Here is a 1153433-nt window from a genome sequence, read left to right as displayed (position 1 = left end):
TACTTACGGACCGTCTGACAGCAACTGAATAAAACACAATTTTAGCGCCATACGCGATTCGCCTTTATTTTCTGCAAGGCATCATCAGTGGCCCGGAATATGCACATATGTTCACTATTTAATTTACATTTTGGTCACTGAACAGTACTATTAAGTAGCAATGTTTTGAACTGTACTTGCAGTACAGTACAGTACAGTTCAAAACATTACTACTTAATAGGAAATACCAACCACCAGAACTGTTTAAACCTATAGGTACAGTGACCAAAATGTAAATTAAATAGCAAACATATGTACATATTCCAGGCCACTGATGATGTCTTGGAGAAAATAAAGGCGAAACGTGTATGGCACTAAAATTGTTTTTTATTCAGTTGCTGTCAGACGGTCCATGAGCAAAAATTATCAATATACCGTAATATTACACGCAACTGAGGACTACAGAAGTTGAAGATATAAACACTTTGAGTGTTTGCCTTTCACCTACTGTATCATTTAATATATTATGTTTAGCCATTTACCGCCAACGGCCTCCCGCAGTGGTCACATCGGTTCCCGTCAGATCACCGAAGTTAAGTGATGTCGGGCTGGGCTAGCACTTGGAGGGTGACCATCTCCTCTGCCGAGCGCTGTTGGCAGGCGTGGTGCACTCAGCCCTTGTGAGGCAAATTGAGGCGCTACTTGATTCAAAAGTAGCGGCTCCGGTCTCGTAAACTCAAACTGACTAAACGGCCGGGAGAGCAGTGTGCTGACCACATGCCTGCATCGAGCGACGCCTGTGGGCTGAGGATTACACGGCGGCCGGTCGGTGCCGTTGGGCTTTCATGGCCTCTTCGGACGGAGTTTAGTTTTATTTTTAAATTGTTTCATGGACTTCACAACTGAAGTTGCAGTTTTCCGTCTGGTTTCTCGAGAAGGACGTTTCGTACTCTGCAGGTAAGGTTCCTATGACGCGGCAGGCAGCTGCGGCCATCGCAGTGCATGAGCTGTTCTCACGAAGCGGCTGTGGCTTGCGGCTAATGCAGTATATGAGAATATCTTGCTGTAAAAAATGCCGTATTAAATGCAAAAATGCTACATCAGCTCCTAAAGATAGTTTTTCGGTTTGGTTTCTACTTTCACTTCAACAAACTACGAGTAAAAACCACTTCTTGCAGTATTACGGTATATACCGTCTGACAGCAACTGAATAAAACACAATTTTAGTGCCATACGCCTTTCGCCTTTATTTTCTGCAAGGCATCATCAGTGGTTTGGAATATGTACATATGTTAGCTATTTTATTTACATTTTTGTCATTGTGCCTATAGGTTATAAACAGTTCTGGTGGTTGGTATTCCCTATTAAGTAGTAATGTTTTGAACTGTACTTACAGGTTGCGTGGACAATTTCCTACATATTACGCTCCTGTTGCATTTTTGGTGTTGTTCTTCTTCTTATGAACGCCAATTTGCGGTTTTTTTCCCCATTCCGCAACGCTATGCACTGAACGCTTGTTTTAAAGCAAAGTTTTTGCCAAAGATCGAATGTTATTGCCAAACTTATGAGTGTAACTATTGAAGTATCTGTGGTCTGTTCGTGTATGCATTTGTGTGTGCGTTTGTGTATGTATGTGTGTGTGTGTGTGTGTGTGTGTGTTTTGGTGTGATATATAATTTTTTGTGCTGTGTGTGTGTGTGTGTGTGTGTGTGTGTGTGTGTGTGTGTGTATTTTGGTGTTTATATATTGCTGTGTGTGTGTGTGTGTGTGTTTGTGTGTGTGTGTGTGTGTGTGTCTCGAGATGATGTGGGGAAGAGTTTTCTTTTTTTTTATTATTTTCTGTTTTATGTTACCATTTCCTTTACTAAGTGTAGTAGGGAGCCTGTGCTGATGTGTGTTTGTTCATTTATCACATGTTTGTTTTCTGCTATGGCTTTCTGGATGTGGAAGTTTTCTTGCATTTGTATAAGGTGTTTGTCATGGTTGCTTACTCTCATTATTTTCATTTCTTGTTCCATGTTTGTAGGATGATGGTTGTAGTGTTTTAAATGCTCTGCAAATGTGGAATGGTTTGTTTCATATTTCCAACATCTGATACATTCTTTGTATCTTGTTTGAAAATTCCTGCATGTCATGCCTATGTATGAAAGTTGAAGATGTCAGTACTTCTTGCAGTTCTTCTTCTGTGTATAATACTTCTCATTGGATTCTGAGGAAAGTAACTTACGCGAGAAATCGTTTTTTTTTCATAATTACATATCACAGCTTGGTGCTGAAATGTGCCATAATTATTTTCTACATCTACATCTACGTGATTACTCTGCTATTCACAATAAAGTGCCTGACAGACGGTTCAATGAACCACCTTCATGCTGTCTCTCTATCGCTCCACTCTCGAACCGCACGCGGGAAAAACGAGCATTTAATTTTTCTGTGCGAGCCCTGATTTCTCTTATTTTACCGTGATGATCATTTCTCCCTATGTAGGTGGGTGCCAACAGAATGTTTCCGCAATCGGAGAAGAAAACTGGTGATTGAAATTTCATGAGAAGATCCCGTCGCAACGAAAAACGTCTTTGTTTTAATGATTGCCACTCCAGTCATGTATCATGTCTGTGACACTATCTCCCGTATTTCGCGATAATACAAAACTAGCTGCCCTTCTTTGTACTTTTTCGATGTCATTCGTCAGTCCCACCTGATGCGGATCCCACACCGCACAGCAGTATTCCAAAAATGGTTCAAATGGCTCTGAGCACTATGGGACTCAACTGCTGAGGTCATTAGTCCCCTAGAACGTAGAACTAGTTGAACCCAACTAACCTAAGGACATCACACACATCCATGCCCGAGGCAGGATTCGAACCTGCGACCGTAGCGGTCTCGCGGTTCCAGACTGCAGAGCCAGAACCGCGCGGCCACTTCGGCCGGCGCAGTATTCCAGAATAGGGTGGACAAGCGTAGTGTAAGCAGTCTCTTTGGTTGACCTGTAGCGCCTTCTGAGTGTTCTGCCAATGAATCGCAGTTTTTGGTTTGCTCTACCCACAATATTATCTATGCCCTCGTTCCAACTTAAATTATTTGTAATTGTAATCCCTAAGTATTTAGTTGAATTTACAGCCTTCAGATTTGTGTGACTTATCGCGTTATCGAAATTTAGCTGATTTCTTTTATTACTCATGTGAATAACTTCGCACTTTTCTATATTCAGGGTCAATTGCCACTTTTTGCACCATTCAGATATCTAAATCATTTTGCAAGTCGTTTAGATCATCTGATGACTTTACAAGACGGTAAATGACAGCATCATCTGCAAACAATCTAAGACGGCTACTCAGATTGTCTCCTATGTCGTTAATATAGATCAGGAACAATAGAGGGCCTATAACACTTCCTTGGGGAACGCCGGATATTGCTTCTGTTTTACTCGATGACTTTCCGTCTATTATTACGAACTGTGACCTTTCTGACAGGAAATCACGAATCCAGTCGCACAACTGCGGCGATACTCCGTAGTCACGCAGTTTGGTTAGAAGACGCTTGTGAGTAACGGTGTCTAAAGCCTTCTGGAAATTTAAAAATATGGAATCAATTTGACATCCCCTGTCAATAGCACTTATTACTTCATGAGTATAAAGAGCTAGTTGTGTTTAACAAAAACGGTATTTTCTGAATCCGTACTGACTATATGTCAGTAAATCGTTTTCTTCGAGGTACTACATAATGTTCGAATACAGTATATGTTCTAAAACCTTACTGCAAATCGACGTTAGTGATATAGGCCTGTAATTTAGCGGATTACTCATACATCCATTTTTGGATATTGGTGTGACTTGAGCAATTTTCCAGTCTTTAGGTACGTATCTTTCTGTGAGCGAGTGTTTGCTTATAATTGCTAAATATGGAGCTATTTTATCACCATACTCTGACAAGAACCTGACTGGTATACAGTCTGCGCCGGAGGCCTTGCCTTTATTAAGTGATTTAAGCTGCTTTCTTACACCGAGGATATCTACTTCTATGTATCTCATCTTGGCAGTTGTTCTTGATTGGAATTCAGGAATATTTACTTCGTCTTCTTTGGTAAAGGAGTTTCGGAAAACCGTGTTTAATAACTCTGCTTTAGTGGCACTGTCATCAGTGACTTCAGCGTTGTTATCGCGCAGTGAAGGTATTGATTGCGTCTTGCCACTGGTGTGCGTTATGTATGACCAGAATCTCTTTGGGTTTTCTGCCAGATTTCGAGACAGAACTTCGTTGTGGAAATTATTAAAAGCATCTTGTATTGAAGTAAGCACCATATATCGAACTTCGGTAAAACTTTGCCAATCTTGGGGATTTTGCGTTCTTTTAAATTTGGCATGCTTTTTTCGTTGCTTCTGCAACAACGATCTGACCTGCTTTGTGTACCACGGGGGATCAGTACCATCACTTATTAATTTATGTGGTCTATATCTCTCAACTGCTGTTGATACTATCTCTCTGGAAACATTTCACAACTTTTCTACACTTACATGATCATATCGCAAGGAGTGAAGACTGTCTCTTAAAAAGGCGTTAAGAACATTTTTATCAGCCTTTTTAAATATATATACTTTGCGTTTCTTTTTTATGGTTTTGGGTGTCACGGTATTCAGCCTAGCAACAACTGCCTTGGGGTCGCTAATCCCTGTGTTCGTCACAACACTCACTATTAGTCCAGAATTATTTGTTGTTAAAGGGTCAAGTATGCTATCGTAACCATTTATGCTTCGAGTGGGCTCATGAACTAATTTTCTGAGAAAGCATTCAGTACAATTTCGGATGATGTTTATACCTGCCGCCGGCATTAAACGCATAATGTTTCCAGCATATCGAGGATAGATTGAAGTCACCACCGACTATAATTGTATGAGCGGGGTACTTATTTCAAATAAGACTCAAGTTTTCTTTGAACTGTTCAGCAACTATGTCTTCTGAGTCGGGCGGTCGGTAAAACGATCCAATTAATAGTTTAGTCCGATTGGCAGGTATAACCTCTACTCATACTGTTTCACATGAACTGTCTACTTCAATTTCGCTGCAAGGCAAACTACCTCCGACAGCAATAAATACTCCACCACCAACTGTATTTAATCTATCCTTTCTGAACACTGTTGGATCGTTTGAAAAAATTTCCGCTGGACTAATTCCGGCTTTAGCCAGCTCTCTGTACCTACAAGTATTTGAGCTTCAGTGCTTTCTATTAGGGGTTGGAGCTCTGGTTCTTTCCCAACACAGCTACTGCAATTTACAACTACAATAACAATCGTTTCTACAACTACCTAGCCCGCATCTCGTGGTCGTGCGGTAGCGTTCTCGCTTCCCACGCCCGGGTTCCCGGGTTCGATTCCCGGCGGGGTCAGGGATTTTCTCTGCCTCGTGATGGCTGGGTGTTGTGTGCTGTCCTTAGGTTAGTTAGGTTTAAGTAGTTCTAAGTTCTAGGGGACTGATGACCATGGATGTTAAGTCCCATAGTGCTCAGAGCCATTTGAACCATTTTTTTACAACTACCTACTGTGTTTTACCTGCCGACTTTCTGATGGACGCCCCTTCTGTGGTTCCCTGAGATCCTCTAACCTAAAAAACCGCCCATCCCCTTCCACACAGCCTCCGCTACCCGTGTATCTGCCTCCTGTGCGTAGTGGACTCCTGATCTATTAAGCGGAACCCGGAAACCCACCACCCGATGGCGCAAGTCAAGGAATCTGCAGCCTACACTGTCACAGCGCCTGAGCCTCTGATTCATACTCTCCACTCGGCTCTGCAGCAAAGGACCACAGTCGGTTCTATCGACGATGCTGCAGATGGTGAGCTCCGCCTTAATCTCGGAAGCAAGACCAATTCCACTAGCCGCCCGAAATCACACAGAATCTCCTCAGATCAAAGCGACACATGTCATTGGTACCGACATGAGCCACCACCTACAGTTGGCTGCACCATGTACACTTCATGGCATCCGAAAAACTTCCTTTCCGCATCCGGAATGACTCCCCCCGAAATGCACACAGAGTGCACACTGGCTTCCTTCCCCTCCTTGGCAGCCATGTTCCTAAGGGGCCCCGTTACGCGCCTGACGTTGGAGCTCCCAACTACCAGCAAACCCATCCTCTGTGAATGCTCAGACCCTGCGGGCCGAGAAGCTTCCTCTGGAACGGAGTGGACGACTGCATCCGGCTCAGAGACATCGTCAGCCACAGACAACGCCAGAAACCTGTTCGTCAATCGAACTGGGGAGGCCCTACGATCGGCCCCACGGAAAGTTTTTCACTGCCTGCCAGACTTTGGAATGATCTCCCACTCGACCACGGGTGAGGGGTCAACCGCAGTGCAGGCAGTACCCTGCGAGGTCACAGCAGTGGACCGAGCGGAGGACACGTGGGACGTGCTCGACACCCCTCTCATCCCCGCGTCCGATCCCCCACACTGACGCCCCTTGGCAGCAGCCCCAAGCTGCGTGACGGAAGCCAACGCAACCTTAAGCTGTGAGCGAAGGGTCGCCAGTTCAGCTCGCATCTGTACACAACAATCACAGTTCCTATCCATTACTGCACTCCTCCTGTTTCTAGCTCGTAAAAATATGTAACAAGCGAACGGTGTACTCGCCTTAGTAGTAGCAGGAACTAGCGACGCGCTCTCTCTAACGGCCTAACTGACACTTGATACGTAATTTTCAAATACTATATATCACATAAAATATGAGGGGCTTGCAGTGAAAAATGAGGTCGCTGGTTACTTGTTTGATTTCAGGTGGTATGTTGCTGCATACTAAATGTAACCTACGTATCGAAATTATTTTTAACTCAGGAACGACAGCCATATCTCACCACAGTATGGAAGAAATATGAATTGAAGTATCTTGTTTGCAGGCGTTCAGCTGTGAGCAGTTCGTGGCAATAGAAGCACGTTTCTCAAACTGAATGATGACAATTTATTGTTGCACTTACTGCTGGACGAAAATGATGAAGAAAAAGACATTCTGTTCCTACAGATGCGCAGTGGAAAAGCTGTAACACATCCCATCTTCAGGGCTAGGCTTGATGAACGTTTCTTCACGACACCTATCATTTATTAAATCTCGAAAAATTTTCATGAGTTCTTCAGGTACAACTTTTCCCAGTTTAACTACGTCCTAGACATGGTCAAAGATCATCTCAGAAAGGCTTCATTAAACAGATATCTGTATCCATTATTACCTGACGAAAAATTAGCCGAACATTATAGTAAGAAAAGTCAAAAGACTTAAGACCACATTAGTTTATTTAACACTTATTTTGCTGTTGAACAAAGAAAAATTTTAACAGTCAACTTAAATTTGTGTATTTCATCTTGTGAATAATCAGTTACGTTCAGTGGCATGCTTGTTACTAAAATCAACATGATATGATGATAGAGATGTTAGATTAATAAGAGGGGGAGGTTGCCTATATTAGGCCACTTTTTTATTTTGCTACCCCAAGCCTTTATTATGTATCTAATCGAAACGTGTACTACACGTTGCACAAATTCTTCAGATTGTATTATATTTTGAAAAGACACATAGCATAAACAGGTATCATGAGTAAATGTTCTAAATTAGGAAACTAGTTGCTTAATTTGTACCTTCAGTCGCTTAAATTGGACCATGTGGTAAAACAATGAGCAAAAAGTAGATAAGAACTGTAATATCTTAAATAAAGCTTCAGTTCAACGTATTTGTTACTGTTCTTGTTGTCTTCAGTCCTGAGACTTGTTTGTCAACATATTTATTAAACAAAAATATTGTTTAGGAAATAACTGAAATAATTTTCGTACTCATAGCTTTAATCGCTTCAAATCAGAACAGAGAATAAACTAGGAAACTTGAAACTGAAATATGCTAATAATTTCTGCTAACTTGGATTAAAAATGGCAAGTTACATTGAAGTCTAATAGCAACCTGAACAGGAAAATTTCTTTCTGCTTGGCTTCACATTGGAACATCGTGTATGAACCCATAATTTATAGTCCATATACTGTATCATGTCATCACCTCTAATCTTCTTACACAGAACCAGCTTGAATTTCCAACAGTGCCGTTTGTTCTGTTATTTGGGAAATAAAATTGTATTAGCAGCTTTATGTTTATTCACTTGACGCTTCGACTGCTCTAAAGTGGCATTCTGTAGCTTTCCTCTGCATCGAATACCAGCCTTGTTGTCTGCAATTGGAAGGTACTTTTAATAAATTTTCTTATATCGTGACCACACTTCTATTTTTCCAACAGCACCTTACGCGTTTCGACTTTCTGCCATTTTCAAAGGCTACAAAATACAAATCAAAACTGGTATATCTTCTGATTTCAGTTTTGTGTTGTATTTTGTAGCCCTAAGAATCTTATTAAAAGTACATCCAAATGGCCTTGTCGTCTCACAGAATTTTCACGCAAATAGCAGTTTGGAAGGGGTGACACCTTGTTCACAATCTTCTTGAATTTCGTTGTGGGTGTTGTAGGCCTACACTCGTAATAACTTGAAATATATTCTGAAGAAGTTCCTCTCTAACTTTCGTAGAACTGGATTTACCTAGAAAATTATTATAACTTTTGAAGCAATTAGTTGGTGAAAAATTGATAATCTGAAAACACATTCCTGTTCACAGGCCAAATTCTTGCTGAGAAGAAGGCACTCTCCGCTATTCTAATAGTTGCTGCTCGGCCATAGGATTCGTTCAACAGTCCAGACACCTGAAACTGTGTTATGCTTTTACCCATGTTTTCAAATGAACACTTCGCCTGGGCTTGAATGTAATGGATTTGAAGAGGTCCAAAACCGAAACATCAAGCTGTTGCAGCCCGTGGGTGGTGGCCGAGGTTACTTCAACATTGTAATACCATTATCACTAGTGTAATCAACGGCCTCTAGAATTGTGCTGTGTGACCATAAAGTAGCAGGACCACAGGCGAATCCTTGCTACAGTTCATATGGTTTTTGCAGCGTTTGAGCCACGACACAAACAACTGATAATTCATGTACGTACTGTCTATGATGTCAACTACACTTCCTGGTGGGGCACCGATTTCGAGTTCTTGCTGCCTCCTCTTACGCTTGAATATAGTCATATGCGGTATAAAGCGTACAACAGTAGTGACAGCTTAAACGGCTGTGGTGCTAATTCCTTGCTCCCACTACTTGCTTCCTTTTTGCGCGATGACTTTTTGTTGCCTTCTTTGAACCGTTGTAAATCCAGATTAGTCGACGTTAAATATACTGTCAGCTGTAGTTTTACTCTCATAGATTGTTTCCTCAAGGAGGTTGAAGAATTGATTTACATTCTCTCTATTAAACCGATTTGCTCTGGTCATTGATGATCCATTTGGCTGACGGAGGAAAAGCTGTGGATTTCGTCTCATAAATAAATAAAACCACTTTTTATCCACCATTTTCTTTTCTCTGTTGAAAGAATGGGGTAGTTCATATGTCTCTGCTACGTCGAATGCAAGTTAACGAACACCTTTGATAGTAAACGCAAGAAACCTCTCTTCAAATAAAACGACGTGACCTGCGAGAACTTTTCCCATCTCAGTCGTAAAAGTTGATTGCCTTCCGAATAACTTTACTTCAATCGCGTTTTTACTATCAGCACGTCTCTTTACTGTAGTTCTGCGTACTCTATATACACGAGAAAAGTCGTTTCCATGGTCACCGTTTCTGTATGCTACCACGGCGACCTTCAGTTCATCTTCAGTCCACTTCCCGTACGTTCCCCCTTTTTCTATCTTGGAAACCTAAAACATTACCCGTACCTATTACTAAATGTAAAAGTTTAGCCATCATGAAAACCTAAAACTATTACCCATACCTATTAGTTATTGTAAAAATGCACTTCAATGTTATCCGTTACGCATGTCTGCTAGATTGGACCGGTCCACATTAGGAAACAGGCATTGGTCCAACTTTGGCAACTGGACGCCATATAGGTAAAGAACATATACAGGAACATATACAATTAAAATATAGTTTTATGATGTTTACTTATTAACTAATGAATGGCAATTATGAGCTACACTGCAGATAATTTATTTACTTACTCGTATTGTATATAAAAGCTTATGATTTATAGGACATCACCTGCAGCAAGAACGAAGGAAATACAATAAGGGCAACTGTTCTCGCTTCAGTGGCTGTTGTCGACTGCTCGCTGTGCCACGTGACCTCGACAACATTTCCTACCAGTAGAGCCAACTTAAAAGGTTAACTTACTAACACACAAGGAAATACGAATGTGATCCAACTCAGGCAACGGTACAACTTCGGCAACTCCTCCCTAGTTGGGGCTGCTAAACATGCTGTTTGTTCGTTACGAATTTCTAGATCGAAACCCATTGCAATGACATCATTTTTGTCTCTTTGATTAAGCCTGGACTCAGTTCTTGATGGACACTGCAATACTCCAGAAAAAATGAATCAGTATCGTCATCAGGCATCGTTTAAATGTCTTAAAAATATTGTCTCTTAAGATGCTTCTGACTTCCAAAAGTTCTAGAATTTTAACTTTTCGTTTCTGCGTTCTACTAGTTGATGAAAGACAATCAACACCTATAACTGCATTCTGAGCGAAGAATGCTCCACTGCAGTGATTTTATAATCTTCATATTCCTGAGAACTGGCATCAGAATACTGAATGTTTCTGTGAAGTAAAATGAAATTAACAATTTAATTCCTAATAAAGTGAATCAAAATTTACTGATTAAGAGTGAAAGTTAAGGGCACAAACAATGGCGAACAGTAAGTTACTCCCTCCTACGGTCCTCTTCTCCAAGAAAGGTCAAACATGTCAGCCATTGGCCATTTCTTACATTGACGAAATAGAAGATCCAGTTACTTGTTCTTTTTCTTGCCTCTTTTGATACTTACCTTTAATATACTTCTATCTTCTCTTACATCTTCACCTGTAATGCGTCAGTATTAATTATTAACGAATCATGACGTTGCTTCCTGTTCTAAATTAGACATTCTGTTATGTATAAGATGTATAACTTAATCACATGTGCATCTCGATCTTATTTTTTGATTTATGATTCACTTTTGTTTTCTTTTTAGGTGCATGGCCACAGGAGAATCATTTAGATCGTTAGCCTTTTCATTCAGAATGTCGCACAGTCACATCAACAGAATAATACGAAGCATACCATCAGTACTTGGAAAAAAAAAACTGTGCCCCTGTTTTTGCGGCCACTCTCACCTGATGATTTGAAGACGAAGTCTCACGAACCTGAACGTAAATGCGATTTCCCAAACTTTGTTGGAACTATCAATGGAAATCACGTCCGAATTTCTTCCACTGTTAATAGTAGCTCCCTGTTCTATAATCGCAAACACTTTTTCTCCGTTGTGCTGCTTTCTTTCGTCCATGCTAACTATGGGTTTACTTCTACGGAAAAAAGGTGGCAGTGGAATTTTCGACAAGAGTAATATAGGGCAGGGCATTTCGAAAGTGGCATTATGTTTCCACCTCCTTGTAAACTGCCCAATTCTGATATAAATTTTGGAAATTTGTAGCAAAGTCTTATGGAACCAAACTGCTGAGGTCATCAGTGCCCAAGCTTACGCACTACTTAATCTAACTTAAACTAACTTACGCTTAGGACAACACACATACCCATGCCCGAGAGAGGACTCGAACCTCAGACGGGGGCAGCAGCGCGGACCGTCACAAGACGCCCCATACCGCGCGGCTACCCTGCGCGGCAATTCTGATATAGTTGTGCCACGTGTTCTTGTAGGGGATGAAGCAGTTCACACGATTAAATCCTATTCTTGGCCAATTGAAGTGTCGACAACAAGAAAGCAATTTTTAATTGTCTGAAAACGCCTTTGCGCTATTAAGTAATGTATTTCGCATTTTTTATATGCCGACTGCTGTAAAGCCTGACACAACACTGGATTTAATCATTGTAAGTTGTATACTCAATCTACCTGGATATACTTTAACGGAGAGCGGAAACAAATCATATTGTAACACAGATCAAACTAAACCACCATCATTTAAAAATCTTATACCACTTGTTAGGCATGGAGGTTTTTCCAATATGGAAGATTTCCCAATGCGAGATTCAACAGTCTCGCAGGGAAATAACATGGTAAAGTAATCAGGTTACTGATACCCACTAGGCAAATGTCTCTGAGCACCATGGGACTTAACATCTGAGGTCATCAGTCCCCTAGGACTTAGAACTACTTAAACCTAACTAACCTAAGGACATCACACACATCCATGCCCGAGGGAGAATTCGTACCTGCGACCATAGCGGTCGCGCGGCTCCAGACTGTAGCGCCTAGAACCGCTCGGCCACACCGGCCGGCACTGATATCCATTAGAATAGCTGTTTCTCCATCAGGTGACCTTCCATTCAGAAAGCTGTTGGACTCAGCGACTAACTTGTAAATAACAGATTTCAGCTATAAGTCGTCCTTTTTAAATTTTATATCAGATATAGATTTCAGCTAGAAACTAGCCATTTTCAATGCACTATCATTTTTTATCAATGCTTGTAATGTCTGTTGGTCGGGCTTCATCCACAGTTCATTGGATACTACTGTATTCAATGTATTCAATGAACTGTGGATGAAGCCCGACCAACAGGCATTACAAGCATTGATCAAAAATGATAGTGCATTGAAAATGGCTAGTGTCTAGCTGAAATCTAGATCTGCCAATAAAATTTAAAAAGGACGACTGATTGCTGAAATCTATTATTTACAAGTATTGCTGTTTCTGGTTGCGTGAAGTTTGATGTAGTAGTGGTACACAAATCACACAGAGTGAATAAAGTATTATTCTTACTTGATCTCTGAACGAATTCCCCAATCTCCTTCTAAGCATTGTCTTTCACGTTTTGATCTTTATGCATAGAATTTGCTACATCAAAAATATTTGGAAAGTTGGACTCACTAGTTTTCCATCTTCTGCAAGAGTATACGACATTTTCATTTTCAACGACTCGGTCCGTTAGAGCAGTGTGTTGCGAGCTGCTGCTGAATTTGTTCTCTGATCGGTTTAGCGGTACGGCTGATGACGAGGCTCACCTGTTGCCGCAGACCTTAGGGCACAGGCGCTTCTAAGGAACCGCTAACCGCTCCCTATACTTACTTTCCGATAGGGCAGTAGGTTGCATCAACTGCCGCAACCGCCAGCCGCATGACAGCAACCATACTTTGAACCATAAGGCTGCGTTCACAGTGGCACCGACAAAGGTCGTCTGACACCGTCGCCAGAGGTCGCCCGATAACATCGGCCGACAGCGTGGTTATAGTACGTCCGATCTCCTTCGCCAGTTTTTGGCAGGGTCAAGGAGGTTAGGTGAGGTTAGGATCTACTCTATGTATGAAGTAGATTAGATTTTAACCTCTTAGGGTGGGATGGGTAGCATGACGCCTCTGTGCTTGGATACGAGTGCCGCATAGCGACTTCTGATATTAAAGAGAGGCCGAATGCAAGTCAGTGAGCTTTCCTGTCTCGTGAAGAACGTAGCGAGTACTGTACACTTTGTTCTAAGTTACCGTAATAACCAGACAAGTTTTACGAATGTGTGAGATGACGGGAGAAACGTTGTGTTACATACTCGGCATAACTCGTAGGGCCCTTGAAAAGTAAGTTATAAATACTCTGTTTCGCCGTATTTATTTAAAGTTGTGCAGACTCTAACAACACCACCACTTGCAAAGTAGGTTAGAAATCAGATTAATAATGTTGCTGCCGGCCGGTGTGGCCGAGCGGTTCTGGGCGCTTCAGTCTGGAACTGCGCGACCGCTATGGTCGCAGGTTCGAATCCTGCCTCGGACATGGATGTGTGTGATGTCCTTAGTTAGGTTTAAGTAGTTCTAAGTTCTAGGGGACTGATGACCTCAGATGTTAAGTCCCATAGTGCTCAGAGCCATTTGAACCATTTGAATAATGTTACTCACGCAGCATATGTATAGTCAGAATGGAAATAATGAAGTCACTGTAAAAGAGTATTTTAGCAATATTTGAAGACCTAACAAATGCGTTTTTCAGGAAATTCTTAATGATCAAACAATCCCAGAACAGAATAATGGTATGGTAGAAATAATTTTTGACTTGGTGTTCACGATCCACATTCTTATTAAACTTCTTGTAAATTCACATATACTTCTTCTTAATTGTCACATCATCAAGAAAACAGTTTTGTATGAATCTTCAAATATTTAATTTCCACTTTAACCAAACACAAGACTTGACTATTCTTTTACAAAGCAAAATAACAACTTAACTTCTGCAAAGTGAAACAAAGACTGCCCTGTGCGCATTCGCGCCAAAATGGTTACAAGTAAGTCAAAGATTATGACAGTCTCACAGAAATGAATAAACATAAGAACCATATCACTGTAATATATCGATACGTCGGAGTACCTATACATTAATAAAACCAAATGTGAATATTGTCACAAAAATATGTCTGTTACTTCGCAGAAAAGTAGTACGATATTACTGGTATCGAGAACTGGGGTTGGAGTGCCGTAATGGTCACGTAAATAAAGAACCATTACAAGACGTACGTCAGTTATTAACCTGCAATGACTTTCATTTAACACACGAGTGAAAGACTAGCACAAAGCGTATCATAAGATACCCTGAAAACCTAAATCACTTAAAAGTGGAAATACATACGGTACATTACATTTCCAAACCACTTCATGTTAACAGAACCACTACCCCGCTGGCATAAAACTCCAGTAAGTACGGCAAGAAAGGGAGAATGAATTGATTGTTGGTGTTAACAACGACCATCCTCCTTTACCTCCTGTGCATTACTGCAGATGACGTGTCACTGAGCACATCTGTTCTGTGCATGCAGTACACGTGAGGCGCCTAGTTGTTTCCACTGCACTGTGTGGAATACAAAGGTTCTGTCATACTTCACTAACCTGCTGGCTTCAAGTTGATGTCCCCAGCGCAGAAAACAGCATCCAGGTCGTAGGTTCTGTATCTTTAGGCTGAAACTGACTTATAGCGAGGTTCTGTTCTGAAATAATGTATCACTTCTTTGAAATACCACTCGCGTATTTTAATATAGCCACACGAGAAGACGACATGATCTTAACACAACACCTTCTGATACAGCAAAGTACATGATCAAACTCAATGTTTACGAAAATGTATCGTTACAGTAATCCCCAGTTACGAACAGGAACTTAAATAAAAATTGGAAACACATCCTACGACAGACAACATGTCTGTTCTTCTCGACTGCCTAATCCCGAGTGACGAAGAGCCCGAACCACTTCGCGCGCCACACCAGAAAGGGCGTGACCCGAACGCTTCCGAAGTGCTTCGTCTGCAATTTCGTCAGTGTTTCGTTTTTTATTTAAATTGTTTTTAATAATTCTAAAATGACTGATTTATAGTCAGCTGTTGAGAGATATTTATATTAAAAAGTGAAGTCATTCCAATGAATAGTTTAACTAACAATAATAACTATACTGTAACGTTTTGGCGCCCTTGCTCCGAACACAGCGGCCAATCACAGAGCAGTAGCATTATGCAGACGGTCTTTCACACGGGTATGGTACCGAATCTAACATCTGTCACAGGTACCTCACACCACATTTCGTCATCTATGTACTTCTTGCATCTCCACTGCTCTGGGAACAGCTTCTTGGAGCCTAATATGATGGCTGACTAAGCCAGAAATATTACATAAGCAATAATAATAATTTGTAGACAACTAATGACAATCTATAACAAAAAGTATCCAGTAAAGTACCTATAAGATACGCCATCCTTTTCACTTGAACGAATTATTTTTTGAGTTATAATCTATGCCTAAAATTTCCAATAACGATTTTGCCAATTTGGGATTTCGAATGAACCTTCGATTTCAGTACAGACATTCCAAACTATAACCCGATTATGATATTTTAATCCTCAGGATGTCACAAACTGTCTTTCTTGGACTCAACTTATCAGTTTCTCACGTTCCATATTTCGTGTGCGTGAACGTCGGTCGATTTGACCGGAAAAAACAAACTGATTTGAATTTCATCGATTGTTGTTCGAAGTCTGTACGTTCGGGAGATGGGATCGGCTACAGTGTAACCGCGAACGTGTCGGCCTAGGCGCCTGCCGAAGTGGCCGCGCGGTTCTGGCGCTGCAGTCTGGAACCGTGAGACCGCTACGGTCGCAGGTTCGAATCCTGCCTCGGGCATGGATGTGTGTGATGTCCTTAGGTTAGTTAGGTTTAAGTAGTTCTAAGTTCTAGGGGACTGATGACCTCAGCAGTTGAGTCCCATTGTGCTCAGAGCCATTTGAACCATTTGAATCGGCCTAGGCTACTGGTTTGAAAAGATCGGCCGTCTCCGGTCGATGTCGGTCGTCGGCGGAATCTACCGATATCGGAGCCACTGTGGCCGCAGACTAAGTGGTAACTTCGGTCTCTCAGACCATGGTGTTCTATGTTTGTGTGGTACTGCCTATACTGATCATGTCACAGTCTTGAACGTCGAGCTATGCATCTTTGATCTGAAAACGTGGTTTTGTAATTGTTGCTACCCGTTGTTACAAATTTACCAGAACGGCTTCGTAGACGGGTGTTACTGTTACTGGGTTCTGATGATCACTTACCTTACAAAAGGTCGTTGTTATTTTCTGCTATATGGAAACAACAGGTCACGCGCTTAGTAAACAATCACCGTTAAGTAGTATATCGATGTTTTTTATTTCAGTTTGATTGAAAATGTCGAAAGTGGCCCTGAATGTAAATGTGTCACACCGAACTCAGCTGATGGCCCACTCAGCTTTACAACAAGCAGGTGTTAGTTATGGTGACTAAGGTTCAGACGATTCCCTTGTTCCCAGGAATAATGATCTGTCATGTTCCAGTCATAATGGAGACTCTGTAACTGATGAAAATGAAAGTGAAAATAGTGAATGCCGTGACAATGGGAGTTCAGATTGTGGTGCAACAGAAGAAGAAAACAGTCAGTTTTTCCATGAGTAAAAATAAGTGTTTCTCATGGAACTCAAAGGAATCATACAATCACGGTGAAATGACGGGAAGTAACGTTATAAAAGTAAAACTGACGTCACCAAAAGGCAACTCCTTCAGTCTCAATAAGAATTCTGTGCCTGATGAAGTGTGGAGATTATTTTTCAATGATGAGATGATTACTGAAATTGTTAAGCACGCCTTTGCGAAAATAGGATTATTTAGAAGGAAACTGAACATTGCTAAAAACCCATCGTACAAAGACGCTGATTATAATGAAACTGAATCTGTAATAGCTTTGATGATGCTGTGAGACACCTTCGAATCTGGACGAGAGAATCACCAGTCGCCGTTCTCTTCGGGCCCCCAGTGTTTCTAGGGTTTATCCTTGAAAAGATGTGAAGTCCACATATTGGCTTTGCGATTTGATCACTCATCTACCCGAAAAGAAAGAGAAGAAGAACATACAGCGGCAATAGTCTCTTCTGTTTTCAACAAGTTGATATCAAATATTAGAGTATTGAAGCAGATGCTTGAGTAAATGAAGCGTGAATTCTGTTCAAAGGCACGTGTCGGTTTCATATGTTCAACCTGAATAAACCAGACAAATACGGAATAAAGCTCAAGTGTCTTACTGATGCTCATGACGCATATCCTCTAAATTCGTATATATTGTTGACGTAGGACTGTGATGGAAAGACATTATCAGTCGAAGAGAAAAAATTGAGCAAACCAACACAATCTGTGGTGCATCAATAGGGGGAACTAACGACAACATATCTTCAGAGCGTTGGTTCTCATCTCTTTAGTTGGTGTCTGAATTTGGAAAGAGGAAAGTCAGCTGCGCTCGAAGTCTAAAGAAGAATAGCAAAGAGATTCCCAAAGAGTTTCTTCCTAATAAAATTAGAGAAACTGGCTCTTCAATTTATGGCCTCACTACTAACGCAATACTGTTGTCATACGTGCCTAAGAAATCTAAAGCTGTAAAGCTGTGATACTTGTGTCGTCGATCATTTCCTTCTGTAATTCCACCAAATCTGGTTCATATGAAATGTGCAAACTATTCAACAAATCGGTGAATCAGGAGATGGCCTCCAGCTATTTTCTATTTCATGATATCAGTTATCTGGGTAAACACACAAATAATATTCACAGTTTCCAAACAAACTCCAATATTGAACAAATTCGACTAAATAATCTAACAAAAATTATGTGATAAGAAGGCTAGATATTCAAAATTTAAAAGCAAAAGTGAGGAAAATAATAGCAGGCACTTTCCCTGAGCAGGATGCAGAAAGGAACTCGAACCGACCAGAGATAAGACAGACATGAAAAATGGAAGTCATGCCACTCTTGCCCGCACGAAAAATGCAGAAAAACTAATTACAGGTGCGTCAAGCGTGGAACACCAAATTGGTTGGAGTGTTCTAAGAAGTTGTGCAAAATGTGTATAACGAAACTGTAACCTTTTTCCTGGTGAGAATGCACGTTTATGAAAAAGAAAGACACTACTGAACATAATGTTATATTACTACAATGTGAAATAAATTATATAGTAGTGAACAAGTGGTTCATATGAAAATTAATTTCACACAACCTAAATACCTTTCTAATAAGTGTTTTTTGCTACTTAATTGTAATTTGTTGTTTAAAAACAGTTTCATTATATTAAAACCTTCAATATATATCAAATAAAAATCTCAGAGTCTACCCCGGTGTTTGCAATAACGTGACAAAATTTTTGTTACCATTTGAGGTTAAACTGTCAGTAAACGTGTCTGGCAAGCATGGCTGCAACTCCAGTTATTTCACTTGTGGGACTTACGGATTGATACTTCTGCTTTCACTCATGATTTACAGGAAATACAAGAGTTCAGTTTCACAAATATCGTCTTTTGAAGCAGATTAAGTTCAGAACCATAAACCTACTACAGTCTGACCTTAATATCGAGATCAGCCCTTGCTCAACGTAGGCTATTGGTGGCTCGTTCTAGGGGAGCCATTTCAGATGGTATTTCTTTGTAATACAAGGTTTGGAACTTTAATAGTAATAACACTGCCGTAGCGGCACAACACAACGGAATCAGATAACGTCGCTTCTACCACACTTAAGTTATAGATACCTTCTGTACCTCAGCGCAAATGAACTTTTCCTTCAAGTAACGCGCATGCGCAATTACGACAAGAACAGAGCTTTGTTGAGCGCACTTTCTGCAGTAGTGCTACCACCATGTTTTCTAAACAAGAAAAACAGACTTGAATGAAAACTGAGTTTATCGCAAGTCCTGCTGACAATCTCCGTTGTCTTACAGGCCAGTGGCAAGGTGGATAGACGCCTTCAACATGGGAAGCTAAAATGTGACAAACATTCGTCGCCCAGTGTCATTGAAGAAGAAGTGACAACTCCTACCGCGTCAGAGCACTATTCGTAAGGCGGTCCTAGAGTCAGGGTAAGGGCACACAGCTGAGATTCACATTCTGAAGAAACACTTGGGCACAAGAACAATTGCATCTCTATAGGTTCCACACTGTCTCACGGAAATGCAGAAACGGCTATGATACGACGCTGCTCGCACCCACTTGTAATGGGATACGAAAAGGAGCTTTTTATGCCTTATCATTACGCTGGAGGAGACATGGGTCAAGAGTATGAGCCATACCTGAAAAGCCAGTCAAACGAATGACGTCATTGCAGATCATGACAACCAGAATGTTGTCGCAAAGGTAGTGCTTGTGAACGACAATGGCGGTGTTATCCCAACACATATCGTTCTCAAAGGCAGATGGTGTTTTCGGAACGCAACTAAGCTATAATAATAAGGTGATGAATTTCATTATTTTTTTCAATTTAAAAAAACAATTTGAAAAGACAATGAAGTTAGCTTTTATTCAAAATCCACGCAGTGACCGGGATCACCAGGGACGCAAGAGCTTTGCATTATTAATCGAAGACGCTATAGCAATCAGTGGACCTTTTTCTTAGTTTACACGTACAAAGTTCGCCTCCGGTCTGCAACAGATGTAACAACTTTTTATAAATTTTATAGAAATAGTATTTACCGACGAGCTTAACCCTTTCAGATCCATCGGGTACAACTGTGTACATTAACTTTTACTGTACCGTAGGTGCAGCAGAGTTATTTTTTTCCAAAGGGGAACCTGAGGTACATAATTCTGAATGTTCAAGCTTTTCATCATGAATAAGTGCTGCCAACTGTTGCGCATTACTATGAAAATCTAAGCAAGTCAGTGTAGCAGTGCGCAACACCTCGTGATCAACAGAATACACGGATGTGGTTGGTTCGCTATATTCCACTATGTAACTGAACACTGTTATTGTTATTTTGCATGCTAATTATTGAATGATGATTTTCATATTATTACAGTAGAGAATATTTCGTAATTATTTATTTTAGTCCATAAAATGAAGCCAAGTTTTCAAAGTATGTTTTGAAAACGGGTACTTTCGTTGTATAAATCTTATATCCAAAATCATTAAAAAATCACCTAAGCGCATTACCAAACGAAGAAAAATTTTCCTTCCTCCAGAATAAATTCAGGTCTGAAAGAATTAAACTACAAAATGGTATCAGAATATTCCACTTTTTACTTATACTTCGCCAGAAACAACAGAGAGAAAATAAGATAATCTTCGTAACGTAAAATACACGGATATCCATGCCTTAGGTGAAACCTTGTCATGTCAAAATATATTGGTGGCCATTAAAATTGAAAAACCGTGAAGTTCGCGTTCAACAAACATCAAATTGTCATGAAGAATGGTAGGGACTTAAACACACCAACAGTATTAGCTTTTAAGTACAACCACTGAATGTGGGGAAGACGTAAAGGCGTCTATATTCTATGTAAGAGGAAAGGTTGCGCGGCAAGTATCTCATCCTGTAACAGCATCTGAGTGTTGGTCGTTTGTGAGAAGGTCGGGTCGCGCCTTGTTGAAGAAGGGAATCGTAGGCCAGAACTTAATTGAATTCAGCAACGATACGATCATTTCCTTTTGAGAGCGCATTTTATCGCCCCATGATATTACAGCCTGCGTTGGTCGAGAGTCCACGACTGTCATGCGAATATTGTGTCGGTGGGTTCAGTAGTAGCACCACAAGCAGGATCTCAGCGACCCCAAGCGACTAGCGCCTGAGAGGACGTATTGTTCGTTCGGTCAAGTAAAATAGCGCATCCACGTCATGTAGCACACCGCGGGTCAGGACATGAGCACGTTTGCAGGAAGTCAGAAATCCTCAAGAACTGTGCGACAACATCCGCAGCAACACCTTCTGTCAGCACGGTGGCCATAGTTGCGTGTTACATTGATGCACGAGCAGAGAGAGCGTCCAGCGACAACGCTGGTTACGAGAGAGTCACCATGTTCTCTAGTCAGCTGAGTGCCGGTTCTGGGTGCAGTATCATGATGGACGTATCTGTGTGTATGGAGGCGCCGAGCAGAAATTGTGTTGATAATTTGTATTCTTCATCACCATACTATGCTAGCAGTGGACGTGATGGTTTTCGTTGTCTTTGGGTACAGTAAACGATCACCTCCGCTTCGTTTATCTGATAAACTAGCTGTGTACTTGAATATGAATCTATTCCAGTTCGTTTGGCCAATCTCATCCTTACCCCTCTCTTTGTCCATCACCTCTGCCTTCCTTCCTGTCGATCCGCTTCTGCCTCTCTCCATGTCCACATCCTCCCCCCCCCCCCCCCCACCACTGTCTGTCTTCTGCGGTTCTTCTCCCTGTCCAACTGCTACTGCCCCCTATGTCTATCCATCTGCTCCTACCCATGCTCTGTAACCATCTGTTCCTACCCCCTCTATCCATCTTCTGTCCATCTTCTCCTTCCTCTCTTCTATCTCCCACAGCCTCTCCTCAGTCGATCTCCTCCTGCCTCTCTACCTCTTCTTATCGCCCCCTCCCCCATTCTCTGTCTGTCCCATCCACCCTTCTCTCTGTCTGTTCTTTTCTTTCTCTCTCTGTCCATCTCCTTCCCTTTCTCTGTTTATTTCCTCCTCTTCAACCTTCTGCAGGACTCCTCCTCCACAGTTTCTCAGTCCACCTATCCTGTACCTTCTCTTTGTCCATCTCATCCTCTTCCCTTTCTCTGTCCATTTCACCCTACCCCTGACTATTTCCATCTTCACCTCCCTGACTCGCGTTATCACCCACAGCTCAATAGGAAGTTGCTGGTCCTCACTGGCACAGTATTGCCTTCCAGACACTAATATGTGTACCATATTTGACAGAAATCGATCCAGGGGCTTAGGACGAGCATTTTAGGCACGACTTGACACATTACTCCTGTAATCAATGCAATCAGATCTGAGGATGATTCATTTTGAATCGAAACAGGTCACTAAGCAATTGATGCACTCAGTACGGGTAACAAACCCGATTTAAAACCAGTTACTGCGGATTTCTAAGGAAATTATGTCTGTTTTTGTACTACGAGGGTTTTTTGGAAAGTAAGGAATGATCGGTCGCGAAATGGAAATCACAATGAAAATCAAAACTGTTTTCTTTGCACATTTAGCTACACCTTCCAGGTACTTCTCTACATATTCGCCGTCCGACATTTGTCGGAGCGTTATACCAAATTTCCAACACAATCATCGTAGAAGGCAGTCGCCTGTGCTTTCCGATAGTTCTCTACGCTGGTCTATAGTGCGTAGCCTGCACCCAAATTTTCGTATCCAGCGTTTCGTGTGAACGGAGATGATACTCAGGACGAGCCAATTAGGGCTGTGTTGTGGGTGACTGAACACTTCCCATCGAAAAGGCTGCAGGCGCGTCTTCAGCGCTCCTGCAGAGTGCGGCTGAGAATTGCCATGAGTAAGGAAGTGCGTAACACTTGTGTTAGGTGGGCTGCATTAATTAAGGAAAAGCCTCTCAGCGGTCCCTCCTACTTCGAGGGAGATATTGTTGTTCTAGGCACCTTTACTCGCTCACAGTACGCTCACAACTGAAAAGAGCTTCTTGATGCGATCGACAGGCATACTAGAGACACTGCTCAACACATCTGTGAAAAGCCTCGTCGGATTTTCACAGTGGTTTCCATCTCGCGAAAAGATCGTTCCTCACTTTCCGAATAGCCCTCGTATTAAATCGCTGATTTGAGTGTGTCCCCTGGCGCTTGCTTTCTGCGATGCAAAATTTTCTCTTTCCCTGTAGCTATATTTCTGGCCAGCATGTGCGAACGAGTATGACGCAACAGTTGATTGCTCCCATAACAGCACACGTTTTAAAATAGCTGAGCAAGACTACCAATGTCGGGGTCTAGTATTTCGTTGGACGTCATGTAAGGTGTCAGGCAAATCCAACACCTTCCATGAAAACCCTGACACGATAAGCAAATCCAGTAGTACGTCACATAGCTCCGAATAAATCGTGACATTTAATTAACCAAAGTAATACGAGTAACGAGTGAGCAAATGGAATACCACAGACTAACACAAGAATGCCTAAATGCATGTCATACCTTCCCACCGTGAGACAGACGCAGTTCCGAGGGGAGAAACGAGAACAGAAGCCGAGAGCAGAACCGTGTTAAGCTGGAAGGCCCTACGATAAGGGACGGACGGACACCCACGTCGCCAGCTAACTTCTAGGACCACACCACCCGCAAGTTTTAGCGTGAGACTTTTTCGCGTGTGTTACGTCAAGACCACCCCCCAGCCCATGTTAAAAGCTAGAGCCCTCCAGAAGAACAGTATAGATCTTACGATAACACAAAAAGTGCTACACCACCCGCAAGTTTTAGCGTGAGACTTTTTCGCGTCTCTGTTACGTTGCAAACTTTAGAAAACATTGCCCCACCACGAAAAGTATAACGTTTCTCATTGGATAGACAGAATTTTTGTAGGCGGAGCTTAAGGTTAACATTGAGACCCTGATTGGTCAGATGAAAACACAGCCAGATAGTTTTTTTTAAACCAACTTCGGTAAATTATAGTAAGGAGAAGTTAGGAGAGAGTTACTTCCGAGACGGCGAGGTGAGCGGAGCTGTGCTGCCCGCTGCCCCCTGACGAACACCGACAAGATAATGAACGCACGCGATGCCACATAACAGCGCATAAAGCTTCTCTCAGAACTGCAGAAGTCTCATCTGTTACATCCCCTTTTTGCGTAATACTAGTGTCGATCGTCAATTAAAGCTCATGGTGTTCACTTTTGCCACTTGAAGTAAAAATCTGAAACGCGATGATTTTTCTGTTATATAGTTATTGAGAAGCCACATCAGCCACTGTAATTTACGACAAGTTAGATAAGTAATTAAAGATAATTGAGGGTCACTGTAGACCATTTTGATAGTTTTCTCTTTTGTGAAACTTAATTTAAACCTAGATTATAGATGTGATGTGGCATAGGTCATCCTTCGATCCATTGTAGAACTTGGAAACCCATTCAGGGAATATTCGTTCACATTTTTGTTGAACGCAGTCGGTTTTTACCATCCTGTATTAAAACATTTACTTTTATCAATAGTGCAATTTATAAACGATGTTTTGTGAGTAGAATACAATTTCCAATGGTAAACGTAACTGCTTTTTCGACGTTATTTTACCAGCTAACTAAAAATAGGAAAGACTGAACCCCTTCCACTAAATTTAGTTAGTATTAAGATTGTTTTACAGGGAGTGCAGTGGCGCTGACGCTGAAATCATTAAGTTTGGTTATATCATCGCTAGTCTCACTGAACTCTTCTGAATTCTACATGTCATGTGTGGTCTGGCGTCTCCTTACCAGCAACAGCTCCCAGGTTCAAACTAGTCAATTCCCTAAAAAACATGCTCAGAGCGTCGTTGCGCGAAAGTGGTAGGGAGACACGATATAGAACAAACAGAAACCACGCAGCATGTTTAGAGTCAATGTACAATAACCACTCACAGACAGCAAGCAGGGAAGCGTATATAAAGCGTGTTAGGGGATACGGAAAAGAGCGCACTCGTTGTAGTTATGTGGAAATGGAGCTTCTTATCCGACGAACAAAAGGGCAAGATCATTGGCTTTAGGAACAACGGTGGAAGAATTTCCGAAACGGCTAAGATTACAAAGAGTTCTCGTGCAGCTGTAGTTATGCGTGACAAAATGGAGCCATCCAAAACCGGCGTGGAGGCAACTGTGGTGTGCCACGGGCAGTAGATGATAGCGATGGACGATGATTGCGGAGGTGTGTACGGGTGAACAGACGTGCAACTGTTCAGCAACTGACCGCCCAGATGAATCAAGGGGATACCAACAGTGTCTCCACAATGATCGTTCAGCGAACGTTGCTGTTTAGAGGCATTCACAGCAGGCAACTGGTTCAAGCATCCGTGCTGACTGCTGCTCATCGCCGACGAAGGCTGGAATTTTCACCCCAGTATAGCAGCTGGACGTCCATCGAGTAGTGACAGGTGGATTTTCCAGATGCATCCATCGGATAGACGTCCGTTTGCTTGGACGCCATGAAACGCCTGAAAGCAAACAAGGAAGAAACGTTACAGTCTGGAGAATGTTTTCGAAGCATTCTCTGGGTAATCTAGTCATTCATGAAATCACAATGGATCAACACAATGGATCATCTATCCTAGGGGACCATGTGCGCGCCTACATGCAGTTTCTTCTTCCTCAGCACTGTGGCATAAGCCAGCAGGACAATGCAGCGTGTCACGCAGCTGGCAGCGTACGTGAGTCGTCTGAAGAGCACCAGGATGCGTTTTCTGTACTCCTCTGACCACCGAACTCCCCGTATTTAAACCCAACCGACAAAGAACTTCATTGACTCTCTTACTGCACGTCTCGCACCTGTCGGCGCTTCAAAAGCTGGTTATTCGGGCTTTTTAGAGGTGGTCACATTAATGCGACTGGACAGTGGATATCAGATGACTAAAATGTAGGCGAAAATATCGTTCTTAGTTACTTGTTTGTAGCAAAACTTACGTTCCTCATTGTTAATGAAATATCTTCTGCGTCTTAGGTTTTACCTAAATAGAAAGAGTTTTGACGGTCCGTTTCGTCTATATCCGAGACTTATGAGAGCAGAGAGGTATGAAGAAAGTAACTGTTTGAATATTCCCACTAGTAAGCCGGATTTGTCTAAATAAAGTGCTTCCTGCACGATCCAAGTACAAGTACAAAATTCAGTTGAGAAAATATCACTACAAAAGTTTTTAATTACGGCAGAGAATATTTATCTACCTTGTATTTCCCTATCAATATTTTAATTATTTTATTTATTTACATTATATGAAACGTTGGAACAGTACGTGAAGAATGAGTTAGCCATGTCCGTTATCAAAGCTCAGTTCGACTTGACTCCCAGTTGTATCAGATATATTGTTGCTGCTATAGGAAGTAGTTCAGTGCACTATATTTCACACAGCGTACACTTCCATATCACCAAAAACGTAATCATGTGGTTCTACATGCTCTACTGCACATACACAACATGAAAATTTTGTTACTTCTTCTGCTTCCTGTCTGATGAAATTAATGGCTAGCTGTGTCGGAACCTGAGGAAGACGACGATCTTCCGCCGTCACACTCTCTGTCTCTAACTCATGCAAAGGCATTCAGGTTTAATGTCACGACGTGCAGAGTTTCTTCTTGTAGTTGGCGTCAGCTTGGCCCAATTATGATTTTATGTTTGTGGTGTTTTATTATTATTATTATTATTACACGTTTTTGCCCCCCCCCCCTAGTAAAGTGATTAACTTCAATGTTACATGATAATTCATTTTTTTCCCTTTTTCCTTCTTTTCCTCTTCCCAAGACCATTCTTTGGTTGCGTTTCTGTTTCCTTTTGCTCTGTCCATATTTTCCCTGTTTCCTTACTTTCTTTTAGTTCAAATTTCGCGTTCATAATGTAGCTTCTGAATTTGTCTCTTACGTTTATCATTTCCCTACCGATCCTTGCTTATTTTAGGTCTGCTTCTATTTCTTGAAATTAGTTGGTTCTTTTGCTTCAACTAATTATGACATTCAAAAACCTCTTTGTGAGTCTGTTGTTCTTCATTCTGTGTATGTGTCTGTAGAATGTTAGTCGACGTTTTCTGATCATGCCTGTGAGTCTGTCAGTGGGTCGTATAATTATTTCGTTGGTCTCTTCAGCCACGTAACATCTCTGTGTACTGCTCCAAAAAAAATTTCTGAGGATTTTACGTTCTATTTCTTCTGTTTTTGTGATGCCTGATGCTCTGATTGTGGTAGTTTCTGATGCTTAGAGTATGGTGTGGCATGACAAGAACGTCCAGACAGCTACACCATGTCCTACCGTTTAGTAGGCGGGTGGGTCAATATTATACCGATATGATGTCCGCTGTTGAATAAGACTAGTGTTAATTATTGTATACTCAGTTAAATATTGTGTACTCAGTGTTCTGTTTGTATTCTGTTTCATGTCGAGCAAAGGCGCCATGACGAGTAGTCGGTAACATCTTCGTCGCTGGCCGCTCTAGCCCGCCGCCCAAAGGCCGTCGGGAGAGATCAGAACCTGTCGCCACGTGTTATCACCTTTCATTTAAATCAGATTAATGATTGAAAATGTTTTATAATAATGGAGAGCTATATTGGAAATGTAAAATGCCACGTTTAATATTAGATCTCGTAACCGGTTGGCCCTGACTAGTATTAGCACGCAATCTGACTGAATAAAAATAAAAATAAAGAATGATAAGGAATTTCCATTAACACTATTGATTAATTAGGTCCCCTGCAACTATAAAAGCGACGAAAAAACAAAGCACAAGTGTAACTGTTCTGCGTATGGTAGTGTGACTCAACGTACATGTATCTGGCTCGGTTCTTTCTCAATACGATAAAATATTTTAAACACCATTTACAATGAAGTAATTGAAAAACCAGAAATACTATAACTGCACATAGAAGCCAGAATTACAAGTCTAATACACGAACACGAGCCAGATGCTTTGTTGACTGCATATTGACGAAATTATTCATTACACTAGCAACATAAATCTAAAGCCCATCTCCATTCTCAAATACGCTGTGATAATAGCAACATCTTCCATCTATACATTACACCAACTGAACAGCATCTACTCTCTCGCCTAACAGAACAACAACTGCACTCAACATCCTCTGAACTACTACTGCACCAGTGGAGGCGGCGGAATAATAATCTTTGGCGCAATCTCTGGCGCTGTGACTCAGTGTAGCCACCTTTCATATGCCCCTCCTCCACGAGCTAGAATTTGGTGGTATTTTTACCAGCATTGGTGATGAAAATACCACCAAATTCGTACACAAAACACAGACAAAAATAAAAGATGATATTAATAAGTAAATATCACATAACTAAATAAATTTTGGCTTTGCACTGACCCTTCAATAACCTAATATATAAAAATACAGTAAGGAATACAAATGCTTGCATACATGTGATTTTACATAATAGTTTACGCAAGTATCATTCCTCTGAGTAGTCAAACAGCTCAATCAATGGCACCAGCAATGACGAATAGGTGCATGTAAGAGTCTCATAACATTTCATAAACAGTATATACACAATAAATCAGTTTACACAAATATTCACATAAAATCTTTTCAATATTTCAATAAGCAAGTAGCACTCCTCAGAGTAGCTGACAGTTCCAACAGTGGCACCCAGCAGTGGTCAACAGGTGCAAATACCAACAAGTGACATCTCATCAGTGGTTGAGAAGTTCCAACAGTGGCACCCAGCAATGGCGAGCAGGTGCAAACACCAACAAGTGACATCTCATCAGTGGTTGAGAAGTTCCAACAGTGGCACCCAGCGATGTTGAACGGGTGCGGACGGGAATGAGTGTCATCACATCAATAGTAGCAGTTCCAACAGTGGCACCCAGTAATGGAAGGAGGTGCAGACACCAACAAGTGACATCTCATCAGTGGTTGAGGAGTTCCAACGGTGGCACCTAGCAATGCTGAACAGGTGCAGACAGCAACAAGTGACATCATTTCAGTAGCAGCAGTTCCAACAGTGGCACCCAGCAAAGGCGAGCAGGTACAAACACCAACAAGTGACGTCTCATCAGTGGTTGAGCAGTTCCAACAGTGGCACCCAGCAATGTTGAACAAGTGCAGGTAACAGTCCATAATATTCACCAGCAATAATTAAACAGTTCATCAGAGTTCATCAGTAGAAATTAAACATTTCCAAGTGGCACCCATCAATGATAATAGGTGCAAGCACGAACAACAATTTGAATACACACACAATTGCTTTTACAAAATTAGTATCGATGCTCTTACACTAATCATACAAATTATAATAAACACACAAATGATATCAGATAATTGTCATATTAACTATTACAAAAACACAAATATAAGTAAACCTATAATATTTATGGGTGTCAGTGCAAGCCACAACAAACACGTAAAATATTATTTAGGAGGTAGGTCGGTACCAATTATTTGGGATTAGGAAAGGAAAACACACAAAACGCACTCACTCATCTTTCATCCACATATTAAATACTATTGTGTAATTGAATAGTGTTAACTGTGTAAATGCAATTCTGTCAAAATTTGATGTCCAATATGTGTATCAAATAGTAATGGCAGCAGTGTATAATAGTCAATAATAGTTAGTCAACGTTATAGTCATCATCTCAAGACCAATGTTTGCCAAGCCAAATCAAAATGTACGGTTGGTGAACAACTGTCAGTGTGCCAAGATATGCAAATACTTCCTCTCTCCAAAAAAAAGTATATACTGCTTATTGATTGAACAGAATGTGTGTGTAGGCAATCTTCCTCCCACTGGAGTGTTCTAGTCTCTAGTCTGCCATCTTCATCCTTCGTGTTCCATATAAAGCAACAAAAAAGAAATGCCCCTCACTTACCTTACCTCTAATCCACCAAAACTCCAATAAACATCAGCATCACACAATTTCAGTACTTCAATAATACCTCTTCAATACGTCGATACATATAAACCTTATAACCAACATCATTTCACTTCCATAACAACTCTTTCCTCTTGTCAGTCTCCTCAAACAAGTACAGATAAAATCCTAGTGCAAACTTCAATTCATCATCCCATACAATCCGAAGACACAATGCCGACACAGAAACTCTGTGTAAACCACCTGAGCCAAATTTTCTACTCATTATGAATTATAAAATACATTTTGGTTACCTTGTCCATCATAAAATAAAAGAAATGCATACATGACCTCTAACAGCCTCCAGTTTGAATATCGTTCAGTAAGTAGGTGCGAGTACACAGTATTAATGATCACATAAGAATTTGAATGAATAAATCATAATATTTCACAGTGTGTACACCACTTCAAGAATCATGGCAAAACAGTAGCAAACATGTGGAGTATTTCTCTGTGTCAAATGTCACTTGCTATTTCAATTGCTCACGAAGAATGCAGTGTAATAACTGTCAATTGTCTAAAGCTAGTGTTGGTATTTCATGTCGTCAGCTTCTTTTCTATTATAATGAATTATACAGCTGCCATAGAACTTCCAGTTCATGTGACTTCAATGAAGTTTCTTGTACCGATGTAGTTGGTAGAATTATAGCAGTTTATTTTCTTATCTTAAAATGTAAAGCACTGAGCGTAAGCAAAACATGCAATACCGAGTACATATACCAGTAGAGAACAGAAGTCAACAAGTGGATGCAGCACAATCCCTACAACGAGGCTCTGCCAAACGAACAATCTATAATTAATACCATAGTGTAACCTAAACTCTATGTTCATACACAGTATTTAAGTATTTTTCTATACTAAATTAAAGAGTAGTTATGACAACAAAACAGAAATGTGTAAATATACAATCCATACACAAAGCAGTAAGTATATATCTTACAGAATAAATAGATCATTAGCATCATATCAGCATAAGCAAATAAATGTTCATATGTAATCTCAATAAATAAACATGAAGGCCCAAGCGGATAAATCACAAAGTATAACTTACATACATAACCATATCAGCACAACTAATCAGGTGACAATTATAATTTAAATAAATAGGCACAGCAGGCACATAATGAAAAATATGACATCAGTGAAAAAGCATAGCAGCCAAGCGATGCATAATATGCACAAGTAACAACCCTGTTCATTAATAAAACATTGTCAAAATCGGCAAATGTACGCAAGCATGTCGCTTCACAAGTAAATTCATAGAGCATAAAATTTAACACGAAGTATAAATCACGTAATCGCGAGCAGCAAATTACGTATAAAGTACATACCTAAGTAGAAATATGTTACCTGAAAAATAAACTCAATTAATAGTTACCTTTTTAGTTTATTACTTTCTTCTTCGATATTACATTCTTCCTGAAATTTTCTCGATAGCAAGTCCTCTTAACGTCGGACACGCACAGAATTTACCTGAAGTTCTTAAGTATTTTATACAATTGTATCATGGAAAAACTGAACGTTAATAACATAAGTTATCAAGTCACTATAGCTTTATACAGAATTTAATCAGAGAAATTAGACTGTGTATTTGTCTACGGCTGTCAGTGCATTCGCACTGAGCGCACGATCAGCTGTAGGTAAGTGTGACATTGGAAGTAATTGTTTGCGGTCAACGGCTACCTTGTGCAGCGCGCGGACTGACTGTCGCTTTGTGTATGTGCTGTCGCTAGAACACGGCACGGTATCCCTGTATTCACTGTGTGTTTACGTGTAACTGTTAATTTCTCAAAAGTATGTCATTCCACAAAAATTTTAACGTTCGTTATATGATGTATTCCCTTAGAACGTCGTGATTTAAGGGTTTCTACTTCAACAGTGGTATCATGAATAATTTTGCGAACTCTATATGGACTGTTATAAATCAGAAAAAAATTGTGACACAAGCCTTTTCCTTTGTGAGACAAACGATGAGACTTAATTAACACCTTTTGACCAACTGGCAAAGTTTTTAAACGACCAGGACGTTTAGCTGATTTCTCTCTTCTAGCAGCCGCAGATGCAATATTTTGTAGAGCCAGGTTGACAACTTAAGAATGCTGCAGTTTCCGTGTAGGCGGAAAGGGAACGATTTCAGAAATACGATTTGTCGGTGCTTTATTTTTTAATATCAATATAGACGGTAAATATGTTGGATCATTAGGGAGTTCATTCAGAATGTTTGAAAAATATGAGGATACTGAGCCCACGTTCTGTGATTATGATGACAATAAGGACGACACAATTTATTGATTTCCTTCATCCACCTCTCTGAAGCGTTAGATTGAGCATGAAAAAGTGAAATGAAAATTGGTTTAATCTTATGACGCCGTAGAGTACGATGCCAAATTTTAGAGCGAAACTGTGATCCATTATCTGATATAAATCTATGAACATGACCCACTTCTTTAAGAAAATGTTTGATGAAAGCATTAGATACTGGACGAGCTGTTACTTTGCATAAATGTGTAAAACACACATATTTTGATGTCAGTTCCACTACTACCGAAATGTACGCAAAACCATTAGTAGAGCAAACCACTGGACTGGACAAATCGACTGCAGCCATCTCCTTTAATTTCGCTGGAATAATAGGAAACAACGGTGCTCTGTGGGAAATAGTTGGCGGCTTAGCCTTTTGACATAATTTGCATTTGGCAAGAACAAATCGAATACGTTTTTCCATATTACTGAATAGCAATTTTCTCATAATTTATGAAAGCATTTTCTGGGACCAAAGTGTGCATAACTGAAATGTGTATACCAAATCAATTTATTAACCCACTCATCAGGAATGCAAACTAACCACACAGAGTTGTCAACCGATTTTCATTTAAAAAGAATATCATTACGAACTAAATAATACTTTCTAATCGCTACGCTTTCCTTTGACATAAGGCTGGTATCTATTGTCCTGTCTGTTTCGTCTGTCATTTTCAAAATCACCGCTATAACGTCCGTTCCGATCATTATCCCTTTTCTCTGAAACTCTATTGTGATTACGGTTACTGAAAAAATTACAAGAAGTTCCGTCGTCTTTGTCATTCTCAAGTTCTTGTAGTAAAGTCTTAAAAGTTCAATGTCGTCTTTACATTTTCCGGCTAAAGCAATGTGTCTTATCGATTGTTGTAGCTTAGTTAAACAAATGCGAAATAATTCAGTCTGGCTATAAGGGTTGGAAAAGAATTGATTCTTTCGAATCTTCAAAGTATTCTGCCGGCGTGCGGAACTCAGACTGTTCAAAATTACGCTGCATAATAAGACTATGTTTGACTCTGTCTTACGTGTTTTCGGACCAATATACCGATAGAAATGCATGATAAAAATCATTTAAATTATTACAATCTCTAATAAGTGCGCGCATGCGCGTCGCCGGTTCGTTTTCTAAATATCCACACATAAATTCCAGTTTGTGACTTACTGGCCAATTTGGCGGAAGTGTGTACATAAACTGATCAAACCATGAACATGGGTGTATGTCATTATTAGAATTGCGAAAGATATTAAATTTCAGAACAGTTAAAAAGTGTTTATGGTCAAGGTTTTCGCCTCGTGGCGACAAAGACCTACCGCATCTGTCCCAGTCCGAATGTCGATTATTGTCAAGTTCGCATGCCTGGCGCTCTCTTGCTGCATCTCGTAAATCGAACAAATTATTTTCTTCAAAACCCGCTGCTGTCGGTGATTCTAAATTTTTTCTGCTGTCTTTTCCTACGATTTCACTTTCGATTTGTTTAACTTGCTTTCGTAACGCCTCAAATTTCTTTTTGACGCGTTCATTAAATTTTGCCTGATTTTCAATATGTTTGTTTATATTCTGGTATTCTTCTGTTTCTGCAAATGGCAATGGGGCTGTGTCATCTGAATCTCTTTCCCCATTTAAACTAAGACTTGTCAAGTTATCTGAAATCTCCTCAAATCTTTCCGATAAGTCACCTATTTGTTCTTTCTGTTTATTTACGTCTTCCGTAAGTGTCGCGACTCGGGATTCAGTATTGACACATTTAGTAGTTAACTGTTCATACTGTTGTGTTAGGTTATTTATTCTGTCATTTGGTACGGATTCCTCGATTCTTTCAAATATTTCTTCCTTATCGTGTGCACGTTGTAAATTTAGCTCTGAAAATTTTTGTGCTATCACGCGATCTCTTTCTTCCTGTTTTCTGTCCTGTTCCTTTTGTCTAATTTCTATTGAAATTAATCTATTACTGTGAGCATTCAAAATCGGTTGTACTTCTTCTCTAATTTCTTTCTTTAATTCATCTTTCATGTTTTTAAAACATGTCCCTATTCGTGAGTATAACCGTGTTTCCATTGTTCCCATATCAGTTTTAATTGTTCCTATTTGTGATCCCAAATTTAATATTGCACTCATCAACTGCTCCATATTAACTGGTTCGAAATTCTTTTCGCCCCTAACATTTCCCGTAAAACTAACTTCCTTCGTCATTCATCATACTGTTCTCCTGTGTTGGCGAGTTCGCCGTGTTAACAATTTCGTTATTCTGACTATCCATCATTTTTGCCTTTTTCACCGATCCCGTAATCATTTACAAAACATACAAAACTCGTCACTATTAGAAAATTACACACAATATAACACTTTATCACAAATACCATCCACACGAAATGCTTCCCGACAAACACGATTAACGAACAAATAAAAACCTTCACAATTGCACAAAATAGTCAAACCCGTATACGACTCATCAAAAATTAAATTCTACAAAAATAACAACAGAAGAATGACAAGACAACTACAAATGTTCAATTACAAAATCTATACCTGCAATATAGACTACAATTACTAAACTACAAATTACTACAACAATACTAGTGTCTGCTATTTTTATTATCAAAAGAATTCCAAGGAATGATCCGAAGCAGTGCATGGGGGCTTAATTAAAAAAAAAAACGATGCAATAATTTTAGTAGCTGTGTGACCGGTTGCGAAGTCTCGAAACCGGTTGGCCCTGACTAGTAGTAGCACACAATCTGACTGCATAAAAGTAAAAATAAAGAATGATAAGGAATTTCCATTACCACAATTGATTAATTATGTCCCCTGCAACTATAAAAGCTACGAAACAACAAAGCACAAGTGTAACTGTTCTGCGTGTGGTAGTGTGACTCAACGTACATGTATCTGGCTCGGTTCTTTCTCAATACGATAAAATATTTTAAACACCATTTACAATGAACTAATTGAAAAACCAGAAATACTATAACTGCACATAGAAGCCAGAATTACAAGTCTAATACATGAACACGAGCCAGATGCTTTGTTGACTGTATATTGACGAAATTATTCATTACACCAGCAACATAAATCTAAAGCCTATCTCCATTCTCAAATACACTGTGATAATTGCAACATCTTCCATCTATACATTACACCAACCGAACAGCGTCTACTCTCTCGCCCAACAGAACAACAAATGCACTCGACATCCTCTGAACTACTACTGCACCAATAATAATCTTTGGCGCAATCTCTGGCGCTGTGACTCAGTGTAACCACCTTTCAACTTGTGGTTCTGGTCTGCTGAGTAATGCCTTCGAGAGAATTGTACAGATGACCAGTTGGAATGAGATACCTCTTTAATCATTAGGTTCGGTGTGGTCGCTCGTTTTGTGATATTTTGTACTTATACGTAAATTGTGGCTTCTTTGCGTCACTATAAATTACGCGTAACTTCATTATTCAGTTCCCATAGGGTCCCATGAATGTTGAAAATTTCATAAACAGAGGCATTTCAGCATCATCTTATCTGCTGTGAGGACGGGTATGGTTGAATATAGTCATCTATGAGTTGTTGATGGGTCACACAGCAAATACTGAAAGCATGTTATTATTCAGTCTTTTTACATTTTCGGTTCAGTCTAAACTTGGTAACAGCCATAAAGTTTTCTTTAATTTTGCCCGGACACTGAAGGCCACAATGGTTAGTCAACTTTGTCGGGTCTGAAATGTGTTATTTTAGCTGATACTAATTTGTTTTCGGCTTTCCGTACTAGGTTTTATTTAGTCAAAAGGTAAACACTGATGGCATTCAATAATACGAGGCAGAAGAATGGCGAAATTTTAGAAAATCTTGTCAGGCGTATCATTTCGTTTGGTATGCGTTCCAAATAACGTTTGGCATGTGAGAGATCGTATGGCGAGTTGCGAAAACAGTTTGCAATGCGTTCCGGTTCGAATTACGTAGAAATAAAATTTAATTGTATCGTTAAGGATTCTTTGATGTCAGCTTTTAGCTTCACTGGAGGGCAGCAACAGTAATCACAAAGAGACAGCGCAGAGTATGCGCCTCTGGAACGACACTCCACGCAGCGGCGTTCATTTCATTGCTTCACTTGTTTGACATCCTTCAAAACGTCATTCTTTATTACCAGTGTTAGTTTCAATGTTTAGTGTGTTACACGAGAAGACGGTTCAGCATTTATCAGTGTGGGATTGCTTTGTACCGAAGTAGGAGCTGGCCTTTTACACCGATATGTTGCTTATGCCTTTCTTATAAAATTCTTCTGAGTTGTGGTACACGTTCATTTGCCATTTCCTCAGCGATGGCAAAGGTTATACGTTACCGTTATTAGTCACTGTCCTTACTGCAAGTGGCGAGAGAAAAACAGCACTATGAATTTCATCTTCTTTACTTTGTTTTTGTGCTTATTTCACGAAAAATGGTGCCAAATGGTGTCAGTAACAAAAACTGAAAAAACAGCTGACGCCACTCGGCAGTTAGATCTTCGTATTCGACACGTCGCGTGGGCCCAAATGTACACGACATTCAGATCTATTACTATTGTCTCATAACTAAGAAGTTTATGGTTTATGGAAAGCAATGTTTATATCTTCTGACAAAGACCTTCAAGAGTTTGTCGCGAAGAGGAAGAACATGTTTCTGGAAATGAAAGCAATTGACTGTAAGCTGGCTATAATTTCACGCATTACAAGCACTCACCTACATCATTTGCCATGATTTACGGCTAGAATTAGGTATCATTTGATAGGTTGTACATCGTATACAGGGTGTAAACGGTATAAGGCCCCAAATTATACAAACAGTACATCTCGGTGTGCTTGACAAAAAAGTCTAATGACATTTTCTTGTATCATGTACTTTATTTTTGTGTTATTAAAACCTAATGTTCGTAGGATAGATAGTATACGCATTACTGTTTACGTAGTCAACCGATAGTACACGGTTTACCGAGCCTATTGCCTACAATGACGGGGCGGCCAGAGAAAGGCAACGAGCCGACCAGAGGATTGAAATCATTAGACGTGCATAACGACGTGGTGTGATACTCAGGTGGTACCGAAAAAAGGAATGTAAACGGTTTTTGGGTTGTCAAGAATGTGTCATTCGCTTTACGTGAATGGAATACAACCAGTCTGTTTCTCAACAAGTCGATAACGAAGGTCGTAGTAGTAATGACAAGCTAATATCAAACACATTCCATTAGTACAAATTCAATTAATCACCAAGTAGATAGTTGTGCATTAATTACAATCAACTGTTTCACCTTTTTTCGGCAATGCCATAACGAATACCAAATTCACATTATTTTCCTTCTGTACAACAACATTGTAACGAAAAGAAAACCCATTACTTCGTTTCCTCTTACGCCAATACTAAAATAAATGTTCGAAATGACCACCATTGCCGGCCGCGGTGGCCGAGCGGTTCTAGGCGCTTCAGTCCGGAACCGCGCGACCGCTACTGTCACAGGTTCGAATCCTGCCTCGGGCATGGATGTGTGTAATGTCCTTAGGTTAGTTAGGTTTAAGTAGATCTAAGTTTTAGGGGACTGATGACCTCATATGTTAAGTCCCATAGTGCTCAGAGCCATTTGAACCATTTGACCACCATTCACTTCTACACATGCTTCATTACGGCGAACCCAGTTTCGTCGCACTCGTTCACACACATGGACATTGGCCTTTATGGTATTGGCAGCATCTAAAATCTTCTGCGTCAATTCGTCCACATTATTTACTGGCTCAGCACAAACAAGTTGCTTCAGATGGCCCGAAAAGTAAAAATCCAGTGGCTGGCCATCGACCTGGACCCGAACGCCCGATCCATTGTCCTGGAAATCGACTATCCAAAAATCTGCGTACTCTGTGACCAATTTGGGGTGGAGCACCATCGTGGAGAAACCACTTGTTGTGACGTATGCCTAACGAAATATCTTCTAACAACGTTGGTAACAATGTTTCCTCTAGAAACGTTCGGTAATAGATACCAGTCAAACGTGCAGGTAAAACATAGGGCCCAATAATGTAATTATCGAGCATACCCGCCCACACATTTACGGAAAATTGTCGCTGAAAATGTGTTGCCACTACGTGGCGAGGATTGTGTACACTCTACGTGTGCATTTTATGGAGATTAGTTATTCCGTCGCGAGTGAAAAACGCTTCATCTGTGACGAGTATTTTGTTGACAAATCATGCTGCGCACTGTGCAACTAAAACCACTCTAAGAATTCACGTCGTGGAGGGAAATCTTGTTCTTCCAGCGCTTGTACGCGTTGAATGTGGTAAGGTCGCAGACGCTCCTCTTGCAAAGTGCGATGAACGGCAGTGTGCGACATACCCACGTGGCGGGCGATGCTTCTAGTACTCTGAGAAGGATCCTCCTGGATGTGGTCCAGAATTCTTTCCTCAGCTTCCAATGTACGATCGGCGCGTTGTGGGCCTCTGGCTTCTGCGCGGGGCAGTAAAGAGCCAGTATCTTTCAATCTAAGGAAATTAAATACGTACTCGTCAGTTGTATTCTGTCATGATGAAACAAGAACGGAAAGCATATCAGAACAGAAGATACGTTTCGCATACGGACGAAAATTTAGAAAGGTGCAGATAACTACTGTCCTTTATTAAGATGTAAATGCATAATAATCGCATACAAGTAGAGAATTACAATGAGAAAAACCTTTGGTGCACAGCAGCAAATGTTTTTCGTGCAGGAAGTCGTCGTTGTGGGAAGCGTTCGCGATAAATTCGTACAGCTGCCCTCGCAACACCTTTTGCCTCGCCATAAAAATGCATATCGCATAGTTCAGTTATAGTAAATCTCCTTTCCATCCTAATAGTTAACAGAGTTGCAATATCATCTGCACAGGCTACTCGCCTACTGTCGTCGCTCGGTATATTACACTGACGCAGCAGTTGCCTATGTGTTTACGATTTACGCTAGCGATGTCAATACGCGCAGCAGGCAATAACAGGAACCGATTGCTTACGTACATGCACGGCCAAGTATCTACTTTCCCAAAACCATTATCTGAGACTAACCGTTTTTTTTTCTGGGACAACCGTAGGAAATACGCAAACATATTACTAGACTTTTTTGTCAAGCATTGCGAGATGTGCCATCTGTATACTTTTGGCGCCTTATACCGTTTACACCCTGTATATCAATATTTAAAGAGCACTGATATTGTCACGCACACCTTGTAAATAGTTGTTAATGCTTATTGCATGAAAGGTGATGGAGTGTCTTCATTTTCAAAACGGTGTAATGAATGATTGCCTACACTAGTAGAGGTTGGAACGCCAGCGGATATGAAACGGCAGGCGTAAATAGGACCATGGGTGGAAAACCCCTCACCGGTGAGTTGGTTCTGATTAACAGAGGAAGCAGCCGTAGCCGATCGGTTGGGGCACCTGAGCGCTGAAGCACAATAGAGTGGTGGGTATTGTAGCAGGGCCGGACGGATAACCGGAAACTCTGAAAATCTTGGACACAGCGGAGAGGAACAAGAAAGCGTTACCTCGGAAATCACGCAAGCTGGGCTATTTTCGAGGATTTTTACTCTGAGAAGCGTGCCATTGTATGAATTCCTAATTAACGGCGATAGGTAGTTCCTTGCAAACTTTTGGCGCTGCACGACAAAATACTGAAATATGGTTGGTCGGCGTTCGGCAGAATCTGTAGGGAGGGAGAATATTCCGTGATTTCGAGAATATCCGCCTTCTGCAGTTACGAGGTAGGGGAGTCGAGCTTTGCTGGAAAATCTGCGGTGGAGAGAAAGAGGTTCAAATGGAACTTCCTGGCAGATTAAAACGGTGTGCTGGACCGAGACTCGAACTCGGGACCGTTGCCTTTCGCGGGCAAGTGCTCTACCAACTGAGCTACCCAAACACGACTCACGCCACGTCCTCAGAGCTTTACTTCTGCCACTACCTCGTCTCCCACCTTCCAAACTTTACAGAAGTTCTCCTGCGAACCCTGCAGAACTAGCACTCCTGAAAGAAAGGATATTGCGGAGACATGGCTTTGCCACAGCCTGGAGGATGTTTCCAGAATGAGATTTTCACTCTGCAGCGGAGTGTGCGCTGATATGAAACTTCCTGGCAGATTAAAACTGTGTGCCGGACCGAGACTCGAACTCGGGACCTTTGCCTTTCGCGGGCAAGTGCTCTACTTCTGTAAAGTTTGGAAGGTAGGAGACGAGGTACTGGCAGAAGTAAAGCTCTGAGGACGGGACGTGAGTCGTGCTTGGGTAGCTCAGTTATCAGTCTGCCTTCGGCAATGCTACGGCACGGACGCCTGTTTACGTCCCTGCCGGAGAAGTTCGCGCTCGCGCAGTTGTTTAGCTCTTCGGCGTACTCGCGCGTTTAGACGACTCGATGTAGAATGGCACATGCATACCGAAAGTCGACTCTCAAGATTAGTTTTTCGAATGAATATGCGAGACCGAAAGCCTACGAAATAGAAAGATTCCTACGAGACGAAGTTAAACTTTGTAAGTAGGCTGTTTACGTTTTCTTATTGGCAACGTTACGTAGCGCTCTGTATGAAAATCACTGGCTGTGCTGTGTGCAGTCTGTGGCTGGTTTGCATTGTTGTTGGCTATTGTAGTGTTGGGCAGCTGGATGTTAACAGCGCGTAGCGTTGCGCAGTTGGAGGTGAGTCGCCAGCAGTGGTGGATGTGGGGAAAAAGATGGCGGAGTCTTGAAATTTGTAAGACTGGATGTCATGAACTGCTATATGCATTATGACTTTTGAACACTATTGAGGTAAATACGTTGTTTGTTCTCTATCAAAATCTTTCATTTGCTAACTATGCCTATTAGTAGTTAGTGCCTTCAGTAGTTTGAATCTTTTATTTAGCTGGCAGTAGTGGCGCTCGCTGTATTGCAGTAGTTCGAGTAACGAAGATGTTTGGTGAGGTAAGTGATTCATGAAAGGTATAGGTTAATGTTAGTCAGAGCCATTCTTTTGTAGGGATTTTTGAAAGTCAAATTGCGTTGCGCTAAAAATATTGTGTGTCAGTTTCAGCACAGTCATGTATAATTGTTCAAAGGGGACGTTTCATATGTCGACCCTTAGCCGAGGATACCTCACTGGAATCTTCTGATTTTTTTCTTGTAGTTTGTGTAATTAGTGTAGCTTTTGTTTATTGCTAGCATGTAATTATAGAGAGAATTTCCTTTGTAGTTGTAGTTTTTCATTGTTGTACAGTAAAACAGTTGTGGCATGCATGTAGATTTGCAGCAAGTATTTCGCAGCTGCGCTTGCAATTAACTAGATATTATTTTCAATGTTATGTTAATGTGTTTTCTTATTTTGCTCTTCAAATTGTGCTTCTCTGTGTTATCGTGTGAAATACTGTGACAATAATGGCGTGTGAAAAACGTAATACTAGGCTCCAAAGTAAACTGAGAAACGACAGTGAAGACGAAAGCAGTGTGTTAGCGCCACCGAGTAATGGATTCATTAATGTTCAAAGTAGTAATTTGGTAATTGTACATAGGGAAATGGAGCGGGCTGCAAACAATGGTGTAGACAGTGAAACAATTAGTGAACAGGGAAGCATTATCGATCGATCGGTCGGCAACAGCCCGCCTCAGGAATCGGGAATGACAGGACACAATTTTGCAAATCCTACAGATTCAGGTTTTGTGTCCTCACCGTTTTCTCAAATAAGTCAGGACACATTTTCTGCTTGTCAAAATGTGAATGTTGCTGGTGCAACTTCACTGCCGAAAAGCGCTGAGGAACATGTTTCAGACACCAGTGCATTGTTATTACAATTGATGCAACAAATGGGACAAAAGCTTCAAAAGTTAGACATAATGGTACAAAATCAAAGACAAACACAGCAAAAGCTTCAAAAGTTAGACACCACACTTGAACAAACATGTGAAGATTTAACTACTGAGTTACATAACATCGAATCGAAATGTCAAAAAGTCTGTAATGACGTAAAAACACAAATTTGTGAGCATTTCCAACCTATTTTTTCGCTTCATGAAAATGCATTACAGAATCATGAAGCAACCATAAAGGAACTGCAAACTCATGAAAATCACGGCACCTTGCAATCTAAAATTGACTCAGTTGCATCTACCGATTCGGTTACGCAACTTACAAAAACTCAAGAAAACTTAAAGGACACAGTAGATACTCTGAAAATTGGTTTGGAAAGACACATGGAGGAAATTAGTTCATTATCAGAGAAAGTAGTTGAACTTTCGGATCAGCTAAATAATTTATCTACGAAGGTAGATGATAATCTGAATGACACAAAACCGGTAGTCTTTAATGACACAGAGGAGTATGAACATATTAGGAAATTCAAACAAAATCAGATTCAAATTAATACGCAACACCAAAGAGAAATCCGGGAAGTACAACATCAGTTGACACAGGTAATACAGGAATTACATATTTTAGAGGCCACTCGTGCTCCAATACGGGAAGAGGGACATAGAAATACGGAACAGCCACAAAATAATAACTCAGGGCACTTCGGAAATTATGAAAGAAATTGGCAAGGTACACCGAATTTTGAGATGGAACCGCCGAAACGACGTAACAAAGACCGCCATGCGACTCGCCGACATGATGATTTTGACTATAAGCTGTTCATTACTACACGTAAATTCAAAACATTTAAGAATTGTGGCAACGACATTCATCCACAAACATGGCTCCATCAATTCTCTCATTGTTTTCCTCCCAACTGGTCATTAGAGCACAGATTACAATTTATGTGCGGCTATTTAGAGAACGAACCAGCTGTAAGAATGCGATCGGACATTCACGATTGCCACAGTGAAGGAGAACTTTATCATGCCTTCTTCTCAGCATATTGGTCTCAAGCTACACAAGACCGAGTAAAACATAACATCATAATGATGAAATATTTCGAACAATCTGAATTTTCCAGTCTTGTGAAATACTTTGAAGACATGTTGCACAAGAATCAGTACCTGTCAAACCCATACAGCCCCTCAGAACTTATTCGCATTTGCTTAATCAAATTACCTGAACATTTACGACATATTATTTTGGCAGGACGTTGCAAAGACGACATTGAAGCTTTTCAGCGACTCTTACAAGAATTAGAAATTGACACTGACAATTGCGGAACGTGAAAACAGGAAGAGAACAATTACAGGTCACATCCGTCGCAATTCCGCGATGAAAGAAATAATAACTGGACGCGAAAAGGCTATTCTCACAACACAAATCGTGACCAAAACAGACACCACCCATATGACAACCGTTGGCAGAGTAGTAATAATTACAGAGAAAGATCGCATTTCCGTAGTAATGAATATAACAGATACAATCATAGAAACAGACAATATGGCAACCAGAACTATTATTATCACGGGAGACAGGATAACTTCAGATGCAACGGTCCACCGTGCAGTGATAATTCAGGGAGAAAGTCTCCACCACTTAACCAACAAGAAATAAACTACAGGAACTACCGACATGACGACAGACGATACAATCGTAACGACAGACTTGAATTGCATCAGAACTGGCGAGATTCAAACAGAGCAGGGCACTCTCGACAAGGTGAATTTCTAGACGTTAGGTCTCCTAATCCCAATAACGACGCGCGCCAACAAAGAGACAGACAATGACTCGCACCGCAGGCAGCCACGTGGGCCGGCTCGGCTTTAGGAACATAACATAAGCTAACCTTCAGAAAAGTTCCAGTATTATTTACTGACGTATACCGCATGATAATTGCGTTCAAGTTGAAACTCTGAGTACATGAAGAGTAAAGGATTGCACCACATTTCACATGTAAAACCGTTTATTGAGAGATAATCTGCTTTTTAACTTTGTCTTTGCCATAAAACTTTTCACTTCACATTTCTAGTATGCTTTGTCAGACTTAAGAAACTGTTCCATGCAACAATGTTTGAAGTTAAATATCCAGTCAAGAACCTGGGCAACTTATTTAGACAGTAATTACGAATGCATTGTTATAATGAACAGACGACACAGTGTTATATATTCTTGCAACAAGTTGCACGATTACGTAATGACTATCAGGCTTACATACTTAGAACATTTACCAGTACTGCTAATGAGATTTTAATGCAACATTTTGGTTTACTTGAAAATACATTCTGGATTTAAAGTACTTTCTGTGAGATTCCAGATGACACAGTGGTTAGTTTATGTGACAACTACACGATTTTATCACGACGCTACTAATGAGTGACAATTTACAATATTGCTTTTGTGGTGTATCTGTTTTATATCTGCACAGTTTTTCAGTATTATTCCGGAAAGAAAAACATGTTTTAGTAATAACTTTTGTGGTATAGCTACAATGAGACAGCTTTTCCGTAGCACAACAATACGTTACAGCACAGTACTTTATTCATCATGGCAATAAGCGTAATAACTAAGATATCTATACGCAAAGCATTTCACTTTTGTTTATCATGAGGTAAGTACATTGACTTCTGCAGAACTTAGCTTTTGGTGGACGATAACTACAACACTTCCACAGAGATTATCTTACAACAAGACGCACAGTTGAGCGCTATAGTACACATATTTGAGTGATTGACTTTGTACTTAAAACATTTATTTTTAACGATTTTTGAAGTACAATGATACAAAGGTTTTCTGTAATACATTTCATTCCATTGCTGCAATCTGTAACACCTGAGGGTATAATTACATTAATCCTCAGGGGGGTACACATTTACTTTGTGTACCATATGTTTGGCAAGCACAAGGAGCCCTAGCTAATATGGTATTTGATTATACAACTTTACACAATGGTACCATATTCCTCTAACACACAAATTATACAGCTATCTGATCATTTAACTGAGAGATAAACATTTTTTTTTACTACATCAGTGACACATGTTTACACAATTGCACAGCTGGATAACTTCACACTTATGAAACTGTATTTTGTCTGTACTGTGTGAACTGTTCATATTTTTTCGGAACCATTACGATACTATGAGAGCTTTGAATAATGTATTTAGTATGAGATCATGATTTTTAAAGTACGTTTGAGGTAGATGACGCTACTGAAATGAGCAGAGAATTTTCTTTAGGTTTTGAAATTATTGCAGAAAGCTACGACGTTTTTGAGATTTGGCTGAGTTTTTATGATGTTATTATTATGATGACAATGTGTATTATGCTGTTGAGGTATGTTTATGATCAATAAGCTGATGCTATATGAGGAATTTGATTATGCTACATATTTATAATGATGAAATATGAATGATGAAATATTGAAGAGTGTCGACGAATATGCATATGCGTAATAAGGTAAGGAATAATCAGTAGTGGTTAGGGACTCTGACTTGTGAAGAAGGATGTTGGAAACCAAGAATCGTACTTTAAGAGTTATGAAATGTATGTATATGCCAATGAAAATTTTTTGGACACTGTTATATGTATAGGATTTTGTTTCTATACATTTGTAACGCAAATTCTCGACCTGTGAAATTTTTTATATGAGACTGCCACTGTAGCAGAAACTGCTGTCATAAATATTTCAGTAAGAAAGGTAAGTGACCTTGACGAAATGCGTTTTGGGCGCCCCGCTGAGAAGTAGTCGTCTGACAAAAGAAAGCCATTAGGTGGAGAAAAAGAAGAGGCCATTATCCTCGCCATTGACATTCCTTTAGAGAAACCATCGCAAATACGACACGCCCATTACTTGGGAAGATACTTACATCTGCACACCTGATTATGACAAGCGTCTTTGTACGAGAGTTGAGAGAATTTCTACTAACTTATGAAATGTCACATGACTATTGAATGATATTTTTGACTATTGAATGATATGACATGACTATTTATGATATTGCCTTTCATAGTTGCTTATTTCATTTGATATATAGTTTCCAGCTGTGTTGCAGCATTGGTTTTACAAAATAAAATAAAATGCATTTGCTAATGTGAACACTTTCTGTCAAAAGATCTATTAAATAATAATTTTGTGATCCACATTCATCAGAAAAGGAGCACTTGGAAAGGAAAGAACAGTAAGAGGGACTAGTAACAGTAACTGCATACATAATTTTCTTTTCAAGTACATGGTAATATTTTTTTTACAATAAGCTGTTGTGCTGCACCACTTTAATTACATAGACACTAAGATGTGACATAGGTATCAGACATGGCCATCTTTACTGTAATATTTTTTCTGCTTTAGCTTTGTCATGTTTAGATATAAGTTATTGCATTTGCTGCTGCTCTTTGCCAGGCATAATGTTACTGAATTTGACTTTGTATTACTCTGTTAAGCCAGTTTTATGACTGATTTATTTTTATTGTTTGCTGCACATTGCCTTGTATTAGTTGTAATATTGCAATTGCATTGATAATTTCTATGATGCTGCTTGCTTCACCAATTTCATTTTTTTTGTCATTGCTGTTTGTATTAATTGTTTTGTGCTTCTGCATTGCCTCGTCCCTTAGTTTATGCATCTGAGCTCAGTAGATTTAAGTTAGCTTAAGAGGGGGTAGGCTATATAAGAAACTGACTATGGACAATAGGGAAAGAATGCATTGAGAAGTTATATGAAAAAGATTTGGGCCAAAATGAGTATTGTACAATGAGAAATAATTATTTTGAAAGAAATATGAATAGAATACAGAAAGCAGGTATAGATGGGACTTTTTAGGAATAATGATGAATGAAGGGAGATCTCCAAGAAGTAAAGAAAGTTTTGTTTGCAAAATACTGCAGTAAAACAAACCCTGTCCTTTCCTTGTATTATTCCGCTATGTGTTTGTGTACCCTTGTATATTTGTGTTCATCCTGTCTTTATGTGATTATCTGATACGATTTATGTTGTAGAATTTTTCTAATACTCAGCTACATTCACTATGATGAGGAATACTGTTATCCTCAAATATAATTTGCATTAATAATATGTTATTTACTTTGTAAAGATATTTAGACATTGTTTATCTGTTCCGTTTTGTTGCTCATGTGTGAAGTTAATGTTTCAAAAGTTATTGTGATCTTTTATGTAGGTACTTATAATTCCTGTAACACTGATGTATATGTTATTTCGATTCTTTTGTAAAGCCTGTTTTACTACAAATGTTATCTGTATTATTATGTTTTTAATGATGTTTTCTGTATCTTTGTAATTGTATTCTCATGTTATAAAATTGCAATTGTCACCAGTTCATCATATTATTAACTTGTAAGTTACATTTCACTGCACACGTTTCTATTGGTCGTAGTATATGAACAATATGTGAGAAGTAGGGACTATGCATGGGTGTTAATAATTCAGCAAGGGACTGGATAACAGCATTGCTGGTTCTAAGGACAATTCCAAAAACTTTGTAAGTGCACAAGTAGTGGTTATGGACTTGCTATATTATCCGCAAGACTCTTCAATGGTGATTGTGCACCTGCACAGTCACAACAGATGGCTGCTGGCCATCTCAACAAGGACTACAGTGGGTCTGCATCTTTGATGACCCACCAATACCATTATTTCTACAAGGACTACAGTGGGTCTACACCTTTCCTGACTCACCAGTACCGTTATTTCTACAAGGACTGCAGTGGGTCTGCACCTCTGGTGGCCCACCAATACCACAATCTCTACCAGGACTACAGTAGGTCTACTCTGTGATGACCTACCTACCAATATTCTTCAAAACTTCGAATGACTCTGCTGTGGGTTTGCTCTGTTGTGGCCCATTACCTGTCTGCATGTCGAGAGTCAGCACTGTCTTTCCGTTGGAAGGACAACACTACTTCTTCAAGACTGCATGGAAATCCACTACTTCCGTGTGCATTTTCTTTTTCTGCTCAGACTTTGAGAAAAACACCGCAATTTTCCTGTGATGAATGATCAGGACTGTCTTTATGGACTGTGAGAAAATTTTAGCTTTTGACCAACATTGTATCAATAAGTGTGTGCATTTGATATCTTTATTATTGTAATTATGAAAAATTTTATCAAATCATAATTGGCCACTGCCCAAAACAATTTGTAAAAGTTTTTGTGGGGAGCATGGGGGCTATGTATGTAGGGTGTTTATGTTTTCTTATTGGCAACGTTACGTAGCGCTCTGTATGAAAATCACTGGCTGTGCTGTGTGCAGTCTGTGGCTGGTTTGCATTGTTGTTGGCTATTGTAGTGTTGGGTAGCTGGATGTTAACAGTGCGTAGCGTTGCGCGGTTGGAGGTGAGCCGCCAGCAGTGGTGGATGTGGGGAGAGATATGGCGGAGTTTTGAAATTTTTAAGACTGGATGTCATGAACTGCTATATACATTATGACTTTTGAACACTATTGAGGTAAATACATTGTTTGTTCTCTATCAAAATCTTTTATTTGCTAACTATGCCTATTAGTAATTAGTGCCTTCAGTTGTTTGAATCTTTTATTTAGCTGGCAGTAGTGGCGCTCGCTGTATTGCAGTAGTTCGAGTAACGAAGATGTTTGGTGAGGTAAGTGATTTGTGAAAAGTATAGGTTAATGTTAGTCAGGGCCATTCTTTTGTAGGGATTTTTGAAAGTCAGATTGCGTTGCGCTAAAAATATTGTGTGTCAGTTTCAGCACAGTCATGTATAATTGTTCTAAGGGGACGTTTCATAACTTGACTACAACGAACTTATCGGAATCCACCTCTCCATAGTGAGCAGTGTCGTTTACGTCAAGCTGAACAACGATGCAGTATGTGACAATCATCCGAGATACTAAACATGGACTCAAATTTCGTCACTCTGATGGACATGTTGGAGAAGTAACTATTGATCACAAGGGACTGGGCTTACGAAAGATACGTATTTTCGAACTTCCCTTCGAGGTTCCGTCTGACTTGGTCGTTGACGCCTTACGCCCATATGGAAGAGTGCTTAGCCACGTTGAGGAAAAATGGTCCAACTTCACGACTTACCCCGTTCTCAATGGGGTGCGTCAAATCAGAATCGAACTGACACAACATGTACCCTCGTACTTGTTCATCGGCGAATGCAGAGCTATAGTCATCTACCATGGACAATCCAAAACATGCTCAGGCTGCGGGAAAGAGGGCCACGTCCGTTCCGAATGCATGCAGCGGAGGATAGTGCAAGTTCCAAACGGCGAACCCGTGCCTCCGTCCACGTTGACGCCGCTGCCACTAACGTATGCGGACGCATTTCGAACAGATCGCATCCCGAAGAATGGCCAGCTACAGAATCCTGACAGTTTACGGCAACCGACTGCAGCAGAGGCCGCCTCCAGTGACGAAACGACGCACACTTCTGCCGCTCCGGCGCCGACGACGCCCTTAACCGAGCGGAAAGGATCGGTAGGAGGTATGGAAATTGATCCTGCTGTTGTGCCGACAGCAGCTTTCGTCCCTGAGCACCGGGAATCACTTCCGCACTCGGATACGGAGGCGCACACGCGCAAACAACGATCGCCGAAGCGCCACAAGAAACGACGGCTAGCGCCGTCGGATACCTACTTACTGCAGTCCACGTCAGACGGACTTGGGTGTAACGTGGATACAGTGCATCCGGATGCGCAACGGGAGGTTGTACCTCCCACACAGCAGTACGACAGGAATCATGCTAGACAGGGGTTGAATACAGACACACGCAAACAACGATCGCCGAAGCGCCACAAGAAACGACGGCTAGCGCCGTCGGATACCTACTTACTGCAGTCCACGTCAGACGGACTTGGGTGTAACGTGGATACAGTGCATCCGGATGCGCAGCGGGAGGTTGTACCTCCCACACAGCAGTACGACAGGAATCATGCTAGACAGGGGTTGAATACAGACACACCGGACGGAAAGCCGATGGAAGGAGTCCCTCCACCCACTGCAGCCACGCCACCGCCTTCGGTCAACCAGGCCGGAGTGACACGACGGGAGCTGGACCTCCAGTACAGGAACTGGGCCGACGAATCCGATACTGACCCACAGACCGACGACGCACCGGCAATGGTGAGTGCTGCGTCCACCGGATGTTAACCACGCAGAAGATGCAGACTGCCGCACAGACAGAATGTCACCGGGCAGCAGCGCACAAATTAACATAAGCGATCATGTGCGCTTTATGAACTGAGAAAGAGCGGCAGGCATATCGAACAGCCTCTATTAATATTAATACGATCAGAACGCCTGTCAAATTGCAATTATTGTGAGACATGTTGCATGCGTCAGACGTCGACATCGATCTGCTGCAGGAAGTACGTGTTGAGAGCTTCCCCGACCTCTATGAGTACGATACGTACATTACACCTACTACCGACGGCGGCAGCGGAACAGCGATACTTCTACGTAGCGGCATAGTAAATGGTTCAAATGGCTCTGAGCACTATGGGACTTAACATCTGTAGTCATCAGTCCCCTAGAATTTAGAGCTACTTAAACCTAACTAACCTAAGGACATCACACAAATCCATGCCCGAGGCAGGAATCGAACCTGCGACCGTAGCAGTCGCGTGGTTCCGGACTGAGCGCCTAGAACCTCATGGCCACCACGGCCGGCAGCGGCACAGTAGCCGAAGACGTGGTGTACCTGCCGTCAGCGCGAGGACTGGCGCTCACAGTGCTGGGAGTACGGGTCGTTAACATTTATGCACCGTCGGGGTCCGACAGACGGCGCGACCGATCCCAATTTTTCGCAGAGGGGATTGCAACACTATTCTTAGGTCGGTATGAACATGTCTTATTTGGAGGCGACTTCAACTGCGTGCTCGTACCAAAAGATCAACACCCACGTTACACTTCATGCCCGGAGCAGCGGCAACTCATACAGGACATGAATCTCATTGATACATGGGAGACGATACATGGTGACAGACGTGGATACACCTACGTCACGAGTCACTCTGCAAGTCGTCTCGACCGCATTTACGTAACACGTCGTCTCGAACCTGCGATCCTCGATGCGGAATTGTGGCCTGTCGCCTTTTCAGATCACATAGCATATACATGCACGGTCTCCCTGAGTCGTCAACAAGTGTGGAGGAGTCGCAGTGTTTGGAAACTGAATACAGCAAACCTCAGGGAGCCTGAGTGCAGATTCTTAGTCGAAGACACTTGGCACGTGTGTCAACGAGGCCTCTCGACATATCCGACGACGTTGCAATGGTGTCTGGAATGCATTAAGCCTGCATTGCGCCGAGCGTTAATTGCATACGGAAGAGAGCAGATGATGTGGAGGCGACACACGACGGAATTTTATTTCACGATGCTCCGCGAACTTTCTGTACAACCACCTTCACAGGAGCGTCTTCCAAGGTACACAGTAAACCTGAAGTGAAGCATCGGAATCTAAAACAGGTCTCACAGGAAAGGTTTAAAAACGTAGACAGTAACAAGAGTCAGTCCTCTTGTACTTAAGTCGGCATTGTCCCTTTTGTATTTAATTCCGATGCAACTTATGTGTTTCATCGACAATAAGAAATTCCAAGGGATACAGTAAACCTGAAGTGAAGCATCGGAATCAGAAACTTGTCTCACTGGAAAGGTTCAAAACATAGACAGTAAGAAGAGTCAGTCCTCTTGTACTTAAGTCGGCATTGTGCCTTTTGTATTTAACTCCGATGCAATTTCTGCGTTTCATCGTCAGTAAGAAGGTCCAAGAAATACAGTGAACCTGAAGTGAAGCATCTGAATCTGAAACTGGTCTCACAGGAAAGGTTCAAATCATAGACAGTAAGAAGAGTCAGTCTTCTTGTACTTAAGTCGGCATTGAGCCATTTGTATTTAATTCCGATGCAATTTCTGTGTATCATCGTCAATAAAAAGGTCGAAGGGATACAGTAAACCTGAAGTGAAGCATCTGAATCTGAAACTGGTCTCACAGGAAAGGTTCAAATCATAGACCGTAAGAAGAGTCAGTCTTCTTGTACTTAACTCGGCGTTGTGCATTTTGTATTTAATTCCGATGCAATTTCTGTGTTTCATCGTTAATAAGAAGGACCAAGGGATACAGTAAACCTGAAGTGAAGCATCGGAATCTAAAACTGGTCTCACACTAAAGGTTCAAATCATAGAATGTAAGAGGAGTTAGTCTTCTTGTACTTAAGTCGGCTTTGTGCCTCTTGTATTTGATTCCGATGCAATTTCTGTGTTTCATCGCCAATAAGAATGCCCAAGGGATACAGTATACCTGAAGTGAAGCATCGGAATCTAAAACTGGTCTCACAGGAAAGGTTCTTAACATAGACAGATAGAAGAGTCAGTCTTCTTGTACTTAAGTCGGGTTTATGCCTTTTGTATTTAATTCCGATGCAATTTCTGTGTCTCATCGTCAATAAGAGGGTCGAAGGGATACAGTAAACCTGAAGTGAAGCATCGGAATACAAAACTAGTCTCACAGGAAAGGTTCAAATCACAGACAGTAAGAAGAGTCAGCCTTCTTGCACCTAAGTCGGCATTGTGAATTTTGTATAAAATTCCGATGTAATTTCTGTGTTTCATCGTCAATAAGAAGGTACAAGGAATACAGTAAACCTGAAGTGAAGCATCGGAATCTAAAACTGGTCTCACAGGAAAGGCTCAAAACATAGACTGTACGAGGAGTCAGTATTCTTGTACTTAAGCCGGCATTGTGCCTTTTGTGTTTAATTCCGATGCAACTTATGTGTTTCATCGACAAAAAGAAATTCCAAGGCATACAGTAAACCTGAAGTGAAGCATCGGAATCTGAAACTGGTCTCACAGGAAAGGTTCAAAACATAGACAGTAAGAAGAGTCAGTCTTCTTGTACTTAAGTCGGCATTGTCCCTTTTGTATCTAATTCCGATGCTATTTCTGTGTTTTATCGTCAATAAGAAGGTCCAAGGGATACAGTAATCCAGAAGTGATGCATCGGAATCTAAAACTGGTCTCACAGGAATGGTTCAAACATAGACAGTAAGAAGAGTCAGTCTTCTTGTACGTAAGTCGGCATTGTCCCTTTTGTATTTAATTCCGATGCAATTTCTGTGTTTTATCGTCAATAATGAGGTCCAAGGGATACAGTAATCCAGAAGTGATGCATCGGAATCTAAAACTGGTCTGACATGAATGGTTCAAACAAGGCAGCAAGAAGAGTCATTCTTCTTTTACTTAAGTCGGCATTGTGCTTTTTGTACAAAATTCAGATGCAATTACTGTGATTCATTGTCATTAGTAAGGTCCAATTGATGCAGTAAACCTGAAGTGAAGCATCGGAATCTGTAACAGGTCTCACAGGAAAGGCTCAAATCTTTGACAGTAAGAAGAGTCAGTCTTCCTTTTCTTAAGTCGGCATTGTGCCTTTTGTATTTAATTCTGAAGCAATTACATGGTCCTAGGGATACAGTAAACCTGATGCATCGGAATCTAAATTTGGTCTCACAGGAAAGGTTCAAAACATAGACAGTAAAGAGAGACATTCGTCTTGTACTTAAGTCGGCATTGTGCCATTTGTATTTAATTCCGATGCAATTTCTGTGTTTCATCCTCAATAAGAAAGTCCAAGGGATACAGTAAACCTAAAGTGGAGCATCGGAATATTAAACTATTCTCACAGGAAAGGTTTAAAACATAGACAGTAAGAAAGTCAGTTTTCCTGTACTTAAATCGGCATTGTGCCTTTTGTATTTATTTCCGATGCAATATCTGTGTTTCACCGACAATAAGAGGGTCTAAGGGATACAGTAAACCTAAAGTGAGGCATCGGAATCTAAAACTGGTCTCACAGAAGGGTTTAAATCATAGACAGGAAGAAGAGTCGGTCTTCTTGTACTTAGGTCGGCATTGTGCCTTTTGTATTTAAATCTGATGCAATTTCTGTGCTTCATCGTCAATAAGAAGGTCCAAGGGATACAGTAAACCCGAAGTGAAGCATCGGAATCTAAAACTGGTCTCACAGGAGAGGTTCAAAGCATAGACAGTAAGGAGAATCAGTCTTCTTGTACTTAAGTCGGCATTGTGCTTTTTGTATTTAATTCCGATGCAATTTCTGTGTTTCTACGTCAATATGAAGGTCCAAGGGATACAGTAAACCTGAAGTGAAGCATCGGAATCTGAAACCGGTCTCACAGGAAAGGCTCAAAACATAACAGCATTATGCCGTTTGTATTTAATTCCGATGCAATTTGTGTGTTTCATCGTCAACAGGAAGGTCCAAGGGATACAGTAAACCTGAAGTGAAGGAACGGAATCTAAAACTGTTCTCACAGGAAAGGTTAAAAACGTAGACAGTAACATGAGTCAGTCCTCTCGTACTTACGTCGGCACTGTCCCATTTGTATTTAATTCCGTTGCAATTTATGTGTTTCATCGACATTAAGAAGGTCCAAGTGATACAGTAAACCTGAAGTGAAGCATCGGAATCGAAAACTGGTCTCTCAGGAAAGGTTCAAATCATAGACAATAAGAAGTGTCAGTCTTCTTGTACATAAGTCGCCATTGTGCCTTTTGCATTTGATTCCGATGCAATTTCTGTGTTTCATCGTCAATAAGAAGGTCCAAGCGATACAGTAAACCTGAAGTGAAGCATCGGAATCTAAAACTGGTCTCACAGGAAAGGTTCAAAACATAGACAGTAAGAAGAGTCAGTCTTCTTTTACTTAAGTCGGCATTGTGCTTTTTGTACAAAATTCCGATGCAATTACTGTGTTCCATCGTCAATAAGAAGGTCCAAGGGATACAGTAAACCTGAAGCGAAGCATCGGAATGTGAAACTGCTCTCACAGGAGAGGCTCAAATCTTGGACAGTAAGAAGAGTCAGTCTTCCTGTTCTTAAGTCGGCATTGTGCCTTTGTATTTAATTCTGATGCAATTTCTGTGTTTCATCATCAATTACATGGTCCAAGGGATACAGTAAACCTGAAGCATCGGAATCTAAATTTGGTCTCACAGGAAAGGTTCAAAACATAGACAGTAAATAGAGACATTCCTCTTGTACTTAAGTCGGCATTGTGCCATTTGTATTTAATTCCGATGCAATTTCTGTGTTTCATCGTCAATAAGAACGTCCAAGGGATACAGTAAATCTGAAGTGAAGCATCGGAATCTAAGACTGGTCTCACTGGAACCGTTCAAAGCATAGACAGTAAGAAGAGTCAGTCTTCTTGTACTTAAGTCGGCATTGTCCCTCTTGCATTTAATTCCGATGCAATTTCTTTGTTTTATCGTCAATAAGAAGGTCCAAGGGATACAGTAATCCAGAAGTGATGCATCGGAATCTAAAACTGGTCTTACAGGAATGGTTCAAACATAGACAGTACGAAGAGTCAGTCTTCTTTTACTTAAGTCGGCATTGTGGTTTTTGTACAAAATGCAGATGCAATTACTGTGATTCATTGTCATTAGTAAGGTTCAATTTATACAGTAAACCTAAGTGAAGAATCGGAATATTAAACTATTCTCACAGGAAAGGTACAAAACATAGACAGTAAGAAAGTCAGTTTTCCTGTACTTAAATCGGCATTGTGCCTTTTGTATTTATTGCCGATGCAATATCTGTGTTTCTTCGACGATAAGAGGGTCTAAGGGATACACTAAACTTAAAGTGAAGCATCGGAATCTAAAACTGGTCTCACAGGAAAGGTTCAGAACATAGACAGTAAGAAGAGTCAGTCTTCTTTTACTTAAGTCGGCATTGTGCTTTTTGTACAATATTCCGATGCAATTACTGTGTTCCATCGTCAATAAGAAGGTCCAAGGGATACAGTAAACCTGAAGTGAAGCATCGGAATGTGAAACTGTTCTCACAGGAAAGGCTCAAATCATTGACAGTTAGACTAGTCGGTCATCCTGTACTTAAGTCGACATTGTGCCATTTGTATTTAATTCCAAAGCAATTTCTGTGTTTCGTCGTCAATAACATGGTCCAAGGGATACAGTAAACATGAAGCTTTGGAATCTAATACTGGTCTCACAGGAATGATTCAAAACATAGACTGTAATGAGCGACATTCCTCTTGTACTTAAAACGGCATTGTGCATTTTGTAAATAATTCCGATGCAATTTCTGTGTTTCATCGTCAATAAGAACGGCAAAGGGTTACAGTAAACCTGAAGTGAAGCATCGGAATCTAAAACTGGTCTCACAGGAAAGGCTCAAAGCATAGACAGTAAAATAAGTCAGTCTTCTTGTACTTAAGTCATCATTGTGCCTTTTGTTTTTAATTCCGATGCAATTTCTGTGTTTCATCGTCAATAAGAAGGTCCAAGGGATACAGTAAACCCAAAGTGAAGCATCGGAAACTAAAAGTGGTCTCACAGGAAAGGTTCAAACATAGACAGTAAGGGGAGTCAGTCTTCTTGTACTTGAGTCGGCATTGGGCCTTTTGTATTTAATTCCTATGCAATCTCTGTGTTTCATCGTCAATAAGAAGGTTCAAGGTATACAGTAAACCTGAAGTGGAGCATCGAAATCTAAAACTGGTCTCACAGGAAAGGTTCAAAACATAGACAGTAAGTAGAGTCAGTTGTCTTTTACTTAAGTCGGCATTGTGCTTTTTATACAAACTTCAGATGCAATTACTGTGTTCCATCGTCAATATGGAGGTCAAAGGGATACAGTAAACATGAAGTGAAGCATCGGAATGTGAAACTGTTCTCACAGGAAAGGCTCAAATCATTGACAGTTAGAATAGTCGGTCATCCTGTAGTTAAGTCGACATTGTGCCATTTGTATTTAATTCCAATGCAATTTCTGTATTTCATCGTCAATAACATGGTCCAAGGGATACAGTGAACCTGAAGCTTCGGAATCTAATACTGGTCTCACAGGAATGGTTCAAAACACAGACAGTAATGAGAGACATTCCTCTTGTCCTTAAGTCGTCATTGTGCCTTTTGTATTTACTTCTGTCTACGTTTTTAACCTTTCCTGTGAGACCAGTTTTAGATTCCGATGCTTCACTTTCGGTTTACTGTATCGCTTGGACCTTCTTATTGACGATAAAACACAGAAATTGCATCGGAATTAAGTACAAAAGACTTAAATACAAAAGACTTAAATACAAGAAGACTGACCCTTCTTACTGTCTATGATTTGAACCTTTCCTGTGAGACCAGTTTTAGATTCCGTTCCTTCACTTCAGGTTTACTGTATCCCTTGGACCTTCCTGTTGACGATGAAACACACAAATTGCATCGGAATTAAATACAAACGGCATAATGCTGTCTATGTTTTGAGCCTTTGCTGTGAGACCGGTTTCAGATTCCGATGCTTCACTTCAGGTTTACTGTATCCCTTGGACCTTCATATTGACGATGAAACACAGAAATTGCATCGGAATTAAATACAAAAAGCACAATGCCGACTTAAGTACAAGAAGACTGATTCTCCTTACTGTCTATGCTTTGAACCTTTCCTGTGAGACCAGTTTTAGATTCCGATGCTTCACTTTGGGTTTACTGTATCCCTTGGACCTTCTTATTGACGATGAAACACAGAAATTGCATCGGATTTAAATACAAAAGTCACAATGACGACTTAAGTACAAGAAGACTGACTCATCTTACTGCCTATGCTTTGTACCTTTCCTGTGAGACCAGTTTTAGATTCCGATGCTTCACTCCAGGTTTACTGTATCCCTTGGACCATATTATTGACGATGAAACACAGAAATTGCATTGGAATTAAATACAAATGGCACAATGTCGACTTAAGTACAGGATGACCGACTTTTCTAACTGTCAATGATTTGAGCCTTTCCTGTGAGAACAGTTTCACATTCCGATGCTTCACCTCAGGTTTACTGTATCTTTTGGACCTTCTTATTGACGATGAAACACAGAAATTGCATCGGAATTAAATACAAAAGGCACAATGCCGACCTAAGTACAAGAAGACCGGAATCTAAGACTGGTCTCACAGGAAAGATTCAAAACATAGACAGTAAGATGAGTCCGTCTTCTTGTACTTAAGTCGTCATTGTGCCTTTTGTATTTAATTCCGATGCAATTTCTGTGTTTCATCGTCAATAAGAAGGTCCAAGGGTTACTGTAAACCCGAAGTGAAGGATCGGAATCTAAAACAGGTCTCACAGGAAAGGCTCAAATCATAGACGGTAGGGAGTGTCAGTCTCCTTGTACTAAAGTCGGCATTGTGCCGTTTGTATTTAAATCCGATGCAATTTCTGTGTTTCATCCTCAATAAGAAGGTCCAAGGGATACAGTAAACCTAAAGTGAAGCGACGGAATATTAAACTATTCTCACAGGTAAGGTTCAAAACATAGACAGTAAGAAAGTCAGTTTTCCTGTACTTAAAACGGCATTGTGCCTTTTGTATTTATTTCCGATGCAATATCTGTGTTTCACCGACGATAAGAGGGTCTAAGGGATACAGTAAACCTAAAGTGAGGCATCGGAATCTAAAACTGGTCTCACAGGAAGGTAAAATCATAGACAGGAAGAAGAGTCGGTCTTCTTGTACTCAGGTCGGCATTGTGCCTTTTGTATTTAATTCCGATGCAATTTCTGTGTTTCATCGTCAATAAGAAGGTCCAAAAGATACAGTAAACCTGAAGTGAAGCATCGGAATGTGAAACTGTTCTCACAGGAAAGGCTCAAATCATTGACAGTTAGAAAAGTCGGTCATCCTGTACTTAAGTCGACATTGTGCCATTTGTATTTAATTCCAATGCAATTTCTGTGTTTCATCGTCAATAATATGGTCCAAGGGATACAGTAAACCTGAAGCTTCGGAAACTAATACTGGTCTCACAGGAATGGTTCAAAACACAGACAGTAATGAGAGACATTCCTCTTGTACTTAAAACGGCATTGTGCATTTTGTAAATAATTCCGATGCAATTTCTGTGTTTGATCGTCAATAAGAACGTCCAAGGGATACAGTAAACCCGAAGTGAAGCATCGGAAACTAAAAGTGGTCTTACAGGAAAGGTTCAAAACATAGACAGTAAGGAGAGTCAGTCTTCTTGTACTTAAGTCGGCATTGTGCCTTTTGTATTTAATTCCGATGCAATCTCTGTGTTTCATCGTCAATAAGAAGGTTCAAGGTATACAGTAAACTTGAAGTGAAGCATCGAAATCTAAAACTGGTCTCGCAGGAAAGGTTCAAAACATAGACAATAAGAAGAGTCAGTCGTCTTTTACTTACGTCGCCATTGTGCTTTTTGTACAAAATTCAGATGCAATTACTGTGTTCCATCGTCAATAAGGAGGTCAAAGGGATACAGTAAACCTGAAGTGAAACATCGCAATGTGAAACTGGCCTCACAGGAATGGCTCAAATCATAGACAGTAAGAAAAGTCAGTCTTTCAGTACTTATATCGGCATTGTGCCATTTGTATTTAATTTCGATGCAATTTCTGTGTTTCATCGTCAATAACATGGTCCAAGGGATACAGTAAACCTGAAGCATCGGAATCTAAAACTGGTCTCACAGGAAATGTTCAAAACATAGACAGTAAGAAGAGTCAGTCTTCTTGTACTTAAGTCGGCATTGTGCTTTTTGTATTTAATACCGATGCAGTTTCTGGGTTTCATCGTCAATAACATGGTCCAAGGGATACAGTAAACATGAAGTATCGGAATCTAAAACTGGTCTCACAGGAAAGGTTCAAAACATAGACAGCAATGAGAGACATTCCTCTTGTTCTTAAGTCAGAATTGTGCCTTTTGTATTTACTTCCGATGCAATATCTGTGTTTCATCGTCAATAAGAACGTCCAAGGGATACAGTAAACCTGAAGTGAAGCATCGGAATCTAAAACTGGTCTCACAATAAAGGTTCAAAACATAGACTGCAAGAAGAGTCTGTCTTCTTGTACTTAAGTCGGCATTGTGCCTTTTGTAATTAATTCCGATGCAATTTCTGTGTTTCATCGTCAATAAAAACGGCCAAGGGATACAGTAAATCTGGAGTGAAGCATCGGAATCTAAAACTGGTCTCACAGGAAAGGTTCAAAGCATAGACAGTAAGGAGAGTCAGTCTTCTTGTACTTAAGTCGGCATGTGCTTTTTGTATTTAATTCCGATGCAATTCCTGTCTTTCATCGTCAATAAGAAGTTCCAAGGGATACATTAAACCTAAAGTGTATCATGGGAATCTAAAACTAATCTAACAGGAAAGATTCAAATCATAGACAGTTAGAAAGTCAGTTTTCTTGTACTTAAATCGGCATTGTGCCTTTTGTATTTATTTCCGATGCAATTTCTATGTTTCATCGTCAATAAGCACGTCCAAGGGATACAGTAAACCTTAAGTGAAGCATCGGAATCTAAAACTGGTCTCACAGAAAGGTTCAAAACATAGACAGTAACAAGAGCCAGTCTTCTTGTACTTAAGTCTTCATTGTGCCTTTTGTATTTAATTCCGATGCAATTTCTGTGTTTCATCGTCAATAAGAAGGTCCAAGGGATACAGTAAACTTGAAGTGAATCATCGGAATCTATAACTGGTCTCACAGGAACGGTTCAAACATAAACAGTAAGAAGAGTCAGTCTTCTTGTACTTGAGTCGGCATTGTCCCTTTTGTATTTAATTCCGATGCAATTTCTGTGTTACATCGTCAAAAAGGAGGTCCAAGGGATACAGTAAAAATGAGGTGAAGCATCGGAATCTAAAACTGGTCTCACTGGAAAGGTTCAAAACATAGACAGTAAGAAGAGTCAGTCTTTTTTTATATAAGTCGGCATTGTGCTTTTTGTACAAAATTCCGATGCAATTACTGTGTTTCATCGTCAATAAGATGGTCCAAGGGATACAGTAAACTTGGAGTGAATCATCGGAATCTGAAACTGGTCTCACAGGAAAGGCTCAAATCGTTGACAGTAAGAAGAGACAGCACTCCTGTACTTAATTCGGCATTGTGCCTTTTGTATATAATTCCGATGCAATTTCTGTGTTTCATCGTGAATAAGAAGGTCCAAGGGATACAGTAAACCTGAAGTGAAGCATCGGAATCAAAAACTGGTTTCACAAAAAAGGTTCAAAACTTAGTCAGTAAGAAGAGTCAGTCTTCTTGTACTTATGTCAGCATTGTGCTCTTTGACTTTTTAATTCCGATGCAACTTGTGTGTTTCACCGTGAATAAGAAGTTCCTAGGGATACAGTAAACCTGAAGTGAAGCATCGAAATCTAAAACTGGTCTCACAGTAAAGGCTCAAATCATGGACAGTAAGAAGAGTCAGGCTGCTTGTACTTAAGTCAGCATTGTTCCTTTTGCATGTAATTCCGATGCAATTTCTGTGTTTCATCGTGAGTAAGAAGGTCCAAGGGATACAGTAAACCTGAAGTGAAGCATCGTAATCAAAAACTGGTTTCACAAAAAAGGTTCAAAACTTAGTCAGTAAGAAGAGCCAGTCTCCTTTTACTTATGTCAGCATTGTGCTCTTTGACTTTGTAATTCCGATGCAATTTCTGTGTTTCATCGTCAATAAGAAGCTCCTAGGGATACAGTAAACCTGAAGTGAAGCATCGAAATCTAAAACTGGTCTCACAGTAAAGGCTCAAATCATGGACAGTAAGAAGAGTCAGGCTGCTTGTACTTAAGTCAGCATTGTGCCTTTTGCATGTAATTCCGATGCAATTTCTGTGTTTCATCGTCAATAAGAAGGTCCAAGGGATACAGTAAACCTGAATAGAAGCATCGGAATCTAAAACTGGTCTCACAGGAAAGGTTCAAAATATAGACAGCAAGAAGAGACATTCCTCTTGTACTTGAGTCGGCATTGTGCGTTTTGAAGTGAATTCCGATGCAATTTCTGTGTTTCATCGTCAATATGAATGTCCAAGGGATACAGTAAACCTGAAGCATCGGAATCTAAAACTGGTCTCACAGGAAATGTTCAAAACGTAGACAGTAATGAGAGACATTCCTCTTGTACTTAAGTCGGCATTGTGCCATTTGTATTTAATTCCGATGCAATTTCTGTGTTTCATCGATAATAAGAACGTCCAAGGGATACAGTAAACATGAAGTGAAGCATCGGAATCTGAAACAGGTCTCACTGGAAAGGCTCAAATCATTGACAGTAAGATGAGTCAGTCTTCCAGTACTTAAGTCGGCATTGTGCCTTTCATATTTAATTCCGATGCAATTTCTGTGTTTCATCGTCAATAAGAAGGCCCACGGGATACGGTAAATCTGAAGTAAAGCATCGGAATCAAAACTCGTCTCACAGGAAAGGTTCAAATCATAGATAGTAAGAAGAGTCAGTCTTCTTGTACTTAAGTCGGCATCGTCCTTTTTTATTTAATTCCGATGCAATTTCTGTGTCTCATCGTCATTAAGAAGGTCCAAGGGATACTGTATACCAGAAGTGAAGAATCGGAATCTAAAACAGGTCTCACAGGAAAGGGTCAAATAATTGACGGTAAGAAGAGACAGGCTTATTGTACTAAAGTCGGCATTGTGCCTTTTGTATTCAATTCAGATGCAATTTCTGTGTTTAATCGTCAATAAAAAGGTCCAAGGGATACAGTAAACCTGAAGTGAAGCATCGGACTCTAAAACTGGTCTCACAGAAAGGGTTCAAATCACAGAATGTAAGAAGAGTCAGTCTTCTAGTACTTAAGTCGGCATTGTTCCTTTCGTATTTAATTCCGATACAATTTCTGTGTCTCATCGTCAATAAGAAGGTCCAAGGGATACAGTAAATCTGAAGTAAAGCATCGGAATCTAAAACTCGTCTCACAGGAATGGTTCAAATCATAGATAGTAAGAAGAGTCAGTCTTCTTGTACTTAAGTCGGCATCGTCCTTTTTTATTTAATTCCGATGCAATTTCTGTGTCCCATCGTCATTAAGAAGGTCCAAGGGATACTGTATACCAGAAGTGAAGAATCGGAAACTAAAACAGGTCTCACAGGAAATGTTCAAAACATAGACAGTAAGAAGAGTCACTCTTCTTATACCGAAGTCGTCATTGTGCCTTTTTCATTTATTCCGATGCAATTACTGTGTTTCATCGTCAGTAAGAAGGTCAATGGGATACAGTCAACCCGAAGTGAAGCATCGAAATTCGAAACAGTTCTCACAGGAAAGGTACAAATCTTAGACAGAAAGAAGAGTCAGTCTTCTTGTACTTAAGTCGGCATCGTTTTTTTTATTTAATTCCGATGCAATTTATGTGTTTTATCGTCAATAAGAAGGTTCAAGGGATACAATAAACCTGAAGTGAAGCATCGGAATCTAAAACTGGTCTCACAGGAAAGGTTCAAAACATAGACAGTAAGAAGAGTCAGTCTTCTTGTACTTAAGTCGGCATTGTGCCTTTTGCATTGCATTCGGATGCAATTTCAGTGCTTCATCGTCAATAAGAAGGACCAAGGGATACGGTAAACCTGAACTGAAGCATCGGAATCTAAAACTGGTCTCACAGGAAAGGTTCAAAACATAGACAGTAAGAAGAGTCAGTCTTCTTGTACTTAAGTCGGCATTGTGCCTTTTGCATTGCATTCGGATGCAATTTCAGTGCTTCATCGTCAATAAGAAGGACCAAGGGATACGGTAAACCTGAAGTGAAGCATCGGAATCTAAAACTGGTCTCACAGGAAAGGTTCAAAACATAGACAGTAGGAAGAGTCAGTCTTCTTGCACTAAAGTCGGCATTGTCCCTTTTGTATTTAATTCCGATGCAATATATGTGATTCGTCGTCAATAAGAAGGTCCAAGGGATACAGCAAACCTGAAGTGAAGCATCAGAGTCTGAAACTGGTCTCACAGGAAATTTTCAAAACATAGAGAGGAAGATGAGTCAGTCTTCTTGCACATAAGTCGACATTGTGCCTTTTGTTTTTAATTACGATGCAATTTCTGTTTTCAACGTCAATACGAAGGTCCAAGGGATACAGTAAACCTGAAGTGAATCATCGGAATCTAAAGCAGGTCTCACAGGAAAGGTTCAAATCGTAGACAGTAAGGAGAGTCAGTCTTCTTGTACTTAAGTCGGCATTGTTCCTTCTGTATTTAATTCCGATACAATTTCTGAGTCTCATCGTCAATAAGAAGGTCCAAGGGATACTGTATACCTGAAGTGAAGAATCGGAAACTAAAACAGGTCTCACAGGAAAGGTTCAAAACATAGACAGTAAGAAGAGTCAGTCTTCTTGTACTGATGTCGTCATTGTGCCTTTTTTATTTAATTCCGATGCAATTTCTGTGTTTCATCGTCAATAAGAATGTCCAAGGGATACAGTCAACCCGAAGTGAAGCATCGGAATTCGAAACAGATCTCACAGGAAAGGTTCAAATCATAGACTGTAAGTAGACTCAGTCTTCTTGTACTTAAGTCGGCATCGTCCTTTTTTATTTAATTCCGATGCGATGTCTGTGTTTAATCGACAATAAGAACGTCCAAGGGATACAGTAAACCTGAAGTGAAGATTCGGAACCTAAAACAGGTCTCACAGGAAAGATCCAAATCATAGACAGTAAGAAGACTCAGTTTTCTTTGTACTTAATTCGGCATCGTCCTTTTGTATTTTATTCCGATGCAATTTATGTGTTTTATCGTCAATAAGAAGGTCCAAGGGATGCAGTAAACCTAAAGTGGAGCATCGGAATTTAAATCTGCTAACACAGGATAGGTTCAAAACTTAGACAGTAAGAAGAGTCAGTCTTGTTGTACTTAAGTCGGTATTGTGACTTTTGTATTTAATTCCGATGCAATTTCTGTGTTTCATCGTCAATAAGAAGATCCAAGAAATACAGTAAAAGTGAAGTGAAGCTTCGGAATCAAAAACTGGTCTCACAGGAAAGGTTCAAATCGTAGACAGTAAGAAGAGTCAACCTTATTGTAATTAAGTCGGCATTGTGCTCTTTGACTTTTTAATTACGATGCAATTTCTGTGTTTCATCGTCAATAAGAAGGTCCAAAGGATACAGTACCCCTGGAGTGAAACAGCGAAATCTACAACTGGTCTCACAGTAAAGGCTCAAATCATGGACAGTAAGAAGAGTCAGGCTTCTTTTACTTAAGTCGGAATTGTGCCTTTTGCATTGAATTCCGATGCAATTTCAGTTTTTTATCGTCAATAAGAAGGTCCAAGGGATACAGTAAACCTGAAGTGAACCATCGGAATCTAAAACTGGTCTCACAGGAATGGTTCAAAACATAGACAGTAAGAAGAGTCAGTCTTCTTGTACTTAAGTCGTCAATGTGCCTTTTGTATTTAATTCCGATGCAATTTCTATGATTCATCGTCAATAAGAAGGTCCAAGGGATACAGTAAACCCGAAGTGAAGCATCGGAATCTGAAACAGGTCTCACAGGAAAGGTTCAAAACATAGACAGTAAGGAGAGTCAGTCTTCTTGTACTGAAGTCGGCATTGTGCCTTTTGTATTTAATTCCGATGCAACTTCTGTGTTTTATCGTGAATAAGAAGGTCCAAGGGATACAGTATACCTGAAGTGAAGAATCGGAACCTAAAACAGGTCTCACAGGAAAGTTTCAAATCATAGCCAGTAAGAAGACTCAGTCTTCTTGTACTTAAGTCGGCATCGTACGTTTGTATTTGATTCCGATGCATTTTATGTGTTTCACCGTCAATAAGAAGGTCCAAGGGATACAGTAAACCTGAAGTGAAGCATCGGAATCTAAAACTGGTCTCACAGGAGAGGTCCAAAACATAGACAGTAAGAAGAGTCTGTTTTCTTGTGCTTAAGCTAGCATTGTGCCATTAGCATTTATTTCCGATGCATTTTCTGTGTTTCATCGTCAATAAGAAGGTCCAAGGGATACAGAAAACCTGAAGTGAAGCTTCGGAAACTAAAACAGGTCTCACAAGAGAGGTTCAAAACATAGCCAGTAAGAAGAGTCAGTCTTCTTTTACTTAAGTCGGCATTGTGCATTTTGTACAAAATTCCGATGCAAATACTGTGTTTCATCGTCAATAAGAAGGTCCAAGGGATACAGTAAGCCTGAAGTGAAGCATCGGAATCTGAAACTGGTCTCACATGAAAGGCTAAATCATTGACAGTATGAAGAGTCAGACATCCTGTACTTAAGTCGGCATTGTGCCTTTTGTATTTAATTCCGATGCAATTTCCGTGTTTCATCGATAATAAGAAGGTCCAAGGGATACAGTAAACATGAAGTGAAGCATCGGAATTTAAAACTGGTCTCACAGGAAAGGTTCAAAACATAGACAGTAAGAAGAGTCAGTCTTCTTGTACTGAAGTCGTCTTTGTGCCTTCTTTATTTAATTCCGATGCAATTTCTGTGTTTCATCGTCAATAAGAAGGTCCAAGGGATACAGTCAACCCCAAGTGAGGCGTCGGTATTCGAAACAGGTCTCACAGGAAAGGTTCAAATCATTGACTGTAAGAAGAGTCAGTCTTCTTGTACTTAAGTCGGCATTGTGCCTTTTGTATTTAATTCCGATGCAATTTCTGTGTTTCATCGTCAATAAGAAGGTCCAAGGGATACAGTAAATCTAAAGTGAAGCATCGGAATCCGAAACTGGTCTCTCAGGAAAGGTTTAAAGCATAGACGGTAAGAAGAGTCAGTTTTCTTGTACTTAAGTCGGCATTGTGCCTTATGTATAAAATTCCAATGCAATTTCTGTGTTTCATCGTCCACAAGATGGTCCAAGGGATACAGTAAACCTGAAGTGAAGCATCGGAATCTGAAACAGGTCTCACAGGAAAGGCTCAAATCATTGACAGTAAGAAGGTTCAGTCTTCCTATACTTAAGTCTTCATTGTGCCTTTTTTATTTAATTCCAATGCAATTTTTGTGATTCATCGTCAATAAGAAGGTCCAAGGGATACAGTAAATCTGAAGTAAAGCATCGGAATCTAAAACTCGTCTCACAGGAAATGTTCAAATCGTAGATAGTAAGAAGAGTCAGTCTTCTTGTACTTAAGTCGGCATCGTCCTTTTTATTTAATTCCGATGCAATTTCTGTGTCTCATCGTCTTTAAGAAGGTCCAAGGGATACTGTATACCAGAAGTGAAGAATCGGAATCAAAAACAGGTCTCACAGGAAAGGTTCAAATCATTGACGGTAAGAAGAGGCAGTCTTATTGTACTTAAGTCGGCATTGTGCTTTTTGTATTCAATTCAGGTGCAATTTCTGTGTTTAATCGTCAATAAAAAGGTCCAAGGGATACAGTAAACCTGAAGTGAAGCATCGGAGTCTAAAACTGGTCTCACAGAAAGAATGAAGAGTCAGTCTTCTAGTACTTAAGTCGGCATTGTGCCTTTTGTATTCAATTCCGATACAATTTCTGTGTCTCATCGTCAATAAGAAGGTCCAAGGGATACTGCATACCAGAAGTGAAGAATCGGAAACTAAAACAGGTCTCACAGGAAAGGTTCAAAACATAGACAGTAAGAAGAGTCAGTCTTCTTGTACTGAAGTTGTCATTGTGCCTTTATTATTTAATTCCGATGCAATTTCTGTGTATCATCGTCAATAAGAAGGTCCAAGGGATAAGTCAACCCGATGTGTAGCATCGAAATTCGAAACAGTTCTCACAGGAAAGTTTCAAATCATAGACAGTAAGAAGAGTCAGTCTTCTTGTACTTAAGTCGGCATCGTCCTTTTTTATTTAATTCCGATTGCAATTTATGTGTTTCATCGTCAATAAGAAGGTTCAAGGGATACAGTTAACCTGAAGTGAAGCATCGAAATCTAAAACTGGTCACACAGTAAAGGCTTAAATCATGGACAGTAAGAAGAGTCAGTCTTCTTGTACTTAAGTCGGCATTGTGCCTTTTGCATTGAATTCCGATGCAATTTCAGTGTTTCATCGTCAATAAGAAGGTCCAAGGGATACGGTAAACCTGTAGTGACGCATCGGAATCTAAAACTGATCTCACAGGAAAGGTTCAAAACATAGACAGTAAGAAGAGTCAGTCTTCTTGTACTAAAGTCGGCATTGTCCCTTTTGTATTTAATTCCGATGCAATATATGTGATTCGTCGTCAATAAGAAGGTCCAAGGGATACAGCAAACCTGAAGTGAATCATCAGAGTCTGAAACTGGTCTCACAGGAAATTTTCAAAACTTAGAGAGGAAGATGAGTCAGTCTTCTTGCACATAAGTCGACATTGTGCCTTTTGTTTTTAATTCCGACGCAATTTCTGTTTTCAACGTCAATACGAAGGTTCAAGGGATACAGTAAACCCGAAGTGAATCAACGGAATCTAAAACAGGTCTCACAGGAAAGGTTCAAAAAATAGACAGTAAGAAGAGTCAGTTTTCTTGTGCTTAAGTTAGCATTCTGCCTTTTGCATTTATTTCCGATGCAATTTCTGTGTTTCATCGTCAATAAGAAGGTCCAAGGGATACAGTAAACCTGAAGTGATGCATCGGAAACTAAAACTGGTCTCACAAGAGAGGTTCAAAACATAGACAGTAAGAAGAGTCAGTCTTCTTTTACTTAAGACGGCAATGTGCATTTTGTACAAAATTCCGATGCAAATACTGTGTTTCATATTCAATAAGAATGTCCAAGGGAAACAGTAAATCTGAAGTAAAGCATCGGAGTCAAAAACTCGTCTCACAGGAAAGGTTCAAATCATAGATAGTAAGAAGAGTCAGTCTTCTTGTACTTAAGTCGGCATCGTCCATTTTTATTTAATTCCGATGCAATTTCTGTGTCTCATCGTCATTAAGAAGGTCCAAGGGATACTGTATACCAGAAGTGAAGAATCGGAATCTAAAACAGGTCTCACAGGAAAGGTTCAAAACATAGACAGTAAGAAGAGTCAGTCTTCTTGTACTGAAGTCGTCTTTGTGCCTTTTTTATTTAATTCCTATGCAATTTCTGTGTTTCATCGTCAATAAGAAGGTCCAAGGGATACAGTCAACCCCAAGTGAGGCGTCGGTATTCGAAACAGGTCTCACAGGAAAGGTTCAAATCATAGACTGTAAGAAGAGTCAGTCTTCTTGTACTTAAGTCGGCATTGTGCCTTTTGTATTCAATTCAGATGCAATTTCTGTGTTTAATCGTCAATAAAAAGGTCCAGGGGATACAGTAAACCTGAAGTGAAGCATCGGAGTCTAAAACTGGTCTCACAGAAAGGGTCCAAATCACAGAATGTAAGAAGAGTCAGTCTTCTAGTACTTAAGTCGGCATTGTGCCTTTTGTATTTAATTCCAGTACAATTTCTGTGTCTCATCGTCAATAAGAAGGTCCAAGGGATACAGTCAACCTGAAGTGAAGCAACGGAATCTAAAACTGGTCTCACAGGAAAGGTTCAGAACATAGACAGTAAGAAGGGTCGGTCTTCTTGTACTTAAGTCTCCATTGTGCCTTTTGTATTTAATTCCGATGCAATTTCTGTGTTTTATCGTCAATAAGAAGTTCCAAGGTACACAGTAAACCTGAAGTAAAGCATCGGAATATAAAACAGGTCTCACAGGAAAGGTTAAAATCGTAGACAGTAACAAGAGACAGTCCTCTTGTACTTAAGTCGGCATTGTCCCTTTTGTATTTAATTCTGATGCAATTTATGTGTTTCATCGACAATAAGAAGGTCCAAGGAATACAGTAAACCTGAAGTGATGCATCTGAATCTGAAACTGTTCTCACAGGAAAGGTTGAAATCATAGACAGTAAGAAGAGTCAGTCTTCTTGTACTTGAGTCGGCAATGTGCCTTTTGTATTTAATTCCGATTCAATTTCTGTGTATCATCGTCAATAAAATGGTCGAAAATATACAGTAAATCTGAAGTGAAGCATCGTAGTCTAAAACTGGTCTCACAGAAAAATTTTCAAATCATAGAATATACCAAGAGTCAGTCCTCTAGTTCTTAAGTCGGTATTGTGCCAGTTGTATTTGATTCCGATGGAATTTCTGTGTTTCATCGACAATAAGAAAGTCCAAGGGATACAGTAAACCTGAAGTGTGGCAACGGAATCCAAAACTGGTTTCACAGGAAAGATTCAAATCATAGATTATAAGAAGAGTCAGTCCTCTTGTACTTAAGTCGGCATTGTGCCTCTTGTATTTGATTCCGATGCAATATCTGTGTTTCATCGCCAATACGAAGGTCCAAGAGATACAGTAAACCTCAAGTAAAGCATCAGAATCTAAAACTGGTCTGTCAGGAAAGGTTCTTAACATAGACGGTAAGAAGAGTCAGTCATCTTGTACTTAAGTCTGGATTATGCCTTTTTTTTCTAATTCCGATGGAATATCTGTGTCTCAACATCAATAAGAGGGTCGAAGGGATACAGTAAACCTGGTCTCACACGAAAGGTTCAAATCATAGGCAGTAAAAAGAGTCAGTCCTTTTGTACTTGAGTCGACATTGTGAATTTTGTATAAAATTCCGATGCAATTTCTGTGTTTCATCGTCAATAAGAAGGTCCAGGGGATACAGTAAACCTGAAGTGAAGCATCGGAATCTAAAACTGGGCTCACAGGAAAGGCTCAAATCATAGACAGTATGAAGAGTCAGACTTCTTGTACTTAAGCCGGCATTGTGCCTTTTGTATTTAATTCCGATGCAAATTCTGTGTTTCATCGTCAATAAGAAGGTCCAAGGGATACAGTAAACCTGAAGTGAAGCATCGGAATCTGAGACCGGTCTCACAGGAAAGCTTCAAAACATAGACAGCATTATGCCGTTTGTATTTAATTCCGATGCAATTTGTGTGTTTCATCGTCAATAAGAAGGTCCAAGGGATACAGTAAAGCTGAAGTGAGGCAACGGAAACTAAAACTGGTCTCACAGGAAAGGTTAAAATCATAGACAGTAAGAAGGGTCAGTCTTCTTGTACATAAGTCTTTTGTATTTAAGTCTTTTGTATTTAATTCCGATGCAATTTCTGTGTTTCATCGTCAATAATATGGTCCAAGGGATACAGTAGACCCGAAGTGAAGCATCGGAATCTAAAACTGATCTCACAGGAAAGGTTCAAAACATTGACAGTAAGGAGAGTCAGTCTTCTTGTACTTAAGTCGGAATTGTGACTTTTGTATTTAATTCCGATGCAATTTCTGTGTTTTTTCGTCAATAAGAAGGTCCAAGGGATACAGTATACCTGACGTGAAGAATCGGAACATAAACAGGTCTCACAGGAATAGTTCAAACGTAGACAGTAAGAAGAGACAGTCTTCTTTTACTTAAGTCGGCATTGTGCTTTTTGTACAAAATTCCGATGCAATTACTGTGCCTCAATGACAATAATAGGGTCCTAGGGATACAGTAAACCTGAAGCGAAGCATCGGAATCTGTAAATGGTCCCACAGGAAAGGCTCAAATCATTGACAGTAAGAAGAGTCTGTCTTCCTGTTCTTAAGTCGGCATTGTGCCTTTTGTATTTAATTCTGATGCAATTTTTGTGTTTCATCGTCAATTACATGGTATAAGGGATACAGTAAACCTGAAGCATCGGAATCTAAAACCGGTCTCACAAGAAAGGTTCATAACATAGTCAGTAAGATGAGTCCGTCTTCCTGTACTTAAGTCGTCATTGTGCCTTTTGCATTTAATTCCGATGCAATTTCTGTGTTTCATCGTCAATTAGAAGGTCCGAGGGATCCTGTAAACCCGAAGTGAAGCATCGGAATCTAAAACTGGTCTCACAGGAAAGGTTCAAATCATAGACAGTAAGCAGAGTCAGCCTTCTTGTACTTAAGTCAGCATTGAGCCGTTTGTATTAAATTCCGATGCAATTTCTGTCTTTCATCGTCAACAAGAAGGTCCAAGGGATGCAGTAAACCTAAAGTGAAGCATCGGAATATAAAACTATTCTCACAGGAAATGTTCAAAGCATAGACAGTAAGAAAGTCAGATTTCCTGTACTTACATCGGCATTGTGACTTTTGTGTTTATTTCCGATGCAATTTCTGTGTTTCATCGACGATAAGAGGGTCTAAGGGATACTGTAAACCTGAAGTGAAGCAACGGAATCTAAAACTGGTCTCACAGAAAGGTTCAAAACATAGACAGTAAAGTGAGACATTCCTCTTGTACTTAAGTCGGCATTGTGCCTTTTGTAATTAATTCCGATGCAATTTCTGTGTTTCATCGACGATAAGAACGTCCAAGTGATACAGTAAACCTGAAGTGAAGCATCGGAATCTAAATGTGGTCTCACAGGAAAGGTTCAAAACATAGACAGTAAGAAGAGTCAGTCTTCTTGTACTTAAGTCGCCATTGTGCCTTTTGTATTTAATTCCGAGGCAATTTCTGTGTTTCATCGTCAGTAGGAAGGTCCCAGGGATACAGTAAACCGGAAGTGAAGCATCGGAATCTAAAACTGGTCTCACAGGAAACGTTCAAAAGATAGACAGTAAGGACAGTCAGTCTTCTGGTACTTAAGTCTCCATTGTGCCTTTTGTATTTAATTCCGATGCAATTTCTGTGTTTTATCGTCAATAAGAAGTTCCAAGGTACACAGTAAACCTGAAGTAAAGCATCGGAATATAAAACAGGTCTCACAGGAAAGGTTAAAATCGTAGACAGTAACAAGAGACAGTCCTCTTGTACTTAAGTCGGAATTGTCCCTTTTGTATTTAATTCCGATGCGATTTGTGTGTTTCATCGACAATAAGAAGGTCCAAGGAATACAGTAAACCTGAAGTGAAGCATCTGAATCTGAAACTGTTCTCACAGGAAAGGTTGAAATCATAGACAGTAAGAAGAGTCAGTCTTCTTGTACTTGAGTCGGCAATGTGCCTTTTGTATTTAATTCCGATTCAATTTCTGTGTATCATCGTCAATAAAATGGTCGAAAATATACAGTAAATCTGAAGTGAAGCATCGTAATCTAAAACTGGTCTCACAGAAAAATTTTCAAATCATAGAATATACCAAGAGTCAGTCCTCTAGTTCTTAAGTCGGTATTGTGCAAGTTGTATTTGATTCCGATGGAATTTCTGTGTTTCATCGACAATAAGAAAGTCCAAGGGATACAGTAAACCTGAAGTGTGGCAACGGAATCCAAAACTGGTTTCACAGGAAAGATTCAAATCATAGATTATAAGAAGAGTCAGTCCTCTTGTACTTAAGTCGGCATTGTGCCTCTTGTATTTGATTCCGATGCAATATCTGTGTTTCATCGCCAATACGAAGGTCCAAGAGATACAGTAAACCTCAAGTAAAGCATCAGAATCTAAAACTGGTCTCTCAGGAAAGGTTCTTAACATAGACAGTAAGAAGAGTCAGTCATCTTGTACTTAAGTCTGGATTATGCCTTTTTTTTCTAATTCCGATGGAATATCTGTGTCTCAACATCAATAAGAGGGTCGAAGGGATACAGTAAACCTGAAGTGAAGCATCGGAATCTAAAACTGGTCTCACACGAAAGGTTCAAATCATAGGCAGTAAAAAGAGTCAGTCCTTTTGTACTTGAGTCGACATTGTGAATTTTGTATAAAATTCCGATGCAATTTCTGTGTTTCATCGTCAATAAGAAGGTCCAGGGGATACAGTAAACCTGAAGTGAAGCATCGGAATCTAAAACTGGGCTCTTAGGAAAGCCTCAAATCATAGACAGTACGAAGAGTCAGACTTCTTGTACTTAAGCCGGCATTGTGCCTTTTGTATTTAATTCCGATGCAATTTCTGTGTTTCATCGTCAATAAGAAGGTCCAAGGGATACAGTAAACCTGAAGTGAAGCATCGGAATCTGAGACCGGTCTCACAGGAAAGCTTCAAAACATAGACAGCATTATGCCGTTTGTATTTAATTCCGATGCAATTTGTGTGTTTCATCGTCAATAAGATGGTCCAACTGATACAGTAAAGCTGAAGTGAGGCAACGGAAACTAAAATTGGTCTCACAGGAAAGGTTAAAATCATAGACAGTAAGAAGGGTCAGTCTTCTTGTACTTAAGTCTTTTGTATTTAAGTCTTTTGTATTTAATTCCGATGCAATTTCTGTGTTTCATCGTCAATAATATGGTCCAAGGGATACAGTATACCTGAAGTGAAGAATCGGAACATAAGCAGGTCCCACAGGAATAGTTCAAACGTAGACAGTAAGAAGAGAAAGTCTTCTTTTACTTAAGTCGGCATTGTGCCTTTTGTACAAAATTCCGATGCAATTTCTGTGTTTCATCGTCAATTACATGGTATAAGGGATACAGTAAACCTGAAGCATCGGAATCTAAAACCGGTCTCACAGGAAAGGTTCAAAACATAGACAGTAAAGAGAGACATTGCTCTTGTACTTAAGTCGGCATTGTGCCATTTGTATTTAATTCCGAGGCAATTTCTGTGTTTCATCGTCAATAAGAACGTCCAAGGGATACAGTAAACCTGAAGTGAAGCATCGGAATCTAAGACTGGTCACACAAGAAAGGTTCAAAACATAGTCAGTAAGATGAGTCCGTCTTCTTGTACTTAAGTCGTCATTGTGCCTTTTGCATTTAATTCCGATGCAATTTCTGTGTTTCATCGTCAATTAGAATGTCCAAGGGATCCTGTAAACCCGAAGTGAAGCATCGGAATCTAAAACTGGTCTCACAGGAAAGGTTCAAATCATAGACAGTAAGCAGAGTCAGCCTTCTTGTACTTAAGTCAGCATTGAGCCGTTTGTATTTAATTCCGATGCAATTTCTGTCTTTCATCGTCAATAAGAAGGTCCAAGGGATACAGTAAACCTAAAGTGAAGCATCGGAATATAAAACTATTCTCACAGGAAATGTTCAAAACATAGACAGTAAGAAAGTCAGATTTCCTGTACTTAAATCGGCATTGTGACTTTTGTATTTATTTCCGATGCAATTTCTGTGTTTCATCGACGATAAGAGGGTCTAAGGGATACTGTAAACCTGAAGTGAAGCAACGGAATCTAAAACTGGTCTCACAGGAAGGTTCAAAACATAGACAGTAAAGAGAGACATTCCTCTTGTACTTAAGTCGGCATTGTGCCTTTTGTAATTAATTCCGATGCAATTTCTGTGTTTCATCGTCAGTAGGAAGGTCCAAGGGATACAGTAAACCGGAAGTGAAGCATCGGAATCTAAGACTGGTCTCACAGGAAACGTTCAAAAGATAGACAGTAAGGACAGTCAGTCTTCTGGTACTTAAGTCGGCATTGTGCCTTTTATATTTAATTCCGATGCAATTTCTGTGTTTTATCGTCAATAAGAGGTTCCAAGGTACACAGTAAACCTGAAGTAAAGCATCGGAATATAAAACAGGTCTCACAGGAAAGATTAAAATCGTAGACCGTAACAAGAGTCAGTCCTCTTGTACTTAAGTCGGCATTGTCCCTTTTGTATTTAATTCCGATGCAATTTATGTGTTTCATCGACAATAAGAAGGTCCAAGGGATACAGTAAACCTGAAGTGAAGCATCTGAATCTGAAACTGGTCTCACTGGAAAGGTTCAAATCATAGACAGTAAAAAGAGTCAGTCTTCTTGTACTTAAGTCGGCAATGTGAATTTTGTATTTAATTCCGATTCAATTTCTGTGTATCATCGTCAATGAAATGGTCGAAGATATACAGTTAATCTGAAGTGAAGCATCGTAATCTAAAACTGGTCTCACAGAAAAATTTTCAAATCATAGAATATACCAAGAGTCAGTCCTCTAGTTCTTAAGTCGGTATTGTGCCAGTTGTATTTGATTCTGATGGAATTTCTGTGTTTCATCGACAATAAGAAGGTCCAAGGGATACAGTAAACCGGAAGTGAAGCATCGGAATCTAAAACTGGTTTCACAGGAAAGGTTCAAATCATAGATTATAAGAAGAGTCAGTCCTCTTGTACTTAAGTCGGCATTGTGCCTCTTGTATTTGATTCCGATGCAATATCTGTGTTTCATCGCCAATAAGAAGGTCCAAGAGATACAGTAAACCTCAAGTAAAGCATCAGAATCTAAAACTGGTCTCACAGGAAAGGTTCAAAACATTGACAGTAAGGAGAGTCAGTCTTCTTGTACTTAAGTCGGCATTGTGACTTTTGTATTTAATTCCGATGCAATTTCTGTGTTTTATCGTCAATAAGAAGCTCCAAGGGATACAGTATACCTTAAGTGAAGAATCGGAACATAAACAGGTCTCACAGGAATGGTTCAAACATAGACAGTAAGAAGAGACAGTCTTCTTTTACTTAAGTCGGCATTGTGCCTTTTGTACAAAATTCCGATGCAATTACTGTGCTTCAATGTCAATAATAAGGTCCTAGGGATACAGTAAACCTGAAGTGAAGCATCGGAATCTGTAAATGGTCTCACAGGAAAGGCTCAAATCATTGACAGTGAGAAGAGTCAGTCTTCCTGTTCTTAAGTCGGCATTGTGCCTTTTGTAATTAATTCTGATGCAATTTCTGTGTTTCATCGTCAATTACATGGTATAAGGAATACAGTGAACCTGAAGCATCGGAATCTAAAACTGGTCTCTTAGGAAGGGTTCAAAACATAGACAGTAAGAAGAGTCAGTCTTCTTTTTCTTAAGTCGGCATTGTGCATTTTGTACAAAATTCCGATGCAATTACTTTGTTCCATCGTCAATAAGAAGGTCCAAGGGATACAATAAACCTGAAGTGAAGCATCGGAATGTGAAACTGCTCTCACAGGAAAGGCTCAAATCATTGACAGTAAGAAAAGTCAGTCTTCCTGCACTTCAATCGGCATTGTGCCATTAGTATTTAATTCCGATGCAATTTCTGTTATTCATCGTCAATAACATGGTCCAAGGGATACAGTAAACCTGAAGCATCGGAATCTAATACTGGTCTCACAGGAATGGTTCAAAACATAGACAGTAATGAGAGACATTCTTCTTGTACTTAAGTCGGCATTGTGCATTTTGTAATTAATTCCGATGCAATTTCTGTGTTTGATCGTCAATAAGAACGTCCAAGGGATACAGTAAACGTGAAGTGAAGCATCGGAATCTAAAACTGGTCTCACAGTAAAGGTTCAAAGCATAGACAGTAAGAAGAGTCTGTCTTCTTGTACTTAAGTCGGCATTGTGCCTTTTGTTATAAATTCCGATGCAATTTCTGTGTTTCATCGCAGTAAGAACGGCCAAGGGATACAGTAAACCTGAAGTGAAGCATCGGAATCTAAAACTGGTCTCACAGGAAAGGTTCAAAACATAGACAGTAAGATGAGTCAGTCTTCTTGTACTTAAGTCGTTATTGTGCCTTTTGTATTTTATTCCGATGCAATTTCTGTGTTTCATCGTCAATAAGAAGGTCCAAGCGATACAGTAAACCCGAAGTGAAGCATCGGAATCTAAAACTGGTCTCACAGGAAAGGTTAAAAACGTAGACAGTAACAAGAGTCAGTCCTCTTGTACTTAAGTCGGCATTGTCCCTTTAGTATTTAATTCCGTTGCAATTTATGTGTTTCATCGACATTAAGAAGGTCCAAGTGATACAGTAAACCTGAAGTGAAGCATCGGAATCTAAAACTGGTCTCACAGGGAAGGTTCAAATCATAGACAATAAGAAGAGTCAGTCATCTTGTACATAAGTCGGCATTGTGCCTTTTGCATGTAATTCCGATGCAATTTCTGTGTTTCATCGTCAATAAGAAGGTCCAAGGATACAGTAAACCTGAAGTGAAGCATCGGAATCTAAGGAATGACGATAAGGCACAACAAGTTTATATGCCGAAGATATGCAGATGACCGAGTGTTTTTAGTTCGGTCAGGCGACGGGGCAAGAGCGGCCTTGAATTGGATTAATTTGTATTGTATGGCTACGGGAAGTCGCCTGATCATGGCAAAGTCGGGAGCGATGAACATCGGGAGAGGACTCCCGACAGGGAGTGTAGCACCATTACAGCCGATCAACGAGGAATTATCTTCACTACAGACGTTCGACGCACGGCGGCACTGAGTTACAGACATCTTCTGCAAACAATTCGTGCGAGTGTCCGAAGTCACAGGTTAAGGGCACTGGATATGATACAACGGGTCACCTTTGCTAACACTTATCTAGCTTCTCGCATCCCCCACCTGGCACAAGTTCTTCCTATGCCGAATCCTGGCGGCACTAGGATATTATGTGAGCACAGGTCTGCTTTTTAAGGTAGGATACGAAGCGCTCACCCTTCCTCGTAGTCGTGGAGGTCTTGGACTAGTCCACGTACGCGACCGAGCAGTGGCTATTTATGTAACCACAATGATAAAGATGTGGACACGACACCAGACAAGTCTGACGGGCACCTTGATAGACGAACGCGCTCCACCTTCTCGTTCGGCTCCGGTAGCGGTGGCTCACATCTCACCATCGCTTCCCCATATGCGAACCTTTTTTGTGGAACACAGTTATGTACATATGGACCTACCGACTACCAGGACGGCAACGGCACGTGATATATATCACATCTTGACTCGACGACGGCCGAATAATGCCGTAGAGCGCCGCCAACCAACAGTTACGTGGTCAGTGGTATGGCGTACAGTGCACCACCCACACCTTGATACGGGAACGCGCGCACTGTGGTATCAGGTGGTAAATGGGGAATACGTGACTCGTTCCAGGTTGCATACAATTCATATGGCGGACGAGCCACTGTGTCCGCAGTGCAATGTTATAGACACAGAGGAGCATCGCCTGATATGCGGACCTTCGGCGGACGTATGGTGTTTGGTCAAAAAAATTATGGCCTTCCTCCTTCGGGTGGGGCCGCAAACAATAGAACCACGCACACTACTTCTCCCAGATAGGACATATTATCCCCGAACAAAGACAAACGCTGTGACTTGGATTTGAGGTTTGACTGTGCGTTATCTTTTCCGAGACGGCGGTAAGAATGTGCTCGACTTCTGGGCCTTACTACAGGAACATCACTCACAGCTTATGAGACATCCGAGATATCGAACATATTACGCAAATATTTTAGGGAGTGCCTTGCTTGATCTCCCACCCAGTTGGGGTGTCCCGGGTAGGAGAATGTAATTATTGTCTATAACTATCAGAATAAGAAAGGACCAGGACAGTGGAGAGGATCCACAAACACACGTGAAGACGTACCCGACACCAACGCAAGGTATAACGGGATTAGCGAGGTACGCGCCCAAAAGACGAACGTAGACCGTTATTGTTTTGTTCTGATAGAAGCAGGTTTTTTTTCGCTATTATGTAAAAAAAAGGTCCACTTATTTACGTTTCCAAAAAAAAAATTGTTTTATAAAAGTCATCGTCTTATATATTTAAAAAAATGCTAGAAGCAATTTATGTTTGTTATTGTTACACCATTCTGAAAAAAAAGGCGGTAGAGCACTTGCCCGCGAAAAAAAATGGATAGAGCGTCTGCCATGTAAGCAGGAGATCCCGGGTTCGAGTCCCGGTCGGGGCACACATTTTCATCTGTCCCCGTTGACGAAAAAAAAAAAAGAAAAAAAAAGAAAAAAGTTGGTAGAGCACTTGCCCGCGAAAGGCAAAGGACCCGAGTTCGAGTCTCGGTCCGGCACACAGTTTTAATCTGCCAGGAAGTTTCATATCAGCGCACACTCCGCTGCAGAGTGAAAATCTCATTCTGGAGGTTCAAAGGGTTCAAATGCCTTTGAGCACTATGGGACTTAACTTCTGAGGTCATCAGTCTCCTAGAACTTAGAACTATTTTAACTTAACTAACCTAAGGACATCACACACATCCATGCCCGAGGCAGTATTCAAACCTGCGACCGTAGCGGTCACGCGGTTCCAGGCTGTAGCGCCTAGAACCTCTCGGCCACTCGGCCGGCGAGAAAGAGGTCTTCCCTTTTGAGCGCCCATGTTTGACGGTCGCTTTTGTTGGTACAGACACAATTATCGTCTTTGCTCTGAGGAGATTTTATTGTTAGAACGGTTAGGCACTGTACTGTTCCGAACTTGTACGATTCTGGACTTCGCTTCCGGGTAGGGAGTCGTCGTTGAGTACACAATGTTCAGTGATTGAGAGCACTTCCTCTGTCTATACTCACGTAGAGACGTTATCTGAATTCCGTCCTTGTGGCTGGGAGCTCGCGCTTCTTGTCTGTAGAACACAGACAGGAGAAGACAGTATTAGATCATACTAGTCAGAGGACCATCTTCTGCCGTCCTAGTGTTTGAAAGAGTTTTTTATTTTGTGGCTGGAGTTCTTCCACCGTCGCAGACGTGTACTAGAACCATCACTCCGACGTACCGGACGCGGTACATACGGTGATATTGCTAATTGCTTCGACTTATTAAGGCCACAAAGCTAAACGGCTGTGATCACGTACGTTTTATTTACATTGAGGTTGTACACCACTGTAGATCATCTTTGAAAGTATTGTTTTCTAGTGTTTGGTACGTAGCTGATGTCAGTCATCTCGCGTTACTTATATTAGATCTCGTAGTCATAAAAAGGGGCAGATTTGGGCAATTGATCAGTAATATTAGCCAGGAAATTCATTTGTGTCTCTTTACGTCCATTGGACATTGATTTATAAACATTTGTAATATATAAAAGGGGTTTTAATCTACAATAAATGTATAAGCAGAACCAACTTTTATCATTTTGTAGTTACTAGTCCTCGTAATCATTCACTTATGTAATTTATATGTTTAAGAGTAACATAGATGAAATAATATCACCATTAAGAGATCCTAAGATCTGCTCCAGAGCCGGCCGCTGTGGCCGAGCGGTTCTAGCCGCTTCAGTCCGAAACGGCGCGACTGTTACGGTCGTAGGTTCGATTCTTTCCTCGGGCATTGTGTGTGTGATGTCCTTAGGTTAGTTAGGTTTAAGTAGTTCTAAGTTTTAGGGGACTGATAACCTCAGATTTTAAGTCCCATAGTACTTAGAGCCATTTGAACCGTCTGCTTCAGAGGGTAGTCAGCAATCTTCATTTCTGCGTTCAGTGTTTTCAGTTGCGCACATTCATTTTTAGACCCGCCTGGAGTAGCGTCTTGGATGAATACAAATTCGCCACATCAAGTACGATAGAATGCATGGAACATCTGTTTTTATACACCGAAGCGCCCAAGAAACTGGTAAAGGCATGTGTTTTAAAATACAGAGATATATGTAAACAGACTTAATACGGCGCTGCGGTTGGCAACGCCTATATGAGGCAACAAGTGTCTGGCGCAGTTGTTAGATCGGTTACTGCTACTACAATGGCAGTTATCAATATTTAAGTGAGTTTGAACGTTGTGTTATAGCCGATGCACAAACGATGGGACACAGCATCTCCGACGTAGCGATGAAGTAGGGATTCTCCCGTACGACCATTTCGCGAGTGTATCGTGAATGTCAGGAACCCCGTCAAACGTCAAGATCCTGCAAGAACAGCACCAATGACAACTGAAGAGAATCGTTCAGTGTGACAGAAGTACAACCCTTCCTCAAATTGCTGCAGATTTCAATGCCTGTTCATCAACAAGTGTCAGCGTGCGAACCATTCAACCAAACATCATCGATACGGGCTTTCGGAGGCTAAGGCCCACTCGTGTACCCTTGATGACTGCACGACACAAAGCTTTACCCCTCCCTGGGCCGGTCAACACTGAGATTGGACTGTTGATGACTGGAAACATGTTGCCTGCTCGGACGAGTCTCGTTTTGAATTGTATCGTGCGGAGGGACGTGTACGGGTATGGAGACAACCTCGTGAATCCGTGAGTTATGCGTGTCAGCAGGGGACTGTTCAAGCCAGTGGAGACTGTAATGGTGTGGGGCGTATGCCGTTGGATTGATACAGGACCCTGATAGGTCTAGATACGACTGAACACCTTCATCCATTCATGTCCATTGTGCATTCCGACGGACTTGGGCAATTCCAGCAGGACAATGGGACACACCACACGTACAGAATTGCTACATAGTGGCTCCAGGAACACTGAGTCTAAACACTTCCGTTGGCCACCAAATCGCCTAGCCGTTAACATTATTGAGCATATCTGGGATGCATTGCAGCGCGCTGTTCAGAAGAGTTCTCCTGCCCCTCGCTCTCTTCCTGATTTACGGAGAGCGCTGCAGAATTAATGGTGTCAGTTCCCTCCAGCACTACTTCAGACTTTAGTCGAGTCCATGCCACGTCGTGTTGCTTCACTTCTATGTGCGCGCGAGGGCCCTTCACGATATTAGGTAGGTGTACCAGTTTCTTCGACTCTTCAGTCTAAATAGAGACAGAATGAGCTTGACTTTAGAGAACGGAGTGCTCCTTTAAGCAGCGCTGGGCCGCTACTAATGTGATTTTCTCGGCGTTAATTTCGAACAGCTTCCCTAATGAAAGATTCAAAATTATCAAAATCTGTAGGGTACTTTCCGTTGGCCTAGAATAACGATTTTAGCAAGAATTAAGGTTTTTTAGTACGAATAAAAGAAAAACGTCCGAAAACTGTTAATTTGTAATTATATTACACGAAAGTCTTGGAATTTCCGGGCCCGATACCTGGCAATTATGGATGTCGACAACAGATAAAAATCGCCAAAATTCTCGATTTCTAGGATGGAGGAACTATCTATATACGTAGTTAAGTTTGTATGGAATTCTCGGTGCGCGAGTCCTGTTTGTACTTGACCTTTTTTTTAAAAACTTAATTTCCGACGTTGTTGCAATTACGTTGTTACCTGAAAGGTTTGAGGCTTGTGAAACGATGATATTAAAATTTAAGGATCACCATCCGTTATCATTGCAGCCGGTGAACAAGAACATACTCTGACGAGACAAAACGATTTGACGACGGCCCGCCGCGAGCTTGAGCGCCATGGGAAGGAAGGGTGGGGGGGGGGGGGGGAGAGGGGGCGGAGCGTTTCAGTCACGTGACACGATAAGGGAAGTGTACAGCACTCGTGTAAGGGAGAGAGACGAACGGGGTTCCATTCCAGCGACGGCCGCAAATGGGGAAAACCACTTACATACGCGATGCCGACAAAGGCCAGACTGTTATGTTCCGACTCCCAGGAACGGGCGTCACGAAAACGGTAAGACTGGTCAGCTGTTCGTGAAAACACATAGAAAGTGACTGAAGAACTGTGAAACGATGAATTAGGCGACAAAATATTAGACATCCACTAGTAACACTACGGCACATATGTGGTATTCTTCCAATATTTTTCTTAAGCATTATCTGTACACCCAAAAATATTTGTTTATATGTAACGTCGAAGTTTCACCTGTGAGTAAAACAAAACACGTTTTCCTTATTTGTTATGCATTTTGTAGAACGATTCTTAACAACATTTGTAATTATATGTACAATATTATTATGCTGCATTATTCCAGTAGAGAAATGTTTGGCAGTGTCAGGTGTTTTCATGTTAGTTGTGGTGTCACCGCCAGACACCACACTTGCTATGTGGTAGCTTAAATCGGCCGCGGTCCATTTAGTACATGTCGGACCCGCGTGTCGCCACTGTGTGATCGCAGACCGAGCGCCACCACAAGGCAGGTCTCGAGATACGGAATAGCACTCGCCCCAGTTGTACGACGACTTTGCTAGCGACTACACTGACGAAGCCTTTCTCTCATTTGCCGAGAGACAGTTAGAATAGCCTTCAGCTAAGTCCATGGTTACGACCTAGCAAGGCGCCATTAGCTTTACATAGCAAGTGATAGTTTGATAGTTATCGTATGAAATGTCTCATCCGGAATGCTGTATTCACAACAAGGATAAATAAAAGTTAAGTATTCGAGGAGCTGCATACTTTTCTTATTAGCATTCAATACTTATCCTGTTCCAGAATTCACGCCCGTCTGCGTTAGATAGCTTCCTTTTCGGCCTCCTCTATCTACAAGGTGTTGGCACATTTACCAACACATCATTGGCAACGAGGGAAACGTGTTCTTTCTAATTGCTTACATTTCCTTGTGTCATGGCTTCGCCACAATCGCCAGATGTACTGTCATAATTTTATCGCTTGCAGACTTAGCAGACGCAGGCGTTATTGGATGCCCTTGGACAGCTCGTCCAGGGTCAACGTGCCATTCAAACCGATGCGGCAGCCGCCGCTTCACCGCTACCGCAGCCACAACTCGCAGTGGCACCGCCTTTTAGGCCCTACGACCCAGACGTGGAATCCTGGACTGAGTGGTCACGCCAGTTTGGATTTCATCTCGCCCCCTACAGAATTCAAAGTAACGAGCGGCAGCCTCACTTATTGTCTTGTGTAGGGGTGCAAACCTACCGTGTGATAGTGAAATTGTTTCCCCGACGCGACGTAGCAACTCTGTCCTACGAAGAAATTTCGTCGGCATTGGACGCCTATTTCAAAGAAACAGTTAATGTAATTGCAAAAAGGTATACGTTCTTTCGTACAAAACGTACGGCCGGTCAAACTAATAGGGAGTGGGTTGCAACTTTGCAAGGCCTTACTAGGGATTGTGCGTTTGAATGTGACTGTGGCCTTCCTTATTCGGATACAATGGTACGTGATGCAATTGCACAGAACGTTTCTGATGTTCGCATACGGGAACAGATATTTGAAACTAGTCAATCCCTCCCTTCAACAAGTGATAGACATATTGGATAGGCAAGACACACTTGACTTTGCTCAGGACTCGTTTGAAACTTCGCCAGCTGTGTGTCGCATTAACCGGCTGCCGGGCGCGCTGCAAGGAACTGTAAACAGCCTTCGCACACTTCCGCACAACCAGGTGTGCCGCGCCAGCACACAAATGCAGTGAAATCATGCCCGCGGTGTGCAACTAGACATTCGCGTGAAAATTGCCCGTCACGTCAAGCTATTTGCTTTTTCTGTAATCGGAAAGGACATGTTCAACATGTTTGCCAGACAAAGCTCCGATCCGACAATCATAATCATTCCAGGCCTTTTGCTTCGCGCTGGAATCGTACCAAGGACACTCAGGCTCGTGAACCTTCGCCCATGGACATTCATGTAGTTAATTCCATTCCGCCCAGTGCCACTCTTTCTAACAGTGACTGTGTTCGTCCCACAATAAGTGTACGTCGACGTCGCCGGAAATCACGTCAATTAGCAAGTGATTCTGTACAAGTGTCTGTTCAAATTGCACAAAACAGTCGCTCTTGTCGTCAGCAGGACAATAAACTTTTTGTAGATTTGGACTTTAATGGCAAGGTCATACCATTCCACCTCGATACCGAAGCTGCAGTTTCATTGCTCAATCACGACACGTACAAACAACTGGGCAAACCTCCGTTGCGTGCCGCAAATGTTCAGTTAAAAAGTTATTCAGGACTGCTTATCCCTGTGTTAGGACAGTGCACCCTTCTTGCAACATACAAGGGACAAACAAAACTTGTGTCATTTTACGTTCTTCGTTCTTCTACTGCAGTGAACTTGTTTGGTTTAGATTTATTTCAGTTGTTTAACACGTCTATAGTAAATCAGGTCCTATCAGTGAATCAGACTGTGTCTTCAGACAGTGTTTCTCGTCTATGTGAAGAATTCGCAGACATTTTTGCACCGGGCTTAGGTTGCGCTAAAAACTATGAAGCACATTTGGAACTTGATGTGTTGGTAAATGTGCCAACAAGTTGTAGATAGAGGAGGCAGAAATCTAACGCAGACGGGCGTGAATTCTGGAACAGGATAAGTAGTGAATATTAATAAGAAAAGTATGCAGCTCCTCGAATACTTATCTTTTAATTCCTCATTGGTTTACAACGTTCTTGATGAGACATTCCATACGATAACTATCAAACTATGTAAGGCTAATGGCACCTTGCTAGGTCGTAGCCATGGACTTAGCTGAAGGCTATTCTAACTGTCTCTCGGCAAATGAGAGAAAGGCTTGGTCAGTGTAGTCGCTAGCAAAGTCGTCGTACAACTGGGGCGAGTGCTATTCCGTATCTCGAGACCTGCCTTGTGGTGGCGCTCGGTCTGCGATCACACAGTGGCGACACGTGGGTCCGACATGTACTAAATGGACCACGGCCGATTTAAGCTACCACCTAGCAAGTGTGGTGTCTGGCGGTGACACCACATTCCTCCCCCGCAAATCGGCGAACGGTCGTGTGATAAGGCTTCCGCCCGCCGTGGGGAGGACCCCATGTTGACGTATGCGATGAGGTGGGGAGCCTAACAACAGGCGAGGCTGTGCCACCCGCACCCGGCCATTCGTTCTGAGGGGAGCTAGGAAACGCCTGAAAACCTAGTCCAGGGTGCACGTCAACATGCGGTGTATGCGCCCGTAAAGAGACAGGAGGGGCCGAAGGGTCGACCTCCATTGCGTCAGGGTACCCGACGCGCGATGACGTAAGGTGGTCCGGAGCGGGAAAGAGGTCCATGGCGGAGGACGGCTGGTCACGGGAAGCGATCGGCGGCGCGTGACCCAGGGAGGCGCTTGGCGGCTGCAGCGAAGCGTCGAATGCGGGCGGCGCCGGCGGGAGAACAGGCGGCGGCGGCGGCGGCTGCGGCGGCGCGTCGCCATGGGGCAAAATGGATGGCATCGTCGGTAACACCTGGGGATGAGGCGAGCCAGTAGATGGGTCCCCAGGGCGCTGACCGGACGGCACCGTCGCTGAAAGCAGACGGGGAGCGGCAGAACCCGTGCGACGACAGAGGCGCAGCTGATTGAGATGCCGACGCACCTCACCAGAGGCCCCCAAAACCAAATACATCGCGCGGCCGAGGCAGCGAAGAATGCGCCCTGCGAGCCAACGCCGTGAACCTCGATAGTTGCGATAAAATACAACGTCGCCTGGAGGAAAAGCAGGAGTCTGCCGCTGCACAGGAACCTGATGCGGCGGATGCAGCAAAGACATCAAGGTTCGATGAGGACGACCGTGGAGCAACTCAGCCGGCGAGCGACCATCTCGGGGCTGAGAGCGATACGAAGACAAAAAGAGCAACAACGCGTCCTCCCGAGAATGCGACTCTTTCAATTTCAACATCTGGGACTTGATAGTCCAGACCAATCGTTCAGCGGCACCGTTTGACTGAGGCGAAAACGGCGCGGAAGTCAGATGTTGAATACCATTGGCCTGGCAGAATGACTGAAATTCTGCGGACATGAATTGTGGGCCATTGTCGGAAACAATAGTCTGCAGAAGACCTTCAATGCAAAAGATAGCAGACAACGCTTTGATGGTGGCGGAGGACGTCGTGGAAGACATCCGGACAACAAAAGGAAAATTACTGAAGGCATCTACCAGAACCAACCATCGAGCATTCCAGAAGGGACCAGCAAAATCGATGTGCAAGCGTTGCCAAGGGGAAGTGGCTTTTGGCCATGCAAAGACTTTCCGCGGCAGTGCGGATTGTTGTTCGGCACACGCCATGCAGGAAGAACACATATTCGTAATCGCAGCATCGATTCCGAACCAAGTACAGTGCTGACGAGCAAGTTGTTTCGTTCGCACTATACCCATTTGTCCTTGGTGAAGAAGCCGTAAGACAGAGGACTGTAACGAACGTGGGACCACGACTCTGGACTGATCATTATCAGAACGCAACAACAAAACCACGTCGTACAAAAAGTCTCTCCTTGTGAGCAAAAAGTCGGCGAACCAACGGATCCTCGATCCGAGACTGTGACAAAGGCCATTGCGTAGCAACAAAACGCAAAACGGTAGCAAGGACAGGGTCAGCAGCTGTGGCTGTAGCTACACGACGAAAATCAATCGGAAACGATTCGACCACTTCATCGGGTTCCGAATCAATGAACATGCAAGCAAGTTCGGAAGAATCGAATGCTCTATCCTCAGCAACAATCAAACGGGACAACGCATCGGCGTTTCCGTGCTTAGCAGTGGACCGATACAAGATATCGTAGCGGTACTGCGAGAGGAAAATAGACCAGCGAATGAATTTCTGCGCTGTACGTGGAGGTACAGGCTTGTTCGGATGAAAAAGCGACGTCAAAGGTTTGTGGTCTGTGATGATGGTAAAGTGACGACCATACAAGAAATCATGGAACTTTGTAACACCAAAGACGAGAGCCAAAGCTTCTTTCTCTATCTGTGAATAATTTCTTTGCGCAGATGAGAGCAATTTGGACGCAAAGGCAATAGGGCGATCATGCGAGCCAACTTTGTGCGCAAGCACAGCACCGATCCCGAAATCCGATGCATCTACCATCAACAAAAGGGGTTTCTGGAGATCGAATGGCGTAAGGCAAGTATTAGAAAGCAACGCCGATTTCAACTGGCGAACAGCGTGTTCGCATTCCTTCGTCCAGACGAACTGAACACCCTTACGGCGTAAGCTATGAATCGGAGCTGAAATGGAAGAGACATTGCGCAGAAAGCGATGATAATAGTTAATTTTACCCAACACACTCTGTAGCTGTTTCATATTCTGTGGCAAAGGCAAGTCCTGTATGGCACGGAGGTGCTCAGGACTCGGATGTATGCCTTGGGCATTGATGACATGGCCCAGGTATGTTAAGTCAAGAGCAAAAAACACACATTTGTCCTTCCGCAAGCGAAGACCATGTTGGCGCAATACCTGAAATAATTTTCGTAGGTGTGCTAAATGCTTGTCTGCCGTCTTTCCGGAGATCCCAATATCGTCCAGATAGTTCGCAGCAGTAGGGACCGACGCACAAATAGTTTGTAGATATTGCTGAAACAATGCAGGGGCGGATGCACCCCCGAATGGCAGTCTTTTGAATCGGTACAAACCAATATGCGTGTTAACCACCAAGACGCGCTGGGATTCGGTGTCCACTGGGATTTGCAAGTACGCATCAGCTAGGTCCAACTTGGAAAAGTATTTACCCGGGCACAGTCTATCAAAAAAATCTTCCAGGCAGGGCAAGGGAAAAGTTGCAATCACGAGTTGTGGATTCACTGTTGCCTTGAAGTCCACACAAAGTCTCAGTTTTCCGGAAGGTTTTGGCAAAATTACTAAGGGTGAGGCCCAGAGAGAAGCTTGCAAACGTTCAATTACACCCTGTGATTCTAGATCGTTTAATGTTCTTGCGACCTCATCACGCAATGCGTGGGGAACATTACGCGGTCTGAAAAATTTCGGTTGCACGTTGACTTTCAGTTTCAAATGTGCTTCATAGTTTTTAGTGCAACCTAAGCCCGGTGCAAAAATGTCTGTAAATTCTTCACATAACCGAGCAACACTGTCTGAAGGCACAGTCTGAGTCACTGATAGGACCTGATTTACAATAGACATATTAAACAACTGAAATAAATCTAAACCAAACAAGTTCACTGCAGTAGAAGAACGAAGAACGTAAAATGACACAAGTTTTGTTTGTCCCTTATATGTTGCAAGAAGAGTGCACTGTCCTAACACAGGGATCTGCTGTCCTGAATAACTTTTTAACTGAACATTTGCAGCACGCAACGGAGGTTTGCCCGGTTGTTTGTACGTGTCGTGATTGAGCAGTGTAACTGCAGCTCCGGTATCGAGCTGGAATGGTATGACCTTGCAATTAAAGACCAAATCTACAAAAAGTTTATTGTCCTGCTGACGACAAGAGCGACTTTTTTGTGCAATTTGAACTGATACAGGTACAGCATCACTTGCTAATTGACGTGATTTCTGGCGACGTCGACGCACACTTTTTGTGGGATGAACACAGTCACTGTTAGAGAAAGTGGCACTGGGCGAAGTGGAATTAACTACATGAATGTCCATGGGCGATGGTTCACGAGCCTGAGTGTCCTTGGTTCGATTCTGGCGCGAAGCAAAAGGCCTGGAATGAGTATGATTGTCTGATGTGAGCTTTTTCTGGCAAACACTTTGAACATGTCCTTTCTTGTTACAGAAAAAGCAAATAGCTTGGAGTGACGGGCAATTTGCACGTGAATGTCTAGTTGCACACCGCGGGCATGATTTCACTGCAATTGTGTGCTGTCACGGCGCACCTGGTTTAGAGCGTGGCGGCAGCTGCGCAGACGTGCGCGAGGGCAGTTGACCGGGCCGCGCAGCGCGCCCGGCCGGCCGGTTAATGTTACACACGGCTGGCGAAGTCGCAAAAGATTCCTGAGCACAGTCAAGTGTGTCTTGCCTATCCAATATGTCTATCACTTGTTGAAGGGAGGGATTGACTAGTTTCAATATCTGTTCCCGTATGCAAACATCAGAAACGTTCAGTGCAATTGCATCACGCACCATAGTATCTGAATAAGGAAGGCCACAGTCACATTCAAACGCACAATCCCTAGTAAGGCCTTGCAAAGTTGCAACCCACTCCCTATTAGTTTGACCAGCCGTACGTTTTGTACGAAAGAAAGTATACCTCTTTGCAACTACATTAACTGTTTCTTTGAAATAGGCGTCCAATGCCGACAAAATTTCCTCGTAGGACAGAGTTGCTACGTCGCGGCGGGGAAATAATTTCACTATCACACGGTAGATGGACACACCTATACACGAAAGCAAAAACGGCTGCCGCTCGTTACCTTGAATTCTGTAGGCGGCGAGATGGAATCCAAATTGGCGTGACCATTCAGTCCAGGTCTCGTGCTGGGCATCAAAATTGCGAAACTGCGGTGCAACTGCATGTTGTGGCTGCGGTAGCGGTGAAGCGGCGGCTGCCGCATCGGTTTGAATGGCTTGTTGACCCTTGACGAGCTGACCAAGGGCATCCAATAACGCCTGCGTCTGCTGATTCTGCAAGCGATAAAATTCGGACAGTACATCTGGCGAAGCCATGACATAAGTAAATGTAAGCAATTAGAAAGAACAAGACCCTTTCCGTTAAATCGTCGCCAATGATGTGTTGGTAAATGTGCCAACACCTTGTAGATAGAGGAGGCCGAAATCTAACGCAGACGGGCGTGAATTTTGGAACAGGATAAGTAGTGAATGTTCATAAGAAAAGTATGCAGCTCCTCGAATACTTATCTTTTAATTCCTCATTGGTTTACAACGTTCTTGATGAGACATTCCATACGATAACTATCAAACTATGTAAGGCTAATGGCGCCTTGCTAGGTCGTAACCATGGACTTAGCTGAAGGCTATTCTAACTGTCTCTCGGCAAATGAGAGAAAGGCTTGGTCAGTGTAGTCGCTAGCAAAGTCGTCGTACAACTGGGGCGAGTGCTATTCCGTATCTCGCGACCTGCCTTGTGGTGGCGCTCGGTCTGCGATCACACAGTGGCGACACGCGGGTCCGACATGTACTAAATGGACCGCGGCCGATTTAAGCTACCACCTAGCAAGTGTGGTGTCTGCCGGTGACACCACAGAACTGAAAGTCAACGCGCAACCCCAATTTTTCAGAGCGCGCAATGTTCCCCATGCATTGCGTGATGAGGTCGCAAGAACATTAAACGATTTAGACTCACAACGTGTGAGTGAATGTGCGCAATGCTTCTTCCATTTCAGCTCCGCTTCATCGCTTACGCCGTACAGGTGTTCCGTTCGTCTGGACGACAGAATGCGAACGCGCTGTTCGCCAGTTGAAATCGGCGTTGCTTTCTAATACTTGCCTTACGCCATTCGATCTCCAGAAACCCCTTTTGTTGATGGTAGATGCATCGGATTTCGGGATCGGTGCTGTGCTTGCGCACAAAGTTGGCTCGCATGATCGCCCTATTGCCTTTGCGTCCAAATTGCTCTCATCTGCGCAAAGAAATTATTCACAGATAGAGAAAGAAGCTTTGGCTCTCGTCTTTGGTGTTACAAAGTTCCATGATTTCTTGTATGGTCGTCACTTTACCATCATCACAGACCACAAACCTTTGACGTCGCTTTTTCATCCGAACAAGCCTGTACCTCCACGTACAGCGCAGAAATTCATTCGCTGGTCTATTTTCCTCTCGCAGTACCGCTACGATATCTTGTATCGGTCCACTGCTAAGCACGGAAACGCCGATGCGTTGTCCCGTTTGATTGTTGCTGAGGATAGAGCATTCGATTCTTCCGAACTTGCTTGCATGTTCATTGATTCGGAACCCGATGAAGTGGTCGAATCGTTTCCGATTGATTTTCGTCGTGTAGCTACAGCCACAGCTGCTGACCCTGTCCTTGCTACCGTTTTGCGTTTTGTTGCTACGCAATGGCCTTTGTCAAAGTCTCGGATCGAGGATCCGTTGGTTCGCCGATTTTTTGCTCACAAGGAGAGACTTTTTGTTCGACGTGGTGTTTTGTTGTTGCGTTCTGATAATGATCAGTCCAGACTCGTGGTCCCACGTTCGTTACAGTCCTCTGTCTTACGGCTTCTTCACCAAGGACATTGGGGTATAGTGCGAACGAAACAACTTGCTCGTCAGCACTGTACTTGGTTCGGAATCGATGCTGCGATTACGAATATGTGTTCTTCTTGCATGGCGTGTGCCGAACAACAATCCGCACCGCCGCGGAAAGTCTTTGCATGGCCAAAAGCCACTTCCCCTTGGCAACGCTTGCACATCGATTTTGCTGATCCATTCTGGAATGGTAGATGGTTGGTTCTGGTAGATGCCTTCAGTAATTTTCCTTTTGTTGTCCGGATGTCTTCCACGACGTCCTCCGCCACCATCAAAGCGTTGTCTGCTATCTTTTGCATTGAAGGTCTTCCGCAGACTATTGTTTCCGACAATGGCCCACAATTCATGTCCGCAGAATTTCAGTCATTCTGCCAGGCCAATGGTATTCAGCATCTGACATCCGGTGCGTTTTCGCCTCAGTCAAACGGTGCCGCTGAACGCTTGGTCCGGACTTTCAAGTCCCAGATGTTGAAATTGAAAGAGTCGCATTCTCGGGAGGACGCGTTGTTGCTCTTTTTGTCATCGTATCGCTCTCAGCCCCGAGATGGTCGCTCGCCGGCTGAGTTGCTCCATGGTCGTCCTCATCGAACCTTGATGTCTTTGCTGCATCCGCCGCATCAGGTTCCTGTGAGGCGGCAGCCACCTGCTTTTGCTTCAGGCGACGTTGTATTTTATCGTAACTATCGAGGTTCACGGCGTTGGCTCGCAGGGCGCATTCTTCGCTGCCTCGGCCGCGCGATGTATTTGGTTTTGGGGGCCTCTGGTGAGGTGCGTCGGCATCTCAATCAGCTGCGCCTCTGTCGTCGCACGGGTTCTGCCGCTCCCCGTCTGCTTTCAGCGACGGTGCCGTCCGGTCAGCGCCCTGGGGACCCATCTACTGGCACGCCTCATCCCCAGGTGTTACCGACGATGCCTTCCATTTTGCCCCATGGCGACGCGCCGCCGCAGCAGCCGCCGCCGCCGCCGCCTGTTCTCCCGCCGGCGCCGCCCGCATTCGACGCTTCGCTGCAGCCGCCAAGCGCCTCCCTGGGTCACGCGCCGCCGATCGCTTCCCGTGACCAGCCGTCCTCCGCCATGGACCTCTTGCCCGCTCCGGACCACATGGCGTCTTCGCGCGTCGGGTACCCCGACGCAATGGAGGTCGACCCTTCGGCCCCTCCTGTCTCTTTACGGGCGCATGCACCGCACGTTGACGTGCACCCTGGACTAGGTTTTCAGGCGTTTCCTAGCTCCCCTCGGACCGAATGGCCGGGTGCGGGTGGCACAGCCTCGCCTGTTGTTAGGCTCCCCACCTCATCGCATACGTCAACATGGGGTCCTCCCCACGGCGGGCGGAAGCCTTATCACACGACCGTTCGCCGATTTGCGGGGGAGGAACGTGGTGTCACCGCCAGACACCACACTTGCTAGGTGGTAGCTTAAATCGGCCGCGGTCCATTTAGTACACGTCGGACCCGCGTGTCGCCACTGTGTGATCGCAGACCGAGCGCCACCACAAGGCAGGTCTCGAGATACGGAATAGCACTCGCCCCAGTTGTACGACGACTTTGCTAGCGACTACACTGACGAAGCCTTTCTCTCATTTGCCGAGAGACAGTTAGAATAGCCTTCAGCTAAGTCCATGGCTACGACCTAGCAAGGCGCCATTAGCCTTACATAGCAAGTGATAGTTTGATAGTTATCGTATGAAATGTCTCATCCGGAATGCTGTATTCACAACAAGGATAAATAAAAGTTAAGTATTCGAGGAGCTGCATACTTTTCTTATTAGCATTCAATACTTATCCTGTTCCAGAATTCACGCCCGTCTGCGTTAGATAGCTTCATTTTCGGCCTCCGCTATCTACAAGGCGTTGGCACATTTACCAACACATCATTAGTCATACAGTAAACATCGTGTTCTCGCAACAACTGGTGCTTATGGATCATTCTCACAGACGCCGACACCGCCGTTGTAGCAGCATCGACAACCTTAAATGCTGTTTACACTAGATCAGCGGAGAATTTCTTTAAGGCATACCCAGTCAATTACATTGAGAGTTAGTCGTGTAAAATTTTAATTCTTAAGCTTCGTACCCAGACTTCTCTATTGTATTACAACGGAGTGCCATTAGTCTAAATTATTAAACGCCTAAAACTCTTACCCACTCCCAGTTACCGGTTGCCAGGGGCAAGAACATTTCGTTTTCAGTGTTTGATGTAATCACAGAACGAATTAAAAAAATTTATATACTATCATAATCTACTCATTATAACGTAGATTTGAGGTTGATGATTTAAAACGGTAAGGCAAATACACTGAAGCGCCAAAGAAAGTGATATATGCATGAGTATGGAGATACAGAGATATGTAAACAGCCAGAATACTATGCTGCGGTCGGCAACGCCTATTTAAGACGACAAGTGTCTGGCGCAGTTGCTGCTACAATGGAAGGTTATACAAATTTTAGTGAGTTTGAACGTGGAGTTATATTCGGCGGACGAGCGATGGGACACAACATCTCCGAGACAGCAATGAAGTGGGGATTTTGCCGCACGACCATTTCACGAGTGTACCGTGAATGTCAACAATCTGGTGAAACATCAAATCTCCGACTGTGCTGCGGCCGGAAAAAGATACTACAAGAACGGGACCAACGACGACTGAAGACAATCGTTCAACGTGACAGAAGTGAAACCCTTCCCAAAACTGATGCAGATTTTAATGCTGGGCCATCAACAAAAGTCAGCTTGCGAACCATTCAACCAAACATCATCGATATGGGCTTTCGGAGCCGAAGGCCCACTCGTGTACCCTTGATGACTGCACGACACAAAGCTTTACCCCTCGCCTGGCGCGGTCAACACCGACATTGGGCTGTTGATGACTGGAAACATGCTGCCTGGCAGTGCGAGTCTCGTTTCAAATTGTATCGAGCGGATGGACGTGTACAAGTGTGGAGACAAATCTCATGAATCCATGGACCTTGCATGTCACCAGGGGACTGTTCAAGCTGGTGGAGGCTGGGGCATGTGCAGTTGGAGTGATACAGGACCCCTGATACTTCTAGATACGACTCTGACAGGTGACACATATGTAAGTATCCTGTCTGATTACTTGCATCCATTCATGTCCATTGTGCATTCTGATGGACTTGGACAATCCCAGCAGGACAATGCGGCATCCCACACGTGCAGAATTGCTACAGAGTGGCTCCAGGAACACTCTCCTGAGCTTAAGCACTTCCGCTGGCCACCAAACTCCTCAGACATTACCATGATTGATCATATCTGGGATGCCTTGCAACGTGCTGTTCAGAAGATATCTCCACACACTCATACTCTTACGGATTTATGGGCAGCCCTGCAGGATTCATGGTGTCAGTTAACTCCAGCACTACTTCAGATATTTGTCGAGTCCATGCCACGTCAATTTGGGGCACTTATGCTGCGTGCTCTCTGGGGACCTACACGATTTTATGCAGATGTACCAGCTTCTCTGGCTCTTCAGTGGATTACAATTAGATATTTGTTTATATCTTGATGCAGCATACATCGTGGCACGCACTTTACTCAGATTACATTCATCAAGTACTTATGAATAACAGCAGTTATCGATTTCCAATGTACTCCACACGTAATTTCAAATCTTTATGAAGTTTTTTCCTCGCTAACACCACCCGCAAAATTATGAACGGAAGAACGATTGTCGTTTACTCCATTTTTGTTATTCGTGCGGTAGAAAATAAGCATCGGGCATGATGTTCTAATTCATTACTTTTTTACTACTCACACTATTCGAAACGCCGTTTGCAGACAGAATCCAGATTCACCACTGAACGTACATAAAAATTTATAGCATTCATTTCAAAAGTCTCTGCCTAACGCGAAGCACTTTATTTCTTTTTATTCATGCAGACACACTTCTGTAAATTTTAATACAAAATTAATCGTTGTCTGTCACCGGCATAACTATTATAACATGTGCGTTTTGTTTAGTTTGCTACTACTGCTCACCTGAAAATTACATTGCTAGAGAAAATGCATTTTTACATATCGGTTTTCGTGCCCCTTTTTCGTCGTTTTGACTGTATTTCATCTGACAAGTAGTCATGAAGACAATTTTTGTGTTGTATTATTGTGCGACTCATAGTTCAAGAGATACGTCATAAACATTGAGATGCGTGAAAAAAAAACTGTTCAAATGACTCTGAGCACTATGGGACTTATCAAGGGTTCGATTCCCGGCGGGGTCAGGGATTTTCTCTGCCTCGTGATGACTGGGTGTTGTGTGATGTCCTTAGGTTACTTAGGTTTAAGTAGTTCTAAGTTCTAGGGGACTGATGACCATAGATGTAAGTCCCATAGTGCTCAGAGCCACTATGGGACTTAACTTCTGAGGTCATCAGTCCCCTGTAACTTAGAACTACTTAAACCTAACTAACCTAAGGACATCACACACATCCATGCCCGAGGCAGGATTCGAACCTGCGATCGTAGCGGTCTCGCGGATCCAGACTGAAGCGCCTAGAACCGCTCGGCCACACAAGCCCGGATAAGGAAGTAATTGTGGGGCAGCAGAAGACAAACGTGAGTGCCGTTGCTAAAAGCACGACGTAGCCTGCAGTACCTCTCCTGGGGTAACGACCACATCGATTGGGCCCTAAACGACTGGAAAACCGTGGCTTGGACAGACGAGTCCCGATTTCAGTTGGTAAGAGCTGATGGTAGGGTTCGAGTGTGGCGCAGACCCCACAACGCCATGGACCCGCGTTGTCAACAAAGCACTGGGCAAGCTGGTAGTGGCTCCATATTGGAGTATGCTGTGTTTCCATATAGTGGAATGGGCCATCTATTCGAAATGAACACATCATTGACTGTAAATGTTTATGTTCGAGTACTTGGAGACTATCTGGAGCCATTTGTGGACTTCATGTTGCCAAACAACGATGTCATATCCCCAGGCTGCAGTTCCTTGTGAGTGATTTGGGTACCAATAGAATATTTATGGAACATAATTGAGAGTTTAGTGTGTGCACAAAATTCTGCAGCGATAAGACATTCGCAGCTATGGACAGCTCTAGGGGCTGCATGTCTCAGTATTTCTGTAGGGGAGTTCCAACAACTTCCTGAGTCTACGCCACAGTGACTTGATGCACTACACCCGCAAAACGTCAGACACTGTATTAGGAAGTATTCCATGACTGTTTTTATTTAAGTGTAAGTGCACTAAAAGCTGAAACAAATAAATGAAAGAATTATGACGACTGAAGTTTTCAAGCATGGTCACGACTGCACGATAATGGGAGTACTCCAACAAATGATGCTGGAAGTAAAAATCAAAGATGAGTTTTATGAGAACTCGAGAAGTGTCCAGGAAAACATAAAGCCGCAAATGGAAATAATCCTCATGGGAGATCTTAATGAACAATAAGTTCAGAGACTGAGAATGAAATAGAAGGGCGATGTGGGGAGGATGTCGAAAATGAATTTGGCGAAATCTAGTAAATATAAACAGTACATTGGATTTGAGAATTTGAAATGCTTTCTTCCCATATCAGTGGATATAGATTTACTGTGAGTGACGTAAGGGTATTCAGAAGCTCAGATTGTGGCTCCAACGACTTATCGCATGGAGCAAAATTTGTCTTTCCATCATGGGGGAAAAAGGGAACCTCGGGAAAATAGTTCTGTTATTGAAATTCTGGATACCGTTAAATATAACGCAAATTGTCTCAGAGATGAAAGTGTGGAATTTCTTTATAAACTGAGACTAGCCAGCAAACTGCAAACTGTTGATGAAAAGGAAATTGCTGAAGAGCAATATCAACAAATTAAAAGATACATTCACGAGGCAGCACATGAAGCGCTGCGTCAAGAAACTGAAGAATGAAAACAAAGCCCAGAGTGGTGGACGGAGAACACGGGAGAAAAGATAAAAGTTAAGAAGAATATATATATATATATATGAAAATAGTAACTGTTCTCGAAAGAACAGATACCATTGATGACTGTGCAGCTTCTCTAGAATGAATGATAATTAATTGAAACCCTCAACTGCCTACAAGTGTTGTTGATACACCTCGATAAGGACAGCTGAAACTGTGTGACTCGACTGGGACTCGAACCCGAGATCTCCTGCTTACATGGCAGACGCTCTATCCATCTGAGCCACCGAGGACACAGATGAATTGCGCGACTGCAGGTACTTATCCCTTGCACGCTTCACGTGAGACCCGCATTCCCAACTGTCCACAACCTACATACGTAACGTACCTAATAGATGGGCAGATATCTTTCATGCATACAGATGTACCCGTGGTCTAGGGAGAGCGTCTTTGATTCATAATCAAAACGACTTCGGTCCCGGGTTCGATCCCCGCCACTGCCTAAATTTTGATAAGTAATCAGTATCGGCGGCCGAAGACTTCCGGCATAAGAAGTCAGCCTCATTCTGCCAACGGCCTTGTCAAAGAGGGCGGAGGAGCGGATAGAGGTTCAGGGCACTCTCTTGTCCTAGGGGTGGGAAATTGCCCCTAAAGGCGGAAGAATCAGCAATGATCAACAACATGAGGATGCAGAAGGCAATGGAAACCACTGTATTAAAGACACGTAACGTGTATCCACAGGACATGTGGCCTGTAATTGAACAAGTGTCATGATGATCTCTCCATTGGCAAAAGATTCCGGAATAGTCCCCAATTCGGATCTCCGGGAGGGGACTGCCCAGGGGGAGGTTACCATGAGAAAAAGGTTGAATAATCAACGAAAGGATAACGTTCTACGAGTCGGGGCGTGGAATATCAAAAGCTTGAAAGTGATAGGGAAACTAGAAAATCTGAAAAGGGAAATGCAAAGGCTCAATCTAGATGTAGTAGGGGTCAGTGAAGTGAAGTGGAAGGAAGACAATGGATTTCTGGTCAGATGAGTATCGGGTAATATCAACAGCAGCAGAAAATGGTATAACAGGTGTAGGATTCGTTATGAATAGGAAGGTAGGGCAGAGGGTGTGTTACTGTGAAAAGTTCAGTGACCGGGTTGTTCTAATCAGAATCGACAGCAGACCAACACCGACAACGATAGTTCAGGTATACATGCCGACGTCGCAAGCTGAAGATGAACAGATAGAGAAAGTGTACGAGGATATTGGAAGGGTAATGCAGTATGTAAAGGGGGACGAAAATCTAATAGTCATGGGCGACTGGAATGCAGTTGTAGGGGAAGGAGTAGAAGAAAAGGTTACAGGAGAATATGGGCTTGGGACAAGGAATGAAAGAGGAGAAAGACTAATTGAGTTCTGTAACAAGTTTCAGCTAGTAATAGCGAATAACCGGTTCAAGAATCACAAGAGGAGGAGGTATACTTGGAAAAGGCCAGGAGATACGGGAAGATTTCAATTAGATTACATCATGGTCAGACAGAGATTCCGAAATCAGATACTGGACTGTAAGGCGTACCCAGGGGCAGATATAGACTCAGATCACAATATAGTAGTGATGAAGAGTAGGCTGAAGTTCAAGACATTAGTCAGGAAGAATCAATACGCAAAGAAGTGTGATACGGAAGTGCTAAGAAATGACGAGATACGTTTGAAGTTCTCTAACGCTATAGATACAGCAATAAGGAATAGCGCAGTAGGCAGTACAGTTGAAGAGGAATGGACATCTCTAAAAAGGGCCATCACAGAAGTTGGGAAGGAAAACATAGGTACAAAGAAGGTAGCTGCGAAGAAACCTTGGGTAACAGAAGAAATACTTCAGTTGATTGATGAAAGGAGGAAGTACAAACATGTTCCGGGAAAATCAGGAATACAGAAATACAAGTCGCTGATGAATGAAATAAATAGGAAGTGCAGGGAAGCTATGACGAAATGGCTGCAGGAAAAATGTGAAGAGATCGAAAAAGATATGATTGTCGGAAGGAGAGACTCAGCATACAGGAAAGTCAAAACAACCTTTGGTGACATTAAAAGCAACGGTGGTAACATTAAGAGTGCAACGGGAATTCCACTGTTAAATGCAGAGGAGAGAGCAGATAGGTGGAAAGAATACATTGCAAGCCTCTATGAGGGTGAAGATTTGTCTGATGTGATAGCAGAAGAAACAGGAGTCGATTTAGAAGAGATAGGGGAACTGAAATTCAATAAAGGAAAAAAAAATCTATGACAGTCATCAATTTCAGTAAGTCTGTTACATGCAATTTATCTAATGTGCTTTTATCAGATTATGCTTTTGCGTAAATGATGACTACATATAAACAAGCCCACAGTAGCAACATATAGGGAGGGTGTAGGCAAACAGCCGCGCGGGATTAGCCGAGCGGTTTAAAGCGCTGCAGTCATGGACTGTGCGGCTGGTCCCGGCGGAGTTTCTGGTCCTCCCTCGGGCATGGGTGTTTGTGTTTGTCCTTAGGATAATTTAGGTTAAATAGTGTGTAAGCGTAGGGACTGATGACCTTAGCAGTTAAGTCCCATAAGATTTCAAACACAGTTGAACAATTTTAGGCAAACAGGTTTCTGTGTGCTACTGTACTTCAGTAGCTAGTTGGTAATAATCACTATGTGGACGACGTGGCCTATTCTACACCATATTTTAAATCTATGACAAGGCTATGCTGATTATATTTATATGTTTTGACGATGCCATTATGGTCGTATCACTTCAGGACATGGTGTCAAAAAGGTACGTTATACCATTTTTTATCTGTACATTTCCCTGGTTGTATGACAGTATTTTGTGATACATATTGCTGTTTTATGTTAAAAGACACACTGCTCACTAGATGTATATATTTATATATTTTAGATCTGAAGATGGTCATTATAGACTGAAACCGGTCATCGTCTTAAGAATTCATTTGTGATCAGAGACTGGAATAAAAAAGCAGTTTACTCTTCTGAGTATAAACACTTCCGCTGGCTACCAAACTCCCCAGACATGGACATTATTGAGCATATTTGAGTTGCCTTGCAACATGTTGTTCAGAAGAGATCTCCACCTTGTCGTCCTCTTAATGATTATGGACAGCTGTGCAGGAGTCATGATGGCATTAGTCGAGGCCATGTCACTTCGTGTTGTGGCACTTCTGTGTGCTCGCAGGGGCCCTACACGGTGTTAGGCAGGTGTGCCAGTTTCTTTGGTTCTCAGTGTAGATTCTGTTGGCGTTCGTAACACCTTTTGCCAAAATTTGGAGTAAGGCCCTTTCAAAAATTACTGTATCATACAGAAGAGTTGTAATGCTAGAAAATTTTAGCGAAATGCAAGAAGACCTGCACAATAACTTTGAGCCATGCTGCGGCTCGCGTTGGTACTTTTGTATGTTTCTTGGAAGCCAGACTGTATGGTTTAGTTGGCGTGGTTGCGGCTGTCTGTCTTCTTCTCGTGGTTACTGGCGTCACTCGGTTTTGCAAGCGTTGCTGTCAGCTAGTGGCAACAGCGGCAGTTATCGATATGTAGTTACTATTGCCTTATCTTTGGGGCGACGTCGGTTTTTGCCAGGTCGTGTGAGTGTGTGGGTTCGGTTGGGGACTGAGGAGAAGCCAGGTCCATGGAATGCGAGAACATGCCGAGACCACTGGCGGCAAACATGCACTGCCAATGGAAGGGCTGTGGTCACGAGGGTGCACGATTTCATCGTAAACCGGATCCAGCAAGCTTTAAGATGTGTGCATTTCAGTCCAAGTAGAGAAACCTACACCATTGTGACACGTCGCGATTCTCCAGTGACTTGGGTTCGTGTTACTGCTCGTAGTGTCGCCGAGGCGAAGAGCAGCGAGTGTAGTGCTGGGGAAGGCGGATCTGATTAGCTTTCCTCGACTTCTTATTACTATTTACTGCGCTCAACTTGTTACAATTTGTTCAACTAGCGGTAATTTTTCTTGCCGGCTGGCCGCCCACGCCCCAGTTACCTGCCTTGGGGTTTAGTGTAAGTAATGGCAGTGTACAGTTCCTGACCTTGCCGCAGCTGTCCGGTAAGGCGTGTAGCTTTCTTGATTGTAGGCCGGTTGGTGATTCTTCTACTCGGGTGGTAGTGACTCCTTTCTCGTTCTGGGCGCTCTAAACACAGTATTCTGGACGTAGTGCATACTGACGGTTCCGGCTTTGGCGTATTGTTCCATCGTTGCATTTGGTTTATCGGACGTCAGGTAGCTTCAGCAAGATTATCATTAGTCATTCGTTAGACTGCCACTAGTCTGAGCTACCATCTTGTGAAGTGAATGCAACTTTAAGCTGCCTATCTCATCGCTCGAGAAAGTGTTTGTTGCTGGACCTCAGAGGTCGATTCCTGGAGCACCGTCTGGATCAGATGCTTGTGTTTCTTTTATTAACTTTTGCTATTGTATTTACTGTTTTACAGCAGGTTTCAAAAAAAATTTTTATATTATTGCCGTTCCTGGCGTGTAAGACCTTCAGCTGTGGTTGTGTTCATTTGCCTTAAAATTTTAATTTGGTATTTGTATTTTAGCAGTAAGCTTTAAAACCTTATTTACCGCCATTCCTGGCGTCTGATGCCTTCTGCTATGTTTGTGGCGACATACCTTTAATATTTCAAAACCTGTAATTTGTAAGTTGCAGCGAGTTTTAAACAATTCTTAAATTATTGCCCTTCCTGGCGTGTAAGGCCTTCTGCCCAGATCACAGTGGCTTTAACATTATTTGTTGTATCTGTATTTAATGGCGAATTGCTAAATTGTAACACACTGAAAACACTGTTATTTGCACAGTTGTTTATTCCTTCATTAATGATGTGTGGTTCTTTTAATTTATTGTTGTGTCTGGACTTGTTGGTTTAAAATAAATTGTGTGTAACTGTAAAAGGCAACCAATAGTAAGTAACTGGTTACGGCCCCGTCCACAATCGTAACCGAATCCTGCCTTACCTTGACTGCCAGGTCAACATAAACAAATGTAAAGTTCTGTAAATGAATAGGCAGGAAGGCCCATTATCTTTTGATTACACGATTGAAGAACAGTCAATGGAAATAGTCTCATCTACAGGCTGCTCCACTCGTAAGGGGCACCGGGAACAGTGTTGTATAAATCTTAATAAAAGAGGATATGAAACCAAATTTGTACATGACGTACCTTTATGGCTGAGAGATGAAGGTAGGTTGCAAGGGGTGCGTCAGTGATCTCCTACTGCCGTATACAAACTTCGGCACGGCACTGCATGTTTGTTGCTGCCAGAGTATTGAATTTCACGGCGGATGTTCTCACGTAACTCGTCGATGTGGCAACATCTGTGAAATGTAGCAACCTTGGGGTTCCGCGGGCTGTGTATGGGTCTCGCATTTCAGTGTACCTTGGCTTTCCGTTAGTGGTGTTCTGCGCTACTTGCGTCTTCCGGCGCTGTTTGAAGATTTAGCGACATTTTGTGGAAGAGCGCTTTTTGTTTGTGAAACGATATTTTGCAAGTGACTCCTGTAAAGCATGACAGCGGCTGCTATTAGAACGTTCCCGTGGTCGACGTAAATCATCTAAACACTGCATTTGAGGATTCATGGCGAAGCTGGTGACGAAGATGAAACGTTGTTGTATCTGCATGGCGGTGGCCGCCTACCGCTATCAGAAGAAATTGTGGGTGAAGACCCCAAGGTCAGCTGGTGTGACCCCATTCCAAATGTTTTTCTATGGAGTTTCTTTAAAAGTCGCCTGTACTGAACAAACATCACGCCATCGACGAGTTACTTGAGAACATCCGTACTGAAATCCAATATTCTGGCAGTAACACTCACGAACACTCAGGGTTGCGTAGAGCTGCTTATGGAGTTTGGGGGAGAGTCTATCAATGTATCTTCGTTTCTCAATCATAAACGTATGACATAAGAAAAAGGGAAAGGAAAAGCTGACCGAATGCATCAAATGCAAAGTGACGTTAAGCGAAATACCCAACAACGAGCAGTGATAACAAACAGTGTAACAGAGAATATCAATACAGGTTGATGTTGTGGTGTTGTGGTCTTCAGTCTTGAGACTGGTTTGATGCAGCTCTCCATGCTATTCTATCCTGTGCAAGCTTCTTCATCTCCCAGTACCTACTGCAACCTACGTCCTTCTGAATCTGCTTGGTGTATTCGTCTCTTGGTCTCCCTCTACGGTTTTACCCTCCACGCTGCCCTCCAATACTAAATTGGTGATCCCTTGATGCCTCAGAACATGTCCTACCAACCGATCCCTTCTTCTAGTAAAGTTGTGCCACAAACTTCTCCCCAATCCTCTTCAACACCTCCTCATTAGTTATGTGATCTACCCAACTACTCTTCAGCATTCTTCTGTAGCACCAAATTTCGAAAGCTTCTATTCTCTTCTTGTCTAAACTACTTATCGTCAATGTTTGACTTCCACACATGGCTACACTCCATACAAATACTTTCAGAAACGACTTCCTGACACTTAAATCTATACTCGATGTTAACAAATTTCTCTTCTTCAGAAACGCTTTCCTTCCCATTGCCAGTCTACATTATATATCCTCTCTACTTCGACCATCATCAGTTATTTTGCTCCCCAAATAGAAAACCTCCTTTACTACTTTAAGTGTCTCATTTCCTAATCTAATTCCCTCAGCATCACCTGACTTAATTCGACTACATTCCATTATCCTCGTTGTGCTTTTGTTGATGTTCATCTTATATCCTCCTTTGCAGACACTATCCATTCCATTCAACAACTCTTCCAAGTCCTTTGCTGTCTCTGACAGAATTACAATGTCATCGGCAAACCTCAAAGTGTTTATTTCTTCTCCATGGATTTTAATACCTGCTCTGAATTTTTCTTTTGTTTCCTTCACTGCTTGCTCAATATACAGATTGAATAACATCGGGGAGAGGCTGCAACTCTGTCTCACTCCCTTTCCAACCACTGCTTCCCTTTCATGCCCCTCAACTCTTATAACTGCCATTTGGTACAAATTGTAAATAGGCTTTCGCTCCCTGTATTTTACCTCTGCCACCTTCAGAATTTGAAAGAGAGTATTCCAGTCAACATTGTCAAAAGCTTTCTCAAAGTCTACAAATGCTAGACACGTAGGTTTGCCTTTCCTTAATCAAGCTTCTAAGATAAGTCGTAGGGTCAGTATTGCCTCACGTGTGCCAATATTTCTACGGAATCCAAACTCATCTTCCCCTAGGTCGGCTTCTACTAGTTTTTCTATTCGTCTGTAAAGAATTCGTGTTAGTATTTTGCAGCCGTGACTTATTAAACTGATAGTTCGGTAATTTTCACATCTGTCAACACCTATTTTCTTTGGGATTGGAATTATTATATTCTTCTTGAAGTCTGAGGGTATTTCGCCTGTCTCTTACATCGTGCTCACCAGATGGTAGAGTTTTGTCAGGACTGGCTCTCCTAAGGCCGTCAGTAGTTCTAATGGAATGTTGTCTACTCCCGGGGCCTTGTTTCGACTCAGGTCTTTCAGTGCTCTGTCGAACTCTTCACGCAGTATCGTATCTCCCATTTCATCTTCATCTACATCCTCTTCCATTTCCATAATATTGTCCTCAAGTACGTCGCCCTTGTATAGACCCTCTGTATACTCCTTCCAACTTTCTGCTTTCCCTTCTTTGCTTAGAACTGGGTTTCCATCTGAGCTCTTGATATTCATACAAGTGGTGCTCTTTTCTCCAAAGGTCTCTTTAATTTTCCTTAGGCAGTATCTATCTTACCCCTAGTGAGATAATCCTCTACATCCTTACATTTATCCTCTATCCATCCCTGCTTTGCCATTTTGCACTTCCTGTCGATCTAATTTTTGAGACGTTTGGATTCCTTTTTGCCTGCTTCATTTACTGCATTTTTATATTTTCTCCTTTCATCAATTAAATTCAATATTTCTTCTGTTACCCAAGGATTTCTACTAGCCCTCGTCTTTTTACTTACTTGATCCTCTGCTGCCTTCAGTACTTCATCCCTCAAAACTACCCATTCTTCTTCTACTGTATTTCTTTCCCCCATTCCTGCCATTTGTTCCCTTACGCTCTTCCTGAAACTCTGAACAACCTCTCGTTTTTTCAGTTTATCCAGGTCCCATCTCCTTAAATTCCCACCTTTTTGCAATTTCTTCAGTTTTAATCTACAGTTCATAACCAATAGATTGTGGTCAGAGTCCACATCTGCCCCTGGAAATGTCTTACAATTTAAAACCTGGTTCCTAAATCTCTGTCTTACCATTATACAATCTACATGAAATCTGTCAGTATCTCACGCTTCTTCCATGTATACAGCCTTCTTTTATGATTCTTGAACCAAGTGTTAGCTATGATTAAGTTGTGCTCTGTGCAAAATTCTCCCAGGTGGCTTCCTCTTTCATTTCTTACCCCCAATCCATATTCACCTACTAAGTTTCCTTCTCTCCCTTTTCCTATTACCGAATTCCAGTCACGCATGACTATTAAATTTTCATCTCCCTTCACTATCTGAATAATTTCTTTTATTTCGTCATACATTTCTTCAATTTCTTCGTCATCTGCAGAGCTAGTTGGCATATAAACTTGTACTACTGTAGTAGGCGTGGGCTTCGTGTCTTATCTTGGCCACAATAATGCGTTCACTATGCCGTTTGTAGTGGCTTACCCGCATTCCTATTTTTTTTATTCATTATTAAACCTACTCCTACATTACCCCTATTTGACTTTGTATTTATACCCCTGTATTCGCCTGACCAAAAGTCTTGTTCCTCCTGCCACTGAACTTCACTAATTCCCACTATATCTAACTTTAACCTATCCATTTCCCTTTTTAAATTTTCTAACCTACCTGCCCGATTAAGGGATCTGACATTCCATGCTCCGATCTGTAGAACGCCAGTTTTCTTTCTCCTGATAACGACGTCCTCTTGAGTAGTCCCCGCCCGGAGATCCGAATGGGGGACTATTTTACCTCCGGAATATTTTACCTAAGAGGACGCCATCATCATTAATCATACAGTAAAGCTGCATGCCCTCGGGGAAAATTATGGTTGTAGTTTCCCCTTGCTTTCAACCGTTCGCAGTACCAGAACGGCAAGGCTGTTTTGGTTAGTGTTACAAGGCCAGGTCAGTCAATAATCCAGACTGTTGCCCCTGCAACTACTGAAAAGGCTGCTGCCCCTCTTCAGGAACCACACGTTTGTCTGGCCTCTCAACAGATACCCCTCCGTTGCGGTTGCACCTACGGTACGGCTATCTGTATCGCTGAGGCACGCAAGCCTCCCCACCAACCGCAAGGTCCATGGTTCATTGGGGGGGGGGGGGGGGTATAATACATAAATACTCTATAAGGAAGAGAGCGGCGATATAATTTGTCTAGGATGGGCTTTATCATTTTTCTCTTGGATATTGTGCGAAGGTTTGTAAGTTACTATCAAAATGTATTAATTATTGTCAAACGTAAGTGTTTTTCATTCATGTGAAACAGTATTCCGCGCGATATATTAGACTACTGGACGATATTTGCTATCAAAAATAATATCTTCATCGCAATTGCATTACTTAATTGTTGGCCGCCATATGGCATACACTAGGATTCTTCTTGAATATGGCCACAGAAGTCATTATCAGCAGATCACTGGTGAATTTCCTTTGAACTTTTTCAAAAAAGGTCCTAATGATTTTCAGTTATTTGACTGTTCTGGGGTCCATAATCCGAATACATTAACACGTAGCCATTTCATTTCTATTTTATTGAAGGAAAGGTATTAACTGAACAATAAGAAAATAGTGGTTCACGTCTACACATATCCTCAAAACCTGACCCATGAAATAAATGCACTCATGTTCTGCACTTATGACGAGTAATGTGAGATGATGATACATCCAACTTAATGATATGTGAAAAGAAAAGCTTAAACTTTAAGCAAAATTAGTTTATTGTTTCCGTTGAAAAATAAGACCTGAAATAACATATAAAGTAGTATTAGTTTACAACCACCAGATTAAATATTTTTGTTTTTGCGTTCTTACACCTCGTAGGAAACCATTAGCACAAAAATAGAACCCTCATATTCACTCGTTATGCTAGCACCCTTTAACCTGAAGCCAGATACTTTGCACTATTTTCCAACACAAATGTAAACGTGATAAATCAAAATATCAAGAGTGGCGGTCAAGCAAGTGCTTGAAGCTTACCCTGTACGGACAAACACTAGAAAGAAAATTACAGTCGTGAAGATAATCTCATACGACAACACTATTTCAGCAAATACGAGGCTATAAAGGATGAAGTCAAATCTGAAATCGGAAACTCTGGTATTGATGTCACATTTGGCAAGGGTTAAACCTGCCAAGATTTCCTAAATTAACTAGGTGGCCTATGTGCCATTATACAATCTAAACTCGCTATGTGTCAACATCACATTCAAGACAGTGACGGAGCTTGAAAGGCAGACAGCTACTGATAAAAAGACCGCACAAAGGAATGCTTCCTCTGCTGTATGGAAATGCACCTTTTGTTCCACAGGATTTTGAACCTATGTACCAGGGTGGCAATGGAGGGTGCAGTACAGCGTTGGGCAATACCAACGTTGATGAACCTCGTGCAGGAGAGCGACTAATTAAGCAAAGGAAATTTCGGAACACTGCAGAGGATAAAAAGACAACACATCCAGTAGTATTTATAAAAAAAGTTTGGAAGCGTTCTGCCTAAATCTTGGTCGGAACGTCAGAAAATACAACTTGTTATATCAAATATAACGAGAGACGCCTCGCTATGTTGAAATTGCAGAAGATTGCCCTACATTTCTTGGATTCGAACATCAGTTTCTGGCTCGCTTTTGGTTGTCTTCTGTGCAAGAGTGTGCTGGCGTAAGCTGTCGCCAGCATGCCGGTCGGCAAAGGTGTTGCAAGAAGATCGATATTTGGCACTGGATCGAGCGCAGCTATCAGGAGAGAGGCCAAAGACAGACTCGCAAGCAACATGCCGCAAAGCCCTCTCGACCGCAAGCATTTAAATTGCTGCCACGGACCGGAGGGCTCAGAGTCACTATTACTCACTAGCTCAGTCACTAGCTCACTCACTATCCCAGTTGGCATCTGTTAGTTCACATCACCGGCTACGGGTGTGTATAGCGACCGGAGTAGTGTCTGTAGTGGGACTTGTACTACACCAGCAATGAGGTTAACGTAGACTATTGCGGAAGAGCTTGTACCATAACACATGGACGCTGTGAAAGTTAAGTAGCAGCTATCTGTTTAAGTAAATAATGAACCCTCTTAAGTTGTGTTGAGTTGTGTTGTAGAAAGAAGATGCCGGCTGCCAAATAACATCTCTTCCTTGACTGCTATGGTACAAGACTCAACAGTGGCGACAAAGATACAACAAAAAGAGAGACTCCAAAGACTCATGTACAACAGAGATTCGTACGACCCGAAAAAGGTAACGCCTAGAAGTATTTCAACAGATATGTAAATATAACTAAGTACTGGGATGAATCTATTTCCGATATGGACATACTTACTGTATTGAAGGCAAAATTGTCAATACAAATTCGTGAGAAGTTAGTACATGTTCTGGATACGGACTCTGAACACTTCCTGCCTGTCACTGATATCCTGGATCTTATCAAGGAAGACACAGAGCAAAGCAGTGACTGTAATGGACAATCAAATTATAATAACAAAAATAATTGGACCCATAATAACCATCAGTACAATGGTTACCAGAGAAGCAACAATTTTAAGCAAAGCATCACTGGTAATGGCAATAACATTACCATAACCATGAATCAAATAACAGTTTTGGTAAGAAAAACGAACAACATATAGTTACTATTGAAATCAGTCTTGATCGCTGCAGTGATTTACCACCAGAAGGAGGCTCCTGCTCATACAGCATTTTGGTCTGAAGATGACCACAGGCGTGGTCGAAACCGCTTACCAGAAGAAATAAATTCTTGATCATGACTAATTTTAATAGAAACTATTTGCAATAACATTGATCACTGTCTGTTCCCACGATGTATTCAAAAGTAATTAAAACAAACAACAGTTTGGCAATAATAATAACTATAATCATGTCAATGGAAACTATAACAGAAGAAATAGCGGTGGCTTTAGTTCCTACAGGTACAAGAACATGCGACTTTCCACTGAACCGTGGCAGAACCGTGGTTCTCGTCATTGCACCAAGAACCCAGGGTCGCCACCATAACGAGAGCAAAATATACCAGTCAATCTGATGGGCGCCATTCCGATGCTTACTGTTAGTCACTCACATCTCTGGCAGGATTAGGAACATCATACTTCACAATCCCCGCAGCAAACTCACACTGTACATTTTGTGGAAGTAAGAGACGGCAAACAATCTGTACCGTCACAGGCGTCAAACCTCCAACGCACAGTGCAGGTCTTCGGCGGTAGGTCATGGCACAGTGTGAAGTCATGCAAAAAAAACAATTAAAAACGTTGACGTACAATGAGGAAATCGACTTCAAGGCAAGAACTGTCTACCGAACCCTACACTTTTTGAAGAGACAATGTTGAGTTTGTTCAAGCTGTCATTAAAGAATCAATAAATGGTATTATCTTGCATTCGGTGATTAACAATGGTGCTTTGGCTTCAGTAATGGACAGTGATTTCTGTACAAGGGTTAACCATGTCAGGAAACTTTTCCTGTTTCCATTGCAAAACTGTAGGATTGTAGAGAAACCACATGCTATCTAAGGATACACATATGATATGTACGTATATGAACACCAAACATATTGCCATGCTACATATAATGTCCTGTGGACTCAGAAGGAGACCATGAAGAAAGAAATAAGGAAAATGTTGAACTGGGTTATTTGCGAGCCGTCTTTCCCACCATGTAGTAGTCCCTTGGTAGTTGTCAACAAAGCAGATGGAAGATCTGCCTGGTTTTGGGCGCGCGTGATTTAAACAATGTGATTATACCACTGCAGACAAGGCCAGAGAACCTTGAAGAGCAAATACAAAATTTTTATTATGCAAAATGCTTGACTAGAATCGATCTGTGCTTGTACTACTGACAGATCGTCCTGTCAGAGTCTTTGAAGAAGTATATGGCTTTCATATTTTCTGGGAGGAGTTTCCAGTCTTAATGTGAGCGCACTGAGGTGCTGTTCTAGGACTCGAACACCTAGACAGAGTGACATTGTATGTACTTAACTTGCTCGTGGCCGCTGCTACATGAGAAGAGTACTTGGAATTGGTGGACAGTGTGTCAAGAAAGCTTTCAAATGCAAGAATGATGGCCAACCTTCAGAAGTCCAAATGAAGAGAATGGGAATTTAAATTTTTGGGACACATCATTTCACCTAGTGAAACGATTTAGGATCAGGGCACGATGGGTGCAATCAAATATTTTGCATACCAAAGTAATAAAAAAACTGATGGCTTTCATCAGATTAGCCCTCTTCTTCAGGTGATTTGTACCTATACAATTGTTAAATGAGAATGTGTTGCTGAATTTGATAAGGATGAATACGCACTGGTATTGGTCAGATGAGTGGAAGGCAGTATTCCACAAAATAAAACATGCTCTGGTAAAGTGTGAAGTACTAAGACAACAGGATATGACTGAGGACTTTTATGTTTCGACAGAGACCTCAGCTGTTGGGCTGGGGGTTTGTCACTTCCAGACTGATGACCCTTCTCGTTAAATACAGTAAAGAAAAAGACATTTTGCATGAAGTGTTTTAACAGGATATGAAAGGTCATACTCAATCACAGAGTTTGAGGCTCTGGCCTGGTGTGGGCCTTTAACAATACTACGTTTATGGGAAGCATGTAAAGGTTTTCCGTGACCATCAGTCTCCTAGTGACTACTGTTGCTCAAATTGCTACATGCAAGAGTAGCTACATTAAGACTAGAATATTTAAATATGACATATAAGTGGGAAAGAGAACATCGTCGCAGATACTTTATCCAAGCTGCTACAAATTCTTCCTGAGTTTGCTGAAATAGTAGAGAAATCTTCTGAATAAAAAGTGCTTCTAATGAAAGATGCCACCCATAGACAACAATACCTAAGCATGTGTTAGAATATATCAAAATATTGCAAGATGCAGACACTCTATGGCACAACATAAGGGATGCTCTGAAGTTCCAACCCCACACATAACCCTAGTCAACACTATCAGTTGCAAGAGGACATACTATTTTACAGGCATGACAAAAAATAGTAAATGGTGCATGTGTCTAACCACAGATAGCATAAAAGATTTTGTGTGGTATACACATGATTTTTGTGGTCACTTTGGCGTTACCAGTTGCACCAGTAAAATAGCTATCCATTGTTACTACTCAAAAATTTGAAAAGACATGTGCAGAAACTACTTAGGACTTCCGTCATGTATCAAAAAGCAAAGCCATAAATACCTATACTAAAACAATATTACATCCCATCATACCTCCCCAACCTCTGCAATAGGTCTCTCTTACGTCACATGATCTCTAACAACAGCAATGGGGGGAGTTAAGTATTTGGTCACTTTATATACCTTTAGAAGTACTTAAAATTGCACCCAATAAAATCTTCCACCTCAGCTTTGATTATAAACAGGATTATCTCCGACTATATACCTTCTGTAGAGGAACCTATTGCCATTATCTTGGACAATGCTTCTCATTTAAATAGTGGGAAGTGGAAAATCTTTATACAGAAAGACATATACTGATTTTCCAATTCAGCCTGAGCAGTAACCCAGTTGAGAGGGTTTTTCAGGAATTCGGAAGGTGTGTGAGGACGTATTCCTCTCTGAAGCAGGCATGAAAGATAGAGTATTTTTCTTTAATGGAAAAGATGTATAATAACTTGCCTCATATCTCAATTGTTGAGCTACTGTTAGCGGCAAATGAATCAAATGAGTGGTTGAAACACCTGCATCATACAGCTAGAAATGTGCTGTGTAAGGAGGAAAGAACAGACCAACTTTTACTGGCATTAACTGGGGAAGCTAGACTAAGAAAAAAAATATGACAGTAAAATAACTAACACAATCACATATGAGACAGAAGGCATTGTCTTACTTAGATCCCATCCCAAGGCACCCCTATAAAAAAAAGAAAAACCAGAATAAAGTAAAAAGTGGGATCTGATGTACTCAGAGTCACACAAAACCCCGAACATACTACGTGAAGGGTGCCATATTCTTGGACATCATGAGACTAATAAAAGATATTATCCACGTGTGGATATGAAAAGGCTTATTATGTGGATAACTGTTGTAGAAAGTAATGGGTATCCACCTGATTCATAAAATTTAAATTCTTATGTAAATATCTTAGCGAGAAAGGATTTCTTTACTTTTTGCCAACAGCTGTTTATTTTACGATGCATGTTAGCTTTAAGTGTAAAAAGACTAAAGAATGACTGAAGGTACCTACAAGTAGCAACCAGGATTTTGAAGAATTTAGCTGGTATATCACTGAACCTATTGTTATATCCAGGAATCCATAAACAATGAGAGTTAAAAAAATAAAAAAATAAAAACAGTGAGGGAACCTTTCTTATGAAGAAAATAGATCCACCTTCATAATGATTTCTCAACCACTTCAGATGACGATGTTGTAAATAGCTGCATTGCTTGGCTGAGTAGCAATGTTTTGTGTATGTTCTTTAAGGACGCAATGTAGTAATACATTCATTTCTACATGTTTATCGTAAACAAGACTAATGACAAATAGCATAGGATACCATTAGTGCAAGGCTGCATGCGACCCAGATTCTGTGGTACGACGAACTTGGTCCATCTGATTTCATGCTTCGAAAATGATATTTGTAGAGTCGAAAGTTGCTCGCAGAAAAAAAAAAATTGAGTACCTCCATACATGTCCTTTATAGATTGTCGTAGAGACTAGGAATCACAGTGTGAATCAATGTCTAATGCTACCTACAATGTAAAACATACTCAGCATTATGTAGTCCACTATGGTTAAATTGCTCTTTGTCAATTAATGCTGTTAACCAAACACAGAAAAGCAGTTAGTGAAACCTATTTGTTGAGGGCATAACCGATCATAATGAGATGTACTGACAAAAACTCGAGAAGTAAATAAAGTAAAATGATTGACAGTTTGTGCGTATGTGTGGTATAGACGCGAAAGGTGCAGGACAAACAGACACTTACTCGATCTGTGCTAACCACGTACTTCGTACAGGCAGTGTGCCTTAGCGAGGGTTAGAGACCCTCTAACAGCGTGAGCATTTAAAGAAACTTTTTAAGTGTAGTCTATTGACGTCCATAGAGTGAAACTAACGTTTACTAGTGTAATATTGTAGGATGTGAGGTCCGCCAGTTATGCAAAACACGGTTTTTTCTCGTTACCGAAACATGTTTCAGCACCACTGTGCCATCATCAGTGGGCTTTCACTTTATTTATTCTGTAATGGGAACATTTTTATTAAATGATTACAAAACTATGTTGATGTTTAGTTCAAACAATAGTTCGTTTTTTTTTGTTAATACTTTTACACTTGGTGTGCACGATTTTTCCGGATCACTTGTGTATTATTTACTACAGGTAGTTTGTCATCTGCAACCAAACGATGTTGATGAGAAATTTTGGTGGGAGTTAACCTATCATCTAGAATGTAAGTTAGTTTGTCGTGATATTTCGCGCCTATATTCGTCCTTACTTACGTTATCGTGTAGCAAGCCCAATTATTCTCCGCATCATGGTGAGGGGTCGTGATGCACACGTAAATATAATGCCCATACATTAATGGACCAGCTGTCCAATGGAATAACCTGCGTGGTCTTCGCGTGGGCAAAGTAAAAGCCATAGCTGATCCCGTTGTCCCAGCCGAAGAATTACCGACGTATTTGCAGTCTTCCTGCGCTGCCCAAGTCCTTGTAATATACACTCACGAGCCAAAACACCGTGACCAATGTGCACAGCAATGTTGAATCCCTCTTAGTGGTGTTGTGGGCACGTGACGCAGTAAGGAAAGAATGTAAGCGGAAGAGAGACGAATGGGTAGTCACTACAGTGATGATAGGGGCCAGAAATGCGAAAATCCACTATTGTAAGCAGCTTTGACAAAGGGCACATTGTTTCTGCTGCGGCTGTAAAAAGAGAACCTCTGAAAGGGCGTAGTTGGTTGGTTGGTTGCGTGCTACTGTCTTGAGCATCTACGGTTGAAGGTTGGTGGAATAACGCGTAGGCCATATGGTACTGGACGTCCACGTGTCATCGCCCACTGTGTAACCCAGGCTAGTCAGTGATGTGTGGGAGATATGATGACAGAGCACACTACAGGTGCAGGCACAAGTGTTTCGGAGCACACCGCTCAAAGGCCACTGTTGAAAATGGAGCTCTACGTCACACGACCCTTACACGTTCCTGTGTTAACCCAACGACATCGTCAGTTACGACTGCACTGAGCACAGCGTCGCTGAGTTTACACCGTAGATAAACGTGTGGTCTGTCGAATCAATAGTATTTTTTGCTACACCAGGTCGTTGGTTGGGCCCTTACACGCCATCATCCAAACTAACAGCTTCTTGAAACGAGCATGGCGCCACAGTTGGAAGCTGGCGAGACCAGATTTATGCTATGGGGTACATTGATTGGGCTCTAATGGGACCTGTGGTAGAACTTGAAGACATTGTACCCGTACTGAAGTACGAGAACATTATTGCGGACCACCTGCATCTCATCACGGTTGAAGTCTTCTCTGATGACAGGATAACATCGCTACAATCAATAACTGGAAGTACAAGTGTTTATACAAGTTTCTTTTTCAGGTCAAGAGCTAATAACTTTTTAAAGTTTTGTAAGGCATGTTGAGATACTGATGCCTTCTTGCACGTTGCAGTTACATACTCAGTCCAATTTAGATTTTCATCTGTTGTCACTCGTAGATTCTTTACTGAAGAAGAGACTTTGATATTTGTACCATTGAGGGCTAAAGACGAGAGAGATTCACTATACCCATTTCGTGCTAATGAGCTTAGAATGATCGATCAGCACAGCTTGTGTTTTCCATGGGTTGAGATTTACATCTGCATATACATATACACTCCGCTACCCAACAAGCGGTGTGTGGCGGGGAGCAAAATTCGTGCCAAAGTCAGGTCCCCCCCCCCCCCCCCCCCATCTGTTCCACTCGCGGATCGAGCAAGGGAAAAACGACTGTCTGAACGCCTCAGTACGAGCTCTAATTTCCCGTATCTTTGAATGGTGATCATTGCGCGATTACAAAGCTGGTGGTAATAGTATATGCTCTACATCCTCGGTGAAGATCGGATTTCGGAATTTAGTGAGCAGCCCCTTAGATTTAGTCTATCTGCAAGTGTGTCCCACTTCAAACTTACTATGAGATTTGTAACGCTCTGGCGATGGCTGAATGTACGTCACGAATCTTGCCGCTCTTCTTTGGACCTTCTCAATCTCTTGCATCAGACCCAACTGGTAAGGGTCCCATACAGACGAACAATACTCTCAGACTGAACGAACTAACGTATTGTAAGCTATTTCCTTTGTTGAAGGACTGCATCGCTTCAGGATTCTACCAATTAAGCACAATCTAGAGTTCCCCTTACCCTTTACTTGTGTAATCTGATCATTCCATTTCAGATCACTTCGAATTGTCACACCCACATACTTGACGGATGTTACCGCTTCCAAAGACTGGGCATTTATTTTGTACTCGTACATTAATGGGGATTTTCATCTTGTTATACGCAGTAGGTTACACTTACTAATATTGAGAGATAACTGCCAGTCATTACATCACGCATTTATTTCCTGCAAATCCTCATTGATTTGCTCACACCTTTCGTGTGACTATAGCATGTGTAGACTACAGCATCATTGGCAAACAGTCTAATGCCGCTGTCAATACCATCAACCAGATCGTTTATGTAAATCCTAAAAAGCAGCAGACCTATTACGCTGCCCTGGGGCACACGTGAAGTTACGCTTGTTTTTGTTGAAGTCACCCAGATCAGGACGACATACTGCTCTCTATCTGTTACAAAACAGTCACAAACAGTTAATGACATACTTACTAAAGCAACCGCATATGCCATCGTATAGACCGTAAGCGCGCACTTTTTGGAGCAAGCGACAGTGCGGAACTGAGTCGAACGCCTTTCGAAAGTCGAGAAATATGGCATCAACCTGGGAGCCGGTATCTAGAGCCTGTTGTATGTCATCCACAAAGAGGGCCAGCTGTGTCTCGCACATACCCCATACTCTGTGTCCATGTTGATGGTGCACACACGTAGTACTGAAATTCTAGACAGCTATGTTGAGGTTTATTGCTTTTGCACTTAGACAAAACTTGAGGTCCTCAGCATACATGTGATACTTGCAATAGCAGAAAAGTGATGACACATCATTGGCATATGATGAATAAAGTATAGGACCTTACGCCGAGCCCTGTGGACGCCTGATACCACGCGCCTGCTTTGTTACTTCATGCTGCCGTGCACGACGCTTTGCTGGCGAAACCAGCTTTCTCAGGAAAGCTCACAGCGCCCTGGAACTGGTTATGAACGCCTGTGTTCGATACATTTGTGACGTTCGACTCTTGATCATATTTCACCATCATATGCACAGACAATGTTGTTGCGTGCAGACAAGCGCAGATATTTTCATACACTACATCTCCTCCATCGTTTTATCAACGTATACTGTTCCTCATATATCTTCTCGGTTTTAATGCTGTACTGTGAACAACATGGAGAAACACAAGTTCCCATCAGAATAAAATCCTTTTTGTCCCATTTCATCGCTGATCCACTTTCGGCAAGCACTTTTCTGTAACAGGAACCCGAGTCTGGAATAAACTTCCGCATTGTATTAGAGAACTGAATTATATCTCTATTTTCAAAAGACAGTTCATGACATACTTACTAAAGCAACAATAATAATTACTATTGTCCCTGTACGCACTCATTACCCCTTTATGTCCTTTCCTCCAACCAGGTCTTGCTCATTTCCCAGCAGTCTTAGCTAGTGCAGTCTCCTTAAATTTCCCTTCACCCGAACTCGCTATATCAGAAAATATCTATTTTGTACACCTACGAACTCTTTTTAGAATTGCCTCTGCATGAGTATTATTATTATTTCTTTCTTGTCTCAGACGTTATGTCTGGTTAAAAATGGAAGGTGACGCGGACCTTGATCAAGTGTGACTTCCTTTTAACTGTACGGTATATGTTACATTGCATTTAGGAACTTTCGGGTAATTGAACAAGTGTCAATAATTACAGATTTCTGTAGTTGTATATATAAGTTTGGATGTAGCTGTATTGCATTGATGTACTGGTGGATATTGTGTGGTATGACTCCTGTAGTTGATAGTATAATTGGTATAATGTCAACTTTATCCTGATGCCACATGTCCTTGACTTCCTCAGCCAGTTGGATGTATTTCTCAATTTTTTCTCCTGTTTTCTTTTGTATATTTGTTGTATTGGGTATGGATATTTCGATTAGTTGTGTTAATTTCTTCTTTTTATTGGTGAGTATGATGTCAAGTTTGTTATGTGGTGTTGTTTTATCTGTTATAATGGTACTGTTCCAGTATAATTTGTATTCATCGTTCTCCAGTACATTTTGTGGTGCATACTTGTATGTGGGAACATGTTGTTTTATAAGTTTATGTTGTAAGGCAAGCTGTTGATGTATTATTTTTGCTACATTGTCATGTCTTCTGGGGTATTCTGTATTTGCTAGTATTGTACATCCGCTTGTGATGTGATCTACTGTTTCTATTTGTTGTTTGCAAAGTCTGCATTTATCTGTTGTGGTATTGGGATCTTTAATAATACGCTTGCTGTAATATCTGGTGTTTATTGTTTGATCCTGTATTGCAATCCTTCCGTCTCACTGTGTATATTGCCTTTTCTTAGCCATGTGTTGGATGCGTCTTGATCGATGTGTGGCTGTGTTAGATGATACGGGTGCTTGCCGTGTAGTGTTTTCTTTTTCCAATTTACTTTCTTCGTGTCTGTTGATGTTATGTGATCTAAAGGGCTGTAGAAGTGGTTATGAAATTGCAGTGGTGTAGCCGATGTATTTATATGAGTGATTGCTTTGTGTATTTTGCTAGTTTCTGCTCGTTCTATAAAGAATTTTCTTAAATTGTCTACCTGTCCATAATGTGGGTTTTTTATGTCGATACATCCCCTTCCTCTTTCCTTTCTGCTTAATGTGAATCTTTCAGTTGCTGAATGTATGTGATGTATTCTATATTTGTGGCATTGTGATCGTGTAAGTGTATTGAGTGCTTCTAGGTCTGTGTTACTCCATTTCACTACTCCAAATGAGTAGGTCAATATTGGTATAGCATAAGTATTTATAGCTTTTGTCTTGTTTCTTGCTGTCAATTCTGTTTTCAGTATTTTTGTTAGTCTTTGTCTATATTTTTCTTTTAGTTCTTCTTTAATATTTGTATTATCTATTCCTATTTTTGTCTGTATCCTAGATATTTGTAGGCATCTGTTGTTTCCATTGCTTCTATGCAGTCACTGTGGTTATCCAATATGTAATCTTCTTGTTTAGTGTGTTTTCCCTTGACTATGCTATTTTTCTTACATTTGTCTGTTACAATAGCCATATTTATGTCATTGCTGAATACTTCTGTTATCTTTAGTAATTGGTTGAGTTGTTGATTTGTTGCTGCCAGTAGTTTTAGATCATCCATGTATAGCAGATGTGTGATTTTGTGTGGGTATGTTCCAGTAATATTGTATCCATAATTTGTATTATTTAGCATGTTGGATAGTGGGTTCAGAGCAAGGCAGAACCAGAAAGGACTTAATGAGTCTCCCTGGTATATTCCACGCTTAATCTGTATAGGCTGTGATGTGATGTTATTTGAATTTGTTTGGATATTAAGTGTGGTTTTCCAATTTTTCATTACTATGTTTAGGAACTGTATCAATTTAGGATCTACTTAGTATATTTCCAATATTTGTAGTAACCATGAGTGGGGTACACTATCAAAAGCTTTTTAGTAATCAATGTATGCATAGTGTAGCGACCTTTGTTTAGTTTTAGCTTGATATGCCACCTCTGCATCTATTATCAGTTGCTCTTTACATCCTCGTGCTCCTTTGCAACAGCCTTTTTGTTCTTCATTTATAATTTTGTTCTGTGTTGTGTGTGTCATTAATTTCTGTGTAATGACTGAAGTTAATATTTTGTATATTGTTGGTAGGCATGTTATGGGGCGATATTTTGCTGGGTTTGCTGTGTCTGCTTGGTCTTTAGGTTTCAGGTAAGTTATTCCATGTGTAAGTGTATCAGGGAATGTGTATGGGTCTGCAATGTAAGTGTTAAATAATTTAGTTGGATGTGAGTGTGTTGAGGTGAATTTCTTTAGCCAGAAATTTGCTATTTTATCTTTTCCAGGGGCTTTCCAATTGTGAGTAGAATTAATTGCTTGGGTGACTTCATGTTGCAAAATTATCACTTATTATTATTATTGTTATTATTATTACTATTATCTTATTTATTGGAAGTAACAGTAGTAGAAGCACTGCCAGTGTGAACTTTATTAGCTCTTCGTCAGTACTATTTATTCACATTACCGCCACAGACACTCAGATCACTTTATTACTAATTGTAATATTTATATTATTCTTATTTCTTAGGTAACTATAATGTAAAAAAGGTACTGTATGAGTGAAAAACTGGTCGGACGTAACAGAGCGCCTGAAGGCCCTAATCTGATCAGGTTAAATGAATCAATAAATTAATTAAACTCTACGCGAATGCTCAGAACTTGGTCCACAGCTCTGTGAATTTTCCACAGTCCACTTTTAAAAGCATAGACACACCACCCATACAGTGTGCGCAACATATTCTGCAATATTTCTTGATGCAGTAATTTACCAACAGCCGTATGTATTGTATAAATTTATTTTATGAACTTCTTATGTGCTACGTGATTCGGCATTACATTGATGCCATCTTCAGGCCCCACACTTCGTAGTTGTAAAATCGCTATGATTGTGTCGCCTGGCCACCAAGACCTGTAGCATAACGATTTGATTCACGGATCCTTCCGTGTATAGCGATTTTACTACTATAACGTGTGGGGCCTGAAGATGGCATCAATGTAATGCCGAAACTCGTAGCACATAAGAAGTTCATAAAATAAATTTCTGCAATAGATACGGCTGTTGGTAAATTACTGCATCATGGAATACATGCCGGCCGTTGTCCCACGGTCCATAATGAATCAACGAATATTCTGCAATACGTCGATGTGTCCGTCCAGGTCCATAACGCAAATCTGTTCAAATGGCTAAAGTTATTCAGCAGAAGTACGTACTCGTCGGGAGAGGGGAGGGGGCATGCTGATACCCTAGAATGAAAGTCGCAAACACTACAAAAATGTTCAATTGTGTGTGCATGCCTAAGGGACCAAATTGCTGTGGCCATCGGTCCCCAGGCTTACACACTACTTAAACTAACTTATGCTAAGAACAACACACACACACACACACACACACACACACACACACACGTGCCCGAAGGAGGACACTGTTCACCTTCAATCTCAGCACAGGTACTGCCGGGAAAGTCAAGACAGAGGGCACACAGACAGGCCTCCAGAGCGTCTTCTGATCGCTGATGAGTGAGAAAAATTAATTACTTACACTACATCTCTTCAGTATTGTACCCTGGGGCCACTGAACAGTCCACGAGGCTGTTACATTTTTTTTCCGGCAGTGTATGATATTTTGTAGCTCGTTCTCTAGGCGACAGACAGATTTTAAACCATCGAATCTGTTCTGCAGTTATGAAATGCTGTAACTGGAACTCGCGATATCTGATCTCGTATTTCACTCGCCATGCGACACCGGTGCAGTTAATTTTGTAGCCTGTCGGAGACCTCATCTCTGTCAAAAGGGCGATCCGGCCAACTTTTCCTGCTGCTCGCCGCTTTGTAACGGAATCGCGGCGACTGCACGTGTTTGACAAGGGCTCCCGCTCACACCGGCCACTGCGGCACAGATGGCTCCGGCCGGCGTCTCCTATTGTCCGCTGGCGACATCCACGCTGTCGGCCCCCTTTTTCAGATCTGCTTTGAACCGCGCGGCCCCACCGCAGTATCAACTCAAACACGACGGGAGCGGCCGCGCGGGATCCCGGCGGGTTTGCAGAGCGCACGCACGCACGCACACACACACACACACCCACACACACACACGTGTGATCACGCACAATCCCCGCTCCCCGTGGTCGGACAACTCGCGATTCAACAGCTGTTCTTTTTGGTCGCCGTTTAACATTCCGGGCCCGTCGCAGCTCTAGTCACATATTAACTTTGTAAAGCACGACTTTTGCACTCGACGGAGGGGTCTGCCGTTCGTTCGTCCGTTGTTAGACACTTTCCCTTTTGATACTGACACGTCGTCAATGTAATCAAGTCCAAATGCGAAAGCGGGTCGTCAATGAAACATCGGGTCGATATAAAAAGTGCAGTTACTCGGGGCTGTCCAGTGTGTACTATAATTATCGTATGGTAGAGGAATTTGGCAGACATGCTGTTGCCTTATTGCGCAACCCATTAACGCTTGAAAAAATTTAGTTGCGTTCTGGCCACCAGCTGGAAACATGGCGCTGTGAATGTAACAATGACTTGTAGAAATACAATGAAGAGCCAAAGAAACTGCTGCACCTGCCTAATATCGTGTAGGGCCCCAGCGAGCATGCAGAAGTACCGCAACACGACGTGGGATGGACTCGACTAATGTCTGAAGTGGTGCTGGAGTAAATTGATACCATGAATCTTTCAGGTCTGTCCATAAATCTGTAAGAGTACGAGTGGGTAGAGATATCTTCTGAACAGCACGTTGTAAGGCATCCCAGATGTGCTCAATAATGATAATGTCTGGGGAGTTTGGTGGCCAGTGTTCAAACTCAGAAGCGTGTCCCTGGAGACACACTGTAGCAATTCTGGACTGTGGGATGTCGCATTGTCCTGCTGGAATTGCCCAAGTCCGTCGGAATGCACAATGGACAGGAATGGATGCAAGTGGTCAGACCGGATGCTTACGTACATGTCACCTGTCAGATTCGTATCCATACATATCAGGGGCCCCATATCACTCCTGCACACCATTACAGAGCCTCGACCAGGCTAAACAGTTCCCCGCTGACATGCACGACACGCATGAGGTCGTCTGCACACCCATACACGTCAATCCACTCGATACAATTTTAAACGAGACTCGTCCGGGCAGGTAGCATGTTTCCAGATATCAACAGTCCAGTGTCAGTAGTGACGGATCCAGGCGAGGCGTAAAGCTTTGTGTTGTGCAGTCATCAAGGCTACACGAGTGAGTCTTCGGGTCCGAAAGCCCACATCGATGATTGGTTCGCACGCTGACATTTGTTGATGAACTCTGCAGCAGTTTGCGGAAAAGTAACACTTCTGTCACGTTGAACGATTCTCTTGAGTCGTCGTTGGTCCCGTTCTTGCGGTATCTTTTTCCGGAAGCAGCGATGTTGGAGATTTGATGTTTCATCAGATTCCTCATGTTCACGGTACACTCGTGAAATGGTCATACGGGAAAACCCCCACTTCATCGCTACCTCGGAGATGCTGTGTCCCATCGCACGTGCGCCGACATTAACACCACGTTCGAGCCCACTTAAATCTTGCTAACCTGCCACTGTAGCAGCAGTAACCGATCTAACAACTGCGCCAGACATTTGTTGTCTCGTACAGGCGTTGCCTGTTTACATATCTCTGTATTTGAATACGCATGCCTATATCAGTTTCTTTGGGGCTTCATTGTATATGGTACACGGCGGACGGTCCCTTGTGCCACTGCTGACGATTTGGTTTCCTAGTCATTCGCAAATGGAGCGAAGGAAAAACGGCTGCATGTACGCTTCTTCCATGAGCTATGATTTACCTTAGCTTCACGGTCCGTACGCGAGGCATGCAGTGGTGGCAGTAGAATCGCTCTGCAGTCAGCCGGAAATGTAGGTTCTGTATAATTTCCATTTGTGTTCACGAAGTATTCAAGTAATACTTGTGTGTTTATCGAACCTAATAGTAACCAATTTAGTATCACGCCTCCGAATTACTTGCATGTCATCCGTTAATAAGACCTGGCGCGGATCCCAAATACTCTGGTAGTACTGAAGAATTTGGTCGCTCTAGCGTTCTGTGGCCAGTCTTCTTTGTAGATGAGCTCCACTTTCCTCGAATCCTCTCAGTAAACCGAAGCCGACCACTCGCTTTCTTCACAACCGACACTACTTGCTCGTTCCGTTTCCTGTCTGTTTGCAACGTTACGACTAGATAGTTAATTGGCGTGACTGTCTCAAAAAGCACATCACGGTTAATATTCGAATATTACAGAATTGATTTTCCTACTCATCTGCCTAGCTTGCACTTTCCCCACATTTATAGCAAGCAGCCACTTAACACATCAAATAGAACTTAGTGGCGACACTCTCGCGTGCGCTACAGCGGGGTCATCAGCAAACAGACGCAGATTGCTGTTCACCGTATCCTCCAGGTCGTTTGGAGAGCAAGACCGACCGTTCCCTGAGTCACTCCTGACGATACATTTGTCTCTGATGAACACCAGTCGTCCATGAAAAAATACTGAGTTCTGTTACTTTAAAAGTCTCACAGTTATCCACATATCTGAGAACCTATTTCGTATTCTCTGGCCTTCGTTAACACTCTGCACTGTGACACTGCGTCAAATGCCTTCTGAAACTCTAGCAAAATCGTTAACACTCTGCACTGTGACACTGTGTCAAATGCTTTCTGAAAATCTAGCAATGCAGAATCTGCCTGCTGCCTTACGTCGAAAGAGAAAAGAGCAACCTGAATTCGTCGCCTGCGCAGCCTACAAAATCCGGGCTCATTTATGGAGGGAACTTTTTGTGTCCGAAGGAGAATTTCGAACAGAGCATATGCTCAGGAGTTCTGTAGCAAACCATTGTTAAGGATTGGTATGTGGTGCCTTTTCGTACCACACCTACCCATAATACCATAAAAGAGGAAGCGGAATGGAATCATGGTTGGTAGTCACAATTTATAATTAAGACAATTTATTGACACTACGCCTTTTAAGGAATTTGACAATTACAAATTATGGACGGGCCACTAGATAAAGCTTTGCAAATATAGTTAGAAACGCAACGTACTCAGTACTCAAATAAACAGTCCTTCAAGAGAAAGTTATTAAAAAACTTAATGTGCCAGGCATTTATAGAATCCTTAAGAAAAGCAGTTATCAATTACTTCACACAGCCACTTCATCAAACACCTTAAAACCAGTTATTACATTAAGATGGCCACACTTAAGATTCTTCACCAAAAAACCCTTATACACTTTCTATCTCAATTCGTTCAAGAAGCGCTTGTTAAAAGGTCAATTATAAACTTAACGTTGCCGGGCACTAATACCCCTCGCTTTATTTTCCCTTATTAAGAAAACAGAATTACTGACAAACTTCAGAAATTCAAACTCCCATAAAGGATTTACCTCTAAATACATATAATGAAAGCAGTTACCAATAAAGGGTGACTTAATGACACTTCAGCACTAGTGCCAAGCTAAGATCCAATTACATAACATGACAGAACCACTTACATAAAAAACTACAGCATAAACCCTGATCTTTAAAAATGAATGTTCACGTGCTCAGACGTGTTAATAAAAGACTACTAGAAAGAGCTGCGCAAGGAACTCAGCAGATGCTACGCAATTTAAAGTTTAGCCAGTTGCCAGTCGCTAATGTTTAAGGAAACAGGTTCGTATAAGAACAGGTTACATACAATACATATCTATATATCTACCAGCTTAACCCGCCTTAGCGGAAGGAACTTTGGAAGGCGGTTTGTGAACAACTCCCGGAAGTGGCCAGGTTCTTAAACACTGCCAGGCCTAGACTTCGGATGACATTTGACTCACTCGGCAGAACCTTTGACTCGATATATGGGTAAGCGTGAAAAGGAACACGTTACACGACTGACAAATTCGCAACTTTGACTTTAAGCATTTTAGACACGGACAACTATATTAATAGAGTGCAGGCTTTGAAAACGCAAACATAAAATCATTTGATTACAAGAAACACAGAGCACTAGTAAAACTTCTGAGAAAACTTTCAAATAACGGCCACCATTTAACTAGGCCAACTGAACTCTTCCACCATCTTGGAGTTCGACTATGAAAGTCTCACCATGATAATAAAATTTAAATGCCTCTGAGTGCGTCGGTCAATAGAACTCAATTACGACCACTTACTTCATATCACGTACACAATACGAACGAGCGGGTTCCACAGCTTCACCACTTCACTTCATATTTTGTTCCCAGCGAAGTCACAGAACTTGTTTCTCCAAGCTGCCTATGCCGCCAAAACGAGCGACCAATTTCACACCACAACATATAACGGTCATCACGCTCGTTCGGCAGCCGTTGACACTCGTCTCCCAGCGAATGTCACGAGATCACCGGGGTTACTCGTCGAAGGCTAACAACCCAAACCTTTCGCCCGTCAAGGCGGAAGATAAGACACGCGAACAGCAAAGATAACGTAGCTCAACCACAATCAACCTCAACGATATATGAAAAAAATAACAGTGGCGCCAGCTCGCCACGGGTCAAGGATATTGGACCGTAGTTTTTAAAGTAACGCGTTTTCCCCGCGTAAAATGTAGATGACAAGTGGAAACTGGCCTACGACTAGATAAAGAAACTAGCTTTTATTTATTACTAGACATTCAGGCTGAGAACATACGACATCCTCTGATACTGGTGGAATTCCATACGTTTTGACCATATTGCGGCTTAACCATTGCAATATTGATTGCTACCTGTAATTACCTTTAAGAGTTTCTTGAAAATGCTGACTATTTATTCTATACAAACCAGTCAAGCCTCAAACTAAGAATCTCTGAGGCGTAGCCACCCCACGAAATATGTTATAACATATTTTTGTATAACGTATCGCAAAATTTAAGTTACGTGGGAAGATTTACCGGCCACAGTGGCCGAGCGGTTCTAGGCGCTTCAGTCTGGAACCGCTCGACCGCTCCGGTCGCAAGTTCGAATCCTGCCTCGGTCGTGGATGTGTGTGACGTCCTTAGGTTAGTTAGGTTTAAGTAGTTTCAAGTTCTAGGGGACTGATGACCTCAGATGTTAAGTCCCATGGTGCTCAGAGCCATCTGAACCATTTGAACGTGGGAACATTTGCAATATTTCCCAGACGGATTTAAACAATATTTTTTTTTTCAGAACTGTGGATCTCGAGTTGTGTTTATCAAACAGTTAGTAGTTAGTCTTAACGCTGGGTCTAGAAATGCAGATTTGTTCTGTAGTAAAGACTTAGCGGCGTGTCTTCTATGGGAAGCAGCTCTTATGGGCTTCCAGAAGGCCCAATGAGCTGAGCGTAAGAGGATCGTACCGAATTGTATATGATTTTTATGTCCTCTGCTTACGACGAGCAGGAATCAGCACAGCGTCTCGATGGCAATTAATCATCGATGCACCATTGATCAATATTTAAAATTAATACCTTCAAAGAATTAATGATACCTTTTCTTATTTTTAGCATGGGAAATTCTAGTGACTTTAGTAAAGACATGCTAAGCTTGTAAATGTCTCGCTGATGTACACTACAATGCGGCAACGTAAAATCGCCTAGAGAGGAATTCTCGAACTATTAGATGAAATAAGAGCTCGAAACATGCATCGTTACGTTCAGTTGCTAACAAGTTAAATGCTTGCTAACGACATTTGCATGGTAGTTTTCGCACGTTTCTCTTTGTTACTCGATACGAATATTGACGGTCTACGCAACATGTGCTTTAGATCGAAAAGTCAAAAAGACTCATTTTGAGATATAGTTGAAGGTTAGGAGGCAATTAGTAGGATTCTTCTGCATTCTAGTGGTTGACCTCACTGATAACAGATTCGCACCCTTCCCTAGTACTGTAAGCACAAGTCGCTTATGACATCCGAACATAATGGATTCGCAAAGGAAATGTTGTAATATGCTGATAGTCACTTACACGCTGCGCAGGACATTTGAGAGATATTTTTATCAAAATGATGTCGATCGTATCAATTCACACAATATGTATACATAATTAATTATAACACTGATAAAGATACTATTTCTCAGTCATACTCAAACTACTACACTTAAAAACTAGAATTTTTTTTCTTTCTTCAAGCTACCAGTTTTTAAATGAAATTATTTCTATGAAATAGGAAGTGTTGTCCCGAGGAAATGATGTTAGATTACATTTAAAATTGACTTTGCTACTTGTCAGACATTGGATAAATTATCAAGCCTTTTCGTTGATGGATGTTGAGCTCCTTTCTTAGCCACTGACAGTTTTAATAATGTATGTTAGTAAACGCCTAACCCGGTTAATGGTGCACACCCAATTACATGCTGCCTATCCAACGAATTTCGTCGGCAACAAAAATGTGATTTTCCGTATTTCATATAATTATTTTCTGGATTTAAAAATTTTAAATGCTGCCATAACCTATTCATTAAGATATGTAATCTTGCTTTAGAGGTTTAACACAAAATTGAAGTATTTTGTTTACGAACTGTATATGTATTGAGGCAGCATAAGTCATGGCGCACAAATTGCCCAGACCATATTTATCCAGTATTTGAAGATGAGAGCGCTTGGCGACTTACAACGAACTTTGCACATAATATTAAATCTTTTCAAAACTTTTTCTCACTCACACCCCACTACCCACGCAATGCTATTTTCAACATAGTCTGCAGACCCTATCCACATATACCACTGAATGCAGCTGCAAAAATGAATCGTTGAACGACCCATCGTTCAGGAGACATGGCGTTATAAACATTGGGATGCAAGAATGACTAGTGTTTCTTGAAGGGGAACGCAAACTACGCAGACTATACTCATCCAGTGTTCGATAATTAGGTCACTTAACTACTTCCATAAAGATGTTCAACATAACGTGAAACTTTTTCTTAACTTTTTTTTACACTTACATGTTTAACGTGAAGCACTTAACACATTGACTCATTTCCAAAGTTATGAGACGTTTGAAGGTGTTTTACACATTGGATGTAGAATCTTTAAAGTAGCAGAGATTTAGGGGGTGGAGTGGACGTGGGGGTTACTGGTAAGCTTCGTACTTTGGTCGGTAAAGACGGAACTCTTATAGCATCACCTTGTTGTCCGTCAGTCTCTTTCTATTTGTCTGTTCGACTTTTCAGACCCCTTTTTCCCAGGAAAGGGGAGACATATCAAGTTGAAGTTTATGCCACGTGCTAAGGTCTACGATACCTTGTCGGTGTATTCTCAGGGAATGTAATCAAAATATACGGCCATAACGCCACGTAATTTGACACTCGCAAACTCGCTCATCAAAACCTATAAATGAATGGTCTGTAGCTGCATCCTGGCAGACTATCAACAACGCGTGTGCCTACGAGCTGATAGGTCGCGGGCCTAAATCCCGGCCGGACAACGGATTTTTCAGTCTTCGTTTTACCTAAGCCTTTGTCTCCCAACAATGTAAAGAGTCGCCAATAACAATGCATGTTTGGGATTCCACGTTAATCTATAGGTCCCCTTTCCCTAGTTGGATTACTGGGATAGATTATGGACACACAGATCGCCGAAGTGGCGTCCAATAGAAAGACTTGCACCATACCATTGAGTTCCACGAAATTATTATCTGTATACATAACCAAGCCTCTGCTGAACCCTCAGAAAGTGAGTCCAGGTTTTTTCTTTTGTTGTAACGGTTTATTTATGACGAATCTGTTTAGAGAATATATATGGTGAGTTGATGTTCTTACGTTTGCTGTTAAAGAATCCTACGAACACTTGTCAAACACTTTTACCTCGTCTACTGCCCGTGCGTCCATCTCAGCCACACAGAACAAAGCACCGATAGCGTTGCTCCACAAGAAAAGAAGCGTTTACAAAACAAAAAGCTATCGTCCTATAAACCTAATCCGGGCTATGTACAAACTTCTTTCAAGACTATTGTTGAAACAAAGTTAGACTCATTCTTCGCGCAGGTCAACCGACCGAGTAGGCTGGATTCCACGGTAGCTTCAGCACACTAGACCATATTTTGGTTTTCTGGGAAGTGATAAACAGAGCAAGCGAATACCAGATGCCTTTGTGTATACCTTTTGTAGATTTTGAAAAGACCTTCGATTCAATTAACGATCCTACTGTCGTGCAAGTCTTGGCTGCGCGAGGGACACAGGTGCAAAAAAATGTTCAAATGTGTATGAAATCTTATGGGACTTAACTGCTAAGGTCATAAGTCCCTAAGCTTACACACTACTTAACTTAAATTATCCTAAGGACAAACACACACACCATGCCCGAGGAAGGACTCGAACCTTCGCCGGGACCAGCTGCACAGTCCATGACTGCAAAGCCTTAGACAGCTCAGCTAATACCGAGCGGCAGAGGTACAATATATCTAAATTCTGTACGATATACTGTAAGATTTCTAGCTTATTTTTGGTGGTTTTTTCGCCACAGAGGTTCCGAGTACAAGCAATGTGATTTTTGGTTGCCAGAAACATTGTTGTTGGCAGGAGCCTTCTGAGAGAAGTAAGTGAGTTAGTCGGACGTTGGTCACACTACTGAGCGGTCTGAAAGTTGCTAACAGAGCATAGAGATAAATATACAGAAGATGCTGGATTTTGGAAATATGATCTGGTAAAGATTGGTTTGAGAGTTGCGGAGACATTCAGGTAATGTTGCTGCTGCAGTGCCTTCTTGGGCGTAATTTATGATGTATTTGAGAAGGACAAAGTTTCAGTGGAATTTTTCTTTATTGGTATGGGTCAGTTAGTTTGATTATCGATACGAGATCAAGTAATCTATTTACATAACTTGCACTCTAGAGTTGTATTTGTACCAATCCCTTACAATACCATTAACTAATCTCACGGCAAAATAATATACTTTTTCATAAATGATTTTTGTAAAGATGATAACAGTTGTTAAGGTACCATAGGTTCAATAAAGTTTTTGAATGCTAGTCTCTTGTATGTTATTTTGTAAATGTATCTTCCACCGTCTCTTCACCAAAATTTGGATTTTTGTTTGTTTGTCGCCGTATTGGATTCTGTGGAACACAGTGGTTACAACTAAAGCTTAATCTGATTATAAAAACTTCACGTCCTTGCAGTGCACTGAGCAAAGCTCGTTTTTCCTTTAGGTGGTTTGTTGCTACACTGTAATTTTATTTTCACCACTTTCGAGCAGTACCGATTCGCCGTTGCTCCCGCTAAGCCATTGAAATTTGTTAGGACCAGTTTTACGTTACAGTAGAGACAATAAAATCGTTCACAGTTTGGCGTTCTGCTTCAAAATTAATACCGGATTCAATTTAGGTAAAATTCAGTTCAGTTTACATTCCTTTGTCAGACAGAGTAAACTTAGAGTGCAGTATTGCATTCATGTGTGCATTACTTAATGACTGGAAATTTATTTAGTCAATTTTTGTGTGTAAAATAGCAGGGAAGATTCACAGAAACATTCTGGTTACTTTTTTTTTTTAATTCGATTTGTAACTTTACGAAGAATTTTTATTCTGTTAGCTTCGAGTACTGGAAATATATGTCGTGTATTGTGAAAACAGGAACTGTTCACTGCGCTGCGCAGTACAGAATACCACAGGACTGCTCATTTAGTATACAGTTTTACATTTTCTGATTGGTAAAAGTTAATTAAATGACAGTTTTAAAATTTTAGACATTCGGAGACTTTTTTTATCGGATAGCGTTTACGTAATTACAACGCTTGTATTGTTCAGGTTCACAATACACAAAAATGGTTCAAATGGCTCTGAGCACTATGGGACTTGACCTTAGAACTACTTAAACCTAACTAACCTAAGGACAGCACACACATCTGTGCCCGAGACAGGATTCGAACCTCCGACCGTAGCGGTCGCGCAGCCCCAGACTGTAGCGCCTAGAACCGCTCGTCCACTCTGGCCAGCCACAATACACACCCACGAAGTTATCAGGAATTGGAAATCAGTTCAGTTCAGTTCAGTTTATAATAACCAACAACAAACCGAAAAAATTATAATATACGAAACTTCTACAACTTTTGTTAGTGTCAGGGAACAAACTCTAAAGTTTCGTGTTCACAGAGGGATGGAACAAAATTATATCCCTCCCAAGCCGTTCTCTGCCGTCCTAGAAATGGTATTATCAAAACTGGTGAAGAAAAAGGATTTAGAATCAACATAAAGGAACTTAACAACCTGATATTTGCAGACGACATTTTGCTATTGTCAAAGGATCTCGCGCTGGAGTGCCAGGCAGTGGGACTGAACGTAAATCTTGCCAGGACAAAAGTTATGGCTAATAAAGCTACCACAGCAGGAAACGTACAACTCAGAAATACATTACTGCAAAAAGCACGTCTGCCTTGGCCAGCTTGTGAATATGACTGGGGACAGACGATAGCGAATATTTCGACGCACCAAGCAAGGCTAACAAGCATCTGGAGAACACACAACTATGTTCTGGTCAAAGATGTGGAAAAAGGAAACTTAGAACTACACATCGAGGCATGGAAAGGTCTATGTCGGCATTTACAGGAAAAACCAAAAAAGGGCATAAGAATTCAAGTCCATTACCGACGTCAAAGGCATCCTATAGGGATCAGCCACAGTGAAATGGCAGTGACCCATCCCTGTTGCTAAGAGAAATGATGAATGATGGATAAAGGTGGTGCTGCAATGGAGTCCAAGAGAGAGCAAGAGCGAGAGAGAGAGAGAGAGAGGGAGAGAGAGAGACCACATGTGAAACTGCCAGACCGAATGGGCAAGACCTGCGGAAGACCGCTGGAGACAGCTGGCTGAATATCACCCAATATAGTTCCTCACGGAAGAAGAAGTTGCGGATATACCTGATCTCAGTACCTGGAGAGCCCACATCATTTATGATAGAAATGGCTCGTGATGAATTTATATATACGTTGTGGACGGCAGCTAGAGTACCTAAGCCTTCAACCAGGTACCTACAAGTTGACGGAAATGAACACTACATATTATTCTTACTATTTGCTTTTGTGACATCAATACTTTCTTTCCAACTGATAAGTTTCCCCAGCTACTGCTGCAGTAAATCTGAGATACGCAGATATAGCTGAGGGTATTTTATAAATAGCTCACAGAATGATGACAAATAGGGTAAATGTACCAAAGAGTACACAGTCCCAAAGAGAGCGCATCTTGTGTCCCTGACAGTTGACTAAACTGGTCAACTCGCCACTGACGTATTTGTATCCAGAGTGTATCAGAAACACCTCGTAGAAGTTGTGTGAAGAAACTCTGTATTTGCAAAGTGAAACAGCTATGAATCACTGTTCAGCTTTCTTGATGTACTTCTGGTACTCTGTTGCATAAGTTTTACACAGAATACAGGAGCACTAGCCTTTAGTTCCTGATTGCATTTTGAAAGGCTGGCTTGCAATCTACCATACTGCCTCCACATGTTTTGCAAACGTGGCGTGTGCTGCCATCCGTTGGCTTCGTTTGGAATAATTGTTTCTGTACGAAAGAGCGTGCATATAACGTTTCAAGAAAAGTGTGTGCGTTCCCTTTAGCGTTGGTTGATTGAAATGAGGGAGGGGAACAAATAGCGAGGTCCTCGGCGCCAGTGGGATTACGGAAGGCTGGGGAAGGAAGTCGGCCGTGCCCTTTCAAAGGAACCATCACGGCATTTTACTGAAGCGATTTACGGAAATCACGGAAAACCTAAATCAGGATAGCCGGACGTGGGTTCCAACCGTCGTCCTCCCGAATGCGAGTCCAGTGTGCTAACCACTGCTCTACCTCGGTCTCTCTTTAAGGCGCAACTGCAAATGTGTACCGTTTGAGTGTGTTGTGGAGTCCAAATGATAGGTTTTATTTATTTCTGATAGGTTTTATTTATTTCTAAGTGACTTCAAAGTAATTTCGAAAATCGCACAGGAAGCTCGTCTAAACTGAAGAGCTGCTTAATGAGGCCAGACAAAGAATTGGAAATGGAGAAAACTGTTATTGGTACGAAGGAGTCTGCTTTAAGGAAAATACTGAAGGCTGTGAGTAGATAATACAGTTTTTGGCGTTTCCAGAGGACTGGGTCCAGTGCATTAAGCGTGGGAGATGGTGGTACGAACAGTGCTCTTCATTCACGGATGATATTGCGTTCATTTGTGACATTTGCTGAATGCATACTCTTTGGGCATGTTTTGCGTACTCTTAAGCGCAGGTGAGTGAAAGAATGTGCATTTTCCAATTTTTTGTATTTTTGAAAAGTTCAATAAAAGTTTTACCTCTCTGCTTCTGTAGTTTCATGAACATGTAGATTTTCTGATAATAAATATAAAACCAAAATGATTTTGTTTCATTATTGATAATAAGCCTGATATTTGCGGTTGTTCCTTTACTACACTCTCTTAGATGTGGTTCCTCTACAAAATTAGGGTACGTTATAAAAGCTAAAAGGTGTATAGTAATTATTGTCTTCATTATGGTAGCGAGAAGCCCGAAATGGTAAGAAATTAACAATACTGCAGAGTTTTCTATAGAATTAAAAATCTCAGTTTCTTGAGGAACAGAGCGTTATTCAAACGGACTCAACCTTAGAATAACTCAGATTTGTGAGTACCAGAATGTCACTACAAAGGACCGACCCAACCTAAGAATTATTCCGGCAGACACTAACTACAAAATTTACTTTGATACCAAAATTGTGTTTCTCTGTAGTGAGAGCAGTACGTGTTACCGTTAAAGTCAGATGCGGCGAAGAGAATAGAACGTATCGGCGAGACAAACGAAATTATAACAGCGTTTCAGGTGGAAAAATGTATTTGTTTTTAAATTAAACACTCTCACTTTCTGTAATGACTTTCGCAATACGTTTTTTAATCAGAGATTTATATATTTTAGTAGAACTCAATTAAATTACGATTTCCGTTTTTCGCTCAAGTGTATAAATTGTGTAATTACTTTTCTGTGTTTCAGAATTTTTATTGTTCTCGCATTTTTTATACCAGACGAAATTCGGTAGCCCACCCACCATTTACCTGGACCCGCGTGAAAATTCTAGTTTAGAGTCAGCGACGTGTGAACGATAGGCATCTGACAGTCCGCGGTGTGGGTTCGATGGATCTGTGGCTCGCTTGCCTGCCACACAACTGGGGCCCCCACACTGACGTGAACGAAACCGTCGAGGCAAATTTGCCGAGAATATACCCACAGTGGAAAGAATCGCGCATACAGTTGGGCATTGATTATACGAACTAAACGGAGGACATGGGTGTTTGGAAAACCGGTTTATTCGGGTAATCGAACTGTATACCAATTTTCCACTAAAAACTGCATATACCACGTCGTTATAATTAAACTTTCCCTATTTAACACGTTATAACACGCTACCTAATTACCGTAAGAGTACCAGACCTGGTACCGTAAACGTCAAGGACATCGGGAAGAGAAATAACACAGAATCAATTCAACTTTTAATGTGCTACTACGGTACATCATACCTTACATATCGGTACCATTATTGTCACAAAATAGGCTGAATATAGCGCCGATCAGTGTCCAGAAGAGTCTGAAAGCGCTGGATTGCATTCTGCACAGCAGAACGGAGCATGTTCGTAGGTATGCTGGCTACCTCTCTCGATATGCTGCGCTTCAGATCAGCACGTGTGTGAATGTCTCTGGTAAATCCAGTCCTTCAGATAGTCCCACAACCTGAAATAACAGGGAGTGAGATCAGGTGATCGTGCCGGCTAAGCACCTGGAAACGATTAGTTGATAATTCGATCGTTTCCAAATGTGTTTCGGAGAAGTAAGTGAAATTCACGAGCGATGTGTGGTGCGGCCCCATCTTGCATGAAAATTGTTAAGTTTAATGCGTCCCTCTCCTGTAGGGTGGGTCTGACTTGCTGGCGAAGCATATCGCAGTAACGCTGGCCAGCCACACTTCACATCTTTGGTCCTGTTCAACAAAGAATGGGCCAATGATGAACGTAGCCGTGTAGCCACACCATACGGTGAGACGTTCACCATGCGAAGGAACTTCATGCACAGTGACTGGAGGTGAAGATCTCCACATTCGGTAATTCTGTGTATTCACCTCACCCTCAGATAAAAATGATCTTCGTCTATCCATAGATGGTCCAGGGCCAGCCCTCGTCAACATCAATCCCTACGAGAAAGTGGAGAGCGAAGTCAATACGTCGTCGTGCGTCCTGTGGTTCAAACTGCTGTACGATATGAATCTTGTACAGATACCATTTGAGAATGGTTCGAAGCGCCTCCCATACAGTGGAGCACGGGATGTTCAACAGTAGTGGCACAGCACCCGCACTGCCTGACGATCGGGAATTGCGCGCAGCGTTGTCTGCCACAGCAACAGCGATTTCATCAAACACCTGTGGTGGAAGCGGCCGTCGAAACTTCTTCATCATGCTCCGCACAGAAGGTGGAGAAAGAGGACCCTTCCGTAATCCTTTCAGCCAGCGATATTCTCGAAGTGCAGCTGCAGCATTACTGTTGTTTATTTTGTCCAAGCTCATGCTGACACGACAACAAGTGCACTGCTACTGGTCAGGTGTGTGAGACTATGAATCACTATGACTGATCGTGGCACCTGGTGGCCTTAGTTGGAAGTGGGCGGTGACGCTGAGGCGCATGGAAATCATGCACCCCATATTCAGGACATTAATGTTACACATTTAGGTACTCGTACGGTAGTTAGCTTCCGTGGTATAACGTGTTAAATAGGGAAAGTTTAATTATAACTACCCGGTACTTATACACTACTGACCATTAAAATTGCTACACCAAGAAGAAATGCAAATGATAAGCGGGTATTCATTGGACAAATATAGTATAGTACAACTGACATGTGATTACATTTTCACGCAATTTGGGTGCATAGATCATGAGAAATCAGTACCCAGAACAACCACCTCCGGCAGTAATAACAGCTTTCATACGCCTGGGCATTGAGTCAAACAGACCTTGGTTGGCGTGTACAGGTACAGCTGCCCATGCAGCTTCAACGCGATACCACAGTTCATCAAGAGTAGTGACTGGCGTATTGTGACGAGCCAGTTGCTCGGCCACCATTGGCCAGACGTTTTCAGTTGGTGAGAGATCTGGAGAATGTGCTGGCCAGGGCAGCAGTCGAACATTTTCTGTATCCAGAAAGGCCCGTAAGGACCTGCAACATGCGGTCGTACACTATCCTGCTGGAATGCTGGGTTTCGGAGGGATCGAATGAAGGGTAGAGCCACGGTTCGTAACACATCTGAAATGTAACGTCCACTGTTCAAAGTGCCGTCAATGCGAACAAGAGGTGACCGAGACGTGTAACCAATGGCACCCCATACCACCATGCCGGGTGATAACACCAGTATGACGAATACACGCAGGTTCGTCGTTGAGTACACCATCGCAGGCGCTCCTGTCTGTGATGCAGCGTCAAGGGTAACCGCAGCCATCGTCTCGGAGCTGATAGTCCATGCTGCTGCAAACGTCGTCGAACTGTTCGAGCAGATGGTTGTTGTCTTGTAAACGTCTGTTGACTCAGGCATCTAGGCGTGGCTGCACGATCCGTTACAGCCATGCGGATAAGATGGCTGTCATCTCCACTGCTAGTGATACGAGGCTATTGGGATCCAACACGGCGTTCCGTATTACCCTCCTGATCCCACCGATTCCATGTTCTGCTAACAGTCATTGGATCTCGACCAACGCGAGCAGCAATGTTGCGATACGAAAAACCGCAATGGCGATAGACTACAATTCGACCATTATCAAAGTCGGAAATGTAATGGTACGCATTTCTGCTCCTTACACGAAGCATCACAACAACGTTTCACCAGGCAACGCCGGTCAGCTGCTGTTTGTGTATGATAAATCGGTTGGAAACTTTCCTCATGTCAGCACGTTGTAGGTGTCGCCACTGGCGCCAACCTTGTGAGAATGCTCTGAAATGCTAATCATTTGCATATCACAGCATATTCTTCCTGTCGGTTAAATTTCGTGTCTGTAGTACGTCATCTTCGTGGTGTAGCAATTTTAATGGCCAGTAGTGTAATAATATAACTCTCTTTCATTTTGACAAAGGCAGGTACCGTAGGAAAGTATGTATCACAGCATTGTAAACAAAAAATATGTAATACATATGCATTTTGTAAGTAAAGTACATAATCGTATATGCAGTATTAACGCTTAAAATTTCTTAATACTGGTCTGACTCAGCAAGCCTAACCGCTTACGAGCAGCTAAGTCACACACTTTTATCAAGCCACATATCTGATACTGGTCGCTTTCATCTTGAGCTTCAAACTATCGCAACGCAGTTTCTAAACTTGTAGTAAATGATTTACATGCAGTCAGTATATTTTCAACTTTATTTTCTGGTGCACAAATTGTAAGTAGGCAGTTTAGGTTTTTATGTTTGTAACGCCACGTAGCGCTCTGTATGAAAATCACTAATTGTGCTGTGTGCAGTCTGTGGCTGGTTTGCATTGTTGGAATATTTGCTATTGTCGTGTTGGGCAGTTGGATGTGAACAGCGTGTAGCGTTGCGCAGTTGGAGGTGAGCCGCCAGCAGTGGTGCATGTGGGGAGAGAGATGGCGGAGTTTTGAGAGCGGATGATCTGGACGTGTGTCCATCAGAAAGAGTAAATTTGTAACACTGGATGCCATGAACTGATATATATATATTATGATTTTTGAACACTATTAAGGTAAATACATTGTTTGTTCTCTATCAAAATCTTTCGTTTGCTAAGTATGCCCATCAGTAGTTAGTGCCTTCAGGAGTTACAATCTTTCATTTAGCTGGCAGTATTGGCGCTCGCTGTATTGCAGTAGTTCGAGTAACGAAGATTTTTGTGAGGTAAGTGATTCATGATAGGTATTGGTTATTGTTAGTCAGGGCCATACTTTTGTAGGGATTATTGAAAGTCAGATGGCGTTGCGCTAAAAATATTGTGTGTCAGTTTAGAGATGATCAGCATAAGAGAGAAATGTCTGAGTACGTTCAGTTTTGCTCATCTGTTTGAAAATCAAATAACGTAAGAGGTTTATCAGCACAGTAATTCATAAATTTTTCTAAAGGGATGTTTCAAAATTGATGACCATGGTGGGAGCATCAGCTTCATCAATGACGAAGCTTACAGTTTCGCTTCCCTGCACGATTTGGTACACTGGGTCTGCATAGTCGACACTCATTCATTCTTGAACACCTTCTTCATCACATTCAATGCAGCTGCGTTCTTCTAGCATATGTATTGAGCATGTCACTCTGTTAGTCGTTTTCAGTTAGACTTTGGGAACTTTCCGCTATATACAAAATTTTATTCCAGGCTTTTTTAAATCCTTTACAATATACCACGGTTCTCCACTCATGATGGACGCAGCTGTTATATCAACATTTTTGTGATTGCCTAACAGAATTTCTTCTCCCTCCGCTTCTTCTTGTAACAATAACTTACCCAACAATTCTTTTCTGTAATACAATTTGAAAGTCTTAATAACATCTTGTTCTATTTGCTGTAGTAAGGAGTTTATGTTAGGTGGAAGAAAAATGACTGTTAGGAACTTGTCCTTTTCGTTTAAGATTTCAAATAATGGATGGTTGGCTTTCTCAAGGAGAAGTAATGTTTTCTCCCTTTTGCATTCATTAGCTGATCAGCTTTCACAGAGGGTAGAAAAACTTCCGTAACCCATTCCGTGAAAATCGTCCTATCCATCCAGGCGCTCTTTTCTGAAGTGTAACAGTAGATTCGAAATGGTTCAAATGACTCTAAGCACTATGGGACTTAACATCGGAGGTCATCAGTCCCCTACACCTACAACTACTTAAACCTAACTAACCTATGGACATCACACAGATGCCCGAGGCAGGATTCGAACCTGCGACCGTAGCAGCAACGCGGTTCCGGACTGAAGTGCCTAGAACCGCTCGGCCACAACGGCCGGCTGTAAGAGTAGAGGGCGAAGGTATATTAACGTGATTGAAACGACACGGTATCGTACGTTTACCAACGATGAATACAGGCAGTCAGTGGCTACCAGTAGCATTAGCACAAGCTAAAGTAGTAATGCCATCCTTGCTTGTTTTAGGACAGGATGCTGCTAATTCACGAAGTGAAGCAAGTGTTTTTCTTGATAAAGCTTACCGATAGAGACTGTTTCGTCGTCATTGTAAACGTCTTCAAGAGCGTAATCTACTCCCCCCCTCCTCCCCCCCCCCCTATGAACCATGGACCTTGCCGTTGGTGGGGGGAGGCTTGCGTGCCTCAGCGATACAGATATCCGTATCGGAGGTGCAACGACAACGGAGGGGTATCTGTTGAGAGGCCAGACAAGCGTGTGGTTCCTGAAGAGGGGCAGAATAAAAAAATAGGAGTGCCGGTAAGCTACTACAAACAGCATAGTGAATGCATTATTATGGCAAAGGTAGACACGAAGCCTACATCTACCACAGTAGTGCAAGTTTATATGCCAACTAGCTCCGCAGATGATGAAGAGATTGATAAAATGTATGATGAGATAAAAGAAATTATTTAGATAACGAAGGAAGACGAAAATTTGATACTCATAAATGACTGGAATTCGATAGTAGGAAAAGGAAGAGAAGGAAACGTAGTAGGTGAATATGGATTGGAGGTAAGAAATGAAAGAGAAAACCGCCTGGTAGAATTTTGCACAGAGCATAACTTAATCATAGCTAAAACTTGGTTCAAGAATCGTAAAAGAAAGTTGTATACATGGAAGAGGCCTGGAGTTACTCGAAGATTTCAGATAGATTATATAATGGTAAGACAGAGATTTAGGAACCAGGTTTTAAATTGTAAGACATTTCCAGGGGCAGCTGTGGACTCTGACCACAATCTATTGGTTATGACCTGTAGATTAAAACTCAAGAAACTGCAAAAAGGTGGGAATTCAACGAGATGGGATCTGGATAAACTGAGAGAACCAGAGGTTTCAGGGAGAACATTAGGTAACGATTGATAGGAATGTGGGAAACAAATACAGTAGAAGAGGAATGGGTAGCTTTGAGGGATGAAACAGTGAAGGCAGCACAGGATCAAGTTGGTAAAAATACGAGGGCTAGTAGAAATCCTTGAGTAACAGAAGATATACTGATTTTAATTGATTAAAGGAGAAGAAATAAAACTGCAGTAAATGAAGCAGGCAAAAAGGAATAAAAACGTCTCAAAAATGAGATCGACAGGAAGTGCAAAATGGCTAAGCAGGGATGGCTAGAGGACAAATGTAAGGATGTAGAGGCATATCTTACTAGGGGTAAGGCAGATACTGCCTACAGGAAAATTAAAGAGACTTTTGGAGAAAAGAGAACCACTTGTATGAATATCAGGAGCTCAGATGGAAACCCTGTTCCAAGCAAAGAAGAGAAAGCAGAAAGGTGGAAGGAGTATATAGTGGGTCTATAAAAGGGTGATGTACTTGAGGACAATGTTATGGAAATGGAAGAGGATGTAGATGAAGATGATATGGGCGATATGGTACTGCGAGAAGAGTTTGACAGAGCACTGAAAGTCCTAAGCCGAAACAAGGCTACGGGAGTAAACAACATTCCATCAGAACTACTGACAGCCTTGGGAGAGCCAGCCCTGACATAACTCCACCATCTGGTGAGCAAGATGTATGAGACAGGCGAAATATCGTTAGACTTCGAGAAGAATACAATAATTCCAATCTCAAAGAAAGCAGGTGTTGACAGATGTGAAAATTACCAAACTATCAGTTTAATAAGTCACAGCTGCAAAATACTAACGCGAATTCCTTAGATACGAGTGGAAAAACTGGTAGAAGCTGACCTCGGGGAGAACAGTTTGGATTCCGTAGAAATATGGGAACATGTGAGGCAATACTGACCCTACGACTTTTCTTAGAAAATAGATTAAGGAAGGCAAACCAACGTTTCTAGCATTTGTAGACTTAGAGAAAGCTTTTGACAATGTTGACTGGAATACTCTCTTTGAAATTCTGAAGATAGCAGGGGTAAAATACAGGGAGCGGAAGGCTATTTACAATTTGTACACAAACCAGTTGGCAGTTATAAGATTCGAGTGGCATGAAAGGGAAGCAGTGGTTCGGAAGGGAGTGAGACAGGGTTGTAGCCTGTCCCCGATGTTATTCAATCTGTATACTGAGCAAGCAGTAAAGGAAACAAAAGAAAAATGCGGAGTAGGAATTAAAATCCATGGAGAAGAAATAAAACTTTGAGGTTCGCCGATGATATTGCAATTTTGTTAGAGACAGTAAAGGACCAGCAGCTGAACGGAATAGACAGTGTCTTGAAAGGAGGATATAAGATAAACATCCACAAAATAAAAACGAGGATAATGGAACGTAGACGGATTAAATCAGCTGATGCTGAGGGTATTTGATTAGGAAATGAGGCGCTTAAAGTAGTAAATGAGTTTTGCTATTTGGGGAGCAAAATAACTGATGATGGTCGAAGTAGAGAGGATATAAAAAGTAGATTGGCAACGGCAAGGGAAGCGCTTCTGAGGAAGAGAAATTTGTGAACGCCGAGTATAGATTTAAGCGTCAGGAAGTAGTTTCTGAAAGTATTGTATGGAGTGTGGCCATGTATGGAAGTGAAACATGGACGTAAGTAGTTTGGACAAGAAGAGAATAGACAGTTTCGAAATGTGGTGCTACAGAAGAATGCTGAAGGTTAGATGGGTAGATCACGTAACTAATGAGGAGGTAAAGAAGAGAATTAGGGAGAAGAGAAATTTATGGAACATCTTGACTAGAAGAAGGGATGGGTTGGTAGGGCATATTCTGAGGTATCAATGGATCACCAGTTTAATATTGGAGGGCAGCGTGGAGGGTAGAATTCGTAGAGCGAGACCAAGAGATGAATACACTAAGCAGATTCAGAAGGATGTAGGTTGCAGTAGGTACTGGGAGATGAAGATGTTTGCACAGGATAGATTAGCATGGAGAGCTGCATCAAACCAGTCTCTGGACTGAAGAGCACAACAAGAACAATCTACTTTCCTGAAAAAAGCTCTCCGTCTTCAGGCCACGAGTGGCCTACCGGGACCATCCGTCCGCTGTGTCATCCTCAGTCAGTGCACCGTTCTCCCGGTCGTTATGATGGTATTCTTGGCCAGAGCCGCTACTATTCGGTCGCCACGCCGAAAAATGACGGCCCAGATGGTCACCCGTCCAAGTGCCGACCTCGCCCGACAGCGCTTAACTTTGGTGATCGCAGGGAACAGGTGTATCCACTGCGGCAAGGCCGTTGCCACTTCCCTGAAAACGTCACTTAATTTAATTTTGAGGTAATCAGCAAACAGGTGGGTTTGAAATTCACTAATGCAGTGTCTTGACTTAAAGCGTTTTAATGAGGCCGTGGTTGCCTTAAAATTCGACGGCCCTCCAAGATTTTCGCTAAATTAAATTGCCTTTTCAAATAGAATGGGACCAGAGATAAGTTTTCCTTGTGATTGTTTTTGTGTAAACCACTTGTAAACAGCACCATCTGGATCTACGTTCGTGGCGAGCGTCGTAGTTTTACGACTTTGTCGACCCACCGGAAGATTCAAGCTTAGATACAAAATTGTGTTGCTACTGTTTTGTTGCCCTATATTCGTAATTTCGACTACCAGAATTGTACTTAGATAATATGGTTGCAGACTGACATTTCTCTAACCTTTTATTAATCTCCTATTCATCAGTCATATAAAGGACAACATGTTTATGTTTGGGCATTTTGTGTCAGATATTTTACTTTACACAGCGAACTTGACGCTATTGATCGCAACAGAGTGCAGACAGCTACAGTTGTCGGAATCTCGGCATTCGTAAGGTGGTGGTGAAGAGGGGAATGGGACTAGTGGAGGCGGTGTGCGGCTACACATCATTCTTTTTTATCTTCGTGCTGTCAACAAGGAACACGTAACAACTACAATCCAAACTTTTTTCTCTGTTGCTTTTTGTTCTTCCAACACTCCTTCATGTTCTTCCCATTTTGTCTTTTCTTCCCCCCGTCCACGTTTTTCCTGATTCCCTACTTTCTTCTACCTTTGAAGACTTCTGTGTTTGTTACTTTGTTCTTAAAATAGTTTGTTTCTGCTATTTCCATAACTTTAATTTTTTTCTTTCTAATTCATTAATTGTTTCGGGAATCCGTGTCGTTGTTGTTGGATTCTTCCAGAAACACAGGAACAAGCAAGATTCGACATCATCCGTGGCTACAGTACAGTGGTGAAGTTGTCTTTTTAACCAACTGTTTAAATTCCGGCGTTGACAAGAAAGGAAGAAAATGTAGTGCTGTCTTCCTGGGCTATCTGCAGTATTACGTCTGGAGAGAGATGATGATCGAGGCAGTTTCCGGCGCAAAGATCACCTCAGTACCTGATAATAAAATACATAACCACCTTTTTTAAATTTACAACGAACATACGCAGAATAAAACCCACGAACTGAAAATGGCGTGATACAGGGTTCAAACCCTCCCCCTACACCATACAACCCATGTAATGTGTGCTGAGGAACAATTCCAGGATAAGAAACTATGTCCTGAAACGTCACCCGACTTCCTTACAGAGCATAGTATTTACAGGCGACGACGCCTGCCGCCAGCCCACCCCTTCGACAGCGAAAGTGACATCACTGATCGCAACTTACCGCCGGTGGAGAAGGTGGAGCTAGCTGCTGTGTGGAAATGCCTTGCCTTCTATGAATGTGATGTCTGTTGCCTTGGTGGATGACGGCGGTTTCAGACACTGATTTCTATCCACAGTTTCTTCTCTTCGTTTTCTTTTATTTGTGGCTGGCGAAGAATTTGCCCCTCTTGTGACAGCCTTTTATCTCACAGTAACACTTGTAACCTAGTGTTGTGTGCTGTCCTTAGGTTAGTTAGGTTTAAGTAGTTCTAAGTTCTAGGGGACTGATGACCATAGATGTTAAGTCCCATAGTGCTCAGAGCCTTGTAACCTAGGTCCTCAATTATTTGCCGGGTGTATTCCAGTGTCTGACTGCCCCTGCAGTTTTTCCCGTATACAGCTCCCTCTAGTACCATGGAAAGTATTTCCTGATGTCTCAACACTTGTCCTGCCATCCTGTCTGTTCTTTTTGTCAGTGTTTTCAATACATTCCTTTCGTCGCCGATTATTTGGAGAACTTCCACATCTATTACTTTACCAGCCCATATAATTTTCAATATTCTTCTGTAGCATCACACCTCAAATGCTCCGATTCTCTTCCCTTCTGGTTTTCCCACAGTCCACGTTTCACTACCACACAATACTGTGCTCATTACGTACATTCTCAGAACTTTTCTCCTCAAATTAAGGCTTATATTTGTTACCAGCAGACTTTTCTTGGCCAGGAATGTCCGATTTTCCCATGCTAGTTTGTTTGTTATATCCTCCTTCCTGTGTCATTCATTTATTTTGCTGTCTACGTAGCAGAATTCCTTCACTACAATTACTTTGTGATCACCAATTCTGATGTTAAGTTTCTCGCTGTGCATATTTCTGCTTCTTCTAATCACTTTCTTCTTTCTCCGATGTGCTCTCAGTCCATATGCTGAGCACATTAGACCGTTCATACCATCCAACAGCTCCCGCAATTCCTCTTCACTTTCACAGAGCATAGCAGTGTCATCAGCAAATCATATCCATGATATCCTTTTGCCTTCAATTTTAATTCCACTCTTGGACCTTTCATTTATTTCCGTCATTGATTTTTCGATGTACATATTGAACAATGGTGCAAAACTACATCCCTGTCTTGCACCATTTGAATCAGAGCCTAGAAAGCTCTAAAATCTCCAGTATTTTTCGGTATACGGAAGGATAATAAACTACAAATGGAACGCACCTCCAAATCCGTCATACACCAAGGCAACAGTGCATCACATTCAGAGCTTTGTACGTGGCAGTTAGCTCCATCTTCTCCAATGACGATCGTGGCAAATAGTCATGATCACTGACTAACAAACAGCATTACCGGAAGTTCCGCCTACGGTCTCTGAAGCATACAGAGTCACGTTTGCTGGCGAAGGGGTGGCCTAGTAGCTAGCACTGGTGCCTATAATTTCAACACCCTGCAGCGTTGTCGACGTTTATGGACACTGGTTCCTATAGTCAGTTTGTTTAAAAATGGTTCAAATGGCTCTGAGCACTATGGGACTTAACATGTAAGGTCGTCAGTCCCCTAGAACTTAGAACTACTTAAACCTAACTAACCTAAGGACATCCCACACGTCCATGCCTGAGGCAGGATTCGAACCTGCGACCGTAGCGGTCCCGCGGTTCCAGACTGTAGCGCCTAGAACCGCTCGGCCTCTCCGGCTGGCCCTCAGTTCGTTCCTCGGTACACCACGTACAACCCTTCAACGCTTGTCACAACGTTTCTGCGAGATCATGTGTACCCATTGCATGCCAGACACAACGTGTTACAGATTTCTACACAGTGTCTTAGGAGAAATGGTCAGTATTCAGTGATGCGACAGGAACGATGTTTTGTAGCAAAGACGTCAAATAAACATGGGCTCTAAACTGAATGCCTTAAGAGTTATGAACACTTCATCATCTTCAATACTGTGGAACAAATCTCTTCTACAGCCAGCCCTCTGCTTTCCATATTCTGAGAGGAAGTAGTATGGATCGACACGAGAAAAAGTATCTAGTGTAAATGAGTTCTAAAATCCACACCTTAATAGCTATAATTGTTCAGTAGAAGAGATTGTTTAAGTGTAGCGAATGTGTACAAGTGTTCATAGCTCTTAAGGTGTGGACTTACGGGTCCATGTCTAGTCGACCTTTTTTTCCCTTGTTCTTGTCCATACTACCATCTCTCGAAATATGGAGAGCAAAGAGCTTGTAGTGGAAGAGATCTGTTTCACAGTCTTGATGCTAAAGCAGTGCTAATAGCTCTTAAGATACGCATTTTAGAGCTGATGTTTGCTAAACATCCCTGATTCGAACGATTACTCCTGTCATATCCCTGAATACTGAATATTCCTACTGTGAAATTCTGAGTAGGCTGATGACATACGTCTAGTGGCCCAACAGACAAGGCAGGAGACAGAAGAACGGGTGACTGAGAATCCGGGTGTGTTGATTAAGTACTTTCAGTGGTGGAAGCTGAAAAAAAAATGGTTCAAATGGCTCTGAGCACTATGGGACTCAACTGCTGAGGTCATTAGTCCCCTAGAACTTAACACTAGTTAAACCTAACTAACCTAAGGACATCACAAACATCCATGCCCGAGGCAGGATTCGAACCTGCGACCGTAGCGGTCTTGCGGTTCCAGACTGAAGCGCCTTTAACCGCACGGCCACTTCGGCCGGCGGAAGCTGAAACAAAAGCCACAAAAATAAAGAAATGTTGTATTACATGGGAGCAACAAATACGTAAACTGCTGTCTGTTGAGAGACACCATATTATAACGCCACACCAATCTGGATAGGTCACTTACTTTAGTAGAGCCGCGATATTTAATTGCTAAAACCAACAGAAACTTCGTACGGGAACAAACTCAAACACTCTTGGAACATCAGTAATGTCTGTTGTCTAATGATCAGCTGAGTACTGTTCAGCAATATGGCTCCACAATACCCACGCCCCCCTAGTGGATTCTCATTTTCAACAGGCTATGTGCATTTTTTTCTGGTACGCTTCTGCCTACAGTTATTCATTGTTTCCCGCCTGTAAGCAGCATAACATCAACTCACTTAGCAAGACATCATCGACGAAGTAGTCCCTCTCAAACACGGTAAATCCAGCAAGGTTCTATAATCCAACTGAAATCTTGTCTTGCAGCCTGGGAAACCGCTATGAACCTGTTAGCCACCGGTTACGATTCTGTGACTGTAAGGAAGTCTGAGTGGTCATTTTCTCTTCGGCAAGATTTCTTGCGGGTGGAAAACCCAGCTACCAGACTCTCGGGCTTCAACTCTACTCGCAACACCAATCGCAAACCGAACAGAAGGAGATGTGGAAAAGGGATGACTAGTGTTAATATTGGTAGATGGTGTAGCGCGAGTGCCAGAGATGCAGTAGCAGCCTCCGCGTGGTGCACCCTGGGCAACGTGATTTTTTATCACGGCTAAATAGTCTACAAATCTGGCTGCTGGACCTGTGAGGATTTCCCAGCTTTACAGAATCAGCACAGACATGAACGCGAATACCCGAAACAACGGTTCCTCTCAGAACCCGTTGACCAAGGACATTGGAAATGTCCTTAAAATCCTACAACTCAACGTAGAAGGAATGAGTAGAGCTAAATCTGACTACCTAATTAAAGTCCTGGACAACCATTCAGTGGATGCTGTCTTGCTCCAGGAAACACATTGCGCCGACGAAAAGCAGTTGAAAAATATATGAAAACTTCCAGGCTATTCCCTTGCTGCAGCAACTTACCACGCTAACTATGGCACTGCCACCTACTTTAAAAACAACACTGACCAGGTCCACGATATAAAACACACACTGACCCATGCGCCTACGTCATAAGAACAAAAATTGCTGATATTGAAGTCATCAACCTCTACAAACCCCCAACTCAGTCATGGAATGACTCTGCTATTTCCAACATACAACATCCTACAGTGATAATGGGCGATTTCAACAGCCACAGTACCCAGTGGGAATATAACAACACCAATGAGGATGGGGAGGGAGTAATGAAATGGGCGGACATAGAAGACGTCTTCTTGATCCATGATCTAAAGGATAAAGGGACTTTCCACTCGGCTAGATGGAAAAGAGACTACAACCCCGATCTGTGCTTTGTTTCCAGAGACGCCAAAAAGCTACCATTACGCTGCAATAAACAGATCTTGCCTGATTTTCCTCGTAGACAGCACAGGCTCGTCCTGCTACATGTCGGTATACAGATTCCAATAGTGAGATCTACACCTAAACGTCGATGGAATTTTGGCAAAGCCAACTGGGAAGCCTTTACCGCCGAAATGGACCACAACATCCAATGGATCCCACCCGCATCGAAGAACTACAACCGCTTTGTGGGATTACTCCTAGCCATTGCCAAAAAACACATTCCCAGAGGCTACAGGAAAACTTATATTCCCGGCTGGAGCCAAGAATGCATAGACCTATATAATGCATATTCGCAAAACAACGATCCTGAAATTGCGGACGGGCTTCTCCAATGCCTGGACTCAGCAAGACGAGAAAAGTGGCACACTCTCATGAAAAATATGGACTTCAAGCACTCCAGCAAGAAAGCCTGGTGCCTCCTTAAAAACCTAGGTGAAAGCTCCATTAAAACCTGTATGGGTGGCAACATACACCCCAAAGAGGAAGCAAACAGAATAGTTAACCTTACGAGAAAAACACCACGCAGCAACAAGGATAAGACCGTGAAAGTAAAGAAAGAACTGAGAACCAAGCTCCGACAATCCACACCCGACAACAATTTCTCAAAAACCTTTACCATCCTAGAGATCACAGAAGCACTGAAAGCAGTGAAAATGGGTAAAGCGGCTGATTTAGATGAGGTCTACCCCGAGTTCTTACGGCACCTAGGACCTCCAGCTCTACTGTGGCTAACTCAGTTTTAGAATGACATCCAACGATCGGAAACACTACCACCACTATTTAAACAAACCAACATCGTCGCCATTCTTAAGCCTGGCAAAGATGGAAAGCTCCCAGAGGACTATAGACCTATAGCTCTTCTAAGTGTATGCTACAAACTATTGGAGAGACTTATTCTCAACAGAATAACACCCATTGCTGAGAATTTCATTCCTATTGAACAAGCCGGATTTAGACACGGTCGGAGCTGCTGTGATCAAGTATTATCTCTTACCACACATATTGAGAGTGGATTTCAAAGGAAGAAAAAGACAGTCGCCGTGTTCATAGATCTATCGTCAGCATATGACACAGTGTGGAGGGAGGCACTGATTCTTAAACCCCAACGCATTATTCCTTGCAAGAAAACGGCTACCATAATCAACAATATGCTTTCAAATAGATTTTTTGAAGTGCACCTAGATGGAGAGATAAGCAAGAAATATAGGTTAAATGATGGCCTGCCCCAAGGATCCGTGCTAGCTCCATTATTTTTTAATATATATACATCAGACCTACCAGAGACATCTTCTAAGAAGTTTATCTGTGCAGACGATATTGCTCTCACATATCAACATCAAGACTTCCACAATTCCGAAAGAATCATTGAGGAAGACCTTATCAAAATGGATGAATATTTCGAAACATGGAGGCTCAGACCTAATACTTCTAAAACCCAAGTCTCCTGTTTCCACCTCAACAACAGACAGGCAAACTATGCACCCCACGTAGAGTTCAGAGGCCAGTTGCTTAACTACAATCCCCTCCCAAAGTATCTGGGAATTACATTGGACCGATCTCTGACGTACAAGGAGCACTTATACAAATGCGCAGCAAAAATCAAAACCAGAAATAATGTCCTACACAAACTCACTGGAAGTAGCTGGGGAGCAGGCGCCACAGTTCTCAGAACATCTGCCCTTGCACTAGTATATTCGGTGGCTGAATACTGCGCTCCGGTCTGGCTAAACAGCACTCATACAGCAACGGTGGACACCCAGCTAAACGACACCGTGAGGCTCATCTCAGGCACTATTAAACCGACGCCCCACCAATGGCTCCCGGTACTGGCTAACATAGCCCCACCTCATCTAAGGCGAAGATCTGCACTGAAAAGGGAATGGCAAAAGTGCGCTAACAACCGTGACCTACCCTTACACGAAGACTGCAAAAATCCCAGCCACAGGCTCAAGTCCCGTAAGCCATCAAGGAGATTAGGGCAACAGCTGATGGAGGACAATTACGATATCGACGAAGCCTGGCGTCGGGAATGGGATATGTCTAACCCTGATCACCTTAACTTAGTCTCGGACCCAACCGTACGGCCCGAGGGCTTCGGTCTTCCCAGAAAATCTTGGACAACTTTAAATCGTATCCGAACAGGCTATGGTAGATGTAATTACTGGAAGCACAAATGGGGACAGACTGACTCACCCAACTGCGACTGTGGGAATCCACAAACTCTACATCATATCGCAATGGACTGCCCTACGAGGAGATTCCCTGGCACAATGCAGGAGCTGCACCTCCTGGAGGGAGATGCTTCTGGCTGGCTGAGGGACTTGGACATACAACCATGAGTCTGGTCTACTCTTCTCCTTCTGAAAAACCTATTACTAGATACTATTACTATAATTTCTATGTATTTTTGTGTATTTTGTGTTTTACTCTCTTTTTTATATCTAATAATTGTTTGTTGCCTGTAACATTGACCATTTATTGTTTTTATACGTTGTTTGTGTTACTACTTACTTACTGCTGTATTCTATTAGCCATACGAAATATATATAGTAGCGGAGCGGTGGAACCCCCGTATTTGCTTGATTCCATGGATCGAGATTTCCTGAAGGCCTATGGCATCAATCCTCACTAGCACCTTCTAATCACACTGCGTGTTAAGGAATGTCGTCTTAGATTTGCGACTGGATTCGTGATTTCCTGTCTCTAACGTCTTAGTTCGTAGTAATTGAGGGGAAGTCATCTAGGGAGGCAGAAGTGATATCTGTGCTTCCTTATCGAAGTATTGCAGGTCCTCTGCTGTTCGTCTATATGTACTACTTAAGAGAAAATTTGAGGAGTCCTCTTAGATTGTTTTCGGACACTGCTGTCGTTTACCGTCTTCTAAGGTCATCAGAAGATCAAAACGAATAGGGAAATGGTTTAGGCAACATATATACATGGTGCGAAAAATGGTCATTACCCATAAACAATAAATGTCAGACCATCCACATGGGAACTACAGAATTACGTTAGTTCAAGTTATGCAATAGATGAAACAAATTTTAGGGTTACAGATTCAAATAAATACTCTATGTGATCAAAAGTATCCGGACACCACAAAAACATACGTTTTTCATATTAGGTGCATTGTGCTGCCACCTATTACCAGGTACTCCATATCAGCGACCTCGGCAGTCATTAGACATCGCGAGAGAGCAGAACGTAGTCAGGTGATTGGGTGTCCAATTGTGTCATACATCTGTACACGAGATTTACACACTCCTAAACATCCCTAGATCCAAAGTTACCGATATGATAGTGAAGGTGAAACGTGAAGGGATACGTACAGCACTAAAGCGTACTGTCCGACATCGTCTGATGACTGACAGAGAACGCCGACAGGTGAAGAGGGTCGTAATATGTGACAGGCAGACATCTACCCAGACCATCACACAGGAATTCCAAACTGCATCAGGATCCACTGCAAGTACTACGACAGTTAGGCGGGAGGTGAGAAAACTTGGATTTCATGGTCAAGCGGCTGCTCCTAAGCCACACATGACGCCGGTAAATGCCAAACGACGCATCGCATGAAAACATTGAACGATTGAACAATGGAAAAACGTTGTGTGGAGTGACGAATCACGGTACACAGTGTGGCGATCCGATGGCAGCTTGTGGGTATGGCGAATGCCAGGTGAACGTCATCTGCCAGCGTGTGTAGTGCCAACAGTAAAATTCGGACGCGGTGGTGTTATGGTGTGGTCGTGTTTTTTATAGAGGGAGCTTGCACCCCTTGTTGTTTTGTGTGGCACTATCACAGCACAGGCCTACACTGATGTTTTAAGCACCTTCTTGCTTTCCACTGTTGAAGAGCAATTCGGGGATGGCGATTGCATTTTTCAACACGATCGAGCAGGTGTTTATAATGCCTGTGGCCGGGGTTACACGACAATAACATCTCTGTAATGGACTGTCCTGCACACAGTCCTGACCTGAACCATACAGTACACCTTTGGGATGTTTTGGAACGCTGACTTCGTGCCAGGCCTCACCGATCGACATCGATACCTCTCCTCGGTGCAGCACTCCGTGAAGAATGGGGTGCCATTTCCCAAGAAAACTTACAGCATCTGATTGAACGTATGCTTGCGAGAGTGGAAACTGTCATCCAGGCTAAGGGTGATCCAACACCATATTGAATCCCAGTATTACCGATGGAGGGTGGCACGAACTTGGAAGTCATTTTCAGCCAGGTGTCCGCATACTTTTGACCACATAGTGTACATAGGGATTACAAACGACTTAAACTTAATCGTAGGAAAGACAAACCAAATACTGTACTTTATTTACAGAAAACTTACAACGTACAACATACCTACCAAAGAGACTGCTTGCACTATGCTTGCCCGTCATCTTCTGGTGGTATTGAATCCGTACCAGGTGAGAGTCATGGATGGCATCGAAAAGTTCAAAGGAGCGCAGCTCTACCGCGAGATAAGGAAGAGAGTGTTACGAATGTTATAAGCGATTTGGGGTGGCTATCATTAAAAACAAAGGCGTTTTTCGCTGCGGCCAAAAATTACCGTCGTAATAAAACAGGAGAAATTAGATTTCGCACAGTAATATTTCTCCCTCGTAGTATTCAAGAATGGAACTGTCGGGAAACAGTCTGAAAGTGATTCTGCGAACACACCGCCAAACGTTTCAGAGTGAATTGCAGAGTAATAATTCAGATGTAGGTCTCTGGAAGAACTACAGAGACTTAAAAATTATTATACTCATAAGCGAAAGTTTTAGGAATCATAGTATATATATATATATATATATATATATATATACAGGGTGTTACAAAAAGGTACGGCTAAACTTTCAGGAAACATCCTCACACACAAAGAAAGAAAATATGTTATGTGGACATGTGTCCGGAAACGCTTACTTTCCATGTTAGATCTCATTTTATTACTTCTATTCAAATCACATTTATCATGGAATGGAAACACACAGCAACAGAACGTACCAGCGTGACTTCAAACACTTTGCTGCAGGAAATGTTCAAAATATCCTCCGTTAATGAGGATACATGCGTCCACCCTCCGTCGCATGGAATCCCTGATGGGCTGATGCAGCCCTGGACAATGGCGTATTGTATCACAGCCGTCCACAATACGAGCACGAAGAGTCTCTACATTTGGTACCGGGGTTGCGTAGACAAGAGCTTTCAAATGCCCCCATAAATGAAAGTCAAGAGGGTTGGGGTCAGGAGAGCATGGAGGCCATGGAATTGGTCCGCCTCCAGCAATCCATCGGTCACCGAATCTGTTGTTGAGAAGCGTACGAACACTTCGACTGAAATGTGCAGGAGCTCCATCGTGCATGAACCACATGTTGTGTCGTACTTGTAAAGGTACATGTTCTAGCAGCACAGGTAGAGTATCCCGTATGAAATCATGGCGGTGAATCGAGGAAGTACAGTACATACTGACGAAACTAAAATGAGCTCTAACATGGAAATTAAGCGTTTCCGGACACATGTCCACATAACATCTGTTCTTTATTTGTGTGTGAGGAATGTTTCCTGAAACTTTAGCCGTACCTTTTTGTAATACCCTAGGCTCTATACGAAACAATTTTACGGTCTTAACGACAATATAAAAGAAAGTTAAGAAAAAAAGCTTCTGCCTCAGTAGATGGAATTGGCTCCTAATAGCGACTTTCTTTTCAAGCTCGATGCAGCACCATGTTATAAATCCAGATCAGTCGCATGATTCCTTTCTGAAAAAGGAGTTAAAACATCTCGTGGGTTGGTAAGATAACCGCCCAATAGAAAATCTGCAGGAGTTATCGACCAAAGTCTTAAGATGAACACAGTTACCGCGAATGCACAACCTCTCCAAATATTGGAGAAATATGAAGCATGATGAATTCTTTCCTTAGTTCTCATAGATACAATGCCAAGGAAAACTGAATTATTCATTTAATATCTGCTGACATCCTCCCTCAGTGGATACTAAACCAATGTGATTTTCTGTTTATAAGAGAGTTCACTTCTTGGTACAGGTGAAACGCATGCAATCGAAATATTGATGTAACATTTGACTGTTAAATAAATTAGTATCTGATGAAAGAGGGTTATTCTCCTTGAGTGTAACAGTTTTCCCTCCCCTGTGCTTCTGGCCGGCACTAAAGCAATTGAGTGAATGGAATACTTGGACATCGATCTTTAATTTTTCCTATTGTTTATTTAACTACTTTCAATTTATTTATTTCCAATTGTTAATGTACTAGAGATTATCCAATAGTATCAGAAGATAAATAGGGAAATATGTGGTAGCAAATACCAATAATCCTTAAGAGAAATAAACCAAATTTCTTATAATCAATCAACAACTTTAGATGAATTTCCGTTGGCGAAATACTGCTTAAACGAAATAATGTTATTCTAACTTAAGACTTTTAGAAATCTACTTTAAAACGCCGTATGCTCGCTATCCTGTAATTGAAGTCAAATATTGACATATGGTAATGGATAACATGAACCAAGATTTCAAAATAATTTTATCAACGCCATCTCTTTGGCAGTCAAAGAACCTCTAACCTTATGATCATACATCTTTTGACTTCTCATCGACGTAAAATACAAGTTTATTTTGTTGAACTGGGGCAACAGCCAAACTATTCAGCATAATAATTAAAGCAATGGAAGTACTTGTATCTGAATTGAGTACACTTCAGATTTCCCGTGGTTTTCCTTAATCGCTTTGGAAAAAATCCGGTATGGCTCTTCAAGCAAAGTCACAGGTGACTTTGTTTCCGCAGTCGGCCATTATGAGCTTGTTCGCAGTCTCTAGATGCACTGACTTCGATGGGACGTTAGCGTCCAATCAGACATTTGCCTGTTTTGTATGACTACAGCAGACAGAAACATAGCTGCATGTTGCTTTCTAATGTCAAAATATTTTCGAAGTTAATGCAACTTAAAGCAAAACGGAAGTCATTGGAAATGGGAATAAACTTCACATCTAATAGTTTTAATTACCGTAAGGTACCAATATTGTGTTTGGGGCCTGGCGAGTGTCTTGTGCTGTGAATTTAGAACCCCTTCTGTCAGATGTGAAATTGGGCGTGTGGTTATTATCAGAGCCTTTCTGAACAATGAATGTCGGTGACTCTCGGCACCTTAGTTATATCTAGGAGACCTCACGTAAAATCTGCGCAGTTATATAGTGCGTGATGTACGTTACTGTCCCTTTCAATGACATTGATGGTTTCAGTTATGTGATTTATTATTTGTTCACATTTTACGTCCTTCATTGGACCATTTTAGACAGTTTCATAAAAATGCATTTTTTAACTTCCTGTTGGCCGAAATTTACTTCATTCTCTTATAAATCTATTTTTGTTTCTCTAACTGAAATCACCTTCCACATTGTCAATTTGTTGATAACGGTTAGTAGTCTGGTTTGTTTCTCTTCACTTGACTGGTTTTGTGTGTTTTTTAATCTCCAATTGTGAGCTGTAGTTTCCTTATATCTTCCTTGATTTCAGTAATCCATTCCGTGTTGTTCTTAGTGATTCATAGTTCTCTGTTATTTTTGTGATGATTCTGCTTTCTGCTATCCTGCTTAGATTTGTAGGGAATGAGATGTGTTTCTTATAGATAGCACTGTTTACCGGTCACATTTTTTGCAGATTGTTTCTTTAGAATATAGTCTCTAGTGCCCATTTTATTGCCGTTTTTTATTTATACACAGTCTGACTATTTTTCTTTCTATCTTGAGTATTCTGTGTATATCTTCGTCTTACATGTTACGAAAATAGTTTGGCGTAAATATGTTACTTCTAGTTGTATAACTATTACGTAAGGTTTTATTTCTGTTGCTATGAAAGGTGGCAAGCCACTCTCTCACTTTAACTACTCTGTCGGTCAGATTAATATTCATATTTTAGGTCATGATCTCTGTGGTGTCACCGCCGGACACCACACTTGCTAGGTGGTAGCCTTTAAATCGGCCGCGGTCCATTAGTATACGTCGGACCCGCGTGTCGCCACTATCAGTGATTGCAGACCGAGCGCCGCCACACGGCAGGTCTAGAGAATCTCCCTAGCACTCGCCCCAGTTGTACAGCCGACTTTGCTAGCAATGGTTCACTGACAAAATACGCTCTCATTTGCCGAGATGATAGTTAGCATAGCCATCAGCTACGTCATTTGCTACGACCTAGCAGCGCCATTACCAGTTACTATTGATGCTGTAAAACATGTACCGTCAAGAGCGATGTTCACCAATTATGCATAAAAGTTAAGTATTCCAGCAGCTACGTACGTTTTTTGTTAGTCTCATTTCCTTGACCTGTTCCAGACCTCACGCCAGCCTGCGTGAGCTAAAACGCGTTCCTTTCGGCTTCCTCTCATAGTGGGTTGGCTGTCTTGCCAATCCACAACAATCTCCGTGTACCCCAATACTACATTTGGTCTGTGTGGCTTATAACTTTATTACATGAGGAAATGTTCTTATAACTGCATACGTAGCCTGTAGGGAACTTATACCCAACAGCCCATAGTGGAGGCAACAGAGAAAAGGGAGAAAGATGGATTGTGGGCCATAAATGTTGTGTCCAGCGATCTGGCTGTGCGAGTGATTTGAGGAAGCAGCAGTGAACTGTACCTGCAGAAGGACCTTGGGCTCTGGCATTCCAATCTTCCCACTTAGGTCGGAGCACGAGGGCATCGGCTCAGAATACATTTTACCCGGCCAGGCGACAATCCTTCGCGAAGGCGGCCAGATGACTAAAAGTAGGTGGAGGAAGCCATTTAAGAAACACTGCTGTAATCTGAACTTTTGTACAAACAGTGGGATTGTCATAAAACTATAAGCATTCTCGCGTTAGAAGCTGGGACGATACGATCAAAGCAGCTGGTGCACATGTCCAGAGGAGGAAAGACTGTAACTCCCCTGACTCCAGCAAGTCGCCAAATTCATTAAGCATGAGAAGAAAAACATATATTTCACAGCCACGACTGTCTGGGAAGCTTAACAGCCTTCTTACAGAAGTTGGAAATGGTCACCCTGAGAGGTGGCATGAGCCCCCTCTCATATTTCTATCTTACTCTAATTCGATTTTCCTCTCTAATTGCATGCGGTGGAAAGTCGCTATTCCTTCACACGCGGACTTCCCACGTAGCGTCTCTCGTCACACAGGTGGTCCGGTGACAGGCGGGTACTGCTGATCTTGATAGTGTTAAGCCGACGGGTGTGAGGGAGTCGAGTGGATGCTTTTCAGACGCCGACATTGTCATAAGAGTGGGGGCGACACGCCCACAGGGGCCTAACGGATCGGCTGGGATAGAGATTCCGTTACTTCGCAGGAACTTAGTGAAAACACTTTCTGGTGGGCTACCAGCGAGGCGTGGGAATGACTTGTGTTCTCAGGCAGCCTTGGCGGGCAAATTCCCGCGTTTTCTGCAAAATCATAACTGTGTTTGGCTTGCTCAGGGGATAGATCCATGACGTAGCAAAATCGGCGCAGAAATTGGCGGCAAGTATCTCCATTGGTGGAATATTAGAAATAGAGTGGAATTTTCCGCCGGTTTTCGAGTTTCTGATTGGAACGTTTAACCACGACCACTGTCGTGGGGGCGAGAATGTTCTTTGTTCGGCTTGTACGGGTGCTCTTGAGAGAGTCGGCTCTCGCTTTTCGGTCGGGGTAGGTTACAAGACTGAGCTCCCGCTGCTCTGGACAGCCTGCCTTCCGTTGGCTGTCTAATATACTTTCATTAAATTGTAACTGTTTGACGAAGCTGCTGAAGTTTCGACTTCAACGTAACTTTCCGAGTACAGTTGGCAATTGAGCGTTCTGCGTACAAGCGGCCTATGTTGTCCGTCTTGAGCAGTTTTGGCTAAAGTTGACCGTACCAGAGTTACTGTGTGACTTTTCTTGTTAAAATCACTCACTGTACTGTCAGTGATTGTGTAGCGAGCCTTCTTCGTCTTCCTTAGAGGCGTATTTGCGTTGCTAGGAAGTCTTTAGTCTGGAACAACTAGACCAAGTGAATTTGTTTCGGGCTATACTAGCGACATTATCATCACCACGATGGGACGTCGAAGCAACCAGCCATCGCCTCCAGTACGCCAGATCGTGTCCTTGCAGTTAAGAAGACAGCTTGGTAATGTATGTCCGCAGCACAGGCAGATTAGGGAATTTTGCTATGTGACAATCAGAGCTCAGCAGAGCGCACCTGTTCCCGTCTTTTCTTATGTGGTTCTGTCTTGGGTGTTCATTGTCTGAGTTATCACTACTGTAGCAGCAATTAATGTTGGGTTGGATGGGTGTTTCTCTTAAGATTTGAGTTGCAAAGAATTGGCTCCACATACCACTTGGTCATAAATGTCACAATCTAGTTTATGGACAACTTCACCTTCAGAGTATTTATTTGAGTATCCAATCTGATGTATTGTAAATGTTTCATGTGTTTTGTTTATTATTTTGAGTTTAGTCTGCCGGCCGCGGTGGTCTCGCGGTTAAGGCGCTCAGTCCGGAACCGCGCGACTGCTACGGTCGCAGGTTCGAATCCTGCCTTGGGCATGGATGTGTGTGATGTCCTTAGGTTAGTTAGGTTTAAGTAGTTCTAAGTTCTAGGGGACTGATGACCACATATGTTAAATCCCATAGTGCTCAGAGCCATTTTTTTGAGTTTAGTCTTAATAAATAAAATTGTTATTTTGGACAGAACTTTCATTCTGTTAATGGGTAGAGCAACCCTTTCATTTCTCACTACGTTAATGAAACTTTCCTTTATCTAATTAATTTCTATCCAATTAAATTATCGCAGATGCCAAACTCTTTTCTACTCCACTTGCAGGGTCGATTACAGTCAGTTCGCGTTTCTTCTTAATCCATGTGCAACAGCAAAAGTCGGAGTTAGAGAAGGGGGGGCTTAGAGCATCATTTCCATATGAAGATTCGAGAAGAATTAAATACACTGCTAGCCCCAGCACCTCGCAACCCGGTAATGATTACATCTTTCCTAAATGAGGAACTGTGGTCCCATCAAGGTAGAAGTTTATTGCCAAGCATAGCCATGCTTACCGCGAGATCGCCGCCTACGTAGTCTGAAATCTTTTTTCCTTCAGAAAAGAGAGATTTTGAGTCGCTGATTGGCTCTCCTCGGGATATGCAAGGCAGAGGCTTGTCCTCCAGTGTGGGAACTCCAGTGCTGTGTCTCGATTGGCTACCAGGCCAGCAGAATAGCCGAGAGGACATTCAATGAGTGGAGGATAGTTTGATTGGTTTGTAAAACGTGGAGGCGGTTGTTTCGCTACTAATTCAGTTCCTGTACAAGGCTTGATGGAAAATGATGGTGATTCTTTGTCTTCTTCGTCTCCTGGTCCTCCCCTGTGGACTACTTCAGGTCTTTCCCTATTGTGTGAGACTTGTGGTCTGTGTCTTATGGTGGACTAAGAGCCAGCGGCAGTTTCCAACTGTACCAACAGTGGAACTGCGTATCATCACAGACATATCGTTTGTCACGAAGGTGAACTTATTCATCCTGAGTAGACCGTCTGACGTTTGACAGTTCCAGCACACCACGTCGTGGCTCTGAGTCAAACTGGTTGGCGAGACCAGCGAAAGGATCCCGCGATTTGCTAGTTTGAAATTTTTCGTGGACGCGTCAGAACATTACAGCTGCGCCGCGACCCGCCCCTCGGCCGCAGTGTACCGTTTTCTGCTGCCGTCTGAATGAAAGTGATAGCGTAATGCTTTGCTGACCGGCCTGGTATTGTTAAATGATACTCACAGCTCCCTGTTCTCCGTGAACCATAGTTTGTGGTGTACCTTGTGTATTTATGTTCGTCATTTTTCTTGTGAGATTTATACGGTGAGTGTAGTTACAAAAGGATGAATAAAAACTTGTGATTATTTTTGTAAACTGAAATTCGCCACTGTTCTCATTCATACTCTCCCAGCTATTCAATGTTTTTATTTTATTGTGGTGATACATGGATACACCAGGAATACAGAATGCAATCGTACTAAATCAGTTAATTTGATGGTTAATTTGAATTCTGAAAGTGACTGAAAACTAAGGCAACAAAAGTGCCATGAATAAATTCGCTAATTTCGTATATAAAAATGAAGGGTGTAGCTGTCGATTTGAGAATTGTTGAGAAAAGAAGATTTTTCTATATGTAAAGATAACAACATTTAGATTCACACGGACATATTTATGATAAAGCAAGCGATTGCTTGCAGCTCTTGAAAGCCCATTATGTTGTATGTCTTGTTGGTGGTGCATTGTGACCTGCCCACTTCCTTTTTTTCTGTTATACCATGTAGGATTTTCGTTGTGGTTATATGATTTCTAATAAACATTTGAATTAGCATGCGGTTTTTATTTCATATTCCCTACAATGATCTGTTTAAGAGTGATGGACCAATAATATAGTTTCTCCCTTTTCTATCGATAATCTGAGGCCGATATTCTGCACTATTTTCTGAAGTGATTTTACTTGTCGTGTTTCCTGAGCGCTGAATTGAGCAAGCCCAGTGAATTCCAGTCTGTTTGTATTCGTGGTGTCTTTTGGTCTTCCTGTTTCATGTTCTGTGGAATAACCTTGCACTATTAATTCATAGCACAGCTGAACAGCAGAGACGACAAGCAGTCTCCTCGTCGCACGCCTAGTTTTCTTAGGAAAGGGTTAGAAAATTATCTTCTGAACGTGAGTTTAGATTTTGTGTTGGTTAAAGTGAACTCTATCAAACTGACTGGTTTAAAATGGCGTGTGTATTTTCTTAAAATTTCCAGTATCTACATCTAAATCTACATCCATACTCCGCAAGCCACCTGAGGGTGTTGTGGCGGAGGGTACTTTGAGTACCTTTATCTGTTCTCCCTTCTAGTCCAGTCTCATATTGTTCATGGAAAGAAAGATTGCCGGTATGCCTCTGTGTGGGCTCTAATCTCTCTGATTTTATCCTCATGGTCTCTTCGCGAGATATACGCAGGAGGGAGCAATATACTTTTTGACTCCTCGGTGAAGGTATCTGCATCTACATCTACATACATACTCCGCAATCCACCATACGGTGCGTGGCGGAGTGTACCTCGTACCACAACTAACATCTTCTCTCCCTGTTCCACTCCCAGACAGAACGAGGGAAAAATGACTGCCTACATGCCTCTGTACGAGCCATAATCTCTCTTATCTTATCTTTGTGGTCTTTCCGCGAAATATAAGTTGGCGGGAGTAAAACTGTACTGCAGTCAGCCTCAAATGCTTGGTCTCTAAATTTCCTCACGAAAAGAACACCACCTTTCCTCTAGAGACTCCCACCCGAGTTCCTGAAGCATTTCCGTAACACGTGATGATCAAACCAACCAGTAACAAATCCAGCAGCCCGCCTCTGAATTGCTTCTATGTCCTCCCTCAATCCGACCTGATAGGGATCCCAAACGCTCGAGCAGTACTCAAGAATAGGTCGTATTAGTGTTTTATAAGCGGTCTCCTTTACAGATGAACCACATCTTCCCAAATTCTACCAATCAACCGAAGACGACTATCCGCCTTCACCACAACTGCTATAATATGCTTGTCCCACTTCATATCGCCCTGCTGTCTTACGCCCAAATATTTAATCGACGTGACTGTGTCAAGCGCTACACTACTAATGGAGTATTCAAACATTACGGGATTTTTATTCCTATTCATCTGCATTAATTTACATTTATCTATATTTAGAGTTAGCTGCCATTCTTTACACCAATCAAATTATGTCCAAGTTATCTTGTATCCTTCTACAGTCACTCAACGACGACATCTTCCCGTACACCACAGCATCATCAGCAAACAGCCGCACATTGCTGTCCACCCCATCCAAAAGATCATTTATGTAGATAGAAAACAACAGCGGACCTACCACATTTCCCTGGGGCACTCCAGATCATACCCTCACCCCCGATGAACACTCACCATCGAGGACAACGTACTGGGTTCTATTACTTACGAATTCTTCGAACCACTCACATATTTGGGAACCAATCGCATATGCTCATACCTTACTTAGGAGTCTGCAGTGGGTTGGTTCAAATGGCTCTGAGCACTATGGGACTTAACTGCTGTGGTCATCAGTCCCCTAGAACTTAGAACTACTTAAACCTAACTAACCTAAGGACATCACATAAATCCATGCTCGAGGCAGGATTGGAGCCTGCGACCGTAGCAGCAGCGCGGTTCCGGACTGAAGCGCCTAAAACCGCTCGGCCACACTGGCCGGCTCGTAAAATCTAAAATCTACGGAGGTTATTGCAGGAGGCTCGTTTTGTTTCCTGAAACATCTCATGACCAAATTCAAATGATGGTTTGTTACCTGATGGTCCTTCAGAGTTTGAAGCCCCCCTGTTATTCAACTATTTCTTACTCTAGTTATTACTCTACCCTACCACATACAAATTTGTGGGTGAACTCAAACATTTATTCTTCCGAAATATACAGGGTGAATATTAATAAAACTGCAGGGACTGCGCTATCGAATGAAAGTTCCACTGACCAGGTGCCGTGCGTTGCTTACGTGTTGCAGGCTGTGTGACTGACCAAGCGTACTGCAAGCAGCAGAATGGTCCGGGATTCATGTAAGTAACAAGCCGAGATGGTGTTTGTGTGCGGCCAAGCAGATGGAAGGGGTCGAGCGGCACCACGGCTATGCCAAAACAAGTACCCTCACAGACACCACACACGTAAGACGTTTCAGTCAGTTTTTGAGCGTTTGTGTGATCATTGGTCCTTTCAGACAGACGAATGTGCAGGGAGGCGGCTGCGGGCCTACACCAGATTTGGAAGAGCCAGTTCTGCTCCTCGACCCCTTCCATCTGCTTGGTCGAATACAAAAATCATCTCGGCCTGTTCCCGGTATGAATACCGGATCATTCCGCTGCTTACAGAACTCTGCGTTAATCACACAGCCTGCAACAGACGAGTAAAACACAACGCATTGTCAGAAGAACTTTCATTCGTCAGTGCCATCTACCGCGGCAACGATGCATTTCCGGACACATGTTCTTAGGTTTTCATTTCCTCCATTTCTCGTCAGGAATCTGTCCCTGCAGTTTGTCGGTTTTATTAATATTCAGGCTGTATGTAATGATTAAAGCAGCTAATTTCAGTATTCCGACGAGAAATACTTCTGAAAGGTGAGTCAGTGAAGCTATTTCATTGATTAATATAATCCTTCTGCTAATATTGCAGCGTAATAATCTTACTGCCATATCGCGCTCGTCATAGCACATGGTTTTTTTTTCCGTTATGGCCAACTAAGGACAACATGCTGCTTTCAATTCCTTCTCGTTTCTGGTTTTCTGTTCCTCCAATAACATTCCGTTTTTCCGCTGTACTTCACATTTTCCTCTTCGATCCATTTTACACCTCTTCTTTTAATGCTTCTATCTTGGAATGTTTCCAGTTTTAACATTTTCTTTGTGAAAACATTCCGTCCTGTTTGCTTCTTCATCTTTTAAGCCTTATGTTTCTAATACTCCTTCAATTTTCCAGATTCAGCTAGTTTTTAATTTCCCGTCCCAGAAAGACTAGAAAATGTATTTTGTTGCAGTACCGTCGTTCATTCTGTAAAATTTCAATTTACGTCAGTATCGCCTGCCAGTCTCCAGCAAAGCGCTAATTAAATTAAACCAGCCAGAATTTCGTAACAATTTTCTAATAACATTACTTCACTGTAGGTAGCTGGCCTGCAAACAACATCAGAGAGCTTAAAAAAGTCTCTTCACATCGTATGTACATTTCGCGCTTATTTCTTTGAGGTGCATCGTCTGTTGTATTCAATATTAACAAATTAAGAAAGACAGTGTTCCGACTTCTAAGAATTCTCCATCTAATTCCAGCAGTACGACGACAGACGCATCCGAAGATCTTAATATTCTAAAAGAGAATGGTTAAATCACTAATTTCAACATTCCGGCTAAAGGTGGTTCGGTATGATACTGATGCAGTAATTGTACTTATACGACAGACAGGCATCTGATGGGATGTGCCTAGTTTCAGGGACTGCAATATAATTGGAAGTAATTGTGGGGAGGGGGGTCTCTGCATATCAACAGAGTTTAATGCGATTATTTGGCGACAATGCTATATGTGACGTGTTCTAAAGAGTAACAAGGTTTTAATTGCTTGCTGCGTGTGGACACGAAGCGTCTTTATTAAATTTCACGTCCCGCCCGATTAATACTAGAGACGACGAGGAATTAAATTCTGGAAAACTGCATCCGGTCTGTTAATTCCCCGGTCTATGATTAAAACCTGTAAATTAGTATATGAGGCGGGCCGCGACGTAATTTTGTCTCTGCTCATTCGAGTCCTGTTGGGACTGGGCTATAAAAATGCCGTCGCCAGTTTGGCAGCAATTGAATTTTAATCCTGCTAGTCGGATTGGTAGCACCGTCCGTTCCCTACTTCATCGAAAATGTATTTCACTTCACATGCGCACCCAGCTAATAGGATCTAATTTGCGAAAATGCTGAATTTAGATCTTTTTCTCCGCATTTCGTTATGTGTTTGAGAGAACCATGTCACTAGGGCACGTACCGGAGAATTAATGGAGTTTATCTTACAGAACGCGCTAAGGAAGTAGCAGAAACTTTTATAAAACTAAGAGCTTCAATATTAGACTTAACATAAATTAAACTGCAATTCCAGCAAAGAAAACACGTTGTAATGTTTTATATCATTGCTGCTCAGAGTCCTTTTAGTATAAACTAAAAATTAGATAACCCTACCACGTGCGCTTAACAATTACGGTCAGTCAGAAATTTTGAACTTCAGTATGGCGTTAATGACGCTTCTTTCTAGTTACAAATCAGTTAGATATGTCAGTCAACTATGTTCTCTCCTTTTCTTCTGTGGCTATGATTGTCTGTCTTCTACTACAATTTAAAATCTTCGGTTTCATTCCCTGTTTTTGATTTAATGAAATTGTTGGAATGCTCAGTATAGTTTATTATATATACTGGCTGATGTGTACCTTCATACGGTTTTGGTACGTTCTCAGAATGATGTGATCTGATTTCTCATCCAACGCATAAAGGTATTAGGGATAAAATACAGGGAGAGGAAGGTCACCTGAAATTAGTACAGAAACAAACCTTAATTACAGGAGTCAAAGGAGATGAAAGGGAGGCAACAGATGACAAACGGAATGTTACACGGTTTTAGCACGTTCACCATGTTCAATCTGTATTTTAAGCAAAGAGGAGTAAGGAAAGAGAAATTTGGTAAAATAAAATTAAGTTCAGAAAAAAACGTTATCTAATGAAAGTAAACGACGTGGAAGATCAGTTGACTGAAAAAAAACCAAGTGTAATCGAGGGTAGTCCAATGAAATTAGGCGGTGCTGGGGATTTCTATTAGGAATGGTTGTGAAGGCATATTAATAATTCACCAAGAATATAACCGAGTATGATCATAGTAAATAGAATATGAAATGTAAACTGACAATAGCAAGAAATGCTTGTCGGGAAAGGAGAACCGTCCTGTCAAAAAAAAAAAAAAAAAAAAAGTATTTGTCTCAGCCTCCTAGCTTGGACTGTTTCTGACATTTTCCTTCCAGAAATGGAGTGTTGATTTTTTAAATTATTCCCTGAAATAAAAAAGAAAACTTATTTGTTATAAAAGGAAAGAAAAGCAAGATCAGAAAGAATGAAGCAGTACTGGGCGAAAAGAAAGGCACAGAACACACAGAAGTGATTGATTCAACGTACCCCAAAGTTGGGTGAAACGAAGAAGAAGAAGAAGAAGAAAAGGTACATCAACGACACAATATCTGTGTTTAGACGTAATCATCAAGAAATGGAACATATGGTGGCGAGCTTTAACGGATTCTATTTTAAACCAAATTTTACCGTAGAATATGAAGAGGAAGAACTGTTGATTTTTTAGGATTATTTGAAAGAATGAAGACAACCACGGATTCAATTATAAAAGTGATATTGGATTATACTCCGAAAAACTATCATAGTTCTGAGTTATGTTCAACACAATTGGGAAATACGACTTACTTATCATCAGAAAATTAAGCAGGTTGCAACCGCCACTGGCTAGAAGTTTAAGGAAATTGAACACTCGCAGAAAATCATGAAGGAAAACATACGTAAGCATGACTTATTTGGGATGCATTTCAGAAAAAAATTGCAGTATTGTCTTGGGATAAAAAGGTTAACGTAAGCTTTAAATCAAAGGGTTCATTGCATACATCTACATCTACATCTGCATCTACATGGATACTCTGCAAATCACATTTAAGTGCCTGGCAGAGGGTTCATCGAACCACCATCACAATTCTCTATTATTCCAATCTCGTACAGCGCGGGGAAAGAACGAAAACCCATATATTTCCGTACGAGCTCTGATTTCCCATATTTTGGTTATCGTTTCTCCCTATGTAGGTCGGCGCCAACAAAATATTTTCGCATTCGGAGGGGAAAGACGGTGATTGGAATTTCGTGAGAAGATTCCTCTGCAGCGAAAAACGCCTTTGTTTTAATGATCTCCATCCCAAATCCCGTATCATTTCAGTGACACTCTCTCCCCTATTTCGCGATAATACAAAACGTGCTGCCCTTCTTTGAACTTTTTCGATGTACTCCGTCAGTCTTATCTGGTAAGAATCCCACACAGCGCAGCAGTATTCTGCGTAGTGTAGGCTGTCTCCTTAGTAGATCTGTTACACTTTCTGTCCTGCCAATAAAACGCAGTCTTTGGTTTGCCTTTCACACAGTATTCTCTATGTGTTCCTTCCAATTTCAGTTGTTCGTAATTGTAATTCCTGGGTATTTAGTTGAATTTACGGCCTTTAGATGTGACTGATTTATCGTGTAACCCAAGTTTAACGGATTCCTATTAGTACTCATGCGGATGGCTCCACATTTTTCCTAATTTAGGGTCAATAGCCAATTTTCGCACCATACAGATATGTTTTCTAAATCGTTTTGCAATTTCTTTTGATCTTCTGATGACTTTATTAGTCGATAAACGACAGCGTCATCCGCAAACAACCTAAGACGGTTGCTCAGATTGTCTCCCAAATCGTTTATCTGGATAAGGAATAGCAAAGGGCCTATAACACTACCTTGGGGAACGCCAGAAATCACTTCTGTTTTACTCGGTAACTTTCCGTCAATTACTACGAACTGTGACCTCTCTGACAGGAAATCACGAATCGAATCACATAAATGAGTCGATATTCCATAAGCACGGAATTTCACTGCAAGTCGCTTGTGTGGTAGGGTGCCGAAAGCCATCCGGAAATCCAGAAATGTGATTCAATTAGAGATCCCTTGTCAATAGCACTCAGCACTTCATACGAGTAAAGAGCTGTGGTGTCACCGCCAGACACCACACTTGCTAGGTGGTAGCCTTTAAATCGGCCTCGGTCCGGTAGTATACGTCGGACCCGCGTGTCGCCACTGTCAGTGATTGCAGACCGAGCGCCGCCACACGGCAGGTCTAGAGAGACTTCCTAGCACTCGCCCCAGTTGTACAGCCGACTTTGCCAGAGATGGATCACTGACAACTACGCTCTCATTTGCCGAGACGATAGTTAGCATAGCCTTCAGCTACGTCATTTGCTACGACCTAGCAAGGCGCCATAGCATTTGATATTATTTTATATTGTGGTTATAACATGTACCGTCAAGAGAGATGTTCTACAATTGTGGATTAAAGTTAAGTATTACATCAACTACGTACTTTATTTGTTCTATCAATTCCTTTAACTGTTCCAGACCTCACGCCAATCTGCGTGAGCTTAACGCGTGCCTTTCGGCTTCCTCTCATTGTGACTTGGCTGTCTTGCCAAGTCACAACATTTTTGGCGACGAGCATGGGATAGAAACGGTCTTCTTCTTTATATTGCACTGATTTACTTGTGTCATGGCTTCGCCACAATCTCCAGATGTACTGTCCGAATTTTATCGCTTGCAGAATCAGCAGACGCAGGCCTTATTGGATGCCCTTGGACAGCTCGTCCAGGGTCAATGTGCAATGCAAAACGATGTGGAAGCCGCCGCTCCACCGCTTCCGGAGCCACAACATGCTGTTGCACCACCTTTTCGTGCTTTTGATGCGGCACTGGAAAGCTGGACGGAGTGGTCACGCCAATTTGGATTCCATCTCGCCGCCTACAGAATTCAAGGTAACGAGCGGCAGCCTTTTTTGTTAGCATCCGTCGGGGTGCACACGTACCGAGTGATAGTGAAATTATTTCCCCGCCCGACGTAGCAACTCTGTCTGCATTAGATGCATATTTCAAGGAATCAGTCAATGTCGTTGCAAAAAAGGTATACGTTCTTTCGTACAAAACGTACGGCCGGTCAAACTAATCGGGAGTGGGTTGCAGCTTTGCAAGGCCTTACTAGGGATTGTGCTTTTGAGTGTGAATGTGGACTCCCTTATTCAGATACTATGGTGCATGATGCAATTGCACAGAACGTTTCTGATGTTCGTATACGGGAGAAAATTTTGAAACTAGTCAATCCCTCCCTTCAACAAGTGATGGACATATTGGATAGGCGGGACATACTTGACTTTGCTCAGGAATCATTTGCAACTTCGCCAGCCATGTGTCATGTTAACCGGCCCGCCGGGCGAGCTGCACGGAACAGTAAACAGCCCTCGCGCCCGTCCGCGCAGCTGCCGGCAAGCTCTTCGCTACGTGTGCCGCGCAAGCACGCAAATGCAGTGCTGAAGTCATGCCCGCAGTGTGCTACTAGACATTCGCGTGAGAATTGCCCGTCACGCCAAGCTATTTGCTTTTTCTGTAATAGAAAAGGACATGTTCAAAGTGTATGCCAGAAAAAGCTCAGATCGGACACTAACAACCATTCCAGGCCCTTTGCTTCGCGCCGGAATCGGAGTCGAACCAAGAATACTCAGGCTCGTGAACCTTCGCCCATGGAAATTCATGTAGTTAATTCCACTCCGCCCAGTGCCACTCTCTCTAACAGTGACTGTGTTCGTCCCACAAAAAGTATGCGTCGACATCGCCGGAAATCACGTCAAGTCGCAAGTGCTTCTGTCCCAGTGTCTGTTCACGTTGCACGAGACAGTCCCTCTTGTCGTCAGCAGGACAGTAAACTTTTTGTCGACTTGGTCATAAATTGTAATGTGATACCATTCCAGCTCGATACCGGAGCTGCAGTTTCACTAATCAATCATGACACGTACAAACAACTGGGCACACCTCCGTTGCGTGCCGCAAATGTTAAGCTAACTACATATTCAGGTCACAAGATCCCTGTGTTAGGACAGTGCAGCCTTCTTGCAACATACAAGGGACAAACAAAACTTGTGTCATTTTACGTTCTTCGTTCTTCTTCTGCAGTGAACTTGTTTGGTTTAGATTTATTTCAGTTGTTTAACTTGTCTACAGTAAATCAGGTACTATCAGTGAATCAGACTGTGCCTTCAGCCTGTGTTTCTTGTCTATGTGAAGAATTTGCAGACATTTTTGCACCGGGCCTTGGTTGTGCTAAGAACTATAAAGCACATTTGAAACTGAAAGTAAACGCGCAACCGAAATTTTTCAGAGCGCGCAATGTTCCCCACGCATTGCGTGATGAGGTCGCAAAGACATTACACGATTTAGAATCACAAGGTGTAATTGAACGTGTGCAGGCTTCTCTCTGGGCATCACCCTTAGTAATTTTGCCAAAACCTTCCGGAAAATTGAGACTTTGTGTGGACTTCAAGGCAACGGTGAATCCGCAACTAGTGATTGCAACTTATGCTTTACCCCACCCGGAAGATCTTTTTGACAAACTGTGCCCGGGTAAATATTTTTCGAAGTTGGACCTAGCAGATGCGTACTTGCAAATACTTGTGGACGAAGAATCCCAGCGCGTTTTGGTGGTTAACACGCATCTTGGTTTGTATCGATTCAAAAGACTACCATTCGGGTGTGCATCCGCCCCTGCATTGTTTCAGCAATATCTGCAAACTGCAGCAAACAGCAGCAAACTATATGGACGATATTGTGATCTCCGGAAAGACGGAAGAGGAACATCTAGCCAATCTCTGAACATTATTTCAGGTCTTGCGACAAAATGGTCTTCGCTTGCGGAAGGACAAATGTGTGTTTTTTGCTCGTGACTTACCATATCTGGGCCACGTACTCAATGCCCAAGGCATACATCCCATTCCAGAGCACCTCCGTGCCATACAAGACTTGCCTTCGCCGCAGAATTTGAAGCAGCTACAGAGTGTGCTGGGCAAAATCAATTATTACCATCGCTATATGCGCCACGCCTCTTCCATTTCAGCTCCGCTTCATCGCTTACGCCGTAAAGGTGTTCCGTTTGTCTGGACGACGGAATGCGAACGCGCCTTTCGCCAGTTGAAATCGCCGTTGCTTTCTAATACTTGCCTTACGCCATTCGATCCTCAGAAACCCGTTTTGTTAATGGTAGATGCATCGGATTTCGGGATCGGTGCTGTGCTTGCGAACAAAGATGGATCGCATGATCGCCCTATTGCCTTTGCGTCCAAATTGCTCTCGTCTGCGCAAAGAAATTATTCACAGATAGAGAAAGAAGCTTTGGCTCTCGTCTTTGGTGTCACTAAGTTTCATGATTTCTTGTATGGTCGTCACTTTACCATCATCACAGACCACAAACCTTTGACATCGCTTTTTCATCCGAACACGCCTGTACCTCCACGTACAGCGCAGAAATTCATTCGCTGGTCTGTTTTCCTCTCGCAGTACCGCTACGATATCTTGTATCGGTCCACTGCTAAGCACGGAAATGCTGATGCGTTGTCCCGTTTGCCTGTTGCTGAGGATAACGCATTCGATTCCTCCGAACTTGCTTGCATGTTCATTGATTCGGAAACCGATGACGTGGTCGAATCGTTTCCGATTGATTTTCGTAGTGTGGTTACAGCCACAGCTGCTGACCCTGTCCTTGCTACCGTTCTGCGTTTTGTTGCCACGCAATGGCCCTTGTCAAAGTCACGGATCGAGGATCCGTTGGTTCGCCGATTTTTTGCTCACAAGGAGAGACTTTTTGTTCGACGTGGTGTTTTGCTGTTGCGTTCTGATAATGATCAGTCCAGGGTCGTGATCCTACGTTCATTACAGTCCTCTGTCTTACGGCTTCTCCACCAAGGACATTGGGGTATAGTGCGAACGAAACAACTTGCTCGTCAGCACTGTACTTGGTTCGGAATCGATGCTGCTATTACGAATATGTGCTCTTCTTGGATGGCGTGTGCCGAACAACACTCCGCACCACCGCGGAAATTCTTTGCATGGCCGAAAGCCACTTCCCTTTGGCAACGCTTACACATCGATTTTGCTGGTCCATTCTGGAATGCTCGATGGTTGGTTGTGGTAGATTCATTCAGTAATTTTCCTTTTGTTGTCCGGATGGCTTCCACGACGTCATCTGCCACCATCCAAGCGTTATCCGCTATCTTTTGTATTGAAGGTCTTCCACAGACTATTGTTTCCGACAATGGCCCACAATTCATGTCCGCAGAATTTCAGTCATTCTGCAAGGCCAATGGTATTCAACATCTGACATCCGCGCCGTTTTCGCCTCAGTCAAACGGTGCCGCTGAACGATTGGTCCGGACTTTCAAGTCACAGATGTTGAAGTTGAAAGAGTCGCATTCTCGGGAGGACGCGTTATTGCTCTTTTTGTCTTCGTATCGCTCTCAGCCCCGAGATGGTCGCTCGCCGGCTGAGTTGTTGCATGGTCGTCCTCATCGAACCTTGATGTCTTTGCTGCAACCGCCGCATCAGGTTCCTGTGCAGCGGCAGCCACCTGCTTTTGCTCCAGGCGACGTTGTATACTATCGCAACTATCGAGGATCACGACGTTGGCTCGCAGGGCGCATTCTTCGCTGCCTCGGCCGCGCTATGTATCTGGTTTTGGGGGCCTCTGGTGAGGGGCGTCGGCATCTCAATCAGCTGCGCCTCTGTCATCGCACGGGTTCTGCCGCTCCCCGTCTGCTTTCAGCGATGGTGCCGTCGGTCAGCGCCCTGGGGACCCATCTACTGGCTCGCCTCGGCACACCGACTCGGAGCACAACAGGATTATTCTTGGAAAACTTTGTGCTGATTTCGTGTGTAGCAGGCACTGAGAAGAGATGTTGCACAAATCACGCGCATTAGAATGTAGAGAAAGAGATTACATGTTCAAATTCTGGTTTGGTCACATATTTTTAAAAACTTGACACAAAATACGAAAATAGAATTAGAAAGAGCTGACTGTAGCAGTTGTTTCGATTGTGGTATGTATTACATATAAATTCACATTAGTCTTGGTTTGAGAAACGGACAACAGAGGATAAATGCATTTACTTTGCAAACAAATATATTTTGGGAAACATAGCTAGTTGTTGGTTGGTTTGGGGGAAGAGACCAAACAGCGAGGTCATCAGGCCCATCGGATTAGGGAAGGACGGGGAACGAAGTCGGTCGTGCCCTTTCAGAGGAACCATCCCGGCATTTGCCTGGAGCGATTTAGGAAAATCACGAAAAACCTAAATCAGGATGGCCGGACGCGGGATTGAACCGTCGTCCTCCCGAATGCGAGTCCAGTGTCATTGCTAGTAATGAAGCACAACGAAGTGTAGCACGATGAGGTTATAGGAAGAGATATAAAGCATGTACAGGATGCAGCTGATACAAGCGTAGGGGCTGTGATGTTTGTTAGTGTAAACTAACGTTAGCATCTGAAGCAGACTTACTTCTCCCTCGTCTAAGATGATGAAATAGCAAAAGTTTAAACAATAAGGATATAGCTGGACAATACGAAGGTAAAAACAATGTTTGTAAAAAACTAAAAAGTGTGTGGCCACATTAGCTGGAACAAACCTTTACGAACGCGGCGTTTGTGAACAGCGATTGCAAATGCATGCGCATGTAAACAGCAAGGGAAACATAGTAATATTCTGTTTCTGATCAGTGTGGTAAAGTGTCGCAATTGTGATTTGGTTTTCATATGTGAGGACTGTCAAGCTGTTTTAGAAATGAGCTAAAATGTTCTTTCTGGTTAGATTTGTGTTGTGGCGTAGCAAGACAGCCACGCCACGGAAGTAGCCGAAAGGCACGCGCTAAGCTCATGCAGATGGGCGTGAGGTCTGAAACAGGATACGTAATGAATGCTATAAAGAAAAGTACGTAGCTTCTGGAATACTTAACTTTCATCCCTACTTGTGGTACATTGCGCTTGACGATACAAGTGAGACTCTGTAGATACATGCAATGTTACTAATGGCGCCTTGCTAGGTCGTAGCCATTGACTTAGCTGAAGGCTATTCTAACTATCTGCTCTGCAAATGAGCGAGGCTTCGTCAGTGTAGTCGCTAGCAAAGTCGTCCGTACAACTGGGGCGAGTGCTAGTCAGTCTCTCGAAACCTGTCTTGTGGTGGCGCTCGGTCTGCGATCCCTGACAGTGGCGACACGCGGGTCCGACATGTACTAATGGACCGCGGCCGATTTAAAGCTACCACCTAGCAAGTGTGGTGTCTGGCGGTGACACCACAATTTGTACCAGCGATTTATGGATATCGCCTTATAAAATTCGACGGTTTACCACTCTAACAATAGAGAATCCGAAAAATTGAAGCGTAGTCAGGTAAAACAAATTTCACTTGGAGTTTAATTTCGTTGAATGACGCTATCCTTGGTTGCAACAGTGAGAGAGCGTATCTCAGATAAAAGTTAATGTTAACTTCACAGTGCAACACATTTTCAATTAAGTTACTCAGCTTGTGCGTCGGCGTGGTGGCAGTTTTCCGGTACAGTGCAACAACATTTTACACGTCTTCTTATTCTCTGGAAGACTCAGAAACAAAATTTCAGGACTTTTTGTAGATGTATTTGTACAGCATGGTACTACACACATTTTTAATCCATTTTCCGAAACGTAAATTTCAAAACAAGAAATCACTGTGAATTAGCATGGTGACAGTAGGAAGGGCAAGCCAGCCAGTGACGTCACAGGCATCACACGACCCGAATGGAGCGTTTAACGGGTGTTCTATTTGAATTTCATTTCCGTTTTTATAAAAGAATACTGAAATTCAAGAGGGGAAAAAAGCATGTTAGAAAGATAAAATGACGTAACCAGTCATTTAACACAATTTCCAGAAAACAGTCAAATACCCTATTTAATTCGTCCTCACGTGGGAGTCTGAGAATAGGAGCATAGGAGACATGGACTGCGTGTAGGTGGCGCTACGTGGGAATATGGGTCGGCCGATAGGTGTGCCGAGACAGTCCCCGCAACTGCGATGAACACTGTGTCCAGATGGTGCAATGGTGATCGTAACTGCCTCGTAAGCAGGAGACCTCGGGTTGTTGGAATCCTGGTCTGGCACACATTTTCACTCGTCGCCGCTGATTCAGCATAAAGTCTCAATGAAGCTGACATCGATCGTTCCTTCCCTTTCCTTTCCTTTGCCCCCACCCACCCATCCACCTCGAGTTTCAATTTACATAAATGGTTGATTAACCTCAAAACAGTCTGAGAATAAGTATTTAATTATTTGACATTTTCATTGAATGCCTTGAGTCTAGTAGTATGGTGTTTCACACACGTACACACACTCACACACACACACACACACACACACACACACACACACACACACACACGGACACATACGCACATGTACACGCTCGCGCGCGCGAACATACATTGATAGTACTAACATATTGTCGATACTCTAGGTTGAGCTTGCCGTTTGGTGGCCTCAGTGTTCTGTTTGATCACACACTCATATCTGAAACCGGGCTGCTTTGAGGTACCTAATGTTAGAATCTATGCTAGGACAACATATCTACTATTTGAACTTTATACGGACTGAACCTACTATCACAACTCTTTGTGGAAGCTACTGCAATTTCTAAATCAACCTAAATCAACCGTGTTATACTGTCCAAATATATTTACTCACTTTGTAAGTTGATGGAGGACTAATAACGGTTTTATTAATGTACTCTTATCAACTTCAAGCATCGTTATTCGCTGATTAAGTTCTACCAATTTTGAAATAATGGGCTCTCTGCTTTCTGCACCAGGATGTGAGTTTTCGTGGGGCTCCCATCGTGCAGATTCCTACATGACAGTGTTTCCTACCTTGAGAGGTGGAGGGGGGGGGGAGGGATATACGAGGGTTTGAAACGTCCCCTTTGAAAAATTAATAATGACTGTGTTGGAAAACCTCTTACGTTATCTGATTTTCAAACAGCTGAGCAAAACTGAACGTACTCAGACATTTCTCTCTTTACTTATTCTGAGCATCACCAAACTGACACACATTATTTTTAGCGCAACGCAGCCTGACTTTCAATAATGCCTACAAAAAAATGGCCCTAACAATAAACTATACCTTTCATGAATCACTTACCTCACAAAAGTCTTCGTTACTGGAACTACTGCAATACAGTGAGCGCCAATACTGCCAGATCTCAACTACTGAAGGCACTACCTACTGATAGGCATAGTTAGCAAATGAAAGATTTTGATAGAGAACAAACTATGTATTTACCTTAATAACGTTGAAAAGTCATCATATATGTATCTATCAGTTCATGACATCCATCTTTAGAAGTTTCCTTTTTCTGGCGGACACACGTCCAGATCGTCCGCTTATAGTTAACCTCTCAAAACTTTGGCATCTCTCTCTCCACATCCACCACTGCTGGCGGCTCATCTCCAACTACCCAACGCTACGCGCTGTTCACATCCAACTGCCCAACACTACACAAGGGAATATTCCAGCAATGATTCCAACCAGCCACAGATTGCACACAGCACAGTCAGCGATTTTCATACAGAGCGTTACGTGGCATTATCAACATAAAAACCCGAACAGCCTACTTACAGCTTATTCGTTTACTAAGGTGTGGCCGGTAATGAAATAGCAACCACAATAAAAATAGGATGAAGCTCTCCAGTGATGTATTGGGCAGTGTCTCTAGTATATCCGCTGACTGTGTCACATTCCCCTTTGCAGTGATGAGCGCGTGGTGAGCACGTGAAGGTACCTAGAAAATAGTGTCTTCCGCCAAGTGTGAATGCCTGCTGAGAGATTTCACATGATTTCATGCACCCCACATACTGTAGGTGTCATTCATTTTCTTTTTCGTGACAATTTTCGTCCGCAGGCCGCTGGGGCATTGACCATGTTCCTGCAGCGTTTTCGATGGATAGCGTATGATTACCCACCACACAGCCCGGATTAGGCTCCCTCTGAGTTTCGTCGTTGCTGACATGAAGCGGCGGCTATGAAGAGAACATTTTGGCACAAGCAAAGGACCGTAGAACAGCGTAATGAAATGGTGGAAAACGCAAGTCGATCCCTTCTGCTAGTAAGTTATTGGAAAGTTTGTACAACGCTATGACAAATGTCTAAGTGGGAGTGACGACTATGTAGAAACGTAACTGCTGCAAATAAAAATTTCTGAATTAAAAGGAAGGTCAGCGTTGGCCGTAATATTGATGTTTTATTGATAGCAGAAGCGAATTTCGATAACATAGTGATCATCTTCAGTGCTGGAAGCTGTGGTGTACAAATTAAACTCAGAAACTGGTATGAAGTTATAACAAGTTGATAACTTGTGTGAGTTTAATTTCTACACCACAGCTTCCAGCACTGAAGATGATTAATATGTGATCGAAAATCGATTCTGCTATGAATAAAACATCAATGTCACGGCCAACGCTGACCTTCCTTTTCGCTTAACATCTATGGTCGTTGTGCATACAGCACTCCATGGAGTCGCCAATCAAAAAAATTTCTGATTTTCGCTGTGGTTCCCATTTCGTGACCAAACGGAGCTTAATACACTACTGGCCATTAAAATTGCTACACCACGAAGATGACGTGCTTCATACAGACGCGAAATTTAACCGACAGGGAGAAGATGCTGTGATATGCAAATGATTAGCTTTTCAGAGCATTCACACAAGGTTGGCGCCGGTGGCGACACCTACAACGTGCTGACATGACGAAAGTTTCCAAGCGATTTCTCATACACAAACAGCAGTTGACCGGCGTTCCCTGGTGAAACGTTGTTGTGATGCCTCGTGTAACGAGGAGGAATGCGTACCATCACGTTTCCGATTTTGATAAAGGCGGTTTATCGTATCGCGACATTGCTGCTTGCGTTGGTCGAGATCCAATGACTGTTAGCAGAATATGGAATCGGTGGGTTCAGGAGGGTAATACGGAACGCCGTGCTGGATCCCAACGGCCTCGTATCACTAGCAGTCGAGATGACAGGCATCTTATCCGCATGGCTGTAACGGAGACCGTGGCTGCGGTTACCCTTGACGCTGCATCACAGACAGGAGTGCCTGCGATGGTGTACTCAACGATGAACCTGGGTGCACCAATGGCAAAACGTCATTTTTTCTGATAAATCCAGGTTCTGTTTAGAGTATCATGATGGTCGCATCCGTGTTTGGCGACATCGCGGTGAACGCACATTGGAAGCGTGTATTCGTCATCGCCATACTGGCGTATCACCCGGCGTGATGGTATGGGGTGCCATCGGTTACACGTCTCGGTCACCTCTTGTTCGCATTGACGGCACTTTGAACAGTGGACGTTACATTTCAGATGTGTGACGACCCGTGGCTACACCCTTCATTCGATCACTGCGGAACCCTACATTTCAGCATGATAATGCACGACCGCATGTTGCAGGTCCCGTACGGGCCTTTCTGGATGCAGAAAATGTTCGACTGCTGCCCTGGCCAGCACATTCTCCAGATCTCTCACCAACTGAAAACGTCTGGTCAATGGTGGCCGAGCAACTGGCTCGTCACAATACGCAAGTCACTATTGATGGACTGTGGTATCGTGTAGAAGCTGAATGGGCAGCTGTACCTGTACACGCCATCCAAGCTCTGTTTGACTCAATGCCCAGGCGTATCAAGGCCGTTATTAATGCCAGAGGTGGTCGTTTTGGATACTGATTTCTCAGGATCTATGCACCCAAATTGCGTGTAAATGTAATCACATGTCAGTTCTAGTTTAATATATTTGTCCAATGAATACCCGTTTATCATCTGCATTTCTTCTTGGTGTAGCATTTTTAATGGCCAGTAGTGTAAATCAGTCGACCTCATATGTCTCTCACATGTCACTGAAAGTAGGTCAGCTTTGAATAGCAATCAAGTGCACCTGTAGCGTGAAAATTATGTTTACGTCTGCTAAGTGAATGTTTGGAAACAGCCAGGTGGTTTTGGCAGGCATGGGAAAAAATTTAGTGTCTTAGCAATAAATAGCAACCGTTCTAAGTGAATTTTCGAAATGTAATGCGATGCAGGTCCCAACGTTACACGGAGAAAACTGCAGGTGAAGAGTGGCAGGGAAAAAACAGCTCTTATCTAGGGGTGTGAATAGCTGGCAGGCTTGGACTAGTGTAGAACACAGTCAAATGTCCCTGTCCTGGCTGTTAATAGCAATCTGTGGAAGTTGCAAGTTTGGTTGTAACTGGGTAAACCATCTTTCGTTTCAGACGTAAACGGAAAAATACAGGGCTGGTGCCGTATGGTAGAGGAGCACGGGGGCTGTTAAGGAGACACCGTGAGCACTATGGACTCATTAGAGTGGAGTACAAGGAAGCGGTGGCAGTGGGGTAAGAGGAAGAGTTCGCCAACGGTAGTTTGGTGGGGGGGGGGGGGCAGAGGGGAGTGGAAGCGGTCATTCCCGTGACATCCAGCACTTCACAGCGCTGTGCTGTACCTTCGTGAAAGCCCACATCAGCACTCCAGCCGCTGAAACAGGCAGACATCGCAGTCTGCGTGCGGAGGCGCAGTGGCGGCGGATTAGGAGTGCTGCGGGAGTGTGTGCACGTACTGCTTGGTAGTGCGTTGAGTGGTGGCATGTGCACAGTGCTGAGCCACTGATGATTTACAGATCTTTAGCATCGGTGGCCTGACGGCGTGGTCCGGCGCTGCACACTGGTGGCCAGCTGCGTGGCAGCAGTCAGTTCTGCCAACTTTGATGGCCTAGAGGTGACCTTCGCGTCTGATATGAAGACCATGGAAAAAACCCTCCCCAGTGTTGTGTTTTTGTTAATAAGGAAGACGGTAATGCGTCAGGCTGGAGCCAATCTGTTGTTTCATTTTTATTATTATTATTCTCTCCTTGATCATGCAATAATAATACAGATTGAGCATCAATAAAACCGAAAAACTGCGGGGACTAGTTCCTGACTGAAAATGGAGGAAAAAAGGTCGTATGAACATGTGTCCAGAAATGGACGGCCCGCATTCAACGACAACAAATCGTCCCAGAACACAGTACATAGCTGCATCACATCCATGTCACAGCAGATATTCAAAGTGACATCCATGGGATGCAATGCACGAGTTCACATGTCGCATAATGGATTGTCGCAATCTTACACATGTTCTGCCCTCTCTCCAAATAGCGTCACAGGTGTCGTGAACACGCTGTTTAATGTGATTCTTCAGTTTCTCCCGGCGTATTTGTTGCTCGAACAGTCCACGGGTATACTGCCGGTTCACAGTGTCCAACGGGCACAATATTTCGGCCATCAGACATGTCGCCATCGTCAGGTGCGCTGACGAACTGAGCTCCTGAGGGTGGGCGGCCGCCGAAATATTGTGCCCGTTGGACACTATGAACCGGCAGAGTATACCCGTGGACTGTTTGAACGCTGTTGCATGGTTTTCACAGCAGGAACTGGTTCAGCATACACACCGAGACTTTGGCTTCTGTGGCTACTAAAGTCGCAGTCCATCTTTTTGTCAAGCAGTCTTATGCTTTGTTAACATTGCCTAGGGGAATGCGGGGTGAGAATGATAAGTTGGTGGTATGGGAGTTTCTTTCTAACATTAAAGGGGGCCTTGAGAGGAATTATGTTGTGTTCGACAGCTCATTCATGATCCTGGTATCTGGGATTCCTGCACGTGTTATCCTTCACCCCATAAAAATAGGTTCAGTCATAATGTCTGACACGAAACCATGTATTTGATTTATATTTATTTCAGTGGAGTTTGAGTTACTTTCCAGATACGTACTTCGCCACTTAGTAGTTGTTTCTAGTTGCATTCATTGTAAAAAAATTGGGTTTATCAATTTTTTTATCTCCGTTAGCCTGAACAGTATATTGTTCCATTTATAAATCATGTTTTTGATTCCTCCTACATTTTTATGACAATAAACTGTAGTCAGTACAGTCCTATTTTTGATTTCAGTAGGTACCTCCATATAGAGGTAGGTAGAGAGAGTAGGTAACTCCATATAGAATCTTAGAACTTCATATAGAAATATCGTACTAATGATTTTCGCAATGATCACACCCATAACCATTAATTTCCATGTAGTTTCTGAAGTAGCATAGTTTGTCACGTGGTAGCTGAGTTCGAGTGAGGTGATCAGCATATCGAGAGGGTTCATTCAATACAGATATGACTCACTGTTTATATTCAGCCACCACTCAGTAGCCTCTTGCATTAAATTGCTCAACCTGTCAGTATTCTTGCCATTATGTAATCTCCGACTGTGTCGGTTAAATTTACTTAATATGAAATTATTTGTAATTAAATGTTTGTTCTTCTTCGCAGTTCAGTCTTGACGATTGCATCGCTGATAATTTTGGTTGTGTGGATGCCTATGCAATATAATGAGTATTCTGCTTCCTAAGGGATTTATGACGACTAAGTGAATACTGGAAAGTCAGGCGATGATTAATTATGTACTTTTCAACGGACAATGGAGAGTTTAGATGTTATACTGAACATCTTCGTTAAGGCAGAGAAATAATTTAAGCAGCTGGTATATTTCTTTAATTCTCATGTTTTTTTCAGCATTTTAAAAATTTGTTTGACGGCTGTATGTCTGGTCCAGGTATGTTCTGACTGGTGTTGTTTAGCACTGTAAATTTTGGATGAATAATTTTTATGTGATGTGTTAGGGGATAGATAGAAATTTGAATTTGTATCAAGGTAGAACAGCAAAAATGAGAATCTTGTTCACTAGCAGTTAACCACTGTTGAATGTACACTAGCAGTCAGGTTAGATTAGCAACATCGCTAGAATGAATTAATCAGTTAGAAAATTTGGAGGCGTAACATGACAGGGAGGAATTGGCAGTAGCTTGGGAGCAGGTATTGTTTCCGACTGATGAGACCATTTCAGACGACAGGGAAGTTGAGAAAGACACTGCAGATAGTTTGGAATTAGCTGCAGTGAGATGGAATGTTAATGAGGAACAGAATGAAATGATATATCATCCAGTGGAAGCAATTATGGCTATGGAAAGGAGCTAATGTAGAAATGCATTGTACACCTCTGTGAAACACTCATTTGAGCTTGCCCATTACATCCTTATCTCAATTTCTGAAACGTTGGATACACATACTGGGCTCCTTGAACTTCTAAAGAAAACTGATCTGGATACGAAGGATTGGAATCGACTATCGAAAGAGGACGCACAGGAGAATAGGCAAGTGATGACTGAAGTGATGAAAGAAACAAGGGAGATGAAAAAGACAAACTGAGGCGATGAAATGAAATCCAAGAGAACATGTCAAAATTTGTAACATGGGTTAATAAATGATAATGAAGCTAGAGCAAATTCTGATACTAAAAAAGACAGTTAGCAATGTGGAATGAGAGCAAGATGAACAAGGAAACTGAATCTAAAAGATTGAAAAACACGTAAACATAAGTGAACAAAGACTTCATCAGACAGCTGAAGAAATCGAACGCCATTTATCTGCAGTCATAGATTGGCTCGCGATTACCAGATTACCAACCACAATATAAATTGGGAAGAAATACAGAATATCTGGGAGAAATCAGAGGGCATATGTCCAGTGCCAGTAAGCCAAGCACTGAAAGTGCAGGAACTTGCATTCAAAAAGCAGCAAGAAAGCTTAAAAAAACAACAGCAAAGGCAGAGATGGTTAGAAAGGGATTGTGTTGGCTTTAAGATGAAAGTAACGTAAGTGTTGGGCTGGTTACGCCATCGCCACTCAGCAGAGTCAGTGCATATGAGGTCGCACACAATGTCCCAGAGCTAAGAAATGAGAGACTAGGATCATCAGAATAACCTAGAATCGATGTAGGCCAATATTTGGCTACCAATTGGCAGGCGATGGCATCTGAGATGGAGTAGTTTGATTATAAGTATTACCTGTAAGTAGGTAAATTTCAGATGTTCAAGAATAGTGGAAACAGTCTTCATCTCGAGGCGTGGTTGGAGGAATTTGACTGTCGTTTCCTGCCTTCTTGGTCACTGATGCACTGTCTCGAGTTTATCTGCATCCTTCTCGAAGGAGAAAAACCAGTAAAAATATTTCTGATTGTACTGCAGTGTATATTGTATGAGTTCCGAGACATGTTCCGAGGGAACTATTGGTCGAGCGTTGCTCAGGAAAGAACAAAAGTGGAGATAATCATCAGTTGTGACCTGGAGAGATCTGGAGTTCAAAGACTGGTGAAATTCCTCAGTCACTTTAAAGAATGTTAAGAAAAATCAGTTACTAGATGTCCCGCACAGTCCTTCTGAAATTCACTTTCGCTATCAGAAGATACCACGAACCAGCAGGAGATTCCTGTCCAATGTTATGGTGAAGATATGCAGACCCTTGAGAGCTTGCTTCAAGAACTGGTATCAATACAAAGGGGAACTACAAATGGCACATGAAGTATGAATCTAGGCATAATTATTGTGTACAACGACGACCTCATGGTGAACACTGTAATAATCTTTTTGCAACGAGTGGTGGCAGACACTTGCAGCCATACCAGGTGAACAGTGGAGCACTGAGAAGTTAAGAATACAATGGTAAACCTGTGTTTGGAAGGGAGCGAATGATCTCGACAAAAATAAACAACAGATCGATCTAGTTGAGATTGAACCCAATGTATTAAACCTGGCCCTGTATTAAATCCAGTTGCAGGCACACAAACACATCAATAACAAGGATCTGGGATAGGGACAATAGTAGAGGAACCTGTGCCAACACACAGATCTAGTGAAATAAACATTATGAAGTACAAACACATAAGAGAAGTTTTTTTAGAACAAAAGAAGAAATTTTCAACCAATCATTACTGTTTTAATAGGACACTTTGGGCTGGAGGCTATTTTAAATAGCAGAAATCAGATGTCGGCGATTTTGAATATGTATTTCAAAAATATGTGGAAAAGAATAAGCATAGATGGGCAACGGCAAGTATGATATGACTTCCAGTGCCAAGAACATAACTGCCGGGGGAATTTTGTTGTTGTGTCAAAACCAGCAACATCACAGCTCTTGGGAATGGAGTTTTTATGTAAGAATCGGGTAGTTCTCGACTTAGTACCTGGAGAATTCATCTTACAGAAAGACAATAATACATATAGCATGATACATGTAAGAACAGATACCTCACAAACAAATACATGCAAACTACTTGAAAGTGCAAAGGTATGCTGAAAAATAATGCCACTGAGTTATATATGTGAAAACTGTTAGAGATTTCTAAAGAAAACAAACTTTATTAGCATTCTACATCTTCATTTTTCATGTGTTCTTACTTGCAGCCATCTGTCACTAGAGGGCTCAAAATTGTAGCATGTAACATGGTGGTTGTAACATAACTATGTCAGTACGTGAGAAACGGTGTGCCGTTTCGTATTCGAATTGTTAGTTGGCACATGGAGCACCCTCTCGTTCAGAATGACAATGCCTGACCAAACACAAGCGCTGTGACATCTGACATCTGCAACTATCTGACATAGATCTTCTTTCATACAATCCTGACTTGATCCCATCAGATTTTCATCTGTTCCAAAACTTACACAACACTTTCAAGAACTTCACTTGATTGTGACGAAATGATGCAAGGAGGGGTGAAGCTGTGGCTCCATCAACAAAGTCAAACGTTCTACAGTGAAAGTATCAACAAACTGGCCTGTCATTGGGAGAAGTGTGTTGGTTGCCAAGGTGACTATGTTGAAAAATAAATGTATAGACATGGAGTAAGGATGTAGAATGTTAATAAAGTTTGTTTTATTTAAAAAAACTTAAAGTTTTCACACAAAAAAATTCTGAGGAACTACTTTTCAACACGACCTCGCGTATGTTGTGTTGAGGATTGAATTAGAAATATATTAGGAAAACAGAGGTGGACACCTTTAAAATTATGGAACTGCAACGGAAAACGAAATCAAATGGAAGATCCAGGAGAAGGTAGAGGCGATTAAAGTTTCTGGAGTAGAAGAGAAGGAGGAACTGTACGAAATTTGTAACTCAGACAAGTCCGTTTTTTTCTCTATAGTTGCGAGCTATAAAGAACGTTCAATACAAATTCATTGTGAGGGAGCTGGTAAAATTCCTGCCTATCCAGAATGACAGACATAAGTACATTACGACCCAATGATTAAGAGATCATGTAGATGAAGTTCCATACTCCGTGACAGATCGTACGGGAATGATGCGGGAGACCCGCACCGCCATGCTAGGCCAGGTCGTAGAGGAGATGGTTTGTCATTACCTTCCTCCAACCGCAATGGGGATGAATGATGATGATGAAGACGACACAACAACACCCAGTCATCACGAGGCTGGGAAAATCCCTGACCCCGCTGGGAATCTAACCGGGGATGCTATGCTCGGGAAGTGAGAATGCTACAGCAAGACCATGAGCAGCGGACATGATTAAGAGACGCCTGGGAAGAGAGGAGGGAGAGCAACCTCACACGTATGTGAAATCCTCCAATGAACGAAACAGATTGCGTCACAAGTTTTCCCTCCTGCATTACGGTACTCTGCACAAGCAGGATTGTTCATAAAAAATGTACCAGCGATGGAGTTTCTTAAGTCTCGCAAATATTGTGGAACGTATCATATCCATAATGTTAAATCCTTCAGCGAGTGAAAGCACGGAAAGTGAGGTAGCTGGTACAAACTGCGACGATTTAGAAGAATATCTGAATCATTGTCATTACATTAAACCTCTGACAGCAATGGGCATACTTGTATGTCTGGCAGGAAGAAAATCCAGTTGCCTACGGGCATACATGTATGCTGGGCAGGAAGTATGTTCATATGGCTATAGGCATTTATTTACGCCAGCCAGATAAAAGGCCAGATGGTTAGGGCACTCGTCTATATCTGGACGCGGGCATGGGTAAATGTGCACTTCAGAATGGCTACTCGCCATTGTCCACATTTCAACATTCCTGCTATGCTGTCGTTATTTTCTATTCTTTGTTGTTGTGTACATAGTTCCGCATAGTCAGCGCCTACCAAACTTTCCCACTAGAGCACGCCCCGCTAAGCACAGCAGCGCAGGTGCAGCGCTCGTCCGTCTCTGCACTAGGAGATGGCGCTGCCATAGAGACGGACCAAATTCTGCTTCCGCTGATCCGTGTATTAATATGTAACGCAGCCATTGAGATTGCTGCTAACGTAGAACCTTTCCTCCTCGCAGATCACACTCGTGCAGTGATACATGAGTGCGCGAGGTATTATAACGAGTGTACAGACCTTCGATTAGTCAGTCTGATTTGTCTGCACCAGTCTGTACCAGTCTATAGTCAAGTTTGAGTCTGCGTCTAATAAGATTACCATATTCCTGTACATAGCCATGAAGATAAATGTATAGACACTTTTGTCAAGTATCAGAGATATATGTGAGAATAAGATTAACGGACAATACCAAAGGAACTTCAGGTTGTCAATTGTAAATTGCGTCCAGAACCATGTTAAGTAATTTTTATGCTTGTTATTATTTCAATAAATGTGTGTGAAAATTAATCAAGTCCTGTTTAAAGTTGGTCACCGTCAAGCTGCTACTCTAAGCGTGCAAGTGGCATTTCTATACTCTGACCTAAGAGCAGACGATAAACACGCCACGATAAGACCACGAGATATATTGCTGACACTCGCCTACTTCGTTAGAGCGACAAGTCAAATAAGCTGATGGTGTGTGTACTGAGGGTCTTACACCACATTTGTAAAGTAGGGAAGTGCTACAGCTTTCACACAGTTTTGCTTACAAGGCGATCTAATAGATTCCCCTTTGTTTTCTGAACCTACACGATGGTACAACTACAATAACGTATATGAGGTGCACTTTATTGAAAAACATAAACTATATATAACTTGTTTGTTTTCTTTCATCTAATTTCTATTGTAATTTCGTGTCCTACTATGTCGTGTTAGTTCTGCTTATCATGCAGGCAAATGCCAGTAACGAAGGACATCGACTTGGGCTATGTCTTTAGGTTACCGCTTGGGGGAGCATCGCTGTGAGCCCTTTTTCGAGTGTCGAGTCAGGTACTTTCTCTTTAGAGTTCCAGTGAAACGTCTTTGCTATGCTGCCAGGTAGTACTTCCGCCGGCAGCATGTGCACAGTGCAGAGGGGCCAGTGACTCACAGTTCTCCAGCAGTTGTGACCCGACCGAGCATGGTTGAGCACAGTACACTGGTGGCCCACTGGCTGGCAGCGGTCGTTCAAAGCCCTCCAGTACGCGACTAACGGCCCAGTGGTCATATTCACATCCATGCGACCCAGAAGACACCCTCTACAGAGTGGAATTTATTTAAAAATTAAAGATTGAAATGTTTCAGACTGGAGCCAGTCCATCGTTTCACTTTAATTCTATAATTCGATCCAGCTATAATTAGATTGTTTTTCGTTTTCCTTGCTGAAATGACCCAAAATTTCATACTCAAATAGGACACACGATTGCGGAAGTCATAACATCCATGTACACTAGTGGCCATTAAAATTGCTACACCACGAATATGACGTGCTACAGACGCGAAGTTTAACCGACATGAAGAAGGTGCTGTGATGTGCAAATGATTAGCTTTCCAGAGCATTCACACAAGGTTGGCGCCGGTGGCGACACCTACAACATCCTGACATGAGGAAAGTTTCCAACCGATTTCTGATACACAAACAGCAGTTGACCGGCGTTGCCTGGTGAAACGTTGTTGTGATACCTCGTGTAACGAGGAGGAATGCGTACCATCACGTTTCCGACGTTGATAAAGGTCGGATTGTAGCCTACCTCGATTGCGGTTTATCGTACCGCGGCGTTCTTGCTCGCGTTGGTCGAGATCCAATGACTGTTATCAGAATATGGAATCAGTGGATTCAGGAGGGTAATACGGAACGCCGTGCTGCATCCCAATAGCCTCGTATCCCTAGTAGTCGACAGGCATCTTATCTGCATGGCTGTAACGGAGACCGTGGCTGCGGTTAGCCTTGACGCTGCATCACAGACAGGAGCGCCTGCTATGGTGTACTTAACGACGAACCTGGGTGCACGAATGGCAAAACGTCATTTTTTTCGGATGTATCCAGGTTGTGTTTACACCAACTTGATGGTGGCATCCGTGTTTGGCGACATCGCGATGAACGCACATTGGAAGCGTGTATTCGTCATCGCCATACTGGCATATCACCCGGCGTGATGGTACGGGGTGCCATTGGTTACAGGTCTCTGTCACCTCTTGTTCGCATTGACGGCACTTTGAACAGTGGACGCTACATTTCAGATGTGTTACGACCCGTGGCTCTACCCTCCATTCGGTCCCTGTGAAACCCTACATTTCAGCAGGATAATGTACGACCGAATATTGCAGGTCCTGTACTGGCCTTTCTGGATACAGAAAATGTTCTACTGCCCTGGCCGGCACATTCTCCAGATCTCTCACCAATTGGAAACGTCTGGTCAATGGTGGCCGAGCAACTGGCTCGTCACAATAGACCAATCACTACTCTGCTGCATGGGCAGCTGTACTTGTACACGCCATCCAAGCTCTGTTTGAGTCAATACCCAGGCGTATCAAGGCCGTTTTTACGGCCAGAGGTGGTTGTTCTGGGTACTGATTTCTCAGGATCTATGCACCCAAATTGCGTGAAAATGTAATCACATGTCAGTTCTAGTATAATATATTTGTCCAATGAATGCGCGTTAATCATCTGCGTTTCTTCCTGGTGTAGCAATTTTTATGGCCAGTAGTGTAGATTCTTTTTCGTTTCCCTTGCTGAAATGGCCCAAAAGTTTATATTCAGATAAGACACATGACTGTAGAAGTCATAACATCCATGTAATAAAGTAATTCCAATTAATTGTGTACTGGGTCTGAGTATTGTACTACGATGGTAAATTAAGAAGCAGGAAGCATCCTGCAGGCACTCGCCAAATCCACACACATTCTTCGCGTTTCCATGGCGTATTGCATGATTCATCAACCAAAATCACTCGTTTCCATTCATCCGCTTTCCAACGGCGTTGCTCTTTTTATGACCTCAAGCGTTGTTTAGCACCGATAAATGATGTGTGTGATTATGAAGAGCTGCTTCAGCAGTGGGACCCCAGCTATTTTAAACCCCTGTACACAGTAACCGTGTTAGCTGGACCGCTAGTAACACTTTCGAACTCACGAGTGATTCGTTATGATAATTTCATCCGATTTTTTTGCAGCCACTCTCTGCAATGTTGTATGGTCCCTGTCCATCATTACATGAAATCTACAGGAAGTGTATTTACAGTTGACAATATCAACCACCTTCACCTCTATACTCAAAATCTGCGCCGGACAAGGACTCGATCACAGGTTTGCCACGTTATGTGAGCAGTCACCTTTTCCGCTTCGTCCATCTGAGCACGAATCATGGCCACACACAAACTTCCATATGTGTCCATGCATGTGTAACAACCTGCACTCGTACGTCAGGTATATTCATTCCTCCCCAGGAAGGAGACGTTCATTGAGAGCCGAGGGTCTGGTATTGCTGAAAAAGTATAAAGTAGCAGTGCCTGTGTTATTAAGAAGTACAGTGCAATGTTCCTTTAGATATGCGTAAATGTCGGTAGGAACACTGCATCGTACTTAGCTCAATAACTCTGACATCATTAGTACATCATGTTCATATCACGAAGAATTGTGTAAGGCCAGCACCCTGTGACAGAGTCGATTTACTTAACTATAATCATCACTGTCCCACAAGCATCAACGTATAGTATAACTGCTCAAAAACCAACCATCTTCTCAGTTCCCCAATCCATGACATCTTTATTGAAACGTTAACTAGTGTAGAAACACACACAACTGATAATGTCAAAATGGACCAAAACTGAATGATTTCATGAACGACTTGCACCATTGTAGGCTGCACATGGAGGGTAGCTATTATTGCAGTTTAGAAACTTGAAGAAAATTGTCAGATACAAAAAGCCATAGTGGAAGGAAAACAAGTGATAAATGAATACACAGCTCTCTGCTATGTAACTCTGTTCTCTGCCCTCAAAGAATTATTAGAGAAGACCAACCAACAGAGCTCTCACCCCTCACCCCACCCCACCCCCAACCCACAAAAGAAATTCCTCAAACCTACTGTCACTCACTCTTACTCTCTCTCTCTCCGTTTTCACACACAAAAACAAAAACTACTCGTAATAAAAAAAATGAACAGACACTGGAACATCCCCTTAGAAAAATTAGTGAATTACTGTGCTGGTAAATCCCTTACGTTATTTGATTTTCAAACAGCTGAGCAGAACTGAACGTACTCAGACATTTCTCACTTTACTTATTCTGATCATCACTAAATTGACACACAATATTTTTAGCGCAACGCAATCTGACTTTCCATAATCCCTACAAAACAATGGCCCTGACAAACAATAACCTATGCCTTTCATGAAGCACTTACCTCACAAAAATCTTCTTTATTAGAACTACTGCAGCCCGCATCTCGTGGTCGTGCGGTAGCGTTCTCGCTTCCCACGCCCGGGTTCCCGGGTTCGATTCCCGGCGGGGTCAGGGATTTTCTCTGCCTCGGGATGGCTGGGTGTTGTGTGATGTCCTTAGGTTAGTTAGGTTTAAGTAGTTCTAAGTTCTAGGGGACTGATGACCTAAGCTGTTAAGTCCCATAGTGCTCAGAGCCATTTGAACCATTTTTGAGAACTACTGCAATGCAGCGAGTGCCAATACCGCCAGCTAAATAAAAGATTCTAACTACTGAAGGCACTAACTACTGATAGGCATAGTTAGCAAATGAAAGATTTTGATAGAGAACACCTTAACAGTGTTCAAAAGTCACAATATATATATCAGTTCATGGTATCCAGCCTTACAAATTTGCTCTCTCTGATCATCCGCTCTTAAAACTCCGCCATCTCTCTCCCCACATCCACCACTGCTGATGGCTCAGCTCCAACTGAGCAACGCTACGCGCTGTTTGCATCCAGCTGCCCAACACTACAATCGCAAACAACAATGCAAACCAGCCACAGACTGCACACAGCACAGAGCACTAATGGCGTTACCAATAAAAAACCTAAACAACCTACTTACATAGCCCCCATGATCCCCACACAAAAAATTTACAAATTGTTCTCGGCAGTGGCGAACGCAGATTTGAAATTTTTTTCATAATTACAATAACAAAGATATCAAATGTACACACCTATTGATCCATTGTTGGTCAAAAGCAAAGATTTTCTCACAGTCCATAAAGACAGTCCTGATCGTTCATCACAGTAAAATTGCAGTGTTTTTCTCAAAGTCTGAGCAGAAAAAGAAAATCCACACAGAAGTAGTGGATTTCCATGCAGTATTGAAGAAGTAGTGTTGTCCTTCCAACGGAATGACAGTGCTGACTCTTGACATGCAGACAGGTAATGGGCCACAACAGAGCAAACCCACAGCAGAGTCAGTCAAAGTTTTGAAGAATAAAGGTAGGTAGGTCATCACAGAGCAGACCCACTCTAGTCCTAGTAGAGATTATGGTATTGGTGGGTCATCAAAGGTGTAGACCCATTGTAGTCCTTGTAGAGATGGCCAGCAGCCATCTTTGCGACTGTGCAGGTGCACAATCACCATCGAAGAGTCTTGTGGAGAATACAGTAAGTCCATAAACCACCACTTGCGCACTCACAGAGTTTTTGGATTTGTTCTTAGAACCATCAATGCTGTTAAACAGTTCCTTGCTGAATTATTAACACATGTGCAAACAATAACTGTCCCAACTTCTCACATATTGTGCATATACTGTGACCAACAAAAATGTGTGCAGTGAAATGAATGCTTACAAGTTACTTAATTTGATGAACTGGTGTTAATTACAATTTTATAACATGAGAATACAATAACAAGGTACAAAATACATCATTAAAGAACATAACAATACAGATAACATTTGTAGTAATACGGGCTTTACAAAAGGATATGCATCAGTGTTACAGGAATTATGAGATAAGTAAATATATAAAATAATGAGAATAGTTTTCGAAACATTAATTTCACACATGAGCATTAAAATAGAACGGAATAAATAATGTCTAAACATCTTTGCAAAGTAAATAACACATTATTAGAAAAATTCTATAACATAAGTCTTATCAGATAAATACATAAAGACAGGAAGAACACAAATACACAAGGTACACAGACATATAGTAGAATAACACAAAAGGACAGGACAGTGTTTGTTTTCAGTGTGACATTTGGTAGTGCAGTCCAACCCAAAACTTCATTTCATAGATGTTTCCTCGTATTTCACTTTTTTTTATACCTTGTCAATGCATTTCTTCCAATTCATCACAACTCATTCTCTTATATAGCCTACCCCCTCTTAAGCTAACTTAAAGCTACTGAGCTCAGATGCTAAACTAAGGGACGAGGCAATGCAGCAGCACAAAACAATTAACGCAAACAGCAATGACAAAAAATGCAAATTGGCAAAGCAACAGCAATAAATATAAATTAGCAAAGCAATCGCAATATTACAACTAATATAACGCATGTGCAGCAAGCAAGAAAAATAAGTCAGTAGTAAAACTGGTTAACAGAGTAATACAAAGTGAAATTGAGTAACACTATGCCTGGCAAACAGCAGCAGCAAATGCTATGACTTATATCTAAACATGACAAAGTTCAAGCAGAAAAAATATTACAGTAAAGATGGCCATGTCTAATACCTACATCAGAACTTAACACTAGAGTGATGAATCACCATAAATTATTCTATGAAACAAGTTACCCAGTCGTTGACAAAAATTATGTATGCAATTCCTGTGAAGGGAAATGTCTTTTTGTGCTCCTTCATTTTTTTGGAAATAGATCATAAAATTATTATTTACTGGATCTGTAGGCATAAAATATCAATATTAGTACATCTATTAAATTTTATTTTAACCAATGCTGCAGTGCAGCTAGAAACTAGATATTAAAGAAATTGAGCAATCTCTCAACTAGAAAGACAATAGATGTAAAATGTTTCTCATCATTTCATTAGGCATTTTAGTAAATATCATAAATTAAGAGCTCCACAGTGTAGTAATATGTTTTCAGGTTTGAGCGTGTCGTATTTGCGATGCTTTCTACAAATAAATGTCAATAGCGAGGATAATGATCTCTTTTTTTTCCACCTAATGGATTTTTCTCCAGGCAGGTGGCACAGCTGGGCGCACAATACGCATTATGTCAAGGTCACTTACCTTCCTTAACGAAGTATTCACGACAGCATTTAGTGCTACAGTGTAAGTCTCATAAAAAATTTCACAGATCGAAAAATTACAGTAGAAATGTGTCGAAACGAAATCTCATGAGTAGCAGTGTTGTGATACATACACGCATGGAAACACAAGTCATAACTCTTAAAGTACGAATCTTGGTTTCCAACATCCTTTTTCACAAACCAGAGTCCCTAAATTTTATTCATTATTCATACAAATGTAAACACGTAATCACATTCCTCATATATGGTAGCATCATCTTATTGATCATAAACACACCTCAACAGCATAATACACATCGTCATCGTAATAATAACATCATAAAACCTCAGCCAAATCTCAAAAACGTCATAGTTTTCTGCAGTAATTTCAAAACCTAAAACAAATTCTCTGCTCATTTCAATACTGTCATCTACCTCAAACGTACTTTAAAAATCATGATCCCATAGCAAATACATCATTCAAAGCTCTCATAGTATCACAATGGTTCCGAAAAAATATGAACAGTTCACAAAGTACAGACAAAATATAATTACATAAGTGTGAAGTTATCCAACTGTGTAATTGCGTAAACATGTGTCACTGACATAATAAAAAAATTTTTGTTTCTCTGTTAAATAATCAGATAGCTGTGTAATTCTGTGTTAGAAAAATATGGTACCGATGTGTAAAGTTGTATAAGCGAATACCATATTAGCTAGGTCTCCTTGTGCTTGCCAAACACATGGTACACAAAATAAGCGTGTACCCCCCTGAGGATTAATGTAATTGTAGCCTCAGGTGTTACAGATTACAGCAATGGAATGAAATGTATCACAGAAAACCTTTGTATATTTGTATTTCAAAAATCTTTAAAAATAAATGTTTTAAGTACAAAATTAATCACTCAAATATGAGTACTGCAGTGCTAAACTGTGCGTCTTGTTGTAAGATAATTTCTGTCATTACTTAACGGTAAAAATGTGCCAAGTGTCGTAATTATCGTCGACCATAAGCAAAGTTCTGTAAAAGTCAATGTACTTACCTCGTAATAAACAAAAGTGAAATCCTGTGCGTATAGATATCATAGTTATTACGTACAGTACCATGATCAAGAAAGTACTATACCGTAATGTATTGTTGTGCTGCGAAAAAGGCTGTCTCATTGTAGCTATACCACAAGAGTTACTACTAAAACATTCAGAAAAAGTATGCACAGATAAAACAGATACACCACAAAAGCAACAATGTAAATTGTGTCACACATTAGTAGCCCCGTGATATAGTAGTGTAGCTGTCAAATAAACTAACCACTGTGTCATCTGCTATCTCTCAGAAAGCACTTTAAGTCCATAATGTATTTTGAAGTAAACCAAAATGTTGCAGTAAAATCTCATTAGCAGTACTGGTATATGTTCTAAGTATGTAAGCCTTATAGTCGTTATGTAATCGTGCAACTAACAAGCAAGATTGTACACACACAATAACACTGTGTCGTCTGTTCACTATAACAATGCATTCGTAATTACTGTCTAAATATGTTCCCTAGGTTCTAGACTGGATAGCTAATTTGAAAACAAAGTTGCATGTTAACAGTTTCTAAGTGTGACAAAGAGTACTAGTAACGTGAAGTGAAAAATTTTATAGCAAAGACTAAGTTAAAAAACAGATTATCCCTCAATAAACGGTTTAATATGTGAAATGTGGAGCAATCCTTTACTCTTCCTAGTACACAGAGTTTCAACTTCAATGCAATTATCATGTGGTATACATCGGTAAAGAATACTAGAATTTTTCTCAAGGTTAGCGTCTATGATATTTTTCTCTGAGCCAGCCGGCGCGCATGGCTGCCTGCAGTGCGAGTCATTGTCTGTCTCTTTGTTGGCACGCGTCGTAATTGGGATTAGGAGATCTAACTTCGACAAATTCACCTTGTCGAGAGGGCCCTTCCCTTTTTGAATCCCGCCAGTTCTGATGAAATTCAGGTCTGTGGTTTTGTCAGTAGTTTACATAGTTTCCTTTTTGTCGGTCATGTAGTGAAGAATTTCTCCCTGAATCATAACTGCGCGGTGGACCGTTGCATCTGAAGTTATTCTGTCTCCCTTGATAATAAATATTTTGGTTCCCATATTGTCTGTTTCTCTGATTGTCTCTGTCATAGTCATTACCGGGGAGAGGAGATCTTTCCCTGTAATTATTACTACTCTTCTAACGGTTGTCATACGGGTGGTGTCTGTTTCGGCCACGATTTGCGTTGTAAGAATAGCCTTGTCGTGTCCAGTTATTATTTCTGTCATCGCGGAATTGTGACGGATGTGACCTGTAATTGTTGTGTTCCCGTTTTCGCGTTCCGCGATTGTCAGTGTCAATTTCCAGTTCTTGCAACGGTTCCTGAAAAGTTTCAATGTTGTCTTTGCAACGTCCTGCCAAAATAACATGTCTTAAATTTTCAGGCAATTTGATTAAGCAAATGCGGATGAGTTCTGAGGGGCTGTATGGGTTTGACAGGTACTGATTCTTGTGCAACAGGTCTTCAAAATATTTCACAAGACTGGAAAATTCAGATTGTTCGAAATGTTTCATCATTATGATGCTATGTTTTACTCGGTCTTGTGTAACTTGAGACCAATATGCTGAGAGGAAGGCATGATAAAATTCTCCTTCACTGTGACAATCGTTAATGTCCGATCGCATTCTTACTGCTGGTTTATTCTCGAAGTAGCCACACATAAATTCTAATCTATACTTCAGTGACCAGGTGGGAGGAAAACAATGAGAGAATTGATGATGCGACGCTTGTGGATGAATGTCTTTGCCAGAATTCTTAAATGTTTTGAATTTATATGTAGTAATGAGCAACTTATAGTCAAAATCATCATGTCGGCGAGTCGGATCTCGGTCATTGTTACTTCGTTTCGGCGGTTCCATCTCAAAATTCGGTGTACCTTGCCAATTTCTTTCATAATTTCCGAAGTGCCGTTTGTTATTTTGTGGCTGTTCCGTATTTATACGTCCCTCTTCCCGTATTGGAGCGCGAGTGTCATCTGAAATATGTAAGTCTTGTATTACCTGTGTCAACTGATCTTGTACTTCCCGGATTTCTCTTTTGTACTGAGTATTGATTTGATTTTGATTTTGTTTGAATTTTCTAATTTGTTCATACTCTTCTGTGTCAGTGAAGGCTACGGGTCTTGTGTCATTCAGATCATCAACTACCTTTGTAGATAAGTTAGTGAACTCATCCGAAAGTTCGGCTAGTTTCTCTGATAGTGAACTGATTTCCTCAGTGTGTTTACCTGAACCAAGTTTCAGAGTGTCCATTTGTGTTAAAATCGTATCTACTGTGTCCTTTAATTTTTCCTGAGTTTTTGCAAGTTGCGTAACCGAATCGGTAGATGCAACTGAGTCAATTTTAGCTTGCAAAGTGTCGTGATTTTCATGAACAATAGTTTGCAGCTCCTTTATGGCTGCTTCGTGATTCTGTAATGCATTTTCATGACGCGAAAAAATAGGTTGGAAATAATCACAAATTTATGTTTTTACGTCATTACAGACTTTTTGACATTTCGATTCGATTTTAAGTAACTCAGCAGTTAAACCTTCAGGTGTTTGTTCAATCGTTTGTTCCATTGAGTCTAACTTTTGAAGCTGTTGCTGTGTTTGTCTCTGATTTTGTTCCATCGTGTCTAACTGTTGCTGTGTTTGTCTCTGGTTTTGTTTCATTTGTAATAATGTATTAGTGTCTGGAAGCTGCTTCTCTATGCTTTTTGGCAGTGCATTTTCACCCGCGACATTCACATTTTGACAAGCTGAAAATGTGTCTTGACTTACTTGAGAAAACGGTGAGGACCCAATACCTGAATCTACAGTATTTGCAAGATTGTGTCCTGTCTTTTCGGATTCCTGAGGCAAGCTGTTGCCTACCAATCGATCGATAATGCTTCCCTGTTCACTAATTGTTTCACTGTCTACACCATTATTTGCAGCCCGCTCCATTTCCTTATGCACAATTATCAAATTACTACTTTGAATGTCTGTTAATTAATTACACGGTGGTGCTGATAAGCTACGCTCGTCATCACTATCATTTCTCAATTTACTTTGGAGCCCAGTGTTACTACAATTATGCGCCAGCAATAATCACAATCTACACTAATTACACAAACTACAAGAAAAAAGTCAGAAGATTCCAGTGAGGTATCCTCGGCTAACGGTCGACATGTGAAACATCCCCTTAGAAAAATTAGTGAATTACTGTGCTGGTAAACCCCTTACGTTATTTGATTTTCAAACAGCTGAGCAGAACTGAACGTACTCAGACATTTCTCGCTTTACTTATTCTGATCATCGCTAAGTTGACACACAATATTTTTAGCGCAACGCAATCTGACTTTCAATAATCCCTACAAAAGAATGACCCTGACGAACAATAACCCATATCTTTCATGAATCACTAACCTCACAAAAATCTTCGTTATTAGAACTACTGCAATACAGCGAGCGCCAATACTGCCAGCTAAATAAAAGATTCTAACTACTGAAGGCACTAACTACTGATAGGCATAGTTAGCAAATGAAAGATTTTGATAGAGAACAAACAACGTATTTACCTTAATAGTGTTCAAAAGTCATAATATATATATATCAGTTCATGACATCCAGTCTTACAAATTTACTCTCTCTGATGGACACACGTCCAGATCAGCTGCTCTCAAAACTCCGTCATCTCTCTCCCCACATCCACCACTGCTGGCGTTTCACCTCCAACTGCGCAACGCTACGCGCTGTTCACGTCCAGTTGCCCAACACTACAATAGCAAACAACAATGCAAACCAGCCACAGACTGCACACAGCACAGCCAGTGATTTTCATACAGAGCGCTAAGTGGCGATACCAATAAAAAAAAAACCTAAACAGCTTTCTTACAACACCTCTGAAAGTTTCAGAACAACTGCCAGGAACACCTTCAACTGTTCCACCATCAGCCATCTTGTTTTTACACCTTCATCTGTTTCACTGCCCGCCATGTTTGTTTTTACAGCTGGTATACAGTGAAACAGTGACAGTGACAGTGGCAGCTCAATATATAGTGTTTGACTGTGATGAAGATGAGGAAAAAGAAATCATAAGTGAAACATTATGCAAATAGACACACACACACACACACATATATATATATATATATATATATATATATATATATATATATATATATATATGTGTGTGTGTGTTTGTGTGTGTGTGTGTGTACATAAAATTAATTAATTTCAGGCACAGAAATATCAATTTTTAAATCGTAATTTTGACTTAAACAATTTATCTACTTTAAGGTGTAAATGGTTGCAGATGACAAGCTGTGAAACAAAACAGTCGCTGCAGAAACACACCAGAAAAACCATACCATATATAAAAAGGTATGAATTCAAAATTTTATGTTTTTTCAAATATCTGTAACTACAATTTAAAAACTAATAGTTACATGTATACAAACAGTAAAGAACGTTCTCTATCTTTAACAGCCATAAAATAAAAGCCCACTGAATATTCTGCAGCTACAGTGAAACATGTTTGGGTTAAAAAACAAAATTGTGTTTTGCTAAAGGTGGGCACTATCCAAAAACATATGTATTTAGAAACTTAGTTTTACAATGTACTGTCTCTGTGTACATTAGGCTTAATATACACAATAATGACAATGCAGTGAACGTTTTTACCAACTGACAACTTAAGGCACACTAGAGCCCCTAATGACAACAAAGCCATACGTCACTTAACATTAAATGTACCGTAAGATTAAAGTTAGTAGCTCTGTTGGTTATGCAGAAAAGGACATCGCCACTGGTCTCCTCCCCCCTATCCCCTTCCCCTCCCGATCACCTATCCCCCTGTACCTTTTCTGATGCGATGGACATTGTCTCCCAAGGCAACAACCCTCCCTGTGCCAATTCTCGGACAATGAGCATTGTCTCGCAAGGTCACCCCCAACCACCTTCCCCCTGTGCTGGTTCTGGGACAAGTGGCATTGTTTCCCAAGGTAACCCCCTGCACTTATACTGGTTCTGGGACAATGTGCATGGTCCGGATGATTGTCAGATTAAGTTTATATAGCTAGGAAATTCAAAAAGTTGTTGCACTTTCCAACTACTACAGTGTTACAGTTCACTCACCCTTAATTTACGTCCACTTGTGTTACGTTTAAATAATTTTCTGCTAGTTCTCTGACATCACAGTCTGAAACAGTTGCCACCCCGACCGTGAAACCCAGGAACTGATCTCCTGTTGTGGGCCGAGGTGTCCACTTCGATGAAAATCTCGCTGCCCTGAGAAATACTACTACTTGTCTCCTGGTAGAACAGATGCATAGGTTCTTGGGCAGCACACACACAAAGAAAATAACACAGAATAGCGACTAGTTAAATATATCACTCAACTTTGGTAATGCTGTTTACAGGAATTGTAAAATGCAGGTTTAGTCTATCTGTCCTGTGTTGCATACAGTTCCATGAACACAAACTTAATAATGATAATATTCTCTGAACTACAGTCGGAAGGAAGCTAATCTTCTGCCTTGGTGTACTATTCGAATTCCAAACAAACAATGCTCAGTTAAATCTCTAGTCAGGTGGTCTCTGTCCATAGACGATAATTCTGCTCACCGTTCAGCTTTTAGTGAAGCCTAACCACTGTCTATCTATCGACTACTGTGTCTATCTCATTCTATAACTTAAAGACTCGAAGACACGACGAATGTTCTGCAGAAACTCCCTGCCATGATGTGGACTTCACTACAACTTTTTTAAAAAAAAAAAAAAAAAGAAAAAAAAAAAAAAACAATGGTTGAAATGGCTCTGAGCACTATGGGACTTAACATCTATGGTCATCAGTCCCCTAGAACTTAGAACTACTTAAACCTAACTAACCTAAGGACATCACACAACACCCAGTCATTACGAGGCAGAGAATACAACTTGCAACTAACTTCTTCTTATGCACGGTTACTCAAGCGTGCATTTCTCTTCGTGATGTCACTGACGCTCGAAGGGGCATAGTTCTGCTGGGCAGCCATTTGTCCTGGTACCAGCAGGCGCAGTTCTGTGTGGGTGCAGTGGTGCTCCTGTTGTGAACGGACATCCACGATACTTGTGGTGGCAACTATGGCAAACTCTTCTTGCGTGGTATCTCAGCACACTGCATTACCTAAGTTTTAAAATGTATGGCTCATGTATGTTGTCAAATAGTTGTCACTATATAATAGGAAAGCACTGGGAGAGGCATTTACTTTCATCTTGTTAGGGGCCACTAGGCTATGGCTAAATATAAGCAGTGTCGATTGAGTCTTCTCAATAAACAGATCACCTTCTTCAGACTCAGATGTGATGAGACAAACTGTGAGCGAAGGAACGATTTGGAAATTAATGGCCCTGGCAGCTGAGTCATGGGGATTGTCATTGCGAAATTTAGTATCACTAAGTGCAATCATGGACTGAGCAGCAAAGTCCTCAGGGATTGCGTATGGAAAAGTATCTGGAAACTAATCTGCACTGCACCAAAATAAATCAAATGCACGGATCTATGTGCGACATGATGACTGCGTCGATCGTTGTGAGAAGAAGGACCCCACGATACCTGAATCATGAGAGAGCCATTGAATACGACGGAATTCCTCGCATGGTAGCCTTAACTTTCGGAAGAAATGCGGCTACCACCAACTCGTCTCTCACATCTCACATTGCCCTAGGCAGCGTGAACAAGTACTGCTTCAGGAGGAGGTGGACTGCAACCTAAGGAGCTACACAAGGCGAAGTCTAAGACTGGTACAAGAGCCGCAGGAAGTCCCAATGGAACTCGAAGACAAGAGCTCCTGAAGATACACACTATGAATAAGAAGGGCATCAGAAGCGTGACTCTTCCAAGGTCTGTGTGCAGAATCCGTAAGAAAATACACCGGTTTGCCAGTCGTGGACCTTTTTCTCTCTCGTTCGAGAACGTTACGTATCCACTAGCTCATCTCTACTTTTGCCAAATTAAACAAATTAGTAACGTTTTGGTAGCAGACTCCCACTGTAATAAAAGTTGTGGCTAACAATGAAGCCTAGTTTAAACAACGACGTTGGGTTGCGCCACTCGTTGGGTGGAATGAGTTGTACGCAAGTTTCATATTTGACTGTAGACACGACGAAACCAGTATATACTTCAGTTTCGTCGTTTTGTGGATTCCTGAGTCGTGTCTGAAATGAAAGTTTTGGCAGCTGCACGTAGCATGAGTTGTGATAGGGTTAAAGCTTGTTCCGTGGAATCGGTGCATCAGAAAAAAATAAGAAACGTGTTTCGATTCGTGACTGGATGGAGGAAAGACGTCAGCTCGGTTGCTCAGCATCCTTGCTGAAATAGTTTGTAATGGAAGACCCAAGAAGTTCTTTTAATTATCTTAGAATGTCACGAGAACTGTTAACGTTTCTTCTAAATAGAGCTAATTTTGCGATAAGTAATAAAGATATCGTAACGCATGAAGCACTGTCGCCAGAACTGAAATTACATATCACATTGCATGCACTCGGCATGCTATATAGTTCGTGATGACGCTTTTTCATTAACATCAATAATTATTAACAGTAATAATTATTAACATTAATAGCAGTAATTATTTGAAGCAGGCTGCATTAAGAAGAGAATTATTTACAAACTACTCTCTTGAAGATATATCTGTACAGTGGCAATATTTCAAAATTCAAACATTTGTGAATGGGGTGCACTGCTGCGATGTTTTAAATAAATGAATATTGAATAAAGAATGTAGCCTCTTGATTTGCATAGCCTTCCCTCCTGTCAACAATATTCCTTAAAAAAATGGAGTGGGCCAACTCGAACGATGGGATTTTAGTCTTCTAGACAAGAGCATTTCTACAGCTAGAATTATATTTGCTTGTATTTTTCTTAATTCAGTTGTATATCTGCTTCTCATTTAATAAATTTTGCTCTGCAGCTCACATATTGGCAAACTGTGTATGTTCTGGTCGCACATGATGGTCTCAGGAGCAGCAATATAATGCTTATTTTTGTAACCAACATCACTAGAATCCCACAAACACCTATGCAAAGCATAGATATCCAAAAAGCGAACATGATTCTCCGTTCCCCACTTCATATTTCAGTTTGTCTACACTCTACGAACACACATAACCTGAAAACTCATGCAACTAGTGTCACCAAAGTTGGAACACGCCGAAAGTGTTCAGTTTCACCAACAAGTTGCTCAAACGCGCGACCCGTATGCGCAGTGGCCGTTAGCGCAGTTTCCTGCAACCTAGTGTCGTCGTGTAAACTATGCTTAATGTGAGCAAACCAACACTTCCTTTCCTTGGAAAATTGCGACTGATCTGCCACGCTGTGTACTTTCTAGACACCATACTATCATTGTGTGCCCCATTCCGTACGTCAGTACTTGGACCAACAATCTTCATGCACAAAGGAAGTCAAAAGATAAAAGCCGATCGAACAGACAACATGTATGGGGAGGTGGTGGTGCTACGGTATGGGAGTTTGTTTCTTTATTAGGTTGTACTACCATTATTGCACTTACAAAAGCAGTTAATGCGAAAGATAACAACATAGTTTGCAGCATTGTGTACTGCGTGCAGTAGAGAAACGGTTTAGAAATGATGACTATTTGCATGACCATGACAGTGCACTCTGTCATAAAGTAGAATCTGTGGGACACTGGACTGTGGATATTTATTCTTGAAAAGGACTGGCCTGCCGAGAGTCCCTATCTGAACCTGATGGACAACCTTTGGGATGAGTCAGAGCGTTGATTCACTCCAGACCCCAGAGTCCAGCGTCACTACTTTCTTTGGTTTCAGCTCTTGAGGAAGAATGGGCTGCCATTCCTCCACAAATATTGAGAGCGCTTATTGAAAGTGTCCTTAACAGAGTTGAAGCCATCACAAAGGTGAAGGATGGTCACACCCGGTATTCATAGTTGTCCGGATACTTCTGTTCAGGTAATGTATCATCTTTTCTTGTAGCTTTTGGATCTTTTTTAAGATCCGTACATTGTACTGAGGTCAATCCTAGCTGGAAGAATCGGCTTCTGGAGTAATTTACAAAAATTTCGTCTCTGACCACCCGAGCTGTCTTTTTCTCCTTATCCAGTCTAGAAATGAAACTGGTTTGTCCATTTTGTTTTCTACAAGTTTCAAGCAGAAAAGCCTAAACTTCTCCGTGACCAACGTAGCTGCCACAATGTTTATTTCAGAGGCGAAAATGTGCTTTGATCAAATAAAAATCTTGAAACTGATGTGTTCGCTGATGACTCCGTGTAGACTGAGGGTGACCAAGAATGTGGCTCACGAACCGTGCCCTGGCAAGTAGCGCTCACAAGGAACATACCAAGTACCATAGCCCAATTTTCCACTAACATCACTCAGTGGAAGAGGAGACAAAATAACCGAACACGTGTCTGTGCTTATACGTACATACTCGGCCATTTCTGAAAAAACATCGGCCAAAGTTTTCGACGTAATTTACTTGCCTTTTTGAGCGCGATTATTTCAGCCAAAATGACGGCACGGTGGCTAGTGTCGCGACCATTCAAGTTTGCGAACTGTGTTTAAAATCTGATTGTTGTTTTCATTTTTTTTATTTTATTTTTTCATTTATCTACCCAAGTCTGTAGAAAGTTACTACACAAGTGTTCTTTATTGAATTAATGGATACAAGAGCATTAAATTACTTGTAATACTATGACTGGGTTTCAAAATGTCATACATTTATTACACAGTGTGTCCCTAAAAGGATGACCCTATTTTAAATAGAATTATCTATTGGGAAGAAGGGCTTAACACCAACAAATTGCGTACTAAATTACTCAGAAGAGACAGAAGTTTATAAAAATCCATCGTAAATGTTCAATATGTTCTCCACTGGCTGCACGGTCGACATCTAGCCGATAGCTGAGTTCATCCCAAACTGAGCGTAAGGTGTCTTCCGTCACTGAAGCTACAGCAGCTGATATTCTGGCTTTAAGCTCATCAGTGTCACAAGGTAATGGAGGAACGTAAACACATTGTTTAACGTATCCCCACAGGAAGAAATGACATGGTGTTAAGTCAGGGGACCTAGGAGGCCAACAGTGTAAAGCCTGGTCTCGCGGTCCTGTACGCCCTATCCAACGTTGAAGCACGTTGGAATTGAGGAAACTGCGCACATTGTTGCGCCAGTGCTGTGGTGCTCCATCTTCTTGACAAATGAAATTGTCAGAGTCAAGTTGTGGGAATATATGATTGTCCTGTTACGGTTTCTTCCTCAAAAAAGGAGGTTCCATAAACCTTGCTTTGCGAAACAGCACAGAAAACATTCAGTTCTGGTGAATCACGTTTGTGATCAATTGTTTCATGAGGGTTTTCGAGCCCCATACACGCACATTATGACGGTGAACCTTACCGCTAATATGGAAAGTTGTCTCATCGCTGAATATCAACCGTGACACAGAAGTGTCATCTTCCATGTCCTCTAGAATAACATTGCTAAAGTCCACTTTTCTTCACTTGTCAGTATCTCGAAGAGCTTGTAATCGGTATGGTTTGAGGGCTAAATGACGCCGTAACACACGCCACACTGTCATACGCGGTAACGCAAGTTCTCGGCTAGCACGACGCGTAAACTTGCGGGGGCTCCGCTGAAATGCTCGTCGGATTTGTTGCACTGTTTGTTCAGAAACGAGTGGCCGACCAGGACTTTTGCCTTTACAGAGGCACCCTGCTTGTTCAAACTTAGTACACCACCGTCGAATATTCGTTGGCGATGGTGGCTTAGCAAGAAATCGAATATGAAACCCCCGGTGAACTGCGATCACTGATTGAGCATGACTAAATTCAATAACTCAGTAACGCCTTGTGTTGCGTGGCCGCCATATTGCGCGAGACTGGCTGCACGCTCAAGGTCAGCCATTGTAGCGACATCTAGCGGATTTTTCCTGAAACTCTCGACCATGCCGATTACATTTAGAGCAGTTTCACTTACGTAGTGGCATTTGTCTCAATATTATTACAAGTTAAAATCGGGTCATTCTTTTTGGTACACCCTGTATTATTTACGTGTATCTGGTATTTTCAGGGTTTACAAAATTTTTGAATACTCATATCCTTATGCTTCACTCTTATAACATTCCATACATTGATTGTTATATTTTATTCGTATAGCCGCCGGGATGGCCGCGTGGTTCTAGGCGCTACAGTCTGCAACCGCGCGACCGCTGCTGTCGCACGTTGGAATCCTGCCTCGGGCATAGATGTGTGTGATGTCCTTAGGGTAGTTCGGTTTAAGTAGTTCTAAGTGCTAGGGGACTGATGACCTCAGAAGTTAAGTCCCATAGTGCTCAGAGCCATTTGAACCATTTTTATTCCTAGGTTTATTGTTCAGGAGTATTTGGTGCATGATACCGACCGAAGTAACATTCGAAACACGAGTATGTCCTGAGGGCAGATTTGCCACAGTTAGAGTTTTTCGTATTAATCTTAACATTCCTATTAAGCTTAACATTCCTGAAGATTCACGCTTTGGCAATAATGCCGCGGCGAACTATGCATAACGGATCGCTTTGCCGCAAAGTGGAGTTTGCAATGGTTTATGAATCAAGATACCCTACAGAATTAATACCGAGGACAACTGCAAATAATTTGCTCATTCATTTGTTGCTTCTCTCTAAATTCATTCAGCAGACATACAATTAGTAGGCAAATAAGGACAACGTTTTTTCACTATCCATAGGAAAACATTCATGTTGTAATCTTCTGCAGACATGGATAGATAAATGGAAAACAGAAATAAAAATAACAATCGGCTTTTAAACAGGAAGTGCAAAAGTGTGAAGCCGCGTAGCCAACCATCGTGCAACCGCTCTGACTGAACAATTTACTCGCTAAAAGGAGCGTAAAGCACCTCGAAAACTTTTGACAGCCGTTTTCTCAGTAACGGTCGAATATCTACGTATAAGCTGAGACACGTGTTCGCTTATTTCGATCCCTCTTCCGCGAAGTTTCTGGGAAATTGGAGTATGGTACTTGCCGTGTTCCCCTCGTCAGCCTTGCTGGCACGGTTCCCCAACAGCCATGCTACGCTGCCTGAGCTCGCCTGTGGATGGGGGGGAGGGAGGGGAAGCGGGGAAAACTACGAACGTGTTCCATTTATATGGCTGTCGCGCTGCATAGGGGTAGGTTTTATGTTTCCCGTTTCTCAACAACGTAGATCACAAACAAAACAAATTTTCAGTATTATTTAATTATTTTTGGCGCGCTGAAGAAATAATATAATTTCTGTCTGGTACAAACTATCGGATTACAGACAGAAGCAGATAATTTCACAGATTTTCGCACTCAGGTTGCAACGTAATCATGACACATTTAGTTTCATAATCGAAAAAAAGAAAAGAAAAACATCTTACACACACACACATGTTGGTCGAAACACTGCGGAACTTTTGCAACCTCATTATAGATTTCTGGAACCTCTACCTGAGGAAAGCAACGTAGACGACCTGGACAGTTTGAACGTAAAAGGATTTGTCTTTAAAACAGGAATTACATTACAGATCATTTAGTAACATTTACTCATGCACAGGGGCGCTTTCAACTGAATGGCAAACGGGCTCGAAAACGGCTGTAAGACTGGCAGTGTTCTCAAAATGTTATCCTTGTAATTCTTTCAAGGCCACAACGAATTTTTCAAATCTATCGTTTTCTTTAACGCCAGTGAGCTTAAGGAAGGACTGCGTTTGTCAGGATGTGTCCTTTCTACAGCGCGATTTTCTTTTTAAATGTATCCCGATGAAATGAGAATGAACCTATTTCTCACCTTGCAGTATCTTACTGTGGGCAGTGTGCATCGATTTCGGATGTTCTAATTTTCGTCCCTGTACTCGTTATTCTTCCGTAACTTCAACAATAGCGATGTTCAATCAGGAAAATAGTTCCAGGCATGCCCCTTGACTTAAGCAACGTACTATGAATTCTCCATACTCTTCGTTCATTTGCTCCGGAAACTGCTGCAGCTGACAGTGGAACAATACGTGCGACTTTAGAAATTTTACTATTCTTACCACCAAGTTCTTCACGTGTTCTATGCCTGCAAATGTAGCACAAAATATTTCTTGATGTACACAAAAATCTGGGAATGTGTGAGTGGGCTCGGGTGATAAGGGTTCCACACAAACTTAACTGTGGATACAAACAGTTCATTCGTCCCGTGAGCCGAGGATCTCTACGATTTGCCTGTTATTGATATCCAAACTGGCGAGATATCGGTCCCGGGAATTCCAGGACTTTTGAGTATCACAAAAGAAAATTTATTTTCGTGTGATCTAATTACAACAAAAATTTTCAGATATTTCTGCTTTGCTTGTACCGTGAAACCTTGCTTCTTGCCAAATTCCATGGTTCTAAGTAGACGGAATGTGCCGAGTAGGTTTTGATGAGTGAGTCTGCAAGCATCTAAATATGTGACATAAATAGTCCTATATTTTGATTGCATTGGCTAATGAGCTTAAAATTGAAATACCGCCAATGGACCTTAGTGTATTACATATTGGAACTTGATAATCTACCCGTTCCTTAGGAAAAGGGGTCTTAACAGACAAGGTAAAATGTAAACTTTCAAGGCCGGAAATGTCACAATTAGTAAAATGTACCGGGCTATTATGCCGTGCTCGAATGGAATTCACCTTGAAACCCGACGTTTCATCCACATCGGCAGAAAACATTTTCATGAGGGATCGTAGCTTTGTTGAAGGTCTGAATCAAACCGTGAGTCACTACCGGCTACAGCAAAATTCCGCTTCCACTAGCTGCCACGCAGTGGCGTGACGTCACGTGTTTTGAATACGCGAGCTCAATTGGCCGTTGTCGACTGCCGTCGTCCGCTGTTGCCACAACCCCATGGCAGGAGACTGGTACACATCTTCTTCAGCACCGGAACGCAGATGTCATTCAGTTTCACGCCCTCCTCCTTCCTATTGAAATGGCTTGGGTGTTTTCCAATGTCTGTAGAGCCTTTCGTGGTATCCGCTTGTGGTTGCAAGTACCTGAGTCCCATCAAAATGAATTCAGGTAGTGCAGGTGATTACGTTCGAAGTGATGCCTTTCTGTCAACTCACTTCACTTTCAGTTCAGCAACAGATTTAATAGAGATCTGCAACACAGAGGATGATGAAGAAGAAACAAAGGAAGAAGAAGAGGAGTAAAATGATGTCCTTAGAAAATGGTTCAAATTGCTCTGAGCACTATGGGACTTAACTTCTGCGGTCATCAGTCCCCTAGAACTTAGAACTACTTAAACCTAACTAACCTAAGGACATCACACACATCCATGGCCGAGGCAGGATTCGAACCTGCGACCGTAGCAGTCGCGCGGTTCCAGACTGTAGCGCCTAGAACCGCTCGGCCACACCGGCCGGCGATATCCTTAGAAAAATTAATACGTCTGAAGAAGCCAATGCATGCATTAACGATGTTATGCAATTGGCAGCACACACAAATTCTCTCAACTTGTTGGAACTATTGTCTGGTGCAAAAAAAATGCCTAGAAAAAACAATTTTGAATAGGAAATTAAAACAAGTTTCCCTCCTTGATATGTGGGGAAAAAAGTGAAATGTAAAGCAAATAAACATGGGAATAATTGGACTGTACATACAATAGTAAACGAATGTAAAGTTCGAGTAAAAAAATAGAAATGCTGTGTTATTTATCAATTAGTGTAATTGTCCAATATACAGAAAATGAACATCTACTGTGCTGGGTGGAAGGCACTTAAATACAGCATATGCATAATAAAAAAATTTACTGTACTTCTGTGCATGATACCTGACAAATTTTACGTAAACCAGTGATTTTTGTGTAATCTGGAATCTTGTCCGTTTTGGAAAATTATTTTAGTGCCAGGCGATTCCGTTTTGAGCAAGCTTTACTGTATAATTATTTGTCTGACGAGACGGAGAGTAGTGAAAACTTATACATTATTTCGTTCTTGCTCTAAAGTCTACTTCATTATGTACAAGACAACAAAATTTCACTAGAGCGAGTTTCTATTGCGTCAGACAAGTTACGTATATTATTGTTACTATTATTACTGATAGTGGCTGCAGGTGTGTAAATCTGTTCATAATCATAAATGTTGCACAGCAGATGCTATTTCACACATTCACGTTGATCTGAGTCTAAAAATTTGTGAACACCCAAAACTCACGAGCTGCCACTGGTTGGGAACGACCGGTCTTTGGCCGAGCTTATACGGAGACACTAAACTGCGAAACTAGTTTCTTTAAAGCGGCGTTGCGGAACTAGTTTCGTCAATGACTGTGTGCACCAAGTACTGCCACAGCGCGCCAAATTTAACGGGTGCAGGGTGTGAGAGCCACGTGCTGGCCAAGGCGCTGCTTGTGTCGGCTTTGATCGATCCTTCTCGGAAGCACTCGGAAGATGTGACACTTCATTGACTACAGTGGAGTGGCACATTTCGGTCGGAACAACTCTCTTCAGTCCGGCAGAATCATGGTGTCGGCGCTGTTTGGCCATCGCTTTTTGTTCAGGGTATGAAGGACGTTTACAACTCCAGTGTCTGCTTGCAGAAAAAGAGGCAGTCTAGCGATCTATCGTCACAAGCCTTCAAAAATCAACATGTATGACAGAATAAAGGGATGAGAATTCTCATCGTATGCAGTCGCATAATGGAGAGAGCTGCAAATTTGCTAGGAAACAACATTACAACAGCACTCAGAAAGAATTTAAAGATTTAGTTGACACCAAAACAACGAAGTATTTCAACGGTCGACAGACAGGATACATTGTCAAGGTTCCGTACGACAATAACCAAAAACGGAACCCTTATAAGGTCATTTAAAGAATGAGCCGTGGCGAGCTGGTGCCAGTCTTATTTTTGTTTATGTATCGTTGAGATCGATTGTGGTTGAGGTAAGCTATCTTTGCTTTTCTCCTGTCTTATCTTGCGGCTTCGCCGGTGAAGCGAGTTGATTGTTAACCTTCGGCTGGTAACCCTCGAGATCTTGTGTCATTTGCGGGGGAGACGAGTGTCAACGGCTGTCGAACGAGTGTGATGACCGTTACACGTTGTGGTGTCAAATTGGTTGGGCGTTTTGGCGACATTGGAAGCTTGGAGATACACGTCCTGTGACTTCGCTGGGAACAAAATTTGAAGGGAAGCGGTGAAGCTGTGGAACCCGCTCCTTCGTATTGTGTACCTGATATGGAGTACGTCGTCGTAAATTTTTGTTCACCGACGCACTCAGAGATTTTAAACTTTATTATTGTTATCGGAGACTTTCTTGGCTTAGTTAAATGGTGACCGTTATTTGAAAATTTTCTCTGAAATTTTTTGTGTCTCTTGCAATCAAATGATTTTATGTTGTTGTTTTTAAAGCCTGCACTTTAATAATACAGTTGTCCATGTGTAAGTGAGTCAAAGGTTCTGCCCAGTGTTTCTATGTTTCAGAGTTATTGGAATGTCTTTTTAATTCGAGGAGAAACTTTAATTGTGCCAGCGTCTTGGCGGGGAGTGAAATGTCATCCGAGGTCTAGGCTTGGCAGTCCATAAGAACCTGGCCACTATCGGAATTGGTCACATATCCTCTTCCAAAGTTTAGTATTTATCCTCCTCCCGTGAAGGCGGGTAAGCTTGTAGGTATACGTTTTGTATGTAACCTGTTAGTATACGGACTTGTTTTCTTAAATATTACGGACTGGCAACTCGCTAAACCTTAAACTGCATAGCATCTGCTGAGTTCCTTGTGCAGCTTTTTCTAGTAATTTTTTATTAACACGTCTTAGTATGTAAACTTTTATCTTTTTTAAGATCAGTGCCTCTATTGTAGTTTTCTTTTTTTAAATTAAGTGATTCTGTCATGTTATGTTATGGCATCTTAGTTTGGCACTAGTGCTCAAGTGTTCTTAAGTCACTCTTTACCTGTATCTGTTTCATTATATCTACACTCCTGGAAATGGAAAAAAGAACACATTGACACCGGTGTGTCAGACCCACCATACTTGCTCCGGACACTGCGAGAGGGCTGTACAAGCAATGATCACACGCACGGCACAGCGGACACACCAGGAACCGCGGTGTTGGCCGTCGAATGGCGCTAGCTGCGCAGCATTTGTGCACCGCCGCCGTCAGTGTCAGCCAGTTTGCCGTGGCATACGGAGCTCCATCGCAGTCTTTAACACTGGTAGCATGCCGCGACAGCGTGGACGTGAACCGTATGTGCAGTTGACGGACTTTGAGCGAGGGCGTATAGTGGGCATGCGGGAGGCCGGGTGGACGTACCGCCGAATTGCTCAACACGTGGGGCGTGAGGTCTCCACAGTACATCGATGTTGTCGCCAGTGGTCGGCATGAGGTGCACGTCCCCGTCGACCTGGGACCGGACCGCAGCGACGCACAGATGCACGCCAAGACCGTAGGATCCTACGCCGTGCCGTAGGGGACCGCACCGCCACTTCCCAGCAAATTAGGTACACTGTTGCTCCTGGGGTATCGGCGAGGACCATTCGCAACCGTCTCCATGAAGCTGGGCTACGGTCCCGCACACCGTTAGGCCGTCTTCCGCTCACGCCCCAACATCGTGCAGCCGGCCTCCAGTGGTGTCGCGACAGGCGTGAATGAAGGGACGAATGGAGACGTGTCGTCTTCAGCGATGAGAGTCACTTCTGCCTTGGTGCCAATGATGTTCGTATGCGTGTTTGGCGCCGTGCAGGTGAGCGCCACAATCAGGACTGCATACGACCGAGGCACACAGGGCCAACACCCGGCATCATGGTGTGGGGAGCGATCTCCTACACTGGCCGTACACCACTGGTGATCGTCGAGGGGACACTGAATAGTGCACGGTACATCCAAACCGTCATCGAACCCATCGTTCTACCATTCCTAGACCGGCAAGGGAACTTGCTGTTCCAACAGGACAATGCACGTCCGCATGTATCCCGTGCCACCCAACGTGCTCTAGAAGGTGTAAGTCAACTACCCTGGCCAGCAAGATCTCCGGATCTGTCCCCCATTGAGCATGTTTGGGACTGGATGAAGCGTCGTCTCACGCGGTCTGCACGTCCAGCACGAACGCTGGTCCAACTGAGGCGCCAGGTGGAAATGGCATGGCAAGCCGTTCCACAGGACTACATCCAGCATCTCTACGATCGTCTCCATGGGAGAATAGCAGCCTGCATTGCTGCGAAAGGTGGATATACACTGTACTAGTGCCGACATTGTGCATGCTCTGTTGCCTGTGTCTATGTGCCTGTGGTTCTGTCAGTGTGATCATGTGATGTATCTGACCCCAGGAATGTGTCAATAAAGTTTCCCCTTCCTGGGACAATGAATTCACGGTGTTCTCATTTCAATTTCCAGGAGTGTATTTTGAGGAAAGTCCTATATAGGAGTTTGAAGTTCTCATAGTTTGTCAGTAACCCCCTTTTCTTAATTTGGAATTGTTTGTTAGAGTACTAATTGTCTTTGCAAAGTTTTATCTAGTGGCTCGTCCACAATTTGTAATTCTCAAATTATTTTTTAATTGTGTAATGCGAATGAAGTGTCTTAATTATAAATATGTGACTACCAACCATGATACCATCCCGCATCCTCTTTTATGGTATTTAAGATATGCTGAGCAAGTGTGGTATGACTAAGGAATCACTTATCAAGGACATCATAGTCGCCTCTGAATGTAGAAATTACTTATTGCACAACTGCAATAGCGTACTGCAAAAGATTGTGCTACAGCACATGCTAGATTTTAAAATCCTCCGACGTGTGTGCATCGGTGAATGTGTTTTCGCTCCAACAGCCTAAATTCACGTGTAAACAGTGTGTTAGAGCATTTGTTTGTAGTGATTTATGTGAAGAATGTTAACATTTGTAACGTTTCACGCAACACACATCATTTTACGATGTACGCAACAACGTACTCACCTGGTGTTACTGTATTTCTACAGTGAAAGGCTTATTTTTGACGATGAGGAGGTTTTAAAGTCTGACATGTGTTGAAGCAAAATCTTTTGCACTACCACTTGCAAACGGCCCAAAACCCGAAATCGTAATTGTGAAGTAAATAATTTATACAGTCAACGGCGAATAAGCTGTCCTTTAAAATATTCTAAATGACTCTGAACCCCGACCATAAGAAGTAAATCACTTATAGGATCACTTCATTGTCCGTGTCTGTGTCCGTCCGTCTGTTAAGAACCAGTTTTCTCACAAAAGTGTAGACGTATGAAATTGATATTTATACCACATGCTAAGGACTATGGTCCCTTGACGGTGTAATAAATGTAAGCTCCTACGTCAACGCAGTCGCAAGATACGGCCACTTACGTTACATATTTAGGTACTTGCGAACTCACTCATCAAAACCTATTGGTTACTTTCAGTTGGCCTAGAAACATGAAATCTGGCAAAAGGCAAGATTCCATAGTACATGTAAAAGAAAAAAAAATCTGAAAATGTAAGTGTATAACTATGTCACACGACAAAAATATTTTGTTCTTATTTGTTAACCGACTCATTTAATAAATGTTCCGCGGTCGAATGGATTTCACCTTAAAACCCCCATCAGATGGAGGACATTTTAAAGGTGGATTTTCATTAATTCAGCAATTGCTGCTGCATTTTCTTGAACTTCTAAGGCCACAGAAGCGTCTTGTTCTTGACCCCCGTACCCCGCTTTGTTGATGCACTTGGTGACACTTTCGGGTTTCATTTCCTTTAGTGCCAAGCCAATCCAATTTACTGCATCCATGTCAAAAACTGACCGTGCACGAGCAAACGCACTTTCGGCTTCTTGAACACTAAGAATGAGAGACTGCATCAGTAATCGCCTATAAAGACACTTGAATGTGTAAATAACCCCCTGGCCCATGAGTTGTGTGAGGCTCGTTGAAACTGGAGATACCCAAGCTAATTTCACGTTTGATAACGTTAGTTTCGGGTGGCGAGTTGCATTGTCTAGGAAAAGGAGAACTTGGCGATTTCCTTTTTTCATTTTGGCATTGAAAGAGCCCAGCCATTCTTCCGTAAGACCACTTACCATCCACGCTTTTTTATTGCTTCGCCATGTGACTGGAAGCTTACTGACGTCTATGTTTTCGAAAGAACGCGGATTCGCCGACTTTCCAATCACTAGTGGCTTCTCCATTTCACCTAACATGTTTCCACACAGCAGTACCGTGAGTCCTTCCATGGATATTTTTACGCCGATGCACTTTTCACCTCAATTTGCTAGCGATTTTGAAGGCAGCGCCCGATAATACAGTCCAGTTTCATCGGCACTGAACACGTCTTTCGGGTCATAATTCACAATTAAGTTGGACAGTATTGCCTCCCATTCTGCTGCTACACTTTGCTGCACATCCTTAGCTTCCACAACATTCTACACGATGTTGTTCCTAGCTTTGAAACTGTTCAGCCATGCTGTGGGTGCCTTAAACTACGTAATTACAAGTTCTTTAGCGACTTTCAGAGCCTCACTCTGCAACATGGGTCCAGATAAAGGTAAGTTTTTTGCCCGCACACTTACGAGCCATTCCCACACTATTTCGTTTGTTTCTTCATTTCCGGTCTTGTCCGCCTTTCTTTCCGTCTGCCCGTTCCCTTTCATCCATTCGTCCCGAACCTTAACCTTATTTCTTGAAGTCTCATAAATTTATGTTTTAAGTCATTTGAAACGCGACATAATTTCGCGCACAGAGAGAATTTGTCTTCCGCATTTGCCTCGATTGCATTCGTTAAGTGTTAACGACGCAAACCAATTGTTCGACATCATGTTACCGTATCTCTTAAAGTGCTACTAGTCAACTGAAACGGGCAGAAAATAATGACATTTCCATTTAAACCATTGTTTAACGCAACAATATCCACCTCTTTCACTGCTCACATAGTAGGAGAGCGTTGGTAGATGCGCAACAATGTTCCTGTATGCGTCGGCGTGCGTCAATAATGAGGAAAACAGGAAAGCCGACAAACAGAGCGTTGGCGAACTAACCGTTTCCTTTGATGTACTGTATCGACACTGAGCGTAACTTATTCGTTGTTCCACAGAGCGGTGCGGTTTTTTAGGTCAACACCAGCAGCGCCGCGCTCCGGTGGACTTCTGTTTTTGGTTTTGCGCCGCTTAACAGAGGTGTTTAAAGTAACGTCCTTGTAGAGTCCTGAATAACTAATGAACAGTAATACAGTAGTACTGTATAGGCTCTTTTCCGCATTATATATTGAATTGTTAAGTATGTTCTAATATTTGCTTTCCGTTTCCGCGTTAGGCGCGTTCCGGTTTACGCAAAAAAATCAGCATATAAAAGTTCACTGAATGCGTCGGGATTGCAAAATTTTATGCAGTCTATTAACCTGGAGAGGCTATGTCTATTCCTGTCCACTTGCTCGTTGTTTCCTGACAGACTCCCTGTACGCGCTGTCAAGCTGAATATTGATTTTCACTTTATCACGCACTGACAGTTCAATGTTCGCATTTTTGTGGAAGTAGGAGTTTTCATGCTTCTTTATTATTTTTGACAAATGTACACTACTGGCCATTAAAATTGCTACACCACGAAGAAGACGTGCTACAGAGGCGAAATTTAACCGACAGGAAGAAGAGGCTGTGCTATGCAAATGATTAGCTTTTCAGAGCATTCACACAAGGTTGGCACCGGTGGCGACACAAACAGCAGTTGACCGGCGTTGCCTAGTGACACGTTATTGTTATGCCTCGTGTAAGGAGGAGAAATGCGTACCATCACGACACCGACTTTGATAAAGGTCGGAATGCAGCCTATCGCGATTGCGGTTTATCGTATCGCGACATTGCTGCTCGCGTTGGTCGAGATCCAATGACTGTTAGCGTAATATGGAATCGGTGGGTTCAGGAGGGTAATACGGAACGCCGTGCTGGATCCCTACGGCATCGTATCATTAGCAGTCAAGATGACAGGCATCTTATCCGCATGGTTGTAACGGATCGTGCAGCCACGTGTCGATCCCTGAGTCAACAGATGGGGACGTTTGCAAGACAACAACCATCTGCACCGACAGTTCGACGGCGTTTCCAGCAGCATGGACTATCAGTTCGGAGACCATGGCTGCGGTTACCCTTGACACTGCACCACAGAGCGCCTGCGATAATGTACTCAATGACGAACCTGGTTGACGAATGGCAAAACGTAATTTTTTTCGGATGAATTCAGGTTCTGATTACAGCGTGATGATGGTCGCATCCGTGTTTGGCGACATCGCGGTGAACGCACATTGGAAGCGTGTATTCGTCATCGCCATACTGGTGTTATCACCCGGCGAGTTGGTATGGCGTGCCTGCCATTGGTTACACGTCTCGGTCACCTCTTGTTCGCATTGACGGAACTTTGAACAGTGGACGTTACATTTCAGATGTGTTCCGACCCGTGGCTCTACTCTTCATTCGATCCCTGCGAAATCCTACATTTCAGCAGGAAAATGCACGACCGCATGTTGCAGGTCCTGTACGGGCCTTTCTGAATACAGAAAATGTTCGACTGCTGCCCTGGCCAGCACATTCTTCAGATCTCTCACCAACTGAAAACGTCTGGCCAATGGTGGCCGAGCAACTGGCTCGTGACAATACACCAGTCACTACTCTGCTGCATGGGCAGCTGTACCTGTATACGCCATCCAAGCTCTGTTTGACTCAATGCCCAGGGGTATCAAGGCCGTTATTACGACCAGACGTGGTTGTTCTGGGTACTGATTTGTCAGGATCTATGCACCCAAATTGCGTGAAAATGTAATCACATGTCAGTTCTAGTATAATATATCTGTCCAATAAATACCCGTTTATCATCTGCATTTCTTCTTGGCGCAGAAATTTTAATGGTCATTAGTGTACAAGAGCCGTAACACTTGAATTAGTCCACAAATTTATTTCTGGACTGAAAACCAGACATGGGAAACATTACAGTACTTGTCTTACGTTGCACCCACACAACCACTTATGCTTATTGTACACTTCTTTGTTAAATGTTCGCTAGCAGTCACGCTTATTTGATTTTGTAACATTCTCAGTCAACAAAACTGTTCGGGGGTATGGAGGGACTAGTTCCTTTGTGGCTAACTTGTCGTAGTAATATAGTTTTCTGTTATCTCTTAAAATCGGTTCAACAGAGTTCGTTCATCTTGACATTGCACAGGAAAGCCTATTCACTGTTTTCTGTCTGTACTGTCACTCAGACAGTACTCAGCCAAACACAGCACAAACTGGTAATGATTAAATTCAGGTAGTAACGCCTTAATGTCTACCAACATAGCCGCCTAATTACAGGTAGCCGTCAGGTGTGGCCGAACGGTTGTACAGTAGGCGTTTCAGTCTGGAACCGCGCGACCGCTATGGACGCAGGTTCGAATCGTGCCTCGGGCATGGATGCGTGTGATGTCCTTAGGTTAGTTAGGTTTAAGTAGTTCTAAGTTCTAGGGGATTGATGACCTCAGAAGTTAAGTCCGATAGTGCTCAGAGCCATTTGAACCATTTGACTACAGGTAAATGAAACCAACCAAACTGGTGCACTCTCATGTTTAATGATTACTGTATGATAAAATCCAAAACTTAATATACTATAAATCATTCAGAAGCCCACAAAATAGATTCTTCTGTCAGTATAACTAACGGGAATTACGCCAATATCCAAGCGAATGTAGTGTGCTACCATCTAGTGGCACTGACGTAGACTTGAATGGTAAGGCCTAGCTGCGCATGCCACAATCGTGCACATTGTTTAGCTGATCCGCATGTCTTTGCACTATAAGGTAATTACGTCTAGCCAGTCGCGCATGCGCATAAGCTCCTTAAAACGTGCGCAACTGAAGATGTGCTTGCGCCCCTGATGCCATGTTTCACGGAGCCTCGAGGGCATGTGGCATAGCGAGGTAGATGTAAGTGGCACGTATTTCAGGTTACTGCATCTACATTACGTTTAACAGCATTCAAAGCAAAATAACCAATAAATCCGCAAGGTATCAAAATTTGGGTGTTCACGTGCTCATGTGTTCTTACACAGCAACCGCCACAGTTCCCAATCTTTCTTAGACCATTACCCCTGTATGTGTGTGTGTGTGTGTGTGTGTGTGTGTGTGTTTGAATGACGAAGGAATTTGTGGTGCATCGCAAGTGCTATCCGTGACTGCTCCTCAGATAAGAAAGCTAACTATTCACTTGTTACGAAACATGCTTGCCCTACGTTGCCCCTCTCCATTGCAGCACTTGCTTGACCTGCCACCGTAACCCCATTTGAAAACAACCAAGTTAAAACGTGTGCACCGAGCGAGGTGGCACAGTGGTTAGCGCACTGGACTCGTATTCAGGAGGACGACGGTTCAAACCCGGGTCCGGCCGTCCTGATTTTAGGATTTCCGTGATTTCCCTTAATCGCTTCGCGCAAATGTCAGGATGGTTTCTTTGAAAGGGCACGGCCGACTTCCTTCCCCATCCCTCCCGATGGCCTCGCTGTTTGATCCCCTCCTCCAAATTAACCAATCAACCAAAATGTGTGCGCTATACTTACTGTTCGTAAATCGTTTGATTATTCCACTCCAAATTTCTGAGCTCGCAGAAATTCGAAGACTTCAGCCTCTTAAAGCTTTTGTCAGACCACAGCCACTAATAGTAATAATAATAATAATAATAATAATAATTATTCTTCTTATTATTATTATTATTATAATAATACTGTGTTTAGCACTATAGTAGCCCTTTTGTATTACTGCTTTGTCGTGCTGTCAATTAATTAACTTATCTGTTTCTAATCCAGGAATGAAATAATTTCTGGACTACAGGCGGTACTACTACAGCTTGGAGTAGACATTTTCTTGAGATATTTAACATTTGTTACACAAATGTCTTACTTTTTTCGTCAGCGACGCAGTCTGCCTTCGGCAGTGACACAGTGCGGACCGTGTTGCCCGCCGGCCGCGCTGTGGTGCGCGTGCCTGTTTGTTTACGCCGGAGCAGCTTCGCGTGTGCGGTGTTGTGAGTCTAGAACGAGATGGCACACTCGTACAGAAAAACGACTTTGAAGTTCAGTTTTGCGAACGACTACACACGACCAAAGGCACACGAGATTGAACGTTTCTTAAGAGAGGAGGTAAAAATCGATCCACAGGAAATCGTGGAAATCAATTTATCGATCGTTTCAAGCGTCGCCTATGTCAAGCTTGTTGACGAGGCTGCTTGCGAAAGACTTCTACAACGATCACCGAACGGGTATCGTTTCTGTCATGCCGACGAGAATGTTGGTGCGGTTACAGTCGTCCACGCGGGAATGGGGATCCGCACTATACGAGTCTTCGAACTTCCGTTTGAAGTCCCGTCTGAACTTGTTACCGACGCCTTTCGACCATACGGTACAGTTCTATCCCATGTAGCCGAAAAATGGACGAGTTTTACCACGCACCCCGTTTTCAATGGGGTTAGACAAATACGGATAGAACTGCGAAAACACGTCCCCTCTTATTGGTACATAGGAGGTTGTCGAGCGATTATAATCTATGATGGTCAACCTCGCACTTGCTCGGGGTGCGGGAAAGAAGGTCACGTCCGCTCGGAATGCCATCAGCGACGTTTAGTGCAAACTCCACGGGATGACGTTCAGGCACCACAACAGATGACTGTCTTACCGTTGACCTTTGTGGAAGCCCTGAGAGGCGACGTGAGGGAGATTTCCGGTGGGCACCAGCAGCTGCCCCCTATAGAGAACATGGACACTAACGGACTGGAACTCCGACCACCGGTTCCACCACAGCAGACACAGGACACCACACAAGAGATGCAGCTGACGGCCGCTCCAGGCTCATACGTGGTGGTTGCCAGTGCTTCCACCGAGAGCGTGATAGGCCAGGCCCAAGACGGAGGATGCGCAACCCAAACAGCCGATGCGGAAGGAAGGCAACGGAAACAGCGTTCACCGAAGAGAAGAAAGAAGCGTCGACTGACTTCTGCTGACGATAGCCATAGTCCCGAGGGGACAGTGGACGACAACGACAGTATCGACCTGAGACCAGTGGATTCAACAGATACCGAGATGACGATGCAGGAATTACACAGCGACGATAACCTGAACTCTCCTTCTGGTGACCGGAAGGCAGAAGTGGAGATGACAATTGTCCAACATCAGAGCGGTGACAACGTTGCCTCCCATCCTTCGGCCAGTTCCGGAAATATGCTGGGGGACTGGGCGCAAGAAATGGACCAACAGGAACAGGATGAAAATACGAACGCGACGATTGAGGACAGTCCTGGCCAGAGGCCGGGAGGGGTCGGGAAATGTTGACCAACTTAGTGTGTTGAGGAGCGCCGGGGGTGCAGATGGACGCTTAATGACACCGCCCTACAACTGATGAACACAAGCCAGGCGTACCGCATTGCCACGATAAACATTAATGGCATACGGACACCGCTTGAAATTCAAATGCTGAATGATATGTTACGCGCTGCGAACGTGGATATTGTACTCCTACAAGAAGTGCGTTTCACATCGCCGCCAGAGTTCTACGGCTTCGAGGCACATTATTCAGTGCACGATGAAAGTGGATGCGGTGTAGCGATTCTCACCAGGTAAGGAACAGGACTGGAGGACGTCATGTCTCTCCCTTCGGCACGTGGCATAGCGATCACTGTCGACGGCGTTCGTTTCATCAATTTATACGCGCCATCTGGCTCCACAAAACGAAGAGAACGGGCGACCTTTTACACCGAAGAGATAGCACCGTTGTTCGCTGGACGCTATGATAACTATATAGTGGGCGGCGACTTTAATTGTGTCGTCGACAAAAAGGACCAAGTACCTCATTATGTGCCATGCATGGAACTGCGTGCGTTGATTACCGAAATGGCGCTTCTGGGATCCTGGGAACTGCAGCATGGCGACAGACCGGGTTATACGTTTGTAACGGGACACTCGGCGAGTAGACTTGATAGAGTGTACGTGACACGAGCTCTACGGACGGCGATACTGGATGCCGAAATCTGGCCAGCGGCTTTTACGGATCATATGGCGTACGTCTGTACGATTTCACTAACGCGTCAGAAGATATGGCGGAGTAAGGGTCACTGGAAAATGAATTGTGCACTTTTACGTGACACCGAATGTCGCCGGTCGATAGAGGCGGCCTGGAAGACCTGCGTTCGCCGCCAACGAGCATACACTTCGGTTCTCCAGTGGTGGATCAAATACGCAAAACCAACGTTACGGAGAACGTTGATACGATACGCGCAGGACAAATCGCAGTGGATCCGCACGACGGCTGATTTTGATTTTACAGCCCTGAGGGAGCTGATGACCCAACAACCATCGCCGGAAAGGCACACGGCCATGCGCAGGATAAAAGCCAAGTTATTACAGCTGACGAGACTAAGAATGGAAGGTATCATGGTCCGTGCGAGATTGGCGGAGACAGTCGCTGCCGAAACCCCCTCCATGCACCACGTAGTACGTGAACGCCAACGACGACGCAGGACATTGATCAGGGAACTAATCTCTGAAAGTGGCCAGCAAGTTGTGAACCAGCGTGATATTGCGCATGTGTTTACTGACTATTTCCGCCAGTTATATGGACCTGTACAAGTGAACCACGAGACACTATACGATGTCATCTCGGAAATGCCAGACAGAGGACCACCACAGGATGCAGAGACTTTCATCACAGCGATAACAGAGGACGAGCTGACAGATGCAATTGCCAGGGGGGCTCCGAACAAGTCCCCAGGACAGGACGGCTTCACAATTGAATTTTACCGCGCCTTTGCAAACCTCATGAGACGGACCTGGATTCTGATGTAAAACGAACTCCTGTTACCGCAGACTGAGATACCTGCCGAATTCACGGAGGGTATCATCATCCCAATACCCAAACCACGCGGTGGCAGAAGGCCAGGAGATTATAGACCACTCACTCTCTTGAACTGTGATTATAAGATTTTCGCGCGCATCCTTAGGGCTCGCCTGCGGTCTTCAATTTCTGATAGAATCCTCATAGATCAGACTTGCCTCGGCGGTAGGAGTAACGTACATACGGCGCTCGGTGACTACCGAGATATCATCGCATTAGCAGCGGCATGACGAGTGCGTGGGGCACTCGTCGCTATTGACTTCGATCATGCGTTCGACAGAGTGGATCATACCTTTTTGCATGCTGTGATGGGCAGATTGGGAATCCCACAGGCCTTCATTCTAGTGATCATGCGACACGGCGTGCGATCAAAGGTCTCGGTGAATGGGCGGGGCACTGACTACATTGTCATTTCAAGGTCAGTTCGTCAAGGTTGCCCCCTTTCGATATTTTTGTATGCAATGGCTTTGGAACCCTGTCTATAAGGTCTCCGAAGACGGTTGGAGGGAGTGCCGTTGCCACAACTGACCTTTCATTGCCGCGCTTATGCTGACGATGTGATGCTGGTGGCACGGACAGGCGAAGAAGTACGTACGGCGTTGGCATGGATACAGCGATACGGGATGGCGGCAGGAAGCGTGCTTAATCTACAGAAATCACGATGCATGAATGTCGGTCGAGGGTTACAACCGAGGGCGGAAGGGCCGCTCATGTTAGTTAAGACCATAAAATGTCTAGGTATTACGTTCCACACGGATGTGCAGCGGACAGCAGCGGATAACTACCGACGCATATTGAAGGTGATGCGGACAATGGTGCTGTTACAGAAATTAAGAGCGTTGGATATGATTCAGAGGGTGACCTATGTTAACGTATGCCTAGCACCGAGACTCACTCACGTAGCGCTTGTCCTGCCTTTAACACGCACAATGGCATCACGGATACAAGCAGCTTTCGGAACCTACGTGAGTGTGGGACACCTGTTTAAGATCCAATACACAACGCTTACGCTACCACCTGGAGAGGGTGGACTTGGTCTATTGAACGTATATGAAAAGGCACGGGCGTTATTCGTCAGTACGATTTTCCGACAGTGGCGCGGTCAATTTCGCAATATCTCGGGTGCGTTGGCCGATGTACTAGCGCCCACTTCAATGCTGCCCCAGTAAATGTGGGCCATATTTCACCGAAGCTGTCACATTTCAAGTCTTTTTTTTTTGGAGCTTAGCTATGTCAGAGCTATGTCCTTCCCAACAACACGACTACCGACGACGCGAGACGTATACCAACTCTTACTGCGCCGGTGCCCCAGAAATACCCTGGAAAAGAAGTACCCAGACAAGAACTGGCGACAGATATGGCGCGTTATACGGAACGTTTACCTCCCAACGTCGGTACGCTGAACATGGTATGCGGTGGTAAATAGGAAGTTCGCAACGAATCAACGGCGGCACGCGATTCATTTGGCAGACACTCCACTATGTTTAGGCTGCGCAACAGTGGACACTGATGAACATCGTTTAGCATGTAGTGGGACGGCTCCAGTGTGGCACTTGGCACAACAGATATTGGCGTTACTGTTACGCTCCGCCCCTCACACAATTTAATCAGACACACTTTTTTTCCCCCAAGAATCTTATTTTCCGGTCCAAAAAACCAATGCAGTGACATGGGTACGGGGAATGGTGGTGGGCTACGTGTATAACGAATCGGAAAAGGACAAAATTGATTTTTGGCATTTTCTTCTGGATGGACACACGAAGCTGCAACAGCAGAAGAAATATGGGCAAGACTTCGCTAATTACTTGCGACTTACATTTACCGAACCGCCGGCCAGATGGGGTGTGACGGGTGAGAGATGAGATAGACGAAGAAGCCGAGATAGACATCGATCACACTTACGGACCCTTAGTTAATTTCGAGAAGACGACCCAGTCATACACCAACGTCTGGAGAACGAGTCGATAGATGGCTCTCTTGCTCTATCGAACGTCGGGTCGTGAGCAGGTGTCGCCCCCGACACGAATTTCATTTCATTGCTACAGGAGCATGTTTCTTTTGTATTTGTACTATCCGCAAAGTCTTCATGTCTTTCTTTTGGGCATTTTCAGTTTTATTCATTTCCTTAATTAATTAATTTTCTAATTAGTCACTATTTGTCAACATATGGACACTGTAGACACTATTTATGTGGTAGTACAACAAAATGTATGTCAGCAAACGTGGTAAGCCTGACATTGAAAAAAAAAGCGTGATGAGTAGCGTCACCGCTCTTTTACTGAGTTGTCTGGTGGGGCGGTGGTTCGCGTCCTGACACTTAAAAAAAATTGATCGAGCGTTTAAAAAAAAAAAGATGGATAGAAAAGAAAAGAAAAAAAAACCGGGTCCGACCGTCCTGATTTTAGGATTTCCGTGATCTCCCTTATTCGCTTCGCGCAAATGTCAGGATGGTTTCTTTGAAACGGCACGGCCGACTTCCTTCCCCATCCCTCCCGATGGCCTCGCTGTTTGATCCCCCCCTCCAAATTAACTAACCAACCAAAACGTGTGCGCTATACTTACTGTTCGTAAATCGTTTCATTATTCCACTCCAAATTTCTGAGCTCGCAGAAATTCGAAGACTTCAGCCTCTTAAAGCTTTTGTCAGACCACAGCCACTAATAGTAATAATAATAATAATGACAATAATACTGTGTTTAGCACTATAGTAGCCCTTTTGTATTACTGCTTTGTCGTACTGTCAGTTAATTAACTTATCTGTTTCTAATCCAGGAATGAAATAATTTCTGAACTACAGCCGGTACTACTACAACCTGGAGTAGACATTTTCTTGAGGTATTTAAAATTTGTTACACAAATGTCTCACTGTTTTCGTCAGCGACGTACGGGACAAAGCGCAACATATGTGTGTAGTGGGTGAACTATGTGAGGAATCTGTAACCTCCACCACATTAACCCTTTAACCTGCTCTGGACGTGTTAACGCTCTCGCCTTTGTACATCTACATCTACATTTATACTCCGTACGCCACCCAACGGTGTGTGGCGGAGGGCAATTTACGTGCCACTGTCATTACCTCCTTTTCTTGTTCCAGTCGCGTATTGTTCGCGGGGAGAACGACTGTAGGAAACCCTCCGTGCGCGCTCGAATCTCTCTAATTTTGCATTCGTTATCTCCTCCGAAGGTACAAGTAGGGGGAAGCAATATATTCGATACCTCATCCAGAAACGCACCCTCTCGAAACCTGAACAGCAAGCTACACCGCGATGCAGAGCGCCTCTCTTGGAGAGTCCGCCACTTGAGTTTGGTAAACATCTCCGTAACGCTATCACGGTTACCAAATAACCCTGTGACGAAACGCGCCGCTCTTCTTTGGATCTTCTCTATCTCCTCCGTTAATCCGATCTGGTACGGATCCCACACTGATGAGCAATACTCAAGTATAGGTCGAACGAGTGTTTTGTAAGCTACCTCCTTTGTTGATGGACTACGTTTTCTAAGGACTCTCCCAATGAATCTCAACCCGGTACCCGCCTTACCAACAATTAATTTTATATGATCATTCCACTGCAAATCGTTACGCAGACATACTCCCAGATACTTTATAGATGTAACTGCTACCAGTGTTTGTTCCGTTATCGTATAATCATACAATAAAGGATCCTTCTTTCTATGTATTCGCAATACATTACATTTGTCTATGTTAAGGGTCGGTTGCCACTCCCTGCACCAAGTGCCTATCCGCTTCAGATCTTCCTGCATTTCGCTGCAATTTTATAATGTTGCAACTTCTCTCTATACTACAGCATCATCCGCGAAATTCCGCATAGAACTTCCGACACTATCTACTAGGTCATTTATGTACAGGGTGTCCCAGCTATCTTGTCCTCCCAAAATATCTCTGGAACAATAACAGCTATTGGAAAACGACTTTCACCGGTATCAATGTAGGGCTGGGGCCCATGAATGTACATATTTGGAAACATTCTAAAACGAAAGCATATGTGTTTTTCAACACAAACTTGTGTTTTTTTAAATGGAGCTCCTATATTTTTTCTTCAGCAATCCATAGCATGACAAAGCACATACACAATGGCGTTGATTGCATCGCAATATTCCCATTACATCCCGAGATATTAAGACGCGAAGTTGACGCTTGAAACACCCGACATGCGCTGCTAGCGCACGTCCTGAGGCTCAGGCGTGAACCCCATGCTGCCCGTAATCGCGATGTGAATGACATGCGTAATCACACTTCCATACTTATCAAGAGATCCGAAAATAATAATACGGTCTGCTGCCATCTTGCATTAACGTCGTACATTCCAGCAGGTATTTATCCCATAGGCTAGGGGTGATGCGGTTCTGTGTACCGCAGTGTTGGTCACAAAATTAACTTCGCTTATCGTTAATCCGTTACTAAAAAGGTAATGCCGTTCAACGTTAAAACTTTACTTTACTGTAGATCTAGCGCAAGTGACAGTTATTCATTCACTCGTAATAGTAAAATTCATGTTGATGGTTTTAGTGAAACGAGCAAGTGGACTAAAAGTTTTACCGTTGTTTAGGTAAAAATGTTTTGATTTGGGAAGTTCAGGTAGGACATAGAAGATGAACGTAAAAATGTTTAACCAATTAGTTTTATTATCACATAGTTATCAATGTTATGTTTATCTAACGCGTTAAATGACAAATTGTTGCAAACAAATGTTTCTTAACATCACTGGGTAAAATGGCCATTTGTAGAAACTTCCACTGTGATACCAGCACTACATACTAAACATAGCGTTCACATCTCATGCTCAAAGTGATGCCCATTGGCTTGCGTACATAGGGTCACCCTGCGGATGAAGGATGCCCTACTTCGTGCTACTGTTTCCTCTTTGATGGCTGTACAAGCATCAATAAGGCGTTGCTTCATGTCCTCTGGTGTTGTTGGTTCATGTTGGTAAACACCATCATTCACTGCTCCCCAAAGAAAATAATCCAGCGGGGTAAGGTCCGGAGATCGGGCAGGCCACCTAACTGGGCCACCTCGTCCAATCAACCTACCAGGGAACTTACGGTTCAGAAGTCGTCGTGCTCGTAAGGCGTTATGTGCAGGGCATCCGTCATGCTGATACCACATGACCATTCTCCGGTTCAGAGGTACGGTGTCCAAGAGAACAGGAAAATTGTGTCGTATAAATCTGGAGTATTGTCTGCCATTTTGGATTCCATTTATAAAGAAAGATCCGATAATGATATTTCCAATAATCCCACACCAAACATTAACTTTCCACGGAAGTTGATGCTCTACCTGACGGAGCCATTTTGGATTGTCTGCGGACCAATAATGCATATTCCTCATATTGACAATTCCTTTGTTGGAGAATGATGCCTCGTCGGTAAAGAGAACATCTGCAAAAAAATTTGGATTAGTCAGAAGTTTTTGCTGAGCCCACCGACAAAATGTTACCCTATTGCGGAAGTAATTTCCACGAAGATCCTGGTGTAAATGAACATGGTAAGGATGAAATTTATAACGTTTAAGAATACGCTGTGCACTTCATTTCGACACACCAACTTCACGTTCAATTTGACGTGTACTGATTTGAGGATTCACAGCTATGGTAGCGAGCACAGCAACTTCAGCACGTTCATCTGTGCGTGTTCTAGGACGATTTCGAGGTCTTGGATTTAAGCTTCCCGTTTCACGTAGACGAGATGTGAGACGACCAAACATCCGGCGCGAAGGCGATGGCTTGTCAGGGAATCGTCTTCTGTACAGTCGTTCTGCCTGAACAGCTTTTCGTCCACCTACAACAGGGTACATTACAGGTATGTAGAGTAGAGTAGAAAACAGACATACTAACTTAATAATCATAATGTTCGCTAACAGTACTAGCAACAAACAAGCAATCTCATAAGGTATTTCCCGTCAACGTACTGTAAGTAGGCTGTTTATGTTTTCTTATTGCCAACGTTACGTAGCAGTCTGTGGCTGCTTGCATTGTTGTAATACTCGCTATTGTAGTGTTAGGCAGCTGGATGTGAACAGCGCGTAGTGTTGTGCAGTTGGAGGTGAGCCGCCAGCAGTGGTGGATGTGGGGAGAGAGATGGCGGAGTTTTGTAATTTGTCATGAACTGCTATATATATTATGACTATCAAGGTAAATACATTGTTTGTTCTCTAAAAAAAAAAAAACAAAAAAAAACACTGCTATTTTACTGTAATAAACGATCAGGACTGTCTTTATGGACTGTGAGAAAATTTTAGCTTTTGACCAACATTGTATCAATAAGTGTGTGCATTTGATATCTTTGTTATTGTAATTATGAAAAATTTTATCAAATCATTATTGGCCACTGCCCAAAACAATTTTTAAAATTTTTTGTGGGGAGCATGGGGGTTATGTAAGTAGGCTGTTTATGTTTTCTTATTGGCAACGTTACGTAGCAGTCTGTGGCTGCTTTGCATTGTTGTAATACTCGCCATTGTAGTGTTAGGCAGCTGGATGTGAACAGCGCGTAGTGTTGCGCAGTTGGAGGTGAGCCGCCAGCAGTGGTGGATGTGGGGAGAGAGATGGCGGAGATTTGTAATTTGTCATGAACTGCTATATATATTACGACTATCAAGGTAAATACATTGTTTGTTCTCTATTAATATCTTTCATTTGCTAACTGTCCCAATCAGTAGTTAATGCCTTCTGTAGTTTGAATCTTTTATTTAGCTGGCAGTAGTGGCGCACGCTGTACTGCAGTAGTTCGAGTAATGAAGATTTTTGTGAGGTAATTGATTTCTGAAAGGTATACTTTAATGTTACTCAGGGCCATTCTTTTGCAGGGATTTTTGAAAGTCAGATTGCGTTGCGCTAAAAATATTGTATGTCAGTTTAAGCACAGTCCTGTATAAATTGTTCTAAGGGGACGTTTCAGTACATTCTCCATAGATCAGCAGCGTTTCTACCATATCTTCATGTGTGTACATTATACTGTACAGTATAAGTTCCACAACACAACGTTTATTCACAATGTGTACTACCTCCGTGCCGTCACTAGATTACTCTGATGCACGACTACACTGGCAAGCGGTGTACTGCACGCCAAAGCTACAAGAAATGGGATGCTCGGAGGGTGGTGGAGTACAGGAGTTTGCATGGGTCGCAAATCATAATAAGGCGAAGTGGTAACTGTGGCAGTAGTGGGAACTACGCTGGACACTTGACTAGGTAGAGCCAGGCCCTGCGCGACAGGCACAATGGGTCATATAACGCATTAGATAAACCTTATTTTGGGTGTGCAGGATAAATAAGACAACCTGACGGGTGTACACAGATCGGTACTGGTTCATATTGTGTACGTAGATACGTAAAACGTGCAAGAGGGAAACCATTATGTGCTTATGAGAGTTGATGGCAGCAGACCGTATTATTCGTTTCGGACCTCTTGATAAGTACGGAGGTGTGATTACACATGTCAATCAAATCGCGATTATGGGCAGCATGGGGTTCACGCCTGAGCCTCAGGACGTGCGCTAGCAGCGCATGTCGGGTGTTTCAAGCGTCAACTCCGCGTCTTAATATCTCAGGATGTAATGGGAATATTGCGATGCAATCAACGCCATTGTGTATGTGCTTTGTCATGCTATGGATTGATGAAGAAAAAATATAGGAGGTCCATTTAAAAAAACATATGTTTGTGTTAAAAAATACATATGCTTTCGTTTTAGAATGTTTCCAAATATGTACATTCATGGGCCCCAGTCCTACATTGATACCGGTGAAAGTCGTTTTCCAATAGCTGTTATTGTTCCAGAGATATTTTGGGTGGACAAGGTAGCTGGGACACCCTGTATAATATGAAAAGCAATGGTCCCATAACACTCCCCTGTGGCACGCCAGAGGTTACTTTAACGTCTGTAGACGTCTCTCCATTGATAACAACATACTGTGTTCTGTTTGCTAAAAACTCTTCAATCCAGCCACACATCTGGTCTGATATTCCGTATGCTCTTACTTTGTTTATCAGGCGAACAGTGCGGAACTGTATCGAACGCCTTCCGGAAGTCAAGGAAAATGGTATCTACCTGGGAGCCTGTATCTAATATTTTCTGGGTCTCATGAACAAATAAAGCGAGTTGGGTCTCATACGATCGCTGTTTCCGGAATCCATGTTGATTCCTACAGAGTAGATTATGGGTTTCCAGAAACGACATGATACGCGAGGAGAAAACTTATTCTAAAATTCTACAACAGATGGACGTCAGAGTTATAGATCTATAGTTTTGCGCATCTGCTCGACGACCCTTCTTGAAGACTGGGACTACCTGTGCTCTTTTGCAATCATTTGGAATCTTCCGTTCCTCTAGAGACTTGCGGTACACGGCTGTCAGAAGGGGGCACGTGTCCCTGTGTACTCTGAATGTGTTTACGCGTGCCACCAGTCCTCCTACCTGGTACTCTGAACGTGTCAACGCGAAGAGACGTTCAGAGTACCAGGTAGAAGGACTGACGTCGCGTGTAAACACGTTCAGAGCACACAGGGACAGGTACAAAGGCGCGCGCATTAACACGTCCAGGGGGTAATTAGTCCGCGGTTGGGTACCACTTCTTTAGACTGTGGTAGAACTGCACTCCGGAATCCCGCGTCACTAACAGTTTACGCAGTCTACTTGGGCGGTGCTGCAGCTGTTCATCCCTGCTGCGAGTGGTCTGCGGGTGCGTCACACTGGCTGTGGGAAGGGTGAGGTCGCAGCCGCAGGCTACTCCGCATCCGCGACCTACCGCACAGGTGGCCGTGTTACTTCGCCGCCTCGGCTCCACTCGTGCATTTTCGCCGGCGGTCGGGCGTGGCGCGCTACTCAGACGACGCGCCCGCGGCAGGCAGTCGGCGTCTGGAGGGCGTCGTGGTAGGGTTGCGGCACGGTCGGCGTCGCGGTGGCATGAGCTGGTGAGCGCGCGGACCACGATGTCGCGTCGGTGTCGCTGGCAGGCCCCGTCCTGGGCCAGTCTGCGGCTGCTGCTGGCGCTGCTCTTGGCAGCCAGCCCCGAGTGGGCGGCGGCCCGACGGCACAGGTCTGCCGACGTCTTTGACGAGGAACTCCACGTGCACCATCTCAGGCACCACAGAGGTAGGACTCGGAAAGGTCGTCACTTTCGTTTTTCACGAGACGATCGCATGAGCAGTTACAGTGCCCTATCCAGTTTCTACTTGCCAGTGGTCATCTTCAGACTGACTATAGGCAAAAAGAGGGGAGAGATGAATAATTACAGAACTCATAAAATGTGCCAACTAAATATCTACATAATCATAAAAAGGAATGAAATTATACCTAAAGGCACCTGCTGCAATGGGTTCCCATTGTGTCGTGACCAGTATGAAAGACAACAGCAGGTAGTGGTCAAACGTTTGCACACATAGTGAAAACCTCTGTTTGTTCATACACGTATCTACTTCTTTTCCCGTCTATCTCGCCCACCCCAAAATTTTTTCTCTCCAGAAGCAAGAGTGAAAAAAATAAAAATGCCTCAAGCAAATATTCTTTAACTATGAAGAGGCCATCACCCAGCATGATTACCTTTTTGCATGGCGATTCATCTTTTTACGGCCTGAAAGATCGGGTTTAAAGTCAATTGTTCCAGCATACAGTTCCCAATCGCCCGCTTGTCATATAGGATCATTTTTGATAATCCGGTCCGCATGAACCTCCCATAGTAAGGAGCGTAACATAAAAGTCCTACTGGGGCCCTAAATTTGAATTCAACTAAGCTTTCTCACCTACTTACTACAGTAACACCAGTTCTGCCTGTCAGGGCGTGTTCAAAATGCTTCAAATGGCTCTAAGTACTCTGGGACTTAACACCTGAGGTCATCAGTCCCCTATACTTAGAACTACTTAAACCTAACTAACCTAAGGACATCACACACATCTATGCCCGAGGCAGGATTCGAACCTGCGACCTTAGCAGCAGCGCGGTTCCGAACTGAAGCACCTAGAACCGCTCGGTCACAGCGGCCGGCTCGGTGCGAGTAAGAAAGCAAAAATAAGTCACCACAACCAAGGAAAAATTGACACTCTCCAGTTCTCGTAAAAGTCATTCAATGAAAAGACAAGCTGAATCGCGTACAACATGTTCCCTCGTTCCTTCTCAGTATACCAAGGAAAACGATGAATTATTTTATTCAAATAATTTCGGCGTAGATTCTGAAAACACGGATACATTCACTTCGCCGTGTATAATTTAACTATCCATTCATTACATGATATTAAATCAAGACCACATTCAATGTATATTATTCTGTCCCGGCACTTGTAAAAGAGTTACGTCAGTCGGGAATAGATACAGTGTAAGGACTGGCGCATATAAATCTTAACTCAATTCTCCTTCTTCCTCAGCGACTTCTTCTGTGCTGTCGAGGACGTTGTGATGTCTTCTTCACCGCGGATCCCACCTCCTTCCTTCGTCCTCTGGGTTGAAACATTGCGTGGCGGCTCGTAAACTCAGATCCAGCAGATTTTCATGAACAATTAATAATATGATTATACCCCACTTGAAGCCCTAAGAGGATCACCCAGCAAGCCTTTGTAATGCACATTACCACGTTTAATCGAACACTTTACCTATGGATGAATAAGAGCATGCATGGCTCAAATAGTTGCACTTCCAACTTTCTTCGTTATGAAGATATGAGCAGCAGCACGTCTTTCTTAAATACCACCCTGTATTTTTTATGCAGCAGTCCATTTCCGTCCCTCAAGGACTACTGAGTAGCGTATCACAGTGTACTATTCACGTAAACCTGACGTTGATAAAAACATATTGCCTTTGACCCTACTGTATTAGCACACATTGCGCGTACCCGGGGTGAGGTAACTCATCCACTTCCTGGAGCTGACAGTAAACAAACGGAATCGTAAGGATAATGCATACCGATCATTCAGTCAACCGTCTTCAGTTTAAAGTTAATGCGAGTACAGTATACACCAACGAAGAGAAGCCATAGAATGCTACACAGCGTTTAAAAGTACTGCAGTATTCTATTACATGTTTCCGAGTCATAAATAACCAAAACATTATTGCACTTACTATTCTAATAACTTAAACTCTTCGTACAGGTAGATGCTTATTGATGGTTGCTGGTAGCTAAGCAACATTTACTTATTTATTTATTTATTTATTGTTCTTCTAGGCTAAAACTCATTTCAGGTGGTCAAGATAAATGGGACGCTTTGTATAGTATTGTTGACAACGCAATGGGAACAGCTTGTAATAAGTGCCGTTAGGTAAAAATTTATTCTGTTTTATTAATACGTAGATAGTTATTCTGCAAAGTCTATGAATTCCGTTATTATTTTTTGTCTACGTGTTTTATCTTTTGGCAGCCCTAAGATGTCCAACGGGTGGTCGAAATCCGTCACGGCATTCTGAGATGCTCTTGTGATTGTGTTTCAAAAATATAAAAATAAAGAAAAAACATAATCAGCCACATATTGTCCATGGATGTTATGTCACTTTTCCCAATTTTTTTTCCAAATGCCATCACTGAAAGATGGCATCTGACTATGATCAACTGAAATCGAAAGGGATTACTGAGAAAACAGCAAAAGGCGCGGCAGTGTCGTCATACGCGTCGTTAATGGAAAATCCACAATTTGAAAGTACTAAAAGGACTTATCAGATTTCTCCTAGTGATCGCAGTATTTAGCACTTGAAGTAGTTGATTAATAAGTTCATGAAGATGTATGGAGTTAAAGGAATCCGTGCTGAATACTGTCATTCCAGACAGAAAAAGTGACGATCTTTTACGGAATTAATGACCTAGACACCTTCAACAATGTGGCTCGAAAGGACGTTCCGAAATGTCAGAGCTACTACTCCGATTCACCATCGTTACTCGACAACTTGGCATCCTCAGAAAGCTCCACCGATATATTCGTCCACTTTCCAGTAGCGACAAGTTTGCTATAATGTATAGATTTTCCTCATTTTCTTTTTGAGCTCCATTACTTTTCGCAATAAATGTTATGATTTCACGTTTTTAATTCAATGAAGGTGCAGTTTAATCCAGCTACATTGCTGTGTATTTGCTTATTGTTAGTAGCTTAACATAGCTAATAAATTATCGCAGCATCACAATCTGCAAGAGTTAGGTAATTTTTGGATATTCATTGTTGTCATGTACACGGGACGGCGACCGATGTTATGTGTAAAGAAAACGAACCACCACTGCCGTTATCATTAAAGAATTTTATTTCAAACAAGTAGTTTATGCGATGCATCAGCAGTGCGTACCACTCTCAGTAGTGACAACACGTTGTAGATTGTACACTACTGATACAGACTATGCAATCCACGACAACTGGCATTACATGGGTTCTACGATACATGGGCCAAGGAGTGAAACGGTCTTTTGATTTGCAACGAACGTGAAGATGGCGTAAGCGTAGCGCCGAAACTAGTCGTTTGAAATACATTTCTTTGATGATACGCCTGTGGTGGTTCGCTTTTTTTACCTAATTTACGTAATGTCTTTTTATGATGTCTGTCGCAAAATTAAGGACGACGTCAATATCAAATACATACATACGATACTAGTGCATCTTCTGCTGTCGGAAACGCATGTCATACCTACGTTGTTTCAGAGTGGAAGAACTTCTCTATCGTAGTTTGTTTTTTGAAGGATTGCATGAACTGCGCGTATGAAACGAAAGAAATGAATGTATCTCCTAAGAGTGAAGGTTTAAGCAACGCAGCATACCCAGTTATTTTCTAGAAAGACTGTCAATACCATCAAGTAAAATTTTCAGTCAATGCCGAAAAGGAATCCAAATATGAAAGTTGGATGTTAATTACGAATTTAAACGGAAACTGCTGCTACAAGCAGATTGTTGGGTGTCTGAGAAAGACAAGAGGAATCGCCAAAATATCGTACAATATGAAATCAAAAATTTTGCTGGATGCCTGTGTTATCTGTCCACTGAAACAACTATTTATACATTCGACACTTAAGTTTAAATTTTGGAATTTGTTTCTTGGTTTATGGAACCAAGAGGATGCTCTTTCGACAATAATGTTAACATTGTTCATTGTGCAGTGTAAGATGAATAACTATAACCACGCGCTGCTTATAGCCATTGATTATAGTTTCCCGTGTTTTTTTGCAAGCGCTGTCGTCAGCAATGTGTTGACGTACTGGAAACTCCTGTTGGGTTCCAGCAATTTTTGAGGAACACAACGAGCTAAATGTTTTCTCTATATATTCATACTGAAAAAAAAATCCAGTTCATTATGAAGAACTTAAAACAGCCATAAGCATAGGGCGGGAGAAAAAATGCTTTTGTGAACAGACGACTTTGTCACTGGTAATGATTTATGTATAATTTGCGATAGTATGTTGTAATTGACCATCGGATATGTTTTCAAAATAATTTTCAGGAGAACTAGACAGTCATTATTTAAAATAGATTCATTATACTTTTGCCCGAAAATGGAACATGTAAAACATCTGTCGTTAAAATTGCACTAAGAATTTGCAGAGCTGTTACGTTAGACAAATCACAAACATAAAACAATTTTTACCTGGTGTTAAGCAGAATTTCCATTATCAATGGATTTAGCAATGGCCGTTCTCGTTCCTTTTTCTACCATTTATTTACGAGAATCTTCATTTTCAGCAGTGGTGGTCATTATCGTAAAATGTAGCTCCATCGAAAGTGTCATGAGACCAGGAGTGACGGACATTAAGCCCTGCATCTAACTGTGTCAGAATAAAGACAGATTTATGTTTTTATAGACTTCACTATAATAAGCTTTGTTATATTCATATTGTATGTTATATATGAATAAATATTGCTTTTTGTTTCAAATTTTAATACGTACCACTTTTTGATCTTCTTTATGTTGGTGTTTTAGTGCACTACTTTATTCTTTAACTATTTCTTTACCTATTTTAAGTATTTTTTTTTCAAGTATTGTTCGAGTACAAAAATTAACTCGGTCGTTGGATAGTTATCATGCAGAAACATTCGCATAGAAAATAGTACATGCGTTGTTTTTATGTGCAATTAATACCAATTACACTTACGACAGTAATGTGAGGATTGCAAAGAAATACACTAGTACTATGGGGTTTCCGACGACAAAATTCGAGAACACCTATTCCGCATCATAACGCATATCGGTACGCATGCGCTGCCCAATAAGTTCCAAAAAGCCACACATAAAAACGAGATTCTTCCGAGACTGGTACCTGTGGTTCTTTTGATTATAGGATTGTAGGGTAAAGTGTTCTGGCTACTCCTTGGGCTAAAGACCATTCGAAGATCCGCTCAGTGTCCTTATTCTACAGTACAGAATGGAAGTTTAAATGTACTCACTTCTTCCGGCTTAAACAGATGAAGCAAATCGGTTGGTTCCTTTCTGCATTTGATGTGGTTTACGGTGGGCCACATGGGGCTTATGATGGCGTCAGTAGCTTATGGGTGGTTCCTTAGAAAACACACAAAAACTTTTTTCCAATTTTTCGTACCCTAAACGAGTTGCGGGTTCAAAAACGGTATGGGTGAAATTTTTACGCTATATTCCTACCATGTCGATCTCGAACTTCATATCTTCATCCGTTTCCCAGATGCAGAGGTTCAAAGTCACCTTATCTCTGAATGTAAAATAATCACGTAAAATACGGTATGAGGCGAAATCTAAAAAAGTAAATAATCGCAAATTAACGGTACATTCTCTAGGCATTTATCTAGAACTGCCATCTTCATGTTTTCAAAAATCTTTATTAGTTCTTTAGTTCACAGAAGACCCCAACGAAAGCATTTTTAGCATTTTTAATACAAAAACCGAGCTGCTGGTTTCAAGAATGTTGTGCACAGCAAATGGGTAAAATTTTTGCAGTATATACCTAAGATCCTTATCTCCAACAAACTTGAAAATTTCATTCATATCTTAATAACCTTCTGAGATACAGAGGTTGAAAGGTATTACCTCGTGGGCGGCTCCGTAGAGAAACACACAAGAAAACGTTTCTGTAGCATTTTTTAATACCAAAACCGCGCCGCCTATTCCAAGACGTCTATGCACAGCAAATGGCTGAAATTCTTTCGCTATATTCATAAGATCCCGATCTCGAACAACCTTGACAACTTTCTAGATATCTTTACCAGTTCAAAGTAACCTTACATGTACACGTAAAATACGCACATAAGATCCGATGTGAGGCGAAATCTAAATGATAAATAAAACCATATAACTGCTCACATTATAACCGTACATTCCCTAGGCATTTATGAAGAAGTGTCTGCTCCCCGTTTTGAAATATATGTATCCGTACCGAGCGACGTGGCGTAGTGGTTAGCACACTGGAGTCGCATTCGGGAGGACGACGGTCCAATCCCGGGTCCGGCCATCCTGATATAGGTTTTCCGTGATTTCCCTAAGTCGCTCCAGGCAAATGCCGGGATGGTGCTTTTGAAACGGCACGGCCCATTTCCTTCCCTGTACTTTCCTAATCCGATGAGACCAATAACTTCGCTGTCTGGTCTCCTCCCCCAAACAAACCCCTAATATCCTGATCTCGAACGACTCTGAAAGTTTTCTTGACATCTTAATCCGTTTCCGAGATACAGAGGTTCAAAGTTACCCTACTAGTATACGCAAAATGCGCACGTAAAATCCGATGTGAGGCGAAAACGTAGTTTAAAGTGATAAAGCACTGACAAATATGTTGTATCTGTGATCATGATTAATGTTCTGAGAGCCCCCCGTTGTAGTACTGAAGCACGTGCAAAATTTATGTGCACGTAAAACCCGCTCTGAAGTATAGAATAAGTTTATTGTTATTTCCATTTCAATAAGTAAACTACCAAAATTTTAGTGACTCACAAAGTCCTTTTCTTGTGAGTATCGTGCCCTGCTGTGGAAGGGAAACGTAGGAAACAGCGGAAAATGCTCCTACTGGAGCAAAATGACTGCGAATATGTTTCTGTTAAAAACACGTTGTCTGAAAAGTGCGGTAGCCGATGTATCATTCTACCTTCCTCTCAAAATTTTCTGAGCACTAATTTATGCTAAGTGGAAAGGAGGCCGTGGCAGTTGTAAAGAGACGGAAAAGTAATAAATATTGGTAGCAAGTAGACAATGGTTGTCCTAGAGAAGGAGGGAAGGAGGCAATGGCAGTGGGTTAAAAATGGTTCAAATGGCTCTGAGCACTATGGGACTCAACTGCTGAGGTCATTAGTCCCCTAGAACTTAGAACTAGTTAAACCTAACTAACCTAAGGACATCACAAACATCCATGCCCGAGGCAGGATTCGAACCTGCGACCGTAGCGGTCTTGCGGTTCCAGACTGCAGCGCCTTTAACCGCACGGCCACTTCGGCCGGCCAATGGCAGTGGGGGGGGGGGGGGGGGGGGGGGAGAGGGGGACAGTAGCAGTGGAACATTATTAACAGTGATAGAACAGTGCTAGCAAAAACGTGAAAGAGAATGTGCCAGTGGGAGATGAACGAAGTGTCAGAGAAGGAACCGTACCGTTCTTCGCTGTGTAAAATATTTCTTCTGTTAATCGAACGTAGACTCTCAAGAGTTTATCGGACGAATGTTTTGTACTTTCTTTGCGGATACATTAGATTTCCTTAATATTCTCCCAATAAGAGGCCTGGTGTCTGACTTTCCTGCGTTTTTTTTTTTTTTTTTTGATCGTTTTACTTGATGCGTCCGGGATGGTTTTTCAGCAAGTATTTTACGGTAGTATATGAATTTTTCGCCAATAGTGTAATCAAATACACTCTATTTAAAAAACAAAACACAAATAAAGAACACAACCAGACCTGACGCACCGCGTAGGAGCTACGAAAATTGGTCACGAATTGATATTCGTGCAGAGACCAATGGAAAATACAAAATAGTCAACTTTGGCGGTCAGTCGATGAATCTGCGAAGCAGCAACGCAGTTTCACCGGGGACCTGGCAAGGGTAGTAAACAGGGGAGATGATCTCATCATTTGAGGGAGGACTTTTTTTTTTGTCATCAGTCCACTGACTGGTTTGATGCGGCCCGCCACGAATTTCTTTCCTGTGCTAACCTCTTCATCTCAGAGTAGCACTTACAACCTACGTCCTCAATTATTTGCTTGACGTATTCCAATCTCTGTCTTCCTCTACAGTTTTTGCCCTCTACAGCTCCCTCTAGTACCATGAAAGTCATTCCCTCAAGTCTTAGCAGATGTCCTATCATCCTGTCCCGTCTCCTAATCAGTGTTTTCCACATATTCCTTTCCTCTCCGATTCTACGTAGAACCTCCTCATTCCTTACCTTATAAGTCCACCTAATTTTCAACATTCGTCTATAGCACCACATCTCAAATGCTTCGATTCTCTTCTGTTCCGGTTTTCCCACAGTCCATGTTTCACTACCATACAATGCTGTACTCCACACGTACATCCTCAGAAATTTCTTCCTCAAATTAAGGCCGGTATTTGATATTAGTAGACTTCTCTTGGCCAGAAATGCCTTTTTTGCCATAGCGAGTCTGCTTTTGATGTCCTCCTTGCTCCGTCCGTCAGTGGTTATTTTACTGCCTAGGTAGCAGAATTCCTTAACTTCATTGACTTCGTGACCATCAATCCTGATGTTAAGTTTCTCGCTGTTCTCATTTCTACTACTTCTCATTACCTTCGTCTTTCTCCGATTTACTCTCAAACCATACTGTGTACTCATTAGACTGTTCATTCCGTTCAGCAGATCATTTAATTCTTCTTCACTTTCACTCAGGATAGCAATGTCATCAGCGAATCGTATCATTGATATCCTTTCACCTTGTATTGTAATTCCACTCCTGAACCTTTCTTTTATTTCCATCATTGCTTCCTCGATGTACAGATTGAAGAGGAGGGGCGAAAGGCTACATCCTTGTCTTACACCCTTCTTAATACGAGCACTTCGTTCTTGATCGTCCACTCTTATTATTCCCTCTTGGTTGTTGTACATATTGCATATGACCCGTCTCTCCCTACAGCTTACCCCCACTTTTTTCAGAATCTCGAACAGCTTCCACCATTTTACATTGTCAAACGCTTTTTCCAGGTCGACAAATCCTATGAAAGTGTCTTGATTTTTCTTTAGCCTCCCTTCCATTATTAGTCGTAACGTCAGAATTGCCTCTCTCGTCCCTTTACTTTTCCTAAATCCAAACTGATCGTCATCTAGCGCATTCTCAATTTTCTTTTCCATTCTTCTGTATATTATTCTTGTAAGCAGCTTCGATGCATGAGCTGTTAAGCTGATTGTGCGATAATTCTCGCACTTGTCAGCTCTTGTCGTCTTCGGAATTGTGTGGAAGTCAGATGGAGGACGTTTAGTTGGGCTCAAAGAAGCCGGTTGGGATAATCGATTAATCGCTCTACATTTCAAGAAGAACGATGTCACTGACGATGTTGGCGGGAATGGGCGATCCATGGCCGAACACTGCGGCAACAAGGAGAGACACTCAGAGCCCCAGATTCATCATTATCATCGATCCGATGTCCAATCGGTGCTTCAGTAACCATCAGGACAATTAACAGGCGGCTCACAGAAAGGGGGCTGAGGTGGCGGTGCCCCTTGTGCCGGCTACCTTTGACCTCCACCAGCATCGCCGTTTGCAGTGATGTCGGACACATTCGGCCTTGAATCTCATTGACTCGGTTATAATGTCTTCAGTGATGAGTCCCACATGCAATAGAGCCTCGATGGCAAATGAAGACGAGTCTGGTGACGCTCCTGGCGGCGACAGGATACTAACGTGGTTATCTCACGCCACACGTCCAACAACCCGATGTGATGGTCCTGAATGCCATTTATTTTCATAGTAGGACCCCCTTGGTTGTCACCCGCGACACCCTTACAGCACATCTGTACGATATTCTCCATCCCTCTTTGTTAGCCTTCACGACAAGCCATTCTGTGCTCACACTTCAGCATGGTAGTTCGCATGCGGTCAGAGTTTCTACCGTCTTGTTGCTTGCCAAGACAAGGCCGCCGGATATGTTTGCAATTGAGAACGTTTGGAGCATAATTGGCAGGACCCTCTATCTAGCTCTGTATTTTGATGATCTAACGCCCCAATAGGGCAGAATTTGGCACGATACCCTTAGGATGACACTCAACAACTCTATCAATCAATGCCAAACAGAATAACTATCTGCATAAGGATCAATCTGTGAAGCTGTTTCTCTTGAATAAATCATTATATTTTTCTGAAATTGCAGTCATTGTTTGCTTGTATATGTACATCACATCTCCAGATTTCCGTCCCCTTCGGATAATTGTTTACCAGCCAATGTGGCCGAGCTGTTCTAGGCGCTTCAGTCCGGAATCGCGCGACCGCTACGTCGCAGGTTCGAATCCTGCCTCGGGCATAGATGTGTGTGATGTCCTTAGGTTAGTTAGATTTAATTAGTTCTAAGTTCTAGGGGACTGATGACCTCAAATGTTAAGTCCCATAGTGGCCAGAGCCATTTGAACCATTTGATAATTATTTCGCGCTTTTTCGTCCTTCGGGTGTCTATATTGCAATCAGTAAGGGCCCTAAGTCATTCCCTCGGTGCACTTTCAAAATTATCTTTACACAACTTGACTTATTTTCATGAAGAATGACGTGTTGAACTCTGTCAGCAGTGACATCCTGAACGCAGTAACAAATCTCGTTCGATCTCGGTATGGGCGTATATTGTTCACTAAACGACACTGCGGAATTATACAGGATGGTCCATTGATCGTGACCGGGTCAAACATCTCACGAAATAAGCGTCAAACGAAAAAACTAAAAAGACCGAAACCTGTATAGCTGGAAGGGGAAAACCAGATGGCACTATGGTTGGCCCGCTAGATGGCGCTGCTGTAGGTCAAACTGATATCAACTGCGTTTTTTAAATAGGAACCCCCATTTCTAATTACATATCCGTGTAGTACGTAAAGAAATATGAATGTTTTAGTTGGACCACTTTTTTCGCTTTGTGATAGATGGCGCTGTAATAAACATATGGCTCACAATTTTAGACGAACAATTGATATTAGGTAGGATTTTTAAATTAAAATACAGAACGTAGGTACGTTTGAACATTTTATTTTGGTTGTTCCAATGTGATACATGTACCTTTGTGAACTTATCATTTCTGAGAACGCATGCTGTTACAGCGTGATTACCTGTAAATACCACATTAATGCAATAAATGCTCAAAATTATGTCCCTCAACCTCAATGCATTTGGCAATACGTGTAACGATATTCCTTTCAACAGCGAAATGCGCTGACGCATGTTGTCAGGCGTTGTCGGAGGATCACAATAGCAAATATCCTTCAACTTTCCCCACAGAAAGAAATCCAGGGACGTCAGATCCGGTGAACGTGCGGGCCATGGTATGGTGCTTCGACGACCAATCCACCTGCCATGAAATATGCTATTCAATACCGCTTCAACGGCACGCGAGCTATGTGCCGGACATCCATCATGTTGGAAGTACATCGGAATTCGGTTATGCAGTGAAACATCTTGTAGTAACATCGGTAGAACATTACGTAGGAAATCAGCATACATTGCACCATTTAGCTGCCATCGATAAAATGGGGGCCAATTATCCTTCCTCCCATAATACCGCAGCATACATTAACCTGCCAAGGTCGCTGATGTTCCACTTGTCACAGCCATAGTGGATTTTCCGTTGCCCAGTAGTGCATATTATGCCGGTTGAAGTTACCGCTGTTGGTGAATGACGCTTCGTCGCTAAATAGGACGCGTGCCAAAGTTTCTCATGTGCCCAGTGGTAGAGCTGTACACGACGTTCAATATCGTCGCCATGCAATTGCTGGTGTATAGAAATATGGTACGGGTGCAATCGATGTTGATGTAGCATTCTCAACACCGACGTTTTTGAGATCCCTTATTTTCGCGCAATTTGTCTGCTACTGATGTGCGGTTTAGCAGCGACAGCAGCTAAAACACCTACTTGGGCATCATCATTTTTTGCAGGTCGTGGATGACGTTTCACATGTGGCTGAACACTTCCTGTCTCCTTAAATAACGTAACTATCCGGCGAACGGTCCGGACACGTGGATGATGTCGTAAGGATGCCGAGCAGCATACATAGCACACGCCCGTTGGGCATTTTGATCACAATAGCCATACATCAACACGATATCGACATTTTCCACAATTGGTAAACGGTCCATTTTAAGACGGATAATGTATCACGAAGCAAATACCGTCCGCACTGGCGGAATGTTACGTGATACCACGTACTTATACGTTTGTGACTATTACAGCGTCATCTATCACAAAGCGAAAAAAGTGGTCCAACTAAAACATTCATATTTCTTTACGTACTACACGAATATGTAAGAAAAATGGGGGCTCCTATTTTTAAAAAATCGCAGTTGATATCCGTTTGACCCATGGCAGCGCCATCTAGCTGGCCAACGATAGCACCATCTGGTTTCCCCCTTCAAGCTAGACGAGTTTCATTGTTTGTAGTGTTTTCGTTTGATGCTTATTTCGTGAGATATTCGGCCCGGTCACTATCAATGGACAACCCTGCATTTTTCTGTAGCCAAAGCCTGGCAGCAACCAGTACGAGATGCTTTAATTCCTCTTTAAGTCACAAAGGACTTAACAGACATTGGCTACCAGTGACATTGTTTTAAGTCAGTGGGGGAAGTTGAAAATTTGTGTTGGGCTGGAATCTGAACCCGGGTCTCGTGCTTGCTAGACACATGAGCTAACCACTGCGCAATCATCGTAACAGCACGTCTACCCTAGGACGCCTCCAATCAGACCCAAATTCTCAACTTATCCACACATTACTAATGTAGTGTCCCTTGCCCCTTATTCTCACTACTGGCGACATTTAGGGGATTCCCTTAAGAGTTGGGGCCTGGTGTGCATCTGCACTGAAGAGATCACTGGTCGTCCTTGCCTGCATTATACACTCCTGGAAATGGAAAAAAGAACACATTGACACCGGTGTGTCAGACCCACCATACTTTCTCCGGACACTGCGAGAGGGCTGTACAAGCAATGATCACACGCACGGCACAGCGGACACACCAGGAACCGCGGTGTTGGCCGTCGAATGGCGCTAGCTGCGCAGCATTTGTGCACCGCCGCCGTCAGTGTCAGCCAGTTTGACGTGGCATACGGAGCTCCATCGCAGTCTTTAACACTGGTAGCATGCCGCGACAGCGTGGACGTGAACCGTATGTGCAGTTGACGGACTTTGAGCGAGGGCGTATAGTGGGCATGCGGGAGGCCGGGTGGACGTACCGCCGAATTGCTCAACACGTGGGGCGTGAGGTCTCCACAGTACATCGATGTTGTCGCCAGTGGTCGGCGGAAGGTGCACGTGCCCGTCGACCTGGGACCGGACCGCAGCGACGCACGGATGCACGCCAAGACCGTAGGATCCTACGCAGAGCCGTAGGGGACCGCACCGCCACTTCCCAGCAAATTAGGGACACTGTTGCTCCTGGGCTATCGGCGAGGACCATTCGCAACCGTCTCCATGAAGCTGGGCTACGGTCCCGCACACCGTTAGGCCGTCTTCCGCTCACGCCCCAACATCGTGCAGCCCGCCTCCAGTGGTGTCGCGACAGGCGTGAATGGAGGGACGAATGGAGACGTGTCGTCTTCAGCGATGAGAGTCGCTTCTGCCTTGGTGCCAATGATGGTCGTATGCGTGTTTGGCGCCGTGCAGGTGAGCGCCACAATCAGGACTGCATACGACCGAGGCACACAGGGCCAACACCCGGCATCATGGTGTGGGGAGCGATCTCCTACACTGGCCGTACACCACTGGTGATCGTCGAGGGGACACTGAATAGTGCACGGTACATCCAAACCGTCATCGAACCCATCGTTCTACCATTCCTAGACCGGCAAGGGAACTTGCTGTTCCAACAGGACAATACACGTCCGCATGTATCCCGTGCCACCCAACGTGCTCTAGAAGGTGTAAGTCAACTACCCTGGCCAGCAAGATCTCCGGATCTGTCCCCCATTGAGCATGTTTGGGACTGGATGAAGCGTCGTCTCCCGCGGTCTGCACGTCCAGCACGAACGCTGGTCCAACTGAGGCGCCAGGTGGAATTGGCATGGCAAGCCGTTCCACAGGACTACATCCAGCATCTCTACGATCGTCTCCATGGGAGAATAGCAGCCTGCATTGCTGCGAAAGGTGGATATACACTGTACTAGTGCCGACATTGTGCATGCTCTGTTGCCTGTGTCTATGTGCCTGTGGTTCTGTCAGTGTGATCATGTGATGTATCTGACCCCAGGAATGTGTCAATAAAGTTTCCCCTTCCTGGGACAATGAATTCACGGTGTTCTTATTTCAATTTCCAGGAGTGTATATATGTGTGGTGTCTGTTGTTTCGGACATGTCCAAAAGAACAGACACCACTTATATCTTAACTTCTTCTGTTGGTTTAAAATATGTGTCTCAGAATTCTGTCCTTGCTTCTGAGTAGTTGCTTCTAGTAACTGATGTTTGTGGCACTGCCATTGAAGGCAGTCGTCCAAGGTCCGGTGTGTCTCCACCGTGTCTTGGGTCGGATCTCTGCGTGTGCTGACTTGCAAAGGGACACGGAATGAAACAGTCTGCCCCGTCGTGATCTCGGCCATTAACCGCGATCTGTGTCTAAGTAGCGCCACCCGCCGGTCTTGCGGCGAATGCCGGAGGACCTGGAGGGAGGCGCGGCGCCCGCTGGCTGCCCGCCTGAAGTTGTGACTGTGGCTTGCCTTTGGAGTGCAGCGTCATCTGCGGTCTGTATAATTACTACCGACTCCCCATCAATGGTGCTCCGGATTACGTGCTTAAACAGAGGGAGCTGCGTTTCACAGCATATCTGTTCGGAAATCCGTGCTGGTTTTCATATAACAGTCATTTATTCAGCAAAGACGTCGTAATGCGTGACCGTAAAACGTATTCCTTAATATTAAACACATCAAAAAAGTTTTGCGTCGCCTCGGTTCCAAGAGTTCCGGAACCTGTGCAGATAATTGGAGTAGAGATAAACATAAACATCAGTTCTGCCCTTGCTCATGAAAACAACACACTGCGTGTTGCACCACCATACAGCGAGATCTTCAGAGGTGGTAGTCCAGATTGCTGTACATACCGTTACCTCTAATACCCAGAAGCACGTCCCCTTGTACTGATGCATGCCTGTATCCGCCGTGGCATACTATCCACAATTTCATCAAAGCACTGTTGGTCCAGATTGCCCCACTCCCCAACGGCAATTCGGCGTGGATCCCCCAGAGAGGTTGGTGCGTCATGTCGCCCATAAACAGCCCTTTTCAATCTATTCCGGGCCTGTTCCATTGGGTTCATGTCTGGAGAACATGCTGGCCACTCTAGTCGAGCGATGTCCTTATCCTGAAGGAAGTCATTCACAAGATGTGCACGATGGTGGCGCGAGTTGTGGTCCATGAGGACGAATGCCTCGCCAATATGCTGCCGATATGGTTGCACTGTTGGACGGAGGATGGCATTCACGTATCGTACAGCCCTTACGGCGCCTTCCATGATCACCAGCGGCGTACGTCGGCCCCACATAATGCCACCTCAAAACAGCAGGGAACTTCCACCTTACTGCACGCTAAGGCGTTCGGCCTTACCAGGTTGCCTTCAAACACGTCTCCGACGATTGTCTTGTTGAAGGCATATGCGACTCATATCACCGAAGAGAACGTGATGCCAGTCCTGAGCGGTGCATTCGGCATGTTGTTGGGGCCATCTCTACCACGCTGTATGGTGTGGTTGGAAAGATGGACCTCTCCATGGACGTCGGGATTGTAGTTCCGCATCATGCAGTCTATTGCGCCCAGTTTGAGTCGTAAAACGACGTCCTGTGGCCGCACGGAAAGCATTATTCAGCATGGTGGCGTTGCTGTCAGGGTTCCTCCGAGCCATAATCCGTAGGTAGCGGTCATCCAGTGCAGTAGTAGCCCTTGGGCGGCCTGAACGAGGCATGTCATCGACAGGTCCTGTCTCTCTGTATCTCCTCCATGTCCGACCAACCTCGCTTTGGTTCACTCCGAGACGTTTGGACACTTCCCTTGTTGAGAGTCTTTCTTGGCACAAAGCAGACGCAGTCGAACTACGGTATTGACCGTCTAGGCATGGTTGAACTACAGACAACACGAGCCGTGTACCTTCTTCCTGGTGGAATGACTGGAACTGATCAACTGTCGGACCCCCTCCGTCTAATAGTCGCTGCTCATGCATGGCTGTTTACATCTGGGGGCGGGTTTAGTGACATCTCTGAACAGTCAAAGGGACTGTGTTTGTGATACAGTATCCACAGTCAACGTCTACCTTCAGGAGTTCAGGTAACGGGGGTGACGCCGGCAGCTGTGAGCGGTTCTAGGCGCTTCAGTCCAGAACCGCGCTGCTGCTACGGTCGCAGGTTCGAATCCTGCCTCGGACATGGATGTGTGTAATGTCCTTAGGTTAGTTAGCTTTAAGTAGTTCTAAGTCTAGCGGACTCATGACCTCAGATGTTAAGTCCCATAGTGCTTAGAGCCATTTGAAGTGATGCAACACTTTTTTTGATGTGTGTGTGCAACAAACTGACGTCAGCGACACAGGTCTATAGTTTTGCAAAAGTGATCGACGACTCCTCTTTAAATGTCAATCACCTGCGTTTTTTCCCAATCGCTATGTACCTTCGTTGCCGCAGCGATCGGCGACAAACTGCCATTAGAAGGGCAGCTAGTTCTTTCTCGCAATCTCTGTACCATCACGCAGATATCTTATCTGCTCAAGATGCCTTTCCACTGTTGAGCAACATATGTCGATTTTCTATTCCGCAATCATTTATCTCAGTAACTGCTATAATGGCCTTAATTCGATGATTGAAAGCTGGAATCATTTTATGGTCTTCCACAGAGAAACAATTCAGTATTTCCGGCTTACCTCTTTTATATTATATTTCGGTTTCAATACTTTCACTGAGCGATTTAATAGATGATTTTAATGAATTTAAAGACTTTACGTAAGGCCAATACCTCTTATGAGCAACAGTCATATAGATTACGAAATATGCTTTTGAATCCTTTAATAGCTCTTTGCATTACTCTCCTTATGCTTATTTTGACTTCATTCGGCTTTTAATTGTCAAATATGTGTAGACTTCACTTAAATCTGTGGTGAATCTCACTCTGCCTTCGTAGCAATTTCTTAACACGGCTATTCAGTCGCTGAGCGTCTGTTCCACACCCTAAAACTTTGCTAGGTACATACTGATCGAAAGTGTTTTGAACGATACTTTAGAGTTTGTTCGATTTCTGCTGCACATCTCTGATCTCAGAGCTGAATATTTGATTTTCAGATCCATCCAATTTTCATCCTGTGACTTTCTAAGCAGAATTATTTTTCAACTATCAGAGATACTGCACATGCTTAGCTGTCTATGCATAACTTTTGATCGCATGACTCTCTTATCCTCAGCTACAAGTTGACGTCTCCCCCCCCCCCCCTCCCCCCCATTACAATAGCATTAACTCCATTTCAGACGAACTGAATAAAAAAAGAAAACGAGCTGGAACGTCACCATAGAAGTAGCAATTTAAACGAAATATCTTAACACCTTGGACGCTGATTTAAGTGGGCGAATCACTAACTGGCTGCTTGTTCATACGAAGAGTGCGTGCTGTGTCTATGAACACACTGTGGCAGCCGTCGACATGTGAGATGACGACCTGACAGGCAAGCCGACTTGTTGAGAATTATGTGGCAGGTTGACGGCAACAACCGAAACATCGGACGTATCCCATGGTAAATACCGTCTCGTTAGTGGCCCGTACTAAACGTGGTTCTCAGCAGTGCAACGCTGTGGGCCATACTATGTTGCTGGGGAATTTTTCAACAGGGACTACGCTGCCCATTGTGAAATATTAGTCTAATGCAGTGCTCGGCAAACCCATTAATAAACAGAGCCGACAATCAACGATACGACGATTTAATATTCTTTTGAAAGCCCAATTTTGTAGACTTACGCTATATAGGCAGGTACATTGCAGTTAAATTAACTAAGGTATTGTCAAGCTGATCTTCGCTAAAAATGTCTTTGTTCGTTAAGGAGGACACCTCCCAGCTCTCTCATTCGCACTCGTCTTGTATACTTGACTTTACCACCTCAATACACCTCTCTCAATACTCGACACTTTATCCTATTTCACATCTTTCACTCCACAACGCTCCTTAAAATTATCTTGATGAGCTCAACTTAATGTTTTAAGTCTTATTTTTACTACAGGTATGCCGAATAACATTTGAAATAATTCTTAATAATGTTATTGTTTACTGATAAAAAATTAAATTGTGAGGTATCCACAAAATTAAATTATGACAATGATTGTCAAACACTAATATGAAAAATGGCCTTGCACCTCCTTGAAAGTTACATTAAGTCAAGTTTGTATGTTATTGTTATTAATTATAGTCAGCATTCCAAGATCAGTAGCAAGACGTCTCAGTTTACAGTGGACTGATACTGAAAAACGAGTGTGCTCATGGATATATATACCCGAATAAGGGAAGAACAGCAAATGATACTTTTTTCAAATGATTATATGAGTCAGAAATACTTTCCAGGTGTTAAAAATCTATATGTTTTCCGTCTCCAGGTCATTCAATGCAGACCACTCGCGCTGTGAATAATGTTCACGTTTGTTTCCCTCCAATTGTTCTGTATCAGCACAAAGACGCTCAGATTTTGAGCTCCACAGTTCTTCGTTTTTTAAAACCAGCAATTGCATTTGAAAGTTACCATCATCAGTAATAAATGGAGAAACATTTAACTCTGCTCAGACTTTTTTTAACGAAGGCAAACAGTGGTCTGTTGTTACAGAATTCCTAAAACACGTTGAGAAAAGCTTCCCTCATATTAAAGAACGTCGTTTTGAAATGCCAAATGTCAATATGGTAATTATTTTCTTGTGGATGTATCAACAGGCATGAACAATAAATCAACTTTTCTTTTTCGGAATCTTTATCAAAATGGATATTTTGTTTCCAAATGTAATAAATTCGTCTAACATACAACGAAATTGTGTTTCCTTTCCCTCGTAGTCTACGATTAGGCTGGTATAGATGATACGTAAACATGAAATAAATTTTTTGGACGGATCGTCCCTCAGTTCTGGACAGTTATCACCTTCCTCAAGAAGAAGTGCTTCAGTTTCTGACCGCAAGGAAGAGAAGCATTTAAAACTGTCCCTTCTAGATAACCAAGCATGTTATGCAGCAGATCTGTGTATACGCTCTACATTTCAAGTAAATGTTCTCTAAATTTGTCATGATTAAGAGCTTTACAGCGGATTTGGTAATCTTAATCACTAATTCCACGACTTTGCATATCTCTTCTGGAAACGACTTAACACTATAAAAGATACGATGGTAAGTATGTAGCTCGTGATCACTTTTTTCTTTCAAAATAACAACAAACCCGTTTCGTACGCCAGTCGTACTTTTCGGACCCTCTGTTGAAATTGAGACTATTTGATCGAGTGGAATATGATGCTTTTAAATGCACACAGTTATACCATATACTACATTTTATTCATCTGAAAAGGATTCCAACGTGATTATGGACGCACGATGGGAATTAATTGACTTTGAATGCAGAATGATATGTGAAGCTATACGTACGGGACATTCCATCCCCGTCTGTAGTGCTTCTCCTGGGCTCGTGACCATATCGGCTGTACCCTAGACAACTGGAAAACCGGTGGTAATATCTAATGGTAGGATTCGAGAGTGGCGAAGTCCCCACGAAGCGATGGACTCATGTGAAATGATAATTAATTCAAGACCCTAAGCCGTCGACAGGCGTTGACATACATCAACTGGGACAGTTGAAAATGCGTGCCCCGACCGGGACTCGAACCCGGGATCTCCTGCTTACATGGCAGACGCTCTATCCATCTGAGCCACCGCGGGCACAGAGGACAGTGCGACTGCAGGGATTTATCTCTTGCACGCTCCCCGTGAGACCCACATTCCCAACTTCTGTGCTGGATGCACACTAATTGCCCGAACTCTTACGGGACCCGGTTAGATTGTCTGCGGCGAGTAATGAGTGTAATGGGCAGGGGCGCTACGAATGTAGTGTGTGGACATTAAGATGGGAATGTGGGTCTCACGGGGAGCGTGCAACGGATAATCCCTGCACTCCTCTGTGCCCTCGGTGGCTGTTTCAAAATGGTTCAAATGGCTCTGAGCACTATGGGACTTAACAGCTGAGGTCATCAGTCCCCTAGAACTTAGAACTACTTAAAGCTAACTAACCTAAGGACATCACACACATCCATGCCCGAGGCAGGATTCGAACCTGCGACCGTAGCGGTCGTGCGGTTCCAGACTAAAGCGCCTAGAACTGGTCGGCCATCGAAGGCTGAGATGGATAGAGCGTCAGCCATGGAAGCAGGAGATCGCCGGTTCGAGTCCCGGTTGGGGCACACATTTTCAACTGTGCCCGTTGATATATATCAACACCTGTCGACAGCTTAGGGTCTTGATTTAATTATCATTTCATTCTAAGAGAGCTGCCTGGTCACCGATGGTATCTGCTGTTTTGGACATGTCCGAAAGAATAGGTACCATCTTCATATGAACCCAAGTTGTCATCAAGGGTACGTGCAAGATGGCGGTGGCTCCATAATGGTGTGCGCTGTGTTTACATAGAATGGACTGGATCCTCAGGTCCAACTGAACCGATCGTTGACTGGAAATGGTTATGTACGGCTAGTTGCAGACCACCTGCAGCCATTCGCGGACTTTATGTTCCCAAACAGCGATGGAGTATTTATGGATGACAATGCGCGATGTTACCGGGCCGCAATTGATGGCTATATGTATGAAGAACACTATGGACAATTCGAGAGAATGATCTGGCCACCAAGATCGTCCTTCTTGAATCCCATCGAACATTTGGGGGACGTAATGGAGAGATCAGTTCGTGCACAAAATCCAGCAACGGCAACACTTTCGCTATTATGGAGGGCTATAGAGGCAGCATGGCTCCATATTTCTGTACGGGACTTCCAAAGACTTGTTGAGCCTACGCGACGTCGAGTTACTGCACTACGCCGGGTAAAAGGAGGTAGGAGGTCCATCTTGATAGTAGCAGCAATCTCATAATTTTTATCACCTCACTGTATGTCACAAAACTCGTCAACCGCCATTGATACAGCTAAAGCCAATTTAGGATCTTCGACTGGATGGTTAATTATATTAAAAGACATTCTGTCTGTTCTACATTTCACAGTTCTAGCAGACAGTGGTACCTCTTAAATTTTTTTGTTTTGTAATCCGACTTTGTTCTTAAAATCCTAAAATAGCTCATCGGATGCACTCAAAAAGCACCTTTTTCTATATTTACCGTCTATAAATGGTTTTCAGCTCGTAGTAATCTCTTGAAGAACTGCAAAACTTCCAATATTAACATTGTTGGAACATTGTACCCAGCAACTGAGCGTAAAACCTGATTTTATTGGGTCTTCTGAATTGTCAACTGCTATTTTCCTTGCATCGCCAAGAGGATATTTAGTACTAAATGACTCGTGTTTCGTTGTAAAGTGACCGTTCAGATTAGATTTTTTTTATTATGAACCAATTTTTGCTGAGAAATAAGACAGGGCGGAAGGCCATTCAAGGTTTCAATAAATGCGAATGTTCGTTTTTCTTTGCTTCTTGTTTATAGCCATGCCAAACAGGGCATTAAAAAAAGTTTCATTTTATAGTAATAAAGCAACCAACAAAAAATAATAGCAATTCTTGAACTGATGGCAAACGTACTTGTAGGTATGCTATGTGACAAAAAGTATCAGGACACCCCCAGATACATATGCTTTTCGTATTAGGTGCACTGTGCTGCCACCTGTTGCCAGGTACTCCATATCAGCGACCTCAGTAGTCATTAGACATCGTGAGAGAGCAGAATGGGGCGCTCCGTGGAGCTCATGAACTTCGAACGTGGTCAGGTGATTTGTGTCACTTGTGTCATACATCTGTAGGCGAGATTTCCACATTCCTAAACATCCCTAGGTCCACAGTTCCCGATGTGATAGTGGAATGGAAACGTGAAGGGACACGCACAGCACAAAAGCGTATAGGCCGACTTCGTCTGTTGACTGACAGAGACCGCCGACAGTTGATGAAGGTCGTAATGTGTAATAGGCGGACATCTGTTGAGGCCATCACACAGGAATTCGAAACTGCATCAGGATCCACTGCACGTACTATGAGAGTGAGGCGGGAGGTGAGAAAACTTGGATTTCACGATCGAGCGGCTGCTTATAAGCCACACATCACGCCGGTAAATGCCAAACGACATCTCACTTGGTGTAAGGAACGTAAACATTGGACGATTGAACATTGGAAAAACGTTGTGTGCAGTGACGAATCACGGAGCACAATGTGGCGATCCGATGGCAGGGTGTGGGTATGGCGAATGCCCGGCGAACGTCATCTGCCAGCGTGTGTAGCGCCAACAGTAAAATTCGGAGGCAGTGGTGTTATGGCGTAGTCGACTTTTTCATGGAGGGGCTTGCACCCCTTGTTGTTTTGCGTGGCAATATCACAGCACAGGCGTACCTACACTAATGTTTTAAGCTCCTTCTAGTTTCCCACTGTTGAAGAGCAATTCGGGGATGTCGATTGCATCTTTCGACACAATCGAGCACCTGTTCATAATGTACGCCCTATGGCGTAGTGGTTACACGACAATAACATTCCTATAATGGACTGGCCTGCACAGATCCTGACCTGAGTCCTACAGAACACCTTTGGGATGTTTTGGAAAGCCGACGTCGTGCCAGGCCTCACCGACCGACATCGATACCTCTCCTCAGTGCAGGAATCCGTGAAGAATGGACTGCCATTACCCACATGATTGAACGTATGCCTGCGAGAGTGGAAGCCATCATCAAGGCTAAGGGTGGTCCAATACCATACTGATTTCCAGCATTACCGGCGGAGGGCGCCACGAACTTATCTGTCATTTTCAGCCAGGTGTCCGGATACTTTTGATCCTATAGTGTACTTTCGTCGCTCGCGCGCGATTTGCGAACGCTGATAGCACGAACCACTGCGCACTGAGACCGGCGACTGACTGCATCACTCAACTCGTGCATGAATCGCGTACAGGTTGACTCTGACTTAAGCGCAGAACTGTAGCGAGCGTCTTTTGTGCCGAAATCTTGTAAGGGAGGCAAAGAGCTTCGTAGACAGGCATATGGAATTGGCAACTGCAGTTCCATTCTTTCGCGCATGGCCACATGTGGTATTATGCGCAAGAGCCACACTCAAATGGCCAAGGCCCGCTTGCAGATCGAGAGCCGCAATTTGACGATCACTGGTCTAAAGTTCGTACGTAAGCGTTTGTCGCTAGTGTCAATTTAATTAACATCCTTTTGGAAGTATTGTCTCGTCGTTTTATAAAAATGTCTGTAATCCATACATATTATAAAAATGTTTGTGTGTGTACGTGTGTGTGTGTTCCTTGTACATCATCTCCTAATCCGCTGGAGCGATTTCAACCAAACTTGGTACACATATCCTTTACTGTCAGGCAACAGTCACTGTGAGGATAAGAGCCATCAAACTAAAACAGTTTAGCAAGTAAGGCGTTATAGGCAGTGAGACCTGCGTGTAAAACTGACGCATCATACATGACGTTTAAATGTATTACTTCTTTGCTTCTAACTACCGGGTGATCAAAAAGTCAGTATAAATTTGAAAACTTAATAAACCACGGAATAATGTAGATAGAGAGGTAAAAATTGACCGACATGCTTGGAATGACAAAACGAAGTATTATTAGACGCGTGAAAGATCTCTTGCGCGCGTCGTTTGGTGATGATCGTGTGCTCAGCCGCTACTTTCGTAATGCTTGGCCTCCCAGGTCCCCAGACCTCAGTCCGTGCGATTACTGGCTTTGCGGTTACCTGAAGTCGGAAGTGTATCGTGATCGACCGACATCTCTAGGGATGCTGAAAGACAACATCCGACGCCAGTGCCTCGCCATAACTCCGGACATGCTTTACAGTGCTGTTCACAATATTATTCCTCGACTACAGCTATTGTTGAGGAATGATGGTGGACATATTGAGCATTTCCTGTAAAGAACATCATCTTTGCTTTGTCTTACTTTGTTATGCTAATTATTGCTATTCTGATCAGATGAAGCGCCATCTGTCGGACATTTTTTGAACGTTTGTATCCTTTTTTTGTGGTTCTAATAAAACCCCATGTCATTCCAAGCATGTGTGTCAGTTTGTACCTCTCTGTCTACATTATTTCGTGATTTATTCAGTTTTCAAATTTATACTGACTTTGTGATCACCCGGTATATTTGCGGCATACTTAGCAGACAGTATCCACACATGCCACTGAATGTACCTACACAATTACACCATTGTCCAACGTACTGTTCAAGAGGCATGACGTCATAAACACTGATAAGGACGAAAAACTGCCACATCACGCATGAAATACTAATACATTTATCCTTTACAACTAAAACACACGTACAGTCGAGTCAGATTAAGGAAATCCTTGACACATAGCAGCGCTTTCGACAGCTTTTAATTGCGAATCGCCAACGACTGTAGGCGAAATTAGTAGCTGTTTATAGAGCCATGAGGATGCGTTGCAATACAGATGTTTACAAAATGTCGTTATATACATGTGAATTATCTGCACAGAAAGGATCACGTTTCCTAATTTACTCACACAGTTTTATATCACGCATATTTCTTTGCAGGACTGTTTCATAATTTCAAGGACGTTTTCACGAATACATAGAAACTGAAACCGCAAAGCCAGTAATCGCACGGACTGAGGTCTGGGGACCTGGGAGGCCAAGCATGACGAAAGTAGCGGCTGAGCACACGATCATCACCAAACGACGCGCGCAAGAGATCTTTCACGCGTCTAACAATACTTCGTTTTGTCATTCCAAACATGTCGGTTTGTTGTAGAATTTTAGAACATGTTTTTTGCTCGAGTATCATGTCGTTTTTGGAAACCCAGAATCTACTATGTAGGAATCAACATGGATTCCGGAAACAGCGATCGTGTGAGACCCAACTCGCTTTATTTGTTCATGAGACCCAGAAAATATTAGATACAGGCTCCCAGGTAGATGCTATTTTTCTTGACTTCCGGAAGGCGTTCGATACAGTTCCGCACTGTCGCCTGATAAACAAAGTAAGAGCCTACGGAATATCAGACCAGCTGTGTGGCTGGATTGAACAGTTTTTAGCAAACAGAACACAGCATGTTGTTATCAATGGAGAGACGTCTACAGACGTTAAAGTAACCTCTGGCGTGCCACAGGGGAGTGTTATGGGACCATTGCTTTTCACAATATATATAAATGACCTAGTAGATAGTGTCGGAAGTTCCATGCGGTTTTTCGCGGATGATGCTGTAGTATACAGAGAAGTTGCAGCATTAGAAAATTGTAGCGAAATGCAGGAAGATCTGCTGCGGATAGGCACTTGGTGCAGGGAGTGGCAACTGTCCCTTAACACAGACAAATGTAATGTATTGCGAATACATAGAAAGAAGGATCCTGTATTGTATGATTATATGATAGCGGAACAAACACTGGTAGCAGTTACTTCTGTAAAATATCTGGGAGTATGCGTGCGGAACGATTTGAAGTGGAATGATCATATTAAATTAATTGTTGGTAAGGCGGGTACCGGGTTGAGATTCATTGGGAGAGTCCTTAGAAAATGTAGTCCATCAACAAAGGCGGTGGCTTACAAAACACTCGTTCGACCTATACTTGAGTATTGCTCATTAGTGTGGGATCCGTACCAGATCGGTTTGACGGAGGAGATAGAGAAGATCCAAAGAAGAGCGGCGCGTTTCGTCACAGGGTTATTTGGTAACCGTGATAGCGTTACGGAGATGTTTAATAAACTCAAGTGGCAGAATCTGCAAGAGAGGCGCTCTGCATCGCGGTGTAGCTTGCTCGCCAGGTTTCGAGAGGGTGCGTTTCTGGATGAGGTATCGAATATATTGCTTCCCCCTACTTATACCTCCCGAGGAGATCACGAATGTAAAATTAGAGAGAGTCGAGCGCGCACGGAGGCTTTCAGACAGTCGTTCTTCCCGCGAACCATACGCGACTGGAACAGGAAAGGGAGGTAATGACAGTGGCATAAAGTGCCCTCCGCCACACACCGTTGGGTGGCTTGCGGAGAATAAATGTAGATGTAGATGTAGAAATTTTTTCGATACTTCACTACAAAACAGTTTATTTTTTCTTTCTAATAGAAAACTGGTAAAACGAGCACTGGGACAATGCCTGGTTTGTCGGCTAGTACTAATTAATAGTAATAAATACCATAAATTTCCTTGAGAAGGAGAAGCTTCTGTCCACTAATCAACACGGTTTTTGAAAGCATTGCTCATGCCATTTTCTCACATGAGACCCTGCGAACCATAGACGGAGGGCAACAGACGGATTCCATATTCCTAGATTTCCTTAAAGAGTTTGACACGGTGCCACGCTGCTGGCTTTTAACGAAGGTACGAACATACGGAATAGGTTCTTACACATGTGAGTGGCTCGACAAATAAATGTCGCGTGACTGGGGCCTCCCGTCGGGTAGACCGTTCGCCGGGTGCAAGCTTTGGATTTGACGGTACTTCGGCGACTTGCGCGACGATGGGGATAAAATGATGATGATTAGGACAACACAACACCCAGTCCCTGAGCAGAGAAAATCTCCGACCCTGCCGGAAATCGAACCCGGGCCCTTAGACTTCTTAAGTAATAGAACCCAATATGTTGTCTTCAATGTCGAGTGTTCATCAGAGACAAGGGTATCCTCCGCAGTGCCTAGGGAAGTGTGATAGGACCGCTATCATTTTCTATGTACATAAATGATCTGGCTGATGATGCTGTGGTGAATGGGAAAGTATCGTCGTTGAGTGTCTGTAGAAGGATACTAGATGACTTAGACAAAATTTCTAGTTAGTGTGATGAACGACAGCTACCTCTAAACGTAGAAACATGTAAGTTAATGCAGATAAGTGGGAAAAACAAACCCATAATGTTCGAGTACAGCTCTAGTAGTATCCTGCTTAACACAGTCTCGTTGTTTAAATTTAGGGCGTAACGTTGCAAAGTACTATAAAATGGAATAAACATGTAAGGATTGTAGTAGGGAAGGCGCATAATCGACTTTGGTTTACTGGGAGAATTTTAGGAAAGTATGGTTTGTCTGTAAAGGAGGCCACAAATAGGACACTAGTGCGACTAATTGTTAAGTACTACTCAAGTGTTTGGGATCTCCACCAAGTGGGATTAAAGTAAGATACCGAAGCAGTTCAGAGACGGACTCCTGGATATGTTACCGGGGTAGCTTCAATCAATACGCGGCTATTACGGAGACGGACTCCTGGATATGTTACCGGGGTAGCTTCAATCAATACGTGGCTATTACGGAGACACTTCGGGAACTAAAATGGGTATCAACTGAGGGAAGGCGACGTTCTTTTCGAGAGGCACTATTGAGAAAATTTAGGGAGTCAGAATTTGAGGCTGACCGCCGTCAAGGTACATTTCGCGTAAGGAGGAAGAAGATAAGGTTAGAGGAAGTAGGGCTCTTACGCTGTGATACAGGTAGTCGTTTTTCCCTCGCTGTGATCGCGAGTGGAACAGGAAAGAAACTGCTAGTAGCGATACAGGATACCGTCCGCTACTCACCATATTGTGGCTTGTGGTGAATATGCACTGATGAACCAAAACATAACGAGCACATGCTTTATAGCTTGTTTGTTCGTCTACCGAACGAAATACATCACTGGTTATCACTGATCCGAAAATTTTTTCGTGGGTTTGTGAGTGCATGTGGCATTAAATGTCTACGCACAGGTCAAGTAAGTCGCGTAAATAACGGACCGCTGATTTGCATTTGCGATGATGGCGCCGATAGCGACTCAGATGGCTTCCATAGGATTTAAATGGTTCAAATGGCTCTGAGCACTATGGGACTCAACTGCTGAGGTCATTAGTCCCCTAGAACTTAGAAGTAGCTAAACATAACTAACCTAAGGACATCACACACATCCACGCCCGAGGCAGGATTCGTACCGGCGACCGTAGCGGTCTTGCGGTTCCTGACTGCGGCGCCTAGAACCGCACGGCCACTTCGGCCGGCTCCATAGGATTTACATCAGGCGAATATGATCGCCGAGACATCAACGTGAGTGCGCTATAATGCTCCTCAAACCCTAGTAGCACGGTTCCGAGACATGGACAGTTATACTGTTGAAAGATATCGCCGTCGGGGAAGACATCAAGCCTGAAGGAATGCAAGTGGCCCACAGCTGTCAGCCAGTCTTAGCTTATTACCACAGGTCCCATGCAAGCGCAGGAAAATAAGTCTCATAGCATTATAGCCTACTGCTACCATCAACCTGCGTCCTTGCAGCGCTGCACGTTTAGGGCCGCCGTTCACCTCGCTGACTGCGTCAGTGGAGACGACCGCCGACCTAGTGTAGCAAAAATGTGATTCGCTCGAAGAACCGACACGCTTCCATCGATCGACGGTCGAATCCCGATGGTCCCGTGACCACTGCAGTCGTAATTGACTATGTTGATAGGTCAACATGTGAACACTTTGGAGTGGTCTGCTGCGGAGCTCCATGTTCAAAAGTGTACGACGAACGGTGTGCTCTGAAACACTTGTGCATGCACCAGCATTGTGCTCCTTCGGCAGAGACGCCACAGATCACCACCTACCCAACTTTACTGAGCAGACAAGCCTCAGAACATCACGTTCTGTGAAGAGTCGTGGACATCCAACCATTTAGCGCCTGGTGGTAGTTTCACCGTCCGTCTGCTTCTTTCTTTAGATGCACACAACAGTAGCACGTGAACATTCGATCAGCTTCGATGTTTTCAAGACACTCATTCACAGACTCTGTGCAAAGATGGTCTTATCTTCCGAAATGCCTTCACAAAAGAAGACGAAGTAAATATTCCAGAATTCGAACAGCTGTCAACATGAGTAACGTAAAAGTAAATAGCCTCGGAGTAGTGAAGCAACTTACATCACTTAATGAAAGCACATCTTCTCGTCCGGACTGTATACCAATTAGGTTCCTTTCCGAGTATGCTGATGCATTAGCTCCATTCTTAACAATCATATACAACCGTTCGCTCGACAAAGATCCGTACCCAAAGACTGGGATGTTGCACAGCTCACACCAATATTCAAGAAACGTAGTAGGAGTGATCCACTAAATTACAGGCCCATATCATTAACGTCGATATGCACCAGGATTTTAGAACATATATTGTGTTCGAAAATTATGAATTACCTCGAAGGAAACGGTCTATTGACACGTAGTCAACATGGGTTTAGAAAACATCGTTCCTGTGAAACAAAACTGGCTCTTTATTCACAAGAGGTGCTGAGTGCTATTGACAAGGGATTTCAGATCGATTCCGTATTTCTGGATTTCCCGAAGGCTTTTGACACTACCACACAAGCGTCTCATAGTGAAATTGGGTGCTTATGGAATATCATTTCAGTTATGTGTCTGGATTTGCGATTTCCTGTCAGAGAGGTCACAGTTCGTAGTAATTGACGGAAAGTCACCGAGTAAAACAGAAGTGATTTCAGGCGTTCCCCAAGGTAGTGTTATAGGCCATTTGCTGTTCCTTATCTATATAAACGATTTGGGAGACAATCTGAGCAGGAGTGTTCGGTTGTTTGCAGATGAAGCTGTCGTTTATCGACTAATAAAGTCATCAGAAGATCAAAACGAACTGCAAAACGATTTACAAAAATATGTGAATGGTGCAAAAAGTGGCAGTTGACCGTAAATAACGAAAAGTGTGAGTTCATCCACATGAGTGCTAAAAGGAACACGTTAAGCTTCGGTTACACGATAAATCAGTCTAATCTAAAACCGTAAAATACCTAGGAATTATGAACAACTGAAAATGGAAAGAACACACAGAAAATGTTGTGGGGAAGGCTAACCAAAGGCTGCGTTTTATTGACAGGACACTTAGAAAATGTAACAGACCAACTAAGGAGACTGCCTACACTACGCTTGTCCGTCCTCTTTTAGAATACTGGTGAGCGGTGTGGGATCCTTACCAGATGGGACTGACGGAGTACATCGAAAAAGTTCAAAGAAAGGCAGCACGTTTTCTATTATCGCGAAATATGGGAGAGAGTGTCACAGATATGATACAGGATTTGGGCTGGACATCATTAAAAGAAAGGCGTTTTTCGTTGCGACGGAGACTCCTCACGGAATTACAATCACCAATTTTCTCCTCGGAATGCGAAAATATTTTGTTGACACCGACCTACATAAGGAGGAACGATCACCATGATAAAGTAAGGGACATCAGAGCTCGTACGGCAAGGTATAGGTGGTCATTCTTTCCGCGCGCTATACGAGATTGGAATAATAGAGAATTTGAAGGTGGTTCGATGAACCCTCTGCCAGGCACTTAAATGTGATTTGCAGAGTGTCCATGTAGATGGTCGCTTATCTCAACACATTTTCCCATTTCCAATCCATATCTTTACTAGGGTGACGCCTGTCCGTGTCCGCTCCGCTTACATACTTTTGTTACTGCGTAAGGTGGCTGCAGCGCCATCAAGAGGCATCCAACGTCGCAGTGGGCAGTGTCATAATTTTTTGTTTATCAGTGTATGTAGATTTAAACGTACGTGTGGATGTAGATGTAATATAACCGAAGCCTCGAACCTAATACTGCGGCCTTCGTCAGGCTGTAAGTGGACACTTACTCTATACACTGTTGAAAACTGAAACTGCAAACAGGAACGATAGCAGGCGGAATTTTACTTACTGTACCTATACAGTGTAGTAGTAAGAACATCTGACACTCGACTCCTTTTCACGTTTGTCAGACGCCAGCAAAAACACCCTGTGAGTGCGTTAGCGTCTCTAGAATCAGTGACTGGGGTTAGGAGTGGACCCTTATTCTAGGACAGAGCATATTGGTGTTACGCTGTACACGATTTCTTTCATTGCAGACATATTGTCAAAGAAGTATACGAATTTACATAGAGTGTGCCATGCCAATCTCAGGACAGTTGCCGAGATAAAGCATTACGTCCTGTTTATCCGAAATAACGCTGAACACAACAATATCAAATTTAAATAAAAGGTTCTCTACAAAATTATTCTTACTACTACGCCGTAAAGTTGGCCAATATTATGACAAATCACGCGATTCCGGTTCTAAGTTCGGTACTATTTAGGATGACAATCAAGTTTATGCAGGATGGTTAGTTTTTGTGACAAGATGAGCAAAAGATTACTGAAGGGTGCTCGAGTTCACAGAGGATGCAAGCTGGTGAACCAACAGGTTTATGCTTCTGCTAGCGGCATTTACCTTAGCTGTGATGAGCTGTCGGCTGCTGGGCTGCTCTCGCCCTCTGAAGATACTATAAATAAAGCTAATCAAAATGTTTGCTGATTTGATCAGCAGAAACTGTCCTAAGTTTCTCATTAGGCGAGAAAACATGCACTCATCCCTAGTCTGGAAATATGGTGATATACACATGCATAGATGGAGCAGCATGTACACTACAATGCCCTCTCGGTTCTCGCAAGAACAATTAACTGCGTGGTTGTTTCGCTTCTCCACTGTTGGAGCTCAACGACTCTTCAGCTAATTTCTAGCTGAACGTCAGTCGAAGAGAATGCAGCATTCACACAAAATTCCTCTTTGGCGTCGTACAGAGCGTGGTGCGGCCTGTTCGACACTTGACGCTTGTTTCAGAGGAGAGACCAAGAAGTTTTTGGGCTTGTGTCCTTCGTAGCAAACTTTCCCCCACCTGTGTCTTTTCGTGTTTCACGTCATGGCTTTTTCACTACAATGGGAGCATTCCTTTCATCTTGTGGAAACTATCTCTGTCAAATGCAAAGGGCCTACTTTCGAACTGTATCGAAATGTCGCCCCTTTCTACTCCTTCAGAGATTATTTCAGCCAATTGGACATTTTGTGTCCACTCCTGACGCCTAAAAGCTACATGCGTACATCATGAGCGCACCACTATCATTTCACGTGATCAACTGCGTCACTGGTCTCTTTGTATCCATCTGGAAATTCCCCACCAAGTTTTCTAAAGAATTTCTCTGTAACAACTAGCGCTGGCCCACTGCCTTCTTTCCTCAATGTATCGCCCGGTGCGTTCGTTGTCCCTTTCGCTACGGGTCACCAAACCCGTTTTTTAGAAGTGTTCCATTGTATTCGGGCCATGACGGCGCAACTCGCATCTGCCCCCAAACTAAAGCGTTTCCTCCTGCGGGTTTCTTCACCTTTTCCTCATTGACATGCAGGATTTGGGTTCGGTGTGTTAATACAGTCGAATCGAGTGTCATCCCTTTGCATTACATGCTCTACATTTCAATAGGCAAATCTGCTCATTATTGGCGAAGTATGTCAGGTGACATATTCATCTACTTGTTACAACATATAAAATCTCTCATGTAAGGTGCGCAATTGACATTCATTCAAGCTGCCACCTTACAAACAGATGATAAAAATTGTAGATGATGTGGTAATAAACAGGGTGCGAAATTTAGAATGCATTGCTGCCATCTCTGGTAGCAACAATCGCTCAAGCGCCGTTGTGCAGCGAGTGAAATGCACTTGGGTGGCAGGTGTTACTATGGCATACCGCACTGCTTCAGCTCTGGGCCAAAGCTCGTCAGTTGTAGTGGCTGGCGAATGGTGGTGAGCCAACCTGTCGGCATCCCATGTTCACATGTATTCAATGTGTAACTGATCAGGAGAGATATAGAAATCTTTACTGAGTCACGTCGATACAGTACGAGCAACAGGTGGTCTTGCATTATTTTGTTCAACGATAACGTCACGAAGTCCTCCAAAATACGCTACAGTCACTGGCAATCACCCGTAGGAAATGAAACAGGTGCTGTCCAAATTATCGGCAACTTGAGCTAGACGTGATCGTTTTGAAACAATAGTATCTTACACCGTCACACCAGATGTGTGCATCCACGCACCGGCGCTACATCATGATGCTGTAAACAACAATGGGATTTGACTAGAGGGCGACTTGGAGCAACTCCTGAATCCTGGGCTGACGTTTGGTGCATCACAGGTGGCGCGCGTATTTCTGTTGCGGCGTCAAGGGAAATGGCAACAATGTTCGCTGTGCTGAAAATTCACGATGCTCCAGCATCTGTCAGTTTTGCAGTAAACAAGCCTGCTTCTGTAATGAAAGGGTGGACTTTGGTGTTCAGTTGTGCATAGCAAAGCAGACAAGAAGTCTGTTGTCCCGGGAGCTAAAGCATAGGGCTGTTGAAAATGTGGATTACCACCTGAGGCCACTGAAACCATATTCCCATAATAGTTGTGTGGTCCCGAGCAAAGCACACAGCAAAAATCGCCGGAGGCTCGATAGGCTGTAGTCCCGTCGCCGTTGAAATACGACGTTTCTCCTCTTCAGACAAGGCACAACATGAGCTCCTGACAAACTGCCTACATTTAAATGCGATTTCTGAATGAGATGTGTAATCTTTTACTGTGTCAGGATATAGATGTGATTTCCGCCACCTACTTCATGCAGTTGCGTGTCCAAGGCCGCAGTATATTTCATGTCAGTTTGAAGTTTGTTGCATGCACCGTCTGCGTTGTTGCAACTTAATGGGCAGCAGCATATTATCCCGTTACACGTGTCGAAACGACGCCAGTGGAATGAATTCTAACTCTGTAGTGGAATGTGCGCTGATCGAAAACTTCTTGGCAGATTAAAACTTCGGCTTATGCGGGTAAGTGTGGTAGAGCATTTTCCCACAGAAGGGGCAGGTCCCATCTTAAAGTCACTGTCCAGCACACAGTTTTAAGGTGACGTTTATGGCTTCATGGTATTGGCAGAAACGCTGTACAGAGAAATGTGGCCAGCCAACAGGTTACCTTGTCATACTATAGTTTGCTAGTTGTGGCACAAGACGTTGAGCTGAGTGTCATATTGCTCCTCCCCCATGTAGGCATTCAGAAGCACTTTCCAGTCTTGAAATTTAACTTCCTTTTTCTTCGAATGCGATATTTAGGTCCACAGGACAAGCACACTAGTCTGCTGGCTCATGTCGACCTCCAGGCCTTGCAGTCGCGACCTCAACTTGCTACTCAATTACCCTAAGCAGCTCACTTGGCCCCATTCCACTCCTCCCACCAAGAGGAAATTCTTGGCAGTACCCAGAAGTAAAGACAGGTTCTCCACAGGGCACTCAGACTCGTTGACCACTCAGGTATGGAAGCGCACGGTGGTAGCGTACAAGCACAGTGAAATTTTCACGACCTTGTGCACTTTTCTCTTGTATAGTCTTCTGCATAAACGTCATTTATTCTGCTTATGGTCGATCGTGGAGAGTTGGTAACAGAATGAAGTCTTTTCGATTTTCAAGCTCTGTCAACTCGACTGAAATTCTTGAGCTGTCTGTGCTATCGTGTATCAATGCCACTGTACCAATCGTGGTACAGTGGCATTGCGCAGTTGGCAATGGAATTGCAAGCTTCCGTCCAATACCAATAGCAGTCGTGCAGTGATGCGTGCCCACTGAGCCACACCTCGAGCAGCTCTGGACTGCGAGCGCCCCCTCCAGCCGGAATATATAACAGCAGGTGGCAGCTGCTCGCCCCATTAACGCTCGGAGGCACTGTGCTATAACATCTTCGTTTGTGCTTCATCTTTATGACGTCAGCAGCTGGACTCCCTATTTCTTGTTCCATGATTTGTAATGAGTCTCTGTACTTTTGAAGAAACACAAGTAAGTAAATCTTCTGTTTGCTGCATCACTTTTTCACTAACCATCTCTGCTCCTGTCCAGCTTTCCTATGATGACAGTTGACATACTACTCTGTAGCCCGCCTCTCCTCACCGTTGGATACGAAGTCGTACAAAACATCTTCGATTACTCTCTCCATCATGTAATGGTTCTTTATTTACGTGACCATTACGGCACTCCAACCCCAGTTCTCGATACCGGTAATATCGTACTACTTTTCTGCGAAGTAACAGACATATTGCCGGCCGTGGTGGCCGAGCGGTTCTAGGGGCTATAGTCTGGAAACGTGCGCCCGCTACGGTCGCAGGTTCGAATCCTGCCTCGGGCATGGATGTTTGTGATGTCCTTAGGTTAGTTAGGTTTAAGTAGTTGTAAGTTCTAGGGGACTGATGCCCTCAGAAGTTAAGTCCCATAGTACTCAGAGCCATTTGAACCATTTTGAACAGACGTATTCTTGTGACAATATTCACATTTGGTTTTGTTAATGTATAGGTACTCCGATCTATCGGTTTATTACAGTGATATGGTTCTTGTGTGAATTCATTTCCGCGAGACTGTCATAATCTTTGATTTACTTGTAACCGTTTTGGCGCGAATGCGCACAGAGCAGTCTTTATTTCACTTTGCAGAAGTTAAGTTGTTATTTCGCTTTGTAAAAGAACAGTCAAGTCCTGTGTTTGGTTAAAGTGGAAATTAAATATATGATTCAAAACTGTTTTCTTGATGATGTGACAATTATGGAGAAGTGTATGCGAATTTTCAAGAAGTTTAATAAAAATGTGAATCGTGAACACCAAGTCAAAAATTATTCCTACGATACCATTGTTCTGATCTGGGAATTTTTGATCATTAACAATTTCCTGAAAACGCATTTGGTAGGTCTTCATATATCGCTAAAATACAGATCTGGACCTTCTAGCAGTCAAAGTGGAATCACCCTAGAATCAACAAGATGAGCCATAACAACTTCGACGAAATCTACGTGGGAATCCATTCAGGGTTAAGTGCCAAAATTAATGACTTTTTTACAGTGACTTCATTATTTACATTCTGACGATACCATCTACAGTCAATAACTTAATTGTTGTCCGATAAAGCGAACATATGCTGTGTGAGCAACATTATTAATCTGATTTCTAACCTACTTTGCATGTGGTGGTATTGTTAGAATCATCATTGGGAATGAGAGCCACTAATTGCCAGGGCTGGTATTCTTTCGCTTTTATAGGCTCAACTGCAGTATCTGGCACCAATTAGAGTGGGCTAAAATGATGTGTGCATGGAACGTGTGTTGGGCAGCTCAAAGCAGTTCTGGCCAGCCACGGGACTGGAGCCTACGAGAAGTATTGGCCCTGTAACGAACTTTTGACGTCACACTAGTCGTCTTGTCCGCCACCGCGTACGCTCATCCCTGGGCAGGGCCAACAGGAAATCGAAATGTAATTGAAAAGGTACCGTGTGACAGCGAGAGTTTGCATGAATTTCAACACACAGAGAATAATTATTTCAACTAGTCTGACATAGTTACTCGCTTCCTGCCAGAGACGGCTGCTGGCACTCGCAAGAACTACAGTGTCGTGTGCTGTGAAGTACACAGCACGGTCTGTCTCTCTCGTAACGTTCGCGAGGGAACGAGCGACGTCAGATGACGTGAGGGGCCGACACCACGTATGAAACTACCTCTTCCGCCTCCCTACAAGCGTCAAGCATCCGTCTTTGCTGTCTTTCGATATCTAAATCCCGCCCTGACGCCTTGTTAAGCTTGTACCCCTGGACTCCAAGGACGCAAAATTGGTAACTGTTTTCTGACTCTGAAACGTATGATACAGCCTATTTTTCCAACCACTGCACATTTGACTGAGTATCAATCCTTTTCATCCGTTTATGGGCGGTGCCTTGCAGTTATCCGTTTTCCAGTTTGTTTATATTGTTCACTCATTGTACCCACTAGGTGGAAGGGCTTTCCACATTAGATTCTCCTTCCTACATTGTAGGCTTCTATTTCTAAATGTGTGGCGTAAATGGCATCCATCGCTTTAGTCAGTGATACACGATATTCAGTTGGTGCTTATTCCAAAAATTCGTTTCATGATGGCGTATTTCAGTACTTGATACCTCAAAGTAGAATGGTGGTTATGTTTCTCATCACCGGCAGTTTGTGTGCGCCATCCTCCTCGTTTAGATGTGAAAACTCTTCACAGTGTCTTATTGGCTGACTAGGTGTAACACTCTTGAGATGATCCCTTAGTTCGATGTTAAGTTCAATGGCTCATCCGTATCATGTTTCGCCACCTGAAGTTCTTTATTTTCGTAATCATTGGTAACACTACTAATTTCACGAGCTCGTTGCAGTCGACCAACAGACAATAAATACAGCTTTGTCACATTATGTTGATAGGAACGGACCTTGTTCCGATGTTTTCAATATTTCTACTAATAAATGACAATAAATCCTCACATGTTCGTTATCGAATGTATGATTGGAATGTGGCACACTACGAGATTTCATACCCCCACTGTGTTTATCAGCCGGCCGGTGTGGCCGTGAGGTTTTAGGTGCTTCAGTCTGGAATCGCGCGACTGCTACGGTCGCAGGTTCGAATCCTGCCTCGGGCATGGATGTGTGTGATGTCCTTAGGTTAGTTAGGTTTAAGCAGTTCTAACATCTAGGGGACTGATGACCTTAGATATTAAGGCCCATAGTGCTCAGAGCCATTTGAACTATTTTTAATCTGCAGGGCTGTCCACAAATCCGACAGAGTACGAGATGGTTGTGATCTCTTGTTTTTATCAGCAGTTGAGTTCTTACGTGTCGGACTGGTTTTGGAAATGCAGATATACTGGCTATCAACACTTACGAGTCTGGGGAATAAATATTAGCTCCTCTTCTGTTTAACTTTTATAGCTTTGATTTCACAGGATCGGCCTCACAGAAATTTGGCTGCACAGAAGACATAGCAGTAGCCGTACAAACAAAACATCTTGATGAAAGAGAACTGACGATCTGAAAAGAAATATTGTGGGGGTGAGAACCACCAGCCTCCTGTTGAGGTGATGGTGATAACGTGGAGATAAAGGGGGGCAGGAGGAGGTAGATAGACAGAGAGGGGGGAAGGAGAAGACGGAAACAGATAAGGGAGGGGGAAATCGACAGAAAAAGAGGAGATGAGGAGATGGAAGAGAAAGGAAAAGAGGCGGTGGGGGAAATGGATAGATAGGAGATAAAGGAAGAGATGGAGAGACAAAGGGGAAGGTGGATGTGGATTAATAGAAGATTGGAATAAATACATATGCAGACATCGTCGGATAAGCAGCTTGTACTATAATAAGTGTGACTGTCCCCAAATCAAAACAAACAGAAAGTTGCGCTATCTAGCACATCCAAAGCCAAATATTCCACTTTGAAACAAACAGATGACAGGCAGCATTAATCAAAGTGCCATGCGTCACTCTTGACCATTCCCTCACATTCATCAAAACACTTAGCTAGCTTGACAATTGGACAACCAGAAATAACGCAGTTAGGAAAGTTGAAGGAGCAGACTAAGAAGCACAAACACATATCCTACGGATCGCCACTAGTTCCTAGTGTACTCAGCTGCCGAGTTCTGCGCACCGGTATAGTGAAGGAGCAGTTTCACCAACAAAACAGATGCACGGCTAAATGAATCAGTCCGTCGTCTGCACGCTGAAACCGTTATCGGGTCCTTCGTTCCGTGACCTTTTCAGACCTGGCAGTATAATAGACGACAATTACAGACTGGGTCAAGCTCCATACGCCCAAGAATACTTGCTGTCCGTATCCTACTGGGTAACGCGCCGCACTGCCGCCCGAAGCCCGCCAGACCTGTTGGACCCGCATCACTTTCTGCTGGTGGAACGTGGAAAGAGAGGTTGAAGTTTAAGAAAGCTTTCCGTCGTTTATGAATACGAAAACCCCACTATACCAGCACCATAATCTGAACAACCCACGAAGATTTTGTGCGCCCTAAACATGGTTCGAACAGGCGACTCCATAACTAGGTCTGCCCTCTTTGTTACTGCACAGCATCAGGAACAAGCTGCGGGGCAAATCATCCAACAGTTCTCCAACTGAAATTATTCTCGAAAATGGAGTGGTGTCCTGAAAGCTACAGCTGAAAGTACAAATATATAAAATATTGATGTAGATCTGTGGACGCGGAACGCTGTGTCAAAGGCACTTTTGTCGTTGAATCTGTGATTTGTTTCAATTTTCTTTGTCGGATTCTTGATATAATTTGTGATACATAATTTATATTTCGTTTTTATTTTCAATTCCGAACGCATGTGTCACAGTTTTCTATTAGACAAATAAAAAATGTTGAATGAACCTTTCATTTGGTATAATTTTATTCTCAAGAAAAGCTTCGCGCATATGAAAAATGCAATGCAGCGTAATCGTTCTGCTTTCACTGCACAGTATTACCCACCCCGCCTCCCTCCCACGACTCCTGTCCCCTTCCCTAATCACTCCTGTGCCCCCCCCCCCCTCCCCACCATCAGTTCACCCTTCGATAATAGGGTCTGTAACGTAATTCTGCGGTCGGCGCACCGCAAGGGCGTATTAACTCCGATATCCATAGTGATCCATAGGTTCCTCCACTACGACAATACAAATTTAAAGTTAAGAGTTTTTGTTAAACAGTTATTTAAAATGCGATCCATTGGCGTGATTTACTCTATACCAATTTCCGATCTGTTCATGTCTTCAAGAAAAGTTTTACTTCGAAATTATTGTGAAGAGCTCCGTGAATATCTTTAATCGACACGAAATACGAACTCTTCAGATACTTTTTCAATTGTGAGAAGACCGGTAGTCTGGAGATGACAAATCTGATGAATAGCTGAGATTGCGTAAGGTTGAGAATTGTTCTTCACGCGGTATTGTGTTCTATTTCTACCAAGTGCGCACTCGAAAAATAAATAAAATAGTAAATCACGAAATATGAAGATAACCCAGGCAGTAATTGCGAACTGATCCTATTAAGCGTTTTAACTATTCCCTGTAGACTGACGATTTGTTCCAGTATCGTAGGCGAAACGCGGAGCCTCGTCACTCACCAACACGTTAGCGTAATAGTTTAGTAGTGAATCAGAGGGCGGGACTCGATTCGATCACGTATATCCTCCCACGTCAGAGAATGCGACACAAAAATTGTGCACAATTACCGCTTGTTGAAATTTTCATGATCAGCGGAACCACTGGTGTGGGGATATTGAACTTTTCTTTTATCGTGCAAAATGTTACATTCCGACCCTCATTAATCAACTTATCAACAACTCAAGATGCATACTGATCCGTAAACCACAGAGTGTCTCATAATTCCCTGCCTCCTGGCCGTCACGAAATCATCTGCGTCACTGACAAAACGCTGCTGCCTGACCCACCATACGCTTGCTATATAATTTCAGTAGTCCTTATCGCTGAAAAAGTCAGCTTCGCAGATAAATATAATTGCCACTCGCTGACCCTCCAACGCCTGCATGTCTCGCGTCCAAATGACGTCCTTCTTCCGTTCCTCTCAAAGCATGCAAAACACTAAATGTTATATCAGACAGGTCTCTAAATAGGACAGATCGAAAGGCTCCTAAATACTTTGTTCACATGCCCTCCAGTAGATGGAGTTATCTAGAAGGCAACAAGAGAATCAGTTCAGGAGCTTAGGAACCGTGTTAAAGTAACAAATGTAGCCTTAATTCTACAGGGAATATGATCGAAATTATTACAAGGTCGTTGTTTATCTCTGGTCACAGGCTTATTTTTCTTACGGCTGAGAAACGAAATTTACACGGAAGTGTATTAGCTACCCGTCATTCCATCTTCTCGTTCACGTAAGCATGCACGCAACAAAACCTCGCCCCCGCCCCCCGCCCCCCCCCCTCCTCCTCTAACACAGAACGTCTACAACTGAAATTTCTGAGACACTTGAAGACACACAACGACAGTGTCTTTTTAAATGGCGTTCGACAGAGGGATAAACTGTATGTACATTTGACGTAGAACGTGGTATGCTTTTAGAACCACTAATGCCAGAATGCACTGTGCAGCCCAACTGCTATGTTGCATGTGCATATGACTCTTCTAGGTATTTAGGAATTGTAAAGAAGGTGAATTGTGAAGAAGGAAATGTTACAGTAAAGTTACAGGCATTCTCATGGACCATCCCCGTCCTTCTATTGGCCTGATAATGATGTTTGTGATGTTTCTTTCTCTCATATTCTGTGTGAAGTTGATATCACCACAGCAACAGGTCGTACTTATTCTCTGAGCAAAGACTCCTCAAAGTTATGGAAGAAAAGTGGTTCTCATACAAAAACAAAAGTATTATCTAAGCATGAAAGTGTCTCGTCACATGTGTAGTTCCGAATCAACTTGAACGCAGATTGCAGCACTAGAATTTTGTGCAGTGTTGACAATACTGGCTTTTGACAAAATGCTTAAATATTATAAAAATGCTATGTATTTTTACGTTGAGTTAATTTGGTTATGGCAGAGGTAAGAAAGTGTTTATATGTCATGTAATGTCCAAGTTGCCCTATATTTTACAATGTGTAATTTTGCTTCATATATTGCAATTTTTGTTCAGTTTGGTAATTGTTGTTATATGTACTCACGTTGTTAATGTCTCTTGGGTAGTAATTGTATTTCTCTCCAGGATAGGTACATAAAATTTTTTCCCCAGAGCCATTAGTTTTTCAAAACTGATTTTTTTGTGTGATGAAACTTTATTATTTATAGATCACTTTCTAATTTTTTTCAGTGTTTTCCAGAGGGTGCAATTGTACAAAATATTTTTTTCTAATTTGACAATGAAATTCAATAAAATTAATTTGTGTAAGTCTGTAGGCTTTTAATTTACAAAAATTTAATTGGACAATTCTAACATGTTTTCAGGAACTACATGTCAGAAAAGATATTCAGGGAAAAAACTGTCAGCATACCGTTTTTTGTTTAAAAACTTCACCCAATTTTAAAATTTTTGCAGATTGCTTTGAAGCAACACACTGCATCAAACTTTCAGCAACTGCTACCATCAGAATGTATACAAAGCAATAAAAATAGGCAAAAGTTAATGATATTAGATACAAAAGCAGTACACAAAATCTCAGTTCACAACTAGATAATGGGTGTCATGGCCTGGATGACTTGACATGGAGTGACCCCTTAGTGACGCTAGATTTGATTGATATGCCAGCGCGTCGACTGGTAACAGACACAAACGTGGGGGCAGATGACGCTGTTGCACATACAGCTTCTTGAGTAATGTCGACTCACCTCGTACAATCTGAATGGTGACAAACGCTCGCGACCGTTACAGCGTATATTTAAACCAGCAGCTACTAGCACTGCTCTTATACGACGGGAGCAAAATTTGAACAGACGTCATCTTTCAGATGTAGAAACACACCTATCAATTATCTTTTACCTCGCACTTCTGCTTGGCGTTGTGACTTTTTTCCGTCGGCGTCATTCGGTGAAGAAAATAAATATATTTTGTAACAAAGCCGATCAACAATCGCAGAATATTGTTATTAATGCACCAAGGACCAACGGAAATGTTTGAAGATGCAATGACCTAATGTTACTTTATCCACGAAGGATCTTGTTGTACTACATGACCGCTAAAGAACCGTTGGCAGTGGACCAACCAGCCGCAGATACAAAACAAAAGCTTTATGTTTTTATGTCGTTACTGGTTTCGGGCTATCACACGCTCGTATAGCGTAAAGCCGTCGCCACACGGTCCGTGCTGTCGAACGTCAACGTTGAGCTTGCCGAGTTCAACGTCCAGCTGAACGCTCAGGAAGGATGCGTCTTGCGCGTACGGTACGCGGGTCCCATCGTGGTACGGCATCGCAACGCGCTCCAGCGGCAGTTGGTCAAACTCATTCCTCAGAAAGAGCGCACTCATATTTACATAACATCGAATATTATAGTATACACTTATATTAAACTAATAAAGTATCAGAATCTAATAAAAAAGCGAAAGTTAGAAGTAAAATTGTCGGGTGCAGTGAGATGCGAACCACCATCACTTCAAAATTTCAGTAGGAAACTAAGACACTTTTTTTTTTTTTGGTTAAATCCTAATTTGTTCTCTTTTGTTTTTTGTTCGTTGCATCTGCTCGGGGCGGCCGTCGTAAGACATTCGTTTAAATTCGTCGTTGATCGGTTTACTCAGTTTTTTTTATTACAGAGGGCAGCTAACCCTCTGACCGAACACGCTGAGCTACCGCGCCGGCATGGACGCTGCTCGCTGCGCTACCGCTACCACGAGTGGTTAAGTAACATATCTAGGTTGTTACAATGTTCTGCAAGATTCACTTGTACCTATATTACTAATTGAAATTCAATTTTAATAAATGGTACCAATAACAATGCCTTTTTAATGGGTCCTCAACATGCCGTTGAGGATCCATTCTTTTACCACGAATATGATGTTTCTCGTCATTTTATTACAAAGAAGCATACAGTTAACGGCGGATTTTCCAGAGCTATCCAGTTTGCAGGTGCCCAGAAACGGAATATATACGTACGGGCTTCAACTGGAAGCCAATATGGCGCGTCAGAACTCTGTGCTGACGGGAGATGGCACGCATGTGACGAAAGTGGCGTTCTGCCTTTTCATTGTCAACGTCCAACAGCACGTTCAGAATGCATGACATGCTAGGTATTGCTCTGCACGTTCTGAAGGCTCGCAGAGTGCTATTCCCCTCCTATGATGTCAGAAATTCGACACGCGTAGTGCTCAGTGTTCGGATGCACGGTCCGTGTACCGTCGGCTTAAGTGGCAGCACGCCGGCTAGCGAGACAGGGACGCCAACCAGTCCTAGAGAGCCTGTATAGGGAGAGAGTGGCCAACCGGACGATACGCCGGCCATTTTTCTGCCGAACTGCGGGCGGGACTTTTGAATGGCCAGTAGTGGGGTAGTGGAATACACACTCACCTAATCAAAAGCGCAAGACTATATGGCGAAATCATTCGTTAAATGCCTTTCTTTACAGCTGTGATATACTCATAGTAGCCTACTACGTACAGCACAGGAAAATTTGATAACAGTGGCTGTAAAAATTATTCGTTACTTGAGTTTATCTCCTTTAAAGTTTGTTTACTAGATATATTGCAATGAAAGTAACGTAAATAAAAAGAAAATAGTGTATAGCATTTTTTTGTATCGGAAGTGCATAACGCTAAAGATTTGACGTACCTGTATTACATCAGATGAATGAAAGTCGTAAGCAGTTGTTTACTTGTGACATGCAAAAAGTGTGAGACGTATTAGTACTTCTTGTCACGTCTTCAAACTTTTTGCATGTCACAAGTGAACAACTGCTTACGACTTTCTTCATTGCGTTGAAATGCTAACATGCGAAATACACCTTCGCCTCTATTGGAACAACCAAATGCAGCACAACCTGGCATCGTTTACGAACGAATTACAGATGTCTAAAACAATACTGTACAATTACTAACGTGTTTACTTCAAACATGTAGGCCTAGCGACTTCATCACAAAACGCTGCATTATTTCAACTCGTTTTTAAGATCACAAACGCTAATTACGTACTAAAAACGATATACAACTAAATCGAACATGCATGCACAACGCATAACAAGTCTCTCAATAATTCAAATACCTTTTAATCGTTTCCAAAAGTGCTCTGAACTTCAATTCAACTCAAAAGCACGGCGAACATAGGAAGCGCGTGAGATGTTTGGCAGAAAAATGGCGCCAAAGCTAATCAACCAATCACGGGCAACTTCACCTATAGCCACTCTCTGTGTATACAGGCTCTCTAACCAGATCCGGCTCGAGTAAGCGCAGCGGGTTCACGATCGTGGCTGGCGTGCAGGCCAAACAATGTGGCTTTTAGGCGGTTTCCTACGCACGTTTAGCCAAATGCTGGTCTGATCACCACATTCCGTCTCAGAAAATAAACGGCGGAAATACGATGACATGCGAAATGAAGTTCACAAACTTCACAGACAGTTTTAGCGCACGGCTTCTCCCCCTGAGGTTAGAATCACGACTGCGGCAACAGGAATGGCTTCCAGGGGCAAAGTTCAGGATGATTCACAATCTATTGCAGTGTGACCGGCACACGTACTCTAAACAAACCACTATAGCGCACAATCACTTCATAATAATCCTCAAGTCAGTTGTAGTTTCAGGCTTGTGTATTACGTTGGATGTTTTTGTTTGCTTCATAAACAAGGAATAGAATGTAAAGTTTATGTCTGAACATGCTGCTGACGAATACATGACTGTAACTGGAAATGGTAGCTATCTTTAATGGCTATCATAGCCCTAAACCGGTAATGGCTTTGAAATTAATATATACATTTTTAAGGTATTTGAGAATGGTTGCGTTCTTGACCAACAGATCGTCTTATGAGTTGCTGGGGAGCCGAAATTGATAACATAATTTGTGTGATCTGAGATTGAAATATACAACACCTACAAAAAGTTACATCAGCAAGACGGTCGCTGTGTGTCCCCGACGACAGTATGTCTCCCCTGTGTATATCTGTAACACCGTCACGCTATCTCAACAGTGACGATTTGTATAGCTCTTCTTTCAATCACTTTGTTGACTTATTGCGGTTCTAGCTGCGCCCCACGGTGTTATACTCGGTTAAACAGCTATTTATAAAGAAATTTTAATGCAGAGCTCACTATCCACACGTATGCGTTATCACAAAGTTAACTGTTGGAGGTACTAAGAGACGAGCCACTTGCGGCCCAGCTAACCACGCGACATCAGAAAAAAAACACAAAATTTTGAGACAATCGGAGAAACTCACAGAATACATGTTGCTCACAACTCACTCGTTTCAAAGGAAACAAAAGACCAACTAGTGAATTGCAAAATTTACCAGCAGAGGGACTAATTAATTTAGTTTCTGTTTGTGACATATCTAGCAAGAAAAAGATCATACATGGGTTGGTGTGTATGGAGACCGAGAAATCTACTGCAATACATCTCCATAAACAACGTTCCGTGTCATCTTGTTGGCAGTCCATTGCGCTTCCTAAACATTCTACGCGCTGCATATTTTCATGTACTAATGATTTTCTCCTACAGGAGTATTGATGTATTTTATACTTATTTAATTTGTCGAAGCAGTTCAAAACTAATCTCTATCCTAAACTTAATGCATTCATTTGACGTTAACTTTCATGTATAACATTTAGTCACGTTACACATCGTACAGGAACGGTAGTGACGTTGTCCGTACCACGGCAACAGTGATTTCTTTCCCAATTTTATGATATTTATATGTGTAACAGCGTCATATGCCCTCAAATGTGTACCTGTTGCCTGTAATAGTTTCTGTTTATGTGAAAAATGCCGAGTGCCGTCGTGATTCGGAATCCAGGTTACACTTCAGGTCACCGTGTAAGTGGCTGTGTAAGTCATTGGAAAGATAGGAGGAAGGTAACGGCTTGCTAGCTTACAACAGGACCATGCCTAGTGAATCACTGTGGCGTTTAATGTTCGGATTGATCACCGCTTTGCTTATTATTAGGTAATTATATTTTATAGTTGGCTTTGCCTGCTAAGGACCACATGTCTTGTTTCGTTTTTCCTTTCCCTCCTGTAATTTTTCACTCTTTCCCTACGTTTTTCCGTTCTTCCTTCTATGTGCACTGACGGAAAAAATCGCAAGACCAAGAACTACTTTTGTCCAATAAAAAGTTGGTAGGCGTGGCGTGTTTTTACACCTGAAAGATGACGTCTATTCAAATTTTGCTCCTGTCATATAAGTGTGGCGCTAGCAGCTTAAAATATACGCTGTAAAGATTGTGAGCGTTAGTTACTGTTGTACCTCGCAGTTTGAAAGTTTTTACAACACAACTTTTATTTAGGTGAGTCTACATGGAAATGACTGAATAACAACGAAAAGTCACAAGCACAAAGCCAGTAAGAATTTTCTACTACAGGCAACAAAAGATAACTTCTAAGTTTCCCGCAAGATTCCGAGGTAACACACATACACTTAATTCCAAGTTCTGTTTCGATGGCGAAGACGTAGTCTTCCATGGAGACGTCCCTGAGGTCGGTATTCGGAGTATTGGCCAGCCAATTAGAGGCTGGTGTAGTAATACTTCTTGCAGGCCATCGCGAACTCCCTCTGCAGGAGGTAGTACGCGGAATGTCTGTTTCCAAAACAGCCGATGTTCACCATTGCTTACGCCTTGGGCATAGACAAACTCGGTCCTGTGCGGTGTTAGATGTGTTACCGGCCCGCAGGGCCTACCTTGGCGACGGCGTAACAGTTAGCATTGATATTGACGTGGTGGGTTGGTATCAGCCAAGATTGCGTTTAAGACGTCAAAGACGCCAGAATCAACACCTCACTGAGTTTGAACGAGGTCTAGTAATAGAGAAGCTGGATGTTGCTTGTGTGATACTGCAAGAACACTTGGTAGGAATGTAGCCACTGTACATGAGTGCTGGCAGAAGTGGTCACGGGCATGTAAGACCATCCTGTTCGGTATTTGGCTCCAGCACGTCGTACTGCATCCATAGCAGCAATGTGAGCAGCAGTTGGCTCCAAAGCGACATAACGAAGTGTTGCAAATCGGTTCCTTCAAGGGCAGCTCCAAGCCAGACGACCTGTATCGTGCATTCCACTGACGCCAAGTCACTTCCAGTCGTGACTTCAGTGGTGTCAAGGGAGAGCCCATTAGAGGGCAGGGTTGAGGTCTGTTATGTTTCTTGATGAAAGCTGCTTCTGCGGTGTGTTGATTTGGAGAAGGCCAGTTGAAGGCCTGCAGCGAATCCGTCTGCTAGAAACACCGAACTTACACCTGGGGTGCAATTTCGTGTGATGGCAGGAGCACTCACGTGGTTATCACACGCACCCCAATTAAAAATCTGTGCACAAATCTGGTGATGTAACATACTACTGTTGTAACCCAAACATGCTGTACAGAGTGCCGACATGTTGCCTTGGCCTGCTCGCTCATCGGATCTGTCTCCAATAGCACATACGGAACATCATCGAACGAAACTCCATCGTCATTCACAGACAACATTAACCGTTCCTGTACTGACAGCCCAAGTGCAATAGTTATGGAATTCCATCCCACAAACAGTCATCCAGCACTTGAAAACCACAATGCACTGACTTTTGCAGGCTTGCATTCAATATTCTTACAGTTACACCGGTTATTAATGTGCCAGTGTTTCACATTTGCAACGACTTGTCTCACGCTTACTTTGTGCAGTGATGTTGGAATGTTAATGTCTTAAATAAACACATCAATAAAAGTCTTGCATCACCTCTTTTCAGAGAGTTCCGGAAAATGTACAGAAAATTGGAATAGACATCAACACAATACATCATTTCTTCCCTTTTTATTGCTCATCAAAACCATACATTGCATGCTGTACCACCATACACCGAGACCTTCAGAGGTAGTGGTCCAGACTGCTGTACACACCGGTACCTCTAGTACCCAGTAGCACGTCCTCTTGGATTGCTGCATGCCTATATTCGTCGTGACATACTATCTATAAGTTCATCAAGGCACTGTTGGACCAGATTGCCCCACTCCTCAACGGCGATTCGGCGTAGATCCCTCAGCGTGGTTGTTGGGTGACGCCATCCATAAACCGACCTTTTCAGTCTATCCCAGGCATGTTAGATAGGGTTCATGTCTGGAGAACATGCTGGGCACTCTAGTCGAGGGATGTCGTTATCCTGAAGGAAGTCATTCATAAGTTGTGCACGATGGGGGCGCGAATTTTCGTCCATCAAGATAAATGCCTCGCCAATATGCTGCCGATATGGTTGCACTATCACTCAGAGGAAGACATTCACGTATCGTACAGCCGTTACGGCGCCTTCCATGACCACCAGCGGCGTACGTCGGCCCCACATAATGCCACCCCAAAACATCAGGGAACCTCCACCTTGCTGCACTCGCTGGACAGTGCGTTTAAGGCGTTCAACCTGATCGGGTTGCCTGCACACGGGTCTCCGACGATTGTCTGTTTGAAGGCGTATGCGACATTCACCGGTGAAAAGAACGTGATACCAATCCTGAGCGGTCCATTCGGCATGATGTTGAGCCGATATGTACCGGGCTGCATGGTGTCGTTGTTGCAAAGATGGACTTCGCCATGGACGTCGGGAGCGAAGTTGCGCATAATGCAGCCTATTGCGCACAGTTTGAGGCGTAACGCGACGTCCTGTAGCTGCACGAAAAGCATTATTCAATATGGTGGCGTTGCTGTCAGGATTTCTCCGTGCCATAATCTGTAGGTAGCGGTCATCCACTGCAGTAGTAGCCCTTGGGCGGCCTGAGCGAGGCATATCATTGACAGTTCCTGTCTCTCTGTATCTCCTCCATGTCCGAACAACATCGCTTTGGTTCACTCCGAGACGCGTGGACACTTCCCTTGTGGAGAGCCCTTCCTGGCACAAGTAACAATGCGGACGCGATCGAACCGCGCTATTGACCGTCTAGACATGGTTGAACAACAGACAACACGAGCCGTGTACCTCCTTACTGGTGGAGTGACCGGAACTGATCGGCTGTAAGGCACCCTCTGTCTAATAGTCGCTGCTCTTGCACGAATCTTTGGACAGGTTTAGTGACATCTCTGAACAGTCAAAGGGACTCTGTCTGTAATACAATATTCACTGTCAACGTCTATCGTCAGAAGTTCAGGGAACCGGGGTGATGAAAAACTTTTTCTGATGTATGTATGTTACCCAGACAAACGCGTTCCCGAAATTTCATTACTCTGCATTAATTAGTTTTTGGTGTTGCGAATTTTTTTTTCGTCAGTGTAGCTTCAGCGACAATATCGTTAGCAATAATCGGTTTTTCTTTATTCTAAACATACAAAATTGTTATCGTTACAGGCATTACAAAACGTTGTTATATGTCCGCTGCTTGGTCCTAGGTACTGTATTGTGTTAAGAGTTTTATAATAGCTTTTTTATTTTTATGTCACAGCATGGTTTCTATACTTGTTACCATTCGTTCCGGGGTGCTTTATGTGTTTCGTTCCAGTTTCTTTGGCATAAAGCGTGTGTGAGTGGCTGTTATTAACAAGTATCAAAGTGTGAACTTAGTTACGTCAGTATTATAATGCTGGGAAATGTGGTAGTGTTTTGGATACAATTTTGGTGGGTACTATACTGTTACGAAATCTCTCATGTGCTCACGTTCATTGTTCGGTCTGCATTTGCTTTTAAAATACAGAAAAACTTAACTTTTACATCTCGATAGTAATTCAAATCATTACACAGTCTTGCATTTCAAGAGAATTGCGAGAGCGGTGATCTGTCTAAAATGAAGTAGGAAAGTAAATTAGAAGTTGTTTCACGATGTACTGTGTAACGCATTCAAGAACGTGTAGTTCTGCATAGAACTTAGTTTGATGTTATTGTTGAGTGTTATACTACCCCCTTTTCCTTTCTTTCTTGAACAGAAGACTTGCTGAGAAGCAGAATTGGTAATGGTAGCGTATGTGTGACCTAAGTCAGAAATACATAGGCTGCACTGGATCTCCAGGGAAAAAAGTATCGGAGCCTGTTCAGGGATATTTTCTGTTTATTGTAGACAGAAGAGTTCCACGGCCTCCGGTAGCTTGTTAAAGAATAGTCATATAACTATGATTTATTCCATTTTGTTACAGCAGTTACCTTACTTTCTTCTAAAATACCTCTACAGCAATGAAGTAACCTATTATGTGCAATTCATCAAAATGTATGACCAAAACAGAGTAATGCAATAACCCTCATATGCAGAAATACACAGCTATGATTCCCGTCACTGCGGGAACATAGTGTCGCTCTCTCACTTTCCCACTGAATTCAGTGATGCCATCCACACGATTGGTGCATATCGGCCATTCCTCATCATTAAAATGTCTCTGAGCACTATGGGTTGGTTCAAATGGTTCTGAGCACTATGGGACTTAACAGCTATGGTTATCAGTCCCCTAGAACTTAGAACTACTTAAACCTAACTAACCTAAGGACATCACACAACACCCAGTCATCACGAGGCAGAGAAAATCCCTGACCCCGCCGGGAATCGAACCCGGGAACCCGGGCGTGGGAAGCGAGAACGCTACCGCACGACCACGAGCTGCGGACTTTCCTCATCATTCAGACTGTCCATACTGCTGTGTATAAAACTTCGTCTTCAAGTCCTGGCGGGCCCACCGGTACCGACCGACCGCCGTGTGATCCTCCGCATATGGCGTCATTCGATACAGTACGTAGGGGTGTGGGGTCAGTACAACGTTCTTTTCGTGACCTGGAGGTGCTGCTACTTGCCCAAGTAGTTCCTCAAGAGGCATCACGAGGTCCTTCCACCGAGGAAATATTCTGCGGCAGTATTGGAAATCGAACCTGGCTCCTCCTCATGGCAGTCAGTCAGCTACGGAGGCCCGTGTATAATTGTTGTTGTAGTTGTGGTCTTCAGTCCTGAGACTGGTTTGATGCAGCTCTCCATGCTACTCTATCCTGTGCAAGCTTCTTCATCTCCCAGTACCTACTGCAACCTACATCCTTCTGAATCTGCTTAGTGTATTCATCTCTTGGTCTCCCTCTACAATTTTTATCCTCCACGCTGCCCTCCAATACTAAATTGGTGATCCCTTGATGCCTCAGAACATGTCCTACCAACCGATCCCTTCTTCTGGTCAATTTGTGCCACAAACTTCTCCCCAATCCTATTCAATACTTCCTCATTAGTTATGTGATCTACCCATCTAATCTTCAGCATTCTTCTGTAGCACCACATTTCGAAAGCTTCTAATCTCTTCTTGTCCAAACTATTTATCGTCCATGTTTCACTTCCATACATGGCTACACTCCATACAAATACTTTCAGAAATGACTTCCTGACACTTAAATCTATACTCGATGTTAACAAATTTCTCTTCTTCAGAAACGCTTTCCTTGCCATTGCCAGTCTACATTTTATATCCTCTCTACTTCGACCATCATCAGTTATTTTGCTCCCCAAATAGCAAAACTCCTTTACTACTTTAAGTGTCTCATTTCCTAATCTAATTCCCTCAGCATCACCCGACTTAATTCGACTACATTCCATTATCCTCGTTTTGCTTTTGTTGATGTTCATCTTATACCCTCCTTTCAAGACACTGTCCATTCCATTCGACTGCTCTTCCAAGTCCTTTGCTGTCTCTGACAGAATTACAATGTCATCGGCGAACCTTAAAGTTTTTATTTCTTCTCCATGGATTTTAATACCTACTCCGAATTTTTCTTTTGTTTCCTTTACTGCTTGCTCAATATACAGATTGAACAACATCGGGGAGAGGCTACAACCCTGTCTTACTCCCTTCCCAACCACTGCTTCCCTTTCATGTCCCTCGACTCTTATAACTGCCATCTGGTTTCTGTACAAATTGTAAATAGCCTTTCGCTCCCTGTATTTTACCCCTGCCACCTTTAGAATTTGAAAGAGAGTATTCCAGTCAACATTGTCAAAAGCTTTCTCTAAGTCTACAAATGCTAGAAACGTAGGTTTGCCTTTTCTTAATCTTTCTTCTAAGATAAGTCATAAGGTTAGTATTGCCTCACGTGTTCCAACATTTCTACGGAATCCAAACTGATCTTCCACGAGGTTCGCTTCTACCAGTTTTTCCATTCGTCTGTAAAGAATTCGCGTTAGTATTTTGCAGCTGTGACTTATTAAACTGATAGTTCGGTAATTTTCACATCTGTCAACAGATGCTTTCTTTGGGATTGGAATTATTATATTCTTCTTGAAGTCTGTGGGTATTTCGCCTGTCTCATACATCTTGCTCACCAGATGGTAGAGTTTTGTCATGACTGGCTCTCCCAAGGCCATCAGTAGTTCTAATGGAATGTTGTCTACTCCCGGGGCCTTGTTTCGACTCAGGTCTTTCAGTACTCTGTCAAACTCTTCACGCAGTATCTTATCTCCCATTTCATCTTCATCTACATCCTCTTCCATTTCCATAATATTGTCCTCAAGTACATCGCCCTTGTATAAACCCTCTATATACTCCTTCCACCTTTCTGCTTTCCCTTCTTTGCTTAGAACTGGGTTTCCATCGGAGCTCTTGATATTCATGCAAGTAGTTCTCTTATCTCCAAAGGTCTCTTTAATTTTCCTGTAGGCAGCATCTATCTTACCTCTAGTGAGATAAGCCTCTACACCCTTACATTTGTCCGCTAGCCATCCCTGCTTAGCCATTTTGCACTTCCTGTCGATCTCATTTTTGAGACGTCTGTATTCCTTTTTGCCTGCTTCATTTACTGCATTTTTATGTTTTCTCCTTTCATCAATTAAATTCAATATTTCTTCTGTTACCCGAGGATTTCTATTAGCCCTCGTCTTTTTACCTACTTGATCCTCTGCTGCCTTCACTACTTCATCCCTCAGAGCTACCCATTCTTCTTCTACTGTATTTCTTTCCCCCATTCCTGTCAATTGTTCCCTTATGCTCTCCCTGAAACTCTGTACAACCTCTGGTTCTTTCAGTTTATCCAGGTCCCATCTCCTTAAATTCCCACCTTTTTGCAGTTCCTTGAGCTTAAATCTACAGGCCATAACCAATAGATTGTGGTCAGAGTCCACATCTGCCCCTGGAAATGTCTTACAATTTAAAACCTGGTTCCTAAATCTCTGTCTTACCATTATATAATCTATCTGATACCTTTTAGTATCTCCAGGGTTCTTCCATGTATACAACCTTCTTTCATGATTCTTAAACCAGTGTATAAAAACAGTAAAAAAAGGAAAGTCACCAAGGATAGTCAACAAACTGCAGTGGATGGCGTTACAAGAAAGAGGTTGGGCATCGTGGAGAATCTTACAAATTCAGATTGTCCACGATCAGAAACGAAGCAAGAAACGTTCCCCTTCCTCCAATATACATCTCGAGTAATGAGTACGTCATTAAAATTACAGAAAATCGGGGCCAGACAAAAGAGTAGAAGCAATCTTTGTTACCCGTGCGGCATCCGCTAATGGAATGGGAGCGGACGCAATGATACTGTGAAACGACGATGGGTTAGTCATAAAATTGTCGTCTCGAATAAATAAAGTTAGGTAATTAACTTTTTATTTGTTTGCAGGTTCATGTTTGCAGTCCTGCCACTCATGGAAATACGCGCGCGGCAGCACAGCACAGCAAAGCCCCGCTAGAGTACCCAAAACAAAACTGTGCATTCCACTGATACAGTAGGATATTGTGCTCGAATTCGTTTATTGCATTTCAAGGGGAGCAGCGCTTCAATAACAAATGCTGAGTTGGTGGAAGTTCACAGCAACAGTGCGCCGTCATATGACACAGTGGCCAGCAGGTTCAGAGGCTTTCAGTGTGGCCAAACTACTCTGAATGACGACCAACGAAGTGGCAGACTATTCCGCTATGAAGACCTGGGAATCGCAAAACTAGTGGAGCGCCTACTGCTCTAAGAACACCGTATCAGGATCAAGGCAATAGTGGAAAAAAGGAAAAATCAACTACGAATCTGTTTTCAATATCTTAAGCTACACCTTCAACATGACATAGGGTGCTCTCCGCTTGTTCATGTAGTTACTCTCATCCGTTCATTAGCCCGTCGATTCTATGCAGCAGCGGAACCGTTGAAGTTGTATCAGGCCAGTCCACGTCACACCTTTGACCGATAAATCACCGTGAATCTCTTTAACAGCGAGACAAAGGATCACAGCAAACAGAGGAAACATGTGGATTTACCACGTCAGAAAAAGGTGAGGACACAAACTTCATCGCGCATTGTGCTTCTTAGTGTTTTTGGGGCTGGTGTGACGTGGCGCAGACAGATCCTGCTCGTCAGGTGCAGATCGTCTCAAGATCGTACTACTGAAATATGAAATCTACTGACAAGGTTACGGGACGCTGTCGAGACGAAGCATCGCCGTTAGCCGTCCAAGGGAATCATTTCGCTCCACAACATCGTCCCAGTTGATTCTGAAGATCCGGCCGGTGTGGCCGAGCTGTTCTAGGCGCTTCAGTCTGGACCCGCGCAACCGCTACGGTGGCAGGTTCGAATCCTGCCTCGGGCATGGATGAGTGTGCTGTCCTTAGGTAAGTTAGGTTTAAGTAGTTCTAAGTTCTAGGAGACTGATGACCTCAGATGTTAAGTCTCATAGTGCTCAGAGCCATTTGACCCTTTTTTTTTTATTCTGCAAAGGACACAACACGATATTTCTTCGGGATATCAAATTTTAAGAGACCATCGTACAGCCCTTATTCGGAACCAAGTGACTTCTTCCCGTATTAAGAATCTGTCGAGTGATAGAATGAAGAGGAGCTAATTTTCGAGATTGAGCGTTTCCTGAACAGTCAAAACACAGACCTCTACAGCTGAGACCTCCGCCAAGTTGGAAAAATGTGTCACACTAAACGCTAAACTTATGGAGCAGTAAACAGTTTTTGATGTTGCTGAGCAACAGTCGTACAATAATCTTTAAGTAAACACACCGTCATTTGACTGTATTGTTGTTAATGTAATTACGACACAGGCTTCGGCCTTTTATGCGATTATCAAGTGATTGAATTTATGTCCAGCAATGTACGTTAATGACATAAACTCTATTGTTGTTGTGGTCTTCAGTCCAGAGACTGGTTCGATGCAGCTCTCCTTGCTACTCTATCCTGTGCAAGCTTCTTCATTTCCAAATAACTACTGCAACCTACATCCTTCTGAATCTGCTTAGTGTATTCATCTCTTGGTCTTGCTCTACCATTTTTACCCTCCACGCTGCCCTCCAATACTAAATTGGTGATCTCTTGAAGCCTCAGAACATGTCCTACCAACCGATACCTTCTTCTAGTCATCTTCTTCCCAATTCGATTCAGTACCTTCTCATTAGCTACGTGATCTACCCATCTAATCTCCAGAATTCTTCAGCTTAAACTCTTTCACTTGAAAATGGCATAAAAGGCCGAAACCTTGGTCGTAATTAAATAAACAATACATTGAAATGGCGGAGCGTTCATTTAAAAATTATCAAGAAGCTCTGAGATCGGAACCACATAGCACTGACAGAGGAAATAGAGGAGATCCAATGAAGAGCAGCACATTTCGTCACAGGTTCGTTTAGTAAGCGCGAAAGACTCACAGAGAAGATCAGCCAAATCCTGTGGCAGACGCCGCAAGAGAGGCATTCTGCATCACGTTGTGGTCCACTGTTATAGTTGGGAGGGCATAGAAGATATAACCAATATGTCGCTTTCTCCTGCGAATATCTCACAAAAAAAAACCGTGAAAATAAAATTGGAGGGATTCGGGCCCACACAGAAGCTCACCGAAAATCATTCTCCCCGTGAAACATTCGCAAGTGGAACAGGAAGAGGGTGAAGTTACACTGGTACGCAAACTGTCCTTCACTGCCAGTAGTAAGGTGGCTCGCGGACTATAGATGTAGATGTTGAAGGACTAACGTCATTATTAAGTTTCGTGATGGTAGTGTGAGTTTTGCGATGGGACAATTGAAACTTTGTGACTACCTTTCGAATGTACTCACCTCTATAAAAAGCTTTCACACAGAACTGTGCAGCAGAGGTACAAACAGTTGTTTATCGATTTCACTTCGGTGATTTCATCATTTCCTAGCCTCTCGTTCAACTGTCAGTACTTTGACAAGACTCAAATGAGAATATCCGTCCCTCTCCGTTTTGAATGCAAGAATGCCATCTGAATGCGTAATCGGCGCTCCCCTGATAGAGGTATCGCGGCCAATCTGGACGACACAATAGGCAGGTGTAAAGAGGAGCGGGGGGGGGGGGGGGGGGGAGGGTCTGGTGCTCAAAACAGCGCCAGATTGTTATCCAGGGGCGGACGCCAGCTGACTGCGCGATCAGCAGCCCGGCGGGCTGGCGCTATCGAGAGGTATCGATCTCTCGCTCTCCCTTTATTTGCGGACGGTCGAGAGCCACGTGACACTGTTACCCAATGCTCGCAATGTCAATTCGGCGCGGCCCATGCAATATGCAGTGAATCCAGAGCGCTCGTATCAGTGGTCGTGTGCAGCTTAGCCCCGCCGTTCCTCTGCGTTCCGTGCTGGGAAGATAGCGTTTGACGGATGTATTTGGTGATTAGAAAGTTTGTTGCAGCGAGTGAACAGAGCATTTCACTTGTGCTTTGTTTATAACTGGACACGCTGCCGATAACGGGTGCGTTACAGCAAGAGGTGGGGAATTGTATTCTGATGGAACCAAACTGGAATTCATGGGAGCTAATTGACTATCTTAGTGATGTTATACTGAAAACTGCGTCTATGTTTCTACAGAGACTGGGGATGCTTTACGGCTGTTAGCCGTCCCATAGGCTACTAGTGGGCAACGGGCAGTCCGCGGTTCGCATCCCGCCCGCTATTGGGCTCAGTCCTGCGCGCGGAAGAAATTTGCGGGAAAACGAGCTAGTTAAGGAACCAGCACACGTTCACCATTATTGTCAATACAATGACCATCTCTGCCGAGCATTATCCTGTATTCAGTACTAGAAATACTGATGAACACTGTTCATGCCGATGTAAATGTTCTCATTGGCACCACTTCGCATTCAGCGTGTGAGGGCGAGTGTTATCGGTTTGACAATTCGCTTCTCTGTTGTTAGCATTTCTCCAGCTTGGCTTCTGTATAATAGACTATGTATATGCTAAGATGAAGCGATTTAAATTCCTGAATTTATAAAGTATACATAGAAATGATGCTTTAATTTACCCTGTGCGCACTGTCATAAAATATATTTTCGGGCAAATATTTAAAAATGCTTGCTATTCGTGTTTGTAGATATTAACAAAGAAGAGTGATCCGCCAATGGCCTAAAACACAAGTTACTACTAACTGCTTGTCGACTGGGATTGGCTGTGTCATGTCATACCTTATTTTTCTATTCTTCTTTGCATTAGTGTTCTTGTGCGTTCTGGGTATACTACGACACGGTAATTGTTGAACCCGAACATGTTCTGGCGTTGCCCGGGCATGTATTTATTCCAGTTTTCTATAATTCCACCCCGTGCTGCCTCCCCCCTGCGCATCTCCTCCACACCCTCTCTCTGACCACCACCTCCACACCCTCTCTCTGACCACCACCTCCACACCCCTCTCTCTCTTAATCTCCTCCTCCCCAATTCTCTCTGCACGTTATCACCCCCATCCAAATAGGCGTCTGGTGATTCTTACCTCCACACTATTTCTTTCAAAATCGTAAGTAACATGTCTACCAGATCTGACTGAACTCGTTCCAGGCATTCAGGATGAGCTTCTTAACTGTGGCTTTCCCCACATATGCACATATCAGATGTATTTCACACACGTTTAATATATTTCTACACATACTTCTGCTAGATCTCTACCGAATTTCGCCTTGCAGTAAATGAAATAAGCGTATGGCATTGTTGACCGGGAGGCTCCCATCCGGTGAAGTTCGGCCGCCGTGTGCAAGTCTTATTTCAGTCGACGCCACATAGGGCGACTTGCGTGCCGCTGACGAGGATGAAATGATGAGAAGGACAACACAACACCCAGAAAAATCGAACCTGGTCCCGCTGCATGGGAGGCAACTACGTTACCACCCAGCTAAGCAAGCGGACTTTCACCATGCAGTTTCATTTTCACGTTGTTCAATGCTTATGTCGTCATACCCCTTGAACATGTTGTGCAGTGACAAAATTTTGTACATTCAGTGATATATGAAAGGCTTATTTTGATAGTGGTACAAGTCAATTTTTGTTCCTTTTGAGAAACACAGTCCTAAAGTTAAATAAGGGCTGAAAAATCTGGAGTTGAGATACCAGAAATATTCAAGCATATGGCTTCTTGCTAGAGATGAACCTTTCTTTCCGTTTGTTTGGATCATTAATTTCACAAGCATTATAGGCAGAAAAGTGGAGGTAATGGACATGTACCATTACTGAAATAAGCCCTTCATATGTGAATGCTGTTCACGAAATGTGTCACGAATATAGTTAGTAGCAAAGAAGTAATAAATTTTAACGTTATGCTTCATGCAGCAGTTTTTTTGCATGAACAGCGAAAACGTAGTAAGCGATAAGATTTTTTCCTTTCATCATAATGTGGCGATTATCAGCGAGAAAACGTTTCGTAAAGGTTTGAAATTATGTGTAATGTTTATTGTTGTCATTAACTGATCACATTCTCAGACATTGGATGAACAAATTTTCGATAGTCTCCCGTCGTGGTGTACGCTGTTTTTTCAGCCCCCTCCCCCCCCCCCCCCCCCATTGATAGATAAGTGGTTCCTACGACCTCAACGGTTCTCTCCAGATAGTAAATGATATGTATAAAAAGTTTGGTTCATATCAGTCGAATAGTTCAGGAGGAGATATGAAACGTACATGCATACACACATGCGTATAATGTGAACGGATTAGCTTCAACCACTTTCTTTTGCAGGGTTTTGTTTTTCCATGGCGACGTTTCAAGATACCTGGCATTCTACCTTCAGGTGTTTACATTTATTTTTATGTAGCGAACACTGTCTCTTTACTAACGTCCGCAGCTCGTGGTCGTGCGGTAGCGTTCTCGCTTCCCACGCGCGGTTTCCCGGGTTCGATTCCCGGCGGGGCAGGGATTTTCTCTGCCTCGTGATAACTGGGTGTTGTGTGATGTCCTTAGGTTAATTAGGTTTAAGTAGTTCTAAGTTCTAGGGGACTGATGACCATAGATGTTAAGTCCCATAGTGCTCAGAGCCTTTTGAACCATTTTCTTTACTAACGGCATTGCAGACTTTTTCAACGGAAGTTTTTGAGACAGCTGATGTAGGACATCGGAAGTAAAGAAACAAGGTTTACTACGCGAAAATAAAATAATATAAAACACCATAAGGTTTGGCGAACATGATATGAATGTACCCTCAAAAACGTATATTTTGAGGCCAATTTGTTACCTTGACGTGTCGGGAAATGGGTGCCAGTCATATCGGTAGTTTACCCTGTAAACACGGACACTGTAGTTTTGACATTATGCGCTAGGAGAGCTGCTGTCGCCTCACGTGACTAGGCGGCCGCGAACAGGCACGCGAGTCACCATATGTTGCCTATGCTTGCCATACGTCTAGCAGAGATTCCGATGAAAACGTGTAACACAGCTCCTAGCCATCAAAATGGCCTCAGTTCGTCGGGGAAGTGAGTTCACAAGTTACTTAACGTATGCCATATCCAGACTAAACCATTCATTCGTGGTTGGGTGAAGAAGAGCTGCCAAATTGCGCGGATGCTGGTTGCTACTCTTTCACGTACTGTTTCAAATACTCTAGTGTGCAATATTAAAGCCACAACAAGAAATTTTGCAAGGATGTGCTTATTTTGCACAAAATAGTTTAAAAAGGTGATAGTAAAGTAGAAACAATGTAAAGAATTCAGGACGCAAACAACTGCAAGGTGCATAACAGTGGGCAAACGGGTTCTTCGTTTTCTCCTACTTAACGGATTTGTAACACACATTCCGACAAATGGTTAATGTGCTCAGTATAGGCTGCGAACGGATTTGTAACACACATTCCGACAAATGGTTAATGTGCTCAGTATGGGGTGCGACCACCTCTGGCAGCAATATACGCCCGACAACGACGGGACATGCTGTGAATGATGTCACCAGTCTCATGTTGAGGCAGGAACGTCCATTTTTCCTGCAGATCTGCTCGCAGTCTTGGAGAATAGTTTTTGGATGCTGACGTGATGCAAGCCGTTTCCGTAGTGCAATCAGAAATGCTCTATGGGACTAAAATCGGGTGAGCAAGCAGGCGACGCCATGCATTCAAGATCTTCCGTTTCGAAGAAAACATCAACCACCTGTGCTCTATGAAGTCGAGCATTATCGTCTGGGCCCAGAGCCCCTCGCAACAACAGCAAACGAGGTCCCAAGATCTCGTTGCGATGCCTGGCAGCAGTTAAACCTTGCCGATTCACCTGTACATTTTCATGAAATCGGATTACAGTGGTAAACATAATCCCTACCGACGCCATTAGGGATCCTTTTCGATCTCGGTCTCATTCCACAATGTTTGGATCCCGAAGTCGTGTCCACGTTCCCTCCAGATGCGAATCCATAGCGAATCACTCTCCAGACGAAATCGAGACTATGTGAAAAGAACATAGGCCCACTGTTCGACTGGCGTGCTGACGACTTCATTCTAGACGTTCCCTTCTGTGAAGACGCGTCAGAGGTAGACGTACAGCACGTCCCCGAGAATTAAGGCCACTGTACCTCCATAGCTGTCCGCTCACTTTCTACCACTAATACCATTTCATCAGCAAATCTTATACATTCTACTCTCTTTCCACCAATAGATATTCCTCTTTTCCCATCTAAACTTTTCGCAATAATCTCTTCAAGGTATACGTTAAACAACAGTGGGGAAAGACAACAACCTTGTCGAACACCACGTCCAATGCTGCTTCCTCCTGACATTTCATTTCCAATCCTTATCCTTATTTTCTGGTGTAAATATAGATCTGTATCAGTCGTCTCTCATTCCAATCTACTCCTTTCCTCTTCAAGATATCCATCAGCTTGTTCCACTGAACTCTGTCAAAAGCCTTTTCTAAATCTACGAGGGCAGTTCAATAAGTAATGCAACACATTTTTTTCTGAAACAGGGGTTGTTTTATTCAGCATTGAAATACACCAGGTGTTTTAGCTACACAACACTATTTTTCAATTTAATCTCCATTCAATGCTACGGCCTTACGCCACCTTGAAATGAGGGCCTGTATGCCTGCACGGTACCATTCCACTGGTCGATGTCGGAGCCAACGTCGAACTGCATCAATAACTTCTTCATCATCCGCGTAGTGCCTCCCACGGATTGCGTCCTTCATTGAGCCAAACATATGGAAATCCGACGGTGCGAGATCGGGGCTGTAGGGTGAATGAGGAAGAACAGTCCACTGAAGTTTTGTGAGCTCCTCTCGGGTGCGAAGGCTTGTGTGAGGTCTTGCGTTGTCATGAAGAAGGAGAAGTTCGTTCAGATTTTTGTGCCTACGAACACGCTGAAGTCGTTTCTTCAATTTCTGAAGAGTAGCACAATACACTTCAGAGTCGATCGTTTGACCATGGGGAAGGACTTCGAACAGAATAACCCCTTCAGCGTCCCAGAAGACTGTAACCATGACTTTACCGGCTGAGGGTATGGCTTTAAACTTTTTCTTGGTAGGGGAGTGGGTGTGGCGCCACTCCATTGATTGCCGTTTTGTTTCAGGTTCGAAGTGATGAACCCATGTTTCATCGCCTGTAACAATCTTTGACAAGAAATTGTCACCCTCAGCCACATGACGAGCAAGCAATTCCGCACAGATGGTTCTCCTTTGCTCTTTATGGTGTTCGGTTAAACAACGAGGGACCCACCGGGAACAAACCTCTGAATATCCCAACTGGTGAACAATTGTGACAGCACTATCAACAGAGATGTCAAGTTGAGCACTGAGTTGTTTGATGGTGATCCGTCGATCATCTCGAACGAGTGTGTTCGCACGCTCAGCCATTGCAGGAGTCACAGCTGTGCACGGCCGGCCCGCACGCGGGAGATCAGACAGTCTTGCTTGACCTTGCGGCGATGATGACACACGCTTTGCCCAACGACTCACCGTGCTTTTGTCCACTGCCAGATCACCGTAGACATTCTGCAAGCGCCTATGAATATCTGAGATGCCCTGGTTTTCCGCCAAAAGAAACTCGATCACCGCCCGTTGTTTGCAACGCACATCCGTTTCAGACGCCATTTTAACAGCTCCGTACAGCGCTGCCACCTGTCGGAAGTCAATGACACTATACGAGACGAAGCGGGAATGTTTGAAAATATTCCACAAGAAATTTCCGGTTTTTTCAACCAAAATTGGCCGAGAAAAAAAAAGTGTTGCATTACTTATTGAACTGCCCTCGTATAAAGACAGCAAAGATTTCTCTACCCTTTTCCATATATCTTTCCCCTATAGTTCTTAGCAGGCCAATAGCATCTCTTGTTCCTTTCCCTCTTCTAAATCCGAACTGCTCCTCTGAAATCCCTCTATCCAGCTCGCCATATAACCTCCTGTTCAGCACTCGCAGCAAGACTTTAGCTGCATGAGAAATCAGACAGATGGTCCGGTGCTCCTCACATTTTTTAGTATTTCTCTTTTTCTATATTGGTATCATAACTGTTGCAGCGAAGTCCTCAGGCCATTCCCCTTTGTCATATATCTCGTTACAGAGGTAGACTATTTCTTTTCTTGCCTTCTTTCCCAGACTCTTCAACAGTTCTGCTGGCAAATCATCTATTCCACATGCCTTCCTATTCTTCATCTCCTTCAGCGCCTTTTCCACTTCTGCTTTCAAGATGGTAAATCCCTTTCCGTCTTCCGGCACATATTGCTCCTCTTCAACCTTAATTTCGCTTTGCATTTCATCCCCCTTATACAGACATTCAATATATTATTGACATCTATTCATCAGAAAGAGGAGACTCTTATGTGGCAAATTAGATAAAGGACTAAGGAAAAGGTTTGGCAAATGTTTAAACTGGAATGTGGCACTATATGGGGCAGAAACATGGACACTGAGACGAGAGGATGAGAAAAGGTTAGAAGCATTTGAGATGTGGATGTGGAAGAGAATGGAGAGAATAAGCTGGATGGAAAGAGTGAGTAATGAAAGAGTATTGGAAAGGGTTGGTGAGAGAAAATGTCTGCTGAAGGTTGTAAGAGAAAGGAAAAAGAACTGGTTGGGACATTCATTGAGAAGGGAGTGCTTGCTAGTAGATGCTTTGGAAGGATTGGTTTGTGGGAGAAGACTAAGAGGAAGAAGGAGATACAAGATGATAGACGACATAAAGGGAAGAGGAAATTATGCAGACCTGAAGAGGATGGCAGAAGACCGGACAGCCTGGAGAACTACCATGTGAAAACCTGCCTTTAGGCAGAACACTGATGATGACCTCCAAAGCCTTCTGCACACCATTTGCCTCGGTGAGACACGTCCAGTCGATGCTCGGGATCAGATGCCGTGCAGTGCTGAGGTGGTACTGTTGTGCCCTTACAACCAAGTAACGGTCTTCTCTTCTGAAGTCACACGTGGTCGGCCCTTCCCTAGTCTTCGGGATACAGTTTCGGTCTCTATAAACAGTCGCCACATCCGAGAAACAACAGAACGATTCACATTAAGCCATTGGGCCTCGCCAGTTTGCGACTCTGCTGCTTCCTTTCTTTCTATGGTCCTCCACCGCAGTGAGTCTGGTAGGCATCTTCTCGGGGTCACACTGCACCGTCTGTGACTGTGTACACAGCGTTTGTATACGTGGGGCTACCGGGCAAACACTATCTCGACTCATAGGTCGTCATTAGCATGGTTGTCCGTTGACCAGAATGCCATCTCCCGTGCAGAACACGATAGAACGGACGTCTGTTGACAGTTTGTGTGATTGCATTGTGAATTAGACACAAGGCGGGGAAAAAGCGGTTTGTTACTTGAATTCTGGACGCCAGTGTATTTGCGGATATTGTCTATGAGATAAGATCGGATGATATAGCAAGCAGGTCAAGGTTCTATAAGGCGTCTGAATGTTCGTATTACCAGGAACACATGTGTGTCGCGCTGTGAATACAGCTGTTGCAGTTTTGGAAGCTGGGAGTGTCCACAGCGAAGTCACCATGAAGTAGGAGCATGTCCGACTATATTTACGGTGACCTGTCCTAGTGGGCGCAAGTTATGATAGAACACCCCCAAAACATCACAGAATTACTTCTAGGCCAAATTACATCCAGCCGGCCGCTGTGGTCGAGCGGTTCTAGGCGCTTCAGTCCGGAACCACGATGCTGCTACGGTCGCAGGTTCGAATCCTTTCTTGGACATGGATGTGTGAGATGTCTTTAGGTTAGTTTGGTTTAAGTAGTTCTAAATCTAGGGGATTGACGACCTCAGATGTTAAGTCCCATAGTGCTTAGAGCCATCTGAACCCTTTGAATTACACCCCCCCTCCCCCCCACCATATGGTTTGAACGTCTCTTTGGACTGCAACTGCACTCGACGACTTGCATATTTGAAAGGATGAAAACTCGCTACTGCTTGGACCACACTATAAACCTCCAACAACAACTGTTCAGTACGTCTGTTATTTGGGCCATTGAAGGCCCACAGACAAAGTGCGTGACTCCAAATGTCCATTGTATGCTGTTCATTTCTTATTGGTCGTTCGGAAACTGATCGAACTGCACATGCGTCCAGTGATATTAGCAATTTCTGTCGGGTACGAAACGGATAATCGTCTTGACACAGCGTGACACTCGCCTCCAGTCCCTGTCGGTTGGGTCTGTCTATGACTATTGTTTTCATGTCTGTTACCCATTTGTGCATAGTAAACCATTTCTTGTAGTTATTTTGGACAGTCCGCATTGTTGCACCAACAAATCGGGACATTAATTCAGAGTGTAGTCGTGGGCACGTCAAAAGACGAGAGTTTATGTCCTTCTGTACGGTCTGCACGTTGATCTGTCTTACTACGCTGATTCCATAGAACTGACTGGAATACACACCAGTACACTGCCATGACATATATCAGCGTAGATCCGCGTAACCGCCGGCACCAGTTGCTTAGCGCTACAAACACACCACAGCGCTCTTTTGAGTAGGTGTCTAATATTGTGTTCAGTCATGACCAACTCTATTAGAGACATCGACCAAGTAGTGTGCAGTTGGGGTCGGCTTCAAGAAATGCGCGTTCTGCGCGACTGCATTCCAAATGTGATCGACCGATTGCAGTGCCCTGGACGACTACAAAAGCACCGTCGTCATCCTGGGGCTTTCTTCAGACTGCTATAATGCAGTTCCGGTGCAGCGGAGCGATGTACTCTCTCGTCACGCTAGGGATGGTGTGCCGGAGCAGATGGATGAATATGGCGGGGCAGTAGGTTCTTGTATCGTTGCCCGATGACTGACGGTGCTAAACTTATCAGGGCGCCATCTCATGTGAGCATCGCTATATGCTAACGCCGCCAGCAAGAATGGTGGCCATGTGGTTAGCGACAGACATGTGCTCTGCAATCGACGTATAAAAAACATATATCACATACCACTAACCCAAGCAACCTTGTTCTATGCCTTGAGCATCTAAAGTCACTGCTCCTACATGCAAACTAATATCTGTTCAGTACGACGCGCATCGGGTGTAGATTCAGATATGGGGCTTCCATACAGATCTCGGGACGATGGTTCTGGATTATAACAGGGTGATTTATCCACCGTGTACAAAATCTAGGGACTGACTGATGAGGGGATACGGAACAAGAAAGATATAAAGAACTTATGTCCAGAAATGCATGGTTTCCATGCTGGAGACCATTTATTCAATCATACATCGTTACAGAGACTCCGGTCGGATACACGCTGTATCATGCAGACACAGTTACAGTATGTGCTGAAAATGGTTTCCTTGCGCTCAACGCATGCGTGTACGTGCTGTAGCATGTTCTGTCTCACACGTTTACGTCGGCCAGGTTGCATCCGAACAGTGTCAAAGGCAGCATGCTCCATTGTCTCCACATCTGGATTGGGCTTTGCATACACGACACTTTGGAGGTTGGCCCATAACCAGAAATAGCACAGGTTGAGTTCCGGTGAACGAAAACGCCTTGCAACTGGACCCCCTCGTCCGATCCACCGACCAGGGAAGACACGATTGAGATGATTCAGAACGTTAACGGCGAAGTCGGCTAGAGTACCAGCCGCATAACCCTTCGAATCATCAATGGCATTTCTTCCAGCAGGGGAGGCAAAGTCACCCGCAAGAAACTCCAATGGCTCGGATTTGTTAAGTGACGCGGAAGGAAGGTTGATCCCAAAATACGGTCGCCAATTATCCCGATCCATACATTCAGGCTGCACCAATGCTGAAGATTCATTGTCACCCTACCATGAAGGCTCTGCTACTATCCCACAGGTGACTGTTGCGAAGCTGCGCGGGATTAGCCGAGCGGTCTGAGGCGCTGCAGTCATGGACTCTGCGGCTGGTCCCGGCGGAGGTTCGAGTCATCCCTCGGGCATGGGTGTGTGTGTTTGTCCTTAGGATAATTTAGGTTAAGTAGTGTGTAGGCTTAGGGACTGATGACCTTAGCAGTTAAGTCCCATAAGATGTCACACACACACTGTTGCGGAAGTTGAAGATACGACTCAGCGTGAAGGGGGCTTCATCTGTGTATGGGATGGATAACAGAAATTCCGGAATCGTGGTTACCCGCTCCCGATGTGGAAAGTCTGCCACTAGTAAGCTCTGCACACTCTGTAAGAGATTAGGGTAGTAACAATTGTCATGGAGAACGTTCCACGCGGTCCTCTGGCTTACCTTGTACTGGCGGGCCAACTGCCTGCTACTGACAAGGTAGTCGACTTCCACGGTGTTGATCTGATTTTCCTCCAAGAAACATTCGAACATTTCGCGTATGTGCTTCATCATTTCCTGCCTTGTGAAACGATCCTGTCTCATACAAACGGTGAAACGCTGTTGCAAACATTGAATACTGTGGTTGTCGTCGTCGGGGATATGTCTCCTGATACAACCTATCTGCCCGCAGCCCGTTACCATTTGCCTTACTGTAAGTGAACATCATATCGGCAAGCTCTCGATTCGAATACGGAACTATTGTGTACAACACTGTATCACATCCATTACAAGGTGGGTCAGCAAGAGAAGTGAATCGGACACAACATTACCAATCACTATGGTAGGAGAGAGCGCTAGGGCATGACGCATGAGGGACAGTACCACCCTCTAGGAGGAAATCATACTGTAACTGTGCCTGCGTGACACAGACGTTTTAGACCGCAGTCTCTGTAACGAAGTATGATTGAATAACTGGTCTTTAATATGGAAACCAGTCATTTCGGGACGTAACTTGATTAGACGTTTTTGGTTCCGTATCCTCCCATTTATCAATCCCTAGAGTTCGTGCATTGTGAAAAAAATTACCCTGCATATTTGGATACTACAGTACCCCAACATTAATTAATAGCTATGCAGACCATTTTGTCCGTAACTAAATACCTACTAGCCTGAGGCGAAAATTTCGTTGATGTAAACCGTGTCTGTATTTCTTATCATAATGTAAGTAACCTGCGCAACCCAATTAAAGGACCACTTTTTCGTAGCCCCGTAATTATTTCTGTTGCGAATTAAAAGCTTGAAATTTGGCGCAAAAGTGACTACAATCTTCCTGTGATAGGTGCAAAAGCATGGCTTCCTTCGACGTAACCCTCGAGGTCGGCGACGCTTCAAACAGCAAACTGCCGACACATGTGAAAAAAAGGCCAGAGGTCAGAAGTTAATATGATGTGTAAGGTGGGTTTTTGGTATCACATTGGCACCAAATTTCACCAGAATTCTGCCCTACGCTACCGTGGACGTGCTCAACAAACGTGGGCGGGTGGCACTAAAGGTGTTCCCGACCTGAATGAGGGAGGGTGTGGGGTGAGGGGGGGGGGGACCTCCGAGGGACCATTTGCCGTTTTATTCAGGCATATGACAATGCCGCATCGCGCCATGATCACGTCACAGGACAGTGCAAAAGAGGAGGGCTGAAAAAGCGTAAGCACCGTTTGTTGTTTCGCATAGCGTGCAAATTCCGTCGAATGATTTTGAATGGTCCCTTGTGGCTCTACACTGTACACCAAAGCCAAAAATTGCGGTTGCACCACACTCCAAACGGTGTTACTGGCCCATGATGTCGTTACAGAAGGGTTGAAGCGTTCGAGGGTGTCAGCGATGTTAAACGTTGGAAAGAAACGTTGCCCTCTTGCCCACCGCACTGTGAACTGGCGTTTTTGACTGCAGAATGGGTGGCAATTAACGCCTCGAGGGAAAAGGAGGATTCATTGACGTCCTCTTTGACACCCCTTGAGGCCCTTTCGTGTCGGTTCTGAGCGACGGTGTGTCTAAAATGTTTCCTGGGCGTCGCCGTTCTAGCCTCCGCTGCGGAGGCGTCAACAGAAGGGGTGAAACGTGGGTAAGAAGGGGTGCGATGACCTTGCGACCGCGTGACATGTCCACGGTGGCGTTCGGTGGAATTGTGGTGAAATGTGGTTCCACCTGTAGGCCACTGCGCGCTAATTCCAGCGGTCCGCCAGTGTGAATCCAGGGGCGCAGATATTTTTTCTTCTGGAGGGGGGAGGGGGGGTCTAAGGTTCAGTTCTATTGAAGTACAAGATGTTCACTCAGATCCGTATCGCAAAATAGCAGCAGCTGAACTGTACTAACCTGTTTCAATGTCTAGAATTGGAACACAGGATGCATCAACTGAAAATTCTGATATGAAAGTGGTAAGGGTGATGGTGCCGGATTGACAGGTGTGCAACAATATTGAGGAACATTTTTATTAATCGCGTAAAATCTTAACTGACAAATCAAAATCAAGAGCCCCCGTCCCAGTTAACCATACAACACACAGATTATAGCGGCCCCAAAACACAGTCGTTAAAAGGAAATACATAACAGAATGACTTACACAGAAGTATTTCAGATTCAATGCTCACAGTAGCCTGTTGCCAATCCCTCAGTTGAAATACCCTAAAAATCTCAGATCTATGGCGCCATTTACAACTGCCTTTTTGAAACAATTACGTAACAGATATTACGGTTTTAAATCAATCCCAACAGAGGTTTTAAGAAACACAGTATAGTCGAATCAGGATTACCCAAAATACTCAGTACTCAAAACATTAGCAATAGGGAGGGATACTAATTATCACAGAGGGGCTTAAAGAAAAAGGAACTACTGCCTTTGAAATTGTAACGTTAGGTAACACGGAACGTAACCCAAGAATAACAAGATGGTGAAACAAATTACCCCAGTCCATATAATTTTTTATCCTATGTTGGTACTACTGGCTTCTCAGGCTGAAGTCACTGTTTACCTTCTCATTCAGAATCGTTCTTCATATTGAGGAAGCCATAATCTCTCAGGCTTTGTTCTCTGTCATCCTTTAACAGGTAAACTGTGAAATTTATCCGCCTTGTTTTATATGTTAAATTTTTTGGTATACAAAATAGGTGGTACTTTCTTTTGCAGACATAGAATACGTCTTCTCACAAAATATTAAGAGCTTCAGAGGAAATAAGAAAAGACACTGTAAATGGATATTACAGAGACTTACACGAAGATGTGAGTGAACCTGAAGACGGTCATATCACAGGCAACAAGGAGTATCACAAGTTCGATGTAACCCTATTTGATGTTGATTCAGTCAGATCAAGGTGATAGCCAAGTACAGAAAATTTTATATCACAGAAATGGGTATTGTTGGCACACACTCCCTTCCATAAAAATGCATCAAGTGCCAGCAAAGAATATAGTTTCAGATCAGCGCACACTTCGCTGCAGAGTTAAAATTTCTTTCTGGAAGAATGTAGTGGTACAAGTACCTGGTGCACTCAGCAGGCAACATAAGAAGTGTCTCCCGTGAAATTATTTGAACTGTTGTTTGGTAATGACATGGTTTCACTAATTGTTACATACACAAACTAAAGAGTTGCTGATTCTAGGGTAAAATTCACATTGCCGCACATATTGGAGATACCAACCAAAACAAAATAAAAGCATTATTTGGTATACTTTTTATGGGCGAAGCTCTAAGAAATGTGCATGTCAACTGTACTGATTGGGCCGGCCGCTGTGGCCGAGCGGTTCTAGGGGCTTCAGTCCGGAACCGCGCTGCTGCTACGGTCGCAGGTTCGAATCCTGCCTTGGGCATGGATGTGTGTGATGTCCTTAGGTTAGGTTTAAGTAGTTCTAAGATTAGGGGACAGGGGACTGATGACCTCGGATGCTAAGTCCCATAGTGCTCAGAGCCTTTTGTACAGGGAGCCCCACTTTTCTGAGGAGTTATGACGAAAAACCGATTTCACTTTTTGATTAATAATCTAAGATTTAATGACCAACATACTAGATTGCAAAGAACAACGGCAGACAATTCACTGCATTCCGAGATTTATGGTGCATTTTTGTCAAGCATAGTGAACAACTGTACACTCCCTCTACTCTCCAACAATTGACGAGACACTCCTTAGCTTCCGAGGCAGATGCCCACTCGAAATGTGTCTGTCAAGGAATCCAGACAAATATGGACTAAAGATTATTTCATTATGTGATACGAAGACATATTACTTTTATGGGGGGCATCTCACATTTGGGAAAAGAGACTAGGGATGAACTTGTTTCAATTCCTACATATCATATGATGAAACTACGTGAATCTGTTTATGGAACCAACTGGGACAGTACGATGGACAACTGGAAACGCCTATGTCTTGAATATGGGGAATGGCGGCACACACAGCTGAAGCAATTTTCTCAAGTCATTGGCTTTTGGGATGGGTGACGCAGAAGTGAAAGATAGACTCACGAGAAAAAATTTAACCAGAGCTTCGCATAACCATGAAACAGATTTTCACACATTTTGGGACCAATATTCCAAGATCTGCAGCACAACCAGACACGACTTCAAAAAAACGTGAATAATACTTTCTTTCAGTTGAAAAGAAGACTCAAAAAGGCCCTGTGTCTCTTCGAAACAAGTGTGCAAAGACCATAAAAAGACATTTGTCAAAGTTGTCATAACAGTCTAGTATAAAAATGTTTGATATATTCAAAATTTCATAAAATTTTGAAATTAATTTATAAAATCTGTGTTTCCTTTCACACAGGAGACTATTATTTCATAGTTGTTAGCTTTACATTTTTTACCAATTTACATATTATAGCAAACAATTCCTTCAACGATTCTTATGCTGTATGATGTGTCCTACTGTGTTTTGCTATGTTATAACAAAAAAGGTAATTGAGTACAATAGAGAACTGCAATCCTATATTTCCATATATGTCAACCATGATACAATAAATACACTGATATTATAATGACTATTTGCCTTATCATATTGTAAAACATTAATGATACTTTGTAACAAATGTTGCATATTGTTTGATTATTACTTTGTAGTACTCCAGAACATTTTTTTAACAGAGATAATTTATAAAAACATGGGGTAAACATTTTCATCAGCTTGTTATTTATGTCTCAGAATTCGCACCTTGTTACTCTGGGTTCAAATGGTTCAAATGGCTCTGAGCACTATGGGACTTAACAGCTGAGGTCATCAGTCCCCTAGAACTTAGAACTACTTAAACCTAACTAACCTAAGGACATCACACACATCCATGCCCGAGGCGGGATTCGAACCTGCGACAGTAGCAGTCGTGCGGTTCCACACTGAAGCGCCTTGAACCGCTCGGCGACACCGGCTGGCTGTTACTCTAGGCTTAAGACTCGTAGTGAATAACGAATAGAAAACATTTGTGGAAAAAAAGAACGCAATCGTCTTTAAACATGTCAACAGCAAAGTTTATAGGACTTTCACAACCACGTGGCCCAGACACCCAACAACTGCCTAGCGTGCCAAAAATTCAATGCACTTCAGCTCCATTTCGTACAAGCCAAAGTGGGCGGACGCCGACCCGAGGTAATATGCCGGCGGCAGATCTTGTCGGTAAGTCCAACTTGCCAGCAGGTCGAAGCACGTGACAGACACAGCCCACCGACAGCCGGTGCGCTGACAGACTGTGTTCTCTGGCTGTCTGGTCGACAAGGAAGAGTGCGCTCGGGAATCCCCCTGGCGACCCCGTCAGCAGTGGCGGGGAGCGAAACTATGTGTTCGGTGGTTGTTCAAAACGGTTCGGTGAAGTGACGGAATTCAACCGTTACAGATACAAATGAATGGAGATGAAAGCACTCTACTACAAAAATTCCGACGCGTATCGCTATTGACGTAAATCACGAATGTTATTTCTGTAAAAAGGCAATGTCCTGACAGACTGACTCATCAACCCCCAGCCCAAACAGCTAAGAGCAGAAATTTCAAATTTGGAGAAGGTGTGGATCTTATACTTTATGTGTCGTTTACAAAGAGATTTTTCGAAATTATAACCCCAAGATGGTTAAATAGGGTATGGAGTATCGTTTTTCTTCTTTAAAATGTCGCTCTTAAGCCAATTTTGAAGATGGACCTACGAAAATTGGTATTTTGAAAGCCATGTCATGAACACTGGTATTTGACTTCTCGGTTACAAATAAAAATAAAGAAAAAGTTGTTTTAGTGATTTTTGAAAACCGAACCCCTAAGAGGGTGAAATAAGGGATGAGATTTTTTTATGAAAATATTTTATTATGAAAGCATTTTACAGCTAACTCTGTGAAAATGTGAATTTGGCTTCTCAGTTATAAATAAAAAACACGTGTTTCACTGCTTTTGGAAATTCAACCCCTTGAGGGGTGAAACGGGGGTGAAAGTCTTTATGGAAATATTTTATTGTGCAAGCATTTTTCAAGTTAGGTCCGTGAAAATTTGTATTTGGCTTCTCTGTTAGAAATAACACGTAGACATGTTAATAACTGTTTTTGGAAATTCACCCCCTACCGGATGAAATAGGGGATGGAACATTTTATGAAAATATCTCTTTGCGAAAGTATTTTAAAGCTAAATCTTATTTGGTGTTTGGCTCCTCGGTTAGAGATAAAAAAAAGTGTTATACTGTTTTTGGAAATTCAAGCCCTACAGAGTGAAATAAGGGATGAAACATTTTATGAAAATATTTCATTGCGAAAGTATTTTAAAGCTAAATCTTAATTGGTGTTTGGCTCCTCGGATAGAGATGAAAAAATGTGATATATTGTTTTTGGAAATTCGCCCCTATGGGGTGAAATGTGGAATAGGTCAGACTGAGTTACTGACTCATCATCGCTCAGCCAGAATCACAAAGGACAGAAACTCGATGTTTGGAGGGGGTGTGGATCTTGTACTGTAGGCATCGTTTAAGAAGGTAGCCTATTGTCCAAAAATCCATTCCTAAGGGGGTGGAATAGGGTATGAACGACTTTTGGAAAGTATGTCGCTATTAAGAGAATTTTGAAGCTAGAACTACGAATACTGGTGGTTTCTTAGTCCCAAAATGAAAAGTACGTGTTTCAGCAGTTTTTTAAATTCCACCACTAAGGGGTGAAATGGTGGTGAAAGTTTTTTGAAAATAAGTAATTCTTAAATAACTACTACAGTACTTTTAAGGCTATATCTATGACAATTGATATTTGAGTTACAAATAAAAAAAATAGTTTTCAGTGTTTCTGGAAATTCTGCCCCTAAAGGAGTACAATAGGGGACAAGAAGTTTTAAGAAAATATTTCGTTTCACAAAAAAATTTACAGCTAAATTTATGAAAATTGGTATTTCGTTTCTATTTCTTACGGGATGAAAGTTGTTACGGGTATCTCTCCACAAGAACGCAAAAGGCGTGACTAGCAAACACTGTGGACTCCTGCTACGAGAATCGCTTTCTGGTCGGAAGTGCATTCGGAAAAGACAATGCTAATATGGTTTTAATTAGCGTGAAGAGCTTAGAAAGCGTTGCAGTTTGTGAACGACATAAAAATTCGATGTAATAAAAACAAAAAAAGGAAAGAAGTCTGAGCAGGCCATACACTCTCCATGAGCGAAGCAGCGGGCGCCAAAGTGGTTGACTGTAATCTACGTGTCATTAGACAGGCCGCCTTATATGCTTTCACTGTCGGCATAGTTGATATGGAAAGAAAATACTTTGCTAAACATGGCACACATCAGACTAAATGGGCAAATCATTGGTCCCTGATAATTAGTGTTTCTGAAAGATTTAGGATGAAATATAAGGAGCATTGTGCGAAGTACTGACAGCATCCATACCACATTTATTGTTCTGCTGATAAATAAATAAATAAATAAATCATAGCTTCAGATAATGAAATTAAAACAAAGGTACCAGCAAATAATAACCACATTCCTTATAACGGCATATCCAGTTTCTTCTTTCTCTCGGCAAGGTTGCGTATGTATAACCTCCAATGGTGTAACAGGCACTAGACGTTGAATGGCAAGAGGGCTAGACCATTTAGTCTTCTCTGAAAGGATAAAGCACAATTATCAACTTAATTACAGCAGAATAAATTATTTTAGTACTTACAAATATTAATAAATGCGAATATAATAATTGTTATATGACGTGATGTAATTAACTTCAAAACCTACCTGTCCTATTGAATTTCGCAGGTATGTCCTGCTTCTCTTTCAAGTGAAGAATACCCTCTCTGCTGCGGTTGTAGTTACAGAAAATGTGGTCAGTATCTGCAGAAGGTTTGGATACATGTCTTCATTGCGTAATTACAGTGCTTCCATGGCAGACGAAGATCTTGAATCTTCATTCACAGATTCCCCACTTCATTAATGTAATTCAGCGAGAACTCCACATTCCATATCTTCAATGTAGTGCTCAGTTAAGGTCTTGAACTCTTCTCGTTCTTCAATGTTTAAGAGGACTTCATAGGCTGACATTGGGATCAGTGAAGAAAATCCAGATGGTAAGTTATTGCGTTTACAAACTTTAAGTCTGTTACAAATCAGTCAAAAACTGGGACAAAGACCGCCCCTTAGTAGTACTCTTTTTACCACCCGGTGAAATGTCCAGCAGTTGACAAGTTTCTGTTGTTCTCACAGGAACAGCCCTTATACGAGGGCTATTCAGAAAGTACGGAACGATTTGCCATTAAAAAAAAGAAAAAAACTAAGTGCAAGGAATACATTTTATTGTATACATCTGAAAGAGCGTCTGAGATACTACTCTTCCACATAGACACCAAACATGCTGGGGCACTTATCATAGTGGTGGACAAGATATGATATACCTTCGTCCTAAAATTCTGCCGCCTGAGACTTCAGCCGGTGAGTCACTCCCGCCTGGAGTTCCGCGTCGTCATCAAAGCGCTGCGTTGCAAGCTAGTTCTTCATCTTGGGAAACAAGTGGAAGTCGTTTGGTGCAAGATCGGGGCTGTAGAGCGGATGAGGGAAAATTTCCCATTCGAAGAATTAAGGAGTTCTATAGTGCGGTTTGCCGGTGGCATCGTCGTGCAAAAACAAAAATTTGAACGTCAGCTTTCCTCGGCGTTAGTATTGAACTGTTCTTCTAAGGCTGTGTAAAGTTTGAGCTCCGTTATTGTGAAGTGACGGTTTTCACGAATCGTTTCATCAACTTTAGCGACAAGATGGTCACTCAGAATGCTCGGGCATCCATTCTTCTCTTCATCATGAACATTGGTTCGGTCATTTTTAACCGAATGCACAATTTCCGCACGGAACATTCACTTATTACATTGTTTCCGTACACTTCGCACAGTTCACGATCCATTTCTATACGTTTTGTGTTTTTTACCAACAAACGCCGTATCACAGACCGCACCTCATAACTGGCGGGACTTCCGATTGCAGCGCACATTTCAAATTCGAATATCGAGAAAACCAGACGCGCAGCGACGTTGCCGCTGTCACGGATGGATGCCGACTGAGCTGCCGAGCACGCACGTACCAAAATATACACGATCGGTGCGCGCCTAGCGGCGTTAGACGGAAACGTTCCCTACTTTCTGAAAAGCCCTTGTAGATTTATCGCATCAGACCTCGGGATTCCCAGTTCTTCACTAGTGCCTTCAGCTGCTTTAATAGCTTCTCTCATCTCAGAGTTGGTTTTTGAAGTCACATCTCCAGTCTTAAAGCGCTTTTTCCTCAATTGGTCTGTCTTCTGGAGCATGACCCTTATTTTCAGCGCATTTCAAAGGCCACTAAAAACAAACTATTTGCGCTTTATTTAAACGGGAAACTCCTAACCTCAGTATCAAAGGGATGATACAAAACTTATATTTAGTGTCATGTAAGATTCGCCTGATTAAATTAAAAGAATTATTTAACAACACTTCACTCTTCCAAAATATAGATAAAGAAACTTACCATGAAATATCACTACAGGTGAATTGAATCTCAGTCGCGCTCAGTATTGTAACTCCCTTCTTGTTATCAGTGTGATGAAACGTTGTAAAACTTCCACAGACTTATTCGTCCTTTAACCCATATGTAAACAAACACACATTCAGTGATTGGTCAGTGACACAAGGACACAGCCACCGGATGTTATTCTGGCATTGGAAATATGTCCTACTTATGTATTTGGTATGTCATTGTTAAATCGTTACAAACGGAACTCTGAAACACTCTAAAGTCTAAAGCGTTAAAAGACTTCTAGCTTTTCGTAATTTGTACATTGTTACAGGCATGTTTCTTTTATTTCAAGTTTTAGTGATCTCACACACAATTTTCCGCTCTATAGGTATGGAGATAAGTCGATATAAGTTGCCGGTACTAAGAATTTTTTATAATTCATTAATCGCTTTTGAACACTACCCATACAGCGAGCCTAAGACATATAAAAAGCCAGTATCTGTTACATCCATTTAAATTGAACTTAAATCAATCATCTAGGCTTATTAACATATACTCTAAGACACAAAAAACGAATCACCACGAAGGAATTATCCGAATGGGACGCAAGTCAGTAGATGTAATGTACATGTACAGACAAACAAATGGTTACAGTTTTAGAAAAATTGGCTAATTTATTCAAGAGAAAGAGCTTCACAAATTGAGGAAGTCAATAACGCATTGCTCCAACTCTGGCTCTTATGCAAGCAGTTATTCGGCTTAGCATTGATTGACATAGTTATTGGACGTCCTTCTGAGGAATATCGTGCCAAATTCTGTCCAATTGGTGCGTTAGATCGTCAAAACTTCCGAACTAGTTGGAATGACCGGCCCTAATGCTCCAAACGTTCTCAATTGGGGAGAGAAACTCTCGCCGTGTTAGGAGGAAAGGGGGTGGGGGGTGGGGGGCGGAGCTCCACACTTTTATATCTTCTGTTGGTAAAATAGTTTTAGTGTTTGTTGGTAAAGCATTTCCACAGGCAATCAGATAATGCATTAGTTTCTTAGTTTCTTGATACCTTCTGTGGCACCCAAAGTTGATTAACATCTTCCTCGCTGCCGCAAAGCTTCGACCTCACTGGTGTGTAAGTTGCGGAAAGGAGAACCTCGTCCTATGTTGAAGAGGTACGGGAGTCTACGATAAAATGATGGAACTTATGCATGCGAGCGGCAAGAAAATCGGCAGCTCTGGTATAAATTACATACAGAAGTAACAAGGTTATGTAAAATCATAGAGCTTAGAGATGCTCATGATCAAACAAACTCGTTACGATATTTGCTCTTCAGTAGACACATAAGACGAGGCGTTGGAGCTGCACCGGGAATTGCGCACGTTTGAAGCGAAATGGTAAATTGTTGCGAATAAGTGGGCGTTCTAGTATTAAAACTCGCTTGCCGTTCACCACGTCGCATCAAACTTGTCGCTTCTGTGATTCCGTGTTGCACAAATGTTCAAATGTGTGTGAATTCCTAAGGAACCAAACTGCAGAGGTCATCGGTCCCTAGACTTACACACTACTTACTCATGCTAAGAATAACACACACACACACACACTCATGCCCGAGGGAGGACTCGAACCTCCGGCGGGAGGGGCCGCGCAATCCGTGACATGGCGCCTCAAACAGCACGCCCACTCCACGCAGCCGTGTCGGACAGAAGTAACTTTAAGCTTGTATGAGTAAAGGGTTTCTAGAAGCGAGATAATGCGTGACGTCCACGATCAGAGTTACGTCGTGTCTCTCTTTCGAAAGAAGTTTCCAAAGAGCGAGTTGAAGCTTTTTGTTCTCGATCTGGAGCGAGTCTCGCCTCGCAATCTTCTTGGATTCTTGAAACTACATTGCCCTCGGTCTTTTAGCTATTCTGGTGTATTCAGAGAGACACCACAGTTTCCTTGGAATTTCTATTTGGAAACAAAACGAAATTACAGTGTAATGTGAGGCACCCGAATGACAAAGCAAGCTTAATAGAGGCATTTTTCTGAGCAAAGAATATAAATAAAATCTGTCGAAAGAAAGAAAGCAAATTCCTTAAGTTTTTAACACACAAAACGAAATCAATAAATTCGTACGGCTTATCCAGCTAAACTCGCTGTTAGTTTGTGTACATAAAGATAAGTTATACGGATGAATAAAGCTACTACTACTACGCTTAATTCTCTCGCTGACATAAATCTCCGAAAATACATATGTCACTCAGTTATCGAAAACTAACAGCACCATCCATTTGTTCTTTGATGTACCAAGAAACTGGCAGTGTCACTTTTGTTGTACTGTGCTATAATGATTAAACATCCGAATTACTACCTTGAGCAGACTACTTTAGATAAAAGTTTAAATTACAATATCTTTTTTTTCGTGTTCTGATTTTTATAAAATGATGAGCATGAGTTGCTCCAAACTACGTTCTATTTATCTGTGAATACCCTGTGAAAATTCGTCTAGAGATTGAACCGAAGGTGTTAGATGGAGCTTTGAATCACGACGTCTCTTTTCCGTTCGTCCCCATGATACGCTCCAGTTAATCCGTGGAACCCCATGAAAATTGGTTTAGTAGTTTTGGAGATTAGCATGTTCAGACAGACGAGACGATTTTACAGATTTGTTATTAGCATAGATAATCAGTGCGGTCAGAGACGATTTCTCTTGCCGTTACGATGTGAACTCAAATGGAAGGTATTATGTTGTTTCGCGTGTATTCCTAGGTCATTGTTTATCATCGTAACACCAGCAAACAATAAATAGTAAGTGGATTGCTGAAGAGACTCAGAAATTGTTGGCCAGCAAAATGATATCGCGGTCCGTTGCCTAGCAACACGTCGCTTGGAGCCTCCGGCCTGTGGAGTCCTTGCATAGCAGCGCGACACCACAGCATACGTTAGAAGAGTTCATCTTTGGAGACTACACCGTGTAACATCGTTCCCATTCATCATTCATTGGGATAGTTGGAGCGCCACATGGTAAAGTATGTTTTATAACTACTCGCGTTATGTTTGCACGCGATATTGTATGCATAAATTTGTATAGTGATATGAAGGATCAACTGAAGTGTGGGATACAACTCGTCGGTTTTCACCAGTGACGTCGTATTTTAGTCGTGGTTATTACTTTGTTTGTTTTCGAGCCGTAGACAGTAAATCAGTTAACTTGTGTAGTAAAGCGTCGTAATCGCAAATAAAAATAAATTAATGTGTTATTAAGGAGAGAGAGATATTGCTTACGCTTTTTGTCGCCTTTGGTAATTTTAAATCATTTGTGTATACATTCTGAATTCTATTTCGTGTCATAGTGAGTCGTTCCAATCGATGTTTCCTCTGCAATTGATTCGTATCCCATACTACGTAGGTCAACTGAAGAATACGCAACTAGTACTAGCAAATTAAAAAAGCGACATAGATGCATCTTGTACTTGAGTTGAACTACGAAGGTTGTATATTATTCTTCAGTTGATATATTTAGGTTAACTGAAATACAGGATACAAATTTCATGTTTGTCACTTTCTTCGCCTTTGTTAGTACCAGTAAACTGCAGTTGACCTATCCATATAAATCTGCTGAAGTACAGGATGCAAATTTTACGATTGTCGCTCTTTTCGCCTTCGCTAGAACTAATATCCTATTCTTCAGTTGATACTAGTACTAGCGAAGGTGAAAAAAAAACTGACATACGTAAAGTTCGTATCCTGTACTTCAGTTGACCTACATAGTTCAACTGAAGCACAAGATACAACCTATATGTCAACTCAGGCATTGCATCCCAATGTACGTATGTTGCTTTTCCTTTTTTTATTTTTTGCTAAAACTATTACCCTATCCTTCAGCTGACCTATATAAATCAACTGAAGAGTAGTATACTACGACTTTACAAGGATTTTCCGCTGCGAAAAAAGCGAAATATGTAACATTACACGCCGGCCGCGGTGGTCTCGCGGTTCTATGCGCGCAATCCGGAACCGTGCGACTGCTACGGTCGCAGGTTCGAATCCTGCCTCGGGCATGGATGTGTGTGATGTCCTTAGGTTAGTTAGGTTTAAGTAGTTCTAAGTTCTAGGGGACTTATGACCACAGCAGTTGAGTCCCATAGTGCTCAGAGCCATTTTTTTTTGTAACATTTCATTCGAGATATGGATATAAGTGGTATATGCCCACAATCTCTTTTCTCTCTACTACATTCCTTGGTTTGTCAACATTCGTTTGTCTTTGCAGTGAATCATCTGTGATAACTTGTGACGTCATTTGTCGAAGCCAACTGATTGTATCCCATTCTTCAGTATTCATACATTAGACGAGTTCATCTTTGGAGACTGCACCGTGCAAAGTCGTTCCAATCCATCATTCTTTGGGATAGTTGCAGCGCCACGTGGTAAAGTATGTTTTACAACTATTCTGCTTGTACGTAATATTGTATGGGTAATTTTACAAACTGATGTACATACTTTCCTTAAATGCCGAAACACGCTTATAAGCGACTATTATGACCACCTGACTAATGGTAAGCTGTTCCATCTGTGGAAGACAATGAAGCAGCGGTTCTACGTGTTACGGATTCGACAGGTCCTTGGCTGGTTTGCGTAGTTGTGTCGTACGAAATACATATGCACAAGTCACACAATGACCCTAAATTACGGGCCTTTGTCTTGTGGGCAAGTAACTGGCGCCTGTAATAATTCCACCAAAAAAGAAAAAAATGTTATTTCTGTAGTCATAGCAGAGATCGAAAGTCAGTGCACCCACCTCCTAAACGAAATGTAATTTGTAGTCAATTTAGAAATGGAAAGGTAAATTGTGCCTCAGAGTTCTATTTTTCTGAGGTGGGGAAGATCACAAGGGTTGCAGCGGAAGTGAAAATCATTCTATTTTGTTTTGAGCGTAGATATGACTTGAAAAAGATGCGACTGTAGCCGACTCTGTGCATGTTACAACCGTCCTTCCCTTTGTGAAGAGACCTGGTGCTGAGATCACTCTGGGAGAATGATAAGCTGCGTGATGTTTGACCATTTTAAAATGTACCGTAATGCGATGAAATATATCGCAGGGCACAGCAAAAATAGTCGGACTCCGAATAACAAAACATTTAGACTGCATCTTCTAGGAAAAAGGATGCAAATATGCATCTGATACCGCGATGATGGCGCGTATTCGAAACATCACCAAATTTACGCTTCCCTGCGTAATTAAGCTGCTGAAACATACAAACAGGTCTTTACAAATGACTGATTGGAAACAAAGAAGGTACTTTCACAATGAAGCAACAACATTTTCAGACTGAATACGATTCTTATTATTCCAAAATGACACAGAACAACAAAAATGGCGTGCTTACATGGATCGTGACAAGAGAGGATGTAGCTACAGAATGGACATCAGTTGTGGATCGTTTGTTTCATAGTGAAAGACGAACGAAAATAATCCATGGACTCTAATACGTGGAGATCGAGAATATACAGATCTCTGCATACTAGTAAATTAAAATACAAAAATTGGTCTACCGTCGAGGACAACATACTGGTTTATATTATTTAGGAAGTCTTCGAGCCACTCACATATCTGTGGACTTATTCCATATGCTCGTACCTTCCTTAACAGCCTGCAGTGGGTTCAAATGGCAGTAAGTAAGGGGCAACGGCCTTGCCGCAGTGGATACACCGGTTCCCGTGAGATAACCGAAGTTAAGCACTGTCGGGCGTGGCCGGCGCTTGGATGGGTGACCATCCAGCCGCCATGCGCTGTTGCCATTTTTCGGGGTGCACTCAGCCTCGTGATGCCAAATGAGGAGCTACTCGACCGAATAGTAGCGGCTCTGGTCAAAGAAAACCATCATAACGACCGGGAGAGCGGTGTGCTGACCACACGCCCCTCCTATCCGCATCCTCATCTGAGGATGACACGGCGGTCGGATGGTCCCGATGGGCCAATTGTGGCCTGAAGACGGAGTGCTTTACTATGGGACTTAATATCTGAGGTCATTAGTCCCCTAGACGTCGAGCTACTTAAACGTAACTAACCTAAGGACATCACACACATACATACCCGAAGCAGGATTCGAACTTGCGACCGTAGCAGCGCGATTTCGGACTGAAGCGCCTAGAACCGCTCGGCCAACGCGGCCGGCTCCTGCAGTGGGGCAGCGTGTCAAATGGTTTCCGGAAATCTAGAAATATGAAATCTGCTTGTTGCCCTTCATCCATAGTCTCGGTATATCATGTGAGAAAATGGCAAGCTGAGTTCGAGAGATGCTCAGTCTCGAACTGAGAATATGTTCAAGGATTATGCAGCAAACAGAAGTTAGGGATATTGGTCTGTTACTTTGCCTAATTGTGATTTCGCTGTCCTTACCACACCTATCATAGTTTTTACTAGGTAAGCCGCTGCTGCTTCCTAGACGCTCAGTGACGGACACTGTGCCAAAACAATCTACCTGTAGGCAAAGTCGCTTATGTCAATGGTTTTTCACACTGGCGGCCCGGCTCTTTGCTTTCGTCTGTGCTCTGCTTATACACTTTCCTTGAATTATCTCGCGTCCGTAACGCCACCAGGTGGCATTCAATCTCGCGGTGGTCAGTGGCAACAATGTTTGGTGTGTGAGTGTAGATTTAATAACGAGCGCGCTGCTGTATGTAGGTGCAAGGTAACAGGATCCTTTTAATCGGCAATTTTAAAGCAGCACTACCGCCGACGCTGTTACGAATACAGACGCGATGTGTCACCTGAAACATGTCCTGACAAGTATAATACTTCACTTGTTTCTCGGTTTGTGTTGTTCTTTCAACCGGATTTCATATCAAAGTGACGAGCATATGAGTGACAAAAGTTACTGTGCAGCTGTGTGAACAGTTCGAGCGACAGTATGCCATGTTGGTATCTGCTTGGCTAATAGAAGAAGCTTTATTCTGAAGAAGCCACAGAGAAGCCTTTGACCTGATTATTTGCGGTTATCAACGTTTGAACACTATTCTACGTACATTGAAACTTCTTACCATAATATTTTACTTAAACTGCTGAGTGAAATTGAATGCAAGGGAACCTACTTTCTCTTTATCTTTTTTTATCATGTCAACACTGACCCACAATATTCTAGCGCAACGCAATCTGATTGCTCAAAAAAATTGCAACCTGACTTCAAATAATTAATTTAAGAGAATGGCTCTGACTAAAAAGAATTCCTAACAATAATCTATACATCTAATTAAGCACTCACAAAAATCTTCATTACGCGAACTACTGCAATACAGCGAGCGTCAGTAGTATCAGCTAAATAAAAGATTCTAACTACTAAAGCCACTAACTGCTAATAGGCATGTGGTTAGCAAAGGAAAGATTTTGCTGCAAACAAAATGATGCATTTTTTTGCCTTAATAATGTGACATCCAGTTCAGACACGACTATAAGTCGTCATTGACATCTAATACAAAGGTATATAGTTATGAATAATATTCAATCTCCAAGTCGAACATGTACAGATCGTTAGCCTACGCTAACAGTTCAGACCTCTACCCTCCATCAATGCTAACTTCTCGCATTTAACATCCGTCCCTGCTGGCTGTTCACCTCTTAACTGCCCAACAGTACTTCCATCACTGCTGGCGACTAACTTTCAACGAGTCCAACCAGCCAAAGAGTCTCTTACAATGAAAGCGCAGTCAGAGATCCAATGCAAAGCGCTACATAGCGCTGCCAACACAGAAGCAGCCGACTTACAACATTAAAGCGCTACCACTCCCATTCTCTCTCGCTCATCGTTTTGATAGCAGATTCAGAAGGATGTAGGTTGCAGTAGGTACTGGGAGATGAAGCAGCTTGCACAGGATAGAGTAGCATGGAGAGCTGCATCAAACCAGTCTCAGGACTGAAGACCACAACAACAACAACAACGAACACTGGGGCGACAGAAGTCATGGCATACCTCCTAGTATCGTGTTGGAAATTTGGAAATTTTTCGTGACGGCTTATGGGACCAAACTGCTGAGGTCGTCGGTCCCTAAGCTTACACACTACTTAACCTCACTTAAACTAACTTACGCTAAGGACGACACACAAACGACTCGAACCTTCGACGGGGGGAGCCGCGCGGACCGTGAAAAGGCGCCCTAGACCACCCGGATACCCCGTGCGGCTAATATCGTGTTGGACGTCCTTTTGCCTGACATAATACAGCAGCTCAACGTGGCGTGTACTCCACAAGTCGTCGGAATTCCCCTGCAGAAATATTGAGCCATGCTGTCTCTATAGCCGTCCATAACTGCGAAAGTGTTGCGGTGCAGAATTTTGTGTACCAACTGATAACTGGTTTCTAGAAAGGTTTTTCAACGGAAAATGCTATATATACTTTCACTAATGAAATATTAAATGCTGCCGGACGTGGTGGCCGAGCGGTTCTAGGCGCTTCAGTCCGGAACCGCGCGACTGCTACGGTCGCAGGTTCGAATCCTGCCTCGGGCATGGATGTCTGTGATGTCCTTAGGTTAGTTAGGTTTAAATAGTTCTAAGTTCTAGGGGACTGATGACCTCAGATGTTAAGTCCTATTGTGCTCAGAGCCATTTGAACCATTTTTTATTAAATGCTCTGAGTAACCGGAAGTCACCCGTTGGGATTTTTTGTGATCTCTCAAAGGCTTTTGATTGTGTAAATCATGGAATACTTCTAGATAAGCTCAAGTACTGTGGTATGAATGGGGCAGCGCGCAAATGATTTAAATCATACCTAACTGGAAGAGTGCAGAAAGTTGAAATGAGATGTTCACATAATATGCAAAAAAGTGGTGATTTCTCAAACTGGGGAACAATCAAGAATGTGGTGCCGCAAGGTTCGATCTTGGGTCCTCTGCTGTTCTTAATTTATATTAATGACTTGCCATTTTATATTCACGAAGATGCAAAGCTAGTACTTTTTGCCGATGATATAAGTATAGCTATCACACCCAATAGACAAGAATTAACTGGTGAAATTGTAAACGATGTTTTAGAGAAAATCATTAAGTGGTTCTCTGGAAATGTACTCTCATTAAACTTTGACAAAACACACTACATTCAGTTCCACACAGTAAATGGAATGACACCATTAATAAATATAGACTTCGATCAGAAATCGGTAGCTAAGGTAGAATATTCAAAATTTCTGAGTGTATGCATTGATGAGGGGTTGAACTGTAAAAAACACACTGAAGATCTGCTGAAATGTTTGAGTTCAGCTACTTATGCTATTAGGGTCACGTCAAATTTTGACGATATACATCTCAGTAAATTAGCTTACCACGCCTATTTTCATTCGCTGCTTTCGTATGGCATCATATTCTGGGGTAACACATTATTGAGTAAAAGAGTGTTCATTGCACAAAAGCGTGTTATCAGAATAATTGCTGGAGCTCGTCCAACATCATCCTGCAGACACTTATTTAAAGAGCTAGAGATCTTCACTGTGGCCTCGCTATATATATATATATATATATATATATATATATATATATATATATATATATATATATATATATTCACTTATGAAATTTGTTATTAACAATCCAAATGAATTCAAAAGTAATAGCAGTGTATATGGCTACAACACTAGGAGAAAGGATGATCTTCACTACTCAAGGTTAAATCTAACTTTGGCTCAGAAGGGGTTAAATTATGCTGCCACAAAAGCCTTTGGTCACTTACCTAATAGCATCAAACGTCTGACAGATAGCCATATAGCATTTAAAAGGAAATTAAAAGAATTTCTTAATGGCAACTCCTTCTACTCATTAGATGAATTTTTGGATATAGTAAGTGGGTAATTTCCCCAACCCTCACAAAAAGGGAAAAAAATTAAAATAAAAAAATTAAAAAATAAAAACATTAAGTGTCATGTAATATCTTGTAAAGCCACCTTTTATTAACCTGGCACGTTCCACATCATTACGAAGTGTCGTATTCATGATCTGTGCAACAAGTACTAATCTAATCTAGTCGATTGTTTTCCATGAATGATCGATGGGATTCATGTCTGGCTATCTCGAGGGCCAAAACATTCGCTCGAACTGTCCAGAATGTTCTTCAAACCAATCAAGAAGAACTGTCACCCAGTGACATGGTGCATTGTCGTACATTAAAATTCCACCATTGTTTCAGACCATGAAGTGCATGAATGGGTGTAAGTGGTCTCCTAGTGGCCAAACATCCAGTGGAACACACCATTATGGAGCCGCCTCCAGCTTGAACAGTGCCTTACCTACCATCCGCTCTTAAAGGTTGAAACTGGGATTTATCTGACCAGGCCACGGTTTTCCAGTCTTCTAGGGTCCAGCCGATATGCTCACGAGACCAAGAGAGGCGCTGAAGGTGATGTCGTACGGTTGGCAAAGGCACTAGCGTCAGTCGTCTGCTGTCATAGCCCATTAACGTTCGCCATACATCCCACATTGATCTGTGTGGTTATCTCACTCGTCTATAACCGTTGACAACTCTACGCACATGCTACTGCTCTCTGTAGTTAACAGAAGGCTGTCGGCCGTTGAGTTGTCCGTGGTGAGAGATAATGACTGAAAAGTGATATTCTTGGCATACTTTTGACACTGTGGATCGGGAATACTGAATTTGCTAACGATTTCCGAAATGGAACGCCCTACTCGTGTAGCTCCAACCACCAGTCCACGTTCAAAGTCTGTTAATTCGTCGTGCGATCTTAATCACGTCGGAAACTTTTTCATATGAATCACTCGAGTACAAATGACATCTCCGCCAAGGCACTGCTCTCTAGAGGAACGGAAGGTTCCAAATGATTGGAAAAGAGCACAGGTAGTCCCAGTCTTCAAGAAGGGTCGTCGAGCAGATGCGCAAAACTATAGACCTATATCTCTGACGTCGATCTGTTGTAGAATTTTAGAACATGTTTTTTGCTCGCGTATCATGTCGTTTTTGGAAACCCAGAATCTACTCTGTAGGAATCAACATGGATTCCGGAAACAGCGATTGTGTGAGACCCAACTCGCTTTATTTGTTCATGAGACCCAGAAAATATTAGATACAGGCTCCCAGGTAAATGCTATTTTCCTTGACTTACGGAAGGCGTTCGATACAGTTCCGCACTGTCGCCTGATAAACAAAGTAAGAGCCTACGGATTATCAGACCAGCTGTGGGGCTGGATTGAAGAGTTTTTAGCAAACAGAACACAGCATGTTGTTATCAATGGAGAGACGTCTACAGACGTTAAAGTAACCTCTGGCGTGCCACAGGGGAGTATTATGAGACCATTGCTTTTCACAATATATATAAATGACCTAGTAGAAAGCGTCGGAAGTTCCATGCGGCTTTTCGCGGATGATGCTGTAGTATGTAGAGAAGTTGCAGCATTAGAAAATTGCAGCGAAATGCAGGAAGATCTGAAGCGGATAGGCACTTGGTGCAGGGAGTGGCAACTGACCCTTAACGTAGACAAATGTAATGTATTGCGAATACATAGCAAGAAGGATCCTTTATTGTATGATTATATGATAGCGGAACAAACACTGGTAGCAGTTACTTCTGTAAAATATCTGGGAGTATGCGCGCGGAACGATTTGAAGTGGAATGATCATATTAAATTAATTGTTGGTAAGGCGCGTACCAGGTTGAGATTCGTTGGGAGAGTCCTTAGAAAATGTAGTCCATCAACAAAGGAGGTGGCTTACAAAACACTCGTTCGACCTATACTTGAGTATTGCTCATCAGTGTGGGATCCGTACCAGATCGGTTTGGCGGAGGAGATAGAGAAGATCCAAAGAAGAGTGGCGCGTTTCGTCACAGGGTTATTTGGTAATCGTGATAGCGTTACGGAAATATTTAGCAAACTCAAGTGGCAGAGTCTGCAAGAGAGGTGCTCTGCATTGCGGTGTAGCTTGCTCGCCAGGTTTCGAGAGGGTGCGTTTCTGGATGAGGTATCGAATATATTGCTTCCCCCTACTTATATCTCCAGAGGAGATCACGAATGTAAAATTAGAGAGATTCGAGCGCTCACGGAGGCTTTCAGACAGTCGTTCTTCCCGCGAACCGTACGCGACTGGAACAGAAAAGGGAGGTAATAACAGTGGCACGTAAAGTGCCCTCCGCCACACACCGTTGGGTGGCTTGCGGAGTATATATTTAGATGTAGATGTATATATACGTTGAATACGCGAAACTACCGTCGTCTGCCAATGGGCATATCGCTATTGTGTGACATTTCTCACCTCAATGTACAGGATGTTTAAGGAGGAATAGTAAGTTTCTTACGTGTTGCTACTATACCCGAATTCGAGTAAAACTTTCGGTATATGTCCAAGATTTATTATTACAGAGAAACAGGTGTTACAATGAAACGCAAACTCGAAAGCTCTTTTGCCCGCCTAATAAAACACGAGCATTATTGTGAAGTGTAAAAGACGATCTCGGTTTGCGGAAGGCCGGCATATACCAGATTCCCTGTGTGTGTGGGAAGACTTACATTGGACAGACAGTGCGCACCATCGAAGATCGTTGCCGAGAGCATCAGAGGCACACTCGACTTATGTACCCCAGCAAGTCGGCAGTCGCAGAGCACTGTCCGAAAATCACGAAATGGGCTGCCAACATACCAGGGTCTTGGCACAGACATCTAAATACTGGGAGGGCGTCGTTAGAGAGGCAATCGAAATTCGTAATAGGGACGGACTCATCAACAAAGATTGCGGCTATAGCCTCAGCAAAGCACGGGAACCGGCACTCAGTCCAATTAAAAAGAGGCTCAGCAAAGAAAACGAACGAGCGACGGGGGCGGACGAGGCAGTCACACCGACGCCACCACAGACGCCGACGCCAGCCTCTGAGCGACCGAAGACGCGCGGCCGCGGAGAGTTCATGAGCGCACCTGACGATGGCAACATGTCTGATCGCCAAAATATTGTGCCCATTGGACATTATAGACCGGCGGTACACCCGTGGACTGTTCGATCAATCTCAAAAGCGTTAATCAAGGTGAATTCAAAGCCGATTTTCATAAATTCCACCTTCGAATTAAAAAAAAAAGTCAAATGTGTGTGAAATCTTATGGGACTTAACTGCTAAGGTCATCAGTCCCTAAGCATACACACTACTTAACCTAAATTATCCTAAGGACAAGCACACACACACCCATGCCCGAGGGAGGACTCGAACCTCCGCCGGGACCAGCCGCACAGTCGATGACCGCAGCGCCTTCGAATTCAGTGCAGTTTCAAATTCACTTGACAGCACCATGTGTAGCTCTTCTGATATCTCGTAGGCGTGTTTTTGGGACAGAAGCACTATCCATAATCCGGGATATCGGTTTGTGTCTTGTGTTTACTTTTTCTTTGTAGACTTCGCCTTTCAACCATCCTCACAGACAAAAATTCCCTTCGTGCCGGAAGACCATATCCATTCTTATAGCCATTCGAACTTCTTCCAATAACGCCATCACACAAGCCTTCCTTATTATGTGTCTCTACAAAGGCGGCACGTGGGCTTTCATCGGACCACCGACGTGAGTAAGAGTGTCACTGATGCCGTCTCGAGAGAAAGTGACGTAATGAGGAGAGAGTATTAGTGTGATGGCTCGGTGACTTGCAACTAGTCAACGACAAAATTCTAATCCGCTCTAAACTATAAGGGCCGTGCACAAGTAATGTCCAGCGTATTGTTGTATTTATGAACTACTTCATGCGCACACTGTTCATTTGCACGTTCGGATGGGACGTTACTTCTGGGCGCTGCGCCTACTGTCCGCCCCAATAGCTGAATGGCTGCCGGCACGGTAGCTCAGCGTGTTCCATCAGAGACCTGGTTGGCCTCTGTATTAAAAAAAACTGAGTGAAAAGGTCAACAACGAACTTGAACAAATGTCAAGTGACGGCCGCAACGACAAAAAAGAAAAAAAAGGATGAGCGTGACGGACTGCCGTCCTAAGGGGCCCGGGTTCGATTCCCGGCTGGGTCGGGGATTTTCTTCGCTCAGGGACTGGGTGTTGTGCTGTGTTCATCATCATTTCATCCCAATCCGGCGCACAGGTCGTCCAATGTGGCGTCGAATGTAATAAGACCTGCACCAAGGCGGCCGGACCTGCCCCGTAAGGGACCTCCCAGCCAATGACGCCAAACGCTCATTTCCACTGCGCCTCTCACAGTTTAGTGGAAACACGAGTAAACAGTCTTCGACCTGACACTACTGCGGTTAAGAAATTGTATACCTTACTCTCGACAAGCAGCACCAGCATTTCCATCACATAATAGATAAATATCATGTGGGTTTCGTAAGCATTTGTGAATAGAATGCTTCAAGGTTGTAATAACATTCAGTTATATAAAGTGAAGCACAGCCTCAAAACTTTAACTTCAAAATAAAAGTGCTAATCGATAATAAGCCCAAAGGAACTGGAGCGTAATGAAAATTTATCTCTGTAACCAGCTGTATCTCTGCAACCAATAAAATTTGCACACGTGTTACACGTATTTTTGTTAGAGCTAGTCTTCATCATCACCTCGTAGAGTATTTAGGGTATTAATCGTCGCCGGCCGGAGTGGCCGAGCGGTTCTAGGCGCTACATTCCGGAACCGCGCGACAGCTACGGTTGGAGGTTCGAATCCTGCCTCGGGCATGGATGCGTGTGATGTCCTTAGGTTAATTAGGTTTAAGTAGTTCTAAGTTCTAGGGGACTGATGACCTTAGCAGTTAAGTCCCATAGTGCTCAGAGCCATTTAAACCATTTTATTACTCGTCACATACCGTACATAGACTGTATTTATTCACCTGCTTACAGAAACTGTCTACCATTGAGAATAAGGCATATGTTTAACTATGTTGCATTTCACGTTGTTTCACAACGGGTTCCGTTTTATTTTCGAATAGTGTCAGTTCAAAAAGTGGCTCAACTATGCGCACTTGGCATTAAACATTTCGATACCGTGTGAGTACCACATTAGGTAAAGCGAGTTGTGTATATTCTTCCACCTGTCAAGAAGGGGAGTCAGTACGAGTATTGGCCTTCCATAGCGACGTCATGCGGACATTCAGCCTCTGTTGTGAGGCACAAAACATGGGAGGTCGGCCGCATAGTGTTCGCTAAAATGTCAGCAGCGTCGGACGCCAACTATCTGCAACTTATGGCTCGAAGGTACACCGACTGGAAAGCAACAGAATTACGTTCTTACTATATTGCAGAATACTATAAGAGTTGTGCTGACCCAGACACTAATCACCTTCTCTAATCTTATCAGTTTGAGCTCTAGACTTATATTACGAATACGAGTACAAACCACCCAACATTGTGATATGTGGAAGAAATGGACAAAGAAAATTATTTATTTGTACAACTCAGCATTGCAGTTTTGGCTGTTATTAAATGCAAAAATAGGAAATAAAAAATAAAAATGACCGTACACACTGAATGATACATCATGCCATGCATACAATACTCACGTAATAAAATAGAATGTTAAAAATAATAATACATATCTTGTACTTTCCTTTAGCACACGCCAAAACCTAAAAATCATCAGACATATATTCATCTGAAACTTCCTGGAAGATTAAAACTGTGCGCCGGGTCGAGACTCGAACTTGGGACCTTTGATAGAGCACTTGCCGCGATAGGCGAAGGTCCCGAGTTCGAGTCTCGGTCCGGCACACAATTTTAATCTGCTGGGAAGTTTCATAACAGCGCACACTCCGCTGCAAAGTGAAAATCTCATATATTCATCTCATCGCCACATCCGGGATTTGGGCTTAAAATGTAACAATGAACTGCAGACAGACTGCGTACACCATGTAAATGGTGTAAATTGTACATACTTTTGCATTTATTAGCATCTTTTACTTGAATCTCATGAAATCACTACTCGTGTATATTGTATGCTTGACAACACAAGTAGAGCGCACGAAAACACGTGCACAAGTCGCATCTTTTGCTATCATCAGAGCACTGTTATTCGAAAGCAAGCAGCTCATATCAGAGAAACTTAATACCAGTTCAAAAGTAGTTGACAAAAATTGGGTGTTCTGTATTGCTGTACAATTTAATGATGCAGTGAATTGAATAGGGAATTTATTTATCAAAGTGTAGCTCAGCAGAACGTTAAATTACCAACTCTGAAAGACTATAGTAGCACACACTGTAACAGATGCTCTGAACAAGGACTCACACAGACCGTACATTACAGTATTGCTTATACACTCCTGGAAATGGAAAAAAGAAGACATTGACACCGGTGTGTCAGACCCACCATACTTGCTCCGGACACTGCGAGAGGGCTGTACAAGCAATGATCACACGCACGGCACAGCGGACACACCAGGAACCGCGGTGTTGGCCGTCGAATGGCGCTAGCTGCGCAGCATTTGTGCACCGCCGCCGTCAGTGTCAGCCAGTTTGCCGTGGCATACGGAGCTCCATCGCAGTCTTTAACACTGGTAGCATGCCGCGACAGCGTGGACGTGAATCGTATGTGCAGTTGACGGACTTTGAGCGAGGGCGTATAGTGGGCATGCGGAAGGCCGGGTGGACGTACCGCCGAATTGCTCAACACGTGGGGCGTGAGGTCTCCACAGTACATCGATGTTGTCGCCAGTGGTTGGCGGAAGGTGCACGTGCCCGTCGACCTGGGACCGGACCGCAGCGACGCACGGATGCACGCCAAGACCGTAGGATCCTACGCAGTGCCGTAGGGGACCGCACCGCCACTTCCCAGCAAATTAGGGACACTGTTGCTCCTGGGGTATCGGCGAGGACCATTCGCAACCGTCTCCATGAAGCTGGGCTACGGTCCCGCACACCGTTAGGCCGTCTTCCGCTCACGCCCCAACATCGTGCAGCCCGCCTCCAGTGGTGTCGCGACAGGCGTGAATGGAGGGACGAATGGAGACGTGTCGTCTTCAGCGATGAGAGTCGCTTCTGCCTTGGTGCCAATGATGGTCGTATGCGTGTTTGGCGCCGTGCAGGTGAGCGCCACAATCAGGACTGCATACGACCGAGGCACACAGGTCCAACACCCGGCATCATGGTGTGGGGAGCGATCTCCTACACTGGCCGTACACCACTGGTGATCGTCGAGGGGACACTGAATAGTGCACGGTACATCCAAACCGTCATCGAACCCATCGTTCTACTATTCCTAGACCGGCAAGGGAACTTGCTGTTCCAACAGGACAATGCACGTCCGCATGTATCCCGTGCCACCCAACGTGCTCTAGAAGGTGTAAGTCAACTACCCTGGCCAGCAAGATCTCCGGATCTGTCCCCCATTGAGCATGTTTGGGACTGGATGAAGCGTCGTCTCACGCGGTCTGCACGTCCAGCAAGAACGCTGGTCCAACTGAGGCGCCAGGTGGAAATGGCATGGCAAGCCGTTCCACAGGACTACATCCAGCATCTCTACGATCGTCTCCATGGGAGAATAGCAGCCTGCATTGCTGCGAAAGGTGGATATACACTGTACTAGTGGCGACATTGTGCATGCTCTGTTGCCTGTGTCTATGTGCGTGTGGTTCTGTCAGTGTGATCATGTGATGTATCTGACCCCAGGAATGTGTCAATAAAGTTTCCCCTTCCTGGGACAATGAATTTACGGTATTCTTATTTCAATTTCCAGGAGTGTACATAGATTGAACCAATAAATCAAACCTAAATACATGTGAATAAAAACAAGCTGAAATAAACATGCATGCTGTGTTGCATCCCACTTCTTACACCATTTTCATGAGGTACAAAACTTTGCTGTCCTTCAGTCTAAAGGCATTCTTACCGTTTAAGAGCCAGCTTACAGCGGTAACGATTTATGTCAGAAGGTATTTAGGTTTTGACGTGTGCTCAAGGATAATATAGGTAATATCTTACTGTTTTTAGCATTTAATTTTATTATATATCAACCATATGCATGACATGAAGTGAGAACCATTCTATATATAAGCTCTATTTTTTGCGTTTTGCAGTATTTCCTCTTGATAATGGTCATAAGGCCCAAATTACAATAGTATGTTGTACAAATAAATATTTTTATAAGCAAAAGGCGACATGACGTCGTTGACAAAGTTTACGTATCTGTAGAACTGCAGCTACGAGGATTTCTAGCTTTTTTATTTGACAATAAAGCTATTTTCTTTGTTCCATAAGGCTCATTTTCCTTTTCATTGAATTTAGGCCCACAAATGTTCGCAGATTTGTAGGTATGCACCCCTTTTTGGGAGGTTTAATTCTAAATCTAACGTGATGTATGGGGTAGTTCTCATTTTGTATCATCAGGGAAATATAATGCTTCGAGGTGCTGGCGCATTAACAGATTTGTGTTAAGAAAGTATCGTTTCTATTCCGATTTGCCTTAACCGAATGCTGAGACCTGACATGGAAAAAGGTTTACCCACTGGGAATGAATAATTGATTCGAATCTTGCGTACAATCCAGATGTAAGGAACTTTCCAGCGTGACAAGGCACTAAAAGAACGGATGCTCTCGCGTACAACCATTATACATCACCACTTAAGAAAGAGCGTTCCTTGGGACCCTATCCCAGTTGCAAGTTGCCATTAACGGCTTCTAGGCGCAATAAAAATTGATTTTCAGTATTTCATATAATTACTAACCGAATTCAAAAACTTTAAATGGTATCATAATCTGCACAATAAGAGCAGACTGCAAATCTCACGTTAGAGGTTTAACATTATAAGAAACTGTGCCTACGCCTTGAGGTAAATAGCAGTGCGAAAATTACCCAGACTGTATTCATCCAGTACTTGGGAATGAGAACACTTAGCGACTTCCAACAAACTACACATAATTTTAAACCGTTTCGAAAGTTTTTCTTGCTGACACCAATCACAAATTAACGAAAGGGAAAACGTTTAAACTTAACTACATTTTCAATTTTCATTACTCTATGGGTGAATAATCCGAATCTAAGTAAGTAAAGATACTGAGGGTTTTGTGTCTTCGACCATAAAGTTTTTCTATGCTTAATGTCAAATATATTCCACATTAACTCAGTTGTAAAGTAATCAGTCGTTTGAAGCTGTTTTATAGATGTGTAAAACAGAAAACTGAAGTAGACATACAGTAAGTCGAAAAATGTATCCACAAAATATATATAGGGCTTACAGAGCACTCAAACGTGAAGCTACTATTACTCGAACCGAGTCTTAGATTTAGCTAATTGCGTATTTATGTTTGTTCCTCTAATACCCTTTCCATTGAAATTACTGATTTGTTCTAGAAAGAGCAGACCAAGTTTGTGTAACAGTTGAGCCACAAAATCAGCATTTTTGCATTAAGTTTGTTAACAAAGGAAGCGATGTTTTTCTGAGTCCGGCGCCTCTTGACATTGCTCGGTTATCTAAACTGTGTATCTAGGTCTTCGATCTAGGTCGCCTCTTCATATATGCAACACCGTTCAGATCTGCCATTACCTCAGTGGATGCACTTCGAAGATTGCACCATTTTATCGGAGTCACAACAACTTGATTCAGGCAGGCCATGCATGTCTGTGCAGAGCTGAAAACGTTTTGCGCGTAATGTACCTGCTGAACGTAGATGTGTTTCATACCGGATAGTCAATGCCGTTCTCATCTTGTTAGCCTTTTTCCTGGTTTAATCCCATTTCTGCGTGTCATACATATAAAATATTGTGAATATAAGGTTTTTTTTCTCATTTTACCATCCCTGAAATCAACAGCATATGTCACACTAACTTCTGCTTCCAATTTTTTCCGTCTAGCATTTCTTTAATTTATATTCTAAACTTTTATTTAAATTTTAATGGTCTCCCGTAGCATCACGTTCCCATCGTTCTAGTTTATTTTCTCTCATTTACGTGTCACCGCTAGGGACCAAAATATGTCTTTTGACGAAGAAAGCTTTTTTGGTCTGCATTTTTGTATTACAGTCTTCCTTAAGTATGTCTTGCAGTGCAATCTTTCCTGCTAGAAAGGAGAAATCTCCCACTTCATAGACTTTTATTTCTCACAAATATGATATTTGACATTCGTTTTTCAAATTTGTATTATTCCTGTTTTCACTTTACTTCTGCTTGTTTTCATTGTGTTCAAAATCAATCAACGAAGCTACAATTTTCTTATATTAGACGAGAAGAACTATCATGTCTGAAGAGTAACATTGTTATATTTCTCCTCGAAGCTTTATTACCGTCCTGAAATTTCGTCTAAATTTTGTTTCTGTTACTGTTTTATTTCCTCATCCTAAAATGTTTAATTGCGATATTATCCTGCAAAATTCTGTAGAACATTAGAAAATATGAAATATTTTGCGTCCTGCTTCCTCTAGGTTCCTTCAGATTGGAAGCTGTTTTATGTAGACAGTTAATTTACCAAGTATTCCATATTTCGTATTTCGCTTTATTAGGGTGAAACATATTTTCTTGTGCTTCTATGCAGTTTTCAGTTTCTAGCGCGTTCATTCAATAGTGCAACGCTTTCTCCATCTCTAAAATAATAGCCAGCCGGGGTGGCCGAGCGGTTCTAGGCGCTACAGTCTGGAACCGCGCGACCGCTACGGTCGCAGGTTCGAATCCTGCCTCGGGCATGGATGTGTGTGATGTCCCTGGGTTAGTTAGGTTTAAGTAGTTCTAAGTTCTAAGGGACTGATGACCTCAGATGTTAAGTCCCATAGTGATCAGAGCCATTTTTTTCTAAAATAGTAGTTCATTAAGTAGCAGGGACAAGGTTACTGTTATCAATCCAACTGTAGACAACGTCAGAAATAACGTCGCCCAATAAATTTGAAAACTAGGATGGGAGCATGTTATATTAATTCTTCTGGGGAAACATTCTTCGGTTTATCTAATTGCTCTTTCCATACTATAGAAGAAATTTGACTTGTGTAGGGGTTGTAGTTTAATATCACAGCTTGTCCGAAGAGGACTTTGTAAATATCCATATAGTGATTCTGTATGGAGAATGAATTGTATAAAACTTGTTTTATTTGGAAGCCTTGCTGCAGACCCACTTACGTGCGGCCCAACGGATTATTGTCTGTAAGTTCTCTTTTTATGCTGTCGACTAAATAACCAATTGTTCCTTTATGCTTCGTACCCGTATTTTAATTATGTTATACGTAACATCTATTGCAAACACCTGTGAATGGATACAAGGCCGAAACAATGGAACAGTGAACAATATAAAACTAAAGGACGATTTGATCATAACAGTAAAAGAATGCGGCGAAGGTAGCTGTAAACGCCATTAAACGATAGTATAAAATCCTAGAGTTGAGGTGAAGGCTTTTATGTGTAGCGTCAGCATTGGACATTGTCGTCCTCTCAAGAGAATTTCCGTTATGATTTTGGGAACACGTGGAGCCTCTTATAATTTTGTGTACCTCAGTGTATTCATGTTGATGTTGGAAGAAGTCATCTTTTCTCCTTCTTGCCCATTATATGGCAACGGCTGATACTGAAACATGCGGATCCAAGCCCCGGCATGGTTCACTTTTATACCGCCCACTGCCCGTACCCAGCACATTTGAACCACATGGGTCTTAGCTGGACTGCTACGTGCGCGTCTGAGTCAATTTGGGTCTCTTGGACATTACATTGCAACACCCTCACACACGTAAGAATATTCAGGGTGACAATTATTGAACTATATGAAATAAAATCGTCATGACTTCTGAACAGTTGGGGTTACGACGTTCAATCTGTATGGTTGGCCGTGGTGCACGATGGGAATTAGTAACCGCTGTACGGATTGGTTCAGCGACCAAGTCCATTTGTATTTGTATGGGTTCGTCAATAAGCAAAACTGGCGCATTTGGGGGACTGAGAATCCGCATTTTGCGATCAAGAAGTCGCTTAACCGTCAGGGGGTGACTGTGTGGTGTCCAGTGTCCAGTCACGGAACAATCTGTGCTATATTGCTTGATGACACGGTGACTACCGAACGTTGCATGAAGGTTTTGGATAATGATTTAATCCCCATATCCATAGTGTCCGTGATTTCGAGAAGATATAGTTCGTGTAAGGCGGAGCTCGACCCCACCCAAGCAGGAAAGTGTTTCATGTCCTGGAGGAGCATTTTGGGGACAGCATTCTGGCTCTTAGTACCCAGAGGCCACTGGAATGGGCCTCGATTAGCCGCCATATTCTCCGAATCTGAACACATGCGATTCCTCTTTATGGAGCTATATTAAAGACAAGGTGTACAGCAATAATCCCAAAACTATTGCTGAGTTGAAAACAGCTCTTCGGAAGGTCATCGACAGCATCGATGTTGCGACACTTCCGTGGGTCATCCAGGATTTCGCTACGCGTCTGCGCCACATCATCGCCAATGGTAGCAGGCATACCGAACATGTCATAACCTAAATCCGAATATCTCCAGTGACGTTTACATGTTGAATAAAGTGTGTAAACGCCGTAGTATGTAACTAGTTTACATTCTTTTCATACAGTTCAGTAATTGTTACTCTGCATTACATCAAAGAAATGTTATGCGACGATGTACTCTAGGCAACATCGCTGATAAGGTTTCAAGAACACTGCATGACGCCTATAGACATGAAAATCCATACGGCAGATCACAGACAGACACACAGCATCACGACAACAGGATTCTTGGGATGGCACAAACTCAGAAACAGCCAGAGACACTGATACAGATGAAGACACAGAAGATGGCATAACACAATAAAAACCTCGTAGACAGACTCAGAACACAAGGAGTGTAACGTTTAACATTTATAATTTGGTACATGTAGGTAAAGCGGACATAGCACGTGATTGGTTCGTGCATGTAAACTGCACTTTAAATGTGATAACTAAATAATGTAAAGGGATATAACATAAGGAACGAGACAATCATTACGTTGCGCCATACGGACAGGAGAGCCTCGAAGCTTAAATTCCGCGGCTCCCATCCACAATGGCACTGGTTGAGGGAAACAGTCAGGCACACAATACACATACAAGGTAGACTACAGAACTACGTCTAGTTACAGTAACACAAATATTGCATTGAGTTATGCCCTAATAAGCACTTAAAAGATGTAATGAGTACTACTACTACTACTACTACTACTTAGACACTAGAAACAGATACATAGCGAATCGCTCATGATGTAATGGGAGAAAACATAATTTTATATGCCACTTCATGTGAGACAGGTTCTATGTTTCCCTCGAGACCCTCCCACATGGAACAGCAACAAGATGGACGATAATTTGTAAGTTATAGTTTGTTTTAACAGTAAAAGAAAATTTGCAGTTCGTTCCTCCAGACATACAGTCTACAGACGACTGAACAGACATGGAAATCTGCAAGGTGCATTCCACTGACCCCTGGTCACAGGAGAGCTCGTAAAGCATGGTCTCAAGAACACAGTACATGCTCATTGGAACAGTGGTCCCAGGTTATGTTCACGGACGAGTCCAGGTATAGTCTGAACAGTGATTCTCGCCGGGTTTTCATCTGGCGTGAACCAGGAACCAGATACCAACCCCTTAATCTCCTTTGAAAGGGACCTGTATGGAGGTCGTGGTTTGATGGTGTGGGGTGGGACTGTGATTGGTGCACGTACACCCCTGCTTGTCTTTTACAGGGGAACTGTAACAGGTCAGGTGAATCTGGAGGTCATTTTGCACCAGTACGTCCGCCTTTTCAGGGGTGCAGTGGGTCCCACCTTCCTCCTGATGGATGATAATGCACGGTCCCACCGAGCTGCCATCGTGGAGGAGTACCTTGAAACAGATGATATAAGGTGAATGGAGTGGCCTGACTGTTCTCCGGACCTACACCCATCGAGCACGTCTGGGATGCTCTCGGTCGACGTATCGCTGCGCGTCTTCAAACCCCTGCAACACTTCAGGAGCTCGGACAGGCACTGGTGCAAGAATGGGGGGCTACACCCGAGCAGCTGCTCGACCACCTGATCCAAAGTATGCCAACTGATTGTGCGGCCTGTGTACGTGTGCATGGTGATCAAATCCCCTATTGATGTCGGGGTACATGCGCTGGAATCAGTAGTGTTTTGTAGCACGTGTGTTTCAGGATGGTTTTCTCAACTTATCACCGATACCGTGGACTTAAAGATCTGTGTCATGTGTGTTCCCTATGTGCCTATGCTATTAGCGTCAGTTTTGTGTAGTGTCACGTTGTATGGCACCACATTCTGCAATTATCCTTAATTTATGAGCAAGATAATTGTTATCAGCCTTGTTATGTTGCTCAAAACAGATTTCGCTACTAGTGTACTATTAGATGTTAAATAGTATGATATACGGTCTACTTTATAAAATATCAGGCAGAAGGTCTTTAAATACATCTACATCTACATCTACATGATTACTCTGCAATTCACATTTAAGTGCTTGGCAGAGGGTTCATCGAACCACAATCATACTACCTCTCTACCATTCCACTCCCGAACAGCGCGCGGGAAAAACGAACACCTAAACCTTTCTGTTCGAGCTCTGATTTCTCTTATTTTATTTTGATGATCATTCCTACCTATGTAGGTTGGGCTCAACAAAATATTTTCGCATTCGGAAGAGAAAGTTGGTGACTGAAATTTCGTAAATAGATCTCGCTGCGACGAAAAACGTCTTTGCTTTAATGACTTCCATCCCAACTCGCGTATCATATCTGCCACACTCTCTCCCTTATTACGCGATAATACAAAACGAGCTGCCCTTTTTTGCACCCTTTCGATGTCCTCCGTCAATCCCACCTGGTAAGGATTCCACACCGCGCAGCAATATTCTAACAGAGGACGAACGAGTATAGTGTAAGCTGTCTAGTGGACTTGTTGCATCTTCTAAGTGTCCTGCCAATGAAACGCAACCTTTGGCTCACCTTCCCCACAATATTATGTATGTGGTCTTTCCAACTCAAGTTGTTCGTAATTTTAACACCCAGGTACTTAGTTGAATTGACAGCCTTGAAAATTGTACTATTTATCGAGTAATCGGATTCCAACGGATTTCTTTTGGAACTCATGTGGATCACCTCACACTTTTCGTTATTTAGCGTCAACTGCCACCTGCCACACCATACAGCAATCTTTTCTAAATCGCTTTGCAACTGATACTGGTCTTCGGATGACCTTACTAGACGGTAAATTACAGCATCATATGCGAAAAACCTAAGAGAACTGCTCAGATTGTCACCCAGATCATTTATTTAGGTCAGGAACAGCAGAGGTCCCAGGACGCTTCCCTGGGGAACACCTGATATCACTTCAATTTTACTCAATGATTTGCCGTCTATTACTACGAACTGCGACCTACCTGACGGGAAATCACGAATCCAGTCGCACAACTGAGACGATACCCCATAGGTCCGCAGCTTGATTAGAAGTCGCTTGTGAGGAACGGTGTCAAAATCTATCCGGAAATCTAGAAATACGGAATGAACTTGAGCTCCACTGTCGATAGCGGCCATTACTTCGTGCGAATAAAGCGCTAGCTGCGTTGCACAAGAACGATGTTTTCTGAAACCATGCTGATTACGTATCAATAGATCGTTCCCTTCGAGGTGATTCATAATGTTTGAATACAATACATGCTCCAAAACCCTACTGCAATCCGACGTCAATGATATAGGTCTGTAGTTCGATGGATTACTCCTACTACCCTTCTTAAACACTGGTGCTACCTACGCAATTTCCCAATCTGTAGGAACAGATCTATCGGTGAGCGAGCGGTTGTATATGATTGCTAAGTAGGGAGCTATTGTATCAGCGTAATCTGAAAGGAACCTAATCGGTATACAATCTGGACCTGAAGACTTGCCCGTATCAAGCAATATATGAAATGAAATGTGCATAAAATGGAAACAAATCAGCAGATCATCTAGAAACCTAAGAGATCACAGGTTTTTGAGAGCTGATCTGCTCTAAATTTCATCCAATCGTTAAAGCCTTTCTAACTCTTAGTGTACCCTTGCATGCAAAACTTAGAACGAAAGTAACTTTCGCATGGTGTGTCGCTTCGAAGTAACGTAGATCAATGAAATGTGAACCATATATAGATGCAACTCCTACATTATAGCACCGAAGGTATCTGGAAAAAATAAAAACGCAATGGACGAACAGAAATGCCACTTTTATTCAAAGAGAATATTTACGCTGAAGTCAGCGCGCCCTATTATGGTCCGCTCGACGTTACAAAAGGCGGTAGATCGTTCTCAATACGGTGTGTGATCGCTACGGACGGCGGTTTATGCAGTGCAGCGTGCTACTATGCTGGCCATAAATTTGGTAAGGAGTTCTCGTGGTACGGCGTTCCATTCCTGCACCAGCACAGCTGACAACAGGTGGATGGTCGTTGGTGCAGCACGTAGTCGTGCTGCGGTACGTCCGCCCAGCGCATCCCGCACGTACTCGACGGGACTTAAGTGGGGGGGGGGGGGGGGCAGGCCAGTCCAACCGAATATCCTCTCGATCCAAGAGCTACTCCATTTTCGCTGCTTCATGCGGTCGCGCATTTTCACCCATAAAAATGACGTCAGGACGGAATTGACTACTCTTGAAGGAACATGCGGGGGGGAAGTACAGTATCATCACTACGCTGTATTTACTGGGTCCTCTGGTCCAACTGAGCAGATCACTGACTGAAAATAGTCATTTTCTGCTATTTGGATACCATTTGCAGCCATTCATGGACGTCATGTTCCCAAACAAAGATGAAATTTTTGTGTCTGACAATATTCCCTGTCACCGGGCCACAATTGTTTGCGAATGGTTTGAAGATAATTCTGGACAGTTCCATCGAATTATTTGGTCACCCGCTGAATATTTCGCGGAGAAATTCCTGCTCCGGCAACGCTTTCGCAATTATAGACGCCTATAGGGGCAGCCTGACTCAGTACTTCTACGGGGGACTTCCAACGACTTGTTTAGTCTATGCCACAAATAATTATGTGTAATACGGAAAATCCTAGCCGTGGAATCAGCCGGGCGGTCTAAGGCGCTGCAGTCATGGACTATGCGGATGGTTCCGGCGGAGGTTCGAGTCCTCCCTCGAGCATGGGTGTGTGTGTTTGTCCTTAGGATAATTTAGGTTAAGTAGTGTGTAAGCTTAGGGACTGATGACCTTAGCAGTTACGTCCCATAAGATTTCACACACATTTGAACATTTGAGAATCCTATTTCTTATCGCCCCAGGAAGCTTTTAGGTAGGAAACTGGCATGTGGTGTTGGGTGATCGTTGTAGCCCCTTTTGTAATATAGATTATTTGTTGTGTTGTACAGGAGTTTGAACTCACGAACTTCGCTTTGCAACGGTAAGTGTCCAGCTGAGTAGTAAGTTAGTGTCTGAGGTGACCTGTTGATTAGGTCCTGGACTTGCAGTTGTCAAGACCAGCGTTAAATTCCCCTTCATGCAATCCAGAAACGGGTTTTCCGTTGTTTCTAAACATTGATCATGGCCAATGCCAAGGATGTCTGAGGAACTCTGCGTGTGACGTACTCCTTTCGTGCTAGTGCAATACAAACTTATGCTAGATATGCGAATCTGGTCATCTACATGTCGTCAAAAACCAAACTATCTTTCCTTCCTGCAAATTTAGTGAAATTTTTCGCTATGTGTTTAAAGACCTTCTGCATTCTACAGCTAAAAAAACTTTGCCACTGCTTTAAAATCATTACATCATTAATTATGCATAGTGAAATCCTGGGTGGATTTACAGTTAAAATAACTGGCGAGGTTCTGCAAATTATACTGTGTTCGGTATTTTTCGGAAGCGGTAAACGACGGACGAATCGTAAATACGACGGAAGAGTTGATCTAACCTGTATCATGTTAACTGATTCTTCCGTCGCTTCTTGGTTGAACATCTTCACAATTATATAAAAAAAAATCACAATAATGAATATATTATACAGTTTTAATTTAATTTGTTAATCGGTTTTCGGCTTACAAGAGCATGACCAAACATTATCTGACAATCTTTGTCAAGGAGGGTACAACGGAAAAGGTATTACACATCCATAAAAAAAAAAATGGTTCAAATGGCTCTGAGCACTGTGGGACTTAACATCTGAGGTCATCAGTCCCCTGGAACTTAGAACTACTTAAACCTAACTATCCTAAGGAGGGAGGATTCTAACCTGCGACCGTAGCGGTCGAGCGGTTCCAGACTGAAGCACCTAGAACCGCTCGGCCACATCGGTCGGCTTCACATCCATAGTGAGCTGCGAACACAGAGGTGCGGTTGCAATGCTGTTAAAAGTGTTAAACAGTGAATAACTGTTCCCTCCACAGTTCTTTTGCAGTATATACGATACATGAAAATTTTATGTCTTCTACTCAAAGAAAAAAATCAACTCGCTCTGTCTGATTGTAGCACATACTAAACATCATGTTCTTCCATTGCATCGCTTGATTTGTTTCTGCTTGCTCCCAGTAGGTGAGAGCATATAGTTAAAGAAAGCTCTTTATCGTAGTGTCAGCATATCTTGGAAATATAAAGGTAATTTGGTTTTAGTAAATGTGAACTGGAATATCATGAAAACAAGCTGTAATATGCTAATGTAACATATACTTTCGAATAGGTGATTGTTTATTTAATCACAAAAACACAGCCATATGTTTTTTTTGTGGACCTTTCGAGTATATTCGCCAACGATCTTTACTTTCACATTACAGTGGTATTATTTATTAATTTTTAAGTGTTTAATATTGTCGCCTCTGAAAATTGAACAGGATTGATATTTTATAACACAAATAGTAACACTTTGAACATGTCTTAAAATTTCAGTCACTCAAACCATTTTATTTAAATTTAGTATTTTCATCTCTTTTTTCCAGAACAATACATTGTCTTCCGATATGAACTTCTAATTCATAAAATCTAAGCTCAGGATTGAGCAACATAAAGGTAACAAACCAGAAAGACGAACTGACCTGATTTTTTCGAGTTTAGGGTTAATATTTTGTGGTTTGTTCCTTTTATACGCTCTATGTAAGACAAAAAGAGAGAAAAGAAAAGAGAATTTATCCGAATGGGACGGAAATTGGTAGATGTCGTGTGCATGCACAGGTAAACTAATGATTACAATTTCAGAAAAGTTTGATGATTGATTTCGGAAAAGAGATCTACAAATTGAGCAACTCAGTAATGCGTTGGTCCACCTCTGCCCTTTTGCAGGCAGTTATACGACTTGGGGATTATTGATAGAAATGTGGGATGTTCTCCTGAGGGGTATCGTGAGAGCTTTTGGCCATTTGTTGTGTTAGATCAAGACCACGATCTGCGTGGGAGGCCCTGCCAACAGTGCTCGAAACGTTCTAAATTAAGGAGGCATCCGGTGACCTTGCTGGCCTAGATAGTGTTTGGCAAGCAAGAAGACAAGCACTGTGTGCTGAAACACGCTGGTGGCCATTAAAATTGCTACACCACGAAGATTACGTGCTATAGACGCGAAATTTAACCGACAGGAAGAAGATGCTGTGATATGCAAATGATAAGCTTTTCAGAGCATTCACACAAGGTTGGCGCCGGTGGTGACACATACAACGTGCTGACATGAGGAAAGTTTCCAGTCGACTGCTCATACACGAACAGTAGATGACCGGCGTTGCCTGGTGAAACGTTGTTGTGATGCCTCGTGCAAGGAGGAGAAATGCGTACCATAACGTTTCCGACTTTGATAATGGTCGGATCGTAGCCCATCGTGATTGCGGTTTATCGTGTCACGACATTGCTGCTCGCGTTGGTTGAGATCCAATGACTGTTAGTAGAATATGGAATCGGTGGGTTCAGGAGGGAAATACGGAACGCCGTGCCGGATCCCAACGGCCTCGTATCACTAGCAGTAGAGATGACAGACATCTTATCCGCATGGCTGTAACGGACCGTGCAGCCCCGTCTCGAACCCTGAGTCAACAAATGGGGACGTTTGCAAGACAACAACCATCTGCACGAACAGTTCGGCGACGTTTGCAGCAGCATGGACATCCTCATGATAGTCGCATCCGAGTTTAGCGATATCGCGGTGAATGCACATTGGAAGCGTGTATTCGTCATCGCCATACTGGCGTATCACCTGGCGTGATGGTATGTGGTGCCATTGGTTACACGTCTCGGTCACCTCTTGTTCGCATTGACGGCACTTTGAACAGTGGACGTTACATTTCAGATGTGTGACGACCCATGGCTCTACCCTTCATTCGATCACTGCGGAATCCTACATTTCAGCATGATAATGCACGACCGCATGTTGCGGGCCTTTCTGGATGCAGAAAATGTTCGACTACTGCCCTAGCCAGCACATTCTTCAGATCTCTCACCAACTGAAAACGTCTGGTCAATGGTGGCCGAGCAACTGGCTCGTCGCAATACGCCAGTCACTACTCTTGATGAACTTCTAACATTCTGCATGGTGTCTGTTTGTTCTATATCATGTCTCCCTACCACTCTCTCGCAACGACGCTCTGAGGGTGATTTTTAGGGAATTGACTAGTTTGCACCTGGGACCTGTTGCTGGTAAGGAGACGTCAGACCACACATGACATGTAGAATTCAGAAGAGTTCAGTGAGACTAGCGATGATATAACCAAATACTTAATGATTTCTGTGTCAGCTCCACTGCACTCCCTGTAAAAGTATCTTAATACTAACTAAATTTAGTAGAAGGGGTTCAAGGCTTTCCTATTTTTAGTTAGCTGGTAAAATAACGTCGAAGAAGCAGTTAAGTTTACCATTGGAAATTTTATTCTACTCTCAAAACATTGTTTATAAATTGCACTATTGATAAAAGGAAATGTTTTAATACACGATGGTAAAAACCAACTGCGTTCAACAAAAATGTGAACGAATATTCCCTGAATGGGTTTGCAAGTTCTACAATGGATCGAAGAATGACCTATGCCATATCACATCTATAATCTAGGTTTAAATTAAGTTTCACAAGAGAGAAAACTATCAAAATGGTCTACAGTGACCCTCAATTATCTTTAATTACTTATCTAACTTGTCGTAAATCACAGTGGTTGATGTGGCTTCTCAATAACTATATAACAGAAAAATCATCGCGTTTCAGATTTTTACTTCAAGTGGCAAATGTGAACACCATGAGCTTTAATTGACGATCGACACTAGTATTACGCAAAAAGGGGGTGTAACAGATGACACTTCTGCAGTTCTGAGTGAAGCTTTATGCGCTGTTATGTGGCATCGCGTGCGTTCATTACCTTGTCGGTGTTCGTCAGGGGGCGGAGGTCAGCACAGCTCCGCTCACCTCGCCGTCTCGGGAGCAACTCTCCTAATTTCTCCTTACTACAATTTTACGAAGTTGGTTTAAAAAAAAACTATCTGGCTTGTTTTCATCTGACCAATCAGGGTCTCAATGTTAACCTTAAGCTCCACCTACAAAAATTCTGTCTGTCCAATGAGAAACGTTATACTTTTCGTGGTGGGGCAATGTTTTTAAAGTTTGCAACATAACAGAGACACGAAAAAGTCTCACGCTAAAACTTGCAGCTGTTGTGTCCTTTTAATGTTATCGAAAGATATATACTGTTCTCCTGGAGAGCTCTATCTTTTAACATGGGCTGGGAGGTGGTCCTAACGGTTAGCTGGCGACGTGGGTGTCCGTCCCTTATCGTAGGGCTTTCTAACTTAACACGGTTCTGCTCTCGGCTTCTGTTCTCGTTTCTCCCCTCGGAACTGTGTCTGTCTCACTGTGGGAAGGTATGACACGCATTTAGGCATTCTTGTGTTAGTCTGTGGTATTCCATTTGCTCACTCGTTACTCGGATTACTTTGGTTAATTTAATGTCACGATTTATTCGGAGCTATGTGACATACTACTGGATTTGCTTATCATGTCAGGGTTTCCATGGAAGGTGTTGGATTTGCCTGACACCTTACATATCACCACCCTTTGAACTTAATTTTTGCACTGAATTTAGGCAATGATTGAATCATTGTCTAAGTGAGTCAAAAATTATTCCTTTATCTAAATTTTGTTGCCTACTGTTCAGCCAGGATATTCTGGTTCTATGCTAGTTTGTATTACTAATTGATATGTTTATATTCTTCCACATTATTCTCAAAAATGACAAGAGAAGAATATTTTTATGGTATTATTAATTTTTAATTATTTTCTTTCTTTATTTAAGTGTGAAGTTTGTTTTTTAAGAAGGTTGTTGTCGGAAGTGAGGAGTCTTTCACATCGATTTTCTTAGAAATATATTTTTTTTATAAATGTAGTAATTAAGTAAAATCAATTCGTAAGACATTTTCTAAATATCATGTACAAGGGAAATGTTTTTGTTTCTAGACACTCATTTCAACATTGTTACACTAACAAATAAGAATTATTTCCAAGAATTGCTTTGACAAAGAAATATACGTACACAAGTATTGAGGTATTATCCTAACAAATGGTACAAATGTTAAAAAAAAGGTAAAACATGCAACAAGATAATTTTTTATTCTTTGTTTTTATAAGGAGAAAATAAGTAAAATGTAGTTATTCTTTTATTTTTATGAGGAGAAAATAAGTGGCATATATTTGTAGTTTATATTACGCCTTACTTTAGTTCTTTATGTACTGTCCATTTCAGAACTAATGACTTATTTTTATCGATAGTCTATTTTTTACTTAAGTCCATAGTCAATGACTTTTATTTTGTAGTTTATTAGCTGTCTGGAGTGCTTAACTTATTTAGTTTTTCACACGTTTCTTTTGCACAATTCCTACAACACATACCTTGATAACACACATTCACACAATCCTATGAATGTTTCAGCATGAGGTTGGCGAATGTATTTTGCACGAAGGTGATGGACTTGAGCGAGATGGATGTGGGCAAGTATTTGATGTACAGCTTCGTTCGTCATTCCTTGTGGGCTTTCCAAGTGTGTGTTGCTGTTGTGGAGGTCCCATAATGGAATGGAGCTGTGAGTGCAGAATCTCGTGGTTTACTGGCGTTGTATGCGTGAAAGTCATCGTTATGTGTCGCTGAAAGCGGTCGTTTTTCGTTGTAATACTTCGCAGACGACTAGTTTACAATAGGATAGGGATTTGGGAAGGTATGTCGTCTATTCTTCACCCATCTTCTTTCTTGGTCTCAATCTTGCGAATCTTCAACTTCTGTTCTTCCTGCTTTTTCTCTGCTTCTTACTTACTTCTTGGTTCTTCTCTGGGCAGGATATGGAAATATTTATTGATAACTAGTCGCTTTGAAGTTCTCCTCTTAGTGACAGTTTGATAAATTGATTGGGCGTGTCATTTCTACTTTGTGGACGTTTTCTTCAGTTTCGTGCATCAGTGTGCTGTTTAATAGCAGTAATGTGACTTTTACACATATTTTTTGCCAGTGGTGGCTTACCCAAGCCATCTTCTCGTCGGGCCGTTTTTTGCTCGCTCTGCTCAGTGGGGGCGCTCAGAGACATTTCCGGCATTCGGCGTCGTGTCTCTGCAGGGTGTTCCATCCCAGCAGGGTTTCGCCTACCTGTTAAATTTATTGCCCACTTCAGTTACAAGGGCCTTCTGTTGGTCTCGCTGTCCTTTCCCTTCTCTCGACACTTCTGCCTTGTAGGAATCGTGTCTTGCTAATTATGTCCTTTTCTTTCTTGATACTTCTCGCATTTCAACTTGTGGGTCGTTGCATCTCGTCCTTGCTGGAGTTTTTACAATGGTTCTTACAAAAAGTTTTACTTATAATCATCTAACATATGTCTAGTACCTACATTGTTTTATGCCTTCTTAAAAGCTTAACAAATTTCGGCGCCCTTTCCATGTTACAATTCTAAGATATTTTGAGTCTTAACTTCTACAAAAATCCTCAAATTCGTTTTTTTATTTTTTGTGTAGTCTCGTGGTGTATAGCATTTTAGTATTTCATGCTGTTAGACTATCTACGCTTTATCCCTTCACCTTAATCTATGGTACTATTGGTGTTATTTTTGTTTTTGTTTTTATTGAAACTACTTTCTTTTTCCCACCTTCCTCTCTCTTCATTCTTCTTTCTCCAGACGATCTTATCTGCAACATAATCTGGAAATACTGTGCTGATTATTTGCCAGTAATAAAATTAATCTTCAAATTTGTACAGAAATTGTTTAATACTGCTAGTCTTAGGTAAAAATACCTCTGCTTTATCTCGTAAAATATCCTCTAATTCTCTTTTACTGTGTTCCAAAATACCTTGAACTTCTTGCAATTTTTCGTCGATTTCTTTATGGACTTCTAACATGAGTTGAGGCGATTCACCCTTTTGTGCATACCATTCTAATTCTTCATCCTCTTTATCTTGTGTCATTCTTAATTGTTTGTTTATAAGTGGTATCGCTTCTAATTTTAGCTTTTGCTCAAAGAGAAGTGTGACATTCCCGAATGTTACGCTACCTTTCCCCATATCTATCATCGCTCGTCTCTCATTTAAAAAATCTGCACTTATAATCAAATCTACAGTTAGTTTAGGTATAATCAAGAAGTTGGCTTCGATCTTTTGACCTTGACATGAAAGAGTTAACCGTGTTTGTCTTGTAACTTCCGCAGCATTGTTTCTAATAGGACCTCTTACTTTAATCTTACGTGTTTTCAGAACTGGCAATTCCTCATTGGCATTACACTGCATGAATACATTTTCTGAGATCGCAGTAGGTTCACTTCCGCTATCAATTACAATATTGACTGGGATATGCTTTACCATGGCCTTCACAATTGGTTGAATTTGAAGGGGTTGGTTCTGTTCTTCTTCTTCTTGCATCAACGAATCCTCCACTGAATCATACATGAGTCTTTTTAGGAATTTCCCTTGTGAATTCGAACTTTCTGTAGGATAAGCTTCGACTGCTACTTCTCTCTCTTTTATTTTCTCTTCTCTATTTCTTCCTTCATTTACGCTTTCTTCAACATCCTTTACGTCTCCCTCATCCTCGTCTATCTTCTCCTTCTTCGTCGCTACTTCCACATAATCGCATCTAAATGCTCTAATTATCGCTTCATAACTTCCTTCATTATATACGTTGGGTTGTGTGACCACTCGTAACTTATTTTCAACTTCTGTCGACTGCGCATTATCCTCATTGAATTCGCTTTCCCTGGTTTCCATCTCAGATAGCTCTGCAATACTCATTACTTCGTCCTTTCTTCCTACATTCGTTGTGCATGCGTCTGGTAATTCATCTTCCTCGTCAGTATTCTCCCAATTAATTTCGTCCCAACACGATATTGTTATTTTCTTGTCTTCGTTTTCATCTGGTCCCTGCGGATTTGTTTCTTCCTTCTTCTCTTCTCGTGATAAGCTTTTTACTTCTCTGTTCAAGGTGCTGCAATTGTCCTGGATCGGTGCGTCATTCTCTTTGGCATGGGCGCTTAGCTGTCAATTCGAAGGTTTCTCGGGGTTTGGTGGTCTTACCTCCACCTCTTCTATCTGTATTCTCTTTTCTTGTTCAGCTTGTTGATAGTGGTTTCTTTGTTGATAATTTGTCGGTCTATTGGTTCTCCAGTACCCGTTCCGGTTGTCGTTATTCCCTCTGTAATAGTCTTTGCCGTTCCTGGGTGAATTATAGTTATTGCCATATTCTCTTCTAAATCCATAACCGGTTCTTTGTTGTAATCTATTGTCGTTTCTTGGTGCGAAGTTATCACATGATTCGTAATTATTGTTTCTTCGTACTGTGTCTTGTGGATTCCACTGCTTTTTTGCTTTCGTTTGCACGTGCGCTTCGCCTTTTTCTTGCGTCATCTTCCGAAAATATGAACTCTAGTTCCCTTAGAATACCTTTAAATGCTTCGACGTCATTGCCTCCGCGACCTACTAATGATTGCTGGTATTTCAATGGTAGCTTCATCGCGCATAATTTAATCAACTCTCCGTCACTGTATGGTACATCTAAGCATTGATTTTTCTCTGCCATTAATTCGAAAAATTTCGCGGGACTCTTCTCTCCCGAATTTTCAAAATATGGGTTCTGTAATAATTCGTACTTTACTCTGTTCTATGCTTCGCTGGACCAATATCGTGAGAGAAACTTCTCTCTAAAATCTTCGTACGACCGACATGTCGCTGCAACAATCTGCATGGTTTCTGCGACTGTTCCTGACATGTGTGCACATATAAAGTCTAATTTGTGTGATAGCGTCCAGTGTTCTGGTAATCCTACTCGGAATTGATCAATAAAAGTTCGTGGATGTAATGAGTTTCCTTCTCGAAAGTGTTGAAATTTTCTGACTATGAAGAAATGATCGTTGTCGTACTTCGTCATAGTTCCATATGAAATTCGCGATTCTTCGCCACTTTTGTTTCTGATCAATTCTCCCGTCGTTCTTTCCGATTGCGGTAGATCCATTGGATATTGTCCACTGTAACTATCGCCTGCCCTTGCGTAGTATCGTTGGAGTGGTACGCAATAATTTTCTTCCATCGGTTGTGAACGTGTAGCTGAATGGATTGCACTGTACTCTTCGCGACCTGGCTTTCCATTGTCAGGTATTGGTTGGGTATCTTGTCTGGCTAACCTTGCCGCTTCATTGCACGATCCAAACTGTCTTGAAATATGCATTTGTGGTTCCGCATGTGTTTGTGGTGCCATTTGTTCATCAAGAATTTCGAAACGTGTTTGTTGCTGTGCAGGCTGTTTGATTTCACGTATGTTACTTTCCGCCGGTGATTGGAATCGCAAATGCGTAATATCTTCGTTAATTGCTTGTTTTATCCGCAGCTCGTGGTCGTGCGGTAGCGTTCTCGCTTCCCACACCCGGATTCCCGGGTTCGATTCCCGGCGGGGTCAGGGATTTTCTCTGCCTCGTGATGACTGGGTGTTGTGTGATGTCCTTAGGTTTAAGTAGTTCTAAGTTCTAGGGGACTGATGACCATAGATGTTAAGTCCCATAGTGCTCAGAGCCATTTGAACCATTTTTGAATTGCTTGTTTTTCCGGTGCTGTTACCGATACGGATGTGGTTGCAGACTCTGTGCTTGCTCAATCCTGTTCACTACGCTCTTCAATGGTTTGCAACAACTCTGTTCGCAATTTCTGAAATTGTCGCTTCGTTTGCGCTTCTACTTTGACTATGCGGTTATCATATCTTTTCAGCGCTGCTTTTGTGATACATTTGTGTAACACACTGTTTTCAACAATTGCACGCGCTGTACCTGCTGCTTGTCTAATAATTTCGTTTAACTGTTTCTCTAGTTTCTTGACTTCTCCCTGGATGTTGTTACGTAATGTTTTGATCTCGTCCTGAATGTCATTACGCAATGTTTGTACGTCCGCTTGTACCTTGTCAATGTCTTTTCTCAATTGATTGTGACCTGTTACTAAGTTCCCTATCACTTCTCGAGATTCTTTTGCCTCGTCTTCAATATGACTTAGGTGTAACTGAATTTTTTTGTTTTGTTCTTTAATCTCACGCATGTGTCTCGTGGTTTCTGCATTCTGAATTTGAATTTGGTTTGCTATGTCTTTATTTTGCCTTGTCATGGTTTCCATAATTTGTTGTAATAATTCTGCCAGATTGGTGGGTCCTATTGCGTTTTCTTCCGATGTCCTACGCTCTGTGTATGCGGCCAAGTGTTGGTTCGCAACCGATTGCACTGAACTGTGCTGTGACACGTTTCTGCTCGAATTCCTTGTACTCTGTGGTGAGGGAGCTCTGATTACTTGTACTATGGGTTCTACGTATTCAAGACGCAAGTTAGAATCCTCATCGACTGTCTCTCTACTTTCCTGCTCCTCTGTCGTATGCTGACTTATGTTTTCTATGCTTTGAAGTACATTAACCTCGTTATTGTGCGTTATATGTCCTATTTCTCACGATACTGCATCGTCTCTTGTACTGTCCATTTTCATGCTGGGTCTCTACCTCAATTCGGTCAAGGTCTCGATCTGTCATTGCTTATCTTTCCGAATCCCTTATTTTCTGTTTTAAAAGCAATTCACGCGCCCTACTTCGCGTCAACATGCGCTCATACGATCTCACGCGCTTCATAAACGTTTTGCTCACACGACTTGACAAACCATTCACTTACTTGTTGGGTCAGAACCAACTCGTCAACGATGTACCCGCCACCTGTGCGCTTGCTTTGGAGAGAAAACTTAATTCTAACAATATTAAAATTCATAACTTAATTATGCTATTGTCTCTGCCAGAATGTCTCACTTTTATTGAATACTTTCTTACTATCTTTCGCTGCAGCTACTATTTTCGACTATTTATAATGCTGAAAAAAATTTTTTTTATTACGAAAATTTTTCAACAGGATAATTTTCTGACCTAGTTACGCATGTGGTCGACCTTCATTCATGGTATTTTACCATCCTGGCGGGGTCACCATTCTCTAACATTCTGCGTGGTGTCTGTTTGTTCTATATCATGTCTCCCTACCACTCTCGCGCAACGACGCTCTGCGGGTGATTTTTAGGGAATTGACTAGTTTGAACCTGGGACCTGTTGCTGGTAAGGAGACGTCAGACCACACATGACATGTAGAATTCAGAAGAGTTCAGTGAGACTAGCGATGATATAACCAAATACTTAATGATTTCTGTGTCAGCTCCACTGCACTCCCTGTAAAAGTATCTTAATACTAACTAAATTTAGTAGAAGGGGTTCAAGGCTTTCCTATTTTTAGTTAGCTGGTAAAATAACGTCGAAGAAGCAGTTAAGTTTACCATTGGAAATTTTATTCTACTCTCAAAACATTGTTTATAAATTGCACTATTTATAAAAGGAAATGTTTTAATACAGGATGGTAAAAACCAACTGCGTTCAACAAAAATGTGAACGAATATTCCATGAATAGGTTTCCAAGTTCTACAATGGATCGAAGGATGACCTATGCCATATCACATCTATAATCTAGGTTTAAATTAAGTTTCACAAGAGAGAAAACTATCAAAATGGTCTACAGTGACCCTCAATTATCTTTAATTACTTATCTAACTTGTCGTAAATCACAGTGGTTGATGTGGCTTCTCAATAACTACATAACAGAAAAATTGGCGTTTCAGATTTTTACTTCAAGTGGCAAATGTGAACACCATGAGCTTTAATTGACGATCGACACTAGTATTACGCAAAAAGGGGGTGTAACAGATGACACTTCTGCAGTTCTGAGTGAAGCTTTATGCGCTGTTATGCGGCATCACGTGCGTTCATTACCTTGTCGGTGTTCGTCAGGGGGCGGAGGTCAGCACAGGTCCGCTCACCTCGCCATCTCGGAAGCAACTCTCCTAACTTCTCCTTACTACAATTTTCCGAAGTTGGTTTAAAAAAAACTATCTGGCTGTATTTTCATCTGACCAATCAGGGTCTCAATGTTAACCTTAAGCTCCACCTACAAAGATTCTGTCTGCCCAATGAGAAACGTTATACTTTTCGTGGTGGGGCAATGTTTTTAAAGTTTGCAACGTAACAGAGACGCGAAAAAGTCTCACGGTAAAACTTGCAGCTGGTGTGGTCCTTTTAATGTTATCAAAAGATCTATACTGTTCTCCGGGAGGGCTCTATCTTTTAACATGGGCTGGGGGGGGGGGGGGGGTGGTTCTGACGTAACAGAGACGCGAAAAAGTCTCATGCTAAAGCATGTGGCTGGGGTGGCCCTTTTTGTGCTATTGTAGGATCTCTACTGTTCTTCTGGAGGGCTCTAGCCTTTAACATGGGCTGTGGGGGTGGTCCTGACGTAACAGAGACGCGAAAAAGTCTCACGCTAAGGCTCTAGCTTTTAACATGGAGTGGGGGGTGGTCCTAACGGTTGGCTGGCGACGTGGGTGTCCGTCCCTTATCGTAGGGCCTTCTAACTTAACACAGTTCTGCGCTCGGCTTCTGTTCTCGTTTCTCCCCCCGGAACTGTGCCTGTCTCACGGTGGGAAGGTATGACATGCATTTAGGCATTCTTGTGTTAGTCTGTGGTATTCCATTTGCTCACTCGTTACTCGTATTACTTTGGTCAATTTAATGTTACGATTTATTCAGGCTATGTGACATACTACTGGATTTGCTTATCATGTCAAGGTTTTCATGGAAGGTGTTGGATTTGCCTGACACCTTACAAACTGTGGTATCGTGTTGAAGCTGCATGGGCAGCTGTACCTGTAGACGCCATTCAAGCTCTGTTTGACTCAATGCCCAGGCGTATCAAGGCCGTTATTACGGCCAGAGGTGGTTGTTCTGCGTACTGATTTCTCAGGATCTATGCACCCAAATTGCGTGAAAATGTAATCACACGTCAGTTCTAGTATAATATATTTGTCCAAAGAATTCCCGTTTATCATCTGCATTTCTTCTTAGTGTAGCAATTTTAATGGCCAGTAGTGTATAAGCCCAGGATGGCTTGCCGTGAAGGGCAACAAAACTGGGCATAGAATGTTGTCGACGTACCCCAACGGTGTAAGGGTGCCGCGAATGATAACAAAGGAGTCCTACTATAAAAAGAAATGGTACCCCAGCCCATCATTCCAGGTCTTCGGGTCGTACGCCGGTGGACAGTCACGTTGGCATCCCACCGTTGCCCTGGGCCTTTCCAGACACGTTTTCGGCCTGGAATCTCATTCACTGGAGTATAATTGTCTTCGGTGATGAGCGTCGCCTCGAGCTGAGCCACGATGACCAGTAAAGACGTGTCTGGACACGCAGTGGCGCTATACCAACCTGACTGTTGCTCGCCGTATGGCACAACATCCTGGAGTGATGTTCTGGGCTGCCATTTCCTTGCATAGCAGCATCCCATTGGTTGTCATCCGCGACACTCTTACGGAGGTACGTCGAAGACATTCTACGCCCTCATTTGCCCTTCATGGCAAGGCAACCTGAGCTTGCATTTCAGGAAGATAATGCCCTCCCTCACGTGGTGAGAATGTCTGCTGCTTGTCTTCAGGCTACGTTGGCCAGCAATGTCGCCGGATCTTTTGCCAATTGAGAAAGTTTCGATCACTATGGGCAGCGCCCTCCAACCCCCTTGAAATTTTGGCGATCTAACTCACGAATTGCACAGTGTTTGGCACCATACTCCTCACGAGGACATCCCATATCTCTACCAATCAGTGGCAAGCGGAGTAACTGGTTGTATAAGGGCAAAAGATAGACCACCACTTTACTAACTTGCCTAATTTGTTAAACTCTTCTACTGAATAAATCATCCACTTTTTCTGGAATTGTAATCATTCGTTTGCCTCTACATGTTCATCGCATATACCGATTTCCATTCGATTCGGATAATTCCTTCGTGGTACGTCGTTTTTTTGTTTTGGAGTCTATTTATAGTTTAACTTTTATATTTTTTTGTGTTGCCACTGCATTGACAAAGACGATTTTTTACTTTGTAGCTGGCCGGAGTGGCCGAACGGTTCTAAGCGCTACAGTCTGGAACCGCGCGACCGCTACGGTCGCAGGTTCGAATCCTGCCTCGGTCATGGATGTGTGTGCTGCCCTTAGATTAGTTAGGTTTAAGTAGTTCTAAGTTCTAGGGGACTGATGACCTCAGAAGTTCAGTCCCATAGTGCTCAGAGCCATTTGAACCATTCACTTTGTATTCACACTTCACTCTCGATATGTCAGCATCTTTCTCAACATTGTTCACGAATATTGTCCCTTCTTTGACGAAGACAGTCACTTAAAGCCAGACGGTGGCCCTGTAAGCTTAACACCGACTGAGAAAATAAGTTATCACTGTAGGACAAACACAATATTTATGACTTATCAAATAAAGTTTTACGACACGATCGACATGCGTCCTGTTCACATCGTGCTCACCTACGTGGCGTTCTACACAAGAACCTCTTGAGACATACGAACTCAACAGTACGGGATGCGTATCTAGTCTGTGGAGTACTTTAGGTCCTTGAGCACTCGAGACAGCCGCATCGAGCTTCAAGGGATTCCGTGCAAGTTGCTGCGGCGCTTCAGGAAACCTAATGAGAGCTTCCTGCGACTACTGGGTTGAAAGCAGTTATCTAGTTATATCAAGTTATCCGCAGTTCACGTTTAAGGACTAGTCGATCCTTTGTTAAGACTATCCCATACCGACGTTGGCTTCTGGCAGCATATGTGTACGTCCATTGTTCATTGCTCATAACAAGAAAAACAAGTTACATGGAGTTACATGTCCATTTTTTCAGTAACATACTTTGAAATTAATGCAATGTACTCCCTCACATCGTGAACAATTCAGAATTTAATTTTTGTGATGCAGCAGTAAGTTCCATCACCATTTTATTTAACGAAGCTGAAGTTAGGTATCTGAATAATGGGTTAAGTCATAATATTGCACTAAGAGTCGATGACAAAAGCATCAAAGAATTAATTTTGAGTTTAAAAATTGCATGTGACAAAACTAGCCTTGGCCAAACTGAACAAAATACTGTACGTCCAAAAGCCAAACAAATTATTGCAATAAATCTACAATCTATCTACAATACTGCGAACACTGATTAAAAAAACACCCAATGACTATATTAAAAATCTTAACATAACAAATACCTTGCTGATGAGGCGGAAAAAAGTAACAATGCACTAGTTACTTATGATTAAGATTACATCAACAAAACCGCACAATTTTCTCTTCAAATTAACGTAAAAGAACTAAAGACTTACCACACATCCAAATATCAAGCTAAGCTTCGGAAACTGATTAAGAATTACAAATAATTATTATCAGATGCTGATGTTCAACATAGCTTCGTCAGGACTGTCATACCTAAGATCGCAGCCAAAAAATTTTAAAACTAATTTGACCAATACGTCCCATAGTTAGTTCAAGGAAAATCCTTGCATATTACAGCTCTAGGAAGCTTAAACATTTTCTTAGCAACTTATACTCATTTGAGGATAACTTTTTCCATAAAAAATCCCCCAGAATGTATTAATAACATCAGCGACGTGCCCATACAATGTACAGCCAGATTTGCATATCCAGCCATTGTGAACTTCTACACATATTTACTTATCCATGATACTATCGTAATAATTAAACAAAATTGAATAAAAAATGGGCAGCTTTGCAAGGCAGAAATATAATCATGGAGATGTTAGATTTAACCCATATAATACCTGAAAAATACGGGTGTCGGTACATTAAGCACATCTCTTGAAAAACTTTTTAATAATGAAATAATGTTTGTTGTTTCTAATGATTTCTTATACCACATTTCCTAACTGATTTGAAAATTTCAGTAAAAAGCAACCCCCAAACTTCAGTCTCAGTATTGCATGTAAATTTTCAAACAACTGTCATATTCATGTTTTCAAGTTCAGATTCCTTTTACACATCTACATATCTTTAAAAAATGGTTTGAACGGAACTTATAGACAGTTAACGAATTTCGTATTTTTAAATCTTTTGTGGTGATCTCAAAGTACCACTTCTCTCTGTGTACACATTACTGAAAACGTATTGGTATTGCTAAGACTGTGCTAAAAGACAATTTCAGTTTCTGGACTCTACCTATACATCAGTAATTATGTAAAAAGGAAGATGTTAGTAGAAGTTAACAACAATTAACGAAATTTGTATGTTGTTTAATTTTTATTGTCGTAGGCACAATGAACAGATAGCCGTACCGTTGGTGCAACTGCGATGGAGGGGTATCTGTTGAGAGGCCAGACAAACGTGTGGTTCCTGAAGAGAGGTAGCAGCCTTTTCAGTAGTTGCAGGGGCAACAGTCTGGATGATTGACTGATTTGGTCTTGCAACAATAACCAAAACGGCCTTGCATGCTGGTATTGCGAACGGCTGAAAGCAAGGAGAAACTACAGCCGTAATTTTTCCCGAGGGCATGCAGCTTTAACATACGGTTAAATGATGCTGGCGTCATCTTGGGTAAATTTTTCCTTAGGTAAAATAGCCTCCCATTCGGATCTCCAGGCGGGGACTACTCAGGAGGTCATCGTTATCAGGAGAAAGAAAACTGGCGTTCTACGGATGAGAGCGTGGAATGTCAGATCTCTTAAACGGGCAGGTAGGTTAGAAAATTTAAGAAGGGAAATGGATAGGTTAAAGTTAGATATAGTGGGAATTAGTGAAGTTCGGTGGCAGGAGGAACAAGACTTCTGGTCAGGTGAATACAGGGTTATAAATACAAAATCAAATAGGGGTAATGCAGGAGTAGGTTTAATAATGAATAGGAAAATAGGAATGCGCGTAAGCTACTACAAACAGCATACTGAGCCCATTATTGCAGCCAGGATAGAAACGAAGCACAGGCCTGGCACAATCTTACAACTATATACGACAACTAGCTCCGCAGATGACGAAGGGATTGAAGAAATGTATGATGAGATAAAAGAAATTATTCAGATAATGCAGGGAGACGAAGATTTAATAGTCATGGGCGACTGGAATTTGATAGTAGAAAAAGGGGGTAAGAAATGGAAGAGGAAGGCGCCTGGTAAAATTTTGCTCAGAGCATGACTTAATCATAAGTAACAATTGGTTTAAGAATCATGAAAGAAAGTTGTATACGTGGAAGAGGTCTGAAGACACTGGAAGGATTCAGATAGATTATGTAATGAAAAGACAGAGATTTAGGAACTAGGTTTTAAATTGTAAGACATTTACAGGGGCAGATGTGGGCTCTGACCACAATCTATTGATTATGAATTGTTGATTAAAACTGAAGAAACTGCAAAAAGGTGGGAATTTAAGGAGATGGGACCTGGATACACTGAAAGGAGCAGAGGTTGTAGAGAACTTCAGAGAGAGCATTAGGCTCGAATTGACAAAAACGGGGGAAAGAAATACAGTAGAAGAAGATTGGGTAGCTTTGAGAGATGAAATACTGAAGGCAGCAGAGGATCAAGTAGGTAAAAAGACGATGGCTACTAGAAATCCTTGGGCAACGGAAGAGATATCTAATTTAATTGATGAAAGTAGAAAATATAAAAATGCAGTCAGTGAAGCAGGAAAAATGCAATACAAACGTCTCAAAAATGAGATCGACAGGAAGTGCAAAATGGCTAAGCAGGGATGCTTAGAGGACAAATATAAGGATGTAGAGGCATATATCACTAGGGGTAACATAAATACTGCCTACAGAAAAAATTAAAGAGTCTTTTGTTGGAAATAGAACCACTTGTATGAATATCAAGATCTCGGATGGAAACCCAGTTCTAAGCAAAGAAGGGAAAGCAGAATGGTGGAAGGAGTATATAGAGAGTCTATACAAGGGCGATGTACTTGAAGACAATATTGTAGAAATGGAAGAGGATGTAGATGAAGATGAAATGGGAGATACGATACTGCGTGAAGAGTTTGACAGAGCACTAAAAGACCTAAGTCGAAACAAGGCCCGGGAGTAGACAACATTCCATTAGAACTACTGACAGCCTTGGGAGAGCCAGCCCTGACAAAACTCTACCATCTGGTGAGCAAGAAGTATGAGACAGGCGAAAGACCCTCAGATTACAAGAAGGATATAATAATTCCAAGCCCAAAGAAAGCAGGTGTTGACAGATGTGAAAATCACCGAACTATCAGTTTAATAAGTCATGGCTGCAAACTACTAACGCGAATTATTTGCAGACGAATGGAAAAACTGGTAGAAAATGACCTCAGGGAAGTTCAATTTGTATTCCCTAGAATTGTTGGAACACGTGAGGCAGTACTGACCCTACGACAGTCCGCAGCTCGTGGTCGCGCGTTAGCGTTCTCGCTACCCGCGCCCGGGTTCCCGGGTTCGATTCCCGGCGGCATCAGGGACTTTCTCTGCCTCGTGATGACTGGGTGTTGTGTGATGTCCTTAGGTTAGTTAGGTTTAAGTAGTTCTAAGTTCTAGGGGACTGATGACCATAGATGTCAAGTCCCATAGTGCTCAGAGCCATTTGAACCATTTTTTTGGCCCTACGACTTATCGTAGAAGATAGATTATGGAAAGGCAAACCTACGTTTCTAGCATTTGTAGACTTGGAGAATGTTTTTGACAATGTTGACTGGAATACTCTATTTAAAATTTTGAGGGTGGCAGGATTAAAATACAGGGAGCGAAAGGCTATTTACAATTTGTACAGAAAGCAGATGGCACTTATAAGAGTAGAGGGGCATAAAAAGGAAGCAGTGGTTGAGAAGGAAGTGAGATAGGATTGGTGCCTATCCTCGAAGTTATTCAATCTGTGTATTGAGCAAGGAGAAACAGATAAAGTTAGTGTAGGAATTAAATTCTATGGAGAAGAAATAAAAACTTTGACGTTTGCCGATAGCACTGTAATTCTTTCAGAGACAGCAAAGGACTTGGAAGAGCAGTTGAACGGAATCGACAGTGTCTTGAAAGGAGGATATAAGATGAACATCAACAAAAGCAAAACGAGGACAATGGAATGTAGTGGAATTAAATCAGGTGATGCTGAGGGAATTAGACTAGGAAATGAGACACTTAAAGTAGTAAATGAGTTTTGCTATTTGGGGAGCAAAATAACTAATGATAGTTGAAGTAGAGAGGATATAAAATGTAGACTGGCAATGGCAAGGAAAGCGTTTCTGGAGAAGAGAAATTTGTTAACATCGAGTATAGATTTAAGTGTCAGGAAGTCTTTTCTGAAAGTATTTGTATGGAGTGTAGCCATGTATGGAAGTGAAACACAGACGATAAATAGTTTAGACAAGAAGAGAATAGAAGCTTTCAAAATATGGTGCTACAGAAGATTAGATGGTTAGATCGCGTAAGTAATGAGGAGGTATTGAACAGAATTGGGAAGAAGAGGAATCTGTGTCACAACTTGACAACAAGAAGGAGTCAGTTGGTAGGTCATGTTCTGTTCCATCAAGGAATCATGAAGTTAGTATTGGGGGGCAGCGTGGAGGGTAAAAGCCGTAGAGGGAGACGGAGGGATGAATGCGCAGATTCAGAAGGATGTTGGTTGCAGTAGGTACTTGGAGATGAAGACGCTTGCACAGGATACAGTAGCATGGAGAGCTGCATCAAAACACTCTCTGGGCTGAAGACCACAACAACAACAACAACAAACACAAAGTACCCCTCCTTAGCAATGCACATTATGGAAAATGCGCTTACATTGCGAGGGTTAATACTACTCGCATAACACAGCACTAAAACTCAATGACAAAAATGGAAAATACGCTGGTATCGCTGCTCACATAACACTGCCTTAAAACTCAATGACAAAAACATCAAGGGATTATTAGTGATCATAAATATTACATGTGACACAGCGAGACATAGCCCAAGTGAACAAAATACTGTAAACTCAAAAGCGAAGCAAATTTAGGTGACAATCTACAGTCAATTCACAATAGTGGGAAAACTGAGTAAACACCATTCAATGCTTCAATAGAAACGTTACAGACAACTAATAGCTGAATATATGTATGTGTGACGTGATGCATATCATGTAAATTGAAGGTGGAAGGGGGAGAAAGGAAAGTAAATGGAACGAACTGTTAACGTCAGCTGCATCGGAACTTTAAGTGGAATTGGCAACGACGCATGAAAATGTGTGTCAGATTGTGATTTGAACCTGGAATCTCTTGCTTATTATGTAGCTGAGTTAAACACTTCGCCAACAGGACACGGTGTTCACAGCAGTTGCTTGGACTATCTCAGCAAACTTCTTGGCTCACCCAAATTCCCACATAGCACCACTTATCTGCAGTCCCCGTTAATTTCTTAGATGCTCTCTACTTTGAGATCCCCACAGAACGTAGAAAGTAACTGTACGTCCACACTTAAGATGATGGATTCATTGCCCATCGAAGCGAATCAGTTATATATGAATGCATGGTGCCTGCTCATTTGGACATGTCTGAAAAGACAGACACAACTGTGACATACACTACGAAAATTGTAAGTGTTGAGTTGATAAAGCAAAGGAGAGGGTAGCAAGTATTGATGGCAGCAGCATCAGGACCTTATGTGAAATTGGCAGCAATGAGTGAAAATATGTGCTGGACCAGGATTCGAAGCCAGGATCTCCAGCAACTGTTTTATATACCTCTGCATGCTTCTTGTCCAACCCACATTCCCACATAGCACCACCTATCCACAGTCCCCATCAACATCCTCCATACTAGCTATTTTGAGAGTCTCACAGCAGGTCTAACACAACAGTGGATCTGCACAAGTTGTGGTGGACTCCTACCCCTTCAAGGCAAATTGTTTATTTGAATGCATGGTGTCTGTTCTTTTGGGCATGTCCAAATGCAGTTGACAACAATAGTTCCTTTCCTTTCCTTTCTCTCCAAAATACCTTGAATTTATGTAACTACTTCTCATTCAACAAGAAACTCTACATGCAGTCAGATGGTCTATTAATGTGATGCAATCTTGCAGGCCTTTAAGCTGATATTTACATTAACAATTTGGAAATTAAAATTGTCAGGGCCCATACCCATTTAAAAGACAAACTGATTTACTGCGAAAGGTATGTTAATAACAGAATCATATTGTTCAGTGGTACAGGAGGCGAAATACAAACAATTTCTAATGCCATGAGTAACATACACTCCAATTTCAAATTCACGATTGAACGTCAGACAGATGAGGGGATCAGTTTCCTTGATTTTAAAATAAAAAGTCGAATCAAAGCACGCCTTTGAAATTCGTAGGAAACCCACCACCACAGATATAATTATAAGTGATTCTTCTTGACACTCTGCACAGAACATATTCGCTCTAATAAGATCTATGTTAAGCGATATACTTGAAATCCCCCTCAGTTAATCTTCCAAGGAGGAAGAAATTAATACTATCAAAACTTTTCCTAAAAGTAATGTTTATAAGCCATAAATAATTTACTACATATATACTGAAATTAAAGACAGTAAATCAGCTGCAGTAAATTCACACCATCGACAGGAAAGCAAATATTTGCATGCATTGCCTTCCGAGGCACAATAACATACCAAGTGGCCAACATTTTCTGAAGGACAGGAGTTCAAAAAAGTTTCCAGACCAGTAGCATTATGCGACATGACAGCACCAAAGTCTTCGCCTCAACTTTAAAAAATCAGGAATTTACAAGATAGTTTGTGACAATTGCCCCAGTTCTACTCTAGGACAGACTGACAGAATCTTCAGTGTAAGATACTATGAACACATGGATGCCCTTGGACTAAAAGACATGAGTCGATATGGAGACACTGTTTCTAACATTAATGATAACTTACTGGTATTACATACCACAAACAAAGGTGAGAAAGTATCCCTCGTAGAGGAACTTGGAATATATATTCACACCCTCAGTTCACCACAATACATTCGAAGTTCTAAACAATTTCCTCATCTGATCACAGAAACTAAACACAATATCAGAGTCAACATACTCAGAGTAGAGTAATTACTCATCTTTTAATTTCCAACTATGAACTGTTTTATTTTCAGCATATGACAATGAACACCGGTTGCTGTATCAGTCAGCCAATGATGGAGTGGAATGAGTACTACAAAGCTTTTAATTTTTAACACTTCCTAAAATGCACTAGAGACTAACTTGGAAAAACTTTTATTTGAAAAAAAGGGTAAGTGATATCAGTATAAAATTCTAAACATAAAATATCAAGGTCAACAAATGTGCATCCTACCTCTCACATTTTAAATTTTGTGTTTCCTCAATTATTTTATAAGCAGTAATGATCATGAAAAGATTTGTGTATGTACATATAAATGGTGATTTTTTTCCACCGTGTACAAATTCTTGGGATTGATCGATGAAAGGACATGGAACAAAAAAGGTCTAATGAACTTGTGTCCGGAAATCGGAAAGCCATGGTTTCCATGCTAGAGACCGTTTATTCAATAATACTTTCTTACATAGATTGTAGTCTAATACGCATGTTTTTCTCCTAGAGGGTGGTACTGTTCCGCATACGTCATGCCATAGCGCTCTCCCCTGCCGAAATAATTGCTAATGTTGTGTCCGGTTCACTTCTCTTGCTGAATAACCATATAGTGGATATGATACAGTGTTGTACACAATGGTTCCGTATTGGAATCGAGAGCTTGTCGACATGGTGCTTACTTATAGAAAGGCAAATGGCAAAAGATGGCGGCCAGCTAGATTTTATCAGGAGACCTATTCCCTTCGACAACAAATACAGGACCGAATGTTTGCAACAGTGTTTCGTCGTTCGTCTGAGACAGGGTCGTTTAAGGAAGAAGGCAATCATGAAGGACGTACTCGAAGTGTTCGGACCCCAGTCATGGAGGAAAATGTGACTAACACTGTGGAAGGCTACCGCCGTGTCAGTACCAGCCAGTTGGCCCGCCAGTACAGGGTAAGCCAGACGACCGTGTGGAACATTCTCCATGACAAATGTTACTAACCTGTGCAGGGAGCAGTTTTGCCACTGATTTCGTCACTAGTCGACCACCATTCCAGGATTTGTGTCGTCCTTATTATTAACAGATCATGGGCCATTTCTACATGGAGTGGCATTTTCAGTTTTCGTAGTAATGATCTGTGGGATTGTATGCAGAACCCCCATGGTATGGTGACAGCAAATCATCAGCATCGGTGCAGCCGGAATGTGTGGGACGGGATAATTGGCGACCGTATTTTGAGACCAGTCTTCCTTTCACGTCGCCTTACAGGCAGGGGCTATTGGCGTTTCTTGCGGGTGGCTTTGCCTCCCCTGTTGAAGAAGGGTCATTGATGATTCAAGGGGTAATGTGGCTGCTACATGATGCTGCTCCAGCCCACTTCTCCCTTAACGTCCGTACACATCTCAATCGTATCTTCCCTGGTCAATGGATCAGACGAGGGTATCCAGTTGCATGGCCTGCTCTTTCACTGGGTCTCAACCCATACGATTCCTGGTCATGTGGCCATCTCAAAAGTATCGTGTATGCAGAGCCCATTCCAGATGTGGAGACAATGGAGCAGCGTATTCGTGCTGTCTTTGACACTGTTCGGATGCAACATGGCCAACGTGAACGTGAAGACAGAACAGGGTACGGTGCGTACACACGTGCATTGAGGTACATGGAAATCATTTTCAACACATACCATAATTGTGGCTGCATGGTACAGCGTGTATTAGACCGCAGTCACTGTAACAATTTACGACCGAATAAATGGTCTCTAGCTGGAAATCACGCATTTTTGGACATAAGTTCATTACAAACTTTTTTGTTCCGTATCCTCTCATCGATCAATCACTGGAGTTTGTAGATGGTGGAAAAAATCACGCTATATATCTAATTTGTAGTATGCAATCGCTTAACTTTAAAATGTTTCAAATGGTTCAAATGGTTCTGAGCACTATGGGACTCAACATCTTAGGTCATAAGTCCCCTAGAACTTAGACCTACTTAAACCTAACTAACCTAAGGACATCACACACACCCATGCCCGAGACAGGATTCGAACCTGCGACCGTAGCAGCCTCGCGGTTCCGGACTGCAGCGCCAGAACCACACGGCCACCGTGGCCGGCTAAAATGTTTCATTAAACAGATGTTGAAAACGGCTTGTTCTATAGACAGTCAATAATAAGTTCACCCATATGGTACAAGCATTTTTCTGATATTGAGTTTTGCACATTTCACACATCGCCTTTGCTCAGTTTACATCCTTTTTGGATAGGAAGTGAGTGATATCTTTATATTTTTGCGTTCTGGATTATCTGTGCATGCGAAACGTAAACATCACGTGTATAGCACATGCATGAAGCTCAACACTGACATTATGAATATTATGAACTGTGCCACAGTGTTTTATTTACAATATGTGTTCTGTTTTATATGGACCTCAACGAAACAAATCGCTGTCTGTTTGCACTTAAGCGGTAACAACTTTTTCATATTATAACTAAATAAATGCAAGCACGTTAGCATGTTTTTATAAATGAAAAAAATTACAAAGTGGCACCAAATATTGAAATATTCTTGTGTAGTGCCAGGGCAGACGACATACTGCTGAATAAAACATTTCTGTAACTGAAAATATTAGCCTCGAAACCGGTTATGCCAATGAAATAAAACGTTTTAAAAGTATTTGTGCCTGGTTGCTCCATTCAGCAACTTTCCATTATTTTATCACGATCGTCATTTCTCTCTTGTAGTAGGTGGCACTCAACAAAATGGCATGTTATTCGGAGGGAAAAGTTGGTAATTGTGATTTCGTAAAGACAAACCTCGTTCTCAGCACTCTTTTGACCATAGTGAAGTGGTGCACAGAGCCACCTGCCTAACTGAGGTGACAGTAATCCTGCGTTCTCGTGGCGGTTGAGCAGTGTTAACGAAACTATGCGGCTTGTGTACACTGCTCATGCAGCCTTCCAAGGGTCAGTTAAAGCTTCAGTTAAAGCTTCACTTTACGAGAGGAAGTTCCCGTGGACCTTTCATCCCCACAGTCACGGTCATGTCACTGAAACATTTACCTGCCATCGTGTGACACATGGGAAACTGGAATGCATTTGTAAGGGAACGCTTACGGGAAAGGGTTATGGGCGAATATGGGCTGAGCAGCATGAATGAGAAAGAAGAAAAACTGAGTTCTGCAATAAATTTCAGCTAGTAATAGGGAATTCTCTGTTCATGAATCACAAGAAAATGAAGTGCGCTTGGAAAAGACCGGGAGATACAGGAAGATTTCAATTAGATTTCATCATGGTCAGGCAGAGGTACCGAAATCAGATATTGGATTGTAAGGTGTACCCAGGAGCAGATAGAGACTCAGATCACAATTTAGTAGTGATGAAGGGTTGGCTGAAGTTTGAGTGTAGGCAGGAAAAATCAATCCCCAAAGAAGTCGGACACGGAAATACAAAGGAATGAGGAGATACGCTTTAAGTTCTCTGCGGATATAGAAACTGCGATAAGGAATAGCTCAGAAGGGAATTCAGTTGCAGAGGAATGGACACCTCTAAAGAGGGCAGTCACAGAAGTTGGAAGAAAGACGTACTTACAAAGAAGGTAACTGTGAAGGCATCATGGGTAACAGAAAAAATATTTCAACTGATCGGAGAAAGAAGGAAGTACAAAAATGTTCAGGGAAATATAGGAATAGAGATATGCAAGTCACTTAGGAATGAAATAAAAAGGAATTGCAGGAAGCTAAGGCGAAATGACTGCATGAAGATGTGAAGAAATCGAAAAACAATAGTTGTCGGAAGGACGGATTCAGCAAACAGAAAAGTCAAAACAACCTTCGATTAAATTAAAGGCAAGGGCGATAACCTTAAGAATTACACTGTTAAATACGAATAGGTGAAAATTATTTCACTGAAGATCTCTATGAGGTGGCGAAATTGTCTGATGACGTGACAGAAGAAGAAACAGGGGTCGATAGGGGAGAGATAGGGGATCGAGTATTAGAATCAGAATCTGAAAGAGCCTTTTAAGACTTAAGATCAAATAAGAGAGAAGAGATGTATAACATTCCATCTGAATTTGTAAAATCACTGGGGGAAGTGGCAACAAAACGACTACTCACGTATGCTGAGACTAGCGATATACCATAAGACTTTCGGAAAAAAAAACATCATGCACACAATTCCGAAGATTCCAAGAACCAAAAAATATGAGAATTATCGCACTAGCAAATTACCAGCTCACGTGTTAAACTTGCTCACAAGAATAATACACAGAATAATAGAAAACACAATTGAGGATCTGTTAGATGACGATCAGTTCTGATTTAGGAATCGTAAGGGCAACAGAGAGGCTGTTCTGACGTTGCGGTTGATAACTGAAACAAGACTGAAGAAGAATGAAGTACTTTCATAGGATTTGTCAACCTGGAAAAAGCGTTCGTCAGCGTAAAATGCTGCAAGGTGTTCGAAATTCTGTGTAAAACAGGGGTAAGCTGCAGGGGAAGACGTGTAGTACACAATATGTACAAGAACAATTAGACGGATAATTAGACTGGAGGACCGAGAACGAAATTCTCGGATTAAAAAGGTTGTAAGACGAGGACGTTATCTTTCGTCCCTACTGTTCAATCGGTGCATCGAAGAAGCAATGACATAAATGAAACAAAGGCTCAATAGTGATTAGAATTCAAGATGGAAGGATAACAGTGCTAAGATTCGCTGACGATATTACTATCATCAGTGAAGTGAAGAAGACATACAGGTTGTGTGGAATGGTAGGAATAGTTTAATGAGTACAGAATATGAACTGAGAGTAGACCGAATAAAGGCGAGAGCAATGGAAAATAGCAAAAATGAGAACAGTGAGAAGATTAATTTCAGAACTGGTGATCACGTAGTAGGTGAAGTTAAGAATTTTGCTACCTAGGCACCAAAACCCCTTGACGGACGGAACAAGGACTTAAAAGTAGACTATCTCTGGCAAAAATGGCATTCTTCGCCAAGGGAAGTTTACTAATGTCAAACATACGTCTTAATTTGTGGAAAAAGGTAGTGAGACATGGACTGTGAGAAAATCGCAACAGAAGAAGGTCGAAGCATTTGAGATGAAATGCTAGAGAAGAATGTTGAAGAATAGGCGAACTAATCAGGTAAGAAGAGAGGAGGTACTCCGCAAAATCGATGAAAAAAAGGAATACATGGAAAATACTGAAGAAGGGAAAGGATGATAGGACGTCAGGAAATAACTTCATTGGTACTGAAGGGAGCTGTAGGAGGTAAAAGATTGTAAATGAAGGATGATATTGGAATACATGCAGCAAATACTCGAGGACGTAGATAGCATCTGTTACTCTAAGATGAATAGTTTGGCACAGCAGAGGAATTCGTGGCAGGCCAAATCAAAGCAGTCGGAAGACTGGTGACTCAGAAATCAAATTCATCACATGCGGTCGACAATACCAGCTGATGAACTATTATGACTTACGCTTTGTGGTACTGTGGTAAGAAATAGAACGCTGATTTCAATGCGAGATGCTTATAACAGTTTCCACATCGAAACTTTGTCTCGAAACCTGGCAGAAAATCCAAAGAGATTCTGGTCGTATGTGAAGTATGTTAGCTGCAAGAAACAATCAATGCCTTCTCTGCGCGATAGCAATGGAGGTACTATCGAAGACAGTGCTGCCAAAGCAGAGTTAATAAACACAGCCTTCCGAAATGCCTTCACAAAAGAAGACGAAGTAAATATTCCAGAATTCGAATCGAGAACAGCTGCCAACATGAGTAACGTAGAAATAGATATCCTCGAAGTTGTGAAGCAACTTAAATCACTTAAAAAAAGCAAGTCTTCTGGTCCAGACTGTACGCCAATTAGGTACCTTTCGGAGTATGCTGATGCATTAGCTTCATACTTAACAATCATATACAACCGTTCGCTCAACGAAAGATGCGTACCCAAAGACTGGAATGTTGCACAGGTCACACCAATATTCAAGAAAGGTAGTAGGAGTAATCCACTAAATTACAGGCCCATATCGTTAACGTCGATATACAGCAGGATTTTAGAACATATGTTGTGTTCGAACATTATGAATTACCTCGAAGGAAACGGTCTATTGACACACAGTCAACATGGGTTTAGATAACATCGTTCCTGTGGAACACAAGTAGCTCTTTATTCACATGAAGTGCTGAGTGCTATTGACAAGGGATTTCAGATCGATACCGTATTCCTGGATTTCCGGAAGGCTTTAGACACTGTACCACACAAGGGGCTCGTAGTGAAATTGCGTCCTTATGGAACATCGTCTGAGTTATGTGACTGGATTTGCGATTTACTGTCAGAGGTCACAGCTCGTAGTAATTGACGGAAAGTCATCGAGTAAAACAGAAGTGATTTCAGGCGTTCCTCAAGGTAGTGAATTGGCCCTTTGCTGTTCCTCATCTATATAAACAATTTGGGAGACAATATGAGCAGGCGTCTTAGGTTGTTTGCAGATGAAGCTGTCGTTTATCGACTAATAAAGTCATCAGAAGATCAAAAGAAACTGCAAAACGATTTAGAAAAAATATTTCAATGGTTCGAAAAGTGGCAGTTGACGCTAAATAACGAAAAGTGTGAGGTCATGCACATGAGTGCTAAAAGGAACTCGTTAAACTTCGGTTACACAATAAATCATTCTAAAAAAAGGCCGTAAATTCAACTAAATACCTAGGTATTACAATTAAGAAAACTTAGATTGGAAGGGACACATAGGAAATGTTGTGGGGAAGGCTAACCAAAGACTGCGTTTTATTGGCAGGACACTTAGAAAATGTAACAGACCTACAAAGGAGACTGCCTACACTACGCTTGTCCGTCCTCTTTTAGAATACTGCTGCGCGGTGCGGGATCCTTACCAGATAGCACTGACGGAGTACATCGAAAAAGTTCAAAGAAAGGCAGCACGTTTTGTATTATCGCGAAATATGGGAGAGTGTGTCACACAAATGATATAGGATTTCGGCTGGACATCATTAAAAGAAAGGCATTTTTCTTTGCGACGCAATCTTCTCACGAAATTCCAACCATCAACTTCCTCCTCAAAATGCAAAACTATTTTGTTGACACAGACCCACATATGGAGGAACGATTTCTACGATAAAATAAAGGAAATCAGAGCTCGAACGGAAAGATATAGGTGTTCATTCTTTCCGCGTGCTATACGAGATTGGAATAATAGAGAATTGTGAAGGTGGTTCGATGAACCCTCTGCCAGATACTGAAATGTGATTTTCAGAGTACCCCTGTAGATGTAGATGTAGATTCGAGAAGACGCTAGATCGGTCCTGTCATCCAGTTTTCCGTGATTCCCGTAAAGTGATTTAGACTGTGCCGGTGCCTGTGAAGGGGGCAAGGCAGATTCCCTTCCTTGTTTGTAAGGAACCCATCGTCGACGCGACGTTAAATCCCAATTTAATGTTTCCTACTATCTTTTTTTTGCATTCGGCGGTTTTGAATGCAGCTGAGACGACATTGGCCGGCCGTCCACTGACGCACCTGCAGAACACATGCAAGCCGACGTGTGTGCGACACTGGAGCAACCAACTGAGACGCTACTGTATTGGCCATTGGCAGTTGCGTCGATACTCTGAAGCGACTCTGGTGCTGCTCTGCCCTAACTGGTAACAAGAAGAAACTGTTGAAGCGTTATGAAACGTACATGCTCCCCCAGATTACGCAATTCCACACAATCATTGCGACCAGACATGAAGTCCAAGCTTGCACCTGTAATTCCGAACTGAAGAGCAAACACAATCTGAAGAAGGTAAATCCCCAATCGCAAGTATCTGCAGCCGACAAAGATTTTATCGATTTCTGTAGTAAGCAGAAAATTGTAACGAAAGAACGTCTGAGAAAACTGCCAGATATGGAAACCGTGAGTCACAAATAATTTCTTCGACTGAAAAGCTAATTGCTACCATTGACTGACGGTATTCTAGATTGCTACAACTCTTCGCATTCATCATGACAATGGCCATAGATTATCTCATATGCATCAGCTCTCCAGTGTCATGCGCGTCAACGTGTAACCTCAATTACGAATGTTACATTCGCACAGGGTTACCAGCATCCATCAGTTAATTAATGGGAATGTGAGCGTCGCTGTCCAGATATCTAGTGCTAATGACTTACATCATTATTTTTCATTTCTTTATATTATAGTATTTTTTGAGATACAGTAGAGTCGCATCACATATAATGGGTTTAAACTTATACCTTTATGGATTTGTTTCATAACAAAATGCTGAGTTACACATTTTCTACAACGTTTCGTTTGTCGTATCTGACAGTGCTTACCAATACACTTCTTACGTCGAATCAAGCAGTCTTCCGTGAACACTAATGTTTGGACGAAGGGGGTTCTCAGCCAACTCCTCGAATAATTTCTTCGACATCCTACAAGTTTCTTCCAACTTTACTTCGCATTTTAAAAGATTTCGCTATAATACGAAAGGAGAACTTGTCCAGGTATCGCAAATGAAAGAATGAATCCAAAATTTCTGTTTTCTTAGAACTTTTCTCCAGTGCCAGTACGCAACGAGTACATTACGAACTGCGTCGCTTGTTGTTGTGGAGCCGGCTGACAAAACCCAGAGCTTTTTAGGCGATCGCTAGTCGCCAAGGAGTTGCATTAGTGGCTGAAGAACGCGCAACGCGAATCTCATCCAACTGTAGCCTAACAGTAGCGTTATAGCAGTTCTGCACCTAAGACAACCTAACAGAGTAGATGATTTCTAAATACGTAATCTAGTTAACTTCAGTATGGAGCGCAGTTTAGATGGTTTAAGATCTCTCAATAGACTATCACTTGTTCGACACTCGTCGCTATGTGTCCAGTGACTAGAACTGCAGACAACATGTAGGCAGCTGTAGAACTGAAGAGCCGGTGGAACTGGGCGGCAACTGCTAAGAAATGCGTGATAGCTGGCCGAGTGTCGGCGTGCGCTCGCTTAAATCGTGTGCACGGGGTATGACTGTCGTCCTCTGAACTATTTGGCGGATGCATAAAATAGTTCCGGGTTTCAGCGCTCTCTCTGGTGGTAGACGAAACTATTGGCGGATGAATGGCCTGTTTGGATGTCATGCGGCGGAAGCACAAATTACTTCCTGGTATGAGCGCCATAAAGGAGGCGACTAACCTGCTATTTGCTACGGCTTACTGAGAATGCCTCTTCGGCCGCTGGGCGAGTCATTCACGATAAATTCAACGTGTGTTAGGGGCCAATGCCGAAAGTACTCACCGTTGAACCGAACTGGGATTCTATCCGGACATGGCGACTAATTTGGTTTTAATTCTTTCAGCTGATTTTCTACGCCAAGGATACTTCTACTCATGGGGATGTGTTATATCTGTTCGATCATCTTACGTGAATGAATTTTTGAACGCGAAATTTTAAAAGAAATTCAGCTCTTCCTTTGGCGTCTTATATTGCCACACCAGACTGATTTTTCTTCCTTTGGTACCTTCTATTGCCCACCAGACTTGTCTTCGACGAGGGATGGAATAGAAGCCTTGGAACCATCAGTTATTGTTGCGGTCTTCAGTCCTGAGACTGGTTTTATGCAGCTCTCCATGCTACTCTATCCTATGCAAGCTTCTTCATCTCCCAGTACCTACTGCAACCTACATCCTTCTGAATCTGCGTAGTGTATTCGTCTCTTGGTCTCCCTCTACGATTTTTACCCTCCACGCTGCCCTCAAATACTAAATTGGTGATCCCTTGATGCCTCAGAACATGTCCTACCAACCGATCCCTTCTTCTAGTCAAGTTGTGCCACAAACTTCTCCCCAATTCTATTCAGTACTTCCTCATTAGTTATGTGATCTACCCATCTAATCTTCAGCATTCCTCTGTAGCACCACATTTCGAAAGCTTCTATTCTCTTCTTGTACAAACTATTTATCGTCCATGTTTCACTTCCATACATGGCTACACTCCATACAAATACTTTCAGAAACGACTTCCTGACACTTAAATCTATACTCGATGTTAACAAATTTCTCTTCAGTATAACAGTGGTAAATTGTCGTAGCTGTGTTGGCAAAGTACCAGAGTTCCAATCACTAATAGAAAACACTGACTTTCGAATCGTTATAGGCACTGAAAGGTTGCTAAAGCCGGGAAGAAGTTCAGTCGAAGTTTTTGCGAAGGACCTAACGGTATTCAGAAAGAATAAGCTAAATATAATGGGCGGTGGAGTGTTTGCTGATCTTAGAAGCAATTTATCTTGAAGCGAAATTGAAGTAGATAGTTCCTGCGAGTTAGTATGGGTAGAAGTCATGGTTGGGAACCGGAATAAAATAATGATTGGATCTTTCTACCGACCTCCTAACTCAGACGATACTATTGCTAAAAGGTTGAAAGAAAACTTGAGTACTGGACTCGTACAATTGTACTTGATGGGGACTTCAATGTATCCTTGATGTGTTGACGAAAATACACATTTAAAACCGGAGGCACGTATAAAACATCGTCCGAAATGGTGCTAAAGCCATTCTTTGAAAATTATTTCGAGCAGTTAGTTCGTGAACCCACGCGAATAATAAACGGTTGTAAAAGACACTTGACCTCTTAGCAACAAGTAACCCTGAGCTAATAACGGGCATCAAAACGGATACAGCAATTGGTGAAGACAGGGTTGTTGTACCGAGATTGAATACTGTAAGCCCCAAATCCCCCAAAAATAAACGAAAAGGATACCTATTCAGAAAAGCAGATAAAAATTCACCGAAGTCCTTCCTGAGGGACAATCTCCACTCCTTCCATATCAACAAATGTAAGTGTAGACAAGATGTGGCTTGGATTCGAAGAAATAGTATCGGCAGAAATTGAAAGATTTATACCAAATAAGTCACAAACGAGGGAGATGATCCCCCTTGCTACACGAAACAGTTCAAACACTGTTGCAGAAGCAACGAAAAATGCATGCGAAATTTAAACGGACGCAAATTCCCCAACATTGGCTATCTTTTACAGTAGCTCTAAATTTAGCGCGACTTCAATGCTTGATGCTTATAATAATTTCCACAGCGAAACTTTGTCTCTAAACGTGGCAGAAAACTGAGAGAGATTCTGGTCATATGTAAAGTATGCTACCGGCAAGACACAATCAATGCTTTCTCTGCCCGATAGCAGTGGACATACTATCGATAACAGTGCTGCTGAGGCAGAGTTACTAGACACAGCCTTCCGAAATTCCTTCACCAAAGAAGACGAAGCAAAAATTCCAGAATTAAAATCAAGAACGGCTACCAACATGAGTAACTCGGAAGTAGATATCCTCGGAGTAGTGAAGCAGCTTAAATCACTTAAGGAAAATAAGTCTTCCGGTTCACACAGTGAAGTAATTAGGGACCTTTCAGAGTATGTCTGATGCCTACTTATCAATCATATACAAGAACCCCCCAAAGACTGGAAAGTTGCACAGGTAACACCAATATTCGAGAGAGGCAGTAGAAGTAATCCACTAAATTACAAGCCCAAATCATTAACGTCGATATGCAGTATGGTTTTGGAACATATATTGTGTTCGAACATGATGAATTACCTCGAAGTGAACGGTATGTTGACACACAGTCAACACGTATTAAGAAAACATCGCTCTTGTGAATATAACTAGCTCTTTACTCACACGAGTTGTTGAGTGCTATTTAAAAGGGATTTCAAATTGATTCCGTATTGTTAGCCTTCCAGAAGGCTTTTAACGCTATACGCCACAAGCAGCTTGTAGTGAAATTGAGTGCTTATGGAATATCATCTCAATTATGTGACTGGATTCGTAATTTCCTGTCAGAGAGGTCACTGTTCGTTGTAACTGACGGAAAGTCATCGAGTAAAGCAGAAGTGATTTCTGGTGTCCCCCAAGATAGTTTTATAGGCCTTCTGCTGTTCGTTATCTATAATAAACGATTTAGGAGACAATCTGGGCAGCCGCCTTAGGTTGTTTGCTGATGATGTTGTCATTTATCAAATGGTGCAAATGGCTCTGAGCACTATGGGACTTCACTTCTAAGGCTATCAGTCCCCTAGAACTTAGAACTACTTAAACCTAACTAACCTAAGGACATCACACACATCCATGCCCGAAGCAGGATTCGAACCTGCGACCGTAGCGGTCACGCGGTTCCAGACTGTAGCGCCTTTAACCGCTTGGCCACACCGGCCGGCTGTCATTTATCGTCCAGTAAAGTCATCAGATATAAAAATTGCAAAACGATTGGCGAAAGATAGCTGTATGATGAGAAAATTGGCAGTTGATAGAAAATAATGAAAAGTGTGAGGTCGTCCATATGTGTGCTAAAAGGAATCCGTTAAACTTCGGTTACACTATAAATCAGTCAAATCTAAAGGCCTTGAATTCAATTGATTACTTAGGGATTACAATTACGAACAACTTAAACTGGAAGGAACACATAGGAAACGCTGTGGGGAAGGCGAACCAAAGACTGCGTTTTATTGGCAGGACACTTAGAAGATGCAACAGATCTGCTAAAGAGACTGCATACACTACGCTTGTCCAGCCTCTTTTGGTATACTGCTGTGGGGTGTGGGGTCCTTAGCAGGTAGGATTAACAGAGTACGAGGTGCGACAATAAAGTAATGAGACTGATGTGAAAAAAAATGTTGCGTACCGTTTCAGTCAAGTTAAGTGTTGTCTCCTTCAAAGTAGTTCCCATCTGATTGCACGCACTTTTTCCAGCGCTTCTGCCATTGATGGTAACATTTCTGGAACTCATCTTCTGTAATATCCTCCAAGACTCTCGTCACAGCTTTTTGGACAGCTTGTGTCGTTTGAAAATGGTGTCCTTGACCTCCGTTTTGACTCTTGGAAATAGAGAAAAGTCGCACGGAGCGATATCTGGACAATAAGGTGGTTTTAGTAGTACTGAAATTTGTTTTGAGGTTAAAAATTGCTGTACTGACAGAGCAGTATGGGATCGCGCATAATCGTGATGCAGAATCAAATTATCAGCAGTGTTGGCACGGACACGAAGAACGCTTTTACGAAGACTTTCTAAAATTTCTTTGTAGTAATATTGGTTAACTGTTTCTCCAGGAGGCACCCACTCTTTATGAACGATTCCCTTGGAATCAAAGAAGCACACAAGCATGCATTTCACTTTTGACATTAACATGCGAGCTATTTTTTGTCTGGGTGATCCCTTTGAGCGCCATTGCGAACTTCGGCGTTTTGTCTCTGGATCGTACGGAAAAAACCAACTTTCATCACCAGCGATAACACGGCTCAACAATTCTCGATTGATTTCCGTTTGCTCTAACACATCGACTGGCACATTTTTCCGTGTTTCTCGCTGTTGTAGTGTGAGATTTTTGGGAACCATTTTTACAGAAATCTTTCTCATACCAAGATCTTCAGTTATTATTAGACGAACCGTTTCTCGATTGATATTCAGTTCTTCTGCAATCATTTTCACAGATAATCTTGCATCAGATCGTACGATTTCACCCACCCTGGCCAAGTTGACATCTGTCTGTGAGGTTGACGGTCGTCCACTGTGATCTTCATCTTCAACATTCGTTCTGCCTTCACTAAACATTTTATGCCAACAAAAAACTTGAGCTCTTAACATAACCTCCTCTCCAATAGCCTTCTGAAGCTTACCGTAAGTTGTCGCGTTTTCACCCAATTTAACGCGAAAAGAAATGGCATGCCATTACTCAATATTATGCCGTTCCATTTCCGTGACGAGAGACACAAACACATGTTAACATATTACAGCACAACTCACGACTGAGCAGTTGCATCGATGTGCTGCTTGGACTACAGGCAGCTTATAGACCAAGGTCAAAGATATTGGGCCTACGCAGGCCTGCAGGGTTGGCACATCTTGCAAAAAAAAATCAGTCTCATTGCTTAATTGTCTCACCTTGTACATAGAGCAAGTTGAAAGAAGGACCGCACGTTTTGTATTACAGACGAATAGGGGAGAGAGTCTCACTGACTCTTACGGGATTTGAGGTGGACATCATTAAAAGAAAAGCGTTTCGTGTTGTGGCGGAATGTACTCACGAAATTTCAATCACCAATTTTCTCCTCCGAATGCAAAAATATTTTGTTGGCGCCAACCTCCATAGGGAGAAACGATCACCATGATAAAGTAAGAGATATCGGAGCTCGTACAGAAAGAGATAGCTGTAGCTGTTGTTTTTTTTCCACCGGCTGTTCGAGATTGGAATAATAGAAAATTATTGTGAAGGTTGTTCAATGAGCCCTCTGACAGGCACTTAAGTATGATCTGCGGAGTACATAGAAACAGTATCTCGACGAATCATCATCATCAGCAAAGTAGGCCTTTCGAAGTTATGAACTCAGGTATGTCTGCAACATTTTCCTCATTGAAGACGGTCTTGGGTGGTATTCAGCCAGCTGACTCCAGCGATATTCTGCGGGGGTTTTTCCTATCGATCTGACTGTCTCCCTCTTGACCTGTCCCTATCTCTTTTCCCCCATCCCAGCACCACCTTTGTCCATCGGCCAGTATTTCTTCAAGCAACATGTCCGGCTCACTGCATTTCATAGTGGCTGTTTTCTCCGGGATGTTTTGTCGTCGAAAACTGATATGATGTCTTCTACCCTTGTTTTGCATTTCCTTGTAAGTCCAAAGACTCTCCTTCGTGACTCTCTGTGCAGTTCTAAGTTTCGATCTTGTATATTCATGAAGAGTCTAGATATCACCGCTGTAAGTCAAAACGGGGAGGACACACTGCCCAAAGACTGGTTTTTTTTCAGTTTTACTGCGCAAGTTTGTCTTGAAGATATTTGACTGTCTTCCAAATGCATGCCAGCCTAGGTTTGTCTGTCGAAAGATTTCATGCCATTTCGAAAATCAGGTGAAGTAAACTCTAAATCACTATTTCTAAATCAATATTTAACCAAAATATCTCTATAAATTTAGCCTCGTCTCGGTCTAATGACCAGTAATTATGATCACTTCAACACCAAAAAGTTTACATGGATGAATTACCAGAACCGATGAAGCAGAACAGACTCGAAGACAAATCCAAAAGTTATATTACCTTTCGTGTCAGTGCATCCACACTCAACCATTCAGGAAACAAGATATTTATGATAATTTAAAGATACACTAAATTTTGTCTATATTATTAAGTACATAAAAAATAAAAATAAACAGCCCTACAATGTACAAAAACTGCTCCTTTGTTACGCAATAGTTAACTATTCAAGGAAACTATGAGTAAACTAAATTTTTTTTTAGATTCTAGGAATTGCAGTGAACCAGTTTTAAGAAAGAGAAGTGATCTTCGTTGTCATTCATAGTAATTGTAGATAATGCAGTAAAGACTCCGAATAATTAACTAAGTAACATGTAAGTTTGATTTAGAAGTTATGCATCCAGCCTCACGTTCAATTCAAAGGAGTGGAGTTGATAGGTACAATGTTAAAGAATTTGTTTTGAACAAGGCTGTTACTTTATCTGCAAAATTCTATTTATTACATCAGTACACCCCGGCCGCGGTGGTCTAGCGGTTCTAGGCGCTCAGTCCGGAACCGCAGGACTGCTACGGTCGCAGGTTCGAATCCTGCCTCGGGCATGGATGTGTGTGATGTTCTTAGGTTAGTTAGATTTAAGTAGTTCTAAGTTCTAGGGGACTGATGACGACAGATGTTAAGTCCCATAGTGCTCAGAGCCATTTTGAACATCAGTACAACTGGCCAGTTTTCTCTCAGTCGTCTTTCTGTGAGAGCTAACAACAGTCAAAAGGGTGGTTCTTAAGCCAACACGACGAGTGAAATATGTCACTTTAATAGTGACGATCGTCAAACATAGTATTTTGAAAGTCTGTTCACGTTCATGCCGTCTTAAATTTGTTACCAACTGCAAGTGACCTGTTAAGTTGAACCAATCAGCTGTGTTGGTAGTATAAGCGGTATGTCGCAGACAGATTAACTCACTTTGGGGAAAATATGTTAAAAATCATGTTTGCAGTCCATGCGAAAAAATCAGTGCACATACAGGATCTTAGCTGAACTGGAGTGGAATCACCAAACTCCCCGCCTCAGTCCCCCCCCCCCCCCCCAGCCCCCACCACCAAACAAACCATTACTTCACCTTCTAGGTGCGTACAAGCAATTACACAGCAGTCAACTATTGTGTGGACGTGGGTGTCAGGTTGACTGCCAAGTCATGTACATCACGTTATCGATGAGGCGATAGAAGGTAAATTTGATCTCGACGAAAGCCAGCTACAATAGTGAGTCTTTCGCACAAAGTTAATGCTGGTTCATCCTCGTTCTGCATGGGATGGGGGAGCAGGGTGGAGGCTCAGAGGGGTAACACTTAGATTAACCCACGAGAAAACTGAAATAAATGAAAATGGGTTACAAACGTTGATAGGTTGTTGTACTACATATCATTCGGTTATATAAAATAATTATCAGTATCTTCGAATTTTTCTCACAAACATAAAAGCAGATTTTCTAAGAGTATATAAATGGAAGTAATATCTTCCACTGGCTTTTGACATCGTTGTTAATTGTGATGGAGCACCGCTTGGGAGTGTTAGAAACTACGGCGAGATCAGAAACAAAATTTGTAAATTTTGTGAAAGAAGCGAGCAATTCGTAACGAGGGCGTCTGTGGAAGAGTGTTTTGGAAAAAAGTTGTTCGCTCCAAATTTCAGGGAAGAGAACTCCAAACCAAGTCGTTGGAAAAGGAAGGAGAAGAGAAAAGGAAGAGAAATCCTGACATGGAGAGGAAGAAACAGTATCCTACTAAAGCTGGAAGGATGAAGCACTTGCTACGTACCTGTATGCACAGATTATTTGATATTGGTAGTTGTATCAGAAAGATTTTAACGATCTGATAATGGCAGTGAGCCGAAACCAACGAATTACATGATTATAAGCTATCAAGACGGATTTTTATGAATAAACTGGGAAAATGTGGCTACAGCTGCATTGGGATGAAGTATGGGATGTACGTACGTATGTCTATGATTTGTGGAAAGCTTTGAGATTATCCCATAGAGTATGAAGGATGAAATGAGTCGGACCTTGGTGCTTGGTTTGCGGGAAATGTAGAGAGAAGAGATGCGAGCAATGAACAGGTTGATACAGGATTTGAGTGTGGGAGGATAGACCCAAACGGAAAGCGAGGTTCATGCATGCCATTTGACAATTTGGAGAGGATAATAGACATGTGACAGAGTAGGCATTCGAGTCACTATCGTAAGAGAGGACATGTCAGATTAAGCGTCCTGTTTGTGTGCAGTGATGAAAATCCCGTATCTGTTCTGTTAATAATGTTAGTAGATTGTCTGTTGTTGATATTTTGTTGTGTTAGTAGGTACAGGTTTCGTGTTTGTCTACAGTCGAAGTATTTTAGTTCGAGGTATTTTAGTTTGTTAGTAAAATGGGATGGGATGGTTGTAAATGGTGAGATAGAAATCGTGGGAGCAGAAGCTATACGTATTTCATCTTACAGCTATAGTTATTGGCGGTGTTGATCATGAGGAACCACTGACCGTTCCACGAGTTTAAATGTTTCAGGTAGAGTGGACGGGATGGTCCGGATTTATGGTGGACGCTGAATAGGACTAAGAAGGCGATGTCAAAGGCATACTGGAGTAGGCAGACACGAGATTTAGACTGAAGTGTAGCAGTGTAGAGGAGCGGCCACACCATACTCATCGGAGTATATTCATATTTTTACACTGAACGGCCAAAGAAATTGGTACACCTGCCTGATATCGCGTAGGGCCCACGCGAGCGCACAGAAGTGCCCCAACACGACGTGACATGGACTCAACTACTGTCTCAAGTAGTGCTGGAGGGAATTGACACCGTGCATCCTGCAGGTCTGTCCACAAATCTGTAAGAGTACGAAGGGGTGGAGATCTCTTCTGAACAGCACGTTGCAAGGGATCCCAGATATGCTCAATAATGTTCATGTCTGGGGAGTTTGATGGCCAGCGGAAGTACTTAAACCCAGAAGAGTGTTCCTGGACTCACTCTGTAGCAATTATGGACGGGTGAGGTGTCACATTGTCCTGCTGGAATTGCCCAAGTTGGTCAAAATGCACAATGGGCAAGAATGGATGCAGGTGATCGGACAGGATGCTTACGTAAGTGTCACCTGTCAGAGACCCATCTAAACGTATCAGTGGCCCCATATCACTCCAACTGCACACGCCCCACACTATTACAGAGCCTCCACCAGCTTGAACAGTCCGCTGCTGAGATGCAGGGTCCATGGACTCATGAGGTTGTCTCCATACCCGTACACGTCAATCCGGTAGATACAATGTGAAACGAGACTCGTCCAACCAGGGGACATGTTTCCAGTCACCAACAGTCCAATGTCGGTTTTGACGGGCCCTGGAGAGACGTAAAGCCTTGTGTCGTGCACTTATCGAGGGTACACGAGTTGGCCTGCGGCTCCGAAAGCCCAAATCAGTGATGTTCGTTGAATGGTTCGCACGCTGACGCTTGTTGATGGCCCAGCATTGAAATCTGGAGCAATTTGCGGATGGCTTGCATCTCGCTAGCGAGCCAGTGGGTGTGTTGGGCTTTCCATCGACCTACGGACCCCCTTGAAGATGTCTCCCGCAGTCAGAGACGAAACGTTGGGAATTGAGACAAAATTAATCAACCGACCACGGCATAACAGCCCGGATAATTATAATGGACATGATTAAAGCTTAGTTAGCTAGTTTTAAATAGTTATCGAGAATTACAGACTTACGGAATCTCACGCTAGTGGCTGGTGGTGTCATGGCCTTCTGCACTGGTAAGTCAGCCAGTAACAAAACAGGGAAAAACAAAGGAAATGTCGTTTCTGTACAACACTGTTTCAGTAGCCTCTACGTAAAAATTTTGACTGATATGGTAGAGAATTCTAGTGTGCACCTTGCACTTAAAATTTATAAAGCCAATAAGCGTCATCAGTCTTTATAGTGGTGAAGGAAATGACAAACCGAAATTAGGGCTTGTTAGAAGAACAGTAACTCTGTCGAAAACTTGTAATGTATCCTGTGTTTGCCAGCGAAGATCAAATGAAAGTGATAAAGAAAACTGAATCTGCTAAACAGTATGCAGTCCCTAAGTAAAGGTTTGCGTCTAAAGGATACTTCACTAAAGCGATGGCATGGGGCATTGAATTTAAACCCACACATTAAATATTTAATTACTTTGAACATTACTGACTACAGTTAAAACATCAGATAGATGAGTATCATGCCGGGAGCGTTGCTGCACATACCATTGCTCGATATGCGAAATGACGGAGAAAAGTATTAATATAGTTTCCAAAGTATTTAGTGGTAGTAATACTGATTTGGACTTTGTATTAATAAAATGACGCAGGTTCTGTTTGAAATGAAATGCTTAAACAGCAAGATGCTATACGTTATCGGTGTGGTGGCTTTCGAGCAATGTATGATATCCTGTCTGAAACATCTTTTGTGGAACAGAAAATACGTGTCATGAAAACACATGTGGGAATTGTATAGGAGACCAGATTGACTGTAGACACCTTTTTAAATCTCTGATTACTATTCAGATCACGGGACTGGCTACATTTGCACAGATAAACCTCAAAGTGACAACGAGCACAGAAAGATTTTTTAAAAAAATATATCTTTTTACATCATATGCTGTAAACTGACGATAGGAATGCACCATTGTGTTTCTGCCCGAGAGAAGTGCTTTTCATTTAAAGTAAGCTTCACTTCATGCAAAACAACAATGCTTGACTATGAGCTGAATTTGTCTGAAAAATCTATAGGTCAAGAGAAAAATTTAAACGGCAGGCTCTGGAAATAGCCCCGTATTGCGCTTTCCAGCGCTTTAATACTGCTTGTTATCTTTTAACGAGGAGTGAGAAGCGCTGTTTGTAATAACCCTCGCTGTCAAAAATGGTTTCATTTAACGAATGCTGCATGATTGCACTGCATTTAGCTTGCGCGATGATGCGGGAAAATACTGTGAGAAGGGCGATGTACGCGGGGCACGCAACAGAAAATTGGGCATCCATAATGTCTCCCAAACGGTTTGAGTTTGGGAAGAAAGATTTCAATAATTGATGGCAACCATAGTGAAATATGCTTATCTGTAAGGAACTTTTAGTCTATCAATATGCTCTTTTTGCACTGAACGCTACAATTTGTTAAACGAATGAAAACAGAAAGTATGCTCACCAATAGTATCTGTGTACGCTGTGAATCTCTAGAGAAAAGTAACCGAAACATGTGGTAAGTAAATGGGCAGTGTCTAGCACCACAGTGTTATTTTATCCTCTGGGATCCTCACGGTATCAGAGACGTCTCAAGTTGAGCACCCCGTAACTCTAGGGTGTCGCATTTTGTGCATGTACCGCCTTACTTGTTTGTTGATGTATGTGTTTCTAGATTTACTTGCGTAGTGTAGGTAATCTTACCTATTTACGAAGTTTCAGTGCCGTAAATCTTACGGAAGACATACTTACGATTCTACTTAGGAACAAAATCGGTTTTAAAAATGTTATGTTTGAATTAAACAGCAATAATTGAGAATACGATACTACACTCCTAGTGTGTGGCATAAACACGAGAAGATAGTTCTGAGGGTTTTTCAAAAAGTTAGACGGCAAGTAAATATCATGTTGAACAAACAGAAATTTCTAGTTGGCACTCTTCTGCTGTGTCCGGCAGTTAGACGACAGCCTCCTCTTTTTTTTGCCAGCAAAATACTTGAAGGAAAGGCTGCGAAGTTGTTGATAGCAATGAGTGGCGCTTCGCAAATAATACACAAGTATATGAATAATTCTAACTCTCAAACGATACCGTTTACGAAGTTGCGGCTAAAGCGTATACGGCATGACCTCCAACACAACTTTCCATTACTGTGAACTTTTCGAATTGCTGGACGAAAGGTTTGGGCTTGGTATAGGAGAAGGCCGGGCATAACTGCCACCCTATAGTTTGGCGCTTTGTTTCAACTAAGTTACAAAAAATGGTTCAAATGGCTCTGAGGACTATGCGACTTAACTTCTGAGGTCATCAGTCGCCTAGAACTTAAAACTAATTAAACCTAACTAACCTAAGGACATCACAAGCATCCATGCCCGAGGCAGGATTCGAACCTGCGACCGTAGCGGTCGCTCGGCTCCAGACTGTAGCGCCTAGAACCGCACGGCCACTCCGGCCGGCAGCTAAGTTACAATCGATCTAGAAATTATAAAATCATCGGATGTATAGTGAAAGTATCCTCCTACCTGCATGACTTTTTTTCATTCTCCATGGGCGAAAGGAACATTCTCCTTGGACGAAAGGAAAGCACCTAAATAATCAATAACTGGAAATATACCTAACTGGTCACATTGCTGCTGGCTGTGGTGGCCGAGCGGTTCTTGGCGCTCAGTCCGGAACCGCGCTACTGCTATGGTCGCAGGTTAGAATCCTGCCTCGGGCATGGATGTGTGTAATGTCCTTAGGTTAGTTAGGTTTAAGTAGTTCTAAGTTCTAGGGGACTGATGACCACAAGTGCTAAGTACCATAGTGCTCAGAGCCATTTGCACCATTTGTTTTTTGGTCACAGTGCCCACGAGTTGTTCCCGTTCTTGTAGGATCTTTTTCTGGCCGCTCCGATGTCGGAGATTTGATGTTTTATCGGTTTTCTGATGTTCACGGTATACTCGTGAAATGGTGGTACAGGAAAATCCCCACTTCATCGCTACCTCGCAGATGCTGTGTCTCATCGCTCGTGCGTCGACTATAACACCACGTTCAAACTCTCCTAAATTTTGATGACCTGCCATTGTAACAGTAGTAACCGAACTAAGAATTGCGCCAGACGCTTGTTTTATATAGGCGTTGCCGGCCATAGCGCCATATTCTGCCTGTTAACATATTCTGTATTTGAATACGCACGCCTACACCAGTTTCATTAGCGCTTCAGTGTGTTACAAGAGACGGGAACGTACCTTAGATCAGAAGCGGTCGAAACAATACAAAATGTGACAACGCGATATTGACGTTCCTTACCATGATCATGTGTAGCTGAGGGCGTTTCGAGTGATACCTTTATGTCGTTGCTGTACGGACTCACAGATTCAGCTGGCCGCTATGCACGCGCGGGAAATGGCGTCAGCCGTTCCCCTACAGGGAGCCGACCGCTGTGGCAGAGCGGTTCTAGGCTTTTGAGTACGGAACCGCGCTGCTGCAACGGTCGCAGGTTCGAGTCCTGCCTCGGGCATGGATGTGTGTGATGTCCTTAGGTTAGATAGGTTTAAGTAGTTCTAAGTCTAGGGGACAGATCACCTCAGATGTTAAGTCCCATAGTGCTTAGAGCAATTTGAACCTTACATGGCTTGTCGCAAAAGGTCACTCATGATGTAGGAAAAAGAGTTGTATCTGGCATCATCTTCGTGTATAGTATTTTCAGTTTCTTCGTCTTAGCATCCTTGTCGACTTCCAACATTCCTGTATACAGAACTACTCGCCACCCTTCGCCCGCAGCTACCGGCGCGTAGCCCGAAGCCCGCTGGGAAATTCACCGAAAGCCGTCGCATGTTCCGTCCGGCCGGTCGGAACACATCACCAGCAGAGGCCGCAACGCGATTCTGCTGCAATCACTTGCCACTAGCCCCTGCTCGGTAACAACGAATTTCCATCAGCAATCTTAAATAGAACCTGTTCATAGCAATGCGCTGGGCAAATCCAGGTCAGGTGTCCCCAGACTATTGTACGGACTTACTAAATTCACAGTGCGTCCCTCCGCAACACAAAATACGCTACGTTGCGTCCTCCTGCAGGTAAAACTGTTTAGTTTGTCGCAAGTCGAACCTGTAATATTTCCTTTCGAGTGTGGCTGACTCGCTAAGAGAATTTCCCGACGAAAGTGATGTTCCTAGACCAGGTTTCTGCACGGGACATGGTTTTAAAGGACCACGAAGCTAGGAAAGAATATCTGTTACGCTGCAACAACCCATAGATTTCAGATAAGCCGTTTCTGCCTGATAGCCCATCTCACAGGGCTGCCATTCCTGCGAGGCACGCGACACAACTTCCTGGCAGATTAAAGCTGGTTTCCCGAGCGGGACTCGAAGCTGCGAGCTTTGCCTCTCGCAAGCAAGTGTTCTACCGGCTCACGTCCTTTCAGTCGGTAAAGCACTTGCCTGCGAAAGGCAAACTCGCAGGTTCGAGTCCTGGCGCGGCACACGGCTTTAATGTGGCTGGAAGTTTCAGTTCTGAGAGTTCACCCCTGCAGAGTGAAACATCATTTTGGAAGCTACTGTGACCCATGTGAATTATGAGAGGGGTAATGTGAAAATTGAAACTGTGATGGCTTGCTGCGGAACGCAGATTTCTGTCTACTCCATCTGGAAGTTGCTGAATTACTGTTCACGTTTCTTTGGAAGGTTCACATATTTTTGTATTGTAAGCGCTGCCTTAAGTTCCCAGTCTGACTTCTCATTAACCAAATCTATTCTCCTCCATTCTTGCCTCTTTCCCGTTCCTCTCTGGGATAGACACTCTTATTCCTCTTTGACCCAATGTTAGTTGTGATGTCGTCAGTCATACGACCACACGGCCGCGTGAGAGATCGATCCGCCGGATGCGATTCTCTCGATAAACGGAACAGAAGAGCTGCTGTGTCAGCCAAAGAGTACACAGCCAGTGGCAGTACGTATCCTCGCCGCAAGGCCACTCCACGTGCAGCAGGAGAGCAGTGCAGTCGTGCCAGTCTGCAGTTCGTAGCCGCGCTCAGTGGTCGGCCAGCGCCGAAGTTAGTCATGGCCTGCAGCTCAGTCATTGCTGCCATCAAGTCTATGTAGCCCAGTTCCTAGTCAGTCTTCAAATTCACCGGATTAGACATTCAAGATTACGAGAGATTAATTCGTCACTGCAAAATTTGTGACTTGTAAATTATGTCATTCTACAGACGCTTAATCTCGTCGCGTCTTCTATAATTGTCAACCAACAGATCATGGACTACAACAAAGTTAAGTAATAAATACTTTCTTATTTTGCACTCCTGCTAATTAATTGTGTTTTCCTGTTGTAGCTACCGAGCAGTCTTGGCGTAGTAGAACCCACGTTTCCATATCCTTGGCTAGCTCATATTTGCTACCTCATGTTGGTGGATTCGGTTATGGTGGAAGATCGAGAGCCATCATTAGTGAGAGAGGGGGACCGAATGATGCCATTCCTCACACCCTTCTGCCTTCCCATATCCCCTCGGGACATAATCTACGTACCCCATCTTCTCAGCCTGGCGAGTATCTTATGTGTAGACCTGAGATCGTGTTCTAAATGCTTGTATAGCAGGTATCTGAGTCATTACATGGGTGCCAGCCCGGCATTTATTTACTGGGATATGGAAACCGTATGAAAACAACATCCAGACTGGCCAACTTACCAGCCCTCATCGTCAATCCGCCAGATGGAATCGGTCTGGGGCAGGCTTTCTTCCTGGAATCCTCCAAAACGGCGGTAACGCACCCTGCTCTTCGTGCGTTAATGCAACATGTTGCAGGTTTGCTACGCAGCATATTTTGAACCATTTGTAAGAACAATTTTCAGAGGCATCAGTCTGTCAGGTGGTTACTGTGTGTGTGTGTGTGTGTGTGTGTGTGTGTGTGTGTTAAGAGTGAGTATGGGAGAGAGATAGATATATAGGGAGGTAGATAGATAGATAGATAGAGAGAAAGAGACGGTAGGAGGTGGCTGAAACGAGAAAGCAACGTGTATGAGCGACATTTTTCTGGATATCTGATTTTTCAGCGGCAAAAATTTGAATTGTCTGAGAAGGCGCTCATTGTGTCAAGATTGAGATTAACATTCACTTTTGAGCTTCTGAACGATTCCATGAATACTGGAATACAGCGAAAGACAACGGACGCAGTTGCCGCCGACAACAATTCGGGAAAAATCAGATAGTCTCGGCTGTTAGTAAACTCGTTAAATGGGATTATTTATTACTTATTTATTTATTTACACGAATTGGCCAACTAAGGACCGCGTTACAAATTCTATTTCATATTCATCTTTTTCTTTCTCTTCTCGCGGGCTGGTCTTCTGCCTCCTGCATTTTTTCCAGATGTTCAGCTGTTTAGTTTCCTGTTGGTCTTCGGTTTTGGAGCCTCCTGAAAAACCTAGAATTCAGTTACTGCCTTTCTGCACAAGTCCCTATTCATTGTGTCTATTCTTGTAAGGCCAAATTCACTGAGGTCTTTCTTTATTCCTTGCAACCAAGAGTTGGGTGTTTTGCTCTGTCGAATTATGTTGAAGATTTTCTTCGTTAATCTGCCATCATCCATTCTCACCAGATGACCAAAGAACATCAGCCTTCTCTTCGTCACTTCCGTTGTGACTTGTTTAGTATGTTGGTAGATCTTCTCATTGCTCATCTTCAGCCATTTATCCCCAATTTATTGTGTCCACCAATAAGCTTCCTCAAAATTACTCTTTTTTTTTATCGAGCTCATCCATTAGTCCTTTGTTCTTGAGGGTTGAGTGTTTCTGCTGCATATTGAACTTCTGTTCTCGTCACTGTGTTGTAGTGTAATAACTTTGCATTTCGATATAGGCATTTTTTGTTGTACAGCTGTGTTAAAATATGTGCCCTCCTAAGTTTAGTTACTCAAAGTTTGACAACTTTATTTTGTATGCCAGTATCCGTTATTGTTTCTCCCAAATATTTAAAGTGTTTCACCCTTTCAATACATCCAATAATTGTGTGCTAGTCTTTGATTTCCTTATAGTTGTTAGACATGAACGTAGTTTTTTTTGTGAGATTTGTAAACCAAATTTAGCTGCATCCTTTGCTAAGATTTCTATTTGTTTAATTGCATCCGATGTATCCCCTTGTCTCAAACCTAAACGGGATTATAACATTTTAGAGAAAACAAGAGCCGCTAATCATTGCCATTTTAGCGATTTTTGCGTATCTCGCACGAGTATTTGAATAAGAGGAGTCTGTGTACAAAGTTTTCCCAAGAATTTCTGCCCCAAACCCCCTCTCCCCGCGCCTTTTGGGAGCATATGGGCGATTCGGCTGAATCACAGGGTTTTCCTTACGATCCTGAGAAAAAAAAAGAAAAAGAGTACGGGAAGGTCAAAATATTGCGCTTTCATGACTCAAGATTCTGACAAATGAGCTACGCGGTGGTACTCACGCAAGCTACAGCTTTTCTACGCTGCCGCCAACACTCGTCTACTTACGGATGAACAGACTGACGTTCACGCTGCTTCGCAATAAACAATCAAAAAACTATAACATCGGCTGAGACAGGCACCGATGTATTAAAAGATTTAGGCAGAGCATTAATGTGAACACTGCCAGCTAATCTTCGAGTGGAGAGACTAGTAAATTTGTCAGTATCAAGTGATAATTCAGTATTCACACAGAGCTGTAAAAACTTGGAACGTTGCTGTGGAAATGGATTGTACAAAGTTATGTAAATCTTCATTTCTGCATTGCAATAAAGTGGAAGAGGTATGTAAACAGCTAGAATATGGCTCTGCGGTTCGGCAACGCCCATATAAGACAAAACATGTCTGGCGCAGTTGTTAAATCGGTTACTGCTGCTAAAATGGCATGTTATCAAGATTTAAGCGAGTTTGAACGTGGTGCTATAGTCGGCCCACGAGCGATGGGAGACAGCATCTCCGAGGTTGCGATGAAATTGGGATTTTCCCGTACGACCATTTCACGAGTGCACCGCGAATATCAGAAATCCGGTAAAACATCAAATCTCCGACATCACTGCGGCCGCAAGAACGGGACCAACGACGGCTGAAGAGAATCGTTCAATGTGGCAGAAGTGCAACCCTTCCGCTGCAGCTGTAGATTTCAATTCTGGGAGATCAACAAATTTATTCGTGCGAACCTTTCAACGAAACATCATTGATATGCGCTTTCGAATCCCGTGTATACTTCATGACGCCTCGTGGGGCTCGTCGACACCGACCTTGGACTGTTGATGACTGGAAACATGTTGCTTGGTCGAACGAGTCTCGTTTCAAATTGTATCGAACGGATGGACGTGTAGGGTATGGAGACAACCTGATGACTCCATGGACTCTCCATGGGGGGACTGTTCAAGCTGTTGGAGGCATTGTAATGGTGTGGGGCGTGTGCGGTTAGAGTGATATGGGCCCCCTGATACGTCTAGATACGACTTTAGCAGGTGACATTTACGTAAGCATCCTGTCAGATCACGTGCATCCATTCACGTCCATTGTCAATGCCAACGGACTTGGGCAGTTCCAGCAGGACAATGCGACACTCCACCCGTCTCAGATTGCTACAGAATGCCTCCAGGAACACTTTTCTGAGTTTCAACACTTCCGCTAGCCTTGAGACTTCCCAGACATGAACGTTATTGAGCATATCTAGGTTTCCTTGCAACGTATTGTTCAGAAGAGATCTCCACCACCTCGTACTATTACGGATTTATGGACAGCCCTGCAGCATTCATGGAGTCAGTTCCCTCCAGCACTATTCAGACATTAGTAGAGTCCATCCCACGTCCAAAAGCAATACATTTTTTAATGTGGTGTAGCCATAGGTCGGTAACTTGTAACTATAACACAATATGTCGGATGTACTAATTTTCGATGTATTCTTTTGGGTGAAATTGAAATTTGTAAATGTCTGCGTCATTCAGAGTTTTAAACTGAAACTTGGTTTCTAAACTCCGCCTTCTGCAAAACACAACGTTTTTTTCTATTTTACGCAAACATGTTTTGACACGTATGTCTCATCTTCTGTGAAACTCGATTTATTTCTGTAAAATATCATACAAAGTTTGTGTTGTTTTCATGTTTTATTCCTAAATACTACAACATGTGTATTTTTGAATTCTGGTTTGATTTACCACCTGAAATTCCTTTAATTTTAAAACGGAATTTGTACAGGTCGGATTACTATCATACCTTTCTATGGTTTGAAGTCATCTCTGCAAAGTAGTAAGAATAATTTGCTTAAATTGTTATTAATTTTTGAATAATTTTTCTGGAGTTGTAGTTGTGTATGTCCTGTAGCTATGTTTGCATTTTGCACAACTGGTGTGAGTTTTTATGTTTTTATTACCTGAACTGTTTTCCACACCTACTTGCAGTTCACGTTTTCCTGTAGCGCCCTAGACGTAAGGCGCAGGCGGCATCACGCATAACTTATTCATTGTGCGGGTTGCAGTGGGCTTAGTTCCTACAGAGCAGGCGACACAACCTTCACAACCCCGGAACTCTGTGTCCGGACCAGTATTGCACGTCAACAGCCACTCTGTCCAGGTCACCGAGAACAGTATGCAGCAACGCTAGAAGTCATTCACAAATCGCATCTATTCATGCATCCACCGTGTCTCGCGCCAAAAATAGACCTGTGAGTGTCCGTCTCCGAGGCGGCTAGTTAGTGCAATGCAAAAGATCTTCTGTCGAAGCTGGCAACCTGAAGATCTCCACTACGTCACGCCAAGGATTGGGCCATCGACCTTTGGAGAGCACGCCACCTCCTCAGCTGGGACTCTCAGGTGATCAATGACTTGGTGCACTACTGGCCATTAAAACTGCTACACCACGAAGATTATGTGCTACAGACGCGACATTTAACCGACAGGAAGAAGATGTTGTGATATGCAAGTGATTAGCTTTTCAGAGCATTCACACAAGGTCGGCGCCGGTGGCGACACCTACAACATTGCGTGAAAATGTAATCCAGTGTCAGTTCTAGTATAATATATTTGTTCAATGAATACCCGTTTATCATCTGCATTTCTTCTTGGTGTAGCAATTTTAATGGCCAGTAGTGTATAACCTTGATGTTGTTCTTCTTGCTGACAAGATAGTGTCAGACTGGATGTTTTTATCTTTGTTGTACTTAACACGCTTCATTACTGTTGTCAGTTGTTGCTCAGCGAAATACATCATAATAGTTATTAAGTGTTTATTCTTGTTGACTGAAGCTTGGATTTGGGCTTTGGCTTTATATCTGAACTGAGAAACATTTGTTTCTGTTTGAAGCTGAAGTTATTAGGACTTAAAGACTCTGCTCATTAAAGAGCATGGGACTGCACAAACATAAGCTTTTTTAACGTAATGATCTCAAGGCTTCTAGACTGTCTTCACTGAAGAGAGTGTTACTCTTCCAAGTATCAAGGAACTTCATTTACTCTGTGATTCTGGAAGTATGCGATTCTAGACGTCTCCGTTATTTACGAACCATCATTTATTTTATTTCACTTGCATCCATTTTTCATCATTTATTGAAGACTCGTCCTTTCTTTTGTTTGTTTATGGAGAATATTTTTGTGGAAATTTGTGTTCAGTAAACTTTTGTTTGTTCCCTATACCTGTGCTGTTTATTTGTTCTCGCCAGTGGTGGACGTATCGACTTTCACATCTTTTCTCGTACTTTTTTATCCGAAAACGAGATTTGGAAGAACACGTATGTGGCTGTACTCTACGAAAGACAAACACGGAAAAGAATCGAAGCAAGATAATTATCTCAGAACAATGTCCAGCATTTTTTGTATTTCATATGAATAAACAGTTCAAGTTGTATGAAAAAGGTGAAGTCTGCGCTACAAGCCCGTGATCGGGCTACAGGTCCGACTGTAGGGATGGTGCTGCATGTGAGGCGGTGGGTGGCTAGCACATCGTCCCGACGGCGTTTTATACGCGGGAAATTTCCAGTATTCATTTGGTAGTAGGCTGAGTGTAGATGGAGCCATTCTGGAGGGACTGAAGTGAGGAAAAATGCCCGCCCTTATTCAACATTGTACTGGGACTATCTTAAGCATCCGTTTGCTGCAGAATCCTTGAACATATTCTCAGTTGGAATATCATAAATTTCCTTGAGCACCGCCTGCAGCTGTGGCGGAGCGACTCTAGGCGCTTCAGTCTGGAACCGCGCTGCTGCTACGGTCGTAGGTTCGAATCCTGCCTCGCGCATGGATGTGTGGTGTCCTAAGGTTAGTTAGGTTTAAGTAGTTCTAAGTCTAGGGGGTTGATGACCTCAGAGTTTAAGTCTTATAGTGCTTAGAGACATTTAAACCGTTTGAACCTTGAGCAGATGTCCAGAAATCAACATGGTTCTAGAAAGCATAGCTCGTGCGAAACTTAACTTTCCCTTATCTCACAATAGATCTAGCGAAGCATGGATGAAGGACAACAGGCGGGTTACAAATCCCTATATTTTAATAAAGCGTGTGACATAATGCCACACTTCTGACTGTTAACGAAGGTACAAGCATACGGATTAGGTTCCCACGTATGTGATTGGCTATAAGACTGCTTAAGTAACAGAACCCAGTATGTTCTCCTTGACTGCGATTGTTCATCAGAGACAAGGGTATCGACAGGAGTGTCCCAGCGAAGTGTGATAGTACCGCTGTTATTTTCCATGTACGTAAATGATCTGGCGGATGATGCTGTGGTGTACGGGAAGGTATCGTCTTTGAGTGTGTAGGAGGACAGAAGATAACTTAGACATAATTTCTAGTTAGTGTGATGAAAGGCAGCTAACTCTAAAAGTAGAAAAACGTGAGTTAATGCAGATGTGTGGGAAAAACAAATTCTTAATGTTCGAGTACTGTCTTGCTCGACACAGTCACATCGTTAAGATACCTAGCCGTGACACTGCAAAGCTGTATGAAATGGAATGAGTATGTAAGGACTGTAGTAGGGTAGCTGAATCGTCGATTTCAGTTTATGTAAGAATTTTAGGAAAGAGTTGTTCCCATGTAAAGGAGACCAGATATAGGACATTAGTGTGATCCATTCTTGAGTACTGTTTGAGTGTTTGGGATCAGCACCAGGTCGGATAAAAAAGGAAGACATCGAAGCAATTCAGCCGGCCGAGGTGGCCGAGCGGTTTTAGGCGCTACGCTTCGGAAACCCACCCTGGAGGGAAGGCGACGGTCTTTTCATGGAGAATTATTGAGAAAATTTGGAGAACCGGCAGTTGAGGCTGACTACAGAAAGATTCTGCTGTCGCCAACGCAAATTTCCCATAAGGACCATGGAGATTAGATTAGGCAGATTAGGCCTCGTACGGACGCACGTAGACAGTCGCTTTCCCCTCCCAATGGAACAGGAACGGAAGTGACTAGTTGTGTTAGAGGGTACCCTCCGCCACGCATGGATGGCGGCTTGCGGAGTATGTGTGCAGGTGCAGATGTAGTCTGGTGCTAGGCCACTACGACAAACTATTTCTTAATTTTGAATTACGGATATAAAATTACAGATTTATTAATAGGGCCGATTGATCGTAAAATTATGTAACGGTAGGTAGGGGAAACCGGGGAAGATACCTGTGTGGTAGCGAAGAGTACAAGCGCGAAAGGGTAGACAAGCGCAGTCCAATAGGAGACTCTAATAGGTCAACACGCCACGGCGTCAGAGTGAGGTCGACACTGTGTTCTGAAACTATGAAAGGACTGCAGATGGGTGATATTATTGTGTCTGTATCGTAACAGGAAGAGACAGGGGATTTCATAGTACGCTCTAAGGGGTTGCACTGAAATGAAAAGTTGAAATTAGATCCCGAAAGGTGTTGTGTGAGCCATATACGGGTGAAGAATGCATGGACTATGTGCACGACGATACCTGAGTACTCATTACTTTTATAAATTCACAGATCAATATTTGCGTCAACTGTACGAATATAATGTTCTTGTTATTTGAAATGTGTGGGTGTAGGCTATAGTACCTGGACTGGATTCTTTATCCTTATTGTAAAATTTAAAACTCACTGTCACTATATTGACAAAATTACCTGAAACTCTGGGTAAATAACCGACAGAGTCCTAAACAATTTTTCATTCAGTATCTGTGAGATACTTCGTAGCACGTTTAAAAGAAAGTTCAGGATTATATACGAAAACAGAGAAAAACAGAGAAGTACCCAGAAGAGGAAACGAAATGAAACTTCACAGGGATCAGAATCTACAATACTGGCCATTAAAATTGATACACCAAGAAGAAATGCAGATGATAAACGGGTATTCATTGGAAAAACATATTATACTAGAACTGACATGTGATTACATTTTCACGCAATTTGGGTGCATAGACCCTGAGAACTCAGTACCCAGAACAATCACCTCTGCCCCTAATGACGACCTGGGCATTGAGTCAAACAGAGCTTGGATGGCATGTACAGGTACAGCTGCCTATGCAGCTTCAACACGATAGCACAGCTCATCAAGAGTAGTGACTGGCGTATTCTGACGAGCCAGTTGCTCTGCCACCATTGACCAGACGTTTTCAATTGATGAGAGATCTGGAGAATGTGCTGGCCAGGACAGCAGCCGAACATTTTCTGTAGCCAGAAAGTCCCATACAGGACATGAAAAATGCGGTCGTGCATTATCCTGCTGAAATGTAGGGTTTCGGAGGGATCGAATGAAGGATGGAGCCATGGGTCGTAACACATCTGAAATGTAACGTCCACTGTTCAAAGGGTCATCAATGCGAACAAGAGGTGACCGAGACGTGTAACCAATGGCACCCCATACCATCACGCCGGGTGACATGCCTGTATGGCGACGACGATACACGCTTCCAATGTGCGTTCACCGCGATGTCGCCAAACACGGATGCGACCATCATGATGCTGTAAACAGAACCTGGATTCATTCGAATAAATGATGTTTTGCCATTCGTGCACCCAGGTTCGTCGTTGAGTACACCATCGCAGGCGCTCCTGTCTGTTATGCAGCGTCAAGGGTAACCGCAGCCACGGTCTCCGAGCTGATAGTCCATGCTGCTGCAAACGTCATCGAACTGTTCGTGCAGATGGTTGTTCTCTTGCAAACGTCCCATATGTTGACTCAGGGATCGAGACGTGGCTGACGTGGCTGCACGGTCCGTTACACGAGGCACACAACAACATTTCACCAGGCAACGCAGATCAACTGCTGTTTGTGTATGAGAAATCGGTTGGAAACTTTCCTCATGTCAGCACGTTTTAGGTGTCTGAAAAACTAATCATTTGCATATCACAGCATCTTCTTCCTGTCGGTTAAATTTCGCATCTGTAGCACGTCTTCTTCGTGGTGTAGCAATTTTAATGGCCAGTAGTGTATGTTAGCTAAAATTCATATGTAGCAACATATTATGTAATATGCATTAGACGCAAAATCATAGCCACCGCTGTTTCTCATTGCAAACATTTTCGAATTTTGCGCAGTGTCTTACTTCCACAATAACTAAGACCATTAACGAAATGATAGGTACGTCATCAACCTGACATGTAAAGCCGCAAGTAAAGCAAAAATGAAATTTGTTTCCGAAGATTTTCTCTAAAATCGTTTGAGAAAAATTGCAGCACGTGTGCGTCCACTGTGTCATCGCCGATTGGCCGAAAGGTGACAAACGCCTGTCGGCCCCTCTTTCCAAACAAACGAATGAACTCGCCCAGCGCTTTGGATGAAAACTGGTCACTGTGGATTGACCACCGTATCCTGCGCGACCTATAGCAGGCGCAGAAATGAAAGGGCTACGATGTGTTTGAGGCACAATATGGTGGTTTTCTCCATTATGCTGTTCAGACGCAGTCAGTCGAAATATTGAAAGCTAGTAGGCCCGCCCTCACATTCCCATAATATTTAACATAGACCCTGTCGCATCTGAACGCCCCATAAATCTGGGTATTGCACGATTCCACCAGCCGAACAAATGGAAAATATTAGTGGGCCACTTTCAAACGGATAAAGCTGCCTAACACGAGAAGGTGACATCTCAGAGTGCTTCTGTTGTGTTGGCAGAAGAGCCAACACAGTGTTACTAGAGGTGGCCGAAATGCACGCGTTTTAGCTAACGCAGGCTGGCTTGAGGAGGGAAGGACTATACTGACGTGAGGTTTGGAACATGAGAAGGAATTAGAGTTCAGAAAGAGGACGTAGCTAGTTTGATACTTAACTTTAATCCATTAATGATGAACGTCGCTCTTGACGGTACATGAGTCACAATATTATCTGTTCAGAAGACATAGTAACTGAATTTGGCGCCTTGCTAGGTCGTAGCAAATGACGTAGCTGAAGGCTATGCTAAACTGTCGACTCTGCAAATGAGAGCGTATGTAGTCAGTGAACCATCGCTAGCAAAGTCGGCTGTACAACTGGGGCGAGTGCTAGGGAGTCTCTCTAGACTAGACCTGCCGTGTGGCGGCGCTCGGTCTGCAATCACTGATAGTGGTGACACGCGGGTCCGATGCATACTAGCGGACCGCGGCCGATTTAAAGGCTACTCCCTGGCAAGTGTGGTGTCTGGCGGTGACACCACACCTTCTTAGCGTTTATTTAACACCAGACGCTGTTCACATCCCTTATAGACCGTATCAGGCCTGGTAACAACACTAAACATCAACAGTGCTGATGTGCTTGGCGGCACTTCTACCTCTCACACCTTCACAGAGAGTTTTGTCTCTGACCATATACATACCAGTCGTTGGTGTGTACGTGTAGGAAGTTACATTAACGTCCGACCTAGTTGTGTGTGTGTAGATTTAAATATGTAAATACACAGATCGGGTTGTAGGGAATGGAGATAATAATGTCGTGTGGTCCAAAGACCTTTTGCATGTTGTTCACTTGGACGCCGCTTCGCCGTCTTGCGTGCGCCTAACCAACTCCTACTCCGTTAATTTGTTGTGATGATCAGGTGGATTGTCTCACCAACGCTATCCTTACTGCTGCAGAGCGTTCCATTCATCGCACTTCCTCTTTACCACGGCGTGTCCCCGTCCGTTGGAGGGACTGAGGCATGCTACGATGCAATTCGCGTTCGGAGACGTGCGTTCCGCGTTTTTAACTGTCATCCTACGGTGGCAAACTGTATTATAAACAGATGCGCGCAAATTGTAGTCGCGTTCTTCGGGATAACAAACGAGGTTGCTGGATTTCATTCACTAGATCTTTTAACAGTTCCACCTCTACCTCTGTCGTGTGGGCCAACCTCTATTCCCCCATTTCCGGCCTCACAGTAGCAGCCGATGTTACCGTTGACCCTATTACTATCTCCAACACCTCGGGCCACAATTTTGCGGAAGTTTCGAGCTCTTCCCACTATCACCCTGCCTTCCTCCATCGGAAACGAGTGGAGGAGGCTCGGGCGATACCCTTTTCTTCTCCGAATCGCGAGTGCTACAATGCCGCGTTTACTATGAGGGAGCAAGGTCATGCTCTCAGTTCATCCCGATACTCCGCCCCAGGGTCGGACGCCGCCCACTCAGATGTTGCAGCACCTTTCTCTTGCGGGAAAGCACTTTCTTCTTAACACGTACAACCGCATATGGACAGAGGGCACATTTCCCAGACGTTGGCGTGAAACCATCGTCATAGCCATACCTAAACCTGGTAAGGACAAAAACCTTTCTTCTAGCTACGGCCCCATCTCTCTTACCAGCTGCGTTTACTAAGTGATGAAACTTATGATTCATGGCCGGCTGGTATGGTGGTTAGAGTCTCGCAATTTACTAACGAATGCACATTGAAGATTTCGAGCGCCGCGTTCTGCAGTTGGCCATCTACACTCCTGGAAATGGAAAAATGAACACATTGACACCGGTGTGTCAGACCCACCATACTTGCTCCGGACACTGCGAGAGGGCTGTACAAGCAATGATCACACGCACGGCACAGCGGACACACCAGGAACCGCGGTGTTGGCCGTCGAATGGCGCTAGCTGCGCAGCATTTGTGCACCGCCGCCGTCAGTGTCAGCCAGTTTGCCGTGGCATACGGAGCTCCATCGCAGTCTTTAACACTGGTAGCATGCCGCGACAGCGTGGACGTGAACCGTATGTGCAGTTGACGGACTTTGAGCGAGGGCGTATAGTGGGCATGCGGGAGGCCGGGTGGACGTACCGCCGAATTGCTCAACACGTGGGGCGTGAGGTCTCCACAGTACATCGATGTTGTCGCCAGTGGTCAGCGGAAGGTGCACGTGCCCGTCGACCTGGGACCGGACCGCAGCGACGCACGGATGCACGCCAAGACCGTAGGATCCTACGCAGTGCCGTAGGGGACCGCACCGCCACTTCCCAGCAAATTAGGGACACTGTTGCTCCTGGGGTATCGGCGAGGAGCATTCGCAACCGTCTCCATGAAGCTGGGCTACGGTCCCGCACACCGTTAGGCCGTCTTCCGCTCACGCCCCAACATCGTGCAGCCCGCCTCCAGTGGTGTCGCGACAGGCGTGAATGGAGGGACGAATGGAGACGTGTCGTCTTCAGCGATGAGAGTCGCTTCTGCCTTGGTGCCAATGATGGTCGTATGCGTGTTTGGCGCCGTGCAGGTGAGCGCCACAATCAGGACTGCATACGACCGAGGCACACAGGGCCAACACCCGGCATCATGGTGTGGGGAGCGATCTCCTACACTGGCCGTACACCACTGGTGATCGTCGAGGGGACACTGAATAGTGCACGGTACATCCAAACCGTCATCTAACCGATCGTTCTACCATTCCTAGACCGGCAAGGGAACTTGCTGTTCCAACAGGACAATGCACGTCCGCATGCATCCCGTGCCACCCAACGTGCTCTAGAAGGTGTAAGTCAACTACCCTGGCCAGCAAGATCTCCGGATCTGTCCCCCATTGAGCATGTTTGGGACTGGATGAAGCGTCGTCTCACGCGGTCTGCACGTCCAGCACGAACGCTGGTCCAACTGAGGCGCCAGGTGGAAATGGCATGGCAAGCCGTTCCACAGGACTACATCTAGCATCTCTACGATCGTCTCCATGGGAGAATAGCAGCCTGCATTGCTGCGAAAGGTGGATATACACTGTACTAGTGCCGACATTGTGCATGCTCTGTTGCCTGTGTCTATGTGCCTGTGGTTCTGTCAGTGTGATCATGTGATGTATCTGACCCCAGGAATGTGTCAATAAAGTTTCCCCTTCCTGGGACAATGAATTCACGGTGTTAATATTTAAATTTCCAGGAGTGTATACCATGAATGGTTTTCAGCGGGAATCTCAGACTGTGGCGGTGTTTTTCGATTTGGAGAAGGCCTACGACAACTGCTGGAGAACTGGTATCCTCCGTACTCTTTACACGTGGGGATACCGTGGCCGCCTGCCCTGTGCCCTTGAGGCATTTTTATAAAGATCGATTTTTCACTGCGCGTGTGGGTTCTGCCTTGTCGGACACCTTTATCCAGGAAAAAGGTGTGCCTCAGGGTTCCGTCCTAAGAGTCGTCCTCTTTGCTATCACCGTTAACCCTATCATGACCTGTCTCCCACCAGGCATCTGCTGCACCTTTTTTTTTTGACGATTTTGCCATCTATTGTAGTTCTCCACGGACCTGTATCACTGATCAGCGTCTTCAGCTATGTCTTGATCGTCTTTACTCCTGGAGCATCGACAATGGCTTTCGCTTTTCCATTGACAAAACCGTCTGTATGAATTTCTGGCGATGTAAGTGGTTTCTCCCACCATCTCTACATCTCTGTTGCTCTTCCGTTCGTTGAAACCACGAAATTCCTTGGGCTCATGCTCGATAGGAAACACTCTTGGTCCTCCCATGTGTCTTCCCTGGCAGCTCGCTGCACGCGGTTCCTCAACAGTACGTGTCCTCAATGGTACTTCCTATGGTGCCGATCGAACCACCCTCCTCCATTTGTACCATTCCCTTCACGGTTCGAAACTCGATTATGAGTGCTTTGTTTGTGCGTCTGCACTCCCATTCCTCTTACGCCATCTCAAAACTATCCACCATCGTGGCATCTGTTCGGCCACGGGCGGCATTTACACCAGACCAATTGAGAGTCTGTTTGCTGAAGCTGCTGAACTACCACTGTCCTACAGACGTGACTTTCTCCTCAGCAGGTTTGCATGGCGTTTGTTTGCCATGTGTGGACACCCATCCTATGCCTGCTTCTTTGATGAATCCTTTGATCGTCGGTATGGGGCTCGTCCTTCTTCTCTATTACCTCCTAGAGTCCGCTTTTGGCAACTACTGCGGCATAACTTCGCACTACCTGCACGTTTCCCGGTGTGTGTGAACCCTTTACCACCTTGGCTTCGTGAAGCGGTCCATGTTAACCTCGGCCTTCATTCGCTTCCTCAGGACACTACTCCAGCCTCGCTCTGTCGCCATCAATTTCACGACAATCACATGGAACGGCGATAATACCTCTATATACGCTGACGGCCCTCGGACTGACAGTGGGTCCGGGTGTGCCTTTGTCATTGGCACCCGTGTCTTTCGGTATCGACTTCCGGCACACTCCTCAGTATTTGCAGCCGAGATTTTCGCCTCGTATCAGGACACGAAGCATATCTGGCGACTGTCAATTGGTGGAGCCAGTGTGATATTTCTGTGGGCTCCTGGACATGTCGGTCTGGCAGGAAACGAGGCTGCTGACGCTGCTGCCAAAGCTGCAGTCCTCGTACCTCAGCCTGCGCGTACCTACAATATTGGCCACTAACATTGCTACACCAAGAAGAAATGCAGATGATAAACGGGTATTCACTGGACAAATATATTATACTAGAACTGACGTGTGATTTCATTTTCACGCAGTTTGGGTGCACTGATCATGAGAAATCAGTACCCAGAACAACCACCTCTGGCCTTAATAACGGCCTCGATACGCCTGGGCATTGAGTCAATCAGAGCTTGGATGGCGTGTACAGGTACAGCTGCCCATGTAGCTTCAACACGATACCACAGTTCATCAAGACTAGTGACTGGCGTATTGTGACGAGACAGCTGCTCGGCCACCATTGACCAGACGTTTTCAATTGATGAGAGATCTGGAGAATGTGCTGGCCAGGACAGCAGCCGAACATTTTCTGTAGCCAGAAAGTCCCATACAGGACATGAAAAATGCGGTCGTGCATTATCCTGCTGAAATGTAGGGTTTCGGAGGGATCGAATGAAGGATGGAGCCATGGGTCGTAACACATCTGAAATGTAACGTCCACTGTTCAAAGGGTCATCAATGCGAACAAGAGGTGACCGAGACGTGTAACCAATGGCACCCCATACCATCACGCCGGGTGACATGCCTGTATGGCGACGACGATACATGCTTCCAATGTGCGTTCACCGCGATGTCGCCAAACACGGATGCGACCATCATGATGCTGTAAACAGAACCTGGATTCATTCGAATAAATGATGTTTTGCCATTCGTGCACCCAGGTTCGTCGTTGAATACACCATCGCAGGCGCTCCTGTCTGTTATGCAGCGTCAAGGGTAACCGCAGCCACGGTCTCCGAGCTGATAGTCCATGCTGCTGCAAACGTCATCGAACTGTTCGTGCAGATGGTTGTTCTCTTGCAAACGTCCCATATGTTGACTCAGGGATCGAGACGTGGCTGACGTGGCTGCACGGTCCGTTACACGAGGCACACAACAACGTTTCACCAGGCAACGCAGATCAACTGCTGTTTGTGTATGAGAAATCGGTTGGAAACTTTCCTCATGTCAGCACTTTTTAGGTGTCTGAAAAACTAATCATTTGAATATCACAGCATCTTCTTCCTGTCGGTTAAATTTCGCATCTGTAGCACGTCTTCTTCGTGGTGTAGCAATTTTAATGGCCAGTAGTGTATGTTAGCTAAAATTCATATGTAGCAACATATTATGTAATATGCATTAGACGCAAAATCATAGCCACCGCTGTTTCTCATTGCAAACATTTTCGAATTTTGCGCAGTGTCTTACTTCCACAATAACTAAGACCATTAACGAAATGATAGGTACGTCATCAACCTGACATGTAAAGCCGCAAGTAAAGCAAAAATGAAATTTGTTTCTGAAGATTTTCTCTAAAATCGTTTGAAAAAAATTGCAGCACGTGTGCGTCCACTGTGTCATCGCCGATTGGCCGAAAGGTGACAAACGCCTGTCGGCCCCTCTTTCCAAACAAACGAATGAACTCGCCCAGCGCTTTGGATGAAAACTGGTCACTGTGGATTGACCACCGTATCCTGCGCGACCTATAGCAGGCGCAGAAATGAAAGGGCTACGATGTGTTTGAGGCACAATATGGTGGTTTTCTCCATTATGCTATTCAGACGCAGTCAGTCGAAATCTTGAAAACTAGTAGGCCCGCCCTCACATTCCCATAATATTTAACATAGACCCTGTCACATCTGAACGCCCCATAAATCTGGGTATTGCACGATTCCACCAGCCGAACAAATGGAAAATATTAGTGGGCCACTTTCAAACGGATAAAGCTGCCTAACACGAGAAGGTGACAACTCAGAGTCCTTCTGTTGTGTTGGCAGAAGAGCCAACACTGTGTTACTAGAGGTGGCCGAAATGCACGCGTTTTAGCTAACGCATGCTGGCTTGAGGAGGGAAGGACTATACTGACGTGAGGTCTGGAACATGACAAGGAATTAGAGTTCAGAAAGAGGACGTAGCTAGTTTGATACTTAACTTTAATCCATTAATGATGAACGTCGCTCTTGACGGTACATGAGTCACAATATTATCTGTTCAGAAGACATAGTAACTGAATATGGCGCCTTGCTAGGTCGTAGCAAATGACGTAGCTGAAGGCTATGCTAAACTGTCGACTCTGCAAATGAGAGCGTATGTAGTCAGTGAACCATCGCTAGCAAAGTCGGCTGTACAACTGGGGCGAGTGCTAGGCAGTCTCTCTTGACTAGACCTGCCGTGTGGCGGCGCTCGGTCTGCAATCACTGATACTGGTGACACGCGGGTCCGACGCATACTAGCGGACCGCGGCCGATTTAAAGGCTACCACCTAGCAAGTGTGGTGTCTGGCGGTGACACCACACCTTCTTAGCGTTTATTTAATACCAGACGCTGTTCACATCCCTTATATACCGTATCAGGCCTGGTAACAACACTAAACATCAACAGTGCTGATGTGCTTGGCGGCACTTCTACCTCTCACACCTTCACAGAGAGTTTTGTCTCTGACCATATACATACCAGTCGTTGGTGTGTACGTGTAGGAAGTTACATTAACATCCGACCTAGTTGTGTGTGTGTAGATTTAAATATGTAAATACACAGATCGGGTTGTAGGGAATGGAGATAATAATGTCGTGTGGTCCAAAGACCTTTTGCAAGTTGTTCAATTGGACGCCGCTTCGCCGTCTTGCGTGCGCCTAACCAACTCCTACTCCGTTAATTTGTTGTGATGATCAGGTGGATTGTCTCACCAACGCTATCCTTACTGCTGCAGAGCGTTCCATTCATCGCACTTCCTCTTTACCACGGCGTGTCCCCGTCCGTTGGAGGGACTGAGGCATGCTACGATGCAATTCGCGTTCGGAGACGTGCGTTCCGCGTTTTTAACTGTCATCCTACGGTGGCAAACTGTATTATAAACAGATGCGCGCAAATTGTAGTCGCGTTCTTCGGGATAACAAACGAGGTTGCTGGTTTTCATTCACTAGATCTTTTAACAGGTCCACCTCTACCTCTGTCGTGTGGGCCAACCTCTATTCCCCCATTTCCGGCCTCACAGTAGCAGCCGATGTTATCGTTGACCCTATTACTATCTCCAACACCTCGGGCCACAATTTTGCGGAAGTTTCGAGCTCTTCCCACTATCACCCTGCCTTCCTCCATCGGAAACGAGTGGAGGAGGCTCGGGCGATACCCTTTTCTTCTCCGAATCGCGAGTGCTACAATGCCGCGTTTACTATGGGGGAGCTAGGTCATGCTCTCAGTTCATTCTCATACTCCGCCGCAGGGTCGGACGCCGCCCACTCAGATGTTGCAGCACCTTTCTCTTGCGGGAAAGCACTTTCTTCTTAACACGTACAACCGCATCTGGACAGAGGGCACATTTCCCAGACGTTGGCGTGAAACCATCGTCATAGCCATACCTAAACCTGGTAAGGACAAAAACCTTTCTTCTAGCTACGGCCCCATCTCTCTTACCAGCTGCGTTTACTAAGTGATGGAACGTATGATTCATGGCCGGCTGGTATGGTGGTTAGAGTCTCGCAATTTACTAACGAATGCACATTGAAGATTTCGAGCGCGGCGTTTTGCAGTTGGCCATCTATATCATGAATGGTTTTCTGCGGGAATCTCAGACTGTGGCGGTGTTTTTCGATTTGGAGAAGGCCTACGACAACTGCTGGAGAACTGGTATCCTCCGTACTCTTTACACGTGGGGATACCGTGGCCGCCTGCCTTGTGTCCTTCAGGCATTTTTATAAAGATCGATTTTTCACTGCGCGTGTGGGTTCTGCCTTGTCGGACACCTTTATCCAGGAAAAAGGTGTGCCTCAGGGTTCCGTCCTAAGAGTCGTCCTCTTTGCTATCACCGTTAACCCTATCATGACCTGTCTCCTACCAGGCATCTCCTGCACCTTTTTTTTTGACGATTTTGCCATCCATTGTAGTTCTCCACGGACCTGTATCACTGATCGGCGTCTTCAGCGATGTCTTGATCGTCTTTACTCCTGGAGCATCGACAATGGCTTTCGCTTTTCCATTGACAAAACCGTCTGTATGAATTTCTGGCGATGTAAGTGGTTTCTCCCACCATCTCTACATCTTGGGCCTGTTGCCTTTCCGTTCGTTGAAACCACGAAATTCCTTGGGCTCATGCTCGATAGGAAACACTCTTGGTCCTCCCATGTGTCTTCCCTGGCAGCTCGCTGCACGCGGTTCCTCAACAGTACGTGTCCTCAATGGTACTTCCTATGGTGCCGATCGAACCACCCTCCTCCATTTTTACCAGTCCCTTGACGGTTCGAAACTCGATTATGAGTGCTTTGTTTATGCGTCTGCACTCCCATTCCTCTTACGCCATCTCAACACTATCCATCTGGCATCTGTTCGGCCACGGGCGGCATTTACACCAGACCAATTGAGAGTCTGTTTTCTGAAGCTGCTGAACTACCACTGTCCTACAGCCGTGACTTTCTCCTCAGCAGGTTTGCATGGCGTTTGTTTGCCATGTGTGGACACCCATCCTATGCCTGCTTCTTTGATGAATCCTTTGATCGTCGGTATGGGGCTCGTCCTTCTTCTCTATTACCTCCTGGAGTCCGCTTTTGGCAGCTACTGCGGCATAACTTCGCACTACCTGCACGTTTCCCGGTGTGTGTGAACCCTTTACCACCTTGGCTTCGTGAAGCGGTCCATGTTAACCTCGGCCTTCATTCGCTTCCTAAGGACACTACTCCAGCCTCGCTCTATCGCCATCAATTTCACGACAATCACATGGAACTTGGCGATAATACCTCTATATACACTGACGGCCCTCAGACTGACAGTGGGTCTGGGTGTGCCTTTGTCATTGGCACCCGTGTCTTTCGGTATCGGCTTCCAGCACACTCCTCAGTATTTACAGCCGAGCTTTTCGCCTTGTATCAGGACACGAAATATATCCGGCGACTGTCAATTGGTGGAGCCAGTGTGATATTTCTGTGGGTTCCTGGTCATGTCGGTCTGCCAGGAAACGAGGCTGCTGACGCTGCTGCCAAAGCTGCAGTCCTAGTACCTCAGCCTGCGCGTACCTACAATATTGGCCATTAACATTGCTACACCAAGAAGAAATGCAGATGATAAACGGGTATTCACTGGACAAATATATTATACTAGAACTGACGTGTGATTTCATTTTCACGCAGTTTGGGTGCACTGATCCTGAGAAATCAGTACCCAGAACAACCACCTCTGGCCTTAATAACGGCCTCGATACGCCTGGGTATTGAGTCAATCAGAGCTTGGATGGCGTGTACAGGTACAGCTGCCCATGTAGCTTCAACACGATACCACAGTTCATCAAGACTAGTGACTGGCGTATTGTGACGAGACAGTTGCTCGGCCACCATTGACCAGACATTATCAGTTGCTGAGAGATCTGGAGAATGTGCTGGCGAGAGCAGCAGTCTAATATTTTCTGTATCCAGAAAGGCCCGTACAGTACCTGCAACATGCGGTCGTGCATTATCCTGCTGAAATGCAGGGTTTCGCAGGGATCGAATGAAGGATACAGCCACGGGTCGTAACACATCTGAAATGTAACGTCCACTGTTCAAAGAGTCGTCAGTGACAACAAGAGATGACCGAGACGTGTAACCAATGGCACCCCATACCATCACGCCGGGTGATACGCCAGTCTGGCGATGACGAATACACGCTTCCAATGTGCGTTCACCGCGATGTCGCCAAACACGGATGCTACCATCATGATGCTGTAAACAGAACCTGGATTCATCCGAAAAAATGACGTTTTGCCATTCGTGCACCCAGGTTCGTCGTTGAGTACACCATCGCAGGCGCTCCTGTCTGTGCTGCAGCGTCAAGGGTAACCGCAGCCACGGTCTCCGAGCTGATAGTCCATGCTGCTGCAAACGTCGTCGAACTGTTCGTGCAGATGATTGTTGTCTTGCAAACGTCCCCACCTGTTGACTCAGAGATCGAGATGTGGCTACACGATCAGTTATAACCATGCGGATAAGATGCCTGTCATCGCAACTGCTAGAGATTCGAGGCCGTTGGGATCCAGCACAGCGTTCCGTATTACCCTCCTGAACCCACCGATTCCATATTCCCCTAACAGTCATTGGATATTGACTAACACGAGCAGAAATGTTTCGATACGATAAACCGCAATCGCTATAGGCTAGAATCCGACCTTTATCAAAGTCAGAAACGTGATGTTATGCATTTATCCTCCTGACACGAGGCATCACAACAACGTTTCACGAGGCAACGCCGGTCAACTGCTGTTTGTGTACGAGAAATCGGTTGGAAACTTCCCTCATGTCAGCACGTTGTAGGTGTCGCCGCCCCCCCGCCAGCCTTGTGTGAATGATCTGAAAAGCTAATAATTTGCATATCACAGCATCTTGTTCCTGTCGGTTAAATTTCACCTCTGTAGCACATCTTCGTGGTGTAGCAATTTTAATGGCCAGTAGTGTAATTATTACACACCACGACTGGTTGTTCTTTTTCAGTACAGGGCAGACTGCGGCCATTTCCCAGCCTTTGGGCAATCTGTCATATTACCAGTCGTTATTCTCAATATACCGTTTTGTCATTTGTCATGTAACACATAGTGCTGGCTTTGAGTGAAATCTAAAGCTTTCTCAGGCCAGTAACATGGGGACAGTGCTTGTATCCTTTGTAGATGGCTTGTCAGATGTTTTTTATCTGCTTCCTCTTTTTGAATAAATTTGCCTTTGTTTCGTGTAAACTGGAATGGTCAGACGGGGATTTGAACCCAAGGCTAGCAGGGCGACTCTCGCAAAGGTGGACGTGCTACGTTAGTTATCAGTGCCAGCGCCCTCTATGCTCTTTCAGCGCTTGAAGTTATTAGCCACAGCGTTATAGCCGCGCGGATGCTCTGACCCGCCAACCGTTTCCGCGTAAGCCGTAATAAGGCGTGCTGGAGCTCGTTGGGACAGGCGGGCCCTGTTACCGGGCTTGGGGGCCGCTTCAGAGGGAAATATTCACGGCGCTGCGCCGTGCCGCGAGTTCTGTCGCCAGCCGAATCAGGCGCTGCTGCAAACTGCAGCCGCTGTGCGCCGGATGCCTTTTGCAAACGCCGCGCTTCGCACACCTTCGATCGCGGTGACAAAGTACCCTCCTCCGAGCTTTTCTGTATCAAACGGACCACCCAATTTCATTTAATTTCGTGTGTTTCGTCTCTCTCTTTCTCGTTCTCTCTCTCTCTCTCATCAGGCTTGTATCAAAAAAGCGCAACGGAAAAAAAAGACAGCGGCAGCATGTACGGTGAAAGGAATAGCGGACATTGTTGTTCGCTTCGCAGTTAGAATGTTTTCGCTTTGCTTCGTTCCGTGTGTGTCCACGCCCCGCGACTTTGTCCGACAAAATTAACTGCCACGACCAGTAGCACTCTCCTGTTATTCCAGGGGATGAACTGTGTCCGAGTGTTTAGCTCCACCTCGCTCCAGCTCGACAATCTGCAAATACGCTCAGAAACTTTCACCTGCCGGTGTTAAATTTTTCATCCTCTTCGGCTGCGAAAACGCCTACACTGGCGGAAGTCTCATATACAATCTACAGAAAAGTAGAAAAAAGAAAAATATACTTTCCTGTTGATATTTTTGTTAATTAACATCTTCGCTTCGGTAAGTTACATTAAATTTGCGGCCGCATTTGCGGTGTTTTTCACCCTCTTGTTGACTAGCCACAAGTGCACAGAGAGCTCTGCTGCCGTTCTAAACGCTAATTAATGTTTTTTAACTCTACTCGAAACACGAGCTTCCAGAATTTCAACAGAGTCCGCCGATGGAATTAGACAAGCATCCTTGTGCCGCACTCGCCCTCATTAAACTAACCTCTGACAAAAGGGACGTTTATTCTTTGTGTGTTCCGTAGCTCTTCTGTTGATGCTTCCTGGAAAACGAGGTATTCATCGTGACTGAATTAAATTTTCTATGTATTGTTCGAATAATTCTCCGAACCCGTTGGTCTAGTGCTAATATGCGCGGCGGAAAACCAGGGGTCGATCGATCGCGGCACTGTGGAACCGCGGATATCTTTGTGTCTGCCGTTAACCCAGCCTTCACCTTCAATGATGTGAATGTTCACCAAACGACACGTCGTTAGGATTCCACGCAAGTGGATTGTTTGTTTGTTTTGTTTTGATATGCTTTAGGGGGCAAAAACAACTGGGGTCATACGGCGCCCAAGTCAAAACTATAGAACACAAAGACAAAGAGGAGTTAGAAAACGACTATACGTCACTCCCAATTGATAGAAGACAGCTAAAACAGGCACGTGGAAAAAGGGCTAAGAAAGACACCACACAGAAACGGAGATCCAAAACTAATACTTAAATGGCTGTCGCCATATTTCTTTGGCGGATAAAAAGTAAAACGCGGTCAACAGCCCGCGCGTCATTTGCTAAAACGGCCGATAACTCAGACGGCAAACCAAACGGAAATGTAAAAGGTTGAAAAATGGACATTCCATCAGGAAGTGGCGGACACTTAAAACTTATACGCATTGTGTACAGAGCAGAGGGGTAGTGACTGCGATTGTGTACTCAACGACGAACCTGGGTGCACGAATGCAAATCGTCATTTTTTGGGATGAAGCTAGGTTCTGTTTACAGCATCATGATGGTCGCATCCGTGTTTAGCGACATTGTGGTGAACGCACATTGAAAGCGTGTATTCGTCATCGCCGTACTGGCGTATCACCCGGCGTGATGGTATGGGGTGCCATTGGTTACACGTCTCGGTCACCTCTTGTTCGCATTGATGGTACTTTGAACAGTACGGGCCTTTCTGGATAATACAGAAAATGTTCGACTGCTGCCCTGGCCAGCACATTCTCCAGATCTCTCATCAACTGAAAACGTCTGGTCAATGGTGGCCGAGCAACTGGCGCGTCACAATACGCCAGACACTACTATTGATGAACTGAGATATCGTGTTGAAGCTGCATGGGCACCTGTACCTCTACACGCCATCCAAGCTATGTTTGACTCAATGCCCAGGCGTATGAAGGCCGTTATTACGGCCAGAGGTGATTGTTCTGGGTACTGATTTTTCAGGATCTATGCACCCAAACTGCGTGAAAATGCAATCACATGTCATTTCTAGTATAATATATTCGTCCAATGAGTACCCGTTTACCATCTGCATTTCTTCTTGGTGTAGCAATCGTAATGGCCAGTAGTGTATATAGAAGCAATGTACTGCTTAACGAAAGCTACAAACTTCTGTCTCAGTGTCTACCGACGAGAAAGATACCAATCGCAGAAGGAATGAAGGAATTACTAAAGACCATAACGTGGTTTCACAAGGAACAGACCAACTGTAGACCAACTTCTTAACCTCAGAAATCAGTACGTTCGTTACATATGTGTTTAGAAGAAACATATTGCAGAGTAAAGATCAGTACAAAAAATTCAGAGCATTATGAAGTCAGAACTGGTCTTAGACGTGGTGACGTATTATCTACAATCCTTTATAATGTAGTTGTAAACTTAAGAGCCAAAGCAACAGGGATAGGCATTCACATTCAAATACTGAAATATGTAAACAGGCAAAATACTGCGCTGCGGTCATCAAGTGTCTGGCGCAGTTGTTAGATCGGTTACTGCTCCTACAATGCCAGGTTATCAACATTTAGGTGACTTTGAACGGGGTGTTATAGTCGGCGCACCAGCGATGGGACACAGCATCTCCGAGGTAGCGATAAAGTGGAGATTTTCTCTTACGACCATTTCACGAGTGCACCGTGAGTGTCAGGAATCCGGTAAAACATTAAATCTCCGATATCGCTGCGGCCGGAAAAGTTCCTTTGGCTCTTCCGTGTACATCCAGCTAACATCATATTCTCTTCCGTTGGCCGCCACAGGATGTTTCCGTAAGGATCTTACAAAATGTGACGGTTCGCGAGGCTTCCCCGGTCGGAGATTCGAGTCCTCTGTCGGGCATGGGTGTGTGTGTCGTCCTTAACATAAGTTAGTTTAAATTAGATTAAGTAGTGCGCAAGCTTAGGGACCGATAACCTTAACCGTTTGGTCCCATAAGACCTTACCACAAAATTCCGAATTTCCCAAAACCTGTAACTACCCGACACTCGTTACTATCTCTTTGTTTATTTTATTCCGCAAAAGAGTACTTGGCCACTGCATACGACAGAAACTCCTCACAAAGATGCAAACATCCTACAAAGGCAACTGTTTATATTTATTATTTGAGGATTGCCAACCATGGGGGAGTTGTAGGATATACGTCTTCAATTGTAAGCCATATTTAGAAGCCAAAACCTTAATTTAATCGAATCAAATGAACAATTGACAATGAACAGCACAGGTCACAGTTCCGAATAACTTTGCATCAGCGTTTGATTGGAAGACTGCGGGACGAAGAAACATAACACTTCCATATCTGGGTTGCCCACAAATGCAAGATAAGTGAGACAGTTATTAAGCAAAGATACTTGAACATACACAATGTCTAACCAAATCGGTTGCTCAGAAGATTGATTTCACTGCTGCCTGAACGAAACTTACTTTCCTCAAGTACAGCGAGAGGGCACCAGTCAGCTCCAAACGAGAGCCACCAAACGAATATATCTTGACATCCAAGCTCTCTCGAGAACCGCCACAACTCTCAAGCTTCTTCTGGAAGAGACATTGAATGCTGATGTGTTCCCTTCTCTATCTAAAAACAGAGGAAAGCAACCAAAACTTCCCACTCAGACGCTGAAAACGGCAGCGGTACGATTGTTGCGGTTAGCACTGGTTTGGAACAGTTTCTCTTCATTGTCAGCACCAGTCTAGCCGCATCTGGTGCCGAAGGCATCACTTTAGATTGGACTATCCATAATTTCTGGAGGGAAGCAACGAACTTCCTCACTGCAGGGAAACGCTGGGAAGTGGTCTCCTCTCTTGTGCAGATAAGAAGGCCAATTTCACAATCAAGCTGTGGTGTCTAGTGGAATCTGTGCCTTGGGAAAACGGATTAGCGTCAGCAATCGTCTGCAGTAAGCGTTTTGGAAAACAGGACCGAAAACTATCGGCCACCCAGGAGCGTGGTTACAGCGCGAAAACCCTGCTGCCATCCTTACAGAACTGTGCATGTGTAACCTTCTGGGGGCACTACCACCTGGTGTGAAACCGAATATTAGCCACTCCCAGCAAAATGCGCAGAGGTCACACAATTAATTACTGGGTGACTGTGACAGAGGTGACATATGGTCAGGACAGTGGTCACGCAATTAATTATTGTCCAATTGTTAGACAGGTGAAACAATATCACAACGCGATACGTGACAGCCATAAAACAACCACAACAAGTTTCTGTTTCGAGACATGTCCTTACAGAAGTTTGTTTCTAATTTTCAACACTAATACATATAGCATGAGTAGAGAGACTTTTTTACCTAACACCTTATAACTGACAGGCGAAATACCTTCAGATTTCAAGAAGAATATAATCCCAAAGAAAGCAGGTGTAGACAGATGTGACAGTTTCCGAACTATCAGTTTAATAAGTCACGGCTGCAAGATACTAACACGAATTCTTTACAGACGAATGGGAAAACTGGTAGAAGCCAACCTCGGGGAAGATCAGTTTGGATTCCGTAGAAATGTTGGAACACGTGAGGCAATACTGACCTTACAACTTATCTTAGAAGAAAGATTAAGGAAAGGCAAACCTACGTTTCTAGCATTTGTAGACTTAGAGAAAGCTTTTGACAATGTTGACTGGAATACTCTCTTTCAAATTCTGAAGGTGGTAAGGGTAAAATACAGGGAGCGAAAGCCTATTTACAATTTGTACAGAAATCAGATGGCAGTTATAAGAGTCGAGGGGCATGAAAGGGAAGCAGCGGTTGGGAAGGGAGTGAGACAGGGTTGTAGCCTGTCCCCGTTGTTATTCAATCTGTATGTTGAGCAAGCAGTGAAGGAAACAAAAGAAAAATTCGGAGTGGGTATTAAAATCCATGGAGAAGAAATAAAAACTTTGAGGTTCGCCGATGACATTGTAATTCTGTCAGAGACAGCAAAGGACTTGGAAGAGCAGTTGAACGGAATGGACAGTGTCTTGAAAGGAGGATATAAGATGAACATCAACAAAAGCAAAACGAGGATAATGGAATGTAGTCGAATTAAATCGGGTGATGCTGAGGGAATTAGATTAGAAAATGAGACACTTAAAGTAGTAAAGGAGTTTGCTATTTGAGGAGCAAAATAACTGATGATGGTCGAAGTAGAGAGGATATAAAATGTAGACTGGCAATGGCAAGGAAAGCGTTTCTGAAGAAGAGAAATTTGTTGACATCGAGTATAGATTTAAGTGTCAGGAAGTCGTTTCTGGAAGTATTTGTATGTAGCGTAGGCATGTATGGAAGTGAAACATGGACGATAAATAGTTTGGACAAGAAGAGAATAGAAGCTTTCGAAATGTGGTGCTACAGAAGAATGCTGAAGATAGATGGATAGATCACATAACTAACGAGGAGGTACTGAATAGAATTGGGGAGAAGACGAGTTTGTGGCACAACTTGACAAGAGGAAGGGACCGGTTGGTAGGACATGATCTGAGGCATCAAGTGATCACAAGTTTGTGATTGGAGGGCAGCGTGGAGGGTAAAAACCGTAGAGGGAGACCAAGAGATGAATACACTAAGCAGATTCAGAAGGATGTAGGTTGCAGTAAGTACTGGGAGATGAAGAAGCTTGCACAGGATAGAGTAGCATGGAGAGCTGCATCAAACCAGTCTCAGGACTGAAGACCACCACAACAACAACAACCTTATACATATTCTGCAGTGACAGCTGAAAGTGAAGCAAGGATTATGATTTCTGTCGAATTCTGTCCCCTAGACGTACAGCCGTTCTAAACATTCAAGAGAAGGGGACTGAAGGAGTTGGTTACGTCTGCAGTATGTAATGATGTTTTCCTTTGGATTTGTCAGTGCAAAGGGATAGATTGGTCGTCCCACAATAGTTTCTAGTATTTTGAGTGGCTAGTGCAGTATTGGGTATCCAGGCACGGTACTGGTGTGGAAATAAGGGTGTGTTTATGCTGCTATCTCGTTGCTCCCTCCTCGCCGGAATGGTCAGCGGGACTCAGACCAACACCGACTCAAAGGAAGGCCACGGCGCTTGTTCGTGACGTCACGTCAGCTAGGCACGGCGAACGCCAGGTCTGTTGCAGGCATACTCATAATGGTGGTGTCTCCCTCTCTGACACAGGAAAATGTGAAACTATTGGCGGTAGTTGACCAACACACATTGTTCTGAGAGATTTCTGCAATCAATTAATTGTGCAGTTCATTACACTTCTTAACAAATAGTGTACTCCTGAACTTAAATTTCCACCTGTTTTATGGATTGGCATACAAAAACAACTTCATGGTCCAGCAGCAACAGAATTCGTGCTTCTTTACCTTATTTGTAAATCTGAGAAAGTTACGTTTGTACTGGGTTGCTTTTACAAGAGACTGTGAACATATTGGTGCTCTTCTTTAGGTATCTTGGTTGACTATGGAGTGACGAGCACTGAATGTCAATGAAATATCGTGCGATTGTACACGTTGGGGGAGGGGGTGGGGGACAGAGCAGAGGCAAAAGAGAGATACTTGTTTTATTGCATAAAATTTTTTTATCTTATAAAGTTTGTCCTTTCAGTTGCAAGAGGGGAATATTTATCTTTTCTAATGTGCATGTTCAAAAAAGTTTAAGCTCAGCAATATTTTCGATATTTGAAGCTATTTTGTTTCCTTTCTAGAATCTAATGACTGGCAACAGTTGGACATTTACACATGTAAATTAGTTCACATTTCCAGTGATGTCTGTTTAATCCCGCGTCCGGCCATCCTGAGTTAGGTTTTCCGTGATTTCCCTAAATCACTCCAGGCAAATGCCGGGATGGTTCCTCTGAAGGGGCACGGCAGACTTACTTCCCCATCCTTTCCTTATCCGATGAGATCGATGACCTCGCTGTCTGGTCTCCTTCCCCAAACACCCCAACAATCACATCACTCCAGTGACGATGTCAAACGAAAATAAATTAATAAATAAAAGAAACGATTTAATTGTAAGGGGGTTGGGGTAAGTTTCGATAACAAAATGGATCAAGTATATATAGTTACCTGAGTGTAAAATTTCCGAAGCTTGCAATGGGATAAAGCATCTTCTCATATTGATCTGCGTTTGTTTCGACAGGATTCAGTAATACAGAACTATGATCTTCATTTGTAGCTTTACGACAGTAAGAACATTTTTCATCTAAATAAAACTGCAGAATCCAAAACAATATCAAACATTTTGTCCAAAAATAAGAGATTTATAGTGATAAGGACGCCCAGGCATTTCTGCCTGCAAGAGACCTGGCGTTCTCCGTGCCTAGCTGACGTGACGTCACCAACAAGCGCCGAGGCCTTCCTTTGAATCTGTGTTGCTCAGACTCATTGAGTCTTACCCGTCATTTAGCCTCCACCACTGCGGCTCGCATATGTTCTCGCCACGCGACGACGCCAAGCTCGTTTTGTGTTTCGTGCCGTGACAATCACCCAGTGTCCTGAATCTTCATTCATGAGGGGTTGCGTGAAGGCCACCCCAGCAGTGCCTCGTTTGACTCTGCTAGCAGTCTGCTCTGTATGTAAACGTCTGGAGGGTTATTACTCCCGGCGGGCAGCAGCAGCAGCGAGGATGTAGCCTAAATGCAATAACATTACCGGCCATCCGCGATGTGCAATGTGCCAGCAGCGAGGTGCAAGGTTCCAGCAGCGAGGATGTAGCTTAATCGTACCATAAGATTGTGGTGCCGTGATACGTCCACCGCAGAGAGAGAAGCAAAATGCTTCGCAGCGTTGAAAATGTGCCCCTCGTCTCTGTCCCTGGCCACAGTATGCAGCTGCTGTCTACCTTAGCAACTGGCGACTTTGTGGTAGGCAGCATACTGGGGCACCGTTTCTGCTTCTGACAGCCCCATAAAATTATGTATCCAGAAAACTACGGCTCTTGCTTCTTAATGTAACACAAGTTGTGTTGGCTTTGTGTCAATCATATGGACACTAAAAAGGCAGATTGGTCCACAATAGCGATTCTGAATAACATACACTACTCGCCATTAAAATCACTACACCAAGAAGAAATGCAGATGATAAACGGGTATTCATTGGACAAATATATTATACTAGAACTGCCATGTGATTACATTTTCGCGCAATTTGGGTTCATAGATCCTGAGAAATCAGTACCTAGAACAACCACCACTTGCCGTAATGACGGTCTTGATACGCCTGGGCATTGAGTCAAACAGAGTTTGGATGGCGTGTACAGGTACAGCTGCCCATGCAGCTTCAACACGATACCACAGTTCATCAAGAGTAGTGACTGGCGTATTGTGACGAGCCAGTTTCTGGGCCACTATTGAAGAAGACGTTTTCAGTAGGTGAGAGATCTGGAGAATGTGCTGGCCAGGGCAGCAGTCGAACATTTTCTGTATCCAGAAAGGCCCGTACAGGACCTGAAACATGTGGTCGTGCATTATCCTGCTGAAATGTAGGGTTTCGCAGGGATCGAAAGAAGGGTAGAGCCACGGATCGTAACACATCTGAAATGTAGCGTCCACTGTTCAAAGTGCCGTCAATGCGAACAAGAGGTGACCGAGACGTGTAACCAATGGCACCCCATACCATCACGCCGGGTGATAAACCAGTATGGCGATGACGAATATGTGCTTCCAATGTGCGTTCACCGCGATGTCGATAAACATGGATGCAACCATCATGCTGCTGTAAACAGAACCTGGATTCATCCGAAAAAATGACATTTTGCCATTCGTGCACCCAGCTTCCTCCTTGAGTACACCATCCCAGGCGCTCCTGCCTGTGATGCAGCGTCAAGGGTAACCGCAACCATGGTCTCCGAGCTGATAGTCCATGCTGCTCCAAACGTCGTCGAACTGTTCGTGCAGATGGTTGTTGTCTTGCAAACGTCCCCATCTGTTGACTCAGGGATCGAGACGTGGCTGCACGATCCGATACAGCCTTGCGGATAAGATGCCTGTCATCTCGACTGCTAGTGATACGAGGCCATTGGGATCCAGCACGGCGTTCCACGTTACGCTCCTGAACTCGCCGATTCCATATTTTGCTAACAGTAATTGGATCTCGACCAACGCGAGCAGCAATGTCGCGAATCGATATACCGCAATCGCGATAGGCTACAATCCGACCTTTATCAAAGTCGGAAACATGATGGTACGCATTTCTCCTCCGTACACGAGGCATTACAACAACGTTTCACCAGGCAACGCCGGACGACTGCTGTTTGTGCATGAGAAATCGGTTGGAAACTTTGCTCATGTCAGCATGTTGTAGGTGTCGCCACCGGCGCCAACCTTGTGTGAATGGTCTGAAAAGCTAATCATTTGCATATCACAGCATCTTCTTCCTGTCGGTTAAATTTCACGTCTATAGCACGTCATCTTCGTGGTGTAGCAATTTTATTGGCCAGTAGGGTATGTCAGAGAAGTATTAGGAGTTTTCCAGAGTTTTGTGACACCAGATATCTATGGACAAGTCATACAATTCCCATAAATAACTGGTGGGTAGTTTTTGGGTGCTTAGCCTGTATTTATGGACAATCTCGCTCCGAGAGCAAAGACGCAAGCGACTGGAAAACACGCAGGCTACTCCTGTATAAAAGAAGAGTGGGAAATGACCTGCAAAGGTATATCCTTAACATCGGTTCGCTGCGGAATTCCTGAAAATATTCTGAATTCGAATAAAAAAAAAATCCTTGAGCCGGAAAAGTTTCTGCCCACGAATCATTACTGTTTTAGAAAGCATCACTCGCGTGAAACTCAACTCTCTATTTTCTCAAATGATGTACTTCAAACTATGCTTGAAGGGAAACAGGTAGATTTCATATTTCTAGATTTCTGAAACCATTTGACACGGTGCCTATCTGCGGATTGTTAACACTGGTACAAGCATGTGTAATAGGTCCCCAGATATGTGAGTGGCTCGAAGACTTCTTAAATTATAGAACCTAATACGTTGTCCTCGGAGGCGAGTGTCATCAGATAAAACGGTATCGTCCGGCGTGCCACTGGGAATTGTGACAGGACCACTATAATTTTCCGTACACGTAAACGATCTGGTGGAGAGGGTGGCCAGAAATGTGTTCTTGTTTGTTCATGATATTGTGGAGTATGGGAAGGTTTCGTCGTTCAGTGACTGTAGGAGCGTACAAGATGACTTAGACAAAATTTGTATTTGGTGTTATGAATAACAGCTAGTTATGAACGTAGAAAACTCTAAGTTACTGCACATGAGTGGGAAAAACAAACTTTTAATATTGGAATACGGTATTAGTAGTGTCCTGCTTGATGTTTAAATATTTGGGCGTAACGTTGCAAAGAGATATGATATGGAACGGGCTTGTAAGAATTGTGTCTCTGTGTCTACAATCACCCTAATGTCTCTGTAGTTTGACTAGCTACCAGTTTAATTCAAATAATTAATTGAAGGAGAATTTGCTGCTGATTAAAATTCACAAGTCAAGTATTTGATGAAGTAAACGTTTATTTGACAAGCAAAAAATACCGGCCTTAGCAATTAAATTTGTATTAAGGACCGCGCAATTACGAATAATTCCCAAACGCCTTTTCCCGTCAATGCTATAAACTGTTGATCTTGTTTTAAGTACTACCTTTGTACCGAGGAGATTTAGTTTAAACATTATGTATCACAAGTTGCTGCTTCTTATTACTCGCGTGTGATGGTTAATCGTAGTTCTATGACTTACATTTCATCATAATACTTCATTATTGACTTCTTATCACCTGCTCTTCACTCGTATAATTAATGAATTTCCTATGTTTTGAGACGTTTCCATGCTTGACTCACCATCATACCCAGTTTGGATTAGAGATCCTTGTCCGTTCCAGTGTCACGAGACCACAACCGAACTTTCCACTTCTTCTTAGGACGCCGAAAATTTCTTTTCCCTTTAGGCCTATATTTGTGTATCAGGTATTCTTTCATGTGACACCCTTTGAATGTGTTCGTGCCATTTCTTCTGTACTCCTCTGTTTTCTGAAGTCTGTTTTTGATATCTAATTCCACTATTCTCTTTCTGATCTATAAATCTGCTACCAGCTAGTAGTCTTACGAGTCTTATCACAGCTGCTTCATTCCTCGCCGTTCACTGGCGATTACAATCCAGGTCTCTGCTCCATGTATTAGAGCTAGCATCACAAACGTTTCTGAATGCATCTTCAGTCTATATGTTATTAGTTTCGCATGTCTCTTGAATCCAGAGTTCAAAAGACGGATACTTCAACAATTGTCACACATCCTACTTTTTAGTTTTCTAAATGATGGGATAGCAATTGCAGTTTGCTAATTTTCCATAACGTTACCGTATTTTCAACAAGTATTTACAAAATTTAGTAGGTTTAAGAGGAAAGAATCCGAATCATTTTTAAATAATTCTACATTGTGATTATCTTCCTCTGGGGATTTTCTGTTCTAGGATGTCTTTAACGCATGCTTTAGTTCTTCCATTGATATAAGATAAGTATGCTCGTTACTAACGGCAGTTTTCACATTCGCTTCATCAGCCATCCATAAACTTCGGAAATGATCCCACCATCCATTTTGTGAAATGCGGTTGATTTGAATCATGTCTCTCTCACTTTTAAGAAGTCGTTTCAGCATATAATAGATTTTAGTTTGTTGCCCACGTACATAATGCTTCAATTCACTCAGAAAATTTTCCCTGTTTCTTATGTTTTATTTCCCTTTCCTGTTTTCTAACGACTACTACTTACCGCTTGTACTAGATGTAGATCTTTGTTTCCTTGATTACATTTGCTTCAGGTAGGATCTTTTCTTACATTTTCCCATGTCTGTTAGATTTTTGTTCCTTTTTCTTCCGTATTTCATCGTTTCCCCTACAGCTTTTCTAGCAGCTACTTGTTTTATTGTTACTATTTCTTTTCACTCTTCATTGATGCCCTTTTTTATTTCAGTTCCTTTTATTTATCTAATTTTTTTCTGTATAGCCTCCCAATGCTTACATTTTTTGCAGGTATCCTATAAAGTTCTTTTTTTATTTCTTAAGTGTTAGCGCTTTTATTGCTACGTACTCGTTGTTGGAGTATTAGTTTTAATATTAACAGAAAGTGAGCAGTATTACTGTCATACATTTGTTAATGGAGTGGCTTTCATGTTCGTAATAGCACACCCTATTATAGATCTATTGCTTCTAGCACTCAATTTGAATACCTCTAGCACTCAATGTTAATTAGCGAACAGTGGACGAAAAAACTGTTCGTTATTCTTAAGTGGTTGAAGGTGAAAAAGAACAACAATTATGTTCACCAACTTTCTTACTATCCTTAACTTTATATGTATTGGTCTTTCATTTATGAACGTATAAGATTGCACCCATTCCCTAAAGGTAATTTTGATCATAACAGCAACACCAGCTCTTATCAGTTATTGCACCGTACATCGTGATATAGCAACCAATTTCTTTAGAGCGTTGTAGATTCTTCTTCGTTTCTGATACTACAGCTATATCAATTTTAGCTGTATTTAATTCTTTTGCTAATTCTTCTCACTTAGTGCTCGTTCGCCAAACGTTCAACGTGCTATTTATTCGAAACTCGGGCTCCATAGTTGAGTGGTCATCGTGGATGGCTGTCATGCGGAGGACACGTGTTCGATTCCTGGCACTTCCAAAGCGTTTTACTTGGTGTGCACTCAGCTTCGTGATGCCAATTGAGGAGCCACATGACGGAATAATGACGGCTCCACTGTCTGGAAAATCTTTCAAAACGGTCGGCAGGTGTGGTGGGCCGAACAGGTAGTCCTCCGTGGCAGACTCCGCATGACACCGCAAGGCAAAGGATGACGCGGCGGCCGGTAGACGTCCCTCGGAATTTCAAGGCCCGAATGAGGAGGTCACGTTTTATACTCAGCCTTTTTCCTCGCTTTGGTCGTAATCAAAAGATCAGTCCGCATTTCTACTTGGTTTTTGAGAGTAATATTATAATTTCGTCATCACACGATAGCGACATGCGCTCGGGATAGGTAGGTGCTGGCGCTACCACCTTTACGTATCGCAGAACACATGTTTGTCTTGTGGAGTCGTCAAACTTAGTTGTTATCTTCCACTATCACTGTACACTGATAAACCAAGACGACGTCGGATACCACGTGATGACTTTGCGGGCACGTGATGCGGTAACAAAGGCACGAAAGTGGAGCAGATACGGGACGGGGGATCACACTAGCGAAGATATGGCTGAAAACGGGGAAATCCACTGAGAAAAGTGACTTTGGCAAAGGCCATATTATTTTTACGAATATCTCGAAAATGGCGAAGTTGGCCGAATGCTCACTTGCTGCTGTCGTGCGCACATACGGAAAGAGGTAGGACAGTGAAACTACCACTAGACGCTAAACGGTTGGACGTCAACGACTCCTCACAGAGCGGAGTTCGGAGGCTCGTCTGCTGTGTAAAATAGGATAAGTGGTGATCTGTGGCATCTCTCCCGAAAGAGCACAATGCTGGTGCACGCACAAGTGCTTCGGAGCACACCGTTCATCGCACACTGTTCAACATGGAGCTCCGCATCAGACCACCCCTACGTGTTCACATGTTGACCCAGTGAATCGTTAATTACGATTGCAGTGTGCACGAGACCATCGGGATTCGAACGTCGACCAATCTAAAGGCGTCGTGTTCTTCGGGTGATTCTCATTTTTGCTACAATGGTCGATGGTGTGAACGACGGCTCGAAACGTGCAGCTATGGAAAAAATTCTGCTGCGCTTGCATGGGACCTGTGGTAGTAATCGAAGACACGCTGACACCTGCGAACCACGTGCGTGCCTTCATGCTTGATGTCATCCCCGACGACGACATCTCGCAACAGTATAATTCTCCTTGTCTCGGAGCCAGAACCGTGCTACAGTGGTTTGGGGAATATTAGAGTGAACTCACGTAGATGTCTCGGCAACCAGTTTCTCCTGATGTAAATCTAGTGCAGCCCATCTGGGTCGCTGCCAGGCGCCATCACCGCATACGCATATCAATTGTCCGTTACTGAGTCGAATTTCATGATCTGTGCGCGGACATCTGATGCCACATATCTCCACAAACCTACCAACAAACTGTAGGACCCATGAAGCGCAGAACAGTGATGTATTTTGTGCCAAAGAAGGACAAGCAAGCTTTAGCAGGTGATCATGAATATTTTGGCTCATCCGTATAAACCCATCTCTCCAGTTTTTGTATGGCGAATTCCCTGTTTTCCATCAAGGTTGTCTCCTCTAGCAAGGTCGCATTCTCACGCCTAAAACGCTACCCACATGCTCCCATAAACTGTGGACTGCTCTTTGTCTGACTCTGCCCAAGAAACCTGTGGCTCAGCAAGGAGCTTTTGTATCTTCACGTAACCTGAGAGACCAGAGTTGAAAAAGAGAGTGCTTTCGAACAAATAACCCAAATTGCCAAAACTGCAATGTCCTATTAGTGTCTCTCTAACTAACAAAGATTTTTGTCATGTGGATACGGTTATCTTACATCATGCAATGTCGCCCACTCCTTGGTGTTCCAGATATCGCAAATGTTGGTCCTTAACAAGAGTCCATAATTTTGTTGAAAAGTGCCAACTTGGTGTTCGCAAGTCTGCTTCTTATATCTCTGTTATTTCGTCCATCAAGTGCTTTGTGTAACAGCATTCGGTACCCCAGTCTTTATCCAGTCTCTAGGCTCGTACTGTTATGGGAGTTATGCCATTATTCGTAAATCATGCTAAAGTGTGAACGAAAGGGATACGAAACACATTTAAAGCTATGCAAACTGTATGAAAGCCTTTAGTCAGATCTCACTGTAGTATTTCTCAAGCGCTAAAATTATTCCGAACCTGAGTTATGAGATGGAATGAACATAAATTCCAAATGTATAAACACGCCGTAATTGCCACATTTCACGCATCGGTATGCAACACCGTAACTCCAGCGACATTGCCCATGTAGTTATGTTATTTGATGTAAGCACGCGCACATAAATTGAAGTATTCAGTGAGCAGTTGTGAATAGCAATATTGTTAACATAGCAATCGATATTCTTTTGTAAAGGGAATAGCATGTAGCAGCATTTTGTATACCAAAGGAATAAAACAAGCCGGCCGCTGTGGTCGTGCGGTTCTAGGCGCTCCAGTCCGGAGCCGCGCTGCTGTTACGGTCGCAGGTTCGAATCCTGCCTCGGGCATGGATGTGTGTGATGTCCTTAGGTTAGTTACGTTTAATTAGTTCTAAGTTCTAGGGGACTGATGACCACAGCAGTTGAGTCCAATAGTGCTCAGAGCCATTGGAACCATTGGAATAAAACAAATGATGACAATCAGTTTCTTAACAAAAAGCAAGAGGTAGTTCCGTGTGATGGAATGCAAAATTTATGCAGGAATCTTTCACTCTCACAGTAATTCTCGCCAGAGGCTGTTAACCAGAAAACAATTAACTTCTCTTTTAATTTAACAGTATTTCTGCTACTACTACGTTATTACTCACGAAGGCGTAAACGAATGCTTCTCTTACAATATTATTGTGAAACAGTACGTTTAACTCTTTGGACTACATAATCACGTGGACTTGCCAATGCAATCCAAGCCGGAAATAAAAATCACACAGAATACCTATTACATTTTACATTACATTACTCGTAATAAAAGGTAGGAGGAGGTCAATTTTAATAAAGCTGATCTGAAAACAAACAAAGTATCGGCAAGTAGATGCATTTGTTCTGCTTTTATGAGGCAGACTTTTGTCGATTACGTGTTTCAGTTGAAAAACTATGCTTGTTCAATATGAATCTGTTACTAGCCAATGGAAACACTTTCCGTAGCCCAGCAACGAATTAGAGAAAAATTATTGAATCCAGAGTTACTTCATCATAAAATTGTCCTAGAGTCAATGACTAAGTGAAGTACACGTATGTCTGCATTTCTGGGTAAAAATTCCTCAAGGAAAGTTCTAGCTGGGTAACCAGTTAACAATGTTTGGGGGGGGGGGGGGGATATAAATTCTTTGATATTAAATCAAACCTTAAATCTTCCAGTTCCGCTGGTGTGGCTATAGTCCTGTGTACAGAGCTTTATCTGACTCTGAACTGATTTTGTAAATTAGGCGCTTCAGCTTCTACCAGTGGAAAAAAAGATCGGCGTTAAATTTGGCAATTAAGGAGTGAAAGAATCAGAGGAATCAAAAATTTAAGTTCTATATCTCATGCAATCAGTTTTTATGGAGCTATGTCTCGGTTCTTGAAGCTCGTGATAGACAAGTCGGAAGAACATAAAACAAAATAATTCACACGTAAAATATGAAAGTACAAAAATTTCTGGGAGCTGTGTCTTCTGAACGACGCGTGTTAGTCAGAAACTGCAGCAAGTTTTTCAGTACTTAGACATCCAAAGGGTGTCGTAGGTTTGGAAACAACGTACTTCCTCCGGCCTGGTTGATGACGCTCTTTGGCGAATGTCGACAGAACGCGGCATACTTTTCTTTGTCAATGCGGACCACGAGGTTCCCTGCGTGGCTAAAATGATGATTCATCCCTGTCTGACTACCCTCCCGAAGCAGATCTTAGGATCTCTTAATTATATAAATTACAATCTAAGCATAAATGAATGATGAAGGCAACTAATTCTACTAAACGATAAACGTTGTTCCTGCTTATATATTTATTGTAGATTGGAAAAAACTTGTATATTACAGAGTTTACATTTTCTAAGTAAAATTACTATTAAATTGCCCAACTCTGCCCCTTACTATGACTGCGCGGTCTAATAATAACGCGAAATGACTGACATCATGTACATGCCAAACACTAGAAGACACTACTTTCAAAGATGATTTACGGTGGTGTGGAACCTCAGTAGAAATAAACTAACGTGATCACAGCTGTTTAGCTTTCATTGCCCTCATAAGCCGAAGTAATTTGCGATTTCACCATATGTACTGCGTCTGGTGGGTCGAAGTGATGGTTCCTGTACTTATCTGCGACGATGGAAGAACTCCAGCCACAAATAAACTCTTTCAAACACAAGGACGGCAGAAGGCGGTCCTCTGACATACTCTATTACTGTCCTCTCCTCTCTGTGTTCCACAGACGAGAAACGCGAACTCCAGCCACAAGGACGGAGTTCAGATAACGTCTCAACGTAAGTATAGGCAGAGGAAGCGGTCTCAATTACTGAACGCTGCGTACTCAACGACGGCTTCCAACCCGGAGGTGAAGTCCAGAATCGTATAGGTTCGCAACAGTACAGTGCCTAACTGTTCTAACTATAAACTCTCCTGAGAGCAAAGACAGCAAGTCCGTCCGTACCACACGGGCGCTCACAACGGAAGACCTCGACTCTCCACCGCTGTCCTTCCAGCAAGGCTCGCCTCCCCACCATCGTAACTTCGAGAACGAATCATATTCCCGAAACCACGGAATATTCTCCCTCTCTACAGATTCTTCCGAACGCCGACCAACGATATTTTAGTCTTCTGTCGTTCAGCGCGGAAAGTTTGCGAGGAAAAACCGATACTCGTACAATGGTACGCTTCTGAGTAAAAGTCCTTGGAAATAAGACAGCCTGCGTGGTTTCTGAGGTGCTGGTTCTTCGTTCCTCTCACCTGCGTCCAAGATTTTCGTAGTTCCCGAAGTATGATCCTTCCGGTTCAGCCACAGACTGGCTGGTCGCGACTCTGTTGTGCTCCAGAGCTCAGGTGCCACGACGTCCGTCTAGCTACTCCCTGTGTTTAAGCTGGACCAACACCTGCGCGGGCCTTCCATCCAGAGCTAGAGTTCTGCCTGCCGTTTTATCTCCACTGGCGTTCCAACCTCTACTAGTATAGGCAATCATTCATTACGCCGTTCTGATAATAAAAACTCTCCATCACCTTTCATGCAATAAGCATCAGCAATTATTTGCAATGTGTACGTGACAATGTCAGTGTCCTTTATATATTTATGTACACATGATACCTAATTGTGTTTGTATGTGGATGGGTTCTTGTAAGGTGCGAAATTATAGGCACTTTACACTGTCTGTCTCGGCATCTGGGCGTGACTATGTGCTCGAGCTACAGGCGATGTTTTAAGGTCGTCCCCAGGCGACATTTCCTTATGCATTGGAAAATCACGTCTTGTATACATACGTTGATGAAACAAACGATTATGACCACTGCCGCCTGCTAGCGTTGCAGGACACATGACGCAGCAAGCAAAGTATATAAGCAGAGTCGAGAAAGAATGGGGAATCACTCCAACTGATCGAATGTTCTTGTGCTAACTTCTTGATCGTCTAATGAACGTGGCTGGAGGACGGTGAAACCGCAAGTGCGCGATAGGACGTTGGGGCGTCCTCTCCTCATCCCATAAATTGGAAATCAAAGGTTTACTTGCTACAGAAAGCAAGATTAGCGGCGACTGATGATAGAGTACAGTCTTGGTGGAGGTTCAAGTGTTTCGGGCACCCCGCTCAGCGCATACTGCCGGCCGCTGTGGCCGAGCGGCTCTACGCGCTTCTGCCCGGAACCGCGCTGCTGCTACGGTCCCAGGTACGAATCCTGCCTCCGGCATGGATGCGTGTGCTGTCCTTAGGTTTAACTAGTTCTAAGTCTAGGGAACACTGATGACCTCAGATGTTAACTCCCATAGTGCTCAGAGCCATTTGAACCATTTTCAGCGCATACTGTTCAACAAGGGACTCCACAGCATCTGTCCGATTACGTGTTTTGAGGTAAACCCAGCGACAATGCTAGTTACAAAAGCAGTTGATACGGGATCGTCACTCTTTGACCGTAGATCAATAGAAACGTCTGTCTGATCGAAAGAATCCAGTTTCTCTTTACATCAGGTCGATAGTAATGGCTAGGTGCGCCATCATCTAGACCTTGTGGAAATTACTGCTGACCATCTGCATCCATTCGTGCTTGATGTGTTCCCCGATAGCGATGGCATATTGCAGCATGAAGCCTGTAACTATCTCAAGACCACAGTAGTGCTACAGCCATTTGAAGAGTATGATTGTCGTCTCGTGCTGACGTTCTGGCCACTAAATTCGCCCGAAGTGAGCCCGTTGGAACGTAACGAGGACGCTCCACAAAAAACCGGCCCATACTTTGCAGGAATTGCATAACCTCTGCGTAGATATCTGATCCCATATACCTCCGGAACCTACATCTACGTCTACATATATACTCCACTAGCCACCAAGCGGTGTGTGGCGGAGGGCACAATTCGCGCCAAAGTCATATTCCCCCCCCCCCCCCCCCACCCCCCCCCCCCCCCCCCCCCCCCTTCTGTTCCACTCGCAGATCCCGCGAGGGAAAAACCACTGTCTGAACGCCTCAGTACGAGCTCTAATTTCCCTTATCTTTGAATGGTGATCATTGCGCGATTTGAAAGTTGATGGTAATAATATATGCTCTACATCCTCTGTGAAGATCGGATTTCGGAATTTAGTGAGCAGCCCCATCCGTTGAGCGCGTCGTCTATCTGCAAGTGTGTCCCGCATCAAACTTTCCATTAGATTTGTTACGCCCTCGCGATGGCTAAATGTACGTCACGAATCTTGTCGCTCTTCTTTGGACCTTCTTAATCTCTTGAATCAGACCCAACTGGTAAGGGTCCCATACAGATGAACAATACTCTAAGACTGGACGAACTAACGTATTGTAAGCAATTTTCTTCATAGAAGAAGTGCATCGCTTCAGGATTCTACCAATATCTGATCCCATATATGACTTGTGTAATCTGATTGATCCATTTGAGATCATTTCGAATAGCGACACCCAGATACTTGACGGATGTTACCACTTCCAAAGATTGGGCTTTATTTTGTACTCGCACATGAATGGGGATTTTCGCCTTCTTATAGGTAGTAGGTTACACTTACTAATATTGAGAGATACCTGCGAGTCCAACCAAGGACGTATCAGATGCATGACGCGCAGAGTCATTTCCGTGTTACTTTCCAAATGTGGACCTACATGTTTTTATACAGGTAGTCATCATGTTTTCGCTCATCAGCATCTAGAAATACATACGTTCACGCTGAAGTGTGGGAGTCCATGTCCATGGGTGTGTAAATATGCTGAGGGAAGATCGCTTTCAGCGAGATCTTGCCTGGTAAGAACCTACAGTACAAGTGGACAAGGGATCAAGGTGTAGCTTGGCATTTTCCGCTTATAAGCGTCACTGTAAGACGCCAGCAAAGTGAAAAGTGGCAGCAGTAATCCTGCGGCCGATGGAGATTTGGTGCTTGCACTTTTGGTTTTGTAGTCTGACACTCAGTTATCGAATTAGCAACCGAGTGTCGCAGGGTTGTTCATAAGTATCTGTTGTGTTTCTGAACACCATCTGCACAGTTACTGCGAGACATAGGGGATACAGGCACACATCAGTGTATCACTCCAAGTTTACTTAACTCACTTTAAAGGTGCTCACTAAGGGCATAATGCGTGATTTGGCTAATGACAGTACATGCATGCAGTTAGCTGAAGTTGCCGACTTGAATTGCTCAGGAAGGCACGACAGCAGCCCGCTTTGTAAATCCATTCATTGGGCTGCCTATCTGCAGGCATGAATACTACAGAGGGGATGATTTTTGTGGACATATTCTGATATGTCTCCTCCTTTAATATAACTATGCCGTGGCACATACTACTACAAATAGAAACATGGAAAGATTCTCTATCCATTGACATGCGTCATTCTACTGTACGTCTTGAAGTCTTCTAGCAGTCTTTTCTTGAAACTGTAGTGGTACAGTGTGTACAAAATGCCATGGCCACTAAATACGCAGTCAGTTGGGGATGGGTGGGAAGAGTGGCAGTGGGGGGGGGGGGGGGGGGGGGTTCGCTCAGAGCCCTGTAGGGGAAATGCCGAGTGCTGCTGCAGGCGAAATGGCCTTCTGAATGTGTGAATTCTTAAGGGAAAAAACTGCTGAGGTCATTGGTAAATGCCGTTCTGAACTGAAGCCTATCCCCACATTTTTTGTAAATATTAAGTGTGGTTCCCCCACGCCCACACTTACATGGTGACCATGCAAAAAGATCTACAGTCATCTCTGCTTTCATTAATACCGGAAAAGGATTACGCAGCGGTTTATTTTCATTCGACTTGTTAACCATTTATAACTTCCTGCGAAGCGTCATCAGCGGCGCATTTTGAGTGAAACCTACACATTTCAGTGGCTGCTGTTGTGTTGGCTGAAGAGCCAACACCGTGTTACTAGAGGAGGCCGAAATGCACGTGTTTTAGTTCACGCAGGCTGGCGTGAGGAGGGAAGGACTATACTGACGTGAGGTCTGGAACATGACAAGGAATTAGAATTCAGAAAGCGGACGTAATTAGTTTGGTACTTAAGTTTAATCCATTAATGATGAACGTCGCTCTTGACGGTACATGATTCACAATATTTTCTGTTCAGAATACACCCTTGAAGTAATTATAGTAACCGAATGTGGCGCCTTGCTAGGTCGTAGCAAATGACGTAGCTGAAGGTTATGCTAAACTGTCGTATCTGCAAATAAGAGCGTATGTAGACAGTGAACCATCGCTGGCAAAGTCGGTGGCGAGTGCTAAGGAGTCTCTCTAGACCTGCCGTGTGGCGGCGCTCGGTCTGCAATCACTGATAGTGGCGACACGCGGGTCCGACGTATACTAACGGACCGCGGAGACACCACAGCTGCCATTTCAAAATTTGCTTCTTTTTCCAGAACGCAGTGGAGTTTACAGTGTTTCACATCACCAACTTTTTGTGCAGACACAATTGCGAGAGAATTCTGAAAAAGTGGTTTATTGAGGGTATTAAGTGAAGAACGGATGAAAAGTAAGTAGCTTATAGAAAAGCTCATCCTCAGTCCAAAAAAATGTGTAATGTGTTCACAAGTTGTTCAAAACCCATAGCATTTCTCGTTTCACCAGCTATGGACGGCCCTTAAAAATTATGTACTTTCACCATAAAAGTTTGTAGTTCTTGGAATAGCATGGTAGATAACGAAGTTTTACATGATAACGATATGGTAAAATAGTCTCCTCTTTGCATGCTATCATTTGTAAAAGTCTCATTTCGATATTTGAAATCGTTCATGAAATGTTATGGATATTCCACTCTGGCTTTATCGCTGGCGCGACGCGAACGCAAATGAGTGTGCTACATCAGATCAATTTTCTCAAGATTGGTGACAGATAGATACCTCTATCTAAGCCTCAAGAAAATTTCAACATGTTAGTTTAATTTCATACGCAACAACATATTATGTGATTTGCACCAAATGAAAAATCATAGCGACCTCTATTTTTCATTTCATACTTTTCCGAATTTCGCGCTCTGTCTTATTTTCACGTCAATCTCACAATAACTATGACCATTAACGAAATGATGGGCACGTCATCATGAACCTAACATATCGGAAATGAGTACATTTTACATAATAGTTTCTGTAAAATCGTGTGAAAAAACTTGCAGGATGCGCGCCTCGATTCTGTCGCCGATGACCGGCCGAAAGGTGGAAAACACTTACCGGCCTCACCTTCCGAACAAACGAATGGACTCATTCAGTGCTTTGGACCAAAACTGGTCACTGCACTACGGACACGAGCTATACTTACGAATAACCTGTAAATTCAATTCTAATTGTAAGTATCATACAATTTATTTTTCAGTCCGTAACGAAAACATGTAGACAGATTTTAAGAAATGAAATCAGACGGAAATGCCGAAGACTGTTTCAAGAAAATACTTTCGTTTCATTACAGTATCTACAGTTGTCCACGCTTTGTATTTGTTGGAGTCACAGGCACCGCAAGAACGATTAAGGTGCCTTACTTAGTCCAGTGCTGAACTATCCGGCGCTTTCAAATGCTTGTCTGCGGGCGATAGTTCACCGTAACCCCTGATACAGTAGAGTCTCGATTGTCCGACCTCCTGTGTTATCCGACCCTTTCACCGCACCGGCCATGCGCCAGCCGACGGCAGATCAGTGACTAACGTGTTGTTTGTTGATACTCAGTCCACTGTCGCCTTCTGCTACTCTTCACTCATCAGTGCTAACTTAGATCTGTAGTGGAGTGGACCTGTTGCACTTTGTTTATTGCAAAAATTTGTGGTGATGTCTTCAAAACGGAAAAAGGTGATCGTTTCAATGGAAGAAAAACTTAAAGCTTTAGACAATGGTCAAACTTTATAAAAAGTGGCGCAAGATTACAACGTCGGGAAAACAACAGTTGGAGACTGGAAAAGAATCCGCAATGAAATTCAGAAGTAGTGTTCTCAGCAAGCAACCTCGGCTGTTTTGGAAGATCGGAAACCCATAAAAAATGTGATTATAAAAAAGTAAGTGAAGCTTTGTTCCTATGCTTTACTGAACATAGAGATAAAGGTGTTCCCATGTCGGGACCTATTTTGTAGGAAAAAGCCTTAAAGTTTCGTAACGAACTAAACGAAGGTGAACCTGATTTCACAGCTAGTGTAGCCTGGCTCGATAGATGGATGAAAATATACGGAATTCGTCAACTTCATGTCTCTGGTGAAAAGCTTTCAGCTAGTTTTGAAGCTGTTCAATTCTTCAGGAATAAACTTCACAAGGTATTGGATAGGGAAAACTTAACAGGCGATCAAATTTTTAACTGCGACGAAACTTGTCTCAATTACAAAATGTTACCGGAAAAAGCATTAGCGTCAAAGGCCGAAAAGGCAGCGCCAGGCTACAAACGTAGCAAAGAAAGAGTGACAATTCTTGCATGCAGTAACGCCACAGCAAATTTGAAAATGAAACTATTTATGATAAGTAAGCCAAAAAACCGAGAACATTTAAGCATGTATTTAAAAATGCTTTACCGGTGAAATGTTGCAACCAAAAAAATACTTGGATGAGCTCAGACATTTTTAAAGAATCGTTTTTTTAACGAGTTCGTGCCACAAACTGAAAAGTTTTTGGAAGCCAAGAACTTGCCCCGCAATGCACTGTTGCTTCTAGACAATGCCACTTGTCATCCTAATGAAGATGAACTTCAATATCAAGATATAAAGGCCATGTTTATGGCTCCAGATGTCACATCCTTATGTTAGCCTATGGACCACGGGACCTTAGAGACACTGAAGAGAGACTACCGCAGAAACTTGCTTTCCTCTTTAATTAATGCTATGAACAAGGGAGAAGACATGCTAGAGCAGTTGCGCCGCATTGATTTGAGAGACGTAGCTTATGACGTGGCCCAATCTTGGGAGAGTGTTGGAGCAAAATCCTGGAAAATTTTGCTACAGGAAAATCAAGAAAATTGTCCAGATGATGAAAATCTACAGCAGCAGACCGAACCAGAAAATACTACCCTGCTTTCACTGTTACGAAAAGTTCAGGTATGTGCTGACGGCACAGAAGATGACATAAATGAATGGATTGTCCAAGATGAAGAATTTGAAGTGACAGATGAAGAAATAGTCAACATGGTAAACGAAAAAGAAGAAGACGAAGAAGCGGATGTAGTGGAGGAAAGTGCGCTCAAGATTTCTCACAACGAAGGACACAAGGCCTTAGAAACTGTTTTAAAATATGTGGAGCAACTGGAGGAAATATCGTCTACCGAGGTTTTACTTCTTAAGTGAAAAAAAGAAAAGGAAAAAAAAAAAGAAACGAAAATAGCAGGCAAACAAAAGACAATTACTAACTTCTTCAGACAGTAATTATCTATTGAGTCTAAATGATTCGTATTGTATTGAATGTTTAACTCATTTGGCCTACTTTAGTTTAATTTTTGTGTATTATTTTCCGTGTTATCCGACCTTCCCGCTTATCCTACCTTGCTCGCGGCCGGTTTAGGTCGGATAATCGAGACTCTACTGCATCTGCAGTTCTACGCGCGGCTCTATCCAGTGCATGTGCGAGGGCCTTGCTCGTTGCCCACCAGAGCCAAAGAGCCGGACGTGGAACTGATGTACCACCGTCTGCGGCAAAGCGTTAATCCACGGTCGGGTGCGTAACCACCAGCGAATCGCTTCCAACCACTCTACGTGCTGCTCCAGTGCTGTCGGTTCTGTTTTCGTACGCGTACTACGCAAACTCTGTCTCTGATGGTACGCAGGTAACTGCAGGAAGCCGCCATTAATTTCGATAGATAGAATAACTAATTACGTTGAGAACGTAATGCCACCGTAATAACGCGGCTCTTCACATTGCTAACAATTAAAATGTGGAATAATACGTAATTGAAGCCTACGTAGCGTGTAGCTATAGAGGCGCTGACTGGCGATGGAGTACTGTATGAAGTAAATGCTGTGTTTAACTGTGCATTGCGTAGCTGCTACTTTCAAAGTGCTCAGTACTTTGCGAAAGTGGCAACATCACTTAGCTAATTGTTTTCTTTTATTCATGAGGCCTGCAAGTTTGTGCTACAATCTAAAAATACATTGATGAACTGGAAAGAAAACGAGCGTTGGAATCAGTAAAAACCAATAATCCCTGGCGATTATGTAAAAAATCGAACTTTCATGTACCAAACATTTTCAAATTGGTAGCGTTATACCGGAGCCAAGGTTGCCCCTGAGGACCGGCAACCCATATAACACCACAGAGGACGAGGTTGTCTATATCCCAAGGCGTACCTAAAACCACCACGGTAAACACCGGCTGTTTACATACAAGATAATGGAAACAGACATTCCGAGCACTACTTCCTGCAGGGGGAGCTCGAGCCACGGCCTGCAAGAAGTATCACTACACCGAAACCTGATTGGCTGGAGACAGCTATTTAGGGGCTAGAACCAGGTTCACGCCGGATGCCGACCTCATGTACTGCGACCGTTAAAGATTACATCTTCGTCTCGGAATTGAACTGTTCCTAGTGTGTTACCACGAACCTTTGTGGCAAATTAAAAGTGAACTTTTGTTTGCCTCAATTAGGAGACTTTTTTCTTTATTGTTACCTTTAGTTTTGTACGTTCAGTGATTAACCTTGTGAACTTACATCAATAAAAGTTGTGTTTGTGAAAAATTGAGAATTGTCAGTCACAACAGGTAGCAAGCAGCGTTAGCGACGAAGAAATTATGAATCAAAATGTGACACTTGACGCCGAACTTTCCCCACATGGGAAATAAACGTTAGTTAACGATAAACTGTTTTTTTTTATTTTGTTGAGCTGTAAGAGAGAGCTAGTTCAAAAAAGTTTCAATTTATATTCAAAGTTTGTTGGAAGTCGGTAAGCGTTCTTACTGTCAAATACTGGATGAGTATAATCTGCGGTAATTTGCACTTCTTTTTAAGAAAAACTCGTTTTTCACGTATTTCAATGTTTATGACGTCAGATCTCCTGGACTACGTGTCGTAAAATGATATATCTTTCCAGGTATATTCAGTGATATATGTGGATAACGTCTGCAGAATATGTTAGCAGTAATTTAGTAGTAAAGAATTAATAAATTAAGACGTCATGCCTGATGCTGTAGCTTTACTGGATGAACCGCGAAAATGCAGTAAACGATAAACCGTTTTTACGTACGATTTGCGGTGGGTTTCAGCGAGAAAATGTCTGAAAAGCTATCAAATTATATAAAAAGTTTTGTCGAAGTCGAAGGTGCTCTCATTCTCAAACAACGGATGAATAATTCTGGGTAATTTGCGGGCTGTCAGCTAACGCTGCCTCAATTTATACACACAGTTTTTAACCATAGTATTGCTGTATTGTGTTAAACCGTTGACGTAAGATTATACCTCTTAATGAGTAGATTTTGGCCCCGTTTTAAATTTTTCAATCCGCTCAGTAATTATATGAAATACTGAAAATCTAATTGTCGTTTCTCCTGGAAGCCGATAGACGACTAAGTGAGCGTATTAGTCGTTTACTAATGTACATTATGCTGGCACGTGCAGACTATTGAAAGTGATACTTCGCGTTGTTGTCACCCAGTCAACATCTAATACCAGCGAAGCGCATTACTCCGTATACAGTTGTTGAAAATTTGAGAGGAATGAGAGACAGTATAGAAGATCGATTCCCGCTTTCATAGACACCGAAGGAAAGAAAAAAAATGCTGAGAATGTAGGCGGTGAGCGGGAGATGGGACTACTGGACTGGCAAGATGTCTCATTTCGTAAGGCAAAAGAAAAGGCTAGTGCAAGAAATTAGAGGGCTGGTTCATTAGGGTAATTGCACCATTAATTGCGGAATAGTCCTGCACTCCACAGCGACAGGTGTTGTGAGGCGAACGTCCGGAGGAGATGAGAATTACTGTGTTGGGGCCGTTAATCTAAGGCCCCGTACACCGCAGTTAATGAACACCCTAAATGTAAACCCTACAGACTAAGAAAAAGGCCTGGAACAAACAGTGCAGTGCACAGCTAACAATTACCTACATTTAAATAAACAGATTCGCAAATTGTGTGTTATCATTGTCTGCAGAAAAGTACCAAGCCATATACCAGCTGAGTCCGACGGAGAGACAGGCCGGAAGGAGGAGGTGGTGCGTAGCTTTCTTCAGCGCAAATCGAGCGTGGCGTCAACTTCTCTCTCCTTCACAAACAGAGACATTTGTGAGCTGAAGACCTGCGAGAGTGAAACTTGGCAGAGTTTTCTTGTAGCAGTGAAACAAACACAGTTCCACCTCAGATGGCGTCAAGCAAGACTCTCGAAGAGTCTTTGCTTGGGAGCTGAACGCACTGTTCCGCAATGTTTCCGTTTCACACCTTTCAGTGAATTTGCAACCTAATCGTACACTCTCCGATGTGTGAATGACACGTGTATCTAATGTTCTGTAGAGTTCAGAAAAAGGCACCAAATTCAGAATAATTTGTACAAGTCTACGCTTCTAAGTGTACTACTGAAAATTATGATGTCAACGAAACACGTTGCACTAATAATGATCGAAACCAAAATCTTGTGTAACTGTGTTCATTGATTTTGAATGGTTAACAAGAGATTTATAAACTGCCAACTATAGTTGTTTAATGAAATAACACTGTAAGTAGGCTGTTTAGGTTTTTATGTTGGTAACGCCACGTAGCACTCTGTATGAAAATTGTTGCATTGTTGGAATATTTGCTATTGTAGTGTTGGGCAGTTGAATGTGAACAGCGCATAGCGTTGCGCAGTTGCAGGTGAGCCGCCAGTAGTGGTACATGTGGGGAGAGAGATGGCGGAGTTTTGAGGACGGATGATCTCGACGTGTGTCCGTCAGAAATACTAAATTTCTAAGACTGGATGTCATGAATTGATATATATATATATATATATATATATATATATATATATATATATATATATATATATATATAAAATGACTAAATTTGTAAGACTGGGTGTCATGAACTGATATATACATATATTATGACTTTTGAATATTATTAAGGTAAATACATTGCTTGTTCTCTATCAAAATCTTTCATTTGCTAACTATGCCTATCAGTAGTTAGTGCCTTCAGTAGTTACGTCTTCGTCTCGGAATTGGACTATTACTAGTGTGTGAGTGTGTTACAACGAACCTTTGTGGAAATTTACTAGTGAACTTTTGTTTGCCTCAATTAGGAGATCTTTTTCGTTATTGTTACCTTTCGGTTTGTACTTTCAGTCATCAGCCTTGTGAACTTACATCAATAAAAGTTGTGTTTGAGAAAAATTGGGAATTGTCAGTCACAACAGGTTGTTATGATGTTGTTTGCATTGTTTTTATTGTTACGTCTTCCTTTCACGCTGTGTGAGTCTTTAGTGAATACGGGAGTGAGGTTTAGATGCCGTTCACGATCAGAGAATTTAGATATTAATTTTTCTACATTTAATATCAAATAGCAAAAATAATGCATAACTTAGTCGCTGTACTTGTAGCGTCCGTTGCTAACAGTAGATTTGAGTGTAGAGATCTATAAAGATACAAAAGATGTATAAATCTGTCACTCTTAAATACAATTTCCATTGAGAAGATGTCGAAACCTGGCTACCAAGTGAAATGTTATTCAAATGGCAAACACAAAAATGAGGTCAGTGCATGAATGTTCGAACTTGAGTACACCCGCCGCTGAAGCTCCGGAGAGGGGATGCTTGCATTTCATTGGTCGTTGCCTAATCGTTCGTGGCAGGCAGCGCCCTCGTGCCTCGGTGGCGGCTGTAGGAAACGCGGCGGCGTAACTGGTGGCGCGCGTATTTGAGAGTGCGGCAGACCGAATAACGGCCGATACCGCAGTTACAGTGTTTGTAGTGCTGCTTGGGAGCGGGACTGTCATAATCGATGTGTGAGAGTGCAACTTATACCATCAAGCAGCTCCCGAGATGGGGGTCTATACAGGGTGGTCCAATGATCGTGACCGGGCCAAATATCTCACGAAATAGGCGTCAAACCAAAAAACTACAAAGAAACTTGTCTAGCTTGAAAGAGGAAACAAGATGGCGCTATGGTTGGCCCGCTAGTTAGCGCTGCCATAGGTCAAACAGACAGAAACTGCGTTTTTTTAAATAGGAACCCCAATTTTTTATTACATGTTCGTCTAGTACGTAAAGAAATATAAATGTTTTAGTCACAAACATATGGCTCACTATTTTAGACGAACAGTTGGTAACAGGTAGGTTTTTTATATTAAAATACAGAACGTAGGTACGTTTGAACATTTTATTTCGGTTGTTCCAATGTGATACATGTACCTCAGTGAACTTATCGTTTCTGATAACGCCATTGTGTCATGCAGTGAAACATCTTGTAGTAATATCGGTAGAACATTACGTAGGAAATCAGCATGCATTGTATCTTTAGATTGCCATCGATAAAATGGGGGCCAATTATCCTTCCTCCCATAATGCCGCACCATACATTAACCCGCCAAGGTCGCTGATGTTCCACTTGTCGCAGCTATCGTAGATTTTCCGTAGCCCAATAGTACATATTATGCCGGTTTACGTTACCGCTGTTGGTGAATGACGCTTCGTCGCTAAGTAGAACATGTGCAAAAAATCTGTCATCATCCCGTAATTTCTCTTGTGCCCAGTGGCAGAACTGTACACGACGTTCAAAGTCTTCGTCATGCAATTCCTGGTGCATGGAAATATGGTACGGATGTTGATGTATCATTCTCAGCACCGACTTTTTTGATATTCCCGATTCTCGCGCAATTTGTCTGCTACTGATAAGCGGATTAGCCGCGACAGCAGCTAAAACACCTACTTGGGCATCATCATTAGTTGCAGGTCGTGGGTGACGTTTCACATGTGGCTGAACACTTCCTGCTTCCTTAAACAACGTAACTATCAGGCGGACGGTCCGGACGCTAGGATGATGTCTTCCAGGATGCCGAGCAGCATACATAACACACGCCCGTTGAGCATTTTGATCCCAATAGCCATACGTCAACACGATGCCGACCTTTTCCGCAATTGGTAAACGGTCCATTTTAATACGGGTGATGTATCACGAAGCAAATACCGTCCACACTGGCGGAATGTTACATGATACAACGTACTTATACGTTTGTGACTATTACAGTGCCATCTATCACAAAGCGAAAAAGTGGTCCAACTAAAATATTCACAATTCTTTACGTACTACACGACTATGTAATAAAAATGGGTGTTCCTATTTAAAAAACGCAGTTGATATCCGTTTGACCTATGGCAGCGCCATCTAGCGGGCCAACCCTAGCGCCATCTGGTTTCCCCCTTCAAGCTAGATGAGTTTCGTCCTTTGTAGTTTCTCGTTTGACGCTTATTTCGTGAGATATTTGGCCCGGTCACTATCAATGGACGACCCTGTATAAAGCATATAGGGGGAATGCAGACAGAAGTTCTGTCGTTGTCGTGAGTCGGAAATGGTGTGATTTACCTGACTTCCACAATAGCATGGTGTCGTGTCCTGACATAGGTGGGAGAAGGAGAAAAAGGGGTACTGGTCATTTTGCGCTCCCGAGCGGTACAGAGCAGAAGGCAGAAGAACAATTCCCAGTGAAGGCATTTGATTGTTTTCTTCTATCTGAGGCAACTCTTACAGGTATTTACTAGAAATGCAGGTGGTGAGAGGTGGTAGGCAGCTCGTTGTGCAGACTCTTGGACAAACAGGGTTTTGAAATAGTTGTTTATTCCAGACAGGACTAGCTAACACACTGGAGGCTAGTTCTAGGGCTAAAAAAAGCATGAATAACAATGCTACTTCAGAAGCCAGTGCAGAAGTCCCAGGTGTGGATGCTAACCACAGTAGCAAACACTAGCATCATAATAAGGCAACAACTTAGTTACGAAACGAAATATACTGAATGTGACACTGTTCACTGAGGCACTCCAAGTGAGAGAGCAGACTTACGCGGAGCTGGACCGAGGCTGGAGTCGACGGACGCGGATTCGACGCCCAGATCGCCTGACTGAGAACTCTGCCAAAATGAGGAATAGGGGTTTTAAAGAGCCGCGTGGGGGCACTGTTTTTCCCACTTAAAGCCACCCAGCCAATACCGCAGTTTAGTTATATCCCCTCTACTGCTACTAAGGCGGGGATGTTAATGCAGTTGCAATAACTCAGTCCGTATTTGGTATCAACAATGTTCAGCTGAAAGCTAAAGGTAACTGCTCTGCCAAATAAGGCTTGCGACATTATTGTTATACGTCATTTAATTTAGCCCCGCCCCCCGGGCTCCCCGGAGTAGGGACTGCTAGGTCAACAGTTTTTGGCTTTTTCGCTCTCTTTCTAACCCTTGTGAGCCTACTGACGTTGGTGTTCTCAGGGCTGGCTTTATCGCTCATACGTGCCTGTTGGTTAAGAAGTTCTACGGTGGCAACCTACCACAGCGTCTAGACGACATATGAAGTTACATGTCAATTCCTCGAAGAGTAACTAACGCCCTGGGACCGCGTCTGGGGGCGTCTGCATTTTCGCAAGGCTCTCCCCTTACGGTTCACTTCATGTAACAATATCTCTCCTAGTTTCGTCTGCCCTCAGCATCGTCTCTGCTTCCGCGCCTTGGAGCGCCTGTCCTCCTTTCTCACAGCTTTGAAGATAACACTACAGTAGCAAGGAATAATCAATATATTACATTGGTGACAGGCTTTTGGTTCGAGGGCGGAAGCACTTCCAAAAAGACTAAGTTCGTAAACTGTTCACGTGCCGCCGTCGTGTAAGTATACGGTGCATAGCAAAATGGCTCTCTCCAAAATCGGCGACGAGGCTTTTGTGCCGCACCACGGACAGTAGATGACAGGGGTGTGCGACTGCTGCGGAGAAGTGCACGGACGAATTGATGTGCAACTCTTGAGCAGCTGACCAGCAAGATGAGCCAAGCGGCTCCTAACAGCGTTTCGTCATCGACCGTTGAGCGACCTTTGCTGAGCATGGACATTCTCAGCAGGCGCTGGTTCGTGCACCCATGCTGACTTCTGTTTGTGGGCGATTACAGGTGGTCTTCTCAGATAAATGAAGTTGTATACTCCATTTGACGAATGCACACCTTGCAACAATCATCAAAAGTGCCCAGGCCGATGTATGGACATTCGTTGCATTTCCTGGATGATCCCGCATTCTGAAAGGCACAATAGGTCAACACAAGTACGCATCTATCATTGGCGAAAATGCAGTGTCATTTTCTTGGCACGATAGCATCTACCAGAAGAAGAATGCGACGTGTCACGCAGCTCACAATGTGCGAGCATGATTCGGAGAGCGCCAGGATTAATTTGTCGTACTGCCGTCGCCACCACACTCCCCGGGATTGAAACACAGTAGAGAATCTGTGGGACCACCTCGGTTGTCGCCATAGACGCTCAACCGAGAAATTGCCCGCAGCTGGCTACTGCAGTGGAGTCGACGTGGCTCCGCATCCCTGGGGCGACGAAGTCTGGGGCCGCTGGCAGTGTGTGGTAATAATCGGCACCCAGTCGACCAGACAGGGTAAACATGGCGCGAAGCTGTAGCGGCGTATTGCACGTACGATGTGTTTGGAGTGAAGCAACAGCGAGGCAGGGAACTGCAGCGTTGCTTTAAGTTATTGCGATGTATGAGGCGAGGCAGGAGGCGAGAGCCGGGAATGGCGATTTATAAGTGGCTGATGTATGGGAATTTACCCTTGCCATAGTATCTGTCTCTCTCTGACACTACGTCAGAAGCGCGGGGAAAATCAGTACAAATAGTCAGGCACTTTTAGCTTGAGGGGGTGTGCCAGGTCAGTCGAGAGTCGGGTCGGACTTGTGCTGGTCTACGCATATAGGGGCCAGCCTGGCAGCGATGTTGTAAATATTCTGTGTAAACCTGTACTTTATTTCTATGTACGTCACTGACTCTCATCCTGCAGTCAGCGCTGCAAAAGGTAGTTTTTCAGGCTTTTGACAGGTGGTCACATTGATGTGACTGGACAGTAGGTACAGTATATCCACGAATCCAAAATGATGCTAGTATCTAATATGTAAAGGGATCCAGACACAGTAGATTTCAGCAAATACACTTTTGTTTCACAGCATCCATTACAATCGCACATTACACACAGCTACACGACACACACACACACACACACACACACACACACACACACACAGTTGCTGGAGAGGAGAACACTGTTTACATGACATTCCCGAATATGTGGATTGAATGAATAATGATGCTTCGTATGATTGATTATGTACAGCCTGTAGATAATCAGTCATACCCATAGACTACAGGTATAAATAAGCAGTTAAGCGGTGCACAGTTCTTGTTACAGCTTGCCTATGTAACGGCGTCGAGAGGTAACAAAAGTATGATATTTAATATTTCATGTAATTTTTGACCAGATCAAAAGAATTAAAGTGCCGTCATAATCTTCTCATTAAGAGGCATAATCTTATGTTGTCCGCCCTCGGTAGCTGAGTGGTCAGCGCGACAGACTGTCAATCCTAAGGGCCCGGGTTCGATTCCAGGGTGGGTCGGAGATTTTCTCCGCTCAGGGACTGGGTGCTGTGTTGTCCTAATCACCATCGTTTCATCCCCATCGACGTGCAAGTCGCTGGAGTGGCGTCAAATCGAAAGACTTGCACCAGGCGAGCGGTCTACCCGACGGGAGGCCCTAGTCGCACGACATTTTTATTTTTTATCTTGTGTTAAAGGCTTAACACAATGAGTCATGTATTTAAGTTAGAAACTGTGTATACGTGTTGAGGCAGTGTAACTGATGACGCGGTATTTGCCGATTATACACATCCAGTATTTTCCAACAAACTTCACACATAATTTTAAAACTTTTTCCAAACTCCTTCTCTCTGTCACACTCACTCCCACAGAATAATGACAGGAAAAAATCTGTCACTTACTATATTTTAGATGTACAAGCAGTAAAATTTCAGCATCAGTTATGACACTTCGATTTATTACTTGTAATTCTATTTGCAGCTGATTTTACAGACAGTATATAGACACACCACTTAATGTACGTAAAAATTATTTCATTGCACGGAAGGCAGTCCAGTATACATGTCGTCATAAATGTTGAAGTCCGCGAAGAACTTTTAGTGTTTTCAGTGGATAATAATATTTACCATATTTAGTCACTTGTAAAGTAACCAGACCTTTTTAGCTGTTTTATACATGGAAGTTCGATTCCTTAAAGCTTTTGAGACTGGTGAGGAAGGGGGTTTATGACTTGACGGAGGATATATCGAAGACTATTTAGTGCGCAAGCCTGACTTAAATATGCACCAAACTGGAATCAAAGGTGTTTCAAGAAAGAGGCTGTGCATACTACAATAGGAACTGCGACCATCGTTAAAAGATAACGTAGATACTCTCACACATCACATTATCATCATGGTGGTTGTAATTTCCCCCCTCCTTCCTCATACGTCTATTGTCCACATTAAAGGCTTTTGTGAAGATTTGAGAGGAGCGAAGATTATCACAAACTTCCTAGTTTACTTAGCTTGTCATGTTGAGATGGCTCCAGCTCTTCTTGTCTACGGGTCTGATTCTTAAAGCTGAGATAGTCACATCAAGTCCTCATGTTTGGTTTGAACTAAATAACTCTGAAGATTGTCGTTCCAGCACTTTTTTCGTAAATATATTTTCTCACATTTTAGAATATCATGTAGTATTTTGATTTTTCACATTAGCAACGCCGAAATTACATTGTTCGCACAAAAATACAAAAATATGTCCGATCACATCAGAGGAATGCTTACGACTGTCTCACTCTGCGGAAATAAAAATATTCCAAAGGGTTTACAATATTTCTCAAGAAACGAATTTCTGCTAGCTTCCGTTACACTACTAATTTCGATTATTGTTTCATAAATGAATCCAGAAATAAACATAGTAAACAGTACAAGATTGCGTAATTAAAAATAGAAATTTTATGTGTGCCAATAATTCGTAGTTTCAGATGTTTCAAAAAAATGGTTCAAATGGCTCTGAGCACTATGCGACTTAACTTCTGAGGTCATCAGCCGCCTAGAACTTAGATCTAATTAAACCTAACTAACCTAAGGACATCACACACATCCACGCCCGAGGCAGGATTCGAACCAGCGACCGTATCGGTCACGCGGTTCCAGACTGAAGCGCCTTTAACCGCACGGCCACACCGGCCGGCTCAGATGTTTCATAACTAGTACTTATCGACTATAACATCTACATCTACATTTATACTCCGCAAGGCACCCAACGGTGTGTGGCGGAGGGCACTTTACGTGCCATTGTCATTACCTCCCTTTCCTGTTCTAGTCGCGTATGGTTCGCGGGAAGAACGACTGTCTGAAAGCCCCCGTGCGAGCTCGAATCTCTCTAATTTTACATTCGTGATCTCCTCGGGAGGTATAAGTAGGGGGAAGCAATATATTCGATACCTCATCCAGAAACGCACCCTCTTGAAACCTGGACAGCAAGCTACATCGCGATGCAGAGCGCCTCTCTTGCAGAGTCTGCCACTTGAGTTTGCTAAACATCTCCGTAACGCTATCACGGTTACCAAATAATCCTGTGTCGGAACGCGCCGGTCTTCTTTGGATCTTCTCTATCTCCTCCGTCAACCCGACCTGGTACGGATCCCACACTGATGAGCAATACTCCTTTGTTGATGGACTATATTTTCTAAGGACTCTCCCAATGAATCTCAAGCTGGCACCCGCCTTACCAACAATTAACTTTATATGATCATTCCACTTCAAATCTTTCCGTACGCATACTCCGAGATATTTTACAGAAGTAACTGCTACCAGCGTTCGTTCCGCTATCATATAATCATACAATAAAGGATCCTTCTTTCTATGTATTCGCAATACGTTACATTTGTCTATGTTAAGGGTCAGTTGCCACTCCCTGCACCAAGTGCCTATCCGCTGCAGATCTCCCTAACATCGATACTAAAATATTTTATAAAGTAATTCATTTTCATGAATTTTAGCTTGAAATATAACATACTGTGTATAATATTATATGAAGGCTTTCAGAAATGCAACTGAGATAATACTGACCTACCCTAATTTTGAAAAAAATTGTTATAACTACTGTTGACGATAACTACTGTTGACGAAAAGTAATGCTAGAGGAGGAAGTCCCGTTACACGGCGATGTTAGGGAGGCGTACGTATTGATTCCCTTTCCGCAAACCATTCGCGAATGGAATAGAGTGTACGGTGGTTTTGCAAGATAGATATAAATGTCTGTCATTCTGTGTATTTTTATTTCGGCCCTTTGCCTTTTTATTTTCGTATCCCCATAACATTATTTTCCTGTCCTGCCTGAAGAGTGGACACAGGTGGAATGAAAGTTATCCAGCTGACAGGTACCTAAGTACACGCGTCGCCACGGCCAGGCGTCGCCTGCAGGGCTGTTGGCGGTCTCGTCAGTGCGCGCGTAATGCGCGGCGCCCAGCACTAATCACCGCGACCTATAAAACAGAACGGCGCGCTGTCGCGGCGCGCGCACCTGCCGAATCCCTCCGCCGAAGCGCGCTGCTCATTCCCGCCCGTGCTTGATAAATACGGAACGGGCTGTTCGAGTGTTTTGGACTGCGTGCGTACTGCTCGCCATCAGGTATGACCCGATCTCGGCGAGCACTCGTAATGGGACCCACCTCGGCCGCGTTTTCGTAATTTCTGGGCCAGTGACGGAGCGCTGTGGCACAGCAATTAAAGAGCCGGCCCCTCACTTTTTGGAGGAACGGGGATGAAATCCCCGTTTAGGCACTCTGGTGTACCATTTGGCCAGTTCATTAATCACATTTTGCGTACATCGTCTGCACGAGTTTTACATGAATTACGTGAAAACAAAAGGAAACAAAAGAAAAATTCGGAGTAGGTATTAAAATTCATGGAGGAAAAGTAAAAACTTTGAGGTTCGCCGATGACATTGTAATTCTGTCAGAGACAGCAAAGGACTTGGAAGAGCAGTTGAACGGAATGGACAGTGTCTTGAAAGGAGGATATAAGATGAACATCAACAAAAGCAAAACGAGGATAATGGAATGTAGTCAAATTAAATCGGTTGATGCTGAGGGAATTAGATTAGGAAATGAGGCACTTAAAGTAGTGAAGGAGTTTTGCTATTTGGGGAGCAAAATACCTGATGATGGTCGAAGTAGAGAGGATATAAAATGCAGGGTGGCAATGGCAAGGAAAGCGTTTCTGAAAAAGAGAAATTTGTTAACATCCAGTATTGATTTAAGTGTCAGGAAGTCATTTCTGAAAGTATTCGTATGGAGTGTAGCCATGTATGGAAGTGAAACATAGACGATGAATAGTTTGGACAAGAAGAGAATAGAAGCTTTCGAAATGTGGTGCTACAGAAGAATGCTGAAGATTAGATGGGTAGATCACATAACTAATGAGGAAGTATTGAATAGGACTGGGGAGAAGAGAAGTTTGTGGCACAACTTGACCAGAAGAAGGGATCGGTTGGTAGGACATGTTCTGAGGCATCAAGGGGTCACCAATTTAGTATTGGAGGGCAGCGTGGAGGGTAAAAATCGTAGAGGGAGACCAAGAGATGAATACACTAAGCAGATTCAGAAGGATGTAGGTTGCAGTAGGTACTGGGAGATGAAAAAGCTTGCACAGGATAGAGTAGCATGGAGAGCTGCATCAAACCAGTCTCAGGACTGAAGACCACAACAACAACAACAACATGTGGAATGAGTCAGTTTAAAAGATAAGTATACATGATGTCCCATGGGGAAAGGTGAGTATTCAGGAATATGAGAGGAACGGCCATTTGAGGCAAAAAACTTTGATGTGTCCACCACTGGCCAGCACAAAATTTGTTCAAATGGCTCTGAGCACTATGGGACTTAACTTCTGAGGTCATCAGTCCCCTAGAACTTAGAACTACTTAAACCTAACTAACCTAAGGACATCACTCACATCCATGCCCGAGGCAGGATTCGAACCTGCGACCTTAGCGGTCGCGCGGTTTCAGACTGTAGCGCCTAGAACCGCTGGCCCACTCCAGCCGGATGGCAGTAAACAGTTCAGGTAGAGGGAAGAACAAAGTTTATCGAACGAAGTTTCCACAAAAATATTCTCCACAATGATTCAAAAGAAAGAATGGTTCTCTAATAAGTTAAACAAAATAGATGCTAGTATTTTAGCAAATAAAACAAAATAACTATTGTTCATAAATAACGGAGCCACTTCGCCTTCCAGAACGACAAAGAGTTTGTAAATATATAAGTTCCGTGATACTTGAGAGATTTGCACAGGCTTTGCGGCGGCGCGGTTCCTTCCGTCTCTTTGTAACGACGAACCTGCACCTACCTGTGAGCATTGTCTCAGCAGATCATCAGTAGGGAAACCGAGCAAAACCTACTGTACTTCGACGTGAACCAGACTGCAATTAAAGTCACTAATCTACGTTTCGGGAGAAAGTTTTCACACAAAATGGAAGATAGGAAATTTTGTCCTTAATTAATATATTCTGAAACTTAGGTGAACAAGTATCACTGCCAAGCCTGTGCTAGTCTTAACACAGCCAATCACGACCCCTTTCACTCACGTTAGCAAGTTTATGGTGTTGCATTTGCCGAAAACGTAATAGCTACAAAAAATACGGATTGTTTTTGATTGAGAATGCTCGCCAAATATTAAGTCTGTCGGTACCTAATACAGTCGCAGTTTTTAGCCACCGACCTGCTCAATACGCCACACGGAATTTATGTCTTTTTTAGTCACAAAATTCACTGTAAAATTCCGAAATTTCTACAAACCCATCGGAATAATTATGCCGTCGCTTTATAACATTTTTGGTGTATGAAACACTGCTAGATCCGGCAACTTATCATTTCCATCGGAACTACTACTACACACGTCGGAACTGTTTCATGGCTAGGCTCCGACATTTCTCTAGAATACTCCAAGTCTTCTCTACCAGCAGAGAAAGGCGCGCGAAGAATATGGCTTTCCCACTGGTCAGTTAACTCAGCAGCCAATTGAAAACAACATTCTCCCGTGTCAGTCCGCGCTTTTCATCAATAACCGATCGCAAAATAACGACTGCACTTTTTAGCAACGTAATTATCTAATATTCTGAAGTTTTGTTTATGCATAGAGTTATTTACTATTGTTATTTATACTCGAATTAACTTTCCCTTTACCATAAACTTACTTTACAAATCTATTCTACAAAAATCCCCTTTGTCCACATCCTTACTTCTTCGAAATGTTCCCACACTAAATCCGACTTCATAACTCATTAAACAATTATCTTCATGTTAACCTTAAACCACACTCACGCTTTATTCATACTGCTAAAACACATTTATAACATTTTACATACACAAAAACACATACTAACACTTAATGAAAATACGAGAACAGATTATGAAAAACATTCTATTACTTTAGTGCACTCTAGTGGGCACAATAGAAACTAAATCACAGTCACCTATCCAATACTGTCCTCTAACGGCTGATACATAAACTATTTGCGCGTCCAGTCTCGCGTCATCATGTGTCACTATCCATCTCTGAGACACATCTCCCACTTAACCGCCTCCAAGGCAGGATCGGTATACGGCACTACGCCTCAGCTTGAGTGAACAGAATCTTAAAGTGTTTTGAGCTTTTCGTAGAAAACAGTGAATTGTGACTCTGCAGTCACCTGTTCTTTAATGAGCAGTGCGTTGTCTTGAAGTTCTAATAATTTAAGTTTAACGGTAAAAATCGAGTTGTCTTACTCCAGATTTAAAGTGGAAGTCGAAATTCAGTCTTGAGTCAAGAAGAGCAAACACGTAAAAATTCTTATGGTGTACTTCGCTGAAGAAGTATTGAGAGCCAACAGTAATGATTTATCTAAATCTGAGAAGGATAGAAGCTTCCAGTCTGACATTATTTTGTCCGGTAGAAGAACAAAAGAACGGTTACACCAAGTCTTGACGAGGACGTCGCTGATCACTTAGAGTCCCAGCTGAGGAGGCGCTGTGCTGTACAGAAGTCGATGGACCAGTCCTTGGGACAGCGTAGTGGCGATCTTAAGGTTGCTGCCTGCGATGGAACTGCTGTGTGGAACTTGTGCACTAGCCTAAATAGCAGTCTCGCGAATGGATACTTGCAGGCCCGTTCTGGCATGTGACATGGTAGGTACATGAAGAGATACGATCTGTCAATGACCTCTATCGTTGCTGTCTATGCCGCTTCTTTACCTGGCCAGAGTGCTGTTGACACCCTCCGCCTTGTCTGGCTGCGCAGTTCTTTGGTTGCGCAGTTCCATGTAATCCGCACTTCAGGGACTGCAAATCGCTTGACGAATAAGTTGTGCGTGGTGCCGTCGGCGGCTGATATCTAGGGCACTACCGCAAACTTCATATGGTCGTATTCCCCATTCTGAGCGGTTCCCGAGGTGGAACACTTTTAATTTAAATAGTTACATATTTTCTATATTATTAAATACATTTCAGGTTTACACAAACACGGTGACTATGATTGAACTACAGTATATGACAAAAAACACAGACGATACTCAACATGTAAACGTGTTTACAGATATTCGGGTTTAGGTTAAGACATATTCGATATGCCTGGCATCATTGCCGATGATGTGGCGCAGACGAATAGCGAAATTCTATATGACCCGCTAAAGTGTCGGAACATAGATGGAGTCAATGACCTACCGAATGGCTGCTTTCAGCTCAGCAGTGCTTTTGGGGCTATTGCTGTACACCTTGTCTTTAACATGGCCCCACAAATAGGAGACGCATGAGTTCAGATCCGGAGAATATGGCGACCAATCGGGGCCCATGCCACTGGCCTCTGTGTACCCTAGAGCCAAAATGCGGTCCTGAAAGTCCTCCTCCAGGACACTGTCCTGCTTCGATAGGGTCGAGCTTCGTCTTGTATTCGGTAGTCACCATGGCATCAAGAAATCTTACCGACCCTTCCGTGTCTGGACATTGCACACCACACAGTCAGCTATGGAGGGCGGAGAGACTTCTCGATCGCGAAATGCGGTTTCTCAGTCCCCTAAATACGCCTATTTTCCTTAATGACGAACCCATACAAATGAAAGTGGGCTTCGTCGCTAAATCAAACCATACAGCTCATACTAGTTCCCATCATGCTCCGCAGCCAACCGTAAAGTTTGAACGTCCCAACGCAAACCGTTCAGAAATTATGACGATTTTATTTCACAGCAGTTCAATAATTGTCACCCTGTAAGCACATGCATTACAGTTAGTAAATCTTAGAACATGCGTTTTAAAGAGTATCAGTCGAAAAATACCCATGTTAACACATTCACGTCCGAATATTATCGCACATTCACACAACAAACATTGCACAGTTCACAATAAATTTTCCAGTATCCCACCGTCAAGTTCAGTGCTTATGTACACAGTTTGGAGGACACGTTGCGTTGCTTGTCTGAATGCCTCAGCACTTTCCACATCGAGGTCAGCAGCGTCTATGATGTGACCGAGCAGCCTACCTCGCATACTCAACTTTCGTTTGAGTATCTCAGACCTCATCCAGACCCACTGACAAAAATCTTAATTACTTTAGGTCTGTCGATCTTGGTAGCCAGTTAACTGTACTAGCACGACCAATGCAGCGATTACGCTCAGACGTCTGGTAAAATGTGGAGGGGTTCCATCATGCTGGAAGTACAATGCGGTCGCATTGCTAAAGGAATGTCCTCAAGGTGTTCAAGAAAAGAATTTTTCAAAGAAAGCAAGTAATCCTCTCCTTTCATTCGCTCTTCTGAAATGACTGGACTTATCAACACGTTACCAATCATGCCGCATCGAACTTTTATCGAAAACCTAACTTAGAAATTGGTTTCCATTGTGGCTCGTGGATTTTCCTGCGACCATCAATGATTATTACGTGTACTGTGGACTACATTCCATGTAAACATGACTTCATCAGCCATTAGTGTTAATGAAAGCAAATGGCGATTGTCATTTAATCAGTGACAAAATTCAAGTCGTGTGCCATTGTCGCCTATGTAAAAATTGTGGACACGCTGTAAGTGAAAGAGGTACAAATTTTCCGCATTCAGTGTTCCCCGTACACGCGTTCGTGGGACATCGGTACTTGCAGAAAACCGGTGGGATTACGCCGCACCATTTCAACAACGCGTTGCTGTTCCTACACAGGTCATTAAACTACACGTTTAAAAGAAAAACGGGAACTTGGATGAATGTCTGCTTCACGCAATGTGCAGGAAACTATAGTAAACTCTCTATGATCAGGAATTCGACGTGTCGGAAAGCGGCGAAGGTACTCATTGACAGCAGCAGGAGGACTACTATCGCAGAAAACATAGACTTATACTGTGTATGTATATTTTTCATTACTGTAGATGTGAGGCATTTTATCTCTTGCATGTACAAATATTGTTAACGATGCTTCTCTCTGATACACTCTCAATCCTTCACGCCACTTCACTCACCATCGGCAGCAGCGCGTTTCATGAACTAGTCTAATAGCCGGAAGACATTCCTAGCAAAGGCGATGAAAACACTGAGTTAGAGTGGAGTAGAAAAAGCATCAAAAAATTTATATCCGTATAACACATACACTTACAACAAGTATACATGCTGTGGCTTCCGTCTCGTATACCATTCGGAATAGGGCGTATGTCCATTTGAAATATTTTGCTTCAAATGAGCTTTCCTGTCATACCTCTGAATACTGACCAATCCTCCTAGGATACGCTGTATAGTTAATAATGAAAATAATATTTCGGAAGGAATACGAGAAGAGTTATATAAGAAAGACACCTGGTGCATCAGTGGAAGAGGCCAAACGGACTGTATTCCTGCCATACTGTGGAGCAACTAGCAGTAAGTTAGGACGTCTGCTGCAGAAACATGGGCTAAGACCAGTGTTCCGGCCTGCCCCCAAGATGCGAGATATGTTGCGCCCTGTTAAAGACGACATTGCTCTTCGAGTGTCCGGTGTGTATGGTGTACCCCGTGAATGTGGCAGCATGTGTATTGGACAAACAGTTCGCACGGTTGCTGAGCGTTGTACTGAGCACAAGCGCCATATAAAACAAAGGGAGCTTGACAAGTCGGCCATAGCGGAGCATTCCCTAGAAAACGGACATAAAATACAGTTCGAAAATACAAAAAGTGTTGACTCATGCGTCTCCCGTCGTTATAAAGAAAGCGGCTGAGATTCATTTAAACAACAGTTTCAACAGAGACCAGGGGTACACACTCAGCAGGACATGGGGACGGGCGTTGGACATCGAAAGAAAGTAAAGACAGATGCGCGACGCGGGAGCGGTAGTCTCAAACGTGGCGCCTGCCCCTGGCGCCACCTGACGTCATCGGTGCTGCCACGGGCAACAGTTCCGCTAGCTGACCGGGTGGACTTACGCGCGCGCGTCACATTGGATCGATCTGATTGGCTGCTGATGATGCCATCATGCCTATATAAGCGAGAAGCCGTAGCAACCGCGGCAGTCATCGACAAACCGCGCCAGGACAGATCATCAAGATAGGAAACACCATCACACACCCAGCAAGGAACAGGAGGCAAGGCTGTGACAAGCTACAACTCCACCATCCTCGGGCCAAGAATAAGGCCCGTCAGTACAGCGTCAGCGTCAGCCGCGGCAGTCAGTGAATTCCTGACGACGATGGCGGAGATGGCCATCGACAGCTCGAGGATTTTATTGGAACTGACGCGGCTGGAAAACCGAGAACATTTTATTCATGTATGCCGTCGAGAAAGACTCCGAGGACACAAGAGTTATATAAATCCATTCAACAGATGAAGAAAGAAAACGCATGAGGGGGTTTTGTGGTTTCCATATCAACGCTCAGACCTGGAGTGAGGATAACAAAACAGGTGTAATCGTCGCAATGCAAAGGGAGACTCATCAGTGGACATCATAGAATGCCAGACAATGTGGTAGTTGACTCTAGCGCTAGTCTCTGCTTGCGGTGTGGTGTCAGTGGTAACCGATGTCCGCCAGCTCGAGACGTCTGTTCCTAAAGACAAGTGGTGCCGCTTTGCCTGTTATCTCCGCTTGGATTTAATATGTTGTCATCCGTCGTTTCACCAAAGCCAAACGAGCAGTCCTACGATCTTGTCGTGTTGTAGTTCTTCTGAAAGAACGCGTACCCTCACTTCTCGTCATGCTGTTCTCCTGAGTTCACCTTGTCACCCTCGCTTTGCAGTCAGTGCAGTGCAGATAACAGTGTATGCGAACTGTCGAAGTGATATTCTCATGTCTCCCACTCCAAAGACAGACTCAACCATTGAAAAAGTCCAGAGGATGACGCTGGCACGTGTACGTTATTTGAGGATGCTATAGTGACATTCCCACACGGAATGTTCCAGTAACATTAGACAAATCCAATACCCATGATGTACTCGCACCATTCTTCATTTCAAGGAATAGATTTTTTGTGTGCTGAAAGTAAGTAATCACCTTCTGAACATTGAACTCCTTATTTCCGTGCTTGCTAAGAAAAAGAGAGAAATTCTGCAGTTTTGTTTTCGCCCAGACATGATTCAGCAATTTGTGTGCTGTCTTCAGTGCCTTTATTTGTTTACTTTCTTTCTGTTTGTATCGATGTAAGTGGCACGCGGATCTGAAGAGTTGTTAATGTTTGTGGCGTTTAGTTTGTGTGTGTGTGTTTCCGTGTTTCGAAGAGAAGGAAAGAGAGAGAGGCAGACAGAGAGAGAGAGAGAGATATGGAGTGAAAAAGTTGTGGATAGGCATGTAGAGTGAATCGTATGGAGTATGGGGACAAACGAATTTAATTTCGGAGACTGATCATATTCACTGAAATGCAATAGCTCACACTCAACGTTTGCAGGTTACTTAAACCGCAGAATTACCACCCAAAAACCATAGAAAACGACTTAAAGATTCTTAAAACAATAGAAGAAAACTGTCACATCCAGAAATCACTTACCCAAGGAAAGAAAGTACTTAACGAATACACATCAGTGTGAAATAAAGCCATTTTTGTCACAGTAAAAGAGCAACGTAAATAACACCCACAAGATAAAGAAACTGAAAATCGGAAATATACAGGCTGTGAAATTTAAAAAAAATCCCAATACTTTTTCATCACACCTCGTATGTATATATTACCTAGTGGGTAACGTCGGACGTTCCATGAAGATTTTCGTGAATGATTCTGTCATGCAGGATGATCTAGAACTCACCGACAAAATTTCTGAGTTTGTTCACACATATTTTCTGAGTACTTGGGTATAATGGACTTGTGGTATCCGGTAGGTGATTACAGAGTAGCAGTGTAATTTCAATTTATTCGGCTCTTTTACCAGCATTATCTTTGTTTCTCTCGTAATACTTTTATAACAGTGAAAAAGCCTGTAATATGCAATCACCAAAATGTTGTAGCACGAAAGTATCCGGTTATTTGTGGGAGCCTACATACGGACGCAAAACGGCTGTAATGTTGTGCCCTCGCTGCTGGAAGCGGTGAGCACGTCGTCGTCTTGCTGCTTTTCCATTGTATTTGGTGAACCCACACACGACGTACATATCGGTCAACTGATCAGTTTTTTCCATGCTACTGAGTATCACTGTTAACGTAGAAGTAACACTGCTAGAAAAACATAGCCGAGACAGAACCGAGCAGTACTGAATGCAGACTTGAGAACCAAGAGAAAAACTACGCCTTACCATTGTCAACAGCAAACACCGCGCGACAGTGGTTCAAATGGTTCAAATGGATCTGAGCACTATGGGACTTAACATCTGAGGTCATCATTCCCCTAGAACTTAGAACTACTTAAACCTAACTAACCTGAGGACATCACACACATCCATGCTCGAGGCAGGATTCGAACCTGTGACCGTAGCGGTCGCGCGATTCTAGACAGAAGCGCCTAGAACCGCCGGCTGCACAGTTTGGGCGTGTTGGCAGCGTAGAGGAGATAAAGAAAAGGGGGAAGGACGGAGCCTTGGGGTACACCTATAGTGGGACATAAACAAATGTAGTGTACTGCTCATCAAGAGGCAGAAAGACCATTTACTGGGTGATCACACAATTGGCGAACAGTTATTGGAACCAGATACATCCAGTGAACTTTTGGGAGTACGGACATGGAGAGATTTAACCCTTCGAGTACTAGTAGTTTCCGCCTGAAGCCACCACGTTATTATTATTATTATTATTATTATTATTATTATTTTCTAGTACCAGTGCCATTCACGTGAAATCATCGATGCTATGGCAAGACAGAGACAGTGGTACACTGAGGTACTTCTACCAATGCAGTGCACTGTAGCAGTCACTTTCAAAGCAACAGTCAGCTTGGAGACGGTGCTCAGTGATTCTAACGGATTGTGACATATGGTTTTTATAGTGAACCTACGGAAGAGGCTATTGAGAAAGAAAGTAAGTAGACTATATCAAAAATATTTATTTTCCTTTTTTTTTTTACCCTCCATGTTAGCCAAGAGTGCTAATGCGCTGCTTCCTGGACTCGAGTAGGCGCGCCGGCCCCGGATCGAATACGCCCAGCGGATTAACGACGAGGGCCGGTGTGCCGGCCAGTGTGGTTCAAATCAAATGGCTCTGAGCACTATGGGACTTAACATCTATGGTCATCAGTCCCCTAGAACTTATAACTACTTAAACCTAACTAACCTAAGGACATCACACAACACACAACAATCACGAGGCAGAGAAAATCCCTGACCCCGCCGGGAATCGAACCCAGGAACCCGGGCGTGGGAAGCGAGAAAGCTACCGCACGACCACGAGCTGCGGACGCCGGCCAGTGTGGATGTGGTTTTTAGGCGGTTTTCAACATTCCCCTAGGTGAATACCGAGCCGCTCCCCACATCCCGCCTCAGTTGCACGACTCGCAGACCTCTGTACACGTTTGCTCTATTCCATGGATTACACTGACCGCTGACAACTGGGGTACACTAATTACACCCTTGGGGGGGGGGGGGGGGGAGGTATGGGGTGGCGGCAGGAAGGGCATCCGGCCACCCCTTAACATTAACCTTGCCAAATCCGTACCTAACCTGGCCGACCCTGCGACCGCAGGATAAAGGCACAAACGAAAGAAGAAAGATCTAAAATTTTGAGTTGTTACTACAGGTGTTATGAGTGGATTCGAAATGAAACTAGTGGAGGAGTATGTACTTTTGATATAAAGTTATTGAATTTTAGTCGCGTTTTTGTTTGTGTTTTGAGACTATAACTTGTCTTCGCAGAAGTTTCCAGGTGTGTAATTTTTTCTAGGAAAAATGTGAAATTGCTTTGAAACACATCTAATGAAATGATGAGTGACTGAAAACTGTATATCGCAGATGTTCCAATGTGAAACAGGCTTCTTAAAACACTTGTTTGTTTACCTTTCTCCAATTTCTTCTTGTTCTCTTGCTGACTGTGATAATAGCGATTAATTTTATGAAAAATTTTTAAATTATATTCCAAAGTTAAACCACCTAGTTAAAACTATTAAATGGTAGTTTACTTTCTGCCAGTTTCTTAATGCATTCATTGCTTACTATGACGATTAAGCTCGGTTTTGAGCAAATTTTAAAATTAAGTTTTTAATACCACATAAAACTAATCGCATATGTCAGACGGAGATTCATTGGAAAAATCCTCAGGGGGTGTAAACCACCCCCAAACGAGATAGCCTATCCTCGTCACACACATACTTGAATATTGCTGTCGTTCTGGGATATGTGCCTATTAGTATTTATCTAGGAATCCTAGAAGACAAATGTAAGAGCAGTGCATTTATGCCCGGTTCTTTTTTGTAAGCTTCAAAGTGTCACTAAGATGCGAATTCCAATAGCGAACACCTCGAGGGAAGCGTTATGCATCATGGGACGAATTACCCCAAAAAATGCTAGAGCTTACTTTCCTAGAAACGTCAGCCAATAGACTGCTTCCTCTTAGGTCTATTTCCAGTAAAGACTCACACGGAGGCCGTTTGCGATTGCGTTTGCGACTGGAACAGGAAAGGAGGTGAAGTGACAGTGTTATTCTGAGTACCCTCAGAGACACTTATGGAGAGCAGGCGCGAATGTAGATGCAGCTACTCTTTGTTGTCAAACGCGGCGTGTCGTATCCGCTTTGTTTCTTAACGGCCATGTAAAGTGACATAGTGCTCCCGTAAGTCTTAAAACGTCGCACTCATTTCGTCGTGCCTCCCCTTTATGACCCTCGTATGTAAATTACTCTGTCAACTTATGGCATACTTGGCAGAGGTACCGGAGTTTATTTTCGCCGTAAGTGGCTAAAAACGTCCTACTCATTTAGACTTCCAGAGGACCATTAAGTTTATGCTGATACTGAAATCGTTCCCGAGTAACGACAATTTACATGTATTCAAACTGCGCTATTTATTTTACTGTCTGGATCCCACTCTCATGGAACTTCTAGCCCAACCATTCCGTCATCAGGGAACGCGGCCGTTACTTTACTTTAGAGGGTAACATATTTCAGTGGGTAATGTGTAGGAAGTGGTTCTAGGCGCGTCAGTCTGGAACAGCGCAACCGCTAAGGTCGCAGGTTCGAATCCTGCCTCGGCATGGATGTGCGTGATGTCCTTAGGTTAGCTAGGTTTAAGTAGTTCTAAGTTGTAGGGGACTCATGACCTCAGATGTTAAGTCCCCTAGTGGTCGGAGACATTTTTTGTGTAGGAAGGAAAATTAAATCTTGATTAACACGCTAATTTCAAAACCGTGTGCCTATTGACGACAAATGTGACTAAATAAGGGACCCTATAATACGAGTATAATTATTTGTATCTAAAACCAATAATCTACGCTCTAACAAGTTAATCCAGTGCAGTTCTTAAACGCGACGACGCTTTGACTGTGGTTAGTAACAAAGACCAGTAATTAGCCAAATAATTTCGAAAATGTACCGATTTCATTACTTGTATGCTTTATGGGTGGCACTATCGTTGCACTTCTCAAAACTTATTTTTGCATTCGCTTCATTTTTTCAATTTTTAAAAGACAAATTTCCCGGTGTTTAATTTTAACCATTTTATTATGTCTACTGTTGTAATTTCGACTTTGAAACCGATTTCAAGTGCGACACGTCATCGTGGAGTAGGGGTCATAGACGTAGACGACGACACGACATGCAGATTTCTTTGTAAGATGTTGGGCATGTGCTGAGGAACGAATTATTGCATTTTAGAAAGGCTACAAATGCGAAATTGCTGAAGTGGACATAATAAACCTCATTAAAATTAACCGGCCAAAATATTGTTGTCTAGAGACCCTCGCCCTCCACCACGCCCCTCTCCCCCAACCTCTCCTATTGGTGGAAATCTTTAATTTTGGCAGGAATTTCGAATTTCGTCGAAACTTTCGAATTTTGTCGGGAATTTCGAATTTTCGTAGCAATTTCTTTGTCCCAGAGCTGTGCTGACTTCCTACCCAACCCCTCACCCAGAAATTGATGGGGAATTTAAATTGGCACTACCCTTTTTGGTACTGGAACCCTGGACCTCCTGGGTGGTAAGCCCAAGCCTGGATCTCCTTGGTGGAAAGCCCATCTGTACTCCCATAACACAATTAAACCACAAGAGGCGCTTGGAATTGACGGGAAATTAAAAATGGCTGTGCAATTTCCTGGACTCTATACCTGATTCTACTGGATGGAAAGCCCAAGTGCACCCCCTAACACATGGAAACGGGTCAAATGCGGGAGAGGGAGGTGAGGTTAGTGTAACTTGCTGGAAGATTAAAAGTGTGTGCCGGACCGAGACTCGAATTCGGAAACTTTGCCTTTCGCGGGCAATTGCTCTACCATCTGAGCTACCCAAGCACGACTCACGTCCCGTCCTCACAGCTTTACTTCCGTCAGTACCTCGTCTCCTACCTTCCAAACTTCACAGAAGCTCTTCTGCGAACCTAGCAGAACTAGCACTCCTGGAAGAAAGAATATTGCGGAGACATGGCTTGGCCACAGCCTGGGGGATGTTTCCAGAATGAGATTTTCATCTGCACCGGGGTGTGCGCTGTTAAGGTACTATCTTTATTCTTTTTGGTGGGAAATACGTACAACTGACGAGATGCTGGTGTTGGGCAGAGAGGAGTTTAAAAAGTGTATTAGTTGTAAGCATACAGTATCTATCGCTGTTTGACGTCAGAGTTCGCTACAGATGTCTGCTCAAAAACCATCTTGCGGGCCAGGTAATTGAAGGCAATACACGCTACCACAACTGATGGCAAAGAAAAAAAAATGCGTCACACTTCTAATTACACTTCGAAATTGTTACGCGAAGTCCAGCACTCGTAATGAATGGGTCATAATGGAGCATATGCACTGGGGACAATCGTCGTCCTAAAAGACTGCAGAGGAGGCGGTAGTTGAACATGCATTCTCTTCGATAGACGTCCACAAACTGCCAAAAATCGAGGTCCCCTTCCTTCCTCCCTCCCTCCTCCCCTCTCCCGCTCCAACCACCTTACGGGGACACATGATCCTTCAAACGGCCAGCTGCTCTGCCGACTGCCTCGCGGCGTGGGCAGCCCGCTGTCTGCCTTTTGCTGCTACCCTTTGCAATCGAAACCTTCATCGGAGTAAAGAAAAAGCGAGAATTTAAACTCCAAAGAAAAAACTCTATATTAAGCAAATTCGTCCAGCTTGTTGTACAAATTACACGACCTGAGGGCGTCTATCACGTTCGGTGTCTGTAAATAAACTGTCATTCTCGTGTGTACTACAAACATTTCAGACAATCTTTCACGCCATTGGCACACATGTCAAAAAAAAACACACATTCATTTTACGTTTGCCAACAAGAATCTATAATTCAAGAGAATGTAGCTGTTTTGTACAATATGACACGGCCGCTTTTACAAGTGCGATGCTGCTTCATACTAACGTTTATGAAACAAACCGTGAGAGCCTGTCTCGCCCTGTGTAGGTCGGAGATTGAAATTTCGTTGAAAGATATCGCCAAAACGAAAAAATAGAAGCGCTTGTCAAGAATCATACCATGGTGCCCCCGCCATCTCTTCTACCCGCCAGGCGGCCTGTCATTGATATCAGTTTAATAGGCTGATTAATTGAATTGATCATGAGAGTCACTTTGCATGGCGAAAAATTCTTTTTTCAGCAGTCATATTACACTCACCAGCTAGGACAAATGGGAGTCCATGCAGGGAACACGATGTTCCTTTCTATGAACTATTGAGAAATGACATTTGAAGCTGACTACAGAGGGATTCTACAGCCCACAACATACATTTCGTATAGAAACTACACTATTAAAACACGAACATAACGCCTATGTTACCGTCACCATGCATAAAAATCGGTCTTGAGTCTACAGGCACACACACGAGTCGCTGATAGTGTTACTCTTTCAGGTAGAAATGCAGTCTGCGATTTGGAATCAAATCTATCCAGTCTACCACATACGCAAGTTCTATCTTGTAGAGACGTCTTTTAATGCTTACAACCACTGGTGAATCATATTCTTGCCACTGTCGTATCTCGAAACGAGTCGAGTCATCCTTTTTTTTTCGAACCTATCTGCTAAGGATCCCTTACACCAAGAACTCCAGCACTGTTTTCAGACAGTCCCTCTGCATCTTGTAACTGCTCCTAAGTCCCTGTCCTGCCCTCCCTGCAGCTTACTCCATGTGATCGTCCCAATTGATGTCTGACCTGTACGGAATTCAGAGAGTGATGTATCTAAGACCTTCTGCATCCTGTGGGAAAACAGGACGAGCTGAGTTATGCGACAGGGGCGCGTTTTGACCACTCGGTGGAAATGGGAACATCGTGTCATAGCTCCGCCAACTGTCAACAGTGTGTAAGGCCAGAGCCAAACGAAGCTTTCCCCTGCAACACAAGCTGGTAGAAGAGATAGTATGAGCACTTACGGTGCTGTTTCTCATTGGGAAAATTGGGAATACTACACATGAGACATGGCATGAAGGAAGGACAAAGAATTCGCGACCTATCTCAAAAATCCATACAGGTAGTCCAAAGGAGATTTGTGTCTCTCCGAGCGGTCTAGGCGCTACAGTCTGAAACCGCGCGACTGCTACGGTCGCAGGTTCGAATCCTGCCTCGAGCATGGATGTGTGTGCTGTCCTTAGGTTAGTTAGGTATAAGTAGTTCTAAGTTGTAGGGGACTGATGACCTCAGCAGTTAAGTCCCATAGTGCTCAGAGCCATTTGAACCATTTTTTGTGTCTCTCAGGGTGCATTCACGTCTATCACCCAAACATATGTGGCGATCCTATTAAATATACAGGTATTGGTTCACTGGAGCAGGTGGTTCGTCATAGAAGTCGCTTCCACAGACCAGTGTAAAGTTTCAAAAGTTTCATCACCTGTACTGTAGGATGACCATATCTAACATACTATTAATCACACGAGACGGTTCCTTCATAAGCAGTTTAATACATAGGTTTTTGTCAGTTGTAACACACCCAATCAGTGTACACTGCCGTACATGTTAGCTGCTGCTAAACCGACATCTACCATACCACAGGCTGTTAAAAATAAAACACAGACGCAATGTTTCTCATTGACAAAAATGTGGATGATATCGCAATATATGGAAAATGGAAGAGTTTGCGACATTGTAGAGCGGTTCCAGCAGCTATTCGAAGGTGATTACCTGTACAGTTAATCTCATCTTCCCATCGAAAGGGTAGCAGTTGTCACGCTTCTCCATTTGGAAAAGCACTGACCCTTGATGTTGCAGTCATGTACATGATTACTGTTCCAGTGGTGACCATCGCTGAAAGGTGCTGTTCACAACACGCATAAGGTAGCACAAATAAAAAGATGTACTGTTATCTTAATGGTGAAAATAAAAATAAAAATGAAAACATGTGTAGGGTATCGCAGCATATGGAAATAGGACGAGTCTGTAGCAATCAGGAACGCTTCCAAGCAACTGTATTAAGGTGATTACCTCTACATTTAATCCCATGTTCCACAGCGACAAGCAGCAGGTATTCAGTGTTCCGTCAAGGTTCCCCCCCATCTCAACGGAGTGATGTCAGTCAGTCATTATGCAGTAATCAACAGCTTACCCAGTGTACGGTCGGGATTGGAAAGACGCCATTGATATGGACCGACGTATTGTAATACACACTGCAGTTGACAGCGACATCAATTTTAGCAATTTTACCCACCACATTCTGCAACTAGCACAGAAACAGAGTGAGCTGATTTAATGCTATAGGAGCGTGTTTTGACCACTCGGTGGGAGTGGGAACATGCTGTCGTAGCTCCGTCACACATGTACGATGTGTAAGGTCAGCATCAATTGAAGCCTGCTCCTGCAACACGACGACAGTACGAACAGTTATGGTGGTGTTTCTTGCTGGGGAAATTAGGAAGACTCAACATCGAAGCAGATCTGCATACCTCAGGAGCCATTCACGTTTATCACACAAACATTGTATCATCCTTGTTCTCTACTATCCAGCAGAGAAACATTATGGACTATAAAAGCTCCGTTAATTTCATCTGATAGAATGTTACCACATCGCTCTTTTCCAATATATTAGAAACGAATACCGTCTACATGCTGGCATCCAGCATATGTGGCGATCCTATCCAATATGCAAGTATTTGTCCACTGGAGCGGGTGGCCAGTGATCGACGTTCCTTGCACAGACCGGTGTAAAGTTTCATCACCTGTACTGTATGAGAACCTTCTCCCACATCTTATCAGTCGCAGGAGAGGGCTGCTGTTTCGTTGTTTGATGCACCGCTTTTTTTGCTGTAACACGCTTTGTACACTGCCATACATTTTCTTTCCGCCACGACTTCGATGTCTGTGTCAGATTCTAAACTGACATTAACACGTCTGGCCCATTGTCTCTCCCAGGAAACTAGACACTGCACTGTGTAAATCACATCATGTGGTAATCAACAGTGTACCTGGACTGTTGGGGTGGAAAAGACATCCTCGATGTCTGTATGTAATAAGCATCATAGTTGATAGTGCGATAAATTTTAGCAATTTTAGCGTAATTTCAACACTGAAAAATGACACGGCAGCATGCTTACCAATTTCTGTATCATCACTAAACAGCCCCTCCACTACTTTGCGAGTACCACCGCGAATGTAAGTAGATGACTGTGCCGTATGTTCATTCACTGTTAATTCTCGAACATATACACCAAAGTATACCAGACAGCGACCTAGATATCTCTAGCACTTCAATCATAGTGGGTAACTTACGATCTTTCTCTATGTGGATGGGAGCTACAGACCATCCTCACATTCTTAGGATTAAGTTAGAGACCGAAATATCTCCTCGCAGTCTCTTTGACCAACGCTCCCTGCAGCTGTCCAGAAGTGTGAACTGAGGCTGTTACTGCTGTCCCACACCCATCCAAGAGCACAATATTTCTCCAGATGCATGAATGTCGAGGAGGTTAGCACCCCTTATAGGTGTACAGTAGATATGAGATTGTTGTGATGATATAACAGACGGTTAAGAACAAGGAACAGGTGGTTTGTATGCATGAAGGAGCTCCAGACAGAAGGAGTTTGCTGCGTTTTACGTAAACCAACTGCGCTGGCAATTATAAAGTACTGTTCCATTGTCTGGGTTCATTACCAAGATGGTAGTGGTAAGAGTGAACATACACACATGCATCCCTAAGGCTACAATGTTCTGCACTTAAGACACGCTATTATGTTAGATCATTGCGATTTACAACATATTAGTCGTGTGGAATGCAACACTGTTAATATCCCAATGTAAGAAATATATTTCCAGAGTATGACATACAGTCTCCTTGCAGGTTACTCTACGATAGACTATGGTGATAAACTGTAAAATGAAAAACTACTTTCTTAAAACGTCGATTCCCTGTGGAAGAATTTGCTTAATATAGATCTTTTTTCCTTTGGAGTTTAAATTCTCGCTTTTTCTTTACTCAGATGACGGTTTCGAAATAAGGAGGACATTCTGTGGTGATCGGTAGATATCACATCAAAATAGTCGAAGTTTCATTTTTTTCTGATTTTACGCTGGTTGTTCATGTCTCTGCTGCTTATTTGTGATCGGTGGCGGTATACTTACCTGAACGTCACAAAATAATGAGATGCGACTGCATTCGAACCTAAAACTATACCTATTTTGCTCATAAAACTAAAAGAAAATGGACTTTACCTATTTTCGTGGAAAGAGGACACTTATTATGATTGCGAATGTGTTTCGCTTTTTTTTTTAAATACGTGCTTGATTATAGATGCGTTGACATCAGATTCAATTGTTTTCCATCACCGAATGGTGGGCTGCTGTGAGCGAGGGGGTGAAGTGTTGTGATGGTCGCCAGATACATCCGATCTCTGCCCCGGGGGGGGGGGGGGGGGGGGGGGAAATTGACGTGTGGGGGGCTCTGTCGCTATATTTTAAACGAACAAGTTGCACTTGAGGCCGCCGTCCTTTTATCTTCTATTGCTTAGTTGACTATACGCACTACTGCGTTGGCATACAAGCGTCGCCTGAAGGCGGCAGCCAGACGGTGGAAAGCCGAGTGCGGCGAGCGACCGCAGAGTGTGGCAGCAAAGGGCGGACAGTGGGCTGCACGCGCCGCAAGCGGTCGGTGGAGTAGGTGGTGTTTCAAGGAGCATGTGTCGCCCCCGCTCCCCCCCCCCCCCTAAGGTGGATGCCACCCCGCTAAGGTGGATGGAGGGAGGGAGGGTTGGAGGGGGTCCTCGATTTTCGGCAGTTTGTGGATGCCTATCGAGCAAAATGCACGTTCATCTACCACCTCCTCTGCAGTCTTTTAGGACGGCGATTGTCTCCTGTGCATATACTGCATTATAACTCATTCATTACGAGTACGGGATTTTGCACGACAATTTCGATGTGTAATTAGAACTGTGATGCATTTTTTTTTTTGCCTTCAGTTGTGGTAGCATGTGTTGGCTTCAATTACCTGGGCCGCAGGATGGTTTTTGAGCAGACATCTGTAGCGAACTCTGAAGTCAAACAACGATAGATACTGCATACTTACAGATAATACACTTTTTAAACTCTTCTCTGCCCAACACCAGCATCTCGTCAGTTATACGTACACTACTGGCTACTAAAATTGCTACACCACGAAGATGACGTGCTACAGACGCGAAATTTCACCGATAGGAAGAAGATGCTGTGATATGCAAATGATTAACTTTTCAGAGCATTCACACTAGATTGGCGCCGGTGGTGACACCTACAACGTGCTGACATGAGGAAACTTTCCAACCGATTTCTCATACACAAACAGCAGTTGACCGGCGTTGCCTGGTGAAGCGTTGTTGTGATGCCTCGTGTAAGGAGGCGAAATGCGTACCATCACGTTTCCGACTTTGATAAAGGTCGGATTGTAGCCTATCGCGATTGCGGTTTATCGTATCGCCACATTGCTGCTCGCGTTGGTCGAGATCCAATGACTGTTAGCAGAATATGGAATCGGTGGGTTCAGGAGGGTGATACGGAACGCCGTGCTGGATCCCAACGGCCTCGTATCACTAGCAGTCGAGATGACAGGCATCTTATCCGCATGGCTATAACGGATCGTGCAACCACGTCTCGATCCCTGAGTAAACAGATGGGACGTTTGCAAGACAACAACCATCTGCACAAACAGTTCTACGACGTTTGCAGCAGCATGGACTATCAGCTCGGAGACCATGGCTGCGGTTACCCTTGACGCTGCTTCACAGACAGGAGCGCCTGCGATGGTGACGAACCTGGGTGCACGAATGGCAATACGTCATTTTTTCGTATGAGTCCAGGTTCTGTTTGCAGCATCGTGATGGTCGCATCCGTGTTTGGCGACATCGCGGTGAACGCACTTTGGAAGCGTGTATTCGTTATCGCCATACTGGCATATCACCCGGCGTTATGGTATGTGGAGCCATTGGTTACATGTTTCGGTCACCTCTTGTTCGCACTGACGGCACTTTGAACAGTGGACGTTACATTTCAGATATGTTACGACCCGTGGCTCTACCCTTCATTCGATTCCTGCGTAACCCTACATTTCAGCAGGATAATGAACGACCGCATGTTGCAGGTCCTGTACGGGACTTTCTGGATACAGAAAATGTTCGGCTGCTGCTCTGGCCAGCACATTCTCGATCTCTCACCAATTGAAAACGTCTGGTCAATAGTGACCCAGCAACTGGCTCGTCACAATACGCCAATCACTACTCTTGATGAACTGTGGTATTGTGTTGAAGCTGCGTGGTTAGCTGTTCCCGTACACGCCATCCAAGCTCTGTTTGACTCAATACCCAGGCGTATCAAGGCCGTTATTACGGCCAGAGGTGTTTGTTCTGGGTACTGATTTCTCAGAATCTATGCACCCAAATTGCGTGAAAATGTAATCACATGTCAGTTCTAGCATAATATATTTGTTCAATAAATACCCGTTTATCATCTGCATTTCTTCTTGGTGTAGCAATTTTATTGGCCAGTAGTGTATTTCCCACCAAAAAGAATAAAGATAGTACCTTACCGCTCAGCCTTTTTCCCAGCAGCTTGTAGGTGTAGGGTAGAGTTTGAGTGTGTCTGTCGCTAGTTTCGAGTGGTATTGCGAAATTTTTCCCAGTGGGATAACACCATTTGTATGGTATCATCAGTTTTAGAGTTTTAGTGCGATTTTATGCAATCTTTGTGTAACACTAAGCATACGGTTGATTAAGCAGGCCCAATCTTTGTGATTAATTGTGTTATTAGGATCTACCACATGTCTGCGTCTGTTTCTCGACAAAAATAAATAAAGTACACTAACATAACCTTAGTCCCCCACGTCTGGCCTGTTTCCATGTGTTAGGGGGTGCACTTGGGCTTTCCATCCAGTATAATCAGGGTTCGAGTGGCGAGGTGACTGGAATACAACAACACGGAGATACTGGCTTGCACGTCCAGCTATTGGGATTGTGTTATTAAGGAATCTGCTGAAATCAAACTATCAAGCAACCTTATAAACAGATATGGTGGTTTTTGTTTAAATGCTGCTTGGAATATGGCTCCGTCTCTCATCAAAAAACAGAGGGACAGAATTACGGCTACCTCACCTGTTAATTTAATAATTATAGTCACTATCGATATTTCTGATGTTGGTTATCTTTGGTTGTGTGTTGACTCTGCGGTTACTTGTTCTATGTGTGGTATCTTCATTATTTCTCCTCTGTGAACCGAGGTATTAAATTCCCTTGCCCATTGCTTCCTCATTGCAGTTGAGCCTTGAGAATGGAAGGTTGTGCTCCTGTCGAAATATCGGCGGTGGTCGACGACGTCACCCGGCAGCAAACCCGTAAGATATTTGAACATTCAATTCGCCGGGAAAAGTTAAGCGCTTACAGACTTCAGCCATGTTTCACTCTTTGGACATAAACACGGCCAGAAGTGTAAACAGTGTGAGATAAGGCTCATCAGACCAAACGATATTCTTCCACTGGTGCATAGTGCACGTTTTATGGCTTCGGCACTACTTTTTCCTGTTACGTGCATCTGCATAGCTGATAAGTGGGGACTGGGATTCCAGCTCACCCTGCAACTCTATGCTCACGGAGCGACCGTGTTGTTTCGTGCTAACGGGTTTCGCTAGTGCGACATTCAGTACTGCAGTGACTTTTTCAGTTGTCATCCTCTTGTTTTTCTTCACATTCCTCTTCAATGACCTTTCATCGTGATCACACACCACACGTTCCTCCGTATTGTGACTTAGCGGATGATGTTTTTCTGGTTTCCTTGTTGAGGTCTTCAATCCAGAGGCTGGTTTGATGCAGCTCTCCATGCTACTCTATCCTGTGCAAGCTTCTTCATCTTCCAGTACCTACTGCAACCTACATCCTTCTGAATCTGTTTAGTGTATTCATCTCTTGGTCTCCCTCTACGATTTTTACCCTCTGCACTGCCCACCAATACTAAATTGGTGATCCCTTGATGCTTCAGAATATGTCCTACCAACCGATCCCTTCTTCTAGTCAAGTTGCACCACAAATTTCTCTTCTCTCCAATTCTATTCAGTACCTCCTCAATAGTTATGTGACCTACCCATCTAACCTTCAGCATTCTTCAGTAGCACCACATTTCGAAAGCTTCTATTCTCTTTTTGTCTAAACTATTTATCGTCCACGTTATGCAGTACAAATCTTCTATAAGGTGCCTCTTGGAACACCAAACTGTTGAGCTACCTTCGCTAAGGAAACAGCCATCATAAAGTACCAACAATTTCTCACGTTCGAATTCACTTACCTCCGACATAATGCACTCACGACTACACAGAACTCTGTTCTGGCACAACTGCCGCTTGCACCGTATTATTATTATTATTATTATTACTATCGTATGGATCAATTACAGTAATACACATTTATAAAAACAAAGAAATATATATAAAAATGTTAAATTATATATAGTACAGAAGTTTTAAAACGACTCAGACTACACTCGGATGTTGATGGACATGATCCAGCGGAGTGCCCCGTGGGATGCTTGATGGAGCTTGCCAATGCCACAAGGGATGCGTCTGACTGGGCATTCATTCACCATGTGGCTCATTGTTTGGGTGTCGCCACAGTCAAACATACTGTCACTTGAAAAGCCCCACTTGTGCAAGTTGTATTTGCGTCTACCCTCTACAGTCCGATATCTGTTTAACTGCACCCACACCACCCTTGGTTGGTTACTACAACGTATTGAAGGTGCCGTTCGTGGTAAAATACAACAGCCCAACCTGTGGGCTTGGCTAGCCTCTGCGTTTATCTTTAAATACACATTTCTCGCAGTCTTTCCTAGCCCTGTAAGTATAACTTAAGAAATGAAAATGTTTCTGATTTATTTAACTACTGAGTTGTTTATTCACTGTGTCCTAAGACCAGACTGCGAACTACGAATAACGAATAGCAGTGCGGCCGACAACAGACAGTCGAAGCTTTCTGGAGAAGATAAAGAAGTAAAACTGAAATAAAAAAATAAAGTGATTACTCATAAACTGACTACCCGTCAACCAGTTAGGAGTCCAATCCGCAGTGGTTCCTAGAATTTTTTTCTGCTCCTTATCATTTCTGTTACTTCCGACCACTGGGAGTGAATATGAAAACACGGCGTAGCTGCAACGTGGTTTGGGATCTGCACTGAACTGTGGTTCCTTCTGTAACAGGTTGAGAGATAGGAGGATGGCAATGGCGTACCAGCGTCATTTGTACTATGCTTAATGAAACTCTGTGGTATTCAGACCAACCTATGTAATGAGGACAGTTTTAACTTTACCTGCTGAAGGGGAGACGGAAGAGAGAGAGAGAGAGAGAGAGAGATAGAGAGAGAGAGAGAGAGAGAGAAATGACTTGTATGAAGAACTGTAGAATTGCCCTGTACGTTCCATTCCACTAAGCTAACGATGCCGCTGGAGAACCGTGAGTGGGGGCAGAGACCCAGTTTCAACACATCGTCAGCTGTCCACTTCTCCGGCAGCGTCCGATGACCGGCAAACAGATCTTTCCCATTCATCGCAGAGACGTCAGCAAGGTGATTAACGAGCGCTGCCAAAATCCGCTCCTTGAACTTTTTAAAAAGTGATGTATAGCCCTCGGTAAGCTGTTATGATCCGCCCAGGGCAGGAAAAACTGGGGGGTTGTGGTGTGCAAGCTGTCACGGAGTGAAGGCTGTTAAACGCATTATGGCAGCTACTAAACCGTAAATTAAGCCACGTGTTACAAATTCTGAAGCCGCTATAGTGGTTAGCGCCCGTTTATAAAACGCGGCTCTGACGGAGACTTTTTGTAAACTTCTGTGGTTGTAAATTAGAGCGGCGAGGCTATTCTGGTTTGGTGCAAAAACACCGAGCCCTTGTGTTGATTTAAGGGTTTACAGAAACTAAAATGCATTAACGTTCTCCCAAAAAACCAAGGCAACACGTAGTGCACAGTTTTGGAAGCCAGTTTTCTGTTGCAGTCTCTACAGATATCATTTAAAGTGCATGATAATACGCGGCATTTGGAAACAAGTATGCTTAATATGTTGCATACAAGCTGTGTAAAAATTACTAAACTCTTTAGTCTTCTAAAAAATTGTTAAGCTCAGTTATATTTTAAATTTTGTGACAGATGCGGTAATTAATTATATTTGTAGTCTTTATTTCTAGTACAAAAAGAATAACAAGAGCGAGTTCTAAGGGTCTGTGGCTACATCAACGGTTTATTAGAGTGGATTCGACAATGATAAGTGAAACGAGAAAAACGTTTAATAGCGCATATCTGATATATATGACGGATAGGATGAACAGTAGTCGGCTGCCGTGGTTTATGGGAAGGTGTCATCGTTGAGTGACTGTGGGATAGCGCTTCTCTACCTTTCTGAGACCATTACTCCTGTGTGCAATCAGATATTACTCGGTCCCCCACTCCCCATCATCAATATTTGCGTCTAACTACACTACAGAATGAAAAAGAACTTCCATTGAACACTTTCATTTTTAAATTCCAACGGCCTTGACGCAGTGCTAACAACAATTGCCTTCAGATCACAGAAGTTAAGCGCGGTCGGCCTGGGCTAACACTCGGATGGGTGACCATTCGGTCTGCCGAGCGGTGTTGGCAAGCGGGGTGCACTCAGCCCTTGTGAGGCAAACTAAGGAGCTACTTGATTGACAAGTAGAGTCTCCGGTCTCGTAAACTGACATACGGCCGGGAGTGCGGTGTGCTGACCACATGTCCCCCCACATCCGCATCCAGTGACGCCTGAGGGCTGAGGATGACACGGCGGCCGGTCGATACCGTTGGTCATTCCAAGACCTGTTCGGACGGAGTTTTTCATTTTTAAAATGACCAGAGAATAATATATTCTTTTTGTACGTATTAAGTTGGTGCCTAACTTCGCAGTGTTTTTGTTTCGCGTGTTGGTATTCCGATTGCTATTGGTTAGTTTATCGATTGTCATTTTTTATTTGTAGTTCAGTGTTCCTATTTGAGTTTACATTATGTCATATTGTCCTTTGGATATATCGAGTAACACTGTGGACGCTAGAGGATGGAGTGCCAATTGGAGAAATCGGAACATTCCCTACATAGTCTTCTGTTTGAGTTCAGTACAGGGATGATAGCAATGGAGGAAGCCAGAAACAATTGCGCCTTGTATGGGGATAACGCCATTGGACAGGGCACGACAAGAAAATGGTTTTCTCGTTTTAAGGAGGGTCGTTTTGAGATTAATGACTCTCTTCCTTCAGGAAGACCTTCGGGCTTTGATGAAGACCGTGACCGGCCGGAGTGGCCGAGCTGTTCTAGGCGCTACAGTTTGGAACCGCGCGACCGCTACGGTCGCAGATTCGAATCCTGCCTCGGGCATGGATGTGTATGATGTCCTTAGGTTAGTTAGGATTAAGTAGTTCTAAGTTCTAGGGGACTGATGACCTGAGATGTTAAGTCCCACAGTGCTCAGAGCCATTTGAACCATTTGAAGACCGTGGAAGGGCATGAATCCACAACGATCCCCTCAGTGTACCCGAGAACTGTCAGATGTGATCATTACACCATCGCGCGACATTTGCGTGCATTGGGGTAGGTTCAAAATTCGGTTGTAAGAGTACCGCATGCTCTGAGCCAAAACCACAAACATCAGTGGGTGGCCATATGTGCATCTCTGCTTGCTAGTCTTCAATTAGCTCGTAAATAACACCGATCATTCCTAACCTGCATCATCACTGGTGCAATAAATAGTGTCTGTATGCTAACATAATTGGCTGAGCCCAAGCAAAGCAACAACTCCCTGTATAAAGACCTGCGCCCATTTGCAAATGATAATGTTAGGCATCTAGTGGATCAGCAACGTCTACGATCTACGAACTACTTTCACGAGGTGTAGTCATCAGTGCTTGCATTTATTGTCAACAACTGAGCCCCCTTACACACTCACACTCAAAGAACAACGACAATGAGGACTACATGAAGTTTTATTTATTTATTCGTATGGCATGCATGGTTACTTTGCAGCCTTATTCAAGGGCTTCATATACACACATCAAACAAAGTTTTGCATCACCCCGGTTTCTAGAGTTCTGGATCCTGACCGGACACTGTGGCCGAGCGGTTCTAGGCGCTTCAGTCCGGAACAGCGCTGCTGCTACTGTCGCATGTTCGAATCCTGCCTCGGGCATGGATGTGTGTAATGTCCTTAGGTAAGTTACGTTTAAGTAGTTCTACGGGACTGATGACCTCAGATGTTAAGTCCCATAGTGCTTGGAGCCATTTGAACCATTTGAACCGGAAGCTGTACAGAAAATTGGAATAGAGGTCAACGTAAACATCATTTCCGCTCTTTTTATTGCTCATGAAAACCACACATTGCATTTTGTACCGCCATACAGCCGGCCCCTCAGAGGTGGTGGTCCAGATTGCTGTACACACCGCTACCTCTAATAACCAACAGCACGTCCTCTTGGATTGATCATGCCTGTCTTCGCCGTGGCACACTATCCACAGGTTCAGCAAGGCACTATTGGTCCAGATATACCCACTCCTCAATGGCGATTCGGCGTAGACCCCTCAGAGGGGCTGGTGGGTCACGTCTTTCGTAAGCAGCCCTTTTCGAACTATCCCAGCCATGTTCGATAGGGTTCATGTCTGGAGAACATGATGGCTACTCTAGTCGAGCGATGTCGTTATCCTGAAGGAAGTCATTCAGAAAACGTGGACGATGGGGTCGCGAATTGTCGTCTATGAAGACGAATGCCTCGCCAATATGCTGCCGATATGGTTGCACTGTCATTCACGTATCGTACAGCCTTTACGGCGTCTTCCATGACTACCAGTGGCGTACATCGGCCCCACATAATGCAACCCCAAAACAGCAGAGAACTTCCACCTTGCTGCACTCACTGGACAGTGTGTCTAAGGCGTTTAGCCTGACCGGGTCGCCTCCAAACATGTCTCCGACATTTGACTGGTTTAAGGCATATGCGACACTCATCGGTGTAGAGAATGTGATGCCAATCCTGAGCGGTCCGTTCGGCATGTTGTTGGGTCCATATCTACCACGCTGCATATTGTCGTGGTTGCAAAGACGAACCTCGCCATGGAGGTCGGGAGTGATGTTGCACATCATGCAGCCTATTGCGTACAGTTTTAGTCGTAACACGACGTCCTGTGTTGTGGCTACACGAAAGGAATTATTCAACATGGTAGCGTTGCTGTAAGGGTTCCTCCGAATGGTTTTGGTTCACTCCGAGACGCCTGGACACGTGCCTTGTTGAGAGCCCTTCCTCGCACAAAGTAATAATGCAGACCCGATCGAACCGCGGTATTGATCGTCTAGGCATGGTTGAACTACAGACAACACGAGCCGTGTACCTCCTTCCTGGTGGAATGACTGGAACTGATAGGCTGTCGGACCCCCTCCGTCTAATAGGCGCTGCTCATGCATGGTTGTTTACATCTTTGGGCGGGTTTAGTGACATCTCTGAACGGTCAAAGGGACTATGTCTGTGACACAATATCCACAGTCAACGTCTATCTTCAAGAGTTATGGGAACCGGCGTGATGCAAAACCGTTTTGGTGTGGGTATAATAGGCTAAATATACAGAGAAATATACATCATATAACTAAGCAAACAAACAATCCAGAGAAATGTTGTAACTGTATATCTAAGTCTCTTGACCACTCTACAGCTGTTTGTGCCACCAAGAGCAGCTCGCTGAATCCACCAGTAAGTTTTCACTGTATATCTTCTTCAATCAGGTGCTACATAGTTTTCACAGGATCACCACAGTCACATTCTGGGACCTCTTTGAACCCCCTATCATACAAACAGGCATCACATCTTTCATACACTTTACGGAATAGATTCACAGGTGTCCATAACTTTCTGGGAAGACCATATCCGTTCACCCGGTTGTTGGGGTCAATTATAAGGTGAGAATTAGTCGCAGGAAACTTCTGTCAAACCTCTTTCCATTCTTGACTAACATCATATTCAAGGGGCTTATCTTGTGTTGGCCACAGTGGTTTTCTAGATTTGTGTTTGCTGGCAGGCGTATTCTGAAGATGATTAGATAGAAGTGAGTTCTTGTGAGCGAAACACTTCTGAAAATCTCTTGTTGCTCGTGTTTCTCGTCTTATTTGTGGAGGTGAAATACTACACCGAAAAGCCAAAGAAACTCCTTCATCTGCGTAATATTATGTAGGGCCCTGTAAGCACGCAGAAGTGCCGCAACACGACGTGGCGTGGACTCGACTAATGTCGGAAGTAATGGTAGAGGGAACTGACACCACGAATCCTGCAGGGAAGTCCACAAATCCGTAACAGTACGACGGGGTGGAGATCTATTCTGAACAACACGTTGGGAGGCATCCAAAATACGCTCAATAATGTTCATATCTGGGGAGTTTGGTGGCCAGCGGAAGTGTTCAAACTCAGAGGAGGGTTCCTGGAGCCACTCCGTAGCAATTCTCCACGTGTGGGATGTCGCATTGTCCTGCTGGAATTGCCCAAGTCCGTAGTAATGCACAATGAACATGAATGGATGCAGGTGATCAACCAGAATGCCTATGTACGTGCCATCCGTCAGAGTCGTATCTAGACGTATTAGGAGTCCCATATTACTCAAACTGCACACGCCCCACACCATTACAGAGCCTCCACCAGCTTGAACAGTCCTCTGCTGACATGCAGGTTCCATGGGAACATGAGGTTGTCTCCATACCAGTGCACGTGTATCCGCTCGACGCAATTTGTAACCAGACTCTTCCGACCAGGCAACATCTTTCTAGTCATGAATAGTCGAATGTCGGTGTTGACGGGCCCAGGCGAGGCGTAAAGCTTTGTGTCGTGCAGCCTTCGGCTCCGAAAACTCATATCGATGATTTTTCATTGAATGGCTCGCGCGCTTACATTTGTTGATGGCCCAGCATTGAAATCTGCTGTAATTTGCGGAAAGGTTGAACTTCTGTCACGTTGAACGATTATATTCAATCATCGTTTGTCCCGTTCCTGCGGGATCTTTGTCCCGCCTCAGCGATGTCGGAGATTTGCTGTTTAACCGGATTCCTGACATTCATGGTATACTCGTGAAATGGTTGTACGGAAAAATCTCCACTTCATCGCTAGCTCGGAGATGCTGTGTCACATCGCTCGTGCACCGATTATAACATCACGTTCAGACTCAATTAAATCTTGATAACCTGCCATTGCAGCAGCAGTAACCTATCTGCCAACTGCCCCAGGCACTTGTCTTACGTGTTCATTCCGAACGCAGCGCCGTATTCTGCCGGTTTACATATCTCTGTATTTGAATAGGCATGCCAATACCAGTTTCTTTGGCGCTTCAGCGTACATAATACAAGCAGCCATGCATGTGGTGTAGTTTTAGCAGTACCACTGATTATTCTTACTGGTTATTTGAGTTTGAGCTCAAGTATGCATAGTATGCGAACTATTTTTCCATACTGGAGGACAATATTCTGCCGTGGAGTGAACTAATGTCAAAGTAGCAGTGTCTAAATTTGCACCCCAGCCTGATCCATCCAGTTTTCTGACAATATCAATTTTGGTGTTCACTTTTTTTCTACGCTTTCTAGATGGTTCTTAAAGGTGGGATCCCCAAGTATTTGGGTGTGTTATGTTCCATGGGGACACTTTCGAAGACCACATTTAATTTGCGATTTTTCTCACGATTGTTAAAGATTGTAAGAATTTACCTCCGGTTTTGAAGAATTTGGCTTCTGTCTGCAGTTCTTGAAATACTCACTCATTATGTGTTAGTCTATGGTCAAAGACCATTCGCGCTCTTCCAGCTTTCTTGCTTGATAAGCTAGTGCTAGGTCGTCAACAAACTGTATATTTTTAGCGCTAGTGTTGAGAATATCGCTGTATAAATATAAAATAGGTTTGGTGGTAAAACAGAGGCCTGCGGTAGCCCATCCTTCAGCCTTCGCCATTTGCTTCCTTTGTCTCCGAAGAATACTTGATATCGTCTATTGCTGAGCGTGCCATCAATTAAAGTAACCAATTTTTTACATGGTATGATTTCTGCAGATTTAAATAGCAGGTCATGGCACCTTACGGTGTCATATGCGGCCGTAAGGTCAACAAATGCTACTGCGTCGATGAAAGCTGTTAGTACGAATGCCTGATCACAACAATTGCCATTCTTTTGAATACCGGCTTGGTTCAGTGGAGTTACTTTTTCAGATAGTGGCTGAATTCGGTTCAGCAACATTCATTTTAGTAGTTTATAAACTAGACTAAGTAGTAATGTCATGCTTCGCAATCATCTTTACCATGTTTTTTGACGACTATAATCTTTGCAGCACTAAATTTTGTTGGCAATTTTCTAGTGATCAGTGTCGTGTTATAGTGCTTTAACACTGTTTAGTTTTCGGGCTTGCATTTTTCAGGAGGTCTGGATGCACTTCATTGAAACCAGCCGCATTGTTTGTACGCACACGTGCAAAGCTTCCTTCTGCTCATAAGCTGTGAACTCGGGTGATAGTTCTGGATGGGAAATTAACTGGGGGCGTTAGGATCGTAACTGTGTTTTCACGCGTCTAGTGCGGTTCTTGTTCACAGGTGCTGTAGATTTCTTAAGCAAGTGTGTAGCGGCTTCGTTTGGTGTGATGTTGTGTTGGCATCTCTCAGGCTTAGAATCTGCACCCAATTTCTTCTTTAGCTGTCACGCTTTACGACTCGAACGGGTGAAGTCGAGGCTTTCTGTAGCTTCTTGCCATTTCCTTCTTCTGCGGTCATTCAGAGTTTGAAGGAGTTCGTCTGCTGTTTTATTTGACTGTGTAATTTGATATTCTTCGTATAGCTCATCACATTCATAGGACCATCCCGGGATGTATTGTTTGTCCTCTGGGTATTGTTCTTTTTGCTACCTCTTTGACAACTTTAGTAAATCTATCATAGTTGTTAATTTGCACAGGAATGAAATAAACAGTCTCATCGAGTTTGGCAGCGTATTGTTGACAGTTCGCTTTTTTTAAGATTCCAGCAAGCTTTAGCAGTTGAATTTACCAAGGTAGTAGTAGTGGTAGTAGTAGTAGCTTTATTCATCCGTAGATCTCTTTTTACAAGGATGTAGGAAATGTCAAAGTATTTACAGGTTAAAATAAGCCAAATCGTATACTCATATATTTACAGACTTCTAGTTAGAGACAATCATTAGATTTATTTGGATGCCATAATCAATGAGAACAGGACTATGCTGGTTGTGTGGAAAAGAGTTTATAATTTTTCTGTTTGCCCGTTCATTTCCATTACCTTGACCGGTAGTGATAAGGCATAGTTCAGGTAATGTGCCGCTCTGCCATCTTGCCGATCGGATCGTTCCTTGGCCCTTGGCGCTAAAAACCAAATACAGGTTGCCATTTATATCATTATCCTTATATCCCCAAGCATGGTGATGCCTATTAAAGTCTCCAACGTAGATGGCAGGGACAGTAAAAATTCTAAATGGGGGTGTGAGCCAGACGAGTATTGGTGGTTTGTAAATGTTGCTAGTGATGGTTCCGCATATCATCACTGCCAAGATAAAAATATTGTTTGTAGACTCCTTGGAACCCACTCTGTAATCAGTTATGTCCATACTAACATATATTGCTAGTCTATATACCTCCGTAAGAGCCCTGTTTCCTCGCGTCTTACCTTCATGATCCTTACGCGAAATATACGTTGGCGGCTGTAGAATCGTTCTGCTGACGACTTCAAGAGCCGGTTCTCTGTATTTTTTCGGGTGTGTACCGCGAAAAGAATTTCGTCGCACCTGAACGAATTCCCATTTCACTTTGTGAAACATTGCTGTGAGACTCGGGTGGCCATCGAATCTACCGGTAACATATCTAGCAGCGCGCTTCTGAATTGCTTCGATGTCTTCCTTTAATCCGATCTGTTGGGGATTCCGAACACTCGAGCAGTGCTAAATAATGGGCAGTAGTAGCGTCCTATACGCCGTTTGTTTTAACCATAATCTGCACTTCCTAAAAAGTCTTCCAGTACCTGAAATCCGCTATTCCTCTTCCCTGTTTCCAACCAGAGGTGCCCGTCCCACTTGCTATCTCTTTGCAACGTTGCATCTAGATATTTAATGGACATGACTCTTTCATGCAGGACAATACTAATGCTGTATTCGAAAGCCAAAAGGTTGTTTTTCCCACTTATCTGTATTAGTTTACGTTTTCATTTATATTTAGATCAAGGTGCCATTCATCATAACAACACAAATTTTGTCTATCATTTAGTATCCTCCTACAGGAGTGATTCCCTACCTGTGGATAGTTATTTCAAGAGGAGTAAAATATAATTTTCTGAGGGGCAAGAAAGAAAGCGTTCGGTTGTGTTTTGGCCACGAAAGTAAATAGCTCTTAAAAGGTCATTACTGCTATCACTAGTTCATGACTGATTAGGAGCGCGCTCGGTCCTACAGGCGGCCACAATGGGACGGACCGGTTCCGGCGGCGGGCTCTTTGTGGCCCACGCGAACGCTCAGTCGCTAACGGCTCACTTCGACGAGTTCTGTGACCTGTTCTGCCAATCGCTGTTCCATATTATCCTCGTCTCTGAAACTTGGTTGAAACCAAACATTTCTTCCGACGCTATCCGAATCACTGGTTACTCTCTCCTAAGGGCAGATCGTGGAACACGACGCGGGGGTGGTGTGGGTGCCTATATTCGCTCTGATCTGAGACCTACTATATTATGCACATCGGATGCAAAGGGCGAAGGAGAAGTAGAGTTCTTGTTTTTCGAAATAAATACATCAAATCAGAAACTGCTAATTGGAGTAATCTATAAACCTCCAAACGTCGGTGCTATGTCCTCCTTTCAGTCTGCCCTGTCCTCGCTCGTGACACTGTATGAACACATAATCATTATGGGCGACACAAACATCGACTTACAGTTAAAATCTCCCTCTGCAGAAAAACTTAGGAGACTGTTCCACTCCAATGATATGAGTTTAGCACCGCTGGACCCAACTCATCACACGCCACACAGCCATACACTCATAGATATAATAGCAACAAAGCGACCAGATAAAATAATTCGCGCCAATCAGACATCCGCTCCAGGACTCTCTGCTCATGACGTGATTTTCTTAAATTACTCAGTACATACTACCAAAGAAAAATCTCACCTGGTAACCTACAGAAACCTAAAAAATGTTAACCATGACGCTCTTCAAAAGGATTGCTCAGACATCCCTTGGCATGATATGAGCAATGAACCGACTTTAGACGGAAAAATTCGGGAATTATGTCGCAAAATTATTGCACTGTATGATAAATATGCTCCTCAACGCACTGTCAAGGTAAAGAGAGCTCCCGCTCCGTGGCTCACCACTGCATTACGCCAGTTAATGAATGAACGTGATGCTGCACATAGGGCCTTCAAGCGTAACCGAACTCCCGAGGCGTACGAAGCTTATAGGAAACTCCGAAATAGAACCAAGCAAAGCGTGAGGAATGCCAAAATCAGACATGCCCGCTCTGTCGTATGCGGCATATCAAAACCTGCTGCACTGTGGAAAAAGCTGCGCAGTTTCGGTATAGGGAAGCGAAGATCTGACGCTGTTTATCAAGCGTCTGCAGAAGAATTTAACGATTTCTTCTCAACAGCCGTAAACTGCCACGCAGCGACAAATTACCAGCCCCAAGATATCAATCTCTCGAGAGACAAGTTTTTCCTAAAACGTGTCACTACCGGCACAGTACACAAGGCAATTATGAGAATCTCTTCCGAGGCAGTAGGAAATGATGGAGTGAGCATTGGCATGATTAAGAACGTCGTAAACACTATTACTCCAGTTATCACAGACATCTTCAACCTGTCTCTTGTCAGTAGTACATATCCTAATGAGTGGAAGCAAAGCTTAATTCAACCTATACCCAAGACTGACAACCCTAAGTGGCCAGGTGACTACAGGCCGATCAGCATACTTCCTGCAATATCTAAAGCCCTAGAACACATCGTCCATGAACAGCTGACGGATTACCTCAAAACTCATAACATCCACGACAAATATCAGTCAGGTTTTCGAAAGCACCATAGTACAGCAACTGCATTAATCAAAGTAACTGATGACATTAAACATGCTATGGACAGACGTGAAGCTACCATCCTAACACTGCTTGACTTTAGCAAGGCTTTTGATACAGTTGACTTTGATATATTACTAATTAAAATGAAGCAGCTGAATTTCTCAAACAGCGCAATACACTGGTTCGACAGCTACCTCAAAAACAGAAGTCAACAAGTCATTTGTGGGTCGGAAAAGTCATCATGGAAAAACGTGCGCTCTGGAGTTCCCCAAGGCTCCGTCCTTGGTCCATTACTCTTCTCACTGTACATTAATGATATTTCTTCAGTGATTCACTCCTGCAACTACCATCTATATGCCGACGACATCCAACTGTACATAAGTGCAAGCCCCAAGAACATTGCTGACGCAGTAGCGAGTATGAACGCAGATCTTTGCTCTGTTTCTCGATGGGCACAGAACCTAGGTCTGAAACTAAACCCCAAGAAATCCCAGGTCATACTTATATCTCATCCAAAGTTAATCAGTCGGTACTTTCGCGAAACAGTCCCTCAAATACTCCTCAGTGGTACCCAACTACCATACCAAAAAACAGTAAAAGACCTTGGAATAATCTTGGATGAACACCTAAACTGGGAAGAACAAACAGTCACAGCTTGCCGGAAATCGCTCTCCTCCCTACATGCAATTCAAAAATTTAGAAAAATATTTCCAACCCATGTTAAACAAAAATTAGTCCAAACACTAGTCTTGCATAATCTTTACTACTGTGATGTAGTTCAACATGGTACAAATAATGAAAATTCGAGATGCCTCGAGCTAGTGATGAATGCTTGTGTTAGATACGTATGCAACATACGGTTGTATGATCATATCAGTCCTTCATACTCCCAGCTAGGTTGGATACGCCCACATAAGGCACGCGATCTCCACACGATGTGCTTACTTCATCGATTTCTTAGCCACTGGTGCCCCCAATACTTATCTTCTCACATTAAACACCTATCATCATTCCACAACCGCAATACCAGATCGGATACGTCTAGCATCTTGGCTGTACCTTTACATAACACAAAATCTTTCTCCGTGTCATTCTCCATCTCAGCCATACGACTATGGAACGCGCTCCCCTGTGATCTGCGTCTTATCCAAAACCACTCAACATTCAAGAGGGAACTTAAGACTTACATATTAGGGACGGTATAGCCACCATTGTTGTGCCCCCCCCCCCTCATCTTTTTCTTTCTCCTCTCCATCATAGCTTCGAATTTTACCATTCTATTTCTCTTCCTCTAACCTATCTACCTCTTCTATATCTCTTTCACCCCATTCCATCGTCTTATGTCTCTGCTTGATGAGAATAACTCACAAGCTGCAAGAATATAACGAGAAAATTCCCAACTAGCAATAGGACTGACACTCATATAAAAAAAAATATGTTTACTGTCATATACATAGTCATTATTATTATTATTATTATTATTATTATTATTATTATTATTGATTGTTATAATTATTTTTTGATTGTTATAATTATCATTGTACTACTTTTATAATCTCTATTTTTTTCTTTAACATTAACACTGTATAACATGTTATATGTCCTAATTTTCTGTAGACACTGAAATTTGTTGAATCTGAGTATGCCTGGTTAGGTGTAAGAGAGGGCCTGAAGGCCCTAATCTTGCCAGGTAAAATAAATGCATAAATAAATAAAATAAATAAATAAATAAGTTACCAATAACAACATGTAAGAACAATGTCTTCGTTATAAAGTTCATCCACTACACACATACTTTGTATTTTGTTCGATGCATTTATGACAATAAAATTGACATGCGTCATATATGCTTAAATACCTCATGAAAATACCTTCTCCGAGTTGTGGGCAGTTTCAGCAGTACGCCAGATACAGCTTCATTATTCACTTCGCGACAATAAACTAACTAATTGGCAGCACAGTTCAACTGTAACTATGTAGTGGCTACTAAAACGCTTCAGAGCCTACATTACTATCGCTACTGGTCATATACAAGGCATTCGCAGCCTGAAGTCTTCCAGTTTCTACCGGCTCAGAAGTACAGAAGTAAAGAGTCCACCAATCAAGTGATTTACGAGCAGTAGGTCTAAATATAGTGCACACATACTAATTTGGTTCATTTTAAATGCGGGTGCAGAGTATGGGTGAAAAAAGTGTCACTTGGTTGACCTGTGGTGCAGAGGAAGCGCACTTTGTAACAAATGTCTGCCCTCGATGTGGATAGTAAGATTTCTTTTCTGAGAAGGAGTTGTAGGCACCGCTCGCGATGCATTGTTTCATTATGCTATAGAGAAAGGTTGATAGACATATAGACATGAGCAGTATCATGTGATCAGCTGACTCATTAGCTTTTTCCATAACTTTAAGAAACACAACAGACACACATAACAGAGACTTTAGTGATCAATAATTTACTCTCCCTCACGCTGGGATAACTTTTCGATTTAGTGACTGTAGAAATCACGTGGTTTTGATACGAAGTACTCGTCGAGCCGTGTTCTCCACGCATTTCCATCCGGAAAAGAAATTCCTTGAATGTTGTTCGATAGTGAGCGGAAAATGTGAAAATCTGAGAGCGCAAGATAAGGGAATAACGTGGGTGCTGAATGACTTACATAACCGAACTCCTGTGTTGTGTTTTTTGTGTCTAGCAGAATGCTGACTGGCTTTATTGTTGAGTAGCATCATTTCGTGCTGTGCTTCGGTGCTGCAACACAGCAAACACCGTCGCTACAACATTAAATTTAAATGGTCTTCCTCAAGACCCGAAAATTATGATAATGGGGACATCTGTGACCTGAATATCTAAGAAATGTCTGAAAGCAAATGTGAACATCCTTCATGTCTGTGCTGTGAGAACAATGTGGACATGATTACCCTACAATTTGGACGTACCGTTGTCGGAGCCCCTCTTTACTGGTGCAGGGAGACCGCAACAGAGGCTGCTATGCTGACAGTGTTATTACACGCGTCGTTCCACTGGCCATGCTGGCTCCTGTCTTGCTGCTAACAAGCATGTTTCCTGACGCAGGATAGGTGACATGGCTGTGCGGTTCTGCACGACTGAGCAAACAGTATGCCTGTCCTGTTGGGTGCAAGCTGGATCAGGCCGTTAAGATTCTGTGTGGCACTGAATTTGGTCCTCCTGAACCAAGCGAATTCATATTTGCATGAAAACTGTGAGATTCTCACCAATGTGTGCAGTATTATCACGGAGCCACTGGACAGCAGCATAAAGCCGGCCCAGAAAATATTTCCTGCACCTTAAGACAGCAATACAAGTTACGTAATCCTCATGTGGCCCGTATAATTGACTGATTATCATAATACGCATGAAATATTTTCTGGGCCATTTTTAGTTTGCCTATACAGCTTGAACCGCGAACTCGATAATGCCACGATTCTGCCATTGTCAAATCCGACATATGGTGTCTGGCGGTTCTCTTCCATATAACACGATTTCCCCACGAACAATCACAATTCAAACGTGATTTCTGGAGGCGTTATCTCTCCTGATGTACAAAATGTAGCAGCGGTTTCGGTGAAATTCGAATCATTTGCATAGCCAAGCATGTATTCCACTTCATTCCTATCTGAAGTTTGTTGCATGCCATCTCAAGGTATTGCAATTTTTAATGACGAAAGTTACATAAAGGTAAATAGCTTCTACATTATGGAAGACCAGAAGATATCAGCCTACAAAGGCAGTCTTTCATCACGAATCAGTTTGATGTGTTTTTTTAATGTGTTCTTCACTCCGAAGTCTGGTTTGATGTAGCTCTCCACCCAAATTAATCTTGTGAAAGCCTCTTCATACCTGCATAACTATCACAATCTACATCTGTTTGAGCCTGCTTCCTGTATTCATGCCTTGGTGTACCTCCACAGCTTTTACCACAGAAGACTTCCCTCCAATAGCAAACCGACAGTGCCTTTGTGCCTCAGGGTTTGTCCTATCACGCGATCCCTTCTTTCACTCAGGTTATGCCATGAATTTCTTTTCCCCCATTTCGATTAAGTACCTCGTCACTTGTTATTCGATTTACACATCTGCTTTTTAGCATTCTTCTACAGCACTACATTTCAGAAGGCTCTACACTCTTCTTGTCTTAACTGGTTACCGTACACGTTTTACCTCAGTACGAGGCAAAAACATTCAGAAAAGATTTTCCTAACGCTTAAATTGATATTAGTTGTCAGCAGACCACTGTTTTTCAGAAATGATTTTCTTGTTACAGCCAGTCTGCATTTTATATCCTGTCTACTGCAGTCATTAGGTATTTTTCTGTCCAAATAGTAGAGCTCATGTACTACTTTAATATCTCATTTCCTAATCTAACTCCATCACCGCCTGATTTAATTCGCCTACATTCTGTTATACTTGTTTTACTGTCCATTCCTTTCAACTGATCTTCCAACTGCTATGACGCGTCTGAAAGACAAAAGACAAAAGTCAAAAGTATTTATGTCTTCTTTCAAACTTTAATTCTGTTTCCTAATTTCTCCTTGGTCTCCATCACTGGATGATCCATGGAATCATTGAGTAACATTTGGGATTGGTGACAGTTCTGTCTCATTCCCTCCTGAACTACGGCTTCGTTTTAATGTCTTTCAAGTCTTATAACTGTACATCTTATAAAAATATTTCGCTCCCTTTATTTTATTGCTGCAACCTAAAAAATCTCAAGGAATGTAGCCCAGTCAACACAGTCGAAAGCTTTATTTAAATCCACAAATGCTGTAAACGTTGTTTGTCTTTTTTCATACTACCTTCTAGAATATAACCCGCTGTAGTATGGCATGAATGGCTGGAACATCCCGAGGGGCTGGTTGAGCTGACTGATTGGGAAGATTTTTCCTATCCTTCGCGGCCACAGGCACCTTTCCAACGCGAAGAATGAGGACTGCGTGGATACGTGAACCGGATAAGTGTAGGTCACTGTTATGGTGTGTGTGTGTGTGTGTGTGTGTGTGTGTGTGTGTGTGTGTGTATGTAGTGCAGTGCAATGTTATGTTCGTGTTGGAGATGATGAGAGAAGGGAAAGGGTGAAATCCGGAGCCGGCACACAGTCAACTCCTCCAGAAAGGCCTCAAGCTGACCGCCGAACTTAATGTCTCCTTGCTACGTACGGATCACCGTAGACCGTGTAGCAGTCTCTCAGTTCAGGAGACACTGCGGAGACGTTTCGAATTTAATAGAGGACACTCGGGCTCCCACCTTTCTACTCAGCCGTAAAGGCAAAGAGGAAATTGTCAACATTAAGCAACGTTCCGATACGGTCACTCATCCAAGTGCTAGCCATGCCCAACAGTACTCACAGAAACCAGTTTATCCGCCTCGTGACAGCCGTTAACGTCTTCCACGATATAATAGGCTTGGTATTGTCTCACGAGTTCCTGCATTTCTCCAGAACCCAAACTGATCTTCCCCCAGGTTGGCTTCTACCACTCTTTCCTTTCTTCTATAAACAATTCGTGTCGATGTTTTCAACCCTGTCTTATTAAACTAATAGTTGTATAATACTCACACCTGTTAGTACCTACCTTCTTTGGAATTTGAATTATTACATGCATCCTGAAATCTGACGGTATTTCGCCTGTCTCACATAAATTGCGCACCAGGGGGAGGAATATTGTCATGACTGGCTCTCCCAACGGTCTCAGTAATTCTGAAAGAATGTCGTATGCTCCAGGGGACTTGTTTCCACTTGGGTCTTTCAGTGTTCTGTAATTTCTTCCGGCAGTATCCTATCTCACTTTCACCTACTTCGTCTTCTCTTTCAATAATATTGCTCACACGTCTGTTTCCCGTATGTTTACCTTTTTTTACAGGGTGTTCCAACGTTTTTGTATCAAACGTCTAAGGGTAACGTGTCACATCATGGGGAACAAGTTTTGTTAGAGACAAATGTTCACTCAGACGTCCCAGCGGCGCTAGGCGTCCTTTAGTATTCGTCGGCTCTGGGATGATGACGCGTCATCGAACTAGCAGAAGCTACTGACCAAGTGTATTACATATTACCTGCTATAGTAAATGAAGTGATATTCCGCAACAAAATCATAAGAATGGGTGCCTGTAAGTGGAGAAAAATATTTCAGAAGCCGATCAGGAACTTTAACTCGGCATACACGCTTTCTCACGGGGTGGATGACTGTATTATAGGAAACACACACTTCAAATGGTAGTCACAGAGTGTTTGTGATCAGCCACCACCCGAGGGCAAAGCCAGTTTTGAGAGACGCCCGGTGTCACCGGGAAGCGTTATCAAACACTTTGTCTAAAAATAAAGGCTGTTACCTATTGTAAAGGACAGAAAACCCCAATTAACAATATTTGTGAAAACTTAAAGTAGGGTAGTGAGTGATCTTGACAGTGATGGCAACTATTGATGATAAAATCTACACTGATAATATTTTGATTAACACCTATATCAAATACTGAGAATAGCATACAAAAAGCGGAGATAAAATGAAACGACTATCATAGATTCTTTATCAAACATCTATAGAATAAATTCAAAATCATATGAACGACGGTTAAATCCAAGAAAGTAATTCAGTCAAAGATAGCATTTACCATGAAAGGGAGTTTTAGCCGCATCGAAAAGGAAATTCAATGCGACTACAATGCAACTCGGATATGGAAATGATCAGTTAGTTTGTTGATCTTGAGTCGCTCTAGAGTACTTTTGCGATAGTTGTCTGGATGCAAACGCTATTAGATAGTTTCAGTTTTGGAAATTTGATAATTCGTGAGGCAGAGACTGAAGTATTGTTCAGTCATTCGAGTGATGAAAGTTAATCTTTACCGTTCTCAACTCAACGGTACAGTAAGACGAGTGTTAGACTTCAGTTGAGTGATATTGGTTTATCAGACTTAGCCATCGTACTGATGAACAGTTACAAACCTTGAAACCTTGAGAGCAATGGATCAACGGCAGAAAAACAATTCTTAGTCTTGAGTAGGACACAATAAAACGAAGACGTGAAGAAAGACAAGTACGCCGATTAGTCAAAAGTTGTCGTCAGCGTCACGATTACTGAACTGAACAGAAGTTAATCTTGAATGACATATCGGTGTGCGTGTGTTGTAGGGACAAACAATTAATTACAGATAGAACAATAAAATCTGAGTCAAAAGATAATCTTACATGTCGCCTAACTCACTAAACGGACAATATAATGTGTATTAATGGAAACTGATTGACTCTGTACACATTTTAAGTGACTAAGTGAATACATGAACAATGGACAGTGAAAAGTGGTTAGTTCAAACCAGTATTACGGCGTATTAAAAAAAAAAAACAACATTTACTCCAATGTTACTTATCTCTTGAGCTACGTTTTACCGTTGCTAATAACTTGACGTAGCAAGGGCACAGCAACGGAGTAGCAGACAGGAAAATTTCATCGTCGCTATGTATGATGTGAAAAACGACCGTAATGATGAAATCAAGAATCAAGATTTCATTTCATCACGAAACTAACCGGGCATAAAAATAAAAGTAAACGATTGCAGTTTACCAGTTCGCACAATCTGAGAAGACCGTTGCGGAGAGACAACAGAATATTTCTAAACCACGCAAAGAGTTGTGTTCTTACGAGAGTTACAGGTGCTGTTCCGCGTCATACCGACTGGGACGAACATCGTTACGAGTCGCGCCTCCTGCCAGCGAGTGAAGGAGGCAAGGCACGTCACACTATGACGTGAAGTATGACCCACAGACGTTTCATGCAAGGACTTTGAAACACGCTGCAAGCTCCTTCCACCCTTCAGCTTTCCCTTCTTTGCTTATTACTGGCTTGTCATCTGCTTCTGTTACAGCAAAGATCTTTTTAATTTCCGTATAAGCGAGATATAGCTTTACGATAGTTCTTCACGCTACTACACTGTTTCATTTATCCTCTAGCCATCACAGCTTAGTCATTTTCCATTTTCTGCCAGACTCATCCTTTAGGCGTCTATACTCTCTTTCGTTAGGCTCATGTGCGTCATTATTATATTCTCTCCTTTGGTCAACTACATTTAATATCGCCCGTGTTATGGCTGAATTACTACTTGGCCTTTACTTTTTAGCAAATAGATTCTCTTCTGCCTTCCTTATTTCATGCCGGCCGGAGTGGCCGAGCGTTTCTAGGCGCTACAGTCTGGAATCGCGCGACCGCTACGGTCGCAGGTTCGAATCCTGCCTCGGGCATGAATGTTTGTGATGTCCTTAGGTTAGTTACGTTTAAGTAATTCTAAGTTCTAGGGGACTGATGAAATGGCTGGTGCAAATGGCTCTGAGCACTATGGGACTTAACACCTGAGGTCGTCAGTCCCCTAGAACTTAGAGCTACTTAAACCTAACTAACCTAAGGACATCACACACATCCATGCCCGAGGCAGGGTTCGAACCTGCGACCGTAGCGATCGCTCGGTTCCAGACTGTAGTGCCTAGAACCGCTCGGCCACTACGGCCGGTGGGACTGATGACCTCAGACGTTAAGTCCCATAGTGCTCAGAGCAATTTGAACCTTATTTCATCTCTCAAAGCTGACCACTCTTCTCCTCATGTATTCCTGTGACCTGTTTGAATCCAGTGTTACCTATGCTCCGTTTGAAACTCCCAGTTTGATATTAATGGGTGGTGTATTGACAGTTACCGCACCATAATGTTCATGTAAACCATACAGATGAATCGGTATGATCCTTAACAGTGCTCCTAACGTCGTTCTAAGCCAAGAGTTTCCAGTCGGTAGAAAACATTGAAACCCGCCGACCTGGCCGCCGATTTCGGACGTGGCGCGCGGCGCTCGAGTTAATGAAGGCTTGTTGTTCGCGTAATAGGTTTGTCCTCCGCTAGGCGGCGCCGTGCCACCAGCCGGGCCAATATGCATGCAAATCTGCTGTCGATATATCAAAACGCCGCGACGCGCCATTAAATTAAAACTTTGCCCGCAGCGCGCAGCCTCGCAACTTCAGCTCGCACTTCCGGCTTTACGCACTGTTTACTGCCCAATTCATTTGCCGCTCTCTTAATGTCGTTTGTTGCTCCCCAGGGGAGACACATGCCCGCAGCCTAGTTGCGTTAATGTTCTCGCCACTTCACTGGAACGTATTCTGCAATCCCGTGTTGATTTACGGTAAGAAGAGCACCATGTAATTAAAGACATAATTTGTATTGTTCCCACAGCAAGAACTTTCTCCGAACATCACCAGCAGTGTAGATACAGGCGCGCAGTGTCAGGAAACCCAAAAGCAACAATCTGAAACCAGCAAATTTTCTGTCAGCCTACGCTCATGACAAACTGAATTGAGACACAAAGGCATTACAGACCTTGGCTGCGGGCGGGAATTGATTGAAATCAACGGGGAAAGTTGAAAATTTGTGCCAGACCGAGATTATAACCTGAGTTCCCTGATTACTAGGCAGATGCTCTGGCCACTGAGCCATCCAGGCAAAGTGGGCACAACCCCAGCACGCCATCGGTCAGACCAAAATTCACAACTTATCCACACACACTACTAATGTGTGCCTCTTTTGGACATGTCCAAAAGAAAAGGCACCACGTATGTATATAATTACTGCGAGACGGCCAGTAATCTTTTCAGTGCAGATGCACGCCATGCTCGAACTCTTGCGGAAATCTGCGAATTGCCGCGAGTAATGAGGATAATGGGCCAGGGGCACTACATTAGTAGTGTGTGTATAAGTTGGGAATTCGGGTCTGACGGGAGGAGTGCGAGAATATTCCGAGCAGTTGCGATGGCCGGTGCGTGTGGATGGTTCAGTGATCAGAGCATCTGCCCAGTGAGCAGTTTGATTCCCGCTCCGGTAAACGTTTTCAATTTTCCCATTAATTTCAATCAGTACCCGCTCGCAGCTCAGGTCTGTAATTCCTTTGTATCTTAATTCGTAGTGGCTACCGGATCAAAAATGGTGTCATTTGTTACGGAAATGTCCAAAAGAAAAAGACACCAGGTGTATATGTGTATAGAAACTGAATTACCGATAACATTTGCATTAGAGAGAAATAGGGCCCTCCATTACAAGGTGTGGTGTTTTATATACGGGATGAGTCACCTAACGTTACCGCTGGATGTATTTCGTAAACCACATCAAATACTGACGAACCGATTCCACAGACCGAACGTGAGGAGAGGGGCTAGTGTAATTGGTTAATACGTTAATACAAACCATAAAAAAATCCACGGAAGTATGTTTTTTAACACAAACCTAGATTTTTTTTAAATGGAACCTCGTTAGTTTTGTTAGCACATCTGAACATGTAAACAAATACGTAATCAGTGCCGTTTGTTGCATTGTAAAATGTTAATTATATCCGGAGATATTGTAACCTAAAGTTGATCAAATTATTATTCTCTTGCGAAGACGCAGAAATCTGTTGAGTTTTACACCACTTCTTGGCGGGAAGAGCAAAGACTTTTCAAAAAACTTAAGTACTGTAAGTTATAGTTTATCTATATTTCACCTGAAATTGTTTGCAGAAGGCTTAGCATTCTCAAGATTAAGAACAGAGTTCGCATTGCCACTTAATTTATTTGTGTCGTGATCATGTTCGATCACGACCGGATATGAGACATAGCAACTACGAACAGAGAAACCTAAGGGACCAGACAGAGCTGGAAATTTTCTTTGCTATACTACACCACACATTAAAAGAAGTTGGATTTAAATTACAAACAAGGTAAATAGTAGTGCGCGCTCTGCTTTAACTATGACGTTTGCCGACATGCAGTCGGTCCCTGGTAGCTGTGTGAAAACTATAAAAACACCGTGATTTCTGTTGCCATTAATAGGAGATAGATAGTATAGAAATACTTTAAGTAATAAGGAGGCATTATAGCATTTGAGAGCACAATAACCTATTTAATTACCTTAGTCAGTATTTCTAACAATAGGATCCGTACATTTCAATTTTATGCCTTGCTGGCTGTTTATTTAAAGAACGTCCTATAACATTTTCGACATTTCATCTTAGCTGCACACATAAATTCTCACATAGTACAGCACAGTAGTAATATTTTATAATAACTAATTAGTGATTGCGGACCACGCCATATACGCGTCCCCCGTCTTTAAAAAATATCACGACCGTGTTAACAGAAGAGGATTACAATTCTTCAGCTGTCAAAAAATAAGAAACACAAAATATCTCTGTCGATACAAATTATGAACAACTCGTATTCCGCGCCGTGGCGCGTAAGATATTCTTTGAAATATCAGGTGGTCGCTGCTCAGCGACGATCTAAGAAATTTTTTACACAGATGGGTTTTTTGAACCTGCATGATTAGGTTATAGAATGTAAGTTCTTTTTAAGCTATCGAAACAAATACTAATATTACAAAGGCGAGGGGGATAGTATGGTGTTTCACGTAACTCGATCGCTGTCAGATCCAGTTCAGAGAGTACGTAAGTTCACTGTCTCATCAAAAGTACCCAGACACCCATTTGTAATGCGGAATTGACCACTAGATGCCGCGAGAGGTGGACCGCCCGATACAAAAGTTGGCAGAGTGTGTTGTGTTGTCAACACAGAAGCAGTAACAGCAGAGTGGTTTGGTCAAGTGAGCTCCGTGATTCCCATTGGATGTCGCCTCAAAACAAATCCATTCTAGGTGGTTTTCATGTTAGGAATGTGGAATTCAATGAAATTACATACATTAATCTTTTAGTTTATTTATAATCCAAAAATTCACAATTATGCCAGAATGCTTCATTCCTGATACAACGAAGCGGCAACGAAACTGCTATAGGCCTGCGTATTCAGATACACAGATATGTAAACGGTAGAATGTGGTGCAGCTGTCGGCAACGCCTATATGAGACAACAAGTGTCTGGCGCAGTTGTTAGATCGGTTACTGCTGCTACAGTGGCAGGTAATCAAGATTTTAGTGAGTCTGAACGTAGTGCTATAGTCGGCGCATAAGCGATGGGACACAACATCTCCGAGGCAGCGATGAAGTGGGGATTTTCCCGTACAACCATTTCACGAGTGTACCGTCTATATCAGGAATCCGGTAAAACATCAAATCCCCGACATCCCTGCGGCCGGAAAAGATCCTGCAAGAACGAGACCAACGACGACCGAAGAGAATCGTTTAAAGTGGCAGAAGTGCGACCCTTCCGCAAACTGCCGCAGATTTCAATGATGGGCCATCAACAAGTGTCAGCCTGCGAACAAGTCAAAGAAGCATAATCGCTGTGGGCTTTCGGAGTCGAAGGCCCACTCGTATACCCTTGATGACAGCACGGCACAAAGCTTTATGCATCGCCTGGGCCTGTCAACACCGATATTCGACTGTTGATGACTGGATACATGTTGGCTGGTCGGACGAGTCCCGTTTCAAATTGTATCGAGCGGTTGGAAGTGTACGGATGTGGGGATAAGCTCATGAATCCATGGACCGTACATGTCAGCAGGGGACTGTTCAAGCTGGTGGAGGCTCTGTAATGGTGTGGCGCGTCTGCAGTTGGAATAATATGAGACCCCTGATACGTCTAGATACGACTCTGCCAGGTGACTCTTACGTAAGCATCCTGTCTGATAACCTGCGTCCATTCATGTCCGTTGTACATTCCGATGGACTTGGGCAATTCCAGCAGGACAATGCGACACCCCACATGTCGAGAATTGCTACAGAGTGGCTGCAGGAGCACTCTTATTAGTTTAACCAACTCCGCTGGCCACCAAACTACCCAGACGTGAACGTTATTGAGCATATCTGGGATGCCTTGCATCTTGCTGTTCATAAGAGATCTCCACCCCCTCGTGCTGTCACTGATTTATGGACAGCTCTGCAGGAATCGTGATGTAAATTCCTTCTTACACTACTTCAGACATTAGTCTAGTCCAAGCCACGTCGTGTGCTTGCGATATTAGGTAGGTGCACTAGTTTCTTTGCCTCTTCAGTGTATTTTATAAAGGCATTCTGTGGCAACATCTCAGCAAACTGTTACTTAAGGCAACTACGCGGATGAAAATTTATTAATTTGACAGGGGGGTCGAGGAGGAAACTGAAAATAAAATGCGTAAGTAGTTAGCTATCATTAAGAAATGAGTTAGTAGAGGATAGATTTGCTGATGGCAACTGGTGTGATTCTACCTGTCGTGGAAATTGGGAGCAAACGTTCCATGACATGCTAGACAGCTCGTTAGCTTCCTTCCTTGTTAGTTTGCGCCGTAAACTGAAGATCTCTGATGGAGATCTAAGTACCAGTCCTGCAGAGAAGCCCTGTTAGGCGAGCACGAATAGAGAAGCGTAAGATGACCTCTGCCGCTTACTGCTGTGCGACGTTGTCCGTTAAGGGAGATTCGCGTTACTGCGTTTTTCGTTACAAATTAGACCTGATTGGCTGGATTCTATTTCTTGCGCGCTCCGACCGTCCAAAATGTGTCTCTGAGAGTGCAGGTCCACTTCCCTTTGCTCTGTGTAAGCTGATTAACAAGTGAAATTCTTCCTAACAGTGTCCTCGAAGGTAAGTCGTTCCTTGTTCTTCCCGACTCTTTCTTCAGCCAAGAGCTTCCTTTCGAGATTGCCATGCTCTCACGCACGTTGGGAAAAGTTCCATAACAACCAACGTCCAACTTTCTGTCTTGTTTTGTATAAGAGTCACGCATTCGGTGGCGTCCCATGGATTTCAACTTCAACAACGGTGGATGGGACAGGGAATTTTATTTCACCTTCCCAATACTGATCTCCCAAAGGTTATACACTTCTGGTAATGGAAAAAAGAACACATTGACACCGGTGTGTCAGACCCACCATACTTGCTCCGGACACTGCGAGAGGGCTGTACAAGCAATGATCACACGCACGGCACAGCGGACACACCAGGAACCGCGGTGTTGGCCGTCGAATGGCGCTAGCTGCGCAGCATTTGTGCACCGCCGCCGTCAGTGTCAGCCAGTTTGCCGTGGCATACGGAGCTCCATCGCAGTCTTTAACACTGGTAGCATGCCGCGACAGCGTGGACGTGAACCGTATGTGCAGTAGACCGACTTTGAGCGAGGGCGTATAGTGGGCATACGGGAGGCCGGGTGGACGTACCGCCGAATTGCTCAACACGTGGGGCGTGAGGTCTCCACAGTACATCGATGTTGTCGCCAGTGGTCGGCGGAAGGTGCACGTGCCCGTCGACCTGGGACCGGACCGCAGCGACGCACGGATGCACGCCAAGACCGTAGGATCCTACGCAGTGCCGTAGGGGACCGCACCGCCACTTCCCAGCAAATTAGGGACACTGTTGCTCCTGGGGTATCGGCGAGGACCATTCGCAACCGTCTCCATGAAGCTGGGCTACGGTCCCGCACACCGTTAGGCCGTCTTCCGCTCACGCCCCAACATCGTGCAGCCCGCCTCCAGTGGTGTCGCGACAGGCGTGAATGGAGGGACGAATGGAGACGTGTCGTCTTCAGCGATGAGAGTCGCTTCTGCCTTGGTGCCAATGATGGTCGTATGCGTGTTTGGCGCCGTGCAGGTGAGCGCCACAATCAGGACTGCATACGACCGAGGCACACAGGGCCAACACCCGGCATCATGGTGTGGGGAGCGATCTCCTACACTGGCCGTACACCACTGGTGATCGTCGAGGGGACACTGAATAGTGCACGGTACATCCAAACCGTCATCGAACCCATCGTTCTACCATTCCTAGACCGGCAAGGGAACTTGCTGTTCCAACAGGACAATGCACGTCCGCATGTATCCCGTGCCACCCAACGTGCTCTAGAAGGTGTAAGTCAACTACCCTGGCCAGCAAGATCTCCGGATCTGTCCCCCATTGAGCATGTTTGGGACTGGATGAAGCGTCGTCTCACACGGTCTGCACGTCCAGCACGAACGCTGGTCCAACTGAGGCGCCAGGTGGAAATGGCATGGCAAGCCGTTCCACAGGACTACATCCAGCATCTCTACGATCGTCTACATGGGAGAATAGCAGCCTGCATTGCTGCGAAAGGTGGGTATATACTGTACTAGTGCCGACATTGTGCATGCTCTGTTGCCTGTGTCTATGTGCCTGTGGTTCTGTCAGTGTGATCATGTGATGTACCTGACCCCAGGAATGTGTCAATAAAGTTTCCCCTTCCTGGGACAATGAATTCACGGTGTTCTTATTTCAATTTCCAGGAGTGTAGTTAAGTTCGTGAGACAAAAGTGCTGTCTGTTTAGGTTTCTCCACACTCTATCTCGTGAAAAGTTCTCCCAAATGATTACTCGTGCATTGTGTGAACACCAGCCCTCGTGGCCCCTTCTCAGAAGAGGTGCAACGGGGTGGCTGATCGTCCCAGTGTTCCGTTTATTGGTAGTATCGTCCAGATTGCTTCCAAAACATTTCCTTACTTCCCAGTAGCTTGGTGCACCCACACCATGAAATACACCCACATCCTCTAACACAACCTCCTCTGTCCTTCGCTTTTGATATTACGCACGATTGAAACTAACGTTCTCCAGCCATTTGCTAAAGCCAAAATCTTCATTCGGATCACCACAAAGTATCAGCACTACACATCACGTGTTTTCAGTCACGCACTATCCACTGCTGTCGCTCTTTACATCACCTCAAGTGTTGCTCACTACTCACCGCAGAACTGTGTGGCTTATGAGGAGGTGCCAGGCCTCTGTACCTCATTCTGTTTAACTCTCTGCGCACGTCCACTGTGCTAGGTGGACTGCTGGTAACACTTTCGAACTGACGCGTGATTCTCTCCCTTGATTTCATGCGATTACTTACAACCACCCTCCACGGAGCCCCATAATTGCTGTCCGTGAGTACGTGAGTTCTTCCTGGTTTTGGTCTAGCTGTGATTCTTCCTTCACATTTCCACCTCGTAATCACGTCACCTACAGTCGACTGCAGCAGCTTCAGAAGGGGTTGAAATGTTTCTGATTGTGTCACGGGACTGCTTTTCGGATCGGACACGAAACATATACAAATTCATGAGATACAGATTAGGGACCTATTCTGGAAGTGCGTAATTAATCAATCTTATACTGAAGCGCCAAAGAATCTGGTATAGGCATGCGTATTCAAATATAGGATTATGTAAACAGGCAGAATACGGCGTTGCGGTCAGCAACGCATATTTAAGACGAGAAGTGTCTGGCGCATTTGTTAGATCGCTTACTGTTGCTACAATGACAGGTTGTCAGGATTTAAGTATTTTGAATATGGTGCTATAGTCGGCGCACGAGCGATGGGACACAGCATCTCAGAGGTAACGATGAAGTGGGGATTTTCCTGTACGATCATTTCACGAGCGTATCATGAATACCAGGAATTCGGTAAAACATCAAATCTCCGACATCGCTGCAGTCGGAAAAAGGTCCTACAAGAACGGGACCAACGACAATGCAAGAGAATCGTTTCTACGTGACAGAAGCGCAACCCTTCCTCAAGTTGCTGCAGATTTCAATGCCGGGCAATTAACAAGTGTCAGCGTGCGAACAATTCAACGAAACATCATCGAAGGCCCACTCGCGTGCCCTTGATGACTTCACGACACAAAACTCTAAATCTTCCCTTGGCCCGTCAATTGGGCAAGTGTACCAATTTCTTTGGCTATTCAGTGTAATTGCAGCTATGGAATAGGTAGAAAATTCTTTGTAAGATTGCTGAGTCCACCAGTAGTAAACTAATAATCGAAGTAATTTTAATTAACATTTGATGATGAAGAAATGCTTCATGTATTAACTAACAAATATGGTCTTGGTAACGCATAAAAATTTATATTATTAGGTGTCATGTAAACTAGCGAAAAAGCGTGCTTCCCTCCTCCATTCTGATGTTAGGAAGAAAAGGTTAATTTGTGGTCGTCGTGTCATACCACTGGATTTGAAAAGTCCGCTACTGGACCAGATGTAGGGACACACAGACCGTTCGGTCTCTCAGTCTCATCCTGTGCTTCAGTTTGGTAGCTTTAGTATCAGCAGTTGTACATTATTTGGCGAGACGATGTTTCGTGGAACTTCGTGTATGGCAACATTTACTGCTTTTTTTATCAATGGGCCTGAGCCAGTCTTCGTACTCTGGACGTTTTAAGAGAACTTTGGCGAACATCGCACATGAATTGTGAAGATTTTGATGAACGAGCTTATTTTACCTGCTGCTGACATTTTACCTAGGGAGTTTAGGCTCAGTAGTATTTGTGTTAATTAATCTAACCTGTCGCGTTTATTGTTCTTCCATTTTGCATTTGTATTTGCTTATCAAAGTTAGTTTATTGGAAGTGTGATTGCCGTTTCAGTTGCACTAAAACCTAAAATATTCACGTTTTAAATTATCTTCGCTGTTCCCATAAAGTGTTGGTGAAATACAGATATCACATACCAGAGCCTTTCGGTTGCTCTAAGAAACAAACAAGTCGTTTAAAAGGAACTGCGAAGTCTCGACTTCACTTCGAAGAACTTATTAGTTTAGAATTGTGTGCTAAGGTTTGAGCGATACTCTAACAGGCCACTGGGGCCCCACAGAGCTCTAGTCAGCACCAGAAATAATTACAGCTTTTTTATCATTGTTTCAAAGGTGGCTCACTGAACAAAATGTATCACTGCATCAGTACGACGTTTATTAAAAACATCTGGAATTCTAGTTAAAAAAAAAAAAAAAAGAATGTGAGTGAAGTCTTATGGGACTTAACTGCTAAGGTCATCAGCCCCTAAGCTTACACACTACTTAACCTAAATTATCCTAAGGACAAACACACACACCCATGCCCGAAGGAGGACTCGATCCTCCGCCGGGACCAGCCGCACAGCCCATGACTACAGCGCCTTAAACCGCGCAGCTAATCCCGCGCGGCGGAATTCTTGTATCTTGGAAATAATTTTATTATTTATTCGCTTCCATCAATGTTATTCCCTTGTAAATAGAACCCATGAGCAATTATAAATTTACGCCAAGGCTTTTTTCAAATCTCCTGAACACTTCGAGAACTCCATCTTTGGGAAAACTTTTAGACCTCTCAGCAATGCGTTTTTAACCTCATATATAGGGTGATAAAAAAAAAGTTTACAAACTGATATGATACGTCAGGCATACAACAAGGATCAGTAATCACATAGGAATCGGGGGTCGAAAACGCCACGAGAAGCAGCTACGGTTACGAGAAATTGAAAATTTCTGGTAAGTTCCAATGGGACCAAACTGCTGAGGCCATCGGTCACTAACCTTACACACTATTTAGGCTAACTTAAACTAACTTGCGCTAAGGACAACACACACATCCATGTCCGACGCAGGAGTTGAATATCCGACGGGTTGAGCCGCGCGAACCGTGGCAAGTTGCCTCAGGCCGCTCGGCTACCCCGAGCGGCTACGGACACGAGACCGAAGCGGTTCAGAGAATCTCCTCTTCTCCGATGAGGCAGCGTTGTCTCTCGAGAGTGTGATGAATGATAACAACTTGCATACGCTGGTGGTTGTGTAGCCATATTTTACATGTACGCATGCCTCACAACGCAAATTTACCCTTAACGTGTGGGCTGGTGTCGTCGGAGACTATTCAACTGAGCCGTAACTTCTCACGGACAGACTTAATGGTCGCAGATTCTGCCGGACGTGCTCAATGATGTTCCCACGCCTATTCGTCGTCACATTCGATTTCAGCACGACGGAGCTCCAGCGCATATCAACAGGCAATGTTTCCCGGCCGCTGGATTGGTCGTGGTGGTCCAGTCGCGCGACAACCACGATCTCCCGTTCTAATCCCAATTGATTTTTTCTTGCGGTGGCATCTGAAGGGCCTTGACTGTGAAACACCTGTTACATCGCCGGAGGACCTAGTGGGCATGATTGTTGCGGCAGAAGGATGTCTTCGAGATACGCCAGGTACTTCTGAGAGGATGCGCGTTTCAGTACAGCATCGATGTCAGGCGTATCTCGATGCATGTGGACGAGAATATCTTGTAATGGGCGTCCATCTGTAGTGTGTGACTAAGTAGCTGCAGCGCCATTTAGTAGCCCCGTATGGCCTTTGCGACCCCCGGTTCCTACATGATTACTGATACTTGTGTACGAGCGATGTGCCATGTCAGTTTGCAAACGTTTTTTTGAATCACCCTGTATACATATGAAACGTCGGGCCTTTAAGTACTTCTTTATTTTTGGGAACAGAAGACTGTCTTGAAAACTTTGAGGCTAGGATATCATTGCAGTATCGTTTTTGGCCAAAAATTCACAAACAAGCAACGGAGTGTGAGCAGCTGCATTACCATGATGCAAACTCCATGAATTGTTTCGGCACAAATCCGGGCGTTTTTCCGAATTGTGCATCTCAACTGGAACAACTAGTAAGTAGTAGACCTTGTTGATCATTCGCCATCATGGCAAGAACTCACGGCGCACAATGTCGTTAAAAGCAAAGAACACAGTCAGTACAGTCTTTACATGCGACCGCACTTACCGAGCTATCTTCGGTCTTGAAAGACCGTAACGCTTACAGTGGCATATTCGGAAACCCGTGTTTCATCATCTGGTGAGAAACGTTTCAGCATCTCCTCATTTAGCGACTGCAGTGTAGTCTGGATTCGCCTCTGCGTTTGTTCGAAGTTCAAAATTTTTTGAAAAATTTTCCTGTTACATGAAAATCATCCAAAAACTGTTTTTTTCTAGGCTAGGGCAACATCATCAGTCAATTTTCAGTGATAGTGCATAATCATTTTCTTCACTTCTTCTACAATTTCATAGCTAGATGATGTGCAGAGGCGTACAGGACGCTCATTGTCTTCATCGTCTTCACTGCATCCTTTGAAAGTTTGATATGACTCGTAAAATTTTGCTTTACTCTTAAAAGGCTCAACAAAAGAGATATTTCACGGTTCTAAATCTTTGCTGTTCTGTATTCCGTTCACACAATAATATTTCATAAGATCGTCTGAACCATTCATATACAAAATAAGTACCATTACTTGATGTAGAAATGCATCCATGGCGACCATTCAGATTTGACACAAATTTGAAATATAGAGAGAACTTCATTGCACTCTTCTTTGTTAAGCGTTACAGTTCCAAAATTTCGTCATCACGCGTAACGTTTACTAATGAATTGTGCGATCAAGGCCATTCTATATTTCAAAGTCGTTACAAATTAAAAAGTCGCCAATACCACAAAACCACATGTAAACTTTTGGGTAGCTGACAACATATTTTTCGGACGATTTTATCGACACAACTAAGAAAAAGTTATGCGAATTGTACATATGCTACACTCGAAATTACAAAATTTCAGTTACTTTTTAAACACAGCTCTTACAACGTATGGATTGTACAGGGTCGATCATTTTAATCCATAATGTGGAACATTTCGGCATAGAGGTGAGATACTGCAAAATGTTTTGGAAAAGATTTGTAGATGACAAAGAGGATCACGCATTGTTACTAATGGCCGTTACCTTAAACATGTTTTTTCAAAGTGATTTTGAGGTTGAAGTGATTTTTCAAAACGAATACGAAAAGAGCGGCAGACTTTATGTACCGTATAAAATGCTACGTTATTCAAGGTCATGTCAAGGTTCAATGAAGGTCGAAAAAAATATGTTTTCAGTTCTAGTAGGGACTAACTCGGAACAGAGGAGGGATACAGCAAAATATAATGTTAGATACAAGTTGGAAGGGACACGAATCATTACCGGTAACCATGATACCTTTAGGTAGTTATTGTAGGTTACTCGAAGATCGGGTTTTGTTTCATGGAAACCCGTATTTGTGAAACCCCTATTTGGGAAGATTGTTTATTGGCAAAAATAAATACATCACAACGTTTTTTGACATTCTGAAGACAGAAAAACATAAGCAAAACGTAGATCATTGATTTAAAAGTCGTTGAGTAAGTCCACAAGCCTATCATTCCTTGGATGCCCCTTCCTGTTTGTATCTAACATCGTAGTCTGTTGAATTCCTCCTCTATTCCGAGTTCAAAGTCGCCGGACGCTGACTGAAAGTACATTCAGGGATTCACAAGAGGAAAGCGCAAAATCTGAAGGAGTTAGAGAGAAATGACACGTATTGGTGGATAGAACATCTCTCCAGTTTCAGTCTGTCTGACTCGCCGTGGCGCAGTTGCAGAGCATACTTCTAGCAGTCGGGCGTGACAGAGCGCGTAGACTAATCGTCCGCTATGTGTTGTTACGCCTGCAGACGGGGAACCCGATGAAGAGATTTCAGAAGCGGGATACTGTCGTTGTGCCAAAAATGGTTCAAATGGCTCTGAGCACTATGGGACTTAACATCTGAGGTCATCAGTCCCCTAGAACTTAGAACTACTTAAACCTAACTAACCTACGGATATCACACACATCCATGCCCGAGGCAGGATTCGAATCTGTGAGCATAGCGGTCGCGCGGTTCCAGACTGAAGCGACTTCACTAAAATGCTCACACATTTTGATGTTTTCCGCGTCACGAACGGTTCGCATATTGATTACCTGTAACGTGATTTAAAAACTTGGAGAAATGCTATGTCCACTGAGATGTGTCCATTATCTCTAACACTTGAAATTTTCAGCATTCGTTTTCTGAAACCTTATTTGATAAAAGTATCTCGAAACCTGTTAGTGAACATTAATATGGGGTGAGTTAGCCTTTCGCCTTTATTAGGGCTTTAACTCTGCTAAAGACAGTTTCAGAGCCTGTGGGGGGAATGGAAACCGGTTTTTCCTCACTAACCGAAACCAGAGAAGGTAGTGATGATGCACGTTGAGGCATGAAGCGAAATCAATGTTCTAACTCGTGCCAAAAATGTTCCACTGTGTACAGAACGGGACTCTGGGCAGCCCAGTACATTTCAGAAATGTTATTGTCCACAAATGTATTTCAGAAATGTTACTGTCCACAAACACTAGCCTCAGAATGCTACTTTTATGATTGAATGCAATGCAAACAATCGTCGTCTCCGAAATGCTCCTCTTCTACACCCAGAACGCAGTGCTATATAATGTGTCCTGATTCTTTCACATTTGGCGTTTGCTTAAACGTAATCAGGTTCCTTACTTCCTACTTCCCAGTAGCATGCTAGTCCGCTTTTATGCTACTGCAAGTAATAACACTCACTCGTACACTTACACTGAAGAGCAGAAGAAACTGTTATATGTGCCTAATGTCGTGTAGGACCCCGGCGAGCACGCGTAAGTCCCGCAACATGACGTGATATGGACTCGAATAATGTCTGAAGTAGTGCTGAAGGAAAAATTTTGGAAATTTGTGATAAGGTGTTATGGAACCAAGCTGCTGAGGTCATCGGACCGTAAGCCTATACACTACTAAATCTAACTTAAACTAACTTACGCTATGGACAACACATACACCCATACCCGAGGGAAGATTCGAACCTCCGCCGCACGGACCGTGACAAGGCCCCTCATACCGCACGGCTATCCCTTGCGGCAGTGCTGGAGTGAACTGACACCGTAACTGCTGCAGGGATACCCATAAGTCCGTAAGAATCCGAGGGAGTGGAGGTCTCCTGAACAGCACATTGCAAGGCATCCCAGATAAGGTCAACAATGTTCATGTCTGGGGAGTTTGGTGGCCAGCAGAAGTGTTTAAATTCAGAAGAGTGCTCCTGGAGCTACTCTGTAGCAGTTCTGGGCGTGCAAGGATGGAGGTGATCAGACAGGATGCTTACGTACATCTCACCTATCAAGAGTCGTATCTAGACGTATCAGGGGTCCTATATTACTTCAACTGCACACGCTCCACATTACAGAACCTCTACCAGCTTGAACAGTCCTGTGCTGACATGTAGGGTTCATGGAAACATGAGGTTGTCTCCATACCCCTTACAGGTCCTTGCAGTCATCAAGGGTACACGAATGGGTTTTGGCTCTTATCGATGATATTTCCTTGAATGGTTCGCACGCTGACACTTGTCGATGGCCCAGCACTGAAGTCTCCAGCAATTTGCGAAACGGTTGCTCTTCTGTCACGTTGAACGAATCTCTTCAATCGTCGTTGGTCCCGTTCTTGGAGGGCCTTTTTCCGGCTGCAGCGATATCTGAGATTTGATGTTTCACCGGATTCCTGATATTCACGGTACACTCGTGAAATGGTCGTACGGGAAAATCACCGCTTCATCGCTACTTCGGAAATGCTGTGTCACATCGCTCGTGCGCCGACTATAACACCACATTCAAACTCACTTAAATCATGGTAACCTGCCATTGTAGCAGTAACCGACGTAACAACTGCACCAGACATTTGTTGTCTTATATAGGCGTTGCCTACTGCAGCGCCGTATTCTGCCTGTTTACATATCTCTGTATTTGAATACGCATTCCTATACCAATTTCAGTTTATATTGTTTATATTGTTCAGTTTATATTGTGTTCATTTCATGATTGTACCTGCACCTCCTCTGTGCTATCCTTGTGTTTCACTGGTTAGGCCAACGATTTTTCGAAGCATCTTTCTCTCTTTGTCATCAAGTATTGCAATATGTTTTGATTTTAACGGCCGCGGTTCGAGGGATATGTAAAGACTGGTCCTGTAAAAGTTTTGGAAATCGTTAATTTTGTATAGAAGTTAACAGTTTCGAAGAAAATAGTTGTTTTAGGACAAAATAGTCGTTGTTGGCTTCTGTTACTTTCGCAACTGCGTAAGAGGTGTCATTTGAGTGGATGACTGTCGATCCGAGATATTTAAAATGCTCTACTCTCTTAAAAGAGTAGCTGCCAAATGTTATTGTGGGTTGCGTATTCTCCTTGCGTCTCTTCCCAGCACCCATATATTTTGCCTTCTGTTGACTGATATTCATTCTGATATTGCCGCGGGCCTGCTGAAGTGCGATTGATACCTCTTCCATTGCCTTCCTAGTTATTGCGACTATATCTACGTCATGCGTGTAAGCCATTATCTGTACTGCTGTATGGAAGATTGTTCCCATGTTCAGTAGGTTTGTCTCCGTCATGACCTTCTGCGTAGTAGTTCTCCGGCGAATGTATTTTGATCCTCGCCAGACTGAAAATCTATGCTTGTCGCTATGCACACTTCACCTCCTTTAGAGTCTAGTCTGTCTCTATGATATGCAGTATGATCCACGTGTCACGTATGATCTTCGTAGGCTCTCATTTGGGTTCGCCTATGATCTTCGTAATCTCTCATCTGGGTTTCCACCAAATCTTTGAAGGACTTTATGACTGTGGTGGACTGTAAGACACACAGTACCTTTATGTCTGCAGCCAAGCTGGGCGAATAATGAGCTGTGGAAAACCCGTTCAAAGCTAATTAGAAGCTCGTGCAGTAAGAAAGCAGAAAATTATCTACTGCTGGCGACTAGTATGAAGATTAAACAATGAAATTTTATAGGAACCAAACTTCATAAATATTTAAAAAAACCGTATGAATAACGTGGAAAGCGTAACGAACTTAAAAAAAAAAGATAAAAAGACGATTTTAATATGAATGGTGTTTCGAGCTAGGACAAACGCGTCCGTAAGCGAAGCGGGTAACACAAAGGAAGGGAATCTGAAGAAAAATTAAAACCGAAACAATTCATGTTAAACGTACCTACGTTGTTATGTTTTCAGTGCATTCCCATGCACTATCATTCGTACTCCATTGATAGGTATTACTAATCGTAAGCATATTTGGCTAGATGTTTCTTCTTGATAATACTCCGCTAATGCCAGTGTTGTTTTTAGACAGGCGTAAATTAAGTTTGCATCAGTATTTTCCTAGTTAACAGTTACATTTATTGATTGATGTAATTTTCAACGTGAAAATGTGTATTAATATAAATTGGCTGTTAATAAAACATGTTATCTATCTTGCTCGCTTAATGGAAAAGTGAATATTGCAGTTGTTTATAATGACGCGCATGTACAGTAAAAACGGCATTGATCAACTGTCGAGCAACACACACTAATTGGGTAAAAGTGCTCCTGGCTCTTTGTGATGTCAGAGTAAAAGTGGTGATACATCCGTGCAGGCACTGTCGTAGTACTATCTTCTTACTGAAAGAGTGAACAGCAAGTATTTAGTGAATTTCTTTGGAGCACATTTGTAGGTGACCCATGAGGCATCTCTAGAGAGACGCAACTCTTGGGTTTATAACATTATTTTTTTGCAGAAGTATGAATTAACATTTCGTGGTAAATAAAGAATATTACTAACTAAAACGTTTCACCTGTCGTCAATAACTTTCATTTGTCAGTGATTCTTAACGTAAACCGCCCCTTCCTCTCTCTCGCAATATGTGAATACTATTTAATTTTTTAGTTGGTTGAGAATGAAGTAGGCATTCCCACAGCTATAAACTTACGTATACATTGTCAAATATACATAATTTAAATGCACAATTTACACCTACCACTCCACTTGTTACCACTTCACACACACACACACACACACACACACACACACACACACACACACACGTGGTTTCATACAATGTTTATTATCGCTGACTTAAAAAGTAAAATACAGCTGCATCAGACTCAAAAGTGATACGTGCCTCAATTAGAAATTAGTTTCAGAGGTGAGGAAATTATTCTCTAAAGGACAGGATGGTTATCATTAAACTTCCGCTACTTGAGAGGGCCCCATGAAAAACTGGTAACCGAAGGGAAACGAAACTTTGTGGAAAGATTTGTAAGGACATGTGGAGGAAAAATAACGAATAAACATTGTAAAGAAACACATTTTAATTTCCGTATGAGAGGGTAACATTTGTTGATTGCGTACCATGTTTACGTTCCAGGTTACGAACGTTGCTCATTGTGAGGACCAAATGTAACCACGACAGGCTGGAACCGTACTGGAGATGTCATTTCGCAGTTGTTGGCAGAACTTTTCGAACGATGGACCGTGGAATATTCAGCAGCCGTGACACAGTTTCGTGCACTTCTTGAAGATCACACATTTCGTCCAGCATTCTCAGCCATGGCAACAGTAGCTTCTTCAACCATTTGTAATGCAATTGGCCGTCGACCTCTCCCTGGAGCAATTCACAAATCGCTTGTTAATTCGAAATTGTGAATCACGTTCTTCAAACACGGTGCGGAAAGAGGACCTCACCGAACTCATTTCATATATCCATACTCGCAAAGAGGAGCAGCGCTATTACTGTAATGGTAAAACAACTTTACGAGTAAAGCTCTGCTCACGTTGTCCAGACCGATGTTGACTATATGCAACTGTAATGCAGCGCGCGGTCTGAACATCATTCCTATGAAGGCGGCTACCCACGCGGTAGATAGTTTTTCTTCTACGCTGGCTCAAGTAGAGAATAGCTCATTCCTAACCAACTTGTATTTCAGTCATACCAATAATGTACAGTGTGGACAAAATAGAACTGGTGCGAAAACTAATTCGTGCACCTAAAGATAGGCAATCCAGCTCAAATCTTTCACACATAGGGTAGATGGTGCAACTTCGCATGCTACATGAATTATTTCTAGCGCCAGTTTGATTTTACCCAGACTGTACTAGAAGCTTGTAGAGAATTGCTCATTCTGACGAGGTGTTTTTGTAGTTCCTGTAGTCAAAACAGGTATGACTGGGCTCCTCTCCCTGACCGCAGACATGTAACCGGACTGACAATAAACGAATGCGATGCAGATGTTTCCTGAAGCAGCCTTGGTTGGGGTTCACGTGTATTATAGTGTTAGTAACACCAGAATAGAACACTGGAGTTTTATTTCTTTTGTACGTGTACAGGTGCGCACAAAATACAGTTAGAACATACGATTGTGAGAAGTGCAGTGCGCCGAAGCTGCAGCTAAGTTCACAATCTCGTACTTTCACGGGAAGCCTAAGAAATCTAAAGGGGTGTGAGATTAGCCAAGACATCGTGAGCTGGAAAGGACAGTCAAAACGTCAACCAAGAGACAAATACAAATATTAGTACAGTAGCAAAGTCAGTAAGCCATACAATAAACTCAGTGACGCGATCAGATTCACGCATGGCAGGGAAGTACCAGATCCCGGCTAGCATCGCCTGTACAATTTCAACGCATTTGTCCATTTGGTACTTTATTTTATCGGAAGGTATTGCCTGCTAGTTCAGTCGTCACGTGTGGCAATTTTTATTCTTATTTGCGTTTCTTTGCTGCTCGTGCTACCTGTCTCTTAGAACTAAAGGACGCTCAAAGTGGCCGGTCTCTCTGTTGCGCTGGTCCAGGCGTCGGATGATAGAATTTGTGCGAGTATCGGGGAAGGAATACGGTAGAAGGCGAATTGGTGGCGTTGAGAGACGAAATAGTGAAGACAGCAGAGGATCAAGTAAGTAAAAAGATAAGGCATAGTAGTAATCCTTGGATAAGACGGTTGATATTGATTTTAATTGATGAAAGGAGAAAACATAAAAATGCAGCAAATGAAGCAGGCAAAAAAGGAATAAAAACGTCTAAAAACGACACTGACAAACTGCAAAATGGCTAAGCAAGAATGACATATGTAAGGCTTTAGAAGCGCAGTTCACCAGGCGAAAGGATACTGGAGAATTAAAGAGAAGTAGCTGTATGGATATCAAGAGCTCAGACGGAAAACCAGTCCAAAGCAAAGAAGAGAAAGCTGAAATGTGAAAGGATTATACAGACGGTCTATACAAGGGAGATGAACTTGAAGGCGATATCACATACAAGAAAGAGAACGTAGATGAAGACGAGATGGGAAGTATCATACTGCGAGAAGAATTTGACAGAGTCCAAACAGGGTCCTAGGAATTTGACAGAGTCAAAACAAGGCCCCAGGAGTAAACCACATTATATCAGAGGGCCTTGGGAGCGCCAGCCCTTCGAACTGGTGTGCAAAGATGTATGAAACAGGTGAAATGACCTCTGACTTCTAGAAGAATGTAATAATTCCAATTCCAAAGAAAGCCGTAGTTGACAGGTGAGCATGTTAGCGAACTATCAGTTTCATAGGTTATGGTTGCAAAGTACTAACGAGGAAGATTTAAACACAAATGGAGGAACTGCTAGAAGCCGAACTTGAGAAAGATCACTTTGGATTCCGGAGAAATGTAGGGAAACGCGAGACCTATCTCAGAAGATAGGTTAAGGAAAGGCAAACCTAAGTTTATAGCGTTTGTAGACTTAGAGAAAGCTTTTGACAATGTTGATTGAAATAATCTGTTTGAAAATGTGAAAGTAGCAAGGGGTAAAATGCAGAGAGCGAAATCTATTTACAACTTGTACAGAAACCAGACGGCCGTTACAAGAGGCGAGGAACATGAAAGGGAATCAGTGGTTGACAATGGAGTGAGACAGGGTTGTAGCCTGTCCCCGATGTTATTCAATCTGTACACTGAACAAACAGTAAAGGAAACAAATGAAAAATTTGGTGTAGGAATTACAGTTCAGTGAGAAGAAATAAAAACTATGAGGTTCGTCAATGACACTGAAATTCTGTCACAAACAGCAAAGGACTTGGAAGAGCTGTTGAACGGATTGGACAGTGCCTTGAAACGAGAATGTAAGGTGAAAAAGAGTGATGAAAAGTAGATGAATTAAATCAGGTTATGCTGAAAGAATTTGATTAAGAAGCGAGGTACTTAAAGCACTAAACGAGTTTTGATATTTGAGCATAAAAATAGCTGATTATGGCCTAAGTACAGAGGATATAAAATGTAGACTGGCAGTGACAGGAAAAGCATTTCTGATGAACAGAAATTTTTTCACATCGAATATAGGCTTAAGTGTTAAGAAGTCTTTTCTGAAAGTGTTTGTATGGTGTGTAGCCATGTACGGAAGTGAAACATGGGCAATAAACAGTTTAGACAAGAAGAGAAGAGAAACTTTTGAAATGTGAGTCTACAGAAGAATGGTGTAGATTAGATGGACAGATCACGTAACATTCTGCGACGTCAAGGATAGTGAGAGGGTTAAAAATTATAGAGGGAAACCAAGAGATGAATACAGTAAGCAGATTAAGAAGGATGTATGTGGCGGTAACTATTCGGAGATGAAGAGGCTTGCACAGAGTAGTTTAGCATACAGAGCTGCACCAAACCAGTCTTGGAACGGAAGATCACAGAAATAACAACAACATTGGGAGTTACAGTAAAATTTAGCAGCGTCGGGTGCTTGAAACGTTCGGGAACTTGTTTCTTGCAGCTTCGTAACGGTAACAATCAGGAAAATTTCTCGGAACGTGGAAGAAGCGTTATATACCTATAATGATTAGTATCAATTTCACGACCCTTCTAGAATCTTTCGTTGTTCTAGCGACCTATGAGGTACTACCATAGGGGGGTCCATTTCTTTCTTATAACCTCTGGAGAAACTCACAGGTAATTCTTCCGGCCGAGATACGTTTCCACTATGGAGCTACTTAGTGGGTCTTATATTTCGCGGTCACTTGTCTCAATATCTGTCATTTCGGCGTTCGCACAATGGCTGAAGTCAGGAACTGTATCACCATCTTCTGTCGTGAAAAATTTTCAACCCTGATGACGGAGGGATGGCCTTCGAGGGGATTGCTTGTGTGTAAAGTTTGTAGATCAGTCAGTGGTGCCAAACGCTGTACAATGACAGGGAGGTATCCATTGTTCTCTGTAGTTAAACTACAGATTTTTGTAACACCTGGATCAGTTGGAGTCGCGTGAATAGTGCATGGCCGTGACCAAAGCCATCCCTGAACACTAAAACTACAGCCCGTCTCGCGCCACGTGGTTTCGACATACAGCGTCATCTGCGTGCGCAGCGCAGACTGTTGTCAACGCCGGTATAGTTGCTGTGGCGGTCACGGTGTCCATTTCCTTGTTGCTGGGCACAGAAGGTAGGAAAATTTGGGTAACGCTTGCCATTCAATGCCCCACTTCTCTCTGATTTCTAATTTGAATACCTTGCAGCTGGTCCTCCTGTACGTTCTCTGTGTCTTCAATAAATGGATACTTTGGCAAGTATGTCTGCTGTTTCCTTTCCATAAATGTTGCAACGAGCTTCAGTGGTGTTGGTGTTGGCGGGGGTGATTGTGATGGTATGTAAAGGGCGCTCAATAGCGAGGTCATCACTGCACTTACCACTAAACTTACTGGTGAAAAATTTTGTTATTTTTCTTCCTTTGTGAAAAGTTCTCACAAAAAATAAATAAAAAAGTGTAATTCTCAGCCACCCTACTACACTCTTTGGGGATCGTCTACTGCTGGACTGGGAAATGCTACTGTTTTATCAGGATTCTGACCAGTGCTGTTTTATCAGGATTCTGACCAGTGCGGTTCGATAAACGGAATAAAACAATAATTCACGATTATTTTATTTATTACTGAGAACCCAAGTCGTTGCTTTGTCTTCTGTGATGGCTGGTGGATAGATAATCTGAAGAGAAACCCGCCGAACCCAACAGCGGACTCACGGCTGCCGAGGACGCTGCATCAGCTCAGAGCGGAAGTCGATGACATCCAGGTGCGGCGGTTCGCTGCCCGCTGGATATGTAGGCCCTGCTTGAGGTGGCGGCGTATTTTATTCACACTCCCTTTCAGGTAGTACTCGTTCCCTTCCTGATGAAGTTCCACGTTGTCCTATCAGGTGGTCAGCGATGTCGGATGCCGTGATGTCGTCCTGAATGCTGAACCTGACCCGGCGGCACCGTAGGCCGTCATTCTCGTACAGTGTTGGAGTTTTATGGCGGTTTCTGCCCTCGACAGAGTCGTGTTGGTAGATTTCTGGACTGCCCATCAGTGCTGGCTGCTGTGCTGACTTCCGTTCTGGACGCTGGAGTTCATTATCAGCATCTACTGGTTGCTGATCTTCTCGTGAGGCAGCAAGAATAAGATGAGCACTAGGACAATCTCACACACAAGATGTTACCATGCAATAATCGAGTGTGAACGACATGGACGTCATCAATGCTACTGGTCGAGTGTCCTATGCTAGTGGCAGATGGAGTATTCATGTCGTGGAGGAAAGACTCTACCCTACGACTTTATTCGTGATGACAGAACCTGTCCTGCTCTTCCAGAGCCATCAGCAGCTTTTATTTCCTCTACATTTGCTCAACGAATATGTTACAGTGTCTTTACTGTTTAGTCACACCCCCTGCTAGGCGATGTTGCGCACTGCCTTGCTTCTCTTAAATAACGTTAGAAGAGACACAAAGTAGGTTCGGTCTGCACTCTTCTGACCATTTTCTGCTGAGCTCGCTTGCAGTCTCGTTCAAGAGAGTCGAAGTTGCTGTTTTCGTGACTGAGTAACGGTGTTGGAATATTTACGCTTTCCGGATGGCGGCTACTTATACGAGGGCTGTTCGGAAAGTAAGGTCCGAAGGGCTTAAAATGGAAACCACATCAAAATGCGACGAAGCTTCGCACAGATGTGTTGGGCACTGTCTCTACTATGCCCGTGATCGCGTCTCGTCGCTCTTCTTTAGTTCTGAGCGCACAGTGAGCAAGTAAGGATGCCTGGGAGATATTATCTCCCTCCAGTTATGAGGGCGTGGTGAGAGATTCCGCCTGATGTCATGCAGCCCACATAACATGACTGTCATGCGTTTTCTTCTTCATGACAATATTCTCGGTCGCAGTCTGCAGGAGCAATGAAGACGCTACTGCAGCGTTTTCGATGGGAAGTGTTTGATCGCCCACAATGCAGCCTGTAGTTGATTCCCCTTGACTTTGATCTCTGTTCACATGAACTCCTGGCTATAAAGACAGCAATTTGGCACAGACAACTAGCTGTAGACCACCGTAGAGAAATGGCAGAAATCACAGGCGGCTGCCTTCTTTGACGAGGGTTCTGGCAAGTTGGTACAGCGCTACGACTAATATCCAAAACGGAGCGGCGACTGTGTAGACAAATAGCTGGAAGGTGTAGCTAACTGTTGCAAATAAAACATTAATGATTTTGACAGTGGTTTCCACTTCGTGACCGATCGGATCTTACTTTTCGAATAGCCCTCGTACTTCGGCGTGATTTACTGTTCAAATGTTCAAATGTGTGTGAAATCTTATGGGACTTAACTGCTAAGGTCATAAGTCCCTAAGCTTACACACTACTTAGCCTAAAGTATCCTAAGGACAAACACACACACCCATGCCCGAGGGAGGACTCGAACCTCATCCGGGCGGGACCAGCCGCACAGTCCACGACTGCAGCGCCTTAAACGGCTCGGCTAATCTTGCGCGACGTGATTTACTCTCCCGGTTTCTTACTAATTTTTCGTGTAACAATTCTCTCTCACTCAAACACATACATCCACACAGAAGACCAAAAGACGTCCTCAGGTCATTTTACGGTGAGACACACTGTAACTACGAAACGGCTAAAATAATGTAACAGGGGACCACGCCTGGTTGATCAATAGGAAAATAAGTTGTGAAGCAATCATCTTCGAAGCATTAAAATCGTCTACTTAAGAAAATAAGTGGCCGGCCATTGTGGCCGAGCAGTTCTAGGCGCTTCAGTCCGGAACCGCGCTGCTGCTACGGTCGCAGGTTCGAATCCTGCCTCGGGAATGGATGTGTGTGATGTCCTTAGGTTAGTTAGGTTTAAGTAGTTCTCAGTCTACAGGACTGATGACGTCAGAAGTTAAGTCCCATAGTGCTTAGAGCCATTTTAACCATTTGAAAATAAGGGGCGATCGAAAATATTCCGTTTGAAGGCGTTCTGCAGCGTATATGCAACGAAGCGCGACTCCAATGCGCGTATATAAGCACTGACGTGTAGGCAAGGGACTAGCGTGGGATTCGTGTCGTACTGCGGTTCGTACGGTAAATTCAGAACGTGAACTATAGTGACGTTATTACCAAATGCGTCCAAACAGGACCAACGTGCAGCTAATCTTTTCTTGGCTGCGGAAGGACAGACACCGCTAGACATCCGTCGGAGAATGAAGAATGTGTATGAGGGAGCATGTCTGTCGAGTAGCACGCGTGCGGAATGGTAGGCCATGTACTGTCCTGGTCGCGATTCGACACAAGACGTCGGCCGATATGGGAGGGCAGCTCATATGGGAGACACTCGAGAGACCGCCCCGTACGATTACCACGCCTTCGGTCGTTCGGTCGCTTAAGAATGGCCTTGACTGGTGGACGATTCCTGTCGGACGAGGATGGGCAGCAGACAGTTACGAACTCATTCGCGTAACAGGACGCAGTCTTCTACGAAACAGGTGTTTTCAGTCCGGTGCGTTGGTGGGATGACTGCCTGAATCCTCTCGGCGACTTTTCTGTGAGGCGTACCGTTTTTGGTCCGTATGGACTTCGCGCGGTAACTATTTGATCATACGCCCGGGTTCCCGGGTTCGATTCCCGGCGGGGTCAGGGATTTTCTCTGCCTCGTGATGACTGGGTGTTGTGTGCTGTCCTTAGGTTAGTTCTAGGGGACTGATGACCATAGAAGTTAAGTCCCATAGTGCTCAGAGCCAGCCACTATTTGATCGCCCGTTATACACTACTGGCTATTAAAATTGCTACACCACGAAGATGAAAGGGCTACAGACGCGAAATTTAACCGACAGGAAGACGATGCTGTGATATACAAATGATTAGATTTTCAGAGCATTCACACAAGGTTGGCGCCGGTGGAGACACCTACAACGTGCTGACTTGAGGAAAGTTTCCAACCGATTTCTCATACACAAACAGAAGTTGACCGGCGTTGTCTGGTGAAACGTTGTTGTGATGTCTCGCGTAAGGAGGAGAAATGCGTACCATCACGCTTCCGACGTTGATAAAGGTCGGATTGTACCCTATCGCGATTGCGGTTTATCCTATCGCGAAATGGCTGCTCGCGTTGGCCGAGATCCAATGACTGTTTGCAGAATATGGAATCGGTGGGTTCAAGAGGGTAAATCGGAACGCCGTGCTGGATTCCAACGCCCTCGTATCACTAGCAGTCGAGATGACAGGCATCTTATCCACATGGCTGTAACGGATCGTGCAGCCAGGTCTCGATCCCTGAGTCAACAAATGGGGACGCTTCCAAGACAACAACCATCTGCATGAACAGTTCGACGACGTCTGCAGCAGCATGGACTATCAGCTCGGTGGCCGTTGCTGCGGCTACCCTTGACGCTGCAACACAGACAGCAGCGCCTGCGATGGTGTACTCAACGACGAACCTGGTTGCACGAATGGCAAAACGTCATTTTTTTCGGATGAATTCAGGTTCTGTTTACAGCATCGTGATGATCGCATCCGTGTTTGGCGACATCGCAGTGAACGCACATTGGAAGCGTGTATTCGTCATCGCCGTACTGGCGTGTCACCCGGCCTGATGGTATGGGTTGCCACTGGTTACACGCCTCGGTCACCTTTTTTTCGCATTGACGGCTCTTTGAACAGTGGACGGAACATTTCAGACGTGTTACGACCCATGGCTCTACCCTTCATGCCATCCCTACGAAACCCTACATTTCAGCAGGTTAATGCACGACCCCATGTTGCAGATCCTGTACGGGCCTTTCTGGATACAGGGAATGTTCGACTGCTGCCCTGGCCAACACATTCTCCAGATCTCTCACCAATTGAAAACGTCTGGTCAATGGTGGCCGAGCAACTGCCTCGGCACAATACGCCAGTCACCACTCTTGATGAACTGTGGTATCATGTTGAAGTTGCATGGGCAGCTGTACCTGTACACGCCATCCAAGCTCTGTTTTACTCAATGCCCAAGCGTATGATGGCCGTTATTACGGCCAGAGGTGGTTGTTCTGGGTGCTGATTTTTCAGGATCTATCCACCCAATTTGCGTGAAAATGTAATCACATGTCAGTTCTAGTACAATATATTTGTCCAATGAATACCAGTTTATCATCTGCATTTCTTCTTGGTGTAGCAATGTCAATGGCCAGTAGTGTATTTACGTTGGTCATCACACGTAGTTTAAAAATGCGAACAACTTTCGATTCATCTTCTCCTACAGTACAGAGGAGGTCAGCTGGTGGCAGCTGCCATATCTCGAAATAAAACGCATGCAGTTAAAACATCGTGTGCAGGCGTTTGTCTATTAATGTCACTGGATGACTGTTAACGTCCAGCACAGTGATATTTAAGTAGTGCAAACGCTGAACTGCGCTCAGAGCATTTAATGACTCGATCATCTGGATTCTTCTCGGTCTATAGTGTGAGTCAAATTATTTTATGTTGTACTGCAGAACTCCACGAAATACATCATTTACCGATATTTAGAATCGCTGAAGCATAAGAAACCCTGTCAACACACAAAACGTTAAGGAATGTAATAGGCTAAACGTCCACGTGTTGCCATTGAATTCTAAACTGACGTTAAAATTCGAACATTAGCCCTAGTTTCTGTACTGCATCAAATAACTTCAATCGGTCATTTTTCATTAAACGTCTGGCCCCTCTCAGTACCTGAGTGTGCTGTACCATCGCGTATTTCGATACTTGCCATGAACACATTCATCGCGTGATCGGTAACACTGTTACCAGATCAGCACATTCATTTTTGTGTTTTTCGTTGTTCCTTGGCTGCTTCTGTATATTATTACAGGGTTGTTAAGTGCCTCTGGGATTTCACAGGCCAACTGTGCGGAGACTAAACCACATGCAGGAAGCAGACACATACCAGTCGAAAGAGAAACTCTTCAGTTTATTAACTCACATTACAATTGCTCAGTGATGTGGCAAACTTCAGTACGGGTGTTAGTGCGTGAAATTAACTGAACTCGCTACTGCTGCTGCTGTTCGGAACAGGCTCAACATGAGTAACCCACTTTGTAAATCCATTGATTGGGTTGCCTGTCTGTAGGCGCGAACTAATTCGATGCGACAGTACAGAGTGGATGGTTTGTGTACATGTTCTGACACGGCTGTTCTCTGGTGGTGGGTCCTGTAACTGCATCATGGCACGCATTATGTATCGAAACAGGGAGAGATACTCAACCCGCTGATGCGTGTCCTGTAGTTTTCATGCGGACGTCTTCTTAAACACCGGAGGTACTCACGAATAACGGTGTAATATGCAGGTGGTTGATAAAAATATGGAAACACTAAAAACACAACACTTTAGCGTGCCTAATACGGTGGAGGAAAACAGATGTCATTCGAAATAGTTTCCAGGTCTCGGAATGGCTAAATACATGTCCTATACGGTTTTCAATGGAATTTATGCCATTCTTCCCGCTAAATAGTGGAAGGTTCAAATAACGGTGATCTAGGTTGATACTGATCACGTTCCCTCCACTCCAAATTAGGAAGCTGATACTGATCAAGTTCCCTCTACTCCAAAGTAGGAAGTTGATACTGATCAAGTTCCCTCCACTCCAAAGTAGGAAGTTGATACTGATCAAGTTCCCTCCATTCCAAAGTAGGAACTTGATAATGCTCAAGTTCCCTCCACTCCAAAGTAGGAAGTTGATACTGATCAAGTTCCCTCCACTCCAAAGTAGGAAGTTGATACTGATCAAGTTCCCTCCACTACAAAGTAGGAAGTTGATACTGATCAAGTTCCCTCCACTCCAAAGTAGGAAGTTGATACTGATCAAGTTCCCTCCACTCCAAAGTAGGAACTTGATATTGCTCAAGTTCCCTCCACTCCAAAGTAGGAAGTTGATACTGATCAAGTTCTCTCCACTCCAAAGTAGGAAGTTGATACTGATCAAGTTCCCTCCACTCCAAAGTAGGAAGTTGATACTGATCAAGTTCCCTCCACTCCAGAGTAGGAAGTTGATACTGATCAAGTTCCCTCCACTCCAAAGTAGGAAGTTGATACTGATCAAGTTCCCTCCACTCCAAAGTAGGAACTTGATACTGCTCAAGTTCCCTCCACTCCAAAGTAGGAAGTTGATACTGATCAAGTTCCCTCCACTCCAAAGTAGGAAGTTGATACTGATCAAGTTCCCTCCACTCCAAAGTAGGAAGCTGATACTGATCAAGTTCCCTCCACTCCAAAGTAGGAAGTTGATACTGATCAAGTTCCCTCCACTCCAAAGTAGGAAGTTGATACTGATCAAGTTCCCTCCACTCCAAAGTAGGAAGTTGATACTGATCAAGTTCCCTCCACTCCAAAGTAGGAAGTTGATACTGATCAAGTTCCCTCCACTCCAAAGTAGGAAGTTGATACTGATCAAGTTCCCTCCACTCCAAAGTAGGAAGTTGATACTGATCAAGTTCCCTCCACTCCAAAGTAGGAAGGTGATACTGATCAAGTTCCCTCCACTCCAAAGTAGGAAGTTGATACTGATCAAGTTCCCTCCACTCCAAAGTAGGAAGGTGATACTGATCGAGTTCCCTCCACTCCAAAGTAGGAAGTTGATACTGATCAAGTTCCCTCCACTCCAAAGTAGGAAGTTGATACTGATCAAGTTCCCTCCACTCCAAAGTAGGAAGCTAATAGCGATTACGAACCCTCTACTCCAAAGCAGACCACAAAGGTTCAACAGTATTGAAATCTGGTAATTTTGTTGACCAAGGGAGAAACGACAATTCATCCTTGTGTGGACAGGATTCCTGTTGTCTTGTAACACAGTATAACCATTGGGGAATAAACACTGTACCGCGGGATGAACCCGATCATCCAAAAAGGTGACATATTGTTTGGCGCCGGCCGGAGTGGCCGTGCGGTTCTAGGCGCTACAGTCTGGAAACGTGTGACCGCTACGGTCGCAGGTTCGAATCCTGCCTCGGGCATGGATGTGTGTGGTGTCCTTAGGTTAGTTAGGTTTAAGTAGTTCTAAGTTCTAGGGGACTGATGACCACAGAAGTTAAGTCCCGTAGTGTTCAGAGCCATTTGAACCATTTATTATTTGGCAGTAATGCGACCTTGCAGAGTACCCATGAGGCCCATGGAATACGACGATACGACTTTCCAAATCATTACTAAGTCACCGCCATGTTTCACTCTTGGGCCGAAAACTTGGCCAAGAGTTCGAAATAATGTGAGAAAGAAGGCTATTCAACCAAATGACGTTCTTCTATTGCTCCACAGTCCAGGTTTTATGGCTTCGTCACCACGTTTCCCTGTTACGGACATTTGCATCACTGATGACTGGTTTTGGAATTCCAACTTGTCTTGCAGTTCCCGTGCTTCTGGAGTTCCCTTGGTGTTGTTTTGGCGCTGAATTGTTCGCTAGAGCGACATTGAGTTTTGCACTGATATTTGCTGCTGTCGTCGTCTTATTGTTCGTCGCAATCATTTTTAATGACCGTCTTTCACAATGACTCAACACACATTACCGCTCGCGAAGTAACTCAGCGGATGATGTTTTTCCGTTTCCCTGCATGCGGTATAAATCCTTGATACGGTGCCACATGAGACACCAAACGTTTGACCTACCTTGGTTACTGAAGCACCACACAACCTTCAACAATCTGCCTACATTCAAATTCACTTAGCTCCTGCATAATGCACTGTCAGCTACACAAGACACCGTTCTGACAACGGCTGACGCTTGCAAAGTGTAGAGCACATCGCACAGGTGTCTTTTCTTGTCAGATACAACAGCGTACCGTGCAAGCTTGGCTAGCTAGCACTTACGTACAGGCATGTATTTCTCGCCGTGTTTACATATTTTGTCCAACCCCTGTACGTCGTACCTATGTGGAACGAAATAAAAGGTGGGTTGTTTTTATGCATTTCACTTTCTTTTATTAACGAAGGTGTCGTGTAATACATATTTGTTGTACGTATATTTTTAGACACGTTACTATATTGCTATTTTTCGTTGTTCTCTAACTATTAGTTAAGGAAAACTTTTTCGAATGCAGGTTTAGTGATTACAACCAAACAGAAATATAACCTTACGATTCAAGGACAACGCCATCGTTGGCCGTTTCGCTTGGTTAGCTTCTCTAAGCATATTACAGCTTTTGCAGCCGTTTCGAAACGTCAACTGCTGAAAAAATTAGTGCGGAAGGATATATGGAGCAAAGCTGAACGCAAGAAGCATTTGCTCGTTGCTGTCCGCAAATGTCACAATGTGGGTCACAAAGAGGAAACGACAGTCGTAATCTGAAATCGAAAACGTGCTTTCTTATCAGCGAAATCACATTGCTGCACGCGTGTGCATCATGACCTGCGTGGTTACAGCGGCACATACGGCCACCGAAAGGGATTCTCTGGCTCAGGCGTCAGGAACTTTCGGTGTAGCTACAAGAGGCTGGAGAACGGTGGTTGGTAGTTTTCATGTCACCTGAGAAACTTAGAGGGAGCACCAAAGAAAACTGACTGTAATGGTGTTTTTCTTCTTTCACGGCGACGTAAGAGATCATAGGGAAATTACTTGAAGTAAGTAGGAACATTTTAAAACTTTTTTCAAGTGACATATTGCAGCAAAATTCTACAGAATCGTAAATGCAAGTTTAAAATAGAGGATCGTCATGTCAGAATTTAATTTGAAGTGCCGTGTATTACTACATGGACATTAACGTACAGCATTTTCATATCGACGCAGTCATTTATGGTAACGAATGTGACATGCTGTCATGTAGGTAATCAAGCGAGATCGAAAGTGAAGCCACTCATTATAATTTACATCTTCTCACAACTGTGAGTGAAAAAAGAGTTGTAAGTCATTAACAGCCGTTTTATCTCTCAAAGACCGCCTTAATGCGTTCTCTTTATACAGAGGGTTGCGGGACCTCAACTGTTCAATATAAAATGTCGAATCAAAACATCTTCAGCCGTCTAAATTTCCAGTTATTTTATTTGAACAACCAGTTTCAGCGCTGCATTATGCCATTTTCTGGCCCCGAGACCGGTTTTCAATGGAATTTATGCCATTCTTCCCGCTAAGTAGTGGAATCCCACTTCTGGTCCTCTCAAAATAGGGGCCAGCACTCAGTGACCAAACCCGTCAAAGATTAAGATCAGTTAGGACGTCTTTGACTGGCTTGGTCTGAATGTTTGTCGAACAGTTGGCAAGTTATGATCGAAGGGATCACTGTGTTAAGAAGAAATCTACGGATACCAGTCACTGACTGTTGGCTCTTATTTCGAGTGGACCAGAGGTGGGATTCTTCCTAACGTCGATCAGGGGGCCTGAAAAAGCCGTAATGCAGCGCTGAAACTGCTTGTTCACATAAAATAATAACTGGAAGTTTAGAAAGGTGATATTGTTTTGATTGGAGATTCAATATATTGTTGTTTGTGTTTCGTACAGCGCAGTGACGTATTATTACAGTGTTTCTTCTTCTGTCTCAAAAAGTCTCGGGCGTAAAATAAGCTCACTCTTTCTCCGTGAAAGAGAACACTGGACGTATTGGAGCGCTTATAAAGTGTAGAACTGGGACCAGGGACCAGGTGGGACCATTCCACCACAGATGTTATTATTCCAGTGAATTGGTCTGCATGTGCCACTTGGTTCTGAATCAGCGCAGTAAGGAACTATCATGGTGTACCCCTTCCCCTACTGAGAATGAAGTTGTCCGTTCGCTTGGTGTATCATCGCTGACTCTCCAAGAATCTGAGTGCCACTCGTTGATGAGGCATCTAACCCGCAGTGTGTGGAAGTGTGGAGAGTGTTGCTTACACTGGAGGTGGTTCTGTGATTTTTTTTCGGGCTGTGACTGGGACCATTCATACAACGCTATTAATGAAGGGTAGGTACGTTAGTCTCAACGAAACGAGATCAAAGAGAGAAGAAGATGAAATGGTGGAATATTGTTGGTGATAAGTAGTGGCAGCATCAAAGACCGAAACCTATAGTACTTGTTTCGGCCTTCGATGCTGCCACTAGTTACCTGAAATCTATACCACATGTTTCAGTCAGAAACTGATGTAGAATTATGGGTTGGGGAAAGGTCACAAACAGGTGACAGAGAGGCAGAGAATCAATTAATTATATCTACATTGAACCATAAACAAAAATCAAATGCGAGGCAGCCTTTAAAGTGTGGGACAGCACCAGTCGACATGTATTGTGCACGGTATTCGTAATGTTCGCATGTCCTTGGGATTATGCTTTTATAAGAGAAGAGTACAAAAGATGTATGAAATGTTCGTCCAGCCGTCTGGCGTTCTATGTGGTGAAGAGCGTGGGAAACTGTCCTGTAGAGGAACATGGGAGGCTTGTTGAACATGAGAGTCAACGAGATTAGAATCCAAAGGATGGCACATGCGGCAACTCTTACCAAAGCAGCATCAGTGTGTGGTGCGCTATCGGCTTCTAGAGAGAACGTAACACAGTGCATCCTCTTGCAACACGACCGGGTTCCTGCCGTCGTTACTATAGTCACATTTGACTCCTGATACTGAAGACCACTACGTGCTACTAGCTGACATGGATTGTAGGTAACAACTCAGCCTATGATGTCAGTTTGAAATTGCGGGAGGATCTACCCATCACTGACCAAAACATTAGAACAACAGAAAATTGCGGGATTCACCCCCATGTACCCTGCGTGTTGTTGCTGCGCGGTCTACGGATCCTGCCGTAAGCCGAGACTGCTGGAGAGAAGTTGCGCGGGCGGTAAATGAACAGCGGCACCTGGCACAGCTCGTTAGCGCCACAATGCGGGCCGTTACACTACTCCGCTGTCCCAGGGGTGTCCAGTGGCTGCGTCCTCAACAGGTGGCCGGCCCTGCGCCAGGCACGGCCTTTACTCGGGTGACACACAGCTCCGATACCCAGTGAGGGGTGGTGAGGGCGGCAGCGGAAGGGGCAGGTGATTCGCTATCCGGACTCTGCACGTTTGGACCGTTGTCGGACGAATTTTAACGCAGGAGAGAAATTTGCTAATGTTCAAAGTGTTTTCCGAACTGTGACTTGAATCTGCAGCCTTGTATCACCAGTGCAGTTCTCTTACCGGCTAAAGTACATACACTGTAGATTAAGTTTCCAAATGGGAACTGCGTATTTGATTCCAAATTATTCATCTGAAGCACCGTATTTCTATTGAGTTGCCGAATAAGTTCGTATTGTTTTTGCGTAAGTTTAATAGCCACAACAGATACACATAATAGAGACGTAAGTCATCAATAATATATTGGTTGATTGGTTGAGTTTGGGGGAGGGGACCAAACAGCGAGGCCATCGGTGCCATCGGATTAGGGAAGGACGGGGAAGGAAATCGACTGTGCCCTTTGAAAGCAACCATCCCGGCATTTGCCTGAAGCGATTTAGGGAAATCACGGAAAACCAAAATGGGGATCGTCAGACGCATGTTTGAACCGTCGTCCTCCCGAAAGCGAGTCCAGTGTGCTAACCACTGCGCCAGTTCACTCAGTGATAATACATTCTCTTTCACTATTTACAAAAGTCAGCCAACGCTGAGGTAACGTTACGATTGGTGTCTGCAGAAATCATGCGGTTTTGGGGTTTAGAACTCATCGAGCCATGTTCGGAGAGCATTTTCATATCGAAAGTAAAGTTCCTTGAACGTTGTTCAATAGAGAGTGGAAAAGTTGAAAATGTGAGAGCGCAGGATCAGTTGAATAAGGTGGGTGCGGAATGCAGCTCCTGTGTAGTGGTTTTTGTCAGTCTTTCACAATGCGGGCAGGCCTTATCGTGGAACAGCAACACATCATGCAGTCTTCCTGGTCATTGTTCTTGGATTCCCTCAGCAACATATCTCAGTTGCTGACAATAAGTGTCAGCGGTGATGGTTACACCTCAGGGAAGCAATTTGTAGTACAGCACACCATTCCACCGCCGGCCGGAGTGGCCGAGCGGTTCTAGGCGCTTCAGTCTGGAACCGCGCGACCGCTACGGTCGCAGGTTCGAATCCTGGCTCGGGCATAGATGTGTGTGATGTCCTTAGGTTAGTTAGGTTTAAGTAGTTCTAAGCGACTGATGACCTCAGAAGTCAAGTCCCATAGTGCTCAGAGCCATTTGAACCATTTTTGAACCATTCCACGAACTTCCTAACATTATCATTTGTGGATGTACATAGGTCTATGTATGGGGAGTAACTGCTTTGTTTGGGCTCAACCACACCACCCTTTTCCTTATGTTGGCATGAAGACACCATTTCTTGTCACCACTAACAGTACAGGATAGGAATGGTCGGTCTCCTTCACGAGCCAATTGATGACCAGCAAGCAGAGATATACTAATGGACACTGCTTATTTACGTAATTTTCACTTAGAGCAAGCGGTACGCAGACACCTGAACTTTGAACCTTCCCCGTTGCATACAATCGTCAGACGATGGTGGTCTTATCACAGTTCATTACATTTATCAATTGTCGAGTACACTAACGTAGAACATTGTTGTTTAGTAGCTTTAAACGGTCTTCATCAAACTCCAAAGGTCTTTCTGAATGTGGAAAGTCATTAACGTCGGAACGATCCTCCTTAAAACGAGAAATCATTTTCTTGCCGTGCTTTGTCCAATGGCGTTATCCCCATACACAGCGCAAATGTTACTAGCTGCCTCCGCTACTTTCAGCTTCTACTGAATTCAAACAGAAGTATATGTCGGAAATGTTCAAATTTCTCCACTTGGCACTTCATTTTGTAGCGTCCACAGATCCACCCGCTATCTACAAATGATAAAATGACAATATGTAAACTCAAATAGCAACAGTGACCTACAAACAAAAAATTAAAGTCGATAAATAATCCCGTGGAAACTGGAATACCAACACGCATAACAAAATCGCTACGTTCTTATGCACCTACCTGATACCTTCTTTACAGCAGTTCCTCACAGTAGTTCAGAACATTTTTCTGCAATGTGTGGTTATTCCTGTTCAGTTTCTCGTGTTTTCTTAATTCTTAGTTTTTCTTCGTATAAGTATTTTCTAGTCAGCTTTCTGTCGACTATGTACCGAGTCGTCGCGTCATCGCTACATTCCTGCCTACATCTGAAACGTGCAACTGAGCTAGCTTCGCACCGTCATTCATTTCTGTTACAGAGAGACAAGTGGAGACACCTCTGCGAGAAGTCAGGGTAGCCGCTGGAAACCAGTGAAGCGTTTTCGACGCTAGGAAAGCATTATTAGAGTTCAATTATTTATTCACGATGTTAACAAGTTTTCGCTCCTCCGCACCAGACTCGGCTGTTGTTCATTCAGCTGGAACATTTTAAACAGATCTAGTGTGACGCTATGACGCAAAGCTTGTTTCGTAATGACCAAATGTGTCTCCCTATTCTGCTATATTTACTTAACAGGCTGTTAAGTGCTGTTTCACTTAACAGGTTGTAAACTGCTGTGTTGGTCTCTCGCTATGTTCTTTTATGAAAGAGATGGAGTCTCTTGCAATATTTCTCACCACCTAACGAGTATGCTTGTCTGATTTCCCTTAGCTTCATGTCACAGTTTACTTTCTACTGAATGTGCAGACAGTGCCATCGACCTGACCCACTTACGACGTACTCGCTCGCTTCCGGTTTCTGCCTCTGTCTCTGGTATTGACTTGAATTAACTTGTGACAATATGAGTGAGTTTTAATAGAATTATTCTAATTTCCACGCCTCACTATTCTTTGTTGTGGCAACGGCATTGCCGCAGTGGATACACCGGTTCCCGTCAGATCACCGAAGTCAAGCGCTGTCGGGTGTGGCTGGCACTTGGTTGAGTGACCATCCAGGCCGCCACGCACTGTTGCCACATTTCGGGGTCCACTCAGCCTCGTGATGCCAATTGAGAAGCTACTCGACCGAATAGTAGCGGCTGTGGTCAAAGAAAGCCATCATAACGATCGGGAGATCGGTGTGCTGACCACATGCCACTCCTATCTGCATCCTCCGCTGAGGATGACACGGCGGTCGGATGATCCCTATGGGCCACTTGTGGCCTGAAGACGTAGTGAGTGACTATTCTTTGCTGTAACACTACTTTGTTGCTCCTAACAATTGAATTTCTAGGAGGGATAGCAAATAACGAAATTTTACTTCTTGTACGTATACATTATTGTAGAAAGAATGCACGAGTAAATTTGTATGCGAAGGAAAGATCAGGTGCTTTACATGCATCATTAACCACACTAATGTATCATTAACCCAAAGAAAAAATTTGCCAGCATGGAATTAAATACACCGCCCGACAGAAAACTATCTCGCGTCGTCATTGTTCTGATCTGATCACCACAAGGAGAGATCGCCATACTGTGCATCAAGGATATTGTAACCCTTCCACATTGCGCGTGTCATCCGAAAATAAGTAACGTGACCTCTGCCACATTCCATGTTATCCTACTCCTTTGGTCAGAGACTGGCGGTAGCCAGACTACTAAATTACCTTTCCATGCATAGGCAGGCCACCGTTAACAGCACACCACAGACCTGTTCCCCATAGAATATGTGTGGCACCAATTCAGACTGTAATTCTGTCCCAGTGCCAGTATCCAGGGCATAAAAGAAAACCTACAACTGTTATGGACCAGCTAGCCTCAAGAGATGATACAATACAACAACTTGATTACACTCTTCCCAACAGAATCTGTGCACACATCCAGGCCAGAGAGAGTGCAACAAGTAAGTGGGCTCATACTGGCAAGTTCTTGGTATATTAGACTCAATTCTGTAATCACAAAATAACATCACATACCCTTTCAACACATAAAGTTTCATCTGGCTTCCTCCTCCCATTCAGGGTGCTGCTTTTATTTTGTCACAGGCAGTGTAAGTAGTGGAATAAAGCTGGTATGAGCAAATTTTATTCATGGAGATTCCATACATTTAGTCACAAACTTGACTGATTTATGAGCACGTCCACCTCCCTTTCACCTACTGTTCTGCTAAGTGGATTATGACCTCAAGGGGTTGATTTATGAACCACTGGGGATAATCCCTCCTTCTGAGAAAAGTCCCCATCCCTCCCCTCCATATCCTGCTACCCCATTCCACTGGGAACTCCCTTCACCGATATCAACTTCATTTATTAATTATTTAAATTGAAGAAATAACTACACCCTTCATCTCCTGGGAAATCTCCCCAGCTATCCATCTCATCCCTCCATCACCCCCCTCCCTCATCTGGAAAATGGTGGGAAAAGGACTTAGTTTGTGCTGGAGAGGAAGGATCTCACGACATGAAATTCAAATCAAATTCGATAATATATTGATGCATCTTCTTTATTCAGTCAGTTTGCAGGAGGCATCGCTTCCCCACTTGGGTACAGCTTATGTCGGCATCCCCCACACCCACTTCCTGTGACGTAATGGGTGTAATCACCGAGGAATGGATTCATTATAGTAAACACCATTTGGGGTCTTCTGCGCCTATGTCTATCATCCGGGAGTGGCCACGAAAGTCAAAGCCAGCCCCGATCACGTCACTAAATACCACTAACTACAGACCACATATTAGACTCTTTTGAGCTCACAGTCCCCAAAAAAGCGCCAAGTTCTGTTGACTGGGAAATTCCAGATGTGATTCCTGTCTCTGTCCCTCCCAGGAGGCCACTTACTGTTTGTCTGTAGAAACAAATATCTCCAAACACGCAAACAGAGGTTTTCATCTCTCCTCAGAATACTGTTCCTATTGGCTAATGATAGAGGCAAAGGGAGAGCTGACGCAATTTCGATATCAAAAATGGAGTGAAATAATCCATTTTCACTACCCTATCATATTAATTGTTTAGCAATTTACAGGAATCAAATTGATCGCTTAAGACACTTACCTCCCCCTTAAAATGATCCTTCTTCGTAGTAAAACATATTTTCAGTGTTTGAGTATCACACTCAAACATTATGAAAATCAAGTAATGAAATTTCCACCACACATAGATCATAGGACTAAATAAATCTGAGGTCTTGTATGCATCAGTGTTTGACAATACAAGCACCATCCTCTACCACAAAGATTTCACTAAACATATCTGTTGAAAAAAATTCTACCACTCGCACAAACTCATTACCACGAAGCATGTGCTATAGGCCAGCTGCATGGTAGCCCACTCTGCATCAGTTGGGAGAGACCCGCACTTGAGATGGAATGCCCATCCCCCAGCATCCACACCCCTGCCATACTGGACATTCAGAGGTTGGAGCGGCTGTCACCAAGCAGTCAACTGATCGACTTACATGGGGGGAGTAATCATCAAGTGCAAATACACATCATATTAAATCTTCTTACACAACACACACATCTGCTTCAGTCATTGCTTAACCAGCACACTGGCCACTTCGCCAGCCCCTGCTTCCACAGTTGAGAGCAGACAGGTTGGCACATTCTTTGTACCTAACTTCCCATCTCGGGCTGAGCTAATCTCTGATGAAATCTTGTGACCACTCTGCCGCCAGCTGTGATTCATTGCAAAAAAAAAAAACAGCTGTGTCATGGATGTATACAATAATTATAACCAATTCCACTCTGACACCTTCCCCCCCCCCCCTCCCCCCAGTTTAAAAAATCCACATAACCCAATCTGAGACAGCAGTGGTGTTGATCATACATCTCAAATTTTTCCTGCACAATGTGTATTTCTCCCCCTTATATGATTTAGTTTCAAAGATAGAAGAAATCATGGCACACACATTTTCATATCACTTAAGTATTGCTATGTGTTGTGAAAATCGTGTAGCAGTATGACATAGCCTATATGCCCCTAAGTATGCTCTCGTCCAGTAAAATAGTCTGTTCTAATAAACGTAATATCTGTTACATCCTGAATCAAAGGACTAGAATTTAAACTCATTTTTGGCTATGACAGAGTGCTGAAATCTACCTCTGTCACAGGATGCCTCCGAACTCTTGAACTCTCTTAAAGTAACTGAATACTTCACCACATATGAAGCCTCTTAAGGTTATAGTAAAGAGAAATTGTAAATATGAGGTTTATACTACGTATCACTTTATAAATGTGGTAATAAATCTGATTTTATTACAATTGTTATATTCTCCCTGTGTAGGTGGGAGATTGAAATTTTGTTAAAAGTTTTCTCCACAAAAAACCCTGATTACTGCCCCCACTATGAAATCATATCAGTGGTACCCTAGGCATCATTTCCACCCACCAGGTATGATGTCATTGATATGAAATTGACAGACTAATTAAATAAATTGATCATGTGAGTCACTTTTCATGGTGAGTAATTTTTTTTTCAGCATTCGGATTACACTAGCTACTTAGCTGAAATTGGTATCCGTGGAGGGAAGACAATGTTCTTTTTGTGGAACATACACTTTGTGTAAGGGCCGCACTATTGAAGACATGATCACAACAATTACTTTACTGTCGCCCCACATAAAATAGGTCTCTAGATATTTCCCATGCTAACAAACAGTATTTTTAACACATTCTATCTCAATGTCATGTAGATGGTGTAAGAGAGTTTGTGTGATATCTTCATGGGGTTATAGGCAAGGGAGGATTATGGTTGATTGAGAATGATCACATACAATAGATGGTGTGCAATATGACGAATCACTTAAAAAATGCAACGCTAATCTGAAGTAATGTACAAAATCCTATGACCAATACACCAGCTTTTCAGATGTATCATGTGACTCTTTCTTGTAGAAATTCTGTGAGCGATTTTGAATTAAGTCTTTCCATTCAGCTAGATACTTGCGCTGAATCCTATCGATATGTCTTTTAATGATTACAACCACTGGTGAATCGTATTTGTGGCCTTCTCATATATCTCAAAACAAGTCACCTTTTTCGAGTCTGTCTACTAGGGACTCAATACAGCAAAATTTCAGTGTGTATTTAGACAGTCTCTCCACATATTGTAACTATTCCAAAGTCTCCACCCACCCAACCTTTCTCCCTGCCACATGTGATCATTCCAGCTTAAGTCAGAACTGAGTGGACGTTGAGAGCACTATATCTACGACCTTTTGTATTCTGTAGAGAAACCGGCTGATCTGAGTTAATGCAAAAAGATTGTGTTTTGACCGCTCTGTAGAAATGGGAACATGTCGCTAAAGCTCCGACAATCATGGACAGTGTGTAAGCCGCCAAATGAAGCTTTCTCCTGCAACATAAGGTGGAAGAAAAGACATTACGAACAGTTACAGTGGTGTTTCTTACCGGGAAAATTAGGAAGACTCCACAGCATATGGGAACTGGAAGAACGATGGGGATTTTGCTACTCCATTGAGGATTATTTCCAAACTACGTACATGTACTGCACTCCAAAAGAGATCTGCATCCCTCAGGGTGCTTTCATATCTGTCACTCATACGTTCTCTTTCTTGTCAGTATTTTGTACCATCAAACGGAGTAAAACTATGAACTAGAAAACTTCGCTAACGTCACCCGGAAGAGAAATTGATAAGACACTGCCACGTCTGTCTCTTCTGATATATCGAAACATATACCATCTGCAGGCTGTCATTGAGAATATGTGGGGATCCTATTAAATATATACGTATTGGTCCATTGGAGGAGGTGGACAGTGATCGAAGTCGCTTGCACTGTCTAGTATAAAGTTTGGTCACATATACTGTAGGAGGACCATATCCCACATATTATCACTCACGAGGAGAGGGTTCTTCTGTTGTTCTTTCATAAGTGGTTTGATACATTATTTTTCTGCTTTAACACATCCAGGCAGTGTATAATTGCAGTTTTGTACACCATCGCACATTTTGTTTGTTCACCATGACTTCAAGGTGTGTGTCAGGTGCTAAACTGACATTAACCCATTCAGTCCATTGGCTCTCACAGAAAGCAGGACATTTCAAGGTGGAAACTATTTTGCTCCTGCAACACACACGATGGTTTAAATAAAAGACAGAGGCCATGTTTCTTATTGACAAAAATGTGGACTACATCGCAACATATAGAAAGTGGAAGATTTTGTGACATTGTGGAGTATCCCGAGACTGCTGTTCAAATGGTTCAAATGGCTCTGAGCACTATGGGACTTAACATCTGAGGTCATCAGTCCCCTAGAACTTAGAACTACTTAAACCTAACTAACCTAAGGACATCACAAACATCCATGCCCAAGGCAGGATTCGAACCTGCGACCATAGCGGTCTCGCGGTTCCAGACTGAAGCGCCTAGAACCACACAGCCACACCGGCTGGCAGACTGCTGTCTGATGGTGATTTCCTCTCTCTTTAATCTCATCTTTCGCAGTGATGGGCTAGCAGATGTCTCAATGAAGAGACCAAGAACATTGATTCCTTATATTGCAGTCATGTAATAATGTGATCAGCTTTCGAAACCATACGAGTTTTTCCATAATTTCAACAGTGACCAATGACATGGCAGCTTGCTTCCAAATATCTATATCATTGCAAAACCACCCCTCCACTATTTTGTGTGTACACTATACTAGATTGCGATTGTAGATAGATGATTGTGCAGTACATTCATTCATGTTTAATTCTCAAACATATAGAACAAAGTATACCAGACAGTGTACGACACCAATGCAGTTAGTTTATCTACCTATTTCTAGCACCTTGATCATAGTGCATAATTTATGATTATGACTGGCAATCTTTACCTATGTGGATCGCAGTCACACAGTATTCCTTAATTTCTAGAATAAAGTTGGAGATCTCCCCACATTGTCTTTAACCAACCATCCCTGCAACACTTGCCAATGTAATTTGCAGCTGACCAGAAGTAGAAAGGTACAATACCCACTACATTCCACGTCTTGTGAAGGAACAGATTGAGCTGAGTCCATAACTCTTATTCAGAGAAGACTGTTACACACCAATCTTACTCATGACACCCATCCAATGTGCACAAGATCTCTACAGATGCACCTCAAGGAGGTTAGCACCCCTTAGCAGCAATGTGATTGTGGACAATGATAAGACTGCTGGAATGGCCTGTAACGTCAGTGCCCTCCAGCTGTAAAGATATATAACAAATTTATATGTCAAACCACAAACCAAAGCATGCAGAAAGTTATCGTTAACCACCTTATAGATTTCATAAAGTGTCCAGACAAGTGACTGTGAGAAACTTTTACATCCTCCTTGGATAAAGAACATGGTATTATCAGACTCGAGGCTACAATATACAGCTACAGAATAGACCCAGTGGAAGACTGTTTAAGTGTTTTAACCTTTAACAAACAATATTTAAAATGCACTCGACAGTATTCTGTGCCAATCACATTCATGTGGTGCTAGTTAACGAATAGCTTACAGAGCAGCTGTTATATGGTGTTTAACAACGTTCTGCAGTTTCTCTACTGGGGTAACAAGAATACCCAAAAACAGGCTGGTGTACAAGTAAGTCTTTCAGTCTCTCAAGACCGAGAAAAACTCAGAAGTTACGCACTGTCTGTATATTGTTTCAATTATGTACCTCTAAATGACGTGGGGATTTTTAACACTGACTCCAACAAAGACAATATAAGTATCAAACAGAAGTACTATATGAAACAGGAGAAACACATTTCTCCCAATCCAGGAAACTGTTCTCCACAATACTGTCAGATATACATATAGCCAAATTAGGACTAGTACCCACAAACAGTGTTATTTCACAAATATTAATGAAGAGAACCAATGTGTCAGATTTATGCCATTCCTCATTAAAAAATTACACCCTTTAGTGCAGTTAATGTGGTGTGTGTACGAAAAACAAGTCTGGAAACAGAAGAGATCGAAGCCGAAAAACAAGAACTGGAGCAAGTGGCGAAGACAACTGCCATAAAAGAACATAAACTGCAACTGGAGAAGGAGGTAACTATTGCAAATGTACAGCTAAGCCTTGCATACCGCTTTTAAACACAGTGTGTGGTGAAACCTGGCTACCACTGGGGGGTATAAAATATGTGCATTTACTGTTAATAGCAATGGTAAGTGGCCTTATGTTGGAATTGTGGCAAAAAAGGATGGATTGGAGTATGTTTACTACATTAAAGGACATACGAAAAACCTGTTTATGAAGTTGATTATAAAGAATGGTTACATTGTATCTAAATGTCCTGGACTGGATGATATGCACTTAGCAACAGAACAACCGTTTACAGAGCTTAAAACCGACAGCATAACGACGTTTAGTGACAGGTCACCTGTAAAAGACGTAAACATCAAATTCTATATGGAAATGCCACAAAAATGTGTGGCAGAAGAGGTGGTAGTGTACATCCAGGAAGATGTCGAGTGTTTTGACAACAGTATTACGCAAGCAATAAGAGGCAAGATTAAAATCGTCGAATTCTCTCATCTAGAAGAACTGCTGCAAGGAAGAAAGCTAATTGTTAAAGCAATAAGAGACAGTTTACCAGAAAAAAATGAGTTGCGAAATTGGAGAAGATTCCTTCTTTGTACCTGTTAAATTACCTGTTGGAGAAAGAATTACAAGAGTCCAATGTTGATGTAAATTATACAATAAAAATTAAGGTGGGTGTTGTTAAAACCACACCAAACAAAAAAAATTTCTTCTGTGAATAAAAGTATCTTCAGCAGCTAATGAAGATTTTGTACAAGAATATTTGATTTCAAATTCTCTCCGCTCTCTGAAAAAATACAAAGAAGAAATACTGGCATTTACAATGTGTGGGATGTGGGTAGTTGAATGCCGTTGAACAGTAGTTAAAAGTACGTAGCTTAAGGCATGGCAACTTTCGTTTCTTACGTAGATGAGATTTAACCACTGACCATTGAATTTTATAAATCAACAGTATGTCCTCTGCTAGGTAATTAACATTGACCTGAATTTCCTGTCTTGAGATCCCAATAAATAAATAAACTGTGTTCCATACACTGACTTCTATCTCATAAATTGTTAAAATAAACACTATTCAACACATTGCCTTGTTTACCAGAAATCGTTTAAATAATATTCCATACATTGCAATCGATAGCAAATTAGTTTGATACTAAAAGTGTGCTTGTATCAGTGAGAGGGAGGGTGAGTGATCAGGATTTCCCAGAGGGAGGAGGTTGAGTAGGTGGGGAAGAGGTGGAGGGGTTCTCAGGGGGATAAATTATTCCCAGAGGCTCATAAGTCAACCCCCGGGCACCTAGCAAAATAATAGGTTAAGAGAAAGGGAAGGGGGTCATATATCAATCAAGTTTCCCCCTGAATGTATGCAAACCGCAATAAAATATGGGCATAGAAAGAACTTTGCTCTACTGCTAGTCTAATCGAATTTCAGTCCTACTTTCAAAATAACTCTATTACGCTCTGTCCACTTTGGTTTTCAGTTAACCTGGGCTAGGGGAAAGTGGTATATTATCAACAGCCAAACAAATGTGTGTCATATATGTTCCATTAACATGGAGCTCCTCATTATTTTTCCAGTTTAAAGATATGAATCCCCGCTCTGATATTGCTGAGAGTAATGTTGGTGAAGTGGACAGTATTTGCCTGCCTGATTCCCCTTTTCAGTTCCAAAAATTTTCCAGTTGTCCAGTTACAGTCTAATGGAAGGTGTTACATCCAAGTATATATTCTTCATAAAGTAAAACAGATTGCCTCAAGATCTGTTATAATAGAATTTTCAAAGCAAAATTGCTGTATAATTCTATGAATCCAGTAACAGAGAAATAAAATAGACCCATTTTCTAGTCTGTAATTTCTTTTACACTTTTGCAAGATTTCATTTGTGACGAATGTAATTACTTTAAGGGAGACAATAGCAAAAGAGATGCATGAAGCCACTCATATCTCATAGACAAAAGAGAAAATATTATACGCCAGAGATTCAATAGAAATGCTTAAATATATTGCAGAGCTTTACCGAGGTGAAATTGTCTTGTGCCCCTGGCAGAACTCTCAAAACAGCGCTTCCAACCTCCTCTCCATAAAACTAATTTTTTTCAATTTTTCTTACCATATTTTAAAAAATTTACACTGTCCAGTCACTTCATCGATACCACCTGTTAAAAGTCTGAATAACCTTTCTGCAGTGCAGGCAACTGCAAAACGTGCAGGAAGAGAGTCAGTGAGCTTCTGAAAGGTACTGACATGGATGCGGACCTGTGCTGAATCCAGAGCCATGGCCAGCTGTGATATCCATGGCGCGAAAAGCCCGACTATGGTGGTCTCATGGATTCTTGATTGGTTTTAAATCCGGGAACTATGATGGTCAGGGGAATACAGCAAAGTCATCCTGTTGTTCTTCAAACCACGCACATACACTGCAAGCTGTGTGACACTTTGCATTGTTCTGCTTGCAGATGCCATCGCGCAGAGGAGAAACAAAGAGAATATAGGGGTGGACATGATTCCCAAGGATAAATGCGTACTTGTGCTTATCCATTGCGCCTTCCAGAATAATTAGGTGACTCGATGAATGCCATATGAACATGCCATAATGCACCCTCCTCCAGCCTGAAACTTTCATAGATTGTTGCAGTGTGTTTGCTTTCAGACATTTAATGGCATATTTGTCAACAGCCACCTGTCATCTGGAAAGCTACCTATCGCTACTCACTGGACATCCTGTTGCAGTACTGGCGTGCAAATTCCAGCTTTCTTCACCGATGAGCACCAGGCAGTATGGATGCAGTGAAGCAGGCGTCAGCAACGTTCGCTGAATGGTCGTTGAGCAGGCGCTGTTGGTAGCCCCTTGGTTCCTCTGGGCAGTCAGTTGCTCATCAGTTGCACATCTATTCGCCCGTACACGTCTCTGCAGCCGTTGTCAACGACTGTCACTGGCATGGTCCAACGTCTTCGAAATCTGGGATGAGCGGATAATGGCATATCCCAGTGCGCTTTGTTGTGAATGGCTTACAATTTTCAGAAGTAAATCCCTAACTGTCGTCCTTTCAGCATGGGAGAAACAGACTGTTTCTTTGGACCCGTCGACCTTGGGAACGAACATAAGAAAGCTGGGGACTCTCTGCTGATGGGAGAGCATCTCACGTATTCTCTGAACAGTTGCACTTGTTTTCAAAAACGCCGCGAGCTCAACTCTCGGGGGACATGAGAATGGTCTCTGGATGAATCAAAATAACGGAATTTCTGCTTACTAGATGACAGATAAGGAGGAAAATTCTGTTAGCTGGGATTAAAATTTCCCCAGCCAATGAGAATACGTGAGACATTTTCAGTGCTCTGGTGGTACAGGAGAGGGGAAATGGGGAACAAAAACCAGGAGCTTGGATTTTGGAAGTTCTTTTCTTTCTCCTCCTAATGCGCTTGACGCCTCATCTTCCTAGGGTGGGCGAATACCTGTATGTCTTGTGTGTTTGTAACTGAGCTTGGTCTCATAGCCTCTGGAAGGAGGTGGTCTTGTAGCCTCTGGAGCGAGATGGTCTCTAAGCTTCTGGAGCTTGTGATTGATCATCTGATCTCACTGAAGGCTCTGACGTCACTTGCTGCTTGTGTCTGTGACTATTTACCAACGCTCTGGTTATTTTCAGATTCCTCATTAGCTTCCACTTGCACCATGTAATTACAGTTCACTTTCCAGCGATTGTTGGATTTTGCCCTCAGTCTAGTGCTGATGCATCACACGAGCAAATGACTTCAATAGTCTATGTCTTCTTCCGAAGCCAGTCTCCCATTTTCCACCTGATGCTGATTTTCAGTTTCATTCCCAACCTGAATTCGAATTCTCACTCCGATTCATTAAGTGCCTCCTGTGTTTTACGGGCAGACGGGGTGGTGCAGTGGTACTAGGCTCTACAATCTGGAACCGTGCGGTCACTACAGTTGCAGGTTCGAATCCTGCCTTGGCCATGGATGTGTGTGATGTCCTTAGGTTAGTTAGGTTTAAGTAGTTCTAAATTGTAGGGGACTGATGACCTTAGTGCTCAATGCCATTTGAACCATTTGTGTTTTATGGCCCCAAATACCTTCGCCAGACAATGCATCACTCGTTACGGGTAACCTGTGGAGGACATGCAAGCAGTATCGACCAGTAGGAGACGGTCGTCCTAATCCTCCCTGGCCTATAAAAATAGAGAAGGCCGCTGCCAACCCTTTGTTCTGCACAGCCCCTACACGGAGATGGAAAGGGTCGCTGCCTTGATGTACACTCTTCTGCTGGAGCCTGCGTACCCTCAAAACCATTCGCCGCCGTCGCCGAAATCTGAGTCAAAACATAGGTAACCTTGCTGAGTTATACGAGGGCGATTCGGAAAGTGAGGAACTATCGGTCGCGAAACGGAAACCACTGTGAAAATCCGACGAGGCTTTTCACATATGTTTTGGGGAGTGTCTATAGTATGCCCATCGATCGCATCAAGACGCTCTTTTCAGTTGTAAGTGCACTGTGAGCGAGTAAAGGTGCCTAGAACAAGAATGTCTCCCGCCAAGTAGGAGGGACTGCTGAGAGGCTTCGCCTTAATGAATGCAGCCCACCTAACACAACTGCCACGCACTTCTTCACGGCAATTCTCAGCCGCACACTGTAGGGGCACTGAAGACGCCCCTGCAGCCTTTTCGAAAGGAAGTGTTCGATCACCAACAAAACAGCCCTAACTGGCTCGTCCTGAGTATCATCTCTGTTCACATGAAACGATGGATACGAAGACAACACTCGGCTACGCGCTATAGACCAGCATAGAGAATTATCGGAGAGCACAGGCGGATGCCTTATACACTCCCGGAAATGGAAAAAAGAACACATTGACACCGGTGTGTCAGACCCACCACACTTGCTCCGGACACTGCGAGAGGGCTGTACAAGCAATGATCACACGCACGGCACAGCGGACACACCAGGAACCGCGGTGTTGGCCGTCGAATGGCGCTAGCTGCGCAGCATTTGTGCACCGCCGCCGTCAGTGTCAGCCAGTTTACCGTGGCATACGGAGCTCCATCGCAGTCTTTAACACTGGTAGCATGCCGCGACAGCGTGGACGTGAACTGTATGTGCAGTTGACGGACTTTGAGCGAGGGCGTATAGTGGGCATGCGGGAGGCCGGGTGGACGTACCGCCGAATTGCTCAACACGTGGGGCGTGAGGTCTCCACAGTACATCGATGTTGTCGCCAGTGGTCGGCGGAAGGTGCACGTGCCCGTCGACCTGGGACCGGACCGTAGCGACGTACGGATGCACGCCAAGACCGTAGGATCCTACGCAGTGCCGTAGGGGACCGCGCCGCCACTTCCCAGCAAATTAGGGACACTGTTGCTCCTGGGGTATCGGCGAGGACCATTCGCAACCGTCTCCATGAAGCTGGGCTACGGTCCCGCACACCGTTAGGCCGTCTTCCGCTCACGCCCCAACATCGTGCAGCCCGTCTCCAGTGGTGTCGCGACAGGCGTGAATGGAGGGACGAATGGAGACGTGTCGTCTTCAGCGATGAGAGTCGCTTCTGCCTTGGTGCCAATGATGGTCGTATGCGTGTTTGGCGCCGTGCAGGTGAGCGCCACAATCAGGACTGCATACGACCGAGGCACACAGGGCCAACACCCGGCATCATGGTGTGGGGAGCGATCTCCCACACTGGCCGTACACCACTGGTGATCGTCGAGGGGACACTGAATAGTGCACGGTACATCCAAACCGTCATCGAACCCATCGTTCTACCATTCCTAGACCGGCAAGGGAACATGCTGTTCCAACAGGACAATGCACGTCCGCATGTATCCCGTGCCACCCAACGTGCTCTAGAAGGTGTAAGTCAACTACCCTGGCCAGCAAGATCTCCGGATCTGTCCCCCATTGAGCATGTTAGGGACTGGATGAAGCGTCGTCTCACGCGGTCTGCACGTCCTGCACGAACGCTGGTCCAACTGAGGCGCCAGGTGGAAATGGCACGGCAAGCCGTTCCACAGGACTACATCCAGCATCTCTACGATCGTCTCCATGGGAGAATAGCAGCCTGAATTGCTGCGAAAGGTGGATATACACTGTACTAGTGCCGACATTGTGCATGCTCTGTTGCCTGTGTCTATGTGCCTGTGGTTCTGTCAGTGTGATCATGTGATGTATCTGACCCCAGGGATGTGTCAATAAAGTTTCCCCTTCCTGGGATAATGAATTCACGGTGTTCTTATTTCAATTTCCAAGAGTGTATAACGATGGTTTTGGGAATTTGGTATAACGCTCCGAAAATATCTAAGTCGGAGCAGTGACTATGTAGGGAAATACCTGGAAGGTGTAGCTAAATGTGCAAAGAAAACATTTTTGATTTTCACTGTGGTTTCCATTTCGCAACCGATCGTTCCTTGCTTTCCGAACAACCCCTGCAGATATCCCATCCGTGCCGTATCTGTCCAGCTAAAGCGAATCAGAGTCGATTTATAAACGACGTTCTCGTTTTCCTTAATTGTTTTAATAAACTGCTTGTCATAAAAACTTTTGTGTTCACGCCTCAGTAAATTCGACCGTCAATGCACGTGCCCTTAAAGGGTTACTTTCGGTTTGATTTGCAAAGATAAGACCTTGCTTCCAGTTAACGAGAACTTCATTAAATTTCACCAATTTGCATCTCTCTTTTGAATTTGCAACGTCTTAAGGCAATGTGGCGTATATTTTTATGTTACTACGCATCACATTATTTCCATTGTCGTGTCTTTTAGTGTGTAGACAGCTGATCTTTAATTCATTTACATATTTTATGTGACCTCATGCTGTTGAGAGTGATAACTCCAACTGTTACACGAGCGTTGCCCAGAAAGTAATGCCCCGCATTTTTTCTTCAACATTTCTTTGTTGAACATAGTGAGAATTACACACACGAATGAATGGCGTTTTATCTGCACACCATATTTTCCCACGTAATCTCCATCCCGTTCTGTGACCTCCCTCCAGCGCGAAACAAGGGTGTGTATGCCAAGTCGGTACAAATCCTTGTCCTGCTGGCGGACCCAATGCTTCACTGTGTGAATCACCTCCTCATCGTTCTCAAAATGTCTTCCTCGAATGGCATCCTTTTACGGCTCACATTTGTATTAATAACATCATTATTGATTATATTATACCTGATTAATCCTTACCTACTAAGTCCGAGGAGGTTAGCTCAGGGGTGTCAAGTGTGACAGTCGTGGACGGTCTCCCGGACCGCTGCAGGTCGTGGAGCTCCGCAGAACCGCCTTCTGATGACCTCACCCTTCGTGCCCAGCGACTGTACTTCTGTCGACAGCAGATGCTCCATAGACTTTGCACAAGCGTTTGAAGTTTCTTTCTCTGCAGTGAGAAATTCAATGACGGCACATTGCTTGTATTGTGCATCGCCTACAGAGGCCGTTTTGAAACTGTCCTGCCCCTACGCTAACTCTAGGAAGTGACGGAAACTTGGCGCGCTCACTCGGGAGACTTCAAATAATACATACGTAACGTTTCGCATTCGTAGCACTATTTTCGGCTGACATAAAAAAATGCGGTGCATTGCTTTCTGGTCAACCGTCGTATATCATGATGACATCTGACAATAGCAATCGATTGTCAAAACTGGTAATGTGAACACTATAATTACTAAGCAAACTTGCCATAATAAATTATTATACGTACATTTAAAATATTGCGTTCTTGAAGTTGACAGTATGTCAATTTTTGTACAATACCGCACACAACAAAATAAATATGGCAGTTATTACTTATTCATGGCTGTAATTTTCAGCAACTGTTTTCGTATATCTTTCTAAAAGGCTAACAGTTAAACTTAATATTATTTTTTATGACGGCTACTGTCAGTTGGTTTTAATATGACGTGTAACAGACTACAGATCTTATTTGTTCCTCATAAACTGTTAATAATAAACAATTGATTATTGTGTTTTTTGTAGTGTTGGCAGAAGAGCCAACACTGTTTTTCTAGAGGAGGCCGAAATGCACGCGTTTAATTACACGCTGACTGGCGTGAGGTCTGGAACAGGACAATATCTTGAGAATTGTAAATAAAGTACGTAGATGATGTAATACTTAACTTTAATCCACAATTGTAGACCATCTCTCGTTACGGTACATGCTTCATAATATTAATTATCAATTGAATATGGCGTCTTGCTAGGTCGTAGCAAATGTAGCTGAAGGCTATGCTAACTATCGTCTCGGCAAATGAGAGCGTATTTGTCAGTGAACCATTGCTATGAACGTCGGCTGCACAACTGGGGCGAGTGCCAGGACGTCGCTCTAGACCTGCCGTGTGGTGGCGCTCGGTCTGCTATCACTGACAGTGGCGACACACGGGTCCGACGTATACTAATGGATCGCGGCCGATTTAAAGGCTACCACCTAGCAAGTGTGGTGTCTGGCGGTGACACCACATTTTTATTGTTATTTTACTATGCCTTTCCTTGTTTTGGCCCAAGCAGAGTCATAGATTATGTCACTGAAGTCCATTTTAGCATCTCTACCGTATTTGACAGTCTGTTTTCGAATGAATTTTTTTTTACGTCATCAGTTTTCTGAAACTACGTTCAAAATATGCTGCCGTCACTACCATTAACATCAGTATCCCGAAAGTATTTCGGTGTTTGGATAGGCTTCTGTTAACTGAAACTTTGAGAAACGTTCAAAATATACAAGTGGGAAGCTTTATAAATGCTATTCATCAACCCTTCATCTGGGAGCTGAAAACAGATATTTCATTAAATTGCTGCACTGTGTGACTATTTCTGATCAATCTGGCAACAAAATCATCTGCACATTTTTCAAGGTAAGATACAGACACTATACTGAAGGTGGGAATTGAAGGAAGATACAATGGTGTGATGTATGTGAGATCTGTTTCGCATATGGTTCCGTTAAATACTCTGACGTACTCCAGCACAAACGCTCTCGCCCCAGTCCGTAGTTGGCAGGACCCTTTGGAAAAATAGCATATGTCATTCAGTACACAATCACCGACCTTTGAGATTCTATGGTGCAGTAGCGAAGTAGCAGTAAGGTCTCCATTGCTGAACATGAGCGAGTTGCATAGTCGGCAGCAGTGAGGACCAAGAACATAATTTCACACAAACTCTTTTTTTAATCATCAGTGTAGTGTCACCGCCAGACACCACCCTTGCTGGGTGGTAGCCTGTAAATCGACCGCGGTCCGTTAGTATACGTCGGACCCGCGTGTCGCCACTGTCAGTGATTGCAGACCGAGCGCCGCCACACGGCAGGTCTAGAGAGACTTCCTAGCACTCGCCCCAGTTGTACAGCCGACTTTGCTAGCGATGGTTCACTGGCTACATACGCTCTCATTTGCGCAGACGACAGTTTAGCATAGCCTTCAGCTAAGTCATTTGCTACGAGCTAGCAAGGCGCCATATTCAGTTACTATTGATATTGATATTGTGAATCATGTACCGTCAAGAGCGACGTTCATCATTAATGGATTAAAGTTAAGTAGCAAACTACTACCGTCCGCTTTCTGAATTCTAATTCCTTGTCATGTTCCAGACCTCACGTCAGTATAGTTCTTCCCTCCTCACGCCAGCCTGCGTGAGCTAAACGCGTGCATTTCGGCCTCCTCTCATAACACGGAGTTGGCTCTTCTGCCAACACAACAATCACTCTTCTAAGTGCTTCTATCCGGGCCGTCACGAATTCTTCTCTCATGCCAACCTCTTCCTCCTCACCTGAGAGTAGCGCTTGCTCTCTACTTCCTCAAGTGTCTGTGGCGCGGTATTCCGATCAGGCTGGTTCGAGAACAGTTTCCCATAAAAGTGAAATAAAATTTGGTTCCCATCCCTTCCCCTTTTCTCCATTATTCTTCACAGGCGATGAACCTTTTAGTGCCTCGCCTTCTCTCCCATACTTCATTTGCACTTCCTTTAAAAATAACTCTAAATACAATGGCTGTAGAAATAATTTCCTTATGCTCTTAATTGCGGTACGGTTGTATACAAATTCTCCAATAGGGGCACCTCTGGCGCCTGTGTCAGCTCGCCATCCGAAGGAGCCGTTTGCATCTCTTCTGCCTTAAACCGGTCCTACTTCCAACTCTGTCTACCTCTACAGCTTTCAGCATCTATAGCTCCATGTGGAACCATTGAAGTTATTCCCCGATGTCTTAACGCCCATTCTATCACTTGCCCCATTTTCTTGCCAGTGTGTTAATATGAACCACTCTGTGACAAATACGCGGAGAACCTCTTCTTTCAGCCGGCCGGTGTGGCCAAGCGGTTAAAGGCGCTACAGCCTGGAACCGCGTGACCGCTACGGTCGCAGGTTCGAATCCTGCCTCGGGCATGGATGTGTGTGATGTCCTTAGGTTAGTTAGGTTTAAGTAGTTCTAAGTTCTAGGGGACTGATGACCTTAGAAGTTAAGTCCCATAGTGCTCAGAGCCATTTGAACTATTTTTGAAAAACCTCTTCATTCCTTGTCGTATCTGTCTACCTAATTGTAAGCATCGTGCAAAAGCATCACATTCTCCTCTACCCCACTTTTCCCGAAGTTCATGATTCACTTCAATACTAGGCTGTGCTCCAAAGGTACATTCTCAGAAATTTTTTCATGAGACGAAGGCCGATATTTCATATTAACAGATGTCTGTTGACCAGGAATGCCATCTTTCGTGAGCTAATCTACATTTTATACCCTCCTTGGTTCGTCCGTGACTTGTTATTTTGCTTACAAGTTAGCTAAAGTCCTTCACCTTGTCTACATCGTGGTCTCCAGTTATGTTACTAAATTTGTCGCTAATCTCATTGCTGCTACTCTTCATTTTTTTCGTCCTTCTTCTGTTTACTCTCAATAGATAGTCTGCACTCGCCAGACTGTTCATTCCATTCAACACGTCACGCAAATTTTCTTCACTTTCACTGAGGAGAGCAAGGTTGTCAATGAATGTTATGTCAGCAGCTCGTGGTCTACTGGCTAGCGTTGTTACCTCTAGATCACGGGCTCCGCGGTTCGATTCCCAGCCGGGTTGGGGATTTTCTCTGCCCGGGGACTGGGTGTTTGTATTGTACTCATCATTTCATTATCCTCCGTATCATTCGTGACAGTGGTTTGACTGGACTGTGAAAGAACTGGGGCTTCGTATGGGTGCTGATGACCGAGCAGTTGAGCGCCCCACAGACCAAACACCATCATCAACGAATATTATCATAGATATCCTTTACCCTGTATTTTAATCCGGGTCTTGAACATTACTTTTTGTTGAACCATTTGAGAGATAGACATCTGACCGGTAGCAGTCATTCTTTTATCATTTTATGTAAACGAAATTGCACTATAGCAATGTCATTGTGACAAGAGCGTGTTGCTTCAGTTGCGGGCCTATGGAAAGCCACTTTATTGGAGGCGGCAAGTAGGAGCACGACGAGCCGGAAACTCACATACATTAAGTGATAAAAAGTATCTGGACACTCCCAAATTTCGTATTACGCGCAGTGTGCTGCCACCTACTGCCAGGTACTCCATATCAGCGACCTCAGTAGTCATTAGATATCGTGAGAGAGCAGAATGGGGCGCTCCGCGGAACTCATGGACTTCGAACGTGGTCAGGTGATTGGGTGTCACGTGTGTCATACGTCTGTATACGAGATTTCCACACTCCTAAACATCCCTAGGTCCACTGTTTCCGATGTGATACTGAAGTGGAAACGTGAAGAGACACGTACAGCACAAAAGCGCACAGGCTAACCTCGACTGTTGATTGACAGAGACCGCTGACAGTTGAAGAGGGTCGTAATGTGTAATAAGCAGACATCTATCCAGACCATCACACAGGAATTCCAAACTCCATCAGGATCCACTGAAAGTACTATGACAGTTAGGCGGCAGGTGAGAAAACTTGGATTTAATGGTCGAGCGGCTGCTCATAAGCCACATAACACGCCGCTAAATGCCAAACGACGCCTCGCTTGGTGTAAGGAGCGTAAACATTGGACGATTGAACAGTGGAGAAACGTTGTGTGGAGTGACGAATCACGGTACACAATGCGGCGATCCGATGGCATGTTGTGGGTATGGCGAATGCCATCTGCTCGCGTTTGTTGTGTGAACGGTAAAATTTGGAGGCAGTATTGTTATGGTGTGGTCGTGTTTTTCATGGAGGGGCTTGCACCCCTTGTTGTTTTGCATGGCACTATCACAGCACAGGCCTACAGTGATGTTTTAAGCACCTTCTTGCTTCCCAGTGTTGAAGAGAAATTCGGGGATGGCGATTGTATCTTTCAACACGATGGAGCACCTGTTCTTAATGCACAGCCTGTGGCGCAATGGTTACACGACAGTAACATCTCTGTAATGGACTGGTCTGCACAGAGTCCTGACGTGAATCCTATAGAATACTTTTGGGATGTTTTGGAAGGCCAACTTCGTGCCAGGCCTCACCGATCGACATCGATACCTCTCCACAGTGCAACACTCAGTGAAGAATGGGCTGCCATTCCCCAAGAAACCTTCCAACACCTGACTGAACATATGCCTGAGAGAGTGGGAGCTGTCATCAAGGCTACGGGTGGGCCAACACGATATTGGATTCCAGCATTGCCGATGAAGGTCGCCACGAACTTGCTAGTCATTTTCAGCCAGTTGTCGGGACACTTTTGTTCATATGGTGTACCTTCTCCAGGCAAAGCCTAAACCATCTTACATTTTTCTTTTGTGTGGGGGGGGGGGGGGAGGGGGGGGAGGGAGAGGGGATTCGGGTTCACTGTGACGGAGTCTCAGTGATGCTAATGGAACCCGTCCAATCGTTGGCGGAATGTTTACGGAGCAAGATAGTGCCTGAAAATTGTGGATTAAAGTTAAGTATTCCAGCAGCTACGTACGTTTTTTGTTAGACTCATTTGCTTGACCTGTTCCAGACCTCACGCCAGCCTGCGTGAGCTAAAACGCGTGCCTTTCGGCTTCCTCTCATAGTGGGTTGGCTGTCATGCCAATCCACAACAGAAGAACATTTAGCCAATCTCAGGACATTATTTCGGGTCTTGCGACAAAATGGTCTTCGCTTGCGGAAGGAAAAATGTGTGTTTTTTTGCTCGTGGCTTACCCTGCCTGGGACATGTACCCAATGCTCAAGGTATATACACTCCTGGAAATGGAAATAAGAACACCGTGAATTCATTGTCCCAGGAAGGGGAAACTTTATTGACACATTCCTGGGGTCAGATACATCACATGATCACACTGACAGAACCACAGGCACATAGACACAGGCAACAGAGCACGCACAATGTCGGCACTAGTACAGTGTATATCCACCTTTCGCAGCAATGCAGGCTGCTATTCTCCCATGGAGACGATCGTAGAGATGCTGGATGTAGTCCTGTGGAACGGCTTGCCATGCCATTTCCACCTGGCGCCTCAGTTGGACCAGCGTTCGTGCTGGACGTGCAGACCGCGTGAGACGACGCTTCATCCAGTCCCAAACATGCTCAATGGGGGACAGATCCGGAGATCTTGCTGGCCAGGGTAGTTGACTTACACCTTCTAGAGCACGTTGGGTGGCACGGGATACATGCGGACGTGCATTGTCCTGTTGGAACTGCAAGTTCCCTTGCCGGTCTAGGAATGGTAGAACGATGGGTTCGATGACGGTTTGGATGTACCGTGCACTATTCAGTGTCCCCTCGACGATCACCAGTGGTGTACGGCGAGTGTAGGAGATCGCTCCCCACACCATGATGCCGGGTGTTGGCCCTGTGTGCCTCGGTCGTATGCAGTCCTGATTGTGGCGCTCACCTGCACGGCGCCAAACACGCATACGACCATCATTGGCACCAAGGCAGAAGCGACTCTCATCGCTGAAGACGACACGTCTCCATTCGTCCCTCCATTCACGCCTGTCGCGACACTACTGGAGGCGGGCTGCACGATGTTGGGGCGTGAGCGGAAGACGGCCTAACGGTGTGCGGGACCGTAGCCCAGCTTCATGGAGACGGTTGCGAATGGTCCTCGCGATACCCCAGGAGCAACAGTGTCCCTAATTTGCTGGGAAGTGGCGGTGCGGTCCCCTACGGCACTGCGTAGGATCCTACGGTCTTGGCGTGCATCCGTGCGTCGCTGCGGTCCGGTCCCAGGTCGACGGGCACGTGCACCTTCCGCCGACCACTGGCGACAACATCGATGTCCTGTGGAGACGTCACGCCCCACGTGTTGAGCAATTCGGCCGTACGTCCACCCGGCCTCCCGCATGCCCACCATACGCCCTCGCTCAAAGTCCGTCAACTGCACATACGGTTCACGTCCACGCTGTCGCGGCATGCTACCAGTGTTAAAGACTGCGATGGAGCTCCGTATGCCACGGCAAACTGGCTGACACTGACGGCGGCGGTGCACAAATGCTGCGCAGCTAGCGCCATTCGACGGCCAACACCGCGGTTCCTGGTGTGTCCGCTGTGCCGTGCGTGTGATCATTGCTTGTACAGCCCTCTCGCAGTGTCCGGAGCAAGTATGGTGGGTCTGACACACCGGTGTCAATGTGTTCTTTTTTCCATTTCCAGGAGTATATATATATATATATATATATATATATATATATATATATATATATATATATATAACCAAAGCATCTGTCTGTAGCGCAGGAGATATTCACTAAATTTAAAAAAGTTATTACCGAATTGACGGAGGAAAGCAATGAAACAGTCTGATTTTCATGTAGATGTGGCACAACAGAAGAAAGAAATACCCATTCTCCATGGCCATGATGACCACGAGACGCTGAAGTACAATCTCCCTTCCCATTTGTGTCTTTTGTATGACATGATTGCGTGCTACATTAGCGTTTCTCGTACCTACGGAAAAAGAAAACTCTCAGAGGTATTCTGCCAAGGTGCGGTATCCTTCAAAGAAGTTCACTCGGGACTGCGTCACTGGAAAATAAGCGTTGAAATGACGAACTGCACCATTCTTTCACAAGTCCGAGAGGTACAGTGGGTCTCTCTCTCTCTCTCTCTCTCTGTTTTCCGTGGAGCGCCATTTCGTTTATTGGTCGTTTCGCTTGCACTTAATAATGAACTTCGTTTTTAATAGCTGGTGGCTATTGCTTTTCGGTCTCATCTCTCAAACAGTTAAAAGAAGCTATCGGCATAGAAGTGGAAGTCTATCATTTGCGAGACTTTCATATCGCGCAATTCAATTGGTGCGGTTTTCCAAATTGGTGGCAGTTTGATGAAAATGGATCCACAATTCTAAACTACATCCAATACAGAAATAGCTTTGTTACTGGTGTATTGATCTGTCAATTGTCGAACAACAGTTTATTTAGGAGACTCAATTAGAATAGTATATTACACATTTGATTTCACCAAGAATGCAATCATATCGTGACATCATCAATTCCAAACATTGCGTTATATTTAGAGGACAATTCCTACATATGGGATTACCAGAAATTAGCATTTTATGTCATTTTACTGTGTATTATTCCGTATCTGTGGCACAAAAATGCTTATCTTGGCCTTAGTCGTCCGAGAACATATTGAAAATGTACTCTGACCGTGCAGTGGTACTGAAAGCGCTACGGAAACCATGAGGTGCCCACGTATAGGTGTGCTGATTTGAAGACCGAGAGGTTGCCTAATTCTGCATACGCACACTGCTTGGTTTCGCATGGAATTATCTTCTAAAGCTACGTTTACTTCTATGTACATAGTTCACAACCACGCATACAGATTATGGGAGAGGTTACCTACGCTAAATCGAAGTATTCAGGTACATAAAGTGTCGTGGAAATTCTGTGTGATCTAATTAACCTACAATCTTACGCAGATCACTTCAAGGAACCCGGGATCTACATTGTGGCGCAGGAAACGGTGAGAATGGAAAGTGGCTAAGGCTTGTGTGGGCGCAAGTCCTTAACCATATTTTAATATATTTACGAGCTAATCAGTTTCTGCCCTTTGGAGTGTATACACTAGTTGGCACAATATAGGTATCCAACGCTCATTTTACAAAACTACGGAACTTAATACGTAATACAATAAAACACGCCATAAAATAATTTACCCTTATTTACTTTCACCAAACTCAATTAAGAAGGGACAAGGAATATTATACTAAAAATTATAACGCAGTAAAATAAATTCAGATGACACAGAATAATCAATCACAGCTCAGAATACAAAGATTAAAATACACACAACCAAAAGCCGAAACCCTAAGCTGTTAACAACTTAGGGAAAATCAATAGTAGTACACACAGAAGCCCATGGAACTCTCTGCTCGACACAATAAATGAGAACAACAAACCAGTGAAGAACAACAAGCAGAAATTTAAATTTCATTGATCATAACAACTACAGAAGAAAACTTTAAAACATTAATATCAGCCTCAGCGTAGGTAAAAATTGTGATCTCTTCGTAACTTAATGTTTGCAAACCGAGACATACTCGTCCATACTACAAAACTGCACTGACCACAAGTGACAGTTTTCTTCGCAGCCGATAACACAGCTGCAGCTAACAACCCTAGAGTTCACTGCCAGTAAGACCACCACGCTCCCCGCTACTTTCCTCCACGACTTCCTACTTCGCCATGACCAGCCAGTCGCTGTCTTCAGAAGATGCTGGCTGTGTGTTGACTTCTAGCTAGCCGTCTTGATGCCTCTCTCTGCGGATGCCTCAGAGGACTACGTGGCCACCCTCTTCCCCGTATGCATCTACTACATGATTACTCTGCGATTCACAATTACGTGCCCTGCAGAGGGTTCATCGAACGGCCTTCAAGGTATTTCTCTACTATTTCACTCTCGGACACTTAAATCTTTCCATACAAGCTCTCATTTCTCTTATTTTATAAAGATAATTATTTCTCTCTATGTGAGAGAAAACTGCTTATTGAAATGGCATGAGAAGATCCTGCCGTAGTGGAAAATGGCTTTGTTCTAATAATTGTCACCCCAATTCCCTTATTATATCCGCGGCACTTTCTCTACTATTTCCCGATAATACAGAACGAAATAAGCTGCACTTCAGTAGACTTTTCCGATGTCCTCCGTCAATCCTATCTGGTGTGTATCCCACACCGCACAGCTGTACTCTAAAAGAGGGCGGACAAGTGTATGTAAGCAAAACCTGTCCATTTCCAGAGTGTTCGGCCAACAAAACGAACTCTTTGGTTTGCTTACCCCACAACATTACGTATGTGATCGTACCAATTTTAGTTATTCGTAATGGTAATCCCTAAGTCCACTCCAAGACACACACATTATGGAATTATCCGAATTGATCGGAAACCGGTGGATGTGATGTACTGTCATTCTCAAAGCTATCAGAACGACCGCAATTTAGATTCGCCTGATTTGCGTGCATACCACATAGCATAGCTTTCTTGAAGGTCCTCTAATTTCTTTGCAGTGCAGTCGTTTGATTTACGCAGTGGATATCACTAGAGAGCACTATTCTTTAAGATAATCGGTCCAGATGTAAATCAACACCACGATGCTGCAAATACTAGGAAACGTGACACCAGAGGTCAGACAGTCCTTAACACTTGTAAACTCAATTTTACGACATTAAGTGACCTTTCAGAACAACTACGAGGCTCATTACAATTTTAGTGAAATAACTCCGCCACATAAGTCACTCCGTCTATCTTTGGGAACAAAATTAAATATTTTTTTGAACAAAAGATTCTGAGACAATATCTGGACTCCTGAAGATCGATGACAATTCGAAGTAATTTTGTTCTTTTAAAGGTTTTCCCACACTTGTGAAACGTCGTTCGTGATATGAGTGGGTTGTCCTAAACTGTATCTGAAGTAACCACGTAAAAGCTACGTGATTAATAGCGGAAATCACTCTATGGAAACCTCAAAACTAACATCGCATCACCAGTAATATCTTAGTTCACATGACTGAGCAGTTATTTGTGCACTGTTCTGAACTTCAAACGATATGGCGACCTATTTTGTTCTGAATCTATATTGAAACCAAGCACCTATAGCCACTGTAACTAAACAAAGCTTTCGTGCCTGACCGAGACTCAATCACAGCAACGTTTGTCACTGATGATCAGGCACAAATAGGTGTGAAATATCGCAATGTAGCAAATCTGAAAGCGAAAAAATTTGTGATCTGCCTGGAATCCTGTCAAGACCCTTATCTCCCTGTTAACTAACCGTAGAAAATGTTTAATATAATTTAATGTAACGAAGTGTCATGACGTAAAGTTTTGTGATGGGGAATCGAATCTAGCACGTAATCAGATTGTTAACTAAGTAAAATTAGATATCGGATATCGAATTTTTTCACCATCAGTGAGATGATTGAATTTGAAATGTAGATACAACTTTGTTGCATAACTGCGAATCGAACCCGGCAGCTATCGCCGACGTTTTCTATCCACGAATTGTTTTTCTCCCCAGTAGTGAGATGCGTGCATATTTGACTAGCACGTATCGTTATTGTTGACAACACGTGAAGAGACATTCGAAATGAAAATTATTTAGTACTTGTAGTTCGGTGGGTATACGAGAGGGCTTGAACAGAAATCATAAATATTTTTGTTTTGGGTCAGGATTCGAACTCACAATGCACCTTTCGTGGAGCGCTATAGGAGTGTGTAATTTTGGGGAAAGCAACGAAATGTCGGACTACTCGTATATCTTTACGTGTGGGTCGCATTCCACGAAAGAAAAGATCCGAATTCCAGTCCCAGTCCAGCACAAAATTTTTCAAAGTCTGAAGTTCAAATAAAAAAAGAGCTCTATGACTTGAAATGACCATTGGCTCATTAAATAAAATAACGTTTCTAGTGTAAGGAAGCTCACTGACGTCAGAGATACTGTTTACGGCGACTTATGCTTCTGATATGGCCCAACCTAAACTGGCTCTGCCCCAGTTGGACGAAGAAATATGATCTTTATAAAGTAGATTCTGAATTGCGATGCAACCTGACGTTCTTCAGGTGACATTACTAGACGTGAAGGAGACGTGTTCGTGTGTGTTTAAAATACATGATGCAAGGGAAAATGGAACCCACAGCTTGCAACTAAGAAACAAGTATCGATCCACAAGACCACTGAAGCCGAAAATTGCTACATTCATGATTGTGTCGTAACGTATGATGCCCTTAGTTTACAAATTAGACACGGTGAGAAAGTTCTGTTCTGTATTAACAGGATAATTATTAGACGGTTTCTGACACGGAAATTACGCTAGTCTCACGTTAGCGGGATCTAACGAAGCGTTTAGCCATCATAGCCTCTATTCTAAGCCATTTTGAAACTTTCAGTACTTCGAGAAATTTCTTACATCGAGAAATAACATTGCTATATGTGAAGTTATCAAGTAATTCGATTATTACTGGCATTATCGCTATTAACTGACCCATTCAGCAGCTGCTACACGCGTGCTTGAAGGAAGCATTTGATGGGAGAAGGAGATTAGTGTATAACGTCTCGTCTACAACAAGGTCGTTAGGGACGGAGCACAAGCTCGGATTAGGGAAGGATGGGGAAGGAAATCGGCCGGCCTCTGTCGCCGAAACCATCCCGGCATTTGCCTGAAGCTATTTAGGGAAATCACGGAAAACCTAAATCAGAATGGCCGGACGACGGTTTGAACCGTCCTCCCGAATGCGAGTCCAGTGTGCTAACCACCTCGCTCTGTAGCATTTAATGCTTCTTGGTCATTTTTACAAGGAGTTGCCCCAAAACATGTATATACATACACCAAAAACAAAGTCTTGCATCATCCCTGTTCCCAGAACTCCTGGCTGTGGATATTGTACCTTAGGGGTTGCGAAGCAACTCAAATCGCTTGATACGGGCAAGTCTACAGGTCCAGATTGTATACCGATTAGGTTCCTTTCAGATTACGCTGATACAATAGCTCCCTACTTAGCACTCATATACAACCGCTCGCTCACCGATAGATCTGTACCTACAGATTGGAAAATTGCGCAGGTCGCACCAGTGTTTAAGAAGGGTAGTAAGAGTAATCCATCTAACTACAGACCTATATCATTGACGTCGGTTTGCAGTAGGGTTTTGGAGCATATACTGTATTCAAACATTATGAATCACCTCGAAGGGAACGATCTATTGATACGTAATCAGCATGGTTTCAGAAAACATCGTTCTTGTGCAACGCAGCTAGCTCTTTATTCGCACGAAGTAAAGGCCGCTATAGACAGGGGATCTCAAGTTGATTCCGTATTTCTAGATTTCCGGGAAGCTTTTGACACCGTTACTCACAAGCGACTTCTAATCAAGCTGCGGGCCTATGGGGTATCGTCTCAGTTGTGCGACTGGATTCGTGATTTCCTGTCAGGAAGGTCGCAGTTCGTAGTAATAGACGGAAAATCATCGAGTAAAACTGAAGTGATATCAGGTGTTCCCCAGGGAAGCGTCCTGGGACCTCTGTTGTTCCTGATCTATATAAATGACCTGGGTGACAATCTGAGCAGTTCTCTTAGGTTGTTCGCAGATGATGCTGTAATTTACCGTCTAGTAAGGTCATCCGAAGACCAATATCAGTTGCAAAGCGATTTAGAAAAGATTGCTGTATGGTGTGGCAGGTGGCAGTTGACGCTAAATAACGAAAAGTGTGAGGTGATCCACATGAGTTCCAAAAGAAATCAGTTGGAATTCGATTACTCGATAAATAGTACAATTCTCAAGGCTGTCAATTCAACTAAGTACCTCGGTGTTAAAATTACGAACAACTTCAGTTGGGAAGACCACATAGATAATATTGTGGGGAAGGCGAGCCAAAGGTTGCGTTTCATTGGCAGGACACTTAAAAGATGCAACAAGTCCACTAAAGAGACAGCTTACACTACACTCGTTCGTCCTCTGTTAGAATATTGCTGCGCGGTGTTGGATCCTTACCAGGTGGGATTGACGGAGAACATCGAAAGGGTGCAAAAAAGGGCAGCTCGCTTTGTATTATCACGTAATAGGGGAGAGAGTGTGGCAGATATGATACGCGAGTTGGGGTGGAAGTCATTACAGCAAAGACGTTTTTCGTCGCGGCGAGATCTATTTACGAAATTTCAGTCACGAACTTTCTCTTCCGAATGCGAAAATATTTTGTTGAGCCCAAGCTACATAGGTAGGAATGATCATCAAAATAAAATAAGAGAAATCAGAGCTCGAACAGAAAGGTTTAGGTGTTCGTTTTTCACGCGCGCTGTTCGGAAGTGGAATGGTAGAGAGATAGTATGATTGTGGTTCGGCGAACCCTCTGCCAAGAACTTAAATGTGAATTGCAGAGTAGTCATGTAGATGTAGATGTAGATAAACACAGTCTCTTTGACTGCACAGACATGTCACTAAGCCCTCCCAAAGATGCAAACAACCATGCATGAGCAGCGCCTATTAGACGCAGGAGGTCGACAGCCGATCAGTTCCGATCATTCCACCAGGAAGGGTGTACACGGCTCGTGTTGTCTGTAGTTCAGCCATGCCTAGACGGTCAATATCGCGGTTCGATTGCATCCGCATTGTTACTTTGTGCCAGGAAGGGCTCTCAACAAGGGAAGTGTCCAGGCGTCTCGGAGGGAACCAAAGCGATGTTGTTCGGACATGGAGGAGATACAGAGAGACCGGAACTGTGGATGACATACCTCGCTCAGGCCGCCCAAGGTCTACTACTGCAGTGGATGACCGCTACCTGCGGATTATACCTGACAGCAACGCCACCATGTCGAATAATGCTTTTCGTGCAGCCACAGGGCGTCGTTTTACGACTCAAACTGTACGCAATAGGCTGCATGATGCGCAACTTCACTCCCGACGTCCATGGTGAAGTCCGTCTTTGCAATCACGACACCATGCAGCGTGATACAGATGCGCCCAACAACATGCCGAATGGAACGTGTTTGGATGCAACGCGGTCAGGCTGAACATCTTGGACACAATGTCCAGCGAGTGCAGCAAAGTGGAGGTTCTCTGCTGTTTTGGGGTGGGATTATGTGGGGCCGAAACACGCCGCTGGTGAATATGGAAGGCGCCGTAACGGCTGTACGATACGTGAATGCCATCCTCCGACCGATAGTGCAACCACATCTACAAAATATTGCCGAAGCATTCGTCTTAATGGACGACAATTCGCGCCCCCATCGTGCACATCTTGTGAATGACTTCCTTCAGGATAACGACATCGCTCGACTAGAGAGGCAGCATGTTCTTCAGACATGAATCCTGTTGTGGTTGGCAAGAGAGCCAACACCGTGTTACTAGAGGAAGCCGAAAGGCACGCGTTTTAGCTCACGCAGGCTGGCGTGAGGTCTGGAACAGGACAAGGATATTATAATTTAGAAAAACGGACGTAGCTGGTGGAATACTTAACTTCAATCCATTAATGGTGAACGTCGGTCTGGACGGTACATGATTCACAATATCAATAGTAACTGATAATGGCGCCTAGCTAGGTCGTAGCAAATGACGTAGCTGAAGGCTATGTTAAACTATCGTCTCGGCAAATGAGAGCGCATTTTGTCAGTGAACTATCGCTAGCAAAGTCCGTTGTACAACTGGGGCGAGTGCTAGGAAGTCTCTCTAGACCTGCCGTGTAGCGGCGCTCGGTCTGCAATCACTGATAGTGGCGACACGCGGGTCCGACGTATACTAACGGACCGCGGCCGATTTAAAGGCTACCACCTAGCAAGTGCGGTGTCTGGCGGTGACACCACAAATCCTATCGCACATGCGTTGGATAGATTGCTTATTGACGACGTTATCCACCAACCACTTTGAGGGACCTACGGCAATTCGCCGTTGAGGTGTGGGGGCAATCTGGACCAACAGTGCCTTGATGAACTTGTGGATGGTATGCCACGACGAATACAGGTATGCATCAATGCAAGAGGACGTACTTCTGGGTATCAGAGGTACCGGTGTGTACAGCAATCTGGACCACCACCTCTGAAGGTCTCGCTGTATGGTGGTGCAACATGCAATGTATCTTTTTCATGAGCTGATCACCATTCCAATTTTATGTGCAGGTTCCGGAACTCTGGGAACCGAGGTGATGCAGAACATTTTTTGATGTGTGTATTTAGTTCACTGCAAATAGTTGCGCAACTCTGTGGCAGATGAACTGCAACAAGTAGTTATTTACATGCACTGTATTCGCCGCTTTGAATATGGACAACCATCCGCTGCATAATGGAGTGACGGCAAGGAAAAATTGTGCTGGATCGATACTCGAACCTGGATTTTCCCCTTATCTCGAGCGATCGCCTTATCTTTTAGCTATCCGTGCCCTATTCACGGCCATGTATATCGGAAGGAAGATTGCATCGCAATTAAGAGTAACACAGGCACTGCAGTGTCGTATTTATCCGCCGATACCTGGCAAGCAAGTTTCAGAAAAGAAGTCTCCACTGTACAGGATTATACATAATGGATGTACTGGTTGTAGGCACATGGCCGGTGACACATAGAAGTTTATAAGTCTGGCTCAAATCCCGCGGGAACAGTATGTTTAAAGTCAGACTTTTTCTTACTCCTCTACCTTAACTGATACAGACCGCAACGAATTTAAGAAACAGTTTCCCACGAAGCCCTATATTTCAGTGCTGTGTAGGTCAAAAAGCAGTTTTTCATAGCCCTCAGATGACAGTGGAGCATGATAAATTTCACAGATTCTCAATCCTGGCCTACTAAGGTTGCAGTAAAATAACTCTATCTTAATGACAACCATTTAAAATTGGCAATAAATGCATTACACAGGGACTTTGGGTAAATGTCGCAAAAGACACTGACGGAAATAGCCCCAACACCAAGAAACAATTAATGTGGGGTAATGAAATTTCGGGAATAGGTATGTTTCCGTAGCGTGTTTAAGTGATGAACGTTGCAAGAACGGATGTTAATGGAAGAGCGAGATACGCCGTTGCATATGTGAAATGCAGCTACATTAGCAACCGCCAGAATGACGAATGCAAGCATGCAAACGTGCATACATTTTGCTGTCAAGGCTAGGATGTTAGTTTGTAGGATGGATTTCCATGAGTGTTGCTCGGTCAATATGGAGATGGAAATGATGGTCGTGGATGACGCTTGAGTTGTCTTCCGATGATGCCCCATACCTTCTAGGTTGGAGACAGATCCGCTGACCGAGCAGGCCAGGGCAACGTGTCGACATTCTGTACAGCATGTTGGGTTACATGAGCGGTATGTGAGCGAGATTCGTCCTCTTGGAAAACGCCTCCTGAAACTCTGCTCGTGAATAGCAGCACAGTAGGTCGAATCACCATCTGACGTACAAATCTGCAGTCAGGGTGCGTGGAATAATCACGATGGTGCCCCTGCTGTCATATGAAATCGCATCCCTAGATCTACAGGGTGTTACAAAAAGGTACGGCCAAACTTTCAGGAAACATTCCTCATACACAAATAAAGAAAAGATGTTATGTGGACATGTGTCCGGAAACGCTTAATTTCCATGTTAGAGCTCATTTTAGTTTCGTCAGTATGTACTGTACATCCTCGATTCACCGCCAGTTGGCCCAATTGAAGGAAGGTAATGTTGGCTTCGGTGCTTGTGTTGACATGCGACTCATTGCTCTACAGTACTAGCACCGAGCACATCAGTACGTAGCATCAACAGGTTAGTGTTCATCACGAACGTGATTTTGCAGTCAGTGCAATGTTTACAAATGCGGAGTTGGCAGATGCCCATTTGATGTACGGATCAGCACGGGGCAATAGCCGTGGCGCGGTACGTTTGTATCGAGACAGATTTCCAGAACGGAGGTGTCCCGACAGGAAGACGTTCGAAGCAATTGATCGGCGTCTTAGTGAGCACGGAACATTCCAGCCTATGACTCGCGACTGGGGAAGACCTAGAACGACGAGGACACCTGCAATGGACGAGGCAATTCTTCGTGCAGTTGACGATAACCCTAATGTCAGCGTCAGAGAAGTTGATTCTGTACAAGGTAACGTTGACCACGTCACTGTATGGAGAGTGCTACGGGAGAACCAGTTGTTTCCGTACCGTGTACAGCGTGTGCAGGCACTATCAGCAGCTGATTGGCCTCCACGGGTACACTTCTGCGAATGGTTCATCCAACAATGTGTCAATCCTCATTTCAGTGCAAATGTTCTGTTGCTGTGTGTTTCCATTCCATGATTAATGTCATTTGAAGAGAAGTAATAAAATGAGCTCTAACATGGAAAGTAAGCGTTTCCGGACACATGTCCACATAACGTATTTTCTTTCTTTGTGTGTGAGGAATGTTTCCTGAAAGTTTGGCCGTACCTTTTTGTAACACCCTGTATAGTTCCAGTGAAGGTCCAGCGTGTATAGACCGCAGACAGGTCGGCTGCAGGAGCTCACCTGGCCTCCTCCTATGCAACAAGTGTGCATCAGTGGCACCGAGGCAGAACCGGCTTTCGTCAGAAAATACAACAAAGCACCATCCTGGCCTCCAATGAGCTCTCGTTTGATGGCACTGAAATCGAAAACGGTGGTGGTTTGGTGTGAGTGGAGTGCTCGCTACAGGACGGCTGGATCGGAGCTCAACTTGAAGTAACTGATTTGTACCATAACGTTGTGTCTCTGTGGTATCAGCTGCTGCTCGAATTGCTGCTGCAGGCGCAGTATGATGCGCCGCAGCCGTACGCCGAACTTGACGGTATTGCCACGTGGCCGTCCGTAGCCCATTCTTCTTCAGACGGCAAATTCCCGCGACTACCATTGCCACTAATGTTCCGCGACCACATTCCTGCCATGTATCACTGCATTATCGCAGAAGGAACATCCAGCTTCTCGCAACCCTTTTACACGACCTTCTTCAAACTCGGTGAACTGTTGACAATGGCGTCTTCGTTACCTTGAAGGCATTGTTGACTGCCATCAACTCACTACGTCCAATCTCAGAGGTAGGTAATGGAAATTTGGAAATTTGTGGTAAGGTCTTGTAGGACCAACCCGCTGAGGTCATCGGTCCCTAAGCCTACACACTGCTTAACTAACTTACGCTAAAGACGTTACACACACCCATGCCCAAGGGAGGATTCGAACCTCCGACGGGGGAAGCCGCGCGAAGGTAACTAATGTTTGCAACCGTTACAACGCTTATTTAAATCAAACCTGATTTACACCCTCGCATTGGAGCTACTGGCGCCACGCTTATGTGACTGGTGCGAAATTTGTATAGAGGTCGTCTTTCCGGTGTAAAAATACGCCTAGGAGCTTTCTTTTATCTCGCACTACTGGGGCTTTTTTTTGCGGCAGTGCACATATGCTCACTTTACCACTAATAATTAAAGTGACTTGACATAATCTTCTATAGTGAACATATGTATATTACGATATTTATCGACCGGCACTGTGTGATGCATGTGATGACAATTTTAGAGGGTTGTCATTAAGGTCAGGCATGAGATTGAACCAGTCGGTTCGATACCAGCCGCCATAATGCATGTGGTTCAACGTGTAATAAACTCTTCCTGGAGTGTAAACAGTCTTATTACAAATCTTAACTTTAAAGAAGGGATTAGTTGATATGGGATATTGCAAGTTATTAACGAATAGAAACTTCCTGAGAAATAAAAACTGTGTGACGAACATGGGACACATAGAGATAAATACAAATTTAAATGTTGCTGGCAAGTGCTTTACCGTCTGAGATTACGACCCGATCTCAGTAGCTCTACCTCACCCAGTAACTCATCCCCCACCTTCCAAATAGCTGCATGCGAAAGGCAACGATTCCATTTTCTATTTCCGGTTCGTCCTCAGTTTTAGTCTTACGGAAAGTTTCAAATCATAGCAAACTCCACTGCAGAACGAAAATTTATTCTGGCGATCAGTGGCAATCACTGAATAGTTATTTGGTGTTGGAGTGAAGAATTAGAAATAAGCATTGTAGACGGAGGTCAGAATCAGACAATTAAATATACTTTCGAATTTGTGTAAAATGCAGTAGTTGTACCCAGATGAAGAGAGTTCTGTCGTAGCGTCTAGCGTGGAGAGGGGCTTCAAACCTACCATAGGACTCAAGACAAACAGATATCTCTGAGCACAATTCGACGAGAAGTGCACACAGTATTTTTACTCATGAACTCTAAAGAGGAACAAAAGGAAGTATAAGATTAAACGGTGTATAAAAAAAGAGACAAAGTATCTGATAAGCATAATAACAACAGCACGAATGCAGAAAAACCAAAAGAGCTTCATGCAATTTGACGACACCCTGAAGCCACTTCGTATTGTGTGTCAACGCGCCGTATTTGGTAAATTTGTGAAACATGGGTATCAATCACAGAGACAGACAAGCCCCTGAAGTATCACCGAAAATGAGTGAAAACAGTGTCAATCTCGAAAGCAACTTTACTTCTTCGATAATGTGGGACACGAAATCAAAATTCAAATAACATTTTTACAAAATTCTGAACGAATGTTGCACAGTTTTCAGGCAGCTGATGTACCGATCTTTGCTCCCCATCTTTGTCTTGTGCTACAGTTCACACACCAGCATATAGTAGCTAATCAGATAACGATCACCGGGAGACTCTAGCTGATCCGCATTGTGTGCACTGCTAGACAATAAAATTTTATCTCCAGGAAGGACTGCAAATAACGAAGTTTTACTTTTTGTGCGTATACGTTGTAATAAGAAGATGGTGTAATTAGGTTAGCAGACAATTTGGAGTATACGGGATGCGAAATTTCGTTCGCTGGCCTGCCGATTTTCCTGGGCATCGAGTGCCTAATTAATTTATATGACTAATATCGTAAAAATCATTACATAGTGTTTGAACTCTATTCATAAGAAGTGTGGCTATAAAACAACGGGACAATAGCTGTAACACATTTTCTTTTAAAAACATACTTACAGTATTTACACGAGCAACAAGAGAGTCGTGGATAAGAACAGTCATACAGGAAGTGTTGAATAAGTGTCCGTCAGTTATCAAAATCATTTCACAGAAAGTCCGCGAGGCGATGCGGGCTAGACTGTCCTCTGGAAACGCTGTGAATCGTCGGGACTTTTATTTAAACAGTTTCTGTTTTATTTAATCACTTTTCACACAACTCCTGATTTGTTTACATTGCCATGTTGAAAGATTTGCTGTATGTAGATTGTAAAACACGTCTAAAAGAAACTTCCTGGCAGATTAAAACTGTGTGCAGGACCGAGACTCGAACTCGGGACCTTTGCCTTTCGCGGGCAAGTGCTTTCTTTCAGGAGTGCTAGTTCTGCAAGGTTCGCAGGAGAGCCTCTGTAAAGTTTGGAAAGTAGGAGACGAGGTACTGGCGGAAGTAAAGCTGTGAGGACGGCGAGTGAGTCGTGCTTGGGTAGCTCAGATGGTAGAGCACTTGCCCACGAAAGGCAAAGGGCCCGAGTTCGAATCGCGGTCTGGCACACAGTTTTAATCTGCCAGTAAGTTTCATACCAGCGCACACTCCGCTGCAGAGTGAAAATGTCATTCTACGTCTACAAGTTATATTCTGGTTTGAATTGTGGACTATTTGCTACATATCGCATTATATTTTACTATTAAACACACACTTTAACAGCCATGTGAAACCATTCCGAAAATTTAAGTTCTCTGAATATCCTATTTTAAACCACAAAACTTGTGGCACTAGGCGGTTGTTACCTCATCACTATCGCTCTCTACCAGCTATAGGTTGCAAACATATAGGAGGCCCCCAAACCATCCGCATCACTTTTTTACTTACCTGCGGTACAAAGCATTCCAAGTTTATACTCGTAGTAGCTGCTACCCACAGCTCCGCTCACATATCAGCAGTTTTGTTATAGTGAGTGATGGTGAGTACGTACAAGTACGTACAATAGTCTCAGCTGCCCTAGCATGTCTGTCTGTTCCACTAAGCGTAGCTAGTGGTGTACACACCCCGACTCGTCATCCATAGCTCCACTGCACCGATGCTCGATGTCACAGCATGAAGTCAAGTGCCGGCACCCCACTCGCGAACGATAGAGCAGGGAAGGCTGTGAGAAAGGTTCAGCCAATTGCACGCTGACCGACGTCCCTTCCAGGACGACAATGCGACACCAGCGGCCCAAGTGTGAAGAGGTCATAAGCGCCGCGACTGACTGGTGACGGCCCAGTACAAAAGCAGCTTCAAGATTAACGACTTGGATAGCAGCTGAACGATACCGACTTCGATATCAATTGAAGAAAGACTTTTGTCAGTTAGAGATCAGCAGTCACTGCAAGGACTGACTATTTTCTATGTCTCCCCTACTTTGCGACACATCTGTGTAACTGCGAAAGTTAAGTACTGAAATTTCCTTATTGTAATAAAACTCATTAATACAACTTGTTCGAGTGTTTGTCTAGCGAGCCGAGTATGCAGGTTTCCTAGACACTACAAGATTGGGGACCTGGATGCAATGAAAACTAAATGTGCCGGCATGCGCAGGGCCACTGCCACTGAAGTTACTATACATGATACAAAGTAGACATCATACAACAAATTCAAGTTTCTTTAAGTACTTGAAGTGCATTTATGTAAAAAGAAACATGTTCCACCCTCTATTTCACTCCCCTAGGAGTATGTTTCTTTTCTCTCTCTCTTTCTAAAGTGGCTTATGCTTTTCCTCAGGGTGGAATGGTTCAAATCGCTCTAAGCAGTATGGGACTTAACATCTGAGGTCATCAGTCCCCTAGACTTAGAACTACTTAAACCTAACTAACATAAGGACGTCACACACATCCATGCCCGGGGCAGGATTCGAACCTGCGACCGTAGCAGCCGTGCGGTTCCGAACTGAAGCGCCTAGAACCGCTGGACCACAGCGGCCGGCCTCAGGGTTGAAACTCGCTCTATATCAAACATCACCGACATTGTAATGAAAAGAAATGAAATTTCTGGAATGCATTTGTGTAGGTAACATATTTAAGTGATTGAAATTGCATGATCACAGGTTAATGTAAGCGAGAGATAATTCATTCTAAGTGTGAAATGCTGGTACATTAATAACCGTTACAGGTCCGGATTTCAGTTTGTGGGATGGCGTACCATGTCCGTTCCACTTGGTCCGTCAATACAAGGATAGTTAATGCTGGTTGTGGATGAAGCTGGAATTGTCGTCCTGTGGTGTCCCATATGTGCTCGGTTGGAGACAGATCTGGTGATCGAGCAGGGCAAGGCAATTATCCGACACTCTGTGGTATGTGTGCGGGCAGTGGAAAACACACCTTGAATGCTATTCATGAATGGCTTCGCAACAGGTCGAATCACCATATTGACGTTCAAATTTGCAGTCATGCTGCGTGAGATAACCACGACAGTGTTCCTGCTGTAATAAAAAAATCGCACCCAGGACCATAAATCGAGGTGTAGGTTCAGTGTGTCTAGCACGCAGACAGATTACTTGCAGGTTCTCCTAACCAACGCACGACTATCGCTGCCACCGAGGCAGAACCAGCTTTCATCAGAAAACGCAACAGACCTCCACCCTGTCCACCGATGAGATCTCACATGATGACACCACTGAAGTTGAAAATGGCAGTGGTTTGCGGTCAGTCGAATGTCCTTGAAGCAAAAGAATCGCAACAATTTGTTGTGTCACTGTGGTGCCAACTGGTGCTCAAGTTGCTGCTGCAGATGCAGTACTATGTACCAGAGCCGTACACTGAACACGATGGCCTTCCCTGTGGTTAGTGCCACGTGACCGTCCAGAACCCGATCTTGTGGCGATCGTACATTCACGTGATCGCCGCTGCCAGTAGTCATGTACAGTGGCTACATTCCTGCCGAATCTTTCTGCAGTATCGCAGAAGAAACATCCAGAATCTCATAGTCCCCGTTCAAACTCAAAAATGGCTCTGAGCACTATGGGACTTAACATCTATGGTCATCAGTCCCCTAGAACCTAGAACTACTTAAACCTAACTAACCTAAGGACAGCACACAACACCCAGCCATCACGAGGCAGAGAAAATCCCTGACCCCGCCGGGAATCGAACCCGGGAACCCGGGCGTGGTAAGCGAGAACGCTACCGCACGACCACGAGATGCGGGCCCGTTCAAACTCATTTAGGTGTTGATAATGGCTTCTTTGACGTCTTAAAGGCATTTTTGGCTAACATCGACTCTTCACGTCCAACCTCAAAGGTTACTAACACCCAAAACCGTTACAGCGTGTATTTAAAGCAAACTTGATTTGCATCCTCATAGTGGATGGATGGAGATGTTTGTATGGGCGCACGACTACAAGGTCTTCAGCGCCCGCTCAATAACAGATTCACACGGGTGTCAAGAAAATACTCAGAACAGGAAGATAAACCAGAACGTGAAACACAGGTAACAAGGTTGGAAAAATATGTACCTACCCACACCGAAGCATGGGACGAAGCATGCCGTCAACAGTAAAACGTGGACAACACAGGAAGAAAGTGGTAGAAGGAGCTAAAACAATATAGCAGACGGAACTGGCTGGCTGACCACAAGGAAAAAAGGGAGGAGCCAGCCACGCAGCATTACACTAAAACCTGCAGCCTAAAAATTTAGGCCAGAGTCCAGACACATCACAAAACTTTAAAACCCTAGATACACTCGTCTCATCAGTAGCTAAAATACAGGGCAGATGCCCACGAATTTGTGCTTCTGCCCTTGTATCACGGTATAAAATGCAGTCTGTTAAAATTTGGCGGACAGAGATGTGCACACCACAAGCATCACAAAACGGGGAATCCTCCCGCCGTAATAAAAAGCTATATGTGAGAGGACAGTGCCCGATCCGAAGACGCGTGAGGGTCATTTTTTCCAGCCGGAGGAACGCCACGGCCGACTTGTTGAATTCACCAATCGCAGTTTATTGGCCGTCACCACCAGCCGTTCTATCTCCCACAACTCGATGCGCTACTTGTGGAGTGCAGAAATGACACACTGCTAGGGAATAGGGCACTGGACCACATCCTGCTCTCTGAATGCCTCCTTGGCAGCCCGATCGGCCTGTTCATTGCCCCATATGCCAACGCGTCCGCATAGTGGCACTACAAGCACAAAATTTGAATAGATATTATATTTCGCATGTAGAAACACGGGTGCCAACTTCGTTCATGTCGCACAACTTCTTCTTTGTGTTACGATCTGTTTTGCATCAGCGTATTAGTATGGAACTACGCATGAAACACGTTGAAGACTCTAAAGCATTGTGTTCATTTCGTTGAATCGTAATACTGAGAACATACTAACCAATAAAAGAATGTTCACAAATGTAAAACAGCTTTTCCAACGAGTAAGATTTTAAATTACGAAATTTTTTACGTCAACCATTTTTAATGAAATATATGTTGTTCCAAGCTGCGCTCAAACAACCTGTGGAAACTCCATTAAAATTCGCTTCGTAATTTTGGAGGTTAGCGTGTTCAAACAAGCAGAGTGAGACAGGCATAAAGATTTTATAATTTTATTATTAGTATAGATTACGTCAGAATACTCTTAATAGTACTTTGTGGCCATCAGCACTACGGAATCTTAGATTTCTTTCTGCTAGATTTGACTCTCAGCCAGTTGAACCTACACTGAAGAGCTAAAGACACTGATACATCTACCTAATATAGTTTACGCCCCCGCAAGCACGCAGAAGTGCCACAACGCGACGTGGCATGGACTCAGACTAATGTCTGAAGTAGTGCTGGAGGGAATCGACATCATGAATCGTGCAGGGTTGTCATAAATCCGTAAGAGTACGAGGGGGTGGAGATCTCTTCTGAACAGCACGTTGCAAGGCATCCCAGATATGCTCAATGATGTTCATGTCTGGGGTTTGGTGGCCAGCGGAAGTGCTTAAACTCAGAAGAGTGTTCCTGGACCTTTGGGATGTCGCACTGTCGTGCTGGAATTTCCCAAGTCCGACGAAGTGCACAGTGAACATGAATGGATCCAGTTGATCACGTGTCAGAGTCGTATATAGACTTATCAGGGGGTCCCATGTCACTCCAACTAGGTGAATGGGTGACATGAAGTGAACAGGTATTTTTAAGGGATGTCTCAATTCACTGTTGTTGAATGAGTGGAAGATCAGAAGGTTCAACGATTTCCCCACGCTGGGTGGTTCCGGAGGAGGAATACTTGCAGAAATACTAGATACCCGAGTAACAGTTTTTGCAAAATAAAAATGGCTCTGAGCACTATGGGACTTAACATCTGTGGTCATCAGTCCTCTAGAACTTAGAACTACTTAAACCTAACTAACCTAAGGACATCTCACACATCCATGCCCAAGGCAGGATTCGAACCTGCGACCGTAGTGGTCGCGCGGTTCCAGACTGAAGCGGCTAGAACCGCTCGGCCATAGGGGCCGGCCAGTTTTTGCACTATCGAACCCATCACGAATACAGGATTCAGCACTATAAGCTATATCAATCGACAAAGTTACTTCAGGGAGGGATGGGTAATGGCTCAAATGGCTCTAGGCACTACGGGGCTTAACATCTGAGGTCATCAGTTCACTAGACTTTGAACTAATTAAACCTAACTAACCCAAGGACATCACACACATCCATGCTCGAGGCAGGATTCGAACCTACGACCGTAGCAGCAGCGCGGTTCCGGAATGAAGCGCCTAGAACCGCTCGGCCACAGCGGACGGCGGGATGGGTGAGGAGCGGACGTATCCGACTCCTAGCCACCCTGCGTACGACGTCTCTTATGTTACACTGCAAACACTGCCAGCTTCGGAACAACAATTTCTAGAGCGTGCAGCGAGGGTGAAGGCCAAAAGTCAGGAGCATTAAGCGGCGTATCCCTCGGTTCTTCCATTGCAGTCAGGGCAGACGTGGTACCAACTTCGTAAACAATAGAAACGAGATGAGCTACCGTCAATTTTTCATACTGTTCAAATGAGGACTTCAATACAAATAACTTCTCGGGCAACTGAATCTAAGGAGGTCACTTTCATTGCAGAGAAAGCATGTCCCCACTTGCCCACTATACGTAATAAGAATACGGAAACCACAGGCCGTTATACGGGAAAGAATGTTACGTTTAACTACTGTCACCACAGAACGGATTCCGCTATAACATGCAACTGGTGTTGAGTGGACCACCACTCGTGTCGTCTATCCCTCACATTCAGATATATCCGAGAGAAGTTGTTTCGGATGTGTCCAAAAGAAGAGGCACCACGTGGAATCCGCAGTTGTGACACAGTATATCCACACTAAAGGAAGAGGGGGGGAGAAAGGAAAGAAAGGTACAAAACTATTCATGTCAGTTGCATCGGAACCGTATGTGGAACCGTCCGTAGCTCGTGGTCGTGTGGTAGCGTTCTCGCTTCCCGCGCCGGGGTTCCCGGGTTTGATTCCCGGCGGGGTCAGGGATTTTCTCTGCCTCGTGATGACTGTGTGTCGTGTGATGCCCTTAGGTTAGTAGTTCTAAGGTCTAGGGGACTGATGACCATAGATGTTAAGTCCCATAGTGCTCAGAGCCATTTGAACGTATGTGGAATCAGAGGCGACGAGTGAAAGTGCATGCTGGACAAATATTCGAGCCCAGGATTTCCTGCTTAGTAGGCAGCTGCCTTAACCACTGTGGCACCCGGACACAATGTTAGCCGCAGTTGCATGGACTACCACAGCACGCCCCTCGGCCGACCCACATTCCCACCCAGAGCCATCTACCCACAGTGCCTGTCCATGTTCTCCATGCTCGCTACTTTGAGATTCCCATAGGAGGTCGGGCGGAATTGTGCTTCCGTGGGCCGGCCGGAGTGGCCGTGCGGTTCTAGGCGCTACAGTCTGGAACCGAGCGACCGCTACGGTCGCAGGTTCGAATCCTGCCTCGGGCATGGACGTGTGTGATGTCCTTAGGTTAGTTAGGTTTAAGTAGTTCTAAGTTCTAGGGGACTGATGACCTCAGAAGTTAAGCCCCAAAGTGCTCAGAGCCATTTGAACCATTTTTTAACACCCATGCCCGAGGGACGACTGTTCTTTCGGAGTGAGCACGGAGGACATGTTCAAAAGAACAGGAGCCACGGATTCATGTAATTGATTCTGCTCGATGGAAAATGAATCCACCACCTTCATTACGGATGAACAATTACAGTCGACCTCCTCCGGCAAACTTAAAGTAGCGAGATTGGTGGACGTGGACCGGCACTGCGAATAGACGGTGCTGGGTGGCAATTTGGGTCGGTCGAGTGGCGTGCGAGACAGTCCATGGAACTGCGACGAACACTGTGCCCAGGTGGCGTAGTGGTGAAGGCAGCTGCGTAATAAGCAGGAGATCCCGGGCTCAAATCCCGGTCCAGCACACAGCTTCACTCGTCGCCTCTGATTCAGCATAAAGTACCGATGAGGCTGACATCAGTTTTCCCCTTTCCTTTTTCCTTTTCTCTCGTCTTCCTTCAATTTACGTATGAGGAGAACCTGTCAAGGCACACTCGACGGTGCCGGGACCTTCCCGCTCGGCGCTCTAAGCGGAACTTCCACTAAGCCACCATTTCGTCTGACGATATTTAGCAGTAAAAGGCACATTAAGTACCTCGAAAACCTTGACCATTGTGTTTTTCAGAAATGGTCGAGTATAAGCCGAAACGGGTGTTCGCTTATTTTGACTGCTCTTCCACTGAGCTAAGTTCCCGGGAAATCAGGTAATGACTAGACCTCCAATTTTAGATAAACACCTATTTTGTTCTTCTTTAAATAAGGGCAATAAACATTGTACATACAGGAATTACGCCAGTTTATGATCGAAAACGCTAGTTTTATAGCACCTAAAAATAACTGATTTAAGGTTATGTTATTTTACGTTATGTTAACCGGGTACCTAGAAACGACGGGGAGGCTCCGTCCCCGCCGCAGCCGCTGTGGTCCGCAACCCCACGACGACTACCGCAGTCCACTTCACCCCTCCGCCGCCCCACACTGAACCCAGGGTTATTGTGCGGTTCGGCCCGCGGTTGACCGCCCCAGGGAACGTCTCACACTAGTCGAGCGTAACCCCTATGTTTGCGTGGTAGAGTAACGGTGGTGTACGCGTACGTGGAGAACTTGTTTGTGCAGCAATCGCCGACATAGCGTAGCTGAGGCGGAATAAGGGGAACCAGCCCGCATTCGCCTAGGCAGATGGAAAACCGCCTAAAAACCATCCACAGGCTGGCCGGTTCACCGGACCTCGACATAAATCCACCGGGCGGATTCGTGCCGGGGCCGGCGCTCCTTCCCGTCCAGAAAGCCGTGCGTTAGACCGCACGGCCGGCCGCGATGGCCGAGCGGTTCTAGGCGCTACAGTCCCAAACCGCGCGACTGCTACGGTCGCAGGCTCGAATCCTGCCTCGGCCATGGATGTGTGTGATGTCCTTAGGTTAGTTAGGTTTAAGTAGTTCTAAGTTCTAGGGGACTGATGACCTCAGATGTGAAGTCCCATAGAGAGCCATTTAGACCACACGGCCAACCTGATTGTACCAAAATTTTAAAAATCTAATTTAAAATTTTTTTATGACTAACATTCTGTCGTGGTCCTCCCAGTTAAGAATTACACAAATATTTTATGGAAAATTGTCATTTTATAGTACCTAAAACACCTAATTTCATGTTCGAACCTGACTGTTGTTGTTATTGTTGTGGTCTTCAGTCCTGAGACTGATTTGATGCAGCTCTCCATGCTACTCTATCCTGTGCATGCTTCTTCATCTCCCAGTACCTACTGCAACCTTCATCCTTCTGAATCTGTTTAGTGTATTCATCTCTTGGTCTCTCTCTACGATTTTTACCCTCCACGCTGCCCTCCAATACTAAATTAGTGATCCCTTGATACCACAGAACATGTCCTACCAACTGATCCCTTCTTCTAGTCAAGTTGTGCCACAAACTCCTCTTCTCTCCAATTCTATTCAATACCTCCTCATTAGTTATGTGATCTACCCATCTAATCTTCAGCATTCTTCTGTAGCACCACATTTCGAAAGCTTCTATTCTCTTCTTGTCCAAACTGTTTATAGTCCATGTTTCACTTCCATACATGGCTACACTCCATACAAATACTTTCATAAACGACTTCCTGACACTTAAACATATACTCGATGTGAACAAATTTCTCTTCTTCAGAAACGCTTCCCTTGCCATTGCCAATCGACATTTTATATCCTGTCTTCTTCGACCATCATCAGTTATTTTGCTCCCCAAATATCAATACTCCTTTACTACTTTAAGTGTCTCATTTCCTGACTGTATCTAATTTCAAAAAAATCCACTCAAATACAAATTAGGTGGCCAAAACTACCCTTCTGGTCTTCCTGGCTATTTGAAAACAGTAATTGAATGTTAACGGGTTTGTTTGCGTGCGTGAACACCTATCTTGAGGCTGACGACGACAGCGTATGCTAGGCTGTTCCAGCCTGCTCTGGTGCACAAAGAGTTGTCTATCGCTGTGAACCGTCAATTGGGCCGGCAGGGCAAGGATGAGTCTCGTGATCTGCCTCCGGCGCCTACCTGCCCTGTCGGAGCAGCCTGTTTAAAACACCTGCACTGTCCTCATTCCGTTGGTCAGCGTGCTGCTTGGATGTGGTGAAATATTTCACAGCTACAGTGTATTTGCGTAAAGTCAAGGGTGCCGAAAGTGGCCAGCTCCAAATCATAAAATTTGTGCAACAAAGACGTAAGTAAAATGTTAACCTTTTATCTGCTACGTCCACTCAGAGGACAGTGATGGCACTGTTTTTCCCGAGTTAACTTCGACCAGACACTTGCGAATGCACAAATATTATTTCTAAACCACTAATGTAGGTTAATTATGCTAAGTACATCTCATATGTAAATTCTTTCACAAGGTATTTCTCATTTCTTTTTGTTTTTAGGTACGTTCTGAACAGAGGTCACATTTAAGACAGCATGTTGTAGGGATTAAACACCAGGGAAATTTTAAAAAATAAATCGAACTTGAAACAAACGTTCTAACTAAACCAAATGCAACAAACAAAAACGAATTTCATCTTGACCTTTGTGGAGCCATTGTTGCAGCAAATATACGATACAATGCAGTTGAAAATAGCCAGTTCAAAAGTTTTCTAGAGTAATATTGATACCGCAGCATTCCATCAGAATCCACACTTAGATGGAACTATTTAGTTACTTTATATGAAAATACATTGAGCAGGGTAAGATATAGGCGGTTCATACATGTGGATCTCCCTCGGTGAGACATCTGACAGACAAAGTCGATATGTGGCTGATGTGTTTGTTGAGAAGTTACGTCCTGACACTCGCTCTGTACCGCATCTGATCTGCAGCAAGGAGCTAAAGAAGACTAACCAGGAAACAATGGCTCACTTTGTCAATAAAGCTCTCAAATTACTTTTCCTCAACAGTCTACATGAAAATAAAGTACTTGCAATCTACACTGATCAGCCGCATACTTGATTGCTACTGTTAAAGTGTTGAAAGTATTTTACCCAGCCTTGCTCCATATCACATGTGTTTCCCACGCCATGAATCGTGTAGCTGGGACGATACGTCTCAAATTTCCACATATAAATAAGATAGTTTCAACTATGAAAAAGCTTTATATTAAAGCACCTACAAGAATCCAGTTATTTAGAGAGGAACTCCCCAACGTAGCACTTCTACCAGAACGCATACTTACTCGCTGGGGAATGTGGCCAGAGGCCGTGGAATTTGATAGCGAGCATTTGGAAGACATTAAGAATATTGTTCTTAAACTGCGGGAGGAGGCCGCGAGCATTACTTCAGCTAAAGATCTTCTAAAGAATCCAACGATTTCTGATGACAGTACATAGATAAAATCTCATTATGCATTCTTGGTCCCTATTATTAAAGCTGTAGAGTGTTAAGGGAAATCAGTCTACACGCAACTGCGATTGATAGAAGACGGAAGACGTGACAGAAAAAAAAAAAAAACTTGGTCCCAGGTTCTATTGGAAACTAAGGACGGTGCTTTTTTTTTAAAAAAAAAAAAAAAGAAAAAAAAAAAAAAAGAAAAACCTGGCTGATATCTAGTGAGGTAAATCAGCAGAACATGAGTACGCGCTCCCATTGCGCCTAATACCGCCATTTGTATATGTTCCGGTGATATCTGGAACGCTCGTTCTCGGCATATAAGATGCTATTAACAGAGAAAAGATGCAGTTTCTCAACGGAAAATCTGGAAAAAGTGCTAGTTATTTACTGTGACTATAATTATGGGCATGGACAATAATATAATATGGATTTTTGTCAATCTGTTTATCTCCTAGACAAAAAAAATGTCAGATTTTGGTAATCTATTTTCTGATTTTTATAACCAATTTTTGTAAGTGATAGAAACTAGTTTAGGTACCTAATCTAAGAATTTTAGAACCTAAAAGTCTGAGGTCTAGTGATGACACTTGCCATGTTCTCCCCGTAAACGCAGAGAAATTTCAGAAACTGTTTCCAACCTGTCTCGTGTAACAAGGCAGATTTCTGTCGGAATAAGACGCCCACACTGGAACAGGAAACACGGATTTAAAAAAAAATTAGCATTCGGAATGTAACGTTCGTTTAAAACGCCTTCGTAGGGAGCTCAGAGGGCAGTGACGCGTGACGGCGGCATTCATAGCTCGACGTCGAAACGGAAATTGTTTTCACGCCCAGCGAAGCGGTTTGTTGTGGACGGGTGTGCCGGCTGTCTGGAGAGAAGTGAAGGGACGGGACAGCGGCGTCAGCGTGGGCTCTGCAGAGAGTGACGGGGCGCGAGGGGGTGGGAGAGGAAGGTACAGACAATGCCTGGGGAGGGGAGCGCCGCTAATTCGTGGTTGTGCCACGGTGGAGGTGTGGGGGCTTCGCCGCTGCTAGCGATGCCGTCTGACTGATCCATTGTCAGCCGGCAAGAGTCTGCTCAGCAAGGCGGCGGTCCGCTGCTACCACCACAGCCATTGCGAGCGCCAGCTGAGGTCGCGTCTTACGGCGGGGACCAGAGCTGGAGCGACGACAGCGTGTTAAGTGTGAAATGATGAACTGGCGTGTTGGCCAAGGAGATGCGACATCGTTTATACGTCACAAGCAGAAATTAGGAACCGCCGTATTGTATCGAGTTAACACTCCGCAGTTGGTGTCCTTTTTATTACACAGTACGTAGTACGAATGCAAGCTCTTGCAAGGCATCAACGAATTGAGGATCTCTCGAAAATGTGTCGTTTCAGGTACGATTTATTGTAAAGAAGTAAGAGGAAACTATGCATCCGTAGTTAAAGGCTTCTTATATTTAATGATTTTATTTTTATAACCATATGCTATTAAAGAATACCGTTGCAGTGCTACGGCACAATCTTGACCTTTCAAAAGCACGTCATTTTGGTACAATTTGACAGAGGTAAATATCAAATACATACAGTGTATACCGTATAGAGGGAGCGCGTGTTGTGTCGAACTTGTCGCTGGAAAGTAGAAGGTAACAAATTAACGTCGAGTCCTTCCAAGTTTTTTTTCCAATTTTTTTTAAACGATTCTGTGTCTTTATTATTAATTTAATACAAATATTATCTCAAATAGTCGATGGTGTTTGTTACAGATAATGTACACTGGTATGAGATTTTCACTCTGCAGCAGAGTGTGCGCTGATATGAAACTTCCTGGTAGATTAAAACTGCGTGCCGGACCAAGACTCGAACTCCGGACCTTTGCCATTCTCGGCATATAAGATGCTATAAACAGAGAAAAGATGCAGTTTCTCAACGGAAAATCTGGAGAAAGTGTTAGCTATTTACTGCCCGCGAAAGGCAAAGGTCCCGGGTTCGAGTCTCGGTCCGGTACACAGTTTTAATCTGCTAGGAAGTTTCAATGTACACTGGTGTCCAAAGTTAGAGCAACAGATCGAAATTTTGCAAGGTTGAATTTATTTTGCCACAAAATAGTATAATCAGGTCACAGTAAAGTATGGGGTGTGACCACCTCTGGCAGCAATAGAGGCCTGACAAAGGACGGGGCATGCTGTGAACGATGTCATCAATCTCATATTGAGGCTATAACGCCCACTCTTCCTGCGGCGCTGCTCACAAGTCTTGGAGAGTCGTTGGTGGATGCTGACGTGATGCAACCCATCTCCCCAGTGCGTCTCAGATGCTCTATGAGATTAAAATCGGGAGAGCGAGCAGGCCGCGTCATGCGTGCAATATCTTCTGTTTCCACGATAACGTCAACCATACGTGCTCTATAAGATCGAGCATTATCGTCCAGCAATACGAAGTCTGGGTTCACAGCACTTCACAACAATGGCACATGAGCTCCCAAAATTTCGACACGATATACTACAGCCGTTAAACCTTACCGATTTAACCGTACAGTTTCATGAATAGATGTTCTAGTGGTTAACATAATCCTTGCCCATACCATTAGGCCGGCCGCAGTGGCCGAGTGGACTAGGCGCTTCAGTCCAGAACCGCGCGACTGCTACGGTCGCAGGTTCGAATCCTGCCTCGGGCATGGATGTGTGTGATGTCCTTGGGTTAGTTAGGTTTAATTAGTTCTAAGTTCTAGGCGACTGATGACCTCAGAAGTTAGGTCGCATAGTGCTCAGCGCAATTTGAATCATTTGAATCTTGTGCAGTTTTAGGAAACCAAACGAATAACACGTTTCTGGCGGCCCGTTTGAATTTTTTGGCGCCACTGTCTTCATGATTAATTTCAATCCTATTTAACTCTTAAACTGCGTAACATATCGTATTTCTTAAAAATTATTTCTGAGCAAATCCTTCCCTGCACTTGCAAGCTTATCAGATTGCTTGTGACCCCGCGTATACACCTATCTCTTGCTATTGTGGATTGCCTCATCTTTCTATTTTGCTAGTAAATATTTTTTCCAGTGATGGTGACCTGATTCGAAACACTCTCCTCTTCCACTCCAATGAAATTCAGAATCGAATCTCGATATGGAAATCAGTGTGTTGTAGTAGAAACATGAGAGTGATGGTAGCAATATGACATCGAGAATATCGATGTTATGCATGCGCGAACTGACATTAGACTCTGTATGAAACTTTCTGGCAGATTAAAACTGTGAGCCGGACCGAGTCTCGAACTCGCGACCTTTCCATTTAGTGAACAAATGCTCTACCATCTGAACTACCCAAGCACGACCATCCTCACAGCTTCAATTCTGCCAGTACCTCGTCTCCTGCCTTTCAAATTTCACAGAAACTCTTATGCGAACCTTGCAGAAGTAGCACCCCTGGAACTGTGTGCCGGACCGAGATTCGAACTCGGGACCTTTGCCTTTCGCGGGCAAGTGATGTACCATCAGTGAGGTAGGAGACGAGGTACTGCCAGAATTGAAAGTGTGAGGACGGACAGTGAGTCATGCTTTGATAGCTCAGATGGTATAGCAATGCCCGCGAAAGGCAAACGTCTTGAGTTCGAGCCTCGGGCCGGCACAAGGTCTTAATTTGCCAGTAAGTTTTATATCAGCGCACGCTCCACTGCAGAGTGAAAATTTCATTCTGGAAATCATTAGACACTGTACTATATTCTAGAAATAGGAGGAAAACAGTGTTTAACAACGAGGACATTGAGATGGAGTGCAACCGCGGAGGAGGGAAGGAAAGAGAAGAAAATCGGCCGTGCCCTTTTGAAGAAACCACCCTGGCATTTGCCCTAAGTGATTGAGGGAAATCACGGGAAATGGCCGGAAGCGAGTTTGACCTGTCGTCCTCCCGAATGCGAGTCCAGTGTGCTAACCATTGTGCTTGCCCGTTACTAACTACATTAAATTTAAAGCAAAAAATGAGATCGAGATTCGTCTGAGTTGACTAATAATTTATATATATCTTAAATCGTTATACATTATGTACTACTCCTCTACCAGCTCTTCCCTATGCAAGCCATCATCAAGCCAGGAATCTTCTTCGCGATTTTCTTCGCTCTTCTTCGACAATCACTAACACAGTGAACGGAGCTATTTCACGTGCTTCCTTTTTCGTGAAGGGACTGAGTGATTTATGTACCAGCTGCAGCTAGGAACTGCCACTGGAGAACGCTGCAGTCGCAAATACGATGAGAGGCACGTTCCGTTTGGTATAGGAGGCCGTTTCAGATCGTGAAACAGCCACGACGGGCGCCGTGTCTGGTAGACTTTACTCTGGGGAGCACGTTTCGTGTGAGGTCGGTTTGAGGTTCATACCTATACTGACTCTAAAGGAACCTGATCTGAGTAATCTGAGATAAAAAAACAGCAATAGTTATCCTTGTAAAACTGATATCTTTGGAGCATTTTTGGTCGGTATTAGGTGCGCGTGTGATACTCCACTGCTAACGCACATAGATGAGCCAAAAAATTATGACCACTAACAATCACGAGATGTAATGACACCTGGTAGCATTTGTGGGAGTTGACACGATAAAGAGAGCATATACGTGTAGCTCAGACTGATGGGAAGGGCCGGTCCGTGTGGCCGAGCGGTTCTAGGCGCTTCAGTCTGGAACCGCACAAGCGCTACGGTCGCAGGTTCGAATCCTGCCTCGGGCATGGATGTGTGTGATGTCCTTAGGTTAGTTAGGTTTATGTAGCTCTAAGTACTATGGGACTGATGACCTCAGATGTTAATTCCCATAGTGCGCAGAGCCATTTTGGATGGGAAGCCATGGCAGCAACGATACAGATGGCAAATGGGCAAATCCACTGATATTAGAGAGTGTGATGCTGAACAGATTTTTGTGACCCGGCGTTTGGTGCCAAGCATATTGGAATCTGAGAATGTGGTCAGCTTTTCATGTGCTACTGTCGTGAGCACTGGACAGTGACTGCAGGTCGGTGAAACCGCGAGAAGGCGACAAGGCAGTCGGAGGCTTCCCTGTACCATTAAGCAGACTAGGGGCGAACTGGGGCAGGTCTGACGACAGAGTACAGCGCTGGAGCAGGAGAATACCATTCATCTGAGTTCTTGAACATGTGGCTTTGCATCGGACGATGCCTACGTATTCCCTTGTTGAAGCAACTCCACCATCGTAATGGGCACACCATCAACGAGCTTGGCCTGTCGATCATTGGAATCATGTGAGCGGGTCAGAAGAATTACTTCTTATACCAAACCGATATTCGTGTCTGCATACAACGTCTTCAAGGCGAAAACATTGAACGTGCACATGGAAGCAGGTCGAAGGGTCAGTTATGAATATTCACCTGGGCTCTGTGTGACTCTAGCACTAATAGAAGGTATCATGATAAGTGTGGACCATGTGAACATTATTGTGGACCACCTGCATCGTTTCATGCTTGACGTTCTCCCTCTACAACGATGGCAACCCTCAGTAACTCAAGATTACTGTTTCTGACGCAGGGCCACAACTACGCTACAGTAGTTTGAGGAGCATAATAATGAACAAAAATTGATTCCTGGCCATCAAATTCACCTAATGTGAACCCAATGGCACACGTCTCTGACACTATTGTGCTCCAGTCCACACACACACACACACACACACACACACACACACACAATCCAAGGACCTGTGATTTATTGTAATTGTGTGACCCGTGTGAACCCGATGGTACATGTCTCTGACACTATTGGGCTCCAGTCCACACACACACACAATCCAAGGGTCTGTGATTTACTGCAATTCTGTGACCCGTGTGTACACATCTGGTGTCACATACCTCCGGGAACCTGCCAACGGCTTTTCTAATCTATGCCACGCAGATTCGCTGCTGCCTTGCTTTCCAAAGCTGAACCATCACGCATGTGGCCACATTGTTTTAGCTCATCAGTCTAAGCAATTATAGTAGAGTGGTTTGTACGGGCCAGATGGAGCCATGGTGTGTAGACTTTCTCGCGATCTCATCGTCAATGTAGCTCTAGATTAGTTGGTGTTTCAACTCAGAGTGTCCAATGTGTCCACAAGGAATGTTGTCAGACATCCAGACGTGGGACACAACCTGTGAGTAGTGCTTGCGAAAGAGATCCTTACCGAGAAGGACCAGAGAATAGTGTCAAACCTTATCAATGGTGAAACTTCCTTGCAGATTAAAACTGTGTGCCGGACCGAGACTCGAACTCGGTACCTTTGCCTTTCGCGGGCAAGTGCTCTACCAACTGAGCTACCCAAGCACAACTCACGCCCCGTCCTCACAGCTTTATTTCTGCCAGTATCTCGTCTCCTACCTTCCAAACTTATCAATGATAATTGGTTTCAAAACCAACAGAGATTGTTGTTGACAGTGAGTACCATGGCCGCAAATGATTACTTGGGTTTATATTGCGTTGAAAAACTTACCCATCATAGCAACTACTGAAACAGCAACACTTCAGAGTGACGACCTCCAGTATGAATGCATCCACTGCAGCAGCACATAAAATTGTGCCCAACTCTCTCAGATATCCCTGTTAACACTGGCCGCTATTCAGTTTCTACTGTGGTATCATACACTAATGGCTTCATCGGATGAAGTACTAGTTTTTGCCGTGAGATCCGTCGATCATGCTGGTCGTGGAGCAATACTTTGCCTTCCAATTCAACGACGAGGGTATGTGTCGTTCATGTACACATGGGCATTAATATGAAATGAGATGGAGCACTTACGTGTGGAAACTAAATCTTGTCACAGATAACAAAAGCCATTAAACTCCAACAATTGTGGCAGTACATCACAGATGAAAACCAGATAGTGGGCAACACTTAAACACAGTGGAAGAAACGAGGTTGTGTGACTGTTCTTGTACAATTCTAGCCAATAGCTTGGTAGAAAGTCGCTGCTTTTAACGATCATGGAGCGTGGATTTTCATCAGAACTGTCATAGTTACTATGGTATTTGTAAACGGCATCTTGATTGAAAGAGTCCTCATCCGTTGAGCAGTACAAACTGTAGTGTATTCAGCACTGTAGCACCACAAATGAGCTCTGGGTTCAACAACACTTAGCCTCGTTGCCTGCATATGTTTACTGTTACAGTGGCACTGGCGGCTGCAAGCGTTCATTGCAGCAATCATACTGCTTTCTGTAATCAGCTAGCACAGCATTTCGCCATCACACCCACCTAGGCACAGCGGCACGATCACTTAGTCCATGACTTACGGTACTACCGAAATTTGTGATGCTTAAGCAGTGTTGCAGAAAGAGACCCACAGTTCAGCTAGGGCGTCTGATTATAATACGCTGAACTGTGGGACGTGTGAATACTTGCTGTCGAGCCTGTATCAAGCATTGAATCAGTGACTGGTGAGGATCGTGCAACACCTTTGTCACCAGGGAGGCATTGTCGGTCTCCTGCCATCCATTGGAACAGCCATCTGCATTCGCCATACTTGGTGACCACATCTCTTAGGGGTCCAGTTTCCAGTGAGCAACTCCCTTTAGGGCCAGTCTCCTCACTGGCGGTTAGAGGGTCGACCTGAGACCCTCTCAGCAGCTGATACACTGGGCATCTGCCGTCGCCAGGAGCCGTTAGCCACACATCGGGGCTGGGCTTTGCACTGTGGATGTCCACGTTTCCATGACCCACCGCAGCTGGCGCAGTCCTCCAGCCTGAGCGCAGTGCCTCACTGATGGTTAGTGGGTCGACATCTCATCAGCTGATACACTCGGAATCTCCCGTCGCGAGGAGCCGTTAGCCACACATCGGGGCTGGGCTTTGCACTGTGGATGTCCACGTTTCCGTGACCCACCGCAGCCGGCGCAGTCCTGCCTCACTGATGGTTAGTGGGTCGACCTCTCATCAGCTGATACACTGGGAATCTCCCGTCGCCAGGAGCCGTTAGCCACATATCGGGGCTGGGCTTTGCACTGTGGATGTCCACGTTTCCGTGACCCACCGCAGCTGGCGCAGTCCTCCAGCCTGAGCGCAGTGCGTCACTAATGGTTAGTGGGTCGACCTCTCATCAGCTGATACACTGGGAATCTCCCGTCGCCAGAAGCCGTCAGCCACACATCGGAGCCGGGGTTCGCACTGTGAATGTCCACGTTTCCGTCACCCACCGCAGCTGGCGCAGTCCTCCAGCTTGAGCGCAGTGCCAGCGCCTGAAGCAGTTCCTCCGCCAGTCTGGAATGCTTACCTTGCTTTGAGGGGCAGTAAAATGAAAAGCGAACGCACACCACAACGGGACCGTGGTATGGTTCCATTCAACAGTAATGACCACACGCGCAAAAAAAAATAATCCCACAGTGAGATGAGACGATCAATTCCTGTTTCGTCTAACGCAGTGGACCGCCAATGGCTCCACGACCGCACCACTTTTGCACTTTCTCGTCCGACTGAAACCGACGTTAAGGCATGTCTTTATTCAAGCCGTCAAAAGATGTGAAAATCAAACCGTGACACATCCAGGCTGTGCAGAGGCTGTTGCAGTGTTTCCCAAACAAATCGCTGAAGCGCAGCCTCCGTCCGATTCGTAATTCGGGCGCGGGCGTTATCGTGCAACAGGATAATTCCGTCCGACGGCATTCCTGGGCGATTTAACTTTATGGTGCTTTGCAGGTTGTGAAAAGTGTCTTCGTAGTGCTGTGCATTGATTATGGTTCCACGCTCGAGGAACTCGAACAGAGGAGAGCCCCTGCACTCGAAGAATAAGATCATAATGGCCTTACTGGACCTTTGGTTTTCTTTGGTGTGGGCGTTGTGCGATGTTTCCACTGCTGGCTTTGGCGTTTGCCCCTGTACTGTCGGAATGCTGTGGCACGCAATCGTTGTGTTGTAAGATGATGCCCCCCCCCCCCCCCCCCTACGCCGCCAATAGGACAAAGGTTACGTTTCAACCATTTGGTTTGGAAAACACTGCAAACATCCTCTGTTCAACCCGGATCATTCACCTAGTGATTTTCACGTCGCTGGCGACCGGAACAAGTACATGCATAGATGTCGGTTTCAGACGGACGACGAACTGCAAGAGTAGGTTCCGTTGTGGATCCGTCAGCTGCTTATCACATTCTAACAAACAGGAATTGATTGTTTCGTCTCTCAGTGGCATGAATGTCTTAACTCGTGTGGTGATTGCCTTTGAATTGAGCCATTCCATGGTCCGGTGTGGAGTGTGTTCGGTTTCCATGTAGCTGCCTCTTATACTGTATGAAACGGCTAACACATGCACAGTGCAGAAACTCAGCAGTAGGTTGCCTATATAACGCCTTCCAAGGGCAAGAATACTTTGATTTTCAGTGGTTCAAAATGGTTCAAATGGCTTTCAGCACTATGTAACTTAACATCTGAGGTCATCAGTCTCCGAGAGCTTAGAACTACTCAAACCTAACTAACCTAAGGACATCACACACATCCACGCCCGAGGCAGGATTAGAACCAGCAACCGTTGCAGTCGCGCGGTTCCGGAATGAAGCGCCTGAACCGCTCGGCCACCGCGGCCGTCTTTCAGTAGTTCATATGAATAGTGACCGAAGCTGAAACTCCCAGGATAGTGGACTTACAGCTACGAACCTCCTGCCCCCTTCCCTGCCACCATTATAGCCATCTAAATCCGTAATGGCGATTTTTTTCCCATACGACGCAGCGTCATCGACTCAAAATCTACTTAGTGAGACATGGGGATAATTTTCTTCCTATTAAAACGAGTGCAAACGCTCCCCCCTACAACATTCATATTGCTTTCCAAGCAGTATATCATTCCCTGCACATCGGTAACCTTCTGTAGCTAGTAATGCTGAGCATTCGACAAACAGTGATGCACTATGGTGAAATTTCCTGCGAACTAACAGCAAATGACTCCTTATTGTTTTTGAAGTTATCAACCCCATCGTTGATACGGGCCGAGAGAATGGTCTCTTTTAAGCTTAAAAGTGAATCCCCAAGTTTCTTCATGAATACACCGTGCAGCGCAAGGCACACACTGATGATCAGATCTTGTATAGCCGCCAGATTGCGTGGATGTTGATCGGTACGTTTCGCCCGTTTTGAAATGACTCCAAATATTTCCTATGGGACTAAGATGCGGTAATTTAGTGGGACCAAACTGCTGAGGTCATCAGTCCCTAAGCTCACACACTACTTAATCTAACTTACATTAACTTACTCTAAGGGCAACACAAACACCCATGCCTGAGGGAGGACTCGAACATCGGACTGGGGGAGCCGCGCGAACCGTGACAAGGCGCCTGAGACCGCACGGCTACCCCGTGCGGCCCCGTGTGAATACCCTTGTTAAACATTATGGAACACAGGCGATAATATGCAGTATTTGGTAACTGAAACTGTTGAAATGATATTGTAATAAACATCCTGAATCTTGTGGAATAATCGGGTCTACTGCGGACGGCAAACAGAGCGCCCAGCGGCCTCTGGGCATAAATACTAGACAAGATCCTCCAATACGGCAGTCTCAGGTCGCACCTGAAGAAGGCAACGAGTTACGTGGTCGAAATATTGTGCCAGAGCGACACAAACATCCGGCAGTAGACCCGATTGTTCCACATGTCAAGATCTCGCCGGGATAGCCTGAAGAGTTACTTCCTGGATCTTGTTAATCGTTAACTGTACCTGTGGGCCCAAGCCATGATAAGAGATAGTTCAACGTCGAGTGAGTAGCGACAGGTGGCCTTTCCAGGTGAATCGCGTTTTATCGGACAGATGGGAGACGCTATACAATAATCGTCGGAATTGAGCATGGCAGAGGAGGGAGCGTTATGGTCTGAAGAATGTTTCACGTCATTCCCTGGGTGATTTCGTCAGTGTGGTAGGCACAGTGGAGCAGCAGAATTCCGCATCTATCCTTGCCGACTATTTCTACCCTTAGACACAGTTTGTTTCTCCTAGGCACGACGGCACCTACCAGCCGGGCAATGCAACGTATCATCCAGCTCCCAGTGTACATACGTGGTTCGAAGAACACCAAAGTGAGTGAACCATATTGCCTTGGCCATCAGATTCCACGGATTTAAATCCGATAGAGAATCAAGACAGGTTCATAGGATTTGTTGACCTGGAAAAAGCGTCCGACAATGTCAAATGGCGCAAGATGTTCGAAATTCTGGAAACGATAGGGGTAAGCTAAGATGGGTAATACACAATATGAGCGAGAGCCAAGAGGGAATAATAAGAGTGGATGACGAAGGACGAAGTGGTCGGATGTAGTCTTTCACCCCTACTGCTCAATCTGTACATCGAAGAAGCAATGATGGAAGTAAAAGAAAGGTCTAGGAGTGGAAATAAAATTCAAGGTGAAAGGATATCCGTAATACGATTCGCTGATGACACTGCAATAGTGAGCGGAAGTGGAGAAGAATTACGTATATGCTGAATGGAATGAACGATCTAATGAGAGCAGAATGTGGACTGACAGTAAATCAAAGAATGACGTTACTTATGAGACGTATTAGAAATGAGAACAGCGAGAAACTTAATATCATGGTTGATGGCCAATAAGTACATGAAGTTAAGGAATTCTGTTATCTAGGCAGTAAAGTAACAATGAAGGGCGAAGCGAGGAGGACATCGAAAGCAGATTAGCACGGGAGAAAAGGGCACTCCTGGCCAAGAGAAGCCTTCTAGAATTACATAGGTCTTAATATCAGGAAGAAATTTTTGAGATCGTACGTTTGGAGCACAGTATTGTATGGTAGCGAAACATAGACTGTGCAAGACAGGCACAGAAGAGAATTCAACCACTTGAGATGTTGCAAATTAGATGGACTCATAATGATAACGTAAGGAACGAGGAGCTTCTGCGCAGAATGGTGGAGGGAAGGAATATGTGGAAAACACTGAGAAAAAGAAGGGACAGGAGGATAGGACATCTGTTAAGATATCAGGATGGAGCTGTAGAGGGCAAAAACTGCAGAATAGGACAGAGATTGAAATACGTAAAGCAAATAATTGTGGACGTAGGTTGCAAGTGCTACTCTGATACACTATGTTATCAAAAGTATCCGGACATCTGGCTGAAAATGACTTACAAGTTCGTGGCGCCCTCCATCGATAATGCGGGAGTCCAATATGGTGTTGACCCACCCTTAGCTTTGGTGACAGCTTCCACTCTCGCAGGCATACGTTCAATCAGGTGCTGGAAGATTTCTTGGGGAATGGCAACCCATTCTTCACGGATTGCTGCACTGAGGAGAGGTATCGATGTCGGTCGGTGAGACCTGGCACGAAGTCGGCGTTCCAAAACATCCCAGAGATGTTCTATCGGATTCACGTCAGGACTCTGTGCAGACTAGTCCATTACAGGGGTGGGTACTGTCGTGCAACCACTCCGCCACAGGTTATGCATTATGAAAAGGTGCTCGATCGTGTTGAAAGATGCAATGCCATCGCCGAACTGCCCTTCAACACAGGGAAGCAAGAAGGGGCTTAAAATTAAAACATCAATGTAGGCCTGTGCTATGATAGTGCCACGCAGAACAACAAGGGGTGCAAGCTCCCTCCATGAAAAACAAGACCACACTATAACACCAGCGCCTCCGAATTTTACTATTCGCACTACACACGCTGGCAGATGACGTTAACCGGGCATTCGCCACACCCACACCCTGCCATCCGATCCGCACATTGTGTACCGTGATTCGTCACTCCAGACAATGTTTTTCAACTGTTCAGTCGTCCAATGTTTACTCTCCTTACACCAAGCGAGGCGTCATTTGGGTTTACCGGCGTGATGTGTGACTTATGAGTTTTCTTACTTTCCGCCTAACTGCCATAGTAATTGCAGTGGATCCTAGTGCAGTTTGGAATTGCTGTGATGGTCTGGATAGATGTCAGCCTATTATACATTACGACCCTGTCAAATGTCGTCAGTCTGCATCAGTCAACAGACGAGGTCGGACTGTGCGCTTTTGTGCTGTAGCTGTCAGTTCACGTTTCTACTTCACCACACCGAAAACAGTGGACCTAGGGATGTTTAGGAGTGTGGAAATCTCGCTTACGATGTATGACACAAGTGACACCCAATCACCTGACTACGTTCGAAGTCCGTGAGTTCCGCGGAGCTTCCCATTCTGCTCTCTCACGGTGTCTGGCAGTAGATGGCGGCACAATGCATCTAATATGGAAAACGCAAGCTTTTTGGGTTCCGGATACTTTTCATCACACAGTGTATGAAGAGGTTGACGCAGGAAAGGAATTAGTTGCGGGCCGCATCAAACCGGTAGAAGACTGATGACTAAAAAAGGAAAGAGATTCTATAGGACCAGATCGATCGTTTTTTTTCACGCCTTCGATCCTTCACCGAGAAACCTAGGGAAACTGGCTACCGCGTTGGAGTCATTATGGCTCCATATCCCTGTCGGTACCTTCCAGAACCTAACTGACCGTCTTCCTGCACGTCTTGCAACGGTTCACACTGCAAAACGGGGTTATTCAGGATTGTGACAGGGGGTCACATTAATATCACTGTGCAGTGAAATTTCTTTGTGATAATTGGAACTTTACGATACGCCGTCGTATAGCAGCTATTGAAATGCGAATCCTGTGGCCTCCTGTCCTCTTCGCCCCACCCTCCTGCCCATTGTAAACACTTGTTCACAGATAGGACGAGGTGACAAGAAATGCACGTTCGCTCACTTTTGCATCCATTCGCCTCGGTATAAACGAGGCCTACGATAAACCGCATCGGACTCTAGCACTGCGACGATACGTAGCAACCTTATTTCCTAGTCCGCACTACCGCTTACTGTCGGCCGCAGATTATCGTTAAAGCAGAGTAACGTAGTAGTGCCGCAGTTCCGCATACCCAGTTTCCAGGCACAGTGCAGTGTGGGTGGGGGCTTCGCGCCGTTCGCCGCCTACAGCGGAATGCGAGTCCCGCCGCACGTGAATTCGATTTGAGGGATCAGCGCGACGGTTGCCAGGCGCCGCGTGACGGCCGCTGACTATCCCTGGGTAAACAGGAGGCTGCTGGCGCGCCACGCTGAATGCTGCTGGCGGATCATGTGCAGCTGCACCGAGTGTGGGCCGGTAAAGTTCTCGCATATGCGATGTTGATAGACGACGCAAATAGCTGAAACGGCTATATTTCCTAGTTTTATGAATACCAACTTTTGAAAGATATAGCTGTAACTTAACATGCCGTTGTCCAAGAAGTCTGATATATGCACTGAAGAGCCAAACAAATGGTACAACTGCCTAATATCTTGTAGGGCCCCCCCTCCCCCCCCCCCCCCCCCCCGAGCACGCGAAAGTGCCGCAACGCAACGTGGTATGGACTCGACTAATGTCAGTACTGGAGGGAACTGACACCACGAATCCTGCACGGTTGTCCATAAATCCGTAAGAGTATGAGGGGGTGTAGATCTCTTCTGAACAGCACATTGCTGTTGCTGTCCATGCATCAGCACGGCTTCAGAAAGCATCGCTCCTGCGAAACGCAACTCGCCCTTTTTTCACATGATATCTTGCGAACCATGGATGAAGGGTATCAGACGGATGCCATACTCCTTGACTTCCGAAAAGCGTTTGACTCGGTGCCCCACTGCAGACGCCCAACTAAGGTACGAGCGTATGGGATTGGTTCCCAAATATGTGAGTGGGTCGAAGACTTCTTAAGTAATAGAACCCAGTACGTCGTCCTCGATGGTGAGTGTTCATCGGAGGTTAGGGTATCATCTGGAGTGCCCAAGGGAAGTGTGGTAGGTCCGCTCTTTTGGATTGGGTGGATAGCAATGTGCGGCTGTTTGTTGATGATGCTGTGGTTTACGGGAAGGTGTCGTCGTTGAGTGACTGTAGGAGGATACAAGATGACTTGGACAGGATTTGTGATTGATGTAAAGAATGGCAGCTAACCCTAAATATAGATAAATGTAAATTAATGCACATAAATAGGAAAAAGAATCCTGTAATGTTTGAATACTCCATTAGAACTTCAGCGCTTGACACAGTCACGTCGATTAAATATTTGGGCGTAACATTGCAGAGCGATATGAAGTGGGACAAGCATGTAATGGCAGTTGTGGGGAAGGCGGATAGTCGTCTTCGGTTCATAGGTAGAATTTTGGGAAGATGTGGTTCATCTGTAAAGGAGACCGCTTATAAAACAGTAATACGACCTATTCTTGAATATTGCTCGAGCGTTTGGGATCCGTATCAGGTCGGATTGAGGGAGGACATAGAAGCAACTCAGAGGCGGGCTGCTAGATTTGTTATTGGTAGGTTTGATCATCGAGCGAGTGTTACGGAAATGCTTCAGGAACTCGGGTGGGAGTCTCTAGAGGAAAGGAGGCGTTCTTTTCGTGAAACGCTACTGAGGAAATTTAGGGAACCAGCACTTGAGGCTGACTGCAGTAGAATTTTACTGCCAACAACTTATATTTCGCGGAAAGACCACAAAGATAAGAGAGATTAGGGCTCGTACAGAAGCACTCGGGCAGTCATTTTTCCCTCGTTCTGGTTTGGAGTGGAACAGGGAGAGAAGATGCTAGTTGTGGTACGTATGGTAAATTGCGGAGTATGTATGTAGATGTAGATGCAGATTGCAAGGCATCCCAGATATGCTCAATAATATTCATGTCTGGGGATTTTGGTAGCCAGCGGATGTGTTTAAACTCAGAAAGTGTTCCTGGAGTCATTCTGTAACAATTATGGGCAAGTTGGGCGTCGAAATGTCCTACTGGAATTGTCCAAGTCCGTCGCAATGCACAATGGACATGAGTAGATTCAGGTGATCAGACAGGATGTCAGAGTCGTATTTAGACGTACCAGGGCTCCCATATCACTCCAAATGCACAAGCCCCACACGATTACAGAGCCTCCACCAGCGTGAACAGTGCCCTGCTGACATGCAGGGTCCATGGATTAACGACGTTGTGTCCGTACCCGTACACGTCCGTCCGCTCGATACAATTCGAAACGAGACTCGTCCGACCAGACAACAAGTGTCCGGTCATCAACAGTCCAATGTCGGTGTTGACGGTGCCATGCAAGGTGTACAGCTTTGTGTCGTGCATTCATCAAGAGTATAAGAGTGGACCCTCGGCTCCGAAAGCCATATCGATGATGTTTCGTTGAATGGTTCGCACGCTGACACTTGTCGGTATCTCAGCATTGAAATCTGTAGCAATTTGCGGAAGGGTTGCTCTTGTGTCACGTTGAACGATTCTCTTTAGTCGTCGCTGGTTGCGTTCTTGCAGGGTGTTTCTCTGGCAGCAGCGATGTCGGAGATTGGATGTTTTACCGAATTCCTAATATTCACGGTACACTCGTAAAATGGTCGTACGGGAAAATCCCCACTTCATCGCTACCTCGGAGATGTGTCCCATCGCTCGTGCGCCAACTATAGCACCACGTTCAAACTCACTTAAAACGTGATAACCTGCCATTGTAGCAGCAGTAAGCGATCTAACAACTGCGCCTGACACTTGTCATATATAGGCATTGCCGACCGCAGCGCCGTGTTCTGCCCTTTTACATATCCTTGTATTTGAGTACGCATGCCTGTACCGGTTTCTTTGGCGCTTCAGTGAACTTCAAGTCAAGGATCTTTGTAAATTGGTCTATATTAACTGATACTTTAATATTCAGAGATAGTAGTAAATACTCCGTGGAAATGGATTGTACCAAGTTAAGCAAACCTTCATATCTGCATTGTAATAAATTGAACTAATATTTTGTGTATTACACATCCACCAAATCTTCTCTCAGAGGAAACCAAAGAACCCACTGTTGCACCAGTGAGTTTATTTTCGTCTGGTACAACAGGAAGAATGCTGTCTTTCCTCATTCCAAGTCAGCATCTACACAGATCATGCAATAAATGAAAAAAATTATATACTGATATCAGCGTGAATTGAAAGGTACATAAGTACTGGTGTTTGCATATACCATGGCTGTAATAGGTATAGGTGATGGAAAATTCCAAAGGGTTTCAGAAGTTACGAATACATTATTGAGGGATGAGGATAACACGACAATTAAATGAAACAAGTAGAAACACTCGTGTGCTCCAAGGAAACACCATAAATACATCTTAAAATTAAAAGAAATAAGATCACACATACGTTTGAAAGTAAGATAACTGAAGGTAGAAGAAGCAAATAAGTATTAAAGACGAAAAACTATTGTGGATGAATACAAGAAAACTGCCTCCTTCAGACAGCAGAAATTTTGAAATGAGGAAAATTGGTTAAGAGCTGTGTTTGAAATGTAGCATTGTGGCTGTGAAGAGTGAAAATTGCATAAAAATGAAATGAAATGTGTTGAAGCATATGAGATATGATGCTGGAGGCGCCTGTTAAAAAAGTGAATAGGTAAAACCATTAACGAGGAACTCCTCTGGAAGACATTAATTTAGAACAGTAGAGTGAATTATATAAAGCTGGATTGGTCACATTATATGACAGAAGAAGTCCGTTGTCAATGTCCTAAGTGGAACATTACAAGAGAAGATAGCGTAAGGAAGACTGGTATGTGAAACCAAGCTGTAAATAGTGCAGGAGTCTTTAATTATGCTGAAATTAGCTTCTAATACATCTATGTATGGAGCCGGGGACCTAGAAACGACGGAGGTGCTCCATCCCACCGTAGCCCTCAGTGGTTCACTACCCCACAACAGGCCACAGCAGTTCACCCATCCCACCATCCCACCGCCTCCCCACAACGAACCCAGGGTTATTGTGCTGTTTACACCACGCGTAATGTTAACCATCAGATGAGAAAGTCCAATTTCCCATCTTAAAAATATGGTTCCGATTGTTGTTATTCTGAATGGTTATAACATTCAAATAGCATCTGCGGTTAATATTCTCACTAAATATTTGCTATTTTTATGTAACGGAAGCTTAAAATCATTGAGTTTCAAGATTTGGTCACGTTATCGAAAGCGTCCTATTATTGGCTGAAGCTCTGGTGACGTCAGAAACTAGGAGTAAGACAAAACTGTATGTCTGTGAGAGCAGTGTTAGCCGAAGTTACTAGTGTATGTCCGTACGAAAAACGGGTTAATAGTTTAGTGGTGGAAAACACATTTACAACTCTTAAGTAAGCATGGAAAGGAATTTTGTTAAGGCTGATACTGGAAACTTTCCGAAAGCTGGCGCGTTTATGGTCTCTTCGTTCTTCAGAAACAACCCAGTTCTTTATGTTCCGGTTATAAGAAACGTGGAAACTGCATTGCATGGCGACTGGCTCGCAAGAACTGTGACACAACAGGATGTCGCACAATTTCCCTAAATCTGGAAATGAATTGTTTGCTCAGACCATGCTGAAACATTTTCTCGGGAAAACTTGGGAAAACCTGAACAATAAAAAAAGCGGAAACGTTTCCGTTCAGAAGACAACCCTGATGCTTAATTATTGTGGTTGTTTGGCAGAACTACTACTGTTTCCCAGCACATACATCTATTCAGATTTTCAGACAGTGTAATTACGCATGTGAGGAGTTGCAGAGCGTTATCGTGTTTGCCTTCAACAACTTTACACATTGCTGATACCTGTTCCTCCAGGTCATTGCCGGCTGGAGTGGCCGAGCGGTTCTAGGCGCTACAGTCTGGAACCGCGCGACCGCTACGGTCGCAGGTTTGAATCCTGCCACGGGCAGGTTAGTTACGTTTAAGTAGTTCTAAGTTCTAGGGGACTGATGACCTCAGAAGTTAAGTCCCATAGTGCTCAGAGACATTTGAACCTACAGGTCATTAATTTAAAAGATCGAAAAGCTATGTCTATAAAATATGCAGGGGATGCGGCAGAACCTTAAAGTATCCGTTGTTCTACTGCACACTTAACCGCTGCTGAAACATGTAACTTTTCTGAACAAAAATAAATTGTGAACTATAGTTGTACTGAACGGACCGGAACAGGACACCTATCTTTAGCTTCGTGTATGTCTGTGTTGTAATCCTGAACAATGCAAGTGGTGTAATAAACTTCCAAACACTAAGTGACAGGCATAATGATGTAACACTGCTGTGTAAGAGTGAGACTGTCTTACAAGAAATGTAAATTAAATTCAGCTTTACCCAAAGTAAACCGGATGTTATTTTTAAAGTGCAACAGCTAACTGTGTATGATGTCATTGTCATGAGCGTGATTTAAAACTGGCCTTAACAAACTTTCGTGGCTTACCTATGGCAACAGAAACTCGGTATTGCTCGAAGATTATGAAAATAGAAAGTACAGCGCGGCGGCGAACAGCTAAACAAAATAAACTCCTTGTGCAGTGCAGTACAAGACATGCAACTGTGCTAAGCACATTAACATTCAGCTTCTCTTTTGTGGCACTGTGTTCTACTCAATGGAATACGGTGATACACACAATCAAACAATAAAATTCCTGAAGAGACGTCAAGGATATTACATTTACTAAATGATATAAAACAGACTTGCATTCAAAAGTTATATGCAGCACTGATACCTTCCTTAACAATTGCAACTGTCTTTAGAAAATTCACTTCATATTACAAAATAGTATGACTATACCATAAATGAAATACTGAAATGGTGAAGGAGTGGTTAAACTATAACTTCTGGGTGTAAGCCATGTGAAGAGATAACTTTACTTATTGAAGTCTGAACGATGAAACTAAATAACCCAAACCAATTACCAAAAGTACCACTAAAACTTTCCATTTTCCAAACACAAATTGTGCACAGGAAAGCAATGCAGCAATACATCCCTGTGAATGTTCACACTTTTCAAACGTATCTCTACCAAATCATATATCCAGATCTCAAAATCTTCTCTATTTTTGTGTCTGTGCCCTGCTAGCTGTTTCCAGACCGCTCAGTAGTGTGACCAACACCTGACTCACACCCACTTGCTCCTCACAGAAATTTATTGGCAACGACAATGCTACTCACAACGAAAGCTCACATTGCTTATACTCAGAACCCCTACGGCGTAACGTATCGACTATTGAAGATTTAAAATATCCAGACTATGAATGTGAATATGAAAAAATAACTAGAAACCTTACGAAAACGATGATTCAAGAATACTGAAACAGAACCAACTTCCATTTTATCATAATTCTCTGGTCTTATTACATTTCCTCGTAGGTTCCGATCAATGTTCAGTTTTCTTCTTTGTCAAAATCATACAGCTTTACAAGAGGTTCAGTGCAGACGGTTGGAAGTGGCAAATTATTGTCTTCAACCACTTATCGGGAAGAAGAATGTAGTCGGAAATTGTTAAATGATTTCTGAGATTTTTCAGAATACTGTAAGAGCTACACCAGGCAAAAATACAGTTTCTTAACACCATCCTTTGATTCATCTAAAATTGGTGAGGTGCAAAATTAAGCTAATAAATGGAAATAAATATTAATATATAATATGATACAGAATTTAAAGCTCCTACGTAACTGTATTACGAATAAAATAAACTTATGTGGACAGTAGTACTAAGCGAAGAGAACAGCGAGGAGAAAGAAAGAAGAAGAAAAAGAAAAATTTCTTCGAATGAAGATCCATCTTATGAACATTTCAGTTGTAGTTCAGCCTGCTACCTAGTACGCTACAAGTGACAACGTGCTCACGTGGAGTGTTCACTTACATAAAAGTCATAAAAAAAGAGAGAGGGAGAGACAAAAAGCCAGACATAGTGACAACTATCTCGTTTGGATCTCTACAAGCGAGTTGTAACCCAATTTTATGCATCTTCTCATCCTTTGGAACACCAAGAGAAATTTCTCAACAGTTTTTGTTGATGTGTTTGTACTTTGTGGTAGTACAAACCATTTGTAACCCACTTTCCGAAACGTCAATTCCAAAACAATATCTTACTGTGAATGAGCTTCACGGAAGTATGAGCAGTGCGCTAGGCAGTGACGTCACAGAGATTGCATGACTCAAATGCAGCACTTTTGTGGGCTTTCAAATTACTGGAATTTCATTTTAGTTGTTTTTGCGAGAGGAAACAAAACATGTTATGAACCTAAAACGACGTGATTAAAAATTTAAGACTATTTCCAACAAACAGTGAACACCTTATTGTTGCCATTGCTGACAATGACGTCTTTCAGATCATTAATTAATTTTTAAATTTTGGTTTATTGTCCACAGCCAACCCGATGAACCGAGAAACCTGTCTGAGAGCCATCCTTACAGTGTGAGACGCGATTTACACATCTACGTCAGCACCTACATGAGGCCCTGCAATGTTCAGTTAAATGTTAAGCAATTACATTTTTGTCTCCTTTAGTTATCTGAGTAATTTCACGTATCTGACTATACATTGTTTCAATCTCATCATCATCTTCAGAGGAAGTAGCTATATAAACTTCTACTAATGTGATGAATGCTGACGTCGTGTCTTTTTGGGCTACGACAACGCGTTCACAATGCTGTTCATAATAGCTTACGCGCATTCCTATGTCCATCTTCATTATTAGATCTACATCTGCAATACCCCTACCCAATTATATGTTGATAACCATGTACTCACACGATCAGCAACTGCCACCGCACTTTAAAAATTCCCAGTATATCTAAAATCAGCTTATCTATTTACGTTACTGAATCCTGTAACCTGCATACCTGATTAAGTAACCCAACATTCCGAGCTCCAGCCCGTGGAAGGCCAGTTTCTTTCTGATGACATTTTCATTATGTGAATTATTCGTCTGTTGATTAATTGTTGCGACGAACAAGTCCCCTAGCATCATAAAATCTATTTTTCTGCGTGACCCAGAAAAATTCTTCGATCTTCTTTTTCTTCTGTTTGCAGACTTATTTTATGAATATGATATACGAGGCAGTTTAGACGGAACAGTCGGATAATTCTTATATTTGGCGCTGATAGTTTTATGTTTCAGCCAGGCCATCACATTACGAATATTACACAAATAGAAAACGAAACATTTTGAATGTTTATCGTTTAGTAAATAAACATGTAAAGACGTCTTTTGTTACAGCTTAGGCATCAGATCATGCCACGAGTGCTAATGGAGCATTTTCATACTTTCCAAACTCCTAGCTACAATAGTATTTTGTTTTTCAAATTATGACTGGAAAGACATAAGCTAAATATATTTTTAAATTAGGTAGAAAACGATTCTGGTAGGTAATTTCATGTGTAACTGAAATCAAATAAGTGATATACGTTGTCATTATGTACTTTTTATTGCGCTGGCTACGAAAGCCCTCATAAAACTGTCTTCCTCAAAGACATATAAGAAAAAGAAGGAAAGTTACGATATATTTCACCATAATCCGATACGTAAATTTTCATTTTGCCCTTAATAACTGTCTAGTGGACGGTGGAGGCTTGCAGAGAACTCTTATTACGTGCGTGGAAATTTTCAAACGCAAGAGGAATCGCTCAGCGTTTTATCTGGTGCGGATTTCCAATTAAAGCTGCATACTGTGGCTCGTAGGAACTTGCTGATCAGTTTCTTACATTTCTTTTTTAGTTTCTCGAGAGCTACGGATTAAATTCGGAAAGTCGATTAGAGGCGTTTGGTAATTTTACACACACTGAAAGAAGCACGGTGTTTCGGTACGTCCCACTGAGTTATTGAGCGGTACTGGAAGCTTAGCTGGATAACCTCGTCGATAATACAGAGCTGAAGGGATCCATAACAAGTGATCACTCATCACTCTTAATCGTTCATCAATTTGTGATTTACTGTTTAACCACCACGTGCAGAGCACCTCTGTGCTTATTATTCATAAATCTCTGTCAAGGGAAAGCCCTAATTATGATTTTTTTTAATCAAACAACTGAACGATGAATTTTACGGTATATGTTTTGATGAAACAGTTACAGCAGTAAATCATTGATAGTGTGCCAATTTCTTTTTATATAACCAAGTATCTGAATTTCTCATACTTGCTGTACCTTAATAACTATTCCGGTATAATTGTGTATTTATTTATACCAAATGCTCTATATTTTTTATTAAAGGAAACTAACTAAGAACTGTCTTTATAGTACGTAAATCAACTTTATCTACATAAAATCATGCGCCAAAACCACTGCTCACAACAAGACTGGAGATCACCTTGTGGCGCTGCGGCACCTGACGTGCTAAGTAAAATTATATATCTGCATCTACATCTACATGGATACTCTGTAGATACCACATAAGTACCCGGTAGAGGATTCATCGGACCAACTTCTTTCCGTGCGAGCTCTGCTTTCCCTTATTTTATTTGAATATCGGTTCTCCCTATCTAGGTCGGCGTCAACAAAATATTTTCTCATTCGGATGAGAAGGTTGCTGATTCAAATATCGTGAGTAGATCCTGCCTTAACGAGAAACTCCTTTGTTTTTATGATGTCCACCCCAAATCCTTTATCATGTCCGGGACACACGCTATCCTATTTCTCGACAATACAAAACGTGCAGCCCTTCTTTGAACTATCTCGATGTACTCCATCAACCCTGTGTGCTAAGGATCTTATACCGCGCAGCAGTACTCCAAAAGAGGACAGAGAAGCGTAGTTTAGGCAGTCGCTTAAGTAATCTGTTGCATCTTCTAAGTGTTCTGCCAATATAACGCAGTCTTTAGTTCGCCTCCTCCAATACACTTGCTATGTGTTCTTTCAAATTTAAGTTGTTCTTAATTGTAATTACTAGGTATTCACTTAGATCTAAATCGTTTTGCAATTTGCTTTGATCTTCTTATGACAGCATCATCTGCAAACAATCTAAGACGGCTGCCCTGAATGTCTCGTAAAGCATTTATATAGATAAGGAACAGCAGAGGGCCTATAAGACTATCTTGGGGAAAGCCGGAAATCACTTCTGTTTTACTCGATGGTTTTCCGTTAATTACCACGAATACCACGAACTGTGACCTCTCTAACAAGAAACCATGAATCAAAAATGGTTCAAATGGCTCTGAGCACTATGGGACCTAGCTTCTGAGGTCATCAGTCCTCTAGACATAGTACTACTTAAACCTAACTAACCTAAGGACATCACACACATCCATGCCCGCGGCAGGATACGAACCTGTGACCGTAGCAGCAGCGCGGTTCCGGACTGACGCGCCTAGAACCGCTCGGCCACAAAGCCGGCTAAACCACGAATCCAGTCGCTTATCTATGACGATATTTCATAAGCACGCCATTTGATTACAAACCGCTTGTGAGGTACGGTGTCGAAAGCCTTCTGGAAATCTAGAAATAAGTAATGAATTTGAAATCCCTTGTCAGTAGCACAAAACGGTTCGTGTCAGTAAAGTGAGTTATGTTTTACAATATTTTTTTTTTTATAAATCCGTGCTGGCTGTGTCAATTCTCTTCGAGGTAGTTCATAAAGTTCGAACACAATATATGTTCTAAAATCCTGCTGCATATCGACGTTAATGATACGGGCCTGAAGTTCAGCAGCTTATTCCTTGTGCCTTCCTTGAATATTGGTGTGACTTGTGCAACATTTCAGTCACTAGGTACGGATCTTTCGCCAACCGAGCAGTTGTGTATGATTGTTAAGTATTGGCCTATTGAATCAGCATACTCGGAAAGGTGCCTAACTGGTTTTCAGTCTGGACCAGAAGACTTGCTTTTATTCACGTCCGGCCATCCTGATTTAGGTTTTCTGTGATTTCCCTAAATCGCTCCAGGCAAATGCCGGGATGGTTCCTTTCAAAGGGCATGGCCGACTTCCTTCCCCGTCCTTCCCTCATCCGATGAGACCGATGACGTCGCTGTCTGGTCGTCTTCCCCAAACGAACCAACCAACCAACTTGCTTTTATTAAGTGATTTAAGTTGCTTCACTACTCCGGGATACCTTATTCTATGTTTTTCATGTTGATAGCTGCTCTTGATTCGAATTCTGGAATATTTACTTCGTCTTCTTTGGTGAATGAATTTCGGAAAGCTGTGTGTAGTAACTCCGCTTTAGCAGCACTGTCATCGTTAGTATTTACACTGCTGTCACGCAGAAAAGTCGTTGATTATTTCCTGCCGCTAACGTACTTCACATACGACCAGAGGCTCTTTTCATTTTCTGCCAGATTTCGAGACAAATCTTCGTTGTGAAAAGTATTATATGGATCTCGCATTAAAGTCAGCGCTAAGTTTCGAGGTTCTGCAAGAGATTTTGCTTTCGTTTAAATTCCGCGTGGTTTTTTCGTTGTTTCTACAACACTGTTCCGACCTGTTTTGTGTACAATGGGGGATCATCTCCGTCGTTTGTTAATCTATTTGGTATAAATCTCTCAATTTCTGCCGCTACTATTTCTTTGAATTCAAGCCACATCTGGCCAAAATTTACACTGTTAATTTGGAAGGCGTGGGGATTGCTCTCAGGAAGACGTTAAGCGAATTTTTATCTGATTTTTTGAGTAGATCTGTTTTTCGTTTATTTGTGGACGATTTGGGAGTTACGGTGCTCAGTCTCGCTACGACAACCTTGTGGACACTAATCCCTATATTCATTTTGATGCTCGTTATTAGCTCATAATTATTTGTTGCTAAGAGGTCAAGTGAGTTTTCACAACCGTTTTCTATTCGAGTGATTTCATGAACTAATTCCTCGAAATAATTTTCAAAGAGCGCGTTTAAAAAATGCAGGATGTTGCTTTATGCGTACCTCAGGATTTTAGCATGTATTTTCACCAACATATCGAGGGTAAATTTAGATCACCACCAACAACAATTGTATGAGTTGGGTACGTGTTTCATTGAACCTTTAAGCAATTCTATCATATAAGATCGACAGGAAGTGCAAAATGGCTAAGCAGGGATGGCTAGAGAACAAATGTAAGGATGTAGAGGCCTATCTCACTAGGGGTAAGATAGATACAGCCTACAGGAAAATTAAAGAGACCTTTGGAGAAAAGAGAACGACTTGTTTGAATATCAAGAGCTCAGATGGCAACCCAGTTCTAAGCAAAGAAGGGAAAGTAGAAAGGTGGAAGGAGTATATAGAGGGTCTATACAAGGGCGATGTACTTGAGGACAATATTATGGAAATGGAAGAGGATGTAGATGAAGATGAAATGGGAGATATGATACTGCATGAAGAGTTTGACAGAGCACTGAAAGACCTGAGTCGAAACAAGGCCCCCGGAGTAGACAATATTCCATTGGAACTACTGACGGCCTTGGGAGAGCCAGTCCTGACAAAACTCTACCATCTGGTGAGCAAGATGTATGGAACAGGCGAAATACCCTCAGACTTCAAGAAGAATATAATAATTACAATCCCAAAGAAAGCAGGTGTTGACAGATGTGAAAATTACCGAACTATCAGTTTAATAAGTCACAGCTGCAAAATACTAACACGAATTCTTTACAGACGAATCGAAAAACTAGTAGAAGCCAACCTCGGGGAAGATCAGTTTGGATTCCGTAGAAACACTGGAACACGTGAGGTAATACTGACCTTACGACTTATCTTAGAAGAAAGATTAAGGAAAGGCAAACCTACGTTTCTAGCATTTGTAGACTTAGAGAAAGCTCTTGACAATGTTGACTGGAATACTCTCTTTCAAATTCTAAAGGTGGCAGGGGTAAAATACAGGGAGCGAAAGGCTATTTACAATTTGTACAGAAACCAGATGGCAGTTATAAGAGTCGAGGGACATGAAAGGGAAGCAGTGGTTGGGAAGGGAGTAAGATAGGGTTGTAGCCTCTCCCCGATGTTGTTCAATCTGTATATTGAGCAAGCAGTAAAGGAAACAAAAGAAAAGTTCGGAGTAGGTATTAAAATCCATGGAGAAGAAATAAAAACTTTGAGGTTTGCCGATGACATTGTAATTCTGTCAGAGACAGCAAAGGACTTGGAAGAGCAGTTGAATGGAATGGACAGTGTCTTGAAAGGAGGATATAAGATGAACATCAACAAAAGCAAAACAAGGATAATGGAATGTAGTCAAATTAAATCGGGTGATGCTGAGGGAATTACGTTAGGAAATGAGGCACTTAAAGTAGTAAAAGAGTTTTGCTATTTGGGGAGCAAAATAACTGATGATGGTCGAAGTAGAGAAGATATAAAATGTAGGCTGGCAATGGCAAGGAAATCGTTTCTGGAGAAGAGAAATTTGTTAACATCGAGTATAGATTTAAGTGTCAGGAAGTCATTTCTGAAAGTATTCGTATGGAGTGTAGCCATGTATGGAAGTGAAACATGGACGATAAATAGTTTGGACAAGAAGAAAATGGAAGCTTTCGAAATGTGGTGCTACAGAAGAATGCTGAAGATTAGATGGGTAGATCACATAACTAGTGAGGAAGTACTGAATAGGATTGGGGAGAAGAGAAGTTTGTGGCACAACTTGACCAGAAGAAGGGATCGGTTGGTAGGACATGTTCTGAGGCATCAAGGGATCACCAATTTAGTATTGGAGGGCAGCGTGGAGGGTAAAAATCGTAGAGGGAGACCAAGAGATGAATACACTAAGCAGATTCAGAAGGACGTAGGTTGCAGTAGGTACTGGGAGATGAAAAAGCTTGCACAGGATGGAGTAGCATGGAGAGCTGCATCAAACCAGTCCCAGGACTGAAGACCACAACAACAACAACAACATCATATAAGTTTCAAGGTCAGTATAAGGCTTGCATTATTATTGTATTTCGGTTGACAAGAATGATCTCTACCCATACTAACACACACAGACTTTCTACACTACTGGTCATTAAAATTGCTACACAAAGAAGAAATGCAGATAATAAACGGGTATTCATTGGACAAATATATTATACTAGAACCGACATGTGATTACAACTTCACGCAATTTGGGTGCATAGATCCTGAGAAATCAGTACCCCGAACAACCACCTCTGGCCCTAGTAACGGCCTTGATACGCCTGGGTATTGAGTCAAACAGAGCTTGGATGGCGTATACAGGTATAGCTGCCCATGCAGCTTCAACAGGATGCCACAGTTCATCAAGAGTAGTGACTGGCGTATTGTGACGAGCCAGTTGCTCGGCCACCATTGACCAGACGTTTTCAGTTGGTGAGAGATCTGGAGAATGTGCTGGCCAGGGCAGCGGTGGAACATTTTCTGTATCCAGAAAGGCCCGTACAGGACCTGTAACATGCGGTCGTGCATTATCCTGCTGAAATGTAGGGTTTCGCAGGGATCGAATGAAAGGTAGAGCCACGGGTCGTAACACATCTGAAATGTAGCGTCCACTGTTCAAAGTGCCGTCAATGCAAACAAGAGGTGACCGAGACGTGTAACCAATGGTACCCCATACCACCACGCCGGATGATACGCCAGTATGACGATGACGAATACACGCTTCCAATGTACGTTCACCGCGATGTCTCCAAATACGGATGCGACCATCATGATGCTGTAAACAGAACCTGGATTCATCCGAAAAAAAATGACGTTTTGCCATTCATGCACCCAGGTTCGTCGTTGAGTACACCATCGCAGGCGCTCCTGTCTGTGGTACAGCGTCAAGAGTAACCGCAGCCATGGTCTCCGAGCTGATACTCCATGCTGCAAACGCCGTCGAACTGTTTGTGCAAATGGTTGTTGTCTTGCAAAAGTCCCCATCCGTTGAGTCAGAGATCGAGACGTGGCTGCACGATCCGTTACAGCCATGCGGATAAGATGGCTGTCATCTCGACTGCTAGTGATACGAGGTCGTTGGGATCCAGCACGGCGTTCCGTATTACCCTCCGGAACCCACCGATTCTATATTCTGCTAACAGTCATTGGATCTCGACCAACGCGAGCAGCAATGTTGCTATACGATAAACAGCAATCGCGATAGACTACAATCCGACCTTTATCAAAGTCGGAAACGTGATGGTACACATTCCTCCTCCTTACACGAGGAATCGCAACAACGATTCACCAGGCAACGCCGGTCAACTGCTGTTTGTGTATGAGAAATCGGTTGGAAACCTTCCTCATGTCAGCACGTTGTTGGTGTCGCCACCGGCGCCGACCTTGTGTGAATGCCCCGAAAAGCTAATCATTTGCATATCACAGCATCTTGTTTCTGTCGGTTAAATTTCGCGTCTGTAGCACCTCATCTTTGTGGTGCAGCAATTTTAATGGCCAGTAGTGTACTTTAGTTTCACTACAAGAAAAATTACTTCCAACAAACAAACACGTATCCTCTCTGAACACCGTTACGTCATTCGGGAAAATTTCGGCTGAACTTATCTCCGGCTTTAGTGTCAGTGCTGTCAGTAGCTACAGCGATTTGAGCATGAGTGCTTTCCATTAGCGCTTGAAGCTTTCATGCCTCCCCAACACAACTACTACATTTTACTACTATTATACTGGTAGTTCTTAGGTTTACGTTCTTCCCGTGTTAGACCTGCAGCCTTTTAGACTGAAGCCCTTTTTATGTTTCACCGAAACCCTCTAACCTAAAAAACACCGCCCTGCCGACATCAAAGAATCCCCGCTGCCCGTGAAGACGCCTCTTGCTTGTTATGGACTCCTGACCTATTCAGCGGAACCCAAAAAGGCACCACCCTATTACGCAAAAGGAGGGTTCTGCTGCCTACATAGTTACAGAACCGCCTGATCCTCTGATTGAGATCCTCCACTCGCTTCTGTTCGAAATGTTCACGTTCGGTCCTGCTGACTATGCTGCAATTTGTAACCTCTGCTTTCATTTCGCAGGCAAGACTGGTAAAATTTACCACTTCTTACAGCCACTCGAAACCAGAGAGAATCTCTTCCGATCCAAAGCGACACACATCATTGGTACCGACGTGAGCCAAAGGCTGCAGCTGGCTGCATCGTGTGCTCTTCCTGGCATCTGGAAGGACCCGTTCCACATCTGGAGTGACTCCATCGTTTATGCACACCTCTAGTGCACACTGGCTTCCTTTTCTTCCATAGCCGCCATGTCCCTAAGGCGCCCCACACCGTGTCTAACACTGGACCTCCCAACTACCAATAATGCCATCCTCTTTGACTGCCCGATTCTTGCAGATTGAGAGGTTTCCTCTGAAACAGGAGAAGCGACTGCATCTGACTGAGGAACAGAATGTCAGCCACACACAACAGTTGGAACCTGTTTCTCAGATTAACAGGGAAGGCCCTACGTTCGGCCCCTGGGAAGTCTTTCGCCGCCTGCCACGGCCGGCAGCGACTTTCCATTCGACCGCAGGCGAGGGTTAACCTCAGTGAGAGCAACACTTGGGGTGGCCAACGGTACAAGCCTGTTGGTGGACTCGTGGGTCGTGCTGGACGTTCGTTGGATACCCATCGTTGAATCAAATGTTTGGGCAGTGTGGACTGAAAAAATACTTGTGTCAAAACGTAATTTTATGAAAATATTGGATTTACTATTCTGTTCACATATACAGGTATGGCAATGTATGGTTCACAGACTACACTTATTACTGCACTGTGAGCTCAAGTTTGCTTGTTTTTATTAAAAGAGCTTGTGTGTGGATACTGTTACACATATAGCTCGTTCATGTATGGAGCTGAGAAGTTAACTGACTCCTACCTCACTTGGAGGTAAATGTTCCATTTTGATTCATCATTGTTCAAATAACAGTGATAACGATCGTGGGTGACAGGTGTCACAAACATGACAAATAACGTAACAGAAATTCAAGCGACTACTGGAGGGTTAAGCGCATATTGTTGAACATGAGGCTCCGCAGCAGAAACCCCGGGCTGTTCCCTTGATGACGCAAAGACATCGTCAATGACGATTGCAGCGGGCACAGGATCGTCGATCGTGTATCAATGAAAACGTTTCGCCTATTCCGGTGGATCACATGTCTTGTTACACAGGATGCTGATGGTGTCTGGTTACGCCGTCATCCAAGCGAATGGGTGCGTGCACCGTTCATCGGATGCAGGCTGGAGGGTCAGTGTTGTTGTTGTTGTTGTTGTGGTCTTCAGTCCTGAGATTGGTTTGATGCAGCTCTCCATGTTACTCTATCCTGTGCATGCTGCTTCATCTCCCAGTAACTACTGCAACCTACATCCTTCTGAATCTGCTTAGTGTATTCATCTCTTGGTCTCCCTCTACAATTTTTACCCTCCCCGCTAGCCCTCCAATACTAAATTGGTGATCCCTTGATGCCTCAGAACATGCCCTACCAACCGATCCCTTCTACTAGTCAAGTTGTGCCACAAATTTCTCTTCTCCCCAATGCTATTCAATACCTCCTCATTAGTTATGTGATCTACCCATCTAATCTTCAGCATTCTTCTGTAGCACCACATTTCAAAAGCTTCTATTCTCTTCTTGTCCAAACTATTTATCGTCCATGTTTCACTTCCATACATGGCTACACTCCATACAAATACTTTCAGAAACGACTTCCTGACACTTAAATCTATACTTGACGTTAACAAATTTCTCTTCTTCACAAACGCTTTCCTTCCCATTGCCAGTCTACATTTTGTATCCTCTCTACTTCGACCATCATCAGTTATTTTGCTCCCCAAATAGCAAAACTCTTTTACCACTCTAAGTGTCTCATTTCCTAATCTAATTCCCTAGCATCACCCGACTTAATTCGACTATATTCCACTATCCTCGTTTTACTTTTGTTGATGTGCATCTTATATCCTCCTTTCAAGACACTATCCACTCCGTTCAACTGCTCTTCCAAGTCCTTTGCTGTCTCTGACAGAATTACAATGTCATCGGCAAACCTCAAAGTTTTTATTTCTTCTCCATGGATTTTAATACCTACTCCGAATTTTTCTTTTGTTTCATTCACTGCTTGCTCAATATACAGATTGAATAACATTGGGGAGAGGCTACAACCCTGTCTCACTCCCTTCCCAATCACTGCTTTCCTTTCATGTCCCTCGACTCTTATAACTGCCATCTGGTATCTGTACAAGTTGTAAATAGCCTTTCGCTCCCTGTATTTTAACCCCGCCATGTTCAGAATTTGAAAGAGAGTATTCCAGTCAACATTGTCAAAAGCTTTCTCTAAGTCTACAAATGCTAGAAACATAGGTTTCCCTTTCCTTAATCTAGCTTCTAAGATAAGTCGTAGGGTCAGTATTGCCTCACGTGTTCCTATATTTCTACGGAATCCAAACTGATCTTCCCCAAGATCGGCTTCTACTAGTTTTTCCATTCGGCTGTAAAGAAATCGTGTTAGTATTTTGCAGCCGTGACTTATTAAACTGATAGTTCGGTAATTTTCACATTTGTCAATACCTGCTTTCTTTGAGATTATTATATTCTTCTTGAAGTCTGAGGGTATTTCGGCTGTCTCATATATCTTGCTCACCAGATGGTCGAGTTTTGTCAGGACTGGCTCTCCCGAGGCTGTCAGTAGTTCTTATGGAATGTTGTCTACTCCCGGGGCCTTGTTTCAACTCAGGTCTCTCAGTGCTCTGTCAAACTCTTCACGCAGTATCATATCTCCCATTTCATCTTCATCTACATCCTCTTCCATTTCCATAATATTGTCCTCAAGTACATCGCCTTTGTATAGACCCTCTATATACTCCTTCCACCTTTCTGCTTTCCCTTCTTTGCTTAGAACTGGGTTTCCTTCTGAGCTCTTGATATTCGTACAAGTGGTTCTCGTTTCTCCAAAGGTCTCTTTAATTTTCCTGTAGGCAGTATCTATCTTACCCCTGGTGAGACAAGCCTCTACATCCTTACATTTGTCCTCTAGCCATCCCTGCTTAGCCATTTTGCACTTCCTGTCGATCTCATTTTTGAGACGTTTGTATTCCTTTTAGCCTGCTTCATTCATTGCATTTTTATATTTTCTCCTTTCATCAATTAAATTCAATGTTTCTTCTGTTACCCAAGGATTTCTATTAGCCCTCGTCTTTTTACCTACTTGATCGTCTGCTGCCTTCACTACTTCATCCCTCAGAGCTACCCATTCTTCTTCTACTGTATTTCTTTCCCCCATTCCTTTCAATTGTTCCCTTATGCTCTCCTTGAAACTCTGTACAACCCCTGGTTCTTTCAGTTTATCCGGGTCCCATCTCCTTAAATTCCCACCATTTTGCAGTTTCTTCAGTTTTAATCTACAGTTCATAACCAATAGATTGTGGTCAGAGTCCACATCTTCCCCTGGAAATGTCTTACAATTTAAAACCTGGTTCCTAAATCTCTGTCTTACCATTATATAATCTATCTGAAACTTGTCAGTATCTCCAGGCTTCTTCCATGTATACAACCTTCTTTTATGATTCTTGAACCAAGTGTTAGCTATCATTAAGTTGTGGTCTGTGCAAAATTCTACCAGACGGCTTCCTCTTTCATTTCTTCCCCCCAATCCATATTCACCTACTACGGTTCCTTCTCTTCCTTTTCCTACTACCGAATTCCAGCCACCCATGACTATTAAATTTTCGTCTCCCTTCACTATCTGAATAATTTCTTTTATTTCATCATACGTTTCTTCAATTTCTTCGTTATCTGCAGAGCTACTTGGCATATAAACTTGTACTACTGTGGGGCGGTGTTATGCTATGAGTTACATTCATCTGGGCTTTTGTGGTACATGTGGTGGTAATCGAAAACACCATGAAAACTGTGGACTATGTTAACAGTATTGTAAACCAACTGTGGCGTATCTCCTGCGACGCTACCAACCCGCAACATAGCACCGCTATGCGGGTCGTCGCTCACGCTCCGCAGGCGCACCGGCTGCAGTCAGCCCAACTTCTGGCCTACAGGAAGCAGGCTGGTAGACGTCGCCACATCTACTGACCGCCGTGCCATTTCCCTCAGTCAATCCGAGTCCACATCGCTAGAGCAATAGCTGTCTAGTGGTCATCCGCTAAGCGGGTAAAACTGCCCTTTCCCAGCGAACAGCAGGGAGTTCCGTCTCCACCAGCAAAATTAGAAGCCCGCCAACATGGCATCGTCGCCCGGACTCGACGTCGTCTCGACACCCGGGAGCACCGCACATCGTGACTTGTTGCTCCGGCTGTGAACACTCATGCTGGAACTCCTTGTACTGCTTGTGAGTTGGCTCTTTAATTTTCTGCCTGCTGTTGATATCTAAGAAGATAGTCGTTTTCGTTTGCAAGAGAACTTTTATCTGCAGTCTCACGCAAAGATTTATTAATGTTGTTTTCGAAGAACTTCAAGTTGTCACATAAAATATTTTTTACTTTCAAGAAGTACTTTCCTTCTTTGTTTGGAACTGCTGCAGAACACACAACTCACGTCTGCGCACATAAACTGATTATATCAATAAATTGATTTATGAGTGTAATCACTGACTTACTGTTTAGGTTCCCCAAGCCGGGACACTTAAGCCTGAATCCCTTAATGCTAAACATTATAGTGACCCTTATGCTAAGGTACTACCTTCATCTTGCAGCTCAAAATGTTTGCACTTTTCTGCTGTCAGGGTAGAAACTACATGACACTTCAGTCGAATTGCGTAGTGAACAGTAGCAATACACATTCGCGCGGGTAAGAAACGAGGGTTGCTATGTTTCCAACTCTCCATTTTGTCAGTCAAAAATTATAGTCATCCTCATGCTACGATATTAACTTTATTTTGAAGTAAAAAAAAAGTTTCTCTCCCATGTTTGATGTTGCCGCCGTCTGACTATAATAATTTCTATTTTATTTTTATACCATCCAAATTTCGCCCTTTGGCCATTTTGAAGTACAAAAACTTACCTATGAGTCAAAAGGCATGAGACTGGTATGAAATACAAGTCCTCGTCGAAAAAGCATATCTGGTCTTACATAGCATTATTAAAAGTGAGAACATCTGTAAAACACGAGAAATATATTGCAGACTTCCATATCTGGACCGTGTAACACAGCTGTTACATGAAACACATGAGAACCTATAGCGTGGCGTATACCTGTTGATTAGTTAGCAATTTTGTACAACAGCTGTGTTATAGGATCCAGGAATGAAAGCCTGCAATACGTTTAGGCGTTTTACAAATATTATCTCTTTTACTTAATGACAGATCGGACCTATAAAACCAGGTATGCTTCCTCGACAAGGACTTGTACAAGAGTTGACCAGAAAGAAATGCACCGCATTTATTCTTCTCAGTCGAAAACAGTGCTACGATTACGAAACGTTACGTATGTATTATTTGAAATATCGTGAGTGAGAGCGCCAAGTTTCCATCACCTCCGACAGACAGTGTAGGTGCAGGACAGTTTCAAAATGTACGTTACAAGCTACGTGCCGTCATTGAATTTCTCACTGCAGAGAAAGAAAGTGTGGGGAATCTTCACAAACGCTTGTGCAATGTCTGTGGAGAACCTGCAGTCCAGTTAGTCGCTGGGCACGGAGGGTGAGGTCATCAGGAGGCGGTTCGGTGGATTTGCAGCGGTCGGAGAGACCATCCACTGCAGTCACACCTGACAGCCTTGACCTAGCCCCCTCGGACTTTCATTTTTTTGGGCCATTAAAGCACGCCATTCGAGGAAGACATTTTGACGTCGATGCGGAAATGTTTCAGACAGTGAAGCACTGGCCCCGTCACCAGGACAAGGATTGGTACTGATAGGGCATACACGCCCTTGTTTCGCGCTGGAAGAAGGCCACAAAACGGGATGGAGATTACGAGGAAAAATAGTGTGTGTAGATAAAACACCATTGTTTGGTATGTGTAATTCTCATTGTGTTCAATAATGAGTTGTTGAAGAAAAAAATGCGGTGCATCTTTTCTGGTTAATCCTCGTATTTCATGCCAGTGAGGTGTCTTTTGACATTTACAGAAGTTTTTGTACTCAGAATGGGCTAAGGCCGAAATCTGGATCGTATTCTATTAGTCAAATGACGGCAGCATCATTCAAAAAATTTACCATGCTGTGGTTCCAGTCAAAATAAAAGTTTCTCTCTCTCTATCTCTCTCTCTCTCCCTCGCTCCCTACCTCTCCCCCTCTCTCTACCGCCCCCCGTCTCTTCCCCCCCTCTCTCTCCCCCCTGTTTCTCTCCCTTCCCCCCCACACACACCACACACACACACACACACATACACACACACACACACACACATATATATATATATATATATATATATATATATATATATATATATATATGTATATATATATACTCCTGGAAATTGAAATAAGAACACCGTGAATTCATTGTCCCAGGAAGGGGAAACTTTATTGACACATTCCTGGGGTCAGATACATCACATGATCACACTGACAGAACCACAGGCACATAGACACAGGCAACAGAGCATGCACAATGTCGGCACTAGTACAGTGTATATCCACCTTTCGCAGCAATGCAGGCTGCTATTCACCCATGGAGACGATCGTAGAGATGCTGGATGTAGTCCTGTGGAACGGCTTGCCATGCCATTTCCACCTGGCGCCTCAGTTGGACCAGCGTTCGTGCTGGACGTGCAGACCGCGTGAGACGACGCTTCATCCAGTCCCAAACATGCTCAATGGGGGACAGATCCGGAGGTCTTGCTGGCCAGGGTAGTTGACTTACACCTTCTAGAGCACGTTGGGTGGCACGGGATACATGCGGACGTGCATTGTCCTGTTGGAACAGCAAGTTCCCTTGCCGGTCTAGGAATGGTAGAACGATGGGTTCGATGACGGTTTGGATGTACCGTGCACTATTCAGTGTCCCCTCGACGATCACCAGTGGTGTACGGCCAGTGTAGGAGATCGCTCCCCACACCATGATGCCGGGTGTTTGCCCTGTGTGCCTCGGTCGTATGCAGTCCTGATTGTGGCGCTCACCTGCACGGCGCCAAACACGCATACGACCATCATTGGCACCAAGGCAGAAGCGACTCTCATCGCTGAAGACGACACGTCTCCATTCGTCCCTCCATTCACGCCTGTCGCGACACCACTGGAGGCGGGCTGCACGATGTAGGGGCGTGAGCGGAAGACGGCCTAACGGTGTGCGGGACCGTAGCCCAGCTTCATGGAGACGGTTGCGAATGGTCCTCGCCGATACCCCAGGAGCAACAGTTTCCCTAATTTGCTGGGAAGTGGCGGTGCGGTCCCCTACGGCACTGCGTAGGATCCTACGGTCTTGGCGTGCATCCGTGCGTCGCTGCGGTCCGGTCCCAGGTCGACGGGCACGTGCACCTTCCGCCGACCACTGGCGACAACATCGATGTACTGTGGAGACCTCACGCCCCACGTGTTGAGCAATTCGGCGGTACGTCCACCCGGCCTCCCGAATGCCCACTATACGCCCTCGCTCAAAGTCCGTCAACTGCACATACGGTTCACGTCCACGCTGTCGCGGCATGCTACCAGTGTTAAAGACTGCGATGGAGCTCCGTATGCCACGGCAAACTGGCTGACACTGACGGCGGCGGTGCACAAATGCTGCGCAGCTAGCGCCATTCGACGGCCAACACCGCGGTTCCTGGTGTGTCCGCTGTGCCGTGCGTGTGATCATTGCTTGTACAGCCCTCTCGCAGTGTCCGGAGCAAGTATGGTGGGTCTGGCACACCGGTGTCAATGTGTTCTTTTTTCCATTTCCAGGAGTGTATGTATATATATACACACACACACACACACACACACACACACACACACATGAGATTTGTACTACGTTCTAAAGTATTCTCTCTCTAACAGTATTTCAAACGTCAGATATTTTGCTTCATCCGAAAACTTCATCTCTCCCAGTTCAAGTTCGCAAATCATGTATGCTTACATCTTTCATTTTCAATTTATTCAGTCATGAGTACGTGTAGAATGAATGGACGATTATCTAGTAGGGAGGTAGTAGGACAATATGACATTTAATAGTGGGTCGACAGTGATTACGTACCGCTTGCCTCGGCATCTAGTTTCTCTGGCTGATTAAAGGTGAAGGGTCCCTCTTTCTATCGAATAATCTTGAGAATTGTTTGTGTTGGCACTGTGTGGCGAGAACAAGATACTCCGAGAGTCGCTGCAAGGACGCTTTAAAGGGCAGCAGTTCCGGGAAAGTGGAAGCGCAGTGACACAATGACAGTTACAAGAGGAGCGCGCGAACCTGTCGCTGCTTCCGCGTCACAGTGGTGGCTATCAGATGACCCGTGGCGGCGGGGAGTCTGCCATCCCACGCGGAACGTCCTTCCGTTAGTGCACCACGCCGCGTTGTTCAGTTCCCAGTCTTTCTTTCAGACCTTAACACACGATGGAGGACCACCCAGGAAATTGTTCACTGTGAGCAGAAAGAACTTCTTCGGAATTTGCAGGTGTTCGTAGGCTGGCTCCCAGGTACAATTTTTTGAGAGAAGCGTGCCTGTTAGGCTTGTAAACCTTTTTCCTTAGTCGGTAATAGCCCTGTGCTGCTGAGTGCCAAACATTTTGTCGCCACCGTAGCCGCTGGTTTTCATTGCTCTTTAGTTTCCCACACCAAGTGGTTGTCAACACGAGCAGAAAAATAAGCGCCGTGATTGGAAACGTCGGAAGTTGTACCGTGGGCGTCTATAATTTTTGGCGACTAATCACTCCACTGGTGGTGGTTGGCGGAGATGATTTTCCCCTTTCACAAAGGGAGGCTGGGCATCGGAATATGTTTAAACGGTTGTTTAGAGAGAGCCTGCTGCGTGTCAGTTGGTAGTGTAATTTTCTGTGGTGCTCCACGTACAGCGTAATTTGGGGGAGTAAGGTTTTTCCGAGAGAACTTTGGAGAGTGTTCGTTCAGGGACGCCGACCTCGAGAGGTGGTCCAAGGATGGCGTGGAGAGCGATCTAAATAACAACGGTGGCCAAGGGTGCGACGACCGCGTTAGAGTCCATCCAGGGGCGCGCTAGTTGCGTCCTCGCAGATTTGCGGCGGCGGGCACGGGGCTATTCATGAGAAGCAGTTGTACACGGTTAGCACCTTCGCAGCCCGGCACACTGGGAACTTTCTAGATGCTCTGTCACCTTCTGCAGCATGGTCTTTCGACCTGCAGCAGCAGCTGGGTTAATTAATGCATTTAACACACTCTTACAGTTTAGTGGTCCCCATTCACTGTCACTCAATACAGGAACATTCACAAAGCATTAACGTTGACACTCAGAGAAGGAAGACACCATGCTGGGAGTTCCATCACTTCATGAGCACTACTTGTATGATTTTGATATATTGGTGTTTCAACTCCATATGTGTTTGTTTGGTCTTGTGTTTAAATGCCAAATTACATCCTCAAATCAATCAATAAATCTATTATCAGTACAAATTAATTTTCATTTCATGTAAATCGGTAGTTCTATCATAAGTTCGTCAACTTAGGATTCATTACTAGGGCTAAATACTTTATTAATTCGCATTGATATAGTCTGTAGTGCACAGATTAAAGGTAGTTCTGTGAAAGGGGTCGTTCCGGGGGAGAAATTAATAACACGTAATTCCATCATTAGCATACCACCAGGCATGCTGTAATTCTTCGCTAATGTTCAAGCCAAATTTCCTCTCCTTCTCTTTCTTTATCTCTCTCTCTCTCTGTGTTATATTTACTTGTGTAATTTATCAACAGAATATACTAGAAATCCTGACACTGCTTCGCAATTGCTAAACACGTACGGGAAATGCATGTGTGCCCTGACCTGTGGTATCGCTGGAAATTGTGTTGATCCAAATTTCGGCTCAAGTTTCTGACTTCAGTGAAATTATATTTGGTCCTGTCAGAATGTACGACCTCGCGCCGCAGCTTATTTGGGATGATGGACTTCTATTTCTCTCACCTCACCCATACTTTCTGTGGCCCAGGGAGACGACAGTATTATATGTGGTGTTAGTGATTCTGTAAGGAGACTGATAAGTTTATTTCATTTTTGTTTTGTCATTTGCAAACTGACGAGAAACATAAACTAAACGAAAGTTATATGAATCAATATTTTCCTTTCTGAAAGTAGTAAAATGACGTTCCTCACCATTTAATTGTGTTTAGTAGTACCAGCACTTAGAACTGTATTTATATTTCAATAACAGATTTATAATAGTTTTATCTATTTATATATCGTATGGCAGTAAATATACAAAAGTTTCAAATTACTACACGCCAGCACTTAAGCACAACTCTCCAACATAAGATAACACATATAACAACAGCTATACATTTATGTCAATGCCTTTTATGTATTTTATAACATCACTTGTCGCTGCGAGGAAATCTTCGAAAGGACCCTCTTAGGCACGTGCGATATCGTTTCGCACCACACTCACACGGTGATGATGAAGAGTTGCCCACCTGTAGAGAGTGTCTCCACATTGTGCACTGCTCTTTCGAATGCGGTTCAAGACAGTCCAAATTTCCTGAGGCTGGTCGAACCCAGAGAATTTCTGCTGGATGCAAGGCAGCTTCAAGCGTTGTGGGGAACACTTTCGTTGCCAGCAGCGTTTCCATTCGTCGATCGGATTGAATTCAGTTTGCATGACAGTCCTGCCTGTGATGAGTCTGAGATGTCTTGATCTCAGTGTTTTTCGCTCCCCCGGAAATACGTCGTCCACTATTGGAAGATCGATGCTGTTTGCGATCTTCTGGTATTCTCGCAATAGCGGACTTTTCCGTCTGATATCAGGAGGTGGAATGTGGCTCAAGATAGGTAGCCAGTATGTGGGAGTAGATCATATTGACCCACTTACAATACGCACGGCATCGTTAACTTGTACGTCTACCTTTTTTACGTATTGACTATTAAGCGTGACGGCCGCATAGTGCTTTGCTGCTACGTATAACAAATCGAGTGCTGATACCGGGAGAGTGTCTGTTGACGATCCCCAAAGAGAGCCGCAGAGCTTATGATGAATGTTGTTTCTGCTACCGAGCACAGTAGATGTTCGCGTCAAGTGCTCCTCAAATGAAAGTGTCCTATGCAATATTTTTGGCGCATATTATGAGTTTTGTCTCTTTCAAAATAGACAACGAGGGCTCTGTATGCCAATCTATTGGACAGATTAAAACATGAAACTTCTGTCTTATTTGAGTTTGGTTGCAACCTCCATATGCAGGAAGAGTGGCTTAAGATTTGTAGATCAGAAGTTAGGATTTCTTCAGTTCTTTCCAAAGTTTTGTGTTGGGTAGCTATTGCCTAGACGTTTGCACAACCAAACGTTGAAGGTATTTTCGATTATTCCCTTTTAAGAGAGCGATTCAACTTGAGTAGTCATGATTTCTTCTTGTTTCGTCGTTCTTCCCAAATTCTCTTCGTACGTTCACTGTGTTCTCTCTTGCGTTCTTCCGACCATCTTTTTCCTGTTCTGTTTTCCGTGTGGTCTTGTTTAAATGTGTGTTTCTTTATGATGTTTCTGAAATGTTCTCAATTGTTTGCTGTCTTATGTGATCTCCAGTTAACGTCTTGTTCTGTTTCAGTGATACATTTCGTCTTGTTTTTGGTCTTGTTTACTATCTGAAAGATTTGCCTCGTGAGCCTGCTTTTATTCATCCTGCTGATATGTCCATAAAATTTCATCCTTCTCTTTCTATTGGTGTCTGTTATTGTTTCTGTGTCTTTGTAAATCTCTCTAGTTGGGCTCTTCATCCAAATTCCTTCCCGAAACACTGGTCCATATACTTTCCTCAGAATTTTTCTTTCCTGCTTTTCAATCTCTCTGGTATTTGTACGACCATGAATCACTGTAGTTTCTGCAGCATAAAGTGCTTCTGGTAGGAATACTGTGTTGTAATGCCTTAGTTTCGCATTGACAGAAATATGAAACAAGATGAAACAAGAAGAGAGGAGTGTGAACAGATCCCTGTGGTAAACCATTATTCAATATTTTAGGGCAGCTAGTGTCCTTTTCTGTAGTTAGAGTAAAAGTGCTTCCAGTTAATATGTTGTGAATTAGATTTATTATCCGTTTGCATGGGACAAGTTGCAATAATTTATAAAGTAGATCATGCCTCCAAACTGTGTGCTGCACCTAGATCGACGAAAGGAACTGATATTTTCTGACCCAAATTCAGAATTATTTATATACATACTGACACAAAAAGAATCGCGACGCCAAGGAGGTATGCGACAAAAAGACAAAAACGGATGTGTATAGACGTGTTTCTACGTCTGAGATATGTCCACTAAAATTGCGCGCCAGTCGCGTAAGAGTGGCGTAACTACAGGTGCTGTGAGGACGCAAATCAACTTTGCTTTAAATACTCATGGTTATGGTCGTGAGCGTTATTTACCATTGAGAATGGACGATGTCAGTGAAGAGTGCCTTTACATATTTTACATATTTACATATTTATCTACCCTGCCAAAATGTTGGTCACCAGTCCACACACTACAAATAACAAAATTTGTATATGGTGACTCTGCTAGCGTAGGGATTATGTAGTCCTTCCGCTGGTAATAAAATTTATATGTGATAATCCTGTTGGGATCTCGACGATCGTAGGAATTCTTTGAGAAGCAGTCAGATGTTTAACTAATGAAACCATAATTCCAGTTTTGTTTGACAGCATTGCTTGAACAGCGTTGCGTGATGTGTTTATGTATATTTGGGGAACATCATAAAAGTGTTAATTTATTTCTTGTATTTTGGGAATTTGTAATCCGGATATTTCACTTTCAGTACTTTCTTTGCGTATGGCGAACTTTGACAGAAAGTGGAAAGTACGGTACATTAACAGTGAACATGTTAGATTTTGTGAGATTTGAAAATTTTCTTGACGGTTTTTTGTTGATGTTTTGAAAGCGCAATTGAGTTTATTGAGTGGGTCTGGACAGTATGTTGAATTGAGGACTATAATTAGTTTTTGACGATGATTTCACCTCTGCTTCTACAAGGTTAAACATACGCCTTCCTCCTTAACTGATAAAAGTTGCAACTCAATATATATTATAAACAGGTATGTATGTACGTATGATCCACATCTCCTAAACCACTGGACTGATTTCACTTACTGTCAGAGTGGTAGGATCGGGGAAAAAAGGTTGCTATGACGCGCGAATTCGCAGACGTTATTCATCCAGTATTTGAGAATGAGAACACTTAGTGACTTGGAGCATAATTTGCACATAGTTTCTAACGTTTACGAAACGTTTTCGATGACAACCCCGACAAAATAATGGAAGGAAACAAGTTTATCACTTACTACATTTTTGTTTCTCAATCAGTACATCTGCTGAAATAGGCATTACATTTTAATTACTGAATGTATTTGCGTCACATTTTGCAAATAGTATTTACGTATACCAAGTAAAGTAAGAACATAATTACTTCACTGTACGCCACGTAGTTCAGGAGATATGACGTCATAAATGCTAAGCTGCGTGGAAACGAAACTGCAGGGCGATATTCGCTAGGGTTACAGGCCAACTGTGTGTCAAAATATGTGCGAATATGCGAAATATATGTCAGAGTTGCGTATGCCGACAAATCCACTGATAGAAAGCTCCTCAAAAACTGTGGATCTATTTTAACCGAATTAGGTATACATACTAATTATATGGAAAGAAATACTGGGGGGGGGGGGGGGTGAACATGCAATAACGTGTTATTGGGTAGGGTGATAATCTGGAAGGGGGAGCAGGAAATGAACAGATGGGGGCGGAAGGTGAAGATGGACACAGATAGGGGGGAGCAAAAGAAAAATAGAAGAGAGAGAGAGCAGTGGGTAGAGAAAGGTAAGAGGAGAAGACGGAATGGATGGAGAGGGTGGGAAGAGGAGACGGAGAAAGAAAGGGGGAGAGAAAGTGGACTTAGAGGGAATTTGAGGCCGCAGAAGGAGACTGGTTACAGGAGGAAGAAGAAGATGCATGGTTGGGGGAAGGAAGTAACGGACATAGAGAGGGGGAAGAAGGAGATGGAAGAACAGAAGATTGGGATAAATACATAAACTGGCACACCAGATTCTCAGCTAGCTTATAGTAAAGATGTGAGATTGGAACTGCGTCCATAACCGTTATTCGATCTCAAGAATATAAAAGTTTTACATAGGCCGAACGGATTTAAGTTACTTAAAACTTGTGCTGCCCTCAGCACAGTCCTACAAAGACCAGTTTTTTAACATACATTTGAAAAGAATAAAAAATGCGAAACCTATTTGGTGAACGAAACACCGAGTTGCTAAAACTGTATGCGAATTAAATGCAGTTCATAAATAGAACCGAAGCTGTCCCACTAAACCGTAATCACGGATTGCGAATTAATGCAGTTCATAAACAGAACAGAATTTGGGCCTCTAAATCGTAGTCACAGAAGCTACTCTGCCACAGCATTAAGTGTGTGTGACCCATATAAATCTCGACAGGCCAACATGGCCCGTCAGATACTTTGGATGGAAAAAAAAAATTATCCTCGGATCCAGTATAACAGTATGAGAGGAGCTTTGTATTTCTGCTGGTTTCACATGTCGCTCTCTTTATGTTTTATTTTATATGTCATGTTTCTTGGGAGCAAATTGAGGAGCAAGTCTCCGTAGGCATGCAACTAGTCAAAACATGAAATTGTAACAGAAGTGTAATAACAGATAACTATATGAATCCTATGCAAAAGACAAGCCATAAAAATAAATTTAAATAAACGTATTCATTAATGTAACACAGCAAACAGAAATATTTTAGAATCACTTGTAATACTAAAAGGTAAATGATCTACATAACCAAAAACTACAGCATCGACCCCTGGGGGACCCTGGACTTGTCTGTCCCCCATTTGGACCGCACATGGTAACCATCCACAACGCTGCGCAGAATGACTTTCTGCTGTGTTTTCTTAAAGTAAGAGGTAAACCAGTTGTGAGCTACTTCCCTTATTCCATAATGGTCCAACTTCTGCAGTAATATTTTGTGATCAACACAAACTGGAAACCTTACAGTAAATTATGAGACATGAAATGATCAGTTACCCTTGTATATACCGCCTTTCCAATAATTTAAGCAAACACCGATGGCATAGAAATAGGTCTAAAATTGTGTACATTATCCCTTTTCCTTTTTTATAAAGTGGCTAGGCTGCTGTGTACTTCAGACTGTCAGGAAACTGATCATTCCGAAAGGTAAAGTTACACATATGCCTAAGTACTGGGCTAACACATGCGGAACAATACTTTACTATTCTGCTACATACCCTGTTATATCCATGAGTCTTTAGTGGTTTAATTATTCACTCAGTCTCCCCCTTGTCAGTATCATGGAAGAGTGTTTCAGGTAACAGTCGTGGAAACCTATTTTCTAAGAGAGTTACATGATTCAGTGTAGGAACTAAGCTTTTATTCAGTTCATCTGCTATATTCAGAAAGTGGTTATTTGATACTATGCTTACTCGTATATCCTACTTAACAGTAGGTGTAACATTTCTATTACGCTCTGACTTGATATCCTCAACCTGGAGCTGCTGATCACACTTCCTTCACGACTGAACATACGGTTTTAGTTTCATCCTGAAAATAAGCTATTCAATTAGCGTACCAGATAGATTTTGCTTTCGTAATAAAATTTTCAAGTATCTTACGATACTCTTTGTAATGGGCTGCTGCAGCTCGATAGTGACTGCTGCCTTCCCTGTCTCTCTCACCCCCCTCCATCTTTCTTTCTCATCACATATATACCCAGCCACTTTTAGTAGTATATAGTTTCGAACAGTAAAAATGTACATTCTATATTTACCACAACGACGAACAGAACTTTGTTTTCCTTCGAAACTTGTAAAGTACACCTAACGTCTGCACACCTTCACCCCTCATTGGATGAGGCCCCTCGTGCCCTGAAGACATTCCACTGAGGAACTATTCTAGCAGCCCCTGCACCAAGAGTAGATCACTGGGTTCATAGATAATGGCAAACGTTGTTCGCAAATAACTGACAGTTCATAAATAGAACCTAAGGAAGCCTGCAAATATAACAGACAACTTTCAAACTCAGAATACAAACGCCAGATAATAAAGCCGATTAGGTATAGGGTATTTTGTTCGACGGTCAGGGATTTAACAGCGTACGAGAAACGTGGTAAATAAATGTCATGTGACTAGGGCCTCCGCGCGGGATTAGCGGTGCGGTCTCGGGCGCTGCAGTCATGGACTGTGCGGCTGGTCCCGGTGGAGGTACGAGTCCTCACTCGGACATGGGTGTGTGTGTTTGTCCTTAGAATAATTTAGGTTAAGTAGTGTGTAAGCTTAGGGACTGATGACCTGTCCAATGTCCAGTCACGAAATTATCGGGGCAATAATGGGTGAGTGTGTGGTTGGTGTGCAATGTCTGGTCACGGAATAATCGGGGCGATATCGCTAGATGGCACGGTAACTACCGATTGTCCAAAGTGACTCTGATTTCGACAAGATGTTGGTCATGCAAGACGGAGCTCGACCCCATCGAAGCGGGAGAGTGTTTGATGTCCTGGAGGATCACTCTGGGGGCAGTATTCTGGCTCTGGGGTACCCATAGGCCACTGCTATGGTTCTCGATTGGACGCCATATCCTCCGAATCTGAACACATGCGGCGCCTTTTTTGAGGAGCTATATTAAAGACAAGGTGTACACCAATAACCCCAAAACCATTGCTAAACTGGAAACAGTCATTCAGGAGAACATCGGCAGCATCGATGTTCCGACATTTCAGCCGCTCATGCAGAATTTCGTTATTCGTTCGCGCCACATCATCGTCAATGATGGCAGGCATATTGAACATGTCACAACGTAAATCCGAATATCTGTAGTAACGTTTACATGTTAGATAAAATGTATGCACGTCGTAGTTTGTAACTAATTTACTTTTTTTTCATGTAGTTCAATAATTGTCGCCCTGTACGTAAAACTAGCATTTAGCCTCTGTTATATCCTTAGACAGCCATTAATTAAATTTATTCTGGGTGTTGATATTCGTTAATTTATTACCGATATATTCATTGTAGTGCTGTAATAAGGATCAATACAGTATGAGCGAATAAACACTTTCGTTACTTCTCTTTCTGTGTGACCGGATATTTGCATTTACTTCCAGTAAAGGCAATAAGTAAAGCGTTTGTCACATTCTATAACGTCATTAAAATAGCAATTACGAGCAACGTGGCGTTCATGTTTTCATCTCGGAACGTGAAATAGATGCACAATTCATTTATTTCAAGCGTCAGCTCCGGTTTTCAATTTCTCAGGAGGTAATTGACGTATTGTGAAGCAACCAACGCATTTTGTTTTGTGATTTTTCGTGCTATTGATTGCATAATAAATAATATGAAGTGTCCATCTAAAAACGAAACACATAAGCTTTTGTTGAAAATAATATTTGCGTACGTTTTAGAATGTCTCGTAGTATTGACTGTGGTGAGCCTCTACCCTACATTTACACTGCGAAAGTCATTTTTCGATATCTGGTGTTTACGTTGGAACATTTAAGTGGCTCACCCTGTTTACTACATGTTTTATGAACTATTTTTCCTTGTATAGTGATCGGTTCGTATAAAAAATTTACCAAAAGAAGGTAAAAATTAACATACTTATAAGATTAATTTCAATTGAATCAATACCTTCCTCGCTTTTACTGATAAAAGGTACTCCTAGTTCTTAATTGCAACTTAATTTAAATTAAACACGCGTCTGTGCTGAGTTTCCTCATCAGAACCCGACCTCTTTCAGTGACAGACAGCGGATGGAAATCGCCTGCACGCTCCAGCCTACTGCTGTATGAGCAGCCGCGCCTTCCAGCAGGCTGGCTGTGTTTCCATTTACGCCCGCCTCCTCACCGCACCCTTCGCCGCGAGCACTCCGGGGCACACAGAGGCTTGGGCCGCAGTCCTCAACTATTACGTGAGAGGTCAGCCCGACACCTCTCGCTCTGGTCCCCTGGCTCGTTCCACTCATACGTCTGCCCTTTATCTCTTGGGCAAGACATTTAACACTAATTATCTATTACTGTCCTTTGTTGTCGCTTGAGACAGAGGAATAGATGAAGCCTGCCCTAATGGAAGCTAGAACGACGTTTTCAGCCGGAGACACTTCGTAAGTTATACTTAATCAGCTTAATGATAGCAGAAATTATGGATACTATTGTACACTTCTAGCCATTAAAATTGCAACAGCAGGAAGGGTGTATGCAACAAACGTCAAATTGCCTTGAAGTCCACTGCATGCACATGCATCCAAATACACTGAAGCTCCAAAGAAACTACTATAGGCATGCGTATTCAAATATAGAGGTATGTATATAGACTCAACACAGCGCTGCAGTCGGCAACTCCTATATAAGACAATAGGTGTCCTGCCCAGATGTTAGATCGATTACTGATTAAAGTGAGTTTGAAGTGGTGCTGCAGTCAGCACACGAGCGATGGGACACAGCCTCTCCAAGAATGCGATGAAGTGGGGATTTTCCCGTACGACCATTTCGATAGCGTATCCCGAATATATGGTAACCGGTACAACATAAAATATCTGACATCGCTGCTGCCGGAAAAAGAGCCTGCAAGAACGGGACCGACGACGACTGAAGAGAATCGTTCAACGTGACAGAAGTGCAACCATTCCGCAAATTTCAACAGATTTCAGTGCTGCGCCTTCAAGTGTCAGCGTGCGAAACATTCATCGATATGGGCTCTCGGAGCCGAATGCTCACTCGTGTACCGTTTCTAAATGCACGACAGAAAGCCTTACGTCCCGCCTTGGCACGACAAAGCTGACGTTGGACTGTTGATGACTGGTAACATGTTCCCTGGCCGGACGAGTCTCTTTTAAAATTGTGTCGAGGGGATGAACGTGTACGGCTGTGGAGATAACCTTATGAATACATGGACCCTGCATGTCAGCAGGGGACTGTTGAAGCTGTTGGAGGCTCTGTAATGGTGTGAGGCGTGTGCTCTTGGAGTAATATGGGACTCTTGATGCGTTTAGATACACCTCTGACAGGTGGCACGTACGTAAGCATCCTGTCTGATCACCTGCATCTCCACTGTGCATTCCGACGAACTTGGGCAATTGCAGAAGGACACTGCGACACCCCACACGTCCAGAATTGCTACAGAGTGGCTCCAGCTACAGAAACACTCCTCTGAGTTTAAGCATTTCCGCTGGCTACCAAACTCCTCAAACGTGAAGGTTATCGAACATATCTGGGATGCCTTGCAACTTGCTGTGCAGAAGAGATCGCCCTCTCTCGTATTCTTGCGGAATTATTTACAGCCCTGTACAATTAATTGCGCCAGATCCCTCAAGCACTACTTCAGACATAAGTCGAGTCCATGCCAAGTCGTTTTGCGGAACGTCTGCGTGTTCATGGGGGCCCTACACGATATTACGCAGGTGTAGCAGTTTCTTTGGCTCTTCAGTGTAGTTGATAATTCAATGCAACCTCATACCTTAAGTAGGAGTACTTCCATCTCCACTGTGATGGTGATTGAGAAGTAGGTGTATACCCTTCGAGGATGTAATGTAGGCACCAAAATAAGAAAAAGATGTTGAGTAAACCAGAATGAGATTTTCACTCTGCAGCGGAGTGTGCGCTGATATGAAACTTCCTGGCAGATTAAAACTGTGTGCCCGACCGAGACTCGAACTCGGGACCTTTGCCTTTCGCGGGCAAGTGCTCTACCAACTGAGCTACCGACGCACGACTCACGCCCGGTACTCACAGCTTTACTTCTGCCAGTACCTCGTCTCCTACCTTCCAAACTTTACAGAAGCTCTCCTGCGAACCTTGCAGAACTAGCACTCCTGAAAGAAAGGATATTGCGGAGACATGGCTTAGCCACAGCCTGGGGGATGTTTCCAGAATGAGATTTTCACTCTGCAGCGGAGTGTGCGCTGATATGAAACTTCCTGGCAGATTAAAACTGTGTGCCAGGAAGTTTCATGTTGAGTAAAGTTTTCTGTGAAATTGATTTATTTCCGAGTTACGTTGGATAATGTCATTTGTGATAGGCCTTACATCATGGACCAGTACAGGATATTGGCATGTCGTGCCTGCATATCGACTGATGTTTCTTTGTGCACCGCTCTACGCAGCTCGGTTAATCCTTGCACGAAATACCTTTGTTTACTTGACTTGGATGTGATCCTCTGGCGTTGATGAGGAGTACTACAGACATTCATTCTGTTCATTGTTCACACGAGGTGCGACGATAAAGTAATGAGACTGATGTGAAAAAAAAGTTGCTTAACGTTTTAGTCAAGTTTAGTGTTGTCTCCTTCAAAGTAGTTCCCTTCTGGTTGCACACACTTTGTCCAGCTTTTCTGCCATTGATGGTAACATTTCTGGAACTCATCTTCTGTAATATCCTCCAAGATCCTCGTCACAGCTGTTTGGATATCTTCTGTTGTTTGAAAATGGTGTCCCTTGAGCACCGTTTTGACTCTTGGAAATAGAAAAAAGTCACATGGACCAACATCTGGTGAATAGGGTGGCTGCGGTAGTACTGAAATTTGTTTTGAGGTTAATAATTGCTGTACCTGTTGTGGCTTGGTAAGACAGCCAAGCCACTATGAGGAAGCCGAAAGGCATGCGTTTAAGCTCACGCAGGCTGGCGTGAGGCCTGGAACAGGTCAGGGATATGAGACTATCAAAAATAGTACGTATCTGTTGGAATACTTAACTTTAATCCATAATTGGTGAACATCGCTCTTGACGGTACATGTTTTACAGCATCAATAGTAACTGGTAATGGCGCCTTGCTAGGTCGTAGCAAATGACGTAGCGGAAGGCTATGCTAACTATCGTCTCGGCAAATGAGAGCGTAATTTGTCAGTGAACCATCGCTAGCAAAGTCGGCTGTACAACTGGGCGAGTGCTAGGAAGCCTCTCTAGACCTGCCGTGTGGCGGCGCTCGGTCTGCAATCACTGATAGTGGCGACACGCGGGTCCGACATATACTAACGGACAGCGGCCGATTTAGAGGCTACCACCTAGCAAGTGTGGTGTCTGGCGGTGACAGCACAGTACCCACAGAGCAGTATGGGATGGCGCATCATTGTGATGCAGAATCCAATTATCAGCAATGTTGGGACGGACGCGAAGAACTCTTTTACGAAGTCTTTCTAAAATTTCTTTGTAGTAATAGTGGTTAACTGTTTGTCTAGGAGGCACCCACTCTTTATGAACAGTTCCCTTGGAATAAAAGAAGCACAGAAGTACGCATTTCACTTTTGACTTTGACATGCGAGCTTTTTTTGTTCTGGGTGATCCCCTTGAGCCCTTGACGTAACCTCCTCTCCAAAAGCCTTCTAAAACTTACTGTAAGTTGCCGTCGTGTTTTCACCCAATTTAATGCAAAAAGAAATGGCATACCGTTGACCAATATTATGCGGTTCCATTTCCGTGACGAGAGGCACAAACATGTGTTAACTTACTACAGCACAACTCACGACTGAGCAGTTGCATCGATGTGCTGCTTAGACTAGAAGCAGCTTATAGACCGAAGTCAAAGATATTGTGCCTACGCAAGCCTGCAGGGTTGCCACATCTTGCAAAGAAAATCAGTCTCATTACTTTATTGTCGCACCTCATAGACTGCAATCGCTGTATACGGTATGTTGGCGTACTCACGAAGTGAAAAGCGGACACGCACATCGTTTATGGTGCAGCAGAAGGCAATGCGTGAGCAGCAAGGCGACTATACGTGGTACTGTCCCCAAACAGAAGAGAACCAAAATACGAGACTTTCGAATCTGTGGACGAGCGTTTAAGAAAATACAGCATTCCTGGTACGCCAAGGCTAGGTTGGCCTTAATTGGATGCAATGGCTGTTGAGAACATACCGGAAATGGTATATGGGAAGCATAAGTATCCGCTGTAGAAGCGTCACTGCAGGGTTCCTCTATCAACTGTGTGGCCCCTGAATCGGAGAATCGGAGACAACAATTCCATCCATTTCACCTGCAGAAGGTACAGGAGTTGACTCCTATAGACTATCCTAGATACCAGAATATCTCTCAGTGGTTACTCGAACGCCTTGTTGTCGAGCTGCTGCTCGGTCGTCGGATGCTGTTTACAGATGAGTGCCTCTTTGACTGTGCGGGTATCGTGCCCATATGTGTATGTGGACTTATAAGAAGCCTCGCGTAATTGCGATACGAGGATATCAACATCGTTAGCTGCGATCATTTGGTGTGGCGTACTGAACAATCAGTTACTCGGAGCGCATGTTATTCCACAGCACCTGACTGGCAGAGTCTATCGACAGTTTTTGCCACTTGAATTGCGTTGTCTGCTTCATAATGTCCCACTCACTACACGGACTACCTTACGGTTTTTGCACAACGGTGCCTCTGCACAATTCAGTCTGCAGGCAAGACAGTAACCCAATGTTGCTTATCCGGGATAGATTGTGCAGAACAATTGGCAACCAGATCTCTAGATTTTGACCCCCCTGGATTTCTACCTTTGGCACGGTCACAATCGGCTGGTGTATGGTATTGCAACTATATCACTACAACAGCGAACTAAAAATGTCTGTGCTGAATGAGAGAACGGTGCCTGAAACATTCCGAGAGCGGTAGAATGCCGAGCACGTCACTGTATTCGTCTACATGGACATAATTTCGAACATGTATGGTAAATGTACAACATGTAGTTGTGTTGAAACTACGCACAGAGGCGTAATTTCCAGTTTCCTTAAGGGGGGTAGGACGTCAAGCGGCCCGACTTGGAGCAGGAGAGGCACCAGAGGACATTTTAATTCCCACTGTCTATACTTTTACAAATAAATTCGTAAAACTTTGTCAACATGACCAGCAGGGATTCAGGATCCACACTCATAGTAGTGGAAGTTCAAAAACATAACAAAATAATTTTTTTTGCATGTGAAATTTCATCATTTTTTCCATTTACTACTGGCTGCATTTGTTGCTATAGGTACACTTTTCTTCGTAAGTAAGAGAGATTCTTCGATGAATTTTGCACAACACACAAACCATACTTACAGGTATATGAAACTCTACAATTTATTTAATTTATGAAAAAATGAATGAGCTGTTGCATTTTAAACATCATGTTTAGAAAAAAACTCAACTCTTATAGTTTAATTACCTCAATTTTTACCACAGTTTTTAAGAGATTTGGAAAATTCTAGAGTCTCATACACTTGTAAGTATGGTTTGTATGTTGTGCAAAATTCATTGAACAATTCTCTCTTACTTAGGAAGAAAAGTGTACCTATAGCAACAAATGCAGCCAATAGTAAGTGAAAAAATGCTGAAATTTCACAAGCAAAAAAAAAAAAAAAATTATTCTGTTATGTGTTTGAACTTCCACTGTCATGAGTGTGAATCCTGAATCCTTCCTGGTCATGCTGACAAAGTTTTATGAATTTATTTGTAAAAGTATGGACAGTTGGAATTAAAATGTCCTGTGGTGCCTCTCCTGCACCAAGTCGGCCCATTTGACGTCCTACACCCCTTAAGTGAATGGAATGGGAAGAATGCAGAACAACTAGTACAGTGGTAAGTACCCCCTGCCTTGAACTTCGCAATGATTTGTAGGGTATGGCTGTCGATGTAAGCTGTTAGAGCAGGGAAGCAGCTCCCCTAACTAGAAGGATGGCCACGGCCAAAAGCAGCTGCCTGGTTTGCGAGACTTCAGGTGAGCACGTTGTTCCCGGTACACCTGGCGGTGCGGCTAGGAGAATGAATTAGTGAACATCTGCATTTCAGAAGAGGCAGCTAAAAGAGAACAAGCTGTCACGGGAGGTGCTTAATAAGTAAGTGTGCAGCTGGCGGTCATGAATAAGTGAGAGACCGTAAAAGACAGCTCCCGCGCGCCGGGAATATTTAAACGGCCACGGTACCGCTAATAGTAGGGGAGGGCTCTGCCTAACAGTTTCTCACCTCTTCTGCATTTCTTGACTCTGAGATAGTTCCTATAAAGGTGATAGGAACAAACTTCTTGAAAAGAAACTACTGGATAACAACTGAGAAAACTGTCTCACCTAGAAGGTAGAGGTCAGACAATGTACACAGCAGAGACGAACAGAATAAATACGTTGTCACGAGCACAGCTTCCTGGCGGGAATCACCACATTGTTAACAATAAATGCAGCAAAAACGGTTGCTCCCTGCAAGATGAATTAGATAGTTGTCATGGTGAGCAGGAAAGCTAACCGAAGAGAGAAAGAAAGAAAAAACATAAGACCTTGAAATGTGCAGAGGTACGGTATAGTGGTTCATAGACCAATACTATGAGTTACACAGTAGTGCCAGCTACATTGTGTGACGAAGTTTTCCGGTCATATTTATAGGCAGTTAAGGTCACCTGAAGTATTCCATGCATAAAGGAATGTGGTATACTGCATTTACAGGTTGATCGACTCCTGCTTGACAGCGCGTGAAAGAAAAGAAGGCAGCGAGCGAAGCCAGTAATGCGTACTGAATCTTGTCAGTCACTGGTTTAACCGCTCTGCTTTGTTCGTTGGATATGAGGTCCGACAGTTATACAAAACACAGTTTATTTCAGTACCCAAACATGTTTCGGCTCCACTGTACCATCAGTAGTGGGTTTTCGTTTTATTTATTCTTTACATTTGGTGTGCATGAATTTTCCGGATCACTTGTGTGTTAATTACTACAGGTAGCTTGTCATGTTTTTGTGTACTAAGCACTTTCATTCTCCGCATCATGGTAAGGTGTTAGGATGCACACGTAACTATAACAAGTATTTCCACAAATAACGTAGTAAAACATTTTTCACTTCACCAAAACACAGTGTGCTTGCCACAAACCCACTGGTGATGGCACAGTGGCGCCGAAACATGTTTGGGTACTGAGAAAAAACGGGGTTTTGCATAACTGGCGGACCTCATATCCAACAATTTTAACTGCAAACACGGCCAGCACAAGGAGCTGCAAATCAAAATGATGAATATTTGCTTTGTGTACGCGTAAGTTGTACTTCATTAAGGGGGTACCATACTCTGCAATTGTGTGTGGGATGAAGCAGATGCTTGGAGGTATCATCGTGTGGAGTTGGGGTGCTGCCAATGAGAGAACAGAATTCAGAATCCGATTTACCAGATCCTTACCTGGTGCCGTTTACACGTCGAAATATACTAATTGCTTGCACTGTGCGTTCGACACTACATTGACTTCGAGCTTTTTGTTGTATTTATGTTATTGTTACCGATTTGTGTAGTGCTTTTGCTCTTATTCATTAAGTTGAAATAGTTATTAATTAGTTTGTCGAGAGTGTGGAATCTTTTTGAATGTGGTGAAAGACGGGTAAGTAGTGTTGTCCGACATTAAGGTTAGATTGGTAGCTGATTGATTAGGTGAGTCAGAGAAGCTAACGAGTTTAACCTTTAGCCTAGGCTGAGATATACATCTACTTGGAAATGTGTAGTCGGTAGACGTAGCGATGACGCCTGCTGTCGACACCAGAAAAATTCTCCTTTCTATTGGAGCATCGCTGGACACACCAGTGAGACGGAAGTTGCGAGGTACGCCCACAGAAGTTCTCCGCGCCACCATCGGCGGTCTTTTTTGAAACAGGCCGACACTCAGGCGTGAGGTCAGCTCTACGTTCCAGTCGACGACTAGTCCATAACAAGCGGCGCAAGAGTGCCGTGTGCGGCGACAGAAGAGTTAGGGACGATCAGTTAGACTCCTCATGTTAATCTTCAGGTCCTAGCATATGTTTGTAAACTGTGTCTTTGAACAGTGAAATTGGAAAGAGATTCTATTCAATGAATAATGCTGTGAGAAATATTTCTCTTTAACAGTGCTTCAACGACAGTCTGTTTCAGCAAAAGTGTTAGACTGAATCTGTCACTGAATATAGATGTACCTACGTTCTGACCCACAGTCACAGGGAAGGAGAATTTGTATAAGAGAAGATAACTGTTCATTTTGACTAAGTAGCTATATTTCAATTCTTACAATTTACGCGGGAGATAATCATGTCATTTATCACCTGTTCAGAACCAAATTCATTTATGACAGGATTTCACAACGGAAAGCTGATAGTTTTTTTTTATTTTTATCTCGGGGAAACTACGTGGTCATATCCTAAAAGAGGACATGTACTATAAAAGAATGTCACTGATATGAGTTACAAACACTTATATTGCTCTTTCGGTGCGCTCTGTCCGTTCCTGTCACCTATGTGAACTTATTTTTAGATGTGGTAGGATGCATATAATGTTTCTGGTACAGCACTGTCTATTGAGAAAAATCCGTTTCTGTGCCATCGTAACTAGCCACCATCGCTCACTTTAGATGTTACGGACTTAAGTTACGGTCACTCCGGACAGTAACTATCAGATTTCTTGCTGTTGTTACTTATGAAGATTCCTTGCAAAAAGTAACAGTATTTCTCTTCCTGTAGCTCGTCATCAAATTACAGCTGTTCATTAGTGACTTAAATAGTGAGGGTTCAGACGTAAGTACTCAACAGCTAGTCTCACAAAGGTATTTCATTAGTTCGTTTATCATCCGTATGAAGATTCACCATAGAGCCCAGTAAACTGTTCAGCATGCTGTACCGAAATTCTAGAACGCATACCTGTTCCAGAATTTCATTTTGCTTTTCGATTCTCTCATGCTCTATTCGGATATTAATTTAGTCGACAGGCTGGTATGCTAGGTTAGCTATTTTCCACGACTACTCAGCACTGGAGCTCAAAACAAAGGACAATGGTCGAACCACGAGTTGTCCACCATCAGAAACGCGAGTACAGTAATATGGAAGTACCCTGCATGCATCTCCAACACTAGTCACGAAGAACTATCCAAAAATATAAGTCGTCAAGCAGTTAATGTGATACATGGGCCATTATTGGTAATTCAGCCTGCAGAGAGGGCACCTGCTCGTAAGACTTCTTATGGCTTGTGTACAAAATAACTTGGCCCTTATCCGCACAGACTGCATGGTGGGGGAAGCGAGAACGATAGAGGTAGGGCTCCGTTGTGAATACCGACTGCGTGATGCAGCTGAAGCGCGCCCAGAAAAAAATGTTCAATTGTGTGTGAAATCTGATGGGACTTAACTGCTAAGGTCATCAGTCCCTAAGCTTACACACTACTTTACCTAAATTATCCTAGGGAAAAACACACACACACCCATACTCGAGGGAGGATTCGAACCTCCACCGGGACCAGCCGCAAAGTCCATGACTGCAGCGTCCAAGACCGCTCGGCTAATCCCGCGCAGCGCGTACCTAGAGCTACTTGTTTTGCACGACCTGTAAGCTACTGTAACCATCGTATTAACAGGTTATGTCAGTAAAGCCAGCAATTCGACAATACAGACGTTCATAGTCAATACTTTCTCCCCAGAGTTGCGAATAAGAAATATTCGCATAAACGAAAGATTAAAGAAAGCAAAGAAGTCTGCCACACTGCTGCCAGAAGAAAACCTCATGCAAGAAAAGACGAGTGAAAAATGTGGGATATAACAGGTGGTTATAATTAAAGTGCAGCTACTCAGGGATCTACAGTGTGAGCTCTAATTATGGTGTGCTAGTGACACTTGGTGATCATGCTAATACTTTAATGCAGAAACGATTTACGCTGAAAAATAAATTAGTCAAATTTTGGACACCAAGTACAAATCTGGCGCTGTACGCCGTTTTTATGATGGTCTGACATCCACACTGTCATTTGAAAAGCCATAATGTGAGTGAACAATATGGCTATCAAGAAGATAGTACAAATCTGGCGCTGTACGCCGTTTTTATGATGGTCTGACATCCACACTGTCATTTGAAAAGCCATAATGTGAGTGAACAATATGGCTATCAAGAAGATCGGATTGTATGGGCGCTCAACGCCGAGGTTATCAGGACTATCAAGACGAGACACACCACGCACTTCTAGTGAAACTGTTTTAAAAGAATGCAGCGATTACAGTGCTGTGTTGAGAGCGTATCGCCGACTGCAAGGTGTGAGGAGAGGCCTGATGTAATTTAATGGTTTAACGATAGTGATAATGAAATTCGAAGAAAATGTGGGAACTTGGTGTGGTATCTGGAAAAGAATTCCTGATGGAATTTGTTGACGAGGTCGCTGTTGCTGTAACTGACGATGCAGCACATGCCCCAGTTACTGATACTGCTAGTGCTCGTGTAGAGAATTGTCCATCCCATGTCATCAAAAAATGGTTCAAATGGCTGTGAGCACTATGGGACTTAACATCTGAGGTCATCAGTCCCCTAGACTTAGAACTACTTAAACGTAACTAACCTAAGGACATCACACACATCCATGCCCGAGCTAGGATTCGAACCTGCGACCGTAGCGGTAGTGCGGTTCCAGACTGTAGCGCCTAGACCCGCTCGGCTATCCCCGGCCGACCCATGTCAACAAAGGTGCAAAGGCTCAAAAGGGCAAAGATTCTGAACTTGCTCTAAATGTTCAGAACTGTAAAATTGTGCACTTCACAAAAAGAAAAAGAAAAAAAAACGTAGTATCTTATGACTATAAATCAGTGAGTTAGAGTTGAAATCGAATAACTCATACAAGTACCTAGGAGTAATACTTTGGGGGATATGAAATGGAATGATAACGTAGATCCAGCCGCGGGTAAGGCACGCGGTAGACTTCGGTACCAAATAGGACTGGCAGGGGATATTGCACGTATACGGAGGACAGCACGAATGCTCACAGGTTGGTTTCACCCGTGGGAGAGTGTCTCACAGATACTGAAGGAACTGAACGGGAGGACTCTTGAAGATAGACATAAACTATGCCAAGAAAATCTGTTAACAATGTTTCAAGAACCAGATTTAAATGATGACTCTAGGAGTATACTACAACCTCCTACGTATTGCTCACATAGGGATTGTGAGGATAAGATTATAATAATTACTGTATGCAGAGAGGCATTCAGAAAGTCATTATTCCAGTGTTCCATACCTGAATGGGACGGGAGGTACAATGGGCTTACCTTCTGCAAGCACCTCGCTGTCGTTTGCAGAGTACAGATGTATATGGAGACATAGAACAATACGGAAAGTTTTGCGACGTGTTTTACACTGGTGCCAGTACAGATCCAGACGGAGAGCAACTTAAACCTCAGCCGGCCGAAGTGGCCGCGCGGTTCTGGCGCTGCAGTCTGGAACCGCGAGACCGCTACGGTCGCAGGTTCGAATCCTGCCTCGGGCATGGATGTGTGTGATGTCCTTAGGTTAGTTAGGTTTAACTAGTTCTAAGTTCTAGGGGACTAATGACCTCAGCAGTTGAGTCCCATAGTGCTCAGAGCCATTTGAACCATTTTTGAACTTAAACCTCATGATCCGCAGCAAGGTTCTGCATTTGCTCTTCGGTTATTGGCGTGGACGGGGAATATTATATAGAGTGACGAGGTACATTTTACTCTACAGGGTGCAGTGAATACACAGAACTGCCGAATTTGGAGTGCTGTCAAACTGCGTGTTGTGCATGAAGAGCAGTTGCTCTGGGCATATGTGACTGTGTGGTGTAGATTCACCTTTACTCTTGGTCCGTTCCTCTCTGAAGAGAATACACCCTCAGCGCCAGTCAGGTGTACTGTGGCGTCTGCGTATTATAGAGAACTCGTTTAGAACATGTGATTCCTGCTTTGTAATAGCGCAATTGTTTGGAAACAACTGTTTTCATGCAGTATGGGCAACAACTCACGTCACTGGCCCGGTGAAAGATGTGCTCAATGTAACGTTTGACCAATGTGGTATCTTGAGAGGTTTTCCAGATGCATGGCCTGCAAGATCATGAATCTGAATCCACGTGACTTTGGCAGTTGGGATATCTAACAGAACGCGTTTACAAAGAGCACGTTCGGTCTATACCTGTTTCAGAGTTCAGGATACTGGAATACGTTGCTCAGATTCCATGGCAATTTCTGCGAGCAACTGTCCATCACGTCATTTTAAGGATGCACCAAAACGTTTACTTCTCCGATGATCGTACTGAACGAACTGGGTAAGTGGCGTTTGATAATAAAATCAGCAGGCCGGTGTGGCCGAGAGGTTCTAGGCGCTTCAGTCTGGAACCACAAGACCCCTACGGTCGAAGGTTCGAATCCTGCCTCGGGCTTGGATATGTGTGATGTCCTTAGGTTAGTTGGGTTTAAGTAGTTCTAAGTTCTAGGGGACTGATGACCTCAGGTGTTAATTCTCACAGTGCTCAGAGCCATTTGAACCATTTGAATTTGATAATAAAATCAACATTGTGCCTTTCTCACTTGTTTGAACTTTTCTGCCTAGGTCGCCTTCCTAATCCACTACATATCGAAACATGTCTATACATCATTCTTGCGTTCACAGCGCCATATTTTCACACGGTGGCCAAAACTGGAAGTAATTATTTTCATCTTCAATCGTTTCCTCATTCACATATTAAGAAATCTATCAAGTTTCGCTTCCATACAACAATTACAGCCCACACTAGATTTCCGTGAGTGATTGCATTTTAATTACAACCACCTGATAACTGGTTCAGAATAACAAAGTGATTGGTAGTTAGACAGGGAAAGGGGCAACGCACTCGTAAAGTGGCAGTGACAGCAACAGCTGTGCAGTCCAGTACTGATTTCATTTGTACGATTTATGTCAAACTGCAGTACTGAGTTCGCCGTGCGGCATCGTAACTACTTTATGACCCAGCTGCTCACTTCCTCTATTAGCTGCCGACATTATTTTGTATATTATAAAATATCTACATAAAAAGTCAAAGCATGCAACAGAAACGGATCACAACAGTGACGTTAGCAGCCACAACTGTCGTCCACAGAGTTGTGCGACACAAGCGAACAAAACACAGCACATAACTCAACCCGTCCTCTGGTTGGTTGTTGCTGTTGTAGCTCTTTTGTAAATAACTAGCTGTCAATTACTTCGCTATTCCGATCTGGGTTTAGTTGACGATACTGCATACTACCATACTGACACTGTAAAATAAAGGACATGTGTCAGACGGAAATTTTATCATTTCCCAAACAGCCTGTCCATCAGTCTATCTCTTCCTACGGTAACAATAAACTCTAAAACGGTTGTGCATGTCTGTTGGTTTGAACACGGGACTTTCCCGAACTACTAGACAAGTTCTTATAGGGTTTTGACAGGTGACTTGATCGGAGCTTTGGGAAACGTACAGGCATTATTTCATCAAAATCAAATCACGAGAAAAAAGAAGTCTGCTCACCTTAGTAGTTCCTGTGTTTGCCTTAGTCACGGCATAGTACACCAAAGAACCAATAGATGAGACTGGTTGTTTCTTTTATTACCTCAGTGAGAGAAGTATTTTCGGAAGTTGATGACGGTAACAGAATGAAGCGTTGCAATCTTACCTTTGCGAGTACAAACTAACATTGAATTCACTTGGCTAGCAATACGGATTTACCAGTTTCCCTTTGTGTATTAAAACAAATGCCTCCCTTCTTTTGATAGATTTAAATTGTGATTGACTTCTTTCTTGAGAATGTGATACTATAAGTGTTTTGTATTTGTCGACTGAGGCATGAAACCCTAGAAAGTGATGATTTACAGAGACCCATTTTTAACTTCCGTTGCGAAGGACAGGCGTATAGCTGGTATTATATGAATGTAACATTTTCTATTCGTTCTTCCGTCTTTCCTGAAGTAGTGAATTCTTCGAAAGTACTTGTAGCTGTCATTTTCCCCTGTCATGATAAATGTAACAGAATAATTTAAAAAAGCATTACGTCACGTGAAATTGTACATGTCTGTACATGTCTGTACACTGCTCAGCCAAGACATTATGACCACCTGCCTAATGTCTGTTATGTCCATCTTTGGGTTTGGGTAACAGTGGCGACGCGTCCTAGTATGGAAGAAATGAGGCCTTGTTAGGAAGGAGTTGACACACACAAGTCACCTAATTCCCACAAATTCCGGGGAGGGGGCCGATTAGCTCTGATACCACGTTGTCACATCCCAGATGTCAAATGGCGCATTATCTTGTTGAAAAATGCCACTGCCGTCTGGAAACAAGATCGTCATGAAGGGGATTTACGTGGTCTGTAACCAGCGAACGATATCTTTTGGCCGTCGTGGTACCTTGCGCGAGCTCCACTGGACCCATGGATGGCGACGAGAATCTTCCCCAGAGCATTATGGAGTCGCCGCCAACTTGCCCGCGTCTAGCTGTACAGGTGTCAAGGAGATCTCTCCCTGGAAGACGACGGATTCACGCCCTTCCATTGGAATGATGAAGGTATCGGGATTCATCAAACCATGCAACGCACTGCCCCTGCGCCAACGTCCAGTGCCAATGATTACGGGCCCACTTCAGTCTGAGTTGCAGATGTCGCGGTGTTAACAATGACACATGCGTGGGGCGTCGGCCGCGGCAGCCAGTTGGTAGGAGTGTTCGGTGCACTGTGAGTTCAGGCACACTAGTACCCCGCTCGGCGTTAAAGTCTGATGTTGGTTCCTCCACAGTCACCCGCTGTCTTGTTTTTCCAGTCTCCCCTGCCCACGAGTCCGACGTCTGTAATGACGGGCGGCCGCCCAACTCCACAACGTCTGGACGTAGGTTCTTCTTAGTTTCGCCACGTGTTGAAGACACTAAGCACAACAGAAGCCGTGCAAATCCCGGATGGCTCGTGTCGAGCCTACGAACCATAGAATCTGCCCTCGGTCAGAATCAGATAGCTCGCGCGCCTTCCCCATTCTACACACGGACAGTACGCTCACTGCTACTACATATCACCGTGCGTGTGTCTGACTTACAGTCATTCCTGTCCAGGTGACGCTGCTATGGCCGTTTCGTATCGATATTAGATCGGTTGTCATAATGTTCCAGGTGATCGGCGTGTATTCCGTTTCTAGCGATTTGTCATTTACATTGTAATCGAACAATAACAGATCTCTGCACATACTTATGCGCCGTATGTTTCATATGTTTACTTGGAAACGACCAACAGTGTCAGTTGAAATGTAATTTTTTAAAACGACAGAGGTTATTTTCAGGTCCTTATCAGCCCAGCATCACGGAGCTACACACACCATTGGTAGCAACAACAAGTGCTGGCATACAGAATACTGTCATTTTAGCCTGGAAAGTGATGTCAACTGGGTAGGCCTGAAGCGGCCAGTGGACCCATGGGCACTGAAATCACCAGTTCGCTTTAGCATTTGTTTCTGAAATACTCTACCAACAAAATCAAGACACGTTCGTTGGCTATGTCAACCTGCAGCAAGAATCCGGCAATGTCAAATGATTCAAGATGTACGAATTTCTGAGAAAAATAGGAGTAAGCTGTATTTAGTAAACAGTATGTACAAGAAGCAAGAGGGACTAATAAGATTAGAAGACCAAGAACGAAGTGGTCGAATTAAAAAGGCTGTAAGACACAGGTGGAGCCTTTCACCCCTGCTGTTCAATCTATAAAGGGTAGACAAATAAAAACCGAACACCCACAACAAAGGGATCATGGAATGGTTCCATTCAAAACTAATCACGGCAAGCGTTGAGACATTTATCCCAACGGGAGACGAGACGCCAGATTCGTGTTTCGTAGGACATGAACGGCTGCTGACAGACTCACAACTGCACCCATTTTTGCACTTCCTTGCCCGACGGAAACCGACGTCCACACAGGCATTTCTTTAGATAGCTAAAGATTGAAAACCACAAGTGAACGATGTGGCCTATACAGAGGATGTTGCAGTATTTTCCAACCAAAACGCTTTCATCCGATTGGCAACGTGAAGGGAGGCGTTATCGTGCAACAGAATACTTCCGTCCAACAGCATTCACGGTTTTTTTTTTTTTTACTTAATAGCTTGTCACAGTTTCTGAGAAAATGTATTCGTAGCGTTGCACATTGATTGTGATTCCACACTCGAGGTACTCGGCGAACAAAAGGCTCCTGCAGTCGAATAAGATCATGACGTCGTTACCGAAACTTACGTGAACAGTTTTGGATTTCTTTGGGGGGGGGGGGGGAGACGTGGGATATTTCTACTGTTGGCTTTGCCGTTTGCCATTGGGATTCTGGAATGCTGTCGGACGAAATCGTCCTGTTCCACAATAACGCCCGCTCCTACACTGCCAACCGTACTAAGGCTACGGTCCAGCGATTTGGTTCGGAAACACTGCTACAGCCCACTGCTACAGCCCGGATTTTTCACTTTTCCCCCTATGATCTTCACATCTTTCGCAAACTGGAGAAAGATATGCGTGGACGGAAGTACAGCAGTCGGTCTCCACGAAACAGGAATTGATCGTATGGTCTCCCAGTGGGATAAATCACCTAACGTGTGTGGTGATTACTTTTGTATGGAATCATTCCATGGTCCCTTTGTAGCAGGCGCTCGGTTTTCACTTGATGTCCCCTAATACACTAAGACGACAAAGAAACTGGTATAGATATGCGTATTCAAATACAGAGATACGTAAACAGACAGAATACGTGCATTTTCAACTTCTCGCGGCGTAATGAATAGTTCATTAAATTTCGGTTATGCAGCCGCGCAAATAAAATTTCCTCCACTGATATTTCGGCCGCGTATCGTCCGGCCATCCTCAGAGAGAGTCACAAGACTGACGACAAGATACCAAGCGCGGCCTTGTATGCTCCACCGGGGCGGTACTGCGCATGCGGGCCACAGATACTGGTTGGCGGCAGAGAAATACGCTTAACACATGCGCCGCCTGTGGCGAAGGCGTACAGACATTCGATTCGCTTATCGATGTATGATCGTCGGCGGTGACACCATGAAGACTTCTCTGTAGTTTAATTACCCCAAGAACCGGCTTCCGTGCTTTGTCCAAATTAAAACCATTATCTCTGTTTATTAAATTATTACCTAATCTTATCTCTATAGCGTCCTTGAAGACAGATTCCCAAAAGGAAGAGGTGGATGTTAAAATCTTCACGTCACTGTAATTCATGGAATGCCCTGTATCAATACAATGTTCGTCCAAAGCTGACTTATCTGGCTGTAATAAGCGTGTGTATCTTCGATACTCCACACATCTCTCATGAACGGTGCGTGTAGTTTGACCTATGTACGACTCCTCACAGTTTCCGCAAGGAATCTGATACACACCCGCTTTACGAAGTTGTAAATCGTCCTTCACAGAGCCGAGTAAAGCTGCAATCTTCGTGGGGGGGGGGGGGGGGCTGGAAGATCACCTTAACACAGTGTTTCTCAAGAATACGGCCTATCTTAGAGGAAAGAGCACCCACATAGCGCAAAAACGCACTAGATCTGAAAGAATAACTATCTTCTTCCCCATAAGATACCTGCATTCTAGATTTTGCATTGAATGCTCTGCAAATTTGCTGCGGAGAAAATCCGTTCGATTTAAAAATGCTCTTGAGGTATGTGAGTTCTTCTTGAAAATTGTCTTTATCGGATATACAGTGAGCCCTATGCACTAAGGTCTTAGGGACACCTATGGTCTGTGAAGAGTGATGGCAGCTTCTGGCATGAAGATAAAGATTTGTGTGTGTTGGTTTCTGATATACGGTATGTCCTAATGTGCCATTTACTTTACGACGAACGACAACATCGCTGCAGCCGGAAAAAGATCCTGTAAGAACGGGACCAACGACGACTGAAGAGAATCGTTCAACGTGACAATATTGCACTGTATAAAACTGGAGACCTAGAAACGACGGAGAGGCATCGTCCGCGCCGTAGTCCTCAGTGATTCACAACCCCACAAGGGCTACAGCAGTTCACTCACTCCACAGCCGACCAACACCGAACCCATCCGCGGGAACGTCACACACCAGACGAATGTAACCCCAATATTTGCGTGGTAGAGTAAGTATGGTTTACGCGTACGTGGGCCGGCCGAAGTGGCCGTGCGGTTCTAGGCGCTGCAGTCTGGAACCGCGAGACCGCTACGGTCGCAGGTTCGAATCCTGCTTCGGGCATGGATGTGTGTGATGTCCTTAGGTTAGTTAGGTTTAACTAGTTCTAAGTTCTAGGGGACTAATGACCACAGAAGTTGAGTCCCATAGTGCTCAGAGGCATTTGAACCATTTATGAACGCGTACGTGGAGAAAGTGTTTGCGCAGCAATCTCCGACATATTGTATCTGAGGCGGTATAAGGGGAACCAGCCCGCACTCGACGAAGCAGATGGCAAACTGCCTTAAAAACCATCCACAGACTGGCCAGTGCACCGGAGCTCAACACTAATCCGCCGGGCGGATTCGTGCCGGGGACCGGCACGCCTTCACGCCCGGAAAGCAGTGCGTTAGGCCCCACGGCTAACCATGTGGGCAACGTGACGGTAGTCCAACCCTTCAGAAAATTGCTACAGATTTCAGTGCTGGGATATCAAAACGTGTCAACGTGCGAATTATTCTACGAAACATCATCGAAATGGGGTTTTTGAGCCGAAGATCCATTCGTGTACCATTGGTGAATGTACGGCACAAAGCTTTACGACTTGCCTGAACCCGTCAACACCGACATTGGACTGTTAATGACTGGAAACATGTTGCTTGGTCGGACTAGTCTCGTTTCAAATTGTATCGAGTGGATGGACGTGTACAGGTATGGAGGTGACAACCTCATGAATCCATGGACTCTGCATGTCAGCAGGGGACTGTTAAAGCTGGTGGAGTCTCTGTAGTGGTTTGAGGCAAGTGCAGGTGGAATGATATTGGAACCCTAATACGTCTAGATACGACTCTTAACAGGTGACACGTACGTAAGCATCCTGTCTGATCATCTGCATCCATTCGTGTCCATTGTGCATTCCGACGGATCTGGGCAATTTCAGCAGGACAATGCGACACCCCACTCGTCCGGAATTGCTGCGGAGTGCCTCCGGGAATACTCTTCCGCTGGCCATCAAACTTTCCCAGACTTGAAAATTACTGAGCATATCCGGGATGCCTTGCAACGCGCTGTTCAGAAGAGATCTCCACCCTCTCGTACTCTTACGGATTTATGGACAGCCCTGCAGTTTCCATTGTGTCAACTCCCCCCGACCATTCTCTGACATTAGGCAGATGTACCAGTTTGGCTCTTGAGTGTATACAATATAGAAAAATGACGGAAATAAAATCAAGCTTCAAGAGTGGGATTAAACATCAGGGTGAAAGGAAATCAAGGATCAGATTTTCAGAATGCAGATAACTAATTTCGTTACCTAAATTACAATGTTTGTGGATGAAGTAGACGATACGTCAAAAACCATCCATCGCCATTCAATGGTTTTGATGTCCGGTGCTACTTTTGTTTCCCCCGTCGCGCGCTTTAGTGTTAATGTGGAGGCAGCTGCCTTGACTGTGGAGGTATGAGTGTTTGAAGAACACCAGAACATCTTCTGCCTGTTTAGCATCAGCAAAGGAAAATATTCAAAACTATGTTATAAGGTTCTCGACCTTTTACGAACGTTCGCGAATGTTAAAGAATGTTTTCGAATATCTAGAATATCCTCAAATATTCTACGAAAAAGTAGATCAGTTGTGCAACGTAGGGAAGATCGAGGAGCAACCGATCGGGAAAAGCGTATCTACATATACAGAGAAACTATATAAACAAAGAATGGTGGTGGGGGCGAACAGTTTCAGGAAAAAGAAAATGACTTAGTTACAGAAACAAGTCAGAGAATACAGAATCTGTTATCAAGAAAGAAAAAAATATTTAAAACCATTGACACAATTGTGAAGCAAGACGTTCACGTGAACTTCCCAACAGAACTCCGAACTCCGCTCAATGTTTCCGGTATGACGTCGCAAAAAGTCTTCTAAACAACATGAAAGGAGACGAAATAAGAAAATAGGCAGGGAAGCTCTCATAGTTACGCTCCAAATGCACTGATTTAATTTAACCTGGCACTTAGCTTTCCGGTCAGATAAGCGTACCGTAGGGCTGTCAATAAGGCTCAAGGTCAAACGTTCCAATGTTACGCAGAAATAACATTTTTTGCTCAGACAAAGTGTAGGCTGATATAGCGTATTCGCTTTTTGAATATCCACAAACTTCTTTGTCTTTGCACCTGAAAACAGAAGACTTAAGGCGATTTGTAGGAGTACACTGTCAAGAAGTTTGATGCTGTACACGTGGCCATGATTAATCGCATTATCTTTATTTTTGAAAGTAAAAAAAAAAAAAACAGAAAGAGGAGCGGCCTTTGTAACTAGTTATTTTATGATAATTAATTACCTTCAAAAGAAGAAAAACTTGCTGTTACCTACAAATGCTTCGTTGAAACTACTCTTAGTCTGAATAAGAGACTGATAGTTAAATGGAGGTAACATGAAAAAATAATTCGTAAATATAGCAATATAGCGTGAGCGTAAGATTCGGGGGCCGTTGGCATATCTAGTATAATGTTCACAGGTGTGTGACCACATGCTCATGTTGTTTACATACACAAGTAATGGTCGTTGTTGGTTTGTGGACAACTTGAGGATGTGGTTGCACAGCCATAAACGTTTCACTGAAAATTCCGTGTAGATTTTAATTACTTTTCAAAATCATTACAGGTAAAATGGATGTGCTTGGACAGTACGTCTATTTTGAAAGTGCAGTAGGTACCACTTCATCCTCCGACAAATATGACGTCATGAACGCTGAACAGCTGATGTAAAACTTGCACTTAGCTTTTATATTGCAGACAACAGAGAGGTATGCACATCAACTTAAAAACAAATGTCTCTCCATACCGTGTGGGTTAAGCTTGTCGTTTCACAGAGTCCATATTATAGTCTCAACGTCATGTTCGTGGATAGGTTTTTATTGATTAGTGCCGATGGATACAAATAAAATTTTCGCGTTAAATACGGAAAGCAAACGTGTCTGTCAAACAGTATTTAAAAAAAGTCATCTATACATGGGCAGTCGTAATGAAAACACACGAAATTATGCGACAGGATTATCTCGGATAAGGCCGATGTGATGTTTCCATCAGAATGCTGCGAAATACAAGGACGCATGCGAAATTTAGCGAGGATTATCCCCGCAGTGCGAATACATAGCCCGGTATTTCAACAGTGTAAGTCAATTTTAATGGCTGGCAAATTGACGGATATTGGTGGCATTAAATCTGCGTGCTCTTGATATTCGTCACAATAGTTCAGTCATCAGAAATCGGCTCCCCGCTATTTACGCGGCATTAGCATCAATTTCGCTTTTAATTCCCGGCTCTGTGTTTGCGTGCGAGTCGCTCATTTGATTTCGTTTGCACTTGTATGTTGTCACCCTACGTAACAGAGTGTAATTTTCTTTTATTAACAACACATTCTTTTTTAACATGAGGCTAATATACTTTGATTACATCGATATTTTTTGTGTTACTTAATAATTTCGATGGAAGAACAGATACTATTAAAGTGAAAAGTCACAACACAAATACTCGATATTATCGTCTTGATTTAGTGCGTATGGAGTTTGTGTGAGAAGGAACAGCCTGCTATGGTAACTAGGATCACCCGTGTATCGGATGGCTTGATCGACATACATTCATGATCCAGAACATTATGATCACTGCCTACCGCGAGAATGACTTCCACCAGGTTGCGTTGTGGGTTCCTGATATGGCGAGGAAAGTACACAGCGCAACAGAATGAAAGGATGTTTTTCGAAACCCCGTAATTGTCTCTCTGGAAAGATCGCCATGAACTCCGCCCTTCCCTTTACCTCCATTTTGCTCTTTCTTTTGACGTGTCTGCGATGGAGGCCAGAAACGCGACACCTAACGTTGAAAACAAGCGGTTTCCTTACGGGTGGGCGAGGGAAAACATTTCGGACATATCGTGGCTCAGAATAGACACGAAAAAGCCTCAGAAAAAGGAATAAAAGCGCGTAAATGATATCATTCTTTCCCTTTGGTCGTCGATTTCCACCCATTAACCGGTCGGAAACGACAGTGTGCAGTGGAGTGAGTATCAGGAGGACGTTGTTGACAATCATTCACACTGCAGACACCCGCGGAAGTTTGAGCCTTCTCTAAGGACATTGTGGGGCTGCGTCCATATTGAATGTGATCGCAACTCTTTCGAGCGCAGTGCAAACACAATTTTTGCTCTCGTTACAGGTTGGAACCACTACGGACCGTTCAAACCATTCGACAGAAGCTGAAAGTGATCCGAAGCAGCAAAGGATTATTATGCATTTTCAGCCCTCTTGATTTGCGTCCTCGTGTAACGTGATCAATGGGAGGGGTTGGGTGGGGGTGGGGGGGGGGGGTGGGATGTATTATTGACACATGCGTGAGTAAAACGGCAAGAGGTCCCCGTAAGATCCAGTCAGTCCGGCAAAACCCTCGATGACGTTTGCCTACCTTTGTTGACAATTTCAGAAATGTGCCTTTACAGAATCAACTTGCGAGTTAGTTGTAGGCGGTTGCAGGCAGGCATCTGGATTAGGAGAGATGTCAAGGGGTTGTCTGCTTGCATGTCCACAGTAGGTCCACTCTGTACATGAGGGCAAAAATTGTGATCTCGATGCACTCCAAATGGGAGCGATCACGTTGAATGGGGATACGCCTCCACAATGTCCATAGGGAACGGTTGAATCGTTTAGAGTGTCAGCAATGTGAGAGGCTGTCACGAACGTCATTGTGCTGCTTGTCACACTGAAAACTGTAGTTTTCGGCCGCGGAATGGATGGGAATCAACGCCCCAAGGAAAAGGTTGATGTCATTGATGTCCTTTATGGCATCCCCTGAGGCCTTTGCGAGTCGGTTTTGAGCGGCGGTGTTCTAATGGCTCTGAGCACTATGGGACTTAACATCTGAGGTCATCAGTCTCCTAGAACTTCCCGAGGCAGGATTCGAACCTGCGACGCAGCAGTCGCGCGGTTCCCGACTGAAGTGTCTAGAACCGCTCGGCCACAGTGGCCGGCAGCGGCGGTGTGTCTGAAATGTTTTCTGCGGTCGCCAGTGAGAAAACCGGGTCATTTCAACGCTGCGCGTCGCGGTTCTGTCCTGCATCGCAAAGTGGTCGAAAGAATGGGGAAAGGGGGCGGGGTGACGACCTTCTCATAACGTGAGATATCCACGGTGGAGCTTGGCAGAGTTGTGGTGAAATTTGGAACCATTGTGAAATTGTAACCCCACTCTGGACGTCATATGAACTTTGGCACCCTGGCCTAATTCTCGCATGTGAAACGTCTTCGAGCCCGTTGCAGGTCCCCACGGTTTTGCATCAGTACAGGGAAATGCTGTAGGCACCTTTATGCTAAAAGCTCTGCGTCGCAAAGGGAGACGATTACGGGGTCTCGGTGAGAGACTCGAGTGGAAAAATCTACTGACATATGCAACTTAAACAAAGGGCAGATTGTTATGTCTACATCTACATCTACATATATACTCCGCTAACCACCAAGCGGTGTGTAGCGGAGGGCACAATTCGCGCCAAAGTCATATTTACCCCCCTCTGTTCCATTCGCGGATCGCGGGAAAAACGACTGTCTGAACGCCTCAGTACGAGCTCTGATTTCCATTATCTTTGAATGGTGATCGTTGCGCGATTTGAAAGTTGCTGGTAATAATATATGCTCTACATCCACGGTGAAGATCGGATTTAGGAATTTAGTGAGCAGCCCCTTCCGTTTAACACGTCGTCTATCTGCAAGTGCATTCCACTTCAAACTTTCTATGAGATTTTTAACGCTCTCGCGATGGCTAAATGTACCAGTCACGAATCCTGCCGCTCTTCTTTGGACCTTCTCAATCTCTTGAATCAGACGCAACTTGTAAGGGTCCCATACAGACGAACAATACTCTAAGACTGGACGAACTAATGTATTGTAAGCTATTTCTTTTGTTGAAGGACTACATCTCTTCAGGGTACTACCAATAAACATCAATCTAGTGTTTGCCTTACCTGTTACTTGAGTCATCTGATCATTCCATTTGAGATCATTTAGAATAGTCACACCCAGATACTTGACGGTTGTTACCGCTTCCAAACACTGGGCATTTATTTTGTATTCGTACATTAATGGGGATTTTCGCCTAGTTGTATGCAGTAGGTTACACTTACTAATATTGAGAGATAACTGCCAGTCATTACACCATGCATTTATTTTCTCCAAATCCTCATTGATTTTTTCACAACTTTCATGGGATGCTACTTTCCTGTAGACTGCAGCATCATCGACAAACAGTCTAATGCCGCTGCCAATACCATCAACCAGATCGTTTACGTAAATCGTAAAAAGCAGCGAACCTATTGCGCGACCCTGGGGCACACCTGTAGTTATGCTTGTTTCTGTTGAAGTCTCCCCATTCAGGACGACAGACTCCTCACTGTCTGCTAGAAAACTTCCTATCCGACCGCATATGTCATCGGATAGACCGTAAACGCGCACTTTTTGGAGCAAGAGACAGTGCGGAACTGAGTCGAACGCCTTTCGAAAGTCGAGAAATATGGCATCAGCCTGGGAGCCGGTATCTAGAGCCTGTTGTATATCATGCACAAAGAGGGCCAGCTGTGTCTCGCATGACCGCTGTCTCCTAAAATCGTGTTGGTATCTGCAGATGAGCCTTTTAGAGTCTATAAAGGTCATTATGTCCGAACACAAAATATGTTCAATGATTCTACAACAAATCGGTGTCAGTGCAATTGGCCGGTAATTATGTGCATCCGATTTTCTACCGTTTTTGTAGATTGCTATGACCTGGGCCTTCTTCCAGTCCCATGGAACTTTCCACTGTTCCAATGATCTCTGATAGATGATCGATAAGAATGGTGCTATATTTGTAGAATGTTGTTGTTGTTGTGGTCTTCAGTCGAGAGACTGGTTTGATGCAGCTCTCCATGCTACTTTATCCTGTGAAAGCTTCTTCATCTCCCAGTACCTACTGCAGCCTATATCCTTCCGAATCTGCTTAGTGTATTCATCTCTTGGTCTCCCTCTTCGTTTTTTACCCTCCACGCTGCCCTCCAATACTAAATTGGCGATCCCTCCATGTCTCAGAACATGTCCTACCAACCGATCCCTTCTTCTAGTCAAGTTGTGCCACAAGCTCCTCTTCTCCCCAATTCTATTCAATACCTCCTCATTAGTTATGTGATCCACCCATCTAGTCTTCAGCATTTTTCTGTAGCACCACATTTCGAAAGCTTCCATTTTCTTCTTGTCTAAACTATTTGTCGTCCACGTTTCACTTCCATACTTGGCTACACTCCATACAAATACTTTCAGAAACGACTTCCTGACATTTAAATCTATACTTGATGTTAACAAATTTTTCTTCTTCAGAAACGCTTTCCTTGCCATTGCCAGTCTACATTTTATATCCTCTCTACTTCGACCATCATCAGTTATTTTGCTCCCCAAATAGCAAAACTCCTTTACTACTTTACGTGTCTCATTTCCTAATCTACACTCCTGGAAATTGAAATAAGAACACCGTGAATTCATTGTCCCAGGAAGGGGAAACTTTATTGACACATTCCTGGGGTCAGATACATCACATGATCACACTGACAGAACCACAGGCACATAGACACAGGCAACAGAGCATGCACAATGTCGGCACTAGTACAGTGTATATCCACCTTTCGCAGCAATGCAGGCTGCTATTCTCCCATGGAGACGATCGTAGAGATGCTGGATGTAGTCCTGTGGAACGGCTTGCCATGCCATTTCCACCTGGCGCCTCAGTTGGACCAGCGTTCGTGCTGGACGTGCAGACCGCGTGAGACGACGCTTCATCCAGTCCCAAACATGCTCAATGGGGGACAGATCCGGAGATCTTGCTGGCCAGGGTAGTTGACTTACACCTTCTAGAGCACGTTGGGTGGCACGGGATACATGCGGACGTGCATTGTCCTGTTGGAACAGCAAGTTCCCTTGCCGGTCTAGGAATGGTAGAACGATGGGTTCGATGACGGTTTGGATGTACCGTGCACTATTCAGTGTCCCCTCGACGATCACCAGTGGTGTACGGCCAGTGTAGGAGATCGCTCCCCACACCATGATGCCGGGTGTTGGCCCTGTGTGCCTCGGTCGTATGCAGTCCTGATTGTGGCGCTCACCTGCACGGCGCCAAACACGCATACGACCATCATTGGCACCAAGGCAGAAGCGACTCTCATCGCTGAGGACGACACGTCTCCATTCGTCCCTCCATTCACGCCTGTCGCGACACCACTGGAGGCGGGCTGCACGAAGTTGGGGCGTGAGCGGAAGACGGCCTAACGGTGTGCGGGACCGTAGCCCAGATTCATGGAGACGGTTGCGAATGGTCCTCGCCGATACCCCAGGAGCAACAGTGTCCCTAATTTGCTGGGAAGTGGCGGTGCGGTCCCCTACGGCACTGCGTAGGATCCTACGGTCTTGGCGTGCATCCGTGCGTCGCTGCGGTCCGGTCCCAGGTCGACGGGCACGTGCACCTTCCGCCGACCACTGGCGACAACATCGATGTATTGTGGAGACCTCACGCCCCACGTGTTGAGCAATTCGGCGGTACGTCCACCCGGCCTCCCGCATGCCCACTATACGCCCTCGCTCAAAGTCCGTCAACTGCACATACGGTTCACGTCCACGCTGTCGCGGCATGCTACCAGTGTTAAAGACTGCGATGGAGCTCCGTATGCCACGGCAAACTGGCTGACACTGACGGCGGCGGTGCACAAATGCTGCGCAGCTAGCGCCATTCGACGGCCAACACCGCGGTTCCTGGTGTGTCCGCTGTGCCGTGCGTGTGATCATTGCTTGTACAGCCCTCTCGCAGTGTCCGGAGCAAGTATGGTGGGTCTGACACACCGGTGTCAATGTGTTCTTTTTTCCATTTCCAGGAGTGTAATTCCCTCAGCATCACTCGACTTAATTCGACTACATTCCATTATCCTCGTTTTGTTTTTGTTGATGTTCATCTTATACCCTCCTTTCAAGACGCTGTCCATTCCGTTCAACTGTTCTTCCAAGTCCTTTGCTGTCTCTGACAGAATTACAATGTCATCGGCGAACCTCAAAGTTTTTATTTTTTCTCCATGGATTTTGATACCTACTCCGAACTTTTCTTTTGTTTCCTTTACTGCTTGCTCAATATACAGATTGAATAACATCGGGGATAGGCTACAACCCTGTCTCACTCCCTTCCCAACCGCTGCTTCCATTTCATACCCCTCGACTCTTATAACTGCCATCTGCATTTGTAGCATAGTCAACATATAATCTTTCGTGGATGTCCCTTCGCCAGGGAACGAGTGTCTCGGAAACGGCGAACATGATCTGCTATTCACGTGACTGTGTCGTGGTGATCTACGGAAGATGGGTGAAGGACGGTGAAGCGAAAGGTAGACAATTATGGTGCTCCGCTCCCATACACTGCATCGTCAATTACGATTGCAATGAGCACTGGATCACCTAGATTGGACTGTGGATCAGTATAAACGAGTCCCTGCTCGGATGAATAACCTTTGTTGTTATACCAGGTCGACAAGTGTCGGGATACATCGTCATGCAAGAAGAAGACTGCTCGAAGCATGCACCACGCCGTCTAGACAGGCCTGTGGGGGATATTCACCTGGGCTTCCATTGTGTCTTTCAGCAGACTCTTAATGAATGTTGTAGTGTCTATAAATCCTGCCTGGTCGGTTCGTTAGATAAACAATCAAACAACAGTTTTGTGGTAAGATCCTATGGGACCAAACTGCTGAGGTCATCGGTCCGTAAGCTTGCACACAACTTAATCTAACTTAAACTAACTTACGCTAAGAACAACACAAACACCCATGCCCGAGGGAGGACTCGAACCTCCGACGGGGGCAGCCGCGTGGTCTGTAACAAGGCGCCTCTGACCGCACGGCTACCCCGAGCGGCCAAGTCGTATTAATGAGGTTTATTACAATAAGATAGGATACCATGCTTAACTTTGAAAGATGTGTCGCAAACAAAGGGCGACATACAAGATAATCAGTGGTCTTCAGAATAGACAAACTCAAGTCTGTGCTGTGTAAAGATTCCTGACGAAGTCACTAACGTTGACGCTGCTATACAACTGGCTGTCACCAGTCGGCGCGGCGCTTATTTCCTCTTGAGCTAGGGGCCAGTGCTGTCGCGTTGTCGTCTTGGAAGAGAGGTCGGTCAGCGTGCGATTGGCTGACTTCTTCTCACAGCTTTTTCTTCCCTGTCGTTCCCAACTAGCGTGCCAGGGCTGACTTTACGTCGTAACACATTGGACCTGTGATAGTCATCAAAGACACCATGACAGTCCTGGTCAGCACCACCTGCATCCTTTCATGCTTGATATCTTCCCTGATGGCGATGGTATCTTCCAGCAGGATAACTACTTGTGTCAAATGGTCTGAATCGCAATGAGGTCCTCATCCCCTCCATCTACCCCTCCTACCAACTTTGATCCTCCTCTACTGCACCCTCTCTCCCTTCTCTCCCTCCTCCCTTCCTCCCCGCTCCTCCGCCGGGCTTCCCCTACCCCTCCGCTACCTTCTTTCCTCCCCCTCCCATCTCCTCTGCCACTGGCATCTACACACTCCCCTCTCCCTCCTCCCCCCCTCCTTTTCCCCCTTTGGGCAGGTCCCCGGACCCATACACGTATAGTGTACTATCGCGCGCCGGAGATCATCGCCTAGTGTTCGTGTGTGCCGTTGTGTTCGTTCTCGAGTTTTCCACTGTTTAATCGTTTGTGCTCCACCGTTCGCGTGTGTCATCTGTCATCTCTGTGTGTGTCCACGTGTCTGAACATTTTTATTTTGGACTCTGCAACCGTTAACGGCTCCGTGTGCTTTACTTTGTATGTCTACGTTTGTTTAGCCACCATGTCTGTTCTGCGATTGTCTTCTTTTGTATCATTAGTTTTACCTGTGGCTGAAGAGCGGCGTAGTATGCCGCCGCTGGCCTACCTGTATTAGGTGTGTAATTAACAATTAAAAGGAAGGGCTGAATATCACTGCGGGCGATTGTGGAGCGTGATTGTGAACTCACGATGATCTCTTCTTCACAAAATTTTCCTGATATGAACCTGACGGAATACGTCTGACACGTTATCAAGTGCCAGCTCCGAACCCGTAAACCACCGATTTATAATTTACAGAAATTACACAGGCACGTTGAGCTACATATCTCCACAAACATAGAGAGGTGTACCATGGTGCTCTTAGGCATGAGACCGATGTGTCTCGCCACTTCGGTGTACGTCCACGTCCTACCATTTTCACGCCACGTCCGGACGACCAGCTGCTTTTGGACACCCTGCTCTCACCGAGATAAGAGAAACTTGCAATAAGAGCGGCTGTGTTGTGTGTTCTACACACTGGGTATTTCCATCATCTTCGACTCCAGATTTTTGTAATACGAAATTTAATTTACATATTGCGAATCTAAATTGGCTTCAGCTGTACTATTTATTGGTGACATACAAAATTTGTGTCGGACTGGGATTCGAACCCGCATTTCCAGTTTTCAAGCTAGCTGTCCCTTTAGTTGCTTCGGATACCCGAGCACGCCTCCAAGACCGAACCAAACTTCCGTGTTTCACACTTGTCCACATCTCGTAAGGCTCGCACAAGCACTATGCGATTCCCGCCAGATACGAACATTGGATATGATCATTGATTTAGCCCGTCATTGTGTAATCTTTCAATGTCCGTGTTCACAATTGATGTGAAGCAATGTTCCCTCAGACAGATGTTGCGGTCATTTGAAAAAATAGGGTTTTTGTCATAGATTTTTCGACTTCGTCGGCCAAGTAAAAATATTTATAGTTGATGGATCGGAATAAAAGTGGTACAACTCCTAGACAATTTAGTTAGCTTCGTCGGAAATAAAGAATCATGCCAATCGGTTCAGTAGATTTGAAGTTACCGTACCGTGCGATAAAAAAAGGTCATTTTTAGAAACACGTGTTTAAAGTTTTGACTACACATAAATGCTATATTATGCAACTTACGTGCAATCTGCTACTCCGGGTCCATAAACTAGTCCTTCCTCTTCCTCACAGAGGGCATTCTGCTCGATCTGGGCCATCCTGCACTGCTCCAGAGCCGGTCGCATGGCCGGTGACAAGCGGTTTTCGCCAGTTTGAATCCGGAGCTCGTCCGAATGCTTGGCGAACTGCGTCGAAAAAGAGACCCAGGGTGACGTCCATCGTTGTCATGGTCTTCATAATTGCTGAATACTTTTCGTTGAAGCTGATCACTACCAGGAAAGTCGCAATCTCCACAGTCTTCGCACCAGAATGCAAATGCTTGGGGGCTAACTTCCAAACACACGCGTTCAAACTTTCATCTGAATTTTGTGTGTTTCCTCCCAAGCACCGGTACAATAACTCGTCCTCCGAAAGAAAAAAAAAACTGGTGGGTGAAAAAGGCCGATATCAGGCAGGTGCATTTTTTTGTTCAACCGCGAATAACAAACATTTCCGTTCCGTATTCGGAAAAACCGTTTCAGGGGTGGAGTCTAAACACTTTTATGGATCCAAAAATGCAATTTAAAAAAATAGATTTCTTGAACCAAAAGATAGTAAACCTCCCCTTAATTCCAACCTACAGGTTGTACTGTTTCGTTTGAACATGAACAGCAACTGTTCAGTGTGCTCAGTGCGTTTGAAGTGTTAGTCGTGGTCAGAATAGGGTTCTGTTTACCTGTGAGTGCATTAGGTCGGATGTAAGTGAATTCGAACGTGACCAAGCTGTTGTTGCCCGAGTGGTCGGTGATTCTGGAACCAAGGGAGACGAAATGTTTGATGTTAAAAGAGGCACCGTGTCGAAGATTTATTCCGTATACAGGCAATGGGGTTAATATCATTCGGTAAGTCACAACGCGGACAAAAGTGTGTGTTGAGTGGTCGCTATGGATGGTAGTTGAAGAGGATTGTGAAAAAACAATACGATAAAGACAGCTCCAAAAATCACTGCAGAACTGAATATCTCACTCGCAAGCCACGTCAACACTACAGAAGCACGAAAGTAGCTCCATAAGCTGGGAACTGCAGGGCGAACTGGTGTTCGAAAACCACTGATCATGGTGCAGATACGGATAACAGGAGAAAGTGGTGCTAAAACCGTAAAATATAGACTATGGAGCAATGGAAGGGTGTCATTTGGTGGGATTAGACGTTTTTCACTCAGTTTCAATATCAGACCGAGTCTACAGCCCAAGAATGAAACACGGCGGCGATTGGTAATGATTTGGACAGCCATATAGTGGTACTGCATGAGCCCCATGGTTGCTCTCAAACGTCGCATTATTGCAAAGGATTATCTGACATTTTTGCTGATCAGGTCCATTCCGTGGTACTGTCTTAGTTCGCTAGTGGTGATGCTTTGCTCCACGACGAGAGGACGCCTTTTCCACCAGCTCGCAACGTCCAGGACTGGTTTCCTGAGCACGAGGATGAATTTTCATATCTACACTGGACACCACACTCAGTAATTCAATATCGTTGAGCCTTCGCGGTCTAGTTCGAAGAGAAGTGTGTGTGACCACAACCCACTATCATTTCGTTACCTGAACTTGTCGCCGGCCGAAGTGGCCGTGCGGTTAAAGGCGCTGCAGTCTGGAACCGCAAGACCGCTACGGTCGCAGGTTCGAATCCTGCCTCGGGCATGGATGTTTGTGATGTCCTTAGGTTAGTTAGGTTTAACTAGTTCTAAGTTCTAGGGGACTAATGACCTCAGCAGTTGAGTCCCATAGTGCTCAGAGCCATTTGAACCATTTTTTTGAACTTGTCGCTATTTCTCAGGAAGGATAACGTAAGATTCTCTTGAAAACCATGCAGGGCTCGTATTCATCCATCCGAAATGATTGGAAGCTGTTTTCAAGTCAACGGTTTTCCTACACCGTATTAGGTACGACCATGACAGTAATTTGTGTTTGTTGTGTTTGAAATAACAGTGTACCGAGAAATAAAGGGAGAGGGAGGTGGGGGAGGAGGGTGGAGGGAGAATCATAGCATACTAAGAAATTGATGACACAAATTATTTCGTTTCATGTGATTTCCAAACATTATATCGCGAAAATGACTGAACACCTAAAGTGGTTTCGGTTCGATTTTGACGCAAAGTGAAGATAATTATTGCCTAACAACGCATTTCTCAGGTGAATATGGTTTATTAGTTTAAGCACATCGAAGGTGCCCGGAAACGTAGTGCTGTCTTTGTGGAACCCAACTGTTTGTCACACAACTACGAGCTCTCAACTAATGACGTTCATGCAGTATTCCCTAATACAAGCTCTGGCTGGTTTCTACGTTTACTCGCTAACTAAATGCGCAAGTTTGCCTGTGGTTGCTCGCAATTTAAATTAACGTTAACTCGGAATGCATTTGTGTTGGCTGTGAGTAATCTACGAGACAGGAATCGAGAGGTTTTCGCGGGGAGAGGTAACTCTCAGATGTTTCTTTTCCCATCGCCACGTAACTAACCCATGTTATGAGAAATTCATTTATGAAGCCATGAGACTTTATACGAGGCTGACAGCATAATAGACATCGTGCTGAAAGGTGTGATTTCTGAAGGTTTATAACAGTGAAAGGAAATATAAAATACGGTGATTAATTTGAACTTGTTTGTGAATCCATCTCAGCGTGGCTTGTGCAACTATTTTGTCTAACCATGATATATTTTAGATCATAATTATTAATCAAGGTTTTTATCTAATTTTGCAGAATATTCTACAATTTTCGTTTTAGTCTCAGCTGCTCGTAGCGTTGTTACTTAATACTTGTTGTGTTAGGAAATGAATGTACGAGCATATCTTTTTAAATAATATGTAAAACATTATATTAATTAAAACGACGCACGACTGGGACAAAATGTTGAAAGCCAAATTAATTACACCTTGAGTCCTGTGAAAGTTACATTACCGGCCACTCTTAATTTTCAAAGTAATGAAAATTATTCGCGATTGCACTGGGTCTCTTTAAAGTTGAATTTCTGCCCGGGATGGAAATGAGGGTTTATTAATTCTTCATAACATACATTCCTTATTATTTCAGTTCAGTTTGATGGACGTATATTACGTTTACCAGTGAGAAGCTCTTTATACCAGGGAAACTTTTATTTATATGAAGCCATCATTTTTGCGAAGTTTACTAGCCTTCGAAAAGAGAGTAGATTTTTGTGTAGAGGAGACTTCCGTGGATACCACCGTCATTTGTGTGAATAAGAAGTATGCTATGCTCTACATTCGCGAGCAAGCGAATTAAAAGGAAGGATATGATAAAAGTGCACCTTACATGATAATAAATAATTTTGCTGGTGGAAAGGGTCACGTTGGTTGTACTCTGGCACTGTGATCATAAAAATCCAGAGAATGCCTTATAGGACGTAAGATGTGAACTGGGTTTGTTATAATTACGTGGAAATAAATTCTTCGGTTTCTTTTACCAGGTTCTAATGTTAGTAAGAGATCGTAACGTCCTTTTTAGAGAGGAATTGGGAACGTACTGTAATGTCTTCGTTAGCAAATCCCGCCTGCCTAATCCCGAAACTTATATTTATGAACAAAACATATTCCTGAAAATGTGGCCTGCTGTCATGGAGCCAAAGTTGCCATATTGAAAGGCACAGTTAAAAGTACAGACACACACAATCGGAGAGACATATTCGAACAGTGTATCTCCTCTGCCATGTATATTTATTTTTGGACAAATTCTACTAGCTTGCAGCACTTTCCAAAGCTAGCAATGTACGACAGAGCGTAATCTGTGGCATAACGTCCTTTGCGAACGCGGAGGCGACCTGTCAGTCATTTCTGGCTGTTTCTGCACAGTAATCTTCATTAGCTCTGTGCTGTGATCTCAAAAGACGTTGCGTATTTTATACCGGCCGCCTACATAAATCAAATGGACAATAAAGCTGATCCGTACTTTCCCAGTTTTAACGCAGATCCCTAGAACAGGGAAAAGCTATCACAAACCTGGGCTGGCCCCCATATTATCGAGGACAGGAAGGCTTAAAAACTCTTTTTACCGCCTGAATAACGTGTCAGTTATGAGCGATCAAACCCCAGCAAACACAAGTTGGTGATAGCGGACACACTATTAAGTATTAGACACCCAAATATATAGTCGCAGTAAAACATGAAAATTAATTAATAAACTCTATACGCCGTGTCAGAGTGTACTATAGCCAAGCAGACAGCTCTACCAGAATGGCCAGGCATCCGAAGGCAAGTCGTCGTAGCGATAGAAAAGCCCTCTGTTTCTGTAATCTGCTTCTAATCCATGTACCCAGACAAGAGCAAGTTTCCACTATCGGTTCAGGCGATGTCGCTAGCCGATCTAAGATCCCAAGTGCTCTTGATGTTTTCTTAATTTTTTTCTTTTTCTTTTATTTCCTCACTTTTTGAAATGCCTTTTTACTCCCGTTCCTGAAGTGTTCGGTAGCGGGGGAGGGGGGGGGGGGGCGTCATTGACAAGCGTTCAGTCCTATCAGGTATTAGCAGGTATTGAGCATCTATCTTACATCTAAAAACTCAAATCTAATCTTAATCTAGCGTATGAACTTTTTCTGGTTGTTGTCACCTAATTTCATACGACAGAAACACAAGAATTCGAATTTTGGGTGTCGCTAGCCAGTATTTGCTGGCCTACAATAGTGTCTTGTGAGTAAGGGTATTTTCGTGCTTGATGTATTCGTGCTACGTGATATACAGGGTGAAATGGAACTCAACCGACAAACTTCGGAAGGTTGTTGAGGGATACCTTCTGCGTGTTTTGGTACGAGGAACCCACGATCACAGGCCAATAACGTACTAGTGATACTTCTCAAATCCCTTTTTGTCAACACATTCTAATTGTACAGAGATGAATGAGGCATGAGGTATCATCAGAACCGTTTTTGACCGCCTACCGCCTTCTGGCACTGCATACCGATTTTGCACAAAAACTTATTATTTGTGCAAAATTTTAATATAAAAGAGACTTTCACCTATGATAGGCGAAGGGGCATCATGGATACCCAGCTTCATACCTATACAGGGTGAGTCACGTAACGTTACTGCTGGATATATTTCGTAAACCACATCAAATACCGACGAATCGATTCCACAGACCGAACGTGAGGAGAGGGGCTAGTGTAATTGGTTAATACAAACCATAAAAAAATGCACGGAAGTATGTTTTTTAACACAAACCTACGTTTTTTTAAATGGAACCTCGTTAGTTTTGTTAGCACATCTGAACATATAAACAAATACGTAATCAGTGCCGTTTGTTGCATTGTAAAATGTTAATTACATCTGGAGATATTGTAACCTGAAGTTGACGCTTGAGTACCACTCCGCCGCTGTTCGATCGTGTGTATCGGAGAGCACCGAATTACGTAGGGATCCAAAGGGAACGGTGATGGACCTTAGGTACAGAAGAGACTGGAACAGCACATTACGTCCACATGCTAAAACCTTTTTATTGGTCTTTTTCACTGGCGCACATGTACATTACCATGAGGGGTGAGGTACACGTACACACGTGGTTTCCGTTTTCAATTACGGAGTGGAATAGAGTGTTTCCCGACATGTCAGGCCAATAGATGTTCAATGTGGTGGCCATCATTTGCTGCACACAATTGCAATCTCTGGCGTAATGAATGTCGTACTCGCCGCAGTACTTCTGGTGTAATGTCGCCCGGGCTGCCGCAATACGTTGTTTCATATCCACTGGGGTTGTAGGCACATCACGGTACACCTTCTCCTTTAACATACCCCACAGAAAGAAGTCCTGAGGTGTGAGGTCAGTAGAACGGGCTGGCCAATTTATGCGTCCTCCATGTCCTATGAAACGCCCGTCGAACGTGTACCTCACCCCTCATGGTAATGTACATGTGCGTCAGTGAAAAAGACCAATAAAAAGGTGTTAGCATGTGGACGTAATGTGCTGTTCCAGTCTCTTCTGTACCTAAGGTCCATCACCGTTCCCTTTGGATCCCTACGTAATTCGGTGCTCTCCGATACACACGATCGAACAGCGGAGGAGTGGTACTCAAGCGTCAACTTCAGGTTACAATATCTCCGGATGTAATTAACATTTTACAATGAAACAAACGGCACTGATTACGTATCTTTTTATATGTTCAGATGTGGTAACAAAACTAACGGGGTTCCATTTAAAAAACGTAGGTTTGTGTTAAAAAATATACTTCCGTGCGTTTTTTTATGGTTTGTATTAACCAATTACACTAGCCCCTCTCCTCACGTTCGGTCTGTGGAATCGATTCGTCAGTATTTGATGTGGTTTACGAAATACATCCAGCGGTAATGTTAGGTGACTCACCCTGTATATTACGAATCAAACTTATCAATCACGAATAAGAGAGTCACTTTTCGTATTTTATTATTATAAATATAATTTTATTTGTTTAAAGTACTTATTAACTTTAATTTATACACAGCTATGTCACAGATAATAACCCTGAGCACTGCGGTAGTACGTTCTCTGCCTGTCGTGCAGGCTGACTTTTCTAAGCTAACATTCTTCCGAAACGGCAAACGTATTTGCCATAGTCACCTTGGATTATGATATATCTATTGCTACCACGGCATGAAGGGCTTACTGTAACTGAATGTTTTTCAAAATTATTTCCAAGGAAATGTATACAGGGAGAACAAAACTGACAAGCACAGGGACGGATTCCTGACTGAAAATGGAGGGAAAAAGATCCGATGTACATGTGTCCGGAAATGTATCGTTGCCACGGTAGATTTCACTGACCACTTGGCGCGTATTCTTTGTGTGCTGCAGGTTGTATGACTGACGTAGCGTACTATTAGCAGGAGACTGGTCTGCTATTCATGTCGGGAACATGTTGTGTGTGTACAGCTTAACAGATATATGGCTCAAATGGCTCTAGGTACTATGGGACTTAACATCTGAGGTCATCAGTCCACTAGACTTAGAAGTACTTAAACCTAACTAACCTAAGGACATCACACACATCCATGCCCGAGGCAGGATTCGAACCTGCGACCGCAGCAGTCGCGCTGTTCCGGACTGAAGCGCCTAGAGCCACTCGGCCACCCCGGTCGGCGGTAATTCTTCACAATGAGAATAAAATGCAATCGAAATACTATCGACGACACTGTTGCCAAAGCACAGTTACTAAACAAGCCTTCCGAAATTCCGCCACCAAGGAAGATGAAGTGGATATTCCAGATTTCGAATAAAGAACAGCAGCAATTATGAGTAACTTAGAAGTAGATATCCTCGGAGAAGTAAAGGAACTTAAAGTACTTAGTAAATCAAGCCTTCCGGTGCAGATTGTATACCAATGAGATTCCTTTGAGAGCATGTTGATGCAATAGCCCCATACTTAAGTCAAATGCAAGCGGTAGTATAACGAAAGATCCATACTCAAAGACTGGAAAGCTGCCCAGGTCAAACTAACATTCAAGAAAGGTGGTAGCAGTAATCCAGTGAATTACAGGCCCACCTCATTAACGTCGATATGCAGTAGGATTTTAGAACATATATTGTGTTCGAACATTATGAATTATATCGAAAAGAACGGTCTATTGACACAAAGTAAACATGGATTTAGAAAGCATCGTTTTAGTGAAACACTTTACGCACAAGAATTGCTGAGTGCTATTGACAAGGGATTCCATCCGAAGAGTCGCGCAGCAAGGATCATGCATTGTACACAACTAGACCACCAGCAGGGTCTGTTTATTCTACTGCTTTCCCCCCAGAAACGGCCTCCTCTGTACATGAACAGCTCGTAGCTGCCATGATTGCCATGGAATGTCACTGCAAGCAACAATTCAATGTGGAATATACAGAGTGATTCAGCAACCTGCAACTCTAAACTCCTTCAAAAACGAACCGCCAGATTCTCATATTCTCACACTACTGGCCATTGAAATTGATACACCAAGAATAAATACAGATGATAAACAGGTATTCATTGGATAAATATATTATACTAGAACTGACATGTGATTACATTTTCACGCAATTTGGCTGCATAGATCCTGAGAAATCAGTAACCAGAATAACCACCTCTGGGCGTAATAACGGCATTGATACGCCTGGGCATTGAGTCAAACAGAGCTTCGATGGCGTGTACGGGGACAGCTACCCATGCAGCTTCAACAAAATACCACAGTTCATCAAGAGTAGTGACTGGCGTATTGTGACGAACCAGTTGCTCGGCCACCATTGATCAGACGTTTTCAAATGGTGAGAGATCTGGACAATGCGCTGGCCAGGGCAGCAGTCGAACATTTTCCGAATCCAGAAAGGCCCGTACAGGACCTGCAACATGCGGTCGTGCATTATCCTGCTGAAATGTAGGGTTTCGCTGTGATCGAATAAAGGGTTCAGCCACGGGTCGTTACACATCTGAAATGTAACGTCCACTGTTCAAAGTGCCGTCAGTGCAAACAAGAGGTGACCGAGACGTGTAAACAATTGCACCCCATACCATCACGCCGGGTGATACGCCAGTATCGCGATGACGAATGCAAGCGTCCAATGTGCGATCACCACAATGTCGCCAAACACGGATGCGACCACCATAATACTGTAAACAGAACCTGGATTCATCCGAAAAAATGACGTTTTGCCAGTAGTGCACCCAGGTTCGTCGTTGAGTACACCATCACAGGCGCTCCTGTCTGTGGTGCAGCGTCAAGAGTAACCGCAGCCATGGTCTCCGAGCTGATAGTCCATGCTGCTGCAAACGTCGTCGAACTGTTCGTGCAGATTGTTGTTGTCTTGCAAACGTCCCCGTCTGTTTACTCAGGGATCGAGACGTGGCTGCACGATCCGTTACAGCCATGCGGATAAGATGCCTGTCATCTCGACTGCTAGTGATACGAGGCCGTTGGGATCCAGCACGGCGTTCCGAATTACCCTCCTGAATCCACTGATTCCATATTCTGCTAACAGTCATTGAATCTCGACCAACGCGAGCACAATGTCGCGATACGATAAACCGCAATGGCGATAGACTACAATCCGACCTTTATCAAAATCGGAAACGTGATGGTACGCATTTCTCCTCCTTACACGAGGTATCACAACAAAGTTTCGCCAGGCAACGCCGGTCAACTGCTGTTTGTGTATGAGAAATCGGTTGGAAACTTTCCTCGTGTCAGCGCGTTATAGGTGTCGCCACCGGCGCCAACCTTGTGTGAATGCTCTGAAAAGCTAATCATTTACATATCACAGCATCTTCTTGCTGCCGGTTAAATTTCGCATCTGTAGCACGTCATCTTCGTGGTGTAGCAATTTTAATGGCCAGTAGTGTATTAGCCTTACTGAAGAAACAAAAATGAACTTTTCGTAACAAATTTAATGTAGTTAAATTTTGTACTGAGGTATATCTCTTTGCGCTGGAGGCCACCGTTTATGGATTATTCAAGAAAAACGTGTTTTCCTTGAATAATCAGAAAACTATCTACTAAAACGTATCTCAGTACAAAATTTGTATTACATTTCCTACAAGAACATCCTGTTCGCTTTCTTGTAGATCTAATAGCCTACACATAGCGAGCGAGAGAGTATGGAAATCTCGCTTTTGTTTTTTGAAAGAGTTACGGGTTGCATAAAATAGACAGGAAGGGGCAGCTGAGTCGCACTCTATCTCACACACATATCAAACTTGGCGGTAATGAACTATATACACAAAGATCCCCTCTGTATCAGGCTATCTACTACTGAAAACCGAATCAAAATCCCTACAGTACTTCCTGAGATTAGCCTGAACATACCGACGGAAATCGTAGTGGGGGACTTGAATTTGTGGTAATCGGCCGTTGTGGCCGAGCGGTTCTAGGCGCTACTGTCTGGAACCGCGCGACCGCTACGGTCGCAGGTTCGAATCCTGCCTCTGGCATGGATGTATGTGATGTCCTTAGGTTATAAGTAGTTCTACGTTCTAGGGGACTGATGACCTCAGATGTTAAGTCCCATAGTCCTTAGAGCCATTTGAACCATTTTTGTATTTGTAGTATGTATAGATATGAAATGCCAACTTGCTACTGCGACTAAAGTGTTTCTGGAGCAAGAGAAATTTATTAACACCGAATACAAAGTTTAGTGTTAGAAGGTATTTGTCTGGAGTGTAGCCTTGTGCGGAAGTGAAACGTGGATGATAAACTGTCGAGACAAGAAGAGAATGCCACATGGGGTAGCCGCGCGGTTCGTGCGCCTCCCTCCGTTGGAGGTTCGCGTCCTCCCTCGAGCATGGGTGTGTATGTTCTCCTTGGCGTAAGTTAGTTTAAGTTAGATTAAGTAGTGTGTAAGGTAAGGGACCGATGGCCTCAGCAGTTTTGTCAAATGGGAACTTACAACAAATTTCCAAGAAGAGAATAGTTGGTTTCGAAACGTGGTAATACGCAGAAATGCTGAAAATTAGTTGTGCAGATCGTATAGCCAACGTACTGCACCGAAAGACGGAGAAACGAATTCTATCGCACAATTTGACTAAGGGAAGGAAACAGCTGAAAGGACATATCCCGAAGTGTTAAGATTAATCAGTTTGGTAATGAAGGGAAGTATTGTGTGTAAAACAAGCTGTAGAGAGAAATGATGCATTATCCTTACTGCTCCCCTACCTCACGCTGTCTTTTTGCACAGAGTTTCACGTCAGCTTTGAGAAAGTTTGTCAAGAAAACTATAACGTAGGCTAAACAAAAAGTATTGCGCCCACTTGTATTGTAACCATGTTCGTCTGGAAGGATAACACATTATTTAAGATGGTGGCAAGAATAGAATGTTGATCGTATGCTCCATCTTATATTAGCACACGGAAAGACAAGATACAGGCTCAGCAAAATGACTAAAAGAAAGCATACCAGAACTGGTGTTCTTTGCAACCATCATCTAATTATTGAAACCGGTACCAGTGTGTGACGTGGGCAAATGCAGATGGCATCACAGACAAATGAACGAATCATTCGTAGCATAACATGTATGAAATGCATCTCACGTACAAGAAAATGATCAGAATATAATCTTATGTCCAATGATTGACTGACATGCCCCTTTGGCTATTACCTTTCTTCAAAACGATCAGCCGATTCTGTTGGTCCCAGTCGAAAAAATGTTTGAGAATACCAAAAGTATCGACAGTAGGAGTAGGTAAATTTAAAATAATTTCAAAGTTTCCACATAGATATCTCTTTTAATTACTCTAAGCCAGAAAGCAGTGAATTGAATTGTAGCTTACATAACATACCTGTTCGCTACGACAATCTGCAGAGGAAGACAAAACATGTGTGAGTTTCAAGTCGTGCACTCGGGAAAACAAGATATGAATCCAGTATTTTTATCTGTTTAAGCGACACGCAATTTTAATATCGCTGGTCGTGACAAATGTTCTCAACAAGCTCACAGAGCACAATTGCTGTTACATTACATTCATCATCTAGTAATAGTGTGGGATTTTGTCTCGTGCCTTACACAGAGACTATTGAAGGGAAACCATAAAGATGTAACACACGGGACTGGCCGTTTCCAAACTCCTACAGAAATAAACACGTCGGACACCAAGGTTTAACTACGTTTAAGAAGAAGTAGGTTGCAGTAATTACACAGATAGACAGGCGTGGGGAGCTACATCAACTCAGTCTTCGAAGTGCAGACGCAAACAGCAACAATATGACGTTCCTGGGGCAATAGGAACGCCGTACGAGGTTGGCAGGTGATAAATCGTGAGTGGATTACCATCTATCCGCTGTTAAAAATTTATTAAGAAATAACACATGTTCTTGTACAAAAGGTATTACTGAAATATGGTCAACTAGCACACTCTGGGAACTGTAGTGTGTTTGTCCGCCTTCCGCCACGAAAATTTTCGTCAACGGGAAACCACCATAGACTAAGTGCTGGTGAATTTTGCGTCGTATCGTTCATTACCTCTGCGTTGCAACCTCACAGGAAGGCATATATGTTAAATCGGACGCCTGCATAAGTGTACTGGGAAATGGGAGTTGGTGCTTTGGTTCACCGTCTTAAGGACATCCACACGAACAGTGAGGAACTAACATGCATGCTGACTGGCCCGCAGTGTCTCATGGACCGTTTGCCCGTTTAGAAGCTCTTTTATATTCTGGGTAACGTGCCAATTGTCAGCGATCGTATCCCAGCAACGACACAAGTTGTTCAGCCCGGTCGAGTTGCTGTGGCGGAGGCGTCTGGAAGTGAATGGTCACTTCTAAACACAGAACGTCCTGTGTTATGTGGCGCAGATGAGCGTATCTCTTATCAGACGTCGTGAAGGTGTTACACACCGTTAACGTGAGAGGTAATTATTAATTTTTCGCTTGTGTGCATAGTAAATGTTGTTTCATTGCTCAGTCAGTACCGCATGTTTTAAAATAATCAGATAGTGCATTGCTACTTCATTAACGGCACAGTTACTTCTTTCGCTCATTTACGTTGCATTTGTGCGATCTCTGGCACCAGTTACAGGTTAGGAACCACACACTTGACACCACGAGCAAACCGTGTTATCAGTGTCTAAACAATATTTCACAAACCTTTTATTCACTCCCCTAGTACAGTAGGGCCTGTTTTGCGCTCAGGCATTTAGGGGGCGTAGCGAGCGACAAACAGCTGGTGCCTGCGAAATTTAAAAGCAGTGCATTGAGAAGGTCATAACTGCATACTGCCACAATTATGGCCCAAATTTTCGCTCGCTTTCGATTGATATGACTGGTATCTTGCAAGTGTGCTTCGTTCTCCTTAAAATACGAGGTCAGGTTGATTTAATGATGTTTCCTTCTTGTGCTCGACTGTCTAAAAACTGGTTCACATGGCTCTGAGCACTATGGGACTCAAAATCTGAGGTCATCAGTCCCCTAGAACTTAGAACTACTTAAACCTAACTAACCTAAGGACATCACACACATCCATGCCCGAGGCAGGATTCAAACCTACGACCGTAGCGGTCGCGCGGTTCCAGATCGAAGCGCCTAGAACCGCTTGGCCACCCCGGCCGGCCGACTGTCTAAGAAAGTGGACGGGGCCAACCTCCCGTACAAGAATCCTTTAACAGGTGATAACTCTTCCCCACATACATGTCCGTATATCCCACACTTCTGGTAAGCTCGACTCAGGCAACACCATTGTTTCCACTGTGATCACAAATTCTGGTGTCCTCCCACTTATATATCGACATATCCCAACCATTCTACACTTTACACACTCTCCAAATCGTGACCCAGGGCAGCTTCAACAGACCTGCACTCTATGAAAATGAAATGCTCCCTGTCATTTGTTCCTTCTTTCAGATTTAAAACCGTGATCAGTTTTCAAAAAAGCATACCATTGTTTCGGCATTTCATTGTTGCTGTTCAAACTTCACGAGCACAAACTAATGAATGTAAACAAACACACATTGCAGATACTAAATATAAAGGCAATTTTCTTGCCAAATTTTGCATTCAAAATGAATACACAAGTTCTTTAACAAAGTAGGATATCATCTTTGTACTTCAACTTCATAAAATATACAGTATGAAAAGCACTAAATCATAAGGAGGCAACAAACAAAGATGTTTGTTGATGGTTAATTCGTTACGATAAAAGCCGGCCGCGGTGGCCGAGCGGATCTAGGCGCTTCAGTCCGGAACCACGTCTCAGATTCAAATCCTCCCTCAGGCATGGATGTGTGTGATCTCCTTAGGTTAGTTAGGATTAACTAGTTCTAAGTTCTAGGGGACTGATGACCTCAGATGTTAAGTCCCATAGTGCTCAGAACCGTTACGATAAAGACGTAAATTTAGCAGTTAAACAAATAAATACCTTCGAAGAAAGTGGAAAGATAAAACACCTTGATATCTCCACGTCTATGCGCATCGATATCAGAAAAACTAAATATGCGAAAACCAGTGAATTCAAAAAATTTGAGTACCTTGGAGAAATAATTGAAATAAATTAACCAAAGGCGCAGTTTACAAGAGAACCAGAAATACTTTAAGATGGAATTCAATTTACGTAGGATATCTTTAACGAAACCTTATTAACGTAAAAAATTCCATTTTTCATTTATAGAACAAAAACACCCAAGGTGGTAGAAACAGGCCCAATGGAGAAAGACAGAAGAATTCTTCGGAAATCATAATAACGGAACAGATGAAATTGACAGCTATTTACGAAGAAGCACCATTAAAGAGAAATAGCTAAACTTTCAAATTCAAGAAAGAAAAGAGGTATTAGATTGCATATTAAGGAAACAAATATCTTCAGTAATTCAGCAACAGGTAACGTGAATTGATGAATGAAACATGAAGGACTTGAACGAGATGGATATTCTGACTGAAGGGGAAATAACAAAAATTTGCAAGCAAAGGAAAAGACTTTGACGATGCTCAACGAAAGGAAACAAGCCAACGTAGAAGGATTTCCACCCAGCAGTAGAGTAAACAACAGAAAGGAATAAGTAATATGTGCTTCGAAGAAAGAGGTATAGAACACCAACCAAAACACGACGAACTAATTTATGTGGACCATAGGTGACCGGAATCTAGGACAAAGGTAAGTAGTAAAGATTTGTCGCAAATCGATAGACGGTGACGTCATTCTAACACAGACGATTGTTGTGGCACAATATTAACTGCTATCAATGGACATATTTTTTGTGACCGACGCGATGTGAAAAATACGTTATCCATGTACTCAGAAGGAGCCTAATAGGTGAAGTTATCGAGAGCTTCATGCTGACAGCGATTAATTGAATGCACTCAGCACTAAGAGATCTTCTGGTAACAGAATTGGACCTCTTAAAGCGACTTACGATACGATTGAGTCTGGAGGAAGAGTGATTTAACTCGCTATTGCAACGACGACGGAAGAAACTCCCTGACGTCCACTTTGTAATGCAGAACTATGGAAAGTCGTTCCGTTCCTCACCTTTTATGAAAGAGCGTATGCCGTGCGCAGACGGACATGTTTTCTGCGAGCAAAGCGCGGAGAAAATATTGTTTGTTTTGCGTTGCCGATATCCAATAAGCAGGGACGGTGCACGCTGTAAACAAGCGGAGAGAAGCGGCGCTGCTCAATTTCTGGCGCTGACTGGCACCGGGCCACGCACGTGCGCCCTCAGGAACTCCGGTTTGCCTTGTTTATCGGCGCACCCGCCAGCGGAAAATATTCTGTATCCACTGTAACACGGTGACCAGTTCACCTCTAGAAACGGTCATGCATCTCTAAAGTTATCAAAGGAACACATATTTCAGTGACAAACAGTGCAAATGTTCTTCGTACATTATAACGTCACCCGTCAGCGATTGTTATCTGTAAAAGAAGACTGAGGCAACATACAGGGTGGACCATTGATCGTGACCAGGCCAAATAACTCAAGAAATAAGCGTCACACAAAAAACTACAAAGAACGAAACTTGTCTAGCTTGAAGGGGGAAACCAGATGGCGCTATGGTTGGCCCGCTAGATGGCGCTGCCATAGGTCTAACGGATATCAACTGTGTTTTTTATTACATATTCGTGTAGTACGTAAAGAAATATGAATGTTTTAGTTGGTCCACTTTTTTCGCTTTGTGATGGATGGCGCTGTAATAGTCACAAACATATGGCTCACAATTTTAGACGAAAAGTTGGTAAAATGTAGGCTTTTTAAATTAAAATACAGAACGTAGGTATGTTTGAACATTTAATTTCGGTTATTCCAAAGTGAACATGTACCTTTGTGAACTTATCATTTCTGAGAACGCATGCTGTTACAGCGTGATTACCTGTAAATACCAGATTAATGCAATAAATGCTCAAAATGATGTCTGTCATCCTCAATTCATTTGGCAATACGTAAAACAACATTAATTTCAACAGAGAGTAGTTCGCCTTCCGTAATGCTCGCACATGCATTGACAATGCGCTGACGCATGTTGTCAGGCGCTGTCGGTGGATCGCGATAGCAAATATCCTTCAACTTTCCCCACAGAAAGAAATCCGCAGACGCCAGATCCGGTGAACGTGCTTCGACGACCAACCCACCTGTCATGAAATATGCTATTCAATACCGCTTCAACCGCACGCGAGCTATTTGCCGGACATCCATCATGTTGGAAGTACATCGCCATTCTGTCATGCAGTGAAACATCTTGTAGTAACATCGGTAGAACATTACGTAGGAAATCAGCATACTTTGCACCATTTAGATTGCCATCTATAAAATGGGGGCCAATTGTCATTCCTCCCATAATGTCGCACCATACATTAACCAGCCAAGATCACTGATGTTTCACTTGTTGCAAAAGTCGTGAATTTTCCGTTGCCCAATAGTGCATATTATGCCGGTTTACGTTACCGCTGTTGGTGAATGACGCTGCGTCGCTAAATAGAACGCGTGCAAAAAATCTTACAACGTCCCGTAATTTTTGTTGTGAACAGTGGCAGAACTGTACACGACGTTCAAAGTCGTCGCCATGCAATTCCTGGTGCATAGAAATATGGTACGGGTGCAATCGATGTTGATGTAGCATTCTCAACACTGACGATTTTGAGATTCCCGATTCTCGCGCATTTTGTCTGCTACTGATGTGCGGATTAGCCGCGACAGTAGCTGAAACACCTACTTGGGCATCATCATTTGTTGCAGGTCGTGGTTGACGTTTCACACGTAGCTGAACACTTCCGTTTCCTTAAATAACGTAACCATGCGGCGAACGGTCCGGACACTTGGATGATGTCGTCCAGGATACCGAGCAGCATACGTAGCACACGCCCGTTGGGCATTTTGATCACAATAGCTACACATCAAGAAGATATCGACCTATTCCGCAATTGGTAAACGGTCCATTTTAATACGGGTAATGTATCACGAACCAAATACCGTCCGCACTGGCGGAATGTTGCGTGATACCACGTACTTATACGTTTGCGACTATTACTGCGCCATCTATCACAAAGCGAAAAAAGTGGTCCAACTAAAACATTCATATTTCTTTAGGTACTACACGAATATGTAATATAAAAATGGGGGTTCCTATTTTAAAAAAACGAAGATGATATCCGTTTGACCTATGGCAGCGCCATCTAGCGGGCCAACCTTAGCGCCATCTGGTTCCGCCCTTCAAGCTAGACGAGTTTCGTTCTTTGAAGCTTTTTCGTTTGACGCTTATTTCGTAAGATATTTGGCCCGGTCACGATCAATGGACCACCCTGTATAATTTGTTAGTGGAGGAAAATCCATCAGTACATGGCCAGGAAACCCACGTCGCTATTGATTTGGAGGTGACCAACGAAGTATACGGGCCCTGCACTGAACATGTGACGTCAGATTAGTTGGCTTCGAGGCCTGCGCGAAAGACAGGCCGAGGCGCGTGTGTCACGAAGGCAGGCCTGAACTCGCTCTCTCGCTCAGCTCGGGAGACAAAATGCGTTTCTAAACCCGTCGACTGGGCGTATAAGTACTTACGAAAACTGCATCTTCTTCTGGAAACTGCTATTATGAATTCTTATTGATTAACATTACTAGAACAAAACTTAATTTAAGATCAATACTCGATATAAATGGTATAACGGCTTGTTTACAGCATTTAGTTCAAATGTTCAAATGTGTGTTAATTTGTAAGTGACAAAACTGCTGAGGTCATTGGTTCCGAAATTTGTACACTGCTTAAACTAACTTATGCTCCGCGCGGCATAGTATTTAGTCAAAAATGGCTCTGAGCGCTATGGGACTTAACTTCTGAGGTCAGCAGTCCCCTAGAACTTAGAACTACTTAAACCTAACTAAACTAAGGACATCACACACATCCATGCCCGAGGTAGGATTTGAACCTGCGACCTTAGCGGTAGCATTTAGTCTCTTCTGCTTAACAGTCCTCATTTCATACAAGAAGTGGTGCCTTATGCAACTGATAATCATTTTGGCATGATTGTAATTTTATTGTACCGGAGTACAGCCGTAACAAATTAAAAGTAGGCGTATGGACTTCCGATAAGTGTAGGACTAATAACAGTAAGATTCCATAATAGCGGATTCCAGGAGAAGATGCAATGCTCGTTTCTACGTAGACACCTAGTTACGAGTTTACAGGTATAGAGACGTAGTTTGTCTGCTGAGTTGAGAGCGAGGGCAGGTCTACGTACGTGCCGCGGCCTATCTTTCCCGTAGACCTCGAGTCAGCTTGTCCGCCATACTTCGCAAACATTCGGCTCTGCGGAGGGCCCACGGGAAATCAGTATTTAATTGGAAATGTACCCACTAAAGGTGTTAATTTTGTCATGTACTATTTGAGGCTTACGTGCGTTTTAACGCGGATTCAAGAATTACTAAATCCTTTTTAAATAGCTACTCGCTCCCTGCCGGACACAGCTGCTGGCACTTGTAAGACCTGCAGCGACACTCGCTGTGACGTACGCGCCACGGGCCTGAATTTCTCGTGAGCCTGGCGATATGCTATATGTTGTCTTTGTGTTCCACATTAAAACGTTGCCCATTACATACACCCTTGATGTACAGCGCCATTGACCATGTACATGTGACACAGTACTCTGTTAAAGCCTGTGCTATGGTAAGTGAGCGGGATTCACCATATGAGAAAGGATTTTCGCATAGATATTGACCGTGTGTACCTGAATGGTGGCAAATCAGACCTACATCCACTCTGTAATAACAATGATCCGTCAAGTAAGTTCGAAATGCAATCACTTGTCAGGATGGATCAAAAGCAAACCAGAAGATGCTACCAGCGTGACAATAATACGGTCGCCAGCCCAATTAGGCATTAACTAAGTTTCTTCCCTGTCCAAGTTGGTATATATTCATGCAAAACAACAAGTTGTAATACTACATAATATAGTAGAATTTTAGAACAAGAAAATCTATTGAACTGATAGTTTCACGTTCAGTACTGATATGGAAATCATGAATACATATCACTACATTATAATATTTACTACAAAACTTTATACTGTCTGTTAATCTGATTAAAATCGGGTGTAGGTTACCCTAGATATTGTACTTTCATGCCACACACAAAATGTCGATTTTGATAAAGATAAAACACTGATAAATTTTGACTTTTGTATTAACTTTAACTTTTGCAGGTCAAACCAATTGAGCACACTTCAGAATTCAAATGAATGAAAGGGGGGGGGGGGGGGGGGGGACCCTGAAACTGTTGTGATCGCTGTATTAAAAAAAAATTGATTACTGAATTTATTATTCGTTCAAGATTTCCAGTATAAAAGTTACTACTCTTTTAATCTCATTTACTGCTCATTTAAATGCCTTTAAATCTGTCTCGAAATACTTCATTACTATATCAATACTAAAGTTATCTTTCATGTTCGTTAGACCTTCGCTATTCATTTACTGGTTCATTAACAAAACATTTCTTTAAACACCATTCTAATGTATCCTGTTCTGCAAATAATTATTATTAACACAATTTTAATAATAATTTCGGGACACTCGGATTGCACAACGTTTGGAAAGGACCCTGTCTAGGTTAGTTGTGAGGATAATTGAATGATGGAAAAGTTCTGGTAAAATTTAGGTTATTATTGCACCAAACAAACGCAGTTCACTCTCTGATCCATACGAATACAGTACTAAAAGTTTCAACCTGCTAGTATCGATGCGGCGGTTGGCGGGCGGCGAGATGGCGAGGCACAGAGCACACATGCAACCACAGCTATGGCTCTTGACGTATCGGCACTTTAATTCTTCTTGGCACAGCAATACTTTTCCGTTTAGTGCCTATGGAACTTTGCCATGCTGTGTGGGCGTTGGAACGGCATACCCGAGGCTCAGTGAAGCTATGTCTTCCAGGAGAGCCTCCTCGCTCCAGAAGGTGTTGCTCAAACCAGTGCCAAACTCCAACTGCTACTGAGCCCGCCATCAGCTCTCGCCTGCCATCCACCTTTTACCGCTCCCTGACAGACCGAGTATTCACCCGAGGTTTTGCATTCTACATATCCTAACACATTGCCTACGTATGGACCAGACGCACAGCTACAATGTTAAACAACAGTTTCAACATTTGTTACATTTCAATTCTATTACAATATTACTTAACATTTGACATAAAGATTAATATTCACATTGAAACTTATTTACAGTTTTCTTAACATAACGTCATGAAACAAAAAGAAATGAAATCAGAACATCAATTACACAAGTTTATCGTTAAGTCAGATGAAAAGAAATGCTTATATGTACAATAGTACAGAGTCGTTGTTGTTACAACCAGACACACCCCATACATTTGAAAAGTGGTCAAATGTATTGAGTTCTTTGGTTGTGATATGCTTGTTTTACTACCATTGTTTCCTTTACGTTGACATAAAAGCAAATCGTTTCGTCTTTCCAGATGCAGCAGACGTCATTTACATTTCTAGGCTACCATATTGTCATGGAGCTTATAGTAAACTAGGTGGTTGGTCAAATTTTCTTTTTCTCATTCTTCTGTCACCACCTCCCCCCTCTCACCCACCCTGCTTCTCCCCCCCCCCCCCCAGTTTTTCATTTATTTTCTTACTACAAGGGGCGTGTAAAATGTCCGATGGAAGACCGAAAGGTCATTATGCAAACAGCAATGTGTAGGCCTACGACAAATGCGTACGTCTACGCATGTGAAGAGAGACATCGTGAAGTGTCACGTAGCGAAGTAGATTTGTGTGCTTGTGAGCAGTCTAATGTAAGTCGTGTGCAGATACGTATCATATTCAAAAGTGTAAAGAATGCACACCAGACGTAGTACAACCTGCGAAAAACATAAATGGAAATACATGAGAGGTTGTTGGGTTGGTTGAATTGGGGGAGAAACGAAACAACGAGGTCATCGGTCCCAACGGATTAGGAAAGGATGGGGAAGGACGTCGGCCGCACCCTTTAAAAGGATATATCCCAGCATTTTCCTGAAGCGATTTAGGGAAATCACGAAAACTTGAATCAGAATGGTCGGACGTGGTGTGGGGCAGCGGGTGGAAAATTTTTATTAATTTTGTTTGTATTGCTGTTCTCAACACAGGCTCTCTAACTACAGTAATGGCAACCAGAATGTGATTAGCAAAAACGTGATGCCTGCAATTAAAGTTCACTGTGGCCACTCTGATGGAGGAAAAAAGTTACTGATTATTGAGATTCATTACTCTAAGGATTTAGGATGACGTCTGGGATTAATAGAAAATGCAGTTTACTACAACAATTTTCACTATATTCTGAAACGACAAAGCGTAAAATTCCAGACAAATGATTGCCCATATCTCTTTCACTATCAGAGCTGTTCAGAGTCTCTTGAGCAGATCCTATTGTCCCTAGATAACGAAACTGTTCAATAATCGTTATCGATGTAAATGTTCAAAGTGAAAGCTCGCCAAAATTTGATGTTAATACTCACCAAACGCGACGCTAGTAATGGTAGAAAGTCTCTCCTGCGGTGACACGTGAAAATACGACATACGCAAACTGAGAATAAATCACTGGAGTCGTTCCGCAATTAACACTTTACCCCAAAGCGAACTCATTGTTAAGTGCATATCAAGTTGTGTCATACGGCATCCAAGGCTGTTCCTGGCAAATGCCGAAACGCAACGCGGCTTCCGACACAGAGTGCGTGCTGATACGAATCTAGAAGAGAACTGGGGCCTTACCCTAGCTTGCACACTCTTATTTATACAGCCGCGGTGCGGACCGCCGAAGGCGCAGCCGACAACATTTCCCTTCTTGACCAGCCGCTCGGGCTAGTAAAACACCACTTCAAGTTACCAAATAATTAATTGCTTCATTCGCTGAAGGCCAATGAAGCTCTCTATTTAATTGTGCAATCAGCCCACAGCGAAGTATCTGTAATAAAATTCTAATGTTGCTAGGTTACATCCTTCTGGCGAGAGAATTATTTTAGATGTACTGCACACAATACATGAGCTCTGAACTTGCCCTTTGGAGAGACGCTACAGCTATAGTTTTATAGCTACATTTTTGAAACTTCTCACATCTTTGTTATTATAGCGTATCTCCATTCTACCTAAATTTAAACATCCTAGCTTTACCTAATCACTTAAACTGTCTTGCTTCCGAACTTTTAGGACACAAAAACAGAAAATCATGAATTTCAACCAAAATATTACTATGTGAGCTCCAGCTTGCTGTTTCCATTAAATTAAAATGAAAAAGGAATCCGAATATAAATTTTGAGGTTTCTAGTTCCCTCCTGTTGCGCCAATGATTTTTATGTAAAATGTCCAAATTACGAAAAACTGTTGAAGTTACTAAACTGAAACTTTAGCACATTATTATTTTAGCATCACTACTGACATGCTATTAACTTTTTAGATTATTTACTTTATTTTTAAGGTATTGCGCAACATTCGTGACGTCATAGCTAGTTACAGTGGACTAGGCTGCCACACAATGGAAAGCATATGGATTTTATATGGCGTGAGTAGGCTGCTTCCCTACAGCGGATTTGAACGGTTGTCTTGCCGAATGCGAGTGCAGTGTGCTAACCACTACGCCACCTCGCTCCGTGAGATGTTGGTGCATCATACGGACAGGAGTTGTAAGCATGAAATGCGTTAACGACTGGTTCAAACACTATCAAGACAGAAACTACTGTGTGGTTATAATTGAACTTTCGCTACTTGAGCCAGTGCAGGCATAAACCTATTTCTCGTGTGGGTAGCAATTTTACAGGAATAATGTTCAGACTGTGCACTGCAAATTTGCGTTATTGGTATATTTAGTGTCATGTCTTACCGTTAGCCGCTGGTACTGCTACGGTGGCGTGGGGTGCAAACAATAGCATCAGTGAGCACTACAGTTGCAGGCAATCAACATGGGTCCGGACAAGGTGAGGAGGGCTTTATCATATAGCAATTGTTCTGCTGCTCTCCGCGAGTATGGGCACAGAGATCGTGGAATCACTCGGTTATTCCGTAACGTTTCTGGAGAGAACCTAATCATTGGCCGATAGTTCCAAACTGCGTGGCCACCAAGATCACCAAATTTGAATCCATGCGATATCTGGCTGTGGGGTAACCTGAAGGACACACGTCGGAGGCTAAAGGCCAGCGTAACGAGGGGAGTAGCCAACATCGCATCTTAGACACGGGGCAGCTGTTGAACAATGTCGAGGGCGTTTCCAGCCTGTCTTGTATGCAAATAATCGTTACACTGAGCAACGTTTGTAATCTGGAACATAAAGGTAATACGCAATTAACAAATATTACCCTCTCATGTGAAATTTAAAACATGGTTCTCTCAATGGTTTATTCGTCATTCCTGTTCCATGTGTCGTTAAAAATGTTTCCACAGAGTTTGACTGTCCCACGATCACTCATTTTTCATGGGGGCCTTCTGAAGTAGCGAAAGTTTAATTATAAACATCCTGTATACTTTACGAAGCACATTTGAAAACATCAAATAGAATCGACAGATGTTAGAGCATGGTCGACAGCTTTCCCTCAAGTTCATGCCAGAGGAATGGTGTTACACATAATCGAGGACAGTGTCTGCGTCATAAATCAAGCAGATTCGAGTGAGTGGAGCATCAGTTTATTCTTTATGGCGCAAAAATGAATTGACGAGCGGAAGGCAACACGTGTGGTACATGCTGGAGTTTCATTGCCATCTGCGATAGTATTCAGTCTCGTGTGCAACGCCCTTATCAAAGGGAGTGAGGACTGGTGATTTCAAATTATTGCAGGAAAGCATAGACAGTAAAATATGGTGAACACTTTGTTTTTTTATGAATGCAGAATCTCGCGGTGATAACATTGAATAAAATGTTCTCGGGTTTCCGACCGCGTCAATTGCTTAAAACTACACGAGCTTTCGGTCAAGCACTCTTTAGTCATACCACTCGACAAAGGCCAAGGAGTGCTTGGCCGAAAGCTCGTGTAGTTTTAAGCTATTGACGCAGTCTGAAACCCGAGAACATTTTATTCACTTTGTCTTTTTTTTTCAATAAACAATAAGTAAAACTGGATGATTCTGAATCTGAGAAGACAATGTGCAACTCCAGAATAGGGTAACAAACTGACTTTTTTCTTATTATAAATGGTCAAGTCATGCAGGTCAGTTGCATTCCGTGGCAAGGAGTTGCATTATTTATAAATAAGAATTTGCGATCGATAACACAACCTTTGTGTTTTGCGTTGCTGAGAGATGCCGCTTGCAGAGCGTTACAAGCATTTACAAATTTTATAACAGATTGCACAGGACCAGTACCGAAGCGCTGTGAGATAAGGATCTTTCTGTCGGAACTGAATATTTATTTTTCATTGACATAAGCCAGTTACACCTTACTGCAACAACTTACATTCACAGCATTTGTTCAGTGGAGAACTATATCTCAATGCACGGACTCAAAGGCGCCTCATTTAAGAAGATTATTAGTTATATTATACTTTGTAAAATCACAAAATTGTGTTGGAAATTCTTATTTTCCTTGTCTGACGACAGTTATCTTTGAAAATACATTCAGTAATGAGTTAAAACGAATAATTATTGCGGTAGTAAGCAAGTTAAGGAGTGGTGTAAATCATGACAGTGTTACGGAGCTGCGCGCACACTTAGACTCTGTCCTGGTGCGCGAACCTTCGGGTAAGGTCTGGCGCCGGCGACATCAAAATGACTGGAGCAGAAGCGCCTGGAACCCTCCGCCTCGCGTCACCTTGACACTTCGCGACATTACGACGCCGCGGCTGTATAAAGCCCACCTGCTGTCGCAGTCATTCAGTGTGGATAGTTTCGTTCAGTGGGTGCTGCAGATGTGTTTAGTGTTCCGACTTTATTGTGTGGTGGACTGTTTGACTATATTTTATTCGTTTATTTTAGTCTCTTAGTGTATTGTGAATTAAGTTTTGCAATGGATAAATCTGTTACCAGAAAGGCGCGCTTTGAAGTTGATGATACTGCAAGTCAGCCTCCAACCATTATTGTACTGTCAATTGCTTTCGTCGTCTTCAGGCGAGAACCTTTCACAGCCGAAACCTGGACAACCCAGTTAGGGAAGATCATTTCAGAAGTCTTGGTTGATCAAATACACAGTCTAGAATATGAAGCATCTACCGAAAATTTTTTTGCATAACCTGCAAGGAGGCAGATGCTAAAAATCTACTAAAATTTTCTTCAAAAAAAAAAAAAAAAAGAAAATGCATTTAATTCTGTACGGTTTTCTAACTGGAAAAAAGGCTTTGGAAAAATTCTGTCTTCATGAAAATACGTTTACACATAAAGAAGCTGTTCTGAAACTAAATTCTATCACTAACCGAAATGTAGCTTCCCAGCTGAATGAACAGTTAGATAGTGACGTGAAGAAAGGTCGTTTAGGTCTTAAAACAATGTTTACTACCATGCAATTTCTATGCCGACAACAACTAGCAATCAGAGGGAATGAAGATATAAACTCAAATGTTTTTCAATTGTTGGAACTCCGAAAGAATGACATACCTGAGTTTAAAGATTGGTTAGAGCATTCGGGGTAAAAGTGGAAGTCCCACGATACTCAAAACGAGACCATTGATCTACTAGAAAATTCTGTGTTTAGAAAGGTATCGGCTTCAGTCAAGAAGACTGAACATTTTTCTATTACGGTTGACGAAACAAGTGATTCTTCGATTCACAAACAAGTGTCAATCTGTATTCGTACTGTCGATGATTCCTTAATCATCTGCTAAGACTTTATTGGCTTATACGAGACCCCCAACACTGAATCACAAACTCTGTATATTTAGACTTGGCAGCTGTAGGCAGTCTTCGCCATCTAACGTCTATGAGAGATATTATGGCTTTAACCAAGGACTTAAACACTGTAAGGGAATCCAATGAAAGGATGGGACTTTTCGGGTCTACGACCACTTTGACCGACTCGATGGACTATGTAGCTTCTAATATCTTGAGAATATTGAAAAACTTTGACGAACTTCTAGAGGCAGGTTACAAATGTGCAGTCTACCTTCAGTCAATGTTACAATTCAAGACTTATTTCTTTTTACGTCTTCATTGCCATGCCGTAAACTCAGTAGAGGACGTCAATGAAGAAATTCTGTGCCCTCGTCTAAGTGTTGCTGATCTGGAAAAAATGTATGAGGGCTTGATTTGTTCATTGAATCGACTGCGTGACAGCTTTGAACACTTTTGAGAATTGTGTTTAAAAGAAAAACCTTCACAAGTTGATGATCCTTCGCTTCCTCGGAATCGAAGTATACCAAAGAAGAATGAAAACAACGAAGCCAGCTCACTGCACACTTTCAAAACCCAAAAGGAATACTACAAAGCTATTTACATAGAAGTTTGTGAAACGGTGCAGTCTTGCATTACTGAGCGGTTTGCTTCAACTAGACTCACACAGGTCACTGCAGCTGAACAAGAGCACTTGCTTTTAGTAAAAAGAGGTGAGACAAATTTGGAAAAATCAACTGAGTTTTTCAAAAATGACCTTGACATTGAGAGACTGTGCTGACATTTGAATATGTTAGCCGATATTGCTAATAAAAGAACTGGTCTTAAAAAACATGCGTGATGTAAGAAAGTACATTACACAAGAGCCTGAAGTTGGAGAAATGTTATGTGAAGTAGTGAAGTGCATTAAGCTTACTCCAAGTAGTTCCAATCACGACAGCAACAGCAGAACGGTCATTTAGCGCCTTTAGACGTCTGAAGTCATATCGCCGATCAACAATGGGACAGAAGCGATTGAACAACTTTGCTGTTCTTCATGCCCACCGAGATGTTTTGGATGAATTGGATATCTGACCAGTCACCAACGACTTCATATTCAGTAATCCAGCCAGACGGTCGACATTTGAACCTTTCTAAAGACTCTCTAGCCCTAATAATAATGGCATTTAGAGCAATGTTAAAAATCCTCATAAAATAGACAATAAAATACATACATAATGTTAAATTTTCAGTTTCGAAATATTAGTACTAGTTTAGTACTGTATTACTATAGTATAACTTATTTTCAAATACTTAAATATTTCAGTGGGGTAATATTGGGCCATAAAGAGGCAGATGTGCAGTTACAACTTGATGTGTGGAAGGAAATAATGAAAAGGTATGGATTAAAAATAAATAAAGATAAGAGAGAAGTAATGTTATTTGGAAGAAACAAAGGGATCAATGAGAATTTTACTTGGAATGGAGAACCCCTCAAAGTGGTAGACAGTTTCACGTATTTAGGGAGTGAAATATCTAGTAATGGAAGAATAACAAACGAAATTAATAGGAGGTTACAGAAGGGAGGCAATTTCTACCAAACAATGAAACACCTAATTTGGTGTAAGGAAGTTTCAGAAAAAGCAAAACTCCTTATGTATAAGAGTTATTACTTCCCTATTGTCACCTACGGAGGAGAAACACGGCCAAAGACAGAAAGGGAATGGAGCAGAGTGCAAGCAGAGGAAATGAAATTCTGAGAGCAGCTAAGGGAAAAATAAGAATGGACAGAGTGAGGAATGTAGATATTAGAAAGGACCTTAAACAAGAAATTATGAGAGTAGAAATCGAAAAAAAGAGATTAAGATCGTACGGGCATGTTAACAGGAGGCGTGTGCAGAGGCTCCCCAATATTATGGAAGAACTAACGATGGATGGAAAAAGACCTAGAGGGCGCCCAAGAACACGGTAGAAAACGGGAGTGAGAATATCTGTGGAAAGGGGAGGTGTGACCTGGCAGCAAGTGGAGGAAGAAAATTGGTGGGAGGACCGAGCCAAATTGAGAGTACTCGTCAGCACCCAGACGGCACTACCTGTAGCGGCAAGGGGTGTAAGACCAAATTAAAACTCTCTATTTACATACTTTGTGACTGAAAGTATTAGGCCTACTGTATTACCTTTTTTTAACTGTATTAAAGCATTAATTTTGAGATATTGTTTTTATTTAATGAATCGTGAGCCTTATTAGAAGTAAGCTTAAATTAGCTATTTCACTTATTAATCAAAGTGCTATTACTGTGCGACAGCAGTATTTTGTTTTATTCTTTTAATGATAGTTTAGGATTTATTTAGATGTAATTTCAGTCTTTTCAGAGCTATATATTCATTGCTCTGTAATAGTGTATAAGCATGATTATTACTGTAAATTAAATTAGCTTTTTACGAAAATACCGTGCGTGTATATGTTTTGTTTCTTTTTTCAAAGCCAAAAAATGTGTCAGGCTTGTCGAGTTTCCCGGAGTTTCGAGTTATCGAGAGTCCAGTTTTCGGGGTTCTAATGTTGATCATATTATTCTAAATGCTTTAAAAACTTTAAAATTCACTATGTTTCATATAAAATTTAGAAAATTTCCCGGGGCAAGACCCCCAGTGTGAGACACCCCCCCCCCCCCCCAATAATTTTTATAAGTCAGCGCCCCTGCACAGACTGCGATATAAGCCACTGCAACAAGCTGTGTACAAGTTGCTCCACTATTTCATTATATAACGTGCTATTGGCAGGGTGCATGTCAGAGGCACGTTGAAGGATTGAATATTTACTGCAGTGTTGGAGAAGGAATTGATTTCTATTGCTTGTGTGTGTGTGTGTGTGTGTGTGTGTGTGTGTGTGTGGGAGCGCGTGCCTGTGTGCGTGTTTTTTTTTTATGATGTGTTGCTGACTAGAAATTCGGAGGTAACTACTACGAGTCCCACTTCCCAATTCCAACAAGGGCGTGAACTTTAAATATGACATTTTTTGTGCATGTCTTATGAACACAACAAGAAGTCCTCTAAATACGTCCAATACCGACAAAATATGTGCCAGACTTCAGCCCGTTAAATGGCTACGTCTAACGTATCAAAAGGAATGTAAACGAAAAGGAAATATTTAGGTTTCCAACTGATAACTTCTATGAATCAGGTAGGTGAACAGTGCAAAACACTCCTTGTAATGTACAAGCCTGTAGCAAAAAGAGCTTTGATTTAAGGATACTATAAAAGAAGCAGAAAAGTTATTTTGCCCAAGTTTCTCTGTTAAATAAATGGCACAGTAGAGGAGTGGTCAAGTAAGAACTTTGGACCAAGGTAACACCGTTGGATTTTTAAGTGAAAACTAAGTCGTTGATACAGTTGACACATCCTTTCATACAGTATAAATCGAAGAGAACGTGCATGTGGTCGATGCAACTTTCAAACAACAATGTAAAGTTCTGCGGAATGTCTTGATACACTTCAGCAGCCCCTATATCGCCCGGAATGAAAACTAGAGAATTTGCTTTGAATATTTGAAACAAAACTGGCGATTAGTCTGAAATCAACTAACAGTTACGAGAGCAGGGCATCAACAAGGAAGCTCTTTTCAGAATGAATGCACGTCTACTGAGCAACCACTAAGTACAGGCGGAGCTGCCTGTATGCATCAGTAGATAGATACATACATAGAATGTTATACGGGATAACAATATTCTATAAATGTGCAGTAAGTCCCTGAAATCAGAAAAGTTAAATCATAAATACCTGCCGTAGGAAGGGAGTCGAATCTAAGACTGCACGACCGTAACTAGCTACTACAGTTGGTACATCAGAGTGGTCGACTCACAGACACGTCACTCCCGATTCTCCAAGAGTTTTCGTCAGTTTGTCCTTTCCACGAAGCAATTCTGCAAATGTGCCATCGACATATTTCCGAAGCTATCGAGGTGTCGCCTTTCGTTTAGACAATTCACATATACCATATTTCGCTTTCTCTCTGGCAAGAACTTATGTTATGACTTTTTGGTGCCTAAGATACAGTCCGAAGGATAAGCCACTCTACCTAGGACCACTGCGCACATGCGCAGTCCAGCCCGACATGTCGAAGATGCTCTGAAATTTTTCACCCTGGCGGAATACACCGAAGAAATGTACTGTCAACATTTTAAGTGCTAAGGTGCACTGTAAGTATTTGTTTAAATGTCTTGAAACTTGCCACATTCGTAGCTCGTCAGGCGGCTGCAGCAATGCACACACCTGCTTTAGCTGTAGGAGACAGCCCGTGCACAACACGGCGGGCACATATCCCCAGAATGACGGCACATCGGTTAGCGGATAACACAGCACGACGCGATCGTAATTTATAAAGCGAATTTCGTTTCCATTGATAGTTTCACTAGCACAGTTGTTCACAGTTGCTATTCACTCGGATTTGAAACATTTGATTTCCATAATAACTAGCAGTTGCCTTTCCGGCGTGCGGTTTGAGGCGCCCTGTCGCGGATTGCGCGGCCCCTCCCGCCGGAGGTTCGAGTCCTCCCTCGGGCATGGGTGTGTGTGTGTGTGTGTGTGTGTTGTTCTCAGCATAAGTTAGTTTACGTTAGTTTGAGTTGTGTGTAAGCCTGGGGACCCATGACCTTAGCAATTTGGTCTCATAGGAATTCACAGACATTTGAACATTTTGTGCCGTCGCTAAGTGTAAACATTGGAGGAAAAACAGAATTAATTTTCTTTGTGTTCTCTTCGTATGTACTTCCTAATAGCATCTGCGTCTGTGCCGTTTCCGAAGCTTCGCAGTAACGTGGTATCCAATTTGTTGTGTTGGCAGAAGAGCCAACACCGTGTTACTAGTGGAGGCTGAAATGCACGCGTTTTAGCTCACGCAGGCTGGCGTGGGGAGGGAAGAACAATATTGACGTGAGGTCTGGAACATGACAAGGAATGAGAATTCAGAAAGCGGACGTAGTTAGTTTGATACTTAACTCTAATCCATTAATGATGAACGTCGCTCTTGAAGGTACATGATTCACAATATCAATATCAATAGTAACTGAATATGGCGCCTTGCTAGGTCGTAGCAAATGACGTAGCTGAAGGCTACGCTAAACTGTCGTCTCTGCAAATGAGAGCGTATGTAGAAAGTGAACCGTCGCTAGCAAAGTTGGCTGTACAACTGGTGCGAGTGCTAGGGAGTCTCTCTAGACCTGCCGCGTGGCGGCATTCGGTCTGCAATCACTGATAGTGGCGGCACGCGGGTCCGACGTATACTAGCGGACCGCAGCCGGTTTAAAGGCTACCACCTAGCAAGTGTGGTGTCTGGCGGTGACACCACATTCCTCCCCCGCAAATCGGCGGACGGTTGTGGTATAAGGCCTCCGCCCGGCGTGGGGAGGACCCCATGCTGACGTATGCGACGAGGTGGGGAGCCTGACAACAGGCGAGGCTGTGCCACCTGCACCCTGCCATTCGGACCGCGGGGAGCTAGGGAACGCCTGAAAACCTGATCCAGGGTGTACACCAACATGCGGCGTATGCGCCCGTAGAGAGACAGGAGGGACCGAAGGGTCGACGTCCATCGGGCCGGGCCACCCGACAGGCGAAGACGACATCTGGTCCGGAGCGGGCAAGAGTTCCATGTCGGAGGACAACTGGTCACGGGGAGCGTTCGGCGGCGCGTGATCCAGGGATGCGCCCGACGGCTGCAGTGACGCGTCCACTGCGGGCGTCGCCGGTGGGAGAACAGGCGGCGGCGGCGGCGGCGCGTCGCCATGGGGCAAAATGGAAGGCAGCGTCGGTAACACCTGGGGATGAGGCGAGCCAGTAGATGGGTCTCCTTGGCGCTGACCGGACGGCACCGTCGCTGAAAGCAGACGGCGAGCGGCAGATCCCGTGCGACGGCAGAGGCGCAGCTGATTGAGATGCCGACGCACCTCACCAGAGGCCCCCAAAACCAGATAAATAGCGCGGCCGAGGCAGCGAAGAATGAGCCCTTCGAGCCAACGTCGTGAACCTCGATAGTGGCGGTAGTAGACAACGTCGCCTTGGGCAATAGCAGGTGTCTGCCGCTGCACAGGAACCTGATGCGGCGGATGTAGCAAAGACATCAAGATTCGATGAGGCGACCGTGAAGCAACTCAGCCGGCGAGCGACCATCTCGGGGCTGAGAGCGACACGAGGACAAAAAGAGCAATAACGCGTCCTCCCGAGAATGCGACTCTTTCAACCTCAGCATCTGTGACTAGAAAGTCCTGACCAATCGTTCAGCGGCACCATTTGACTGGCGAAAACGGCGCGGACGTCAGATGTTGAATACCATTAGCCTTGCAGAATGACTGAAATTCTGCGGACATGAATTGTGGGCCATTGTCGGAAACAATTGTCTGTGGAAGACCTTCAATGCAAAAGATAGCAGATAACGCTTGGATGATAGCAGATGATGTCATGGAAGACATCCGGCCAACAAAAGGAAAATTACTGAATGAATCTATCACAACCAACCATCGAGCATTCCAGAATGGACCAGCAAAATCGATGTGTAAGCGTTGCCAAGGGGAAGTGGCTTTTGGCCATGCGAAGAATTTCGTCGGTGGTGCTGATTGTTGTTCAGCACACACCATGCAAGAAGAGCACATATTCGTAATCGCGGCATCGATTCCGAACCAAGTACAGTGCTGACGAGCAAGTTATTTCATTCTCACTATACCCCAATGTCCTTGGTGGAGAAGCTTTAAGACCGAGGACTGTAACGAACGTGGGACCACGACCCAGGACTGATCATTATCAGAACGCAACAGCAAAACACCACGTCGAACAAAAAGTCTCCTTGTGAGCAAAAAATCGGCGTACCAACGTGTCCAAGATCCGTGACTTTGACAAGGGCCATTGCGAAGCAACAAAACGCAGAACGGTAGCATGGACAGGATCGGCAGTTGTGGCTGAAGCCACACGACGAAAATCAATCGGAAACGATTCGACCACGTCATCGGTTTCCGAATCAATGAACAGGAAAGCAAGTTCGGAGGAATCGAATGCCCTATCCTCAGCAACAGGCAAACGGGACAACGCATCGTTGTTTCCGTGCTTAGCAGTGGATCGATACAAGATATCGTAGCGGTACTGCGAGAGGAAAATAGACCAGCGAACGAATTTCTGCGCTGTACGTGGAGGTACAAGCTTGGTCGGATGAAAAAGCGATGTCAAAGGTTTGTGGTCTGTGATTATGGTAAAGTGACGACCATACAAGAACTCATGAAACTTTGTAACACCAAATACGAGAGCCAATGCTTCTTTCTCGATCTGTGAATAATTTCTTTGCGCAGACGAGTGTAATTTGGACGCAAAGGCAATAGGGCGATCGTGCGACCCATCTTTGTGCGCAAGCACAGCACCGATCCCGAAATCCAATGCATCCACCATCAACAAAAGGGGCTTCCGTTGATCGAATGGTGTAAGGCAAGTATTGAAAAGCAACGCCGATTACAACCGGCGGAAGGCGCGTTCGCATTCTGTCGTCCAGACGAACGGAACACCTTTACGTCGTAAGCTCGGGACTGTGATGTATGCCTTGAGCATTGAGTACATGTCCCAGGCAGGGTAAGTCACGAGGAAAATAACACACATTTGTTCTTCCGCAAGCAAGACCATTTTGTCGCAAGACCCGAAATAATGTTCTGAGATTGGCTAAATGTTCTTCTTCCGTCTTTCCGGAGATCACAATATCATCCAGATAGTTTGCTGCAGTAGGGGCCGACGCACAAACAGTTTGTAGATATTGCTGAAACAATGCTGGGGCGGATGTACACCCAAATGGCAGTCGCTTGAATTGATACAAACCAAGATGTGTGTTAACCACCAAAAAGCGCAGGGATTCTTCGTTCACCGGTATTTGCAAGTACACATCTGCTAGGTCCAACTTCGAAAAATATTTGCCCGGGCACAGTTTGTCGAAAAGATCTTCTGGGCTGGGTAAAGGAAAAGTTGCAATTACTAGTTGTGGATTCACTGTTGCCTTGAAGTCCACAAAAAGTCCCAATTTTCCCGACGGTTTTGGCAAAATTACTAAGGGTGGTGCCCAGAGAGAAGCCTGCACACGTTCAGTTACACCTTGTGATTCCAAATCGTGTAATGTTTTTGCAGCCTCATCACGCAATATGTGGGGAACATTGCGTGCTCTGAAAAATTTCGGGTGCGCGTTTACTTTCAGTTCCAAATGTGCTTTATAGTTCTTAGTGCAACCGAGGTCCGGTGCAAAAATGTCTGCAGATTCTTCACATAGTCGAGAAACACTGTCTGAAGGCACAGTCTGGTTCACTCATAGGACCTGATTTACTATAGACAAGTTAAACAACTGAAATGAATCGAAACCAAACAAGTTCACTGCAGAAGAAGAACAAAGGACGTAAAATGACACAAGTTTTGTTTGTCCCTTGTATGTTGCAAGTAGGCTGCACTGTCCTAACACAGGGATCTCTTGACCTGCTAGTTAAGTTAACATTCGCGGCACACAATGGAGGTGTGACCAGCTGTTTATAAGTTTCTTGATTGATCAGTGGAACTGCAGTTCCGGTATCGAGCTGGAATGGGATGGTTCAAATGGCTCTGAGCACTGTGGGACTTAACATCTATGGTCATCAGTCCCCTAGAACTTAGAAATGCTGAAACCTAACTAACCTAAGGACATCACAAACACCCAGTCATCACGAGGCAGAGAAAATCCCTGACCCTTCTGGGAATCGAACCCGGGAACCCGGGCGTGGGAAGCAAGAACGCTGAAATGGGATCACTTTGCCGTTAATGCCCAAGTCTACAAAAAGTTTATTGTCCTGCTGACGACAAGTGTGACTGTCTTGTGCAACGTGAACTGAAACTGGTACAATATCACTTGTGACTTGACGGGACTTCCGTCGATGTCGATGCACACTATTTGTGGGACGAACACAGTCACTGTTAGAGAGAGAGGCACTGGGCAGAGTGGAATGAACGACATGAATTTCCATGGGCGAAGTTTCGCGAGCCTGAGTATCCTTGGCTCGATTCCGATTCCAGCGCGAAGCAAAGGGCCTGGAACGGTTTTCAGTTTCCGATCTGAGCTTTTTCTGGCAAACACTCTGAACATGTAATTTTTTATGACAGTGAAAGCAAATAGCTTGGCGTGACGGGCAATTCTCACACGAATGTTTAGTAGTGAACCGCGGGCATGATTTGAGCACTGCATTTGCTTGCCGGCGCGGCACATGTGGCTAAGAGCCTCGCGGCAGCGGCATGGCCGGGCGCGAGGGCTGTTTACTGCTCCGTGCAGCTCGCCTGGTGGGCTGGTTAACCTGACACACGGCTGGCGAAGTTTCAAATGATTTCTGAGCAAAGTCAAGTGTGTCCTGCCGATCCAATATGTCCATCACTTGTTGAAGGGACGGATGGACTAGTTTCAAAATTTGTTCCTTTATACGAACATCAGAAACGTTCTGTGCAATTGCATCACGTACCATAGTATCTGAACATGGGAGTCCACATTGACACTCAAAAGCACAATCCCTAGTAAGGCCTTGCAAGGTTGCAACCCATTCCCGATTAGTCTGACCTATCGTACGTTTTGTACGAAAGAAGGTATACCGTTTCGCAACTACATTGACTGATTGTTTGAAATATGCATCTAATGCAGACAATATTTCTTCGTAGGACAGAGTTGCTACATCGAGTCGGGGAAATAATTTGACTATCACACTGTAGGTTTGCACACCTACGGATGACAAAAGAAAAGGCTGCCGCTCGTTACCTTGAATTCTGTAGGAGGCGAGATGGAATCCAAATTGGCGTGACCACTCCGTCCAGCTTTCCAGTGCAGCATCAAAAGGTCTGAAGGTCGGTGCAACTGCTTGTTGTGGCTGCATATTGGTGGAGTGGCGGCTGCCGTATTGTTTTGTATTGCACGTTGACTCTGGGCGAGCTGCCCAAGGGCATCCAGTAACGCCTGCGTCTGCTGATTCTGTAAGCGATAAAATTCGGACAGTACATCTGGAGATTGTGGCGAAGCCAGTACACAATTAAATCAGGGCAGTATAGTTAAGAACACTGTTTTTACTCGTCGCCAATGTTGTGTTGGCAGAAGAGCCAACACCGTTTTACTAGTGGAGGCCGAAATGCACGCGTTTTAGCTCACACAGGCTGGCGTGAGGAGGGAAGCACTATACTGACGGGAGGTCTGGAACATGACAAGGAATGAGAATTCAGAAAGCGGGCGTAATTAGTTTGATACTCAACTTTAATCCATTAATGATGAACGTCGCTCTTGAGCGTACATGATTCACAACATTATCTGTTCAGAATATATTCTTGAAGATACTAATTATAGTAACTGAATATGGCGCCTTGCTAGGTCGTAGCAAATGACGTAGTTGAAGGCTATGCTAAACTGTCGTCTCTGTAAATGAGAACGTATGTAGACAGTGAACCATCGCTAGCAAAGTCGGCTGTACAACTGGGGCGAGTGTTAGGGAGTCTCTCTAGACTAGACCTGCCGTGTGGCGGCATTCGGTCTGCAATCACCGATAGTGGCGACACGCGGGTCCGAGTATACTAGCGGACCGCGGCCGATTTAAAGGTTACCACCTAGCAAGTGTGGTGTCTGGCGGTGACACCACACAATTAATCTCGTCTACTTTGCAAATGCAAAATATGAAGCACGTGGTAATCAATCGAAATTACCCGTTCCTCCTGAAGACCTATTTATTTCCGATAGTTAATTTCTTTGAAAAACACTGAAATGTTGTTGACATGTTGTTAGAAATTGAGGAAGTATTAGAAGAAAGAGGAAATAACTCTGACAATTCCGTGAATTGAGGGTCGGACGATGGTAGATATGCTAACTAAAGTCCAAAGCAGGAATACAGTGCTTCCCTAGCCCAAAGAAAAATGGAGAGCAATAGCTTTCAGTGACAAATAGAAGACTGCAGGTTTTTTTGTTAAACGAAAGAGGGAGAAAACGCTTAAAGTTAAGCTGTGTGCAAAGCCGGTTTCCTATCGTAAAATCTGAATGTGAATTTTATAAATGGCGGAAAGATTTGCATGCTATACAAAAGAGATGCCAAAATGAAATTCGCAAATTGTGACCGAAAAATTGTTCGAAAGGTTTGAAACTGCTCGTGAAAGTCTATGCACCATTTGTGAGGGAAATCTAAATGACTGTGCCCCTATAGTTAGCAAGTGGGATGAATTTTACTGAATTCCATTGTTCTTCCACCTACTTAAACACATTGAGAAAACTATGTCGAAAAGGAAGTCGCAAAATTACGAAGTTTACTTGAGGTAAACATGCAGGACAGATGTGTTTGGCAGGTAGTACTACAGAAAAATCTGTAACTTCTTGTTATCCCGTACAACGCAGTGTATAAAGCCGGTCAGTGAGGTTCCGTGCAACAACTGCGGTCAGACAACACTGGATTATTTCGAACGAAAAAAGTCATTTCTGGAGTCAGAGAATGCTATTACCCATAAGTATACAACAATACCAGTGATAAGCATCAATGGTTATTGTTTCAGCAGCTTCATATCTATCTTGATGAACCTCAGTGGCTCGCCGCTGTGTCCGAGCGTTTCTAGGCGCTTCAGTCTTGAACCCTGCTGCTGCTCGGTCGCAGGTTCGCATCCTACCTCGGGCATGGATGTGTGTGATGTCCTTAGGTTAGTTAGGTTTAAGTTGTTCTACGTGTAGGGTACTGATGACCTCAGATGTTAAGTCCCATAGTGTTTAGAGCCATTTCATCCATTTTGAAACTCAGTGCAAATCAGGACCTCAAATAAAAAAAAAAGAACTGTTTGATTGCAAACGTGTTGTAATCGTCATAGCAAACTCTGGAAAAACGAGAGAGAATAATTTTCCATATTACGTCGGAAGCGTACTCATACCAGTTGCAGAAAATTACTCACTGCTTTTATTGGACTCTTGGTCTCGACATAACGATTTCTCTAAGTTTAAGCGGACGATGACAAGACTGTTGATGTAATTTAGATGCAGCCCAGATCTAATAGTGTGATTCAGCATCTCGATTAATTAACGTTCCGACAGTGTAAAGAAATTCTCAGAAAATTGTAGGACAATACAATTTCCCACAACTCTTGTTATTTAAGGTTTATCAGCGAAACAATATAGTCATTTGTGCATTGACGGTTTGAATCAGCAAACGAAAACTGAACTCCTTCCGAACAGTCCTTGAAGACCAAACGGTGCCGAAATGATGACGTTCTTCGAATTTTATCAAGTATGTCTTGTACACAGCACAATGTGCAGAAAAACGTAAACGATCATTTCTTTCACCATCCTAATTCTTCCGTAGTAAAACTAGTGATTACTGTGAAGCTGCTGAATGCATTATTTTTTTCTTTTGTCAGGTGTTCCTTTTCTGAAGAGAATGTTTGTTTTTGTCATCAAACAGACTCTTCGCGTATTTTTATTGCTACAGGGAATAAATAAATGTTTAATTTTTCGTAAAATATAGATTATTCAAAAATTATCATAACTCTGCTACAGGAATTGTTATAAGATATGTCACTTCAGCAAATTAACGTCCTGATCAAGGGGAGACGGAAGGCCTATTCCGCCAATGCTATTTTACCCTTTGAATAGGTACACCTTTCAAAAGAACTATAAGTGATAAATACAATGAATTTTTTACTGCATGTATATAAATATGTGCCTCAATGTACAAGTAAAATGAACTTAATACCTCTTACGGTTTTGAATAAAAAAAGTTATTCTTTCACTAGTAATATTTAACTTTATTTTGTCCATTAATTATTATAAAACATTTTCTGATTTTTTAGTGGTTCTCAATTGACTTGTAATAACTTATTACCATGCGCAGTACAAATTGACAAAATTTCATGTTTCTAACCCCATTAGTTTACCAAATAATGGTACCTGAAAGTAAAGAAAATGTAGTTTTGAGAAAAATCCATTTAAAGTTTTATACTGCAATTCTACTATAGTTGTTGATGAGAATTACTTACCACTAATATTTTCCTGCACCATGCTGTGCATCATCTGAATCATACTGATCTTCTTGTCCTCTCTTGGTCCCTCTTCTTTGCTGTCTGGCTTCTTTTGTGCGTTTTAAATTAGCAATATCTGCTTTGCGGATTCTCTACCTATTTGCACCAAGGATTTTGCAGTATTTCCACTAAATTTTGTGTCAAATAATTCCAGAACATCCAGTTTCCTAATTACACCATCACTGTAGGGAGAAACAGCGTCATAAACACCAAATTTGAGGGTTGTAAGCTGAACAAATGCTGTTTTCGGTAACCGGTTACAAATGACAGTATTCACACATTCATTTAAATTTTGGGTTTTCCTATGAAGACATTTCTTCAGCAAGGTACCTTTACAAAGGTCTCTAAACATGGGTTTAATTTCATTCATTATTGATGCAGGTAAAGAATGGTTGTTGTCATATCTGGCACATCTTCTGCACTTGCAGCAAGTGTCAGGATCATTCAGGCAAATACCGTGTACTGGATTTTCATTTGTGGAAAGCTTATGGAAAAAGAGAGCTCATACAGCTTTTTTTCATGTTTTCTAAATTCCCTAGATATCTTCTTATGGACAATCCATAATAATTCTGTAATCTATCTACTTCAACATTTGTCAGGCTACCTTTACCACCTATCCTCTTACTATCTTCCAATACTATGTTTGACACTCCTTTCGATAATCTTCTCAACCTGGACCCCATTCTCTTCTAGACATGCCCAATGCACTCTAATTTAGAAATTGTGACATTAGGACCATATTGCTGTTCTGAACATACCCGGTGATAATAAGCCTCGCCGTCACCGTCCCCAGATTGCACAGAGCGTCAGGAAAAGCGTCATACCACACGAAAAAATTGTCATATTTATGTCAAAACTGTTTCACGCAAGAAAGACCAGGCATTTCAAATATCCTAAAATCTAAAATCGAATTTTTGCAGCCCACTTGCCTTCCGTCTCCCATTAATGGCAGTACTCTATAATGAAGTGTCATAGGCCGCATTGACTCTGTTTCTTCTGTTAGACATTTGTGTAAGAGTTACGTCTGCATCACATTAGCTGTCAGTATGAACTGCAACGTATTACAAAAAATTAAAGATTTCGGAGCATTTTAGGTATAGTTTAAGCGCTTAAAACTCAGGTGTGTGCACTTCCGATTTCGCGTTACGTGGTGCTATAACCTCACGCCGCGGCTGTGTCTGTTTAACCACGCGCTATGCGGACGGGCTGCACAAACTGTTGCCATAATCGGCTCTCCGTGCGCCAGAAACGAGTAACTTTAACACTTTATAAAGGTATTTGCTGTACGCCTTAGCAGCTAGAATTTTTCAAGTGTATTTCTTTTGCTGTGTTCTTCCTACGTGAAAAATTTCAGGGTAGGTTTTGACATGTATTTCACCATTGCCTTGTTACCAAGCGACCCTGGGGTTTACATTCGGCGATCACGCCATTTCATGTTCGATGCATTCATTCCCTGTGAAGTGGCGTACGTTTATGTGGAACTGTGTCGCTACTTTGTCTTATATCACCTATGACGCAGTACTGAACTTGAGGGGACTGCTAAGTCGTTTTAGTGAAGAATACTGCGACAATCTTTGATGGAGACACCTTACTGTCAATTTGATTCGAAGGTGTTGCGGTAGCCTATCTGTGCTTCTCAAATTTTGTCGCTTCTTTTACTGGACCTTTGAAACTAAATTTTTAAGAAACATATTTTCTGATCCGGTAACTGAGGACGAGGAAAGTGCGACTCAGTTCTGCAATCGAGATATCAATATTAGACAGTAGAAAACGACAATAGAATAAACAGAAAAAACAACGCTTTTGATTTCGTGATATTTTCATCATTGAAAGAAAAGAAATGTTCTACAAGTAATACTCATGACTCAAAACCCTTTCTTTTCAAAAAACTCTTTTCTGAAAACTGTTAACATTAGTATATTCAGGGAAGACCTTCAGCGTTTTTTGAAGGTTGATTTTTTGCTGTTGCTCCCGAATTTATCCTATTATAATTTGATGTGTTTCCTGTAATGAGAAAGATAGTTAGAAATGATTGAACAGTTCTATGATACCTGTGTGTAAAGAAATGTTCTCTGCGTAGTAACTTAAAGAGGGAGAGATGATGAGATATAATTCTCACGCACTGAGAAGTAGTTCACGCAGGAATGATTTATTTCTTGAATCATCAGTACGCATCTCGTGGGACACCCTTAGACGTCTCGTGGCAGAAAGAATAGGAAACATGAAATTAAGAAACAATCATTACAACGACCTAAATTCTAGATAAAGGCAACGTCGTGTAATGTAAATAAACAGTTATCACACATCTCGTATCTCTCAGAACACCTTTTCACCATATATCACGGCAGCTGTGACTTCACGTATCAGTGCTTGAAACACGGAGGAGTTAATACAGTTCGGTAGTGAGCTCACCAATCAGGAATTCCAACGTATGTCAGAAGTGATTCATGCGTTTTGGTGTCCTAGGGAATAAACACACACCTATTTCCAGTCCCAACACACTATCGACTGTTGTAGTGTTTGACAGAAAAATTTGGAAGAAGAATTTATTGCGAAAATATGAAAGTCGGTATAGTGGGCTGTTGGCGAGAAAAATTTCAAGAATCACAATAGCAAGTATTAGAGCCACCGTCTACATCCACATGGATACCCTGCAAATCACACTTAATTGCCTTGCAGAGGGTGCATCGAATCACCTTCACAATCATTTTCTGTTGTTCCACTTTCGAACAGCGGACGGTAAAAACGACGGTATCTGTCCGTGCGAGCTTTGATTTCGCTTATTTTATTATGATGATCGTTTCTCCATATGTCGATCGGCGTCAATAAGATATTTTCGCATTCGGGAGAGAAAGCTGGTGATTGAAATTTCGTGAGAAGATTCCGCCGCAGTGAGAAACGCCTTTGTTTTAATGATGTCCATCCCAAATCCTGTATCATGTCTATGACACACTGCCCCCTATTTTGCGATAATACGAAACGTGCTGCTCTTCTTAGAACTTTCTCCGTGTACCCCGTTAATACTATCTGGTAAGGATCCCAGATCGCGCAGCAGTACTGCAAAAGAGTGCAGACAAGAGTAGTGTAGGCAATAACTTTAGTAGATCTGTTACATTTTGTAAGTGTTTTGCCAATAAAATAGAGTCTTTAGTTTGGCTTTCCCACAACATTTTCTATGTGTTATTTGCAATTTAAATTGTTCGTAATTGTGTTCCCTAGGTATTTAGTTGAATTTACAGCCTTCAGATTAGACTGATTTATCATGTAACCGAAGTTTAACGGATTGTTTTTAACACTCATATGATTACCCTCACACTTTTCATTATTTAGAATCAGCTGCAAATTTTTGAACGATTTAAATATCTTTCTTAAATCGTTTTTGAATTTGTTTTGACGTTCTAATGAGTTTACTAGACGATAAACGACTGCATAATCTGTAAATAACCAAAGACGGATGCTCAGATTGTATCCTAAATCGCTTATATATAAATAAGGAACAGCAGAGGGCCTGTAACGCTAACTTGAGAAACGTCAGAAATCACGAATGCAGTCAAATATGTAAGACGATACTCCATAAGCACGAAATTTCACTGCATGCCGCTCGTGTGGTGCAGTGTCAAAAGCCTGTTGGAAATATAGAAATACGGAATCAATTTGATATCCCTTGCCAATAGCACTCAACAATTCGTGTGAGTAAAGAGCTTGTTGTGTTTCACAAGAGTGTGTGTCAATAGCCGCGCAGGATTAGCCGAGCGGTCTCAGCCGCTGCCCTCGAGCAAGGGTGTGTGTGTATTTGTCCTTAAGATAATTCAGGTTAAGTAGTGTGTAAGCTTAGGGACTGATGACCTTAGCAGTTAAGTCCCATAAGATTTCACACACATTTTGTGTGTGTCAATAGACGTTTTCTTCGAGGTAATTCATAATCCTCGAACACAATATATGTTCCAAAATCCCACTCCATATCGACGTTAATGATATGGGGCTGTAATTTTCTTGAATACTGGTGGACCTGTGCAGCTTTCCAATCTTTGGGTACGGATCTTTCGTCGAGCGAGCGGTTGTATATGGTTGTCAAGTATGGAGATATTGCATCAGTAACTAATTGGTATACAGTCTGGACCAGGAGACTTGCTTTTATTAAGTGATTTAAATTGTTGGGAAGGCTAACCAAAGGCTGCGTTTTATTGGCAGGACACTTAGAAAATGTAACAGGTCTACTGAGGAGACTGCCTACACTACGCTTGTCCGTCCTCTTTTAGAATACTGCTGCGCGGTGTGGGATCCTTACCAGATAGGACTGACTGAGTTCAAAGAAAGGTAGCACGTTTTGTATTATCGCGAAATATGGGAGAGAGTGTCACAGAAATGATACAGGATTTGGGCTGGAAGTCATTAAAAGAAAGGCGTTTTTCGTTGCGACGGAAACTTATCACGAAATTCCAATCACCAACTTTCTCCTCCGAATGCGAAAATATTTTGTTGACACCAACCTACATAGGGAGGAACGATCAGCAAGGTAAAATAAGGGAAATCAGAGCTCGTACAGAAGGATATAGGTGTTCATTCTTTCCGCGCGCTGTGTGAGATTGGAATAATAGAGTATTGTGCAGGTGGTTCGATGAACCCTCTGCCAGGCACTTAAATGTGATTTGCAGAGTATCCATGTAGATGTAGATGTAAGTTGCTTCACTACTCTGAGGGTGTACTTATTTCATACCGTCAATGCCCCCATCCCTAGTGATACGTCTAACATCATTTGGAAGCGTCCGCTGGAGTGCACAGTTTCTGTGTGCTTCGACGGCTGCAGTATATTGAACATTATCTGTGTCTCCCTTACGCCCTGTGAACACGCGCGCCTCGTCCCTCTGTTGCAGGCGTGGAGAGGGAGTTCTCGTGCGGCCGGCTGTTCTACCGCACCTTCCACCTGGACGAGCACCGGCACGCCCTCTACGTGGGCGCCATGTGAGTAACCAGTAACAAAAGCACAACTAACGCGTCCAGCACTGCAACTCATACTAGCTGCTGCACTGGGGTATGTACAGTCTCTTTGCACTGTGCGAGTGTGGGATTCATTTGCCCGCGGAGACCGGAAACGGTAACTAATTCTGCAGGCTGAACCTGAACATTTCCGAGGTGTTTCAGCAGTATTTTCTGAGTCTGAGTATTAATAAACTGCTAGTACGACTACTCGGTCCCATTTGAAGGTTGCTTATCTAACGGTTACCAGGCCAACAAAAAGTCGATTTTCAGTATTTCATACAGTTAGTTCGGGTTTGAAAATTTAAAGTACTGTTATACTCTTACTCATTATAAGGCATAATTTAGAGTTAAAGGTTTAACGCAGTAAGTCAAGAGTATTTAAGTTAGGAACTGGGTATTAGACTAACACAGTGTCCAGAGTACCCAGATTACTTCCGTTATAATGAATTCTACTCTGCTTTTGTAAATGATGAAAGTCTATGTGAATGCAGCTTGCCGCTAACTTGGTGTAATGTTTTGTCTGTACAGAAGTGTATCTGTCGCCTTTATCGCTCTTTCCCTCTCACACATAAATCGGTACAATAAAGTCAGGGCTTCGTGTTTTCTAGTTAGGCTGATCCGTGAAAAGACAGAGAAACAATTATGCTAATGGAGGATTCTCTCACTCTCTCTCTCTCTCTCTCTCTCTCTCTCTCTCTGTCCTTTATCTGTGTACAGTTTAAATATATTATTTACGTGAAATCAGCCTAGTAGAATCTCTGGTGGAGCCCTTCGTCTTAATATTCAGCGGCTGGCTTGCTAGAAAAGATCTTTACATTTGTTATTATTATTAAGCGCTGCATTCAGTTGGGAAAATCGATCGTTTGAACAATTCGTTCAGTTTACGGCAGATCTAAAATTTCAGATGTGGACGAAGCCTTTTTGGACGATTTGAAAAAACTCAGAGATTGCAGGCTCTCTTCGTCACAGCTGAAACTTCCCAATTAATTACAGGCCCCAGACAATCATCAATGGTTCAGACAGAGAACTCATTCGTCATTCACTCTAGAATAAAATGGTCACAAACCTTATTTCTGAGGAAAATTGTATATTGAATCCATTTCCGTACATGTTCCGTTTTCTGTTGGTTCCAAGTCTCATGTAATTTTCTTTTACAGGTTTTTCTTTCTCTTTATCTATCACGCTAGCGGCACAAACTTTCCTAGCTCGCTTTAGCGCGAAGAAGAGTAAATAAATCTCCTTTAGCAATCCGACAATCTTCCAACCGATACTTCCGAAGCTGTTCCTCTTTCTCTCTATAATAACCATGGAGCATACATTTCTGTACCTCTGTTGTTCCAAAGAATAAACGTACTAGAAAAATAACTTGGCGTCGACGAGCTGTCGGCGCATATATTACTAGAAAATCTGATCAGATACTTTTCAAACGTAAATACATGTGGATGATTTGGTTGACCATTATTAATTATTGCGTGGTAGAGGGTAATTTTCCGTGGGGAGATTACACCGTGCAGATCATATTAGAGAATGAGACTACTAAAAATTTACCTGTCTCAGTTACACTTTCAGTTGCGTGAAACTGCTTGACGATTTTCGATATTACATCGTTTTCAAATGCAAAAAGGAGTATGTTCATGATATAAATAATTAATGGTCACATTAATGCCACAATGAATCTGCTAACGTTTATGGAGAAATCTTACAAAACTAAAAAAGAAAAATATAAAAAAGATTTTCATGTTGAAATACTGTTTATATTACTGACATAAGGGTGCATCGTGCCTTGTCATCTGATGTGAAGCACCACAGGCAAGTGCAGGGTAATCTTAATGCTACGTGGTCTCAACTCAAGACAGTAACGAGATGGTTCTAGTGTAGTAATATGTCTACCAGTTACCTATACACTTGTGTATAGGAATTCTAAAAATTTAAAAAGTGACTGAAATAGCAGTAAGACTACTAAACTGTGTGAATTAAATTTATCCTCTAAGCAACTGCATAGTAAAAGAACCAAGAGGAGTTACATCTCTAACCTATAGTCGGCTACACTTACTGAGGCAAAATACAGTTGCATGTTAACTTTTTCCAATTTTTAAAGTTTCCGTACACTGGTGTATAGGCAACTGGTAGACATGTTACTACGTAGCGCCTTTCTTTGACCAGCTTAAGACCATGTAGCATTACAATCAATTTGCCCTTGGCTGTGGCTGTTGGCACCAGATGAGGACCCTCCAGGGGGCTCGCCGCTCTTTGGTGGGTTCGTGCTTGGCTACCACGGGATCCCAGCCTTTGCAGCATCTTTTCCCTTCTGTGCTGCATGTGCGGAAAGCCATAAATATACCCCACATAGTGTTATGGGCGTTAAAGTTGCCCAGTAAGAGGAAAGATGGTGGCAGTTGGGCTATGAGCTCAGCCAATACATGCTGTGAGATATCAACATCCAGTGGAAGATAGAGACTGCAGACAGTAACAGCCTGAGGCACACTTCTCATTATTTAGAATCAGTTGCCAATTTTCGCTTCATTAACTCTCTTTACAGCCAGTGTGTACCTCTTGAAACACCTTTAGAGGCTGTCGCTGTTCAGATTTGGTTGCCACTGGTGCCTTCATCTTGACCTTCGTGGGTGATAAGGTCAAGGTGATGGTCTACCGTTGTGACGTCAAGCCCTATATCTCTCCCCCGCAGCGGCAACCTGATGATCTCTCGGACCCTGTTGAATGCGCCGGACGAAATGAACACCTAAGCACTATAAATTGGCACGCAGCTCGTCATCAGACTGCAAAAGGAGGTCCATGTGGAATATAACACACTGGACAGTATTTAAGCACTTATGGGGCGTGATGATAACAGAAATATACCCCAACCTGTCACATGCGAGTAATGCCTGTGACTGGGCAGAGGATGCTGTTTTTATGAAAAGTGCCCCAGAGCGCGTTTTGGACAAGCCCTCCACCTTCCCAAACATGTCCTCTAAATGCTCTACAAAGAACTGAGGCTACATTGTCATTAAAGACTCCCCATCAGCTCTCATACATATTAGGTACTGGATCGAATAAGCTTCACTGTCATCCTTAGCCTTTAATTCCTCCCATGGTGGGGCGAGGGAAGGAAACGATCTGGGGTCATACTAATGAACATAGAATTGCACCCTCATACGCTTAGAGACTGCTGGCGGCTGGCCACCAGGAAGAGATGATGTGCCACACTTCATTACATGTTATCCGCCCTGATGCCACCCATTCCGACCTAGGGCTCTCCCTACTGGCGCCACCTGGCCGCAGCAAGGGCCACCTGGCAGGATGGTCATTGCCAGGAGTCACGGTACTCCAGTGAGATTGGCATCTACGCCTTGGCGTACGTGGGGAGTTAACGGCGCAGGCGCCAGCAGCGCGGTACCTGTGTTGTCAGGGGGCTACAACCAACAGGGTACATGGCGGCTGAAATATTATTGTATCTCATTGCTACCTATCACAACCCCTCGGGAAGCATTAAAAATAAAGACCAGTCCTAATTGTCCAATTGTAAAGTGACCTGCTTCCAAATTACATACAAAAATAACCACTATTTCAGTATACATATAATTCGAAAACGATGCTTTGCTGATTAACATTCTTCTTATGTGAGAAACATAATATAAATGTGAAATTAATACTGTAACTAATCGAAAGAAATGTAGCACACGGTCAGGATGTACCAACAAACCTATCAGTATAAAATTACTACAGCAAATTAAATAGAACATATAAATAAAGCACGTTAATTGAATCTCCGATATATGTTGGCACTAAAATTCAGGCACTAGTTTATTTGTTATAAACAGATATAGAAATGTAATTGTTACCTGTAACATAATTAGTCGGAAAATATTATATTAACTCGTAACTAAGTTGAAAATAGGTTCACCCTGATCAGCACTGAGATTGTAATTTTTTAGCAATGTGTATCTCACATTCGGTTTAACTTTTAACTGTGTTTTTACATCAAATTGTAATTTTCATTGTCTGTAATTGTTAACAAAAGTATAAATAGAGGTCATGCAGGCGCCTTGGGGCACTCGTTTTTTGGCTAGGGTTGTGAGTAAATGTATTGTAGGGAACTCTGTGTCGTTCGATGTCAGCTTCGGGTACATGTGATGTAACCGATACAGTTCACCAGGTTCGGACACCAGAGTCCTGGAAATATATTGGTATTAAAACTGCACTGTACTTTGGAATTTATTTGGGAGTCTTCCGCAATCCTTTTTATAAGCTGCACAGTGACGAGACATGAATCCAGGAAGTTTACAAAACTCCGAGAACTAAACAACTCTCAATGTTGGTAGAATTGACGTGAAAACAACAGCGCATCGACTGGGCATTTCACTCAAAACATTTGCAACGCGGAGGTGGGAAAATATAAACATCTCAACGTGGTCTAGGAGCTGGGATCAAGTGGAAGACTGTGTAGAGGACGACTCGCAAGAATGCCATGTACAAGAGGCAGGAACCATAATCTTGTACGTTGCAGACTGCGCCACCGACGTCGCCAGGAGCAAAATTGATATTCTGGAATGACATCGCGAATGAATCAGATAAGTACCCCTTTTAATTGTTTTTATTTCAGTCGCAGACAGTGTCCTACAATTTTCTGTTTTTGTTTCATTGTGTGCGTGTGATAATTTCACTTGATAGGCAGGAAAGTGTTTTGTCTAGTGTTTAGCCACTTTGATCAAAATGAGCGAAACTCAGTTAAATCGAATAGGCATGTCCACGCTGTCTGGCCGTCAATTTCATGCTTCAACTCCAAATGTACACTTAAACAGTGAAGCAAATTCCGCAAGCAGTAGTTGTTCGCATTTTCATGGTTTTTCGGGAGCAAAACAGCAACCGAATTTAATTGATCAGATATCTCAATTGTTGAATAATAAACTAGAACAATTTGTAACTCAAAATAACCAATTAGGGAGCAACATTAAAGAGGTCACAGAAAAGCTGGTCCAAAATTTGAAATCATTGAGAGAATAAATCAATGCAACAAATAACAAAGTACAAATTTTTGCATGTGACATAAAAAGGGTAGAAACCAAAGTTGACTGTTTGGAGGCTTTTACAATCTCCGAATTTAAAAAACAAACAAAACCGTTGAATTAGCAAACGAACGTGTCAAAAACACGGAAGTAGTCGTTTTAAATGAATTAGTAAACCGAAAAGACGAGTTAAAAATGTTGCAGTAACTCATTGTTTCAGAAAAAGAAATGGTAGGGGAAAGATTGAAATTAAATTCTGAAATTGTTTCTGATAAGATATTCCGTATTGACGAGAAAGTAGAAAGTGTAACAATAGAACTGCAAACAGTCAGCTCTGAAGTTTCAAAACTGCAAAATAATATAATGTCCAATTTTGATTCAAACCAGATGTTTGTGCATAGTTGTAACAATGTTGGTTTAAAATGTTACCCAGGTGATGCGAAATTGCATCCAGTTGACTTTGTGCATCAGTGCAAAGACTGTTTCCAACCTAACATGCCAGAGTCTGCTAAAGTTATATTTGCGAAACGTTTTTTGGATGGTGAAGCCCTTACATGGGCGAACCGAAACATTGATACAAATACTACGTCTTTTGCCGATTTTGAACGCCAATTCTTGGCAAAGTTTTGGTCGGAAATCAAAGAGGCAAGAATAAAATCTGAATTTCTTAACGGTAGCAAATATCACACAGGTCCTGCAATTAGCATGCGAGAATTTTGTGAAAAACAATTAGGGACATTGTCACATTTGAGCAAACCTTTGGACGAACTGATACAGATTGACGCATTGAAACGGCGCCTACCACACCGTTTTCAGTGGGGACTTGTATAAGGACCAGATGATACTGTTGACGAATTTTTACGTTATGTAGACAGAATTAACCGTGCATGGCAGAATGATGACAGACAGTACAATCAAAACCTCAGAAACACACACAATAGAAATTGGGGGGTGGGGTCACAACAATATAATGGACACAGAAATAATAACAGGCGTGGTAACCAAAACAGTAGTTACAACAGACACGAAAACCATCAAGAACAGTTAAACAGTAATCAGCCTCACAACAGCAATTCCAATCAGGGACACAGGTAACCACCTCGTTGGGAGCCTGTCAATTTGAGGTGAATAGTTATGGCACAAACCAGGCAAATAGGAGGTTAAAGAGACGGAAACATAAAAGCAATCATAAATGTAATGTAAATAGGGACTACTACTTAGATGATACTAATTATAAGCGAAACTTTTGGGATCACATGTCGAGTGAATTGAATAATGCACATACTCAAGCAGGGCCACAGTTTGAACTTAATGAACATGACTTAACATTAATTTATGACGCATCAACACCTGATGTAGACAGAACTTATGATATGTATGGTATCACTAGCTTGTTTTCTGCTGAAGGTAAGGATAATGAGGTATCTATATTAGTAGAAATTGGTAGCCAAAATGAGGAAATAACACTTGACTCTGATAATGAAACAGGTAGCGATTTCAGTAGTGTAACTTCAGATGTTGAACACTTTGTAGTTAAGGCAGATGTGCATGCAGAGGCATCACCCACAGTTTATTTTGATGATGATTTTGGTAAAGATAGTGTTGTGAATGATGATGTATTTGATGATTCTGTACACAAGAGGAATTAGATGGCATTATTTATGCTGAAGTTATTGATAATGGTGTTGCAGCTGAAAGTAGCTCTGAATGCGAAATTGGTTCATGTGAAGATATTAAGAGTGCAAACAATGCATTGGTAACAATTTGTATAAAAGAAATCTTAAGTGAATCTACTAATAAGAAGGAACAAGCTAAGTCGATAGGTGATAAGATTTTGGAATATATTATCAGTGAAAGTGAAGTTTGTTTAGAAAATAATAAGGAATGTGAAGCCGTCAAATCAGATCCATCCACGAAAGATAATTTTAAGTCTAGTGAAAATAAGGTATCTGTTTCATGTGTATTTGATTCCAGTCATAATGACTCTCAATCTTATGTTGATTCTGACATTGAAATGTGGTGAAGAAGTATGTAACAACATCGATACAACTGAATTAGAAAGGGACTTGCTGGCAGAGAATGTGAATAGTGACCCAAATATTACCTTAGGTAGCCCTTACGTAGAAATAAGCATTAACAATTGGTCAGGACTTTGTTTGATTGACTCTGGCAGTCCCATTAGTAGTATCTCAGCCAAGGTGAGGAACAGGATAAAAGACACTGAAAGTTACAACGAATTTCCCATCACAGGTGTACGGATTAAAGGCGCCACTGGCAAGTTTAGTAAGTTAATATATAAACAAGCTTTAGTTACATTTTCTGTTGGCAACATTGATTTTGAACACGGTTGCTTAGTTATTCCAGATCACAATGAGCAAATGATTTTGGGGATGGACTGGATAGTTAAAGCAACGGTGAGTTTTGATTGGCAAAATTCAGAATTACAGTTCACTGAACCAAAGGCCAGTATTCAACGTAAAGTAGTGATCCGCTTAAATTCAAGTAGAAACAGTAGTAACCATATTAGGGAAATAATTTATCCAGAGTGTAGCTATTACATGGAGGAAGAGGAAAATAGGGATCCCAATAACCAGAATTTGGTTGATGATAGTTACTCCCTAACCATATCAGAAAAGGTAAAAGAAGCACATGACTTGACTGAGTCTGAAAAGCAGGAATTAGAAAATTTTCTCTGGGAAAACTGTAACATTTTTAGTGATCAACCTGATAAAGTCAAAGATTATGAACATCATTTGAAATTAAAGCCACACGAACCCTTTTTCATTAAGCGTTATGGGGTACCTATCTGTAAAAGGAAAGAAGTGGAGAGGGAACTCCAGAAAATGCAAAAATGGAGAATAGTAGAGAGAAGTCACAATCCATACAACAGCCTGATGGCCTGTATTTCAAAAGAAGGGTGATGGTGTTAGGCTGGTATTGGATTCACGTCACCTGAATCAGTTTATAGAAAGAGAAACAGATCGTCCTGATCCATGGAGGAACTCTTGTACAAATTCAATGATACAAAATATTTCTCTAGCCTGGATTTGACCTCAGGTTTTCATCAAATCACATCAGCACAGGATTCAAGGCAGTACACAGCCTTTTTATATAATGGTAAATGTTTTCAGTATTGTGTTGTTCCATCTGGGCTGAATGTGTCTGTAGCTGAGTTTATTCGAGCTTTGGATCATGTGATTGGAAGTGAACTACTATCTAAACTAATTATTTACGTGGATGATATATTAATAACCAGCAAAATTTTGGAGGAACACCTTGATACTTTGTACAAATTAGCCAATAAGTTCAGGCAAGGCGGTATGAGCCTTAAATTAAGTAAATGCAAATTTGGAGTATCAGACTTGAAGTTTTTGGGCCATATAATTAACAGAGAAGGCATTATACCTGACAGTGATAAAATTTCTGCAATTGTCCAGTTTCCATGGCCAAAGAACAAGAAACAGCTGAGGTCATTTTATGGTCGATGTAATTTTTATCGTAAGTATGTCAGCATGCAAGCTTTAAATGCACTGTGTTTGAGAGAGCTATTAAAAAAAGAACACCATATGGGAAAGGACAGATCAGTGTCAAGCAGCATTCGATGAGATCAAACAACAACTAAATAACAGTCAATTACTCCACAGACCTGACCTTTCACTACCATTTTGCCTAATGACAGGTGGTTCAGATTCCGGATTGGGTGTACATTTGTTTCAACAGAAGGAAATTGATGGAAAAATAGAACATATTTCAATCAGTTTTGCCAGCCGAGGTCTGCAGATACATGAACGTAACTACACGGTGACTGAGAAGGAACTACTTGCCATTGTATGGGGTTTCACTAAATACAGGAACTATCTACATCTACATCTACATCTACATTGATACTCCGCAAGCCACCCAACGGTGTGTGGCGGAGGGCACTTTACGTGCCACTGTCATTACCTCCCTTTCCTGTTCCAGTCGCGTATGGTTCGCGGGAAGAACGACTGCCGGAAAGCCTCCCTGCGCGCTCTAATCTCTCTAATTTTACATTCGTGATCTCCTCGGGAGGTATAAGTAGGGGGAAGCAATATATTCGATATCTCATCCAGAAACGCACCCTCTCTAAACCTGGACAGCAAGCTACACCGCGATACAGAGCGCCTCTCTTGCAGAGTCTGCCACTTGAGTTTATTAAACATCTCCGTAACGCTATCACGGTTACCAAATAACCCGGTGACGAAACGCGCCGCTCTTCTTTGTATCTTTTCTATCTCCTCCGTAAACCCGACCTGGTACGGATCCCACACTGATGAGCAATACTCAAGTATAGGTCGAACGAGTGTTTTGTAAGCCACCTCCTTTGTTGATGGACTACATTTTCTAAGCACTCTCCCAATGAATCTCAACCTGGTACCCGCCTTACCAACAATTAGTTTTATATGATCATTCCACTTCAAATCGTTCCGTACGCATACTCCCAGATATTTTACAGAAGTAACTGCTACCAGTGTTTGTTCCGCTATCATATAATCATACAATAAAGGATCCTTCTTTCTATGTATTCGCAATACATTACATTTGTCTATGTTAAGGGTCAGTTGCCACTCCCTGCACCAAGTGCCTATCCGCTGCAGATCTTCCTGTATTTCGCTACAATTTTCTAATGCAGCAACTTCTCTGTATACTACAGCATCATCCGCGAAAAGCCGCATGGAACTTCCGACACTATCTACTAAGTCATTTATATATATTGTGAAAAGCAATGGTCCCATAACACTCCCCTGTGGCACGCCAGAGGTTACTTTAACGTCTGTAGACGTCTCTCCATTGATAACAACATGCTGTGTTCTGTTTGCTAAAAACTCTTCAATCCAGCCACACAGCTGGTCTGATATTCCGTAGGCTCTTACTTTGTTTATCAGGCGACAGTGCGGAACTGTATCGAACGCCTTCCGGAAGTCAAGAAAAATAGCATCTACCTGGGAGCCTGTATCTAATATTTTCTGGGTCTCATGAACAAATAAGGCGAGTTGGGTCTCACACGATCGCTGTTTCCGGAATCCATGTTGATTCCTACATAGTAGATTCTGGGTTTCCAGAAATGACATGATACGCGAGCAAAAAACATGTTCTAAAATTCTACAAGAGATCGACGTAAGAGATATAGGTCTATAGTTTTGCGTATCTGCTCGACGACCCTTCTTGAAGACTGGGACTACCTGTGCTCTTTTCCAATCATTTGGAACCCTCCGTTCCTCTAGAGACTTGCGGTACACGGCTGTTAGAAGGGGGGCAAGTTCTTTCGCGTACTCTGTGTAGAATCGAATTGGTATCCCGTCAGGTCCAGTGGACTTTCCTCTATTGAGTGATTCCAGTTGCTTTTCTATTCCTTGGACACTTATTTGGATGTCAGCCATTTTTTCGTTTGTGCGAGGATTTAGAGAAGGAACTGCAGTGCGATCTTCCTCTGTGAAACAGCTTTGGAAAAAGGTGTTTAGTATTTCAGCTTTACGCGTGTCATCCTCTGTTTCAATGCCATCATCATCCCGTAGTGTCTGGATATGCTGTTTCGAGCCACTTACTGATTTAACGTAAGACCAGAACTTCCTAGGATTTTCTGTCAAGTCGGTACATAGAATTTTACTTTCGAATTCAATGAACGCTTCACGCATAGCCCTCCTTACGCTAACTTTGACATCGTTTAGCTTCTGTTTGTCTGAGAGGTTTTGGCTGCGTTTAAACTTGGAGTGGAGCTCTCTTTGCTTTCGCAGTAGTTTCCTAACTTTGTTGTTGTACCACGGTGGGTTTTTCCCGTCCCTCACAGTTTTACTCGGCACGTACCTGTCTAAAACGCATTTTACGATTGCCTTGAACTTTTTCCATAAACACTCAACATTGTCAGTGTCGGAACAGAAATTTTCGTTTTGATCTGTTAGGTAGTCTGAAATCTGCCTTCTATTACTCTTGCTAAACAGATAAACCTTCCTCCCTTTTTTTATATTCCTATTAACTTCCATATTCAGGGATGCTGCAACGGCCTTATGATCACTGATTCCCTGTTCTGTACATACAGAGTCGAAAAGTTCGGGTCTGTTTGTTATCAGTAGGTCCAAGATGTTATCTCCACGAGTCGGTTCTCTGTTTAATTGCTCGAGGTAATTTTCGGATAGTGCACTCAGTATAATGTCACTCGATGCTCTGTCCCTACCACCCGTCCTAAACATCTGAGTGTCCCAGTCTATATCTGGTAAATTGAAATCTCCACCTAAGACTATAACATGCTGAGAAAATTTATGTGAAATGTATTCCAAATTTTCTCTCAGTTGTTCTGCCACTAATGCTGCTGAGTCGGGAGGTCGGTAAAAGGAGCCAATCATTAACCTAGTTCGGTTGTTTAGTGTAACCTCCACCCATAATAATTCACAGGAACTATCCACTTCTACTTCACTACAGGATAAACTACTACTAACAGCGACGAACACTCCACCACCGGTTGCATGCAATCTATCCTTTCTAAACACCGTCTGTACCTTTGTAAAAATTTCGGCAGAATTTATCTCTGGCTTAAGCCTGCTTTCTGTACCTATAACGATTTCAGCTTCGGTGCTTTCTATCAGCGCTTGAAGTTCCGGTACTTTACCAACGCAGCTTCGACAGTTGACAATTACAATACCGATTGCTGCTTGGTCCCTGCATGTCCTGACTTTGCCCCACACCCGTTGAGGCTGTTGCCCTTTCTGTACTTGCCCAAGGCCATCTAACCTAAAAAACCGCCCAGCCCACGCCACACAACCCCTGCTACCCGTGTAGCAGCTTGTTGCGTGTAGTGGACTCCTGACCTATCCAGCGGAACCCGAAACCCCACCACCCTATGGCGCAAGTCGAGGAATCTGCAGCCCACACGGTCGCAGAACCGTCTCAGCCTCTGATTCAGACCCTCCACTCGGCTCTGTACCAAAGGTCCGCAGTCAGTCCTGTCGACGATGCTGCAGATGGTGAGCTCTGCTTTCATCCCGCTAGCGAGACTGGCAGTCTTCACCAAATCAGATAGCCGCCGGAAGCCAGAGAGGATTTCCTCCGATCCATAGCGACACACATCATTGGTGCCGACATGAGCGACCACCTGCAGATGGGTGCACCCTGTACCCTCCATGGCATCCGGAAGGACCCTTTCCACATCTGGAATGACTCCCCCCGGTATGCACACGGAGTGCACATTGGTTTTCTTCCCCTCTCTTGCTGCCATTTCCCTAAGGGGCCCCATTACGCGCCTGACGTTGGAGCTCCCAACTACCAGTAAGCCCACCCTCTGCGACTGCCCGGATCTTGCAGACAGAGGGGCAACCTCTGGAACAGGACAAGCAGCCATGTCAGGCCGAAGATCAGTATCAGCCTGAGACAGAGCCTGAAACCGGTTCGTCAGACAAACTGGAGAGGCTTTCCGTTCAGCCCTCCGGAATGTCTTTCGCCCCCTGCCACACCTTGAAACGACCTCCCACTCTACCACAGGTGAGGGATCAGCCTCAATGCGGGCAGTATCCCGGGCAACCACAGTCTTAGTCCGATCAGGGGATGCGTGGGACGAGCTGGCCGTCCCCGACAAATCCCCATCCGGACCCCCACAGTGATGCCCATTGGCAACAGCCTCAAGCTGTGTGACCGAAGCCAACACTGCCTGAAGCTGGGAGCGAAGGGATGCCAACTCAGCCTGCATCCGAACACAGCAGTTGCAGTCCCTCCGAACACAGCAGTCTAGCAGGCCATAAAGTTATAGTTTTCACGGATCACAAAGCTCTATGTTACATTCAAGACTGTAAACTTTTCAATAGTAGATTAACCATGTGGGCCACATTTTTGCAACAATTTGATTATAGCATTCGGTATATAAAAGGAGATCAGAATACAATTGCTGATGCTCTGCCTAGATCATCTGTGAGGGTTGGCCGGGAAGAAGAACTATTGGATAACAAAGTGTTTAAAATAATGTACATGAGAGGGATTAAGGGTGAAAAGGAAATTACTAACATTTGCAGTCAACTTAGGAGATACCAGAACCAGGATGATGATTTGAAACTTGTGAAAAGCCTTATTGGTAAAAGGGGTTATGAAAAGTTTGGCATGTATTATCAAAATTTTAAAGGCATTTTATTCAGGAGACATAACACTGACTCTGACACTGGAAGGTTTGTTGGCCTATACAATGTGTTGACATTTTAATTAAGTACACACATGAGAGCTATGGACACTGTGGAATCATGAAATGCACTGACAAACTTAAGGAAAATGTCTATTTTAATAATATGTTTAGAAGAGTATGACAGGTTATACAAAAATGCGATCGGTGTCAAAGAGTAAAAGTCACAAATCAGAAATACCATGGTTATTTATAAAGTATTGTGCCAAAAGGCAAATTGGAACCGATAGGAATTGATTTGTTTGGCCAATTGCCGAGACCTAACGAGGGTTATACGTATTTGTTTGTAGTTGTTGACTTATTCACTAAACTATTAAAATTGTATCCACTAACGAAGGCAACAAGCAGGAAAATTTTAAACTGTTTCTGTAATGATTACTTCACACAGGTTGGAAAACCAAAAGCCATACTTTCAGACAATGGGGGCCAATTTACATCTAACCTTTGGAAAGATTTCGTGAAAGATGAAGACATTAAGCACGTTCTTATTTCTGTTTATTCTCCATCTCGTAACCCAACTGAGGACTATATGCGTGAAGTAGGCAGGCTTTGTAGAACATACTGCTCTGAAGATCATACAAATTGGTCAAGTTACATATGTGAGTTTGAAGATGTTTTGAACACCTTACAACATACAACAACTGCCTTTATGCCTTATGAAGTTCATATTAACAAACACCCACCAAACATCTTGTATGAATTGATCAATTTCCCTGTCTGTAATAAGTTAACACCAGACGAGAGAATGGAAATAGTAAAGAAAAATATTGAAACACACTGTGCCAAGAGAAATCTTAAACATGATTCATAAGGAAAGTTTACACAGTACAATGTAGGTGATTTAGTCTTAACCAAAAGTTATGAGAAATCCAAGGCAATCAATAGAGAGATCAAGAAATTTTTCGATATTTACATTGGTCCATTTGAAGTTGATGAGAAACCACATCCAAACGTCTACCAACTTATCTATCCCAGATCAAAAAAGCTATTTGGTTTAAGATATGTCACTCAGGTGAAACCTTATGTGCAATAATTGCAATCCCTCAGGGGGTACACAATCTTTGAGTACTATGCGTGTGGCTTATGCAAGGTGCCCCAGCTAATGTGACATTTTCTTCTCGAAAACACTGATGCCACATTCTATGATACCTTTCTGACACACAAGCTTCCGACAATACATACGATAATTTTTTGTACCTATGTTTGCTTATATTTATTATGTAAGATATTTTCATGTGATTTAATCTGTAGTATAAGATACAATTTGTTTTGATTGAGTAATCTGCATCATCAGATGTATTGATAATTTGGTATTTACATCCTACCGATTGTGACTATCACTGATATATGAGGACTATGATTTGAACTTACGTTGCCAAGAAAAACCAATATGTATTTTCTAGTGAGAAACAATTACACATCTTTACAGACAACAGACCATACTGTTTTTTTATCAGCATTCCAGAAATGAAAGGTGAATTGTGTGAAGATACACTAAGCTTATTAATACACACTTAAATATTTTATGGTACATTTGTGCAGTTAGAAAGAACTATATACATCTTTTCACTGTTTTTTTAACTTATATATATTATTCACATGGAAGAAATTAATATGTTTTGCTCCTCATACTGTTATATGATTGACAACTGAATTTATGTGTTACTGTATATAAGAACACATGTGATGTTGAAAGATGTCATGATTTATGAAAGGGTTGAAGTGATTTATGCTGTTAAGAAGGGACTATCGCCATAATACACTGTATACATGTTTCACTCAGTTATGTACGCATGAGAGATATGCTGAAATTGCTGAATTGTTGAGGATCTTCTTGAAATAAGGTAAGTGATGTTGTGATTTGCATTTGTACTAAGGATTCGAGGTTGCAGACTCATTCCTGTTTCTGATTCACGTGAATTGATGTTTACAGTTTATTGATGGAAGATGGTTTGATTTGATATTGAATTTTCATAGGGGTATATGGATGAGGATGATGATGATGATAGGTTTAGGTTATATGATATGCAATGCTGCTGAGGTGGTTTGGTGGTATTCAACCCTCATTTATTAATGGTTTTGATGATTAGTTTAATTGAGAGGATGATACTGTGCATTCACACACAACGGAACTTATGAATGATTTGAGTCACATGAAGTAGAACTCTTATGTATATGACAACACATAGCACACAAATAGCATTGAAAAACTATTATTTTACACTGCTCACATCTCGCAAGACACAATTGAGAGACTAGTTTGGTATTGAGGGTTAGGAAATGACAACTTTAATAGATAGACTGAGGCTGTTGACGAAATGAAGTATAAGATGCCATGTGACAAGGTTATGGTTTTTTTTTTTTTTACAAAATCTCCTTACTACAAGGTTGCAACTATAGCACAATTGCATTTTCACTTGCTTAAGTGTATCTTGCCACTTTCAGGATTTTTTTTTATGTATTACCTATTTTCTCACAATTTATAAAACCTTGAAGCTGTTTCTCAGTGTTAATTTGATCTGACTTTCTGGATGCCTGGTAAACATTTTGAAAAGTTATTGCATTTGATGTACAAAGCCAAGAAATATAGATACATATATATATATTGACTATACATAGTATATTCAGATACTTGTGACAACAACCCGGATTGGATATAAATGAACAGTTTATATACTGTCACAATATAAGAATACATATATAATTTTGAATATTCATGTTTGACAGGATTTGTAAAATATTTTATAGTATTGCAAACTGTAAGGATAAATTTTATTCTTCTGTCTTTCATATGATAATATAAGCATGTCATATGGACACATTAAAAGTGCAACGTAATCAATCCAATCAAATTTGAAATTTGTTAGCTTAGTTGTGTTTGAGTGTTTGAAGGAGGGAAAATTAATGGACGCTCTAGAAGTGACAAAAGCAAGGACGCTCTAGAAGTGACAGGTTCGGAAAAACATTCATTCAGAAAATTTGATGTAAATAATGATTTTGTAAAAGTTTATCTCATATTTCCAATTCTTGTTTTCTTGAAGTATATGTTTGTAGCTATTTGGAAAATTTATCTGTATGTAAAGTTTCATTATTCAATTTTATACCTTTTAAAATATATGCAGTTTGTGTTATTTCGTCCAACTAGTACTGTATCACATCAATCACACTAATATTTCTGTGAGAAGAGTTTTTTCTATCAGGCTAGGCAAAACTCTTTGGGGGGGTGCGGGTATTGAAATATTACTGTATCTCATTGCTACCTATCAGCACCCCTCAGAGAGCATTAAAAATAAAGACCAGTCCTAATTGTCCAATTGTAAAGTGACCTGCTTCCAAATTACACACAAAAATAACCACTATTTCAGTATACATATAATTCGAAAACGATGCTCTGCTGATTAACATTCTTCTTATGTGAGAAACATAATATAAATGTGAAATTAAACTGTAACTAATCGAAAGAAATGTAGCACATGGTCAGGATGTACCAGTAAACCTATCAGTATAAAATTACTACAGCAAATTAAATAGAACATATAAATAAAGCACGTTAATTGCATCTCCGATATATGTTATCACTAAAATTCAGGCACTAGTTTATTTGTTATAAACAAATTTAGAAATGTAATTGTTACCTGTAACATAATTAGTCGGAAAACATTATATTAGCTCGTAACTAAGCTGAAAATAGGTTCATCTTGTTCAGCACTGAGATTGTAAATTTTTAGCAATGTGTATCTCATATTCGGTTTAGCTTTTAACTGTGTTTTTACATCAAATTGTAATTTTCATTGTCTGTAATTTTTAACAAAAGTATAAAAAGAGGTCACACAGGCGCCTTGGGGCACTCGTTTTTTGGCTAGATTATGAGAAAATGTATTGTAGGGGACTCTGTGTCGTTCGATGTCAGCTTCGGGTACATGTGATGTAACCGATACAGTTCACCAGGTTCGGACACCAGAGTCCTGGAAATATTTTGGTATTAAAACTGCACTGTACTTTGGAATTTATTTGGGAGTCTTCCGCAGTCCTTTTTATAGGCTGCACAGTGACGAGACATGAATCCAGGAAGTTCACAGAACCCCGACAACTAAACAACTCTCAATGTTGGTGGAATTGACGTGTAAACAACAGCGCATCGACTGGGCATTTCACTCAAAACATTTGCAACGCGGAGGTGGGAAATTATAAACATCTCACAGCCCCACCACAACGGACTGGCTGCCGTGTTGGATGTCAGGTGCAAAGAAGTCCATGGTCGTTGTCGGCGCAGAAAGCGGCACTGCATAGTGCTTGGCGGAAACCGTACCTAGGACTGTATCCTCGCCTCAGAGATGGAGAATGAGCTGGACTGCAATGCGACGACGAGAAAGTGGGCTAAAGATCTCAACACACTATGGGCACGATGCACCATGTAAGGCACCCTTCCCCATTTGGCTCGCTCTTCAGGAAAATTTGGAAATATGAAGGTCAAACCCAACAGGGGACCATCACATAAGGGACGAAACGTGTGAGACTCCTTTTAGTCGCCTCTTACGATAGGCAGGAAGACCTCGGGCATGTTCTAACCGGGAGGGGGGGGGGATGCCTGGGGATTTATTGGGAATGTTTCACATTGTCTGTCGGTGACATAAGAACAGTCTCACCACTGCTTGTCGTTCCCTTTTCCTTTCCTTGTTTCACTTCTCCTCTCGTTCCTCTGCTTCAGTGTTTGAGGTTCCTCTTTTTCTTCTTCCTCCCATTGTACTCCTGAAGGCCAGACCATGCGTCTGACGTGTAACAGGTGATGGGATAACTCGTAATTCCCAGCCTTGGGTTTACAGGTAGGGTTCGCACGTACCCCCTGGTACAGGCCAGGCCTAGGGAGGGGTGATTGCCTGAGCTGCTACCCTCCCAAAATTGCCGATTTGTCAGTCTGTCAGGTGTTACAGAGCTGTGACCTGAGGTGTCAACACTCATGTAAGGTGGGTGTGCCCCATTGTGAAGGGGCCCCCAGTTGGAAGGAGCGCGCCATTGGAGACACTGGCAATGAAGGGGGCTCTCCTCACAATGAGCCAATCATCTTCACAAACGTTGTTGTTGTTGTGTTCTTCAGTCCAGAGACTGGTTTGATGCAGCTCTTCATGCTACTCTATCCTGTGCAAGCCTCTTCATCTCCCAGTACCTACTGCTACCTACATCCTTCTGAATCTGTTTAGTGTACTCATCTCTTGGTCTCCCTCTAGATTTTTACCCTTCCACGCTGCCCTCCAATACTACATTGGTGATCCCTTGATCCCTCAGAATATGCCCTACCAAACGAACCCTTCTTCTAGTCAAGTTGTGCCACAAACTTCTCTTCTCTCCAATTCTATTCAATACCTCATCATTAGTTATGTGATCTACCCATCTAATCGTCACAATTAACGTCTATGAAACGTAAACACAATGAGTCTCAAAGACCGTTACAGCTGCACCACAGTTCCCCATGGTCTCATATTCTGAAGACAGTCAATCCTTCACAACGGCATATCCGTTTATTATTCAGAAAGGTGTTGATGCTATTGCCGGCCCAGTGAAATCCTGCTTTCCTTCATGGAATGGAACTTTGGCTTTGGAGACAAATTCTGATTCTCAAGCACAACAACTGCTTGCGACCTCGCCCTATCCTGTTCGTGTCGAGGCTCATAGAACTCTGAAGCTGCTCGACGATCTGACTGAGGCCGAAATCCAATCTTACCTCTCTGATCAGAGTGTCATTGCCGTCCTTTGGTACTCACCTGCACTCTTTTTCTCACCTTTGATAGAGTGATGCTTCCGTCCAAGATCAAAGCAGGGTATGAAATTATCACAGTGCGACCGTACATTCCAAACATGATGCTCTGCTACCAGTGTCATCGTTTTAACCACACTAGAACGTCTTGTCGACGCCTGGCCAATTGTGTACCCTGTGGTAGGGGTGCGCATGAGGGCAACTGTCCACCTTCTTACCCCGTTGTATCAATTGCATTGGCGGCCATACCCCCTCCTCTCAGGGCTGTCCTTTGTATCTTGATGAATGGGCTGTCCAGGAGATCCGAGTAAAGGAAAAAGTGCCTTTCCCAGTCACTCGCAAGTTATTGGCTAGTCGAAAACCCTGTGTTTCCCGGGCAGGTATTTATAGTTCTCTTCTTGTTAACCCTCGCTCCATGAAGGACCTGGACACACAGACATGTGACCTCAAATTCAGCTGTGAGGGTGTGAAATCACCCAGTGTCAAGGTAGCATCGCCATCCCCTCGTCCAGCTGTGGAACAAGCCACCAAACTCTGGCCTCATGGGGCGAAGTCAGCAGCTACACACCCGACAGACCTTGGAGGCTTCCTATGCCCTTCAGGCAAAACAACACCCGAGTCTTTCTCTGCTATCAGGAAAGGCACGAAGAAGTCCACTAAAGGCAAATAGTCTTATCTTTTGCCGACACGAAGATCCTCTTCGACGGTGTTGCCATGTGATACTTTAACCCAGCTGGCCTCTGCGTCGGCGGTGAGCACAATCAACCGTTTTTCTGCGTTGGACTCCACAGACCGACAGAAACAGGCCAATGCTTCTGTGGACCTCATGGAGTAGGATCCTCCTAATTCTGAGCCTTGTAACAGTGAGTCTTCGCAGGCTGCCACACGGCAGCTGCTGAGGTTACACCTCTTAATTACGCGACCTTTGGTCCCACAAAGAGGATTTACAGCTGCTTTTGGCATCGCAGCGTCCCCTTGTACTCTGACTTCAGGAAACAAAATTGCACCCTCACGACCGCTTTGAGCTTTCACATTTCTTCCCATTTCGTTTTGACTTCCCCCATAAGGTCGGCATTCCATCTCATGGGGGCGTGATGCTGCTCATATGGGATGGCGTTCAAAGTCAACCGATATCCCTAACTATCCATTGCAGTTTCCCTTTTCTTTCCTCACCTGACTTTTTCCCTCTGTACCATTTACGTCCCTCCATCATTCGATGTCACCTCATCAGACTTCCTTCAGATTATTGGGCAGCTACCTCCCCCATTTTTGCTACTCGGTGACTTGAATGGGAATCATCCTCTTTGCAGTTCTCACAGACCATCTCAGAGAGATGCCGTCTTGGCTCATCTTAATCAAGTCAACCTCTTCTGCCTTAATACTGGGGCACTCACATCCTTTCTGACTCCTCGCACACGTTTTCCCATTTGGACCTATCCTTCTGCACTGGCAAGCTTGCCATTGTCTTGAGTGGTCCGTTCTTTTTGGCACATACTTGAGCGGCCAGTTCCCATGTGCTATCCGTTTGCTGACCTCTACCTCACCTATGTGCACACCCAAATGGCAACTTACTAAAGCTGATTGGCGGCTTTACTCCTCCTTGGCGACCTTCGAAGAACAAGATTTCCCCAATTGCGATGACCAGGTGGAATATCTCACTAACGTTATCCTTACTGCTGCAGAATGTTCCATTCCTCTCACTTCCTCTTTACCACGACGTGTCCCAGTCCCTTGGTGGACTGAGGCATGCCACGATGCAATTTGCGCGCAGAGAGTTGCTCTCAGCGTTTTGAACTGTCGTTCTGCGGTGGCAAACTGCATTCATTATAAACAGATGCGTGCAAATTGTCGCCCTGTTCTTCGGGATAGCAAAAAAGCTAGTTCTTTTAACGGTTCCATCCCTTTCTCTGTCGTGTGGGCCAACCACCGACGACTCTCTAGGACTAAGGTCCATCGCCACTTTCCGGCCTGACAGCAGCAGACGAAGTTATCGTGGACCCTATTGCTATCTTCAACACCTTGGGCCGCAATTTTGCGGAAATTTCGAGCTCTTCCCCTGCCTTCCTTCATCGGAAACGAGCGGAGGAGGCTCGGGCGATACCCTTCTCCGAATCGTGAGTCCTACAATGCGGCCTTCACTATAAGGGAGCTAGATCATGCTCACAATTCATCCCAATCCTCCGCACCAGAGCCAGACCATGTCCACATTCAGATGTTGCTGCACCTTTCCCTTCGGGGAAGCACTTTCTACTTAATACGTGCAACCGCATCTGGGCAGAGGGCACATTTCTCTCAAACGTGTACATTAAGAACTATCTGAAAGATTTAGAACTGTCTCTAAGAGTCTATGCACCGTTTCTGAGGGATATATATGAGACCGGTCCCTCTGAATTGCGAGTGAGATGAACATTGCTGATTTCCATGATACTTCGACCTGCTTAAACAGATTCATGGAATTATACCGGATACGAAGTAGCAAAATCACGACATTTACTTCAACTAAACGAGTAGAGGAGATGTCATTAACGCGCTAGAGAAAAATTCGTAGCTGACGCTAAGACGAAGCTTATTGTTATCCTTCAAAATGAAGTGTATAAAAGCAATCAATCATGTTTCGCGAAAAAACTGCTTACAAAGGTCACTTTACAATTTTGAGCGAAAAAAAGAATAACAGAGTCGCTTGTGCAGTCGATGAATGGCATGACACATTCGTATATAACAATGGCAGTGATACGTATGAATTAATTACTTTTTACGCAGCTTTATATTCGTCTTTAGGATCGTCAAGGGATTGTAAGACCAAAAACGTAAAAATACTGTTCAGTTGGAAGAATCTGGTAATCAACGTAGCAAAATTTGCAAGAATTGTAGGTGAAACTTCCTGGCAGATTAAAACTGTGTGCTGGACTGAGACTCGAACTCGGGACCTTTGCCTTTCGCGGGCAAGTGCTCTACCGACTGAGTTACCCAGGCACGACTCACGCCCCGTCCTCACAGCTTTACTTCTGCCAGTACCTCGTCTCCTACCTTCCAAACTTTACAGAAGCTCTCCTGCGAAACTTGCAGTACTAACACTCCTGAAAGAAAAGATATTGCGGAGACATGGCTTAGCCACAACATGGGGGATGTTTCTAGAATGAAATTTTCACTCTACAGCGGAGTGTGCGCTGATATGAAACTTCCTGGCAGATTAAATCTGTGTGCCGGACGTACTCGGGACCTTTGCCTTTCGCGGGCAAGTGCTCTACCGACTGAGTTACCCAAGCACGACTCACGCCCCGTCCTCACAGCTTTACTTCTGCCAGTACCTCGTCTCCTACCTTCCAAACTTTACAGAAGCTCTCCAGCGAACCTTGCAGAACTAGGTCCCGAGTTCGAGTCTCGGTCCGGCACACAGATTTAATCTTCCAGGAAGTTTCATATCAGCGCACACTCCGCTGTAGAGTGAAAATTTCATTCTAGAAACATCCCCCAGGCTGTGGCCAAGCCATGTCTCCGCAGTATCCTTTCTTTCAGGAGTGCTAGTTCTGCAAGGTTCGCAGGAGAGCTTCAGTAAAGTTTGGAAGGTAGGAGACGAGGTACTGGCAGAAGTAAAGCTGTGAGGACGGGGCGTGAGTCATGCTTGGGTAACTCAGTCGGTAGAGCACTTGCCCGCGGAAGGCAAAGGTCCCGAGTTCGAGTCTCGGTCCAGCAGACAGTTTTAATCTGCCAGTAAGTGTCATATCAGCGCACACTCCGCTGTAGAGTGAAAATTTCATTCAGAGAATTGTAGATAATAATATCGAGTATAATTTTCGAAACATCTTCTTACCAGTTACAGATAATAATTCATTGCTTTTATTAAACTCTTGGCTGGGCGACCTCTGCCTTCATCAGGACGACGAAAGGATAATAAAATTCACATTCCAGCCGGAACATTTTGTATGATTCAGCCTTCCACAAAAGAAATTTTTTTACAGTGTAAAGTATTTTTTTGAAAATATTCGCACGATATAAATCCAATAGCTCTTTGTAATTTGTTTTATTAGAGGAGCAGTATTGTTAAACTTCAGTCTTTCGTGCATTGTCAGATTGCGTCACTACGTTTCAAGAATCTGATCAAGCATAATAAATGAAAAGCACCAGTTTGCTTTTGTTCGACAATATTACTCTTATTGTTAACCGGTTTTCGGCTTACAAGGCCATCTTCAGACATTTACTGAGTATTATCACCAAAGAAGTTATAATGTTTGTAAACAACATTGGAAGAGAAGTAACACGTCTAGACTGGAGTAAAAACATACAGTAAGTGACATCTTTTACAGTGTGGTGGTAATGCAATGAAAAAGTAAAAATTGAGCAGTACATAAATAACAATGGAGTAGACAGGAAAACCTTTAACGCAAAATAGGAATAGCATGCCTACATAAGAGTTCCTATTAATAAACAAAACTAATAAAATAAAATAAAATTAGTACTAGAGAAGGCTACATCAGGAAGTATGAGACATGGAAAGTGATAACCAAACCATTCAAAAGAAGAGACAATTATCAATTTGACTACAGATTACATAAGGAAATTGAGCAATATCAATAAGATAAACAGAAATAAATAAATGCAGGAAAATGCAGGCGTTTGAGGGAACCTACAGTAAATGCAATCTTTGAAAGTGTGGTGGTACTCCATATTGGCATTAACATTACAATCAAAACAGTGGCTGTGTAACAGTTTATTTAAATAAATGAACAAAGTAAAATATGAACAATATTTGAGCGAGGACCACAAGGGGTGTTAAACATAGACAGTACTATAGGTACCAGTGAAATGAAAGCCGTAACTATTGAAACTACGGTCTATATGGAATACAAAGACAACTTCAACAAAACAAAAGAACTCAATGAATACATGAGAATGGGAATATGTAGGAAGAGACAGTGTGCGAAGTAATGAACAACAGAGATGATTATATGAAGTTTCCAATTAAAAGAAGGGACCATTATCAATGTTACTACAGAATACATCAGGAACTTAAGGTTTGGTTATCACTCTCCATATTTCATACCTCCTGATGTAGCCTTGTGTAGGACTAATTTTATTTTATTTTATTAGTTTTGTTTATTAATAGAAACTGTTATGTAGGCATGCTATTCCTATTTTATGTTAAAGGTTTTCCTGTCTACTCCATTGTTATTTATGTACCGTTCAATTTTTACTTTTGCATTACCAACACACTGTCAAAAGTGTCACTTACTGTATGTTTCTACTTCAGTCTAGACGTGTTACTTCTCTTCCAATGTTGTTTGCAAACATTATAACTTCTTTGGTGATAATACTCAGTAAATGTCTGAAGATGACCTTGTAAGCCGAAAACCAGTTAACAATAAAAGTAATAATGTATAACAAAAGCAAACTGGTGCATGTCATTTATTATAATGTTGTTCTACCAAGAACCGACGGAAGATTCTGTTAACCTCATCAAGCATATCTGGTATGCAGATCAACAGCCAAGACCTTTTCTTACTCCACCACGATACTGTGTGGAAAAAAAATCCCTAGTAATTACTGTGAAGTGCCTGAATGCATCAATTTTTATTTTATCAGATATTCTTAGTGCAAGGAAACATTTGTTTTCAACATCTAATAGACACTTATGACGAGTACAGGGATTAAAGAAGGTACTCTTTGTTAGTAAAATATACATTATTAAAAAAATGGCTCTGAGCACTATGGGACTTAACATCCGAGGACATCAGTCCCCTAGAACTTAGAACTAGTTAAACCTAACTAACCTAAGGACATCACACACATCCTTGCCCGAGGCAGGATTCGAACCTGCCATCGTAGCTGTCTCGCAGTTCCAGACTGTAGCGCCTAGAACCTCTCGGCCACCACGGCCGGCTATACATTACTCAAAAAGTATGATACGAACCACGCAACAGGAACTGTTATAAAATATGTCAGATCAACAAATTAAAATCCCTTGTGGAAGTCGTCTGTAGTGTAACAACTCGCACTGTCTCTATTTGCCCTCCTTTGCCAGTCACTTGCGTAACAATTACATTTGCAACAGTCTACCTGTCGACATGAAGTGCGAGTTATTCAAAAAGTTCATGATTTGATACATTTTTGTTACGGTTGAAGCGTGTGTGCACTTTGGAGAACGTAGCACCGCATAGTGGCGATACGTGCTCATGTCACAGCTGCGTCTGTTTGTTCACACATTCACCCGTTACACAAGAAGGGCTGTACAGACCGCTGTTATAAGCAGTTCTTCGAGGGGCAAAAATGAGTAATTTTAACATTTTTGAAAATTCATGCCAAAATCTTGACGGATGATTTCTTACTGTATATTCTTCCCGTGCGTAAAATTTCAGGGTAGGTTCCGACATGTCAGACTTGATCATATCCTTGTCAGTTCGGCTCGATACCCATAGGGCTTAGAGCCACTGTTGCCGACACATGTTGCAATTCCATGTTCCACATCTCGCAACCTGTACACCCCCTAAACACCTAAAATGTATTCTTCGTATTAAACTATATAAACAGGATAAGTCAAATTTTTTTATGTCCTGTTCTTCTTGTTTCTGCAGAGCACTTTCTTGTATAACGCATAACATCAAATTAGGCATGACGAAAGAACTAAACTCCGCCCGAACAGGCCATGAAGGTCCAACGGTAGCGGCCGGCCTCAGAGTCAACCTTAACCCACAGGCGTCACTAGATGCAGATAAAGAGGGGCATGTGGTCAGTACACCGCTCTCCCGGCCGTTTTGTCAGTTCGCGAGACAGGAGCCGCTACTTCTGAAACAAGTAGCTCCTCAGTTTTGCCTCACAAGGGCTGAGTGCACCCCACTTCAACTTTTATAGTCCTGTCTTCCTCAGTTGCGTGTAATATTACGATATATTGATAACAAAACAAAAAAACTCTTCCCCACACCATCTGGAGACATACACACACACACACATATATATATATATATATATATATATATATATATATATATATATATATATATACAAAAACGCACACACAAATGCATACACGAACAGACCACAGATACTTCAATAGTTACACTCATATGTTTGGCAATAACATTCGATCCTTGGCAAAAGCATTTGACAGTCGGCAACAGAAACCAAAACATTGCATTAAAACAAGCGTTCAGTGCATAGTGCTTGGAATGTGGAAAAAATCGCAAATTGGCGTTCATAAGAAGAAGAACAACACCAAAAATGCAACAGGAGCGTAATATGTAAGAAATTGTCCACGCAACCTGCCACTGATGATGCCTTGCAGAAAATAAAGGCGAAACGCGTATGGCACTAAAATTGTATTTTATTCAGTTGCTGTCAGACGGTCCATAAGTAAAAATAATCAATATACCGTAATATTACACGCAACTGAGGAAGACAGGACTACAAAAGTTGAAGATTCATCCCAGTCATCGTGTTCTCTTTACTCTCTTACTGAAGCGTGTAATATTCTCTGTTACGGACAAAATACTTGTTTATCTGTGATTCCATTATTATGATGAATATTTATTATCGATTTTAATATTATTTGAGTTACAGTTGAATATGCGCAACTATTTGAATGTCATTTACCTACTAAAAACAGTTTGTAATTGGAATATCGGATACAGTTGAAAGCGGTATGTTTGCTCCAAATTGTCTGCGTTATGTGATGAATTCTGCATAGGAAATTGTCTGCGTTATGCGCTGAATTCTGCACAGTAATCGACTTTTATTTTCTTATCCGGAGAATATTTCCGCTTACATTGTGCATTAGTACAGAAAACATCAGTTCTCATTAACTACAAAATTCTGAGATGTAAACGTACAGGGATAGAAGCAGTAAAGTTGTGATAGAACTTGGTAAGTTTTTTTAGTAATTACTCTAATCAGAAACAAATACAGTTTTCCGAATAGCAAAATGAAAACTTACAACAATAATATAGTTGAACGTGGTTTAATTGCTAATTCCGTCGGAGGACAAAAGTAATAGTTGCAAAGCGATATGAGGTGGGACGAGCATGTGAGAACTGTGGAAGGGATGGCGAATGGTCGACTTCGGTTGATTGGGAGGATTTTAGGAAAGAGGGGTTCACCTGTCAAGGAGACCGCATATTGGACACTGGTGCGACCTGTTCTTGACTAATGCTTGAGTGTTTGGGATCCGTACCAGAAAGAATTGAAGGAAGACATCGAAGCAATTCAGAGGCTGGCGGCTAGATTTGTTGCCGGTAGGTTCGAACAACACGTAAGTGATACGGAGATGCTTCGGGAACTCAAATGGGAATCCCTGGAATGATGGTGAAATTCTTTTCGTGAAACAGTATTGAGAAAATTTAGAGAACCGGCATCTGAAGCTGGCTGCCCATCAATTCTACTACCGGCAACACACATTGCGTGTAAGGATCACGAAGATAAGATACGAGAAGCGAGGTCTCCTACGGAGGCGTAGACACAGTCGTTTTGCGAGTGGATTCAAATCAAATGGTTCAAATGGCTCTTAGTACTATGGGACTTAAGATCTGAGGCCATCAGTCCCCTAGACTTAGAACTACTTAAACCTAACTACCTATAGGACATCACACACATCCATGCCCGAGGCAGGATTCGAACCTCCGACCGTAGCTGCAGCGCGGTTTTGGATTGAAGCGCTCAGAACCGTTCGGCCACAGCGGCTGGCTTTGCTAGTGGAACAGCAAAGGAAATGACAAGTAGTGGTGTAGCGTACCCTTCGGTGGCTTGTGGAGTATCTGTGTAGATTTAGATGTCGATGTCATAGGTTTATAATATCTTTCAATTTACCTTGAAGCGAAGGCGTAACTTCTGATAGATTGACTGAAACCTAGAAGTCTACACTACTTACCCTCTGGCGTTGAAAATGGTGGAATGTTATCCTCTCTCTCTCCAGTCTGAAGTTGGTAGAAGGAGAAAATGCCGGCCGCTGGTGGCTGAGCGGTTCTAGGCGCTTCAGTCTGGAACCGAGCGACCGTTACGGTCGCAGGTCCGAATCCTGCCTCGGGCATGGATGTGTGTGATGTCCTTAGGTTAGTTAGGTTTAAGTAGTTCTAAGTTCTAGGGGACTGATGACCTGAGATGTTAAGTCCCATAGTGCTCAGAGCCATTTGAACCATTTGAACCAAGGAGAAAATATTACGACCAAAGAGGCAGTTTTGGTATCATCTTCAAGGTTAATCCGAATTCCTTTGGCGAAATTTTGCAGGTTGCTCACGGTGACTTTCAGATTATTTTGACTGAAGACGCCCGTTTTCTCATATTCTGGGGGAATGTGAAGATTCCAGCTTTCGGAGCTCTGACCAGTAGACACATGGGCTGGTTGGTAAGGTCATCAGAGCTTCTGTAGTACGCCTGGCTCCTGGGATTCTTAAGCGTGTAGCAAAGTCGACGGTGCGCCGCCGTACAACCTGTCGCGATCACGGCGATCGGCTTTTTCAATATTAATTTTAAGGGAACAGTTCTGCATTTGTGACGCAATGTTCTTTACAGTGTGTGTACGGACTGAACACCCCGTGATAAAGATGGACGTATTTCGTTCGAGAACTGTTGCACTAGTAGGTATGTGTTTTTTTTTTTTGTAGTGGGAGGTAACAAACAGAATTAATCATACTAGATTACCACTCTTAACGAACCACCGGAGATCACTAGGTCTTAATATCGACGCCAGTAACTACACCGTCGTTCTTCCCTGAAACCTAGATTCTTTAATGACTCGACTCCCACGCATAAAACAGCTTCAAATATCTGAGCAATTTACAAATGACTTAAGCGAATCTAGATTTTCTGCGTACCTCAATCTTTATGACATATATGACATATTCCTTGAACTATGTGTCGTACAGTGATATAATGTTGCAGGTAACTTGGGTGGTGTATGTGCTTACTATTCACGAAACGTGTTGTGAATAGAGTTAGCAGTAAAGAAGTAATAAATTGAAACGTCACATATGATGCTGAGGCTTTACTGCATGAACAGCGAAAATATAAGATTTTTGTCCTTTCATTATTTTTCGGGAAGCTGTCCAGGAGAAACAATTCCAAAATGGTTTGAAATAATGTGCAGTTTGTTCGAAGTCACTAAGTCTTCTTATGATAATCTGCAAAATGGAGCACAAAACGTCGTGGCCATCTTGCACTTGAAACAGCACCTGTCTCAAACACACTGTTTATTATATGATATTGCGTTACAGGTTTCGATACTACATCATTTTCAACGGTTAAAACGAGTATATACATGGTATCGTAAATAAATGATAGGAACATTAATGTCACAATGTATCCGATGAATTTATGGAGGAATCTTTTCAAATTTAAAAATTGTAAAAAAATCTTCATGTTAAAATATTGTTTGCGATACTGATATATGGGAACGTCGTGCCTCTTCCTCTGGTTTCGTTTTGTTTTTAGGACCCAAAAGCAACTGGGGCCATACCGACCCAAGTCAAAACTAGAATAATAATTTTAATAATCCTAAAATGTGCTCAAGATTATTCCGCCGTTTCGTGGAGGCATCAGAGCGTTCTGAAATGTAATGCCTTCGAATTTTTAATCTGAAAACTGACAAAGCTTTTTAAATAAAATAAACGTCATTAACATTTTACACCTTTATCCTTAGGGTCTTCAAATTTATTTTCTCAACATAGTCAGCCTGACGACCAACACATTCCTCCCAGCGAGAGCAAAGTTTCTTGATACCATCACCGCAGAATATTTGACTTTGTTGACAGAGCCACAACTTCATATCTGCTTGTACCGTTTCATCAGTATCAAAGTGAGATGCTCCAAGGTGTTCTCCTGTATGGAGGATGGTCGATGACAGCGCACACAAGGCGGCGGACTGTTGTAGATGTCGCATCACTAATGTGTCTCCTAGCAATGACGTGCTGAAGAAGAGGGAGCTCTGCGTGTTGACGAATTCTTCGTATTCGAAACTCTATTAGAGCATGATGTTTCTCACGCGCCGACGTACTTACGTTACACATCGCTATTTTCCACGCTGTAATTCGGAGTCCTCTAGCGACAGAGTGATGCAAATATCTGGACATGAAAAGCAGAGAAATAGGATGTTAATAAAGTTAGTTTTACTTAAAAGCGTGTAAGAGTTTTCAAATAAGAAATTCGGAGGCATTACTTTTTAGCACGCCCTCGTAAAATAAATTTGAACGGCTAAGCAGGTTAATGACACGATTGTTATTGTATACTAGTACAATAGCCGGGCATTGCTCTCCGAGAAATATTATTTGATGTACCGTTTGTAACATGTGTTTCTATTTTCGTAAAAGATCAATAACGCGTCATGAAGCATGTGTGTTTGTAACTTGAATTATATACACAACTGGAAGGTACCGAGTGATCAAAAAGTCAGTATAAATTTGAAAACTGAATGAATCACGGAATAATGTAGATAGAGAGGTACAAATTGACACAGATCTTGGAATGACATGGGGTTTTATTAGAACCAGAAAAATACAAGCGTTCAAAACATGTCCGACAGATGGCGCTTCATCTGATCAGAATAGCAATAATTAGCATAACAAAGTAAGACAAAGCAAAGATGATGTTTTTTACAGGAAATGCTCAATATGTCCACCATAATTCCTCAACAATAGCTGTAGTCGGGAAAAAATGTTGTGAACAGCACTTAAAGCATGTCCGGAGCTATGGTGAGGCATTGGCGTCGGATGTTGTCTTTCAGCATCCCTAGAGATGTCGGTCGATCACGATACACTTGCGACTTCAGGTAACCCCAAAGCCAATAATCGCACGGACTGAGGTATGGGGACCCGATGCCAAGCATGAGGAAAGTGGCGGCTGAGCACACGATCATCACCAAACGACGCGCGCAAGAGATCTTTCACTCGTCTAGCAATGTAGGGTGTTTTTTTTTTGTTCTAATAAAACGTCATGTCATTCCAAGCATGTGTGTCAATTTTTATCTCTCTATCTACATTATTCCGTGATTTATTAAGTTTTCAAATTTATACTGACTTTTTGATCACCCGCTAATTTCAAGTGTTACTTATTAAATTGCGGTGAATCTAAAAAGCAAAAGGATTTGTGTACGAACATGAGTTCAATCATAAAAAATGATTTTGTACAATGAATTGTATTCAGACGCTGTTTGTCAATTTTCATAAATACTTGTCACTAAACCATCCCCGCACGTGCAACTGTTACCACTTTACACTTAGTCCTAATGGTAACTCATTGATGATTGCTGACTATCTCTCCTAATTGAAAGTGTCAGACGGCTTGATGCCCAAATAAATTATGGAAACATGCTGAAAAAGATTAAATGCAAGATGAGCTGTGTACATATAACTGCGTGAAACTGTACACATTAGTTAACAGTAACCGCAGGGTGGTCGCGCTGTCTTCCAGACGTATAATTAATATTACTTCTGTTAGCGGTGGTTCAGGGTATAGAATACATAAATTATTACTTTCATTTTGCCGATGGATAGCGCCGTGATTCAATGCAGAATCCGGCGCGTAAACGATACCGTCCCCGGTGCGAGACAAATGGCCCGTAATACCTTCGCGGCAATAACCAATACCATCATATTGCACGGCAATGCGTTCTCCGTTGTTGGCCATAGTGCCCGAAGGGATCCGTAGCTGTTACATTCTCGAAGGCGGCGTTCCAGTGTCCATCTACAATGATTTTAGGGAACCCGCGGGAGATCAAATTTAGTACGGCTCAGCGGAAGTATGAGCCACTCACTACTCGAGCCCAGTCTATGAACAGTGACGTCATCTCGGTCGCTGTGACCGTTACCCGGTTTCGTATTTTGCCCCAGCATTAGTTTCAGCCTCTCAGTAACGCCTTTACTTTGTATTCTGGTACTTACAGGATGTTTAAAAAATGACCGGTATATTTGAAACGGCAATAAAAACTAAACGAGCAGCGATAGAAATACACCGTTTGTTGCAATATGCTTGGGACAACAGTACATTTTCAGGCGGGCAAACTTTCGAAATTACAGTAGTTACAATTTTCAACAACAGATGGCGCTGCAAGTGATGTGAAAGATATAGATGACAACACAGTCTGTGGGTGCGCCATTCTGTACGTCGTCTTTCTGCTGTAAGCGTGTGCTGTTCACAACGTGCAAGTGTGCTGTAGACAACATGGTTTATTCCTTAGAACAGAGGATTTTTCTGGTGTTGGAACTGCACCGCCTAGAACACAGTGTTGTTGCAACAAGACGAAGTTTTCAACGGAGGTTTAATGTAACCAAAGGACCGACAAGCGATACAATAAAGGATCTATTTGAAAAATTTCAACGGACTGGGAACGTGACTGATGAACGTGCTGGAAATGTAGGGCGACCGCGTACGGCAACCACAGAGGGCAACGTGCAGCAGGTGATACGGGTTTCCGTTCGCCGTGTTGAAGCTGCGGTCCAAATGACGCCATCGTCCACGTATCGTCTCATGCGCCAGAGTTTACACCTCTATCCATACAAAATTCTAACGCGGCAACCTCTCAGCGCCACTACCATTGCTGCACGAGAGACATTCGTTAACGATATAGTGCACAGGATTGATGACGGCGATATGCATGTGGGCAGCATTTGGTTTACTGACGAAGCTTATTTTTACCTGGACGGCTTCGTCAATAAACAGAACTGGCGCATATGGGGAACCGAAAAGCCCCATGTTGCAGTCCCATCGTCCCTGCATCCTCAAAAAGTACTGGTCTGGGCCGCCATTTCTTCCAAAGGAATCATTGGCCCATTTTTCAGATCCGAAACGATTACTGAATCACGCTATCTGGACATTCTTCGTGAATTTGTGGCGGTACAAACTGCCTTAGACGACACTGCGAACACCTCGTGGTTTATGCAAGATGGTTCCCGGCCACATCGCACGGCCGACGTCTTTAATTTCCTGAATGAATATTTCGATGATCGTGTGATTGCTTTGGGCTATCCGAAACATACAGGAGGCGGCGTGGATTGGCCTCCCTATTTGCCAGACATGAACTCCTGTGACTTCTTTCTGTGGGGACACTTGAAAGACCAGGTGTACCGCCAGAATCCAGAAACAATTGAACAGCTGAAGCAGTACATCTCATCTGCATGTGAAGCCATTCCGCCAGACACGTTGTCAAAGGTTTCGGGTAATTTCATTCAGAGACTACGCCATATTATTGCTACGCATGGTGGATATGTGGAAAATATCGTACTATAGAGTTTCCCAGACCGCTGCGCCATCTGTTGTTGAAAATTGTAACTACTGTAATTTCGAAAGTTTGTCTGCCTGAAAATGTACTGTTGTCCCAAGCATATTGCAACAAACGGTGTATTTCTATCGCTGCTCGTTTAGTTTTTATTGCCGTTTCAAATATACCGGTCATTTTTGAAACACCCTGTACCTGCGTCTTCCACAGAATCCTCCTCCAACTCCACCCTAGCCCGAAAGCGGATATGGCACCATGTTCACGTGATTATCAAACGAGATGTAAGGAACGGTGGTAGGAAGGGCAGTACACAATTTTAAAAAAATAAAAAAAGAACGACGATTGATGACTGTTTTGGTTCTGTTGTCGATACCCTTACTAATGATCGACATTACCTGCTCATTTCCAATAGCTGCGGCATTGGTGACGTTAGAAGGTCCTGGACGTTACAATTTCGGGACACGGGCTGTGGAATCAGAACCACAGTGGACACATTTTTGAGATGTTGAAGTCGTGGCCAGTGGTGAACGGAGAAAGCCGGAGTGCATCGGGCCGTATGGCGGTTGGCAGTCGGGTTGGAATCCCACTGCTGTCCGGGTTATCTCCAGACACTTTTTCGCAGGTCATGGGGGCATCACAGAATCTCGTTGCCTGCAGTAGAATTGTCTTCGGTGGTGAGACCTGCTTCGAAATGAGCACCTGTGGCCAGCGCAGACGTGTGTGGAGACACCCCGGAAAGCAGTGGGATTCCAGCCTGAGTGTCATCCGCCATACGGCCCGCCAACCAGCAGTGGTGGCCTGGAGTGCCACTTCATTTCGTAGAAGAACGCCTTTGGCTGTAACCCGCAGCACCCTTACAGCACGATGGTAGGTCGACAATATTCGGTGCTCCATAGTGTTGCCCTTCATCAAAGCCATTCCAGGCTTACATTTCAGCAAGATGATGCCCGTCCGCACACATAGAGAGTTTGTATTACTTGTCTTCGTGCTTGCCAGACCCTACCGTGGTCAACATGGTCGACAGATCGACAACGCTTGGAGTATTACGCACAGGACCCTCCAACAAGCTCAGGATTTTGACAATCTAACGCATCAATTGGACAGAATTTGGCATGATACCCAATGATATCCAACAACTACTCCACTATAGCCTCTTAATACTAAAGTGCTCACTTTCGGAACGGTAAACAATATTTTGTCCAATTACAACAGTGAAATATAACTACCTTTTCCATTATAGTCATTTCTTTATCCCATCCATTAAAACCTGTCGCCCTTCAGGCGAAAGGATTTACGAAATAATATAAATACAGTTTCCTAAAAAAAAATTTGAAGTTATGAATTACGTATATGTACGCCCAAAATTTTAAATAAAATATTGCTGTCTTTTAAAATACAGAAAATCGACGACAGTTAGGTAAAAGGACGACTTCACTTCTGTAGAGTGAGTTACAGGAACTCAGCAATAGACAAGTAGAGGTCTGTTGTCCAAAAGACATCGAATGGAGACGTTTGAGAGGATTACACAGAATTAAGCGTTTGGGAAGGGAAGGAGAAAAAGTTGGGGCTTGGGGGCGGAGAGGAGCCCTGACATGGGCAGAGATGTGTTCTGTTAAGGCTGGAAGGATGAATAGATGTCTGGGCCGATTTCGTGGTCATGTAGAGAGACGTGGAATGGGATTTAGCAAAGAGTTTGGGATGTGTAAAGAATGGTAGCTACAAGATTGGAGAACTGTGTTGGCAGCAGCACAGCAGAGTGCGAAGGTTAGACTTTGGGATGAAACAATTAGGTAGTTACTTTTGAATACATTGTGGGAGCAGACAGTGATCAACGTTATTACTACTAGTTACTATTAAAATCAGTCTTGACCACAAATTTATTTATTCTGGTAACTGGTTTCGGCCACACCTGTGGTCATCTTCAGACCAAAATGCTGTATGAGCAGGAGCCTCCTCCTAGTGATTTACCACCAGCGGGAGACTCCTGCACATACAGCACTTTGGTCTGAAGATGACCACAGACGTGGTCGAAACCGGTTACGAGAATAAATAAATTTGTGATCAAGACTGATTTTAATAGTAACTATTAATTATGTAGTTGATATCAAGATTCCAGCAAGTGTAGGAAATCTGAAGACGTTCAACGCGTGTGGCGAGACAGGGTAAATTTAAAAGTTCTTCTTGTTGTAAGCTTAATAGGGTTAAAAAAAATTCTCAGAAGCATCGATATACATGGAAAAATACATGGTACATACTGTACAACCTTACAAATATATTTATTGATAGCTGGTTTCGATCATTGATTACCTTTGCGGTGCTGGCACTAAAATAGAGACAAAGTGAAAACTGTGAATATCAACACAAATTGCATTTTCATGAGAATTATTAGTCGGAAAAATTAAGTGTGCTTACGAGAAATATAGTGACATCTTCAAATGTCATATATGATACTTAACAAGGGAAGTCTCCATATATGACTTGCAAATGTCGGAAAAATACACTTCACACCATAATACCAGAAAACATTGAAAACATGGAACCACGTAACATCAGTAAGTATACCGCACCGCCGGCCGGGGTGACCGAGCGGTTATAGGCGCTACAGTCTGGAACCGCGTGACCGCTACGGTCGCAGGTTCGAATCCTGCCTCGGACATGGATGTGTGTGATGTCCTTAGGTTAGTTAGGTTTAAGTAGTTCTAAGTTCTAGGGGACTGATGACCTCAGAATTTAAGTCCCATAGTGCTCAGAGCCATTTGAACCATTTTATATCGCACCATTGCTCAAGCAGTACATTAGGTTAACACACAAGTGTTGATCAAAGAGGCTACAAGCCAAAGCCAATGAACAATGTCAAAGATCAAAGTCAAAGAACAAGCTACAAAATATGTGTACAGCATAGTACAGTCACAAAGAGATACACGTGCACTAAAATTGTAACACCTCGTAAAAAGAAAAAAAAAAATAAGTAAATAAAACAAAAAATAAAAAAACGGGGCAGAAGTGGCCTGGTTGACAGCACCCAAAAGGGGCCCTGCCCAGGGTACAGGTCAACGGCTTCCAAGGCGGATGAAGATGGTTGATACAATCTGAACAGCAAGGAAGGCGGAAGAACCACAAGGGAAAGGTTGGTCTCCACAGCCTGGAAAGGCAACAAATCTAAGGGAGTAATCCCTGAAATCAAACCTACCGGAGCTTACAACCTCGGTAGTAACTTGATTAGGTCGTAACAATCCTAATCCACTCAACAGCATTTTCAACGAAAGCATGGAGGACAAACTTACGGATATAATTACCCCAGGTGGTACTCAATCCACCACCGCCTCGGACGACGTTAGTGGTCTTTTGTATTGTGGGGACCCCACACCAATATGCTACAAGGATGAGTCGGAGCATCCTGAAACCTCTAGAAACAAGATACAGCATGAACAATGCAACTACTTCGCCACACTGAACGTCAACTCCTCGCTCAAGATGGGCAAGCTGAAGCAACTGACAGACACTCTGACACAACACGAGATTCTTATCACAGCGGTACAAGAGACCAGGTATACAGATGAATATGGCTTTGAATCTCAGGGTTATCGAATCTTGAAGGGCAATGTGGGACGTAAGAAGATGAAGAACGTGCCTCACTGGGAACTGGATTCACTGTCAATAAAATAAAAAAAACCTTATTCAGTTATCGACTTCCATTCACTTAATATTTGAATGTCTCTATTGACATTCGATGCTCCATTGTGAATGCACATGCATCTATCAACCAGGACAACAAGAAAAACCCTGAAGGCATAGACCAATTTTCGGAAGAACTCAAGGACACTATCGGAAAGATCTCAGAGCGGAATGCAGTCATATTATTCGGTGATTTTAACGCCCAGTTAGGGAAAGGGCGGAAGTATAATTATACAGTGGGGAATTACCCAGCTCACATGTGCACTAACAGAAATGGAGAACGACTTGTGGGACTGTGGAAAGCATTTAACCTAGAATTAAATAAACGGTCTTTAAGCATCTAACAAGAAAACAGAAGGCATGGAATTCACCCAATAAACTCCTAGGAGAGTTTCAAGTAGATCATATGGTCATTTCAAGAAAGTCCTGTGGAGAGGTCCAGAATGTGAGAGTGTTGAGAGTGGTGAACTTGGACTCATACCACTACCTCTCAAAAATAAAGTTTCGATTTCTACCTACGAATACAAGAAAGCGTCAAACTCCCAAACGTGCCAAGTTTGACTTGGAAAAACTAAAACCTGCAATATGCGTACAGAGAGAACGCAGACACTAGATCATGAATGCAGCATCTGGAACCAACTGAGGGACAAATTAGTAAGAGCCGCAACAGAAGTCGCCCCACGAAAGAAACGGAAGAAACATGAGTGGTGGACAAGTACCTGCGACCAAGCGGTCGCAAAGAGACGAGCAGCTTGGCTAAAATGGAGCTCAGAGAAGTCCGAAACAGATAAGGAGAAGTTTATAGAACAGCGCCGGCTAACTGCCAGAACCATTAGGCAGGTTAAACGTCAGTACACTCGGGACCAACTGACTCAATTAGATGAAGATTTCAAGAAGAATAACACTAGAAACTTTCACCAAACTTGCAAGCGAAATCTTAGAAGCTGTGCCCCACCCAGCTTACACCTCAGTGTACCACATGGAAACAAAGCCTATAACGACAAAGACAACTGCCGCATATTGGCCAAATATTTTGAGGATCTACTCAACTGTGAGTCCCTAAGACTTCCTTTATCTATCAAGTCAGTCTCAGACAACAAAACTCTCACCCTCCAACAACAGAAGAAGTGAAAAACATCATTCCGTCCCTGAAGAATAACAAAGCACAAGGAGAAGACGCAATAGTTGCAGAGTTTTGTTTTGAACGGCCAGTGTCGGCCAGTGTCGGTTGGTCGCAGTCAGTGTGCTCCCTGCCGCCGTTGGATAAGCAGCTGCAGCAGCAAGTCGTATACTCCTAGCTCACTCATTTGTTACATAGTTTAATTCTTAATTTCTTTGCGTGTTTTTGGTACTTGCATTGTTTAATTCATAAATTTCGAGCGTATTATAGTATTTGAGAGTTGTAGCATCGCGTTTTTAGTACCTGAATAGTGTAAATTCGCGTAGTCGTTTGTCTACTGTTTTGTTTTGAACGGCCAGTGTCGGTTGGTCGCAGTCAGTGTGCTCCCTGCCGCCGTTGGATAAGCAGCTGAGCAGCAAGTCGTTTACTCCTAGCTCACTCATTTGTTACATAGTTTAATTCTTAATTTCTTTGCGTGTTTTTGGTTCTTGCATTGTTTAATTCATAAATTTCGGGCGTATTATAGTATTTGAGAGTGTAGCATCGTGTTTTAGTACCTGAATAGTGTAATTTCGCTTAGTCTCCTTCCGCCGCCGAGCAGTGTCAGCAGTGCGCAAGTAGCAGCATTACTGCATTTACTAGGCAATCTTGTATTTTAATAACCGTTTAAATTTTGTCGATTTGTTTGCGCTCTCTGTAGATTAGTTCAGACGTTCTTAGCAAAACAGTTCTTAGCATGGATAGGGACTGCAACTGCTGTGTTCGGATGCAGGCTGAGTTGGCATCCCTTCGCTCCCAGCTTCAGGCAGTGTTGGCTTCGGTCACACAGCTTGAGGCTGTTGCCAATGGGCATCACTGTGGGGGTCGGGATGGGGGTTTGTCGGGGACGGCCAGCTCGTCCCACGCATCCCCTGATCGGACTACGACTGTGGTTGCCCGGGATACTGCCCGCATTGAGGCTGATCCCTCACCTGTGGTAGAGTGGGAGGTCGTTTCAAGGTGTGGCAGGGGGCGAAAGACATTCCGGAGGGCTGAACGGATAGCCTCTCCAGTTTGTCTGACGAACCGGTTTCAGGCTCTGTCTCAGGCTGATACTGATCTTCGGCCTGACATGGCTGCTTGTCCTGTTCCAGAGGTTGCCCCTCAGTCTGCAAGATCCGGGCAGTCGCAGAGGGTGGGCTTACTGGTAGTTGGGAGCTCCAACGTCAGGCGCGTAATGGGGCCCCTTAGGGAAATGGCAGCAAGAGAGGGGAAGAAAACCAATGTGCACTCCGTGTGCATACCGGGGGGAGTCATTCCAGATGTGGAAAGGGTCCTTCCGGATGCCATGAAGGGTACAGGGTGCACCCATCTGCAGGTGGTCGCTCATGTCGGCACCAATGATGTGTGTCGCTATGGATCCGAGGAAATCCTCTCTGGCTTCCGGCGGCTATCTGATTTGGTGAAGACTGCCAGTCTCGCTAGCGGGATGAAAGCAGAGCTCACCATCTGCAGCATCGTCGACAGGACTGACTGCGGACCTTTGGTACAGAGCCGAGTGGAGGGTCTGAATCAGAGGCTGAGACGGTTCTGCGACCGTGTGGGCTGCAGATTCCTCGACTTGCGCCATAGGGTGGTGGGGTTTCGGGTTCCGCTGGATAGGTCAGGAGTCCACTACACGCAACAAGCGGCTACACGGGTAGCAGGGGTTGTGTGGCGTGGGCTGGGCGGTTTTTTAGGTTAGATGGCCTTGGGCAAGTACAGAAAGGGCAACAGCCTCAACGGGTGCGGGGCAAAGTCAGGACATGCGGGGAACAAGCAGCAATCGGTATTCTAATTGTCAACTGTCGAAGCTGCGTTGGTAAAGTACCGGAACTTCAAGCGCTGATAGAAAGCACCGAAGCTGAAATCGTTATAGGTACAGAAAGCTGGCTTAAGCCAGAGATAAATTCTGCCGAAATTTTTACAAAGGTACAGACGGTGTTTAGAAAGGATAGATTGCATGCAACCGGTGGTGGAGTGTTCATCGCTGTTAGTAGTAGTTTATCCTGTAGTGAAGTAGAAGTGGATAGTTCCTGTGAATTATTATGGGTGGAGGTTACACTAAACAACCGAACTAGGTTAATAATTGGCTCCTTTTACCGACCTCCCGACTCAGCAGCATTAGTGGCAGAACAACTGAGAGAAAATTTGGAATACATTTCACATAAATTTTCTCAGCATGTTATAGTCTTAGGTGGAGATTTCAATTTACCAGATATAGACTGGGACACTCAGATGTTTAGGACGGGTGGTAGGGACAGAGCATCGAGTGACATTGTACTGAGTGCACTATCCGAAAATTACCTCGAGCAATTAAACAGAGAACCGACTCGTGGAGATAACATATTGGACCTACTGATAACAAACAGACCCGAACTTTTCGAATCTGTATGTACAGAGCAGGGAATCAGTGATCATAAGGCCGTTGCAGCATCCCTGAATATGGAAGTTAATAGGAATATAAAAAAAGGGAGGAAGGTTTATCTGTTTAGCAAGAGTAATAGAAGGCAGATTTCAGACTACCTAACAGATCAAAACGAAAATTTCTGTTCCGACACTGACAATGTTGAGTGTTTATGGAAAAAGTTCAAGGCAATCGTAAAATGCGTTTTAGACAGGTACGTGCCGAGTAAAACTGTGAGGGACGGGAAAAACCCACCGTGGTACAACAACAAAGTTAGGAAACTACTGCGAAAGCAAAGAGAGCTCCACTCCAAGTTTAAACGCAGCCAAAACCTCTCAGACAAACAGAAGCTAAACGATGTCAAAGTTAGCGTAAGGAGGGCTATGCGTGAAGCGTTCATTGAATTCGAAAGTAAAATTCTATGTACCGACTTGACAGAAAATCCTAGGAAGTTCTGGTCTTACGTTAAATCAGTAAGTGGCTCGAAACAGCATATCCAGACACTACGGGATGATGATGGCATTGAAACAGAGGATGACACGAGTAAAGCTGAAATACTAAACACCTTTTTCCAAAGCTGCTTCACAGAGGAAGACCGCACTGCAGTTCCTTCTCTAAATCCTCGCACAAACGAAAAAATGGCTGACATCGAAATAAGTGTCCAAGGAATAGAAAAGCAACTGGAATCACTCAATAGAGGAAAGTCCACTGGACCTGACGGGATACCAATTCGATTCTACACAGAGTACGCGAAAGAACTTGCCCCCCTTCTAACAGCCGTGTACCGCAAGTCTCTAGAGGAACGGAGGGTTCCAAATGATTGGAAAAGAGCACAGATAGTCCCAGTCTTCAAGAAGGGTCGTCGAGCAGATGCGCAAAACTATAGACCTATATCTCTTACGTCGATCTCTTGTAGAATTTTAGAACATGTTTTTTGCTCGCGTATCATGTCATTTCTGGAAACCCAGAATCTACTATGTAGGAATCAACATGGATTCCGGAAACAGCGATCGTGTGAGACCCAACTCGCCTTATTTGTTCATGAGACCCAGAAAATATTAGATACAGGCTCCCAGGTAGATGCTATTTTTCTTGACTTCCGGAAGGCGTTCGATACAGTTCCGCACTGTCGCCTGATAAACAAAGTAAGAGCCTACGGAATATCAGACCAGCTGTGTGGCTGGATTGAAGAGTTTTTAGCAAACAGAACACAGCATGTTGTTATCAATGGAGAGACGTCTACAGACGTTAAAGTAACCTCTGGCGTGCCACAGGGGAGTGTTATGGGACCATTGCTTTTCACAATATATATAAATGACTTAGTAGATAGTGTCGGAAGTTCCATGCGGCTTTTCGCGGATGATGCTGTAGTATACAGAGAAGTTGCTGCATTAGAAAATTGTAGCGAAATACAGGAAGATCTGCAGCGGATAGGCACTTGGTGCAGGGAGTGGCAACTGACCCTTAACATAGACAAATGTAATGTATTGCGAATACATAGAAAGAAGGATCCTTTATTGTATGATTATATGATAGCGGAACAAACACTGGTAGCAGTTACTTCTGTAAAATATCTGGGAGTATGCGTACGGAACGATTTGAAGTGGAATGATCATATAAAACTAATTGTTGGTAAGGCGGGTACCAGGTTGAGATTCATTGGGAGAGTGCTTAGAAAATGTAGTCCATCAACAAAGGAGGTGGCTTACAAAACACTCGTTCGACCTATACTTGAGTATTGCTCGTCAGTGTGGGATCCGTACCAGGTCGGGTTGACGGAGGAGATAGAGAAGATCCAAAGAAGAGCGGCGCGTTTCGTCACTGGGTTATTTGGTAACCGTGATAGCGTTACGGAGATGTTTAATAAACTCAAGTGGCAGACTCTGCAAGAGAGGCGCTCTGCATCGCGGTGTAGCTTGCTCGCCAGGTTTCGAGAGGGTGCGTTTCTGGATGAGGTATCGAATATATTGCTTCCCCCTACTTATACTTCCCGAGGAGATCACGAATGTAAAATTAGAGAGATTAGAGCGCGCACGGAGGCTTTCAGACAGTCGTTCTTCCCGCGAACCATACGCGACTGGAACAGGAAAGGGAGGTAATGACAGTGGCACGTAAAGTGCCCTCCGCCACACACCGTTGGGTGGCTTGCGGAGTATCAATGTAGATGTAGATGTAGATGTAGCTATGGAAGCAGGCTGGAGACAAAGCAGTCAGCAAGTCGACCGAGATCCTTTGGAACTTTTGGGATACTGAGAAGTTACCAGATGTCTGGACATTTGCTCTGATCCACCCCTTACACAAGGAGGGTGATTTGACTGACGTCAAAAATTATAGAGGGATGTCATTGATACCAGTCACCTATAAGATATTATCTAAGGCATTACTGAACAGAGCCGAACCTCTATTGGACCCAAAACTCGGGGATTATCAGGGTGATTTTAGAATGGGACGTTCTTGTGCTGAATAGATCCCTAACCTGAGTCAGTATTAAGTCAAACGAAACTAGCGAATAAACAGTACTTAGTTACTTTTGTTGACTTCAAGAAAGCATACGATTCAATCGACAGACATACTCTTTTGAGAATTTAGCAGGAAATGGACCTGCACCAGAAAACCCACGGCCTTATCCAAAAGACCCTGCGTAGCACTAGATCACGAGTAAAGTTCAGGAGAACACTTTCAGAAACCTTTGAGATAAAGACAGCCTTCGACAGGGAAATTGACTTTCACCTCTTCTCTTCAACTGTGCACTGGACAAGGTGATCATAGAGTGGCGAAAAGAAGTGCAAGTACAAAATATACCGAGCGTTATTTACCTGGGACACAAACGGAAGTGACTAGTAGTAGACTGTTCATCTTTCGCAGATAATCTGGCACTTATAGCAAGCTCAGTGGAAGTGGCAGTAAAGCAGTTCAATATGCTCAAACTTCAGGCTGCCAAGGTAGGACTTCAATTGTGACTAGAAAAGACAAAATACCTCACAAACATCAGCGATAATCCCGGTGAACTACAGTTGGGACAAGGTCAAGTTGAGAAAGCTGACATTCAGGTATCTAGAAAAATGGTTGGAACCTAATCTATCAGAAGGAACAACCCTAACAACTCGGATTAGTAAGTTACAATTAGCCTATCGATTAACCAAGAACATCTATAATAAGAAATGCCTATCTCGCAATTCCAGACTAAAACACTACGAGACAGCTATGCGCCCTGAAGCCCTATATGCCTCAGAATGCTTGAATCTGAACAGGAAAGGCTTGACAGATAAACTAGAGATTTAGGAGAGGAAGATCCTGAGAGAAATTCTGTGACCGGTCGAAACAGATGGTGAAGACAGAAGACAATCAAACCAGGAGGTATACAATCATACCGAGAGAATCACAGATGTAGCCAGGAAGAGACGTCTCGCTTTCTACGGACATATCACAAGGATGGACCAAACAAGACTGACGAACCGACTTCTCAACTAACGGAAGAGCAGGAATACCGTGACACCATGGCTGACAGAAGTCAAGACAGACATCCAGGAACTGAACGTAACTGATAGTGATATTAGGGGACTGATGACCACAGATGTTAAGTCCCATAGTGCTCAGAGTCACTTTGGCTTGTAGCCTCTTTGATCAACACTTGTGTGTTGATATGCTAGTCGTTGTTGTGCTTGAGCAGTGGTGCAGTGCACTTACTGCTGTTAGATTGTTTCATATTTTCAATGTTTTCTGTTTTCCTAAGCCGGTATTTGGCATGAGCAATGTTTTTCTGACGTTTGCATGCCATCTATGGTGTCTTGGTTCAAATGGCTCTGAGCACTATGGGACTTAACTGCTGAGGTCATCAGTCCCCTAGAACTTAGAACTACTTACACCTAATTAAGCTACGGACGTCACCCACATCCATGCCCGAGGTAGGATTCGAACCTGCGACCGTAGCGGTCGCGTGGTTCCAGACTGTAGCGCCTCGAATATATGGTGTCTTTCCTGGTTAAATAGTATGTATGCCATGTGAAGTTGTCACAATATTTTTCGTAAGTACACTTACGTTTTCCGACTAATGATTGTCATGAAAATGAAATTTGTTTTGATATTCACAGTTTTCACTTTATTTTCATTTTGGTACCAGGATCGTGAAGATGATCAATTGTCGAAACCGGTTGTTAATAACTTTACTTGTGAGTCAGCACAGAACGTAAAAAGCGCGCGCGCGCCTGTGTATGTGAATAATTAGAAAACAAAGTTTTTTGACGGCTAGAACAACATAATCCACGTCACAGAGTAATGAAAGAGTAAATAACTATCTAAATAACATAGCCAGTGAGTTTGTTGAAAGTTACAGGATGATACCAAATCAGTGACGCTAGCTAGAACAGGAACGAGTACTCAATAACAAGTCTGGAGCATACGCCATTGAACAACTATTTTTCCAATACAGATCACAATCCAACACAGGACTGCCTTTATGGTGTGTCCATAGGATTCATTGAAATTCAAATGTTTAGGAACATACTTCATAGTGTGCAGGCGGAAAAAGAAAGGCCGCAACGTACACTTTTCCCTATGTTCCCGCCCGGGTTCCCGGGTTCGATTCCCGGTGGGGTCAGGGATTTTCTCTGCCTCGTGATGGCTGGGTGTTGTGTGCTGTCCTTAGGTTAGTTAGGTTTAAGTAGTTCTAAGTTCTAGGGGACTGATGACCATAGCTGTTAAGTCCCATAGTGCTCAGAGCCATTTGAACCATTTGAACCCTATGTACTCCATTGAAAATACGGGTTGTGATAGGCATGATTGGACTACATTATGTACTTTCATGGATCATTTGTCGATGTTCTTTGTTCCTTGCACAACGAAAGAATGAAATAACATTGGCAAGTGTTCTTGTATTGTTATCAGTTAGTGTGCCACCCGCAAAATTTCTCATTTTAGAGTCGTTCTTCGGTGTCTGCCCTACTTTTACCTGTAAGTCTCCCATAATCATCTTGTAGTGGAACTCGTTGCCATTTATCGCTCACTGAAACATTTAATAGATTTCTTCTGTGTCTTCATCATGCAACAGATTTTGTGAGGAATATCTTTTGTTTGTTTCTAAAACAAGTCTTTATGTTCCCTCAGAGTTACCCTCCATTCCCTTGTATAGAGTAATGCGTGCATCCTCCTTACCCCATACCTCTCTAGCAAACCACATGACTCGATTTTAATGTTGTCTAGTCTCTGTTTTTAGAGCTTGTTTCTGATAACGTTTCTGCTTCCCGTTTGCTTTTTTAAACTTCGCTTCCAAATTTACTAGCCCCTCTTCGGACCCTAAATTTCTACCATCTATTGCCTCTAAATAAAAGGTTACAGAAGGAATTCTGATTTTGAAGTTCGTATCTACTGACGCCCAAGGTACTTGCACGTGACAGTACGCCATAAATCCAGGCTAGTGTAAGGTTCTTACACTGGCCTGTCTTGGCCCGTAAAGACTGTTGGCCAACGCGGTCAGTACTGAACCTCAGCGGAGCTTTCCTCACATCAGTCAGACCCCTCTGATCCTCGGAGCCTGGGATCTAAACGACATGCTCGCACGCTGACCATGTGCCAGTAGGGTCCTCAAGTCTACAGTCGCTATTGCAATTTAAAAGTAATTTCTCTCTCGTTTTAATGAAATCTCTTCTAATAATTGAGGGTTGCTGACGTTAAGTCACCAAACTATCTGTGGAGAGAATAGGTGAGTGCGTCATCGATATTTGCTCTTCATATAGCGATCACTCAAAATCATTATCTTACTGATACTAATTCCTTAACAATGTGGAAGTCTGGAATGGATATTTGGTTCTGCGGTGGTCGGCTGCCTTAATTCTCGCTAAGAAGCAAATAAGGTGTCATCCTAAGTTCTTGGAAGACTTACCATTCTCTGCCGTATTTGCTTTGAATCTTATGTTGCCTGAAAAGAATGGGACGAATGTAAAATAGTCCACTCCAGTCCTTGGAGTGCAAAATGAAAGCGCAAAAGAAATCAAGAAATACGCTGTCAGTGACTGTAAACCAACTATGAGCTATGAATTAAGAAACCTGTGTAACTATTACAATACTTTGCTAATAGGGGATGGTGACAGCGGACGTCAATTTATACTGAATGGTCACCTGAGTGCTACATGCTCACAGCGTGTAAATTATGGAATTGAGACAGTAGTTAATAGAAGAAGGGAAGGAAGGAACATTAGGATTTAACGTTTCATCGACATTGATGCCATTGGAGGCGGTTTAGTAGAAGACGATATTCGTCGGAACGCCATCAAAAGTAGATGAATTTTTAAGCTGGGCTCATAAACTTAATTACGACGTTGACGAATATCGGTTTCCGCCAGCCATTGTCGACGAATTACTTTGGAATCCAGCCGAGAGGTATGAAAGCAACAAAATCCAGAGACTTATCGTCATGAATTGGTAACACAAGCAAGCTCTCACAATCACAAAGTAATATGCTAATCAACTTTTATTGAAATTTGATGAGCGGTTTGTGTTGTAATAAATCTGACATTATTTGTGTACCGGTACCCGTTGTTGTTGCCATCGCTAACAAAGCCCATTATTTACTTAATATACATTCACTACCAATCATTCCATCCTTTTAGGAATTTTTTATAATCAAAAATGTAACGTTTGTAAGCTGTTTAAAACAATTTATAAAGTTATCAGACTAATTTTCAGCACTATAATTCCAATTGTTAAGTGATGGAAGTATCTCGACGTCGTCGGTCCTACTATAACAATTTCTGGTTCGCCAAGAAACGCTTTAGCGCTAGACGTAAACTAGACAGCTGATAAACACGTGTGTTGTATCTTATTCTGCTATTTTACCACTTTTTTATGTTTACATTGGAATGTAGGGCTAGGTTCCATCGAGTACTTGGATGTTTGATTTACCTCTCGGTAGCTGTGCTAGCGTTAATCAGTAACTAAATTTGCCACGAAAGTGAAATTTTCTAAATTTTAATTTAATTTTATCCATCTTTTGGTACGAATTAAAAAACGCCTTCAGTCACAATTTTTCGTGTTTTATTCAGTACACGATGCATTTCGGACAGTGTGGGTTGATCTTCAGGTGTAATTCGTCTTAATACACTCTTTATTTTTTCCCTTGAATAAGATGAAATGCAAATTCCAAATAATCCAAGAAAAGTGTTTTTAACGTTTTAGCAACAGTATACGTTCTTATCTCCACCGTTTTCAAACATATCTAAGTTTTGTGTTTTCTGTTTCCGTAAGTAACTGTTCTGGCTTTGGGAAACAACAGGTTGTCACACAAACACAATTTAGAACATTTCATAATAAATAAATGAAAAAAAAATAACATGAGTTACAAGGTGAGCTTAGAGCCACATGCACGTACTCGGTCAATTCAAGTTTTAACAAGTTGTAGACTAACTGGTTTTGTTACATCGTCTCTGTACTACGCTTTTTAGCGTCGAATTCATCTGCATTTAGAAGCATTTTCGTATCCCAAGGACAAAAGGGTGCCCTGACCATTAACCCGCCCATCCGCCATGCAGTGAGGCCGTCGGCACGTGGTTTGCAGTTGGTCTCCTTCCTCAGAGAAACACTCGGACCCAGTGTTCATTAGCCATTTGCGAAGCAAGAATTTCCCTCTCAAAAGTCTGGGCACTGCCTCACTTCCCTTTACACGCAGTGCTTCTACAATTGCACGTCTCGCTTGCGAAGACACTGCTCAGTCATGAGGAAGGCCGCGATGCAAAACCCACCTCTTCCGCATTCGCATTTTTCCGCATTTATGTGATGCACCTGGTGGTACTACACAGAGCATACCAGAGATAATTATACAAATTTGGGGGTTGTTACAAAAGGCAAAAATTTGTTTCAGGGACAGAGCAGCTATTGGGTCGACAGGTATAAGTGAAAGTCCGAAATTACAAATTTGTCAGTGTTCCACCTTGCCGGAAAAATACATAGCTTCTTTGTGTGGTACTTTCACTTACCTACACTACTCACCACTAAAATTGCTACACCACGTAGATGACGTGCTACAGACGCGAGATTTAACCGACAGAAAGAAGATGCTGTGATGTGCAAATGATTAGCTATTCAGAGCATTCACAAGGTTGGCGCTGGTGGCGACACCTACAACGTGCTGACATGAGGGAAGTTTCCAACCGATTTCTCATACACAAACACCAGTTCACCGGCGTTGCCTCGTGAAACGTTGTTGTGATGCCTCGTGTAAGGGGGAGAAATGCGTACCATGACGTTTCCGACTTTTATAAAGGTCGGATTGTAGCCTATCGCGAATGCGGTTTATCATATCGCGACATTGCTGCTCGCGTTAGTCGAGATCCAATGACTGTTAGCAGAACATGGAATCGGTGGGTTCAGGACGGTGATACGGAACGCCGTGCTGGATCCCAACGGCCTCGTATCACTAGCATTCGAGATGACAGGCATCTTATCCGCATTGCTGTAACGGATCGTGCAGCCACGTCTCGATCCCTTAGTCAACAGACGGGGACGTTTGCAAGACAACAACCATCTGCAAGAACAGTTCGACGACGTTTGCAGCAGCATGGACTCAGCTCGGAGAACATGGCTGCGGTTACTCTTGACGCCGCATCACAGACAGGAGCGCCTGCGATGGTGTACTCAACGACGAACCTGGGTGCACGAGTGGCAAAACATCATTTTTTGGGATGAATGCAGGTTATGTTTACATCATCATGATGGTCGCATCCGTGTTTGGCGACATCGCGGTGAACGCACGTTGGAAGCGTATATTCGTGGTCGCCATACTGGCGTACCACCCGGCGTGATGGTATGGGGTGCCAGTGGTTATACGTCTCGGTCACGTCTTGTTCGCATTGACGGCACTTTGAACAGTGGACGTTACATTTCAGATGTGTTACGACCCGTGGCTCTACCCTTCATTCGATCCCTGCGAAACTCTACATTTCAGCAGGATAATGCACGACCGCATGTTGCAGGTCCTGCACGGGCCTTTCTGGATACAGAAAATGTTCGACTGCTGCCGTGGCCAGCACACTCTCCAGATCTCTCACCAACTGAAATCGTCTGGTCAATGGTGGCCGAGCAACTGGCTCGTCACAATACGCCAGTCGCTACTCTTGATGAAGTGTGGTATCGTGTTGAAGCTTCATGGGCAGTTGTACGTGTACACGCCATCCAAGCTCCGTTTGACTCAATCCCCAGGCGTATCAAGGCCGTTATTACGGCCAGAGCTGGTTGTTCTGAATATTGATTTCTCAGGATCTATGCACCCAAATTGCGTGAAAATATAATTAAATGTCAGTTCTAATATAATATATTTTTACAATGAATACCCGTTTATCATCTGCATTTCTTCTTGGTGTAGCAATTTTAATGGCCAGTAGTGTAGTTTATCTAATTTCATGTACCCACAGGACGTGCACAAGTTGCTACGTTCACATTTGTTCAATTTGGCGCACCCCATCCTCTATGCGGGTATGACATGAGTACGTCTTACACTTTTGAGCAAATAAGTAATTTTCGGAACAAGAACGTCGGGAATTGATGCTATGAGATGGGCGTGTCATGTTCAACAGTGTAAATTTTCCTGCAATGAGGCGCTAAGTGGGACATTTCAGGAGAACGAGTTGGCCTCCTGCTGTCCAACTAACAGAAAACGATTGAAGCAAACTTTATGACGATTCTAGAAAGACGTATGCAGATAACCCATTTGGAACTAAATACGAGCCCGAAATCAGGATATCTGCAGTGCATTAATGAATCGTCTTTTGTCCACTTTACGATATATGCTTACGTACTGGTTACCCCACAACGTTAGCTACTACTATAAGTAGCAATTAAGTTAATCACCTCAAGAACATCAAGCTACGGCCATGAGAACGGGCGATGGTATTAGTTCTGTTCTTCAATGAGAAAAATTTTCCCGGCGATGGATGATTTGGCGGAGTCTCGGATGCAGAAGTCTGAATTTTGCCTGTCTAAGAATACTGTAGCGTGCAAATTAATCGGGATAAACTCATATTTTACAAGCAATTGAAGTTAGTTAGTTCCAGCCAATTCCATTCCCCAAATTGTTATACTCTTAGTGGACTATTTTTGTCTTGGCTATTAACATCAATTGTAGCTCACCACGAGTGCAGTTGGGTGCTTGCATGTGTAGCAACAGCGTGTGTTATTTCTGTGTTCTCGACAGGAAACGTCGTATTAGTGTTAAAATGACCACTTCACCTTAGAAGTGGGCATTAATAATATCTCCTCATCAACACACGTCGATGACTGTAAGAGACATTGCTTCTGTTGCTGGTGTAGAAAAATGAAGTGTTTCAAGACTAACTGGGACATATAGTGGCACCGACCATTGTCTTCAACGAAAAGAGGGAGATGTGGATGAAAACGAGAAACCTCCACCAGACCTGACAAAGCTCTACTTAGAAGCATTAGAATTCATCCTCACAAGACAAGTAAGGTTCCTCAGAGAGATTTATTAACAATTATGGTTGAAACTGATTCCTCAACAGTACGCTGTAAGCTTCTTGATTGTGGGAAGAAGGCACGAAAGACAATAAGGAAGTTCTTATCTGCCGCCATTAACCTTGGTCCAGCAATGAATGGAAACATGTAATTTTCAGTGAAGAGTCACATTTTTTGTTCAAGGGCAAAGCACTCATGAGACAGTGAAAGCTGAGCTTCTTGAACTGACTGTAAAATACTCTCCTAAAATAATATGGTAAGGTTTCTTCACTGCAGGTTACCCTGGGGCGCTGGTTCCAGTTGATGGCTTGATGAATTCATCAAACACATGGAAATCCTTAGTCGCAGGATTGTGCCATTCCTACAGTTGATGGACCAGCTTTTCATCATGATCTCGTGATCCCTGCTGAAGCTTCTAAAGCAGTCAAGACACTAATGCGCTTTAGTGGCCTGGCAACTCACCAGACTGGAATCTCATCGAGAATTTGTTGAGTGTTGTGAAACTGAGTCTTGATGAAATGGACTGTTCGACGAATGGTTGTATGCAAGAAAATGTGGTAAAAGTGTGGTTTCATGACTATGACCTACAAAACATTTACTGTAATTTGTGTGTCGTCTCGTTGTCACTGCAGGCTTGCAACATGGGAAGCAAGGAGAGGATGTTGTTTGATGGCTGGCATCCTCTTTCTACAACACAAACTGCACACAGGTATTAAGGGGGTTCTTTATTAACCAGAACAGAAAGCTACTTATCTTTAACTAGTCCATACAGGGTGGTCCATTGATCGTGACCGGGCCAAATATCTCACGAAATAAGCGTCAAACGAAAAAAACTTCAAAGAACGAAACGCGTCTAGCTTGAAGGGGGAAACAAGATGGCGCCATGGTTGGCCGGCTAGATGGCGCTGCCATAGGGCAAACGGATATCAACTACGTTTTTTAAAATAGGAACTAACATTTTTATTACCTATTCGTGTAGTGCGTAAAGAAATATGAATGTTTTAGTTGGACCACTTTTTTCGCGTTACGATAGATGGCGCTGTAATAGTCACAAATATATGGCTCATAATTTTTGGCGAACAGTTGTTAACAGGTAGGTTTTATAGATAAAAATACAGAACGTAGGTACGGTTGAACATTTTATTTCGGTTGTTCCAATGTGATACATGTACCTTTGCGAACTTATCATTTCTGAGAACGGACGCTGTTACAGCGTGATTACCTGTAAATACCATATTAGTGCAATAAATGCTCAAAATGATGTCTGTCAACTTCAATGCATTTGGCAATACGTGTAACGACATTCCTCTCAACAGCGAGTAGTTCACCTACCGTGATATTCACACGTGCATTGACAATGCGCTGACGCATGTTGTCATGCGTTGTCGGTGGATCACGATAGCAAATATCCTTCAACTTTCCCCACAGAAAGGAATCCGGGGACGGCAGATCCGGTGCTTCGACGACCAATCCATGTGTCATGAAATTCAATCCGCTTCAACCGCACGCGAGCTATGTGCAGGACATCCATCACGTTGGAAGTACAACTCCATTCTGTCATGCAGTGAAACATATTTAGTAACATCGGTAGAACATTACGTAGGAAATCAGCATACATTGCACCATTTAGATTGCCATCGATAAAATGAGGGCCAATTATCCTTCCTCCCATAATGCAACACCGTACATTAATCCGCCAAGGTCGCTGATGTTCCACTTGTCGCAGCCATCGTGGATATTCCGTTGCCCAATAGTGCATATTATGCTGGCTTACGTTACTGCTGTTGGTGAATGACGCATCATCGCTAAATTGAACGCGTGCAAAAAATCTGTCATCGTCCCGTGATTTCTCTTGTGCCCAGTGGCAGAACTGTACACGACATTCAAAATCGTCGCCATGCAATTCCTGGTGCATAGAAATATGGTACGGGTGCAAATGATGTTGATGTAGCGTTCTCAACACCGACGTTTTTGAGATTCCCGATTCTCGCGCAGTTTGTCTGCTACTGATGTGCGGATTAGGCGCGAAAGCAGCTGAAACACCTATTTGGGCATCATCGTTTGCTGCAGGTCGTGGTTGACGTTTCACATGTGGCTGAACACATGCCCGTTGGCATTTTGATCACAATAGCCATACATCAACACGATGTCGACCTTTTTCGCAATTGCTAAACGGTCCATTGTAACACGGGTACTGTATCACGAAGCAAATACCGTCCGCACTGGCGGAATGTTACGTGATACCACGTACTTATACGTTTGTGACTATTACAGCGCCATCTATCGCAAAGCGAAAAATGTGTCCAACTAAAATATTCATATTTCTTTATGTACTACACAAATATGTAATAAAAAAAGGGGGGTTCCTATTTAAAAAACGCAGTTTATATCCGTTTGACCTATAGCAGCGCCATCTAGAGGGCCAACCATAGCGCGAGCTGGTTTCCCACTTCGAGGTATGCGAGTTTCGTTCATTGTAGTTTTTGTCGTTTGATGCTTATTTCGTGAGATATTTGGCCCGGTCACTATCATTGGACCACCCTGTACATGTGGTAAAAGATCTTCCTTAACAGTCCACGTTAGCCTGACTGCTGGTGAAGTGCAACGTCCCGCTATGCAAACTACTCTGGTCGCTATGTTCGGCCTGGGACTTTTGGTGGCGCGTTTCTTGCGAGCCTCTCTTTAGCCTCTCTCCTGCTCGGTACAAAAATGGTTCAAATGGCTCTGAGCACTATGGGACTTAACATCTGAGGTCATCAGTCCCCTAGAACTTAGAACTACTTAAACCTAACTAACCAAGGACATCACACACATCCATGCCCGAGGCAGGATTCGAATTTGCGACCGTAGCGGTCGCGCGGTTTCAGACTGTAGCGCCTAGAACCGCTCGGCCGCATCGCCTGCTCGGTTCACTTGCTTCGGCGCTTACTAACTATCTTCTTGCAACCTCTTCGCTGATCGGCGTGCTGGCGACAGCTTATGCCAGCACATTAATCTGGTCGAAACTACGCCACAACGTGTTCAGAAGCTCGTTAAAGCAACAGGAGCACACATTAGTTATTAATATTCGGTAAGGTACTAACTGTATTACACAATTAAGTGTGCACAGTTAAAGTTCAATCGTCTGGTTCCAAGTAACTTATACAATACTGTACGTTCGTCTCACAAATCAGGCCACCATTATTTTGGAAATGCCTGACACTCGATGCTTTCTTCATTCGAGCAAAGAGCAAGAAGTCACTACTTGCAACGGCAGGGGAACACCAATAAACCCCTGACTCTTTAAAAAAAATCTGCCTCAGAGATCTGACTACAAATGATTGACTTTCAGCACGTAAACGAGATAAAGTTTAGGGAAGGTTTGATACAATGCTTAAAGTTTATAGGAACTCGTTAAGTGCTCCCATTATGGAACGCTGGATAAATATAGCCCGGTTTACTTGCCCTCCCTTTTAAGCAGTGGCTAGTTTTCCAGACTTCTCAATGTTTATGATATCATATCTTCAGAACTACAGTGATATAATTTTGCAAGTGGATTATGTGATACATATGAATACAGCCTGCCAAAAGTGTTACAAATGAAGTCTGTAGTAAAAAAGTAATAAATTAATATGTCTCGCCTGATGGTGAAGCTGGATTATGGTTCAGGAGACTGCATCAGGTAATCATGCTGGTACATGAGCAAGATCGAACTGGAAAGAAGCATGTGTTAGGGTAAGGGAGAATAGTAATCTTTATTGTTACGTTAATAGATATGCCATTAACTGTCTGCTGAAGGGAGAGGTGTTGTTCAGTTATCTAATATAAGTCAGGAGATTATTACAGAGTCGGGGTCTTGCTGCTGATAGGAACTTCGAGGAAGCAGCTGAACGATAGAACAGGACACAAAGGATTTTGCTCTGATAGGAATGGGTGTTTCTCTCCTGATGTTCAGACAAATGCGTTAACGTCGAGGAGAGAGCTGAGGGACAGTGTTCGTTGAAAATACAGCAGAAAAGACAGGAATGGAAATCTCTCATCTTCAGCCAGGGTAGCTGTTCGTACGATGGTGAAATTTTATGAAAGAGTCTACTATCAGAGCTATGACGAATATCGACATCCATGATCAGTTCCAGGCGCCGTGAGCTTTTTTTGACATAGACCTTGAAGGATAACATCGCTGTAATTAATATTGGAAGTATAAGTGATTGTACGAGTTTCTTTTTCAGGTTAGGAGCGAAGAGATTTTTATATTTTTGTAGGACGTGGGAAGATGCTGATGCCGTCTTGCATGTTGCAGTTACCTGCTCGGTCTAATTTCGATTTTCATCCATTTTTACTCCTAGACTCTGTATTGAAGGAATGAGGTTGATATCTGTCCAATTTAGGGATAAAGATGGCGGGGATTCCCGATATTTCGGGCAAATGAACCTAGAATGAACAATCAGTTCCGCTTGTGTTTTACATTAGTTGATCTTTAACCTTATATCTAACTACTAGTTTGATAATGCACGCAAGTGAGTATTAAAACTATCGGTAGCTGTCTTCAGGTTTATTGATTTCGCACTTAGATACAAGCGGAGGTCATCAGCGTACTTGTGGTGTTCCCAGTAGGTCAAAACTGATGGAATATCTATTACGTCCAATGAAAAGAGTACATGACCTAATAGATGGGGGGGGGGGGGGGGGAGGACGCCTGATTCTACCGGCCTCCATTTTGACTTTATGCCGCCCGATATGACAAATTGTTGGCATCTTTACATTGGACATTCTGGATCTGGGTCTTCAAATTCCAATTTATAAATTTCTCCTTCGACATCAATCTCAACTGAATGTATCTTCATTACAGAAACTCTATATAGCCTACACCTTGTGGCTCGGATGGTTAATAATAATGATACAATAATAAACAGTCATAGAAATATTAGAGTATTTGAAATATTATTCCCCGTCTTTTACGAGAGCGCGGAAACTATTTCCGTCGTCAGCCAGACTGTGATGGAGAACGTACTGACCATAGTTCCCAGCCTGCAAGTCCACATTCTTGTCCAGACCACTCAAAGAAATGTTTCTATTCTCTATTTGCTCAGAGGGACAGTACTATGATTAGCCGGTCGTGGTGGTCCAGCGGTTCTAGGCGCTCAGTCCGGAACCGCGCGACTGCTTCGGTCGCAGGATCGAATCCTGCCTCGGGCATGGATGTGTGTGATGTCCTTAGGTTAGTTAGGTTTAAGTAGTTCTAAGCTCTAGGGGACTGATGACCACAGATGTTAAGTCCCATAGCGCTCAGAGCCATTTGAACCATTTGAGTACTATGATTATAAATGTAGATTTTGATTTCCAATCGATAGATTTATTTGGTAGAGCTTCACAGGCACAACATTGTAATATTCATTATGTTCATTCTGACAGTAAATTTCTGTATCCTAAACAGCACTATGAGCAGTTCAGAGGCGACCTCTACGGTAAGTTTCCATTAAATGGTTTTTCGCCCTGACTACTGATAATCAAAATAAAGGATCGCCACAAAAGTGGAAAATAACTGTCACCACTTGCCACGCGGATTCGTCAACATTACGGGCGGCACACTAACAGCTACTTCCGCGAGATCTAAGGAATCCAGGACGGTGTTCAGTCTCCGCGATTTCACTTCCTATTTGTGCCGAAAACATGAGTTTAATTGCAGTCTGGCTGCGACGTCATCCGAGGCATTGCGCACTCCGGCGTGTGACTGACGTGCATCTTACGGCGGCTGGGTGCGAAGTGAAGACCAGTCTGGCCTCTCGGGATGTGTTTATATACTGGCGCAGCGGACCGCCAAGGGAACATCTGCTCTTATCCGCTCTTGCCCACGGTACCAGCCTCTAAACGGCCGCTTTCTCGGACACACAATATTTTATAGCACGGTTGTGTATTAGATTTTTAATTTTAGTAATTTTTGTATGAATTTAGTTAAGTTGTTTAAAATCACATAAAAAGTTTCAGGTCGCCTGCATTTAAACTTTGGCGTCAGGAAGTTTTAGAGCAGAACTCAGAGTAGAACATGACCTCTGAAGTGCAACTTTAAGAGACCTTGTATTTGTTACTATTTACATGCACGGCTTGAAACTTGGTATAGATTATTATCACATGTTATAACCAAAACTTTTTAGCATTAATATAACAGATACTTAGTCTACTACAATTAAGGACGTTTTTGATTCAAATTTAGTTTTCCACAAATTACGCGAAAACTATTAGAGGTAGCTCAATGGGGTCACATAATTAATATTTTTGTAGCAAACTGAAGCACCATACAAATTTCCATATTTCTAAGTCTGATAATCAGCACCCTCAATTTTTCTTAAAAACGTGGATTCTGATCAAAATATTGGTTTAATCACATTGAGACTTGTACCAGTTAACTTCAGCATACATCTGCACATTATATCCGATTTTCGGTTCCTAGCTTTATTATTTACCTCAACTTGTTTTTTTTTTTTTTTTTTTTTTTTTTTTTTAAAAGCGATGGGTTTAGGGTAACATTTTCATTTGATCAATCTGAGATTTGACACTTTAAATATTTATGTGCTAAAGCACATGCTGACAAGTTTGGAATAGCAACTTTAATATTTAATTCCATTCTTAATTTATGGTACAATACGTGTGTGCTGCCGGCGGTTCTAGGCGCTTCAGCCCGGAACCGCGCTGCTGCTACGGTCGCAGGTTCGAATCCTGCCTCTGGCATGGAAGAGTGTGATGTCCTTAGGTTTGTTAGGTTTAAGTAGTTCTAAGTCTAGGGGACTGATGACCTCAGATGTTAAGTCCCATAGTGCTCAGAGCCATTTGAGCCATTTTGTATCTCTCAGTTGATACAGCGCTTGTTTCGTCACAACCCGAAACGTCCACCGCCCTGTAGCTTTACTTCTTTTCGCAGAACGGAGGGCTTTGAACTAGCAGCAAAAAAAGAGATTAACTAAACGTAATTGTGAGGGCAACGTGCATCTCTAGAAACAGAAAATTGCAGAACTATACCCCAGTCCAAATGTCGCAATGTTTTTACGCTAGCGTGCGCTTAAAACAGGATTGCAAACTGAAAAGACTAGTCGTACGTGTAAGATGTATAATTAGGGAGAGAACAGATGCAACGAACAAAATGGTTGTAATATGAGAAGCAATAAAGACACGTGAGGCAATATACAGAATGTAAAATAGGAGTACCAACAAACTTGGAGAGGTTGAGTCGAAGAACAATTTAAGGATAGCAGTGCTTGTCTAGCAAAAAATGGTTCAAATGGCTCTGAGCACTATGGGACTTAACATCTGTGGTCATCAGTCCCCTAGAACTTAGAACTACTTAAACCTATCTAACCTAAGGACATCACACAACACCCAGTCATAACGAGGCAGAGAAGCTTGTCTAGCAACGCCACCCATCCACGACACGGAGCATCGGAGATTTAGGCGCAAACTGCTGTTGCCAAGTAAAGCTTTGGCACGAAGCGTGAGTGTCTACCTACACTGACCGCAAACACTGGTGGCGTGAAAGGCGTGTGGTCTTGAACGGTGGTGTTGTGTAAGGCGTGGACTTGTGTTTTATACCCGTCATTGACTCTTAGGTGTTTCGTTTGAACAATAGGGTGAATAGCTGTATCCTGTTCTCACTAGAAAACTAAACAAAACTAAACTCCGCCGAGCAGGCCATGAAGGCTCAACAGTACCGATCGGCCGCCGTGTCATCCTAAGTCCACAAGATGTGGATATGGAAGGGCATTTGGTCAGCATGTCGCTCTCCCAGCCGTATGTCAGTTTACGAGACTGTATACCTTTACTACACACTTTTCAATCAGATATTTTGTTCTTAGCGTTCTATTTCTCTTATTATTCATTTTTGTGTATATTATATATTTTCTGTCTTCTTACGTAGTTTACACCAATTTTCCTTAGAATTTCGTGCATTTTCCAGCATTTCCGCTATCAAGCGAAGCCATAACAGGTTCTCTCATGCCATGAGCTTTGGTAAAGCGAAAATATCAAGTCTTCAGTTTTGTTTTCCATTATTCTGTGTCTGTCCTGAAACTGTTTCTCTAGACGTCCTCTACAGACACTTGTCGGAATTGTTTGTCGCCTCCTCCTGCCCCCCCCCCCCCCCTTCCCCACCCAGCCATCGTTTGTGTAAAGAATATATTAGCAATCCAAAGAGAAGATTACTCATTTTCGACATTTGTAATGAGTGCACCGGGAAAGCACAATAAATAAAATAAAATTGTATTCCTGGAAACAGACATAAACTTTAGTTTGAGTCACAGACATAAGATCGTAACAGGAATGAAGAACATTAATGAAGCTACAGTTAGCATACACGAGAGGCAGTCACAAAGTCTTGATTATCACCTACAACAAATGAAGTTTCATGATTAGCTGTCTGTTAGTTTGCAAGTACATGCCTAAGTTACTAGTACGCACTGACATTCCCGCGAACCATGAACTTAGCAAGTCGCCAGGGAAGCCAAAACGGTTGTGCAACACATCGATAGCATGGAGGTACACTATGTAATCAAAAGTATCCGGACACCCCAAAAACACACGTCTTACAAATTAGGTGCATTGTGCTGCCACCTACTGGCAGGTACTCCATATCAGCGACCTCAGTAGTCATTATCCATTAGACATCGTGAGAGAGCAGAATGGGGCGATCCGCGGAAATCACGGACTTAGAACGTGATCAAGTGATTGGGTGTTACTTGTCATACGTCTTTACGAGAGATTCCCACGCTCCTAAACATCCCTAGGTACACTGTTTTCGATGTGATAGTGAAGTGGAAACGTGAAGGGACACCTACAGCACAAAAGCGTACAGGCCTACCTCAAAATGGTTTAAATGGCTCTGAGCACTATGGGACTTAACATCTGAGGTCATCAGTCGCCTAGAACTTAGAACTACTTAAACCTAACTAACCTAAGGACATCACACACATCCATGCCCGAGTCAGGATTCGAACCTGCGACCGGAGCGGTCGCTCGGCTCCAGACTGTAGCGCATAGAACCGCATGGCCACACCGGCCGACAGGCCAACTTCGCCTGCTGACTGACAGAGATCACCGACAGTTGAAGAGGGTCGTAATGTATGATAGACAGACATCTACCCAGACCACACACAGGAATTCCAAACTGCATCAGGATCCACTGCAAGTACTATGACAGTTTCATGGTTTATTGTGTGGAGTGACGAATCACGGTACACAATGTGACGATCCGATGGTAGGATGTGGGTATGGTGAATGCCAGGTGAACGCCATCTGGTAGCGTGAGTAGTGCCAATAGTAATAGTCGGAGGCTGTGGTGTTATAATGTGGTTCTGTTTTCCATGGGGGGGCTTGCATTCCTTGTTGTTTTCTGTGGCATCATCACAGCATAGGCCTACATTGCGGTTTTAAGCACCTTCGTGCTTCCCATGGTCGAAAATCAATTGGGGAATGGCGACTGCATCTTTAAACACCATCGAGCACCAGTTCCTAATGCACAGTTTGTGGCGTAGTGGCTACACGGCAATAACATCCCTGTAATGCACTGGCCTGCACGGTGTCCTGACCCGAATCCTACAGAACACCTTTGCGATGTTTTGGAACCCCGACTTCGTGCCAAGCCTCACCGACCGACATCGATACCTCTCCTCAGTGCAGTACTCCGTGGAGAAAGGGCTACCGTTCCCGAATAAGCCTTGCAGCACCTGACTGAACGTATGGCTACAAGAGTGGAAGCTGTCGTCAAGGTTATGGGTGGGCCAACACCATATTTTATTTCAGCATTACCGATGGAGGGCGTCACAAAATTGTAAGTCATTTTCAGCCAGGTGTACGGATACTTTTGATCACATAGTGTATGTCCAACGACTGCAAGCATTTATCTACACAGAAACAAATAAGTGATTACTTAACTGTATTCTTTTTCGGGAAATAGTTAAAGTTTTATGAGAACTCGTCGTATAAACTCGTTTTCGAACTGACAGCCTAAGTGTGGAAGACTAGAAAAAGGAAAATGAAAAGAGAACGATTCTGAATTCGTTGCGCTCTACAATTCACAACGTCGACGCCTATGCCGAATTTATGAGAAGTGGCTAACAAAACAAATATCAGTGCCTTTCTGGAAAAAGAAACCATCATTAAAATTGATTACAGAATCAAGAAAAGAACTAAAAGGAAACAACATCAAACAGTCGGAAACAACAGATATAAACATTGCCGTGAACAAAATATTAAGTTTAGCTTTTAAGGCAGAAGAAATAAGAAATCACGAACAAGGTCGATAGAAGAATAGATTACCTGGTGAGAAGATGAAGAAGACCTGGGAAAGTTCGTCAGCACGAAGATGTAAAAAAAAAAAAAAAATGTTCAGCGGAAAACTAAAATATGCATATAGAAGACCTGGATTGGCACTGGAAGAAAAGTAAACAACATGGGAAGTAAAGGCACTGAAATTCTTACGTGATCGAGTTGGCAAATACGGAAACTCTTGTGGGTAAGAAATGCTTACATTGCGCGCGTCGAATGCACGCCAGCGATTTGTACAGTCGATGATTCTACCGGTACTTGGACGTACTGATGGAGGGTATCGGGACACTGTAAATACATGTCTAGTTTCCGGTATTGCGTGTCTTGACAGAGCGAAGCATACGTGCTTAATATAAACTAATGCTGCAGTGTGATCAACCTGTTGCACCAACCTGCAGAGGACAACATGTTTTCATTTTGCTCAGCGTACGCAGCTGACACGCAGATTCTGGGAACGAGATGAATGAGAGAAAGGTCTTTGCCCGCGACGGAAAAAAAGTGGGTCAGATGTGAATATGGCGGAGCGCGTGAAACAGCACATGGGCGTGCAGGCAGCCTCCACGGTTTATAGTCGGTGAGGAGGGGAGGGGGGGGGGGGGGGAGGAGGGGTGAGAGATGGTGGGAGTGGGCGGGGGAGGAGGGGAGGGTGCTTTCACCGCTGGCGGCTCTTACCGTAATGGGCACTTTCAGTTTCACCGCGCGTGACGGAAAGACGTTCTATAATATATGCGCCTGCGAGGCTCGTAAAAAGACTCAAAACAAACAGCTTTTATGTAAAAATGCGCCATAAAGACGCTCTCCGCGGCGCCGAAGCTAGGCTGGGGAAGTCAGAGGCATTCGCCTCGCTTGCCGGCCACATACGTATTCGTTTGCAGCGGATGGCGCGGCACCCGTTTCAGGCCTGACCTTACTCCTGCTGCCATGTTTATGGCCACATCGGTCATTACCCGCCAAAGTCTAGCCAGTTGCCCGGGAAAGGCCAGTTACCGATCTTCCTCCTGCAGCGTACGAGGTCGCTCTGCCTTACATACGAAGCCAATAGAAAAACAAAAGCTATAGTCGTGCTAATGCCCTTCTCCCTTACGGTCCATCCTACAACGAGAAGGAGATGCCTTTTTTTCCACATATTATAATCAAGAAAAATTACACACACGCGTATATAAGTTTTTAATCACCCTGATTCCCAGAACTCCTGAAGATAGACCTTGGCTGTGGATGTTGTATCACAGACACAGTCCCTTTGACTGCTCACAGGTGTCACTAAACCCGACCAAAGATGTAAACAGCCATGCATGAGCAGCACCTATTAGACGATGGATGTCCAACAGCCGGTCAGTTCGAGTCATTGCACCAAGAATGAGGTACACGGCTCGTGTTGTCTGTAGTTCAACCATACCTAGACGGTCAGTACCGCGGTTGGATCGTGTCCGCATTGTTACTTTGTCCCAGGATGGGCTCTCAACAAGGGAAGTGTCCAGGCGTCTCGGAGTGAACCAAACCGATGTTGTTCGGACTTGGAGAAGATACAGAGTGACACGAACAGTCGATGACATGCCTCGCTCAGTCCGCCCAAGGGCTACTACTGCAGTGGATCACCGCTACCTACAGATTATGGTGAGAAGGAACCCTGACAGCAACGCCACCATGGTGAATAGTGCTTTTCGTGCAGCCGCAGGATGTCGTGTTACTACTCAAACTGTGCGCAATAGGCTACATGATGCGCAACTTCACTCCCGACGTCCATGGTGAGGTCCATCTTTGCAACCACGACACCATGCAGCGTGGTAGAGATGGGCCCAACAACATGCCGAATCGACCGCTCAGGGTTGGCATCAAGTTCTCTTCACCGATGAGTGTCGCATATGCCCTCAATCAGACAACTGTTAGAGACGAGTTTGGAGGAAACCCGGTCAGCTGAACACCTTAGACACACTGTCCAGCGAGTACAGCAAGGTGGAGGTTCCCTGCTGTTTTGGGGTGGCATTATGTGGGGCCGACGTACGCCGCTGGTGGTCATGGAAGACGCCGTAACAGCTGTACGATACGTGCATGCTATCCTCCGACCAATAGTGCAAAAATATGGGCAGCATGTTGGCGAAACATTCATCTTCATGGAAGGCCCCCATCGTGCACATCGCCCGACTAGACTGGCCAGTATGTTCTCCAGACATGAACCCCATCGAACATACCTGGAACAGATTGAAAAGGGCTGTTTATGGACGACGTGACCCACCATCCACACTGAGGGATTTACACCGAATCGTCGTTGAGGAGTGGGACAATCTGGACCGACAGTGCCTTGATTAACTTGTGGATAGTATGCCACGACGAATACAGACTTGCATCAATGCAAGAAGACATGCTACTGGGTATTAGAGGTACTGGTGTGTAGAGCAATTTGGACCACGACTTCTGAAGATCTCGCTTTATGGTGGTGCAAAATGCAATCTTTCACGAGCAATAAAAAGTATATAAATGATGTTTATGTTTATCTCTATTCCAATTTTCTGTACAGGTTCCGGAAGTCTCAGAACCGGGGTGATGCAAAATTTCTTTAAATTGTGCATTTAGTTCACAGCAAATGTTTGCTCCGTTCTGTGGCAAATGAGCTAACAAGTAGTTATTTACATGAAGTGCCAAGGAAACTGGTACACCTGCCTAATATCGTGTAGGGCCCCGCGAGCACGCAGAAATGCCGCAAAACGACGTGGCATGGACTCGACTAATATCTGAAGTAGTGCTGGCGGGGATTGACCCCATGAATCCTGCAAGGTTGTCCATAAATCCTTAAGAATACGACGGGATGGAGATATCTCTTGGACAGCACGCTGCAAGGTAACCCAAATATGCTCAGTAATGTTCATGTGTGGGGAGTTTGGTGGCCAGCGGAAGTGTTTAAACTTAGAAGAACGTTTCTGGAGCCACTCTACAGCAATTCTGGACGCATAGGGTGTCGCATTGTATTGCTGGAATTACCCAAGTCTGTTGGAAAGCACAGTGGACTTTAATGGATGCTGACTTGCTAGGTCTGTGGATTCATGAGATTGTCTCCGTACGCCTATACGTCCATCCGCTCTATACAATTTGAAACGAGGCTCGTCCGACCAGGCGACATGTTTCCAGTCATCAACAGTCCAATGTTAGTGTTGACGGGCCCAGGCGAGACGTAAAGCTTAGTGTCGTGCAGTCGTCAAGGGTACACGAGTGGACCATGGTCTCCAAAAGCCCATATGGATGATGTTTCGTTGAGTGGTTCGCACACTGAAACTTGCTGATGGTCCAGCTCTGAAATCTGCAGCAATTTGCAGAAGGGCTACACTTCTGTCATCGTAAACGATTCCTTTCAGTCGTCGTTGATCCAGTTCTTGCAGGATCAAAAAGGTCGCAGTGATCACGGGGATTTGATGTTTTACCGGGTTCCTGATATTCACGGTGCACTCGTGAAGTGGTCGTACGAGAAAATCCCCACTTCGTCGCTAGCTCGGAGACACTGTGACCCATCGCTCGTGCGTCGACTGTAACTCCTCGTTCAAACTTACCTATAACTCGATAACGTGCAATTGTAGCATTGGTAACCGATCTAACAACTGCTCCAGACGCTTGTTGTCTTAAATGGGCGTTGCCGACAGCAGCGCCTTATCCTGCCTGTCTACATATCTCTGCATTTGAATACGCATTCAAGTATTGTGTTGTCGGTGGGGTGGCAGTAGCAGAAGAATGGATTGGTGAGGATAGCTCAATGACTTGGAACGTCGAATAATTACCGGATGTCACCCGAATAACAAAGCCATCAGGTGCGCTTCAACTGTTATAAAGCTGTCTAATTCTATTGTTATCGATGTCGCTCTGAAATGCAAACGTGAACGAACAGCGAATGTTAAACCAATACCTGGCAGATCTTATGTTCTGACGGCAGGAGCGGCCGAACATTGCAGTGGGTGTTTCTAAAAAACACGCATGAAATCAGCGGAAGCAATCAGTTGCGGATTCTAAAGTGCTACCAATTGGCACAAATATTGTGCGTAGGGATTTTTTTAAAGGAACACAGTTGAAATGTGTGATGGTAGTGACACACCAAAATCACAATAGTAATCCGTTGTAGTTGCTACATATTTTGTTACAATCAAAAGCATTACAAAATCACAATCATAATAATACAGCAGACTGCCTTACAAGGCCAGATAACTTGGACAAATAACAAATAAATTTCTTTAATCGGAACAAGACCCATAAAACTTGAAATTTGAATATGAGTAGGTAAATATACTCAGGTAAAGCTTTGCTTAAATAGTAAAAATGTCCATACAATTCCCATCAGAACGCTCATTACTTCCAAGCAGCTGAGGGACTGATTAAGGGTAAGAATACAGATCTTTTAAGGTTGGGCTAGAAAACTTTCCTAAACAAAACTATATAGAAATGACTAAAACAATTAAGGAGGGGCCGGCCGGTGTGGCCGAACGGTTCTAGGCGCTTCAGTCTGGAACCGCGCGACCGCTACGGTGGCAGGTTCGAATCCTGTCTCGGGCATGGATGTGTGTGATGTCCTTAGGTTAGTTACGTTTAAGTAGTTCAAAGTTCTAGGGGACTGATGACATCAGATGTTTAGTCCCATAGTGCTTGAAGCCATTTGAATGTTTTTCTTTTTTAAATTAAGGGGATGCTTTAATTTTGACCAAACCAATCTTCAAATTTACTTAGTTGATTAATCAACAATATTCTTAGAACGATTAGAACTAGAACATGACCATATCACAATACCCATAAAATGAGGTCGCTCCAATATTGCGTGTGAATTAGCGATGCTAAAGCTGTTGCTAAAGGGATGCCTCTCAGAGCCGCTTGGAAACCATACAGGATTCCTCGATGTACATTATACAACCATATAAGTTCTGGTATAACAACCAAAATTTGGTGACGAAAAACGTGTTTGGACGAAGCTCAGGAAAGAGAACATTGCCAAAGAATTTTTCGACTTGCCGAAGTTGGGTACCCAATTATTGCAAAAGTGCTCAGAAAATGTGTGTATGTATATTGCTAGAAGAATAGTGTGTAGAATCCTTTTAATGATACGAAGAGGTTGGCTGGACGCAACTGGCTCTAGCGCCTCCTACAAAGACACCCATATACTGCAAGAAGGAAGGCACAGCACTTGAATCCAGGAGCAGCTGCAAAGCAAAACATGATTACTGTAAATGATCATTTTCAGAAACTGAGAACGGTCTTGAGCCGGCTGTTGTGACTAAGTGGTTCTAGGCGCTTCAGTCCGGAACCGCGCTGCTGCTACGGTCGCAGGTTCGAATCCTGCCTCGGGCATGGGTGCGTGTGATGTCCTTAGGTTAGTTAGCTTTAAGTATTTCTAAGTCTAGGGGACTGATGACCTCATATGTTTCGTCCCATAGTACTCAAAGCCAAAACGGTCTTGTCCGCATTGGAGTTATTTGACAAACCCCGTCTTATCTATAATATGGACGAAAAGGGTTGTCGTGACGCAATTCACAAGTCTCCTGAACTTTTAACGGAGGAAGGTGAGAAACGCTTGCACTTTGTTGCCCCATAATATGGGGAAAATGACCGCAGCTCGTGGTCGTGAGGTAGCATTCTCGCTTCCCGCGCCCGGGTTCCCGGGTTCGATTCCCTGCGGGGTCAGGGATTTTCTCTGCCTCGTGATGACTGGGTGTTGTGTGATGTCCTTACGTTAGTTAGGTTTAAGTAGTTCTAAGTTCTAGGGGACTGATCACCATAGATGTTAAGTCCAATAGTGCTCAGAGCCTATTACGATAAGGAAACAATTTTGATTGCTGATTAAATTCAATAATTGAAGAGTTAATAAGCAGCAAGTACCAACAGCTCTGTATGAAGCGTTTGTAAAAACAAGTAATTATGGAAGTCTATGTATCATCTCATTCCACTTATTTCCAAAATAAAATTTCATTACAACTCTTGCAGTGTATTCAAACAGTTTTCCGCCATTTACATGCCCCAGAATGTTAATATGAACAAGATGTGGATACAAGCCATATTAGAAACAAGGTCTCTTAACAAGGCCCACTTGCAACAGTTAAACATTTTCTTTATAGTGATGATATTAAATAAAACTTTCAGTGTTCATTTATTTTTGAACTGAATACAGTTGTAGGATGTTGCACGTACGATCTCGGAATCTTACCACTTACACAGACTGAATACGAAATTCCTGAACGTTAGGTGGGTCTCATTTGGTACACGTACCTTACTAGGAAACAAAATAAAAGTTCGGAGTAGGTATTAAAATCCATGGAGAAGAAATAAAAACATTGAGGTTCGCCGATGACATTGTAATTCTGTCAGAGACAGCAAAGGACTTGGAAGAGCAGTTGAACGGAATGGACAGTGTCTTGAAAGGAGGATATAAGATGAACATCAACAAAAGTAAAACGAGGATAATGGAATGTAATGGAATGAAGTCGGGTGATGCTCAGGGAATTAGATTAGGAAATGACACAAAGTAGTAAAAGAGTTTTGCTATCTGGGGAACAAAATAACTGATGATGGTCGAAGTAGAGAGGATATAAAATGGCAAGGAAAGCGTTTCTGAAGAAGAGAAATTTGTTAACATCGAGTTTCAGGAAGTCGTTTCTGAAAGTATTTGTGTGGAGTGTAGCCATGTATGGAAGTGAAACATGGACAATAAATAGTTTGGGCAAGAAGAGCATAGAAGCTTTCGAAATGTGGTGCTACAGAAGTATGTTGAAGATTAGGTGGGTAGATCACGTAACTAATGAGGAGGTATTGAATAGGATTGGGGAGAAGTTTGTGGCACAACTTGACTAGAAGAAGGGATCGGTTGGTAGGACGTGTCCTGAGGCATCAAGGGATCACAAATTTAGTATTGAAGGGCAGCGTGGAGGGTAAAAATCGTAGAGGGAGACCAAGAGATGAATACACTAAGCAGATTCAGAAGGATGTAAGTTGCAGTGGGTACTGGGAGATGAAGAAGCTTGCACAGGATAGAGTAGCATGGAGAGCTGCATCAAACCAGTCTCAGGACTGAAGACCACGGCTGACTGACTGACCTTACTAGCACGTCGCGAGCTACTGGAGTGGGCGTAGGTAGATTTATTGTTACACTAAGTACCCCACAAGACACGCATACAAAATCATTCTGGGTAAATCAAATCTCCCGCACTGCGCCGATGCAGAGCATTCACCAAATGTGACGAAAAATGTTTTGATTTAGTCGAGTTACCTAGAAATATCTTTACCATTTGTTGTGTAGGGCACGTTACTAAACTAATGGGGTGTTAGTAATTTCGCATATTATATTAAATTAATCCGCGTGATTTTTTTTCGTTATTATGTTGGTAAACGTATGTGAAAGTAAGTATCTGCATAAGATAGCTACATCGGATATTTCGTCTGTTGTCAGCCGTCAAAGCGGTTACATGTGTTTTGGTTGCATCAGAGGTTTGGTTTGTATAAAATGCCATTGGAACGGAATGAAGGGCATCAAAGTTCCAGGGATTCTAAATATTGCTTTTGGTGAGTCTGATGTGAGTAGAACAAGTGTCTACGAGTGGTATAAAAGAAATAAGTAAGGAGCGAGATTAAAGTTTAACGTCCCATCTAAAGCGCGTTCGTTAGAGACGCAGCATAAGCACGGATTACGAAAAGATGGGAAAGGCAATCGGTAGAATCCTTTTCAAAGGAACCTTTCTGGCGTTCGCCTGGACCGATTTACGGCAATCACGGAAAAGTTAAATGTATATATAATCGGACAATGATTTGAACCACCGCCCTCCTGAACGCGAGTGTGGTGACCCCTGCACCAGATCGCTCGGTGCGTTTCGAAGAAAGCTGAGAAGCCGTTGATGAAGGCGGGCGGGCACCAGCACATCGGAAACCGATGAAATAATACCAAAAGTGAACCGCTGAATCTCAACCAGAGAAGTCGATGACGATGTTGATCTATCATTTGGCTCATGCCGTGTAATGTTTTCGGTTGCTTTGACCATGAAACTTGTGAAAGCAAAAATAGTTCCAATAGGGGACTTGAGAACTATAACAGCAGCGAATGCATGTAACTCAGGAGTCGCTAGATGAAGTTAAAAACTATGCAGAACTATTATTTATTTCAAGTTTCTGCTACCAGTCACTTTTTACTTTATGCTTTATCTAACGTACTGCAACGCGTTTCGAATGTGTTCTGTTCATCTTCAGGCGTTTATACATACATACACATAGAAAAATGTTACTTAAAAGTGAAGAGTCTTAAACTAGATTAATTTAGAACTCTTTGTCCATTGTTTTTTACTGTAGCTGCTGGTGTGACATTTTGGGGGAAGGAGGGGGGCAATGTGTGGCTAGAAATCGAAATTAGTGATGTCTTCTGCTGGTTTTCTTCTTTGTTGTTGGCTATGTATATCACAGCCTATATAGGACGCAGATAGATTTGCATCAGTAATGTTTTACGAAAATAGTGTGACAGGCTTTTATATGACAGTTGATCACTTACAATTTCATCTTCTTTCTGCTTCACTTGCATCATTGGTGTAATGGCGGAGCTGTTGATTGACATTATACTATTGCACATGTGCATTACCGTAGTTCTTCTTGCCAATCTGTCATCAAACCGTTAACATATCAGTGGATACGGGAAACGCTTCCTGCTTATCACCATCCCGAAAATTTCAACACCATGGCTTTTGGTGTCCCGTAAATCTAGCGTGTTGGGATGGTGTGCTCGAAGTCGTCTGCCCCGTTGTAACAACCCGATTAGAGCCTTGATCAGCCACACCTATAAAATGAGCGTCTCTTTCTTCCTGGTATTTCGCGTGCTGATATTGTTCAATGAAATGATTTGTGTATTTCTCAATAACATGTATGACTGAAACATCAAAAAATGGCTCTCACGCTTGTAGAAAAGTTCTTGCTTCACGAGCAGAATCTATGACAGCACCAATTCTACCACTCAAAGTATTTTGTTTTCCTCTTTTCCGCCGCAACGGGGTTTCCTGCCTTTTCCAGCCGTAGTAATTTTGTCACTATTTTTCTTGAATGCGCCAAAATAATTGCTGTCTCCATCATGTGGATGATTCCGCATGGAATCCTCTTGACCGTCCGAATCCTCTGTCTGGTCTGTTTCTGAATCTCTTTCTCGTTCCTCAACACGTTCTTCTCCATCTTCGTCTTCGACACTCAGAGCCAGATCAGGACCATCTTCTTTTTCCTATAGCAGAAAACGATGAACTTCTTCGAGATGATCGGAATTAATCAAATTGTACAGGTTACACTGTGTCATTTTCACCTATAAAAAATAACATGACTATGGAACTCGCAGTGACCATACAGAATTCGAAATTTCTTACATGATTATAAGTTTCAGTACAACTATTGAACACTATTTGATAAATGTCACATATTATCTCACAGATGTATCGCATCAGCTCTGACAAGAAATGGCTATGGAGGGAAGAGATAGTAACGGGATTACCTGGGAACGGCCATCAGTTCAGACAAGTCTTTGTGGCAATAACAAGCACACACACGCACGTCGATTAAACGCTGGACGCAGAAAGGAAAGTCATTAGACAACCGGCAGAGGGCGTCGGCAGACTTCTTTCCCTCTCGCTGCCAGCGCGAGAACGGACAGCAACCGAAAATGAAAACAAAGGAGACCTCAGAGGTCGCGCGTTCCCGTAGGTTAAAATTCTTTCACGCCTCAAAAATCCCAGTCATCTTTTGTAGACATGTCGTATGCGAGAAGTGAATATTGTCTACCAGTCTGTACTTCCAACACGCCCATTATGCCTCAACGTAGTATGGACTCCTCCCCTTTGTCTCCCGTTTCGGCAGACACTGTTTTGACTCACCACATGCAACCAAAGCACCAAATACTCTGCGAAGAGTAATATAATTAACCGTTCGAAATATACTGCACACGCCAGGTCGTTGATGATAAAGAAACTGACACTTCACTGCAAACGTGAGTAAAGAAGTAACGTCGTAAGGAAATCGACCATTCGTCCAACCGTCTTCATCAATCGGACGCACTGTCACAAAAAGTAACTCAACAAAGTCGACTTAATAAGAGACGTTTATGTATTAGTCGAGAACTGCGGACCGGGTAATAGTTACAAACCTCTGCCTGGGCAGAGGAAATGGAGGCGAAGCGATAAGGCCTCCCGTAAAAGCGATCAAAATTTGCACCAAACAGACGGCTTCTTGCAGAGTGCTTAACAGCGCGAGGTGCATTAGCGTTTCTTAGCGCTGCAATAATTTTTGATTAAAAGGTATGAGTCCATTCGGAACAAAAAAAAGAAAAAAAGAAAAGTACGATGCTTCCTCATTAAGTAGGAAAACGAGCAGAGATTTGCAGAACGAGATGAATATAAACGCCAAATTACGGAACGTACTCCAACTTCATGTGAGATAGCTCGTACCCCTAAGCAATGTTCTGTTATTTTAAGGTCTACACGCTGTATATTAATGAACTCGTTAAAATTCTCATGTCTACGGATATGTGGTAAGCCTTTTATTATGAAATAACGTATTCATGAGAATTCGGGTTTCGTTGTGATCCAGTTCCGTCCATATTAAAGAACGATACATTTCGTAGCTGCAGTCTAGGGGAGGCGGCTGTTTGCGCATGCGCCCTAGTTCTCCACTAGAAGGCTCTGCGTCCTTTGTTACGACAGAAGCTAGACTTCAAAGCATTCACCGTCAGCGTAACCTCTTCATTCAATTAAAATGCTTTCACGGCGGGGTAATGAAGAAGCTATAAGAAATTCCAATCGCGTGCAGGCTATTTTAGTACATCTCTTTTTGCGCTGGTACTACCTGTTCGACTTTGAATAGGGTGAGCCAGCGTTACAGCACCGCCGAGGTACACTAGCCTGAACAGTATTTCTATATACATCCATAGGCATTCGACATCAACGCTTCAATCTAGATTGCGAAATAAGTCTCGTTAGCTGACAGTTTGGAGCAGTTTTTGACACATTTACCATGTTTGACACATGTACAATGAAAAATGATTAGAATGTAGAGCCGACTCTCGATAATTTGAAACAAGAAAAAGGCTGAAATTTCCGGAGATAAAAACAATAGCAGTTCAAGTTATCGAGAGAGACGGAAGAAGAAATTCCAAAAAGCGGAAGTTAGACTGAGGTACTTTGTAGTATACAGGGTAACCCACTGATCGTGACCGGGCCAAATATCTTACAAAATAAGCGTCAAACTAAAAAACTACAAAGAACGAAACTTGTCTAGCTTGAAGGGGGAAACCAGATGGCGCTATGGTTGGGCCACTAGATGGCGCTGCCACAGGGCAAACCGATATCAACTGTTTTTTTTTTAATTAGGAACCCCCATTTTTTATTACCTATTCGTGTAGTGCGTAAAGAAATATGGATGTTTTAGTTGGACCACTTTTTTCGCTTCGTGATAGATGGCGCTGTAATAGTCACAAACATATGGGTCACAATTTTAGACCAACAGTTGGTAACAGGTAGGTTTTTTAAATTAAAATACAGAACGTAGGTACGTTTGAACATTTCATTTCGGTTGTTCCAATGTGATATATGTACCTTTGTGAACTTGTAGTTTCTGAGGACGCATGCTGTTACAGTGTGAGTACCTGTAAATGGTACATTAATGCAATAAATGCTCAAAATGATGTCCGTCAACCTCAATGCATTTGGCAATACGTGTAACGACATTCCTTTCAACTGCGACTAGCTCGCCTTCCGTAATGTTCGCACATGCATTGACAATGCGCTGACGCATGTGGTCAGGCGTTGTCGGTGGATCACTTTAACAAATATCCTTCAACTTTCCCCACGAAAAGAAATCCGGGGACGTCAGATCCGCTGAACGTGCGGGCCATGGTATGGTGCTTCGACGACCAATCCAACTGTCATGAAATATGCTATTCAATACCGTTTCAGCAGCACGCGAACTATGTGCCGGACGTCCATCATGTTGGAAGTACATCGCCATTCTGTCATGCAGTGAAACATTTTTAGTAACATCGGTAGAACATTACGTAGGAAATCAGCATACATTGCACCATCTATATTGCCATCGATAAAATGAGGGCCAGTTATCCTTCCTCCTATAATGCCGCATCATACATTAACCTACCAAGGTCGCTGATGTTCCAATTGTCTAAGCCATCGTGGATTTTCCGTTGCCCAATAGTGCATATTATGCCGGATTACGTTACCGCTGTTGGTGAATGACGTTTCGTCGCTAAATAGAATGCGTGCAAAAAATCTGTCATCGTCCCGTAATTTCTCTTGTGCCCAGTGGCAGAACTGTACACGACGTTCAAAGTCGTCGCCATGCAATTCCAGGTGCGGGTGCAATCGATGTTGATGTAGCATTCTCAACACCGACGTTTTTGAGATTCTCGATTCTCGTGCAATTTGTCTGTTACCGATAAGCGGATTAGCCGTGGCAGCAGCTAAAACACTTACTTGGGCATCATCATTTGTTGCAGGTTGTGGTTGACGTTTCACATGTGGCTGAACACTTCCTGTTTCCTTAAATGACGTAACTATCCCGCGAACGGTCCGGGCACTTGGATGATGTCGTCCAGGATACCGAGCAGCATACATAGCACACGCGCGTTGAGCATTTTGATCACAATAGCTATACATCAACACGATATCGACCTCTTCCGCAATTGGTAAACTGTCCATTTTGACACGGGTAATGTATCACGAAGAAGCAAATACCGTCCGCACTGGCGGAATGTTACGTGATACCACGTACTTATACGCTTGTGACTATTATAGCGCCATCTATCACAAAGCGAAAAAAGTAGTCCAACTAAAACATTCTTATTTATTTACGTACTACACGAATATGTAATAAAACTGGGGGTCCCTATTTTAAAAAACGCAGTTGATATCCGTTTGACCTATGACAGTGCCAACCATAGCGCCATCTGGTTTCCCCCTTCAAGCTAGACGAGTTTCGTTCTTTGTAGTTTTTTCGTTTGATGCTTATTTCGTGAATATTTGGCCCGGTCACGATCAATGGACCTCCCTGTATACATATTACATTAGTATGTACATTCAACTTCCTTTTAATAATGTGCAGTATATATACATGTTCATACATGCTGTACATGAAAAACACCTGAATTAAAATGTGGAACGGTATTTTGAAACACAGTCGGCTATTTTCTTTTGAGAGAGCGATTTCCATCTGGCATTGTCCAACGAATTTTTAGTGGCGATCAGAACTGAGAAAAAAATCTTTACTCGTTTCCGATCTTAGGGCGTAGGAACCTAGGATAAGAACAGATGACCATATCTCTGTCATGCGATTGGAGTTGGCAGTTGTTCCTCGATAGCTTCCTTGTCCTCGTCCTGACAAGCCAACAGTTCAGCATCGCTCAGGACATCATAGGCGACGATGTCATCGTCAACACAAACGAAATTCTCAGGGTTAACTGGCCACGGCTGGGTAGACGTCCTCACTCTAAGTCTGTTGGTGTTGAATTATTAATTCTCGTGATCATAATGGCTGTTCCACGTTTTATCTTTGAATTATAAACCCGAACTTTCTGAAGCAGCTATAAAGAGTCGTAGGGCTGCCGTTTTACGAGGCCTTATCAGTTATGTTTATAGTGGTCAAAACTATTATGTTCGCATCAGCGGTCCCTCTTGGGGCGGGGGGGGAGGGGGGAGGGTATGTCGTTATGGTGCTTCAGCGCTCCCTTCCAAACTCCCCCCTCCCCTCCCTCTCCCAGAACTACAGAGAATTCTTCTCAAATATTAAAAAAAGAAAAAAACAAATTCTGTGCACCATATCTTTCAGGCTTAACACACCCATTATTATAGTTGGTATTACAATAGATCAAGAAAACACCTTCTTTTACTGTTTATAATTTGGCGATATAACATTTCTGTGGCTTAGCCCTTGTCCCCCCCTCGCCCCAGCCTCCTTCGACTAAGAACCTGGGTTCGGCTGTGGTTCGCCTTCTTACGGTTTTCAGTGCTGTCCAGCACAAGTGAAACAATTTATTTGCGGTAGAGATTTGTAAAATTTTGTATAATGCTGTGGCCCAATGCTTGCAATCTTGATGACGTGTTTGGTGGGAAAAAATGAGTTACCGCAATCTAATTATGGGGATTTTCGTTGTCCAAAAACAGTAGAATTTAGCGTTTCTCCTTTTTCATATCGCTGTTTGCCGAGGTCAGCCAGTCAGTAAACGATTATGTCGTTCTCCAAGACATTTTGCTTAAGTGATAAGTCATAGGAAGCAATATTACTTCCCGGAAACAGGCCGGTTTCGCAGATTTCACTAATGTGAATAGTTTCAGCTTCTAAAATCCGTCCATGTTAAAAGCTAGAAGGGCAGTTATTCTGTCATTGCTCAGTTTTCCTCCTGAATACTGCAGTGAGATCAGGAAGACATTTATAAAAAAAAAAAAAAAGCCCCGGTTTACTGTGTTGAATATGTTCCGTCCGACGCAGCTATTCAAAAGGGGTGTTATAGTTCATTAATCTATTCAAGACAAAGCAACCTGTCAATGATGGAAATCTCTCCGCAGACTTATTTTGAACGTGATGGCTTGACGTTTCTTTAGAATTTGAGAGCCACCTCTCACTTGCCACAAATCCTTCAATACCTAGTGACTGGGCAAAAGACTTGGCTTCTTCCTGCAACATGTAACCGTGAAACCAAACATGGGAACTTTTTATTCTTTACACTGATTTATCCACTTCAGTAAACACTTCATAAAAAAAAAAATGGTTCAAGTGGCTCTGAGCACTATGGGACTTAACATCTATGGTCATCAGTCCCCTAGAACTTAGAACTACTTAAACTTAACTAACCTAAAGACAGCACACAACACCCAGTCATCACGAGGCAGAGAAAATCCCTGACCCCGCCGGGAATCTAACCCGGGAACCCGGGCGTGGGAAGCGAGAACGCTACCGCACGACCACGAGCTGCGGACAAACGCTTCACAAATACGCCCTCACGTGACCTTCTTCTTCCTGTGGCTGAGGCACTTTCGGTGACTCGATATTTATTTTTTAAAATTATCGCAACTGTTTAGATGGTAAAATAGCGAACTATTTGTAAAATCTTTTTTCTAAATACCACTCTCCACAGATTCAATAAAAGCTTTTTTTCAGTAACAGGAGAACACCCGTCTCTTCTTGCACTTACGACGCTGTACAGTTTCAAGAAACACAAATTGAGTACAACACAGTATGAAAGCAGACTGCACAGTAAATGCCGTATGTATCGGAGAAACAAATGACACATCGTCTGAGTCTATTCTGGGAATCGTAGAAGTGGGGGACATCTAATTATAAAGAATCAGGCAGCCTGAAGTTCAAATTATAAAGTTTTGGCGTGATGTGCTGATCATTACAACTTTAAATTATCGAGGAGACCAAAATACATTTAACTGTTTTTCAATGTGTCGAATATTTCAGGGATCTGGAAAAAATTTCAAATTATTGAGAGTTTTAGATCACCGAATATCAGGTTATCGAGATTGAAATGCAGATTTTCCTTTCTTATTTTGTTATGTGTTTTTTGTTCTGTGATACTGTTCACCGGACTGTGAAGACTCACTTTTTGTGTCAGTATTATCACATCAAAGAAACTCTCTAAACTCAATTCTGTTTCCATTACTTGACAGTACTCATCACTGATTGTGAAACGTTCCGTTAGAACAATTATATGTGACTGTGCTTAAACTGACACACAATATTTTTTTGGCGCAACGCAATGTGACTTTCAAAAATCCCTACAAAAGAATGGCCCTGACTAACATTAACCTATACCTTTCACAAATCACTTACCTCACAAAAATCTTCGTTACTCGAACTACTGCAATACAGCGAGCGCCACTACTGCCAGCTAAATAAAAGATTCAAACTACGGAAGGCACTAACTACTGATAGGCATAGTTAGCAAATGAAAGATTTTGATAGAGAACAAACAATGTATTTACCTTAATAGTCTTGAAAAGTCATAATATACATAGCAGTTCATGACATCCAGTCTTACAAATTTCAAAACTCCGAGATTTCTCTCCCCACATCCACTACTGCTGGCGGCTCACCTCCAACTGCGCAACGCTACGCGCTGTTAACATCCAGCTGCCCAACCCTACAGTGGAAGACAACAATGCAAACTAGCCCCAGACTGCACACAGCACAGCCAGTGATTTTCATACAGAGCGCTACGTAACGTTGCCAATAAGAAAACATAAACAGCCTACTTACATAGCCCCCATGCTCCCCACAAAAAATTTTACAAATTGTTTTGGGCAGTGGCCAATAATGATTTGAAAAAATTTTTCATAATTACAATAACAAAGAAATCAAATGAACACATTTATTGATACAATGTTTGTCAAAAGCTAAAATTTTCTCGCAGTCCATAAACACAGTCCTGATCGTTCATCACACTAAAATTTCAGTGTTTTTCTCAAAGTCTGAGCAGTGAAAGAAAATGCACACGGAAGTAGTGGATTTCCATGCAGTCTTGAAGAAGTAGTGTTGTCCTTCCAACGGAAAGACAGTGCTGACTCTTGACATGCAGACAGGTAGTGGACCACAACAGAGCAAACCCACCACAGAGTCAGTCGAAGTTTTGAAGAATATTGGTAGGTAGGTCGTCACAGAGCAGACCCACTGTAGTCCTGGTAGAGATTATGTTATTGGTGGGCCACCAGAGATGCAGACCCACTATAGTCCTTGTAGAGCTAATGGTGTTGGTAGGCCATGAAAGATGCAGACCCACTGTAGTCCTTGTAGAGACGGCCAGCAGCCATCTGTTGCAACTTTGCAGGTGCACAATCACCATCGAAAAGTCTTGCGGACAATATAGCAATTCCATGAACCACCACTTGTGCACTCACAAAGTTTTTGGAATTATCCTTAGAACCAGCAATGCTGTTAACCAGTCCCTTGCTGAATTATCAACACACGTGCAAACATTAACAGTCGCTACTTCTCACATATTGTCCATATACTATGACCAACAGAAACGTGTGAAGTGAAATGGAACTTACAAGTTAATAATATGATGAACTGGTGTCAATTACAATTTTATAACATAAGAATACAATTACAAAGATACAAAATACATTATTAAAGAACATAACAATATAGATAACATTTGTAGTAAAGGCTTTACAAAGGAATCGAAATAACATATACATCAGTGCTACAGGAATTATGACATGAGTACATACATAAAAGATCAGAATAACTTTCGAAACATCAACTTCACACATGAGCATTAAAACAGAGCAGAATAAATAATGTCTAAACATCTTTACAAAGAAAATAACATATTATCAGAAAAATTCTACAACATAACTCATATTAGCTAAACACATTAAGGCAGGAAAATCACAAATTCACATATTGTAATAACCCAAAAATACAGGACAGGGTTTGTTTTCAGTGTGACATTTGGTATTGCAGTCCACCCCAAAACTTCATTCCATGTATCTTTTCTCATATTTCAACATTTGTTTCCACCAAAAAAATTCTATCCAAGCATGCTTTCAGTATATGTATGTTCACGCATTTCTTACCTCATTATTTATTTTCCATTATCTTACCTCATCATTTATTTCCAAGAAAATCCTACCTAAACTTGTTTTCCCTAAACCCTACTTTTTTGGTTCATATCCTCTTTCAAAATACTTTTTTTGCCAAACCATTTTCTTATAGCTTCTCAATGCATTTCTTCCAATTCATCACAACTTCTTCTCTTATATGGCCTACCCCATCTTAAGCTAACTTAAATCTACTGAGCTCAGATGCTAAACTAAGGGACGAGGCAATGCAGCAGCACAAAACAATCAACACAAACAGCAATGACAGAAAAATGCAAATTGGCAAAGAAAGCAGCAATATTACAACTAATATAAGGCAATGAGCAGCAAACAAGAAAAATAAATCAGTAGTAAAACTAGCTTAACAGAGTAATACAAAGTGAAATTGAGCAGCACTATGCCTGGCAAACAGCAGCAGCAAATGCAATAACTTATATCTAAACATGACAAAGCTCAAGCAGAAAAATATTACAGTAAAAATGGCCGTGTTTAATACCTATGTCGCATCTTAACACTAGAGTGATGCATCACAATAACTTACTCTACCAAAAAAATTACCAAGTACTTGAAAAGAAAATTATGCATGCAGTTACTGTTATTAATCCCTTCTTATTGTTCTTTCCATTCCAAGTGCTCCTTTTTCGAAAATTATGGATCATAAAATTATTATTTAATAGATCTCTTGGCAGAAAGTGTTCACATTAGCAAATGCACTTAATTTTACTTTATAAAGCCAATGCTGCAACACAGCTGGAAACCAGATATTAAACAAAATGAGCAATCTCTCAACTAGAAAGACAATAGATGTAAAATATTTCTCATCATTTCATTAGGAATTTTAGTAAATATCATAAATTAACAGCTCCACAGTGTAATCATATGTTTTCAAGTTTGAGGGTGTCGTATTTGCGATGCCTTCGACAAAGAAATGTCAATAGCGAGGATAATGCCCTCCTTTTTTCTCCACCTGTGCCTCTGAAAGGCTCACACTAATGGCTTTTTTTCCAGGCAACTGTCGCGCAGCTGGGTGCCTTACGTGAAGGTGGTCACTTACTCTCCTACCGAAATATTTACAACAGCAGTTTGCTGCAGTGACAGTCTCATATAAAAATTTCACAGGTCGAAAATTTGCATTACATACGTGTAGAAACAATATCCTGTAAATATAATAGTAACCAAAAAATTTTCGGCGGCATTGTGATACACTCACGCATATACACACATTTCATAACTCTTGAAGTACGATTCTTGGTTTCCAACATCCTTTTCGTAAATCAGGGTCCCTAACCACTACTCCTTATTCAAAAATGGTTCAAATGGCTCTGAGCACTATGGGACTTAACTACTGAGGTCATCAGTCCCCTAGAACTTAGAACTACTTAAACCTTACTAACCTAAGGACATCACACACATCCATGCCCGAGGCAGGATTCGAACCTGCGACCGTAGCGGTTACGCGGTTCCAAATTGACGCGCTTAGAACCGCACGGCCACACCGGTCAGCCACTACTCCTTATTCCTTACCTTACTACACATGTACATATTCGTCGACACGTCAATCTTGCGGCGACACTTCAATATTTCATCATAATAAATACATAGCATAATCAAATTCCTCATATAGCATCAGCTTATTGGTCATAAACATTCCTCAAAAGCATAATACAAATCGTCGTCATAATAATAACGCCATAACACCTCAGCCAAATCTAAAAAACGTCATAGCTTTCTGCAATAATTTCAAAACCTAAAAAAATTTCTCTGCTCATTTCAATAGTGTCATCTACCTCAAACGTACTTTAAAATCGTGATCCCATACCAAATGCATCATTCAAAGCTCTCATAACATCACAATGGTTCCAAAAAAATATGAACAGAGACAAAATACAATTTCGTAAATGTGAAGTCATCCAACTGTGTAATTGCGTAAAGATGTGTCACTGATGTAGTAAAAAAAAAAAAAAAAATTTGGTCTCTCTCAGTTAAATGATCAGATAGCTGTGTAATTCAGTGTTAGAGAAATATGGCACCGATGTGTAAAGTTGTATAAGCAAATACCAAATTAGCTAGGGCTCCTTGTGTTTGCCACACACATGGTACACAAAATAAGCGTGTACCCCCCCTGAGGATTAATGTAATTATACCCTCAGGTGTTACAGATCACAGCAATGGAATGAAATGTATCACGGAAAACCTTTGTGTCATTGTAATTGAAATATCTTTAACAATAAATGATTTAAGTGAAATATTAATCACTCAAATACGTGTCCTGTAGCACTAAATGTGTGTCTTGCTGTAAGATAATCTCTGTGGAAGTGTCGTAGTTATTGTCCTCCGAAAGCTAAGTTCTGCAGAAGTCAATGTACTTACCTCATGATAAACAAAAGTGAAATGCTTTGCGTATAGATATCTTAGTTATTACGCTTATTGCCGTGATGAAGAAAGTACTGTGCTGTAACGTATTGTTGTGCTACGGAAAAGGCTGTCTCATTGTAGCTATACCACAAAAGTTACTACTAAAACATGTTTTGCTTTGCAGAATAATTCAGAAAAACTGTGCAGATATAAAACAGAAACACCGCAAAAGCAACATTGTAAATTGTCACTCATTAGTAGCGTCGTGATAAAATCGTGTAGCTGTTACATAAACTAACCACTGTGTCATCTGGTATCTCACAGAAAGTACTTTAAATCCAGAATGTATTTTCAAGTAAACCAAAATGTTGCATTAAAATCTCATTAGCAGTACCAGTATATGTTCTAAGTATGTAAGCCTGATAGTTGTTACGTAATCGTGCAACTAACAAGCAAGAATGTACAAATAACAACACTGTGTCGTCTGTTCACAATAACAACGCATTCGTAATTTCTGTTTAAAAATGTTCCCTAGGTTCTAGACTGGATAGTTAACTTTAAAACATTGTTGCATGTTAACAGTTTCTCAGTGTGACAAATTGTACTAGTAGCGTGAAGTGAAAAGTTTTTTGGCAAAGACCAAGTTAAAAAACAGATTATCTTTCAATAAACAGTTTTACATGTGAAATGTGGTGTAAACCTGTACTCTTCCTAGTATGCAGAGTTTCAACTTCAACGCAATTATCATGTGGTATACGTCGGTAAGGAATGCTAAAATTTTTCTCAAGGTTAGCGTCTATGTTATTTTTCTGTGAGCCAGCTGGCGCACGTGGCTGCCTGCCGTGCAAGTCATTGTCTGTCTCTTTGTTGGCGCGCGCCGTTATTGGGATTAGGAGACCTAACTTCTACAAATTCACCTTGACGAGAAGGCCCTGCCCTGTTTGAAGCTCGCCAGTTCTGATGGAATTCAGGTCTGTCGTTTTGTCGGTAGATTACATAGTTTCTTGTTTGTCGGTCGTGTGGTGGAGAATTTCTCCCGGAATCGTAACTGCGTGGTGGACCGTTGCATCTGAAGTTATTCTGTCTCCCTTGATAATAATTATTTTGGTTCCCATATTGTCTGTTTCTATGGTTACCTCTATCAAATTCATTACTACGGAAGTGCGACCTTCCTCTGTAACTATTATTCTGCCAATGGTTGTCATAAGGGTGGTGTCTGTTATGGTCACGATTTGTGTTGTGAGGATAGCCTTGTTGTGTCCAGTTACTATTTCTTTTATTTCGGAATTGTGACGGACGTGACCTGCAATTGTTGTGTTTCTGTTTTCGCGTCCCGCGATTGTCAGTGTCGATTTCCAATACTTGTAAGAGTCCCTGAAAAGCTTCAATGTCGTCTTTGCAACGTCCTGCCAAAATAATATGTCGTAAATGTTCAGGTAATTTGATTAAGCAAATGCGGATGAGTTCTGAGGGGCTGTATGGGTTTGACAGGTACTGATTCTTGTGCAACATGTCTTCAAAGTATTTCACAAGACTGGAGAATTCAGATTGTTCGAAATGTTTCATCATTATGATGCTATGTTTTACTCGGTCTTGCGTAGCTTGAGACCAATATGCTGAGAGGAAGGCATGATAAAATTCTCCTTCACTGTGACAATCGTGAATGACCGATCGCATTCTTACAGCTGGTTCATTCTCTAAATAGCCACACATAAATTCTAATCTGTGCTCTAATGACCAGTTGGGAGGAAAACAATGAGAGAATTGATGGAGCCACGCTTGTGGATGAATGTCGTTGCCAGAATTCTTAAATGTTTTAAATTTACGTATAGTAATGAATAGCTTATAGTCAAAATCATCATGTCGGCGAGTCGCATATCGGTCACTGTTACGTCGTGTCGGCGGTTCCATCTCAAAATTCGGTGCACCTTGCCAATTTCTTTCATAATTTCCGAAATGCCCTGTGTTATTTTTTGTGACTTTTTCCGTATTTCTAAGTTCCTCTTCCCGTGTTGGAGTGCGAGTGTCCTCTGAAATTTGTAATTCTTGTATTACTTGTGCCAACTGATATTGTACTTCCTGGATTTCTCTTTTGTGCTGTGTATTGATTTGATTTTGATTTTGTTTGAATTTTCTAATTTGTCCATACTCTTCAGTGTCAGTGATGGCTACAGGTCTTGTGTCATTCAGAATATCATCTACCTTTGCAGATAAGTTAGTGAACTGATCCGAAAGTTCGGCTACTTTCACCGATAGTGTACTTATTTCCTCAGTGTGTTTTTCTGAACCAAGTTTCAGAGTGTCCATTTGTGTTGAAATCGTATCTACTGTGTTCTTTAAGTTTTCCTGGGTTTTGGCAAGTAGCGTAACCGAATCGGTAGATGCAACTGAGTCAATTTTAGCCCACAAGGTCTCAAGATTTTCATGAACAATGGTTTGCAGTTCTTTAATGGCTGCTTCGTGATTCTGCAATGCATTTTCATTCCGCGAAAATATAGATTGAAAATGTTCACAAACTTGTGTTTTTACGTCATTACAGACTTTTTGACATTTCGATTCAATGTTATGTAACTCAGTAGTTAAATCTTCACGTGTTTGTTCAAGCGTGGTGTCTAACTTCCGAAGATTTTGTTCCATTGTGTCTAACTTTTAAAGATTTTGTTCCATTGTGTCTAACTTTTGAAGCTTTTGCTGTGTTTCTCTCTGCTTTTGTTCCATTGTGTCTAAATTTTGAAGCTTTTGTCCCATTTGTTGCATTAATTGTAATAACAATGCACTGGTGTCTGAAACATGTTCCTCAGTGCTTTTCGGCAGTGAATTTGCACCGGCAACATTCACATTTTGACAAGCGGAAAATGTGTCTTGATTCATTTGAGAAAACGGTGAGAACCCAAAACCTGAGTCTACAGTATTTGCAATATTGTGTTCTGTCATTCCCGATTCCTCAGGCGAGCTGTTGCCGACCGATCGATCGATAATGCTTCCCTGTTCACTGCCTGTTTCACTGTCTACACCATTATTTGCAGCCTGCTCCATTTCCCTATGCACAGTTACCAAATTACTACTTTGAACATTAGTAAATTCAGTACTAGGCGGCGCTGATAAGCTACGCTCGTCGTCACTATTATTTCTCAGTTTACTTTGGAGCCTAGTGCTACGTTTTTCACACGCCATTATTGTCACAATATTTCACACGATAACACAGAAAAGCACAATTTGAAGAGCAAAAATAAGAGAACACATTAACATAGCGCTGAAAATAATATCTAGTTAATTGGAAGCGCAGCTGCGAAGTACTTGGTGCAAATCTACATGCATGCCGCAACTGTTTTACTGCACAACAGTGAAAGACTGCAACTACAAAGGAGATTATCTCTACAATTATGCGCTAGCAATAAACAAAAGCTACACTAATTACACAAACTACAAGAAAAATCAGAAGATTCCAGTGAGGTATCCTCGGCTAAGGGTCGACATATGAAACGTCCTGTTAGAACAATTATATGTGACTGTGCTTAAACTGACACACAATATTTTTTGGCGCAACGCAATCTGACTTTCAAAAATCCTCACAAAAGAATGGTCCTGACTAACATTAACCTATACCTTTCACAAATCACTAACCTCACAAAAATCTTCGTTACTCGAACTACTGCAATACAGCGAGCGCCACTACTGCCAGCTAAATAGAAGATTCAAACTACGGAAGGCACTAACTACTGATAGGCATAGTTAGCAAATGAAAGATTTTGATAGAGAACAAACAATGTATTTACCTTAATAGTCTTGAAAAGTCATAATATACATAGCAGTTCATGACATCCAGTCTTACAAATTTCAAAACTCCGAGATTTCTCTCCCCACATCCACCACTGCTGGTGGCTCACATCTAACTGCGCAACGCTACGCGCTGTTAACATCCAGCTGCCCAACACTACAATGGCAGACAACAATGCAAACTAGCCCCAGACTGCACACAGCACAGCCAGTGATTTTGATACAGAGCGCTACGTAACGTTGCCAATAAGAAAACATAAACAGCCTACTTACATAGCCCCCATGCTCCCCACAAAAAATTTTACAAATTGTTTTGGGCAGTGGCCAATAATGATTTGAAAAAATTTTTCATAATTACAATAACAAAGAAATCAAATGAACACATTTATTGGCAAGAGTCTGAACAACTTTGTAAACGTTTTATTCTAGACCTCTGTAGTGAGCACAAGTTGGTTTTTACATTGATAACAGTAGTAGAGAAAAATTTTTCATTCGTATTGTTAACCACTAGAACTAATTATAAGTATTTTGGTGAAAAAATGGTTCAAATGGCTCTGAGCACTATGGGACTTAACTTCTGAGGTCATCAGTCCCCTAGAACTTAGAAATACTTGAACCTAACTAACCTAAGGACATCACATACATCCATGGCGAAGGCAGGATTCGAACCTGCGACCGTAGCGGTCGCGCGGTTCCAGAATGAAGAACCGCTCGGCCACAGCGGCCGCCTTCAGAATGCAATACTGCAGCGAATGGTAAAGAGTCACAATACGTACTTTAGTAAACGGGGAATCGACATCAGAAATTCAACGCTTGTGGTACAGTGGTTGGAGAAAAATCTGGAAAAACCGCCAGAAATGCATACTTAAACATAAATGCAGGTGCTAACAAGCCTGGAGGTAGCGCTATTGTATTTGACCATGTGCAAAAGTAAGACATTAAGGTTTACATTAGCCTGGGAAGTTAACAACCGTGCAGAAAACGTCACGTAGTAAATTATGTGACATGTTTATGGGAAGACTTTTCGATACAGAGAACCTGCACTTACGCACACGGACACACACACACACACACACACACACACACACACACACAAATGGTTCAAATGGCTCTGGGCACTATGGGACTCAACTGCCGATGTCATAAGGCCCCTAGAACTTAGAACTACTTAAACCTTACCTAACCTAAGGACAACACACACATCCATGCCCGTTCCAGGATTCCAACCTGCGACCGTAGCGGTCGCGTGGTTCCAGACTGTAGCGCCAGAACCGCTCGGCCACCAGCGGCCGGACACACACACACACACACACACACACACACACACACACACACACACACACTTTGAATCCTGCACGGTTGTCCATAAATCCGTAAGAGTACGAGGGAGTGAGATCTCTTCTGAACAGCACGTTGCAAGGCATCCCAGATATGCTAAATAATGTTCAGGACTGGTGGTGGTGGTACCGGAATGTCCCGTACTTCATCGCTACCTCGGACATGCTGTGTCCCATCGCTCATGCGCCGACTATGACATCACGTTCAATTTCACTTAAATCTTGATAACCTGCCATTGTAGCAGTCGTGACCGATATACCAACTGCGCCAGACACTTGTTATCTTATGTAGGCGTTGCCGGCAGCAGCACGTATTCTGCCCGTTTACATCTCTCTGTACTTGAGACTTTGGCGCTTCATTGTGGGATGTAATTGGTGTACGTACAAATATTTCTATTTGTGGTACCTTAATATGTACACACGTCAGTGTGTTGATTGTTGTTTCTCTGCATGGAAATAACGTGGCGTGCGCGCAAACATGCAAGCGAACACTCAACATCAAAAGAATATGAAGGTATTGACCATACAGGTGTGACTTACATCATTTTATTTCCACGTCTAAGATTTCTGTATTATTTATCAACAATACTTACGCTTCGTCAGCAGGATACACCATATTTATCTCAAATGGGACTGTTATTTCCATGTCTGGAAGTCTGTGTTATTTTTCAAATATGCATAAAAGTCTTGCCAATTCTGGTGTAACTTGCTGAAGTTCTGCGTCTAAAATGTCTGCGTCACTTATCAAAGATATTTAATGTTGTGGCGTAACAAGCTAGCTACGCCACACTGAGAAGGGAGCCGAAAGGCACGCGTACACACACGCCGACTGGCGTCAAGTCTGGAACAGGATAAGTATTGAATTCTAATAAGATAAGTATGCAGCTCCTCGAATACTTATCTTTTAATTCTTCATGTGTGTGAATACAGCATTCTTGATGAGACATTTCATACGATAACTGTCAACTATGTAAGGCTAATGGCGCCTTGCTACGTCGTAGCCATGGACTTAGCTGAAGGCTATTCTAGCTGTCTCTCGGCAAATGAGAGAAAGGCTTCGTCAGTGTAGTCGCTAGCAAAGTCGTCGTACAACTGGGGCGAGTGCTATATCGTATCTCGAGACCTGCCTTGTGGTGGCGCTCGGTCTGCGATCACACAGTGGCGACACGCGGGTCCGACATGTACTAAATGGACCGCGGCCGATTTAAGCTACCACCTAGCAAGTGTGGTGTCTGGCGGTGACACCACATTTAATCATTGGAAAAGTACGTTTTTGGGTAACTTATAGGTTAAGATACACTGGATACCTAAAACGTGACTGTGGACCCTCACATTACGTGCTACAGCGTGATTTACACGTCTAAATGGTCTGTATCGTTGTTGGATAACATCGCAAAACACTATGTGGATAAAATAACATTCTAGGTAGACAATGAGGTAGTAACCAACAGTTCCTCTTACGTCTTAGTCAGCCTATGTTGCTGGATGTACAAAAACAAGCTTGCATCACCTGATCAACAACCGTTCTGTGGGGAAGAAGAGCAATGCATCGTGTTATACAGGACTCGCATTCGGGAGGACGACGGTTCAATCCCGTCTCCGGCCATCCTGATTTTGGTTTTCCGTGATTTCCCTAAATCGCTTCAGGCAAATGCCGGGATGGTTCCATTGAAAGGGCACGGCCGATTTCCTTCCCCATCCTTCACTCACCCGAGCTTGCGCTCCGTCTCTAATGACCTCGTTGTCGACGGGACGTTAAACACTAATATCCTCCTCCTCCTATATTACCTTTTATTTTTCCTATAACTGTAGTTATGTTCCACTTGTGTACAAGAACGAACTTTCAGGGATGTCTGCGACACTTACTGATCGTAACTATGGTAGCAAGGCTCTCAAAAAAGGTTTACGGACTGTATTTCCTTAGTAAACCAATATCTGTAGCATCTATTGCAGAGATGCCATATTTTTAGCATTTTAGCAACACAAAGGTTACTGCAAATTCTGGATTTTGGCGAGATATTTCACATGTTGTATCACACTGACTGCACATTTCCGTAACGCAAATAAATCGTCAAAATGGACGACAGCAGATAATCTGCGAGCGACCGCAGTCTAGTACCCCTCCATTGGGCAGCTGAGGATCTGCAGCAGTTGAGGGAGACAAAACGTCCAAGGTTCTTGGAACGTTGAACTTAATGGACATCATCGACTATGTGACTAACGTAGTAATATTATTGTAAATATTGCATTAGGAATAGTGGGTTAAGGGGTTGCTAAACATAGGTATAAAATTATATGTCATTAATGATCTCACATGGCTTGCTGTAAAGCCTGCATTTAAAAGTCGAATATATACCAGTGTGATAGACAAATGGTTTCCGTTTAATGAGCCTAAGTATGTTTTCACATTTTTGAGAACAGAGATGGTCTAATCATCAAGCCTCTTAAAGTCAGGTGTTCACTTCTCTGGAAGATTCTCTTGCCCTTGTAAGGTGAAGATAAAACAAATCCATTTCAGTACAAAGACTGAGAGTTTAATGCCATCCTAAATTAGTGATTTTGGGTACTTGATTAATGTCTGACAAGATGATAATGATGCTTGATAATTTCAAGAAAGTGATCCCGGCTGTACTTTGCAACAAATATTAAAATTGTACGTCAAGACCAATGAATACGAAAGGTTATACACAGAACTATATGTGAAACAGCCAAATGTGGTAGCAAATAAAACTGCAGTGATAGTAATGTTGATACTTATGACAAGACCTGGATTAAGTGTTGAATTTTGGAGGGTCTATATCTTGTAACCTGGAACACACAACATGTATCTACCGATTTTTCATATGAAAAAGAATTAAACTTCACCATCATAACATTTCATAGTGAGCTGAAACATGTTCACATTTTCGGAAAACATAACATTTAGTATTTTGATTACGAATGGATGGTCATGACAAGAGAGACGAGAAAGAATTTCGATGTGAGCCGGTAATTATCTCACAGCACTGACACGAGTACATGCCAGTCTATAGGTGTTGGAGGCTGGTAATAGACACACACTATTTCTACTACATAAAAAACATTTCAAGTGACCACTTAGTACCATTACAGCTTATCAGCATTCGGTTATATTACGTGTGTCCTGGCTGTACTGTTTTGATTCCAAAGAAAAATTAGATGGACACATTTTAAACCAGACAATAGTAATACGCCTAGCGGCAATGATATGTTTGTAAAATATACCAAGTTTATCGAGAAACAGAAGCTCAAATTTGTAATTTTGCTGATGTGGAATGAGGGTTAGAAAAAGTTGCAATCTGAAGTCATAGCAGTGACTTTGGTTCGTATTTCAATGAGGTACATTTGTATAAACCATTCGGTGTAGCCTACTACATACAATGTGGATATGATGAGAAATATTCCGGGATTAAATTGTACAGAGGGAGTGATTACATGGAAGGGTTCACTGAACAGCTATATCAAATTGTGAGAGTGTGAATTACTTTACATTGCAAAATAAAAAGGAACTGAAGGCGAGTTAGGGTTTCACTCGGGAGAGGGCTGCTATGTTTGACAGCAACCGTTTGACATAAAACCATTTGAAGAAAGCAATATTGAACACAGTGTTTCCATTTTACCAGTTCGTATTGAGACACAGCAAACACCACTTGTACTGTGAACTGCAGACCTCATTATATAGTCCCCATCATATTCCACAATCTGAGCGATTATTGGGAGCATTTATTGTTCACTAACGTATGCAAACAAAACGTGACAGATGATGATGAATAAGTTAAATTAAATCAAGGTTGTGTTTCTCTTCATCCATATAATATTTAAAAAAATGGTTCAAATGGCTCTGAGCACTATGCGACTTAACTTCTGAGGTCATCAGTCGCCTAGAACTTAGAACTAATTAAACATAACTAACCTAAGGACATCACACACATCCATGCCCGAGCCAGGATTCGAACCTGAGACCGTAGCGGTCGCTCGGTTCCAGACTGTAGCACCTAGAACCGCACGGCCACTCCGGCCGGCCATGTAATTTAGAAAAATTTAAAGCTCTTGTGAAATGTACTGCAATATTGCACCAATGTTGGTACTGCAATATAAATTTGCGATTTACAGATTCACAAAATTTCTTGACGTGCTCGTTCAAAATTTGTGCATCATACATGGAATCAGATGAGCTCAAGATAATGAGGACATCTTTCTCTGATGCTTCAGTTTCATCCAGTAAATCAGAAGGATAGTTCTGTATATGAATACGTGATCAATGAAACGTATATATTGGAAGATCATTTCTCCACAGCTGAATTTTTAAATCATCAAGAGCGAAACGCTAATAGAAACAGAGTACAATAGAGATTGCAGTGTATGTTGTGTACCTGAGCGTAAAACATTTGGAGACCATTGCATTGATATTTGAAAATTGACGCGCTACTTCTCGCTGATAAATATTCGAAAACTTTCACGGTCAATACCATAAGCCCTGTGAACTGGATCCTACTGCACTGTACTGGTTGGCATTGGATGCTCTGTTCAAAATTATTAAAGCGGAATTGCAGCGTATTACTGTTATCAAACAACTCTAGTTTGTTGAAAGGGGCAGTAAGGCAATAGTGTCCACTAGAGCAATTATTTTCGATCTTGTTTGTTATTTACCAAATAAATCTGGAACAATGTTTACTGTATCAACTGCTTTGAAAAAAGATTCATCGAATTTATCATTTAGGCGAGCTCGCTGTATGAAGTCATTCACTGAGATGAATGTGCAAAAATTCGTGAGTCCAGACAATGACCTGGAAAAGGACTTTTTCAAACTGATTAATAATACTGTATTTGGGAAAACCACGCAAAATATGCAGCAGATGCGAAATATAAGACTACAGTTGGATATGTACCAACATATTTCTGGAAAATCATGTAAAACTGTGCTACACAGCACTGACAGCTTAATATATCACATTACAACTCCAAATATGAGGAATGACTTCCACACAAGGTCTGATAATTTCAGTTTTCCGGCAAGTAATGAATGCTATATTCCAATGGTGAACAAAAAAGAGGTTGTATTAATTAAAGGTGAACTGAATGCTAAATCCATCAAAGAATTTGTCAGTGTAGGAAAAGAAGCGTATGTAGTCGGGACCGAGTCTGGATGCATAATGTAAAACGGTCTTCGGTTAATAGGTTAATCTTTGACCGTCATAGGCAATGTGTGTAGGATTCGGAAATTAAAACAGCTGTGCACTAGTAATTCATTCGGGACACAATTCAGTTTCCATTATCAAAAAACACATACGAGTGAAAAATTTAAAGTGCAGATTGTAAATGCAGCTGATATCAGTTCACATGCAGTTTTCTGTTTGACTGAATTAAGCCTCATAAAACATGCTCTCATTCTTTCAAGTATGTTGGTACATTTCTTGATATGATTTAAAATAATTTGATTTGTTTGTTGTCAAGAAATGCTCATCGTAAACTCAGATACTGTTTGTGTGAGAAATGTGAAAACATTCTACAAATTAAATTTCGAATATCTCTTGTCATACCTAGACTGTACTTATTAAACTACACTGATAAGCCAAAACATGACTTCTCAGTACAAGGAAAAACCAGTCCAAAATTCGAAATTTTATTTTTTTATTCATTCGATGACTAGTTTCGGGCCGAGGCCCATCTTCAAATCTTCTCAACTTAGTCAAAAATTCTATATTCGAAGATGTGAAAACCATTTCAAAGATGTGCAACGAACAGTTACAGCGCATACAGATTTGAGCGTGATGCAAAAAAATGAAACTGAGCGCCAGCCGGGGTGGCCGAGCGGTTCTAGGCGCTTTAGTCTGGAACCGCGCGACCGCTACGGTCGCAGGTTCGAATCCTGCCTCGGGCATGGATGTGTGTGATGTCCTTAGGTTGGTTAGGTTTAAATAGTTCTAAGTTGTAGGGGACTGATGACCTCCGATGTTAAGTACCGCCGGCCGGAGTGGCCGTGAGGTTCTAGACGCCACAGTCTGAAGCCGAGCGACCGCTACGGTCGCAGGTTCGGATCCTGCCTCGGGCATGGATGTGTGTGATGTCCTTAGGTTAGTTAGGTTTAATTAGTTCTAAGTTCTAGGCCACTGATGACCGCAGAAGTTAAGTCGCATAGTGCTCAGAGCCATTTGAACAATTTTTTTTTTAAACAGAGTGCATCCTTCGTTGGACCAACCAGATGGAAGTCGTAAGACGCGAGATCCGGGCTGTAGGGTGAACAAGGAACAGTAGTACGACGAACTTTTTGAGCGCGTTTAGCGTGTGCAGATTCGTGTGAGGCCTTGCGTTGTCATGGACAAGGAGAAGATCGTTTGCCTTTTTGTGGCAACGAACACGCCGAAGTCGTTTAATCAGTTTCCTGAGGGTAGCACATTACAATTCAGAGTTGATCGTTGCTCCACGACTGAGGATATCACACAGAATAATCGGTTTGTAGTCCCAGAAGACCGCCGCCATGAGTTTACCAGCTGAGTGTGCGGCTTTGAACTTTTTCGTCGGAGGAGAGGAGTTGTACCGTCGCTCCATGAACTGCCTTTTGTTTCCCCGCGCGGTCTGAGGTGCCTTATCACGGTCTGTGCGGTCCCCCCCCCCCTTCACCCGTCGGGGAGGTTCTAGTCCTCCCTCGGGCATGGGTATGTGTGTCATTCATAGCGTAAGTTAATTTAAGTTAGATTAAGTAGTTTGTAGGCTTAGGGACCGATGACCTCAGGAGTTTGGTCCCATAAGACCCTACCACCAAATTTCCGGGTGGAAGTGATGAATCCACGTTTCATCGTCTGTTACACTGTTCGACAAAAAATCGTCACGATCAGTCTCGTAACGTGCAACCAATTCCGCATGGATGTTTCTTCGTTGCTATTTACAGTCGTCTGTTAGGCGTCGAGGCAACCAGTGGGCACAGGCCTTGTCTTTGAGTATCCCATCTGGTGGACGATCACATCGGATGAGACTGTCTGCACGTTCCAACATGCAGGAGTCACATCTCCGTCCGGCCGGCCGGCCCACGGGAGATCGGACAGGTTTGCGCGACTTTGTTGCGATGATGAAGGACGCTTCGCCCAACGTATCTCCGTGCTTTTGTTCGATGATGATAGACGTTTCTCCCAACGTATCACCGTGCTTTTGTTCACTGCCAGATTTCCGTAGGCCTTCTGCAAGAGCCTATGAATATTAGAGATGCTCTGGTTTTCCACCAAAGAAAGCTCTCTGTTTGGAAGACACCTCCCTTACAGACGACGTTTTGGAGGTTACGTATAGCACCGCCACCTATCGGAACTTCATGAAACTATAGAGTCTGAAGCGGAAATATCCCACAGTGTCCCACAATAAAATTCGCATATTTTCAATCGAAATCGGCCGAGAAGAAAACAGTGTTGCGTTACTCATTGAACACATTGCCACAGTGGACACACCGGTTCCCGTGAGATAACCGAAGTTAAGCCCTGTCGGGCGTGGCCGGCACTTGGATGGGTGACCATCCAGGCCACCATGCGCTGTTGCCATTTTTCGAGTGCACTCAGCCTCGTGATGCCAATTGAGGAGCTACTCGACCGAATAGTAGCGGCTCCGATCAAGGAAAACCGTCATAACGACCGGGAGAGCGGCGTGCTGACCACACGCCCCTACTATCCGCATCTTCAACTGAGGATGACACGACGGTCGGATGGTCCCGATGGGTCACTTGTTGTCTGAAGACTCTGGTGTTAGGAACTTGCTTCTTCTGTATAAGAAATAGTAGTAAATAACAATAGTGATGCTTTAACTGTTGGTTGGTAATATTTACTGACTAAATGCAACCTAACGCTAGATTGCGTACTTACGGCTATCCTGTGTGGCCGTTTTTCAGTACGACTTGAAAAGAGAGAGAGATTATTAATTGATAACCGATGCGTCGGTTCGCGATTGTGTTCAGGAGACGTAGGAATTGATTGCGCAAATAATGGACCTTTTGACCCGGATTGCCCTCACGCAATCAGAATCTTCGATGAAAATACCTAAGGGACCTATTTGAATATAAAAATGGAAATGAGAGCAAATTAGTGGAATTTTGAAAGAGAAATATTAACAGATCGGAAGCTGAACACATTAGTGGTCTCGCAAATACAGTCGAGACACCGCGATAAAGAGCGAACCTCTAACAAAGCTCATATACAATTTGAACATCATTTTTGGTTAGTGAAAGAAAGGAATAAGAAAATTACTGCATCGTAAATATTAATATGTCTTGAACAAATTAGCATGAAACTTCTAAACACTGACAAATACACAATAAATGCATGACTTACATCTGATATATATTTTGTGCATGGCGCAGTCCAATAATCGCTGCTTTGTCAGTCCGTTCCTTCTCAAAAATTAAATGTCCTTGCATGTGCGTAAGTACATTGTATCCTCCCACCAGTTACCGAAATGTTTGTTCGTCGTTTCACATAGTTTTTACACAAAATAAAAATACAACTTGTAGCAATGCTATGTAGTACGTTTTAACATGTCGGCGACCAAAAGTACAAGGGATAATGAAGTCTCTAGAATATTTATTAACTAAAGGTAGATTGTCCTTTCTTCTGTTTCGCAACTCCTTGCTATAAAGCACTGCGGCAATGATTTTACATATCTGCGCCCAGCGGGACATAGTGTTTATTTAGAGTATTTAAACGCTGGACCCGCGTTTTGATATAGGCGCACCTTAAATAAAAAGTATTTCGTTTCTTTACTCTCGCGCTGTGATGCTTAGCATCTGTACGAACTAAAGCTCGTTGGCTGTCATTTTCTTTAATGACAAATATCTCACATGCAAAGTAGCTGAAGGGTAATGAAGTCTCTAGAATATTTATTAACTAAAGGTAGATTGTCCTTTCTTCTGTTTCGCTACTCCTTGCTATTAAGCGCTGCGGCAATGATTTTACATATCTGCGCCAAGTGGGACATAGTGTTTATTTAGAGTATTTAAACGCTGGACCCGCGTTTTGATATAGGCGCACTTAAATAAAAAATATTTCGTCTCTTTACTCTCGCGCTATGATGCTTAGCATCTGTACGAACTACAGCTTGTTGGATGTCATTTTCTTTAATGACAAATATCTCACATGCAAAGTAGCTGAAATCCAATAACATTACAAGACGTAGTGCTTACTCATTCAACGCCTTTCGTACTTTGAGCTGTTGTAGCAACAATGCTGTCCATCTAACACGATGTTACCACTGCGACGACATTTAATTTTAAAGAGAAGGAGTACAGAACTTTTTAAACTCAGTTCTATTGCTATTTGGCACTGCGTTTCAAAAAAACTCCGCTTTGCCAGCACCTCATGTTGTTGCAGTATTCCGAGGTAGTGTGGAGAAGGTGACGCTTGATGCTAGTATTTGACAATTATGCGATGAACATACTGTCTCCAGATACGCTGCACAACAGTTTCGGGTAATAACAAGACTCCTGTTCTGTCACGGCTGTCATCATGAGCCGGATGTCGTGGGACTGCAGTCCCGAAGCGTGCACAATTTGAAGTACCGACACTGACGTATTTGGCTGTAGTACGTCCTACTGCATTGTAGCCACGAGGAAGTTTCAGTTCAGTGAGAGAACACAGTTCAGTGCTTATTCACATCGAAGCAGAGCCCTAGAAACGTTCAAATCTGATACTGCACACACGCATTGTTTCACCAGTGACCTCTTTTTGCGTTCATCGCGCTCTAGAAAACTGTCTTAGATCATCCACGTACAAAAGCGCAGCGGACAGTTCACAGTTCACTCAGTATTAATCACTGTCTTTGTGCAGTTCACTTTTATAAGGAGCACAAATTAATTTAAAAGTTTTATCCGTGTACTTACGAGCGAAAAATCAACATCCCAACCATTACGTCACGTCAGCTCTCAATCATTCTTCGTCGCCGACTTTACCACTCAACTGGTAAAATTCAAATAGCTGCAAAAAGCAAAGATGTTTACAGGTACGTTGAAAGATTTACGTTCGGGCAGATGAAATGTTTGAACGTATTCAAATTTATTACTAAATATGTTAGGTAAAATTATGAAATAATAAAAGGAGAAAAATGGTTGTATAGGCTCCCTGGAGCCTCAGCTTTATAGTATGGTGCGAGTTTGAATGCAATACCTGTGTAATATTTGGTCTTTTCAGCTAATTAGTGATGTAGAAATAGTGATGTGCAACTACTGGCAATCCGAGACACGGGAAACAATATTTGGAAGGCCAGCAGGAGTTCATTAGCTTCTGTAGCGGGAAAGACGCGTCTGCCCTGTCAGTTGCTCACCATTCACAAATCTGAACTATGTCTGAAAATCCTCTATGACTGACAAATGATAATCGGCAGTTTTTTAATGTCAGATAACGTCAAGTATGTTTAACTGCCTTTGTTTTTATCATAACAAAACTGCAGAAAAAAGGCCTGTTGTTGCGTCGACAGCACAGAATGCATTTTAACATTTTGCTGACAGGAGGGGAATTTTTATCGACAGTGGGAATCGCAAATTCAGTCTAACCGCAAATTAATTTGAGCGTCAGAACCCAAACAAACGAATCGGAGTCTTTTAATGAAATTGGAAAACGCACCGTTTAAGGTTAACCGCAGGCGCACGTTGCGTCCGTCCACACCTTCCGGTCGAACAGTTTTTGTGCAGGGCACGAAATGAAATTGCAAATACTTGTAGATAGCGGGCTCGCTGGGCAGCTGGTATGGTTTGCAGCCTCGTATTGTAGAGAACACTCCTCGTGCATCGACTGACCTTTTTGCCGTTGCGATTGGCTTTCGCATGTTTTCGCGTTGTGAGTAAGGCGTCACTCAACTACAAAGACGAAGCGTTGGTCTATTGATAACCAGGCGCACTTTCCTTTCTCTTCCGTAGTCTGCAATCTGATGTTCGGTTTCCAATTCTATTTCCTCAGTGGGCCTTTCTTTTGAATTCGTTGTAACACTGAGGGGGTAAATTTCTTAGCTTGGCCTTCGCGTCATACATCAGGTATTCCTCTATTTCGCCTCTAATAATAAGCAGACCATTCTACGACCATCGGTAACAGACACACGACTATGTGGGGCCTTGACGCGATAAGGAACGTATCGTAGGGTTATAAATTAAGGGCCGAAACTGACCAAAGTCCAATGTGGGTCTTCTCGCAAGGCAGCGAAACGTGATAGTTATGATAATGCGTTAATGGGGAGCCGATTAACGTTGGAAACACAAATTACACTACTGACCATTAAAAATGCTACGCCACGAAGATGACGTGCTACAGACGCAAAATTTAACCGACAGGAAGAAGGTGCTGTGATATGCAAATGATTAGCTTTTCAGAGCATTCACACAAGGCTGGCGCCGGTGGTGACACATACAACGTGCTGGCATGGGGAAAGTTTCCAACCGATTTCTCATACACAAACACCAGTTGACCGGCGTTGCCTGGTGAAACTTTGTTGTGATGCCTCGTGTAAGGAGGAGAAATGCGTATCATCACGTTTCCGGCTTCGATAAAGGGCGGATTGTAGCCTATCGCAATTGCGGTTTATCGTATCGCGACATTGCTGCTGGCGTTGGTCGAGTTCCAATGGTTCTTAGCAGAATATGGAATCGGTGGGTTCAGGAGGGTAATACAGAACGCCGTGCTGGATCCCAACGGCCTCGTTTCACTAGCAGTCGAGATGAAAGATATCTTATCCGCATAGCTGTAACGGATCGTGGAGCCACGTCTCGATTCCTGAGTCAACAGATGGGGACGTTTGCAAGACAACAACCATCTGCACGAACAGTTCGACGACGTTTGCACCAGCATGGACTATCAGCTCGGAGACCATGGCTGCGGTTACACCTGACGCTGCATCACAGACAGCGCGCCTGCGATGGTGTACTCAACGACGAACCTGGGTGCACGAATGGCAAAACGTCAATTTTTCGGATGAATCCAGGGTCTGTTTACAGCATCATGATGGTCGCATCCGTGTTTGACGACATCACTGTGAACGCACATTGAAAGCGTGTATTCGTCATCGCCATACTGGCGTATCACGCAGCGTGATGGTATGGGGTGCCACCTCTTGTTCGCATTGACGGCACTTTGAACAGTGGACGCCACATTTCAGATGTGTTAGGACCCGTGGCTCTACCCTTCATTCGATCCCTGCGAAACCCTACATTTCAGCAGGTTAATGCACGAATGCATGTTGCAGGTCCTGTACGGGCCTTTCTGGATACAGAAAATGTTCGACTGCTGCCTTGGCCAGCACATTCTCCACTTCTCTCACCAATTGAAAACGTCTGGTCAATGGTGGCCGAGCAACTGGCTCGTCACAATACGCCAGTCACCACTCTTGATGAACTGTGGTATCGTGTTGAAGCTGCATGGGCAGCTGTACATGTACACGCCATCCAAGCTCTGTTTGACACAATACCCAGGCGTATCAAGGCCGTTATTACGGCCAGAGGTGGTTGTTCTAGGTACGGATTTCTCAAGATCTATGCACCCAAACTGCGTGAAAATGTAATCGCATGTCAGTTCTAGTATAGTATATCTGTCCAGTGAAACCCGTTTATCATCTGCAATTCTTCTTGGTCTAGCAATTTTCTTGGCCAGTAGTGTAATTCCAGTTTTGTCCACTAGGTGCAAATGTGACACTCTACACTGCTTGCACGACGGTATGATTCTCACGCTGTAATTTGACAAGCCGTAACATGACTGAACAGTATGGCTATTGAGACTGTGAAACTGTTAGTGAAACTGTTTTATGAGAACGGCAGCAATTACACTCCTGGAAATTGAAATAAGAACACCGTGAATTCATTGTCCCAGGAAGGGGAAACTTTATTGACACATTCCTGGGGTCAGATACATCACATGATCACACTGACAGAACCACAGGCACGTAGACACAGGCAACAGAGCATGCACAATGTCGGCACTAGTACAGTGTATATCCACCTTTCGCAGCAATGCAGGCTGCTATTCTCCCATGGAGATGATGGTAGAGATGCTGGATGTAGTCCTGTGGAACGGCTTGCCATACCATCTCCACCTGGCGCCTCAGTTGGACCAGCGTTCGCGCTGGACGTGCAGACCGCGTGAGACGACGCTTCATCCAGTCCCAAACATGCTCAATGGGGGACAGATCCGGAGATCTTGCTGGCCAGGGTAGTTGACTTACACCTTCTAGAGCACGTTGGGTGGCACGGGATACATGCGGACGTGCATTGTCCTGTTGGAACAGCAAGTTCCCTTGCCGGTCTAGGAATGGTAGAACGATGGGTTCGATGACGGTTTGGATGTACCGTGCACTATTCAGTGTCCCCTCGACGATCACCAGTGGTGTACGGCCAGTGTAGGAGATCGCTCCCCACACCATGATGCCGGGTGTTGGCCCTGTGTGCCTCGGTCGTATGCAGTCCTGCGCTCACCTGCACGGCGCCAAACACGCATACGACCATCATTGGCACCAAGGCAGAAGCGACTCTCATCGCTGAAGACGACACGTCTCCATTCGTCCCTCCATTCACGCCTGTCGCGACACCACTGGAGGCGGGCTGCACGATGTTGGGGCGTGAGCGGAAGACGGCCTAACGGTGTGCGGGACCGTAGCCCAGCTTCATGGAGACGGTTGCGAATGGTCCTCGCCGATACCCCAGGGGCAACAGTGTCCCTAATTTGCTGGGAAGTGGCGGTGCGGTCCCCTACGGCACTGCGTAGGATCCTACGGTCTTGGCGTGCATCCGTGCGTCGCTGCGGTCCGGTCCCAGGTCGACGGGCACGTGCACCTTCCGCCGACCACTGGCGACAACATCGATGTACTGTGGAGACCTCACGCCCCACGTGTTGAGCAATTTGGCGGTACGTCCACCGGGCCTCCCGCATGCCCACTATACGCCCTCGCTCAAAGTCCGTCAACTGCACATACGGTTCACGTCCACGCTGTCGCGGCATGCTACCAGTGTTAAAGACTGCGATGGAGCTCCGTATGCCACGGCAAACTGGCTGACACTGACGGCGGCGGTGCACAAATGCTGCGCAGCTAGCGCCATTCGACGGCCAACACCGCGGTTCCTGGTGTGTCCGCTGTGCCGTGCGTGTGATCATTGCTTGTACAGCCCTCTCGCAGTGTCCGGAGCAAGTATGGTGGGTCTTACACACCGGTGTCAATGTGTTCTTTTTTCCATTTCCAGGAGTGTACATTGCTGCTTTCAGAGAGTATCGCTGACTGTAAGGACTGAGCAAAAGTCCAGTGTTAACAAATGGTTTAAAGAAGATATAATGAAATTCGAAAACACGGGTGAGGTTGTTTAGGCACCCGAAAGAGAAAGGCGCCTTATTTCGGTGGACGTTGTTAAGGAGTCTGCTATTGCCTGAACTGACCAAGCAGCGCGTGTCCCTGATAGTGCTAAAGCTCGCTTAGTGTCACGAGAAATGTCCGTCCCGTGGTCAGCAGTGCAGAAAGTTATATGACCTACTGTACGCTGGTACCCGTACAGCATCTAGACGGTGCAGCAGCTGGAACATAAACATCCGCAGCAATGTTACGAATTTGCTCTTCTACAGAGTGAAAAGTATTTAAACCGACAAACTCTGGGAGGTTGTAGGGGACATCAAAACAAATATTTTTCCCTGATGTCATTTTTCGCTATGAGGATTATTCAAACCGGTGGAGGCCGTATTACGCTCTTCAGTTGTTAGAGGGCGTATTGCGCTCTTCAGTTGTAGGCTACTGCTGTCCACCAGTCTAGTAGTGCATTGTCTCTGTTTACTAATGGAGCGATACATCTGGAGTGAGTACACTGATAGGGTTGGTGCGTACTACGTAGCGCACCACACCCGACGAGCTGCACAGCGAGTTTATCAAGAACAATATCCAATTGCCGTATCCAGCATCAGACGACCTTTGCTGCTGTGTACCAACGTCTGCATGAGACCGGGTCATTTAGCAGATTACCTGGACAGGGACGCCGGTGCACGGTAACAACGGTGCAATTTGAGGAAGCTGTCTTGCAGCATGTGGAGCAGGATCCTTCAATCAGCACTCGTGCAATTGCATGTGACATGGGGATGAATCAGATGAATGTAAGAACAGTCCGAGAGCAATTGTTACGTCCATTTCACTTACAGCGTGTCCACAAACTGGAACCAGTTGATTATCCACCCAGATCACAGTTTTCGCAGTGATACGCGGAACAGTGTGAAATGCATCCTACGTTTCCATCCTCTGTGTTGTTTACCGATGAAGCAACGTTCGGGCGTGATGGAGTCTTCAACATGCACAATTCGCATGTTTGGAGTGTGGATAACCCACATGACACAGTTACTAGCACTCATCAAGTGCGGTTCTTCGTTAATGTGTGGATCAGTGTTGTTGGGGGCTGTTTCATTGGGCCGTATCTGCTACCTAGGCCAACAAATGGTAGGCGCTATTGCAATTTTCTCGCCAGAGCATTGCCAGAATTGGTGGAAGACGTCCCGCTCCCTACAAGAAAACACATGTGGTTCCAATATGACAGGGCGCCGGCACATTTCAGTCGTTGTGTGCGTCAATTTCTGGACCGACGGTTCCCAAAAACGTGGATTGGCAGAGATGGTCCTGTACCATGGCCTGCTCGATACACAGATATGTTCCCTCTGGACTTTTTTGTGTGGGGAGAGATGCGCAACCTTATTTACGCAAATCCTGTTGCATCAGAAGAGGATCTGGTTGCTCGGAGAGTAGCAGCAGCAGGAACAATTTAGGATACAGCTGGGGTTTTTGCCCGTGTCAGACAGAACATGATCCGACGGTGTAACCTTTGATTACGTGTCAATGGAGGCATTTTCGAGAATCTACTGTAATTGAAATTGGGTTATGTTAATGTGTTGTCTCTTGGTCATAAAAAGATGGAAAAGTGTTCGTTGGTTTAATTAATTTGCCGCAAGAGAAATCTTCCTCTACCGGTTTAAATACCTCTAAAAAATGGTTCAAATGGCTCTGAGCACTATGGGACTCAACTGCTGAGGTCATTAGTCCCCTAGAACTTAGAACTAGTTAAGCCTAACTAACCTAAGGACATCACAAACTTCCATGTCCGAGGCAGGATTCGAACCTGCGACCGTAGTGGTCTTGCGGTTCCAGACTGCAGCGCCTTTAACCGCATGGCCACTTCGGCCGGCTTAAATACCTCTCATAGGAAAAAATGACATTAGAGAAAATATTTGTTTTGATGTCCCCTACAACCTTCCGGAGTTTGTCGGTTTAAATACTTTTCACCCTGTATTTCCGGCACGGATCGAAGTTAATGATATGTGGCCATGGATTGACGAGGCACATTTTACAATACCCGGTGCATTGAATACCCAGAAGCGCGGCTTTTTTGGTAGTGTTAAACCGCGTTTTGTGCATAAACAGCCATTGTTCTCGGCGTATATGACTGTGTGGTGTATACTCAAAGGACCTTTATTCTCGGTCCGTTCCTCTTTGAAGATAATAATGAGGGCATGTCAGGTGTATCGAGACGTCTGCACGTCATTGAGACCTCCTAGTACAACATGTGATTCCTGCTTTGGAGCCGGCCGAAGTGGCCGTGCGGTTAAAGGCGCTGCAGTCTGGAACCGCAAGACCACTACGGTCGCAGGTTCGAATCCTGCCTGGGGCATGGATGTTTGTGATGTCCTTAGGTTAGTTAGGTTTAACTAGTTCTAAGTTCTAGGGGACTAATGACCTCAGCAGTTGAGTCCCATAGTGCTCAGAGCCATTTGAACCAACCTGCTTTGGAAGAGCACAACTGTGTGGGAACTATTGTTTTCATGCAAGATTGGGTTTCGCCCAGTGAAATTCATGCTTAATGCAACCTTCACGAACGTGTTATATATTTGGATGGTCTCTAGATGCATGGCCTGCAAGATCACCTGATATGAATCCAAGTAACTTTTGGCTCCGGGGATATTTAAAAGAACGCGTTTACCAGGGTCGCATTTGGTCTGATCTGAAGGCCAGCATACAGGAACACGTTGCTCAGATTCCAGCGGAACTGCTGCGAGGAACTGTTGATCATCGCGTTTTACGGATATTGGTTTCGTCGACGTCTCCTGTGCTCATATTGAATAAATTGTGTAAACAACGGTAGTTATTAAAATCATCGTTTTGCCTTTCGCAGTTGTTTGATCTTTCCTGCCCACGTCACATTCCTAATAAATTACACATGGAAATATTTCTGTACGTCTTTCTTTCATTCGCAGCACCAGATTTGCAACTGAGGATCAAAATTGAAAGCAACGTCTTTCTTGAGCATTAGCATATTTACCGAGTTTCGAAGCCATATAGCTACAGCCCACACCGGACCTCTACGAGTAACTGCGCTTTAATTATAGCCATTCGGTATATGAACGGGGGAGGGACGAATAGGAACATAGTCTAGCTTCGACACGGGCTGCAAATGGCGAATTCCGCGGATGTAAGTAATGTTGACGAAGGGAAGTTTGTTTTGACCAGACAAGAGGGAATAGTAATATCGGAAATGCAAAGCTGGGCATCTACTCGCGTGTTACTGTCGGAAGCATCTACAAAAAATGGATGAGTAGCGGTGAAACAGAGAGTGAGCGAGAAGCTGTTGTACGTCTACATCTACATCTTTAGCTACATCTGCACACATACTCCCCAAGCGACCGTATTGTGCATGACACAGATTATACTGCACTAGTACTAGTCATTTCCTGTCCTGTTCCACTCGCAAGCGGGGGATAAAGGACTGTCTATACGCTTCCGTGCGAGCTCTGATTTCTCTTATATTACCTTCGTGGTCCGTATGCGAAATGTACGTTGATGACAGTAGAATGCTTCCGCAGTCAGCTTCAAATGCTGGTTATCTAAATTTTTTCGATAGTGTTTTGCGAGAAGAACGTCGTCTTCCCTCTAGAGATTCTCACTTTTGTTCCCGAAGCATCTCCGTAACACTCGTGTGTTTATCGTACCTGCCATTAACAAAACTAGCAGCCCGTACCTGAACTGCTGCCTTGTATTTACTCCAGCTCGATGGAAATCCCAAACACTAAAGCAGCACTCAAGTATTTCTCACACTTGCGTTCTACATGCACCCTTCTTCGCAGATGAGACACATTTCCCCAAACTTCTCCCAATGAACCGAAGTCGATCACTGATCCACCCTACTGCCGTACTTACGTGCTTGCCCCATTTAATGTCGTTCTGTAACGTTGCGCCTAGACATTTAATCGATGTGTCCGTGTCAAACAGCAGCTACTGACGATCTGTTCGAACTTTACAGGAATGTTTTTCCTGTTCACTTGCATTAACTTTTCCTCTATTTAGAGGAAGTTGACATTAGTAACACCGACTAGAAATTCTGTCTGTCGGCGACGACGTCATGACGTATACCATAGCGTCACCAGCAAGCAACCACAGCCTGTTGCTCGGATTACCCGTCAGATCATTTGCGTCTGACGAACACTCATCGTCGAGGAGGATGTACTTGATTCTACTACTTAGAAATTCTGTGAGCCACTCATATATCTGGAAACCTATTTCGTATTCTCGTCCTCAACTCATCATAGAAAGTGGATGTCAGAGGCTTTCCTAATCTGTAAAGCAAGAAAGGAGGCGATCTGTGGCAGATTTTACGAGTGAGGTCAGTGATGGTGCGGCCACAAGAATTTTGGAGCACACCATTCAAAACGTCAAAACACTGTCTGCAGCAAGACATGCAGAGGATCGCCGATTAGTTAAAAGTGACAAGTGACAGTTGATCCTGAATATCAATACATGTAGAGCACTACTCATAAATAAGCCGAGAGATCCACAAATGTTCGATTACACTGTTGGCAAAATATTACTGGAAACAATAATTATCGTAAAATACTTACAGGTATTTCAGCTGGAGCGACCTGAAGTGGAATGATCACATAAAACATATAGTAGACAAAACAGATACGAGGCTGAAATTCATTGGGAGCACCATAAGGAGACGTAATTCATCCACGAAAGAAGTTACTTACAAAACACTCGTTCGACCAAGTCTTGAATGTTGTTCATTTGTCTGAAATCTCTGCCAAGCTGGATTAAAAGAAGAGGTAGAAAAGACCCATTAAACGGTGACGCGTTTCGGCGCGGGATCGTTTACTCGACACGAGAGCATAATGGGGAGGTCAACAAACTCCCGGACGATACAAGACAGGCTTTGTGTACCACGGATAGGTTTATTACTGTAAGTGCGAGAGCGGATATCTGAAGAAGAATCGGCAAACATGTTACGTCTTCGCTCATACGTCTCGCGAAACGTCCGCAGCGAAGAAAATGAGATAAATTTGAGCTCATGCGGAGACCTATCGACTGTTGTGATTTTAGCGCACCATTGGCTAATGAAATATATGGATAAGAGGAAAGTGATGAAAATAGTGGTACTAGAAGTTCCCTCTGTCACACACGATAAGATGGCATATGGAGAATGGATGGAGGTTTCGTTTCCGTGTCGCGTTGCAATGCTACAAATCACGGTCATTATCTACGTACGGGAAGTTAAAGCTAGAAAGAGAGAGTCTAGATTGTGGCTTCATTGTTTCAGGAAGGTGCGACAGGTATGAGAAAAACAATGCATTGGCAGAAGATTGCAGATCGGATGTGCGACTGCACCCGTTGTTGGGATATCTGTTCGATGCTTTTATAGCCGTCGCAGAAACCGAGAAGTACAGCGCCAGTCAGTATAGGCCGCCCCGCGACACAGGTTCCATATGCGCACGGCAATATTTCGGGAGGAAACTAACTCCCCGTCAGCTGACGGTGAAAAACACAAATTTGTCAGTGGTAGATGACACAAAACACTGTACGGGACCTCTGTAAAGGTATTCCCGGGAATTTTGTTTGAAGGGTTTTCTACTGATGGGACATGACTTTTGCTTGAGATAGAAAAAACTTTACAAACGGAACTTGACGAAAATTTTGTTTCGGTTTCCTAATTAGAATGTGTCGTAATGTTCACAACTTTTCGACAATTACTTGTCGTTCCATACGATTATTAATAATTAACGACCTATATGGTTTCTACGTATCGTGGTACAAAACATAATGACTTTCTAACAGTAGCTGGATCCATCCTGTATGTATAGATAGCGTCTAGCTATTGTCTGGCATCGGATGACTTCACTCCTTAACCTTACAGGCTCTGTGCGATGCGCCTTTAGCCTTTTCATATTTTACTCGACGCATCCATTTAAGCTCATCGGATGAAATATGCGTCACTACGTTAAAAGAGCACAGAGATCGCTTTGGAACGCTGCACTTTATAATCGCTCTTGTAATTGAGAACATTTTCATATAGCAGAGAGGTGATCGATAATATCGCTAATAGTTAACAGCTTTGTAAAGGTTTTAATTAAAATTATCTATATAGAATCTCTCATCAGAATAACGCCGGCAGCAAAGTAGCGCTTCAGGGAAATCAAGGATGGTTTAATGCGGCTACTTTTGTTTCTAAATTCTTATATGTAAGCTTTGCGCGGGTATTGTTAGTTCCTTTGTCTTGTTTTCTGCGCTCTGAATAAGTCTACGTAGCTGCGGCATGCGATATAGCGATCATTTTCTACGCTAGGGAAGGGATCAGGGCACTCTTGTTAAATTGCAAAAAAATTCGCTATATTTAATTTATACGGGACAGACTTTTTCCGTAAGGTCACGGACTAAGAATATCTGAAGAACTGATAATTGGATCTGTGAACTATACGAAGGGACGTTAAATTGAATATGAGAACGGAATTGGACACTTAGCTTTGTGAGAATAAAAGTGTACGAAGTTTGAATAACTGTATCGAAGTATAGTAATATATCATAGTCCCTGTTATAATATCTGTGGGTGACGAACTATAAAAATCACGTACATTTTAGTTGCCGTAATTGCTGAGAGTAATTGTAGGATGAACCCCCATTTTCCCTGTATACAAAACGCAACCATTCATGATCTTTAATTATCAATAAAAAACTAAAGTGATTTCCATAATTAAGTGTTATTAATGACTAATAAGAAACATTCAAAGAAGTTATTAACTCTCGTGTCTTCGGTAACGCAGCGACAAATGAATGGTGATCGACTGAGCGAAAAGTTAATATTAATTACCATGAAAACCCGAAGTTTAGTCACCGTTACAGTCAAGATGTTTGTGGCTGCTCCGTCTGAGGTACGGATATAACGAGCAGTGAGGCATATACAGTAGATGACGAGAGAAATGTCGTACGTCAGAGAAGTCAACGACAGCAGATCGACGGAGGTCGGCTGCAGCTGCTATAGGAAATCCCGGTAGTGAAGTGGTGCGCATGACGCTAGTCAGTTGTGTGGAATCAGCGCACTAGGACGTGGAGACGTCACAGAGTGGCAGAATCGAGTTATCGTATTTGGACTGAACGTAGTCCAGACCGATTTGTCAGGTAAGTCACAATTCGTACTTAGTTTCGAACCCAGATCTACATCTAACTTTAAGTTTTCACAAGTATCACCCGTTGCGCGCTCCACACGAACGTAAAAATGTGTCGTCTCGAGGCGTACATCGCTGATGAAAAGGCCACTTGCAAAAATACGCAAATTTTTTGTTCTGCAACTAATGTTAAGCTTTCCCCCCACTTCCTGGTACTTGTACCAATGAGGTAAAAGAAGCTCTCAAACAGTTATTGTGGGCTTGGCACGGATGCTTTGTATGGATACTCTAAACAATAAAATTATGCAATTTTGTATACGTCTCCATGGCAGCTTGTTAGTGTTCCCGCTACTCTGTACGCAACAGTTGTTTTCATTCGTATAACTTCTGTACTTCCGACAGCCTTTTACAGTCCGAAGTACTGGGAAGAAGAAGCGACCAAATAAAATCCTATCCGGGTTACTTATAGAATATGGTTTTATAAAGACTGTTACGTATACGAGTCGGTGAACGCTACGTTCTGTGGAGCCAAATGCTACGTCTTCACTGCTAATGATGGAGATGTGTGGCTAAGGCCTCCCGTCAGGTAGACCATTCGTCGGGTGGAAGTCTTTCGATTTGACGCCACTGCGGCGACTTGCATGTCGATGGGGATGAAATGATGATGATTAGGACAACACAACACCCAGTCCCTCTACGGAGAAAATCTCCGATCCAGCTGGGAATCAAACCCGGGCCCTTAGGATTGACATTCTGTCGCGCTGGCCACTCAGCTACAGGGAGCGGACACTGCTAATGATAAATGCGATGAAAGTGCCCAAAGGATCTGTCACTGTAGGAATCCATACAGGCAACAAAAAGATTCGTTGAGACACGATTTGACGCCACTACGGCGACTTGCACATCGATGGGGATGAAATGATGATTAGGACAACACAACACCCAATCCATGAGTGGAGAAAATCTCCGACCCAGCCGGGAATCGAACCCAGGCCCTTAGGATTGACATTCTGTTGCGCTGATCACTCAGTTACCGGGGGCGGACACTGCTAATGATAAGTGCGTGGAAAGCGCTCAAAGAATCTGTCACTGTAGGAATCCATACAGGCAACAGAAAGATTCGTTGAGACCCGTGCACTTTAAATAAATATATTGTACTCAACTTGTACAAAAGAACTTCTATGCGGTTGACAACTTGTACCTCACGCGGCTAGCTATAAGCAGATTAATGGCAAGGGCTTGCGTCTATGTACGCTGATTGTTTGCCGCCAGAGCTAGCTATAAACAACTCGGTGCAGCGTTCGCCACCAACTAGTGACTGCAAGTAAACTAGAATTAGCAGACTGGTGCCCGGGTGCCCACCGCTAATAACTCCGTCCTAACGGTCTTCGTTACTCGATGACCTGGATGTTCTTTACTGGTAGCGATATTCAAAGTGCCACTCGCAGCGCCCCAGGAATCTTCAAGGCACCGGCTCCAGCAGTATCGATTAGCTACGTTACTACAAAAACAATACAGCGTAAGATACTCATGTTCTCCAGTAAATATATGACAACTGATTTGCGTTATTTGTGGGCCTATCAACACCGCCTGTTCAGTTTGTCTACAATGGTGTACGACTTGCAGCTTCGTATCAAGGTGTTAGAGAAATGGCTGGAGTAAAATACTAGCCAACAGGTACCGGGCCCAATGAGATGATAGCCCGCATTGTTTGTGGGGTATAGTTCACGTGATAGTTCTGTGACATTTTCAGGGTCTGTTTCGTAGCAGCACCTTAGCCTCCACATTCAACTTACCTTGAACATTAACTAGGATGTTTATTTCGGCTTCCTCGGTTACCAAGTGTTGCTATTTCTTCATGATGAATATGATGTGAACATCCCTGTTCTTCAATATGACATCCATCGTTTTCACAGGGCTGACATATACGTTTATTTTTCCAGTAAACGAAGGAGAAACGAGGAGAAATTCGAGTAGTCGCAAATCTTTCTACTGATGGAGGAAAGAGCGTCATGAAAAACATACCAAAATCCGGATCAGGCGGATGTGAACTTGGTGGGCAGGGTGGGGGGGTGGGGGTGGGGGGGGGTGGGGGGGAATTAGGTCCCTTTATGAATTGCTGACACTTCTAGAGTGAGCTGCGCTGAGCGGAAATCCAAGTACAATTTTCAAGGTGTATGTCAGCGTGTCCGATGGTATAGGCCTGTTCATGTTCAAATCTAGAATACTAAAATCTGCTGTAGTAGACTGCTTGACTTGTATTGAAATATATGGAATTCCGTAACACTTAGGTGAACTACTTCTGCTACAGAGAAAGCCATTTTAAGCCTCTGGACGTCTTCAGATGTTGGGATAGAGATGTTAAGGTGATGGATTTCACACCCGTCATGCTGCGAAAGGTATTCCTGACACTGATAGTGGAGACAATAAAACCAATATTACCGAATACATGTTGTCGCCATGTTATACTTGAGATAGGCTGTTCAGTATGGTAAACAGCTGGCAACTAAAACAGCTGAATTTCTACTGCAAAATAATCTGACATACCAACTGCAAATAAGTATGAGTTAATAAACTGAAATTAACTCCAGTATATAAGCACGAGCCCAGTGAAGTTATTAGGTCTTCTCTAATGACAGAACTGGGCTGTCTACTATCATGACAGAACTGGACAGGAAATGCTGGGGCGGTATAGTCTGTCATACGCTTTCAGTAAACTGAAAAGCGAGCAGCGCTTGTAACGGGGTGGAAGTAGAATCAATCCATAGGTGTTACGTAGAATCTGTCCATATGTGTTGGTACTATTAGTGACTCAAGTCTGTATATAATGAGGTGTTATCACTCTATGTGAAAAATGAACCGCCCCCCCTCCCCCCGTTTATCACTGCACATTGCGCCGTCAGTCATTCATAAATAGTAGTTGCCAAAAACCCTGTATCGATTTTAGCGACGTACTGGGGTGGATAGAGTGGGGAATCGCCTGCTCGATGTTCAGTTGTCAGACCTACGAAGATGCCTCCTCCCACGCGTCTGTCCTCCCTTCCCCCCTCCAGCATGTCATAAACACCACAGGGCAATCTATCCCTTAATACGATTATAGTTACAGAGCGCTTAGGTGTGGTATACGTTTTCAATATATTTAATATTTGTTCTTAATCGATTTTAATTAACAATAAACATTGATTCTACACCATTAAAACTTTTTTTAATAATAGAGATTTTTCCATCCTCTGAAATTACTGGTACGTGAGATAAGAGTGACTAAGAATATTTTTGTAAGAAATTTACTGTAATTTAATTTTGTGCTCGGAAGATTTCGAGATATTCAAGAAAAACGTGAGACAGTGACCTTCAAATTCCCCCTCACTCCGACGCTCATACCCCGTCGCCAAGATTTAGTATGTCGTTCATGGCACTCCCTCTTACCACTGTACAAAAATTTGCGGCTGCGCGATTTTTTCCCCTATTGGACATTTCCTGAGTTTAATTACTGGGCTACATGGTCTGTCCAGAAAGTAGGCAGCCTATTGCACCTTAAGCCACCGGTCTTAATCCCATAGACAAAATCTGCGTCTATTTGGAACAGCTGGTGAAACGTAGCAATTAACATTCCAGGAGTTTGGTAGCTTTAAGGGATCGAACGATCAATTTGTGGGTTTAGCGTACTGGAAGAAATTTTTGGACTCTCTATCTCACACAATTGAGTCCATTATAACGGCTACATGCGGAGTTGCATGCTATTAGCCCGATGTCTCCTGGGAGACATTAAGTTTATGTCCTATTATCTTATGAACTCTTTCGACTGTTGTTAACTTCTTGGTTGCTTTGTGGTTAGTAAGGTGGAGTTGGCGTACTTTCCGTGCACTTTTTGATGTCGAACGCTTGATGCTCTGCGTAGAACACGTAAGTCGCAGTCACTGATAACATACAGCCCAGAAAAATAGGAATAACGAGTTTGGCTATGGCCTGCTCAGTAGAATCATTGTAACGTGATCGGCTGTAGTGTCACTGAAGTACTGGGAGCACATACAGCTGTACTGGTCAGCAAACGCCAAGAATGTTGATTGTGCTTTGAAACATCTGATCTTTCAGCAGGCCACACTGGTTCGACACAGACTGTTTTCGTTATTTTGGACGGACATCAAATGAATGACAATTTATCTAGAGGGGATAAACCTGTCAAAGACCTTTTGGTGGTATTTGCAAGCTTCGAGGCCGCTGGCTGGGACATTGACAGCCATTCCTGGTATCAGTTACAATCCTGAAAAGTTTCGAACAGCTGTCGATAAATTGGAAGTACAAAATGAATATACCGATTACAAACCTCTGTAGCTTTTTAGTGCATAGCGATACATCGCTAAGAATAAAAAAGATTGTAGAAGAATGTTTCAAATATTTTTTACGTACTATTTGCAGCAGCAGTTTGGAACATTAATTTCGGAAAATATGAAATTCCTTGAATTGAACTATCTTTTGTAAAAGAGCACGCATTGAGAAAATATCATTGTGAAACACAACTGGCTCATTACTCACACAAATTAATAAATGATATAGACATGGCACATTAAGGTGATTCTACATTTCTGAATTTCCAGTATCCAGTGAAACAGAAGTCATACCTGGAGCTACTCAACGAAATGTTATACAGCCTCTGCTGTTATTAATCTACATAAACGATTTAGTAGACAATCTGCGCACCCCTCTTATATTGTATACGGATGCTACTATTGTTTAACGTCTAGTAAAGTCATTTCGGGGATCTCAATACATTTATTGCCGCTCGACGACACCCAGTTGGCTACACTCGCAAGATTCATCGTACAGGGGACAGACAAAAATAATGTGAACACCTGTACATACTTGGAAATGGTTTAGTAATAATGGATTGGACCCCCATTTGGTCGTAATACAGCTGCAATTCTTCTTGGAATACTGGCGTATAATGATTGTATAGTCTCCACTGGAATGTTATGCCACTGTCGGATCAGAAGCTCTTCTGACTCCTGTATTGACGAGTTAGGCGGAAATCTGCTCCGGAGTCTCCGCTCCAATATCGCCCGCTGGGGTTCGATAATGTTCAAGTCCGGGGACTGTGCTGGCCGGGGAAGACGCTGCAGTTCACTTGCATGCTCCTCATACCACGGTTGTACTGTCCTGGCTGTGTGAATGGGTGCATTATGGCTTCGTTGTTGGGGTACAACATTTGAATCATAGGGTTCACCTGAGCACCTAAAATGTTCGCATAATCGTTGGCTGTAACACAGCCTTTGAGAGTACTGATGGGACCTGCAGAGTACTATGATAGGGCTACCCACACTTGCACCTCCATGTTTAACCGTCTGGAATCAAGCAATCAGGATTGTAGGTTCCTTTTAATGTTCTCCAGCGTAAACCCAGCCCGATGTTTGAAATAACGAAAACGTTGACTCGTGGGACCATATGATGCATTGCCACTGATCAGCCGTACGTGATTTATCCTCCTGACACCATGTTTTACGCTTCTTTGAGTTGATTGTCGTCACTAATTGTTTCGGTATAGCAGCTCGCCCATGAATATTCACTTTATGGAGTTCTCGGCGAACAGTGTCGATAGATACGGGGTCTTGAAGATGGCTATTGAACTCTGCAGTCACCCTAGTCTCCGTAGTTAAGTGTTTTTTGACACATTTCGTGTTAGCGTACGGCGATCTCTCTCATTTAGTTTTGATTTGCACCCACTATTACGTTAACACGATGATGTCATTCCATGTTTTGCGTATGTTGTCATGACTGATGAAACAGTTGCTATTAAACCATTCATTACTGTGCCTGTCTTGGTAACTGATGCTCCAGCTAATCGGGCCCCACAATCTGCTCTCTTTGGAACTCTGTTAGGTTGTTCATTGCACGTCGACCTCGGCCTCCGAATGGAAATACGAAGTGTGCACTGTTCGTAAACAACTTGCACTGATGCCTAGTCCGTACAGAACACGCAAAGTTCAGCTCGACACGTGTCTTACCTGCATTGTTGACCGTCAAACAGAACCATCCCATTACTAACACTGTTCACATTATTTTGCCTATTTACTGCATGTCCCCCGAATTCGCGAGTATGCATAGTTTTTCGTGGTAAGAATTTATACACAATTATAAAATGATTTCCACAAGACTTCTGTGTGGTGCAAAAATAATAATTGATAATGAACAATAAAATGAGTGGGTTCTTCACGTGAGCACCAAAAAAATTCGTTTAAATTTCGATTACACGATAAGTTACGCATGTTTAAAAGTTGACGATTCAACTAAACATCTAGGAATTACTTTTACAGACATCTGAAATTGGAACTATGTCATAGAAAATATTCAAGTTGACGCCAACAACAGAGTTCGCTTTAGTGGTAGATGACATAGAAAATGCAAGGAATATATTAAAGACACACTTGGCTGTCCTCTTCTGGTATACAGCTACGTGGTACGGGTTCCTCCGCAGGTAGGATTGGAGGGCACCGTAATAGTTCACAGAAGGCAGCTCGTTTCGTATTATCATGAAACAGGGGGTAGAGTATCACGGATATCACAGGCGAGTTGGCGTGGCATTCTTTCTTTTCGGCGACATATTTTCACGAAGTTTGAATCACCAACTTTCTCTCCGAACGAAAAAATATGTGTTTGACCCCCACGCACGTAGGGAGAAAATGCCATCCTGATAAATAAGAGATATCAAAGCTCGTAGGGAAAGACAAAGGCATTGACTTTTTCCACGTGCTGTTCAAATGGTTCAAATGGCTCCGAGCACTATGGGACTCAACTGCTGAGGTCATTAGTCCCCTAGAACTTAGAACTAGTTAAACCTAACTAACCTAAGGACACCACAAACATCCATGCCCGAGGCAGGATTCGAACCTGCGACCGTAGCGGTCTTGCGGTTCCAGACTGCAGCGCCTTTAACCGCACGGCCACTTCGGCCGGCCCACGTGCTGTTCGACAAGGGAACGATCGACAATCCGAAAGTGGATCTGTGAACTCTCTGCAGAGAAATCATGTAGGTGTATATTAGGGATACTGGCTCTGGCATTCACAATAGCTAAGAACGCATCTTTTCCGGAACTTTTCAGTTTTTTGGCGTGATCCACCCTCACATTGGCCGACTGTACGGTAAACTGCACTGATGTAAATTGTACGCATTTCCGGCTATATGAAAAACTGCTGTACATCCCTGTGTGCACTCTGTTGGGGAACTGCGTGTCTTGCGCCAGCAGCGCGTTGAATACAATGACATTGCAGACACCTTTTATTCCGTCCTGCAGTTAGCTAGGACGCCTCGCCCGTTGTGCAGTGATCGCTCTTGATCCCCCTTGTTCTGCCGTGCGACGAGCTTTGCCTGTTCCTCGTAGCAGTCGCTAAAGCCTCGACATTAAACTTCATGCCCCGTTCACCGCTACTGGAGCTGTCTGCGCCCTACGTGCTTGAACGCGTCCGGGAACTGTATCCTGCAAAACAGCGCACGAATAGCACATGTACGGCATTACAGAACTTGTAAACCCATCGTCCGCAACAACAACAAAGCAAACACCACTGAGATGTCATGAGCGTAACGCGCTGTTGTTGTCCATTCGACTCCACATTTCCGATGTTCAGTGCAACTTTACCGGTTGTCCTCAGAACTGGGAGTAAAATCGTCGTCCAGCCATCTAAGTTTCGTCTGTCCCTAGTTTCCGTAAATCGACTCGGTGAATTCCAATGGTTGTGGTGTAGAGCACAAGTGTGATTCCCTTCGCCTCTCTTGTAGGATACGAGTTTGATTAGCGCCTCTATGGATCTTTCCTCCTTGCTCCCACCATGCTGAGCTTTTAGACACTTGAGTAGAAAGTAGAGACTCAGTTTAGCCATACGCCCAGTCGTTAACTTTTGTGTAATTACAGGGGATAGGCAAAATAATGTGACCAGTGGTGGTAATGGGATGGTTCTGTTTTGCAGTCAACAACGCAGGTAAGGCACGTACCGCGCTGGACTGTGCGAGTTCACTACGGACCTAAGCATCAGTGCAAGTTCTTTGCGAGTAGTGCACACTTCGTATTTTCATTCAGAGGCCAAGGTCGAAGTACAATGAAAGACCTAATAGAGTTCCAAGGAGGGCGGATTGCGGGGACCCGACTAGCTGGAGCATCAGTAACCACGATAGCCAACTTATTGAATGTTTCAAGAGCAACTATTTCGACGGCTGTAACAGCCTACACAAAATATGGAAAGACGTCATCGTGTAAACGTAATAGTGGGCGTAAATCAAAACTAAATGACAGAGATCCTCGTATTCTGACACGAATTGTGTCAAAACAACATAAAACTATGGCAACTAAAGTGAATGTAGAGCTCAATAGCCATCTTCGAGACACCGTATCTATCGACACTCCATAAAGCGAATATTCATAAACGAGCTGCTACACCGAAACCATTAGTGACGACAACCAACTCAAAGAAGAGTAAAAGATGGTGTCAGAGATATAAAACCTGGGCTTATAGTTGGTGGAAACATGTCATATGGTCCGACGAGTCAAAGTGTACGTTATTTCCAACATCGGCTCGGGTTTTCGTCTGGAGAGCGCCAAAAGAAACCTACAATTCTGATACTTGCTTCCAACGTTTAAGCATGGAGGTACAAGAGTCATGGTGTGGGTAGCCATATCATGGTATACTGCCGGTCCCATCATTACTCTCAAAGGCCGTGTTAGAGCCAACAATTATATGAACATTTTAGGTAATCTGGTGCACCCCATGGTTCAAATGTAGTTCACCTACAATGAGGGCATATTTCAGGACGACAATACACCCATTCACACAGCCAGGACTGTACAATCGTGGTATGAGGGGCATGCAACTGAACTTCAGCGTTTTCCCTAGCCAGCACAGTCCCCAGACTTGAACACTATAAAACTCTTGTGGGCGGAATTGGAGCACAGACCCCTTAGCAGGTTTCTGCTTCCCTCGCCTCTATAGGAGTCAGAAGAAGTTCTGATCGAAGAGTGGCATAACATTCCACTGGAGGCTATACAATCATTATATACCAGAATTCCAAGAAGAATCGCAGCTGTATTACAGGCAAATGAGGGTCTATTCCCTTTTTAAAAGACGATTCCCAAGTAAGTAGAGGTATTCACATTTTTTTGCCTATCCCTGAACACGTGACATGTAGCATATTGTAGTGTACCACTTTCATTCTCGGTATGACGATGACCCGTCTGTTGATTACCAGCCGGCCGCTGGTGGTCGAGCGGTTCTGGCGCTACAGTCTGGAACCGCGCGACCGCAAAGGTCGCAGGTTCGAATCCTGCCTCGGGCATGGATGTGTGTGATGTCCTTAGGTTAGTTAGGTTTAAGTAGTTCTAAGTTCTAGGGGACTAATGACCTCAGCAGTTGCGTCCCATAGTGCTCAGAGCCATTTGAACCATTTTTTTGTTGATTACCGTGTGGTTCCTTCCGTACAACTGCTCAGTGTGACTGCGATCGGATGAAATTTGTGGTGGCTAGGTGGTGGTCAATACGTAAGTGGTTATTGTACAGCCTAACATGTTGCGTGCTATTCTGGTGTCATGTGAAGAACATAGACAATGAAAAAGCTGGTGGACACAGCGGATGACGAATCTATGAGCGATGCAAAATTGGTTTTCGAAACAGTCTGAACAACATATTCGAAGTATATTAATGTAACTATTGTTTAAGATTCATAAGTATATGGTCTGTGTAACTATACACTCTCGGAGAAAACTAGTACACATTTTTAGTGGTTTCCTATTCACTCAAGAAATATTGTTGCGACACTCATAAGGAGTACATAAAATGATTACATTTCACATCAATAACAGTAGCAGCAGCTTTGAGGTAATAGGTATCGAGCCATGCAGAAACGCCCATATTAGAACGTGTTGTACCCTATACCGGCGGTAATGCAGACGCATCCAGTTGATCGTACATATGGCGAATACTGTCCTGGGATCCACGCAGGATCGACCCGTTCTCGAAGTTCTGTAGGAATTGGTGGTTGACGAGCCGCATGTATCACTTCTCGTCCAATCATATCTCATACATGCTCAACTAAAGACAATTCCGGGTTGGTATTGGTCAAAAAAGTTGCTCCACGTTTTGCATAGCACGTTGAGTTTCACGGACAGTGTGCGGGCCAGCATTATCCTGTTGGAACGACACATCACCTTCCTGTTGCAAGAACGGCAGAAGAACGGGTCTAATAACATTCCGGTCGTGCCGTGTGCTGGTTCACGTCCCCTCCAGAAACACCAAAGATGAACGATATTGTAGCCTGTCGCACCGCAGACCAAGAGGCCTAGGGTACGGCCAATCTGTCTTGGACGAATACACTCTACGAGAAAGTGCTCACCAGGGCGGCATCGTACTCGCAAACGACCACCAGTTGCACGCAGTCAGAATCTGCTTCCATCGCTGAAGACCACGGCGCGCCCCTCTACCTTCCAAGTATTCCTCTGACGGCACCAGTCGAGACGTGCACGTCGATGCTGTGACGTAAGACTGGTAAAAGGTGTGCCCTTTTGCCTGGTAGCTGTACATTGTGCCACTGCTGCCCTTAGAATACAACGATCTTGGGGGGGGGGGGGGAGGGCGGGGGGGGGGGGGGCTCAGTCCCGTGTGGACGTCCACAAAATCTTCTCTGCGAGTGTGAGACTGTTCACGTGACCACTGATACCAGCATCTTTTCACAACTGGCGCAGCACGACCAACTTGTGAGGCAGCTCACCATAAGGAGCTCCCCGCCACTCGAAAGGGCACAATGTGACCCCTTTCAAACTCGCTCATTTGGCTGCAGGAAGCATGAGTGCGTCTCCGCTGCATGGTTGCCTGCTTGCTTCATGCTTTTGCACCACACTGAGCGTGCTGGCTGTAGGTATTCCCGATCAAAGGTTAGCCACAGATGGCGCTCTGCTAGCTATGGCACTACGCTATGTGTTGGCAGACGACGTCGAAACCATTGTCAGTACATCTACTATCCCCCAGGGGGCATATCCCATAATCACATCAAAACTGGCGCCATCTTTGAAGGCGTACTAATTTTTTGCGGCAGTGTATATGAAATATTTTTTCGTTGATTTCATGTATTTTCTGTTACTATTGTTGAACAGTTATAGCTTGTTCGTAACTCATACACGTCCAAATGTCGAGAACATAGAAAATTTGTTTGGATAATACCGATGAAGGTAAAGCAGTATCAAAGTTTCTCAAGGGAATGAAAGTAATAACACTTGTGTCTCTGTGACTGAAGGTCGATTTGACTTTTATAATAGTAATGACAAGTCAGAAATTTCACTTAATATTGACATAATGCTGAAAAACCAATATACTTTAAAGGCGTTGTTACAAATACAATGTATTTCGAATCCTAAGAGGAAATCGAGGAAATGGGCGAGTGGGGTGTATCAAGTAGAAAGCGCAGAACGACAAGCTTATTCTGAGAAGGCTTTAAGAAAGGAAGGAGTTAAAACTTGTTTTCAGAATCGTGGGGGAAATGGCTATTCCACTCGAGACAAATGAGGGTTAGACCAAGTTTTGAAAAAAGGGACTTTCTACTTAAAACAAAGCTTCATTTAAGCATAAAAGAAGCATGGCTATAAGTTATAGGGAGTAGAAGACAGGACAGTAGCGATCCGTTGAATGTAAGACCTGGGGATTGTGTGGTATAATAACTGAAAGAACTCTGTTAACAAGGAAGCAAGAACACGGAAAATGTAAGATTAATCGCACGCATCAATAGCAGACTAATAGCGGCGAAATATCTTTTCTGTAATAAAGGAACACTTCTTTGCCGGCCGGAGTGGCCGTGCGGTTCTAGGCGCTACAGTCTGGAGCCGAACGACCGCTCCGGTCACAGGTTCGAATCCTGCCTCGGGCATGGATGTGTGTGATGTCCTTAGGTTAGTTAGGTTTAATTAGTTCTACGTTCTAGGCGACTGATGACATCAGAAGTTAAGTCGCATAGTGCTCAGAGCCATTTGAACCATTTGAACACTTCTTTGTCACACACTTACAAGGAATCGAGGAAGTTATTCTTGGTGTATATCAAACAGACGCACTGAAATGTAATGAAGAAACTTAGATCTTGTTAAACCCTGTGACGAAGAAAGTAAAAGTGTTTGAAATTTATTAGCAGAGATGAATTACGATGTGAAGAGCTGTTGAACAGAGCAGAAATTGAAAGGAGTGAGCAGAAAACCTGATGACAAAAACGGACATGTTCGTGCGTTCATAAGAAATACTCCGCATCTTGTTTGTGTAGCGGAATTCGCTTCAGCGAGGAGCAATAGAAGATATAAATAAATGTATCAAATATTGAAATTATAACACAGGTTACTGAAAAGAAGAGACGAAAATATTTGCCCAAGACAGGAAGAGATCAAAGAAGTCAAAATAGTTGTGACACGACGTGGCACGGACTCGACTAACGTCTGAAGTAGTGCTGGAGGAAACTGACACCATCAATACTGCAGGGCTGTCCATAAACTCGTAAGAGGAAGAGAGGGTGGAGATCTCTTCTGAAGAGCACGTTGCAAGGCACCCAAGATACGCTCAATAGTATTCATGTGTGGCAAATTTCGTGGTCAGTGGAAGTGTTTAAACATGTTTCTAGAGCCACTCTGTAGCAATTATGAACGTGTGGGATGTCGCACTGTCCAGCTGGAATTGCCCAAGTACGTCGGAATGCACAATGGACGTGAGTGGATGCAGGTGATCAGATAGGGTGCTTACGTACGTGTCACCTGTCACAGTCGTATCTAGACGTATCAGGGGTCCCATATCACTACAACTGCACACGCCCCACACCATTACAGAGCCTCTACCAGCTTGAGCAGTTCCTTGTTGACGTTCAGGGTCCATGGATTCATGAGGTTGTCTCCATACCCGCAAACGTCCATCAGCTCGATACAATTTGAAACGAAACTCGTCAGACCAGGCAGCATGTTTCCAGTCGTCAACATTCCAGTGTCGGTATTGACGGACCCAGGCTAAGCGTAAAGCTTTGCGTCGTGCAATCATCAATGGTACACGAGTGGGCCTTCGGATCCGAAAGCCCATATCGATGATGTTTTGTTGAATGCTTCGTACGATGACCCTTTTTGATGGCCCAGCATTGGAATCTGTACAATTTGCGGAAGGGTTACACTTCTGTCAAGTTGAACGACTGTCTTCAGTTGTCTTTTGGTCCCGTTCTTACAGGATCTTTTTTGTGGCCGCAGCAATGTCGGAGATTTGAGGTTTCACAGGATTCCTGATACTCACGGCACACCCGTGAAATGATCGTGCGGGAAAATGCCGACTTCCGTGCTACCTCGGAGACACTGTTCCATCGCTCGCGCGCTGACTGTAACACCACGTTCAGACTCTCCTAAATGTTGATAACATGCCATTGTAGCAGCAGTAACCGATATAACAACTGCGCCAGACACTTGTTGTCTTACATAGGGGTTGTCGGTTGCATCACTGTCTTCTGCATGTTTACATATATCTGAATTTGAATATGCATGCCTATACCAATTTCTCTGGCTCTTCAGTGTAGTACAGTGCAGTATCTGCTGAAGACTGACGGAAACAGAAGTACAGACGTCGGGAGTAATGATGCCAGATAATTTGAGTACTACATAGGGATCGTGAAAAATACCAAGGAATTAAATTTCTGGTACTTCTAAATGGCCACTGTTTTGGTATAAGAAACATAGATGTGATTGGTAGAGCTCATAAAACTGGAATTTCAAACTGAGTTCACAAACAGATTACAACAATTGGATGTTCGCAATTGCACTTCAATTACAAAGAAACCGGCTTGCGAAAAACCTATAACAATAAGAAGACGTCGAGTAGAGCCCTGTAACAGTGTAGTAGCAATTCTGAGTACTGTCTGTAGCTTTTTCAAAATTTGAATTGTCCCTATCAATCCAGAAAAATTAACGGGTGGTATTTTCTCAAGTCCGCTGTCACTCAAAGAATAGTAGCAAAAGTCCGCAAGAACGCTAACCACGCTCTGCTACCAGTAATGAACCGTGATTTATTTTGAAAGAATATTCTCAAGAATTCATTTTATTTTCTAGCGATTCATCAAGAACATTAACCCATTTAATCACACTATGTAAGCGTGGAAGTAGATGCCAGAGAGTATTGTTGTTGTTGTTGTTGTTGTGGTCTTCAGTCGAGAGACTGGTTTGATGCAGCTCTCCATGCTACTCTATCCTGTGAAAGCTTCTTCATCTCCCAGTACCTACTGCAACCTACATCCTTCTGAACCTGCTTAGTGTATTCATCTCTTGGTCTCCCTCTACGATTTTTACCCTCCACGCTGGCCTCCGATACTAAATTGGTGATCCCTTGATGCCTCAGAACATGTCCTACCAACCGATCCCGTCTTCTGGTCAAGTTGTGCCACAAACTTCTCTTCTCCCCAATCCTACTCAATAGTTCCTCATTATTTGTGTGATTTACCCATCTAATCTTCAGCATTCTTCTGTAGCACCACATTTCGAAAGCTTCTATTCTCTTCTTGTCCAAACTATTTGTCGTCCATGTTTCACTTCCATACATGGCTACACTCCATACAAATACTTTCAGAAATGACTTCCTGACACTTAAATCTATACTCGATGTTAACAAATTTCTCTTCTTCAGAAACGCTTTCCTCGCCATTGCCAGTCTACATTTTATATCCTCTCTACTCCGACCATCATCAGTTATTTTGCTCCCCCAATAGCAAAACTCCTTTACTACTTTAAGTGTCTCATTTCCAAATCTAATTCCCTCAGCATCACCCGACTTAATTCGACTACATTCCATTATCCTTGTTTTGCTTTTGTTGATGTTCATCTTATATCCTCCTTTGAAGACACTGTCCATTCCATTCAACTGCTCTTCCAAGTCCTTTGCTGTCTCTGACAGAATTACAATGTCATCGGCGAACCTCAAAGTTTTTGTTTTTCTCCATGGATTTTAATACCTACTCCGAATTTTTCTTTTGTTTCCTTTACTGCTTGCTCAATATACAGATTGAATAACATCGGGGAGAGGCTACAAACCTGTCTCACTCCTTTCCCAACCACTGCTTCCCTTTCATGCCCCTCGACTCTTATAACTGCCATCTGGTTTCTGTACAAATTGTAAATAGCCTTTCGCTCCCTGCATTATACCCCTGCCACCTTCAGAATTTGAAAGAGAGTATTCCAGTTAACATTTTCAGAAGCTTTCTCTAAGTCTACAAATGCTAGAAACGTAGGTTTGCCTTTTCTTAATCTTTCTTCTCAGATAAGTCGTAAGGTTAGTATTGCCTCGCGTGTTCCAACATTTCTACGGAATCCAAACTGATCTTCCCCGAGGTCCGCTTCTACCAGTTTTTCCATTCGTCTGTAAAGAATTCGCGTTAGTATTTTGGAGCTGTGATTTATTAAACTGATAGTTCGGTAATTTTCACATCTGTTAACACCTGCTTTCTTTGGGATTGGAATTATTATATTCTTCTTGAAGTCTGAGGGTATTTCGCCTGTCTCATACACCTTGCTCACCAGATGGTAGAGTTTTGTCATGACTGGCTCTCCCAAGGTCATCAGTAGTTCTAATGGAATGTTGTCTACTCCGGGGGCCTTGTTGCGACTCAGGTCTTGCAGTGCTCTGTCAATCTCTTCACGCAGTATCGTATCTCCCATTTCATCTTCATCTACATCCTCTTCCATTTCCATAATATTGTCCTCAAGTACATCGCCCTTGTATAGACACTCTATATACTCCTTCCACCTTTCTGCTTTCCCTTCTTTGCTTAGAACTGGGTTTCCATCTGAGCTCTTGATAATCATACAAGTAGTTCTCTTATCTCCAAAGGTCTCTTTAATTTTCCTGTATGCAGTATCTTCTTACCCCTAGTGAGATAAGCCTCTACATCCTTACATTTGTCCTCTAGCCATCCCTGCGTAGCCATTTTGCACTTCCTGTCGATCTCATTTTTGATACGTTTGTATTCCTTTTTGCCTGCTTCATTTACTGCGTTTTTATATTTTCTTCTTTCATCAATTAAATTCCATATTTCCTCTGTCACCCAAGGATTTATACTAGCCCTCGTCTTTTTACCTATTTGATCCTCTGCTGCCTTCACTACTTCACCCCTCAAAGCTACCCATTCTTCTTCTACTGTCTTTCTTTCCCCCATTCCTGTCAATTGTTCCCTTATGCTGTCCCTGAAATTCTGTACAACCTCTGGTTTAGTCAGTTTATCCAGGTACCATCTCCTTAAATTGCCACCTTTTTGCAGTTCCTTCAGTTTTAATCTACAGGTCATAACCAATAGATTGTGGTCGGAGTCCACATCTACCCCTGGAAATGTCTTACAATTTAAAACCTGGTTCCTAAATCTCTGTCTTACCATTATATAATCTATCTGATACCTTTTAGTATCTCCAGGGTTCTTCCATGTATACAACCTTCTTTCATGATTCTGAAACCAAGTGATAGCTATGATTATGTTGTGCTCTGTGCAAAATTCTACCAGGCGGCTTCCTCTTTCATTTATTAGCCCCAATCCATATTCACCGACTATGTTTCCTTCTCTCCCTTTTCCTACACTCGAATTCCAGTCACCCATGACTATTAAATTTTCGTCTCCCTTCACTATCTGAATAATTTCTTTTATTTCATCATACATTTCCTCAATTTCTTCGTCATCTGCAGAGCTAGTTGGCATATAAACTTGCAGTACTGTAGTAGGTGTGGGCTTCGTATATATCTTGGCCACAATAATGCGTTCACTATGCTGTTTGTAGTAGCTTACCCGCATTCCCATTTTCCTATTCATTATTAAACCTACTCCTGCATTACCCCTATTTGATTTTGTGTTTATAACCCTGTAGTCACCTGACCAGAAGTCTTGTTCCTCCTGTCACCGAACTTCACTAATTCCCACTATATCTAACTTCAACCTATCCATTTCCCTTTTTAAATTTTCTAACCTACCTGCCCGATTAAGGGATCTGACATTCCACGCTCCGATCCGTAGAACGCCAGTTTTCTTTCTCCTGATAACGACATCCTGTTGAGTAGTCCCCGCCCGGAGATCCGAATGGGCGACTATTTTACCTCCGGAATATTTTACCCAAGAGGACGCCATCATCATTTAATCATACAGTAAAGCTGCATGCCCTCGGGAAAAATTACGGTTGTAGTTTCCCCTTGCTTTCAGCCATTCGCAGTACCAGAACAGCAAGGACGTTTTGGCTAGTGTTACAAGGCCAGATCAGTCAATCATATAGACTGTTGCCCCTGCAGCTACTGAAAAGGCTGCTGCCCCTCTTCAGGAACCACACGTTTGTCTGGCATCTCAACAGACACCCCTCCGTCATGGTTGCACCTACGGTACGGCTATCTGTATCGCTGAGGCACCCAAGCCTCCCCACCAACGGCAAGGTCCATGGTTCATGGTTCATGATGAAATCATAATCAAACTCCTTTTAACATACAGGAATTTTATTCCCTTTAATAGTGCCTAAAGGCTTTTTTTTAAGAAACAAATTTAAAATTACAATCAGAAAGCACCCTCTAAATATCAAGTTACAATTCAGTCAGAGGCAGAAAGAAACAAGTTTTGACTGTATGAGCTTTCGGGCAGAGAACCTTGCGGACTTTTGCTACTACTCTTTGTGCAACTGATGGAACTGTTGTTATATTTTATAATATTCTAATATTTCGCTTTGGCCAAGTGACTGTTTAGCTGCATGTTTCAGGTTGTCATGGCGGCCAGAAGCCAACTCATATGAGTTGCGTATTCGTAATTTAAACAAACAAGGCACTGTTCCTGAGTTGCTTGCGGACTTAAAAGGTGCCTTGCTCAATCCGGTCCAAATTTCACCGGAAGTTATTGGTTCCTTTCCGACAGCCATGGCAGCGGTGGCAGGAGAGGTCGGTGAGTTCCAACAACGATTAGACTCTGGAAATCCGTTAGGTTCAGGCATTACCCTTTGGTCTTAAACTTCTGGTAGCTCTTTGGTTGTCAACTTTGGTCATCTTGTGAGGCTTAGCTTGGTGCCTCCGACCGAGTGTTTCGCTTGCGGCCTTTCTCAGCCACTGTCTTGTCCCTTTTTAGAAGCTGCTAGTTAGTTTATTTCGGCATATCACCCCCGGGTTCTTGTTTGAGGGGTGAAAATTGAGCCATGGTAAAAACTGCTCTTTTGAAGAGAGCGCCGCAGCGCGTAGTGTGAAGCAGTCGCCCTCCGTTTCTGGCGGTGGCGCCGCTGTGGCAATCACAGATTTGTTGTCTCCCTCGGGCGGGAAAGGGCAAAGGTTGCCTGTTCACGTGCATTTAAGGGGCGCTATGAGCTTGCCAGTCGGTCAGTCCGGGTCAGTCTCTCGGACCCAGCTTGCTAGTCTGTCTCTCGTCCGCATTTATGAGGCAGTTAGTGTCTGTCTGTCGTTCGGAGCTGCCTCTGTCATGTTTGTCGGATTTGGTGTATTAACGTATTTATTGCTTGGAGTGTAACGGCCTAATGCCTGAAATATGATTTGACCTTGCGTATCGTCTTGAGAGGCGGTATCGGTGTACTGTAGAGCATCGTAACTTGTTTGGCCAACCTTGTAGAATTTTATATAAGATTGCATTTCATGGGCTTTAATTTAAATGATCATTTTAGTATATAAAGTTGCCACCCTTTTACCGTAAGACTTTTCTTAAAAGTTAAAATCAAATTGCACCTTCGGTGGCAAAATTAATATTTTTATTGTTAGTGTTTTGGTACCATTTCCATCCCTCCTACGGGGGTGCATAGTTTGTGTGCTTGTGTAAAATGTTAAAACTTTTAGTTTAAAGTAATCTGGTGTGTTGCAGATTTGCACCAGTGTAGTTTTTTAGAGGCTGTTGTGATCGGTCGTAACGACGGCCGTGTCGAAAGGGAGGTTCTCTGCCCGAAAGCTCTTACAGTCAAAGCTTGTTTCTTTCTGCCTCTGAATAAGTTGTAACTTTGATATTTAGAGGGTGCTTTCTGATTATAATTTTAAATCTGGTCTTTTAAAGAAAGCTTTTAGGCACTATTAAAGTGAGTAAAATTCCCATTTGTTAAAAGGAATTTGGTTATGATTTCATCAGTTACTCCCTGGCAACTACTTCCACGCTTACATAGTGTGATTATATGTGTTAATGTTCTTGATGAATCGCTAGTAAATCAAATAAATTCTTAAGAATATTCTTTGAAAATAAATCACGGTTCGTTACTGACGCTCCCTTCTGACACGGCCGTAGTTACGACCGCTCACAACAGCCTCTGAAAGACTATACTGGTGCAAATCTGCAACACACCAGATTACTTTAAACTAAAAGTTTTAACAATTTACACAAGCACACAAGCTATGCACCCCCCTAGGAGGGATGGAAATGGTACCAAAACACTAACAATTAAAATATTAATTTAGCCAACGAAGGTGCAACTAGATAGATAGATTAGACTGGGAGATCCATCGCAGGAGTAGAAAATTCTTGGTCAAAGTCTACAGAAGTGCGTGCGGACAAACATGAATATGCTGTGGTAGAAGGTGGGCAAGACAGCAATACTGAAAATGTGATGTACAAATAGAGTTCTGTACGCAAATTGAAACACAAAATTGCGCACCTAATTACTAACCGGGCTGATTCCATTTGAAAATGAAAACTTCAACTCCTAAATTAAATTTGGATGCCGGTGGCTTTCAAATAGTCAGTCAGCAAGTTATACTGCCATGAAGTTTGTATAGCTGCACATTAGAAAACACACTTTCTGACCGAGCGAGGTGGCGCAGTAGCTAGCACACTGGACTCGCATTCGGGAGGACGACGCTCCAATCCCGCGTCCGGCCATCCTGATTTTGGTTTTCCGTGATTTCCCTAAATCGCTCCAGGCAGATGCCGGGATGGTTCCTTTGAAAGGGCACGGCCGACTTCCTTCCCCGTCCTTGCCTAATCCGATGTGACCGATGACCTCGCTGTCTGGTCTCCTTCCCCCAAACAATCCAATCCAATCCACACTTTGCGATTTTGGTATCTGTTGATGACTTGGGATTTTTGTGATATATTATTTTCTCTCTAATTAAGAGTAGCGTAACTGTATTTTCGTGAGGAAGACATTTCTAACCGAGTCAATGTCAACACACCGCTTCACATTTTGCTTTAAAAGAAAAAGGGAAAAGAACTTAAAAACACTTTAGAATAATAGTGAAATATACAACAGAGATAATTTTCGATGTTTTAGTTTTGCTTCTATAAATATCAATGAAATTAGAATTGCATGATCCGTTTACTGACGTTTGGAAGTAAATTTATATGTTTCTATTGATAGTAGTTCTTACTAATGTTCAGTTAGAGGTAGAAACAACTCAACTAAGCCGCCTTACCTTCCTCAGTCATTGCAACATAATAGTAAGTTACTTATAGAGGAGTTTCCAAGATGGATTGTTTCCAGGTATTAATCAGTCGTTTTCTGCGGTAAGCTTGCTAGTATTTCGATTACTGTTTTGTACTGTTTGGATACGACAGGTATCTAGCGCGGACCTGGGAAAGCTCTCCGCAACAGCAAACGCGAAACAGCGCTCGATGGGGGCGGTGGCGCCGTAGAGTGGCCTAAATATCTGGCGCTAAAGCGAAAGCCTTTTAGGGAGGTGCCCGCCAGGGACGTAGCTTTACCCGTTCCAAAGGTGGAGCGCGACCGGACCAGCACTCAGCGAGCACTAGATTTGGGATTTTTACGACTCGGGCGTTTGCAGAATGGGGCCAGCGGCCGGTGCTCAGGTTTTAAAAGACGCGCACCCGTTCGTGAGTTAGCGGCCGTACATGGAAGCAGAGCGAGTTCAGCGGAAACACTCACGAGCGCAGCGGAATTGCAATGATGGCAGATATGAGTTGCTGGGAAAGCTGTTCATTCGCTGAAGGTTCAGCTGGTGAAAAGTCCTGCAGACACAGACGTCTGAGTCAGGAAGCAAGTTAAGTATACATTCAAGGTGGTATGAAACATGCAAGCTGTCAGCTTCACCCAACAGTCTGTATATATGGTTCGTGACAAATCACTTTTCTTCAGTCGAATCGAATTTTCGAGTAATTGGAAACAAGAATGTCAATGATGTGGCGTTGCGGTCTACAGTCTGAAAAAGGTTTTGATGCAGCTACTGTATCATGTACAGGCCTCTTCATTTCTACATTGCTCCTCCGATCCACATGTATTTGATGCTGCTTACCGAAGTCCAGCGTTGGTGTGGCTGCATCGGAAATATATACTGAAGCGCCACTGAAACTGCTATATACATGCGTATTCAAATACAGAGGTATGTAAACATATAGAATATGGCGCTGCGGTCAGCAGCTCCTACATACAAGTGTCTGGCGCAGTTGTTAGATCGAATACTGCTGCTACAGTGACAGGTTATCAAGATTTAAGTGAGTTTAAACGTAGTGTTATAGTCGGCGCACGACCGATGGGATACAGTAACTCCGACGTAGCGATGAAGTGGGGATTTTCCAGTACGACCATTACACGACCATACCGTGAGTACCCGGAACCCGCTAAAATATCAAATATCCGACATCCTATCGACCTGAAAAAAAATGATATATGAATGAGACCAATGACGACTGAAGAGAATCGTTCAATGTGACACAAGTGCAACCCATCCGCAAATTGCTAGAGATTTCAATGCTGGGCTATCAACAAGTGTCAGCGTGAGAACCATACAACGAAACGTCATCGATATGGGCTTTCGGAACCGAAGGCCCACTCGTGTACCTTTGATGACTGCACGACACAACATCGCCATTGGACTGTTCATGCCTGGAAACACGCTGCCTAGTCGGACGAGTCTCGTTTCAGATCCAGCGGATGGACGTGTACGAGTATGGAGTTAACCTAATGAATCCATGGATCCTGCTTGTCGGCAGGGGACTGCTCAAGCTGGTGGAGGCTGTGTAATGGCGTTGTGCGTGTGAAATTGGAGCGATAACGGACGTCTGATACGCCTAGATACAACTCTGACAGGTGGCACTTACGTAAGCATTCTGTCTGATCACCTGCATCCATTCGTGTCCATTGTGCATTCCGACGAATTTGAGCAATTCCAGCAGGACACTGCGACACCCCACTCGTCCAGAATTGCTACAGAGTGGCTCCAGGAATACGCTTCTGAGTTTAAACAGTTCCGAATGTCACCAAACTCCACGACATGAATATTACTGAGGATATCTCGGATACCTTGCAACGTGCTGTTCGGAAGTGATCTGCACATATTCGTACTCTTACGGATTTATGGACAGCCCTGCAGGATTCATGGTTTCAATGCCCTCCAGCACTAGTTCAGACATTAGTCGAGCAATGCCACGTCGTGTTGTGACACTTCTGCGTGCTCGCCGGGGCCCAACACGATTTTATGCAGGAGCACCAATTTCTCTGGCTCTTCACTGTATATGTTTCGTGACAAGTCATTTTTCATCTATCGTATCGAATTTTTTCTTTCCAATGTATCTGAGTGATTGGAAACAAGAATGTGAATGATGCGATGTTGCAATCTACAATCAGAAGTCGGATTTTATTCAGCTAATCTATCATCTGCAGTCCTCTTCGTTTCTACGTTGCTTCTGCGATCCACCTCTATCTGATGCTGCTTACCGTACTCTAGCCTTAGTGTGCCTGCATCGGAAATATGTCAGCTAAAGCGTAAAGTCCGATGGTCAAGCCGCGCGGGGTAGCCGTCTTCACGGTTGACACGGCTTTTCCCGTCGGAGATTCGAGTCCTCCCTCGGGCATGGGTGTGTGTGTTGTCCTTAGCGTAAGTTAGTTTAAGTTAAATTAAGTAGTGTGTAAGCCTTGGGACCGATGACCTCAGCAGTTTGCTCCCATAGTCCTTCCCACAAATTTCCAATTTAAATGGTCAACGGATGCGCGGCACTACTTCTGAAAGGCACGCAGTACCTAATTCTTTTACACTGCGTTGTACTAAATGTTGTGGCGTAACAAGACAGCTACGCCACACTGAAGTAGCCGAAAGGTACGCGTAATCTCACTTAAGCTAGATAGAGGTCTGAAACAGGATACGTAATAAATGGTAGCAAGAAAAGTACGTAGCTGCTATTATACTTAACTTTTATTCCGTGCCGGCCGAAGTGGCCGTGCGGTTAAAGGCGCTGCAGTCTGGAACCGCAAGACCGCTACGGTCGCAGGTTCGAATCCTGCCTCGGGCATGGGTGTTTGTGATGTCCTTAGGTTAGTTAGGTTTAACTAGTTCTAAGTTCTAGGGGACTAATGACCTCAGCAGTTGAGTCCCATACTGCTCAGAGCCATTTGAACCATTTTTTTTTTATTCCGTCATTGGTTTACAACGTTCTTGATGAGACATTTCATACGATAACAATCAAACTATATAAGGCTAATGGCGCCTTGCTAGGTCGTAGCCATTGACTTAGCTGAAGGCTATTCTAACTGTCTCTCGGCAAATGATAGAAAGGCTTCGGCAGTGTAGTCGCTAGCAAAGTCGTCGTACAACTGGGGCGAGTGCTCGTCCGTATCTCGAGACCTGCCTTGTGGTGGCGCTCGGTCTGCGATCACACAGTGGCGACACGCGGGTCCGACATGTACTAAATGGACCGCGGCCGATTTAAGCTACCACCTAGCAAGTGTAGTGTCTGGCGGTGACACCACACTAAATTCACACCTGGCGTTGTTCTGATAGTTGTAACATAATTACTTGCTTTTATTCCTGTTGTCCATTGTATAAGAAGAGCTCCATGGCTGTAATAAACATTTTTAAATGGGTTGTTATTACTTGTTGCGTGGGTTTGCTGCAGGTGTTTTGGAATAATTAAAGTATTCCATGTGAATGTTATTTATTGACACAGCCAACTCTCCTGTCCCACAGAACATTAACAATGCAGAGGGTGGTTCTTATTTAATTTTCGCTGCTTGAGCCAATGTAGACGGAAAACCATTTACCTTATGGGTACCCAGCTTTATAGGAATGACGTTCAGACTATACGGTGCAGGATTTGTGTTGTTAATGGTGTTAATGTCATATTTTGTCTTAGACGCCGGTACTGGTACGGCGACGTAGGGTCAAAACACAAGCGTTGGTGTGAATAACAGTTGCAGGCACTCAACATTGGTCTGGGCAAGGTGAGCAAGGGCTTCACTACTAATGCTGTTGTATCAGAACAACGGCAATAGAGCTGCTACTGTTGTTCGCGAGTATCGGCGCATCAAAGAAATATGGAGAGATCCTCGTTCCGCACAGAGGTTGAACAACATGATTCGGAGTTTAGAAAGGCTGGCCGCTGTGGTCCAGCGGTTCTAGGCGCTTCAGCTCGAAATCACGCGGCTGCTACGGTCGCAGGTTCGAATCCTGCCTCGGGCATGGAAGTGTGTGACGTCCTTAGGTTAGTTAGGTTTAAGTAGTTATAAGTCTATGGGACTGATGACCTTAGATGTTAAGTTCAAAATAGTTCAAATGGCTCTGAGCACTATGGGACTTAACATCTGAGGTCATCAGTCCCCTAGAACTTAGAAGTACTTAAACCTAACTAACCTAAGGACATCACACACATCCATGCCCGAAGCAGGATTCGAACCTGCGACCGTAGCGGTCGCGCAGTTCCAGACTGAAGCGCCTTTAACCGCGTGGCCACAGATGTTAAGTCCCATTGTGCTTAGGGCCATTTGAATTTTTGAGGTTCGAACCAGCTGGCGATTTGAGAATTGCTCTCAGGAGAGGCCGACAGCCAATTGCGCTTAACGTTGCTGACGAAATTATTCTTGCTGTGCCTGAGAACGAAGAACGTATTTTGCGATCTTGGAGCAGTGGACCGGCTGTGTCACGACAGTTGAACGCTCCATGGCCCACCTTTCCAAAAGTGCTGCGAACAATGCTGAAGTGGTATGTCTTGTGCGGTTCCAGGCCGTCGTGAATGGTCGTCACATTGATCAACGTTTGTAACCTGGAACGTAAACATGGTGCGCAATTAAAATGTTACCTTCTCAAATGAAAATCAAAATGTGTTTCTTTAAATGGTTTACTAGTTATTTCTCTTCCGCATGTCCTTACAAATGATTCCGCAAAGTTTTTTTGTCCTACGGTCACTCGTCAGGGAGACAGCCTCAAGTAGTGAAAGTTTAATTATAACCACCCCGTGGAAATGTCTTCTTCCGCGATTTTACAGTTTGTAATGTGTTTTACTTGCATGAAAAATATAAAATTAGATTATACGTGATGTGACAACTATCAGATCTAGGCGCACATCACTGTATCAGTACGTGTTGCTGAAACAACAATCACGACTGACACAGTGTTGTCTCCACTGGTCCGTAGCGCTTACCGACTTTGCAGCGCGTTCAGTTACAGTAGAACAATGCCTGATACATTTTAATGGGAACCGAGACAAGAGACTGAACTTGTCATCATTAACGTCTTTGTACTTTTCGCTAAAGTAAGTATTATATGCGTGACGCCTCCGATACGATTAATACCAACATAGTGTCTAAAATAAGCTCTGTGGACAAGATGTTAGTAACCCTCTTGAAACAGTACACTGGTCGCTTTGGAGAACCGTAGAAGGAGTAGGACCTCTACCAGGTGGTCATGAGATCCTCCATCGCCGATATAAGTCATGGCTGTTAGATGGTGTGTATCGAGTCAGTGCAGTAAGATGGGCCGACGCAGAAAGATGGCGGAAGTGAGCTGTCATGTTTGGTCGTACCTCTGACTAGCTATTGAGAGAAGCAGTCGTATTTGTTGGTGTATCAACACAGGCTATTCAGTGTGACTACAAGGAATACTGCACCACTTGCACCCATATAAAACGCCAGTAAAAAGACACTAACCAACGGCGTTAGAGACAAGTGGCACGAATTGTCAATGACAGTCGGTTTCAGTTCTGACTGGAATTGACGATGCCAGTGAATGCATGTTTATCTTAACCAGTTTCCAAAAGAACATTTCGAATGGAAATGCATGCAGTAGATATTTTAAGTCAGAGTATCTCGTAAAATACAGTGTCTCACAGCTGGTACATAACGCTGCGCATTCAGTGGGTCAAACAACATAGAAATTGTACGCTAACTGACTGGGGCGGGTAGCGTGCTCCTAAGAGTAGCTATTTTGCCTCTTTCCAAATAACACAATGCGCCAAGTGCACAGACTGACAATGAGGCGTTTAACACATAGCGTGTGGAGAGTGCAGTTACGCCGGAAGTTCTGTTTTTTGGGGTTTTTCTCGTACCGTGGCTCAACTCATTCAGGTCATCACCGCAAACATGAAGCAGGATGTTTATTTCAACGTTCCATGCGACCAAATCCTGTGCATTCATCACACGAATGTGCTGTAGTCACTCCCATTTTCCAAAATAACAGTCGTCTTTACAGACGCATGCATTGCTGGTTGGACAAAGACCAAGGCACCCTACCACATACCAACTGGCCCACTTAACCTCGCTATATTAATCACATGTAAAACGTCTAGGACTGCATGGATCAACGTGTGCGTCGGAACAGTCAACATTATCCTCAGAATGGAAGGTCTACGGGAGCTAGTCATAAATGATTTCAGCTGGGTACGGCCTGCCTATACCATCTGGTCACTCTCATAGTGCAGTCAACGAAGGAAAATTACGGGAAAAAATTCGTGTAGTCGCAAATTTTTTTAAAGTGGTTGGGGAAGTGTCATGAACAACATACTGAAATCCACCATCTTTGGGGCGCGAGCGTTGGGGTCTGGAGGGGGGGGGGGGGGGGGGGAGGGGGGGGTGTTATAGTTTAAAGGTCACATTTTTTTTTTCAACGTTTCTCTTGAATAATTCGAAACGTGCGGCTCCTAGCGAAATTGATTCCCAATGCAAAATTAAACTGCATTATGTTTCCTACAAAAAAAAGTCCTATTCATTTTTTTCTCTAGAAATAACACTTCACGCGTTGCAGGGACGGAAATTACGTAGGTGGCCCAAGTCTCTGGCAGAGGGAGCCGATTTAAGCTCCTGGATCTCTTCCGATGGTGGGAGAGCTGAGGCTGGGGTGATGCGTAAATTACTAAAAACAGTGGTATATTGGTGTAAAATTGATGTTTAACTCCCATTAATCTTAGACGTAACAGCAAACTGACATTAGTTATTATAAAATAACATCTTATACTGAACAAGTACGTTTCAGAAAACAGTAACTATATCAACATGGTCGTCATCTTGCAGATCGGGTAGTAGAACACATACGGCTGCATGCAATGTAGCCACTTACCACACATCCCCAGCATATCTGCCTTGGTTGGTGTTAATATGTCAGATGGAACGTGACTAATCATGTCCAAGTCAAGGATAGCGGTGTGCCGTAATGCACTGTTTGTCTGATGTTCATATACCTGAAGTTCCATAACGGCTAGGTGGTCTACGTGTGTGGCAGAGGGAGCCGATTTAAGCACCTGGATCTTTTCCGATGGTGGGAGAGCTGAGCGTTTGATGCCCCCCCCATGATGTGAAAAGGATTCCAGCCGTCGATAGTGTAGTCGTTGAAATTGACACAGTCGAGAATGTACTGATAAAATGTTTCGTCTGGGGCAGGTTCTTCAGTGTGCTAGCCAACAGATAACTCCAGCTGTTGTGCTTCATATTATGGTCCACTTAAACCAGTCCATCAAGCAAGTGGGCAGCTTTTGCGATCCAAGCTGCCTGTAAATGATGAGAGCGACAGCGTGTAGTGTAGCTGATATGAATGATCGAGGATGAATGGCAGCAATGAGGGCGTGGGATATAGAGGTAAGCTTTTTCTCGATTGCTTCACTGAAATGCAGTCCACGAAAACACGGAGTGTAAGAGGTACCATTTCTTCAGACCCACTACAGAATTTTTCACAAGGTGGAAAACAGAACTGTCATACGCCATTGGCACAGTTTCTTCTAAGATTATAATGGTAGTTCGAAGAATACCATGCTTCATTCACATTTTTTTTCACCTGAATTACGAAAGTACACAACAGTTTTCCTGGCACGAATTGTGCCGGAAACAGTACGTGCCCCATACTTTTCTGTCACTCTATCCCTGCCATGACTCTCCTTATATGAGGTAATAATCCCGAAACTTGCTCCAACAACTCGTCTGCGATGAACTGCCATGCGTCATTTGTAGTTGAAAATTTCCTACATTGATGCGGTAATTCCTTCATCCTCAGGGCATCCACTTTTCCTACATTTACGTGCTGGACCTATCAAGAAATTTTTATAGCAGTCCTCGTGGATACTTACGTCTGCAACAGGTAGGTACCCAACAGGGCATATACATCCTCAGATACTGTCTCCCCATTCATCCTACGTCTCTTCTTCTCGAACTGTAATTGTATTATCGTAAGTGAAGGATCGAATACTGTAAACCTTTCAGTTAAGTTTTTGGATTTTCTTTTCCTCTGCTGATCAAAAAATTCATCATCAATAGCAGCTGAACAAAACAGACAACTATTTTTCAAATAAAATTTTTCTTCAGCTGAAAGAAAACGTTGAAGGCTCTTCGCCTGAAACACCCTTTCTTAGAAATATTTTAGCTGACTTATCTCTGGTATACTCTTTTCTTCTAGATTCAAGGACAATATTGCGTTTTTTCTTCCTGGACCTATCAGATTTGCGGCTGGTATTTACCAGTCCACGATTTCCTTTCTCACTGACGTTGCATAGGTCACTGACAACATCACTCTCATAGATCAAACACTTCTCACTAATTGTTTATAGGAACATATTTTATACGAAAACTCACAAAAATAACTGTAATAAATACTCAGTTAATAATAAGTACTCAACAAACTGAAAGTAACTCCACTATTTAAACGTGAGCACAGAGAATTTGTTGTTTTTTTTACTCACACAAGAGAACTGGGGACGAAATACTGGAGAAGGTACAATCGATTATTCTTGTTTAAACTGAAGAGTGAGCAGTTCTCGTACAGGGAGGGGGCGGTCGATCTGACCTTTCCCAGAAGAAAGCCACATCAGTCGCACAGGAAAGCTAACAATCAATTTTTCTACTAGCGGTGCAAGGTGGTGTGCGGAGATTTACGTAGAGACTCTTCATATTTGTAGTTTTGTAATAACTAATGTATGTATTCCATTTAGTGTTAACGCATTTCGTGACAAATAAACACTTCCCAGACGTGTCTGCGCACAACGTTTTTTGAAACAAATCCTCCATGTGTGTCTACACACTGCATCATTAGCAATTTACAAGCAGTGCTGCAGAAGGGTCAGTTTGATTGTGAAACCGCGTGTAGCTGTTACCTGCGACATAGTGGTGTAGAGAGAGTGGGGACTAACTTGCTCGGTCTTCATTTTACAGAGACACAAATGGTGGAAGTGACCTGATTCTGGTGACCTGGCTTCCCTCACACTTCTACCCTGCACCCCTGCTCCCTCCCACTGCCACCAATCACATCCCCAGAACACAATGTATCCCTCAATGTGGCTGAACTGTACTTAGATATGGCACAGTCATTTATATGTAGTGTTAACCCACTTAATGTAACAATAAACATTAATTTTATGCCATCAAAACACTATTTTTTAATAATTTTCTATTTTTCCATCCCCTGCAACGCAGGAAATTTTAGTTCTAAAATAAATTAATAGACCCTCGTGGGCACTTGTTGACAAACTGCCTGTTAGCCTCTGTCTGGGATTCTTTGGCAGACGCCCGTCTGATGATTCTTCTGACGTTTCGCCAGCACGAGTGGTTGTCATTGTCAAAGCTTCACCCTCCACTGCTGGTGGTGGACTAGAGCCGAGCTCGCGGCCGCAAACTATGTGTACCTAGCGCGCCAACGTCCGAGGGCTTCTCCGCAGTCAATTCCGGTGCGGTTCTCTTGCTACCTGCGACGGTCGTTCGCTGCAGCACGGGACAGACCGACCACGTACTAAAATTTGCCGACACGGAAGTTCTGGCTGTAGAGGAGAACTGTCACACCCGCTTGTCCAGAGAAGCTATGGAAATACACAAATGACCGCGGAGAAGCCCTTGAACGTTGGTGCGCCAGGTACATATAACCTGCGGCAGCGAACTCGGCTCCAGTCCACCACCAGCAGTGGAGGGTGAAACTTTGACAGCGCCAGACACTCAGGCTATCGAAACGTCACGAAAACCATCAGACGGACGTCTGCCGAAGAATCCGAGACAGAAGCCAACAGGCAATTACAAAAAGTCAGTATAAATTTAAAAAAACTGAATAAATCACGGAATAATGTAGATAGAGAGGTACAAATTGGCACACGTACTTGGAATGAGATGGGGTTTTATTAGAACTAAAAAATGTCTGACAGATGGCGCTTCATCTGATCAGAATAGCAATAATTAGCATAACAAAGTAAGACAAAGCAAAGATGATGTTCTTTACAGGAAATGCTCAATATGTCCACCATCATTCCTCAACAATAGCTATAGCCGAGGAATAATGTTGTGCACAGCACTGTAAAACATGTCCGGAATTATGGTGAGGCACTGGCGTCGGATGTTGTCTTTCAGCATCCCTAGAGATGCCGGTCGATCACGATACACTTGCAACGTCAGGTAACTCCAAAGCCAATAATCGCACGGACTGAGGTTTGGGGACCTGGGAGGCCAAGCATAACGAAAGTGGCGGCTGAGCACGCGATCATCTCCAAACGACGCGCGCAAGAGATCTTTCACGCGTCTAGCAATATGGGGTGGAGCGCCGTCCTGCAATAACATCGTACGTTCCAGCAGATGTTTATCAGTCAGGCTGGGTGCGATGCGATTCTGTAACATATCGGCGTACCTCTCACCCGTCACGGTAGCAGTTAGCTGCTGTCCAGCTCCATCTGCCGGACATTTTGTGAACTTTGTTTTTTTTTTCGTTCTAATAAAACCCCATATCATTCCAAGCATGTGTGTCAATTTTTACCTCTCTATCTACATTATTATTCCGTGGTTTATTAAGTTTTCAAATCTATACCGACTTTTTGATCACCCAGTATATATATATATATATATATATATATATATATATATATATATATATATATATATATATATTTTTGATATTGTACTGGGAAGCATTATCGCTAGAGCCGTGGTTTTCGAGTTATTCGAGAAAAAAAAGTAAAAATCAATCCTTAAACGTCACCAAACGCAGTGCTCACATCCCACAAGTTGGGATTTTTAGTGAGTTGTTCACGGCACTCCCTCCTACGACTGTATTTGCGAGTATGCGAATTTTTTCCCCCTTTAGCGAATTTCAGGTCTTCCCTGACCGAGCTATATAGACTGGAAGCGGTTCCATGTGCTAATACAGCTCGTTGTCAGAGGTGCAAGAAGCGATAAGCGCTGGCGAACAATGGTCAGCCGGCCGCGGTGGCCGAGCGGTTCTAGGCTCTACAGTCCGGAACCGCGCGACTGCTACGGTCGCACGTTCTAATCCTGCCTCGGGCATGGATGTGTGTGATGCCCTTAGGTAAGTTAGGTGTTGTGTCTAGACAAGACAGCCTAGACACAATGAGAGGAAGCCGAAAGGCACGCGCTAAGCTAAAGCAGGATGGCGTGAGGTCTGAAACAGGATACGTAATGAATGCTACAAAGAAAAGTACGTAGCTTCTGGAATACTTAACTTTAATCCATCCTTGGTACATCGCTATTGACGATATAAGTGAGACTCCATAGATACATGCAATGTTACTAATGGCGCCTTGCTAGGTCGTAGCCATTGAATTAGCTGAAGGCTATTCTAACTATCTGCTCTGCAAATGAGCGAGTCTTCGTCAGTGTGCATCGCTAGCTACGTCGTCCGTACAACTGGGGCGAGTGCTAGTCCGTATCTCGAGACCTGCCTCGTGGTGGCGCTCGGTCTGCGATCACACAGTGGCGACACGCGGGTCCGACATGTACTAATGGACAGCGGCCGATTTAAAACTACCACCTAGCAAGTGTGGTGTCTGGCGGTGACACCACATTCATCCCCCGCAAATCGGCGAACGGTCGTGTTATAAGGCTTCCGCCCGCCGTGGGGAGGACCCCATGTTGACGTATGCGATGAGGTGGGCAGCCTAACAACAGGCGAGGCTGTGCCACCCGCACCCGGCCATTCGGTCCGAGGGGAGCTAGGAAACGCCGGAAAACCTAGTCCAGGGTGCACGTCAACATGCGGTGTATGCGCCCGTAAAGAGACAGGAGGGGCCGAAGGGTCGACCTCCATAGCGTCGGGGTATCCGACGCGCGATAACGTCATGTGGTCCGGAGCGGGTAAGAGTTCCATGGCGGAGGACAGCTGGTTACGGGAAGCGATCGGCGGCGCGTCACCCAGGGAGGCGCTTGGCGGCTGCAGCGAAGCGTCCACTGCGGGCGGCGCAGGCCGGAGGACAGGCGGCGGCGGCGGAGGCGGCAGCGACGCGTCGCCATGGGGCAAAATGGAAGGCATCGTCGGTAACACCTGGGGATGAGGCGAGCCAGTAGATGGGTCCCCAGGGCGCCGACCGGACGGCACCGTCGCTGAAAGCAGACGGGGAGCGGCAGAACCCGTGCGACGACAGAGGCGCAGCTGATTGAGATGCCGACGCACCTCACCAGAGGCCCCCAAAACCAAATACATCGCGCGGCCGAGGCAGCGAAGAATGCGCCCTGCGAGCCAACGCCGTGAACCTCGAAAGTTGCGATAGAATACAACGTTGCCTGGAGCAAAAGCAGGAGTCTGCCGCTGCACAGGAACCTAATGCGGCGGATGCAACAAAGACATCAAGGTTCGATGAGGACGACCGTGGAGCAACTCAGCCGGCGAGCGACCATCTCGGGGCTGAGAGCGATACGATGACGAAAAGAGCAACAACGCGTCCTCCCGAGAATGCGACGCTTTCAACTTTAACATCTGTGACTTGAAAGTCCGGACCAATCGTTCAGCGGCACCGTTTGACTGAGGCGAAAACGGCGCGGATGTCAGATGTTGAATACCATTGGCCTTGCAGAAAGACTGAAATTCTGCAGACATCAATTGTGGGCCATTGTCGGAAACAATAGTGTGTGGAAGCCCTTCAATGCAAAAGATAGCAGACAACTCTTGGATGGTGGCAGAGGACGTCGTGGAAGACATCTGGACAACAAAAGGAAAATTACTGAAGGCATCTACCTGAACCAACCATCGAGCATTCCAGAATGGACCAGCAAAATCGATGTGCAAGCGTTGCCAACGGGACGTGGCTTTCGGCCATGCAAAGAATTTCCGCGGCGGTGCGGATTGTTGTTCGGCACACGCCAGGCAAGAAGAGCACATATTCGTAATCGCAGCATCGATTCCGAACCAAGTACAGTGCTGACGAGCAAGTTATTTCGTTCGCACTATACCCCAATGTCCTTGGCGAAGAAGCCGTAAAACAGAGGACTGTAACGAACGTGGGACCAGGACTCGGGACTGATCATTATCAGAACGCAACAACAAAACACCACGTCGTACAAAAAGTCTCTCCTTATGAGCAAAAAATCGGCGAACCAACGGATCCTCGATCCGTGACTTTGACAAGGGCCATTGCGTAGCAACAAAACGCAAAACCGCACCAAGGACAGGGTCAGCAGCTGTGGCTGTAGCTACACGACGAAAATCAATCGGAAACAATTTGACCACGTCATCGGTTTCCGAATCAATGAACATGAAAGCAAGTTCGGAAGAATCGAATGCTCTATCCTCAGCAACAGGCAAACGGGACAACGCATCGGCGTTTCCGTGCTTAGCAGTGGACCGATACAAGATATCGTAGCGGTACTGCGAGAGGAAAATAGACCAGCGAATGAATTTCTGCGCTGTACGCGGAGGTACAGGCTTGTTCGGATGAAAAAGCGACGTCAAAGGTTTGTGGTCTGTGATGATGGTAAAGTGACGACCATACAAGAAATCATGGAACTTAGTAACACCAAACACGAGAGCCAAAGCTTCTTTCTCTATCTGTGAATAATTTCTTTGCGTAGACGAGAGCAATTTGGACGCAAAGGCAATAGGGCGATCATGCGACCCATCTTTGGGCGCAAGCACAGCACCGATCCCGAAATCCGATGCATCTACCATCAACAAAAGGGGTTTCTGGGGATCGAATGGCGTAAGGCAAGTATTAGAAAGCAACGCCGATTTCAACTGGCGAAAGGCGCGTTCGCATTCCGTCGTCCAGACGAACGGAACACCTTTACGGCGTAAGCTATGAAGCGGAGCTGAAATGGAAGAGGCATTGCGCAGAAAGCGATGATAATAGTTAATTTTACCCAACACGCTCTGTAGCTGCTTCAAATTCTGCGGCGAAGGCAAGTCTTGTATGGCACGGAGGTGCTCTGGACTCGGATGTATGCCTTGGGCATTGATTACATGTCCCAGGTATGGTAAGTCACGAGCAAAAAACACACATTTGTCCTTCCGCAAGCGAAGACCATGTTGTCACAATACCTGAAATAATGTTCGTAGGTGTGCTAAATGCTCGGCTGCTGTCTTTCCGGAGATCACAATATCGTCCAGATAGTTCGCTGCAGTAGGGACCGACGCACAAACAGTTTGTAAATATTGCTGAAACAATGCAGGGGCGGATGCACACCCGAATGGCAGTCTTTTGAATTGGTACAAACGAAGATGCGTGTTAACCACCAAGACGCGCTGGGATTCGGCGTCCACTGGGATTTGCAAGTACGCATCTGCTAGGTCCAACTTCGAAAATTATTTACCCAGGCACAGTTTATCAAAAAGATCTTCCGGGCGGGGTAAGGGAAAAGTTGCAATCACTAGTTGTGGATTCACCGTTGCCTTGAAGTCCACACAAAGTCTCAATTTTCCGGAAGGTTTCGGCAAAATTGCTAAGGGTGAGGCCCAGAGAGAAACTTGCACACGTTCAATTACACCTTGTGATTCTAAATCGTTTAATATTCTTGCGGCCTCATCACGCAATGCGTGGGGAACATTGCGTGCTCTGAAAAATTTCGGTTGCGTGTTGACTTTCAGTTCCAAGTGTGCTTCATAGTTCTTAGCGCAACCTAAGCCCGGTGCAAAAATGTCTGAAAATTCTTAACACAGACGAGAAACACTGTCTGAAGGCACAGTCTGATTCACTGATAGGACCTGATTTACTATAGACATGTTAAACAATTGAAATAAATCTAAATCAAACAAGTTCACTGCAGAAGAAGAACAAAGAACGTAAAATGACACAAGTTTTGTTTGTCCCTTATATGTTGCAAGAAGGCTGCACTGTCCTAACACAGGGATATTCTGACCGGAATAACTATTTAACTTAACATTTGTGGCACGCAATGGAGGTTTGCCCAGTTGTTTGTACGTGTCATCATTGAGCAATGAAACTGCAGCTCCGGTATCGAGCTGGAATGGTATGACCTTGCCATTAAAGTCCAAATCTACAAAAAGTTTATTGTCCTGCTGACGACAAGAGCGACTGTCTCATGCAATTTGAACTGATACAGGTACAGCATCACTTGCTAATTGACGTGATTTCCGGCGACGTCAATGCACAGTATTTGTGGGACGCACACAGTCACTGTTAGAAAGAGTTGCACTGGGCGGAGTGGAATTAACTACATGAATGTCCATGGGCGAAGGTCCACGAGCCTGAGTATTCTTGGTTCGATTTCAGCGCGAAGCAAAGGGCCTGGAATGGTTGTGATTGTCTGATCTGAGCTTTTTCTGGCAAACACTTTGAACATGTCCTTTTTTATTACATTAAAACAAATAGCTTGGCGTGACGGGCAATTTTCACGCGAATGTCTAGTAGCACACCACGGGCATGATTTCACTGCAGTGGTATCCTGGCGCGGCACACCTGGTTTAGAGCGTGGCGGCAGCTGCGTGGACGTGCGCGAGGGCATTTTACCTGGCCGTGCAGCGCGCCCGGCGGGCCTGTTAATGTTACACACGGCTGGCGAAGTTGCAAATGATTCCTGAGCAAAGTCAAGCGTGTCTTGTCTATCCAATATGTCTATCACTTGTTGAAGGGAGAGATTGACGAGTTTCAAAATCTGTTCCCGTATGCGAACATCAGAAACGTTCTGTGCTATTGCATCACGTGCCATAGTATCTGAATAAGGGAGTCCACATTCACACTCAAAAGCACAATCCCTTGTAAGGCCTTGCAATGTTGCAACCCACTCCCTATTAGTTTGACCGGCCGTACGTTTTGTACGAAAGAAAGTATACCTTTTTGCAACTACATTAACTGTTTCTTTGAAATAGGCGTCCAATGCCGACAAAATTTCTTCGTAGGACAGAGTTGCTACGTCGCGTCGGGGAAACAATTTCACTATCACACGGTACGTTTGCACCCCTACACACGACAATAAATGAGGCAGCCGCTCGTTACCTTGAATTCTGTAGGCGACGAGATGAAATCCAAACTGGCGGGACCACTCCGTCCATGTTTCTTTAGCGGGTTCATAGGGACAAAATGGGGGTGCAACTGCATGTTGTGGCTGCGGTAGCGGTGAAGCGGCGGCAGCCGCATCGTTTTGCAGTGCACGTTGACCCTGGACGAGCTGTCCAAGGGCATCCAATAACGCCTGCGTCTGCGGATTCTGCAAGCGATAAAATTCGGACAGTACATCTGGCGAAGCCATGACACAAGTAAATGTAAGCAATTAGAAAGAACAAGACCCTTTCCGTTGACTCGTCGCCAAAAATGTTGTGTCTAGACAAGACAGCCTAGACACAATGAGAGGAGGCCGAAAGGCAAGCGCTAAGCTAAAGCAGGATGGCGTGAGGTCTGAAACAGGATACGTAATGAATGCTATAAAGAAAAGTACGTAGCTTCTGGAATACTTAACTTTAATCCATCCTTTTGGTACATCTGGAGATTGTGGCGATACAAGTGAGACTCCATAGATACATGCAATGTTACTAATGGCGCCTTGCTAGGTCGTAGGCATTGAATTAGCTGAAGGCTATTCTAACTATCTGCTCTTCAAATGAGCGAGTCTTCGTCAGTGTGCATCGCTAGCTACGTCGTCCGTACAACTGGGGCGAGTGCTAGTCCGTATCTCGAGACCTGCCTCGTGGTGGCGCTCGGTCTGCGATCACACAGTGGCGACACGCGGGTCCGACATGTACTAATGGACCGCGGCCGATTTAAAGCTACCACCTAGCAAGTGTGGTGTCTGGCGGTGACACCACATTAGGTGTAAGCAGTTCTAAGTTCTAGGGGACTGATGACCTCAGAAGTTAAGTCCCATAGTGCTCAGAGCCATTTGAACCATATGAGCAATCCTCAGGCGGAGGATTACATTCGGAACCTTTAGGGTAATAGGACGACACTGGCTCTCACAGTTGGCGAGCCAGACTCTGCCCGCCGTGTGTGGATGCATTAACGCCGCCTCCCAGTGGAGTGCGGCTGCGAGAGGCCGGCGCTGCGAGAGCGCGGCCTGTTGCGTGCCGCGGTGCGCAGGGGCGGCTGGCGGGTGTAATCCGCGCTCGCGCCGCTCACGTGCATACGTAGCCGGCCCGCTAATCCCGCGGCCCGCTGCTCGACAAATGAGTGCTGTGCGCGCGACGACAGCGCAATCTCGCGGCGCGACCTGAAAGCAGAGGGCGGACAGCGGCGGCGGTGGCGGCGGCTGCGGCGCCTGTGTCTGCTAGTGTGTCGCGAGCTGAGCTGGAAGCAGTGACCCAGTGCACGGGGACGGACAGAGCCACGTGGACATCCTGCTGCGGAAACTGCATGTTCAGAACATTCCAATTTTAATTGGATGCTTCGGAAAATTAAAGGACCGTTCATTTTTAGAAATTTTTGATTGCTTCTTCCAGCCGAGACCTTCTACAGGAATACAGCATCTGATCCAAAGTACTCAGATACATATTAGAGGGCATTAGTACGGCATATGTCCACCCTTCGCCCTTACGACTGCTTGAAATTTACTGTTGACACTTCCTGTGAGGTTTGTAAATGTCTCTTGAAGAATGGCAACCCATTCTTCCTGAAGATCTGAAACCAGGGAAGGCAGTCCATTGCCACAACGCATGGGTCCATTGTCATGCTTATACAGATCATCATCCTTACCAAAACGTTCTTTTACTGTATTCAGTACCCAGTGATGTAAAATGACTTCGTATCCTTGGACATTGTCTTTTTTTTAAGCTAAATAAGTGGACCACACCATAAGCACGCGTTGCGTAACACCATATGCTCCGTTCTTACACGTCATAGCCAGTAACGTTCTCCAGGCATTCCCAAAACCAAAACTCTTCCAACGGACTTACCATGAGGTACAGCGTAATTTATCACTCCAAGTAACTTGTCTCTAGTCATGAACTGTCACTCTCTAGACGCATTGTTCCTGAAGATCTGAAACCAGGGAAGGCAGTCCATTGCCTCAACACATGGGCCTTTATAATAAGGTCCGTTGTCATACTGATACAGACAACCATCATTCCCAAAACGTACCAAGGTTGAGATTCATTGGGAGAGTCCTTAGAAAATGTAGTCAATCAAGAAAGGAGTTGGCTTACAAAACACTCCTTCGACCTATACTTGAGTATTGCTCATCAGTGTGGGACCCGTACCAGGTCGGCTTGACAGAGCAGATCCGAAGAAGAGCGGCGCGTTTCGTCACAGGGTTATTTGGTAATTGTGATAGCGTTAGGAGATATTTAGCAAACTCAAGTGGCAGACTCTGCAAGAGAGGCACTCTGCATCACGGTGTAGCTTGCTGTACAGGTTTCTAGAGGGTGCGTTTCTGGATGAGGTATCGAATATATTGCTTCCCCCTACTTATACCTCCCGAGGAGATCACGAATGTAGAATTAGAGAGATTCGAGCGCGCACGGAGGCTTTCAGACAGTCGTTCTTCCCGCGAACCATACGCAACTGGAACAGTAAAGGAAGGTAATGACAGTGGCACGTAAAGTGCCCTCCGCCACACACCGTCGGGTGGCTTTCGGAGTATAAACGTAGATGTAGATGTATACCACTTCACGCATTGCTTAGTGTTGACTACATAAATGTGAGGGTTATTAGGAGATCCTTGATTATACTACACCATTCTTTTTAAATCCCAAAGCACGGTCCCTGAACTAGTAGGTTGCACTTTAGAGATGAAGCGTGGTTTCTTTCCGTCATTTCATCTGATAGTTTACAATGATTCTTGGCAGTGCTTCAGTCCCTGTCCATCGATTTGTGAGGTCTACTTGATCTTGGCTTAGTAGTGGTTGTTCCTTCGCATTTCCAGTTCACAGCCACATCACCAAAAGTCGACTCAGGCAGCTTTGGGGGAGTTGGAATTCCCCTCACCAATTTGTTACTCAGATGACATCCGCATACTGGTACACATTACAAGTCACTGAGCTCTACTGGATGACCCATTCAGCCGTTACTGCTTCCCCGCTGACAACAGCCCTCACTCTCGACATCTGGTGGGCAATTCCTCTGTTCACATGGGTCTCCAGTTACTTTTGATCAGATACTAGATTACAGGAAGAAAGGGAAGGGGCTAACATCCCATCGACATCGAGGTCATTAGAGCAGAGCACAAGCTCGGAGTGTTTCAAGGATGGGGAAGGAAATTGGCCGTACCCTTTCATTTGCCTAGAGCGATTAATGAAAACACAGAAAACCTAAACCGACGTCTTGATGGTCAAATGCATATTTCCTCCTAAACGTGTCCAGCTTGCTAACCACTGTACAACTTCGCTCGCTTTGATCAGACACTACATGCTTGATGTGAGTGTAGTATACTGCTCACATCGCCAACTTCAGAGTGAAATTATCATGTGAGTTATGTACAAGGTGTACAACTTTGCTTCCGTCTTTTTTTCCCCAACATTTGAAGCCTTAATGAAACAAATTGGTTACACATGTATCATTCAAAGTATTTTCCATCACTGGCCACTACTTTCTCCCATCTTTCGGGCAGTGTACGAATCCCGCGTCGAAAAAATTGTTCATCTTTTTAAGCGATCCACGAATCGATCCAATTTGTAACTTCTTCATGAGATCGGAAGTGTTGGTCAGCCAGGCCATGCGCCATTGTTCTAAACAGGTGATAGTCAGAGGGAGCAATGTCTGGAGAATACAGCGGGTAGAACTTCCCATTTTAACGTTTCCAAGTATGTTTTGACCTCTTTTGCAACTTGGGGTCGAGCATTGTCGTGTTGCAAAATCACTTTATCCTGCCTCTCACTGTATTGTGGACGTTTGTCTTTTAATGCTCTGTTCAAACGCATTAATTGCGTTCGATAACGAGCACCTGTGATTGTTCCACTTGGTTTTAACACCTCATAGGACACGACGCCGAGCTGGTCCCACCAAATGCAGAGCATGATCTTGGAGCAGTAAATATTCGTTTTGGCCGTCGACGTGGAAGCATGGCCCGGATATCCCCATGGTTTTTTGCTTTTAGAGCTATCGTTATGAACCAATTTTTCGTCCCGGTCACAATGCGATGCAGAAATCCCTCGCGTTTTTGCCTCTGAAGCAACTGTTCACAACACACGAACGTTGCTCAACGACTCTTGGTTTCGGCTCACACTGGACCCAAGTTCCTTCTTTCTGAATCATGCCCATAGCCTTGAGACGTTTTGAAATGCCTTGCTGTGTCACTCCCACTAATCGTGCTAATTCTTCTTCAGTTTGACACGAGTCTTCACTCAGGAATGTTTACAATTCTGCATCTTCGAAAACATTCTCTCTTCCACCATTATGCCGGTCGACGACGTTAAAAATCACCATTCTTGAAGCGTTGAAACCACTCACGACACGTTCTTTCACTATTAGCGTGCTTTCCATAGGTACTTGAGTGCATTCGATGAGACTCAGTTGCTCTTTTCTTCATATTGAAACAAAACAGTAACATCTCCCGCAAATGACGGGAATTAGGCTCCTAAACTAACATTTTCAATCAAGAACAACTTTATTATGCAGACACAAATCGACTAATGTTTGAATGGGGTTATGTTGACCGAGGTCCAAGCTAACTGCCTGAAGTCTGCGACTGTTTCTTCCGACCGCTACTTACCGTTGTTGCCACCTATCGGCAAACGGCGGAAGCAAAGTTGTACACCTTGTATAACACTGTTTGCCTACATTTTCAGTTAAGACCGAAACTTCAATATTACACTTATTTTCCCAGTTTTCACACATCTATAGATTAGTAACAGCAATGGAGCAAAATTTACTTTTCATGGGTAAGTAGCTCAGAGTTCTAATTACCGTTATCACATTAGTAATCGAAACTTTTCTGGCTGAAAAATATAGAGCCACAGTGTAATAAAGAGTTAATCTAACAGCGCCAATTTCTGTGACTGTATAGCCATACGTTTACGGGCAAAGTACTACATAAATTCGGTAGAGAGGAAATTTGCTGCCAGCCTATCCTTTGAATGTACACATATTTCGAGCAATAGATAAGATTTATATAGGTCACTCTGAGTCATTGTCACTGGATGACACAGATCTCCCCACCACTGTACTTACTTTAAGGGCCGGAAACTGATAGCAGTTGCTATGTCATGTTGAATGTCATCGTACACAAGCCATTGCCTCTCAGGTACTGCTTTATGACAGGGTGCATCGTCATTCTGATACAATCATTCTGGTCACAGGAACTATACATAACACAGCGCAAAGAGAGAGAGAGGGAGAGAACTTTGCAAGTGACACAGGATAACAAGAATATTTAAAGTATTTCCGATGTATTTTCACTTTTTATTCTGAGGAATATCGCACTTTTGAACACAGACTCTGAAAAGATCGCGATGGGTTCTGGCACACTTGTGAAACCTTCCACTCTTTTTCCACTACACGCACTTTTGTGGGAAATACCCCAGCCTTCCCTAGCCGGCCGAAGTGGCCGTGCGGTTAAAGGCGCTGCAGTCTGGAACCGCAAGACCGCTACGGTCGCAGGTTCGAATCCTGCCTCGGGCATGGATGTTTGTGATGTCCTTAGGTTCGTTAGGTTTAACTAGTTCTAAGTTCTAGGGGACTAATGACCTCAGCAGTTGAGTCCCATAGTGCTCAGAGCCATTTGAACCAGCCTTCCCTTGTCTTTGAACGTGAGCTGCTGCTTGAGTTATTGAATCCAGTTGAATATCCCTCTAAATACACTTTTAAAATGATCGTTGCACAGTAGTTTGCTTCAAGATGTATCATAAATAAATCGTTCAACAATTTGCAGGGATGCGTTTCACAAACTACATATACACTTGCACAGATCGACAATGCTTTAGAATATTTGCACAACAAACAAATTAGGTAAAGTGTTTGACGCCTCAATACACTTGCAAATATTGCGTTAAACGGTTTTTTTCAAATATACTCACACACGAAACAGCGCAGTATAGTTGGAAAGTGTTGTATACCTGTGCTGGAACTCGTGGCGCATCAAGCCACGTCCAGGCACGGTAGACGGCGTGGCGGCCCTCTCAAAAGTTTAGTTCTGGTTCCCTCTTCTCCTCGCCATATGCGAGCAAAGCAGTCTTCCTAGGTGCTCGTCGAAGAGAAATACATTGCGTAATAATAAATTAATGCAAATGAACTCGAAAAATACATCGCAGGGGGATATTTCGTACAAACGGAAGCTAATACAAAGGAGCGCAAATACATCGCATCAAAACTCTAAAGAGGTCCTACAGCCCATAAAAATATTGTTAAATCCATTAGTACAGTAGTTTGCTACCTGAGGCATTGTCATAACCCGGGACCCGCGAAGCATCACATCTGTGAGCAGCCGCAGCTCGCCACAGAGTGATCTGGCGACCGGAAGTGGGCTCTCCAGCCGGATCGACGAGTGCGTCCAGCACGAAGAACGGATCAGTGGGGCTTTCCAGAGTGTGCAAGAATGAACATACAAAAGCGCGTGAAATCCATGGCTGGAAGACTAGCACCAACTTATCCTGTGTGCCTAGACCAGTATTCGTCAGTAGGTGGAGAGGAATGCTGCTCCTCTATTGGGTCCCTAGGTATAAGGGTGGATGGAATGGGCAGAGGTTTATAAACCTGCAGCTCCTCTTATTTTGCCACCGTCAGTTGTGTGCTTGCTTGTGTGTGTCTGCGTCTGTTTTTTTCTGGAATCATGAAGTGCTCAAATTCCAACAACAGCATGAAAAGCGGTAGCACTAGCAACGCCTGACATGTAAGTCAATTGTTCCATTCATTCAATGTATCTGTGAGCCGCTTAATTTTAATATCCCTCGCACCAACTGTTCAGGTCGTAGTCGGTAAAGGCATACCTCTGTAATTGCAGTGTGTGACGAATTTTTATTCCGTAGCTGATATTACAGTCCTGCTTTTCGTTTCTTGTCGTTGCAGCCTTGCTCCCCCAGATGTTATCCGATCTAGATTCTCAGCTGCAGGTTGAGGGACTACTGCAGCAATAGTCCTTAGCAAAAATTGAGTTGGAGCAGCAAGAAAATAAATGCATTTATTTATTTTTTTCTTTTGCAACATGTAGGTGTAAGGAAAATATATCTTTTCTCACGTAATGTGCTGTGGTTCTGATATTGAAGGCTGGGGAACGTATATTTCGTAACACGTTGTATTCAGTTGCTGAGACATGTTCTTTGCTTTCCTAGGTTTTGCTATGGACGATGAAGTAGGCATATGTGTCGAGACCGAAAGGCAGGAGCACGATTTCAGTCCTGTAAGCAGCAGAATACGATTTTCAAAGTCAGTGCGCGTGTTTCATATTTAAGCAATTTCAGTGACTAGCGAATGTGGTTTTACGTTTGTATTTCAGTGCGCTACAGAACACAGTTTTCTGTTTATATATTAGAGTGTTAGAGAATACGATTTTCAATATGATTTTCTATGTATGTCTCTAACACTTTCTAGAAATAATTACGTTCAATATCTCATTGATGTTGCTGTAGGCAGCATCAGTGAGCTGGATAGATGGCTTAAAGGTGAGGGTGAAATACCAACGTGGGTACATGAGATGGTCGCTACTGAGGAAACGGAAATGCAGTGCCATCTCGTTCTTTTGGATGCGAAGGAGAAAGTACTGGATTGAGTGAGACAACTACCAGAAAGCCCTACTGAAATGCTCAATCCTCGGACCCAGAGTGCAAAAGGTTATTATAACGCAACTGTTGTCGTTACAGGATATAGTTATTATTTTGGAATGTTGTTGTTTACAGCATATATTTTTTAAGAAATCTTGAGTGTTGTACTAATTTTTTTCGTTATTCATTTCTTACATATGCACCACAGTCGCCACTAGCATCATGAGAGCTAGGTGTGGCACGGGTGCCTATTTTGAGGGTTGTAGGGGTGGGAGTGAAACTTGCCCCTGGGCAGCGTGCACCTCCTTGCAAAGCACTGCTCATGGCTGCGAGAGAGGCAGCAAAATCAGCTGTAGCAGCTGCAGTGTCAGCCCCCGCACAATCAAATAGCCTCTGTCATCCGTGGATGGTTAAGTCAGAGGAAGAAGAACAGCAACGATCTTCCACCACCATTCCCCTCTTTGAGGCTGGCTGCGGTGAAGGCTCCAGCAGGAGCAGCATCAGCAGACATCATCACTGCAACATGGTTGTTCCCAAAGGATCTCGCCACCACCACCTTCCCCTACACAGGCTTTGACTGTTCACCCTCACCGCTAACGATACGTATCTGTGCATCCACACATACCCCTTAACCCCAGTAAGCGCCTCCCCCTAACGCGATTATCCACTGGTTGAATGCTGTCTCTGGATTCATTTGCTAGACGTAGTATTAATGATATTGTTGTCCGCCCCCAGAAGCTGAGTGGTCAGCGTGACAGAATGTCAATCCAAATGGCCCGGTTTCGATTCCCGGCTGGGTCGGACGTTTACTCCGCTCATGGACTGGGTGTTGTGTTATCCTAATCATCATTATTTCATCCCCATCGACGCGCAAGTAGCCGAAGTGGCGTCAAATCGAAAGACTTGCACCAGGCGAATGGTCTACCCGACTGGAGGCCCTCGTCACACGACATTATTATTATTTATTAACGATATTGTTAATTATAATGAATCTTTGGCTAGTGGTAGTGCTCCCTCCCATCCTGATAGTGAGAGACATTAGATCAGTGACGTCATAACGCCTCTAGAATACTTGTTGGCTGCTAGGGCCCTTGAGAGGCGTATCTCTTTCACTGGAATTGGGAATTCAGCTGGGGGGGGGGGGGGGTTATCGGGATCCAGTCAGGTTTCTAGAAGCATGCCTTCCAGTGCTGGGGGAAACTCCTCAAGGCCATAGATGATCTGAGATTCAATGCCCTTAAATGTAAAGCAGTATGAAACTTCCTGCCAGATTAACACTGTGTGCCGGCAGAGACTTGAACTCGGTCCCGAGTTCGAGTCTCGGTCCAGCACACAGTTTTAATCTGCCAGGAAGTTTCATATCAGTGCACACTCCACTGCAGAGTAAAATTTTATTCTGGAAACATCCCCTAGGCTGTGGCTAAGCCATGTCTCCGCAGTATCCTTTCTTTCACGAGTGCTAGTTCTGCAAGGTTTGCAGGAGAGCTTCTGTAAAGTTTGGGAGGTAGGAGATGAGGTACTGGTGGAACTAAAGCTGTGAGAACGGGGCGTGAGTCGTGCTTAGGTTGCTCAGTTGGTACAGCACTTGACCGCGAAAGGCAAATGTCCCGAGTTCGAGTCTCGGTCTGGCACACAGTTTTAATCTGCCAGGAATTTTCATATCAGTGCACACTCCACTGCAGAGTGAAAATCTCATTCTGTAAAGCAGTGCTCTGCTACGAATTGACCCACCATCGCAAACAGCAAGGTGCTGCTGAAGACAAAACCTTGCACTACATCTGGGATGTTAATGGCACTATATCTGGGAGCACATTAATCATGAGTGGTATCATGAATCCACCATCTCTGGAGGTGATAATCAGCATTATGAATGAAACAAAGACATGTTCCACCTCTTTCACTTCAACTGAATAAATACAATGGCAAATGGCATATTTTTTCATGTGTCTAAATGTCTTTTTGGAAGAAATGTATTTGAAAAGGCACCTGGAGGCCTGTGGATTCAAGGGACCAGAATGCCTTCAGAAGAAAACAAGTTCATTAAACTCAAGATTACCCACTGCCAAGAGTGATGTCTGTTTGTTGTATATGCAGACTTCAAATGTCTCCTTGCCCCTGTCACCCACTTTCAAGAGAACCCCTTAGTCTCACATATCACTTTCATGCAGAAACACATATCATATGTGGCATTGTACTAACTTATATGCTCAAATGATTTAAGACTTAACCAGTATGAATCTTATGCAGGGGATAACCCTACAGTTTGGTTGCTCACTGAACTTTAAAAACTCTCATGGGATGTTGGTAAGCTTTACAGCACCAACATCTCCATGACCAAAACGGCAGAGGAAAACAATTATAAAATTACGCAGTTAACTCCAGATTTGTGGACCGCTGTTAGAAAAGTTTAAGCTCCCCATAGAGATCATTGTAATCTTATGGTGAGATTATGTGGTGCAGCTCACAATACATACAATTTGAAATATAAGTTACCAGATATCTATAGGTTTTCTTCCATAATTTAAGTGGCTATGATGCTCTCTGTTTAGTTGAGCAGTTAGCTAATTTCGGTATGAAGAAACATTAGATCAGAGTCCTCCCTGAGAGCATAGAGATGAGAGCAGAGAGAAGTATATTTCTTTCTCGAAATGAATGACACCAAAGATTATGTTCCGCTTCCTTCCCTTCTTACATTTCATGGAGGCATCACTGCATGAACTTGTTGACACACTACCTTGGGAGGGTAGACACATCACCCAATCTGCACACCCCAATGAGAAAAAGTTTTAACGTATGACTAGGAAAGAACTTTTCTCTTATGAGTGACTGGGTAGTAAGGGGAAACTCGACGAAACGAAGCTACCCAACGTATCTGCACTTCATAGTACTCTCACACGCGATGCCATAATCAGTGCAGATTATGGGCATGCTGTGAACGTCTGGCAGGGACTCAACATTCCCAGTTCATGTGAATACGCAAGACTATGCATGCACACTGAATTGTGCTTGCTTGTGGGTGTTTGAAAAGTTCCAGAATGAATGCATGGTCATGTACTCTCTGGACCCCATCTTTTATTGCATAGCACCTGGGTTGTCTTGGGATGCAATGCTCAAGAAAACGAGTCACAGCATCAAACTTCTGACTGATGCTGATATGCATCTTTTCTTTGAGTGCGGTTTTCATGGAGGAATTTGCCAGTGTGTCCATAGATAAACCAAGAGAAATAACCCACATATAGGTGTGGGGTTCAATGCATCCCTCGATCCTATTTATAGTCTATATTTGGATGTGAGTAACTTCTATGGGCACGCCATGATGCAGCCACTGCAAGTTGGTTGGTTTCAATGGGTGTCCAGAAACGAATTAGAGTGGGGTCTGGCGGCTGATTCTGATGTAGGGTGTGAGGTGGAGGAAAACCTCATATACCCTGTTAGCATGCATGAAATGAAAAGCAACTTGCCATTATGGCCAGAGCAACAAATTCTATGAGGAAGCACTATCCCTAAACTGATGACCTCTGCTACCCACATGCAGAGGAATATAATTCATCATTATAATCTCCACAGTGTCTCAGTTTAGTTATGGGGCTAGGTAGAATCACTCAGTGTGTCATCTTCAATCAGTCCCCCTGGCTGAAGGATTATATTGGATTAAATAACAGAAAGAGCGCAGGTGCGACTAATGATTTGGAAAATAATTTTTATAAATTAATGAATGATTCCATTTTTGGTGAAACCATGCAGAATGTTAGAAACGAATTCCATAATATGATTAGGGCCAAATGGGATGGGTGTTAGGGTGTATGAAGTTGCATCGCCAGACCAAATTTTAAGAGGGTCACTATTTTCATGACAACTTTGTTGCTGTGGAGATGTCGAAGGTTTCAGTAGAGTTTATGAAACCAATCTATTTGGGTGTGTGTATAGTGGACATCTCCAAAATCGTCGTGTATCTGTTCCACTATAAGTCTGCTAAAACTCATTTCCTGAAACCAAAGACGCTTTATATGGATACAGAAGCTTGATCTATTGGGTGAAGAATGCGATCCATATGAAGTAATTAGGTGTCACAGTAATGAATTCGACATATCTGGATATGCAGCTGATAATTCCTACAGTACTGTTCCTCAGAACAATAAGGATATCAGCTTAATGAAAAATGAGGCAGATGGATTGCCAATGGTAAGGTCTGTGGATATAAGATCCAAAATGAGTGCATATTTTACAATAAATGTGACCACCCATTAGTGGGCTAAGGGTGTGCAATGTACAGCATCACCTATCATCATGGTCAAAGAGTACATGCAGTGTCTGTACGGTGGTGTTCACGGTGCTTCTCTGCAGCCTCCACATGTGGTATGGGAAGCTAGTATTCAATCACAAGGTCATGAGGTGTACACTGTGTTGCAATCTAAATCCAGATTTATACCTTATGATGATAAAAGAGCCATTTGTGATGACAGGACTGAAACCATCCCATACGCGCACTATGTACTTATAGTGCAAGAGGGGGCAGTTCATTCCAGTGGTGTGAATGAGTGAGAGAATGTGCCGAATGGTATGGCTCTTTTATCATAGTGTAAATATTGTACATGTGTGATGCATGGTGTGCTTGCATGTGTGATTACTAATGTGCATGTGTGTGTATGCATGTGAGTGCATTTGAGTTTGGGAACCCTTGTAAAAATGTATGCCAGCATGTAAATACATCAGCTGTTTTTTAATAAGTAGCATGAATATATTTATAAGCACACTGTGATGGAAAAGTTTTTAAAAAAATAAAAAACTATAAAAATATATAAAGTTGCACAAAGTATAGGTGAAAAGTTTCAAAATTGTAAAAACAAACACCAAAAAAGTTAAAAAATTATAAATCGAGAAAAAATAGTTTTACAATATTTCTCTTTTTTGCATTTCATGTGCGTGTGTGACAGTGTGAGTGCCTGTAGAAATAGAATAGCTTTTAAGTTTCACCTACTGCTAGCTATCCAAGTTATACTTGTTTTAAGTGTGAATTCGACATTGTTCGTTTTAGTGCAGCTGTTTCAGGTGAACATTTTAGAGTCCCCCCACTTCATTGTTTTATTTAATTATTGCAGCTGCTTCAGGTGGAAAATGTTTAGGGCCACTCACTTTAACTTATAAATTAAGACTACTGTTTGGATGGAATTTCACTAGTAACAGTAATAGTATTAGCGTAAGAAAAATTGTACCTCTGCAATAGATGTAATCTGTACTCCAGTGTAAAGTAAAAAACTTTTTCAGCCAGTACTGTTATTTACAAAACCAAGAACTGTGAATGAGAACGTTAAAAAAATTTAAACTGTAACAAGAACTATGAATTTAAAGGCAGTGCTATTTCGCGTATTGTACAAAAAGATATGTGAATGTAAAGCAGTATTACTATTGTCAGAATTTATGCCTGAATAAAAAACTTGTTATTCGCCGTCACAGGTCTTTGTTGTTATTGCAGAAATCCTTAACCTCACAAACGTATATAAACGCTGTGCAAGTCGCACTAGATATTGGTTTGAAGCATGAGGGAGGTGACGTTTAAATGGAGAAAAAGAAAATATATGCGATGGTGACATTTGACTTTGTCTGTCGTGCTGGGTTATGGGAGCAGACAGCATGTGACCGTATCTGCTTCCAAAGTCGTATAGACACACATCTTTTTCTTGAGTCAATGGAGAGCAGAACACCAGTAGAATTCCAGGTCTGAGTAGCAGCAAACCTGCTGATTATTTTTAGTGTTAAGCAAATACTATCACTGTTCGACTATTCAGAAAGTTCACCGATTTTTATTTGATTATGAGGCTCTGGCCCCATCTACCTTCTGCAGTGTCAATTAAATTCTCCCTCATAAACTCCAAACCACAATGCGTCAAGAGCACTCGTTCGATACTATAACTCTCCGTATGAAAGGCTTAAATTTTGCTTCAGTACTGAAGCGACGTCCAGCCATTTCTTTTTTATGTACAGTGGGAGATACATCCCACAAAAAACATTTCTTTTGTTTCCATATTTTGTTCAGTGTTCTGAATAATGTGGTGATGACTCCACATATGTTCAGAAAGCTTTTATACCGTGGGATGACGACCTTCTTCAATAAAACAGGTCACTAGTTTCCCACATCGCTTTACCACTGAGTTTGGCGGCTCCCCTACTAGTGATTTGGTAAGAAACTATCAGATTAGGAAATTGTTATATTAGGAAGAAACTAAACTGTGGTCCACTGTTACATAATACCAAGTTTAATTTAAAGTACTGTGGTTTCATGTACGACTTTTATGTCTCAGTACATGGAAACTGTTCACGCTCCATTTCTAGATAATGTTGTAAAAACCTAGTTTCACTATTGTTGCGCCATTAAAGCTTCTGTGTTGCCAAACAATGCATTACTGATGAAATGACACTCTTACATTTTGAAATATGAAATTTATCTCTTCCATATCTTATTTAATTGAAACGAGAGTTAAAAATGGAATATACAGAATAGCGCACAACTACATTTGCGACATTTGATAATGCGCTATTCAGTATGTATTCTTCGTATGTCCCTTGTTCTGCGTGTGAAATTTGCAGGCCCTTTCAGATGAACCAGTGGTAGTGGCTAGAGATAATATAAGAGAGTATATTTCTCCGGGACAATATATTTCCTGTGCTGTTGAATAGTGATGGCGTACGCCAGTTGGTAGGAAGGGAGTGGGAACGGGGGGGGGGGGGGGGGGGGGCTGTATTCGGCATCCCACTCGAAACACTCTGTCGGTAAGTCTAGAGATAAGACGACCGAATATTCTTAACGACAGATAGGTCAGTCGTCTGTTTTTCGTTCAGTAGGTGTTTTTCATTCAGATGAAAAAATGGTTCAAATGGCTCTGAGCACTATGGGACTTAACATCTATGGTCATCAGTCCCCTAGAACTTAGAACTACTTAAACCTAACCAACCTAAGGACAGCACACAACACCCAGTCATCACGAGGCAGAGAAAATCCCTGACCCCGCCGGGAATCGAACCCGGGAACCTTCAGATGAAACTAGCCTCACTTAATGTGGGACAAGTGATTAGACAAGCCTCTGAGATTTACGGCACATTTTTATGTGATTTAATGTACCTACTTATCCAACCTTTCCGGTGATACATGAACCATGACAAGGCTTGCCAGGTACTGTAAAAACAAATAACGTACCTTATTTCAAGGGGACATGAATAAAAAGTATGTTTCTAAAAATGAAGTATTTTCAAAATTTGTCTGTTTATTTAGTTAAATACGAATTTTCGTACCTACAGCATTAAATATTGTCTTTTTTTTTTGTTTGAAAAGGCTAATGACCTGTGCTGCTTTTTAAAATTTTGTTCACGTCGATGAAAAATAGCTGTTTTATCTGAATTTATTGAAGCTCTGTCTGTATTTTCCCAGCGATTGGCACCTATCAGCAATAGTTGTGCTTCGGTAAATACTGACGTGACGTGAACGGAAAGGAAATGAGTTACAATATTTTTAATTGTTTGTAGACTTAAGGGGCCATTCTCCTCAGTCAGTCTATGATAAAAGCAACTTTTTTGATTGTTTTAAACTAATGAGGCTTTCAGCCTAAATACTTTTGCATATTATTTACTGATTCTTAGACAATATTTTGAGACTTTTTCAAGAAATTCTGTCATCATTAAGCATTTCATTCGAGAAGTCAAAATGGCTCTTCCCAGAATTATGTGTGTGCATGACGGAAGTCGTAAAGTCCTCAAACCCTATCTCAAATCAAAAAACAATCAACTTTCTTAATCTATATGATATTGCACAAGGAGTAACTACACAGGTTTTTGAAATGCGACAGTAAAAAAAACGGCGAACAATTTAAACAAAGATGTGAGTAACTAAAATTGAAGGAAATAGCGTATTACTCCCAGCGAACAGGACCGAGGAGTAATCCAGTCATATTTCCGGAAGATGTTTTTATTGGTATGGTCGCAGTACATTCTGATAGTTTGAAATGCAATATATTTCAATTGAGCTAATGGACTGCTGGCATATTTGTAATCTTTTGTGATATATTGCAAATGTATGGGATGGTAGATGTAACTTGTGTTTTATCTTGCGTGGTCTGGTTGGTCTGCGTCTGGGTCTTTCTTTACATTGTGTAGAACTTAGTGAACCATGCAAATAGATCCGTTATTGACAACTGCAACCAGTTGCACTACGTATATTTCCTGTTGTGTGTTTTCTTGGATCAAAGTATTTTAATTTCCCCAGGTAATCTGAGGAAACCATTCTACTTATCTTTCTTTTTTGTTTTTTTAAAGTGTACTGCAAACATGACTGATATACAGTGTCGTCGGTTCGGGATGCATTGGTTGACAGCATTTTGGAATCTTCCATCTTGTCACCATGCCAGCAGACAACTTCGTATACATCACCTCATGCATGACCGTGTAAGCTCAGTTATAGAAGGTACATCCCACAGTGCCTATACCTCTCAGGATTATCAGTAATCATCAGTCATTTGGTGGCAATGTGATGCTCGAAACCCAGGTGTATGATTCTGAGAACTCGCATCGACATTTTTAATTTCTTTATATTAAAAAACGTTGACATTCAGTAGTACTGCAATGGATGTAATGGGTTAAAATTTATACGTATGTGGGTGTACAGGGGATAGGAAAAATAACGTGACCAGTTCTACTCACTTGGAAATGTTTATTCATAAGGGTTGGACCCGCATTGTCCAGTAATATAGTTGCGACTTTTCTTGGAACACTGGCATATAATGCTTGAATAGTCTCCAGCGGAATGTTATGCCACTCTTCGACCAGAATCTCTACTAATTCCTGTAGTGACGAGGGAGGCGGAAATCTGCTCCGGAGTCTGCACTCCAACACCACCCACAAGAGTTCGATAATGTTCAATTCCGGGGACAATTCAATCGGCTGCTCCTCATACACGATTTTACTGTCCTAGCTGTGTGAATGGGTGCATTATCGCTCTGAAATATGCCATAATCATTGGCAAACAAAATTTGAATCATTGGGTGCAACCGATCACCTAAAATGTTCACATAATCGCTGGCTGTAACACGGCCTTTGACAGTAATGATAGGACCAGCAGAATACCATTGTATGGCTGGCCGAACCATCACACTTCCACCTCCATGCTTAACCTTTGGAATCAAGAAGTCAGGATTGTAGGCTCCTTTTGGTGTCCCCGGCCCGACGTTGGAAATAAAGGAAATGTTTAGTCGTCGGACCATATGGCGTGTTTCCACTGATCAGCCGTCTATGATTTATGCTCCTGCCACCATGTTTTACGCTCCTTTGAATTGGTTGTCGTCACTAATGGTTTCAGTATGGCAGCTTGTCCGTGAATATTCGCTTTATGGAGATGTCGGCGGACAGTGTCGACAGATACGGGGTCTCGAAGATAGCTATTGAGCTCTGCAGTCACTTTAGTCGCCATAGTTTTGTGTTGTTTGGACACAATTCGTGTTAGAGTACGAATATCTCTGTCTTTTGTCTATGATTTGGGCTCATTATTACGTTTATACGATTATGTCTTTCCATGTTTTGTGTAGGCTGTCATGACTGTTGAAACAGCTGCTCTTGCAACATTCAGTAAGTTGGCTGTCCTGGTTCCTGATGCTCCAGCTAATCGGGCCCACACAATGTGCCCTCTTTGTCACTCTGTTAGGTCTTTTATTGCACGTCGACCTCAGCCTCTGAAAGCAAATGAGTAGTGTGCACTACTCGTAAACAACCTGCACTGTAGCCTAGGGTGTACTGAACAGGCGCCGGCCGAAGTGGCCGTGCGGTTAAAGACGCTGCAGTCTGGAACCGCAAGACCGCTACGGTCGCAGGTTCGAATCCTGCCTCGGGCATGGATGTTTGTGATGTCCTTAGGTTAGTTAGGTTTAACTAGTTCTAAGTTCTAGGGGACTAATGACCTCAGCAGTTGAGTCCCATAGTGGTCAGAGCCATTTGAACCATTTGAACTGAACAGGCACAGTACAGCGCGATACGTACCTTACCTGTGCTGTTGACCGTGAAACACAACCATCTGACGACTACCACCGGCCGCTGTGACTGAGCGGTTCTAGGCGCTTCAATCCGGAACCATGCTGCAGCTTGCCGGCCGCGGTTGTGTCGCGGTTCTAGGCGCGCAGTCCGGAACCGCGCGACTGCTACGGTCGCAGGTTCGAATCCTGCCTCGGACATGGATGTGTGTGATGTCCTTAGGTTAGTTAGGTTTAACTAGTTCTAAGTTCTAGGGGACTGATGACCTAAGATGTTAAGTCCCATAGTGCTCAGAGCCATTTGAACCATTTGAACCACGCTGCAGCTACGGTCGCAGGTTCGAATCCAGATTCGGGCATGGATGTGTTTGATGTCCTTAGGTTAGTTAGGTTTAAGTAGTTCTAAGACAAGGGGACTGATGACCTCAGATGTTAAGTCCCATAGTTCTCAGAGCCATTTGCACCAATTTTTGATGACTGCCACTGATCACATTATTTTGCCTGTCCCCTGTATTTCATAACAAATTGTTATGCTTCACGTTTTCGCCAGTGTTTCGTTTAGACATTATAACTGAGATACTTTTTCTCCAGTTTGTTTCCTTTTTTGTAATGGTTGGATGACTATTTCAGCCAGCTCCGTGAACAGGTTTTTCGACGCCCTATATATTCGCTTGGAATTTACTTCTTGTTCAAGTTTTCGCACTAATACGAATGATGTCCGTGTCCGACCATCGTGAATGAAAGAATTAAATTAAATTTTCGCTATATTTGCAGCTTCCTCAAACACCAGTACAGAAATAGAACATACTAACTGTGTGGGTTGCACTGTGGTGCAAACTGACGAAAAAGTGCACTTTTAAGTTGATCGCCAGTCCCGAAACTGTTCTATCTATGGACGAAGAATAATGGTCAATTCAACTCTCATCCAACATTTGCTTTGCGGTTGCGTTCCAGATCCGTTGCAATTGCGTTACGCCAATGGACGAACAGCCTTCAAACCAAGCGAGCGTGCCTCGTCCATTTACTCATTTAAGTAATCGATTATTGTTATTATACAGAGAAATCGTACGCAGAAAAACTTTCCGCGTATACCTTTATATAATGTAGCTTAGTTCCTACAATGGGTGAGTGCAACACACTTAGCTTTGTCGAAACACAATACACGCTGTGCGTTTAAGTGGGCATGTGATTATCAGCTGCTCCCACCGTGGCTGTTCGTGATCAGAGACAATGTGTTGGCACGACTGACAGGCTGCGGGTGACCGAGGGGTACTGCCCTTGATACATTTTGATTACGGTTCTCGAAACATGGCATCAAAGTCCGTAACGAAGATAAATGGGTCTGGGCGGGAACCGATAGTTTGAGTCCATTACCGGTAATATGACAGCGGAGGAATCCAATTACGTCTGCGGCCTGGCAAGTTCGTCCCGTCTGAGTGAGCTTCCGCTCGTGGCCCCGCCTGTCAAGCATTCCTCGGCGCGTCACCGAGGCGAACGAATCTCGCCCCTCTAGCAGCCCAGGAAACACAGTCTGGAAGCGGCCTCTGCAAACTGCAACTGCTTTTGAAAAAGTGCTGCAGGTCAGTAGTACACACAGGCAGGCTTAAGAACGTGTAAACGTGCTAGATACACAGTTCCACGTAGTAATAAACCGAAAAGTGAGGGAAAATAAGGTAGTTTCACAGCAGGTGTTGATGGAAAACATTAGATAAAATACTGGGTTCGATACCTTGGTACATAAGGGATAAACTTCTGAGATATGCAACATGTATATGAACCGTGCGAAGAATAATAAAAGCAAAATATTAAGAAAGGCGATATGTAAGTTAGGTTTACAGATTGCGGCCGTACTAGTTTAACTTTGACTGTTTCAGGCGACGAGACCCCATCGTCGATAAATTTGAAAGATGACATTATTTTCACCAGTCTGTTGTTTTAAAATAGTAATTTATTAAATAGTACAGGCTAATTACGGGCGGCAAGTGTGGATACATCACCTAGTGTGGAATATATAACAGGTATCACATGCGATGTACAGTTACGCATACCGTGTGCTGTATGGTTTGCGGGTACATGTTGCGACATCGTTTACATTGTCGACCATGCTACTTATGACTGTACGCCGTAGCATGTTTTTTCTCTTCTTTATTCCTTGTGGAGACGATCCTCACCTATTATGTTTCTGAGACAGAGCAACGCTCGAAATAGCTAGCAGTGCGTAGCAAAGTACTATTTTAGAGTAACAGACTGATGAAAAGGCGCCGTTCTTCAAACTCTGGTTTTAAATACGTGTTCAAAAGAGTAAGAAAAATAAGCATTGGGAATAGATTCCCTTACCAAGATTAGCCACCGGTCTTCCCCAAAATGAGGAATAGATAGAGTGGCCTCAAATAACGATAGGATACTTATTAAAGTGTACAGACTGAGGATAAACAGACCCAATATAAATTCGCGAAGAATAGTGCAAATAAGGAAAACCACTTCGCAAGTTTAAAAAATCTTGGAAAAAAGAGTTGACAAAATCTGAAAAAGATTATCTTTTCCCGCAAACAAACTTACACAGAATTACGAGAGCAGATATAATATCTTAAGTAGGTATCTGCAGGAGCTTTCTTCTACAAAAGAGCTCTGCTGGTCTCAAATGTTGGCGTCATATTGCGGAAGCGGTTCCTAAATGCACACGTATCGGGCTTAACAGTATATCGAAATGGACCTCATCCTTGGAAGATATAGTTATGAAACTGGAATTGAAGAACAACGTAAAATAATGATGACAGAAGAGAAATTAAGAAGGAGGAGGCATTAGAAGTACTTGGTGATGTCAGATTTCTAACCGTTGCCCTTATTTATAACCGTAACCCTTATCAAACGGAGGAACAGTTTCGAGTAACATTTGCTACCGAACTCAAGCTTAGCGCACTAGATGATGGAATGAGCAGAACGGGAGGAAACTGTACTCGTATACAAAGACGAAACAGTACATGTCGTGCAAGACGAGAGCTGTCGATAGGGAACGTGAATTAAGTTTGGTGATCATGGCGATTGCAACCTGCAGTTATTGTCTGTGCACATTTAATGATACTGCACTTCTGTTGTCCTAATGTAAAGTTGTGTCACATAATTTTCCTGGAAATTACCGCCACTGATATCGATGCAGCACTACGGGCGGTTTATTGAACCGTGATTCAGGCGCAACAGTTCTGCCCAAGAGGCAGCACCAATAAATCTTCTGCTTCAGATGTTCAAGTGCTTGCTGGTAATCTGAGTGCACCTCATTCTTCATCTCGCCCCAAAAGTAAAACTCTCAGTAAAATAGAAATCGGTCGATAATTGAGGCCAGGAGATGATACAGTCTTTCCTGATTGTCGTCTCCCCATTCAAAACTTGATGAACTGATGAAAATACGTTCCAACTTTCTGAAAACATTAACACATTCTCTGTTGTTCTGTTAGTTGATTCCCAAATGAATTAAAGAGATTCTGAATACGGGATTCCGAAAACACTTTCATTTTGGCCTCCCTTTACATAGTTGCCTGTTACTCGAGTTCCATCAGTTCATGTTCTCATCTGTTCGACATCTCTCTCCAAAGGACAGCGTAACATAGTGCTGGCCTCTTCACCACGTTTTCTTTGCGCTTTCTTAACGTAAACAGAGTCCAGAAGTGGGCCATTATGGTGGAAACTGTGCCGCTGGGTGGAATTCGATGTCGTCATAGCGCGGACAGCAGTACAACAAAGCCGTTCTCATTGGCGTTATGTATGTCATTCCACCCGTGTATAAAATGTGAAATCCTTGACTGGAATGTGATTTGAAATAATTTCCTGTCTCCCTGATAACTACGTGATTACTGCGTGATATAAAAGACAATAAATAATATAGTGTTACGAATGTGTTCTTACGGTCTCGTTCTTCCTCACACTCTACGATCCAAGTAGATATCCCACCATTACTAATAAATTTTCACTGCAATAATAAGTAACGTAGTAAACTCTAAATAATATCTCAAGTTAATTTTTCATTTTATTGCTAAGCGAGGACTTTAATTCGCATTGATAAAATAAATTCAGTGAAGCGGAGGAGGTATTCTGCCTTACAGAGTCATGTTCAGCCCTAGCCCTTTATTTCCGTCGTCCGATACCGACAAACGGCCCGTCCTGGCATAGAAGGCAACGGATTTCTTACTTATTTTCAGAATTCCTAATGGAATTTGTGTACCAGTTTCCCACACACTATTTCCCTGTTTCTATACCATAGCCGACCGTTGTGGCCGAGCGATTTTAGGCGCTTAATTCCAAAAACGCGTTACTGCCACGGTTGCAGGTTCGAATCCTGCCTCGGGCATGGATGTGTGTGATGTCCTTAGGTTAGTTAGGTTTATGTAATTCTAAGTCTAGGATACTGATGACCTCAGGTGTTAAGTCCCATAGTCTCAGAGCCATTTGAAGCCATTTTTCTATACCATACACTATATTTGTGTCAAAACACACTTAGATTTGCTCGCAACTAATTGTGGGATGACGAAGTAACTCTTCCTTTTGAAATTGCAGTAACTCAGTCTTAATGAACGCACTAATGTTTTTTTCATTTACGATCTTACTCTCCGGTGGGAACGCATTGGTAACGTAAAAAGCGAATTCAGTCTTACGTGAAACACTGCGATACAGTCGCCATAAACTCTTACTGTTTACTTCCGTTCTATAAGGAACGATCAAACAATTTACGTTCGAAGGCCATAGAGCTTAGAATCTGCATGACAATCAGGGAAAATCGCCGTGAGCACAGACGCAGTCATCCCATCGACGTAATAGGCTGAAGGTACCTGTTTGGTAAATCAACGTGTCCTGCTGCGTGAAAAAGTCCGTTACTGCCTGGAACCGAAGACGTGATAATCGGATGGGGAGAGATGAGGACTGTAGGGCGAGTGTCCGAGTGTCTCGAACTTGAGTTAGCGCAACTTCTGCATTTCGACATTTGCGACCACCACGAAACTTGACTCACCATCCCACAACGGTTGTTTTCGCGTGACATGTTGCCCGATACACATTATTCATTCAAAGATGGACGTCTACTGTTGTTCGTTCTTCGGCAGCCAAGAAAGGACTAACAGCACGTTGGTGCCTTTTGGATGCATTTCCTAATGCCGTCGCCATAGTTCACGTTTCCGCATTTACCGCATGCACGTTGGAAAGACACGAATGCCACAGTAATCCTTTGCCAACATGCCGGTGCTCATACGAGGTGGTCAGAAACAGTCCCAAAAAGCTTGTAAGTCCGTTGCAGGGAAGGTTGTGCTGATAAATAATTATTGATAAAAGAGTTCTATACGTCGCGCCGTTTCCGAGTTCTCTAGCGTTGTAGTTAGTCAATGAGGAAATTGGCACCATGAATCCTGCAGGGCTTTCCATAAATCCGGAAGAGTACGAGGTGGTTGACATCTGTTCTAAACAACACGTTGCAAGGCATCGCAGATATGCTCGATAATGTTCATGTCTGGGGAGTGTTTAAACTCAGACGAATGTTCCTGGAGACACTATGTAGCAATTCTGGACGTGTGGGGTGTCGCGTTGTGCTGTTGGAATTGCCAAATGCCGTTGGAATGCACAATGGACCCGGTGATCACACAGGATGCTTACGTACGTGTTACCAACTGCAAAGGCCCACACCATTACGGAGCCTCCACCAGATTGAACAGTCCTCTGTTAACATGCATGGTCCATGGATTCATGAGGTTGTCTCCACACCTGTACACGTCCATCCGCTCGATGGAGTTTGAAACGAGACTCGTCCGATCAGGTAATATGTATCGAGTTATCAGCAGTCCAGTGTCGGTGTTCACGGCGGAGGCGATGCGTAAAGCTTTGTGTTATGCAGTCATCAACGGTACACGAGTGGGCCTTCGGCTCCGAAAGCCCATGTCGATGATGTTTCGTTGTATGGTTCTCACGCTGACACTTGGTGATGGCCCAGCACTGAAATCTGCATCAATTTGCTGATGGGTTGCATTTGTCATGCTGAACGATTCTCTTCAGTCGTCTTTGGTCCCGTTCTTGCAGAATACTTCTCCGACCACAACGATGTCGCAGTTTTGATGTTTTACTGGATTCGTGATATTCACGGTACACTAGTGAAATGGTCGTACGGGAAAATCCCCACTTCATCGCTACCTCGGAGATACTATGCCCTATCGCTCGTGCGACGACTATAACACCACTTTCAAACTTACTTAAATCTTGATAACCATCATAGCAACAGTAACCGATCTAACAACTGAGCCAGACACCTGTTGTCTTATATAAACGTTGCCGTCTGCAGCCCTGTATTCTGCCTGTTTACATATCTGTATTTGAATACACATGTTCTTACCAGATTCTTTGGCGCTTCAGTGTATAAAGCTCTTGTTTTCGTTTTTTACATTCGGTATCCAGTGCAGGAATATGTGACACGTTTTTAATCAGCTAATATACCCCTAACTGAAGTACAAATTTAATCTTCCAATTTTCCTATTATACTATCTGTACATCATAATTATAAAATGTAGTTTTTCTGTTCTTCCTCGCGTAGCAATTTTAATGATAAGCAGATCATCATAAGCTGATTAATATCCAACAACCAGTTTGTTCTCGGTAGGGTAGTGTAAAATAGAGCAATGACCACCCGTTTCTATGTTTTGCTAGACCATCCAGTCGGTGTTTCGTCACGTTTGGAAAGTAATTTAATACCTGCAACACTCACCTGTGTTGTTTGAGAACTCTTACAATCTCTCTCTGTTCTCACCAATCTTTCAGGTCCATTCCCAGGATTCCAGATGCTGAAACATTTTGACAGCGTTTATATGCATTTTCCCTTCCACTGCGTTTTTTGGGACACATCTAAGGCCACTAATTCCCTCAGTCTGCCCTTCAGCTAATATATGTGCCATTTAATTTGCCAAGACCATTTACTTGGTTTCCCGGGAACTGTCGTGTTTGAAGTCTGCGAATGACGTTTATTTGAGTTCATGTTGTTGTTGTTGTGGTCTTCAGTCCTGAGACTGGTTTGATGCAGCTCTCCATGCTAATCTATCCTGTGCAAGCTCCTTCATCTCCCAGTACCTACTGCAACCTACATCCTCCTGAATCTGCTTAGTGTATTCATCTCTTGGTCTACCCTCTACGATTTTTACCCTCAACACTGCCCTCCAATGCTAAATTTGTGATCCCTTGATGCCTCAGGACATGTCCTACCAACCGATCCCTTCTTCTGGTCAAGTAGTGCCGCAAACGACTCTTCTCCCCAATCCTATTCAATACCTGCTCATTAGTTACGTGATCTACCCACCTAATCTTCCACATTCTTCTGTAACACCACATTTCAAAAGCTTCTATTCTCTACTTGTCCAAACTATTTATTGTCCGTGTTCCACTTCCATACATGGCTTCACTCCATACAAATACTTTCAGAAACGACTTCCTGACACTTAAATCTATACTCGATGTTAACAAATTTCTCTTCTTCAGAAACGCTTTACTTGCCATTGCCAGTCTACATTTTATATTCTCTCTACTTCGACCATCATCAGTTATTTTGCTCCCCAAATAGCAAAACTCCTTTACTACTTTAAGTGTCTCATTTCCTAATCTAATTCCCTCAGCATCACCCGACTTAATTCGACTACATTCGATTATCCTAGTTTCGCTTTTGTTGATGTTCATCTTATATCCTCCTTTCAAGACACTGTCCATTCCGTTCAACTGCTCTTCCAAGTCCTTTGCTGTTTCTGACAGAATTACAATGTCATCGGTGAACTTCAAAGTTTTTATTTCTTCTCCCAGGATTTTAATACCTACTCCGAATTTTTCTTTTGTTTCCTTTACTGCTTGCTCAATATACAGATTGAATATCATCGGGGAGAGGCTACAACCCTGTCTCACTCCCTTCCCAACCACTGCTTCCCTTTCATGCCCCTCGACTCTTATAACTGCCATCTGGTTTCTGTACAAATTGTAAATAGCCTTTCGCTCCCGGTATTTTACCCCTGCCACCTTTAGAATTTGAAAGAGAGTATTCCAGTCAACATTGTCAAAAGCTTTCTTTAAGTCAACAAATGCTAGAAACGTAGCTTAGCCTTTCGTTAATCTTCCTTCTAAGATAAGTCGTAAGGCCAGTATTGCCTCACGAGTTCCAACATTTCTACGGAATCCAAACTGATCTTCCCCGAGGTCGGCCTCTACCAGTTTTTCCATTCGTCTGTAAATAATTCGCGTTAGTATTTTGCAGCTGTGACTTATTAAACTGATAGTTCGGTAATTTTCACGTCTGTCAACACCTGCTTTCTTTGGGATTGGAATTATGATATTCTTCTTCAAGTCTGAGGGTATTTCGCCTGTCTCGTACATCTTGCTCACCAGATGGAAGAGTTTTGCCAGGACTGGCTCTCCCAAGCCCGTCAGTAGTTCTAATGGAATGTTGTCTACTCCCGGGGCCTTGTTTCGACTCAGGTCTTTCAGTGCTCTGTCAAACTCTTCACGCAGTATCGTATTTCCCATTTCATCTTCATCTACATCCTCTTCCATTTCCATAATATTGTCCTCAAGTACATCGCCCTTGTATAAACCCTCTATATACTCTTTATTTTTCCTGTATGCTGTATCTATCTTACCCCTAGTGAGATAAGCCTCTACATCCTTACATTTGTCCTCTAGCCATCCCTGCTTAGCCATTTTGCACTTCCTGTCGATCTCATTATTGAGACGTTTGTATTCCTTTTTGCCTGCTTCATTTACTGCATTTTTTATATTTTCTCATTTCAGCAATTAAATTCAATATTTCTTCTGTTACCCAAGGATTTCCTCTAGCCCTCGTCTTTTTACCTACTTGATCCTCTGCTGCCTTCACTACTTCATCCCTCAGAGCTACCCATTCTTCTTCTACTGTATTTCTTTCCCCCATTCCTGTCAATTGTTCCCTTATGCTGTCCCTGAAACTCTGTACAACCTCTAGTTTAGTCAGTTTATCCAGGTCCCATCTTCTTAAATTCCCACCTTTATGCAATTTCTTCAGTTTTAATCTACAGTTCATAACCAATAGATTGTGGTCAGAGTCCACATCTGCCCCTGGAAATGTCCTACAATTTAAAACCTGGTTCCTAAATCTCTGTCTTACCATTATATAATCTATCTGATACTTTTAGTATCTCCAGGATTGTTCCATGTATGCAACCTTCTTTTTTGATTCTTGAACCAAGTGTTAGCTATGATTAAGTTATGCTCTGTGCAGAATTCTACCAGACGGCTTCCTCTTTCATTTCTTAGCACCAATCCATATTCACCTACTATATTTCCTTGTCTCCCTTTTCCTACTCTCGAATTCCAGTCACCCATGAATATTAAATTTTCGTGTCCCTTCACTACCTGAATAATTTCTTTCATATTTGAGTTCATGTTATGGTAAATATCGCGTGCCAGGATCGGGGCGATGAAGTGATTACTTCAAAGCCGTTTCCTATAAATTTGCCTTTCCAGTTAGACCGGCGGCAACTCTGTTTTCGCAGTTCTTCAGAAATGCCGGACGACAGTAATAGACAGTAACTTGGTTATCCAGGAGACCTCACAGATGGTGAATGATATCTAAAAATGGCGTTCAGAAGTCCAGCAGAGATGAATTACTTGCTGCTCATATTCATCTGACAAATTTTGATCAGTTATAGTGGTTTGTGTGTGTGTGTGTGTGTGTGTGTGTGTGTGTGTGTGTGTGTGTGTGTGTTTGTGTAAGTGCGTGAGAGAGAGAGAGAGAGAGAGAGAGAGGGGGGGGGTGGATGGGTGGGGGGGGGGGGAGGGGTAGCTCCGACACTCTGTTTCCCTATAAGTATCTGAAGTGGTGTCAGAGTTCTAACCATTTTCAATTTCTGTGTAATTAACAGACCCAGTTATTAGTCACTGAGGTTTTCTTTTTGTAAGCAGATTTTTTTTCGTTTCATTTCTTTTCGTATTCTCTTAATTTCACTGGAGAATGTTTCCAGTGTATATCTCTTATACAAGATCTTTGCCCATAACAGCTTAATTGCTAATCTGTACGGATATGTACCAGAGGGTGCAAGTTAAAAGTTGCGAAACTCCTTGTGTGTATCTCTAGTGGACCTCGGTAACTACAGCTATTGCGGACTGTAGGACTTACATACATACATATAGACATTAATCCTTTTTCCATAGATCATGAATACGACATTTCGTAATGATGTGGAAAGGGTCACTTTAACATAAGTTTTCTTTACATGGTATATTTAACTAACTTTTTTCCTTTTTAATTTTTCTTCTTTTTCCTTTCGTTTTATTTTACGGCCATATCTAAGAATTCATCTATTGAGTAGAAGGAGTTGTCACTCAGAAATTCTTTTAATTTGCTTTTAAATGTTGGTTGCCTATATGTCACACTTTTAATACTATTTGGCAAATGAACAAAGATTTTTGTGGTAGCATAATTCAACCCCTTCGGCGCTAAAGTCAGATTTTGTCCAGAACAATGAAGATCTTCCTTTTTCCTAGTGTTGTAGCTATGCACTTCGCTGTTATTTTTGAATTGTGATGGGCTATTAATGACAAATTTCAAAAGGCAATTTATGTATTGCGAACGTACTGTGAATATCCCGAGTTCCTTAAATAAATGTGTGCAACGTGATCAATTTATTATTCTAAATGTTTTAACATATGTATGTAGACATCTGTATGTGCATGAATGATAAATCAATTATGTAATCTTTTTATTATGCCGTTCTCACCGCATTATTTACGTTGACATTGTGTTCTGTTGATGCTTATTGCTAATATCCTTACAATTAATATCTTACACTGTCGTGAGTGTTGTCTTCTTATAAGATGCATCGTCACTCTTCGCTACAGATACCTCAAGTTTTGCTCCTAATGTCGTATGTAGCGTACGAAATAATCCAACGATCTTTCTAATATGACATGACAATAGATACGGTAACTCCGGATTCTACTAGGAGATTCAGGATGGTGTCCCGTTAGTACAAACCAGGAAACCACTAAGAATTCACGCTTGTTGAAAGCCTGGCAGTAGAACAACAATACTGGAGACGCAGAGGTCTTGGAGAACATACTTAACGCCTACAAATCAAACGTTTATTAACGTTAGTGCTATCAGATGGGGTATTTTTTTAACTGGATTGAGCATTTATTGGCAGCGAGGGTTTGCTTGTTAATTTGGGTAGAGAAACATTGGCAGAAATAGAAGTACGAGAACGTGGTGAAAAGTAATGCCTCCGGGTTTTTTATTCTGTTATCAATATCGACTGAAGTATTACATGTCACATATATTACTCAGTGAACTTTCCCTCTTTGCTTACGCTAGTAGCAACCCTATGGTGCTAGATGAGTCCGCATCGTAGCATCTAACATGGCGCTGTGTAAGGTAAGTACACTATGTGATCAAAAGGATCCGGACACTACGAAAAACATACGTTTTTCATACTAGGTGGATTGTGCTGCCACCTACTGCCTAGTACTCCATATCAGCGACCTCAGTAATCAATAGACATCGTGAGAGAGCAGAATGGGGCGCTCCGCGGAACTCACGGACTTCGAACGTAGTCAGGTGATTGGGAGCCACTTGCGTCATACGTCTGTACGCGAGATTTTCTCACTCATAAACATCCCTTGGTCCTCTGTTTCCGATGTGATAGTGAAGAGGAAACGTGAAGGGACACATACAGCACAAACCGTACAGGTCGACCTCGTCTGTTGACTGACACAGACCGCCGACCGTTGAAGAGAGTCGTAATGTCTAGCAGCCAGACATCTATCCAGACCATCACACAGGGATTCCAAACTGCATCAGGAACCACTGCAGGTACTATGATTATTAGTTGGGAGGTGAGAAAACTTGCATTTCATGGACGAGCGGTTGCTCATAAGCCACACATCACGCCGGCAAATGGCAAGCGACGCCTCACTTGGTGTAAGGAGCGTAAATATTAGACGATTGAACAGTGGAAAAACGTTGTGTGGAGTGACCAATCACGGTACACAATGTGGCGATCAGATGGCAGCGTGTCGGTATGGCGAATATCCGGTGAACGTCATCTGTCAGGGTGTGTAGTGCCACAGTAAAAATCGGAGGCGGTGGTGTTATGGTGTGGTCGTGTTTTTCGTGGAGGGGGCTTGCACCCCTTGTTGTGTTGCGTGACACTATCACAGCACAGGCCTACATTGATGTTTTAAGCACCTTCTTGCTTCCCACTGTTGAAGAGCAATTCCGTGATGGAAATTGCACCTTTCAACATGATCGAACACCAGTTCATAATGCACGGCCTGTGGTGGAGTGGTCACACGACAGTAATATGGACTGGCTTGCACAGAGACCTGACCTTAATCGTATAGAACACCTCTAAAAAAATGGCTCTGAGCACTATGGGATTTAACTTCTAAGGTCATCAGTCCCCTAGAACTTAGAACTACTTAAACCTAACTAACCTGAGGACATCACACACATCCATGCCCGAGGCAGGATTCGAACCTGCGACAGAACACCTCTAGAATGTTTTTAAACGCCGACTTCGTGTGAGGCCTCACCGACCGACATCGATACCTCTCCTCAGTGCAGCACTCCGTGAAGAATGGGCTGCCATTCCGCAAGAAAATTTCCAGCACCTGATAGAATGTGTGCCTGCGAGAGTGGAAGCTGTCAACAAGACTACGGGTGGGGCAACACCATATTGAGTTCTAGCATTACCGACGGAGGACCCCACGAATTTTCAGCCAAGTGTCCGTATACTTTTTCTCACATAGTGTAGGTCGGTGCCTGAGAGACAGCATATTGTAATCGAGTTTCTAACCACAGGAAACATGCCTCAAATTGAGATTCATGGAAGATTGGAAGCCGATGATTCTATAGAGATCACTAGTGGGCGACATTGCGTTGTTAGTGTTCGAAATGACTGAAATGGTGTTGCTAACCTCAACGTGTAAGACCAGAGCCCAGAGTGGACGACTGCGTACAGCAGGCGACGAGACGCATCGGAATCGACTGGCTGAACTCATCGGAGAAAGTCGTCGGGTAACACAGACACAGCTCTCAGGTAAGTGTGGCATAACACGAGAGCGTGTACAGGCCATCATTGCAGAACTGACGTACAGACAATTGTGTGCACGGTGGGTGCCTCGAGTGCTCACTCACCCGTGACATGAAACACAGGAGTTGGACACCTGTCAACAATTTCTTTTGCGTTTTGAGCAAGAATAATGGGTTCCTTAACGACTTTGTGATGAGTGATAAACCCCGAAAACAGGAGAGCATCAGTGGAGTTCCACCATAGAGGATCATAGAAGCCAAAAAAGTTGAAGACAATGTCATTAGTTCACAGTGTTTCGGAATGTTCGCGTAGTGGTGCATTTGGATTTCATGCTTAAAGGCACCACCATAGACTCTGCATGATACTGCGAGATTGTCAGAGAACTGAAAGCACGAATCCGAAGAGTTCGCCCGCACTTGGAACACTCTGTCCTTCAGCATGAAAACACGGAGCAAACACGAGCGCTGCAGTATTTCTAAAACAGTCCGACCATTCGGGGATAACTGTCATCGATCATTTTCCATTCGGTCCTGACTTGGTCCCATGCGACCATCATCTGTTTCCAAAACTTAAAGAACATCTTCGAGGACATAACAGTGGTAGTGATGAAGCGGTGTACGTGGGCTGTGAGGTTGTGGCTGCGTTAGCAAAAGTGAAACATTCTACAGCGACAGTACCATGGAACTGTTCTCTCGTTCGGAGAAATGTGTTCGTCACCGAGGTGACTCTGTTGAAAAATAAGTATGTAGACATGAAGAATAAGAATGCAGAATGTTAATAACTTTTATGTCTAAACAACTTTAGAGTTTTCACATCTAAAATTCGGAGGAATTACTTTCAGCACTCCCATGTAACTGCAGTTGCACGCTACAGAGGTGTGTTGGCACTCATGAAGATAGACATCAACTGACCAACAGATGACTGCTTGTAAAGTATTATGTAAGGTGTGTAGAAATATCCTTCAGTCTCCTACATATCGCGCCAGGAGACATATTGCAGTCAAGATTAACTGAGCACACACAGAATCTAAGCAATCATTCTTCCCACGTCCTGTATGCGAATGGGGGAGGATGAAACGCTACTACCTGGTACAGTGTTCCCTGCAGTTCCATGTGATTTGCATTGTGTATACGGAGGTGCAGATGAAATAAGTAAAACGCAATGTCTCTGGGTAAGGGCAAGTTTAGACAACGAACCATGGACACGAGGTGCTTATGATAATATCATTAATTCGCCTCTTCCTCTCCCCGCCCCTCTCCCACTCTCCCAAAGCCAAGGGTTTACCACAATGGTAACACTGGTTCACTGGTTCCCATCAGATCACCAAAGTTAAGCTCTGTCGGGCTTGACTAGCGCTTTGAATGGGAAACCGCCCTTCTGCTGTTGGCAAGCGGGGTGCACTCAGCCCTTGTGAGACCATCTGAGGAGCTACCTACCTCAGAAGTAGCGGCTGCAGTCATGAAAGATGACAACATCTGGGATAGTGGTGTGCTGACCACATGCCCCATACCCACATTCAGTGACGTCTATGGAGGAGTATGATATGGTATCATTGGTCTTCCAGAGGCCTTTATGGATGGTGTTTAGTTTACATTTAGTTAGCCCCTTTCAACACCGATTCGTCGAAGGATCAAACACTCACATATAAAACAGCATTAGACGTCTAAAAGGTTTGTAATTATGTTTAAAGTTTGTTGGAAGTCGCTAAGCGTTTTCGTTACCAAATGCTATGTGAATGTTGTTCTGGTGTAAGCTGTCGCCAGCACACCAGTCGGCAAAGTGGTTGCATGGAGACCGATAATAAGCGATGAATCAAGTGCACCTACCAGGAGAGAAGCCAAAGGCAGACTCACAAGCAATATGCCGCCAACGCCCTCTCAACCACCAGTATTTAGACCGCTACCACGGACTGGAGGCCCCAGACAATCATGCAGTCAGTCAGAGTCGCAGTCTCTTGCAGCTGCAGTCCTAGTTAGCGTCGTTCAGTACAAGGAAGGTACAAATGTGATGAACGAGTTGAACAACATCCCAAAAGATAGTTTTACCTGTGTGTATAAACTTTCTGCACCTCGAACTCGTGGCGGGTGGAGGACGAGGGGGAGGGTGAGTGGGAGGGGAAGAGGGGATGGAACAGTGTATAGGGAAGACCATGTAAAACACATGAAGCACTGAAACCACCATCTTAATTTATTTTGTTAATACAGCCTCGAAACTCTTTGGACTCAAGAATTACATGGATACTGTCTGCAAAATGTGTCGCGACTGGAATTACAAGGGGGTGTCGTAGAATGACCGGAATTGCGAGGGTAAGTCAATTATTATCCGCAAGGTAGTTATGAAATAGACGATAATTAATTGAAACCCTCAGCTGCCGACAGGTGTTGCTGATATACGTCGATGGGGACAGTTGAAAATACGTGCCCCACCCGAGACTCGAACCCGGGATCTCCTCCTTACATGTCAGACGCTGTATTCATGTGAGCTACGGAGAACACAGACGAATAGCGCGACTTCAGTGACTTATCCCTTGCACGTCTCCCGTGAGATCCACATTCCCAACCTTCGTCTGTGCGAATGCGGACAGGTTGTCCGAACTCTTACAGAGATCTTCACCTTAGTTGGGGCGAGTAATGAGTGTATGGGCAAATATCTATTACGAACACTACGTATGTAGATTGTGGACAGTTGGGCATGTGTGGCTCACGGGAGGCGTGCACGGCATGTAAGTCGGTGCCGTAGCGCTATTTATCTGTGTCCTCGTTGGCTCGTCTGCGATTTAAGCAGGAGATGCCGGGTTCGAGTCCCGGGCAGGGCACACATTTTCAGCTGTCCACATCGAGGTATATCAACAACACCTATCGGCAGCTGAGGGATTCAACTAATTAGCATTTATTCTAGAGGAGCTGCACGGTCATTAATGATATCTGTTCTTTCGAGAACAGTTACTATCTTCATATATAGTTATAAAACTTTATTGTAATCAAATAGTAAACTTACAGGAACATCATTTTTCGACATAGTGTCCTTGCGTTTCAACGCACTTGGTCCATCGTTGTACAAGCTTCCTGATGCCCTCATAAAAGAAGGTTCTCGGTTGAGCTATAAGCCAGGAATGCACAGCTTCTTTCACTCATTCGTCCGAGACAAATCGACTGCCCCTTAATGCCTGTGGATCAAACAAGTGATAGTCAGAAGGGGAAAGATCTGGACTATATGGAGGATAATCTGAGTTTCTGGAGCGTTTCAGCAGTGTGGGCAGCAGTATACGGACGGAGAATTTTCGTGCAACGACACAACAAATTTTGACAGCAATCCTCGGCGATTGCTTCGAATTGCAGGCTTTATCCTGGCAGTAAGCATCTCACTGTAACGTACACTGTTTATTGTTGTGCCCCTTTCCCCATAATGTTCCAGTACTGGACCTTGTGCGTCCCAAAATGCCGTAAGCATCAGTTTTCCTACGTACAGTTAGGTCTTGAACTGTTTCTTGCATGACGAATGTGGATGTTTCCATTCCATACTCTGCCGTTTACTCTCCGGTTCGAAACGATGGATCCATGTTTCGTCACCAGTAACGATCGTGTCTATGAAGTTGTCCCCTTCGTTACCATAGCGATCCATATGTTTTTTGCAGATGTCCAAGTGCCTTTGTTTATACAACTGTGTGAGTTGTTTTGGGACCCATCTTGCACAAACTTCATGAAACCCAAGTCAGTTGTGGATGATTTCGTAGGCAGAACCGTGACTAATTTGCAGACAATGTGTCACTTCGTCAATAGTTAATCGTCTGTCTAAGAGAATCATTTCACGTAAACGCTGAATGGTTTATTCATTATTAGCGGTAAACGGTCGTTCGGCTGCTTCATCGTGCGTAACACTTGTGCAGCCATTTCGGAGATTTTTGATCCATTCGTAGATACTCCGTTGTGGCAAAACACTGTTCCCGTACTGTACCGAAAGTCTTCAATGAATTTCGTCCCCTGATTTGCTTTCCGACCACAAAAGACGGATAACTGAAAGTTGCTGTTCTTTGATGCAAATAGACAGCGGAGCAGCCGTGATTAACAGCTTGACAGCGCTATCGAAACCAACCTAGCAGCTTGAAAATTGCAAAGACATAACAACAAATAAACAAAGCATGCATTATCAACGTAAAACGACAGCACTACCAAAATAAACAAAAATATAACTAAATTGCGGATAATAATTGACTTACCCTAGGATTGTTATTGTTTGCATTTTAATGCTCCCTCGCTTTAGATAAATGTTGGCTGCACTGGAGAGGTCTGACCTTGAGTGACATAATAGCATACGCATCAGGCGCCTGGTGGTACGCTGTTGGAGGGAAGTAGGGAAAGTGTTAAAGGTGCGTTTACACTGCCATTTGTATCGGCACATGTATGAGATACATGTATATGCGACTTTGCGACATGTATCGCGACTTGTATGAGTTTACAAATATCAACCTCATACATGTATGAGCGTGCGTTTACACTGGTTGATATGTATCACTGTGCGATAGCTTTCGACGACGATTTGGAAGATTTCACATTTTTATGTGCTGGTACACTTGCTCTTTTGGAGGATGATAGGAAGAAAAGGCGGAGGAAGCGTAGATGGTGGCAGAGAGAGTTTCTCGCTAATTAACGCTAAAGGATGGCGCAGATTTTAGAAATTATGTTAGGATTAGTATGGAGGATTTCCGCGGTTTGTTATCACTTGTGGCTCCTCTTGTGCCCAAAACCAACACAAACTTTCGGGAAGCGATTCCACGAGAGGATCAGTTGGCAGTAACACTCCGTTTTTTGGCCACCGGGGATTCCTCTTGAAACGAAGATTTCATTACAAAACATTTGCATTGTCGCGCGATTGCTAATGCCAACGTCTCACACACGATTGTCGGCATCCGTTGTCAACATTATCACGCGAGGCCGCCGGAATAATAGCAAAAAATTGATGTACGTGCCAGATGCATGAAAAGTTTTACAATGTATTACATACTCTGATGTATATAAAACTTTTACCTTCACTTCTTGGCATAAAACTTGCACAATAGCCTCGCAAACACGAAGAATAATGTTGCATATGGTACTTTTTGATGTTCTATGCAGATACATTAGCGTCGAAACGATAGTCGGCACCTCCAAAACTCAAACAGCCGCCAAAGAGCCTGGTACTACGCATGCGCTAATCGTCAAAATCAGTGGCAGGCGACAAGACGACAGGAAATGATAGTACTGCGCATGCGCGAGTTCTTCAAATGTCGCTCATACATGTCGCGTATATGGCCAAAAAGCGATATACAAAATGTATACGCGACATGTATGAGCTCGAGGGTCCGCATACAAGTTCCGTGAATTTTTGTATGAGGTGATGTATCGCGACATGTCAAATTGACATGTCGCTCATACATGTCGCGATACATGTATCCCAGTGTAAACGTACCTTTAAGAGCGTGTTTATTGTACCCAACATGGATCTCAAGTTGCAGCAGCGCGCGTCAGTTAGATTTTGCATTCTTCTTGACAGAACTCAATCAGAAACACTGGAAATGTTGCAGCAAGCCAGAAAGAGCAAGCCATGGGAAAACACAAGTTCTTGAGTGGCATCAAGGATTTCGGGAAGGTGAAAATGAACTTGCAGATGCTCAACACCCTGGGAGGCCTCAGCTTGGAAGAATGGAAACAATGTCAACAAAACTGATGTCATGTTGCGGGAAGCCCGTCATTTATCGTTAAGAAAGATCGCAGATGTTGTGAATACATCATACAGATTACCTGAAGACATTGTACGAAATGACCTAGGGTATAGAAATGAGTGCCTTCTGTGGTCAGTGGCGAAGGAAAGGCTTACTGTGTGATGGCGTGTCAACAGTGGAAGGGAAGGTTTCAGCGAGAACCAGTTTATTAGGACGAAGTGAACACATGTGACGGATCCTGGTTTCATCATTATGACCTAGAGACAAACAGGACTGTGCCCAGTGGAAACATCCTTCAATGTCCCATACCCAAAAAGGCCAAGTGCAGGAAGAGTCATGTATCTTTTCTTCGATAAGCAAGGCGCTGTGTACGATCACATGGTGGACCAGGAACTTACTGATACTGCGAACCGCTATTGTGACGTAGTGAATGGACCATTAACGAGTAAAACTGCAACAAAAAAGACCATATCTCGCTCAAATGGGATGGATCCTACATCAGGATAATGCACTGGCTCATCGCGCCATGAAGACTCAAGAACCAATCACTGATTAGGCGCTGCGGTGATGTCACATCCACCTTCACAGGATCTAGCGCCGTGTGACTTCCACCTACTCCTTGAAGTGAAAAAAGAGCTTTTGGGGTCGTTATTTCCACAGTGATCGAGAGCTAAACAATCAAATTTCGGGAGCACTCAACATCCGCGGTTTGTTATCACAAAAGAGGCTTCAGGGAGTGTTTTGGAATTGAGCTGAACGGTGGAATCGTTGTATTGTGTCAGAAGGAAAATACTTTGAAGGTCTGTAACGGAAATTGAATAAAGGTGAGCAGTATTTTCCACTAAACAAATATTTCCGGCTATTTTTTGACACTCCCTCGTCGTAGTGAAAAAGTAATAAATTAAAACATCATGACTGATACTGAAGTTTTTCTGCATTTACAGCGAAAATGTAGTAGGACCTTTTCTCTCTTAATTTTGTGCGGTGACTCGGCGACAAGAATTTCGAAAAGATTTGGAATTATGGGTAAAGTATGTTGGAAGTCGCAAAGTGCTGTCGTTCTCGTATCCTGACTGAGTACAGTCTTGGTACCCTGCTGCGAGGTATGTACACGGTTCTTAACTTCAATGTTATACTTATTGTGTCAAACATGTTACGGAGATTACACCTCTAATGAGCAGATTATAATAGAATTTTAAGTTCTTACGAGTAGTCGGGTCAATAATATATGAATTACTGAAATCAAATTTTTGCTGCCACTCGAAACATGTAGATAGGACAGGGTGAGAACTTTAGTAGCATAGATTATTTTGTCCGAGCTTTATGGATGATAACAATCCTACAATCGCAACTCACTACAAATATTTGTAAACTAACTTCTGAAAGTGGCTGTTACGACGAACGACGATGTATCACATAAGAAATTTGTGTTTGAGTGCGTTGCTGCAACATACACTCCTGGAAATGGAAAAAAGAACACATTGACACCGGTGTGTCAGACCCACCATACTTGCTCCGGACACTGCGAGAGGGCTGTACAAGCAATGATCACACGCACGGCACAGCGGACACACCAGGAACCGCGGTGTCGGCCGTCGAATGGCGCTAGCTGCGCAGCATTTGTGCACCGCCGCCGTCAGTGTCAGCCAGTTTGCCGTGGCATACGGAGCTCCATCGCAGTCTCTAACACTGGTAGCATGCCGCGACAGCGTGGACGTGAACCGTATGTGCAGTTGACGGACTTTGAGCGAGGGCGTATAGTGGGCATGCGGGAGGCCGGGTGGACGTACCGCCGAATTGCTCAACACGTGGGGCGTGAGGTCTCCACAGTACATCGATGTTGTCGCCAGTGGTCGGCGGAAGGTGCACGTGCCCGTCGACCTGGGACCGGACCGCAGCGACGCACGGATGCACCCCAAGACCGTAGGATCCTACGCAGTGCCGTAGGGGACCGCACCGCCACTTTCCAGCAAATTAGGGACACTGTTGCTCCTGGGGTATCGGCGAGGACCATTCGCAACCGTCTCCATGAAGCTGGGCTACGGTCCCGCACACCGATAGGCCGTCTTCCGCTCACGCCCCAACATCGTGCAGCCCGCCTCCAGTGGTGTCGCGACAGGCGTGAATGGAGGGACGAATGGAGACGTGTCGTCTTCAGCGATGAGAGTCGCTTCTGCCTTGGTGCCAATGATGGTCGTATGCGTGTTTGGCGCCGTGCAGGTGAGCGCCACAATCAGGACTGCATACGACCGAGGCACACAGGGCCAACACCCGGCATCATGGTGTGGGGAGCGATCTCCTACACTGGCCGTACACCACTGGTGATCGTCGAGGGGACACTGAATAGTGCACGGTACATCCAAACCGTCATCGAACCCATCGTTCTACCATTCCTAGACCGGCAAGGGAACTTGCTGTTCCAACAGGACAATGCACGTCCGCATGTATCCCGTGCCACCCAACGTGCTCTAGAAGGCGTAAGTCAACTACCCTGGCCAGCAAGATCTCCGGATCTGTCCCCCATTGAGCATGTTTGGGACTGGATGAAGCGTCGTCTCACGCGGTCTGCACGTCCAGCACGAACGCTGGTCCACCTGAGGCGCCAGGTGGAAATGGCATGGCAAGCCGTTCCACAGGACTACATCCAGCATCTCTACGATCGTCTCCATGGGAGAATAGCAGCCTGCATTGCTGCGAAAGGTGGATATACACTGTACTAGTGCCGACATTGTGCATGCTCTGTTGCCTGTGTCTATGTGCCTGTGGTTCTGTCAGTGTGATCATGTGATGTACCTGACCCCAGGAATGTGTCAATAAAGTTTCCCCTTCCTGGGACAATGAATTCACGGTGTTCTTATTTCAATTTCCAGGAGTGCACATGCAAATCTGCGCGACCCCGATGCGGGTACACAGGGCTCTTCAGCTGCCCCTACAGATTTTATTTTGTGCAACCCGCAATGTTAATCTGGCCTACAGAAACTACGCGCGAGATTTTCATGCTCTCTCGTTCGCTACCTGTTTTCGTCCTACAGAAAGCGACAACCTTTTTACAGGAAATTTAATGTAGTTAAATTTTGTACTGGAATACTTTTTCTATAGAGGCTGTAGTTTTCGAGTGTTTCAAGAAAAAATACAAAAGTGCCCTTCAAACACAGTTCCTTTCCCATATTTAACCCCCATCGGTGAGGAATTTTAGTACTTTGTTCACAGCACTTCGTCCTATCACTGTACGAATCGTCACTACTGCACGGTTTATTTTCCACATTCGACCTTTTTCGGTATTCACTGATTGGTCTTAATATGCCACCGGCTTAGTCGATCACTCGCAAATTATAATATTGGCGTCTGTGTAAATTTCAGCTAAGAATTTAGTGAATTGTAAGAGCATAAAATAAACAAGTACATCTTCGTATTCGTAAGGCCTTCTGACTGAGCAACTACTCTGCATGCAAGGGTTAAGTTTGGATCAAATAGTCGTCATAATTAGTTTCAGCGTAACGTATACAAAAGTCGTTTTTCTTTCTTTACACTCTCGGGCACGCTTCATTTAATAATGTTATCGAAGTAGCCGACTATGCTGGTGGCGTAATAGTCCATTCAATACAGACCCAGGAAAGTCCAATATCGGGAATAGTTAGTTCAAATTGTTCAAATGGCTCTGAGCACTATGTGACTTAACTGCTGAGGTCATCAGTCCCCTAGAACTTAGAACTACTTAAACCTAACTAACCGAAGGACATCACACACATCCATGCCCGAGGCAGGATTCGAACCTGCGACCGTAGCGGTCGCGCGGTTCCAGACTGTAGCCCCTAGAACCGCTCAGCCACTCCGGCCGGCGGGAATAGTTAGTAATTTCTGTGCAGTGCAAGGAGGGGAGGGGTGTCACGAAGAACATACCAGAAATTCTGACTTTTGAGGAATGTGTGTGGGGATGGAGGTGAGTTTGAAGTCACTTTTGTACGTTTTTCTTGAATAACTTGAAAACTGTGGCCCCTTCGAAAACGTATATTAGTAGAGAATTTAACTACATTATATTTACTTTTGTCTGTAGCTCTGGTAGTTTACACGAAGCGAGCAAGATAATACGGAAATCTTGCACGTGGCTGTTGGAGGCCGGATAAAACATTGTAGGTTGCGTAAAACGACTGCAGTAGGGACAGCTTAATCATCTTGTTTGACCAGTGGTATGTAAGCGAGGGTTTAGTGTGCCCTTAGAACGGAAAGTTTTTGATCCGCCCCTTATAGTTACAGTTTACATAATTTGTTGTGTTTCATCGGAACAATAGCGCCGTGAACGGCGTCTGTTCCAACTCCATATTAGCGGAGTGGTTCCAGGAAACCTCTTCAGTGGCGGCGCAACGCGCCAGAGAGTTGCCAGCAAGGGTCGCCTCCTGAGCAGGATCAGATTCAAAGCGCCTGCGGCAACTCGAGGCGAGTCCGAGAACGGAGCCCTGGGTGACAAAGCCGCTGAAGGCTGGAGCTGCGGCTAATGGTGTCGAGTCCCGCAGAGCGCCAACAGCTGATAACTCTGTGCAGATCGCTTCTGAGAACGCACTTTGCTCTGCCGCTCGTTAACAGAACAGATTTAGATCCATCCACGAGGGACTTCGTCTGAATACTGCATACCTGAAGAAACAATCCAGCTCGCCGAATTTAAGGCGCTGTCAAGGCTACAGGGAGTGTGCAATGGCGCCATCTATTGTGGTTCCACGTACGGAAAAAACCCACTCACCTTGCGGTGATTTCTTCTTCTGCAGTCCAGTCCACTCGTCTGACGTGTCAGAGGATGCGAATCCCCTTCAGTTAGAGCAAGCTGTAGCGGAATCTAGCCGCGCTGCATGCCTCTACAGGGTGCATCGGAAGTTCTCTGGCATCCGGTTAAGAGTGGTATCAAACAATGGTATTTCGGTGAAAACTTCAGTATATTTTTATTTCTTTGATTTGAAAACGCCACCAAACCATTGCTGATCCTAAGTTACAGTCTCACCTCTCACATGCAGTCACAGTCACTCGTAATAGACAGCTTACAGTACCCAACAGAAGCAGTTAGCAAATAGATTACAAGACGGATTGGCTGTGACACAGTGGTCGCTCTAATATTAACCAAACCGATCTCTTTGAACGTTTAGTTCTCAGTCCAGACTTGCACAATACACTGCGCGGAGTGTAGTTAACTAGAGAGCCGATGTTTACACATAACGACTGGAATTTCGCGTGCTCGTCTTTCAGACACGTTCGTGTTCCCTTCGTAGCACTCCGTAGTCTAGTTAAACACACAATTCCACAAAGTCATCACAACTTTTCAGAGCTAGTAACACTTATGTCCGAACATAATATAGGCTGAGCTCCGACGTACCACTTACGACTTCACAAAGCAATACTTCAGCGCACAAAATTCGTGCGAACGTCCTCTATCCTCACTGACTGAAAAACGCTACAGCCAATCCGATCTTAGCATTAACTTTCGCGGTTCCGTATCTTTAACGGCTGACCAGTCACAAATTGATAGCCTTCAGGAACAGTTTATTAAATGAACAAATTTAGGTTACCCACAGATATAAAAATAACTCCCTGTTTCAGTAACTAAATTATCGTAAAATGTTTCTTGTTTTGCCAGTTACATAAACTGGCTAGTTGCACTTTCCAAATTTCCATTGATAGCATGATTCATCCTCTCTGTACAGCCATAGTTCTCAGACTAGCTTACACTCGATTAACAGACCTAACAATATTCATTTAGTACATTACTTCGTATTCACACCTACATTCACGTTAATAACTAAACATATTAAATAAGAAATAATTAATAAAAAGTCGTAACGTTCGTAAAGGGTAAAGTATTCAAAACATTTATTTATATAGTTTTTGGATCTGCTCTGTAAGATGCTGACATCTTTGGGTGAAGCCGGCCGCTGTGGACGAGCGGGACTAGGCCCTTCAGTCCGGAACTGCGCTGCTGCTACGGTCGCAGGTTCGAATCCTGCCCTGGGCATGGTTGTGTGTGATGTCCTTAGGTTAGTTAGGTTTAAGTAGTTCTAAGTTCTAGGGGACTGATGACCTCAGATGTCCCATAGTGCTCAGAGCCGTTTGAACATTTCGGTCACAACCGTAACTACTAGCAGCTAGCTAGTGGAGCGGATCGTACATCTGTTGCCAGATAGCCATGGATCATCTCTGCAGAAAACTTGTATAAGTTGATGTAGGCGAGATGGAAACGTGCTACGCCTCAAGTGCTCCACGGTGTAACGTGATGTGTCCAGGGATGTGGTTATTCTACGTCTTAAGCAATGGAATGTGGATACTTATTAAAACAACAAGTGTTTATTATACTGAAAATTTTATATCCAACTCTATAATTATTGTATTTATTGCAAAGATACGTATTGTTAACCAAGTAAAATGTATTTGCTGAATTTTGTCGTCTCTCTTGACTGTGATACTGCTGTCACAGTACCGTGCAGTCTACAGCGGACAGGTATCGGCATGCAGTGGTATTTCAATGCGCTGAGGGGGGACTGTGTGCGTGGTTGCATAATCACTGCCTGCTTGTCCTTCTGCGACCGGCCGAGCGCGAATCGCTAGCTGGCTCTGCCTACGATTACGTCTCGCAGCAGCCGACGCGAGTGCATCGATTGTGCCTGCGCGTTGTCGACGGTCTGCCCTTTTGTTGCGAGAGGTTTCCGGGTCCTCCCTCCGCCTCTCTCCTCCCCCCTCTCAACATCGCACCAACCCCATTCCCATTCAGTTCCAACCAGCTTCACTTGTACGAGCCGCGCTGAGACCGCCAGTGTAGCGGGGAGATAATTGGTTGACATAGTAACTTGTTGAGTCAGATTATTCGCTGTTATTTCCCGTTCTGCTCCATTGACAGTAAATGTTAACGTATTTATTTAATACGGCCTCAGTCATCTGTCGGCAGTTTTAACCGTATTCAGTAAAGAAATTGGGGCTCGTAGCGGAACAATGAACTGAAAGAGACTAACAGCATGATTGATCTCTTGTTCCATAGACAATTTCAAGCACAGCGGACCCCTAATTTCGTCCAACGCTGTAAAAGCTGCTCTTTACAGAATATCCGACGCTAATACTTCGTCTAAACCATTGTTCTATTGGTACTGTACACGAAAGTGTGACTCAAATAAACATTAATAGAAAGAACAATGAGGTTGATAATATGCAAAACGTCCAAAAAGAGTAAGCACTACGTGCAATTTATATAGCCGCGAAGAGTAACGCCAAGAATTCTAACGATAATTGAAAGAACATTCGGAAAGTGCCATCTTACAGGAATGGGAAATAACTATGAAAGAAGCTATCATTGCAAGCTTTTTGAAAATAAATTAAAGTGCTATCAAGCACCAAGAACTTGCTTTCGAGATGGGTGTCGTAGAATTATCTTAAACAGTAGCTGAAACTGTGAAATACTTTCAAAATACTTCGATCTGTTTTTGTTCAGCCCACAGCCAAACCAATTATCGACAGACTAGCGGAGAAGCCTGGCATTATCCAGGTATTTATTTACAGGTGTGCGTCAGCACCAGTATCACGCAGCGTCTGACCTACTGCTTAACGCATATGACGTCGGTATCTCCTCAATAATGTGTCATACAACGATATAGTTTTATGGGTACACTCAGTGGCTTATGTGGATACAGTTTTTAGAATGTGTTGCGAATTGGGTTAGTGGCAACTAAGTAATAAAGCAAAACGTCATTTCTGATGCTGCAGTATTTCACGAATCTCATTGTTTATGGCGTCATATCGCCTGTACTAGGACTTATACCGCGGTATAATTATGCACTTACATCCAGCAGTATATGTGCATACTGTCTACAAAATGTGTACCGACGACAGTCGGTAGTAAAGGACGAATAAGTTATAACGATACACGTCGTGCGGTACTTTTACTGTTTGAAGAGCGGAAAAGTAGAAAGCGATAAACATTTCTGACTTTCATAATTTTGTAAGGATTGTCTATGAGAAAAAATTTCGTAAAGACTTGAAATTAGGTGTAAAGTCTGTTGTAAGTCGCTAAGTAGTCTCACTCTCAAATACTGGATTAAGAAATTCTGGGGATTCATACGCCGTGGACTACGCTTCTTTTTCACCCGCATTCCCACCACTTTGATAGGTAGGTGTTTCTTATACTCACAGTTATTGTTACCTGACAGTATGGAACGAAAGCTGGCGAACGTAATACCTATCGCCTAGCAAAGAAACGGCACGGGCTTACGACACACATAGACGAATTCTACGCCATGAATGAAGAAGATGGTAAACTTATCGTTGATCGACAGAAGATAGCAGGGCATAGGCGGCAGTACTTCGAAGCAATCTGTACTGCAGGTTTCCCACATTCCCCAGTGTAATTGGCATCCTTTCAAGAACTCGTCATATCGGTGTTATATTCCATAAGCCCTAGGGAACATGATAATTGGGAATGTGATCGGACCAGCAGACCTGTGAAAATCAAGGTCCTGGGACGCAACTAAATGGCTGACATACTTTCTCAACAGGATCACTGAGGAGAAAAAAAAAAGCCATCCAAGTAGACATATAGTCCCAATTACGAAACAGAAGGGCACCTTCCCTGAATGTTCCAGCTATCGTTCTCTACGTATCCTATCACATACGTTACAATAAATATCGTACAACACATCATAGATAGCACAATACACATGGTTCTTAATTGTTTTGTGAAAGATTGTGGCACCACTGTTGCTACCGATGCAACTGCCTTGCTTATTGAGAAATACTGTGAGATTTTTAAGCGTCTTCATTTTCCTGAACCTGGTGAAGGCTTTTGACCGATTACATCATGTGTTTTCCTTTCCAAGACCGTAAAGTGGCTGAAAAATTAATTGAATGGGTGTGGCTGGTCCGTCACAATCCTGAAAGTCGAGTAAAATCCGCTGCTTCGGTATTAGATAACTTTCCAGTTTCTATGGGTGGCTTCTATGGATCTCCTCATTCTCCGCTGCTCTTCATTGTGGTAATGGACACTGTCGCAGGCGGTCTTCACAAATTAACATCTTGGGCACTGCTGTATGCTGCCGATGTCCTAATGTTCGGTGAAGAAATGAACGACCCTCAAGGAGAAGCCCAAACATGGAAGAACCACCTTGAACATTCCGGACTACGCTAACAAATAAACAAGGCCGGATGCCTGTCAACAAACGCAAGGCCACATTCAAGAAGGCTCACTACTCCTCCAAATCATAAACCTTGTTAGTAATGCATGCCTTAAATGGCAGCCAGTGACCGGTGTGCTTTGTGATAAGACACTGCACCGACTCTGGTCAAGAAACAATGGCAAAATGCTGTTTTCATTGCAAGTCGATGGTAAACGGCCTACATAGAAACGGAAGCAACGTTGGATAGACACCAACATCATAGAACTCAAAATGGCCTCCATCCTAATCAACCATAAGACCTCGTCGTGTGGAGCCAAAGTACCAAATGAACGGATCCCGCTGCACTGTGGGGCAAACACCGAGGAACGAGACTAGAAGAAAAATATACGCTGATAATTATTTTATCCATTTTGGTTAGAGAACGCCGCAGCTGTTTTCGTAAATTACGCTGTAGGAAATACTGCAGCCAGATTGTCGCGGTATTTCCTACCGTGTAATTCACTAATAAGCCAAAACACTCCGACCACCCGCATAGAAGCGTGTTGTTCCACCCTAGGAACACTACACGACAGTGATGGAACACGGGATGGAATCGACAAGTCGTTAGTAGGTTTCCGGCGCTATGTGGCACCAGATATTTACGGACAGATCACGCAGCTCCCATAGCTTATGACGCAGCAACTTAAGGGCGTCGATCTTACAGATATCTACTATTCGATCCACATCAGGCGCATTGGTGGCCAAGAGATCAACATGAGTTCCACACACTGCTCTACAAACCACTGCAGTGCGATTCTGTTCTTATGAAAAGGACAGTTATCCTGCTGCAAGAAGCCATCAATTTTTGATAAAACATCAAGTAAAAATGTATTCAAGTTGTAGACCGTAAAGTTCACATACACGGAGCAGTTATGGGCTTTCGTTTTCCAGCACAGGTCCAACTGAAGACTAGGTGAATATCGTCCACTGCGTAATACTGTCATTCTGTCACAAACTGCGCGTTTCGATTACTGCGGCGTGTGCGACGACCATCGATCTGGCGTAAGAAGAAACGTGGTTCAGCTGACAAGGCGGGCACAATGCAAGATAATTTTTTATGATTGCATAATTGTCGCTGTTCCTGAAGTACTTTTTTACTATGATTTCAGATATGTTATAAATTTCTTTATCACATTTATCATATTTATCACATTTATTTTTTTCTGAGATCGAGTTAACTGATATTTCACTGAAACCTACTGCAAGTAATAAAAAATTTAGTTGCTCATACTTGTCGCATCCATCTTTCTTTTGCGCGAAAGGCTTGAGTTCATTCTTGACATGCTTGAGTGTTGTGAGGTTTTATTTATACTGTAATGGGTCCTCGAAAGTATTTGAATAACCAAGCGTATTCTATAATATCTGTGGCAGCTACGTAATTCCTAAGTAAAGGCAGGACATCAATAGTTTTGTGCAAACTTTGGTATAACTATTGGTGATCAAGACACAAGCTGGACACCGCCCTAACGTATGCCCTGCATGTGTTGAGTAACTGGGACTGTGAGAAAATACGAAGAGGATATCAGTGCGTTTTGAAAATCCCATGGATTGGCGGGAGCCGCTAAACCACGTATATTACTCTCAGTTTTGTATAGATAACGTTGAAGGTCATGATGCAAAAAGTAAGAAGTTGGAAAAAATTGACGTAGTGTTGTTGGATAATAAATTCGGTATCACTGGTTTTGAAGGATTTATTATGTGTGACTACTTTAACTTTTGTAAATGTTCGATTTCGGCTTCACATGAGCCTTCGTCATATCTGTACCCAGCATTAAAATAGCTAAGTATAAATACTCTACACTTCAAATTTACACTCACGAAAGCAAAAACCAAATCTAATCTTGAATGAGCAGAGTGAATTCAATCATTATGAATGTTTTAATGTTTATGACCACTAACTAAGGAGCTGATTGTTGCATTTGGTATCTGATGCAGGTATGGTATAGCAACATTTTGTATTTCGTAGAGTAGTTGCTAATTAGCTATGTTACTGTTTTCTAAACATCTAAAAATGATTCTTGTTCAACCTAAACCGGTCATTAAAGAAATGGTCAAGGCAGATAGTAAACCTGTTTAAAAGTAGGGATAAAACATAACATTGCTTCCGGCTTACGACCAGACAGGCGTACTGCATTTCTCCACTCATACTGATGAAAATTTTCAACGTGAAAGCAACTCAGAAAATGAATTCGATGAGGATGAAGATAATAAGCAGGAAGAAGATTATGTAGCAGAGATATTTATTCAAAACTAAGTAAAATGATTTTACTCATGACTAGAATCTGACAAAAAATGACGCCAGATTACTTGGGTCAATACTGCAAGCAAAACATCTTAAACCACTCGGAGCATTATTCTCTTGGCACAGGAACAGAGGAAAGGGATTAATAAGAGGGTTTATTGAATTTATTTAATATATCTTATTATGCAAGTGAGTGGAGGTTGTGTATAGACTTGTCAAAGCGTAGCCAGAAAGGTGTATTTCCACATAATGGATTTTTGTTTGGTTCAATATCTGTCGCCCATTCAGCACACCACACGGAGATGTATGAAAATCTCAAAGATTTTTTGGGTTACGTGTACTATAAAGAACATTCTTGGCCATTATGTGGGGATTTGAGAATAGTTGGCATATTACTTGGTCAAGAATCTAAAGACAAACAAATGCCGTGTTTCATTTGTGAGAGAGGCAGCCGAGCCTAAGACATTCACTGGAAGGTAATTACTTGCAGCGAAAGCAAAACAGCCGAATTCAGTTCACATAATTTGATGAATGAATCAACTATTCAGCTAAACATGACACTGTTACCTCCTATTTGCATCAAGCTTGAACTAATGAGACAGTTCATTAAAGCACTTTCAAAATCTACTAGTTAGTAACAAGATTTCCCAACGTATCTTACAACAACTTCAGGAACTGATCTTTGTAGGCCCGCAAATCAAACGTTTAATGAAAGACAATGTATTTGAAAGTACATCGAACCCATTGGAAAAAAGGGTTTGGGTTTCGTTTAAAGAAGTAGTATCCAGCTTTGTGGGCAACTACAGACTTCCGAATTATAAAACCACGTTTAAGACGATATTGCAGAGTTTCATGAGAGTAAGCTTGATTTTCTGCATTCACATATTTATTTTTTCTTTGCAAACCTTGCCGATGTCAGTGAAGAGCAAGTATAACGGTCCCACCACGACATCAAGGAAATGGAAAAGAGATACCAGGGAAGTTGGAACCCAAGGATAGACTGATGGAGGGAGACAATCGAGAAAGAGAATTTTCGCTCCATGTCAGAAAGAACTTGGTATAATAAAATCAGCCAAGGAAAGTTAAACTGTCGTACATGTTTAGTATTTTTGTAATAATTGTTAGCATTTCTAAGTGAACGTACACCACTGTCTACTCTAATGCAAAGTTACAAAATAAATAACTTATTTTTATTCAATTAAAAAAGTTCCCCGTTAAAAAGCTAAAAGTTCCGACGTGATTTTTTTCAAAATCTGACCTGGTACAGAAAAATCAAGAATGAAAAAAATACCTTTAATATCATCTTACAATCATAAAGCATCGCTCCAGAAATTTTCAAATGCGGAACAGTGTAATACTCGGTACAATATCGATAATACCGCGACCGCTGCAGTCGTAATTGGCGATGTCGTTGGATCATGGTGGTCACAGGTAGGTATCGACTGATGCGGAGTCTCATGTTCAACATCGTGTGTTGAACGGAATGCTCCATGGCACGTGAGCCTACATCAATACTGTACTCCGTCGTCAGATCTGCCACAGGGACAGCACAGACTGAGCGAGCCATGTTGTTTGACGAGGGGTGGACATCCAATATCTTTGTCGTCTACTGGTAATTTCACCGCCCTTCAACCGCTACCCACAGATACTAGCGACTTGCACACGAGTAGCCGAACAGCTTCGCCGTTCCCTAAATGCCCACCGGGCAATAACAGTCTGCCTTCTGTCAAAGTCGCTTATGTCAGTGGCTCGTATAGTGACTAGAAAGAGCCCCCATTCGTCTCTGCTCTGCTTATATACTTCCCTTACCGTATCATGTGCCTGCAACTTCACTAGTAACATTCGATCTCAAGTTGGCCTGTGGTCGTCTTGTTTCGGCTTGTCAATAGATGTTTCCATGGATCAAGCAAGTGTACTCGCTTAGTTAGATGTCGACTAAGACAATAGACGGATCGGCATCCTTAACTGATGAAAGCTGCCGCATCACAATGTACGTTAGTTCGACGCATGCTCGCAGGACACATAGAATCTAAAATTATTATCGCTGTGAGTCCTGTTTTTATTCCACAGTCATGCTAATAAATTAAGGATAATGCTGATACATGCTGAAACAACGCTCTGTTGGGCGGTTTGCCGGTTTAAATCACCTCGGGGTACGACCATTCGCAAAGGTGTGTTGGTGCATGTCAGAGTACGCTGTAGCGAGTAAGTGTGCAGACGTTTCCAGACTTGCTAAAGGTGACTGTATGTTGAAAATGGCTCAAAGGACACATATTGATGACGTTATGAGGGGTAGAATACTAGTGCGACTGGAGGATGGTCAAACACAGCAGGTCGTAGCATGGGCCCTCCGAGTGCCACAAACTGTGATCTCAAGATGATGGCAACGGTTCCAGCAGACAGGAAACGTGTCCAGGAGCTACAGTACCGGACGTCCACAGTGTACAAAACCCCACGAGGACCGATATCTCACCATTAGTGCCCACAGACGGCCAGGGAGTACTGCAGGTAGCCTTGCTCAGGACCTTACTGCAGCCACTGGAACAGTTGTCTCCAGACACGCAGTCTACAGACGACTGAACAGACATCGTTTATTCGCCTGTAGACCTGCAAGGTGCATTCGACTGACCCCTGGTCACAGGAGAGCCCGTAAAGCCTGGTGTCAAGAACACAGTATATTGTAACAGTGGTGCCAGGTTATGATCACGGACGAGTCCAGTGATTCACGCCAGGTTTTCATCTGACGTGAACCAGGAACCAGATACCAACTCCTTAATATCCTTGAAAGGAAACTCTTTGGAGGTCGTGGTTTGATGGTGTGGGGTGGGATTAGGATTGGTTCACGTACACCCCTGCATGTTTTTGACAGAGGAACTATAACAGGACAGGTGTATCGGGACGTCATTTTGCACCAGTATGTTCGCCTTTTCAGAGGTGCAGCGGGTCCCACCTTCCTCCTGATGGATGATAACGCACGGCCCCACCGAGCTGCCATCGTGGAAGCGTACCTTGAAACAGAAGATATCAAGCGAATGGAGTAGCCTGCCTGTTCTCCAGACCTAAACCCCATCTAGCACGTCTGGGATGCTCTTGGTCGACGTATCGCTGCACGTCTTCAAACCCCTACGAAACTTCAGGAGATCCGACAGACACTGGTACAAGAATGGAAGGCTACACCCCAGCAACTGCTCGACCTCCTGATCCAGAGTATACCATACGTTGTGAGGCCTGTGTACGTGTGCATGGTGATCATATCCCATACTGATGTCGGGGTACATGCGCAGGAAACTGTGTCGTTTTGTAGCACATGTGGTTCAGGACGGTTTTCTCAACTTATCACCAATACTGTGGACTTACAGATCTGTGTCGTGTGTGCTCCCTATGTGCCTATGCTATTAGCGCCAGTTTTGTGTATTACCACGTTGTGTGGCACCACATTCTGCAGTTATCCTTCATTTATGGGCATGAGTGTAGTTCCAGAAGGTCGTTTCGCTCAGTGGTCTTTTTAGGCGAAAAACTCACCACAGCTCTCCAGTTCTACTAATTTTGCTGGAGGTGTTACTATCTTCGTTCATCCCCAAATTGGCTGTAAGCATTACAGTGATGCAACATCACCCGAGACGTTAGTCTCCATTTCGCTGTAAAATCAAATATGTCACATTGTTTGTTGATCATGGTGGTATTGTTATTTGGGTTTTACTGGCATGCGAATGCTCTATCTCGATCACTGAGTTCAAATGTAAGGAGACGTCTAAAAATTTCGTTTCGATGGCCGTACAATCCACGTTCGGTGTGTCATTCAGGCAAAATTGCCGTGAGCGTTGAGCCAGTCATCATACCGATGCGCCAGGTTCAAGACACCTGTAAAAACACGTGGTAAAACATCTTATGAAACAGCGTGTCCTGCTATGTGAAGAAGTCCGTCGCTGCTCGCTGCACATACTCGTCCGACAAGAACCGTCGATCCTTCTAGGCTTGTTCTGATGGATCGAAGGCGTGATCATCGCATGGGAAAATTCGGTAAGTGCTCGAGTATCTCCCATATGAACTGGCGTAATTGGCTGGCGGTCTTCATGGAACTTGGCGCACAGTTCCGCATCGGCTGTTAGCGGCAGACTTGCGGCGTTGTACTCATTCTTCTTCCTCCTATGGACGTATGCCGGTGTTTGTCCTTCGTCACGCAATAAAAGAATAGCAGCACTTTGCTCCTGTTAGGATGTATTTGGTAATAACGTCCCCACAAATCAAGTGTCCGCATTTACCACACACATGTTGGAAAGATACGAATGCCACACTGATCCCTTGCCTACATGTCGGAGCTTATAAACTACTGGCCATTAAAATTGCTACACCAGGAAGATGATGTGCTACAGAGGCGAAATTTAACCGACAGGGAGAAGATGCTGTCATATGCAAATGATTAGCTTTTAAGAGCATTCACACAAGGTTGGCGCCGGTGGCGACACCTACAACGTGCTGACCTGAGGAAAGTTTCCAACCGATTTCTCATACACAAACAGCATTTGACCGGGGTTGTGAAACACCTTTGCTGGATTTTGTGTAATTTATCGAAGCTGCCAAACAGTTAATTATTATGATTATATGACCCTGTGCTTAATGGATGAAAGGCTAACGGTTTTTCCGCTGTGGTTTCGGGGATATTTCAACCGAGTGCGGCTGTTCTAAGACTGAATAGTGGAATGATTGAAAGTTTGTCTATTATTAAGGACCATAAAGTTTGCGATGTACTAACTGTATTGTATTTTCTACGAACACACAAATTCTGAGGCAGTTGCTACCTTCGCCTTACACGTCTAATTACAGTTATATCTTTCTATTGGTTGCTGATTTTCAGTACTTCGTCACACGCAATGCTGATGGTTAACATTCACGACAATCCTCACTGCAATCCGTGGTTGTTGCTGGCCGACGCGGTTGACGTGAAACACGTAATCCGGCACTTGACACTTTCTGTTTCATATCACTCGCGAATCGGTATTAGTGAGGGTCAACCCCACGACGATCAGGGGGACGTGCTCACTCATCATACTCCGGTGAATTTTACCGCTTACAACTCACTCGACCACCATTCTTGCCCGTCTCTCCAGCACTACTGCCCGCTCGACAGTCTCCATCACTACTCCTCACTCAACACTAGTCTCACTGCCTCCTGCAGCGCTTGACAATCGACTCATGTCTACTATCGACCTGGGCGTCGGATACTAGCATCTATGTTCATGGGATCACGGATCCCTTACATCCCCGCCCTAAAAACCTTCTTTGAAGCCACAGACGAAAAAGAATAATAGGAAAACATTATCACATAGTATATAAATGAAAATGAGAACATTAGTTCTGGTTCGAATACTGAAAATTACATCGTGTCACAAATAATACCCTATTGACTCCAGTAGCAAACTGCCCCTACAGAAACATTATACAACATCAATATATCTTAAATAACATAGCATGCAAAATATTTTTATAAAACTTGTCTTACATTCAATTGCCAAAAGTCTTCACTTTCAAAGGTTTGTACGAGCTCTTAACTGCATATTTATTATTACTTACTACAGCAAAGACAAAAAAATAAATTAGTTGAATGCCAGCTACCCCTTTGGTATGCTGTCCTTTCAGCGGGGTACATGCTGTCCATACTACTATCACTCAAACTTATAACTCACTTGGTCAACACATATTAAAGTTAAGGAAGAAATTCACAACTTATTCATTTTGAGTCCTTAACACAAGCTAAATTGAATATCAAAACAAAATATAGCATTTACATCTTGACTTATGTAATTCTTTTGCAATCCATCATACCTCTATAAATTAATTCAATAACATTAAATGCTCCATTATACCACTAAATATGTCTTACATAACTATTTACATCGCCATAATTACTGTGGTCACCCAGTGAAAATTTTAAATTACTGATCATTTCATTTTGCCAAACATTACTGCCATATGTGAATTGTTATCACTAAAGCTCAGATGAGGGGTATAATATTTCCTGTTATATTCACATTAATTCAAATCCACCATATGGATATTTCTTATATATTACACAGTTTCAGAATTCTGCTTCTAAAGCTCGATGGAAGTACAACCATACTTGACTCTGATAGCTAATTGGATACATGAATTACTCGTTATTCATGAGTTACACTTTCTGTTTTATTCAGCATACTTCAGATAAACATGTATACCTACAAATAACTTGCAAACAGATATTGCTCATGTGCTAAATGAGATATTTCACTACTTCAAACATCTCATACTCGACACATTTCATTACACATAACTCCCTCAACTTAACACCAACTTCAACTGCAAATAAATATATATCTTCAACCTACATCAATCCTCCACATACTTCAATACTTCAAACATCTCATACTCAATACACTTCATTACACGTAACTCCCACAACTTAACAGCAACTTCAACTGCAAATAAATATACATCTTCAAACTACATCAACCCTCCATATTCGCTGCAATAACTACATAAAAAATACTACTCCAGGCTCCTTGGCCTCTCCGCACATCATATTTTGCATCACTTATTCGAACAACTATCTCCTCATGTATTTGTTTCTTTATATGTCATCCTAATTATAAGCTGATACATTACTTCAATTTTCTTACAACTGCTTGACCTTTTCATGCCTCATAAAACAATTCTATAAGATTACACAAACTCTTGTTTGACCAATTAGCTTCCCATCACATTTTATAAACATTGGCTTTCTGATCTGGTTCTCATTTTATTACTTCTGCCACTATTAATTTTGTAATGTACTGAAACTAAACTGATTTTTAACTTATTGATTCTTTGACATCTCACACTCCACATTAACAGTAGCTACTTATCCTTATTTTAAGTCAACTATAAATCTGGTAGATGGTACCTGATTGAATTACTTGGATGACCACTACCAATCCTAACTACTACACACTAACTTTCTTAACCTAAGGATAGAGAAAGATGGTAGAGGAGTGAAACTTGAAATAAGAAATAAAGTCTCACCCAGCTGGGAGCGTACCAGTCGACACTTGGTATACCAGCAAAAGAGTTGCTGGCTCCCTACACAATTCGCACCTCATAATCCCTTCGTCTACCTTCTCCCCTCTCATAATTCCTGTCATTATCATCATCATCTCTCCCATGATTGTGGTGAAACTGTCGACCATTGGCATGGTTCCTACGTCCATTACCGCCACCTCTACCTCTGTAAATTGGTGGGCCATTAAACTGACCTTGATGGTCATTACTTCCACCTTGGTTCTGATCATGCATCTGGTTGTTTTATTGTGCACGAATAGTTTCTAATTGCTCCAATACTTCCATTAAAGTATCTTTATCTTTAATCAGGCTTCCAGATAAGTTTTCTTGCATCCTACGACTTAATCTCATTTTAATTGCTGATATCATTATGTCGTCATTCAATGGCTGCTCCAATGTTTCATTCAACTCCCATAGATGCTCAGCCAATTCTCTCAAGGTACCTCTTCAGGTATTAAGGGACTTGCGCTGCAGTAAATCTTCAAGTGTTGCAAATTGGCGACTTTCGGACCAGTATTTCTTTACAAAACTCTTCCTCAAATTGACTGTAGCTGGTAACTTCTTCTTTCATCCTAACTCCCCAGGTGAAAGCTTCACCTTCCATTCTGTCTATTGCGAACTGAATTTTATCTGCATCTCGTAAGTGTGCTGGGAAAACTCCTCGTAATCACTTAGTAAATATCACTGGATGCAATGCCCCTTTGGGTTTATATTTTTGCCCCATGTTGGTCTGGGTATACCTATTATCAGCATTTACTAGTGTAATGAACTTGCCCTCCCCTACTGTTAATGTGGCACTATTTATCTTCCTATCAATCTCTTCGGTTTTAGTTTCTAGCTGTTGGGCTCCCTCCTGCAGCTGTTTGATCTCATTTGTGACCATATGCTCCACAGCCTCCTCCAATTTCACTTGCCTATTTCCCAATTTACCCATATTGACTTGGCACTGCTGCTGTACTTGTACCACATCTTTAATCTGCTGTTGTTGTTGTGTTTCAATTTTCTGCATCCTCTCTTCCAATTCAGATTTGACGTCGTTTACATCTCCCTCTGCTTTTCCAATTATCTCTGTCTTCATATCGTTCATCTCTTCTTGGAGTTGATCTATCTTCACCCGTAGCTTGTCATCTCTCTCCTGAAGAGTTATTCTCATCTGTTCCTGGAATTACTGCAGTCCTTTCCTTAAGCTTTCTTGGTTTTCTTGTGACATCTTTGCTATACTTTTTTTTATTTCTTTGTTTTCTTTCTTGATTTCTTCATTTCCTTTGGAGATCTCTTGTAACTGCTTGTTGATTCCTTGGAGCATCTTAATTATTACTGACTGCAATTCTCCATCCTCTAGACTCAGTTCCTTTCTAATTGGTTTTTACCAGTGTCTCAGGGTAAACGGTTGAATAACCCAATGAGCTGTCCATTGACTTTCCACTACTACCAGTTCCTGACACATTCTTGTCCTTCTGCCCTATCTCCATTTTTCTAACTACCTCCTCCACAACCTTTTCTTTCAGTTCAGGATCCATCCTCAACTATTCGCTATGCACAGAAAAGAAAAGAAAATAACCTCCTTGTAACCCAAACACTCACTAATTAGCTAATAACGAAATAATACTTCACTGTATTCGGTTAACCCAGACTGGCAAAATAGACCGCTCCATTGAATACCATAAATTACAGAAGCCTATCCACATCAAACATCAATGACTGCATTTATACACAAAATCTCGAAGTAACACACACACAACTTAGAAGACATATAAACATGTAGTTTACAATAAATAATGCAAATGAGACACTATTCTGTGCTGTACAGCATGAAAACACGAGCATATTAGCATACCATGCTTCAGAGCAAATTCGCAAAGAAATGTTAAAAAATTATTGTTTTTATATTTTCTGCAATTGACAAATTTAATTTGAAGTTCCTCCCGCGCTCAGAAGATAGTGCAATATTAATTAGTGTTGCGCCAGCAAATCGTCTTCACTCACCCCTCGGCGCTCGTCGAAGTCGCGATGTTTTGACATTTGAAGTCGCGCTACTAGTCGTGTTGGCGTTGGCTCCTCCGGAGCGGCGGCTGTCAGGCGATGCGTTGCTGTAGCGGGTGTGTAGTGCCGTGTGCAAAGCGACGCTCGCGGCGAATCGCGCTGACGCAGTCTCGTAGTACGGTGGTTGGCGATGGGATGGAGCTGCTATCATGTATTTCGTTTATTCCACAAGATTTCGGGATTGCAGCCGGATCTCATCGACTTCTTTCCACGATATTTCGGCTGACAACCTTACAGCCATCTTCAGGCGAGTGTTTGACACTGGAGATTGCTAGTGCAAGTCGCTCTATTTATACATAAAAGTGCCGCAGGCGCACATGCGGAAGTACCGTAGCATGCGCGCCACCTGTCGATTCCAAGGCCCTCTACAATATTACTGCATCTATGGAGCCCAAACGAATGCGTGAAAAAAGTAAAACATGCACGCAGACGTGTCCAAAACAATAAAATGCAAAATTTCAATAATAAAATTAAAATTACTTGTCGCTCGACATGTCAGAAGCCATAAAAAGTTTTCTTTTGGTTGAAATTAAAGAAATCAACGGGTCCCACGCCTTATTCAATAAAAAGCCGCCATCACGATTAATGAGATTTTCCACTAAACGTATTTCCACGGATTCCTTCACAACTGAATCCCAGAAGGATTTTGATGGGGCCAAGATTTTCGTGGCCGAATAATCCATAGTATGTCCTGTGGAAATACAATGTTCGGCTATGGCCGACTTACTGGGCTGTAAAAGGCGAGTGTGGCGTTCAGGTGACCACCCACGAGATCAAGAGGATAAGGAGGTGTTTAAGTCCAGAGCATTTCTCCCACATGTCGGGAACATTTCATCGAAAGTAGGCAGAATTTTAAAGAAACATCGTGTGAAAGCAATCTTCCGGCCACCTACAAAGACTCGTGCTCTTCTGGGCTCGGTCAAGGATGATCTGAGATTACGGAAGGCTGGTATTTATAAAATACCTTGCGAGTGTGGGAAAGCCTACATTGGTCAAACCACACGCACAGTACACGACCGCTGCGTTGAACATGAACGCCACACTCGCCTTTTACAGCCCAGTAAGTCGGCCATAGCCGAACATTGTATTTCCACAGGACATACTATGGATTATTCGGCCACGAAAATCTTGGCCCCATCGAGATCCTTCTGGGATTCAATTTGAAGGAATCCGTGGAAATACGTTTAGTGGAAAATCTCATTAATCGTGATGGCGGTTTTTTTATTGAATAAGGCCTGAGACCCGTTGATTTCTTCAATTTCAACCAAAAGAAAACCTTTTATCGCTTCTGGCATGTCGAGAGACAAGTAATTTTAATTTCAATATTGAAATTTTGCATTTTGTTGTTTTGGACACGTCTGCGTGCATGTTTTACTTTTTTCACGCATTCGTTTGCGCTCCATAGATGCAGTAATACTGTAGAGTGCCTTGGAATCGACAGGTGGCGCGCATGCTACGGTAACTTGCGCATGCGCACCTGCAGCACTTTCACGTATAAATAGAGCGACTTGCACTAGCAAACTCTTTCGAGGGTTGGATTCCCTCACTTCCTCATCGAGGACTCGCACTGCCTGGGCTACTCTCAGGGTGTATCTTCGACGTGGAAGAGCCCCAACCGTGCTTGTCGCGTTGTTGCCCATCTGCACGCCGTCACTGCTGCCCGCCGCCGCCGCCGCTTGGTCGCCGTCTGTCGGTGCCCGCCGCTTCCTCTTCTGCTGCCGCCACCTGGTCGCCGCTTCTTCAGCCGCCGCCGCCGCCGCCGCTGTCGCCGTCTCTTGGTGCTCGCCGCTTCTTCTGCCGCCGTCTCTCGGTGTTCGCTGCCGCCTGTGATCATGGACGCCCCAACTACCACCATCATCTACACCTCTCCTTCATCTGCCCCCACTGTAACGTCATGGAGTGCTTCCTCTGGGATTCACCCGTCTCATGCACCTCCCCTACTCACAGTCTCCTCCCCATCTATCTCCTCTCCATCAATGTATCCCCACCTGTACGTCACTCCTGCTCCTACCCCTGCTACTGCCCCTGCTGCTTCTCCCGCTCCTGCCTCTGTCCCTGCTCCCAACCCCCCTCCCCCTCCTGTCGCCCGCCGAGACGACTTTCCCCCTCTCCCCCCTGCGACTACCGCTGGTTCACCTGCCAGAGTCTCCGCCTGCCGCGCCACAGTCGCCACCACAGAGCGCCCTACCCTCTCATCCGGTGCTACTGCCTCACAGGAGGGCCCTGCCTCCCACCACCTCCCCATCCATCCAGTCCCTCATCCCTCCTCCCAGGCAACACCCGCCAAAATATCTTCCAAACGGCCCAGTGGCGACCTCTCCTCTACTCCTTCGTCCAAAAAGCCACTGCCCACCCCACCTCCCACTGACCCCGCTATGGATACCACCCCACCTCCCTCCTCTCCAGCCCCCTCCCTGTATACCTTTGTCCTAGCCAACCCTGATCCGAAATTCCTGGATGCCCGCACCCTCACCCTTGAAATCCGGAAGTACATCCCCAGTGCACCCATCACCCAACTTATCCCTCACAGAGACTCTGTCCTCATCAAGTCTCCCTCTCCGTCCTTCCATACTGATCTCCTCCGGCGCCTTCCCCGCATCACCTTTGGGCCCCACGCATCCCTCACCCCATTCCTTACATCCTCCTCTCCTCGTCAACCCCAACCGCCTCGTCATCCGCCGACCCTCACTGCCGTCATCACAAAACTCAGCCCTGTGGTCACGGAGGCTGAGGTGTTGGCGGAACTGAATGCCCACCCCTCCCTGGAAGTCCACTCTGCCCGCCGTATTTACAACTCTTCTGGCCCTACTTTCCTCATGCGTATCTTTACAGAGTCCGCCTCCTCCATCGACCACCTCCTCACGCAGGGAGCCCTGATTTTCAACCGCCGCCACCCTGCTGACCCATCCCGTTCCCCTCCTCAATCCTACCGCTGCCAGCGTTGTCTTCTGTACAATGACCACCTCACCCAAAACTGCAAGAACCCACCCTCCTGCCCCCATTGTAAAGCCTCCCACTTCCTCAAACAGTGTCCCAACCTCGCCTCCCCCCCCATCCTGCAACACCTGCAATGAACCTCACCCCACCTATTCCTCCAAATGCAAAGCCAAGCCCCCTCCCAACAACCCTGAACTCACTGTCCCCGTTCGCCCCATTGACCCACCTATCCACCCTAACAATTCCCTCCGCCCTCCCCCTACAGCAGGAGACATCGTCTGGTTCCTCACCGTCGTCCTGCAGAACATCCACCCCTTCCAGCGCCCCCACACACTCCAGCAGATTTCCCTCGCTGCCTGCTCTGTTTCCCACTTAAACACCTACGCCACATACTCCCACAACCAGGCCCACTTTACCTTCACCCGCCTAGACACCCTCGTTTAAGCCCCTCTCTCCCCTTCCCACACCCACCCCATGGCTCATCAACAGTATCGTCTCCTCTACCTCAACATTCGCTCCCTCCCTGCAAACAAATACCTCTTCATGCATACCCTCTCCCAGCACCAGATTGACTCCTTCATCCTTAATGAAACCTTCCTCCAACCCCACCATGTGGTCCGCATCTCCCCTTATCTCCTTCACCGCACTGACAATCCCCTTCCCCTAGCTCGATGTGGGGTCGCTATTGGCCACCTCAGGCATCTCCCTGTCCGGCCACAACCCCTCCTCAATGACCCAACCGAACACCTTCTCCTCAGCCTCTTTTTTCCCTCCCTCACCGTCACCTGTGCCACTATCTATATTCGCCCCGCAGCTCCTCTCCCCTTTGACTTCATTTCCCATGTTGACCGTACCTTCTCCACCTATGTGATCGCCGCTGACCTCAACATCCACAGCCGAGACCCTGCCACCCTTCGGCGGTGGCATCAGTTCCTTGGCACCCTCCGTGGTGACCTTGTTCCTCTCCCACAGCACACCCATCCTGAAAGTAACTCCACCCCCGATGTTATCCTCGCTTCCCCCAACCTCCGTGGTCGCATTGCCGTTGATGTCCCCGATCCCATCGGTAGTGACCATCTCCCTGTCCTTCTCACCATCTCCTCTACCCGTCCTGCCACTGCAGCCACCCACCCACCTACCCCTCCAAAATCTGTCCATGACTACCACTGTGCCAATTTGGATGCCTACCGGGAATCCATTGCCTTACAGGTCGAAAGCCACCCCCTCACTTTCCACCACCCTGATGACATCACCCATGCCTCTTCCTTCCTTCAGAAGACCATCACTGACGCTGTGAAGGCTCATGTCCCTACCAAACTCATCCACCCTCACCGCCCTACGCTTCCTCCACAGGCCGTCCTTCATCTGCGTGAATCCCGCAGGCTCTACCGCTCCTTCCTCCGCACTCGTGACTGGGATACTCTCACCCGCCACTGGCAACTACAGCGACATATCCGGAACCTCCTTACAGCAAAGAAACGCCGGGACTGGCGTCAGACATGCACACGCCTCAACTCCACCCTCCCTGTCAGCTCCTCCAAGTACTGGTCAGCCTTCCACCGCCTTACTGGTAGCCATCCCACCCCGCATTACCCCATCCTCCATGACGATCGACCCTTTCCTGACAACCTCAGTAAGGCTAACCATTTTGCTTCGCACCTGTCCGAGATCTTCTCCATTCCTGACGATCCCCATTTTGATTACTCCCTCTTCTCCACTGTCCTTGACCGCACTGACACCTCTGTCCTCCCGCTCGCCCCAAGCTTCCAGTACTTGGATCGGCTACCCCCCTCCGACGTCAACAGTCCCATCACCATGCAAGACATCACACTCGTCCTCCGCTCCAAACGAACCACCGCCCCTGGTCATGATGGCGTCACCTACCGTCACCTCAAGGAATCCCCTCCATCCTTCCTGTCTGTCCTTGCTACCCTGTACAATGTCCTCCTCTCCATTGGATTTTACCCTGACCTGTGGAAGACTTCCCGTGTCCTGCTGTTCCCTAAGCCTAACAAACCCCCCTCTGCTACCTCTTCCTATCGTCCCATCTGCCTCACCTCCGTGTTCAGTAAGGTCTTTGAGGCCATCCTCTCTCGCTGTATCCACCGCCACCTTAACCAGCACTGCCTCCTTCCTCTTAGCCAATGTGGCTTCCGGCCTTCCTTCTCTGCTGACGACCAGCTCCTTAACCTTACCCAACTTCTTTCCCTCCAACATATCTCCCGTCGCTCTGCTATCTTTGTTTCCCTTGATCTCCAGAACACCTATGACCGTGTCTGGCATCCCGGGCTCCTTTTCAAACTCCAGACCTATGCTCTCCCCATCAACTTCGTCCGTCTCGTTGCTTCCTTCCTCTCCCATCGTCCCTCCTATGTGACTATCCACAATTCCAACTCCCGTACTTTCTACCCCTCTGCCGGCGTGCCCCAAGGTTCTGTCCTTTCCCCTCTCCTCTATCTCCTGTACAGTGCTGATATGCCCAAACCTCCCCCTCCTGTTCATCTTCTCCGGTTCGCTGATGACACCGCCTTCCTAGCCCTTTATCCTACCCTTCAACGGTCCCAACGTACCCTCCAAACCCACCTTGACCAATTCACCGCTTGGTGCAACCAGTGGTTCCTCCGTGTTAATCCCTCCAAGACCCAGGCGATCATCATAGGCCGCACCACCCGCTCCTTCCGCCTCCATGATTTCTACCTCAGCATTTACGGCCGTCCTATCCACCTCACTCCTACCCTCAAATACCTTGGCCTCACACTCGACCGTCACCTCACCTGGACTCCCCATCTCCTTACCATCCAAAACAAAGCTCACAACCGCCTCCTGAAACTCCTGTCCGGCCGGACGTGGGGTCTGCATCCTTCCACCATCCTTCACACCTACAAATCCATGATTCGCCCCATCCTTTGTTATGCCAGCATCGCTTGGATTTCCGCCCCTCCCTGGTTCTATAAAGCCCTCCAAATCCTCGAATGCCATGCACTCCGCCTCGCCTTCCGCATCCGCCTTCCGTCCCCCACGCGCATCCTCTATGACCTCATCCCCTTCCCCCACCTTCTCCTTTTCCTTGAACACATCCGCACACTATATATTGTCCGCCGCCTTGATCCCCCTCACCCCCTGGTGTCACCCTTCCTCTCCACTCCCAACCAGTTGCCGCACCTTTACCGTTGTGTCCCTCCCTCTCTCCATCTCCACGCCCTCCATCTCCTTTCCCAACACAACTTCCACCGTCTACCACTCCCGGATGATGAGCTTCGCCCTGACATCTACCCTTCCTACCAACTCTAACCCCCTCTTCCTGGCTCCTCCTCAGGGCTCCCTCTCCTCCCCCTCCCTCCTTCTGAGCGGATTTCCCCTCCTACTCCCCATCCATCTCTTGTGCCTTCTTTCAGTTTCTCTGCGCTCCCTCCTGCCCTATCTTCCCTTTTCCTCTCCCGCCCCATGTATCTCCTGCCTCTTCGTGAACCCACTGTTGCCCCTCCTCGCTTCATCCCGCCGCTTCCCCAGCTGCCCCATGCTCTCCCCTCCTTTTCCATCCTCTCTGACCTTTCCCTCGGCAGGTCCCGCCTGGTAGTTTTATTCTTCGTCGTGCGTGCTCCAAGTGGGTTTTAAGTGTATTGTTTCGGAGTGTTTTTAATACTGTGGCCAACTTTTAACCTGTGCATGCGCATCCAGTGTCTTCTCTGTGTTTTAAGAATCGCCAACTGTGTTTTTTAACTTTCTGGTGACTTTTTTAACTGTCCCCAATGAGCTTCTACATGTCAGTGTATTTTTACCTCCATTTTCTCCCCTTACTCTGTTTTATGTTCCCCCTTTTTTTTTTACCTCCTTATGTATGTATTATTTTATTCTTGTTTTAGTTGTCATGTCACTCGGTTGAAGAGCGGCGGATTGTGCTGCTGACAGCCCTCCCCTGCCCATATGAGGCAGGGGCATGAAATCACAATAAAGAAAAAAAATAGCAAACTCCAGTGTCAAACACTCGCCTGAAGATGGCTGTAAGGTTGTCAGCCGAAATATCGTGGAAAGAAGTCGATGAGATCCGGCTGCAATCCCGAAATCTTGTGGAATATTCGATACGCCGGGTAAATTTCAAGAGTCACATGTATTTCGTTGATCGGCGGGTAGGTGGCGCAGACGTCTTATACTTCGGAGGTTCGCCACTAGATGTCGAACTCCGCGTCGTCGTTGTTTCTACTTCAGCCACTTGGCTCCGCTGTAGTCATCGGTCAGTGTGGTACATCTCCGCTATCCAAATCCTTACTGTCGCGGCGTGTGGACCTTCTTCACTGCATCAGATGATTTAGCTAGCCGCTTACAGAGAGTATGTGACGTCATCCAACAATTACGACAGTCAACACTCGCAAATGCGGTAACAGTTTATGGGTCCATATCAAATTGAGCTATTCACACTGTTCAAAAGATAATGTAAGATACAAAGTCACTTGAAAACATGCTCCTGATTCTTTTGTAACGGAATTTTGGCTGGTTCACTCGCGGTTACGCACAAACGCGCCTTTTCTTATTGTATGAATTTTACAGTACTTCATGCAGGTTTTCGTGTCCATACTTCAATACATTGTTTATTAACACTGCTTTTGTCACTTGAACTTTTAAAAAGAAATTGTTTACTGTTCCTCAGTCACTTCTGCACTGTATTGTCTAAATAATGTGCTTCGTTCCCGCGTTTTCTAATTTCACCATAAATGTTATATTACACTGTTTCTAGTTGGAATACTGTAATTTTAATCGCGGTAACGACAATACCAAATTACTTTTGCACTAAAATCGTCCGATAAATGCCAATGTCTTTCCACTGAAACCAAAAATAGTGCTTAATAAACCATTGTTCGGATCCGAAGATTGCACTGTCCTTTTCACGGGAGCCAAGATGAAACACCCCCTTTTAAATTCCTTTACTGGATTTTGTGTAATTTATCGAAGCCGCCAAACAGTTAATTATTATGATTATATGACCGTGTGCTTAATGGATGAAAGGCTATCGGTTTTTCCGCTGTGGTTTCGGGGATATTTCAACCGAGTGCGGCTGTTCTAAGACTGAATAGTGGAATGATTGATAGTTTGTCTATTATTAAGGACCACAAAGGTTGCGATGTACTAACTGTATTGCATTTTCTACGAACACACAAATTCTGAGGCAGTTGCTACCTTCGCCTTACACGTCTAATTACAGTTATATATTTCTATTGGTTGCTGATTTCCAGTACTTCGTCACACGCAATGCTGATGGTTAACATTCACAACAATCCTCACTGCAATCCATGGTTGTTGCTGGCCGACGCGGTTGACGCGAAACACGTAATCCGGCACTTGACACTTTCTGTTTCATATCACTCGCGAATCGGTATTAGTGAGGGTCAACCCCACGACGATCAGGGGGACGTGATCACTCATCATACTCCGGTGAATTTTACCGTTTACAACTCACTCGACCACCATTCTTGCCTGTCTCTCCAGCACTACTGCTCGCTCGACACTAGTCTCACTGCCTCCTGCAGCGCTTGACAGTCGACTCCTATCTACTATCGACCTGGGCGTCGGATACTATCATCTATGTTCGTGGGATCACGCATCCCTTACAGTTGCCTGGTAAAACGCTGTTGTGATGCCTCGTGTAAGGAGGCGAAACGCGTACCATCACGTTTCCGACTTTGATAAAGGTCGGATTGTAGCCTAACGCGATTGCGGTTTATCATATAGTGACATTGCTGCTCGCGTAGGACGAGATCCAATGACTGTTAGCTGAATATGGAATCGGTGGGTTCACGAGGGTAATACGGAATGCCGTGATGGATCCCAACCCCCTCATATCACTAGAAGTCGAGATGACAGGCATCTTATCCGCATGGCTGTAACGGATCGTGCAGCCACGTCTCGATCCCTGCGTCAACAGATGGGGACGTTTACAAGACAACAACCATCTGCACGAACAGTTCTACGACGTTTGCAACAGCATGGACTATCAGTTCGGAGACCATGGCTGCTGTTACCCTTGACGCTGCATCAGAGAAAGGAGCACCTGCGATGGTGTACTCAACGACGAACCAGGGTGCACGAATAGCCAAACGTCATTTTTTCGGATGAGTTCAGGTTCTGTTTACAGCATCATGATGGTCGCATCTGTGTTTGGCGCGACATCGCGATGAACTCACATTGGAATCGTGTATTCGTCATCGCCATACTGGCGTATCAACCGGCGTGATGGTATGGGGTGCCATTGGTTACACGTCTCGGTCACCTCTTGTTCGTATTGACGGCACTTTGAACAGTGGACGCTACATTCCAGATGTATTACGACCCCTACGAAACCGTACATTTCAGCAGAATAATGCACGACCGCATGTTGCAAGTCCTGTACGTGCCTTTCTGGATACAGAAAATGCTCGACTGCTCCCTGGCCAGCACATTCTCCAGATCTCTCACCAATTGAAAACGTCTGGTCAATGGTGGCCGAGCAACTGGCTCGTCACAATGCGCCAGTCACTGCTCTTGAAGAACTGTGGTATCGTGTTGAAGTTGAATGGACAGCTGTACCTGTACACGTCATCCAAGCTCTGTTTAACTCAATGCGCAGGCGTATCAAGGCTGTTATTACGCCCAGATGTGGTTGTTCTGGGTACTGATTTCTCAGGATGTATGCACCCAAATTGCGTGAAAATGTAATCACATGTCAGTTCTAGTGTAATATATTTGTCCATTGAATACCCGTTTATCATGTGCATTTCTTCTTGGTGTAGGAATTGTAATGGCCAGTAGTGTACATGGTGTTCGGACATATCCGTTGCTAACTCCTAGAACTTGTAGAGTGGAGTGATCAGATAATATTTTGAACTGGTAACCATGTCTAGAAACGTTCCGTTTCCATGTTACAATAGTTTGAAATGCTGGTAACGAGACTACTTTAACGAGTAATTGACTAGGTGTGACCAGTACATCACTTGTTTTAGAATTCTACTCATGAATAGCCAAAGATATTGCTCGTCTCCTCCTCGACGGGTTCTCTTAAACGTGATGCAAGACAGCCTCTTCCAGCTGGGACGTGGGGCGTCTTCTTGGAGCACCGCACTCACGCCTCCTGGCGGTGAAGGCACTCATTCCCGAAGTCGTTGCATAATTGTGGCGGAAAGTCTATGCGATGGAGTCGGACGGCGTATAGAAAGATCTTAACAAACTTATATATGAATATGGTGTCTGTTCTTTCGGACATGTCCGAAAGAAGAGACACCATATCCATATATATCATTCTGGCAATAACGACCATGACCTTTTCCTTCTGTGCGGATGTACACATATTCCCCGAACACTTACGGGACATCGTAAGAATGTCTTCCACGAGTAATGAGTGTGTTGGGGTGGGACACTACGAATGTAGTATATGTGACATACAAGGTGAGAATGTAGGTCTCGCTGGAGGTGTGGGCGAGATAGTCCCTGCAGTCGCACTATCCTCTATGCCCTCGGTGGCTCAGAGGGATAGAGCGTCCGCCATGTAAGCAGGAGATCCCGGGTTCGTGTCCCAATCGGGGCACACATTTTCACCTGTCCCCGTTGATATATATCAACGCCCATCAGCAGCTGAGGGTATTAAAATTAATTCCACTTTCGATCTTAACTAAGATGGCGACTAGCTCTTTCCATTGCAGTGAGGTTCGCTGTTCTGTAGCGTCAAGTCGGTGTATCTTGCAAACGCGCAATTAGCCATGTTGCTCTAACATTCACAGGCAGGTGGACGAGGTTCTAACCAGGTCAGACGGGTAGGACAGACGTCAAATGATATTAGCTGATCCGACGTAACCGCGCCCAACAGTGACTTCAAAAATGGCTCTGAGCACTATGGGACTTAACTGCTGTGGTCATCAGTCCCCTGGAACTAAGAACTACTTAAACCTAATTAATCTAAACACATCACACACATCCATGCCCGAGGTAGGATTAGAACCTGCGACCGTAGCGGTCGCGCGGTTCCGGACTGTAGCGCCTAGAACCGCTCGGCCACTCCGGCCGGCAACAGTGACTACCTAGTTGCATCCCTACCTAGCAAATATGTTTTCAAACGGTTGAAGCACGGAATCGGTACGTTTCCAGACATGGATTCGTACTCAAAATATTACGTGCGCATTCCCCTCTGCTAGTCCTAGAAGTTTGTGACATAAATTTCCGAACACCCTGTGTATTCGCATCAGTGTCAAGCTACGCTGGATATACGCTTCAGCAGCGTCATCAATTGGAAACTTTTTCATCGCGCCTGGTCATGTGCAATGACAGCTAAATTAACTTAATAAGAATGCAGTAAAATTATAATTTACTGAAAGTGATAAATGCCATTATCTTTCAAAAGCATCGCGTAACATTTACTGAATTAATAGCTTATTCGCAGTAATCCGCAGGTGAGATATCACCGAAAGAGGATCATTTTACGGAGCTCGTTCTGCGCGGAATGCTGGACCAGCAAACACTGGGCGCGGAATTTAGTGAGGCTCTCCCCTTGATCTCTGGATCAAGCAACACGCCAAGTAGCGCTTTGTTTTGAGAGCCAGGCTTAATCAAAGCCGGGGGCTGATCATCGCTGTTCGGCGTCCGTTTGTGTTCGCGGCGGAAACTGCTCTGCAGCAAACACGCCTTTGTCAAGAGCGATGAATAGTTTCCGAAAATATTTTCTGACGTCAGCTCTGCCGATTTCTACTCCTAGTGTGTATTATGTACAGTGCTGTAGTTCATCGCATGACCCAGTTTCTGAAAGAGCTTCCAATTATCCCGCACCATTGTGTAAAGCACTATGAAAATACCGCGGAAATCCAGCGACGATTCATTATGTGTATTAAGCTTGTATTAGTGTGGTGACTCTTGCCGCCTGACACCCTCAATTCATTTAGGCAGAGATACAATCGAAATTTATCCGGAAATAGCGGGTAACTTGGGGCAGAATTAACACACGCCATGCACTTCCCTTGTGTGCCTGGGGCTCACATATTATCTAAGTTTAACCGGGCTGTTCAGTGCCGATGACATAAATCTGCTCAATAGGTACGTCTTTGTAATCCGGAAACGGCCCTGCAAATGCGCCGGTACCGTATTGATTACATGTTGTCGACGTCTGGCGTACGGAAGAAGCATTTCTCAAGTCGCCTTTGTTTTAAGAAGTAATATTCCTTCACTCCGCTTCTCATTTATCCGTCAATTTGAACTAAACGTTGTTCTCACTCTTTTCAAGTGAGTATCTCCGGCTACTAAAAATGTCAACATCCCCATAATAAATCAGCAATTATTACCGCCACTGAGACATGAGGCAGGTAACGGACATGAAATATTGCAGAGGGCAGGTTGATATAAAATTTGTAAGAAGAACATGGATCCACTTCGCAAGTAATTTTACAGCCCCAGTGGTTGCCTTAAACTGCTGTGGGTGTTTTTTCGTCGTCCTCTGGGTCATTCAGCTAAATTATGCCGCATTGCGTACATAAAAGAGTGTATAGAGTTGAGGCTCATATACGTATTGGCTCATTTCGCAGAAATTCTCCAAATTTTAATGACCAATTCCGACTTGCACTAATTCTACTATTCCAACAAAAAGTAGTGTTCAGAAGCTGATAGCAAAATGGTCGTCCAGTGGCGATCTTTTTATATTACTAAATGGATAAAACCGTCCACCTATCCCAACTCCGCACTGTCAACCTCACGGTTACCAGCGGCCACAAATATTTGAATTTCAGTATTTCCTATAATTGTTCGCCGAATTTAAAGATTTAAAATGCTGTCATAATCTACTAACGATGAAGTATAATGTACGTTTAGCATAGTTGAGCTTATGTCGGGTATTAAAATTACAAATTTTGCGTATGTTAAAGATAGCGGAGCTCTGGTCACGCAAATTAAAACGTTCAAATGTGTGTGAAATCTTATGGGACTTAACTGCTAAAGTCATCAGTCCCTAAGCTTACACACTACGTAACCTAAATTATCCTAAGGACAAACACACACACCCATGCCCGAGGGAGGACTCGAACCTCCGCCGGGACCACGCGCAAACTACCCAGACTATATTCATATAGTACTTGAGAAGCGAGCACTTAATTACTTCTATCAAACCTTAAACATAATTTCAAGCCTTGTAGAAACATTTCTCGATGACAGTCCACAAAGTGACGTAAGAAGAACTGTTTATCGCTCACTAAATATTTGCTGTTCATGAGGTAAAACTTCAGCGTTAACTCATTAGTAATCCGACCTTTGACGCTGTTTTTCACATTGGAGTCCGACTCTTTAAGGAGCTGAGAGCGGCAGGAGGCGGCTTTACTGGTCACACACTGGTCCACATTCAAGAAATAGAGTACGGCATAAATATCGGAACCTAGGTCGCTGCCATAGTTCTTCACTTACAGTAAGCCATAGTGACAGTTCCGCATTGTCACCTGCTATAAGAAAATATGTGTGTACAATAAATCAGAAGAGGTTGCGACTGGACTGCTTTCTTGCCTAGGAAAACCCAGTAACTTGCTCGCAAAAGTAGCTGAAATATTCGACACAGAATTATACGTATGCAGGGATTTGTTCACGCGCTAAAAGAACAATCACAGCACGACTGGTTTAATTCGTAACGCATTCGCGCCGAATGAGAGTCCAGTAGAGTGCAAAACAGAACACGATGGTATTATGAGCAGACCAAACTACAGTCGTCTGGCCATAAGTGTGGGTTTTTTGTTTGCTCTGGGATATGGTTTGTTGGAACTACAACATATGAAATATTAGTTCATTTCTCAATAGGAATAATAGAAAGATTTGCTTAACCTGATACAGTTCTTAGCCACAGGAATGCATGATGTATACGACTGTCACTGACTATGAAAGCATTACTTCTCTTCAAGTACAATGTCCAGCGTTTAAAAAAGCACATGTCCATCTGACACCTGAATAACTCTCTAGTCCTACCAGGCAAAGTTGACTGCTTCAGCTCAGGTCAGATCACGAACTGAGGTAGAGTGCTTCCATTCTTGGCTCTAAATTGACGTCCACGCGAGGGCACTGCTGTGCTGAGCGAAAGGACTTGTCTTCTGTAGCCTCTCCCATTCGTCGTTGCGAATTGCAGCGATATATCACTAATGCCAGTGCTAATAACATGTGTCAGTGACTATGGTGTGGCATAGCGATCTTTGGACAATACCACAGGTACTTTAGCTAGAATATACAGCCGGCCGGTGTTGCCGAGCGGTTCTAGGCGCTTCAGTCTGGAACCGCGCGACCGCTACGGTCGCAGGTTCGAATCCTGCCACGGGCATCGATGTGTTTGATGTCCTTAGGTTAGCTAGGTTTAAGTAGGTTTAAGTTCTAGGGGACTGATGACCTCAGATGTTGAGTCCCGTAGTGCTCAGAGCCATTTTTAGAATACTCAGCGACCCGAAGCCCACTCATCATGTGCAATTATAATGTCCCCCATTTACCGATTCAGTATGCATCCGAGTACATGAGCAACGGCAGATTTCCATTATCTGTTCAGGCGATGTAACTAGATGTCCTGACGTCCAAATGTTCTTGCGCCATTAATATGGGCCTCTCTATAATGGCCACATACAGTAAACGACGGTACCAATTGTGTTGGGAGTGCCCTCTGTAGCTGAGTCAGTGTGAGAGATCACTGATATTTGCAGTGGACTCATGGCAGCTGATTGCCGCATATATGTCAACCAGTCACGTAACACAACATTTATGTCTCTCTGTGGCAAGGCCGCATTGCTGTGGCTACTCTATAGGCTATTGTTTGCGCCTCCAGCCTTTTGAGTTTTGCAGCTGAGAGCTGGCAACAGCGCTGACGGCTGCTGCGGATCTTCTTTCGCTGCCTTTACTACAAGCAATAGCCACAGCAGCGATGGGAAAAACTGCCCAGTTAAGACCGATACTAGTTCGTTAGTTCTGAATAACCGGTATTTTTCGGTATTTTTTCGCTCTCGGTTACAACAGGCTTTTTTTTTACTGACAACTAGGTAAAAAAAATTGCATACTAATTTGCTATAGCATAAGCACTAAAAGAAAAGTGTTGATTTTTCAATGAAATTATTTTTAAAAACGGTTAATGTTTATTCCTAAGGACTGCTACAGTCGCAGGTTCGAATCCTGCCGCGGGCATGGATGTGTGTGATGTCCTTAGGTTAGTTAGGTGAAAGTAGTTCTAAGTTCTAGGGGACTGATGACCTCAGATGTTAAGTCCCATAGTGCTCAGAGCCATTTGAACTATTTTTTAAAAGATGTCTTACTGTTTATCGAGCTACCCGAGCTGCTGAAAAAATGCCGCAGAACAACTTTAGAAATATTGTCGGTGTAGTTCGGGTTCACCCTGTGTTTTAATGACCTTGTACTCGTAGATAACGCGGTTAGCTTCCTGAGGTGGTTCGCGGAAGGCGCATTGACGTAAGAGAAGGTCACGTAGTTACACAACGTAGTAGAATCCACGCAGTATTCGGCGGGCTATGGGCAGTGACCAGTTGTCTTCCAAAGCCTTCAGGGAGTTCATTCGTTTGTTCACAAGGGGAGGCTGAAGAGCGTTTGCTACTTTTCTGCCGATCGGCGAAGACAGAATCGAAGCTTACGTCCTGAAGTCTTTCTCAAACGATTTTACAGAAACTATTAGGTAAAAAAAAAAAAAATTATTTTTGCTTTACTTTAGTCCGCAGCTCGTGGTCGTGCGGTAGCGTTCTCGCTTCCCGCGCCCGGGTTCTCGGGTTCGATTCCCGGCGGGGTCAGGGATTTTCTCTGCCTCGTGGTGACTGGGTGTTGTGTGCTGTCTTTAGGTTAGTTAGGTTTAAGTAGTTCTAAGTTCTAGGGGACTGATGACCACAGATGTTAAGTCCCATAATGCTCACAGCCATTTTGCTTTACTTTATGTGTCAGGTTCATGATGACTTGCCCATCATTTCGTTGATGGTCATAGTAGTTGTGATATTTATGTGGAAACTCGAAAAAGTTTGTAATGAAAAATAGAGGTCTCTATGATTTTGCGTTTGGTGCATATTACATACATAATATGTTGCAGCTTACGAAATTTAGCTAACATATTAAATTTTTCTTTAGACTTGGCTGTCACCACTCTCGAGAAAATCGATCTGACGTAACACACTCATTCGGAATCGCGCCGCGTCAGTGATAAAGCCAGAGTGAGATATACACAACATTCCTCATATTTCATAAACGATTTGAGATATAGAAACGAGATTTCGACAAATGATAGCTCACAAAGAGGAGAGTATTTTTAAGTATGGTTATTATGCAAAACTTGGTTATCTACCAAGTCATTTCACTAACTACGGACTTTTTGGGTGGAAGAATGTAATTTTTAAGGGCCATCGATAGTTCGTGAAACGAGAAATGCTTTGGGTTTTGGAACAACATCAACGTAAGTGTAGTCATTACACGTTCATTTTGTACTGAGCTGTTGACCTTACTTTTCCGCAGTTCCTCATTTAATAAATTTAATACAGCACTTTTCAGAATTCTCTCGCAATTGCATCTGCACAACATGTCAGTGAGATGTAAAAGTGTAAACTTGCTGAGTTTTCGAAAATAAGCAAATTTTAACATGACAACAAGATAAATATGCAGGTTTTAATCAAAATTCGCCACTCGTGAAACTTCTGTGAAAGTTACAAGTGGTTGACAACTCAGGCGAAAACAAATCGCTGCATTTTCGGCGGAATTCTTTTTAGATACTAACCAAAGCAAAGGTAACAGATATTATTGAATGGTCATCATGCAAGTGTGGGTGTGATCAGGGCCTCCCTTAATAATTACAAAAGAATGTGAGTGTAGGCTTCAGTTCAGAACGGCACTTCCCCTCCAGCGCTCGTCATTTCCCCTAACGCGCCTACCTGCGCCCCCACCACTACCACTCTGCACAGGCGCGATGTGCCATCTTCACATCTACCGGTCACTGTATTCTGCACACACTTTGAGACTTGAAGATCTTAGCATGAAACATACTCACCAGGAATAACTGTAATGTAACGCATATCTCGATATTGTTTGGGTAGAGTGGTGGGCTATCACATGCTGCATTATGAAACAGCTGTCAGGTATCCAGGAGTGGTTGTTTGGAGTGATTTTAAGTTGCATCACCACATAAATCTACCAGATGACGACAACTCACGAGTCAGAGTTACTCTTGCTCATGATTTTTCCCATAAACCTGAGTGCGACTTCTGTCTTCTCAACAAATTGTCCGATTTCGACTATGTTACAAAATAAAGACTCTACGAAAAAATGAGGCTAATTCTTAAAACTCAAGTTCATGTTCACTTTTCATTCATATTATAGCACGATGTTAACTCCAGTGAAACTACAGCGCTTGCAGTACTAAGAAAGTGTGCAATATTGAAATATACTCCTAAATTCCTCAAGTCCAGCCCTACAGCCAACTTTTTGGCAAGAGGTTTGTCTTTCAAGGCGATAATTCATGGGCACACCCAAATCACTTGAACACCTTTTCCCAGGAGGCAGAAATAAACCGAACAGGGTGGCATATTGTCTGCTAATCCGCTGTTGCCCCACGAGGCAAGGGCACTGGGAGGGGGGGGGGGGCGGGGGAGGTGCAGCTTAGGTGACAGTCAGCTGCACTTAGTGTAGACCTCAAAAAACTTTATCCACATTTCAAACCTTTTCTAAACTTTCCTCGCTGACTCCACGTAAAAAATAATGAAAGGGGAAAAGATTGTAGCTCATTACATTGTCTTTGTTCACGTAATAAAACTTCAGCATTGGCCATGTCGTTTCAATTCATCAGTTCCCTACTAACATGTCTACAAGACATTATGGAGACAGTATGCACATGCACCATTCAAAGAACCTCCAAAATGATGTCATTGTACGACAAATAGTTCAGGAGATGTGTCATAAACAATAAGATGCGTGAGAAACTAGCTTTCCTTAAAATGATGACTTTACCATAAAGCTGAAACATAAAGCTATAATTAGCGTATAAATCAAATCTTTTATAGAATTATTTTTGTAAAGTCGTTGAGAAAAACTGCAGGGAGCGCACGTAGATTCTGTTAACGCAGTGCGTCGCCAAGCGGCGCGCCGAATGCGGGCAAAGAATGTCCCGTTCATTCCGGCTCGCCGACAGGCGCGTAAGATAACAAGGGGATATTTTCCGCTTTGGGTCAAGCTGTATCACACTGCCCCCCCCCCCCTTCTTCCTCCCTGCACACGTAGCCCGCTTTACTTCTGTGCACACCCGAAGACCTGACTTGTATCAACTTGCAAACCATTCATAGAGAACTTGAGATGATTTGGCAAATTTGGACTCGAACCTGGACCCTCTATGGTTTTCGGGGAAGTGCTCTACTGATTGAGCTATGCAGGTCAAAATTAGGATTCACCCTCAGTAGTGTACTTCTTCTCACCTTTGTTATGACCAGGTCTGGTTCAAGTACATGACAACTATATGAAGGATTATTTACTCACTGTATGAATACATTACATATTTGATAAGAAACCCCTTAAATTTGTTCCTTTTGCGCTGCATTACAATTAACGGATTATTTAGAGGAAGTAACAGTCGCTACCCCGATTCTTTGAAGAATCGAGATCCCATATATAAAAAGTATCAAATCTCTGACACCTTTACATATGAGTTAATGTGTTAAATATTTGACATTAAGCATATGAAACCTTTACAATTTAACATACATCAATCTAGTTATGTTGGTTTTTATTACATTTTGAAGGCGTTTTTGGCAAGTATTGCATTGTAACAAACACTTTATTTTAGGCCTGATGGTTGTAAAACAATGTAAGTTTCTATAATTACTGTAATATTAATTTTAAAACTCAGATGATAGGCGTGTTACACAAATACAAAAACAGCTACACGATCCGTACTGAAGAAAAATTTTACGTGGCATTAGATTGATGTACCATATGCATTACTGGAAGCATGATACTGAACATACGTATCTGGAAGAAAGTGTAGCAAGTCACATGAAAATAAATAACAAATTATTATGCAATTCCTGGGGAATTCAATATCCCAGCGTATCTATAACAGTGATGGCTGGGACTGAAACTTACCAAGTATTATTTGTACACTTCAGTTATTATTGACATATGAAAAGTACAACAAATACCTTTCAGCCTTTCCGTTACTATATTTGTACAGAGTGAGGGAATGAATGTCTGTACTATATATATATCTTCTAATTCATAAGTGACACTGATTTTGACGAATAATTGACAAGATCATGGAAGTCGTCAGTGTGTTCACAGCTCGAGAGTTATGAAATGTTTTATTGTATCAGTTCTACTCTACAGCAAAACTGCTGTATTGTTTTGTTAGAAATTACAAATTTGATGCCTGCTAATCTGTTTATGATAATCATTACCTTGTGAGCCACTTGAGACTACTTGTTAAAGTTAAAATAGATTGTAATCTTTCTTTGATACATCTAAAGATAACTAACGTGAAGAAGTTCACCACTTCATTCCGAATGGGGATGGGAACAAGAATATGGTATACTATGTGCTGCAAATAATTTTCATATATCTCAGGTGTCGGAAAGGAACAAAATCCTTAGCTAAGGTTCCATTCCTATCGTCCTCTATTCAAAATACAGCGAGATACAAGATTCAGTCAGAATTGGAACACAGTCGGTGATTTTTCTTGTCTGAATTGTTAACCTTTCCTCATTTGAAGAAGCATCATCAGTTATGAGTACCAGCTACATTTATCTTACTGACAAAATTAAATTTTCTTCTTTTGTCAAAATACAGTATAATTTTCACAGACTCACCTTGAAGTAGCTATTGCAATAAACCTTGAAACAGTGTGCCTTATGAAACAAGCAATAGACGACCAGAGAGGCCGACACCTTACGGTAAATATCATTGTGTCTGTTAGCAGTAACACAAGAGAAGTAATTTCATGTTTACTTTCGTACTAGCAGCTTCTCTTTTTAGTAGCTGTCGATGACTTTTTAAAAATTAGGATACTGGATTGGAAAAAATAAATAAAAAATATTCTGTAGCTTTGGCTATATCGATGTAGATAAGAAATTTCTATACGTCGACCATTTGCGAAAATGTCAAAATCTCGTTTCGATATTTCTAACGGCTTAGGAGATAGCATAGGAGATACGTATTTTGATATGGATGATTCATTGTTATGAGCGTTCAATCAGAAGTGAACACAATACATAAAATTCATTTTCTCGAAATTGGAGTCACATAGAGACTTCCTCCCAAATCCAAAATAAAAAATCGATGTCTTAGATAAACTTCATATAGATGTGTGTAATATGCACCAAAAACGAAATCATATAGACCGCGGTTTTTCATTGCAAACATTTCGAATTTCCCATGTCGTCCCCCTTAAATGCAAATATCACAATAGCTAACCAAATTAGTGAGATAATGGATACTTCACCATGATGCTGGCGTATAAACATAAAGGTCCTGTAAAAATAAACTACTGATAATAAATAATTTCTGTAAAATCGTGTGGGAAAGACTTCATGGTTCACAGTGCACATGTGACTTCTACTCGTAATGGGCTACTGGTTTTCTTTGTGTTCTTACACTTACTTTTTCTGAGGAACTAAGTATTTCAGCGGCCATTACTAGTAAAGAAAAGCTTTTTCCCAGTCGTAGCGATGATTTAGGAATTATTTTGTTTATGTAGTGATGTACATTTTAACATTCATTAGTTTCTGTACAGTTTTCGTCTCCTCATTGTAGCTACCCTCTTGTCTGACCCCTACTCGAACGACGCAGGTTGACTCCAAGACACTGTCAGGAACTTTGCTTTGGTCAGGTATTTGGAACAGTCAGTCTTGTCAGAACAATTGGGAATCTACTATAAGAGAAAATAGTAGCATCAGTTATCAAAGTTTATACGAATGGAAGGAGAGTGGTATAATAATCGATGTTCCTGCTTCACTGTCACTAAATTACACACAATACTATATTGAGTGAAAGAAGATACCTGATAGTTGCAGTGGGCTTAACTTGGCTGCTTCAGGTATCTACCTCAAGTAATCAACTAGTCATATAATGCGATTTTTGTATAGTTCTCTATGGCAGTGCTTCTAAAACTGTGCTCCGCGAAAAACTGTTAATAACAGGTCGTTGACATTTTCATTATAGTAATTTTCTTCAATTTTTTTAATGATTTCTGTGTTTTTACTTATGATGTAAAATTGAAGTAATCACCGAATAAAACAAGTCGGTCGGAAACATTATGTGTTTCTATAAGCCTGACCACATAGTTACTTTATTTTCTAGCGCAGTATTGGAAAGCTATTTCGAAGCGAAATTCTTTTAACAGCAAATATGGTGAAAACATTTGTAATGTACAAATGACACGCTGGAAATATCTGCTCATGCATAAGCATTATCTTAATGGCTGACTCCGCCGCGCGGGATTAGCCGAGCGGTCTACGGCGCTGCAGTTATGGACTGTGCGGCTGGCCCCGGCGGAGGTTCGAGTTCTCCCTCGGGCATGGGTGTGTGTGTTTGTCCTTAGGATAATTTAGATTAAGTAGTGTGTAAGCTTAGGGACTGATGACCTTAGCAGTTAAGTCCCATAAGATTTCACACACATTTTTGAATGGCTGACTCCGTTGCCTATCGCGGAAGCAAATCTCTACAGAAGCGCCGCACACTTCCAATTGTGATCGTATCCGACGACATTTAAGCGTCAAGGTTACAGTGTGCAGCAGAAACTTGTGTACAGTGGTGCTGAAGGGTCGCTTTTCGGACATGATTCTGATATTTGCACGTGCACTGTGAGTGAACATGGACTGCTGCAACTTCAGAAACGAAATGCCGCCACAGCTCCACTCGGTCTGTGATACAGACATTGTACGTCCTCTCTAACGCAATATAGCGCTCTAAGCCAGGGGTGCTCTACCCGTCGATCGCGACCGACCAGACGATCGACATGGCCTTATGAATCGCTTATTCAAGACCTTTGACCGGAACGGGTTTAAATGAGCTGTTTTTGTAAAATATCAGTGTGTTGACAATGAGTGTTTCTCACGGTATTTGTAGGCGGTAAATCTGACAAAACTCTCTCCTCCTCTTTCGTCTTCATATTCGTTTCATCACCTGTAACGCTCGCGCCAGGTGACAGTCTTTTCTCCTGCAATGTGAGGATAGTAATCAGGAACTGTAACTCAGCGCACTGTGAGTGCAGGTTGCGGTGAGCGAGACGATAGTTCAGGGCCTTGCTGAAGGATGAGGTAGGATGTGCGGTGCGCGTGGCGAACAAGCTCCGCTTCCAGTAGGCAATACAAAGCTCTGTGTTCGAACAATTTTATATTCCGGGCAACCGCAGCTGTTTAAAGGCACGCTGTCAGGAAGAATTCCTCTCACAGCTGGTAAAATCGTTGTTTATTAAAACACAACCGGTTTCGCGGCTTTAAGCCGCATCATCAGGTGAACAATGTTAATAGAGCATAAGCATACCCATTGCTCCTAGTCAAAAGTTACTAATCAGAGAATGTCGTCAATGTCATGGGTACACCATCTTTACCTTTCGCTCGCCGTAACATTGACGACATTCTGTGAATAGTAACTTGTTCATCTGATGATGCGGCTTACAGCCGCCAAACCGGTGTTGTATTAATAAACAACGATTTTACCAACTGTGAGCGTGGAATTCTTCCTGACTCTATGTTCGAGCTTCCACGAAATAAAAATGTGCATGACAGAGTAATGGTCAGTCTAATACCTTGTGCTACCGACACTCAGATTACTGTTTGTAGTATCATTTCAGGTAACAGCCCCATTAAACATTTTCGAAACATTTGGGATCAAAATATCGCAACAATACGCAATACAGCGATAGCACAGCTCAGTGAAAATTCAGTCCACCACAGTGAAATGCACGCTGTACAGGAGGCAACGAAACTCACCAAAGCATTACAGTGCGAAGTCTGACCGATCAGAACAAGGAAATCCACCCACCAGTTTATAGCTCTCACTTTTTTTTTTTTTTTTTTTTTTTTTTTGCTACATGCATAAACATAGGTGTGCAGTATGTGATCAAAAGTATCAGGACACCCCGGAAAACTTACGTTTTGCATATTAGGTGCACTGTGCTGCCACCTACTGCCAGGTACTACATATCAGCAACCTCAGTAGTTATTAGACATCGCGAGAGTACAGAATGGGGCGCTCCGCGGAACTCACGGACTTCATATGTGATTAGGTGATTGTGTGTCGCTTGTGTCATACGTCTGTATGCGAGATTTCCACACTCCTAATCATCCCTAGGTCTACTGTTACCGATCTCATAGTGAGGTGGAAACGTGAAGGGTCACGTACAACACAAAAGCGTACAGGTCGACCTCGTCTGTTGACCGACAGAGATCGCCGACACTTGAATAGGGTCGTAATGTGTAATAGCCAGACGTCTATACAGATCATCACACAGGAATTGCAAACTGCATCAGCATCCACTGCAAGTACTATGACAGTTAGCAGGGACGTGAGAAAACTTGCATTTCATGGTTTAGCGGCTGCTCTGAAGCCACACATCACGCCGGTAAATGCCAAACGACGCCTCGCTTGGTGTAAGGAGGGTAAACATTGGGCGATTGAGCAGTGGAGAAACGTTGTGTGGAGTGAAGAATCACAGTACACAATGTGGCGATCCAATGGCAGGGTGACGGTATGGAGAATGCCCGGTGAACGTCACCTGGCAGCGAGTGTAGTGCCAACAGTAAAATTCGAAGGGGTCGTGTTATGCGGTGGTCGTGTTCTTCATGGCGGGGATTTGCACCCTTTGTTGTTTTGCGTGACACTATCACAGCATAGGCCTACATTGATGTTTTAAGCACCTTCTTGCTTCCCACTGTTGAAGAGCAATTCGGGGATGGTGATTGCAGCTTTCAACATGATCAATCACCTGTTCATAATGGACGGCATATGGCGGAGTGGTTACACGACAATGACGTCCCTGTAATGGACTGTCCTGCACACAGTCCTGACCTGAATCATATAGTACACCTTTGGGATGTTTTGGAACGCCGACTTCGTGCCAGGCCTCACCGACCGACATCGATACCTCTCCTCAGTGCAGAAATCCTTGAAGAATGGGCAGCCATTCCCCAAGAAACCTTCCAGCACCTGATTGATTGTATGCCTGCGAGAGTGGAAGCTGTAAGGGTGGGCCAACTCGATATTGAATTCCAGTTTTACCGATAGAGGGCGCCACGAACTTTAAGTCATTTTCAGCCAGTTGTCCGGATACATTTGTTCACATAGTGTATACCTTTGATACGATAGGCTACTTTATCCGTACCTAATTAGGGAAATATTGAACGTCATTTTAGAACAATTCACAAGGACTTCGAAATGCAAGCAGCTGTTGGTAGTGAGTTGAGAAGGAAGAAACTGTCTAATGTTAAGAGTAAATTAAAATGAAAGCTGCTGTTTTTTGTAAAGCCTGTACAAAAGCATTTTTACTTTCATCAAATTTAGCATCATTTCGTGTATCAGAAGTCCTGATGAAACATGCAAATCCATACATCGGTGGGTCAGTTGTTAACGAGTGCTTTCTAGCAGCTACCCACATTTAAAAACAAGTCAAAGACAGTATCACCCATCAGAGACTGGCCCCTGTGAAGACCTACTATAACGAGAAAAGTGGCATTAATGGCGGAAAATTTAAAAGTTCAGCTGATAATAGAATTACAATCTATATCTTGTGTTTCTCATTGTAGTTGTACGAGACAGTAGAGGGAGACAATAGGCCTCAAGTTACGATTTTTTGCAAGATTGATTTTTCGCATTGCAGTGTAAAAGAAGATTTGCTAACAATTACGACCTTGAAAGATACTGCACCAGGAGAGGATCTTTAAAATGCATTCACATCCTTAGTTTCCGAACATGCGTATGTTACTGCTGACAGAGCGCCTTCATGATAGTCAGAAACAGAATTTGTTACCTTTTGTGCGAATGACGAATCTCTCTGCCTTTCTATAAGTATCATTGTAGTGCTTTATGGGCGTCTTTTGAAAGTGGAACGAGTTGTGTGTATTGTCAGAGAAACTGTGAATTGTATTCTCTCACATTCGCTACAGAGAAGGAAATTTAGACTGCTGTTACAAGAATTGGATAGTCGTTATGGAGACCAGCTATTGCAGACCGAAGATCGATGATGTGTAGATATATGATTCCAAACAGATTTAGAGAACTTCTGCCAGTGATAAAATCATTTGTGTCTTAAAGAAAGGAAGATTACTCACAACTGTATGATTTGAGTTGGTTTTTGGTTCTAGCATTTGTAGCTGATGTGACAGTTGAGCTAAATGAGTTAGACAATGCACTCCAAGGGAAAAAACAACCATTATAACTCCTATGTCTTGCATAAAATATTTCATGTAAAATATTGATCTATGGATAACACAGTTACCATAGAAATTAAATATGAAACACTGTCCTCAAATACAGTCAAAACTTTCAGATCAACAAACATCGTCGGATCAAGAGAGAGACAAAGATGTATACAACCGACGTGACGGCACTGAAGACAGAGTCTGGAAATCTATTTTCAGATTTCAAGCTAATGGATCCTGTTATACTTTTCATACCTCAGACTTTCCATGAAAGTGGATGTGGGAGACTTTTCACGTAACATGAGTATTCTTTTCTCTTGCAATGATGAGACTGAACTTGAAGAGGAAATAATTCGATGTCAAAATGACATTTTCTTAAATCAGAATACGATGAAGATAATTTGTGGAAAATAACGAGTGTATAAACCTATTGTACTGCACAATTTTTTAGATACCGCTAACTCGTAGGAAATATACTGTATGAACAGGCTCTAACAACTCTGCAATACGTAGGTTAAAAGCAACGTCAGACTATTTAGCTCACTTTCGTAAGACTTCTGTAAGTTGTCCTGAAAACACATTGCCCACACTCAACGACGTAATCTATCCGACTTGAAATAATCGTCTGTAGTAACACAGTGAAGTTACGTAAGATTTGATATTCAGCTTCTCACGCTATAAGTCGTACTACAGCTAGCTACGACAACACTATGTATGAAAGTATGAACACATTAACGCTCTTCGTAGTGTAAAAGTGTCTGTGGTAACTATGTGGATATTAATTAGAACAACGCATCTGGCTGTCAGGGTTCACCAAATCTGGTATCAGTCACCATAAAAATACTAAATGTGAGACTATACGGGGTGTAGGAATGATGTGCCTATTTTACCAATAACAGTAACCGTTACTGAAGCTTCCACTTTGTACTCTGACAACACAACTAAACACTTTCTCAACAACGTAAATATCAGAAACGATACCTTTCGTATGTAACTGATGAACACCTCATATAGATCCGTTGTCTCTTGTAGTTTCTTCTCCTTTAAAACTTCAACGAATAATCGTATGTACACCCAATCAGTGTGAGCCTTGCAAATTTTTACATAAATCAGAGGATACGTTCACAAGTTAAAGATATAATTTTATATTGTTTATATATCGTGGTCAATTAACGATAACTTTTATAAGTGGTGCCTTGCTACAACAATATCCTTGATTCTATTGAAATTTTATCGTAAGAAAATATTTCTTCAATCTCATCCTTTCAGAATTAAAAGCACTAACTATTCTATTTATAATTAATCATTTTTCTATAGCATACAAACTTACTTTCCCTGTCTAAAGATTATTTATCTTTCTTTTCGTTGCGAGTCGTTCACTGATAAATGCTATTCCTTCTCTTTAACTTCTTTGAACTTCGATTTTAACAGTATTGCTTTATTCCAAAAAGATATATTCAAATAAGCCTTAGATTATTTTTTTACTAGTTTGTGGATAAAGGACAAGTCAGTTACCGACTGTTTCAGTTTAAAAACGATTTTCTTCATTTCCTGCAGTTAAATCTGTTACAGGTACATGTCAGCGTTTTATTTCGCGAGTGCTGCTGCTCTATTCAGAACACCACTAAGCGGAATGTAATTGAAAAATGAAACAAAAAACCCGAGTGTCCCTGCCCTTTTTCAGCTATATGAAATTCAGATAATCAGACAAAGCTCAACCACTTCAGGTGTTGATTTCCGCGACCCGCTAACATTTAAAACTTAAAACACAGCACTCAATGAACTCTTTCAGAGAGAATTAGCGTGTTCTCTTTTAAGCGGTTCTTGATTTGTCGTTTAGGGCCAAAGGGAAAAGCTATCACTTCTCCATAAACTTCCGATTGTTTCGCAATAAATTTACGTAGGACGACCATTCTCTTTAATGCAAACTACACATTCAGTGCATCCAACGGGATTTCTTGAATTTACTGTATTACGACGCTCATGCCGAAGTCACTCAATAGACCCTAATCCAAATATCGCTAAGTCCTTACTCCTTAGTGATTGCGTACACCTAGACAACCACAATAGTACAATGCAACGCTACTATCCCTTAGCGCGTGCATTAATCCTCAACAACAAAATAACTAAACGACTTCGTGTGAACACGTCCCCTCACATACACCATCCAACGAAAAATCCCACAAAAGTATTAAAATACGGTTCGCTTACCATCGCTATTAAGGAGCACGACGCACCATTAAACACAACTACGAGGTACTAATCTCACTCTTCAGAAATCGGAGCTTTTCCTATACCTGGCGAGTCTACACTCTACGAAAATCGGAGAAATAGTCATTTTCTACACCAGCCGATAATCTTCCCAAAATATCTTCGTAAACGAACTGCTTTGAACATACTTAAGTTCTATTCCCATTCAAAGTAATTCTCGAATCGTATGTGTGAGGCGATTTTATCACACTCTTGAGATAATCTCTCTTAAGGCTCACTACTCGAACAATATCGAGATTCTAAAAGGACAATCCAAGAACAATTTTCTTCGAACAAACATATCAAGCTAATTCTCTCTTAAAAAAAAGTGTTTCTTCTTTGCAGTCGCCGGGAGACGTTATTAGTGGCCAGCTGCATCGTAGTTCTTATCTTTGCCGCACGCTGCTATTCAGCAATCGGCTGAGCGTTGCAAACTCGCTGACTTTGAAGGAAACAGCTTTTCTCGACCATCAGGTGTCACGTATCTACAACATACTAACACAAAGTATAAGAAAACTATACAAACAACTTAACAAACTCTTCATTCTTCTATCACATAAAAATCGATGGTAAGTTCAGGCGATATAAACAAGTGATGCGCTTTTTTTGGGCTGAAAACGGTTTGACGGGTTACAGTATCCTAATGCTGCAAAAGTGGCATCGTACGATTTTCGTTTTCTGGATCAGTTTATACAGGGTGTAACAAAAAAGTACGGCCAAACTTTCAGGAAACATTCCTCACACACAAAGAAAGAAAATATGTTATTTGGACATGTGTCCGGAAATGCTTACTTTCCATGTTAGAGCTCATTTTATTACTGCTCTTCAAATCACATTAATCATGGAATGGAAACACACAGCAACAGAACGTACCAGCGTGACTTCAAACACTTTGTTACAGGAAATGTTCAAAATGTCCTCCGTTAGCCAGGATACATGCATCCACCCTCCGTCGCATGGAATCCCTGATGTGCTGATGCAGCTCTGGAGAATGGCGTATTGTATCACAGCCGTCCACAATACGAGCACGAAGAGTCTCTACATTTGGTACCGGGGTTGCGTAGACAAGAGATTTCAAATGCCCCCATAAATGAAAGTCAAGATGATTGAGGTCAGGCGAGCGTGGAGGCCATGGAATTGGTCCGCCTCTACCAATCCATCGGTCACCGAATCTGTTGTTGAGAAGCATACGAACACTTCGACTGAAATGTGCAGGAGCTCCATCGTGCATGAACCACATGTTGTGTCGTACTTGTAAAGGCACATGTTCCAGCAGCACAGGTAGAGTATCCCATATGAAATCATGATAACGTGCTCTATTGAGCGTAGGTGGAAGAACATGAGGCCCAATCAAGACATCACCAACAATGCCTGCCCAAACGTCCACAGAGCAATGAGTCGCATGTCAACACAAGCACCGAAGTAAACATTACCTTCCTTCAATTGGGCCAACTGGTGATGAATCGAGGAAGTACAGTACATACTGACGAAACTAAAATGAGCTCTAACATGGAAATTAAGCGCTTCCGGACACATGTCCACATAACATCTTTTCTTTATTTGTGTGTGAGGAATGTTTCCTCAAAGGTTGGCCGTACGTGAGTCAGTGTTGTCGTCGATGAACATACTCAAATCCGGATGTAAAAATAAAGCCCCTGAAACTAATGTTTCAGACTGTCTAAGGGTCGCGCTGACAAATTATTCACCAGATTATAATAAACTTGCCAATAATATCCAAAGCCAGGATCTCAATAAATTTTTTTCAACATTTATCATGATATAAATCTTAATTTTTTCACGAGTACAGTATCCTGAAAATTGAGAAGTCGGCCTACAAATTTTGATGGAGAGAAAACTACCTTTTATGATATCTGTGTAATTAAAATGGTTAATTTTGGCTGCATGTTCTTATGAGCTTACCCCTTTATGAAATTTTTAGTCGATCATTGTCTAAATGGACTAAACTACGTGTAGTAGATCTAAAGCCTAAAAAGACTCAGGACCCGTGCCCTAAGTACTTTGTACATAGTGAAGTGACCATCAGCACGATTGCAAAGGAATCCTTTTGAAATAGGAGAATAAAAGAATGCTAAGCTTGAAATTAGAGGTCCTGTAAAAATGTGCCTCTCACATTCAAATTGTTGAGCCTACAAGAAAATCTATATTACTTCGTATCCAAAATACTTAAAAAATTGCGTTTGTCAAGTATTAATACATAAGCTACATGTTTGCGAACCGTAGCAGATAGAGCTATGTGTTAAGTATCATAGAGCTGTAATTATTTGTGATCCATATTATACACATAATTTAATGAATTGTTAACATACTGTGAAGCATCATCTGAAAAGGAGTTTGGGCTCGTGATGCTTAACTACATATTAGATGTGGTATAACATCCACGATATATATATTTTTTATTACTGGTGAAATATGAACGTGTGGAAAATTACGGAATTCAATAATATTCATTCAACTATGGAATTATTTCTTAAAAAGATGATAATTATGTAAAACAGAGACAATATGTGTCTCACATTCTTTGCTACTCTATGTCATTCTTTTCTTTTGTTTTGTACCCTTTTGTCGTCTTCTTCTGATGTACGTCGCCGACGCAAGACGCGAATCGATTTGAGGTCTGTGAATGAAAAACGTTTAACGTAAAATTATTGTACTTTTATGTTCATTTACTGGTAAAAAACAAATAGAGCCAAATGCGCTAAAACTATTTGTGATTAAGTATTGAAATATCGCTTCCTCTTTTAATTAAAATTTTGTATTAATTGTCTTGTCATGGCTGCAAGAAGCGCAGCCATTGTTAGTTGCGATCATATAGCAACTTCGTCTGTACTTCTGGTCGAAATATCAAGGGTTTGTGTTAAACTAATTTGCAAAACAGTATTAATAAATTTTTTGGTGGCATCAATTTAAATGATTAATTATTTTTTGAGCAAAGGAAAATCTTAATTAAAAAAGAAATCCTCTATCTTTTGTTGGCCGCCATCTTAAGTTTTGTCTCAGCGGCAAATTAAAATTCCTTGAAACTGCAAACAATATTTCGATGTGTAAGAAATAAATGTGCACCGCTGGTACTGAATTCTATTTATAAAAGAAAAAATTAACCGAATCAGACTGCATTTTCTAAGAACAGTACTGATGGTATTTATTGTTGAACAAGGTTTCATTGCTGATGTATGAGGCCAAAATTAAACTACGCACGAATCACGGAGAAAAATATTTCTGGTAGCATACGTCAGTGTTGTGTGCGGGTGGTATTCTGTGGTTCCTTTTCATGATCGATTTGCTTAGAATAATTAAATCCATGGAAGACAAAAATTATAAAGGCTCTGAAGTACGATCTGTAATTTTAGTGATATGAACACATCTTACAGTCAACATTATTACACTACGTCAGGTGGAATTCTTGTGCAATTTGAACAAAATAATTATCCGGGAGAAGTTGTAGTATGAATAATGCATTATACATGTGTATAATATTGTCAGTATCATTTACAAAATCAAATCAATGCAACTGCTAAATAACAGAGTGAATTCAAACCGCAGAATACCATAGAGTATCATATCATCCATATTCATTGCATTTGACCATGTTGACGATACGCAAAACCGCCACAGTGGGGCATGAAGGATTACTGCCTCAAACGACTGTAAGGAAGGCTACGTCCACCATGTAGAAGAAAATAATGTTTCAGTATAGTTAATTCGTTTATTTGGCAACTAAACATTATTTTGTCTCAGTGTTCATGATCATGTTTGTAAATTTCCGTGAAATGTGTTAATTTCATTAGCTGATACATCATAAATGAAATCGTTAACACAAAGGAGAACACTGGACAATCATAAGTGGACAAAGAACAGTACAGCGGTATATTCTGAAACGTAAAAATGGCTTAGAACATAATTACTTCTGATAAATAGGGGAGCAGTCTCGTGTAGTTAATACATGAAATGGGTAGTGGGAGAGCCAGTTAGGTCGTACAGACGTCGATGCCAAATAAAGTGGTTTTGACGGCTTTAGTCTACGAAAGCGGTTTATAAAACATAAAACTCGCCATTGTGTGATGAAGAGAAGGGTAGAATCCCGCTGCGTAAAAGTTAATGAGTTATCAAAGCGTCAAGTGAATGGAGGAGAAGATCTGAAAAAAAAGGTGACTCTGAAAATAATTTATGGTTAGACTAACGAGCAGTGGTCGCAGAAGTACTAAATGAAATAAATGGCAAGGACTGTATGAAGATTTCAGAAATAATGGATACAATAGTTAGTCCATCTCATTAAAACAAAGCAAACAAAATAACGGCTTTACTTAGAAAAGAAATCCGCTGTTTTATATCCTTTTGCGGTGGAATTATAATTGATATAATTATGTACCGATGACGACTGCTAATCTGCTCAGATTTGAAATTTATGGAACATAGTACCTGCAGAAGAGTAAAACACTTCAATTCTACAAATAGGTCTGTGAACATAACTCTTAAAACTGTGTCTTTAGGATAACTGCATCAGTATGCTATATATACGAGTAGGTGATTAACTGACGAAGACCTGTAACCAAAGGACCCGTTCTTCGTCACACGATGTTCTAATTTATCTCTAGCAAAACTGCATTTGATGATTATTCGAGATTTTTTAAAACCATATAGCATTACCAGATATCCGTCCATTGTTATTAATTTTTCCGTTGTTTTCTTAAATTTCTTAACGAAATCTGTTGTTGACTTCTGCAACATCCTTGGCTATTTCGGGGTGCGTCGCTATTAACCATGCTGTCGACGAGACATCAGTCTTTAATTCCCTTCTATTTATTCACGTATCAAAATAAAGTCTCTACGTGAGGAGATTTTATTGTTAAACTATAATTCGCAGTTCAGAGTGAGGAAATTCGTCCACAAGGATTATGCATAAGAAAATATTCGTTGGTAGCACCTCTGTACACTAGAAACTGAAAACGACGGACATTATTTTAAGGTTAAGGAAGTGATGCTCATGGACGTCAAAGAAATTTTCGTGCCACGTTCACCAAAATATTGTTATAAACAGTTTCTAGATCTCAATTACCCTCGTATCTGCCCAGCTACATTGTAAAACGTCCTGTGAATTGAATGACAGCTATGGACTACTGGATATGTAGCAGCAGTTCTTGTTATGGAATTGTACTAATCATCTATTGATCGCTGTTCAGAAAGCTCCCGTTATTTTAAGTGTGGTATTTTGCGTAAGTTTTTCAAGCATTTATTTTTGTATCCGATTCTGCGTAAGTAGAACATGGTTATGCTCAACCGCACAGGCAGTGGAACAAACTGGCGGTTTCTGCGGCATGCAGCTAGTGCTCACGTGGTTTACATTTGTCGCCCTGTAACAGATGAAGGCTACAATATTCCGTGTTTTTAGCGAGATGAGGTAGTTTGCTGGTATTTACAGCGTATTGGTTTCTGTGTCTGAAGTTTCCTGTTGTATCATTGTATTTATTTAAAGATACAGTGAACCGTGAAGCAGAAGTGGGAGAATTGTCGAACGTTTCTGAGTTGGATACATAATGATTTACGTAGCAAGTGGTTTCACCGGGTCGTGTTTTGCAGGTGAAGTCAGCGAGGAATCTAGGGAGGCCTAGACCTAGAGCTGCAGGACACGTAGTAAGAATAAATTAATAGTGGAGCAGAAAGTGAGAATAGGTGCCCTTCAAGCACAGTTGGAGGGTGCTAGGCAACAACAGGAGAGGCTGCGGAAGTAGAGGATGGACAGACGGAAACTTGCGTTTGACAGTAACCACATTAGGAGCTGCGATAGTTTCATTTTGAATGTTAAGAACAGGGATAGCCAGCTGTCATAGTCGTGAGTACAGCAGCCTACAGTAGTTAATTAGTTTCACGTCCCACTTTGCACGATAAATCGTAATGATGTGGAACGAGTCATTTCACATTTACATCACAAATTAATTCTTAAATATGGCTACGTGCTGAACATTATTTTTTTTTTTTTTTTGCTTACAGATGAGTGTTAGTAATTTCTACCCTTCAACTATTAACACAAATTCTTATTCGGAATAGAAGGAGTTGTCAGGGAAAAACTTATTCGGTTCGTTTTCAAACTTTACTTTGCTGTCTGTCAGACTTTTTTATCCCCCGATAAGTTATCAGAAATTTTAGATAAAGCGTTGTGCAGCCCCATTCATGCTGGAGAAAACCTTAATGTTGAGTAAAGAATGTAATTTTGTTCTGGTATTGTACTTATGTGCATCACTGTTCCTTTTGAACTGCAGTGGATTATTTACAACAAACGTCATGAAGAACTGAATAGAACAGGAAACAGTAGCAGAATGCTCAACTCCTTAAACGGATGTGTATAAGATAACAGTTGGTGAGCACCACATATTATTCTTGCGGCATGCTTTTAAGCTATGAAGACTTCCTTTCTCAAAGATTAGTTCAAAAATCGTTCAAATGGCTCTGAGCACTATGGGACTTAACTTCTGAGGTCATCAGTCCCCTAGAACTTAGAACTACTTAAACCTAACTAACCTAAGGACATCACACGCATCCACGCCCGAGGCAGGATTCGAACCTGCGAGCGTAGCGGTCGCGAGGTTCCAGACTGTAGCGCCTAGAACCGCTCGGCCACTCCGGCCGGAAAATATTTGTTAACACACAACATTATCCCCTATGGAGTTACTGAATGAAAAGGTGCAAAATATGTCAATTTACTGATTTATCTTTCCCCAAGTTTTAACGTGTAATTTCCAGTTAAAATTCTTACCGATATGGATACCTAAAAATATTGAAGTTTCCTCCCTGTTTATTATTTTCTCGCTGTGTTTTACACTTATCTTTTGTGTAGTACCCCTAGGTGTGCAGAACTGAAAATGTTGTTTCTTTTTAAAATCCAGAGTGAGAGCATTAACATAAAACCAGTTAATGACACTTTGGAGAACACTGTTTACCATTTCTTCTGTTTCTGTATGTATGCTTGGATTGAGCACAATACGAGTGTCTGCAAAAAGAACTAATCCTGCTTGTTGTATATTAGACGGAAGATCTTTTACATATATGAACAACAATCGTGGAATTACGATTGGGGCTTGGAAAATCGCATACACGATTTATCCTCACTGATAATAATGTGTACAACCTATTCTGGTTGAATAACTAAGTAGAAATTTTGCTTTGTTTTGGTTAGATGTGGCATCTGTTGGTTAGCTGCACCATCAATGACATAAAACTTCAATTTATCTGCGATAATACTGTGATCCACGCAGTCAAATGCCTTAGATAGATTGCAGGAAATACCAACCGGTGCTATTTTATTATCTATTGCTTGAAAAATTTGGTGAGTGAACATGCAAATGGCATTCACAGTGGAGCCACACTTCCGAAATTCAAAAATGTTATTTGATGAGGGTGTTATTGTAAATCGGGTGAGAGTCTATTCAAGAATAGAGTACTTTCTCAAAAATTTTGGAAAATTATTCCAGCAGTGAAACCGGTAGTGGTAGGAGCAGGCGAAATACGCGCGACGCACAATGATGTTATGAAGCCTATGTTAGATATGAAAGTTGACGTGCCCGTAGTTAGCAGTCATGGCAGCTGTAGGAGACATTGGCTAAAGAGTACCAAGTTACTAACTTTTTAAAACCAATCCTAGGGCTGAATAACGTGAAAAAAGACTTAGGCGTTTAGTTTAACAGTGGATGGAAATGGTCTTACTGGGGGCTGGGCTTTTGATGTAGTGCGTCACTTGGAATAGCATATGACTATTTCGGCGTAACGATCTGCTTCATCTCCACAGATCTGTTCGGCCGTTTAAGATTGAATTCCAGAGCGCGCTAATGACTGCTGTCAAGGCACGCATTTCAAAGCTGGGATTATCCGTATGTCGAGCTATACTACACACTGTATGAAGCTGAGAAGAACTGGGAAGGAATAATTGGTGAGGCTTATAAGTGACAGTGGACCCGCTCCAGCCAAAATTCGTTTCATAATGTGTAGGACGGCTACAGAAGTTTTAATAAGTGGGTAGGTAGGACGTATCCCTGCATGAACAAGATTCCTTAAATGCCGCAAGTTAGTTCAATAAATGGGGAAAGCTAGTCAGGAGTCGCTGTAAGTTATTTCAGCAAAATATTAGGGGAATTAAAGGTAAAGTAGAAGAACTGCTAATATATCTTGACACTGGCGCCCTTTCAATCTCAGAGCATCTTTTACGTAGTAAAGAAGTACTAAGGCTTCCTTTGGAAGAGTAAGTGCTATCAGATTTATCTGATTTCTGTGCAAAAAATTCGTTGTAGAAGAGATAAGACCCGATTTATGCCAAATTTAATGTTTCATTCAGAAGAGTTGACTTACCAAATCATTGTAAAGACCAGCTGTTATGGCTATCTAACAGCAAAATCTCTTCTTAAATATTTTGTGTGGGAGATAGAATTTTCGAGGAAAGAATATTTCATTACGTGTCTCTACTGACCCCCCCCCCCCCACCCCCCTCCCCGCAACTGAGGCTGCAGGGTTTCCCCCTCCAGATGATAGTCTGGCTTCGTATTTCAGTATTTCTGGCTCATTCTCCAGAGAAACAACTGTGATGGATTTACTTCAGTCTTACTACCTGGTACAGGCAGTATACTTTCCAGCTAGAGTTCAGAGGCACACCAGCACAATGACAGATAACATTTTCATAGATCTTTCACCTGTCAAACGGCACTATGTGAGAGAAATTACTAATGGTGTATCAGAACACGACGCACAGGGAGCTATACTGATAGACGGCTTATCCATTTCCATGTGGATGGATGTGTGGCGCGCCCTTGAGCGCAGACCGTTGTAAGTTTTGTAACGGGAATTTGGGACGTGGGGACGGTAAACTTTATATTAGGACGGTATTTCTGCTCTTTTAATTGACGGCGTTTGTCCTCGTAAGCAGGTCCTCCTATGCGAGAGGGTTTGTGGCAGCTCTATGGTTAAAGAACATATCCTGTTTCATGTCATGTCCAGGGTTGCACTACTTTCACATATTTTATTCTCAGTTATGCGTCCTCTACGGCCTGACATTTTAATGTACGTATATCGGATTTTTCTAAGAATTGCAGTTGGTTCTGTTTAGCTTCTCTTACGCTACGTTGTGCATGCGTGTTATTATTGATTTATAATATTGATTTATAATTTTGCGCCGGCCGAAGTGGCCGTGCGGTTAAAGGCGCTGCAGTCTGGAACCGCAAGACCGCTACGGTCGCAGGTTCGAATCCTGCCTCGGGCGTGGATGTTTGTGATGTCCTTAGGTTAGTTAGGTTTAACTAGTTCTAAGTTCTAGGGGACTAATGACCTCAGCGGTTGAGTCCCATAGTGGTCAGAGCATTTGAACCATTTTTATAATTTTGCAGATGCGACTGATGATGGGGCACAGTGAAACCGGGTGGTGCACTAGTTTTAGAAATAAATAATTTTTGCAGCTGTAGTGGATTTTATCATTGATGATAAATACTGAAAGGAAACTAGGCAAGGAGATATCCCAAAGTAGCGGACAATAGATTTAGAGAAATGAGTCCACTTGCTGCGCAGGCGGTTAAATCCAGTCTGGAAGGGGAAACAGAGAAAAGACGGCCGAAGTGGCCGCGCGGTTCTGGCGCTGCAGTCTGGAACCGCGAGACCGCTACGGTCGCAGGTTCGAATCCTGCCTCGGGCATGGATGTTTGTGATGTCCTTAGGTTAGTTAGGTTTAACTAGTTCTAAGTTCTAGGGGACTAATGACCTCAGCAGTTGAGTCCCATAGTGCTCAGAGCCATTTGAACCATTTGAAACAGAGAAAGAAGTTGTAATGTACACAGCTCGAACCTTTACCGGGTTCTTCGATTGGTATTTCTCGGTAACAAAATTCCACGCAGTCATCCAATACTAATACGTACCTGATTTTAACAATTATAGACATTAGAAAATCATGCAGGAGGAAAGGGTAACTCTGTCATAGCAGGAAGGGCAGTTAAAGCCATGTAACAGAATTTCACTACAGACAATGCTAGGAAGTGCGGAGAAATGCCATCAAACACGCTAAAAAACGTGTTACTCCAAGAGAATGGAAGGCTCTTACGAAAATTTAATACTGTGGCTAGTACTGTGAAAGAGGCATTGGCTAAATTGTGGGTACTCACTATACTACACCTCTTGCGCGGAAGGGAAACTGTTTGATATCTACTAGATTTGCGCAAAATATTTAGGGTCCCCGCGAGGACGCTGAAGCGCCGCAACACAGTGTGGCATGGACTCGAGTAATGTCTGAAGTAGTGCTAGAGGAAATTGACACCATGAATCCTGCAGGAGTGTCCATACATCAGTAACAGCACGAGGGGGTGGAGATCTCTTCTGCAAGGCATCGCACACACGCTAAACAGTGTTCATGTCTGGGGAGTTTGGTGGACAGCGGAAGTGTTTAAACTCAGGATAGTGTTCCTGGAGCCACTCTGCAGCAGTTCTGCACGTGTGGTATGTCGCATTGTCCTGCTGGAATTGCCGAAGTCCGTCGGAATACACAATGGACATGAATGGATGCAGATGATCAGACAGGATGCTTACGTATGTGTCACCTGTCAGAGTCGTATCTAGACGTATCAGAAGTCCCATATCATTCCAACTGCACAAGCACAACACCATTACGCAGCCTCCACCAGTTTGAACAATCCAGTGCTGACAAGAAGTGTCCGTGGATTCATGAGGTTAACTCCATACCTGTTACAATTAGAAACGAGACTCGTCCGACTAGGTAACATGTTTCCAGTTATCAGCAGTCCAATGTCGGTGTTGACGGGCCCAGGCGACGCGTAAAGCTTCGTGTCGTGCAGTCATCAAGAGTACACGAGTAAACCCTCGGCTCCGAAAGCCCATATCAATGATGTTTCATTGTATTGTTCGCACGCATACACATGTTGATGACCCAGCATTGAAATCTGCAGCGATGTGCGACATGTTTGCACTTCTGACACGTTGAACGATTCTCTTCCGTCGTCGTTGGTCCCGTTTGTGCAGGATCTAGTTCCGGTCGTAGCGATTTGATGTTTTACCGGATTACTGCTATTCACAGTCCACTCGTAAAATGGCCACCCGCTAAAGTCCCTTCTTCATCGCTACCTCGGTGATGCTGTTTCAGATCGCTCGGGCGCCGCCGACCATAACACCACGTTCACACTGTTAAATATTGATAACCTGCCATTGTAGCAGCAGTAACCGATCTAACAGCTGCTCCAGCGACTTGGTGTTTTATAACATTATCTACATCTACATCTACATTTATACTCCGCAAGCCACCCAACGGTGTGTGGCGGAGGGCACTTTACGTGCCACTGTCATTACCTCCCTTCTCTGTTCCAGTCGCGTATGGTTCGCGGGAAGAACGACTGTCTGAAAGCCTCAGTGGGCGCTCGAATCTCTCTAATTTTACATTCGTGATCTCCTCGGGAGGTATAAGTAGGGGGAAGCAATATGTTCGATACCTCATCCAGAAACGCACCCTCTCGAAACCTGGCGAGCAAGCTACACCGCGATGCAGAGCGCCTCTCTTGCAGAGTCTGCCACTTGAGTTTGGTAAACATCTCAGTAACGCTATCACGCTCACCAAATAACCCTGTGACGAAACGCGCCGCTCTTCTTTGGATCTTCTCTATCTCCTCCGTCAACACGATCTCGTACGAATCCCACACTGATGAGCAATACTCAAGTATAGGTCGAACGAGTGTTTTGTAAGCCACCTCCTTTGTTGATGGACTACATTTTCTAAGGACTCTTCCAATGAATCTCAACCTGGTACCCGCATCACCAACAATTAATTTTATATGATCATTCCACTTCAAATCGTTCCGCACGCATACTCCCAGATATTTTGCAGAAGTAACTGCTACCAGTGTTTGTTCCGCTATCATATAATCATACAATAAAGGATCCTTCTTTCTATGTATTCGCAATACATTACATTTGTCTATGTTAAGGGTCAGTTTCCACTCCCTGCACCAAGTGCCTATCCGCTGCAAATCTTCCTGCATTTCGCTACAATTTTCTAAAGCTGCAAAATCTCTGTGTACTACAGCATCATCCGCGAAAAGCCGCATGGAACTTCCGACACTATCTGCCTATTTACATATCTCTGTATTTAAATACGCGTGCCTATACCAGTTTCTTTGGTGGTTCAGTGTATATCAATGCAGTTATGGGAAACAAGCGAAGATGTAAATAAAGTAATTATTAAATCGCTAAAGAGTAATGACTGCTGTGGCTATGATGATATTTCAAGTAGGATTATGAAGATCAAAGCACCATTTATTAGTTTCTATGCAGGAGAATACATTTTGGTTTTTACATACGAGGTACAAGCAGATCTAAACGATAGTTTAGGACAGTGGGTATTTTCTTTGATTTACGAAAGCATTTGTCTGTGTGGACCCGGCAACACTTTTGCATAAATTGGAAAATTGCGAGATCAGATACATCATCAATGATGCACTTCATATCTGAAAATACTAGTATAACGTTGTTCTCCAGTTTCAGTAAACAGGGAAGAGGTTTAAAACTTATTGGGGCCATGTGATGTTGGGGGAATGGAGTGTGAGGAGGGGTAGGGAGAGCGGGAAGAGGGGGGAGGGGGGGAGGGAGCTGATGAAAGGTTCTCTACTGGGCCCATTGCTTTTATACGTTGTCCAATCACATTAATCTCACCACCGCCTATGCTTGACGTCAACGTGCAGTAACCACTCACAGATGGAAGGTGGCAGCACTAGCAGTGGAGGGTACATAAAGCATAACGGGGAGACGCGGAGAACTGTGCAGTTTTTGTTGAAATGTGGAAACTGAGCGACGTATTTGGCGTCTAGAAGTACATGATCATTGCCTTTTATGCTAAGGGTGGAAGCATTTTCGAAACGAAGAATTTTCTACACTGTACACTTGCCGCCGTGGTTAAACTATACGTGCATGGTAAAATATCCTACCCAACATCGGCGCAGAGGCAACTGTGGTCTGCCACATGCCACAGATGACAGGTGTGAACAACGGCTGCGAATCTATATGTGGGCCAATAGACGTGGACCTGTTGGTCAATAGACCGACCCCGACCGCCCAGATGAACCAAGGGTCTCGACGACCGTTCAGCGATCGCTGCTGCATATGGGACTCCGCAGCAGGCACCTGGATCACGCATCGATGCTGACTGCTGTTCATTGCGGAAGAAAGCCGGAATCGGCATGCCAGTAACGCAGCTGGACGTGGCGACACGTGGTCACTTCAGATGAATCACGTTTTATGCTCTGTCCGACTGATCGCTGTTGTCGTGAACGGCGCGAATGTCTGGAAACCGTTACCCTGCAACAGCACTATGGTCTAGGGAAGTGTTTGTGGTATTCACGGGGTGATATCGTCATTATGGAAGGTACAATGTATCAATATAAGTACGCTTCTGTCCTGGAGGACCATGTCCACCCCTACATGTATTCTGACTTTTCTCGGCACGTGGCATCTGCAGCAGGACAGTGCAACGTTCACACAGCTCGTGTTGTACGTGCGTCTTTCGAAGATGCAACAGGATGAGTTTATCTTACTCTCCTGGCCGCCAAACTCGTCGTATTTATACACAATCGTGAATATATGGGACTACCTCGATCGGGCTGTTCGCGACATGTATCCTCAACTGAGAAACCTAGCGCAGCTGACCGCGGTCCTGGACTCAGCATGGCTCCACATCCTTGTCGGCGCCTTCCACAACCTTACTGACTCCCTTCCTGCACATCTCACAGAGGTCTAAGCTGCAAAACGTGTTTAGTTTGGCTTTTGACAAGGGGTCACATTAACGTGCCTCGACAGTGCAAATCAGTACTCTGCCACTGACATATACTCAAAACTTTTCTCTTTGCGGATGACACAAATGTTACTGTGATGGACGCGGAACGTAATAAAAATGGTTTAGCTAATTGGGTAGTCAGTAACATCAGCATGCGCATTTCAGAGAACCGATTAGCACTTAACTGGAACGGAACGCAGTAAGTAGAGTTTATAACACGTACCTCTCGTAAAAGTAGTCAGTGAAGTCGACCATTTTAAATTCTTGGGACTGACAGTATGCCGAACGCTTTCTTAGAAGTTGCGTGTCCAAGATATCGTGGAGAAACTGAATGCTGCTGTCTTCACTACAAGAATAATCTCCACTGCTTCCGACACTATTTTGTGAGGGATTGTTTACTTTGTGTACTGTCGCTATACTGTCTCGCATGGTGTTATATTTTGTAGCCATTCTGTGCATTCACAAAAATAAGGTCGATAGGAAGGCAGACACATCTACCATGTCAGTTCGCGGACTTCATGCAGACAATCGTTCAGCTGTCTAGCAATTCTGACTCGACCTTCTCTGCACATGTGTTCCACTAGCGAACCAGGCAGTCCTTCCAGTCGCTACATATGTATGGGTGCTAGATATAGATACTAATCTCGTTCCCCCTCACTGTCTGTCCATCTCGTCCTCCTCCTACCCCCCCCCCCCCCCTCTCTCTCTCTCTGTCTTCTCCTTCAACCTTCCTATGTCCTTTCTCTCGCCTTTCCCGCTCTGTCCACCTCCCCTTCCCGCCTCTGTCTGACCTTGAGCCTTGGTTATTGTTATTTAAAACAAAACTTTGATTGTGAACTGAAGTCGCTTAAAATGAAAGTGTAAATCTTTTTGGGTCGGTGGTATACAGAGTACGAGACAGGACTCTTCAGCTGCTGGTTCTGTGTGGATAGCACCTTCAACGACAGTGGATCAAATGGTTCAGATCTGTGAATGGGTCGGATTACAAAGTTTCAGGTGATTCAGATTCCATATAAGCATTCTAATCATACGTCCATAAGCCATAAGGAACACATTCTAATCATACGTCCATAAGCCATAAGGAACAAATTTCCTGTTTTCTGTAAGAATGAAGGCGAAGAAGAAAAAATATAACAGGGTTGTGTACAGAACTTCTGTCTAAAATTATGTAGAGGGGGAAAGACTAGATAAATGATAAACAGTTTGTCTAATAGTTAGATTTTCATAGCATCTAGTTTCTCGCAGTCAGTTTTTAAAGCAAACCTGTGTTTGAGGGTATTTTTTTTTTTAAAGAAAAGGAAATACGTATCCTATTGCGGGCCAAAGGTTTATTAGAGTCTTGAGCAATTGGTCAAACATTTTCTTGATTTTTGATATATATATATATATATATCTCGAGAATTAACAATTTGAAGCACATCGTTGAAGTACTTTTCGATCTTTATATTATAATATAATAGGATTTGTTGCTGATAATATTGCCTCATTCAGAAGAAACTACAACTTTATTCAGTAACTACTAGACTTATTATCGATATGCTCTTGGATAAGGTTTCTTTAAGTATTGTACAGACAGAGGTCCACTATTCAGTAGTTTCGCTTTCGACAGGTTTCCAGAAGAACTGGAGAAATTGATCTATAATCCACAAGTACTCAAATACAAGTTTTGAGATTTGTTTGTGGCATACGGCTGTCCGCAGTAGACATGAAATTCTGTTTGTAATGCATTATGTATTCGTATACTCTGTCATAATCTTTTTTTAATTTTCTTTATTATTTAGTTTACAAAAGTCCCTAAATACCTTTCTGAAAACTGTGTATTGTTCCATGACTACGTATTCGTGCCTCACACGTTCCCACAGAACCTTGCAAGTAAAGAAACAAATTAAATAAACAAACTGGCTGCAGAAATCTCAACCAATACGTGATCGTAATTGATGTCTCTCATAAAATGACTCATGATGAAAGAGAAAGTTTATTTACTGCGTAGCTGAGTGGAAGTTTGATAAACCGATTATGAACTTAGTAGAGTGTAAGTTATAACGATAGTGACAGACTAAAAGTTCTTGTTGTTGTTGTGGTCTTCAGTCCTGAGACTGGTTTTGATGCAGCTCTCCATGCTACCCTATCCTGTGCAAGCTTCTTCATCTCCCAGTACCTACTGCAGCCTACATACTTCTAAATCTGCTTAGTGTATTCATCTCACGGTCTCCCTCTACGATTTTTACCCTCCACGCTGCCCTACAATACTAAATTGGTGATCCCTCGATGTCTCAGAACATGTCCTACCAACCGATCCCTTCTTCTAGTCAAATTGTGCCACAAGCTCCTCTTCTCCCCAATTCTATTCAATTCCTCTTCATTAGTTATGTGGTCTACCCATCTAATCTTCAGCATTCTTCTGTAGCACCAAATTTCGAAAGCTTCTATTCTCTTCTTGTCTAAACTATTTATCATCCACGTTTCACTTCCATACATGGCTACAAATACTTTAAGAAACGACTTCCTGACATTTAAATCTATACTCGATGTTAACAAATTCTTCTTCTTCAGAAACGCTTTCCTTGCCATTGCCATTCTACAATTTATATCCTCTCTACTTCGACCATCATCAGTTATTTTGTTCCCCAAATAGCAAAACTCCTTTACTACTTTAATTGTCTCATTTCCTAATCTCATTCCCTCAGCATCACCCGACTTAATTCGACTACATTCCATTATCCTCGTTTTGCTTTTGTTGATGTTCATCTTATACCCTCCTTTCAATACGCTGTCCATTCCGTTCAACTGCTCTTCCAAGTCCCTTGCTGTCTCTGACAGAATTACAATGTCATCGGTGAACCTCAAAGTTTTTATATCTTCTCCATGTAGTTTAATACCTACTCCGAACGTTTCTTTTGTTTCCTTTATTGCTTGCTCAATATACAGATTCAATAACATCGGGGACAGGCTACAACCCTGTCTCACTCCCTTCCCAACCACTGCTTCCCTTTCATACCCCACGACACTTATAACTGCCATCTACTTTCTGTACAAATTGTAATTAGCCTTTCGCTCCCTGTGTTTTACCCATGCCACCTTCATAATTTGAAAGAGAGTATTCCAATCAACATTGTCAACAGCTTTCTCTAAGTCTACAAATGCTAGAAACGTAGGTTTGCCTTTCCTTAATCTTTCTTCTAAGATAAGTCTTAGGGTCAGTATTGCCTCAAGTGTTCCTACATTTCTACGTAATCCAAATTGATCTTCCCCGAGTTCAGCTTCTACCAGTTTTTCTATTCGTCTGTAAATAATTTGCGTTAGTATTTTGCAGCTGTGACTTATTAAACTGATAGTTCGGTAATTTTCACATCTGTCAACACCTGCTTTCTTTGGGATTGGAATTATTATATTCTTCTTGAAGTCTGAGGGTATTTCGCCTGTCTCATACATCTTGCTCACCAGACGGTAGAGTTTGGTCAGGACTGGTTCTCCCAAGGCTGTCAGTAGTTCTAATGGAATGTTGTCTACTCCGGGGGCCTTGTTTCGACTCAGGTCTTTCAGTGCTCTGTCAAACTCTTCACGCAGTATCATATCTCCCATTTCATCTTCATCTGCATCCTTTCCCATTTCCATAATATTGTCCTCAATTACATCGCTCTTGTATAGACCCTCTATTTACTCCTTCCACCTTTCTGCTTTCCCTTCTTTGCTTATAAGTGGGTTTCCATCTGAGATCTTCATATTCATACAAGTGGTTCTCTTTACTCCAAAGGTCTCTTTAATTTTCCTGTAGGCAGTATCTATCTTATCCGTAGTGAGATAAGCCTCTACATACTTACATTTGTCCTCTAGCCATCACCGAGCGAGGTGGCGCAGTGGTTAGACACTGGACTCGCATTCGGGAGGACGACGGTTCAATCCCGTGTCCGGCCATCCTGATTTAGGTTTTCCGTGATTTCCCTATGTCACTCCAGGCAAATGCTGGGATGGTTCCTCTGAAAGTACACGGCCGACTTCCTTCCCCATCCTTCCCTAATCCGATGAGACCGATGACCACGCTGTCTGGTCTCCTTCCCCAAAACAACCAACCAACCTCTAGCCATCCCTACTTAGCCATTTTGCACTTCCTGTCGATCTCATATTTGAGACGTTTGTATTCCTTTTTGCCTGCTTCATTTCCTGCCTTTTTGAATTTTCTCCTTTCATCAATTAAATTCGGTATCTCTTATGTTACCCATAGATTTCTACTAGCCCTCATCTTTTTACCTATTTGATCCTCTGCTACCTTCACTATTTCATCCCTCAAAGCTACCCATTCTTCTTCTACTGTATTTCTTTCCCCCATTCCTGTGAATTGTTCCCTTATGGTCTCCCTGAAACTCTATTTCTTTCAGTTTATCCAGGCCCCATCTCCTAAAAATCCCTCCTTTTTGCAGTTTCTTCAGTTCTTACCTCGTGTTAACACGCGGCTTGTCATATAAGAAAACCAGGAACATTTTACCAGGCCGAACAGGAAAAGTGACATTAAATATTTCATTTTTTATTATACTGACTTGTCGGTTACAGCATTCCATTGCGGGTTTTTTACAGAGTGCTTCTGAAAATAATTTGCTATTTAGCTAGGAGTGAGAAGAGCAGAGAACTAGGCATTGTTTTCATTGCATGGCCTATTTGTTTTTTGTAGACAGTTTGGCTCATAAGTGCATCTGCAGAGGACGAAAAAAGACTGGTGTCTTCACGAGGAAAGAATGTTGACCTTGTATATGAGATGTTTGTTTTACGAAAATTAACTTAGTTCAGAAACGAGTTATCGGTACATAATAAAATAGTTGGCTTATTCAGCTCAAATGAGAAAGTGAAAACAAGACTTGGTTAGTGGAGACAGAACATGAGCCTGGATGGGGGAGAGGCAGGCAAGAAATTTCTGCCCTTTCAAATGTGTCATGCAGGCATTTATCTGAGGAAAGCACGGCAAAAACCTAAATCTGTGGGAGCAGACCGGGATTGAAACCACTGTTTCCTCAAGTCCGGGTTCGCTATGTTACCACTGCACCGTCTCACTTGGTCAATGAAAAGCGTTTCTTCGTTCGGTCTTGAATAATGGGGAAAACTAATCCTAACTAATGTGTTATAAGAATAGATCTTTCCTACAATACTTGGTGCGGGGTGCTCAGATCTTCCTCCATACAGCCGGCCACTGTGGCCAAGCAGTTCTAGGCGCTTCAGTCCTGAACCGCGCTGCTGTTACGATCGTAGGTTCGAATCCTGCCTCGGGCATGGATGTTGTGATGTCCTTAGGTTCGTTAGGTTTGCGTAGTCCTAAGTTCTGGGGGACTGATGACCTCAGATGTTAAGTCCCATAGTGCTCAGAGCCATTTGAACCATTTTTTTTCTTCGTCCATAGTTACTATTGTCGGAAAGGGAGAAAAGCTAAATATCCAGTGCTTTACTATCTGCGATACGGTGACAATGTGTATTATTATTAAAAATTCACTTTCCAGTGCTTTATTCTCTGCGATACGGTGACAATGTGTATTATTATTGAAAATAAATAAATCGACAGATCCTGATGGGATTCCAGTTCGGTTTTACAGAGAGTACCCTACTACATTGGCTCCTTACTTAGCTTGCATTTATCGCGAATCTCTTGCCCAACATAAAGTCCCGAGCGACTGGAAAAAAGCGCAGGTGACCCTTGTATATGAGAAGGGTAGAAGGACGGATCCTCAAAATTACAGACTAATATCCTTAACATCGGTTCGTTGCAGGATTCTCTAACACATTCTTAGTTCGAATATAATGAATTTCCTTGAGACAGAGAAGTTGCTGTCCATGCATCAGCAAGGCTTTAGAAACTATCGCTCCTGCGAAACGCAACTCGCCCTTTTTTCACATGATATCTTGCGAACCATGGATGAAGGGTATCAGACGGATGCCATATTCCTTGACTTCCGGAAAGCGTTTGACTCGCTGCCCCACAGCAGACTCCTAACTAAGATACGAGCATATGGGATTGGTTCCCAAGTACGTGAGTGGCTCGAAGACTTCTTAAGTAACAGAACCCAGTAAGTTGTCCTCGATGGTGAGTGTTCATCGGAGGTGAGGGTATCATCTGGAGTGCCCCAGGGATGTGTGGTAGGTCCGCTGTTGTTTTCTATCTACATAAATGATCTTTTGGATAGGGTGGATAGTAATGTGCGGCTGTTTGCTGTTGATGCTGTGGTGTACGGGAAGGTGTCGTCGTTGAGTGACTGTAGGACGATATAAAATGACTTGGACAGGATTTGTGATTGGTGTAAAGAATGGCAGCTAACTCTAAATATAGATAAATGTAATTTAATGCAGATGAATAGGAAAAAGAATCCTGTAATGTTTCAATACTCCATTAGTAGTGTAGTTCTTGACACAATCACTTTGATTAAATATTTGGGCGTAACTTTGCAGAGCGATATGAAGTGGGACAAGCATGTAATGGCAGTTGTGGGGAAGGTGGATAGTCGTCTTCGGTTTATTGGTAGAATTTTGGGAACATGTGGTTCATCTGTAAAGGAGACCGCTTATAAAACACTAATACGACCTATTCTTGAGTACTGCTCGAGCGTTTGAGATCCCTATCAGGTCGGATTGAGGGAGGACATAGAAGCAATTCAGAGGCGGGCTGCTAGATTTGTTACTGGTAGGTTTGATCATCACGCGAGTGTTACGGAAATGGTTCAGGAACTCGGGTGGGAGTCTCTAGGGGAAAGGAGGCGTTCTTTTCGTGAATCGCTACTGAGTAAATTTAGAGAACCAGCATTTGAGGCTGACTGCAGTACAATTTTACTGCCGCCAACTTACGTTTCGTTGAAAGACCACAAAGATAAGAGAGATTAGGGCTCGTACAGAGGCATATAGGCAGTCATTTTTCCCTCGTTCTGTTTGGGAGTGGAACGGGGAGAGAAGATGCTAGTTGTGGTACGAGGTACCCTCCGCCACGCACCGTATGGTGGATTGCGGAGTATATATGTAGATGTAGATGTGGACGTATGATACCGTTTCTGATACTACAGCATTTGCTGTAGTCATGACCATATTAAATTAAATTGTCATGCACTTGACACCTTTCGTGAAGTGACTCATATTCACAAGTTAATTTTTTTTCTTTTTGGTATATCTGGCAACTTACAATAGATGTTCACTATGTGTAAGCTTCATTGCAACCGAGTACCTGAAAGTTTTAACAGTTTTGAAATTTATAACAAATTATAAGACAGTGTAATGTCGTTCTGTTTTCAGTTTATGATATTACTGTCCTAAATGCCTTGTATCTTGTTTTAGGCACAATCGTTGCACTTTGAATAAGTCGAAGGATCACTGTTTCTGGGATAGCCGGTATTCTTCGAAAATTCGTTTACTATTTTGCGTTGTAGGACGCTGTTGGCAAACAATTTCTTTTATGCTCTCCCAGAAAAGTAATCAAGCGAAATTAAATATGGCGACCGTAGCGGTTAAGTCACTATCCTTCCTATGCTAATCCATTTACCAAGAAAAATAATAACTTTACAGTGTGAAGTAAAAATCTGCTGAACACCATCTCACTGAAACCACCGTGACCACTGGAGACAAACATGTCGTGAGAGTTACACTTTGCAGCAAATCTGTCACCCCATGTCGGGGAAATTCAGAGTACTGGTCACTATTTTGTTGTTCGCAAAAAAAGGACATATAAAACTGTCAAGAGTGAGTGCCCTCTACTCGCGTGCCTATCGTCCTGATAGCGTAACCGGTACGGATTTTCATCTGATCAATACTGAACATTGTGGAATAGATTCGCCATTATATTTGAATATGGCTTCAGAAGTATCTGTGCTATCAGAATAGAAATGCGGAAACCACAAGTCCGAAAACAATTTATTCGACGCCAAAACGATACAGTAATTCAATCTCCAAAAGAAAGAGACTCCATCCTAAATGCGGATCGATACAAATGTTAAATAACAAATAATAATAATAATAATAATAATAATAATAATATAAAAGACCTGACTCTTCTCGGGGAGCGAACACAATACACAGTTCTACAAAGTCAAGAGATTCGTCCACTATACCAAGTCCAGCTACAAGAAATCGGCCAGCTAGAAGAGAATTCTAGCCATCGCTGCCGGCGTGGCAGCTCTACCTACTTGCAAGATGTGCGTCGAACTGTCTTTTGCCGGCAGTGCGCCGCCTTATAAAGCCCGTTGGCGGATGTATCTGCCGGAACTATTTTGCGATCACGTGCCTGGCGTATCAAAGTACACGTAGTTCCTGGCTAGCTGCGAGCTCTGGTGAATCTGTTCTGCGGGCTCCACGAACGGGTAGCAGTCCCTGGTGGTCGATGGTGGAGACCTGATGTTGTGTTGTGATGTGGCCGCCGGTTGGTATTTGTTTTGACAACACAGACGACGTAGGTTTTCCTGGTGAATATACGCCCTGTCATGCAGGCATCCCGTGTTGGTTGGACGTGAAGTGGGATACCCATTAGTATGAGAGTCGTGAAATCCGCATTTGATTTAGTGACTAGCAATAGGAGAAGTTTCATGCCTGTAATTTTGCGTATAGTGACTGATGGACATGGTTGTCCTACGGATGAAACAACTATCCTCTTTAAGTTATTCTTCTCAACCCGGTATGCCGCGTTAAACTTCTTGGAGAAATATGAAGTCGAAATTTATTGCTGCAATAAAATTTACACTTGTATACCAAGCCTCCTGACTTAATTGTTACGATTGTGGGTGAGTTGGTTCTGACCACTATTGCGGTTCCGTGCCTCTAGTAGCGGAAAAGCATGTCCTTAGCGGCGAGGTCGCATGTTCCCACTTTATACGTAGACTTATTACTGATATTTTCCTTATCAATGTACGCTGCACCTATGCATAGTTATACACACCTTTTTTTCTTACATACTGGTCTGATGATGATGATAAATAATCTGGGCTAATAATCATATAAAGCACAATGCCTTTCGATCAAACACTAATACGAATTCCACAGCTGCAAAATAGTGGATCTCTTTACCCTTCATTATGGCCATGTTGCGATTACTTTGTGATGTGAGAAACTGAAATGTCCAACAAATGTTCCATACTCTATAATATTCTATCCTGCAGTCCTCAGTATTGTGCATAACACATTACTTACACCATATATTTTTGTTCCAGGGATCGCATCTTCAAACTGAACTTGAACAACATCAGTCACTCGCATTGTGAGGTAAGACAGGAAATAATTAAATTCAGTCATTATCTAGTATTTTAGACTCATTAACGGAAAATAGGGTATACTAGTTCTTTGAAGGAATCTGGCTTGCTGATATGGATATTCTCATGTCGGGCCATTATTCACAGGAATACTCATTAGCGGCAGGTAGATTTCCAGTCTTATATTACAAATTATCGGTGTCTAACTGCAAAAGCCAAATGATCGAGGAAAATTCCTCAGTTGATTTTGTAATTTTGTCACTTTACGCTTTCTTCTCCCTTTGGGAATGATTTGCATATATGAACCGTGGCAGGGAGTGTACGTTAGTAACTGGCTAGTGATGTTAGCTCAAAGGTCAGAGGAAGGCATGTGAAAACCATCTTCAACATAACCAGGCCTAATGAAGCAATGCGGTTCTCCAACTAAACGTGAAGTTGAGGGTAGCTTGATCATAGTTGGTGCATGTCATAGGAAACCAGAGTGAGAAGACAAGCAAAGGGGACAGGATGTTAGGACATATATTAAGAAATCAAGGAATAATTTCCATGTTACTTGAAAGGGCTGTAGACGGTAAAAAGTGTAGGAGAATTTAAAGAATGGAACATATACAAGAAATTACTCAGGACGTTGGTGCAAGTGCTGCTCTGAGATGAAAGATTTGTACAGGAGAGGAAGCGTGTCGGGGCACAACAAAACAGTCTAAAGAAAAAATAAATTATATTCCGTATTTGTCTGGGTCTAACAATACAGGGTTTTTTGGAAAGTTACGCTTGATTGTAAGACAAACGCTGAAATTGGAAATTTTCTCCAAAATATTCCAAACTGCGTCTACCTCTACGTCACTACCAGCTCTTCGGTATTTTGTTTAGAATGCCCTGATTCTACAATGGGTCAGGTAGTCCGCTCAATATTGACAGTGATAAGAAGCGTGCAGCAAATGCTGTGTTTGCCATGAATGCCCGCTACAGCTCATCACTACGCCAGTTACCAGATAATTGTTAATGACCTAGATTTTACGTGGGCTGCCCTTCAGTGCTAACTCCTAACTCTGCCATCAGACCTTGTGTTTCAGACTAATGATCTCTTTTGGCATTTTCCTGTACAAGATTTATGTTTTACCCATGGTAACTCTGCCGTTCCAGGTTTACCCTTGGTTATGTCTGCGTCTGCTCCTCCATAGCTTATGTGTACTGATTAATTGGTGAAACCGACCCTGTCCCAGTCACTGGTTGCCTATCCAGTTGCTTCCAGTGGCAAAAAAAAAAATCATTTTTCAGTGTTTCGTATAATTCATGGCCGAATTTGAAAAAATTAAACAGCGTGATAACCTACTCAGTAAGAGGGATTATGTTATTGGTATTAAAGTTACAAATTGTACATACAGGGTGTCCCAGAAGTGTTGCGACAATCTTCGAGGCTTTGTAGAAGGTGTCTTGCGGAACAAATGGTGAACAGGAAAGTGTCCAGAAGCGTAATCAAAAATGGTTCCTGTGGTGTCACCGCGAGACACCACATTTGCTAGGTGGTAGCCTTTAAATCGGCCGCGGTCCGTTAGTATACGTCGGACCCGCGTGTCGCCACTGTCGGTGATTGCAGACCGAGCGCCGCCACACGGCAGGTCTAGAGACACTTCCTAGCACTCGCCCCAGTTGTAGAGCCGACTTTGCTAGCGATGGTTCACTGACAAATTACGCTCTCATTTGCCGAGACGATAGTTAGCATAGCCTTCAGCTACGTCATTTGCTACGACCTAGCAAGGCGCCATTACCAGTTACTATTGATGCTGTAAAACATGTACCGTCAAGAGCGATGTTCGCCAATTATGGATTAAAGTTAAGTATTCCAGCAGCTACGTACTATTTTTGCTAGTCTCATTTCCCTGACCTGTTCCAGACCTCACGCTAGCCTGCGTGAGCTTAAACGCGTGCCTTTCGGCTTCCTCCTAGTGGATTGGCTGTCTTGCCAGTCCACAACAGTTCCAGCGGCTCTGAGCACTAAGGGACTTAACGTCTGAGGTCATCAGTCCCCTAGAACTTAGAACTACTTAAACCTAACTAACCTAAGAACATCACACACATCCATGAGCGAGGCAGCATCCGATCCTGCGACCGTAGCAGTCGCGTGGTTCCGGACTGAAGCGCCTAGAACCGCTCGGCCACCGCTGCCGGCTAGAAGCGTCATCCAGTGAGGCTACAGAGCGACTCCTTCGGCAGCAAACGTCACTTTTTATGCTGACAGATCGTAGGTGAAACGTCTAGAAATGTTGCTTGTTATCCAGTTATCACGATTTTTTGCCATGACCACCAGTGAAGAAGATGGAGCTAGCTGCTGCGTAGACAGGCCTTGTCTTCCATAAATGTGATGCTCTGTCGCCTCGGTGGATGCCGGTTCCGGGCATGAGTTTCCACCTCATTGTATTAAGTGTGTAGTGTTTACATGTACGCAGTGAACTGCGTCGAAAAACAGTGCCAAAATAAATAGGGCATTCGTGTAATGTCTCACAACAGCTTCGCCGGTGTACCAATGATGAGAACAAGCTTTGGGATGCCAAAACCGCAGTGGTGTCAGTCATAATAAAGAACTAGTCATAGCTCCAAACCAGCAGAAGTCATCACCGGACATCAATTTCTGGCCAACCCTCGCCCCCTCACTCCACGTACCTGAGTAGCCACATCAGCGGTGGACAATAAACAAGAAGCCATATATTAATTCAGCTTAAGAGATTGTATTATTACGATACAATATTGTAGGGCCTAAGTTATGGCGATATATGATGCATGTCCAAAGGAACAGGCGCTGCGGCGATTCCAGCCGTTATGAAATACATTAAATCTATTCGCAACTGCGAATGCGGACAACCATTAGCTGTGTAATGGAATGACAGCAAGGAAAATTTGTGGCTGACTCGGACTCTATCCGGATTTTCCGATTACTTGGAGCTGTCATGAAACTTCAGTAGACCATAGTCAAATCATGTAATATAAGCTGCAAATGAGAGAAAAAGTTAATTACGACAACAAAACAATAATAGAAGGAGAAAGGAAAAAAACGAGAGCATAGCCGAAAAACCACCACCAAGTTCTCATGATATGTATAAACGATTTTTATATAGTTTTTTATATAAATTTAATTTTTTTTATTTTAAAATCTAAAACAGAAAGGCAACGAGATCAGATAATATTAAAAACAGCAATCTAAGAAAAATTCCAAGCTTATTTCAAGGACTGCACTACGCTCATGTGTATATATACTTCACCTATACACATTTTACAATAGAACTGGAGCGAGTGAAAACGCAAAACAAAACGAGCAGGTAAACTAGGAGAGAACAAGCTGAAGCAAATTAGATGGGAAACATACATAACAAAGAAAACACATAGCATCATTCAATGAAATTATCAACACCTTCCCGACAGAAAACAAGATTCAACATCTTGGCGAAGAGGTCTCAATGTCGAGGCATTCGCAAGCAAGTCCAATGGGCCGTGATAATGTACTACATGAAGTTCCATGTGATCTTCCCCTTCTCCTTCTACAACATAATGAACGAAGTGTCCAAGCAACCACATTACGGTATAGTTTTCCGACCGTGGAAAGAAGGAAGAATCTGGATGCAATATGATGTCTGTAGCGTATAAAGTCTCAGAAGATCGAATAAAGAAGGCCAATTGCGCCCTAATCCAAGATCAATTTGCCATATGAACTCCACAAGCAGAGCGACGTAGACGAACAACGACTATAGACATCCGTGTCGCTAAGCCCAATACGAAAACGTCACTCGTTCGTTGGAATCAAATTATTTACTACTTTATACCAAGAGGACGCTACGCACATCGGCAAAATGGGAGGACTTATGTTGCACCAAACTGTAGTCCACTTTGTTTGCGGCGATCCTTTTTCAACGAAGTTCGGGCAAGGGACTGCTTTCCTACGAGTTCTGTAAGAATTTCATGGTGAGGACGGGTCTCCATAAATTACCAGCCCCTAAATAGCTCACCGCAAGATAGAAGTCACGAATGTGTTTTAACTTATAATCTACGCTACCGACATAAATAGGTGGTTTAACACTAGCAGGACGGACACAGATTAATAAAAAAGACGTGAATATGTGAGTTTCTTGAGTCATAATGAAAACAGTACGCCGTACATACAGCATCTCTGTCATCCTTCGTATGTCAGTCACGCCCAGCCGCCCCCCCCCTCCCCCTCCCCCGAAGGAATGAGGCTTTGTGACCACCCCATACCGTAAGCGAAAGATATGACTCTTCCATAAGAAAGGACCAGACAATTGCTGCAGTTTCTTCACCATCATCGAGGGCAGCGGATAAACTTCGGCCACGTATTAAGTTTTGCATAAAACAAATGTATACAGTATTCGGACTTTCTAGAGCAGAGTAAGATACTGCCTTTCATGTTTTAGTATCTCTCCCTGAATTTTTTCCGTACCATACTTCCACTTGAGCGTCGCCATTTGGAGTGGACAACGATCAATGATGACACCGAGAGACGTGTGCCGATGCACCGCAATAGCCCATGGAACAACGGCGTCTTCAAAACCTCGCAAAGTAAGAACCCTGCATTTACCTTCATTAAGTAGTGCACCTGAATTCTGACAAAAATCATCGATTACAGCCTTCTGTCACGATATCTCCGCAGAATTGCAGAGTAGAACCATCACGTCATTTGCGTATACACGAACCGCTATAGTCCCCCTGGAAAGCGTCCAGCCTTTCAGCTGGGATGCTATCATTCGAAGTAGCGGCTCCAGAGACAACACAAAGTCATTGACAGTGGGCTTCCTTGAGGCACTCTGCGACCGATATTTATTGGGGGCGTCAGTTGGTCATTAACAACCACCGAAGCTGAAATACCAGCACTCGCCGTGTGTTAACAGTAAAACCAACTGCCTCCAGAATAAGAAGCAATAAGTCACGATTAACACAATCAAATGTGTTATCAGAGTCTAAAAAAGCAAGGGCGCCAGAGATGGACGTTGCAGCAGTAACCGGAACCACGTCACGACACTCGACTATAGGGGTAAGAATGGTACGACCAGGTACGCAGCTTTGATGTTTTGCAAGAATCATCCCCATCAGATCCGACATCCTACTATTAACTGCCGTCGCCACAGTCTATCTGGGCAAGCCTGTCCAGGGCGTTTCGGGATTAAAACCATTTTTCCCACTTTGAACGTGGGGGCCCAGCTCGACCCTGTAATACGTCATTCAAAAAAGACGTAAAGGTGGAACCCAACAGCGGCCAAAACCGCACATACAATTTCTCGGAAAGTCCATCCAGCCCTGGAGACTTTTGAGAAGGCGATCTCACAATATGTATGTAAACACCCTCAGGCTGGAATGCAGCTAAGAGCGTTTCACTGTGCTCAGGCGTAAGTGCCGTTGGTTGGTTGGTTGGTTGGTTGGTTCGGGGAAGGAGACCAGACAGCGTGGTCATCGGTCTCATCAGATTTGGGAAGGAAGGGGAAGGAAGTCGGCCGTGCCCTTTCAGAGGAACCATCCCGGCATTTGCCTGGAGTGATTTAGGGAAATCACGGAAAACCTAAATCAGGATGGCCGGACGCGGGATTGAACCGTCGTCCTCCCGAATGCGAGTCCAGTGTCTAACCACCGCGCCACCTCGCTCGGTGTAAGTGCCGTATCCAAGACGTTGACTAGTGGGTCGTGAAAGGTTGCGCTGGACTCATCGATGCCGTAGATGTCTACCTAGTATTGGTGTAAGACACGCACTGTATCAGCTTCCTCCGATACGATGTGTCCAGTATTTGTAGAGAAAGAATACAAGCTCGTCGGTGACGCGTCTGATGCCGAAGCGAATGATAAAAGAAAGTCAGTTCTTCCGTCACCAATGATCGTGGCTTGGATTGCATTTTCAACCCTTCCATTTGAAATCTTTTCAAAGTCAACAATTTTGCCTTTACATGCCTAACATCCGCAGTTCGCAGAGGGGCGTGATCCACAGCGTCATGAAGTTTACGCAGGATGGAATAGTAATGTTCGTAAGTTATGGGAAGGTCTTGCGCTTTGGCAGCATAGAAAGTGTCAAAGTTTGCCTGAGTCTCGGTTTTGCCAGCTGTGTCCACCAGTCAAGGATGGAAGAGTACTGCCCAATGGACCGTAGAGTACGCTCCCACACGGCTCGCATCACGTCATCGAGAGACGGGCCAGCTAGGTGAGTGACGGTTACAATTCACTAAGTGAGAAACAATTTGACTGGTAGCTGTTCTAGATTGAAGGACGAAGTCACAGAACAGTGATCCGTAAAGGAAGCTGGGATGACTTCAACATTAAGAATACAATAGCGCAGGCAGTCTGATAAGTAAATCCTATCCAACCTGCTGCTAGAAGACGCAGTACAGTGGGTAAATTTAACTAACGTGTGGCATTTACATATCCAGACGTCTTGCAGGCGTAAGGAGCGGACCAATTCATATAATTCGCAACAGAAATTAAAGTTTGGAGATTGGTCTGCAGGACGCGACACACACTTAAAATCACCATCCAACAGAATATCCGGAGGACTCGTACGCAACAGATAAACAATATCGTCTTTATAAGAACCCGAGCCGGCCGGTGTGGTCGAGCAGTTCTAGGCGCTTAAGTCTGGAACCACGCGACCGCTACGGTCGCAGGTTCGAATCCTGCCTGGGACGTAGATATGTGTGATGTCCTTAGATTGCCGGCCGAAGTGGCCGTGCGGTTAAAGGCGCTGCAGTCTGGACCCGCAAGACCGCTACGGTCGCAGGTTCGAATCCTGCCTCGGGCATGGATGTTTGTGATGTCCTTAGGTTAGTTAGGTTTAAGTAGTTCTAAGTTCTAGGGGACTAATGACCTCAGCAGTTGAGTCCCATAGTGCTCAGAGCCATTTAAACCATAAAAACGGGAACGATCCACTGCGCGACCAGTGCCAGAAGGAGCACATAGAGAACCAAGGTAAGATAAAAAAGTTGACAACCTATGCCCCTGCCATAATCCAACATTTTCACCTGAGTAACAGGAATGCTTTCGCGAAAAAATAAGGCGGTCCCCGTAGAAAATTATGGGGCTACATTAAAGATCACACGAAAACCAGGTAACGAAAATTGACTCAACAACACCTCCTGTAAGAAAACCATGTCCGCACATGAATCATAAATGAACTGACGCAGCGAAGCCAATCGCAATTGTGATTCCACACGATTATCGTTTAAGGAAAGGAACGTGCAGGTTTGGGTCATTGATCATAGCTGTATAGGGATGTACGGGAAGTCCGAGCAGAATTCGGTAGACAGCTAAGGTGATGGTCCATTGCGGAGTCCACAGATGAATCAGACATCGGGGGACCAGAGCCACTGTCATCGCAACCTTTTATCTTACTTGCCACCGCACGGTCGGGCTGTATACGCTGTTTCTGTCGGCTACGTGCCATGCTGGCCTCCGCAGACGGAGGTGTGGGAGGGGTCAAAGGCACAGCTTCCTGCCCCTCAGAACGATGCTCATGTGACGCAGTTCCAGTCACTAAGGCGGAAGCATTCTGTGGAGTACAGCCAAATCCTCACCGTCACCATCTTGAGTGCGACATCGCTTGTTTGTCACCGTTGCAGGTTCTGTCCTGGGGGCAATAGGATTCTGAACCTGTGGCGGAGGTAAAGGCGGAAATTCATTCACGCGATTATCAGAATTTAATTTTTGTTCATTATAATCCGAAGCAGAAGTAGGGCCGACGGCGGTAGTAGAAGGAACAAGAGCAGCAACCGTCAATTTGCGACAGTGCACCAATGACGGCTTTGACACAAAAACCTTCCGCGGACAATTAGACCGAACGTGTCCATTTTCATTACATAGGAAGCAGGTTTCCTCTTCAACAGTATACATGACACGGACGCGGTAACCACACACTTGTAAATGCGATGGAATATTACGTTTGACACTCATTTCCACGGAACGAATTCCACTATAACACTATATTCCATGTTGAGTAGACCAGCGTTCACGAGGGACGTTTTTCACCTTTCCATAAGCAGTCAATATATCTTTTAGAAAGGTATCACCAACTTCCGGCGGGAGGTTTAACACTCGTCCACTGGTATAGTCAATTTCAGCATCTGCGAGTGACACCATACTACCGGAATTATCGAGATGCTTAAACGGGACTTGAGAACCATGACGCGACTGTAATCTTTCAACGTGAAGGGGAGCCATAAATTTTACATAAAACACATACTCGTCTGCATCAAAATAAGCTGTGTCAACCTGATCAGAGTTCACTTGACATGTATCGACAAGCCAGTCGTGGATTTGTAGAGACCCGGCGTGCACGTGTCGCGTTGCTTTGTCGCAAGTAAAGCTCACAGCACCTTTTCGTGGAATGCACGTGGAAATCACGGTAGCTCTAGCGGAGCGGCCGACGCCGCTGCAAGTAGACGAACACTAAACAGACAGTAAGGCGGAGCGGAGGCGCTACGAGTCACTCGGAAGACAGAACAACACTAACGAGGAAAACTTCACACAAGCGACGCTGCGGCAAATGTAATAAACAATAACCTTCCCGCTCGGCGCTCGCACAGGAACCAAGTCGTGGACAATTCGACCACGGCTCACGTCCACGTTCAAATTTCATCATGTCGCCAACCAGGTGTGGTCAACCTGTACTAGTAAATCCATTACAACTATTTCTGTAAATACATTATATACAAGGTGAGTCACCTAACGTTACCGCTGGATATATTTCGTAAACCACATCAAATACTGACGAACCGATTCCACAGACCGAACGTGAGGAGAGGGGCTAGTGTAATTGTTCAATACAAACCATACCAAAATGCACGGAAGTATGTTTTTTAACACAAACCTACGTTTTTTTAAATGGAACCACGTTAGTTTTGTTAGCACATCTGAACATATAAACAAATACGTAATCAGTGCCGTTTGTTGCATTGTAAAATGTTAATTACATCCGGAGATATTGTAATCTAAAGTTGACGCTTGAAACCTCCGACCTTCAGTTGCGTGTTGTAACAAACACGGGCCACGGTCGGCGAGCAGCATCTGCAGGGACATGTTTACGATGACGACCGTGTTTACGAGTGTGGCTGTAGTGCATTGTTGTGGTTTGGTCTAATGGCTCTGAATGGTTCAAATGGCTCTGAGCACTATGCGACTTAACTTCTGAGGTCATCAGTCGCCCAGAACTTAGAACTTATTAAACCTAACTAACCTAAGGACACCACACACATCCATGCCCGAGGCAGGATTCGAACCTGCGACCGTAGTGGTCTCGCGGTTCCAAACTGTAGCGCCTAGAACCGCACGGCCACTTGGCCGGCTGTGGTTTGGTCTAGCTGTCGCAGTGTCCGCATGTAGCTATTGTTATTCTGCATTCGTCTCCGCACGCAGACCAACTGTAGTACACCGTGTTACCAGACGTCTGTGATAGTGTAGTGTTGTAGGAACTGTGACCATGATGTATTCGAACTCTGAAAAGGCGGACATGATACTCATCTTCGGCGAGTGTCGACGAAATGCAGCTGAAGCCTGCAGGGTGTATGCAGAACGGTACCCGGACAGAGAGCATCCAACGTGCTGCACATTGCAAAACATCTACCGCCAACTGTATGCAACAGGTATGGTCGTAGCACGCAAACGGGTCCGTAACACTCCCGTCACAGGACAAGCGGGTGCAGTTGGTGTGTTAGCTGCTGTTGCCATGAACCCATACGTGAGTACACGACACATTGCGAGAGCCGGTGGACTGAGTCAAAGTAGTGTCATGCGCATACTGGATCGTCACCGCTTTCACCCGTTTCATGTGTCGCTACATCAGAAATTACATGGTGATGACTTTAATCGACGAGTGCAATTCTGTCAATGGGCATTAACAGAGAATGCGTTGCAGTTCTACCTGTTTACCTATGAATCGGTTTTCACAAGCCACGGGGCAGTGAATCTACGGAACATGCATTACTAGTCCGTGGACAATCCTCGTTGGCTCAGACAGGTAGAGCGACAGAGACCGTGGACTGTAAATGTATGGTGCGGAATCATTGGCGACCACCTCATTGGTCCTCACTTCATTGCAGGGGCCCAAACAGCTGCAACATACATCGCGTTTCTACAGAATGATCTGCCAACGTTGCTCGAAAATGTCGCACTGGAAACGCGTCGACGTATGTGGTATCAGCACGATGGTGCACCTGCACATTCCGTAATTAACACTAGGCTGACCCTTGACAGGATGTTCGACGGGCGTTTCATAGGACGTGGAGGACGCATAAATAGGCCAGCCCGTTCTCCTGATCGTACACCTCTGGACTTATTTCTGTGGGGTACGTTAAAGGAGAATGTGTACCGTGATGTGCCTACAACTCCAGAGGATATGAAACAACGTATTGTGGCAGCCTGCGGCGACATTACACCAGATGTACTGCGGCGTGTACGACATTCATTACGCCAGAGATTGCAATTGTGTGCAGCAAATGATGGCCACCACATTGAACATCTATTGGCCTGACATGTCGGGACACACTCTATTCCACTCCGTAATTGAAAACGGAAACCACGTGTGTACGTGTACCTCACCCCTCATGGTAATGTACATGTGCGTCAGTGAAAAAGACCAATAAAAAGGTGTCAGCATGTGGACGTAATGTGCTGTTCCAGTCTCTTCTGTACCTAAGGTCCATCACCGTTCCCTTTGGAACCCTACGTAATTCGGTTCTCTCCGATACACACGATCGAACAGCGGAGGAGTGGTACTCAAGCGTCAACTTTAGGTTACAATATCTCCGGATGTAATTAACGTTTTACAATGCAACAAACGGCACTGATTACGTATTTGTTTATATGTTCAGATGTGCTAACAAAACTAACGGGGTTCCATTTAAAAAACGGCACTGATTACGTATTTGTTTATATGTTCAGATGTGCTAACAAAACTAATGGGGTTCCATTTAAAAACGTAGGTTTGTATTAAAAAGCATACTTCCGTGCATTTTTTTATGGTTTGTATTAACCAATTACACTAGCCCTTCTTCTCACGTTCGGTCTGTGGAATCGATTCGTCAGTATTTGATGTGGTTTACGATTACGAATTGTAATGCACAGTTCCTTCATGCATATCCGAAGGAACACTGCATCTTAATTCGGAATAAATGACTCTGAGCCCTATGGGACTTAACAGCTGAGGTCATCAGTCCCCTAGAACTCAGAACTACTTAAACCTAACTAACATAAGGACATCGCACACATCCATGCCCGAGGCAGGATTCGAACCTGCGACCGTAGAAGTCGTGCGGTTCCGGACTGAAGCGCCTAGAACCGCTCGGCCACCGCGGAATTCGGAATAACAGAGCCACTGCATCGCCGGACTGGGCATTGGACTTTTAAATAAAATTTCTCGCCTCAACAGGAATATACATAATGGATGTACAAGTACAGGTTCTACACAAATGGTTGACGACATACGGAAGTTTGGGCGTAGCCGTCAGTCGTGGAGGAAGGCCCGGCCCATTTGTCGTCTTTCTGTTATACAGCTACTGATTGTCGATATTCGCAACTGCGAATACATTTCATGTACGATACGAGGGCTATTTGGCGAGTAAGTTCCGATCAGTCACAAAATGGAAACAACTGTGAAAATCCGATGAAGTTTAGCACAAATGTGTTGGATAGTGTCTCTAAAATGCCCGTCGATCGCGGTACGTCGCTCTTTTCAATTTTCAGCGCACTGTGAGAACTTAAAGGTGTCTAGAAAATAGTCTCCCACCAAGAATGAGAGTCTGGTGTGAGATTTCTCCTGAAGTGTGCATCCACATAACATAACTGTCATACGCTTCGTCCTTCACGTGAATATTCTCGGCCCCACTGTGCAGGGGCAATGAAGATGCTTCTGCAGCAATTTCAGCGGGAAGTGTTAGCTTGCCCGCAACAAAGACCGTAATTGGCTGGTTCTGAACTTCGTCTCTGCTCACGTGAACCGCTGGCTGTGAAGATAGCATTTTGACACGGACAACGAGCTGTAGACGAGTGTAGAGAATTGGCGGAAAGTACAGGCGGCTGCCTTCTATGCCGAGGGTATTGGAAAGTTGGTACAGTGCTACGACAAACGTCGGAAGTCGTAGCGGCGACTGTGTGGAGAAGTATCTGTAAGGTGTAGCCAAATACTGAAAAATAAAACATCTTTGATTTTCACAGTGGTATACATTTCGCAATCGATCGGGACTTACTTCCCGAATAGCAGTCGTAAGACGTTATTAAGTAAAAAAAAAAAAAAAAAAAGTTAAGTTCAAATGGCTCTGAGCACAATGGGACTTAACATCTGAGGTTATCAGTCCACCAGAACTTAGAACCACTCAAACCTAACTAACCTAAGAACATCACACACATCTATGCCCAAGGCAGGTTTCGAACGTGCGACCGTAGCAGCAGCGCGGTTCCGGATTGAAGCGCCTAGAGCCGCTCGGCCATCGCACCCGCCTATTAAGAAAACGTTTTCAGTATGTATAAACGTCTGAAAAAGAGGAGGAATGATCGAACAGCGTTGCAACAGTTTCAATTAATCATAAAACAAATGAAAATGACTAGTAGCAGAAACAGAAATAAGTAATCAGACACTGTTTCCTGACAATTATGCCGTTACCATTTGGACCAATCAGCATGGGAGAAGTAAAGAGATATGATTTGTTGGAATATGTCTCAATTCACAGGGGTAGGTCCGTCAACCACTATTTTAATGGGAGGTTATAGATTTAGCAGGCCTATCTGTGTGTTTTTATTCCATTTGTGACACTCGTACATCAAGGCAAAACAGGAAAACTGCAACGATGCCTTTGTGACATTGTGATACAGAATATGAGTTGTCACGAAACGGAAGAAGAACTAATGTGTGCCGGCCGAAATGGCCGTGCGGTTCTAGGCGCTGCAGTCTGGAACCGCGAGACCCCAACGGTCGCAGGTTCGAATCCTGCCTCGGGCATGGATGTGTGTGATGTCCTTAGGTTAGTTAGGTTTAACTAGTTCTAAGTTCTAGGGGACTAATGACCTCCGAAGTTGAGTCCCATAGTGCTCAGAGCCAGCCAACTAATGTGTGTTTTGACTACGGGCTGAACATCGTGAACAGTCTTACTGCCTATATCGGTTTATAACGTTTCCCTATATGACTGAAGAGAATTTCAGGAAATTTGAAAATATCCGTCACGCATGGCAGTGTTGATCAAAAACGATGTCTTCGCAGGACGTCGACACACGTGTCGTCTCATGAGCGGCCACCGCATTTGATTCAAGCGTGCCTTGTACGCCGTTAGCTCTTCAGCTGTACAATCCAATCACTGAATCACAGGCTGTGGACGCACCAGCAAGTGGTGACCATCCGCCGATACGGATATTGACGTAGGGTTTAGGAAATTTTGTATACCGCTGTGGTGTCGTTGTGACGAACTTTATCGGTGCATAAGCAGCGTGTTTTCTCACGTGACCGATTGTGCTGCGGAGGCGAGCACTGGTCGGAGACCGCGTTAGCCCAGCTCATTACTCGCCATGATTCCGAACAGGGCCAGCGTCTGTAATTAATTCAGTGTTATAGCCAGATGTCGCCCAGCGCAGAGACGCTATCGAACGGAAGGATAAAGCGCCCAGCCAGGCGAATCCACACGGATAATAGCAATCAGGGTGGAATCGATGCGGCAAGGAGTAACACGCCATATTTTCATTAATACGGCGGCAGCATTTCCATGATACGCATTGGCCATTACAGATGGAGCCAGCGGTGCTCCAGATGTGCTATCTGCATTCCACGCGTCGCCGTCGATAATTAATGTCGCTGTTAACGCACAGCCAGTAACTCGCCGGAGCCGCCGGAGATTGTGCAATTAGCAGTAGCCAGCGCCGGCCAGCACTCTAACCGCGATATAGCGTAGCATATTACAAAACTGTCGGTCATATTTAAGACTCCGCGCGCCAGTTAGCAGTAATAGTTCCAGGCTTTAATTTTTTTTTACCAGTAAGGTCACTGTTATAACGCAGAGTTACTTGTAGACAACAGCAATACCACACTGAAGAGCCAGAGGAACTGGTGCACTTGCCTAGTAATGTGTAGGACCCCCGCGAAGACAAGGTAGTGTCGCAACACCTCATGACATGGACTCGATTAACTTCTGAAGAAGCGCTGGAGGGAACTGACACCATGAATCTTGCAGGGCTGTTCATAAATCCGTCAGAGTACCGGGGGGATGGAGATCTCTTCTGAACAGCACGTTGCAAGGCATCCCAGATATGCTCAATAATGTTCACGTGTGGTGTGTTTGGTGGCCAGCGGAAGTGTTCAGACTCAGAAAAGTGTTCCTAGAGCCACTCTGTAGCAATTCGGGACGTTTGTGGTGTCGCATTGTCCTGCTGGAATTGTCCAAGTCCATCGGAAGGTACAATGGACATCAGTGGATGCAGGTGATCAGACAGGATGCTTACGAACGTGTCACCTCACGGAGTCGTATCTAGCCGTATTAGAGGTCCCTCATCACTCAAAAAGCACAGGCCCCACACCATTATAAAGCCTCCACCAGCCTGAACAGTTCCCTGCTTACATGCAAGGTCCGTGGATTCATGAGGTTGTCTTCGTACCCCTACACCTCCATCCGCTCAATGCAATTGGAAACGAGATTCGTCCGACCAGGCAACATGTTCCCAGTAATCAACAGCCAATCTCGCTGTTGATGGGCCCAGGCAAGAAATAAAGGTTTGTGTCGTGCAGTCATCAAGGGTATACGAATGCGTCTTCGGATCCGAACGCCCATATCGATGATGTTTGGTTGAATGGTTCGCACGCAGACACTTGTTGGTGGCACACCACTGCAATCTGCAGCAGTTTCCGAAAAGGTTGCACTTCTGTCACTTTGAACGATTCTCCTCAGTCGCCGTTGATCCCGTTGTTGCAGGATCGTTTTCTAGCCGCAGCGATGTCGGAGGTTTGATGTTTTACCGGTTTTCTGATATTCACGGTACACTCGTGAAATTGTTGTACTGTAAAATCCCCACTTCATCTCTACCTCGGAGGTGTTGCGTTCCATAGCTCACCCTTGTCTCTAGATGACTGGGCGTGTGTGTTGTCCTCATCATTTCATCATTATTCATGAAAGTGGCGAGATTGGACTGAGCAAAGTTTGGGCATTTGTACGGGCGCTGATAACCGCGCAGTTGAGCGCTCCACGAACCAAACATCATCATCATCATCATCATCATCATCATCGTCATCATCGCTCGTGCTGCGACTATAACACCACGTTCAGACTCACTTAAATCTTGACGACCTACCATTGTAGCAGCAGTAACCGATCTTAACAACTGCACCAGACACTTGTTGTCTCATATAAGAGTTGCCAACCGCAGTGCCGTATTCTGCCTGTTTACATGTGTCTTTATTTCAATACGCATGCCTATGGCAATTTCTTTGGTTCTTCAGTGGAGAAGAAGGTTGACGGTCTTTGCCTAATCAATCCACTCTTAATTTTCCGAAGGTATTTAAAGAATAAAAATCGTTTGCTATTAATTTATTCCACGAGCGGTTTTGAAGTTTAAAGTTTCTTCTTCAGGTGCCATCAAATACTATGATGACGTAAGTGTGTGGCGGTGGGGCCAGTCAGTAATGGGGGATCACACCCACGTCAAACAAGCGGAGCAGTTACTTCCGCGTCGAGCTGTTCAAGCGAGACCTGTGGTTGCTGGTCGTACGCTTCCATGCGTTTGTTTGCCGTGGATGTGATCCCCCATAGTCTGAAGCCTCGAAACCTCTCGCGGTACAAATTAGGGAATAACAGGAAATCGAAACGGGTTTTTATTGTATAAATACGTACCTCAGTTTCTGATGTTTACCTGATCAAATATTTTCTTCCGAGAGTGACTTTTGTTTCATCCGAAGTAGTTTCATACTATTCAACGGGATCGTGTTACATCTGTGCTTAGAGTTACGCAATCGAGAGGGGCGACGCAGAAATGAAAAACTACAAAGAGATTCTGGGGCTGCTAGTACTTATCGAAGGATTTTGGGAATGATTTTGATTAATTAACGTAAGCCATTCAATATACTTTCCTTGGAAATATTCAAACGCTTTTGTAGCTGCTTCCCTCTTTGTTCTGGTGAATTATACCTACTCGCACTTCAACTACACGACCGATCCTAATAGACTGAAAGCGAGTGTAGTGCTTCTTTGCATGGCTTGAGTGTCAAACAATTAATTTATGGAATGAGCTTTTCACTCTGCAGCGGAGCGTGCGCTGATATGAAACTTCCTGGCAGATTAAAATTGTGTGCCCGACCGAGACTCGAACTCGGGACCTTTGCCTTTCGCGGGCAAGTGTTCTACCAATTTGCTGACGATTGATTCGTTTCATCTACATGCACACACGCACATTCATCCCGCAATGCACAAACAGAGAGAAAATGTTATAAAGATAAATTTGTACACCAGATAGAAACCTATATGCCGGAGATAACGTAATCTATATCGATCATCCACGTGGTCAGCAGCTTGTATATAAATTCTCCATCCCGGAGGTAAAAAACATACAAAAATATGCAGGATGAAAGAAAAACCCCATTTTATTGGAAATTCAGTTTAAATAGCACGTTTGAATTAATAGGAAAATTGAGCTGAAGGCTCTCCATAGGACGGAAAGGCACGTGGTCTAGTTTAGCTGTACAACATAAAGGAACAAGGAACTCACGAATTGAATTTAAAATTATGCCACGGAAAAAGAATTCTTACGCGACAAACGGATAATACACACACACACACACAAACACATCGCATTCAGACCTTAAGATTCACCCTAATTGAAACAAGATATAGGTTGAACAACGCGCTCTCCCACTCCAGCGGTAGGACAAGGAATCGTGTTAATTAACTGAAATATGAATAAGCATCTTGGCACTCCAGAAATAGAATAAATACTCTGATGTTATTTACCATGGCAATATTCCTAATAAACGAATTAGCATTAACTTCAACAAAATTCTTACACATTGCAAACATCTAAAGTCCCTTTATGGCAGATGACCAGAGCAGGCAACCTCAGCTTTCGAAAAATCTAACTAACAGCGCTGTTCTACGCTACTAGACCAAACTCCCCAGGCAGAATACGAAATGGGCAGAGGAAATAAATTCCGGCTACTGTACAAACTCATACAATAGCTGCTAACCAGTTTCCCCTAAAGTATCTTTGGTTCAGGTTAAGCTATTGTGATTCTACACAAAATTTCGCTTAACTACCACTACCACTAAAGAAATCCCTGTCCAATAACCACAGTTCGTGGAAGTACCACATATAGATATTCACACACTCTAGTAGACAAGACAAGGAATGGAAAATGGAAACACAGAATTACAACATGGAAGCGCAAGAAACAAATAGTAATGGAACATGGGACTACATATATGCATTTAATGTACCTATGAATGTATGAAACGTACAACAAATTGAGCCACTGTGGCTGTCTCATGTTTCTCCCTAGAAGGGAAACCACAGCTGTACCGACCCGGAGAGATGCAAATAAGTATGTACAGGTTGATGATAACTCATTAGAGACAATGAAATGGCTCAGTTAAGGACATGTCATCACCTTACGCTTCCAGAGAGAAAATAAGCAGGGAGTGATTTTGCCATGCATCACTGTTTTACTAAGAGGTATCGAATAATATCTAACAAATATTTTAAGAAAGGAAATATGTAAAGGGGAAATGAAAACTTGTACTAAGCTTTTCGTAAGAAGTTATTCTATAAATTAACACATCATACCTATGTTCTATCTTTATTTCAAAACAGACCTGTTACGCCCGAGCAAAGTTAACTTGTACCACTGCGTTTGAATTTACATCATTTTGATGGATGGTACCTTAGGTGGAGATGGGCTCATCATATGCAGAATGCAACAAAGGTAAAGTAACGCACAAAACAATGACCAAATAGGAATGCCACAGTTTATACAACCAGTATATCACAAATCCGGACAACAACACGCCCAAAAATTACAAAGCAAAAGAATGCAACAAAGCCACCAACGAATAAAATAAACATAATCACCATCTAGCATACAATTTAGATACAGAGGTATATTGGTCTTTATTATGGCTGGGTGCAAGAATGTTAAATTCCTCTACGACATCAAATATTTAAAAAAAATATTTTGCTAAGTCTTTGATCTGAAGGACCAAGAGCACTCAATTAAATGTAGTATTAGTTAAAAAACAGTCGAGTAAATGAACACACAAATAAAACCTCGTTTGGTGGAAATAATCAAGGTTCACGAAAAACATAATCGAAATATCAGGGAAATCAACCACAGAAAAGGAATCAGGAGATTTATTGTGTGATGAACACGCACAGGCTTTCTTTTATATTCGTTGCAGTTTGCATTTAGCTTGTGTACACAAACAGTAAGGGCAGTGTGACATTATGTGGACCTTCAGTGAAGGACATGTGGAGGGTAATGGGAGACCATGATGCAGTTCTAAGTGAGTGAAGATTGTTGTGGTGTGCGTACTGTAAGACCTTCAGTACACACACCATCAGATTATTTGACTTGTCGCTCTAACGAAGTAGGCGAGTGTCAGCAATATGTCTCGTGGTCTTTTCGTGGCGTGTTTATCTTCTGCCGTTAGGTCAGACGATAGAAATGCCACTTGCACACTTAGAGTAGCAGATTGACGGTGACCAACTTTAAACAGAACTTGATAAATTTTCACACACATTTATTAAAACAATAACAAGCATAAAAATTAATTAACTTGGTTCTGGATGCTATTTACAATTGACAATCTGGAGGTCCTTTGGTATTGGTACATTAATCTTATTCTCACATATATCTCTGATACCTGACGAAGTGTCTATACATTTATCTTCATGGCTATGTACAGGAATATGGTAATCTTATTGGGCGCAGACTGAAACTTGACTATAGACTGGTACAGAGAAATGTAGACTGGTACACACTGGTGCAGACAAATGCAGGCTGACTAATTGGAGGTCTGTACACTCGTAATAATACCTCGCGCGTTCATGTATCACTGTGCGTGTGTGATCCGTGAGGAGAAAAGGTTCTACATTAGCAGCAATCTCATTGGCTCCGTTACATATTAATACGCGGATCGGCGGAATCAGAATATGGTCCATCTCTATGGCAGCGCCATCTCGTAGCGCGGAGACGAACGAGCGCTGCGCCTGCGCTGTTGTGCTTAGCGGGGCGCGCTATACTGGGAAAGTTGTGTACGCGCTGACTACGCGGAACTATGTACACAACAATTGTTCACCTGCTAGTGAAGTATCCTTCCTGATTCGGACGTTCCTCCGAAGAATCGCTCGACTGCCCCGCTTCGTCCCGCGAACTCCGGCGCACAGCAGGTCACGGCAGTGCACGCAAGTGCAGCAGGTGCGCGGCGGCATCACGTACCGAATGGTTCCACCTTGGAACCAGCGAGGGCGACTCACACTAGCTCTCTCTTCTTCAGGTCGTGTGATACCAGGCAAAGTGTCATGTTGCAGTTGTTAGCTGGAGTGGTGTAGACACATTGTCATTATGTGATGATACCAGCCATTCTGGCACTGACATACACCGTGGATGACACACCCCACGGGCGTGGCACTCTCGTTCCTCTTCTTCCATTTACTCTTTCCTTAAAGAATGGTTCAAATGGCTCTGAGCACTATGGTATTTAACTTCTGAGGTCATCAGTCCCCTAGAACTTAGAACTACTTAAACCTAACTAACCTAAGGACATCACACACATCCATGCTCAAGACAGGATTCGAACCTGCGACTGTAGCGGTCACGCGGTTCTAAACTGTAGCGCCTAGAACCGCTCGGCCACTAAGGCTGGCTCTCCTTAACAGCACCGCAGTACACGACTCAGTGTTAGGGACCCATGCCTGCTACTTGATAGGGCTGCTATGGTCTTTCCGTGACTCTTGTTGCGCTCTGTTGTCATCAAGTGGTGTGACAATGACCTCCACTGCAGATGGCTCACTTCGTGGGCGTACCTGTCCTCGTATCTTCCCCCAATTTCTTCTTTGTCAACTCACTGGTACTGAGCCAAACCCGCGTTTTGTCAGCCCTGCGGTTGGCGGGTCGCGTATACGCACTGCCCACGATATTTCATAGCTGCTCTCGGAAGGTTATGCACTGCTCGCGATGTCAAACAGCCACTCAGCCGGTCAGTGGACAGCCGATCATCTATGGCGCAGGGTGCTCTGAGCTGCAAGCCAGACCTCAGGTAGCCGCTGCCTGTGACGTCAGGAGAGAATGGGAGCCGGAGCGCTCCCTCACGGCCGTCAGAGTAGGTCACTGGCAGGACCTAGGCAGAATCTTTGAATGGACCTCGGAACGCCCAAAATTCCTCCGTCGCTAACTGCCGTCACATAATTTTCCTGTGTGAGTGATGGGAATACACAGTGGCGTGCTGTTTCCGCCGATGACTAGACTCACGTACAGTAGATAAATAATATAACATGCAAGTAAGACAATACGAAGATTCATAGCCCCAAGAAGAACTTTCAAAAGGCCGTGTTTTTGACGTAATCTAAGAATAATCTATTATTAATTGAAAAGAAATATAAAAATAGCTTGACCCAGACACTTTACTTCAGAAACATGGCTGGAGAATGAGTTTTTAAAATTTACCGTCACTTACGTTTTACTGAACACGCAAGGTAAATCAATTTTGACGCTATCGGGAACTGTTGTATACAGCGGCCGTATATTGTATGGAAGCAAAGGCACCCAGCAGTCAGTCACAATCCCATTATTTTTTATTATGCTTGCATATTTAGATTTCGGCTACAAACAGCCATCTTCAGTGCATTTTAGTTACAATTCAATAGACTGGCGGCAGTTGATGTCGCCATATGTTCTTACAGGTGTATAAACTGGAGGATGCTGAAGATGGCTATATATAGCCGAAATCTAGATTAAAAAGCACAATAAGAACTAATGGGATAGCGACTGACTGATGTGTGACTCTCCTTCCATAAACGTAAATAAAACAGCGAGAGTTCATTTTTGACATTGTGTACTCACACACATCCACACATCACCAAGAAATTCATTTTCACATGGATACTTTGGTGGTAATTTCATTTATACACACATACTATTCACAATTCTAACAACCACAGTAATCCGAGACTACAGTGTATTACACATCCTACTATCCCACTACTATTACTAATCAGTACCTCACATGACCTAAAGACTCATAACTACTCACGCAAAAGCCCAAGTAGTTCTACTAAGTGTAAATGATATATCTGGGCTAACCCTGTTTCTCAGGTCATGTACTCCTCGTCACTCCATGGCTTCTTCATGTTTCACGCAGCTAATTCACATAATTTCACACCTCTTATCAAAAATTTGCCCCACATCAAAATCCTACCTGCACCTGCTGGACTTTCTGTGATTTCCCTAAATCGCTCCAGACAAATGCCGGGATGGTTCCTTTGAAAGGCCACGGCCGACTCCCTTCCCCATCCTAACGTAATCCGATGAGACCGATGACCTCGCTGTTTGGTCTCCTCCCCAAACAACCCAACCCCCAATCCCACCTACTGGAGACATCATGTTACACATACATCAGTCAATGAAAATATCCCTGCGCAACGTAACAACATTTCAATACGTTGTACACATTGTTTCAACTATAAAATTATTTCAATTTAACCAGTAGTAAATAAAAATTATAATACATCTGTCACTCGAAAATTTCTCGGGTATTCAGCCGGATAGCGTCGTCCAAAAAGGGCGATATTTCGGTTAGCCGACTTCATGCCATCTGCCACAGCAATCGCCCTCTGAAAACACGTCATAATAACGCTCTTGTCTCTGCTTACATCAGCAACGAAACAATGCAAAGAAATAACAGTCAAATGATGGATGGACTAACTCCCTGATTAACCTGATCAGGTAAATTGTGACCCTCGAAGTACGCAATCATTCTCAGTTCAAACATACCCCGTCACAATATTGATAAGCAAACCCTATAATGATAATAATTTTGAAAATACGACAGTCCAAATTGACCTACCGTCTTTCACAAAAAGGCATCCTGGTATTTTCACTGGTGTCCAAAATTAAAGCAACAAACGGAAATTTTACATTCTTGCTTTTATTTTATCACGAAACAGTATAAAAAAGCGATAGTATAGTAGAAACGGTGTAAAGAATACAGGACTTAATTAACTGCTATATGCAAAACGGCAGACAAAAGAGTTCTTCATTTTTCCTAACTTAACAGATTCGCGCACACATTCTGACAACTGGTTAATGTACTCAGTGTGGGATGTGACCGCCTCTGACAGCAGTACAGGCACGGCAACAACATGCATGCTCTGAATGATGTTGAGGCAATAGCGCCCATTCTTCCTGTAGACCTGCTCGCAAGTCTTGGACAATGGATGGCGGATGCCAATGTGATGCATCCTGTCTCCCTAATGCATCCCAGACACGCTCTATGGGATTCAAATCTGGAGAGCGAGCAGGCCACGCCAAGCGTGGAACATTTTCCGATCCCAAGAAGACTTCAACCACCCGCTCTCTGATAGGTCGAGCATTATCGTCCATCAGTACGATGTCTGAGTCCACACCACCTCGGAATAACGGCACATGAGGTCCCAAGATCTTACCACGACACCTGACAGCAGTTAAACCTAACTGATCACCGGTACAATTTTATGAAAAGGTGTTCGAATGGTCCACGTAATCCCTGCCCATACCATTACGGATCCTGGTTGATCTCACACTCTTTCCACAATGCTTTGGTCCCGAAATCGTGTTCCACGTTCCCTCCACATCCGAATGCTTCGAGAATCACTCTACAGACCAAATCTGGACTCATCTCTGAAAAGAGCATTGGCCCACTGTTCGACTGTCCAGATGGTATGTTAGCGACTGCACTCTATACGTTCCCTCCTGTCAAGACGCAAGGGAGGTACGCATAGAACAGGCCTCCGACAGTAAGGGCCACTCTACTGAAGTCTTCTGTACACCGGTTGCTACGATACAGCAGTTCCAGTGCATGCTGCGATATTAGATGCCAGTTGCTATGCAGTACTAAGGAGGTACCGTCATGCCCATAGAGCCAAATAACAGTCCCGTCTTTCTGACGTCACACATAGTGGGCCCTGCCCTGGTCCTGGCATACTGTTTCGGTCTCTATAAATTGTTGCCTCATCCGAGAAGCAACAGAACGATTCACAGTAAGCCACAGGCGCGCATCAGTTAGCGACTGTTCTGCTTCCATTCTTCTTATGCTTCACCACCGCAGAGAGTGTGGTAGATGTCTTCTTTGTGCCATACTGCCACGTCTGTGACTGTATACAGAGCGGTTTTGGATGTGCGATTATCCGGCGCACATTACCCTGTTTGACAGTTGCCCTGACGTCATAGTTGGCGTGGTTGTCCATTGACAGGAATGCCACGTTCTGTGCAGAGCACGATTGTACGGACACCTATCTATATGATTATAAAATGGGAAAATAGTGGTTTGTTACATTAACTTTGGACACCAGTGTAAAGTAAACAGTCTACATCTACATCTATATCCATACTCCGCAAGCCACCTGACGGTGTGTGGCGGAGGGTACTTTGAGTACCTCTATCTGTTCTCCCTTCTATTCCAGTCACATGTTGCTCGTGGAAAGAAAGATTGTCGGTATGCCTCTGTGTGGGCTCTAATCTCTCTGATTTTGTCCTCATAGTCTCTTCGCGAGATATACGTAGGAGGGAGCAGTATACTGCTTGACTCCTCGGTGAAGGTATGTTCTCGAAACTTCAACAAAAGCCCGTACCGAACTACTGAGCGTCTCTCCTGCAAAGTCTTCCACTGCAGTTTATCTATCATCACCGTAACGCTTTCACGATTACTAAATGATCCTGTAACGAAGCGCGCTGCTCTCCTTTGAATCTTCTCTATCTCTTCTATAAACCCTATCTGGAACGGATCCCACACTGGTGAGCAATATTCAAGCAGTGGACGAACAAGTGTACTGTAACCTACTTCCTTTGTTTTCGGATTGCATTTCCTTAGGATTCTTCCAATGAATCTCAGTCTTGCATCTGCTTTACCGACGATCAACTTTGTATGATCATTCCATTTTAAATCACTCCTAATCCCTACTCCCAGATAATTTATGGAACTAACTGCTTCCAGTTGCTGAGCTGCTATATTGTAGCTAAATGATAAAGGATCTTTCTTTCTGTGTATTCGCAGCACATTACACTTGTCTACATTGAGATTCAGTTGCCATTCCCTGCACCATGCGTCAATTCGTTGCAGATCCTCCTGCACTTCAGTACAATTTTCCATTGTTAGATCCTCTCAATACTCGTAAAAAGCTTCAATGAACTTCCGATGTTATCCACAAGGTCATTTATGTATACTGTGAATAGCAACGGTCCTACTACACTCCCCTGCGGCACACCTGAAATCACTCTTACTTCGGAAGACTTCTCTCCATTGAGAATGACATGCTGCGTTCTGTTATCTAGAAACTCTTCAATCCAATCACACAATTGGTCTGATAGTCCATATGCTCTTACTTTGTTCATTAAACGACTGTGGGGAACAGTATCGAACGCCTTGCGGAAGTCAAGAAACACGGCATCTACCTGTGAACCCGTGTCTATGGCCCTCTGAGTCTTGTGGACGAATAGCGCGATCTGGGTTTCACACGATCGTCTTTTTCGAAACCCATGATGATTCCTACAGAGTAGATTTCTGGTCTCCAGAAAAGTCATTATGCTCGAACATAATACGTGTTCCAAAATTCTACATCTGATCGACGTTAGAGATATAGGTCTATAGTTCTGCACATCTGTTCGACGTCCCTTCTTGAAAACGGGGATGACCTGTACACTTTTCCAATCCTTTGGAACGCTACGTTCTTCTAGAGACCTACGGTACACCGCTGCAAGAAGGGGGGCATTGTCTTTTGACTTCCACGCTCATTCCCGAAATTTCTCCCTTTACCTTCATCACTCGCAAGAGCATGGTGGGCCAAGCTTCCGCCACTTCCCATTTCTGATACGCATTCTCACTGATCACAGAGAAAGGACTACCGGCGTCGAGAATCTACGACACTGACAGATTCCTGACAGAACTCGTAACAACATAGGTGACATCAGAAATCTCATTGTCGATGGACTCTTACGAAAATGCCTTTCTTAGCTCTTTCTGGCCAACAAACCGTGTGCTGCCTGTCTTTGTTTTGGTTTTCAGTTCATCAACGCCTTCCTCAGTCGTCAATGGTCATAGCTGTGGCTGCTCTCTGCTTTCCAGCTGGTTCTTGCATGGATAAGCTGATGTGACCCCACCACTTCTGGAACAGGTACTCTGTCACGTCCATCACGGTCCTGGTATCTCTTGTGCCTGTTACTGGTATACAGACTGCCGTGATCACAATTTTTTTAGTACGGCTGCTGGCGATTCTTGGATCGATCATCGTGGCATGTATGATCGTGTTGCCTATTTCTACTGCGGTGGAAACCGTTACCTCGTCGCCGCGCAACCTAACGGTTTTGTCTGACTAGCGATTTGTTCTGTGTGCACTCATCGGCGTCACACTCGAGCTGCTGTTATAGCTAGTTGAGCATCTCCACGTCACCTTTAAATCTTCCAGAGAGAATGAGGTACTGGAGATGTGTGGGTAACTTCAATACACAAATCCGTAGCAGCTCAGGTGGACTGTATGGGGTAAGCACTGATTGCAATGAAGCTTATGCTCAGAGAGCTTCGTGGGACTCACGAACCAGGACTGACTCATATTCAGCAACATCATAACTGCATGCTTGACTCGGTCCTGAGCGGTCTTTGACGAGTAGTACTCCGACAGAACAGCATCGTAGAAGCAAGCACCGTAGCTCACATTTTAACAACCAGTCTCATTCTTCTCGTTGGCTCAGTTTCCACGTAGCCACACATAACGCTTCTGTCGAGCTGGTGGGAGAGAATGTGGGAATTAGTCTGGGAAAAGCCCGAGCATTCGACGAATTCCGAAATACAACAAACTTTCTTAATGAGAAGAAATTCTTATAATGAATATCTTGCATTTTCTCATGGGTTGATCTTTCATGAAGGTCTCTAGGCATCTTCCACCTACTACCGAGATTACTCTGACCAAGCCTGATTTCGGAGTCATCCTTATAACCCCAATCCGCATCTTCGTAAGTATTTTCATGAGGTATTCCGCGAGCACGCCCTGTTCTCAACATCATGTCCAAAGAGGTTTCCTGATTGATACAACCGCTCGCTCAGCTCATTTGTAGACCTAAGTTCAAAATGGCTCTGAGCACTATGGGACCTAACTTCTGTGGTCATCACTCCCCTACAACTTAGAACTACTTAAACCTAACTAACCTAAGGACATCACACACATCCATGCCCGAGGCAGGATTCGAACCTGCGACCGTAGCGGTCACAAGGTTCCAGACTGTAGCGCCTAGAACCGCTCGGCCACCCCGGCCGGCCTGTAGACCTACGTGCTTTCGGTTGATTTTATATTTCCCTCTGAGAAGAATCTTTTCTACTACATGTCATTCTACGCTTGAAGCCTCATTTTTTGGTGCGGTATCTACCGACTCCCCAGTTTCTACCTCCTTTCTCCTTGTGCAACATCAACTCAAAAAGCTAACGCAATATTTATGCTAACAATTTTCCAACTCAAAATTAAATCACAAACTCCCACGTTAATGGCTTAGTTACCAATGCAAAACCGAGTATTCATCACACGCAAAATCTAACACAGCGAAATAGTATTCACTAGTATCTACATCTGCATTTACATCTACATGGATACTCTGCAAGTCACATTTAAGTCCCTGGCAGACAGTTCATCGAACCACCTTCACAATTTTCCATTGTTCCAATGTCGTATGGCGCACGAAAAGAACGAACACCTATATCTTTCCATACGAGCTCTGATCTCCCTTATTTTATCATGATGATCGTTTCTCCCTATGTAGGTCAGCGTCAACAAAATATTTTCGCATTCGGAGGGAAAAGCTGGTGATTGGAATTTCGTGAGAAGATTACTCCTCAACGAAAAACGCTTTTGCTTTAACGATGTCCATCCCAAATCCTGCATCATTTGAGTGACACTATCTCCCCTATTTCACGATAATACAAATTGTGCTGCCATTCTTTGAACTTTTTCGATGCACTCCGTCAATCCTATCTGGTATGGATCCCAAACAGTGCAGCAATATTGTAAAAGAGGACGGAAAAGCGTATTGGAGGCAGTCTCCTTGGTAGATCCGTTACATTTTCTAAGTGTCTTTGGTTAGCCTTCCTCACAACATTTTCTATGTGCTCCTTCCAATTTAAGTTGTTCGTAATTGTAATTGTAATTGCTATGTATTTAGGTGAATTTACAGACTTTAGATCTGACTGTTTTATCTATCATGTAACCGAAGGTAAACAGATTCCTTTTAGCACTCATGTATGTGACCTCACACTTTTCGTTATTTAGGGTCAATTGCCAATTCCGCACCATACAGATATCTTTTCTAAATCTTTTTGTAATTTGTTTTGATCTTCCGGTGACTTTACTAGTCGAAAACGACAGCGTCATCTGCAAACAACCTAAGGGCCTATAACGCTTCGTTGGGGAACACTAGAGATCACTTTTGTTTTACTCGATGACTTTCCGTTAAATACTACGAACTGCGATCTCTCTGATAGGAAATTACAAATCCAGTCACATAACTAAGATGATATTCCACAAGCATGCGTTTTCACATCATACCACTTGTGTGGTACAGCGTCGAAAGCCTTCCGGAGGTCTAGAAATACGGAATCAATTTGAAATGCCTTGCACCCAACACTTCATGCGAGTAAAGAGCTAGTTATGTTTCACAAAAACGATGTTTCCTAAATCCGTGTTGACTGTGTGTCACTAGACAGTTTTCTTTGATGTAATTCATAATGCTCGAACACAAAATATGTTTCAAAATGCTGCTGCATATCGAAGTTAATGATATGGGCCTGTAATTTAGTAGATTACTCCTACTACGTTTCTTGAATATTGGTGTGACCTGTGCAACTTCCCATTCTTTGGGTACGGATCTTTCGTCGAGCGAACGGTTGTATATGATTGTTAAATATGGAGTTATTGCATCAGCATACCGTCTAAGGAACACAGTTGGTATACTGTATGGACCAGAAGACTTGCTTTTATTAAGTGATTTAAGTTGCTTCACTACTCCGAGGATACCTACTTCTACGTTACTCTTGTTGGCAGCTGTTCCTGATTCGAATTCTGGAATATTTACTTCATCTTCTTTTGTGAATGCATTTAGGAAGGCTACGTTTAGTAACTCTAGATTGGCAGCACTGTCTTCAATAGTATCTCCGTTGCTATCGCGCAGAGAAGGCATTGGTTGTGTCTTGCCGCTAGCATACTTCACATACGACCAGAATCTCTTTGGATTTTCTATTATGACTTATCACAAAATCTCTCATCATGCACAATAATTTAAAATAAATCCCAGACTACATAAAACACTTTAAATCCCCTAAAAGACAAAAAATGCACTTCATACAAAAGATATAAAAATGATATATGACGCACATCAACATCTCAGATAACGGCGCTGCTCAAACACAATGCGGAAATTATGTGAGATCTGCGGAAAAGTAAAATTTGTAGCTAAACATCCTAAAATCTTGCGGCTTTACAGAAAATTCCTACTGTAACCTGGATCCTAGGCAAAATGGTAGCCATTATGTATGATACCTACTCGCACTTCAACTACACATCTTATCCGAAAGGTTAGTTTGAAAGCGATCCTAGTGGTTGCTTGCATGGAGTAAGTCTCAGTCTATTAACCCATAAACTAAAAAAAAGGATAAATCAACTATACTTAGACTGAATCTCTGCGATGTTACTTCCCTGATCAGGACTACATTAGATTCAGTGTAAAAATTTTGTATAAACATCAAATAAAATATCAAAAAGCACTAACTAATTGAATCATATTACTCTGAGGGAGCCAGTCTAAAAGTTGGACAGATTGCTCAAGTAATGTTTCGGAGACAATTTAACAGCCAATTGACATTTTTTTCACGAATCAGTTCACATAAGAAATCAATTACGCATAATACAGATCGCTGTACGGATACTTGATACCACATACAGGGTGAAACATTTTAATTCATAATGGGAAAGTTACTCAGGATAGAGATGGGATGCGGATAATGTTGTAGATAAAAGTTGTAAATAGCAAAGAGTGTCATGCATTGCTACTAATGGCCGTGGCGTTTCTACACACCTGGGAAAAGCGTCGATTTGGCATACGGAAGGATTCTTGTCATTTACATGCACACGCACATTCATCCCTAGATGCACACACAGAAAAGAGTGAACATAAAGATAAATTTGTTCACCAGATAGAAACACGATGTGCTGGAGGAAACGTTATCTTTGTGGATCAACCATGTGATCGGTAGCCCGCGTAGAAATCTTCATAAAAAGCATCGAAACTCACAGAATAACCTCGACAATACTTACCTCATCGTATACTGTAAAATAGTGATTGTAAGGATATTATGTAAATAATTATTATTACTTTAAAATGTCTGTGCAATGAAACAGATGTCACGTTGGAGTAATCAAAACCATTTGGATAATTTTTAACATTTTTCTCGCTCTGAAGGGAGAGTTATGGCTGATGAATTTGTGCTCTTTTAGCCATAGGTTTGGTTTTTGTGTTTTCACTCTACTAATTTTTAAATGGCTGAGAGGAGTATTGTCTGTTTATTATCTATTATTCCATTTTGATTTTAATTCAGATTCTGGATCAGATTTTTTATTTTGGTTTCTGATTTTGAGGAGATATGGTATCACCTCGGCATTCACCTTGCAGGTGAGGGAAACTCATATAAGACTTCACTCTGGACTATGTTGCAGTCATTAGATTTGATTGTTATTTACCTAGTTTGCCTTTCTTGGCTTTCTTGTAAGAGATAGTCGATGTTGCTGGATAGTCTTGATTGCATTTCTGCTTGGGTGTATTGTTCGTCTGTTTGCTTTATCCACTGTGGTACTGTATGTGGCGAATGAATGCCCCGAAATTTTGAAAAATTGACAGTTACGATTATACTAGGAAATTCGATGAATCGGTATTTCAAACGTTTTGCACTGTCTGATTCGTATGTGGCGTTGCTTGGTGTATATGCACTGGATCATGCAGTTATTGTTAGCATTCTTCGCTCTCTGCTGAAAATATATTTGTTTTGTTTGGTTTAGCCATTCGGGAATCATCTGCTGATTGTGATGGCTTCCTTTCTTAAAAATGAGGCTTCGTATTTAATTAAAAGTCATTCAACCCTAAACGCTAAATGTCAGTAATCATACATTTCTCTGTCTCCCTTGAATACCGCAATAAGGGGCCTGAAATTAAAATCATCTGATGCAACAGTCGCGACACGCTCTGCTCCGATAATTGTTGCCGTTTGAAAACTGGAACTAAACTAGCGCTCCAAACGATGAGAAAGAAGACACTGATATGCGCAGCAAGGATAATGTTTGTTTTTAATTACATTACTATTTAACTAACGAAATAATTGTTATATTTTTGCGTTGCATCCGTTATTAAATAACCAAGATAAGTGAATTAACGTGAAACAAATATGAGAACAGGCGAATCTCACTGATTCAATGAAAAAAGCTGCAATTTCGTGAAGAAATATTTTCGAAAATGTGTATACTTGCATTTCACTCCGCTGACAGAAACAGAATATAAACACATATTTCATGCATGAGAAGCCTGTGCCTCTGATCTTATTGTGGAAGCCATTTTCCTTGAGACGTAAATTTTCTTTTATGGGGCCCAATCTTACACTTCAGTCGACTTCCTATTACACGGATACTTTTGTAATGTAATTAATTTTGTTTCAAAAGCGAATAGGTTTAACATACGTGCCATTTGTGGTGTAGCTGATGCAACAGTTATCTTCCTTTTGACGTTTTATTATCACGTCTGTGGGGATTTCCGTTTAGTGACAAATGTTGTGGCTTATTTGGTACGTTAAGTAATGTAGGTATTACATTCCATACACATTTCCCACGTTCCACATTCAGTGATTTGGCTGGAAATGTAGCGAACAGAAATACTCTGGATTGGGCAAATATAAGACGTCATACGGCAAAATACAATATCGATCAAAAGTATCCGGATACCCCCCAAAACATATGTTTTCATGTTAAGTGCATTGTGCTGCCACCTACTGCCCGGTACTCGATATCAGCGACCTCAGTAGTCATTAGACATGGTGAGAGAGCAGAATGGGGCGCTCCACGGCACTCAGGGACTTGGAACGTGGTCAGGTGATTGGGTGTCACTTGTGTCAAACGTCTGTAAGCGAGATTTCCACACTCCTAAACATCCCTTGCTCCACTGTTTCCTATGTGATGGTGAAGTGGAAACGTGTAGGGACACGTACAGCACAAAAGCGTACAGGACGACCTCGTCTGAGAGAGACCTCCGACAGTTGAAGAGGACCGTAATGTGTAATAGGCAGACATCTATACAGACCATCACACAGGAATTCCAAAGTGCATCAGCATCCACTGCAAGTACTACGGCAGTTAGGCGGAAGGTGACAAAACTTGGATCTCATGGTCGAGCGGCTGCTCACAAGCTACACATCACACCGGTAAATGCCAAACGACGCCTCGGTTGGTGTAAGGAGCGTAATCATTGGAGGATTGAATGAAGAAACGTTGTGTGGAGTGACGAATCATGGTACATAATGTGGCGATCCGATGGCAGCATGTGGATATGGAGAATGCCCGGTGAACGTCATATGCCAGCGTGTGTAGTGCCAACAGTAAAATTCTGAGGTGGTGGAATTATGGCGTGGTCGTGGTTTTCATGGAGGGGGATTGCACCCCTTGTTGTTTTGCGTGGCACTATCACAGCACCTTCTTGCTTCCCACCGTTGAGGAGCAGTTCAGGGATGGCGATTGCATCTTTCAACACGATCGAGCACCTGTTCATAATGCACGGCCTGTGGTGGAGAGGTTGCACGACAATAACATCCGTGTAATGGACTGACCTGCACAGACCTGAATCCTGCAGAACACCTTTGGGATGTTTAGGAACGCCGACTTCGTGCCAGGCCTCACCGACCGACATCGATACCTCTCCTCAGTGCAGTACTCCATGGAGAATGGGATGCCATTTCCTAAGAAACCGTCAAGCACCTGATTGAACGTATGCCTGCGAGGTTGGAAGCTATCATCAAGGTTAAGGGTGGGCCAGCGCCATACTGGAGGGCGCCACGAACTTGTAAGTCATTTTAAGGCAGGTATCAGGATACTTTTGATCACATAGTGTATCAGATCTTTCGGTAGTAACTAGCGATTTGTTGTTAATATAGGAAAACGATATTTTTCCGTAAATACATGTACTTTATAATAGACCATAAATAAATTGTACTGTAATGTGCCGTTTCATACCTCTCAAGATCCTCAGGAAATTGAAGAATCACAACAATGATGTCCTGTTTTAGCTATTGCAAAACATATTATAGAAATCAATATGAACGTTACTATTCGACCTCATCCGATGTTCTATTCAGGAGTGTCATTTCTTGGCGGCTTGGCGCGCTGCTATCGCAGTGGATAACAAATAAACGAAACGGAGTGTCGTGAGTGTTACAATAGATTGTGGTAATGTTCTCCCGCTAAGGAAACCAGATAATGACGTAAAGAGTAAAAGTTCGTTATCAGCTTCAGGCAGCTATTTTTTTTTTTGAAACAAAAGAAAAAGGGAAAGAGCTCCAGGCTCTGCAAAAATATCTAAAATAAAAAGTGAATATTTTCATTTCAGTTCGCGATGTAAAAATTAAACTCTTATTCACCGAATTATAAACATATATACGCTTCGAGTAATACCAGCGGCCTGTTAGTATTAGACTACCTAACCGTCTTTAAAATATTAATGATGATTATCACTGTCCTAGCCTGGCGCAAAATGTGCAGAACTTAAGGTCCAATGCCACTTTCGCATTACGCCAAATAACACAGGTCAATATAACTTGGACCATACGCAGAAAGAACCGCTACAGCAAAGTACGGAAGGTGCTGGAAGAAATACCAACTAGACGAACAGAACTCATACTTTTACGCAAAGACAATTATGATGGGCCCCTGGACATTATGAAATGTGGGACATGGCTCGGTTCTTCTTTGCAGATTACGAGATTAGGTGTAACAGACTTTTTCTAAAATGATTAATAAAGACCTTTTATCCCTCTTTTAAGCCTTGTTCCATGTCTCAGCAACAATTTGATGATATTTCCTAGCCTTATATCTGAAATTTAATATTGTAGTAGGTAATAGAAAAGCGTATATATCTTGACCTTTATTAGAGAATTAACCTAATAAAAGTCTTTCATGTATGTGCTACTGTTCCATCTAAAGCACCGTTAATGCAAACAACGCAGCCTGTCTGAAGTATCAGTGACTGTACAGTATCCACAGTCAATCGTAGATATTTACCTTTCATTTCTTGTATTATTTCAAGCCAACATAACAGCAACTTTGTGTCCTTGGGTGTTTAGTTCTTATTTGTACATCTGAAGATACCAGGTCGACATTTTTGGGCATTTGCTTTTATAAACCACAAAATAGTTCAGTTTTCTCGTTTGATGATGCATAACGTTTTTGTTATGGAGTATGCAGCATGCTGCACTAAGAGGGGAAGAGTTGGGATTGTAACATAACTATCCGATTGTCCAACAGTAAATTGCCAAGTGATTTAGTTGATACATCCACCAAGACATATCACGATATCCCATTACTCAAGTGGATGTCAGAACAAAAACAACTTTTATATTTATCTTTCCTGTAAGGATTAGAGTGTTAGTTGTGTATATGTTCCAATTTATTGCTTCATGATGTAGCAGATTAATTTATAGTTTTCTACAATGACTGTTTCATTATGCTAACAACTTCAGACATGGTGCTCCACGAAATACAAAAAAAATCCAAATCATAGCTGTTCTGACGACAAGAAGAATCAGCAACATTCTATATAATGCTCTAATGAAGAACTACAAATTGATGAAACTTCAAACTTTGTAGAATATTTAACAATAAAAAGGGAAATGTTTAACACAATCAGATATTTGATTCCTTAAAAATATTGATTTTTAAAATTACTATTAATTATACACGGTAGTACTAAAGATTTTAACTAATTTAATTACTACCATTTACACACTTTTCTGTCCTAAAATGATATTATATGCTACATCTGGATGTATCCTCAACCGCGTTAAAAAGTAATGTCCACTGAATTGTTTTAGGGATTTCAATAATTTGTTACAACTTCACACAGTGTTTTTCCACAAAATTCCATTCATTAATTTCATATGAAAATAACTGTACTACAATATTCATGGTCGTATTGTTTTTTTTTTAAGTTTGACAACTTCGTTGTAGCTAATTACAAACTCGTAAATACGAAATTTCCAATAGTTAAACTACGTAGTTCTAACAGTGATACGTCAATAAGCATACACTGAGGTGACAAAACTCATGGGATGTCTCGTAATATCCTATCTGATCTCCTTTTGTTCGGCAGAAACTCGACGTGGCATGGACTCGAGAAGTCGTTGGAAGTGCCCTGCAGAAATACTGAGCCATGCTACCTACATAGCCGTCCATAATTAGAAAGTGTTTCCGGTGGAGCATGTTGTGCACGAACTGACCTCTCGATTATGTTCCATAAACGTTCGATGGGATTCATGTCGGCCGATCTGCGTGGCCACATCATTTGCTCCAACTGTCTAGAATGTTCTCCACACCAATCACGAACAACTGTAGCCCAGTGACATGGCGCATTCTCATCCATACAAATTTCATTGTTGTTTTCGAATATGAAGTCCATGAATGGCTGCAAATGGTCACCGAGTAGGACCCAGTTCATTCCATTTAAAAACAGCCCACGCAGTTATGGAGCCACCACCAACTTGCACACTGCCTTGTTAATAAACTAAGTTCATGAATTCTTGTGGGTCTGCAGCACGCTAGAACCTCACCATCAACTCGTACCAACTGAAATCGGGACTCATCTCACCAGTTCACGGTTTTCGAGTCGTCTAGGGTCCAACCAATATGATCATCAGCCCAGTAGCGGCGCTGTCCCAACATACACGTTCGTCGTACGGCCCTCACTGATTTCTACGGTTATCTGACGCAGTGTTGCTTGTCTGTTAAGACTCAGAACTCTACATGAACGCCGCTGTTCCCCGTGCTTAAATGAAGATCGTCGGACACTACGTTGTCTGTGGTGAGAGGTAATGCATGAGATTTGGTATTCTTGGCACACTCTCGACGCTGCGAATCGCGGAATATTGAATTCCCTAACGATATACGAAAAGGAATGATCTGTATGTCTAGCTCCTGCTGCCATTCGGCGATCAAAGGCTGGCAAATCCTGTCGTGTGGCCATAATCACGTTGGAAACCTTTCCACAGGAAGCACCTGAGTACAAGTTCCGCTGCGGCTGGTCCCGGCGGAGGTTCGAGTCCTCCCTCGGGCATGGGTGTGTGTGTTTGTCCTTAGGATAATTTAGGTCTAGTAGTGTGTAAGCTTAGGGACTGATGACCTTAGCAGTTAAGTCCCATAAGATTTGAACATTTGACAGCTCCGCCAATGCACAGTGCTTTTATACCTCGTGTACACGATACTGCCTGCATATGTGCATGTCGTTATCCCGTGACTTCTGTCATCTGAGAATATGGTTCAAAGTACACTACTCGACTGCTAGTGATACGAGGCCGTTGGAATCCAGCACGGCGTTCCGTATTACTCTCCTGAACCCACCGATTGCATATTTTTTTGCGGTGTACACTGTGATTTGTGGAAGAACCTTTTTAGGATCGACATTCTTGCCGAATACTTATGTTTGTCAAATACTTATTGTTGATCTTAAAGGAAGATGGAGGAATGAAATAGTTACACCAGTCACATTAGTGATGATTCATGCCACTGGCTTTACGCATCTCACTTTTAATTTACACTACTGGACATTAAAATTGCTACACCATGAAGGTGACATGCTACAGACGCGAAATTTAACCGACAGGAAGAAGATGCTGTGATATGCAAATGATTAGCTTTTCAAAGGATTCACACAAGGTTGGCGCCGGTGGTGACACCTACAACGTGCGGACATGAGGAAAGTTTCCAACCGATTTCTCATACACAAACAGCAGTTGACCGTCGTTGCCTGGTGAAACGTTGTTGTGATGCCTCGTGTAAGGAGGAAAAATGCGTACCATCACGTTTACGACTTTGATAAAGGTAGGATTGTAGTCGATCGCGAATGCGGTTTATCGTATCGCGACATTGCTGCTCGCGTTGGTCGAGATCCAATGACTGGTAGCAGAATATGGAATCGGTGGGTCAAGGAGGGTAATACGGAACGCAGTGCTGGATCCCAACGGCCTCGTATGACTAGCAGTCGAGATGACAGGCATCTTATCCGCATGGCTGCAACGGATCGTGCAGCCACGTCTCGATCCCTGAGTCAATAGATGGGGACGTTTGCAAGACAACAACCATCGGCACGAACAGTTCGACGACGTTTGCAGCAGCATGGACTATCAGCTCGGAGACCATGGCTGCGGTTACCCTTGACGGTACATCACAGGCAGGAGCGCCTGCGATGGTGTACTCAATGACGAACCTGGGTGCACGAATGGCAAAACGTCATTTCTTCGGATGAATTCAGGTTCTGTTTACAGCATCATGATGGTCGCATGCGTGTTTGGTGACGCACATTGGAACCGTGTATTCGTCATCGCTATACTGTCGTATCACCTGGCGTGATGGTATGGGGTGCCATTGGTTACAGGTCTCGGTCACCTCTTGTTCGCATTGACGGCACTTCGAGTAGTGGGCTTTACATTTCAGATGTGTTACGACCCGTGGCTCTATCTTCATTCGATCCCTGCGAAACCTTACATTTCACCAGGATAATGCACGACTGCATGTTGCAAGTCCTGTACGGGCCTTTCTGGATACTAAAATGTTGGAATGCTGCCCTGCCCAGCACATTCTTCCAGATGTCTCACCAACTGATAACGTCGGGTCAATGGTGGCCGAGCAACTGGCTCGCCGCAATACGCCAGTCACTACACTTGATGAACTGTGGTATCGTGTTGAAGCTGCATGGGCAGCTGTACCTGTACACGCCATCCAAGCTCTGTTTGACTCGATGCCCAGGCGTATCGAGGCCGTTATTACGGCTAAAGGTGGTTGTTCTGGGTACTGATTTCTCAGGATCTATGCATCCAAATTGCGTGAATATGTAAGCTCATGTCAGTTCTAGTGTAACATATTTGTCCAATGAATACCCATTTATCATCTGCATTTCTTCTTGGTGTAGCAGTTTTAATGGTCAGTAGTGTAGTTTTATATAGCGTTAGGCGTATCGAGTAATTCGCTATTTCACGGTGTATCTCATACTCCTGTATGTAATACGAGGCTGTTACATTACGTACTCCCGCTGATTTCGGCGTGCACTAGCAGTTTATCGCGCTGACAGCTCACTGAGAGTGTGGCCTTGACCGCGGCCCACGCCCACGAGTGTGGGTGGCTGGCGCGGCACTTTGCAGGAGCCGACGTGACCAGCATGCTGCCGCTGGCGTCTTTGCTGTCGCCCGGAAACCACTCAGCTCTCTCCTATCAACTGGTCCGGTCCCGCCCAGCCGCCCAGAGTGGTGCGTCCATGGACTTAGCAACACTTACTGTCTGCGTCTCCAGTCGTGCTGCGCCACACATACAGTGCTCCAGGGTGCGAAGAAGTTATCTCTACATTTCATGTTCTGCAGTGTACCTTTCAATAACACTGAAGGAATTCGGTATGTTTTACCAAACCTACAGCGCGTGAAATAAAAACTGTTACACGATGAACATCACGACTGAACGCTACTGGAGGCACCAGTATATAGTGAGCACAAAAGAACTACATGTTTACAAAAATTGTCACATATGAAACTGTACAATTCACTTTTCGTCGAAGGTTATCCCATTAACGCGGTATACCTGATAGTTCTGTTTTACCGGTTACAGGGGCTCGATATCTGCTCCACGTGTCAGATAAAGCCTTGTGTGCGATGGATTCGACCGTAGCTGCGATACGCTGCCGTAGCTCTGGCAAGAGTTGTAACAGGGGTCGGACAAACACCTCGTCTTTCCCATACCGCCTCTAGAAAATCACAAGAGGTTAAGTCTGATGATGGTGGTGGTCATCTGCGCCACGCGTCGTCACGGTCGAGACATCGTTCAGTCAGAGGTGTGTTTAGGCGCTGCTGTACAGCCAAGTCGAAGTGATGACGTGCATCATCTTGGTACAGGACGAAGTTATCGAAGTCTCCTTCCAGTTGAGGCAGAAGCCACCAAAGAAAGCATGTTGAGGTAGCTAATACCCGTTAAAGTTTCTGCTATGGAAAAGAAAGGTTGTAGATCTTCCTCACTGCCGAGTACACACTGTTCTTTGATGAATTTCATTCATGTTCGCTGCAGGAAATGGGGGTTTTCTGTTCCACAGAACGGAACATAGTGCCAGTTAACTTTGGCATTAGTAAAGCCTGAAATTGCTGCTTCAGTTGTGAATTACTTTATTTTCACACGACCGGTTTCGGACAGTTATACACCCATCCTCAGGTGTCTTAGTCCACAAGCGACACGTGTACCAGGCGCCTGGTCCGAAACCGCTCGTGTGAAAGTAAAGTAATTTACAACTGATGCTATATTTTCAACCTGTGCTATAATACTCAGTTGCGGATGTTCTTCCAACAGGATTGTTTGTCATTAGTGTGAAACATTGCTTCGCCACTGAAAGCAACCACTCTGATGTGTCGTTCTCGTTGTCCATGCTTGCCAATATCTCGATGGAGAAGTCGTATTGTGGAGGATGGTCTCGTAGACCGAGCGCCAGGACCAGCTGAAATCTGTATGCTTTCATGCGCAAGCATTTAACTAGGGTTTTGGAAACAGTTGTTTGCGGGATCTGCAGCTCAATACTAACGCGACATGTCGATTTACATGGTTTTCGCTGGAGTACTGTCCTAACGGGATCAATATTTTCCTCAGACACAGGAGGCCGACCAGGATTTTTGCATCTGCAGTTGCGACCTTTCTCTTTGTACCAGGCATAAGCGGTGAGATTGCTGAATGAGTCATGATGAAAGTGTGTGCGAGATATTCGTTGAACTGCAGTTACAGCTGCCTTTGTGAAAACTCAAGGTCAATGCGTCTCTTTTGATGTAGTGTACTTGCAATTTTCTACGCTACCACTCTCTGGTGGCGGGTGCCTGTAACAAATGGATTGAACACATATGTAAATGTGACTTGCAGAGATACTCAACTTAGAATTTAAAGAATGAAGTGAATAAAGTGTGCCGTTTTTGAGGGTGTTAAGGTCTTTTGCGCCACCGTGTATTTCCACGCCTGATGCATATTTTGGCTCATGTACCATCCTTCTTCGAGCTGGTTTTTAGGATCGTAAAGAAAACCGTGCGTAAATAATTGCTGTTGGAACTGTTCTACGTTGCTACAATTTTTAAGCAAGGATAGCATATTCAGACGATGTGCACGTGCAGTTTATCGACATTTTTTCGAATTTGTGAGGGTTCGAATTACTGTCATGAGGGACAAGAGTAGGCACAGATCCGACCAGAAGGACAACAGCACGAGACGGTCCTAGAGTAATTCGACTAGCTCTAATGGGTACACCGATGACAACAGTGAATACACGAGCACACGTTACAGGCACAGTGTCATCTCCAAAATTGGGACAGTCGGGAATTGATTTTTTGAAACTTGTTTGAAATTTGATAACTGATTCATATGTACTTTTCAGCGCTGATTTAAAAAATGCAATTGATTTTTTTCTATCACGTCAGGTTTTCTCACAAAAAAGGGAGTATTTTTGGATATAATAACGAAATTTAAGCACTTTATCACATTTTTTCCAACTTCATAAAATTTTATTTTATTTATAAATCTTGTTCTAAACTACATTTCCAGTACATTTCCATTTCTCTTTAAGCTCATAAGTCCTTATAATAACGCTTTCGCTTTCTGTCGAAGCTTCTTTTATTGCTTTCCCGGCTGTGGACTCGTTGAGGATCATCTCTTTTTATCATCCAGCAGTCGTCCGCTATCGTGTTGACGTTCCATCTTCCTTTATATCTTCTTTCCATTTCTATGATTTCTTGGTGGAATCTTTCACCCTGCTCTTCACTTACATCAAATATGGCTCTAAGCACTATAGGACTTAACATCTGAGGCCACCAGTCCCCTAGACTTAGAACTACCTAAACCTAACTAACCTTAGGACATAACACACATTCATGCCTGAGGCAGGATTCGAACCTGCGACCGTATTAACAGCGCGGTTCCGCACTGAAGTGCCTAGACCCACTCGGCCGACTTCACTTACATCACCAACGTTTGCAGAAAGGAGTCAAGATGTGAGTGGAGAAAATGAACTTTAATGCTCATGTTACAGCCCAGCTTCTTAAAGTTGTCGAGCATGTCTGCAACGATTGTCTTGTAGTTTGGATCTCTTATGTCTCCTACGAAACCACTAACAACTAATTTAAAAGATGTCCATGCTGTCTTTTCTTTTGTTTCCATTTTGTCCACAAAGTTGCGATCCGTCATTAGTTTCCTAATATCTGGCCGACAAAGACTCATTCCTTTAGCTTTACCTCGTTTAGTTTTACCTCGGATAAACCAGGAAACTGTCCACAAAGATATCTGAAACACTCTCCTCCTTTTGGCAATGCCTTAACAAATTGTTTCATCAGCCCCAACTATAATGTCAAGTGTTGGAAGTAACACCCTTTTGGGATCCAGCAGTAGTCCGCTATCATGTTGACGTTCCATCTTCCTTGATATCTTCTTTCCATTTCTTTGATGTCTTGGTGGAATCTTTCGCCCTGCTCTTCACTTACATCAAAAATGGCTCTAAGCACTATGGGGCTTAACATCTGAGGTCACCAGTCCCCTAGACTTAGAACTACCTAAACCTAACAAACCTAAGGACATCACACACATCCATGCCTGAGGCAGGATTCGAACCTGCGACCGTAGTAGCACTGCGGTTTCGGACTGAAGCGCCTAGAACCGCTCGGCCACCGCGACCGGTCTTTCTGGGATCCACAAGGCTTTTCCTCTCAACATTTTTAACCCCTACCTGTAAGGGTTTTCTCAAGGGCCAAGCTTCTTTTTTATGTAGAGCTGCTTTGTGTCTCAATTGTTCCATTCACAGAGAAAGCAAGGGAACTTTGTATAGCCACGTTGTTGACCAATCAGCATTGAAATCACTTTTAAATCACCACATAGTGTCAATTTGTGGTCTGAATAGCAGAGTTTGCTTAAAACCAGTTCAAGGTTTCCGTAACAACTTTTTAAGTGAACCGAGTGTCCTATTTTGTAATGTGCCACAAGTCCAGGAACATCACTGCAAAACACCAGGTCACCTTCTTGAGAGAAGAAAGATGCAAACTCCTTTTCCCTTGATCGGTGCCAACATATGCTTATCTTTCAATCTAGATACTAAGACCTCTGCCGATTCTTTAGGAAGGTGTAGGTCCCTAGCCAGCCAATGTGACCGAGCGGTTCTAGGCGCTTCAGTCTGGAACCGTGGTGCTGCTATGGTCGTAGGTTCTAATCCTGCCTTGGGCATGGATGTGCGTGAAGTCCTTAGGTTAGTTAGGTTTAAGTAGTTCTGGTACTGATGACCTCAGAAGTTAAGTCCCATAGTGCTTATAGCCAGAGCCTAGGTCTCTGACTAAATCTTTCAGTTCAGATTGTGAGAATGGAATGGGGTCAGTTGTGCCAGGAACGTAGCAATCACTGTCTTCTTCACTATCACCGTGCTGAGCCAATGGCTCGTGATCATTTACATTATCCAAAGAATCTGGAGGAGAGGGTATTGGGACTTTAGGTCCATGAGGAAAAGGGCGAATGGCTGATTGAATGTTAGGGTAAGAAATATGCTTTTTGTTTTTCAAATTGGTACCTAGTACGTTGCAAGAACAAAAATAGCAGTCATGACTATGATTTTTAGGCTCCCTCCAAACCATTGTTATTCCAAAACGTAAAGACTGCTTTTTACGTTGAAACAATTGCCTCAGTTGTTCAACACACACTTAAAAAACTTTGTGTGGGGCCCAAGGCTTATCTTGATCGACCAACTTTATGCTAAAATAGGCGAAATATACTTTTTCAGCAAATCGGAAATGTTTCTTTGTTGCTTTCTAACGGTATAGTTACCACAAACGTAGCAGAAGCAATGTGGAGAATTTATAAATTCTCTGGTAGCCATTTTCCACTGTCAATTAAACAACTTCACAACACAAGAAAACAGTCGCTACCTTAAAGCACTAGTAACACCAACACGTGAACAGCGCAGAGTAAAGAGGTAATGTGAACTGAAGAACAATAGCTGAAACTCACTGCTTGATGATGGCGGGGGAAGGGGCAGCGCGACAGACATGGACTGACATGAAAATACTGCTGGTTTTTCCTAATTACTCTTCATTTTATGTATATCTAGCATAAAAACGGCTAAATAACAGTTTTGGAGAGCCTAAAAACCGAAATTCAAACTCAATAGAATGCTGAAATATCGTAAAAAGGTAAAACTAGACAAGCAGTTTATGAAATAACTGTACGTGATGGAATTTTTTCACTATTTCTCCCGAAATCAGCGTTGAAAACCCTATAAAAATCACTTAATAAAATTGAAACAATTTTTACGTCGCAGCCCTGTGTTATTTGGTGTTGAGTACTTAACCACGATTCTGTCTGTGGCTGTGGAAGGTTACAAGAAGCAGAAATTGTCGTGGCCCCCTCCTCACCCCTCCCAACACCAGGTGCCATGGTGTGAGGAAGTATTAGGTATGACAACGGTACTTGTGCCGTAATTGTTGAAGGGAGGCTGAATGATAGTCAGTATGTGCTATTAAAATTATTAAATGTGCATCATACCATTCATAATCAGTTTACCAATTGGCATATACGTCACCATCATCATGTGCATTTTCGTGTTAGACATGTTTGCCTGTTCGGAAAACAAGCAATCTGAACCTGATCGCACCGTCTTTTTGGTCTTCCCATTCTTATTCTACACATGCGTCTGTACTCCTAGATTTTCCTTGGTATTTTGCTTTGATTCATACGTAGTACATGGTCATGCTATTCCTTTCTGTATTCTTGGATCTTTTCTACTATTCCTAGAACAGAGAGCCGCTCTCTTATCTCACAGCTCTTCATGTGATCTTCTGGCGTTCCCCGAAGTAGTGTTATAGACCCTTTGCTGTTTCTTATCTATATAAACGATTTGTAGACAATCTGAGCAGCCGTCTTAGATTGTTTGCAGATGACACTGTCGTCTATAGACTAATAAACTGATCAGAAGATCAAAACAAATTGCAAAACGATTTAGAAAAGATATCTGCATGGTGCTAACATTGGCAGTTGACCCTAAATAACGAAAAGTGTTAGGTGGTTCAAATGGCTCTGAGCACTATGGGACTTAACATCTATGGTCATCAGTCCACTAGAACTTAGAACTACTTAAACCTAACTAACCTAAGGACAGCACACAACACCCATTCATCACGAGGCAGAGAAAATCCCTGTCCCCGCCGGGAATCGAACCCGGGAACCCGGGCGTGGGAAGCGAGAACGCTACCGCACGACCACGAGATGCGGACAAAAGTGTTAGGTCATCCACATGAGTGATAAAAGGAATTCGTTATCCTTCGGTTACACGATAAATCAGTCGAATCTTAAGGCCGTAAATTCACCTAAATACCTAGGAATTACAATCACAATTACGAACAAGTTAAATTGGAAGGAACACATAGAAAATGTTGTGAGGAAGGCTAACCAAAGACACTTTGAAAATGTGACAGATCTAATAAGGAAACTACCTCCACTACACTTGTCTGTCCTCTTTTAGAATATTACTGCACTGTGTGGGATTCTTACCTGATACGGGATTTGGGATGGACATTATTAAAACAAAGGCGCATTTTATTGGGGAGGAATCTTCTCACGAAATGCCAGTCACCAACTTTCTCCTCCGAATGGGAAAATATTTTGTTGACGCCGACGTACATAGGGAGAAACGATCACCAAGATAAAATAAGGGAAATCAGAGCTCGTACGGAAAGATACAGGTGTTTGTTCTTCCTGCGCGCTATACGACATTGGAACAAAAGAGAATTGTGAAGGTGGTTCGATAAACCCCCTGACAGGCACTTAAATGTGATTTGCATCTATCCATGTAGATGTAGATACAGATGTAGATACTAGTGAATACTATTTCGTTGTGTTAGATTTTAAGAACAACTTCAATTGGAGGGAACCCACACAAAATGTTGTGGGGAAGGCTAACCAAACACTGTGTTTTATTGGTAGGACACTTGAAAAATGTAACGGATCTACTATTGAGACTGCCTATACTACGCTTGTCCGTCGTCTTTTGTAATACTGCTGCGCGGTATTGAGGGAATACATCGAAAAAGGTCAAAGAAGGTCAGCACGTTTTGTATTATCGCGAAATAGGGTAGAGAGCGTCACTGAAATGTTGCAGGATTTGGGGTGGACATCATTAAAACAAAGGCGTTTTTCGTCGCGGCGGAATCTTCTCACGAAATTCCAACCACCAACTCTCTCCTCCGAATCGGAAAATATTTTCTTGACACCGACCTACATAGGGAGAAACGATCACCATGATAAAATAAGGGAAATCAGAGCTCGTACGGAAAGATATAGGTGTTCATTATTTTCGCGCGCTACACGAGATTGGAATAATAGAGAATTGTGAAGGTAGTTCGATGAACCCTCTGGCACGCCCTTAAATGTGATTTGCAGAGTATCCATGTAGATGTAGATGTATTTTATGTCCTGCCAAAGGTGTTAGAAGTCTTAGTTCAACCGCTTCAGTTCTCTGTAACTGTTGCCTTGTTAGAACCCACACTTCAGATCCACACTTTCCTGGCTTTATTCGGGAGCGTCTTCTTAATCGTATAAATAAGTACCTTTGTAGTCTTTTTTTCAGGAACGTTACCGTAAGTATAAGAGAAATCACAGCCCAGGTAGTTGAATCTGTGGTCTTGTTCCAATATGTTATTTTAGCTTTAAGGTTATCTTTTCCACAAAAGGCTGGATATGCTTAGATTATACTGTTTTGCTATTATGTATAAGGACCATACAGTTCTTTGAAGATTGTCTTCCGATACGCGAATATAACTTGGTCATCTGGAAAGGAAATGACTTAAGCGCTGTACATCTTTGTTGATAGGAGTCTTCCATTTTCTTTCGCCATTTATTGAAAATGTCTCTATACGTATACACGCTAAACAGCGTGGGCGATAAAGGACACCCTTGACTGACTCCTTGTGTGATTCTACTCGTTCCTCTATTGATGGTTGGGCCGAAACGTGTCCTTTTTATCAGCATACAAATTTTGAACTGACGTTATTAAATGCTGAGGAGGCTCAGACTCTCCTAAAATTTCCCATAACTTAGATCTTACCAGCCTGTCGAAGGACTTTTCATAATTCACAAAAGCTATATAGCTTGGGATATTAAATTATCTGTCTACCAATATCTGGTTTATAGAGAAAAAACGATCTACCCAAGATCGTGGAAGACCGACTGGCATGTTCTAGCAAAAAAATCCAAGACCGAACACCGTAGTTCACACCACAGACCCACTGAGAATTGTATCGATTCTTCAATGGCCTGCCCATAACCCTCATATCTCAGCCGTGGAGCATGTGTTAGATACGATGGCAAGACATGTAATTGCACACGAGCAACCAGTCACCTATCATAATGAACTGACAGAGCACATGTTACAAGCGTGGCAAGAAACACCTTATGATGGTCTTCGGACGTTGTTTACTTCCATGATAGTAAGAATACAAGAACTTTATTCTTGGGTGTGGATTCATAATCCATACCTATGTTAATGATGGATATCGGTTCAAATGGAATGAGAGTTTGTTCATTTAATATTTATCTAATAAACATCTGCACGAAGTTCCGTAGATGTCGGACTGGTGCTTAATGGTGTAAGAAATCCCCTTAATGAAACATAGAGTGCAGATTCAGTTTTCTGTGAGGTAACGCAGATTGAAAGACAGAACACCAACAGGAGCTGAAAGATCGTCTACATCTGCATATACGCACACACTAAGCAAGATACTTTGGTGTGTGGCGAAGAGGTGATAGGTCAATCCTTTCCCTCCTTTCCCGTTGCTGCCGTAAATTGTGGACGAAATGACTCCATACGAACTCTTGTCACGCACATTTTACGAAACGAAAGCGCTGGAGAGGGTAGGGGTGGGGGGAGGGGGGAGCGGGAAGCGGCGCGGGGATGATACGTCAGCGTCCTTGTGTTGAAATAAATGCTTTCGGAATTGTAATATGAATCATCTCATATGAGGCACAACACACCACTTTTATCATGTGTCTATAGAGGCTGATCAACGTTTCCACAGTGCTCTGTCGTCTAACAAATAAACCACCAGTTCTAACTTTCGTGAATGAAACAGCTTCAAACCGCTGATTACTTTGCAGATGAGATGATGTGATAAATATTTGACATTAAGCATGTGAAATCTTTAAGATTCAAGACTTAAAATCTTAGGTATGTTGATTTTATTAATTTTGGATTATTCAACCATACAGTAATGAAAAGTTAGATCTTCACGCATATCAATATTCTACAGCATGCGCTGTACAATAATAGAAATTTGCGTATAAACGAGTGGAATGTGTGGATGCTATCTGCAAAACGTACTACTAACAGTGGTAGTTCTCTAGAAGTAATAATTAAAACATTTTGCATGGGGATGTTGGTGTATATCGACTATATAGTGAGCGACAAACTTTTTACCTTTCACTACTTTGTGTGTGTGCGTGGGGAAGGAGGGAGGGTGTCAGCGAGAGAAAGTTTGAAATTATGTGTAAATCGTTTCCTACGTTGCTAAGTTCCCTCTTTCTCAAATACACCCTCCAGTCACGTTAATGTGACCACCTGACAAAATCATGAATAACCAGGTCTTTCAGCGCAGACTGCAAGCGAGACGTGCACGAACACTCACTGAGGCTGTGAGACATACCACCAGGTATGTGGGCCAATGCCAACTCCTGTGCCGTGGGTATGTGGGCCAATGCCAACTCCTGTGCCGTGGGAAACTGCGCTAGGTTCAAGTGGCTCTGAGCACTATGGGACTCAACTGCTGAGGTCATAAGTCCCCTAGAACTTAGAACTACTTAAACCTAACTAACCTAAGGACAACACACACATCCATGCCCGAGGCAGGATTCGAACCTGCGACCGTAGCAGTCGCGCGGTTCCAGACTGTAGCGCCAGAACCGCTCGGCCACCAGCGGCCGAACTGCGCTAGGTTTCTGGGCTGATGATCCACGGCGCGAACGGTCCGACCGAGTTAGTTCCATAGATTCCCGATTGGGTTTAAACCCAGAGAGTTCAGTGGGCGGAGGAAGTGCGGTAAACTGGTGCCCTTCAAACCACACACGTACACTGCAAGCTGCGTGACACCCAGCATTGTCCTGCTGGAAGACGCTACTGTGCCAGGGAGAAACAAACTGCATGTAGCGGTGGACATGGTCCCCAAGGACAGATACGTACTTCCGTCGGCCCGTTGCCCCTTACAGAATGACGAGATCACTCAGGGAGTTCCACGAGAACATTCTGCAGATCACGACGCTCCCTCCTGGTTCCAGTAATTGTATTTTGAGACGTTTCACACGGCACGCGCGTACATCTCTCCGACGAAGCCTAAAACGTGATTTATCTGAAAACATCATCTGTCGCCACTCTTGTCCGAGTCCTCCCTCGGGTGTGGGTGTGTGTGTTTGTCCTTAGGATAATTTAGGTTAAGTAGTGTGTAAGCTTAGGGACTGATGACCTTAGCAGTTAAGTCCAATAAGATTTTACACACATCTGAATATTTCTGAGCCACTCGTGTTACGCAGTTGGCGTTCGAATTCCAGCCTTCGTCGCGGATTAATAGTTGTCACCATGGCTGTATGAACCAATTGCCTGTACACAGCAGCGTTCGCTGAAGGGTCGTCGATGAGACACTGTTGGTAGCCTCTAGGCTCGCCTGGGTGGTGAGCTGCTCAACAGCTGCACGTCCATTCGCCCGTACACATCTGCGCAGCTGTCACTCTGTGCTCAACTGTTGCCTCGGAGCCAGTTTTCAGCAGCGCTATTTTGCCATCTTCTGTATACTTTAACGACGGGGGAACGCTAACTGTTTACAAACTTAGCAAAAATGGTTCAAATGGCTCTGAGCACTATGGGACTTAACTTCTGTGGTCATCAGTCCCCTAGAACTTATAACTACTTAAACCTAACTAACCTAAGGACATCACACACATCCATGCCTGAGGCAGGATTCGAACCTGCGACCGTAGCAGTCGCGCGGTTCCGGACTGAGCGCCTTAACCGCGAGACCACCGCGGCCGGCTACAAACTTAGCAGTGTCCGAAATGCTTTCACCTCTGCCCCGATAGCCAGTGATCATACCCCTTTGGAAGTCAGATAAATCACTCGATTTGCGACAACGACTGCTGTGTTTTCCGTCTCCCCTCGACACTCTTTATATATCCTACACTATTAGTGCTGCCACTTGCCATCTGTGAGTAGTTATAGCACGTTGACGTCCAACATAGGCGGTGGCTACATTAATGAACCGTGTAATTGATGAGTATGGTGTGGATAATTCGTCTGCTGTGGGTTAAGCTTCCTCAACAAGTATACACAGTTAACTTAAATAGTTCACCGTGTTAAACCTCTAACGTAAGATTGTAGCTATTAATGAGTAGACTATGATAGCATTATAAATATTTAAATTCGATCAATAATTACTTGAAATACTGAAAATCAATTTCTGTTCACCCTGGAAGTTTTTAGAAAGGCATCATATAACTGACACGTTGTGTTGATTATAGCCATTTTGGTAAAAGACACGTCGAATTTCAGACTGTTCTTGTATTCATGAAAGATCACAGCCTATCTACATCTACATCTAATGGTGCGTGCAGAGGGTAGACTTTACTACTGCCAGTCTTTTCCTTCGTTGTTGTACCAGGAGTTAGAGTGAGGGAAAAACGACTATGTCACCGTATGCGTCCTAATTTCTCTTATATTATCTTCGCGGTTTCTATGCGAATATATACGTTGCTTGCAGTAGGATCTTTCTGCAGTCAGCTTCAAATGCGGGTTCTCTAAACTTTCTCAGTAGTGTTCTTCGAAATGAATGTTTTCTTTCCTCAAGGGATTCCCACTTGATTCTCGAAGCACATCCATGGGACATGCATGCTCATCGAACCTACCAGTAACAAATCTAGCAGCTCGCCTCTGAACTGCGTCAATGCCTTCTTTCAATCCTATCTGGTGCGGATCCCACATACTAGAGCAGTACACAAGAATTCGTCGCACTAGTGTACTCTATGCGATCTCTTTTACAGATCAACCACACTTTCCTAAAATACTCTCAATAAAGCGAAGTCGACCATTCGCATTCCCTACCACAGTCTTACGCGCTCGTTCCATTTCCTATCGCTTCGTAACTTCGCTCCTAGGTATTTAAACGTCGTGACTGTCTCAAGGAGGACACTACTAATGCTACATCCGAACATTACGTGTTTGTTTTTGCTATTCATCCACATTAACGTACATTTTTCTACAATTTCTACAATTAGAGCCAGCTTGCATTCATCACACCAATTAGATATTTGGTGTAGATCATCTTGTTTCATTCTACTGTCACTGATCTTCGACATCTTCCTGTATATCATAGCATCATCAGCGATCAGCCGCAGATTACTGCCCAACCTGTTCGCCAGATCATTTAGGTATGTAAAAGGCAGCAACGGCTGGATCGCACTTGCTAGGGGCACTCCTGATGTTACCCCTGCCTCCGATGAACACTCGCCGTCGAGGAAAACATGATGGGTTCTGTTACTTAAGATGCCTTCGGGCCAGTCACATATCTAGGAGGTTAATCCGTATGCTCGTACCTTCGTCAATAGTCTGCAGTGGTGTACAGTGTCGAATGCTTATCTGAAATCTAGAAATATGGAATCTTTCTGTTGCCCTTCATCCATAATTCGCAGTATATCATTTAAGAAAAGAGCAAGCTGGGTTTCGCGATGCTTTTCAGTGCCGGCGCTGTGCGTTTTCTCACATTTTTCTGTAGAAATCGTGGCTGATAGCGGCCTTGACGTGTTCGGGAAAACAGAAGGAAGGTTAGGATTTACCGTCCCGCCGACGACGTGCTTTTTGTAATCACATCGTAAGCTGCGATTTAAGATTCTAGGGAATAAAATAGGAAGTGTCCTGTCGAAAGGAAACATTGCAGAGTTTGATTTTAAGCTAATTACGAAACCACAGAAAATATGAGTTTGGATGACCTGGGAGGTAGTGGTCTCGAACCGCCGCCCTCCCGATTGCGAGTCCAGAGTCTAACTTCTACGCCACCTCGCTTGGTCGATGTGTTCAATAACGCTGGTCTGTTCAGTAGATTTACATATGCTTGACTGATGATCAGTATTTTAGCCTCATTTGTTTATAACATATGATCTGTAAATATACTTTCTGTCTGTCTCTGTGGTGACTTCAGCTACACTGTGTTAATACGAGGAACTTTTTTCAGGGTCTGATCGGTCTACAATTGAAACCACAGTGAAAATAAAAAACGCTTTATTTGCAGCATTTATCTGCACCTTCCAGTTACTTCTCTACATGGTCGCCGACTCGACGTCGACATTTGTCGTAGCTTGGCACCAGCTACCAGCGAAAACTGTACGCAGGTCTGCAGCTCTTTGTCTGCGCCAAAATGCTTGGGAAACGAATCATTCAACACACTATTTGTGAACCTCCGATTTTCTCAAATCGACTGATCCATTTGCTGAAGACAATCATCGATTGACGCTGTCTTTGTTCCCTGACCGCATGCACGTGTACGTCCTGCTTCAAAGTTCCTGCTCCATTGTCGTTGCGTGGGTGGCATGAAACAGGGCAAAACCACTCAGCAACGGCAGCACGTACTACACAGTTGGCTGGAAACTCTGCTGCTCTAGGTAGCTTTACATACTCGCTGTGCGCTCAGAATTGAAAAATGTACCATAATGCAATCGATGGGCATACTGCAGACATTGCGCAAAACTTCTGTGCAGAGCTTCTTCTGATTCATCGCTCATCACTTCATCATTTATTGCATTAACAGGTCTTTAAGGCATGCAGCAGAAAAGCAACAGAAATACCAACACAACAAAAAGAGAAAAAACAGCGCTCTTTAGATGCTATGAAAGAAATCATTACAAAAAGCACAAAAGATGATTAGTTAGTCACAACACAACAGATTACTGCAGATGGTTATCCACTGTTGCCATTCTCTAGATTCCTCTTCCATGGCCATCAGTTCCCCTTTTTCTTTTTTTTAAGGGTTGTTAATACTCGACTCTTTTATCGCGTCCTTGGATGTCCGTTTTGGCGCTTTCCAGTAGGCTGAGAATGGAGAACTCGGTTGGGAGGGCTCTGTCAGCTCGAAGGATGTGGCCAAACCACTGTAGCCTCTTGTGCCATAATAGTCGCCCAGAGTGTGTGTTTGCAAACAGGCTTCTTTCGTTCTTCGTTGCCTTTTACCTTCCATGGCATTCTAGATACGTCCATAGGTCGTTGAGAGTATCTTCCTCTTGAAGCCTTTGATTGCCTCTTCAGTTGTTGCTGATATCGTCTTGGTTTCGCAACCGCATAAAAGTACCGGATCTTATGTTCAGCTGGATCTTATTCTTCGGTGTTTATTATTCGTTGATGCACCTCATCGTCAGTTCACTTTTACGAGGGTCACTACAAAATAAATGCACACAATTTTATTTTTAAAATCCATCTTTTGTTGTACATGTTTGAAAGTTTTACAGTGTGTAGATACATCCTTTAGGAACAATATTTTCATTTCTCCACATAATTTCCATCCCTCTCAACTGCCTTACGCCATCTTGGAACCAACGCCTGTATACCCGCACGGTAAAATTCTGGACCAACCTGTTGGAGCCACTGTTTGGCAGCGTGTACAAGAGAGTCACCATCTTCAAACCTTGTTCCACGAAGAGAGTCTTTCACTTTCCCAAAGAGATCATAGTCACATGGAGCCAGGTCAGGACTGTAAGGCGGGTGTTTCAGTGTTGTCCATCCGAGTTTTGTGATCGCTTCCATGGTTTTTTGACTGACATATGGCCGTGCATTGTCGTGCAACAGCAAAACATCCTGCTTTTGCCATATGTGGTCGAACACGACTCAGTCGAGCTTGAAGTTTCCTCAGTGTCGTCACATATGCATCAGAATTTATGGTGGTTCCACTTGGCATGATGTCCACAAGCAAGAGTCCTTCGAAATCGAAAAACACCGTAGCCATAACTTCTCCAGCAGAAGGTGTGGTTTTGAATTTTTTTTTCTTTTTTGTGAATTTGCATGATGCCACTCCATTGATTGCCTCTTCGTCTCTGATGAAAAATGATGGAGCCATGTTTCATCACCTGTCACAATTCTTCCAAGAAATTCATCTCCACCATTTTCGTACCGTTCCAAAAGTTCGCTGCATAGCGTTTTTCTTGTTTCTTTGTGAGCCACTGTCAACATCCTGGGAACCCACCTGGCACAAACCCTTTTTAAGGCCAACACTTCCAGTATTCTGCAAACACTTCCTTCCCCTATCCCAACGTAGCGTGATAATTCGTCCTCTGTGACGCGTCTGTCAGCAGTCACCAATTCGTTAACTCTGCACATTGTCTGGAGTGCGTGCAGTACAAGGCCTGCTGCTGCGAGGACAATCCTCAGTATTGCCGTGCACGCTTTCATAACGTAACCTGCTTGCACACCGACTAACTGTACTGCGATCGGCAGCAGCATCTCCATACACCTTTTTCAACCTCTTGTGGATGTTTCCCACTGTCTCGTTTTCACAGCACGGGAATTCTATGACAGCACGTTGCTTCTGACGAACGTCAAGTGTAGCAGCCATCTTGAAGACATGCTGTAACGGCACCACTCAGAGGAACAGGCTGAAATAAGTTTGAAAACAAACGGGAAGAATGTATCTACGCACTGTAAAACTTTCACACATACAGAATTAAAACTGTATTTCTACAAAAATAGTGTGCATTTCCTTTGGAGTGACCCTCGTCGTCGTCAGTATGGAACCCAGGTACCTGAATTTTTTTAACTCGTTCGGATGTTTACCAATCGACAACAATAGATGGAAGAAGAGTTTCTCGACGTGATACGACGAGATATTTGGTTGTAACCTTATTCACCACCAGCCCAGTTTTTTTTTTTTTTTTTTTTTTTCGCTGTGCATAAATGGGAAAGTATCAGGGCATACTTACTCCAGGGTGTCACCACGATCCACAACATTGTCGTCAAATGTCGCTATTCCTATCTGCTCGCACCATCTCCGATTCGATTAGTGTCACCGCTTACTTTCTCCAAGTTCAAGCTAAATAGCATTGACGCCAATTGATGTCATTCTCTTAGTCTATTTCGAATAGTGAATGGTGACGGTAGTGGTTAGTCGGATGTATTTCGGTAGAATGTGAAATTTCTTCAATGATTTCCATAGTATGGAGTGGTCAGTGTGGTAAGCTTGTAGAAAATCAATGAATATGAGGTGTAATCCCCAGTCTAATTCGTAAATTTTTTTCTATCAGCTGCCTCTAGCTAAACACGTGGTCAGGATTCCACTGTCCAGGGACAAAGCCACTTTGATAATGGCCTATAGTTCCTTCCGAAAATGGTCCTATTGGGTTTAGTAGCACTGTTCAATCAAAGAAATCTGTTGAAAGTCGGTAACATGTGAAGCTTCATTCTTCTTTAATATGGAAATATAATTACTCCCTTCCACTATTCAGAAATACATCTGCCATCCAAATGGTAGATATTAAGTGCTTCAAAGCATCCACCAATGTTTCACCTTCCAAGAGGAGCATCTCAGCTGTGATACCATTGCCTCCTCGTTCCTTGTTGTTCTTGAGAGCATTTAACGCATCCCCGATTTCTTTCTCTCACGGTCCGGGGACTTCCACTCGTAATAAGCTATTCTTGCATCTTCCGAAAGTTGCAGTAGCCGTTGTAGCCTCTTGGCTTATGTGGTCTCTACAGTTACCCGACATTCTTCATCGAACTAGATTTCTTTCTGTGTTTTGGGCGGAAAACCAGCTCTTCATTTGTCGTCACTAACACTGCATTCCGTTCAAAAATGGTTCAAATGGCTCTGAGCACTATGGGACTCAAGATCTGAGGTCATCAGTCGCCTAGAACTTAGAACTACTTAAACCTAACTAACCTAAGGACATCACACACATCCATGCCCGAGGCAGGATTCGAACCTGCGACCGTAGCGGTCACGCGGTTCCAAACTGAAGCGCCTAGAACCGCACGGCCACACCGGCCGGCGTTGCATTCCGTAATACTAATTACTTATCGTTCACGTTGTTAGGGTCCTCCAGTATCGTAAGTTATGGGAATTTTATCGTGATAGCACTGTCTCTCTTCTAAGTCTTCCAAATAACCTGTGTCAAAGTGGACCATCCTTCCATCATTAGTCTGCCACTTGGTAGACAGTTTCAGACGTAGTTTGATCGATTTTCGCTATGGTTTTAATTTCACGATTAAAAGGTAGCCCTCTTAACTTTTTCGGGTTCATCGCCTCTAATGTGTAGTCCACTGTACTCAACACATGACAGATTTGCTTTGCTTAACTTCGCGCCAGATGCCCTTCCCGTCTATGCAGCTTTCACTTACCTGAGGGAAGGAATCGTGTGTGCTACCTGTTGGTGAAGCCTGTGTGTTACCGTCTTATTTATTTGCATACCCTATTTTTCCCAGGCAGAAAGTGGGGAACAGCGCAGTATTTGCAAACGCTAGCCTCCCGGTGCACCAGCCACAGTCGATGCTGGTTTGTCTCACCTCCATGTCTCACAAACTAGCGCGGTGCGCGTTACGCTGTACCATTATGGAAATCAGTGATTTCCTGTACTTCGGGTACAAAACAGACTAAAATACTATAAAGAGAGTCTTATTTTGAATGATTTCCATTTATCGATTTAGTTAAAATTTCCGCATGTATTTTTACATCAGTTAATATAACTCTGCCACAATACATTGTGTAATTATTTTTAGTAGTCGTGTACAGTTATGTGTCACAAATGGTTGATCACATTGGTTCCACTAGTGACTTCACGTTACACGGTACTATTAATTATAAAATGTCTCTGTAGGACAAATGTATCTGTCAGTTACTCCAACGATTGGGGAAGCGCAGCTTCCACCATAATCCATTAGTGGGTACGGAATGCGTAGTTCATAGTCTTCATACTACTACGCTGAATATATCCTTGTTTGTACCTTCTGAGAAACATGTGCCCAGGCAACTCTTGAGTCTTATTAGACTGACATTGGATTCCGCTGCAAAAGATTTACCTATTTTTGTAATTTCACTCAATCTCTTCAGGCAAATGCTAGAATGATTCCGCTGTGAAGCACACATCCGATTTCCTTCCCTGTCTTTCCTCACAATCCGAGCTTCTGTTAAATCTCTGACGACCTCATCCCGACAGGATACTTAACCCCAAACTTCCTTGTCTCTTTGGAAGTTGAACTCTGTTCCCTGAATTTCGCGAACAGAGCAACTTGTCGCTGTCTTCTTTTCCTTCCTAACTCTGCAGGCGTTCTGCCATCGTGCTGGGGGTCTAATACCTGCAGGAGAACAGATATAGCTTCAGATTTGTCTTGTCCATAGTGTCAGTTTCGATGCTGAGAGTGGTTTGTCGTGTCCATTGTAATTCACATGCAACGTTTATTTATGTGACAGATACGTGGACAGAAAGTTTGCTTTGCGACGTGACGTAGTTTGTATGAAGATACGATAACTACTATAAGTGGAGCAGATGTCCAGTGCTATAAAAAGACCATGGAAAAAAGTAGTTTGATTTCCGAGTTACTGAAGGATATAGGTTTTTGGGTGATGTTTAAAGATAAAACATCGACCTTGAGCCATTGCTCCGATCACTATTTGAGTTGACTGCCCAACAGTGAACGTGATTGCTTCGTAAATGAGGCATCAGTTTCTAATGCCATCATACACCGCAAGCTTCTACATTTAAATTTACATCTACATCTATAAGGGTACACTGCCAATCACATTCAAATGCCTGGCAGAGAGGTCATCGAAACAGCTTCACAATAATTCTCTGTTATTCTAATCTCGTATAGCGCGCGGAAAAAACGAACACCTATATCTTCCCGTCCGAGGTCTGATTTCCCTTATTTTATTACGATGATTTTTTCTCCCTGAGGCGGTTGGTGTCTACAAAATATTTTAGAATTCGACGGAGATAATTGGTGATTGAAATTTCGTGAAACGATTCTGCCGCAACGAAAAACACCTTTCTCTTAACGGTTAACACGCCAAATCCTGTGTCACTTCAGTGACACTCTCTCCCCTATTTCGCAATAATACAAAACGTGTTGTCCTCCTTTGAACTTTCTTGGTGTACTCCGTCAATCCTACCTGGTAACTGTCCCACGCCGCGCAGCAGTATTTTAACGAACAAGCGTAGTGTAGGCAGTCTCTTTAGTAGATCTGTCACATTTTCTAAGTGTCCTACCAATAAAACGCAGTTTTTGGTTAGCCTTCCCCACAACATTTTCTATGTGTTTCTTCTAATTTAAGCTGTTCGTAATTGTAATTCTTAGGTATTTAGTTGAACTTAAAGACCTTTAGATTTATCGTGTAACCGATTTTAGCGGATGCCTTTTAGCACTTATGTAGATGACCTTACACTTTTGCGTTAATTAGCGTCAACTGCCAATTTTTGCACCATACAGATATCTTTTCTAAATCGTTCAGCGATTTGTTTTGATTTTCTGATGACTTTACTAATCGATAAACGACAGCATCATCTGCAAACAGCCTAAGACAGCTGCTCAGATTGTCTCCTAAATCGTTTATATAGATAAGGAACAGCAAAGGGGCTACAATACTTCCTTGGGGAACGCCAGAAATCACATCTGTTTTACTCGATGACTTTCCGTCAGTTGCTACGAACTGCGACCTCTCTGACAGGAAATCACGAATCCAGTCACATAACCGAGACGGTATTTCATAAGCGCGCTTTCAGCCTTCCACTTTGAGTGAAAACCACATTTTTTTAGCAATGAGATATTTTGGCTGCAGCGAAAGGAGAATGAAATACTTTGTTAGTCGTCTTATTACGACATCAAGAGTCTATTCTAAGATTCCTTTCAGGTACGAGTTTTCTACTTATTCAAAGTTTTAGTTTTGTAAGTTTATTCCGTTTACCTTCATTTGATAACTTGTAAAATTAAGTAATATATGAAAACGAAAACTTTCAGAAATAACAGTCTTCGTTCTTAAACATTTTCGGCTATAACAATTCTGAAGAGTATGAGTTAAATATGTCTAACTTCTTCAACAACAGATAACCAACCTCGACCAACTCTCACGTCGTAGTGGCTGTGAGCAAGATCTTACTCCAAGATAAATGTTTGAATATTCACACAAACAAAATAAGATTTCTGTATTTTTAGATACTGTCGTCAAAATTTTGTATTCATGCAGTCATCTGTTTCACCAGATCGTACCTAATTAACAAGATATATAATTTTATCAATCATTATTTAAATAAATAGTAATAAATATCAGGATAGGTATCTATCTGAGTGCAAATATGCTAGTACAAACGGTATTCGTAATGTTCCCTTAAATATTAGGAGGATAAACAGAGAGTAATAAAACCAAGCGCCCCAGTAAAAATCGCGAACCGCACAAGTTCGACCAAAACTGGTATCGGACGATTCACAAATAGAGAGACCAGCATCGATCGATTTGTAGAAAGAACATGAGACAAGGACAGTTAGAAATACTTAAGTAAACCGAATCGTAGAGTAGAGCATAAAGGGGAAAGTCGTATGAGATGACGAAGTGAGTAAGACAACGAACCTGAAAATACACTAAAATGACGCCAGCGACCTTAGCGCTACGTCATCTGTGTCAAGCCTAAACACTGCATCATACCGTTCACATAGTTGACATAAGGAAAAGTGTGTTTTATGCATGGAGGTAAAAAAAAAAGCATGGAGTTGTCAATACGTCAGAAATTTGAAGAGATATCCGCCCAAAACATTAGGTTCACTGTATTCATACCTCCATGGTTCACCTTGATTATACTTCCCGTGACATCACTCTGGCGTGGCCGTCTCCAGTTTCCATAGTGCTGGGTGCTTTTATTGTGTGAATACGTAGTTATTTTATCAAAAACGCCAGCTTACACTTTGTACGAGTGTACTAATCTACCAGATCGTAATCTAAAGTTTAAATGAATCACATTTCATTCGTAAGTACAGCCCTTCAAGCAACATTTTCTTTTGTATACGTGAATTATGGTTGCGCTGTTTACTTTTATTGTAGTTGCTTTATTTCTTTCATTTGACTTTCAATTTGCCTTCCTTCATTCACTTCTTTCCTTTGTTTTTCATTGCCTTACAAGTCGCAAAATCTCCATCAGAGCCACACAACTATTCATTGTTCACATTTCCTCCCTCTTTCAATAAGTTTCTGGCTAGAACAAGCGGAGACAGCGGTCATGTGTGAGGGAGTTTTGCATGCATGATTGTAAGAATGTGCGTATGTGCTTTGCTTCCTTTCTGAAGAAGGCTTTGACTGAAAACTGGAAACTTACGTCAACACTCTTTTCGTCGTGCTTGCCTGCTGTTCGCCCTGTGAGTAACAATCTGTCCGTTTCAAAGTGTAGTTATTCCCTCATGAAGCTTTTGTCAATAATGCACCGCACTTCAACAGGAACAGTTATGTACATAATTACAATACCAGAAGAAAAAAACTACATTCATTACGCCAGAGTACGGTTGCCTGTAGTACAAACACGGGATCACAATTCTGCAACCAGAAATTTTGATCAGTTGCCCAGTGACATAACATACCTGATAGACAGCAAAGTAAAATTTGAAACTAAACAGAAATTGTTTATCTTTGACAGTTACTCCTATTGCGCAGAAGACTATCTATTATTACAATGTGCAAATGGTGATGTATAGGAATTATGAATTAACATCTGTCCGTCTTAAATTAAAAAATAGAAAACACTAGTAAGTGATTAGCATGGAAAGGTATTTACAAAAAAAGTTAGTGTTCGTATAAAATTAGTCGTTTCACATCATTATGATTTGTCATGCAAATGATCCATAGAACATGAAACTAAGAACTAACTTACTGTTGGTATATCATAAAGCGAGGTATAGACATATATTCTTTGAAAGCCTCAAAGTGAAATTCAGTAGTAAAATAAACGGATGATCTAAATCGACGTACATTCCACGTGTGATACATTTGGTAATTCCAGAAAAACTGTCGATTTACTGGCGAGAAATATTTCGGGAAAAGAAAGAAATAGGCTAGTGTCGGAATGGTAGGCCTATGTGTTACACAAGTAAAGCTATCATTACTAAAAAAAAGTCTTGCATACGTGTTAATGCAAAATATACATGTTATGGGTTCTAAGCGATTGAGACATTTCCTTAATCACATTTACAGTATTTCACAACGCTGAAATAAGTTAAAAAATTTTATCTTTTCTTTACTCTATAAATTTTCATTATTGGTCACATACTGAATGACGTATCATAGGGAAGATTTCAACGTGAGAAGATACGTAAACTACAGTAAAACCAATTCACTGAAAATCTAATAAAATAACTCCATTCTGCCAAGAGATATACCTCCATGCAGTTCTGTTTCTTTGACGTTCGATAGCCGTTTACTTTGTTGACATGCACAAGATACAATAGCATGACTTGCTACTTTCCCCATCGCACAGGTTTATTGGCTAGCAAAGGAAACGTAGGTATGTGTTTTCCCAACACGAACATTACAACCCTTGTTTAAAGTTGAAAATGCAACGAACAAGAAGCAGTACCAAGTAAGCAAAAAAGCATTGTTTTCGGAGTTTCAGATTCATTTGCTATTAATACAAATACAATAAAAGTGAAATTAACTGGATTACGAAAGCATGCTTTTCGCATCACTTCCTACTCTTCTTGGTATTCGAAATATGTGAACAAGAAACAAGTACATTAACGAGGCCAAGTGTGTCATACCACTAGAACAATTACGCATTAAAAACAGAATAACGTTCTAAATTGCCTTCCTGACACTATGTTAATCATGTGACCACTGTAATTTTTAGTATTTTAGATGAACAAGAAGCAATCGCAAACAGTAGTCTGCTAATGTTTTGGCCTATTTAAGATGACGGCCCAATCTGGTTTCAAAACAACGTACAATGTACGTCTATGGCGCCATCTCCCTACTTTTTAGTACATCCATGGTTTTAGACTTACTTTACGCATATTTCGTAACCAGTAACATTTGTGGAGTAAGTGTCATTAATTTCATTTTTACACGTTCGTAAAATAATAACACAAAATTCGGCAATTGCTGTGTAACTTCCGTTTTCTTATAGATTTCTTGAAATTTGCTTTCAATTAAAAGGAGCGATATCTGTTAGCAATGTAATACGATGCTTGTCATCTTATTTCACGACTTCATAAACTCATCCGACGACTTATAATGTCTTTCTCGTTTTCAAACATTACTTTATTACGTCATAATTGAATCAGGTCTGCACATATCAGTATACTTCTGACTCTGAATCAAACAAGCCATCTTCTAGTCTGCTTTGGCCCCATGGGGTTACGACAATATCTACTTATATTACCGAAGCGAATATAAATTCTAATCTTTGAGTTGTGGAAGGAAAAAGTCTACGAGATCGTTTACGCACATCAGATGGACTCTGGTGAGAGAAGTATTTTTTAATAAAAAACGAGCGAAGTGAAAAGAGGAGACACAGAGATATCGAAACATGGAAAAGATGAAGTCATCAAGATTAAACGACGTAAACTGTGGATTACTGTTAAAAAGAAGCAGCCATTGAAAATGTCCGCCCAAGTTTAACTCGTCAGAAGTTTCAATATGTATCCCATAATACGACCAATATGGACCTGAATATCTTTCGTGATGAAGAAAACAGGAGTATTTGTGATGAGGAGGAGAAAGCCGAATTTTCCTTAAAATATTGACTGTACAAAAGATGGACTCTTGTCACATGCAGCACCTTAGAAGCAATTAAAGCCAAACGCCATTCGTGCAAACACGATTATTGGGACTAATTTTGTGTTTCATTTTTAGGAGTTTGTGAGTGGCAGGGATCTCAAAATATGACTGCTGGATTTATGGAACGGTCATTTTCAGTCAAATATTGTTGTTACATTAACAAGATTTTTATTTCTTCAAAACCATCGCATGTTTTGTATTACTTACTAAATCATTACTATTCATTGTAACTGGAAAATTACTTTACTTTAGTATTGGAGTAAATTTAAGTCTTATTTCGTCGCAATAGTTTCTCAAGGGAGCGTAAAAATGTTAAGAAACCTTTAACGAAGACACCTTAAACTGCTGAGTGCCCGCCAGATTGAAATGAGGCATCTCGTTTCGTCATGCAAGATATACTGTTGTTGTTTGACTGTAATATTTTCTATGCGCAGTCGATGTTTATGATGGAATCTAATTCTTTTCCTTTCTTTCGTTTTCCAGAGAGATTCTCTTCGTTTGGATCCCACGCATGTCGGCAATTGTGTATCGAAAGGGAAGTCAGAGGTAAGCGAATCACTGGGTGACGTTCAGTAACAAATATGCATTACAATTTTATCCCTTCGTCCTAGTGTCTAGAGAATCCATCTTCAGTAGATGAATAGAGCTGGAACACATCAAGAGCCTCCTACATTTAGTATTGTATGTGTATTGCGTCAGGTCCTATGTGCCACCGATAGTTCATGTTCAAAGTCATTTGATTTATTGTCATTCTATCGCACTCCACAGAGAAGACAAATTTGATTTAAAGATGGAATCAAACTTTATGGAAAGGACTCATTCGCATAGAGAGATGCAATACCATACTTACGACAGGATAGTAACAGTTATTTCTAATCGTAAACAGTTCCATTTACGGGCGGGAAAGTATCATTCATATATGCAGTGATTATAATTAAACTTTCAAAACGCTGTATAAATAACATCACTGGTTACAATCACCTCAGATTGCAACGGAATATTGTCAGAGAAGTGGGAAAACGTATGGCAGAAGAAAAAAATAGTGTGACAATTGAGTAAGAGATGCCGCTGTATGTGTCAGAATACGAAAAGGAAAACACCTGTGATGCGCACGACCCATTCAAGTTGGTATAAACACGCCAGGTACACGGCTTTTCCTTCTTTCGCGTCTGCGACGTTCGCGATGACTGTCCCAATGCAGGATCGCGCTCTACTATAAACCTGTATTACAAGACTGACGACTGTGCACACGTCGCTCTGCAGAATTTCCGAACACTGCAGGGTTTAAAAAAAGGCATTGGTCCGATGACTGCCGTGGGTCTGGTGAAAATGATTCGGAAATTCGAAAAGACGGGTTCTTTTGATGTGAAAACTGGTAGAGGGAGGAAACGAATTGATTCGACGTCAGTGGAAGCAGTGGCAACAGCAATGCAGAAGGAGGCGAGTGGTGGTGTGCAATGCCCGAACATTGGACATACCCGTGAGCGCGGTGCGTAAAATCCTACGAAACATCCTTATTTGCTATCGATTCAAAATTACCCATGTGCACGATTGCTTCCTGTTGACCTGACAGTAAGACAGCCTTTTGCTTTAGAATTTCTTGCGCGCATGGAAGTGGACGATGATAGGCCGTGGAAAATTTTGTGGTCCGATGAAGCCCACTTCCATCTGACACGATGTGTGAATACACAGGATTGTCGAATATGGGCAACGGAAAATCCACACGCAAATCATCCAGTACCACTTCATCCTGAAAAGCTAACTGTGTGGTGCGGGTTTACTGCATCACTCATCATAGGGCCATATTTTTTCTAAGAGACAGGTGCTTCCGGTCATGTTACCTGTACCGTCACTTGTAAGCGCTATGAGTGTCTTTTGCTCAACCACGTCATTCCAGCTCTCCAACAGCGTGAATGTGTGGATGGAATCATTTTTGTGCAAGATGGCGCACCTCCGCATATTGCAAATCCAGTTAACCAGCTACTGAAGCGCCATTTCGGAAATGCTAGAATTATCAGGGGCCATTCCTCTATAGCCTGGCCGTCCCGATCACCTGATCTTAATCCGTGTGACTTCTGGCTGTGGGCTATCTGAAAAATGTTGTGTTCAGCATTCCGATTGCAAACTTAGCTGCATTGAAGGTACACATTGCGCAACACATTCTGAACGTGACCCCGGATACTCTTCGATCAGTTGTGGAACATGCTGTTTCTCGTTTTCAACTTGTCGCAGAAAACGGTAGACAGCATACTGAACATGTTTTGCGCCAGTGACACGGAAATTAAAAATCCGATTTGATTTTGATTGATGATTTTTATGCGGTTTTTGGCCTCAGGCCAATTAAAAATTGATGTGATTGATGATTTTTATGCCGTTTTGGTCTCAACACAATTAAGAACCGATCTTAATGATGCTTTTTATATGTTTTTTGGCCTCAGTACAATTAAAGACCGATTTTTCCTATCAGATGTGATATGACCTTGCCGTGGAGGAAGGGCTTACGTAACTAACAGTATCACACCTGTACGCCCATGCACACTGAGTAGTACAGTTTGTTTAACGTCAGACGTACACCTTAGGCATTGTTGTGTGATTGATTTGTCATTTGTACTCCATCACTATTAAATTATAGAGCCATTTATAGCTACGTTTTGTAACTATATATTTTTCTTCTGCCATACGTTTCCCCTCTTCTCCGATAATGTTCTGTTGCAATTTGACATCATTCTGACCAGTGATGGTATTTCTACAGTGGTTTGAAAGTTTAGCTTTAATTATAATCATCCTGTGTATATACTGATCATTCATCGAGAGTCTAACGGTTTTTGCCTGTTATTGATATCGATACTGACTAGATACTGGTCACTGGAATTCCATTTCAAGCGATAGTGGCGTGACATAGTGCATTGTAATTCCACGCCGTATCAAAATCCGTGCAGTATTTCGTCAGGCTAACTTGGACATATAAAAAAAAGTGAGCCGAGAAATTCAGTTTATGAATGTGGAAAGAGAAGACTTACTGAAACATTTCCTATTTACTTACTAAAACATGACTATAACTTACATTTTATGTCTACGTGCAGTAATGTTCAGTTACTACACTATTTATGGATGGAAAATACAACGAACGTTCAAATAGCAAAACATACTTTATATGATACAATTACTTTTTATGTTATTTAATTACGTCCCTCTCCCCCTCCCCATGAATCATGGCATGGCCCTTCCCTGTGGTGGGGAGGCTTCCGTGCCTCAGAGATGCACATAGCCGTACTGTTGGTGCAACCACAACGGAGTGGTATCAGTTGAGAATCCAGACAAACATGTGGTTCCAGAAGAGGGGCAGCAGCCTCTCCAGTAGTTGCAGGGGCAACAGTCTAGATGATTGACTTAACCGTCCTTGTAACATAAACGTAAACAGCATTGATGTGCTGGTACTGCGAACGGCTGAAAGCAAGGGGAAACTACAGCCGCAATTTTTCTCGAGGACAGGCAGCGTTACTGTATTAGGACATGCAGCTTTACTGTATTATTAAATGATGTTGGCATCCTCTTCGGTAAAATAACCAGGAAGTGAAGCAGTCCCCATTCGGATCTCCGGGCAGAGACTACTCAGGTAGACGTCGTTATCAGGAGAAACAAAACTGGCGTTCTGCGGACTGGAGCATGGAATGTCAGATCCCTTAAGCGGGCAAGTAGGATAGAAAGTTTAAAAAGGGAAATGGATATCTTAAAATTGGATATAGTCGCAATTAGTGAATTTCGGTGGCAGGAGGAACCCAACCTCTGGTCAGATGAACATAGTGTTATAAATATAAAATGAAATCGCCGTAATTCAGGACTAGGTTTGGTAATGAATAAAAACGTGGCACCGCGTATAAACTACTATGAACAGCATAGTGAACGCATTATCGTAGCCGAGAGAGAAACGGAGCCCACGCCTGCCACAGTAGTACACGTTTGTACACCACTAACTCCGCAGATGATGAAGAGATTGAAGCGATGTATGATGAGATAAAGGAAATTATTCAGGTAGTTAAGGGAGACGGAAATTTAATAGAATTTTGAACACAGCATAATTTAATTATAGCTAAGGCTTCGTTTAAGAATCGTGAAAGAAGGTTGTATAAGTGGAAGATAGGTTTCAGATAGATTATATAACAGTAAGTAAGAGATTTAGAAGATTTAGACTTAGAGAAAGCTTTTGACAACGTTGACTGGAATACTCTCTTTCAAATTCTGAAGGTGGCAGGGATAAAATACAGAGAGCGAAAGGCTACTTACAATTTGTACAGAAACCAGATGGCAGTTATATGAGTCGATGGGCACGAAAGGGAAGCAGTGGTTGAGAAGAGAATGAGACAGGTTTATAGCCTATCCCCGATGTTGTTCAATGTGTATATTGAGCAAGCAGTAAAGGAAACAGAAAAAAAATTGAGTATGAATTAAAATCCAGTGAGAAGAAATAAAAGCTCTGAGGTTTGCTGATGACATTGTAATTCTATCAGAGACAGCAAAGGACTTGGAAGAGTAGTACAACGGAATGGACAGTGTCCTGAAAGGACGATATAAGATGAACATCAACAAAAGCAAAACGAGGATAATGGAATGTAGTCGAATTAAATCAGGTGACGCTGAAGGAATTAGCTTAGGAAATCAGACACTTAAAGTAGTAGATGGGTTTTGCTATTTCGGCAGCAAGGTAACTGACGGTGGACGAAGCAGAGAGGATATAAAATGTAGACTGGTGATGGCAAGAAAAGCGTTTTTGAAGAAGAAAAAATTGTTAACATCGGGTATAGATTTAAGTGACAGGAAAGTTACACTGAAAGTGTTTGAATGGAGTGTAGCCATGTATGGAAGTGAAACATGGATGATAAATAGTTTAGACAAGAAGAGAATAGAAGCTTTCGAAATGTGGTACTACAGAAGAATGCTGAAGATTATATAGGTAGATCATACAGCTAATGAGGAGGTACTGGATTGAATTCGGGAGAAGAAGAATTTGTGGCACAACATGACTAAAACAAAGGATCAGTTGTTAGGACACGTTGTGAGGCATCAAGGAATCATCAATTTAGTAATGGAGACAAGCGTGGAGGGTAAAAATCGTAGAGGGAGACCAAGAGATGAATGCATTACGGAGATTCAGAAGGATGCAGATTGCAGTAATTACTCGGAGATGAAGAGGCTTCCGTGGGATAGAGTAGCATGGAGAGATGCGTCAATCCAGTTCTTGGTCTGAAGACCAAAACAACAAATAACAATGTAATTATAGTTTAAAAAGTTTCAGCCTTTGTCTGACTTCTACTTTGAAACCTTTTTTTCTGCCGGATTTCATGATTCTAGGTCAGTGGGGAAGCATGCTAAGGGTTTTGAGGTGTGAGTTTGCGAACATCAAAATATGTGACATAAATGACCGAATCTTTTGATTGCAATGACTTAGAAGCTTAAATTTTTTATACCGCCAAGAGATCATGGACTTCAGTATGTGATGTAAATTTGAACTATGTACTCTGACCTGCTCCAGAGAAAAACAGGTCTTAAAAGACCAACAGAATGACGGATAAAAAAGGAATTTTTCTCCTGTGATATAATTACAAATCAACAGTTTTCGAATTTTTTCTTTAATTTTTACTTTGAAACCTTACTTCTTGCCAAATTTCATCATTTCTAGGTCAAAGAGAACCAACCTATGGATTATGATGTGTGAGTTTTCGAGTATCAAAATATGTTGCATAAATCGCCGTATCTTCCGACTGAAGTTACTTAGAAGTTTAAAATTGTAACATCTCTAAGGGACCACAGACCTTCATATCAGATATAAATTTTAACTTGGTAGGTTCACCTATTCTTCAGAAAAGGCGTTCTTTACAGTCGGACAGACAGACAGACAACAAGGATTCTATTTTTATAGATAGAGACACGGAAGCCTACAAACTGTGGTTCCAGTCTTGGACATAGCTGATGACCAGCAAGCAGATTTAAATTTTAATGATACGAACGTGTTGCACAAATTTTATTGCAACGATCTCGTTTCCAAAGCAACTAAGGGTATCTTCATCAGAATAAATAATAGTTACACAATGTAATATCACATTTTCTTTGTACATTTGTGTGTGGAACTGTGTGTCGAGTGTAGAAATCAAAGACATTGCCAAGTGACAGCGCTAAGAGAAACGAAGAAGGTTAAATTTTATCTCTGTGTTACTGTGGAGATGGATGTGAGAGTATGTTGAATATTTTATTTCTGCTGTAATAGCTATCCCATATAGTACAGAGAAATTATAAAAGGGTGCCCACTAACGGAGAATATTAGATGCGACTCAATCTTGAACATTATTCTTGAAACTTATTAGTAATAGAAAGAAACAGTTTCAGAAATTCTACGTCAATATGGCGTCAAAGAGACTCTGAGGAAATTCACGACGAACCTGCATTTTAGAGACGGCAGCTTACTTCGGTCTCAAGTCGGCCACTAAAAAAAATTATTTTCAGCTCCCTACTAGCGCACATATGTACGACACAATACCACAAAGACGAGCTTAGTATGTCTGAATATGACATTAAACTGCCTCACATGTCAGTCGCAAACAAACTAATTTTTGTTACATTTTCAGGGAATAATATTAATAGGAAACATTTCAACATATTCCCGTTGCCTGTAAAACCATATGAGTTAAAGTGTTCAAGTCAAATAAGTTAAAGTTATCTTGTAAAGCCAGAATTAAAACGGCAAACGTGGTAAGCCGCTATGACTGACACCTTTCAGTCTAATGTCAGTGCCAGTGGCTTATAATGGTTGTGGTTTTAATTCTGGCTTTGAACGAAGACTTTATTTGACTTGAGCATTTCAGCTCATATGGTTTTATTATCATCACATGATATGTAAATCTGTGTAACTACAACTTATTCTGATGACGACACCCTTAGTCGGTATCGAAACCAGGATAATGCTATAATATTTGTTCAACGGGATTTCTCTTTTTATCCTTCATTTAAAAATCTACTGTGGTTGATTATAAGCAAAATACGAAAGGAACGAAACACTGGACTACTGGGTAGTTTGAATGTTAAACAGATTTACCAGGGAATTGAGATTTAATAGGAAATAACTATTGCACTCTTCAAAATAAAATAGGGATAGCTTGCAACACTTATATCGATTAGAAATAGGTGGATTCGTCTCTGATCTGGAACTAGCTATCATTTGGGTATTCTTGGGAAAAAGGAATGACTCGAATATGGTGAAAATCCGACGTCAAGAAGAGATTTTATAGAGCATTCGAACATCTAGAGTTGTGAGTACGGTCAGTCGTCATGTCGCTTGCCACCAATCTTCGCCACTGCTTCACTAACTTCATACATTCAGTAATGTATATGGGAATGGACCACTTCATTTGTGTGTGGTTTGAATAATAATCACAAAAGCAAATTTGTGTCCAGAACCATATGTTCTATCCTGATCACGAACCTATTCAGGGTCCTCACCTATGTGCTGCTAAAACCGAGCATCCTGTTTGAAATGAACAATTCTTCCATTCAAGTGCTTTAAAATTATTTTTGCCTCATGTAAAAGGAGTAGTAAAAGTTAAAGTTAAACCCACAAAAGTGAAGTTAGATAGGATTTCGCTAAAGTATCCTTAGTTTATTACAAAGTATACTTTTGTACAGTGCAAGATTGTGTAAATATTACTGTCTAAAATACGTGCTTCACAGGTGATTAAAAGGCAAATAAGTTAACCTAATTTTCAAACATAGTGTGGTTTTGATTTCTATCACGAATGGTTTCTTTTTTGAAGTTAATTAAGCCCAGTGTTCATCTTTATTGATTTTTATATGTCAGTTAAAATAAAAGCCCCTTATGTCCAAATTTAGTTCTGCACTTCATGCAGTAACGTTTCAGTATTTGATTAAGTAACGCTCTTGAGTGTAGCTGTCATTGGTATGAGTTTGGTGCAAAATTACTTCTTATAATTTACCGATTTGTGCATTATTGGTAACTGCTGCTACACGGAGTTCAGAGTGCACTGTGTCAATTTGTATCCTATTTGCTATTCAGAGGGAAATATCAGCGAAAGTAATTTCAATCAGTTTTCTTAAATGTATATTTCCAAATTAATGTGCCTAATTGGGCTGGCGACCGTTCAGATTTTTCATTCACTTCTGTGTTTGTAGCTTCCATTAACTCCCAAGGTTAAAGTATGTTTGGTTGTGTTCTGTTAATTTCACCATATTCAGAAATATAGTCCTATACCTTTGTCCACTACACACATGCGCAGTCAATCTTAAAATCCTCCTAGAGGGTAACATTAACTTGTTTCACTTCAAGTGAGTGTTATGTGTGGCTTTTTCCTTCACAAAATTGAAGGATTGGTTGTCAGGGAAGAGTGACATACACGTTAGGGTTATATGTGGTGCTACATGACAGGACGTTCGTCAGTTTTACTCACTAAAATACAGATTGTAAGATAAATATTGGACGCAAAATAATTGTAAGACGAGCACTGAATGTCCAGCGGCGCGAATTTGCAATAGATCGGGCAAAATAATTAACAGAAAACTTTACAGGTCTTCAAAGATAAAATGTAAAGTGTTAACAAAATTAAAACGGATACAGAACGAACGAAACAAAAAAGTACATAGTGTACTAGGTGGCAGTAGCTCACTAGACGAGAGCACAGATGACGCCATGGGACGGCGACAGGCTTGCGTTGAGTACCATACACACATCAAGGATCAAATTCAGATGATGACCTTGTCACAAATAAAACAAGGTATGAACGACGGCACAAATGAAGACAGTGGTTATATTAACGACTCGATGGATATGTTCAGTTTATCGAAAATCTAAAGTGAACCGAGCGAAGCACCAGAAGTAGAATCTGAGGAGAACTCAGAACAAGATATTGAAAAACCATTAAACATGAACGATTTGTTAAGAATGTTGTCTGCACAAACTGCAGCACAGGGTAGTAATATTAACAATCAGCTTAAAACACAGGCAGGTGTAATTAAAACACAAAGTGTTAAAATCAGTCGCTACGGTCGCAGGTTCGAATCCTGCCTCAGGCATGGATGTGTGTGATGTCCTTAGGTTAGTTAGGTTTAAGTAGTTATAAGTTCTAGGGGACTGATGACCTCAGCAGTTAAGTCACATAGTGCTCAGAGCCATTTGAACCATATTTGTTAAAATCAATAAACAGATCAAAAAAGTAGACTCAAGATTAGTGAATAATCTATTGGGGACTTAAAAACTGAAATAGATACTATCAGTAACAATGTCACCGCTATGCAAAGACAGATTAATGACATTAACGATAGGTTCGATAACGAAGATTCAAGACACTGTAGAACCTCTGCTTGTAACAAAAGCTGATGAAAAGGTTTCCGGCCTAAAACCCGAATTAGTAAACAAATGTAAAACCATTATATATCATTTGAGACAAACAGTGAATGATTCCGAAAAAGGAAGTGAGTAAACAAGTGGCAACATGCGAAAAGAAGTGTGAACAGAACACTTCCTAAATTCAAGTTAAAGTGAACGACCTTTAACGGAAATTAAGGGAAAAACTGACAGATTAATGTGTACCAAATTGCTAGAGGTTGAATAACGATTTCATCTAGCAAACAGGCACAATGGATGGAATCCATTAGATGTTTTGAAAAACTGTGAAAGGAATTTTTCTGATAACATAGCGGACCAGGAAAAGATCAATGTGGTTATTAGGGCATTAGCCGGTGATGCGAAAAGATGGGGCTTAAATTTGGATACAGAACAAATGTCATTTGGGGAATTTAAACAGTAATGTATAGAGAAATACTGGTCGGAGCAAAAACAGGACTGCCTATGGCGGGAATTTGTCATGGCCAGGTTATATGACAACAGAGGCAGGAGCTCAATGGAAGAGTTTTGCGAAATGTGGTATCGGAAATTACGCACTTCAGAAACAGATGCACGGAGTCCTAAAAAGTGTGAGAAGTATGGAAAAAGCTCATGGAGGAATCAAAACGTTACATAGGAAGTAATCACAAAAGCTTCTTGTCATTTTTGGAAAGAGTAGAAGATGAGGACCACTGGGAACTGTGATTATCATCAAAATAATAATAACCAGTGCAGGGATAATCACGAGAATAATGAACAAAATGAGAACAAATGTTACCACATAAATATGATGCGAAACCTGATAGTAATTAATTTTTTTATTTTATGATGTTTTTAAATATTCATCTTGTATATGTTTATGGTGTTAAATTCTTTAATCATTTACATTTTATATATTTTAAAATATTTAGTTGTAACTGTTTACATTTAATTCTTTTGCTTTTAATGGCCCTGAGTTAAAGTATCTGTATCGCTTTCTGGTATCTATCTTTCATCAATAGCAACACGTAAACCATTTTACACTTTCAGCAATATATAACTCATGTTAGTAAGATCTAAATAAATTCATTTTCTATATATTATTTTATTGCACTGTCTAAACATTTTTATAATCATCAAAAGTAATTTCACTTTTTACTGCAGACTATTTAACCCCAATACACTTTTATATTCTTTGTTCTTTACTGTACAAGAATAAGTTTTCAGTTTTAAACTAATGTGTCTTAAAATAATTTTCTTATAATTTTCATCTTTCATTTGTCCTAAACATTTTTGTTTATTAGTGATTAGTCCATAAATATTATATTTTGGATAATCGCTTTTATCAAAATCGTTTATCATTGATTTCATATCATTACAAAAAACTTTGACTTTATACTTATGTAAACTAATCAGTGTCCACATAACAGAAATCGACATTATCTCTTAATTTGGGTTTTATGACATCATAATGAAATAATACTTTTTGCTGTGCCAAGTATAAAACGTGAGAGATTATCACAATAATTGGAAATTCAGTGAAACGATGATTGTGATATTTGGCATATTGTATGCTTGATGTTGACTTCTTTAGTAGAGATGTATTTTTGACGAATTGATGTACATTGTTATGTCCTATGAAGGTGGTAGCCAGTAGCAAAAATGGTTTAGAATAAATGAAGTCACTGAGATTCTGGAACAAAAAATTATTTTTCCTAATATTCTAGACACATTGTGGGACCTTATTCACCTGTACTGTTGAATATCAGTAATTGTTTCTGTATAATACTTAGTGAGATAAGGGAAATGCGAATTTTACGTTAATAGTCAATTCAGGGTCACATACTTGTGATGTTATTGTATCAGAAGCCTGAAGGGTTTGTTCCACTTTTAATATTTTTTTCATCCAGATTCTGCTTCAGTTTGAAGTGTCGATTACATTAATCATTACATGTTTGACACGAACATGTTCTTTCTGATAGAACTAATACTACAGAAGCCCACACATCATTGCAACTATATACAGTCATTAATTCTGCTTCCTCAGACTGTCTCCAGGAATCTCTAGTTTTTGTAAACGTGGCACGCAGGGACGTTTTTCTCTTTCCTGGGATGGATAAATCATTTTGTGACAGCTTCTGCAAAATAATGATAAGATTAATTTCGCCGTGGAGTGTTTCATGAGCAGCGACAATGCGGTCTTCCACAAGCAATATATTCGCCAAGTCACCTATTGTTGAGAATTATGTGTCGCATTGATGTATAGAGAAGTGTAACAGCACGATAGCAGCCTGATTTTCTTTTCCGAGGCGAAAATTAACCATGCCCTCTCCAGCTTCAGCAGAGCAATGACGCCACGCTGGTGTGGGCTTTGCGGCAGCGGCCACCACCTGTTAACGCCACCGGCATGGTCTGGGAGGGGCGGAGAGGGGGGGAGCGGGATGTGCTCTGGTGGTGTTCCCGCCCCCACCCGCTGTCAGCGACAGAGAGCAGACGCTCTCCAGCCGGAGGTTAATAGACTTGCAAAGTGGGAAGCGGGCGCAGGGAGATCCGTGGAGAGAGAAAGCCAGCATGGCTCTTAGCGCCCACCAATCAGCAGACTCCTCGGCGTGACAGCGCTGCGCTCTGCAGGGAAAGCGGCGCATTAATCTCTGCCCCACTGAGCGGGCATTGTTTTGGACCTCTCCACGACCGAGTCCCGAAATACGGCATTGTTTTACGTAGCACATAATCAAACTGGAGTGCGTCTATAAACACCAATAGGCAGAACTGGTGGTCTATCGATTCACCTGCAAAAGCGACGCGGAAGAACTGATAGGCTGGGGTGTTGACACCATATCTAACGCCTCTCTAACTATATGAACACGGCTAGGTCATGTTTTGCAGAGAAATAACATATTGTAAACTAACTAGTAGATGTGACTGCTTCTTATGGTTTTACCAAAACAACAAGAGGAGAACACAATTTCGTCACAAATCGTTTTAATACGTCTAAACACCACTCGTCTTTGAAAGTTGTTCGGAAGTTTCCGAACTAATTCGGGAAAAATCTTTTTCATCCTTTTGTTGGTACCTGAAAACTATCGTTTCAGAAGGAGTCAACAGCTTCTTGGAATGAAGAAATTGGCTGTCTACTATTTTTTGTTTGGGAACAAGTCGGTACGTGATAAATTAGACAGATTGGAACCATGAATCATTCGTTTACAGTTTTCTTATGTCAAATAATCAATTTTTTGACTTGCTGTGAGAGACCTGTTAGTGTATGCGATCTTTTTTTTATTTTTTTTAAATGGTGGTTCACAATGCTGATAATTAGCGACATAGATTTTGGAAATAATTACTCTAGATCCCGTATTCGTCCATCTGAGGCAATATTTTGAACCTTATCCTATCACTTTTTCGATTAGAAACTTTAATACTGTGTCCTTGCAGATGCCAGACGTGCCAAATTGGTGTCTGATTTCTCGTTCTTTGACACAGGCCGTAGCATCTCTGTTCATTTAGATGTATATCACAGTTCACAGCATGATCACAGTCCACATGCCGTGCATATACGATCCTAGACCACTGCATGCTCAAAACTGTTCTCATCCATTCGGTTGAACGCCACAGTACACAGTTTATTCACCGTTACCCACTGTACTTCAGCTGTCTGTAGAAGTGAAAACTGTTATTAGATATATGATGTCAAACCCGACCATGCATTGTCGATAGTTCTTTGTTTGAAACTTCTATGCAGCGAAAATCATCTGTTCATACTTTGCAACTCTGCAGTCTAACAGATGCGTATGCATTTATTAAGAGTGACAGTAAATAACTTAAGGGGCATGTTGATGAAAATCATACACTTTTTCAAAAATGCACCAAATCCACAGTTTTGGAGAGATGGCAATGAAATTTTGTACCACGCTTTACATGAAAGTAACACATTTACATATAAAATCTTTTGATTATATAGATTCAACTTTTTTTAACGAAATTTGAAGTTTTATTTTAAAAAAGTAATGTATGTTCGCTTTCCTCAGAAAGTATTCAAAAGATTTCTACAAAAATTTCTGTGTTTCATCTCTTTATATGTTGTAAACATCTCTCATGAGGTCTTTGGAATACATCAAACAGGAGAATTTTTTAATTATAATTCCACAAGTACAATTGTAAAGTCCTGCAAAATTCCAAGCACTTTGCCCCATATCTCAGCTTGAAATCAGAATTTCAAAATTTTGTCTTGAGACAACGTTTACTAAGTTTATAGAAATATGTGTACAAAATTTCATAATTCTATAATTCATAGAATCTGAGGAAAAGGTACACAAACTTCAAAAAACAAACTTTTCAGGAAACGCAGTTTAAAGTTCAACCTAATGTTTTTCCTTATGTCACTTCTTCAGAAGGCACCACATTTGTACTGTGAGTCATCTTTCCCTTCAAAGCTTCTCTTCTGGCTTCTTGTTGTCTGTCTTCTTTCCTTTACCAGGTTTTCCACCGACTTTTCATCTGCAGAGACACACTGTAAATCTACTTTTCTCAGGATGTCCTGAGTAAAATTTCCTATCTTGAAGCCCATTCTTTCTAATACCTTGATCCTCCCGACGTTCCCATCATTAAATACAATAACTGCATCATACGTTTCAATTCTGACAACTGTAGCAGATGCAAATATGTTTTTAGGACATCCTATCCATGTGAGTGAATTTAGAGACTCATTTTGATTTTGGGGTTAGCCATGGGCACACGTCAGCCAAAGATGATCTACAAAACCAAAGGGTATGTATCACGGCCTTCTAGATGTATCCCGAAAATGTTTGTTTGAAAGTAATACACAGAATCGTTGTTCATTGAGCTGGTATTGAAGTGCTGCTTCAAAACGTAGGCGTGGCAAGAAGGCCGCGTCACACTTTTAATTAATTTTCAGGCACTTCTGATGCGATTTCAACATTGAAACTTTGGGAACTAATTGTCCATTAGTTGTGCTAACAAATAATAAATTAATCGAAAATTGACAGTTTTGGCCAATTTCATGAATGTCCCCTCTTAAGATGGAATTGGATGAAGTAAATTACATACATGGCCTCACAGAAGAACGAGACGAACGGAACAGACACTTTTATTCAAAGGCAATAATAACACTGAAGTCAACACGACTTAAGAAGATAATAATTAGACCGAAGTTATCGCGACTTAAGATGGTCCCTTGGACATTACGAAAGGCACGAAATTATTGTTAATAGGATGTGTGCTCACCACGGACGGCAATTCATGTTCCACAACGTGTTCCCATGCTGGGCACAAGGTTGGTAAGGTATACTATTCTGTATAGTGGGCGTTCCATTCCTCGTCCAGCGAGATTGACACCTGCTGGATAGTTGTTAGTGCATGTATATGTACTTCAACACATTTCCTCTACGCATCCCATACGTGCTACATGGGATTTATGTCAGGAGGACAGGCAGGCCAGTCCATTCGCCGATTATCCTCTCGTTCCAAGAGCGCCTTCACATTCGCTGTTCGTAGGGGTTGCTCATTGTCATCCATTTTTATGACATCAGGACAGAATACACCACTGCAGCCTACATCCTTCTGATACTGCTTAGTGTTTTCATCTCTTGGTCTCCCTCTACGATTTGTACCCTCCACCCCGCCCTACTGTACTAAATCGGTGATCCCTTGATGCCTCAGAACATGTCCTACCAACCGATCCCTTCTTCTAGTCAAGTTGTGCCACAAGCTCCTCTTCTCCCAAATTCTATTCAATACCTCCTCATTAGTTATGTGATCTACCCATCTAATCTTCAGCATTCTTCCGTATCACCACATTTGGAAAGCTTCTATTCTCTTCTTGTCCAAACTAGTTATCCTCCATGTTTTACTCCCATACATGGCTACACTCCATACAAATACTTTCAGAAACGACTTCCTGACACTTAAATCTATACTCGATGTTAACAAATTTCTCTTCTTCAGAAACGCTTTCCTTGCCGTTGCCAGTCTACATTTTATATCCTCTCTACTTCGACCATCATCAGTTATTTTGCTCCCCAAATAGCAAAACTCCTTTACTACTTTAAGTGTCTCATTTCCTAATCTAATTCCCTCAGCATCACCCGACTTAATTCGACTACATTCCATTATCCTCGTTCATCTTATATCCTCCTTTCAAGACACTGTCCATTCCGTTCAACTGCTCTTCCAAGTCCTTTGCTGTCTCTGACAGAATTACAATGCCATCGACGAACCTGAATGTTTTTATTTCTTTTCCATGGATTTTAATTCCTACTCCGAACTTTCCTTTTGTTTCCTTTACTGCTTGCTCAATACACAGATTGAATAGCATTGGGGAGAGGCTACAACCCTGTCTCACTCCTTTCCCAACCACTGCTTCCCTTTCATGCCCCTTGACTCTTATAACTGCCATCTGGTTTCTTTACAAATTGTAAATAGCCTTTCGCTCCCTGTATTTTAAGCCCTGATACCTTCAGAATTTGAAAGTGACTATTCCAGTCAACATTGTCAAATGCTTTCTCTAAGTCTACAAATGCTAGAAATGTAGGTTTGCCTTTCTTTAATCTATTTCCTAAGATAAGTCGTAGGGTCAGTTTTGCCTCACGTCTTCCAGCATTTCCACGGAATCCGAACTGATCTTCCCCGAGGTTGGCTTCTATCAGTTTTTCCATTCGTCTGTACAGAACTCGCGTTAGTATTTTGCAGCTGTGACTTATTAAACTGATAGTTGGGTTATTTCCACATCTGTCAACACCTGCTTTCTTTGGGATTGGAATTATTGTATTCTTCTTGAAGTCTGAGGGTATTTCGCCTCTCACATACATCTTGCTCACCAGATGGTAGAGTTTTGTCAGACTGGTTCTCCCAAGGTTATCAGTACTTCTCATGGAAACTTGTCTACTCTCAGGGACTTGTTTCGACTTAGGTCTTTGAGTGCTGTGTCGAACTCTTCACGCAGTATCATATCTCCCATTTCATCTGCATCTACATCCTCTCCCATTTCCATAATATTGTCCTCAGGCACATCGCCTTTGTATAGACACTCTATATACTCCTTCCACCTTTCTGCATTCCATTCTTTGCTGAGAACTGGGTTTCGATCTGAGCTCTTGATATTCATACAAGTGGTTCTCTTTTCCCCAAAGGTCTCTTTAATTTTCCTGTAGGCAGTATCTATCTTATCCCTCGTGAGATAAGTATCTCCATCTTTACATTTGTCCTTTAGCCATCCCTGCTTAGCCATTTTGACTTCCTGTTGATCTCATTTTTGAGACGTTTGTATTCCTTTTTGCCTGCTTCATTTACTGCATTTTTGAATTTTCTCCTTTCATCAACTAAATTCAGTATCTCTTCTGTACCCCTGGATTTCTACTAGCCCTCATCTTTTTACCTACTTGATCCTCTGATGCCTTCACTATTTCATCCCTCAAAGCTACCCATTCTTCTTCTACTGTATTTCTTTCCCCCAATCCTGTCAATTGCTCCCTTATGCTCTCCCTGAAACTCTGTACAACCTCTGGTTCTTTCAGGTTATCCAGGTCCCATCTCCTTAAATTTTCACCTTTATGCAGTTTCTTCAGTTTTAATCTACAGTTCATAACCAATAGATTATGGTCAGAGTCCACATCTCCCCTGGAAATGTTTTACGATTTAAAACCTGGTTCCTAAATCTCTGTCTTTATCGAATGATTTATTTTATTTTGTTATTATTTTTTGATCTGTTATCCATCATCAGAGGTAGGACATGTAAATAATTGTATTACTATGACGAACCGTAGATTTGTGTCTCTTTTGACTGTGCTATTTGCTTTCTAAGATTTTCAAAGTAGTTTACACTTATCTTCGCTTCGCTTTTTATTAATATAGCTACTACTACAGTGCCTCTATTTTATTTTAAATCTATAACTCACCCCTTCTGGTTTCCGGTTGTTTCTGCCATTGCGCTTCACTCAACACTACCAAATTCAAATTCAGATCAACCATTACGCTCTTGATATTACGTATCTACACGATTCGGACGTACACTAAAGAGCCAAAAAAACTCGTACACCTGCTTAATATCGTGTAATGTCCCACCGAGCACGCAGAACTGCCGCAACACGACGTGGAATGGACTCGACTAATGTCTGAAGTAGTGCTGGAGGGAACTGAAATCATGAATCCTGCAGGGAAGTCCATAAATCCGTAAGAGAACGAAGTAGTGGAGATCTCTTCTGAACAGCACGTTGCAAGACATCCCAGGTATGCTCATTAATGTTAATGGCTGGGTTGTTTGGTGGCCAGCCCATCAGAAGAGTGTTCATGGAGCCACTCTGTAGCAATTCTGTACGTTTGGGGTGACGCACTGTCATGGTGGAATTGCCCAAGTCCGTCGGAATGCACAATGGACATGAATGGATGCAGGTGATCAGACAGATGCTTACGGGCCTGTTACCTGTCAGAGTCGTATTTAGACGTATCAGAGGTCCCATATCACTCCAACTACACACTCCCCAAAGTGTTATAGAGCCTCCACCAGCTTGAACAGTCCCTGCTGACATGCAGGGTCCATGGATTCACGAGGTTGTCTCCATACCCGTACACGTCCATCCGCTCGATACAATTTGAAACGAGGCAAGCCCGACCAGGTGACATGTTTCCAGTCATCAAGAATCCAGTGTCGGTGCTGAGAGGCCCACGCGAGGCGTAAAGCCTTGTGTCGTGCAGTCATCAGGGGTACGCGAGTGGACCTTCTGCTTCGAAAGACCATATCGATGATGTTTCGTTAAATGGTTCGCATGCTGACACTTGTTTTGACCCACCATTGAAATCTGCAGCAATTTGCTGACGAGTTGCAATTCAGTCACGTTGAACGATTCTCTTCAGTCGTCGTTGGTCACGTTTTCGCAGGATGTTTTTCCAGCCGTAGCGATGTCGGTGAGTTGATGTTTTACCGGATTCTTGATATTCGCGGGTACACTCGTGAAGCGGTCGTACCGGAAAATCCCGACTTCATCGCTACCTCGCAGATGCTGTTTCCCATCGCTCGTGCGCCGACTGTAACACCGCGTTGAAACTCACTTAAATCTTGATAACCTGCCCTTGTAGCAGCAGTAACTGATCTAACAACTGCACCAGACACTTGTCTTGTACACGCGTTGCCGACCGCAGCTCCGTATTCTGCTTTTGTATGTGCGTATTTTCCGAGTTCCGAATGGAAGGTTATTTTACATTCGTAATACTTTAGTCAGTAGGTGTCCTTATCATTGCCATAGACTAGGGGTTTGTGTTCTCGTAAAATATAGTGGTTTTAGTTTACCCTTCGCTTTCAGCCGTCCATAGCATTAAAGCAGCAATCCCATATTGACAAATGTAACAAGACCATAGCAGTCAATCATGCAGACCCCTTAACAGACATCCTCACTTCAGTAAAACTGCTGCATCCTTTATTAACAACATTCAGAATGATATAACCGTACGTAATACTGCTAGTTTTTGTCTATTGTCTCCCAGATGAATCATGTAGAAATATAAGTCCACCGGTTCTCTTATGTCGATACATTACCAGTAAACCATACACTTCCAATTCATTGAAGAATCGAACTCGCTTGTATAAAGCACCTAAAACCGTTTGATTACAATTAATATTTGATGTTAACCATTTAAAACCTTTTTGGTGAAGTGGCAAGATCCTAATAACTGTTAATTTCGGATTTTTCACCTATAGTTTAGAAAAATTTGTAATAATGTTTAACGTTTGTTGGGAGTGTACGCGTGCTCGGGAGTATATGTGAGCGATTTGAGCCCCGTTATAATTAAAAAAAAGAAAAATAAAGAAAGAAAGATTACAGCACTGGTATAAGTGGATACTGCCTGAAAACTGCGCTGCGAGTGGAGTTAACAGTTAACAAGTAATAAATAAAAAGATCATGCTAAGCATAAACAGCAGAAATGCAGTAAGCGATTAATATTAATTCGTCTCATACACTGTGGGAGATATCAGCGAGAAAAAATGTTTCAAAAAGTTTTGAAATTACGTGTAATGTTTGTCGGAACTGGGTAGTTGCTTTCATTGTCAAGTACTTGGTGAATATAGACCGGAAATTTGCGCGTTATGTGTCATGCTACCTCAAGAAAAACATTTACAGTTTATAACGGTAATATTTTTCTTACTTTGTTAAATCTGTAGCTCCACATTATTCTTCTTAATGAGTGGATTGTGAAAGAATTTAAATTTTTAAACTCGGTCAATAATTACCGAATATCAAGTTTTATTGCTCGTTAAACGTATTATATAGACATCGTGCCACTAGGTCTGGGTTACTGGTCCCCTGGTTAGTCACTTAGCTATACAGTTAGATGCGTTCCATATTACGTATTATATCTCGCTTATTTGTTCTGCACAACTACGCTCATGTCATGATCAGTCCTTATGATTTTCAATATTCTGCAGTTACGCCATAGTTCAGAGGCTTCTAATGTGCCTTACCTATCGTACACGTTCTGTAGCTGAACAGAGCCGTTCTCCAGGCACAGTTTATAGTACTTTTTCTCGTCTCGAGGCTTATATCTTAGATCGTTAGCAGACGCTTCTACTTATAGAAAGCAGTTCTACATCAAGTTTCTTGCTATTACGTTTTTAATGGTGCTTCCTTCATTACCTGTTCTACTTGTAGGTAGCAAAATTCGTTCAGCCTATCAAGTCTCCTTTTCCTACATAAATCATTCGAGTTATTAATTTTGTGTATGAGAGTACAACAGAATACAAAAGCATAAAGAGTTATTGCGAGCTCTCGCTATTTTGAGAACTAGAATACTTGAATGTAGTAATACCTACGTTTCGTTACTAATTTATGCCACTGATATATCTATCGATATCTGGAAAAAGTATTTTTAGTGCTTCCCTGCAAAAATGAATGTATTTGTGATGATATGTGAAGTATCCTCGTACCGAGGAGTGATGTAAGACTCTTTAAAAGAATAACTTAATTAACAACGTGAAACTAAAAATACCATTTTATGAACATTCACATAAGTTCGTACAACAGAAATATGTTTCCAGTGATGTTGTTTGTGGTGTGCCTACACTACGAAACATAGACTTGTGGTAGGCAGTGGCGTGAAAACCTGGGACATTAGCAGGCCGTGCTGGCGGCGTGTGACTGCTGGCGTTCTGCTGCTGAAGACCCGGACGAACTAGGTCGGGTATGCCGGCGTGGAGGACTGACACGAAATAGCTGATACTGCCAACTTGTGCTGCTGGGACTGAACTGCTGATGCGGCCGGACGGAACTGTCGGTACTGCCAACTTGAGGCGTAGGTACTAACAATTGAGTAAGCACTGTACGGCGGTGGCCTAAATAATCACTAGGGGATAGATATCAGCGTGGCGCTGGGGGGGGGGGGGGGGGGGGGGCACGTGACCCAGCATGGCAAAGTAGTGCCCTGCAGACAGCTCTCTCTATTACGACAGACACAATGCCTTTCGGCGAGGTTGGGGCCCCCAGACACTGTAGCGGCGACGTGTAGCTCCCAGGCCATACAAGGAAATACACTACTGGCCATTAAAATCGTTACACCAAAAAGAAACGCAGATGATATACGGGTATTCATTGGACAAATATATTATACAGGAACTGACACGTGATTACATTTTCACACAGTTTGGATGCATAGATCCTGAGAAATCAGTACACAGAACAACCACCTCTGGCCGTAATAACGGCCTTGATACGCCTGGGCATTGAGTCAGAGCTTGAGTCAGCTTCAACACGATACCACAATTCATCAAGAGTAGAGACTGGCGTACTGTGACGAGCCTGTTGCTCGGCCACCATTGACCAGACGTTTTCAGTTCATGAGAGATCTGGAGAATGTGTTGGCCAAGGCAGCAGTCGAACATTTTCTGTATCCAGAAAGGCCCGTGCAGGACCTGCAACATGCGGTCGTGCATTATCCTGCTGACATGTAGGGTTTCGCAGGGATCGAATGAAGGGTAGAGCCACTGGTCGCAACACATCTGAAATGTCACGTCCACTGTTCAAAGTGCCGTCAATGCGAACAAGACGTGACCGAGACGTGTAACCAATGGCACCCCACACCATCACGCCGGGTGATACGCCAATATGGCGATGACGAATACACGCTTCCAATGTGCGTTCACCGCGATGTGGCCAAACACGGATGCGACCATCATGATACTGTAAACAGAACCTGGATTCATCCGAAAAAATGACGTTTTGCCATTCGTGCACCCAGGTTCGTCGTTGAGTACACCATCGCAGGCGCTCCTCTCTGTGATGCAGCGTCAAGGGTAACCAGACACATATTAGCCGAGCTGATAGTCCATGCTGCTGCTAACGTCATCGAACTGTTCGTGCAGATAGTTGTTGTCTCGCAAACGTCCCCATCTGTTAACTCAGGGATCGAGACGTGGCTGCACGATCCGTTACAGCCATGCGGATAAGATGCCTGTAATCTCGAGTGCTAGTGATACGAGGCCGTTGGGATCCAGCACGGCGTTCCGTATTACCCTCCTGAACCCACCGATTCCATATTCTGCTAACAGTCATTGGATCTCGACCAACGCGAGTAGCAATGTCGCGATACGATAAAACGCAATCGCGATAGGCCACAATCCGATCTTTATGAAATTCGAAAACGTGATAGTACGCATTTCTCCACTTTACACGAGGTATCACAACAACGTTTCACCAGGCAACGCCGGTCAACTGCTGTTTGTGGATGAGAAGTCGGTTGGAAACTTTCGTCATATCAGCACGTGGTAGGTGTCGCCACCGGCGCCAACCTTGTGTGAATGCTCTGAAAAGCTAATCATTTGCATATCACAGCTTCTTCTTCCTGTAGGTTATATTTCGCGTCTGTAGCACGTCATCTTCGTGGTGTAGACATTTTAATTGCCAGTAGTGTATCTCGTTGATGAAAGCCATTTACCTTCCTCCTCCTGGCTTCGAGGCTGTCTGCACGGCCTACGTGGCGTGCGAGGTTATCGACTACCAGGCGGATGAAACAGTCTGTAAGTACAATGCAGTTTCTACTCTGTGTTTTTCTTCTGTTACATCAATACTGCTAACCTGTATAATGTGCATTTGTGTATATAATATAGGGTGAAGCGTCTAGCGTGCATCTCAAACTACTATGGACCTGTTAAAAAATTTTGTAATCGATTTTAACAGAGACAAAGTGCAATGCGTTCCAGCTACTTCATTCATAACGGAGGCACAGGCATTAACTGAATTTTGCTTTAAAAGGGAACTATTCTACCTTTTGTAGCTCTAACAATAAGTCAAGGAGTTAGAATATACCGCATATAGGGACTTTTCCGACTTTTTAGTGGTCCCCCAGTCGGAAGCATACACCATCCTGCAGCCAAACATTCACGGCCGCACTAAGCCACAATGACATACTTTAGCGATACACTTTGTAAAGGTTTAGAAGTATTTCGTACCAAAGACGACGTTATATCGATCAAAAGTTATTCATCTGGCATTTAGATGTGGCAACTAACATTATTTATCTGTCTGTTAGCAGAAAATTGTTAGAAATTGTAGGATAAAATTTATTAGTTTAAGTGAAAATCTAACTATTTCTTTCCTCTTTTTGCATATGTTTTGTCATCTGCGCCGTGGTAAAGCATCGAAGCTCAAGATAATAATCGAAATAAACGAAACCAAAGATTGTGAAGAAAGAGCAATGAAGACATCATTATGTTACGTCACATTTCTTGGAGAATTTTCTGCAGGGTTTATTGAAAGCGGAAACCATTTACACGTACTATTGTACACGTAGCATCACTGATCAACTCAGTGCTCAACATATCTCCGGTATTGAATTTACATGCAGCAGTATTTCGTTCCCTCACACCCTCCACAACCGTTGGAAGCTCCTCGTAAATCAAGAACAAGTTTAATGGAGTCAAGTGATGAATTCGTTCTGGATCGTTCTGAATACGACTCCCTCTTCTCACTCGGCGGTTTGACAAATGCGGTTTAATGGATCTCTTGCCCCTGACATGTCATGGGGAGGAAATCCATCGGGTTGGAACCACGCCATGTGCCGAGCTCTCATGGGAATATTTTCTATTAACTGTGGTTACAGCATATGTGTACTTTTCCTCGTTCATTGTATCGTCAACGAAATAAGCGCCAATCACAGCTGTCCGACTGTTCAAGATAATACATTCACACTTCAGTACAGCTGGTTGAACACCTCACGACGCCAGTGACCGATTACCGTTGACCAGAGGTGCGTGTTTCTCAAATTTACCTTCCGGTAACTTGTGAGAGTGAGCTCATCAGTAAACAAAGCTTTCTCCACAAAGTTATTTGTTTTGCTAGAGAATCCACTGACAGTATTCAAAATGTTGCTGAGAATCAGTGCCATGTATTTCTTGACGTAGAATATTATGTAACGGGTGATATTTCTGTAAAGAATACGCGGATGCTTCTTGGTCTGATACCAAATGGGGTTGTGCTTCTGAAAATGGTTTGTGCTTTACTAACGATTTTAAATCATATTAAGAAAGACTGCTGATTATTTTCTCTGGTGGCACACATGAAAGGCGAAAGATGTTATGCAGCTTAGCTGTTGACCGTCAGCTACAGCCCTACGTATTTCTATTTACCATGAATTTTAAAACGAATTTAATTAAATTAGCTAATTAATTTTATGGCAGCTACAAGCTAAGCTTAACATTTACATATTTTATCAGTTTAAATGTTTTTGATCCCAATGACTGAGCTACTTCTATAATCAAGAATGATAACGCTCTCTTGTGTGAGTAACAATTTTAACAGCACTAGATAATTGTAAAGCACTTGTCAAAAATTAAAAAAGCCACTGAAATATCTGCATGCTTCCAGCTGGAAATAGAATGCAAATCGAACCATTAAAAAATTGTAAATGAGAACCGATTTGTGACGTCTTTACATAAATTGAGTGAAGTAAACACGTTCGAAGACGGAAGTGCTAAATTATAAAACAATATTGTATAGATTTTGTGTAAAATTGCAAGTAACAGATTTCATTGGAAGCTGAATCTGTTTTCACCGCTGCTTGCATATTTTCTGCCCAAGAAAGTGATGAGAGTCTTACAGCAACTTATATGGTCAAAATGGCCCGATTGAAAGAATGAGAATAATTTGTGGTAGTGTGACGGAATGTCAGCCACAGATATTCTGCTCCAAGTCTCTAATGGTTCTCCATTCAGTTTTTTTTTTTTCCTTTATTGAATTTCGATTCCCCCCCGAAGGGGGCGGGCTGCCAGCAGCTTATTACGCTGCTCTTCAGCCTACAGAATTTTTAAAACATAATAAGAAGATAAGAAACAATAAAACCAGGCGATAAAAACGGTGACTCAAATTGTAAAACGGCAGAAAATTGTGGAAAGTTAAAATATAAAACAAAGGGTTGGCGATGCTAGTAAAATACACAGGAAGCAGACAGGCAAAATAGTAGACAGATAGTTAAAAAACTCGGTGACAGTCTGGTTTCTGTTCGCAAGAGATATAAAAATCACACCGAGCAACAGTATGATTTTCGTTCGCAACACTTCGGAAAAGATGCACAACACTGAACACTCATGGGAAACCATACTCTAAAAGGTCAACACGAAGATGACACACCACAGACAAGGGCAGATTGGGGGGGGGGGGGGGGGAAGGGGACCTGGACAGATGAGGGAAAAAAATGGGGGAGGAGAAGAAAAACGAAAGGGGGGGACCGACAGAGGGAGAGGAGGGGGGGGGGGGCAGGGTAGACGCGAGAGGGAATGGGGAAAGGCAGAGGAGGGAAATGCAAAAGGACTCAGGGGAGGGAAGGGAGGCAGAGAGATGGTAGGTGGAGAAAAAACGGGATTGAAGGGGAAGGTTCGAATCCTGCCTCGGGCATGGATGTGTGTGATGTCCTTAGGTTAGTTAGGTTTCATTAGTTCTAAGTTCTAGGCGACTGATGACCTCAGAAGTTAAGTTGCATAGTGCTCAGAGCCATTTGATGGGGAGGGGGGGGGAAGAGGGAGCCCAGGAAAAGGACAGAAGAATGTAGGGGGAGGTGTGGATCAGAGTTGATAGGAGGGTGGAGGTTGGAGAGGAGAGGAGCTAACCAGTGGATGAGGGGGATCAAGGTGGCGGGAGGTGTAGAGTACGTGGATATGTTCGAGGAATAGGAGCAGATGGGGGAAAGGAATCAGGTTGTAAAGGATCCGTGTGGGGTACGGGAGGCATATACGGAAGGCGAGGCAGAGTGCGTGGCGCTCGAGGATCTCGAGGGACTGATAGAATTTTGGTCGGGGGGGGGGGGGGGGGGCGGACTCCATTCAGTGCTTTCATTATCCTTTTATTTCATTCTAGTGTCATTACACTTCTTTGGCTTACCTTTATTTTAATTACATAGCTCTGTCCTCTGGCATCGATAACCTCCGTTAGCTTGTAAAAACCTTTTTCTTCTGGTACTAGGAAGTCGATGTTGTCTGCAAACTTCAAACATCACAATTTTTACTCCATTGTCACCCACACGGTCCATTCACATTAACGTGACAAGCGCTTGTGTTTGACGTCAACGTGCGACAACCATTCACAGACGGCAGGTGGCAGCACTAGCAGTGTAGGGTATAGGAAGTTTGTCAGGGAAAAGTTGGCAACAGTACACTCGTTGTCGTAATGAGGAAACGGAGCGATTTATCTGATTTCAGAAGGGCTGATTATTGGCTTTCGGGAAAGACTGAAAGCATTTCCGGAACGATAAGTTTGTAGTTTGCTCGCGTGTCGACGTGGTTAAAGTGTACCGTGAATGGCGACATGACGCTATCGAAAATCGGCACCGAAGCAACTGTGGTGCACCATAGACCACAGGTGACAGGGATGAACAACGGCTACATAGGTGTATATGCGCGAATAGACGTGCTAATGTTGAGCAAGTGACCTCCAGGTCAAGGGGCTACCAACAGAGTCTTATCAGCGACCGATTAGCGAAAGCTGCTGCATATGGACCACCGCAGCAGGCACACGGTTCAGGCAACGGTGTTGACTGCTGTTCATCGGCCATGAATGCTGGATTTAGCGCGCCGGTATCGCAACTGAACGTACACTGAATGGCCACGGTTTCAAAATGGTTCAAATGGCTCTGAGCACTATGGGACTCAACATCGGAGGTCACCAGTCCCCTAGAACTTAGAACTACTTCAACCTAAGGACATCACACACATCCATGCCCGAGGCAGGATTCCAACCTGCGACCATAGCAGCAGCGCGGTTCCGGACTGAAGCGCCTAGAACCGCTCTGCCACAGCTGCTGGCTTGGCGACGGGTAGCCTTTCCAGATGGATCACCTTTTATGCCCCATCAGACAGGTGGTTGTTGCACTGTACGGCTTGAAAAATCTGAAAGCAAACATCCCACAGCAGTTCTGGTCAGGGATGTGTTTCAGTGGCATTTCCTGATTGTTTTCGTGATTCTGGAAGGCGCAATGGATGGACACTAATAAGCATCTATCCCTATATGCAGTTCGTTTTTCTTGATGACAACAACAGTTTATTTATTCATGACGCATATTTCATCTAGTATAAAGCATCTTGAGAATGACATACATTAATTACAACTATGTTAGAAAGGCTTGACCCAGATTGCAGCTGGAAAGATTACAAACTTAAATGTTTTTATAAACTTACCGGTATACTGTTGATAAGTGGATTTTGAGTGCCACGATTAGGACATCGTCAAAAATGAACTGCCCTCGTCATATAGAATAAAATAAATCGAAGCAAGTATGTGCTCACATCAAGCGTAACACCTGATAATCCGTGAATCAATAAAATAAATTAAAATATAGAAATATTATAGCGGATGGCTTTACGATGGCTATGGTCCGTATGGGTAATAAAACGGAAGAAGACGTAATTTCATTACCTCACAGGTCTGCGTAGCACAGATCAGTGGGCACAAGGCAGTTTATTCTCCTGAGGCATTTTTAGATAACTTTACATTATGTATATACGCAATAGTAAAGAAAACTTACGCTGTTTTATAGTACATTGCCTTCAGTACATTTCGTTAAATATCAGGCATATTACAATATACTTAGTGGAGTTATGCACAGACATAATCCATAGAGAATTTTTTCGGATCATCTGCAGATTACTTGTAATAACACGGTTGCAAAACAATCTACTCCGCAGACTAGCTAGTAGTGCTAATGCTAGGTCGCATAAGAGAAGTTCTAATTCGAATCATCCAAAAATTAGCCTATGTGATAAGTTGACTAAGGTATGCATCATAACACGAGGATATGTCGCTCTTCAGTGTGGGACAATGTAATTACTATTATACACAGAATGGCGTACAGCGTGGAAAGTGTCTGTAAGTGCTGTAGCATCGCTAAAGGTTGCGCCAACGCATTTCGTCTATGATTACGTTTTCGTGTAGCCGCTCAGAGTAGTAGTGTGGGTGGAGGAGCATATGGATTGCAATGTGGAATCATAGAATGCACGGGGGCCAGTACCAGGCCACATGAACTGGGAGCTGGGTCATGCTTTGACGGTGCAAGATGCCCCAGTTGTCCATCATATTTTACTATATACGATGAGGGCAGTCTGTTTTTGCCCATGTCCTAACCGTGGCACGCAAAATCCACTTCCGACACTAAACTGGTAACTTTAATAAAAAAAATTTAAAAAAAGTTAAATTTGTAATCTTTTCCGTTGCAGGTTAGGACCAAGATATCTAATATAGTTGCAATTAATGTAACAATGAGAGGATACCTTGTACAAGGTGAAACGCACATCAGTAAAATCAATATTGCGACCAAGACTGTTGTTTCCATCACATTCTGCGTACTCACTGCTGTATCAACACGCCATGAAGTGGAATTCCTTTAAGGTTTGCTTTGCCTCGGCTCGTTGGTATCTTCCAGCGGAACGATGCGACGTGCCACACAGATCGAAGCGTACGAGCTTGATTTGTAGAGCTCCAGGATAAGTTTACCGCGGTTTCCTGGCCACCTAACTCCACTGATTTAAACCAAATTGAGAATCTGTGGGACCACCTCTATCGGCTGTTTACGCCATGGATCCTCAGCTGGGAAACCTAGTGCAGCTGGGCGCTGGACTGGAGTCGACATCCCTGTCGGTACCTTCCAGAATTTCATTTTCTCCCTTCCTGCTCGTCTCTCCGGGGTTCGCGTTGCAGTAGTGATCATTCAGGTATTTGACAGGTGGGCGCATTAATGCTGCTGAACAGTGTCCTGAGTAACAATTAATCGTGTTCTTTAAGTACAGACTGAAAAGGGTAGCAGGCAGACAACAGTGTCGTCTTGCTCCTTTTCCCAATTCCGTTTACTTGGTACCTTCTCGTCTCACTGTCACTGCTGCTTTTTGGTTAAAATAGGACGAATATATAAGTCGACCGCTTGTCCAATCCTAAACGTATCCCAAGCCACATACCAGGGTTGGAACTTAAATAGTGGCAACTATTTATTCACAGCCTATACAAAAGAGTTAATTGTTTGCACCAGTTAGTCCTTCAGAGTAGTCAACAGCGTTGTGTAGAACCCGTTACCAGCGATGTGGAAGGCGAAGTATACCGTTAGCAGAGCCTATTCTGTTGATGGTGCCAATGGAGCAGTCTACTCTGGAACAGTTTGGAAGTGAATGCCACGAAGTGGTTCCTCCATCTTCGGAATCAAATAAAAATCGCAATGACTTAAGTCCGGGGAGTATGGTGGATGGTACAGTACTTCTCAGTCCCATCGACCGAACAGAGCAGCCACAGCTTGCGATGTATGCGCCCGCGCATTGTCGTGAAAAATGATGGGTCGGTTGCGCAGAAAGTGTCGCCGTTTCTTTCGCAAAGCTGGTCGCAGGTGATGATCCAAAAATGAACAGTATACTGTGCATTGACGGTCTGCCGTGGAGGAACGTAATGCGATAGGATAACACCATCACAGTCGTACACGAGAATCACCATAACTTTCACCATACTGCGGCTCTGACTCACTTTTGACTTCCGCGGCTACCCATTATGACGCCATTCGTTGGACTGGCGTTCCAGTTTTGGCTCGCACGATGTGGCCCATGTCTCATCTAGTGTTACGATACGGTGTAAGGAAGCCTCTCTTTCGCTCTCATAGCGCTCCAATTGCGTCTGAGCAGCGTCGTAACGCATCCATAACTGCATTTCCGTCAAGTCATGCGGAACCCATCGTGATGCAATTTTTCACGTGCCAAGACGTTCCTTCAGAATGCGAAGCACAGTCGTATGCGCTAATCCGGTTTCGTGGGCGAGCTCACGAATCGTATGGTGTCGATCACTGTCCACTAACGCGGCAACAGCATGGACTTCTTCTTCAGAGACGCTAGGACGACCTGCCCGATGCATGTCTGCCACAGTTTTCGGACCTTCGTTGAAGGCTTTTACCCAACGTGCTACTGTTCTGTACGGCAATGCCGATTCCCCGCTCGCCTCTTGATGACCTTGGTGACGTGTCGTGCTGTACGACGTCTGGCACATTCAATCTTGATCCAACTCCGTTGTTCCTGTTTCGAAAACATAGTGACGCCGTTACGTTAGACCGCTCGCTCACAAGTGACTGTGTCGGCCGGAGTGGCCGAGCGGTTCTAGGCGCTACAGTCTGGATCTGCGCGACCGCTACGGTCGCAGGTTCTAATCCTGCCTCGGGCATGGATGTGTGTGATGTCCTTAGGTTAGTTAGGTTTAAGTACTTCTAATTCTAGGGTACTGATGACCTCAGATGTTAAGTCCCATAGTGCGTAGAGCCATTAGATCATTTTTTTCGCCGCAGCCATGTATATTGTTACATTACCTCAATATCTCTCTTACAGCTTCTTCGTTCACTTTAGAGTTTCCCAAGGTACCATACTGAGTACATACTGCTTTCCACTTTTTCATTGCGTTTGCTGCACTTTCTATTCCTTTCATTATGACTGATGGTTCTTATTCATCATCATCCTTATCTTCCATGGAATCGAATTCCAGTGTTTTCGATATGTATTCTGTGTCTTATAGTTGTTTAACATAGTCTTCCCATCTCTGGAGAACTATAGTTTCGCCTTTGCTGAGAACTTCCTTAGTAGCTCTTTCGGTCGGGTTTGATGTTATGTTGTACTCTTCACTCTGTTGCATAGCAACTCATATCCTCATTTCGCCTATCGAAAAAAAAAAAAACTGCAGGACGACTATAGCAAAAACAATTTAAAGAGTTTGTTTCTGAAATTTTTTCTGTGCTTTTTGGTGTTTAAATATTGCAGGAGTTGCAAACGTTTCACCAACTGTCTTCTTAAATAATCCAGAAAAGAAGAAATTAACTTGTGATTAACTTCTCATGGTTGGGATTCACAGTCATATAATATTTCTTAAAAGACATCATAGTCGCCGTTGACTGTTTAAAATATTTATTGTTACTATTGCAATTTCGGCCTTATGGCCATTTTCAAGTAACACTGCAAAGTCACCTAAACACAAAAATACAAACGTGAAGCACAGGGTGCATATACATAATTCAGCAAACATTTCATTAAGAAAGAAGCTCAGTTATAAAATTTAGAGATAAATGTACATTACTTACAGTCTGTCAAAATACACTACTATATGACATCAGTACATGTCGTCGTCAAAATGCAGCCTTTTGACTGTGAGAGTCCCACAAGTTCTGATGAGTACGACACTGATTACATCGTAATATGTTGTTAAATATGTGCTGAACTGTCGATCCTTGGCATAGCCCTCTAATTGCTTGGCATTAGGAAAGCGAGAGATTTTGGAGTGGGATATAACGACCCATCCACTTCTCAGAGAATTTGCCGATCAGCTCATTTTGCACGTTCAAATTCTAATGTGTAGGTGCACCATTATGGACGACTGCAGATCTTTGATCTGTGGTGCCAGGACTTGTTCGAGTATGTGCAGGTAACTTGAAATTAGAGAAAATACTCAGAATTCTCCATTAGTATAATTGTTTGCCTGTCTTATCACGGATCAGCCTAAAGATAAAACAGGAGGCCCTTACTTTACTGTACAGGTTTATGTGTGAGAGACATTACACCAAGTTAGCGGCAAGCTGCATTCACATACTTTCATCATTTACAGTATAATCCATTATATTGGCGACCGTGACAGGACAGGCAAACAATTATACTAATGGAGGATTCTGAGTATTTTCTCTAATTTCATTCGCTCTCTCTCTCTCTCTCTGTCCTTTATCTATACACAGTTTTAAATACACTCGATAGTAATAGTTAGTCACTATTTCTATAGTCTATGTCACTGATTAATTATTTCAATTTAAAGTTTTCTAACAGTACACACACAGTTTATTGTTATGGTTTTTTTTGTTTTTTTTTTTTTTTTTTTTTTTTTTTTATAGCGTTCATCTCTGTCACTCGCAACACCATTCCTCCCTATCTTCATTAAATTTCTTCAAGTCGTTATGGGAAAATAACCCTTTTATTTTGTTCGATCCCGGGTATGCTAATAGATAAGCCCCTCTACCACGCAATAATTAATAATGGTCAATCAAATCATCCACATTTATTCACTTTTGACAAGTATCTGATCGGATTTTCTAGCAATATATGCCCCGACAGCTCGTCGACGCCAAGGTATTTTTCTAGTACGTTTATTCTTTGGAATAACAGAGATACATATATGTATTCTCCATGGTTATTATAAACGGATAACTAGGACAACTTTGGAAGTATCTGTTGGAAGATTTTCGGGTTGCTAAAAGAGACATATTTGCTTTTCTTCTCGCTAAAGCGAGCCATTAACGTTTGTGCCACTAGCGGGTTATTGGAAGAGAGAGAAAAACTGTAAACCCAAATTAAGTAAGACTGGGAAACAACAGAAAACGGAACATGTAATGGAGATGGATTGAATATACAATTTTCCTCAGAAATAAGGTTTGTGACCCTTTTATTTTAGAGTGAATGACGAATGAGTTCTCTGTCTGAATCATTGATGATTGTCTTGGCCCTGTAATTAGTGGGGAAGTTTCGGTTGTGACGAAGAGAGCCTGCAATCACCGAGATTTTATAAAATCGTCCAAAAAGGCTTCGGACACATCTGAAATTCTAAATCTGTCGTAAAATGAACGAATTGTTCAAACGATCGATTTTCCCAACTGAATGCAGCGCTTAACAATAATAATAGATATAAAGATCTTTTACAGCAAGCCAGCCGCTGAATGTTAAGACGAAGGGCTCCACCAGAGATTCTATTGGGCTGATTTCACGTAATTAAATATTATATTTAAAATCGTACAGAGAAAAGAGAGAGAGAGAGAGAGAGAGAGAGAGAGAGCGAGAGTGAATGAAATTAGAGAAAATACTCAGAATCCTCCATTAGTATAATTGTTTGCCTGTCTTATCACGGATCAGCCTAAAGATAAAACAGGAGGCCCTTACTTTACTGTACAGGTTTATGTGTGAGAGACATTACACCAAGTTAGCGGCAAGCTGCACTCACATACTTTCATCATTTACAGTATAATCAATTATAAACTTTTTCCCGTTATGCTTTTCTCTGCGAAGGAAAACGGGCCTGACACTCAGTCATGCACTAGGCACACCAAACATTAAGCTTCAGGCTAGTGATGATGTGTTCACGTGTGTCTTCTGGATTCCTGGAGCTCCGTACGGTAAATTTGTGGCGATTCTAACGCCTAGAAATGTGGAACGTTGCTTCATATGAAAGTGTTGTGCTACAGAACGGTGTTGTGGAGATATTAACGTATACAAGGACTGTATAGCAATGTTTCCAAACAAGCAAAAAATTAATTGCGTGACTTTATTTTAGATGTAATAAGAAAAGCTTTGCATACACTGTGCAACAGAACTGAAGGATCAACGTTTCGAAATCCAGTAATTGCCACCAACTGCGACGCGTAAGTTTGAAATTTTGCTCAAAAGGACGTATAAACTTCCTCTCTAATGGAAAAGCATGGCTCCCTGCGACGTCACATTCGGGATCGACGAGGCTTCAGATAGCAAGGTATCAACACACGCGAAAAGCCGGATGGTTTGGCCGAGCGGTTCTAGGCGCTACAGTCTGGAACCCCGCAACCGCTACGGTTGCATGTTCGAATCCTGCCTCTGACACGAATGTATGTGACGTCCTTAGGTTAGTTGGGTTTAAGTTGTTCTAAGCTCTAGGGGACTGATGACCTCAGACATTAACTCCCATAGTGCTCAGAGCCATTTGAACCATTTTGAACACAGACGAAAAAAGAAATGTCACTGCTCTTAAGTTCATGTAATTTGTAAGGTGGGTTAATGATATCTCATTGGCGTCAAATAACACCTCAATTCTGCCCAACACCATCCATTTCACCACTTCTTTTGACGTCTCTGCGACGGAGTCCGGAACCACAACGGCCAGTCTTGAAATCAAGCGATTTCCTCATGAGTGGCCAAGGAAAGCATTCCAGACACTCCGTCTCTCACTATCGGCTCGAAAAAGCCTCAGGGGGTCTCATAAATGGCGTCAATGGAACCACCACTTACCCTGGGATAATTATAAAGATGATCATGTACAGAAACAAATTGTAAAGTAGTCCTAGGTGTCTGCAGCTAGGCAATTCTTTGACATCCAGGAAAATCCAGTTACCTGCGTGCAGGGGCCTCTGACTTCTTTATGATTGTTCTTGTACACGATTAATTTTAAAATTCCCAATAAAAGTCGGCAGGTGTCACCGAGAGTTTCACCGAACTGGAGGTCCCAGAAGGACCATTTGCAGTTTTAGAAGGATGAAAATGCATAAGTACCCTTCCCTGCCACAGATCGCATTCAAATTTAGTCGAATGGTTTTGAAATGTCCCTAGTGCTTCCAAACTATACGCGAGAGCTGATATTGCTATCGTAAGGCGCTCCAAGAAGCTCAGATCACGTTCAATGGAGATTTAGCAGCAGAATGTCCACCGGGAAAGGTGGAAGCGTTCGAGGGGGTGCCAGTAGCGTCAGAGTTTGTCAATCAGGTCTTGCTGTTGCTTATCACACTGCGAACTGTCTGTTTCGACCACAAAATGTGTGGGAGTGAACACTCCAGGGAAAGGGGTGGTTCCCTTGACGCCCCTTATGCCATCCCCTCAGGCCTTTTCGTGTCGATTCTGCTCGGCGATGTATTTGGAATGTTTTCCTCGAAAACTCATGTGACAATCATATGATTTCAGCGCTGCGTGTCTCGATTCTAGCATCCAACTCAGAGACGTCAAACGACGGGGTGAAATGTGGGTAACAGTGGGCGTGACCAACTCCACATTGTGTGACACGTGTACGGAGGCGATGGGCATAATTGTGGCGATATTTGGTGCCATTGTCATATCATTAACCCACCTAACAAGTCACATGGATGTCTGAGCTCTGGCTTTCATTTCGCTTGTGTCGACATCTTATTTTTCGAAGCGTCGTCGAACCCGAGGTTGACGTAGCAGGGCGTCACTCTTTTGCAACATGAGAGGAAGGTTGTGATACTTTGAGCCGAATTTAAAACTTACGGTTTGGCAGTGGGAGACATTTACGGCGTTACGAAAAAGGTGATCGTTCAGTTCTGTGAAAGGCTTGTGTCAATTGAGACCATAAAAATAGAGTTTCTGTCGATCTCATCCCCATGTTGGGCCTAAGATGTTATAATGTTACATATAATCCGTCGTGATTGCAAAATTATTTTCTATTCATATGACCGGTTTCGGTTCGTTCAGAACATCTTCAGATCTGATATTTCAGTTACAGGAGTAACCCGTCCAAATCGAGCAACTTTCACATGCTGTGTAACATGACGCAGCGTGTGAAAGTTTCTGTATTTGGACGGGTTACTCCTGTAACTGAAATATCAGATCTGAAGATGTTCTGTATGAACCGAAACCGGTCATATGAATAAAAAATTATTTTGCAATCGAGACGGATTATAAGTAACATTATATAATCACTGATTGCTTCTATCCCATCAGACATTATGTCTGTTTTTGCTCAGATGTTAATTTAAGAATTATGGAACCAAGACGACAGAAAGCGACAGAAGCGCAGTTAGACAGTGCACCCCCTTCGAGAGAGCAATAACAACATTAATCAATGTGCGTTTCATTTAGTACAGCGATTAGTTCACAACAGATGGAAACCATAACATCACAACGCAGTATTGAAAATACTGGGTCAAAACGACGCACCTTAATCACTGCTCTAATTAAAATGCAGCACTCACTGAAACATTCGTATCAGCACACATATAAAATTCATGTGAACAAACAATTAGTATTTTAACACCATTAATCAAAATATCACTTTAAACAAATGCTACTGCATCATCCTCTGTGGTGGAGCGTGGCACCATTGATTAGTCAAATTGCTCGAAATTTTGCGCAAGTGCAATTCAGCAAATACAGCCTAAATTCAAACAATTCCACTGAATATTGCTGATTCGTACGTTAACAAGCAAAGCGGGCAGTTTTGTTACAAGTGGCTGCTATTATGAAATTGCCTCCATTGCTAATAACGAATGAATGACCCGACTTCTTAATGGCTCTGAGCACTATGGGACTCAACTGCTGAGGTCATTAGTCCCCTAGAACTTAGAACTAGTTAAACCTAACTAACCTAAGGACATCACAAACATCCATGCCCGAGGCAGGATTCGAACCTGCGACCGTAACGGTCTTGCGGTTCCAGACTGCAGCGCCTTTAACCGCGCGGCCACTTCGGCCGGCCCCGACTTCTTACTCAGGACTATGTAATCACCGAAAATGCACTTTCTTCCCCTCTCCTATGCCATTCTCTGTATCTTAGAGTAGCACTTGCAAACCACGTCCTCAATTATTTGTTGGACATATTCCAATCTCTGTCTTCGCCTGTAGCTTTTTCTCTCTGCAATTCCCTCCAGTAGAAACGAAGTTGTTCCCTGATGTCTTAACACATGTCTTATCATTCTGTCCGTTCTTCTTGTCGGTGTTTTCGTATGTTACTTTCTTCACCGAAGCTATAGAGATAACCCTACTTTGTTATCTTATGAGTCCACTTAATTTTTAACATCTTTATCGCATCTCATACCATTCAATTCTCTTCTTTTCTCGATTCTTTCCCATGACATAACACAGCAGAACGCGGCACTCATTCGGAGTTCTTAAGTTCTAAGTACATATTCCTTGTGTCTGTCTTGATATTCAAAAGTGACTGTGAAAAGAACGTTTCTATCTATACGTATTACTAAATTGAAACCCACCACCACATTTTTCTGTCAGTAAGTAGCGTGCGGTTTTGATTCGGTTTTCACTTTTCGGTTTGTGCATATAATTTATTAGCGTTAACCAGGAAAGTTCCATTAAATGACCGAAGTTAAGAGCTGCCGGGCTTGGCTAGCGCTTAAATGGGTCACTGTTCATATCTACCGAGTGCTGTTGGCAAGTGAGGTGCATTCAGCTTTTGTGAGGTCACTTGAGGAGCTACTTGACGACAAGGAGCGCCACAGGTCACAAGTAACTGACAAGCGCCTCAGCATCCACATCCGGTGACACCTAAGGTCTGAGGATGACACGGAGGCCGGTCGGTGCCGTTGGGCCTTCAAGGACAGTTCGGACGGTGTTTTCTTTTTTTTAGCCAGACAAATGGTCCGATGTAGGCACCTATTACTACCTGTGCGAAGCTGAGGCAGGTAGCTAGTGCAGTTCTAAAGCGATGCTTCCGCAGCAACGGCTATCTGGTATGCAGATTTTAGATTACGTGTCGTATACAGCGTTACCTTGTGAGCTCGTCAGATGATCGTATGGCACAGTATGCGTCCGCTACGTCTCGTACAAGTCAGTTTTTCGAAATCGTGTAATGAAGAGCGGTATCTACTTTTTCAACTTGCATGAGTATAAAAGCAATCGTGTCTATCAATAATGCGTATTACATGTCACATTACAGTTACGAAACAGTTTGCCGAAAGGTATTTTTCGTAAAATATTTGATTGAATATTTTAAGTACCTCAACTCATAGCGAAAGTTTTTCTACAGTGTGTTCAGAAACCAGATTGTAATTATGGAAGTCAAAGGACTAGAAGGGATGAAATGTTTCCGAAGGGAGTGAACCAGGTGACAACGTGCTCTTGCGAACTCCCCATGAAAAATGTACACATCGTGCGAGCAGTGAAGGGAACCAAGGCAGCGTTGGGAAACCTATATAAGATCTGATAGAAGTAATATACACGTTGATGTTTTCCGGAAACGTTGCAATCATTTTAGAAACGATAAAGTATTTGGAAGAATAGTCGAACGCATTGGGCAGTATCTTGAAAAGAGAATGTAAAATGAAGATCAATAAAAGTAAAACAAGGGTAATGGAGTACGGTAAAATTAAATAAGGAAAATTAGATTAGTAAATGACACACTTATAAGTATACGAGTTTCGCTATTTAGATAAAAAAGTAAATGCCCATGACATAATTAGAGGGTATACAAAATACAGATGGAAGCAACAAGAGAATCGTTTCCCAAGATATCATAACGTTTTCTTGTCTGTGAGCGTTCTCTGCTTTGTAGGGAAACCAAACGTGAATGATTAAAAGTACACACAATAGGAAAATAAAAGCTTTTTATATGTAGTGTTGCAGAAGAAAACCGAGGATTAGATCTGTAAACAGGATAACTGATAAAGAGGTGCGGTTCTAGGCACTTCAGTCCGGAACCACGTGACTGCTATGGTCGCAAGTTCGAATCCTGCCTCGGGCATGGATGTATGTGATGTCCTTAGGTTAGTTAGGTTTAAGTAGTTGTAAGTTCTAGGGGACTGACGACCTCAGATGTTGAGTCCCATAGTGCTCAGAGCCATTTGAACTATTTTTGATACAGAGGTACTGAATGAAATGGCGGAGAAAATAGTTTTATTTCACATCTTGACCACGAAAAGGCATAGGTTGGTAGGACTCATGGTGGGGAATCAAGGTTCCGAATTTCGCCTGTAGTCACCTAACAACTCCAGATGACTTAAGATTGCGCGATTTTTAAATATTCTGCATAGAGTGTTTTTGCTCTGAAGTCGAGAAACAACGGTTGTGTCACGCAGTGAGCTTTTTCTAATGTGTGTTTTCATCGAGGGTATAGCCTTGTATGGTGGTCTAGGAGTAAAACACGTGCTTCCAAAAGAAAAGGTCGCAGGTTCGAATCGCCCTCGGGCAACAGCATATTTATTCTGTTTTCACCTCTGAACGATGTAAGGAGTCTGTAGGAACGACAGGTGATTCGGAATCGATGTCAAACTGTAGGTCCATTTTCTCCAGTATGCTTATTCAAATGGGGAAGGAACACGCAAGTAGCCGAAGTGGCATACAATTGAAAAAATTGCTCCAAACCCTTGACGCACCCAGAGCTGCAGTGTATTCAGTATATAGAATGTACCATTTCACATTCTCTCCATCTCACATCTCTTATAACCGTCTTCTGTCAAGGTACGACGAATTTTACAGGGTACTTCGTCAGTTGGAACATCAGTCGTGATACGGAAGAAACCAAATCTGGTCACCTTGTATGGTGCGCGGTCTAACGTTTTAAATAAAGAGAATGCATCTCCGTAGGCTACTTGGTCATTAAGGATTTCCACGTGATGTGTACAACCTATCACACGACAGTTAACAACGGAAAACAGCGAGATACATACAATATGTTGGAAAAATTGAACATTACGCAACGCCCATTAACAAAACATAGCACTGTTTCGTAGAAACGTATTGTGCTCACTGATCCAGGTTTTGTGCAGATAATTGCTCTGAAGTAGCTCCGCGTTTAAACTCAGGTGGCGTTGCGCCCTCATTAGCACAGGCAGAGGGCACGAACGGCTGGCCACTTGTTACGTAAGAGGACGCGTGTGGTTTCTACTTGTGACGGGAGGACAGTCTCCGGCGTAGAACCCACAACACACAGGAGGCGACGAGAGGAGTTCTGACGGTGTTAGAGTGTCTTCTCACGCGCCTTGAAATCTCCAACACATGGATGAACTGCAATTGTGGGCGAGTCTCTACATTTGCAAATTGAATTTTCAGAAATTCATTCATTGTTGCCACTAGCATGATAAATGTATATTTTTGTACTCTCTGCAAAACACAGTGTACTTTTTTCCGTTCTTTACCAAACGTGTTTCGTTACCTACTTGTCGCTTTCACTGGGTCCGTTTTATTCCTGTAAAATATATTGTACAATGTTCGTGATTGGCTTCCTATTTTAGGTTTCAGGACATACGCTTTTTTGTATTCTCTGCAAAACACAGTGCACTTTCTGTTCTTTACCAAACGTGTTTCGTAACCTACTTGTCACTTTCACTGGGTCCGTTTTATTTCTGTGAAATATATTGTACAATGTTCGTGGTTGGCTTCCTATATTAGGTTTCAGGACATACGCTTTTTATTATGGACTATATTAATTGTGACGATGAATTGGTACAGGCTGACTTTTTTTATGCGTTTCTGCAACTTGACAGCATGTCATCTACCAAGGACTCGGAAAAATTTTCTTACAGAGTTATTACTTTTCGACAGTTTTCCCAAGAGTAACACTGGTGCATAGGTTCTCCTATATTTACGTTGGCCGTCGTATTGAACGCTTTCAGTGGATTTATTTTCTTGATTTTAATTTTATACGCTGTTCTCCCGCCTTTCTCACTTAACTCTCACCTGTCATCAGACGTTTTCGTACACAGTAACGAAATCTACGTAAAACGTTTGTCGCATCACCGATTTTCATCCTTTTTTTTTTTTTTAATCTCTCCAAGCGAGTACGTGATATCAGGCTACAAAAATGCATAAACGAAAGGGAACCTCTACACTTAAATCTTCTCAATTTATGTAGTTTCAGGTAAGCAATCAGAATGAAAGAAAAAATAACAATATACGTATGTTATAAAACCAGACTCAGTCAAGATAACACTTATAGGTCGAACATGCCTGGGAAAGAACAGAAAAGATACGCAATGTCTTTTGCAGAAGGTCGAGTTTCAAGACTCAAATTTAATTGGCAAACACGGAGAATAAAACGTTGACAGGAGATCCCAACCCAAGCAAACTGGGGTAAAAGAAACTTAGCACGTTACGTACCGAGAGTAAATGAAAGAGCCAAAAAGTAGGATACAAGAAATGGAATAAATACAGCTTAATAACATAACTTCTCGGAAATAATCGAGAATTAGATTACAGGAGATATTTTCGATGATAAAAAATAGTTTCGCCATAGCACGTAGCGCGAATATTCCGAGCAACAACGTAGCAAACATGGCGTAGTGTGATGTTAACAACGCGACATCTGACCTCCGCACGAAATGTGTATCTCGCATAACTGCTCTCGCACGGGTGGACCCTAGTACTGCAACCGCTAACTAAGCCAATGGAATTCTAGTATTTTCCCTGTTTGCTGGACACCCGTTGCAGGGATATCTGATGGGTGATAACATGGTCCTATTTTAGAACGAACGCTGGCGCTTTTCATGGTAAGTGACACATCGGCCGTGACATGGCTCTTCCCTTGGTTCTTCTTTTCGTGTGCGTATAGCAAACATTCTTTTCTGTGACAGGTCGTGAACGATCCACTTGCGGCTAATAGCTTCGCATGCGCGAGCAGAGCTTCACAGACTTCGTATTAGATTACGTCGCTTTCAGTTGAAGCAATTGGTTGGTGGGTTTTATATTGTAAGTTACATCCTGCGAATCTATGCTGTCTCGAAGCACCAGCACATCGAGGATGTCTCGAAAACGCGTATTTCTTCGTGAAATTTTTTCCACCAAAACTACTGGAAGCGCAATTATTGTCGCTTAAAGAAATTGTGTATTTGGTTGTTTCCGTGTCACAACTTGCGTGTTATAAAAATACCAGTAACGCCAGTCTAAATTCTTTAAGGACTCTCATTCCTTCCCATAAATCAGCTTCGAACGTCTAAATTCGTTGAAAGTGCTCTCACTACGAAATTCTAGATGAATATGGTCTGCTTAATTTCAAAAAATGGTTCCAATGGCTCTCAGCACTATGGGACTTAACATCTGAGGTCATCAGTCCCCTAGACTTAGAACTACTTAAACCTAATATAAGGACATCTCACACATCCATGCCCGAGACAGGATTCGAAACTGCGACCGTAGCAGCAGCAGCATGGTTCCGTAGAACACTCGGCCACAGCGGCCGGCTATGCTTAATTTGTTCTTCGCTTTAAGATAAGTTACTTTTCCATGCATCTCAATGTTTGTGAGGTCGTATCTCCTCAGCTACGCTTCTTACAGTGGTATGATTACTCAGGTTGTAACTGCCTTCTTTTATTAATTAATGTTGTTGTGTATATTCGGAATAGCAATATCCCGAACCCTTCGTATATGTCAGCGTTACAAGGTTAACCTGAATAACGCAAATGTTGTGCTCTGTGTTTTAAAAAGTGTCAGCAAATCCATCGGAAACTGTATAATTGTTTTGCAATTAACTTTTTCCAAAAGTAATTGCTAAACCTAAAACTATATACTAAAGAAGCTAACGTTTGAAATTCTGTGTTGTGCAATGCAGTCAACAATGTCAGAATTCGTGACATTAGAGCGCTTGTGTTACAGCTCCAACACAGAAAACTAATACAAAAAAATTCTGCATAAAATTAGAAAAAGAATATTTAAAGAATAAATGTCCAAAACGCTTTTATTAAAATTCCCTGTAATTTTACTTACCAAAGTAACTAAATAAAGTTCCGAACTCAAAATGGCAAACACGCGAGCATGTAACACTGCTCTGTAAGACTAATAATGTCTTATAAAGAAATGAGACCTGTAGTGTGCTTTACCTGAACTGACCTCGATGATAATTTTGAAATTCAATGCTTGGCTGAAAATGATTTTAGTGCGTCCTGAATGATGTTAAACTGCACCTAACACATTTTCATGACTTACCTTGTGGCAACGGAAACTAGTTACTGCTCTAATGTGGTGAATAATAATATATAGCGCCGTAGAAAACTAGCTAAAGGGAAACCTTGAAGAAAAAGCTATAAAAGGGAAAACAGCTATGCCAAGCACATCACGTTTTACTTTGGGGCAAGTATGTTCCGCTCAGTGCAATGTAGCGACGCACAAACACAGAACAAAATTTTCTGGAGGAGTCGGTGGAAGTGGCTAAATTTACTTAACGGTTGAAAAGGGACTAGCATTCAAAACTCTTTTATGAATCGCTTTCCTTAACAATTACAACCGTCTTTATGAAAACAGTTTGTTCAAAAAATATGACTCTGCCAAGAAATTAGTTATAAATGGTAAAGGAGTGATGAATCTATAACACTGAGTCTAAGCCACGTGAGCTGACGTTTAATGACGTCTCGAGAATCAAACTGACTGACCCAAAACAATAAAGAAGAAATAAATGCTAAATATTTGCCCTTCTCAAACTCATGATACATTACGCACGCGCAAGCAAAGCAGCACTTGAATATCTTAACACTTCTGCAATCAATCTTTACAAAATAATATTTCCAAAAAGGAACCTCCTTCGCGTTTGCTTCTCTGTGTTGTGCTAGTTACTTCCAGACCGCTTAGCAGCGTGACCAACACGTGACTCGTCCACTTACTTCTCACTGAATGCTCCACTGACAATGAGAATGCTCCTGAGTACCAAAGATCACATTGCTTGTACTTGTAATCACTGTGGCGTAACGTATCGGGCACTGAAGACTTTTCTTCTTTTTTTCTTTTTTGAAAAATATCCAGCGCACAAATGTGAAGTGTAGCACATCGAATAAAAAGAGACCAGACATCACTTTCATTGAATACAAAAAATGAGGTACAGTCGTGGACAAAACGAGCGAGACCCCTCGCCTTTTCGTTATGCTGATCCGCACAGCTTTAAAGTCTGATACACAGTATAACAGGCAAGGCGACGAAGTGGAAGTGCTACCAACATACTATGCACAGGAGTGAAATTGAAAAACTTTCCGAACTTTGTCAGACTGTTTTCAATCGTGTGTAAGACTACATTGATGCTGATTAGTGTGTTCAACAAAACATGTAAATATAAGATGTAAATGAAAGAAGAAACGCTAATTAGTATGAACTGTACTAATAAAAATGAATTTCAGTTTATCGAGATAAAATAGCTGTAGTAAGACATAGTACCCCCAGATCGTTAAGAATTAGAAAAATATTATGCGCATTCGGCCGCGAAACGGTGTGTGCCAACATTCAGACCAGCCATACTGGATTACCGTTGCTGACCTACCATACAAGTGTGCAAATTTAGCAATGTGTGAAGATTCACAACGAAATTCAGTGAAAAATCATCCAGTGCCACACTAAATTCAGTTACTGACAGAAGCGGAAAAAGTAGGCAGTAACAAGTATGAAATTCTACAAGAGCTTCATATTGACATCCCCAGGGCGCCAGTACAGAATAAAGCTAACAATAAAACGTATTGGGGGCGCGAGAATTTATTAAAATAGTCTATCTGCCTCTATCGATATTAGAACCGAAAATAAACCAGATCTCCCTTGGAGTAGGCAGACAACCCAGGAAAACAGCCCTCTATTACTTCCCCAAACATTAAAAAGCCGGCAATTGAGCAATGAAAATGGCAAAATGATCTGCAGTTTCTGTTCCATAGAGCTTTCTGGACTAAAAAAACATGGATTTTCTACCTTTATGTCACCGCTTATGTGACACTCATTCGGGATGTTTATGGAAATAACAAAATACTGTTATTAGCGAGTAAATTTAGTAGGATAATTCTGGACCACCCCAGCAAATAAACAACGACATAGCTGCCAAACATACTCTACAATGTTTCGAATCCTCCGTTAGACTCGCCACAGCCAGAAAACGTTTATTAGCTGAAGTGTTTCTTAAGATAGCTAGGAATGGGAATGCTCGCACTTCTAAAACGCAGTGGCATTAATACTGGGATTTGAATTACCATGTGTATAGGCAAATGGATTTCATTTGCATTCCAGTAAACGTGATTTGAATCGAAAGCGTAGCTACGATTAATATGCTGATGTATCGACTGCTACTAGAACATTTCGAATAAAGAGCTGGTGGAATTACGTCTCTAATCTTTCATAATTGTTGTAGCTATTTTCGTTGTTAGCATTTCGTCACCTACACCGGTGAAAATGGAACACACTAATCAGCATTAATATAATCTTACACATGACTGAAAACGGTCTGACAAAGTTCGCATAGTTTTTCAATTTCACGCCTGTGCATAATATGTTGGTAGCACTTCGTCGCCTTGCCTGTTATGCTGTGTAGCAGACTTTAAAGCTGTGCGGATCAGCATAACGAAAAAGCGAGGGGTCTCTCTCGATTTTTGCACTACAGTTAGTTCCACAAGAAACTGTACGCCGTAGTTTTAAACGAAACGTCCGCAGCGACATCTCTGGTAGTGGTCTAGAATCTGTAATCAGTGCGCTTTTGCACAGCGTAGAGATAAACAGTGTGAGACTTGAATGTTTTGTGTTTTCGATTGCAGTTTAAAATGAGTGCAAATTATCTGAAGATGAAAAAATGTGCAATATTTATGAAAAATTCCTTCTGAGGTGCGTTAAGAAGCTATTTGGTTCGAACGAGACAAAGTGGGTGGTTTAAGAGGATAATGATCCGAAATATCGCAGCCATCTCTGTACAGCATAGAAACAACACGATGGGGTGTCCACGATGGGTTGGCCTGCAGTGTGTCCGGATGTAAATCCGATCGGAAAATGTTTGGTCGTATATTAAGACGAAGTTTAAAAGAAAGCATATATATGTACATTGCAGCAGCTTTCATATAAGATTAGGACAACATGTAGATCTTTCCCGAGAGGATATGCGGAACATTTCTTGAAAAGCATGCCAAAAAGGTGCCAAGCTATAACTGATAATGGCGTCGGTTGGATTAACTATTAGGCAAGTGTGCAATTAGTAATAACATGTAGTTTCACGTAAATACATAATTATATTAGTGTCTTTTATTTCTTATAGATAACGGAGTACATTTTCTTGTGGAACTGACTGTGCAGCAGGGGTATATGTGATGTCGCGACTAGGGTTAGTAGTAAAGAAGTAAAAAATTAAAACCTCCTGCATGAAGTTGAAGTTTTACTGCATGAACAGGAAAAACGTAGTAAGCGATAAACGTTTTTCGATTCATTATTTTGTGGGACGTGTCAGCGCGGAAAATTTTCCTAAAGTTTGAAATTATTTGTAATCTTTGTGGGAAGGTCGCTAAGTGCTGCTGTTCTAATGTACTGTATAAGGTATATAACTGGGTAATCTGCCGCGCCATAGCAATGCTGCCTCAATACATAAACAAACTTTCTAACTTTAATACCTCTATTATTGTGTTAAACCGTTAATGGAAGACTACATTTCTTAATAAGTACATTATGATACCATTTTAAATGTCCAAATTTGATCAATAATTATACACAATACTGGAAATCAAATTTCTCTTGCCCCAGGACACCTGTGTATAAACAATCTTTAACTTGGGACTGAGTGACCGTTTAGTAATATAGATACCGATTTTTCGGTAGCAGTAGCGAAGGCAGGAACAGAGTCATAGATACTGATCGCAGCTGTTGGCTTACTGTTATGGACGACGTAGCGATGGTTACAGACTTTAGACAATTGGCATGAACGGAAGAGAGACGACCAGGAGCTGTATGGGCATCTTTAGCTTCTCACCTGCTTTCCGCTGCGACTGCAGGTCACCCTCTCATAAAAGTTGACTGCAGTTTGCGTGTGGTTAGAACAGGGGTGCTCAACCTTCGTAAGATTGAGATTTAGTACATGCAATTTTGTCTATTTAGAGATCTACTGACTTAAAAATTCATAAACGTTTAACGGCAAGAAAACACCTTATACGTAAATCACCTATTGTAACTCAAAAAAATATATGCCACGTAATTTTCCGTCTACCAAAAGTTGTAGGCCTACATCTAAATTATACAAGTGAAAAAAAATGAAGTACACTCCATCATAAATGATGAATGTAGTTTAGTGAAATAGTTGGCTTTTCATATCGTTGACAAGTTTGTTATACTCTGGGGAATAATATGTCAGAGCCAACCTTACGCAATCTAAAAGATGAGGATCAGTCACTTGATTTCTACACTTAGATCACACTATGGTTCATCGTTGAAAACGGTGCTTCACATAGATAAGTCGATCCAAAAATGACTAAATATGCGATGTCACTTATAAAATGTTAGGCTATGTTTTTACACTCACTAATTTCTAAAAGTTATCTTTATTACATTCCGATTTTAAAGAAATGTCATTTTGAAATCGAATTATTTCCTCTTCAACTTCAGTCTCATGCAAGAGAAAAGATGACTCATTTTACTTGAACGGGCTGGGGATTTTCTCTGCCCAGGGACTGGGTATTTGTGTTGTCCTCATCATTTCTTCATCACAATCATTCGTGACTGGCGGTATATTGGACTGTGTAAAAAAATTGGATTGTGTGAAAATGGGGACTTATGACCGTGCAGTTGAGCGCCCCATACACCAAACATTATCATCACTTTATTTGAAATACCTTGCACATCCACTTTTTGGAAAAGTTGAGGTATGATAGGTAGAACAGGTTCCATTGGCCTCAAATCTGAAGATCGGATTCTCAAACTCTGTTTTCAGTGCTGTCAGGTCGGCCGTGTACTTTCTTGCAGCTTGTTGATACAATGATGCTCGCTGATCAAACAGTTCATACGGTATTTGAGAAGAGTGTTTCACATTTAATCTTTTTAACTGTGCTATCCAAAGGTCAAGCTTTTGTACGAGACACTTTGTAGAGGACGTAACAGTAATGACAATTTGGTTTGTTCCTTGAAGTTTTTTATTTAACTCATTTAGTTTAATTGTCACATGAGTCACAAATGCGAGAACCAACAATTAGCTCAAATCATAGAGTTTTAAATAAATTTCCTGTCTTTCGGACTAAAAAGCTTATATCGCTGACAGAAGTCGTCTAAATCTGTTTAGAACCATAACTCTAACTAGTCACCGAACACTGATGAGCAATACCTTTTCCCCATTCTGGCTGTCCAATTCTTCTAGTAGCACTCTAAATATTCTCTGTAGTGATCGTGAGCACACTGAATTCACAATTTTTCTGACAATACTCATAACACATACCATTCTCAAAAATGTCCACAAAGCACTTGCAAATGCACGAAACAATAATACTTAACGAAAGGCGGGAAAGACTCGTCATACGCGGACAAGGTAACAAATTCTTTATATTTACCTACTCATGCATGAAACACTATCAGTAGTAATAGACGCAAATTTCTGAATAGACAAATCATGGTTAGAGATAAAAGATTTAAATCTTTTTTAAAAATATTCTCGTTTAATATCTTTAAATGCTAAAATTGTATGCACGTCTCCTTTTACACCGAGATCCGAAAATATCAATCTTACAAAACTCAATGAGGCAAACAAGCAGGATTTCAAATCTGTTATCAGTCAACCTTTTATATTTTCCGCCATTGAACTGCACTTTTCTTCTTATAGAAGGTCTTCATAGATGTATCAGTGGAACGAAAGACCAGTCCAAAGTTGCAAATTTTACTTTTATTGTTCACTTGAAACTAGACATCGAGTGAATAAAGACGTAAAATTTGCAACTTTGGACTGGTTTTTCGTTCTATTGATTAACAGACCTACAGTTGTTGGAAGTTCGTTGATAGAGCTGTGTCTCTGGTGGCTGTAATGATCTCTGACTTGGTTTCAAATGTGCAAAACAAGGACTCAGTAGGTGCCAGAAGGCACCCCTTATCAACTGTGCCATCGTCAAGTGGTTTTGCGTGTTTCTTCAATACTTCTTATACACGAAATGATGCTGTGTTTCATGGAAAATTTTTTGTACAGGCTTTATAAGAAGTGACTGCTATGACTGTAATTTACTTTGAAGATTAGTTTCTTCCTCCTCGACTCACTGCTAACAGCTGCTTCCGATTCGAAGTTTAATGGACTGTTCTAGAAAAGGGTTCAATGTTTTCGTTTTTAATATGGCTAAAGTAGCATTACATATTAATCATATACACTTATACATTGTAACAAAAAACATCCCATCCCCCACCACTTACCATGGAAGGGATATGTTTTCACAAGTTTAGCTTTACTCATTTTTCACAAACTTCACCATGCAGGAGTAAAGACTGTTGCTAGATGCGTTCGCTAAAGGCTGTGAAATGCAAGTGGAGACAAAAGAGGCGAAGATAGTATTGTCTGATTTACCGCCTACAAATAACTTGCGAAACAGTCGTTGTCAATGAACTGGTATTAAAAAGCTCTCGTTTAAACAGATATCCGATCGGCTGATGTAGCACCATCACACACGCATCACAAAGCACACGCTAGTAGACTCCGCTACATGCACGGACGTCAAGGTATCATGGCGTCGACCGTTAAAATGGAACCAGCAATTTTTACTTTCTCTGTGATCGCTACATTACATGCTGTGGTAATGAAAAGTGAAAAAAAAGGGTCATTGCGGGAGGAGGGTAGGGAAACATGTATGAGCTGACGGGGGGATGGGGGGGTGGGGGGTGGCGAGGGGGAGACGGGAGAGAGAAAAAGCTTGACATTCGAAAACAACTTCTTTTAAAAGACGAATATTGCATCGAAAGTAACTGAGGATGAGCGAGGATGATTATTAATTTCTTTTCAACCTTGTGCAGCTGATATTAACGCAGCAGCACACTTCTGAGAAAAGAAAAGTTATCGCCAACACTTAAGGTTCCACACCTCAGCTGAATTGAAGTCTGTCAGTAAAGTACACTTTATATACGTCCGACACACGTCCTTACTGTAAGCGCCACTTCGACATCACAGTGATGTGTGTTTTACGGCAGAACTATGAACGCAGAGTTTTAATTTCAGTTTCTTCTCTTTTGACATGCTGAATATTTCTTTTAGTGGTGTATCACGTTCTTTCCTGTTATAATAACCTTTACTTCACATGTCAAGAACACTCAGCTTCCGTTCATAAAGTTCTAATACAAACGTATTACTTGTACCAAGTAGTAGTATTCGACGTTCATTCTTCTCGAAATCACTTTGCAGACGTCTCCCCAACTTGAAAGCACTTGTGAGTGAACTACTAGCAACATTCGAGCATCATCGGATGCGCTTTAACGTAAGGTTGTAGACTTGTATTTGCTTCGGTGCACTAAAAATTCTATATGTTTGCAGATAGCGTCATAATGTCCACGAAGCAAAAACAAGCTTATAGCACCAAAAAATAATATAGTAATGAAAAGTCGTTGAATTTGGCAGCGTTTCGGCTTATTAAACCTACTATCAAAACCAGTTCAACGGTATATTTATTTCAGAATTAATTCTAATGTCAAACATAGTGTGAAAGTCTACATTCTTAAAATAAATAATTCTGTAATACTTTTATTATCAGAAAAACTTAAGTCTGTCTGCAAACTGATTTTTGACGTGCTGCTTCGAGTACTAAAGGTGCCCCTGGAAACTACGTACGGCTTTAGCGTTATTGGTTCATATGGCTCTGAACACTATGGGACTTAACTTCTGAGGTCATCAGTCACCTAGAACTTAGAACTACTTAAAGCTAACTAACCTAAGGACATCACACACACCCTTGCCCGAGGCAGGATTCAAACCTGCGACCGTAGGTGTCGCGTGGCTCCTTAGCGTTATGTCGCGGTCTTCAGTGCAGCTCTCCACGCTAGTGTATCCGGTGGGAGCCTTCTCATCTGTGCATAACTACGGCAACCTACGTTTATTTCGATATAGTTACTCTAGTTATTGAGATCTAGTCTTGACATCTATCTATAGTTTCATCTCCCCTCCCCTCTTCCCCGAAACACACCTCCATACCAAATTAACGATTTAAGAATAAAATTCAGTCGTCACTTTAAGAGGTTACGACGGATTAGTATTAATTTACGAGTTATCAGTATATTCTTCACAGAAGCATAACGCCATGATATGTCTAAAAATGTGCATACTGCGTATGATTATTGTAAACATAGCTGAACAGATCGATAATTTACAGCAAATGAATCACATCTGTGCACATATAGAGCAGATACTGTCATTTGCTAAACGAATGCTAAGTTTCTGAAAATGGCAAATTAATTTGTCGACACTGGTAAAGTGAAGTAAAAAGTTTTGCCTAACTGACTCCTAAATTTTATTCTGAAATATTTACTACAGTTAATGAAAAATAAAAGCAGCGCAAAAAAAAAAATTATACCATTCCTTGATGCTTCAGCATGCATCCTATCAGACGATCCCTTCTTGTAGTCAAGTTCCCCATAAATCTCTTTTCTCTCCAATTATATTCTTATACGATCCACACAACTAACCTTCAGCGTTCCCCTCCAGGACCACATTTTAAAAAGGTATTGTCTTCCTGTTTCAGTTGTTCGTCGTCCATGATCCACTTCAGCAGAAGGCCGCACTCCAGACACTTACCTCAAGATGAAACATAACATTCAAATTAATATTCGATGTTAAAAATATCCCTTTTTCAGAAATGATTTCTTACTATTGCCTGTCCGTATTTTATATCTTTTCTATTCCACCATCATCAGATAACAAAACATCTCTAACACTTTTACTGCCTCAGTTGACAATCTAATTGACTTAGCTTGCCCCATACTTTGATTCGATTTCGTTCCCTTACTCTCAATATAACACTGTTGAAGTTCATCTTATGACTTCTTCTCAAGGCTTAGTCCACTAAGATAAAATACTATTTCAAGTCCTCTGCCGTCGATATATAGAGTTCTATATTGTTGAACGAGCATATCATCTCACTGTTGATAGCATATTCTGCATAACCTTACTACAATCCGAGGAAAGAAAGAAGTGCACATTAATATGTGAAAGTAGATATCTGAATTGGTGGTGATCAACTATACAAGGAACTTCCGCTTTGCGTATTTTACCACATTCCTCTTCTTAATATACTTACAGAGTTACTCCGTTTTCCATGTACTGACGTAGCAGTTTTAAATATCAGGATTGTGTGATTTCTTATAGATCTTATAATTAAATGTTTCCCTGAGACATTTAAGTCTCTTGATTATCTACGATAACGATCGAAGCAGAAGAAATGTATTAGAATTTGTGCTGCGGCCGGGACTCGAACCCAGGGATACTTGCTTGCTAGGCAGAAATGCTAACCATTGCACCACTGCAGTACAGTGGTCAACATTGCTGCACGAACTACCCAAGTTGAGTGCCCTTCCCTACACAAACATCAATTCATATCTTCTGCTTGTTTTCCCTCACATTGTCACTAGTACCAGGGCTCTCCGACAGTGGAATAGCTCCCCAGCGTTGGACGTAATGGAAAGTCCTGTACCATAGGAGAGCTTATAGATTTTAAAATTAAATGTTTCCCTGAGACATTTAAGTCCCAGCCGCAGCACAAATTTGAATACATTTCTTCTGCTTCGATCCTTATCGTAGATAATGAAGAGACTTAAATGTCTAAGGGAAACATTTAATTGTAAGATCTATAAGATATCATATGGTACTGGACTTTCCCATTACGTTCAACGCTGGGGTGCTATTCCTCTGTCGGAGAGCCCTGTCAGTGACAACGCAAGGGAAAACAAGCAAAAGATATAAACTGAAGTATGTGTTGGGCAGGCACTCAACTTGGGTAGTTCTAGCAGCTGTGTTGACCATTGTACTGCGGTGGTGCAATGGTTAGCATTTCTGCCTAGCAAGCAAGAAAACCTGGGTTCGAATCCTGGCCGCAGCACATTTCTTTTGCATCATCATTATTGTAAGATTTCGTTGGTGCTGCCATTCTGGAAGAAGATTAAAGTCTTTATCCTGTTGTTTCATTTGTTTGATTCTTTTTCTTAATGTGAAAGTGGTGTATTTGCGAAGAAACCAGCTGCCAAATATATATATGGAATATTTTATAGTTATTAATTTCTCACATAACATGGAGGCTTTTGGATTTGCTCTTGGATTTCTTTATAGTCCTTCTCAATAAAGAACAAAACCAACAATAACGTGAATCTGGTTGCACATCTGGGCTGCCTCTGACTGTTTTGGAGACTTCTCTTTCCCAATGATTTCATACATTAATGCCATTGTTATCCACTGTTTTCTGTGATATACCATTGATTCCGTATTTCACAACTTCTATTGGGTCACGCCTCTAAAAGGCAGAGAGTATGTTACTGTTTATATCCGTCTTGCTATATAGTCCATTAAGTTACTGATACACTGGGGTTTCCAGATAAAAAAATCTATCTGACTTCGTTAAAGATCCGTAAAATTTTCCCGGTTGAAAGTTGCATTAGAGTTATTACGTTGTCCGTTATGGCAAATTTGCAACATGATCAGACAGTCCATTTGTTTACTGATCGGTTGAACTTCAAATACAGAAAGTAAACGAAATCGTTACGATCGTTTGAAATGTGTTAGACTAATACTATACCAAAACACTTCTTCCTTTGACGATCAACATTAATATCTGTACCCTATATTTTACTCCTAGATATTGATATTTGGTTTCGTGGTTCACCTTTTACTGTCTGGAACTGCTAGTGTAACTTTTACGCAGAGAAATATTAATTCAATTTATTCTACAATTTTAATTTATTGTATATTTTCTACCTGAGGATAAGCTGCAAGTTTCTAAAATTTCGCAACACTACCTTCTTACAATCCCATATTCTATGATGGATGTGCAAACAGAGACTACAGTGGTGCGCAAAATTTAACAACGAAAACAACTTTCGCTTGATGTGGCACAGCCAAGAAACATCACTCGATGAAACTTGGACCATAAATGAACAGAACTCCAATACAGTTTAGTGCAGAAAGTGAGACCTGTTTTTTTCAGGATGGGGCAGGATGGGGTTACGACCGTGGATGGGGCCATAATCAGTTACCCTCGGTCGCACAACAAATACGTAAACTTTATTTAAAGAAATTAAATTTTTAAAACAATCTCTTAAAAAACACAATTGACTGTATGACGGCTGAAGGCCTTATCACAGAAAAAAATCCAGAATTTTGGGGCCGAAGGCCACCAACAATAACCTCAAACAACAAACAGTTGAAGGCCTGAATTAGAAGTCAGAAGAACAATTCCAAATAGCATATATTAAGATAAATACTTCGTTTTAAAACAAACTGTAAAACGCCTTGAGGCCTTATTATAAAAGAAGTGAAATTATCACTCGGCTGAAGGCCACACACAACTTCAAATCACCAACGGCTGAAGCCCTGAATTAGAAGTCAGAAGAACAGTTCGAAATAGCACCTTTAAAATAAATACCTTGCTTTTAAAACAAGTTTGCTTAAAAAAACTTGCTGGAACACGGCTGAAGGTCTTATCACGAAAGAAGTGAAGTTATTGCTCGGCTGAAGGCCTTGTCACGGAAGAAGTGAAATTATTGCTCGGCTGAAGGCCACACCAACAATCATTAGGAAATTACAAATATCCTTAAAACAAGCATCACAATCTAAGGAATCAGGACAAGTAGTTCTCAGAAAATGTTCCAAGGGTCGGCCTGGGAAGGCAACTCAAACATAAGGTAAGGTGAGACAGGCAGCCAAGACTTGTACTCAAGTAACAGGATGGCAACTCAAACTAGGACCAGCTTAAGCGCCGACCAACCGACTAACCAATCCACCTAACGTCCGATCACCGGTACAACGATGGAATATTCTTAGGCAAGGGCGAAGAGGCAGACAGCACTACTTCTTCAGAAAACACATAAGGCCGAAGGAGACACTAGAACCAGAACAGCAGAATACAAGAGGCTGTCGAACTACACGCCTTGTCGGACAGCATCAACACAACGAGGAAAAGTACCCTGCCAGAAAAGTACGCTGACCTCCAGTTCAGGTAACTGGGGCGTTATCGGCCACAAAGCAGAAAATACAGCTGGTTGCACTTCACTAGTAAGAATAATACTACACTCCTGGAAATTGAAATAAGAACACCGTGAATTCGTTGTCCCAGGAAGGGAAAACTTTATTGACACATTCCTGGGGTCAGATACATCACATGATCACACTGACAGAACCACAGGCACATAGACACAGGCAACAGAGCATGCACAATGTCGGCACTAGTACAGTGTATATCCACCTTTCGCAGCAATGCAGGCTGCTATTCTCCCATGGAGACGATCGTAGAGATGCTGGATGTAGTCCTGTGGAACGGCTTGCCATGCCATTTCCACCTGGCGCCTCAGTTGGACCAGCGTTCGTGCTGGACGTGCAGACCGCGTGAGACGACGCTTCATCCAGTCCCAAACATGCTCAATGGGGGACAGATCCGGAGATCTTGCTGGCCAGGGTAGTTGACTTACACCTTCTAGAGCACGTTGGGTGGCACGGGATACATGCGGACGTGCATTGTCCTGGTGGAACAGCAAGTTCCCTTGCCGGTCTAGGAATGGTAGAACGATGGGTTCGATGACGGTTTGGATGTACCGTGCACTATTCAGTGTCCCCTCGACGATCACCAGTGGTGTACGGCCAGTGTAGGAGATCGCTCCCCACACCATGATGCCGGGTGTTGGCCCTGTGTGCCTCGGTCGTATGCAGTCCTGATTGTGGCGCTCACCTGCACGGCGCCAAACATGCATACGACCATCATTGGCACCAAGGCAGAAGCGACTCTCATCGCTGAAGACGACACGTCTCCATTCGTCCCTCCATTCACGCCTGTCGCGACACCACTGGAGGCGGGCTGCACGATGTTGGGGCGTGAGCGGAAGACGGCCTAACGGTGTGCGGGACCGTAGCCCAGCTTCATGGAGACGGTTGCGAATGGTCCTCGCCGATACCCCAGGAGCAACAGTGTCCCTAATTTGCTGGGAAGTGGCGGTGCGGTCCCCTACGGCACTGCGTAGGATCCTACGGTCTTGGCGTGCATCCGTGCGTCGCTGCGGTCCGGTCCCAGGTCGACGGGCACGTGCACCTTCCGCCGACCACTGGCGACAACATCGATGTATTGTGGAGACCTCACGCCCCACGTGTTGAGCAATTCGGCGGTACGTCCACCCGGCCTCCCGCATGCCCACTATACGCCCTCGCTCAAAGTCCGTCAACTGCACATACGGTTCACGTCCACGCTGTCGCGGCATGCTACCAGTGTTAAAGACTGCGATGGAGCTCCGTATGCCACGGCAAACTGGCTGACACTGACGGCGGCGGTGCACAAATGCTGCGCAGCTAGCGCCATTCGACGGCCAACACCGCGGTTCCTGGTGTGTCCGCTGTGCCGTGCGTGTGATCATTGCTTGTGCAGCCCTCTCGCAGTGTCCGGAGCAAGTATGGTGGGTCTGACACACCGGTGTCAATGTGTTCTTTTTTCCATTTCCAGGAGTGTAAATTGAATGATGAATAACAAATAGAGAAAGACGGCTGTAACATTTCACCGCCTCGAAACTACTCGTTGCCGCCAGGCTCAGCGGCCCTGGGAGCAACAACCCGCCGACCAAATGCGAGATCTCAGAAAAGTCGAAGTTGCGTTAGCAGTTAACTCTTCACTCAACTTAAACGTGCAGGGTGCGGCATGCAACGAAGTCGTCGCTCTCGCAGCTACCCCTCCTCGATCCGGCAGTGGCAGCACGCCGTGAGTGGCCCCAGCTTGCCCCCGCGTTTCACGGACCTGTTCGCTGCTGCGCCCCCAAGTAACATGATCTCCGTTCACAACCACTCACTAAATCCAGTACGCAGACAGCATTAAAAAACAGCTCATGCAAAACCGCAAGATACACACAGATCAGGGAAAACAATTCCACCAACAACTCACAATACTAAAACCAGTCTCTGTGAAACAACATGGACGAATTATAAGTCAGCACCAACACAGAGAAGCCAGAAGCGGTCGGAAGACCAAATGCACCGGACCGTGATATTCGAGTAGTGCAACTTTCGCCTGTATGTGTGTGTCTGCCCGTCGAAGTGACCTCATGGCAATAAATTGTCAGTAGATAATTTATACTGGGATCTTTCCCATGCCTGACATGATTGGGGACGACCGGTGGTTGGTCGTTCGGTCGGTCGTCGCAGCGGACGGTCCTTGACGTGGTCGTGCACTCTCGCGATCACATCTTTCCGTTGGGCAGTGCATGTATGTCGCCAGCGGTCGGGCGAGTACTGGCTGTCCGGACCTTATTGTTGCTCCGTCCCAACGCAACTAGCTCGACACACGACGACCCGAAAATACTAGAGGCCGCTCCAAAGATGGTACCACAGTACCCGCTATCGATAAGATCTGCTGCTGCCACTCATGGAAAGACAAGGCGAGCAAACGTTTTGGCGCCAGTGAACACACAAAGAAAACGGGACGCCACTATCACTATTACAAGCTATGAATGGCATCAACGCTAGGCGCACACAGTTCAGAAGGTAACTGAATGAAATATGGAGTGAGACGACCAGAAACAACACTTTTATTCAAAGAGAAGGCAAATTACTCAAGGTAGGCAAATGCCAGATATATCCTCAAATGCACACAAGAATACTGTAGATTATTAATGTAGCATTCAGCCGTGACTTCGTTTTTTGTGGATGACAATGCGAGACCACATTGAACAGTTCAGACTGAGGAGCTCTTAGGACGAGAAGACATTCGGCCAATGGACTTGCTTGCCTTTTTTTCCGACTTAAATCCCACCGAGCACATGGGTGATGCGATGGGGAATTGTACGCGCCAACGACCGTCAAACAGTTGTCAATAGCGCTGGTGGAGGAAGAATGGAAGGCTCTACCACAGAAGCTCCTTACCGATCTTGCGGTCACAATGGGAAAACGTTGCAGAGGATACACTGACGATGTTCGCACATACTATTAAGAAACATTGTAAGACGTCGTGGTCTCCTGACCTTCATTGCTTACGTATTCCGCCCTCACAATCGTATTCCGCACTTCAAGACGCTTCATTCGAACCCAAACTCGATAACATAAAGTCAATGTTGTATGAATTCACGTAAACAATATGCAAATAGCTAATAAATCGCAAGTGCGCACCGTGGTTGAAATACTCGAGGCTGGCGTACACACATACGTTCCAGACACGACGGTCACAGGAGCTTTTAGTTCGAGAGAGGCAACCACACGCCAGGAGGCCAGTCCGAACCCATCTACGTCGGTCAGTGGCCGCCCGTGGAGCGGACAGCGTTCGCCTGAGGGAAAGGAGGAACGACCCTGTGTTCGGCTTAAAAGCAAATTCCTGTACATTGTGTGGGAGCGGCCAGCCTACGCATTCTTTACACATAGCATGCAGTTTCAGAGATTTTCACAGGGAGACAGCAAACGCCAAACGCCGATACTACATACATCTGGATTGGGCGCCTTAAACGAAACGTCATTCTCCCGTTTTAAAAGAGAAATGCTGATTGGCAGACGATATTTCTGATGCCTTGAGCTGAAGAGACCGAAAGATATACCCCTTCACGTCTGGCGTGAGGAGGCGCAGTTCCGTTGTCGCTCTTGGAGCGAGGAACAAGTCTCTCCTCAGTACTTCACTGGGAGAGCACTTCTGTCGAGAGCGAATCGAAGTGTGACTCGATACTGAGTCCTTGCGATTAAGCGTTGTTCACTGTGTTAGCCGACACACTTATTGTGCGGTGTGAATGAACAAAGTTATAGCTATACGCCTGCGAGCGAATTTTTGAGTGGCATCGCGGTGGACTGGTTATCTGACCAGTGTACCACGCCAATAGTTAGACTAGAGACGAATAGGAATGCTTGACTTCATCAAGTCGTAGGGAGAGTTTGATTGGCGAAGGTCAATCCAGATAGAACGAGAGTTATTTTATTTGTCAGCAGTGAGTGGCGCAGACAGCGGTCATCGCAGATTACGGTATTGTGCGCTACAGCTATTGTGAGCCCCATATTTCCTCCACAACATACGCTACACTGCATTTCACACGCGCCAGCCTCGACCGTACCTTGCAGCCTTCTAATTATTCAAGTTGAGTAGGTGCGCCTCTCAGCCATTCTGCCAAGTCAATAACAATATTAAAATTTGTATAGATATTTCATTAGCGAATCCTATCCTTGAGAGATAACCTCACATTCCGAAAAGAACCAGGATATAACTTGTTCAATTCATAACTAAAAGTGCCATTGTTATTTCTAAGAATTTTTGCAAAATAAATAATAATTTTCTTTAATTTCATGTTTTTCTTATGCTAACTTACGTAAGAAATTTTTGTGAATTTTTGTGTCGTTTCCTTACAGCGGACGACTCCAGAAGATACTTATTGCTGAAAGTATTTCAGGCATTTCTCTTTAGAACGTTAGGAGCGTCTGTCTGACTTCTGTAGTAGTGTGGGGGTGGAAATTGCATCTTGCAGGAGCCACAGGGTAAAGGGTACATCCCAGATTAATCCGATGCGCAGAATAACAGAATCTCAGATCAACACCATGCACACAACATATCCTGTCTATTGTAACGTAGAGGAGACTAAAATGAACCATGTGACTCTAGTGTAATTATTGGCTTTGAATGGATGTGCCATTTATTTTCGTCTGACTGCGTATTCCCTTCAGATATCGTTTGTGCTATTCTGTACTGCAGTTTACTGAATTGTACCAGTTCCTTCCATGTAGAGTCGTAATTTCACTGAGCTATGTTACTTGGCACTAGCAAATCATGCGAAAGTTACTTTTGTCAACAAATATATTTACATAAGATCATATGATCTCTGAAGTCAATTGGTAATGTTTGCGAACATTTTGTTAGCGATTCTGGCGTAAGCTGTGGCATCGGCGTCGCCGACTGTGTGTACCGACATTTAAACATCCACAGTTGACATGTTTCCACACACGAAAATTCCCGAGGTACTCTACCACGCGCTCATCACCAGCGGTTCGGTGTTAATGTGTGGACCAGCATTCTCAGTGTAGACCGCACATTCTTTCATTCCGTCTCAGTGGATGGAAACATCGTATCGGTCACAGCTGCAAGCGGCGCTGACTTCGGTCGCACGGCTTGAGGCTGTTGCCAATGGGCACCACTCTGGGGAGCCGTACTTGGGTATCACGGGTATGTCAACCTTTTCCCGTCTGTCCCCAGATCGGTCTGCCGCTGTGGTTGCCCCGGTTGCTGCCCGCAGTGGAGCTGAGCCCTATCATGTGGTTGATTGGGAGGTCGTTCCAAGGCGTAGCAGGCAGCGAAAGACGTCCCCGGAGGCTGATCAGTAAGCCTCCCCGGTGCGTCTGACAAACAGGTTTCAGGCACTGTCTCTAGCTCTGCCAGATGCAGCTGCCTGCCCTGTTTCAGAGGATGATTCTCAGCCTTCAAGGTATGGGCAATCACAGGGGGTGGGCTTATTGGTAGTTCGGAGCTTCAATGTTAGACGCGTAATGGGGCCCCTTAGGGATATGGCGGCTAAGGAGGGGAAGAAATACAGTGTGCACTCCGTGTGCATTCCGGGTGGAGTCATTCCTGATGTGGGAAGGGTCCTTCCGGATGCCATGAAGAGCACAGGGTGCAGCCAGCTGCAAGTGGTGGCACATGTCGGCACTAATGACTTGTGTCGCTTTGGATTTGAGAAAATTCTCTCTGGATTCCAGCGGCTATCTGATTTGGTGAAGGCTGCCGGTCTTGCTTACGAGATGAAGGCAGAACTCACCATCTGCAGCATCGTTGACAGAACCCACTGCGGACCTTTGGTGCAGAGCCGGGTGGAGGGTCTGAATCAGAGGCTCAGACGGTTTTGCGACCATGTTGGCTGCAGATTCCTTGACTTGTGCCGTAGGGTGGTGGGGTTTCGGGTTCCGCTGAATAGGTCAGGAGTTCACTACACTCAGCTCGCGGCTACACGGGTAGCGGAGGCTGTGTGGCGTGGACTGGGCGGTTTTTTTAGGTTAGAAGGCCTCAGGAAAGTACGGGGTGGGTTGCAATCTCAACGGGTGCGTGGCAAATACAGGACGTGCTTGGATCAAGGAACAGTCGGAATTGTAGTTGTAAATTGTTGTAGTAGTGCTGGGAAAGTCCCTGAGCTTCAAGCGCTAATAGAAAGCACAGAAGCTGAAATCGTTATAGGTACAGAAAGCTGGCTAAAGCCTGAAATAAGTTCTGCAGAAATTTTTACGAAGCCTCAGACGGTGTTCAGGAAAGATAGATTAGGCAGAATTGGTGGTGGAGTGTTTGTGTCTGTCAGTAGTGGTTTATCTTGTAGTGAAGTCGAAGTAGATACTCCGTGCGAATTGGTATGGGTGGAGGTTATACTTAACAGCCGGACTAAGTTAATAATTGGCTCCTTCTACAGACCCCGTCTCTGATGATATAGTTGCTGAACAGTTCAGAGAAAATTTGAGTCTCGTAACAAATAAATACCCCACTCATACGGTTGTAGTTGGTGGGGACTTCAACCTTCCTTCGATATGTTGGTAAAAATACTTGTTCAAATGATACCTTTCGGGTACTTTCAGCTGATCTACAACGATGAAATTTGTCAAGAAATAATGTTTCACGGAACATTAATTCAAAAAATCCCAAAACTGTTAATCTGTAATTTCGTTATGCCAGGTCACACATGATATTAAAACAATCGGTAGCTCTGCACTCAGGCCGACTGGGTCACAATTGTAAAAATCAGACATCAGGCACGTAATGACTTTATTGCTCATATTACGCGTTTTGGCACTTATCCATCATCACGTATCCAGAAGCGATTACTGCACGTAGATATGGCGTTTCAGGGTGTACGAGGAACAAAAATTCCCAGACTGCGTCATCTGAGCAATGAAGTCATTCCTTGCCTAATGTTTGACCCGTAACACTGCGACCCAGTCAGCATGAATCGAGAACTGCTGATTCTTATAATAATGGCCGTCTGCCTCCTGCATTACCTTACGTCAGATTTATATTATCGCAATTAAAACATTGCCTAAAATCTTGAAATCTCTGGGATAGATATCTTGCCAATTTCAATGTTTGTAACAGGCAAGTATAGTAGAGATACTAGATTCCCGGAATGTTCAAATGTGTGTGAAATCTTATAGGACTTAACTGCTAAGGTCATCAGTACCTAAGCTTACACACTACTTATCCGAAATTATCGTAAGAACAAACACACACACACCCATGCCCGAGGGAGGACTCGAACCTACGCCGGGATCAGCCGCACAGTCCGTGACTGCAGCGCCGCAGACCGCTCGGTTAATCCCGCGCGCCATCCCGGAATGGATGAACTGTATATATAGACTATTGGCTAGTTGCGAGCAGCCCTAGAGCACCGAAGGTTTCTGGGTGCGCTAGGGCTCATAGGGCTTATAATTAGCTTAATAAGGAACCCTCGGTGCGCTAGGGCTGTTAGCACCTGACCAATTTTTATTAACTGATTTTGTTTTTGTACTAAATTCTTTATGGTGTTCATACATTATACCTGACCAGTGGGCATCAGATGTGATATTATCATGTAAACACATCTTTTCGCAATTATACGAGCTACCTCAAACCAAGAGCAGGAGATGAGCTTCCCGACTAAAGAGGTAATCAATTTTTATATAATTTTTATGGCTCTATGCGAGATGATCCAAAACTAATCGTCCAAATTAATTCAGGAGGAGCAGACCATCAAAATAAAAATATTTACTTATAGTACATACGATGCCTGACGACATTTTTTCTGGTGCTAGGGTAATTTACACAGAAGGCGGTTTAGGATTTTAATTGCAGCAATGGCACTCGTAGAAAATGCTTGAATGCGCGTTTCATTTGCACGCAGTGCATCCACGAACCGTTGACTGTCGTGTCCGTTTGAAGATTCCTAGCACGTCCGCAACAGTACCAGCAGGGACGGTAGTTCTAGAGACTAGGCCTTCTTCTGTTTCCGCAACTGTCTCGAGTACCAGCTGCTCCGTATGCCCCCACAGGGAGATATTCAGACCCGTGAGTTCAGTTGACCTGGGTGGCCACACCACGGGGCCACCGTGGCCGGTCCATCGGTTCTCGGAGATGGCTCTCAGATGATTCCTCAGGGCAATGCTGAAACAGGCTGGCGTCCATCGTGTTGAAAGTACATCCCTTGTCTAACAGTCAAAGGTACATCCTCCAGCAGTGCTGGCAACGCATGTTCCACATCTACATCTACATCTACATGACTACTCTGCAAATCACATTTAAGTGCTTGGCAGAGGGATCATCGAACCACAATCATACTATCTCTCTACCATTCCACTCCCGAACAGCGCGCGGGAAAAACGAACACCTAAACCTTTCTGTTAGAGCTCTGATTTCTCTTATTTTATTTTGATGATCATTCCTACCTATGTAGCATGGGCTCAACAAAATAGTTTCGCATTCGGAAGAGAAAGTTGGTGACTGAAATTTCGTAAATAGATCTCGCCGCGACGAAAAACGTCTTTACTGTAATGACTTCCATCCCAATTCGCGTATCATATCTGCCACACTCTCTCCCCTATTACGCGATAATACAAAACGAGCTGCCCTTTTTTGCACCCTTTCGATGTCCTCCGTCAGTCCCACCTGGTAAGGATCCCACACCGCGCATTATACCAGTACACCAGTGTAGTGTAAGCTGTCTCTTTAGTGGACTTGTTGCATCTTCTAAGTGTCCTGCCAATCAAACGCAACCTTTGGCTCGCCTTCCCCACAATATTATCTATGTGATCTTTCCAACTGAAGTTGTTCGTGATTTTAACACGCAGGTACTTAGTTGAATTGACAGCCTCGAGAATTGTACTATTTATCGAGTAATCGAACTCCAACGGATTTCTTTTGGAACTCATGTGGATCACCTCACACTGTTCGTTATTTAGCGTCAAATACCACCTGCCACACCATACAGCAATCTTTTCCAAATCGCTTTGCAACTGATACTGGTCTTCGAATGACCTTACTAGAAGGTAAATTATAGCATCATCTGCGAACAACCTAAGAGAACTGCTCAGATTGTCACCCAGGTCATTTATATAGATCAGGAACAGCAGAGGTCCCAGGACGCTTCCCTGGGGAACACCCGACGTTACTTCAGTTTTACTCGAAGATTTGTCGTCTATTACTACGAACTGCGACCTTCCTGACAGGATCACAAATCCAGTCGCACAACTGAGACGATACCCCACAGGCCCGCAGCTTGATTAGAAGTCGCTTGTGAGGAACAGTGTCAAAAGCTTTCCGGAAATCTAGAAATACGGAATCAACTTGAGATCCCCTGTCGATAGCGGCCATTACTTCGTGCGAATAAAGAGCTAGCTGCGTTGCACAAGAACGATGTTTTCTGAAACCATGCTGATTACGTATCAATAGATCGTTCCCTTCGAGGTGATTCATAATGTTTGAATACAGTACATTCTCCAAAACCCTACTGCAAACCGACGTCAATGATATAGGTCTGTAGTTAGATGGATTACTCCTACTACCCTTCTTAAACACTGGTGCGACCTGCGCAATTTTCCAATCTGTAGGTACAGATCTATTGGTGAGCGAGCGGTTGTATATGATTGCTAAGTAGGGAGCTATTGTATCAGCGTAATCTGAAAGGAACCTAATCGGTATACAATCTGGACCTGAAGACTTGCCCGTATCAAGCGATTTGAGTTGCTTCGCAACCCCTAAGGTATCTACTTCTAAGAAACTCATGCTAGCAGCTGTTCGTGTTTCAAATTCTGGAATATTTCATTCGTCTTCCCTGGTGAAGGAATTTCGGAAAACTGCGTTCAATAACTTCGATTTAGCGGCACAGTCGTCGGTAACAGTACCATCGGCACTGCGCGGTGAAGGTATTGACTGCATCTTGCCACTTGTGTACTTTACATACAACCAGAATTTCTTCGAATTTTCTACCAAATTTCGAGACAATGTTTCGTTGTGGAACCAATTAAAGGCATCTCGCATTGAAGTCCGAGCCAGATTTCACGCGTCTGTAAATTTTAGCTAATCTTCGTGATTTCGCGTTCTTCTGAACTTCGCATGCTTTTTCCGTTGCCTCTGCAACAGCATTCGGACCTGTTTTGTGTACCACGGGGGATCTGTTCCATCTCTTACCAATTTATGAGGTATGAATCTCTCAATTGCTGTTGCTACTATATCTTTGAATTTGAGCCACATCTCGTCTACATTTGCATAGTCAGTTCGGAAGGAATGGAGATTGTCTCTTAGGAAGGCTTCTAGTGACACTTTACCCGCTTTTTTAAATAAAATAATTTTGCGTTTGTTTCTGGTGGATTTGGAAGAAACGGTATTGAGCCTAGCTACAACGACCTTGTGATCACTAATCCCTGAATCAGTTATGATGCTCTCTATCAGCTCTGGATTCTTTGTGGCTAAGAGGTCAAGTGTGTTTTCGCAACCATTTACAATTCGCGTAGGTTCGTGGACTAACTGCTCGAAATAATTTTCGGAGAAAGCAATTAGGACAATCTCTGAAGATGTTTTTCATCCATTCCGGGATGGCGCGCGGGATTAACCGAGCGGTCTGCGGCGCTGCAGTCACGGACTGTGCGGCTGATCCCGGCGTAGGTTCGAGTCCTCCCTCGGGCATGGGTGTGTGTGTGTTTGTTCTTACGATAATTTCGGATAAGTAGTGTGTAAGCTTAGGTACTGATGACCTTAGCAGTTAAGTCCTATAAGATTTCACACACATTTGAACATTCCGGGAATCTAGTATCTCTACTATACTTGCCTGTTACAAACATTGAAATTGGCAAGATATCTATCCCAGAGATTTCAAGATTTTAGGCAATGTTTTAATTGCGATAATATAAATCTGACGTAAGGTAATGCAGGAGGCAGACGGCCATTATTATAAGAATCAGCAGTTCTCGATTCATGCTGACTGGGTCGCAGTGTTACGGGTCAAACATTAGGCAAGGAATGACTTCATTGCTCAGATGACGCAGTCTGGGAATTTTTGTTCCTCGTACACCCTGAAACGCCATATCTACGTGCAGTAATCGCTTCTGGATACGTGATGATGGATAAGTGCCAAAACGCGTAATATGAGCAATAAAGTCATTACGTGCCTGATGTCTGATTTTTACAATTGTGACCCAGTCGGCCTGAGTGCAGAGCTACCGATTGTTTTAATATCATGTGTGACCTGGCATAACGAAATTACAGATTAACAGTTTTGGGATTTTTTGAATTAATGTTCCGTGAAACATTATTTCTTGACAAATTTCATCGTTGTAGATCAGCTGAAAGTACCCGAAAGGTATCATTTGAACAAGTATTTTTACCAACATATCGAAGGAAGGTTGAAGTCCCCACCAACTACAACCGTATGAGTGGGGTATTTATTTGTTACCGGGTATCAAAGTATGTAACGTAAATGGCTGTATCTTTTGATTGCATTGACTTAGAATGGTTCAAATGGCTCTGAGCGTTATGGGACTTAACAGCTGAGGTCATCAGTTGGTTGGTTGGTTTTTGGGGGAGGAGACCAGACAGCGAGGTCATCGGTCTCATCGGATTAGGGGCGGATGGGGAAGGAAGTCGGCATTTGCCTGGAGCGATTTAGGGAAATCACGGAAAACCTAAAGCAGGATGGCCGGACGCGGGATTGAACCGTCGTCCTCCCGAATGCGAGTCCAGTGTGCTAACCACTCCGCCACCTCGCTCGTTGGGTCATCAGTCCCCTAGAACTTAGAACTACTTAAACCTAACTAACCTAAGGAATCCTGCCGAGGCAGGATTCGAACCTGCCACCGTGGCGGTCTCACGGTTCCAGACTGAAGCGCCTACAACCGCTCGGCCACATCGGCCGGCCAATGACTTAGAAACTAAAGTTTATTGTAACGCCAAGGGTGACATAAATTTAGAAGTTATACGTACGTTCCATATAACCTAAGGACATCACACACATCCACGCCTGAGGCAGGATTCGAACCGGCGACCGCAGCGGTCTCGTGGTTCCAGACTGCAGCGCCTAGAACCGCACGGCCAATTCGGCCGGCGACAAAAAGAGGTTTTAACAGTCATAGAGACTGACAGACAGACAGGCAGGCAGACAGATGTAAACACAGACAATAAAGCGATCGTATATGCACTCCGTTTTTTAGACTGAGACAACGGATTTTTAAAAATGATTTTATCAAGCGGAACGTGAAGGATTATCACAATGGAAATCGTATTCTGTACCTTTCTACCTCTACATCTTCATCACATCCGTATATGTACACTAGAAACCACTGTGGAGCGCGTAGCAGAGGGTGCTTAGTATTGAACAAAGTATTAGTGTTTCTTCCGTTACAGTTGCCTATGAAGCACGGGGAAAATGAGTCCTGAAATGTTGTCATTAGTCTAATTTTGCCTACAGGGTCCCTACCTTAGCGGTACGCAGGAACACGAGTAATATCAGTCCTCGAAATTTTGTAACTAGGATTTTTCTGGATAGTTTAGCTCCATCTTGAAGAGCTTCGGTCGGTGTGCAGTGTAATTCGTGCTTTCTTTCCGTCTTCGCTGCCCTCCAATATTGGTGCACGTTTGGCGCCTTCCCAGCAAAAACTGTTAGCTACGATTTATGTCTGTTGTGTATGTGCTGGTTTGACATGAAAATGTAAGAGACGCTATGATGTTAACTCGTCTTGTTTCCTTCGTTGCTGGAAAGCCGAACATAAGTGCTGTCTCGTCTCAAGGATATCGTACCGACTTGTTCTTGAGATCTTTACGACCACGCTCGAAAAACAAACACCAGAATTCGTATCGGAAATGTCGGCGAGGAGGCAGTCCCGACGGCGAGTCTCAGGCGGAAACCGTGGCAACTCGCCGACTTGGGCTGCCGTTTCCGGCAATTACTGCGGCCCGTATAAAGTTTTCTTATACAATAGAATAATATCAGTTCCGCCTGGGGCGGCCCAAGGCGGCCATAAATCGGCTAACCCCGCGCCAATAGGACGGGCGCAGGGAACAAAAGGCGAACGCACAGTAGTGAGAGGGTTTGCGAACAACAGCCGCCCTGGCGGACGACCCACTCTTCCGCCCGTCGCGCACCCCAATCCCACTGATTTGTTCTTCACTTCACTCTCCTCTCAGTTTACCATTCACTCTACTAACTCAGTTTGTCAATGTTATTGTTTGTAATCCTTCTCGTGTCATGCAAAGAAGGCTGGTGGTTAGTGTGTAACACCCCACCCATCACTTATCTGGTTTTGGTGTGTGTTCACCCCAGGTAATTGACTAACAGATCGACAGAGAGTGCAAAACTGCCGCAATGCGGATAACGCAAAGAAAGTAATAAGGCCCTGTGACTCCTGATTGAACTGCGGTGGCAATGTTGACATTAATTGATTCCGAATTGATGCCTTTTAATTAAAAAGAGGTACACATTGATGATATATTGAACACCAGATGCAAATGTCGAACATAAAATTAATTAAGAAAGTGACTTGGGATTTCAACTACTTGGTTGAAAACAGATGCAGTCGATTAGCACAGATTTATTTTAACTCACGACCTTAAATCATCTCATTACATGACTCTCCTAATAGGCAGTGGTAATAAATTGCGTTTGCATGCAGTAAAGTGCGATAAATCAAAAGTAATTCCTATCGACTGACACAAGCGTAATGCGAAGTGCATAAAGAATTCTACAATACACGGCCCATGAAACCCTCGTGGAAACTTTGCCGACGTGATCCAACAAATTAATCAGTGGCCAGAGTGGGAGCAATATCATCGAATTCAGTGTGGCGGGGCGACGTCGTTATGCGGACGTCGGCCGACCTCGTGGTGCTGCAAGGCTGCGCTCGTCTATTCACTTCTAGCTATCTTGCTCAGTACATAGCCGAACCAAAACTTTCTATCTCCAAGCTCAATCGTTCCGTTTGCTAAGTCCTAAACATCAGAGATGCTCACTCTGAGTAAACAACACCACGTCCGCACTCTAGGCAAGCTGGGAACGGAAGACCACTACGGAGACTTCTCCCAGTCGGCTCTTCGCCTTGGTTTCCCCTCCAGAAAAATCACTTGCGCCAATTGCAGCGGAAGTCACCTTAATTATGCCTCGCTTCCCTGTGCCGACCAATGCCTGCTCTGGGAAGTGAACAAATTTCCCACAAAATTTCCCTTCCTCTCAACTTCTGCTATTTAGCTCCTCCCAGGCCACCCATCAAGGTTACCGTCTGCACAAAACATCAATTTTTCCTGAATTGTGACTACCAGGAGAGTACTTCAAATTCCTTGGTCCAATGTTCCCATCGGAGGACGGGGTATTTCATTCTGCCATTCTTCACCTGATTTACTTCAGACTCTGGGGACCGTGAATTCAGTGTGAAGTTGTTATAGTCATGAACACGCATATTTCGGCCTCTGTTGCCTGCTCCACCGTAGCTTTGCGTGGCTTTCTCGCATGTTTCACTGAAGACGGGACGACGGACATTTATCAACAGGCGTACAAGTTCTCCGTCTTCTTCCCGGTACACCAGCATGGGGTCAACCACCCACTCACTGTCACTCATCTTAAGGCATCTGGAGGCCGCACCACATTACCGCTTTCTCAGAGCTTGAGACACCCTAAGCTGCCTATTGTCGCTTCCCTTCACCACTCCCCGGCCAGTCACGGTCAACTCGAATACTTCTCTGGGATAAACTAACCTCCAGTAAATCGACGTGTTTCCACAAAGTTTTCATGTCGTGTGAATTACTTTAAAACCATCACCCGACTTTAATTATTCCAATACGTCCATACTATACCCTCTACAAGATGCGTTGTGCCTTGTCAGTCATTTTTGTTCAGCCCTTTAATGACTTCATGTAATGGGCATAGTTCTTGCCATCTTACAAGTGTATTAAACGCTAAACTACTTAGTAGTTAGCAACTTACGACATTCCTAAGCCAAGATTTTTTTTTATAAGATTTCTATCATTGTTACGGATTACTAGTATTATAATATTACTACATTATTAGCGAACAGTTGTATAACTTTTATTATTATTCTCTTGTTTACTCACTTGTTACTGACGGATATACAGGTTGATCAGAGACAGTCCGAAAAGCTTGTAAGGGAGTTGCGGGGGAGGCTGTGCTGAGCAATATAAATTAATAAAGAAACTAATTCGTTCCGCTGTTTCCGAGCTATTGAGCACTGAAGTTAGCCAATCCGTTCCCCACACGCGTAAATTCTATCACTTTGACGCACCTGTGCGTCTATGAGCTACCGGTTATTCAAATATCATTACCAGTTAAAATGCGCCTTTCTCGGAAATGATAAATGTGAGCAAGCTGATCTACAGTTACATCTGTTTGGTTTGAGGAAAGCAAATGAAGAACACGTTTGGCGACACTGTCTCTGGCACACTGCTTGAATTTGTGCACGTGACAACCTGGTTTTCTAACTTTAATACGAGATATCGCTGAAACGGCGCAACGCACCGATTTCTTTTCTTACTGATTGTGAATCATCACAGTCTCTGCTGCAACACTCTTACGAGCTTTTCAGGCTCTTTCTGATCATCCTGAATGTTATGTAGGAAGGGAAAACTCTGTATGCAATTATATATTTTTTTCTTTTATGGTCTGCAGCACTTTCATCATATTTCATGCATGCTTTAATAGACTATAGGATTCAGATAAATCGACGAAAGAGCTTCAATTACTGTAATCTGGGACCTCATAATTATGGGAAAAGAATCTTCTTTTTATGCCCTGAAATGCTAACCCTTTATATCGGTTCCGCCCCACGTGTAAGTAAATGCAATATGACTGGGAACTTTCATGCACTGGAGTGGCAAGGATTTCCTCAGAGCGCAAAGGAATCAAGAAGGTGAGTTAACCAGAGTTAAGCGAGAGAAACTGAAACTGCAATCCTCAAAGCAAACGTTGTGGATCTACTAACTGTCTATCTCAACAAATTGTAGCTTGTAGGCACAATTTGTAGAACTCAAATGACTTTGGCATGTGTGCCCTACATTACCTAATAATCTAAAAAAAATGGTTTAAATGGCTCTGTTCACTATGGGACCTAACTTCTGAGATCATCAGTCCCATAGAATTTAGAACTACTTAAACCTAACTAACCTAAGGACGTCACATACATTCATGTCAGAGGCAGGATTCGAACCTGCTACCGTAGCGGTCACGCGGTTCCAGACTGTAGCGCCTAGAATCGCTCGGCCACCCCGGCCGGCTAATCTGAAAAACTTTAGGCTAGTGTTGTAGCGGAAATTACCTCGATGCCTCCGTCTCCAATGGCTCGTATCTCGAAGTTCAACAGGGACAAAGATCTATCTGGTTGGGTGAACCCTTATTTAATATTTTTACGATCTCCGCTTATGATAGGCTATTTCACCTCAGGTTTTAATATAACAAAAATAATTTGATACGTTTCGAAAACGTCGTTCTCCAGTGATCATAGACGCTTGTGTGAAACATGTGGAAAGATTCATTAACAAAGGGCAGGGAGGAGGATAATACACTGTTAAATCCCAAATATACTCAGACATAATATACAACTATCAACGTTTTTGTACAATTTAAATTCTGTATGTGAAAATATTATTCCACAGACCATAAGCTTTTTATACCCACCGGATACAATAGATATAAGGGAATTCACCCTATTATTATTAATTCCTGAAACATCATATCACTAGTAGAAAGGCATTGAGACAAGTCATTTGTAAAGTTGGATGGCTGAATGAAAAATACAGTGACGTAAAAGTAACGCAAAAGTCCAAGACAAGCAACGATCTTACCGTAATGGAGAACGACGTCGATGAATGTACGCCTTTCACTAGAACGAGACAAAGCATTTACACTACGAGGAAAATCTGCGCTTCAGTCATAAAAATAAATGCCACTGCGTGCGTGTCACGGGGATTCCCAAAACGAATTCAGCCACGTAGCACTCCTAATGGCCAGCCAAGATGAAAGCCTGCATGACACTTCATGATATATCTTGGCACTTTCCACACAGACATGTACTAGGAGACAGATACGTGATTACAGATCTTTGAGGCTGACGAGAGACTGTCGTTGCATGTGGGAATACGTTGTGTGGAAAGTGATCCACGGTTAAGGAAATGTCTTTCAACATTTGATACTGTTAATGTAGTGAAAGAAGAGTAAAATGCGAATAGCTCATTACTCCTAGAGATAGTGGGAAATAAAACCAATAGAAGCACATACAGAAACACATATTCAGTTACTTTACAATGTTTCACACTTGTATGGAAGAGGAATAAGCACTTATGGCATGAAAAGTCGTCTGGGAATGTACAAATACCGGTCGTGTATGGTTTTCAAGGGAGTCTTATACCATTCTTCCCCACGAACGGTAGATAATATTGAGACCTAGTGACTCTGGTGGCCATGACTACACAAAAATTCGCCCTCTTGTTCACAAAACTGATCCTTGACGATGTGAGCTGTTACTCTCTGCCGCACGGAGTGGCCGCGCGGTTGGAGTCGCCATGTCACGGATTGCGCGGCCCCTCTCGCCGGAGGTTCGAGTCCTCCCTGGGGCGTGGCTGTGTGTGTTGCTCTTAGCATAAGTTAGTTTAAGCAGTCTGTAAGTCTAGGTACCGATGACCTCAGCAGCTTGGTCCCTTAGTAATTCACACACTTTTGTTACTCTCCAACGGAAACCACAAACGGTTAATAATGTTGAGATATAGTGACTGTAATGGACAGGGAAGATGCGTCAGTGCGCCGTCTTGCTCACAAAACTATTCCTTGACGATGTGAGCTGTATACAGGGGTCCTGTGGTCTTGCAAAATGCCGTCACCATTGGGCGACAAATGTTGTAGCATGGGATCGATCTGATCAGCCAAGGTGGCCACATAATGGCAGTAATGAGACCTTACAATGTAGCCACGGGGCTGCCCAAACCATCAACGAATCCCGGCCATGATTCACACTTGCGGCGTATACTTGGCCAGAAGTTGGAAACATTGTGAAACAAAACTCATCCGTCGAATTGACATTCTTCAATTGCTGAAAAGTCCCGAAGTAATGGCTACGGCACAAGGTTTTCCTTCATAGGGCACTTGAATCGCTGACGACTGCTTTTGGAATTCCAGCTCGCACTGCAGTTCCCTGATTATGAAGTTACCTTATTGTTGTTTTGGTGATTACACGATTCGCGAGTTGTTGTTGTTGTTGTTGTTGTTTTCAGTCCTAAGACTGGTTTGATGCAGCTCTCCATGCTACTCTATCCCGTGCAAGCTTCTTCATCTCCCAGTACTTAACTGCAACCTACATCCTTCTGAATCTGCTTAGTGTATTCATCTCTTGGTCTCCCTATACGATTTTTACCCTCCACGCTGCCCTCCAGTACTAAATTGATGATCTCTTGATGCCTTAGAACATGTCCTACCAACCAGTCCCTTCTTCTTGTCAAGTTGTGCCACATACTCCTCCCCGATTCTATTCAATACCTCATTAGTTATGTGATCTACACATCTAATCTTCAGCATTCTTCTATAGCACCAAATTACGAAAGCTTCTATTCTCTTCTTGTCCAAACTATTTATCGTTCAAGTTTCACTTCCATACATGACTACACTCCATGCAAATACTTTCAGAAACGACTTCCTGACACTTAAATCGATACTCGATGTTAACAAATTTTTCTTCTTCCGAAACGCTTTACTTGCCATTGCCAGTCTACATTCAATATCCTCTCTAGTTCGACCATTATCAGTTATTTTGCTTCCCAAGTAGCAAAACTACTTTACTACTTTAAGTGTGTCATTTCCTAATCTAATTCCCTCAGCATCACCCGACTTAATTCGACTGCATTCCATTATCCTCGTTTTGCTTTTGTTGATGATCATCTTATACCCTCCTTTAAAGACACTGTCCATTCCGTTGAACTGCTCTTCCAAGTCCTTTGCTGTCTCTGACAGAATTACAACGTCATCGGCGAACCTCAAAGTTTTTATTTCTTCTCCACGGATTTTAATAACTACACCAAATTTTTCTTTTGCTTCGATTACTGCTTGCTCAATATACAGATTGAATAACATCGGGGAGAGACTACAACCCTGTCACACTCCTTTCCCAACCACTGCTTCCCTTTCATGCCCCTCGACTCTTATAACTGCCATCTGGTTTCTGTACAAATTGTAAATAGCCTTTCGCTTCCTGTATTTTACCCCTGCCACCTTCAGAATTTGAAAGAGAGTATTCCAGTCAACATTGTCAAAAGCTTTCTCTAAGTCTACAAATGCTAGAAACGTAGGTTTGCTTTTCCTTAATTTATTTTCTAAGATAAGTCGTAGGGTTAGTATTGCCTCACGTGTTCCAACATTTCTACGAAATCCAAACTGATTTTCCCCGAGGTTGGCTTCTACCAGTTTCTCCATTCGTCTGTAAAGAATTCGCGTTGGTATTTTGCAGCTGTGACTTATTAAACTGATAGTTCGGTAATTTTCACATCTGTCATCACCTGCTTTCTATGGGATTGGAATTACTATATTCTTCTTGACGTCTGAGGGTATTTCGCCTGTCTCATACATCTTGCTCACCAGATGGTAGAGTTTTGTCAGGACTGGCTCGCGAGTGCAAGATTCAATTCTGCACTGACTCCTCCGGCTGTCATCCTGATATTTTTTGTCACGATCCTCTTCAACAACCCCCGGGGCGACGACAGAACACGCAGTTTTGTTCGCGTTGTGACGTAGCGGGTGATGCATTTCCATTTTTCTTGTAAGCGGTAAATGTGTGCGGCACAGTGGGTTTTGAAACACCAAACACTGCGGTTACCTTAATATGGTTCTAATTCGCTTATCTCCGACGTAATGTAACTACACTTTCAACGTAATAACGACGTTGCACAGGTTGCGTTCATGGTAAAATACAGTAGCAGAATGTGCAGGCTTGGCTAGCATCTACATTTATGTTCAAGCATGCGTTGTGTCCATGTTTTGCCCAACCCCTGTATGTGGCAGACTTCAGTCCCTTAGCAGGATACCGGGAAAGTGGAGTAGCTCTTCAAAGCAGACTGCTTACAAATGATTTGCGCATGCCAGAGAATACTGCTAAAGTGTGTGTATACATACTGGGCTTATTGAGCACGCACAAAGTAGCGCAGCACGATCGGTCACATGTTTGTACCAGGTGGAGCTACTCATAGAGGCCTAAAGTGGGCTGTAATTATCAAATGGCAGCCCATCTCGGTAGATATTCTAATGCTTTAATGTGAATGTGATTTACCCTGAAGGAAAGGTAGTTCCAAGTTTGGCCCCTAGGTCCAAGTATGGCGCTGTACAGCACCTCATCGACGTTTCTGGCGTTCATGTTGAACAAATTGTCTAAGCAGCGGTTAATAATAAAATCACCACTATGCCATTCTCACTTGTTTGGTCTTTGCCGTCCACGTCCCATTCCTAACGCATCACATATGATAACATTTCTATAAGTCTTTATTGCATTCACAGCGCAGGATTTGCAGCTGGTGGCCAAAATTGAAAGTATTTTTTTGCAGCGTAAATCGATTCCACATTAACACATTACAACATCACGAAGTTTGGCTGCCGCACTCATTACAGCCCACGCTGAAACTTTGTAACTGCAGTTTAATTGTAAGCACGCGGTATGATTCACGCGGAGCGTCAAGGAAATGACAACCTTAAATTGGCAGATTCTTGAACACAAATGTCAATTATCTTGCGAAACCCTACTTAAAATTACATAATGCCAAGTACTACAGTCCAACGAAAAATGTAGTCATGTTCTTTAGTTCCCTGTATATCGTTCGTATAGATACCGTAAAGACATCAACTAATTATAATACATACAAAGGGATTTAAGCGGCTATTCTCCCCTCGTTAAATATGGGACTGGACCCGGAGGAACCCATTAGATCTAATAGTGTCGTAAAAACCATCTGCAGACACTAAACAGTGATTTACACTGGATGTCGATGTAGATGCAGAAGACAAACTCTGGCATACCGCGAGGAAAGTGCCCACTGTGAGCGCAGAAAGAAGACTCTTTGCGGCTATCAGGCTGAGTCCCTCTACGTAGAAATTGCACTGCGGTAACAAAGTTATCGGATACCTTCTAATATCGTGTCGGACCACGTTTTGCCCTGCATAATGCAGCAGCTAGTCGTGGCATGAACTCAATAAGTGGGTGGAAGTCCTTAATTGCGAGACTTTTCTGGTGCAGTTCTGTGTGCACGAACTGACCTCTCTATTATGTCCCATAAATATTCGATGGAATTCATGTCGGGCGATCTGGGTGACCAAATCATTCACTCGCATAGTCTAGAATGTTCTTCAATCCTGCCACAAACAATTGTCGCCCGGTGACATGGCGTTGCATCATTCTATGAGAATATGAAGTCCATGAATGGCTGTAAATCGTCTCCAAGTAGCCGAAGAGAACCATTGCCAGTCAATGATGGGTGCAGTTGGACCAGAGGACTCAGTCCATTCCATGTAAACACGGCCCACACCATTATGGAGTCACCAGCAGCTTTCACAGTGCCTTGTTGATACCTTGGTTTCACGTTTTTTGGGGTCTGTGGCACACGTGATCCCTACCATCAGCTCTTAGCAGCTGAAATTGGAACTTATCTGACCAGGCCGCTGTTAATCAGTCGTCTAGGGTCCAACTGATATGGCCAAGAGCCCAGGAGAGGTGCTGAAGGTGATGTGGTGTTAGGAAAGACTCTCGCGTCTTTCGTCTACTGTCATAGCCCATTATCGCCAAATTTCGTCTTACTGTGCTAAGGGATACGTTCTTCATACGGCCGACATTGATTTCTGCGGCTATTTCACGCAGTGTTGCTTGTGTGTTGTCACTGACAGCTCTACCCAAACGCCGCTGCTCTCGGTCGTTAAATGAAAGCTATCGGCCACAGTGCTTTCCGTGGTGAGAGGTATTGCCTGAAATTTGTTATTATAGGCGCACACTGGACACTGATGACCTCTGAATCATGAATTCCCTAACGATTTCGGAAATCGAATGACCCGTGCGTCCAGCTCCAACCTCAAAGTCTGTTAATTCCCGTTGTGCGACCGTAATTAAGAGGGACATCTCTTCATATGGATCACATGAGTACGAATGACAGCTCCACCAATCCTCTGTCCTTTTATACCTTGCGTGTGCGATACTACCGCCGTCTGTATGTGTACATACCTCTACCCAGCGACTTTTGCCGCCTCAGTGTAGCACTGAATACGACTGTGTCTTTTTTTTCTATTAGGATGTCTTGAAGCTTTCCCTCGCGTCCAGTTATCTCGGAGCATCCGTGGCGTCGTGCGAAGAACCCCTCGCTGCAGCGTTCAGACTCCACAAGCAATCGTCGCATGCTAAAAGGACCCCAGCCTTTCCAACCTAGTTTCCAGAAAACAAATAAAACCGTAATTCCAGTTACATCATTCCTCCCTGTCTCCTGAAAAATATCAGTGATGCGTGATATTAGTGTGAACGTAAGGATACGTAAAAAATTGTGAGAAACAAAAATTTTACACATAAAAAAGGTTCACCTTCGATGAAAGTTGCTTTTAGCACGTCTCAGTACTTCCTGTAGTAGACTGTTTTGCTCCCAGTAAATTCGTTCAGCAGTGGCTTAAATAATAACCAACAATTAAAAGTTTCTGACACAATAATTTTCCGACTTTTGCTAGTTCCTGTCTCATAGAAAACGTATCATGTTTCCTAAGTTCACTTTTGATTATGCTGAAATCCCTGTCACAAGGGAGAAAGGAATGTCCAATGACAGGGAAACAGTGTTCAGTTTTCTCAAACCGGTTACAGTTGGACATTGACAATAACATTCGCGAGTCAATATGATTTTTTTCCTGTCCTCCACACTTCTTGGAATGAACTTGTAATTCAGTGACTGGTGGAGGAGCGCTTTGCAGAAACTGGAAACTGGTAGAGAAAATTGCATACTTTGTTGGGTCCATGTTTAACATTGCCTGCATCATATTTATACATATGTGGACGCTTTTGCACCGGAAATGCAAATTCTAATTCTGCGGGAAATATTTTGTATAAAGTTAGTTTAATAATTTGAAAGTTAAATCTAGCGTCTATATGTTTCATATCCTCGCCAGCGTAATGAATTTTTTATAGTGGAAAACTTTCAATGTGTCCCCAGATAGCTTCTCTTGTTATCGTGTGGCGATTCAGTTATGAGACGACCTACTTCGCGGACGTTCTTTGGATGTTTAATTTGTGGAAGCACATTACTTATGAACACTGCTACACACGTACAATCACGGAAAAAATCACAACACCAAAAATTGATTAGTGCAGAGTAATGAAAGTTGGAAATAAATTTGTTTAGGTAAAGTATTTAGGTGATTAATATTGCAAGATAACATGTTAATGTAAGCGCGAGATCAGTCATTGTAATTGTGAAATGCTGGTACGTTAATAAACAGTGTAATCGCCAGAATGCTGGATACGAGCTTGCAAACGTGCATGCATTGTATCGTACAGGTTTCGAATGTCAGTTTGTGAGATGGAGTTCCATGGCTGTTGCACTTGGTCCGCCAATACAGGAACGGTTAACACTGTTTGTGGATTACACTACAGCTGTCGTCTGATGATGAACCATATGTTCTCCATTGGAGACAGCTCTGGTTATCGAGTATACTATGGCAACCTGTCACACTCTGTAAAACATGGTGGGTTTCTACAGTAGTACGAGGGCAAGCGTTATTCTGTTGGAAAACATCCCCTGAAATGCTATTCATGAATGGCAGCAGAAGTGCAATCCCCACACTGAGGGTCAAATTTACAGTCAGGACGCGTGGGATACTCACGTGAGTTCTCCTGCTGTCATACAAATCACGTCATAGAGGATACCTCCAGGTGTCGGTAATGTGTGTACGGCACGCAGAGAAGGGTTTTGCAGGCCCTCGAACGATCTCCATCTAACCGACACACGGCCATCACTGTCACCGAGCAGAACCAGCTTTCATCAGAAAACACAACAGACCTCCACCCTGATCTTCAATGAGCTTTTGCTTGACACCACTGAAGTCACAAATGGCGATGGTTTGGAGTCAGTGGAACGCACGCTGCTGGGCGTCTGGCTCTAAGCTGTCCTTGAGGTAATCGGTTTTTAATAGTCTGTAGTGTCATTTTGGTGCCAACGGCTGCTCAAACTGCTGCAGCAAATGCAGCACTATGTCCAGAGCCACACACCGAACACGACGGTCTTCCCTCCCGGTAGTGCCACGTGACCGTCGGCAGCCCGATCTTCTTGCGACCGTACATTATCGTGACCACCGCTGCCAGCAGTCATGTACAGTGGCTACATTCCTGCCAAGTCTTTCTGCGGTATCGTAGAAGGAACGTACAGCTTCTCGTAGCCGTATCATTCCGGCCTCTATCAAACTCAGTGAAGTGTTGGTAATGTCGTCTGAAAGACATTCTTGACTAACATCAACTCACCATGTTCTATCTGAGAAGCAGCTAACGCTCACGATCGTTACAGAGGTTACTTATGTTGTGGACTGGCAAGACAGCCAATCCACAATGACGGGTAGCCGAAAGGCACGCGTTTAGGCTCACGCAGGAGGGCGTGAGGTCTAGAACAGGTCGGGGATATGAGACTAGCAAAAATAGTACGTATCTGTTGGAATACTTAACTTTAATCCATAATTGGTGAACATCGGTCGGACGGTACATGCATCACAAGATAAATAGCAAATGATAATGGCGCCTTGCTAGGTAGTAGCAAATGACGTAGCGGAAGGCTATGTTAAACTATCGTCTCGGCAAATGAGAGCGTATTTTGTCAGTGAACCATCGCTAGCAAAGTCGGTTGTACAACTGGGCGAGTGCTAGGAAGTCTCTCTAGACCTGCCGTGTGGCGGCGCTCTGTCTGCAATCACTGATAGTGGCGACACGCGGGTCCGACGTATACTAACGGACCGCGGCCGATTTAAAGGCTACCACCTAGCAAGTGTGGTGTCTGGCGGTGACACCACAATTTAAAGCAAACCTCATTTTCATCCTCATAGTGGCGCTACTAGCACTACTCTTACGCGACTGACTCGAAATCTGGATAGAATCATCTTTCAGATGGAGAAACACCACCACCAACATTCGTTTATGTCGCACAAATTCTTCGTGTAGCGATTTTTTTCTGTCAGTGTATAATCATGCCAAATGAGGTTTGAATGGTTCAAATGGCTCTAAGCACTATGGGTCATCAGTCCCCTACACTTAGAACTTCTTAAACCTAACTATCCTAAGGACAACACACACATCCATGCCCGAGGCAGGGCTCGGCCCTGCGACCGTAGCAGCATCGTGGTTCCGGGCTGAAGCGCCTAGAACCGCTCAGCCACAGCGGCCGGAAAATGAGGTTTCACAGCTGCGGTTTGACCCACGAGACGTTGTTGAAATTTTCGTTGTTCTTATGCCACTTCTAGCGCCTGTTAACAACCCCGATACTATCCACAGACTCCAGATACAAATACTAGATAAGAAAACGAGCGCCGCAAACAGTCGCTACACCGCCTTCAATTGGCGCAACCAGAAAATTACGCAGGGAAGTCCACGGCAGTCAGTACACTCTGAGTCAGCCAAAAAAATGGTTCAAATGGCTCTGCGCACTATGAGACTTAACTGCTGAGGTCATCAGTCCCCTAGAACTTAGAACTACTTAAACCTAACTAACCTAAGGACATCACACACATCCATGTCCGAGGCAGGATTCGAACCTGCGACCGTAGCAGTCGCACAGTTCCAGACTGTAGCGCCTAGAACCGCTCGGCCACCCCGGCCGGCTGAGTTAGCCAACCTGCTAAGATATAGATGTGCTCGCGACATGTACGCCGTCTAATCATAGGAGCGTATTGAGGGAACGAAGGTGTTCTGTCACATCCAGAAAATTACGGCTGTTCAACGTGCAATGCGCCGTGAAAGAGACGGCTATTTGCGTGTTCCAGACACAAGGAAAAAATCTGAGTGGGTAAAACAACGGCGTGAGACCGGTGCTGTAACGAGTTTGGAGCATTAGGGACCTGAAGTGACGGTTCGAACGCTGGAAAATTAGCGAGGAGTTCGTGAGACTCCAACGAAGACAACAATCTGTCCACTGGCACTCCAGAACATTAAAAATTCCTCGCACGGCTTTACAGACGATTGTGAAACAGGATTTAAAGCTTAGTTTGTATTACCAGCAGGTGGTTGAACGGACGGGAATAAAAACGAGTAGGCTCAATTTCTACTGAACATCACTGGGCAGCATTAATCAGGATGGCGCCTTTCTGACGGATTTCAATATGTCTGACTAGGAAAGCTTTCAACTGGATGGGTTTCTCAGTAAACGGAGCTTCAAATGTTACTCGGACACAGACGCAGAGTTCATCTTCGAAAAGACATAGAGTAGCACAAAGGTGGTCGTCTGGATTGCAACTGGACAGTCTATTGAAATGTTTAGACCGCATTTTTTGGAGTCAAGAGCGGCATGGCAGTGAGCAATGATTAACAACTGCTTCATTCCGCAGTTGCGGCGACACTGGGGTCTGGGCGTAATGTTGCTCAGGAAGATGGGGTACGCAGCCTATACAGCCCGTAATTCAGTGACTATACTGAGACACCATTTTCCAATTCAATGACTACACTGAGACACCACTTTCCACACGATTACTTTCACGATTCTATGGACATCCCATAGCCGGCAAGATCGCGTGATCTTTCAGTCTCTGATTTTTTACCGTGGGCCCATTTCAAGAACAAAGTTTTTCACGGCGAGTCCACAATACTGATTTGTCGAAACCTGCAAGCTGTGAAGAGATGTGGAACATATCTTTAATTTTTTTGTTTTTTTTCCTTTATTGAATTTCGATTCCCCACGAAGGGGGCGGGTTGGCAGCAGCTTAGTACGCCGCTCTTCAGCCTACAGAATTTTTAAAACATAAGAAGAAGACAATAAATAATAGAAGCAGGCAATAAAAACGGTGACTTAAATTGTAAAATGGCGGAAATTGTGGAAGTTAAATCATAAAACAATGGGGTGGCGATGCTAATAAAGTACACACGAAGCAGACAGGTAAAATAGTGGACAGACAATTAAAAAAACACGGCGGCAGTCTGGTTTCTTTTCGCAAGAGATATAAAAATCACACCCAGCGACAGTATGATTTCTGTTCGCAACACTTCGGAAAAGACGCACAACACTTCACACTCACTTGAAACACTGCACTAAAAAGTTGGCACGAAGATGACACACCACAGCCAAAGGCAGATGGGGGGAGGATCTGGACAGATGAAGGGAAAAAGGGGGGGAAGAGAGGAAAAACGGAGTGGGGGGGGGGGAACCGATGGAGGGAGAGGACTCATTAGGGGGAGGGGGGCAGTGCAGACGTGAGAGGGAGTGGGGAAAGGCAGAGGAGGGGAATGCAAAAGGACTCGAGGAAGAGAAGCATTCTTTTAAGTTACATTCGAATAAATATACGCTAAACCTCATACGAGGGTCACTCCAAAAGAAATGCGCACTATGTTCGTAAAAATGCAATTTTCATTCTGCATGTGTGAAAGTTTTACAGTGCGTAGATACATTCTTCCCGCTTGCTTTCAAACTTAGTTCAACCTGTTCCCGTGAGTGGCGCCGTGACGGCATGTCTTCAAGATGGCTTCTACACTTGATGTTCGTCAGAAGCAACGTGCTGTCATAGAATTCCTGTGCTGTGAAAACGAGACAGTGGGAAACATCCACAAGAGGTTGAAAAAGGAGTATGGAGATGCTGCTGTCGATCGCAGTATAGTTAGTCGGTGGGCAGCCAGGTTACGTGATGAAAGCGGGCACGGCAATATTGAGGATTGTCCTCGCAACGGCAGGCCTCGTACTGCACAAACTCCAGAAAATGTGCAGAGAGTTAACGAATTGGTGGCTGCTGACAGACGCATCACAGTGAACTAATTGTCACGCTACATTGGGATAGGGGAAGGAAGTACTTGCAGAATACTGAAAGTGTTGGCATTAAAAAAGGTTTGTGCCAGGTGGGTTCCCAGGATGTTGACAGTGGCTCACAAAGAAAGAAGAAAAACGGTATGCAGTCAACTTTTAGAACAGTACGAGAATGGTGGAGATGAATTTCTTGGAAAAAGTGTGGCAGGTGATGAAATATGGCTCCATCATTTTTCACCATAGACGAAGAGGCAATCAATGAAGTGGCATCATGCAAATTCAACCAAGAAAACAAAATTCAAAACCACACCTTCTGCTGGAAAAGTTATGGCTGCGGTGTTTTTCGATTTCGAAGGACTCTTGCTTGCGGACATCATGCCAAGTGGAACCACCATAAAGTCTGATGCATATGTGACGACACTGAAGAAACTTCAAGCTCGACTGAGTCGTGTTCGACCACATCGGCAAAAGCAGGATTTTTTGCTGTTGCACGACATTGCATGGCTACATGTGAGTCAGAAAACCATGGAAGCGATCATAAAACTCTAATGGACAACACTGAAACACCCGCCTTACAGCCCCCACCTGGGTCCATGTGACTATCATCTCTTTGGGAACCTGAAAGACTCTCTTCGTGGATCATGGTTTGAAGATGATGATTCCCTTGTGCACGCTGCCAAACAGTGGGTCCAACAGGTTGATGCAGAGTTTTGCCGTGCGGGTATACAGGCGCTGGTTGCAAGATGACGTAAGGCAGTTGAGAGGGATGGAAATTATGTAGAAAAATGAAAATATTGTTCCTAAAGGATGTATCTACACACTGTAAAAGTTTCAAATATGTAGAATAAATGACGGATTTAAAAAAATTGTGTGCACCTATTTCGCCGTCACCCTCGTAATAACGAAATGAAAATTTTGTATCGTGGGCCACCCAGCACTTTACCCCCTCTGCGTTGGCTCGTGAGGCAGAAATGTAGATGTTGATGGGCGTGTACATTACTGTATGTAGAGGCAAACCGTATAGGCTACGATGTGTTTGCGCTTGAGCAACAACGGAGTCCGGCGACTAACGCAACAGGAGAGGTGGTAGGCGGTGGCGTAGCGTTTGGTTAGGGCGGGCGTGGTTCGGCGGCTCGCCGCAGGCGTGGGGCGGCGCCACGTGCGGTCTGTGGCGACGCGCCAGGCCGGAGCTGCGGTGGCGATCCTCGGTGTACCGGGCTGCCTACCACCCAGGGAACCGCAGCGCCACGTGAACTGCCGGCGCGATTCCCCTCAGTGACGACGCCGGCGTCAGGGTTAGCTCCGGCGTGAAAATAGGTTGCAGGTGTTAACTGAGTTTCGACAGCTCAATCCTAAATATGTGTGCAGTTTCATACATGAATAAATAAATAGGAATCAGGAAGTGAAGTAACAAGTGAATTTTGCAATTAATTAGTTCAGGTTTCCTCGCACGATCACAAATAGTGACAACTGGGACACAAGGTTCTTATGTATATGTATACTAACTGCTGTATCTTGCGCTGCCAGCGCCAGAATATATCACACAGTTGATGGCATGATGGCCATTCTCTTGCTCAGATATATATATATACATACATGTTCCACATAGCATATGCTACGTTAATTAATCACTGATACGATGAAACATTATTATTTAAATAAAAGAGGTCAGAGAAGGTCAAAGCCAAAGTTACGTAATATAATTTTTATTGTACCGGGTGATCAAAAATTCAGTATAATTTGAAAACAATAAATCACGGAATAACGTAGATAGAGAGGTACAAATTGACACACATGCTTGGAATGACATGGGGTTTTATTAGAACCAAAAAAAATACAAACGTTCAAAAAATGTCCAACAGATGGCGCTTCATCTGATCAGAACAGCAATAATTAGCATAACAAAGTAAGACAAAGCAAAGATGATGTTCTTTACAGGAAATGCTCAATATGTCCACCATCATTCCCCATCAATAGCTGTAGTTGAGGAATAATGTTGTGAAAGCACTGTAAAACATGTCCAGAGTTATGGTGAGGCATTAGCGTCGGATGTAGCCCTTCAGCATCTCTAGAGATGTCCGTCGATCACGATACACTTGCGACTTCAGGTAACCCCAAAGCCAATAATCGCACGGACTGAGGTCTGGGGACATGGGAGGCCAAGCATGACGAAAGTGGCGGCTGAGCACACGATCATCACCAAACGATGCGAGCAAGAGATCTTTCACGCGTCTAGCAATATGGGGTGTTTTTTCTTTTTGTTCGAATAAAACCCCATGTCATTCCAAGCATGTGTGCCAATTTTTACCTCTCTATCTACATTATTCCGTGGTTTATTAAGTTTCCAAATTTATACTGACTTCTTCATCACCCGGTATATACATACGTACATTTCCATTTCTTCATCACACTTGTGTGTAAAGTGTAAAGAGTGTCATGCATGTAAGTGCAACATTTTTATTGGTGACTCAGGACACTGAACAGTATTACATCAATTTTTACTTCACTTGCTGACTAATAATTATATCTTTTAGGGGTAGTATGTTTTCATGTAGGTTAGTACATCCAAGAACATTTGGCAAGACCAAGACATTAATGCTTACTCTTTGTGTGTGGTAGGTCAGGTGCCTAGGCGTGGAGGTGATGATGCAACAAAGTTAGTCTATACTGATAGGTGAACACTGAAATGACAAATGTCATTAGATACTCCTAATAATAACTTCTCGGACCTTCTTTTTCCCGGTGAAATGCATCAACTGGACGTGGCATGGACGCAAAAAGTCGTTGGCAGTCCGCTATATAGATACTGAGAATTGCTGCTTCTATAGCCGACCACAATTGCGACAGTGTTGCCGGTGCAGGATTTTGTGTATAAACTGTCCTCACAACTATGCTCCACAAATGTTCGATGGGATTCACGACGGGGGATCATGCACTCGAATTGTCCAGAATCTTCTTGAGACCAACTGCAGACAATGACGCATTGTCATCCATAAAAATTCCTTGTTTGTTTGGGAACTTGGTCTCCAAGTATTCGAACATAATGATTTCCAGTGAATGAACGGTTCACTTTGACCAGGGGACCCAGTCCATTCCATGCAAACCCAGCCCGCACCATTATGCAGCCAACACCACTAGCTTCCACAGAGCCTTGTTGGCGACTTGGGTCCGTTGCTTCGTGCGGTCGGCGCCACACTCGAACCTTACCATCAGCTCTTGCCAACTGATATCGGGACTCATGTGACCAGGCCATCGTTTTCCGGTCGTCAAGAGACCAACCGATATCGCCACGAACCCAGGAGAGGCGCTGACGATGATACGCTGTTAGCAAAGACACTCGCGTCGATCGTCTCCCGCCATAGACCATTTACACCAAATTATGCCGCACTGTCGTAAAGGCTACGTCCGTCCTACGCTCCACGTTGATTTCTGTGGTTAGTTCAAGCAGTGTTACTTGTCTGTTATCACTGACAACTCTACGCAAACATCGCTGCTCTCGGTCGTTAAGTGAAGGCTGTAAGCGTTTTCCGTGGTTAGAAGTAATTCCTAAAATTTTGAATTCTCGGCACATCTTTGATAGTGTGGATCTCGGAATATTGAATACCCTAACGATTTGTGAAATGGAAAGCCCCGTGAGTCTAGCTCGAACTACCAATGGCGTTCAGAGTCTGGTAATTCCCGAGGTGCGGCCATAATCACGTCGGAAACCATTTCACACGAATAACCTGAGTACAAATGACAGTTCAGTCAATGCACTGCTCTTTTAAACCTTGTGTACTACGTGATACTACAACCATTTGTATTTGTGCATGTCGCTATCCCATAGCTTTTCTCACCTCAGCATAGTCCACCTAGTGGCGCAGCTCAGATCGTGCATAATACGTTAGTTCGTACGGTTTGTGACATGTATGTGGGAAGATTGTTCGAAGCAGAGAAAAAAAACAGCCAATAGAGTTACATGTGTACGTATGAAGCTACCACTAATAAAAATATTTGCACTTATACCCGTTACAACCTCTGTTTGTGGTTTTATTGTTCGGACTGGAAATGAAAACTTTTTAAAGCAGACGTTTATTTCAGCCGCTGGCGTCGACTTCGGACTGACAGGCAGCATTTGAATAAATTCGCCTGACAGTATTATAATACTGTTAAGGATAATGGTTTTAATAACGTACCGATTTGTGTTATTTCATAGTTTAAGAGACGGAGTACGGGTGCTGGTAAATATGTGTTTGTGCATCGCATCACTATTCAGAAATATACATTTGTATCACTTCATACATAATTTCTTTCTCAATTAATGCAAAACATAACCTCAATAGCATGTGTGCTTATAGAATTCACAGTAATGGCAAGTTTAAATGAAACGTATACTGAACAATTTTGAATTGCAGTAGGGCTACCATAAAATCGGAATTGAGTGGTTTCGTAGCTCAGCGTTGCCGCGGCGCCTCAAGTCCTCACTACAGCAGTTGTGCCCACGGCCTCCCTTGGAGGACGTTGTCAGCACGAGCAGCTGGCGTTTGACATCCCTCACCTCCCGTCGCCACCCCTCTTCATCTGCTCCTGCATGTCAGCCTTTTGATGGTGCCTGTTACCTAGTTCTCCGCTCACTTACGTGAAAAGTCCCCCTTCGATTTAGATTTCTTGTCTCTGTCTCGCGGCTTTGACAATTTCCAAGTATTTCAATAAATATTTGTCAGTTTATGACATTCTTATAACTGTACCACTTTTGCCTTATATAACTATGTTTTCTGCTAGCAGTGACGAGTTTTTATACAATTCATTTTTCACACGGCGTATTTCCCGTTATCAAATGTGTTTTTCGTGTAATACGACGTTTCTGAACGTAATATTTGCGACGTATGAACCGCTGCATAATTCTGGCGATTTTAATGTGATAAACAGCACGTAATTCCGTAGTTCCTGGTGTATCTTTATGTACATGCAGGGTGTAATGGATATAAGTGCAGTTATATTTACACGTGGTACCTCACTATATGTACCCACTTAGGAGAGATAGTTGATTTTTCTCTGTGTCCAACAGTCTTCCCGTAAACTCGCAACATAATTTACTATCTGATGTATTCCGCACAATCGTAACTGCACCACTAAGTGGACTATGCTTGTCAGTATAGACTGACCATTTTGCATTCATAACTCCACACTTCAACACCTAACTTGTTGCCCAGGGGAAAATAACCATTAATGGTTTGCTCTTGCCACGTGTACCTCGAGGCTCTATCCAACCTAAAAACATACGACTTATAATAGATATAATTATTAGTCTGAAAATGACGTAAATACTGATATAATTTTATTCGGTATACCGTCCTCAGTCACCAATAGAAATACGTTCGCTTATACCCTTCACACCTTCAATGATGGTTACTTAGGACGTAACTTGCTTTAAAAATTTTTGTTGTCTTCTTAAGTAGAAAATCAAACATCTTATGCATAACGTAAACAATTCAAAGTTCACGCCAAAAATAGAAATATACACGTCCTAAACAGAAAATTGAAGTTTGCAGAAGACATGGTTGGATGTCAATGTAACTTTGGCCACGTACACACCATCGATTGGTATGTAATTAAATGATTATAGAATTGTAATTTTCTGTGACAGGTGGAATAGCCACCAGAGTTCATTAGTGGTGTTCGTGTTTACTGTTGTTACCAGGACGGGTAGGATATATATTACTACTATTATCAAATCTTATCTCAGTACGTCAAATAAATGATTATTACGCAGTTCCATCACGGCCGAGAGAAATGTTCAAAGACGGCGAAACTGAAGAAAAAATACAGGTGAATGAAATAAACATTGTTACCGTCAAAAAATGAAAATTATATATTCACGTAATTTTCAGGTAACCGCATATTCATATCATGAGACACGATATTAATTCAGCCATTGAAGCCACTACCGACACCATTGTTCGAAGGTAGTCAAACGATCTCGAAAAATTCAGCACAAATCCTTCCTTAATGGGCTCTGAAAGAAAGATCCAAACATTGACACAAGATTATCGGTCTGATGCTGCATTTAAATTCCAACTTACATATACACATAAAAAAATGTTTTGCATCACCTCGGATCCGAGAGTTCTGGGACTTGTACAGAAAATTGGAATAGAGATCAACATAAAGATCATTTCCGCCCTTCGTATTGCTCATGAAAACCACACATTGCATGTTGTACCACCATACACAGAGACCTTCAGAGGTGGTTGTCGAGATTGCTGCACACACCGGTACTTCTAATACCCAGTAGCACTACCTCTTGCATTGATGGGTGTCTGTATTCGTCGTGGCATACTATCCACAAGTTCATCAAGCCACTGTTGGTCCAGATTGGCTCACTCCTCCACGGCGATTCTGAGTAGGTCCCTCAGAGTCATCCATAAACAGCCCTTTTCAATCCATCCCAGGCATGTTTGATAGGGTTCATGTCTAGAGAACATGCTGGCCACTCTAGTCGACGGATATCCTTATCCTGAAGGAATTCATTCACAAGACGTGCACGATGGGGCTCGAATTGTCGTCCATGAAGACGAATGTCTCGCCAATATGCTACTGATAAGGTTGCACTATCGGTGAGAGGATGGCATTCACGTATCGTACAGACGTTACGGCGCCTTCCACGACTACCAGCGGCGTAAGTCGCCCTCCCATAATGCCACTCCAAAACAGCATGGAATTTCCATCTTGCTACACTGGCTGGACAGTGTCTAAGGCGTTCAGCCTGACCGGGTTGCCTCCAAACATGTCTCCGACGATTGTCTGGTTGAAGGCATATGTGACACTCATCGGTGAAGAGAACGTGATGTCAAACCGGAGCGATCCATTCGGCATGTTGTAGGGCCCATCTGTACCGTGCTGCATGGTGTCGTGGTCACAAAGATGGACCTCCCCATGGACGTCGGGAGTGAAGTTGCGCATTGTGCAGCCTATTGAGCACAGTTTGCGTCGTAACATGACGTCCTGCGGCTGCACGAAAGGCATTATTCAACATGGTGGCGTTTCTATCAGGGTTCCTCCGAGCCACAATCCGTAGGTAGCGGTGACCTGAGCGAGGCATTTCGTCGACAGTTCCTGTCTCCCTGCATCTCCCCCATGTTTGAACAACATCGCTTTGTTTCACTTCGAGACGCCTGGACACTTCCCTTGTTCAGAGCCCTTCCTGGCACAAAGTAACAATGCGCACGCGATCGAACCGCCGTATTGACCGTCTAAGCGTGGTTGAACTACAGACAACACGAGCTGTGTACCTCCTTCCCGGTGGAATGACCGGAACTTATAGGCGCTGCTCATGCATGGTTGTTTACATCTTTGTGCGGCTTTAGTGACATCTCTGAACGGCCAAAGAGACTTGTCTGTGATACAATATCCATAGTCAACGTCTGTCTTCAGAAGTTGTGGGAATCGGGGTGATGCAATTTTTTTTATGTGTATATTTACAAAAATGTCTTACACTTTATGTGAAGTTACGGTATATAAAACATGTGCGCTTTCTCTTTGCAACAGCCAGACAAGAAAAAAGGAGACAACGAATTTATGGCCCCTTACCCACTGAATCACTGCATGCATCCAGACCACAGAAGGTGCAACCCCCTACCAATAAATGGGCACACACTAACAAGTTCTTTGTAAATACGGCGTGGTCTTTTAATCACATATACAGGGTGAGTCACCTGACATTACCGCTGGATATATTTCGTAAACCACATCAAATACTGACGAATCGATTCCATAGACCGAACGTGAGGAGAGGGGCTAGTGTAATTGGTTAATACAAACCTTAAAAAAATACACGGAAGTATGTTTTTTAACACAAAACTACGTTTTTTTAAATGGAACCCCGTTAGGTTTGTCAGCACATCTGAACATATAAACAAATACGTAATCAGTGCCGTTTGTTCCATTGTAAAATGTTAATTACATCCGGAGATATTGTAACCTAAAGTTGACGCTTGAGCACCACTCCTCCGCTGTTCGATCGTGTGTATCGGAGAGCACCGAATTACGTAGGGATTCCAAAGGGAACGGTGATGGACCTTAGGTACAGAAGAGACTGGAACAGCACATTACGTCCACATGCTAACACCTTATTATTGGTCTTTTTCACCGTTCGCTTTGGATCCCTACGTAATTCGGTGCTCTCCGATACACACGATCGAACAGCGGAGGAGTGGTGCTCAAGCGTCAACTTTAGGTTACAATATCTCCGGATGTAATTAACATTTTACAATGCAACAAACGGCACTGATTACGTATTTGTTTATATGTTCAGATGTGCTAACAAAACTAACGGGGTTCCATTTAAAAAAACGTAGGTTTGTGTTAAAAAACATACTTCCGTGCATTTTCTTATAGTTTGTATTAACCAATTACACTAGCCCCTCTCCTCACGTTCGGTCTGTGGAGTCGATTCGTCAGTATTCGATGTGGTTTACGAAATACATCCAGCGATAACGTTAGGTGACTCACCCTGTATGTCTCAATTCTGACCCGATGAATTGCCATTTCGTTTCTTCCTCCTCTTCTGGGTCTTCACTTTCTTGTCAAGCAGTGTATATAGTCATAAAGAAATGCTACATGTTATCGTCTGAAGAATGAAGTTATAGACAATCTTGAAGGTAAGTATGCCATTCTTTATTGCAGGACGCATTTTTCGTACATATTCTGGAACCTTTGTTTCTTTGTATAAGGTGCACTGAAAAAGAAACGATCCGGAGGCTGTGAAATGAAAACCGGTGAAGGTATTGCAATACCATTGCCTACGTAAGAAGGGATGCTCCTTATAAAAGATTCGAGCCCAAAACGTAGCCGCCAGAGGGACTCAGGAACTCACTCACGCGTCAACCATCCACTATACTCAGTTTTGCTGGAAACAGTGAAATGGAGGTCTGAAAAGCGCGAATAGTGTGGCGAACGGATATTCGTCAAACAGTGGCGCCGGCACGTCTTGCGTCGTATGTCATCTGTCCCACTTTGGACCCACAGACATACATTACTAGGCAAAGAATCTTGACGTTTGGTGAGATAAGATGGCGGTATCAGGAAGTTGGTGTGCGGTCCCAATACGATTTTCAAAAACGAAATGGCGTGATAAGCTTTACGAGGTGGTTTAAAAAATTTCTGCAGTTGTGCGAATATTTGCATACTAGTTGTGTTTAGCACATACACTATAAAATCGTGTTACGAGAAGAGCATCAAGTTCCACACATACACGTTTAAAGCAGACTGTAGTTCTCGTAAGAATACTCAAATTAACAAAGATACTTGTTATCAACGACAGAGAGCGCGTTCTAGTTATAGGAGCACGTTCATAAAGAGCATACTATCGAAGACAAGCCAAAGTTAATCAAAACTGGTTAACAGTACATCAAGCTACGTCTGTTAATACTACATGATGAAACTATTTAAGTACTGCCGATATTTCGGTCAAGACAAACTAATGTACACTACTGGCCGTTAAAATTGCTACACCACGAAGAAATGCAGATGATAAACGGGTATTCATTGGACAAATATGTTATACTACAACTGATGATTACATTTTCACGCAATTTGGGTGCATAGATCCTGAGAAATCAGTACCCAGAACAACCACCTCTGGCGTAATAACGGCCTTGATACGCCTGGGCATTGAGTCAAACAGAGCTTGGATGCCGTGTACAGGTACAGCTGCCCATGCAGCTTAAACACGATACCACAGCTCATCAAGAGTAGTGAATGGCTTATTGTGACGAGCCAGTTGCTCGGCCACCATTGAGCAGACGTTTTCAATTGGTGAGAGTTCTGGAGAATGTGCTGGCCAGGGCAGCATTCGAACATTTTCTGTATCCACAAAGGCCCGTACAGGACCTGCAACATGCGGTCGTGCATTATCCTGCTGAAATGTAGGGTTCGCAGAGATCGAATGACTTGTAGAGCCACGGGTCGTAACACATCTGAAATGTAACGTCCACTGTTCAAAGCGCCGTCAATGCGAACAAGAGGTGACCGAGACATGTAACCAATGGCACCCCATACCATCACGCCGGGTGATACGCCAGTATGGCGATGACGAATACACGCTTCCGATGTGCGTTCACCGCGATATCACCAAACACGGATGAGACCATCATGATTCTGTAAACAGAACCTGGATTCATCCGAAAAAATGACGTTTGGCCATTCGTGCACCCAGGTTCGTCGTTGAATACACCATCGCAGGCGCTCCTGTCTGTGACGCAGCGTCAAGGGTAACCGCAGCCACCGGCGCCAACCTTGTGTGAATGCTCCGAAAAGCTATTCATTTGAATATCACAGCATCTTCTTCCTGGTGGTTAAATTTCGCGTTTGTAGCACGTCATCTTCGTGGTGTAGCAATTTTAATGGCCAGTAGTGTATGAATAACTCTTGAATCCCACTGACATTTCTCTTCGCTCTTAAGGAAATAATAACGCATAAGAAAATTAACTCTTACTTTCCGGAATAACTGTTCGCACTAGGTATGCAGGAGAGCTTATGTGAAGTTTGGAATGTGGGAGATGAGCTAATGGCGAATGTAAAGGTGTGACGTAGGATCGTGAGTCCTGTTTGGATATTTCAATTAGTAGAGCCTTACCCGCGAAAGGTAAAGAGCCGATTGTCGCGCGTCGGTCTGGCACACAGATTTAATCGGTCAGGAAGTTTCAGATCAGAGCACTCTTCGCTGTAGAGTGAAAATTCATTATGAAATACAGGGCTATTACAAATGATTGAAGCGATTTGATAAATTCACTGTAGCTCCATTCATTGACATATGGTCACGACACACTACAGACACGTAGAAAAACTCATAAAGTTTTGTTCGGCTGAAGCCGCACTTCAGGTTTCTGCCTCCAGAGCGCTCGAGAGCGCAGTCAGACAAAATGGCTTGGAATGCACTCACATCAGTCATAACAGTGCAACGACACTTCAGGACGAAGTTCAACAAAGATCCACCAACTGCTAACTCCATTCGGCGATGGTATGCGCAGTTTAAAGCTTCTGGATGCCTCTGTAAGGGGAAATCAACGGGTCGGCCTGCAGTGAGCGAAGAAACGGTTGAACGCCTGCGGGCAAGTTTCACGCGTAGCCCGCGGAAGTCGACGAATAAAGCAAGCAGGGAGCTAAACGTACCACAGACGACGGTTTGGAAAATCTTACGGAAAAGGCTAAACCAGAAGCCTTACCGTTTACAATTGCTACAAGCCCTGACACCCGATGACAAAGTCAAACGCTTTGAAATTTCGGCGCGGTTGCAACAGCTCATGGAAGAGGATGCCTTCAGCGCGAAACTTGTTTTCAGTGATGAAGCAACATTTTTTCTTAATGTTGAAGTGAACAGACACAATGTGCGAATCTGGGCGGTAGAGAATCCTCACGCATTCGTGCAGCAAATTCGCAGTTCACCAAAAATTAACGTGTTTTGTGCAATCTGACGGTTTAAAGTTTACGGCCCCTTTTTCTTCTGCGAAAAAACGTTACAGGACACGTGTATCTGGACATGCTGGAAAATTGGCTCATGCCACAACTGGAGACCGACAGCGCCGACTTCATCTTTCAACAGGATGGTGCTCCACCGCACTTCCATCATGATGTTCGGCATTTCTTAAACAGGAGATTGGAAAACCGATGGATCGGTCGTGGTGGAGATCACGATCAGCAATTCATGTCATGGCCTCCACGCTCTCCCGATTTAACCCCATGCGATTTCTTTCTGTGGGGTTATGTGAAAGATTCAGTGTTTAAACCTCCTCTACCAAGAAACGTGCCAGAACTGCGATCTCGCATCAACGATGCTTTCGAACTCATTGATGGGGACATGCTGCGCCGAGTGTGGGAGGAACTTGATTGTCGGCTTGATGTCTGCCGAATCACTAAAGGGGCACATATCGAACATTTGTGAATGCCTAAAAAACTTTTTGAGTTTTTGTATGTGTGTGCAAAGCATTGTGAAAATATCTCAAATAATAAAGTTATTGTAGAGTTGTGAAATCGCTTCAATCATTTGTAATAACCCTGTAAATCTACACTGTAGAGCAAAAGAAACTTGTACACCTGCCTAATATCGTGTAGAGCCCCCGCGAGCACGCTGAAGTGCCGCAACAAGACGTGTCATGTCCTCGACTAACGTCTTAGGTAGTACTGGAGGGAATCGACAGTATTAATCCTGCAAGGCAGTCCTTAAATCCGTAAGAGTACGAAGGGGTGGAGATCTCTTCTGAAAAGCACTTAACAATACATCCCAGATATGATCAATAATGTTCATGTCTGGAGAGTTTGGTTGCCAGCGGAAGTGTTTAAACTCAAAAGAGTGTTCCTGGAGCCACTCTGTAGCAATTCCGGACGTGTGGGGTGTCGCATTGTTCTCCTGGACGTACCCAAGTCCGTCGGAATGCACAATGGACATCAATGGATGCGGGTGATCAGACAGGATGCTTACGTACGTATCACCTGTCAGAGTAGTATCTAGACGTATCAGGAGTCCCATATCACTCCAACTGCACACGCCTCACACCATTACAGAGCCTGCACCAACTTGAACAGTCTCATGCTGACATGCAGGGTCCATGGATTCATGAGGTTGACTCCATACCTATACAGGTCCATCCGCTCGATACAATTTGAAACGATACTCGTTTGACCAGGCTACATGTTTCCAGTCATCAACAGTCCAGTGTTGACAGGCCCATACGAGGGTAAAGCTTTGTGTCGTGCAGTCTTTAAGGGCACGCGAGTGGGCCTTCGGCTCCGAAAACCCATATCGATGATGTTTCGTTAGATGGTTAACACGCTGATACTGGTCGATAGCCCAGCATTGAAATCTACAGCAATTTTCGGAAAGGTTGCATTTCTGTCACATTGAACGATTCTCTTCAGTCGTCGTTGGTGCCGTTCTTGCAGGATCTTTCTCCGGCCGCAGCGATGTCGGATGATTTACCGGATTCTTGATATTCACGGTACACTCGTAAGCACGCATATACCAAGTTCATTCACGCTTCAGTGTATAATGAAACTGCATGTAATTACTACATATTAATCCTTACCTTAATTGTACTTAACTGCAAATAACATGTAATGTAATCTACAAATATATTGTAACGCTTTATGTTTCTTTGATTTTATGCAATTTATGTGTAAAGAAAACTCCTTGGCCTGGTTCGAAAAGCTTTTTATGCGCAAAGTTTTGGTAAGGAGAAGTGACGTATGAAAGGAATCAGTCGACGCTGGGACTTGGTAATGTAACGATGGGTGGATGAGAGCATATTATTTGATTATTGAGAAGAGTGGTAATTTGGAGGAAAGGGATGCAGTTTCTTTGTCGTGAAAGACATAAGCTTTTATGTAGAGGACAGAATTATGTTAAGAAGTTTGAAATTGCAGCTTCATTATGAAGAGATGAATGAAATGCAGAAGTTTTCTGAAAGCCATCATCGTAGCTCTGATGCAGTAAAATAACCAGTTTCAACGGAAATACGAAAAAAGCAGATTTAAGACTAAAATTCATTGGACGATTCATGCACTGCCATTCATGCACCGAAGCTCACGAAAGAATAAGTCGTCACCACAAAATACGAGTATACAGTGAAGTCGCTGAAACAGTGCACTAATCAGTTATGAGCTTTATTTTGTTGGAGGAGAGACTGTGTACCACTCGGTAATATGTAGAGTATTGTGAAAATCGCCTGTTTAACGGCCTTCCATATGTAGAAAATGTGAACGGACTATCTGTTGCAAACTCATTTATTGTGAGTACTGAAGCACACGTTATCTGAAAAGTAACGGTCTAAACAAAATTTACGTCACATTACTGAAATATATCATTATGTGAACATCCGTTGACGTGCATAAAATTGTTTACTTGTCAGACACAGCACATCCTAGTACCATATCATTTCGACAAAAATTTAATACTTAATGAATGGGAATGGTACAATGCTGCAGTGGACTGAAGTGGCAGTTGGCATTATTTGTAGTTTCGAAAGTAGTTTCTTCGTTTTCAAGACAACTGCCACGCTCTACCAATAACGTTTCATGTAGTATAGCCACGGCGATCATTGGCTACTGCTGAAGATCTCAGGTAAGCAAACAAGTAATACATCTTTGGAAAACGGATGTTGTTTGGTATTTGTCAGTAAATATTTATCTCTCAAAAGATTCCCCGTGTGGACCTTATCTAAAGTTTGACAAAAGTAAAAAGACACTGAAAGTAAGACACAGTTACCAAAAAGAATAATTGTCAGGCTGAATGTATTTTATTTTCAGTCAAACACGGAATTCCTCCCAGTTAAATGTATATTTGCACTATTTAAAGTTGACAGCGAAATCGAACAAAATTAAGTACAAATTTTTACTTTTTTGCGTGGACAGTGTGATAGTTACATCCACATCAACTTACTAAAGGCAGAGTTTAACTGATACTAACCCATGCCTTACAACATGCAATTCACCACAATTTGGACACCTGTAAATTTAATGAAAATAATTTAAGCACATTAATGCACGACCATTTAATAGTGCACATAACAATTTAGACACTTGTAAATTTAATGAAAATAATTTTAACACATTAATACACGACCATTTAATAATGCACATAACAATTTAGACACTTGTAAATTTAATGTAGATAATTCTTGCACATTAATGCACGACCATTTAATAATGCAGGACCATTTAATCGGCAATTTCATGTCGCAAGTATGATGTACAAATTTTTCATTAAATCTCAACAATTCACATTAATTTATACGTTGATAGTCTTTTACTGTATAATACACGTTAAATATTTTCACAAACAGCAATTCGGTCGAAACCAGAGAAACAATTTATGTGTCTTGTACTTATATAAATGTCGTTGAGATTCCATATCCCATCTTCTTCACTGCACAAGTTTACGAAATGTAGTGAAATAAAATACTAGCACTATGTGGCCAACAACCGTTGATGGGATCTCTTGGCCGATAATGTCATCTCGTGGATGCGTACGTGTTAATGTTATGTGTCCTGTCAGAGAATGGAGTGAGCTAGCAGTGTATAGATTCAACTGAAGCATTAGTTTGGTAATGAATTATTCTGGTGAAGTCGCATCAAGCAAAAGCATTTTGAGACATGGTTATTGACAGTAGCAGCGAGAAGCCACTGAAGCATCTTCAACGACATCCGAACAGATTATAGCAGCATTTCAGCGATATTTAGAAAGCTGGGCATATTATTACTGATCGTCGTCGTCGTCGGCTGATACTCGTATTTTTCTCCTGCATTTCCATTACTGCATGGTTCACGTATGGAGAACCCTATGATGGCTTAGCAGACCAATCCTGGCATGAAAAATGCGGCCACATACGTTACACATAATAGAGGGTGGAAGGCATGGGTGCGCGTGGTGAGCCGGCCTGTGTGACCGAGCGGTTCTAGGCTCTTCAGTCTAGAACCACGAGACCTCTACGGTCGCAGGTTCGAATCCTGTCTCGGGCATGGATGTGTGTGATGTCCTTAGGTTAGTTAGGTTTAAGTAGTTCTAAGTTCTAGGGGACTGATGACCTCAGATGTTAAGTACAATAGTGCACAGAGCCATTTTTTGCGCTTGGTGAAATTTGGATTTCTGACGTTTCTCAAATTCCTGCCTCCCACTTGCATGCTGAAAATGTAAGACAGCAACCAAAGTAGTTGTGCGCCAATGTTTACGATCTTCTACTGTGGCGCACCAACTACTTGGGCCATTGTTTATACTCTTTAAGTTCTTCTTGAATTGGCCTTTATAGTACTTCAGAGGAACAGCACGGTGTCTTCTACCTGTGGTCATCTCACTACATGATATTTGTTGTTTCCTAGCAACTGGACATGACCAATCCATCTGAGTTCGTGACCAATAACTGTGTCTTCTGTGCCGCGTGGGATTAGCCGAGCGGTCTTGGGCGCTGCAGTCATGGACTGTCCGGCTGGTCCCGGCGGAGGTTCGAGTCCTCCCTCGGTCGTGGGTGTGTGTGTTTGTCCTTGGGATAATTTAAGTCAAGTAGTGTGTAAGCTTAAGCACTGATGACCTTAGTAGTTAAGTCCCATAAGGTTTCACACACATTTGAACATTTTTTGTGCCTTCTGTACTATACATTTTTGCCTTCTCAGCAACCGTAGTGTTTGATACGAAATCATTCAATTTGATGCTCATAATGTACCTAAGCTTCTGTTCGTCGAAGCGCTCTAGCTTCTTAAGATCACGGCGATATAGTGTCTATGTTTCGTAGCCACAGAGCGGGGTAAAAAGAACAACTGCTCGATACATCATCTGTCTGGTGCATAGTGTTAGATCTTTATTCAGGGAGACCCGATGTTGGATACGTCCAAAGGCAACAAGTGCGGCATGCATCCTGTTCTCCACGTTCTTTTCCGACTAGCAGTTAGCTGATAGTACACTTCCTAGATAAATGATGCGATCTGCTTGTTTCAAAGGCGTGCTAGCAACAGAGATAATGTGATCCGGGAAGGCAGATCCAGAAGCCAGCTGTGCTAGTACCTTTGTTTTTTGGATGTTGATGGTCAGACGAAACTGTTTATATGTAATACTGAAACAGTTTACATTCATTTGCAGCTCTGCGGTTGTGTGAGCTGGAAAGCGGTGTCGTCTGCGTGCTGTGTTTCAGTTACCTGAGTGAGACTTGTGAACCTTTTAGAGTGCAGTCTGGACTGATAAAATAGCCCTGGGTCAGATCTGTATTTGTGTTCTACTCCTGCGTTGCTCACAGGCGATTTCTCATAAAGCATGGCTGCTAAGTACGGAGCAAACAACGTTGGCGCGAGTAGACATCCTTGTTTGAGTCCATTAGCAATAGGTACTTTGTCAGATCTTTCATCCTGGTATAGCAAAGCACTTCTCCTACAGTTCTCGTGCACAGTAGGTCATATCTATAGTTCCACTGGAAGGGCAAAATCCGCAAGGAGATTCAGGAAGTACAGTTTCGGAAAGAACCTGGAGGCGATTCAACAGAAATCTATAAAAAGTTTTACAAGCAACACAGAGCAAGGACATGCCACTGTAGTTAACACATATGCTACGGTCACCCTTTTTAAAGATAGTGACAATTGTAGAGTTCTTCATGTCAGCTGGCACCATACAGGTTTCCCACATTAGAAGAAACTGGAAGAATTGTCTGATTTTTAGAGTTAAGCCACGACTTTGAATGATTAATTTTGTATGAGGATGCTGTCAGGTCCTAGAGCCTTTCTTACTTTCATTCCATCTAGAGCTTTGCTGAATTCATGAAATGTGTGTCTGCCACGCTAGGTTGTGTTGGGTGTTGTGGGACATGTTGGAGAAAATCGTCAGCAGCAATAGAACTATGCTTTAAAAGTGAGCTGAAATGCTCCTTCCAGCAATACAAGATGTGCTGACTGTCAGTTAGGATGGCTGCGCTGTCGGCGGCTTTCGGGGTTCCCGATGAGAAACGAACACGCCCATATATTTCTTTTATTTCAGCATGAGAACTCCGCCAATCCCTGGCGTCTGACAGATTTTGGACTTCCTTCGTTTTTTATTGCAACCAGTTGTTCCCGATTGTTCTTATTTCAGTTTGACATTTCTGCTTGAGTGCTTCCTTTTCCACGGAGAATGGATCTTGAACAAGAGATAGGTAAGCATCATGCTTGACACTTATAAGTTTCTTAATCGCTTTATTGTCGTCATCAAACCAGTCTTTTTTGCCTAAAAACCAATGACAATCTCTGCAGTCTTCTTGATGGCGTTTTTTAATGTGGGCCATCCCTGTTCAACATCGGTTGTTTCAACTGGGGAGTTGGTAAGTCGATTCAAAAGTTTGTCTTGCAAGAGAAGCAAACAGTTTCGTTCTACAGGCCGTTGACTTTGAATTTTCTGCTAGAAGTGTTTGGGAAGTAGGACCATGGATTACGATGGACGAAGAGCCGCAGGTGGCTAATCATCAGTTTGTGACCAGTCCATCAGTCATCGAAGTTTCGATCTGTTTTTGTGATATGGCCGTATTTCTCGTCGCACTGGCGTGTGGTGACATAGTCAGTATGATGCCAGTGTTGAGAGCACGGATGCATCCATGTGGTCTTATAACGACTAGGTAAGCGTAATTGCTTCTTGGTGATGAAAAAATCACGCGCAGCACAGAGATCTAGAAGTAGCGATCAATTTTCACTGCACTTTCCAAAACGTAGATTACCAATGATGTTTCCCCAAAAACGATCCTCTCTTCCGACTCTGACATTGAAGACGCCTAGTAACAAGAGTTAGTCTCTTGATGAGAACATTGCTCAGTTGACGGTAGACGTTGACAGCAGAACTGATTCTTTCTATCCTCTTCAATGCGTAAAGTGGAGGCACAGGCAGACACAAGGGTGGCAAAGCTACCTCTAGCGAGGGGAATTCGAATAGTCATAATTATGACTCTGTATATGGATCAGTACTGCTATTAAACCATATGCAGGGTGGTACATACACTCTTTCAGACCTGTCTTAAATTAAATTCTTGAATAAGGGAACTAAAGATCAGAACTTGAGTCCCTCCTAAATTTCTAGCGTTCCCAAATACAAAAATTGAATTGCTTTTAGGTGCCCACTTGTTTATTTCAGTGAAGCCAATACAAAGGGTCGCGTGTGTGAGCCAGCCAGCAGTTCCGAAAATCCCAGATTCTTCAGTGTAAAGGCTTAATGAGGCAATTAACCCTTAGTTGTAGTTCAGATAGAAGTGGTTCTGCAATAATTTGGGGTTTTTCGTAATGTAGCTTCGGACCGGACAATCTAGTTTACATTAATACGATCCAAAACGTTTATTTCAAAATTGTCAATGGCCAGCAGTTGCCCTTTCGTCTGATCTTCATGACGGTTGTGCTATGGATACTCCCGTAAAGACGACAACACCTTACCTCATCTGGCCCACTAAATCATCCGCTAAGCATCCTTTGCTCCCTTTATTGAGGCTATTGTTAAACCTTGAGGAGGTGGCATACGGTATTAAGATAATAATTTTATTTTTTTGGGAGAACTAATGTTGTGTCTGGTTTGCGTATAATGCAATAACATCAGGTTTTAAGCAGTATGACTCAAGGTTTGGTTTGTAATATCGTAGAGTTAAAAATCAATACTTATTGTGCTGACTATTTTTTGACTCTTAGTCGACTGTCTGTCCACTTCCATGCCAAGAAAGAGACATATGTCGGTAAACGTTAGGGTGGTACCAGAATTATGGAATGCCGTGCGTGAAATTTATGGATTTAAATGGACTAAATTGTTTTCCTAAGTTGGTTGTAACTTCGTAGTGCATTAAATAGTTTTCTGTTAATTTGGATTTTTACAGTAAATAAATAATGCACATAAGGCTTAAAAACATTGAATGCACGTTTTCTTGTCTAGTGCAGGACTTTCCTGTTAATCATGAGATTTTTGACAATTGCACATTTTTCACTAAACTCAACTGCATACAGTATTTTCATTAAGCCAACTATTTTCAAACAGAAGTAGTCCATGTTCGATGTATATTTTCTATGAAACCACACAGCTGGGGATGTGTGGTCTCTGGTCCATTGACAGTGACAGGGCCAAATATCTCACAAAATAAGCATTAAAAAAAAAGAAACTACAAAGCACGAAACTTGTCTAGCTTCAAGGGGGAAACCATATGGCGCTTTGGTTGGCCCGCTAGATCGTGCTGCCATAGGTCAAACGGATATCAACTGCGTTTTTTTAAATAGGAAACCCCATTTTTTATTACATATTCGTGTAGTAAATAAGAAAATATGAATGTTTTAGATGGACCTCTTTTTTCGCTTTGTGATAGATGGCGCTCTAATAGTCACAAACGTATAAGTACGTGGTATCACGTAACATTCCGCCAGTGCGGACGGTATTTGCTTCTTGCTACATTACCCGTGTTAAAATGGACCGTTTACCATTTGCGGGAAAGGTTGATATCGTGTTGATGTATGCCCATTGTGTTGAAAATGCCCAACTGGCGTTTGCTATGTATGCTGCTCGGTATCCTGGACGACATAATCCAAGTGTCCGGACCGTTCGCCGGGTAGTTACGTCATTTAAGGAAACAAGAAGTGTTCAGCCACATGTGAAACGTCAACCACGACCTGCAACAAATGATGATGCCAAAGTAGGTGTTTTGGCTGCTGTCGCGGCTAATCAACACATCAGTAGCAGACACACTGCGAGAGAATAGGGGATTTCAAAAACGTCGGTGTTGAGAATGCAATCGTATCATATTTCTATGCACCAGGAATTGCATGGCGACGACTTTGAATGTCGTGTACTGTTCTGCCACTGGGCACAAGAGACATTACGGGATGATGACAGATATTTTGCACGCGTTCTATTTAGCGACGAAGCGTCATTCACCAACAGCGGTAACGTAAACCGGCATGATATGCACTGTTGGGCAACGGAAAATGCACGATGGCTGCGACAAGTGGAACATCAGCGTCCTTGCCGGGTTAATGTATGGTGCGGCATTATGGGAGGAAGGATAATTGACCCCCATTTTATCGATGGCAATCTAAATGGTGCAATATATGCTGGTTTCCTATGTAATGTTCTACCGATGTTACTGCAAGATGTTTCACTGCATGACAGAATGGCGATGTACGAGTACTTCCAACATGATGGATGTCCGGCACATAGCTCGCGTGCGGTTGAAGCGGTATTTCATGACAGGTGGATTGGTCGTCGTCGAAGCACCATACCATGGTCCGCAGGTTCACCGGATCTGACGTCCCCGGATTTCTTTTTGTGGGGAAACTTGAAGGATATTTGCTATCGTGATCCACCGACAACACCTGACTACATGCGTCAGCGCAATGTCAATGCATGTGCGAACATTACGGAAGGCGAACTACTCGCTGTTGAGAGGAATGTTGTTTCACGCATTGCCAAATGCATTGAGGTTGACGGACATCATTTTGAGCATTTATTGCATTAATGTGGTATTTACAGGTAATCACGCTGTAACAGCATGCGTTCTCAGAAATGATAAGTTCACAAAGCTCATGTATCACGTTGGAACAACCGAAATAAAATGTTCAAACGTACCTACATTCTGTATTCCGATTTAAAAAACCTACCTGTTACCAAATGTTCGTCTAAAATTATGAGCCATATGTTTGTGACTATTACAGCGCCATCTATCACAAAACGAAAAAAGCAGTCCAACTACAACATTCATATTTCCTTACGTACTACAAGAATATGTAATAAAAATTGTGATTCCTATTTAAAACGCAGTTGATATCCGTTTGACCTAAGGCATCGCCATCTAGCGGGACAACCATACTGCCATCTGGTTTCCCCCTTCAAGCTAGACAAGTTTCGTTCTTTGTAGTTTTTTCGTTTGACGCTTATTTCGTGAGATATTTGGCCCGGTCACGCTCAATGGACCACCCTGTATACATATAGGCCGAATTTAAAAAAGTGAAATTCTGTCATTATCTACTCATTAAGATGTACAGTCTTACGTTCTAGGTTTAATGCAGTAAGTGAGATATTAAAGTAAGAAACCGTGTGCAAGTACTGGCGGAGTGTACCTCACTGCGCACAAATTACTTACCCCATTTTCATTAACTCTTTGTGAAGAGAACAGCGACTTCCAACAACTTCCAACAAACTTTAAACATTGTTTCACACCTTTTCTAATTTTTTTTCGCTATGATACCCCTCACAAAATATGGAGAGAAAGAAAGCTTACCGCTTACTACATTTTTGCTTCTTCTCCAGAAATAAAGATTTTACATTTTTAACATCAAATGTTTAACAAAGAACCCATTTGTAAAGTTACGTTTTAAACCGGTTTATACATGAGAGTTCGAGTGTTTAAACAATCCTGCAGGAGGGGAAGAGTTACAGCTTTGTCACTATAGTGTATTTGCAATGTGCTGCACACATCTAGTTGTCGGTGTTATAGTCCTGCCAGCGGTTTGTTTAACCACGCAGATTCTTCCCTATCGATTAATCCTGTCCTACTTTTCTCGATTAAATTTTTGCACTGCTGCTATGTCAAAAGATACGCGGCTCATACCAAAGTTTTGAATTTGCATTTGCCGGATTCCACTAGATACTGAAGGTATCGGCCGAACATGTTACTATCTCCGACGGAATGATCATTCTGCACACTAGACTTTGCTACCCGCTGCCTGCGGATCGGTTGAGACTCAATTTCAGCCGATATTTGCGGTGAGCACGCTTCGACCTGTGGGAAAATCGTCTTGCGCCGCCTCGCAACCAGCGAGTCTTACAGAAAAAGAAATTTTCCTGTTCCTTGGAGCGAGATGCGCGAATGATTGGTATGTGGCGTCTTTTCGTCTCGTCGTGTCAGTGTGGCGCCCGCGGCGGCAGCTATTCGCGACGCGCGCCTTCTGCGAGCTACCCCTGCCACGATCACGTTCACCGGGCACGGCGGAAATGGAGACCGCATTTCACGTTTACCGAGGACGGGAGCCTTCTTACGCACTGATAGATCACTGGCTGCGTGTGACCCGGTTGACTGCCGCTGCGTCTCCATCTAGATGCGGTGGGTGCCTTAGCGCGGGCAACACACATCTCCAGGGCGTTTCACATGTCAAGTTAAGGAGGATTAGCCACACAAGAAACTCAATTATCTCGTCTTCAACACGTTTTTAGTTCTGCTGGGGTACTCGTAGGAAACGTAAGAAACGTAGCATGTACTCAAACTGATCCTTACTATCTTTAATGTTGAAATGCACTCGTCGCCATGCGGCATCCATTATTATTTTATAACTATCGGATTGTTTTTGATTCATGGGAATCGGACGGACAGAGCCAGCGATTGATGGGATCATATTCAGTGCAAAATTCCTTATTATTAGAAAAAATGTGGTTCAAGATATGTCCGACTAGTTGTTAGGATCCTATATCCTCCCACTTCGATATATTTGTCGTTCTTCCTGACAGTGGTCGTATATTATCGATTTCTTTCATTGCAGATTATGTATTACGCTACTGCAGCTACTTTCCAACATCTTGATTACCAGTGATGTTCCCCAAAAACCATTCTCTCTTCCGACTCTGACACTGAAGACGCCTAGTAACAAGAGTTTATCTTCAGTTGGTGTCTTGATGAGAACATTGCTCAGTTGATGGTAGAAGTTGATGGTAGAACTGATTCTTTCGATCCTCCCCGCTGCGTAAAGTGGGAGCACAGGCAGACACAAGGGTGGCAAAGCTATCTATAGCGAGGGGAATTCGTATAGTCATAATCATGACCCTGTATATGGATTGTGCCTGATATTAAACCATATACAGGGTCATACATTCACTTTTTCACAACCTCTTTAAATTAAGTTCTTGAATAAGGGAACTGAAGATCAGAACTTGAGCCTTAATAAATTTCCAGCGTTTCCAACGCAAAAATTGAAGGGCTTTTTGGTGACCACTTGTTTATTTCGGTGAAGCCAATACAACGGGTCACGTATCTGAGAGAGCCAACAGTTCAATAAATCCCATATTCTTTAGTGTAAAGGCTTAATGAGGCAGTTAACCCTTAGCTTTAGTTGAGAAAGAAGTGGGGTTTTTCATAATATAGCTTCGGACCGCACAATCCGGTTCCCATTAACACGGTCCAGAACGGACCAGCAAAAAGAATAAGTATCTAGAGGGTTCCACCAGTGTCAACCACCTCATATATTACCTAAAAGAAACAAATTGTGAAAAATACAAGTGGCCAGGAATGCACGTATATCAGGGGCTCATACAGTGGGTAGGAATTCATAATCCATGAAGTTCAACAAACACCACTTTCAACAAAAAATTAATCGAATGCAAAATTAAATGATTTTAAATGGCACTTGTATGTTTTTCCTATAGGAATGAAAAATAGACAGTAGAGCAGATAGGCAATGAATAATTACCTTGTGTATGACTTTATACACGATGGTAAAGAAAGGTGGGCAACATAGTGGTATGACAACTGTCGTCATAGGAAAGCTAGACAGGAGCAGAAATAATTAGCAAACAAGATGACACAGTTAACAGAAGATTTACTTAATCTCCACGGAAACATAGACCCATTACAAATAATGCAGCAAGAAAGAATGTCCACCTTTCAATGTCAGGAAGGATAAGGCTCCCTGACTTAAGCATGAACTCTTGTATCATGCCTGGAAGGCGGCCCGTAGGTCTGCTCCTGAAAACTGAAAGGTTGACCCAATGAAGGAAGTGAGTCCTTGGGCTGCAAGATTTGTTACTGGTAGGTTTTATCATCACGCGAGTGTTACGGAAATGCTTCAGGAACTCGGGTGGGAGTCTCTGGAGGAAAGGAGGCGTTCTTTTCGTGAATCGCTACTGAGGAAATTTAAAGAACCAGCATTTGAGTCTGACTGCAGTAAAATTTTACTGCCGCCAACATATATTTCGCGGAAGGACCACAAAGATAAGAGAGATTAGGGCTCGCACAGAGGCATTTAGCCAGTCATTTTTCCCTCGTTCTGTTTGGGAGTGGAACAGGGAGAGAAGATATTAGTTGTGGTACGAGGTACACTCCGCCACGCACCGTATGGTGGATTGCGGAGTATGTATGTAGATGTAGATGTAGATGTAGAGTAGGAATAGGAAAAGGTAATACACGTCGGTACTGCAAGAAAGTAAAAGTGGTTTACTGATGCTTGTATATTTGCAGAGGCGTACATAACTTAGTACGTTGGTGCGAGGCTGAAGCGAAGTGTCCCGGCCGTCTGCTCTTGATCAAATGGGCTGACCCTTCAGTGGTGCTCATTGAGCTGAACAGCGTCTGCTAGAGGGCGCTGTCGTCGTTGTCGTAGTGCCAACTTAACTGGCAGCTACGCCGTGGCATCCTAGCTATCGATACCACATGAACGATTGTGTCGCAGTGAAGAACCTCCCAGTGCAAGTGGGGCTGAGTAACTGCTGCCAGCTGTCGTGCATCGTGGCGGTAGAGGGCGCTCGTGGTACAGAGCAGCTGGGGATGTGGCTCAGCAGGCGCGCGCCAATGGGTCCTCGCGACCGGTATCGGCGTCAGTCGGAAACTTGGAATTCCGTTGCCAACTTAGAAACGCCCGTAGGATGGTATCGATGTCTGATACCATAAATTATTCATTGACTATGCTCCCTATGGACATTACGATTTTTACTAAAAAGGTTGAGCCTTCTACACTCTTCCTCATGCTGTGTGGCATGTTTTTATGTTTTTAAGTGCATTTGCATTTCTGTGTATTCTCATAATTAGATTCTTATGACTCTGGTATTACTTTTATGTATAGGGGTTCAATCATATGTTGTTGTTCATATATGCACCTGATGATGTGGCTAAAAGCCACAAAACCGAGAATCGCTTAATGAAATAGGTTTAAATACAGATTTTATGGAGTTCTTGCTATGGATGCTCAGGCCACAGATCCGTTCATGTTTATTAACCGCCATTCCATGAGTTGTTTGCGATTTTATGCAGACCCATGGTTGTACCCAGGCGTGTACCTGTTCGCGCAAAGCAAATGGACAACCACAAATGTCTTTCTTCAGGGCTCCAACAATTTGGAAATCGCATGGGAGATGATCGGGACTGTACGGAGGGTATGTAAGGGCTTCCCAGCGAAACATCTGCAGCATAGTCCAAAGAACCTTCATGTAAACTCCCCATCACATATTTTTCTGTATGAAATTTAGCCCAACTTTACCTCCCATTCTATAAAAGTCTACATATTACCAAAACTATGTGCCCACAAACTGTTATCGAACTTAAACTCGTATGCTAACGTTTGACTAAACAGAACCTAATTGAAATTGAACTGCAGCTGGTCTAAATACATCTAGGCTTTAAATTAAATGTTCAACTGAAGCAAAGCAATTATCTGGCCTCAATCAAAATTTCCTCTTACCTCGCATCTTGAAAACATCGTTTCACATTTTTCGGAAACACAACAACAGGCAGCGGCTGAGCTAGATTTCTATTTCTAATTAACATTTACTAGCTATATTCAAACTGTGGAATGTGATAATGTGTAATGATAAATAGTGGGATGGGGAGAGTATCTAATCCTATGAAAGGATATTCCGAGACAACGATTTTAGAATGAGGTACGTATTCCAAAAAACAAAAACAAAAAAAACAAAAAACAAACATAGTATACGGTTGATCAATGCTACGCTTAACGAACAGTTTAATCAATTAATGCGTTAATGTATGACTTAGGTATGTGGGGTGGTCTTCCTTTGAGCTATGAGCAAGTTAATTAGCCGATAGCAATCATTCCGACAAACTAGCTGCGGAATACTGCAGTTTTAGCTCAAACGCCTCTTCAAAAAATAATTACATTATTCAAAACTTATTTTATTTCGCTTTCTAGTATATACATGTTATTCATCCTTGCTATCTTCAGATACAAGTCAATACAGAACTACAGAATACGTACGTCACCTACCACATTTCAACTAAGAATGTATCAGACTGCGCAGAGGCAAAGACTGTGCCACGATAAGACCAAAGATTGTTTAACAGTAAAGTAACTTGCTCTCTCTCTCTGAAGAGCACATCGATAACATATGGAAACATGCGCGGAAAAACTGGCTAACACTCAGATGTAAAAACTTAGAGATATGTCTTGCCATCTGTTGCTGGGTACAGGAACTATCAAAATTGACGTTAGTCACACTCCTACGTGATGGATAGGGCTGAGGCCAATGTCGATTTTGATAGTTCCCTTACCCAGTAACAGATGGCAACACTTATCTCTAAGTGTTTACATTTGAGGGTAGTCTCGTTTTTCCGCACATTTCTTCACATAAAATCCAAAATGACAAGACCACCTTACACCTTGGAAACATTTGAGCCGCCATTATCCTGGAACAGAATGATGCCGTCCATCGACATTCCTGGACGTTTGGACTCGATGGCAAGCTTCAGTTTTTGCTTATTGACCACTTGCCACAGTGTATTAATTGAAGCATGCCATCAATTCCAGACACCCAGGAATGTTGACGCGCTTCATCATTCTGTTACAAGATAATGCCTACCCAGATGTTGCAACTGTTGCTCATACTACGCTGCTGACGTTTCGCTGGGAAGCCCTTACACATTTTCCACACAGTTCCGGCCTCTCCCGAAGCAAATTCCATATTTTTGGAGCCCTGAGGAAAGTTATTTATGGCTGCCGACTTCGTTTGGGCGAAGAGGTACACGCTTGGTTACAATCATGGCTCCATAGGCAACCATAAACATTATTTCATGAAGGGAAACACCGTATTGTCTCACAGTGAGCTAAATGTATTATCAGATGTGGCGATTGCTTTTGAAATAACAAACAGTGTAGTAACATTTTTCCTGTTCCTGGATATCTAACTTTTTGCACTGCTACAAGATCCATTTCATATCTGTAGAAAGAAATTACAGCACAAAAAGATGGGAAACTCTGCAGATCGATAACCACGTATTTGAAGAAGTACATGAGTTTAAATATCACGGGGTAGAAGTAAACAACAAAGCCGACGAGAAGCAAGACATAGAGGCGAGGTTCAAAGCTACATCGATAGCATCATACTCACTCAACAAATCACTGTCATCTCCAACACTTTCAAGACAAAGCAAAGTAAGAGTGCATAAAGCCATAACCAGACCAGTATTACTACATGGGGCGGAAATATGGAGAGTAGATAAACTCAGGGAGAGGAAGATAAAAGGTTTTGAGAATAAAATCCTGAGAACTATATTTGGACAAATCTGTGAGGGAGAAGATTGCCGAAGAAGAAAGAACAGAGAGCTCAGTGAGCTACACCAGATATAGTTGCGGAGGCCAAGACAAGAAGACGGGCTGGCCACGTATGTAGAAGAGAGCAAAAATCTTTACGGAGAGAAGTCTCAGAGCCGGCCTCGGTGGCCGAGCGGTTCTAGACGCTTCAGTCCGGAACAGCGCGACTGCTACGGTCGTAAGTTCGAATCCTGCTTCGGGCATGGATGTGTTTGATGTCCATAGGTTAGTTAGGTTTAAGTAGTTCCCATAGTGCTCAGAGCCATTTGAACCATTTAGAACTCTCAGAGAATAACCCGGAAGGACAAGACGCCTAGGCCGGCTGAAAATGAGACAGGGAGACCAGGTTACCAAGGACCTCCTGGTACTGACAGCAAGGAAAGAAGATGCCGAAGAGAGAATGCTGTGGAAGAGGCTACCTGACAAGGCCAAAAATCGACTGTGGTTTGTGGAGCCAGGAGAGGAAGAGTAATAAGTATAGTAACTTTTTTGGCACATGGCTCGTTTTCGTTTGACTACCCCTTATATTTAGATAGCAGTTCTGCTAGTGATACGGATTTGTTTACATGTAAAACTCTGTATTAGTGTACAGTCGACGTTTGGAAGCTCATAAACCTTAAGATTACATAAGCGAAACTCCTCGAAGAAATATTTATCACCAGCAGTTTCCCAAGAGTCATAAATGAGATAATATTTGACAAAAAGCTGCACGTTTGCTTCAAACAATGTTTTTAACACACGCACTACTTACACTCATATTTCGCAAAACAGAATCTAGCACTCCGTCTTCAGGCCACGAGTGGCCTACCGGTACCATCCGACCGCCGTGTCATCCTCAGTGGAGAATGCGGATAGGAGGGGCATGAGGTCAGCACACCGCTCTCGCGGTCGTAAGATGGTATTCTTGTCTGAAGCCGCTACTATTCGGTCTGGTAGCTCCTCAATAGGCATCACGAGGCTGAGTTCACTCCGAAAAATGGCAACAGCGCATGGCGGCCTGGATGGTCACCCATCCAAGTGCCGACCACGCCCGACAGCGCTTAACTTCGGTGATCTCACGGGAACCGGTATGGCCATTGCAGCAAGGCCGTTGCCTACAAAACAGGATAGTATGTCATTTTATCTTGAAACTCTTCCATTGGTCCGTGTTTGCCTGAAAAGCACAATACAGGATGGAGGATCCGCCTTGAAGCAGAGCAGTATCTTCTTGTCTAAATGTTTACCAAAGTGCCAACGTATGGGAAGTAAACATATGAACGATTTGTGATGCCTGTGACAAGGCGTTATCATTTTCAAAATCATTAAGTACATTAAGATGAAGTGGACAGAACGATGGTGTTGAAATTCGTGGAAATTGAGTTACGTGAAATCACTTCAATGCAAACCGTTTTTTTCCCAACTTATTGCCGGCCGGTGTGGCCGAGCGGTTCCAGGCGCTTCATTCTAGAACCGCGCGACCGCTACGTTCGCAGGTTCGAATCCTGCCTCCGGCATGGATGTGTGTGATGTCTTTAGGTTAGTTAGGTTTAAGTAGTTCTAAGTTGTAGGGGACTGATGATCTCCGCTGTTAAGTCCCACAGTGCTCAGAGCCATTTCCCAATAAAGTAAGAGTACATAAAGCCATAACCAGACCAGTATTACTACATGCACCATTCAGCCATCTCAGTAATAACGACAGCCATGACGACACTAACGTGAGGACAACACACCACCCTGATCCCGAGCGGAGAAAATCTTCGAGCCGACCGGGAGTCGAATCCGGGTCCCTTCGCTTAGCAATGCGCAGTGCTGATCGTGCAGCTGGCGAGGTGGACGTGCAAACAGTTCGATCCAGTAAACTCCCCACCCTGGATTCGTCTGAGAATCGAACATAATCGTATAAAACAAATGGGGTATATGTTAAAATTTGCTGTCGAGCATGTATAACCGACTATGATGCTATTTTGTACGTATCTTCAGTGGTATACGTGGACATTGTCTACAAAAAAGGCATCGACTGTAGTTAGAGGTGAAGTAATAATAAATAAAATGTCCTTCAGGATGCTGCAGTTTTAGCACACGAATAAAGAGCGTTTGGTAAAAGGTAAAACGTTTTCTTTTCATCAATTTGTGAGGATGCAAGTGATAAAATGTTTAGAAATATCTGAAATTACGTTTAAAGTATGTTGACAGTTGCTAAGTTCCTTCATTATTAAATACTGTTCGAATATAGATGCATAATCTGCGTACAGTGAGTTACGTTGTCTCAAGACATACGCACAGTTTCTGAATCTTTACTGATTGTGTTAAACCTTTACATGTAAACGTCCTAATGAGTAGATTATGACAGCATTTGAAAATTTTTAATTCGGTCAGTAACTAAACGTAATATCGACAGCGAAGTATTTACTGCCCCTGGAAGCAGTTAAATAGGCAACCTGCAAGTCACATTGTGCCCCTGGTTAGATGTGTAGCACACACGCAGATGTTTGGTTGATTGGTTGATTTGGGGAAGGGAAGGAGACGGCCGTGTTCTTTCCAAGGAACCATCCCGACGTTTTCCTGAAGCGACAGAGAAATCATGGATGCGAGTCCAGTGTGATAACCACTGCGCCACCTCACTCGGTACACAGAGATGAAAAAAGTCGTGGGATACCTGCTAATATCGTGTCGGACCTCCTTTTGGCAGGCGGAGTGCAGCAATTCGAGGTGACATGGATTCGACAAGTCGTTGAAAGTCCCCTGCAGAAATATTGAGCCATACTCCCACTATAGGCACCCATAATTGCATAAGTATTGTGGATGGAGGATGTTGTGCACGATCTGGTCTGTCGATTAACTCCCATAACTATTCTACTGGCTTCATAGCGGGCTATCTGGGTGGCAAAATTATTCGCTTGAATTGTCTTGAATCTTCTTCAAACCAATCATGAACGACTGTGGCGCGGTGACATGGCGCATTGTTCTCCACAAAAATTCCGTCGCTGTATGGGAACATGACTTCCATGAGTGGCTGCAAATGGTGTCCAAGTAGCCCAAACCATAACAATTTCCAGACAATGATCGGTTGAGTTGGACCAGGGGACCCACACAGTCCATTCCATGTAAGCACAACCGACACCATTGTAGAGACACCACCAGCTTGCACAGTGCCTTGTTGATAGCTTGTGTCCATGGCTTCGTGCCGTCTGTACCGTACTCGAAACCTGCCATCAGCTCTTACCAACTGAAAATGGGACTCATAAGACCAGGCCACGGTTTTACCGTCGCCTAGGCCAACCGATAAGGTCACGAGCCCAGAAGAGGCGCTGCAGGCGATCTCATGCTGTTAGCAAACGCACTCGCGTCGGTCGTCTGCTGCCATTACCCATTAACGCCAAATTTCACAACGCTGTCCTAACGGATAAGTTTGTTTTACGTCCTTCGTTGATTTCTGCAGTTATTTCATGGAGTGTTGCTCGTCTTTTAGTACTGACACCTCTACGTAAACGCAGCTGCTCTCTGTCGTTAAGTGAGGATCATCGGTCACCTCGTTGTCCGTGTGGAGAGGTAATACCTGAAATTCGCTATTCTCGGCATCCTCTTCACACTGTGGATCTAGGAATATTGAACTCCCTAACGATTTCCGAAATGAAATGCGCCATACGTCTACCTCCAATCACCTTTTCACCTTCAAAGTTCGTTAAATCCCGTCGTACGGCCCCAATCAGGTCGGAAATACGTATATTCACTTTAATCACCTGTGTAGAAATGACAGCTCCGCCAATTCACTGTCTCTTTATACCTTATGTACGCAATACTCCCGCCATCTGTCTATGTGCGTACTTCTGTCCCGTGACTTTTGTCACCTTAGTGTGCGGATATGTCACACCCGCCAGGTTAGCCTTAGAGCGCTAAAGCGTTGATTCCTAGACTCGGGTAGGCGCGCCGGCCCCGGATCGAATCCGCCCGCCGGATTACCGACGAGGGCTGGTGTGCCGGCCAGCCTGGATCTGGTTTTTGGGCGGTTTTCCACATCCCTCTAGGTGAATACCGGACTGGTCCCCACGTCCCTCCTCAGTTCCACGACTCACAGACATCTGAAACACATCCGCCCTTTTCCATGGCGGCAGGAAGGGCATCTGGCCACCGCTTCAACTTAACATGACAAATCAGATTTAACCAATTTAACCACGCCAACAACGCGCAAAATGCGGGACAAAGGAGCAAGCGATAGATAGATAGATATAGTGTGCGGATATGTAACGAACGCATCTTAAGAATTGAAAACCGGCACCAGCCCGGCTCCTGAAGGCGTGTTCCTTATTTAATGAGTGGTCGGCTTATACACTCCTGGAAATTGAAATAAGAACACCGTGAATTCATTGTCCCAGGAAGGGGAAACTTCATTGACACATTCCTGGGGTCAGATACATCACATGATCACACTGACAGAACCACAGGCACATAGACACAGGCAACAGAGCATGCACAATGTCGGCACTAGTACAGTGTATATCCACCTTTCGCAGCAATGCAGGCTGCTATTCTCCCATGGAGACGATCGTAGAGATGCTGGATGTAGTCCTGTGGAACGGCTTGCCATGCCATTTCCACCTGGTGCCTCAGTTGGACCAGCGTTCGTGCTGGACGTGCAGACCGCGTGAGACGACGCTTCATCCAGTCCCAAACATGCTCAATGGGGGACAGATCCGGAGATCTTGCTGGCCAGGGTAGTTGACTTACACCTTCTAGAGCACGTTGGGTGGCACGGGATACATGCGGACGTGCATTGTCCTGTTGGAACAGCAAGTTCCCTTGCCGGTCTAGGAATGGTAGAACAATGGGTTCGATGACGGTTTGGATGTACCGTGCACTATTCAGTGTCCCCTCGACGATCACCAGTGGTGTACGGCCAGTGTAGGAGATCGCTCCCCACACCATGATGCCGGGTGTTGGCCCTGTGTGCCTCGGTCGTATGCAGTCCTGATTGTGGCGCTCACCTGCACGGCGCCAAACACGCATACGACCATCATTGGCACCAAGGCAGAAGCGACTCTCATCGCTGAAGACGTCACGTCTCCATTCGTCCCTCCATTCACGCCTGTCGCGACACCACTGGAGGCGGGCTGCACGATGTTGGGGCGTGAGCGGAAGACGGCCTAACGGTGTGCGGGACCGTAGCCCAGCTTCATGGAGACGGTTGCGAATGGTCCTCGCCGATACCCCAGGAGCAACAGTGTCCCTAATTTGCTGGGAAGTGGCGGTGCGGACCCCTACGGCACTGCGTAGGATCCTACGGTCTTGGCGTGCATCCGTGCGTCGCTGCGGTCCGGTCCCAGGTCGACGGGCACGTGCACCTTCCGCCGACCACTGGCGACAACATCGATGTACTGTGGAGACCTCACGCCCCACGTGTTGAGCAATTCGGCGGTACGTCCACCCGGCCTCCCGCATGCCCACTATACGCCCTCGCTCAAAGTCCGCCAACTGCACATACGGTTCACGTCCACGCTGTCGCGGCATGCTACCAGTGTTAAAGACTGCGATGGAGCTCCGTATGCCACGGCAAACTGGCTGACACTGACGGCGGCGGTGCACAAATGCTGCGCAGCTAGCGCCATTCGACGGCCAACACCGCGGTTCCTGGTGTGTCCGCTGTGCCGTGCGTGTGATCATTGCTTGTACAGCCCTCTCGCAGTGTCCGGAGCAAGTACGGTGGGTCTGACACACCGGTGTCAATGTGTTCTTTTTTCCATTTCCAGGAGTGTATATTAGATTATCTGAGCTTGTGACTAGACCTGACGTAAAGACTCACTCTCATCGATGTTTCCATTCGTGGTTTGCGGTCGGGAGGGGGTAGAATTAGCCCCACTACGGGGACTGGTTTAGCTGTCACAAGGTATATAGAGGGACCTATTTCAAATGAACCGACTGCGTTCGCCAATGAAAATAACAAACAACGATTGAGCCAGGACTGCTGTGGGCCTGGACGGCCGAACAGCTAGTTTACTAGTTTATACCTCGACAGTAGGTTGCGTAACAAGTTTTTTGAACACAATTTCGTGGAAAGGGTTTGTATATGACTGCAGATACAGTGACACCAATGTACGCTGTAGGTGTTTCATCGCTTTTAGTGAGTAGGAATTGTATATGGAACGAATGTTTCGGTAGCTGCAGGAGTAATGAGAGAATAAATACTGCTCAGCATGAAGTCGCTGCATAAAAAAGAAAAAAGAAACGTGTTTCGATTCCTGATTCAGTTAAAAAAGAGAGAGAGAGAGAGTCCTTGCTGAAATAAATGATGGTGAAAGACCCTAGAAATTGTCTCAGCCGCCTAAGAACGCCACCTGGATAGACCTGAACAGTTATTGTTTCTTCTTAACAAAGCTAATATGTGATAACGAGGACTGACACTATAATGTGTGAAACATTCTCTCCAGATATGAAATTAAAAACATATAACATTATTTTGGAGAGTGGAGATTCGTATTCGTCTCTACAGAATGTATTTCGTGTTCCGAAATCAAAAAGTGACTAATGTGTTCTAATTCTGATGTCAAGGCTACAACTTGTGAAAGTGAAGCATTGCTGTGATATGATATAAGTAAATACTGGATGAAGAGTTTGAGCTTACCAGATTTGTGGCCCACAGCCACATTTTTCTTTTTAATCTTGCTACAATTAAGAGGACCTTCCACCCATTCCGACACAGACTCAAACTCGTTTATATTCCTATGATTCCTGGTTCTAATTACCAACGGCATTGCAGACATGTAATAATATGTACCGATATCTCTGTTGTACACTTTACAAATCTTAAATGTCCGATAAGCAATAATTTCTCGAGTGCTGAAAGACTCAAGCCCTGCTATAGTGTCTACTGTAGTATCACGTTCTATAGCCACAGTAACTCAGTCATTACCATGTTGTGCGGCATAGTTGTTCGTAAGTATGAAATTCAGTACATAGGCTTTGGTCCACAGCCACATTTTTTACAAATTGGTATTTCTCGTAAATAATTTTTTTTTGTTTCTAATGGAATGAACTTCGGCTCTATTTCATATATCATTAATCCATCCATGTACCGGTCACGTAAGACGGAATCAAATGCAGCAGCACGACGGTGCTTTGTGTTGTAGTCAAGTTTATTGAATTCCCGCAAACACACACGCATATAATAGATGTCCAAGATGCGAACAATATGCTCCTTTCCCCACTTCACGTCTGACTTTGCTAACACGCTCTTGACACGACACGTAACCTCAAACTACACGCAACTACTAGTTTCGTGTTGCCGAAGTTGGAGCAAACAGAAACTGTTCTGTTTCGAAGGCGTCTTGGCTATCCGCGCGCCACGCATGAGCATGGACGATAGCGCAGTTTTGCGATATAACGATCTCGAGTGGGCATTAAATCGCAATCATCTTTCTTTCTTTCTCAGTCCGGTACATAACGGGTGCTTATAATTAAAGCGCAGGTCATCACGGAGGTGCCTTTGAGCTGTAACCATCATGTGGTAGGAAACCTTGGTGGAGATGCTAATGCGTTAATGCGGGACCGATTTACGCTGGAAAAAATTTAATTCCAATTCTGGCCGGGCAGGTGCTGATCTGGCGATGTATACTATTCTGATGACGGTATGACATTAACACTGTAATTTGGCAAGTGAGTGAGCAGAATGCTTACTGAGAACAGAGGCCTTGCGTCTTTAAGGAAGCTTTTTATGTGAACGGCAGCATTTACTGTGCTGCATTGAGAGGGTGTCACTGACGTCATTAAATGGTTTAAAGAAAATGGTAATGAAATTCGAAAAGAGCTTCAGCTTGGTATGGTACCTGAGAGAGGAATGCGTCCTATCTTGGTGGAAGTTATTGACGAGGTTGCTGCTGCTGTAACTGATCATGGAGGTTGTGCCCCGTAGAGCGCTACTGCCCCTGCAGTGTCACGAGAATTGTCCATTCCATGAACAACAGTGCAGACGGTTTTGCGGTCTATTTTACAATGGTATCCGTACAAGACTCAGACGGTGTAGCTACTGAAACTTCGTGTTCCGCGCTAACGTTCTGAATTTGCTCTACGGTTTCTGGCACGGATCGAGTTGACGACATGTGGCCGTGCAATATGGCGTGGAGTGGCGAGACACATTTTACGTTACAGGGTGCAGTTAATACTCACAACTGCCGAGTTAGGGGTACTGTTAAACCGCGTATTGTGCGTGACGAACAATTGCACTGTGGATTCACAAGCACCTTTATTCTCAGTCCGTTTTGCTATGAAGAGAGTACACCTATAGGGCCTATCGGGTGTACCGTAACGTCTGCACGTTATCGAGTCGTCCTTGTTTAGCGCGCAATTCCTGCTTTGGAAAATAGCAATTGTGCGGACACCACTGTTTTCATGCAACATGGGGCAACACCTCATGTCGTCCACTGACACATCTGCTTAATGCAACTTCTCCAGAGGTTTTTCGGATGTATCGACTGCGAAATCAGCTCCGGGGTATCTAAAAGAACGCATTTGCCAGGGACACGTTCGGTTTCTACACCATCTGAAGGCCAGTATACACAGCACGTTGCTCATCATTCGCCGAAACTGCTGCGTACAACTGTTGGTCACGTCGTTTCACGGATGCAACACCGCGTCGACGTCTCCAGTGCTCAGACTGAAAAAAAAAAAAAATGTAAGCGGCAATTAGTGACAGAATGAACATTATGCCCTTAACACCTGTTTGACCTTCACCGCCCATGTCACATTCCTAATGCACCGGTTTCCAAAAATAAGGCAACAAACCACTATTTCCCAGTCTTGTGTTCAATTGGCGATATAATCACATAAACTGTCAGCAGATGTCCGTACGATCGTGCCATGCACTGAAGGTGGCATTTAGCTCAGCGGAAAATCAAGCCAACGATGACGTCAGGGCACCTATCGAACTGGCTAGTGTTGGCCTGTTAGTCCCACATCGAGCGTCGCAGAGGGCGCGCAGTATGGAGCAGAGAATACGCGCAACCAGACACTCTACGTTCGCGGCCCATAGAAAGAACGGAAGCAACACACTGGCAAACTGATACAGCCCGAGCGCTTAGTGTGACTCGTTCTGTTGTTTCTCGGATATGATGACAGTTTATAGAGACGGAAACTGTATCCACACGACCAGGGAAAGGCCACCACGTGTGACATCACGGAGAGAGAGGACCGTTATTTGGCAGTAAGGGGACGACGGTACGGGCTTAGTACTGCGTACCAACTCGTAGCATTGACTCGACGTTTTGTATCGAGGCAAACGGTATACAGAATGCTCTGGCAGAGTGGCATTTATTGTCAGAGATCTGCTGTATGGGTGCATCTGACGCGTCTTCACAGAAGAAACGTGTAGAGTGGAGTCCTCAACATGCTACCTGAACGGTCGAAGAGTGGGTCAATATTCTTTGCACAGATGAGTTCCGATAGGGTACAGAGAGTGACTCTCGACGGATTCCCAGATCTCCCGATTTGAATCCCACTGAGCATGTCTGGGATGCACTAGAGAGACGGGTTGCATGACCCCAACATCCACCAATAACTCCCCAGCACTTGTGAGCAGCTCTGATAGAAGCATGGGCGTTATTGCCTCAACATGACATTGATGCCGTTATCCACAGCATGCTGCGTCGTTCACAGGCCTGTATTGCTACCAAAGGCGGTCACACCCCGTAGTGAGCACATTAATCAGCTGTCGCAATGTGTGTGAAAATCTGTTAAGTTGAAAAAAAGGAAGAACACCTTGTATGCTGTAATGGGTGTTGCAGCTGTTTGAGTTCTGCATTCTTTACATTGTTTCTACTTTGCTGTCGCCTGTTTGTACTGTTTTGTGGGAAAATAAACGCAACCATGCAAAATCTCCGTTTGTCTCTTTAATTTTGGAGACGAGTGAATATGGAAATATTTCTATAGGTCTGTCTTGCATTCACAGCGCCACATCTGCACCTAGTGGACAAAATTGGAAACTCTTTTTCCAGCGTAAATTGATTCTGCGTTGATAGATTAGAATGTCTACCACGTTATGCTGCTGTACGATAATTAATAATTACAGCTTACACTGGACCTTTGTAGATAGCTACACTTTAATTACACAGAAGAGCCAAAGAAACTTGTACACCTGAATAATACCGTGTAGGGCCGCGCGAGCACTCAGAAGTGCGGCAACACATGGCATGGGCTCGACTAATATCTGAAGTAGTGCTGGAGGGAATTGATACCATGAATCCTGCAGGGCTGGCCATAAATCCGTAAGAGTATAAGGGAGTGGAGATCTCTTCTGAACAGCACGTTGCAAGGCATATGCTCAATAATGTTCGTATCTGGAGAATTTGGTGGGCAGTGTGAGTGTTTAAACTCAGAGGAGTGTTTCCGCAGCCACTCTGTAGGAATTATGGACGTGTGGAGTGTCGCGTTGTCCTGCTGGAACTGTCCAAGTCTGTCGGAATGCACGATGGACATGAGTGGATGCACTGACCAGACAGGATGCTTACATACGTATCACCTGTCAGAATAGTATTAGACGCATTGTTCTCCTGGACATCCCATCGGAATGCACAGTGGACGTGAATGCATTGTCCTGCAGGACTTACCCAAGTTCGTCGGAATGCACAATGAACATGAATGGATGCAGGTGATCAGACAGGATGCTTACATACCTATCACCTGCCAGAGTAGTATCTAGACGTATCTCGGGTCCCATACCACTGGAACTGCACACATGCCAAACAATTACAGAGCCTTCACTAGCTTGAACTGTCCCCTGTTGACATGCAGGGTGCATGGACTCATGATGTTGTCTCCACATCCGTTCACGTCCATCCACTCGATACAATTTGAAGCGAGACTCGTCTGACCAAGCAACATGGTTTCAGTAATTAACTATCCTATGTCGGTGCTGACGGGCCCAGGAGAGGCGTAAATTTTGGTGTCGTGCAGTCATCGAGGGTACACGTGTGCCTTCGGATCCGAAAGCCCGTATCGATGATCTTTCGTTGAATGGTTCTCTTGCTGACGCTTGTTGATCGCGCAGCAATGAAAATTGCAGCAATTTGCGGAAGGGTTGCACTTTTGTCACGTTGAACGATTCTCTTCAGTCGTCGTTGGTCCCGTTCTTGCAGGACGCTTTTGTGGCCGCAGCGATGTCGGACATTTAATGTTTTACCGGATTCCTGATATTCACGGTACTTTCGTGAAGTGGTGGTACGGGCAAATATCCACTTCACCGCTACCTCGGGGATGCTGTATCCCATCGCTCGTGCGCCGACTATAACACCATGTTCAGACTCACTTAAATCTTGATAACCTGCCATTGTAGCAGCAGTAACTGATCTAACAAGTGTGTCAGAGACTTGTTGTCTCATATAAGCGTTGCCGACCACAGCGCCGTATTCTGGCTGTTTATATATTGCCTACTTGAATGCGTATGCCTATACCAGTTTCTTTGGCGCTTCAGCGTATAACCACCAGTTATAAAACTGAAGTGTTCTGTAGGAACCTTTAGTGCAAGTGCCTTACCAAAGTTGCCGGCGACAAAGTGTCGTAAGTTAGTGGTTACCTGCGGTGCTTGCACCATAGGTCGGTGGCCGGCGGCAGAGGTGTCTACTGCGTGTGTAACCACTTCCGCTTTTAGGCGCACCTGCTTACCATGTGTGAGACCGTGCGAGAGACGCTAATTGCTAAGTATGGCCGGACGCCACTCGCCGCCGCCATTGAAGTAGCCACGCGGGATTGCATATGTATGCGCGCCGGCCCGGCTGCAGCATACCGTGACTAGACAGGCCTGCGAAGCAGACGCCATAATGTCTGGAGCACGGCGACGCCGTGTGTGGACGTGCGTGTCGCAGGCACAGCTTCCTGGGATTACTTTTACGTTTCCAACAGCGCAGTCAACAACGCGTATTTGTGAATGCTTTATTTGTTCTACCTGGCGGACATGCGTCATAGTCCATTGCTTCACCATTGCGGTGGAAGTCTGTTCCGTTGTTTACTACACGATAGGCAACTGGGGCAACGTTTGTTTCGTTGTGTAGAGTGTGGAGGTTCTGTTTTAAGGCGATTTAGGTACAGTGCTGTCTGTTGACTACAAACAGAGCACGCTGAAATTTATGGTTGATTACAGACAAGGAGACGTCATGTGAAACACAGTTTCTAAGGATTGCTTGAATAAAAATGCGAAATGTAATGCTCTGAGCTGGAACTATTAGCATCAATTGGCGAGGAGTAAAAATCTGTGATATTACTCTAAAGCATAAGGTAAGTCTCCAAGTAGGAAAACAAAGAACAAGAAGAAGAAGCCTACAAAATTTATGAAAAGTGCGGGTGAAAGCTTTGGGCCGTCATTCAGACTGTGACGGTTTAATAGCAGAACAACTGAGGATCCTGATATCGGAACAAAATGATGAGACCGGAGGAGCTTCTCAACGAACTACTAGAAACTAAAATGAAGGACAGTGAGCTTGTCAAAAATGAAAATTTGGAAAACACGATTTCCTTTCTAGTGCATTGAGGTGGTCTATGAGTTTCCCGAATTTGTCGACTCAGCGGATATTTATTTACAATCTCTTTAGAGTGAAGCTGTGTAAACAACTATTTTATAGAATGACGTACAAGTGAAGTACTGAAAGGTGATTAAACTTCACGTAACAACTAAGAGGCTCCCCTAAGTATTAGTCACTGAAATGCTTATTTTCTAAATGCTGAATAAACAGCTGAGGTTGGTACAGAATTCGCCTGTTATCATCCCCAATCGCAGCAGAAATTGCTTTAGAGTAAAGGTATCTTGCGTAGAAACATACACTCCTGGAAATTGAAATAAGAACACCGTGAATTCATTGTCCCAGGAAGGGGAAACTTTATTGACACATTCCTGGGGTCAGATACATCACATGATCACACTGACAGAACCACAGGCACATAGACACAGGCAACAGAGCATGCACAATGTCGGCACTAGTACAGAGTATATCCACCTTTCGCAGCAATGCAGGCTGCTATTCTCCCATGGAGACGATCGTAGAGATGCTGGATGTAGTCCTGTGGAACGGCTTGCCATGCCATTTCCACCTGGCGCCTCAGTTGGACCAGCGTTCGTGCTGGACGTGCAGACCGCGTGAGACGACGCTTCATCCAGTCCCAAACATGCTCAATGGGGGACAGATCCGGAGATCTTGCTGGCCAGGGTAGTTGACTTACACCTTCTAGAGCACGTTGGGTGGCACGGGATACATGCGGACGTGCATTGTCCTGTTGGAACAGCAAGTTCCCTTGCCGGTCTAGGAATGATAGAACGATGGGTTCGATGACGGTTTGGATGTACCGTGCACTATTCAGTGTCCCCTCGATGATCACCAGTGGTGTACGGCCAGTGTAGGAGATCGCTCCCCACACCATGATGCCGGGTGTTGGCCCTGTGTGCCTCGGTCGTATGCAGTCCTGATTGTGGCGCTCACCTGCACGGCGCCAAACACGCATACGACCATCATTGGCACCAAGGCAGAAGCGACTCTCATCGCTGAAGACGACACGTCTCCATTCGTCCCTCCATTCACGCCTGTCGCGACACCACTGGAGGCGGGCTGCACGATGTTGGGGCGTGAGCGGAAGACGGCCTAACGGTGTGCGGGACCGTAGCCCAGCTTCATGGAGACGGTTGCGAATGGTCCTCGCCGATACCCCAGGAGCAACAGTGTCCCTAATTTGCTGGGAAGTGGCGGTGCGGTCCCCTACGGCACTGCGTAGGATCCTACGGTCTTGGCGTGCATCCGTGCGTCGCTGCGGTCCGGTCCCAGGTCGACGGGCACGTGCACCTTCCGCCGACCACTGGCGACAACATCGATGTACTGTGGAGACCTCACGCCCCACGTGTTGAGCAATTCGGCGGTACGTCCACCCGGCCTCCCGCATGCCCACTATACGCCCTCGCTCAAAGTCCGTCAACTGCACATACGGTTCACGTCCACGCTGTCGCGGCATGCTACCAGTGTTAAAGACTGCGATGGAGCTCCGTATGCCACGGCAAACTGGCTGACACTGACGGCGGCGGTGCACAAATGCTGCGCAGCTAGCACCATTCGACGGCCAACACCGCGGTTCCTGGTGTGTCCGCTGTGCTGTGCGTGTGATCATTGCTTGTACAGCCCTCTCGCAGTGTCCGGAGCAAGTATGGTGGGTCTGACACACCGGTGTCAATGTGTTCTTTTTTCCTTTTCCAGGAGTGTATAAATTTTCCGTTTCCTAAGAAGAAAATCGAAATCTTGCTGTGACTTCCTGCTGAAATTAGCAAACATAATACCCCCATTGTTTTGTACTTCTAACATCAGAAGATCAAGCCAACCTACAAAACGATTTAGAAAAAAATATCTGAATGGTGCGAAAGGTGGCAGTTGACCCTAAATAATGAAAAGTGTGAGCTCATCCACATGAGTGCTAAAAGGAACTCGTTAAACTTCGGTTACCTGATAAATCAGTCTAATCTAAAAGCCGTAAATTCAACTAAATACCTATGTATTACAGTTACGAACAACTTAAATTGGAAGGAACACATAGAAAATGTTGTGGGGAAGGCTTACCAAAGACTGCGTTTTATTCAAATGGCTCAAATGGCTCTGAGCACTATGGGACTTAACATCTATGGTCATCAGTCCCCTAGAACTTAGAACTACTTAAACCTAACTAACCTAAGGACATCACACAACACCCAGTCATCACGAGGCAGAGAAAATCCCTGACCCCACCGGGAATCGAACCCGGGAAGCCGGCTGCGTTTTATTGGTAGGACACTCAGAAAATGTAACAGACCTACTAAGGAGACTGCCTACACTACGCTTGTCCGTCCCCTTTTAGAATACTGCTGCGCGGTGTGGATCCTTACCAGATAGGACTGTCGGAGTACATGCAAAAAGTTCAAAGAAAGGTTGCACGTTTTGTATTATCGCCAAATATGGGACAGAGTGTCACAGAAATGATACAGGATTTGGGCTGGAAACCATTAAAAGGAAGGCGTTTTTCGTTGTGGCGGAATCTTGTCACGAAATTCCAATCAACAAATTTCTCCTCCGAATGCGAATTTTTTTTTTTTTTTTTTTTTTTTTTTTTTTTTTTTTTTTTTTTTTTGACACCGACCTGCATAGGGAGGAACGATCACCACGATAAAATAAGGGAAATCAGAGCTCGTACGGAAAGATATAGGTGTTCATTCTTTCTACGCTTTACGATATTGGAATAATAGAGAGTTGTGAAGGTGGTTCGATGAATCCTCTGCCAGGCACTTAAATGTGATTTGCAGAGTAGCCATGTAGATGTAGGTGTAACATGTACATGATGTCATTCCTGAGAGTCGTCACACGAATTGTCTCTTTTGTGTCCACAGATATTTGTTTGCAATGTTTGGCTGGGGTCAGCTAAAACAACCACTGATACTCGCGTCTTTCATGCGATGCCCAGTGTCGACAGAAAACATCGTCTTCTTTCCCGGTGCAACCAAAATTGTTTTTCAAGCGGAGTTTTACGTGCACTTCGTTGGAGCAGTCTCATATTAGTCCAGTGCTATATTTGTTTTAACAGCATTTATTAACAGGGACAGTAAAACATGAAGAATAACCAATAGTGCAGCAGCGACAACACCACGCTGGCTCGCGATTACTGCGACCGCCATGCATGCAGCGCTGTTAATACGGGTCAATAGAACGACGGGAACGCTCTATAAAATGGGCACGCAAAAATTTCGTTTTAAAAAGTCGACATGAAAGACGGAATGAGCAGTATTTGTTGGGCTCTAACCTAGATGCATATGGCAAAGGCGCAATTGCAAACATCTCGCGAAACACCGCAGAAAATGTGCGTTGCGTCTCTTATGAGGGACACCTTGTATAGTACGTATGATGCTGGATGCTGTTTTACCTAGACCTCTTTGTGTTTTCTTTTTCTGTTGCTTTTTTAATGTAGTGCATTTCTTGCGGACAACAAAATGGGTGCATAGCAGACTGCTTGAGCAGTGAGGTAAACGAATGGGTATGGGAACGCAATTCGGTTCCGTAGTGTTCTTTCCCATTAATTTTGCATATGCGTTTTTGTTCCGAAGCCTCTGCGCTAGCCCAAAAGGAAAGAAGAATCGTGTGTACAGGGTGGTCCATTGACAGTGACCGGGCCAAATATCTCACTAAATAAGCATCAACCGAAAAAACTAGAAAGAAACTTGTCTAGCGTGAAGGGGGAAACCAGATGGCGCTATGGTTGGCCCGCTAGATGCCGCTGCCATAGGTCAAACGGATATCAACTGCGTTTTTTAAAACAGGAACCCCCATTTTTATATTCGTGTAATACGTAACGAAATATGAATGTTTCAGTTGGACCACTTTTTTCGCTTTGTGATAGATGGCGCTGTAATAGAAATATGGAATGGTGCAATCGATGTTGATGTAGCATTCTCAACACCGACGTTTTTGATATTCCCGGTTCTCGCGCAATTTGTCTGCTATTGATGTGCAGATTAGCCGCGACAGCAGCTAAAACACCTTCTTGGTCATCATCATTTGTTGCAGGTCGTGGTTGACGTTTCATATGTGTCTGAACACTTCCTGTTTCCTGAAATAACGTAACTATCTGGCGAACGGTCCGGACACTTTGATGATGTCGTCCAGGATACCGAGGAGCGTACATAGCACACGCCCGTTGGGCATTTTGATCACAACAGCCATACATCAACACGATATCGACCTTTTCCCCAATTTGTAAACGGGTAATGTATCACGAAGCAAATACCGTCCGCACTGGAGGAATGTTACGTGATACCACGTACTTATACGTTTGTGCCAATTAGAGCGCCATCTATCTCAAAGCGAAAAATGTGGTCGAACTAAAACATTCATATTTATTTACGTACTACACGAATATGTAATAAAAATGAGGGTTCATATTTTTAAAAAAACGCAGTTGATACCCGTTGACGTATGGCAGCGCCATCTAGCTGGCCAACCATAGCGCCATCTGGTTTCCCCCCTTAAAGCTAGTCAAGTATCGTTCTTTGTAGTTTTTCCGTTTGACGCTTATTTCGTGAGATATTTGGCCCGGTCACGATCAATGGACCACCCTGTATATACATCTAGTCCTATGTTCGGCCACTTAAACGTCAAACATTTTTGTATGTCAGTAATCACCTTGTCTCACGTTTATTTTTGCTGTTATCCTGCTTTTTGTTTCTCTCTGAAGAAATGTGCAGAGATCAGCCAATTAATTATCACCAGTGTCCACTGTCAGAGGGAATGCCTTCTGGTTGCTGTCCGTGCATGTGACGCGGTAAGGAAAGTATATAAGCGGATCAGAAACGAATCATTCTAGCGACTTACTGGGAAATTTGTTGACGAAAGGCAGACTGATATGGCCCAACACATGGGAAAGTCTCGTAACTGGCCAACTTGGTAGGCTGTTCATGTGCTGCTACCGTGAAGATCCATAGGAAACACATACGATACGATATTGGAATGCCTGAGTTATTCCGATTACGATGAATGTGCCAGACCGGGACTCGAACCCGCATTTCCCGCTTATCGCGAGCGCTCGCCTTACCATTTGGCTATCCGTGCACGACTCACGGCCACACCCAAACTATCATCAGTTCTACAGCTGATGGTAGTCCTTATTCGCAACTGCGAATACATTTACTGTAACTATGGGAAGCTGTTTCGTCCACAGTTCACTACAGAAAAGAGGAGGTCGGAGACTTGCGCTGTCTGTAAAGCGGAACAGGCGGCGACCCGTGGGAGATATGACGACATGTACAGTGCTGCGGCAGGCACAATAGTTTCGGAGCACACCGTCCAGCGCTCGTTGTTCAACATAGGACTCTCCAGCGGACAACCCCAATTTTTTCCCATGCTGACCCGGCTACATGATGAATTACGATTGCAGTGGTCACGGGATCATCAGGATTGGACAGTGAATCAAACCGCCTGGTCGGATGACTCACGCTGCACCACGTCGATGACTGGGTCCAGATATGCGATCATCCAAGAGAACGGCTGCTCGAATCATGAACCGCGCCAAGGACACAGGCGGATTGGTACAGTATTAAGATACTCCCCATTACGCTTTCCATGGCACCTGCTTTATAGATACCATGACACCCGTGGGCTATGAAAATTATTGTGGACCGATTATATCCTGTCATGCTTGATGTTTTCCCTTGACTGCGGTGTCATTTTCGAGTACGATAACTATTGGTGTCACAAGGCCAGAATTGATTTGAGGGGCAAGATGACGAATTCGCGTTGATGTCTTGTTGACCAAACTCACCTATTGTGGACTCCACGAAGCACATCCTCGATGCTCCCTGGCTCAGTTCTGCGCCAACAAACTGCTGGCGCGTTATTTCGGCTCTCTCTAAGCACCATGGAACTTAGCAAATAGTTCAAATGGCTCTGAGCACTATGGGACTTAACAGCTGAGGTCATCAGTCCCCTAGAACGTAGAACTACTTAAACCTAACTAACCTAAGGACATCACACACATCCATGCCCGAGGTAGGATTCGAACCTGCGACCGTAGGAGCAGTACCGTTCCGGACTGAAGCGCCTAGAACCGATCGGCCACAGCGGCCGGCGTTATTTCGGTAACTGTGTGATCTACGAGTACACATTTAGCCCCAAAAACCTCTGGAAATCACGCAAAACATGTGTTAAAAGCTACAAATAAAGATTTATGATAGAAACTGTAAGTAGTAAACCAGCAGCGTCCATTGTGAAATTTGGATCTATAGTTCAATGCCTCAGTCATTAATACATTTGAATCCGTTATTTGGAAAAGGATCCTTGTCCCAGAAAGTAAATTATACAGGAGATGCAAAACAAAAAAAAAAAACAAAAAAACAAAAAAAACTGTTTTACTTCACGAGAGGTTCAAGTATGGTGTCGTGAAGTTACTATGTAGCAACTAGCTGTGTGATGAAAGAATATACACCATTACAACGTACATTAGACATCAATCGTGGTCAGTAATCCAGTTTGAATGTACAGTATGACCCTTTTTCGAGCACTATAATGTTGATGAGGCAGCCAGATTGTGTTATCTATAGTGTCTCACTGTGTAGAGGCACAAAACGCGTGGGTGTTTTCAGCCCGTTACTAAATGCAAATAAGTAGGAGGCCGAGTTGATAGGAGCTTAAGGAGTCCAGGTTGCAATAATATGCGGTACGGCACACTGTTAGAGAGAAGGATTATTATTCAAGAAACACATAGTACAATGAAATTTACTTATCTTCAGTAGTTTGTAGGACTGCAACTACGGCTGTAACTAACACAACATATTCTCAGGGACTAAGCTTGAGGGGCCCTCCTCAGAGAATCGATGCAAACAGAACTGGCTGAGGGCCGATTATGAAAATGCGTCTGCCTAGGTTGAAATCTAACTAAGAAGTGGACGAGGCACACTCCAGTTCCGTCGGGCTTCACAGCCCGCTAGAGTGTGGTGTGCTCTGCAGACGACGGGCTGCCAACCTTGTGTTGGCGCGGCGTTGTAGTAGTATCTGTGACAATCATACTACATTATCCACATTCATTATAGAAACAAAAGAGTATGTTATTAGCATAAAGGCCTATGTATAACGCACCCAAAACGTCACAATCAAAACTCAGCAAAGCAGACAATGGCGGGTATGCTTCATGTTTTTCGCGTCCATCATGTCCTGGCCACTGGTAGCTACGAATATCAAATGGCTTCTGCTCGTCAAGTATGTGTTGTAGAATAATTAGAACATCATCTAGCTTTTTATTTATTCGAACAGGTCTATTATACGGTAATTTATCTGGACGTGGCACCTTTTCTAATTTAATATCTATCTAACGAGCAGTTCTGTTGATTGGACATGGCCCCTTGTTGCACCAAACGATGCATACAGATATAAAGATCAGTAGTTTGCAAACATGTAATTTGAAACAAAAGTTGACATGACCCCTTTTCCAACTCATCGATTCAGTTATATCTGGGACAACATATCAATTGTCAGTGGCATCTGAGTTTTAGCCTACAACGTATACATGTCTGATTGTTGTGTGTTTCAGCACTTTGACTGCCGGAACCACATCCGGGTGATCCAACCGATGGACGGCGTAGGCAGCCGCCTCTACGTGTGTGGAACCAACGCACACAGCCCCAGGGACTGGATCATACACGTAAGGCGTTTGTCATACTCAGCAGTGAGCATGGCAGTTGTTACTGGTAGTTTTGTGTGTCATCAGTCCTCCGGTTTTATGCCGTCCGCCACGAATTCCTTTGCCAACCTGTTTGTCACAGAGTAGCACTCTTACCCAACACCTTCCACTTTTGTACGATATGTTCCAATCTTTGTCATCCACTACAGTATTAACCCTCTACAGCTCCCTTAGGAACCACGGAAGCCTGATGTTTTAAAAGATCTCCTATCACCTGTCCCCTTTCGAACACGTTCCTCTCCTCGCTGATTATGTGGAAAACATTATTTCTTTTCTTATCAGTAACCCGATTTTTCGCATCTTTCCTCAGGACCTTCACTCAGATCCTTTGTTCTCTTCTGTTCCATTTTTACCACATTCCATTCACTACTATGCTCCTGACATACATTCTGAGGAACTTCTACTGTATAGGTAGGTATAGGAGAAGTAATTTCGAGTTTTAGTTACTGTAATCGTAAATTCAAGCAGATTGTAGAGCAGTCGTTAGGCATGTGTACAGGTTAGTTCATACATTCTTTGCGTGTTTCCCTTGAATTATCTAGGCATGGACTCGTGTTTCAGTAACTTTTTTTCAACATCGATTGGAATGGACAGGGACTGTGATTGCTGTGTTTGGATGAGGGCTGAGTTGGCATCCCTTCGTTCACTGCTGCAGGCGGCGCTGACTTCGATCGCGCAGCTTGAGGCTGTTGCCAATGGGCACCACTGTGGGGAGCCGGACTTGGGTATCACGGGGATGTCAACCTCGTCCCGCCCGTCCCCAGATCAGTCTGCCACTGTGGTTGCCCCTGTTGCTGCCCGCAGTGGGGCTGAGCCCTCGCCTGTGGTTGATTGGGAGGTCGTTCCAAGGCGTGGCAGGCAGCGAAAGACGTCCCCGGACGCTGATCAGAAAGCCTCTCCGGTGCGTCTGACAAATAGGTTTCAGGTACTGTCTCTGGCTGAGCCAGATGCAGCTGCCTGTCCTGTTTCAGAGGATGATTCTCAGCCTTCAAGATCCGGGCAATCGCAGAGGGTGGGCTTATTGGTAGTTGGGAGCTTCAATGTTAGGCGCGTAATGGGGCCCCTTAAGGATATGGCGGCTAAAGAGGGGAAGAAATCCAGTGTGCACTCCGTGTGCGTTCCGGGTGGAGTCATTCCTGATGTGGAAAGGATCCTTCCGGGTGCCATGAAGAGCACAGGGTGCAGCCAGCTGCAGGTGGTGGCACATGTCGGCACTAATGACGTGTGTCGCTTTGGATCTGAGGAAATTCTCTCTGGATTCCAGCGGCTCTCTGATTTGGTGAAGGCTGCCGGTCTTGCTCACGAGATGAAGGCAGAGCTCACCATCTGCAGCATCGTTGACAGAACCGCCTGCGGACCTTTCGTGCAGAGCCGGGTGGAGGGTTAGAATCAGAGGCTCAGACGGTTTTGCGACCGTGTTGGCTGCAGATTCCTTGACTTGCGCCATAGGGTGGTGGGGTTTCGGGTTCCGCTGAACAGGTCAGGAGTTCACTACACTCAGCTCGCGGCTACACGGGTATCGGAGGCTGTGTGGCGTGGACTGGGCGGTTTTTTAGGTTAGAAGGCCTCGGGAAAGTACGGGGCGGGCTGCAATCTCAAAGGGTGCGTGGCAAATACAGGACGTGCTTGGATCAAGGAACAGTCGGAATTGTAGTTGTAAATAGTTGTAGTAGTGCTGAGAAAGCCCCTGAGCTTCAAATGCTAATAGAAAGCACAGAATCTGAAATCGTTATAGGTACAGAAAGCCGGCTAAAGCCTGAAATAAGTTCTGCAGAAATTTTTACGAAGTCTCAGACGGTGTTCAGGAAAGATAGATTAGGCAGAATTGGTGGTGGAGTGTTTGTGTCTGTCAGTAGTGGTTTATCTTGTAGTGAAGTCGAAGTAGATACTCCGTGCGAATTGGTATGGGTGGAGGTTATACTTAACAGCCGAACTAAGTTAATAATTGACTCCTTCTACCGACCCCCAGACTCCGATGATATAGTTGCTGAACAGTTCAGAGAAAATTTGAGTCTCGTAACAAATAAATACCCCACTCATACGGTTATAGTTGGTGGGGACTTCAACCTTCCCTCGATATGTTGGCAAAAATACTTGTTCAAAACCGGTGGTAGACAGAAAACATCTTCCGAGATTGTCCTAAATGCTTTCTCCGAAAATTATTTCGAGCAGTTAGTCCACGAACCCACGTGAATTGTAAATGGTTGCGGAAACACACTTGACCTCTTAGCCACAAACAATCCAGAGCTAATACAGACCATCATGACTGATACAGGGATTAGTAATCACAAGGCCGTTGTAGCTAGGCTCAATACCGTTTCTTCAAAATCCACCAGAAACAAACGCAAAATAATGTTATTTAAAAAAAGTGGATAAAGTGTCACTAGAAGCCTTCCTAAGAGAGAATCTCCATTCCTTCCGAACTGACTATGCAAATGTAGACGATATGTGGCTAAGATTCATAGATATAGTAGCAACAGCAATCGAGAGCTTCATACCTCATAAATTGGTAAGAGATGGAACTGATCCCCCGTGGTACACAAAACAGGTCCGAACGCTGTTCAGAAGAACACGAAATCCCGAAGATTGGCTAAAATTTGCAGACGCGCGAAATTTGGCACGGACTTCAATGCGAGATGCCTTAATAGGTTCCTCAACGAAACATTGTCTCGAAATTTGGTAGAAAATCCGAAGAAATTCTGGTCGTATGTAAAGTACACAAGCGGCAAGACGCAATCAATAACTTTGCTGCGCAGTGCCGATGGTACTGTTACCGACGACTGTGCCGCTAATGCGGAGTTATTGAACGCAGTTTTCCGAAATTCCTTCACCAGGGAAGACGAATAGAATATTCCAGAATTTGAATCACGAACAGATGCTAGCATGAGTTTCTTAGAAGTAGATACCTTAGGGGTTGCGTAGCAACTCAAATCGCTTGATGCGGGCAAGTCTTCAGGTCTAGATTGTATACAGATTAGGTTCCTTTCGGATTACGCTGATACAATAGCTCCCTACTTAGCTATCATAAACAAGCGCTCGCTCACCGATAGATCTGTACCTACAGATTTGAAATTTGCGCAGGTGGCACCAGTGTTTAAGAAGGGTAGTAGGAGTAATCCTTCGAACTACAGACCTATATCATTGACGTCGGTTTGCAGTAGGGTTTTGGAGCATATACTGTGTTCGAACATTATGAATCACGTCGAAGGGAACGATCTATTGATACGTAGTCAGCATGGCTTCAGAAAACATCGTTCTTGTGCAACGCAGCCAGCTCTTTATTCGCACGAAGTAATGGCCGCTATCGACAGGGGATCTCAAGTTGATTCCGTATTTCTAGATTTCCGGAAAGGTTTTGACACCGTTCCTTACAAGCGACTTCTAATCAAGCTGCAGACCTATGGGGTATCGTCTCAGTTGTGCGACTGCATTCGTGATTTCCTGTCAGAAAGGTCGCAGTTCGTAGTAATAGACTGCAAATCATCGAGTAAAACTGAAGTGATATCGGGTGTTCCCCAAGCGTCCTGGGACCTCTGCTGTTCCTGATCTATATAAATGACCTGGGTGACAATCTGAGCAGTTCTCTTAGGTTGTTCGCAGATGATGCTGTAATTTACCGTCTAGTAAGGTCATCCGAAGACCAGTATCAGTTGCAAAGCGATTTAGGAAAGTTTGCTGTATGGTGTGGCAGGTAGCTGTTGACGCTAAATAACGAAAAGTGTGAGGTGATCCACATGAGTTCCAAAAAAATTGCGTTGGAATTCCATTACTCGATAAATAGTACAATTCTCAAGGCTGTCAATTCAACTAGGTACCAGGGTGTTAAAAATACGAACAACTGTACCTGGAAAGACCACATAGATAATATTGTGGGGAAGGCGAGCCAAAGGTTGCGTTTCATTGGCAGGACACTTAGAAGATGCAACATGTCCACTAAAGAGACAGCTTACACTACACTCGTTCGTCCTCTGTTAGAATATTGCTGCGCGGTGTGGGATCCTTACCAGGTGGGATTGACGGAGGACATCGAAAGGGTGCAAAAGAGGGCAGCTCGTTCTTTATTATCACGTAGTAGGGGAGAGAGTGTGGCAGATATGATACGCGAGTTGGGATGGAAGTCATTAAAACAAAGACGTATTTCGTCGCGGCGAGATCTATTTACGAAATTTCAGTCACCAACTTTCTCTTCCGAATGCGAAAATAGTTTGTTGAGCCCAACCTACATAGGTAGGAATGATCATCAAAATAAAATAAGAGGAATCAGAGCTCGAACAGAAAGGTTTTGGTGTTCGTTTTTCCCGCGCGCTGTTCAGTCACCAAGTTTCTCTTCCGAATGCGAAAATAGTTTGTTGAGCCCAACCTACATAGGTAGGAATGGTCATCAAAATAAAATAAGAGAAATCAGAGCTCGAACAGAAAGGTTTAGGTGTTCGTTTTTCCTGCGCGCTGTTCGGGAGTGGAATGGTAGAGAGATAGTATGATTGTGGTTCGATGAACCCTCTGCCAAGCACTTAAATATGAATTGCAGAGTAATCATGTAGATGTAGATGTGGATATGGTGACCTGTATTTGATACCTGTACACTGCTGTTGGTCAGGAATGATCTCTCTGTCTTTGCTAGTGAGCTTTAGGTCCCTCTTGCTTCGCCCCTCATGTATTATTTTGCCTCCAATGGAGCAGAATTCTCTCACATCGTTCTCTTAGTATCCCCAAATTTGATGTCAACTTCATCGCGAATCTTATTTCTTCTACTTTTCATTGTTTTAGTCTATCTTAGGTTTACTCTCAATCTGTAGAGTGCGTCATTATATTGTTCTTTTCATTCAACAGGTTTTACAACTGTTCGTCACTTTCAAAATGATAGCAATGTCACGAGGGAATAGTATCATTGACATTCTTTCAACCCAACTTTTATCTCACTGAAAATCATATCAGCGCACACTCCGCTGCAGAGTGAAAATCTCATTCTGGATTTTATCTCACTGTTAAACACCTCTTTTATTTTCGCCTTTGCTTCTTTTAGGTATAGAGTGATCAGTAGGGGCGGAAGACTGCGTACCCTCCAATAGCCTTTTCTATCTGGGCACTTTGTTCTAGAACTTATTTTTATGTAAAATGAAGGTGGGGCAGGGGAGGGAGAAAGGAAAAGTAAGGAGCTATTCATGTCAGCTGCATTGGCGGGAATCTAAGCGGAACCAGTGGCGACGAGTAAAAATATGTGCCAGACCGGGTTTCAAATCTGGATCTCCTGCTCACATTTTTTTCATTTTTGTTGTGTCTAGGAATCCTGCATGCTCGATTCTTTAGAGAAACAATCAAACAACTCGTATTAATAAGCATTAGAGAAATAAAATTACTTAACTTTGATTGCACAGACGTGCCACAAACAAAGGGCGACACACAAACTAATCAGTCTTCTTAAGAATATAGAAACACAAGTCTGCGCTACGCAGAGCTTGCTAATGATAAAGGCTGCGATGCGTCGGCTAACGAAGTGGCTACGGTTGAAGCTGCTATCGAAGTGGCACGCCTCCAGTCGGTCGTGGCGCTGATGTCCACTTCACGTAGGTACCGCTGCTGTCGCGTTGTCGTCCTGGAGGGAGGCCCGGTCGTCGTGCGATTGGCTGACCTCTTCTCACAGCCGTTTCTTCTCTTTCGTTCCCGACTGGCCTGTCGGCGCTGACTTTACGCCGTAACAGTTAAGTTCGTCATTATTCTCGGCATTTGATCTGGGAGGATGTCACATAACTTTTTTTTTTCTACAGAGGAAAGCCAGACTTCAGACGGAACACGCAGAGCTACCGTGCCAGTTACTTCCTAGACAGTGGTGTTAACCACTCCGCTACCGGAACACAGTGCCTATCGCAAATGCGCGGACTACGGGTAGGTTGCATAGGTGGGAATGTTCTCCATGATGGCTTCTTTGGGATCCCTCAGAGGTCGGACGTGTGTATCCACACTGAAGGTGGCGGACTCACTGCGCATCTAAGTAACTTTATTTTCTGCATGCGTGGTGTCTGTTGCTTCGGATATCATTGAAAGAAAAGGCATTCATACAACTTTTTGTTTTTGGCTCTTGGTTTTTGTCTTTATTGCATATTATCCATCTTTTCCTATACCTGACACCTGTACCTTACCTTTCCGCAGAATTTCGAATATCTTTGTACGCTACTACTAGGTCGGTAAAGGCATGCTTCGATTATCAAGTGCATCATCAGAACTGTCTCTCTTGTGCCTGTGTAAGTCCTAAACCCAAAACAGAACCTGAACTTTGTTTTCCGTCGTTCCGAATATTATTCTTGTCAGCAACTAGCATGAGTGAGATGTTAAGATGACTGTGCGACATTTCTCGTGCTTATCCGCTGTTGCTACCTTCGGGACTGTTACCACCTTGTTTGGAGCAATCCGACCTCCTTCCAATGAACAAGTTATTGTGGTACTCATTACTGCAGTACTCATTAAAACGCACGTCATTATTACTCAATACCGCTGCGTCTCACTTCGTTCCACATTGATCCTTTCGGACGATTCCATTAAATTTCAGCCAACACTTCACTGCTGCTTAGTTCGCCCTACTATATAATATCTGACATCTAAATCTGACCACGATGTAATGCAGCTGGGATCTTCGCTTGTCTCCAGGTCTTTTCCAAGTATACGTCCTAGTGTTGTAGTTCTCGAACTGTGTACTAGGTAAAAATCACATAAATTTAAAGAAATGTCGAGTCAACTAAGTACCTATGGATTATAATTACGATTATCTTGAATTATTGCAAACATCATCAGAAAATATTGCGGGGAAAATGAACCAAAGAATGCGATTTTATTGCCAGAACAGTTAGAAGCAACAAATCAACTACTAAAACACTGCCTGCGCCACGTTTGTCCGTCCTTTTCTGGAATTTTGCTGCGCAGTGTAGTATCCTTACCACATAGTACTGACAGATAGGATGGTAAAAGTTCCAAGAAGGGAAGCTTGTTTCGTATTGTCACGAAGTACACGACAGAGAGTCACTGCAATTTGGCATTCCTACAGCATCGATTGCACACCATCTAGCTCAGCCCTGCGAAACTGCATCAAGAAGGCGCTGATCCGCGTGCGAATGGAAAGAGTGGGCAGCGCCACGCCTCCAGGAAGGCAGAGTTGAGTGCCCCCTGTCGACGCTGATTTAACCAGCCGCCCATCACCGGTAGCCCAATTTGGTCGCAGTCTTCAGGAGCATCAGTTCAAATGGTTCAAATGGCTCTGAGCACTATGGGACTTAACATCTATGGTCATCAGTCCCCTAGAACTTAGAACTACTTAAACCTATCTAACCTAAGGACAGCACACAACACCCAGCCATCACGAGGCAGAGAAAATCCCTGACCCCGCCGGGAATCGAACCCGGGAACCCGTGCGTGGGAAGCGAGAACGCTACCGCACGACCACGAGATGCGGGCAGGAGCATCAGTACTGAATATTAGTACCGCCTTCTGCGAGTAGTTAGCGAAGTTGTCAAAGAACTAGAACGTAGGAGACAAAGGAAGCGTAGGAATCAAAAGAAGTTTTTTGAGAATTTGAGACGCCCTGATAAACCCGCAGGACGAGACAGGTAGTTCAAATTGTGGAAAGGTGACAAAATAAGCGGCTGTCAGTTACACTCGAACATACAACTTTATTTATTTGACCAAACGTTACAAGAGCCAAGAATATTAAAAAAAAAAAAAAAAAAAAAAAAACACACACACACAGCATTAATTTACCGGCTGAATGCGTCATACAATCTCATGCCTTAAGGGCAGGGCCACTTTAATTTGAAATCGGCTGAAAGTCAATAGCTTAATACTCAAGCCAAAATCAGAAATTTAAAAGGCAGAAGGCCTTATCTTATATCAGTTCTTTCAATTAGGCTGAAGGCGCAAACAGTCTCACACTTTAAGAGCAAAACAACTTTAATTTTAAAAAATCGGCTGAAAGTCCCCCTCTTAAGAATCAAACCAAAATTAAAATTTTAGAAGGCAAAAGGCCTTATCTAAAAACAATTCTTTAATTATGCTGAAGGGCCAAACAATCTGACATCTTAAGAGCAAAACAACTTTAATTTAAAAAATCGGCTTAAGGCCCATCACTTAATACTCAAACAAAATTAAATTTCTTAAAAAGGCCAAGGGCCTCACCTTAAAACCTTTAAATTAGGTGAAGGCCCAGACAATCTCACGCCTTAAGGGCAAAACAAACTTAATTTAAAAATCGGCTAGATGACATGCAAATACAAACAACAATAACAAATAAGAAAAGGCAGTACATCCAACGGCGCTCAGAAGTTTGCGAGGGTCGGCCTGTAATTCAAACACTGACGCTCGCTTAGGTGAGACAGGCAGTCGGCCCAACCATTCTAGATCCGACGACAACCCAACGGACAGACAGTCAACGGACCTACCGATAAGATAACTTCCGCTCCACCGGAGCAGCACTCAACAGGAAGTTCAATGGAAAAACATAGAAGGTATTGGCACCCACAACCAACTATACATTGAGCTGTCAAACTGCACACCGTGACAGACAGCGACAACACGATGAGGAAAAATACACTGCCTGAATTTACGTCAACGGCCAGTACGGCAAGTACAGTTAAACTCCATGGGAGGCTGGCTAAAATTTGCCAACTTGAAAACAAACGTTGTTGCATGCAGGAATGTCCCAACAGCCGACAACGAAATCCAAACGACACAATGTGAACAGTCGTGATTTGCTGGTACATTAAGTCAAAACTCACCTTTCGTGTCCAGGATAGGTCAGCTACGGACCTCATAGCAATGGGAACAGCACCACACACTCCGACCGCGCGTGGACACCGCCAACGGCCTCGGCCAAACTACGCGCCGCGGAGATTTCCTCGCTGCTCCACGCCAACCGACCAACTGATCGCACACCACACAGCCGGAACTATAAGTGCCAGGCCAAAGTGAGTACAAGGTGCGAATATCGACACACACCGTTGCTGCCACTCGCATTGAGAGAGGATGACAGCATAATCGCGATAACCGCGGGAGACTAAACACTGAATAGCAACCAAGGTTTAATCCAACGGATAACATGAGCCAGCCACGGCTCATAATTTAACTTCATTTTCTTTTTATAAATAAGGAGTTTTATTAATTTTCAAGTGTCTTGTACAGATTCCTGCCACCGGTCATAGCAACATCTCTCCTTCCTTGGACTCTGACAATAGCCGACACGGCAGAAGTGGTAAGCATTAAAACAAGGCGTTTGTCATTACTTCGTGATCTTCCCAGGAAATTTCAATCAGCAGATTTCTCCTCCGAATGCGAAAGCATTTTGTTGGCTGCCTTCTACATAGCGAGAAATAATCGTCATAATAAAATAAGAAAAATTACAATTCGCGTTCATAGATCGAGATGTTAATTTTTCCCACGTGCAGTTCGAGGGTGGAACAGACAAGAAGTAATCTGAGAGTGGTTTCATGAACCTTCTATCAGACAATGAAGTACGGATGCCGGCATATTAATGCAGATGTAGTTGTTGTATTCGCTATTACTTGATAAAATTAGACATTCTCCTCTATTTTTACTTCTATCAGTTCCATATTTCCCCGTGAATCCGTCTTGTCTTTCTTCCCCTATTACAGCGTTTCGATCTCCAATGATTATTAGGTTTTCATCTTCCTGTACTGATCGAACTGACGTTCAGCATCTTAATTCACTTTTCACCTCCTGCTTGTGACGTCGGCATTTGTACGTGAACTACTGTTGCTGGCGTCACACTGCAGTCGCGAGAGCAGTACTATCAATATAGCTCACTGACTCCCCTTCTTTATTACCCGAGACGAATCTGTTGTTGTTGACAGTACTCTATTTTCTCATTTGCAGCATGCTCGATTGCAGTAGGCAGCAACTTATTATCATTCAATGAAATGACGAAACCGTCAAAGTTGCACAGAAGTGCGTTTTTGTTTTAACAGGTCGCCATTTAAATAGAAACACAGCGAAACTTCTGCGATTTTGTAATTTCATTGTGTCTTTTTTCGTACCACCAGAAATTCTTAGACAGTTTGCGTTTCACTTCACTGGCCCTAGCTAAGTTCATTAGGCTGATAAATGGTATTCGAATAATATTTTTTAAAATAATTAACTTTCCATTCGAGTTTATAACTTTCATTCTTCACGTTTTTTATTGATGACTGCACGTCTAGGAAATTAGGAACAGATTGGTCGGGAAGTTGCTTCAAGTGACTGTAATATTTGGCTGAAAACTGCCAGGTACAAAGATAAAAATGCAGAGCCGCCATATATGAGTAAACTTTCGTGGCTACTAGAAGTATCACATAATAGCTTATTGGTATTAAACTTCCTGGCGGATTAAAATTGTGTGCCCGCGAAAGGCAAAGGTCCCGAGTTCGAGTCTCGGTCGGGCACACAGTTTTAATCTTCCAGGAAGTTTCATATCAGCGCACACTCCGCTGCAGAGTGAAAATCTCTTTGTGGTTTCTTATTGGTATTGTCCATGACAGCTGAAAGTACGAGAAACAAATTTTCGGTGTCTATTGGTAAAGTACCTAAATTTACTTCAGATGTTCTTCACTTTCCAGGAATTAACTCCCAGGAACAAGAGGAGCTCCACCAAACGTACATCTTTCGACTTACTCTAAGATTCCTGTGCCTCCTCAATTTGAATTTGTAAATTATTTTGTGTATTCCGCTACCTTTCACTGTGCTTACATAATTTTAACACTTCGATATTCTTTGTTCTTCGTCTTGGCGTAGTCCTTCGATTAGTATGTTGCGGCTGCCGATCTGTGAAGTGAAATTTTTACTGCAATTCGTGTGTAATTCGTTAACTGCAATCCTTTGGAATGTTTACTCTATAGAGTAACAAGCGTCTTCTAAAGTATACGCCCTGTCATTTCTTTTTACTTCTTACTTACACAAGTGTTTTACTTTTGTGTGATTTAATCTGATTTTCAAAGCATGTATTAGTAAGAGTATCTGTAACATGGAATTTTTATTCTTGATACTTAGTCTAAAGACATGAGCCGTGATGCGTCTTCTGTGCATGAAGAGATTGTTTCTGAAGCATGCAAATAATATTCTCTGATTTACATCCAATATAGAGACAGGTCAAGGTTGAGTGTATCGTAGTTTCATGAGGACATTTTGTAGGAAAATGATTAAATTGTAAAAGTAACCTATAGCTAGTCACCTTTAGTTGTAAATTACGTCTTATTGCTGTTGTTGTTGGTTTTTGTCACCAACTGTTAACACACAAAACTACACACATCAAAAAACTTTTGCATCACCACGGTTCCGAGAGTTCCGGAACCTGTACAGAAAACTGGAATAGAAACCAACATAAACTTCATTTCTGCCCTCTTTATTACTCAGAAAAACCACACATTGCATGTTGTACCACCATACAGCGAGACCTTCAGTGGTGGTGGTCCAGACTGCTGTACACACCGGTACCTCTAGTACCCAGTAGCACGTTCTCTTCCATTGATGCATGCCTGTATTTGTCGTGGCGTACAATTCACAAGTTCATCAAGGCACTGTTGGTCCAGGTTGTCCCACTCCTCAACGGCGATTCGGCGTAGATCCCTCAGAGCGGTTGGTGGGTAACGTCATCCATAAACAGCCCTTTTCAATCTTTCCCAGACATGTTTGATAGGTTCAAATGGCTCTGAGCACTATGCGACTTAACTTCTGAGGTCATCAGTCGCCTAGAACTTAGAACTAATTAAACCTAACTAACCGAAGGACATCAAACACATCCATGCCCGAGGTAGGATTCGAACCTGCGACCGTAGCGGGCGCTCGGTTCCAGACTGTAGCGCCTAGAACCGCACGGTCACTACGGCCGGCATGTTTGATAGGGTTCATGTCTGGAGAAGATGCTCGCCCCTCTAGTCGTGCGATGTTGTTATCTGGAGGGAACTCATTCATAAGACGTGCACGATGGGGCGCGAATTGTCGTCCATGGCCCGCATCTCGTGGTCGTGCGGTAGCGTTCTCGCTTCCCACGCCCGGGTTCCCTGGTTCGATTGCCGGCGGGGTCAGGGATTTTCTCTGCCTCGTGATGGCTGGGTGTTGTGTGCTGTCCTTAAGTTAGTTAGGTTTAAGTAGTTCTAAGTTCTAGGGGACTGATGACCATAGATGTTAAGTCCCATAGTGCTCAGAGCCATTTGAACCATTTTTTTGTCGTCCATGAAGACGAATGCCTCGCCAGTTGCTGCCGATATGGTTGCACTATCGGTCGGAGGATGGCACTCACGTGTCGTACAGCCGTTATAGCGCCTTCCATGACTACCAGAGGCGTTCGTCGGCCCCACATAATGCCACGCCAAAACAGCAGGGAACCTCCACCTTGCTGCACTCGCTGGACAGTGTGTCCAAGACGTTCAGCCTGACCGGGTTGCATCCAAACACATCTATGACGGTTGTGTGGTTGAAGGCATAAGCGACACTCACCGGTGAAGAGAACGTGATGCCAATCCTGAGCGGTCCATTTGGCATGTTGTTGGGTCCATCTGTACCGCGCTGCATGGGGTCGTGATTGCGAAGATGGACCTTGCTATGGATGTCGAAAGTGAAGTTGCGCATCATGCAGCCTATTGCGCACAGTTTGTGTCGTAACGCGACGTCCTGTGGTTGCACGAAAAGCATCATTCAACATGGTGGCAGGGTTCCTCGGAGCCACAATCCGTAGATAGCTGTCATCCACTGCAGTAGTATCCCTTGGGCGGCCAGAGCGAGAAGCATGTCATGGACAGTTCTTGTCTGTTGTATCTCCTCCATATCTGAACGAAATCGCTTTGGTTCCACTCCGAGACGCCTGGACACTTCCCTTTTTGAGACCCCTTCCTGGCATAAAGTAACATTCCGTACGCGGTATTGACTGTCTAGGCATCGTTGAACAATAGACAACACGAGCCATGTACTCCTCCCTGGTGGAATGACTGGAATTGATCGACTGTTGGACCCCCTCCGTATAATTGGCACAGCTGATGCATGGTTGTTTACATCTTTGGACGGGTTTAGTGACATCTCTCAACAGTCAAAAGGACTGTGTCTGTGATAAAATATCCACAGTCAACGTCTATCTTCAGGAATTCTGGGAACCGTGGTGATGCATAACTTTTTTTTATTGTGTGTGGCATCGGTTGCATAACCTTGATTAACATGTTTGCATGAGTGGCCATCTTCCGAAAGAAGCATATAAATACTTGTTTTGTAAATCAAACTGCCTTTTCCTGCTGTTATTTAATTTATTTATCCCATAAGCGTTTCCCCTTTTCCTGTTCTAAGGCATCATCAGTGGGATCTACGAAGATACAGTTTTCTTAGTTTTAGATTATTAAACAGTTCACGTCGCGATATTTTTTGTAAAACGTAATTACTTACGATTTGCTGACCTGCGTTTCCTCACATCTGGTCTCGAGGTCGCACTATCACTTTTATCACTGTTCTGTATTCACATCTTTGTGTTCTGGCCTTCCTCACACTGTTGACCATGTTTCTCACTCTTTTTTGTGGTGTAATATTGTTGTTTTGTCACTCGGTACAACTATTTCGCCGGACACTGCTTTTCACAACGTAAATATTGCGACTCCATTAGGTGTTTCCTCCTCTTTGGCATGTTTTCGTATTTGTTGCCAACCTACCGAAGTATATGTTTGAGACTAACTTATATTGATGCTGGTTATACCGTATGTGTATGTATCAGAGAGAGAGAGAGAGAGAGAGAGAGAGAGAGTCCACGAGATTTTTTTTTTTTTTTGGGGGGGGGGTGTATGTACTAGCTGTTAGTGAGTGGTTGAAAACTTTGGTGACAGCTGGTTTGCATTTCTTTTCAATATATTGTGGAGGGGTTCCTAGATGAGTGAGTGTAAAGATGTTGGGCGCTATAATCCTTTTTTGGAGAGTGTTATTCTATTATTTAGTCTATTAGTGTAAATAATGAATTGTTTGGCATCTGTAGTTGTCCATTCAACGGGATTTTCCTTTATGCTTTGGTTTTTTGTATGTGGTAATTTTCTTGCATTGTTAGATGTTTTTATTGTCGATTCTAATTACTTTCATGTCATTTACTCTAGTGGTTGGTTTGTGGTCATTTTCTCTGAGGTGTTCTGCAAACGTGGAGTGGTTTGGCCCATTTTTCCAGGCTCTCATGTGTTCTTTGTATCTGACATCAAACATTCTTCCTGTTTTGTACTATGTATCTGCCTTCACAAGTGTTGCCCTGTAATTGATATATACCTGCTTTCTTGTATATGTCTCTGTCTTTTGTCAGTTTTAGGATGTATTTTTGTATAGAATTGTCTGTTGTGTATGCTATGTTTATTCCCTGTCTTTTGAAAATGTTGGTGATTTTATGGGTGAGTTTGTGTTTATATGTCATTGTGTACCATCTTGTGTTTTCTTTCATCGTTTTCTGATTAAAATGGTTCAAATGGCTCTGAGCATTATGGGACTTAACATCTATGGTCATCAGTCCCCTAGAACTTAGAACTACTTAAACCTAACTAACCTAAGGACAGCACACAACACCCAGCCATCACGAGGCAGAGAAAATCCCTGACACCGCCGGGAATCGAACCCGGGAACCCGGGCGTGGGAAGCGAGAACGCTACCGCACGACCACGAGATGCGGGCATTTTTTCTGATTATTCTGTGTTTGGTTCTGTTGTGTTGTTGTCTGTGTTCTGGTGCTTTCTCTTCTATATTACTTTGAATTTTGTTGCTTAGTTTCGTGACTGTGTTATTATTGTAACCATTATTTTGTGTTATCTGCATTGCATTATTATGTCCAGTTCTTTTTCGTATCTTTCTTTGGTGAGTGGTACTGTGTTGAGTCTGTGGATAATGTGTCGAAGTGCTTTTGTGCGTGTGGGTGGTTTGAGGATTGGGGAATGATAATGTCCGTAGCTGTGGGTTTACGGTAAATTTCAATCGTATGCTTCCTGTTTTGTTTTTTGATTCTTATATCCAGAAAGTTATTTTGGTTGTTCCGTTCTTTTTCAATTGTAAATTTTATATTTTTATGTGTCTTGTTGATGTCAGTATGTATTTTCTCAATTTTTGTTTGTGGTTCATGTATTAAGCAAAGGATGTCATCCATTTACCTGAACCAATATATTATCTTGTACTCTTTTGCTGCTATTTTTGTGAAAATGGAACAAATAATTTGACGAACCTGGCTGGCTGTGTAAAGGTAAAAGCTCAGGTCGATCGCATGTATTGGAGGACCATGAGAAATACATTCGAGTCAGCTTTGAATGTAGCTTGTTCCTGATGAATGAAGACTAAAGAGATTACGTTTTCTATAGGGTGGACATGCACGCCATAGCATGTGGATGTTCGATGTTTCTTGAATGAGTCTGCACCTCGACGTTGCATAGATCGACTATGACTTAACACCTTCATTTCTGGTCACCAAAGTCTCCTGATGTCACACCCAGCTTTTTTCCCTTGTTGGATTAGTTAAAAATACAGTTAACATACAACCTCTTCCCGCAGATTTCAATTATCTAAGAAAACATATCACTGCTGAAGTGAACTCAGTGACACAAAACACTCGTCATCGAGTGTGGTATGAATTTGAGTACCGTCTAAATTAGTGGTCGTCAAAACAGCAGGCCGCAGGCCACGTACTCCCCGAATCAGCCATTCGTGCGGCCTGCAGTTCTCAGGCGCAGTTCATAATAACACACACCTAGCAACTGTCTAGCCGTATCCAGAGACCTCAGCCAACGTTTTTATAAGAGTAGTTTTCCTGTTCAGTAAGAAACAAAGATATGTACGGAGATTGCAGTATTCTAAAATGTGCATAATTTTAAGTGACGCTGATGAAATCAACAGCGAGATTGTAAGGTGTCAGGCAAATCCAACACCTTCTATGAAAGCCCTGACTTGATAGCAAATCCGGCAGTATGTCCCATAGCTCCAAATAAATCATGACATTAAATTAACCAAAGTAATACTATCAACGAGTGATCAAATGGAATACCACAGACTAACACAAGAACGCCTAAATGCATGTCATACCTTCACACCGTGAAACAGACGCAGTTCCGAGGGGAGAAACGAGAAGCCGAGAGCAGAATCGTGTAGGCTAGGAGGCCCTACGATAAGCGACGGACACCCACGTCGCCAGCTGACCGCCAAAACCACCCCCCAGCCCATGTTAAAAGGTAGAGCCCTCCAGAAGAACAGTATAGATCTTACGATAACACTAAAAGGGCCACACCAGCTGCAAGTTTTTGCGTGAGACTTTTTCATGTCTCTGTTACGTTGCAAACATTGCCCCACCACGAAAAGTATAACGTTTGTCATTGGATAGAGAGAATTTTTGTAGTCGGAGCTTAAGGTTAACATTGAGACCCCGATTGGTCAGTTGAAAACACAGCCAGATAGCTTTTTTTAAACCAACTTCGGTAAATTGTAGTAAGGAGAAGTTAGGAGAGAGTTGCTTCCGAGACGGCAAGGTGTGTGGAGCTGTGCTGCCCATTGCCCCCTGACGCTGCCTAAACACCAACAAGGTAATGAACGCACGCGATGCCGCATTTTTGAGCGCATAAGGCTTCACTCAGAACTGCAGAAGTCTCATCTGTTACATCCCCTTTTTACGTAATACTAGTGTCGATCGTCAATTAAATCCCATGGTGTTCACATTTGCTACTTGAAGTAAAAATCTGAAACGCGATGATTTTTCTGTTATACAATTATTGAGAAGCCACATAAGCCACTGTAATTGACGACAAGTTAAATAAGTAATTAAAGAAAATTGAGGGTCACTGTAGACCATTTTGATAGTTTTCTCTTTTGTGAAACTTAATTTAAACCTAGATTATAGATGTGATATGGCATAGGTAGTTGCAAGGGCAACAGTCAGGATGATTGACTGATCTGGCCTTGTAACAATAACCAAAACGGCCTTGCTGTGCTGGTACTGCGAACGGCTGAAAGCAAGGGGAAACTACAGCCGTAATTTTTCCCGAGGGCATGCAGCTTTACTGTATGATTACATGATGATGGCGTCCTCTTGGGTAAAATATTCCGGAGGTAAAATAGTCCCTCATTCGGATCTCCGGGCGGGGACTACTCAAGAGGATGTCGTTATCAGGAGAAAGAAAACTGGCGTTCTACGGATCGGAGTGTGGAATGTCAGATCCCTTAATCGGGCAGGTAGGTTAGAAAATTTAAAAAGGGAAATGGATAGGTTGAAGTTAAATATAGTGGGAATTAGTGAAGTTCGGTGGCAGGAGGAACAAGACTTCTGGTCAGGTGACTACAGGGTTATAAACACAAAATCAAATAGGGGTAATGCAGGAGTAGGTTTAATAATGAATAGCAAAATAGGAATGCGGGTAAGCTACTACAAACAGCATAGTAAACGCATTATTGTGGCCAAGATAGATACGAAGCCCACACCTACTACAGTAGTACAAGTTTATATGCCAACTAGCTCTGCAGATGACGAAGAAATTGAAGAAATGTATGATGAAATAAAAGAAATTATTCAGATTGTGAAGGGAGACGAAAATTTAATAGTCATGGGTGACTGGAATTCGAGTGTAGGAAAAGGGAGAGAAGGAAACATAGTAGGTGAATATGGATTGGGGGACAGAAATGAAAGAGGAAGCCGCCTTGTAGAATTTTGCACAGAGCACAACATAATCATAACTAACACTTGGTTTAAGAATCATGAAAGAAGGTTGTATACATGGAAGAACCCTGGAGATACTAAAAGGTATCAGATAGATTATATAATGGTAAGACAGAGATTTAGGAACTAGGTTTTAAATTGTAAGACATTTCCAGGGGCAGATGTGGACTCTGACCACAGTCTATTGGTTATGACCTGTAGATTAAAACTGAAGAAACTGCAAAAAGGTGGGAATTTAAGGAGATGGGACCTGGATAAATTAAAAGAACCAGAGGTTGTACAGAGATTCAGGGAGAGCATGAGGGAGCAATTGACAGGAATGGGGGAAATAAATACAGTAGAAGAAGAATGGGTAGCTTCGAGGGATGAAGTAGTGAAGGCAGCAGAGGATCAAGTAGGTAAAAAGACGAGGGCTAGTAGAAATCCTTGGGTAACAGAAGAAATACTGAATTTAATTGATGAAAGGAGAAAATATAAAAATGCAGTAAGTGAAACAGGCAAAAAGGAATACAAACGTCTCAAAAATGAGATCGACAGGAAGTGCAAAATGGCTAAGCAGGGATGGCTAGAGGACAAATGTAAGGATGTAGAGGCCTATCTCACTAGGGGTAAGATAGATACCGGCTACAGGAAAATTAAAGAAACCTTTGGAGATGAGAGAACGACTTCTATGAATATCAAGAGCTCAGATGGAAACCCAGTTCTAAGCTAAGAAGGGAAAGCAGAAAGGTGGTAGGAGTATATAGAGGGTCTATACAAGGGCGATGTACTTGAGGACAATATTATGGAAATGGAAGAGGATGTAGATGAAGATGAAATGGGAGATATGATACTGCGTGAAGAGTTTGACAGAGCACTGAAAGACCTGAGTCGAAACAAGGCCCCCGGAGTAGACAATATTCCATTGGAACTACTGACGGCCGTGGGAGAGCCAGTCCTGACAAAACTCTACCATCTGGTGAGCAAGATGTATGAAACAGGCGAAATACCCTCAGACGTCAAGAAGAATATAATAATTCCAATCCCAAAGAAAGCAGGTGTTGACAGATGTGAAAATTACCGAACTATCAGCTTAATAAGTCACAGCTGCAAAATACTAACACGAATTCTTTACAGATGAATGGAAAAACTAGTAGAAGCCAACCTTGGGGAAGATCAGTTTGGATTCCGTAGAAACACTGGAACACGTGAAGCAATACTGACCTTACGACTTATCTTAGAAGAAAGATTAAGGAAAGGCAAACCTACGTTTCTAGCATTTGTAGACTTAGAGAAAGCTTTTGGCAATGTTGACTGGAATACTCTCTTTCAAATTCTAAACGTGGCAGGGGTCAAATACAGGGAGCGAAAGGCTATTTACAATTTGTACAGAAACCAGATGACAGTTATAAGAGTCGAGGGACATGAAAGGGAAGCAGTGGTTGGGAAGGGAGTAAGACAGGGTTGTAGCCTCTCCCCGATGCTGTTCAATCTGTATATTGAGCAAGCAGTAAAGGAAACAAAAAACAAATTAGGAGTAGGTATTAAAATTCATGGAGAAGAAATAAAAACTTTGAGGTTCGCCGATGACATTGTAATTCTGTCAGAGACAGCAAAGGACTTGGAAGAGCAGTTGAATGGAATGGACAGTGTCTTGAAAGGAGGATATAAGATGAACATTAACAAAAGCAAAACAAGGATTATGGAATGTAGTGTAATTAAGTCGGGTGATGCTGAGGGAATTAGATTAGGAAATGAGGCACTTAAGGTAGTAAAGGAGTTTTGCTATTTGGGGAGCAAAATAACTGATGATGGTCGAAGTAGAGAGGATATAAAATGTAGGCTGGCAATGGCAAGGAAAGTGTTGCTGAAGAAGAGAAATTTGTTAACATCCAGTATTGATTTAAGTGTCAGGAAGTCATTTCTGAAAGTATTCGTATGGAGTGTAGCCATGTATGGAAGTGAAACATGGACGATAACTAGTTTGGACAAGAAGAGAATAGAAGCTTTCGAAATGTGGTGCAACAGAAGAATGCTGAAGATTAGATGGGTAGATCACATAACTAATGAGGAAGTATTGAATAGGATTGGGGAGAAGAGACGTTTGTGGCACAACTTCACCAGAAGAAGGGATCGGTTGGTAGGACATGTTCTGAGGCATCAAGGGATCACCAATTTAGTATTGGAGGGCAGCATGGAGGGTAAAAGTCGTAGAGGGAGACCAAGAGATGAATACACTAAGCAGATTCAGAAGGATGTAGGTTGGAGTAGGTACTGGGAGATGAAAAAGCTTGCACAGGATAGAGTATCATGGAGAGCTGCATCAAACCAGTCTCAGGACTGAAGACCACAACAACAAAACATGGCATAGGTCATCCTTTGATCCATTATAGAACTTGGAAAACTTGGAAACCCATTCAGGGAATATTCGTTCACATTTTTGTTGAACGCAGTGGGTTTTTATCATCCCATATTTAAATATTTCCTTTTAGCCATAGTGCAATTTATAAACAATGTTTTGTGAGTAGAATAAAATTTCCAATGGTAAACTTAATTGATTTTTCGACGTTATTTTACCAGCTAACTAAAAATAGGAAAGCCTTGAACCCCTTCCACTAAATTTAGTTAGTAATAATATTCTTTTACAGGGAGTGCAGTGGAGCTGACGCTGAAATCATTAAGTATTTGATTATATCATCGCTAGTCTCACTGAACTCTTCTGAACTTTACATGTCTTGTGTGATCTGGCGTCTCCTTACCAGCAACAGGTCCCAGGTTCAAACTAGTCAATTCCCTAAAAAACACGCTCAGATCGTCGTCATGCGAAAGTGGTAGTGAGACATGACTTAGAACAAACAAACACCATGCAGAATGTTAGAGAATGGCGACCCTGCCAGGATGGTAAAATACCATGATTGATGGTCGACCACATGCCCAACTAGGTCAGAAAAATGTTCTGTTAAAAATTGTTAGTGATAAAATTTTTTTTTTGAAAGGCATAAATAGTTGAAAACAGTAACTGCAGCGATAGATAGTAAGAAAGTATTCAATAGATAGTGAGACATTCTAGCAGAGCCAATAGCATAATAAAGTTATGAAATTTAATATTGTTAGAATTAAGTTTTCTCTCCAATGCAAGCGCACAGGTGGCGGATATATCGTTGACAAGTTGGTTCTGACCCAACAAGTAAGTGAATGGGTTGTCAGTCTTGGGTATAACAAGTGTCAAGTCGTGTGAACATAAAGTTTATGAAACGTGCGAGATCATATGAGCGGATGTTGATGCGAAGTAGGGCGCGTGAATTGCTTTTAAAACAGAAAATTAGGGATTCGGAAACATTAGCAATGACAGATCGAGATATTGACCGAATTGAGATAGAGACCCGGCATGAAGATGAACAGAGAATAGAGGACCGTACGACGATGCAGTATCGCGAGAAATAGGACACATAACGCACCATAACGAGGATAACGTACGCCAAAACGTAGGTCAGCGTACGACAGAGGAGCAGGAAAGTAGAGAGACAGTCGATGAGGATTATAACTTGCGTCTTGAATACGTAGAACCCATAGTACAAGTAATCAGAGCTCCCTCACCGCAGAGTACAAGGAATGCGAGCAGAAACGTGTCACCGCATAGTTCAATGCAATCGTTTGCAAACCAACAATTGGGCGAAAACACAGAGCGTAGGACGTCGGAAGAAAACGCAATAGGACCCACCAATCTGGCAGAATTTACAACAAATTACGGAAACCATGATAAGGCAAAATAAAGAAATAGCGAACCAAATCCAAATTCAGAATGCAGATACTACGAGGCAAATGCGTGAGATTAAAGAACAAAACAAAAAAAAATCAGTTACACCTAAGTCATATTGAAGACGAGGCAAAAGAATTTCGAGAAGTGATAGGAAACTTAATAACAGGTCACAATCAATTGAGAACAGACATTGACAAGGTACAAGCGGACGTACAAACATTGCGTAATGACAGGACGAGATCAAAACATTATGTAACAACACCCAGGGAGAGGTGAAGAAACTAGAGAAACAGATAAACGTAATTACTAGACAAGCAGCAGGTACAGCGCGTGAAATTGTTGAAAACAATGTGTTACACAAACGTATCACAAAAGCAGCTCTGAAAACATATGAGAAGCGCATAGTCAAAATAGAAGCGCAAACGAAGCAACAATTTCAGAAATTGCGAACAGAGTTGTTGCAAACCATTGAAGAGCGTAGTGAACAGGATCGAACAAGCACTGAGTCTACAACCACATCCCTATCTGTAACAGCACCGGAAAAACAAGCAAGTAACGAAGATATTACGCATTTGCGGTTCCAATCACAGGTGGAAAGTAACATACGTGACAATGGAAAGCCAGGTCGCGAAGAGTACAGTGCAATGCATTCAGCTACACATTCACAACCCATGGAAGAAAATTATTGCGTACCACTCCAACGATACTACGCAAGGGTAGGCGAAAGTTACAGTGGACAATATCCAATGAATCTACCACAACTGGAAAGAAAGACGGGAGAAATGCTCAGAAACAAAAGTGGCGAAGAATCGCGAATTTCTTACGGAACTATGACGAAGTACGACAACGGTCATTACCTTACAGTCAGAAAATTTCAACACTTTCGAGAAGGAAACTCATTACATCCACGAACTTTTATTGATCAATTTCAAGTAGGATTACCAGAACACTGGACGCTAGCACACAAATTACACTTTATATGTGCACACATGTCAGGAACAGGCGCAGAAACCATGCAGAATGTTGATGCGACGTGCCGATCGTACGAATATTTCAGAGAGAAGTTTGCCTCACGATATTGGTCCAGCGAAGCACAGAACAGAGTGAAGTACGAATTATTACAGAACCCATATTTTGAAAATTCATGAGAGAAGAGTCCCGTGAAACTTTTCGAAGTAATGGCAAAGAAAAATCAATGCTTAGATGTACCATAGAGTGACGGAGAGTTGATTAAATTATGCGCGATGAAGTTACCATTGAAATACGAGCAATTATTAGTAGGTCGCGGAGGCAACGACGTCGAAGCATTTAAAGGAATTCTAAGGGAACTAGAGTTTATATTTTCGGAAGATGACGCAAGAGAAAGACGAAGCGCACGTGAAAACGAAAGCAAAAAGCAGTGGAGTCCACAAGACACAGTACAAAGAAACAATAATTACGAACCACATTATGACTTCGCACCAAGAAACGACAACAGATTTCAACAAAAAAATGGTTATGGATTTAGAAGAGAATATGGCAATAACTATAATTCACCCAGGTACGGCAACAACTATTACAGAGGGAATAAAGACAACCGGAACGGGTATTTGAGAACCAATAGACCGACAAATTATAAAGAAACCATTATCAACTGGCTGAACATGAAAAGAGAATACAGATAGAAGAGGTGGAAGTAAGACCACCAAACCCCGAAAAACGTTCGAATTGACAGCTAAGCTCCCATGCCAAAGAGAATGACGCACCAACCCAGGATAATTGCAGCACTTTGAACAGAGAAGTAAATACCTTATTACGAGAAGAGAAGAAGGAAGAAACAAAACCGCAGGAACCAGATGAAAACGAAGACAAGAAAATAACAATATCGTGTTGGGGCGAAATTGATTGGGAGAATACTGACGAGGAAGATAAATTACCAGAGGTATGCTCAACGAATGTTAGGAGGAAAGGACGATGTAATGAGTATTGCAGAGCTATTTGAGATGGAAACCAGGGAAAGCGAATTCAATGAGGATAATGCGCAGTCGACAGAACTTGAAAATAAGTCACTATTGGGCACATAACCCAACGTATATAATGAAGGAAGTTATGAAGCGATAATTAGAGCATTTAAATGCGATTATGTGGAAGTAGCAACGAAGAAGGAGAAGATAGATGAGGATGAGAAAAACGTAGATGATGTTGAAGAAAGCGTAAATGAAGGAAGAAATAGAGAAGAGGAAATAAGAGAGAGAGAAGTAGCAGTCGAAGCTTATCCTACAGAAAGTTCGAATTCACAAGAGAAAGTGCTGAAAAGACTCATGTATGATTCAGTGGAGGATTCGTTGATACAAGAAGAAGAAGAACCAACCCTTTCAAATTCAACCAATTGTGAAGGGCATGGTAAAGCATATCCCAGTGAATATTGTAATTGATAGCGGAAGTGAACTGACCACAATCTCAGAAGATTTATTCATGCAGTGTAATGTGAATGAGGAATTGCCAGTTCTGAAAACACGTAAGATTAAAGTAAGAGGTCCTATTAGAAACAATGCTGCGGAAGTTACGAGACAAACAAGGTTAACTCTTTCGTGCCAAGGTCGAAAGATCAAAGCCAATTTCGTGATTATACCTAAACTAACTGTAGATCTGATTATAGGTGCAGATTTTTAAATGAGAGACGAGCGATAATAGATATGGGGAATGGTAGCGTAACATTTGGGGTTGTCACACTTCTCTTTGAGCAAAAGCTAAAATTAGAAATGGCTCTGAGCACTATGGGACTTAACAGCTATGGTCATCAGTCCCCTTAAAATTAGAAGAAATACCAGTTATAAATAAACAATTAAGAATGATGTGAGATAAAGAGGATGAAGAATTAGTATGGTATGCACAAAAGGGGGAATCGCCTCAACTCATGTTAGAATTCCATAAAGAAATCGATGAAAAATTGCAAAAAGTTCAAGTAAATAATTAGCAAACTATTTCAAGTTTATGTTGCCGATAATATCGTCAGGAGAAAGAAGAATGAAGAGAGAGTAAGGTGGGAAAAAAAGTAGTTTCAATAAAAACAAAAATAAGACCAATAGTAGCATAGATTAAGGTGAAGGGATAAAGCATAGATAGTCTAACAGCAGGAAATACTAAAATGATATACACCATGAGACTACACAAAAATAAAAAACGAATTTGACGATTCTTGTAGAAGTTAAGACTCAAAATATCTTAGAATTGTAATATGGAAAGGGTGCCAAAATTTGTAAAGCTTTTAAAAAAGGCGTAAAACGATGTAGGTACTAGATATATGTTAGATGAATATAAGTAAAACTTTTTGTAAGAGCCATTGTAAAAACTCCAGCAACAACCAGATGGAACGACCCACAAGTTGCAATGAGAGAAGTATCAAGAAAGAAAAGGACGTAATTAGCAAGGCACGATTCCTACAAGGCAGAAGCGTCGAGAGAAGGGAAAGGACAGCGATACCAACAATGTATCTGTAGTGGGCAGAAAATCTGCTGCTAAGCGGAACCACAGAGTGGCGGAACCCTGCTGGGACAGAACACGGAAGGCCAAGAGGGCCCTGGGACGCCCTGACTCAATGGAGCGAGCAAAAACGGCACAACGAGAAGACAGCTTAGGCAAGCCACCACTGGCAAAAAAAATATGTGTAAAAATCACACTACTGCAATTAAACAGCACACTGCAGTGCGAAACTGAAGAAAACTTCCACAAAGTAAAAATGACATGTCCAAACAATTTATCAAACTGTTACTAAGAGGAGAACTTCAAAGCGACTAGTTATCAATAAATATTCCCATATCCTGCCCAGAGAAGAACATAGAATCAAGTAAGAAGCAGAGAAAAAGCAGCAAGAACAGAAGTTGAAGATTCGCAAGATTGATACCAAGAAAGAAGATGGGTAAAGAATAGACGACATACCTTCCCAAATCCCTATCCTATTGTAATCTAGTCGTCTGCGAAGTATCACAATGAAAAACGACCGCTTTCAGCGACACACAACGATGACTTTCACGCATA

General features: G+C 43.2%; 1 protein-coding gene and 2 non-coding genes across 3 annotated transcripts; 2 read left to right on the top strand and 1 right to left on the bottom strand.

Moving 5' to 3' along the window:
- Window positions 1-231079: 231079 nt before the first annotated feature.
- LOC124622729 (semaphorin-2A-like) lies at window positions 231080-1137903 on the top strand. The gene is made up of 6 exons (XM_047148520.1): window positions 231080-231301; window positions 685183-685270; window positions 936619-936670; window positions 998463-998525; window positions 1127863-1127973; window positions 1137886-1137903. Exons 1-6 carry the CDS (start codon window positions 231139-231141, stop codon window positions 1137901-1137903), a joined length of 495 nt encoding a protein of 164 aa, XP_047004476.1. The 5' UTR covers window positions 231080-231138.
- Trnat-ugu lies at window positions 251087-251161 on the bottom strand. The gene has a single exon. It is a non-coding gene; the product is annotated as a tRNA-Thr (tRNA).
- On the top strand, window positions 1049982-1050054 carry Trnaa-agc. The gene has a single exon. It is a non-coding gene; the product is annotated as a tRNA-Ala (tRNA).
- Window positions 1137904-1153433: the final 15530 nt, after the last annotated feature.

The sequence above is a fragment of the Schistocerca americana genome, chromosome 7, assembly GCF_021461395.2.
Source record: "Schistocerca americana isolate TAMUIC-IGC-003095 chromosome 7, iqSchAmer2.1, whole genome shotgun sequence".
NCBI lineage: Eukaryota > Metazoa > Arthropoda > Insecta > Orthoptera > Acrididae > Schistocerca > Schistocerca americana.
This window is presented reverse-complemented; position numbering and strand designations above follow the sequence as displayed.

Excerpts from the sequence above, each read along its gene's own strand:
- LOC124622729 (XM_047148520.1), top strand. The coding sequence starts at position 231,139 with ATGTCGCGTCGGTGTCGCTGGCAGGCCCCGTCCTGGGCCAGTCTGCGG. Across the intron at positions 231,302-685,182 it reads CCATCTCAGGCACCACAGAG|GCGTGGAGAGGGAGTTCTCG; the intron begins GTAGGACTCGGA and ends CCTCTGTTGCAG. Across the intron at positions 936,671-998,462 it reads TCAGTCACTCGCATTGTGAG|AGAGATTCTCTTCGTTTGGA; the intron begins GTAAGACAGGAA and ends TTCGTTTTCCAG.